Genomic DNA, 926,824 nt, shown 5'->3' with positions numbered 1-926,824 from the left:
CAGAGTTTTATTTCCTCCAGCTTTTATGCGAGTTGGTCAAAAACACACCACACATTGTGGAAAAAACACAGATAAATCTCAGTAGCTCCAGTTTTTTCTTCATCCTCAAAAACCCTCCAGTGCCACAGGACAGATCTCAAGGCACCTGAAGTATGACGTGAGAGCTGGCCAACTTTGCAGGAGACGTTCGACAGCTGGATGAAGAGAGTGCCATCGTGTGCAAACATGACGCAGAATTTCACGCCACTCAATGTCAACAAAGGCAAAAAATGAACGCAGTTCCTCTCTTCGGGAAGCAGATATTGAGAAGTGGCTATAGACCTTTAGAACAATTGCCTCGATATCCATTGACAGCTGTTCACAGACGTGCTTGCAGGCGTTATGAGCTATGTGAGCTGGGCAATTAGCTTTCAGAATGCAATTGTTGGCACTGCTCAATAATTAGTAAAATGAGTGGTGTTTTCCAAAGTTTACATTGGCATTATCTGCTGCATAGGCTGTGACATGATAAATATCCAGTTCATACTTTTCCAGTCAGCTCACCAGAGCTTGATGTATGCCATTTGCAGTTACATCACTGTCTTCATAAAACTCAAGTAACTTACACTGCACTCCATCAGACATAGAGAAATATCTCGCGCACACTGGAAACATTTTTCAATCTCCCTTGTTTGAGGCATTGGTGGCAACTGAGAAATATGTGGGCTCCACGGGCTCACCTTCTTCAATCGGGGATAGATCATCCATAATATCCCGCACAGGCTTTGGTCCTAAAACATTCATTGTAATCATCTCAGCTTTTGTTCATCCTAAGTGCATCTTCTTCACAACATTTGAGTCATTAAACAAAGCACCGTTGAACTTAGCAAGACAGTTGGTGCTGTTGTAGCTGAGTCCGTGTTTAACCATATGGTACACATACGGGGCTTCACTTGCCACGATTTTGTCATTTTCCGCAATAGATTTCACGAAGAATGCACCAATATTGCTTGCACCTTTAGCTAGTGTGGCCTTCTTGTGCACTTCTGCGGAAGCATGCTGAGTTAGGTCTTTCTCACCTCCATGGCCAATTGAGAATTCCTGATGGCATAAAGTACAGGAGGCCTTCATCAACATCGAGTCACCACTGATGGGCTTAACCCACATCTTTTTTGTTTCCCATTGCTTGTTATAGCTGCAGTCTTTTCGTTTTTGGAGGTTTATCCATATTGGCACATGCCAAACTGACCGAACAACACCAGATATTACTGAAACATTTTCTTTTGGCAGGAATTGGCAAAATGTAGCACACAACTGATGCGCATAAGGGGGCCTGTGATTGGATGACAGGTGAATCGCTCGGGTGTGGTGTCAGCAGCACATGCAACATGCACACACACCATTGTATCAGATCTAGGATCTGTCTGTAAGCGTGCCTTCTGGTGATTACAGAGTAGTAGAAGTCAAATATGGGACAAAACAATTTAGCCCAATATATGGACTGTCCCGACTAATACAGGACAGTTGACAACCCTATCCCACCCCCGCCCACACCTCCCATTCTCCCCCACCCCCACCTCCCATTCCCATCCCCACCTCCCATTCTCCCCCCCCCACCCCCATTCCCATCCATTCTCCCCCACTCCCACCTCCCATTCCCATCCCCACCTCCCATTCTCCCCCACCCCCCATTCTCCCTCACCCCCACCCCATTCCCATCCCCCACCTCCCACCTCCCATTCCCCCCCATGCCACCTCCCACCTTTCTCAGCCCAACCGTACACTTTTCCAGTGATGCTGCCTGGCCTGATGAGTTCCTCCAGCATTTTATGAGTGTTGCTTGAGAAACGGTAGATGCTGGAAATCTGGATCAACACACACAATGAAGGGAGATCTCTGCAGCAGGTCAGGCAGACTCTATGGAGGGAAATGAACTGTTGACGTTTCGAACCGAAACCCCACATCCAACAAGAAGATGACACCAGTGAACAATGCTCCCATAGTCAAAGTCCTTCAGAAACTGTTTCTTTCACTTTTTTTTACATCTTTCTCTTCAAAGGTGATTCTGGTACTGTTGGAGTCTGTTTTCTACTGTTTGATGGTGTGTTCTTGGGCTGATTGAGCTGTCTGGTGCTTTGCTGTTTCTGAGAAGTTTAAAGGAGGCAACCAGCCAAGAAGCTTAGAGACAGGGCGCAAGCCTGCGATAGACCCTATCTGTCACTGATCACAAGCCCGCCATAGACCCTACCTCTCATTGACCGCAAGCCCGCGATAGACCCTATCTGTCACTGATAGCAAGCCCGTGATAGACCCTCCCTCTCATTGACCGCAAGCCTGTGATAGACCCTATCTCTCACTGATAGCAAGCCCGCGATAGACCCTATCTCTCATTGACCGCAAGCCCGCGATAGATCCTATCTCTCACTGATCACACCAATTAAAGTGTCAAGGAAATCATTGATGTAAGTCCAGAAGGCAAGCAAATGTTCAGCACCATCTACCAGTCTCTTGCATACTGCTACCAGAGGAAGGTGCCTATGTGTGTTTGATACTGTCAAAGGATGATACTGAAGTTCTGAGTCTGCAGTTTGTGAATTAGACTGTAGATCTTGGTCGCACCTTTGTCTGGTGCTATTTTAGGCTAGATGGCCCGCATATAATGAACATTGAGCTGAACTGAATATGACTCCTTTGATTTTGTGTTTTATATTCTGTGTTTACTCTCATTCTTTCTTGTTACCATTATGCGATTCTATTTTTTGCCTGTGGTGGGGGTTGATGTTCTCGTTGCCATTTGCACAATCAACTTTTGCACTGGTGGGGGGATAGACCTTGCAGCATTAAGTTGGAGCAGGGCAAAATATTAGAGTAATAGGTAAAAGCTAGCGAGAGTTAATTGAGAATAACTAGTTTCGGGCAAGTCCACATCTGACAACCCTCACCCCGCCCCCCCCCCAATCCAATGCACAGGAACTATGGATGTCAAGAGTGATGAAATTAGTCAAGATTTAAAAGGAAATGTATAGAACATTTAGGAAACTAAAATCAAACAGACCTTGAGGATGATAAATAAACCAGAAAAGAACTCAAGAAGGTATTAGGAGAGCCGGGTGGTGGCTATGAAGAGTCCTTGGCAAATAGGACTAGAGACAACCCATGTATTAATTTCATACATTAAGAGCAAAAGAACAACCAAGGAGAGTGTAGGACCACTCAAAAATAGAGGAGGTAAAATGTTCAGAGGATGTGGGGAAGTTTTAAATATGTACTTTGGATCAATATTTAACAAGAAGGATCTGGAGGACAGGGAAATGAGCATGCTAATATTTCAAGATAAGAAGGAAGTGGTGTTGGATCTCTTAAGACCAGAAGATGAAGGAGCAAAATTAGGCTATTCAACCCATTGAGTCTGCTGTGCCATTTCATCACAGATGATCCCATGATAAACCCCATTCTCCTATCTTCTTCCCATATCCCTTCATGCCAACTAATCAAGAATCTATCAACATTCATTTTAAATACACCCAATGACTTTGCCTCCACAGCCACCTGTGGCAACAAATTCCACAAATTCACCACTCTCTGGCTAAAGAAATTTCTTCTCATCTCCATTCTAAATGGACCTATCAAATGGGGTGAATGATGTCTTTCTTTCAATTACAGGCAGTCCCCGGGTTACATACAAGTTCCATTCCTGAGTCCGTATTTAAGTCAGATTTGTATGTACGTCAGAACAAGTACATCCGGTATTATTTAAAGTCAGTCAAACATTTGTCTTAGTATATAGTATGTATTTAACCTCTCGATGCATATGAAACTCTTAAGAAACGTATGTATTCCAATAATTAAACCACTGTGTTGCTTAGTAATAATTGTAGCTTTCATCGGGGCAGGGCCTTTCAAATCCGCCAGTTCTTAAGGTCTGCTGGACCTTAAGGACCACCGCACACCGTCAATGGAACAGAAACACTGCGGGCAGCGGGTCCCAAGCTCCGCTGGGTCCCAACGACCACCACACTGAGACAGGCTGAATGGGACAAGTGGGGGCTGTGCTGTGTTTACGTATTTGATCATCCACAATATTCCATGTGGGAATTTAAACTGGAGGTGGCAGTGTTTTATTTTTACAAGGTCGAGTTGCGAGTTTGATGTCAACCCGGCATGGATGGTATGGGAGTCACTGGATTAACATTAACCCAGTACGGAAACCTCCATTCTCCAGCCCGGCGCTGATCTCACTGCGCCACCAGCTGACCAGAATGGTGGGGGGGGGGGGAGGGGAAGAGGTCAGGGTGAATCTTACTAAGAAAATTCTAAGCCAAATACAAAGTTAAACACTCAACACAGTGTCAACGGCAACGACTTAAAATGGCAGATGGCATCGGGATCCGACTTAAAATGGTGGACAGTGTTCTTCCTTGGTTCGTAAATACGAGTTGTTCATAAGTCGGACATTCGTAACTCGGGGACTACCTGCACTTCTATGGTTTTCTGTATTCTGCATACATACTTTTATAATAAAGTTAATCTTTGAGCGTCCATTTAGACTCCCCCACTATAGGAACCATTCTCTCCACATCCATTTTTTCTAGGCCTCTCAACACTTTATGGGTTTATATGGGAATCCCCCCTCAGTCTTCTAAATTCCAGTAAGTATGGGCCCTTAGCCATAAAACTTCCCTCATATAATAAACTTTGATTTCTGGAATCATTTTCAAGAACCTCCTCTGAACCTTTTCCAATGTCAGCACATCCTTTCTAAGATAGGTAGCCCAAGACTGCGCACAAGTGAAGCCTCACGAGTGCCTTATAAAGCCTTGATATCACATTTTGCTTTTATATTCCAGTCCTCTTGAAATGAATGCTAACATTGCATTTCCCTTCCTCACTATTGACTCAACCTGCATGTAAACCTGTAGGGAGTCCCACACAACGAGTCCAAAATCCCTTTACACCTTGGATTTTTAAATTTTCTCCGTTTAGAAAATAGTCTACGCTTTTACTTCCTCTACCAAAGTGTATGATTGTACACTTACAGACATTATATTCCATCAGCTAATTCTTTGCCCATTTTCCTAAACTGTCTAATTCCTTCTGCAAACTCCCAGCTTCCTCAATGACCTGCCCCTCCACCTATCTTTGTATCTTCAGCAAACCTGACCACAAAACCATCAATTCTGTTATCCAATTTACTGATAAATAATGTAAAAAGAAGTAGCCCTGATGCCAGCCCCTGTGGAACACCACTAGTCACTGGCAGCCAATCAGAAAAGGCTCCATTTATTCCCACTCTTTACATCCTGCTAATCAGCCAATGTTAAACCATAAGACAGCAGCAGAATTAGGCCATCTGGCCCATTGAGTCTGCTATGCCATTCAATCTTGGCTGATCTATTTTTTTCTCCTACTCAAATACTCAACAATGTATTTCATTTGTCACTTTCTTACCCATTCTGTTGAAGTCCTTCTGCATCCTACCTGTTTCTTCAACACTACCTGCCCCTCCACTAAGCTTCATATCATCTGCAAACTTGGCAACAAAACTATCTATTCCATCATCTGAATCATTTATATATATAGCAGAAAAAGTGGTCCCAACACTGACCCCTGTGGAACACCACTAGTCACTGGCTGCCAACCAGTAAAGGATCCTTTTATTCCCACTTGCTGCCTCCTACCAATCAGCCAATGCTCAAACCATGTTAATAACTTTACTGTAATACCATGGGCTCTTAACTTGGTAGGCAGCCTCATGTGTGGCACCTTGTCAAAGGCCTCTGAAAGTCCACTGCATCTCCTTTATCTATCCTACTTGTAATCTCCTCAAAGTATTCCAACAGGTTCACCAGGCAGGATTTTCCCTGATTGAAACTATGCTGACTTTGTACTATCTTGTCCTGTGTCACCAAGTTCTCCATCACCTCATCCTTAACAATTGACTCTAATGACTTCCCAATCACTGAGATCAGGCTAACTGGTCTATAATTTCATTTCTGCTGCCTTCCTCCTTTCTTAAAGAATGGAGTGACATGATTTTGGAAAAATTATTTCCAATGCCACCACAATCTCTAACGGTACCTTTTTCAGAACCCTAGGGAGCAGTTCAACTGGTCCTGGTGGTTAATGTCTTTCAGTTTTTTGAGCTCTTGTCATAGTAACTTCACCCACTTCTCTTCCTTCACACACTACAATACCAGGCATACTGCCAGTGTCTTCCACAGTGAAGATGATGCAAAATACTCATTTAGTTCATCAGCCATCTCCTTTGTCCCCTGTTATTATTTCTCCTCCTTCATTTCCTAGCCATGCTAGTATCTTTCCGTAATACTATGGGGTCCAAATTTGTTAAGCACCCTCATGTGTTACCTTATGAAAATCCAAGTACACAATATCTACCAATTCTTCTTTGTCTACCCTGCTCTTTATTTCCTCAAAAGAATTCCAACAAATTTTTAAGGCAAGATTTTTCTTTAAGGGAACTGTGTTGTCTTTGGCCCGTTTTGTCATGTGCCTTCAAGTTACCCGAATCCTAATTGGCTTTTCCATTCTTTTCCCTCCCTGCTTTCTTAGAGTAGAGTGAAATTTACAATTTTCCAGTCCTCTAGAACCATGCCAGAATCTATTGATTCTCGAAAGGTCCTTACTAATGATAACATAATCTCTTCAGCTACCTCTTTTGGAACCTTGGATGTTGTCTATCTGGTCCAAGTGATTTATCTACCTTCAGACATTTCAGCTTCCCAAGCAGTTTCTTCTTAGTAATAGCAACTACACTCACTTCTGTCCGCTGGCACTCTTGAATTTCTGGCATACTGCTCGTGTCTTCCACAGTGAAAACTGGTGCAAAATACCTGTTAAGTTCATCCACCATTACTTTGTTCCCCATTGTTATCTTTACCTTGTGGTCCTCATGGAGGTTTTACTCTTTCTATATCCATAAAACCTTTCTTCTTATTCAGTTCATCCACCATTTACTAGTTCTCCAGTTCTACCTCTCCAGCATCATTTCCAACAGTCTGATATCTACTCTGGCCACTCTTTCTCGTTATATGAAGAAAACTTTTGGTATCGTCCTTGTTGATATTCTTGGCTAGATACCTTCATATTTCATCTTTTCCCTCCTTATTGGTTTTTTAGTTACATTGTTATACTTTGATAAATGGATAGATATGATATGTCACGTACATGCAATCCTGTAAAAGTATCAGCAGCAATAGAACACACCTGGTGTCTGGTTTTGCTGTTAACAAAACACTATTTTATTAGTAACTACATAATATAGTAAATTAAACCAGGTAAATCAAGAGTTAACAGTGTTATGCATATATAGGTGTAAATATATAAATCCCCAAACTTCTTCAAGCTTAGGTGGTAAGTGAAACAGTCTTATGATGCTGTGGTAAGGAAATTTAGTTCAGTCTACAGGATTGAAGTGAGAGAGAGAGATTTGTAATCCAAGTAAACAGGTGTTGTCAATCCTCCTCGATGTCCTCCATATCTTCCAAGTTAGCTAAACGTGACCAACTTAAGAGTGACATCTTGAAGTGATAATCTACCAACCTAAGCAAGGGTTAGACACACCAGTAGATTCCACAGTGTCGCCCTTAGACGCACTGATAGTCACGGATCGATTCCTCTTAATCAATCCTCAGCCCTTAAAAGTTCAGTGGCAATTCTGCCACCAGCCTTCGTGTGTCTGCGTGCCCCTTGCGAAAGAGACAGTTACGCTTGTTTAAATACCGATGAGCTGAACACCAGCTGTCCATCATCTAGCTCCTCCCCTCTCTATCTCTCTCTGCAAGCAGCTGTTTGTGCTGTACATCTCTCTCTCTCTCTCTCTCTCTCTCTCTCTCTCTCTCTCTCTCTCTCTCTCTCTCTTTCTCTCTCTCTCTCTCTCTGACAGGCATGATTCTTAAGGCACAGTCCTTAATGAATACAGTAAAACTTAAGATTCCATCACAGATACAACAGTAAAGAATTTTCTCCAGCAATTTCCCTGTAATTCTCAGTAATTTCCCTTTTTCCCTTTTAAATAGAAGTACAACATTAACCACTCACCAGTCCTCTGGGACTTTGCCTGTGCCTAGAGAGGACACAAAGATACTGGTCAAAGTCCAGGCAATCTCACCTCTTGTATCCATCAATAACTTGGGGTAAATCCCATTAGGCTCTGGAGACTTATCCACTTAGTACTCATTAGGAGACCCAACAATTCCTGGTTCTTGACCTCTAAACACCCTAACATATTTACACACTTACCTCCATGTCTTCCATGTCCTTTTCTTTGGTAAACACTGAAGCAAAGTACCTGTTAAGTACCTAACTCACATTCTCCGCATCCTTGAGTGGTCCTACCTGCTCCCTAATTATCCATATGCTTGGTGTATGTATAGAATTGGGATTCATCTTATTCCTACTTGCCAAGGGCTTTTCATGGCCCCTCTTGGCTTTACTAATTTTCTTCTTCAGTTCATTTCTAACTTCTATATACTCCTCACATGTTCCATTTGATCCTAACTTTCAAAGCTTTACATACTTCTCCTTTTCCTTCTTGACTAAATTTATCATCTCTCTGGACATCCAAGGTTCTCTTATCTTTCCATCATTGCCTTCGAACAGGAACTTATCTTTCCTTCACTCTGTGCAATTGATCTTTCAACACACTCCTCATGTTTGTTGTGGACTTACCAAAATAAAAGGTGTTCCTGATTAACTCACATTGGTTCATGCCTAATGCCCTCATAATTGCTCAAGTCCAATTTAAAAATCTCTTGCAAGGACCATACCTATCTCTATCTGTCGTTATCCTGAAAGTTAAGAAGTTGTAGTCATTGTTCCCTAACTGCTCACCCATTGAAAGGTCAGTCACCTGGCCAAGCACAGTACTGAATACTAATAACTGTACAGGCCCTCCTCTCGTTGGACCGTCCACATATTGATTTAAGAAACTCTCCTGGACACACTGAACAAATTCTGCCCCATCTACAAAGGCCCCAGTTTATATGAAGGAAGTTGAAATCCCCCAAGACAACATTTCCTTACAACACACAAAATGTTGGAGGAACTCAGCAGGCCAGGCAGCATCTATAGAAAAGTACAGCCAACATTTCCGGCTGAGACCCTTCAGCAGGGCTGGAGAAAAAAAGATGGGGAGTAGATATAAAAAGCGGGGGGAGGCGAGAGGTAACACAAGGTGATAGGTGAAACCAGGAAGGGGAGGGATGAAGTAAAATGTTCATGCCATCAGGTGGGAGGCTACCTAGACAGAATATAAGGTGTTGTTCCTCCAACCTGAGAGTGGCCTCATTGCGACCGTAGAGGAGGCCATGGATTGTCATTTTGGAATGGGAATGGGAAGTTGGATTAAAATGGGCGGCCACTGGGAGATCCTGCTTGTTCTGATGGATGGAGCTCAGCAAAGCAGTCTCCCTATCTATGTCAGGTCTCATCAAAATACACAAGGCCACACCTGGAGCACTGGAAACAGTATATGACCTCAACAAACTCACAGGTGAAGTGTCTCACTTGGAAGAACTGTTTGGGGCCCTGGATGGTACTGAGGGAGAAGGCATAGGGACAGGTGCAGTATTTGTTCTACAAGGGAATTGTGTAGGGAGCGATTCCTGTGGTAAGTAGGGTGAGGGAAAGATGTGCTTGGCAAGTGGGATCCCATTGGAGGTGGCAGAAGTTTTGGACAATCATTTGCTGGATGCAAAGGCCAGTGGGGTGGTAAGTTAGAGGAACCCTATCCCTTGTCACGTGGTGGGAGGATGGGGTAAGAACAGGTGTGTGAAATGGAAGAGATGTGGTTGAGGGCAGCATTGATAGTGGAGGAAGTGAAGATCCTTTCATGGAAAAAGGAGGACCTCCTTTGTTCCAGAAAGAAAAGCCCCATCCTGAGATCAGATGCGGTGGAGATAGAGGAATTTAGAGATAGGGACACACACAACATGCTGGAGGAACTCAGCAGGCGAGGCAGCATCTATGGAAAAAAGTACAGTCGAAGAACCAGAGGGAGGTGATGAGCAAGCAAAGAGACATGGCCTCCTCTACTCATGAGGCCAAGGATTGACATATTGGAATAGGAATGGCAAGCAGAATTAAAATGGGTGGCCACTGGGAGATCCCACTTCTTCTGGCGATCTTCCTCCCCTCCCCCACCTTTTAAATATATTCCTAATCTTTCTTTCTCCAGTCCTGCCGAAGGGTCTCGGCCCAAAACCTCAACTGTACTCTTTTTATAGATGCTGCCTGGCCTGCTGAGTCCCTTCAGCATTTTGTGTGTGTTGCTTGGATTTTCAGCAACTGAAGATTTTCTCTTGTTTATGAGAGGAGGGGACAGTGTTTTTACAAGTAAAGGTGGGAAAAGGTATATTTCAGGTAGCTGCGAGAATCCGTGGGTTTATAATAGACTTCAGTAGATAAGTAGTCTCCCAAGATAGAAGGCAGTGAGATCAAGAAAGGGGAGGGAGGTGTCAGAAATGGGCCAGGTAGATTTGAGGGCAGGGTGGAAGTTGGAGGCAAAGTTAATGAAGTTGATGAGCTCCGCATGGGTTCAGGAAGCAGCACCAACACAGTCGTTGGTGTAGTGTAGGAAAAGTGTGGGACGGTCACCAGTGTAGGCTTGGAATATAGACTGTTCCATGGAGCCAACAAACAGGCAGGGACCCATGCAAGTGCCCATGGCTACACCTTTTGTTTAAAGGAAGTGGGAGGAGCCAAAGGAGAAATTATTAAGAGTGAGGACTAGTTCAGCCATGTGGAGGAGAGTGATGGTGGGAAACTGGTTGGGTCTGGTTTCCAGAAAGAAACAGAGAGCTTTGAGGCCTTCCTGGTGGGGGCTGGAAGTGTATAGGGACTAGACATCCATAGTGAAAATATGATGGGGGCCAGAAAACTTGAAATCATTGAAAAGATCCAGAGTGTGTCATGGATGTAGTTAGGAAGGGACTGAATGGAGTTGCGGTATGCTGATATGAGTTCTGTGGGGCAGGAAAAAGCTGAAAACCTGGACAACTGGGCTTGTGGATCTTTGGTAGAAGGTAGAAATGGGAGGTGTGGAGTGTGGGTGCTAAGAGGTTGGTGGCAGTGGATTGGAGGTCCCCAGAGCTAATAAGGCCAGTGATGGTGTGGAAGACAATGGGCTGGTGCTCCTTAGTGGGATCCTGTTTGAGGGGTAAGTAAGAGGAGGTGTCTCAGAGTTGTCACTGGGCTTCAACAAGATAGAGGTCAGTCTGTCAGACTGACTCAAGACTCTCCATTTCTTTCTGGAATGGCCTCAAAGCTCTCTGTTTCTTTCTGACTTATCCTTGCAAGCAGAACAATTGCTACACCTGCCCTACATCTCCTTCCTCACTATCAGTCAGGGCCACAAACAGTCCTTCCAGGTGAGGCAACACTTCACTTGTGAGTCTATTGGGGTCACCTACTGTGTCTGGTGCTCCTGATGAGTCTCCCTGTATATCAGTGAGACCCAATTTAGATTGGAAGACCGCTTTGCCAAGCGCCTATGCTCCATCTACCAGAAGAAGCAGGAACTCCCAGTGGCCATCCATTTTAATTCCACTTCCCATTCCCATTCTGATATGTCAATCCATGGGCTCCTCCACTGTCGTGATCAGGCCACACTCAGGTTGAAGGAACAAATATTCCATTTGGGTAGCTTCCAACCTGATCACATGAACATTGATTTCTTGAACTTTAACCACTGCCCCCACTTCACCATTCCTTTTCTCTCTCACACCTTATCCCCTTGCCTGCTCATTGCCTCCCTCTGGTGTTCCTCCTCTTTTTCTTCCGTGGCCTTCAATCCTCTCCTGTCAGACTCCCTCTTCTCCAACCCTGCATCTCTTTCACCAACTTCCCAGCTCTTTACTTCTTTCCTGCCCCTTCCAGTTTCACCTCTCAGCTTGTGTTTCTTTCTCTGCCTCAGCCCCTACCTTTTAAATCCACTCCTCATCTTCTTTTCTCCCGTGCTGCTGAAGGGCCTCAGCCCAAAATGTTGACTGTACTTTTTCCCACAGATGCTGCTTGACCTGCTGAATTCCTCAAGCATGTTGTGTGTGATGCTTGGATTTCTGGCATCTGCAGAATTTCTCTTGTTTGTGACAACATTTCTTTAATCTGTCTACATACCTGTTCCTCAATGCCCCATGGTTATTAGGGGGATCTGTAGTGTAATCCCATCAGAGTGATTACACCCTTCCTGTTCTTAAGTTCCACCCATATAGACTCAGTCTGAATATTCCATTATGTGTCCCATGAGTGCTGTGTGATATTGTCCCTGAAATGCCTGAGCATATAGACATTAAGAAAGAGAATGTGCTGGAGCTTTTGAAAAGGATTAAGTTACATAAGTCACCAGGACTGAATCAGATATACCTCAGGCTACTGTGGGAAGCAAGGGAGAAGATGGCTGAGCCTCTTGCAATGATCTTTGCATCATCAATAGGGACAGGAGAGGTTCCGGAAGACTGGAGGGTAGCAAATATTGTTCCTTTGTTCAAGAAAGGCAGTAGAAATAACCCAGGAAATTATAAATCAGTGAGTCTGACTTCAGTGGTGGGCAAAGTTGATGGAGAAGAAAGGCAGGATTTATGAGCATTTGGAGAAACATACTCTGATTAGGGATAATCAGCATGGCTTTGTCAAGAGCAGGTTATGCCTTACGAGCCTGATTGAATTCCTCGAGAATGTAACAAAACACATTGTTGAAGGTAGAGCAGTGAATGTAGAGTATACGGATTTCAGTAAGGCATTTGATAAAGTTCCTCGTGCAAGGCTCCTTCAGAAAGTAAAGAGGCAAGGAGACTTTGCTTTGTGGATCCAGAATTGACTTTCACACAGAAGGCAAAGGGTGATTGTAGATGGGTCATATTCTGCATGAAGGTCAATGACCAATAGCGTTCTGCAGGGATCTGTTCTGGGATCCCTCCATTTTGTGATTTTTATAAATGACCTGGATAAAGAAGTAGAAGGGTGGGTTAGTAAGTTTGCTGATGATATAGAAGTTGGGGGTGTTGTGGATAGTCTGGAAGATTGTCAGAGGTTACATCGATAGGATGCAGAACTGGGCTGAGAAGTGGCAGATGGACTTCAACTCAGATAAATGTGAAGTTGTTCATTTTGGTAGGTCCAATTTGAAGACAGAATATAATATAAATGTTAAGACTCTTGGTAGTGTGGAGGATCTGAGAGACCTTGAGGTCCGTATTGATAGGACACTCAAACCTGCTGCACAGGTTGACAGTGTTGTTAAAAAGGCATGTGGTGTGTTGGCATTCATCAACCATGGGACTGAGTTCAAGAACTGTGAGGTAACATTATGGCTATATAAGACCTTGGTCAAACCCTGCTTGGAATACTGTGCTCAGTTCTGGTCACCTCACTTCAGGAAGGATGTGGATACTATAGAGAGAGTGTAGAGGAGATTTACAAGGATGTTGCCTGGATTGGATAGCGTGCCTTATGGAAATAGATTGAGTGTACTTGGCCTTTTCTCCATGGAGCGAAGGAGGATGAGAGATGACCTGATAGAGGTGTATAAGTTGATGAGGAGCATTGATCATGTGGATAGACAGAGGTTTTTTCTCAGGGCTGAAATGGCTAACACAAGGGGGCATAGTTTTAAGGTGCTGTTCTAAATGGCCTACCCCTTATTCTTAATACCTAGATCTCATTGTACTTCCCCTTTTCCTAACTTGACTCCATTTAGATAGTAATCTGCCTGTTCTTGCCACCAAAGTGGATAACCTCACATTTATCCACATTAAACTGCATCTGCCATACATTTGCCCACTCACCCAATCTGTCCAAGTCACCCTGCATTCTCATAACATCCTCCTGACATTTCACACTGTCACCCAGCTTTGTGTCACCAGCAAATGTGCTAATGTTACTTTTAATCCCTTCATCTAAATCATTAATGTATATTGTAAACAGCTGTGGTCCCAGCACCGAACCTTGCGGTACCCCACTGGTCACGGCCTGCCATTCCGAAAGGGACCTGTTAATCACTATTCTTTGTTTCCTGTCAGCCAGCCAATTTTCAATCCATGTCAGTACTCTGCCCCCATACCATGTGCCCTAATTTTGCCCACTAATCTCCTATGTGGGACTTTATCAAAAGCTTTCTGGAAGTCCAGGTACACTACATCCACTGGCTCTCCCTTGTCCATTTTCATAGTTACATCCTCAAAAAACTCCAGAAGATTAGTCTTTTCTTTCTTTTTACAATATTTTTATTCAGAAGGAAAAAAAAAGATTTACAGAGTGCAACACATAGATACATCTCAACATAACTTGTGTTATGTTAATTCTGTAAAAAATTCCTCTATTGTCTCTCTTCTTGGATCATACTCTTCTTTTTCAGCAAATAAAACAACAGATAACATAATTGTTAAGCAAGCTTTAAGGATCTGGTCTCAATTTAGAAAATTTTTTGGTTTAGCGAATTTTTCATTATCATCTCCCATTCTCCTTAATTATTTTTTTATCCCTTCCATGACTGATAAAGTCTTTTAAGGATTGGGATGAATTAGGTATTAAGTGTTTTGGGGACCTGTTTATCTCAGGATCTCTTGCTTCATTTCACCAATTGTCAAATAAATTTGCACTCCCAAAAACACATTTTTACAGATACCTTCAAATTAGCGATTTTCTATGTTTCCAATTAGCTACTTTTCCTATAGGTCCTGATAAAAATTTATTGGACGATCTTTTAAATTTAAAACCTTTTGTTAATGCTTCTATTAACGGTATCTATAACTTGTTGATTGATTCTAGACAAGACTTTTTAGATAAAATAAAAAAAGCTTGGGAGGATGACCTAAATTGTCAGATTTCTGATGATAGATGGAATAAAATTCTTAAACGGGTTAATAAATCATCTTTCTGTGCTCGTCATTCTCTTCTACAATTTAAAGTGGTTCATAGAGCTTACATTTCTAAACAGAAGCTCTCCAGTTTTTACCCGAATGTTTCTCCACTTTGTAATAAATGCAACTCTGCTGATGCCTCTTTAATTCATATGTTTTGGTTTTGTCCTACAATTGAAAAGTTTTGGCGGGAAGTATTTCATACCTTCTCTCAACTTTTTAGGGTCCAATTTGACCCAAATCCCCTTACTGCCTTATTTGGTATTATTGCAAATGAAGATATAACTTTAAATACTCCTAACCTACAGGTTTTAGTTTTTACCTCTCTTCTAGCAAGAAGAGCAATCTTGCTTAAATGGAAGGAGTCTACCCCCCTACACATCTTCAATGGATACATGATATTATGTTGTATTTAAATTTAGAAAAGATCCGCTGCTCAGTCTTAAATTCGAAACAATCTTTTTATGATATTTGCGGATCTTTCCTAAATTACTTTTCCTATTTATAAAGTTTAACAGTGCACAGACTTTTATGTATATTTTTATCTTTTCTTCTTAAGTGAATATGTTTTTTTTCTAATTATCCATTGTCATCCATCAGCTTTTTTCTTTGGTAGTTGGTAGGGGGTTGACTTTTTTTATATATAAAAAAAATTCTTTTATGATGTGTGACCTATCTTTAAATTTTTGATTACAAAGTGGTATACCTTTATGTGTTATGCTATAACATTTTGATCAATTTTATTACAATATATGAATTAACTTCTAAGGAGACCCATGATGGGCAATCTTTACAATAAATATAATAGGGCAGACAGTAATATTCCTTATATTGGCAGCCCAATAGTAAAACCTAAAATTGAGTAGGGCTAGTCCACCCACCTCTTTATTTCTTTGTAAGTAAATTTTACTTAAACGAGCTTGTTTATTATTCCAAATATAAGAGGTGAAAATTGAATCTAAAGAATCAAAGTACGTCTTAGGAATAAAAATAGGTAAGGCCTAAAAAAGATATAAAAATTTAGGAAGAATCTTCATTTTAATCGAATTAATTCGGCCAATTAGGGATAAAGAAAGAGGGGACCATTTAGAAAGTGTCTTTTTCACATAATTCAATAAGGAGTTTAAGTTTTCTTTGAATGAATTCTTGAAGTTTTTAGTAATTGTTACAACTAAATATGTAAATTGACTTGTAACAACTTTGAACAGAAATTTGGCATTTGATGACATTAGGTCATTTAAAGGAAATAGCTCACTTTTATGTAGGTTCCGCTTATATCCTGAAAAAGAACTAAACTGGGAGATTAAAGAAAGAACCAAAGGTAAAGAAGTTTCAGTGTTAGAGATAAAAAGTAAAATATCATCAGCGTATAATGAAATTTTATGAGACATACCTTCCTTTAGTATACCAGAAATGTCCTTAGCTTCTCAAAGTGCTATTGCTAAGGGTTCTATATCTAAAGCAAAAAGTAAAGGACTAATAGGACATCCTTGTCTAGTTCCCCGCTGTAGTTTAAAGTGCTTAGAAATTTGGGAGTTAGTAATAACCTGAGCGGTAGGAGACAAGTAGATTAATTTAACCCAACGAATAAAATTAGGCCTAAAATTAAACTTTTCTAAGGTCTTAAAAAGATAATTCCACTCAATCCTATCAAAGGCTTTTTCTGCATCTAAGGATAATATACACTCTGATCTTTTTTTGGATGGTGAATATATCACATTCAATAACCAATGTATATTAAAATGTAAGTAATGATTTTTAATAAATCCTGTCTGGTCATGTGATATAATAGATGGTAGAATATTTTTTAAAGTCTTTGAGCTAAGATTTTAGCTAAAATTTTTGCATCAACATTTAATAAAGAAATCAGTCTGTATGAAGAACATTCAGCTGGATTTTTTTTAAGAATAAGAGCAATTAAAGCTTCATAAAAAGATTAAGGGAGTTTACCTAATTTACAGGACTCTGATAAAACAGAGGATAAATAAGGTGTAAGTAACATAGTGAAAGTTTTATAAAACTCCCCAGGAAAGCCATTAGGTCCTGGAGTCTTACAAGAATGTAGAGCACGTATAGCCTCAGCCACTTCATCATTGGAAATAGACTGATCTACCTGTGTTAGACTATCAGCAGATAATGTAGGGATGTTGATATTACTGAAAAAAACATTCATATAGGTATCAGCTGAAGAAGAGTCAGACTGATACAACTTAAGGTAAAAGGCTTTAAATATGTTGTTAATTTCAGAATGGTCGGATGTCTTAGTTCCATTATCTTTAAAAATTTCTGTGATTTGACAATTAACTGTAAAAGATTTTAAGCGATTGGCTACCAGTTAAACTACCAGTTCTATCCCTGTGAATGTAAAATTGAGTTTTATCTCTCAACAGCTGTTCAATTGGGTAAGTCAGCAGAAGATTATACTTGGATTGGATTTCAATACACTTATTATATATACTTGGATCTAGAGATAGGGCATACTTTCGATCAAGAGCTTTTAATATCGCTGCTAGGTCAGACCTTTCTTTGTCAGCTTTTTTCTTTATATAGGTAGAGTAAGAGATAATTTCTCCATGAATATATGCTTTAAAAGTATCCCAGACTATATTACCAGCAGTATCTCCTTTAAAATTTTCTTTAAAGAAAAAAGTAATATGGTCTTACAAAAACTTTAGAAAATTTTTATCAGATAACAGTGATAAGTTAAAATGCCAACTTCTATTTGGTACAGAGTAAACAGGTAATCTTAAAGACAGAAGCACAGTTGCATGATCAGACAAAGCAATCTCCTTATAATCACAGGATCGTACCAGTGGAAGCAAGTTTCTATCTATAAAAAAATAATCGATCCAAAAGTACATATGATGAACCTGAGAGAAATATGAATATTCCTTTTCTTGGGTGTGTAAAAAATGCCACACATCAAGAATACCACATCGAGATAAAAAAGATATAAAAAGTAAGACTGATTTATTAGTGACAGGGGTTTTACTTGAAGAGCGGTCTAATATAGGGTCAAGCCAAAAATTAAAATCTCCACCCATCACTAAGGAATATCGATTCAAATCAGGCAGAAAAGTGAAAAGACGTTCAAAGAACAAGGAGTAATCTGTATTTGGAGCGTATACATTCGCAAATACAATTAGTTTATTCCCAAGACTACCCGAAACAATAACAAAGCGCCCATTTGTATCAGAAATTACATTATGTTGAATAAAGGATAAATTCTGATCAAGCAGGATAGAGATGCCTCTCGATCTAGATTGAGAGGGTGAGTGAAAATGTATACCTTTCCATCCTTTGAAAGAACGTGAAATATCATCTTTATGAATATAGGTTTCCTGAAGAAAGATTATATGAGTTTTAAGTTTCTGGATATAAGAGAAAATCTTATTTCATTTAACAGGGTTATTTAGAACTTTTACATTAAAATTGAGTATATTAATAAAATAATCCATCAAGTATCCTTTAGTAATGTATAAAAGGTAATCACAGACATGTAGATAGTGAGTAAGTAAAACAGTGAAAACATCCAATCAGCTTTATAGAAGAACCCATTTCCCCCCTCCCTCCCCCCAAAGAGAGAAGTCAGCCAAGGGAAGCTGAAGACTAATTCTAACATTCCCAACCCAAAACTCCGGTGGCTCCAGAAAATATATATGTATAGCTGTGCTGAATAAACGATTGTATATATATACAAAAAAAATAAAAGTAAAGTTACTTAGTCAAACAAATGATTAAGACTTCGTAAAACCAAGAAACCTTGTTATCAAAAAAACGCCAAGTACTTGATTGAACACCTGAAATTAAAACATTTAACATAAAACAACTCAAAGTTGAATTTAAGGATGGAGACTTTGTAAAAGTTTTTTAGCTTCTTCAGGCTTCGTAATCCAAGAAACCTTATTATCAGAAGTAGTAACCTTGAGTTTACATGGATCTCTGAGAGAAGGGCGACAGCCAAGCTTAAAAAGATCAGACATGACCTCTTTAAAAGCCTGTCTAGCTCTTAGAACTTCCGATAGATAATCTTGAACGATCCGAAACTGTTGATCACGAAATTGTAATATATGTTTCTTCCTTGATTCACGAAGGATCTGTTCTTTAACCTGGTAGTCATAAAAGCGAATGATAATAGAGCGAGGTTTGGCAGTATCACAATTAGGCGGGGTAACTCAGTTAACGCGCTCAAATTTTGCTAGTTCCGATAATATATCAGGGAATAAATCTTTCAGCATTTGAGCACAAAGATCAATAGGTTGATTACCCTCCAGGAAGTCCAAGAATTAAGATATTGCACCTTCGGTTCCTGGTCTCCAAATCTGTAAGTTTCTTCAGTAACGCGTTGTATTTTTTAAGTTGCTCTTTAGAAATTCTCTTGAAACCTTCGATATCCTTCTGCAACACCGGCAGAGGTTCTTCGTGTAGCTTGATATGAATTTTCTGGTCATTCACAATCTGCTGTATATTTCCAAGTTTCCGATTAAACGTTTTCAGTTCAAATTTAACCAGGTCGAAGCAATTCTGTAACAAATCAAACTTGGATTCCAAGTCATCCAGTTTATCCAATTTTTCCAAGTTTCTCTGACATTTGTTGAATCATTTCAGTCAAAGTCTCGAAAGTAGTCTCTTTTTTTGACAACTTTCTACTCATGGTGCTCTCACTGAGATAGGTTTAAACAGCAAGGGAAGCAAATAATTTCGGAGCACGTAGCTAGTGCAACCTACTCTATTCCAGCCACTGGAAGTCCTAGATTAGTCAAGCATGATTTTCCCTTCATAAATCCATGCTGACTCAGACTGATCCTTCTACTGCTATCCAAATGTGTCGTAATTTCCTCTTTTATAATTGACTCCAGCATCTTTCCCACCACTGACGTCAGGCTAACCGGTCTATAATTCCCTGTTTTCTCTCTCCCTCTTTTCTTGAAAAGTGGGACAACATTAGCCACCCTCCAATCAGCAGGAACTGTTCCTGAATCTATAGAACATTGGAAAATGATTACCAACGCATCCACGATTTCTAGAGCCACCTCTTTAAGTACCCTGGGATGCAGACCATCAGGTCGCGGGGACTTATCAGCCTTCAGACTCAACAGTCTATCCAACACCATTTCTTGTCTAATATAAATTTCCTTCAGTTCATCCTTTACCCTAGTTCCTTTGGCCACTATTACATCTGGGAGATTGTTTGTGTCTTCCCTAGTGAAGACAGATCCAAAGTACTTGTTCAACTCATCTGCCATTTCCTTGTTCCCCATAATAAATTCACCCGTTTCTGTCTTCAATGACCCAATTTTGGTCTTAACCATTTTTTTGCTATTCACATACCTAAAGAAGCTTTTACTATCCTCCTTTATATTCTTGGCTAGTTTACCTTTGTACCTCATTTTTTCTTGGTGTATTGCCTTCTGTTGCTCTTTAAAAGCTTCCTAGTCCTCTGGTTTCCCGTTCATCTTTGCTATGTTATACTTCTTCTCTTTTATTTTTATACTGCCCTTTACTTCTCTTGTCAGCCACGGCCGCCCCTTACTCCCCTTAGGATATTTCTTCCTCTTTGGAATGAACCGATCCTGCACCTTCTGCATTATTCCCAGAAATATCTGCCATTTTTGTTCCACTGTCTTCCCTGCTAGGGTATTTTTCCATTGAACTTTGGCCAGCTCCTTCCTCATAGCTCCATAGTCCCCTTTGTTCAACTGTAATACTGACACATCCGATTTTCCCTTCTCCTTCTCAAATTGTAGGTTAAAACATATCATATTATGGCCACTACCTCCTAATGGTTCCTTTACCTCGAGGTCCCTGATCAAATCTGGTTCATTGCACAACACTAAATCTAGAATTGCCTTCTCCCTGGTAGGCTCCAGTACAAGCTGTTCCAAGAATCCATCTCCACAAACTCCCTTTCTTGGGGTCCAGTACCATTCTGATTCTCCCAGTCTACCTACATGTTGAAATCCCCCATGACAACTGTATCATTACCTTTGCAACATGCCAATTTTAACTCTTCATTCAACTTACACCCTATATCCAGACTGCTGTTTGGGGGCTTGTAGATAACTCCCATTAGGGTCTTTCTACCCTTAGTATGTCTTAGTTCTATCCATACTGACTCTACATCCCCAGATTCTATGTCCCCCCTCGCAAGGGACTGAATATCATTCCTCACCAACAGAGCCACCCCACCCCCTCTGCCAGTCAGCCTGTCCTTTCGATAAGATGTATATCCTTAAATATTCATTTCCCAGGCCTTGTTCGCTTGAAGCCATGTCTCAGTTATTCCCACAACATCATACTTGCCAATTTCCAACTGAGCCTAAAGCTCATCTACTTTATTCCTTATACTTCGTGCATTCATATATAATACTCGGTACTCGGTATTCAGTACTCCCCTCTCCTTTCATATCAATTCCTATTTCACTTGGCTATACTGTATGGTCTCTTCTTGAGCTCTCTACTCCATTGATTCTGTTGTCCTTTTTAACTTTTCTTATTTTCACTTTCCCTTTAACTCCATCCTTATATTTCCAGTTCATCCCCTCCCCCCCACTACTTAGCTTAAACACATCCATGTTGCAGTGGCAAACCTGTCTGCCAGAATGCTGGTCCCCCACCTATTAAGGTGCAACCTGTCCCTTTTGTTTTCTTTTTATTTTCTTTACTAACCCTTTATTCAGATTAAGATCTATAAAGTTCAATCATTTAATCATATATTGGGTACTGTTTGATATTTTGGGGTGCAGATTTGTAACCAGGCAACACATCATATAGCATCCAAATTGATTTCTCAGTTTGGCGGGGCCAGTAGTTGTTTTCCCCTAGACAAACATATGCTGGCCGAGCTTGAGGGTTACACTTCCACAATGAAGACTGATGCAAAATACTTATTTGTTCATACACCATTTCCTTGTACCCCATTACCACCTCCCCAGCATAGTTTTCCAGCAACCTGATATCCACTCTTGCTTCTCCTTTACGCTTCATGTATCTGAAAAAACTTTTAGTATTGTTACGTTCTCGTGACACATGACAGTGGTACCCTTGTCACGTGACTGGGGTTGAAGCTATACTGGACTTGAGGTAATGGTCTTGTGATGGTGGAGTGACGTCATTTTCCCGCCAGTAGAGATCATGTGACAGGTTTTTTTTACAGGTTATAAAAGGAAGACCCCACCCTGTGAGGAGGGGCAGTTCGTGGCTGGATTTGCCAAGTTGACTTCATGCCACTGCGTGATTTAATGTGATTACGCAGTTTAGTTGAAAGATGAAGTTTTATCTAATGCCTAAAGTTTAAAAGGTCATTGCCAGCAGGTTCTTTACTATACTGCTAGTTTGAGAATCAGTGGAGAGTGAAGATTGGAGTTCGGGAATTAAAGATTGAGGAAAATCTATTTACGACGGTGAAACGGGTTCGACCTTATTTAATCCTTATTTGAAGGGAATTCGTTGACTGTTCTCATGTTAATCTCTGCGGGATAGCAGAAGATTGAGGACAGTGTGATAAAGGGAAAGGTCAGTGCCTTTAAGCCGTTTCGTTTCGTTTCGTAAATTCTTCGTGGGAAAAGTTTGACGTCGGGGATCAAAGCAAAGCGACGTGAAAGAGAATTTAAATCATCTTATAAAATCTCTCCTTTTAAATGGACTGTGAGCATATCGAACTTTTGACAATACTACTTTAAAGAACTGTTTTTGCAACAGCGCTTTAAGAACTGTTTGAGCTGCCGCACAGCAGCTGATTTCCGGTTACATTAGTGTTTGTTTACTTTTGGGGGGTTTGTTTTCAGTGTTTAATAAACATGTTATTGTTATATAAACCCTTGCCGAACTCATATATTTATTGTTGCCTGAATACGTAACATAAATATGGGGGCTGCGTCCGGATTGGATCATTTGAGTTGGAATGCTTGCTAACTTTTGAATCGGTGTTTTGGAAACGGGGAATACTTGATTCATTTGTTTGATTGGCTTGTGAATGGTATTTGGCAACGATGGATATTGATGAGTTTCTGGCTTCGCCAGGCGCGGAGTTGTTGGCGAAGGCGGAAAAAAATGAGGTGTTTGAGATAGCTCGTAGATTGCAACTTAAAGATATTTTGACGACTACATCAAAGGCTGTGATACAGAGAAAAATCGCGTCAAACTATGTGGATTCGGGTGTTTTTGATGATTCAATTTTAGAGTTGTTTCCAATAAGTAATCTGGAGATGCAGTTGCAAATCGAACAACTGATGTTAGAGCGTTGTAAATTAGAGGCTGAACAAAAGCAGAGGGAATTTGAATATGCAATGGAGGAATTAAAGTCTGGGAATCAGTCTTCTGGTTCTAAAAAACCGTTTGTTGCTAGTCAAGAAATTAAATTGGTCCCTCCATTTAGTGAAACAGAAGTGGAAAGATATTTTCAACATTTTGAAACTATTGCTCGGATGTCAGAGTGGCCAAAAGATAAATGGTCAGTGTTGTTACAGAGTGTAATTAAAGGTAAAGCACAACAAGTTTACACAGCTTTAACTGCTGCGCAAGCACTTGATTATGATATTGTGAAGATGCATATTCTAAATGCATACGAATTAGTCCCAGAAGCTTATAGGGAAAGATTCAGAAGTTTGAAAAAGTCTGTGGATAAAACTTATGTGGAATTTGCCTATGATAAAGCTGTGTGTTTTGAGAGATGGGTTTCTTCAAAAAATGTAAATGGGGACATTGAGAGAGCTGATTTTAATGGAGGAATTTAAAAGAAGCATTCCTGTTGAAGTAAGGACCTACTTAAATGAGAGGGGTACTGATAAATTGCAGTAAAGTGCTAGATTAGCTGATGAGTATGTTTTAATCCATAAGAATAAATTTCTTCAGGGCAGAAGTTTTAAGAGGAAAAATAACATGGAGACTCAAGGTAAATTAGAAATTAAATCAGATGTTAATGAAAAAGGTAAGGAGAAAGGAAAGCCTGTGAAGGAAAAACAGTTTGGTCTTATTTGTAACTATTGTAAGAAGCCTGGCCATGTAATAGCTAACTGTTTCAGATTGAAAAAGAAAGAGAAGGAAGCAGCTCCAGATGCTTGTGTGCAACATACTGAAGCACCTGTAAAGTTACAGGGTTTGATAAACACAAATGAGGCTTTGTTAGAGTCTGACCAAGTTAAAAAGGGATATGATCATTTTATAACTGAAGGGTTTGTATCCTTGAAAGAAGGATCTACTCTGGTGCCAATAAAAATCCTTAGGGATACTGGAGCTTCTCAATCACTGATGTTAGACAGTGTGTTGAAGTTTAATGAAGAGTCTGATACTGGTGTGGTAAATTACATACGAGGTGTTGGAAGTGATTTTATGCCTGTGCATTTACATAAAGTAAAATTAAAGTTGCAGGATTTGTTAAAGTAGGATTACAGCATCGCTTACCTGTGAAGGGTATTTCTTTATTCTTAGGTAATGACTTGGCAGGTGGACAAGTTTTTCCTGAAGTGCATTTGTCAATGGAGTCAGAGGAACCAGAGATGAATTCTAACACAGATTCTTCCTGTGTTGTGACTAGAGCTATGGCTAAAAAGATTGATGCGCAGAATGAGGTTGTTACTCAGGACTGTTCAACTCAGGATTCGAGTTTTGAGGATGTGTCAGAGACTTTCTTATCTTCGTTGTTTGAACAAGATTCGTGGAGGAAGTCTGACTATGAAGATTTATCTCTGTCTCGGAAGGAGATGATAGCAGAGCAGAATACAGACTCTGAGATTATAAAATTAAAAGAACAAGCTTTGCTAGGTAGTGAAATTGAGAAGGTGCCAGTAGGGTATTACTTGGAAAAAGGAGTGTTGATGAGGAAGTGGAGATCGCCTACAATTCCTGCAAGTGAGGATTGGAATGTTGTTTACCAGGTAGTTGTCCCTAAAGTTTATCGAAATGAGATTTTGACTTTAGCTCATAGTGTGCCTTTAGTTGGACATCAAGGGGTAAGGAAAACTGTGGACAAGATTTTAAAACATTTTTACTGGCCTGGTCTAAGAAAAGATGTGGCGATGCTTTGTAAAATGTGCCATACTTGTCAAATTGTGGGTAAACCAAATCAGGTTTCACAAGTAGCTCCATTACAACCTATTCCAGCATTTGGTGAACTGTTTTCTAAAGTTATTGTAGATTGTGTTGGTCCATTACCAAAGACAAAAACTGGTTATAAGTATTTGTTGACTATCATGTGTACTTCGTCTAGGTTTCCAGAGGCAGTACCACTTAGGAATATAAAAGCTAAAACTGTGACAAAGGCCCTTATAAAATTCTTTACTTATTTTGGATTACCTAAGGAGCTACAAACTGATCAAGGCAGTAATTTTATGTCTGGATTGTTTCAACAGATAGTATATAAATTGGGAGCTAAGCAAATCACTTCGTCTGCATACCATCCAGAATCACAAGGTGCCTTGGAGAGGTTTCATTCTACCCTCAAGAATATGATTAGGACATATTGTGTGGAAAATGAAAGTGACTGGGATGAGAGTATAAACTTACTTTTATTTTCAGTAAGGGAATTGGTACAGGAATCTTTAGGTTTTAGTCCATTTGAACTTGTGTTTGGGCATAGAGTTAGAGGACCTTTAGCTTTATTGAAAGAACAGTGGATTAGTAAGGAAGTACACACTAATTTGTTGGACTATGTTTTGAAATTTAAGGACAGGGTACATAAAGCTTGTAGCTTAGCCAAGGAAAATTTAAAGTTGGCTCAGGAGAAAATGAAGACTTGGTATGATAAAGAAGCCAGGATGAGGATGTTTAAGCCTAGAGATAAGGTGTTGGTTCTTTTCCCGGTGCAGACAAATCCTTTACAAGCTAGATTTCATGGTCCTTATGAAATTGTGTCTAAAATCAATGATGTGGATTAGGTGATAAAAACTCCAGATCGTAGAAGGTCAACACAACTTTGTCATATAAATATGATAAAACCATATTATGAGAAACAATCTGATACTGTGACTGTTGTGGTTAGTGAGAATGAGTTTGATTTAACTAGGAACATGATAGATGATTCATCTGACTTTCATTCTAAATCCAACATTGTTTCTGTTAGGTTACCAAATTCAACCATTCTGGAAAATATTGATGCGAAATTAGCACATTTACAGCTAGAGCAGAAACAACAGATGAAGGAATTAATTTTTAAATATAGGGAGTTGTTTCCAGATGTTCTGAGAAGGACTGCTATAGCTTCACATGATGTAGATGTTGGAGATGCCAAACCTATTAAACAACATCCATATAGGATGAACATAGAAAAATGTGAACTTGCTGAGAAAGAAATTGAATATATGTTAGAGAATAATATCGTTAGACATTCTAACTCGAATTGGAGTTCACCATGTGTTATGGTGCCAAAATCAGATGGTAGTATTAGGTTTTGTACGGACTATAGGAAGGTGAATGCTGTAACGAAAACAGATGCATATCCAGTTCCTAGAGTAGATGATTGTGTAGATAAAGTTGGAAAAGCAAAGTTCCTTACAAAGATTGATTTATTGAAAGGATATTGATGTGTTCCATTAACAGACAGAGGTAGAGAGATTTCTGCATCTGTAACTCCATCTGGGTTATATGAGTATAATGTTCTTCCATTTGGGATGAAGAATGCCCCAGGTACTTTCCAGAGGATGATTAACTCTGTGATTCAGGGATTGAAAGATACTGATGCTTATATTGATGATTTAGTGACAGGAAATGATACTTGGGAAGCACACATTATTGCGGTGGAGAAATTGTTTGAAAGGCTTTCAAAAGCTAACTTAACTATTAATTTAGCTAAGAGTGAATTTGGACATGCCACTATGATTGGCTATCTCGATGTTGAATGTACAATGCAATTTTTTTTATGGAGTGTATTTTTTATTGTAACACTCCTACTGTATTGTGAGTTATAAGCTGTTATATGTGGTATTGTATATTATGTATGTTATAATATTTATATATTTGTTTTTCCTGTAAATAATTTTTAAAATTTTGTTCTTGTCAGACCAAAAATGTTTTTTTTTGGAGGGAGGTGTTATGTACTCGTGACGCATGACAGTGGTACCCTTGTCACATGACTGGGGTTGAAGCTGTACTGGACTTGAGGTAATGATCTTGTGATGGTGGAGTGACATCATTTTCCCGCCAGTAGAGATCATGTGACAGGTTTTTTTTACAGGTTATAAAAGGAAGACCCCACCCTGTGAGGAGGGGCAGTTCGTGGCTGGATTTGCCAAGTTGACTTCATGCCACTGCGTGATTTAATGTGATGACGCAGTTTAGTTGAAAGTTGAAATGCCTAAAGTTTAAAAGGTCATTGCCAGCAGGTTCTTTACAATACTGCTAGTTTGAGAATCAGTGGAGAATGAAGATCAGAGTTCAGGAATTAAAGATCGAGGAGAATCTATTTACGACGGTGAAAGGAGTTCGACCTTATTTAATCCTTATTTGAAAGGAATTCGTTGACTGTTCTCGTGTTAATCTCTGCGGGATAGCAGAAGATTGAGGACAGTGTGATAAAGGGAAAGGTCAGTGCCTTTAAGCCGTTTCGTTTCGTTTCGTAAATTATTTGTGGGAAAAGTTCGACATCGGGGATCGAAGCAAAGTGACGTGAAAGAGAATTTAAATCATCTTATAAAGTCTCTCCTTTTAAATGGACTGTGAGCATATCGAATTTTTGGCAATACTACTTTAAAGAACTGTTTTTGCAACATCGCTTTAAGAACTGTTTGAGCTGCCGCACAGCAGCTGATTTCTGGTTACGTTAGTGTTTGTTTACTTTTGGGGGGGGGGTTTGTTTTCAGTGTTTAATAAACGTGTTATTGTTATATAAACCCTTGCCGAACTCATATTTATTGTTGCCTGAATACGTAACAGTATCCTCTTGAATATTATTGCCTAGCTTACTTTCATATTCCATATTTATCTTCTCAATGACTATTTAGTTGCCTTCTGCTGGTTTTTCAAAGCTTCCCAATTCTCTAACTTCCCACTAATTTTTGCTCTATTCTATGCCCTCTCTTTGGCTTTTTTGTTGCTTTGACTTCTTTTGTTAGCCACGGTTGTGTCATCTCATCTCTAGAATACTGCTTCTTCTTTGGGAGGTACATATCCTGTGCCTTCTGAATTGCTTCCAGAAATTTCAGCCATTGCTGCTGTGCCGTGATCCCTGCCAGTGTGGTTTTCCAATCAATACTGGTCAACTCCTCTCTCATGCCTCTGTAATTCCCTTTACTCCACTGTAATACTGATGCATCTGACTTTAGCTACTCCTTCTTAAATTTTGGGGTGAATTTGATCATATTATGATCACCTTCCCTTTAGGGTTCTTTCACCTTAAGCTCACTAATCAATTCTGGTTCATTGCACACACCCAATCCAGAATAGCTGATCCCTTAGTGGGCTCAACCACTAGCTGTTCTAAAAAGCAGTCTCATAGACACTCTAGAAATCCCCCTCCTGGAATGCTGCACCAACCTGATCTTCCAAATCGATCTGTATAATGAAATCTCCCATGACTATTGTAACATTGCCCTTTTGGCATGTATTTTCTATCTCTCATTGTAATTTGCAGAACACATCCTTACTACTGTTTGAGGGTCTGTATACAACTCCTATCAGAGTCTTTTTGCCCTTGCAGTTCCTTAGCTCTATCCACAATGATCCAACACCTTCGGACACTAAGAGCTTGGAATGTAGGATTAAAGAGAATCCAAGAGGATAATTAGGGAGGTGGTAGAAACACTCAAGGGTAAAGGTGGTAATATTTGCCTGGAAGCAGAGGATGTGGATGAGGTCCTTGATGAGTATTTTACATCAGTATTTACGAAGAACAAGGACTACAGGATAAGGAGATCAGTGCCGAACATATTGATATTCTAGGGCACTTTGAGGTAAAGGAATTAGGATTGGGTCTCTTAAAGAGCTTTAAGGTGGATAAGTCCCTAGGACTGGAGTGATATACCTCAGGTTGTTGAGAAAGGCGAGTGAAAGGATTGCTAGAGTTTAGACCAATATTTTCATGTTCACTCCAGCCATAGGGTAGATAAAACCATAAGAAAATAGGAACATAAGACATAGAAGCAGAATTAGGCCATTCAGCCCATCAAGTCTGCTCCACCATTCCATCATGGCTGATCCTGGATCCCACTCAAACCCATACACCTGCTTTCTTGCCATATTATTTGATGCCCAGACTGATGAAGAAACAATCAACTTCCCCCTTAAATATATGCATGGACTTGCCCTCCATTGGCAGAGCATTCCACAGATGTACTACTCTCTGGTTAAAAAATTCCTCTTTATCTTTGAGGTTGCTCCTCAAGTTTGAGGCTGTGCCCTCTATCTGGATACCACTGCCACAGGAAACATCTTCTCCACATCCACCCTAACTACTCCTTTCAACATTTGGTAAGTTTCAATGAGATCCCCGCCCCCCCCCCCCCCCGCATTCCTCTAAATTACAGAGAGTACAGGCCCAAAGCTGCCAAACATATGTTGACAATCCTCTAAGTGTGGCCTGACTAGTGTCTTATAAAGGCTCAGCATAATCTCCTTGGTTTTATATTCTATTCCCCTTGAAATAAATGCCAACATTGCATTTGCCTTCTTTACCACAGATCCAACCTGTAAATTAACCTTCTGGGAGTCGTGCATGAGCACTTCTAATTTCCTCTGCATCTCTGATGCTTGAATTTTCTCCCCATTTAGATAATAGTCTGCAATATTGTCTCTTTTATCAAAATGCATTATCATACATTTCCCAACACTGTATTCCATCCCCCACTTTTTTGCCCAGTTTTCCGATGCTGTAATCGCATTGTTTCCTCAGCACTGTCTCTCCACCTATCTTTGATTGATCCGCAAACTTACAGCCACAAAGCCATCAATTCCAAAACCGAAATCATTGACAAACAATGTGAAAAGCACCAGTCCTACTACTGACTCCTAAGGAACACCACTAGTACCTGGCAGCCTACCAGAAAAGGTCCCCTTTATTTTTACTCTCTGCCTCCCGCCTGTCAGCCATTTCTCTATCCATGCCAGTAACTTTCTTGTAACACCATAGGATTTTATCTTGTTAAGCAGCCTCTTGTGTGGCACCTTTTCAAACGCCATCTGAAAATCCAAGTAAATGACATCTCCTTTGCTTGTTACTTCCTCAAAGAACTCTATTAGATTTATCAGGCAAGGTTTCCCTTTACAGAATTGCAATTACCTTAAAATCTCATCCTTAATAATAGACTCCAACATTTTCCCAACTTTGAGGTAAGGCTAACTGGCCTATAATTTCCTTTCTTTTGCCTTCCTCCCTTAAAGACTCGAGTGACATTTACAATCTTCCTGTCCTCTGGGACCATGCCAGAATCAAGTGATTCTTGAAAGATCATGACCAATACATCCATTATCTCTTCAGCAACCTCTCTCAGGACTGGAATGTAGTCCATCTGGCTCAGATGACTTGTCCACCTTAATACCTTTCAGTTTGCCTAGCACTTTTTCCTTTGTAATACCAATGACACTCATGGACCTCTGGCATACAGCTAGTGTCTTCCACAGTGAAGACTAATGCGAAGTACACATTAAGTTCATCTGCCATTACTTTGTCCTCCATTACTATATCACCAGCAACATTTTCCAGTGCTCTAATATCAACTCTTGTGGCGACCCACTTTCTGCGCAGGCGAACCGGCTCACAAATAGCCAACGCGCGGGGGGAGACTTTGGTAATGCACCTCTGATATCATTTCCGCCTGGAGAGGGCAGGCGCTAGGGATTAAATGCCAGCACCGCGAAGTTTGAATAAACTAGTCTCGAAACGACTTACTGACTGTGTGTCGTTGTCTCTAGCTCTGTATGTAGTACATGGCTATCTTGGCGACCCCGACGGTCCAAACAGGATTTGGACCAAAGATCCAAATCATCTGTTCACGCAGTTTCGCTAAAACGCCGACTTTCTGGATGCTGCGACCACGCGTGTGGTTTAGCCAAGCAGAAGCCCAGTTCCAGATTCGGCAGATATACTCTGATTCCACGCATTACTACCACGTGGTGTGCGCCCTTGACCTGGAGACGGCCGCCCAGGTTGCAGATTTCATACAGTCACCCCCAGAAGAAGGCAAATATGAAGCATTCAAAGCACTGCTTATTTGGACCTTTGGCCTCTCACGGTGTGATCGGGGTGCCCACCTGCTTCACCTCAGACTGCCATCAGCATTGATGAACAAGATGCTGGCCCTGGCTGATGGACACAAGCCCTGCCTCATGTTCGAGCAAGCGTTCCTAGAGCAACTGCCCGGGGACATACATCTGCTGCTGGCCGACGCAGATTTCAGCGACCCCCGGAAGGTGGCAGCCCGGGCAGACGTGCTGTGGAAAGCCAAGAGGAAGAGTTCATCGGTCAGATTACCCAACAGCGGACCAGACCAGGCCCGGCGGGGGGCGCGCCCAACACAGAGACAGGAGTGAGGAGGACAGTGAACAGTGGTGTTTTTACCACCAGTGGAGGGGCACAAAAGCCCGCCGTTGTCGCCCGCCCTATAAGGGCCAGGGCCAGGGCCAGCTGACGCTAATGACTATGGTGGCTGGCCACCAGGACAGCCTCTTGTACGTCTGGGACAAACAGTCGGGACACCGCTTCTTGGTCGACACTGGAGTGGAAATCAGCGTCTTGCCCCTGACGGGGTACGACACCCGCAACAGGAAGCCAGGACCCACCCTGAGGGCCGCAAACTGCAGGACGATACAGACCTACGGAACCCACACAGTGCAGCTGCAGTTCGGCACCAGCTGGTTCACGTGGGACTTCTCACTGGCCGCGGTGGCCCAACCACTCCTGCGGGCGGACTTCTTGCGAGCTCACAGCCTGCCGGTCGACTTTCAAGGGAAAAGACTGGTACATGCCGAGACTTTCCAGATGTTCTCCCTGGGTGAAGTTAAGTTGCCGGCCCCACACCTGGACTCCATCACGCTGTTGGACAACAAACTCACCAGAATCCTGGCGGACTTTCCATCGATTCTGGCACCGCAGTTCACGGCAGCCATGCCCAGACACGGGGTTCAGCACCACATCCCGACCAAGGGACCACCCCTCCACGCCCGCGCACAAAGGCTCCCCCCAGAAAGCTCCACCTGGTGAAGGAGGAGTTCAAGAGGATGGAGGAATTGGGGATCATACGGTGGTCCGACAGCTCATTGGCCTCCCCCCAGCACATGGTGTCCAAAGCAGCTGGGGGTTGGAGACCATGCGGCAACTACAGCAGACTGAAAGAGGCTACAACTCCAGACCGCTACCCCGTGCCGCACATACAGGACTTTGCAGCAAACCTGCACGGGGCAAGAATATTTTCATCCGGGGATACCATCCGGGGATACCATCAAATCCCGGTGCACCCTGAAGACATCCCCAAAACAGCACTTATCACCCTGTTCGGCCTGTTCGAGTTCCTCCGAATGCCGTTCAGCCTGAAGAATGCCACACAGACGTTCCAGCGGCTAATGGATGCGGTGGGACGCGACCTGGACTTTGCGTTCATCTACTTGGATGACATCCTTACAGCCAGCAGTAGTTGCCAGGAGCATCTGTCCCTCCTCCGCTAGCTCTATTCCCGCCTGAGTGATTTCACCCGCACGATCAACCCGGCCAAATGCCAGTTCGGTCTCGATACCATCGACTTCCTGGGCCACAGGATTACCAAAGACGGGGCAACAACTCTGCCCGCCAAGGTAGATGCGATCTCCCACTTTGCCCGGCCCAACACGGTCAAAGGCCTACAGGAGTTAGTTGATATGGTGAATTTCTACCACCGTTTCCTCCCCTCAGCAGCCCGTATCATGCACCCTTTGTACACCCTGATGTCGGGTAAAGGACATTACTTGGGACGAGGAGGCCGCAGCCACTTTTATTAAAGCCACGGAAGCTTTGGCGGATGCTGCGATGTTGGTGCACCCCAGAACGGACATTCTGACCGCCCTCACGGTGGACACATCCGACACAGCAGTCAGTGGGGTGCTGGAGCAGCTCTTCGAGGGGCGCTGGCAACCCTTGGCATTCTTCAGCAAGCACCTACGACCACCCGAACTCAAGTACAGTGCCTTCGAACGGGAACTGTTGGCACTGTATCTTGCAATCCGGCATTTCATGTACTTCTTAGAAGGCAGGCCGTTCACCGCGTTCACGGACCACAAACCATTGACCTTCATGTTCACAAAGGTGTCCGATCCCTGGTTGACTCGCCTGTAGCGACATCTGTCCTACATCTCTGAGTACACGACGGACATCCAGCATGTCTCGGGAAAGGACAACGTCGTGGCGGACGCACTCTCCAGACCAGCTGTTCAGGCCCTGTCCCGGGGGTGGACTATGCAGCACTGGTGGAGGCACAGCAGGCAGACAAGATGCCCAGCTACAGGACCACGGTCTCGGGTTTGCAGCTGCAGGACTTACTTGTAGGCCCAGGTGAGAGGACCCTCCTGTGCGACGTGGCTACCGGCCAACTTCGCCCCATCGTCCCGGCAGCCTGGAGACGGCGAGATTTCGACTTCATACACCTGTCTATCAGGACAACCATCCGGCTGGTCTCCAGCAAATTTGTGTGGCACGGACTTCGCAAGCAGGTCAGTGAATGGGCCAGAACGTGCGCGCAGTGCCAAACAGCCAAAGTGCAGCAGCACACTAAAGCCCCGCCACAGCAGTTCGAAACCACCCACCGGAGGTTCGACCACATTCATGTGGATATCGTGGGCCCCCTACCAGTGTCCCGAGGAGCACGGTACCTCCTAACTATGGTAGACCGGTTCATGAGGTGGCCAGAGGCGGTCCCGCTCACCGACACATCTGCCGATTCCTGTGCCCGAGCACTGATTGCAACCTGGGTAGCACGCTTTGGGGTACCGGCCCGCATTACCTCTGACAGAGGCGCCCAGTTCACCTCCAGCCTGTGGTCGGCTGTGGCCAGCCTGTTGGGAACGCAGCTACACCACACTACTGCCTTCCACCCACAGTCAAACAAACTAGTGGAACGCTTCCACCGTCACTTGAAATCAGCTCTCATGGCCTGCCTGAGAGGACCTAACTGGGTGAGCGAGCTTCCCTGGGTCCTGCTTGGAATTTGCACAGAACCCAAAGAGGATCTGCACACCTCGTCGGCTGAGTTGCTGTACGGCGCACCCCTGGCCGTCCCGGGAGTGTTCATACCAGCCCCAAGGGGGCAAGAGGAAGAACCCGCAGCAGTCCTGGACGGACTACACGAAAGGCTCGGCAACCTGGCCCCTGTACCAACTTCACAGCATGGATGGACCCCGACCCATGTACTCAAAGACCTGCAGGATTGTAAGTTTGTGTTTGTGTGAAGGGGTGGACACCGGGTACCGCTACAGCAGCCATACCAGGGGCTGTTCAAGGTGATCAACAACAACGGGTCCACGTGCGTTCTGGACGTTGGGGGGAAAGACAAGGTTTTCACGGTGGACCGACTCAAACCAGCCCATGTGGACTTGGCGCAGCCGGACAAGGTTCAGGCACCACGGCGTAGAGGCAGACAGAGGCAAACAGAGGCTGATCCAGACTGTGGACATTGGGGGGTGTATTGCCGGTTCTGGGGAGGGTTATGTGGCGACCCACTTTCTGTGCAGGTGAACTGGCTCACAAATAGCCAGCGTGCGGGGGGAGACTTTGGTAATGCACCTCTGACGTCATTTCCGCCCGGAGAGGGCGGGCGCTAGGGATTAAATGCCAGCACCACGAAGTTTGAATAAACTAGTCTCGAAACGTGTCATTGTCTCCTGCTTTGTATGTAGTACATCGCTACACTCTCACCTTTTAACTCTTCATATAACTGAATACACAAACTTTTATTGTTCTGCTTCATATTATTGGCTAGTCTGCCCCATATTTCATCTTTTTCCTTCTTTTTGGTTTTAAGTTGCCTTTTGTTGGATTTTAAAAGCTTCCCAATCATCCAACTTCCCACTCACTTTTGTGACCTTATATACCCTATCCTTTGCTTTTATGCAGTCCTTAACTTCCTTTGTAAGTCACTGTTGCCTACCTCTGCCATTTGAGAACTTCTTCCTCTGTGGGACATATCTATCCTGCACCTTGTGAATTACTCCTGGAAACTTCTGCCATTTCTGCTCTGCTATTATCCCCACCAATATTCCCCTCCAATCCATCTGGGAAGCTCCTCTTTCATGCCTCTGTAAATCCCTTTATTCCATTGCGATACTGATACATGTGACTTATGCTTCTCCCTCTGAAACTGCGGTATGAATTCAATCATATTATGATCACTGCCTCCTAAGTGTTCCTTTATGTTAAGCTCCCTAATAAGATCTGGGTAATTACACAACATCAAATCTAAGATAGCCTTTCCCTGAGTAAGATCAAGCACAAGCAGCTCTGAAAAGCCATCTACTAGGCATTCAACAAGTTCCCTTTCTTGCGATCCAACACCAGTCTGATTTTCCCAGTCCCATTTTCCCAGTCCCCTTACACATTGAAGTCCCCCAGTGCAATTGTGTCAAAACCTTTATTACATGCCTTTTCCAGTTTCCTTTGCAATCTTAACCCCACATCTTGGGTACTATTTGGAGGCCTATTTGAATCCCATAATGTTTTTTTCTAACCTTACAATTTCCTAACTCCACATTCTTTGACCCTATGTCACCTCTTTCTTAAGATGTAATTCCATCTCTTACCAACACAACTACATCACCACCTATTCCTTTCTTCCTCTCCTTTTGATACAAAGTATATCCTTTGATGATAAGCTCCCAACCATGGCCTTCTTTCAGCCATGACTCAGTGATGCCGACAACATCAGACCGACCAGTCTCTAATTTTACCATGAGTTAGACCACCTTATTCCAAATGCTACGCACATTAAATATAGCACCTTTAGTCCTGCATTCTTTGCCCTTTTGAATTTTGATTCTATGGAATAATTTAATTCTTTGCTCTGTCTGCATTTTTACCCAATCATTGGCTTGTCCATCCTTGCATTCATGTTACACCCATTATCTACTTGTAAACCTGCTGGCTCATCCTCAGCTCTATTATCCTGGTTTCCATTCTCCTGCTATATTAGTCGAAAACACTCCCAATAGCTCTAGTCAATCTGCCCGCAAGAATATTGGTCCCTCTCAGATTCAGTTCCTCTTGTACAGGTCCCACCTGAACCAGCAGAGGTCCCAATGATCCAGAAATTTGAATCCATGCCTCCTGCTCTAATTCTTCAGCAATGCATTTATCTCTTTCTATTCCTATCCTCACTGTCGTGTGGCACAGGTAGCAAACCCGAGATTACTACCCTTGAGATCCTGCTTCTCAGCTTCCTTCCTAACTCCCTATATTCTTTTTTCAAGATCTCCTCCTCTTCTTACTTTGCCGTTGGTACCAGTATGTACGAAGACTTCTGGCTGTCCACTCTCCCTTTTCAGGATATCGTGGATGAATTCACAAATATCGTGGACTCTGGCACCAGGGAGACAAAACTACCATCTATGTTTCCTTTTTGTGTCCACAGAATCGACTATCTGTTCCCTTAACTATTGAGTCTCCTATTACTGCTGCAATCCTCTTCAGTTCCCTACCCTTCTGAACCACAGGGCCAGACTCAGTGCCAGAGGCATGTATGCTGTTGCTTTCCCCAAGTATGTCATTCCCACCCCTCCCCCCAACAGTGCTCAAAATGGAGTACATATTGTTGAGGGGGACAGCCACAAGGGTGCTCTTCACTATCTGATGATCCCCATTTCTCTCTCCCGACAGTCACCCATTTACCTGTCTCATGTAGCCTTGGGGTGACTACCTCCCTGTAGCTCGTGTCTTATCACAACTTCACTTTTCCTAACAAGCTGAAAGTCATTGAGCTGCACCTCCAGTTCCCTCACAGAGTCTCTAAGGAGCTGCATCTTGATGCCCCTAGTGCAGATGTGACTATCGGGGAGGCTAGGAGTCTCCTGGAAATCCCACATCTGACATCCAGAACAGAACACTGGCTCTGCGGATATCCCCTATTCTCTCCAGATTTAAATAAGAAATAAGGAATGAACTTACCTATGTACCTTGCCTCCACCTGTTCTCACTGAAGGCTTGTTGAGCCAAAACTTTACTGCTCTGCCTCAGACTACTTTGATGACCGCACCTCTCTTTTATAGGGACTGAGTTTCCCGTTCTAAGTCTTTGTTTAACCCAGTCAAATTTGAAGCATTTCACCTTTGTGGGTCAAATGTAACGAGACAGTTAAGGGCAAGATCCTTTACAGTGTTAATGAGATATCCTTTCTTTCTTTCTAATTTATAGTCTTTTAACATCTTTGGACTATTTTTACTGTGCCCATGGTCTGTTTTTTTTTATCAATTATGGTATTGTTTGCACTGTTGTAACTATATGTTGTAACTACGTGGTTTTGTATATGTCTTGTAGCTTTAGTTTTTGGTTTGTTGGGTGGTAGAGTTGGTCTCTTGACTTGGTGTGTCTGGGTAGTCTAGTTTTGTCTGGTGAGTTTGGAGCTCCTTTCCGGGGAACACGCTACAATGGTAGCACAATATTAATACGCAGTAGTGTCTCTGGACTCTGGATTTGGGCATTTATGTGGATTTTCTGGTGTAGTCTGTTTTGTCGTGTGCTTTTGTGATATCATTCTGGAGGAATGTTGTCAGATTTTTTAACTGCATTGTAGTTGTGGTTTCTAAATGACAATAAACCAAAATTCAATTCAATTAGGGTCCAAGTTCATAGCTCCCTGAAAGTGGCAACAAAGGTAGGGTGGTTATGAAGGCATATGGCATGCTTGATTTTATTAGACGAGGCATTGAGTTCAAAGGTCAAAAATTTACGTGGCAGCTTTATAAAATTCTAATTTAGGCTGCACCTGGAGTATTGCATATAGTTCTGGTTGCTCCATTATCCGAAGAATGTTGAAGCTTTGCAAGGGTGCAGAAGAAACTGCCTGAATTAGAGAGCTTGTGCTAAAACAAGAGGTTGCACACAGTTGGGTTGTTTTTTCTGGAGCGATGGAGGTTGAGGGAAGATCTGATAGGTTTATAAGATTATGAGAGGCAGAAATAGAAAGTATCTTTTTCCCAGGATCTAATACCGGGGGCATGCATTTAAATGGTTCAGCAGAATATTGCGGGCCAAAGGGCCTGTTGCAGTGCTGTACTATTTTGTCTTTTATAGAATTCTACTGCACTGGACGGTACTTGCAATAAAGTCTGTTTGCTGAAACCATAACATTTCTTTCTCTCTGTTTTTTTTTACGTTTTACTACACTTTTCCCTCCCATCCACTAAAAATACATGAAGTATTCCCAGTGAATAATCCAGTTGGTTCTTGGTAGAAATGCATTTTTAAATTTACTAGATTTATTTCACTTTGGTGAAGGATGGTGCAGATTCGATTTCAACATTTAAAAGAAGTTCAGCTAAGTACATGGATGTGAGGGGAATGGGGTAAGAGTTCAGGGGCAGCTGGATGAAACTAAGATTGGTATGAACGGACGGAGGGCTTGGTTTTGTGCTGTAATCTCTATGACCTATCCACCGAAATTATAATAGTGAACACTGCTGTCCCATAATATTATTTCTACAGTTGTTTGTTAATTCTAAGCACAGACTGCCACTTCCACCTTTTTGCAGCTCAAAACGCTGAACAACAAACAAATCTTTTTAAAGTACCTGATCTGGATTAAGGAAAATCAACTCTTCTCTTAACGCGGGTAACATAAGTGTGAATTTATTTAAATGACGTAAAGGCATTGTTTATTTTTCAAACGTGCAGACTTCCATTCATGAATGCAGTAATTTGCATGATATATAGGTTAGTGATGATTCTATAATTCGCAGTATCTTGTCCTGTATTACTGTTATTTTACGATTTAATTGTCATTCTAATGTCAGTAACGTTATGTACTCTACGCTATGGCATTGTATTATTAATTTAGAAAACATACTAAATGTAACAATCATTACAGGAACAATATTACTAATTCAGGTAATTATTATAAATAATTATTATAAATCGTGATGTAAATCCTTGGCATCGCGCATCTTGGAACAGAAGCATGTGTGCCCCACCTAATCCTGAGTGTGGGAGCAGAGCTACGACAGATCAGAATGCTTCTCAGTCCAGCATTCTGTACTGTACGTAATCAAATCAGCGTGTGTTGTGGGGCATTGACGCCGGCTCCCAGACCGTCGCTAAAACTGAGTTGAGGCAGAGCTTGAGTCGGCAGAAAGTGCTGCAGTCACCCGGGAACACGGACACACTCGTTTCGGCAGCACAACAAAGGTCAAACTCTGCTCCTCACCCCCCCCCCCCCACGAAAGAATCCCCATCTACCTCATCTTCCATCCGCCCCCTCCCCAGCTTTCATTAGCCGAGTACAAAACAAAATCCGGCCAAAGGAGAATCAAAACCAGGAAAGTAGCGTCTGCAGTGAGAACCAGTGGAGCAGAGCTGTCTCACAATCGTGCTTCACAACAGCCAGAGTGTGAAGAAAATGGCTTCTCCCTCCGCCTCCTCCTCCTCCTCCCCGCAGGGAGGCGGGACTTCTCCAAACCCGCCAGATCACATTTGCCAGGTGGGTTGTAACAAATTCCAAAACATTTTTTTTGGTGGGAAGTATTGATTTTTTTCTCTTTCTCTCCGATATGTTATTTAACCTGCTTTGAGACTACAACCCTCTCCCGGCTCATAGAAAGGCCTTGAATCCGTTTCGGGGGTTGAAAGATAGGACTGACGTTGCCTGGGTTACCAAAATTATTTGAAGTCTTCAATCCCTGAGGTCGCCTTGAACTGGGGGTAAAATACTGGCCTAGATGCTTTGCGCTCGCCTTCCTGGTTCAGCTGACGGTCGAGAGCAGCCAGTGGGCATGACTCAGCGGTGGGGAGTTGGTTTGTACAGACGAAAGTAGGTGCTGTTGAAGGTGTATGTCTCGTCTAAATCTCACTCTCTTCCCAAGCACACAACATGAATAATGAATTTCTACATTAGTGTTGGGTATCCAATTGTCAATCCAAGATAGTTGTTGAAGATGCAGATTTAAGTGGTGAATAATATTCAGTTAATTTGATACGATTTATTGTCAGAATTATCTCTTTTTTTGTCTTGCACATTATTGTACTGTATTAATTTTTGTATGGACAGCGTGTGGAATGGCGTTATTCCGATGCTGCGCATTTTAAACATAGTTACTTTTAACTCTGTTTTATTCAACATGTTTCGGTTTATGTGTGTAAGATCGTTTGGCATAGCGAATATTTGATAACTAAACCAAAACAACAAACAAACGAAGATGCGCAATTTGCCATATATCTAAATAAGTCACTCAATTGTATGCATTTGTGTACGACCTGTTTGTAATCACGCAACATTTTTTTTCACTCTTAGCAAATTTGCACTGTATTTGTGGCTACAATGGAATGAAACTGGTAACATTATTTGCTCTGACTGTAAACTGACTCGGACGTACATATTTGCGGATGGGCGTAGTAGACATCTATGAAAAGTGATTGTCAATGATGCTCAGTTTATCCTTCGGCTGCACTGCTGATGTTTTCACAAATGCAATCTGCATGGCAATTTACTGCAACTTCAACTTCTTGTGCATAATCCCACTGAAAATGTCAATTATTTTTGAATGAGCTACAACAGAGTTTTAAAAAGAATCACTGGCTTTGGGGAAAAAAACTTAAAGATGTATGTTCTAACATTTATGACTTAATGCTTTAAGTGTTTATGTAATAATTGTAAAGTATAAGGTTTAGTTTAAAAGCCTACAATAGACAAGTTTTTGCTATTAGACTTTCAGATCGTCCTGAATTTACCAATTATTTTTGCTTTAGCTGACAGTGCCTCATTTTTTAACATAGGAAGACATCATATCAAAATACCCATCATACACCTAACATTTCCAGAAACACAGTTCCTTCATTAATTGAAGAATATCTGCATGTCCTTATTTTTATATTGTTTTCTGTAAACTTCAAAAATCATTAAAATTCAATATTCACCAAGTTCTCATCTAGATATTTCTTATTTTTTGTGAGATTTGCTGTTTCCACTACCCTGTCAGGTAGTGCATTCCAAATTCCAATTGCCTGCAGCATGAAAACTATCACCCATTATACAAATGACTTCTTCCCCTAAATCTGTGCCATTAGATTATGGCTATCTAAGCTATGGAGAAACATTTACTACTGTCTGCCCTGTTTATGCCACTGTATAAACTGTGTATAGCAGTTGTAGACCTCTGTCAGGATCTCTCCACACCCCGCAGCCTTCTGTGTCCAAAGTAAAACAATCACAGCCTATTCAATCTTTTCTCATCATTGAGGTGCTTTATCCCAGATCTAATTTTAAAACCAAATGCGGATGCTAGGAATCTAACACTAAAACAGAAAATGTTAGAACAACTCAACATATCAGTCAGCATTGTGAAAAGAAAAACTGTCAATATTTTGGGTCTTCAACCTTTTGTCAGAACTCAATTTCTTTTCCAACAAAGACTTACCGACTTTTCCCTGCTTTTTCTGTTTTTTTTAGATCTGGGTAAATCTCCTCTGCACACAGGTAATCTGAAGAATCACATCTTCCTTATGTGGTTGTGATTTCACCCTCCCCCACTGGTTTTTAACAAAGTAATATCTTTTCTTTAACTTTCCTGTTCTTGTATTCTGTGCCCACCCTATCTGCCTATGCTGCTGTATTCAGAAATGTTATTTGAGAACAGAAGTCCCTCTGTCCCTCTGATATATTTCTTAGATCCATCATGATTGCCTTTCCTGTATGGTATTCAGACTCCCAAAATGTATTAGTTAATCGGGATTACATTCCATCTGCCATTGCACTGTACTTACAAAACAAGTTCAATCTTGTTATGTAGCTTGAGACTGTCCTTCTCACTACACCATTTTTGTGTCTTCTACAAAAAAAATCCTGCCTCAATAGTATCTAAGTCATTCCTGTACACACAAATAGTAAGAATACCACTTTTGGCCACTATGGTACAAAACATTGGTCATTCTTTGGATCCAGTTTGCCAACTTGCCTGGATACCATGGATTGAGGTACCTTGTCAAATGCCTTACTAATCTCCCATCATCCACATTGCCCCCATCTGTATACTTAGTTGCAGGTTCAACAAGCTCAGTCACATTTTCAGACAGCCTTGCTGACTGTTGCAGGTTAGTCCATAATGTGTATTTCGTGGATTAATATTTATTAAGAAATGAGGCTCTCCAATGTTTTTAAAGTCAGTGACTTCACCATGGAGGCAACAAATATCCTATGCTTTAGATCTAGACTATGTTTAGTCATATAATACCATGGAAGTGTTCATTGTGAACAGACACAGTTTGTGTGATTCAAGTATCTGATCTCCATCAAATGGTAGGATTGCATTCATTTGAGATGCAGGATCAAATACCCTGACTTAAATTATGTGCATCAAGTTAGTGTGCCAGAAGAACATAGTTTGGGTTAGTGCAGAAGTTAAGAATAAAAATGCCCAAGAATATGATTGTCAGAAATAGAGCCAAGGATGCAGTTGTGTTCTGCCTTCTTGCTATAATGTTAAAGATACTCACAGTGAAAAATGTAATTGGAAAATAAGTGCAAAGATAGAATAAAATTGTAAGTAAAGTGCTGGCAAACTCAACAGGCCAGGCTACAGCTATGGAAAGAGAAACAGTTAACATTTCAGGTCAAATACCCCTTTTTTAAAAGAATAGTGTCAATGATCATGTCACCAATTCTGTCAAATTAATGTATGCAGTTGCTTTAAGTAATCATATAAATTACTTGTATGGGCAGTTTTATTCTATTTACAGTTATCATCCTTAATTTATTTTAATATACTATAACAGCAGAATAAATAACACAGCAAGCTGTTAGATTTTTAATTATTCTTTGCATGTGGCCATCATAGTTATAACTTTTTAAATATTCACCAATTGAGATAAAAAAAGAAATACATGAAAAGAGAACACGAGGTATCTGCAGATGCTGGAAATTCAACCAACGCACACAAAATGCTGGTGGAACGCAGCAGGCCAGGCAGCATCTATAGGGAGAAGCACTGTTGACGTTTTGGGCTGAGACCCTTCGTCGGGACTAACTGAAAAGAAAGATAGTAAGAGATTTGAAAGTAGGAGGGGGAGGGGAAAATGCGAAATGATAGGAGAAGACCGGAGGGGGTGGGGTGAAGCTGAGAGCCAAAAAGGTGATTGGCAAGAGGGATACAGAGCTGGAGAAGGGAAAGGATCATGGGACAGGAGGCCAAGGGAGAAGGAAAGAGGGAGGGGAGCACCAGAGAGAGATGGAGAATGGGCAGAAAGAGAGGGAAAAAAGGAGGGGGAAAAAACTAAATATATCAGGGATGGGGTAAGAAGGAGAGTAGGGGCATTAACGGAAGTTAGAGAAGTCAATGTTCATGCCATCAGGTTGGAGGCTACCCAGCTGGTATATAAGCTGGTATATAAGCCAACCTGAGTGTGGCTTCATCTTGACAGTAGAGGAGGCCATGGATAGACATATCAGAATGGAATACGACGTGGAATTAAAATGTGTGGCCACTGGTAGATCCTGTTTTCTCTGGCGGACAGAGAAACGGTCTCCCAGTCTGCTTCAGGTCTCACCAATATATAAAAGACCACACCAGGAGTACTGGATGCAGTATACCACACCAGCCGACTCACAGGTGAACTGTCACCTCACCTGGAAGGACTGTCTGGGGCCCTGAATAGTGGTGAGGGAGGAAGTGTAAGGGTAGATGTAGCACTTGTTCTGCTTACAAGGATAAGTGCCGGGAGGGAGATCGGTGGGAAGGGATGGGGGTGACGAATGGACAAGGGAGTCGCATAGGGAGTGATCCCTGCGGAAAGCAGACAGGGAAAGATGTGCTTGGTAGTGGGATCCTGTTGGAGGTGGCGGAAGTTACGGAGAATTATACTTTGGACCCGGAGTCTGGTGAGGTGTTAGCTGAGAACAAGGGGAACCCTATCCCGAGTGGGGTGGTGGGCGGATGGGGTGAGGGCAGATGTGTGGGAAATGGGAGAAATGCGTTTGAGAGCAGAGTTGATGGTGGAAGAAGGGAAGCCCCTTTATTTAAAAAAGGAAGACATCTCCTTCGTCCTGGAATGAAAAGCCTCATCCTGAGAGCAGATGCGGAGGAGACGGAGGAATTGTGAGAAGGGGATGGCATTTTTGCAAGAGACGGGGTAGAAAGAGGAATAGTCCAGATAGCTGTGACAGTCCATAGGCTTATAGTAGATATCAGTAGATAAGCCATTTCTAGAGATAGAGACAGAAAGATCAAGAAAGGGGAGGGAGGTGTCAGAAATGGACCAGGTAAATTTGAGGGTAGGGTGAAAGTTGGAGGCAAAGTTAATGAAGTCAACGAGCTCAGCATGCGTACAGGAAGCAGCGCCAATGCAGTCGTTGATGTAGCAAAGGAAAAGAAGGGAATGGATACCCATATAGGCTTGGAACATGGACTGTTCCACAAAGCCAACAAAAAGGCAGGCATAACTGGGACCCATGTGGGTGCCCATGGCTACACCTTTGGATTGGAGGAAGTGGGTGGAGCCAAAGGAGAAATTATTGAAAGTAAGAACTAATTCCACTAGACGGAGAAGAGTGGTGGTAGAGGGCAATTGGTTAGGTCTGGAATCCAAAAACAAGCGGAGAGCTTTGAGACATTCCTGAGGGGGGATGGAGGTATATAGGGACATGAAAAGAGATTCTTATAATATCCTAAAGGTTATTCTAAGCATTTAAAATAAATATCTGGAAAATTACAAAAAATTTAAAAGTTGAATACTACTTTTTTCTTTTAAAATCACAATGCTATAGTATAAACTTGTTCACTTAACACACTGTTAGTTTTAATTTTGTTATCTAAGTAAATTTTGTATACAGTATAATATTTGGATAATAATCTGAAGTGCAGTATTCTTGAACTATAATCTGGTATTAACAAATCCCTTTATGTTCTGTTTCTTTTAAAATTGCAATGACCATTGGTAAGATTTTCAAATGACAAGTCATTACAGCCAGAGATTACTGCACCATATCTGTTTCAGAAAGGTGGATTCTGATGTTTTTGTTAATTGCATTTTAGCCCAGATGGGTGTACCTGACTGAGTTCTAAAGACCTGTACTGACCAACTGGCTGGATTGTTCACCAATATCTTTAACTTCGCACTTCAGCAGTCTGAGGTACCCACGTGCTTGAAGCAGGCTACAATTCTACTAGTGCCTAAGAAGAATGTGGTGATCTGCCTCAATGACTACTGTCCAGTAGCATTTACATCCACTTTGAAGTGTTTTGAGAGGTTGGTGACAAAACATGTCAACTCCTACCTGAATCTGCTTCAAATTGCCTACTGGCACAAGAGGTCTACACCAGGTACCATTTCACTGGCACTTCACTGAACCCTGGAAAATCAGGACAGCAAAGATGCATACATCATGATGCTCTTTATCAACTGCAGCTTGGTATTCAATGCTATCATTCTCTTAGAACTAATCAATAAGCTTCAAATCTTTGGCCTCACTACTTCCTTGTGCAATATTTCCTCACTTGTAGACCCCTGTCAGTTTGGCTTGGCAACAATATCTCCTCCACAATCTCCATCAGCACGGGTGCTTAGTCTCCCTTCACTACCCATTTTACACCTCTGACTGTGTGGCCTTGTACAACTCCAGTGCATATTTAAGTTTGCTGACAACACCATTGTCATTGGATGAATCAAATGTTGTAAGAGGGAGATTGAAAATCTGGCTGAGTTGTGCTGGGCTACATGGCCTGACTCGCACATGGTCAGCAGAGATTGAGACGTGGCAGGGACAGCATGGTGCTGATTGGACCTGTCTCATGGCATCTCCTCGTCAGTTTCCTCCTCTGCCTCAGTGACACAAGCCTAGGCTTGTGGTGTGTGAGGTGATAGTCAATAGACAATAGGTGCAGAAGTAGACCATTCGGCCCCTCGAGTCTGCACCGCCATTCTGAGATCATGGCTGATCATTCACTATCAATACCCAGTCCCTGCCTTGTCCCCATATCCCTTGATTCCCCTATCCATCAGATATCTATCTAGTTCCTTCTTGAAAGCATCCAGAGAATTGGCCTCCACCATCTTCTGAGGCAGTGCATTCCACACCTCCACAACTCTCTGGGAGAAGAAGTTTTTCCTCAACTCTGTTTTAAATAACTGACCTCTTATTCTCAATCCATGCCCTCTGGTACTGGACTCTCCCAACATCTGGAACATATTTCCTGCCTCAATCCTATCAAATCCTTTAATTATCTTAAACGTTTCAATCAGATCCCCTCTCAATCTCCTCAATTCCAGTGTGTACAAGCCCAATCTCTCCAATCTCTCTGCGTAAGACAGCCCTGCCATCCCAGGAATCAATCTAGTGAATCTACGCTGCACTTCCTCAATTGCCAGAATGTCCTTCCTTAAACCTGGAGACCAAAACTGTGCACAATATTCCAGGTGTGGTCTCACCAGGGCCCTGTACAAATGCAAAAGGACATCCTTGCTCTTGTACTCAATTCCCCTTGTAACAAAGGCCAACATTCCATTTGCCCTCTTCACTGCTTGTTGCACTTGCTCATTCACCTTCATTGACTGATGAACTAGGACTCCTAGGTCTCTTTGCATTTCTCCCTTACCTAACTCGACACCGTTCAGACAATACTCTGCCCTCTTGTTCCTGCTTCCAAAGTGGATAACTTCACATTTATTCACATTGAATTACATCTGCCAAGTATCTGCCCACTCACCCAGCCTATCCAAGTCTCCCTGTATTCTCCTAACGTCCTCTTCGCATGTCACACTGCCACCCAGTTTAGTATCGTCAGCAAACTTGCTGAAATAGTTTTCAATGCCCTCATCTAAATCATTGACATAAATCGTAAAGAGCTGTGGTCCCAATACAGAGCCTTGTGGTACCCCACCAGTCACCTCCAGCCAGTCCGAGAAACACCCATTCACTGTTACCCTTTGCTTTCTATCTGCCAACCAGTTTTCTATCCATGTTGAAACCCTGCCCCCAATGCCATGAGCTCTGATTTTACTCACCAATCTCCTATGTGGCACCTTATCGAATGCCTTCTGAAAATCTAGGTACACTACATCCACTGGCTTACCCTCAAACACTTTGCTGGAACACTTTGGAGGGGCTAAAATTGCTTCTGCCCCCTCTACCTTTGTCAGTGCCTCGGCCAGTTATGATGGTCAGGTGAACTTGCTGCCGAAGACTCTCAGGAGTCAGTGTCTTTACAAAGTTGTGGAGGGCAAGCTCTTCCTGGGTCACGGGAGGGAACTGGAGGTAGCCATGTCAAACGCAGAGGCGGAGATTTGCCACGAATGCCCCCAGGCTTCCTCCCACAAAGCGCTGCCTGCTGTGCAGTTCTCCCCTCATTGCTTCCTCCAGTGGCCTCTGCTCGAAACAATGCTCTGAGTGCCGCTATGAGGGCTCTCTAGTCACACTGCTCAGCTGGCATTTGGTCGAGGCGGGACCACAGGGCTAGAAGGGATCAGGGCAAGGTGCACTGCCACCTTGGTGAGGCGCCAATCGTTGTGCCATGCAGCAAGCTTGACTGGCACCAGATAAGGCTCCAGGTACTGGTGTCATTGTATCTGGGAATCTTCAGGGAGAACCTTGTGGTGTTAATTGCTGGACCCTCATCTTTTTCTCCGGTGGCGGTGGTGTCCGCTGCATTGCAATTCTCCCATGGCTGTAGCTTCTTGGGTTTTCTGGCACGAGTCACGAGGAAGGCAGGTTATATGCTCCAGTGTGTACCTCAGGTTTGGGAGCATTGGGGTTCACTGGGAAGACACGAGGCTCAGTTCCTAGGTTCTCCCTCCAGGACACTGCTCAGAACCTCAACTTATTCCCTGGGTCTTCAGGTGCTCCATCGGAAGTCACTGCTCTTCATTTTGCCTTCAATTTCTAATTCCACTCCTGACACCAAATGTAGGGAACTTTTGGTCCACAATGACAGACAAGAAGAGGTTGTTTATCTCAACTACTGTTTTTATTGCAACATGCACAATAATAGACAGAGCACCATTGCTTAGTGAGAACCAACTCAGTCACATACAGATAAAGGAGTCAGGATTATCCACAAACACACAAGCGAGAAACTGTATAACCTAAGCTAAAATGTAATAACAAATGAACTTGAACATCTCACCATAATACTGCAAACACATTTTAAAAGAAGAACAGTAACTAACATTGGCCACAGGGAATGCAGGGGCGAGCTGTCGATCACAGCTCCAGCTGCTCCTGGAGCACCACACTATTATGGTTCTTGGATTTACTGAGTATGTCCGCAAGAAAACAAATCTCAGGGTTGTGTTTTGTGACAGATATGTACTTTAATTAAAAGTTTACTTTGAACTTCAATAATGCAGAAATGTATCCTTTAAAATTGTTGCCTGTGCAATTTTTAATTAACAATAATGGTAATAATGAAGATGTCAATCAGAAACTTTAAATCTATTTCATGCTCTGCAGAAGCTTCCTGAACTGCTGAATATTTTCAGCATTTTCTGTTTTTAACTTCAGTATCACATTAAATTTAAAGCAATTGTATCCTGAGGTTCATCACAAAAAATAGCAATTTAAATATAATTCTGTATCTGATTCTAACTACTGAGTGGAACCATTTCCCCAAATCTTGTTACATTTTTGTCTTTTTCCTTTGTACTTTGATTTCAAAATCTTTTACCTCATTTGAGAGATCTTAAACATCTTATTTTCTGCAATCTTTGGATCTAGATACTATCTTAAGGCAGTACCCACCTCTTACACCTGCTTTTATTAGTCATTAATCTGAGCCCTCTCCCAATTCCCTCGTAGCTTTAAATCAGTACTTCATGCCAAATCAAAGAATCATAGGTGCAGTTTGTTGGTGAATCAAGAAGATAAAAAAATACAGTGAAATATTAGTAAAACACTTACATCAGGATGCTATTCATCGACTGTAGCTCAGCATTTAGCACCATTTTTCCCACAATCCTGATTGAGAAGTTACCGAATCTGGGCTTCTGTACTTCCCTCTGCAATTGGATCCTCAACTTCTTAACCAAAAGACCACAATCTGTGTGGATTGGTGACAATATCTCCTCCTTGCTGATGATCAACACTGGTGCACCTCAAGGGTGTGTGCTTAGCCTATTGCTCTACTGTATATACCCATGACTGCGTGGCTCGGCACAGCTCAAATACCATCTATAAATTTGCTGATAATACAACCATTGTTGGTTGAATCTTGGATGGAGACAAGAGGGTGTACAGGAGTGAGTTATGCCAATTAGTGGAGTGGTGCTGCAGCAACAATCTTCCACTCAACATCAGTAGGATGAAAGAGCTGATTGTGAACTTCAGGAAGGGTAAGATGAAGGAACACATACCAATCTTCAGAGAGGGATCAGAAGTGGATAGAGTGATCAGCTTCAAGTTCCTGGGTGTCAAGATCTCTGAGGATCTAACCTGGTCCCAACATATTGGTGCAGTTATAAAGAAGGTAATACTTTAGAGTCTGAAGAGATTTGGTACGTCAACAAAAACACTCAAAAACATCTATAGATGTACTGCGGAGAACATTCTGACAGGCTGCATTACTGTCTGGTATGTGGTGGGGGGCAGTGTCTACTGCACAGTTCCGAAAGAAGCTGCAGAGGGTTGTAAATTTAGTTGGCTCCATCGTGGGTACTAGCCTACAAGGTACCCAGGACACCTTCAAGGAGCGGTGTCTCAGAAAGGCAGTGTCCGTTATTAAGGACCCCAGCACCCAGGGTATGCCCTTTTCTCACTGTTACCATCAGGTGGGAGATACAGAAGGCTGAAGGCACACACTCAGTGATTCAGGAACAGCTTCTTCCCCTCTGCCATCGGATTCCTAAATGGACATTGAACCCATGAACACTACCTCCCTTTTTTAATATATATGATTTCTATTTTTGCACAATTTTTATCTATTTAATTTACATATACTGTAATTGATTTACTTGTTTTTTTAAATTTTTTCTTCTATATTATGTATTGCATTGAACTGCTGCTGCTAAGTTGACAAATTTCATGACAAATGATTGTGATAATGAACCTGATTCTGATTCTGAAACATAATTTTTAGAACATTGTGTTTTTATTCTTAAAAATACAGGAACTATTATTTTCATCTTCCATACAATCTACGGCATTTAGATAGAGTGGGCCCAGTCTTACATCTGTTGTTTTTCTTTTAACCTTAAAGTCCAGTTAATTTTATAGTAATTTGAAGTGAAAGCAGATTTAAAATATTATTCACATGACTGCTTCATATGTTGAATGGATAAAATTTTGAGGAAATAAAAGTCCCTAAAAGCCACGCTGAGATGCTATAATACTTGTTGATTTTAAGACTGTTAAACTTGGAAAAATACAATTCTATGATATCTCATCATGATTAAAATGACCAGAGAATGCAATGTGCTGACAGCATAAGCTGGCAACAAGGTCTATATCTTACAAAAACACACAGGTTAGTCGGTAAATTGGTCACATTGGTGGAATTGGGTGGTGTGGGAGCATAGGGCTATGAGGGTGAATTACAGTATTTCTAAATAAATACACTGGGATATGGGAAGAGAAAAGACAGAGTTTAATCCAGCCAAGTATGAGGTGAAAAATTAAAGCACACAGTTAATGGCAGATCCCTCAGTAGTATTGATTAACTAAAGGTTTTTGGGGTCCAAGTCCATGCCTCTCTGAAAGTAGTTACACAGGTTGATAGGGTGGTAGTGTGAGGTATATAGTGTGCCTGACTTTTAGTTGATGCTTTGAGTTCAAGAGTCAGGAAATTGTATGGGATCTTTATAAACTCTGGTTAGGCTGCTCCTATTGTATTTAATTCTGGTTCCCCCCCCCCCCCCCCCCCCTTTATAGGAGATGGAGACTTTGGAGAGGGTGGAAAAAAGGTTTACTAGGACACTGCCTGGATTAGAGAGCCTGTGCTCTAATATGTAGGACAAACACCTCTACTTTCTGAGGAGGCTGAAGAGAGCTGGACTACGCCCATCAATATTCATTATCTTTTACAGTTGTGTAGTTAAGAGTATCTGAACAGGCTGCATCATTGTGCGAAATGGAGACTACAGTACATTGTGGCGGACAGGAGGACTCCATAATGTATAGTTAGAACTGTCCAAAGCATCACTGGCATCAGCCTACCTGCCATCAAGGATATACAAATCATGAGAAAATCTGCAGTTGCAGGAAATGTTGACTGTTTACTGTTTACCATAGATGCTGACTGGCCTGCTGAGTTCCTCCAGCATTTTCTGTGTACAAACATAGAAACTAACAGCACAATATAGTCCCTTCGGCCCATGGTGCTGTGCCAAACATGTCCCTATTTTAGAAAATACCTAGGGTTACCCATAGCCCTCTATTTTTCTAAGCTCCATGTACCTATTCAGGAGTCTCTTGAAAGACCCTGTTGTATCCATCTCCACCACCTTTGCTGGCAGCCCATTCCATGCACTCATCACTCTCTGTTTTTTAAAAAAAAACTTGCCCCTGACATCTTCTCTGTATCTACTTCCAAGCACCTTAAAACTGTGTCCTCTTGTGTTAGCCATTTCAGCCCTGGGAACAAGCCTTTGACTATCCACACAATCAGTGCCTCTCATCATTCTCATGAAACTTGGCTGGAGGAAGGGCAGGATTGGCTGATGCAGGTACCGGAGTTTAGGTGTTTTTAAAAGGAATAGGATGGGAGGTAGAAAAGTGGGGGGCAGAGTAGCATTACTGGTCAGGGATGGTATCACGGCTATAGAAAGGGAGGATGCTGCAGAGGGCATGTCCACTGAGCCAGTGTGGGTGGAAGTCAGAAATAGGAAATACAAGGTTGTAGTTATGGGTGATTTCAACTTCCCCCATATTGACTGGCACCTCCTGACTGCAAGGGGGATAGATGGGGCTGAGTTTGTCAGATGTGTTCAAGAAGGATTCCTGACACAGTATGTGGACCAGTCGACGAGAGGAGAGACCAGATTGGATTTAGTTCTGGGTAATGAACCTGGTCAGGTGGCAGACCTCTTGGTTGGGGAATATTTTGGTGAGAGTGACCACAACTCCCTTAGCTTCAGCATAGCTATGGAAAAGGATAAAAACAGACAAAATGGGAAAGTGCTTAACTGGGGAAGGGCTAACTATGAAGGGATGAGGCAGGAACTAGCGAGAGTAAATTGGAAACAGATGTCTGAGGGTGAAAGCACAGAAGTAATGTGGAGGAGGTTTAGGGACCATTTATGCTGGGTTCAGGATAGGAAACACTGAGACAAGGAAAAAATTGTAAGAAAAAGGAACCATGGCTGACGAAACATGTGAGGAAACTTGTCAAGAGGAAGAAGGAAGCATATAAGAATGTAAGATATAAGCTTATATAAGAAAATAAGCTTCTTAGATATAATAAACTGGGCTCATGAGGAATATAGAGTAGCCAGGAAGGAGCTTAAGAAAGGACTTGGGCGAGCCCAAAGGGAGCATGAGAAGGCATTGGCATGTAGGATTAAGGAGAACCCCAAGGCATTCTATGCGTATGTGAAGAACAGAAGGATGACAAGAATGAAGGTGGGACCGCTAAAGAATAAAGAAGGCAACATGTACCTGGAGGTGGAGGAGGTTGGGGAGGTTCTAAATGAATACTTGGCTTCAGTATTCACAAGTGAAAAGGACCTTGATCAGGGTGAGGTCAAAATATAAAAGGCCTGTGTGCTGGACAATGTGGAGATTAAGGAAGAAGAAGTGTTGGATCTTCTTAAAAACATCAAGATTGATAAGTCCCCAGGGCTGGATGTGATATACCCCAGGTTGCTGTGGGAAGTGAGAGAAGAGATCACTGTAGCAGTAGCTATGATCTTTGAATCGTCTTTGGCTGCAGGGGAGGTGCCAGAGGATTGGAGAATGGCAAATGTAGTTCCATTGTTTAAATAGGGAGAATCCTGGGAACTGTTGAGTCTTACGTCGGTGGTCTGCAAACTATTGTAAAGGATTCTTAAGGATAGGATCTATGGGCATTTGGAGAAGTACAGTCTACTCAAGGATAGTCAATATGGATTTGTGAAGGTTGTGCCTCATGAGCCTAATTAAGTTTTTTGAAGAGGTAACAAAAGAAATTGATGAGAGTAGGGCGGTAGATGTGGTCTACATGGATTTTAGCAAGGCATTTGACAAGGTCCCCCATGAGAGACTCATCCAGAAAGTCATGAGGCATGGGATCAATGGAACATTGGATGTTTGGATAAAAAATTGGCTTACAGGAAGAAAGCAGAGGGTAGTAGTGGATGGAAAGTATTCTGCCTGGAGGTTGGCAACGCAAGCATCTGTCCTGGGACCCCTGCTCTTTGTGATTTTTATAAATGACCTGAATGAAGAGGCAGAAAGATGGGTGAGTAAGTTTGCAGATGACACGAAGATTAGAGGAGTTGTGGATGGAGCTGTGGCCATGTTGACTATTCATAATCATATTATAGCTCACCAAATGTTCATAAATCCTGCCTCGCAGGATTTATGTTGTAAGGAGATAAAGTGTATATGTTTTTTAAAAAGCCAGCAATATGAAGAATTGCATCCACCCTGTTTATGTCCCTTGTCTATCAGGGAAGAAGCTATGCAGCATCCACACCAGGACCATGAGACACAAAAACAGTTATTTCTCCCAAGTCGTCAGGCTGATCAACACCTCCACCCATCCTTCAACCTTACCATGCATTGCCACTTCATGCTTGCACTTTACACCTCATACCCCCACTAACACAGTCACTGCCCTGTGTTTTCATATGTCCTGCTTCTAACTAGAAGTGTTCCTCTTGGTAAGAGTCGCGTTGTCACTTTATCATTTCCTATTAGTCACCTTATTTTAAGATATTTTATGTACGTGCAATCTGTCCATGTACATAGGACGATCTTGTGTACATAGAATAGTACAGCACAGTACAGGCCCTTCGGCCTACAATGCTGTGCCGACCCTTAAACCCTGCCTCCCATATAACCCACCCCACCTTAAATTCCTCCATATACCTGTGTAGTAGTCTCTTAAATTTCACTAATGTATCTGCCTCCACCACTGACTCAGGCAGTGCATTCCATGCACCAACCACTCTTTCTTTCTTTTTAAATCTTTTTATTAATTTTAAACAAACATAAATGAAACATGAATACAAGGTGTTTGAGAGTACATAATTAATAGTTTAAATAGACATTCAGATATATAATAATAAAAATATATAACCTCCCAAACTCAGAACATTAATGAACAAAGAAGCAAAAAGAAAAATAAAAGAAAGACCCCCCCCAAAAAAGAGGAAAAAAAAACAAAAAAAAACACTACCCAACATGGTCCATTGAATAATATTACGTACATATACAGTAGTGCCAATAACTCCGAACCTCCATCCAAATAATTAAGGATAATATAAGTAAGGTTTAGGAAAAGACAATTCAACTCATATGAAAATGTTGAATACATGGTCTCCAAGTTTCTTCAAATTTAACTGAAGGATCAAAAACCACACTTCTAATTTTTTCTAAACTCAAACAAGAGATAGTTTGAGAAAACCACTGAAATACAGTTGGAGGATTAATTTCTTTCCAATTCAATAAAATAGATCTTCTAGCCATTAATGTAACAAATGCAATCATTCGTTGAGATGAAGCGGATAAACGGTTATTATCCGTCATTGGTAAACGGAAAATTGCAGTAAAAGGATGCGGTTGGAAATTGATATTTAAAACTCTTGAAATAATGCTGAAAATATCTTTCCAATAATTTTGTAAACAAGGACAAGACCAGAACGTACGAGTCAATGAAGCAACATCAGAATGACATCTATCGCAGGTTGAATTAAGATGAGAATAAAATCGAGCCAGTTTATCCTTAGACATATGAGCTCTATGTACAACCTTAAGTTGTATTAGGGCATGTTTAGCACAAATAGAGGACGAATTTACCAATAATAAATTTTTTTCCCATTGCTCAGTAGATATAGGACAATGCAACTCTTCTTGCCATTCCTTCTTAATTTTTTCTGATACATCTGACTGTGAATTCATGATCATCTTATAAATGATGGCTACTAAACCCTTTTGATAAGGATTAAGGGCTAGAATTCTTTCTGTAATGTTCAATGGACATTCTTTCGAAAAAGACTGTAACTCATTATACAAAAAATTTCTAACTTGCAAATATCTAAAAAAAAATGGGTTTTAGGTAAATTATATTTATTAGATAGCTGTTCAAAGGACATAATGTTATCATCCAGAAACAGATCACGAAAACATGTTATACCTTTTGTTTTCCATAAAAGAAAAGCTTGATCCATAGATGAAGGCTGAAAAAAATAATTAGATATTATAGGACATGATAAAATAAATTTATTCAAACCAAAAAATTTACGAAATTGAAACCAAGTTTGTAACGTATATCTGACTATAGGATTAGTTATCTGTTTATTCAATTTGAATAAAGAGAAAGGAAGTGAAGATCCTAAGATTGAAATCAGTGAAAAATCTTGCACAGATTTACATTCCAAATTTACCCATTGTGGACAAGTAGCTATAGACAATTCTTGTGTCCAGAATATTAAATACCGTATATTAACTGCCCAATAGTAAAATCTTAAGTTTGGTAAAGCCAAGCCGTCCTCCTTCTTAGGTTTCTGTAAATATTTTTTGCCCAATCTAGGAGTTTTGTTCTGCCACAAGTAAGAAGATATTTTAGAGTCAATAGTATCAAAAAAAGCTTTAGGAATAAAAATTGGTAATGCTTGAAATAAATATAAGAATTTAGGTAGTATCATCATCTTAATAGCATTAACTCTACCAACCAATGACAAAGATAGTGGAGACCAGCTAATAGCAAGTTGCTTAATTTGATCAATTAAAGGTAAAAAGTTAACCTTAAATAAATCTTTATGTTTTTTAGTAATTTTAATACCTAGGTAAGTAAAATAATCTGTAACAATTTTATATGGTAAATGTTTATAAATTGGAACTTGCATATTTAATGGAAATAGTTCACTCTTGTTAAAGTTCACTTTATAACCAGAAAAATTACTAAATTGAGCAAGCAAAGACAAAATAGCAGGGATAGATCTTTCAGGGTCAGATATATATAATAACAAATCATCAGCATATAATGATACTTTATACATCCTCTCCCCACGGGTAATACCCAGAATGTTAGGTGATTTACGAATAGCTATAGCCAACGGTTCTAAAGCGGTGTCAAATAGTAAAGGACTTAAAGGGCAACTTTGCCTTGTACCATGAAATAGCTGAAAAAAAGGAGATCTTTGATTATTGGTAAAAACCGAAGCTAAAGGTTTATGGTATATTAATTTAATCCATGATATAAATTTTGAACTAAAATTAAATTGTTGCATTGTAGTAAATAAATATGGCCATTCAACTCTATCAAATGCTTTTTCAGCATCTAAAGAAATAACACATTCTGGTATTTTAGATGAAGAAGTATAAATAATATTAATTAATTTTCTAATGTTAAAAGATGAATAGCGATTTTTAATAAATCCAGTCTGATCTTTAGAAATAATTTGAGGTAATATATTTTCTAATCTAATAGCCAAAATTTTACTGAAAATCTTAAATCCGTATTTAACAAGTATATAGGCCGATAGAAGAAAAAGATTTAAAAAATTCTACAGGAAAACCATTTGGACCAGAAGCTTTACCAGAATTCATTGAAAAAATAGCCTTTTCTATTTCAGACTCCGTAATAGGTGTATCTAAAATTACGTTATCCTCAACAGTTACTTTTGGAATATTCAATTTCCTTAAAAATTCAGTTATTATAGAAGAATCCTTAGTGAATTCTGATTGATATAAGGAGTTATAAAAATCTTGAAAGGCTTTATTTATCTCTTTGTGGTCGATCGTCAGAGTACCATCTTGTTTACGAATCCTAGTAATCTGTCGTTTATCCGAAACAATTTTCAATTGGTTAGCCAGTAATTTACCAGACTTATCTCCATATATATAGAATTGGGTTTTTGATTTAATTAACTGACTTTCAGTCGAAGAGGATAATAATAAACTATGTTCCATTTGAAGTTCCACTCTTTCTTTATAAAGTTCTTTGCTAGGGGTCATTGAATAAATCTTATCAATTGCTTTGATTTTATCAACTAATGTTAATATTTTAGAATTAGTTTGTTTCCTAACTCCAGCAGAGTATGGAATAATCTGTCCATGAATATATGCTTTAAAAGTATCCCACAAAATTCCACTAGAGATGTCTGCTGTATAATTTGTTGAGAAAAACAAATCAATTTGTTGTTTAATAAAGTTAACAAAGTCTAAATCCTGCAATAAAATAGGATTAAACTTCCAAAATTTAGCATTGATGTATGAATCTGTTATTTTAATAGATAACTTCAGAGGAGCATGATCAGATATGGTAATACAGTCATATTTACAATCAGTAACATCTGTGAGTAAATGGTGATCAATGAAAAAGTAATCAATTCTTGAGTAACTATGATAGACATGGGAAAAGTATGAAAACTCTTTGTCATTAGGGTGTAGAAAACGCCAAATTTCACAAATAGCTGAATCAATCATAAAAGAGTTAATAAGAGAAGCCGATTTATTCGGAAGAGTTTGGGTGGGCTTGGATCTATCCATCACAGGGTTTAAACAACAGTTAAAATCCCCACCCATTATCAGTCTATACTGATTCAGATTAGGAAAGGATGTAAATAAGCATTTAAAAAATTCAGGACAATCAGTATTTGGAGCATAAGCATTAACTAAAACAACTTTTTGATTAAAAAGTAGACCAGTAATAAACAATAATCTACCTTGTGGATCTGAAATTGTTTCATGATGTATAAAAGAAGTTGATGAGTCTATAAAAATAGAAACACCTCTTACTTTGGCTTGTGAATTTGAGTGATACTGTTGGTCCTTCCAAAACCTAAAAAAACGTTGACTATCCACCTTCCTTACATGAGTCTCCTGCACAAAAATAACATTGGCATTCATTCTGTGGAATACTTTGAATATTTTTTTTCCATTTGATCGAATGATTTAAACCATTAGTATTCCAAGAAACAAAATTAATAATCCTATCCATATTGACAATGTTTATTACAATTAACACATAAGTTTAAAAAAAAAAGTGAACTCCTGAACCCGGAAGAAGGAAGTGAGTTCAAGGAGAAACCGGAAGTCACGGCACTGCAACCATTTTTGTGGTTTCATATAGGCCCATGAAATAAAACTACACAAAAAGCAAGCAAAAAGAGAAAAAAGAAAAAGAAAAATTCCCCTCCGTCCACCCTCGAAACCCCAGGAAAAAAGCCAAAAAGAGGCAAGCAGGCAATCTAATACTAAAATTACCCCCGTGTCTCAGGACAGCAACTCAGACAAAAAAAAATTGAAAAAAATACAAACAACCCATATTATAAGAAAGGGTTAATATAACAAAAATTAAAATATAAAATTTAAAATATAAAAAGCGTATACAAACTTAAAAAAAAGGAACCCTAATCAGTTATTTTCAAGGTTAATAGATTAATAATATATAAGAAAAATAATAAAGTCAGAATAAACCAAAAAAAGAACTTTTACCGTATATAAAAAATACGTGTAAGCCATACCTAAAAAAAAATTCTGTAAAAGATCGAAATTTATAGACTAATTATTACTCTACACTATCCACAACACCACCAACCTTTGTGTCGTCTGCAAACTTTCCAGCCCACCCTACTACCCCCACATCCAGGTCGTTTATAAAAATCAGGAAAAGTAGGGGTACCAGAGCCGATCCTTGTGGGACACCACTAGTCACAACCATCCAATCCGAATGTACTCGCTCCACCACAACCCTCTGCTTTCTGCAGGTAAGCCAATTCTGAATCCACCTGGCCAAACTTCCCTGGATCCCATGCCTTTTGACTTTCTGAATAAGCCTACCGTGTGAAACCTTGTCAAATGCCTTACTAAAATCTATGTACAGTGGCATGCAGAAGTTTGGGCACCCCTGGTCAAAATCTCTGTTACTGTGAATAGCTAAATGAGTAAAAGATTTTCAAAAGGCATAAAGTTAAAGATGACACATTTCTTTAACATTTTAAGCGAGATTACCTTTTTATTTCCATCTGTTATGGTTTCAAAATGACAAAAAAGAAAAAGGGCCTGAAGCAAAAGTTTGGGCATCCTGCATGGTCAGTACTTAGTAACACCCCCTTTGGCAAGTATCACAGTTTGTAAATGCTTTCTGTAGCCAGCTAAGAGTCTTTAAATTCTTGTTTAGGGGATTTTTGCCCATTCTTGCAAAAGGTTTCTAGTTCTCTGAGATTCTTAGGCCATAGTGCATGCATTGCTCTTTTGAGGTCTATCCACAGATTTTCCATGATGTTTAGGTTGGGGGACTGTGAGGGCCATGGTAAAACCTTCAGCTTCCGCCTCTTGAGGTAGTCCATTGTGGATTTTGAGGTACATTTAGGATCATTGTCCTGTTGTAGAAGCCATCCTCTTTTCAACTTCAGCTTTTTTACAGATGGTGTGATGTTTGCTTTCAGAATTTGCTGGTATTTAATTGAATTCATTCTTCCCTCTACCAGTGAAATGTTCCCCATGCCACTGGCTGCAACACAAGCCCAAAGCATGCTCGATCCTACCCCATGCTTAACAGTTGGAGAGGTGTTCTTTTCATGAAATTCTGCACCCTTTTTTCCCCAAACATACCTTTGGTCATTGCAGCCAAAAAGTTCTATTTAAACTTCATCATTCCACAGGGCTTGTTTCCAAAATGCATCAGGCTTGTTTAGATGTTCCTTTGCAAACTACTGATGCTGACTTTTGTGGGGAGGACACAGGAAAGGTTTTCTTCTGACAACAGAACAGTGCACCACCACTCCAGAGTCTTCTAACTCTTCCTGAAGGTCTTTTGCAGTCAAACGGGGGTTTTGATTTGCCTTTCTAGCAATCCTACGAGCAGTTCTCTTGGAAAGTTTTCTTGGTCTTCCAGACCTCAACTTGACTTCCACCATTCCTGTTAACTGCCATTTCTTAATTACATTATGAACTGAGGGAACGGCTACCTGAAAATTCTTTGCTATCTTCTTATAGCCTTCTGCTTTGTGGGCATCGTTTATTTTAATTTTCAGAGAGCTAGGCAGCTGCTTAGAGGAGCCCATGGCTGCTGATTGTTGGGACAAGGTTTGAGGAGTCAGGGTATGAAATTTTGAAATTTGCATCACCTGGCCTTTCCTAACAATGACTGTGAACAAGCTGTAGCCCTAACAAGCTAATTAAGGTCTGAGACCTTGGTAAAAATTATCTGAGAGCTCAAATCTCTTGGGGTGCCCAAACTTTTGCATGGTGCTCCTTCCCTTTTTTTCACTCCAAAATTGTACAAAGCAAAAATAATACACTAATCTTGCTTAAAATGTTGAAAAGAATGTTTTATCTTTAATTTTATGACTTCTGGAAATCATTTCATCTTCCACTCACTTAACTATTTACAGTAACAAAAATTTTGACCAGGGGTGCCCAAACCTTTGCATGCCACTGTAGATCACTTGCACTGCACTACCCTCATCTATATGCCTGGTCACCACCTCAAAGAAATCTAACAGGCTTGTTAGACACAATCTGCCCTTCACAAAGCCATGCTGACTGTCCCTGATCAGACCATGATTCTCTAAATGCCCATTGATCCTATCTCTAAGAATCTTTTCCAACAGCTTTCCCACCACAGATGTAAGGCTCACTGGTCTACAATTACCCGGACTATCCCTACTCCTTTTTTTGAACAAGGGGACATTCACCTTCGGTACCACTTCCGTGGACAATGAGGACATAAAGAGCTTAGCCAGAGGGTCAGCAATCTCTTCCCTCACCTCTTGGAGCAGCCTGTGTAATATTCTGTCAGGCCTCAGGGACTTATCTGTCCTAATATACTTTAACAACTCCAAACCTCCTCTCCCTTAATATCAACATGCTCCAGAACATCAACCTCACTCATATTGTCCTCACCGTCATCAATTCCCTCTCATTGGTGAATACCGAAGAGAAGTATTCATTGCTCACTTCCTCAGCCTCCAGGTGCATCTTCCCACCTTGATCTCTAATCTGTCCTACCTTCACTCCTGTCATCCTTTTGTTCTTCACATAATTGAAGAATGCCTTGGGGTTTTCCTTTACCCTACTCACCAAGGCTTTCTCATGCTCCCTTCTTGCTCACCTCAGCCCCTTCTTAAGCTCCTTTCTTGCTACCCTATATTCCTCAATAGACCCATCTGATCCTTGCTTTCTAAACCTCATGTATGTTGCCTTCTGTCTTTACACTCTTACTGGTCCAAATCAGTCAGATGAGGCTCTCTTATCAACCAGTTGCACAACACCCAATCCAGCACAGTTGATCACTGAATGGGCTCAACAACAAGCTGTTCTAAAAAGCCATTACTTAGATGTTCTACAGATACTCTCTCTTGCGGTCCAGTACTGAACTGGTTTTCCCAATCCATTTTCATGTTAAAATCCCCAATGATTATCTTGACATTGCTCTTCTGACACAGCTTTTCTATCCATTGTTGAAATTTGTAATCCACATCCCGGCTGCTGTTTGGAGGCTTGTATTCAACTGCCATTAGGGTCCTTTTACCGTTGCCATTTCTTAACTTAACCCATAGATTCTACACCTTCCTATTCAATTCTTCCCTTTCTAATGATTTAATATTATTTCTCATACACAGAGCCACATCACCCCTTCTGTCTACTAACACTGGTGTGCCATATACCCTTGGACGTTCAGCTCCCAATGGCAGCCATCCTTTAGCCAAGTTCCAGAGATGGCCAGAACATCATACTTTTGCCAATCTGTAACTGAATTTCAAGATTGTCCATTTTGTTTCGTATGCTGCGTACATTTTCAGTCTAGTATTTGTTGCTTCTGTTTTAACTGACAACACCTCTATTGCCCTGTAACTCATCCCATTGGCTGTGATTATGCCTCATCTCCTGCCTGTCCTTTTTATCATCTCTGTTGAATGTTATCTTTGACTGATTTCTGTTTTCCCCTTTCTGAGCCCTATCACTCCGGTTTCCATCCCTTGCCAATTTAGTTTAAACCCTTCCTATTAAGCCTGCCTACAAGGATATTGGACTCCTTTGCATTCAGGTGCAAGTCTTTTTGTACAGGTTGTACCTCCCCCAGAAGAGGCCCCAATGATCCAGGAATCTGAAGCCCTGCCCCCTACACCAGTCTCTCAGCCATGCATTAAAATGCCTGATCATGCTATTTTTGCACTCATTAGCACATGGCACAGGCAGCAATCCTGAGATTACTACCCTGGAGGTCCTGCTTTTCTGTTTCCTACCTAACTCCCTGAATTCTGTCTTCAGGACCTGCTCCTTTGTCATTGGTACCAACGTGTACCAAAACCTCTGGCTGTTCCCTTCAGAATACTCTGCACTCAATCCAAGAAATCCCGTACCCTGGCACCTGAGAGGCAACACCATGTGGGCATCTCTATCAGGCTGACAGAACCTCTTACCTGTTCCTCTCACTATGGAATACCCTATGACTACCGCATTCCTCATCTTCCTCTTTCCCTTCTGTACCACGGAACCAAGCTCAGTGCCAAAAAACCTGATCACCATGGTCGTCTTCTGTCAGGTCACCCCCGCCCCCCCCCCCCCCCCCAACAACAGCATCCAAACCGAGATAATGATTACTGAGGGGGATGGTCACAGGTGTGCTCTCTACTATCTGAGCTCTTCCCTTCCCTAACACTCACCCACTTCCCTAACTCCTGCAGCCTCGGGGTAACTAACTCCTTGTAGCTCCTATCTATCGCCTGCTCACTTTCAATTAAGCTTTCAATTAGGTCACCCCTTATTCTGATGAATTTCAGTGAATACAGGCCCAGAGCCGTCCAATGGTCTTCTTATGACAAGCCATTCAATCCTGGAATCATTTTTGTGAACCTCCTTTGAATCCTCTCAAGTTTCAGCACATCCTTTCTAAGATAAGTAGCCCAAACCTGCTCCAAGTGAGGCCTCAACAGTGCTTAATAAAATCTCAACATTACATCCTTGCTTTTATATTACAATCCTATTGAAATGAATACTGACATTGCATTTGCCTTCCTCACCAACTTAACCTTTAGGGAATCCTGCACAAGGACCCTTTGCACCTCAAATTTTTCTTTTTTATTCTCCATTTAGAAAATAGTCAGCGCTTTAATTTCTTCTACGAAAGTGCATGACCATACATTTTCCAACTCCTTCTGCCATTTCTTTGCCCATTCTCCTGATCTGTTTAAGTCCTTCTGTAGCTTATTTCCTCAAAAATACCTAACACTCCACTTATCTTTGTATAATATGCAAGCTTTGCACAAGCTGTCAATCCTACCACTTGAATCATTGACATGCAACATACAAAGAATCGATCCTAACACAGACCCCTGTGGAACCCCACTAGTTACTGGCAGCCAACAAGAAAAGTCTCCCTTTATTCCCACTCGTTGCCTCCTGCCAATCACCACTACTTTATCCACACTAGAATCTTTTTTGAAATACCATGAGCTCGTAGCATGCTGAGCAGCCTTGTGTGGCACCTTGTCAAAAGCCTTCTGTAAATCTAAGAACACAGCATCAACTTTGTCTCTCCTGCTTGTTATTTCTTCAGAAAATTCCGATAGATTTGTCAGGCAAGATTTTCCCTTGAGGAAACCATGCTGACTATGGCCAATCTTATCATGTGCCTCCAAGTACCCTGAGACCTCATCCTTAATAATCGACTCCAACATCTTCCCGACTATTGAGGTCAGACTAATTGGCCTATAATTTCAAAACACAAAAATACAACTGCAGATGCTGTGGATCAAAGAATACATACACAACGCTGGAAGAACTCAGCAGGTCAGGCAGCATCCGTGAGAAAAGAGTAGCCAACATTTTGGGCTGAGACCCTTCATCAGGAATGGGGGAGAAGAGAGGGCCGAAGCCCAGTAATAGAGATAGGGGAGGGGGGGTAGGGCCTAGAGGCAACAGGTGGAAAACCAATCAGAGGAAAGATAAAGGGGGGGAGGGGATAAGCATGAAAGAACTGTAGAGATAAAGAAGCAGAAAGTTGAAAGGGGAGAGAAGCAGAGAGGGACCTGGGATAGGGGAAGGGGGAGGGGGAGCGAATTACCGGAAATTGGAGAATTCAATGTTCATACCATCAGGCTGGAGGCTACCCAGACGGTAGATGAGGTGTTGCTCCTCCAACCTGAGTTTGGCCTCATCATGGCAGTAGAGGAGGCCATGTATGGACAAATCTAGATGGGAATGAGAGGCAGAGTTGAAGTGGGTGGCAACTGGGAGGTCCTGTCTATTGTGACGGACGGAGCGTAGGTGTTCGACAAAGTGGTCCCCCAATCTGTGTCGGGTCTCGCCAATGTAGAGGAGGTCGCACCGGGAGCACCGGATGCAATAGACGACTCCAGCAGACTTGCAGGTGAAGTGTTGCCTCACCTGGAAGGACTGTTTGGGGCCCGGAATGGTGGTAAGAGGGGAGGTGTGGGGACAGGTGTAGCATTTGCGCTTGCAGGGATAAGTACCAGGTGGGAGTTCTGTGGAGAGGGATGTGTGGACCACATAGTTGCAGAGGGAATAATCTGTGCGAAAAGCTGAGAGGGGTAGGGAGGGAAAGGCGTGCTTGGTGGTGTGGTCCTGTTGAAGGTGGTGGAAGTTGCGGAGGATAATATGCTGGATCCGGAGGCTAGTGGGGTGGTAGGTGAGGAGAAGAGGAACCCTGTCCCTGTTGTGGTGATGGGAGGATGGGTTAAGGGCTGAAGTGCGGGAAGTGGAGGAGATGCAGGTGAAGGCATCTTTGATAACACCAGAAGGGAAACCACGATCCTGAAAGAAAGAGGTAATTTGAGAAGTCCTGAAACAGAAAGCCTCATCCTGGGAGCAGATGTGGCGGAGACAGAGGAACTGGGAATAGGGAATGGCATTTTTGCATTGGGCAGGGTTGGAAGAGGTATAGTCAAGATAGTTATGTGAGTCAGTGGGTCAGTCAGTGAGTCAGATGTCAGAGGATAGTCTGTCTCCAGAGATGGAGACCGAGAGATCAAGAAAGGGGAGAGAGGTGTCCGAGGTGGACCAAGTGGATTTAAGGATTGGGTGAAAGTTAGAGGAAAAGTTGATGAAATTGATCTCAGCATGGGTGCAGGAAGCAGCACCAATATAGTTGTCAATGTAGTGGAGGAAAAGTTGGGGAGTGGTGCCAGTATAGATTTGGAGCATAGACTGTTCCACATAACCCACAAAGAGGCAGGCATATGTGGGGCCCATGCGAGTGCCCATGGCTCCGCCCTTGATCTGGAGAAATTGGGAAGAACCAAAGGAGAAGTTATTGAGAGTTAGAACAAGCTCTGCCAACCAGAGGAGTGTGGTGGTGCTGGGGAACTGGTGGGGTTTGTTATCCAAAAAGTAGCGGAGGGCTTTGAGGCCTTCTTGATGGGGGATGGAGGTGTATAAGGATTGAACATCCATGGTAAAAATGAAGCGGTCGGGGCCGGGGAATTGGAAGTTATTGAAAGGGTGAAGGGCATGGGATGTATCCTGGATGTAGGTGGGGAGAGACTGAACTATGGGGGATAAAATGGAGTCCAGGTAGGCAGATACAAGGCAGGAGCAGGCAGAAACTATCGGTCTGCCTGGACAGTAAGGCTTGTGGATCTTGGGGATGAGGTAAAACCGAGCTGTGCAGGGTGTGGGAATTATGAGTTTTTTAGCTGAGGAAGGAAGCTGTCCGGAGTTGATGAGGGTGGAGATTGTGCGGGAGACAGTGGATTGATGTTTTTTGGTGGGGTCCTGTGGCCTATAATTATCTTTCTTCTGCCTCTTTACCTTCTCGAAGAGTGGAGTGACATTTGCAATTTTCCAGTCTTCTGGAACTATTTTAGAATCTAATGATTCTTGAAAGATCATTACTAATGTGCCCAGAATTTCTTCAGCCACCTCTTTCAGTACCCTGGGGAGTATACCATACGATCCAGGTGACTTGTCTATCTTCAGACCTTTTCAGCTTACCAATAACCTTTTCCCAAGAAATGGTAACTTTAAAGACTTTGTGACCCTGATACCTGGAACTTTCACCATATTGCTTGTGTCTTTCACTGAAGACTGATGCAAAATACTTACTCAGTTTGTCCGCCGTTTCCTTGTCCTCCATTACTACCTCTCCAGCAACACTTTACAGTGGTCGGAATCCACTCTCACCTCTTGGTATCCTCCTTAATATTATTGGTGAGATTACATTTATTTTTCTTCTTTACCTTCTAAATGACTTTATAGTTGCCTTTTATTGGTTTTTAAAATCTTCCCAATCTTCATTCTTCAAGTTTTGCTTGATTATATTTCCTCTCTTTGGCTGTTTTATTGGCTTTGATTTCTCTTGTTAGCCGCAGTTGTGTCATCTTGCCTTCAGAATACATCTTCCTCTTTGGGATGTATATATCCTGTGCCTTCCGGATTGCTTCCAGAAATTCCAGCCATTGCTGCTCTGCCATCATCCCTGCCAGCGTTCTTGTCAAGTCAAGTCACTTTTTATTGTCATTTTGACCATAACTAATACAGTACACAGTAAAAACAAGACGTTTTTCAGGACCATGGTGCTACATGAAACAGTACAAAAACTACACTGAACGACATAAAAACAACACAGAAAAAACTACACTAGACTACAGACCTAGGACTGCATAAAGTGCACATAACAGTGCAGGCATCACAATAAATAATAAACAAGAGAATAGGCACAGTAAGTTACAGTAAGTTGGTGTCCAGTCAATTTTAACCAACTCCTCTCTCATGCCTCTGTAGTTTTCATTACTCCACTGTAATACTGATACATCTGATGTTAGCTTCTCATTCTCAAATTTCAGGGTGAAGTTGATCATATTATCTTTTACCTGAAGCTCTCTAATCAATTCTGGTTCATTGCACAACACCCAATCCAGAATAGCTGATGCCCTCATGGGCTTAACCATGAACTGCTTTGAAAGTTATCTCATTGGCACTCTAGAAGTGCTCCCCCTTGGAATCCCGCAGCAACCTGATTTTCCCAATCTACCCTTGTAATGAAATCCCCCGTGACCATTGTAACATGGTCATGACAAAGGGTCTCGGCCCGAAACGTCGACAGTGTTTCTCCCTATAGATGCTGCCTAGCCTGCTGTGTTCTACCAGCATTTTGTGTGTGTTGTTGTTTGAATTTCCAGCATCTGTAGATTTCTTCGTGTTTGACCATTGTTTGAACATCCTTTTGGCATGTATTTTCTATCACCTGTTCTAATTTGTTGACCACATCCTTACTACCATTTGTGGGTCCATATATAAGTCCTATAAGGGTTTTTTTTTTACCCTTGCAGCTCCTTAGCTCTATTCACAATGATTCAACACCTTTTGATCCTTGGAGCAATGGAGGTTGAGAGGTGACCTGACACAGGTGTACAAAATGATGAGGGGCATTGATCATGTGGATGGCCAGAGGCTTTTTCCCAAGGCTGAAAAGGCTAACACGGGGGGGGGGCATAGGTACTGAGGGGATGTCAATGGTAAGTTTTTCACACAGAGAGTGGTGGGTGCGTGGAATGCACTGCTGGTGGCGGTGGTGGAAACGGATACAACGAGGTCTTTTAAGAGCCTCTTAGATAGGTACATGGAGCTTAGAAAAATGAAGGGCTATGTGCTAGGGAAATGCTAGGCAGTCTCTAGAGTAGGCTACATGGTCGGTACAACATTGTGGGCTGAAGGACCTGTAATGTCCTGGAAATTTCTATATTCTATGACCCTATGTCACCTCTTTCTAATGATTTAATTTCTTTTTTACCAACAGAGCCACACCATCCCCCTTTGTCTTCCTGCCTATATTTTTGATACAATGTATATCTCTGGATATTAAGCTCCCAGCTATAATGTTCTTTCAGCCATGATTTAGTGTTGCCTACATCATACTCACCAACCTGTAACTATGCTACAACTATATCGACCTCATTACATATGCTGCGTGCATTCAAAAGTAACATTTTAGTCCTGTATTAACCCTTTCGATTTTGTCCGCCTTTTACATTCCAACTTATCCTGTTGACTGCAATTTTGCTCTTTTTATCAGCCTGTCCTTGCTATGTCTTACTACACATTGCCTCTGTTTGTAACCCAACAACTTCATCTTCAGCACTATCACTCCAGTTCCCATTCTCCTGCCAAATAAGTTTAAACCCACCTGAACAACTCCAGCCAACCTGCTAGTGAGAATATTGGACCCTCCCCCACACCCCTTCCCCGACCCCTGGTTCAGGTGTGACTCATCCCTATTGTATAGGTCATACCTTCCCCAGATGAGACACCAATGATCCATAAATCTAAACCCCTACCCCTGCACCAGTTCTTCAGCCACGCAGCCATCCAGAGATTACTTCTTTACTACCCTGGAGACCTGAAAGAAACTAACAAAATTATGAGAGCCATATTGAAAAGGAATAATCCTCATCTTCTTACCAAGGTTAAAATGTCAAATGCTAGATGGTACACATTTAATCTGAAAGAGTGTAAGATTAAAAGAGATGTAGGCAAGTTCTTTTGATGGAGCTAGTGATGGGTGACTGGAATGTGCTGCCAGGGAAGGAAATATAATAGTTATGTTTAAGATAATCTTAGTTAACCACATGGGTATGCAGTTAAAAGAAAAATATAGATGTTGTCTAGACAGAGGGCCTAGTTTGGCATTTTATTAATTCATGAAGACGTTATAGACCAAAGGTCCTCTTCCTTTGCAATACTGTTCTATGTTCTCACATTTTCTCATTAACCACATTCTCATCAACTCCGCCCTGGCCAGGTTCAACACTGTCATAGCAAAGACAGTCTTTGGCTGATGATGTTTAAAAACATTATATCATGTTAAAAACATTAAACATGTTTAATAACATTATATCTATAAAGAATGTCATAATATGCAGGAATCACATCCTCATTTATACGTCAGAGACATAAGACCATGGACCAATGCCATTAAGCAAGGGGGTTGGGAACCCCTGGTTTAGAGAAATACGTGCCAAAACACAGGGAAACTAGTTCATATGGACATCTTGGTTGGGATGTATCAATTGGATCAAAGGGTCTGTTTCCTTGGATCCAACTCAAACTCTGTGACTCTGAGACGTGATACAAGTTTAAGATAATGAGAAGCATAGATATGGTAGACAGTCCATATCTTTCTTCCAGTGTCAAAACCATAGAGCATAAATTTAAAGTGAGAGGGGTAAGTTCATAGAAAATGTGTGGGGGGGGGGGTGTGGAACTTAGAATTGCACAATGCAATTACTGGAAGATTTACAGAATTTTTGACAGATTTTAAGAACTGTCTAGACTTAAATTGCCAAGAGGTAACTGCTGAAAGATGGGATTGGTAAGGATGGGTACTTGGGCAAATAGCCTGTTTCCATTCTCAATGACTCACTATGATCAGGGTCCATGATAGTTTAATATAGTCTCACAGGCCCTCCTTTTCTTTTTAAGTACTCTCTTTTGTATGCCATTGTGAAGTCTTTCACCCCAATATTGAGTACAGGAGCTGGGAGGTCACATTACAAGTGTACAAGATGTTTTGAGACCATACTTGGAAAAGCTATGTGCAATTCTAGTTGCCTGGATATAGGAAGGATATCATTAAGCTAGAAAGGGTGCAAAAATATGATGTTGTAAACATGGTGGCGGGGGGGTGCTATTGGCAACTGAATATTCCTGGATTTCGTTGCTTCAGGTGTGATAGAATCGGAGGGGGCAAGAGGGGGAGGTGTTGCATTGCTTATCAGAGAAAATATTACAGTGGTGCTCTGGCAGGATAGATTAGAGGGCTTGTCTAGGGAGGTTATTTGGGTGGAATTGAGAAATGGGAAAGGTGTAGTAACACTTATAGGGGTGTATTATAGACAACCTAATGGGGAGCGAGAATTGGAGGAGCAAATTTGTAAAGAGATAGCAGATATTTGTAGTAAGCACAAGGTTGAGATTGTGGGAGATTTTAATTTTCCACACATAGACCTTGGACCTTGAGGGAGGTTAGTGTAGAAATAGCAGGGGCTCTGACAGAAATATTTCAAATGTCATTAGAAACGGGGATGGTGCCGGAAGATTGGCGTATTGCTGATGTGGTTCCGTTTGTTTAAAAAGAGTTCTAAGAGTAAATCTAGCAATTATAGGCCTGTCAGTTTGACATCAGTGGTGGGTAAATTATTGGAAAGCATTCTTAGAGATGGTATATATAATTATCTGGATAGACAGGGTCTGATTAGGAACAGTCAACATGGATTTGTGCGTGGAAGGTCATGTTTGAGAAATCTTATTGAATTTTTTGAAGAGGTTACGAGGTTACTTAGGGACAGAAATGTGGGCAGAGGGGGTGGGGTGGCCCTGTTGGTGAGGAATGAGATTCAGTCCTTTGCAAGGGGGGCATAGGATCAGGAGAAGTAGAGTCTGTGTGGATAGAACTGAGGAACAGTAAGGGCAAAAAGACCTTAATGGGTGTTGTCTACAGGCCCCCAAACAGTAGCATGGATATTGGGTGCAAGTTGAATAGGGAGTTAACATTGGCATGTGGCAAAGTTAATGCCGCAGTGGTTATGGGGGATTTCAACATGCAGGTGAACTGGGAGAATCAGGTTGGTGCTGGACCCCAGGATAGGGAGTTTGTAGAGTGCCTACGGGATGCATTCTTTGAACAGCTTGTATGGGAGCCGACCAGGGACAAGGCTATTCTGGATTTAGTCTTGTGTAATGAACAGGATTTGATAAGCGATCTTGAAGTAAAGGAGCCATTAGGAGGTAGTGACCATAATATGATAAGTTTTTATCTGCAATTTGAGAAGGATAAGGGCAGATCAGAGGTGTCAGTGTTACAGTTGAACAGAGGAGACTATGGAGCCATGAGGGAGGAGCTGGCCAAAGTTAAATGGACGGATATCCTAGCAGAAAAGACAGTGGAACAGCAATGGCAGGTATTCTTGGGAATAATACACAAGGTGCAAAATCAGTTCATCCCCCGAGAAGGAAGGATTCAAAGGGGGGAAAGGGGCCACAGTGGTTGACAAAGGAAGTCAGAGATTGCATCGCATTAAAAAAAAAAGTATGACAGAACTAAGGTGAGTGGGAGGACAGATGACTGGGAAATTTTTAAGGAACACAGAACTTAACTAAAAAGGCAATACGGGGAGAAAAAATGAGGTACGAATGCAAGCTAGCCAGGAATATAAAGGAAGATAGCAAAAGGTTTTTAGGTATGTGAAGAGAAAGAAGATAGTTAATAACAATGTTGGGCCCTTCAAGAATGAATTGGGTGAAATTGTTATGGGAAACAGAGAAATGGCAGAAGAATTTAATAAGTACTTTAGATCTGTCTTCACTAGGGAGACAAGCAATCTCCCAGATGTATGAATGGGCCAAGGACATAGGGTAACAGAGGAAATGAAACAGATTGACATTAGGAAGGAAATGGTGATGAGTAGACTGATGGGACTGAAGGCTAACAAATCCCCAGGTCCAGCTGGTCTGCATCCTAGGGTACTAAAGGAGGTGGCTCTGGAAATTGCGGATGCATTGGTAATCATTTTCCAATGTTCCTTAGATTCAGGATCAGTTCCTGAGGATTGGAGAATGGCTAATGTTATTCCACTTTTTAAGAAAGGAGGGAGGGAGAAAACAGAGAACTATCGTCCTATCACCCTAACATCAGTAGTAGGGAAGATGCTAGAGTCCATTATTAAAGATGAAATTGTGGCATATCTAGATAGCAGTGATAGGATTGGGCTGAGCCAGCATGGATTTACCAAGGGAAAATCATGCTTGACTAATCTGTTGGAGTCTTTCGAGGATGTAACCAGGAAGTTAGACAAGGGAGATCCAGTGGATGTAGTGTACCTCGATTTTCAGAAGGCATTTGATAAGGTCCCACATAGGAGATTGTTGGGTAAAATCAGAGCTCATGGCATTGGGGGGAAGATATTGACATGCATAGAAAACTGGTTGGTAGATAGAAAGCAAAGGGTAGCGGTGAATGGGTGTTTCTCGGAATGGCAGGTGGTGACAAGTGGGGTGCCACAGGGCTCGGTATTGGGACTACAGCTCTTTATGATTTACATCAACGATTTAGATGAAGGCATTGAAAATAACATCAGCAAGTTTGCTGATGATATTAAGCTGGGTGGCAGTGTGACATGTGATGAGGATGTTAGGAGAATTCAGGGTGACTTGGATAGGCTGGGTGAATGGGCAGATACCTGGCAGATGATGTTTAATGTGAATAAGTGTGAGGTTATCCACCTTGGGAGTAAGAACAGGAAGGCAGATTATTATCTGAATGGTGCAGAGTTAGATAAGGGAGAAATACAAAGAGATCTAGGAGTCCTTGTTCATCAGTCACTGAAGGTAAATGAGCAAGTGCAGCAGGCAGTGAAGAAGGCTAATAGAATGTTGGCCTTTATTACAAAGGGAATTGAGTACAAGAGCAAGGAAATCCATTTGCATTTGTACAGGGCCCTGGTGAGACCACACCTGGAGTATTGTGTACAGTTTTGGTCTCCAGGGTTAAGGAAGGACATCCTGGCTGTAGAGGAAGTGCAGCGTAGATTCACAAGTTTAATTCCTGGGATGTCTGGACTGTCTTATGCAGAGAGGTTAGAGAGACTGGGCTTGTACACACTGGAATTGAGGAGATTGAGAGGGGATCTGATTGAAACGTTTAAGATAATTAAAGGATTTGATAGGATTGAGGCAGGAAATATGTTCCAGATGTTGGGAGAGTCCAGTACCAGAGGGCATGGATTGAGAATAAGAGGTCAGTTATTTAAAACAGAGTTGAGGAAGAGCTTCTTCTCCCAGAGAGTTGTGGAGGTGTGGAATGCACTGCCTCGGAAGACGGTGGAGGCCAATTCTCTGGATGCTTTCAAGAAGGAGCTAGATAGATATCTGATGGATAGGGGAATCAAGTGATTTGGGGACAAGGCAGGGACTGGGTATTGACAGTGAATGATCAGCCATGATCTCAGAATGGAGGTGCAGACTCGAGGGGCCGAATGGTCTACTTCTGCACCTATTGTCTATTGTCTATAAGATTATTAAGGGATTGGACAAGATAGAGGCAGGAAATATGTTACAGATGCTGGGAGAGTCCAGTACCAGAGGACATGGTTTAAGAATAAGTGGTAGGTCATTTAAGACAGAGTTATGGAAAAACTTCTTCTCCCAGAGAGTTGTGGTGGTGTGGAATGCACTGCCTCAGAAGGCAATGGAGGCCAATTCTCTGGATGCTTTCAAGAAGGAGCTAGATAGGTATCTTATGTATAGGGGAATCAAGGGATATGGGGACAAGGCAGGAACCGGGTATTGATAGTAGATGATCAGCCATGATCTCAGAATGGCAGTGCAGGCTCGATGGGCTGAATGGTCTACTTCTGCACCTTTTGTCTATTGTCAAACCTCTCTCATCCATATACCTGTTCAAGTTTTTCTTAAATGTCAAAAGAGAGCCCGCATTCACTGCTTCATCTGGCAGCTCATTCCACACTCCCACCACTCTCTGCGTAAAGAAGCCCCCCCCAATATTCCCTTTAAACTTTTCCCCCTTCACCCTTAACCCATGACCTCTGGTTTTTTTCTCCCCTAGCCTCAGTGGTTAGGGGAGCCTCAGTATTCGGGAAAGTGTTGGATTCCTTTATTAAGGATGAGGTTTCAGGGTACTTGAAGACTAATGATAAAATAAATCGAAGTCAGCATGGTTTCTGTAAAGGGAAATCTAGCCTGATAAATCTGTTAGAGTTCTTCGGGGAAGTAACAATCAGGGTGGATAAAAGAGAGGCAGTGGTTGTCATTTACTTGGATTTTCAGAAGGCATTTGAAAAGGTGCCACACATGAGGCTGCTTAAGATAAAATTCTATGGTGTTACTGGAAAGATACTGGAATGGATAGAGGAATGGCTGACAGGCAGGGAGCAGTGAGTGGGAATAAAAAGGGGCCTTTTCTGGTGGGCTGCCAGTGACTACTGGTGTTCCTCAGGGATCAGTATTGGGATCGCTACTTTTCATATTGTTTGTCAGTGATTTAGATAATGGAATTGATGGCTTTGTGGCAAAGTTTGCGGATAATAAGTCAGAGGTAGGTGGTGCTGAGGCCTCACTTTGAGTATTGTCAACAGTTTTATCTCAGAAAGGATGTGTTGTTATTGGAGATAGTCCAGAGAAGGTTCACGAGGATGATTCTGGGATTGAAGGAATTCACATATAAGGAGTGTTTGGCAGCTTTGGGCCTGTGCTCACAAGAATTTAGAAGAATGTGTTGGAATCGCATTGAAACCAACCAAAGTTCAAAGGACTAGATAAGGTGAATATAGAGAAGACATTTCCTCTGGTGGGGGTATCCAGAACTAAATGGCACAACCTCAAATTTGAGAGTCAACCTTTTAGAACAGAAAAAAGGCGATTTTTTTATATATATAGCCAATGAGTGATGTATCTGTGGAATGCTCTGCCACAGACTGTGGTGGAGTCCATGTGCACGGGCATATTTAAAGTGGAAGTTGATAGTTTCCAGATTGTCAGGACATCAAAGGATATGATGAGAGGGCAGTTGTATGGGGTTAAATGGAATCCAGGAACAACCATGATGAAATGACAACAGATTCGATGGGCTGAATGGCCTAATTCTGTTCCTGTTTCATATGGTTTTATGCTCTAAATGTACATGTTAAAGCAAATATGATCAGATGAACAGAAAATTGAGTGAAGGTCTGAAAATGCAAAGCAGTGGGATGAAGCATGTTTCTTTGGAGAGAATCAAGATGTTGCTTCAGATTGGCCTACAGATGTACACTGGTCAGAAGATGCAATATTGGGGCAGGTGCATGACATATTCCTATTTTTGGCAGGAAGCTGATAAACCAGCTGATTTAACATACAAACATAGAAAACATACAGCACAATATAGGCCCCTCAGCCCACAAAGCTGTGCCGAACATTACCCTACCTTAGAAATTACTAGGCTTTACCCATAGCCTTCTGTTTTTCTAAGTTCCATGTACTCATCCAGGAGTCTCTTAAAAGTTCCTATCGATTCTGCTTCCACCGCCGGCAGCCCATTTCATGCACTCACCACTCTCTACGTAAAATAACTTACTCCTGTTATCTCCTCTGTACCTACTTCTAAACACCTTAAAACTATGCCCTCTTGTGCTAGCTATTTCAGCCCTAGGGGAAAGCCTCTGACTGTCCACAAGATCGATACCTCTCATTATCTTGTACACCTCTATCAAGGCACCTCACATCCTATATCGCTCCAAGGAGAAAAGGCCAAGTTCACTCAACCTATTCTCATAAGGCAACATCCTTGTAAATCTCCTCTGCACCCTTTGTATAGTTTCCACATCCTTCCTATTGTGAGCAAACAGAATTGAGCACAGTACTCCAAGTGGGGTCTGACCAGGATCCTATATAGCTGCAACATTACCTCTCGGCTCTTAAACTCAATCCCACGATTGATGAAAGCCAATGCACCATATGCCTTCTTAACTACAGAGTCAACCTACATAGCAGCTTTGAATGTCCTATGGAGTCGGTCTCCAAGATCCCTCTGATCCTGCACACTGCCAAGAGTCTTACCCTTAATACTATATTCTGCCATCATATTTGACCTGCCAAAATGAACCACCTCACACTGGGTTGAACTCCATCTGCCGCTTCTCAGCCCAGTTTTGCATCCTATCAGTATCCTGTTGTAACCTCTGACAGCCCTCCACACTATCCACAACACTCCCAACCTTTGTATTCTCAACAAATTTATTAACCCATCCCTCCACTTCCTCATTCTGGTCATTTATTAAAAAAAATCACAAAGAGTAGGGGTCCCTGAACAGATCCCTGAGGCACACCACTGGTCACCGGCCTCCATGCAGAATATGACCTGTCTACAATCATTCTTTGCCTTATCTGGGCAAGCCAGTTTTGGATCCCACAAAGCAATGCTCCCTTGGATCCCATGCCTCAATAACCTTGCAGAGGGTACCTTATCAAATGCCTTGCTAAAATCCATATACACTACATCTACTGCTCTTCCTTCATCAATGTGCTTAGTCACATCCTCAAAAAATTCAATCCCACCATAAGGCACGACCTGCCTTTGACAAAGCCCTGCTGACTATTCCTAATCATATTATACCTCTCCAAATGTTCATAAATCCTGCCTCTCAGGATCTTCTCCATGAACTTACCAACCACTGAAGTAAGACTCATTGGCCTATAATTTCCTGGGCTATCTCTACTCCCTTTCTTGAATAAGGGAAAAACATCCACAACTCTCCAATCCTCCAGAACCTCTCCTGTCCCTATTGTTGATGCAAAGATCATCGTCAGAGGCTCAGCAATCTTCTCCCTCACTTCGCACAGTATCCTGGGGTACATCCCATCTGGTCTTGGTGACTTATCCAACTTGATGCTTTCCAAAAGCTCTAGCACATCCACTTTCTTAATATATACATTCTCAAGCTTTTCAGTCCACTGCAAGTCATCCCTACAATCGTCAAGATCCTTTTCTATAGTGATACTGAAACAAGGTATTCATTAAGTACCACCACTATTTCCTCCGGTTCCATATGAACTTTTCCACTGTCACACTTGGTTGGTCCTATTCTCTCACGCCTTCTCCTCTTGCTCTTCACATACTTGTAGAATGCCTTGGGGTTTTCCTTAATCCTGTCCACCAAGGCCTTCCCATGGCCCCTTCTGGCTCTCCTAATTTCATCTTTAAGCTCCTTCTGCAAGCCTTATAATCTTCTATATTCATATCATTACCTAGTTATTTGAACCTTTCGTAAGCTCTTCTTCTTGACTGGATTTACAACAGCCTTTGTTCACCAAGGATCTTGTACCTACCATCCTTTTCCTGTCTCATTGCCTTATTTACTCAGAACCCCACTGAAATATCCCCTGAACATTTGTCATATTTCTTTGGTACATCTGTTTCCAATTTATGTTTCCAAGTTCCGACCTGATAGCCTCCTAGTTCCCCTTACTCCAATTAAACATTTCCCTAACATGTCTGTTCCTATCCCTCTCCAATGCTATAGTAAAGGAGATAGAATTGTGATCACTATCTCCAAAATGCTCTTCCACTGAGAGACCTGACACCTGATCAGGTTCATTTCCCAATACCAGATCAAGTACAGCCTCTCCTATTGTAGGCTTATCTACATATTGTGTTAAGAAAACTTCCTGAACACACCTAACAAACTCCACCCCATCTAAACTCCTCACTCTAGGGAGCTGCCAATCAATATTAGGGAAATTAAAATCTCCCACCACAACAACCCTGTTATTATTACACCTTTCCAGAATTTTTCTCCCTATCTGCTCCTCGATGTCCCTGTTACTATTGGGTGCTCTATATAAAACAATTGGTAGAGTTATTGATCCCTTCCTATTCCTAGCTTCCACCCACAGAGACTCTATAGACAACCCCTCTCTGACGTCCTCCTTTTCTGCAGCCGCGATCAACAGTGCCACACCCCCACCTCTTTTGCCCCCCTCCCTATCCTTCTGAAACATGTAAAACTGGCACTTAAAGCAGCCATTCCCGCCCCTGCACCATCCAAGTCTCTGTAATGGCCACAACATCATAGCTCCAAGTGCTGATCCATGCTCTAAGCTCATCTGCTTTATTCATGATACTCCTCGTATTAAAGTAGACACATCTCAAACCATCATATGGAGCATGTCCCTTCTCTATCTCCTGACTATCCTCTCTTTTGCACTGTCTCCAAACTTTCCATATTTGTGAGCCAACCTCCCTTTCCTCTGTCATTTCAGTTTGGTTCCTACCCCCCCCCCCCCCCCAGCATTTCTAGTTTAAACTCTTCCCTATAGCCTTAGCAAACCTTCCTGCCAGGATATTGGTCCCCCTGGGATTCATGTGCAACCTGTCCTTTTTGTACAGGTCACACAGAAGAGGTCCCAATGATCCAGAAATCTGAATCCCTGCCCACTGCTCCAAACCCTCAGCCACTCATTTATCCTCCACCTCATTCTATTCCTATACTCACTGTCATATGGTAGGCAGAAATCCTGAGATTACTACCTTTGAGGTCCTGCTTCTCAACAATTTTCCTAACTCCCTGTAATCTTTTTTCAGGATCTCATCCCTTTTCCTACCTATGTCATTGGTACCAATATGTACCATGACCTCTGGCTGTTCTCCTTCCTACTTCAAGATATTGTGGACGTGATCAGAAACATGCCAGACCCTGCACCTGGAAGACAAACTACCATCTGCGTTTCATGCTTGCATCCTCAGAATCGCCTGTCTGACCCTAAACTATAGAGTCCCCTATCACTGCTGCCATCCTCTTCCTTTCCCTACCCTTCTGTGATACCTAAATTAATTGTCTGTTAGTTGTAGAGGAGAATTTTGTGAAGCAGAGATAGATGGGTCTTTTGTTCTTTACAATGTTGTCTCCCTTTGATCAACATAGTTTACATTCTGCTAATTGATATACAAGAATAACAGGGATACTGAGGACAAGATAGGAGTTAAGTTTGTTGTGGGGTATGTGTCCTCATTTCATCACTGAGCACCCTAATTTAAAATATAAAAGGACAATAAACAGGTAAGAGTCACACATGAATATTTGTGTTTTGATTAAGACACAAAAGACTGCAGATGCTGGAATTTGGAGAAAGACGCAAAGCTTTAGTTGGATTCAGTGGGTAGGAATCTCAACCTGAAACATTAACTGTCTATATCCTTCCCTAGATGCTGCTTTTACTCTTGAGTTCTCCAGTACTTTGTGTGTTGCTCTATATTGTAGAAAATTATAACCTGGTGTTGAATCATTTCACTATATACTGACAATAAATATTTATAATTAAAATTAGTACTCTTATTTTTTAAGCATGAGTTATTTGATTAAATATTAATGTTTTGATGTTATGTTGTCATGAATATCCTAACTTATACTACTTGAAAATAAGCCCGATAATATCCTTGCAGTGTATAATGCTCCAGAGGTTGAAATCAAGGCCATTTGAAACATGTCCAGTTACATTACTCTAATGTGTGGAGATGCACAATTCCATTATTATATTGGAAATCTGTGTTGATCAGATAAATGTAGTGATTAAGAAGAAACTGAATTTAGGAGATTATAAATTTCCCTTGAATAGTAATTCAGCAGTAATTCTAGGTGCCAATTTTGCATTGTTGTAGATTGAATACATAGATACTCCAGTGTAAGACTTGAATGCTTCATCTAAAATGGAAATAGAAACATAGAAAACCTACAGCACAATACAGGCCCTTTGGTCCACAATGCTGTGTCAAACATGTACTTACTTAGAAATTACCTAGGGTTACCCATAGCCCTCTATTTTTCTTAGTTCCATGTACCTATCCAGGAGTCCCTTAATAGACCCTATTGTATCTGCCTCTACCAACGTTGTCAGCAGCCCATTCCACGCACTCACCACTCTCTCTGTGTTTTTTAAAAAAAACAACTCACCCCTGACATCTCCTCTGTACCTACTTCCAAGCACCTTAAAACTGTGCCCTCTCATGGAAACCATTATAACACTGGGAAAAAGCCTCTGACTGTCCACGCGATCAATGTCTCTCAATGGATACAATTAAATATTCCTGTTACAGCCTGATACAGCTAAAAAGCACAACTGCTTCCAAGGTCAGTACGGCCAACAAAGATGTCTTAATGTGTTTAAATGAACTATCACTGCTTAAAACCGATCAAAACAACTCCGATTGTGTAAGTGTGGGTGTAGATCACAGTTACAAGTGCGTTTAAGGGAACGGGACTTTAAACTTCCTGTACCGACTATCTTGCTGGTGAACGTACAGTTTCTGGTGACTAAGGTTGAGGATCTCAGAGCTAGGGTGTTGAATCAGAGAGACATTAGGACTGTGCGTGTCCTTTGTTTCTCAGAATCCTGGTTAACCCCTTCTGTACTGGATGCAGTGATTCAGATTGACGGATTTTCTATACACCGTCATGATAGTTCTATTCAGTCTTTCAGAAGCAGAGGTGGAGGAGTATGCCTCATGATCAACTCTTCTTGGTGCACAAATAGATCAGTGCTGTCCCTATTCTGCTCACCAGACCTGGAATGTGTAGTAGTAGGCCTCCGTTAGTCTTGATAGAACATCGATTTGTGCCTTGGAAAGTTTCCAGGGCGCAAGCTTGGGCAGAGTTTTCTTTAATGGAAGACAGGCAATTGCCCAAGCTGCAAGTTTCCCCTCTCCATGGCAACGATGTTGTCCAAGGGAAGGGCATTAGGACCCATACAGCTTGGCACTAGTGTCGTAGCAGAGCAATGTGTGGTTAAGTGCCTTGCTCAAGGACACACACGTAGCCTCAGCCGAGACTCTAACTAGCGACCTTCAGATCACTAGATGAACGCCTTAACCACTTGGCCATGTGCCAACACAGACCTGGACTATCTAGCAGTATAGAGCCATCCTTTTTATCTACCACGGGTGTTCTCTGGGGTCATTTTGGTAGCAGTTTATATTGTACCTCAGGCCAGTGTCAAGCAGCTTTAGGTGATTTGAGTAATGGGATTAACTTGCACAAAACAGTGCACCCTAACACCTTCACCATCATTTTGGGAGATTTTAACCAGGCCAGTCTGAAAAAATCACTAAGCAATTACCATCAACAGATTACTTGCAATACCAGAGGAAACAACACACTGGACCATTGTTACACCACCATCAAGAATGCCTACCCTGCTATTCCATGCCCTCACTTCGGGAAGTCTGATAAGCTGGCTATACTTCGAGACCCTGAGTACAGGCAGAGACTGAAGACTGCAGCACCAGCAGTGAGGACCAAGAAGGTATGGACAAGAGGAGCACAGGAGCATCTACAGGACTGCTTGGAATCAGTGTAGTGGACTGTATTAAGGAATTCATCTTCGAACCTGGATGAGTATGCTGCAGTTGTTACCAACTTCATTAAAACCTGTGTGGATGAGTGTGCTCACAAAGATTTACTGTACATTCCCAAACCAAATGCCGTGGATGAACCAGGAGGTATGTAGTCTGCTGCAGGCTAGATCTGTGGCATTCAAGTCTGACAACTCAGGCCTGTACCAGAAAACTAGGTATGATTTGCGGTGGGCTATTTCAAGGGTGAAGAGACAATTTTGAATGAGGTTGGAGGCAATATCTGATGCACAGCAATTCTGGCAGGGTCTGCAAAATATTACTTCCTACAAAGTGAAACCCAATAGCATGAATGGCAGCGATGCTTCAGTACCACATGAGCTCAATGTCTTCTATGCACACTTTGAAAGGGTGAACACAATTACAGCTGTGAGATCCCTGCTGCACCTGATGACCCTGTGATCTGCATCTCAGAGGCCGATGTTAGGCTGTCTTTAAAGAGAGTGAACCCTCGCAAGGCAGAAGGTCCTGATGGAGTACCTGGTAAGGCTCAGAAAACCTGCGCCAACCTACTGGTGGGAGAATTCAAGGACATTTTCAACCTCTCACTCTATGGGCAGAAGTTCCTACTTGTTTCAAAAAAGCAACAATAATACCAGTGCCTAAGAAGAATAATGTGGGCTGCCTTAATGACTATCGACCAGCAACGCTCATATCTACTGTGATGAAATGCTTTGAAAGGTTGGTCATGACTAGAGTGAACTCCTGCCTCAACCCATTGCAATTTGCCTATTGCCACAATAGGTCAATGGCAGATGCAATCTGAATGGCTCTTCACACTGCTTTAGACTACCTGGATGACACAAACACCTAAATCAGGACGCTGTTCAGTGACTATAGCTCAGCATTTAATACCATGATTCCCATAATCCTGATTGAGAAGTTGCAGAACCTGGGCCTTTGTACCTTCCTTTGCAATTGGATGCTTGGCTTCCTAACCGGAAGACCGCAAACTCTGCTGATTTGTGATAACGTATCCTCCTCACTGACGATTAACACTAGCACACCTCCAGGGTGTATGCTTAGTCCATTGAAGGCTAGATCTGTGACATTATATACGCATGACTGTATACTCTATATACACATGACTGTGTGGCTAGACATACCTCAAATACCATCTAAAAATTTGCTGACAATACAACCATTGTTGGTAGAATCTCAGGTGGTGACGAGAGGTTGTACAGGATTGAGATATGCCAACTAGTGGAATGGTGCCGCAGCAACAACCTGGTACTCAATGTCAGTAAGACAAAAGAGCTGATTGTGGACTTCAGGAAGGGTAAGACAAAGGAACACATACCAATCCTCATAGAAAGATAAGGTGGAGAGAGTGAGCACTTTCAAGTTCCTGGGTGTCAAGATCTCTGAGGATCAAACCTGGTCCCAACATAAAGATGTAGTTATATAGAAGGCAAGACAGCAGATATACTTTATCAGGAGTTTGAAGAGATTGGGTATGTCAACAAGTACACTTAAAAACTTCTACAGACGTAGCGTGGAGAGCATTCTGACAGGCTGCATCACTGTCTGTTACGGAGGGGCTACTGCACAGGACCGAGATAAGCTGCAGAAGGTTGTAAATCTAGTCAGCTCCATTTTGGGTATTAGCCTACAAAGTACCCAGGACATCTTTAGGGAGCAGTGTCTCAGAAAGGCAGTCTACATTATTAAGGACCTCCAGCACCCAGGACATGTCCTTTTCTCGCTGTTGCCATCAGGTAGGAGGAATAGAATCCTGAAGGCACACACTCACCGATTCAGAAGCAGCTTCTTCCCCTCCGAAATCAGATTCCTAAATGAGCATTAGATCTTTAGACACTACCTCACTATTTTTAATATGCTGTGTTTCTGTGTTTGCTCATTTAAAAACATCTATCTAATATATGTAATTGATTTATTTGTTTATTATTAATTTAATTTTGTTAATCTGCTAGATTATGCATTGCATTGAACTGCTGCTGCTAAGTTAACAAATTTCACGTCACATGCTGGTGATATAAACCTGATACTGACATTCTGACCTTCATCATCTTATACACCTCAATCAGGTCACCTCTCATCCTCCATTGCTCCAAGGAGAAAAGGTCGAGTTCACTCAACATATTCTCATAAGGCATGCTCCCCAATCCAGGCAACATCCTTGTGAGTCTTCTCTGCACCCTTTCTATGGTTTCCACATCCTTCCTGTAGTGAGGTGACCAGAACTGAACACAGTACTCCAAGTGGGGTCTTACCAGGGTCCCTCACAGCTGTAACATTACCCCTTGGCTCTTAAACACAATCTCACAGTATGTCTTCTTAACCACAGGGTCAACCTGCGCAGCAGCTTTGAATGTTTAATGTATTCGGACCCCAAGATCCCTCTGATCCTCCACACTGCCAAGAGTCTTACCCTTAATACTGTATTCTGCCATCATATTTGACCTGCCAAAATGAACCACCTCACACTTATCTGGGTTGAACTCCCATCTGCCACTTCTCAGCCCAGTTTTGCACCCTATCAATATCCCATTGTAAACTCTGACAGCCCTCCACACTATTCACAACACCCCCAACCTTTATGTCATCAGCAAATTTTCTAATCCACCCCTTCACTTCCTCATCCAGGTCATTTATAAAAATCCTGAAGAGTAGGGGTCCCCGAACTGATCCCTGAGGCGCACCACTGGTCACCAACCTCCATGCAGAATATGACCCATCTACAACCACTCTTTGCCTTCTGTGGGCAAGCCAGTTCTGGATCTACAAAGCAATGTCCCCTTGGATCTGATGCCTCCTTACTTTCTCAATAAGCCTTGCATGGGGTACCTTATCAAATCCCTTGCTGAAATCCATATACACTACAACTATTGCTCTACCTTCATCAATGTGTATAGTCACATCCTCAAAAAATTCAATCAGGCTCGTAAGGCATGACCTGCTGTTGACAAAGCCATGCTGACTATTCCTAATCAGATTATACCTCTCCAAATGTTCATAAATCCTGCCTCTCAGGATCTTCTCCATCAACTTACCAACCACTGAAGTAAGACTCACTGGTCTATAATTTCCTGGGCTATCTCTACTCCCTTTCTTGAATAAGGGAACAACATCCGCAACCATCTGATCCTCTGGAACCTCTCCCGTCCCTATTGATGATGCAAAGATTATCACCAGAGGCTCAGCAATCTCCTCCTTTGCCTCCCACAGTAGCCTAGTGTACATCTTGTCCGGTCCTGGTGTCTTATCCAACTTGATGCTTTCAAAAATCTTCAGCACATATTCTTCCTTAATATCTACATGATCAAATTTTTAAGTCCGCTGTAAGTCATCCCTACAATCTCCAAGATCCCTTTCCGTAGTGGATACTGAAGCAAAGTATTCATTAAATACCTTTGCTATCTCCCCCCCGGTTCCATACACACCTTTCCACTGTCACACTTGATTGGTCCTATTCTCTCACAACTTCTCCTCTTGCTCTTCACATACTTAGAACCATAGAGCACTACAGCGCAGCACAGGCCTTTCAGCCCTCCATGTTGTGCCGACCCATATAATCCTTAAAAAAAATGTACTAAACCCACACTACCCCATAACTTTCCATTTTTCTTTCATCCATGTGCCTGTCCAAGAGGTTCTTAATACCCCTAATATTTTAGCCTCCACCACCATCACTGGCAAGTCATTCCAGGCACTCACAACACTCTGTGTAAAAAAAGAAAAAAAAACAGCAAACAAACAAACAAACAAAAAAAACCCCAAAAAAACTTGCCCTTGATGTCTCCCCTAAACTTCCTTCCCTTAATCTTGTACATGTGCCCTCTGGTGTTTGCTATTGGTGCCCTGGGAAACAGGTACTGACTATCCACCCTATCTATGCTTCTCATAATCTTGTAGACCTCTATCAAGTCCCCTCTCATTCTTCTACGCTCCAAAGAGAAAAGTCCCATCTCTGCTAACCTTGCTTCAAATGTCTTATTCTCCAATCTAGGCAACATCCTGGTAAATCTCCTCTGCACCCTCTCTGTAGCTTCCACATCCTTACTATAATGAGGTGACCAGAATTGAACACAATACTCTAAGTGTGGTCCCACCAGAGATTTGTAGAGTTGCAAAATGACCTCTCTACTCTTGAACTCAATCCCCCTGTTAATGAAGCCTAGCATCCCATAGGCCTTCTTAACTACCCTATCAACCTGTGCAGTGACCTTGAAGGATGTATGGATTTGAACCCCAGGGTCCCTTTGTTCATCCACATTGTTAAGTAACTGACCATTAATCCTGTACTCAGTCTTCTGGTTTGTCCTTCCAAAATGCATCACCTCACATTTGTCCAGATTGAACTCCATCTGCCATTTTTCTGCCCAACTCTGCAGCCTGTCTATATCCTCTTGTAACCTTTGACCACCTACAGCTCCATCCACAACTCCTCCAATCTTGGTGTCATCCGCAAGCTTACTCACCCATCTTTGCACCTCTACATCCAGGTCATTTATAAAAAATCACAAATAGCAGGGGTCCCAGGACAGATCCCTGCGCCACTTAACTAGTCACCGACCTCCAGGCAGAATACTTTCCTTCCTTTAAGCCAATATTTTATCCAAACAGCCAAAGTTCCACTTATCCCATGCTTCATGACTTTTTGGATGAGTCTCTCATGTCAAATACTTTGCTAAAGTCCATGTAGACCACACCCACTGCCCTACCCTCACCAAATTCTTTTGTTACCTCTTCAAAAAACTCAATCAGGCTCGTGAGGCATGATCTTCCCTTCACAAAGCCATGTTTACTATCCATGAGTAGACTGTACTTCTCCAAATGCTCATAGATCCTATCCTTAAGAATCCTTTCCAGTTGTTTGCATACCACTGATGTAAGACTCACTGGTCTATAGTTCCCAGGTTTCTCCCCATTACCTTTTTTAAACAAGGGAACTACATTTGCCATTCTTCAGTCCTCCGGCACTTCCCCTGCAGCCAAAGAGAATTCAAAGATCAAGGCTGATGCTCCTGCGATCTCTTCTCTCAATTCCCACAACAACCTGGGGTGTATCATATCTGGCCCTGAGGATTTATCAATCTTAATGTTTTTAAGAAGATCTGGCAATTCTTCTTCCTTAATCTCCACATTGTCCAGCACACAGGCCCGCTCTATTTTGACATCATCCTGATCAAGATCCTTTTCACTTGTGAATACTGAAATAAAATATTCATTTAGTACCTCCCCAGCCTCCTCCGCCTCCAGGCACATGGTGCCCTCTTTATCCTTTAGCTGTCCCACCTTCGTTCTCGTCATCCTCATATTCTTTACATATGCATAGAACGCCTTGGGGTTCTCCTTAATCCTACGTGCCAAGGCCTTCTCATGCCCCCTTCGAGCTCTCCTAAGTCCTTTCTTTAGCTCCTTCTTGGCTACCATATATTTCTCATACTTCCTGCTTCTTATATCTAACATATGCTTCCTTTTTCCTCTTGATGAGTTGCCTCACATGTTTTGTCAGCCATGGTTCCCTTTTTTCCTTGCCTCAGTAGAACAAAGCTATCCTGAACCCAGCTCAAGTGGTCCCTAAACTTCTCCCACATTACTTCTGTGCTTTCCCCTTTGAACATGTGTTTCCAATTTACCCTCGCTAGTTCCTGCCTCATCCCTTCAAAGTTAGCCCTTCTCCAGTTAAGCACTTTACCATTTCATCTGATTTTATCCCTTTCCATAGCTATGCTGAAGCTAAGGGAGTTGTGGTCACTGTCACCAAAAGGCTCCCCCACCAAGAGGTCTGTCACCTGACCAGGTTCATTACCATTAACTGGATCCAGTGTAGCCTCTCCTCTTGTCAGCCAGCCCACTAACTGTGTCAGGAATCTTTCTTGAACATACCTGACAAATTCAGCCCCATCTATCCCCCTTGCACTCAGGAGGTGCCAGTCAATATGAGGGAAGTTGAAATCACCCATAACTACTACCCTGCATTTCCTGCTCCATTCTAAAATCTGCCTGCTTATCTGCTCCTCGGTGTCCTGAGGGCTATTTGGGGGCCTATAGACTACTCCCAGCACAGTGATTGATCCCTTCCTATTTCTGACTTCCACCCAGACTGACTCTGTGGACGCTCCTTCTGCAGTGTCCTCCCTTTCTATAGCCGTGATACTATCCCTGACCAACAATGCCACTCCCCCCCTTTTCTACCTCCCATCCTATTCCTCTTAAAACTCTTGAACCCTGGGACCTGCATCATCCAATCCTGCCCTTCCTCCAACCAAGATTCAGTAACTGCCACAACATCGTAGTTCCACATACTAATCCATGCTCTAAGTTCATCCTCCTTGTTCCTAATACTTGTAGCATTGAAATAGACACATTTCAACCCCTTTAACTGTCTATTATCATGTTCTGTCCCCGCCTGTCCTTACTCATCAACTCAGAACTCTTAGCATCGTGCCCTTGTCCTTCTACCTTAATCCCTGCACTCACATTCTGATTCCCACCCCCCGCCAAACTAGTTTAAACCCTCCCCAACAGCTCTATCAAACCTGCCCACCAGGATATTGGTCCCCCTGGGATTCAAGTGCAACCCGTCCTTTTTGTACAGGTCACACCCGCCCCAAAAGAGGTCCCAGTGATCCAGAAGTCTGAATCCCTGCCCCCTGCTCCAATCCCTCAGCCACTCATTTATTCTCCACCTCATTCTATTCGTATTCTCACTGTCGCGTGGCACAGGCAGTAATCTCGAGATTACTACCTTTGAGGTCCTGCGTTTCAACTTCCTTCCTGACTCCCTGTAGTCTTCTTTCAGGACCTCTTCCCTTTTCCCACCTATGTCATTGGTACCAATATGTACCACAACCTCTGGCTGTTCTCCCTCCCACCGCAGGATATCTTGGATGCAATAAGAAACATCCCAGACCCTGGCACCTGGGAGGCAAACTACCATCTGAGTTTCTTTCCTGCGTCCACAGAATCGCCTGACTGAACCCCTGACAATAGAGTGCCCTATCACTACTGCCTTCCTCTTCCTTTCCCTACCCTTATGAGCCACAGGGCCAGACTCTGTGCCAGAGGCACGGCCACTGTCGCTTCCCCTAGGTAGGCTGTCCTTCACCCCCTCCCCCAACAGTACTCAAACATGAGTACTTATTGTCAAAGGGTACAGCCACAGAGGTACTCCCTAGTGCCTGACTCTTCCCCTTCCCTCTCCTGACTGTGATCCATTTCTCTGTCCCCTGTGGCCCCGGAGTGACCACCTGTCTGTAACTCCTATTTACTTGTTGAATCCCTTGGGATTTGCTTAATCCTGTCCCCCAAGGCCTTCCCATGGCCCCTTCTGGCTCTCCTAATTTCATCCTTAAACTCATTCCTGCTAGCCTTATAATCTTCAGGATCTCTATCATTACCTAGTTTTTTGAACCTTTCATAAGCTCTTCTTTTCTTCTTGACTAGATTTACAACAGCCTTTGTACACCACAGTTCCTGTACTTTACCATCCTTTCTCTGTCTCATTGGAACGTATCTATGCAGAACTCCACGCAAATATCCCCTGAACATTTGCAACATTTCTTCTGTACATTTCCCTGAGAACATCTGTTTCCAATTTCCAATTTGTCTGTTCCTATTCCTCTCCAATGGAGATAGAATTACGATCACTATCTCCAAAATGCTCTCCCACTAAGAGACCTGACAAGGTCATTTCCCAATTCCTCTCTTCTTGTAGGCTTATCTACATATTGTGTCAAGAAACCTTCCTGAAAACACCTTACCAACTCCACCCCATCTAAACCCCTCGCTCTAGGGAGATGCCAGTTGATATTAGGGAAATTAAGATCTCCCACCTCAAAAACCATGTTATTATTACACCTTTTCAGGATCCGTCTCCCTATCTGCTCCTCAATATCCCTGTTACTATTGGGTGGTCTATAAAAAACACCCAGACAAGTTACTGAACCTTTCCTGTTTCGGACTTCCACTCACAGAGTCTCCGTAGACAATCCCTCTGTGTCTTCCTCCTTTTCTGCAGCCGTGACACTATCTCTGATCAACAGTGCCAATTCAGTTCTTTATGTACCAAAATAATCTGTTATCTGTCTAAATGTTCAGATTTTCTATAATTTAAGTGTTTATAAAAATAACGATAACTGGATTTTTATTTTCAGAATTTGTACAGTACTTGCTTAAAATGCAACGATTGTGTTGCAACAGTCCTGCAGAAGTCAGTGGAAATCAAAATCTGGCTGCTTAATTTAACAAATTAAAATTTTTAAAATTCATTTTCTTTTACTGTTTTTTAAGTGTTGGAAGTATTTGTTTCTTATTTTTACATAATATTTTTCTGGTTTTGGATTATGTTTGTTCCCTGCACTAGAGAAACAGTATGCCAGATGAAGTGGTAAACGTGGGCTTACTTTAAACATTTAAGAAAAACTTGGACAGGTTCATGGGCAAGAGGTGTATGGAGGGATATGGTCCAGGTGCAGGTCAGTGGGACTAGGCAGAAAAATGGCTCAACATAGCCAAGAAGGGCCAAAGGGCCTGTTTCTGTGCTATAATGTTTTATGGGGCTATTTACCCATAGTGGTTGACGGCACCAGGGAATATCCACACAGTGGTGGGCTTGCACACCACATTTCTGGGGCCCACTGCTGCTCTGAGATCCCCTGTAGTTTAGCCTGGGACTGTAAGATACCCAGTTTTCGCGTGTCACCCCAAGGAGGCACTGCAGGAGTCTTGGTGGTGGAGAGGCTCTGTACTGGCAGTAGGAGGCTTACACACTTGGCTCCTCTTTTCACCCTCTTTTGAGAAGGCTAGCCAGCGGCAACAGCTGTAAGCAGAGAGCACTATGCGGCATACAGCATGCAACATGCACTAACTAAAGCACGACTACACTACTGCACTAGACGCTTCACACACACCCTCTGAGCAATAGGGTGGCCTTAACAGATCAAGGACCCGGCAGCCTCCTGCAGCCAAGATGTGGACCGGTTGACCTGGGTTCACCACCGGGATTTACCTCATCATGGTGAAGATAGTGTGACTGGGGATGGCACACCCCCTGTGGCCCTTTAATATCTTCCTAGTGCAGGTCTCCACCACTGACCTACAGAAGTATTGAGGCCATGATCACCCAGCGTTAGCTGCAGCAGCTGGGGCACGTGATAAGGATGCCCCCATGTCGGCTACCCCGTAAAGTGTTATACGGCCAGCTGCATCATGGTCGACTCTCAGCTGGAGGGCCAAAGAAGCGCTATAATTATCAGATGAAGACTGCTTTAAGGAAGTGCAACATCAGACCTGAGGACCTGGAGGATATTGCTGCTAACCATAACACTTGGTGACAGCTGTGTAGGGACGGGGTTAGTTTTCTGGAGATGAGAAGAACAACCAGAAGATAGCAGAAGAGAGCCAGGAGAAATGCAGCCATGGTTGCCATCACTACCACATATACACATCCCACCTGCAATAGAACTTGTGGGTCCAGGATAGGACTGTATAGTCATCAAAGATTTCACTGTTAAAGGAGTGGATGTTGGCATTGCATTCTGATGGACAACCAAATAAGAAGAATGTTCTATGGTTTCTAACTGAAGCTCAACTTGTATTTAAAAGAGCAGATGAAATAGCTGTATCAGTGAAAGTGGCAAACATAGACACAACTGAGTTGCAGTCAGAAATGAAAGGGAATGTGAACAAAGCTGCAGCATCTAAACAGAAACTGGTCTGGTCCAAAAGATTATATTACCCTTGTGGCAGGGACTCGCATACACCAGACTAGTGCTGGTTTAAAGGTGAAACTTGAAGAAAATGCAACAAATTATATTACCATTATAGCAGGGGCTCACTTACTCCAGACCAATGCTAGTTTAAAGGTGAAACTTGAAGAAAATGCAACAACGTGGGACACACATAAAGGGCATGTTTGGTAGCCAAAAATAAATGGACTGCACAGGGAACAGATAAAGATAAAAGTCAGTTTTCTGTTTCATAATCAGTACGAATCTGCATGCTGTTCTTGAAAAATCTGATTCTGATGAGAGGGACATAGGACCGAGTAACCTTGAGATTTACATTGTGAAAACTAATAATAGCCAAGCAATATGCAGACATCCCACCCTGCAAAAACTCATTTCAGGCAGGTAGCACCACCACCCCTGCCCCTGGTTGACCTCCAGAAAAGAACACAACAATTTATTTGATCACATGTTGAAACTAATAAATACACACACACACACACACACACACACACACACACACACACACTGTATATTCCTTGTTGAATATTTTGTTGGCAGTCTCAATGCAAATAGAACATAGAATAATACAGCAGAGTAAAGGCCCCTTTGGCCCACAATGCTGTGCTGACCCTTAAACCTTGCCTCCCACCTTAAATTCCACTATATACCTGTCTAGCAGTCTCTTAAATTTCACTAGAGTATCTGCCTCCACCACAGACTCAGGCAGCGCATTCCATGCATCAACCACTCTCTGAGTAAAAAACCTTCCTCTAATATCCCCCTTGAACTTCCCACCCCTTACCTTAAAGCCATGTCCTCTTGTATTGAGCAGTGGTGCCCTAGGGAAGAGCTGCTGGCTGTCCACTCTGTCTATTCCTCATATTATCTTGTATACCTTTATCATGTCTCCTCTCATCCTCCTTCTCTCTAAAGAGCAAAACCGTAGCTCCCTTAATCTCTGATCATAATGCATACTCTCTGAACCAGGCAGCATCCTGGTAAATCTCCTCTGTACCCTTTCCAATGCTTCCACATCCTTCCTATAGTGAGGCGACCAGAACTGGACACTGTACTCCAAGTGTGGCCTAACCAGAGTTTTATAGAGCTGCATCATTACCTTGTGACTCTTAAACTCTATCCCTCGACTTATGAAAGCTAACACCCCATAGGATAGATGCTTATGCTATAGCTTTTCTATTTCTCTTTTATTTATAATTTTCTACAAAACTACAACGAAGAAAAGAAAATCAATAATATATATCAAAGGATCATTGCCATATAAACAAAAATAACAATAATACATGTCTTAACAAATGAGCAAGTCACCCATAGTAAAAAAGGAAAAAAAGAAAAAGAAAGAAAAGCACCCAATCCATCACCTATCCAACAAGCCAACCATTATACGAGATACCCTTTTATTGCCCCAGAACTACATATTGTAATAAAAAAAAAGTGGGTGGCAGCCTGCTACCTGATCAGAAAAAAAACAAAAGTAAAAAAAAAGCTGGAAAAGTAGGGTCCGATTATCAAGAGAAAAAAGAACAAACCCTGTCAATCTAGGTGAGAGTTATGAAAATATTCGAGAAAAGATCCCCACACCCTATGGAACTTTATGTCTGAATTAGAAAGTGAGTAGTGAATCTTTTTGAAATCTAAACCATTATATCCCTAAGCCATTGAGCATGGGTAGGGGGAAGGGTCAAATGCTTGTCAGGGTCTCGAACAGTACCAAAACGAGCGATCGAAGGATCAGGTTCCAAATGACAATTTAATATAGAAGATAAAGTTTAAAAAAAATCTTTCCAAAATTTTTCCAGAGTAGGACAGGCCCAATAGAAATGGGAAAGGGAGACCTCACCTCCTTTGCATTTGTCACACTAGGGACAAATATCAGGATAGAACTTGGCCAATTTGGTTTTGGACATATGAGCCCTGTGGACGACTTTAAACTGTAGGAGACAATGGCGAGCACATAAGGAGATTGAATTGACGGATTTAGAAATTGAATCCCAAACCTTGTCGGACAAAGGAAAACCTAAGTCATGCTCCCAAGCAGTTTTAATTTTATCACAAGGGGCTCGTCTGAGAATCATAAATTTAACATGAATAGTAGAGATTACGCCTTTGCCCAAGGGGTTCATTTGAAGAAACAAGTCTACAACATTTTTATCAGGTTGTTCAGGAAAATGTGGTATTAAAGAGCTAATAAAATGTCTAATTTGAAGGTATCTAAAAAAGTGAGTATTCGGTAAATTAAACTTTATAGACAACTATTCAAAAGACGCAAAGCGATTGTCTATAAAAAGATCTTCAAAACGCCTGATACCTCTCCTACACCAGTCTTGGAATGTGGAATCCTGCATAGACGGTTGAAATAAATGATTGTATAGAATAGGATTAGAGAGGGAAAAACTATAAAGACCGTGGTATTTTCTATATTGAGCCCATATTCTCAGAGTATACCTGATTACAGGATTAATAATAGATTTTGGCAATTGGCAAGGAAGAACAAATCCAAGTAAAGCTGGAATAGATAATTTCTTATAAGCGTTTAATTCCATTGCCACCCATGTTGGACCAACAGACTGGTTATAAAAGTAGGACCAAAAGATAATATTACGAATATTGGCTGCCCAATAATATGAACGAAAATTAGGCAACGCCAAGCCACCTTCTCTTTCAGGCTTTTGGAGATGATCTTTATTGAGTCTGGGCTGTTTACCCTTTCGTAGGGATGACGAGATAATAGAATCTAAAGAATCAAAAAAAACTTTAGGACTAAGTATAGGTAAAGATTGAAATAAGTATAAAAATTTAGCGAGAATATTCATTTTAATTACATTAATTTGCCCAATTAAAGACATGGACAGAGGTGACCACTGTGCTAATCTCTGTTTTGTAAAATTTAAAAGATTATTGAAATTCTCATTGAACAGTCAATTATAGTTCCTTGTTACGATAATACCAAGATAAGTAAAACAGTTGTTTAGTACTTTAAAAGGGAGATTGTGAAATTCTAATTCTTGTGCTTCCTTATTTATCGGAAAAAGTTTACTCTTATGTAGATTAAGTTTGTATCCAGATAGCTGACTAAATTTATTGAGTAGTGAAAACAACAAAGGTAAGGAGGTGGTCAGGTTTTAAAAAGTAACAAATCATCGGTATATAGAGAGACTTTGTGCTCAAAACCACCCCTCCAGATCCCAGTCAGTTCAGTACAACTGTGAAACGCAATTGCCAATGGCTCGATAGCCAGATCAAATAACAGAGGACTTAAAGGGCATCCCTGTCGGGTGCCACGTTCAAGATCAAACAGTTGGGATTGCTGGGAATTAGTCAAAACTGATGCAATTGGATGGGAATATAGTAACTTAATCCACTTAATAAAATTATATCCAAAATTAATTTTTTCTAAAACCACAAATAAGTAGTGCCACTTCACCCGATCAAACGCCTTTTCGGCATCAAGAGAGATAACACATTCAGGGGTCCCTGATGAAGATGAATATAGATTATTAAAAAGACATCTAATATTGAAAAAGGGAAGGCGATTTTTAATAAAGCCAGATTGATCCTCAGAGATAATTAAGGGTAAAATAGTCTCAACTTTAGTTAAAATTTTAGCATCTACATTTAATAGAGAAATCGGCCTGTATGAAGCACATTCTAATGGATCCTTGCCTTTTTCCGCTAAAAGAATGATACAAGCCTCATCAAATGATGCAGGCAATTTATTTTGTTTAAAAGAATCAGGAAAAACTAAACTACTAAGAGCAATGAGGAAAATGATTTATAAAATTCTGTAGAGAACCCATCAGGACCAGGAGATTTACCAGGCTGCAAAGCAGAAATAAAAATTGGTACCGCTTGAAATATAAAAACTTGGGTAAAATAACAATCTTAATAGCATTAATCCGACTTATCAGAGATAAAGATAGTGGTGACCACTTAGTAAACAAACATTTAATCTGATCGATTAAGGGCAAAAAATTCATCTTAAATAAGTCCTTATAGTTTTTTGTGATTTTAATCCCTAAGTAAATAAAAGAGTCATTAACTAATTTAAAAGGTAAATTTCCATAAATTGGAACCTGTCTATTTAAAGGAAACAATTCACTCTTATTAAGATTTAATTTATACCCAGAAAAATCACTAAATTGAGCCAACAATGATAAAACTGCAGGAATGGATTTCTCAGGATCAGAAATAAATAATAATAAATCATCTGCATATAATGTTAACTTATGTATATCTGTCCCACGATTAATGCCAAAAATGTTTTGTGATTCTCGGATAGCAATCGCCAAGGGTTCTAAACATGACAGTAGTATTACCATTAAAGGATTCAGAGGTGTAAAGTTGAGAGTAAAAATTCTTGAATGTATCATTAATTTCAGACTGGTCCACACTAATATTCCCATTACTCATTTGAATTTTAGTGATGTGTTGTTTTGCTTTAGAGCGCCTAAGTTGGTTAACTAAGGACTTACCAGATTTATCCCCATGAATATAGAACTTACTCCGACTGCCCAAAAGTTGGCATTCAATCGGATAAGTAGAAATAAGATTAAATTTAGTTTGAAGTTCCATTCTTTTCTTATATAACTCCGAATCCTTGACCTGGGCGTATAATTGGTCTATAGCTTTAATCTAATTGATCAGTTCTAAACGTTCTTTGTGAGACTTACTTTTCAAATTTGCTGTATAGGAAATTATTTGACCTCTTAGATGTGCTTTCATTGTGTCCCAAACCACCTGACTAGAGGTTTCAGATAGTGCATTAGTATTTAAAAAGAAAGTTATCTGATCCTCCATAAATTTTACAAAGTCGTTATCCGACAACAAGGTCGGATTAAAATGCCAGTGTTTATTTACTTGAGGGAGGCCAGGGAGAACTATGGACAATGTAAGTGGGGCATGATCTGAAATCAATATACTCTTATAGTCACAAGAATGGACGGATGGGATCAATTGATTATCAATTTAAAAATAGTCAATTCGAGTAAATATATGGTGAACTTGTGAGAAAAAGTAATCTCTTTCGTGTGGATGGAAGAAACGCCAAATATCAGATATTCCATAATTAGAAAGAAAAGATTGAATAAATAAAGCAGATTTACTTAATTGTCTAGGGATAGAAGAAGATCTGTCCAAAACTGGATTCAGCCAACAGTTAAAGTCACCACCCAATATAACAGAGTATGAACTTAGTTCTGGCAATGAAGGAAAAAAGTGGTCAAAAAACCCTACATCGTCCAAGTTAGGAGCGTAAAGGTTGGCTAAGACCACCCACGTATTATGAAGTTTCCCCGAAACAATAATAAAATGACCTTTAGGATCAGATATCTTATTATGAAGCTCAAAAGAAACATTTTTGTTTATAAGAATTGAAACGCCCCTCGCCTTGGCTTGAAAAGTTGAATGAAAGTGTGGTCCTGCCCATCGTGCCATAAGACGAGAATTATCTGAGTGACGAATATGTGTTTCTTGTAAAAAGACTACCTCTGCTCTAAGCTGTTTAAGATGTGCGAACACTCTCCCACTTTTAACCGAATTTATTCAAACCCGTAACATTCCAGCTGACAAGGTTCAATGGACTAACCATTGAACATAAGAAAAAAAGGCATTAAACCATATCTGAAATGCATATGTAATTCTGGGGCAAAAGTATAGAAGAAAAAAAAAACAGGATGAAATTACATCCTGTTATAGTACAAATATGTCAAAATTCCATATATAATATTAGCATTGGAGTTCCCACCCACACCCTCTAAACCTACAACAAGAAAGCTGCAAATATAAAGCAAATATAATGAGAAAAACTAACCCCCTACTGGACTTCCAATTAGGTAACATCTTAATTATCTCCACTCCAACTGTTGATACAGTAATGGAAATAAACACCAAAAAGCTTTAAGAGTTACAGACAAAGATTTACCTTAACAAGAAAAAAAAACATTCAAAGTTTGTAAATCTTAAAGTACAATAATGGTCTAAAAAAAACTTTACCCCAACCTTCCCGCTGGAGTTGATAAACCGAAAAAAAGATAATCTATAAACTCAGTTATACAGAAAAAAAACTTTAGCGTCAAAATAAGTAATCCAACCAAATCATAAAAATAAGGAAAAAAAAAACACAAATAGCATCTTGAAACACAGGGAAAAAAAACCACCTAAGTAAAATCCATTCGAGAGAAATTTGATCCAAACTCGAAACTGAGTTTAAAGGTACAGCACCAACTGCTGTTTAAGGTTAAAATAATCTAACCGGAAAGAAAAAAAATCATCACCTTTAAAGAACTAAAATTATGTAAGATAGAAACAAAAATTGAGAAAATTGAAAACAAAGCACTTCAATAGAACAATGCAACATAATTAAGCTACTAATTAAATAGATGTGACAACAGCTACGTTTTAAATTTAAAAAAGAAAATATCAAAATTTGTAGAAATTGGAGACTGAAGTCTGAAAAGAAAAACAAAAAACCATTCAAGGAAGTCGTCACTTCACGAATCAATATCAAATTTTTAATGCGACACCAGCTCCATTTTGAAATAAAGTCTCCAAAGACCTTTAAAGACCTTGTCTACGAAAAAGGCTGAAAAGAAAAAAAAATCATATCATATCATATCTGAGGAACTCAAAGTAGCAGATAGGCTATCAATAAAGGTCTGTGCCTCTGCAACCGAATCAAAACGTTTAAAATCACCGTTCCTAAGCTTGATTCGGAGCCAGGCTGGAAGGTGAGAGACGGATGAAGTCCACGATCATAGAGATCTTTCATTACTCCTCTGTATTCAGCACGTTGACTCATAACCTGAGGTGCATAGTCCCCTACTAAACGGATAGCATGACCTTTATATTGAAGCGTTTTACGTCGGCGAGCTTCTTTAATTAGTAAATCCTTGATTTGGTAACGATGGAGGTGAATTATCACTGGACGTGGTCTCTGGCCATCCACTGAGCAAGATGTAAAGATCAATCTCTGGAGGACTGGCAAGTATTTTGCTTCCAAAGATCTCACATAGAAATTTTGAGAAAAATTCGACAGGAGATCCCCCTTCAACCGTCTCAGGCAAGCTGAGAATTCGAAGATTTTGGCGTCTACTCCTGCTTTCAAGGTCCATAACTTTAAGAGTTAACTTGCTATTATGCTCCTTTAGGGTAGAGCAAACTCTTTGCAGGTCTTTACAACGACGGTCTAGTTTCTCCGTGACGTCTTCAACATGTGATAAACGTTGAGCATGATTCTCCAGTCTAGAGTTGATTTTATCCAGTTTCAGTTCCAACGAACTAAATTGAGAAAACATATCTTGTTGGGTTTGTTCTAACAGCGACACAATTTCACTCAAGGTTGCTCCCGATGGAGTGTCTTTTTTTGCCGATTTAGTAGGCTCAGATACACTCGTTGTGCAGCCAGCTACTTCAATAGTGGGAGGAAGAGTAAGATATAAATGCAGGTATATGAAGTGGAGTGGAGCAATAGTTTTAGCGACTTAAGCTACTGCCATCTTAACCGGAAGTCCTTCTATTTCTTTTGCAGGTTGATGAGCAGGCATAGCTTTTGCTATTTCTGAATCAGGAAACATTTTCCTGAATAGTTTGCCGTGCTTACACACCTGGAATGGCAGGTTATGCTCAACGATGAAAGATGTAAAGTATACCTCAGCTCTAGTGACCTTCTCTGTCAGACTTTGGTTTTCTGCTGAAAAGAACTGTGAAATACTTGAGCAGCTTTCCCTTCACTTAGCCTCCCTAATATGTTGTGGTTCCTAAAAGAAATAAAAGCATGAGGTGTATCTGTATTATATTGTCTTATGCAGAAAAGGTGACATTAAAATATGTACTTATATTATCATGGAGTCATTTTTTTATTCTATTACAACTTTAAGCAAGTCTACAGGGAGTTTGTCCTCATCACGTAGGACACCAATAGAGTAGCTCCTTAGCAGCTAGTTTAAATAACGTTAGCTATGCTAATGAATGAATGACACCCGTTAAACTCACCTCAACATGTCTTTTACAGTCATTTAACCCACCCTGGGCAATAGAAAAGTCACTGTTGCAAACAGTGCAGTGAGCAACACTGTCATTATTTTGACCCCTATTAGGCAGGGGTACACTTTAGTGTAGTCTGGGGTGAAGTACATTTTATACTTTGTTTTTTTGGAACATTCTGCCATGACACTGCAGGACACAAAGCTGAACTGATGGACAATGAAAGAAAGAGAGAGAGGTCAACTGTAAAGCCCACCCACAGAGAAAACTGATAGGTCTACTTAGCACAAAGAGAGACAAATCATATTCTCATCCCCTTCCCCTCTCCCCCTTCCCCCCTCCCCCTCTCTCTGTCTCTCCCTCTCCCCCTCTCCCTCACTCTCTCACTCTCGATATTGTATATAATTTGCGGGCGTCAGGGAGCTACTATCAATAAGGTGGGAGACTCCCAGAACTTTCGGGAGAGGTGGGATGTCTGAATATGGCGTATAGAATGGAAATGTGAAAGTTGTTTACTGAACACAGTAGAATCCTTGTAGGTGGAGTGAGGAAACTGCAAAGGTAAAAAGGCCTTGATAGGAAATATATACAGGCCTTCAAATAGCAGCCAGGAAGTGGGGTACAAATTACAATGGGAGACAGGCAAGAAAGGCATGTAAAATGTTTATGACAGTTAAGGAGGATTTCAGTATGTAGGTAGATTTGGAAAATCAGGTTGGTGCTGGATCCCAAGAGAGAGAATTTGTAGAATGCCTATAATGGCTTTCTCTCAAACTGCAAAGTTAGCATCATTTTGAATAGACAGGTGAAATGTATGGATTAAGAATGTTATTCACTTTCTTTGTCTCAACACCATTTTGGTCCCTAACAGATTTCTTGGTTATCTTGCTTTTAATTAAGTATCTTTTAATTTTCTTTGATTTTGTTAGTTTACATTTCTACTGTTTTCTTTGTTTTCCTCAATTACAATCTTAATTCCTGATGATTTTTTACACTGTTTCCTGAGGTATTAACATTTTTAATGTGGCCCTCCATTTTTGTCTGATGTTATTTTCTGTACTGCTTCGTCTCCCAATTTAGTTAAGATTTTTTTTGCGGTAACGTGATTATTCAGACTCTTTCACTGGCTCCGACTGCTCTGAGATTCATTTACCTTAAAGTTACTATTGGCAAATCACCTCATAGTCAAGGAAAATTGGTCTGATGCCAATTTAGAAAACTTATCTTCAAGAATGCTCTAAGAGGTGCAGGTATGATCTCTGGAAAGCAATTTCATGGGTGAAGTGGAGATTCTGGACTAGACTGGAATCATCAAGGGATGCTCGACAGCTGTGGCAGGGTTTGAATGCAATTATCTCCTACAAAGTTAAGTTTTGTGACATAGGGGACAACAGAGCTTCTCTTCCAGATGAAGTCAATGCCTCCTATACTCGCTTTGACCACCAGAACACGAGGAACTGTCGCACAACCCCATGTCTCCTGATGATCCTTTGCTCTCAGTATCTGAAGGTGACGTACGGGCTGCCTTCAGGGCAGTGAGTCCAAGGAAAGCTTCCAGTCCGGATGGGGTACCTGGCCATGTACTGAAAACCAGTGCTGACTACCTGGCTGGTGTATTCATGTATATCTTCAATCTCTTGCTCCATAGATCTGTAGTACCCACTTGCTTCAAGCAGGCTTAAATGGGTTTTTTGTATCTGTATTTACTAAGGAAACTGGCATGGAGTCAATGGAAATAAGGCGAACAAGTAGTGACATCATGGAACCTTTACAGATTGAAGGTGCTTGCTATCTTGAGGCAAATCAGAGTAGATAAATCCCCAGGACCTAACGGGGTATTCACTTGGACCTTGAAGGAGACTAGTTTTGAAATTGCAGGGGCCCTGGCAGATATATTTAAAATGTTGGTATCTACAGGTGAGGTGCCAGAGGATTGGAGGATTGCTTATGTTGTTCTGTTGTTTAAAAAAGGCTCTAAAAGTAATCCAGGAAATTATAGGACGGTAAGTTTGACGTCGGTAGTAGGTAAATTATTGGAAGGAGTACTAAGAGATAGGACCTACAAGTATTTAGATAGAAAGGGACTTATTAGGAAGAGTCAACATGGGTTTGTGCATAGTAGGTCATCTTCTTTAACTCTTCTTCTTTAACATATCTACTAGAGTTTTTTGAGGAGGTTATAAAGAAAGTGAATGAAGGGAAGTCAGTGGATGTTGTCTACATGGACTTCAGTAAGGCCTTTGACAAGGTCCCGCATGGGAGGTTAGTTAGGAAGATTTAGTTGCTGGGTATACATGGTGAGGTGGTAAATTGGATTAGACATTGGCTCAATGGGAGAAGTCAGAGAGTGGTAGTGGAGGATTGCTTCTCTGATTGGAGGCCTGTGTCTAGTGGTGTGCCACAGGGATCAGTGCTGGGTCCATTGTTATTTGTCATCTATATCAATGATCTGGATGATAATGTGGTAAATTGGATCAGCAAGTTTGCTGATGATACAAAGATTGGATGTGTAGTGGACAGTGAGGAAGGTTTTCAAAGCTTGCAGAGAGATCTGGACCAGCTGGAAAAATGGGCTGAAAAATGGCAGATGGAGTTTAATACAGACAAGTATGAGGTATTGCACTTTGGAAAGAAAAACCAAGCTAGAACATACAAGGTAAATGGTAGGGCACTGAGGAGTGTAGTAGAACTGAGGGATCTAGGAATACAGATACAAAATTCCCTAAAAGTGGTGTCATAGGTAGATAGGGTAGTAAAGAGAGCTTTTGATACATTGGCCTTTATAAATCAAAGTGTTGAGTATAAGAGTTGGAGTGTTAAGGTGAGGTTGTATAAGGCATTGGTGAGGCCGAATTTGGAGTATTGTGTGCGGTTTTGGTCGCCGAATTACAGGAAGGATATTAATAAGGTTGAAAGAGTGCAGAAAAGGTTTACAAGGATGTTGCCGGTACTTGAGAAACTGAGTTACTCAAGGTTGAATAGATTAGAACTTTATTCCCTGGAGCATAGAAAAATGAGGAGAGACTTGATAGAGATATATAAAATTATGACAGATATAGATAGAGTGAATGCAAGCAGGCTTTTTCCACTGAGGGTAGGGGAGAAAAAAAACCAGAGGACATGGGTTAAGGGTGAGGGGGAAAAGTTTAAATGGAACATGGGGGGGGGGGCTTCTTCACTCAGAGAGTGATGGGAGTGTGCAGAAGTGGTAAATGTGGGCTCAGTTTTAACATTTAAGAATTTCTTGGACAAGTACATGGATGAGAGGTGTATGGAGGGGTATGGGCCAGGTGCACGTCAGTGGGACAAGGCAGAAAAATGGTTTGGCACAGCCAAGAAGGGCCAAAAGGCCTGTTTCTGTGCTGTAATGTTCTATGGTTCTATGTTCTATGGAGAGAAACCAGAGGACCATGAGCCAGTACTCATCGGAGGATATAAGGTGGAAAGGGTCAGTAACTTTAAATAGGAAGAGAAATAGGGTGTCACTATCTCAGAGGACCTATGCGGGATCTAATATATAAATATAATTGTAGAGCTCTACTGCGAAAGGACAGGCAGGAAAGCATAGGCAGTGGTGTGGCTTTATTGGTAAGAGATGGAATTACGTCTTTAGAAAGAGCTGATATAGGGTCAGAGAACGTTGAATCTTTGTGGGTGGAGTTAAACTGCAAGGGTTAAAAAACCACTATGGGAATCATGTATCAGCCTCGAAATAGTAGCCAAGATGTGAGGTTGAGATTGCAAAGGAAGCTGGAAAAGGCATGTAATATGGGTAATGACAGAATTGTAATGGGTCACTTCAATATGCAAGGAGATTGGGAAAATCAGGTTAGTTTCAGATTGCAAGAGAGGGAATTTGTTGAATGCCTACAAGATGGCTTTTTGGAGCAGCTTGTGCTTGAGCCTACTCAAGGAAAGGCAGATTGAGTGTTGTGTAATAACCCAGATCTAATTAGGGAGATTAACATAAAGGAACCCTTAGGAGGCAGTGATCATAATATAATTGAATTCATACTGCAATTTCAAAAGGAGAAGCATAAGTCACATGTGTCAGTATCACAATGGAATAAATGGAATTGCAAAAGCATGAGAGAGGAACTTGCCCAGGTGGATTGGAGGGGAATACTGACAGGGATGACGGCAGAGCAGAGGTGGTTGAAGATTCTGGGAGTAGTTCACAAGAATTGTCCCACCGATAAATGGCAGGACTCAGCAATTGTGGCTGACAAGGGAAGTTAAGGACTGCATAATAGCCAAGGGAAGGGCATATAATGTAGCAAAAGTAAGTAGGAAGTTTTTAAAATCCAACAAAAGGCAATTAAAAAAACTATAAGAAGAGGAGAGGTGAAATATGAGGGCAAACTAATTGATATTATAAAGCAGGATACTAGAAGTTTATATTCAGATATGTAAATAATAAAAGGGAGGTCAGAGCAGATAATGATGTTGATGAGGGAGTAATAGGGGACAAAGAAATGGCAGATGAACTTAATGGGTACTTTTCTTCAGTCCTTACTGTGGAAGACACTACCTGCATGCCAGAGGTCTGTGAGTGTCAGGGAGCAGGAATGAGTGCCATTGCTATTTCAAAGGAAAAAGTGATGGGCAAATTCAAAGGTCTTAAGGTGGATAAGTCCCCTAGACCAGATGGACTACATCCCAGAGACCTGAGAGTGGTTGCTGAAAAGATAACGGATGCATTGGTCATGATCTTTCAAGAATCACTTGATTCTGGCATGGTCCTAGAGGACTGGAAAATAGTAAATATCACTCCACTCTTTAAGAAGTGAGGAAGACAAAAGAAAGGAAATTATAGGCCAGTTAGCCTAATCTTAGTGGTTGGGAAAGTGTTGGAGCCTATTCTGAAGGATGAGGTTTTGGAGTACTTGGAGGCTGATGATAAAAGTCAGCATGGTTTTTGTAATGGGAAATCTTGCCCGACAAATCTTCTAGAATTCTTTGAAGAAGTAACAAGCAGGGTAGACAAAGGAGAGGCAGTGGGCATCCTTTACTTTGATTTTCAGAAGGTGTTTGATAAGGTGCCTCTATTTTTCTAAGCTCCATGTACCTGTACAGGTGTCTCTTAAAAGAGCCTGTCATATCTGTCTCTACCACCGTTGCCAGCTGCCCATTCCACGCACTCACCACTCTCTGTTTAAAAAAAACTTACCCCTGACATCTCCTCTGTACCTACTTTCAAGCACCTTAAAATTGTGCCCTCTCGTGTTAGCTATTTCAGCCTAGATTAGGCAGTGCTGAGGAAGCAATGTGATTGAAGCAGGATGTAGACAGATTGAAAGAATGGGCAATAAAGAGGCAGATGGAATACAGCATTGGGAAATGTATGTCAATGCATTTTGATTAAAGGAACTATAGTGCAGACTATTATCTAAATGGGGAGAAAATTCGACACAGAGGGACTTGAGAATCCTTGTGCAAGACTCCCTGAAAGTTAATTTACAGGTTGGATCTGTGGTAAAGAAGGCAAATGCAATATTGGCATTCCTTTCAAGGGGAATAGAATATAAAAGCAAGGAGATAATACAGAGCCTTTATAAGACGCTAGAGTATTGTATTGTATTGTCATCAGTTTTGGGCTCCATATCTCAGAGGGATATGTTTTCTTTGGAGAGAGCCCAGAGTATGTTCACGAGGATGATTCTTGGAATGACATATAAGGAGCGTTTGGCAGCTTGGGCCTATACTCACTGGAATTTAGAAGAATGCATGGAGCTCTCATTGAAACCTACTGAAGTTGAAGGGACTAGATAAGGTGGATGTTGTGAGGATGTTGTCGCTGGTGGGGGCATCCAAAACTGGAGGGCAAAGCCTCAAAATTGAGGGGTGACCTTTCAGAACAGGAGGAATTTTTTTAGCAAAAGAGTGGTGAATTGGTGGAATGCTCTGCCACAGACTGTGGTGGAGGCCAACTCTGTGGATTTATTTAAGGCGGAAGTTAGAAACATAGAAAACCTATAGCACAATACAGGCCCTTTGGCTCACAATGCTGTACCATATATGTACTTACTTTAGAAATTACCTAGGATTGCCCATAGCCTTCTATTTTTCTAAGCTCCATGTACCTATCTGGGAGTCCCTTAAAAGACCCTATCATATCCCCCTGCACCACAGTTGCCGGCAGCTTATTCCACATGTTCACCACTCTCTGCTTAAAAATCTTACCACTGACATCTCCTCTGTACCTACTTCCAAGCACCTTAAAGCTCTCATTTCCTGATCAGTCAGGGCATCAAAGGATATGGCGAAAAGGCAGGTGTATGGGGTTGAGTGGGACCCGGGACCAGCCATGATGAAATGGCAGAGTTGACTCGATGGGCTGAATGGCCTAATTCTGTTCCTTAGTCTTATGATCTAAGAAAGCATGACAGCACCTCAACTTTCTCAGGAGTCTGCGGAGATTCAGCATGTCATCAAAAACCTTGAGATACTTCTAAAGATATGCCGTGGAAAGTTTCCTGACTGGCTTCTTAATAGCCTGGTATGGGAACATCAATGCCTTTGAAAGGAAATTCCGACAAAAGGGTGTGGGTTCAGTTCGGTACATCACTGGTAAAGCCCTCCCAACCACTGAGCACATCTACTTGAAGCATTGCTGTAGAAAAGCAGCATCATCAAAGATCCTCACCACCCAGGTCATGCTCTTTTGTCACTGCTGCCATTGGGTAGAAGGTACAAGTCCTTCAGGACTCGCACCACCAGATTCAAGAACAGTTACTACCCCTCAATCATCAGGCTCTTGAACAAAAGGGAATAACTACACTTATGCTACTTCTGGTGTTCCCACAACCGATGGACTCCCTTTAAGGACTCTTTATCTTGTTATTTCATGATTGTTATTTATTGCTATTTATTTATACTTGCATTTGCACAGTTTGTTGTCCATTGAACTTGTTTACAGTTACTGTTCTATAGATTTTCTGAGTATGCCCACGGAAAAAACAATCTCAGGGTTGTATGTGGTGACATGTATATACTCTAATAACAAATTTTACTTTAAACTTTGCCCCTGATGTTCTGAGGTAACCATAGTGCTAGAGATCTGACTGCTGCCTCAACTCCTGAAAGAACATCTCCCTCAACAGTATCCAAAGCTCTATTGTCAGTGGGGCAATAGGCATCAGAGAACTCTGCAACAATGAAATGAATTGGTCAGCAGGGACCAGTGGGGCAGAAGGGCCTATTCCTATGCTGTCTGATTCCATTCAGAAGAATTGTGATTAATTGTGAGGGCTGTGGGTAACCCTACGTAATTTCTAAGGTAGGGATGTGTTCAGTACAGCATTGTGGGCTGAAGGGCCTGTATTGTGCTGTAGGTTTTCTATGTTCTGTGTTTCCCTAACTAACGCTAGAAGTACCCATGAGGAGAAATAAAACTATTTATGACTTTACAGCATAGGAAAAGTGAACAGTGAAGTAGTTAAAGAGACTTGCATCTGTTTTGCTTGTATGACTTCTTTTCTGTTTAGATTAAAATTGTGATGAAGGTTGTAGCTGCTTTGACCAAAAATAAACTATGCATCAGAGTGTTTATCAATCACACGAGGGTTTCATTGGTTCACATCAGTGCAAATGTTCACATTGTCATACTTGAAGTATGGCTTGATCAGCATCAAATTTAGCTTCACGTTACTTTAAATCAAATCAGAATCAGGGTTATTCTCACTGATGTATTTCATGGATTTGTTGTTTTACAGCAGCAGTACAGTGCAAGGCATAAAAATTACTATGTTACATTTAGAAATACAAAAAATAATAAATAGTGCAAAAATAAAGCAAAATAGTTTATGGACGATTCAGAAATCTGCTAGTGGAGCGTAAGAAACTGTTCCTAAAAAGTTGAGTGTGTTTCTGTAACTCCTCTCTGATGGTATTAATGTGAAGAGGGCATATCCTGGTTGGTGAGGATCCTTAATTGTGGAAGAAATCTTCTTTTTGAATAGCTGCTTGATGATGGGGAGGCTAGTTATGGAGCATGGCTGAGTTTACAATCCATTGTAGCTTTTTCTGATCCTATGCCTCCATACCAGACAATGGTGCAACCAGTCAGATTGTTGTCCATGGTACATCTGCAGAAATTTGCTAGTCTTTGGTGACATGCCAAATCTCCTCAAAATCTTAATGAAATATATCCACTGCATGCCTTCTTTGTATGTTGGGCCCAGGATGGATCTTTATCAATCAATGTAGTACACCACAAACTGGCCATAGACTTCCATTCAAGTTAATTTTCATTACATTTTGCCTTAAATCCATGGTTCTAATCTTTTGGACCAACTTACATGTGGGGCATTCACAACTTCATTGCTGATCCCCTTGTTGAATACAGTACCATAGTATGTGCATAATGGTGCAGACTTCAAATATGGCACACATGGTGAATTTTGTTATTGATTCTTTCATTTGATGAGAAGTGGGTCTTGAAATATTGAAAGTGATCCATTTTTTCCAGCAGTGCCAGAGGTGGTATTCAGCTTGGCAGAGGACCTTGAATGTTTAGTGTGTGTCACATCCTCTCTTAAGCTTTAGTGAGAAAAAACAGTAATGACCTAATGGCTAGACTCTGAGAACACATATGCACAAATTTTGTCTGTCTGCTGCATGCCAGTGACAGAGACTGGGGTTATTTTGTTTCAAGAGGTGATGAATGTTGAAATGTTGAATATTTGCTATTTTTCTTTTGTCATTTTGGAAACTGGTTGGATGTGGTAATTCAGTGGGAAAGATTAAGAAGAGGGATGGTGACACAACATTAAGAGAGGTGCAATGACACAACCCTACATGATCCCAGTCTATGAATCATTTGTGGTTAGGATTATGGCTTTTAAGTCATCATGTAATAAATTCAAAACAGGAAATTCAATGTTGAGAACTTCCAATAAGATGTGGCGCATTCAGATGCAGTGGCCTCTTGGGGGCCAACCAAAGGTGCTTTTTCTTTGTTAAATGTCTTTTTTATGATCACAAGACAATGCTGGGCTCCAGGAACTTCAGGTACTGAAAGCTTACCCCATTAGTGAACACAAAGTACACTGCAGATGCTGTGGGAACTACTCATTGGCAGAGGTGCTGCACTGGGTGCAGGTTGTGTTACTACCTGCTACAGGAAGGCATCGGAGTTAGTGCTCAAAGGCGGCATGCAGTGTAACCGTAGGTGATTGCCTTGGATGTTTCTCTTGTGATTGCAAGACCCTGTTAGACATTGACAATATAAGATGCCCTTGTTTGGGGTGTGATAGGTGGCAGGGGAGCTGAGTGGCCTAAATTGTGGTGACAACTAGGCCTCAAGCTGTGGGCTTGCCTGCGTTGCAGACCAGAAGAGAAGATGCTGGAGATGGTGTAGTGTGGCATCTGTGCCAGGTTGGAGGCTGGTCTCTCCCATCAGTGCTGCCCTTTAGTGTTCAATCGTTGAAATAACAGGCTGGATTGCATGTGTCTGTGCACTGTGTCATCAGTTTGTGGGACATGTCACTCAGGGACTTGGGCTTGGTATGTATTTTTTGCATGTCCACGTCTTTTCGCTTGCTATTTTGAATATGCTCACCTTGGCCCCAGAGGAGTGCTGTTTTGTTCAGCTATATGCATGTACAGTTGAGTGATAATTAAACTTGACTTTGATTTGATTTGAACAAACTTAAGATTTCAGCTAATTTTGGGAAAGATGCTTCACAATCCTTTTCATTTGATGGTTTCAAAGATTTTTATGAGGTTGAGAAAGAAGGACTAGTCATGGGGATACTTCATTTTGGAAGGGCAATCCCAGATTGTGACACCATTTTCATGGACTTGGTTTACCGTTGAAATCAAGTTGCTCTACTACCTTGGTGACCTCCGTGTGGGACAAATTCACCTTCCAGCCTCATCTAGGATGGAACCAACATACTATGATCAACTATGCATATGCCGCAACCTTGAAAGTGAAGGTGAGACCAAAGAAAAAGACTACTCTGACTTTGAGTGATTCCTAACTTGCATACAAGCCAAATCTGAGATATTTCTAGCATTTGAATGGTACAGTCGTCAAGAAAGGTGTAATTTACAAGGATGTTCTTCAGCAGTATTATCTTATATTCAAATACTTTCAATACCATTTATTGTAAACAACACCTTGTTCAACAGTCACAAAAATCAAACAAGTTTACTATATTTTGTATGGGACCTATCAGCAGCATCTACGAACGAGCTCCACAAATGAAAAAAAAGCACAGAAGGGATAAGTGGAGCGGCCGTTGTTGCGAGGAGGCTGTGGCAAGAGTAGAAGTGACAGTCTTTGGCGCAAAAGAGGCTTTGGCTCTGTGTAGAGCATCTGTTAAGGTTTACTTTTTGTTTTATCCCCTCTCTTACTGTACCATTTAAATGGCTGTGGTGTGTTCTTTGTGCCGGATGTTGGAGAACTGGGAGTCCTAGAGTCTCCTGGAAAACTACATCTCTGTGAAGTGCATCTGGCTGCAGCTCCTTGAAGACCATGTTAGGGATCTGCAGCAGCAACTAGATGACCTTTGGCTTGTATGCAAGTGAGAAGATAACTGATCAAAGTTACAGGGAAATACTGTAGTTGCAAGAGGCAAGTAGCTGGGTGATTGTCAGGAAAAGTGGAAATAGGCAGTTGGAGCAGTGCACCCCTGTTGCCAGTCCCCTCAAAAACAAGTTTACTGCTTTGGATACTTTTATGGGGGATGACCTCCCAGGAGAATGACATGGTGACCAGGTTACAGTCCATGGTGCAGAAGGGAAAGAGAGAGAAGAAAGGATCATGTGAGGGGACTCAATAGAGAGGGGAATAGATAGGAGATTCTGTGGACGTGAACCTGGATGGTATGTTGTCTCCCAGGTGCCAGGATCGGGGATATCTCAAATCACATTCACAGCATTTTGGAGAGGGAGGACGAGTAGCCCGATGTCTTGATACATATTGGTACCAATGATGCAGGAAGCAGAGATGTCTTGAAAAGAGAAGTTAGAGAGCTAGGCAGAAAGCTGAGAAGCAGTACCTCCCAGGTAGAAATTTCTGAATTGCTATCTGTGACATGTGCTAGTGAGGGTACAGACAGGATGATTTGGCAGATAAATGCATGTCTGAGAAGCTGGTGCAGGGGGCAGGACTTCAGGTTCTTGGATCATTGGGTTCTCTTCTGGGGGAGGTAGGACCTGTTCAAAAGTGACGGGTTGCACCTGAGCCCAAGGGAGACCAATATTCTTGCTGGCAGGTTTGTTAGAGCTATTGGGGAGGGTTTAAACTAATTTGGCGGTGAGATAGGAACTGGAGTGAAGGGACTCAGGATAGGACGAATCGTAAAAAAGTAAAGATAGCATGCAGTCAGACTGTCAGAAAGGGCAGGCAGGTGATGGGACTTAGTTGTAGCCAATAGGCTGAATATCAGAATATTAGGGATGCAGAGTCAGAAAGGGTAGCAAATACAGTACTCAAGGTGTTGTATCTAAATGCACGTAGTATAAGAAATAATATGGATGATCTCGTTGCACTATTACAGATTGCCAGGTATGATGTTGTGGCCATCACTGAATCATGGCTGAAGGATGGTTGCATTTGGGAGATGAATGTCCAAGGTTCATTATATCAGAGGGATAGGGAGGTTGGCAGAGGGGGTGGTGTGGCTCTACTGGTAAAGAATGGCATCAAGTCAGTAGAATGATGTGACATAGGATCGGAAGATGTTGAATCTTTGGGGGTTGATTTAAGAAACTGCAAGGGTAAAAGGACGTTGATGGCAGTTATATACAGGCCTCCCAACAGTGGCTGGGAGGTGGACCACAGGTTACAACAGGAAGTAGAAAAGGCCAGTCAAAAGGGCAGTGCTATGGTAGTCATGGGAGATTTTAACATGCAGGTCGATTGGAAAAATCAGGATCTCAAGTGAGTGAGTTTGTTGAAAGATGGCTTTTTAGGCCAGTTTATCATTGAGCCTACTAGGGGATCTGCTATACTGGATTAGGTGTTTTGTAATGAACCGGAGGAAATTAGGGAGCTTAAGGTAAAAGTACCTTAAGGTAAAAGAACCAGTGATCACAATATGATTGATTTCTACTTGAAGTTTGATAGGGAGAAAGTGAAGTCTGATGTAGCAGTATTTCAGTGGAGTAAGGGAAATTACAGTGGTATGAGAGAGGAGTTGGCCAAAGTAAATTGGAAGGAGCTGCAAAGTAGCAATGGCATGCATTTCAGGGGAAAATGAAGAAGGTGCAGGACATCTGTATTCCAAAAATAAATAAATACTCAAATGGTAATATAGTACAACTGTGGCTGAGAAGGGAAGTCTAAGCTATTGTAAAAGCCAAAGAAAGGGTATAGAACAAAGCAACAATTAGTGGGAAGATAGAGGGGCGCCTTTTCAAAACAGAGGTGTGGAGAAACTTCTTTCGCCAAAGGTTGGTGAATTTGTGGAATTTGTTGCCAATGCAGCTGTGGAAGCCAGGTTGTTGGGTATATTTAAGGCAGAGATTGACATGTTCTTGATTGGACATGGCATCAAAGGTTATGGGGAGAAGACTGGGAACTGAGGTTGAAAAGGAGAATAAAAGGATCAGCTACGATTGAATGGCGGAACAGATTCAATGGGCAAGGTGGCCTAATTCTGCTCCTATGTCTTATGGTCTATATTTTTTGAGCAAGTGACTGTAAGGATAATGTCTGTGTCAGGTAGTCTGTGATATATGTTGTTAATAGCTTAATAGGTTGTTATTCTGGTCTGTTAAAACTATCATCACGGGTCCTAAAGTGCAAAGGCAACCAAAATACTGTTGCAGGAAATTTAATGTCTCAGGTCTCAAGGACAATGGAAATAAGGCTGAACTACATCATTGAGTTTTCTTAAATAATGGAGCCACAGGAAGTCCACAGTGGTGTACATTCTACCTCAGGCCAATGTCAGGCAGGCACTGGACATAATCAGTGACATAATCAGCAGGCTTGAAACTGTGCACCCTGATGCCTTCCCTATCATTGCAGGAGATTTCAAACAGGCCAGTTTGAAGGAGTACCTGAGCAGCTACCACCAACATATTACCTGTGAAACCAGAGGAGTCAACACACTTGACAACTGTTATACAAACATCATGAATGCTACCGTGAATGCGCCATCCTCTGCCCACACTTAGAAAAGTTCAATCACCTGTCTGTACTTCTACTACCAGTGTATAGGTAGAGAGTAAAAACCACAGCACCAGTGGAGAGGATCAAGGGTCAAGGGAGGCAGAGGAGTACTTACAAGACTGGTTTGAGTCTGTGACTGGACAGTATTTAAATGCCATCTATAAATATACTGACAACACAATTATTGTTAGCTGAATTTCAGATGATGACGAGGAGGCATAGATCAGCTGGGTGAGTGGTATCGCAACAAAAACTTGCATTCAACGCCAGTAAGACCAAGAAATTGATTTGTGGACTTCAGGACGGTGAGAGTCATCGAGGGTTCAGAAGTGGAAAGGGTGAACAGTTTCAAGTTCCTGGGTGTCAACATCTCTGAACATTTATCTTGGACCCAACATATTGATGCAATTACAAAGAAGGCATGATAGTGGCTATATTTCATTGAGGAGAAATGGTATGTTACTTGAGCACTGACAATTTCTACAGATGTACCATGGAGAGCATTCCAACTGGTTGTATCACTGTCTGGTATGGAGGAACCACTGCACTGAATCCAAAAAAGCTACAGAAAGTTGTAAATTCTGCCAGATCCATCCTGGGCATGGACGGATCCATCCATCCATTCCCTCAGTATCCAGAGCACCTTCAAAAGGTGATGTCTCAAAAAGCTAGCATCCATCATTAAAGACCCAGGACATGCCTTCTTCTCATTGCTACCATCAAACAGGAGGTGCAGGAACCTGAACACTCAATGTTTCAGGGACAGCTTCTTGCCCTCTGCCATCAGTTTTCTGAATGGACAATGAGTCTGTGTATTTTTTCAGTATTTTTTCATCTTTTTTGCACTACTTATTAATTTAAAATTTATAGTTTTTTATAATTTAAAACTTATTGTAATTTATAGTTTTTATTATTATGTATTACAATGTACTGATGCCATAAAACAACAATTCTGATTCTGATTCTCAAGCCCACACGATTTAACATTTTTAAACAGACTCTTGGCTTCTTTTCCAGAAAGCATAAAGAAAGATTCAGTAGAGGCAACCGGAAGTCAATTAGTTGTAAACAGAAGGTGTGATTGGATAGGTTCAGTGAACAGAAACACCATTAGACAGCTCAAGGCTGAGGTCCAACAAAAAAAAAATGAATGCCTAAAGATGATTAAGGAATGCTACACAGGAAATCTATCAACTTGTTACACTGCTAAGTGTGTTTTTAAATGTTGCTGTAACAAACGAATTTCCCACTTGGGAACATTAAAGTACTTTTTATAATTATTATTAGTCACATGGACACTTCACATGGTTCGGGATAGCTCTTTAGGAAATACAGAATAACAAAAAATATTTAGGGGTGGGTTGAACAGTGATAAGTAAATTTTAAATGCCACAGTGGCAGTCAATAATCATAACCAACCTCTCACCTTTGAATTTAATAGCAGGATTGTCACTGAGTAAATTGGTAAATTGGTTTATTATTGTTATGTGTACCAAGATACAGTGAAAAGTTTGTCTAACATCCTAAGCGTTTAGATCAACTCATTACATCAGTGAATTGAGGTTGTACAAGGTAAAATAATAACAGACTGCAGAATAAAGTATTAGCGTTACAGAGAAATTGAAGACAGGTGGACAATGAGGTACAAGGTTATAACAAGTAGATTTTGAGGTCAAGGGTACAGCTTATCTTTTTAAGGAACCATTCTGTAGTGTTATAACAGTGGGATAGTAGCTATCCTTGAGCTTGGTGTTACGTACTTTCAGACTTTTGCCTTTTCTGCCAATGGGCAGGGTAGACTTCTCCGAGGTGGATGTCATTCTGACTGCTTTGCTGAGGCAGAGAGCGGTGTAGATAGAGGAGGAGAATATTTTCTGTGATGTGCTGGGAAAATGTCAGGTCACTGCTCCATAAGGACAGACTGGAAAACTCATTTAGTTACGGGTCAAACTGAGGAATAAGAAAGGTATCACCACATTAATGGAACTTTATTACAGAACACTCATAGTCAGAGGGATTTAGAGGAACAACTTTGTAAAGAAGTTGCAGACTGTTGCAAGAGACACAAGGTTGTTATAATTAGTTGATAATTAACTTTCCACATATTAACTGAGACTCCCATATTGTAATATGACTGGCTGGGATAGATTTTGTCAAATGTGTTCAGGGAAGTTTTCTTAATCAGTACATAGAAGTCCCAGTGAGAGAGTGCATGATATTTGATCTGCTATTAAGGAATGAGACAGGGCAGGTGACAGAATTTTGTGTCGGGGAACACTTCTCATCTAGTGATCACAATTTCATTAGTTTCAAAGTAAATATACAAAAAGATAGGTCTGGTCCATGGGCTGAGATTCTAGATTGGAGAAAGGATAATTTTGATGGTATCAGAAATGAATTCGCAAGTGTGGATTGAGACAGACTATTTTCTGGCAAAAGTATTGAGAACTTTGGTTTTCAAGAGGTATTGAAGGCCTGGTTAAGATAAAAATAGGAGGTGCATATCAGGTATAGGTAGGTAGGAATAAATGAGGTACTTGAGAGTGTAAGAAATGCAAGAGAAGACTTAAAGAAATCATGAGGGATAATTGAAGGCATGAGGTTGCCCTGGCAGACAATGTGGAGGAGAATCTTAAGGGATTCTACCGAGATGGCAAGAGCAAGGGACAAAATTAGTCCTTTAGAAGATCAGAATAGTAATCCATGCATGGAACCAAGAGAGATTTCTTTGCATCTATATTTACTCTGGAGCCAGATACAGAGTCTATAGAAGTGAGGCAAAATGGCATCAATTTAACGTACCCTCCACAGATTACAGAGGAGGAAGTATTTGCTGTCCTAAGGCAAATCAGTGTGGACAAGTCCCCAGGGCCTGGTAAGGTGTCCCCTTGGTTCCTATGGGAGGCTGGAGCAGAAACTACCAGGGCCCTAGCAGAGATATTTAAACCATCATTAGCAACAGGAGAGGTACCAGAGGATTGGAGGATAGCCAATGTTGCTCCACTTTTTAAGAAACTGGGAAATGATGGGCCAATGAGTATGACCTCAGTTGGGGGAAAGTTATTGGAAGGTATTCTAAGGGACTGGATATATGAATATTTGGATAGACATGGACTGATTAAGGATAGTCAGCATGGCTTTGTGTGTAGTAGGTCATGTCTAAGCAATCTAATGGAGTTTTTCAAAGACGTTACTAAGAAAGTTGATGAAGACAAGGCAGTGGATGTTGCCTACAAGGACCTTAGCAATGCATTTTGCAAGGTTCTGCATGGGAGACTGTTCAAGAAGGTTCAGTGACTCAGCATTCACAATGAGGTAATAAATTGGATTAGACATTGGCTTTGCGGAGAAGCCAGAGAGTGGTAGTAAATGGTTGCCTCTCCGACTGGAGGTCTGTGACTAGTGGAGTGCCACAGGGATTGGTGCTGGGACCATTGCTATTTGTCATCTATATCACGATCTGGATATATCTGTGGTTAACTAAATAAATTTGTGGATGATGCCAAGATTTGGGGTGTAGTGGACAGCGAGGATGGCTATCATGATTTTCAGAGGGATCTGGTCACCTGGAAAAATAATAGATTGAATTTAATGCAGACAAGTGCGATGTGTTGTACTTTGGTAGGCCCAATTAGATTAGGTCTTATACAGGAGGAGATATATATATATATATATATGTGTGTGTGTGTGTAGGACACTGAGGAATGTGATAGAACAAAGAACTCTGTGAATACATGTTCATAATTCATTGAAAGTGGCATCATAAGTAGATAGAGCTGTAAAGAAAGCATTTGGCACATTGACCTTCATAGATCAAAGTACTGAATACAGGAGTTGAGATGTTATGTTGAGTTGGGTATGATAAGGCCTAATTTGGTGTAATGTGTGCAGTTTTGGCCACCTACCTTCAGGAAAGATGTAGATAAGTTAGCAAGAATACAGATAAAATTTAAAAGAATGTTGCCAGCTTTGGAGGACTAGAGTTATAAGGAAACATTGAATAGTTCAGGAGTTTATTCCTTAGAATGTAGAAAATTGAGAGGTATACACAATTATGATGGGTGTAGATAGGATAAATATAGGCCTTTTCCACTAAGGTTGGGTGGGATTACAAATAGAGGTCATGTGCATGTGTTAAGGGTGAATGTTGAAAAGTTTCATTGGAAAATTAGGGGAAACTGCTTTGCTCAGAGGTCACAAGAATGTGGAATGAGCTGCCAGCACAAGTGGTGCATGATAGCTTGATTTCAACATTTAAGTGAAATTTGGATAGGCACATGGATGGTAGGGTTATGGAGGGCTATGGTCAGCTAGATGTCAGCTGGAAGTAGGCAGTTTAAATGGTTTTGGCATGGACTAGATATGCCAAGGGTCCAGTTTTGTGCTGTACTTTTTGATGGCTGTTTGACTTTATGCTGAGCTGTGTCCACAACCCTATACAGTCTGTTGTGGGTACAGGTGGAGCAATTGCTGTATCAAGCAGTGATACACTGTAGAACACATCATATTCAGATGCATTGACAAAAATTGGTGAGTAGATATGCCAAATCTCTTCAGCCTCCCAAGGAAGAAGAGCTTTAGTTGTGCTGCTGAACTTTCTTCTCCATGGTACCTCTCTATTTGGACCAGGTCAGACTATTGGTGAGGTTCACTCCTAGGAACTTGAAGTTCTCAACACTCTTGACCTCAGCAACATGCATGTAATCAGAAGCATGTACACCACCCTACTTTCTGAAGTCAATACCAGCTTTTTTCTAGTTGTTGTCATGACATAATGTCACCAGGTTTCCATCTCCTTCCAACTCATCATTATTGATAAGTTGGGCAAAATGGTCGAATAGTGGTTTGCACGACATTTTACAGTACCAGCAATCCAGGTTCGTTTTCTGCCACTACCTGTAAGGAGTTTGTACTGCATTTGTTTCCACCAGGTGCTCTGGGTTCCTCCCACAGTTCCTCCCACTTTGAGTAATTTGTTCAGTTCTGGTCACCTCATTTCAAGAAGGATTTGGGTGCTATAGAGATGGCGCAGAAGAGATTTACGAGGAGAGCGTACCTTATGAGGAATGTTTGAGTGAACTTGGCCCTTTCTCCTTGCAGCAACGGAGGATGAGAGGTGACCTAATAGAGGTGTATAAGATGATGAGAGGCATTGATATCCAGAGGCTTTTTTCCCAGGGCTGAAATTGCTAACAAGAGGGGGCATAGTTTTAAGGTGCTTGGAAATAGATACCGAAGGGATGTCAGAGGTAAGGTTTTCACACAGAGAGTGATGGATGCGTGGAATGCACTGTTGGTGAAGATGGATAAAATTGGGTCTGTTAAGAGACTCTTAGATAGGTACATGAAGCTTAGAAAAATAGAGTGCAGTAGGAACATTTTAGGCAGCTTCCTGAGTAAGCTACATGGTTGGCACAACACTGTGGGCTGAAGGACCTGTCATGTGCTGTAGATTACGCTAGGATTGAAGTGCCAGAAAGGTCTATTCTGCGCTGTATCTCAATAAATAAATAGTTTGAGATATGACACACAATGGTCATTTTGTCTTCAAACTCATAGATGGAATAGTAGAAACTGGCCATACAGTCACCAATGTACAAGGAGTAGACTAGTGAACTAAGGAGGCAGTTTGTGGGTCATCAATGCCTAGCATAGTCATGACAAAGGTGTTACTGCCAGTTCTAACTGATTGCAGATTTTGGTCAAGATGTCACAGATCCCTTTGAGAATGGAGGTGTTGAGCCCCAGTTCTATGAGTTTGGAAAAGAGTTTGCACAGAAAAATAGAACTGAAGATAGAGCTGTTGTCAATAAACAATAGTTTATTATAGGTGTCTTTACTGTCCTAATGTTCCAGCTTGCGATGAGTGTTGAGCCAGGAAGATAGCAGTGGCCATAGAGTTCTCCAGGATCCATATCCTGCAAAGCATGATTAATGATAAACTTAGCTGAATACTGTTGGTACAAGAGCTGTTCAGAAGCTGGAATTGGCTTACCTCTGATTCTAGAGCTATTTTCATCTACAAGCACAAGTTAGTTGATTAATTTATTTATTTTAGCAATACAGCACAGAGTAGGCCCTTCCAGCCTTCAAGCCATGCCATTCCCAGCAACCCTACAACCTCAATTTTACTCGAGCTTAAAGACAGGCAATTTACAATGCAAATTAACCTACCCGGTACATCTTTGGACTGTAGGAAGAAACCAGAGCACTTGTGGAAAACTCCTGCATTCCACGAGGAGGATGTATAAAGACTCCTTACAAAATGGTACTGGAATTGAACTTTGAACTCTGGAATGCCTGAGCTTTAATAGCTACAGTGCCTTGGTGTAATTAAATTAGAAAATGGTGGATTTATATGGACTTTAGTAAGGCCTTTCATAATGTTCCACACAATGAAGTTCTCTCTGTGGTTAGATTGCATGCAGTTGAGGGAGAGCAAGCTAATTGGATACACAACTGGCTTGATGGTAGAACAAAAGGTGTTGTGAAATGGTGTTTCTTGGAATGGAGGCCCATGACTAGTGGTGTGCCTCAGGAGTCAATGCTTAGCCCTTTCTTGTTTATCATCTATATCAATAATTTAGATACGAGTGAACAATGATTTGCAGTTTACAAATAACAGTAAAATAGGTGATATAGTGGACAATGAAGAAGGTTATCAAAAATTACAGAAGGATTTTGATAAGCTGAGTAAGTGGGCTGTGTTATGGCAAATGGAGTAAAAACTGGATAAGTGTGAGGTCTTGTGAGATTTGGAAAGACAAATCTCAGTTGGATTTTCACAGTGAGTGGGAGGGTCTTGGGGCCAGAGGGGCCTTTGAATACATATTTCACTGAAAGTGGAATCACAGATGGTGAAGAAGGCTTTTGGTAAGCTGGCCTTCATAAATCAGGGCTCTGAATATCAAATTTGGGATGTGGTTGTACAGGATGCTGTTGAAACTGTACGTGAAGTACTGTTAAAACACACAAAATGCTGGTGGAATGCAGCAGGCCAGGCAGCATCTACAGGAAGAAGCGCAGTCAACTTTTTGGGCCGAGTCCCTTCGTCAGGACTAACTGAAAGAAAAGATAGTAAGAGATTTGAAAGTAGGAGGGGGAGGGGGAAATCCGAAATGATAGGAGAAGACAAGAGGTGAAGCTAAGAGCTGGAAAGTTGATTGGCAAAAGGGATACAGAGCTGGAGGATCATGGGACGGGAAGCCTAGGGAGAAAGAAAGGGAGAGGGGAGCACCAGAGGGAGATGGAGAGCAGGCGAGGAGTGATTGTGAGAGGGGCATAGAGAGGAAAAAAAGGAGGAGGGAATAAATAAATAAGGGATGGGGTAATAAGAGGAGGGGCATTAACGGAAGTTAGAGAAATCAATGTTCATGTCATCAGGTTGGAGGCTACAGAGACGGAATATAAGGTGTTGTTCCGCCAACCTGAGTGTGGCTTCATCTTGACAGTAGGCCATATGAGGCCATCTATGAGGCCATAGATTGACATATCAGAATGGGAATGGGACGTGGAATTAAAATGCGTATCCACTGGGAGATGCTGCTTTCTCTGGCAGACAGAGTGTAGGTGTTCAGTGAAATGGTCTCCCAGTCTGCGTCAGGTCTCACCAATATATAAAAGGCCACACTGGGAGCACTGGACACAGTATATCTCACCAGCTGACTCACAGGTGAAGTGTTGCCTCACCTGGAAGGACTCTCTGGGGCCCTGAATGTTGGTGAAGGGGGACGTGTAAGGGCAGGTGTAGCACTTGTTCCGCTTACAAGGGTAAATGCCAGGAGCGAGATCGGTGGGAAGGAATGGACAAGGGAGTCATGTAGGGAGCGATCCCCGCAGAAAGCAGAAAGAGGGGGGAGGGAAAGATGTGCTTGGTGGTGGGATCCCGTTGGAGGTGGTGGAAGTTACAGAGTTGGACCTGGAAGTTGGTGGAGTGGTAGGTGAGGACAAGGGGAACCCTATCCTGAGTGGGGTGGCGGGCGGATGGGATGAGAACAGATGTGTGTGAAATGGGAGAGATACGTTTGAGAGCAGAGTTGATGGTGGAGGAAGGGAAGCCCCTTTGTTTAAAAAAGGAAGACTTCTCCTTCGTCCTGGAATGAAAAGCCTTATCCTGAGAGCAGATGCCGTGGAAACCGAGGAATTGCGAGGAAGGGATAGCATTTTTGCAAGAGACAGGGTGGGAAGAGGAATAGTCCAAGCAGCTGTGTTCAGTTTTGGTAAATATGTTATTCAACTGAAAAGAGTGCATAAAAGATTTACAAGGATGCTGTCAATTTTTGAGGGACTGAGTTATAGGAACAGGTTGGACATGCTAGATCTTTATTCCTTAACACTAAGATGTGATCTTATAGTGGTGCATAAAATAAAGAGCATAGCTAGGGTGAATACGCTCAGTCTTTTACCCATACTGTAAATATTGAGGGCATGGGTTAGGATGAGGGGAAAAAATGTAACAGGAACTTAAAGGCAACTTACTTTCACAAAAGTTGGCACTTATGTAGCTGCTGGGCAAGTAGCTGAGGCAAGTGTTGTGTATTTAATACTTCAATAATATTTGAGTGATATTTTATATATGTTGATTAAGTGTTCTTGTTCCTTTAAATAATTTGTTATGGGTTATATGTATAAATACATGAATTACATATGAGGTATTTTAAAAGTGAACCTAAAGTGCAGTGAAGCTTTCGAACTAAAAAAAAGCACAGTGAGGATTGGTTCAACTGAAATAAAACATCCAGCACATGTAGAGATATGGTCGAATTTGTAAAAAAAAATGCAGCACAGATATGTTCTTTGGAAGTGAAGATATGACTGAACTTTAAACAAAGTCAAAAAATAGAAGAATTCACAGGTTCATAAACAGAAAGGAAGGATTCACAGATTAACAGAGAGTGAGTACCAAGTGTTAATAGCCATAAAAATGCAGAAATGGCTGGCTACATCAGATAGATCGATATGTTTGATTACGCAACAGATAGCTGGATTTTATATGCTGAACAAATTCATCAATATTTTGAAGCAAATGAAATAGCCAATGAGAAACAAATACCAATTTTGCTCAGTGCATTGGGTTTAAAGACATGCAGCTTGCTTCAAAGTTTGACTGCTCCAACCAAACCAGCAGAAATGTGCTTTACTGATTTAAAGGAACATGTAGAACCAAAGCCATTGTTGATTGTTTTAGATTTCATAAGTGGAATCAAAAAGAAGTGGAGTCCATTTCAGTGTGTGTGGCTGCATTGAAGACATTGTTATTTTGGTAATAGCCTTAATGATGCACTAAGAGACCATTTAGTTTGTGGAATCTTACAAGAATTCATTCAAAAATGGTTCCTAACTTAAGCACAACTTAAGTTACTTTTTTTGAGCAGTTGAAATCACTGTTTCAATGCGAACTGCAGATTGAGGTTGAGCTGCAGTCAGGCATGAAAGTGAGCATGAACAACATTATGTCTAAACAGAAATTGGCCTGGTCAAACAAATTGTGTTACCGTTCTGACAGGGGCTCACATATACCAAACAAATCCAGGTCCAAAGGTGAAACTTGTAGAAAATGTAGGACACATACAAAGAGCACTTTAGACAGACCAAAACAAATTGACTGCTCAGGGAAGGGAAAAAGGTAAAAAGTCAAGTTGGAGTTTCAAAAAGAGCATTTACCTACATGATGCTGATGAAAAATCTGATAATGAAGAGAGTGACACAGGATTGTATAGCCTTGAGATGTATAGTCTGAAAGCTAACAGGAGACAAGCAATATGGCTTACACCAGAAGTAAAAGGAAATATAAACTAAAGCCAACAGATATCCAGCAAATAAATGACACTGGAGAAAAAAAAAACTCCTGTGGAAATGGCATTTGTAACCAGAGTTAACATCCTTGCAGGCAGATTGGCTAGAGTTGTTAGAGGGTTTAACAACTAGAGGGCTCTAATTTGGCAGGGGCATGGGAACTGGAGTGATGGTGCTGAAGATGATGAGGTACCTGGTTTACAAAGAGGGAATGTGTAGTGAAGAGAGGCTGTTTATAGGGCAAAATTGTAGTCAACAGGATGAGTTGTAACATAAAAGGCAGGCAAAATTGAAAAGGGTGAATACAGTACATGTGAATGCACGCAGTAAGGTAAGTAAAGGTATAAGGTAAATAAACTTACAGTACAATTACAGATTGGTATGTATGATGTTGTAAGCATCACTGAATCATGGCTGAAAGAAGATGATAGCTTGGAGCATAATGTGTGGTGGCATAGTGTTAGAAGGTATTGAATTATTGTGGATAGGGTGAAGGAACTGCAAGGGTAAAATGATCCTGATGGGAGCTGTATACAGACAGCCCCCCCTTCAAACAGTAGTAAAGCTGTCATCTACAAATTACAATGGGAGACAGAAAATGCATGCTAATAGTCATGAGGATTTCAATATGCAGGTTGAATGAGAAAGTCAGGTTGGTGCTGGATTCTAAGAAGGGGAATTTCTTGAATGGCTACAAGATGCATTTGTAGAGCAGCTCATGATTGAGCTCATTAGGGGGTCAGCTATTTTGGATTGGGTGCTGTACAATGAACCAGAATTGATTAGAGAGCTTAAGGTAAAAGAATCATTAGGGAAGAGTGATCATGATATGATCAAATTCACCATGAAATTTGAGAGGAAGAAGCTAAAGTCAGATTTATCAGTATTACAGTGGAGTAAAGAGAATTACAGAGGCATGAAAGAAGAGTTGGGTACAAATAAATTGGAAAAGATGATGGCAGAGTAGAAATGGCTGAATTTCTGGAAGCAGTTCGGAAGACACAGCATATGTACGCTCAAAAGAGGAAGTAATATTCTAAAGGCAAGATGATACAACCATGGCTAACAAGCAAAGCCAAACCCAACATAATGGCCCAAAAATAGTGTGAAGTTAGAGGATTGGGAATCTTTTAAAAACTAATGGAGGGAACTAAAAAAAGTCACTAAGAAGGTAAAGATAGAATACGAAAGTAAGCAAGCAAATAATATGAAACAGGATTCCAAAAGTTTTCTCAGACCCATAAAGTGTAAAGGAGAGGTCAAAGTGGATATCAGACCACTAAAAAATGATGCTGGAAAGGTAGTAATAGTAGACAAGGAAATGGCAGATGAACGGAATAAGTATTGTGCATCAGTTTTCACCGTGGAAGATATTAGCAGTCTGGTGGAAGTTCCAATCACAAACAAGAGAAAATCTGCAGATGCTGAAAATCCAAGCAACACACACAAAATGTTGGAGGAACTCAGCAGTCCAGGCAGCGTCTATGGAAAATGAGTACAGTCAAGAGGGAAACCCTGGTGACGGAGGAATTAAGAGAAGGGAATCTGCTCTTAGGATGAGGCTTTTCATTCTAGAATGAAGGAGATGCAAGTGGAACAAGTGCTACACCTGCCTCCACACCTCCTCCCTCATTACCATTCAGGGCCTCAAACAGTCCTTCTAGGTGAGGTAACACTTCACCTGGGAGTCTGTTGGGGTCATATAGTGTGCTGTCATATAATGGCATTAGGGGATACGGTGAACGAGCAGGTAAGTGGACATGAGGCTAGGTTTAGATCAGCCATGTGATCTCCTGGGCCAGTTTTCGATAGCCTGGATGGGTCGGAGAGGAATTTTCCAGATTTTTTCTCCTCAATTGGCAAATCGTTTTTTTTTTCCCCGGGTGATCACATGAGTTTGGGCGGGATGAATAATAAAATAAAATGGGCGGCATGGTGCCCTGTTGGTTGGCACTGTTGCCTTGTGGGATTCGGTGATAACTAGAGTTAAGATTGGATCAGCCATGATCTTGTTGAATGGCGGAGCAGGCTTGAGGGGCTGATTGGCCTACTCCTGCTCCTATCTCTTATGTTATCTTATGTTATGTTATGCTCCCAGTGTGGCCTCTTGCATATCGGTGAGACCCAACGTAGATCGGGGGACTGCTTCGCTAAGCACCTATGCTCCATCAGTCACCAGAAGTGAGATCTCCCAGTGGCCACCCATTTTAATCCCACTTCCCATGCCCATTCCGATATAGCAATCCATGGTCTCCTCTACCATTGTGATGAGGCCATGCTCAGATTGGAGGAGCAATACCTTATATTCCGTCTGGGTAGCCTCCAACCTGTTAATATGAACATCGATTACTCAAACTTCTGGTCATGCCCCCCACCCCAATCCCTGCTTCATCATTCCCCATCCCCTTTTCCTTCTTTCATCTTACCTCCTTGCCTCCCTTTTCTTTCCTCCATGGCCTTCTATTCTCTCCTGTTAGAATCCCCCCTTCTAACAATATGCATCAATTCCCAAATCCCTCCTCCCTCACAAAAAAATGAACAAAACTGATCAGGCACATCGATCCCCAAATCTCTCCCCCTGCACAAAAAAACAAAATGGATCAGGCACATCGATCCTCAAATTCCCCTCCCACACAAAAAAATGAACGAAACTGACTGGGAACATTGACCTCCAAATCCCTCCACCCACACAGAAAAATAAACAAAATAGTTTTTGCACATCAATCCCCAAATCCTCCTCCCTTACAAATAAAACAAATGAAACAGATCAGGCACATCGATCCCCAAATCCTTCCACCAATACAAGAAAACAAACAAAATGGAATGGGTACATTGAACCCCAAATCCCCCTTCCACACAAAGAAACAAACTGGATTAGGCACATTGATCCCCAAGTCCCCCCTCCCGCACAAAAACACTAAACAAAATGGAGATCCCCAAATCTCCCTCCCCCCACACAAAAAAACAAACAAAATGGTTCAGACACATTGACTCCCAAAAAAACTAAGATGATGAGGTGAAAAAGAAACAAAGAATACGAAAAATGTAAGACTGAAAAAAAGATATTTTAGTTCCAAGTCCACGTCCAAAACACAGAAAAATGTGGGAAATGTTCTCTGGGTCCAGTAGCAGACCCTGCCCTCTTTGGAACTGAGCGATCAAAGGTCAGCGCTTACCCTCCGCACTTGCTTCAATCCCCCTCATCGCTTTAGTCAGCGAATAATGGGAGCTTTAATCAGCGAAATGGAGCCAAACATCAGCTTGCAGCTTGCGGTGTATGCATGCTACCTCTGCCTCTTGGAATCCCCTCAAAGACTGCAGAGCACTAGAACACCCAAAGAATCTCCAAACTTCTGCATTTGCTTGATGTTTCAATTGCCCTAGTCGTTTTAATTGATGAAATGGGGTCAAACATTGGTTTGTGCACCATTCTGCAGGCTTCTCACCATGAGGTTCGCTCATGCTGCCTCGGCCTCTTGGAATGTTGGAGACTGCAGAGCACTGATGCACCCAAACTATCTCTAAACATCAAAGCATAGACTCCAACAGTTCCAGAATCATATCCCAGACGAGAAACAAACATAAAAGACATAAAAGAAGTGAAAACGATGGTTCCTTCATCTATCCAGAAGGTGTTGACCAAAGGAAAATTGTACGTAGGCGCTATCTTGAGAGGACTTCTGAATATATTGAGTTCTATCATGAAGGAGGACAACAGCAATTATTTGGGATCATTACCATCTAGATATTCTCCTTCACATTGTATTCTCTCTGAATTTGCTAAGACATTGCCTTTCTTCATTGACTTTGCATCTACATCCTGAAACTAATTTCCTAATTAGAGTTAGAAATTGTGGAAGCATTAGCAATTATCTTTCAAAAAATATTGGAGAAATGCATGGTGCAAATGTCACTCCACCCTTCAAGGAAGGAGGAAAGCAGCAGAAAGGAAATTATAGACGTTAGCCTGACATCAATGGTTGGGAAGATGTTGGAGTCAACTGTTAAGGATGAGTTTACGGAGGTTGAGGTTATGGGACAAGTCAGAATGGTTTCCTGAAGGAAAGTTTTCCCTGACGAACCTGTTGGATTTTTTTTGAGGATATTACAAGTAGGCTGGATAAAGGGGATGCAGTGGAGGTTGTATAATTGGACTTTCAGAAGGCCTTTGACAATGTGCGTGGTTTCTCATCTTCCTGAAAAATTTGAGTTACTTTTGCCTTCCAGTCTGATGATCTCCTCTGACCTTTCTCATCAAAAGGCATTTTTGCCCACAGAACTGCTGATCACTGGGTGTTTTTTTTGTGCCATTCTCTGTAAACTCTAGAGATCATTGTGCATGAAAATCCCAGGAAATCAGCAATTTCTAAGATACTCAAACCATCCTGTCTGGCACCAACAATTATTCTATGGTAAATGTCACTTATATCACAATTCTTCCTCATCCAATGTTTGGTTTGAATAACAACAGAACCTCTTGACCATTCTTTCATGCTTTTATGTATTGAGCTGCTGCCAAATGATTGACTGATTAGATATTTACATTCACAAGCAGGTGTACAGAAGGTGTATTTAATAAGTGGCTACTGAGTGTATAGGTTTAAATAGATGTTCACCAAGGACATTCTCAAGGACAATAAATTGTGATGTCAACAATCGGTAATGAAGAAATAAAAATCAATTTTCTATTTGAGTTCAGGCTATTAATCATATCTTGTGCAGGACAAACAAAGTATTGCCACCTGTAAAGTATTAACAACTGTTTTGACATTAGATGGAGAAGTGATGCTGAACCAGAAAGGTAAAATTCATTGATAGGGAACAAAATTTGAACTATAGAAATATATACACAGTAGCCAAAGATGGTTCAAGGGAAAAGTGTGGTTCAAGGGGACATGAATAATCATAGCTGAATAAAAGATGAAGGATGTATCCAAACAAACTTATAAGAGTTTTTCAAGGATGTTACCGCTTAAGTTGATGAAGACAAGGCAGTAAATGTCTACATGGACTTTAGGAAGGCATTTGACAAGTTGCCGCATGGGAGGTTGGTCAAGAAAGTTCAGTTGCTCAGCATTCAAGATAAGGTAATAAATTGGAATAGACATTGGCTTCATGGGAGAAGCCAGAGAGTGGTGGTAGATCTCTACCTCTTTGACTGGAGGCCTGTGTCCGTTGCTGTTTGTCGTCTATGTCAATGATTTGGATGATAATGTGGTTCACTGGATCAGCAAATTTGTGGATGACACCAAGATTTGGGTTGTAGTGCAGGGGTCACCAAATGTTTTTGCACCGCGGAGCGGTTTAACATTGACAATATTTTTGCTGACGACGGGGGGGGGGGGGGGGGTGTGGGGCGGGATGTGGGTGTTAATCACAACCGGAATATACATGATAAGTCAACTATAAGTCACTTATGTGGCTAATACACTCAATTTCATTTCTAAAAGGGTTTATCTAACGAATCTAATATTAAACACACAGCGCATAGTTTCCTCGCATGAACATAGTGATAAGTCAATTATAACTCACTTATAAGTCAATAGCATCATAACATTTTAAGTAACGTTTGGATAGTAAACACAGCGCATATTTTCCTTGTATGAACATATAAAATTATTGCAACACCACCAGTGAGAGGACAAGGTAAGTGAGAGGTCCCCGTTCCGGTGCCACAGCATTCGCAGTCCAGAGAGAGTGACCGACCGAGCAAGGAGGAGTGTGAGAGGGCATGTGCCCGCCCCCCCTTGTAGGTAGGGAGGGTCTATCGGCCGACAAAAGTTTGGCTCGAGAGATGACCTTGCAGTAGATCGCAGCAAGGTAGCTGCTCTGCTACTTAGGAAACCCTGAGCCCGAATTAGGTCATCTGGGAACCCACCCCATGAACATTCGGTGTGATAAACAGGTTTAGAGGCAGCGCCCATCTGACCATGCTCCAGGCCAGTAGCAACGGCAGTTCTCACCGGCTGCGCGAAGAGGTTGGTAACCTGAGGCCAACCAATGATCCCTGGCGCGAGGGTATCATAATGACCTCACATACTTGTCCAGCTCCTGCTGCAAACCATGGTAGTTTTCTTCACTATCCACTACACCAGTGGTCCCCAATGGTTGGAGATAGTAAAGAAAACTACCATGGCTTGCAGCAGGATCTGGACCAGCTAGAAAAGTGGGCTGAAAAATGGCAGGTGGAATTTAATGCAGAGAAGTTTGAGGTGTTGCACTTCAGTAAGACTGAAAAGAGTGAGTCTTACCTAGTGAATGGTTGAGCACTTAGGAGTGTGGTAGAACAAAAAGATCTGGAAATACAGGTCCATAATTAATTGAAAATAACATCACAGTTAGTGTCATAAAGAAAGCTTTTGGCACATTGGCCTTTATGTATCAAAATATTGAGTACAGGAGATGGGATGTTATGTTGAAGTTGTATGAGATATGGGTGAGATATTGGAGTATTCCGTGCTGTTTTGGTCACCTACCTGAAGACGATGTAAATCACATTGAAAGAATACAGAGAAAAGTTACAGGATGTTGCTAGGCCTGGAGGACCTGAGTTATAATTCCTCAGAATGTGGAAAATCGAGAGGATATTTGATGGAGGTATAAAATGGTTAGTGGTATAGATAGGCAAGCAGGCATTTTTCACTAAGGTTGGGTGGGGCTACAAATAGAGGCCATGGATTAAGGGTGAAAGGTGAAAAGTTTAAGAGGTACATGAGGTGAAACTTCTTCATTTGAAGGGTCATTAGAGTGTGGAACAAAGTGTCAGCGCAAGTGGGGCATGCAAGCTCAATTTCAACATTTAGGTGAAGTTTGGACAGCTACATGGATGTTAGGGGTTTGGAGAGCCATGGTCCCTTTACAGCTCGATGGGAGTAGCAGTTTAAATGTTGCTGTGCTGTACTTACTCTGCTTACTGTGCTGTGCTATAAATCTGTGACTAAATGGGATTAGTGTAGATGGGCATTAGGACATTGTGGGTCATAAAGACCCCTTGCTGTGCTGTATGATACTATAGTTCTTGACCTCAAAGAGAAGGAATTCTTCCATGTGCATTTTACTCAGAAAGAGTGCCCCCAATTCTAATTTCTCTTTGCAGTGAAACACCTCCTCAGCATCTAGCTTGTCAAGTCTTCCTCAAAATTTTATTTGCCTCAGTAATTTCATTTTCATTCTTATAAACTCCAATGAGTAAAGACTCAACTTGTTAACATAGTGAAACTTCTCTGCAATTGCCTCCTGTGCAATATTTCCTGGGAGGATGTATTTCATAAACATAAGAGATTCTGGAGATACTGGGAATTCTGAGCAACACACACAAAATTCTTAAGGAACTCAGGTCAGGTAGCATCTCTGAAAAAGAATAAACAATATTTTGGGTAAAAATCCTTCTTCATAACTGGAAAGGAAGCGGAAAGATGGCAGAGTAAAAAGGTGGGGGCGATGGGAAGGAGGACTAGATGGAAGATGAAAGGTGAAGCCAGATGAGTGCGAAAGGTAAAGGACTGGAGAAGGAATCTGATCAGAGAGTGGACCATAGAAGAAAGGAAATGAGGGGGCACCAGTGGAGATCGTAGGTAGATGAGGGTAAGAGGCCAGAATGGGGAATAGAAGAAGAGGAAATTGGGAGGGAGGTTTTCACCAGAAGGAGAAACTAATATTCATGCTACCCAGATGGAATATAAGGTGTTGCTCCTCCACCCTGAGCGTGATGTCATTGTGGCAAAATAGGAGGCCATGGATCAACATGTTAGAATGGGAATGGGGACAGGACTACCAGGAAACTCTGCTCTTGGCATCCCCAACAAATTCTGTAGTGTTTTTTCAATTAAATAGTAATTTTCAGGTTTGTAACAAGGATAAGCTCATATATCTGCACATTATACCATTATGCTTATCAGTCTCCCACCCCCATTTACTTAACCTGTTTACATCTATATGGCAGCTTCTTAGGTCATCATTGGATTGTGTTTTCCAACCAGTCACTGGCAAATGTAACTACACAACTGCTTCAGCTATGTGATTTATACAGGTTATAAATAGCTGAGTCTCCATTGTGGCTTTGATTCTTGTGGCACCTCACCCGCTGACTGATTATCCCACCCTTTCCCATCATTTTAATATATCATACTTTGTATGGCATCTCAATGATCATGCATAGTGCTCTTCATATATACTGTATGTTCATCAGATGCAGAGTTGCTGGACATCAATTGGAGAAAAGACTGGGGAGTGGGGCTGAGGAGGGGAAAAACAGCCATGATTAAATGGTGGAGCAGACTCAATAGCCTAATTCTGTTCCTGTGTCTTATGGCCTACATTCAGGAGATTTGTGCTATGTCTGCACTAAGCCACCATAGTTACCTGAGCACCTGCCAATAGAAAACCCCTGAGGTGAACATCATACTCGACTCAAGGGATTGCACTACTACTAAGATTTGAATCACCATAAATGGATTTTGATTAAACATTATAATGTATTTTGCTCCATGATACAGTTTCTAGCCCACAAAATGACACTCAGTTGAATATTTGGCCTTCATTGTGTTGAATATTATTTTATGTCTCTTGTAGAGCTCTACTCCCAATGCTCACTCATGTAAAGATACAAAATTCATGGAGGATATGGGGGGGGGGGGCTGTTTGTATAGGCAGGCTTGATCTCAAATTAACAAATTTTCATTAAGATCACTGGATAGATAAAATTTGAACTTTAAGGCTCTTACAACTCATTTCTATCTGGTTCCAAGTAGTGGCTTATAGCAAGTGTCTCCATTTTCTAAGCAGTCTCCATTTTCAAACAAATCTACAAGTTAGATTGAATTGGAAGCTTAAAATTTTTTGATTGATTGGTACTTACTTACTTACTCACCGCCTGTTACGCTGCTATCATTTATAGCAGTGATGGAAGTCCTACATCTCTGTGTGTCCTTGGCCACTTCAGATGTAAAAGGATTCTTAATTGCTATTTCCATAACAGTTTTGTTTTACCAGTAAGGGTTGTTAGCCCTGAGCTGAGCCCTGGAACCTGGAGGACTGGATATCCTCCTAGTCTGACCTCTACCCTTTGATCTGTTTCACATAGGTGACCCCTACCAAGAGACAAAGCATAAAGTCCTGACCTCTAACTGACATGGCTCTCTGGGTTAGTGAGCTGCACAAGCCTCTATTCCACAACAAGGTTGTGGTCCTCTTGGAGGTTTGCTTGGTACTGTGGGCATAAAATTAACAGTAAACTAATCAGAGAATGAAAAAAAGGTCTTTGTAATGTCAAAAGGATATTATAGGAGAAATAAAGATTTCTTTAAATTGCCAGATAAATACAGGTTATTGAGCTTCAATGCCAAGGAAGTTATTGGAAGAAATTATAAGGGACAAGAATTATGTGCATATGAGAAGGTCTTGACTGGTTAGAGATAATTGTTATGACTTTGTGGAGAGGAATCCTTTCTCACTAATTCCATTGACCTTTTTTGACGAGATAACAAAGGAGATTGATGAAGGCAGCCACTTGCCAGTACTAGAATCTGGAATAGCAAACAAGAAGGTGGAGGAACTCAAAGGATCAGGTGGCATCTTTGGAGGGAAATGGACAGGGGGATAGGTGTATTTATATGGATGTTAGTAAGGGTTTTGACAAGGTCTTGCATGGTAAGGTGGTCTAGAAAGTTAAGGCACATGAAGAATAAGTTGACAGATTGAAACCACAATTGACTTGATGACAAGGCACGGAAGGTAATGGTTGAAGAATTTTTTTTATTGGAACCCTGTGACAAGTGGTGGGAATAGTCTGTAATCTGTGTTAACTTGCATGTTATTGTAGGAGGTATGATTGGAAAATTTGTGTGTGAAAAATTGCTGGTGTTGTAGATGGTAAGGAAGGTTCATGAAGGGTACAGTAGCATATAGTTGGATATATGCTGCTATAGTTTGAATTTCTACTTCATCCTGAAATGTGTGAAGTGTTTTACTTTGGAAAGTCAAGTGTGAATAGGTCAAATACAGTAGGTGTTTGGGTAATGTGGATGAACTGAGAGACACATCCTTAGTTCCTGACAATGACAACATACATGGATAGGGTGATGAAGACACATGGCATTCTTGCCTTCATAGGTCATGGCACAGAGTATAAAAACTATCACATTATACTGAAACTTTGCAAAACACTTGTAAGTCCACACTTGAAGTACAGTGTAAGTTTGGTCACCAAACTTTATAATTATACAATCATTATAGAATGTATAATGATTGGGTTGGAGAGACTGACCTCAGTCAGTTCGGATCGGGAGCAGCATCTCCAACACTATCACACTGAGCAAGGGGGCCCCCCAGGGCTGTGTGCTCAGTCCACTGCTGTTCACTTTGCTGACCTATGACTATGCTACAACACACAGCTCAAACCACATCATCAAGTTCACCGATGACACGACTGTGGTGGGTCTCATCAGCAAGAACGATGAGTCAGCTAACAGAGAGGAGGTGCAGCGGCTAACGGACTGGTGCAGAGTCAACAACCTGTCTCTGAATGTGAACAAAACAAAAGAGATGGTTGTTGACTTCAGGAGGGCATGGAGTGACCACTCTCCGCTGAACATTGATGGCTCCTTGGTAGAGATCATTAAGAGCACTAAATTTCTTGGTGTTCACCTGGCAGAGAATCTTACCTGGTCCCTCAACACCAGCTCCATAGCAAAGAAAGCCCAGCAGTGTCTCCTTTCTGTGAAGGCTGAGGAAAGTCCATCTCCCACCCCCCATCCTCATCACATTCTACAGGGGTTGTATTGAGAGCATCCTGAGCAGCTGTATCACTCCCTGGTTTGGAAATTGCACCATCTTGGATCACAGGATCCTGCAGCAGATAGTAAGGTCAGCTGAGAAGATCATCAGGATCTCTCTTCCCGCCGTTACGGACATTTACACTACACGCTGTATCTGCAAAGGAAACAGCATTATGAAGGACCCCATGCACCCCTCATGCAAACTCTTCTCCCTCCTGCCATCTGGGAAAAGGCATCAAAGCATTCGGGCTCTCATAACCAGACTATGTAACAATTTCTTCCCCCAAGCTAATCAGACTCCTCTATACCCAGAGCCTGGAATGACAACTTACTGCCCTATTGTCCTGTTTATTATTTATTGTAATGCCTGCACTGTTTTATGCACTTTATGCAGTCCTGGGTAGGTCTGTAATCTAGTGTAGTTTTTTTCTGTGTTGTTTTTTATGTAGTTCAGTCTAGTTTTTGTATTGTCATGTAACACCATGGTCCTGAAAAAACATTGTCTCATTTTTACTGTGTACTGTACCAGCAGTTATGGTTGAAATGACGATAAAAATGACTTGAGAGTGTAGAGGAAATTCACCGGGATTCTGCAGGATTGTATTATTTTAGTTACGGTGAGAAATTTGATGGCTTGTGCTTGTTTTCCTTGAAATAAATGAGGCCGAGGAATCAACTGATAAAAGTAAATGGGAGGAGTAGACAGATAAAATGTCTTTCCTATGATAAAGGATCAAAAACACAAGGATATAAGTTTAAGGTGAGAGGAAAGTTTGAAGGGTATCTGAGGGGTAAGTTATTCCACAGAGAGTGGTTGCCTGAGGAAATGGTGGAGGCATTTATATAGATACTTAATTAGGCAATATGTTTTAAGACCTGTACAGTTTTTAACTTATCGTTTTGCAGACCTATTTTTGACGAAGTGTTTTATGACATGAGCCAGTGACAATGAGTAACAAATGGAACAAATGTGGTAGATCATGTGAGCTTAATTTCTGCATATCAAATCACAAGCTTCTTGTGAGATTGAGCTTGAATTTCTTTTAAGAAACATATCAGTTTAAAAATGCCTTGGTTTTAATGCACTGAAATTGTTGACAGTGTGCTTCTGTTTAAATTTTTTCATGATTTGTATTTCTTCATTGTGTGATGCGGGAGGCTCACTCCTTTAGACCAGGCAATTAGATCATTTGAGTCCTGAAAGAACAGATTGAATTGAAGAGACGGGGCAGAGCCATATGTCGTTTGTGATTTAATAACAGCCATTGAAGAAAATAATTAGACATGTAATCCACCATAATATTAACGAATTTGCTCAAAAGTTTTTAGCTAAGTAAAGTTACAATAATGTTATGCTGTTGCTGTTTCCCGTTTTCCTAAAATTGGATGCTAATAAATTGTCAGCATATTCACATGCTCAAACAACGTCATTCACTAGATCATTAATCTCCTTAAATTGGAAAAGATTTTATAAACGTTATGAAGCAAAACTCTCTTTGTAGAAACAATGTAACATACATCAAGCGTGGCAGCATCCTTTAAGTAAATGCAAAAGAAACCCGTTTTGGTTTTTCTGTCACAGTATGTTTGTAACTAAATTAGTTCTCAAGCAGAAACAATACTGACAATCGAGACAATGCAGACAAATAAATCAGATTACTAAATGACGGCATTGATAAGTGATTTAAGACTTTGTTATTTCCATTAATATTGCATGACTAAATCTATTGTGAATTTTACAATAAAAACCCTATACTAACTACATAAGTGAATTCCCCCACCCGTTCAGGAATATTTTGATGAATAATAGAAGAGGCAGGAAAAAATAGGCATAGGGAGAATAGCGATTGGTGTGGCCGGCTGTGATGTAATTTGACAATCATGTGATCTTAGGTGAGCTGTGACTGGTGGAATGGAAACACATGTATTAATGTTGAAATATCAAGAACAGATTGTCAGCTAGAAATCTTTCAGCTGGCATTTGTAAGGACTAACAAGCTCAGCGCATCTTCGTGTTTGACGATTCCGATATAGTTTGGTGAATAAGCAGCAGATAAGTGAGTGTGTAATTGCTTGTATTGTTCATGAAATAGTGGTAAATTATTAGTGATTTTTATTTGAAGTTGTATTTAAAGATTTAATGTATTATTGCACACTTATTCTGTTTCAATAAGTAGTATGATTGATTTACATTTTTTCTTAAGTCGACTCTTTTAATTAGCGATATATGTGTAGAATAACCATTACAATCAGACGTTTTGTTTGTGTCACTGATTTTTAAAATATATTTTTCTGTTTGTCCTTTGACTATTGTCGATTGCTTCTCGTTGCTGTGACATCCTTTTGTTTATTGTTTTGGATGTGAACAATACAGTTAATGCAAGTGCAGACTTCAGTGCAACTGCAAGATAGAGAAAGTGATGTTTAACGTGCAGATGCTAATATACAGTTACATTTTTCTGTTATCTTAAAAATCTGTATCACTTTCTTTTCATTAATCAGGGAGCTGCTCAAGGTAAAAAAAAGATTGTCTTAACTGTCTGATCATTGGAAGATTGTGCTGACAGGAAATAGCCCCACCCTTGCCTTTGTGTTCCCACTTTGTCAGCAACATCAAATTACTTTTGCCCATTTTATTTCAACAGTGGCTCTCTAATCAATGATCTTACAGTATTTTAATACAATATTATTTAACAGTTTCAAATATTCTCAAATAAATTGTTATTATGGAGTAGCAGTCATGAAATAATCTTCATTATTGTCACATTACAATTTTGAATAAAAGAAATGATGCTGAATCTAACTGTGCAGATTTCCTAAATTCATAGGTAAATCCAATAGAATCCAAAATCCTCTTAAAACCTTTTGATTTAAAACTGTAATTCACTAGATGTCCCTTTTGGAAAAATGTGTAACCATTTTAATTTGACTAAAATAGTCAAAATTAGAAAAAATGAGTAGTGCTCTTTGGCAAGTTGGTGTGGCTTTGAAGCCATTTTGCAGACAGCCAGTCTATATTGTTAATGGTTTTGTTGGCATAGTACATTAGTTGGCATTAGTGTTCATAATAATGTATTGTGGGTAATAATGCAGTTGGTAGCCCTGTGTTTACAGGGCTTAGTAATTATAGTTTCAGTAATGTACATTAGACAAGGAAGCTAAATACATTAATTAACTCCTTTTTGTCCAGCTTTGTGGCAATGTTTTATTGAAAATGCTTTGGGAATGGTGAAGAAGTGAAATAGGAACATTGTCATTGTTGTGGTAATGATAACATGGTAGCATGAAAGTGAGAATTAATGTACAATTATGTTGTGACAATGAAGAGACATGGGCTGGGGATTGGAGATAAAAAGAGAACCCACTTTTTAAATGACCTACAGATTGAAGCTAACCTTTATTTGTATAACTTTGACATAAACATTAAAATGCTGAGACTTTGTTTTAACCCCTTGTCACTTCATTTTATTATGGCATATTAGTTCTATTACTGACGCCGTACATTAAAAAAGAATTACAACCTACCAAATTCTTCAACCAGAATATATTTCTACGTTTAGTTCTGGAACATTCCTTTCATGAATGACAGTTGTTAAGACCAGTCAAATAGAAACACAAGTTGCATAGCAAAAGGACAAATTAATTGCCAACAAGCAGTACAGCATGATTGAGTGAGGTAAATACTACAATGTTATATCTGTAAAAGACCACTACTATCTACAGTTATAATCAGAATACAGATGAATATGCACAAAATCAGGATTTCTACAGTAATTACTGACTGTTACAGTGTTGTTACAATAGTAAACAAACAAATCAAATGAAGAGTAAGAGGAAAGACATTCTTTTCTCTTCATTGGATGTCTGCATAATCATATCATTATGAGTCCAGCAGTGATTTCAATCTAGCTACTGACAGAGGTTACTGATAATGTACTTGTTTGAGTTGTTGGGTTTTCTCAATTTGTAGGGATTGCAACATTAATTTTTCATGTGATAAAGTGGAAGAAAATGATGTGTATGTTGTAATAAACATAGAAAACCTACAGCACAATACAGGCCCTTCGGCCCACAAAGTTGTGCCAAACATGTCCTTACCTTAGAAATTACTAGGCTTACCTATAGCCCTCTATTTTACTAAGCTCCATGAACCTATCTTAAAAGACCCTATCGTATCCACTTCCACCACCATTGCTGGCAGCCCATTCCACACACTCACCACTCTCTGAGTAAAAGACTTACCCTTGACATCTCCTCTGTACCTACTCACCAGCACCTTAAACCTGTGTCATCTTGTGGCAAACATTCAGCCTTGGGAAAAAGCCTCTGACTAGCCACACAATCAATGCCTCTCATCATCTTATACACCTCTATCAGGTCACCTCTCATCCTCCATTGCTCCAAGTTCACTCAACCTGTTCTCATAAGGCATGCTCCCCAATCCAGGCAAAATCCTTGTAAATCTCCTCTGCACCCTTTCTATAGCTTCCACATCCTTCTGTAGTGAGGTGATCAGAACTGAGCACAGTACTCCAAGTGGGGTCTGACCAGGATCCTATGTAGCTGTAACATCACCTCTCGGCTCCTAAATTCAATTCCACGATTGATGAAGGCCAATACACCTTAACTTTAGAAGAAACCTATAACTTTAGAAGAAATGAGTATGATAGCCCACATGTTATGCTAGCTGTGATATTTTCCTGATCATATCCAGATGTGGATCCCTTTACAGGAGGTAAACAGTGCTATACCCAATTTGATTAAGCTATGCTCTTTTTGAATAAGTGGATTTTTATGATTATAGATATTGCATCCATAAATATTTTATGTGGGGAAAATGAAAAATTTTATATAATTTATTTCAAACAATCTTTTAGTAAAATTTGAAGGCATTGGTTCAAGAAAGAAACATTGCCCTTATTTTCTCATTTTTAAATTTGGATTTTAAGGTCAAAAGAGACAAAATCAAAATCTTTGTTCAATATATGGAATTGGAGAATAGCATGTACTGGCATAATCAATCTTATAACTTTTAGTTATAATATGTTACTTTTAGCTATGATACATTACTTTTCCCAAAGTAACATATCATAGTTCTATTTCATGTTTCATTTAGTTCAAAACTGTTTTGTCTATAGATCTATGAAGATTACACTGCCTACGTAATTTTAGTCAACCTAGCTGAAAAATCCTATTTTTTTTTTAACTTTTCATTCTCTTTTCTATCCTTTTTCCAGTCTATTATTGACAATCAAAATTGTTCTCAAAAGCAAAAGATTTGATTTCTGGAGTTGGAAGTTGAGGATGGGCATTCTTGAAAACGTCAGTGTCTTGATCTCAAACAGGAATAACTGTGTGATATGCAAGATTTATGTGCATAAAATGGAGAAAATAACCTAGAATATTTTCAGATGCAGCAAGAAGGAGAGGCACATGTTCACGGTTGTGAAGGACAGGTTTAGGACAAAAATATTACTTTACACAGAGTGATCGATATCTGAAACAGGTTACCAGAAAAGGTGGCAGAGGGCAAGAGACTGGAACTATTTAAGTCGCAGCTAGATGTTTAGTGCTAAGAAACTGGGGCTCTTTATTTCATGAAAGACAAAATCAAGTGAAATGAAGGGCAGATTTATTCTGCATGTACCTTCTGACCTTGTGATGATTATGGGTCCTGTATGAATGCAACATGAGAATATTTTTTGGAAAACATTTTTTTTCAGACCAACCTTTTAAACATTCTGTTAGCAGGGAGCTTTTCAGCAGAGCAAATTGACAAATCCTGGATGTATAAGCCTCAGATTTCCCAAGATGCAACTAATTGTGCTCTCTTAGAACACCATAACTTTGAGATTTGGTCCTTCATCATTTATAACCACACAATAATTTATTTTCATGTTTTGACCTGATAAATCTGACTGATTTAGTCATGATAATGATGTGTCCTTCGTGACTCTTTTGTATTAATGTCCAGTTGAAAGGTCAGCTAGTGCATTTTTAATGGTTGGATCCCATAGGCAGCTATAAAGGTGATGACGTTTTGGTAATGCCAGATCAGGAATAGCAGAAGAATCTGGTCAGGATAGAGAACTCTGCTGCAAACAGTGATCTGAAATGGACTTACTGAGAATGCACATCTTCATGCTGCACTTGACCCTCTAAAATGACATTTAAAATGTGCCTAAAGTGTTACTTTGTACAACTCCAAATCAAAAGAAAATAATCTACATGGTGGATCTTTACTGGATGTCATGGTGACATTTTGAAATTTGATCCCTGACTTTTCAACATGCCTTGCCTGCACTGGAATTTCATACATCTTAATTGAGAAAGTGACACTTTACTGTTAGAACAACCAGTACGTTTCTTCTTAAACTGCGTTAGTTAAAGGATCGCTCAGAATGTGGCCTTGCTAAATTCATTTAAAGCCTCAGGTGGGACAGGATTGATTTGCTGTTCACAGCAAGTGATGATGAATCCCAGATCCTTAGCCTTGGGATTATCCCTGGCTACTGTAGATCTTTGCTGAATCTGAGTTGCCACTCTATCTCCAGTGCAGCAGTATGTTACTCCATACTTAAGAAGAGAAGACTTGATTTCCTTTTTTCTTGAAGATGTGCTTTCATCTTCTCATCAACTAGCACTTTAATTGAGATTTGAATGAGAGACTAATCAGGCTCCTACAGATATGAACTTTATGGGCTTCATCCTTTGGAAGGGTGCATCCCTCCCTGAGAACTCTGGTCACTGCTAATATAAAACTTGGATCAAAATTATATGAATCGTGTAGTATTCAGGTAGAAAAAGGCCACTTGGATTGTGCCTGCACTCTCAAAGAAGAGCTGAAATTAAAAAATATGATTTTTTTAAATTCCCAAATTAATTAGATTAACACATTTATCTTTTTTCTTTTGGAAGTTGTGATCAGATTTGTTTCCAGTGCTTTCATGCAATAAAAACAAAGAACAAAACAGCACAGTACAGGCCATTCAGCCCACAATGTTGTGCCGACCCTTAAAACCTGCCCCCCCATATAACCCGCCACCTTAAATTCCTCCATACATTACAAATCATTATTACACTTTTTTTGTTCACTTTTCACCACTCCACTTCTTGTTTATCCTTTCCATGGATCAAAACAGAGCAACAAGAAGAAACAATCAGGAGTGTTTAATTTTAAACTCCTTAATAAATATCCTCTCAATCACCCCAATAAAATAACCCAGTTCTTCAGGTAGCTCTTAACGTATTTCAGTCTGGTTTCCGAAATTGTGAACTTTTTTTTAGTTGAGGATTAGCCATTAGTTTTTACTGTTAGTAAAACTTGTACTTCTGTTTCTCTTAGAAAAATTTGCCCCTTAAATGATATGTGATTGTATTATTTCAACCACTCACTAGAAGCTTAAGTACATGGGAATTAAAATGACTTGGTGAAGAAGATTATGTTCTTATTACTTGTTGAGATCATAATTTTTAATGTTCAACTCTAAGCTTTTTGCTATGCTTGATTTGTACACTGATTGCATTTACTGAGAACAACAAAGCATTCATGACACTTGGTATAGCGTTCCAACCTAGAATAGAACTTTGTTTCTCATCAGAACAGTAGTTTTCTTGTTTGTCAACTCTAACCTATCACAATTTTTTGTCCCTTTCCAGTTTCTGTCTTTCTGCATTCCTCTAATGAGCCTATTTTTCCTGATCTAGCAATGTTCTGCATTTGATTGAGCTCTTAAGGAGACATGCCACATACTCTTCTTCCCACTTAGTTCCTTATTGTGTTGAAATGCATTTTCTGGATCTAAGACATTTTTCAATTCTGTTTTTACATCTGGATCTTAATTGTCTTAAAACCAATGCCAATTACTGAATGCTTGGCTGCATTTACTGTTATATTGTAATATAAGTAGTATATTGTAATATACAACTGTGTCTTGCTTTAATTCTAATGGAACTTTAAATCATAGGAGAAAATACTCTTATTCATGTGCTCGAAACTTTAAACTTAATCACCATGTTCAGACCTTTTCTCCATGTGCTCTTTTTAAAATATTGATGTACTTTCTTTTAAAAATTAATTGTGAATTCTGGCACTGATATAGAAACATAGAAACATGGAAAATAGGTGCAGGAGTAGGCCATTCGGCCCTTCGAGCCTGCACCGCCATTCAGTATGATCATGGCTGATCATCCAACTCAGAACCCTGTACCTACTTTCTCTCCATACCCCCTGATCCGTTTAACCACAAGGGCCATATCTAACTCCCTCTTAAATATAGCCAATGAACTGGCCTCAACTGTTTCCTGTGGCAGAGAATTCCACAGATTCACCACTCTGAAGAAGTTTCCCCTCATTTCTGTCCTAAAAGGCTTCCCCTTTATCCTTAAACTGTGACCCCTCATTCTGGACTTCCCCAACATCGGAAACAATCATCCTGCATCTAGCCTGTCCAATCCCTTTAGAATTTTATACATTTCAATAAGATCCCCCCTCAATCTTCTAAATTCTAGTGAGTATAAGCCTAGTCAATCCAGTCTTTCTTCATATGAAAGTCCAGCCATTCCAGGAATCAATCTGGTGAACCTTCTTTGTACTCCCTCTATGGCAAGAATGTCTTTCCTCAGATTAGGGGACCAAAACTGCACCACAATATTACTGGAAAGAAGTTCCATGTGTCAAATAACACTCAACATATTAAAAAAATAAAGTTTTCTTTAATTATTTTAGTGACAATTAGATTAGTGTACTTTTAATGATCCACAGATTTTGGGCTTAGACCCTTCATCAGAACTTATTTGCTCTTTTCTATATATACTGCCTGGTCTGCTGGGTTCCTCCAGCACTTTGTGCATGTTACTTGGATTTCCAGTGTCTACAGATTTTCTCTCATTTGGGATAAGCCCCCTCTACCCAACTTCTTGTTAGCAAATGTGAAATTCCTGGAGAATGAAGTTGAGGACCTGAGGGCAAGATTGCATATCAGAAGGAAATGAGAGACTGTTGTTTTCCATGTCTGAGCAAAACTTGGATGCCTCCCTGTTACAGTGGTCAAATGGGAAAGGTGCTTGATTGACTGAATGGACTGAACTGCTGATTCAGAAAAGGGAAAACATGAAGATGTGTGTTCAGTGCTCTGAGGAGGGGGTATAGTCATACTTATGTTTTCCTGACCTTAAATACCTAATGATCAAATGCCATCTCTTCTATTTATCAAAGGAGTTCTGCTCCATAATTTTGATCACAGTGTACTTACCACCAGCAGCTGACTATAATCAACTGCATGTTGCCATCTCCAAACAAGAAGCAGGCTATCCCGATGCATAGCCGGGGACTTCCACCAGGCTTGTTTGAAGAAACCTTGCCCAAATACCATCAGCATATAACCTGTAGCACCACAGGTCCCAACACACTAGACCACTGTTATACTAAGATAAGGAATGTCTCCTGATCCATGCTCAGTCTGCATTTTGGTAGATCTGATCACTTGGCTGTCCTTCTCCTACCTGCATACAGGCAGAGGCTAAAGAGCAAGGCTCCAGAGATTAGGTAACAGAGAAGAGGTTGCAAGAGGCAGAGGAGCAGTTGTGGAATTGCAAAGAATCAGTAGTCTGTGCTTTTGTAGGGTATTGGAAATGGGAGAAATTTTGTTATGCACTTTTGTGTTTTAGCTTTTGGAGTTCAATAAAATGTGTTATGGGTTTCATTAAATATAAAACATCTCACTTTGTTTTATTTGCGAAAACCTATATTGGTAGCCTTGATGCTGTCAGTTGATTCCAGAATTATTGAACACGTTGGTGAATGCAGTCACTTTGAAACTGTTGGAGTTTTGGGAGCAAAATGCCGACACTCATACAAGCTGAGGCCCAGTTTGCTCTGCGAGAAATCGCTGCGGATGACACCAAATTATACTACTATGCTCAGCAATTCTATGGCTGTAAGAATGGTGAGTCTGCTTGAACAGCCACCTGAACACGATGAATGCCCATCACTGCAAACTCTGGCCTATTGGTCAGAGGGCACCAAACAGTTGCTCTTCTTACCTGGTCTTGGTGATTCTAAGCCTTTGGAGCTAATGGAACACATGCCGTCTCTCCTGGGAGATCACCATCCTTGTTTAAGAACTCAATGCCTGATCTTGTTCATGTAGCGCTCGCTAATGCACCTGTGAAGGACTATAGTGTGGAGTGAGCTTGCTAAAATGGCTGATAGTCTATGCTCAGCTGGGCAGTGGTGCATCATTCCTCCTCCTTTCTCTGCCTCAATAAGCCTGGTCAGCAAGGCCCTGAACAGAAGGACACTCACGGTTGCGAAACAGTCTTGTGCTTTTGCCATTCTCGCTTTGGCTGACCACCTTAAAGCTTCAACAGTGCTAGCACATTGGGACATCAGAGGTCTGTGAACATCATGGGTTGCAGCTGCCAGAATCATCTACTGTACTTTATGGACACCCTTTCTGGGCGACACTTCCTGTGTGACATGTACTGCTGACATTGCCTATTGACGAGAAGGCAAAGAGTAATGAAACCTTGCTGGAGGCTGCCAACGGCAGTCAGATCCAAACTTGCGGGTGATTATCTGCTTCAGTGGGTAACGTTACACATGGAACTTCATCCTGGCTAGACCCCTGCTCGGCACAGATTTCCTCTGTGCTCAAGGACTGTTAGTTGATCTTAAGAATTGCTGGCTTTTGTATGTCAAGGACTTTGGCTTGTTACCCTGCTCCCCCAGTAAATTCCCCACAATGACTGCCAAGCATATGCACCACTGCATGCGTGTTTACTCGACTGCTGGGCAAATTCCCAAACTTCGTCAAGCCCATGTTCTCCACAGCAGTCACAAAACATGGAGTTGAGCACCACATTCCCACAACTGGCACACAGTCCATGCCTGTGCATGTAGACTGGACCCAAAGAAGCTGGCAATCGTGAAGGCTGAGTTTGCCAATGTGGAAAGGCTTGGCATTGTATGCTGGTCAAATTGCCTCTGGGTTTCATGCCTTCAAATGGTCCCCAAATCCAATGGTGATTGCCGCCGATGTGGTGATTACTGACACGTTCATGAGGCCACCACTCCTGATTGTTACCTGGTCCCACATTCAAGACTTTTTGGCTCGTTTAACTGGAAGGTTAATTTTTTTCCAAAGTAGATCTAGTTAGGGGCTATCATCATATGCTCGTGTGCTCAGAGGACATGCCCAAAACAGTTGTGATAACCCTACTTGGCCTCATTGAGTTTCTGTGTGTGCTGTTTGGACTGAAATATGCAGCACAGACTTTCCAATGGCTGATGTCCTTTGTATTAAAAGATTTAGATTTTCTTTCTGTTTATCTGGAGGACATACTTGTTGTCAGTACATCCAAATCTGAAATGTATCTCATCCCTGCCCACTTTTTGAATGCTTAAGGCAACACTGGTTGATTATTAAACCTGCCGAGTGCCAGTTTGTGTTGGCAGTCATTGTCTTTCTCGGCCAATCTATCTCCGTAGCAGGAGCAAAATCCCTCCCATCAAAAGTAGTTGCAATCATGTAATTCTCATTGCCGCACACTAATAAAAAAAAAGCTGCACTTTGTGTATTTCTATCACCACTACATTCTGCGAGCTGCTGAATTTTTGCTCCCCCTGTATAGTGCGCCTAAAGGTATTACCCTTAATCAAGTGCTTGACTGGTTGGCAGACATGACCAGGGCAATTGATGATACCAAAAGAGCTCTTTCTAATGTGTCTCTACTGCTGCACCCATAGTCATTACTACTGATGCCTCAGACCATGCTTTGGGTGCTGTGACGAACAGCTGGTTGCAGATGTGTGGCAGCTACTCACCACCTTTAGTCAGCAGTTTCACACCCCCAAAAAGAAGTACAGCACATTTAACTCAACCCCATATGGCAGTCCGCCATTTCCGTTTTCTTCTAGAGGGTCAATATTTCACAGCATTCGTTGACCCCTTGTGCATGCAATGGCCAAACTATCAGACCCTTGGTCTACCTGGCAGCAACACCACCTGGTCTACATATTGGATTTTAATGACTGGGGAACAATAAGGCCATTGCTGCTTGCCTGTCATGTCCAGCTGTTAAGACTGTACACTTAGGGTTTGACTATGCTGGCATGGCAGCCAACCGAGTTACTGACCCAGAGGTCTAGGCTTACCAAACAGCAGTCACAGCTTAAGTTTGGGGATGCTGGGGTTTCTGTCCTGTGCAATGTCTCAAACTGTTGCCCTAGTCCCATCCTGTCTGCAAACCAGAGAAGGAGCGTTTTCAACATACATGGCCTCTGGCATCCAAGCTGGCAGGCCTCAGACACTGGTTGCACAGAAGTTTGTTTGGCACAGCCCCAGAAAGAATGTGCGTGACTGGACTGTAGCTTGTATGGAGTGCCAGTGGGCAAAAAGTAACCATCGTGGTCAGGTCAGATCTCTGGGGCTGCATCACAGCTTGGTATCGGAACAGCAATGCCCTGGAACGGAAAATTGATGCGGCCAGTCCATCATCGGCAAAGCCCTCCCAACCATTGAGTGTATCTGCATGAAGGAGCATCCATCATCATGCACCCCCACCACCCAGGCCATACCTTCTTATCACTGCTGCCATCAGGAAGAAAGCACAGGAGCCTCAGGACTCACACCACCAGATTCTGGAACAGTTACTGTCCCTCAACTATTAGGCTCTTGAACCAAACTCAACCTCACTTGTCCCATTATTGAAGTGTTCCCACAACCAATGTATTCACTTTCAAGGTCTCTTCATCTCATGTTCTCTTTATATTGCTTATTTATTTATTATTATTATATTTTATTTTTGTATTTGCATAATTCGTTTGAACGCTTAAGTTGGGCCTGTCTTTGATTCTGTTATGATTATTATTCTATTGATTTGTTGAATATGCCCACAAGAAAATTGATCTCAGAGCTGTGTATTGTGACTTTTATGCACGTTGATACTTTTTTGAACTTTGAACTTTACTAGCTCACGTCAATAAAAATGATTTGTACATAGCTCATTGTCATTTTAGCATGCCCATTAGATCTCATTTTAAACTTTAAAGTCCTGATCTGAGATGTTCAGTCCTACTCTCATAAGATTACATTAACTTTAGCATTACCACAATTTCTCTTGTTATTTTCAAGGAAGTATAAATTCCTTACAATATAATGTATCTCAAGTTCATATGAAGCATGGGTTTAGCTTAGGTACAGAGAGGAAACAGCTTACTAATTGACAAGCTGTCTGTTTTGCTTATCCATTGGAGGCTAGTGCTCAAATGAAATACTGCTTCACCAAAATATTTGTTAACATTCCTTCTGGTGGTAATGTGCGGATTTGCTCTAACACTATCCACTCTATCTGCCCAATCGTCTTCACCACCTGTACCATGATAATTGTGGCAAAGCACTTTGCCCTCTCCACCTTCATTATTATTGCCTTACTTTGTTTTCTCTCTTACTATTTTGAGGGTAATTATTCCTTTAAAATGTTGAGAGTAATAGTATGGAGGTATCCAGAAAGAGAGGGCACAGCCTCAAAATTGAAGGGTGACCTTTCAGAACAGCGTTATGGAGGAACATTTTTAGGCAGAGAGTAGGGAATCTGTGGAATGCTGTGCCACAGACTGTGGTGGAAGCCAAGCCCATGGGTATATTTAAGGTGGAGGTTGATAGTTTCCTGATAGGTTAGGACATCAAAGGAAATGGTGTGAACTCTGGTGTATGAGGTTGAGTGGGATCCGGGATCAGCCTTGATGGAATTGTAGAGCAGTCTCAATAGGCTGAATGGCTTAAATCTAAATCTGTTGGAATTCTTTGAAGAAATAAGAAGCAGGATAGACAAAGGAGAATTGGTGGATGTTGTGTACTTGGATTTTCAGAAGGCCTTTGACAAAGTGCCACATGTAAGGCTGCTTAAAAATACTAGTATGGGAGGACTATTGGCTGATTGGTTGGAGGAAAAGATTAGGAATAAAGAGAGCCTTTTCTGGTTGGCTGCTAGTGATTATTGATGTCCACAGTGGTCTGTGTTGGGATCGCTTCTTTTTATATCTTGTCAATGACTTGGATGGCAGAATTGATAGCTTTGTGGCCAGATTTGTGGATGATATGATGTTATGTGGAGGGATAGGTAGTTTTGAGGAAGCAGGGAGGCTGTAGAAGGACTTACATAAATTAGAGGAATGGACAAAAAAGTAACAGATGGGATACTGTTACTATAACCATATAACAATTACAGCACGGAAACAGGCCATCTCGGCCCTTCTATGTCTCTGTCGAATGCTTACTCTCACCTAGTCCCACTGACCCGCACAGCCCATAACCATCCATTCCTTTTCTGTCCATATACCTATCCAATTTTGCTTTAAATGACAATACCGAACTTGCCTCTTACTCTGCTACATTGATTGCTTTGGAGCTGCTTCATGCACCCATGCAGAGCTTGACAATTTTTTTCAACTTTGCCTCGAGCTTCCACATTGCCCTTATATTCATGGTACATCTTGGGCACCTATATCCTGAGAACCTTCCATTTTCTCAGTTCCTTTGTCTCTGCCACATCTGTTCCCAGCTTTCCTTTTCAGGACATCTGCAATGTCTTCCTTCTTCAAAGAATGGGGTTTCCCTTCCCCCATATTGATGCTGCCTTCACCCATGTCTCCTCCATTTCCTGAATATCTGTGCTCACCCCATCTTCCTGTCGCCTTAACAGGTATAGGGTTCCTCTTGTCCTTCCATACCACCCAATGAGCCTCCACATTCAACATATTATCCTCCGTAATCTTCGCCATCTACAAAGGGATCCTACCATTAAATGTATATTTACCTTCCCACTCCCAATTAATCTCCCTCCCAGCACTTACCCCTGAAAACAGCCCGTGTTACACCTGCTCATTGACCTCTCCCTCACCTCCACTGAGGGCCCTAAGCACTCTTTCTAGGTGAGGCAAAACTTCACCTGTGAATTTGCTGCAGTTGTCTAATGTGTATAGTGCTCCCTATCCTGCATCTACCTCTACATAGGCAAGACCTGTCGTAAATAGTGGCATACTTGCTCCATCTGCCAAAAGTGGAACTTTCTGGTGGCCTAACATTTTAATTACAATTTCCATTCCCATTCCAACATGATGGTCTTCTTGTGCTAAGATGAGGCTACCCTCAGTGTGTAAGAGCAGCTCCTTGTATTCAGTCTGGGTAGCTTCAAACCTCCCCTTACCCTGAAGAAGTTGGCTTGAGTCCCCCAAATCTTAAGGATTTTTTACAGGGGCACAATTGAGAGCATCCTAGCTGGCTGCATTACTGCCTAGGATGAGAACTGTAATTCCCTCAATGGCAGGACTCTGCAGAGAGTGGTGCGGACAGCCCGGCGCATCTGTGGATGTGAATTTCCCACTATTCAGGACATTTTCAGGGACAGGTGTGTAAAGAGAAAGATCATGGGGACCTGAGTCACCCCAACCACAAACTGTTCTAGCTGCTACCATCTAGGAAATGGTACTGCAGCATTAAAGCAAAATAGTGAAAGAGAAGCCAGGACCAACAGGCTCCAGGACAGCTTCTTCCATCAGGCCATCAGACTGTATTTCTATGCTATATTGACTATCCAGTTGTACATACTATTTACTACTACTGTTTATTACAAGTTACTATAAATTACACATTGCACATTTAGATGTAATGTAAAGAATTTTACTCCTCATGTCTGTGAAGGTTGTAGGAAATAAAGTCAATTCAATTCTCCTATTTCCCACTCTGGCCTTTTACCTCTTCTCACTTGCTTATCACTTTCCCCAGGTCCCCTCCAACTTCACTTTCTCTTATGGTCCACCCTCATCTCTTATCAGATACTGTCTTCTCCAGTTCTTTACCTTTCTCACCCACCTTGGCTCCTGCTATCACCCTCCAGCTAGCCTCCTTCCTCTCTCCACCTTTTCATTCAGGCATCTCTTCCCCCTTCCATTTCAGTCCTGAAGAAGGGTCTTGACCTGAAACGTCAACTGTTTATTCATTTCCATAGATGCTGCCTAACCTCCTGAGTTCCTGCAGCATTTTATGTTTGTTGGTTTGGATTAACAGCATCTGAGGCTTTCTTATGTCTAGAATACAAAGCAAGGATGTAATGTGAGGCTTTATAAGACCTCACTTGGAGTATTATGAGCAGTTTTGGGTTCCTTATCTGAGAAAGGATGTGCTGACTTTGGAGAGGATTGAAAGGAAGTTCATGAAAATTATACGAGGAACATTTAATGGCTCTGGGCATGTACTCACCAGAATTCAGAAGAATGAAGGGTGACTTCTTTGAAACTCATCAAATGTTGAAAGGCCTCTGCAGAGTGGACGTGGAGAGGATGTTTCCTATGGTGGGGGAGTTTAAGACCAGAGAACAAAGCCTCAGAATAGAGGGACGTCCATTTAGAACAGAGATGAGGAGGAAATTCTTTAGTAGAGAGTGGTGAATCTGTGGAATTCACAAGTGGTTATGGAGGCCAAGTCATTGGGTATATTTAAGACAAAGGGTCAAAGGTCCAATTTAATGTCAGAGAAATGTATACAATATACATCTTTGCAGACATTCATGAAAACGGAAAAGTGCTGCAAAGAATGAATGACAGATAAATGTAACCCCAAAGTCCCCCCCACCCAGCTCCCCTCTCTCCCGCGCTGAAGCAGCAGCAAGCAAAAATCCCCCTCCTCCACTGGCAAAGAAAAGCAAACGTTGATACCATCACCAATCACTCAAACATGAGCAAAGCAATAGCAAAGACACAGACTTGCAGTCACCCCAAAGACTTTGCGTTACAGTCGGTATACAACATACCGCAGATTCTCTCTCTCCCTAATAAGGGAGAAAGAGGTGTCTCAATTCTCCCAGCAAGCGAGGAGATGTAACAAACAATTCACTGGTTTATGATGTTAGAAGTCCGTTATGTCACTATTTTTGAGCTCTGCGCCTGAAGATTGCGAAGATCCCGGGGTCTTTGGGCCCACAGCAAATATCCTGACACACGGGTCTCCTGCTGTGACACCGACCCTCGATCTGCCCATCTCCAGAACCCTGAGGTCTTAGGCTTTTGAATTCGAACCGAGCTGTCAGGCTGAACCCTTGGCATGCTGAACTATGGCCAGTCCTGAACCCCCGAGAACGGGTCCCATTCCTGCAAAGAACTGTAGTCAGCATGTAACTCCAGATCAGGGTCTTCAAAAGAACCCTGAAAGGGGAAAATAAAGATATTAAAGATGGAAATAGAGCTGTTTCTGAAGATGCAAGCAAAGGAGTCGGCGTTTAGCGCCATCTTAACTTTGCTCCGCCTCCCTGAAAATCAGAGACAGAGGTTGAAGTCACATAATTAGTTCAATGGAAATCTTTTTTTGGGGACCTGTGTGCACTGAAGGTGTTTCAGTTGATTGTAGAAAGTGCACCTGTATCTGGAAGGTCCAACTGCTGGTGAGTCAATATTCTGACAAAAACTCTACCATGAGGACAAAAGAATACTCCAAGGAATTGCACAAAATGTTATTGAAAAGCACATCTTATTGGAAATGTTAGTTTGATGAATTTCAATAAAAAAATAAATTACAAAAAAGAAAAGCACAAGCCAGGCGATGGATACAAGAAAATTTCCAATTCACTGAATATCCCTTGGTGTACAGTTAAGTCAATCATCAAGAAATTGATAGAATATGGCACAGCTATAAATTTGCCTAGAGCTGGCCGTCTTCAAAAACTGAGTGACCGTGCAAGAAGTAGATTAGTGTGGGAGGCCACCAAGAAACCCGTGACAACCCTGGAGGAGTTACAAGCTTCAGTGGCTAAGATGGGAGGGCTGCACATACAACCACTGTTGTCCGGGTGCTTCACCTGTCTCAGCTTTATGGGAAAGTGTCAAAGGGAAAGCCACTGTTGAAAAAATTTCATGTGAAATCACAGCTGGAGTTTGTCAGAAGGCATGTGCGAGATTCTGAAATCAGTTGGAAGAAGGATCTATAATCTGATGAAACCAAAATTGAGCTTTTTTGCCATCAGACTGAATGCTGTGTTTGGTGTAAGCCGAACGCTGCACATCATCAAAGGCACACCATTCCTACTGTGAAGCATGGTGGTGGTTGCATCATGCTGTGGGATGCTTCACTGCCACAAGCCCTTGGAAGACTTGTGAAGGTAGAAGGTAAAATGAATGTAGCAAGATACAGGGAAATCCTGATACAGTCTTCAAGAGATCTGCGACTTGGGAGAAGATTTGTCTTCCAGCAAGACAATGGCCCCAAGCACACAGCCAAAGCTACTCAGGCATGGTTTAAAAACAACAAAGTTAATGTCCTGGAGTAGCCAAGTCTTGGGGTGGTCCAGACTTTAATCCAATTGAGAATTTATGGCCGGCCTTGAAAAGAACTGTTCACTCATGATCTCCATGCAATCTGACACAGCTTGAGCAGTTTTTTTAAAGAAGAATGGTGAAAATTTCAGTGTCCAGATGTGCAAAGCTGATAGAGACCTTTGCACAGAGGCTCAAGGCTGTAATTGCCGCCGAAGTTGCATTTACTAAATACTGACTTGAAGAGGGTGAATACTTATGCAGTCAATTATTTTGTGTTTTATATTTGTAATTAGTTTAGATCACTTTGTAGAGATCTGTTTTCACTTTGACACGACAGAGTTTTTCTGTTGATCAGTGTCAAAAGAAAAGCCAAATTAAATCCATTGTGTTTCAGTGTTGTAAAATGATAAAATATGAAAACTTCTGGGGGTAAGGGAGTATGGATGCCTACTTTTTATAGGCACAAGTGAGGAGCTTATGGCTTATAAGAAATGCAAAAGAACACTTAAAGGAAGAAATCAGGCGGACTGAAAAAAATCTTCCAGTTAAGGTGGTGCCACTAAATGTGTGCAACAACATTCTGCTAGTCAAAAAGCTAAGAAATCCGACTAAAAACATCATTAACAATACCAATGCAGTAAATTGTGTTAAATTATTGCTGCAAACAGTGAAGGGGTGAGTGATGGTAAGGTGAGTTTGGGCATGAGCAGAGATGGTGTATTGTGGAATTGTTGTAGATGGAATTCCTATACCCGTACACCTGGCCTGGGGGCGAGGTTGGATCACATTGGGTGCCGAGCTAATTTGAAGAGCTTTAGTGTTGCTTCGAGCTGGGGGTGACAAAATCTGGGCTTGGAGTAAGTTGCTGGTTGGCGTGGTCTAGGCCCTGAGCCTTTTTAGTGTGAGGTATGATTTGTTGTTTAAACAATTTAAATACCAGCCCAGGTAGGAGGCAAGAGCTGATTTCACTCACTCTCCACAATCTTCACTTCTTCCAGGCTGCTGGAGCTTTTTGCTGTTCCAGCGTTTGGTCAATTTAAGCGCCGTCCCAGATTGACTGAAAATACGGTGTTGGTGGGGATGAGAGTTGATTTCACTCGTTCTCTGCAGTGGTCATCTCTATGTCACTGAGGCTGTGAAGACTGCCCTGGCTGCTGTCCTCCATGCCTGCTAATACGAAGAACTGATCAGCGAGGCTTTCGGCCTACGCCGTGCTGCTCCAGGGTTCCGATCTGAGAACTCAGTTTTGGTTTGGCATGTGTCTGCTTCAATTGTTTGTGTGATTTTAATTTATTTCTCTTGTGCATTGAGTGTTGGTCTTTTATTTTCTACAGTTTCTATTTCTGGTTTCTACAGTTATATTAAAAGCAAGAGGATAGTGAGGGATAAAATTGGCCCCTTAGAGAATCAGAGTGGTCAGCTATGTGTGGAACCGAAGGAGATGGGAGAGATTTTGAATGATTTCTTCTCTTCAGTATTCACTAAGGAGAAGGATATTGAATTGTCTAAGGTGTGGGAAACAAGTAAGGAAGTTATGGAACCTATGACAATTAAAGAGGTGGAGGTACTAGCTCTTTTAAGAAATTTAAAAGTGGATAAATCTCCGGGTCCTGATAGGATATTCCCCAAGACCTTGAGGGAAGTTTGTGTAAAAATAGCAGGAGCTCTGACGGAGATCTTTAATATGTCATTAGAAACGGGGATTGTGCCGGAGGATTGGCGTATTGCTCATGTGGTTCCATTGTTTAAAAAGGGTTCTAGAAGGAAGCCTAGCAATTATAGACCTGTCAGTTTGACATCAGTGGTGGGTAAATTAATGGAAAGTATTCTTAGAGATAGTATTTATAATTATCTGGATAGACGGGATCTGATTAGAAGTAGCCAGCATGGATTTGTGCGTGGAAGGTCATGTTTGACAAACCTTATTGAATTTTTTGAAGAAGTTACGAGGAATGTTGACGAGGGTAAGGCAGTGGATGTAGTCTATATGGACTTCAGCAAAGCCTTTGACAAAGTTCCACATGGAAGGTTAGTTAAGAAGGTTCAGTCGTTAGGTATTAATGCTGGAGTAATAAAATGGATTCAACAGTGGCTAGATGGGAGATGCCAGAGAGTAGTGGTGGATAATTGTTTATCGGGATGGAGGCCGGTGACTAGTGGGGTGCCTCAGGGATCTGTTTTGGGCCCAATGTTGTTTGTAATATACATAAATGATCTGGATGATGGGGTGGTAAATTGGATTAGTAAGTATGCCGATGATACTAAGGTAGGAGGTGTTGTGGATAATGAGGTGGATTTTCAAAGCTTGCAGGGAGATTTATGCCGGTTAGAAGAATGGGCTGAACGTTGGCAGATGGAGTTTAATGCTGAGAAGTGTGAGGTTCTACATTTTGGCAGGAATAATCCAAATAGAACATAGAGTAAATGGTAGGGCATTGAGGAATGCAGAGGAACAGAGAGATCTAGGAATAACTGTGCATAGTTCCCTGAAAGTGGAGTCTCGTGTAGATAGGGTGGTGAAGAGGGCTTTTGGAACGCTGGCCTTTATAAATCAAAGCATTGAGTACAGAAGTTGGGATGTAATGCACAACAAGTTGTACAAGGCATTGGTAAGGCCAAATTTGGAATATTGTGTGCAGTTCTGGTCACCGAATTATAGGAAAGATATCAATAAATCAGAGAGAGTGCAGAGACGATTTACTAGGATGTTACCTGGGTTTCAGCAATTAAGTTACAGAGAAAGGTTGAACAAGTTAGGTCTCTATTCATTGGAGCGTAGAAGGTTGAGGGGGATTTGATCGAGGTATTTAAAATTTTGAGTGGGATAGATAGAGTTGACGTGAACAGGCTGTTTCCATTGAGAGTAGGGGAGATTCAAACTAGAGGACATGATTTGAGAGTTGGGGGGCAGAAGTTTAAGGGAAACACGAGGGGGTATTTCTTTACTCAGAGAGTGATAGCTGTGTGGAATGAGCTTCCTGTAGAAGTAGTAGAGGCCAGTTCAGTTGTGTCACTTAAGGTAAAATTGGATAGGTATATGGACAGGAAAGGAGTGGAGGGTTATGGGCTGAGTGCTAGTAGGTGGGACTAGGTGAGATTAAGGGTTCGGCACGGACTAGGAGTGCCAAGATGGCCTGTTTCCGTGCTGTGATTGTTATATGGTTATATGGTTATATATTTTTATTTTTCTTCTTTAATTGGGTTCTTTTGGGTGTCTTGCTTTGTGGCTACCTGTGAGCAAGCAGATCTCAAGGTTGTATCATTTGTTCATTCTTTGATAATAAATATACTTAAATCTTGAATCTTAAAAGAAGACATGAACTTATTGTACAGATATGTTAAAAGCAAAAGGATTGCAAGGGACAAAATGAATATCACAATGGTAAATTATCCTCACTGGGTCTCAGTATTTCCCACTGTAACTGGATACTGTACTGTAGACTGGGACAGTCGAGGAACAGTGGAAGATTTTCAAAGCAATTTTTCATGGTGCTCAACAAAAGTATATTCCAGTTAAAAGCAAGGACAGTAAAGGTGGGGAGAGCCAGCCTTGGATGACTAAGGAAATAAAAGAATGCATCAAACTAAAAGCTTGTGCGTACAATGTCGCCAAAAGTAATAGGAAATTGGATGATTGGGAAAACTTTAAAAATCAACAAAGTACCACGAAGCGATCAATAAAGAAAGGGAAATAAAACTAGCAGAAGTATAAAAATAGATAGTAAAAGTTTTTATAATTATATCAAGTGGAAAAAGGTGGCTAAAGGTAGGTACTCTGGAGGACGAGAAGGGGAAATGATATTGGGTATGAGGAAATGGCTGTGGCTGTGAATGACTATTTTGTGGAGGACACATCTAACATGCCAAAGAGAGAGGTTATGGAGGCGATGGGCGGTGAGGACCTCAATATAGAGGTAGTGCTGAGCAAACTTGTGGGCCTGAAGGTAGATAAGTCCCTTAGTCTTGATGGAATGTATCCTAGGGTACTGTAAGAATTGGCAGAAGTTATAGTAGAGGGTTTGGTGATGATTTACCAAAATTCTGAGCAAGTCCCGGTGGATTGGAAAACAGCGAATGTCACACCACTGTTCAAAAACGGATGTAGACAAAAGGCATGTAACTACAGGCTAGTTAGTTTAACATCTGTAGTTGGGAAAATGCTTGAAGCTATTACTAAAGAAATAGCAAGGCATCCAGAAAGAAATGGATCGACCAGGCAGATGCAACTTGGATTCAGCAAAGGCAGGTTCTGTTTGACAAACTTACTGGAGTTCTTTGAGGATATAACGAGTGCAGTGAATAGAGGGGAATAGATGGATGTTATTTACTTGAATTTCCCAAAGGTGTTTGATAAGGTGCCACATAAAAAACTTACTCATGAGGTATGGATGCGTTTGAGTTGGGAGAGATGTATTAGCATGGTTAGAGGATTGGCTAACCAATAGAAAGCAGAGAGAGTTGGGTTACATGGGTGTTACTCTGGTTGGCAATCAGTGGTGAGCGGTGTGTCGTAGGGGCTAGTGCTGGGTTCATGATATACATTAACGATCTGGAAGTGGGACTGAGTTTAGTGTATCTAAATTTGCTGATGATACTAAATTGAGAGGAAAAGCAAATTGTGCAGAAGATATGGAGAGTCTGCAGAGAGATATAGATAGGTTAAGTGAATGGACAAGGGTCTGGCAGATGGAGTACATTGTTGGTAAATGTATCCACTTTGGAAGGAAAAATGAAAGAGCAGATTATTAAATGGTAAAAGATTGCAGCATGCTGCTGTGCAGAGGGACTTGGGAGTGTTTGTGCATGAATCACTAAATGTTGGTTTGCAGATGCAACAGGCTATCAAGAAGACAAGTGGAATGTTGACCTTCATTGCTAGAGGGATTGAATTTAAGCACAGGGAGGTTATGCTGTGACTGTACAGTGTTCTGGTGAGGCCACACCTGGAGTACTGCATGCAGTTCTGGTCTCCTTACTTGAGGAAAGATATACTGGCTTTGGAGGCAGTGCAGAGGGGGTTCACCAGGTCAATTCCAGAGATGAGGGGTTAGACTATGAGGAGAGATTGAGTCACCTGCGACTGTTCTTGGTGAAATTCTGAAGATCGAGAGGAGATCTTATAGAAACATATAAAATTATGAAAGGGATAGATAAGATAGAGGCAGGAAAGCTGTTTCCACTGGAAGGTGAGACTAGAACTGGGAGACGTAGCCTCAAGATTTGGGGGAGTAGATTTATGACGGAGATGAGGAGGAACTGCTTTTCCCAGAGAGTGGCGGATCTGTGGAATTCTCTGCTGGATTAAGCATGGAGGCTACCTCAGTAAATATATTTAAGAAAAGGTTGGATAGATTTTTGCATAGTAGGGAAATTAAGAGTTATGGGGAAAAGGCAGGTAGGTGGAAATGAGTCCATGGCAGATCAGCTATCATCTTACTGAATGGCGGGGCAGGCTCGATAGGGTAGATGGCCTACTCCTGCTTCTATTTCTTATGTTCTTGTGTTTTTTACAGAAAGACCACAGCTGGTCTTTGTGGGCAGCAACATCTCTAGTCCCATTATACTGAGCACTGGCACTCCTCAGGGCTGTGTGCTTAGCCACCTGCTGTTCACACCACTGACACACGACTATGTTGCACGATTCACCTCAAACCGTGTCACGTTTGTGGATGACACATCAGTAGTTGGCTTCATCAACGATGATGAGTTGGAGTATTGAGAGGAAGTGGAGCAGCTGGTGGACTGGTGTGAGGAACAGCCTAAGCCTGAACATGGGGAAGACGAAGGAAATCATGGTGGACTTCAGGAAGGTGCAGATGAAACATCCCCTTCTGCAAGTACATAGTTCCTCAATAGAGTGAGTGAAGTATACCAAGTTCCTGAGAGTTTACGTCATGCATTACCTCTCCTGAGGAGATTGAAGCAACTAAGGCGCTTCCCTGTCCCCCACACCCTCATTATCAACTGTATTTTACTGAAGCACCATACAGAGCATCCTGACAAGCAACATCCCCATTTGATATGGGAGCAGCTGAGCATCGGACCAGAAGTCCCAACAAATGACTGTGAGAACAGCCAATGGTCATCCATCAGGTACATTTATCAGAGTGCTGCATACACAGAGCCCTTGGGGTGTTATCAAGGATCCCACCAATCCATCCAGCGTCTTCTTTGACTTTCTACTGTCAGACTCTGACACATAAAATCAAGAACAGTCATGATGAGAAATAGTTTCTTTCTTCAGGACATTAGGCTTCTAAACTCCCTGCCACGGCGCATTCAAAGTGTCACCAGATAATCTGTTCTGTACCTGAGAATATTTAATTTATGCACTTTGCTTTATTTATGCATAATTCATCTGTGAATTTTATCTTTATTTTCCTAATTTATTGTGTGTTATAGAAACAGAAAACTCACAGCACAATACAGTCCCTTCAGCCCACAAAACTGCGCCAAACATGTCCTTACCTGAGAAATTACCTAGGGTTACCCATTGCCCTCTATTTTTCTAAGCTCCATGTACCTGTCCAGGAGTCTCTTAAAAGACTCTATTGTATCCGCCTCCACTACCGTCGCTGGCAGACCATTCCACACATTCACCACTCTCTGCGTTTTTTAAAAAAACAGCACAACAACTTACCCCTGATATCTCCTCTGTACCTGCTTCCAAGCATCTTAAAACTGTGCGCTGTCGTGCTTGCCATTTCTGCCCTGGGAAAATGCCTCTGACTATCCACACGATCAATGCCTCTCATCACCTTATACACCTCTATCAGGTCACCTCTCATCCTCCATCACTCCAAGGAGAAAAGGCCAAGTTTCATAAGGCATGCTCCCCAATCCACGCAACATCCTTGTAAATCTCCTCTGCACCCTTCCTATGGTTTCCACATCCTTCCTATAGTGAAGCAACCAGAGCTGATTATAGTACTCCAAGTGGGGTCTGACCAGGGTCCTATATAGCTGCAACATTATCTCTTGGCTCCAAAACTGAATCCCATGATTGATGAAGACCAATGCACTGTTTGCCTTCTTAACCACAGAGTCAACCTGCGCAGCAGCTGTGAGTGTCCTATGGACTCGAACCCTAAGATCCCTCTGATCCACCACAATGCTAAGAGTCGAACCTTTAATGCTATATTCTGTCATCATAGTTGACCTACAAGAATGAACCACCTCACACATCTGGGTTGAATGCTATCTGCCATTTCTCTGCCCAGATTTGCATCCTATCAATGTCCCGCTGTAACCCCTGACAGCCCTCCACACTATCCACAACACCCCCAACCTTTGTGTCATCAGCAAATTTACTAACCCATCCCTCCACTTCTTCATCCAGGTCATTTATAAAAATTATGAAGAGTAAAGGTCTCAGAACAGATCCCTGAGGCACAACACTGATCACTGGCCTCCATGCAGAATATGACCCGTCTACAACCATTCATTGCCTTGTGTGGGCAAGCTAGTTCTGGATCCCACAAAGCAATGTCCCCTTGGATCCCATGTCACCTTACTTTCTCAATAAGCCTTGCATGGGTACCTTGTCAAATGCCTTGCTGAAATCCATATACACTACATCTATTGCTCTACCTTCATCAATGTTTTTAGTCACATCCTCAACAAATTCAATCAGGCTCGTAAGGTATGACCTGCCCTTTACAAAGCCATGCTGACTACTCCTAATCATATTATGCATCTCCAAATGTTCATAAATCCTGCCCCTCAGGATCTTCTCCGTCCACTTACCAACCACTGAAGTAAGACTCACTGGTCAATAATTTTCTCGGCTATTTCTACTCCCTTTCTTGAATAATGGAACAACATCCGCAACCCTCCAATCCTTCGGGCTTCTCCCGTTCCCATTGATGATGCAAAGATCATTGCCAGAGGCTCAGCAATCCCTTTCCTTGCCTCCCACAGTAGCCTGGGGGACATATCATTAGGTCCTGGTGACTTATCCAGCTTGATGCTTTCCAAAAGCTCCAGCACATCCTCTTAATATTGACATGCTCAAGTTTTTCAGTCCGCTGTAAGTCATCCCTACAATTGCCAAGATCCTTTTCCGTAGTGAATACTGAAGCAAAGTACTCATTAAGTACCTCTGCTATCTCCTCCGGTTCCATACACACTTTTCCACTGTCACACTTGATAGGTCCTAATCTCTCATGTCTTATCCTCTTGCTGTTCACATATTGCCTTGGGGATTTCCTTAATCCTGTTTGCCAAGGCCTTCTCATAGCCCCTTTGGGCTCTCCTAATTTCATTCTTGAGCTCCTTCATGCTAGCCTTATAATCTTCTAGTTCTCTATTATTACCTAGCTTTTTGAACCTTTTATAAGCTCTTCTTCTTGACTAGATTTAGAACAGCCTTTATACACTACGGTTCATGTACCCCACCATCCTTTCCCTGTCTCATTGGAATGTTTCTATGCAGAACCCCACACAAATATCCCCTGAACATTTGTCACATTTCTTTCGTACATTTCCCTGAGAAAACCTGTTTACAATTTATGCTTCCAAGTTCCTGCCTGATAGCCTCATTTTTCCCCTTACTCCAATTAAGCACTTTCCTAACTTGTCTGTTCCTGTCTCTTTCCAGTGCTTCGGTGAAGGAGATAGAATTGTGATCACTATCTCCAAAATGCTCTCCCACTGTGAGATCTGACATCTGACCAGGTTCATTTCCCAATGCCAGATCATGTACAGCCACTCCTCTTGTAGGCTTATCTATATGTCTTGTCAAGAAACGTTTTTGAACACACCTAACAAACTCCACCCCAGCTAAATGCCTTGCTGTAGGGACATCGATATTTGTGAAATTAAAATCTCCCACCACAACAACCCTGGTTATTATTACATCTTTCCAGAATCTGTATCCCTAACTGCTCCTTGATGTCCCTGTTACTATTGGGTGGCCTATAAAAAAAACACCCAGTAGAGCTATTGACCCCCTTCCTGTTCCTAACTTCCACCCACAGAGACTCCGTAGACAATCCCTCCATGTCTTCTTCCTTTTCTACAGCTGCGACTATATCTCTGATCAACAGCACCACGCCCCCACCTTTTTGCCTCCCTCCCTGTCCTTTCTGAAACATCTAAAGCCTAGCACTCAAAGTAACCATTCCTGCCCCTGAGCCAACCAAGTCTCTGTAATGGCCACAACATCTTAGCTCCAAATGCTGATCCACACTCTAAGCTCATCCGCTTTGTTCATAATACTTCTTGCATTAAAATAGACACATCTCAAACTATCGGCCTGAGCTCATCCCTTTTCGATGACCTGCCTATCCTCTTTCTCACACTGTTTCCAAGCTTTCTCTGTTTGTGAGCCAAATGCCTCTTCCTCTGTCTCTTCAGTTTGGTTCCTGCCCCCCAGCAATCCTCATTTACATGCTCCCCCAATAGCCTTAGCAAACCTCCTCGCCAGGATATGGGTCCCCTTGGGATTCAAGTACAACTCGTCCTTTTTGTACAGGTCACACCTGCCCCAAAAGAGGTCTCAGTCATCCAGAAATTTGTAACGCTGACCCCGCTCCAATTCTTCAGCCACACATATATCCTCTACCTCACTCTATTCTCGAACTCACTGTCACGTGGCACAGGCAGAAATCCCGAGATGACTACCTTTGTGGTCCACTGCACTTAAAGTTAAATGACAATGAATTTGAATTGATTTGATTGGGTGAGGCAAGGCAGCAACAAGGACGTGGACCTTGTATAGTTTACAGAGGAGGAGATGTTTGCTATCCTGAAGTAAGTTAGGGTGGAGAAATCCAGAGGGCCTAACAAGGTGTTCCCTTGGACCCTGTGGGAGGCAAGTGCAGAAATTTCAGGGTCTCTTGCAGAGGTATTGTTAGTGGCAGGTGAGGTACTGATGGATTGGAGGATAGATAATGGGATTTTGCTCTAAGCAGAAACCAGGAAATTATAGGCTGGTGAGCCTGACATTAGTAGTCAGAAAGCTATTGGAAGGTATTCTAAGGGATCAGATGTATGAGTATTTGGGTAGACACAGACTGATTAGAGATAGACAGCATGGCTTTGTGTGTGGTAGTGCCTGTCTAAACAATCTTATAGGGTATTTTGAAGAAGCTACCAGGGAAATTGATGAACCTAAGAGAGTAGATGTTCTCTATAAGGATCTTAGCAAGACCTTTGACAAGGTTCCACATGGGAGGTTAGTCTCGGCATTCAAGATGAGATTGTGAATTGGATTAGACATCAGTCTTGTGGGAGAAGCCAGAGAGTGGTAGAAGATGGTTGCCTCTCTGACTGGAGGCCTGTGACTAGTTGAGTGCCATAGGGATTTGTGCTGTTTCCGTTGATGTTTGTTATCTATATCAATGATCTGGATGATTTTATGGTTAACTGGATCAGCAAATTTGCGTATGACTGCAAGGTTGGGGGTGTCGTGAACAGCGAGGAAGACTATCTGAGTTTTTGGTGTAATTTGGACCAGCTGTAAAAGTGGGCTGAAAAATGGCGGATGGAATTTAATATGAAGAGTGAGGTGTTGCGTTATTTTTCTATGACTATATTTAATTAAGCATTCTTTGTTTACATAATTGATTATGGATTTTATGTAAAAGTACGTGAATAGCCTATGGGATCATACCACCATGTCATAAGTGTGCACCTCGCTAAAAGTCTTCCTGTGTTTTCCTTTCATTTACAAAACATAACCAACATTTATTGTCGAGTCCACCTGCAATATACCCAATGATTTCATATAAAATCCCCACTGATTTAACTTTTGAAAGACTATGGCAGTTGAAACAGAAAATAAGAATGTTGCAGACTTTTTATTATGAATAAGGTGAGTAGCCTTTTAAAGGTAATTTGATCCCATTCTGCTTGGCTGCCGGTTACCAGTGGTGTTCCACAGGGGTCCGTGTTGGGGCCATTTCCTTTTACGTTGTATGTCAATGATTTGGATTATGGAATAAATGGCTTTGTGGCTAAGTTTGCTGATGATACAAAGATAGGTGGAGGGGCCGGTAGTCTGAGGAAACAGAGTGTCTGCAGAGAGACTTGGATAGACCGGGGGAATTGGCAAAGAAGTGACAAATGAATTACAATGTCGAAAAGTGTATGGTCATACACTTTGGTAGAAGAAATAAATGGGCAGACTATTATTTAAATGGGGAGAGAATTCAAAGTTCTGAGCTGCAACGGGACTTGGGAGTACTCGTGCAGGTTACTCTTAAGATTAACCTCCAGGCTGAGTCGGTGGTAAAGAAGGTGAATGCAATGTTGGAATTCATTTCTAGAGGAATAGAGTATAGCAGCAGGAAGATGGTGAATCTATGGAATTTGTTGCCATGGGCGGCAGTGGAGCCCAAGTCATTGGGTGTATTTAAGGCAGAGATTGATAAGTATCTGAGTAGTCAGGGCATCAAAGGTTATGGTGAGAAGGAAGGGTAATGGGACTAAAGGGGAGATTGGATCAGCTCATGCTGAAATGGTGGAGCAGATTCGATGGGCCAAATGGCCGACTTCTGCTGCTTTGTCTTATGGTAATATTTTGTCAGTCTAATAGGTCCTTGCGATTACTGTACTTTTGGTATAGGTTATGCTGTGGATTTCTATGGGTCTTGGAAATTAAAAAATGCAGTTCTATGTAAGATTTTATAACTAAGTTCTGTACTGATGTTTCAATGTAACAATTACCTGGTACAGAAGATATTTCTTGATGTGGAATGCTCTTAAATGCAGTTGTATATGTTGTATAATATTTACTAACACATATGGATATCAGTTTTATGATGTCTGACCTGAGAATCACTTTTACATAGTAGTTTTGTAAAATGAGTTTGGTTCAATTGGAAATATCTTCTGTACCAGGTAATTGTTACATTGAAACATCAGTACAGAACTTGGTTATAAAATCTGACATAGAGCTGCATTTTTTAATTTCCAAAAGATGCCAGATCAGGTTCCTCAGTGTGTAGGTCCGTGATGCACATAATATTAAAATCGAATATTGAAAGAAAAGCACAGCAACTGAGCAAATCACTCTACCACAAAAGCTGTTGCTTTGCTTGTGACATCTAACTGCATGCTTAGTCCTGTTAGTTTCCCCACAACAAAGTGGTTAAAAAAAAGAAACATAATTCTAAAAATTGAAAGGAAATGTGTCAGCAAGCTGGCATTTTAAAAGACTCAAAGCTGAAGGGATATAGCATTGGTTGATGGCATACTATGGAAAGATTGACTGACAACTGAATCAATGATTAATGAGTAAGTGCGTTCCAACTGGATTAAATGTATTTTTTGGCACACGAAAATGCATGATTATGAGAGATCGAAGCAATGAGTCCTGATTGCTTCTTAGAATTGCGCAGTTGGATCTCCTAATACATCCTGTAAATAAAAATATCTCCTGTATTGAGAGAATTGGATCCTGAAAACACTCAATCACATTAATATTGCACTTCTCAATATGATGCTTTGATTTTAATTTTTACTTAGAAGGAATGATTCAGCATTTGGCTTTTGAGTTGGTAATCAAATCAGAAAGCATTAATCTGGAAATTCAAAATTACATTAAACCAGCATTGCATATGGTGACCCAGTCCTGTCATGCACTTGTCTCTGGCTTGAGTAACTTTTGCATGTGGTTGGAATTTGTGGAATTCATTGCCACAGGTGGCTGTATAGGCAAAGTCATAGAGTACATTCAAGGCAGAGGTTGACAGCTTCTTGATTAGTCAGGACATGAAAGGATATTGGGAGAAGCAGGAGATCGTCTAGTCCAGTGTTGCGGAGGGAGCTGAAAAATAAGAAAGGTATGAGAACAGTAATATAAAGTGCAGCAAACGGCCTGACGTTGTGCAACCTGCTGGGCGAATTTGTCCAGCCAAAACCAATCAACTGCTGACAGTGGGAATATAAGAGGGATACATGATGGTATAAAGTCAGCAACAGGCTCTTCAGCCACCAAGACAACCCATTGAAGTCAAAAAATGGGTTAGTCATCACAGAGCAGAGCAAGTAACTTGAAAGTTTTGTAGAACACTACCAGGAGTGGTGTGTAAGCTGGAATCATGTGTAGAACACTACCAGGAGTGGTATGTAAGCTGGAATCATGTGTAGAACACTACCAGGAGAGGTGTGTAAGCTGGAATCATGTGAAGAACACTACAAGGAGTGTTATGTAAGCTGGAATCATGTGTAGAACACTACCAGGAGTGGTATATAAGCTGGAACGCTGTGTAGAACACTACCAGGAGTGGTCTGCAAGCTGGAATCATGTGTGGAACACTACCAGGAGTGGTGTGTAACCTGGAATCATGTGTGGAACACTACCAGGAGTGGTGTGTAAGCTGGAATCATGTGTGAACACTACCAGGAGTGGTGTGTAAGCTGGAATCATGTGTGGAACACTACCAGGAGTGGTGTGTATGCTGGAACGCTGTGTAGAACACTACCAGGAGTGGGGTGTAAGCTGGAATCATGTGTAGAACACTACCAGGAGTGGTGTGTAAGCTGGAATCATGTGTGGAACACTACCAGGAGTGGGGTGTAAGCTGGAATCATGTGTAGAACACTACCAGGAGTGGTATGTAAGCTGGAACTCTGTGTAGAACACTACCAGGAGTGGGGTGTAAGCTGGAATCATGTGTGGAACACTACCAGGAGTGGTGTGAAAGCTGGAATCACGTGTAAGACACTAACAGGAGTGGTATGTAAGTCGGAATGCTGTGTCGAACACTACCAGGAGTGGTATGTAAGCTGGAATCACGTGTAGAACACGACCAGGAGTGGTATGTAAGCTGGAACGCTGTGTAGAACACTACCTGGAGTGGTATGTAAGCTGGAACTCTGTGTAGAACACTACCAGGAGTGGTGTGTTAGCTGGAATCATGTGTAGAACACTACCAGGAGTGGTGTGTTAGCTGGAATCATGTGTAGAACACTACCAGGAGTGGTGTGTAAGCTGGAATCATGTGTGGAACACTACCAGGAGTGGTATGTAAGCTGGAACTCTGTGAAGAACACTACCAGGAGTGGTGTGTTAGCTGGAATCATGTGTGGAACGCTACCAGGAGTGGTGTGTAAGCTGGAATGCTGTGTAGAACACTACCAGGAGTGGTGTGTAAGCTGGAATCATGTGTAGAACACTACCAGGAGTGGTATGTAAGCTGGAATCATGCGTAGAACACTACCAGTAGTTGTGTGTAAGCTGGAACGCTGTGTAGAACACTACCTGGAGTGGTATGTAAGCTGGAACTCTGTGTAGAACACTACCAGGAGTGGTGTGTTAGCTGGAATCATGTGTAGAACACTACCAGGAGTGGTGTGTAACCTGGAATCATGTGTGGAACACTACCAGGAGTGGTATGTAAGCTGGAACTCTGTGAAGAACACTACCAGGAGTGGTGTGTTAGCTGGAATCATGTGTGGAACGCTACCAGGAGTGGTGTGTAAGCTGGAATGCTGTGTAGAACACTACCAGGAGTGGTGTGTTAGCTGGAATCATGTGTGGAACGCTACCAGGAGTGGTGTGTAAGCTGGAATGCTGTGTAGAACACTACCAGGAGTGGTATGTAAGCTGGAATCACGTGTAGAACACTACCAGGAGTGGTATGTAAGCTGGAATCATGTGTAGAACACTACCAGGAGTGGTGTGTAAGCTGGAATCATGTGTAGAACACTACCAGGAGTGGTGTGTAAGCTGGAATCACGTGTAGAACACTACCAGGAGTGGTGTGTAAGCTGGAACTCTGTGTAGAACACTACCAGGAGTGGGGTGTAAGCTGGAATCATGTGTGGAACACTACCAGGAGTGGTGTGAAAGCTGGAATCACGTGTAAGACACTACCAGGAGTGGTATGTAAGCTGGAATCATGTGTAGAACACTACCAGGAGAGGTGTGTAAGCTGGAATCATGTGAAGAACACTACAAGGAGTGTTATGTAAGCTGGAATCATGTGTAGAACACTACCAGGAGTGGTATATAAGCTGGAACGCTGTGTAGAACACTACCAGGAGTGGTCTGCAAGCTGGAATCATGTGTGGAACACTACCAGGAGTGGTCTGTAAGCTGGAATCATGTGTGGAACACTACCAGGAGTGGTGTGTAAGCTGGAATCATGTGTGAACACTACCAGGAGTGGTGTGTAAGCTGGCATCATGTGTGGAACACTACCAGGAGTGGTGTGTATGCTGGAACGCTGTGTAGAACACTACCAGGAGTGGGGTGTAAGCTGGAATCATGTGTAGAACACTACCAGGAGTGGTGTGTAAGCTGGAATCATGTGTGGAACACTACCAGGAGTGGGGTGTAAGCTGGAATCATGTGTAGAACACTACCAGGAGTGGTATGTAAGCTGGAACTCTGTGTAGAACACTACCAGGAGTGGGGTGTAAGCTGGAATCATGTGTGGAACACTACCAGGAGTGGTGTGAAAGCTGGAATCACGTGTAAGACACTAACAGGAGTGGTATGTAAGTCGGAATGCTGTGTCGAACACTACCAGGAGTGGTATGTAAGCTGGAATCACGTGTAAGACACTAACAGGAGTGGTATGTAAGTCGGAATGCTGTGTCGAAAACTACCAGGAGTGGTGTGTAAGCTGGAATCATGTGTAGAACACTACCAGGAGTGGTGTGTAAGCTGGAATCATGTGTAGAACACTACCAGGAGTGGGGTGTAAGCTGGAACGCTGTGTAGAACACTACCAGGATTGGTGTGTAAGCTGGAATCATGTGTGGAACACTACCAGGAGTGGTATGTAAGCTGGAATCATGTGTAGAACACTACCAGGATTGGTGTGTAAGCTGGAATCATGTGTGGAACACTACCAGGAGTGGTATGTAAGCTGGAATCATGTGTAGAACACTACCAGGAGTGGTGTGTAAGCTGGAATAATCTGTGGAACACTACCAGGAGTGGTATGTAAGCTGGAATCATGTGTAGAACACTACCAGGAGTGGTGTGTAAGCTGGAATCATGTGTGGAACACTACCAGGAGTGGTGTGTAAGCTGGAATCGTGTGGAACACTACCAGGAGTGGTGTGTAAGCTGGAATCATGTGTGGAACACTACCAGGAGTGGTGTGTATGCTGGAACGCTGTGTAGAACACTACCAGGAGTGGGGTGTAAGCTGGAATCATGTGTAGAACACTTTCAGGAGTGTTGTGTAAGCTGCAACGCTATGTAGAACACTACCAGGAGTGGTGTGTTAGCTGGAATCATGTGTGGAACGCTACCAGGAGTGGTATGTAAGCTGGAATCATGTGTAGAACACTACCAGGAGTGGTGTGTAAGCTGGAATCATGTGTAGAACACTACCATGAGTGGTGTGTAAGCTGGAATCATGTGTAGAACACTACCAGGAGTGGTGTGTAAGCTGGAATCATGTGTGGAACACTACCAGGAGTGGTATGTAAGCTGGAATCACGTGTAGAACACTACCAGGAGTGGTATGTAAGCTGGAATCATGTGTAGAACACTACCAGGAGTGGTATGTAAGCTGGAATCATGTGTAGAACACTACCAGGAGTGGTGTGTAAGCTGGAATCATGTGCAGAACACTACCAGGAGTGGTATGTAAGCTGGAATCATGTATAGAACACCACCAGGAGTGGTATGTAAGCTGGAATCACGTGTAGAACACTACCGGTAGTGGTGTGTAAGCTGGAACGCTGTGTAGAACACTACCAGGAGTGGTATGTAAGCTGGAATCATGTGTAGAACACTACTGGTAGTGGTATGTGTGCTGGAATCATTTGTAGTACACTACCAGGAGTGGTATGTAAGCTGGAATCACGTGTAGAACACGACCAGGAGTGGTATGTAAGCTGGAACGCTGTGTAGAACACTACCTGGAGTGGTATGTAAGCTGGAACTCTGTGTAGAACACTACCAGGAGTGGTGTGTTAGCTGGAATCATGTGTAGAACACTACCAGGAGTGGTGTGTTAGCTGGAATCATGTGTAGAACACTACCAGGAGTGGTGTGTAAGCTGGAATCATGTGTGGAACACTACCAGGAGTGGTATGTAAGCTGGAACTCTGTGAAGAACACTACCAGGAGTGGTGTGTTAGCTGGAATCATGTGTGGAACGCTACCAGGAGTGGTGTGTAAGCTGGAATGCTGTGTAGAACACTACCAGGAGTGGTGTGTAAGCTGGAATCATGTGTAGAACACTACCAGGAGTGGTATGTAAGCTGGAATCATGCGTAGAACACTACCAGTAGTTGTGTGTAAGCTGGAACGCTGTGTAGAACACTACCTGGAGTGGTATGTAAGCTGGAACTCTGTGTAGAACACTACCAGGAGTGGTGTGTTAGCTGGAATCATGTGTAGAACACTACCAGGAGTGGTGTGTAACCTGGAATCATGTGTGGAACACTACCAGGAGTGGTATGTAAGCTGGAACTCTGTGAAGAACACTACCAGGAGTGGTGTGTTAGCTGGAATCATGTGTGGAACGCTACCAGGAGTGGTGTGTAAGCTGGAATGCTGTGTAGAACACTACCAGGAGTGGTGTGTTAGCTGGAATCATGTGTGGAACGCTACCAGGAGTGGTGTGTAAGCTGGAATGCTGTGTAGAACACTACCAGGAGTGGTATGTAAGCTGGAATCACGTGTAGAACACTACCAGGAGTGGTATGTAAGCTGGAATCATGTGTAGAACACTACCAGGAGTGGTGTGTAAGCTGGAATCATGTGTAGAACACTACCAGGAGTGGTGTGTAAGCTGGAATCACGTGTAGAACACTACCAGGAGTGGTGTGTAAGCTGGAATCATGTGTAGAACACTACCAGGAGTGGTGTGTAAGCTGGAATCACGTGTAGAACACCACCAGGAGTGGTGTGTAAGCTGGAATCATGTGAAGAACACTACAAGGAGTGTTATGTAAGCTGGAATCATGTGTAGAACACTACCAGGAGTGGTATGTGAGCTGGAATCACGTGTAGAACACTACCAGGAGTGGTATGTAAGCTGGAAGCACGTGTAGCACACTACCAGGAGTGGTGTTTAAGCTGGAATTATCTGTAGAACACTACCAGGAGTGGTATGTAAGCTGGAATCACGTGTAGAACACTACCAGGAGTTTTATGTAAGCTGGTATCGCGTGTAGAACACTAACAGGAGTGATATGTAAGCTGGAATCACGTGTAGAACACTACCAGGAGTGGTGTGTAAGCTGGAATCATGTGTAGAACACTACCAGGAGTGGTATGTAAGCTGGAATCATGTGTGGAACACTACCAGGAGTGGTGTGTAAGCTGGAATCATGTGTAGAACACTACCAGGAGTGGTGTGTAACCTGGAATCATGTGTAGAACACTACCAGGAGTGGTGTGTAAGCTGGAATCATGTGTAGAACACGACCAGGGGTGGTGTGTAAGCTGGAATGCTGTGTAGAACTACCAGGAGTGGTATGTAAGCTGGAACGCTGTGTAGAACACTACCAGGAGTGGTGTGTAAGCTGGAATTATGTGTGGAACACTACCAGGAGTGGTATGTATGCTGGAATCATGTGTAGAACACTTCTAGGAGTGTTGTGTAAACTGGAATCATGCGTAGAACGCTACCAGGAGTGGTATGTAAGCTGGAACACTGTGTAGAACAATACCAGGAGTGGTATCTAAGCTGGAATTATGTGTGGAACACTACCAGGAGTGGTATGTAAGCTGGAATCACATGTAGGACACTACCATGAGTGGTGTGTAAGCTGGAATCATGTGTAGAACACTACCAGGGGTGGTATGTATGCTGGAATCATGTGTAGAACACTAACAGGAGTGGTGTGTAACCTGGAATCATGTGTAGAACACTACCAGGAGTGGTATGTAAGCTGGAACGCTGGGTAGAACACTACCAGGAGTGGTATGTGAGCTGGAATCATGTGTAGAACACTACCAGGTGTGGTATGTAAGCTGGAATGCTGTGTAGAACATTACCAGGAGTGGTATGTAAGCTGGAATCATGTGCAGAACACTACCAGGAGTGGTATGTAAGCTGGAATCACGTGTAGAACACTACCAGGATTGGTATGTAAGCTGGAATCATGTGTAGGACACTACCAGGAGTGGTATTTAAGCTGGAATCATGTGTAGAACACTACCAGGAGTGGTATTTAAGCTGGAACGCTGTGTAGAACACTACCAGGAGTGGTATGTAAGCTGAAATTATGTGTGGAACACTACCAGGAGTGGTATGTATGCTGGAATCATGTGTAGAACACTTCCAGGAGTGTTGTGTAAGCTGGAATCATGCGTAGAACGCTACCAGGAGTGGTATGTAAGCTGGAACACTGTGTAGAACAATACCAGGAGTGGTATCTAAGCTGGAACGCTGTGTAGAACACTACGAGGCGTGGTTAGTAAGCTTGAATCATATGTAGAACACTACCAGGAGTGGTATGTATGCTGGAATCATGTGTAGAACACTTCCAGGAGTGTTGTGTAAGCTGGAATCATGCGTAGAACGCTACCAGGAGTGGTATGTAAGCTGGAACACTGTGTAGAACAATACCAGGAGTGGTATCTAAGCTGGAACGCTGTGTAGAACACTACGAGGCGTGGTTAGTAAGCTTGAATCATATGTAGAACACTACCAGGAGTGGTATGTAAGCTGGAATCATGTGTAGAACACTACCAGGAGTGGTGTGTAAGCTGGAGTCATGTGTAGAACACTACCAGGTGTGGTATGTAAGCTGGAACTCTGTGTAGAACACTACCAGGAGTGGTGTGTAAGCTGGAACGTTGTGTAGAACACTACCAGGAGTAGGTGTTTAAGCTGGAATCATGTGTGGAACACTACCAGGAGTGGTATGTAAGCTGGAATCACGTGTAGAACACTACCAGGAGTTTTATGTAAGCTGGAATCGTATGTAGAACACTACCAGGCGTTTTATGTAAGCTGGAATCGCATGTAGAACTCTACCAGGAGTGGTGTGTAAGCTGGAACGCTGTGTAGAACACTACCAGGAGTGGTATGTAAGCTGGAATCATGTGTAGAACACTACCAGGAGTGGTATGTAAGCTGGAACTCTGTGTAGAACACTACCAGGAGTGGTGTGTAAGCTGGAACGTTATGTAGAACACTACCAGGAGTAGGTGTGTAAGCTGGAATCATGTGTGGCACACTACCAGGCGTGGTATTTAAGCTGGAATCATGTGTGGAACACTACCAGGAGTGGTATGTAAGCTGGAATCACGTGTAGAACACTACCAGGAGTTTTATGTAAGCTGGAATCGCATGTAGAACACTACCAGGAGTTTTATGTAAGCTGGAATCGCATGTTGAACACTACCAGGAGTGGTGTGTAAGTTGGAACGCCTTAGTAGAACACTACCAGGAGTGGTATGTAAGCTGGAACGCTGTGTAGAACACTACCAGTAGTGGTTTGTAAGCTGGAACGCTGTGTAGAACACTACCAGGAGTGGTATGTAAGCTGGAATCATGTGTAGAACACTTCCAGGAGTGGTACGTAAGCCAGAATGTCGGGACCGATGCAAACCTGGAGGCACTGCCTGACTTGCCAGACATAGAAAATCTTGATGCATTGCCATCTGTGGAAGAGCTCAGCAGAGCCATTGACTGTCTCGCCAGTGGGAAAACCCCAGGGAAAGATGGAATTCCCCTTGGTATTGAAGAGCGGGAAGCCTGCATTGCTGTATCATCTACACAAGTTCTGTGTCTTTGCTGGGAGAAAGGCTATGTGCCTCAAAACGTGCAAGATGCTAACATTGGTCACCCTTGTTTTTGTACAATTGAACATAGTAATTGTAACAACTATCATGGGTTCTGTCTCCTTAGTATTGTAGGGAAAGTGTTCACGTCATCTAGAGCTTTGCATTCAGAACCTACTCGACGTTCCAGTGTGGGTTCAGAGCTGGCAGGTCTGCAGTGGACATGATCTTCACACTGCGCCAGCTACAGATGAATTGTTGAGAGCAACAGAAGTCACTGTACAGTCTTACATGCTTTGCTGATCTGACCAAGGTGTTCAACCTCGTCAACAGAAGTCACTGTACACAGTCTTCATTGATCTGACCGAGGTGTTTGATCTCGTCACCAGAGGTGGACTCTCCAAACTCCTGCTATAGATTGGCTGCCACTTAAGACTGCGCAGCATCATATCATCCTTCCATAAGGACATGCACAGAACTGTCTGCTTCAATGGAGCAACTTCCAGTGAGCAGCAGAATAAAACAAGGTTGTATCCGGGCACCGACCCTCCTTGGTATTTTCTTCTCCATGCTCCTTCACTATACTTTCGTATACTGCACTGAAAGCATCTCCCTTTGCACAAGAGCCGATGGCAAACTGTAAAAACATCGCTTGCTTGCACTCCAAGACCAAAGTTAGGATAGCCCTCATCCATGGGATGCTGTTTGCAGATGATGCAGCATTGACATCACACACTGAAGGCCGACTCCAACAACTGATTAACCGCTCGCTCATGCTTGCAAGGAATTTGGGTTAACATCCCTCTGAAGAAGACAAAAGTCATGTCCCAGGGTGCAGAATTCCCCCCCCCCTCCCACCACAACATCACCATTGATGGTTGCTTTCTTGTAGTTTACTCTTTCACCTATCTTGTTGACCATCAGCAGCTCCTTGTCTCTTAAAGCAGAGGTGAACAACAGGATTGCCAAAGCTACAGCTGTCATGGCCAGACTGAACAAGAGAGTGTGGAACAACAGACAAGGATGACCAAGGGTGTGTTTGTGCTCAGCACACTCTTCTACCAGCAAGGCTTGGATACCAGACAGCAGCCAAAAGAAGAGGCTAAACTCATTTCACCTATGTTGCCTCAGGCACATCTTGCACATCTCCTGGCAGGTCAGAATCACCAACACAGTGGTTCTGCAGAGGGCTGGCACCTCCAGCATTCACACACTACTCAGCCACAGAGGGTTCAGATGGTTGGGCCATGTCAAATGGCTGGACCAGGGACACTTTCCCAAGGACGTACTGCATGGCGAGCTGAGTGACGGTTACCACCACCCACAAGGAAGACCATACCTTCGCTACAGGGATGTCTACAAGCACGACACGAAGCTGGCAGGCATCGACCTCAATACATGGGAGGAAACTGTTGAAGACCTGACAGCATGGAGGGCCGCTGTCAAAGGCAGTGTACAATGTGCTGAGATAGCAAGGACCAACATCCTCATCAACGAGAGAGCCAGAGCTGCCTTACCCAGAGTGCCTTCCTCCTTCATCTGCAGCCGCTGTGAAAGTGACTCTCACTCTAGAGTGGGATTGTGCTGCAACTCAACAACATCTACAACCCCAAGAACCATCTGGAAAAAGTGGCACACCTTCATCTCTTGAGGCATACAGATCCTGATGATGATAACAGATCACCCAGCAGTCTGAGGGATTTAAAACAAATTTGTATAGATTGCAGACTGTTACAAGAAACGTAAGGCTATTTTCATGGATGATTTTAACTTTCCACATATTGACTGGGACTCCATACTGTCAAAAGATTAGATGGATTAGATGAATTAGTCAAAGATGTTCAGGAAAGCTTCCTTAGTCAGTATGTACAAGTCCCAATGAAAGAGTATGCCATACTTGATTTGCTTTTAGGGAATGAGATAGGGCAGGTGACAAGTTTGTATAGTGGAACACTTTGCATCTAGTAACCAGATGTCAGTACCTCTAGTTGAACTCTGTCTTTTAGTGTGTTGTGTGTTTACCCCTAGCTGTCTGTCTGTGCTTTTGTATTGCCATGTGCTCCTGCTCTACTCTGGCCCCTGTATTACTGAGTACTCCATCTTTCTTCTGTTTCTCATTATTACTTGCGTTGCTGCCACCTGTATCTCATTGTGTTCCACATATCACCTGCCTCTCTGTTTATTGCTCAGTGTATTTCAGTCCTGTGTTTTCACCTGTTTGTTGCTAGATTGTGCCGGTGAATTTTCCTGAGCCTTTCCAACATTCGTAACTGTACTCTGTCCATCTGAGTATCGACTCTGCCTGTTTCCCGATTCTAGTTTTTTGATTTCTCTGGGTGGTTTGTTCTCTGCCTGAACTTTGACACTGACTTTGTTTGCATCTTGGGATTTGTTACTGAATTAATATCACTGTGTGCACAGTACTGTGTCTGCGATTGGATCTCTGCTCCATTGTCCTGACACCAGAATGTCATTAGTTTTAAAGTAAATATGCAAAAAGTTAGGTTTAGTCTGTGGTTTGAGATTCTAAATTGGAGTAAGGCCAATTTTGCTGGTATCAGGAATAATCTGGCAAGTGTGGATTGGGACAGGCTGTTGTCTGGCAAAGGTGTACTTGGTAAGTGGGAAGCCTTCAAAAACGAATTTTTTTTTTCATACAAGTATTGTATGTACCTGTTAGAATAAAAGGTAAAGGTAACAAGTATAAGGGAACCTTGGTGTTCAAGAGATCTTGAGGCCCTGGTTAAGAGAAAAAAGTGGTGCGTAGCAGGTATTGGAACAAATGTTGTGCTTATGAGGTATAAGAAATGCAAATGAACACTTAAGAAAATGTAAGTTTCAGGAGGGCTAAAAGAAGCTTGAATTTGCTCCAGCAGACAAGGTGAAGGAGAATCCTTGAGGATCCTACAGTTATGTTAAAAGGATTGCAAAGGACAAAATTGGTTCTTTGGAAGATCAGAATGGTAATCCATGTGTGGAGTCGAAAAGAAATGAAGATCTTAAATGAATATTTTGCATCTGTATTTACTCAGAAGACTGATACAGAGCCTATAGAAGTGAGGCAAAATGGCATCACTTCATGGACCTTCCACAAATTACAGAGGAGCAGATGTTTGCTGACTTGAGACAAATAAGGGTAGATAAATCCCCAGGGCCTCCTAAGGTGTTCTATTTGACCCTGCAAGAGGCAAGTGCAGAAATTGCAGTGGTCCCAGCAGAGATATTTAAATCATTCTTAGCGACAGGAAAGGTACCAAAGGACTGGAGGATAACCAGTGTTTATGAAAGGCTTGAAACATAAACTAGGAAATTATAGGCCAGTGAATTTGACATCAGTTCTGGAGAAAGTTATTGGAAGGTGTTCTAAGGGACTGGAAGCTGGTTCTGTAACACTTACAGAACAAGCAAATCATAAATAACTACTTTTTCCTTTGGTATATGAAATCTTATAAAATAATTATCAGGCTTTTCTTCAAAGCAGGCCACAGAAAGAAAGTAGAAAAACTAAAAGAAGATACGAGGTTGCTTTGGCAAGTAAGGTGAAAATAAATCCAAAGGGTTTCTACAGTTATATTAATAGCAAAAGGATAGTGAGAGATAAAATTAGTCCCTTGGAGAATCAGAATTGACAGCTAAGTGTGGAGCCAGAAGAGATGAGGGAGATTTTGAACAATTTCTTTTCTTTGGTATTCACTAAGGAGAAGGATATTGAATTGTGTAAAGTAAGGGAAACAAGTAGGGAAGTTATGGAAACTATGATGATTAAATGAAGAGGAAGTACTGGCGCCTTTAAAGAATATAAAAGTGGATAAGTCTCTGGGTCCTGACAGGATATTCCCTAGGAACTTGAGGGAAGTTGGTATAGAAATAGCAGGTGCTCCGACAGAAATATTTCAAACGTCATTAGAAACAGGGATGGTGCTGGAGGATTGACGTATTGCTCGTGTTGTTCCATTGTTTAAAAAGGGTTCTAAGAATAAACCTAGCAATTATAAGCCCGTAAGTTTGACGTCAGTGGTGGGTAAATTAATGGAAGGTATTCTTAGAAATGGTATATATAAATATCTGGATAGAAGGGGTCTGATTAGGAACAGTCAACATGGATTTGTGTGTGGAAGGTCATGTTTGACAAAACTTATTGAATTTTTTGAAGAGGTTACTAGGAAAGTTGACGAGGGTAAAGCAGTGGGTGTTGTCTATATGGACTTCAGTAAGGCCTTTGACAAGATTCCACATGGAAGGTTAGTTAGGAAGGTTCAATTGTTAGGTGTTAATATTGAAGTAGTAAAATGTGGCTGGATGGGAGATGCCAGAGAGTAGTGGTCAGGTTGGAGGCCGGTGACTAGTGGTGTGTCTCAGGGATCTGTATTGGGTCCAATGTTGTTTGTCATATACATTAATGATCTGCATGATGGGGTGGTAAATTGGATTAGTAAGTATGCAGATGATACTAAGATAGGTGGAGTTGTGGATAATGAAGTAGGTTTTCAAAGCTTGCAGAGAGATTTAGGCCAGTTAGAAGAGTGGGCTAAAGATGGCAGATGGAGTTTAATGCTGATAAGTGTGAGGTGCTACATTTTGGTAGGACTAATCAAAATAGGACATACATGGTAAATGGTAGGGCATTGAGGAACGCAGTAGAACAGAGTGATCTAGGAATAATGGTTCCCTGAAGGTGGATTGTTTAGTTTTGAAGGTGGAATCTCATGTGGATAGCATGGTGAAGAAAGCTTTTGTTATGTTGGCCTTTATAAATCAGAACATTGAGTATAGGAGTTGGGATGTTATGTTGAAATTGTACAAGACATTGGTGTGAGGCCAAATTTGGAGTTTTGTGTACAATTCTGGTCACCGAATTATAGGAAAGATGTCAACAAAATAGAGAGAGTACAGAGGAGATTTACTAGAATGTTACCTGGGTTTCAGCAGCTAAGTTACAGGGAAAGATTGAACAAGTTAGGTCTTTATTCTTTGGAGCGTAGAAGGTTGAAGGGGGACTTGATAGAGGTAGTTAAAATTATGAGGGGGATAGATAGAGTTGACATGGATAGGCTTTTTCCTTTGAGAATAGAGGAGATTCAAACAAGAGGACATGAGTTGAGAGTTAAGGGGCAAAAGTTTAGGGGTAACACAAGAGGGAACTTCTTTACTCAGAGAGTGGTAGCTTAGTGGAATGAGCTTCCAATAAAAGTGGTAGAGGCAGGTTCGATATTATCATTTAAATTAAAATTGGATTGGTATATGGACAGGAAAGGAATGGAGGGTTTGGGCTGAGTGCAGGTCGGTGGAACTAGGTGAGAGTAAGTGTTCGGCATGGACTAGAAGGGCCGAGATGGTCTGTTTTGGTGCTGTTATGGTTATATGCCAGCCATTCTTTAGTTTTGAAGGTTCTACCTTCTCCCATCCTTGAGCAAAGAACATCCTTCATGTTAAATTATTCAATAAATACTTGTACAGAATTCCCAGCATTCACCTCATCTAGCAGATGCTTCATGAAAAGTGAGTGATACTTGGTCTTGTAATTTCATCCGAATTAAAAGAGATGCCGAGCCATTAGTTTCCGGAAAATCAGTGGTCACTCTATTTTAGACATGGATGAATTAAGGATTAAGGGAAGTCAGCATGGCTTTGTGTGTGCTAATTCATGTCTAAGCAATCTTTTTCAAAAGAGTTTTTCAAAGAAGTTACCAGGAGAGTCGATGAAGGCAAGGCAGTGGATAACGTCTATATTGACTTTTGACAGGGCATTTGACAAGGTCTTGAATGGGAGGTTGGTTAAGAAAGTTCAGTTGCTTGGCATTCAAGAAGAGGTAATATTAGATTAGACGTTGGCTTTGAGGTAAAAGCCAGAGCGTGATGATAGATGCAACACACAGAAAATGCTCGAGCGCCAGAGATGAAGGTTCTCAGCCTGAAACGCTGACTATACTCTTTTTCTCCCCCAGATGCTGCCTGGCCTGCTGAATTTCTCCAGCATTTTGTGTGTGTTGTTTGGATTACCAGCATCTGTAGATTTTCTCTTTGAGTGGTGCTAGATTGTTGCTTTTTTGACTGGAGTGCTATGACTACTGGTGTGCCGCAGGGGTTAGTGCCGGGTCTGTTGTTGTTTGTCATCTATATCAACAATGTGAATAATAATGTGGTTAATTGAATTAGCAGATTTGCAGAACACACTAAGATTGGGGATGTAGTGGACAGCGAGGAAGGCTATCATGGCTTACATAGGGATCAGCATCAGCTGGAAAAATATGCTGAAGAATGGCATATGGAATTTAGTGAGGAGTGGCACTTCAGTAGGACCAACCAGGGTACGTCTTACACAGTGAATGGCAGGACGCTGAGGAGTGTGGTAAAACAAAGGGACTGGGAATATGGGCCAATAATTCGTTGAAAGTGGCATCACAGGTAGATAAAGAAAGCATTTAGCACAATGGTCTTCGTAAATTGAAGTACTGAGTATAGGAGTTGGGATGTTATGGTGAGTTGTATAAGACATTGGTGAGGCCTAATTTGGAGTATTGTGTGCAGTTTTGGCCATCTACCTTCAGGAAAGATGTAAATAAGATTGAGAGAGTACAGAGAAAATTTACAAGGTTGTTGTCAAGTCTGGAGAATCGGAGTTATAAGGAAAGATTGAATAGGTTAGGACTTTATTCCTTAGAACATAGAAGATTGAGAGGAAATTAAGGATGAAAGATAAAATGTTTAAGGGGAACATAGAAACATAGAAAACCTACAACACAGTACAGGCCCTTCGGCCCACAAAGTTGTGCCAAACTTGCCCCTACCTTAGAAATTACTAGGGTTACCCATAGTCCTCTATTTTTCAAAACTCCATGTACCTATACAAAAGTTTCTTAAAAGACCTATCATATCCACCCCCACCACTGTTGCTGGCAGCCCATTCCACACACTCACCATTCGCTGCACAAAAAAAAAACTTACCCCTGACATATCCTCTGTACCTACATCCAAGCAGCTTAAACTTGTGCCCTCTTGTGGCAGCCATTTCAGCCCTGGGAAAAAGCCTCTGACTATCCACATGATCAATGCCTCTCATCATCTTATACACCTCTATCAGGTCACCTCTCATCCTCTGTCGTTCCAAGGAGAAAAGGCTGAGTTCACTCAACATATCTTCATAAGGCATGCCCCCCATTCCAGGCAACATCCTTGTAAATCTCCACCGCACCCTTTCTATGGTTTCCATAGAACCAGACCATAGAACATTACAGCATAGATTTTGGCCCTGGCTGTGCCGACCATTTTAATGCCTAGTCCCACTGACCTGCACCTGGCCCATAACACTCCATATACCTCTCATCCATGTACCTGTCCAAGTTTTTCTTAAATGTTAAAAGTTAGCCTGCATTTACCATTTTATCTGGCAGCTCATTCCACACTCCCACCACTCTCTGTGTGAAGAAGCCCACCCCCGAATGTTCCCTTTAATCTTTTTCCCCTTCGTACTTAACCAATGTCCTCTGTTTTTTTTTCTCCCCTAGCCGCAGTGGAAAAAGCCTGCTTGCATTCACTCTATCTATACCCATCATAATTTTATATATGTCTATCAAATCTCCCCTCATTCTTCTATGCTCCAGAGAATAAAGTCCTAACCTATTCAACTTTTCTCTGTAACTCAGTTTCTCAAGTCCCGGCAACATCCTTGTAAACCTTCTCTGCACTCTTTTAACCTTATTAATATCCTTCCTGCAATTTGGTGACCAAAACTGCACACAATACTCTAAATTTGGCCTCACCAATGTCTTATACAACTTCACCATAACTCTTATACTCAATACTTTTGATTTATAAAGGCCAATGTACCAAAAGCTCTCTTTACTACCCTATCGGCCTGTGACACCACTTTTAGGGAATTTTGTATCTGTATTCTTAGATCCCTCAGTTCTACTGCACTCCTCAGTTCCCTACCTTGTATGTTCTACCTTGGTTTGTCCTTCCAAAGTGAAATACCTCACACTTGTCTGTATTAAACTCCATCTGCCATTTTTCAGTTCATTTTTCCAGCTGGTCCAGATCCCTCTGCAAGCTTTGAAAACCTTCCTCAGTGTCCACTACACCTTCAATCCTTGTATCATCAGCAAATTTGCTGATCCAATTTACCACATTATCATCCAGATCATTGATATAGATGACAAATATGATGACCCAGCACTGATCCCTGTGGCACACCACTAGTCACAGGCCTCCACTCAGAGAAGCAATCCTCCACTACCACTCCCTGACTTCTCCCTTTGAGCCAATGTATAATTCAACTTACTACCTCACCCATGGCTGACAAGGGAAACTAGGGATAGTATTAAGTCCAAAGAAGAAACATAAATTAGCAAAAAAAAAGCGGCACACCTGAGAACCAGGAGAAAATCAGAGACCCATAGAGGAGGACAAAGGGCTTAATTAGGAAAGGGAAAAAAGATTATGAGAGAAAGCTGGCAGGGAACATAAAAACTGACTGTAAGAGCTTTTATAGATATGTGAAAAGAAAAAGATTGGTCAAGACAAATGTAGGTCCCTTACAGTCAGAAACAGGTGAATTAATCATAGGGAACAAAGATATGGCAGACCAATTGAATAACTACTTTGGTTCTGTCTCCACTAAGGAGGACATAAATAATCTTCCGGAAATAGTAAGGGACCGAGGGTCTAGTGAGATGGAGAAACTGAGGGAAATACATGTTAGTAGGGAAGTGGTGTTGGGTAAATTGAAGGGATTAAAGGCAGATAAATCCCCAGGACCAGATGGTCTGCATCCCAGAGTGCTTAAGGAAGTAGCCGAAGAAATAGTGGATGCATTAGTGATAATTTTTCAAAACTCCTTAGATTCTGGATTAGTTCCTAAGGATTGGAGGGTGGCTAATGTAACCCCACTTTTTAAAAAAGGAGGGAGAGAAAAACTGGGAAATTATAGACCGGTGAGTCTGACATCGATGGTGGGGAAAATGCTAGAGTCAGTTATCAAAGATGTGATAACAGCACATTTGGAAAGGGGTGAAATGATCGGACAAAGTCAGCGTGGATTTGTGAAAGGAAAATCATGTCTGATGAATCTTATAGAATTTTTTGAAGATGTAACTAGGAGAGTGGATAGGGGAGAGCCAGTGGATGTGGTATATTTAGCTTATCAAAAGGCTTTTGATAAGGTCCCACACAGGAGATTAGTGGGCAAACTTAAAGCACACAGTATTGGGGGTATGGTATTGATGTGGATAGAGAATTGGTTGGCAGACAGGAAGCAAAGAGTGGGAGTAAACGGGACCTTTTCAGAATGGCAGGCATCGACTAGTGGGGTACCGCAAGGCTCAGTGCTGGGACCCCAGTTGTTTACAGTATATATTAATGATTTAGATGAGGGAATTAAATGCAGCATCTCCAAGTTTGCAGCTGGGTTGGCGGTATTAGCTGTGAGGAGGATGCTAAGAGGATGCAGGGTGACTTGGATAGGTTAGGTGGGTGGGCAAATTCATGGCAGATGCAATTTATTGTGGATAAATGTGAGGTTATCCACTTTGGTTGCAAGAACAGGAAAACAGATTATTATCTGAATGGTGGCCAATTAGGAAAGGGGGAGGTGCAATGAGACCTGGGTGTCATTGTACACCAGTCATTGAAGGTGGGCATGAAGGTACAGCAGACGGTGAAAAAGGCGTATGGTATGTTGGCATTCATAGCAAGAGGATTTGAGTACAGGAGCAGGGAGGTTTTACTGCTGTTGTACAAGGTCTTGGTGAGACCGCACCTAGAATATTGTGTGCAGTTTTGGTCCCCTAATCTGAGGAAAGACATTCTTGCCATAGAGGGAGTACAAAGAAGGTTCACCAGATTGATTCCTGGGATGGCAGGACTTTCATATGAAGAAAGACTGGATCGACTAGGCTTATACTCACTGGAATTTAGAAGATTGAGGGGGATCTTATTGAAACGTATAAAATTCTAAAGGGATTGGACAGGCTAGATGCAGGAAGATTGTTTCTGATGTTGGGGAAGTCCAGAACGAGGGGTCACAGTTTAAGGATAAAGGGGAAGCCTTTTAGGACCGAGATGAGGAAAAACTTCTTCACACAGAGAGTGGTGAATCTGTGGAATTCTCTGCTATAGGAAACAGTTGAGGCTGGTTCATTCTCTATATTTAAGAGGGAGTTAGATATGGCCCTTGTGGCTAAAGGGATCAGGGGGTATGGAGAGAAAGCAGGTACAGGGTTCTGAGTTGGATGATCAGCCATGATCATACTGAATGGCAGTGCAGGCTCGAAGGGCCAAAGGGCCTACTTCTGCACCTATTTTTTATGTTTCTATGTATTCCCAGCGACTGAATCTTCCTAACTAACCTCCCAAGCGGTACCTTGTCAAAGGCCTTACTGAAGTCCATGTAGACAACATCCACCACCTTCGCTTCATCCACTTTCCTTGTAACCTCCTCGAAAAACTAATAGATTTGTTAAACATGACCTACCACGCACAAAGCCATATTGACTCTCTCTAATAAGTCCCTGTCTATCTAAATACTTGTAGATCCTATCTCTTAGTGCTCCTTCCAATAATTTACCTACTACCGGCGTCAAATTTACCGGCCTGTAATTTCCCGGATTACTTTTAGAACCCTTTTTAAACAACGGAACAACATGAGCAGCTATCCTCCAATCATCCAGCACCTCACCCATAGATACCGATATTTTAAATATGTCTGCCAGGGCCCCTGCAATTTCAAAACAAGTCTCCTTCAAGGTCCGAGGGAATACCCTGTCAGGTCCTGGGGATTTATCTACTCTGATTTTCTTTAAGATAGCAAGCATCTCCTCCTCTTCAGTCTGTATAGGTTCTATGACCTCCATAATTTCCATTGACTCCATGCTAGTTTCCTTAGTAAATACAGATGCAAAAAACCCATTTAAGATCTCCCCCATTTCTTTTCGTTCTGTACATAGCCGACCACTCTGGTCTTCAGAGGACCAATCTTATCCCTTACTATCCTTTTGCTCTTAATATACCTGTAGAAGCTCTTTGGATTATACTTCACCTTGACTGCCAAAGCTACCTCATGTCTTCTTTTTGCCCTCCTGATTTCTTTCTCAAGTTTTTTTTTGCACTTTTTATACTTCTGAAGTACCTTATTTGCTCCCTGTTTCCTATACATGTCATACATCTCTCTCTTCTTTATCAGAGTTCCAGTATCCCTCGAGAACCAAGGTTCCTTATCCCTATTCACTTTGCCTTTAATCCTGACAGGAACATACAAACTCTGTACTCTCAAAATGTCCCCTTTGAAGGCCTCTCACTTACCAATGACATCCTTGCCAGAGAACACCCTGTCTCAATCCACACTTTTTAGACCCTTTTCTCATTTCTCAAATTTGGCCTTTTTCCAGTTTAGAAGCTTAACCCGAGGACCAGATCTATCTTTATCCATGATCAAGTTGAAACTAATGGTGTTATGATCACTGGAACCAAAGTGTTCCACTACACACACTTCTGTCACCTGTCCTAACTCGTTTCCTAATAAGAGATCTAATATTGCAGCCTATCTAGTCGGTACCTCTATATATTGATTTAGAAAACTTTCCTGGACACATTTTACAAACTCTAACCCGTCTAGACCTTTAACAGTATGGGAGTCTCAATGTGGAAAATCAAAATCCCCTACTATCACAACTTTATGTTTCCTGCAGTTGTCTGCTATCTCTCTGCAGATTTGCTCCTCCAATTCTCACTGACTATTGAGTGGTCTGTAATACAACTCCATTAATTGGTCATACGTTTCCTGTTTCTCAGCTCCACCCATATGGCTTCGGTACACAAGCCCTCTTATCTGTCCTGCCTGAGCACTGCTGTAACATTTTCCCTGACTAGCAATGCTTATACTGCCCCCCCACACTTTATCCTTCTGCCTCTATGATGTCTGTAACATCGACATTAAGCTACCAGTCCTACCCCTCCTGTAGCCAAGTTTCACTAATGGCTACAATGTCATAATACCACGTGTCAATCCATGCCCTCAGCTCGTCAGCCTTCCCCACAATGCTCCTCACATTGAAATTGACATACCTCAGAAGATTATTACCACCACAGACAACCCTTCTATTTGTGACTTTGCATAAAACTTAGACATCATTTATTTTCACTGCCGCTCCACTATCTACTCTGGCACTCTGGTTCCAATCCCTCTGCAAATCTAGTTTAAACCCCTCCCCAACAGCATTAACAAACCTCCCTGCAAGGGTATTGGTCCCCCTGTGGTTCAGTTGTAACCTGTCTCTCTTGTACAAGTCCCACCTGCCCCAGAAGAGGTCCCAATGATCCTGAAATCTGAAACCCTGCCCCCTACACCAGTTCCTCAGCCACGTGTTCATCCTCCAGAACATCCTATTCTTACCCTCACTGGCACGTGGCACAAGTAGCAATCCTGAGATCACCACCCTCGAGGTCCTGCTTTTTAACTTCCTACCAAGCTCTCTATACTCACTCTTCAGGACCTCCTCACTCTTTCTTCCTACGTCATTGGAACCGATGTGTAACATGACATCTGGCTGTTTCCACATCCTTCCTGTAGTGAGGCGACCAGAACTGAGCACAGTACTCCAAGTGGGGTCTGACCAGGGTCCTATATAGCTGCAATTCCACTCGGCTCTCGGCTCCTAAATTCAATTCCACGATTGAAGGCCAATACACCATACGTCTTCTTAACCACAGAGTCAACCTGCGCAGCTGCTTTGAGTGTCCTATGGACTCGGACCCCAAACAGCATTCTTTATAGTATTTTCTTATCTCAGTTACATTCTGGTTTCATCAGCATACCCAATCAATTTATAATTGCATATCATCTATATATTAACTAATCAATCGCTGTTGCCTAGCTCTCGGTGCGTCACCATTATTTTTCACCCATTCTCATTGGGACCTTATTCTTGGCTAGATTATGTTTTCCGGACAACCTCCCTCACATTACATTCCTGCTCGCAGCATCCTGTCCGCCACTATTATCTCGTACTAAACAAAGGCTGAGTGTATTACATGGGATATATCTCAGCTAATAGTGCTGCTAAACAAACAGGTGTTCTGTAAGTGCCATAATATGCAGCTAAGAGAGTAAAAAGTATCTAGTGAAAACAATACATAACAAAATGTGTCTAGTAAAATAACACATACTAATATTCAGTACCTAGAAGTGATTACATAGTATAGTAAATAGCTAATACATAGTGATTATATTTCAGGTATATATAGTGGTTATGTCAGATATATTTCTCCATACCTCTCAGGATCTTGTCCATCAATCTACCAACCACTGTAGTAAGACTTGCTGGTCTATACACACTCATTGGAACATGAGGGGTATCTTCTTCACTCAGAAAGTTGTGAGAGTGTGGAATGAGCTGCCAACACAAGTGAACTCAATTTCAACGTTTAACCAAAGATTGGATAGGTACGTGATAGTAAGGCGCTTGGAGGGCTATGGTTCCAGTGCATGTCCAGTGCAGCCATCTCTGTGCTCTTCTTCTCTGTGAATCCATTGGTGCTGGGAGGGAAAATAGATCAGCCTTGATGAAATGGTTGAGCAGACTCAATGGGCCAATGGCTGAATTCTGCTCTGCTATCTTATGGTATTATGGTACAGTGATTTTTATAAAGTGAGAACAGGTGGGGTGAAGGAACACAGCCCTGCAGAGAGCCTGTGCTTATAGACATTAGACTGGGTTGTAGGAAGCCTGCCTTGCATCCTACTGCATTCCTGTCTAAGATGTTGGTAATTCACTGACATATTGTGGGTACAGCTAGTGTCGTGGTTATTTGAAATGACCAGGAGACGCAGACAATTCTTCGAGAAGTTTAAACCTTTATTTGCAAACAAAAGCTGAGGTAATCAATTAACTTGTCACCGACGGTGTACAGCTTTCTTTATAGTAATTTCTTATCTCAGTTACATTTCGGTTTTATCAGCATACCCAATCAATTTTTAGTTGCATATCATCTATACATTAACTAGTCAATCGCTCTTGCCTAGCTCTCGGTGCGCCACCATTATTTCTCTCCAGTTTGCATTGGGGCCCCATTCCTGGCCAAGGTTATTTTTTCAGACAACCTCCCTCACATTACATTTCCTGCTCGTACCATCCTGTCCGCCACCGTTATCTCTTACTAAACAAAGGCTGAGTATGATACATGGAGTACGTTTCAGCTAATTAGTGCTGCTAGCTAAACAGGTGTTCTTTAACTGCCACAGTATGTAGCTAAGAGAATACAAGGTATCTAGTAAAACAATACATAGCAAAATGTGTCTTGTAAAATAATACATAGTAATATTCAGTACATAGGAGTGATTACATAGTGTAGTAAATAGCTAGTACATAGTGGTTATATTTCAGGTATATATAGTGATTATGTCAGGTATTTTTCTCAATACTAGCTGGCTTAGATTGCTGTGAAGCAGCTCCAGAACAATAGTTTGAAGGCAGAGTGAAAATCTACAAACAAAATCCTGTGTTGGGAGAATCCAAATGTTGAAGAATGTAATGAAGGCACAAGTTAACTGTATCTTCAACTGAGCAACTTGCTCTATAACCACACTGTAGCGGGTTAAGAATAAGATCAGTAATTGATTTTAGACCAGCATTCAGTGATCCTCTCTCTCGGGAACTAGCATGATTGTAGCAACTTTAAAGCAGTCCGAAGCCCTGCATAATTGAAGGGAGATGTTAATATCTCTAAAGAGAAGTGCTAGATGATTGGCACAGTGCCTTAAAGTGCCAGGTTGTTGAATGTTTTGCTTTCTAAATAGTTTGTGAGCTTCTTGCTTCAAAGAAAGTATAGGAATTATAGGAGGGAGGATGGGTTGGCTGAAGAAAGTGAAGGGGGAATGGTGACATTGAAGTGGTTGTGAAAGGAAGGGGGTAGGAGCTCAGCATATCTGGATCAAAGGAAGTGAGAAGAGAGAAACATAGAAAACTTATAGCGCAATACAGGCCATTCGGCCCGTAATGCTATGCCAAACATATACTTTAGAAATTACCTTGGGTTACACATAGCCCTCTATTTTTCAAAGGTCCATCCACCTCTCCAGGAGTTTCTTAAAAGACCCTATTGTATCCGCCTCCACCGCTGTCACCGTCAGCCCATTCCACGCACTCACCACTCTGCGTTTTAAAAAAAACAACTTGCCCCTGACATTTCCTCTGTACCTACTTCTAAACACCATAAACTGTGACTTCTCATGTTAGCCATCTCGGCATGGGATAAAGCCTCTAACTATCCACATGATCAATGCCTCTCATCATCTTATACACCTCTTCAGGTCACCTCTTATCCTTTGTCTCTCCAAAGAGAATAGGCCAAGTTCACTCAACCTATTCTTGTAAGGTATGCTCCCCAATCCAGGTAACATCCTTGTAAATCTCCCCTGTACCCTTTCTATAGATTCCATGTGTTGATGACATTGGAAGTGAGAAGAGAGATGTTGATTGACCTTATCAAACTGGTAATAAAACCAATTGAGCTGATTGCCCAAGGTAGGGGAGGGGGAGGCTTGAGAGCACTTCTGTTTGAAGTTTATAAGCATTTGCAGGAAACTCCAGACTGTCCAGCTATTGTTGTTGAAATGTGTCTTAAACTGATCCTTGCAAGAGGCTTTCACCACCTTGAGCTTTATTAAAATTTCTATTTTGCAGAGCTACAGTATATTCCTTTCGCATAAGACCTGTGTGCATAATCCTTTGCAGATCTTAAAGTCCTCAACTCCTTGAACCACGGCTTGTTGTTGTTATATCTCAGAATTATATTTTTAGGAAGACTTGCATCTTCACAGAAAGATATGTAGTATGTTACATTGTCAGTATATTCATAAATACTGCTTCAGCAACCTTCCACAGCTTTCCAATTGTGAAGCCCAAGTCTTCCCACAGCCATTAGAGTCCATTGCCGTCTGATGGTCCTGGCTGGTTTAGTCTGTTCCAACTTTCATTTCTTGCTGGAAACAAGCATGATCATGATACAGTTAGAATTGCGGAGTGGCGTGTGGTGAAAGTGGTGAAATGCCTCTTTAATGTTAATGAAGTAGTCCAAAGTTCCTTCCTCAGATGTGGGGTACTAATAATCTGGTAGGATTTGGGCAGATCATGTCTGGTATTATAATGGTTAAAATCTCCCTTAACAAAAATGACATTATTGGGGAACTTATTTTCTAAGTCACAGATGTTATCAGCCAGCAGCCATTGTGCAGATTGAGTGTTCGTGTTAGGAGGAATGTAAATACTGGCCAGGATAACAGAGTGAAATTCCCTTGTTAGCCTCTAAATCTGCAGAAGGTAAAAAAGGAATGTTGGACATGTCCCTGAGCCATTTATTATTTATAAACACACACAAGCCACCAGCATGTGACTTACTGTATAATGCTCTATTATGATCTTCTCTAAATAGCTGGTATCCTGGCATTTGAACAAAGTTGTCTGGTATGTCCAAGTTAAGTAATGTTTCAACAAAGCTAAAGGCAGATATGTAGGCCAATTCCTTGTTAGTCCTGAGGAGTAGCACTAACTCCATGTTATTTGTAAGAGAGTGGACACTTGAAAGATGGATTGCTTTGAGAACAGTGCAGAAGCCTCTGCATCTCCCCCATACCAGAACAGCCGCTCTTAAGAAAGAAGCTTACTTAAGGTTTAAGAAACAAGGATCAGACAGGTCTCTAGACAGTTATAAGGTAGCCAGGAAGGAGTGGAGAATAAACGGGAGAACAACATGAGGGCATGAAAAAGCCTTGGAGAGTAGAATTAAGGAAAAACCCAAATTGTCCTACATTTGTGTGAAGAATAAGGGCATATCTAGAGTAAGATAGAAAGGATCAGACTTAGAAAGTGAAATGTGCTTGGAGTCAGAGTAGGTAGGGGACATCCTTAATGATTACCTTGCTTCAATATTCATAAATGAGAGGGATCCTGACAGTTTGTGAGGACAGCGTAAAGCAGGTTGATATACTGAAATGTGTTGACATTAAGAAAAAGCATGTGCAGGAAGTTTTGTAAAACATTATGATGGTAAGTCCTTGGGACCAAGAGTGAATATTCCTTAGGTTACTGTCAGTTGCTCCGTGTATTGTGATAATCTTTGTGTCCTCACTGGCCACACTTTTGTTCTTAATATACTTGTAGAATTGCTGTCAAAGCTGTTCTTGTCCTCTTTTTACTCCCTATCCCCGTGATGTCTACTACATCTTTTGTATTCAAAGCATTTGGTTGATGGGTGTCACTTGTCCCATTTCCATGTGACTAGCTTTTGATGATAGAGTTTAGTGTATGGCCTGACCGCTACCCCCCCCCCCCCCCATATCCTTGTCTCTAAATCTCAATCTAACCCCTAATTTTCTTCTGTCCTAAAACCATCCAAACCATCCCTACAACATAAAAAAAAATTCTGAACCAAGTGTGAGGTACTGCACTTTGGAAGGACAAACCAAGGTGGAACATACAAGGTAAATGGCAGGGCACTGAGGAGTGCAGTAGAACAGAGGGATCTAGGAATACAGATAAAAAAATTCCCTAAAAGTGGTGTCACAGGTAGATAGGGTCGTAAAGAAAGCTTTTAGTACATTGGCCTTTATAAATCAAAGTATTGAGTGTAAGAGTTGGGATGTTATGGTGAGGTTGTATAAGGCATTGGTGAGGCTGAATTTGGAGTATTGTGTGCAGTTAGGGTCAGCTAATTACAGGAAGGATATTAGAGTGCAGAGAAGGCTTACGAGAATGTTGCCGGGACTTGAGAAACCGAGTTACAGAGAAAGGTTGAATAGGTTAGGACTTTATTCCGGGAGCGTAGAAGAATGAAGGGAGATTTGATAGAGATATATAAAATTATGATGGGTATAGATAGAGTGAATGCAAGTAGGCTTTTTCCGCTGAGGCTAAGAGAGAGAGAAAAACCAGAGGACATGGGTTAAAAGTGAAGGGGAAAATGTTTAAAGGAAACATTGGGGGTCTTCTTCACACAGAGAGTGGTGGGAGTGTGGAACGAGCTGCCAGATGAAGTGGTAAATATGGGCTCACTTTTAACATTTAAGAAAATCTTGGACAGGTACATGGATGAGAGGTGTATGGAGAGATATGGGCCAGGTGGGACTAGGCAGAAAAATGGTTTGGCACAGCCAAGAAGGGACAAAAGGCCTGTTTCTGTGCTGTAATGTTCTATGGTTCTAACCACAGTCTTGATGGAGATAGCAGCTCGATGCTCATATCATGTCAACCCTAGTATATTGTGCTGCCCTTCCCCCAAACCACGTTTCTGTTATGGCCAAAATTTTCCAGTCCCATTATCAATCATCAGCTTTAAAATAAATGCAGTTTAATCTATAAGATCTTTTTTGTTATATGTCTTGTTCTTGCTTGACTTGTCCAATGATTTTGTTTGCCATAACATTTATATTTCCTTTCACTTGCCCATCTAGCTCAATACTGGTTTGGGACCACCTTCTGACCAGAATACTTTAAACCCACTTCAACAGCACCAGCAAATCCCCCTGCAAGAATATTGGTTGCCCTCTGGTCCCTCTTGTAAAGATCAGCTCTGTTGCACATTGATAAATTGGCTTATTATTTTCTTGCATTCTGTAGTGTCCATAAAGAGTGCTTTTTTACAGTAAAGCATCGTGATGATACAAGGGTAAACAATAACAGTACAGAATAAAGTGTTACAAAGAAATTTTAGTGCAGGTAGACAATAAGGTGCAAGGCTATAACAAGGTAGGTTGTGAAGTTAAGAATTCAGCTTATAAAGTTCAAATTTCAATGCAAGTTAATTATCAAGGTCATGATAATTATCAAGGTTATGCATGTCACCATATACTATCCTGAGGTTCATTTTCTTGTAGGTATTTACAGTAGAACAAAGAAATACAATAGACTCAATGGAAAAACTACACACAAAGATTGTTACCGGTACAGGTTTCCCTGCTATTTGAAGGCAGAGTGTTCCTATGAAACAGTTTGTAAACTGGAATGTCGTAAAGTGAAGAAGCAATTACCATTTATTTATATGGGAAAAATTTGTGAGCGTTCGCAGACCCAAAAAATAACCTACCAAATCATGCCAAATAACACATAAAACCTAAAATAACAGTACCATATAGTAAAAGCAGGAATAATCTGATAAATACACAGCCTATATAATGTAGGAATACTTTTCTGCAATTATTGCAGCACTGTCCACCATGGTGAAAATCTCACGAAAATGCTCTGAGCAGAAGCACTCGTTCCAGTAACCTTTAAGCTATGAAGCTGCCAAATCAGACCAAATAACACAAAAATACACAGCCTATATAAAGTAAAAATAATGTACTTCCAGTTTAGTTTCACTTACCGGAATTGGGAAGACATTGAGGACACTGAAGATGGTGTGTTAGGCTGAGTCATCGGAGGTTGGGGTGGTGGGAGGTAGAGGAGACTGGGGTGTCATCTCATTGTCGTCTGTTTCCATCAGGGCAGGCAGGTCACCTTCTGCCTGTCTCGATGTTGAAGGTCGAGTTTCGTCATCTGCTGTGGCTGAAATGGAAGGCTTGAAAAACGACAGTATGCTTGACTGCGTAGCCTCGCGCATTTTTCTATCATACAGTTCTTTGTAAGCACTCAAGCCATCCTGCCCTAAACCTACGTACCCTTTCAAAATTAAAGTCATACTTTTCTGCAATCATTGCAGCGTTGTCAATCGCAGTGAAAATCTCACACAATTGCTTCCCGTTCAGTTCCTGGACGACTTCACTTTCAGGCCATTCACTACTGCGTTCAGCTTCAATTGTTATCCTTTCCTATTCATCAGCTCTTCATCTGTTAGTTCTTGGTCATGGGATGCCAAAACCTCTTCAGCATCATCTTCGTCAACTTCCACAAACCCTTAGCTAAACTCACTCTATCCTTACTTCATTCACCGCGATCAAAATACTTTATTATGTCTAGTTTTACGCTAAGTGTAACACCCTTACGCGCTCTTTTAGGCTTTTCCAATACCTTAGAACTCATCTTGCTAATAGATGCATAAAATAAATCGACATAAAGCACGGTTGCTCACAGGCACGTGTTTAAGCAATGCCAACTAGAATGCAGTTCCGGGGGAGGCGCTTGGCTGCTCGGGGCCTTTTATTGTAACAGTGACAACACCTTCTGTTAGTGAAAACAGGTAACTAATGTAGGTCTTTCGTAACGGCAAGGTGTCATAAAGCGAACTTTCAAAAATCGGGGGACACCTGTACTTAAAAACTTGAGTTGTATGAAAGGATCGAATAAGTTAGGACTTAATTCCTTCGAGCATAGGAGAATGAGGGACAATTTGATAGAAGTGTACAAAATTGTGAGGCGTATAGGTAGTGTAAATGCAAGAAGGCTTTTTCCATTGAGGTTGGGTGAGACTAGAACTAGGGATCATGGGTTAAGGATGCAAGGTGAAATGTTTCAGGGGAACGTGAGGGTGAACATCTTCACTCAGCATGGTGAGAGTGTGGAACGAGTTGCCAATGGAATTGGTGGATACAGTTCTGATTTCAATAGTCAAGAGAAATTTTGGTAGGTACTTAGATGGGAAAGTTATGGAGGGCTATAATCTGTTTGCATGTCTATAGGACAAGGCAGAAAAATAGGTTGTCATGGACCAGGTGGACTGAAGGCCTGTTTTCATTCTATAACTATATGACTGATAAACAACCAATATGTAAATACAGAAAGAACAAATAATAAATTGATCATTAATACTGAGAACATGAGTTGTCAAGTGAGTCCATAGGTTGTGGAATCAGTTCAGAGTGAAGTTATCTACTCTGGTTCAGGTATCTGATGCACTATAGGTTTTAGCAAATAAAACAAAGTGAAGCATTTTGAATTTAAGGAAAACTAACATTTTATTGAACTCCAAAATTTGAGGACTAAAACGTGCTAAAAAAACTTCACGTCATTATGTCATCATGTCAGACCAGTCTCTCAAAATGAAACCCCAACTTGATGTTAGTGGTTGTGAATTATGTACATTGCCACCAATTATGTTACCCTACACCACTCTGTGTAAACAAGCTTAGCTCTTCTATCCTTCCTCTCCTGTACTTCTTAAAATTTTCTTTAAAAACTCAAGATGAAACATTGTAGTAAACCAATTTGAAGTTCAAAGTAAATTTTATTATCAAAGTATATATTTATCACCATACACAACCCTGAGATTCATTTTCCTGCGGGTACACTCAGCAAATTTACAGAATGCTAACTATAACAGGATCAATGAAAGATCAATTAGGATGCAGAAGACAACAAATACTGATAATGTAAATAAATAACAATAAATGACAAGAACATGAAATAACATGATAATGAGTTCCTAATTTGAGATCATTGGCTGTGGGAACATCTCAATATATAAGCTAGTGTGTATAGTTAATCCCCTTGTTCAAGATCCAGATGGTTGACGGGTATTAACTGTTCTTGAACCTTGTGGTGTGAGTCCTGAGGGACTTGTACCTTCTACCTGATGGCAGCAGCGAGAAAAGAGCATGACCTGGGTTGTGAGGATCTCTGATGATGGATGTTGCTTTCCTACTACAGTGTTTCATGTAGGTGTGTTCAGAGGTTTGCCTGTGATGTGCTGGGTCAAATCCACTGCCTTTTATACTATTTTCCATACCAGGCTGTGATGCAGCCAGACAATATACTCTGCACTACAAATATAGAGAAGTTTGTCAATATTTTAGATGCCATGCCGAATCGCTGCAAACTCCTAAGGAAGCAGAGGCGCTGCCGTACTTTCTTTGCAATTGCACATACCAGAAACTGCCCTGAATAGATCCTCTGATATAGTAACACCCTGGAGGAGGGCTAAGGCACAGGTGACCCCTGTTTCCATCCAAGGGGTCAGTGTGGACATGGTGGAGGATTACAGATACCTGGGGATACAAATGGACAATAAATTGGACTGGTCAAAGAACACTGAGGCTGTCTACAAGAAGGGTCAAAGCTGTCTCTATTTCCTGAGGAGACTGAGGTCCTTTAACATCTGCGGGACGACGTTGAGGATGTTCTACGAGGCTGTGGTGGCCAGTGCTATCATATTTGCTGTTGTGTGCTGGGACAGCAGACACCAACAGAATCAACAAACTCATTCGTAAGGCCAGTGATGTTGTGGGAGTGGAACTGGACTCTCTGACGGTGTCTGAAAAGAGGATGCTGTCCAAGTTGCATACCATCTTGGACAATGACTCCTATCCACTCCATAATGTACTGGTTAGGCACAGGAGTACATTCAGCCAGAGACTCATTCCACCGAGATGTAACACTGAGTGTCATAGGAAGTCATTCCTGCCTGTGGCCATCAAACTTTACAACTCCTCCCTCGGAGTGTCAGACACCCTGAGCCACTAGGCTGGTCCTGGACTTATTTCCACCTGGCATGATTAACTTATTATTATTTAATTATTTATGGTTTTATATTGCTATATTTCTTCACTATTCTTGGTTGGTGCGGCTAATGAAACCCAACTTCCCTCGGGATCAATAAAGTATGTCTTATTTTCTTTTATTTCTGTAATTATTTGAAAACTCAATAAAAAAAGTTTAATAAAAAAAATATTTAATGTACACACATCACAGGACCCTCTGCTTCTGCACATAACTTAGAACAGTGGTACTTATTCTATTTTGTCTCTCATTCTTTCTGCCAACATTAATAAGTTCACAATTAACTGCGGAAAAAAAAATAAATAAAGTATGTCTGTCTGTCTGAATTTAAAGTTGCTAATTTTCTGATGAGAACTGGCTCATTGACCTCTGGATTTCTCCTCCTGAAGTCAAGTCACGTCACGTCACTTTTATTGTCATTTCGACCATAACTGCTGGTACAGTACATTATAAAAATGAGACAACGTTTTTCAGGACCATGGTGTTACATGACACAGTACAAAAACTAGACTGAACTATGTGAAAAAAACAACACGGAGAAAGCTACACTAGACTACAGACCTACACAGGACTGCGTAAAGTGCACAAAAACAGTGCAGGCATTACAATAAATAATAAACAGGACAATAGGGCAAAGTGTCAGTCCAGGCTTTGGGCATTGAGGAATCTGATAGCTTGGGGGAAGAAACTGTTACATTGTCTGGAAACTGTTACATAGTCTGGTCGTGAGAGCCTGAATGCTTAGGAGCATTTTTCCAGATGGCAGGAGGGAGAAGAGATTGTACGAGAGGTGCATGGGGTCCTTCATAATGCTGTTTCCTTTGCGGATGCAATATGTAGTGTAAATGTCTGTGATGGCAGGAAGAGAGACCCCGATGATCTTCTCAGCTGACGTCACTATCTGCTGCAGGGTCTTGCGATCTGAGATGGTGCAATTTCTGAACCAGTGATGCAGCTGCTCAGGATGCACTCAATACAACCTCCATAGAATATGATGAGGATGGGGGGGCGGGGGGTGGTGGGAGATGGACTTTCCTCAGCCTTCACAGAAAGTTGCTGGGCTTTCTTTGCTATGGAGCTTGTGTTGAACCAGGTGAGATTCTCTGCCAGGTGAACACCAAGAAATTTGGTGCTCTTAATGATCTCTACTGAGGAGCCGTCGATGTTCAGCGGGGAGCGGTCACTTCATGCCCTCCTGAAGTCCATAACCATCTCTTTTTTTTCCTCACAGTCAGAGATAGGTTGTTGGCTCTGCACCAGTCCGTTAGCCGCTGCACCTCCTCTCTGTAAGCTGACTCGTTGTTCTCACTGATGAGACCCACCACGGTCATGTCATTGGCAAATTAGATGATGTGGTTCGAGGTTGTGTCATCGGCAAACTTGATGATGTGGTTTGAAAGTCTACAGTTCCTTGGTCTTGCTGACTTTTTGTAAGAGGTTGTTGTTATGATACCACTCTACCAAATTTGCAGTCTCCCTCTTGTATGCTGACTCATCACCTCCTTTGATTCTGCACCCTATCTGGAGCTGTTAGTGGAACATATTATTAGCCATGTGTATCTTGCACTGTAAACCAACGTAATATTTATTTGAAAAATGTTTATCCGTAGTTTCAAGCAAACAGAAACTAACAACACACACAAAATGCTGGAGGAACTCAGCTGGTCAGGCAACATCCAGGGAAAGAATACAGTTGACATTTCAGGCCGAAACCCTTTCGGCAAGACTGGAGAAACCAGCTAGGGAGTAGATTTAAAGGTTGAAGGGAAAAGAGATAAAAACACAAGGTGATAGGCAAAACCTTAAAGAGGAGGGATGAAGTAAAGAGCTGGGAAGTTGATTGGAGAAAGAGACAGAAAGCCCTGGAAGAAAGAAGGGGTGGGGTGGGAAAGAGCACCAGAGGGAGGTGATGGATGGGCAAGGAGATGAGCTAAGAGAGGGAAAGTGGTGAAGCAGAGGGGGCTGTGTGAAAGCCCACTTCTCTCAAATTCTCCATCTCCGCTGCATCTGCTGTTGGGGATGAGGCTTTCGTAACCGAGCAAAGGAGATGTCCTCCTTTTTCAAAGAAGGGGGCTTTCCTACCTCCCCCATCAACCCTGCCCTCAAATGCACAGCCAGCACATAATTCTCCAAAACTACCACCATCTCCAATGGGATCCCACCACCAAGCACATATTTCCATCCTGCTTTTTCCACTTTCTGCTTTCTGCAGGGTGCAGATCTCCCTCCCGGCAACTATCCTTGCAAGCAGAACAAATGCTACTCTTTCTCCTACACCTCCTCCCTCACTACGATCCTGGGCCCTTAACAGTCCTTCCAGGTGAGGTGACTCTTCACTTTGAGTCTGCTGGGGTCATCTACTGTGCTTCTGGTATGGCCTGTTGTATATTGGTGAGATCTGACATAGATTGGGAGACTGCTTCACTGAACACCCTATGTTTTGTCTGCCAGAACAAGCAGTGTCTCCCAGTGGCCACCTATTTTAATTCCACTTTCCATTTCATGGACGCTGCATTTGGAGTACTGACACAATAGATGACCCCAGCAGATTCTTAGGAGAAGTGGAAGGACTGTTTGAGGCCCTGAATTGAAATGAGGGAGTTGAGCCGCTTGCAGGATTAACTGATGAAAGGGAAGTTAGTGGGGAGGGACAAACAGACAAGGTAATCACAGAAGGAGTGTTCCCTGTGAAAAGCAAAATAGATGAGGGATGGTGGAGGTAAAGGTATGTTTAATGGATGAATCCCTTTGGAGATGATAAAAGTTGTGGAGGATAATGTGTTGGACGCAGAGGCTCATGGGGTGGTACGTAAGGACAAGAGGGATTCTATCACTGTTAAAGCGGCAGGAAGGTAGGGTGAATGTGGATATTTGGGAAGCGGAAGAGATGTGAGTGAGGGCAGCATTGATAGTGGAGGAAGCAAAAACCCCATTCTTTGAAGAAGGAAGACATCTGATGTTCTGGAAAGGAAAGCTGCATTTTGGGAACAGATGCGGTGGAGGTGAAGGAACTGAGTAAAAGGAATAGCATTTTAGATAGGATGGGAAGAGTCCCTTCTTCTTCTCTGACCTTTTATCTCTTCTGAACTGCCCATCACTTAAGAAACAGGAGCGGGAGTAGGCCATCCAGCCCGTTGAACCTGCCCCGCCATTCAATAAGATCATGGCTGATCTGTCAGTAAACTCAGCTCCATCTACCTGCCTTTTCCCCATAACCCTTAATTCCCTTACTATGTAAAAACCTATCTAACTGTTTCTTAAATATATTTAGTGAAGAAACCTCAACTGCTTCCCTAGGCAGAGAATTCCACAGATTCACCACTCTCAGAGAGAAACAGTTTCTCCTCAACTCTGACCTAAATCTTCTCCCCTGAATCTTGAGGCAATGCCCCCTAGTTCTAATCTCACCTACCAATGGAAACAACTTTCCTACTTCTATCTTATCTATCATTTTCAAAATTTTGTATGTTTCTATAAGATTCCTGTTATTCTTCTGAATTCCAGAGTATAGTCCCAGGTGACTCAATCGCTCTTCATAAATTAACCCCATCTCTGGAATCAATGTGGTGAACTTCCTCTGCACTGCCTCCAAAACCAGTACATTCTTCCTCAATTATGGAGGCCAGAACTGCACACAATACTCCAGTTGCGGCCTCACCAGTACTCTGTATAGTTTCAGCATGACCTCTCTGCTCTTGAATTCAAATCCTCTAGCAATGAAGACCAACATCGCGTTTGCCTTCTTAATAATCAGTTGTACTCGCAAGCCAACTTTTTGCGATTCTTGTACAATGGCATGCTGTAATCTTTCACCATTTAAATAATAATCTGCTTTTCTACTATTCCTTACTAAGTGGATGATCTAGCATTTACCAATGTTGTATTCTATCTGCCAGACCTCAGTCCACTCACTTTAACCTATCTATATCCCTCTGCAGACTCTCCACATCCTCTGTACAATTTGCTTTTCCACTCAGTTTAGTGTCATCAGCAAATATTGCAATGCTACACTCAGACTCCTCTTCCAAATCATCCATGTAAATGGTAAACAGCTGTGGGCCCAGCACTGATCCTGGCGGCACCCCACTCACCACCGACTGCCAACCGAAGAAACACCCATTTATACCAACTCTCTGCCTTCTATTGGTTAACCAATCCACTATCCATGCCAATACACTACCTCCAACTCCACGTATCTGTACCTTATCGAATGCCTTCTGAAAATCCAAGTGTATGATATCCACCTGTTCCCCTCTATCTGCTGCACTTATTATATCCTCAAAGAACTCCAGTAAGTTTGTCAAACAGGACCTGCTCTTTCTGAATCCATGCTGTGTCTGTCTAATGGAACCACTTCTTTCTAAATGTTTTGCTATTTCTTCCTTAATGACAGCTTCAAGCATTTTCCTGACTACAGTTGTTAAGCTAACTGGCCTATAGTTGTCTGTCTTTTGCTTACATCCTTTTTTAAAAAAATGGCATGACATTTGCTAAGAACCATTGTGTACAAAGGCTGTCCTAAATCTAGTCAAGAAGAAAAGAAAAGCTTACAAAAGGCTCAGAGAGCTAGGTAATGTTAGAGATCTAAAAGATTATAAGGTTACTAGGAAGGAGTTTAAGAAGGAAATTAGGAGAGCCAGAAGGGGCCAAGAGAAGGCCTTGGCGGGTAGAATTAAGGAAAACCCCAAGGCATTCTAAAAGTATGTGAAGAGCAAGAAGATAAGACATGAAAGAATAGGTCCTATCAAGTGTGACAGTGGGAAAGTGTGTATGGAGCCGGAGGAAATAGCAGAGGTACTTAATGAATATTTTACTTCAGTATTCACTATGGAAAAGGATCTTAATGATTGTAGTGATGACTTGCAGCAGACTGAAAAGCCTGAGCATGTAGATATTAAGAAAGAGGATGTGCTGGAGCTTTTGGAAAGCACCAAGTTGGATAAGTCACCGGGACCGGATGAGATGTACCCCAGGCTACTGTGGGAGGCGAGGGAAGAGATTGCTGAGCCTCTGGCGATGATCTTTACATCATCAATGGGGCCGGGAGAGGTTCCGGAGGATTGGAGAGTTGTGGATGTTGTTCCTTTATTCAAGAGAGGGAGTAGAGATAGTCCAGGAAATTATAGATCAATGAGTCTTACCTCAATGCTTGGTAAGTTGATGGAGAAGATCCTGAGAGGCAGGATTTATGCATATTTGGAGAGATATAATATGATTAGGAGTAGTCCACATGGTTTTGTCAAGGACAGGTCGTGCCTTATGAGCCTGATTGAATTTGTTGAGGATGTGACTAAACACATTGATGAAGGAAGAGCATTAGATGTAGTGTATATAGATTTTAGCAAGGCATTTGATAAGGTACCCCTTGCAAGGCTTATTGAGAAAATAAGGAGGCATAGGATCCAAGGGGATATTGGTTTGTGAATCCAGAACTGGCTTGCCTACAGAAGGCAAAAAGTGTTGTAGATGGGCCATATTCTGCATGGGGGTTAGTCACCAGTGGTGTGCCGCAGGGACCCTTACTCTTTGTGATTTTTATAAATGACCTGGATGAGGAAATGGAGAGATGACACAAAAGTTGGAGGTGTTGTGGATAGTGTGGATGGCTGTCCGAGGTTACAGTGGGACATCAATAGGATGCAAAACTGGGCTGAGAAGTGGCAGATGGAGTTCAAACCAGGTAAGTGTGAGGTGGTTCATTTTGGTAGGTCAAATACAATTGCAGAATATAGTATTAATGGTAAGACTCTTGGCAGTGTGGAGGCTCAGAGGGATGTTGGAGGTCTGAGTCCATAAAACACTCAAAGCTGCTGTGCAGGTTGACTCTGTGGTTAAGAAGATAAACAGTGCATTGGCCTTCATCAATTGTGGAATTGAATTTAGGAGCCGAGAGGTAATGTTACAGCTATATAGGACCCTGGTCAGACCCCACTTGGAGTACTGTGCTCAATTCTGGTCGCCTCATGATAAGAAGGACGTAGAAGCCATAGAAAGGATGCAGAAGAGATTTACAAGGATGTTGCCTGGATTGGGGAGCATGCCTTATGGGAATAGGTTGAGTGAACTCGGCCTTTTTTCCTTGGAGTGAAGTAGGATGAGAGGTGACCTGATAGATGATGAGAGGCATTGATCGTGTGGATACTCAGAGGCTTTTCCCAAGGCTGAAATGGTTGCCACAAGAGGACACAGGTTTAAGGTGCTGGGGAGTAGCTACAGAGGAGATGTCAGGGGTACGTTTTCCACTTAGAGTGGTGAGTGCATGGAATGGGCTGCCAGCAACGGTGGTGGAGGCGGAGGGGTCCTTTAAGAGACTTTTCAATAGGTACATAGAGTTCAGTAAAATAGAGGGCTATAGTTAAGCCTAGTAATTTCTAAGGTAGGGACATGTTTGGCACAACTTTGTGGGCCGAAGTGCCTGTATTGTGCTGTAGGTTTTCTGTGTTTCAATATTCCCCCCACCACCGACTTCCCTTTGTCCTGTGGTCCACTCTTCTCTCCCATCTGATCCTTGCTCTTCAGCCCTTTACCTTTCATTCCCAACTGGCTTCCTTCCCCTCCCCTCACTTTGTTATTCTGGTGCTTCCCCTTTCCTTCTCAGTCCTGAAGAAGGTTGTTGGCTGGACATGTTGACTGTTTATTCATATCCATTGATACTGCCTGAGCTGCTGAGTTACTCCAGTATTTTGTGTGCAGTGATTTCTTTCAATTATTTTCATCCAGGACCAAAAACTAAATAGCATCGTTGTTCACCATAAGCTAATGTTAAAGATGTAGGAAATGATGTTGGTTCTTCTAAAAATGACTATTATTTAATGCTCCTTTAAATGGAATTGCACAGTAGCTCAGGGTTTCTGTATAAAATCAGAATACTTAAAAATTTTGATCATTTTAAGTGCCAAGGCCCTACAGCCTGTAGTTTGCGGTGGTGGTCTCTCTGACACCCGCAAGTAAATCACACTCAAACGATCCATTCTCTGTTGATACTATGCATTCCTACCAATATTCCTTGAAATGACAAATTCCATAGTTATCACCAATTATATTCATTCAGTCATTTGATGGATTCTCAAAAGCAAATTTATGTACCATGCTCATCTACAAGTGATCTACATTGCTTATGATATATAACCACATTATTATTTGTGTGTTCTAATTTATTAATCTAAAATAGAAGGTAGAATATTATGTGTTTGGAGAAAAGCTTTGTAATTTAAGATGAATTTTTTTCAGAAGATAGTTAATGGTTTTTGCAAAGCTTCAAGAAGCCTAGAGAAAAATATTATCTTCACATATTTTTATTTTCATTGGTATTCAGCTATGTTGGATATTTTCATTTATCTAATGTTCAGTACAAAATTGAAGTAAAATTAAATCCTAATTGAAGAAGACATGCAAATGAAAAGGGACATGAATATGAATGCAGAAGACTGAGAGAGAACATGACAGCAAACAGTGAATAACATTTAAATTTGAGGCTGCCTGTTAGGAGATGAATCTCAAAGTATACAAACTTTGATAATGTTCTTTGAATGGTAACAGTTCTTTGGAGTGAAGGCTGGTTCTTTAAAGCAGGTGATTAGTTATATGGATCAGAGTAAAAAGATATGGGGAAATAGTTGGCAGAGATCTGGCTTCATGAGAGACGTCAGGTTCCAAGGGAAGAAATTGCAGTTTTGAAGGCAGCCACCCCAGGCTGACTGCAGAGTGGCTCATCAGTGGTGGGACCAGCGTCCAAAGCAACAGTCAGGGAGTGCCACCGGGGCAAGGTCCTTGCAGTGATTCAAATAGAGATTCAAATAGAGATCGCTGGTAGAGCAATCCATGTAGACTTCTTGTCACATTATTCTAGTAATTTTCTTTCATGGCTTGAAGTATGATTTGAGGCCTGAAACAAAGTTAACTTTGCTGGTGCCGCTGCACACAGAGTAACTCTTGATAACCGCTGCTAAGTTTCAGCTACTGTATTTTTTTTAGAGAATAAAGGGGTGAACTTCAGGATGTGATTAAACTGCAATGGGCCAGCAGCGAAGGAGGGAACAATCACATGAATGGCAAAGCTGCATTTTAAAGTCTGCTGAAATCAAGAAGAATTAAAGTATCTTAGAAGAGGTTATGATTACATTTCTGGAATGTTTTATCACTGTCTCTACTTTGTCTTGTAGCTAGCCAGGTAGGGATTATAGTGTAGATGTAGGTCAATGTAGTGTTACGATCGAGCAACAATGAATATATAATTGAGACAAGTTTTATTTATAACAAATAAAACATTTATTAAACACTGCTTTAAAAAAACCCAAAAGTAAACAAACGACTAACTTAACCAGAAGTTGGCTGCTATATGGCAGCTCGAACAGTTCTTAAAGCGAGAAATGTGAACTCAGTTCTTTAAAGTAGTATTGCAAAAAGTCCAAAATGATTTACAGTCATTTAGGAGGGACTTTCCTTGAAGTAATAAATTCTCTTTCATGACGTTACTGCTGATCCCAGCTGAAGTATGCCTTGCCTGAAGGATTTATGGCGAAGGAAATAAAACGGCTTAAAGGCACTGACCTTTCCATGGCAAAATGCTGCATCCAGCTCTTTCTGCTTTTAGCAAAGCAGGAGCTATCTTGGATTGCAGGTTACTAATTCCTTGTGCAAAGATTAAATAAGGTCGAACCAGTTTCACCTCCGACAACATCAACTTTCCTCGATCCTTTAGCTTCCCGACTTCAATAATTCTTCACTCTCCGACTGGATTTTATCTGGCACTGATTTTCAGAACTGCCAGCACAACAATTCTTACAGTAGAAATTAAAACTCCACTTTTAAAATGAAACTGCGTCATAAAATCAAATACGCAGCAGAATGGAGTCACTGACGAATTAAACCACGAACTGACCTGCGTCACAGGGAGGGGTTCTCCTTTTATACCCTGTTGAAACAGGCCATCACATGACCTCTCACTGGCAGGAAAATTACATCACTCCACCATCATAAGATCATTACATCATGCCCAGCAGAGCCTCAATTACATCATGGTAATGTGACAGTCACAAGATACCATGGGGTATGTAATAGTAGAGACTTGATAGGTTAGTAACTGTGGGGATGGAAACCAAGGTGAAGGGCATTTTTGATGCCCTACTCAATTAGATCCTCAAAGTTTGGCCTTCCAGGGACAAATTTTTGTCTGGGGCCAAGAGGAGAGTACGTTAGGGAGTGTTCTGGCGATAAGTGAATATAATTGATATTAATTCAAGCAAGAATTGGTATTCAGTTCTTCATGTAGATTGTAATTTGTTAATAGCATATTGAAGTTAAAAGCACATCTTTGCTAAATGGTTATCATGAATCACGTTTATTTATGCATCAGCCAAATGTTAAAATGATTGGATTATATTAATTGCCCTGCATCAGCTATGCGTTTTAAGGAATTTGTACCATTATAACAATGTGAACATTGTGTAAGTTCAGGGAAGTTTGTAATTAGTTTAAGTCAGCCAATGTATTTGAACGTTCAGAGGTGTTGCTCACTGTAGATATGCAATTGAAATGAATCATTGTCAACCCAAAATTGAAGTAAATGATGTCATTGTAACTATTGAAACTGTATTGAATTGCCTGTTGATCTTAAGGGTATTTGAGTTTGGAGATTCTATGGACAGGGTCTCCATGAGCATATCTGTTTGTCATAATGATTAACAACTGAAAGGTCTCTCCAGTTAGTCTGATTTCAGCTGCAACAGCCGTTCCTACATTCCCTGTCTGTTAATAGAATTATCAAACATCTAGTCTATGCTGAACTATTAATCTGCCTAGTCCCATCAACCTGTGCCTGAATCATAGCTTTCCATACCTCTGTCATCCATGAACCTATCCAAATTTTTCTTAAGTGTTGAAGTCGACTCTGTATCCACACTTGAGCTGGCAGCTCATTCCACACTCTGACCAGCCTCTGAGTAAAGAGCTCATGTTCCCATTAAACATTTCACCTTTCTCCCTTATGACCACTGGTTGTAGTTCCACCCAAATCAGTGGTAAAAGTCTGCTTGCATTTATCTCATCTATAGCCCTCATAATTTTGTGTACCTCTGTCTTATCTCCTCTCAGTCTTCTATGTTCTACAGAATTACATCCTAACCCATTGAACCTTTCCATCTATCTCAGGTGCTCCAACTCCTCTCAAAACACTTCATTTCATTAACTTGTATGTTAATCATTAGTGAAGTTTCAAAACAAAATAGCTAATACCTAATGTGATTCCCAGCAACACTCATTTTAGACTGAGTAGGGTTGGGACTTACTTTTTGTTGAATTTAATTGACATTATTTCTTACATCCTTTACATACATGAGGAGTAGAAATCTTTATGTTATGTCTCCGTCTAAATATGCAATGTGCAATCATAGTAATTTATAATAAATAGAGCAGTCAATGTAACATGGAATACACTCAGATCAGCTTGAGTTCATTGGTCTAATGGCCTGGTGGAAGAAGCTGTCCCGAAGCCTGTTGTTCATGGCTTTTGTGCTGTGGTACCATTTCCTGGATGGCAGCAGTTGCAATAGATTAAGGTTGTGGTGACACGGATCCTCAATGATCCTTCAGGCCCTTTTTAACACACCTGTCCTTGTAAATGTCCTGAATCATAGGAAGTTCACAACCACAGCCTTGCAACTGTCCACTTGTTGGAAACATTTGCGTACCTCCACCTCAGAGATGACCAGGTTGCAGGTTGTAGCGGTAACTTTCTTCGGAGGCTCAGAATCAGCGACATCGAACTGATTGTAAAAGTGATTGAGCTCATCTGGGAGAGAGGGCATGATGTTGGCGGCACCACAACATTTGGCTTTGAAGTCTGCGATGGTATACAGCCCTCGCCACATGTCATGTGTGCTGTTCATTGTGAATCTTCACTCAATCTTGTCCCTGTATTGTTTTGCAGCCTTGATAGCTACATCTCTTGAGCTCTAGCTGATCGCTAGTGATGTAAGCTCGACGTCACGCTGCAGTGCTGCTTGCACAGAACTATTGATCCAGGGTTTCTGGTTTGGGAAGACCCTGACTGACCTCTGGGGACAACATCGTCGATGTGCTTCCAGATGAAGCACATAACTTCATCAGTAAACTCAGAGACATCCTCATCCAGTCAATGTCATCAAATAACCATGCATTATAACAATGCTGTGTAGAAAGGCAATTCTAAAGGCATTTCACTTTAAACCTTGAAGAGGATGGGCTGCAGCAGCAAGAGGTTGTGTATTATAGGTTGATAATCATTTCAAAAAATCTGAATATGATTATTATGCCAAAAATTATGAGTTTTCAATTTTCTGTTTTTGTTCTTCAGAATTCAGGAATGTTGTTTCCTAAATCAGTAATGAACACACTCGTATATATCACAGTATAATGGTATTGGGTGACATCATGATGTCAAGTCATTGCAGCACATTCGTATAATCAGTAGCCAGTTATTGTGTACGGGAGGTACTGGTCATTCAGTGTATATGTCTAACATTTTACATGTGTGTGTGTGTGTGTGTGTGTGTGTGTGTGTGTATATATATATATATTTCACTATTCATCTTACCTTTAAAATGTTTATTATTTAAGTAATATTGACATATCTTGTATGTAGCTTTTCAAGTATTAATCATTTGATATAGTGAAGTATTCAAGTCAAGCTTGGCTGGTGATTTTTATTTTGGAATAAAGCTAGTTGGTCAATGTTCTTTGATCTTTTACTCTCTGGTAACAAAGTTGAAGAAGAACTTGAAGCATTTGCAAGTGGTTTTCTTGTCTAATGATTTCTACTTTTATTTTGTAGGTAAGTAAATGAACATTATTATGAGGAACTGACATGGAAAGATGAGCACCATGTTACAGAAGGTAACTATTCTATTTGTATGATGTATTGAGATGTCAGGAGGAATTATCACTATTATTTCTGGATAAGCCCAGGAATATTAGCTTCCCTTCTTTGGACTATTTTGAACCTGTCTCGTGCAATAAGGTTTGTGCATCAGCAAACATAGCTCAACATATAAGAATACATATATTATTAATTATTGGAAGATCAAATGTAACATGTAAGCTCATCTAGTATTCTTTGCTGCCCTTATTTGCCTCTTAACCTCAACAAGAGAGTATGTATTATAGGTTTATAATTGTTTCATGCTTCAAGAAATCTGAATATAAGGTATTGTGCCAAAAATTATGAGCTCTCAAATTTCTGTTGTTTGTTCTTCAGAATTCAGGAATGTTGTTTCTTAAATTATTAATGAGCACACTCGTATATATCACAGTATAATGGTACTGAGTGACATCATGATGTCAAGTCATTGCAGCATATGTTTGCCTTCTGGCCTTGTAAAGGTGAACTGTGGTTGAACCTGAACTTAAATCCAATTCCAAGCTACATGAGTAGAAATCTGCTTTAATTTCCTGATTCTCTGAATTGTGCTGAAAGGTGATTTTGCTGAATAAAAAAATCATCTGTTTTACCAGGAGTCTCAATGAACCAAGCCAACTGAACGGAGTCAAAGTGGATAGCTTGTAGACTAGCTTTATATTTACACTTAAAAATCATGATTGAAAGAGAGATAACCTTTAGTCAGACTCGATATCCATTTCTCCGCTTTCACTTATTTCTTTTGAGTTAATATTAAATACTGTTACAATGAAGTATAAAGAATTCAACAAAATATCATTTAAAAGCATGCAAATTATGATGCAAAGTAGAAAGTTGGGCATGGCTTATTTCCAATGATCTGGACTTTATATATCTCATTTCCTCATTTGATTCCTTGAAAAAAGAATTTGCAAAAATCGGAAGGTGTCTAATTAATTATTCAATGTATGGCTTGGCAGACCATGAATTGATCTGGTGTTCTTTTAAGTGTATCAGCCGATTGGTCCTGAAACTTTCTGAGTTATGCAAGAGTCTCACTGCTTGAAACTAAGCGGAAAGGAAAAAGGGATAACTTGGCCATGTCTCCTTTGGCTGCTTATGTAAAGGGAAGATGAATGAAAGTTTTAAGAGGTGTGTTATTATTAATGCATTGGGGGCAACTTGCTTTTATTGAATCCAGCTGAATCTCTGCTGGAGGTGGGTGGTGGGGTTGGGGTGGGTAGAGGTTGCAAAAAGAAGGGAAGACTATAAGATAAAGGAACAGAGTTATGCCATTCAGCACGTTCAGTGAGGGCTGACTGCTTTTCAATATTCTCTTGCCTTCTCCCCGTAACCTTTAACCCCCTTACTAATCAAGAACATCAGTCTCTACCTTAAGTACACTAATGACTTGGCTTTCATAGCCCTCAGTAGTGGTGAATTCCTTAGATTCTCTGGATGAAGAAATTCCTCCTCACCTCAGCTTGATAGTGACAAATCCTGAAATCTCATACTAATAGAAGTATCCTCCTGTTGTCCACTCTATCCAGGCCTTTCAGTATTCAGTATTTTTAATGAGATCTCCCCTCATCCTTCTGAACATCATTGAGCATCATCCCAGAGGCATCAAGTGCTTGTCGTATGTTTAATTCCTGGCATCATTCTTGTGCACCTCCTCTTGACACCCTCCAGAGCCAATACCAAAATTTGCTGTCAATAACAATCTTGCTTTTATGTTCTAGTCCTCCTTACCACTGTTTCAACTTACAAGTTAACTAAATTTTGAAAAAGATTCTCAAGTCCCTTTGCACCCCAGTTTCAGAATCCTTTTCCCATTTAGAAAAAAGCTCACAACTTACATTTTTCCTAGCAAAGTGCATATGTATTCCCTTTCATAGTGCATATGTATCTACCATAATGCATTCCTTATACTGTATCCTGTCTGCCTCATTTTGCTCATTGTCCCAACCGGTCCAAGTGTTTCTGCTATCTCCCTGGCTTCACGACACTCCCTGTCCCTCCAACTATCTTTGGTATCATCTGCAAACTTGACCACAATCCCAACCCTTCCTTCATCCAGATAATTACTGTACAAAGTCAAAAGTTGATGTCCCAACATTAACTTTTGTGGAATTCCACTAGTTGTCAGCAGCCATTCTGAGGGAAAAAAAGCCTCTTTATCCCTGCTCTTAGCTTTTTGCTGATTAGCTGATCTTCTATCCATTCGACAACCTTGCCTCTAACATTGTGGACTCTTTTTAGCAGCCTCACATATGGCATCTTGTCAAAGGTCTTCTGTTAATGCAAGTAAATAATATCCACCCAGTCTCTTTTGTCTAATCTACTTTTTATTTCTTCAAAGAATTCTAACAGATTTGTCAGATAAATTCTTTCCTTTAATGAAATCATTCTGGCTTTGCCCTATTTTGTCATGTACTTCTGAAATTTAATCCTGCATAATAGGCTCTAAGACCTTACCAATCATTGAGGGCATGCTAATATGCCTTTTTATTTCCTGTCTTTTAACTCCCTTCCTCCTTTTTTTTGTAATTTATTTATTTTTTATTGAAAACAGTGGTGTCAAATGTGTGATTTTCCAGTACTCTGGAATACTCTGTGACTCTACTATTTTGAATGGAAAAGGTCTGCATGAGACTTCATTTCTTGATAAAAGCTCTCTTGTAAGAATGGTTCAAATCTTGGTTCTTGCTGCATTCTAACAAGTTGATTATGTCTTGCTGGGGTTGAGGAAGACTTTTGCATTTACCTCAGGATTTTGTATAGCAAAACCTTTTGTCTTTAGACTTTTATTGTTATAGGATTATAATAACGATACAAAGAATCAATGGTATTTTGTTTGATTTAAGTCATAGCACCACCATTCTCTTTTAAAACAAAGCAAGATTCTAGAAAGTGTCTCAGTTGAAGCTTTAATCAGAAGAACCTTCACTCCCAACCTTATCTCAGCTGCATAGTTGACTGGTCTCTGTGGCCATTATCAAAAATGAGGTTGTTGTTCCTGCTCTCCTGACCAATGATCTCCAAATACAAATAATCCTTGAATGTACAATTGGTATCAGAATGTGCACTGTAATTATATTATTGATTATGAACTGTATCAGGTTGACAGTGAGAATTTGTACACCCGATGATTGATCACGTAGTGAATTGGTTGGGCCTCCTACAGGTGGAAGACTCTCTCCTTTTGTGTAGGTTTTTCATCTCAGCATTTCTGGTTCATTGCTTCCTCATGGTAATTTGTCCAGCTTGTATCATGTCTAGCATGACTCAGTTAAAAATGTTTAATCATACTACTCATTGGTTTTTGTAACAAAAACTTGGATTAATCAGATTTCACAATGACAGCTGGGGAATTTTCTCATTTCACTAAGTAATCCAAATTGATCTTAAAAGTGTAATATCTGATAATGACAATTATAAAGCTTCCTGATTGTGGTTTTAAATGTCTGATATCAGACCAGTGACCAGAAATTAGCTTTTTAACTGTGAAATGGACTTGGAAGCCACCAGTTCTAGCTTAGTTGGTGATGGCTGGAATGTACTTTGTTAGCTATACTCATTATCCATGATTGAACTTTAGAAGCTAAAATACCTCCAATAATTTGCAGACAAGTTTTGAATATTGACAAAATTGAATAACTTAAGCATTTGTAAGCTTTAGTCTAGTCTAATCATTTCTGTTTTTGATTTGGATTAAAAACTGGTGCTGATAATCATTCATTTTAAGTATGAGGTGCTACATTTTGATAGGACTAATCAAAATAGGACATACATGGTAAATGGTAGGGCATTGAGGAATGCAGTAAAATAGAGTGATCTTGGAATAATGGTGCAAAGAACACATAAGAGTCAATGATCATAATATGATAGAATTTCAGCACCTAAGTTACAGGGAAATGTTGAACAAGTTAGGTCTTTATTCTTTGAAGCGAAGAAGGTTGAGGGGGGACTTGATAGAGGTATTTAAAATTGTGAGGGGGATAGATAGGGTTGACGTGGATAGGCTTTTTCCATTGAGAGTAGGAGAGATTCAAACAAGAGGACATGAGTTGAGAGTTAGGGGGCAAAAGTTTAGGGGTAACATGAGGGGGAACTTCTTTACTCAGAGAGTGGTAGCTGTGTGGAATGAGCTTCCAGTAGAAGTGGTAGAGGTAGATTTAATATTGTCATTTAAAGTAAAACTGGATAAGTATATGGACAGGAAAGGAATGGAGAGTTATGGGCTGAGTTCAGGTCGGTGGGACTAGGTGAGATAAGCGTTCGGCATGGACTAGAAGGGCCGAGATGTTTCTGTGCTGTAATTGTTATATGGTTATATTATTCAATTAAGCTAACATTCATTATCTATCTCCCTGACAAGGTTTCTCTTGGTCCCTCAGTGATAAAGCTCCCTATGACTGCCATTGTGCTGTTTCCTATTCTGTGTCTAAGTAGTCAATCTTGCGGTACTGAGTCCATCATGCCATTTTATAATTTACAGGCAGCACTGTGCTAATCAGAATCAGGTTTATTCTCAGTGATATCTTGAATCAAATTGACTTTATTTCTTACATCCTTTACATACATGAGGAGTAAAAATCTTACATCTCCATCTAAATGTGCCATGTACAATCATAGTAATTTATAATAAATAGAACAGTCAATGTAATATAGAGTACACTCATATCAGTGTGAGTTCATTAGTCTGATGGCCTGGTGGAAGAAGCTGTCCTGGAGCCTGTTGGTCCTGGTTTTTATGCTGCAGTACTGCTTCCCGGATGGAAGCAGCTGAAATATATTGTGGTTGGGATGGTTTGGGTCCCCAGTGATCCTACAGGCCCTTTTTACACACCTGTCCTTGTAAATGTCCTGTATCATGGGAAGTTCACAATTGCAGATGCGCTGGGCAGTCCGCACCACTCTCTACAGAGTCCTGCAATTCAGGGAGGTACAGTTCCCATACCAGGCAGTGATGCAGCCAGTCAGGATACTCTCAACTGTGCCCCTGAAGAAAGTTCTTAGGATTTGGGGGCCCATCCCAAACTTCCTCATCGTCTGAGATGAAAGAGGCGCTGTTGTGCCTTTTTCACCACACAGCTGATGTCTACAGACCATGCGAGGGCCTTGGTGATGTGGATGCTGAGGAACTTGAAGCTGTTTACTTTCTCAACCTCAGGTCCATTGATGTCAATAGGGGTTAGATCGTCTCCATTCCTCCTGTAATCCACAATCAGCTCCATTGTTTTTGCGACATTGAAGGAGAGGTTGTTTTCTTGATGCCCCTGTGTCAGAGAGAGGACTTCGGCCCTGTAGGCCACCTCATTATTGTTTGAGATTAGGGCAATCAATGAAGTGTCGTCGGCAAACTTCATTAACAGATTAGAGCTGTGGGCGGCGATACAGTCATGGGTTTACTTTGAGTAAAGGAGGGGACTCAGTATGCAGCCCTGAGGGGCTTCTGTATTGGGAGTCAGAGGGTTAGAGGTGAAGGAGCCCACTCTTACAACCTGCTGGCAATCTGACAAGAAGTTCAGGATCCAGCTGCACAAGGCAGGGTCAAGGTCAAGGTCTCTGTGCTTCTTGTCGAGCCTGGATGGAACTATGAACGTTGGATGATGAACTGTAGTCCAAAAACAGCATTCTCACATAAGCATCCTTCTTCCCCAATGTGTAAGAATGTTATGTAGGGCAGTGGCTGTTGTGTCATCTGTCAATTGGTTGTGTTGGTAGACGAATTTTAGGGGGTCCAGTTTGGGTGGTAGCAATCTGCAGATGTAATCCTTGACCAGCCTGTCAAGCATTTTCTTATTATTGAGGTCAGTGTGACAGGTCGCCAGTGGTCACTTGGTCTTTTTTTGTACAGGGACAATGCCGTGAAATTTGTTGTTTGTGACAACAGTATATTGCAAGATTTAAGAATTGCTGTAAGTTAGAAAATACATGAATAGTGCAAAAGATGAGGTAGCATTTAGAGAGCTGATTGCAGATGGAAAGAAGCTCTTCTGAAAACATTGAGTGTATGTCTTTAAGCTCCTAAACCACTTCCTCAATGGTAGTAATGTAAAGAGGGCATGGCCTGGATGCTGACTGTATTTAATAATGGATGCTATCTTGAGGCTCCACTTCATGAGAAGTCCTCAAGGGTTGTGTCACTAATGGAGCTGGCTGAGTCTGTCAGAATTAAAATCAGGTTTAGTATCATTGGTATGTGAAATCTATTATTTTGCAGCAACAGTACATTGCAATACATAACAAACTATAAATTACTATATAGTTCATAAAAATTAAATTAATTCAGTAGTACAAAAGGAGAGGGGAAAATGAGGTAGTGTTCATGGGTTCATTGTCTATTCAGAAACCTGATGGTGGAGGGGAAGAAGCTGATCCTTAACTGCCAAGTGTGTGTCTTCAGGTCCTGTATCTTCTTGATAGTAACAAAGAGGGCATGTCCTGAGTGATGGGGGTCCTTAATGATGGATGCTGCCTTTTTTGAGGGGTCACATTTTGAAGGTGTCCTGAATGCTGGGAAGGCTAGTGCCCATTTTGGAGCTGGCTGAGTTTACAACTTTCTGCAGCTTTTTCTGATCCTTGCCAGATGGTGATGTAACCCATTAGAATGCTCCCCATGGTGGATTTGTAGAAATTTGCGATTGCCATATCGATAGCGGCCAGTGAGTGAGTGGGCCAGTGAAGGAGTGGAGATCTGAGGCTTTGACTCGAGAGGCTTCAACAAGAAGAGGCTGAGGATGAGTTTCGCTCCAAGTGAAGCAAGACCGGGTAAGTTTCTCTCAATGGAGAAAGTTTCAAAAGTTAAGGCACGTATTGGGTAGGTCATGACAGCTGAGATCGGCCCTGTGGTTTGTTCATCCTGCAGCATGTGGGAAATCAGGGATACTTCCAGTGTCCCTGACGACTATGTGTGCAGGAAGTGTGTCCAGCTGCAGCTTCTGGCAGACCGCATTGAGCGTCTGGAGCTGCCATTGGATTCATACTGGAGCATCCACAATGCTGAGAAAGACGTGAATAGCACGTTCAGTGAGTTGGCCACACCACAGGTAAAGGCTACACAGGCAGAAAGTGAAGGGGTGGCCACTAGACAGCGTAGCAGTAGGCAGGTAGTGCAGGAGTCCCCTGAGGTCATCTCCCTCCTAAACAGATATATTGTTTTGGATACTGTGGGGGGAGATGTCTCATCAGGGGAAGGCAGCAGCAGCCGAGTTCATTGCACCATGGGTGGCTCTGCGGCACAGGAGGGAAGGTAGAGGAGTGGGAGAGCTATAGCGATAGGGGATTCGATTGTAAGGGGAATAGATGGGCGTTTCTGTGGCCGCAAACAAGACTCCAGGTGAGTATGTTGTCTCCCTGGTGCAAGGGTCAAGGTTGTCTCTGAGCGGCTGCGGGACATTCTGGAGTGGGAGGGTGAACAGCCAGTGGTTGTGGTGCACATAGGTACCAACGATATAGGTAAAAAACGGGATGAGGTCCTACAAGGTGAATTTAGGGAGTTAGGAGATAAACTAAAAAGTATGACCATAAAGGTAATAATCTCTGGATTACTACCAGCTAGTCAGAGTAGAAATAGGAGGATATTTCAGCTGAATACGTGGCTTGAAAAATGGTGCAAGGGGGAGGGATTCAAATTTCTGGGGCTTTGGAACCAGTTCTGGGGGAGGTGGGACCGGTATAAACAGGACCTGAGCTGGACTGGAACCAATGTCCTGGGGGAGCGTTTGCTACTGCTGTTCAGGAGGCTTTAAACTAATGTGGCAGGGGGATAAGAACAAGTGCAGAGAGACAGAGGGGTGTAAAATGAGGGTAGACGCAAAAAGTAGTAAGGTGAAAAGTAAAAGTGGCAGGCAGGCAAATCCAGGGCAAAAAAATAAAAAGAGCCACTTTTCAACATAATTGTATAAGGGCTAAGAGTGTTGTAAAAACAAGCCTGAAGGCTTTGTGCGTCAATGCAAAGAGCATTCGTAACAAGGTGGATGAATTGAATGTGCAGATAGTCATTAATGAATATGATATAGTTGGGATCACAGAGGCATGGTCCCAGGGTGACCAAGAATGGGAGCTCAACATCCAGGGATATTCAATATTCAGGAGGGATAGACAGGAAAGAAAAGGAGGTGGGGTAGCATTGCTGGTTAGAGAGGAGATTAACGCAATAGAAAGGAAGGACATTAGCTTGGAGGATGTGGAATCGATATGGGTAGAACTGCATAACACTAAGGGGCAGAAGACGCTGGTGGGAGTTGTGTACAGGCCAGCTAACAGTAGTAGTGAGGTTGGGGATGGCATTAAAAAGGAAATCAGAAATGCATGCAATAAAGGAACAGTAGTTATAATGGGTGACTTCAATCTACATATAGATTGGGTGAACCAAATTGGTAAGGGTGCTGAGGAAGAGGATTTCTTGGAATGTATGCGGGATGGTTTTCTGAACCAACGTGTCGAGGAACCGACGAGAGCAGGTCATTCTAGATTGGGTCTTGAGCAATGAGGAAGGGTTAGTTAGCAATCTTGTCATGCGAGGCCCTTTGGGTAAGAGTGACCATAATATGATGTAATTCTTCATTAAGATAGAGAGTGACATAGTTAATTCAGAAACAAAGGTTCTGAACTTAAAGAAGGGTAACTTTGAAGGTATGAGACATGAATTAGCTAAGATAGACTGGCAAATGATACTTAAAGGGTTGACGGTGGATATGCAATGGCAAGCATTTAAAGATCACAGGACGAACTACAACAAGTGTTCATCCCAGTTTGGCAAAAGAATAAACCAGGGAAGGTAGTGCACCCGTGGCTGACAAGGGAAATTAGGGATAGTATCAAGACCAAAGAAGAAACATATAAATTAGCAAAAAAAAGTGGCACACCTGAGGACTGGGAGAAATTCAGAGACCAGCAGAGGAGGACAAAGGGCTTAATTAGGAAAGGGAAAAAAGATTATGAGAGAAAGCTGGCAGGGAACATAAAAACTGACTGTAAAAGCTTTTAAAGATATGTGAAAAGAAAAAGATTGGTCAAGACAAATGTAGGTCCCTTACAGTCAGAAACAGGTGAATTGATCATAGGGAACAAAGACATGGCAGACCAATTGAATAACTACTTTGGTTCTGTCTTCACTAAGGAGGACATAAATAATCTTCTGGAAATAGTAAGGGATCGTGGATCTAGTGAGATGGAGGAACTGAGGGAAATACATGTTAGTAGGGAAGTGGCATTAGGCAAATTGAAGGGATTAAAAGCAGATAAATCCCCAGGGCCAGATGGGCTGCATCCCAGAGTGCTTAAGGAAGTAGCCGAAGAATAGTGGATGCATTAGTGATAATTTTTCAAAACTCCTCAGATTCTGGATTAGTTCCTAAGGATTGGAGGGTGGCTAATGTAACCCCACTTTTTAAAAAAAGGAGGGAGAGAGAAACCGGGGAATTATAGACCGGTTAGTCTGACATCGGTGGTGGGGAAAATGCTAGAGTCGGTTATCAAAGGTGTGATAACAGCACATTTGGAAAGTGGTGAAATCATCTGACAAAGTCAGCATGGATTTGTGAAAGGAAAATCATGTCTGACGAATCTTATAGAATTTTTTGAGGATGTAACTAGTAGAGTGGATAGGGGAGAGCCAGTGGATGTGGTATATTTAGATTTTCAAAAGGCTTTTGACAAGGTCCCACACAGGAGATTAGTGTGCAAACTTAAAGCACACGGTATTGGGGGTATGGTATTGATATGGATATAGAATTGGTTGGCAGACAGGAAGCAAAGAGTGGGAGTAAATGGGGCCTTTTCAGAATGACAGGCATTGACTAGTGGGGTACCGCAAGGCTCAGTGCTGGGACCCCAGTTGTTTACAATATATATTAATGATTTAGACGAGGGAATTAAATGCAGCATCTCCAAGTTTGCGGATGACACGAAGCTGGGCGGCGGTGTTAGCTGTGAGGAAGATGCTAAGAGGATGCAGGGTGACTTGGATAGGTTAAGTGAGTGGGCAAATTCATGGCAGATGCAATTTAATCTGGATAAATGTGAGGTTATCCACTTGGTTGCAAGAACAGGAAAACAGATTATTATCTGAACGGTGGCCGATTAGGAAAGGCGGAGATGCAACGAGATCTGGGTGTCATTGTACACCAGTCATTGAAGGTGGGCATGCAGGTACAGCAGGTGGTGAAAAAGGCAAATGGTATGTTGGCATTCATAGCAAAAGGATTTGAGTACAGGAGCAGGGAGGTTCTACTGCAGTTGTACAAGGCCTTGGTGAGACTGCACCTAGAATATTGTGTGCAGTTTTGGTCCCCTAATCTGAGGAAAGACATTCTTGCCATAGAGGGAGTACAGAGAAGGTTCACCAGATTGATTCCTGGGATGGCAGGACTTTCATATGAAGAAAGACTGGATCAACTAGCTTTATACTCACTGGAATTTAGAAGATTGAGGGGGAATCTTATTGAAACGTATAAAATTCTAAAGGGATTGGACAGGCTAGATGCCGGTAGATTGTTTCTGATGTTGGGGAAGTCCAGAATGAGGGGTCACAGTTTAAGGATAAAGGGGAAGCCTTTTAGGACCGAGATGAGGAAAAACTTCTTCACACAGAAGGTGGTGAATCTGTGGAATTCTCTGCCACAGGAAACAGTTGAGGCCGGTTCATTGGCTATATTTAAGAGGAAGTTAGATATGGCCCTTGTGGCTAAAGGGATCAGGGGGTATGGAGAGAAAGCAGGTACAGGGTTTTGAGTTGGATGATCATCCATGATCATACTGAATGGCAGTGCAGGCTCGAATGGCTGAATGGCCTACTCCTGCACCTATTTTCTATGTTTCTATAATATTCCTTAAACTCCAAATGAGATGTAGCATCTGTCATGCCTTCTTTGTAATTGTATCAATATGTTTGGCCCAGGATAGAACTTCAGAGATGTTGATACCCAGGAACTTGAAACTGCTTACACTTTTCACTCCTGATGCCTCGACAAGGACTTGTATGTGTAAACCTCGTCTTCCCCTTCCTGAAGCTTGTAGAAAAATTCTTTGCTCTTACTGATGTTGAGTGTAAGGTAGTTGCTGCAACACCACTCAGCCAACTGATTTACCTCACTCTCGTATGTATCCTCATCACCACCTGAAATTCTGCCAGCAATTCACTGTACAGGTTGATAGGGTAGTTAAGAAGGCCTATGGGATGCTAGGCTTCATTAACAGGGAGATTGAGTTCAAGAGTAGAGAGGTCATGTTGTAACTCTACAAATCTCTGGTGAGACTGCACTTAGAGTATTGTGTTCAATTCAGGTCACCTCATTATAGGAAGGATGTGGAAGCTATGGAGAGGGTGCAGAGGAGATTTACCAGGATGTTGCCTGGCTTGGAGAACAAGTCATATGAAGCAAGGTTGGCAGAGCTGGGACTCTTCTCTTTGGAGTGTAGAATGAGAGGGGACTTGATAGAGGTCTACTAGATTATGAGAGGCATAGATAGGGTGGATAGCCAGTACCTGTTTCCCAGGACATCAATAGCAAACACCAGAGGGCATCTGTACAAAATTAAGGGAGGGAAGTTCAGGGGTAAGTTTTTTACACAGAGGGTTGTGAGTTCCTGGAATGACTTGCCAGGGATGGTGGTGGAGGCTAAAACATTAGGGGTATTTAAGAACACATGGACAGGCACATGGATGAAAGAAAAATGGCGGGTTATGGGGTAGTGTGGGTTTAGTACTTTTTTTTAAAGATTATATGGGTCGGCACAACATGGAGGGTTGAAGGGCCTGTACTGTGCTGTAGTGTTCTATGGTTCTAATGGTTGTGTCATTGGCAAATTTATAGATGACACTTGAGCTGAGCCTAGCCATACAGTCAAGGGAGTAGAGAGAGTCAAGAGGTGAGCTAAGCACACATCATTGACTTGTGGCTCTGTTGACTTTCAGTGAGATGGAGATGTTATTTCTGCACAGACTCGTCTCACAATGAGGAAATCAAGAGGGAGTTAGAGGCCCAGGTTTTGGAGCTTCTTGGTAAGAACTGGGGATATGATTGTGTTGAATACTGAGCTGTAATCAATAAACAGCAGCTTGACATACAGTGGTGCTAGAAAGATTGTGAACCCTGTAGAATTTTCTCTTTCTGCATTAATATGATCTAAAATGTGATCAGATCTTCACGTAAGTCCTAAAACTATGTGGAAGAATTGAAGACACTTTGGACATGTAGGGGTTAACCTAATTACTTGTGAGTGCTCCTGAGATTTAGATAAAGTCCTTGCAAGAAGGAGGTTGTGGCACTGGCTGGAATGTGACCAAAATGTTGTGATTTAGTTCTAAGTTCAAAGTCACGTAATGTTCTTGTTTGTTGCAATCTAGTTCTAAGTTCAAAGTCAAGCAATGTTCTTGTTAAGTGCTTTTAGTTACGTACGCTGTGTCTATATAATGAAGCGTGTCTGCAAGCTAAGCAGAGCCCCTGAACACCTCTCTTAGGTGCAGAGGCTCTTCGTGATACCATGTATAATAAAGTCCTTTAGTCTGAAACAATTCTCTGAGCCGGCCTGATTTTGCTCTGTCTGCTGCTCCTGAGATTTATCCGCAACAAACTAGATAAAGATGACCCAATTAAATAAATAACACAAACAACATTATATTTGTTCATTTATTTATTGAGAAAAATGATCCAACATTATATGTATTTGTGGAAAGAGTATGTGAACCTCTGGGGAAATGCTTTCTACAAAAGCTATTTGGAGTCAGGTGTTCCAGTCAGTGAGATGAGATTGAAGGTGTGGGTTTTCGAGGTGCCCTGCCCTCTATATGTTTTAAAAAACACACTAACTCAGGTTACTGACAGAGCCTGCTCTTCTCAAAAAAGATCTGCATGGTAAATGGTAGGGCACGGAGGAATGCAGTAGAAAAGAGTCATTTAGGAATAATGGTGCATAGTTCCCTGAAGGTGGAATCTCATTTGGATAGGGTGGTGAAGAAAGCTTTTGGTATGCAGGCCTTTATAAATCAGAGAATTGAGAATAGGAGTTGGGATGTAATGTTAAAATTGTACAAGGCATTGGTGAGGCTAAATTTTGAGTATTGTGTACAGTTCTAGTCACCCAATTATAGGAAAGATGTCAACAAAATAGAGGGAGTACAGAGGAGATTTACTAGAATGTTACCTGGGTTTCAGCAGCTAAGTTACAGAGAAAGGTTGAACAAGTTAGGCCTTTATTCTTTGAAGCGTAGAAGGTTGAGTGGGGAGTTGATGGAGATATTTTAAATTATGAGGGGGATAGATAGATTTGACATGGATAGGCTTTTTCCATTGAGAGTAGGGGAGATTCAATCAAGAGGACATGAGTTGAGAGTTAAGGGGCAAAAGTTTAGGGGTAACACAAAGGGGAACTTTTTTACTCAGAGAGTGGTAGCTTAGTGGAATGAGCTTCCAGTAGAAGTGGTAGAGGCAGGTTCGATTTTGACATAAAAAAAAAATTGGATTGGTATATGGACAGGAAAGTAATGGAGGGTTATGGGCTGAGTTCAGGTCAGTGGGTCTAGGTGAGAGTAAGTGTTCAGCATGGACTAGAAGGGCCGAAATGGCCTGTTTCTGTGCTGTAATTGTTATATGGTTATCTGTTTATGTGCACCATGCCTCGATCAAAACAACTTTCAGAGGACCCTAGAAGAAGAATTGTAGAGATGCATGAAGCTGGAAAAGGCTACACGAGTATTTCTAAAGACCTGATTGTTCATCAGTCCACAGTAAGAGAAATTGTTTACAAATAGAGGAAACTCAGTGCAGTTGCTACTCTGCTTAGGAGTGGGCATCCTGCAAAGACCACACCAAGAACACAACGTGCAATGCTGAAGGAAGTGAAAAAGAACCCAAGAGCAACAGCAAAAGACCTGCAGAAATCTCTAGAACTTGCTAAAGTCTCTGTTCATGTGCCCTTTATAAGAAAAACACTGAAAAAGAATGGTGTTCATGGAAGGACAACATGGAAGAAATCATTGCTCTCCAAAAAAAAAATGACATTGCTGCACATCTCAAGTTTGCAAAAGACCAAATGGATGTTCTACAATGCTCTGGGACAATGTCTATGAACAGATGAGACAAAAGTTGAACTTTTTGACAGAAATGTATATTGCTAAGTTTTAAGGGTAAAGGGCACTGCACACCAACACCACCAAAACCTCATCCCAGCTATGAAGCATGGTGGAAGGTGCATCATGGTTTGGGGCTACTTTATTGCTTCAGGGCCTGTACAGGTTGCAATCATTGAGGGAACAATGAATTCAAAATTGAATCAAGACATTTTATAGGAGCAAGTCAGAATAGCAGTCTGTCACCTGAAGCTTAATAGAAATTGGTTAATACAACAAAACTGAAAGACAAGAGTAAATCAACAATAGAATGGTTTAAAAAGAAAATTCATGTTTTGGAATGGCTGAGTCAAAGTCCTGACCTTAATCCAATGGAAATGTTGTGGAAGGACCTGAAGCAAGCAGTTCATGCGAGGAATACCACCAGCATCCCAGAGTTGAAGCAGTTTTGTGAGGAGGAATGGCTTAAAAACCCTCCAAGCTGATGAGCAGGACTGAGCAACAGTTACCAGAAACGGTTGGTTGAAGTTACTGTTGTATGGGGGGGTGGGGTGTCACACCAGTTGCTGAAAGCAAACGTTCACATACTTTTCCAACAAATAAATAACCAAGAGTAATGTTTTCTGTGTTATTTATTTAATTGGGTTGTCTTTTTCTGGTTTTAGAACTTGAATGAAAATCTGATCACATTTTTGGTCATGTTTAAGTAAAAATAGAGACAATTCTACAGGGTTCACAAACTTCCTAGCTCCACTGTAGCTATTACTATTGTCCAGTGGCTGAGCGGAGAGCCAGTGAGATTGCTAGACCCATTTTGACAAAAGACAAATGCAGCAGGTTCAGGTCCTTGCTTAGGCAGGAGTTGATCATAGCCATGAATAACCTCTCAAAGCACCTCATCACAGTAGACGTGATAATCCTTGAGGCAGCTCACCCAGTTCTACTTGGGCACTGGTATGATTGTCGCCCTTTTGAAGCAGGTGGGATCCTCCAACTGCAGCAGTGAGGGATTGAAGATGTCCTTAAGCTCTCCTTCCAGTTGGTTGGGACAGGTTTTTGGAGCTCTGATACACCATCAGTGCCTGATGCCTTGTGAGATTTCACCCTCTCAAAAGATGTTGTGACATTGGCCTTCAAGATAGAGATCACAGAGTCACCAAAGGCTGCAAAGATTTACACAGGAGTAGTTCTATTCTCCTTTTCAGAGTGTGTTACTATTGAGCTCATCTGGGAGTTAAGCATTACAGCTATTAATGTTAGGTTTTGCTTTGTAGGAAGTAATGGGCTGTAGACTCTGAAGGAGTTGATGCGCATCTGATTCTGTCGCTGACCTCAGTCAGAGTTATTTTTCACTCATAAACAAGCCTTCTGTAGATCTTACCTGGATTGCTTATATAGTTATGGATTACTGGTCTTGAATGCCACAGATCTAGCCATCAGCAGACTATAAATCTCTTGGTTTATCCATGGCTTTTGGTTTGGTTCTGTCTAGTATGTTCTTATCTGTACAGGTCTTAATGAAGTCCATAAAACCATAAGATATAGGAGAAGAAGTAGGCCATTCAGCCATCATTCAGTTATGGGCTGATCCAATTCTTCCAGACATCCCCACTCCTCATACCCTTTTGAATCCCTGGCTAATCAAGAACCTATCTATCTCTGCTTTAAATGTACCCAATAACCTGGCCTCCACAGCTGCTCGTGACAACAAATACCACAGATTTACCACCCTCTGACTAAAGTAATTTCTCTGCTTCTCTGTTCTAAATGGACATCCTTCAATCCTGAAGTCGTGCCCTTTTGTCCTAGACACCCCTACCTTGGGAAATAACTTTGCTATATCTAATCTGTTAAGGCCTTTTAACATTTGGAATGTTTCAATGCGATTCCCCTCATTCTCTGTGTCTGTGGCATATTCATTCAGACTCAAAGAATATTATCCAGTACAGTGACTTAAAATAGTCCTGTAAGTGCTCCTCCTTTCTTGACCATACCTTCTTGGTCATCACCACTGGTGCTGTGATCTTTACTTTCTGCTTATATGCTGTGAGTAGAAGTATAGTGAGGTGATTGGAATTTCTAAGTGCAGGCATGGATTGCCACGGTAATCATTCTTTATGGTGTTATTCCTGTAGTCAAGTGTGTTGGCTCCTTTGATTCCACAGGTGATATGTTGGTGGTCGTTGTACTGAGACTTAAAGCTGACCTAGTTGAAATCCCCAACATCAGGGCGCACAGTTTGTGCCTGCTGATTACATTGCTCAGCTCCTCCTATGACACTCTGCAATCTCTTTTAATGCTATGCATTGGAGGCTCCATGGTAGGTTGTGATACAACCAGTCAGAATGTTCTTCATTATACATCTATGCATTTGCAAGCATCTTTGCTAACATACCAAGTTTCTTCAAACTCCTAATTATCCTCATGATTGCATCAATGTGTTCGGCCCAAGAAAGATCCTCTGCACTGTTGATGCTCAGGAACTTGAAGCTGCTCCACCACAAACTCCTCAATGAGCTCTGGTGTGTGTCCTCCTGAATTCTCTTTCCTGAAGTCCACAATCAATTCCTTGGTTGTGCTAACAATGAGTGTGAGGTTGTTGTTATGACACCACTTAACCAACACACTCCTGTGTGCATTCTTGTCACTTCCTGAGATTCTGCCAACAACAATGGTGTTGTTGGTGAATTTATAGATAGCAATTAAGCTGTGCCTAGCCACACAGTCACAAGTGTACCGAGTATAGAACAGTGGACTAAGCAGACATCTTTGAATTGCACCTATGCTGATCATCAATGAAGAAGAGATACATTTGCACAAGAGTTTCTGCAGATGCTGAGTTTCTTGAGCAACACACACAAAATGCTGAAGGAATTCAGCATGCCAAGGCAGCATCTATGCTGCCATCTATGGAGGGCAATTCCATAAATAATCATTTATTTCTTTAATTTCTGCAATTCCCCCTCCCACCCTTCTCTTTATTTCCATTCCACATTCTGGTTTCCTTCTCACATGCTCATCAGCTTCTACAGTACAGATCAGTAACAGCATTTCATCAACAACATGTACGAAATGTTGGAGGAACTCAGCAAGTCAGATAGCAACGATGGAGGGGAACAAACGTTCACTCTCCTTCCCCTTTATCCTACTAGACTCCTTTTTCAGACCTTTATCTCTTTCAAAGTTCAAAGTAAAAATTTTTATCAGAGGACATACATGTCACCACATACAGCCCTGAGATCCTTTTCCCTGTGGGCATTCTTAGCAAATCTATAGAACATTACTGGTAAACAGGATCAATGAACAACAAATTGTGCAAATGCAAATATAAATAAATAGCAACAAATAATGAGTATGAAATAACATGACAGAGTCCTGAGCTAGAGAGAAGGTTCTTGGGAAACTGAAGGGTCTGGAGGTAGATAAGTCACCTGGACCAGATGATCTACACACCAGAAAATCTACAAATTGCAAATGTCACTCTACTCTTCAAGAAGGGAGACAGGCAGAAGAAAGGAAATTACAGGCCAGTTAGTCTGACCTCAGTGGTTGGGAAGATGTTGGAGTTGATTATTAAGGATGAGGTCTCATGGTATTTAGAGGCACAAGACAAAACAGGCCATAGTCAGCATACTCAAGGGAAAACCTTAACTGACAAATCTGTTGAAATTCTTTGAAGATGTAACAAGCAGTATAGACAAAGGAGAATCAGTTGATCCTGTGTACTTGGACTTACAGAGGGCCAGGAATTAAAGTTACTGATCCTATTTACCTCTGACCCTCCAATGAGTACCTGCATATGGATCTCTGGTTTCCCTCTCCTGAAGTCTACAATCAGTTCTTTGGTCCTGTTGACATTGAGTGAGAGGTTGTTTTTATTATATCACTCAGTCAAATTTTCTGCCTTCTTCCTGTATGCTGATTCATCACCCCCTTTGATACTGCCCACAACAGTCTTGTAACTTGTATTTGATGTTGGAGTTGTACTTAGCCACACAGGCATAGGTGTAAAGCAGAGGGCTAAGCAGATATTCCTGTGGTGCTCCTGTGCTGATGGAGACTGTAGAGGAGATGCTTTTGCCAATCCGAACTGACTGGGGTCTGCAAATGAGGAAATCCAGGATCTAGTTGCACAAGGTTTAGCACTTTAAACTAGAGTTTAAACTGGAATCACTGTGGGGTGGGAACCAAACTGAAGAGGCAGAGAAAGGGGTGGTTGGCTCACAAATTGAGAAAGCTTGTAGACAGTGTGAGAGGGAGGATAGGCAGGTGATAGAGAAGTGATATGCTCAGACTGAAGGTTTGAGATGTGTTTATTTTAATGCTAGGAGCATTATGAACAAAATGGATTTGGAAAAGGAAATCTGAGAATCAGAACGGTAGTGCTGTGGGAGCCATTTTGATTTTTTTACCTCATTGGGGTTAAGAGAGGCGGGACTGCAGGTGTGTGACGTTGGGCAGAGAAGCGTGGAAGATTTAAAAGGACAGAAATCCTGATTCAGGTTTAATTTGGAGAAGGAAGTCTGGGAATCAGAACGGGAGTGCTGCGGGAGTCATTTTGATTTTTTTCTTCTCGGGGTTAAGAGAGGTGGGACTGCACAGGTGCATGACGTCAGGCAGTGAAGCATGGAAGATTTAAAAGGAACACAGCCTTATACAATGGGCAGCATCGTTTACGGGGAGTGGAGTGAAAGCTTAAGGGCTTTGGCTCAATGGGCTTAGGCAGAAATGGGCAAGGCAAGGTAGGTTTAGCTTTCAATTTTTCCTGTTATTTGATGAAAGGGGAAATTATGAATGTGAAAGCATCTTGTTGTACTCGGTGTCGGATGTGGGAGGTCCTGGAGTCTCCTAGCCTCCTGGACATCCACATCTGCGCCAGGTGCGCTGAGCTGCAGCTCCTAATGGACTGAGTTATGGAACTGGAGCTGGAGCTCAATGACCTTCGTCTGGTCAAGGAGAGTGAGGAGTTGATAGAGAGGAGTTACAGGCAGGTGGTCACACCAGGGCCATGGGAGGCAGACAAGTGGGTCATGGTTAGAGGGGGAAGGGGAAGAGTAAGGTATTAGAGAGTACCCCAGTGGCTGTACTCCTTGACAATAAGTACTCCTGTTTGAGTACTGTTGGGAGGGACAGTCTACCTGGAGGAAGCAACAGTGGCCGTGCCTCCGGCACAGAGTCTGGCCCTGTAGCTCAGAAGGGTAGGGAAAGGAAGAGGAAGGCAGTAGTAATAGGGACTCGATAGTTAGGGAGTCAGATAGGCGATTCTGTGGAAGCAGTCAGGAGACCCAGATGGTAGTTTGCCTCCCTGGTGCCAGGGTTTCTGATCGCGTCTGAGATATCCTGAAGTGGGAGGGTGAGGAACCAGAGGTCGTGGTATATATAAGTACCAATGACATAGATAGGAAAAGGGAAAAGATCCTGAAAGGAGAATATAGGGAGTTAGGAAGGGATTTGAGAAGAAGGACCACAATGGTAGTAATCTCGGGATTACTGCCTGTGCCACGCGACAGTGAGAGTAGGAATGGAATGAAGTGGAGGATAAATGCGTGGCTGAGGGATTGGAGCAAGGGGCAGGGATTCAAGTTTCTGGATCATTGGGACCTCTTTTAGGGCAGGTGTGACCTGTACAATAAGGATGGGTTGCACTTGAATCCTAGGGGAACCAATTATCCTGGCGGGGAGATTTGCTTAAGGCTACTGGGGAGACTTTAAACTAGAATGGTTGGGAGGTGGGAATCAAATTGAAGAGACTAGGAGAGAAGAGTTAGTTCACAAATAAAGAAAGCTCGTGCACAGTGTGTGAGGGAGGATAGGCAGGTGACAGAGAAGGGGAGCGCTCAGACTGAAGATGTAGAGGAGAAGGAAGAAAAAAATAGTAACGTTGTTTGTACCATTAGAGATAAACAGAGAGGAAGAGGTGGGGAATTTCTTAAATGCATTTATTTTAATGCTAGGAGCATTGTGGATTGATACCTGGAAATATGATGTTGTAGCTATTAGTGAAACATGGTTGCAGGAGGGGTGTGATTGGCAACTAATTATTCCTGGATTTCGTTGCTTCAGGTGTGATAGAATTGGAGGGACAAGAGGGGGAGTTGTTGTATTGTTTCTCAGAGAAAATATACAGCAGTGCTTTGGCAGGATGGATTAGACGGCTCATCTAGGGAGAATATTTGGTCAGAATTGAGGAATGGGAAAGATGTAGTAACACTTATAGGGGTGTATTATAGACCACCTAATGGGGAGCGAGAATTGGAGGAGCAAATTTGCAAGGAGATAGCAGATATTTGTAGTAAGCACAAGGTTGTGATTGTGGGAGATTTTAATTTTCCACACATAGACTGGAAAGCCCATTCTGTAAAAGGGCTGGATGGTTTGGAGTTTGTAAAATGTGTGCAGGATAGTTATTTGCAGCAATACATAGAGGTACTGACTAGAGAAGGGGCAGTGCTGGTTCTCCTGTTAGGGAATGAGATAGGTCAGGTGATGGAGGTATGTGTTGGGGAGCACTTTGGGTCCAGTGATCACAATGCCAATAGTTTCAATATAATTATGGAGAAGGATAGGACTGGACCCAGGGTTGAGATTTTTGATTGGAGAAAGGCTAACTTTGAGGAGATGCAAAAGGATTTAGAAGGAGTGGATTGGGACAATTTGTTTTATGGGAAGGATGTAATAGAGAAATGGAGATCATTTAAAGGTGAAATTTTGAGGTTACAGAATCTTTATGTTCCTGTTAGGTTGCAAGGAAAGGTTGAAAGTTTGAGAGAGCCATGGTTTTCAAGGGATATTGGAAACTTGGTTTGGAAAAAGACAGGTATCTACAATAAATATAGGCAGCATGGTGTAAATGAGGTGCTCGAGGAATATAAAGAATGTAAAAAGAATCTTAAGAAAGGAATTAGAAAAGCTAAAAGAAGATACATTAATAGCAAAAGGAGTGAGAGGTAAAATTGGTCCCTTAGAGAATCAGAGTGGACAGCTATGTGTGGAGCCAAAAGAGATGGGGGAGATTTTGAACAATTCCTTTTCTTCACTAAGGAGAAGGATATTGAATTGTGTAAGGTAAGGGAAACAAGTAAGGAAGTTATGAAGACTATGATAATTAAAGAAGAGGAAGTACTGGCGCCTTTAAAGAATATAAAAGTGGATAAGTCTCTGGGTCCTGACAGGATATTCCCTAGGACCTTGAGGGAAGTTAGTGTAGAAATATCAGAGGCTCTGACAGAAATATTTCAAATGTCATTTGAAATGGGGATGGTACCAGAGGATTAGCATATTGCTCTTGTGGTTCCATTGTTTAAAAAAGTGTTCTAAGAGTAAACCTAGCAATTAAGTAAGCAATTAGCAATTGTTTGCAATTAGCAATTATGTAAGTTTGACATCAGTGGTGGTTAAATTAATGGAAAGTATTTTTAGAGATGGTATATGTAATTATTTGGATAGACAGGGTCTGATTAGGAACAGTCAACATGAGTTTGTGCATGGAATGTCATGTTTGACAAATCTCATTGATTTTTTTGAAGACGTTACTAGGAAAATTGACGAGGGTAAAGCAGTGGATGTTGTCTATATGGACTTCAGTAAGGCCTTTGACAAGGTTCCACACGGAAGGTTAGTTAGGAATGTTTAGTTGTTAGGTATTAATATTGAAGTAGTAAAATGGATTCAACTGTGGCTGGATGGCAGATGCCAGAGAGTAGAGGTGGATAACTTTTGTCAGGTTGGAGGCCAGTGACTAGTGGTGTGCTTCAGGGATCTGTACTGGGCTCAATGTTATTTGTCATATACATTAATAATCTGGATGATGAGGTGGTAAATTGGATTAGTAACTATGTAGATGATACATAGATAGGTGGCATTGTGGATAATGAAGTAGGTTTTCAAAGCTTGCAGAGAGATATAGGCCAGTTAGAAGAGTGGGCTGAAAGTTGGCAGATGGAGTTTAATGCTTTGAGTTTAATGCTGATAATTAAATAATGCTTATTTAATAATAAGTGCATTGAGTTTAATGCTGATAAGTGCAAAGGTTGAACAAGTTAGGTCTTTATTCTTTGGAGTGTAGAAGGTTGACAGGGGACTTGATAGAGCTATTTAAAATTATGAGGGGGAGTAGATAGAGTTCACGTAGATGGGCTTTTTCCATTGAGAGTCGGGGAGATTCAAATAAAAGGAAATGAGTTGAGAGTTAGGGGGCAAAAGTTTAGGGGTAACACAAGGGGGAACTTCTTTACTGAGAGAGTGGTAGCTGTGTGGAATGAGCTTCCAGTAGAAGTGGTAGAGGCAGGTTTGATATTGTCATTTAAAGTTAAATTGGATAGGTATATGGACAGGAAAGGAATGGAGTGTAATGGACTGAGTGCAGACCGGGTGGGACTAGGTGAGAGTAAGCGTTCGGCACAAACTAGAAGGACTGAGATGGCCTGTGTTATATGTTTTATGGTTATAGCTTAGAGCGTGGATCTGTACTTGGAGGTATGATGTTGTAGCCATTACAGAGCCTTGGATAGATCAGGGGCAGAAATGGCTTCTTCGAGTGCCAGGCTTTAGATGTTTCAGAAAGGACAGGGAGGGAGGCAAAAGAGGTGGGGGCATAACACTGCTGATCAGAGATTGTGTCATGGCTGCAGAAAAGGAGGAACTTATGGAGGGATTGTCTACGGAGTTTCTGTGGGTGGAAGTTAGGAATAGGAAGGGGTCAATAACTCTACTGGTGTTCTTTATAGAGCAACCAGTAGTAACAGGGACATTGAGCAGATAGGGAGACAGATTCTAGAAAGATGCAGTAATAACAGGGTTGTTGCGGTAGGAGATTTTAATTTCCCCATTATTGATTGGCATCTCCCTGGAGTTTCGATGGGGAGGAGCTTGTTAGTGTGTAGAGGACGGTTTCCTGACACAATGTGTAGATAAGCCTATAAGAGGAGAGGCTGTACTTGATCTGGTATTGGGAAATGAACCTGGTCATGTGTCAGGTCTCTCAGTGGGAGAGCATTTTGGAAATAGTAATCACAATTTTATCTCCTTTATTATGGCATTGGAGAGGAATAGGGACAGACAAGTTAGGAGAGTGTTTAATTGGAGTAAGGAGAAATATAAAGCTATCAGACAGGAACTTGGAAGCATAAATTGGGAACAGATGTTATTGAAATGTACAGTAAAAATGTGGCAAATGCTATGGGGATATTTGCATGGGATTCTGCATAGGTAAATTGCAGTGAAACAGAGAAAGGATGGTAGGGTACAAGAACCATAATGATGGAGATTTAGAAAATTGTGAGGCTAGCAGGAAGCAGCTTAAGAATGAAATTAGGAGAGCCAGAAGGGGCCATGGGAAGGCCTTGGTGAGCAGGATTAGGGAAAACCCCAAGGTTTTCCTATGAGTTTGCGAAGAGCAAGAGGATAAGATGTGAGAGAATAGGACCAATCCAGTGTGTACGGAACCGGATGAAATAGTTGAGGTACTTAATGAAATCTTTGTTTAACTATTCACTACGGAAAATGATCTTGGTAGGGATTGTAAGGATGACTTACAGCAAACTGAAAAGCTTGAGCATATAGACGTTAAGAAAAAGGATATGCTGGAGCTTTTAGAAAGCATCAAGTTGGATAAGTCACCAGGACCGGACAAGATATACCCCAGGTGATTGAGGGAGGTGAGGGAGGAGATTGCTGAGTCTCTGACAATTATCTTTGCATCATCAATGGGGACAAGAGTGATTCTGGAGGACTGGAGGGTTGCAGATGTTGTTCACTTATTCAGGAAAGGGAGTAGAGATAGCCCAGGAAATTATAGACCAGTGAGTCTTACTTCAGTGGTTGGTAAGTTGATAGAGAAGATCCCGAGAGGCAGGATTTATGAACATTTGGAGAAGCATACTATGATTAGGAATCATCAGCATGGCTTTGTCAAAGGCAAGTCATGCCTTACAACCCTGATTGAATTTTAGTGGATGTGACTGAATACATTGTATAAAAGATGTAGTGTATATAGATATGGATTTCAGCAAGGCATTTGATAAGGCATGCCATACAAGGCTTATTCAGAAAGTAAAGAGGCATGGGATCCAAGGGGACCTTGCTTTGTGGATCAAGAATTGTCTTGACCACCAAAGGCAAAGAGTGATTGTAAACTGGTCATATTCTGCATGGAGTTTGGTCACCAGTGGGGTGCCTCAGGAACCTATTCTGGGACCCCTTCACTTCATGATTTTTATAAATGACCTGGATGAGGAAGTGAAGGGATGGGTTAGTAGATTTGCTGATGACAGAAAGGTTGGGGGTGTTGTGGATAGTGTGGAGGGCTGTCAGAGGTTACAAAGGGACATCGATAGGATGCAAAACTGGGCTGAGATGAGGCAGATGGAGTTCAACCCAGATAAGTGTGAATTGGATCATTTTGGTAGGTCAAATATGATGGCAGAATATAGTATTGATGGTAAGACTCTTGGCAGTGTGGAGGATCAGAGGGATCTTGGGGTCAATGTCCATAGGACACTTAATGTCCTGAGGAAGGGTCTCAGACTGAAACGTTGACTGTACTTCTTCCTATAGATGCTGCCTGTCCTGCTGCGTTCCACCAGCATTTTGTGTGTGTTGCTTGAATTTCCAGCATCTGCAGATTTCCTCGAGTTTGGGCAGGTTGACTGTGTGGTTAAGAAAGCATATGGTGCATTGGCCTTCATCAACCGTGGGATTGAGTTCAAAAGTTGAGAGGTAATGCTATAGCTGTACAGAACCCTGGTCAGACCCCAGTTGGAGTTTTGTGCTTAGTTCTGGTCATCTCACTACAGGAAGAATGTGGAAACTATAGAAAGGGTGCAGAGAAGATATACAAGGATTTTGCCTGAATTAGGGAGCATGTCTTACGAGAATAGTTTGATTGAACTCGGCCTTTTTTCCTTGGAGTGACGGAGGATGAGAGGTGACCAGATAGAGGTGTATAACATGATGAGAGGCATTGATCGTGTGGATAGTGAGAGGTTTTTTTCCCAGGGCTGAAATGACTGTCACAAGAGGGCATAGTTTTTAGGTGCTTGGAAGTAGGTACAGAGGAGATGCCCCTTACAGAGGGGTAAGTTTTTTACGAATAGAGGTGAATACATGGAATGGACTGCCTGTGACGGTGGTGGAGGTGGATACAATAGGGTTTTTAAAGAGGCTCCTGGATAGGTCCATGGAGCTTAGATAAATAGAGGGATACGGTTAACCTTTGGTAATTTCTAAAGGAAGTACGTGTTCAGCACAGCATTGTGGGCTGAAGGGCCTGTATTGTGTTGTAGTTTTTCTGTGTTCCTAAGGGGGTACTGAGGCCTAGGATTTGGAGTTTACTGAATCATTTTGCGAGGATAATGGTATTAAATGCTGAACTGCAATCAGCAAAGAGCATCCTTTCTTTCTTTTTCAAACTTTTTATTGAATTTCATACATAAAAAAAACATAACATAATATTAAATAGGTTATAAGTGCACTAGACTTGAAGTTAAATTAATAATAAGATAACAATATCTTATTAAATATCAGCCAAAAAAACTTGCAATAAACAATCAAACCTATTTTGATTGAACATGAAAAAGAATAAAAATAGTCATCAAAAGAAAAAAAATGTAAAAATGTATATTTAAAAAAAATAAACCTAAACTAACATGGGCAATAATACCAGTTTATATGAGTATGATAGTGTCAAAAACTCCGGAACTCCATACCAGAACAAGAATAAAAAGAGAAAAGGTCTGGAAGAAGCCAAATTAATTCATATGAAAGTGTCGAATGAACGGTCCCCAAGTTTCTTCAAATTTAATTGATGAATCGAAAATAGTACTTCTAATTTTTTCTAAACTCAGACAAGAGATAGTTTGAGAAAACCACTGAAATGTGGTAGGAGGGTTTACTTCTTTCCATTTTTGTAATATAGACCTTCTGGCCATTAATGTTACAAAGGCGATCATTCGTCTAATTGAAGGGAAAAGTCGACTACCATCCTCATTTGGTATACCAAAAATTGCAGTAATAAAATGAGGTTGTAAATCAATATTCCAAATTGAGGAAATGGTAGCAAATATGTCCTTCCAATAGATATGTAAAGTGGGACATGACAAAACATGTGGGTCAATGAGGCCACATCTGAATGACATCTGTCACATTGAGGGTTAATATGAGAATAGAATTGAGCAAGCTTATCTTTAGACATATGAGCTCTATGTACGACCTTAAATTGTATTAAAGCATGTTTAGCACATATAGAAGAAGAATTAACCATTTGTAAAATTTTTTCCCATTTTTCTGTTGATATATTATATTGAAGTTCTTTTTCCCACTCTTGTTTAATTCTACCTGATATTTCTGGTTGTATCTTCATAATCCTATTATAAATAAGAGCCACTAATCCTTTCTGACAAGGATTCAGGGTAAAAATCATGTCTGAAAAGTCTATCAAAGTTGAATTGGGAAAGGATGGTAAAACTTTATATAAAAAATTTCTAATTTGTAAATATCTGAAAAAATTAGATTTAGGTAAATTAAATTTGTTGGAAAGTTGGTCAAAAGACATCAAACTACCTTCTGAAAAGAGATCACGAAAACATATTATACCTTTCCTTTTCCATATGCTAAAAGCTTGATCTGTTAAAGAAGGTTTAAAAAAGAAGTTAAGTAAGATAGGGCTATCAAGAACAAAGTTTTTCAGAGTAAAAAACTTACGAAACTGAAACCAAATTCGTATTGTGTGTTTGACAATAGGATTGGATATCTGTTTATTGAGTTTAACTAAATCAACAGGAAGAGAAGAACCAAGAACGGAGAATAAAGGATATCCTTGTGCAACATTACATTCTAAATTTACCCACTGTGGGCAAAATGGTGAATCCAAATCTAGTTTCCAATATATTAAGTTTCGAATATTATTCGCCCAATAATAAAATCTAAAGTTAGGTAAAGCTAAACCACCATCTTTTTTAGATTTCTGTAACTGTCTTTTACTTAACCTGGGATTTTTATTTTGCCACACAAATGAGGAAATTTTTGAATCAATGTTATCGAAGAAAGATTTAGGAATAAAAGTTGGTAAGGCTTGAAATAAATATAAAAATTTCGGTAAAATCATCATTTTAATAGCATTAATCCAACCAACTAATGATAAGGATAAAGGAGACCATCTAGTAGTAAGTTGTTGAATTTGATGAAGCATGGGTAAAAAATTCAACCTGAATAAATCTTTATACTTCTTAGTAAGTTTTATACCTAAATAAATAAAGTTATCAGTAACAACTTTAAATGGTGTCCTGTCAATCAATAAAGTTTGTGCATTTAAAGGAAATATTTCACTCTTATCCAAATTTAGTTTATAACCAGAAAAACTACCAAATTGAACCAACAAGGATAGAATAGCGGGAATAGACCTATCAGGATCAGAAATATATAACAACAAGTCATCAGCATAAAGTGATAACTTGTATAACTTTTCATTACGAGTAATACCAAAAAAAATATTAGGAGATTCACGAATAGCAATGGCTAAAGGTTCTAATGTGATATTAAATAATAAAGGACTTAAGGGACAACCTTGTCTCGTACCATGAGATAATTGAAAAAAAGAGTATCTATAATTATTTGTAAGAACAGAAGCAACAGGTTTATAATATATTAATTTAATCCATGATATAAAATTAGAACTAAAATTAAAATTTTTCAAGGCATTAAATAAGTATGTCCATTCAACTCTATCAAAAGCTTTTTCAGCATCTAATGAGATAACACATTCTGAGGTTGTGGGTGAAGAAGTATAAATTATGTTAATCAATTTTCTAACATTAAAAAAGGAATACCAATTCCTAATAAAACCAGTTTGGTCTTCTGAAATAATCTGTGATAATACTTTTTCTAACCTAATAGCTAAAATTTTTGTAAGAATCTTAGAGTCTACATTTAATAGTGATATAGGGTGATAAGATGCACATAGAGTAGGATCCTTATCGTTTTTAAGAATTAGAGAGATAGTAGCTTCATAAAAAGACTGGGGTAATCTCTTCTTAGTAAATGCATCATTAAAGATTTCACATAACCAAGGGGAAAGCAAAGAAGAAAAAGTTTTTAAAAATTCTATAATATAACCATCAGGACCAGGAGCTTTCCCTGAATTCATTGATGAGATAGCCTCTCCTACTTCAGACATAGAAATAGGAGCATCAAACACACTTCGATCTTCATCTGTCAGTTTGGGAATATTTAAATTGTTAAAAAAATTATCCATTATGGACAGATCGCCATCAAATTCTGATTAATATAAAGATTTATAAAAATCTTGGAAAGTATTAATTTCTTTATGATCAGTAGTCAGATTACCGTCTTGTTTACGAATTTTAATAATTTGTCGCCTCATCGAAATAGCTTTTAATTGGTTAGCTAACAATTTACCAGTTCAATCACTAGGAATATAAAATTGAGCCCTGGTCTTAATTAATTGATTCTCAATTGAAGAAGATAATAATAAGCTATGTTCCATTTGAAGCTCAACTCTCTTCTTATAAAGTTCTTTGGTAGGAGTAATGGAGTAAATCTTATCAATTTCTTTAATTTTATCCACCAATAAAGCTATATCAAAATATCTTTGTTTTCTTTTACCAATGGAATATGAGATAATTTGTCCACGGATAAAAGCCTTGAAGGAGTCCCAAAGTATTCCTCTGTCAATCTCTTCGGTATAGTTTGTTGAAAAAAATAAATCAATTTGCTGTTTTATGAAGGTAATAAATTCTGGATCTTGAAGCAAAGTAGCATTGAGTCTCCAAGATCTAGTATTAATGGAAGAGTCCGAAATCTTGATAGATAACTTCAAAGGTGCATGATCCGAAATGGCAATAGAATCATATTTACAATCAGTAACATCTGTTAATAAACGATGATCAATAAGGAAATAATCAATTCTAGAATAACTATGATATACATGTGAAAAAAATGAAAATTCTTTATCTTTAGGATTCAAAAACCACCATATTTCAGTAATTCCCGAATCAACCATAAAGGAATTAATAAATAAGGCTGATCTATTCGGAAGAGTTCGGATAGGTTTAGATCTATCCATCAAAGGATTCAAACAACAGTTAAAATCTCCACCCATGATCAACATATATTCATTTAGACTAGGAAGGGAAGTAAATAAATGTTTAAAAAATTCAGGGCAGTCAAAGTTTGGAGCATAAATATTAACTAGAGCCACTTTTCGATTAAAAAGTGAACCAGTAATCAACAAAAATCTGCCCTGTGGGTCAGAAATAATTTCATGATGTGTAAATGAAATTGAGGGGTCTATAAAAATAGACACACCCCTAATTTTGGCGGTACAATTCGAGTGAAATTGTTGACCCTCCAGAACCTAAAAAAGCGTTGATTATCCTCCCTCCTAATATGGCTCTCCTGTGCAAAAATAATATTAGCATTCAGTCTATGGAATACTTCAAATATTTTTTTACATTTAATCGGATGATTTAAACCATTAGTATTCCAAGAGATAAAATTAATAGACTTATCCATCATGCTAATATTGATTGTGTATATCATAAAAGGTTAAAAAGACACATAACCCATAATTCAGGAAGAAGAAAAAATGATTCAGGAGCAACCGGAGAAAATGACACCTCAACAATATTAATAATTTAAAGTCGGCCCATAAACTAAAAGCAAAAAAAGCCAAGCAGCAGGCGCACAAACTAATACTAATATTACCCCCATTTTCAAGATGGCAACTCCATGAAAAGACAAAAAGAGGTTATAAAACACCCAGATTTAAGTACAGGGTTGCAAAAAAAAAGAATATATATCAATCAAAATGAAAAAAAAGTAATATAATAAAGTAAAAGATCATTAATTAAAAAAGGATAAACATTAAAGTTTGAAACTGTGTAATATGCCTTTAAAAAAAAGATTCCATATTCAAATACAAAAAAATGACGTTTCAAAAGCAAAGACTTATGGGAAGAAGAAACGACATTTTGAAAAAGCCATATTACAGAATATAAATGTAAATTCACCAATCTATTAAAAAAAGTTTTAAAAAAAGGTTATCAAAATAGAATTAAAAAAGGATTCAATAATCACTACAATATAAAAAAAGGTCCAAAAATCCAAAACATTCGTCCCATTCTCAAATACAAACAAATAAATGCTTACGGAAAGCAAAGTCTTATGGGAAGAAGAAACGACATCTTAAAAAAGAAATCATTATTACAAAATATAAACATGTATATCCAATTCAGAAAAAAAATATTAAGAAAAAAGACATTATAGTAAAATTAAAAGAGCATCTATAAACCATGATAATAAAAAAAACGGGTCTACAGACCAAAGTAAAAAGCTATAACGCAGCTTCATAAGTTAAAGCCCAAAACGAAATGGCATCTTCTCTCCAAAAATTCTTCAACATAACACATAGTTCAGCTTATGCTGGAAGATCGATGTTCTTCAACAAATTTCTTCGCATCTTCCGGAGTATTAAAAAAGCGCTGAGTGTCGTCACTCAACGTAACTGAGATTCGCTGGGTATCTTAAAGCTTGTTTAAATCCAATCGAATGAATCTCTGCCATCACTGGTTTAAAAGCAATTCTCGCTTTCATTACTTCAAATGAATAATCTTCAACAATACAAAACTTGTTGCTTCTGTAAGAAATCATACCTTTCTGACGAGCTAGTCGGATTAAAAGTTCTTTCTCCCGAGGATAATGGAGGCGAACAATCACAGCTCGTGGCTTGTCTCTCGAGATCGAAAATCTCAAAACTCTGTGGGCATGATCAATAGTAGGTTTAGCTTTCAAAGCATCAGTGCCAAAAACTTACCATAATAAGTTAGAGAAAAATTCAGTTAAGTCACCAGATTCAACTTTTTCGGGAAGCCCTATGATTCGCAAATTCTGGCTGTGAGATCGGTTTTCAAGATCGGTGATTTTAAACTTATAATGCTCTACTGTTTTAGCAGTCGACAGTACCTTCTTCTCCAGTGTTTCGATTGTACGTATTTTTTCACAAATTAACTTATCAAGAGCTGCGAACTTTTCTTCATGTTGTTCAATATCTGCTGCCTGCGATTGTAACTTGGTATCAAACGATCTAACGGCTTCTTCGAGCCCAGACATTTTTGCAATAAGCTTATTTTCCAGACTTGTCATTTTACTTTACAAACTTGCAAGTTTAGTATCCAGTTTAGTATCCAGAAGATTAGAAATTGCCTCAATAGATAGAGGCTCTTTAGACGATTTCTTAGGTGCAGACATTTTAAGTTTGGAAAGATTAAATCAAGTATTATTTTAGAAAAGAAATAAATCGTAAGTATCAACCCATGTAATAAAGATGAAAAGATTTGATTAAAGGGTGATTATAGTTTAAAAAAATTAAGAGCGCCTAAAAGGCAGATGTTTATGTCGCCATCTTGAAACTCTGCCTTGTTGTCCAGATGTTCCAGGGTTTTGTGAAGAGCCAATGAGATGGCATCCACTGTAGACCTAGGTGAATTGGAGTAGATCCAAGTTGCCACTTCAGTAGCCTCTCCAAACACTTCATCACTGTGGAATAATCGTTGAGGCAGGTTACCAAGCTCTTCTTGGGCAGCAATATGATTGAAGCCTGCTTGAAGCAGGAGGATACCACAGACTCCTGGAGCGAGAGGTTGAAGATATCCGTAAACACACCAGACAGTTGGTCAGTACCAGACTGGGTTCGGTACACCGTCCAGACCAGATGAGCTCCTTGGATTCACTCTTGACCCTTCACCACTCAGCTCATAGCTTCTTGTATTGTTCCTAACTACCCATCTTCCCCCTCATTTGGTCTTATCTATCACCTGTCATGTTATACTCCTCCTCCTCCCTTCTTATTCTGGTTTCTACCCCCTTACTTTCAAGTCCTGATGAGGAGTCTTGACTGAAACATGGACTGTTATTCCCTTCCATAGATGCTGTCTGGCTTGCTGAGTTCATCTGTCATTTTGTGCATGTTGTTGCAGAGATGTTATTACTGATCTCCCAATGAGAAACTCAAAAATCAAGTTGCAGAGTGAGGTACAGTAGGCCAGGCTTTGAAGCTTGTCGATTAGTAGTAGTGAAGAGGTAATGATGTTAAATGTCAAGCTGTTGTGGTGGCCCGCACACACGGGACTCAAACCGCCATCGGGAACCACAGGCAAACATGCGGTAGCACGTTTGGAACTACACCCTCAGGGCGGACCTTCCGGGGACAGTCTGACGTCCCATCCGCCCCGTGGGTCGCAGGGGCCCATGAAAGGGGAGATTTAAGCGCGTGATTTTGAATCAGTAAAGGCATTCTGAGTTCAGCTCTTGCTGCCTCCGTGTTTCATGCACGATATGCTTGTGCTCATATACGGCCATAAGCTGTGCCTTTTATTTGAACAGTTGTTCCTCGAGCAAATGCCAGAGGACATTCGCCTCCTCCTTGCTAGTGAGGATTTCAGCGACCCATGCCTGGGAACTATCTCACTGTATTTCGGGTCCAGCCGTTTCACTTGGACTTTCGCATTGGCAGCGTTGTCACAGCCACTACTAGGGGCAGATTTCCTATGAGCCAACTGCCTCCTGGTCAACCTAAAAGGCCGGCGTTTGGTCCATGCCGAGACAATCCAGACTTTCCAGCTTGGAGAAGCCAAGCTACTGGCCCACCTGGATTCTGGGACCCTCTCAGGTGGTGACATATTCTCTGACATGGCACTTTGGGAATAAAACAGCTGAGTCAGTTTCTTGTAGAGAATATGTGTTGACATTCTAAATTAAATAACCTGAAGTATTCAGACGAAACTAATGGCTGGCAACAAAATAACCCAGAGGATCACAGGAGTTGATCCTTAATGAATAAAGTGTCCATATCTGGATGAAGAGTAAGAGTTTTCTGTTACGGAGCTGTAGGAGTTTCTAAAGCATTGTTACTTCCACTCAAACATGCACATGGATGTCTGTCAAAATAACTGACAGATTTGAAGTGTTGTAAAATTTCCTTCTACTGAGAACCAGACAGTGTAAATAATCAACACACACAAAATGTTGGAGGAACTCAACAGGAGAGGCTGAATAAACACTCGATGTTTCGGGCCGAGGCCCTTCATCAGGACTGGAAAGAAGGGGAAGATGCCAGTGTGGCAGCCCGCACACACGGAACTCGAACCGGCATTGGGAGCCGCGGGCAGACACACGGTAGCGCGTTTGGAACTACACCCTTGGGGCGGACCTTCCAGGGACAGTCTGACGTCAATTCCGCCCTGCAGGGGCCCATGAGAGGGGAGATTTAAGCGTGCGATTTTGTATCAGTAAAGGCATTCTGAGTTCAGCTCGTGCTGCCTCCGTGTTTCTTTAGTAGCGCATTGCGTGCGACTACATTGGTGATCCCGATGTTCCAGACGGTATCTGGAGCCGGCGACTCAGTGACCAGACATGAGTTCGAGCAACTCGCACAGCGCTGTCTCTCTGAAGCTCCCGACTTTCTGGGCCACTCAGCCCCACGTTTGGTTCGAGCAGGCTGAGGCCCAGTTCAGTATCAGAGACATTACAACCAATGCCACGCTACTACGTGGTCAGCACGCTCGACCAGGAGACGGCAGGCCAGATCATCGACTTCCAGATCATCAACAGAGAACAGGTACACTAAGCTTAAGGCACTCCTGATCCGTACCTTCGGACTCTCCCACTGCAAATGGGCTGCACGGCTCCTACACATGGACGGGCTGGGCGACCGCATGCCATCCGAGCTCCTGAATGATATGCTGGCGCTCATGGGCAGCCATAAGCCGTGCCTTCTATTTGAACAGTTGTTCCTCAAGCAAATGCCAGAGGACTTTTGCCTCCTTCTCGCAAGTGCGGATTTCAGTGACCCACACAGAGTCGTGGCTAAAGCAGATGTCCTTTGGCAGAGCAAGCAACGTGGAGCAGCCTCCATTGGCCTAGCCATGATCACACGCCCCAAAGTCCAGGCCCTGCAACCAAAGCCGTTGAAACCCATGGGGGAAATCGACGAAAGTTCGGAACAATGGTGTTTCTATCACCTAAGATGGGGCTCAGGCGCGCGCTACTGCCATCCACCATGTGCTTTTCCAGGAAACGCCGGGGCCAGCCATCACTAATGGCTACAACGGCTGGCCACCGAGACAGCCTCCTGTACCTCTGGGACCGACACTCCAGGCAGCGCTTCCTGGTAGACACTGGGGCTGAAGTCCGTGTGCTCCCCCCGTCGAACATGGACAATCGTAACGCGGTCCCAGGCCCTGAACTCACCGCTGCAAATGGCACCAGTATTTGGACGTACGGCCTGCAAACTACCTCACTGTATTTCGGGTCCAGCTGTTTCACTTGGACTTTCACGTTGGCAGCGGTGTCACAGCCACTACTAGGGGCATATTTCCTACAAGCCAACTGCCTCCTCTTCGACCTAAAAGGCCGGTATTTGGACCAGGCTGAGACGTTGCAGACTTTCCAGCTCGGAGAAGACAAGCTACCGGCCCTCCACTTGGATTCCGTGACCCTCTCGGGTAATGAATTCGCCAGGGTGTTGGCAGAATTTCCCTCCATATTCACCCCACAGTTCTCCATGGTACAGCGTGCAGTACTGCATCCCCACGTAAGGACCACCGCTGCACGCCTGAGCTCGCAGGCTCCCACCTGACAATCTCCACCTCGTCAAGGAGGAGTTCCGTAAGATGGAAGAGATGGGAATCGTACGCCGCTCAGACAGCCCGTGGGCATCCCCGTTGCACATGGTGCCCAAGACTGCAGGAGGATGGAGGCCCTGCGGAGACTACAGAAGACTCAATGACGCCAGAACCTCCGACAGATACCCGGTACCCCACATCCAGGACTTCACGGCAAACCTGCACCATCTTCTCGAAAATAGACCTGGTCAGGGGATACCATCAGATCCCGGTGCACCCCGATGACGTGCCCAAGACAGCCCTCATCACCCTGTTCGGCTTGTTCGAATTCCTGAGCATGCCTTTTGGTCTCAAGAATGCAGCCCAAACTTTCTAAAGGCTCATGGACTCGGTGGGACATGGCCTGGATTTCGTTTTCATTTACTTGGATGATATCCTGGTGGCCAGCAGTTTGCACCAAGAGCACGTGGCACATTTGTGCCAGCTCTGCCAATGCCTGAGCGACCGCAGACTGGCAATCAATCCGGCGAAGTGCCAGTTCAGGCTGACGGAGATCGACTTCTTGGGACACAGAGTCAACCGACATGGCACAGTTCCCCTACCGGACAAGGTCCAGGCCATCTGCCAGTTCCCCAATCCCAGCACAGTCAAGAGCCTGCAGGAGTTCGTAGGGATGGTCAACTTTTATCATTGGTTCGTGCCGGCGGTAGCACTCATCGTAAGACCCTTGTTCAGCCTGATGGCCGGCAAGGCCAAAGAACTGGCATGGGATGCGGAGTCCACGAAGGCGTTCGAGCAGGCCAAGGAGGTGCTGGCAAAGGCAGCCCTCCTAGTGCACCCGAGAGTCAATGTACCCACGGCACTCACAGTCGATGCTTCCAACATGGCAGTCGGCGGAGTCCTGGAGCATCTCGTTGAGGACCAGTGGCGACCACTCGCTTTCTTCAGCTGGTACCTACGGCCACCGGAGGTGAAGTACAGCGCCTTCGACAGAGAGTCGCTAGTGCTGTACCTGGTATTTCCGGTACTTCCTCGAGGGAAGGGAGTTCACCATGTATACGAACCACAAGCCCCTCACCTTTGCACAGGCCAAGGTATCGGACCCATGGCTGTCCTTTATTTCAGAATTCACCACGGATGTCTACCGTATCGCAGGGAAGAACAATGTTGTCGCCGACACTGTCTCGCCCCTGCCTCCACACAGAAGGCATATCGTCCTCAGGAATAGACCACACAACACTGGTGGAAGCACAATGGTCGGACACTGAGATCCTGGCTTAGCACACCGCCATTTCGGGGCTCCAGCTGGAAGAAGTCTCACACATGGGACTCGAACCGCCTTAGGGAGCCGTGGGCAGACATGCGGTAGCGCGTTTGGAACTACCCACTCAAGGCGGACTTTCCGGGGACAGTCTGACATCATGTCCGCCCCATGGGTCGCAGGGGCCTATTAGAGGAGAGATTTAAGTGCATGATTTTGAATCAGTAAAGGCATTCTGAGTTCAGCTCTCTCTGCCTCCATGTGTTTATGTAGTAGCGTGTTGCGCGCGACTACACTGTAATCAATAAACACTTAACTGACATGTTTTTACTGTGTCTACCAGTGTGGCTTTTTATATATTGGTGAGCTCCCGGTGTGGACTTTTATATATTGGTGAGACCCGATGCAGACTGGGAGACCATTTGGCTGAGCACCTACGCTCTGTCCGCCAGCGAAAGCAGGATCTCCCATTGGCCACTCATTTTAATTCCACGTCCTATTCCCATTCTGATATGTCTATCCATGGCCTCCTCTACTGTCAGGATGAAGCCACACTCAGGTTGAAGGAACAACACCTTATATACCGGCTGGGTAGCCTTCAACCTGCTGGCATGAACATTGACTTCTCTAACTTCTGTTAACGCCCCTCCTCCCCTTCTTACCCCATCCCTGACATATTAAATGTTCCCCCCCCCTCCTTTTTTTTCCTCTCTCTTTCTGCCTGTTCTCCATCTCCCTCTGGTGCTCCCCTCCCTCTTCCTTTCTCCCTAGGCCCCTGTCCCATGTTCCTTTCCCTTCTCCAGCTCTGTATCCCTTTTGCCAATAACCTTTCCGGCTCTCAGCTTCACCCCACCCCCTCTGGTCTTCTCCTATCATTTTGCATTTCCCCCTCCCCCTCCTACTTTCAAATTTCTTACTATCTTTCCTTTCAGTTAGTCCTGATGAAGGGTCTCGGCCCGAAACGTTGATAGTGCTTCTCATTATAGATGCTGCCTGGCTTGCTGCGTTCCACCAGCATTTTGTGTGTGATGGATGTTTTAACTGTTGTCTAGGCGCTTTAAAGCAGAGCGGAGAGTCAGAGAGATTGCGTCCACTGTGTACCTGTAGTAGTAAGCACTATGTTGGAGGAGATGTGAGGCCTCCAGGTGCAACCAACACTATCATTCTTGATCCCAAAGAGTAAGGGTCTCAGATATAAATCTTAGAATGTTTAAATATCGGTCATTTCTCTGGAACAGAGAAAATTCATCATTTTGATTGAAATGTACCACAGATATTCATTTGGTCATGTGGTAAAATTTATGGCTTAACCAATAACCTTAGTTTCTTTGAAGTAAAATATTAGATACCGTCTTAGTTTACAACTGTTTACATATGTGGTGATTTGTTAATCAACAATTTATTTCCCAAGGTTTTTTTTTGTCCCAGTTTGGACAAACTTAGGTACAGACAGTTCCCGGGTTATGTACGAGTTCCATTCCTGAGTCCGTCTTTAAGTTGGATTTGTACATAAGTCGGAACAAGTACATCCGGTATTATTTAGTGTCAGTTACTCAAACATTTGTCTTAGTATATAGTATATATTTTACCTTTCAATATAAAACACTTAAGAAATATATGTATTCCAATAATTAAACCACTGCATTGCTTAGTAATAATTGTAGCTTTCATCAGAGCAGGGCATTTCACATGCTCCATTATTCTCACTTTATCTGTTATCCTTTAAAATTATTCTGATTGTTGACCGACTGTAGCCTAACGTTTATCCAATGACCAATGGCATTTCACCTCTTTCCAAGTGCTTTATTTTTTCCACTTTATTTTCAATCATGATCGCTTCCAGTCAATGGAACAGAAACACTGCGGGCGGCAGGTCCCGAGCTCTGCCGTTTCCGAGGTCCGTTGGGTCCTAAGGACAACCTCACTGAATTCCTCGGGTCCTAAAGTCCACCGCACTGAGACAGGTTAAATGGGACGAGTGGGGGCTGTGCTGGGTTTGGGTATTTGATCCTCCACAATATTCCGCGTGGGAATTTAAACTGGAGGTGGCAGTGTTTTTTTACGAGGTCGAGTTGCCAGCTCGACATCAACCCGGTACGGATGGTACGGGAGTCACTGGATCGATAAACAACTCGGCACAGGACAGGTCTGTCACTAAATCGGGAACCTCCGTTCTCTAGCCTGGTGCTGATTGTAAAGAGCACCAAATTTCTTGGTGTTCACCTGACGGAGAATCTCAACTGGTCCATCAACACCATCTCCATAGCAAAGGAAACAGCATTATGAAGGACCCCATGCACCCCTCTGGGAAAAGGCTCCAAAGCATTCGGGCTCTCACGATCAGACTATGTAACAGTTTCTTCCCCCAAGCTATCAGACTCCTCAATCCGGAAGCCTGGACTGACACCTTGCCCTACTGTCCTGTTTATTATTTATTTCTGTGTTTTTTTTATTACGTAGTTCAGTGTAGTTTTTTGTACTGTGTCATGTAACACCATGGTCCTGAAAAATGTTGTCTCATTTTTACTATGCACTGTACCAGCAGTTATGGTCGAAATGACAATAAAAGTGACTTGACTTGACTTGAGTTGATCTGACTGCACCACCAGCTGACCGGAACGGGCGGTGGCGGGGGTCAGGGTGAATCTTATTAAGAAAAATTTAAACCAAATACAAAGTTAAACACTCAACGGCAGTGACTTAAAATTGTGGACGGCGTCACGTCCTGACTTAAAATGGCGGACAGCGTCGCGATCCAGCTTAAAATGGTGGACAGTGTTCTCCTTCCTTGGATCGTAAGTACGAGTTGTCCATAAGTCGGAGATTTGTAACTCGGGGACTGCCTGTATTCTATCTTCAAAGGTCTCTGTTTTGTTGTCATTTTTTTAAGATCCATTTTCAACAAGCCTATGTGTGTATGCAATTTGTCAACACCTTTTTTTCCTATTATCATTTTTTTGCACAGTTATATTTCTGCAAAGTGACTTTAGAAGTTGTGTTTCAATATATGCTACTATGTTATCACAGGTTGTTGTCCTGACACCAGGTTAGACTGGGACCAAAATATAAGAAATGAAGTGCTTCATCCATCCAGTGGTAATTCAGACAGAACTATGATGTAGCAAAGACAAGATTTAATTTGATCATTATCCTGTTGTAGAAGCCATCCTTTTTTCATTTTCAGCTTTTTTACAGACAGTGTGATGTTTGCTTCCAGAATTTGCTGGTATTTAATTGAATTCTTTCTTCCCTCTACCAGCGAAGTTTTCCCCATGCGAATGGCTGCAACATAAGCCCAAAGCCTGATCAATCCACCCCCGTGCTTAACAGTTAGAGAGGTGTTCTTTTCATGAAATTCTGCACCCTTATTTCTCCTATCTTTGCTCATTGTGGCCAAAAAGTTCTATTTAAACTTCATCAGTCCACAGGACTTGTTTCCAAAATGCATCAGGCTTGTTTAGATGTTCCTTTGCAAACTTCTGTTGCTGAATTTTGTGGTGAGGACACAGGAAAGGTTTTCTTCTGATGACTCTTCCATGAAGGTCATATTTGTGTAGGTGTCGCTGCACAGTAGAACAGTGCACCACCACTTCAGAGTCTGCTAAATCTTCCTGAAGTTAAACAGTGTTTTTAAAAGGTCTTTTGCAGTCAAACGGGGGTTTTGATTTGCCTTTCTAGCAATCCTACAAGCAGTTCTCTTGGAAAATTTTCTTGGTCTTCCAGACCTCAACTTGACTCTGGCATGGTTCAGGAATACTGGAAAATTGCAAATGTCTCCACTCGTCAAGAAGGGAGAGAGGCAGAAGAAAGGAAATTATAGGCCAGTTGCCTGACCTCAGCAGTTGGGAAGATACTGGAGTTGAATGTTAAGAGTGAAGTTTTGGGATACCAAGGGCACACAATAAAATGGGCTAAAGTCAGCATGGTTTCCTTAAGAGAAAATCTTGTCTGACAAATCTTTTGGAATTTTTTGAGGAAATAACAAGCAGCATAGACAATGAAGGATCAGTCAATGTTGTATAGTTGGATTTTCAAAAAAAACTTTGAAAAGGTGCCACACATGAGGCTGCTTAGCAGGATAAAAGCCCATGGTATTACAAGAAAAATATGAGTATGGATAGGACAATGGCTGATGGGCAGGAGGTAAATGGAGTTGAGATAAAGATTATATCAGCTGTGACTGAATGGAAAAATATCTACAATAATCCTACTTTGTTTTTCCTAAATTCTCATCAAATCTCCATATCTTCTGCCAGCAATGTAGAGGCAATGTAAAGTTGTTTATTAACTTACCAACCTGCATGTCTTTGGGATGTGGAAGACCATAAGACATAAGAGCAGAACTAGGCCATTCAGCCCATCAGACCTGCTCTATTATTTCATCTTGGCTGAATTATAATCCCTATCAACACCATTCTTCCTGCCTTCTCCCCATAACATTGAATGCCATGACTAATTAAGAACCTATTAGCCTCAGCTTCAAAAGTACTTAATGACTTGGTCTCCACAGTCACCTGTGATAATGAATTCCACAGATTTCCCACCCTTGGATCAGAATTTTGCTTTTTCCACAAAAGTGCAAGGCTGGAGGAGCAAGTCATGGTATGACTGTGATACGTTCTCAAAGCTACAACAAAATTTGCTGAAGTTTGTTGCTTAATTTATAGAATAAAATCCACACAGTTCCACTATTAATGTATACTTTTGTCCAATTGTTCCTTGTTACTTCTTACCTTGGTTCTGTATTTCTGAGTAGAAATATTTTACTGGTGAGTGGAAATACTTGCTTAAGATCAATCATAGTTGAATATTTTAAACAAGGATCAAACATTTTGGTGTCTCAGTTCATCAGCCATTTGAGATGTTACACCATTCAAATATTTTGTCTCCAATCCCCACGCAAACAGGGAACTAAACAGGAAATAAGATGAGCAACATTATAATTTGCACATCATCCAGTAACACAATTAGACAATCCAGTTTTATTGATGAGATTAGTTCCACTGTCAATAATTGTTGATCAATTTGCATCAGCATTGTTATCACATATGAGCAGAGATGAATGAATGTAATTCCTTGACAACAATCAAAATAATTATTTGCTTAACAACTTGTTTTTCAAGAGTAGGTAGGTTGTAAAACAGATAGTCAAATCAATCCCATTATTTATATGTCAGTGGGAGTAGATTACAAATAACCCAGAATTTCATTTAAACATTTTCAAAAAATACTAGTGTGTCAGACCCTGACCTTGGCACATTCCAGTAACAGTGCCTATAAAAAGTATCCACCCCCACCCCCAAGAAGTTTTCATGTTTTATTGTTTTACAACATTGAATCTCAGTGGATTTAATTTAGCTTTTATGACAGTGATCAACAGAAAAAGACTTGTGTCAAAGTGAAAACAGGTCTCTACAAAGTGATCTAAATTAATTACAAATATATACACAAAATCATTGATTGCATAAATATTCACCCCCCTTCAAGTCAGTATTTAGTAGATGCACATTTGGCAGCAATTACAGACTTGACTCTGTGTGGATAGGTCTCTATCAACTTTGCACATCTGGACACTGCTATTTTTCCCCATTCTTTATTAAACTGCTCAAGCTCTGTAAGATTGCATGAGGATTGTGAGTGAACAGACTTTTTCAAATCTGGCCACAAATTCTCAATTGGATTGGGTCAGGGCTCTGACCTTGGACAATACAGGACATTAGCTCTGTTGTTTTTAAGCCATTGCTGTGTGATTGTGTCGTTCTGCTTAGGGAAAACAAATATTCTCCCAAGTCACAGTTCTTCTGCAGACTGCATCAGATTTTCCTCCAGGATTTCCCTGTATTTTGCTACATTCATTTTTACTGTCTACCTTCAAAAACCTTCCAGAGCCTGCTGCTGTGAAGCATCCCCATTGCATGATGCAGCCACCACAGTGCTTCACAGTAGGGATGGGGTGTTGATGTGCAGTGTTTGGCCTACACCGAACATAGCATATAATCTGATGGTCAAAAAGCTCAATTTTGGATTCATCTGACCATAGAACCTTCTTCCAGCTGATTTCAGAGTCTTCCGCATGCCTTCTAGCAAACTCTAGCTGAGATTTCATGTGATCTTTTTAAACAGCTTTGGTATGTGCACTCTCTCCCACCTTAGTCACTGAAGATTGTAACTCACCCAGAGATTTCATAGGTCAATGTAACTCAATCAGATGCACATCAGCTGTGATAGGGTTTGCATACCATTTCTTTCTACATCGCAAAACTCAACAGCATAATTGTAGTGATGTTTCACTTGTCAATGATCTCAATACTCATTATGCACACTTTGAAAAGGTTCTTTGTCTCAAAGGATGGCATCAGATCATCCTTCAAGAAGATGAACCTTCCAAGGCATCAGTTCCCAATTGTGTACCTGGCAGGGTCTTGAAAACCTGTGCAAACCAACTTGCTGGAATGTTCATGACTTTTTCACAGCCTCATTGCTGCAGTTGGAGGTTCCCAAGGGCATCAATTATATCATTGCCCAAGGAGAGCAGGGTGAGCTACCCTAACAATTACTGCCTGGTAGCACTCACAACTACTGTGATCAGTGCTTTGATAGGTTGTTCATGGCTAAAATTAATTCCTGCCTGATCAAGGACCAGGACAACTGCTATTCGTCTATTATGAAATACTGATACCTCTAGACTCAGTACTTGACCAGATTTTCCTTATTTGAGACTACTTTTGAGAAAATCTTCATGCTACTGCTGGTACAGATGCATCTGTTTCTGGAAAAAAGATAGTTAAATTGTAAAAGGAAGTGTTGTATTGATATAATATTTGAGTGAAAAAATATGAGGACTAAATGGGATCTGAATATAATATTTGGATTCATTAGCTCATCTTGTGCCTCGAGATGATTGTTTAATATTTTATGTTATTGTATAATATGGCATTATGTATCTTTGGCTCGGTTTGTTGATAAGTTAGAAATAAGGGTTTCTATGCCAAATAATTTGGCATGAGGAGAAACTGTTTTTCCCAGAGAATGGTGAATCTGTGGAATTCTCTGCCCAGGGAAACAGTTGAGGCTTTTTCACTAAATATATTTAAGAAACAGGTTTTTACATAGTAAGGGGATTAAAGGTTATGGGGAAAAGGCAGGTAGATTGAGCTGAGTTTGCGGACAGATCAGCCATGATCTTATTGAATGGTGGGGCAGGCTCGATGGGCCAGATGGCCTACTCCTGCTCCTAGTTCTTATGTTGTTATAAAATGTTCTGAATATTTTCAAGATGTTGGTTAAGACTAGATTATAACTTTCTTCATCAAATAACCTGTAAGACCTGACATGGAACATGTAAAGGAAAAAAATTAGAGGAGCTCAATTCTTGTAAAGCTATAGAATTCAAAGGCAACAAACCCATGATCACTTCTGTTTTATCTGGCTTAAGATTCTAATGCTATTTTGAGTATTTGCAAATGGCACAAATGTATTAGCATTTAGAATTCAAGCACATCTATGAATATGTCAGCAAGTAGATAATACTGAGCTTTTTGATCTTAATTTAATGACTCCTGTTTTGAAAGCTACAATTTGCTTTTAGAACATCATTCCTTTCTTGTCCCTTGCACTGTACCCATGCTTTTCTGCTTATTTTGCTTGTGCACTATTAGTTACTTTAAGATAAAAAGCTCTACCTCCTTTAAAGAAGCAGTCAGAATGGCTTTACATATGCTGCACTGCATGTGCTCATTGAACTGTTAAGAAATTTGTTCAACTGAAGAGCCCTTCTGTCTTTAAATATTCATTTTTTCAGTAATTTATTTCTTCTTCAATTTCTGCTATCTATATGTTTCATATAGATTCACTAATCTGTTCGTTACTTAACAGATTTGTGAAATGCATATTTAAGTAATATTTTAAGTAGACATTGCTTACAAAACTTCGTGAATATGCAGGGTACTTATGAACTGATTATTGTGGACGTGATATCTAATTGCTTAGTTTAATCTGAAAAGCAATGCTATTTCTTGAGATCCAGTTATTATTGGGAACCTCCACATAATACAATTATGTTCCTGTATTATTCACTAGGGATGAGCATTTGCATTTTGTCTTTGCAAGATAAACAATGACTATTCATAACGTCAAAGTTGCTTAACAGTATATTAGAGACAGCATCTGTCATGACATTAGGGGCATCTGAAAATCTGCTTAATAATGACTCTAATGCTATCCGAAGGAACAGAAACACATCCTTTTGTTAACTCTCTGTATCAGTATTGATTTTCTGGAGATATGACATAAACCTTCAGAATACTACCAGAATACTTATTATAGTTTACTTCAATGCTAACACTCACAACTGATATTGAAGATGGAGTAGCCCAAAATACTGGAGGAACTCAGCAGGTCAGGCAGCATGTATGTAGAGAAATAAACAGTTGATGTTTCAGGCTGAGCATTTCATCAGGACTGGAAAGGAAAGGGGAAGTGGCCAAAATAAGAATGTGGGGGGAGGGGAAAAAGTACAAACTAGCAGGTGATAGGAGAGGGCGTAGGTGGGTGGGTGGGAGAGTGGAATGAATTAAGAAGTTAGGAGGTGGTAGGTCGAAGAGGCAAAGGGCCGAAGAAGAAAGAATCTGATAGGCAAGGACAAACGGAGAAAATCTGCAGATTCTGGAAATCCAGGCCTCCCCCCTCTCTCTCTCTCCCCACTCTCTCTCCCCCTCCTGGAGGAACAGCAGACCGGCCAGCTTTTATGGAAAAGAGTACAGTCAACGTTTCGGGCCGAGACTCTTTGGTAGGGTTGTTTTGGAGGACAAAGGACCATGGGAGAAAGTTAAAGAAAAGTCGCATCAGAGATGGGTGATGTCTGGAATGACAGTGAAAATAAAGAGTAGGGTCCCATTCTCCCTATTCTCAGTCCTTCCAAGTGTGGTGACACTTCAAGTGTGAATCTTTTGGAGCCATCTATGAAATCCAGTGCTCCTGGTGTGGCCTTGTTTACATCAGTGAAACCTAAAGTAGATTGAGGGGCCATTTCATTGAGCACCTTCAATCAATGCATCACAAAAGGCAGAATTTTCCTGTGTCCATATTTTTCAATTCAGCTTCTGATTTCTATTCTGACAAGTTGACCCATGGCTGCCTACTACTATTGTGAGAAGGCCAATCTCAGGTTGGGGGAGCATCACTTCATATTCTGCCAGAAAAAGCAGTATCTCCCAGTGGCAACCCATTTTCATTCCATTCTGTTATGTCCATCCATGGCCTCCTCTGCTGTTGCTGTGAGGCCACACTCAGGTTGGAGGAACAACACCTTATTTTTCATCTGGCTACCTGATAGCATGAACTTCAATTTCCTAAACTTCCAGTAATGCCCTCCTTCACCATACCCCTTCCCCTTTTCCCTCTCTCACCTTGCCAGCCCATCATCTCCCTCTGGTGCTCCTCCTACTCCTTTTCTTTCTTGCATGGCCTTCTGTTCTCTCCTATTAGATTCCCCCTTCCCTCTTTCACTTATCCACTTACCAGCTGTTTCCTTCACCCCTCCCCCTTCCCAGTCTCACCTTGTGTTTCTCCCTCCCTTCCACTCGCCTTTTAACGCTATTCCTCATCCTTTTTTCTCCAGTCCTGATAAAAGGTCTTGGCTCGAAACGTCAACTGTACTCTTTTCCATTGATGCCGCCTGTCCTGCTGAGTTCCAGCATTTTGTATGCGTCACCTCATATTCTGCCTGTTTCACCTCCAACCTGATGGCATACATTTTTCTAATTTCTGCAAATTTCTCTTTCCTTCCCTTTTCTCTATTTTCCATTCCCAATTCTGGCTCCCCTCTTACATCTTCACATGTCCATCACCTCCCTCTGGTGCCCCTGCTTCTTCCCTTTCTCCCATGATCCACTGTCTTATCAGATTCCTTCTTCTTCAGCCCTTTGCCTCTTCCACCTAGTTTCTCATTTCACCCCACCCACCCCTTCCTCCACCAACCAGCCTTGCACCCCATCGGATTTTACCTATAACCTGCCAGTTTATACTCTGCTCTTCTTATTCTGGCTTCATCTCCCTTCTGTTCCAATCCTGATGAAGAGTCTCAGTTTAAAATTTAGAGTGTTAATTCCTCTCCAAGATGCTGCGTGATCTGCTAAGTTTCTCTAGCAGTGTGTGTTGCTCTAGATTTCCAGCATCTACAGAATCTCATCAACCACCATCTTGTCATTTAAAGGCTGATTGTGTCTTAAAATGGATTTCCCTCAAACCAGTATACTTGGGGAAATTGAAAAGTGTACTTAGCCTGAGGTAAACCTCAATTCAGTAGAAGCAGTGTAAACAAATTCTGAGAAGTACAACCCCATATTTTCTGACAGTACAAAGCTGGGTGGAAAAATGAACTGTGAGGAGGATACAAAATCAAATTCAAGGTTATTGTCATATGGACAGCTACAATGGAAAAACTTAACTGCAGCAATATCACAGGCACATGGCATTATATAAGCAGCAACACCAGAAAACATAGATTATACACAATCTTTGCAAGAAAGAACAATTGGAAAAAAGGAAGCCCATTTTGTGCAGTTTTTGGAATAGTTAATGTGTTGCTAAACTGTAGTGATAAGGGTTTTGCCAGTTGGTTCAAGAACTAAGTGTCTAAGGGGAAGTAGCTGTTCTTGAACTTCTTTCCTAATAATAGCTGTGGAAAGATGGCATGGCTCAGATGGTGGGGATGCATGATGATGGGTTTTGCCTTCCTGAGGCAATGCCTCCAGTACATTATTAATGATGGTGTGGAAGAATGTACTTCAATGTATTCAGCAGGGCAGTCTGCCCCTGAGCACTTAAATTGCTGTACCAGATCATGAATGATAACAAGCAAAATGCTGGAGGAACTCGCTACGTCAGGTAACAGCTGTGGAGACAAAGAGGTGGTTAATGCCTTGGATTGAAAGTCTGCATCAAGACTGAGAGTGTAAAGAGGGAATTGCCAGTATAAAGAGGTAAAGGGAATAGGCGAGACAGGAGCTGGCATGATAGGTTGATGGATACTTTGAAGGAGCAAAATTCACTGACTATAGGAACAATAAGAAATAGATGAAATTAAGATATGGAAATTTATAAAGATCATAATTAACTATATTTTTTATTTTTTGAGCAGTTCATCAAAATTTGGGCTTAAGTTCAATTACTAAGTGCATCTATTGCTAGATTTAGGACAGTATCAAATTTTAAAAAAAATATAGAAAAAGACTGGCAACATTTTGGCTTTATGAGTAAAGTTTTTTGAATGTTATGGTGATCAAAATATGCTCATCCCTATTATTGCAAATTGTAAAGTGTCGCTTTGCAGCTGTTTGAGTTATAGGAATTGAAGATTCCTGTTATTTCCTTACAATAGTATATTACCACAATGCGTTGCTGTTGTTTTAATTTCTTGCACCATGACTCTTCTTTTCTTAATTCTCACATGACAGCAAGGTGGGAGTGAAATACCCCCCACTTCCCGGGAGAGGTTGTTACGTCACAGGGTAACTTTCCAGGATCAGATGGTCCCAAGTCGTCAGGAGGTAAAGGCATAATAAGCAAGTACTTGTAGTGCTGGACTTGTGTCATAAGTTTTAAAGGAATCTTGAGACCCAAGTTGGAAGACTTCATGCTTTGCCTGCCCATGTAAAGTCACATAATTCATTATTAATCAGCTCTTAACCAACAATAACAAACCAGTGTTCTTTTTCCTCCCTGTTTCAAGTGCATTTTGTGTTTTGAAGTCTTGACTGAACCACCATTTGCATGTATTAACCATCTCCCTAAATACTCTGTTTGGGCAATATGGATTGTTTTGTAAAATGTCTTGTTATTATTGCAGAAGCGTCCAATGAATATAAGACTGGTAAATTTACTCTTAAAAATGATGTTCTGGGTAAGCAGCTGCTGTTCAAAACTGGTGAGACAACAAATGTGATTCTATATTATGAAGCTGAATGTCTTGCATTGCAAACTTGTTTTTGACATCCATTATTTTGTTGAAGATTAAATTAATGAACTGGAATAAGCTGAAGCAAAGATCATATACCACTGGTAATCAGGTGTAAAAACAGGAGTACAAATTGGTATTCACTAATGTGTTTTTTCTATTTTTATTTCAAAACTAACATTAATTATGAGTTGCCTGGCTTTCCATTTGCAAGTGTCATGATCACTACATATTTTTGAAACTTCTCACACAAATCTGAGATGAGAATTTTTTAAAAAACTGCAAATGTTGGAATTCTGAGATAAAAACAAATTGTTGAAACCACTTAGCAGAATCTATGGAAGAGAAATAGAGTTAATGTCTCTACTCCTGTTCTGGCAAAGGGTCTTCAATTCGAAACATAAAACCTGCAGGAGCTTTTCCCACAGGTTCCACATGACTTCTTCTGTCTGGTTATATTTAAGCTTGAGACACAGTCATTTGATATTGACAGCAGAATTCCAGTTATTTTTGTAGGTTAGACTACCAACAATGGGCTAAAATTTTGTGTGAATTTAATACCCCTTATGGTAATCTATACTTTTAGGGTATCTCCCCATCTCAGTGCATTGGCAGAAAATGTGGCATCTGGGAATTACTTGGAATCCCACTGCATGGTTTTGAGATGGCCCCAATGTAGGCTGAAGGAGATGCATGTTGCAGTTTGGGTGTGCAGTTCTTGAAGGAATATTATGTTGTCCTAAGCACAAAGTTGTTTCAAGGTTGTTTTCAATATCCTCTTCTGCTGTAGTTTTGCCACCATCTCCGTGATTGTTAAGCAGTCAGCATATAACTGAGGGGTATGAGAGTACTGCTGGATATTTGTGCTTTTATGGTTCAGGCAGACTAATATTGGGACGTGTAGTGCCTAGTCTCCTTGGAAGATTTCGTGTTTCATTGTTTTACAACATTGAATCTCAGTGGATTTAAGTTGGCTTTTTTGACACATCAACAGAAAAAGACTCTTCTGTGTCAAAGTGAAAACAGATCTCTATAAAGTGATCTAAATTAATTGCAAATATAAAATCCAAAATAATTTATTACATAAGTATTCACCCCTTCAAGTCCGTACTTAGAAGATGCACCTTGCGCAGAAATTACAGCCTTAAGTCTGTGTGGATAGGTCTCTTTCAGCTTTGCATATCTGGATACTGCAATTTTTCCTAATTCTTCTTTACAAAACTGACCAAGCTCTGTCAGATTGCAGGGGGTTCATGAGTGAACAGTCTTTTCAAGTCCAGCCACAAATTCTCAATTGGATTGAGGTCTGGACTTTTGATGGCCAGTGCAGGAGATTACATTTGTTGTTCTTAAGCCATTCCTGCATAGTTTTAGCTTTATGCTTGGGGAAAACAAATCTTTTCCCAAGTCACAGTTCTCTTACAGACTTCATCATGTTTTCCTCCAGGAATTCTCTCTATTTTGCTGCATTCATTTTACCCTCTACCTTCATAAGCCTTCCAGGGCCTGCTGCAGTGAAGCATCCCCACCATGCTTCACCAAACATAGCATATAGACTGATGGCCAAAAATCTCAATTTTGGTTTTATCTGAACCTTCTTCCAGTTGACTTCAGGATCTCCCACATGCCCTCTGGCAAACTCTAGCCAAGATTTCATGTGAGCTTTTTAAACAATGTCTTTCTCTTGCCTCTCTCACATAAAACTGTGACTAATGAAGCACTTGGGCAATAATTTTTGTGTGTGCAATCTCTCCCATTTCAGGCACTGAAGCTCTCACACAGTCACAGACACACACACACAGAGCACATAAACTTGTTCAGGTCAGGAGGACAGCAAATTTGGCCTCCCAGCTCCTGTTTCACATTGTAAGCTAGTAGTAGATAGGATATAAATGTATTTGCTAACTCAAGATATATTTGATAATACTTAAATGGAATTTAATATCTGGTCTGGGTAGAGGAGAGCACTTGGCTGGTTGTGAGGCTTTACTTCGAGGAGAATATTATAATGTTTTTCACAAAGTTCTATGTCATTGAATTTATGCTTTAATTAAAATGATTGTTAAGCCACACAAGGCAATATCCATGATAGCTATTGTAGATTCAAATCAGAGTAGAGTTTATTGTCTTATGCATAATACAAGTATGCGCAATTCCATTGAAAGTCTTACCTGCAGCAGGATCACAGGCACAGAGCATCATATATGCAACAGTCACAAGAAAAACATAAATTATACAAAAAATACAGGAAAGAATAAAATTAGAACAAATAAAAGCACATTTTATGTAAAGTGCTGCTGAAGGGTCTTGGCCCAAAATGTCAACTGTACTCTTTTCCACAGATGCTGGCCTGCTGGGTTCTTTTAGCATTTTGTGTGTGTGTTGCTTGTATTTCCAGTATCTGCAGATTTTTTCTTTTTTGTTTTAGTGTTAACATTGAGTTGTTAAACTAGTGTTTTGCTAGTTGGTTCAACAACAAAATAGTTGAAGGGAAGTTGTTGTTGAAGTAGAGGTGGAACTTCAGGCTTCTGCACGTCTGATGGAAGCTGCAAGAAAATGGCATGATGGTGGGTGTTGCTTTCTTGAGGCAGGTTCTGTGTAGATACTATCAATGGTGGGGAGGGAAATACCTATGATTTATTGGGCAGAGTTGACTACTTCTCTGCAGTTTCCTTCATTCCTGTGCATTTCAATTGCTGTACAGACCATGATGCAACCAGTCAGAGTACTTTCAAAAGTGTTCGTAACAGACCAAACCTCCTTAACATTTTAAGCATCTCCAACACCATCACACTGAGCACAGGGGCCCCCCATGACTGTGTGCTCAGTCCACTGCTGTTCACTCTGCTGACCCATGACTGTGTTGCAACACACAGATCGAACCACATCATCAGATTTACTGATGACACGACCGTGGTGGGTCTCATCAGCAAGAACGATGAGTCAGCTTACAGAGAGGAGGTACAGTGGCTAACAGACTGGTGCAGAGCCAACAACCTGTCTCTGAATGTGAACAAAATAAAAGAGATGGTTGTTGACTTCAGGAGAGCACGGAGCGACCACTCTCCGCTGAACATCGATGGCTCCTTGGTAGAGATCGTTAAGAGCACCAAATTTCTTGGTGTTAACCTGGTGGAGAATCTCACCTGGTCCCTCAACACCAGCTCCATAGCAAAGAAAGCCCAGCAGCGTCTCTACTTTCTGCGAAGGCTGAGGGAAGTCCATCTCCCACCCCCCATCCTCATCACATTCTACAGGGGTTATATTGAGAGCATCCTGAGCAGCTGCATCACTGCCTGGTTCGCAAATTGCACAAGGTCCTGCAGTGGATAGTGAGAAGTGCAGCTGAGAAGATCATTGGGGTCTCTCTTCCTGCCATTACAGACATTTACACTGCACGCTGCATCCGCAAAGCAAACAGCATTATGAAGGACCCCACACACCCTTCATACAAACTCTTCTCCCTCCTGCCATCTGGGAAAAGGCACCCAGATTCGGGCTCTCACAACCAGACTATGTAACAGTTTCTTCCCCCAAGCCATCAGACTCCTCAATACCCAGAGCCTGGACTGACACCAACTTACTGCCCTCTACTGTGCCTATTGCCTTGTTAATTATTTATTGTAATGCTTGCACGGTTTTGTGCATTTTATGCGGTCCTGGTTAGGTCCGTAGTCTAGTGTAGTATTTTTTTCTGTGTTGTTTTCATGTAGTTCAGTGTAGTTTTGTACTGTTTCATGTAGCACCATGGTCCTGAAAAATATTGTCTTGTTTTTACTGTGTACTGTACCAGCAGTTATGTTCGAAATGACAATAAAAAGTGACTTGACTTAAGGAAGTAAAGAAACCTGCACACCTTTCTTGTGATTGTATTGATATGCCGAGTCCAGGACAGGACATCCAATATGTTAATGCCCAGGAAGATAATGCTGGGCATTAACCATTCTCCACCATCCACCCCCATTGTAGACTGGCACATGCTCGCTGCCTTTCCCTTCCTGAGGTCAACAATCAGCTCCTTGTTGTTACAGATAATGAATGAGAAGTTGTTGTTGTGACACCATTTGACCAACAACAGTGGTATTTTTGGCAAATTTGAGATGGCATTGTGTTTAGCCACACAGTCACTTGTGTTTAGAAAGTTTAACTGGGACAAAGCACACAGCCGTGAGGTGCATCTGTGTTGATGGTCTGTGAGAAGGAAATGTTATTACTAATCTTTACTGATTGAAGTCTGTCGATAAGGAAGTTGCAGAGAGAGGTACAAAGACCCAAGTCATGAAGCTCAACGATAAGTTAAGCTGTAGTTGATGAACCGCAGCTTCACATTTATTTTTATTTTGAGATAAAGCATGGAATAGGCCTGAACAAGCATTGCAATACTAACACTTCTCCCTCTTAAACTGCAGTATGAATCCAATCATATTGTAATCACTGCCTCCTAAAGGTTCCTTTACATTAGGCTCCCTAATAAGCTCTGGGTTATTACACAAAATCTAATCTAAGATAGCCTTTTCCCAAGTAAGCTCAAGAACAAGCTGCTCTAAAAAGCCATCTTGTTGGCATTCAACAAATTTCCCCGTCTTGTGATTTGACATCAACCTGATTTTCCCAATTCCCTTGCATATTAAAGTCCCCCATTACAAATATATCATTACGATTATTGCATGCCTTTTCCAGCTCCCTTTGCAATCTCAACCCCACATCTTGGCTACTATTTGGAAGCCTATATATGATTACCATAATGGTTCCCCTTGCAATTTCCTAACACCCACAAAGATTCAACATTCTCTAATCCTATGTCACCTCTTTCTAAAGATGTAATTCCATGTCTTACCAACAGAGCCACATCACTACCTATGCCTTCCTGCTTCTCCTTTCGATACAAAGTACATCAATTGATGTTAAGCCCCCAACTATGATCTTCTTTCAGGGACGCTCATAATATCATATCAACCAATTTTTAATTGTGCCATGAGTTTGTCCACCTTATTCCAAATGCTACGCACATTTAAATACAGCACCTCCAATCCTGCATTCTTCACCCTTTTGAATTTTGCCTCTGTGATTCAATTTAACTCTTTGCTCTGTCTGCATTTGTACCCAATCACTGGCTTGTCCTTCCTTACATTCATGTTACACCCATCATCTGCATGTAAACCTGCTGGCTCATCCTCAGCTCTATCATACTGGTTTCCATCACCCTGCTATATTAGTTTAAACCACTCCCAACAGCTCTAGTAAACCTGCCCTCAACAATATTAGTCTCCCTCAAATTCAAGTGCAACCCGTCCCTTTGGTACAGGTCTCACCTGCCCCAGAAAAGGTCTTCATAATCCAGAAATCTGAATCCCTGCCCCCGCTCTAATTCTGTAGCCACGCATTTGTTTGTCACTTCTGTTCCAACGCTCACTGTCACATCGCACAGGCAGTAATCCCGAGATACTACCCTTGAGGTCCTGCTTCTCAACTTCCTTCCTAACTCCCTGTTTTCTGTTTTCAGGACCTCCTCCCTTTTTCTACCTATGTCGTTGGTACCAATATGTACCATGACTTCTGGCTGTTCTCCCTCCCTTTATGGGTTATGGATGACTGATCTTCACTCATGATTTTCAAATTCAAAAATGAATGTAATAGCCTATTCATTATAATCAACACAACAGGTTCAGGAGATGCTGTAAATCTTGAGCAACGCACACAACAATGTAGGAACTGAGCAAGTCAGGCAGCAGCTATGGAGGGGAATACTGGAAAGGAAGGGGTAAGAAGTCAGAATGAAAATGGGGAAGGGAAGGAGTGTAAGTGGTCCCTCACTCACATACTTCTACTTTCACCTAACACCTGCCATGTTGGATGAAACCAGGTGATGTGAAAGGTGGGTGGGTGGGGGAGTGGTGATGAAGTAAGAAGCTGTGAGATGATAGGTGGAAGAGGTAAAAGGCTGAAGAAGGAATAGGTAGGAGAAGGTAGTGAGCCTTGGAAGACAGGGGAGGAGGAGGGAAGCCAGAGTAAGAAGAGAAGGGGTGAGGGAAGAACCAGAAAGGGGAGTGGAAAAAAGAGATAAGGGGAGGGGGGATAAATGACTAGAAGTTACAGAACCGTTTTGTTGAGCACCTTCGCTTTATCTGCTACTAAAGGCAGGATGTCCGAATGGCTGCCTGTTTCATTTCATTTACCCACTCCTGTTCCGATATGTTGTTCCATGGCCTCATCTACTGTCATGATCTCAGGTTGCAGGGGCATATTCCATCTGAGTAGCCTGATGGCATGAACATTGTATGTATAACTTTGGGTAATTTCTCCCCACTCGGTCTTCATCTGTTCCCCATTCTTGATCCCTTCTCAACCCCTTCTCTTATCCTTATCTGCCATTTACTTCCCTTTGATGCTCCTCTTTCCCTTTTGTCCATGATCCATTGTCCTCTCCTGTCAGATTCCTCTTCTTTCAGCCCTTTATCTCTTCTATTGATCATTTCCCAGCTTCTTACTTCATCTCCCTTCCTCACACACCCACTTTCCACCTCACCTGGTTTCACCTATCACCTGCCAGCTAGTACTCCTCCTTGTTTATTTCCCTTCATAGATGCTGTCTGACTTGCTGAGTTCCTCTAGCATTTTTTGTGTATTACTCATTACAAATATGGTTTTAGTCTTGCATGTTCAAAGTCAGGTTCGAGTTTCATTGTCATTCAACCATACACATGAATACAGCCAAACAAAACCGCATTCCTCCAGAGCCAAGTTACAAAACAGAGTACCAACAGTCAGGGGCAGGCCCCCAGCCCAGCAGGGACACCCACACCAGCTCTGGTGCCTCTTTCCCTGGAGGGCTGAAACTGGTAACCCTGCAGCTTGAGGCCTAGTCTGTGCAACAACTGAGTCCACACAGCACCCTTGCCATCAGTGTTGCCAATGAACTAATGAACCAGATTTGCAGTATTCTACATTACCAATGGCCAACCGAGTCTTGCAACCACGAGAAAAATGTCCAAAGTAATCATTTCACCTTTTCCTGGACCATGCACCACTTCTGTGCACCACCATCAGGCGTCTCATTAGTGGGACAGACCTGCAGCCCTTGATGTTCTCAACATCCAGCAGTGTCTTGTTATTGCACAAAAGACATAGAGGGGGAACAGTTACACATTGTTTGCACCCGGAGAGGGCTCTGTGACCGAGCACACCACCATGGTACCGGAAAGTAAGAATGCAGAAAATAGTAAAGATGAAAATAAGATTCTGGCTTTTTTAAGGAAAAATTAAATTTGATTCACATCTTGCAAACATAGTACTTTCAGTGGAGTGTTGCAGATACTTAATTTTAATTTATTGTTTTCTTCCATGACAAACTGGGATTATCACAACCTTATTTTTCTTCATAATGTATCAGTTTATGTGTCAAATGTGTGTTTACAACAGTGCATCTCTAGCTGGTGAAGATAAAGTCTATCATATTAGTACCCATTCTTCCATTACCATTTCAGATGCAGGTTTGCTTTTAGATTTTCATTGGTTTTAAGCAGTATCTTTTTGAAAGGTTTTGTTTTTATATGATCATAAAACTATTAGTTTACACAAAATCACACTGCATCGGGACCTTTAACTAGCCTTGAATAGACTTGGTCTATTTCTATTTAATATACAAAGTTTCAATTTTTTGATTGTTGAGAATTATGGGAATCTGATTTATAAGACCATAAGACATAGTAGCAGAATTAGGCTATTTGGTCTATTGATTCTGCTCTGCCATTCAATCATGACTGATTTATTTTCCCACTCAACCTCATTAAAATGACACCCTTACTAATTAAGTACATATCAACTCTGCTTTAAATATACCCAATGACATGGCCTCTACAGCCATCTGTAGCAATGAATTCCACATATTCACCACCCTCTGGCTAAAGATTCTTCCTCATCTCTGATCTTTGTATTCTGAGGCTGTGTCCTCTGGTCCTAGACTCTCCCACTATTGGAAACATGCTCTGCACATTCATTCAGTCCAGGCCTATCAATATTTGTTATTTAGGTTTTCGCATATCTTCCCATTGTAATGAAACAAATGCCTGGAAAAAATATTATACAGTTAATAAACACATTACAATAGAGATTTTATGCAATTTGTGTATAAAACTTGCACACTATAGACAATAGACGATAGACAGTAGACAATAGGTGCAGAAGTAGACCATTCGGCCCCTCGAGTCTGCACCGCCATTCTGAGATCATGGCTGATCATTCACTATCAATACCCAGTCCCTGCCTTGTCCCCATATCCCTTGATTCCCCTATCCATCAGATATCTATCTAGCTCCTTTTTGAAAGCATCCAGAGAATTGGCCTCCACTGTCTTCCGAAGCAGTGCATTCCACACCTCCACAACTCTCTGGGAGAAGAAGCTCTTCCTCAACTCTGTTTTAAATAACTGACCTCTTATTCTCAATCCATGCCCTCTGGTACTGGACTCTCCCAACATCTGGAACATATTTCCTGCCTCAATCCTATCAAATCCTTTAATTATCTTAAACGTTTCAATCAGATCCCCTCTCAATCTCCTCAATTCCAGCGTGTACAAGCCCAATCTCTCCAATCTCTCTGCGTAAGACAGCCCTGCCATCCCAGGAATCAACCTAGTGAATCTACGCTGCACTTCCTCAATGGCCAGAATGTCCTTCCTTAAACCTGGAGACCAAAACTGTACACAATATTCCAGGTGTGGTCTCACCAGGGCCCTGTACAAATGCAAAAGGACATCCTTGCTCTTGTACTCAATTCCCCTTGTAACAAAGGCCAACGTTCCATTTGCCCTCTTCACTGCCCGTTGCACTTGCTCATTCACCTTCATTGACTGATGAACTAGGACTCCTAGGTCTCTTTGCATTTCTCCCTTACCTAACTCGACACCGTTCAGACAACACTCTGCCCTCTTGTTCCAGCTTCCAAAGTGGATAACTTCACATTTATTCACATTGAATGACATCTGCCAAGTATCTGCCCACTCACCCAGCCTATCCAAGTCTCCCTGTATTCTCCTAACGTCCTCTTCGCATGTCACACTGCCACCCAGTTTAGTATCGTCAGCAAACTTGCTGATATAGTTTTCAATGCCCTCATCTAAATCGTTGACATAAATCGTAAAGAGCTGTGGTCCCAATACAGAGCCCTGTGGTACCCCACTAGTCACCTCCAGCCAGTCCGAGAAACACCCATTCACTGCTACCCTTTGCTTTCTATCTGCCAACCAATTTTCTATCCATGTTGAAACCCTGCCCCCAATGCCATGAGCTCTGATTTTACTCACCAATCTCCTATGTGGCACCTTATCGAATGCCTTCTGAAAATCTAGGTACACAACATCCACTGGCTTACCCTCGTCTAACATCCTTGTTACACCCTCAAAGAACTCCAACAGATTAGTCAAGCATGATTTGCCCTTGGTAAATCCATGCTGGCTCGGCCTAATCCTATTACTGCCATCAAGATGTGCCACTATTTCGTCAATAATGGACTCAAGCATCTTCCCCACGACTGACGTTAGGCTAACAGGGCGATAGTTCTCCGTTTTCTCCTTCCCTCCCTTCTTGAAAAGTGGGAGAACATTAGCCACTCTCCAATCTTCAGGAACTGATCCTGAATCTAAGGAACATTGGAAAATGATTACCAATGCATCCGCAATTTCCTGAGCCACCTCTTTTAGAACCCTCGGATGCAGACCATCTGGACCCGGGGATTTATTAGCCTTCAGTCCTACCAGTCTGCTCATCACAGTTTCTTTCCTAATGTCAATCTGTCTCAATTCCTCTGATATCTTATGACCCTGGCCCATCCATACATCTGGGAGATTGCTTGTGTCCTCCCTGGTGAAGACAGATCTAAAGTACGCATTAAATTCTGTTGCCATTTCCCTGTTTCCCATAACAATTTCTCCCAATTCATTCTTCAAGCAACTAGCAACACTAGCAACATAGCCTGTGCTAAACAATGGCTTTCCTTTTTAAATGTCTGAAGGGTATTCATGTCCTAACTCTGATGTGGAATACATTCCAGTTCTACAAGGATTTTATGGTATGTGCACTTCAGAATGGAAATGTATACCACAGTTTCTGTTACTACTTTTCAAAGCACCAATTTTGTATCTAGTAGATAAGTCAATCTGTGATGAGATTCATAGATACAGAACAGAACAATTTGTTCTCTTTCAAGTGTTTTTCATGAAAAAGAACTGCAGCGGGTCTTCAAGAAAGCTACATTGTCTCTTTGGTGTCAGCCAATACAGTGCAAGTTATGAAGCATGGTATCTGATTCATCACTTGTACATTCTTTTTTCCAAATAAATAAATTCAGTGTTTTCCTGCTCTTGCAAAGGATAATTGTCAAGTGGGAATTTGTTGAAGACTAAATGAACAGTGCTTTAGGTTCTGTTACACTAAAATCGTTGCTTAAAATATGCAAGGAGTAACATTGCTGGTTAATATTTTGAAAAGGGATTTGCTCTTTGACACTCATAGAATGGTGCAGCACAGAATCCTTTTCGGCATCAATGTCAGCTTTTTTGTACATCTACAGCAGTTGTTCCCAAAGTGGGCGTTATTACCCTCTGAGGCAGTGGACGTTTCTAAGGGACAGGTAAAGATAAAAGGAGGGGGTTGGGGGAGTGCAGATAAGGCATTACAGGCTTAATTTAAGAAATGAATTACTTATTATAAACATTTGATCCACAGTGCCTCATAATTGATTACAATAATCAGCTCATCTCTCGCTAGCGCACTGTTTTTTTTATTTACTGAGACACAACCCTTGGGGCTATGCTGCACAGCAACCCCATGATTTAATCCTAACCTAATCAAGTGATCAATTAACCTATTATTCAGTAGGCCTTTGGATTGGGGGAGGAAACCCACGCGGTCATGGGGAGAACTTATAAACCTTTACAGGCAGTGGTGGAATTTGAACACAGCTCACCTGTACTGTAAAGCATTGTGCTAACCACGATGCTACTGTGCTCTTAGACTTTGCTCGAAGTGCCTTATAGTTGTTCAAAAGCAATGGGACATTTCTATATTTGGCATATCATGAGAAGTTTGGACTGCAGAAATGGTGGTATTTCTGGGTGCGACCTGCACGTTATTGTTCACTATTGTAGTACAGCGTTAGTTTGTATGATTCCCTAGCCTAATCACATAGTGACGCAGTTCCTGTGAGTAAGGGTATGGTGTTCAATGGGGTAGTTCAGAATTCACCCTTTTGAATGGTCTTGATTTCTCTAGATTTTGAGATATTGCTGCTTCACTTTCTGTACCTTCAGGAGGAGAGTCAGGTTTTGCCTGAGCCATGATAACATTATAGCTTTCTCCTTTATTAGTCGCCATGCTTGAGGTTGGATTTAAACACTGGGTGATTGACCCTATTTGAAATGGCAGAAGCAAAGCAAACCAAAAAGTATCGACAGTATAGTGTGGAGTACAGTTTCTGAAATATGGATTTATACCAACAGCAGCCAATATGACTGTTGTGTGAAAGAAGTTTTTTCAAATGAGGCAATGACACTGTTCAGGCTCCTTGAACATTTCAAGAGAATACACTCTGATAAAGCAAACAAGAACTTGGCTTATTTTCAGTCATTTCAAGGAAACTTTCAGAAATGTAAATCACTTCAAAACATGTTTGCCAGCACTTTACAACAAAGCAGTGATAGTTTGCATGCTTCAAACAGAATTTCGTTACTCATTTCTAAATCTGGAAAGTAACATACAATTGAAGAAACACTGATTCTACCAGCATTAAAGGGAGGTACTGAGTACCATTTTGCACATCAAGTGTGACAGTGGGAAAGAGCGCATGGAACCAGAGGAAATAGCAAAGGTACTTAATGAATACTTTACTTCAGTATTCACCATGGAAAAGGATCTTGGTCATTACAGTGATGACTTGCAGCAGACTGAAAAGCTCAAGCATGTAGATATTAAGAAAAAGGATGTGCTGGAGCTTTTGGAAAGCATCAAGTTGTATAAGTCGCCAGGACCAGGTGAGATGTACCCCAGGCAACTGTGGGATGCAAGGGAAGAAATTACTTAGCCTCTGGTGATGATCTTTGCATCATCAATGGGGGTGGGAGAGATTCCAGAGGATTAGAGGGTTGTGGATATTGTTCCTTTTTTCAAGGAAGGGAGTAGAGATAGCCCAGGAAATTATAGACGAGTGAGTCTTACTTCAGTGGTTGGTAAGTTGATGGAGAAGATCCTGAGAGGCAGGATTTATGAACATTTGGAGAAGTATAATACGATTAGGAATAGTCAGCATGGCTTTGTCAAGGGCAGGTTGAATTTTTTGAGGATGTGACTGAACACATTGATGAAGGAAGAGCAGCAGATGTAGTGCATATGGATTTCAGCAAGGCATTTGATAGGTACCCCATGCAAGGCTTATTGAGAAAGTAAGGAGGCGTGGGATCCAAGGGGCCATTGCTTTGAGGATTCAGAACTGGCTTGCCCACAGAAGGCAAAGTGTGTTTGTAGATGGGTCATATTCTGCATGCAGGTCGGTCACCAGTGCAGTGCCTCAGGGATCTGTTGTGGGACCCTTACTCTTCATGATTTTTATAAATGACCTGGATGAAGAAGTGTTTAGATAGGTACATGGATGGGTTAGTAAGTTTGCTGATGACACAAAGGTTGGAGGTGGTGTGGAGGGCTGTCAGAGGTTACAGCTGGACATTGATAGGATGCAAAACTGGGCTGAGAAGTGGCAGATGGATTTCAGCCCAGGTAAATATGAAGTGGTCTTTTTGGTAGGGCAAGTATGATGGCAGAATATAATATTCATGGTAAGACCCTTGGCAGTGTGGAGGAACAGGGATCTTGGGGTCTGAGTCCATAGGATGCTCAAAGCAGCTGTGCAGGTTGACTCTGTGGTTAAGAAGGTGTATGGTGTATTGTCTTCATCAATCATGGAATTGAATTTAACTGCAACTTAACCTCTCGGCTCCTATGTAGGACCCTGGTCAGACCCCAACTGGAGTACTATGCTCAGTTCTGGTCGCCTCAATACAGGAAGGATGTGGAAGCCTTAGAAAGGGTGCAGAGGAGATTTTCAAGGATGTTGACTGGACTGGAGGACTTGCCTTATGAGAATAGGTTGAGTGAACTTGGCCTTTTCTTCTTGGAGGGATGGAGGATGGGAGGTGACCTGATAGAGGTGTATAAGATGATGAGAGGCATTGATCGTGTGGATAGTCAGAGGCTTTTTCCCAGTGCTGAAATAGTTGCCACAAGAGGAGACAGGTTTAAGGTGCTGGGGAGTAGGTAGAGAGGTGATGTCAGGGTAAGTTTTTTACTTAGAGAGTGGTGACTGCGTGGAATGGGCTGCCAGCAACGGTGATGGAGACGGATACGGTCTTTTAAGAGACTTTTAGATAGGTACATGGAGCTTAGAAAAAGAGAGGGCTGTAGGTAAGCCTATTAATTTCTAAAGTAGGGACATGTTCGGCCCAATTTTGTTAGTGGAAGGGCCTGCATTATGATGTAGGTTTCCTATGTTTCTGTAAGTCACGAGACCAAATTATTAAAGCAATTCTGCTTAGCAGCAACTCTGTTAAAAGAGGAGTAGGTGAAATGTCTGAGAATGTGGGAGGCATGTCATATTTGGTAGACAATAGACAATAGGTGCAGAAGTAGACCATTCAGCCCTTCGAGTCTGCACTGCCATTTTGAGATCATGGCTGATCATCTACTATCAATACCCGGTTCCTGCCTTGTCCCCATATCCCTTGATTCCCCTATCCATAATATACCTATCTAGCTCCTTCTTGAAAGCATCCAGAGAATTGGCCTCCACTACCTTCTGAGGCAGTACATTCCAGCCCCCCACAACTCTCTGGGAGAAGAAGTTTGTCCTAAATGACCTGCCCCTTATTCTCAAACCATGCCCTCTGGTTCTGGGCTCTCCCAGCATTTGGAACATATTTCCTGCCTCTATCTTGTCCAATCCCTTAATAATCTTAAATGTTTCATCAGCAAACTTGCTGGTGTTATTCTCATCAGAGTGTTGTTTCAGTGCAGTTGCCCAGCTTGTTTTAAAGTAATGAAACTCTGAATTACTGAACTTGGGGTTCTGACACTCCTGAGTGATATCCATCCTGATGTTGAGAAATTGATATCACTGCACAAAGCCCATCCATCCCCTTGAAAAGTGAAAAAGCAATGAAGTAGTGATAAATTGGACTATTAATGTACCCTCTAAAATTGTTGAAATTTTTTACTGTAATTAAAAAAGTAATGTTATTATAGATTTGAATAATCCTTGCAATTATTTATTAATGCTTTGAATTTGCAGTTCCTAATTTCTTTAACTGTGCATCTTAAATCAAAGTTAGTTATTTATTTGATGTAATGGCCAGGAAGGGAGAGTGGTTTAGGTGCCAAGGGAGTGGTATCCCCAAAAATGTTTGGGAACCTCTGATTTGCACTAATCCCATTTATCCCCAGTAGGATGATATATTTGCCTAGTTAAGTTTCAATGTAGTAATCATGTCAGGTTCTACCACCTCCATTTATAATGTATTCCAAATATCAACCACTCTCTCATACTGACAAAAAATAGCACCTTTCAGATTCCCTTTAAAACTCTTCACTCACAGCTTAAAACTGTGCTGTCCTGTTTTTCACTACCCAGCAATGTGCAAAGGATTTTCACTGTCTAGGATTTTGTATACTTCTATTAGGACATTCCTCAGCCTCCTTCATTGCATGTTGAATAAGCTGGCATATTCAACCTTTCCCCAGGATTCTGTTAATAATTTTATTTTAAAGGCTCCTGTCAGTATTTAAAAATACAAAAATTAATTTATTGGCAAAGATTTTTTGTTAAAATGTCCTGTTTTTGTATCAGAATGGTACCGTAGTGAGATTGGTATTTTCCAGAAATGATTCAGAGCTTGGTCCTGTAATTCCTTGCTGATATTTGCAGAACTGAATCTCAAGAACTGTCCTGCAATGGAACCTTGTGAACAATCTCTGTTTGTCTGACCTGAACCACCTTGCCCTTCTAAATGACCATTGGTTTAATTTATGGCCACACCTTCTGCACTGTGAAATCATTCAACTTCTATTTCTTTAATAGTACCTATCACTGACCTTTGTTAATCTATATCCCAATTTGCTTTTGATTCCCTCAAAAACTTGATCTTGTTTAGATCCTAATTCCATGGTCCTGTTCATCCTTTTTATCTGTGCATTTGTTCAAGATTGTCAACTGTTGTGTCCTTTGACCCAACTGGACCATGCTGACAAAGTTTCCCAACGAAGCCAGTCTTCTTCGCCTGCATTTAGATCCTTATCGAAATGTTTCCTGTCCCATACTTGTCCAGGTATATTTTAAATGTATTAATGTACCTGCTTCATGCAGTTCATTCCATCTACAGACCACTCTGGATAAAAATTTGTCCGTTAGGTTCTTATTAAATCTTTCCTGCTTTTCATAAACCTGGGTCCTCTTATTCTGGATTCCCCATCTGTGGGGGAAAAACCTGTGCACTTTGACCTGAAGAGATTCTGCAGATAATGGATCAATTGAGAAATGCAAACAAAGTGCAGGAGGAACTCAGCAAGCCAGTCAGTATCTATGGAGGGGACACACTTCATGCCCCCGATAATTTTACACATCTCTGCAAGATTGTGCCTCATTCTCCTATGCTGCAATGAAAACAGTGCCAGTTTGCTCAGCCTGTCTCCATAACTTAGTCCCTCAAATGCCAAACATATAAATTTCTTCTGCAGCCTTTGAAGCAATCTGTACTTTATCAGCATGACCAAAACTAAATTCAATGTTCCAAATGTGATCTCACCAGCATCTTGTGCAACTGCAACAAGATGTCTCTGTCATTGCTCTCGCTGACGGCCACCCCAGAGCTCTGAAAGAGGTAGCCTAAGAGATTGTGGATGCATTAAGTAATGACCTTTCAAGAATCTCTAGGTTTTGGAATGGTTCTGGAAGACTGAATAGTTGCAAATGTCATTCCACCCTTTAAGAAAGGAGAGAGGCAGAGAAAAGGAAATTATAGGTCAGCTAGCCTGACCTCAGTGATAGGGAAGATGTTGGAGTCCATTATTAAAGATAAGCCTTTGGATTACTCGAAGGCAGATGATAAAGTAAGCCAAAGTCACCAAAGTTTCCTCAGGAGAAAATCTTGCCTGACAAATCTGGTGGAATTATTGGAGGGGATAATAGGCAAGATAGACAAAGTCAGTGGATGTTGTTTACTTTGATTTTCAAAAGGCCTTTGAGAAGGTGCTGCACATAAGACTGCTTATTACAGGAAAGATACTAGCATGACTGGCAGGAGGCAAAGAGAGGAAATAAATGGAGCCCATTTTGCTTGATTGCTGGTGACTAGTGATGTTCTGCAGGAGTCAATATTGGCAGATATTTTCACATTTTGTGTCAACAATTTAACATAGGACATATAAATCTACAGTGCATTACAGGCCCTTCGGCCCATAATATTGTACCGACCATGTAATCTACTCTAGAAACTGCCTAGAATTTCATCAGTGCAGAGCTCTCTATTTTTCTAAGCTCCATGTGCCTATCTGAGTGGCTCTTAAAAGACCGTATTGTATCCCTCCACTACTGTCACTGGCAATGCATTCCACACACCCACCTACGTCCCTCTGCACCTGCAATGTTTACACTTTCTCCCCATTTGGATAATAGTCTGCAATATTGGTCCTTTTACCAAAATTCACTCTCATACATTTCCCAACACTGTATTCCATCTGTCACTTTTTTGCCCATTCTTTCAATTTGTCTAAAACTTGCTACAATCGCTTTGCTACCTCAGCACTACCTACTCCTCTACTTATCTTTGTATCTTCCATAAAATCTGCCACAAAGCCATCAATTCCATTGACAAACAATGTAAAAAGCACTGGTCCCAATGTTGACCCCTGAAGAACATCAATACTCATTGGCAGCCTACCAGGAAAGGCCCTTTTTATTCCTACTCACTGCCTTCTGCCTGTCAGCCATTCCACTATTCATTCTAGTATCTTTCCTGTAACGCCATAGGATTTTATCTTGTTAAGCAGCCTTATGTGTGGCACCCATCAAATGCTTTCTGATAATCCAAGTAAAGGACATCCGCTGACTCTCCTTTGTCCATCCTGCTTGTTACTTCCGTGAAGAACTCTAACAGAAACTATGCTGACTTTGACTTACTTTATCATTAGTCTCCAAGTACCTCGAAATCTCCACATAGTAGACTCCAAAACTTCCCCAACCATAGAAATTAGGATAACTGGCCTATAATTTCCTTTCTTTTTCCTTCCTCCTTTCTTAAAGAGTCGAGTGACATTGGCAATCTTCCAGTCCTCTGGGACCATGCCAGAATCAGCATCATTTTCCAGTGGTCCAATATCAACTTTCACCTCACTTTTACTCTTTATAAAACTGAAAACAACTTTTGGTATCTTGCTTTATGCGGAAAAGAGGCCTGGCAATCTACTTAGAAACATAGGAAACCTACAGCTGAATACAGGTCCTTCGGCTCACAATGCTGTGCCAAACATGTACTTACTTTAGAAATTACCTAGGGTTATCCATAGCCCTCTATTTTTTAAGCTCCATGTCCCTATCCAGGAGTTTTTTAAAAGACCCTATTGCATCTGTCTCCACTACAGTCGCCGGCAGCCCATTCCACACACTCACTGCTCTCTGCGTTAAGAAACTTACCCCGGATGTCTCCTCTGTACCTGCTTCCAAGTATCTCAAAACTGTGCCCTCTCATGATTGCCATTTCACTCCTGGGAAAAAGCCTTTGACTATCCACACGATCAATGCCTCTCATCATCTTATACACCTCTATCAGGTCACCTGTCATCCTCTGTCACTCCAAGGAGAAAAGGCCAAGTTCACTCAACCTATTCTCAAAAGGCATGCTCCATATCTTGCCACAAAAACCCTATGGACACTATGGTCCATGAGGTTACGAAGAGTTGGACTCGACTTAATGACTAAAGAACAACAAAATCCTGCTTTATATTATTGGCTTGTTTGCCCTCGTAATTCATCTTCCCACGCATTTTTGCGACCTTATATGCCCTTTCCTTGGCATTTATGCATTTATTAACTTACTTTGTAGCCATGGTTGCCTAAAGCTACCCTTTGAGAACTTCTTCCTCTGTGGGGCAGTTCTGTCCTGCACCTTGTGAATTATTCTCAGAAACTTCAGCCATCTTTGCTCTGCTATCATCCCCACCAATCCTCCTCCAATCCACCTGGGCAAGCTCCTCTCTCATGCCTTTATAATTCCTTTTATTCTGTTGTGATACTGATACATGAGAGTTATGCTTCTCCCACTTCAATTACAGTGTGAATTCAATCATATTATGATTACTGACTTGTAAGATTTCCTTTACATTCATCTCCCTAATAACATATGGGTTATTACACAACACCCAATCTGAGATTGCCTTTCCCTGAGAATGTTCAAGCACAAGCTGCTCTAAAACGCCATCTAGTAGGCATTCATTGAATATCCTCTCTTGCGATCCAACACCAACCTAATTTTCCCAATCCCCTTGCATATTGAAGTCCCCTATTACAATTGTGTCCTTACTCTTATTACGTGCCTTTTCCAGCTCCCTTTGCAGTATCAACCCCACATCTTGGCTGCTATTTGGAGGCATATATTTGATTCCCATAATGTTTATTTTTACCCTTGCAATTTCTTAACTGCACCCACAAAGATTCAACATTCCCTGACTCTAAGTCACCTCTTTCTAAAGATGTAATTCCCTCTTTTACCAACAGAGCCACACCACCACCTATACCTTCCTGCCTGTCCTTTTAATACAAAGTATATCCTTTGATGTTAAGCTCCCAACCATGGCCTTCTTTCAGCCACGACTCAGTGATAACGTCGTACAGACACATCTCAAAGTGCATCATTAGTTCGTCCACCTTATTGCAAATGCTACATGCATTTAAATACAGCACCTTCAGGCCTGCATTCTTCACGCTTTTTTAATTTTGCCCCTGGTACAATTTAACGCTTTGCTCTGTCTGCACTTGTATCCAATCATTGGCTTGTCCTTCCTTTTGTTCATGTTACACCCATCTTGTGAAACTGCTGGCTCATCCTCCGCTCTGCCATATTAGTTTAAACTACTCCCAACAACTCTGGTAAATCTGCCTTCCAGAATATTGGTCCCTTTTGGATTCAAGTGCACCCATCCCTTTTGTACAGGTCCTACCTGCCCCAGAAGTGGTCCCAATTATCCAGAAATTATTCACACGGAGAACAGTGGGTGCGTGGAATGCACCACCAGCAAAGGTGGTAGAGGCGGATACAATAAAGTCTTTTAGGAGACTCTTCCATAACTACGTGGAGCTTAGGAAAATTTTCTATGAGATCTCTGCTCATTCTTCAGGATTCCAGCGGGTATAGTCCCAGGCGACTCAATCTCTCCTAACCCCCTCATCTCTGGAATCGACCTGGTGCACTGCCTCCAAAGCCTTCAAGAAAGGAGACCAGAACTGCATGCAGTACTCCAAGTGCGGCCTTACCAGTACTCTGTACAGTTGCAGCATAACCTCCCTGCTCTTAAATTCAATCCCTCTAGCAATGAAGGCCAACATTCCATTTGCCTTCTTGATAGCCTGCTGCACCTGCAAACCAACCTTTTGTGATTCGTGCACAAGCACTCCCAAGTCCTTCTGCACAGCATCAGGCTACAATTTTTTACCATTTATATAATAATCTGCTCTTTCATTTTTCCTTTCAAAGTGGATGACCTCACATTTATGAACATTGTACTCCATTTGCCAGGCCCTTGACCACTCACTTAACCTAACTCGTATCTCTCCGTATACTCTCTGCATCTTCTGCATAATTTGCTTTTCCACTCAATTTAATATCATCAGCAAACTTAGATACACTACACTTGGTCCCTCTTCCAGATTGTTGATATATACTGTGAACAGTTGTGGGCCCAGCACTGATCCCTGCGGCACTCACCACTGATTGCCAACTAAAGTAACACTCGTTATATCCTCAAAGAACTCCAGTAAGTTTATCAAACAGATTCTACTTTTGCTGAATCCATGCTGCATCTGCCTGATGGATCCATATCTTTCTAGATGCCTAACTATTTCTTCTTTGAAATTACTGTTGCCTTTCTGTCAGTTTGAACCAGTCTGGCCATTCTCCTCAGACCTCTCTCCTCAACAAGCTGTTTTTGCCCACAGAACTGCTGCTCACTGGATGTTTTTTGTCCAGTTCTCTGTAAACTCTAGAGATTTTTGTCTGCTGTGAAAGTCCCAGAAGATCGGCAGTTTCTGAGACACAGTCGAAATAACTTTTCTTCCACATTCTGATGTTTGGTTTGAACAACAACTGAATCCCTTGAGTTGATGCCACATGATTGGCTAATTAAATATTGCATTAATATACAGGTATACCTAATAGAGTGGCCACTAAGTGTGTAAAGAGGTGGGTTGGGGCAAGAGTTGCAAGTGATTGGAAGATGCAGATGAGGAGTAGAGATTTGACCAATGGTTCAGGGGTTGGTGGTGGTGGTGTTGGGGGGCGGGGGGGGAGAGTAGAATCTGATGGGGAAAAGAAAGTAGAGTATTGAACCAAAACAAGGATTTTTGGGTGAATAGATCAAAGTTGTGGAGGGTGTGGAAGGATTGCGTAGGTGAGGCCAAATAAGTAGGTTGAGGAACAAAAAGAAAATGAGTGATAAGAGGGTATGGGTGGGTGTTGGTAGGTGGGTGTGTCGCAGATAGAGAGAGAGAAAGGGGCATGGGGGCGGGGTAGAGAAACTTACCTGGAATTGGAAAAATTGATTTTCGTGCCAATACTCATGTAAATTTCCTGTGCTTTTCCTCAAGTTTGCAATTGGCCTCACACTGGTAGTGAAAGAAGCCAAGAGCAATCAGCGCAGTGCAGTAATTGAAAAGGGAATTAAAATGGATTGCCAGTGGGAGCTCCAGGTGGCAGCTTCTGTGTTGTTTTGAGCCTTCTGCAACTCTAATTTGTTTTGCTCCTACCCTGTTTTCTTCACTGTACTGTTTGTAGCTGCTGAGATCTTAGGTTCAGGAATTGACTTCCCAGTCTACTCTAAAATGTTCATTGAGACATGCTCCTTCAGAAAAATCCCTGTTATGTTAGGAAGTGGAACCAAGTTAAACAGGCTGTATAAGTATATGTTGTTTGACTGAATCAATCCACAGATCCATTTTTGTTTCTTGTTGCTGGGAAAATGCCTGTCACTGGCCCTGATATCTAGTTGAAATCTATATGTTATTTTTAGTGTAATGAAAGGGCTCCTTGGAGAAAACTGTATGCTAATCAGTCATACATGTTCTTACAGTCTGAGCTTGTTAATTTGATTAAGTTAATTATAAAAGAGGAAATACTGGAAACACTCAGCAAGTCGAGCAACATCGAGTTTCAGACTCCTCAGAACGGTGATAGAGAGGAACGTATATGTAGAGTTAGCAGGGTAGCTGGGGGATGGGTGGAACAAAATTAATGTTTTCTGATTGGGTGAGACAGGATAACCTATGCAGCAATTGAGAGGCAATTGTGATCAGATTACACACCTACTGTATTAAACTTCTTGATGTTGGTAGAGGTAGCACTGTTGGGCGTGCTCAGCACCCCAGAATATACAACATTCTATATATTCCATCCAGTTCCAGGCCACGGCCCCAGCCCCAGCCACTTCTCGCTCCAAATCTGGCTCTGACCTCAGTCGCCTCCACTTCCAGGCTGAGACCTTTCTCACCTCCAGAAGGTTTTACTGCTCCTCTTCTTGCACCACCACCCCCACCCACAGCTGGTTTGTCAGGGTTCCCTCACCCCCCCCCAGTCTCTGAATCCCATATTCCCCTCACCCCACTTACCCTGAACAGCCCAAATCCTCTCTCCACTGAACCCTCCAAACTTCTACTATCCTGACCTCAGCTCCAACCCCTGCCATCTTCCCCTTTTTGAAGCAGAATCTTCTGCCATTAGGAGGGCCTTACCTTCCTTCTCCTGAGCCCACACCTCAATTTAGTTCCATGCTAGCTATAACGGCAAGCTCTTCTTCGTCACTTCCATCTTGAAATTTACAGGCCTGATGAAGAGCATAGAATAAGCAAAAAAGAGAGATGAGATGAAATATGACGACAATAGAGTCACAGAAAAGTACAGCACAGAAGCAGGCTCTTTGACCCATCTAGTGAATGCCAAACCAGTTAAACTGCCTACTCCCATCAACCTGCACTGGAACTATAGCCCAGCTATGTACCCACACAAACTTCTCTGAACCATTGAAATTGAGCTTGCATGCACCACTTGTGCTGACAGGCACTCTCATGACCCTCTGAGTGAAGATGTTTCCCCTTAAACTTTACACCATTCACCCTTAATCCATACCCTCTACTTGTAGTCCCTCCCAATCTCAGTGGAAAAAGTCTGTTTGCATTTACCCTATTAATACCGCTCATAATTTTGTATACCTCTATCAAATCTCCCCTCGTACTTCTACATTCCAAGGAATAAAGTCCTAACTTATTCAATCTTCCCTTATAACTCAGGTCCACCAGATCAGGCAAGATTTTTGTAAGTTTCCTCTGTACAGTCAGCCCTCCTTATCCATGGGGGATTAGTTCTGGGACCCCCCCCCCCCCATGGATACCAAAAAATTGTGGATGCTCAAGTCCCTTGTTTAACCTGTCTCAGTGTGATGCTCCTTAGGACCCAGCGGAACTCGGGACCCGTCGCCCACGGCTGCTGCTGAATCCGCAGTGTTTCTGTTCCGTTGACGGAAAATAATCAAGATTGAAAATAAAGTGGAAATAATAAAGCGTTTGGAAAGAGGTGAAACGCCATCGGTCATTGGAAAAGCGTTAGGCTATAGTCAGTCAATGATCGGAACAATTTTAAAGGATAAAGTGAGAATAATGGAGCATGTGAAAGGCCCTGCCCCGATGAAAGATACAATTATTACTAAGCAACACAGTGGTTTAATTATTGAAATACATACGTTTCTTAAGTGTTTTATATGCATAGAAAGGTAAAATATATGCTATATACTAAGACAAATGCTTGACTAACTGATGCTAATACCCGATGTACCTGTTCCGATTTACTTATAATACCTAATACAAAGTATATGCTATGTAAATAGTTGTTATACTGTATTGTTTAGGGAATAATGACAAGAAAAAAAGTCTGTACATGCTCAAACAATGAGTGCTGGAGAGAGAACTGGATTCTTTCTGATCTCAATCCACAGTAACCTATGCACATCCTTCTATATACTTTAAAGCATCTCTAGATTAGTTATAATACCTAATACAATGTAAATGCTATGTAAATAGTTGTTACACTGTATTGTTTAGGGATAATGACAAGAAAAAAAAATCTGTACATGCTCAAACAACAAGTGCTGGAGAGAGAACTTCCGGGTTTTCCCGATCTGCAGTTGGTTGAATCTGCGCATGTGGAACCCGTGAATAAAGAGGACCAACTGTACTCTTTCAATCATATTTACATCTTTCTTGTAGGTAGGTGACTAAAACTGCATACAAATCTCCAAATCAGGCCTGACGAATGTCATACAACTTCATCATAACATCACATCCGCAGTCCTCAGTTCTTTGATTTATGAAGTCTAGTCATGAGAGACTGCAGAGGCTAGGTCTGGTTACTCTGGAGTGGAGGAGATAAAGAGCGAGACATGACTAAATTATGAGGGTTAAAGAAACTTAACCGTGATTCAGAATGAGATAAAACTAGAGGAGTCCTTCTGTTGCTGTCTTGCTATCTGTATACCTTTGAGGATAAAGAACCTCTTGATGTTGGTCTTTACCAAATGATGAGGGTTCAAAGAGCAGATTTTTTTTCAACTCTTGATTCCTGTTCAGCTCCTCACCGGCTTTGGGATTAGCCCTCATTTTATCTTCCATAATGCTTGCCAGTTTTCTTTTTTTTGTAATTTATTTTTTATTGAATTTCATCATCAGACAAATATTTCCATAAGATCTATTTCAGATACTGTACATATATATCATATAGTCATCACAAAGTACACTGCAGATGCTGTGGTCAAATCAATACGTACAAACAAGCTGGATGAACTCAGCAGGTCGGGCAGTCTCGGTTGAAATGAGCAGACAACATTTGCGTGGGCCGAGACCCTTCGTCAGGACTGAAGAGGGAGGGGGCAGGAACCCTATAAAGAAGGTGGGGTGAGGGTGTAAGGTGCCAGGTGAAAAAACAATCAGAGGAAAGATCAAGGGGTGGGGGAGGGGAAACAGGGAGGGGATAGGCAGGAGAGGTGAAGAAGGAATGTAAGGGGAAAGCACTATGGGTAGTAGAAGAAGACAGAATCATGAGAGAGGTGATAGGCAGTTAGAAGAGGAGGCAGAGTGAAAGTTGGATGGAGGAAGGAAGAGGGAGGGAATTACCAGATGATGGAGAATTCGATGTTCATACCAAGAGGCTGGAGACTACCCAGACGGTGTATGAGTTGTTGTTCCTCCAATCTGAGTTTGGGCTCATTATGACAGTAGAGGAGGCCATGTATGGACATAGTCTCCAGCCCCTTGGTATGAACATCGAATTCTCCAACATCTGGTAATTCCCTCCCTCTCCCTTCCCCCATCCCACTTTCCCTCTGCCTCCTCATTTCAACGGATGCTGCCTGACCTGCTGAGTTCGTCCAGCTTGTTTGTATGTGTTGATTATCATATATAGGTAGTCCCCGAGTTACAAATGTCCGACTTACGGACAACTCGTACTTATGAACCCAGGAAGGAGAACATTGTCTGCCATTTTAAGTTGGATCGTGACGCCGTCTGCCATTTTAAGTCATTGACATTGACACTGTGTTGTGTTTAACTTTGTATTTGGCTTAAATTTTTCTTAGTAAGATTCACCCTGACCCAGCACCCCCCCCCCCCCACTATTCCAGTCGGCTGGTGGCGCCGTGAGATCAGCACTGGGCTCGAGAACAGAGGTTTCTGAGTTCTATCTAGTGACAGACCACTCCCGTGCTGGGTTGATGTTGATCCAGTGACTCCTGTACCATCTGTGCCGGGTTGATGTCGAGCTCACAACTCGACCTTGTAAAAAAAAAACACTACCACCTCCAGTTTAAATTCCCACATGGAATATTGTGGAGGATCAAATACCCAAACCCGGCACAGCCCCCACTTGTCCCATTTAGCCTGTCTCAGTGCGGTGGAGTTTCGGACCCAGGAAATTCAGTGAGGTGGTCCTTAGGACCCAGCGAACCTCAGGAGCCGACACAACTCGGGACCCGCTGCCCGCAGTGTTTCTGTTCCATTGACGGGAAGCGATGGTGATTGGAAAAGCGTTAGGCTACAGTCGGTCAACGATCGGAACAATTTTAAAGGATAACAGATAAAGTGAGAATAATGGAGCACGTGAATAATGGGCCCTGTCCCGATGAAAGCTACAATTATTACTAAGCAGCGCAGTGGTTTAATTATTGGAATACATACGTTTCTTAAGTGTTTTATGTGCGTAGAAAGGTAAAATATATACTATATACTAAGACAAACGTTTTACTAACTGACGCTAAATAGTACCAGATGTACTTGTTCCGACTTGTGTACAAATCCGACTTAAAGACGGACTCAGGAATGGAACTCGTACGTAACCCGGGGACTGCCTGAGTCATAAATGCCACAAATCTCCACATAATATTTATCAAGGAGAAAACTATGTACCAATAGGGAGTGATCATTTTTACAACATATTCATTGATTTGTGAGGATAAAATCAGGCCTATGAGGAGTTATGTAGTTAAACCATTTTTCCCAGTATGAATCAAATTGTTCCAACTTATGACTAACAGATGCTGTTATCTTATTCATTTTGTAAATGTCCGTTATAATTTCCATCCGTGTATTTAAGGTTGGGCTCTCCTGTGATAACCATTTCCTAGTAAGAGTCTTTTTACCAGCCACCAACAGTTATATTCATTAAATATTTATCTCTCTTCAACCATTCTTGGGGTATCTACCCCAAATATATGGTTTTGCTTTCTAAGGGTATTTCACATTTAAAGATGTCTTGTAGGGCATTGTGTATCCCACTCCAACAGTCTTTAACAACAGGGCATTCCCAGAAAATATGGTAATGGTTTGCATTTTGATTTCCAGAATTTCTCCGGCAAACAGAGAGGTGACTATCATAATAGAATTTCTGAGAGGGTGTAATAAAATATCTTATTAAGTTTTTCCATCTGAACTCCCTCCATTTCTGTGAAATGGTATACTTCCATTTTATTGTCCATTCTTCCTCAGATATAATTATCCCTCCTTCCTTCTCCATTTTGTTTTAATGTATGAAGTCGAAAGGTGTTTTAAGATTTGACAAAGCTTTATACACGCTTGAAATGATTCTACTACCGTTATCTGAATTATATGGTTTTCTAAATAGCTCTATCAAACATGATCTTTCCTTGGTTATATTTTTAACCATCCTTTTAACATATTGTTGCATCTGTAAATACTGATAAAAGTCTTGTTTTTCTAATGTGTTTCTCTTTAAGTATTTCTTTAAGAGTGTTCCTTCTTTCATTATTTTGCAAATAATTGTTATTCCTTTCGCTGTCCAGTCCTTAAATCTAGCATCCAGTTTATTCGGCGTAAAATACGAGTCATGTGCACACCATTTTAGAATTGCAATATCTCCCTCTAGTTTACATTCTTTAATAATAGTTTTCCATATTTTACGAGTCCATTTCACCCATGGGTTATCAATAGTGTTTATGTACCTTTGTAGGTTGTTATTAGCCAAAGTTGCCTGTATGGGGACGGGAAGTATCCCATCCTCAATGTTTTTCCATTGAGCGTCATATGACGGGTTGCACCAACATATCACAGCCCTCAACTGTGCTGCAAAATAATAATCTCTAAGAGAAGGTAAGCCCCATCCCCTCTTTTCCTTTGCTAATTACAAAGTTTTGAGACAAATTCTAGGCCTTTTACCTTGCCAAATATATCTTGATAACATTTTGTTCCATTCATTAAATTGATTTTATTTAATCTCAATCGGTAGGGTCTGAAAGTGATATAATAGTCGAGGCAGTATATTCATTTTAATAGATTCAATTCTTGAACTGAGGCTAAAAAAAAGGAATTAGGTTCTATCTTGTTATATCTTAATTTTTTATATATAGGCTGATAATTGCATTCGATAATTTTGCCAAATCTTTTGGCGTAATGATGCCCAAATATTAAAAAGACTCTGTTTGCCATGCCTAGGGATATCTACTTTCAGTTTCTCTTGGTGGGCTACGAAATATGAAATATGAAAGTAATTGGGTTTTATCTATGTTGATCTTGTATCCTGATAATTGACCATATCATTCAAAGGATTGCATCAATTTAAGTAAAGAGTATGTTGGTTGCCCTAGATCAGTGGTTCCGAACCATTTTTATGCTCCACACCCCTAGAAAATGTTCGATTAATGTTCGCACCCAACAATAGTAATATCACATTTGAAGATGAAGAAGTCTTATTTCTAATTTTTGATCCACAAATTGAACCGCATACAATACTGCGGGTGAACAAATTGAACTTAAAAAAATAAGCTTTTAACTCAATGATTAATTGCAAATTTAAATTGAGCAATTAGATTCTAATTTATTCAGAAAAAATTGTAAACAGTAAAACCAATCCCAATTGTGAACATAAAATTCAATGACTTCTTTGCTCCTGCTTCTCATTCATGATTTTGTCAAAACGTGGAACTTTCTTGTTGACTGCGATCCGCAGGTCTGCCTGTGGATTCAGGCGATTCCTAGATTTTGTCTTGATTGACAAAAGAGAACTGAATCCAGATTCACACAAGTATGTTGTTGCAAATGGAATAAGGACACGGAGTGCTCTTCCACCCAGTCTTGGGAACATATCCAGTGCTGCACACCAAAACTCCTCCAAAGTCTTGCTTTCAAATTGCATTTCAAGAGCTTGATTTGTCCGCAAATCAATAAGATCTTCCTTCAGCTCTTCATCATCTGACATTTTCTCCAAATTGTAGGAATATGGATTCATGATCCATTCTTCTAAAATCTTCAGGTCTCCAGCAGCAAAATATCCATCAAACGATTCCGACAGCATTTCCAAATGAGCCACAATTTCTTCACACACAGTAGGAGTTATGGATCCAGCATCATCAACCATCTCTTCTAGTGAAGGAAAATTTGAGACTGCCTCTTTCCGTCCTTCAAAGATGTAACTTTTCTTTGAAGGCATTCAACTTTTCACAATCCTTCAATATGTTTATCCCTTTTCCTTGAAGAGAAACACTCAGGTCAATCATACGAGTGAAAATGTCAACTAAGTAAGCCAGCATTTGGGCGAATTTCTGTGATTCCATTGCCCCAACCAGATCACACTCACTCTCCTCCAGAAAAACTTTGATTTCTTCCTGCAGTTCAAAGAAGCGGGTTAAAGCTTGTCCTCGTGACAACCAACGGACTTCTGTGTGGAAAAGCAAAACTGAATGCTCACTTCCCAGATCCTCACAAAATGATTTGAAGATGCGATGGTTCAAAGCACGCCCCCTGATCCAGTTGATGATCTTCACACAAGTATCAAGGACTTTCTTCAAATTTGGAGGCAATGTTTTTGATGCCAAAGCATGCCGATGAAGAAAACAATGGGTAACTTGCGAGTCTGGAATCTCCTTTTTCATCAATGCAGAAAAGCCAGATTTACTTCCAAGCATTGCAGGTGCCCCGTCAGTGCACACAGAACCAATGACTTTGATATCTAAATCATGTTTGGCAAAGAAGTCTTTCACCAGCTGCATCACATCATTTGCAGTTATGTTTGTTTTCAGATCTTTACAAAACAGGAAATCCTTCACAGCACCATCATTGACATACCTCATTAATGTGATGAGTTGACTACAACTGGAGAAATCAGTTGACTGATCCAACTGAATAGAGATTCAAAGTCCTTGGTGCTAACACAATTCAAAATTATCAACGATTCAAGAAAAAAACCTTTTAAGAGAAAAAAAACCTTTGAAATTCAAAAACTTCTTTAGTGCATTGAGACAAATACGAATGAATGACTTCAGCTGCTTTTTATCAAAATGCGGCTTTTTAAAATTTTATAATTGAATAATTTACCTCCTGTCTGCGGGTTGTGGTTGATTCGGGATGTATAAAGATTTTGGCATTATGAGATGATTTTTAACTCAGAGATGTAACCTTCTAGTTAACATTGATGAGGCTCCTCAACTCTTGAGTTGTAACTCCCAGGTAACACTGATGAGAATCCTTAACGCTGTCTCGGGCAGCATGAGACTGGAGTGTGCTTGGGACAACCATTACTACCAATTCTTAAGGCACACTGGGAGCTGGCTGAGTGATGACTCATGACTCATCACTCAAGGACACAAGCCACTCTTTGTCGCAGCCCCTGAAATTCCATCTCGCACCCCAGGTTGGGAACCCCTGCCCTAGATAGATCAAAATATCATCTGTGTAACAGACCAATTTATGCTCTGTCCCTTTAATAGTAATTCCCCTGATATCTTCATTTTGTCAGATGTATTGAGCTAGTGGCTCCAGATATAATGCGAAGCGTAGTGGTGACCATGAACAAACCTGTCTGGTGCCCCTTATCAAACAGGTAAAACTGCTTGATAAATATCCATTGATTTTAATCCTAGCAGTAGGGTTGTCATATAGTGCCTGTATAGTTTTAATAATTGTGTCATGGAAACCAAATCTATGTAAAAAAGAAAATTCCAATTAACTGAATCAAATGCCTTTTCAGCATCCATGCTTACCACTATTGCTTCAATTTTGTTTTTTCTGTATATGATCCATAATGTGAAGTGTCCTTCGTATATTGTCTTGTGTTTGACGTTGTTGTATAAAACCTCACTGCTCGTTATGTATCAGTATGGGTAGAAGCTCTTCTAATCGTTTGGCCATGATGGATGTAAATGATCTATAATGTACATTAAGAATGGATATTGGTCTCAATGACACACATTTCATTTTATCCTTGCCTTTAGGTATAGCTGAGATTATTGCTTCCTTCCAGCTGGGTGGCATTTGTGCCTTTTTTAGAGCCGAGCTCAGTGTGGGGAGTAAGACAGGAATTAACTCATTTTTAAATTTGTTGTACCATTCTGCCATATACCCATCTGATCCTGGCGACTTGCTTAATTTAAGTCTACTAATTGCAGTTTTTAGTTCAACTTTAGTTATATCACCATTCATCATTCTATTTTGTTCTTTGCTTAAAGTGGGTAACTCTAGGGAATTTAGGAAGGTGTAAATTTGAGTTATGCTTCCCCCTGGAACTTTGGAATATAGAGTTTTGTAAAACACTTCAAAAGGTTTTTGTATTTCACTTAGCTTATTTTTTTTTATCATTTTTGTTCTTGGATCCCTAATTCTATGTATTTTCTGCTATCTTTTTTTCCAGTTTCTACGCCAGTATTTTCATTGACTTAGATCCATTTTCATAATGCCTCTATTTCAGAAACATTAAATTTTTCCTGATTTCTTGTGTAGCCAAACTATTAATTTCATTCCTAATTTTTTAAAAATTTCTCTAATGTATCCTGTGCCAAATTCAATTTGTGTTTTCTTTCTAGTTCCTTCAGCCTATTTTGTAATTCCCCTAATGTTTTATTCCTCATTTTTTTCTTATATGAAGATATTGCTATAATTTTCCCTCTTAAGACCACCTTCAGAGGATCCCATAGAATGGGAGGTGAAACCTTTTCATTTCCATTTTCATTGAATTCTAAGTAAAGACCAATTTCTTTTTTAATTCATTGCTTAAAGTAGGGATCATTGAGTAGACTTGAATTTAGTTTCCAAATAGTATTCTTTGGTTGCAGGTGAAAAATCAACAGATAAATATATAGGTGCATGGTTACTTACATCTATTGTCCCAATTCCACAGGTCTTTTGTCTTTGTCTTTTCCAAATGTTATGAAGTAGACTATTCTTGTATATACAGAATGGGGGGGGGGGCAGAATAATGAGTGTAATCCCTTCTGTTGGGGAAAATCTCCCTCCATATATCAATTAGACCAACATCCTCAGAAAGTTTATTAACTTCCTTATGTAAGGATTTTGTTTCATATGTTTTTCTACTGGAAGAGTTTAACTTTGGTTGTAATTACAAATTTAAGTCTCCCCCACATATCAAGAGACCTTCTGTTTCTGTTACCATAATATAAGTAATTTTCTGAAAGAAACTAATATCACTTACTGGGGGTGCATATATATTCAATAGAGTAACTGAATTTCCATCTATATTCCCCCTTACTAGAATATATCTGCCCTCCTTATCTCTCATTTCAAAAACATTTTCAAAATTTAACTTGCTTGTGATAAGAATAGCAACTCCTCTCCTATGTCTTGATTTATATGAGGAGAAAAACAAATTAGTGAAGCCCATTCTCTTTAGTTTTCCATGCTCATTGTCACTTAAATGAGTTTCCTGTAAATATACTACATGGGCATGTTCTTTTTTCATTTTGGATAGAATTTTACTCCATTTGATTGGATTTAACAGCCCATTGACATTAGAAGGAATGAGTTTTATTTTGTCCTTAGCCATGTGTATTTATCTGTCAATGCATCATTGAAATTAGCAGAATAAAATTTAATGGATCTACTCCCTGAACAAATAAGAACCAAGAAATGTGTATAATAAAAAAAAGGCAACAAAGGTGTGATTCCAAAGCTGAGGTCTAGAGTAGTTGACACTGGGTTGAGCTAGAGGAAACGTCTAACTGTGGGGGATAGCCCCTCCTATCTGTGAGTTGAGGGCCCCCATTGCAGTACCCATAAAAGTAAGTGAACAAATCTATGTCCATCACACAGAAAAGATTTCCCTGTGTATTCCTCCCATGTATATATTCTCATTTAGGTGGAGAAAAAGGAGTGAATGAATGAATAAAAAAGAATAATTGAGTAATATAAAATCCACATTATAATATGTATTTCTTCCGATAGGTATAGCACCATCTATTTTTGCTTCCTTTTAGCTTATCAACACTTTAAAGTTAGCCAAACCGTATGGCTCTGCTGGAGAGGGTGAGGGCTGTCTTAAGAAAACTCACAGTCTCTTCCTGATATACTTCTCTCGCTCTGCTCCCGACCCCTGCTTTCTCGATTATCTCATATTTCCCAAGCAGAGCAGGATAACTGCTCAGCCAGGTTTTCCCTTGGTTTGATCCTGCTGACGGCCAACCCTCTGGCCTTCATGTCTATAGTCACCTCTTCCACTGTCTGATACAGTTGGATCCCATCTTCATAAAACATCCGGAGTTTAGCAGGGTACGGAGTCTTCCTTGCTTTAATATTCACTTTACTTTAAATTTCTGCAGGACCACCAGGGGGTAATCTTGATTGAAGTATATCGATTTTCTGTCCAAAAACACCCTCTTCTTTCCCCAGGCCCCTCAAAGAATCACCACCTTGGTATTGGATCGAAGGAATCTGATTACTATTGAGCGTGGCTTATCTTCTCTGTCTCCAGTAGGCCTTGGGGTGAGTGCATGACGCACCCTCTCAATTTCAAGCTCCATAGTTGAAGGAATCTCTAGCGCATCCCACAGCAAGTTTCCTACAAACTCAATCATAGACAAACCCTTCGCTCCTTCGGGAACATTGTATATCTTGATATTTTTCCGCCGTGATCTTCCCTCCTGGTCAAGCAGTTTACTTTCTTGTTGATTTAATATTTTTATCATCTTACTTAGTGTCCATTCCACGTTTTGCACGCGATCTTCCACCTTCTCAATTCGTGTCTCTGGCACCACTATTTTGTGATTAACATTGGCGGCGAGCTCTGACTTGATACCATTTAGTTGCTGTTTTATATCTTTTTGGAACTCCCGTGTCTCTTCCAGAATTTTTATCATATTTGCCACTTCGCCTGAATGAGGCCCAGCATCCGCCTCGCTATCACGTGTTTGGGTAGGAGAGCTGCTCGCCGCACCCCTCTTGTCCATAGGCTCCGCAGTGTTGCTTTTGTTATTTCCATACTTTTTCTCCATTTTTTCCCACTTTATCAAATCAAATATTTTTGAAAGATCTTATATTTGATGGATTAATGGGACAAAACATTATTTTTTCCGGAGATGCTATTGATTTAAGATGCCATTTTGGGTGATGACATCACCGGAACCCAGTGCTTGCCAGTTTTATGATCCTGCTGTGATTGGAGACCACCACTGATCTGATATCGCACAACACACTGGAGGAACTCAGCAAGTTGGACAGCATCCTGTTTCGGGCCGAGACCGTTCGTCAGGACTAAAGAGGGAGGGGGCAGGGGCCCTATAAAGATGGTGGGGGGAGGGTGGGAAGGAGAAGGCTGATAGGTGCCAGGTGAAAACCCAGTAAGGGGAAAATCAAGGGGTGTGGGAGGGGATGGGCAGGAAAGGTGAAGAAGGAATGTAAAGGAGGTGGAGCCATGAGGGTGGTGATAGGCAGCTGGAGAAGGAGGCGGAGTGAAATTGGGGTGGGAGAAGGCAGAGGGAGGGAATTACTAGAAGCTGGAGAATTCATTGTTCATGCCAAGGGGCTGGAGACTACCCAGATGGTATATGAGGTGTTGCTCTTTCAACCTGAGATTGGCCTCATCATGGCAGTAGAGGAGACCATGTATGGACATATCCAAATGGGAATGTGAAGCAGAGTTGAAGTGGGTGGCAACCGGGAGATCCTGTCTGTTGTGGCGGACGGAGCGGAGGTGCTCGACGAAGTGGTTCCCCAATCTGCGTTGGGTCTCGCCGATGCAAAGGAGGCCGCACCGGGAGCACTGGATGAAATAGATGACTCCAACAGATTCACAAGTGAAGTGTTGCCTCACCTGGAAGGACTATATGGGGCTCTGATTGGTGGTAGGGACAGGTGTAGCACTTACGCTTGCAGGGGTAAGTGCCAGGTGGGAGATACTTGGGGAGGGATGTATGGACCAGGGAGTCACGGAGGGAGAGATCCCGGTGGATAGCAGAGAGGGAAAGATGTGCTTCATGGTGGGGTCCTGTTGAAGGTGGCGGAAGTTGTGGAGGATAATGTGCTGGATCCAGAGACTGGTGGGTGGTAGGTGAGGACAAGGGCAACTCTGTCCCTGTTGTGATGACGGCAGGATAGGGGTGAGGGCTGAAGTGCGGGAAATGGAGGAGATGTGGGTGAGGGCATCATTGATGATGGCAGAAGGGAAACCACGATCCTTAAAGAAATAGGACATTTGAGATGTCCTGGAATGAACAGCCTCATCCTGGGAGCAGATGTGGTGGAGACGGAGGAACTGGGAATAGGGAATAGCATTTTTGCATGTGGTAGGGTAGAAAGAGGTATAGTTGAGGTAGTTATGAGAGTCTGTGGGTTTATAGAAGATGTTAATGAACAGTCTGTCTCCAGAGATGGAGACCGAGAGATCAAGAAAGGGGAGAGAAGTGTCCAAGAGGGACCAAGTGAATTTGAGGGCTGGATGAAAGTTAGAGGCAAAGTCGATGAAATTGACGAGCTCAGCATGGGTGCAGGAAGCAGCACCAATGTAATCATCAATGTATCGAAGGAAAAGTTGGGGAGCAATATCAGTATAGGTTTGGAGCATAGACTGTTTCACATAACCCACGAAGAGGCAGGCATAGCTGGGACCCATGCAAGTACCCATAGCTACACCCTTTGTCTGGAGAAAGTGGAAAAAGCCAAAAGAGAAGTTATTAAGTGTGAGTACCAGTTCCGCCAACTGGAAGTAGCGGACGGCTTTGAGGCCTTCTTGATGGGGATTAGAAGTGTATAAGGATTGGACATCCATAGTGAAAATGAAGCAATTGGGACCTGGAAGTTATTGAAGAGCTGGAGGGTTTGGGATGTGTCCCAGATGTAGGTGGGGAGGGACTGAACTATGGGTGACATAATGGAGTCCAGGTAGGCAGACACAAGTTCGGTGGGGCAGGAGCAGGCTGAAACTATGGGTCTACTGGGACAGTCAAGCTTGTGGATTTTGGGTAGTCTCCAGTCCCTTGGCATGAACATTGAATTCTCCAACTTCTGCCTCTGTCTCCCTCTGCCTTCCCCCATCCCAGATTCACTCTGCTTCCTCCTCCAGCTGCCTATCACCTTCTTCTACTACCCATAGTGCTTTCCACTTACTACATTCCTTGTTCACCTTTCCTGCCTATCCCCTCCCTGTTTCCCCTCCCCCACCCCTTGATCTCTCCCCTTACTGGTTTTTCACTTGGCACCTACCAGCCTTCTCCTTCCCAACCTCCCCCGCCTTCTTTATGGGGCCCCTGCCCCCTCCCTCTAGTCCTGACAAAGGGTCTTGGCCCGAAATGTTGAATATTCGTTTCCACAGATGCTGCCCGACCTGCTGAGTTCCTGCAGCGTGTTGCTTTGACCCCAGCATCTGCAGAGTATTTTGTGTTTAGTGATCTGATATCATTTTGAGCTTTGGGAAGTCCATTCGTGGGCAGATGTCTTGCCTGATGCTCCTTTTGTAAATTTACGGTAGGTGTTACAGAGCTTGGCAGACCTATCTGCACGTGAACATTTAATCTCTGTGGAAATATTCATGTGTAGCAATGATACAGTGAGATCTCATGTGAAAGCACCCAGTCATGAGATTGCCAGCAGTAATGTACACAGTGAAAATAGCTCCTCCCACTCTTCTGAGAACCGAGGCAAGAAGTTGTTATAGAACATAGAATAGTACAGCACATTACAGGCCCTTTGGCCCACAATGTTGTGCCGACCCTCAAACCCTGCCTCCCATATAACGCCCCCCCCCCACCTTAACTTCCTCCATGTACCTGTCTAGTAGTCTCGTAAACTTCACCAAAGTATCTGCCTCCACCACTGACTCAGGCAGCGCATTCCATGCATCAACCACTCTCTGAGTAAAAAACCTTCCTCTAATATCCCCCTTGAACTTCCCTCCCCTTACTTTAAAGCCATGTCCTCTTGTACTGAGCAGTGGTGCCCTGGAGAAGAGGTGCTGGCTGTCCATTCTGTCTATTCCTCTTAATGTCTTGTACACCTCTATCATGTCTCCTCTCATCCTCCTTCTCTCCAAAGAGTAAAACCCTAGCTCCCTTAATCTCTGATCATAATCCATACTCTCTAAACCAGGCAGCATCCTGGTAAATCTCCTCTGTACCCTTTCTAATGCTTCCATATCCTTCCTATACTGAGGCGACCAGAATTAGACACAGTACTCCAAGTGTGCCCTAACTAGAGTTTTATAGAGCTGCATCATTACATTGCGTCTCTTAAACTCTATCTCTCGACTTATGAAAGCTAACACCCCATAAGCTTTCTTAACTACACTACCTACCTGTGAGGCAAATTTCAGGGATCTGTGGACACTACCACACTACCAAGTATCCTGCCATTTACTTTGTACTCTGCCTTGGAGTTTATCCTTCCAAGTGTACCACCTTATACTTCTCCGGGTTGAACTCCATCTGCCACTTGTCAGCCCACTTCTGCATCCTATCAATGTCTCTCTGCAATCTTCGACAATCCTTTACACTATCTATAACACCACCAACCTTTGTGTCATCTGCAAACTTGCCAACCCACCCTTCTACCCCCACATCCAGGTCGTTAATAAAAATCATAAAAAGTAGAGGTCCCAGAACTGATCCTTCTGGGACACCACTAGTCACAACCCTCCAGTCTGAATGTACTCCCTCCACTACGACTCTCTGCCTTCTGCAGGCAAGCCAATTCTGAATCCACCTGGCCAAACTTCCCTTGATCCCATGTCTTCTGACTTTCTGAATCAGCCTATCGTGTGGAACATTGTCAAATGTCTTACTAAAATCCTTGTAGATCATATACACTGCACTACCCTCATCTATATGCCTGGTCACCCCCTCAAAGAACTCTATCAGGCTTGTTAGACATGATCTGCCCTTCACAAAGCCATGCTGACTGTCCCTGATCAGACCATGATTCTCTAAATGCCCATAGATCCTATCTCTAAGAATCTTTTCCAACAGCTTTCCCACCACAGATGTAAGGCTCACTGGTCTATAATTACCTGGACTAACCCTGCTACCTTTTTTGAACAAGGGGACACCATTCACCTCCCTCCAATCCTCCAGTACCATTCCCGTGGACAACGAGGACATAAAGATCCTAGCCAGAGAAATAGAACCTAGCCAGAAGTTCAGCAATCTCTTCCCTTGCCTCATGGAGCAGCCTGGGGAATATTCCGTCAGGCCCCGGAGACTTATCCGTCCTAATGTATTTTAACAACTCCAATACCTTCTCTCCCTTAATATCAACGTGCTCCAGAACATCAACCTCACTCATATTGTCCTCACCGTCATCAAGTTCCCTCTCAATGGTGAATACCAAAGTGAAGTATTCATTGAGGACCTCGCTCACTTCCACAGCCTCCAGGCACATCTTCCCACCTTTATGTCTAGTCAGTCCTACCTTCACTCCTGTCACCCTTTTGTTCTTCTCATAATTGAAGAATGCCTTGGGGTTTTCCTTTACCCTACTCGCCAAGGCCTTCTCATGCCCCCTTCTTAAGCTCCTTTCTTGCTAACCTATATTCCTCAATAAACCCATCTGATCCTGGCTTCCTAAACCTCATGTATGCTGCCTTCTTCCACCTGACTAGATTTTCCACTTCACTTGTCACCCATGGTTCCTTCACCCTACCATCCTTTATTTTCCTCACCGGGACAAATTTATCCCTAACATCCTGCAAGAGATCCTTAAACATCGACCACATGTCCATAGTACATTTCCCTGCAAAAACATCATCCCAATTGACACCCGCAAGTTCTAGCCTTATAGCCTCATAATTTGCCCTTCCCCAATTAAAAATTTTCCTGTCCTCTCTGATTCTATCCTTTTCCATGATAATGCTAAAGTTCAGAAAGGACATCTGCTGCAAGCTGTCAGCCCCCAACATCCAACCATGACTTTAACAAACTTGTTAACCATGGAAATGACATAGGCTGCTGGAGCAGAATTCCCAGGCCAGATGAATGGTTACACTGCTGCCTGGCCATTTTAATTACCATTTCTCCATGTCCCACCATTGCTATAAATTATGGAGTCATAGCAATGAAGTGCACCCTTCCACCCCACCACAATCATGTCAACTTTTTATACAGGTAGTACCCGAGTTACAAACGTCTGACTTACGGACAACTCGTACTTACGAACCAAAAAGGAGAACACCGTCCGCCATTTTAAGTCGGATCGCAACGCCGTCTGCCATTTTAAGTTGTTGCCGTTGACACTGTGTTGAGTGTTTACCTTTGTATTTGGTTTAAATTTTTCTTAGTAAGATTCACCCTGACCCTGTCTCCACCCCCCCCCCCCCCCCACCATTTCGCACTGAGATCGGCACTGGGCTGAAGAACGGAGGTTCCCGAGTTCGATCCAGTGACAGACCGCTCCCGAGCCGGGTTGATGTCGATCCACTGACTCCTGTACCATCCGTGTCAGGTTGATGTCGGGCTCGCAACTCTACCTCGTAAAAAAAAAATTGCCACCTCCAGTTTAAATTCCCACGTGAAATATTGTGGAGGATCAAATACCCAAACCCAGCACAGCCCCCACTTGTCCCATTTAGCCTGTTTAAGTGTGGTGTCCCTTAGGACCCAGCGGACCTCGGGAGCAGGTGGAGCTCAGGACCTGTCGCCTGCAGTGTTTCTGTTCCATTGACAGTAAGTGATCGCAATTGAAAATAAAGTGGAAATAATATAGCTTTTGGAAAGAGGTGAAACGCCATCAGTCATTGGAAAAGCGTTAGGCTACTGTCAGTCAATGATCAGAACAATTTTAAAGGATAATGGATAAAGTGGGAATAATGGAGTATGTGAAAGGCCCTGCCCTGATGAAAGCTACAATTATTACTAAGCAACGCAGTGGTTTAATTATTGAAATACATACGTTTCTTAAGTGTTTTATATGCATAGATAGGTAAAGTATGTACTATATACTAAGACAAATGTTTGACTAACTGATGTTAAATAATACCGGATGTACTTGTCCCGATTTACGTACAAATCCGACTTAAAGACGGACTCAGGAATGGAACTCATACGTAACCCAGGCCTGCTTGTACTAATTGATTTCACCTGCGTCTGGGATGTCAGATCTAAAACATTTTCAACAGCAGGTTTCTCTTTACCTTGTTCAAGTTTTCAACAGATTGCATTTTTGTTACGTTCATATTGTTCATAATACACTTAGTGGCCATGTTATTAGATACATCTGTACACCTCATTAATGCAAATAACTAATCAGTCAACACACACAAAATGCTGGAGGAACTCAGCAGGCCAGGCAACATCTATGGAAAAAAATACAGTCGACATTTCGGGCCGAGACCCTTTTTGGCAGGACTAATTGGTCAATCATGTGGCAGCAACTCAACTCATAAAGAGGTTTCAGTTGTTGTTCAGTCCAAACATCAGAATGGGAAAGAAATATGATCTGAGTGACTTTGTGGAATAATTATTGGTGCCAGACAGGGTGGTTTGAATATATCTCAGAAACTGATAATCTCCTGGGATTTTCACATCCAGTGAAAACACAGAGCTTACAGAGAATGATGCAAAAAACAAAAAAAAACCAGTGAGTAGCAGTTCTGTGAGTGAAAATGCCTTGTTAATGACAGAGTTCCGAGGAGAATGGCCAGACTCATTTGAACTGAAAGGGAGACGACAGTAACTCAAATAACCACATTACAACAGTAGTGTGCAGAAGGGCATCTCTGAATGCACAGCAGATCAAACCTTGAAGTGAATGTGATCTAACCTAATGGACCAGCCTATCTTGCAGGATATTGCCCAAGTCCTTGCTCAATTCCATGTAAAACAAATGGTACTGCTCTGCTAACAACAATCCTTTTTATGACCTCTACGTAAAACCTTGTTTGCTATGATTTGAATAGAGTGTAGTCTGACATCTTAACATAAATTTTTCTGCTTTTGTTGTGTGCAGTATTGAAATGGAAATACCCCATCTGTTTCCAGATACATTTGTGAAATTTATAAGACTTGTTTCTGTTCATTTTGACCAGTCTTTCTGGATCTAATCAGCAGGGTGAATGGAAAATACAATGATCTTTTTTAAAAAAAGAATTTCTCAATTTTATGTTGCCAAGTTAATAGCTGGAGGAATTTATTTTTAAAATGTATTGTTTTTAAATGTATTAAATCTGGTTTAGTTTTGTGTGCTTGTATTTGTATGGTAGATTCTCCGTTATGCGAAGTAGTGGCTTTTTAGCATGCTGTTAATGGAATCTCAAAGGAGTTTGTCCAGTCAGATTGTCTCCAGTAAGAAATTAGGTTGCTATGGAAATAGCCATGCAGCATCTGAGGCGACACTGTAATTGGAAGGTACCTAGGGGCCATGTGTACGTGCATTATTGCCACATAGTGTTATCTCATGTCAAGTCACAGTTTGTACAGTTTCTTCATATTGTTCAGATTTGACCAAAGCTAGACAGCTGCATCAGCGTAGTGGAAACTTGGGTAACCCATGGAAACCCTTCATTATGAAGAATAAGAGAAATCTCAGCAGACCCTTACAGCAGCCTCTTTGGTGACTTTTATACTAATTAACAAGCCATCTATATAGAAGGAAGACAATTAAAGTGACAGTGTGCCATCTGTTATTCACTTGGTTGAATCTAAACAATCATCTGAAACAGAACTGAAATCAGCACTATTCACAGGCTTGCGATTAAAGGTGTTCAATGCGAATGGTTTGTGCCACAAAAAGCAGCTGTGTATTTGTCGGAATGGATATTTCCCATGTCTAGAAAAAAATAACAGACCAGATCCCCCTGACAGTTCTGATCATAATTGGCAGCATTCAGTTGTCTAACCTGCACTAAGTCTTGGATTTCTGCACATGCAATGTGAAATGCAAAAAGCTGTAACTTACTGGGAGGTCCAGGAGCCTGAATCTGTCAGTGAGCTTCAACGCTGGCTCTATATAAAAATTCAGCAGAAGGGATGATGTTATGTTGTGGTCCGGTTCCAGGTAGGATCTGACTTAAATTATTTAAGGATTGTAGGACATGGAAAGTTAGTATTAAGTTAGTTTTAAGATTGTTTACAAATGCCTGTCTTTGGCAAAATTGAAAATCAGTTTGCCGACAGGATTGTTTCCAGACAACACTGCTAAATTTGGAGGTCTGAAGAGTTATGAGAATTCAGCACAGGTACGTGTGGGCATGTAATTCTGGGCAGCAGATAAGACCATAAGATGCGGGAGCAGAATTTGGCCATTCAGTCCAATGAATCTATGCCACCATTCCATCGTGGCTGGTTGATTATCCCTCTCAAACCCATTCTCATCACCATTCCATCGTGGCTGGTTGATTATCCCTCTCAAACCCATTCTCCTCACAATTCCATCGTGGCTGGTTGATTATCCCTCTCAAACCCATTCTCCTCACAATTCCATCGTGGCTGGCTGATTATCCCTCTCAAACCCATTCTCCTGCCTTCTCTTTGTAACCTTTGACACCCTTACTAATCAAGAACTTCCGCATTAAATATACCCAATGACTTGGCCTCCACAGCTGTCTATAGTAATGAATTCCACAGATTTACCACCCTTGGGCTAACGAATTTGCTCTTCATCTCTGTTCTAAAGAGACATCCTTGCATTATGAGGCTGTGGCCTCTGGTCCTCGGCTCTACCACTATAGGAAACATCTTCTCCACACCCACTATCATTTCCTTTAAGTATCCTTCTAATATATTTCCTGTAATACCATGAGCCCTTACCTTTTTTTAGCAGCCTCATATATGGCACCTTTCCAAAAACCTTCTGAAAATGCAAGTGAACAACATCCCATTCACTGTCGTTTGTTTATCCTGCCTGTTATTTCCAGAAACAATTCCAACATTTGTAAGGGGCAAGATATCCCCTTAAGGCAGGGGTCGGCAACCCGCGGCTCTTTGATCTCTGTGCTGCAGCTTCCCGTGGTTTGTTAGTTTTTGAAATGTAATTCGAAATTTGAAGATTATGGTGATCTTGTACAATCTAAAAACGTTGTTGAGACCCCATTTCCTGGCACATCCGAACCGGCTCACAATTAGCCACCATTCCGGCTAAGGGAGATAGCCTACGGGGGTTTGTGAGTACGTGTCTTTTGGAGCATCCGCGCCCACGGGGACGGGTTGAGGGAGGCTTTAAATCAAGGCTGTTTAGTTCGAATAAAGTTACCTTTGACTGCAGTGTCTTTATTTTAGTGCTGCGTGTAGCGCTACACTGCTACAACGTGTTTTTTATCGCTATTAATATACATCACCACTGCCAATGCCTGACACCCGCCAGTGCGTACTTTCTTTTAATTCTTCGATCCAAGGTAGGCTACCTATGGAGTAACCTTCAACCCAACGTCTTTTTTTCGGAGTTCAAAATGTTTTTGTTGCATGCAGAAATGTAATTTCGTTTTCTCTGCAGGAGTTCATCAATTTCATAAATGCAACACATTATAGTTTGTTTATACATAGCATAAAGGCAAAAAAAACTGTTGTATGCAGTGTTATTTCATTTTAAATGTCAAACTGGTTTTGTGGCTCCCAGTGTTTTCTTTTCTGTGGGAAATGGGTCCATATTGGCTCTTTCAGTGGTAAACGTTGCTGACCCCTGCCTTAAGGAAACCATAATGACTTTGACCTATTTTGTCATGTGCATCCAAATACTCTAAAACGTCATCCTTAATAATGGACTCCAACATCTTCCCAACCACTGAAGTCAGGCTAATTGACTAATAAATTCAGGCTAATAAAGTTCTTTATTTTGCTTCCCTTCCTTCTTAAGAGTAGGGTGAGATTTGCAATTTTCCATTCCTCTGGAATTACTCACACGAGGACATATCCTCTGAAATGTTGTTATTGAGGAATTTAAACTTGCTGACCTTGTCCACCTGTGATTCGTGGATCTCTGGTTTCCTCCTCCTAAAGACAATAATCAGCTCCTTGGCCTTGCTGAGTGAAAGGTGGTTGTTTTTGCACCACTCAGCCAGAATTTCAATCTTTCACCTGCATGCTAACTTGTCACTACCTTTGATTTGGGCAATGGCAGTGGTGTTGCCAGCAAGCTTAAATATGGCATTGGAGCTATGGTTAGCCCCGTAGACATCTGTATAAAGTGAGTAGAGCAAGGGCTACACACCCAGTCGTGTTTCTATACTGATGTAGGTTATGGAGGAAATGTTACCAGTCTGAACTGACTGGGGTCTACAAGTGAGGAAATCAAGGATTCAATTTCACAAGAAGGTTTTGAGACCATGGACTTGAAGTTTATTGTTTAGTTTTGAGGGGATGATGGTGTTGAATGCTGAGCTGTAATTGATAAAGAGCATCCTGATATTTGCATCTGTGCTGTCCAGATGTTCTAGGGTTGAGGGAAGAACCTATGAAATGGCATCTGCTGTTGACCTGTTGTAATGGTAGGCAAATTGGAGCAGATCAGTCAAGTGCTGATCTGTTCCATCACCAACTTCTCAAAACACTTAACTGTGGATGTAAATGCTGCTGGATGACAGGCAAGTTACCACATTCTTTTTAGGCACCAGTGTAATTGAAGCCGACTTGAAGCAGATGGGTACCTCAGACTACCAAAGCGGGAGTTTAAATATCAGTAATTTTGCATCCAGTTGATCAGCACAGGTCTTTAGATTTCAGCCAGAGACATTGTCTGGGCCATATGCTTTCTGTGGGCTCACCCTCCTGCAGGATGCACTCAGCATTGGCCTCAGAGACTGAAATCACAGAGTCATTGGGGGCTGTGGGAGTTTGTGAACGTTCCTCCATATTTTGATGGTCAAAGTGAGCATAAAAGGCATTGAACTTATCTGGGATAGAAGCTTTTTTTAAATCATATATTAGTTTCCCTTTGTAGGAGGTGATAACATAGAAGCTCTGCCACAGCTGTCAAGCATCCTTCAGTGATTCAAATTTGGTCCAGAGTTGCCCCTTTGAAATGTGTGATGGCTTTCCGGAGATTGTACCTGGACTTTTTGTCCTTCAGTGACCTGAATGCCATTGATCTAGCCCTCAACAGATTGTGGATCTCTTAGTTGGAGAAAACTTTGAATGATTTTTTTGGGAGCACATGCATTTTTATAAAATCTGTTATGTATTAACTGTGGTGTATTAATTCAGATCTGCCTGTGAGTTGTTAAATGTGGCCCAGTCCACTGACTGGAAACAATCCTTCCCGTGACCACCACTTTGGAACCATGTTCTTCAGCCTCTACCTGTATGTAGGCAAGAGGCTAATGAGCAGAACTGCACTCTAGTCTTGGAACAGTAGATATTCCTTATTGAGCATATTGGGACCCCTAGTGCTGCAGGTGATAAGTTAATAATAATTGAGCAGAGGTTTTTTTTCCAAACAGGCTGTTTGAAGTTCCCAACAGTGATCTGAAAGGTGTCAGGGTGGGCTGTTCCTTGTTGTGCTGATGTCAGCACTCAGTGCCTTGACTGCCTGCTCAACTTCAGCCTTTGGCAGTATGTAAATTGTGGTCAGGATCATGGATAGCCTCTTTTACTTGTTATATATCTGAGGAAACTTTTTATATTATTATACTTACATATTTCCTCTTTTCTCTCCCTATTGCTTTTGTAGTTGTGTTTTGCTGGATTTTAAAAACTTTCAAGTCCATTAACTTCCCTCTAATTTTTGCTATATTATTTGCTCTTTGTTTTGCTTTTCTACTGTCTTTGACTATCCTTGTCAGCTGCAATTGCCACATCCTCCCTTTAGAATACTTTTTCTTTGTTCTTCTCCTGCATTTGTCCTGCATCTTCGAATTGCTCCCAGAAACAACAGCCATAGATGCTTTGCTGTCATCCCTGCTAATGTCCCCTCATGCCTCTGTAATTCCCTTTTTTTCCACTATAATACTGATATATCTGATTTTAGCCTCACCCTCTCAATCTGCAGGATAAATTCCATGTCTCAGAAAAGATGGTATTTTAAATTGATAATTTTAATTACAATTTTAATTATAATGAATCATAATTTTACATAATTTTAATTATGTAATTACATTCCTCACTCATCTTGTGAAGATTTATGGGTGCAACTGAAGAAAAAGAAAGGTATGACTCCAAATTTGGAGTATTGTGAGAGTTCTGGTCACCAAGTTATAGGAAAGATGTCAACAAAATAGAGAGTACAGAGAAGATTTACTAGAATGTTACCTGGGTTTCAGCACCTAAGTTATAGAGAAAGGTTGAACAAGTAAGATCTTTATTCTTTGGAGCGTAGAATGTTGAGGGGGGACTTGATAGAGGTATTTAAAATATGGAGGGGGATAGATCGAGTTGGCATAGATAGGCTTTTTCCATTGAGAGTAGGGGAGATTCAAACAAGAGGACATGAGTTAGGGGGCAAAAGTTTAGGGGTAACATGAGGGGGAACTTCTTTACTCAGAGAGTGGTAGCTTTGTGGACGAACTTCCAGTAAAAGTGGTAGAGGCAGGTTTGATATTGTCATTTAAAGTAAAATTGGGTAGGTATATGGACAGGAAAGGAATGGAGGGTTACGGGCTGAGTGCAGGTCAGTGGGTCTAGGTGAGAGTAAGCGTTCGGCACAGACTAGAAGGGCTGAGTTGGCCTGTTTCTGTGCTGTAATTATATTGTTATATGACCACGTTAATGGAGGTGGGATTTAGAGAAACAAAATGTAGAGAGATGGAAGACTGTTGCAAGATATATAAGATTGTAATAGTAGGTGATTTTAACTTTCCACATATTGACTGGAACTCCCATACTGTAAAAGGACAAGATGGGATAGTGTTTGTCAAAGTGTTCAGGAAATCTTCCCTAATCAGCATATAGAACTCCCAATGAGCAAAATTGTTCTTCTGGAACATCAGAATGGTGATCTGTACATTGATTCAAAAGAGATGGCGGTGATCTTAAGTGGATTTTTTGCAACTGTTTTACCTGGGAGATGGACAGAGTCTATAGAAGTGAACAAAGCAGCTAGTTCATGGACACCATACAGATTACAGAGGAGGCAGTTGTTTGCTGCTTTAAAGCCATTCAGGGTGGACAAATCCCCAGAGACTGGCAAGGTGTTCCCTCAGACTGTGTGGAAGCCAAGTGTATAAATTGCAGAGAACCTACCAGAGATATTTAAATCATCTGTAGTGACAGGTGAGGTATTGGAGGATAGCTAATGTTGTTCTGCTGTTTATGAAAAGCTCTAAGAATAAACCAGGAAGTTATAGGCTGATAAGTCTGATATCAGCAGTGAGTAAGTTATTGGAAGGTATTGTAAGGCACTAGATATACGTTTGTATAAGTATTTGATAGAGTGATTGATTAGGGTTAGTCAGCAAGGCTTTGTGCATGGTAGATCACGTGTAAGCAATCTTACTGAGTTTTTTAAGGATGTTACCAGGAAAGCTGGTGAAGGCAAGGCAATAGATGTTGTCTGCATGGACATCAGTAAGGCATTTGACCAGGACCTGTATAGGAGGTAACATTGGTCTTTTGGCTGGAGTTGCTACACAGTGCTATGTTTTCTTGATGGTCTTTCATGATATTTTCATATTGTTAATGGGTGGATGAGCTATGTGTGATGCAGAATTATTTCAAATTTTATCCAATGAGGAACCATTTTGACCCCTCAGAAGTACTGACTTATTTGTCTGGACTTAATTTATTTAGTGAAAAGTGAATTTTCCTTGGGAAGCCCATTATTGATCAGCATGGGGTGATTAGGCTGGAAAATATACAGACGAGACACCAGGTGGCTTTGATTTTAGTTCTAATTCACTATCCTATCCAGATAGCCTAATGTTTGACATTGCTCATCCTACAAGAGACTGCACAGGTTTCTCCATGGAGCTCCAATTTCCTCCCACATCCCAAATATATGTGGACAGGTAGATTCTTTCAGCTTCTGTAAATTGCCTTGAGTTGTTGGTGACTGGGGATGGGGAAGAAGGTCTGGTGCGATGAAAGGCTTGTTTCCGTGCTTCAGAGTTCATTTATGAAAAGTAACTACAAATGTATCTTGGAGGGCTGATGGAAGCTCTAAACCCTAGCGATGGTCTTTGTCTTTAGGAGAAGAACAAGCAAAAACCATTAGGAGAATGAAAAGTTGACAATGCCAATCCTTCTGAGCTTCTGATTTATGAGTTGCATTGCTTCAATCCTTTACTTGGCTTCCACCAGGAGCGGGTCAATATATGAATTATTTCAGGTGCATTGAATAGGCAGGAATAGACAGCTGCAGTGTAGAAGATTACATGTTCCATGTTTTCTTTCTGATAAATCAGTAGTCTGACTTATGATTTGTTAGCAACACATTCAGATAACCAATGTGATTACAGCTACCATGGGAACATCATCATCCTTGCCTGCTCAACTCCTCCTCCCTCCCTTCCTTACACTAGTGACACCATACTCAGTTTGGGTGTGCAGCCAAGAGATTTTGACAGAAGAACGGTGTTCTTTCTGAATAGAACACAAGTGGGAAATGATGAGTGATGAGGCCCAGAAAAGTGATGTTGGAGATAAATGCAATGGCAACATAGAGAAGCGAAAAAGACCTAAAAAGGTAAGAGTGGAAATTGTTGTTGGAAGCAAGACTATGGGGTGATATTTCCTTAGAGAACAAGCAGGCAGGCGTTGTACAGATCATTATGCATTTCAGTATGAATGATTCTCACTGAACCATGAATCTGCGAGGAGTAAGGCTTGATAAAATAATTCAGCTGATAATGACCACAAAATTGCTTTTAAATGATTCAACTTCGGGTAAAGGAGTGACAGGACTGTGTTAATGAATAAAATGAGTGACAGGAATGTGGTTGTATTTTATTTTGGTTTTAAATATGGTGAATCTAAATGTTATTTGTGAACCTACATCTCTAACTATACGAATGTTTGCGATGTAGAGTATTTAAAAATTTGCATTTTATCAGAATAATTGTAAAATAAATTAAAATGATTACTGCATAAAGAAGAAAGGAAGTTTATTTTTAATTAGTTGTTTTGGTAATCTAAGAATTGATTGGCTGCAATCTATTACCTCAAAGGAAAATTAAATTTAAAAAAGTTTTTAATTTAAATTAAAATGGGAGTGGGATAAGGGCTTCAAATAAACTTACACCTGGGCAAAGATTCTGAAGTCCAGCCTAGTCAATTATATTTTTACCAGTGCCAGAAACCTATTATGATAAATAGCTAAATTGCTGCTGTTTTGTCTTGCATATAATCTAATACGTGATGTATGTACTCAATTTATTTGCAGACTGCTCTTTTAGGTGTTGTATATCTCTTTATCTAATTTGCATTGTCTTCATGGCAGGTTGCAATAAAACATGGCAATGATTGAATTCAGGAACTTATCTTTCATTGCAGCTTGAGTAGAATTATCAATTAAATGTGTCTGGGTTTCACATCTTTTGTGAACATGCTTAAATGACAGAAGATGATATTATCTCTACAGCACATCAGTACTGTTTCTATAAGCACCAGAATTTAATCTGTGGCAATAGGCACAATGAACACTTCAGAATAGCTTTGTTTGAACTAATCCAGAAGTCCGTTCACCTTTTATTTCGATAAGTAATGCAGTCAGAGAAATGGTTGTTATTCAACTCAATATTTAGGCATCAAGCAAGATTTTTTTTCATTGTTATGGCATTCCTGCTGATCCTGCATTATTTCTCAATGCAGTCCTTGAAAAGAACAGGGCTACTTGGTGACTAAAAGGTTAACTTCTTATGACTATTATTATAAAATGTTAGAACCAACTACTTTGCCATTAAGTGTAATGGTCCTTATTAATTCCCACTCTGATGTTAATGTGTCTCACCCATAATGTGCCAATAAAATTTTCAGCTCGGCTATGTAACTATAGAGCATCTAGATGGAATTATTTGTAATGAGAGACATCCCAAAAATAATAACATCAATTTATGACTTCAGAACTAAGTACATGTATGCTGTTTGACAGTCACTTTATCAGCTTACTGTGCAGAAGTAGGGATAACAAAAGATGCTGTTTCAAATATCAGAAAATAGTTCTGACAAATATAGGCGAAGATTCGGTATATTACCCAATACTATTAGATATTTATTGGTTTACCACAATAAATCCTTGACTGTAAAAATAATCACGAAGAATTGCATCCTAATCTGGACATTAGACAAAGATATGAATAACATATTTATATAAAAGACATTAATGTAATGAAAATTATTTTTGTTTCAGGAAACAATTTATAGTGTTTGTTTGCAATAAGAATTTCAAAAATGGATTTAATTAGGCTAAAACAATGAAGTGCTACAGCTCTTCAGAATATTCTAAATAAGAGTATCTATTCCAGTGTAAAAGGTTACATCAAATGTTATACCTTGTGTTTATTACATGTTGTTTTCCCATTAATATGATAGCTTTTCTCCTTGTTATGCATGATATGGACCAAAGTGAATCTTTTTGAGCACATTTTGTTAGCACAAAATGACACTGCATTAGGGCCCTTAACCAGCCTTCAGTAGGTTTGCTCCATTCTTACTTAATGTACAAACTTTATATTTTTTGATTGCTGAGAATTGTGGGAACCTGAATAATAAAACAAGACATAGGAGCAGAATTAGGCCATTTGGACCATCAAATCTGTTCTGCCATCCAATTCTGGCTAATTTATTTTCTCTCTCAACCCCATTCTTCTGCCTTTTCCCCATTACCTATGATGCTTTTACAAATCAGGAACCAATCAACCACTGCTTTAAATAGACCCAATGACTTGGTCTCCATGGCTGTCTGAGGCAATAAATTGCACAGATTCACCACACTCTGGCTAAAAATTTCCTCTACATCTTTTTTTCTAAAGGGAAGTCCTTCTATTCTGAGTCTGTGCCTTTTGGTCCTAGTCTCTCCCCCATTGGAAACATCCTCTCCATGTCCACTCTATCTAGGCCTTTCAATATTTGGTAGGTTTCACTGAGATCCCTGCCCCCAACGTTCTAAACTCCAACAAGTACAGTCCCAGAGTCATCAAATGCTTTTCATTCCTGGTACCATTCTCATAAACCTCTTCTGGACAAATGCGAGCATATCCTTTCATAGATTTGGAACCCAAAACTTCTCACAATATTCCAAGTGTCATCTGACCAATGCTTTTAAAGCCTTGGCATTCTAGTCCTTTCAAAATGTTTGGGAATCCTGCACTTGTGCTCCCTAGTCCCTTTGTACCTCTGATTTCTGAATCAACTCCTTGTTTAGAAAATCGTGTTTGCCTTCATTCCCATGACTGAAGTACACGACCATGCCTAATCATATATTTTTGTTAAATATTCCTTATTTCAATAGATATGGAAATGTATAAATAAAATACTAAGATAAATTACTTTGAAATACTAAACTGATCACAATCACACTTGCTTCATTTTCAAATTTTGCCTCTTGTGAAGTGCAAGTCGTAGGTTTAATTTCTGACAATTGCTTTATGAAATTGTATATCACTGTAATTTCCTAGGATGATCTGGTGACATTTCTGTTACATGGTGTTGTTTTGGAAAAGGAATTGTTGCATTCAGTGAATTTTGTAGCAGTTGTGACAACAGAGGCTGATGGTGACTCTGATTGTGTTTTTCTTTCAATGGCAGTGCATGTGCAGTGGAAAAGGGAGCCAATTTGTGTGCTATAGTGTTCTCAAATTGTCAAACATATGTATACGATGGCAGAACATAGTATTCATGGTAAGACTGTTTTCAGTGTGGAGGATCAGAGGCATCTTGGGGTCTGAGTCCATAGGATGCTCAAAGCCTCTGCGCAGGTTGATTCTGTGATTAAGAAGGCATATGGTGTATTGGCCTTCATCAATCATGGGATTGTTTGAAAGCTGAGAGGTAATGTTGCAGCTCTATAGGCCCCTGGTCAGACCCTACGTGGAGTACTGTGCTCAAATCTGGTTGCCTCACTACAGGAAGGATGTGGAAGCCATAGAAAGAGTGCGGAGGAGATTTCCAAGGATGTTGCCTGGATTGGAGAGCATCCCTTATGAGAATAGGTTGAGTGAACTTGGCCTTTCCTCCTTGGAGCAATGGAGGAGGGGACGTGATTTGTTAGAGGTATATAAGATGATGAGAGGCATTGATCGTGTGGATAGTCAGAGGCTTTTTCCCAGGGCTGAAATGATTGCCACAAGAGCACACAGGGTTAAGGTGCTTGGAAGTAGGTACAGAGGAGATATCGGGGTAAGTTTTTTACTCAGAGAGTGGTGAGTGTGTGGAATGGGCTGCCGGCAATGGTGGTGGAGGCGAATACGACAGGGTCTTTTAAGAGACATTTGGATAGGTATGTGGAGCTTAGAAAAATAGAGGGCTATAGGTAAGCCTGGTAATTTCTAAGATAGGGTCATGTTCGGCACAACTTTGTGGGCCAAAGGGCCTGCATTGTGCTGTAGGTTTTCTATGTTTCTATAAGTCACAAGACCAAATTATTAAAGCAATTCTGCTCAGCGGCAACTCTGTTAAAAGAGGAATAGATGAAATGTCTGAGAATGTGGGAGGCACATTTGGTAGAGTGCTGTTTCAGTGCAGTTGCCCAGCTTCTTTTAAAGTGTGAATTACTGAACTTGGGGTTCTGATATCACTGCACCAAGCCCATCCATCCCCTTGAAAAGTGAAAAAGCAATGAAGTAGTGAATAATTGGACTATTAATGTACGCTCTAAAATTGTTGAAATTTTTTACTGTAATTAAAAAAGTAATGTTATTATAGATTTGAATAATCCTTGCAATTATTTATTAATGCTTTGAATTTGCAGTTCCTAATTTCTTTAACTGTGCATCTTAAATCAAAGTTAGTTATTTATTTGATGTAATGGCCAGGAAGGGAGAGTGGTTTAGGTGCCAAGGGAGTGGTATCCCCAAAAATGTTTGGGAACCTCTGATTTGCACTAATCCCATTTATCCCCAGTAGGATGATATATTTGCCTAGTTAAGTTTCAATGTAGTAATCATGTCAGGTTCTACCACCTCCATTTATAATGTATTCCAAATATCAACCACTCTCTCATACTGACAAAAAATAGCACCTTTCAGATTCCCTTTAAAACTCTTCACTCACAGCTTAAAACTGTGCTGTCCTGTTTTTCACTACCCAGCAATGTGCAAAGGATTTTCACTGTCTAGGATTTTGTATACTTCTATTAGGACATTCCTCAGCCTCCTTCATTGCATGTTGAATAAGCTGGCATATTCAACCTTTCCCAGGATTCTGTTAATAATTTTATTTTAAAGGCTCCTGTCAGTATTTAAAAATACAAAAATTAATTTATTGGCAAAGATTTTTTGTTAAAATGTCCTGTTTTTGTATCAGAATGGTACCGTAGTGAGATTGGTATTTTCCAGAAATGATTCAGAGCTTGGTCCTGTAATTCCTTGCTGATATTTGCAGAACTGAATCTCAAGAACTGTCCTGCAATGGAACCTTGTGAACAATCTCTGTTTGTCTGACCTGAACCACCTTGCCCTTCTAAATGACCATTGGTTTAATTTATGGCCACACCTTCTGCACTGTGAAATCATTCAACTTCTATTTCTTTAATAGTACCTATCACTGACCTTTGTTAATCTATATCCCAATTTGCTTTTGATTCCCTCAAAAACTTGATCTTGTTTAGATCCTAATTCCATGGTCCTGTTCATCCTTTTTATCTGTGCATTTGTTCAAGATTGTCAACTGTTGTGTCCTTTGACCCAACTGGACCATGCTGACAAAGTTTCCCAACGAAGCCAGTCTTCTTCGCCTGCATTTAGATCCTTATCGAAATGTTTCCTGTCCCATACTTGTCCAGGTATATTTTAAATGTATTAATGTACCTGCTTCATGCAGTTCATTCCATCTACAGACCACTCTGGATAAAAATTTGTCCGTTAGGTTCTTATTAAATCTTTCCTGCTTTTCATAAACCTGGGTCCTCTTATTCTGGATTCCCCATCTGTGGGGGAAAAACCTGTGCACTTTGACCTGAAGAGATTCTGCAGATAATGGATCAATTGAGAAATGCAAACAAAGTGCAGGAGGAACTCAGCAAGCCAGTCAGTATCTATGGAGGGGACACACTTCATGCCCCCGATAATTTTACACATCTCTGCAAGATTGTGCCTCATTCTCCTATGCTGCAATGAAAACAGTGCCAGTTTGCTCAGCCTGTCTCCATAACTTAGTCCCTCAAATGCCAAACATATAAATTTCTTCTGCAGCCTTTGAAGCAATCTGTACTTTATCAGCATGACCAAAACTAAATTCAATGTTCCAAATGTGATCTCACCAGCATCTTGTGCAACTGCAACAAGATGTCTCTGTCATTGCTCTCGCTGACGGCCACCCCAGAGCTCTGAAAGAGGTAGCCTAAGAGATTGTGGATGCATTAAGTAATGACCTTTCAAGAATCTCTAGGTTTTGGAATGGTTCTGGAAGACTGAATAGTTGCAAATGTCATTCCACCCTTTAAGAAAGGAGAGAGGCAGAGAAAAGGAAATTATAGGTCAGCTAGCCTGACCTCAGTGATAGGGAAGATGTTGGAGTCCATTATTAAAGATAAGCCTTTGGATTACTCGAAGGCAGATGATAAAGTAAGCCAAAGTCACCAAAGTTTCCTCAGGAGAAAATCTTGCCTGACAAATCTGGTGGAATTATTGGAGGGGATAATAGGCAAGATAGACAAAGTCAGTGGATGTTGTTTACTTTGATTTTCAAAAGGCCTTTGAGAAGGTGCTGCACATAAGACTGCTTATTACAGGAAAGATACTAGCATGACTGGCAGGAGGCAAAGAGAGGAAATAAATGGAGCCCATTTTGCTTGATTGCTGGTGACTAGTGATGTTCTGCAGGAGTCAATATTGGCAGATTTTTCACATTTTATGTCAACAATTTAACATAGGACATATAAATATACAGTGCATTACAGGTCCTTCGGCCCACAATATTGTACCGACCATGTAACCTACACTAGAAACTGCCCAGAATTTCCCTAGTGCATAGCTCTCTATTTTTCTAAGCTCCATGTACCTATCTGAGAGGTTATCATGTTCGGCCAATTTTGTGGGCCGAAGGGTCTGTATTGTGCTGTAGGTTTTCTATGATTCTGTGTATATTGTTTAATTACTCAAATACAATCAAATACATTCCTGAAAAAGAATGGCTAATAATTACTGCCATATGAGTATTCGAATATCTCTTAAGATTTAATAAACTTGAAGATTGCATATTGTATAATTATGAGAAATGCACTCTAAATAAAAATGTAAACATGATGGTTACTTTATTTTGCAATTAACTTTCACAGATTTGAATAGAAAATAGTTAGTTTGATTGTGAAAGAAAATTTGTACAAGTATTGTATTAATTTTTTTATATTGAGCAAGCAATAGAACTGAGTACAGCTTTCTGTAGTGCTGAACAGGCTGACTTAAGAATCTATCAACTGAAGGCATCTAAGTAACTGTAAACTCTCCAGGACAGGTAGTGTCCTTTAAAATGAATCAGTGCCAGTTTTGTAGCTGCACCTTGAATTGGGGTCTGAGTTGACAACAGAATTTTAAAGTTATTAGTACCATTCTGTATGCCATTAACATGAACACAAAAGAACTGAGTTTGTTTTACTCAACAAAAGTAAAGCAGGTAATGTCTATTAATAGAACTTGAAATTAAGAAATATAGCAACCAAAAAAAGCTATATCAATCTTCCAATTAAAAGCAATGTATTATATGTGTTTTCAATATATTAGTGTCGGGTAGATATGTTATAAATAAAGTGTATAAGAGAGAAATGTATGGGAGCTTGTCCATGCTGACAAACATGTCAATCCAAGTAAGATGCAAATGTCTGTTTCACTCTAAATCTTTTCTATCTCTGTCCCTAATTGTCTTTTAAACATTGTAATTTAACCTGCTTCAATAGCTTTCTCTGGCAGCTACCTCCATATATCCTAACCGGAATACATCAATCTGTGCGGATTGGTGATAACATCTCCTCCTCGCTGACAATCAACACTGGTGCACCTCAGGGATATGCTTAGCCCACTGCTCTACTCTCTGTATACACATGACTGTGTGGCTAGGCATAGCTCAAGTACCTTTTATAAATTTGCTGATGATACAACCATTGTTGGTAGAATCTCAGGTGGTGATGAGAGGGTGTAAGGTATGCAAGGTATGCCAACTAATGGAGTGGTGTGGCAGCAACATCCTTCCACTCAATGTCAGTAAGATGAAAGAGCTGATTGTGGGCTTCAGAAGGGTAAGACGACGGAACACATACCAATCCTCGTAGAGGGATCAGAAATAGGGAGAATGAGCAGTTTCATGTTTCTGGGTTAGATCTCTGAGGATCTGACTTGGCCCCAACAGATTGATGTAGTTATAAAGAGGGCAAGAAACCGGCTGTACTTCATTAGGAGTTTGAAGAGATTTGGCATGTCAACAAACACACTCAAAAACTTCTATAGATGTACCGTGGAGAGCATTCTTTCAGGCTGCATCACTGTCTGGTATGAAGGGTCTACTGCATAGGACTGAAAAAAGCTGCAGAAGGTTGTAAATCTAGTCAGCTCCATCTTGGGTACTAGCCTGCAAAGTACCCAGGACATCTTCAGGGAGCGGTGTCTCAGAAAGGCAGCATCCGTTATTAAGGACCTCCAGCAACCAGGGCATGCCCTTTTCTCACTGTTGCCATCAGGTAAGAGGTACAGAAAGCTGAAGGTACACTCTGTGATTCAGTAACAACTTCTTCCCCTCTGCCATCTGATTCCTAAATAGACATTGAACCCATGGACACTAACTCACTTTTTTAATATATACAGTATTTCTTTTTTTTGCACATTTTTAATCCAATATACATATACTGTAATTGATTTACTTATTTACTAGTATTATTATTTTTATTTATTTTTATTTTTTCTCTGCTAGATTGTATTGTTAAATGTATTGCATTGAACTGCTGCTGCTAAATTAACAAATCTCATGTCACATGCTGTGATGATTCTGATATCCAACAGCAGTATCTCAACTGTAGTCTCAGGTTACCTCCATATACTGTATCCACAGCTCTGTCTTCTACATTCACATCAGATCATTAGAAACAGCACAAATCCCCACGGTACGCCACTAGCAACAGATCTAGTCAGGAAAACAACATCTGCTGTCTCCGACTGCTGAGATAATTTTGGATCTAGTTTGCCATATTACCTGGCTCTCATAGGCAATAGACAATAGACAATAGGTGCAGAAGTAGACCATTCGGCCCCTCGAGTCTGCACCGCCATTCTGAAATCATGGCTGATCATTCACTATCAATACCCAGCCCCTGCCTTGTCCCCGTATCCCTTGATTCCCCTATCCATCAGATATCTATCTAGCTCCTTCATGAAAGCATCCAGAGAATTGGCCTCCACCGTCTTCCGAGGCAGTGCATTCCACACCTCCACAACTCTCTGGGAGAAGAAGCTCTTCCTCAACTCTGTTTTAAATAACTGACCTCTTATTCTCAATCCATGCCCTCTGGTACTGGACTCTCCCAACATCTGGAACATATTTCCTGCCTCAATCCTATCAAATCTTTAATTATCTTAAACGTTTCAATCAGATCCCCTCTCAATCTCCTCAATTCCAGTGTGTACAAGCCCAATCTCTCCAATCTCTCTGCGTAAGACAGCCCTGCCATCCCAGGAATCAACCTAGTGAATCTACGCTGCACTTCCTCAATTGCCAGAATGTCCTTCCTTAAACCTGGAGACCAAAACTGTACACAATATTCCAGGTGTGGTCTCACCAGGGCCCTGTACAAATGCAAAAGGACATCCTTGCTCTTGTACTCAATTCCCCTTGTAACAAAGGCCAACATTCCAATTGCCCTCTTCACTGCCTGTTGCACTTGCTCATTCACCTTCATTGACTGATGAACTAGGACTCCTAGGTCTCTTTGCATTTCTCCCTTACCTAACTCTACACCGTTCAGACAATACTCTGCCCTCTTGTTCCTGCTTCCAAAGTGGATAACTTCACATTTATTCACATTGAATGACATCTGCCAAGTATCTGCCCACTCACCCAGCCTATCCAAGTCTCCCTGTATTCTCCTAACGTCCTCTTCGCATGTCACACTGCCACCCAGTTTAGTATTGTCAGCAAACTTGCTGATATAGTTTTCAATGCCCTCATCTTTAACCTTTTGCACCAATATTCTCTGCAGGATCTTCTCAAAGGTCTTTGTTACAGTTCGTTAATCCCTCGAAGAATTCTATTAGATTAGTCAAATAGGATCTGCCTTGACAAAGCCATGTCTCTGATTAGATCAAATTGAGCCAAGTGATCATTAATTGTGTTCCTTAGCATTGTGTCCAGTGACTTCCCCACTACTGTTGAAACAAATATAGAAGTTAAAGTGAGCAGGTAGGATAGAGAGCAGGGGAGGTCTAATAGGCTAAACTGTATTTATGTTAATGCAGGAGAAAGGAGGCAGAGAAACTGAAGCCATGGCTGGGTCTAAGAGATAGCTATTACAGAAACAAAACTGAGTGATTAGCAGGACTGGCAGCTCTGTATTCTGGTGTATAGATGCTACAGGTTGATAAAGCTATGAGAGGAGGGAGAGTTGCACTATCGATTAGAAATAACTTCTGATTCTGATCCTAATTTTGATCAGTGCTTGGGTCTCTACTGTTATAATAATGATTTGGATGATGAAACAATGCAACATGTACAAATTTGTCAAGAACACTAAAGTGGGCAGGATTGTGAATTGTGAGAATGACTCAAAGAGGCTTCAAAGTGCAGTCTACCAGGTATGAATCCACTTCAGAGTGAAAAACAAAAGTGGAGTATTATGTAAACATGGTGTTAGATTGGAAAGAGTTGATATACAAAGAGATTTAGGTGTAGTAATAGGTTACAGGGAGAAGGCAGGAGGATGTGGTTGAGAGGGAAAATAATCATGTTGGAATGGTGGAGCAGACTTGATGGACTGAATAGCTTACCGTAATTCTGCGACTATGTCAATGGTATAAACATGATAACAAATATGCAGGTATAAGAAATGGTTAAGAAGACAAATGTTAGATTGGCCATCACAGCAAGAAAGTTTGAGTGGAGAATGTCTTTCTACTCTAATAAATGGAGTTGTTGAGACCACCTGGAGTATCATGTGCAACACACACAAAATGCTGGAGGAACTTAGCAGTCCAGGGAGCATCTAGGAAAAGAATACAGTTGACGTTTCAGACCAAAACCTTCCAGCAGGTCTCAGCCCGAAATGTCGACTGTTCTCTTTTTTTGTGATTTGGTCTCCTTTCCTAGGAATGGATGTATTTTCTACAATGGAAATGCCACGAGTATTAACCAGAGTGACTCCTGGGTAGCTGGGACTGCTATTTAGGAAAAGACTAAGTCAACAAACTGCTGGAGTAATTCAGTAGGTTAGGCAACATCTGTGGAGGTAAAATAGGCAGTTGATATATCTTAATTGACAGCCATGTCCATTTCCCTCCATATAAACTGCTTGACCTACTGTCCTCCAAGTTGATAGCTGTGTACAATTCTTTCCATGTACATTGTTTGACCCACTGAGTTCCTTCAGCAGTTTTGATTGTTGCTTCCCCATCTCCAGAGATTAGGTCATCTAGGACTGAATTCACTTGAGGTTAGAAGAATAAGAGGATCAAATTGAATGTAACAAAACAGTGGGGCCACATTCTTAGGATGCAAGTTAGAAATCTGAGACTGAGATCAAGAGAATGTCTTAATTCAGAAGGTGGCAAACCTCTGAAATTCTTTTCCAGAGACAACTCTGGAGGCTAAGTCTCTACACATTTTCAAGGAAGATATGGATACATTTCTAAACGTAAAAGGCATCAAGGCATTGAGAAAGAAACTTAAAATATACTATTTAGATAGGTGATCACCATGGTTGAACTGAATTGTTGAAGGGCTAAATGCCTTGCTTTTTTGAGGCATGGCATGCTGAATCTGAAAAAATACGTGAGCTGTGTGTTGCTTTGCACTTTTCTTTTTCTACATTAGATTGCATGTACTGAAAGTATGCATACAGTAATGATCTACTTATTAAAGAAAGGATGATAATGGAATGAATGGAAGTTGTTCAGGAAGGGTTTACTAAACATACATAGTTGGTGGGAGGTGGCTTGACTGACACATAATATCCAGAGGAATTGTGATAGGGTGGATGTGGGGAGGATGCATCCTTTTATGGAAGAATCTGGAGCCAAGATTCACTATTCAAATGTAAAAGGGCAGAATAGGGAGGGAATCCATCTTAGACTGCAGTGAGGTTGCAATTTTTTGAACCATTTTACTCAAAGTGTGGTAGAAGTAGATTTCATATATGTTTAAAGCAGAGATTGTTGTACAACTGGTAAGCAAAGAGTTAAAACACGCAAATAGACAGGAATGCATAGTTGAGGTTATAATCAGATCAGTTGTGAACTCTTTAAATAGCAGGGCAGTTTCAAGTTATTTAATTAGCAATTTGATCTGAGCTAAAACAAAGTGCCTAAAATGTTAGAAAAAGCCTTCAAATAAGTTACTATTTACAAGTGCATTTTTAGGAAGTGATGTCTCACAATACTTTTTGGTGTGTTATATGAATATTACTTGTTCAACTTGTTGCATGTGGCATGATCATGAATGTGGGAGGAAGACATTTGTTTAAAAATTCATGCATAGAAAATTGCTTTGCCACTATGAAGCTGTAGGTTTTGAGGTAATGATAGACAAGTGAAGGAAAATGTATAGAAAACTTCAGTATATCTGGAAAATTCTATACTGATTGTTCCTCTTGATCTAAATCCTTTAGTCAAATGGTCCACACCATTGCAAGGTGTGGGCTTGTCTATCTTGACCCATCTGTTCTGCACATATGTAGAAGTTGCAAAATGTAATGGGACTGTTTTTTGAAACAAAATGAACAATGGAATCAACACAAACAAAATGCTGATGGAACACAGCAGGCCAGTTAGCATCTATAAGGAGAGGCACTGTTGACGTTTCGGGCCGAGACCCTTCGTCAGGACTAACTGAAAGGAATGATAGTAAGAGATTTGAAAGTAGGAGAGGGAGGGGAAAATGCAAAATGATAGGAGAAGATTGGAGGGGATGGAGTGAAGCTGAGAGCCGGAAAGGTGATAGGCAAAAGGGATACAGAGCTGGAGAAGGGAAAAGATCATGGGACGGGAGGCCTAGGGAGAAAGAAAGGGGGAAGGGGAGCACCAGAGAGAGATGTAGAACAGGCAGAGTGATGGGCAAAAAGAGAGAGGAAAAAAGGAGGGGGGGAAACACTAAATATATCAGGGATGGGGTAAGAAGGGAAGGAGGGGCATTAACGGAAGTTAGAGAAGTCAATGTTCATGCCATCAGGTTGGCGGCTACCCAGCTGGTATATGAGGTGTTGTTCCTCCAACCTGAGTGTGGCTTCATCCTGACAGTAGAGGAGGCCATGGATAGACATACCAGAATGGGAATGGGACGTGGAATTAAAATGTGTGGCCACTGGGAGATCCTGTTTTCTCTGGCGGACAGAGTGTAGGTGTTCAGCAATATGGTCTTCCAGTCTTGCGTTGGGTCTCACCAATATATAAAAGGCCACACCAGGAGCACTGGATGCAGTATACCACATTAGCCAACCCACAGGTGAAGTGTTGCCTGACCTGGAAGGACTGTCTGGGGCCCTGAATTGTGGTGAGGGAGGAAGTGTAAGGGCAGGTGTAGCACTTGTTCTGCTTACAAGGATAAGTGCCAGGAGGGGGATTGGTGGGAAGGGATGGGGGGTGGAAACAAATGGACAAGGGAATTGTGTAGGGAGCGAACCCTGCAGAAAGCAGAAAGGGGGGGAGGGAAAGATGTGCTTGGTAGTGGGATCCTGTTGGAGGTGGCAGAAGTTACGGACAATTATACGTTGGACCCGGAGGTTGGTGGGGTAGTAGGTGAGGACAAGGGGAACCCTATCCCCAGTGGGGTGGTGGGTGGATGGGGTGAGGGCAGATGTGCGGGAAATGGGAGAGATGCATTTGAGAGCAGAGTTGATGGTGGAAGAAGGGAAGCCCCTTTGTTTAAAAAAGGAAGACATCTCCTTCGTCCTGGAATGAAAAGCCTCATCCTGAGCGCAGATGCGGCAGAGGCGGAGGAATTGTGAGGAGGGGATAGCATTTTTGCAAGAGATAGGGTGGGAAAAGGAATAGCCCAGGTAGCTGTGAGTGTCTGTAGGCTTATAGTAGACATCAGTAGATAAGCCGTCTCCAGAGATGGAGACAAATAGATCAAGAAAGGGGAGGGAGGTGTCAGAAATGGACCAGGTAAATTTGAGGGCAGGATGAAAGTTGGAGGCAAAGTTAATGAAGTCAACGAGCTCAGCATGTGTGTAGGAGGCAGCACCAATGCAGTTGTCAATGTAGCTAAGGAAAAGAGGGGGATGGATACCCGTTGGACTGTTCCACAAAGCCAACAAAAAGGCAGACATAACTGGGACCCATGGCTACACCTTTGGTTTGGAGGAAGTGGGAGGAGCCAAAGGAGAAATTATTAAGAGTAAGAACTAATTCCACTAGACGGAGGAGAGTGGTGGTAGAGGGGAAATGGTTAGGTCTAGAATCCAAAAAGAAGCGGAGAGCTTTGAGACCTTCCTGGTGGGGGATGGAGGTATATAGGGACTGGACGTCCACAGTGAAAATAAGGCGGTGGGGGCTGGGGAACTTAAAATCATTGAAAAAATTCAAAGTGTGAGAAGTGTCACGAACATAGGTGGGAAGGGATTGAACAAGGGGGGATAAAACAGTGTCAAGGTATGCAGAAATGAGTTCGGTGGGGCAGGAGCAAGCTGAGACAATGGTTCTACCTGGACAGGCAGGTTTGTGGATCTTGGGTAGGAGGTAGAAATGGGAAGTGCAGGATGTGGGAATTATGAGGTTGGTGGCAGTGGATGGGGAGATCCCCAGAGCTGATACGGTTGGTAATGGTATAGGAGACCTGGTGCTCCTTAGTGGGGTCATAATCAAGGGGTAAATAAGAGGAGGTATCAGAGAGTTGTTGCTGTGCCTCGGCCAGGTAGAGGTCAGTATGCCAGACTACAACAGCTCCCCCTTATCAGCGGGATTTATAGTGAAGTTGGGATTGGTGAGGAGGGAGCGGAGAGCAGAGCGTTCAGAAGGAGTGAGGTTGGAATTGGAACATGGTGTGGTGAAGTCGAGATGGTTGATGTCCCGTCAGCAATTAGCAATAAAGAGATCCAGATCAGGCAGAAGACCAGAGCGGGGTGTCCATGAAGAAGAGGAGGGTTGAAGATGGGGGAAGGGGTGATTGACGGGGGTAAGAGAGTCCTTGCCAAAGAAGTAAGCTCAGAGATGGCGGAAGAAGAGTTCAGTGTCATGGCGTACGCAGAACTCTCTGAGGTGTGGGTGAAGGGGGACAAAGCTGATGCCCTTACTGAGGACAGAGCGCTCTGCCTCAGAGAGTTGAAGGTCGAAGGGAATGGTAAAGACCCAGCACGGATGAGAAATGGAATCAGAGGGGGGAGGGAGGCTGGTAGTGTCAGTGGAGAGGGAAGGGTTGGGGTGAGAGGAAGATGGAGCCTCTGAGGGCCCAGGAGCTGACGATGGGATCTGAGGGAGAGGGGATGGCAGAGTGGTGGTGGGGAAGGGGAGACGGGAGTCACAATCACAGCATGTGAAGACCCGGCCTGGAGTTCAAGCCTGGAGTCGCAGTCGGTGGTTGCGCAATCGCTTTGAAGCTGCCCACGGTCGTTGGAACCCGCGATGATGGTGCTCGAGTCCAGGTGTTGAATATGCCCTGAGTTGCTGGGGCAGCCGAGATTGATGGCCGAGGCCAATCCATGGTCGTTGAAACCCGCATTGATGGTGCTGTAGTCCGTGTTTCGAATATGCCCCAGGTTGCTGGGGCAGCCGAGATTGACGGTCGGGGCCAATCCATGGTTGATATGGTCCATGAACAATATAACATAAGGATGGTGCATGTAGAGAGCAAGAAAAATGATGGAATAGTCAAGAACTTCTGCAGATGCTGGAAATCCAAATGTTGAAGGAAATTAGCAGATCAGGCTGATCTGGAAGTGAGAAAAACAGTTCATGTTTTGGACCGAGACCCTTCTTCAGGACTGATAAGGTGGGGGTGGGGGGGAAGGTGATGACAGGTGGATGGGAAAGTCAAGGGCTGGAGAGAAAGGAATCTGATAGGAGAGGAGAGTGGGCCAGAAGAGGAAGGGACCCACGAGGAGGTGATAGGCAGGTGAGAAGAGGCAAGAAGCCAGAGTCGGGAATAGAAGATGAGGGAAGGGGGAAGGAATTGATTTTACCTGAAGAAGAAATCAATGTTCATGCCATTCATGGCTTCCCAACCGATATGAGGTGTTGCTCCTCAACCCTGAGGGTGACCTCATTATGGCACAAGAGGAGGCCATAGAGCAACTCATGTCTGTTTTCCAACCAGCTGTAGAGTTTGTTCCACTTTTCAAAATGCATGTTTTTGGTTACATCTTTAAAATTCTGCCAGGAATTGGGAAAACGGCTGTATGTTGAGCATGTTTGACACTGGGTAAACATCAGGTGTGCTAAAGCAAAGTGTCCAGGTTAACATCCATGTGGCCACCTGTTATTCAGAAATGATTGCAAACATGAGCTAACAAGTACAGTACACATTATTCATGTATAAAGTTGCATTTGCTAGAAAGTTTGCCTTTTGCATGCACTGTGAAAGGAATATTGTACTCTACTGAGCTGCTCTATCTTACTTAACATTATCAAGATTTTTATCGTGTTTGTTCTTAAGTAGGATTAAAGAAAATACCAAGGCATTATTTGTGTTGAGCAAGAGGATAAGTAGAGAGAGGGTAGGATTACTCAAGGATAAAGGAGGAAACATGCTTGGAGGTATTGATATGCAGTGGTATCTACAAAGGCGAACAATGTGGAGATACAAAAGTGTGAGATTAGTGTGCAGGAGGCTGATTTGTTTGGGTATTTTGAGATTAAGTTGGATAGATCCTGAGAGTCTGATGGGGTATACTCAATGTTATTTAGAGAGACAAGAAATGTGAATGCTAGGGGTTTTGACTAAGGTCTTTATATTCTGTGTAGTCATAGGCGAGGTCTTAGGGGAGTGACGTAAAGCTAATGTTAATATTTTTCCATTATTCAAGAAAGGAAGTATAGATAATTCTAGGAACCATAAAGTAGTGAGTCATGCATCAGAGGTTGGAAAGCTATTCTTAGGGGTAGTACTTATCAGCATTTGAAATACCATGGCCTAATTAGGACAGGGCTTTATGTGCGCAAATCACATCTTACTAACTTGACTGAGCTAATTGAGGAGGTAATGCAGGTGATTGATGAGAGAAGAGTATAGATGCTATCTACATGTATTTTAATAAGTTTAGGAAGTTTAACAAGAATGTTAAGATGCTTAGGATCCACAGTGACTTGAATGTTTTGATTTAGAATTAGCTTGCCCATAGAAGATAGAGGTGTGTGGTGGGACTTATTCCAACTGGAGATTAGTGACTCATGGTATTCAACAGGGATCAATAATGGGACCTCTGCTATTTGTGATAAATGTTAATGACTTAGATGTAAACACAGTTGGATTGGTTTGTAAGTTTGCAGACACAACAAAGATTAGTGATATACATAGTGCTGAGTTTGCCAAAGTACACAAAAGGATACAGATCAGTAGTAGATATGGGCAGAGAACTGGCAGATGGAGTTTAATGCAGTTTAAGTGTGAGTTGCTGGAGTAGTGAGCCTCCCAGTGAACATTTATTTAGATGATGGCTGGGGTGTGAAGGGAGAGATGGGAAGTCATAGATTTTCAGATGCACAATGATAAAGAAAATAAATTTTAATTTTAGCTTCATGTGTTTAAATTTAAACAAATTAACATGAATAAAAATATTTAAGAAGAATATGATGTAATGAAAAATGAATAGATTTCTCTGAGCTAAAAGGCTAGTTTCTGAGGATTTTTAGGGTGACAAATGGAAGATAAATCAGTGGTTGAAATGTGTATATTGATGGGATGGCTAGAAGATAAAATCTAGTACTTCTAGATAGAATTTGTTTTGCACCTTGTTATTTAGTTACCAAGAAACTCTGTGACTAGAAAAGTGCTGCAAAAATATTGGCTGCATTGGTGTTCATCTTTGAGGATTACCTAATATTTAAAAACTGGTTCCTGGAAGCCGAACTAACCTGGACCCACAACACCTCCTCATTAATCAAAAAGTCACGGCAGTGTCCACACTTTCTGAGGAGATTGAAACATGCAAGTCTCCCCACCCCCATTCTATCAACTTAATACAAGAGCAACATCCTTCTGTCGGCATCATTGTGTGGTACGGAAGCTGCAAGTCCTTGGACCTCAGGACCCTAAAGAGGATAATAAAAACTGCCAAGAGGATCACTAGGGTCTCCCTCCCTGTTATTTATGACATTTACTGGGAGCATTATATACGAAGGGCCAAAAGCATTGTTGAGGATCCCTACCATCCCACAATCTCTATGGCACAGTACCATTTAGAAAGAGGTACAGAGGCATCGGGACAAGGACTACCAGACTTCCTCCCCTAGATTGTGAGACTAATGAATACACTGCCACCACTTAAGTTTACTACGAGTTTACTGTTTACCTGTGCTGTTACTTGTGCTTTGTGAATGGTATTTTATTAAGCTATTTGTGATATTTTGTTTTACGTGCTGTGTGTTATATGTGTATTGTGGGTGTGCAGTGCTCTTGAGGAATGTAATTTTATTTGGTTGTACCCTGTACAGTCAGATGACCTAAACTTCGATAGATAGGAAACACAAGCTGAAAAAGAGTGAGGAGGAATGGGAAATACAAGTCAGCTGTCCTGACATCAGTAGCGAGGAAATTAGTGATTCAAGATGACATTAAAGCCTCAAAACAGCAAAGATGCACAGTTACGTTAGAGAGATCTGTTGGTTTTTAAAGAGGTGACTAGCAGAGCAAATGAGCAGAAATGGATTTACATAAAACATTACATCAGATGCAACATCAGACAAGTTATTGTACAATTCCAATTTCCAATGAGCTCTGGTTTTGTGTTATAATCTTGAGTTTCATTATGTGTTGTTGATAGTCGTGGTGTTCAGGTGTCAGTCATAACCAGGACAAATGATTAGGCAGTTTATACCATTTACAGGTTTTGCAGCATTAAAACTTATGACCAGGAGAAATGTTAGATGATAGTACACAAGTTCATAAGTTTGAATTGTTTATAAAGTATACAGTATTCCCTGAGTGTGCTGTTAAGTCCATTGATAATTAAGTACTTTGAGAATGTATCGACTTGTATACATGAGCCAAGAGGATCATAAAATTATTGTAGATTATTGAGGAGCTCTTTATGGCCATTCTCTTGAACTTCCTACAATATATTGTATCTAAAAAATATTAGACTCATGAAAGGGTAACAACCATTGCTCATAATTGTATTTTGCAATCATCATGATATACAGCCAAGACATACAAAAAAGCTGGATGAATTCAGCAGGTCAGGCAGCATCCGTTGAAAGGAGCAGTCAGGACGAAGGGTCTTGGGCTGAAACACTGACTGCTTCTTTCAACGGATGCTGCCCAACCTGCTGTGTTCATCCAGCTTTTTTGTACGTCTTGATTTGACCACAGCATCTGCAGTGTATGATATACAGCCATCTGTTTGCATATAGTTATTGAGCTGTTAGTCTGAGATCTATGTTCCATATATCTCTGTTTGTGTATTGTTTGAAAGTAATATTTATGTGGTGCTGAGTAGATTGTGGATAAAGTAAGTTTTGTTTTCCAATCCTTAATTAAGTCATTTTCTGTAAATACATCAGGGCTGATAACTTCAATGAATAAAAATAAACATTAAATAGATAAAATTTTTCTATTGTAGTCTTAAATAAGTGGTTGAAATACTTCTAGCCACTTTTTATTTAACTATCAAGAAAATCTGTGATGAGAAAAGTGGAATCAGAACTGCTAGTCTTTATATAAAAAAATTCATTATGTAAAATTATCTGCAGCTGTTTTACTGGTATCAATTTTTTGTAAAAATGGACAATATTTGTCTGTACCAAAGAACTATTTCCACTTGAAATGGTTCAAATGTGGTTTAGAACATAGAACATAGAGACATAGAAAACCTACAGCACAATACAGGCTCTTTGGCCCACAAAGCTGTGCCAAACTGTACTTACTTTAAAAATTACCTACGGTTACCCATAGTCCTCTATTTTTTGTGCTCCATGTACCTGTCCAGGAGTCTCTTAAAAGACTCTATCATTTCCACCTCCACCACCATTCCATGCTCTCACCACTCTGTGTTTATATTTAAAACAAACACTTCGCCCAGACATCTCCACTGTACCTACTTCCAAGCACCTTAAAACTGTGCCCTCTTGTGCTAACCATCTCAGCCCTGGGGAAAAGCCTCTGACTATTCACATGATCAATGCCTCTCATCATCTTAAACACCTCTATCAGATCACCCCTCATCCTCCGTCTCAAGGAAAAAAGGTCAAGTTCACTCAACCTATTCTCATAAGGCATGCTCCCCAATCCAGGCAACATCCTTGTAAGTCTCCTCTGCACCCTTTCTACAGCTTCCACATAATGTCCAATGCAGCCTTTTACTTCTGACTTTATATATTTTTTTCTTATTGGCCAGTTTTAGCTGCTGAATGCCTGCTGATCACTCCTGAATTAGTATAATATGGCTTGCATGAAATGAATGTATATATAACTCTGTTGTTTTATGTCGCTATTTATTGTGACCGAAGGAATCTCGCAGGATAAACTATTACAAAGAAATCCTGTTTGGATCTGTGCAAAACATCTTCGTATTTTGAAATACGATGTAAATTTCACAATAGTTTCAGCAATTCTGTATATAGGTAAGTTTTTCACCACTCTTTCACTAATGGTACAGCACCCTGTGAGGGAATCTCTGAGGAAAGTCATCCATATCTATTTAGCATTTTCAGTAGGTGGGAGGTCAGCTCTAAATGGTTTTGATTTGAATTATTAACTTTCCCTGCATTCTATATGGATCACCATATTGAAATCACTTTGAAATGTTAATCTGTTATTACCACAACTTGGTACTCAGTTTTTTCAAAGGAGATCATGGATTTAAACTAAATGAATTGTTTTGTGAAATTGATGCAAAGGAAAATATTACCAGAGATGTGACATTCAGTGAAGTAAGGCTGTAATTCACATTTACCCTTGTTTCAATAAAATATATTTTAATAACCAGTATTAAGATGTTTCAATAAACCTCCCTCTGGTTCCCCATGTCCTTGCCTTTATTCCATATTTACTTTCCTCTCCTGTCAGATACCTTTTTCTTTAATCTTTACTTCTTTGACCTATCTCCTGCCAGCTTCACACATCATTATTCACTCCCCACCCATCACCTTTCCATTCACTTGGTCTGTCCTATCATCTGCCAGTTTATACTACTCCCCTCACTATCTTATTCTGGCTTCTACTCACTTCCTTTCCATTCATTCCTGATGAAGAAGCTCAGCCTTGAATGTTGACTGTTTATTTGCTTTGATAGATGCTATGTGACCTGCTGAGTTTCTCCGCATTTTGAATAAATAGTACTTTTTAAATAGAAACATAGAAAACCTACAGCACAATAAAGGCCCTTTGGCCCACAATGCTGTGCCGAACATGTCCTTACCTTAGAAATTACCTAGGGTTACCCATAGCTCTCTAAGCTCCATATACCTCTCCAGCAGTCTCTTAAAAGACCCTATCATATCCACCTCCACCACTTTTGCTGGCAGCCCATTCCACGCACTCACAACTCTGCATAAAAAAAACTTACCCCTGATATCTCTATATATGTAACATGGAACTTATAAAATCCAGGTTTGTGTATGAGGGTACATTTATAGTATTAAAGCAGACCTATTTGATGCTAGCATGACTGATGAGTAAATACAAGTCTGGTACTTTTCTGCTGGCAAATTTACATTCATTATTATCTCATAACTTACAAGTTCGGATAATGATCTAGTCTGGTTAATGTGTTCATATATTATCATAACCATTTCATTATACAAATATTTATGTATGGATACCACTGAAGGAGATAATTCATCCAGTTTTACATGCCAAAAGTTTTACCTTTTTGAAATGAATCTGTTGGTGTAGTAACTGCTACCCAGTCAATGTTCAGAAATTACTAAAAGGAGAAACTTGCACAGAAATGGGAAGCCATCATCCACAAATAATGCAAAATCTCCTCCAGAAAATAATTCAGTGTTGCTCAAATTTAACCAATAATATTGATAAGCTATGTATTTATTTGATTCGTATTTTCAGTCTTGGTGGAGGGAAATGAACAATGTTCTGGGTCTTGACCCAAAATGTTGATTATCCATTTCCCTCCGCAGATATTGCCTGACCTATTGAGTACCTCCAGCATTTTATTTTTGCCATCCAATTATAGCATTTGTAGTTTCTTGTGTCTACAAATCTGGTTTCATTGTGCTAAACAAATATTCAATTGTTTTTATTGTATATTTTCTTGTTCATTTTTCTTTATTTGAATGTGGATTAAGGAGATGAATAAAGAAGAGTGCCTATGTAGATGAACTTGCTTCCATCTTTCTCCTTTCTGCAAACTCAAGGTGTAAATGTGAGTTGCATGGCCTTCAGCTATCCCTGCCTTTTTGTTTGCTACATAAAACAGTCCAAGCATTCCCTGGTAATACTCCCCAACTCTTTCAGTGCTATATTGACAACTGCTTTGGTCCTGTTTCCTGCACCCTTGCAGAGCTTGTCAATTTCATCAACTTTGTCTCCAACTTCCACCCTGCCCTTAAATTCACTGGGTTCATTTCTGCCATCTCTCGACCCTTTCTTGATCTCTCTGTCAACATTTATGGAGACAGCTATCTACCAGTATCTTTTACAAACCTACAGACTCCTGTTGCTATCATGACTATACCTTTTCCCACCCTGTCTTCCACAGACATTGCATTCCCTTTTCTCAGCTCCTTTGTCTGTGCCGCATCTGTTCCCAGGATGTTTCCTTTCTGGGACATCAGAAATGCCATATTTCTTCAAAGAATGGGGTTTTCCTTCCTCCACCATTTATGTTGCTGTCACCTGCATCTATTGTATTTCCCAGACATCCTCACCCCATGTTCCTGCCACCTTAGCAGGGATCCTTCCAGTCCTGAGGAAGGGTGGCAGTCCGAAATTTCAACAGTTTATTCATTTCCATAGATGCTTCCTGACCCGCTGAGTTCCTCTAGCATTTTGTGTTCGTTATCTCCAAAGTTGTTTTGTAACTTGCAAACAACCTTTCACTAGAAAATCCTGAAAATCAGTCTGGAACACGTTCTATTATTGGATTTTTTATGACTTTTAACTTTTTTTTAGATATTGCCATTAAATTTGCAAGATCTCCACTAATGGATGAAATTACTTGCATTCACATTGCCTTTACTATATATTTTTGCAGTTTGCAGTATTTCATGCATCAATATTACGTATTACAATAGTTTGTCATTATTACAAGACAGTAAGGTAACAGGCATTAGTTTTTATTATCATTTCATATTGTGAAGTAGAAACTGCTTCGGTGAAATAGATGAGTTAAAATTGTAATTCTGTGGTGAATGGTCCATGAATGCTTAATAATGAGCTGAGTAATCATTCCACGGAATGATTACTCATGCATTTTCTGCTTTTCATGAATTTTCCTTCCCCTTCAGCTGTGAAGCTAGATCCTCCTTTATCACTTATTCATTGAAGTTTTGAACATTCCTCCTGATACTTTTCCTGTTCTGAGGTTCACATATATTTTTAACTATACCTCTGAGATATATACTATATCATATATTTTATAAGTGTCATTTGTGCCTCAGGATATAACAGACAGGAATCTTGCTGTTGATAATTACATACTGTAGGTACGAATGTCACCTGTGGATAGAATTTGTCTCAGCTCTGCTACCATTATCAGGTAGCATGAAGGATTTTTTTTTGAGATATAGCTCTGTGTCCTTTACCTCTACAATCCATATACTACATGAATTATATTTTATGAGAAAGATAAAGATTTCTAAGAATGATCATTTTTGTATAATGTATATGTAGCTATCGAAATGGAACTTTAAGTTATATAACATGGAAACAGGGCCTCTGGTCCATCACATCAAGTTTACCTTAACTAGTCCAATTTGCCTGCATTTGGCCCATATCCTTCTAAAACTTTCCTACCATTGTCTGTGTGGAAGAAGTTGCCCCTTAGAGCCCTTTTAAATCTTTTCCCTCATCATAAATCTATGCCTTCTAGTTTTTGATTCTACTAATACTACTGTGGGGAAAGTACTATGTCCTTTCTCCTTATTTGTGCCCCTCATGATTTTATAGACGTGCTAGATCTCTCCTCAGCTTCCTATGCTCTAGTGAAACAATCCCTGCCTCTTAAAGAGTTATAGAACTCTAAAGCAAAGAAACAGGCCCTTCAGCCCATCTAGTTTATGCTGAACTATTAATCTGCCTAATCCAATCACCCAGCCCCTGGGCCATAGCCCTCCATACCCCTCCCATGTGCCAGTCCAATTTTCTCTTAAATGTCGAAATTGAACCTTCATCCACCACTTACGCTGGCAGCTTATTCCACACTCTCCCTGAGTAAAGAAGTTTCCCCTCAGGGTTCCTCTTAAAAACTTCACCTTTCACCCTTAACCTATGATCTCTATTTTTCATCTCACCCAACCTTAGTTGAAAACACCCCTCAATTTTGTATACCTCTGTCAAATCTCTCCTCATTCTTCTACACCTAGGGAATAAAGTCCTAACCTATTCAACCTTTCCCTATAACTCAAGTCCTCTGCTCTCTTTCAATCTTGTTGACATCTTTCCTGCAGGTAGGTGACCAAAACTGCACACAATACTGCAAATCATCATCGATAACATCCCAAATCCTGCGTTCAGTATTTTGATTTATGAAGCCCAATGCACTAAAAGCTTTCTTTACAACCCAATCTGCTTTTTCCTTTGGGCTTGGAGAACACCAAGTGGCCAAGTGATCGGCAGTATTGCTACCAGTTTCTGGTTGCTCACACAGTAAAGAGGTGAGGTAATTTTTTTTAAGAAAGAGCAATTGGAAGATGAAGTCTTTTGGTGTCAAATACTTCTATGGAGAACACTAATTTAAAAAGTCCAATCTGTGTGCTTAATTTTTTGTTGAGGGGGTGTATCACATTGATTCCTTCATTACTATTTCTATGAAAATATTCATTAAAGGTTGTTTATTTTGCCTTTTAATGTTGATGTTCATAAAACTGGTAGAAAATAGCATTTAGCAGCTGTGCTATTGAACTCAGCTGTGTGCAGGTCAGTTGCTTCCATTCACCTTTTGCCTATTATTGCTGCAATGCTTCACATCAGCTTGGATCTGAAAGATTTTACATAAAAATTGCTACTTAGCTGTCTGGATTTTTCTAAACTTAAATTACAGACTGATTTTCAAAATTAATTTTCAACTTATTCCAAGAATAAGTGTAGGAGAGTGCAATTCAGACTTGCTGTAGTGACATCTGCTGTCACAGTACAGCTGCTGGAAACCACTGAGGGCAAAGGATGGTGTGGGAGGACCAAATGGTTTGGTGTGAACATGTATTCAATATGATGCTGTTTTAAAGAGATATGACAGCAAGCCAATTTAACCGGCCAACCTTTTCATATGTAATATAACACCTGCTCTGAAATCTGTTCATTAAATGTAGCAGGAAGACATTTGCTTTTAATTTTTTCTTTTCATCTCCTAAAGACACTGAATCATTGGCCTATGCTCAGTTATGGTTTATTAGAATAATGCTTTAATTGTATTCTTTCTATCAAAGGTTGATAGGTTGAAAAGCATTGCACCTGAACCCAATCTTCACTGGAACAGATTTCTACTTCCTGATTGCACTTCTCATTTATTCCAATTCATACCATAAAACGTTGAGTCATTCTTTAACATCCAGAAACTATATATAAATAAGTGAATAAAATTGTCACTTTTATATGGAAGTTATAGCTCAGCAATAGATATTTTTGTGCAACTAATGTATTCCAATGCTCTCCTGTGCTGTAGCCTTTTTCCACAGCTTTATTTCACCCACAAGCTTGAAAAAATCCATCACGTGACAGGGCAGAAACTCCATGTAATAACTGAGCAAGTATTTTGATGGAAAACTAGCAAATCAGTATAATCTTCTCAAACTTCTGACTGCAATACTTAGACATCATTAGCAAAAATGTGTGAAGAGTAAATAGAAGCAAATGGTAAAGTTATTCTGTTCAAAAAAAAGTGTGCTGATTGGAAGAGATAAGAGAAAAACTGAAGTGAATAAAGACTTTCTGTTCTGCCTGGTAGCTTGTAGCCCTCTTTAGACTTGAGACTTAGAGACTGAAAATTTGTTGCAGACATGGTGCCAACTCCTGACAAGTCCCTGGAGTGGAGATACCCAGTAGCTTCTCTTGTGGGGGAATAGATTGGACAGCAATTTTTTTTTTGTAAAAGTGTTACTTCCTCAGAATTTTCTTTCTGTTATGATAGACCATTTGAAACTGAACACAAGTATAATTTCAGGCTACTTGTATCACATAGGAATTTGGAGAAACAAGAAATTAACTTTTATTAAACATAATGCGTTGAAATGCATAACAGCATCTGAGGCAGCTCATTCAAGTATCCAACAATAATTGGCCAGCATTGATGGATTCCAATTACTCTAATGCCTTTTCTCCAAGAACACAATGTCATTATGAAACCTTACAATGACAGCGCCAAGATTTGCAGGAAGGAAGTTTAAATGGGAATGCAGAAGATTAATATTTAGTGACATCTTGTACTTCATGGTTTTGTATGATTGAAACATGTTGTCTACCAGCTACAGATAGTTTGGTGCTTTGTAGTTGCCAATAAATTTTTCAACAACATCCTTGAATGCCTGTCAGGTGATTTTCTTGGTTCCCACTAGAAGTTTGTTGAATTGCCTGTCATTGGTGACCTGTTTAATCAGTGGACTAACAAAAATGCCTTCCTTAATCTTGGCACCAGTTATTCTGGGTAACATCTGTCTCCAATATTGAAATCTTTTACGGAAATATTTGTGCCTGGTGACAGCAGATTCCATTCTTGCAGTCTTGAATGCAGGTTTTCTTGGCTACTACAAAGCACCAAACTACATGCATCTGATTGACAACATGCTTCAAGCATACAAAACTGTGAAGTGCAACATGCCAATAAAGATTCACTTTCTGCTTCAGCTTTTGATAATTCCAATTCTCTGACTGGGTTATTTAACTCAGATTGAATTATCAGATGAGGCTCACTTGACATTAAAGGTTCAAAATCTATTATGAGTATCAGTGTCATTTTCCATTTGTGGCCTGTGCATCATGGTACAGGCAGTCCCCGGGTTACGTATGAGTTCTGTTCCTGAGTCCGTCTTTAAGTCAGATTTGTACGTAAGTCGGAACAAGTACATCTGGTATTATTTAGCGTCAGTTAGTCAAACATTTATCTTAGTATATAGTATGTATTTTACCTTTCTATGCATATAAAACACTTTAGAAACGTATGTATTCCAATAATTAAACCACTGCATTGCTTAGTAATAATTGTAGCTTTCATTGAGGCAAGGCCTTTCACATGCTCCATTATTCTCACTTTATCCTTTAAAATTGTTCCGATCATTGACTGACTATAGCCTAACGCTTTTCCAGTGACCGATGGCGTTTCACTTCTTTCCAATTGCATTATTATTTCCACTTTATTTTCAATCGTGATTGGTTCCCATCAATGGAACAGAAACACTGCGGGTCTCCTGACCTCCTCTAGCTCCCAAGGTTCGCTGGGTCCTAAGGACCACCGCACTGAATTCCCCAGGTTCGAAAGTCCACTGCTCTGAGACAGGTTAAATTGGACAAGTGGGGGGCTGTGCTGGGTTTGGGTATTTGATCCTCTACAATATTCCGTGTGGGAATTTAAACTGGAGGTGGCAGTGTTTTTTTTACAAGGTCAAGTTGTGAGCTCGACATCAACCTGGCACGGATGGTACGGGAGTCACTGGATCGACATCAACCTGGCACTGAATCGAACTCGGGAACATCTGTTCTCGAGCCCTGCGCTGATCTCACTGCACCACCAGCTGACCAGAACGGTGGGTGGGGGGGGGGGGGGTCAAGGTGAATCTTACTAAGAAAAATGTAAGCCAAATACAAAGTTCACACTCAACACAGTGTCAATGGCAATGACTTAAAATGGCGGACGGTGTTGCGATCTGACTTAAAATGGCGGATGCAGTTCTCCTTCCTCGGTTCCTAAGTACAAGTTGTCTGTAAGTCAGACATTCGTAACTTGGGGACTGCCTGTATCTTCATCTACCTCCTTTAGACTCCGTGTCAATGGTGGCTTCAGTGCCAGAAGGTGGTCATCGTGCAGCACGGGACTCATGATTGAAGAGGGATTGAAGTATTCAATGGATTTCTTGTTTTTAGCAGAGAATCAAAACACACTGGTCAGATAGAAGTAGCAGTCTTGTCACATGATCCTTCTGTTCTTGTCATATCATTGGTTTAGAGGCGGCGCCCATCTGTCCACACTCCAGGCCAGTAGCAACAGCACTTCTTGCTGGCCTCGTGAGGAGGCTGATTACCTGAGGCCAACCAGTGATCCCTGGCGCTAGGGTATCACTGCATTTAGGTGACTGATGACCTCACGTGGGTAATGACCTCACACGCATTCAAGTTCAACAATGGGCGTGACAGGGAATGAGGAAAGGTGCAGCTGACTCATATTTTATATCAGCAAATCATATCCGTTTCCTCGTGGCCTGGTAGCACATGCTTTGTGGCCCGTTACTGGTCCGCGGCCTGGTGGTTAGGGACCACTGTCTTATGGTCTTATCATTTTAGTTGTGTATTTATTATTTCAATAATATACTTTTACAAATAGTCGGTAATAAATTATGTAAAAACAGAGTATGCTTAATCAAACAATATACTTACAAGTATGTTACCAGCATACGTCATTTACTCTATGATGTCCATAGGTGCATCACTGAAGGAAAACTAAACATATATGAGTTATCCCCGGCCAGTGATTTTCTTTCAACAAGTTTTATGTTTTGGAGTTACAAAAGATAAGACGCAATGAGTAAATGTTAAATTGAACCTTAAGCTACCTTTTAAACTGGAGTAGATTTTTTTCTCACAAGGTGAGAAAGGGACATTTCAGTTTTTTTTCAGTAAGGAGAGAAAAAGATGGTCAAGTTCTTAAATAAGGCAGAAGACGCTGTTTGATGAAATTCATGGGTTCATGAACAGTGAGTATAGGGTAGTAATAATAATAATAATAATAAAAGCAGAAATGGCTGGTTACGTGCATTTGATTGCACAACAGATAACTGGCTTATATGTACTAAATGAATTGAGCAGTATGTATGAGCAGCACATGGAATGGCTGATAAGAAATGAGTAACACACACAAAATGCTGTTAGAACACAGCAGGCCAGGCAGCATCTACAGGAAGAAGCACTGAGCTGAGACCCTTCGTCAGGACTAACTGAAAGGAAAGGTACTAAGAGATTTGAAAGTAGTGGGGGGAGGGGGAAATGCAAAATGATAGGAGAAGACCGGAGGGATTGGGATGAAGCTAAGAGCTGGAAAGGTGATTGGCGAAAGTGATACAGAGCTGGAGGAGGGAAAGGATCATGGGACGAGAGGCCTTGGGAGAAAGAAAGGGGGAGGGGGGAGCACCAGAGGGAGATGGAGAACAGGCAGGGTGATGGGCAGAGAGAGAGAGAAAAAAAAGCCCAACAACTAAATATTGTCAGGGATGGGGTAAGAAGGGGAGGAGGGGCATTAACGGACGTTAGAGAAGTCAATGTTCATGCCATCAGGTTGGAGGCTACCCAGCTGGTATATAAGGTGGTGTTGCTCCAACCTGAGTGTGACTTCATCTTGACAGTAGAGGAGGCCATGGATAGACATATCAGAATGGGAATGGGACATGGAATTAAAATGTGTGGCCACTGGGAGATCCTGCTTTCTCTGGCGGACTGAGTGTAGGTGTTCAGTGAAACGGTCTCCCAGTCTGCGTCAGGTCTCACCAATATATTAAAGGCCACACTGGGAGCACCGGACGCAGTATATGCTGTAAGAAATGAGTACCAGTTTTGCTGAGTGCAATTGGTGGAAGAATATACAATTTGCTTAGAAGTTTGACTGCTCCAACTAAACCAGCCAAAATAGGTTTTACTGATATCGTGAATGTATTGTAGGAATATTTTGAATTGTTGACTGCAGAATGCCTTAGGTTTCATAAGCAGAATCAAATGGAAGGAAGGTCCATTTCAACTTGTGTAGCTGAATTGAAGAAATAATCTGAACATTACCAGTTCAATAATGGGCTTAAAGGTGCATTGAGAGATCATTTAGCTTGTGGAATCTTACAAGAAAGTATTCAAAAATGGCTCCAACCTGAAGCACAACTCACACTCAAAAGAGCATTTGAAATCACTGTCTCAATAGCCAAGGACACAATTGAGTTACAGTCAGGAGTGAAGGCAAGTGTGAACAAAACTGTAACTTCTAAACAGAAACCTGCTCGGCTGAACAAATTATGTCCATTTTCACTGGACCAAGAGGTGTTTCAAAAAGAGCACTTTTCTACATCCCATAGATGAACAAGCTGATAATGATGAGTGACGTGGGACTGGGTAGCCTTGAGATTTACATTGTGAAACCTATGGCCTACACCAGAGTGAACAGCAAATTAATTAAAATGGAATTGGCTTGACTGTTTCAGTCATTCCACAAAAGGAGTTTGAGTGGCATTTTAAAGATACTGAACTGAAGCCTAGATATCTAACTAAGAACTTACACTGAAGAAAATATAACTCGTGGGAATAACATTTTAACAGTGAAATACAACAATCTACAAGCCACATTGGGCTAGTATGTGATAAAAACAGGAGGACCAGCATGGTTGGGCCATAATTGGCTGAGACAATTTGCCTACAACTTGATTGGAGATCCATCCTGACATATTCCATGCAATAGAGTCAACTGAATGTGAATTAAGAAAGGTACTGAATGATGCCACAACAGTTTTCAAAGATGGGATTGGAAAACTCAAATATGTCACGGGTAAAATAATGTTATATGAAAATGCCACAGCAAACTTTTGCAAAGCCTGTCCGCTTCCTTATACCATCGTTGTTGAAGTTGCCAGTGAGCTAGATTGCAGAGGCTGGAGGAATTCTTTCCAAGACTGAGTGGAGCACATGAGCAATGCCAGTGGTCCCAATAGCAAAGAAGAATGTGTCTATCAGCATCTGTGGTGACTTTAAGGTCACCATCAACCCAGTATTGCAAGTAGATTACTACCTTCTGTCCAGGATGGAGGATATCTTTGCAAACCTTTCTGGAGGTAGACACTTTAGCAAAATGGTCTTAGCTGAGGTCTACCTACAAATGGAGATGGAAGAAGACTCCAAACTGTTTTTCACTATAAATGCCCACAAAGGGCTTCATCACTATAATTGACTTATTTTTGGAGTAACACCCTGGCTGAAAGCTCTGGACCAGCTACTGCAAGGGAACAAGAGCACAACTCAACAAGTGTGAATTCTTTAAACCAAGCATCACTAACTGTGGTCACACCATTGATGCAAGTGTTTTGAGAAAATTCAAGCAGTGGTGTATGTCCCAAGGCCAAAGGATGGACCACAGTTGTGGTCCTCTTTGGGATTTGCTAATAACTATAACAGGTTCCTGCCAAACCTGGCTACTGTGCTCCACCATTTGAACTCATTATTACAGATCGGGAAAAAATAGTAAAGGACAAATCAGTGTGAGGTGGCTTTCCAAAAGACAAAAGAAACGATGATGATGTCAGACTTGCATATACTTGCATATTATAATCCACGTCGACCAGCGAAGCTTGCCTTGTGGTGTAGGTACCGTCATGTCACATTTTATGCGTAATGGAAGTGAATGCACCATACATTTACATCAAATTCCTATTCTGCTGCAGAGAAGATGATGCACGGTTTGACATGCATTGCCCTGGCAGAGGATTCATGTGGATTTGCTGGGCAGCAATTGGTAGTAGTGAATGCAGCTACAAAGTAGCTGGAAGTATTCCCAATAGCTTCCACTACAGCCTTGCAGACTGTTGATGTGTTGAGAAGCTACCTCTTAAAGTCTGGCGTTCCAGACAGAACACTTAGCCAGTGACAATGGACCACAGTTTGAAGTGGAACATTTCAGTCATTTCTAAAAACTGATGTAAAAGACATATTATATCTTGACTGTACCACCCTGCTACGAGTGGCTTGATGGAAAGGTTTGTCCAGAGTCGAAAGAATGCACTGTGAGTAATGTCAGCAGAATGCACTACCTTAGCACTGAGTCAGAAGCTCGCCATCCTTGCATATCACGCTGCAGCACGGACCACAACCAACACTTCACCAGCAATGCTGCACTCATGCTTGGATCTGCCCAAACCCAGTCTCAGAAAGTGTATGTAGGACAAACAGCTGAGACAAATTGAGGGCTCCTCAAACAAGGAGGTTTAATATTTCTCCTGGAAAACAGTGCTGGTGAGGGACATCAAAAGTGGGTACTTGGAAAGATTAAGAACAGAACTGGACCACTCTCCTACACAGTGGAGATTGTGTCTGATGTCATCTCGAGATGACACATTGATCAGTTGAGGAGAGCAGAGTCAATTGTTGGAGAAGAAAGGTGTTCGGAGCTGTCAGAACCACTCCCTGCCAACTCCTACATCCACCATGGAGGAGGCTTCAGAACCTAAGATTGCTTCATAGGCAGAAGTCTTACCTGCCAAGCAGGGTAATCTGCTTCGTCAGAAAGGATGTTATTTCAGGAGAGTGAAGAAATCTTTCATAGTGATTAAATTTTTAGGCCTGAATGAGACAATTTAAAATTACCATGCTGTAGTAAATAGTATTTGTATATATAGTATACTGTAAGTATTGCTGTATATATCTTTACATGCTGAGGTGTATTGCAGTTATAGACGTCATAAAAGGTACAGCACAGAAATAAACCCTTTGCCCACCTAGTCCAGCCAGGACCATAGTCCTCCATACTCCTACCATCCATGTATCTATCCAGACTTTACTTAAACATTGAAATCGAGCTCACATGCACCAATTGTGCTGGCAATTTATTCCACACTCTCACCACCCTCTGACTGAAGATGTTTCCCTTCATGCTTCCCTTAAACTTTTCGCCTTTCACCCATAACCCATCACTTCTAGTTGTAGTCCCACCCATCATCAGTGGAAAAAGCCTGCTTACATTTATCCTATCAATACCCCTCCACAATTTTGTATACCTCTATCAAATCTCCTCTCAGTCTTCTATGTTCTAAGGAATACAGTCCTAACCTATTCAATCTTTCCTTATAACACAGGTCCTCCTGACTCAGCAACATCTTTGTAAATTTTCTCCATACTTTTTCAGCCATATTTACATCTTTCCTGTAGGTAGAGATCATAACTGCAGACAATATTCCAAGTTAGGCCTCATTAATGTCTTAAGCAACTTCATCAGAGAAAGTCTTCTGGTCTAAATGGCACCTGTATACAGCGCTCCTTTGGTCAACATCTTCTGGATAGATCATGAAACCATCTTGTTCACTTTTATATCTTTTATTTTTGTTTCTTGTCTTGAATGTTATTCTGTAACTGTTGGAACAAGCGTTTTGCTGTTTGGAGATCATTTGGGTGCTTCAGCACTCTGCATTCTCTGAGAGGGTTCCGAGAGACAGGCAGGAGGACAGGGTGTTTGGCTCTATTTCACTGACTAAAGCTCCCATTGTTCACTGATTAAAGTGATGAGGGAGATTGAAGCATCGAAGCGAGTGCAGAGGATGAGTGTCAGCTGCTTGCCTTTTGGTTGCTTTGTACTGGAGAGGCTGTACCTGGAGATTGTAGCCAAGGGTTTTCTGCATCTTGGATGTGGACTTGGACTATAGACTCTCTTTTTCGCACTTAGAATTTTTATGTTCTGTGTTTTTTTTTTGCCTGATCTTCTCGTTTTCTTTGTGCAGGGAGGAGATTTGGGGGTTGATGCGCTTGATCAGTTTTGTTTGTTTTTCTTGTGTGGGAGGAGGGATTTGAGGGTTGATGTGCCTGTTCCATTTTTGTTTATTCTTTTTGTGGGGGGGGGTGGGATTTGCGAGGTTCATGATCGTGCTGCTTTTCATTTCTTTCTTGGTTTCAAAGCTACCCAGACAACTGAAGAATTTCAGAGCTGTATACTTTGTTAATAAATGAAATCTTTGAATCTTTGAACAGAGGCTTTGAATTATGAAGGCTAATTTGCCAAAGGCTTTCTTTATAACCCTTTGTTGATGCTTCTTTGTTCTACTGCACTCCTTAGAGCCCTACTGTGTAAGATCTACTCTGGTTGGTGCAAGATTTTACATTTGTCTGCATGGACTTTCACCTGCCATTTCCAGTCCACTTTCCAGCTTCCCTCTGCAAGTCATGATATCCTTCCTCACTGTCCACTACACCCCCAATCTTCATGCCATCCGCAAATTTGCTGATCCAGTTAACCACGTTATCATCCAGATTGTTGATATAGATGACAAACAGCAATGGACCCAGCGCTGACCCCTGTGGCACACCACTAGTCACAGGCTTCCAGTCAGAGAGGCAACCGTCTACTACCACTCTATGGCTATTCCCATAAACCCAAAGTCTAATCCAATTTGTTATCTCATCTTGAATGCTGAGCAACTGAATCTTCTTTACCAACTTCCCATGCAGAACCTAGACAAATGCATTACTAAAGTCCGTGTAGACAGCATCCGCTGCCTTGCCTTCATCCACTTTCCTGGTAACTTCCTCAAAAAAACTTTATAAGATTGGTTAGATATGGCCAAGCATGCATGAAGCCATGCTGACTGTCCTTAATCATGTCTGTCCAAATACCCAGTCCCTTAGAATATCTTCCATTAACTTTTCCGACTGATGTGAGACTCACCAGCCTATAATCTCCTGGTTAAACAATGGAACAATACAATCTAGCTTCCAATCCTTTGGTACCTCTGCTCTTGCAAAGGATGATTTAAATATCTCTGCTAGTTGAGACACCACTCAACTAGCTGGTAAATCTTGCTCCTTTACACCCTCTCATGTCCCCATGAGATTACCAACAGTGGTTGTGTAATCAGCATATTTATAGATGACAGTTGAGTTAGCCCCACTATCATGGGTATAGAGGAAGTAGAGCAGTAGATGAAGCACATACCCCTGAGGTGCACCAGTGTTGATCGTCGGCAAGGAGGAAATATTATTATCAATCCACACAAATTGTGGCCATCTAGATGGGAAGTCAGGGATCCAATTGTAGAGGTAGGTTAGAGGCTCAGGTTCTGTATCTTGTCGATCAGGTCTATGGGAATGGTGGTGCTATAGTTAATTAACAGCATCTTGACATAGGTGTTTGTGTTGTGCAGGTGATCTAAGGATATGTGAAGATCCATTGAGATTGCATCTGCTGAAGACTTACTGTGGCGATAGGCAAATAGCAGTAATTTCTCAAAGCATTTCCACAATTTAAACCTTCTGAAAGATAAGTGAACTTGTAGTGTAGTATTTTAAAGTGACCATTAGTTGTATTAGTAATGTAGGTGTAAAAAAATCTTATTTTAAATAAATCTAAGGAAAAATAAATTGGTTTCCTTTAGCAATGGTTGAACAAAGTTTTACTTGGCTAAAGTACTAAAATGACATCTGCTGGCTGGTGTTTTTACTGCTGCCCTCATTACCTATTAAGATCAATTTTGTTTTCTACTTCCTTTTGTTCTGTTGTTAAGATAAGAATGTTTTCAGCCTATTGGTCAGGAAGCTTTTTTGTGTTAAGAAACATTCCTGGAGTTGAAGATTTCCAGGGCAACCAGAGGAAAAATTGATAGACCATTTTTAGTTCATTCCTGTTTATTTCTGAAAACAACACAATTCAAGAGTTTTAATGCATTGTACTCTGCTTCCAAATGCATTCCATTGCCTTCATAAGAAATAGTGTCAGTCATAGAGCACACTTTTGCTTATAGAACACACAGGTCAAAAAGCCAGTGACATTGTGACACATATCTAACCAGTTGGGATATAAATCAGTTGTCACTCAGCACTGTAGATCACATCAATTGGGGATTTGGTGCATTATCCGGTAATTTGGAGTCCAATGTAAATTGTATTATGCAATTAAACATTATGAAGTTGTGGGAATATAAATATTCATTTTCAGATTGTAATTATTCCCCTTTGTTGGGTGTTCAGCTGCTGCACTCCTGCACTCACCAGTGTGGACTAGCTCTCCGCACCACTCTCTGAAGAGTCCTGTGATTAAGGGACATGCAGTTCCCATAGCAGGCAGTGATGCAGCCAGTCAGGATGCTCTCAGTTGTTCCCCTGTAGAAAGTTCTTAGAATTTGGGAGTCCATACAAAACTTCCTCAACTGTCTGAGGTGAAAGAGGTGCTGTTGTGCCGTTTTCACCACACAGCTGGTGTGTACAGATCACACGAGGTCCTCGGTGATGTGGATTTCAAGGAACTTAAAGCTGTTTACTGTCTCACCCCAGATCCATTGATGTCAATAGGCATTAGCCTGTCTCCATTCCTCCTGTAATCCACAACCAGCTGCTTTATTTTTACAACATTGAGGGAGAGGTTGTTTCTTCAAATATTGTTGATCATATTATAAACTGCAAAAGCTATAATAACCAAATCAGAATTTAAAGAGGGAAAAGAAAAGAATATGCATTTTTATTGTACACTTCATGATTCCAGGCTCCCCTCCCAATGACTTTAAAGCAATGTAAGGCAGGACACATGCAGTCAAATTATGTCTGGCACATTTCTAGATACATGAATGTGAAAATGACTGCTTGTCTTTTGGTAAGTGGATAGATATGCTGGGGAGAATTCCTCTGACTTCCATGTATATAGGCTCTTTATAAAAGTGCCTATATACAAGTGCCTTTATAAAAGTGAAATGTGTTCCGTCTACTACTCTGAAGTGTAAACTTGGGCCCATTAATCTGGAATGTAACTAGAATGTAAATTTTCTGCCCCAATGTAAAACTATCAGCTAAGATTCAATTAGCAGCTACAGTATATTTATAAATTTGACTCAATGCTGCACAAGTCCCAGCCCTGTACACTGAAACAGCATAGTTGTAGCGAGGAAAGTTAAACAGTTGAAAGTTGATTGGTTTTAACCCTTAATTAAAAATTCATTATGTGAAACATAGTAAACAAGGCCAATGGGATAACATCGAAATAAGACTTAAGGACAGAATTTTAATATAAGGTTCATTTATTAACACATTGATTCTCCTTTTGTATGTTTATCAATGTATTTCCAATTTCAAAATAATCTGAAAATTGGACAGTGTTGACTATAAAATCCATTGAATACCGACTACATTTCTATGTCATTTCTCCATGTATTAATGGCAGGATTGGCTTTCAGTGCAAATATTTTATTTTGCTTTATTTAGTATTTTGTTAAAATGATGGGAATGTAGCAATAAACCAATTATCTCCTCAAAATAGTTCCATCATTTCATGAAATCATAGTGAATTGAGACCAAACATCACTTTTATCTCATATCCTTAATAACAAAAAATAGATATTCAGTGGATTCTGATTAATTGGACCATCAGTTAATAGGGGCAGCCACTTATTTGGGACAACTGTCAGAGAATCGAGAAAATAGTTGGGATTCCCTTTGTTTACTTGGGACAACATGCATTATTGGGACAGAAGACTGTTGCTACATATAGAAAATGCCGGAGAACTCGGCAGGCCAAGCAGCATTTATGGAAAAGAGTGCAGTCAAGGTTTCGGGCTGACCCTTAGCAGGACCTCTTCCCTGGAATATTTTATGTACAGGAAATTCTTTCAGGCATTTTTTTTATTAGATTGTGGTCTGTGTTCTTCTATGAGCTGGTAACTGTAGTCAAAAGAGCACAGAGCCTGTAGATCGATGGCTGCTGTCATGGTAGGATCTCTGAAAGCATTGACCCACTTCCCATAGGTCATTGTATAAATGATGCAGCCGCTCTTCATCTAAAAAACAGCTGCTCTCTATGTAAATTGTGTTTCCAGTTTTAATGATCTAGAAGTGGAGCAGACCATGATAGTTATTTTTTAAATCAGAAATGTTTAATTAATGTTTTTAATTTGTGTTAATTCCTGTTTAATGAATTTATATTGTTTATGACTGTATGGGAAAATGCCAATTTTATGCAGAATCTTAAAAATATTATTTTAGTAAGAGGATCAAGAGGTCAGAGTTTGAAGAAATCCTAGTAAGGCAAATAAACTGAAAGGAACATTTCAATGGGTCAATCAATTGTTAACTAGAGGATTTAAATTTCTAGCAAGCAACAAAACATAATGAGGAGGTTAACCTCATTAATTTTAATGTGAAAAGATTTTAACGCACATACTATCCTTTAGGTCCTCTCCCGTGAGTGCAGAATCCATAATAGCTGTAGAAAAAAAAATCAGTGAATAAATTGTGACATTTTTGGGTTAAATGAGGGAGAACAGGATTGAAATTTACATAGGTTGGTACAATGACATTTTTGAGCTTAAAAAATTGCTTTTGTAATGACTACCTAGCCAGCTAAAGTAAAAATTGTAAAGTGCTCTCAGATTTACCAGTATGTAAAATTGAAACAATACATTAAATTTGAGGCATTGACAGGCAGCACATGAAGTGTAATAACTTGGTTAGGTCTTCTAATTTATCAATGTGACATTTTAATATTTTATAATAAGAATTTCAATTAAATCATGTAATTAAGAGTAAAATACCTGAAGGCTGTTTATCAGTCTTGGTTGCATAAATACTGTGGTAAAACTGAACTATGCTTTAACTATCTGAAGTTAAATAGAAAATAAATTTGCATTTAGAATTGGGCTATAAATCGGCCCATGGTTCAGTCAATAGGAAATGAGAAAGGTTTGTCTGCTGTAATGTTTTTGGTCAGTTTACATATCTTAAGCAATCATCTCCAATGTGGTAGCAACATGTAAAAATAGATCAAGGATACTATTGGTTGCAAATTGTGAATCAGCTTTCAATATTATTCGTAACCTGCATTTAAAAAGAAAGATTTAAGAATTCTGCAGTGTAAGTAATACAGAAGTACCACAATTTTTGAGATAAGCACAGGTGTTTCTGCAGATTCTAGAAATCCAGAGAAACACACACAAAATGCTGAAGGAATTCAGCAGGTCAGGCAGCATTTACGGAAATGAATAAACAGTTAATGTTTCTGGTTGAGACCCTTTTTCAGGACTGGAAAGGAAGGGGGTAGATATCAAAATAAAAAGATGGGGGGAGAGAAGGAGTACAAGATAGAAAATGGTAGGCGAAGCCATGTAGGTGGAGGAGGGGGAATAAAGTAAGAAGTTGGGAGGCAGGTTACCAGGTTAGAGAAATCGATGTTTATGCCATCAGGTTAGAGTCTACCCAGACAGAATATTATGAGGTGTTGCTCCTCTAACCTGAGACTGGCCTCATCATGGCAGTGGAGGAGACCCTGGCCTGACACATGGGAATTAAAATAGTTTGCTATTGGGAAATCCTGCTTTTCGTGGATAGTGCGAAGATGCTCAACAAAATGCTCCCCCAATCTATGTTGGGCTTCATCAATGCAGAGGAAGCCACATGAGGGGCTTTGGCTATAGTAGACAACCCTAACAGATTTGTTGGTGAAATGGTGCCTCACCTGGAAGGACTGTTTGGAGCCCTGATTGGAGTTCACGGAGGAGATGAATGGTCAGCTGTAGCAGGGTTAAGTGCCAGGAGGGAGATTAGTGATGAGGGGCAAATGACAAGGGAAATACAGAGGGAGCAATCTCTGTGGAAAGAAGAAAATGGGGTGGAGGTAAAGAGGTGATAGAGTCTCATTGAAGATAGCGGAAGCTGTGAAGAATGATGTGTTGGATGTGGAGGCTCGTGGTTGGTTGTTAAGGTGGTGGGAAGATGGGGTGAGGGCAGATGTTTGTGACATGCGGTTGAGGGGAGTATCAATGGTAGAGGAAAATCTTTGAAGAAGAAAGACATCTCTGATGAAAAGAAAGTCTCATCCTACAAACAGATGGGCAGAGATGATGGAACTGAGAAAAAGGGGATGGCATTTTTAAAAGAGACAGGATGTGAAGAGGTATAGTCAAGATAGCTTTGATATATTTGAGGTGATGGTAGTTCTTCACACTCTGTGTAAAAGATTGATCATTATGAAGAATATCAATATTGTACCAAAAAAGGTCCATTCTATTGAGGCCAACTGTACACATGTGAGCAAACTCCCTGAAAACTCAGTTTTAAGGTGTGTAACTGGCCTGTCTTCACTGCAGCATCTCACCTGTGGAATGTCATTTTGTATTTGTATTCCTGGTTGTAAAAAGTGATGAGTGAGGAATTGGCCAGAATTGATTAGAAAAAAACTGTGGTGAATGATAGCAGGGCAGCATTGGCTGGAGTTTCTGGAAGCAATTTGGATATATATATATATCCCAAAGAGGAAGAAGTATTCTGAAGGAAAGATGATACAAATGTGAAGTCAAGGCCAACATAAAAGCCACAGAGAGGGCATATAATAGAGCAAAAATTAGTGGGAAGTTAGAGGATTGGGAAGCTTTTAAAAACCACCAGAAGGCAACTAAAAAAAGTAATTAAGAAGGTAAAGATGGAATATGAAAGTAAGCTAACCAGTAATATTAAAGAGGATACCAAAAGTTTCTTCAGATACATAAAGTGTAAAAGAGAGGCGAGAGTAGATATCAGACCACAGGAAAGATGCATGGAAGGTCATGTTTGACAAACCTTATTGAATTTTTTGAAGAAGTTACGAGGAATATTGACGAGGGTAAGGCAGTGGATGTAGTCTATATGGACTTCAGCAAAGCCTTTGACAAAGTTCCACATGGAAGGTTAGTTAAGAAGGTTCAGTCGTTAGGTATTAATGCTGGAGTAATAAAATGGATTCAACAGTGGCTAGATGGGAGATGCCAGAGAGTAGTGGTGGATAATTGTTTATCGGGATGGAGGCCAGTGACTAGCGGGGTGCCTCAGGGATCTGTTTTAGGCCCAATGTTGTTTGTAATGTACATAAATGATCTGGATGATGGGGTGGTAAATTGGATTAGTAAGTATGCCGATGATACTAAGGTAGGAGGTGTAGTGGATAATGAGGTGGGTTTTCAAAGCTTGCAGGGAGATTTATGCCGGTTAGAAGAATGGGCTGAACGTTGGCAGATGGAGTTTAATGCTGAGAAGTGTGAGGTTCTACATTTTGGCAGGAATAATCCAAATTGAGGAATGCAGAGGAACAGGGAGATCTAGGAATAACAGTGCATAGTTCCCTGAAGGTGGAGTCTCATGTAGATAGGGTGGTGAAGAAGGCTTTTGGAACGGTGGCCTTTATAAATCAAAGCATTGAGTACAGAAGTTGGAATGTAATGTTAAAATTGTACAAGGCATTGGTAAGGCCAAATTTAGAATATTGTGTGCAGTTCTGGTCACCGAATTATAGGAAAGATATCAATAAATTAGAGAGAGTGCAGAGACGATTTACTAGGATGTTACGAGGGTTTCAGCACTTAAGTTACAGAGAAAGGTTGAACGAGTTAGGTCTCTATTCATTGGAGCGTATAAGGTTGAGGGGGGATTTGATCGAGGTATTTAAAATTTTGAGAGGGATAGATAGAGTTGACATGAATAGGCTGTTTCCATTGAGAGTAGGGGAGATTCAAACGAGAGGACATGATTTGAGAGTTAGGGGGTGTGGTGAACTATGTGCCTGTTGGGACACGCCCCTGCTGACTGCTCCTGTGGCTCCTCCCACAGGCCCCTGTATAAAGGAGACCTGCGGCCTGAAGATCGGCCTCATTCTCCAGGACCTTGTATGATAGACACTCACTCCTGGTTCCTTCTTCCAGTCAATAAAAGCCGATATCTCGCCTACGTCTCAGTGTGAGTTATTGATGGTGCATCAATTTTATTGACTGGAAGTTTTAAAACATGGAACCCGTTTTGCGTCCGGACCGGTTGGATTTGGACCCTCAAGACCCTGACGCAGCTCTCGCTTTTGAACACTGGCTTGCATGCTTCCAATCGTACTTGGCGGAGCTTCGTGCGACTGAACCCGCCGTTATGCACAGAATCCTACTCTCGAGGGTCTCCTCCAAAGTTTACTCCTTTATCCGGGACCTGCCGACCTACGAAGGGGCACTGGACGCCCTCAAACGACAGTACCTGCGGCCGGTGAACACCGTCTACGCAAGACATCGCTTAGCTACCCGGCAACAGCGGCCTGGCGAATCGTGCGCTGAGTTTCTCCGAGCTCTACAGACGCTCGTCCGAGCTTGCGACTGCAAGACGCTCACGGCAGAACAGCATGCGGAGCTGCTGGTGCGAGACGCCTTTGTGACGGGACTGAGGTCAGTGTACATGCGCCAGCGGCTGCTGGAGAACTCGGATCTTACCTTAAGCTCGGCGATAGAGAAGGCCAACGCTCTAGAAGCTGCGCGGCATAACGCCGACGCTGTCCAGTCGCGCGATTCCCCGCCGGTTTCGTGGACGCCTCAGACCCCGCCACCGCCGGCTCCCGGGAGCGAATTCGCCAACGCCGCCGCCAGTCGCCATTCCACGAGCTCCCCGACCCAGACCACGGCTGTGGCCCGTAAGCAACTCGTGCTTTGTTATTTCTGTGGCCAAAAGAAACATCCTCGACAACGCTGTCCAGCGCGAGAAGCGACCTGCTCCAGCTGCGGAAAGCGGGGCCACTTCGCCAAGGTCTGTAAGTCTCAACCTCGAGCGGAGTGCAGCGCTGCGGGTGAAACGTGGGGGCCGCCATCTTGCATGCCGGGATGTGGGCGGCCATCTTTGTCGACGTCAGCACGCCCCGCCCCCGATCCTCGGATGCTGGCCGGGTACCCCGACGGCGATCCAACTCTGGCCACTGTGACTCTCGACCAAAGCGCCCCACACCAGCTTGCAAGGTCCATGATGGACATCCAGGTGCAGGGGCATTGGACTGGATGCCTGTTTGACACGGGCAGCACTGGGAGTTTTATTCACCCGGACACAGTGCAACGCTGCGGACTTGCTACGCGGCCGGTCAGTCGGAGGTTCCATTTGGCCTCTGGGTCGCAGTCCGCAGACATCCGGGCGGGTTGTGTAGCGACTTTGGTGGTGCAAGGCACAGTATATCGGGACTTTGAACTGCTGGTCATGCCTAATCTGTGTGCACCTGTGCTATTGGGGCTGGACTTCCAGAGCCATCTCGAAAGTGTGACTATGGTATACGACGGGCCCCTCCCACCACTCACTGTCAAGAATCCTCAGTTTTGTGGGACTTCTTCACATACCCCGCTACTGACCACACACACACACGGACACACACATCCCATCCAGAACCAGGCCAACAGCTGCGCTACCGACACTTGCAGCCTCTCCACTCTCAAGATCCCTCCCCCACCGCTGTTCGCCAACCTGACCCCCGACTGTAAACCTGTGGCAACCAAAAGCAGGAGGTACAGCGCGGGGGACCGGGCCTTCATTCGGTCGGAGGTGCAGCGGCTGCTCAGGGAGGGGATCATTGAGCCGAGCACAAGCCCTTGGAGGGCCCAGGTGGTTGTTGTTCGGACTGGGCAGAAAAATAGGATGGTGGTGGACTATAGTCAAACCATCAATAGGTTTACGCAGCTTGACGCATACCCCCTACCCCGCATCGCGGATATGGTCAACCAGATTGCTCAGTATAAGGTGTACTCGACAATAGATCTGAAATCCGCTTATCACCAGCTCCCCATCTGCCCAGAGGACCGCCCCTACACCGCCTTCGAGGCGGGCGGCCGGCTCTATCACTTCCTGCGCGTCCCTTTCGGTGTCACGAATGGTGTCTCTGTCTTCCAGAGGGAAATGGACCGGATGGTGGACCAGTACCAACTGCAGGCCACATTTCCCTATCTGGATAACATCACCATCTGTGGTCATGACTGGCCAGATCACGACGCCAACCTCCAACGGTTTCTCCAAGTGGCCGCAGCTCTGAACCTTACTTATAACAGGGACAAGTGTGTTTTTGGTACCACCCGCCTTGCTATACTTGGGTATGTCGTGGAAAACGGGGTTATTGGGCCTGATCCCGAACGTATGCGCCCCCTGTTAGAGCTCCCTCTTCCCACCACTCTCAAGGCCCTCAGACGGTGCCTGGGGTTTTTTTCCTATTACGCCCAATGGGTCCCCCATTACGCAGACAAGGCTCGCCCCCTGGTCAAGTCTACCTCGTTTCCCCTCTCTGCTGAGGCCTGCGCGGCCTTCAACTGCATTAAAGCGGACATTGCCAAAGCTACGATGCATGCAGTGGACGAGACCGCTCCCTTCCAAGTGGAGTGTGATGCCTCCGATTTCGCTCTGGCTGCTACCCTTAATCAGGAAGGCAGACCAGTAGCATTCTTTTCTCGCACCCTCCAAGGCTCTGAAATTCGGCACTCCGCGGTGGAGAAAGAAGCCCAGGCCATAGTGGAGGCTGTTAGGCACTGGAGGCACTATCTTGCTGGCAAAAGATTCACTGTGCTGACCGACCAGCGCTCGGTTGCGTTCCTGTTCAGCAACCAACAGCGGGGCAAGATCAAAAATGATAAGATTTTGCGGTGGAGGATAGAACTCTCCACCTACACCTATGATATCCTGTACCGGCCTGGCAGACTCAATGAGCCCCCTGATGCCCTATCCCGGGGAACATGTGCTAGCACACAGCTCGACCAGCTGTACGCCCTTCATGCTCAACTTTGCCATCCGGGGGTCACCCGATTTTACCATTTTGTGAAAGCTCGGAACCTGCCGTACTCCCTGGAGGACATCAGGACGATGACCAGGGACTGCCAAATTTGTGCCGAGTGCAAACCGCACTTCTACTGTCCTGACACGGCACAACTTGTCAAGGCCACCCGCCCTTTTGAACGCCTGAGTGTTGACTTTAAGGGCCCCCTTCCCTCCACTGACCGCAATGTCTATTTTCTCAGTGTTATTGGCGAGTTCTCACGGTTCCCCTTTGCCATCCCCTGCCCCGACACCACTGCCACGTCCGTCATAAAAGCCCTGCGCCAGCTCTTCACTCTGTTCGGGTATCCCTGCTATATCCACAGTGATAGAGGGTCCTCCTTTATGAGTGAAGAGCTGCGCCAGTACTTGCTAGCTAGGGGCATTGCTACCAGTCGGACCACGAGTTATAATCCCCGGGGTAATGGCCAGGTAGAGCGGGAGAATGCCACAGTGTGGAAGGCCACACTTTTAGCCCTCAAGTCCAAAGGGTTGCCGGTCTCTCGATGGCAGGAGGTCCTCCCTGAGGCACTGCACTCTATCCGCTCTCTGTTATGTACGTCCACCAATGCCACCCCTCACGAACGCCTATTCTCTTTTCCCAGGAAGTCTGTCACTGGGACCACCCTACCAGTTTGGCTGACGTCCCCGGGGCCAGTGCTGCTCCGGAAACATGTGAGGAGCAATAAATACTCCCCGCTGGTAGAGAGGGTTCACCTTCTCCATGCGAACCCCCAGTATGCTTACGTGGTCTTACCTGATGGGCGGGAGGACACGGTCTCCATCCGCGACCTGGCACCCGCAGGTGCAGCAGACCACTACCCTGAAGGCTCTCCGGTAACTGTGAACCCTGCACCAGAGGTGACACCGTACTCACCAGGCCCTACACAGACTCCTCACGACACTTGTATACCGGGCGTTTCGTACGCATTTATACCAGGCGCCTCGCACATGCATGAGGGATCACCGGCGCCTAGTGGGCAAGAACACGCGCAACCCCCGTCCCCTGTGCAATCGCCAATGTTGCCGGCACCTATGCGGTCACAGCCGGTGCTACGTAGATCGCAGCGACAGATTCGACCGCCTGATCGGCTTGACTTGTAAGAACCTTCGCTACATGAGGACTTTTTCAAACGAAGGGGGGGTGAATGTGGTGAACTATGTGCCTGTTGGGACACGCCCCTGCTGACTGCTCCTGTGGCTCCTCCCACAGGCCCCTGTATAAAGGAGACCTGCGGCCTGAAGATCGGCCTCATTCTCCAGGACCTTGTATGATAGACACTCACTCCTGGTTCCTTCTTCCAGTCAATAAAAGCCGATATCTCGCCTACGTCTCAGTGTGAGTTATTGATGGTGCATCAGGGGGCAGAAGTTTAAGGGAAACACGAGGGAGTATTTCTTTACTCAGAGAGTGATAGCTGTGTGGAATGAGCTTCCTGTAGAAGTAGTAGAGGCCAGTTCAGTTGTGTCATTTAAGGTAAAATTGGATAGGTATATGGACAGGAAAGGAGTGGAGGGTTATGGGCTGAGTGTGTGGTAGGTGGGACTAGGTGAGATTAAGAGTTCAGCATGGACTAGGAGGGCCGAGATGGCCTGTTTCTGTGCTGTGATTGTTATATGGTTAAAACGATGTTGAAGAGGTTGTAAAGGGGGACAATGAAATGGCGGACAAACTGAATATGTATTTTGCATCAGTTTTTGCTGTGGAAGACACCAACGTATAGAGGAAGTTCCAGGTGTCAGGGGTTATAAAGTGTGCGAAGTTACCATGACTAGAAAGTACTCTCTAGTTCGCTAAACTGAGAGGACTAAAGGTAGATAATTCGACTGGACCAGATAGAAACATAGAACATAGAAAATCTACAGCACAATACAGGCCCTTTGGCCCACAAAGCTGTGCCAAAAGTCCCTACTTGAGAAATTACCTGGGGTTACCCACAGCCCTCTATTTTTCTGAGATCCACGTACCTGTCTAGGAGTCTCTTAAAAGACCCTATCGTATCCACCTCCACCACTGTTGCCAGCAGCACATTCCACCAGTCTCTGCGTAAACAAAAAAGCTTACCCCTGACATCTCCTCTGTACCTAGTGGTGTACAATTCAGGGTTTTGAAAAAGGTGGCTGAAGAGATCATGGAGTAATACTCTTTCAAGAATCATTAGATTCTGGAATAGTTCCAGAAGACTGGAAAAGTGTATATATCATTCCATTCTTCAGGATTATGCTGAATAAAGTGAATGAGAAAAGCCTGGAAAATGGACTAAAAATCAACCCTAAGAAAACAAAATCGATGGTGCTAAACAAAACAAGCACTAAAGTCTCATTCATGATGGTATCATTACAAGTGAATGGACAAGACGTTGAACAGGTGCGTACGTTTGAGTATCTTGACAGCAGTCTGACAGATGACGGGCAATGTGAAGTTGAGATCAGAAGGAGAATAGATATGGCTAAGACCCATTTCATGAAGCTAAAAGATCTACTATGCAATTGGAAGGTAGACACCCATAGTAGAATCCGCTTCCTTGAGTGTTACGTATGGTCAGTGTTGAGGTATGGATCAGAAACATGGACCCTGAAGAAGGATGATATGAAATGAATTAATGCTTTTGAAATGTGATGCTAATGACAGATGTTGAAGATCAGCTGAGTAGAGAATGTTTCAAATGAGAAGGTTTTGTCTGAAGTTGATAGACCACTGATACTGCTGGAGAAGATCATGAAGTTAAAAGTTGCTTATTGTGGACACGTTACATGGAGAGAGAACATCTTGTCAGACTTGTTATATGGAAAGGTGGAGGGAAAGAAAAGAAGAGGAAGGCAAAGAACAATGTGGCTGGATAACATCAAGGATTGGACTAAGCTGGACAAGACTAGGGATGTTGTGGACAAGTGGCATGGAGGGAAATCGTCCGCCAACTGGAAATTCCAGATGCAACTTAACGATGGTTCTTCAAGAAGGGAGAGGATCTGAAGAAAGAAAACCATAGGCCAGTTAGTCTGACCTCAGTGATTGGGAAGATGCTGGAGTCAATTATTAAGGAAGAGATTTGGGGTATTTGATGCAAAAGATAAATTAGGCCATATTTAGCATGGTTTCCTCAAGAGAAAATATTGCCTGACAAATATGTTGGAATTCTTTGAAGAAATAACAAATGGGTTAGACAACAGAGAATCAATTGCTGTTGTGTACTTGCATTCTCAGAAGGCAGGGTGGCACACATGAGGCTACTTAACAGACTATGAGCCCATGGTATTACAGGAAGAATTCTAATATGGATAAAGCAGTGGCTGAATGTCAGGAGGCAAAGAGTGGGAATAAAGGGAGCCTTTTCTGGTTAGCTGTCAGTGACAAATGTGTTTCACAGGGGTCTATGTTGGGACCAATTTTTCTTACGCTATATGGGTGATGGAATTGATAGCTTTGTTGCAAAATCTGCAGATGATATGAAGAAAGGTAGAGGGGCAGGAAGTAGAAAGGCTACAGAAGGACTTAGACAGATTAGGAGAATGGGCAAAGAAATGGCAGACGGAATACAGTGTTGGGAAGTGTACAGTCATGCACTTTGGTGGAAGAAATGAAAGGGTTGAATACTTTCTAAGTTTAGAGAAAATACAAATATATGAGGCGCAAAGGGATTTGTGAGTCCTTGGGCAGGATTCCCTAAAGGTTACTTTGCAGGTGGTTCTGTGGTGTGGAAGGCAAATGCAATGTTAGCATTCATTTGAAGAGGATTAGCAAAGATGTAATGTTGAGACTCTACGTAGCACTAGTGATGCCTCACTTGGAGTATGGTGAGCAGTTTTGGGCCATTATCTTATAAAGGATGTGCTGACATTGGAAAGGGTTCAAAGGAGGTTCACAAAAATGATTCCAGGGTGAAACAGCTTGTCATATGAAGAACGCTTGATGACTCTGGGTCTGTATTCACTGGAATTTAGAAGAATGAGAGGTGACCTCATTGAAACCTATCAAATAGTGAAAGGCCTTGATAGAGTGGATATAGAGAGGGTGTTTCCAATAGTGGGAGAGTCTAAGACCAAAGGACACAGCCACAGAATAGAGGGGCATCCTTTTGGAACAGAGATGAAGAGGAATTTCTTTAGCCAGAGAGTGGTGGATCTGTGGAATTGTTGGAGATCAAGTCTTTATATATTTTTAAGGCAGAGGTTGATTGATTCTTGATTGGTCAGGGCATGAAGGGATAGGGGAGAAGGCAAGAGATTGGGACTGAAAAGAAAATACAATCAGCCATGATGAAATGGTGGAGCACGTGATGGGGAAATAGCCTAATTTTACTCCTGTATCTTCTGGTCTTATAACTGCAACTTTTGAAAATTCCTAAACCTCATTTTTCTCTCTTTCCAACTTCAAGATGCTCTTTGAAATCTCTATATTGACCAAACACTTGTCCATTTGCACTAGTACCTCCTTTGGTATTTTGACATCATATTTTGTGTGCTGCTTCCTTGGTCTGGTTATCTTGTAAAATGCACCATATCCTATGCATTTTACAGTTCCATTTATTTTAAATTTACTTTGTAATCATTTTTATTTAAAATTTAGGAATGTCATGCCTTAAAGTATCAAAATTAAAAAGAAGGGAAAATATATTTATTACAGTGTGATAGTAGTAGTATTGATGCTTGTTAAATTGTTTTTTATTGTCACACATACCAAGGTAAAGTGAAAACTTTATGTTGTGTGCTATCCATACAGATAATTTCATCACATCAGTACATTAAGGCAATAGAAGCACAAAGTAATACACAATGGATAATAAAGTGTGACATTTACAGAGAAAGTGCAGGCAGACAATAGGGTGTATGGTTATAATGAGAAAGATTGAAAGGATAAGAGAACATTCTATCATACAAGATAAACTAGACAAGGTGTATCCCTGGCTACTGTGGGAGGTGAGGGAGGAGATTGCTGAGCCTCTGGTGATGATATTTGCATCATCAATGGGGACAGGAGAAGTTCCAGAGGATTGGAGGTTTGTGGATGTTGTTCCCTTATTCAACAAACAGAGTAGAGATAACCCAGGAAACTATAGGCCAATGAGTCTTACTTCAGTGGTTGGTAAGTTGATGGAGGGGATCCTGAGAGGCAGGATTTATGAACATTTGGGGAGGAATTATATGATTAGGAATAGTCAGCATGGTTTTGTGAAAGGCAGGTTCTGCCTTATAAACCTGATTGAATTTTTTGAGGATGTGACTAAACACATTGATGAAGATAGAGCAGTAGATGTCGTATATATGGATTTCAGCAAGGCATTTGACCAAGTACCCCATGTAAGGCTTATTGAGAAAGTAAAGAGGCATGGGATCCAAGGGGACATTGCTTTGTGGATCCAGAACTGGCTTGCCCACAGAAGGCAAAGAGTGGTTGTAGACGGGTCATATTCTCCATGGAGGTCAGAGTGATCAGGTGTGCCTCAGAGATCTGTTCTGGGACCCCTACTCTTTGTAATTTTTATAAATGACCTAAATGAAGAAGTGGATTGATGGGTTAGTAAATTTGCTGATGACACAAAGGTTGGGGTGTTGTGAATAGTGTGGAGGGCTGTCAGAAGTTACAGCAGGACATTGATTGATGCAAAACTGGGCTGAGAAGTATTAGATGGAGTTCAACCCAGATAAGTGTGAGGTGGTTCATTTTGGTGGGACAAATATGATGGCAGACTCTATTAATGGTAAGACTCTTGGCAGTGTGGAGAATCAGAGGGATCTTGGGGTCCGAGTCCAAATATGCTGCGCAGGTTGACTGGTTAAGAAAGTGTATGGTGCATTGGCCTTCATCAATCGTGGGATTGAGTTTAAAAGCTGAGAGGTAATGTTGCAGCTATATAGGACTCTGGTCAGACCCCACTTGGAGTACTGTGCTCAGTTCTGGTCACCTGACCACAGGAAGGATGTGGAAACCATAGAAAGGGTGCAGAGGAGATCTACAAAGAAGTTGCCTGGGTTGGGGAATAGGTTGCCTAATGAGAATAGGTTGAGTGAATTCAGCCTTTTTTCCTCAGAGCGACAGAGGATGAGAGGTGACCTGATAGAGGTGTATAAGATGGTGAGAGGCATTGATCGTGTGGCTAGGCAGAGCCTTTTCCCCAGGGCTGAAAAGGCTAGCTCAAGAGGGCATAGTTTTAAGGTGCTTGGAAGTAGGTACAGAGGAGTTGTCAGGGGCAAGTTATTTTTAACGCAGTGTGTGTGGAATGGGCTGCCAACGATGGTGGTGGAATTGGATATGATAGCGTCTTTTAAGAGACTCCTGGACAGGTACATGGAGCTTAGAAAAATAGAGGGCTATGGGTAATCCTTGGTCATTTCTCAGGTTAAGTACATGTTCTGCACAGCATTGTGGGCTGAAGGGCCTGTATTGTGCTGTAGGTTTTCTATTTTTCTAAGTCCATTTAATTGTCTTATAGCAGAGAGAAAGAAGCCTAATGGTATGTGCTTTTGCTGCTTTTGTATTGTCTACCTGTTGGAAGGGATGATAAGAGAAAATGTGTGGGAAAGCATGAGACTTTGAGTATGTTGGCTTCCTTACTGAGACAATGAGAAATATAGGTAGTTTATGGAGGGGGTGGGGAGGTGGGCTGGCCTTCGTGATGTGCTGAGCTGTGTCCAGAACTCAAAGAGAATCAAATCTAATTATCATTCAACCATATATGGAATGAAACACTCCTCTGGGGTTAAGGTGCAAAACAAACACAGCATATGAAGGTGGATATAGGACTGCTAGAAAATGAAGCAGGAGAAATAATATTGGGGGACAAGGAGATGGCAGATGAACTAAATGAGTGTTTTGCGTCAGTCTTCACTGTGGAGGATACTAGGTGTATGCCTGATTTTTTAGTGTGTGAAGGAAGAAAAGTGGGTGCAGTTACTGTTACATGAGAGAAGGTGCTCAAAACATTGAAAGGCCTAAAGGTATATAGGTCACCCAGATCAGAAGAACTGCACCCTAGGGTTCTGAAAGAGGTAGCTTTAGAGAGTTTGGTGGCGTTAGAAATAATCTTTCAAAAATTATTGGAGTCTGGCATGATGCCAGTGGACTGGAAAATTGCAAATGTTACTCCACTCTTTGAGAAAGGAGGAAGGCAGCAGAAGGGGAATTATAGAACAGTTAGTCTGACCTCAGTTGTCAGGAAGATGTTAGAGTCAATTGTTAAGGATGAGGTGATGGAATACTTGGTGACACAGGACAACATAGTACAAAGTCAGCATGGTTTCCTTCAGGGAAAATCCTGCCTTACGAACCTGTTGGAATTCTTTGAGGAGATTACAAGTGGGATAGATAAAGGGAATGCAGTGGATGTTGAGTATTTGGACTTTCAGAAGGCTTTTGACAAGGTGCCACACATGAGGCTGCTTAACAAGTTAAGAGCCCATGGTATTACCGGGAAGTCACTAACATGGTTAGAGCATTGGCTGATTGGTAGGAAGCAGTGAGTGGGAATAAGAGGATCCTTTTCTAGTTGGCTGCCAGTGACCAATGGTGTACCATAGGGGTCGGAGTTGGGACCACTTCTTTTTATGCTGTATATAAATGATTTAGATGATGGAATAGATGGCTTTGTTGCCACGTTTGCAGATGATATGAAGATTGGTGGAGGGGCAAGTACGGTAGTGTTGAGGAAACGAGTAGAATGCAGAGGGACTTGGACAGAGTAGGAGAATGAGCAAGAAAGTGGCAAATGAAATACAATGTTGGAAAATGCGTGGTCGTTCACTTTGATAGTAGAAATAAATGTGCTGACTGTTTTCTAAATGGGGAGAGAATCCATGAAACTGAGATGCAGAGGGATTTGGGAGTTCTTGTGCAGAACACACTGAAGGTTAACATGCAAGTAGAGTCAGTGGTAAGGAAAGCAAATGCCGTGTTAGCATTCATTTCAAGTGGTCTAGAATGCAAGAGCAAGGATGTGATGCTGAGGCTTTATAAGGCACTGGTGAGGCCTCACCTTGAGTACGGGGAACAGTTTTGGACCCCTCATCTTAGAAAAGATGTGCTGGCATTAGAAAGGGTCCAGGGGAGGTTCACAACTATGATCCCATGAATGAAGAATGTTTGATGGCTCTGAGTCTGTACTTGCTGGAATTCAGAAGGATTAGTGGGGATCTATTGAAACCTTTCGAATGTTAAAAGGCTTCAACAGTGTAGATATGGAAAGGATGTTTCCCATGATGGGAGAATTGAGGACAAGAGAGCACAGCCTCAGGATAGAGAGGCACCATTTCTAACCAGAGATGTGGAGAAATTTCTTTCACCAGACGGTGATGAATTTGGGGAATTTGTTGCCACATGCAGCTGTTGAGGGCAGGTTGTTGGGTGTATTTAAGAAGAGATTGATAGGTTCTTGATTGGACACAGCATCAAAGGTTATGGGGAGAAGGCCAAGAACGAAGTTGAGGAGGAGAAGAGAAAAAGGGTCAGCCATGATTGAATGGCGGAGCAGACTGGATGGACTAGATGGCCTAGTTCTGCTCCCACATCTTATGGTCATTCAAAATAGGGAGCAAAAAAAAAACCATAATCATGCAAACAAAAACAGATACATAGTCCAAAACCCTGAACGACATGTTCTGCAAACTGATGGTGCAGTTCCCGGCAATGCAGCCTGTCATTCTACCAGTCGAACACTGGAGGGCAGCAATGATGGGCGAAGCCAGCACTCAACTGAACACAGACACCATCGGACACTGCCTCCATCATCTCCTCACCTGGATTGCAGTAGCAGGCAAGCCCACAGCTTGATGCCTAGTCCTTGCTCAACCAAAGTTACACAGCTCCCATGCCACCTGTCTCACCACCAGAAAAGGACAGGAGGCCTGTAGCAATGTCCAGCAGGTTCTTGTGATCGTAAGAAAAACATCCATGACAATAATCCATGGTTTTACTGCATGCCACCTTTGTACACCAACTGCGATGCCTTCGAGTAGCAGGCAGTAACACAGCTCCTCCATCATCCCAGCCTGGTCAGACCCCATTTGGAGTACTGTGCTCAGTTCTGATCACCTCACTACAGGAAGGGTGTGGAAGCCATAGAAAGGGTGCAGAGGAGATTTACAAGGATGTTCGCCTCAATTGGGGAGCATGTGTTATGAGAATAGGTTGAGTGAACTCGGGCCTTTTCTCCTTGGAGTGACCTGATAGAGGTGTACAAGATGATGAGAGGCATTGATCGTGTGGATAGTCAAAGGCTTTTTCCCAGGGCTGAAATGGTTGCCACAAGAGGACACAGGTTTAAGGTGCTGGGGAGTTGGTACAGAGGAGATGTCAGGGGTAAGTTTTTTACTCAGAGAGTGGCGAGTGTGTGAAATGGGCTGCTGGCAATGGTGGTGGAGGCAGATACAATAGGGTCTTTTAAGAGGCTTTTAGGTAGGTACATGGAGCTTAGTAAAGTAGGGGGCTATAGTTAAGTCTAGTAATTTCTTAGGTAGGGACATGCTCGCACAACTTTGTGGGCCAAAGGGCCTGTATTGTGCTGTAGATTTTTTATGTTTCTATGTTTCTCCAGCCCGCTGGCCAGCTACTCCAATCGACTAGCAGCTCTTGGATGCTGTAGACTTGCTGTACCTGAATTTTATGGAGTCCATTTATAGTCTTGCGATCATAAAAAAATCACATTTGACAAAGCAAAAAACACCTTTCAAATCTCTTACTATCTCTTTTTTTTGTTAGTCCTGACTAAGGGTCTCTATAAGGGTCTAACTAAGGTACTTCTTCCTATAGATGCTGCCTGGCCTGCTGCATTCCACCAGCATTTTGTGTGTGTTGCTTGAATTTCCAGCATCTGCAGATTTTCTTGTGTTAGCAACAAACACATTTGGTTGGTCCCTGAGAGGCCTCTGTGTCTGAAAGTCCTGGCATCTTACTGGAAGTCTTACTGCAATTTCTTGCTGAGCCGGGAAGAGCAGTTAAGTAGCAAGCCATGATGAATCCAGATACGACCATAAGATGTAGGAGCAGTATTAGGCTATTTGGCCCATCTAATCTGCTCCGCAATTTCATCAGGGCTGATCCAATTTTCTTCTTAGCCCCAAACTTCTGCCTTCCCCACTAATCCCTTCATGCCCTGACCAATCAAGAATCTATCACCCTCTGCCTTAAATATACATGGACTTAGCCTCCACAGCTGCCTATAGCAAATTCCACAGATTAACCACCCTGGTTAAAGCAATTCCTCCTCTTCTGAGGATGTGTCCTTTAGTCTTAGACGCTCCAACCATAGGAAACATCTTCTCCACATCCACTTTATCAAGGCTTTTCACCATTTGATAGGTTTCAATTGGGTGACCCCTAATGTTCTATACTAAGATATGGTGTTTTTCCTGTGCATTAATAAAAATTGATGAGGGTCAATAGAAACATGACAAATTTCTTCTTCAGGAAATTGAGCTACTGGTGGGTTTTATGTGTTTGGAATTGGAAAGGCTATTGGTGATGTATACTTCTGGGAAGTTGAAGCTTTCAACCCACACAATCTCAGCACTACTAATATAAACAGGACAATATACTCTACTCATCTTCTCAAAGTCAAAGACCAAGTCTTTTGTTTTGCTGGCACTGGGGGAAAGAATGTTGTCATGTATGTTAGAAGGTTATGAGGAAAATTAATGAAGGAAAAGCAATGGATTTTGTCTATAAGGATTTTAGCGAGTCTTTGACAATGTCCTGAATGGGAGGATGGTCAAGAAGGTTCAGTCACTTGGCATTCAGGATGACGTAGAAAACATTTAATTGGAGTAAGAAGAAATATAAAGCTATCAGGAAGTTGGAAGTATAAATTGAGATCAGATGTTCTCAGGGAAATGTACAGCAGAAATATGGCAAATGTTCAGGGGATATGTACATAGCATTCTGCATAGATATGTTCATATGAGACAGGGAAAAGATGGTACAGGAACCATGGTGTACAAAGGCTGTTGAAAATCTAGTCAAGATGAAAAATGCTTACAAAAGATTCAACATATTATCTAATGGTAGAGATCTAGAAAATTATAAGGCTAGCAGGAAGGAGCTTAAGAATGAAATTAGGAGAGCCAGAAGGGGCCATGAGAAGGTCATGATGAGAAGGATCAAGGAAAACCCCAAGACATTCTACAAGTATGTGAAGAGCAAGAGGATAAAATGTGAGAGAACAGGACTAATCAAGTGTGACAGGGAAAAAGTGTGTATGAAACCAGAGGAGGTAGTGGAGGCACTTAAAAGCACAGAAAACCTACAGCACAATGCAGGCCCTTCGGTCCTCAATGCTGTGCCGAAATTGTACTTACAGTACCTTAGAAATTACCTAGGGTTACCCATAGACTTCTATTTTTCAAAGGTCCATGTACCTATCCAGGAGTTTCTTAAAAGACCATATCGTATCTGCCTCCACCACCATTGCTGGCAGCCCATTCCATGCACTCACCACTCTCTTCATGAAAAAAACTTACCCCTGACATCTCCTTTATCTACCTTAAAAAGGTACCTTCTCGTGTTAGCCGGAGAAAAAGCCTCTGACTATGCACACTTAATGAATACTTTGCTTCATATTCATTATGAAAAATTACCTTGGCAATTGTAGAGATGACTTACAGCAGACTGAAAAGCTTGAGCATATAGATATTAAGAAAAAGGAGGTGCTGGAGCTTTTGGAAAGCATCAAGTTGGATAAGTCACCGGGACTGGATGAGATGTACCCCAGGCTACTGTGGAAGGTGAGGGAAGAGATTGCTGAGCCTCTGGCAATGATCTTTGCATCATCAATGGGGACAGCAGAGGTTCTAGAGGATTGGAGGGTTACGGATATTGTTCCCTTATTAAAGAAAGGGAGTAGAGTTAGCCTCGGAAATTACAGACCAGTGAGTCTTACTTCAGTGGTTGGTAAGTTGATGGAGAAATTACTGAGGGGCAGGATTTATGAACATTTGGAGAGGCATAATATGATTAGGAATAGTCAACATAGCTTTGTGAAAGGCAGGCTGTGCCTTATGAGCCTGATTGAATTTTTTGAGGATGTGACTAAACACATTAATGAAGTTTGAGCAGTAGATGTAGTGTATACGGAGTTCTGCAAGGCATTTGATGAAACAACCCATGCAAGGCTTATTGAGAAAGTAAGGAGGCATGGGATCCAAGGGGACCTTGCTTTGTGGATCCAAAACTGGCTTATCCGCAGAAGGCAAAGATGGCTCATATTCTGCATGGAGGTTGGTGACCAGTGGTGTGCCTCAGGGAACTGTTCTGGGGACCCTTTGTAATTTTTGAAAAATTACCTGGATGAGGAAGTGGAAGGATGGGTTAGTAAATTTGCTGATGACAGATAGGTTGGGGAAGTTGTAGATAGTGTGAAGGGCTGTCAGAGTTTACATTGTGAAATCGAAAGGATGCAAAACTGGGCTGAGAAGTGGCAGATGGAGTTCAACCCAGATAAGTGTGAGGTGGTTTATTTTGGGAGGTCAAATATGATGGTGGAATATAGTATTAATGGTAAATTTCTTGGCAGTGTGGGGGATCAGATGGATTTTGGGGTCCAAGTCCTTAGGATGCTCAAAACTGCTGCGCAGGTTGACTGTGTAGTTAAGAAGGCATACAATGATTGGCCTTGATCAACCGTGGGATTGAGTTCAAGAGCCAAAAGGTAATGTTACATTTATATTGGACCCTGGTCAGACCCCACTTGTTTGGGTCTGGTCGCCTTACTACAGGAAGGATGTGGAAACCATAGAAAAGGTGCAGAGGAGATTTACAAGGATGTTGCCTGGATTGGGGAGCATGCCTTATGAGAATAGGTTGAGTGAATTTGGCATTTTCTCTTTGGAGGGACGGAGAATGAGAGGTAACCTGATAGAGGTGTATAAGATGATGAGAGGTATCAGGGGTAAGTTTTTTTTACACAGAGAGTGGTCAGTGTATGGAATAGGCTGCCAGCAACAGTGGTGGAGGCAGATATGATAGGGTCTTTTAAGAGTCTCCTGGATAGGTACATGGAGCTCAGCAAAATAAAGGGCTATGGGTAACCCTAGGTAATTTCTATAGTACGGACATGTCCAGCACAGCTTTGTGGGCCGAAGGGCCTGTATTGTGCTGTAGGCTTTCTATGTTTCTATGAAATGATGGTACTTTTTTCCATAGATGCTGCCTGGCTTGCTGAGTTGATCCATCATTTTGTGTGTGTTGTCCATAAAAGTTTTCCTTGGAGGATCAGAGGGACCTCAACTTTAAATTTCTCAGTGTTAGTATTTCAGAGGACCTGTCCTGAGTACAACAAGCAAGTGCAATTATGTTGTAAACATGGTAGTGCTTCTACTTCCTTCGGAGTTTGCAGAGATTCAGCATGACATCTAAAACTTTGACAGACTCCTCTTGATGTGTTGTAGGGAGTGTACTGTTGGGATGACAGCATGGTATGGAAACACCAATGCCCTTGAATATAAATCCTACAAGAAGTAGTGGATACAAACCAGTTCATCATGAGTAAAGGCCTCCCCACCACTGAATGCATTTATATGGACTGTTATCGCAGAAAAGCAGCATTCATCATCAGGGACCCCCAATTCCTCTGCTGGCATCGGACAGAAGTTAGCACTCACCCCACCAGGTTCAGGAAACTTATTACCACTCAAACATCAGCCTCTTAAACCAAAGGGGATTACTTCACTCATCTTTACTTGCCCCATTATTGAACTGTTCCCACAAATTAACGACTCACTTTCAAGGACCCTTCATCTCATATTCTCAATGTTTATGCTCATTTATTATTTTTTTTCATTTTGTATTTGCATAGTTTGTTGTCTTTTGCACACTGGTTAGAAACCCAAGTTGGTGCGGTTTTTTATTGATTTTGCATTCCACAGATTCACTACTCTCTGGCTAAAATTCCTCCTTACCTCTATTCTAAAAGGTCACCGCTTAATTCTGAGGTTGTACCTTGTAGTTCTACACACCCTCACCAGGAGAGACATCCCTTACATATCCACTTTATCTATTCCTTTCAACATTTGGTAGTTTTCAATGAGATCCCCAGGCATTTTTCTAAATTCCAGTGAGAATGGTCCCAAAGCTGCCAAATGCTTGCTTTCTTTTATATTCTATTCTTGTAATAAAAGCCAACATTTCAGTTGCCTTCTTTACCACAGACTCAGCCTGTAAATTAACCTTCTGGGAGTCTTGCATGAGGACTCCTGAGTCTCTCTGGACCTCTGATGCTTGAACCTTCTCCAGCATTCAGATAATAGTCTGCACTATTGTTCCTTTTACCAGAATGAATTTTTATACACTTCCCAACACTGTACTCCATCTGCCATTTTGTGCCCATTCTTACAATTTGCTATTGCAATGCTTCCTCAACACTACCTATCTCCGTATCATCTGCAACCTTTGTCAAAAGCCATCAATTCCATTATCCAAATTGTTGACAAACAATGTGAAATGTAGCAGTTCCAATAGTGACCCTGAGGAACACCACTAGTTACTGGCAGCCAACCAACAAAGGCCTCCTTTATTCCCACTCACTGACTCCTGCCTATTACCCATTCTTCCTCTATCCATGCCAGCATCTTTCCTGTAATGCCATCAAATATTATCTTGTAAAGCAGCCTCTCATGTGGCACCTGATCAAACGCCTTCTGAAAATCCAAATAAATGACATCCACTGCCTTTCCTTTGTCCAGCCTGCTTGTTACTTCCTCAAAGAACTCTAACAGATTTGTCATGCAAGCTTTTCCTGTAACCATATCACAATTACAGCATGGAAACAGGCCATCTTGGCCCTTCTAGTCCGTGTTGAACGCTTACTCTCACCTAGTCCCACCGACATGCAGTCAGCCCATAAGTCTCCATTCCTTCCCTGTCCATATACCTGTCCAATTTTTTTTTAAATGACAATGTCGAACCACTTCTACTGGAAGCTCATCCCACACAGCTAACACTCTCTGAGTAAAGAAGTTCCCCCTTGTGTTATCCTTAAACTTTTGCCCCTTAACTCTCAACTCATGTCCTCTTGTTTGAATCTCCCTTACTCTCAATGGAAAAAGCCAATCCATGTCAACTATCTATCCCCCTCATAATTTTAAATACTTCCATCAAGTCCCCCCTCAACCTTCTACGCTCCAAAGAATAAACACCTAACTTCACCCTTTCTCTGTAACTTAAGTGTTAAAACCCAGGTAACGTTCTAGTAAATCTCCTCTATACTCTCTCTATTTTGTTGACATCTTTCCTATAATTCGGTGACCAGAACTGTACACACACAATACTCCAAATTTGGCCTTACCAATGCCTTGTACAATTTTAACATTACATCCCAACTCCTATACTCATTGCTCTGATTTATAAAGGCCAGCATACCAAAAGCTTTCTTCACCACCTTATCCACATGAGATTCCACCTACCATTTACCAAGTACATCCTATTTTGAGTATTCCTACCAAAATGTAGCACCTTCCACTTATCAGCATTAATCTCCGTCTGCCATCCTTCAGCCCACACTTTTAACTGGCCTAAATCTCTCTGCAAGCTTTGAAAACCTACTTCATTATCCACAATGCCACCTATCTTAGTATCATCTACATACGTACTAATCCAATTTACCACCCCATCATCCAGATCATTAATGTATATGACATACAACAATGGACCCAGTACAGATGCCTGAGGCACACCACTAGTCACTGGCCTCCAAACTGACAAACAGTTATCCACCACTACTCTCTGGCATCTCTCATCCAGCCACTGTTGAATCCATTTCACTACTTCAATATTAATACCTAATGATTGAACCTTACTAACTAACCTTTCATGTGGAATCTTGTGAAAGGCCTTACTGAAGTCCATATTGACAACATCCACTGCTTTACCCTCATCAAATTTCATAGTAACCTCTTCAAAAAATTCAATAAGATTTGTCAAACATGACCTTCCATGCGCAAATCTATGTTGACTGCTCCTAATCAGACCCTGTACTTCCTCTTCTTTAATCATTATAGCTTCCATAACTACCCTACTTGCTTCCCGTAGCTTACACAATTCAATATCCTTCTCCTTAGTGAATACCCATGAAAAGAAATTGTTCAAAATCTCCCCCATCTCTTTTGGCTCCACACATAGCTGTCCACTCTGATTCTCTAAGGGACCAATTTTATCCCTCACTATCCTTTTGCTATTAGTATAACTGTAGAAACCCTTTGGATTTATTTTCACCTTACTTGCCAAAGCAACCTCATATCTTCTTTTAGCTGTTCTAATTTCTTTCTTAAGATTCTTCTTACATTCTTTATATTCCTCGAGCACCTCATTTACTCCATGCTGCCTACATTTATTGTAGATATTTCTCTTTTTCCGAACCAAGTTTCCAATATCCCTTAAAAACCATGGCTCTCTCAAACTTTCAACCTTTCCTTTCAACCTAACAGGAACATAAAGATTCTGTACCCTCAAAATTTCACCTTCAAATGACCTCTATTTCTCTATTACATCCTTCCCATAAAACAAATTGTCCCAATCCACTCCTTCTAAATCCTTCTGTATCTCCTCAAAGTTAGCCTTTCTCCAATCAAAAATCTCAACCCTGGGTCCAGTCCTATCCTTCTCCATAATTATATTGAAACTAATAGTATTGTGATCACTGGACCCGAAGTGCACCCCAACACATACCTCCGTCACCTGACCTATCTCATTGCCTAACGGGAGATCCAGAACTGCCCCTTCTCTAGTCGGTACCTCTATGTATTGCTGCAAAACTATCCTGCATACATTTTACAAACTCCAAACCATCCAGCCCTTTTACAGAATGGGCTTCCCAGACTATGTGTGGAAAATTAAAATCTTCCACAATCGCAACCTTGTACTTACTACAAATATCTGCTATCTCCTTACAAGTTTGCTCCTCCAATTCTTGCTCCCCATTAGGTGGTCTATAATACACCCCTATAAGTGTTACTACACCTTTCCCATTCCTCCATTTCACCCAAATAGTCTCCCTAGTCGAGCCCTCTAATCTATCCTGCCAAAGCACTGCTGTGATAATTTCTCGGGCAAGCATTGCAACACTCTTGCAACTCTCTTGCCCCTCAGATTCTATTACACCTGAAGCAATGAAATCCAGGAATATTTAGTTGCCAATCACACCCCTCCTGCAACCATGTTTCACTAATAGCTACATCATCATATTTCCAGGTATCAATCCATGCTCTAAGCTCATTCACCTTTCTTAACAATGCTCCTTGCATGAAAATAGATCCTTTTAAGAAACTCTCCACCTCTTCCTCTATGTTTATATCTAATGGTGCAAACAACTTTATTATCTTTTTCTTCCTTCTCCTCTACATCTTCGGTCTGAGCGCTCCCCTTCTCTATCGCCTGCCTATCCTCCCTCACACACTGTCTGCTAGCTTTCTCTATTTGTGAGCTAACCTCCTCTCCCCTAGTCTCTTAAAATTGATTTGCACCCCCCAACCATTCTAGTTTCAAGTCTCCCCCGTAGCGTTAGCAAATCTCCCTTCTGTTGTTTTGATGTTCTGATGTTTTATTCATTCTTTGGGGCACTCCTCTGTTTTTGTGGATGTTGGTGAAGAAAAAGATTTTCAGGATGTATATTGTATACATTTCTCTGACATTAGATGTATCTTTGAAGCCTATTGAACTTTCCCTATCCACGTATCTATCCAAATATCTTTCAAGGTATTTACTAGAATGTTACCTGGGTTTCAGCACCTAAGTTACAGGGAAAGGTTGAATAAGTTAGGCCTTTATTCTTTGGAGCATAGAAGGTTGAGGGGGAACTTGATAGAGGTATTTAAAATTATGAGGGGGATAGATAGAGTTGACATGGATAGGCTTTTTCCATTGAGAGTAAGGGAGATTGAAACAAGAGGACATGAGTTGAGACTTAGTGGGCAAAAGTTTAAAGGTAACATGAGGGGGAATTTCTTTACTCAGAGAGTGGTAGCTGTGTGGAAAGAGCTTCCAGCAGAAGTGGTAGAGGCAGGTTTGGTATTGTCATTTAAAACAAAATTGGATAGGTATATAGACAGGAAAGGAATGGAGGGTTATGGGCTGAGTGCGGGTCAGTGGGATTAGGTGAGAGTAAGCATTCGGCATGGACTAGAAGGGCCGAGATGGCCTGTTTCCATGCTATAATTGTTATATGGTTATAGACTGGGAAGCCCATACTGTAAAAGGGCTGGATGGTTTGGAGCTGCATGACCAAACTGCATGATCATACATTTCCTGACACTGTATTCCATCTGCCACTTCTTTGACCATTCTCCTAATCTGTCTCCTAAGTCCTTCTGCAGCCTCTCTGCTTCCTCAACGCTACCTGCCTGTCCAACTATCTTCGCAAACTTGGCCACAAAGCCATCGATTCTGTCATTCAAATCATTGACATGTAATGTAAAAAAAAGCAGTCCCAACGTAGACCTCTATGGAACACAACTAGATACCAGCAGCCAATCAGAAAAGGCTCCCTTTATTCCCACTCTTTGCCTCCAGCCAATAAGCTAGTGCTCAATCCATGTTAGAATCTATCCTGTAATACCATGGGTTCTTAACTTGTTAAGCAGCCTCATGTGCGGCACCTTGTCAAAGACTTCTGAAAGTCCAAATACACAAGTTCCACTGCTTCTCTGACCTGAAATGTTGAATCTTTTTCTTTTTTCCCCAACTATGCAGCATGAGTTGCTGACTGTTCTGTTTCGGTTGAACCTGAAGAGTAAGCTGACATGGTATTGAATTGAAAATACATGTGGACTAAAATGGTAAATGATACGGGGCATTAATAGAGTAGATAGAATTAGGAGTACCAAAAATGAGAAGTCTTAAGTTAAAGGTGAGAGGAAGGAGCTTGAGAGTTTTTTTAATGCAACTATTTTTCATATCTGGAAGTCATTGCCAGAGGAGGTAATGGATTGGATAAAATCACTGTGTTTAAGATTCATTTAAATCATACATTTACATCAACAATATATAGAAAGGTATGAACCTATTGCAAGCAAATGGAATTACTGCAGATAGGCATAATGTTTGGCATGAGTACATGTGGATGGTAGGGACCAGTTTTATGCTCCATAGTTCTATGGAGTTCACTAAATCTTTTACTCTTTTAAGATTTACAGTTGAAATTATGAATTGATACTCACAGTTTAATAGAAATACTGCACCTAGAAGGAATAGTAGCTTGTTATCAATTATAATTAATGAGGTTTAATCCCCATTTTTTTCTGAAGTGAAGGGTAATGAAGCATACAGACATGATGAGTCTGTTGCATTGTTGTATGAGCAATCTAAAACGTGAGCTATCTGTCCAAATCAAGTTTTTTTTTGTTACAGGAACACAAAAAATTTGAATACAAGTATAAATTCAGCAAGTGTTGGCAATGTATATGATGCACCATCAATAACTCACACTGAGACGTAAGGCGAGATATCGGCTTTTATTGACTGGAAGAAGGAACCAGGAGTGAGTGTCTATCATACAATGTCCTGGAGACTGAGGCCGAGCGTCAGGCCTCAGATCTCCTTTATACAGGGGCCTGTGGGAGGAGCCACAGGAGCAGTCAGCAGGGGGCGTGTCCCGACAGGCACATAGTTCACCACAGTATATAGTGGTGTGAAGGAACCAACATGAATTTTTATGGCTTTCCTCACAACCTCATGTTGGCTCAAAGCGCAGTTCAGCCCATAGACCATAAGACAATAAGACATAGGAGCAGAATTGGTCCATTGATTCTGCTCCACCATTCAATCATGGCTGACCCTTTTTCTTCTCTGCCCCACTCCTTGGCATTCTCCTCAGAACCTTTGATGCCATGTGCAATCAAGAAACTATCAAGCTCTGCCTTAAATTCACTCAACGACCTGGCCTCCACAGCTGCCTGTAGAAACAAATTCCACAAATTCACCAGCCTCAGGCTAAAGAAATTTCCCCACAGCTCTGTTTTAATTGGATGCCACTCTATCCTGAGGCTGTGTTCTCTTGTTCTAGACTTCCCCACCATGGGAAACATCCTTTGCACATCTACTCTGTCTAGGCCTTTCAACATTTCAAAAGGTTTCAATGAGATCCCCCCTCATCCTTCTAAGTTCCAGTGAGTACAGACCCAGAGCCATCAAATGTTCCTCGTATGATAACCCTTTAATTTCCAATATTGAGGTGGATGTTTGAAATGTTGCCTAACAAGCAATGGAATAAGTATCCAGACTGGATAAGGAGTTGTTTAAAGTTGTTATCCAACATTCCACAATATCTTCTTGTTTCTCAAAGAGTCTGCGGTTATTTATCCCTTATGTGCTTTACAGAAAGTGACTTTACAAAAAAAAATATGATGAAGCTTACTTTGAAATGCTGCTAGTTCTCCATCAACTGGCTAGTGTTACTGAGAATTAGTTTCACAATATTCAGGATTCCCAAAGGCACGTGGAAATCCCATATTTGTTGCATAAACTTCACTGGGAATTCCCTGTCTATATTATAATATTGGACTTCTCCTGAATCTGTCCACTGGACCTGTACTGAGTTAACCCTGAGTAGCAATAGGAAGTCTATTTATGTGAATGGAGAGGGATAGCAGTGGGAAGGTAGTGCATATTAATTCATTTATTGAGTTGCTTTGTGATTGCAGTTGTTTCTAAGTATTTGATTCAATTTTTACTTTGAATGTTAGATATTTAGATAAGTTCATACAAGTCAGAAGGACGTGTAGGCCATCTTGCCATTGAATAACATCATGGTGGAATGATTTTCGCAGTTAATTTTCTTACTTTAATCCAATATCCATAATTTCAATAACTTCCAAAAATCTATCAAACTTGTTTAAATTTATTATGAATGCAAGAAATTCAATAATGCTTGAAATCCAAAGGATTTCAGCAGGTCAGGTAGCATCTATGGAAATGAATAAACAGTTGATGCTTTGGGCTGAGATCCTTCTTCATAATTTCTGATCTGCTGAGTTCCTCCACCATTTTGTGTGTGTTATGTAGAATTTATTATGCTTTCTACAGATACCAAGTTGTGTCCTTTTATTGATGGCAATTTTCTCAGTGAGATCTTAATTTTTGGGAAAAACTGATTTTTGTCAAAACCAAGCTATTCCTTTAAGACAGCCAAGATAAGTTGATAATTCTTGAAATGGAGGCCTGTGATACAATGGGAGAAGAGGGCATGTCTGGATGGTGGAGGTCCTTAATGATGGAAGCCTCCTTTTATGAGGCACCGCTCCTTGAAAATGTCTTGGATAATACTGAGGATAGTGCCCATGATGGAGCTGACTAATTTTACAACTTTCTGTAGCTTTTTTCGGTCCTATGCAGTAGACCCCACCCCTCAAATACCAGATGGTGATACAGTCAGTTAGAATGCTTACCATTGTACATCTATAGAAATTTTTTGAATGTTTTAGGTGATGTACCAAATATCCTCAAGCTCCTAATGAAATATAGCCACCGTCTTTCCTTCTTTAGAGATGCAATGATATGTTGGGACCAGGTTTAGTCCTCAGAGCTATTGACACCCAGGAACTAAGAATAGTTCACTCTCTCCACTTCTGATCCCTCTTTGAGGATTGGTATGTATTCCCTCGTCTTACCTTTTCTGAAGTCCACAATCAGCTGTTCGGTTTCACTGACACTGAGTGCCAGGTTATTGCTGCGACACCATTCCACTGGGTGGTACATCTCACTCTTGTACATCCCTCTCATCTCCATCAGAGATTCTGCCAACAATGATTGTATAAACAGCAAATTTATTGATGGTATTTGAGCTATGCCCAGCCACACAGTCTTGGGTGTTTAAAGACTAGATCAGTGGGCTAAGCACATACCCCTGAGGTGCGCCAGTGTTGATCGTCAGCAAGTTGGAGATGTTATCACCAATCCACACAGATTGTGGTCTTCCAGTTCGGAAGTCGAGGATCCAGTTGTGGAGGGAGGGACAGAGGCCCAGGTTCTGGAGCTTTTTGATCAGAACTGTCAGAATAATGGTTTTAAACACTGAGCCATAGGCAATAAACAGCATCCTGATATAGGTACTTGTATTGCCCATGTGAGCCAAGGCCATGTGGGGAACCGTTGAGATTGTGTCCTCTGTGGACCTATTGCGGAGCTAGGCAAATCACAGTGAGTGCATGTCCTTGCTGAGGCAGGAGTAAACTCTAGCCATGACCAACCTCTCAAAGCACTTCATAACCACAGATGTGAGTGCTACTGGACGATAGTCATTAAGGCAGTTCACACTGCTCTTAGACCATAAAACATAAGAGCAGAGTTAGGCCATTCAGCCCGTCAAGTCTGCTCCACCATTCCACCACCATTCCATCAACATCCCACCAATATCCTTTCTTGTCCTGACCGATCAAGAAAGGATCAAATCCCGCCTTAAATATACCCACAGATTTGGCCTCCACTGCAGTCTGTGGCAAAGCATTCCACAGAATGACTTCTCTCTAGTTAAAAAAAATTCTTGCTCACCTCTGTTCTAAAGGGTTGCCCTCTCGTTTTTGAGTCTGTGCCCTCTAGTTCAAGATACCCCCACCATAGGAAACATCCTCTCCACATCCACACTGTCTAGTGCTTTCAAAATTCAGTCTTCTCCTATCATTTTGCCTGTTCTCCATCTCCCTCTGGTGCTCCCCTCCCCCTTTCTTTCTCCCTAGGCCCCCGTCCCATGACCCTTTCCCTTCTCCAGCTCTGTATCCCTTTTGCCAATCACCTTTCCAGCTCTTAGCTTCACCACACCCCCTCCGGTCTTCTATTATTTTGCATTTCCCCCTCCCCCTCCTACTTTCAAATCTCTTACTATCTTTTCTTTCAGTTAGTCCTGATGAAGGGACTCGGCCCGAAATGTTGACTGTACTTCCTCCTATAGATGCTGCCTGGCCTGCTGCATTCCAGCAGGATTTTGGGTGTGTTGCGTTAACCTTTAGGGTATCCTGCACAAGGACTCCCAAGTCTCTTTGCATCTCTGCATTTTGAATTCTCTCCCCATCTAAATGAAAGTCTGCCCATTTATTTATTCCACCAAAGTGCATGACCGTACACCTTCCAACATTGTATTTCATTTGCCACTTCTTTGCCCATTCCCCTAAACTATTGAAGTCTCTCTGTTTTCTCAACGCTACCCCTCCTCCACCTACCTTTGTATCATCGGTAAATTTAGCCACAAATCCATTTACCACCGAGTATAAATCACTGATATATATCATAAAAAGCATCAATCCATACACTGACCCCTGTGGAACTCCACTGGCAACCGGCAGCCAGCCAAATGGCTACTTCCTTTATTCCCACTCTCTGTTTTCTACTGATCAGCCAATGCTTCATCCATGCTTGTAACTCCCCTGTAATTCCATGGGCTCTTATTCTGCTAAGCAGCCTCATGTGTGGCACCTTCTCAAGGGCCTTCTGAAAATCCAAGTACACCACATTTACTGCATTTCCTTTGTCTACCCTGCATATAATTTCCTCAAAAAATTGCAATAGGTTAGTCATGCAGGATTTTCCTTTCAGGAAACCATGCTGGCTTTGGCCTGTCTTGTCATGTGCCTCCAGGTATTCCATAATCTCATCCCTAACAATTGATTCCAACAACTTCCCAACCACTGATGTCAGGCCAACAGGTCTATAGTTTCCTTTCTGCTGCCTCCCACCCTTCTTAAGTAGCAGAGTAACATTTGTAATTTTCCAGTCATCCGGTACAATGCCAGAATCTATCAATTCTTGAAAGATCATTGTTAAACGCTCTGCAATCTCTCCGGCTACTTCCTTCAGAACCAGATGGTGCATTCCATCAGGTCCAGGAGATTTATCCACCCTCAGACTACTAAGCTTGCTGATCACCTTCTCAGTCGTAATTTTCACTGCACATATTTCACTTCCCTGACACTCTTGAATGTCCAGTATACTGCAGCTGTGTTCAACTGTGAAGACTGCTGCAAAATACCCATTCAGCTCCTCTGCCATCTCTGCATCTCTCATTACAATATTTCTAGCATCATTTTGTATTGGTCCTATATCTACCCATGACTCTCTTTTACCCTTTATATGCTTAAAAAAAGCTTTTAGTATCTTCTATGATATTAGTTGCCAGCTTCCTTTCATAATTCATCTTCTCCTTCTTAATGACCTTTTAGTTTTCTTCTGCAAGTATTTGAAATCTTCTCAATCCTCTATCTTCCCACTAGTTGTGGCTTCCTTGTCTGCCCTCTCTATTGCTTTTACTTTGGCTCTGACTTCATTTGTCAGCCACGGTAGTGTCCTTCCATTCGCTAGTGTCCATACGCTAGTGGATCTATGCTACGAGTCCAGGGGGCAGACCTTCTCCCTGTCCTCAGTAGTTCAGCCTGAGTCCAAAAGGAGTTCAGTTTCCATGTGCTGACAGCGAGGAGGCTTGCTGTTGGAGAGGCTATGCATTGGCAGGGAGAGTCTTATTCATCTCTCCTTTTTGCAAGCCTGATAACCAGCAGTGGAAGCTGAAAGTGAGAGTGACAAGCACTCCTCACAACACTACCACACGACGCGCCACAACAGGTATTTGACACCATTAAAGCAAAAGAGAGGCCAAATAATATTGCATAAATTAGTGGGAAGGTAAAGGATTGGGAAGCTTTTAAAAACCAACAGAAGGTAACAAAAAAGTCATAAAGAGAAAAAATGGAATAAGAGGGGAAGCTAGATGTGATATAAAAGCAGATACTAAAATTTTTCCAGGTATTTAAAGAGTAAAAGCAGGGAGAGAGTTAATCTCAGCACAGGAAGATGACACTGGAGAAGTAGTAACAGGGAATAAAGAAATGGTAGAGGAACTTAAGAATTTTGCAATAGTTTTCACTGTGGAGGACACCAGCAGAATGCCAGATAGGTGAGATTGCCAGTAGGCAGAAGTGAGTGCAGCTGCTATTACTAAGTAGAATGTGCTTGGGAAGCTGAAATGTCTGGAAGTAAAACACAAAAATACAACTGCAGATGCTGTGGATCAAAGAATACGTACACAACGTTGGAAGAACTCAGCAGGTCAGGCAGCATCCATGAGAAAAGAGTAGCCAACATTTCGGGCCGAAACCCTTCATCAGGAATGTCTGGAAGTAGATAGATTGCCAGGACCAGATGAACTACATCCTAGGGTACTGAAAACAGTAGCTGAAAAGATTGTGGAAGCATTAGTAATGATCTTTCAAAATTCACTAGATTCTGGAATGGTTCTGGATGACTAGAAAATTGCAAAATACACTTCACTCTTTAAGAAGGAAGGAAGTAACAGGCCAGTTAGCCTGAATACAGTGGTTGGAAATATGCTGGAGTCTATTTTTAAGAATTAGGGTTTGGGGTACTTGAAGACAGATGACAAAATTGACCAACGTCAGCATGGCTTCCTTAAGGGGAAATCTTGCCTGATAAATCTCTTGGAATTATTTGAGAGAATAACAGGCAGGATAGACAAAGAAATGTCAGTGGATGGTTTATACTTGAATTTACAGAAGGCATATGATAAGGTGGCACATATAAGGCTGCTTAACAAGATAGAGCCTATGGTATTATGGGAAAGATATTAGCATGAATAGAAAGTTGGCTGACTTATAGGAAGCAAAAAGTGGGAATAAAGAGGGCTTTTTCTGATTGGCTGCTGAGGATATGTGTTGTGCTACAGGGACCACTTCTTTTCACGTAATATGTCAATGATTTGGATGAAAGAATTGATGGTTTTGTGGCCAAGTATGCAGACAATACGAAGAAAGGTTGAGGGGCCAGTAGAATTGAGGAAGCAGGATGTCTGGAGAAGGACCAAGACAGATTGAGAGAATGGATAAAGAAGTAGCAAATGGAATAGAGTGTATGGCCAGTGACACACACAAAATACTGGAGGAACTCAACAAATCAGGCAGCATCAATGGAAATTAATAAACAGTTGAAGTTTTGGCTGAGGCCACCTTCAGGACTGAGAAGGAAGGGGTGAATATGCAAGAATAAAAAAGTGGGGGAGGGGAATGGGACTAGCTGGAAGGAGATAGGTGAAGCCGGGGGGGGGGGGGGGGGGTGGGAAAGGTAAAGGGTTGGAGCATAGGAGTGGACCATAGGAGACAGGGAAGGAGGAGGGACCAGGCAAAAATAATTGGCAGGTGAGAAGGAGCAAAAGATCAAAGTGGGGAATAGGGGAGTGGAGAAAATTGTTTCCTGAAAGAAGACATTAATCTACATGCCATCAAGTTGGAGGCTACCCAGACTTGCTATAAGGTGTTGTTCCTCTACAATCTGGGTGGCGTCATCTTGGCACAACATCTCATTGAAATGGGAATCAAAACACTTGGCCACTGGGAAGTGCTGCTTGTGGTGGTTGGTGCGGAGGTCTCGACGAAATGATCCCCCAATTCATGATGGGTCTCACCAATGTAGCGGAGGCCCCATTGGAAGCACTAGACACAACAGTAGATTCACACTGGAAGGATTGCCTGGGCCCTGAATGGAGGTGAGGGAGGATGTGTATGGGCAGGTGAACACTTAAGTCACTTGTAGAGAGAAGTGCTCGGAGGATTGAATGGACAAGGGAATCACAGAGGGTGCAAATCCTGCAGAATGTTTAGTGGTAGGATTCTTTTGGAGATGGCAGAAGTTGTTGTGCATAATGTATTGGATGCAGAGGCTGATGGGGTAGTAGGTAAGGACAAGAGGAGCTCTATCACTAGTGGGAAGATGGGATGAGAGGAAATGTACGCAAAATAGAGGGGATGCAGGTGAGAGCAGCATCAATAATGGAGGGAGGGAAACCCACTTCTTTAAAAGAGGAGGACATTTCTGATGTCCTGGAATGGAAAGCAAAGAGGAAAAGAAAGGGAATGATGTGCACCTTGGCTGGTCATGCACTTTGATAGAAGGAATAAAAGCATGAACAATTTCCTAAATGGGGAAGAATTCAGAATTCAGAGATGCAAAGGGATGTAGGAGTCCTCTTGTATGATTCCCTGAAGTCAATGATAAGGAAGGTACATGCAGTTTTAGCAATCATTTCAAGAGAACATAGAACATATAGAACATAGAACAGTACAACAGAGTACAGGGCCTTTGGCCCACAATGTTGTGCCGACCCTTAAACCCTGCCTCCAATATAACCCTCCACCCTTCCATATATTCCTCCAGCTAGTTTGCTGCTTACAATCCTCCGTGTACTCAAATCTGGCCACCTCCAGAGCCAAGAAAATCCAACAGCCTGAGGGTGTGCTAATCTTCCAGGCCACATCCTTGGCATATCGAGAAATGGCTGGTCATGAGGCCCTGGGGGTGGGTCCCATTTCCTGAAAGAACTGAAATCAGTGTGTAACTCCAGGTCAAGATCTTCAAAAGAACCTTGAAAGGGAAAAATTGAGATATCAAAGATAGAAATAAAGCTATTTCTGAAGATACAAGCAAAGGTGTTGCCATCAACCTAAACTCTGCTCCCTTTTTTATCGAGGCCCTTATCAAAGAAAAGACAGAGTCCAGGGAAAGTTTAGAATAATGATTCTGGGAATAAAAGGATTAACGTATAAGACCATAAGACATAGGAGCAGAATTAGGCCATTTGGGCCATCGAGTCTGCTCCACCATTCAATCCTGGCTGATCATTTTTTCCCCCTCCTCAGCCCCACTCCCCAGCCTTCTCCCTGTAACCTTTGATGTCATGAAAATCAAGAAAATGTCAAGCTCTGCCTTAAATGCACCCAACAACCTGGCCTGCACAATAAATTACACAAATTCTCCACTCTCAGGCTAAAGAAATTTTCTGCATCTCTGTTTTAAATGGATGTCCCTCTATCCTGAGGTTGTGCTCCCTTGTCCTAAGACTTGCCCACCATGGGAAACATCCTCACTAAATCTACTCTGTCTCGGCCTTTCAACATTCAAAGGATTTCAATGAGATCCTCCCTCATCCTTCTAAATTCCAGCAAGTACAGAGCAGGAGCTATCAAACGTTCTTCACTTGATCACCCCTTTCATTCTTGAAATCATCCTTGTGAACCTCCTGTGAACCCTCTCTGATGCCAGCACATCTTTTCTTAGATGAGGAACCCAAAACTGTTCAATACTCCATCACTGGGCCCTTTTAAAGCCTAGCATAAGTCCCTGCTTTTGTATTCTAGACTTCTTGGAATGAATGCTAACATTGCATTGACCGCTTTCACCACCGACTCTTCCTGCAAATGAACCTTTAGGGTGTTCTGTACAAGGGCTCCCAATTTCCTTTGTATCTCAGATGTTTAGATTTTCTCTCTATTTAGAAAATAGTCTTCATATTTATTTCTACTACCAAAGTGCATGACCATGCATTTTCCAACATTGTATTTCATTGGCAACTCTCTTGCCCATTTTCCTAATTTTTTAAGTCCTTCTGCACCCTACCTGTCTCCTTAACACTACCTGTCGCTCCACCAATCTTCATATCATCTGCAAACATGGCAAGAGAGCCATTTATTTCCTCATCTAAATCACTGATATGCAGCATAAAAAGAAGCGATCCCAACATTGAACCCCTGTGGAACACCACTAGTTACTTGTTGCAACCAGAATAGGATCCTTTTATTCCCACTCACTGCCTTCTTTCGGTCAATACTCTAACCCTGCCAGTGGCTCAGAATCAGAATCAGAATCAGGTTTATTATCACTGGCATTTGTCGAGAAATTTGTTAACTTGCAGCAGCAGTTCAATGCAATAAAAGGTAAGTCTCTCTCTCTCTCTCTGGCTATCCATCCCATAGGATGATGGTTCCTTTCAGTCAGTTAGTGGGGTTTGATATGTGCTTGAAGATACCCCACTCCTCAGAAAGGAACAGCGTGTGTGTGCAACACACACAAATTACTGGTGGAACACAGCAGGTCAGGCAGCATCTATAGGAAGAAGCAATGTCAACGTTTCAGGCCAAGACCCTTTGTCAGTACGAAGGGTCCTGACGAAGGGTCTCAGCCCGAAGCATCGACATTGCTTCTTCCTATAGATGCTGCCTGGCCTGCTGCATTCCACCAGCATTTTGTGTGTGTTGTTTGAATTTCCAGCATCTGCAGATTTCCTAGCATGTGTGTGAATGGATTTTAGGTTGCACAGGTCCAGACCTACCCTCTCGACATCCCCTCCAGATCCAGCAGCATGGTGGGGTCCAAGATGGCTGGGGGAAGTTCTGTTGCAGTCAATGGCCAGATCAAACTTCGATGCAAGGGATGCCCTTTCTGCACTTCACGGTATGTGTTTGCTAGATGGCCGTTGACCCTACGAGAAGGTTCATCTGCCCTTTGATAGGTTGTTTTTTTGTCTTGCAGAGTGTCTAGCCGTCCTCCTCACCAGGCAAACCCGGTGAGGGAGCCGGTTTAGTCGCTGACCATGGGTTACATGGTACCAGCAGCATTCAGACGAGTGACCTGACCTTAATAAGTATCTAAATCAATTACCGTAGATGTATATTGAATTGATTCACAATTGTGCGAAAAACAGAAACAATATATATTAAAAAGTGAGGTAGTGAGGAATCAGATGGCAGAGGGAAAGAAGCTATTCCTGAATCACTGAGTGTGTGCCTTCAGGCTTCTGTACCTCCTGCCTGATGGTAACAGTGAGAAAAGGGCAAGCCCTGGGTGCTGGAGGTCCTTTATAATGGACGCTGCCTTTCTGAGACACTGCACCTTGAAGATGTCCTGGGTACTTTGTAGGCTAGTACTCAACTTGAAGCCACCTAAATTTACAACACTCTGCAGCTTCTTTCGGTCCTGTGCAATAGCATCCCCTTGCCCATTCCACACAGTGATGCAGCCTGTCCGAATGCTCGCCACGGTACATCTATAAAAGTTTTTGAGTGTATTTATTTATGTACCAAATCTCTTCAGACTCCAAATGAAGTATAGTCCGTAATCAACCAAAGCAATCTAAAAGCATAGGTTGGTCACTTGTACACTGAGGCATTGTTAAAAGCCACTGAATTGTTGAAGTGAGTAAATAGCTTCTTTTGCAGCAGTAAAAACTGATGAAGGGCTTTTCTCAATGAAAAAGAATGTTAAAGTAAGGAAGATCAGTGAGTTTAAATGGCCTTAATATAGTTTGTCCTAATTTTTTTGTCATTTTATACTGCAGTGCATTAATAGTCAAGTTACTTTTTAATCTGTTCATTTGTAGCAACAGAAACATTTAAGGTGACATACTTACCCTAAATATTTCTAAAGTGACCTCATTGATAAAGAATTATTCCAAACTGTCATTTTACTTACCTGTAGCCAGCATGTCAGAGCATCATGGGGTGTCCCATAATACGTTTTGAGAATAACCAGAATTTATTACATGTTGTGGTTATAGCCATTCAACAAAGAAATGGGCTCTTTACCACACCATGTCCATTTGAATGTCAAGTACCCATCTTTACTATGGTGAGAAAGAAATCGATGTTCATGGCATCAGGTTGGAGGCTATCTAGATGGAATACAAAGAGTTACTTCTCCAGCCTGAGTGTGGCCTCATCATGGCAGTAGAGGAGGCCATGGACTGACATGATGGAATGGGAATGGAAATATGTTCCATCTGGGTAGCTTCCAACCTGATGTCATGAACATCGATTTTTTGAAATTCCAGTAATTGCTCCCCCTTTTACCATTTCCCATTCATGTTTCCCTCTCAGAATCAGAATCAGAATCAGACTTTAATCGCCAAGTACCTGTGCACATACAAGGAATTTACTTCCGGCAGATGTTGTCTCTCTGCTCATAACAATAATAATGATAAATATAAATGAAAATATAGATTATACATACAAGTAGTGCAATCCAAGTAATAGTTAGCCGACAGTTAACAGTTAACAGTTCAGCAAAGTGACCGCAGTCAGGAAAAAACTTCTCCAGTGCCTATTAGTCTTAGTCTGGAGGGATCTGAAGCGCTTACCAGATGGAAGCAGTTCAAATAGTCCATGCGCAGGATGGAAGGAGTCCTTTATGATGTTTCCCACCCTCTTCTTCAACCTGTAAGAGTACAGGTCCACAATAGAGGACGTTATTTTATCTCTCACCTTATTTTGTTACCTGTCCATCACCTCCCTTTGATGTTCCTCTCCCTTCCCTTTCTTCCATTGTCTTCTGTCCTCTCCTCTCAGATTCCCTCTTCTGCAGCCCTTTATCTCTTTCACCAACTTCCCAGCTCTTTATTTTGTACTCTCCTGGTTTCATCTATTCACCCATTAGCTGCCATTTTGTATTTCTACTCTTCCCTTCCCCCACATTCTCACTCGGATTTCTCCCCTTCCTTTCCAGTCCTGATGAAGGGTCTCGACCCGAAACATTGACTGTTTACTCTTTTCCATAGAAGCTGTCTGGTCTGCTGAGTACCTCCAGCATTTTGTGTGTGTTGTTCAGGTTCTTGGTAAATGTCTTTGTACTCTCTTCATAGACTCCACGTCCTTCCTTTTACAGGACAACCAGAAATGTATGTAAGATTGAATTAATGGGAGATACTGCCAATAGTATTCCATTTCCACGCATTATAGTTCCAAATATCTGTAGCTTATTTGTTTAGTTTCAATTGAACTTGTCTCAATACTAATTATGTGAAATCAGTACGGTCCTCTGCAAGGTAATCTTGTACTGCATTTAGAAATTAGCAGATATAATGTGGGCATAACTGAGTTGTTGCTGAAAGAAGATCAAAGCTTGGAGCTTTACATCCAAGGATATACACTAAAGGGGTGGCATGGCACTGCCAGTAAGATGCAAAATCAAAACCTCAGAAAGAAGTGATGTAGGGTCAGAAGATGTAAAATCCTTATGCTTAGAGTATGAACCTTACACATTTCCTGTCCCTCCACATGTAGATTACCATGTGATTTTAAAGGGATCAATCCTGTCTCTATCAAGTTACCCTTTTACTCCTAGTATACTTTTAGAATACTTTAGGATATTCCTTTATCTTATCAGCCCTTTTTGCCCTCCTAGTACCTTATTAAGTGTTTACCAGCATTCCTTATACTCTTCAACAGATTTGCTTGATCCCAGATGCCTCTTTCTGGCTTGTCTTTTGTTCCTGACCACACATCAATATTCAAAAGGTACATTTAATGCCAAAGAAATGTATAGAATATACATACTGAAATGCTTTTTCTTCGCAACCAGCCACAAAACCAGAGAAGTGCCCTAAAGAATGAACAACAGTCACCCCCCCCCCCCCAGCTCCCCCCTCCCATGCATAAGCGGCAGCAAGCAACAATCCCGTCTCCCCCCACCGGCAAGAAAAATAGCATTGGCATCCGCCACTGAGCACTCAAGTGTGAGCAAAGCAACAGTAAAGACGCCAACTTGCAATGTAAAGACTACATTGTTCACCTGGCATTCAACATACCACAGGTTCTCTCTCTCTCCTTAATAAAGGAGAAAGAAGTTTCTCTGTTTTCTCTGTTTTCACAGTGAGCAGAGAGACATAACAAACAACTCGCTGGTTTATGATGTAAAAAACCCGTCATGTCGCTTTTTTTGAGCTCAGTGCCCAAAGATCATGAGTCTCTGAGCACACAGCCACAGATATTCTGACTCCCCCAATGACACATGGTTCTCTTATCATGACACTGACCCTTGATCTGCCCGTATCCGGAGGCCTGAGATCCTAGGCTTCTAAACTCGAGCCCAATACTTAGGCCAAGCCCTTGGCATGCCAAACATCAGCCAGTCCTGAAACCCTGAAAGCAGATCCCATTCCCACAAAGAACCGTAGTCAGCATGTAACTCACAGACAGGGTCTTCAAAAGAACCTTGAAAGGGAAAAATAAAGATATTAAAAATGGAGATAGAGCTATTTCCGAAGATGTAAGCAAAGGAGTTGCTGTTTAGTGCCGTTAACACTATGTTCCGCCTTCACATTTGTCTAATTTGCCTAATTTTGCCAGCCATGCCTTCACTCTTAACAGGAATATGCTGGCCCTGAGCCAGCTTCCTTTTGAAAACCTCACATTTGATACCTGCTGATCAACATTTGCAAGTTACTGTCTGATGCCATTGAAATTGGCCTTTCCTCAATTACGGACTTTAACTTGAGCATCAGTCCTATCTTTTACCATGAATATCTTGAATTATTATTATTACAGTCACTGGCCCCAAATGCTCCCCCACCACATATCATCCACTCGCCTAGCATCAGGCTGCGCGTAGCCCTTTCTCCAATAGCTCTCCCACATATTGCTTATATAAACATGGAGCTGTGAGATAACGTGACATTCTTTCTTACTTCAAGCAAGGTGAAGTGCAGATATCCACAAATAGAGGTAAAAAACCACAAAGAATGACAAAAAGCAATAGAACCTCAAAAGGTCCCCCCTCCCCCCTCCCATACACAAGCAGCAGCAGAACAACAACCCTCCCCACTTCTTCTTCCTCAACTTCTTCCAGCAGAAAGTGTCACCCCCCCCCCCCACCACTCACTAAACCCACAGAGACCATGACCTATAGACCAAAGCTACTGGCTTCTGTCTATCCTAACACCTCAACATCTTGTCAGTCTCTCCCTCTCCCTCTCCCTCTCCCTCTCCCTCTCCCTCTCCCTCTCCCTCACCCTCCAGTGTGTAGGACACTCCCAAGTCCAAATGGGAAACACCCGGGTAGGTAGTGGAGAATGACAGAGCTAAGATCCTGTGGGACTTCCAAATACTGGAAGCAGGTACTGGCCAACCCATCAGACATAGGAATACTGGAGAAGGAACAGAAGAAAGCAATAGTTCCAGATGTGGCAAACCCGAATGGCAGTAACATCAGGAAGAATTTGAGAAGCTGGAGAAGTACCAGGGCTTTAAAGAGCAGATAGGAAGGATGTGGAAGTTCAAAGCCAGGGTAATCCCAGTGGTGACAAGAGCACTTGGAACTGTGACACTTGGACTGGGAGAGTAGCTCCAACAAATCCTGGGAACAACGTCTGTGATCTCGGTCCAGAAGACCAAACTACTAGAAACAATAAGAATACTGCGCTGAACCCTCAAACTCCCAGGCCTCTGGTAGAGGATCCGACATTGAGGGAAAACTACATACGGAGTGAGAAAAATAAGGATAATAATACAACTACTATCTAGGCATCCACAGTACAGGAAATTTAAAATTTTCCCATTCAGATCCAAAGGTTTAATTGCTGTGGAGGATTTCTTACTCTTTCCTGACAGGGGGGATCACTGCTTGGCAGATGAGAAATGTGGTTGTGAAACAAACTCAGGTTCTGGGGACTCTATGGTGTTGTAAGAGTCTGCTCCGGGACTGACAGCTCTGGATGCCTTTCTTATCTAACAATTGGCTCTACTCTACTGAACTGACTGATCAATCACCTCCAAATGATACTGATATCCACTGGGGAGGAAAGTGGTCCACTTCAGTCTTTAATCTTTCCAAGTACCCACTTTTGATCACCTTTGATGTCCCTCACTAGAATTGCTTGTGAAGGAGTTAAAGATCAAACCTCCTTCTTTGAGGAGCCTTCAATTTGTCTCGGCTGTCTTGCATACTCTTTCTGATATTGGGTTTGAAGAGATCCAAGTATAAACACAAAGAGCAACCCAGGAACAACACAGCTGGTGAGTTGTTGGTTGTGGAGTGCACTGCACTGTGATATGCAAGGAGGAGATTGGCAATCTTCTGATTCAGTGTCAGTGTAGTGTGTTCTGCTGACGTTACCCCTTGTGCGTTCTTTAGACTCTAGACAAATAATCCATTTCTAGTTGTGTGGTACAGATGTAATCTGTCTTACACCATTTATTTACCAAACGACTGAAACTGTTCTACAACAAACTATAGTTCGTTATCACTGACTAAGTGTTCTGGAACACCAGTCCTTGAACAGATGCTTCTTAGCATCTCAGCTGTGTCTGAGGCGATCGGGCACGCCTCTGTGCACTTTGTAGGTGCATCCACTATTACCAAGAAAATTGTGCCCATGAATGGTCCAGCAAAATCTACACAAATCTTTTGCCAGCAGTTCTTTTACAAGCAGTTCCCAAGGATGGAAAGGCACTATTGGCATCTCAACAGTGCATTGCAAAACTTTGAGACAATGCTTTCATTTTGACCATGTCTAGATAGTTGGCAGTCAACAAATGGTGTAAAGGAATCTACACTGGACTTCGAGGTGAGTGATCCCCAGTTCGAATCCAGATGGCTCCTTGCACACTTTCCATTCATGCTGGGTTGAGCATCGAGCTAGCAACCTGGCCTCGTAAAGAACAGACAAATGCTAAAGAATAGCAAGGTTGCCACCAATGTGGCACAGGATGTGAAGAGGAACTCAACTAGATGACCAACGTGTAGCTCCTCCAAATTTTAGCTCTCGGCTTGGATGGTACAACAACTCTTATGCTGCATGTAAGGCAACCACTATCAAGGGCAAGTTCATCCCAGCATTGGTAAAAATGGGGGAACTGCACATTCCAGCCATTTGGGGTTGCCATGTTGACCTAAGACGGTGTGAGGATCTTACTAGTTTTCTTTTGAATCATCTCTGCTGTAATAAGGAAACTTTCAATTTGCATTAGGGAGAATATGTTAAGACGAATATCCTCTTGTAAATGTTTCAGTTATTTCCTTTTCCAACGGTAAAGGGAACAATCCATCAGCATTTCCATGATTAGTTGTCCTTTTGAGTTTGATCTTGTAATTGTGTCCGCCAAGAAACAGAGCCCATCTCTGTATTTGTGCTGCTACTGTTAGTGAAACAGCTTTCTGTGGATTGAAAATGATGATCCTAGATTCAAAGGACATATTTGATAGTGGTTCTATGGAAGAAATCTTAGAAATCTTGTTATTTCTTCATAATATTTAACTCATTGTGCTTTAACAATTCTGAGTTAAGATTTTAAAAAATACATTTAAAGTGGGATGAGGTTAAAGAATTATATTTTAGATACATGAATCAAGGAGGAAATCACAAGAAACTGTAGAATGTTATTTGACTAGCTATTTTTGGCTTTTATTGATACTCCATGTTATTTGATGCACAGTGTGCTTTATATTTGCAGAAATCCAGATTTTCTGTCTGTTATAACTGACTTTGTCAAGTAAATCGTGTGCTGTGCTGCCTTTCATGTTTACTTCCAGGTGAACACTTCCTTTAAAATTCAATTTTTAGATGTTATTGCAAGTATATCACTGGTGCTGGTTTTTACCAGCTAATGGAACAGCTGTAATTAATTATGCACTATCCAGACGATCCATGGATTGAGACGTGTACTACATTATGCATACAAGCTCTAAAGTCATACTTAATTAGGGATTTGCTTAAGATTATTGAGGAGAAGAAAACCATATGAACTGAAAAACAAATAGTCAAAAATAAAATCATTACAAGTACCAACATATTTCCTCTCATCACACACCTATCTGTTACTGTACAATTGCTGATTGCAGAAATCCATCTTCAGGAAAAGATCAGCTTTAAATGAGAAGAAAAATATCTAATGCTCCAGCAGAGAGACAACAGCACAGTCATTAAAACAGACTGCACCATTTCTCAGCACGTATGAGGTGTAGCTAAGCTGCAAGGTTCTTCCTCCCCCTCAATTTCCATTAATATGAGTCCTGCTTCCTCTAGTCGGGAGATACAGTGAGTCCCAGGGCCCAGAAGGCCTTCTGACGGTTTGTGCTCAAGGATGTGTTCTAAGTCTGTTGCCTTATTACCTATTGCAGATCTACGGAGAGCTGGGTTCAAACTTGCTTCATATTCTCTGGGAGGATTATGTCTATGGATCTAAATTGTGTTTTGAATTAAGAATACTGCAAGTGTTTTATTTAGGGGGTGACCTTTTCAACAGGATTGCAGACCTTGATTCCTGCCTCTTTTGGTCTGTCCTTGCCAATAGTCTCTGGTTGGGCTGACTTGAATTTTTAAAACCAGGACTCTTCGTGTTTTCCTTCTGTAATGGCTCATGCTGCAGCTCACCTTAAAAAAGCCCGGGATCTTGAGCATGAAGAAAAGGAGAAGGAGAAGGAGAAGGAAAAAGCAAGAGAAAGGGAGAGGAAGAGGCAATCAAGAAGAAGCAGTGAGCAGTTAGGTCGTAAACGCAAGGTATGGCACCTTACCAAAAATATAGAGTTCCTCACTGTTTAAAAACACCTGCTATATGTGACTTGACTCAGCAATGCTTATAGATGCACTACATTGTGGAGACCTTCATCCTCTTGAAATAGCACTAAATTGATAAAATTACTATTTTCAGTACCTATCAATAGATTCTCTTTGCAAGATACCATACCAGCTTTAAGTAACTGGATTAGATTGTTTTTAGCTCTCTTTTATTCATATTGCATCAGTGGTTTGCTTCTGTGCAGTTCTTATGCTGCTGCGTCTCTTAGTGCTGTCTAAATGTGGGTATGTGAACGTATGTATGTTTCAGAATGTGAATCCTCTATCACCAGCATGTACAGAGATACGGGCTGCCAAAACCCCTTGCAGCAAATTGCACCCGCAATAAACTGCCCAGTTGATTTGCTGTGCTGAGGGACTCTCATCATGCACTACAATTTTCAGATAATGCTGAAGGATATTTTAAATAAATATTTGTCTTATTTGTGACATCTAACATAAATACTTCTCTACATAATGCAGTTATTGATTCTAGTTACAGTTTTTTATTTGATGACATTATATTGAATTATCCAAAATGGAATTAAAAGTGACTGAGATAGTACAGTTTAACAGGACAGTTCAAATGCTGTTCTGCAGTAGAAATCTCTTGCTGTTCAGGAACACTGAAATTCATTATGTGGGACTGCTGCAAAATGGAAATCTCGCACTTTCCATTTCTGACAGCCAAAGACAGTAATGTTTGTGATTCTGAGTTAGCTGCAGTGACAAACATATTGAGATTTGGAAATGCTTCAGCAAAATTCTAAACACATGCCATGATAGGCACTGTGATAGAGTGTTTAGATGTTTGGCAATTGATCAAAATGGTTTTTGAGCATGTTTAATACAGAAATATTTTGCAGAAATGTTTTGATGAATGATTGATTCAATATCTCAGATATATTTCAAAAATCACACTTATTCCAAAATACTATTTAGTATGGCAAATCAATTTTCATTTGTTTCAAATTAATTAAAATTAAAGCTAGTAAAAATTACGGGAACTTCTACATTTTCAATGTTTAAAAACATGTATAATTTAATTTAGTTAATGTTGATTTTTGCAGTTAATAAGCAGTTCATATATTTGTACTATGTTGTATGTCGGATATTAGAAGAATCTATAAATCAATTTGGTGCATCCAATGATTCCTTTCAGTATGGGGATTTATTTCTGAACAGCGCCACTGCAGGTAAAGTGCTTAGTGATGATTGGTTAGGGAATTATTTCCAAAGCAAAACTTGTTCAAAACTGTAATACTGTTTAAAATGGTAAATATTGCAGAGATTTTAATGAAATAAATCTGTCTTTTGTAGAATCATGTGGAGAAAATTGGTTCATTAATTGAAAATAAATATTAACATTGCACCTGTGCATACATGTACTTGTGCATTTGACAATAAACTTCGACTTCTGACTTTGACTTTTAAATTGAAACATTTTTCAATTAACTGTAGTTTAAGTTATTTAATATTACTTTCTACTTATTTTCACAAGTAATTATGTGTACCAATATTTAAAATATTATTTTAAAATATTAATAATAAATAGTAAGTTTTGATTTGTTCTTATGGAAAATAAAAGCTAATTCGGAATAGCATTTAATGTTGTGATCCTGCAGTTTTCGTTACTGAGTTAGGGAAGTCATTGTCAAACTCAGAATTATGACCCATCCCAAATTACTTTGAGAATCAATCAATCCTTCCAATTGAAGTGTTTGTTCATTTATTTATCGATACAGCATGGAACAATAACAGGCAATGATATAACCCAACAAAAGTAAATCCTCTAACATACACAGAATACACAATGCCAATTCCAATACCACTGTCAATATCCTGAGGGTTATCACTGGCTAGAAATTGAACTGGAGTAGCCATATCTACAATATCTACAGCAGGCTAGGAATCCTCCTAACTCCCAACTCTCCTCCTAACTCATCAAAGCCTGTCTCCCATCTACAAGACACATTGGCTGAGCAGGAGAAGCACACATCCCTTGAAAGAATAAAAAACTTTGCTGTGGGCTCACTAATTCCAAGATTTAGATCTAGTGGTGAGGGGGAAAGGCATCAGTGCAAAACTGGATTTCCAAAATATGATATGCATTTGTTTGTTCTGCACAAATCATACGTAAAAATTATATGCATATGTTTAGAAATATTGCATTGATCTTCACTGAATGGGAAAGTAGACCTCATTTTCTGTTGCAATTCACTTTCACAAACAAAGACATCAATGTGCAGGTCTTTGTTTTGCACACACAAAGGAGCAAACCACATTCAGGAGCAAAATGTAAATCAAAATCAGAATTAGACCTTAAGACATAGGAGCAGAATTAGGACGTTTGGCCCATTGAGTCTGCGCCACCATTCAATCATGGCTGATCCTTTTCCCCCTCCTCAGCGCCACTCCCTGGTCATCTTGGATAAGTACATAAGTTTCAAAAATAGAGGGCTATGGGTAATGCTAGGTAATTTCTAAAGCAAGTACATGTTCAGCACAGCATTGTGGGCCTGTATTGTGCTTTAGATTTTCTATGTTTCTATCTCCTTGTTACCTTTGATGCCATGACCAATCAACAACCTATCAAAGCTCTGTCTTAAATACACCCAACCCACAGCTGCCTGTGGTAATTAAGTCAATGAAATCACCCCTCATCCTTGTGAATCTCCTCTGAACCCTCTCCAATGCCAGCACATTTTTTCATAGATGAGGAATCCAAAACTGTTCACAATACTCAAGGTGAGGCCTCGCCAGTGCTCATAAACCTCAACATCACATCCCTGCTCTTATATTCTAGACCTCTTAAAATGAATGCTAACATGACATTTGCCTTCCTCACCACTGACTCTACTTAGCCTTTAGGGTGTTCTGCACAAGGCCTCTGAAGTCTCTTTGCATCTCAGATGTTTGGATTTTAACCCTGTTTAGAAAATAGTCTGCACATTTATTTCTACTGCCAAAGTGCATGGTCATGCACTTTCCAACCTCGTATTTCATTTGTCACTTCTTTGCCCATTCTCCGAATATGTCTAAGTCTTTCTGCATCCTGCAGTTCAGAAGATATTTCAGTGGAGTTCTGCATAGGTACGTTCCAGTGAGACAGGGAAAGGATGGTAGGGTACAGGAACCATGGTGTACAAAGGCTGTTGAAAATCTAGTCAAGAAAAAAAAGAAAAGCTTTTCCAGTGGGTTGTGTGTTTAAGTCTGTGCTAAACTATTGTCCTGTAAAGTGATTATGATACATGGTTATGGATGCTGCAGGGGTCGAGCGGTGGTGTGAACCCACGGGGTTACTGTTAACGAATGACTGTGTGTTGAGCACTGGAACTTATCAAATTGGATAAGTTGCCGGTACCAAATGAGATGTACCGCAGGCTACTGTGGGAGACAAGGGAGGAGATTGCTGAGCCTCTGGCGATGATCTCTGCATCATCAATAGGGAAGGGAGAGGTTCCGGAGGATCAGACGGTTGCGGATTTTGTTCCCTTATTCAAGAAAGGGAGTAGAGATAGCCCAGGAAATTATAGACCAGTGAGTCTTACTTCAGTGGTTGGTAAGTAGATGGAGAAGATCCTGAGAGGCAGGATTTATGGACATTTGCAGATATATAATATGATTAGGAGTAGTCAGCATGGCTTTGTCAAAGGCAGGTTATGCCTTATGAGCCAGATTGAATTTTTTGAGGCTATGACTAAAGACATTGATGAAGGATGAGCATTAGATGTAGTGTATATGGATTTCAGCAAGACATTTGATAAGGTACCCCATGCAAGGCTTATTGAGAAAGTAAGGAAACATTGAATCCAAGGGGACATTGCTTTGTGGATGTAGAACTGGCTTGCCCATAGAAGCAAACAGTGGTTGTAGATGGGTCATATTCTGCATGGAGGTCAGTCACCAGTGGGGTGCCACAGGGATCTGTTCTGGGACTCTTACTCTTCATGACTTTTATAAACGACCTGGATGAGGAAGTGGAGGGAAGGGTTAGTAAGTTTGCTGATAACACAAATGTTGGAGTTGTTGTGGATAGTGTGGAGGGCTGTTAGAGGTTACAGCGGGACATTGATAGGATGCAAAACTGGGCTGAGAATTGGCAGATGGAGTTCAACCCAGATAAGTGTGGAGTGGTTCATTTTGGTTGGTCAACTGTAATGGCAGAATATAGTATTAATGGTAAGACTCTTGGCAGTGTGGAGGATCAGAGGGATCTTGGGGTCCAAGTCCATAGGATGCTCAAAGCAGCTGCGCAGGTTGACTCTGTGGTTAAGAAGGTGTCTGGTGTATTGGCCTTCATCCATCATGGAATTGAATTTAGGAGCTGAGAGGTAATGTTGCAACTATATAGGACCCTGGTCAGATCCCACTGGGAGTTCTGTACTCAGTTCTGGTTGCCTCACTACAGGAAGGATGTGAAAGCTATAGAAAGGGTGCAGAGGAGATTTACAAGGATGTTGCCTGGATTGGGGAGCATGCCTTATGAGAATAGGTTGAGTGAACTCGGCCTTTTCTCCTTGAAGCGACAGAAAATGAAAGGTGACCTGATAGAGGTGTATAAGATGATGAGAGGCATTGATCGTGTGGATAGTCAGAGGCTTTTTCCCAGGGCTGAAATGGTTGCCACAAGAGGACACAGGTTTAAGGTGCTGGGGAGTAGGTACAGAGGAGATGTCAGGGGTAAGTTTTTACTCAGAGTGGTGAGTGCATGAAATGGGCTGCCTGCAACAGTGGTGAAGGCAGATATGATAGGGTATTTTAAGAGACTTAGATAGGTACATGGAGCTTAGTAAAATAGAGGGCTATTGGTAAGCCTAGTAATTTCTAAAAGTAGGGACATATTCGGTACAACTTTGTGGGCTGAAGGGCCTGTATTGTGCTGTAGGTTTTCTATGTTTCTGTGTTACTCTAAGGACTGTATGCTGCTGTTGTCTTTGTTTCAATGTTGAAGTTCTTTGTTATATCTCTGAAATTGTCATTATTAAATTCATCACCATTATCACTGACTACTTTCCCAGGTGAGTCATGTACACTGATCCAGGAATGGATGAAGTTGTTAATATCTCTGATGGTCCCTTTTGTATTTACAATTCTACCAGCGCTGAACTGTGTGAACTCATCCATGATGTGGAGATACCACACTCCTTGCTCCAGTTCATGGAGGTCTATGGCTACTGCTTCATTGTATTCAGATGCTGGTGTCAGACCAACCATAAGCTTGTACTTTCCAAACTTCCAAACTGTCAACTATCTGCTTTAAAATGGAATAATAATCTGCAGCTTTGTTTCCTGAACTCCTGAGCAGTTTCTGAAATCTATCAATTGAAGTGTGTCAAAACTGCTTCTGAAGTTTGAGCAATACTTTGCGTTTCTCATCTGTGGTCATGTTTTGTGTGACAGTTAGTACTTCATTCTGACATTGATTCTCAGTAATGTCCTTATCTAGAATGTTCACACAGTAATCCCCTAAACTGGTGATTCCAAGAGACCCTGGCTGTTGAAACATTGTTGCTTGATCATTCTCCATATCCAATACTGACCCATTTTCTTTAGGGAAGTTTTAAAAGTAATGAAATGTTCCCTATACCACCTTTATTTTGATGTAACATTTTGTCCACCCTATATTTGCGGGAATTTTCACTCTTGTTAGAATGTTCAATCTTTCAGTCTCCAAATTTGAATGCTTTGTAACTGGGTGTACCTGACTTAATTCTGGTTTAGTTCATATAAATAGCTTTCAAGCCATTTTACTCTGCACACTGTGCGTGTGCATGCTGGATCAATAACCACTTATATTAAAAATTCTATCATCAAAATCTCTGCCACAGATGTCTCTGCATTGGTAAGTGATTTCTTTGCAAACAATGTAATATGACATTCTTCTACATCTTCAGATTTGTTATTTTCTTCAGTTGGCCTCGCTTGTTTGGTTCTTTGCGGTCATTTCCTTGCCCAGTGCTTTGACCAAATACTTTGACAAACCACACATTTCGATCTCCTGTTGTACTTATTTAGTGGATTTGCGCCAGGTAATGCTACCCTTGTCTGGTCCCTCTGGAACCTACGCTTACTGTACTCTTGTTTTAACTCAGTGAAGTATGCCATTTCCTGACTCAAACTCATTCCAACTATTGTCTTTGTGACCTTTTCTCTAAAAATTCTCCAGTGTCAATTTCATAGATGTAATTTTAAGTTTTGTTCATGCGGTCTGTCCTTTATGTCTCGACAAGCAGTGTTCAACAATTAAAAAGCTAATACTGCATCAGGAAGTTCCATTTTCTATTTCTCGCATGTAAATGTACTTATGTTCAAAATCAATAATATCACCCATATTACTAGAAATGTCTGGAAATTTTGTCAAAGTCTGAATATGCTTTAAAAATCAGATCCTTTTCTTTCCTCAGAAAAACTGTCAAGTGTAGTCATACCATCATCTTTACTCAAGTGTTCCACTGAAATTTCCATGGCCGCCTCTCTTGCTCTTTCTGAAAGCGACAGTAAACTGCAAGGGCCTGCTTATTCTTCTCAGGCTTCATAACACAAGTCCATACTCCAGTTTCATTTTTTCAGCTTTCATAAGGCTTGCTCTTGTCAAATGCCAGTAGTATATTATAGTTGAAAATAATCCCTTGCTGCCACTGTTAACACTCAAACAATAAAGACAATGTTTGTTTTTATTTAAGCAACTTTACTTTATCTATATCCATTCAATACATGAGGGCCACCATCATTATACCCCAATCCCCCTTCAGCCCTTGTGCACAAGCCCATAACAGGGAAAGTGCACATGCCACATAGCCGAAATGAACAGAACTCAGAAAGTCAAGGGAATGCACACCAGTCCTCATTGAGAGATTGGCAGTGGAAAGGGTGAGTAGTTTCAAGTTGCTGTGTGTCAGCATTTCTGAAGATCTATCCAGAGTCCAGCATGCCAATATGATTACAAAGAAGGCATGACAAAGGTTACATTTCTTTATGAGTTTGTCACCAAAATCACTGACGTCCCCAGCATCAAGGAGACCTACAAAAGGTGATGCCTGTAAGGGCAGTATCCATCATTAAGGACCCGCATCACTCAGGACGTGCCTTCTTTTCATTGCTACCACCAAGTAGGAGTTACAGGAGCCTGAAGACACACACTCAATGCTTTTTGAACAGCTTCTTCCCCTCCCCCATCAGATTTCTGAATGGATAATAGACCCATATATACAGTGATGAGAGAAGTTTGTGAACCCTTAAGAATTTTCTCTATTTCTGCATAAATATGACCTAAAATATGATCTTCTGCAGGGCTGAAATGACTAATATGAGAGGGCATAGTTTTAAGGTGCTTGGAAATAGGTACAGGTGGATGTTAAAGGCACATTTTTCACACAGAGAGTGGTGGGTGTGTGGAATGCACTGCCAGTGACAGTGGTAGAGGTGGATATAAAAGGATCTTTTAAGAGACTCTTAGGTAGGTCCATGGAGCTTAGAAAAATAGAGGGCTATGCAGTAGAGAAATTCTAGACAGTTTCTAGAAAAGGTTACATGGTCGGCACAACATTGTAGGCCGAAGGGCCTGTAATATCCTGTTAATTTCTATGTTCTAAAATGTGATTAGATATTCATGTAAGTCCAAAATCTAGATTGAGAACCCAATTAAATAAATACACAAAAACATTATATTTGTTCATTTATTTATTGAGAAAAATGATTAAACATTGCATGTATTTGTTGGAAAAGGTATGTGAACCTTTGCTTTCAGAAACTGGTGTGACCCTCTTGTACAGCAGTAACTTCAACTGAACATTTCCAGTAACTGTTGATCAATCCTGCACATCAGCTTGGAGGAGTTTTAGGCCATTCCTCCTTAGAAAACTGCTTCAGCTCTGGGAGTTGAATCTGGAAGTTGGTTTAAATTTAACCAGAACTTTTTTTATAGCAAAAATCAAATAATTTGTTGGAAACCATGACAGTACAATTCTTAAGTATAATTTACTGTACATACAGATACACACCTTATGATGCAGCACACTCAAAATGCTGGTGGAACGCAGCAGGCCAGGCAGCATCTATAGGAAGAAGTACAGTCGACGTTTCGGGTCGAGACCCTTCATCAGGACTAATGGAAAAAGAGATCATAAGAGATTTGAAAGTGGGATAGTGGGATGGAAGACCTGAAAGGAGAATACGGGGTGGGGGGGGGGTGAGGGAATGAAGTTGATTGGCAAAAGGGATACAAGGCTGGAGAAGGGGGAGTATCAGAGGATGGAAGGCCTTGAAAGACAGACAGGGGGAGGGAAGCACTTTATGATGCTTTCTTTTGAAGGGAATTCACCCTCAAATGCTGCTGTGGTTACTGAAATCTTGGAAAAAAGATCCTCTACAGCAGCTGAAAAATAAAATAGTTTATGTCAGGCTGAGAAACTGATATCATTTACGTAGTTAGTCAGTAGTGTCCATGGGCAGTAATATGGCTCTGAAGATTTCAAAGTAAGGCTCTGTGTTCCCACTAGAAACCCTTCCATTCTGGCTCTGGTTTCATATTGTTGCATGACTTGCTTTTCTGAAAAAGATGCAAGGGTCATTGGTACATCAATTTTTAATCAAAATTTGCTCTTGGTTGTAACAGGATTGATGTGCTGGCATATTTTATTAATGGCACATTAGTAGTCGTTCAGAAAGCCGTCAAATAGATACAGTGCCTATAAAAAATGTTCACCCACTGATCCCCCAGAAGTTTTCATGTCTTATTTTTTTACAGCACTGAATCACAGTGGATTTAATTTGGCTTTTTTTGACACTGATCAACAGAAAAGGTCTCTTCTGTGTCTAAGTGAAAACAGATCTCTACAAAGTGATCTAAATTAATGACAAATAAGACCGTAAGACATAGGAGAAGATTTAGGCTATTCAGCCTATCGAGTTGCTCAGCTATACCATCATGGCTGATCCCGGATCCTACTCAACCACATATATAACCATATAACAATCCAGCACAGAAACAGGCCATCTTGGCCCTCCTAGTCCGTGCCAAACCCTTAATCTCACCTAGTCCCACCTACCCGCACAGCCCATAACCCTCCACTCCTTTCCTGTCCATATACCTATCCAATTTTACCTTAAATGACACAACTGAACTGGCCTCTACTACTTCTACAGGAAGCTCATTCCACACAGCTATCACTCTTTGAGTAAAGAAATACCCCCTCGTGTTTCCCTTAAACTTCTGCCCCCTAACTCTCAAATCATGTCCTCTAGTTTGAATCTCCCCTACTCTCAATGGAAACAGCCTGTTCACGTCAACTCTATCTATCCCTCTCAAAATTTTAAATACCTTGATCAAATCCCCCCTCAACCTTCTACGCTCCAATGAATAGAGACCTAACTTGTTCAACCTTTCTCTGTAACTTAATTGCTGAAACCCAGGTAACATCCTAGTAAATCGTCTCTGCACTCTCTCTAATTTATTGATATCTTTCCTATAATTCGGTGACCAGAACTGCACACAATATTCCAAATTTGGCCTTACCAATGCCTTGTACAACTTTAGCATTACATCCCAACTTCTGTACTCAATGCTTTGATTTATAAAGGCCAGCGTTCCAAAAGCCCTCTTCACCACCCTATCTGCATGAGACTCCACTTTCAGGGAACTATGCACAGTTATTCCTAGATCTCTCTGTTCGTCTGCATTCCTCAATGCCCTACCATTTACTCTGTATGTTCTATTTGGATTATTCCTGCCAAAATGTAGAACCTCACACTTCTCAGCATTAAACTCCATCTGCCAACGTTCAGCCCATTCTTCTAACTGGCATAAATCTCCCTGCAAGCTTTGAAAATCCACCTCATTATCCACAACACCTCCTACCTTAGTATCATCGGCATACTTACTAATCCAATTTACCACCCCATCATCCAGATCATTTATGTATATTACAAACAACATTGGGCCCAAAACAGATCCCTGAGGCACCCCGCTAGTCACCGGCCTCCATCCCGATAAACAATTATCCACCACTACTCTCTGGCATCTCCCATCTAGCCACTGTTGAATCCATTTTATTACTCCAGCATTAATACCTAACGACTAAACCTTCTTAACTAACCTTCCATGCGGAACTTTGTCAAAGGCTTTGCTGAAGTCCATATAGACTACATCCACTGCCTTACCCTCGTCAATATTCCTCGTAACTTCTTCAAAAAATTCAATAAGGTTTGTCAAACATGACCTTCCACGCACAAATCCATGCTGGCTACTTCTAATCAGATCCCATCTATCCAGATAATTATAAATACTATCTCTAAGATTACTTTCCATTAATTTACCCACCACTGATGTCAAACTGACAGGTCTATAATTTCCATTAATTTACCCACCACTGATGTCAAACTGACAGGTCTATAATTGCTAGGCTTCCTTCTAGAACCCTTTTTAAACAATGGAACCACATGAGCAATACGCCAATCCTCCGGCACAATCCCCGTTTCTAATGACATATTAAAGATCTCCGTCAGAGCTCCTGCTATTTCTACACAAACTTCCCTCAAGGTCCTAGGGAATATCCTGACAGGACCCGGAGATTTATCCACTTTTAAATTTCTTAAAAGCGCCAGTACCTCCACCTCTTTAATTGTCATAGGTTCCATAACTTCCTTACTTGTTTCCCACACCTTAGACAATTCAATATCCTTCTCCTTAGTGAATACCGAAGAGAAGAAATCATTCAAAATCTCTCCCATCTCCTTCGGTTCCACACATAGCTGACCACTCTGATTCTCTAAGGGGCCAATTTTATCCCTCACTATCCTCTTGCTTTTAATATAACTGTAGAAACCTTTCGGATTTACTTTCAACTTATTTGCCAAACCAACCTCGTATCTTCTTTTAGCTTTTCTAATCTCTTTCTTAAGATTCCTTTTACATTCTTTATATTCCTCGAGCAATTCCTTTACTCCATGCTGCCTATATCTATTGTAGACATCCCTCTTTTTCTGAACCAAATTTCTAATATCCCTTGAAAACCATGGTGCTCTCAAACCTTTAACCTTTCCTTTCACCCTAACAGGAACATAAAGATTCTGTACCCTCATAATTTCACCCTTAAATGACCTCCATTTCTCTATTACATACACCTGCCTTCTCACTATATCTATTGACTTCTGCTTTAAATATTCCCACGGACTTGACCTCCAGCTCAGTCTGTGGCAGAGTTTTCCACAGATTCACTACTCTCTGGCTAAAAAAATTCATGCTTACTTCTGTTCTAAAGACTCACCCCTCAATTTTGAGATGGTGGCCTCTAGTTCTGGATACCCCCACCACATGAAGCATCCTCTCCACATCCACCTGATCTTGCCCTTTCAACATTCGGTAGGTTTCAGTGAGAGTCCACAAGCACTCACCGAAATTCCATTGAGTACAAGCCCAAAGCGGCCTTCAGCCCCTCATATGTTAACCCTTTCATTCCCAGAAACATCCTAGTGAAACTCCTCTGAGGGTTGTTTCCTCAGCCCTACATACTCCTCCACCTATCTTATGTATCATCCACAAACTTTGCCACAAAGCCATCAATTCCATTATCCAGTCATTGACAAACAATATGAAAAGTAGCTGTCCCAATATTGACCCCTGAGGAACACCACTAGTCACCAGCAACCAAACAGAAGAGGCCCCATTATTCGCACTCACTGCCTTCTGGCTGTTATCCATTCCTCTATCCATGTCAGTATCTTTCCTATAACGCTGTAGGATTTTATCTTGTTAAGCAGCCTCATGTGTGGCACCTTGTCAAATGCCATCTGAAAATCCAAGTAAGTGACATTGACTGCCTCCCCTTTGTCCATCCTGCTTGTTACTTCGTTGAAGAAGAACAACAGATTTGACAAGTAACCTGCTCTGGAAGCTATCTAGAATTTCCCTACCGCAAAAGCCCACTGTGTTTCTAAGCTCCATGTACCTTTCTGAGAGGCTTTTAAAAGACCCTATTGCATGTTTCCACCGCTACCACTGGAAGAATATTCACACACCCACAATTTTCTTTGTGAAAAAATTACCCCTGATATCCAAGCATCTTAAAACTATGCCCCCTCGTGTTAGCCATTTCAGCCCTGGGAAAAAGCCATTGGCTATCCACATGATCAATGCCCCTCATCATCTTATATACCTCTAACAGGTCACCTCTCATTCTCCATTGCTCCAAGGAGAAAAGGCCAAGTTTACTCAACCTATTCTCATAAGGTACACTCTCCAATCCAGGCAAAGTAAACCTCCTTTGCACTCTCTCTATAGTATCCACATCTTCCTGTAGTGAGATGACCAGAATTGAGCACAGTACTCCAAGTGGGGTCTGACCAGGGTCCTATATCTGTAACATTACCTCATGGCTCTTGAACTCAATCCCATGGTTGATAAATACCAACACACTATTCTTAACAATGCTGTGTCCTATGGACATGGAGCTCAAAATCTCACAGATCCTCCATACTCCCAAGTATCTTACCATTTCTGTTACATTCTGTCTTCAAATTGGACCTTCCAAAATGAACCACTTCACAGTTATTTGGGTTGAAGTCCATCTGCCACTTCTCAGCCCCGTCCTGCATGCTATCAATATCCCGCTGTAACCTCTGACAACCCTCCAGACTGTCCACAACACCCCCAACCTTTGTGTCATCAGCAAAATATAATAGCCCACCCTTCTACTTCATCCAGGCCATTTATAAAAATCACAGAGAGGAAGGGTCTCAGAACAGATCCCTGAGGAACACCACCTTCATGCTAAATATGAACCATCTACAATAACTTTTTGCCTTCTGTGGGCAAGCTAATTTTGGATCCACAAAGCAAGGTCTCCTTGGATTCCATGCCTCATTACTTTCTGAAGGAGTCTTGCATAGGGAACGTTATCAAATGCTTTACTGAAATCCATATACATTGCATCCACTGCTCTACCTTCATCAATGTGTTAGGTCACATCCTCAAACATAAGTGTGAGGTAGTTCATTTTGGTAGGTCAAATATGATGGCAGAATATAATATTAATGGTAAGACTCTTGGCAATGTGGAGGATCAGAGTGATCTTGGGGTCTGAGTCCATAGGACACTCAAAGCTGCAGCATAGGTTGACCCTGTGGTTAAGAAGGTATGTGGTGCATTGGCCTTTATCATCGTGGGATTGAGTTTAAGAGATCCAAGATGGCGGCGCGACGCAGCTTGCAGCGGCCACTCCGGAACTGATTAACTGTTATTTGTGAAGTGGGGTGCTGTGCGCAATCATAATCAATTGAAAACTGATGTGGGAGCACAGAGGAACATCAGGAACACCTCCAGGAAGACCTTCTTCGTTGCTGCTGTGAGGTCCAGGACTCTGCTGGGAAGAACAGGCCCCCAGTCCTCAGGGTCGCATTGCCGATGGCTGTTGGCGGGGCCGTCTTAATACACTTGGCAGAAGATGGTGCTCGGAGAAGCTGTGCCGGAGGGGACGGTCGTCGGCTTGGAGGTTCAACGGACTCGGAGACCACTGCGGTCAGGTCGCTTTCAGTGTGTGCTGCGTCTGTGGTTTCGACAGAGCTTTCGTTGTGTGTTGTGTCTGTGAGGCTGAGTTGGGCGGCACCTTGGAAGTCCATAGCAGGGGTACTCACTTCTGCTGCCGGCGTGGGATGGCGAGTGTGTCAGGACCCTGGGGACTTGTGGAAACTGTGTGGTGATTTCTTTTGAACTTATAGTCCTTTAACATCTTTGGACTATTTTTGCTGTGCCCATGGTCTGTTTTTTTTTATCAATTATGCTATTGCTTGCACTGTTGTATCTATGTGGTTTTGTGCAGGTCTTGTAGCTTTAGTTTTTTGTCTTGTTTTTGTCTGGTGGATTTGGAGCTCCTTTCCGGGGAACGTGCTAAGACGGTAACACAATATTACTATGCAGCAGCCTCTTCGGACTCTGGATTGGGGATTGCCAAATGTTATGTGGATTTTCTGCTGCAGTCTGTTTTGTCATATGCTTTTGTGATATTATTCTGGGGGAATGTTGTCTCATTTTTTAACTGCGTTGCAATTGTGGTTTCTAAATGACAATAAACTGAAACTGAAGAGCCGAGAGGTAATGTTGCAGCTATATAGGACCCTGGTCAGACCCCACTTGGAGTACTGTGCTCATTTCTGTTCGCCTCACTACAGGAAGGATATGGAAACCATAGAAAGGATGCAAAAGAGGTTTACGAGGATGTTGCCTGGCATCAGAGGAGATGTCGGGTAAGTTTTTTACACAGAGAGTGGTGAGTGCGTGAAATGGGCTGCCGGTGCAAGCGGATACGATAGGGTCTTTTAAGAGACTCCTGGATGGATACATGGAACTTAGAAAAATAGAGGGCTATGGGTAAGCCTCGGTAGTTCTAAGGTAAGGACGTGTTCGGCACAGCTTTGTGGGCCGAAGGGCCTTTATTATGGTGTATGTTTTCTGTGTTTCTAGGATATGAAGATTGGTAGAGGAGCAGATAGTGCTGAGGAAGCAGGTAGGCTGCAGGAGTTAGACAGATTAGGAGAATGTTGGAAAATGCATGGTCATGCTCTTTGGTACTAGAAATAAATGTGCATATTATTTTCTAAATTGGGAAAAAAATCCGAAAATCTGAGAGGTGAAGGGACTGGGAAGTCCCTATGCGAAACACTTTAAAGGTTAACTTGCAGGTTGAATTTGTGGTGATGAAGGCAAATGAAATGTTAGCATTCATTTCAAGTCTTTAATACAAGTGCAGGGATGTGATACTGAGGCTTTATAAGGCACTGGTGAGGCCTCACCTTGTGTATTGTGAAACATTATGGATTTCTCAACTGAGAAAAGATGTGCTGGCATTGGAGAGATTCCAGAGCCAGTTCACAAGGGTGATTCTGGGAATGAAAGAGTTATCATATGAGGAATGTTTGATAGCTCTGTGTCTGTACTCGCTGGAATTTAGAAGACTGAGGGGAATCTCATTGAAACTTTTTGAATGTTGAAAGGCCTTGACAGAGTAGATGTGGAATGGATGTTTCTCATGGTAGGGGAGACTAGGACAAGAGGGCACAATCTCAGGTTAGAGGGGCATCCATTTAAGACAGAGATGCAGAGAAATTTCTTCAGCCAGAGGATGGTGAATTTGTGGAATTTGTTTCCACATGCAGCTGTAGAGATCAAGTGATTGGGTGTATTTATGGCAGAGATTGATATCTTCTTGATTACACACGACATCAAAAATTATGGGAAGAAGGCTGGGGAGTGGGGTTGAGGAGGGCAGAAAAGGATCAGCCATGATTGAATGGTGGAGCAGACTCGATGGTCCAAATGGGCTAATTCTGCTCCAATGTCTTATGGTGTAAAAATTGAGGCTACGTCCACACTAGACCGGTTACGGATTATCCGGTGTAGTGTGGACGTAGCCTGAGTGCTTGTGCAGGAACTGAACCAGTGAGGGAGGCCACCAAGAGAGCTGTGACAACCGTAGAGGAGTTCCTCACTTCAGTGGCTGAGATGGGAGAGTCTGCAACATACAACAACTGTTGTCTGAGGACTTCATCAGTCACAGCTTTATGGGAGAATGGCAAGGTAAAAGCCACTGTTGGGGGGAAAAAAAATCTCACATGAAATCTCGGCTAGAGTTCATTAGAAGGCATGTGGGAGAGTCTGATGTCAGCTGGAAGAAGGTTCGATGAAACCGAAATTGAGCTCTTTGACCATTAGACTATACGCTATGTTTGATGTAAGCCAAACACTCCACATCATCAGAAGCACACTATCCCTACCGTGAAGCACGGTGGTGGCTGCATCATGCTGTGGGGATGCTTCTCTGCAGCAAGGTCTGGAAGGCTTGTGAAGGTAGAGGGTAAAATGATTGAAGTAAGATGCAGGGAAACCCTGGAGGAAACTGTTGGCCAGAAGAAACTACAGTCTAATCAAGGACAGGGGAAGCAGATAAATCAAATGTCTTTGTTTTCCCCATTTTGTGCACTCTGGGATAATCTAATTAGAACAATTGAAAGTGGGCACAAGGAACTGCAGGTAATGATCTGCTCAATCTGAGACTATTCTCAGAGAATATGTGAAATGCCAGACTTACCAAAGAAGCAATCTGTAATCGTTAGACTCTGACTGTGTTACATAGAACATAGAATACAGGCCCTTCGGCCTACATTGTTGTGCCGACCCTCAAACCCTGCCTCACATATAACCCCCCACCTTAAATTCCTCTATATACCTGTCTAGTAGTCTCTTAACACTAGTCTCAGACACTAGTGTGTCTGCCTCCACCACTGACTCGGGCAGTGCATTCCACGCACCAACCACTCTCTGAGTGAAAAACCTTCCTCTAATATCCCCCTTGAACTTCCCTCCCCTTGCCATAAAGCCATGTCCTCTTATTCTGAGCAGTGGTGCCCTGGGGAAGAGGCACTGGCTGTCTACTCTGTCTGTTCCTCTTAATATCTAGTATACCTCTATCATGTTTCCTCTCATCCTCCTTCTCTCCAAAGAGTAAAGCCCTAGCTCCCTTAATCTCTGATCATAATGCATACTCTCTAAACCAGGCAGCATCCTGGTAGATCTCCTCTGTACCCTTTCCAATGCTTCCACATCCTTCCTATAGTGAGGCAACCAGAACTGGACACAGTTGCTTCATTTAACTGGTGTAAGCCAGTCAGTGTTGAAAGGCTCAAATATGCAAGGCAAAACCATCAAACAATGTTGGTTTTAGCCCCGTACAATGACCAGTAAGAAGGTGACTCAGGTAGAACAGGTGACCTTGAGCTAATGGGATTGAGATCCAATGGTTCAGTTGACCAAGAACAGTATAACACTCAGGAGCTCCCCAAGTGTGTGCAGGGGTGATAATTCTCCAGCAGCCTGAGACCAACCATCACAGATAAAGAGGACCCCACGGACACATGGAGATTGGGACCATGAGGAACGCCTGGCCAGCGTATACTCTTTTCCCTGGTATTGCCTTTTCTCTTCATTGACTCTTCATGGAAGGTCAGGGATTCTGGTAGGGAGCACACAGTTGATATTTTGAGACCCCTTGTGCTTTTTAGTTGAAACAATATAAGTTACTTGTTGGTAAATACCAATTCTCTGTACCTCACTGATCATTATTACAAAGGATGATTCTTGTAGCAAATCACTGATGTAGTCTGCAACATAACTGCGACTTGGAGGAAGATTTGTTTTCCAGCAAGATAATGTCCCCAAGCATAAAGCCAAATCTACACAGGAATGGCTTAAAAGCAACAAAGTTAAATGTCCTGCAGTGCCAAGGCAGAGTCCAGGCATCAATCCAATTGAGAATTTGTAACTGGATATAAAGAGGGTTGTTCATTCATGATCAACATGCACTCTGACAGAGTTTGAGCAGTTTTGTAAAGAAGAATGGGGAAAAATTGCAGTGTCCAGATGTGCAAAGCTGTCCACATAGACTCAAGGTTATAATTGCTGCCAAAGGTGCATCTAATAAATACTGCCTTGAATTATGCAATCAGTTATTGTTTAATAACTCTAAATAATTTAGATCACCTTATTGAGATCTGTTTTCACTTTGACACTGTTGATCAGTGTCATAATAGCCAAATTAAATCCACTGAGAGTTAATGTTGTAAAACAATAAAACAAGACAACTTTCAAGGGGATGAATACTTTTTGTAAGCACTGTGCTTGAGTTTGGTTTTAATTGAAATCTTCTGAATTTCATAGTAATGCCATTCAATGGGGAACTGTTTGTTCTAAATGTACTGATAATGGAGATGAGATGACACTGCTAGCCAATTTATGTAGGTACAAAAAACAAGGAGCAAATGATAAATCTAAAGTATTTGGAGAGTTAAAATTAAGTATGGATGCAGTTGCTTTATGAAGAAATTTATGAAGTGGGCCATTGCATCTGCCTTCACTACTTTGCTGGATCCTATCTACCTTACAAAACATGAAAACATACATCCACGATATTCTTTTGCAAGGCTATGTGGTGGCTGTGTGGTAAGAAGTCAACTGACTTCTTACACCAGAAGACATTAGGAGCAGAAATAGGCCATTCAGCCCTTTCAGTCTGCTCTACCATTCCATCATGGCTGATCCTGGATCCCAGTCAACCCCATTCATCTGCCTTCTTGCCATATCCTTTGATGCCCTGATCGACCAATAAACGATGAACTTCCACCTTAAATATATGCATGGACTTGGCCTTCACCACAGTCTGTGGCAGAGCATTCCATAGATTTACTACTCTCTGGATAAAAACATTCCTCCTTGTCTCTGTTCTAAAGGGTTGCCCATTTATTTAGAAGGTGTGCCCACTAATTCTGGATCTCCCCACCACAGGAATCATCCTCTCCCCATCCACCCTATCTAGTTCTTTCAATGAATTCTTCTAAATTCCAGTGAGTACAGGCCCAACGCTGCCAAACGCTGCTCATGTGTTAACCCCTTTGTTCCTGGAATCATCCTAATGAACCACCTCTGGATTCTCTCCAATGACATCACATCCTTTCTGAGATATGGGGCTGGATACTCCATGAGCGGCCTGACTGGTATCTTATAAAGGCTCAGCATTACCTCCTTGCTTTTACATTCTATTCCCCTTGTAATAAATGCCAACATTGCATGTGTCTCCTCTACCATAGACTCAACCTGTAAATTAACCTTATGGGAGTTTTGCACAAGGGCTCCCTCTGCACCTCTGATGTTTGATTTTTACCAAATACATTATCATACGTGTTCTTTTTTAGATTTAGTTGTACACTGGTTTTGTGGGTTCTGAGATGACTGATGACTCACACATGGTGGCTTGGATAATGGACTACTTGACAGACAGACCTCAGTATGTGCGGTTGGGAGACTGCAGGGGACCATGCTCTCTCCGGTCCTGTTCACCCTGTACACATCAGACTTCCAATATAACTCGGAGTCCTGCCACGTGCAGAAGTTCACTGATGACACGGCCATAGTGGGGTGTGTCAGGAATGGTCAGGAGGAAGAGTATAGGAAACTGATACAGGACTTTGTGATATGGTGCAACTCAAACTACCTGCGTCTCAATATCACCAAGACCAAGGAGATGTTGGTGGACTTTAGGAGACCTAGGCCTCATATGGAGCCAGTGATCATTAATGGAGAATGTGTGGAGCAGGTTAAGACCTACAAGTATCTGGGAGTGCAGTTAGACAAGAAGCTAGACTGGACTGCCAACACAGATGCCCTGTGCAGGAAAGCACAGAGTCGACTGTACTTCCTCAGAAGGCTGGCGTCATTCAATGTTTGTAGTGAGATGCTGAAGATGTTCTATCGGTTAGTTGTGGAGAGCGCCCTCTTCTTTGTGGTGGCATGCTGGGGAGGCAGCATTAAGAAGAGGGACACCTCACGTCTTAATAAGCTGGTAAGGAAGGCGGGCTCTGTCGTGGGCACAGAACTGGAGAGTATGACATCGGTGGCAGAGCGGAGGGCGCTGAGTAGGCTACGGTCAATCATGGAAAACCCTGAACATCCTCTGCACAGCACCATCCAGAGACAGAGAAGCAGCTTCAGCGGCAGGTTGCTGTCAATGCAATGCTCCTCAGACAGGATGAAGAGATCATTACTCCACAACGCCATTCGGCTCTACAATTCAACCACCAGGGGCAAGACATGTTAAGTGCCGGGGTTAGGACTGAGCTTAAGTTACCACTCAATGCACTTTAGTAAACTATTTAAGAACTTTTTAAAAGCTATTTATTAATGCTTTTTGGGAGGGTGATTTTAGATGCATATCATATTTATACTGAGTTAAATACTGTATGTAATTAGTTTTGCTATAATAAGTGTATGGGATACTGGAAAAATGTTGAATTTCCCCTTGGGGATGAATAAAGTATCTATCTATCTATCTGTCTGGTATGGCAAGTGCAGACTCTTCCACAGATGTGGCAGAAGGTGCCTGATGGGATGAATGGATCAGTAGTTGTGAGGTGGGTGTGTTCCTTTTGCCATTTACACATGTTGGATGGCAGAGATGGTAAATCAAGCTCCTGTTTCACAATTCCAGAGACCTAACTCCAGTCTTGAGGTTGCACATTCTCTCAGTGCTACCTTGCCCACATTTCTGCCACCAAGAGGAAAGTCAAGTACTGCATTCAACTTTTACACTTCTTACCCTTTTATAAAGCAGGTTGATATTCCTTGTGGAGGATGGTCAGAAGTTTTGCGTTCAGAACTGGAAGTTAAGTAATGAATTTGCATATCATAGAAGTAAACAAATTCTGACAGGGCTAAACAAAGTGGATGCATGTTCTTTCTGCTGGATGAGGGGTAGGGCGAAGAGTGATGATCTCAGGATATGGAGTGAAACCTTTCAGCTCTTTACAAGGTTTTCCAGAAGGCTTTCAACTAGATTTTATTGGAGACAACTGCTAGGAAAACAAAAAAAAGGTGAACAATTGATATAACAGGGGACTGGTGAGACGAGAGAATGACAAGCTTTTTAGTTAGAACAGATGTGATAGTTGGGTTTTGCATTTCACCATCTGTGCTGATGAAATCCCAGATTTACCAGCTAGTTCAGTGAGACCCTGATATTTCTGGCTCTTAAACTTAGAAATATCTGTCAGACGAGGCCATTGATTCATAGAGCACTTCCACACAGTCCTTGCCGAATGCCTATTCTGTATAATCTCATCGACCTGCACCTGAAATGAAGATGGAGGCATGCATAGTCACAGCAGCTGCTTTGGGTCCAACCAAAGGTATAATTGTTTTGTGCTCAATGGCTTTCTTACAATTGCAAGACACTGCTGGATCTTTAAAAACATCAAATACTACAGGTTTACCCTATCATCATGTTGCTGAGTATTGGAGGAGCTGGATTTGTTGCTGCTACAGGAAAGCATTGGAGTCTGAGCTTGTAGGCAGTGTGGAATTTAATAAATGCTGTGAATGACTGTCTTGGATGTTTTTGTGATCGCAAAACCCTATTGGATGTTGGTATTGCAAAATATTGCAAGTCTGGTTCACTGATTCATTTGCAAGATTGACAATGGGAGGGTTGCATGTAGCACAGACCAGCCCTCATGCTGCAGGGTTGCCTATTGCAACTGCCCTAGGGAGGAGATGCCGGAGGTGGTGTGGCACCATGTCCATGCTGTGTTGGGGGTTGGCAACTTGCATCGACACAGTGCTCTATTGTTTGTTCAGTGGATTGCATTTGTTTACTGCTGCTCTGGTGCATGATGGTTGGACTGTTGTGGGCTTATTTTTGACTATAGCATGCCATGCACCATTAATCCATAGGTCATGACACTCGGCTATATTTTTTATGTGTAACTGTATATTTACTGCTATCATCATTACAGCATATGTGCTACATGTGCCTTGTGCTGTGTATGACTGTTTTGCACCTTGGTACCAGAGGAAAACTGTTTTATTTGGCTGTATTTATGGGTATTTTTGTATGGTTGAATGATAATTAAACTTGAACAGACCAATTAAACTTCAACTTAACCTAGCCCTCCATACCTCTGCCATCCTTTGATAGATGACACAATTGGGACCAATGCTTTACTGCAAAAGTTTCATGGGGAGTTTTGTGAATGGATAGTTTTGGCTTGCTTTATCTCATTATGTCAGCCACTCAGGATCTTACTGCTTATTTATTGGGCAGACTGTGCTTTTGAGATCAGTCTTGCAAATTTGAGGAGGGTACACTGAGTATGGGCAGTCTGGGAAAATCCAGTTCTTTTAGTGTATTCTGTAGTTTCAAGCTCATATGTCAGTTTTCTGAATTAATATTGAAGTATTTCAATCCGCAAAACAATATTTAAAGTCTGGAATTTTCCAGCATATTCCAAAGGCTTAAAAGTCATTGTTAAATTGGGACCACTTGTTAGGACAATAAATGTTGCTGTGAAATTTTAGCATTACATAGAAAACAGTCTTTCTTTGAGAGTCACGTCAAAGCAGGTTGAGTTTAATGCCAGAGTCACACCAGGCTGGATTCCTTGCAGTGGAATGGGACTCATTTTCTGAGTTTTGTTATTATCCTTTCTTTCTGAGGTATACTTCAGTGTAAGATTTGATTCATTCTACATGTGGTTTAAATATAAAAGAAAATTAATTAACATTTTTTGTGCTAATTAATAGTTCCATTGTCCACATTGACCATTTGCTCGGTCATCTGCGAGAAGTACAGAACTGACAGCTTTGAGATCAAGTCAGGGTGTAGCAGTGGTGTTGCAGAGAATTAGGTTTGTGGATTTGGTAAAGAAGACAGATGACATCAACTACGGGGAAGATTTTAACTTGATTAACAAAACAAAGACAAAAACACTTAAGACATTCACTAAAACATTCAGCTTACAAAGATATTCATCTACTTGTGTGCACTATCTTCAAAATCTTTCTGCAGCACTGGTTACATGATTGTCGGGTGAACCCCAAAAGAACGACAGCTCTACACGCGCTATGTTTAGACGCTAGTGCTACTTTGATACAGGAATCCTGTACCATGGTTCCAGAAGTAGCCAATGGAAGGGCTTCAAACAGTCCAATCAATAACTAACATGGTTGTTGTGGTTTTCCACTGCAGATACAGTAGTGGAAAGTGGTAGCTGCAACAGAAATACAACCTCTATAAATAACACCTAAGGATTAAGGCAGATCCTAATGCGCATAGACTAGTTTCATTCCTGCTTCATGATGCTTCTGCTGTAGTGTAGTGGATGATATTGCCTTTACTTGTCAAGAGGTGTCAGTGGTGGGTAAATTAATAGAAAGTATTCTTAGAGATGGTATATATAATTATCTGGATAAAAAATGGGTCTGATTAGGAACAGTCAGCATGGATTTGTGTGTGGAAGGTTATGTTTGACAAATCTTATTGAATTTTTTGAAGAGGTTAGGAGGAAAATTGACGAGGGTAAAGCAGTGGATGTTGTCTATATGGACAACACAGAGGGTTAGTAAGGTTCTGCACAGAAGGTTAGTTAGGAAGGTTCAATCATTAAGTATTAACATTGAAGTAGTAAAATGGATTCAACAGTGGCTGGATGGGAGATGCCAGAGAGTAGAGGTGGATAACTGTTTGCCAGGTTGGAGGCCAGTGACTAGTGGTGTGCCTCAGGGATCTGTATTGGGTCCACTGTTGTTTGTCATACATTAATGATCTGGATGATGGGGTGGTAAATTGGATTAGTAAGTATGCAGATGGTGCTAAGGTAGGTGGCGTTGTCAATAATGAAGTAGGTTTTCAAAGCTTGCAGAGAGATTTAGGCCAGTTAGAAGAGTGGGCTGAATGATGGCAGATGGAGTTTAATGCTGGTAAGTGTGAGGTGCTACATTTTGGTAGGACTAATCAAAATAGGACATACATGGTAAATGGTAGGGCATTGAAGAATGAGTAGAACAGAGTGATCTAGGAATAATGGTGCATAATTCCTTGAAAGTGGAACCTCGTGGATAGGGTTGTGAAGAAAGCTTTTGGTATGCTGGCGTTTATAAATCAGAGCAATGAGTATAGGAATTGGGATGTAATGTTAAAATTGTACAAGGCAGTGGTAAGGCCGAATTTGGAATATTGTGTGTGTACAGTTCTGGTCACCGAATTATAGGAAAGATGTCAACAAATTAGAGAGAGTACAGAGAAGATTTACTAGAATGTTACCTGGGTTTCAGGGGATGTTTGAACAAGTTAGGTCTTTATTCTTTGGAGTGTAGAATGTTGAAGGGGGACTTGATAGAAGTATTTAAAATTATGAGGGGGATAGATCGAGTTGACGTGGATAGGCTTTTTCCATTGAGAGTATGGGAGATTCAAACAAGAGGACATGAGTTGAGAGTTAAGGGGCAAAAGTTTAGGGGTAACATGAGGGGGAACTTCTTTACTCAGAGAGTGGTAGCTGTGTGGAACAGGCTTCCAGTTGGAGTGGTAGAGGCATGTTCAGTATTGTCATTTAAAGTAAAATTGAATAGGTATATGGACAGGAAAGGAAAGGAAAGGGTTATGGGCTGAGTGTGGGTCAGTGGGACTAGGTGAGAGTAAGCGTTCGGCATGGACTGCAAGGGCCGAGATGGCCTGTTTCTGTGCTGTAATTGTTATATGGTTATATAAATTCATTATCAAAATACATAAATACCATGTACAACCCTGAGATTCATTTTCATGTGGGCATACTCAAACAATCCATAATGGAATAGAATTCTAATAGAATATCAGAATAATAACCATAGTAGAATCAATGAAAAGAGATTTGTCTTTTGTTCAACTGGTGTGCGAAAGACAACAAACTGTGCAAGTACAGAAAAAGAAATAATAACTAAATAACCAATAGATATCGAGAGTATGAGATGAAGAGTCCTTGATAGGTTGTGGAAACATCTCACTGATGGGGCAAGTGAAGTTGAGTAAAGTTATCCTCTTCGGTTCAAGAGCCTGATGGTTGAGGGGTACGAACTGTTACGTTATAACTGGTTGTGCAGGTCCTGGGGCACCTTCTTCCTGATCACAGCAGTGATCAGAGATCATGTCCATAAGACCATTAGATATAGGAGCAGAATTAGGCCATTCAGCCCATCGAGTCTGCTCTGCCATTTCATCATGGCTGATCCTGGATCCCACTCAACCCCATATACCATAAAATCCTTTGATGTCCTGACCTATCAGGAAATTATCAGCTTCTGCCTTATATATACCTGCCACAGTCCTGGTAGAACGTTCCCTAGATTTACTACTCTGGCTAAAAAAAATCCTCCTTGCCTCAGTTTTAAAAGGTCACCTTCAATTTTGATATAGTGTATCTGGATACCCCCACCATAGGAAAATTCCTATCCTCTCCATGTCAACCCTATTGAGTCCTTTCAACATTCGATAGGTTTCAATGAGATTCCCCCGCATTCTTCTAAATTCCAGTGAGTACAGGCCCAAAGCTGCCAAGTGCTCCTCATTTCTGGAATCATCCTCGTGAATGTTAACCCCTTCATTCCAGGATTTAACCTCGTGAACTTCTTCTGGACTCTATCCAATGACAATACATCCTTTCTGAGATATGGGGCCCAAAACTGTTGATACTACTCCAAGTGCAGCCCGACCAGTGTCTTATAAGGGCTCAGCATTATCTCCTTACTTTTATATTCTATTCCCCTTGAAATAAGCTTTGCATTTGCCACCTTTTTTCTGCAGACTCAACCTGTGAATTAGCCTTCTGGAAGTCTTGCACCAGGGCTCCTAAGTCCCTCTGCACCTCTGGTGTTTGAACCACCTCCTGCTGCAATTGCATTACTGTACTTCCTCAGTGCTACCTACACCTAGATACACCTCTTTGTATCATCCATAAACTTTGCCACAAAGCCATCAATTCCATTATCTAAATCATTGACCCACAATGTGAAAAATAATAGCTGGAATACTGACCCCTGAGGAACTCCCATTGTGGTCTTTTGCTGTAGTAGCCCATCCCCTTCAAGGTTGGACATGTACATTGAAAGATGCTCTTCTGCACACTGCTGTTGTAATGTTTGGTTATTTGAGTTACTGTCGCCTTCCTGATGAACCAATCTGACCTCTGGCCTCTCTCATTAACAAGGCATTTTCACCCACAGAGTTACAACTGTCTGGATTTATTTTTGTTTTTCACACTGTTCTCCGTAAACTCTAGAGACTTGTGTGTGAAAATCCCAGGTGATCAAAGTTCGAAGAACATTTATTATGAAAGTATGTATAAATTATATCACCTTGAGATTTGTCCACTTACAGGCAGCCAAAAAGCAAGAAACCCGAAATAACCCAATTTTAAAAAAAGACCGACACCCAATGTGCTGAGAAAGAGAAAAGATAACACAAATCATGCAAACAATAGAAGCAAGCAACAGCATTCTGACAAACCAAATTTAGTCTATAAACCCAGATACTCAATCCACCTTGTCTGATAACAGCAATCATTCTATGCTCAAAGTCACTTGGATCATGTTTCTTCCCAATTGGCCTGACAATGTCTGCATACTATTATGCTTTAAGTTGCTGTGAAATGACTGCATGATTAGATATTTGCATTAATGTGCGGGTATACCTAATAAAGTGGCTTTTGAGTGATTGTACGCTGTACTCTGCCTCAAAAATTCATTTGTTTAGTATTTGTTATACTAGATAAATTTCCAGTCACTTACATTCCTCAAGATACAGTTCATCATATTCTAGTGATTGCTTTTGGGTTTTTTTTAGGTTAAATTGATGAAACATGCCAGCCTATGCTTAGTGCTGGGTTCCAAATGGGAAGGCTGCTGATTTACACGTGTAAGAACCTTAATGCTTCTGTGGACAGCTGCAAAAATGCCTCTGTGTCAAGTTTCTAGTGGTACTTTTTTTGGTGCAGGACACAACCGTACAAGATGTGTGTTCTAAAAAGGAAATGGGTAGAGCAGAGCATAACGTCACACAAAATCTATTCAAAGACCATTGTGATATCTTTCTCAATAAATGAATTAGGTTAAAGGATGTAGGAGAAATATGTGGTCTGTAGCATGAAACAATCAAAAAATGTTGAGCAATGAACAGTATATAGCCAAGAATATTTAACACTGCCACTAAATGTTATATATGTTTAAAATATGGCACACTAATTTTTTTCATATTCCTATCTAAAAAGATGCATTTACTTAATTAACAATAAAAGCTTGAATGCTGCTTTATAATTAGGCAGAATTCATAATAGCAGAATACATGGAATGAATTTACTGAAGAAAGAGGGTGTGTGGCCATTTGTAAACCATAAATTCTTGTCTCCTAATAACAGTCAGTTCAATGAATTGATAACGATGAACCCAATCAAGGCACACAAATAGGAGTTCAAGGCAGTATTTGCCGTGGCATTGTCTTTTATTTACTTCCCTTTTTCTGTCTGTTGCCATTGTTATACCACTTGACATCCTAGCTGAGAGAAATAATCTACAGTCAATTGAGGCAGCCATCTCACCAAATCTAGCAAGGACATTTGAGTGACTTTGAGAAGTTTCTGACCCCACAAAGTACCTGTCGACAGTTGCACAGCTGAGATCGAGAACTGGTGTATGAGAATGATAGGTCTGTGGAAATATTGCTACCAAATAGAGGAGATTCAATGCGCAGCTGAGATCAGGAACTGCTGTATGAGAATGATAGGTATGTGGAAATATTGCTACCAAACAGAGGAGATTCAATGCACAGCATCACATCACCTTCTACTGTAACTTGTAAAGTTACTGAATAGCTCCAGTACAAGTGCTCTGTTATGTAAATTTATATTTAACAACTATCCTAAAAGATTAGCCTGACTTATTTTTGTCATGATCCTTGCTAAACCAGTCATTGCTTGTGTACCAATTATCTTGAAACTGCAATGTCTCTTTATTTTTCTGTAAATTTATTTCAGTTTTGTGCTATTAACATTTGAAGTATAAATTAGGACTGAGGGACTGTAATAATAGTGGTCAAACTAGATTTTGTAGAATGTTGTTGAAGCAAAAAAGATTTTAAAACAAAAAAAATTACTACAAAAATATGAAATCTGAAATAAAATGACACTTTCACTGGTAATTGCTCTGTTGCTCTCTCACTGTTGCTGCCTGACCTGCAGTGTATTTCCAGCATTTACAGCTGAATCGCCAATTCAGTTTTCAGCATGTTTAGGAAAAACGGATTGAACAGAGTAGGCTGATCACAAAAGGCAGCTGTGAGTTACCAAAGACAGAAGTTATGCTAGTAACTATGAACTTGGGAAAGAATTCACTTCCTGAATTCTGCTAAGTTACTTTTTAATGAAAGTCATTTGCATTTTTCTAAGTACTACCTTGATAACATTGTTGCCCTTATCCACATGCAAATTATGCCAGTTTTCATTTTTCACTGAAAACTTCTCTAATTTTATGAAGAAGTCTTAATATCAATATTACATGAGCATACTTAGAAAAATAACATTTTAATCACTAATTTTTATTGCAACACCGACAAATTACATTCAATACAACCAGTTGCCCATTACATTTTGACTACTTAACCCAGCCACCCCTCAACCCTCATCGCCATCCCCCCTCCACCCCTCATCCCCACCCCCCTCCACCCCTCTCCCCTCCACCAACCAACTGAATAGAAGTGCATATACAGACAGAGTATACCTATTTTAACAGAAGATCTTTTAAGTTAGATATCAAATTTGTCCACATTAAGATAGTCGTGCATCATTTACTCTTGCTGATGGTAATTCCAGGTAAGAAATGTCCAAAAAGCTTCGAAGCCAGTGAGTACAGTGTTTGAAATATCATGAGGAGGTTTCCAATGGTGGACTACAATCTTCTTAGCTGCAGTCAGACCTGCCAGCCAGATTTTGCATGTTTTTTTTTCCATAAGGGAAGGATGGGAATCATCATTTAGAAGATGTACAGTGGGGTCCATTGGTAATTGTACCCCCATTAGTTCTGTAAGAGTACTGATAACCTTCTCCCATAAACCAAAAACCCCTGGACTTTCCCATACAACATGTTGCATGGGGGCAAAATGAGCAATATGGGTCAGGAACCAATCCCATTTGATGTTCTAATTCTTGGTGTTAGATATGCTCTATGACAAAATTTCAGGTGTATATACCGATGATTCGAGTTTTTCAAAGCACAGGCAGCATTATCCCAAATCGCATCCCTGTCTAAGTATTGTCTCAATTCAGATATGTCTCTATCCCAGGCTTTCATTCCTCATGTGAGCATATGTTTCTGGGAGTTTAATTTATCATAAATATCTGACACTATCTGTCTTGGAGCACGCTGTATCCAACTTAAAATGGGATGGTCCTTTAAATCTGACCCCCAGGGAACGCTGTAGGCTTTACAAGCTGATCTTTCTAAAGTAGAAGAAAAGAGAGAGATACCAGTTCTTGAAAGCTAAGGATAGTGCTTGCCCCATTCATATCTTGAAGGGTAGTAATACCTTTGTCCTCCCAAGTTCTGTTAGTGAATGGTTTCCCCCCAGATAGAAGATGATTATTGTTCCATCATGGAGATGATTTGCACCATATGCTTTTAAACTTTAGGAATTTTTCTGCTGCTCTAAACACTTGTAGCATATGGGTTAAAATTGGACCGTAATACAAATTACATTTTTTGGTAGACATACCCATAAGGAGAAAGTCCTTCAACCTTATTGGTGCTATTAGCTCTTAGTCTATATTTTTCCATAATGAAACTTTATCCTCCTCCATCCAATAGCTAAGACTTTTTAATACAAATGCCCAGTGATACAGTTTAAATTTTGGATATGCCAATCTCCCACCCGGCTTTTTGAATTGTAGAGCTGACCACTTTATATTGGGTCGTTTACCATTCCAAACATAGTATTGTAGCAAGGAGTCCAGATTTTGCCAATATCCTGCTGGAGGCGCAAGTGGGATCATTGAGAGGATAAAATTAATATGATGTAGGATGTTCATTTTAATGACCGATATACGGACTGGGACTGATGCTGGCAGGTGTCTCCATCTATTAATATTTTATTTTTTTCAAAATTAAAGAGTAATTTGTTTTAGCCACAGATGATAGGGAAGTATTAACTTTAATACCTAAGTAGAGGACCTCATTTGTAACATTAATCTGGGGAGGGAGAGACACTTTACTTTTATCTGTATTAATCAGCATCAGTGCTGATTTTGACAGATTAACTTTGTATCCTGAAAGAAATCCAAATTGCTCCAGTGTTTTTAAAACAGGGGAGAGTTTGTTGAACATTTGCCAGAAAAACTAATGTGTCGTCCACATAGTGATATTGAATGTGATGTTGTACCTATAGGGGAGATCTGAGGAGAGTTTCCAATTAAATGTGCAAATCGTTAAATAGATATAGTAAAAATTAAAGGAGACAAATGGTCCCCTTGTCATGTGTCCTGTCCTATGTCAAATAACTCTGAGAAACCTCATCCCACACATACCCGGGCTGAAGGATTAGCATACAGTGTTTGAATCATATTGATAAATTTATGGCTGAACTTAAATTCTTTTAGAATTCTCCAAAGCGATCAAGGCGATTGAACACTTTTTCAGCATCCAGAAATAGCAGGCCACGGGCCGGCGGGATTTTATGTGTTGCACTCAGTATGTGTAAGAGCGGCGAATATTATCAGATGCGAGACATCCCCTGATAAAGCCCGTTTGATCTGGCTAATTATTTTCCCAATTACTGCCTCAAGTCTACTGGCTAAGACTTTGGGAATTATCTTGAGGTCAGCATTTGTCAAGGAGATTGGACGGCGGTTGGTACACTCCAAGGGGTCCTTAACTGTGATCAGGGCTGTGTTTAGATCTCTATGGAAAACGCCATTTCCAATAGCATAATTTAATGTTTCTAACCATACTGGTCCAAGAATATCCCAAAGTGCTAGATAAAGTTCCACAGGTATGCCACCTATACTTGGCGTAGAGCCCTTATTTGTAGGTTTGACTGCTTTGAGTAGCTCATCCAGTGTAATAGGAGAGTCTAGAGTTTTGGTGTCCTCTAATGGCAATGTAGGGAGGTCTAATCCGCTAAAAAAAATCGGTGAAGTTATTCTCAAAAGGAACTGAGCCACTTGTATACAGTTCTTTAAAGTAATTCTTGAATGTCTCATTTATTTCCTCTGTTGAAGATACTACTCCACGTTTAGCACATCTAATCGCTGGTATAGACCTTTTAGCTTCCTGTTGTTTGAGTGTTAGTGCCAAAAGATGGCTCAGTCTGCTGCCTTCTGCATAATACTTATGTTTGGTTATATGGGTCATATATTCTGCCATTTATTTATTTATTCATTTATTCTTAATAAATCATTTAATTCTGCTTGTTTTGAGCTCGTTTTCTTTTGTTATGGTGTATCTCCTTTTGAGATTATTCTGAGATTTCCTGGCGGTGGCTGATGGAGTAACAGCAATCTCCCATTGCTCCAGTTCTAATTATCTTACTATTTCCAACCTGTCTTGAAACTTTCATTTTTAAGTGTGATATTTTTTCATTATGGCTACATCAAGGGGTGGCAGAGGCACTAAAAAGGATGATCCCCTTGCTTCTTTGGATTCTATTATGGATTTGCTGCAAAGTCATACACGAGAAGCCTCTGAGAAGTTTCAACAATTCAACTCTGAATTTAAACAAATAGATGGTAAATTGGATTCTATTCAGCAAACTCTTAATGAACATGATAAACGTATAAAAAATAATGAAGCAATTTTGTCGTCTGTGGAAACGGAAGTGGATGAGCTGCAAAAGCTTTGTGAAAAAGCAATTGAAGTCCAATGGAAAGTTAAGACAGAAGATTAACAACACAAAGTAGAAGTAGAAGGAATAACCTACAGGTTTTGGGTCTCAAAGAATTAATCGAAGGTAATCATCCTATGCAATTCTTTGCAAACTTTCTGCAAGAATTATTTCTGGAAATTTTGGCGTCTTTGCCTATGATTGATCGAGCACACAAGTCTCCTGTGTTTAGACCTCCCAACAGAGATAGACCAAGATCAGTAATAATTTGTTTTCATGAATTTAAAAAAAAGGAACTGTTAATACATGAATCTTGTCAAAGAGGCATGATTAACTATCATGGTTGCAAGATTAGAATTGTTGAAGATTACTCACCTGAGGTTATGCAGGAATGTGTTTTTTAACAAGGGTTTCAAGCCTTCCCTTCGCTACCCAGCTCATCTCAGAATCACACTTAAAAATGGTTTCATTCGACTGCTGAAGCACAAACGTTTTTAAAATCTGAAGGCTAGCGGTTTAGTTTGTCCTTACATGAAGACACAAGATTAAATGAGAAAACATTAATTTGTAAATCCCGTCAAAGGGGCATGATTCGTTATTGGGTGGAATATTAAGATTCTCGAAGACTAGTCACTTGAGGTTATGCAGGAATATGCTAAGTTTAAACACGCTTTGTTGGAAATTTTTTAACAAGGGTTTTAACCTGTCCCTTGGCTGCCCAGTTTGACTGAAAACCTCATTAAAGATGGATCCTTCGAGTAGTTTCGTTTGAATGCTGAAGCATAAAGATTTTTTTAAATTTGAAAGCTATCTGCTTAGCCTGTTTTCTCATGAAGATATAAGATTAAATGTTTAATGTCTTTCTGTATGAATAATTGTATCTTTTACTTTTGGTAAACCTTTTTAACTAATTTCCTTTTGTATTTTTAATACTGTATTTTTGATATACAAGAATTGAATTTCTAGTTTGGAGATTGGTTAGTCGAGGTTGGAATATAAACAACCCTGAAACTAATTGGAATGATCACCAGGTTTTTTTTTGGGGGGGGGGGGTTATCCATAATTGTAGATGCTGGCTCTATTGGTCAGTTTTCTTCCTTTGGGAGGTGGGCAGGGGAATTTTTTTTTGCTCAGAAGCTGTTTTTTGAAGTTTTTTTTAGCCAAATTGTTGCTTGGTTACCATTTCTCAAGGTTTATGGATTGGTTTTAACTTACATTTTAACCTTTCCTTTAAATAATATTAAAAATGGAACAAGCTATTAATCTACTCAGTTTTAATGTGAATGGGTTAAATCACCCTGTTAAACATAATAAGATTTTTGCTTATATTAGAAAATCTAAGGTCCCTAAGGTGAGGTGGTAAATTGGATTAAACATTGGCTCAATGGAAGGAGCCAGAGAGTGGTAGTGGAGGGTTGCTTCTCTGAGTGGAGGCCTGTGACTAGTGCGCTACTGGGGATCAGTGTTGGGTCCATTCTTATTTGTCATCTATATCATTGATCTGGATGATAATGTGGTAAATTGGATCAGCAAATTTGCTGATGATACAAAAATTGGAGGTGTAGTGGACAGTAAGGAAGATTTTCAAAGCTTACAGATGGATTTGGACCAGCTGGAAAAATGGACTGAAAAATGGCAGGTGGAGTTTAACACAGACGAAGTGAGGTATTGCACTTTGTAAGGAGAAACCAAGGTAGAACATACAAGGTAAATGGTAGGGCACTGAGGAGTGCAGTAGAACAATAGACAATAGGTACAGAAGTAGACCATTCGGCCCTTCGAGCCTGCACCACCATTTTGAGATCATGGCTGATCAATCACTATCAATACCCTGTTCCTGCCTTGTCCCCATATCCCTTGATTCCCCTATCCATAAGATACCTATCTAGCTCCTTCTTGAAAGCATCCAGAGAATTGGCCTCCACTACCTTCCGAGGCAGTGCATTCCAGACCCCCACAACTCTCTGGGAGGAGAAGTTTCTCATTAACTCTGTCCTAAATGACCCACCCCTTACTCTCAAACCATGCCCTCTGGTACCGGACTCTCCCAGCATCTGGAACATACTTCCTGCCTCTATCTTGTCCAATCCCTTAATAATCTTATATGTTTCAATCAGATCCCCTCTCAATCTCCTTAATTCCAGCGTGTACCAGCCCAGTCTCTCTAACCTCTCTGCGTAAGACAGTCCGGACATCCCAGGAATTAACCTTGTGAATCTACGCTGCACTTCCTCTACAGCCAGGATGTCCTTCCTTAACCCTGGAGACCAAAACTGTACACAATACTCCAGGTGTGGTCTCACCAGGGCTCTGTACAAATGCAAGAGGATTTCCTTGCTCTTGTACTCAATTCCCTTTGTAATAAAGGCCAACATTCCATTAGCCTTCTTCACTGCCTGCTGCACTTGTTCATTCACCTTCAGTGACTGATGAACAAGGACTCCTAGATCTCTTTGTATTTCTCCCTTACCCAACTCTACACCGTTCAGATAATAATCTGCCTTCCTGTTCTTACTCCCAAAGTGGATAACCTCACACTTATTCACATTAAACACCATCTGCCAAGTATCTGCCCACTCACCCAGCCTAACCAAGTCACCCTGAATTCTCCTAACGTCCTCATCACATGTCACATTGCCACCCAGCTTAGTATCATCAGCAAATTTGCTGATGTTATTTTTTATGCCTTCATCCAAATCATTAACGTAAATCGTAAACAGCTGTGGTCCCAATACCGAGCCCTGTGGCACCCCACTAGTCACCACCTGCCATTCCGAGAAACAGAGGGATCTGGGAATACAGATACAAAATTCCCTAAAAGTGGCGTCACAGGTAGATAGGGTAGTAAGGAGAGCTTTTGGTACATTGGCCTTTATAAATCAAAGTATTGAGTATAAGAGTTGGAATGTTTTGGTGAGGTTGTATAAGGCATTGGTGAGGCCAAATTTGGAGTATTGTGTGGAGTTTTGGTCACCAAATTACAGGAAGGATATTAATAAAGTTGAAAGAGTGCAGGGAAGGTTTACAAGGATGTTGCCGGGACTTGAGAAACTGAGTTACAGAGAAAGGTTGAATAGGTTAGGACTTTATTCCCTGGAGCATAGGGGAATGAGGGGAGATTTGATAGAGGTATATAAAATTATGATGGGTATAGATAGAGTGACTGCAAGTAGGCTTTTTCCACTGAGGCTAGGGGAGAAAAAAACCAGAGGACATGGGTGAAGGGGGAAAAGTTTAAAGGGAACATGGGGGGGGGAATTCTTCACACACAGAGTGGTGGGAGTGCAGAATGAGCTGCCAGATGAAGTGGTGAATGTGGGCTCACTTTTAACAGTTAAGAAAAACTTGGACAGGTACATGGATGAGAAGTGTATGGAGGGAAATGGGCCAGGTGCCGGTCAGTGGGACTAGGCAGAAAAATGGTTCAGTACAGCCAATTAAGGGCCAAAAGGCCTGTTTCTGTGCTGTAATTTTCTATGGTTCTTTAAATTTTTTTACAAGAAACTCACATACGCAGGTGTGATAATCTATGTTTTTTTTAACCATTGTAATGGACTTTGTTTTCATTCGTCTTTTCAGGCTAAATCTAGGGGATTTTTGATTCTTATGGATAATACACTTTCCTTTGTCCAAAATAAAGTAGTGTCTGATACTGATGGACGTCTTGCTATAGTTTCAGGAAAACTAGATAATAAATTATTAGTATTTGCCAATGTGTATGCCCCAAATGTAGATTCTTTTAGCGTTTTTTTTTGTTTTTTCCAGATCCAAGTCTTTATTCTTTGGTGATAGGAGGAGACTTTAACTGCTAGCTAGACCCAATTTTAGACCTTTCATCTTCTAAACCAGTGTCTCTTAATAAATCTGCTTTGTTTATCCAAGCTTTTTCATTGAAATGTGGTATTGTTGATATTTGGTGCTTCTTACATTCTTCAGATAGGGAGTACTCATTTTTTCCCATGTTCATCATACATATTCCAGGATTGATTATTTTTTTATTGATAGTCAAATGATTTCATCAGTTCATTCCTATGAATATAAAGAGATTGCTGATGTTGGAGAGGGTTCAGAGAAGATTCACAAGAATGATTCCAGGAATGAAAGGGTTACCGTATGAGGAATGTCTGGCAGCTCTTGGGCTGTATTGACTGGAGTTCAGAAGAATGAGAGGGGATCTGATAGAAACATTCCGAATGTTAAAAGGCCTGAACAGATTAGATATGGCAAAGTTATTTCCCATGGGAGGGGATTCTAGGACAAGAGGACACAACTTCAGGATTGAAGGTCGTCCATTTAGAACAGCGATGCGGAGAAATTACTTTAGGTCAGGGGGTGGTAAATCTGTGGAATTTGTTGCCATGAGCAGCTGTGGAGGCCAAGTCATTGGGTGTATTTAAGGCAGAGATAGATAGGTTCTTGATTAGCCAGGGCATCAAAGGGTATGGGGAGAAGCCAGGTGAGTGGGGATGACTGGAAGAATTGGTTCAGCCCATGATTGAATGGCAGAGTAGACTCAATGGGCTGAGTGGCCTACTTCTGCTCCTATATCTTATGGTCTAATGTTCTAGGAGTGGAACTAGGCCATTTGGCCCATTGAGTCTGTTCCACCATCTCATCATGGCTGATCCAATGTTCCTCTCAGCCCTTATCTCCTGCCTTCTCCCCAGTTCCCTTCATGCCCTGGCCAATCAAGTATCTATCAGCCTTTGCCTTAAATACACATAAAGACTTGACCTCTACAGCTGCTCGTGGCAAAGAATTCCACAGATTCACCACTCTCTGTCTAAAGAAAGTCCTCCTCATCTCTGTTCTAAAAGGACACCTCTGTATTCTGAGAATGTCCCCTCTGGTCTTAGACTCTCCCACCATAGGAAGTATCTTGTCTGCATCTTCTCTATAAAGGCCCTTCACCATTCGATAGGCATCAATGAGGTCAACCCTCATTCTTCTGAATTCGAGTGAATACAGGTCCATAGCCATCAAACGCTCTTCATATGACAAGCATTTCAATCCTGAAATCATTTTCGTGAACCTCCTTTGATCCCTCTCCAGTTTCAACACATCCTTTCTAAGATCCTTTCACATCCTTTCTAAGGGGCCCAATCCTGCTCACAAAATTTGATTGAGTTTTTGGTGAGGTGATGAGGGTGACCTGTGGATGTTACCTAAATGGATTTTAGTGAGGCATTTGACCCTCATGGAAGGTTCTTCCAGAAGATTAAGATGCATGGGATCCCCAGTGAATTGGCCATTTGGATTCAGAAATGGCTTGTGCACAGAAGTCAGAGGATTAGCTGGAGGTCTGGGATTAGTGATGTTTCACAGTGACCTCCACTCTGCTGTTTGTGATGTATATTAATGACATGGATGAAAATGTAAAAGGGTAGGTTAGTATGTTTGCAGATGATATGAAAATTGGTACTGTTGTGGATAGCATAGAAGATTGGCCAAGAATACTGTGTGATTTAAATCAGTTGTGGAGAAATGGCAAATGGAGTCTAACCTGGCCAAATGTGAAGTTCAAGTCCAAGTTCAAATTTAATTGTCATTTATGCATACGTGAATACCCATGAATACAGCCAAATGAAAGAGTATTACTCCAGAGCCAAGGTTCAAAACACAGTAGTAACAGTCACACACAGCACACACCACATACAGCACATATCAGGTATCAGTAAAATGCAGTCACATAAAAAATAGTCCAAGATCCTGAGTAATGAATGTTGCAGCAGTCTGCAGTTGAACAAAATACAGCTTGTCTTCTGCCAAGCAAACACTAGGGGCAGCACCAGCTCCAGCATGTCATGCCACACAACCTCTAGTGACTCCCAGCCTCTCTCCATGGTTTGAGGCCTAGTCCTTGCTACAACTGAGGCCATGCAGCTCCCCTGCCATCCACCCCGTTGTCCACAAATAAATCAGTCAATCCAACTTGCAGCATTCTGCATTAGCATTGTCGCTGTTAGACCTTTGTGTACCGACTCCTCTGATGCAGGCAACAGCATGATCTGCAACAAGTGCAGCTCCTTCAGTTACCCCGCCAAAGAGCAACTCACTTAAGGGTAGACCTGCAGTACTTTAAGTTCTTAATGTGGCACCTCGGTATATAAAAATACTGCAAGACCATTAACAGTGTTGATGAGCAGAGGTCCAAGTCATAGCTCCCTGAAAGTTGCCACAGTTTGATGGTTAAGAAGGCTTATTGAATGCTTGCCTTTATTAAGCCAAGACACTGAGTTCAAAACTCAGGTTGCAGTTTTATAGAACTCAAACTAGGCCTCATCTAGAGATCTGGAAGTCACAGACAGAGCAGTTGCCATACCCAACTGTGATGGGTAGGATACTTTAAATGGTGCATTGATAAAGGGAGTAAGAGCTGTGGACTGACTTTGAGGCCTGTGACTTTCCATGCTCCTCTCAATGCATAATCTATGACAGAACCCGAAAATGAGTTGAACTAACTTTTCCCCTCCAATTTTCCCATTTGATTGCACATACTAAATAGAGTGAGTAGTTGTGACAACAAAATTACATTACCTGCCCAGGATTGGAGTATGATGATAATCCCATTCCTAAATAGATGGCAATCAAAATTGTCTAAGTGCCACTCTGTTCAATGACATAGGGTGCCTAAAACTCTACAGAGTACTCCAAGTGTAGCCACACCAACATCATATAATTTTTAATCAGTGCCTGATTTGATGAATGCCAGTGTGCCAAACACCTTCTGAACCACTTTGCCAACTTGTGATGCTGCTTTCAGCTTGCACGTGCACTCCAAGGTCCTTCTGTTTAGCCACACTCTCCTGAGCCCATTTACTGTATAAACGCTACTCTGGTTTCATGTTCCTCACATCTATCGGGATTGAAAGCCCATTTGCCAGGCCTCGGCCTACATGCCTATGGATCAAGATTCCCCTGTAATTTTTCATATCTATAATAGAACCTTTTTTTGTATCATCTACAAACTGTCAAAGGGTTATGTTCATGATGCACCATCAATAACTCACACTGAGACGTAGGCGAGATATCGGCTTTTATTGACTGGAAGAAGGAACCAGGAGTGAGTGTCTATCATACAAGGTCCTGGAGACTGAGGCCGATCTTCAGGCCGCAGGTCTCCTTTATACAGGGGCCTGTGGGAGGAGCCACAGGAGCAGTCAGCAGGGGCGTGTCCCGACAGGCACATAGTTCACCACAGTTCAGCTTGTGTCTCTCTTAGTCCACAGTACTGTAGTATTTTTTGGTTATTTCAGTCAGATACATTAATACTTTTATGATGGTGCATACCCTTCCACCTTAAAAGCCATGAAAAATAATTTATTAATTTATGGTTTGGTCACAGCACTTCATTTACTCGATGACCATAAGAGACCATAAGAGACCATAAGACATAGAAACAGAATAAGGCCATTTTGGCCCATTAAGTCTGCTCCCCTATTTCATAATGGCTGAATTATTATCCCTCTCAACCCCATCCTCCTGCCTTCTCCCAATTATGTTTGATCCCCTGATAAACCAAGAATCTGTCAACCTCTCCTTTAAGTATACTCAGTGACCTGTCTGTCTGTCTGTCTGTCTGTCTGTGGCAATGAATTCCATAGATTCACCACCCTCTGGCTAAAGAAATTCCTCCTCACCTCTGTTCTAAATAGATGCCTCTCTCCACTGTGTTCTGAGGCTGTGCTCTCTGGTCCTTGACTCACCCGGTATAAGAAACATTCTCTCCACATTCATTCTGCTTAGGTTTTCAATATTCGAAAGGTTTTAATAAGATAGAAACTTAGAAAAAAAACACAAAATGCTGGCAGAACTCAGCAGGCCAGACAGCATCTGTGGGAGGAGGTAGTGACAACGTTTCGGGCTGAAATCCTTCATCAGGAGTGAAGTAACATGGGATGGTCGAGGGGGGGATAAGAAGTGGGGGGAGGGATGAAGTCTTTTATTTTATAGGAAATAAAAGAGAAAGAAAGGTAGGGCTGGGGGGAGATTATGGTGAGGGGGGAAAAGAGAGAGAAAGAGAACCAGACTGAAAGTATAGATAGGGATGGGGAAAGCAGGGGGTAGGGGTATCAACGGAGGTCTGTGAGTGGAATGTTCATGCCGGCAGGTAGGAGGCTACCTAGGCGGGAGATAAGGTATTGCTCCATGCAGCCCTACCTTTCTTTCTCTTTTATTTCCTATAATTCTCCACCTTCCTCCTAGCCCATTTCCCTCCAGCCTATCACTTCCCAGCTCTCTACTTCATCCCTCCCCCCACTTCTTATTCCCCCCCCCCCCGACCATCCCATATTACTTCACTCCTGATGAAGGGTTTCGGCCTGAAACGTTGTCAGTACCTCCTCCCATAGATGCTGTCTGGCCTGCTGAGTTCTGCCAGCATTTTGTGTTTTTTTTTATTTCCAGCATCTGCAGATTCACTCATGTTGCCTTAGAAACATAGAAAACCTGCAGCATAATGCAGGCCCTGTGGCCCACAAAGTTGTGCCAAACATGCCCCTACCTCAGAAATTACTAGGCTTACCTATTTTGCTAAGCTCCATTTACCTATCTAAAGGCCTCTTAAAAGACCCTATCGTATCCTCTTCCACCACCATCGCCTGCAGCCCATTTCACACACTCACCATTCTCTGAATAAAAAACTTACCCCTGACATCTCCTCTGTACCTACTCCCCAGCACCTTAAACCCGTGTCCATTTCAGCCCTGGGAAAAAGCCTCTGACTATCCACACAGTCAATACCTCTCATCATCTTATACACCTCTATCAGATCACAGTTCATCCTCCTTCGCTCCAAGGAGAAAAGGCCGAGTTCACTCAACCTATTCTCATAAGGCATGCTCCCCAATCCAGGCAACATCCTTGTAAATCTCCTCTGCGCCCTTTCTATGGCTTCCACATCCTTCCTGTAGTGAGGCAACCAGAACTGAGCACAGAACTCCAAGTGGAGTCTGATGAGGATCCTATTTAGCTGCAACATTACCTCTCAGCTCCTAAATTCAATTCCACAATTGATGAAGTCCAATGCAACGTATGCCCCCCTAACCACAGAGTCAACCTGCGCAGCAGCTTTGAGTGTCCGATGTACTCGGATCCCAAGTTCCCTCTGATCCTCCACATTGCCAGGAGTCTTACCATTAATACTGTATTCTGCCATCATATTTGACCTACCAAAATGAACCACTTCACACTTATCCGGGTTGAACTCCATCTGCCAATTCTCAGCCCAGTTTTGCATCCTATCAATGTCGAGCTATAACCTCTGACAGCCCTCCACACTATCCACAACACCTGCAACCTTTGTGTCATCATCAAACTTACTAACCCATCCCACCACTTCCTCATCCAGGCCATTTATAAAATTCACTAAGAACAGATCCCTGAGGCACTCCACTGATCCCCCCTCGTTCCTCTAATCTCCAGTGAATACTATCCTAAAATCATTAAATGCTCCTCGTACATTCTCCTTTTCATTTCTAGAATTATACTCATGAACTTTCTCTTGACCCTCTCCAATGTCAGCACTTCTTTTCTTAGAAAATGGGCCCAAGACTGTTCACAGTAATCCAAGTGCAGTCTGACTAATGTCCTATAGCGCCTCAGCATTACATCCTTGCTCTTATATTCTAGTTCCCTCAAAATGATTGCTAACATTGCATTTGCCTGCCTTACCACCGACTCAACCTGTAAGTTAACCTTTAGCAAATCCTGCACAAGGACTCCCAACCACCTATGCACTTTTGAATTTTATCTTTGTTTAGAGAACAGTCTATACCGTTATTCCTTCACCTCCCTACACTGTATTACATCTGCCAGTCTTTTTGCCCATTCTCCCAATCTGTCCAAGCCCTTCTGCAGACTCCCTGCTTCCTCAACACTACCTGCCCCTTCACCCATCTTTGTATCATTTCCAAACGTAGCCACAAAGCCATTAATTTTGTCATCCAAATTGCTGCCATAGAACAAGAAAAGAAGCGGTCCCAGCACCGACCCTGCGGCATATCATTAGTCACTGGCAGACAACCAGAAATGGTCTCCTTTATTCTGTTTTCCTCCTGCCGGTCAGCCTATCTTCCATCCTTGTTTGTGTTCCTGTAATACCATAGACTCTTACCTTGTTAAGCAGCCTCATATGCGGCAAAGGCCTTCTGTAAATCCAAGTAAACAACATTCATTGATTCTCCTTTGTCTATCCTGTCTGTTGTTTCCTCTAAGAATTCCAGCAGATTTGTCAGGCAGGATTTCACCTTTAAAAAAAACATGCTGACCTTGGTCTACTTTATCATGCGCCATTGTACCCCGAAGCCTCATCCCTAATAATGGACTCCAACATTCTCCCAACCACTGAAAGGCTAACTGGCCTATAATTTCATTTATTTTTCCTCCCTTAAAGAATTGAGTGACATTTACAAACTTCCAGTCTTTCAGAATCTAGTGATTCTTGAAAGATCATTATTACGCATTTTCTTCAGTTATCTCTTTCAAAACTATGGGTGTAGTCCATCTAGTCCAGGTGACTTACCTACCTTCAGACCTTTCAACTTCCCAAGCACCTTCTCCTTAGCAATAGCAACTACACTCAGTTCTGCCCCGACACACTAAACACTAGCAAGCTGCTAGTGTTTAAATTGCTTGATATTTCAGTTGCACACCATCTAGAAGTACTTTCTGGAGATGTGGTTTGCTATATAGATATTAGATTTGGTTATGATATCTCAAGGGATGGCATATAAAAATAACGTGTATTTGGTGTCCGGTGTGTGCAGAATCAAGTGACGTAATTATTTTCATGGTTATTTTTAAACAAACTTGGCACAATTGAAAACAAATATTCATTCAAGTATGCAACCTGGTGGTGCTTAACGTTTATCACGCTAAGTTTTTAAGTGCTATACCCTTTACTACTACCCAGACTGTAGCCTGCTTTAGACACCCCAGCAATGAAACCACACAATAATTTTGTATGTTTTAGTTAGTTTACTTCTGTTGTACTGCAGATCATGGTCTTTATTGGGGGTCTTGCTATTGCATGCTTGGTGGGTAGAGAGTGCTAATGCTTTTTTGTGGAAGTGGGTGGGGGTGGGTGAGGGCTGGTGCTTTGCTGCTGCTTGTGTGTGGGAAGGGGTGTGGGGGGGGCTTTGAGACTTACCTGTCTCTCATTCTTTGTGGCATTCTTCTGTTTTCGTGGATGTCTGTGAAGAAATCAATTTCCAGGATGTTTATTGTATATATTTCTCTGATATTAAATGGAACTGTTGATATTGAACTATTGATAACTCTAATTTGTCTATAAGCTCACTTTGCTTTATCTCTTATAATAACAACTTTGACCACCACCATTAACTCAGGAATCAATATAATGAATTATTGTAACACTCCCTTTATTGCAAGTATAACCTTCCTTGAGCGTGTGACCTGTTCCACAATTTATGTTCACAAACACAAGAGATTCTGCAGCTGCTGGAAATCCAGATTAACACAAGCTAAATGCTGGAGGAACTCAGCAAGACAGGTAGCATCTATGCAAATGAATAAACAGTTGATTTTTCGGGCTGAGACCCTTCTTCAAGGATTGGAAAGGAAGAGGGAAGAAGCCAGAATTTATAACGTTGATTAATTTATATTCAACCCATTTCTTTTAAATACCTTGTTAATGGTCAGTACTGGTGTACATTATCATTTGATCTGTCCTTAAAAAAAAAATTGGCAGCCTAAAGGGTTTTGTCTTCCACCTTATTTCTTCCTTAATTCAGTTTTTAAACTGTAAAACCACGATCTTTACAATTGCAGGAGAACTTCTTTACTCTTGTACTCTTCTGCCATAAAGTCCACATTGTGTTCACCTTCCTAATTGCTTGTTGTTCCTGTGAGTGATTCATGTATAAGGAAACTAGGTACCTCTGGAGAGAAAAAGTACAAGTTTTCATAGAACACCACTTTTCTATTTCTTGACATGTACCTGTCATCTTTACACATCATATTTCATCTACCATGTGTCCTTCCTTTCACCTAACTTGTCTACGTCCTCTTCATTCTGTTGTTTATTTTTCTCACAGCCCATACTGCCGCCCAGCAAAGTATCATCAGCAAACTTAGTCCCTTTATCAAAATCATTGATCTTAATTATCTTTGAATCTATGGTGTCCCAATCCTCATAGCCTCCCAATCCAAAAATGACCTATTTATTCCTACTGCATGGTTAACAGTAAGCTACTTTTATTTCACATCAGCATGTAACACCTAAACTCTTGTGTCTAATTTTGTTTAACTACCTAAGACAGAGATATAGTGACATAGGACTGAATGATAGCTAATATTATTCTGTTGATCAAGAAAGGCTTAAGTATAAGCCTGAAAATTATATGCTGGTATGTCTGATGTCAATAGTGGTTAAATTATTCCAAGGGACCAGATATATTAGTATTTGGATAAACAGGGTCTAATTAGGAATAATCAGCATGGCTTTGTGCATGGTAGGTTGTTTCTAACCAATATTATAGAGTTTTTTGAGGATGTTACAGGGAATTTGATAAAGGAAAGGCAGTGGATATTGTCTGTAAGAATTTTAGCAAGGCCTTTGACAAAGTACCGCTTGGGAGGCTGGTATTCTAGATAGAGTAGTAAATTTGATTTGATATTGGCTTTAGTGGAGAAACCAGAGAGCTGTGGGAGATGGTTGCCACTGTGATTAGTGGTATGAAGCAAACATCGGTGCTGGGTCTGTTGTTATTTGTCATCTATATGAACGATCTGCATGGTAATGTGGTTAACTGGATCAGTAAATTTGGAGATGACAATAAGATTGGGGAGTGTAGTGGACAGCAAGGAAGAGCTTGGAGTGGGATCTGGACCAGCTGGAAAAATGGGCTGGAGAATAGAAAATGGAATTAAATATAAACAAATGTGATGTGTTGCATTTCGGTAGGTACTGAGGAGTGTAGTAGAACAGAGGGATCTGGAAGTATGGATCCATAATTCCTTGAAAGTGGTGGCACGAGTAGATAGTGTAATGCCCTGGGGGTTGCTGTGGGCTGTCCATACTTTCCGGGAGTAGGAGAGTGTAGAAGATGTGGCTGAATTGCAAGTCGAGTCTCCTGTAGCTGGGGGCGGAGACTTCAAAGATAGGTTACTCTTGTTTTTGCGGAGCAAGGGGAAGGAGTGGTCAGATATAAAATGTCTAATGTGTCTCCTGGTGAGGAGTGAGAATTCTGGGTTGGTATCAGCCCTTACCTCTCTGGTGAATAAATGGCCCATTGCACAGGCTAAGGGTCTGAGCTATCGAAAGCTGAGAATGTTCTCTGGGGAGAAGCCCACCCCCTGGGGGGAAGAGAAGTATGAGACTTGGGCAGAGCAGATTGTTGGATGAATGGCAGTGCTCTGATGATGAAAAAAGACAGCAATTGGTTGGAAGTTTGAAGGGGATGGCTACTGATGTAGTGAGAGCTATAAAGACACAGAACGCTTTTGCTACCTCTACGGCCTACATGCAACAGTAGAAAATGTGTTTGGCATGACGGGAAGCCCAATGGAACTTATGAAGGAGTTTTCAGAAGGGGGAGAAACTTTCCAGAGAAACATAGAAAACCTACAGCACAATACAGGCCCTTCAGCCCACAATACTGTGCCGAACATGTACTTAATTTAGAAATTACCTAGGGTTACCCATAGCCCTCTATTTTTCTAAGCTCCATGTACCTATCTAGGAGTCTCTTAAGAGAGCTTATTGTATCCGCCTTCACCACTGTCGCCAGCAGCCCATTCCATGCACGCACCACTCCGCGTAAAAAAAAAAATCCCTGACCTCTCCTCTGTACCTACTCCCAAGCACCTTAAATTGTGCTCTCTGGCCAACATTTTCCAGCTAGAGAGGCAGCTGACGTGAATCAGTTAAGAATGGACCAAGTGGAGAAAGGCACCCAGACATCGGACCTGATCACTTGGGGTCTCCAAACGTCTCGGAAGATGTGCCCCCCCCCACCCCCGCTTGTCCAGCTGATCAGAGAAGTAAGAGAGGAGGAGAATGTGATGGAGGCGTGGGATGCCTCCATTAGCAGGGTACAGTCCTTGGTAGTGGTTCCCTTTAAATCAGCTTTTCTGCTGTTACCCTCCCTTGGGGAAGAAAGGGAGGATGAAAGGAGAGTTTGGTAAAGGTTATCTTATCCCTTCAGAGCCTTTAGGTGCAAGATGGGATGCTAGCAACAGGGCGATTGTCTTGGTCATTAGAGATCACTATACCAGATTTGTGCAAGCTTTCCCTACCAAGAGTCAGAGGAGGTCTATGGTGGCCAAAGTGTTATGGGAGAAGTATTTCATTAATTGTGATCTCCTCAGGCAGATGCATGGTGATGAGGGACAAGATTTTGAGAGCAGGCTCATCCATGAGTTACTGAGCATGCTCGGGGTCGAGAAGTCGACTGGGGATCACTCGCAGGGTGATCCCCAGCCAGGGAGGTTTAATTGGAGCTTGCTAGTCATGCTTGGAACCTTGGAAATCAGAAAGAAGAACAAGTGGAGTCAACATGTTGGACATCTGGTCCACTGCTACAACTGTACACAAAACAAAGCTACCGGGTACTCGCCATATTATCTGATGTTGGGCGCGAGGTGAGGTTGCCCATCGACCTCTGTTTTGGGACTGACAAAGACGATCAACCACCAAAGACTTATTTGAAGTAAGTGTTGGATATGAGAAGGGAGCTGAAAAAAGCTTATCAATTAGCTGAGGTCACGGCTGCTAAGCAGAATCAAGGAAATAAAAGGAGGTATGATCAAAAGGTGAGGTTCTCCCAGCTCCCGCTCATCATCATAAGGAACTTGGGGCTACTTGGGAAGTATAAGTTGGTCGACTGCTGGGCGGCTACACGCTATGTAGTGGAGAGTCAGATGCCAAATGTACCAATTTTCCGGGTGAAACCAGATGATGGGAATGGTCCTGTCAAGAATCTCCACCGGAACCACCTTCTGCGTCTGGGACGAGGTGCAGGTAGACCCAGAGCCCAACCTGGAACCTACACCTGGTAAGAGGAGTTTGCGGTGACATGGAGAAAGTGAAGGACCAGCAGCAGGAAAGATTAGACTGGCCCCCGCCCCGAATGGGATACGGACTCAGAGGATGAGGAAATATGGTGTGGTATATGCTGTCTTTTGCTAACTCCCCACTAATTGAGGAAGAGATTCCCAACCCTTCTCACCTTTCAAACAGGAGACCTATTTCTTCAAAATAGATTGCAAGCGATGTTCGGAAGGTGGTGTGTGCTTTCATGTTGACCGAGGGCCCAGCATGTGAGTAACAGGGAAGTTCAAGGTGAGATCAAGTTGTACATGTTTCACTGTTTAATTAGAATGGGCCCTTTTGTTTTTGTTATTCTTTACTGACCCTTTAGTTAAGATAAGATTCATAAATATAGTTCCTTTAACTGTATGCAGAGTACTTTCTGTTATTTCATGGCAATAACTTGTAGCAGGGTAGCAAATTACACAGCATCCACAGAAACCGGGGTTTGGGGTGGGTTCGAGCTGTCAAAATCTTATGAGTTTGGCGGGACTAGAGTGTGTCTTCCCTAGACCTATGCAGCCATGGAAACCAGGGTGTATCAGTAGGGTCATAAAGAAAGCTTTTGGCACATTGGCCTATGTAAATTAAAGTATTGAATACAGGACTTGAAATGTTATGTTGAAGTTGTATGACACTTTGATATCAAACTTGGAGTATTGTGTGTAGTTCTGGTCACCTACATGTAGGCAAGATATCAATAAGATTGATAGAGCACAGAGAAAATGATGTTGCCAGCATTTGATGACTAGAGTTATAGGGAAAGGTTGAAAAGGTTAGGGCATTTTTTCCTGGAGTGTAGGAGAATGAGGGGTGATTTGGTAGAGATATACAAAATTATGAGGAGTATAGAGAGGGTTAATGAAAACAGGCTTTTTCGTTTAAAGTTGTGTGAGACTAGCACCAGTTGTGCTGAGGGAGAACGTCTTCACTCAGAGGGTGGGGCGAGAGTGGAATGAGCTGCCGGCAGAAGTGGTGCATGCAGGTTTGAGTGTAACATTTAAGAGAAATTTGGATAGGCACATGGATGGGAGGGGTATGGAGGGCAGTCGTGTGGGTGAGCATTGACGGGACTAGACAGAATAGAGTTCAGTGTGGCTTAGATGGGCTGAAAGGCCTGTTGTTTTTTGCGGTAATACATTATTTCTCCAGGACTCTTAAATATTCAGAGCAGGCAGGTCATGCTATCATATAGCTTTATTATGTCATTTGATACCAGCAATTACAACCTCTCATAATGTGAACCACCAAAGTGAACCACCTCACACTTATCTGACTATTCCTAATCATATTATGCCTCTCCAAATCTTCATAAATCCTACTTCTTAGGATCTTTTCCATCAACTTACCAACCACTGAGGTAAGACTCACTGATCTATAATTTCTTGGGCTATCTCTACTTCCTTTCTTGAATAAGGGGACAACATTTGCAATCCTCCAATCCTCTGGAACCTTCCCTGTCTCCATTGAAGATGCAAAGATCATCGCCAGTGGCTCAGCAATCTCCTCCCTCGCCTCTCACCGTAGCCTGGGGTACGTCTCATCTGGTCCCAGAGACTTATTGGATTTGAAGCTTTCCAAAAGCTCGAGCACATCCTCTTCCTTAATGTCTATATGCTCAAGCTTTTTAATCCGCTATAAATAAGAATACTTTGTTATTCCCAGACATGCATCAATTAGTAAACATCCCTAGAATTCTATCATGACTGGGCAACTTAAGATGATGGAAGATAGAGGACTAGATGCACAGTGGAAGAACTGGAGGAGTACAGGGCTCACAAAGGTGGCTCATATTTGCTAATATTCTTTAGGAAGTAATCCTCTTATATGAACCCGATAAAGGAACAATATATGATTTAACTGTGCTTTAGGAAATTAAACTGCATTCTCTTGACATCTCATGTTCCTTGCAGCATCAGAAGAATATCGGGTACACAGTGTCTAGGCAACACTTAATTTAATAAAACAGAACAGTACTGCACAGGAACAGACCTGATCTGAGGCATTTAGACAGTGCTGGTGAAGGTTTGTTTTTCTGGCTGGAAGTGTATCACCAGTGCCATGGATTAATGCTGTGTTCTTTGTTGTTTGTCATACATATAAATGACTTGGATGAGAATGTCTGTTGTCTGATAAGTAAGTTTGCAGATGACATGAAGGTTGTTGAAATTGTAGGATGCAGAAAGACATATTCATCTGGAAACCTGGGCAGAGCACTGGCAGATGGAATTAAAATCAGGCGATAATAATGTGTTATACTCACAAGGCAAGATACAGATGGGACCTTAAAAGTGTTAACGTAAGGAGACCTTGGCATGCAAATTCATCGTGACACAAAAAGATAGGAAGTGAAGTGTTTAGCTGGATTACCTTCATTGGCTATGGCACTGAGTATAAGATTCAGAACATCATGTTGGAGAAGTACAAGCCATTAAATTGGGTAGAATTTGAAAACTGTACATTTCTGGTAATCATACTATAGATTGGATGTTCTGAATAAGGGCAAGAATAATTCAAGAAGGATGCTCACCATCATCATCTGAAGGGTACTTAGTGAAGGCTAGTAGATGTTGGTCTTGCCACCAGAGCCAATATCCCAAAAAAATTCCCATTAAGAGCAGCAACATCATGATATGTCCACGTACCCTAGGTTATATACAATATCCACGATATGGTGTTGTAACCATAGGAGCAAGAATTGGTTATTTCAGTCCTTGAGAGTTGTCATACCCTTCCACAACATGCTGCTCTTTGGCCTAACCCTTTCTTATGTCCCATAATCTTTCTATACAAAAAAATTTAAATTTTTTAAAATCAGATTTAAAATGAGCAATTGTCTTCTGATAGATCTGTAACTTTGTACCATCCCCTATGCATATTTTTTTTTGTTTTTTGGACTGAGCTATTTGTTCCTAGAGTCTACAAACAGTGGAAAGAGTTTCTGTGCAATGCTGGATGAGACTGTAACTGGAGTGCTGCATACCATTTAGCTTTCTTTATTTGAGGAGAAATAAGAAGGAATATATTTGCATTGGAGGTAGTACAGGGGCTTAATTTCTAGGATGACAGGGTTTTCAATGAATCAGGATTGAGTCTCGGGGCCCAAATTTTATGAGTTTAGAAGAATTGGAAATAACTTCATGGAAGTACACCAGATTCTGAATGTTCTTGACAAGGTAGATGGCGATGGGATGTTTTCCCCTGAGAGAGGATTCAGAACTAGAGGATAATTTCAGAATAACAGATGAGATTTTCTTTCTCTTTCAAGGTCATGAGCGTTTCATATTCTCGACCTTACAGAGTTGTAAGATGTGAGCCATTGCAAAGTAGAGACAGACAGATTTTTAAGTATAGGGGTGTTGAGAGTTAAATAACAATCAGGAAACAGGAATGGTGGAACAGGCTTGAAAGACTGTTTCAACCTCCTGCTCCTTTATCTAAAATTTGTCAAACAGTTAACAAAAATCCATATAAGTAACACCTTTGTCCACAACAGCCATCTCTTTTACACAATACATTCGTATTACTCAGATGTATCCAATATGTTGGAAATCCGCCTGGCTTTCACTGATCAAATCAATGATTTTCAATGCATTAAGTCACATTATTCTTAATACAATATTCTACTCAATAGTATAAACTGTAAACTAGTATGGATTATTAACTAACAATAGCAGTCCACATTTTTCCAGTAAAATGCAAAATGCAACCTATTGTTATTGTATCAAGAGACACCTAAGTTGCTCTTCCAAATCCTTAAAACCTCTGCTTTCAAGACCACATAACTACTTCCATGCAAAAGAATGTTGTTATCGGCCAAGAACCCAGGATCACACAAAATATCCAGTTACCAAGCAACCACAGACATACTAAGAACAGAAAATACCTATTAGCTTTATTTAAGCATGGCTTTAAAGGGAAAATACAGTGACTTGAAAAAGTATTTAGCCCCCATCACATTTTACTGTCTCATGTTCTAATTTTAAAATATATTGAAACATAGAAACACAGGAATCTGCAGCACATTACAAGTCCTTTAGCCCACAATGCTGAGCCGACCATATAACTTACTCTAGAAACTGCCTAGAATTGAAGTAGGATTTTTTGAGCTAATCTACAAAACATTGTGCATCATGTCAAATCAAGAGAAAAAATTCTAAAAGCTGACAACAATTTAATAAAAATTAAAAATCAAACTTGTGAAGCTAAAAATGTATTCATCCCCTTTGTAACTACTGCACTTTCTCACCTTGGGTGAAATACCAACTTACCCAGTCTGTTGATGTAGTAAATTAGAGGATCACCTGTTCTCAATGAATTCATAAGAATAAAAACCCCATCTCTCTGTGAGGTCCAACGGTATCAAAGTTAAAAGTAAGTGTATTATCTAAGTACATATATGATGCTACCATATTCAGTACCCCTCCTATATGCTGATTCATCACCACCTTTGATTTGGTTTATGATAGTAAGCAAACTTGAATATGGCATTCGAGCTGTGCTTAGCCACTCAGTCATAAGTGCAGTAGAGCAGGGGGCTAAGCACACAGCCTTGGGGTGCTGATGGAGATTGTGGAAGTGATGTTGGATGATTCTGGATGAGAGCTGGAAAGGTGATTGGCGTAAGTGATACCGAGCTCTGTATCACTTTCGCCAATCACCTTTCCAGCTCTCAGCTTCATTCCACCCCCTCCGGTCTTCTCCTATCATTTCGCATTTCCCCCTCCACCTCCCACTTTCAAATCTTTTACTATCTCTCCTTTCAGTTAGTCCTGACGAAGGGTCTCGGCCCGAAAAGTCGTCAGTGCTTCTCCCTATAGATGCTGCCTGGCCTGCTGTGTTCCACCAGCATTTTGTGTGTGTTATCCAATTACAGAAGGTGGTACTTACGCCAAGAGCTTGAAGCTTACTGATTATTTTTGAGAGGATGTTGGTATTGAATGCTGTGTTGTAGTCGATAAAGAGCATCCTGATGTATACACCTTTGTGTCCAGATTTTCTAGGGTTGTGTGAAGAGCCAATGAGTTGGCATCTGCTGTGAACCTATTGCTTTGGTGGGCAAATTGGAGCAGACCCAAGTCACTTCTCAGGCAAGAGTTAACTTTTATCACTAACCTCTCAGAACACTTCATCACAGTGGATGTAATTGCTACTAGACGATAGTCATTGAGGCAGGTTACAACATTCTTCTTGGATACTAGTATAAAACCTGCTTGAAGCAGGTGGGAACCTCAAACTGCTTAAGTGAGAGGTTAAAGATCTTTGTGAATACCCGGGCCAGTTATCAGCACAGGTCTTTAGTACTTAGCTAGGTAACCTGTGTGGGCTGGTTGCTTTTTGTGGGTTCACCCTCCTGAAGACTACTCACACATTGGCCTCAGAGACTGACATCACTGGATCATCAGAGGCTGTGGGAGTTCATGATAGTTCCTCCGTGTTTTGATAGTTAAAGAGAGCATAGAAGCATTGAGCTCATCTGGAAGTGGAACCCTGTTGTCACGTATGTCATTTGATTTTACTTTATAGGAGGTGATTGCATTTAAGCCCTGCCAACACTGTCAAGCATCCTTTGTTAATTCAAGTTTAGACCCGGAACTGGCAGTTTGCCCATGAGATGGCTTTCCATGGATTGTACTTTGACCGCTTGTAACTTTAATTATCAACGGACCTGAATGCCTCTGATCTGGTCCTCAGCGGATTGTGGATCACATGGTTCATCCAGGGTTTCTGGTTGAGGAAATAAATGATTTTGCCTTTTCCTTGATGAGCATTTTACTTAGTATTTACAAAGGTAAAGGATGTGGAGGACCAGGAGATCAGTACTGAGTGTATAAATACATTGGTTGGTCAAGAAACAGGAAATGTTGGGCTTCCTAATGAGTATTAAGGTGGATAAGTCCCCAGGGCCTGTTGCGATTTGCACCGGGTTATTGAAGGAGGCAAAAGATGAGATTGCTGGGCCCTAGACTAGGATCTTCATGACCTCGCTTGCCACTGGCAACTGATTCATTCTGTATCTCTATTTAAGAAGGAAACAAGGAAAAATCTTGGGAACTGTGAGTCTTACGTCAGTTGTAGGGAAATTGCTGGAGAAAATTCTTAGGGATAAGATACATGAACATTTGGAAACAGATGGCTTAACTAGGGAGAGCCAGCATGGCTTTATGCATGGCAGGTCATGCCTTATCAACTAGGTTGAGTTTTTTGACAAGGTAACGAGAAAGATTGATGAGGACAGGGCAGCGGATGTTGGCCACGTGGATTTTGAAAAAACACTCTGGTTTCCTCGGCTGTGTGAGTCTAGGGAAGACAACCTCTGGCCTTGCCAAACGTGTGAGGTTGAGGTGCAATTCCCCCCCCCCCAACAAACCCCCTGTTTCTGTGGATGGTGAGTAATTTGTTACCCTGTTACAAATGAGTACCATGAAATAACAGACAGTATATCACATACAATTAAAGGATTTAGCTTTATAATTCTTAATTTGACTAAAGGGTTGGTAAAGAAAAGAACAAGAAAAAAAAAGAGCATTTTTAGCCTCGCTTCATGTTCTTCCAAGGTGGACCCAAACACTATGAGGTCATCCAGATACATCAATACCTCAAGCAAGTTCATATCCCCCACCATCTTCTCCATGACCCGCTGGAAGGTTGCAGGAGCTCCTGATATGTCCTGGGACATCCTTTCGAACTGGAAGAATCCCAGGGGACATATATAAATGCCGTCTTCTCTTTGTCAGCCCCACACATAGGGATCTGATAGTATCCTGTCCTCAAGTCCAACACACTGAAGTGCTTTGCACCACTTAGACAGGCCAGCGCGTCTTCGATCCTCGGGACCGTATACTGGTCGGGGATGGTATGTCTGTACAAAGTCTTATAGTCCACACACATCCACACCTTCCCATTCTTCTTCCTGGCCACTACTATTGGGGACACATAGGGTCTTCTGGACTCAATAGTGATCCCAGCTTCCTTCAACTTGCACAAATGCTGCCAAATGTCTTCTAACTTTGCAGGGGCCAGTACTATGATCTTTCTCTGAACAGGGTCTCCTTGGTCACCTGGATAGTGTGGCGAGTGCTCTTGGAATAGCCCATATCAAAATCGTCAGTAGAAAAGATACCTTCCAGCTTCAAAATCTTCTCTATTAACCTCGCCTTCTAACTCGCAGGCACAGGGGAGTCCCCAAAGTTGAATGATTCAGCAGGCAACTTTCCCTTTTTCGAAAGGAGTTTCTGTCTGGCTTGTCTCACAGAGACACTAGACATAATTGTCACTAGGAAGAGGTGTGCCAAGGGCATCCCCTACTTGAAGGTAACATTCCTGTTTACCTGTACAACTGAGGGCTTCTGCAGTTCGGGCCTCACCTATGCCGCAGCGTGTTCTGGTCTTGCCCCTGCTTGCTAAATACTGGAAAGGTATTTTTGATATCATTTCAACAGCTTTGAATATTAACTTGCAACCTCATTCTATCACTGCAATTTTTGGCTTACCAACGGTGGATAACAGTTGTTTATCCCCCTCAGCTCGGCGGATGATTGCATTTGCCACGCTAATGGCTAGAAGATCTATTCTACTGAACTAGAAAGAAATTAATCCCCCATCTACATTTCAATGGTTTTCCCAAATTGTTTCTTGTTTGAGTTTAGAAAAAATTAGAAGTGTCATTTTTGACCCTTTGGTCAAATTTGAAGAAACCTGGAGACCATTTATTCAATATTTTCATATGAGTTAAACTGACCTTTCCCGAACCTTTTCTTATCACCTTTAGTTATTTGGATAGAGGTGCAGAGTTATTGACACTACTGTGAATACTTGATATGATACAACAGCCCATGTTGGTTAGGTTAGTTTCTTTTTTCTCCGTTGTTTTTTTAGGGGATCTTTTTTCCATTTTTCCAATTTTTTTGTAACACACTATGAGTTTGGGGGGTTGTTATATTTGGGTCTTTAACTGTTTGTATTTGTACTTTAGCCTTATTAATTATGTACTCTCAAGCTCTCTGTACTTGCTGTTTCTCTTATGTTTGTTTGAAAATTAATAAAAAGATTGAAAAAGAAAGAATCAGAATCAGGTTTATTATCACCGACATGTGATGTGAAATTTGTTAACATAGCAGCAACAGTTCAATGCAATATGTAATATAGAAGAAAAACAGTAAAAGCAAATCAGCAAGTAAATCAATTATGTATATTGAATAGGTACAATAAACAGAAATGATATATATCTAAAAAGTAAGGCAGTATCCATGGGTTCAATTAGGAATCGGATGGAAGAGGGGAAAAAGCTGTTCCTGAATCACTGAGCATGTGCCTTCAGGCTTCTGTCCCTCCTACCTGATGGTGACAATGAGAAAAGGGCATGCCCTGGGTGCTCGAGGTCCTTAGTAATAGATGCTGCCTTTCTGAGACACCACTCTTTGAAGGTGTCTTGGGTACTTTGTAGGCTTTGTACTTTGTAGTACCCAAGATGGAGCTGACTGAACTTACGACCCTCTGCAGCGGCCTCCCCATACTAGACAGTGATGTAGCCTGTTAGACTGCTCTCCATGGTACATCTATAGAAGTTTTTGAGTTTATTTGTTGACATACCAAATCTCTTCAAGCTCCTAATGAAGTATAGTTGTTGTCTTGTCTTCTTTATAACAGTATCAGTTTGTTGGGACCAGGTTAGGTCCTCAGAAATCTTGACACCCAGGAAGTTGAAGCTGCTCACTCTCTCCATTTCTGATCCCTCTATGAGGATTGCTATGTGTTCCTTTGTCTTACCCTTCCTGAAGTCCATAATCAGCTCTTTTATCTTACTGAGGTTGAGTGCCAGGTTGTTGCTGCGATACCACTCCACTAGTTGGCATACCTCACTCCTGTATGCCATATAACCATATAACAATTACAGCATGGAAACAGGCCCTCTCGGCCCTTCTAGTCCATGCTGAATGCTTACTCTCGCCGTCCCACTGACCTGCACTCAGCTCATAACCCTCCATTCCTTTCCTGTCCATGTACCTATCCAATTTTTTTTAAATGACAAAATCGAACCTGCCTGTACCACTTCTACTGGAAACTCGTTCCACACAGATACCACTCTCTGAGTAAAGAAGTTCCCCCTCATGTTACCCCTAAATTTTTGCCCGCTAACTCTCAACTCATGTCCTCTTGTTTGAATCTCCCCTACTCTCAATGGAAAAAGCCTATCCACGTCAACTCTGTCTATCCCCCTTATAATTTTAAATACCTCTATCAAGTCCCCCCTCAACCTTCTACGCTCCAAAGAATAAAGACCTAACTTGCCCTCTTGTCACCATCTGAGATTCTACCAACAATGGTTGTATCATCAGCAAATTTATAGATGGTATTTGAGCTATGCCTAGCCACACAGTCATGGGTATAGAGAGAGTAGAGCAGTGGGCTCAGCACACACCCCTGAGGTGCGCCAGTTTTGATCGTCAGCAAGGAGGATGTGATATCACCAATCTGCACAGATTGTGGTCTTCCTGTTAGGAAGTCAAGGGTCCAATTGTAGAGGGAGGTACAGAAGCCCAGAATCAGGATTGTGGGAATGGTGGTGTTAAATGCTGAGCTATAGTCAATGAACCCAGGTGTTTGTATTGTCCAGGTGGTTTAAGGCCATGTGAAGAACCACTGAGATTGCATCTGTTGTTGACCTATTGTGGTGATAGGCAAATTGCAATGGGTCCAGGACCTTGCTGAGGCAGGAGTTCAGTCTAGTCATGACCAACCTTTCAAAGCATTTCACCACTGTCATGTGAGTGCTACAGGGGGATAGACATTAAGGCAGCTTACGTTATTCCTCTTAGGCACTGGTATCATTGTCACCTTTTCAAGGAGTGATAACTTCTTCACTTGCTTCAAAAAGAAATTTATTTGATACTTATTAATATTAGACTTTGGTATCATGGAAACATGATTTCACAGTACATTCAGAGGCCAGCAATGAGTTTTCACCAAAAAATAAATTGATTCAATCTTTTTAAACTACAGATAGGTGCAACACTTCATAATTCTACACTACAGGGAAAGGGAAGGATTCAATATAGTAACATTCTTTGTTTCAAACAGAGAAAAAGTACACAAGCAAAAGATATTAAAAATGACTAGGTAATTTTTCAAATAGCATAAAATTTTCTCAAAGGTAACAAGTGGACTAACAAAACAGAATTGTACCATTATATTCTGACATACTAGTGCTTTGTTGCTGTTGTATATTAATTGATGCTGTAAAACTTTGAGAGAACAAGAGGGAGAGCAAAATCTATTACGTAGTTTTACTCTTTCCTCTTCAGGAACTCAAACTATATAGAGCCGTGCTAAAGTGAAGCAACAGTATGAATATTGTATTTTGCAGTCAGGTTATTATTTACATACATGGCCTGTCTGTGAGTGTAAAAATAGCTGGGCAGAATCTGAATTGGGAATGGTTGGCATTTGCTGCCGACTGTGTCGGGTTTATAGTTTTTTTTTGAAAGTTAGGTAGCCAGCAGTATGAGGTGAGTAGTTTGGGCAGACAAGCAGCTGAAACAATCTGGATTATTTGTACTTGTTTTGGGTGTAAGTGGCATAAGTTCTTTACATGAGTAATTGTTGATAGGAGACTACTATGGGAAATGCACCACTCTGCAATTCTTGTCATGCAGACAAAGGCATTTCAAGGAATACGAAGTGTCAGAACATTGATACATACCATGACTATTACACTGATACCAGCAAAGAAGCCGAGGCACTGGTGAGTTATGTGAATGCAATCTAAAGTGTCCTGTTTAAAGAATGACCCTGTTCAGAGATATAAACCTGAATTATACTGTATATGTGCCATTTGTCCTTTGGATAACCTGCTAAAGCAGTGGAATGACACTGACTTATATTCTTGTGAGGCTAAAAGCTAAGTTGACTTGCTAATGACATCTCCTTTGATTATAGTTGTTTAGTTCCTGATTTTCATATGTAATAGAAAATTAAAATCTGTAACTATTTATGTATCTGTGTTATTACTGCTGTTCTTAAGCATGTGCATCTGAGTCCAACAATATTTCTTAAGATTTGAAACTTCCTCATGCACTTTGAAGTAATGTTATCCATCTATGTGTCTTTGCTATTGGTTTGAAGGTAGGTCGTAAGGCAAAGGTGCTGACAATGAGTGAATGGTGGAGATGCTTTATTGTAAATCTTTTCAAAGAAATTGTTGATCATAATGTTGGGTGGATCATAAGACTGATTTTGCAGGATTCTCACTTGCAGATTAAATCAATTGGAAAGGAAATGGAAGCATATGAAATATGAATAGCCTGACCCATTGACTTTAGTGATTGTGACAGCTGGATCCTGTGTACTGAATGTCATTGTTAAAAATAGAACCATTGATTGGTTCAGCCAGTGGAGGGTACATTAGATGGCATTAACTATTTAACAATGGCAGTAGTATTTCTAATGTATGATTAAGCATTGAACAATATGAAACATGTTCCACAATCTAGACCATGGCCATAAGATATTGGAGCAGAATTAGGCCATTTGGCCCGTGTCTGCTCCACCATTTCATCATGACTGATCCAATTTTCCTCTGAGCCCCAATCTCCTGCCTTCTCTCTCTATCCCTTCATGCCCTGACCATTCAAGAATCGGTCATATTCTGCCTTAAATATACACAAAGAGTTAGTCTCTACAGCTGCATGTGGCAAAGAATTCCACAGATTCACCACTCTCTGGCTAAAGAAATTCCTCCTCATCTCCATTTCAAAAGGACGCCCTTCTATTCTGAGGCTGTCCTCTGGTCTTAAACTCTCCCATCATCGGAAACATCCTCTCCACATCCACTCTATTGAGGCACTTCACCTTTCTATAGTTAACCTTGATCTTTCCAAGTTGATCAGTTTAATTAATTGTAAGCCTTTGGGTCAGGAGTTATAAAATTGACCCTCTTTTGACCCAACTGTAACTCTGTCATCCTTTTCTAACTTAAAATCCTAATTGAATGCAATATTTATTTGGACTCTTTGAGGCATTTTAACAGTAGAATTATTACTCTAGCACTGTGGATTCAGAAATACAAGTCTATAAGCTACTAACTTCCAGTCTGGACAATGAAAGAGATTCTCAAATGACCAGAGGTTTCAATAAATGTTTACATTTCCTAAAATCAGAAGGCTCTGCTTAGGGCATGATCTTAGGTTAACCTTGCAATTTATTGGTAGGATGAGCCTCATTTATAATTTCTGCTGAAGAGAAAGCCTCTGTTGCACTACATGAGTTGATGGCTTTTATTCAGCTCCGAATTACAGACATATTTTATAATTTTGTTTTCACAGCTTCAAGCAGTTTCTGAATTTCTTGAATGCTCAGCAATGATGTGTGACAGTGATGAAACTCCACATTGCTGCGTGTTTTTCCAACTATTGTGGGATGGGGTAATACTACGTGCTACTGATATGGCATGCAGCAATATTATGAGTAGGCAGTGTGCGCTTGAAGATATATTCATTCTTTTCTTTTTACAAACCTAATTATTGATGAGAAAGTAAATTTGTTGACTTTGGATACAGGATATAATGAGGCGCACTGTGTCCAGTTTGTAGCAAGCTTAACTCTTCTCGGTTGATGCTTTAAAATCCTCCTCAATAACATCAGAGAATATTCCAAAATTTGGAGAGATAAACCAGAATTTATAATGTAAACCCTGACATAATGACATCCATGTACAGCCTGAAGTAAACATAATCCATCAGTTGAATCCATCAGTTCAAGGCAAATGTACCATATATATCAGGATGTGAAGGAGTGGCCTTTGGAGTAATTATCTTTGATTTCGGACTTGATAGTCTGCAGGTCAGAGCCACGTCATCTGGTGATTTGCTGGCTATTACAAAATGGCCAGCTAATTAATACTAGATGAAGTAGCACTATTTATCTGAGAATTGTAAATATTAAATACTCGATCCAGAAATATGTAGATGCTGAGTTATTAGGTATATTTAAGGCTGAAATAGGCTGATTTTTTAATTGAAATATCCAGGATTATGGGTCTTGAGCACAAATCTAAAGTTGAGACCGAGCACCAAAGTAGCTGTCAACTTTATTAATGTAAAGCAAACAAAAGGAGATGTATGACATACTTCTCTCTTTTTGAAGTTCCCACAGGTCCTGCTGAATTTCTCAGGGTAGTCCCAAATATTTTTAACTATTTCACCAAAGTTCTACATCCATGATGTCAGACATCGGAATGCTGTTGCAATTCCAATTGTAATGTCTTCTATAATGAGACAATGTTCCTGGTCCGGCCTTGAGTGCTACTTGACATCTCTGTTATGCATGTTTGAGGCCTTTATCACGTCTAAGATGATCCAGGAGAGTCTGGCCATCTCACAATATTCAACAGCGTTACCTCCACCATTAGCATTTTGTGGGCCTCCATTGATATGAAACTTAATAATAATATACTTGGCCCCAAACTGAAGGTGCTGAGGCAGCTGACTGATGTGCCAAGGTCTTCACATTATCTGCAAATTGCAACTTAGGAGAATAATGAATGAGTGTGGCTCACAGGACACTTTCAATCCACTCCCATCCATGACACAGCAGCAGACTGACTCCAATCCAGCTACCACTTGATATCTTCATTTCTTGCACCACTGGACTTCCATCAATGGTGTGTGTAGCAAGGCTTATTTGACACCTGCAGTTTTTCTAATCCATAAGGGCCTGGGCATGAAGCATGCAGAATCAGGAATTTGGAACTGTATATCTGTGCCTCTTCCATTGTTGCAGTGGAATTCCTGAATTTTCGGCACAATAGATGTGTGAGGAGGGAACCTTCGCTTGAAACAGTTCAAGGAGGCAGCTGATCACACCACCTCAAGGAATTGGTGATGCTGGTAAATGTAGCCCCAGTCAACAGTGAATGAGCCACAGCACGATTGTGGTTGGTTTACAAACCAGTTACTACGATAGGTTGTAGGATGCAAATATGACAAGTGGACAGCAAAGTAAGGGATAATGGAGAATGGGGTTGAGAGGGATGATAAATCAGCTATAATGGTGCAGGATAATGTAATAGGCGGAAATGTATGCATAATTCACAACCACCCACACTGTTAGGTTTTCTTCTAGAGGCTGGTCTGACACAATGATGTCATGACGTGAAGTTTTTTGCACTGCTCTTTATCTTTTGTACTGCAAGGACAATAAAGGAGTGGTTATAGTTTCCCTTAAACACAAAACACCTATGCCACTTTATTTGTGAAACCCTATATTGGTGACCCCAGTGCTCTAGGTTGTTTCTGGAGTTATTGAACATGTTGGCTAATGTGGGTGCTTTGAAACTGCTGGAGTGTTGGGAACAAAATTCTGTTGCTTGGTTTGTACAAACTAAGGCCCAGTTCGCCCTGCAAGAAATGTCCATAGATGACACAGTAGATTTGCAGTGAGTGTGGTGAGTCTGCTTGAACACCTGCCTGAATATGAAAAATACTGTACACCGAAAACTTCTCTTTTTGCAGACTTTAGGACTATTGGAAGCTGAGTGTGGCAAACATTTGCTCTCCTTGCTCAGCCTGCGGGATGCTAGGCCATCAGAGCTAATGGAGCACATGCTGTGACTCCTGGGAAATCACCATCCTTGTTATATTTTTAAAGAACTCTTCATGCAGTAAATGACTGATCCATTTCACATAGCCCTCAGCCAGGCAGAGATGCACAAGTCCTTTCCCAGTCTCAGTAAGCCTGGTTAGCAAGACTTCCAAAACATGCATGCCTGGAGCTGCGAAACAGACAGTTCCGGGTCTGTGCTTTCACCACACTCACTTTGGTACAGACTCCTTGCAGCTTTCAACAGTGCCAGAGCATTGGGACAGAGGACTGAGAGCACTGTGGGCTCCAGCTGCCAGGGTTATCTACTGTTCATTATGGGCACCCTGTTAGGGCGGCTTCCTGGATGATATGGGTGCTCAAGTGAGTGTACTGCCGACATCACCTATTGATGAGAAAGCAAAGAGCGATGAGACCTCACCAGAGGCCACCAACAGCAACAAGGTCCAGACTTGCGGCACATGACGGCTGATGCTCTGTTATGGAACACAACAGGTGGCAGTATTACCCATGTCTGAAGTGGCTAGACCTCTGCTCGGTACAGATTTCTTGTGTGCTCAAGGACTGTTAGTTGTTCTTAAGAACTGCTGGCTTTTGGATGTCAAGGACTTTGGATCATTACCCTGCTCCCCCAGTAAATTCCCCATAATGACTGCCAAGCATATGCACCACTGCATGTAAGCTCACTTGACTGCTGGGCAAAACCTCACCAAGCCCACATTCTCCACTACAGTCACAAAACATGGGGTTGAGCACCACATTTCTTCAACTGGCATGCCAGTCCATGCTTGTGCACGGACCCAGTAAAGATGGAAAACCACGAAGGCTGAGTTTGCCAACATGGAAAGGCTTGGTATTGTACCCCAGTTGAATAGCCCCCGGGCTTTGCCACTCCTTGTGGTCCGATGGGGGTTGCCGCCCATGTAGTGATTACTGATGCCTTAATGAGGTAACCACCCCTGATTGTTACCCGGTATCACACATCCAAGACTTTGCAACTCATTTAGCTGGAAAGTTAATGTTTTCTAAAGTTGACTTAGTTAGGGGCTACCATCAGTTGCCTGTGTGCTTGGAGGACAACTCAGTTTGGCCCCTTTGATTTTTGCACATGCCATTTGGGCTGAAAAATGCTGCACAGTATTTCTAATGGCTGATGGACTCTGTATTAAAAGACTTAGATTTTATTTCCCCAGTGCATCCAAATCTGAACACGTATCACATCTCTGCACACTTTTCAAGCACTTAAGCCAACACAGGTTGATTATTAATCCTGCTAAATGGTATTTTGGGTTGTCAGCCTTTGACTTTCTCAGCCATTGCATCTCTGCAGAAGGTGCCAAATCCCTCCCATCAAAAGTCTCCAGAGTTATGGATTTTCCACTGACTTGCACTACAAGAGCAGTTAAGCATGACATATTTCTTCACTGCTTCATTCCGCAAGCTGCTGAACTTATGCTCCTTTAAAGGCGATGCACTTAATTGCATGTTTGACTGGTCAGCAGACATGACCAGAGCACTTGATGACAACAAATGTGCTCTTTCCAACGATACCCTACTGCTGCACCCACTTACCAACACACGTATAGCCATTACTACTGATGCTTCAGAATATGCTATGGGTGCTGTGCAGAAGCAGTTATCCAGATGAGTGTGATAACTGCTCACCTTCTTCAGCTGGCAATTCTGCTCCTCCAAAAGGAAGTACAGCAGGTTTGACTATGAATTTCATGGTCTCTATCTGGTTGCCCACCATTTTCATTTTCTACTAGAAGTTCATCATTAAGCAGCATTCCTGGACCATAAATCCTCTCGTGCATGAAATGGCCAAAATATCAGACCCTTGCTCTATACAGCAGCAACAAAAACTGGCCTACATGTCAGAGTTCACAACTGACATACAATACATCAAGGGAAAAATAATGCCACGGCTGATTATGATGCTGTATATTATGAAAATATGATGTTGTATCTATTAGTGAAACATGGTTGCAGGAGGGGTGTGATAGTAAAATGTGTGCAGGATAAAGTTTTTTGCAGCAATACATAGAGGTACCGACTTGAGAAGGGGCAGTGTTGGATCTCCTGTTAGGGAATGAGATAGGTCAGGTGACGGACGTATGTGTTGGGGAGCACTTCGGGTCAGTGATCACAAAGCCATTAGTTTCAATATAATTATAGAGAAGGATAGGACTGGACCCAGGGTTGAGATTTTTGATTGGAGAAAGGCGAACTTTGAAGAGATGCAAAAGGATTTGGAAGGTGTGGATTGGGACAATTTGTTTTATGGGAAGGATGTAATAGAGAAATGGAGGTCATTTAAAGGTGAAATTTTGAGGGTACAGAATCTTTATGTTCCTGTTAGGTTGAAAGGAAAGGTTGAAAGTTTGAGAGCGCCATGGTTTTCAAGGGATATTGGAAACTTGGTTGGGAAAAAGAGGGAGATCTATAATAAATATAGGCAGCATGCAGTAAATGATGTGCTCGAGGAATATAAAGAGCATAAAAAGAATCTTAAGAAATAAATTAGAAAAGCTAAAAGAAGATACGAGGTTGCTTTGGCAAGTAAGATGAAAATAAATCCGAAGGGTTTCTACAGTTATATTAATAGCAAAAGGATAGTGAGGGATAAAATTGGTCCCTTAGAGAATCAGAATGGACAGCTATGTGTGGAGCCAAAAGAGATGGGGGAGATTTTCAACGATTTCTTTTCTTCAGTATTCTCTCAGGAGAAGGATATTGAATTGTGTAAGGTAAGGGAAGCAGGTAGGGAAGTTATGTAAGCTATGTCAATTAAAGTGGAGGAAGTACTGGCGCTTTTAAAGAGTTGGGATGTAATGTTAAAATTGTACAAGGCATTGGTAAGGCTGAATTTGGAGTATTGTGTACAGTTCTGGTCACCAAATTATAGGAAAGATGTAGAAAGAGTATAGAGAAGATTTACTAGAATATTACCTGGGTTTCAGCACCTAAGTTACAGGGAAAGGTTGAACAAGTTAGGTCTTTATTCTTTGGAGCGTAGAAGGTTGAGGGGGGACTTGATAGAGGTATTTAAAATTATGAGTGGGATAGATGGAGTTGACGTGGATAGGCTTTTTCCATTGAGAGTAGGAGAGATTCAAACAAGAGGACATGATTTGAGAGTTAGGGGGCAAAAGTTTAAGGGTAACATGAGGGGGAATTTCTTTACTCAGAGAGTGGTAGCTGTGTGGAATGAGCTTCCAGTAGAAGTGGTAGAGGCAGGTTCGGTATTGTCATTTAAAGTAAAATTGGATAGGTATTTGGACAGGAACGGAATGGAGGGCTATTGGCTGAGTGTGGGCCAGTGGGACTATGTGAGTGTAAGCGTCGGCATGGACTAGAAGGGCCGAGATGGCCTGTTTCCATGCTGTAATTGTTATATGATTATATGATTGCCTCTCATAGCTAACCATTGAAGCCATATAGAAACGGGGTGACTATGCTGGCATGGCAACCAACCAATCTAATTACCCAGAGGTCCATACTTATCAAACAGCTGTCATGGGCCTGTGGTTGGCTGATATTAAATTCAGTGAAGCTAGGGTTTCTCTCCTGTGAAATGTCTCAACCAGTCGCCCTTGCCGAATAGTGCCTGCAAACTGGAGGCATATTGTTTATAATTCCATTCATGGCCTTTTGCATCTGGGCCAGAAGGCCTCACAGTAACTGGTTGCACTAAAGTTGGTGTGGCACAGCCTTAGAAAGAACATGCATAATTGGAATACAGCCTCTGTTGAGAGCCAGCAGATGAAAATTAGCCATCTTGTTTGGGCACCATTTGCACCTTTTGAGATCCCTGAGCGACAGTTTGAGCGCTGTCAACATGGACCTGGTTGGTCCTCTTCTCCCCCCACCCCCCCATCCCATGGTTTCACTCACTTCCTTACCAGGCGGCCAGAGGTCATCAAAGATGGCCACAGAGGTGTCTTGGCATTCATCAGTACCTGGGTTGCTTGGCTTGGCATCCCCATTTCAAAATTCCTCAAACTACCGTCCCCGGTTCACATCAGGCCCAAAACCTCAGTGTTAGCTACACCACGCCATGGTGAATCCCCCACAGTCCAATTGCCTATGTGTGCAGTTTCACCATTCCTTAAAGCCTGTTCTGAGGGCTTCCCTGATGGATGAGTGTTGGCATGATTGTCCCTGTGACTCCTGCTGGGGCTCAGACTGTCTCCAAGAGAGGATCTACGGTTGTCTGTAGCTGGATTGGTATATGGGCAGCCATTTCACATGCCGGCTGATTTTATTCCTGATTCCACAACTGCTTGGTCAGCCTTTCAACAGTGTTTTGCCCTCCTCAATAACCTCAATTCCTTCAAAGGTTTATTTTCAAAGTATGTATGCAGAATTACAACTCTGAGTTTTGTCTTCTCCAGATAGTCATAAAATACAGAAAACCATAGACGTAGTTAAAAGAAAGACATTAATTGCCCACTGCATGAAAAAAAAGTAAGCAAAAGCTTGCAAACCCCAAACCTCCCCAACTCCTCCCTCGCATATAAACTAACAGATCATGCAGATTCCCCACCTGCCAATCGGCAACAAGAAAGAATGGGCTAGAACACGAAAGACATAGAACTACCTCTCATCATGGTGTACAGCACTCTTGGGCTCCTTTTGACCTACTTTCTGCCTCGTTCATTTTCTTCTGCCATGATGCACATCAACATCTTCTTAGGCCCCCGTACAATGGCCTGTTCTGCATTTTGGAATGGAGAGAAAAGACTTTTATCAGAGATAAGAGGGGTAAACCGGAATATATTTTGGTAGATTACCTTAAACCGGCCCACCAAGATTTGGAGGACTCTACTACCATGCCCCTGGCATCACGACATGATCAGGAACGTGTCAACACTCCTCTGGATGAGCTGGAGGCACCTGCTGTTACTTCATCCATTGCAGTACAAGAGCTCATCCAAGCTCTGGACAGGCTCACAATGCCAGCTTTGGTGAATTCTTGGGGGGGTAGGGGTGCTGTGTAGGGCAAAGTAATGGGCGGAAATATATGGGTAATTCACAACCACCGACATTGAATTGCGGTTCACTTTAAGAGGCTGGTCTGACATGATGACATAATGACATGAAACTCTTTACAATGCTTTATGTTCTGTGTTTGGTTGACAATAAATGAGTTGTGATGGTTTTCTTTAAACTCAACACACCTCTGCCATTTTATTTACAAAAACCTACAATGGAATGGCAGAGCAGACTCAGTGGGCTGAATGATTTAGTTCTCCTCCTATGTCTTATTGCCTTATACAGGAATAACTTTAGCTGCACCAAACTCCACCAGTGATATCCATGGCAAAGGTGATTGATACAGAGATGTTCAGATGCTTGGACTTGGCTACCTTTGTTGACAGATCTAACTTTGATTTTACGAAGTGTTAGAAGAAATATTGTCTCAACATTTAAAACATTGAAAAGAAAGCGAATGATTTAACTATGGCATTCTGTGGCTATATGTATCAAAATATTATTTTTCTTCACTTGCAAAAACATATGGTTGTAAGCCACAAAGAGGTATTTCTTTAGCTGGTAAAGTGGAGGTAGTGATACTGGGGTGGAGCATTTAGAAAATTTTGATTGTAACCCCATGGAAAAATATAGGAATGGACTTGGAATAAGAGCATTAAATTTGAGGGCTGATTTGTTTAAAGTGAAATAGGGCTCAACAAAGGGAGACTGGAAGCATCTATTTGTAGGTCAGTCTACATCTGCACTATGGGAAGAATTCAAAGGAGAAATTAGGTCACCAAGTTCCTGTGAGTGAAAACCAAGCATAGCATTTGCAAGAAGCCCTGGATGTTGAGGGATAGTAAGGATAGAAAGAGAAAAATAGAAGCATATGCAGGAATATAGAACTAAAGTTGGGAGGATCCCATCAAAGGTATAAAAAGTATAGGGGGGCACTTAAAATGAAGTTTGGAAAGCAAATATAATTGGCAGATAGGATTGAGTTAAATCAAAAGGCATGTTGTTAATATACTAAGGATAAAAAAAAGAGAATTGTAGGACCCAATTTGGACAACATGGGCAATCTGTGCATGCAGCTAGAAGGTGTAGGTGAAGTCTGAAATGAATACATGTCATTAGAAGTGAACTTGGTGGTTGGGGGATTCAGCAAAGGGGAAGGTAAAATTCCAGTGGAGCAGGGAAATTCTTGGCAATTACAGTCCTGTGAGCCTAACATCAATAATCACAAGTTCTAAAAGACAGGATTACTTGAAATTTGAAAGGCTAGAATAATGTGGTCAAGGGCAGATCTTGTCTGACCAGTTTAGTTGTTTTTTTTGAGGTATCAAAGTATATTAATGAGGGTAGTGTCTAGTTGTGTTTACATAGACTTCCATACAGTCTCTCCTGTCAGGGAGATTATTGACAAGCAGATCCAGGACAAATTGGTGGATTGGTTCCAAAAATGGCTTGGCCCATATGAGGCAGAGGGTGATGGTAGAACATTGTTTCGTGTTTAGATTATTATGACTATGGCATTCCACAATGTTATAATGTTTGTGTGTGAACGTAGGAGGAATGGTCAATAAGTTTACAGAATCATGAAGATTGGATGAGTAGTTGATTATTCTTTTATTACTTCTTTTCAGTAGACAGTCATTAAAGTTGGGTTACTTCACAGTGGGCAAAGGCATGGGGTGATGATAAGTAGTTTGGTAGATTCCTGTCTTCATCTAATTTCTGTTCTGTCTCCCATTGTAGGCATTCAGCACAGTTTGTAATGACCACTGTCATCATCATAAAACAACTGTTCAGATGCATATTTTAGAACTAGGCAGCAATATTCCCCACTGAGTTATAGAAGAAACAAAATTTTAGGGTGCTATGGGTAATCTTAGGTAATTTCTAAAGTAAGTACATGTTCAGCACAGCATTGTGGGCCAAAGGGCCTGTATTGTGCTGTAGGTTTTCTATGTTTCTATGAAACTACTTTTGGGTTGACAGTTGCTAATCACTTGAACCAATAAAACATCCATTGTACTTCTGACAAACATATTCCTCAACTCAATAAATCATGAAGCCCCAAAAATATGGACCCAAGTCCTGAAATTATTGATTATAGTTTCGGTGGGCATCACAAGCCCATATGATGTAACTTTAATCTGGGAATTGGTGAATCACTTGTGTTCTTCATGAAAGAAAACACAAGGAAATGAGGTTTTGCAAAAACAAATTTTTCAGATCTGGAAAAAAGTACTATGTCAATTTTATGTCAGTCTAAATAAATCTTCTGATCTATCAAGATAGATGAATGACCTACACTTTAAACATTTTATCCTTGATTTGACATGAAATTTTCACATCATCTAATAAGTAACTATTTCAGTTATTCTGCAACTCTATTTATTATCTTAACCCATAACTTAATATAGCTAAATTTTCATTCTGCTGTTTTGAAATGTGGGAGATGAAAGAACAGTATCATGATCACAAGGAATCTTCTCACATTTCTCAATGTAAAAGAGTTGGAGAGGATTGCTCTAATCAATGAGTATTGAGTGGTCTGTTGATTATAAAATAAAAATTCTTTTTGAATCTTTTTATTCGTTTTCAAACAAACATAAGAAGAGAAACATCAAATACAGAGAACTTGAGAGTACATAATTAATAAGGCTAAATTACAAATATAAACAGTTAATAACCCAGCTATAATAACCTCCCAAACACATAGTGTGTTACAAAAAATGGAAAAATGAAAAAAAAACAAAAAAATAAAAAAACTAACCTAACCAACATGAGCTATTATATCATATCAAATATACACAGTGGTGTCAATAACTCCGCACCTCCATCCAAATAATTAAGATGATAAGAAAAAGGTTCGGGAAAGGTCAGTTTAACTCATATGAAAATGTTGAATAAATGGTTTCTTCAAATTTGACCAAAGGGTCAAAAATGACACTAATACTTTTTTCTTTTTTTTTGTAATTTATTTTTTATTGAAGTTCATCATCAAATAAATATTTCCATAAGATGTATTTCAGACATTGTACATATATATCATATAACTATATATATCACAAATCTCCACGTAGTATTTATCTGAGGTAGACACTTATAGAAAAGAGTGGGAAGAAAAAACAAGCAAAAGGAAAAAATCTATGTACAAGTAGGGAGTGATCTTTTTTTTCACAACATATTCATTGATTTGTGAGAATAAAATCAGGCCTATGAGGCATTATGTAGTTAAACCATTTTCCCAGTATGAATCAAATTGTTCCAGCTTATGATTAACAGATGCTGTTATCTTCTCCATTTTGTAAATGTCCGTTGTAATTTCCATCCATGTATTTAAAGTTGGGCACTCCTGTGATAACCATTTCCTAGTAAGAGTCTTTTTACCAGCCACCAACAGTATATTTATTAAGTATTTATCTTTTCAACCTTTCTTGAGGTATATATCCAAAATATATGGTCTTACTCTCTAAGGGTATTTCACATTTAAAGATGTTTTGTAGGGCATTGTGTATCCCCCTCCAATAGTCTTTGATAACAGGGCAGTCCCAAAAAATATGATAATAATTTGCTTTTTGATTTCCACAATTTCCACAATTTCTCCAGCAAATTACTATCATAATGGGATTTCTGAGAGGGTATAATAAAATAGCTTACCAAGTTTTTCCATCCAAACTCCCTCCTTTTCTGTGAACTGGTACACTTCCATTGATACCTCCATATTATTGTCCATTCTTCCTCAAATATAATTATCCCTCCTTCCTTCTCCCATTTTGTTTTAATGTATGAAGTCGAATGTGTTTTAAGATTTGACAACCCCTTATACATGCTTGAAATGATTACCGTTATCTGAATTATATGTTTTTCTAAATAGCTCTATCAAGCACGTACTTGCATTGGTTACATTTTTAAGCGTCTTATTAACATATTGTCACATCTGTAAATACCGATAAAGATCTTGTTTTTCTATTAAGTGTTTCTCTTTAAGCATTTCAAAACTAAAGAGTGTTCCTTCTCTCATTATGTTGCAAAGAACTGTTATTCCTTTAGCTGTCCAGTCCTTAAATCTAGCATTCAATTTATTTGGTGTAAAATCTGAGTCATATGCACACCATTTAAGAATTCCAGTATCTCCCTCTAGATTATATTATTTTATAGTAGTTTTCCATATTTTAAGAGTCAATTTCACCCATGGGTTATCAATAGTATTTATGTACCTTTGCAGGTTGTTATCAGCCAAAATTGCTTGTATGGGGATGAAGTTGTAAGTTAATATTCAAAACTGTTGAAATAATACCAAAAATATGTTTCCAGTATTTTTGAAAGCAAGGGCAAGACCAAAACATGTGAGTCAATGAGGCTACTTCAGAGTGACATCTGTCACAGATTGGATTAACATGAGAATGAAATTGAGCAAGTTTGTCCTTGGACATATGAGCCCCATGTACCACCTTGAATTGTATTAGGGCACGTTTGGCACAAATAGAAGAGGAGTTAACTAACTGTAAGATTTTCTCCTATTGCTGTGTATGTAAAGGACATTGAAGTTCTTTTTCCCATTCATTCTTATTTTTATCTGACATCCTTGGTTGTATCTTCATGATCATATTATAAGTGACGGCTACTAAACCCTTCTGATAGGGATTTAAACCTAGAATTTTTTCCGTAACATCAATTGGGCATGAATTCGGAAAGATTCAAAAGATTTCTAAGTTTCTAAAATTGCTATTAAGATAATAGTTTTACCTTAACTTTTATATTTATTTCAAGCATTACCAATTTTTATTCCTGAATCTTTTTTTGATATTATTGATTCCAAAATATCCTCGTATGTATGGCAGAATAAAAATCCTAGATTAAGTAAAAAATACTTACAGAAGCCTAAGAAGGAAGGCGGTTTGGCTTTACCAAACCTAAGATTTTACTACTGGGCAGTTAACATCCGATATTTAATATTTTGGACACAGGAAGTGGCGGTATTACAAAGCTCACAATGGGTAAGTTTGGAGTGCAGATCTGTACATGACTTTTCATTGTTCTCTATCTTAGGATCTTCGCTTCCCTTTGCCCTCTCTAAACTGAATAAACAAATAACTAACCCTATAGTTAAATATACATTATGAATATGGTTTCAATTTTGTAAATTTTTTGGTTTGAATAAGTTCATCTTATCAAGCCCTATTATATCTAACTTTCTTTTTCAGCCCTCTCTTATGGACCAAGCCTTTGTGCTATGGAAAATGAGGGGTATAACGTGTTTTCAGATAATTGTTTTATGTCCTTTGAACAGCTGTCCAATAAATATAATTTGTCTAGAGCCCATTTTTTTACATATTTACAAGGAAAATTAAAATTCTGTAAATTTTAACAGTAATCAAGAAGGCCGTTGTGATTATCTGAATGTTTCATTGCAATAGAAATGGCAAACTGTGGAACAAGTATTTAGGATTGAAACCACAGGACCAAATTGACACAGACATTATGATTTATCACATCCCACACTTCTGTCTGATTTCATAACAGTAGAAGAATTGTATCATATATTCTCAAATAATGGCCTAAATATGATGCCTAGCTTTAGCTGGGAGTATCTGCTGGATTTTGACTTAAGGTCTGTTTTTATTTAATATTAATCTCTGCAGACATATTTGGGAATAGAACACAAGGTATACTTGTTAAGTTCTCCATACTTGACTTTGGTTGTTGCCAATCAATTTTCCCATATACACGCTGAGACTAACTACAATGATGGGCTAGTAAGTTACTAGGTGACATAAAGGTTGGTGATGTTATGGATAGTGTCAGAAATTGTTGTGTATTACAATGGGGCATTAACTGAATGCAGAGCTGGACTGAGAAGTGGCAAATGGAGTTCAACCCAGAGAAGTGTGAAGAGGGGTAATGGCAGGATTGTAAGCACTGTGGCAGAACAAAGAGACACAGGGACCCATGTCCACGGACAGTGGCAGATGGAGTTCAACCCAAATAAGTGTGAGGTGGTTCATTTTGGTAGATCAAAGATCAACACTTGACAGTGTGGAGGATCAGAGGGATTTTGGGATCTGAGTCCATAGGACACTCAAAGCTGCTACGCAGGTTGACTCTGTGGTTAAGAAAGTATATAGGCTTTCATCAATCATGGGATTGAGTTTAAGAGCCAAGAGGTAATGTTGCATCTATAAAGGACCCGAGTCAGACCCCACTTGGAGTACCGTGCTCAGTTCTGGTCGCCTCACTACAGGAAGGATGTGGAAACTATAGAAAAGGTGCAGAGGAGATTCACAAGGATGTTGCCTTGTCATCACATGTACAAGCACTTAAATTAAGTGTAAGTGGTGTAAGTCTGTATGTGCTGTTTCTCTGAGTAGAAATGAAGAGAAACGTAGTAGAGTGGTTCTACACTGCTCAATATTGATACTGGATTTCTGCAGTATAACAGCAGTTCATTAAGAAATACTCTCACACAGGTTTAAATAAAAGTAATACCAAAGTAAGTATACTCTCTGATTTCTTTCAGATTGTTATTCCTCTGTAGTGGTAACAAATTTCACAGTAAAAGATGGAAATCTCATAATGACTTCAATTTGATACAACTATGAAACAGTTTAGCAGATAAAGATAATATGCATACAACTGTAGATAATGTGATAATTTCAATAATATGTATGTGTTGTGGATTTTCAACTTAACATTGAACTGAAGGGATTGAGCTTTGACATTGCAATTGTCACAACATATTGGATTAATGAAATTTGACTTTACATTTGTAGAAAATTAATGGGCTGATCATGTCATATGAATGCTGCATTCGTACTGTATGGCATAAAGCACTTGATTGACCTGGTTGGATATTAGTAATGGAAATGTAGGACAATACTATAAAATAATTAGGAATAGTTAAAAAGGAAAATAAGGTATTCTGCATTTTGCTTCATTATTGGAATGAAGTACAATACAGAGAATGCGCAAAAATATTTTTTGTTATTTGATGCTATTGGATATGACCATGCCTGCTGTTGCAGGCTGTAGAGATATTGTCACACATTACATCATGTACAATGTTCGAGCAGTGATTGGAGAAAATGTTGAATAACAGGATCCGCAGGGTAACTCCCTAGTGCTAATGCAGATTTGGCATGTTGGTGTTCAGTACTCTGCTACATTGCCACACTTGACTTCATTTGAAGATCAATTTTGTAAAAGCAGCTGGAGGATAAAATGCACATTGTTGTCTGTGCTTCTAAGATTACTTTATTGCATATCTTATAGGTATTCTTAATGATATGCAAAGAAAAATCTAGTGAACTGTGACCACTGCAGTGCAGCAATCCTTTGAGTCTTTTCATTGGTAAACTCTGAGACACAGTATTTTATCAGCTTGTTTTTAAACATAATATACTACAAAGCCAGATGGGTTTTTTTTGCTGTTGTAACTGACGCTGAAGTAACTGTTTGCTGATCTAACAACCAAGTACATTACTTAACCAATATTACTAAATAGATTGTAACTGTAGACATTTATATTATCCCTTAGCATGGGGGATTCACTGGAACAAAAATACTTTTATTTCTACTTGTATCTCTTTGAAGGAGATGTGACTCTGGAGTTGAGTGAGATAGGTGTGTAAATTCAGTCTAGTTATTACAATGTGAAGGGAACTCCTGAAGTATAAAAGATTCATAAATGAATATTCTGGGTTAAAGAACTGAATCGCCACAGCATTTTATCTCAGTCTTTGCAACATATTCTTTATATCACCCTGACTGTGGTCATTTTAAGGCATGAAATAAAAGCATAAAATGTTGGAAGTACTCAGCAGATCAGGAAAACAAAACAGCTGAAGCTTCAGATCTAGGCGCAAGCTACGAAGGCATGCTGGAAGCTACAAAGGGCCATTTATTGGGATCATTCTTTGGGTTTGGGGAAAGGATTTCTGGTGAAGAAAAATGATAAGGAAATTAACCCCTTCTTTACCAATGTTTTTCCAGAAAGCTGGCAAAAAAGGCAAACAAATCGGTTAATGAGGAATGCATAAAATTGGGTTGGAAAAGGAAACTTGAAAATGAATACAGTAAAAAAAAAGTTCTAAGTAAATTTATTATCAAAGTACATTTACAATCCTGAGAATTATTTTCCTGCGGGTAGACTCAGCAAATCCGTGGAATAGAAACTATATCAGGGTCAATGAAAGATCAACCAGTGCAGAAGACAATAACTGTGCAAATGCAAGTATAAATAAATAGCAATAAATAACAAGAACATGTGATAACAAGATAAAGAGATCTTAAAGTGAGATAATTGGTTGTGGGAACATCTCAATGGATGGGCAAGTGGGTGCAATTTTATCCACTTTTGTTCAGGAACCTGATGGTTGGGGGTAGTAACTGTTCTTGAACCTGGTGGTAAGAGTCCAGAGGCTTTTGTACCTTCTAGCTGATGGCAGCAATGAGAAAAAGAAAACATGGCCTGGTTAGTGGGGATCTCTGATGCTATTTTCCTACACCAGTGTTTTGTGTAGATGTGCTCAATAGTTGGGAGGGCTTTACACATGATGTCATGAGGCCAGACATGAGGCCAGACCAACAACCTTTTGTAAGATTTTCCATTCAAAGGGTTGGGGTTAGAGACTGAAAGATAATTACCAAAAAGAAAACCTAAAGCTTGGTTAAAAAATTCGTAATTGGGAGTGGAATGAAGAACTATTGATGAGGCAAAGATGATATTCCAGCTATTTCCTGGAAACAACAGGTTTGCAGATTGCAGCACACAAACATAATCCATCTGGCAGTGTCTGTGGAGGTAAGTGCACAGTAAACGTTTGGGGTTGAGACCTTACATCTGCACTCGAAACGTTGACTGTTCATTTCCCTCCATAGATGCTGCCTGACTGCTGAATTCTTGCAGTGTTTTGTGTTGCTGTCGATTCTTCCATCTGCATTTTCTTGTGTCTTCAGGTTTCTACATTGGACTTTACCCATTTTTGGTAAATAGTGTAAATGGTTGCCGTTTTTTGTCTAACATCCAATCTGGAATTACTAAATCTGTTATATTTTTTATCTTATTGATTGGTTTACATCTTTTTCTTCTTGTGAAGTGCTGCCTGCACATCTCCTGTAGACAGCTTTCTGTGGAGCTTACAAATTCTGTGTTATTCCCACAATGAGCATTGTTTCTATGACAACCACAGCAACCACATAAAACTGCCAGTGATGAGAAGGATACTTGTCTTTGTTGTGTTCACCACCTAACCTTACTCTACTACTGCAGTCATATCAGGTATCCCTTCCATGAGTCAAAGTCACAGATCATATTGCAGGAAGAAATGCGAAGTTGCTATAGGGTCTGAGATGTGTTGAACTGATTTTCTATGCAAGTAGTTAAGGAATCAGTCAGGCAAGCACATTAGGAAGTAAAAAAAATTGATATCCCAGTGGAATACTTTGATTCTTTTATGAAGAAGAAGAAGAACTTTGTGTGGAATTTGATTCTTGCATGTCAGCATCTGGTGAATTGCACATATTTGCACCAATTTTAGTCATTAATGAGGAAATAAGTATTGCGAATGTTGATGGTGTAATAACATTTGCAAAAGGCTCTGGATTCAGTTTCTTGGTGCATGTACCTTCATGTGTCCTTCTGACAACGCCAATCCATAAGCACCTGTTGCAAACCGTATTGGTTTGCAACCACAATGGTCTTCTTTCACCTCCTCTGCTAGTTGTCTTCATCAATCTCCATTGTATCTTCCCTGTTTAATACATTTTCATGACTGGAGCTTCTAAAATATTGTTTTGTTTGTGGTCAAATATTACATTAGTAAGGTTGCTTGGGCTTATAACCATATCCAAGTAATTTCTGATGCCTTCACTCTCACTAACTTAGAAACACAGCCAACCTACAGCACAATCCAGGCCCTTTGGCCCACAAAGCTGTGCTGAACATTTCCTTACCTTAGAAATTACCTAGGGTTACCCATAACCCTTTATTTTTCTAAGCTCCATGTACCTATCCAGGAGTCTCTTAAAAGATCCTTTCATATCCGTCTCCACCTCCATTGCTAGCAGCCCATTGCACGCACTCACCACTCTGTGTTTAAAAAAAGCCTACCCCTGACATCTCCTCTGTACCTACTTCCAAGAACCTTAAAACTGTGTTCTCTCATGCTAGCTGTTTCAGCCCTGAGAAAACACCTCTGACTGTTCACACGATCAATGCCTCTCATCATCTTTACACCTCTATCAGGTTAGATATCAACTTCTCCCAACCAAGCATTGGTATTTACCTTCAATGCCCAGAGAATCAGTGATCCCTAGATCTTCATTTGTTATTCTTCCACCCTACAATATAATTCCATTATAAAACATATTTTTCCTTCCCAGCTTTTGTGGCTCCTGTTCCAGAGTTGCTATTTCTTCTTCAGCTCCTTTTTCATTGTTCTATTACCCCAGAATCTACCATTCACACATTTACCTAAAGCTGATGCAAAACAAGGCCCTAAACAGTATCAAGGATAAGACGGACCTTGATGCTCATGTTCAAAAATTCCTGAAGATGGCACAAGAATACAAGGCATTTGGGATGCATTAACCAGGGGGTAGAATACAAGAGAATTGACAATGTGCAAGGTTTTGATTAGGTACACAAAGGCATGCTATTCAGGTATAATCGTAGACTAATGATGTAGAGATTGAGTTCTATAGCATTGGCATATAAGGTACAGAGAGGTTAGAGTAAATCTTGTAAACATGGGAAGTATGTTTCACCGTAAATAACAGAAATTGAGTTCAGTTGTTGAGTCTCCACACATAGATTTTAATTTTAAGTGCTATTTTTCTTGTGTATTTTTAACAGACCCTTATTCTTGCAGACACCTTTTATATATGGGAACCCACTACTAATGATTTCTGTATCACTTTTATGCTGGTTTACATAAGATGCATCATAGATTTATAGAAAAAGTACTACTAGGATTTTTCTAGTTAACTACACAACAATCAATCATAGGTTAAGTATTCATATTACTTTTTCTGTTGGAATCCTGTACATTTATCTCTCAGTTAATGCCCATCTACAATAGAGAACACATATTTTGATAAGCTGTACTGAATAGCTCTGCATAGACTGGTCCAAAACATTATTTTGTGAATGGAGTATCCCATTGATCATTTTAGGAAAAGAATCAGCCCTAATCCACCCATGTTTTGGACTTGCATTGAGACTCCTGTCATTTTGTGTAAAATTACATGTATTAGTTCTGATCTGTTGTGAGTATGTGTAACTGGATCAGTATGTCACTAATCATTGCTATTCCTGTTTTTCAGTCTGACAGCAATGCAAGCTTCCTTCGTGCTGCTAGAGCAGGAAATCTTGATAAGGTGCTTGAGTACCTCAAAGGAGGTATAGATATCAACACATCAAATCAGGTATGCACTATTTATGGCATTATAGACTGATTTTTTATATTTTCTCTGCCTTTGGTGTAAGGAAGTATGTGATTGCCATGAGGAAGGAAAGCTGTAAAGCATAAAAGCAGCAGGAAAATATTGCTGTAAATCAAAACTAACTACAGATAGAAATCTGAAATAACAACAGAAAACATTAGAAGCATACTGCACATTAAGCAACATTTGTATGAAGAGAATCAACATTAATGTTTCAGTTCAAGGATCTGAAGAAGAGCCTAAAATTTAACTTCTGTCCCCCAGTCCACAGGTACTACCTGAGCCACTGTATGTTCTTGCTTTTATTACAGGAAAATGTAAATGGTCATCTGAATTGGACATACAAATTGCTTTCAGAACTTAATCCAGGGAAATATAACATGGTGCATTTAGGAAAGAATTGTTGTTCCTATATTCAAGGAAGGGAGTAGAGATAGCCCAGCAAATTATAGACCAGTGAGTCTTACTTCAGTGGTTGGTAAGTTGATGGCAAAGATCCTAAGAGGCAGGATTTATGAACATTTGGAGAGGCATAATATGATTAGGAATAGTCAGCATGGCTTTGTCAAAGGCAGGTCGTGCTTTACGAGCTTGATTGAATTTTTTGAGGATGTGACTAAACACATAGATGAAGGTGGAGTAATAGATGTAGTGTATATGGATTTCAGCAAGGCATTTGATAAGGTACCCCATGCAAGGCTTATTGAGAAAGTAAGGAGGCATGGGATGCAAGGGGACATTGCTTTGTGGATCCAGAACTGGCTTGTCCACAGAAGGCAAAGAGTGGTTGTAGATGGGTCATATTCTGCATGGAGGTCAGTCACCAGCGGTGTTCCTCAGGTATCTGTTCTGGGACCCTTACTCCTGTTTTGAGGTGGAAAATGATGTAGCGGCAAGGAAGTCCACCCCTCCTACAAATGACCAGGTGCTGTGTCTCACCGTGGCCAATGTGAGAAGAACCCTGTGCAGGGTCAACCCACGAAAGGCTGCTGGACCAGACAATATTCCTGGTAGAGTGCTCAGAGGATGTGCAGACCAGCTTGCAGATGTTCTCACTGACATCTTGAACATCTCCCTGAGCAGCGCCACTGTTTCAATGTGCTTCAAGGCTGCCACCAGCATCCCCATGGTGAAGAAGTCTTCAGTGTCCTGCCTAAATGACTACTGTCCCGTTGCACTCACATACTTCATCATGAAGTGTTTCGATAGGCTTATCATGAGGCATATCAAGACCCTGCTGCCACCCTCACTGGACCCCCTGCAGTTTGCGTACCGTCCCAACCACTCAACAGATGACGCCATTGCCACCACCCTCCACCTGACCCTAACCCACCTGGACAAAAAAAGACACAAATGTTCGGATGCTGTTCATAGACTTCAGTTCAGCATTCAACACAATCATCCCTCAGAAACTGATTGGAAAGCTGAGCCTATTGGGCCTGAACACCTCCCTCCACAACTGGATCCTAGACTTCCTGACTAGGAGACCTCATTCAGTCTGGATCGGGAGCAGCATCTCCAACACCATCACACTGAGCACAGGGCTGCGTGCTCAGTCCACTGCTGTTCACTCTGCTGACCCACGACTGTACTGCAACACACAGCTCGAACCACATCATCAAATGTGCCGTTGACACGACCATGGTGGGTCTCATCAGCAAGAACAATGAGTCAGCTTACAGATAGGAGGTACAGTGACTAACAGACTGGTGCAGAGCCAACAATCTGTTTCTGAATGTGAACAAAACAAAAGAGATGGTTGATGACTTCAGGAGGGCACGGAGCGACCACTCTCTGCAGAACATCGATGGCTCCATGGTAGAGATCGTTAAGAGCACCTAATTCCTTGGTGTTCACCTGGCAGAGAATCTCACCTGGTCCCTCAACACTAGCAAAGAAAGCCCAGTAGTGTCTCTACTTTCTGCGAGGGCTGAGGAAAGTCCATCTCCCACCCCCCATCCTCATCGCATTCTACAGGGGTTGTATTGAGAGCATCCTGAGCATCTGCATCACTGCCTGTTTCACAAATTGCACCATCTCAGATCACAAGGCACTGCAGGTCAGGTTGTGAGGTCAGCTGAGAAGATCATCGGGGTCTCTCTTCCCGCCATCACGGACACCTACAATACACGCTGCATCCGCAAAGCAAACAGCACTATGAAGGACCCCACGCACCCCTCATTCAAACTCTTCTCCCTCCTGCTATCTGGGAAAAGGCACCGAAGCATTCAGGCTCTCACGACCAGGCTATGTAATAGTTTCTTCCCCCAAGCTATCAGACTCCTCAATACCCTGAGCCTGGACTGACACCTTACTGCCCTATTGTCTTGTTTATTATTTATTGTAATGCCTGCACTGTTTTGTGCACTTCATGCAGCCCTGGGTAGGTCTGTAGTCTAGTGTAGTTTTTTTCCTGTGTTGATTTTTACATAGTTCAGTCTAGTTTTTGTATTGTGTCATGTAACACCATGGTCCTGAAAAACCGTTGTCTCATTTTTACTATGTAATGTACCAGCAGTTATGGTTGAAATGACAATAAAAGTGTCTTGACCTTGACCTTGACTCTTAGTGATTTTTATAAATGACCTGGATGAGAAAGTGGAGGGATGGGTTAGTAATTTTGCTGATGACACAAAGGTTGGTGGTGTTTTGAATAGTGTTTAGGGGTGTCAGAGGTTACAGTGGGTCATCAATAGGATGCAAAACTGGGCTGAGATGTGGCAGATGGAGTTCAACCCAGATAAGTGTGAGGTGGTTCATCTTGGTAGGTCAAATATGATGGCAGAATATAGTATTAATGGTAAGACACTTGGCAGTGTGGAGGATCAGAGGGATCATGAGGTCAGCACAGGTTGATTCTGGTTAAGAAGGCATACTTCTGGCCTCCATCAATCATGGGATTGAGTTTAAGAGCCGAGAGGTAATGCTACAGCTATATAGGACCCTGGTCAGACCCTACTTGGAATACTGTGCTCAGTTCTGGTCACCTCACTACAGGAAGGATGTGGGAACTATAGAAAGGGTGCAGAGGAGATTTACAAGGATGTTGCCTGGATTGGGGAGCATGCCTTACAAAAATAATGAGTTTGGCCTTTTCTCCTTGGAGCAACGGAAGATGAGAGGTGACCTGATAGAGGTGTGTAAGATGATGAGATGGCATTGATCGTTTGGATAGTCAGAGGCTTTTTCCCAGGGCTGAAATGGCTATCATGAGAGAGCACAGTTTTAAGTTGCTTCGAAGTAGGTACAGAGGAGATGTCAGGTAATTTATTTTTTTTACGTAGAGTGGTGAGTGTGTGGAATGAGCTGCCGACGACAGTGGTGGAGGCAGATATGAAAGGGTCTTTTAAGAGACTCCTGGATAGGTACTTGGAGCTTTGGAAAATAGAGGGGTAAGTAGATGTTTGGCAGAGCATTGTGGATCGAAGGGCTTGGATTGTGCTGTAGGTTTTCTATGTTTTTAATTCCCAAGTTTAAATAAAGGCCAGTATATTTTATGGATAACAATGGGACCTTAGATAAAATATCTGGAGATTCTGAAAACTAGCAGCTTAGGTCTGTTGCATGGGAGAGAATAGCTTTGATATGAGGAAAGATGGGAGGGGCTGTTTTCTTTTCCATGAGGCAGAGCGAGGAACCATTGGTGGCCTGTGGTTATTGTGACAGTAGGAAGGGATTGATGGAATCTATATCTTCAGAACAGTGAAACAGGAAATAATTATTTAAAAAGCAGTGCCAAGGGTCTGAGGAATGTTTGGTGAAGGCAGCAGCATTTTTGTGAACGTGGTATTTATTCTTCTCCCTCAAACACATGTTAAACTATCCACTCATAGCAGATTCAGAGGAGATGACAATCCTTTTTATGTTCTGTTACTTCAGCAGCTTTGAACACATTGTGGGTATGTGAATATTCTTTCTTAAAATTTAGCTTTGTTTGTCACATGCACAGTGAAATGCAGCATTTTATTTCAGTGGCTAACACAGTGTGGAAGATTATGCTGGGAGTAGTCTGCAAGTGTCACTGTGTTAATATTGCATTGTCAAAACTCTCTCACTTCAACAATACAGCTTTAGATCATGGAAGGACGTGGAAGCGCCCAGAGAAAAGCCACATCGCCATGGGGAGAATGTACAATTCCTTACAGACAGCGGCAAGAATTGATGCTTGTTGGCACTTTAAAGCGATGTGCTACTGTGCAGCCCTATATTCATTCAAACATTGCTCCATAGTTTAGTTTACTTTGTGGCTTTTGAGGAGAAGGTGTCAAAATTACATGTTCTCTACTTTGCCAAAATTACCCTGTTCCTACCAAGTAACATAGAAGATTAGATAATTTTGTTATGTAATTAATAACTTGTATTATAGATATTCTGTCAAGGAGGAACAGTCAAATTCTTTTCTATTACTTGTAAAATTGTTGAAAGCAATTGTTGAAGGTGTGTCCTTTCTTGAGAGGAGTTTTTTTTTAACCAAAAATGTATTCCAGCCCTCAGGGCCCAAAAGAGAAAACTCAGTGATGATGCATCCTGCAGATCTATCCTCAACCAGCTGCCATAGAGTCAGAGTCATAGAACACAACAGCTACCATTATGTAAGGCAAGAATTGTCAGCCTTCTCGTTAGCTGTGGCTGGTTCCAGCACTGCAGCACAATTAATAACGTCAGCACAGACAAACCATGAATTCAGTAGTTCACTATTTGAGAAGTGCCATTTCTTCTGCAGATTGCCATGTTTTATTTAGCAAACCATGTGAAAGGAGAGGATACACCTTTATTTCCACAAGGCTTTGAATAGAGTGACAATCAGGAGAGGGAAAGGGGTTAAAGAGCCAGTGCAGATTACCCCTTTGGTCATCCCCCTCAACAACAAGTGCACCACTTTGGACACTAAGAGATGACCTAGAAGAGGAAAGTCACGGTGGCCAGATCTCTGGCACTGAGTCTCACTTTGTGACTCAGAAGTGGTGAGGGCAAAAGAGTTGAACTGTGGTGATAGGGGATTAGTTAGGGGAAACAGAAAGGAGGTTCTGTGGATGAGAACAAGATTCCTGGATGGTATGTTGCCTTCTGGGTGCCAGGGTCTAGGATTTCTTGGATTGAATCCTCAGTATTCTTAAGTGGGAGGATGAGCAGCTAGAGGTTGTGGCCTTGCAGGTACACATGGCATAGGAACGAGGTTCTACAAAGTGAGTTCAGGATGTTAGGTGCTGTGTTAAAGGACAGGACATCCAGGGTTGTAATCTCAGGATTGTTATCTGTGTCATGTGCTAGGGAGACCAGAAGTAGAAAGATTATACAGTTTAACACATGGCTAAGGCATTGGTGTAGGGTATCAGAGTGACAGAGAGAGAATGAAAACAAATTATTTGCACTTTCCCCATTAAACTGCGCTTGGAAAGCAAATCAGCAATGACAATGCAGAGGAGGTACATTGTTTTTATTTTCAAAGAGAAATTATTGCTCTTTAGTCATTGGGCATTCTTCCCACAATTCCAAAATAGACACCTTCCAACACCTTCCAATCACCGGAGGTATTGCTGCTGACTCTGTCAATTTCAATAAAGTACCGACAGCAAATCTTTGCCACCCTGCCTCTTGACACTGTCTTATTTAAGGCTTTTGCTAATCCTTAAATGCAAGGCTTGGATTTGGTGCAACCCTAACCTGATTCTACCCAAATGGTTTTTAGGAAATTCTTGTCCCTGAAGTGCCGATTGTCTTTTTGTAGATGTTTGATATGATGAAATTGAAGGAAGATAGATGTCCCAATCTCTATCACACAGTGTGGAGAGTGGTATTAGTGTTATACAGCAGGAAAATGGGCCCTGTTGACCAAGATTCCCATCTACGCTATTCCCATTCACCCATGCTTGATCCATATCCTTCCAAAACATTCCTATTCATATACCTGTCTAAATGCCTTAAAAATGCTTTTAATGCACCTGTGTGAACCACTTCCTTGGCTGCTCATTCCACACACTGATCACTCTCTGGATGAAAAAGCTTCCCCTTAGGTTCCTATTAAATCTCTTCTCTCTCACCTGAAACCTATGCCTTCTCATTTTTGATTCCTCAGCCCTGGGAAAAAGATTATGCACATTCACTCTATCTGTGGCCCTCATGATTTTATGCACTTCTATAAGATACCACCTCATTCTCCCATGTACCAGTGAAAAATGTACCAACCTGCTCATCTTCAAGTTTGGCAACTCCCTTGCAAAGTTCCTCTGCTCTTTTCCTAGCTTGACGGCATATTTCTTATAACAGGGTGACCAAAACTAAACACATTGTTCCAAGTGTGGCCTCACCAACATCTTGTACAATTACCACGTTAGATCCCAACCTCAGTAACGTTCAGGTTACTGATCTGTAGTTCCTTGGTTTAGCTTTGCAGACCTTCGTAAATAGAGACCTGTCATTAACCACTTTACTGCATTTCTCATATCACTGATGACAATGCATGCACGGCTCTCATTATTTTTTCTCTAGCTTCCCACAGTCTGGAGACGCTCTCAGTAGACACCTCTGAACGCTTAAACACCACTGCTAGGAAAGACAAATAGACACAGATATTCTAAATTCTTCTGGTTCTCTCTGAAGACAGAGAGCCAGTTGCCCAAGATGACTGCTTGTGAAAGCTGACTCTGAGTACATTCATCTCCTAACTATTCTCCTAAGTGATAGAATCAATTTAGTCTACAAGCTTCCTTGAACTTCATCACAATGGTACAAATTACTTAAACCTATAGGTGCTTGGATTGATCCAGGCCAATTAACACAACCCCATTGCCTTAACATTTGGCTGATGCATTTGCAAATGTCGCATGGTCTCCATTTTGCCAACCTTTCAAACTTACTGATATCTTTGGGTGGGGGAGTCGAGGTCAAGAGGGTGCAACCTCAGGATACAGAGGCATCCAGTTAAAACAAAGATGCAGAGATATTTATTTAGCCAGAGGGTGGTGAATTTGTGGAATTTGTTATCACAGGCAGCTGTGGAGGCCAGGTCGTTGGGTGTATTAAAGGCAAAGCTTGATAGGTTCATGATTGGACATGGTTATGGGGAGAAAGCTAGGGAGTGGGGCTGAGGAGAGGAAAAAGGATCAGCTATGATTGAATGGTGAAGCAGACTCAATGAGCCAAATGGCCTGATTCTGCTCATATGTCTTATGGAAGGCAGAGAATGTTGGCTGCATAGACTTTAACAAGAGTTTTGATAGGCCCTGTATGGAAGAATGGTCAAGAAGTCACTTGGTGTTCAGGATGAGGTAGTAAATTGGATTGGACCAATCAGTGCTGTTTGACTCTAACTGTACAGTATACATGGGGAATGGGAAGATCTTCATCAGTACTGTTTGACTCTCTAACTGTACAGTATATGTAGGGAATGGGAAGGAAGAGTAGGCAGTGCCATTTGCATGAGAATTGCTCAAAATTTACATTGCTATACATAACACACTAATATTCTATGCATAAACCTTTAAATATATTGTTGAACTGTCATTTCCTTACTCCTTCAAAATAATGTGGTAATTCCACATTTGAAAGTCAACAGGTAAAGTTCTGAATAAATAGAAATAAGTCAGTTGAATGACTGAATCACATGGTGATACAGGGGAATAGCTTGTAATATGAAATAGAGGGTGACCAAGCATGGCTCTAGTTGAGTTATAATGCAAGAATGAGAAAAAGGCACTACAGAGTCACAGAACAGTTTGTTGAGTCCACACTGGTTCCTTGTCAGAAACTGATCACATTCCTGGTCCCTCCCTATATCTCTGGAAATTTATTCCTTTCAGGTTCTTGTCCATCTTCCTCTGGAATGCTATTAATTCTGCCTCCATTGATACCCCATGCAATGTGTACTTGAAGTTAACCAGCTGGTGCATGAACTGTTTTGCTATAACTTCATTTTGGTGCTTCGGTCATTCTAATCCCCATTATTTAATACTTACATCAATGGGAACAGTTTCCTTTTTCACCCTTCATGCTATCTGACTATTTCATAACCTCCTCTTAAATCTGAGGAAAATATCTGTAGCTTCCCTATACTAAAGTTGATTACCTCAGAATCATGTTAATAAAGGTCTTTTGCACTGTCTTTAAAACCTATTGATCTTAACAAAAGCTGAGGATGGTTTGGAGTCTTAAGATCAGGTGCTTCTGCAAGGCTAGTTTTATGATCTGAATCTGTTCTGGTTTTCATTTCCATGGAAGACCATTCTTCAAGAGCTCCATAAATGGGTAAGCTTTGGTTGCAAAACCATCTATGTGGTCTCTACAGTATGCCACCAAACCGAGAAATGACCTAGATCCCCTCACATTCTTGGGGAGAGGTAATTTGACCACTACATTCACAAGCTGTTTATCAATCTCTCATCTCCCACAGGTTCTGACCACTCCCAGGTACCTAAGCTGCTGGCTCATGATTTGAGCCTTTTTAGGTTAACCTTCAAACCCATCTCTCTAGACAGATGCTGTACTCATAATGCTCCTCTTGGGTCTTGTCTGTAACAGTAGACCATAATACCATAAGATATAGGAGCAGAATTAAGCCATTTGGCCCACTGAGTCTGCTCCACCATTTCATCATGGCTGATCAACGATTCCTTTCAGTTCTTATACCTTTTCCCAGAATTCCTTCATCCCTTGATCAGTGAAGAATCTATCAACCACTGTCTTAAATATACATAAAAATAATTCCACAAATTCACCACTCTCACTAAAGAAATTCCTCATCTCCATTCTAAAAGGATGCCCCTCATTCTGCAACTGTGTCCTCTGGTCCTAGACTCTCCCACCATAGGAAACATCCTTTCCACTTCCATTCTACCAAGGCCTTTCACCATTCGACAGATTTCTTCTGAATTCTAGTGAATACAGGCCAGATCTATCAAACACACTTCATATGACAAACTGTTCGATCCCGGAATCATTTTCGTGAACCTCCTTTGAACCCACTCCAGTTTCAGCACATCTTTTCTAAGATAATGGGCCCAAAACTGCTCACAGTACTCCAAGTGAGGCCTTACCAGTTCTTTATAAAACCTCAACATGGCATCCTTGCTTTTATATTCTAGACCTCTTGAAATGAATGCTAATCCTCCTCACCACAAACTCTGCCTGAAAATTAACCTTCAGGGAATCCTGCACAAGGACTCATAAATTACTTTGTGCCTCAGATTTTTGAATTTTTTCTCCATATAGAAAATGATCAACCCTTTCATTTCTTCTACCAAAGTGCATGACCATACACTTCCCAACACTGAATTCCATCTGACCATTCTCCTAATCTGTTTTAAGTCCTTCTGTAGCCCCTCTACTTCTTTTAAGTCATCTACATATAAATAGTCATCTACTTGGCAAATGGGTAGAAAACTTTTTTCACTCAGGAGCTGAAAAAGTTTTCTACCCATTTGCCAAATAATCTGTATTGCTTCTGGCCTTTTGGATTGGCCTTTTCCAAGTGAAAACAAATTTATATTCTTTTTCAATGGAACGGATTAAGATCCATTATTTAAACTTTGAACTAGTTTTCTGCTTCATCATAGTCTTGGGACTTGTGACTACAGTAGAGGCAATTAAAGGGATAACTTTATTCAGTTCATGGTTATCTCTGATGAGTCTCCAGCTCCCATAGGATTTTTGAACTGGCCACTTGAGCGAATAATTTGTAAATGCTATTTCTTGAAAAACTCACTGAATAATTCTGAATAATTTTTTTCTACATTTGCCTCTGCTTGTTTTGGAAATCTGTATCGCTTTTAGACTTTTGGATCAGTGCCTTATATACATGTCTCTCCTTGCATCCTGGCACAGTTGTGTTTATGTTTAGCAGACACTGCCTAGCAATCTGATATAATTTGTCTGGCCTTTTTCCTTGCCTTTTTATACCTTTTCATTAATTTTAAACAAAAATAAGAGAAACATAGATACAGAGAGTTTGAGAATACATAATTAATAGGTTAAAGTATAAATACAAATAGATGATAATCCATATATAATAATCTCCCAAATTCATAGTGATTGCAAAAAAAGGAGTAAATAAGAAAAAAAAACACTCCAAAAAAAACTTAACCAACATGGGCCATTGCATTATGTCAAATATACACGGTAGCATCAATAACTCCGCACCTCCATCCAAATAATTAAGGATAGTAAAAGTGAGGTTTAGGAAAAGTCAGTTTAGCTCATATGAAAATGTTGAATAAATAGTCTCCAAGTTTCTTCAAATTTAATTGAAGGGTCAAAAACAACATTTCTAATTTTTTTCTAAGCTCAAATAAGGAATAGTTTGAGAAAACCACTGAAATATGGTTGGAGGATTAATTTCTTTCCAATTCAGTAGGATAGATCTTCTTGCCGTTAACGTAACAAATGCAATCATCTGCCAAGCTGAGGTGGATAAACAACTATTATCCACCGTTGGTAAACCAAAAATTGCAGTAATGGGATGTGGTTGCAATTTAATATTCAGAACTTTTGAAGTAATACCGAAAATATCTTTCCAATAATTTTGCAAGCAGGGGTAAGACCAAAAAATGTGGGTCAATGAAGCAACTTCAGAATGACATCTATCACAGGTTGGATTAACATAAGAATAAAATCGAGCAAGTTTATCCTTAGACATATGAGCCCTATGTACAACCTTAAATTGTATTAAGGCATGTTTAGCACAAATAGAGGAAGAATTGACTAATTGTAAAAATTTTCTCCCTCTGCTCAGTGGGTATAAGACAATGAAGTTCTTTTTTAAGAAATTCCTTCTTAATTTTCCCTGATACTTCTGGCTGTATTTTCATGATCATATTATAAATGATGGCTACTAAACCCTTCTGGCAAAGATTCAGAGCTAAAATTTTTTCCGTAATGTCCATTGGACATAATTTCGGAAAAAACTGTAACATGTTATTCAAGAAATTTCTAACTTGCAAGTATCTAAAAAAATGAGTTTTAGGCAAATTATATTTATTAGATAGCAGTTCAAAGGACATAAAACTATTGTCTAAAAAAAGATCATGAAAACATGTTGTACCTTTTGTTTTCCATAATACAAAGGCTTGATCCATAAAAGAGGGCCAAAAAAAAGTTAGATATAATAGGGCTTGATAAGATAAACTTATTCAAACCAAAGAATTTATGAAATTGAAACCATATTCATAATATATGTTTAACTATAGGATTGGTAATTTGTTTATTCAATTTAGATAAAGCAAAAGGAAGCGAAGATCCTAAAATTGAAAACAATGAGAAGTCTTGTACAGATTTACATTCCAAATTTACCCATTGTGGGCAAGATACTATAATCAATTCTTGTGTCCAAAATATTAAATATCGAATATTAACTGCCCAATAGTAAAATCTCAGGTTTGGGAAAGCCAAACCACCCTCCTTCTTAGGCTTCTATAAGTATTTTTTACTTAATCTAGGATTTTTATTCTGCCACACATACGAGGATATTTTGGAGTCAATAATATCAAAAAAAGATTTAGGAATAAAAATTGGTAATGCTTGAAATAAATATAAAAATTTGGGTAATACTATCATCTTAATAGTATTAATTTGACCAACCAATGACAAAGATAAAGGGGACCACCTGGTAATAAGTTGCTTGATTTGGTCAATTAAAGGTAAAAAATTAACTTTAAATAAATCCTTATGTTTCCTGGTAATTTTAATACCCAAATAAGTAAAATGATCTGTAACAAGTTTAAATGGTAAGTGTTTATAAATTGGAACTTGCATATTTAATGGAAATAATTCACTCATATTAAAATTCAGTTTGTAATGAGAAAAGCTACTAAACTGAGTAAGCAAGGACGAAATAGCAGGAATAGATCTCTCAGGGTCAGATATGTATAGTAACAAATTATCAGCATATAATGATAACTTATAAGTCCCTTCCCCACAAGTAATACCAAAAATATTAGGTGATTCATGAATGGCAATGGCTAAAGGTTCCAAAACAATGTCAAATAATAAAGGACTTAAAGGACAGCCTTGCCTCGTACCACGGGATAACTGAAAAAAAGGAGATCTCTGATTATTGGTAAGAACAGAAGCCAAAGGTTTGTAATATATTAAGTTAATCCATGATATAAATTTTAAACTAAAATTAAAATTCTGCAACATATTAAATAAATATGGCCATTCAACTCTATCGAACGATTTTTCAGCATCTAAGGAAATAACACATTCTGGTATTTTAGATGAAGGAGTATAAATTATATTAATTAATTTTCTGATGTTAAAAGATGAATAATGGTTTGGCCTTTTTCCTTTGACATATCTTTTACCTTCATCCTCATCTTTGCAGCAGTACATAACCTGTCCTCATATCATCCTATTGGAATGTTAAGAGGGACCTGCTCTTATTAAACATTAAACTGCCAAATCATTCAATTAATCGGATCAAATCTTAAACCAGTTTTCCTCATAAAATCGCTTCCCACGATATGTTCTTGCCACCATCTATATGTTCACACCCACTGTTAGAGTAATTTTTGGGTTTAGGTCGTTAATACTTAGTAAATAGCTTCAGCCACCAGTCTTCTGTTCCTTGACAATGCATTTGCTAAAAGTTGTGAATATCAGAATCGCAGTTCATTTGTAACAATGCATTTCCTAAAAGCTGTGAATACCGGAATACCAGTTAAGATGCTGCTGGTGAGAAGGTGTGAGGTTTGCATGCAGTTTCAAAGACAGCATCTGCTATACTTTGTAAATATGGATTGTCCTTCATATTAAGCACGTAAAATACCAAGTAAATGTATTATGGATTCAGTTTGGAACAATGGATTCTTGAATACCAGTCCTGGTGCTGCTGGCGCTGGTGGGATGGATGTAATCGGGAGGTGTGAAGTTTGTATGTAGCATCAAAAGAAAGCATTGTCTATACTTTGTAAATATGGAATTGTCCTTTGTGGTTAGCAAATAAATATCAAGCCCCACATTGGGCAGCAGACCTTTCCACCGAAAGCGGCTCCGTATGATATGGTGCCTGCTGCTGTGTCTTTTTTATCGAATATAGAAGCTGCTTTGTATCTACTAGTAACTCTCTCCCTGGTGATTTCATTCACGCAACAACACCCACGTAACTGAGACCTGACATTGTCATTTTGCACTTGGAGTTCCCATGGGTAAATTTGTATACAGTCATGGCCTTTTCATTGGTGCCCAGGACATTACATTGCAGGTAACATGTTCCCAAGCTGGTAACTTCCAGGAAGATGGCAGTGCATTCAAACGCAGTGGCTTCTTTGGGCTTGACCAAAGGTGTTATGCTCTTTTTTTTCTGATCGCAAGACCCTGCTAAAGATTAATAACTACAGGTACTGTGTCTGTGAGTTGCTCGTTGGTGGAGAAACTGATGGAGCTGGGCTGCTGCCTGCGACAGAGAGGTATCAGTGGAGTCGGTATGGAATCTAGCAGCAAGTGATCGTCCTATAAACAGCACACACAAAATGCTGGTGGAACACAGCAGGCCAAGCAGCGTCTATAGGAGAAGCACTGTCGATGTTTCGGGCCGAGTCCCTTCGTCAGTGCTTCTCCTATAGATGCTGCTTGGCCTGCTGTGTTCCACCAGCATTTTGTATGTGTTGTTGTTTGAATTTCCAGCATCTGCAGATTTCCTCGTGTTTGATCGTCCTATAGTTCCTTTTCTTGTGCTTGTGAGATCCTGGTGGACATTCTTAATGTGGAATGCTGCAATTCGGATTTACTGGCATATAGGCGAATGGCAAGGGATCTGCGTGGCCTCAGTCATAATGAGGATGAGTGCTGAATCCATGGCGTTGCCTGTTTACAGCCACTCAGGAGAGAAGTGTTGATGTGGTATGGCATACAAGCTGGGGTTGATGCTGCCCCCCCCCCCCCACCACTGCTGTTTACCTGGCAGAAAAGACAAGCTGTATTGTGTTAAGCTGCAGATTTTTGCAACATTTATGAACTCAGGGTCTTGGACCATATTGTTTTAGTGTGACTGTATTTTATTGAGATCTTATATGTGTTTGCCATCTTAAATGTGCCTTGTGTTGTTTGAGTTTACACCTTTTGTGCTTTATACCTTGGCCCAGTAATATTCTTTCGTTGGGCTATATATTCATTGGATGACAATTGAACCCATCTGGGTTGTGGACAATCCCTAGCAAAATTACCTTTGCATCCACAATTGAAGCATTTCTATGGGGGTCCAGTATTCGTAACAGGGAGATTGTAGGCATTCCAAATGCATCCTCTATCACCCCCCTCTTACAGGTTACAGAACGTGAAGTGACAGTGTCCAGTCCTCCAAGCATAAGGCAAGAACAAAGACATCTGGTTTGTCTACTTCCACTGTCCACTGTCCAATGAGTTCAATGTTTCTTTCCATATTTTATTTCTTTTGCATCCATCGTTATAAACATAGAGAAAGGAAGGAAATGTAGAGCAGACCCTCAAATGGTTTCAGATTCAGTGACAAAGTTGTCCACAAAATCTTCACATCTGTTGGAGGTGAGCTAGCAGAAGACAGCCAAGAGTTAACCTTCCATTCCAAGATGATTATTGAAAACTGCTCAAAGAATAATCTTGATACTGATTAACATGGCATAGTCAAGTCTGACAATCTGAAGACAAACAAAATTTATTACATCCATGGCTCAAGTTTACAGAGAATAACATGTATTTGATTTATAACCATATAACAATCACAGCACGGAAACAGGCCATCTCGGCCCTCCTAGTCCATGCCGAACTCTTAATCTCACCTAGTCCCACCTACCCGCACTCAGCCCATAACCCTCCACTCCTTTCCTGTCCATATACCTATCCAATTTTACCTTAAATGACACAACTGAACTGGCCTCTACTACTTCTACAGGAAGCTAATTCCTCACAGCTATCACTCTCTGAGTAAAGAAATACCCCCTCGTGTTTCCCTTAAACTTCTGCCCCCTAACTCTTGTATTTCTTGTATTTGCCCATCTAAATAGTGTTCATGTTTGTAAATGTTCTATGACATAAATTGTGCTGCAGCTTTACAGTGGTATACATCCTTTTATGTTGCAGAATGGTCTCAATGCATTGCACCTGGCAGCCAAAGAAGGACATGTGGAACTTGTTCAAGAATTATTGGAGAGAGGTGCGGTCGTTGATTCATCGACAAAGGTAATATCTAGCATTGAAACCCACCAAAGAAATAGCTCTTTCATCCCATGTATTTACTTTAAATCTATGCTGTTTCATATAAGTAATTAGAATAAACGGAGGGTCCTGATATCATTCAGGTCCAGGAAACACAACATACATTTGCTCCTCTACTTCTGCTGTACAATTACTAGAACAACATACTATAAGTGGACACAAAATATCTGTTAAATTGTTAGCTAGATTTTCAGGATCTATGAAGTTCTAAGTGTCCCATTGAACGTTCAATGAAAGTGTAATGTTAGGTAGCTGTTTATGTTCCCTTGCTAGGATTCTGACTGACCATATGCCAATATTCTAGAGGAACGTAAGCTGGTCTTGCTTCCCATAGCAACCTGATATAGGTCTTATTCAGCCCTGGGGAATTATAAAATTCTATGGATCCCTTGACATGTAACACACCCTCCTCCTTTGTTTTGCTCCGGATTATCCATGTACACTTCCCTGAACTCGCTATCTTCTATGTCTTTTTCTTTTGTGAGTGCAATATTAATTTAGGACTCGGATGACATTTCCTGGCTCCACGCATAGATTTCCCATTTAGTCATAGAACACTACAGCACAGTACAGGCCCTTCAGCCCTCCATGTTGTGCCGACCCATATAATCCTTTAAAAAAGTACTAAACCCACAATACCCCATAACCCTCCATTTTTCTTTCATCCTTGTGCCTGTCCAAGAGGCTCTTAAATACCCCTAATGTTTTAGCCTCCACCACCATCCCTGGCAAGTCATTCCAGGCACTCACAACCCTCTGTGTAAAAAAAACTTACCCCTGATGTCTCCCCTAAACTTCCCTCCCTTAATTTTGTACATATCCCCTCTGGTGTTTGCTATTGGTGCCCTGAGAAACAGGTACTGACTATCCACTCTATCTATGCCTCTCATAATCTTGTAGACCTCTATCAATTCCTCTCTCATTCTTCTACTCTTCAAAGGTAAAAGTCCCAGCTCTGCTAACCTTGCTTCATATGACTTGTTCTCCAAACCAGGCAACATCCTGGTAGATTTCCTCTGCACCCTCTCCATAGCTTCCACATCCTTCCTATAATGAGGTGACCAGAATTGAACACAATACTCTAAGTGCAGCCTCACCAGAGATTTGTAGAGTTGCAACATGACCTCTCTACTCTTGAACCCAATCCCCCTGTTTATCCTCCCTCAGGGGACCTATTCAATCCCTGACTACCCACTTGCCCCTGATACACTTATAGAATTTCCATAACCTTACTTGGCAGGGATTTTTCATGGCCCTTTTTTACCCTCCTAAACCCCTTTGTATGATCTCTCCTCCACACTCCCTTGATTTGGCATTTGAATTTATTTCCAATTAAATCTTCAACATCCTTTGTCGCTCAAGATTCCCTAATCTTGCTATCTTTGCCTTTCACGTTTCACTAAACTCTGAGGAACTCTCATTTAGTTTTTAGCTTCATTTTACCTGCAAGCTCTGCTTCACCTGGTACCTTCTTTGACAATTGAAATCTGCCTCTGATAAGGTATCCCGTCCCAGTATATATAGTATTATCTGAAAGAACGTTCTTAGATGTACTTAATAAGTTATGCTCCCTCTAAACCCCTGCACCTGACAAGCCTAGCCAATATGTAGAATTTTAAAATCTCCCAGAACTGTAACTCTATTATTCTTAAATCTTTCTGTGAAAGATACATACATGTTCCTCTAAGTTTTGGTTACTCCAGCAAACTTCCTACTCTGATAATTATATATTCTCCAAGATATCCTCTCTAATTGTGGACAACATAAACACCTACGTCAGGATGCTGTTCGTCAACTATAGCTTAGCATTTAATATCATCATTCTCACAATCCTGATTGAGAAGTTGCAGATCCTGTGGCTCTGTACCTTCCTCTGCAATTGGATCCTCAACTTCCTAACTGGAAGACCACAATCTGCTGATTAGTGATAACATATCCTCCTTGCTGACGATCAACACTGGCGCACCTCAGGGATGTGTGCTTAGCCCACTGCTCTACTCTCTGTATACCCATGATGGTGTGGCTAGGCATAGGTCAAATACCATCTATAAATTTGCTGATGATACAATCATTGTTGTTAGGATCTCAGGTGATGAGAGGACGGACAGGAGTGAGATATGCCTACTAGTGGAGTGGTGCCGCAGCAACAATCTGGCACTCAATGTCAGTAAGACAAAAGAGCTGATTGTGGACTTCAGGAAGGGTAAGACGAAGGGACATATACCAACCCCCATAGAGGGATCAGAAGTGAAGAGAGTGAGTGAGCAGTTTCAACTTCCTGGGTGTCAAGATCTCTAAGGATCAAACCTGGTCCCAATATATCGATGCAGTTACAAAAGAAGGCAAGACAGCGACTATACTTCATTAGGCATTTGCAGAGGTTTGGTAGCTCAAAAACCTCTAGAGATGTACCGTGAAGAGCATTCTGACAGGCTGCATCACCGTCTGGTATGGAGGTGGTGGGGGGTGGGGCTACTGCACAGGACCAAAAGAAGCTGCAGAAGGTTGTAAATCTAGTCAGCTCCATCTTGGGTACTAGCTTACAAAGTACCCAGCACATCTTCAGGGAGTGGTGTCTCACAAAGGCAACATCCATTATTAAGGACCTCCAGCACCTAGGGCTGGAGGTACAGAAGCCTGAAGGCACACACTCAGTGATTCAGGAACAGCCTTTTCCCCTCTACCATCCAATTCCTTAATGGATATTGAAACTATGAACACTACCTCACTTTTTTAATATATATTTCTGTTTTTGCATGATTTTTAATCTATTCAATATGCATATACTGTAATTGATTTACTTATTTACTTTTTTATATATTAAGTATTGCATTGAACTGCTGCTGCTAAGTTAACAAATTTCACAACATAAACTGGTGATAATAAACCTGATTCTGATTCTGATTACTGCTGTTATCTTCTCCCTAATCAATAGCCTGTTCCATTGTAGGCACTAGCCAATGAGGACATCTTCAAAGTATGCCTCAAAAGAGTAGCATCTGTCATTAAGGAACCCCTGCCCTGACCCAGGACATATCCTCTTCTCATTTCTACTGTCAAAGAGGGTGTACTGAACCTTAAAGGCATACTTTCAATGTTTCAGGAATAGCTTCTTCCCCTCTATCATCAGATTTCTGAATGGACAATGAATTTTTGAATATCACCTCACTTTTTTTTCTCTCTCTCTTTACAGTACTTACAATATTTAATTTTTTAGAATAGAATGGAATAGCTCAAGACAATGAGATTGCAGTGCCACTCCAGTTTGAGCAAAAGAGATATTTACAATGTATGTGGTATGGTTTAGTTCAAAATAATTCCCATATCTGCATGCAACAAGTGACTTCAATAGTCCATAACACTCAAAAGCCATTGGCAAAGTAAGATGTAGCATTATTCAGCTGCAAAACAGCCCTTGAGAAGAAGTTGTTTTTCAGTCTAACTGTCTTATTTAAGATGTTTCTATATCTCCTACCAGATGGCAGAATGGGATCAGTTTTTAATCATGTTATGAGCAAGTCGTAGGGATTTGAAAGATGTTGGTTGTCTCTAATTCTGGTAGTTGAATCCCAATGATGTGCTGAGCCATCCTAATCATTCATTGGAGTGCTTTGTGATCTGTCTTGCTGCAGCAAGAGTAACACACTGTCATTTTGTATGATAGTATGCTCTCTCGCACATTGATAAAAGTTAGACAGCAATTTTTGGGGCAGATTAGCTCTCCTTTATCACCTCAGGTAATATCGTCACTATTGCGCCTTCCTTAACTATTGAGGTTGTGTTGATGGACCAAGAGAACTCCTCGGTAATGTTCATCCCCAAAAACATGATACTGACGACACCTTCCACTACTTCACCATTTATGAATAGTGGGGCTTGTTCGGGTCCGCTTGTCTTCCCTGAAATCAATTATCATTGTTTTGTTTTCTTGATGTTGAGTGAGAACTTTTGGCTCCTGCACCAATCAGACAGTTTCAGCACTTCCTCTCTATGTGCGGATTTGTTATTATTTGTGATTAGGCCAATCGTAGTCTGCAGATGTGATGACTGAGTTTGTAGCATGAGCAGGAGTGCAGGGTGAAGACAGAGTAAAGAAGTGGGCTCAGTGCATAGCAGGCCACTGGGGTTCAGTGTTTGGAGGAGTGGTTGGCTCATGTTGATGTGCACTTGCCTAGTTTCACTGTCTGGGCATAATTAGTGAGGAAATCCATGGCTGTTGTGCAAAGATCTAGACAATGGAGCTTGACAGTCTGACAGTCTGGTGTTAAGCAGCCTGACATTGGTGTCTTAGTGCTCCAGGTGTTCCAAGACAGTATAGAGGGTGATAGAAAGGTATATATGTATATAGTTCTTATTCTAATTTATGATTTATGGCAGCACTGTACTGCTGCCATAAAACAAATTTCACAATCAGTATATTTTATACACTGGAACATTAAGCTGCTGGTCCTGTCTTTCTCCCAACTGATTGGAATAACATTATAATTCTTAATGCTAAGATCGTTTAACTCAACTGTAAGGCTCCTAACATTAAGCCAGTTCTCCCATGCGTCAGAGCCTGCCTCTCTCTACCTGATCACAAATATCGGGAAGGGTTAGGGAGACCCCGGTGATCCTCTGGCAGTTTTTCCTATCCCCTGTAGGGGCTTTCGGCCTCCCATACCACACAATGATGCAGCCATGTTCAATGGTGCTCCTGGAGAAAGTTGATAGAATGGCGGCAGGGAGCCTTGCAAGTCTCAATCTCTTCAGAAAGTTTAGATGCCTTCTTGAATAATGAGGAGGTGTTGTGGGTCCAGGTAAGTAACTTTGTGCTTTTCACTCTCTCCACGGCATAGTTATTGTTGTGCAGTAGAAAGTCATCAACCTTCATGAAGTCCACAATCATCTCTTTTGTATTGTCCATGTTGAGACCCAAGTTAGTTGTTCTCACATCATTTGACAAGTGTCTCTATCTCCTCTCTGTATGCTGATATCATTATTGCTAACCACTGTTGTATCATCAATAAATATGATGATGTGATTTGAGCTGGAACTGGCAGTGCAGTTATGATTCAACAACGTGAACAGCAGTGGGCTGTGTACAGCCCTGGGATGCACCAGTGCTCAACATGATGGACCTTGTGTAACCCAGGTTAATTAAACCCAAAGATGTAATGTTAGAAAGCTGCATCCTGTAAAAGGTGCATCCAGCTGCAGCACCTGACAAACCATGTTATGGAACTGGAGCTGGAGCTGGATGAACTTTGGATCATTCGTGAGGCAGAGGCAGAAATAGACAGGAGTTTCAGGGAGCTAGTCACCCCTAAAAGTCAGGAGACAGGTAACTGGGTGACTGTCAGGAGAGGGAAGGGGAATAGACAGGAAGAGCAGAGCACCCCTGTTGCTGTTCCCATCAATAGTTAGTATACCGTTTTTGGATAATTTTGTTGGGGACGACCTACCAGGGACAAATTGCAGTGGTCGCGTCTCTGGCACCGAGACTGGACCCTCACTCAGAAGGGAAGGAGGGGAAAGAGGAGAGCAGTAGTGATAGGGGATTCAATAGTTAGGGAGACAGATAAGAGGTTCTGTGTGGAGAGATCGAGAATCCCGAATGATCTGTTGCCTCCCTGGTGCCAGGGTCCGCGATATCTCTGTATTCTCAAGAGGGAGGGTGAGCAGCCAGATGTCATGGTCCATGTACGGACCAATGACGTGGATAGGAAGAAGGAGAGGTCCTGCAAAGAGAGTTCAGGGAGTTAGGTGCAAAGTTGAAGGACAGGACCTCCAGAGCTGCAACCTCAGGATTGCTACCAGTGTCACGTGCTAGTGAGGCTAGAAATAGGAAGATAATGTAGCTAAATATGTGGCTAAGGAGTTGGTGCAGCAGGGAGGGCTTCATCTTTCTGGACAATTGGGCCTTGTTCCAGCGAAGGTGGGACCTGTTCCGACGCGGTGGGTTGCACCTGAACTGAAGGGGGGCTAATATCCTTGTGGGACGTTTGCTAGTGCTGCTCCGGGGAGGTTTAAACTGATTTGCAGGGGGAGGGGAAACAGAGCAGATAGTGAGGTGGAGGAGGATAAAGGTCATGTGAGAACTGCAAGTATAGCGCATGGAGAAAAGCCAGACCTAACATATAAAGAGGCTTTGAGGAAAGAGAAGCAGAATAAAGGGTGTAAAGGTAGTAAGATGGAAGTGCTAAAGTTCGTGTAAGAAGCATCAGGAACAAAGGTGATGAATGTACGTGGAATTATCATGTAGTGGCCATTACAGAGACCTGGCTGGCACCAGGGCATGAATGGATTCTCAATATTCCTGGATTTCAGTGTTTTAAAAGGGATAGAGAGGGCGGAAACAGAGGAGGAGGGGTGGCATTACTGGTCAGGGATACTATTACAGCTACAGAAAGGGTGGGTAATGTAGCAGGATCCTCTTTTGAGTCAGTATGGGTGGAAGTCAGGAACAGGAAGGGAGCAGTTACTCTATTGGGAGTATTCTATAGGCCCCCTGGTAACAGCAGAGATACTGAGGAACAGTTTGGGAGGCAGATTTTGGAAAGGTGCAAAAATAACAGGGTTGTTATCATGGGTGAGTTTAACTTCCCTGATATTGATTGGCACCTGATTAGTTCCAATGGTTTAGATGGGGCAGAGTTTGTTAAGTGTGTCCAGGAAGGATTCCTGTCACAGTATGTTGACAGACCGACTCGAGGGAATGCCATACTAGATCTAGAATTAGGTAACAAACTGGGTCAGGTCACAGATCTGTCAGTGGGTGAGCATCTGGGGGGACAGTGATCACCGCTCCCTGGCCTTTAGCATTATCATAGAAAAGGGCTGAATCAGGGAGGACAGGAAAAATTTTAATTGGGTGAGGGCAAATTATGAGGCTATAAGGCTAGAACTTGTGGGTCTGAATTGGGATGATGTTTTTGCAGGGAAATGTACTATATTAAAATGTGAGTACCTATTTTTAATAAATCCAGTTTGATCATCTGAGATAACAGCAGGCAAAATATTCTCAAGTCTATTGGCTAAAATCTTAGAGAGGATTTTAAAATCTACATTCAGTAAGGAGATAGGTCTATAGGATGCATATTCCGATAAATCTTTTCCTTTTTTAGGAATCAATGAAATTAATTCCTCATAAAAAGTTTTCGGAAGATTCCCAGAAGGTACAGAATCAGTAAAAGTTTGACGAAGATGTGGTATAAGCATTTCATTGAAAGTCTTATAAAAATTCCACCGTGTAACCATCTGGTCCTGGAGCTTTCCCTAATTGCATAGAGGATACAGCTTTAGCTATTTCCTCTTGTTTAATAGGTGCATCTAATATATTAATATCTTGAGTCAAAATTTTAGGTGTATTTAAGTTTTTGCAAAAATCTATTCATAATAAAAGTATTATCAGAGAATTCAAATTTATAAAGATTGGAGTAAAATTCCATAAATATCTTATTAATTTCATAAGGATCTAACGTTTCAGTTCTATCTGGTCTGCGTATTTTCAAAATCTTTCTTCTGGCCATGCCTGCCTTTAACCGACCCGCCAAAAGTTTACCAGACTTTTCTCCATGTATATAAAATAAACTTTTAGATTTTAAAATTTGCTGTTCGATGGGAAACGTCAGAAGTAAATCATATTGTGTTTGAAGTTCAACCCTTTCCTTATATAGATCTTCAGTAGGTTTTACTGAATACACTTTATTTCAGTATTCACCAATGAGAGGGAACTTGATAACGGTGAGGACAATATGAGTGAGGTTGATGTTCTGGAGTATGTTGATATTAAGGGAGAGGAGCTGTTGGAGTTGTTTAAAATACATTAGGATGGATAAGTCCCCGGGGCCTGATGGAATATTCCCCAGGCTGCTCCACAAGGCGAGGGAAGAGATTGCTGAGCCTCTGGCTAGGATCTTTATGTCCTCTTTGTTCATGGGAATGGTAACGGAGGATTGGAGGGAGGCGAAAGTTGTCCCCTTGTTCAAGAAAGGTAGTAGGGATAGTCCAGGTAATTATAGACCAGTGAGCCTTATATCTGTGGTGGGAAAGCTGTTGGAAAAGGTTCTTAGAGATAGGATCTGTGGGCATTTAGAGAATCATGGTCTGATCACGGACAGTCAGCATGGCTTTGTGAAGGGCAGATCGTGTCCAACAAGCCTGTTAGAATTTTTTGAGAAGGTGACCAGGCATATAGATAAGGGTAGTGCAGTGGATGTAATCTACATGAATCTTAGTAAGGTATTTGATAAGGTACCACACAGAAGGCTTATTCAGAAAGTCAGAAGGCATGGGATCCAGGGAAGTTTGGCCTGGTGGATTCAGAATTGGCTTGCCTACAGAAAGCAGAGGTTTGTGGTGGAAGGAGTACATTCGGATTGAAGGGTTGTAATTGGTGGTGTCCCACAAGGATTGGTTCTGGGACCCCTACTTTTCGTGATTTTTAATAACGACCTGGATGTGGGAGTAGAAGGGTGGGTTGGCAAGTTCGCAGACGGCACAAAGGTTGGTGGTGTTATGGATAGTGTAGAGGATTGTCGAAGGTTGCAGAGAGACATTGATAGGATGCAGAAGTGGGCTGAAAAGTGGCAGATGGAGTTCAACCCAGAGAAGTGTGAGGTGGTACACTTTGAAAGGACAAACTCCAAGGCAGAGTACAAAGTAAATGGCAGAATACTTGGTGGTGTGGAGGAGCAGAGGGATCTGAGGGTACATGTCCACAGATCGCTGAAAGTTGACTCACAGGTAGATAGGGTAGTTAAGAAAGCTTATGGGGTGTTAGCTTTCTTAAGTCGAGGGATAGAGTTTAAGAGTCGTGGGGTAATGATGCAGCTCTATAAAACTCTGGTTAGGCCACACTTGGAGTACTGTGTCCAGTTCTGGTTGCCCAACTATAGGAAGGATGTGGAAGCATTGGAAAGGGTACAGAGGAGATTTACCAGGATGCTGCCTAGTTTAGAGAGTATGCATTATGATCAGAGATTAAGGGAGCTAGGGCTTTACTCTTTGGAGAGAAGGAGGATGAGAGGAGACATGATAGAGGTGTACAAGATAATAAGAGGAATAGATAGAGTGGACAGCCAGGGCCTCTTCCCCAGGACACCACTGCTCAATACAAGAGGACATGACTTTAAGGTAAGGAGTGGGAAGTTTGGCTTTAAGGTAAGGGGTGGGAAGTTCAAGAGGGATTTTAGAGGAAGGTTTTTTACTCAGTGTGTGGTTGGTGCATGGAATGCACTGCCTGAGTCAGTGGTGGAGGCAGGATACACTAGTAAAATTTAAGAGACTACTAGACAGGTATATGGGGGAATTTAAGGTGAGGGGATATAAGGGAGGCAGGGTTTAAGGGTTGGCACAACATTGTGGCCTGAAGGGCCTGTACTGTGCTGTACTATTCTATGTTCTAAAGCTCCACCTGTGGAGGGATGAAAACGCATTTTACTGAATTTAAAAAAAAACTTTGGGGGGGGGGGAACAATGTGAGAATGAGGCATGGCTGGCGCAGTGCGGGAACTATTAGAAACTAAAGATATGCCTGTTAAAATTGGAATTAGTGGTGAGTATCTCTACTTTCCTTACTTACTTGAAAACCTTTACACGAATATTTACACAAGTAAGAAAAATTCAAAATTCCAACCTTCTGCTTAGGTTCCAAATCTCTGATATCAAACAAAAAACAAATTCCTGTTTAATTAAAGTCAATGATATGCATTAGAATAACCTTTGTTACTCCAATTTCTCTAACTAGTTAGATCTAGTGTTATTCCCTATTTAAAGGTTTACAGACTAACCTTTCTTTTCTTTTATCCCTAGCTGGAAAACTAATTGATTTCCTATTCTTAGGTATTATGGCTAACTTCAGTTTCAGTTCCAGTCAGAATTCAAATTCAGAAATTATTTATCTATGCAGATTAGCTCCTTTCACAGCAATTCTCCAACATTACAACTTTTAAAGAAAGTAAATTTCCTTCAGTAACTTATCAATGTCTTTGCAAAAATAATGAGTTCTTGCAGAAAGTCAAATTCAGACCCTTCGAATGAAAATAAACTTATACATCCAACAATATTAAATCCTCTATGTCATTAAACATTTCGTTCCCAAGCTGGTTCTTCATTTTTGGTGGCTCGCCATTTATTTCTTGTTTCGCTGGATGAAGTATTTCATCCACGGAAAGTCGACTCACAATACTTACACGAAAAAGCCTGACCTATATATAGCAGGATTGCAATCTGTAAGTTTTTATACACATGCTATTTTCTATTTCAAATTAACTCAATATCACATTGTCATTTCCAAACATTTCTCAGTTACAACACCGCTAAACGTAGTTCACACACAAATTGATACACTCGGAGCAGTAAAGGTTTTAACTCGTCCAATCCCCTGGTGTGATTTAACAGAAATAATTGCCGGTTACATGGTAAAGATCCTGGACTTTGGTCTCTGCCGACATTGTCTCATTATAGCTGCTGCTTGTTATATCTGTAGCTTCAATAGATCATTTTATTGCTATCATCTGTCTTCCAGAGGCTTCACCCTGAGGTTTTCAAGTAAGGAAGGTAGAGATACTCAGCACTAATTCCACTTTTAGCAGGCATATCTTTATTTTCTGAAAGTTTGCTATTTTTCTCTCACTTTCCCACGCTGCATCAGGCACACCTCATTCTTGTATAGTTTTTTTCTTTTTATAAAATTCGGTAAACCTCATTTTCAGCCCTACCCAGGTGGAGCTTTCTAACATTACATCTTTGGGTTTAATTAATCTGGGTTACACCTGACATATTGCTGGCAACCTGGACTGATTGACTGTCTGGGGTCATTCTGTTAAGAGGTCCAATATCCAGTGATAGAGAGGAGTGCTGAGTTCCATTGAGGATGGTTCATCCACCAGCCTATGAGGAATGATTCCATTTAATGCCAAGTGGAAGTCGATGAACTGCATTGAAATGAGACATCATTTTCTGTGAGGGACAGAGTGGAGGGCGGAGGTCATGGCATCATCAATGGACCAGTTTGAGCAGTAGGTGAACGAGGAAGGCTCCAGTGTATCTGGAAGATGAGATTTTATACCATTTATTACCAGCTGCTCAAAGCACTTCATAATTGTTCAGGTCAGTGCCACTGTACATCAATAGTTTAAGCCAGTTACTATTGCTCTTTTGAGCACTTGAATGATAGTGGCTCCCTGCAGAGACAGTGGACTGTTGCAAAAAGATGTTTTAAGATGTCTGTTAAGACCTTTGTTAGCTGGGCTGCACAATTCCCCAGCACCTGACCGGGTAAGTTGTCTGGACCTGCAGCTTTTTGTGGCTAAGATCATCTTGGGTGCAACCAGACGAAATGCCTGTTCCTCAGGGGGGAGAGGGGGCTTTCCTTGACGTCACATCATTCATTGCGTCATATTGTGCACAGAAGGCATTAAGCTATCTGGAAGAGAGTTGTTGTTGTCGTCATTGCCTGTCTCTGCACAGTTGCCTTCTTTGAGAACTGCTACAGATTAAATCACTCTTGTATATTTGGTGTGGATTCTATGTCAGAAATATTAAACTGGTTTAAGCGAGCAGGAAATAAAGTGAGCATTTTTCAATTGATGTACATTGTCCACCAAGCTCCTGCTTTTATAAAATTTGACATTTCATTTTCAGAGAACAGTTTTCTGTTTTAAAAGGAAACTGAACATTGGTAACAATTATATTCAATTCTCTGCACCCTCTAATAGAAGAAAATTTGTGCTCCAGTATTCTCTGAATTTTTCTTTTATTTTGTCTTGAAAATTTATGTTCTATTTTCACTCTTTTTTTTCTAGAAAGGAAATTCAGCCCTGCACATTGCATCTCTGGCTGGACAAACGGATGTGGTAAGAACACTAGTAAAGCAGGGTGCCAACATCAATTCTCAGTCCCAGGTAAGTTGCTGAAATGCTCCATAACATTTCTATATTGGAGAGATATATGAGAGAACAATAACACAAGATCTAATTTCTCTTTAATCACCAAATGTTCTCATTACGGTTATATCCTTGCTAAAGTGAAGTATCATTTTGCCAAAAGCCACACGTCACACTTGCCTGGATTAAACTCCATCTGCCATTTTCTCCAGCTATAATTATAACTAACTTGTATATATTACTTGTATCCTTTGATTACCTTTCTTTTTAAATGTCTACAACTTCACGAATTTTTATGTCATCTACAAGTTTACCAACCAATTTTCATCTAAGTCATTTGTATGTATAATAATTGGCAGAGGTCCCAGCACAGTATTGATCACTGGCCACAGACATACAGCCCAAATAACACCCATCCTACAGCACCCTCTATACTATAGCCAAATCAATTCTGAATACAAACTGCCAAATCACTGTGAATCCCATGTACAAACAAACTGGAGGAACTCAGCAGGTCGGACAGCATCCGTGGAAACGAGCAGTCAACGCTTTGGGCTGAGACTCTTGGTCAAGACTAAAGAAGGAGGGACAGGGGCCCCATAAAGAAGGTGGGGGGAGGGTGGAATATGCCAGGTGAAAAGCCAATCAGAGGAAAGATCAAGGGGTGGGGGAGGGGAAGCAGGGAGGGGATAGGCGGAAGAGGTGAAGAAGGAATGTAAAGTGAAAGCACTATGGGTAGTAGAAGGTAGCGGAGCCATGAGGGAGGTGATAGGCAGCTGGAAGAGGAGGCAGAGTGAAAGTGGGATGGGGGAAGGGAGGGGGAAGGAATTACCAGAAGTTGGAGAATTCAATGTTCATACTAAGGGGCTGGGGACTACCCAGATAGTATATGAGGTGTTGCTCCTCCAACCTGTGTTTGGCCTCATCATGGCAGTAAAGGAGGCCATGTATGGACATATCCGAATGGGAATGTGAAGCAGAGTTGAAGTGGGTGGCAACCGGGAAATCCTGTCTGTTGTGGCGGATGGAGTGGAGGTGCTTGGTGAAGTTCTCCCCCAGCCCCTTGGTATGGAGGAACCTGCTGAGTTCCTCCAGTTTGTTTGTACATGGGATTCACAGTGATTTGGCAGTTTGTATTCAGAATTGATTTGGCTATAGTATCTTTCCTCTAATTGGTTTTTCACCTGGCACCCTACACCCTCCCCCCATCTTCTTTATAGGGCCCCTGACCCCTCCTTCTTCAGTCCTGAGGAAGGGTCTCGGCCCAAAATGTTGACTGCTCATTTCCATGGATGCTGCCCGACCTGCTGAGTTCCTCCAGCTTGTTTGTACATGTTGATTTGACCACAGCAAATGCAGTGTACTTTGTGTTTACTGTGAATCCCATGTATCCTAAGCTTCTGGATCAGTTTGTCATGACTGGTTGATTGGCCTCCTGTGCAGATGCAAACAGAACTTTAAAAAGCAGCAAGTTTTTCAATGGGAGTCGTTGATTGGAGTACTGTGCAGATGCAACAGAAGCGTTCCCGTGCAGGTCTGGCAAAGAACTTTAAAAAAGAACCCAGTCTCTATAAAAAAGAGGTACTGTCCAGTGGAGTGGTCATCATCAGAGTAGTCTGAGGCAGAGTAATAAGTCTTTGGCTCAACAAGACTTTGGTGAGAACAGGTAAATTTATTTCTTATCTCTTATTCTAAATTAACTCTAGAGAGAATAGGGGGGATGTTTACAGCACCAGTATTCTCATTCTGGGTGTTAGATGTGGGAATTCCAGGAGACTACCAGACTCCCCGATGACCACATCTGCGGCAGGTGGATCGAGATGCAGCTCCTTAGAAACCATGGTAAGGAACTGAAGTTGCAGCTCGATAACCTTCGGCTTGTCAGGGTACATGAAGCAGTGATAGTCAGAAGGTACAGGGAAGTAGTCACTCCAAGGCTACAGGAGGCAGATAAATGTGTGACTGTCAGAAGAAGGAAGGGAGAATGTCAGATAGTGGAGAGCATCTCTCTGGTGTGGAGAGAATCCCTCTCAACAATAAGCACTCCATTTTGAGTACTTTGGGGGAAGGGGAGCGACCAACCTGGGAGAAGCAATGGAGGCCGTGTCTCTGGCACTGTCTGGCCCTGTACCTCAAAAGGGTAGGGAACTGAAGAGGATGGCAGCAGTGATAGGGTACTCAGGGGGATAAATAGATGATTCTGTAGACATAAAAAGGAAACACAGATAGTTTGCCTCCCAGATGTCAGGTCCGAGATGTTTCTAACTGCATCCACAAAATCTTGAAAATAGAGGCTGAGCAGCCAGAAGCCATGGTCCATATTGGCACCAATGTCATAGGTAAAAAAGGGAGGAGGTCCTGAAAACAGACTACAGGGAGTAAGGAAGGAAGTGAGGAAGCAGGACCTCAAGGGTAGTAATCTCAGGATTGCTACCTGTGCAACGTAACAGTGAGGATTGGAACAGAATCAGGTGTCAGGCATTTAGATTTCTGGATAATTGAAACCACTTTTGGGGCAGATGGGACCTTTACAAAAAGAGTGGGCTGGACTTGAATTGGAGGGGACCAGTATTCTTGCAGGCAGGGTGGATAACTGACCTGGACCAGATAGACAATATCCCAGAGTCCTGAGAGGGGTTGCTGAAGAGATAATTGATACATTGGTCATGATCTTTCAAGAATCACTTAATTCTGGCATGGTCCCAGAGGCCTGGAAGATGGCAAATGTCACTCCACTCTTTAAGAAGGGAGGAAGGCAAAAGAAAGGAAATGATAGGCCAGTTAGCCTTACCTCAGTGGTTCGGAGCGTGTTGAATTCCACTATTAAGGATGAGGTTTAGGGGTACTTGGAGACCAATGACAAAATAAGTGAAAGTCATCATGGTTTCTGTAATGGGAAATCTTGCCTGACAAATCTATTGGAATTCTTTGAGGAATTAAAAAGCAGGGTGGACAGAGGAGAGGCAGTGGATGCCATTCACTTGAATTTTCAGAAGGCATTTGATAACGTACCACACATGAGGCTGCTTCACAGGATAAAATCCTGTGGCATTACAGGAAAGATACTGGCATGGATAGAGGAATGGCTGACAGGCAGGAGGCAGTGAGTGGGTATAAAAGGACCCTCTTTTGGTAGGCTGCCAGTGACTGGTGGTGTTCCTCAGTGGTCAGTATTGGGACAGCGACTTTTCTTCACATTGTTTGTCATTGATTTGGATAATGGAATTGATGGCTTTGTGGCAGAGTCTGCAGATGATATGAAGATAGGTGGAGGGGTAGGTAGTGCTGAGGAAGCAATGTGATTACAGCAGAATTAAGACAAATTGGAAGAACGGGCAAATAAGTGGCAGATGGAGTACAGTGTTGGGAAATGAATGATAATACATTTTGGTAAAAGGAACAATAGTGCAGTAGCAGTCACATCGACAGTGATGAAATGCTTTGAGAGGTTGGTCTTGACTAAATTGAACTCCTGCCTCAGCAAGGACCTGGACCTATTTCAATTTTCCTATTGCCACAATAGGTCAACAGCAGATGCAATCTCAATGGCTCTTCACACGGCCTTAGACCACCTGGACAATACAAACACCTGGGTCAGGATGCTGTTCATCGACTATAGCTCAGCATTTAACACCACCTTTCCCACAACCCTGATTGAGAAGTTGCAGAACTTGGGCCTCTGAGCTTCCTCTGCAAATAAATCCTCGATTTCCTAACTGGAAGGCATCAATCTTTGCGGATTGGTGATAACATCTCATCCTCACTGGCAATCAACACTGGCGTACCTCAGGGGTGTGTGCTAAGCCCACTGCTCTACTCTCTATATACCCATGACTGTGTGGCTATGCATAGGTCAAATACCATCTATAAATTTGCTGACAATGCAACCATTGTTGGTGGTGATGAGAGGGCGTACAGGAGTGAGATATTCCAACTAGTGGAATAGTGCCGCAGCAACAACCTGGCACTCAATGTCAGTAAGATGAAAGAGCTGATTATGGACTTAAGGAAGGGTAAGATGAAAGAACACACACCAATCCTCGTAGAGGAATCAGAAGTGGAGAGAGTGAGCAGTTTCAAGTTCCTGGATGTCAAGATCTCTGAGGATCTAACCTGGTTAGACATATTGATGTAGTTATAAAGAAGGCAAGACAGTGGCTATACTTCATTAGGAGTTTGAAGAGATTTGGCATGTCAACCAATACACTCAAAAACTTCTATAGTTGTAGCATGGAGAGAATTCTGACAGGCTGCATCTCTGTCTGGTATGGAGGGTCTACCGCACAGGACCAAAAGAAGCTGCAGAAGGTTGTAAATCTGGTCATCTCCATTATGGATATTAGCCTACAAAGTACCCAGGAGATCTTTAGGGAGCGGTGTCTCAGAAAGGCAGCATCCATTACTAAGGATGTCCAGCACCCAGGGCTTGCCCTTTTCTCACTGTTACCATCAGGCAGGAGGTACAGAAGCCTGAAGGCACACACTCAGTGATTCAGGAACAGTTTCTTCCCCTCTGCCATCCGTTTCCTAAATGGATATTGAATCTTTGGAGACTACCTCACTTTTTATTTTAATATACAGTATTTCTGTTTTTGCATGTTTTATAATCTATTCAATATGCATAATTGATTTACTTGTTTATTATTATTATTTTTATTATTTTTCTCTGCTAGATTACGTATTGCATTGAACTGCTGCTGCTATGTTAACAATTTTCATGTCACATGTCGGTGATAATAAACCTGATTCTGATTCTGATTTTCTAAATGGGGAGAAGTTTCAAACATCAGAGGTACTTGGAGTCCTTGTACAAGGCTTCAAGAAAGTTAACTTACAAGTTATATGTGGTAAAGAAGGCAAATGCAATGTTGGAATTTATTTCAAGGGGAATAGAATATAAAAGGAAGGACATAAAGCTGAGCCTTTATAAGTCACTAGTCAGGCTGCACTTGTGTTGTCAACAGTTTTGGGCCCCTTATTTCAGAAAGGATGTATTGTCATTGAAGAGAGTAGAGGAGGTTCATGAGGATGATTCTGGTGTTAACATACGAGAAGCGTTTGGCTGCTTTGGGTCTGTACTCAAAGGAATTTAGAAGAATGAATGCGGATCTCATTGAAACCTACCGAATGTTGAAAGGACTAGATAGGGTGGATATGGAGAGGATATTTTCTATGGTAGGGGTATCTAGAGCTAGAGATCACAGCCTTAAGACTGAGGGATGACCTTTTAGAACAGAGGTAAGAACAAATTTTTTATCCAGTGTGTAGTGAATCTGTGCCACAGACTGTAGTGGAGGTCAGGTCTGTGGGTGTATTTAAGGCAAAAGTTGATAGGTTCTTGATTGGTCAGGGCATGAAGGTATGCAAAGGGGCTCTGCTAATAAAGAATGGCATCAAATCAGTAGAAAAATGTGACATTATATCAGAAGATGCTGAATCCTTGTGGTTTGAGTTCAGAGCTGCAAGGGTAAAAGGACCCTGATGGCAGTTATATACAGGCCTCCAAACAGTAGCTAGGAAGTGGATCACAGATTACAACAGGAAATAGAAAAGGTGTGTCAAAATGGAAATACTGTGATAGTCATGGGAGATTTCAACATGCAGATCGATTGGGAAAATCAGGTTGGAAGTGAATCTCAAAATTGTGAGCTTGTTGAATGTCTACGAGATGGCTTTTTAGAATAGTTTGTTGTTGAACCTATGAGAGGATTAGCTATACTGTATTGGGTGTTATGTAATGGACCAGAGTTGATGAAGGAGCTCAGGGTAAAAGAGCCTTTAGGAGCCAGTGATCACAGTATGAATGAGTTCAACTTGAAATTTGATATGGAGCTTACACGTAGGATAGATAAAAGGGGAGCTTCCTTGAGGGAAACTCTTGCCAGTCAAATCTTGTTGGATATTTTTGAGGAGCTTATATATAGGATAGATAAAGGGGTTGCAGTGGATGTTGTATATTTGGACTTTGAGAAAACCTTTGACAAGGTCCCCCACCTGAGGCTACTTACCAAGTTAAGAGCCCATGGTATTACAGGAGATTTACTGGCATGCTTCAAGCATTGGCTGATTTGTAGGAGGCAAAGACTGGGAATAAAAGAATCTTTTTCTGATTGGCTGCCAGTGACTAGTGGTGTTTCTCAGGGGTCGGTGTTGGGACCGCTCCTTTTTATGCTGTATATCAATGATTTAGATGATGGAATAGGTGGCCTTTTTGCCAAGTTTACAGATGATACAAAGATTGGTGGAGGAACAGGTAGTTTTGAGAAAACAGGTAGACTGCAGAAGGACTTAGAGAGTTTAGGAGAATGGGCAAGAGAGTAGCAAGTAAAATACGATGTTGGAAGATGCACAGTTATGCACTTTGGTAGTAGAAAGAAATGCGCAGACTATTTTCTAAGGAGAGAAAACCCAAAAATCTGAGATGCAAAGCAACTTGGAATCTTTGTGCAAGACACCCTAAATGTTAACTAGCAGGTTGAGCTGGTGGTGAGGAAGGTGATTGCCATGTTAGCATTCATTTTAAGCGGTCTAGAATGCAAGAGTAGTGTTATGATGCTGAGGCTGTATAAGGCTTTAATACTCACCTTGAGTATTGTGAACAGTTTTGGGCTCCTCATCTAAGAAAAGATGGGAAATGAAAGGGTTATCATACAAGGAATATTTGATGGCTCTGGATCTGTACTTGCTGGAATTTAGAAGGATAAGGGGGGATCTCATTGAAACCTTTTGAATGTTGAAAGACCTGGACAGAGTAGATGAGGAAAGGATGTTTCCCATGGTGGGTTTGTCTGGGAGAAGAGGGCATAGAGTCAGCATGGAGGGGTGTCCATTTAAAATAATTTCTTTAGCTAGAGGGTGGTGAATTTGTGAAATTTATTACCACATGCAGCTGTGGAGGTCAGGTGGTTGGGCATATTTAAGGTGGAGCTTGATGGGTTCTTGATTGGACACTGCATCAAAGGTTATAGGATGAAGACCAGGGAGTGGGGCTGAGGAGGGGAAAACAAGATCAGCCATAATAGAATGAAGGAGCAGACTTGGGCCAAATGGCTTAATTCTGCTGTTATGTCTTACGGTCATTACAAATAATTTTTCTCTCACTGGTGAAAGGCTCATCAGGTTGGTTGCATTGATTGCCCATTCTAAACAGAGGAACGACATTTGCTATCTTCCTGTTCCCCCAGGATCTCGTCTGTGATTTGAGACAAAGATTATTGTGAACTTCTGAGCAATCCATTCTCTTGTCTCAGTCAATAACCTAGAGTAGGCTAAATAAGAATTGGCTCAAATTTTCAACTGATCTATATCTGGCTGTATCTTTTGACAATCCTGCTCTTCATCCGTGATTTCATCAATGATCATGCCAACTCAGGCGCACTAATGAAATCACCTATATAATTATCTAGATCATTTATATATATATATATTACAATTAACAGAAGTTTGAGAACCAATCCTTAGACTCAATTGCCCATGGGGAGATTCAAACAAGAGGACATGAGTTGAGAGTTATGGGGCAAAAATTTGGGGTAACACGAGGGGGAACTTCTTTACTTAGAGAGTGGTAGCTGTGTAGAATGAGCTTCCAGTAGAAGTGGTAGAGGCAGGTTTGATGTTGTCATTTAAAAAATATTGGATAGGTATATGGACAGCCCCGCCTGCATTAACTGCTTGCAAACTGCAGTCTGGTGAAATTGGCATATTCACTGTTTTCTCACGACTGTTAGAGTGAGTTTTGGGTAGATGATTCGTATACACTTAAATAAATGACTTCAGATATCAGTCTTCTGTTCTTTGACAAAGTACTGTGGATTGAGATCATAACAATGCATTTCCTAAAAACTGAGAACCTAGTTTCAATGCATTTCTGCTGCCTCTGAGGAAAGAATGCTAAGTTTACAGGTAGTTGTGAAGACAGCATATCTGTGCTCTTTGAATATGAATTGTCCTCTATGTTAGCAAGTAACAGACCAAATAATGTATCATGGATTTTAACTGCAAAGCCTCATTTGTTCCATCAATGACCTTCCGGGAAGGAGAATAATTGGCCTTGCTGGACTTTACTGTATATCGAATTGTATATCCAAGGATCTTGAGAACTGCTACCTTCTTTTTGTGCCAATCACTGTCTAATTCAATTTAAAATTGTCCATCCTTATTATTTAACAAAGGAGAGACTATCTAAAATATTTTCTAATATTGATAATTATTGTGATAGATGTAAAACTGAAGTAGCTACTTTGTCACATATGTTCTGGTCATGTTCTTCATTAAAACTGTTCTGGAAATCTTTATTTTCTACGATCTCTAAAGCTTTGAAAATTAATTTACAACCTAATAGATTAACTATTCTATTTGGAATAGTTCCGCACCATATTCAGGGTATTTCATCTACAAATCAACATGTAATTGCATTTGTTATGTTGTTGGCAAGAAGGGTTATTTTATTAAAATGGAAAGATATCTCTTCCTCTACATTGATTGAATGGCTTTCTCAAGTAATGTTATGTCTCAGCTTAGAAAAAATTAGAAGTAGAACTTTTAAACCTCGATTTGATTTTGAGAGAAGATGGGGTTCTTTTGCCAAATATTACCGTTTAATTTGAATTATACTATATGGTTTCCTTCCAATTTTATTATCTTTTTTTAAAAAAAAATGTGATCTGGCGGTTGATGATTTTTTTTCTATATATCTAGATAATGGTTAAACGTATTGCTTCCGGGGGTTGATTCCTAATGGGGATTTTTTGTAATTAATAGGGTTTTTTTCTCAGTTAGATGGGGTTCTTTTTTTTCCTTTTTTCTGTATATATTTTTTTCATTTTTATATATTATGATTAGTTTTTTTCTTCAGCTCTATTAATTGTATACATAATAATTTGTTGAAATTTTGTATTATTCTATAGTTGTAGATTATGTATTAATAAAAAGATTTTTTAAATGAATTGCTACCTTAATCCTGTAATCGCAGGGGTTAGAGGAGGATAATAATATCCGAATTGCCAGCGATATTCACATCCCGTGAACCCCAAAATTAAAGCAGAAAGCATTTTCACAATTTGAAATCGAAGTTTTTAGCGGAGATAGAATATCTTAATTGATTACTCATGTGAAAAAAAAGTTCGAATGAATGATGTCCGCTAATGACAGGGCATTTTGATAGACATGGATTGTGTGTGTTGTTTCTGTGCAGTTTGATGTCTCACATCACAAATGAAAAAAACTACAAACAGTTCCAGTGACAAGTTTGCACAACCCAGGTTAAATTGTCAGTTGGTATTCATACACGACATGAGACTGAGAGGAACAAGACGGCACTCTAGGGACTGTCAGGAACACGAGTTGAAAATCTGAAAGAGAGTGCTGATAGATCAGGTTATCAGTAAACACCTCTGGTTCCGCTAATTGTTTCAAGGCAGCAGATGATTTGCCAACAATCCCGTTTGAAAGAGGCCCGTGTACGCAACGATTCTAATGTGGAATGTGAGTTGGAACCGGAACAGCATTTCGTATAGAAAACTGTGGTGTGAATGCATTTTCATTACATGGACTAAAATCGCATCAGTGGTTGCTGAGAGCGAGGAGATATCGTGGCCTCCATACAAGTAACCGAAAGGTACTTACCCAGGACATCGATAAATCCAATTACTGTGCAACAAATAATCCGTGCTTGTACCAGTGTTAATCCTGGGCTGTTAAAATTTAAAAGTCTGCTCACAATTTTCTAATGTTCTACTTTTCATAAAAGACAGTTAGGGTAAATAAATTCAAACAAAGTGCAATTATCAAATTTCTTCTGCATCTACTGGGTAAAATACTTCAGGGATCAGACGTTTAGAGTCCACCGCGTTCAGAAAAACATGAACTTCTGCATGAAATAGATATTTCCAGTGTCTTCAACAAATTTGCTCATGCTAAATCTAGAAAATCTAACTTGTAAATTGGAGTTTTGTTATTTCTGACATTTGAAATTGATACCTACATGTAAGTCATACTATCACTGAAGTGTCAGACACTTGTCGTATTATTTGGCTGTATAGCAAATGAAAAAATTGGATTACTTTACTCTGCAAATAAATAACTTATGTTTTGACACTTAAGTGTTTTTAAAAAAATTCTGGGCCCCTTTATAACATATGCTACAGGCCCCGCGCTAACTTAATCCGGTCCTGTGCTTAGGGCAAACTTATCTTGCCGGAAAACAAATCTTCTCCCAAGTCGTAATTCTCTTGCAGAGTGCTTCTGGTTTCACTCTGGGATTTCCCTGTATTTTGCTGCATTTTACCCTCTCCCCTCACAAGTATTTTAGTCACCATCATGCCTCACAGTAGTGATGTTGTGTTTTTGACTCGTACCAAACATAGCTTTTGGTCTGATGGCCAAAATGCTCAATTTTAGTTTCAACAGACCATGGAAGCTTCTTCCAGCTGACTTCAGAGTTTCCAATATGCCTTCAGGCAAACTCTAGATGAGATTTCATGTGATTTTTTTTCAACAGTGGCTTTCCCTTTGCTACTCTCCCTTAAAGCTGTGATTGGTGAAGCACAGAGGCAACAGATGTCATATGCGTAGTCTCTTCCATCTTAAGCACTGAAGCTTGTAACTCCTCCAGAGTTGTCACAGGTCTCTCAGTGGCCCTCACTAGTCCACTTCTTGCACAGGCACTCAGTTTTTGAGGACAACCTGCTCTAGACAGATTTACAGCTGTGTCCTATTCTTTCCATTTCAAGTCGTCAAGTCGTCACTTTTATTGTCATTTCGACCATAACTGCTGGTACAGTACATAGTAAAAATGAGACAACGTTTTTCAGGACCGCGGTGTTACATGACACAGTACAAAAACCAGACTGAGCTACGTAAAAAAAAACAACACAGAGAAAGCTACACTGGACTACAGACCTACATTGGACTGCATAAAGTGCACAAAAACAGTGCAGGCATTACAATAAATAATAAACATGACAATAGGGCAAGGTGTCAGTCCAGGCTCTGGGTATTGAGGAATCTGATAGCCTGGGGGTCATAGTCTGGTCGTGAGAGTCCGAATGCTTCGGAGCCTTTTCCCAGACGGCAGGAGGGAGAAAAGATTGTATGAGGGGTGCATGGGGTCCTTCATAATGGTGTTTCCTTTGGATGTAGTGTAGTGTAGATGTCCGTGATGGCGGGAAGAGAGACCCCGATGATCTTCTCAGCTGACCTCACTATCCGCTGCAGGGACTTGCGATTCGAGATGGTGCAATTTCCGAACCAGGCAGTGATGCAGCTGCTCAGGATGCTCTCAATACAACCCCTGTAGAATGTGATGATGATGAGGGGTGGGAGATGGACTTTCCTCAGCCTTCACAGAAAGTAGAACACCGCTGGGCTTTCTTTGCTATGGAGCTGGTGTTGAGGGACCAAGTGAAATTCTCTGCCAGGAGAACACCAAGAAACTTGGTGCTCTTTACGATCACTACCGAGGAGTCATCGATGTTCAGCGGGGAGTGGTCGCTTCGTGCCCTCCTGAAGTCAACAACCATCAGTTTTGTTTTGTTCACATTCAGAGACAGGTTGTTGGCTCTGCACCAGTCCGTTAGCCGCTGCACCTTCTCTCTGTAAGCTGACTCATCGTTCTTGCTGATGAGGCCCACCACGGTCGTGTCATCAGCAAATTTGATGATATGGTTTGAGCTGTGTGTTGCAGCACCGTCGTGGGTCAGCAGAATGAACAGCAGTGGACTGAGCACACAGCCCTGGGGAGCCCCCGTGCTCAGTGTGATAGTGTTGGAGATGCTGCTCCCGATCCGGACTGACTGAAGTCTCCCAGTCAGGAAGTCTAGGATCCAGTTGCTGAGGGAGGTGTTCATAGAAACATAGAAAATAGGTGCAGGAGTAGGCCATTCAGCCCTTCGAGTCTGCACCTTCATTCAGTATGATCATGGCTGATCATCCAACTCAGAACCCTGTACCTGCTTTCTCTCCAAACCCCCTGATCCCTTTAGCCACAAGGGCCATATCTAACTTCCTTTTAAATATAGCCAATGAACCAGCCTCAACTGTTTCCTGTGGCAACGAATTCCACAGATTCACCACTCTCTGTGTGAAGAAGTTTTTCCTCATCTCGGTCCTAAAAGGCTTACCCTTTATCCTTAAACTATGACCCCTCGTTCTGGATTTCCCCAACATCGGAAACAATCTTCCTGCATCTAGCCTGTGCAATCCCTTTAGAGTTTTATACGTTTCAATAAGATCCCCCCTCAATCTTCTAAATTCCAGCGAGTATAAGTCTAGTCAATCCAGTCTTTCTTCATATGAAAGTCCTGCCATCCCAGGAATCAAACTGGTGAACCTTCTTTGTACTCTGTCAATGGCAAGAATGTCTTTCCTCAGATTAGGGGACCAAAAACACACACAATATCCAGGTGTGGTCTCACCAAGGCCTTGTACAACTGCAGTAGAACCTCCCTGCCCCTGTACTCAAATCCTTTTCCTATGAATGCCAACATACCATTTGCCTTTTTCACCGCCTGTTGTACTTGCATGCCCACCTTCAATGACTGGTGTACAATGACACCCAGGTCTCGTTGCACCTCCCCTTTTCCTAATCGGCCACCATTCAGATAATAATCTGTTTCCCTGTTCTTGCAACCAAAGTGGATAACCTTCACATTTATCCACATTAAATTGCATCTGCCATGAATTTGCCCACTCAGCTAACCTATCCAAGTCACCCTGCATCCTCTTAGCTTCCTCACAGCTAACACTGCTGCCCAGCTTTGTGTCATCCACAAACTTGGAGATGCTGCATTTAATTCCCTCGTCTAAATCATTAATGTATATTGGAAACAACTGGGGTCCCAGCACTGAGCCTTGCGGTACCCCACTAGTCACTGCCTGCCATTCTGAAAAGGTCCTGTTTACTCCCACTCTTTGCTTCCTGTCTGCCAACCAATTCTCTATCCACATCAATACCATACCCCCAATACCGTGTGCTTTAAGTCTGCACACTAATCTCCTGTGTGGGACCTTGTAAAAAACTTTTGAAAATCTAAATATACCACATCCACTGGCTCTCCCCTATCCACTCTACTAGTTATATCTTCAAAAAATTCTATAAGATTAGTCAGACATAACTTTCCTTTCACAAATCCATGCTGACTTTGTCCGATGATTTCACCTCTTTCCAAATGTGCTGTTATCACATCTTTGATAACCGACTCTAGCATTTTCCCCACCACCAATGTCAGACTAACTGGTCTATAATTCCCCAGTTTCTCTCTCCCTCCTTTTTTAAAAAGTGGGGTTACATTAGCCACCCTCCAATCCTCAGGAACTAATCCAGAATCTGAGGAGTTTTGAAAAATTATCACTAATGCATCTACTGTTTCTTGGGCTACTTCCTTAAGCACTCTGGGATGCAGACCATCTGGCCCTGGGGATTTATCTGCCTTTAATCTCTTCAATTTACCTAATACCACTTCCCTACTAACATGACCCTCGGTTCCTTACTATTTCCGGAAGATTATTTATGAACTTAGTGAAGACAGAACCAAAGTAGTTATTCAATTGGTCTGCCATGTCTTTGTTCTCTATGATCAATTCACCTGTTTCTGACTGTAAAGGACCTACAATCTTGACCAATCTTTTTCTTTTCATGTATCTATAAAAGCTTTTACAGTCAGTTTTTATGTTCCCTGCCAGCTTTCTCTCATAATCTTTTTTCCCTTTCCTAATTAAGCCCTTTGTCCTCCTCTGCTGGTCTCTGAATTTCTCCCAGTCCTTCAGATGTTGAACAACATTTTCACATAGTATCATATTTAATAGCAAATGAATTGCAAAAACCAACTTCAAAATATATTGCCTATAAAACGTGTTCACCCTCCCTTCTTGGAAGTTTTCATGTTTTCTTGTTTAACAACACTGAATCATAGCAGATTTAATTTGGGTTTTTTGGACACTGATCAACAGAAAAAGACTCTTTCTTTTCAGAATGAAGCAGATCTCTACAAAATGATCTCTACAAAGTGTGCTGCTTTTTTTTGTTAATTTATATTGCTCTTTTGCTCTTTTGGAAGAGGACAGCGAGGCTTTGAGAGGAAGTGTGGTGGCGGCCATTTTCAAATTGTCCAATTGCATCTCAGATCGGAGTTCTGAGAGGCAGCACTGCGCAGGCACATGAGGAGGCCTGGGAAGGAGGGAAGATATAAAAAAGGAGAGACTGAGTGAAGTAGTTCTCTTTTGGAAGAGGACAGCGAGGCTTTGAGAGGAAGTGCGGCGGCGGCCATTTTCAAATTGTCCAATTGCGTCTCAGATCGGAGTTCTGAGAGGCGGGACTGCACAGGCGCGTGAGGAGGCCTGGGAAGGAGGGAAGATATAAAAAGAACGCAGCCTGAAGAAGCGGGCAGCTTCGTTTGCGGGCAGCAGAGTGCGCCGGGAGCAGATTGTAGGGCTTGGGCTCAGGGGGCTTAGGCGGAAGAGGGCACAGTAGGCTTATCTTTTAGTTCTTGTTATTTTTCAGTTTTTCAGGAGGTATGAGTGTGAGGGCAGCTTGTGTTCTCGGTGTTGGATGTGGGAGGTCCTGGAGTCTCCGAGCCTCCCGGACGTCCACATCTGCGCCAGGTGCACCGAACTGCAGCTCCTGAGGGACCGAGTTAGGGAACTGGAGCTGCAGCTCGATGACCTTTGCCTGGTCAGGGAGAGTGAGGAGGTGATAGAGAGGAGTTACAGGCAGGTGGTCACTCCGGGGCCACGGGAGGCAGATAGGTGGGCCACGGTCAGGAAGGGGAAGAGGCAGGTACTAGAGAGTACCCCGGTGGCTGTACCCCTTGACAATAAGTACTCATGTTTGAGTATTGTTGGGGGGGACAGCCTTCCTGGTGGAAGTGACAGTGGCCGGGCCTCCGGCACAGAGGACGGCCCTGTAGCTCAGAAGGGTAGGGATAGAAGAAAGAGGACCATAGTAATAGGGGACTCGATAGTCAGGGGTTCAGACAGGCGGTTCTGTGGAGGTGATCGGGAGTCCCGGATGGTAATTTGCCTCCCTGGTGCCAGGGTTCGGGACGTTTCTGATCGCGTCCAAGATATCCTGAAGTGGGAGGGTGAGGAGCCAGAGGTCGTGGTACATGTAGGTACCAATGACATAGGTAGGAAAGGGGAAGAGGTCCTGAAACGAAGTATAGGGAGTTAGGAAGGCAGTTAAGAAGAAGGACCGCAAAGGTAGTAATCTTGGGATTACTGCCTGTGCCACGCGACAGTGAGATTAGGAATAGAATTAGGTGGAGGATGAATGCGTGGCTGTGGGATTGGAGCAGGGGGCAGGGATTCAAGTTTCTGGATAATTGGGACCTCTTCTGGGGCAGGCGTGACCTGTTCAAGAAGGACGGGTTACACTTGAATCCTGGGGGGACCAATATCCTAGTGGGGAGGTTTGCTAGGGCTACAGGGCAGACTTTAAACTAGTAAGATGGGGGGGTGGGAATCAATTTGAGGAAATCATGGGAGAGGAGGTTAGTTCACCAGTAGAGCAAGTAAATAGACAGTGTGTGCTGTCCTAAATCTGCTCCTAAAACTTATGAGCATTTTATCCTCCTCTCTTCCCTGTTCAGTTCATTTATTTTTGTCTGTCTGACATTGTTTTGTATGTATCATAATTTGTTGCATTTAGAGCAAGTTTAGCCTTTAAACCTAGAATTGTCTGATGTATGTGAGCCCCTGCCATTTGAGGTGTATGCCAATAGGAGCATTTAATTGGTAGTGAGAGTTTATCCCCATTTCCAACACCCACCCACCCCCCCCCCCAGCTATAACAACCTTAAGCAACCCTACACGATTGACTGGTTGGATATTTACATTAATGAGCAAGATTCCAAGTGTACCTTATATAGTGGCAACTGAGTGTAATTCCTGTTCCATAGGATTCTGAATAGGTTATCTGCACTCAAGCATGCGTTGAAAGGGTGCGTTGCAAGTTCAAAATGAATCATGGGAACAATATTTCTCAGACTATGTGATCAATTTAAGGGACGTAATCCCCATGTTCACATTTAGTATTTCTACACTCAAATAGAAATTAGCAAAGTTTCTGTCAGAAGACAGTATTTTGGGAAAGACGTGTGAAAATTAAAGGCATGACAAGGCAAGCTTGCATCAGAAATTGTTCTGGCTCTATAGTTGAACAAACTTTTTTTTTACCTTCATCATTCTTTTAAATTAAGTCCTTGAGTGTTAGTGGTGCTGGCATTTAAATCCAAGGTTCTTTAGAAGTCAGAAATGAGACATAAATCTTGATCATTTTATTAAAGCTTGGAAGAACAGAAACAGAGCAGTGACAGGGGTCTACTACTTGAAGAAGAGGGAAACTAATGATGGAACCTAGCATAAAACAGCTACTTTAATACCCAAAGAAAAGAAAATTTCCATTCAGATCTATAGATAATAATAAACTAATGAGAAAATGCATTCACTTAATGCAGAACAAAGCTCCTGGAGTTTTTCAAAATTATATTTTGTATAACCATGAGAAGCATCTTAAACTGTTATGCATATAAAGACTATTTAAAATACAAGCAGATAATTATTTGTTAAATTGCAAAGGAAATGACCAATTATATGTTCGGATCCAACAGTAAATTTTAATGTCATTTCTAACTGCAAATGTAGAGTTGAGAGTGGGCCAATTCTTGTTATGCTTCCTTTTACATTTTATTAATTGGCTCATTTTCTGATTTAGACATGACAGTCCCACAAACAAAAAAAATAATAACTTTGGGTTAAGTGAGTATAAATATTTCTCCCTAAAATGCAAAATGTCAGATTGAATATTTCTGAAGGAACGTCACTATCTGCCAATATCATTGAAAAACATCAGGGAAGTTAATTGACTGGAATGTTTCTCTGGGCATGCAGCATGACTTTTCTGCCAGTTGATGGGCATCTTAAAATAATGCAAATTTTAGATAGGTGCCAGAAAGCTAGTTAATGGGTTGATGAGATGTTAAACATTTTTCTAGTACTCTGTATCAATCACTGAACAACTAGTAATATTTAAGCCTGAGTTTTGCTATGAATCATTCATTTCATGTATTGTACTGTAAACATTTATTCTTTCTTTGTTTTAGAATGGTTTCACTCCACTCTATATGGCTGCCCAGGAAAATCACATTGAAGTTGTCAAGTTTCTTCTGGAAATTGGAGCTAACCAGAGCACAGCCACTGAGGTAAATGGTTGTATGATAGCATATCAAGTGTCTTCGGAGTCATACAGCACTGAAATGAATTATTCAGCCCCAAGGTTACCTCTGAGGGATCGCCCAATCACTATTGTGAAAACAACTCTCCCCTATTTCTCTTTAAAGCTCTTTTTTCTCTCTTCAGATTGACACCCCTTTGTTTTGATACCCCGTCATGAGGAAGAAGATTCTGATTATCCATCATGTTTTTCATAATTTTATATGCTTTTATCAGCCTTTTTTGTTTCAGGGGAAACAAACCCAGCCTATCCAATCTTGTTCCATAATTTATGTCCCCCAATCTAATCAATTTATAAAGGGTCTCAACCTGAATCATTACCTGTCTATTCTTCTCCATAGATGCTGACTAACCTGCTGAGTTCTTCCAACATTTTAAAGGACAAAGAACAATACAGTACAGGTCATTCAGCCCACAATTTTGTGCCAACCCTTAAACCCTGCCTCCCATATAACCCGCCACCTTAAATTCCTCCATATACCTGTCTAGTAGTCTCTTAAATTTCACTAGTGTATCTGCCTCCACCACTGACTCAGGCAGTGCATTCCTCGTAACGACCACTCTCTGAGTTAAAAACCTTCCTCTAATATCCCCCTTGAACTTCCCACCCCTTACCTTAAAGCCATGTCCTCTTGTATTGAGCAGTGGTGCCCTGGGGAAGAGGCGCTGGCTGTCCACTCTGTCTATTCCCCTTAATACCTTGTATAACTCTAAGATGTCTCCCCTCATCCTCCTCCTCTCCAGAGAGTAAAGCCCTAGCTCCCTTAATCTCTGATCATAATCCATACACTCAAAACCAGGCAGCATCCTGGTAAATCTCCTCTGTACCCTTTCCAATGCTTTCACATCCTTCCTATAGTGAGATGACTAGAACTGGACACTGTACTCCCAAGTGTGGCCTAGGCAGAGTTTTATAGAGCTGCATCATTACCTCGCGACTCTTAAACTCTATCCCTTGACTTATTGAAAGCTAACACTCCATAAGCTTTCTTAACTACCTTATCTATCTGTGAAGCAACTTTAAGGGATCTGTGGACATGTACCCCCAGATCCCTCTGCTCCTCCACACTCCCAAGGATCCTGCCACAGTCCCAAGTTTTCTGTGTGTTGCTCTTGAAATATATTGTTTCTTTCAGGGAACTATGAATTTTAATGCCAAGGTCATCAACACTGCACCATTTGTTTTATATGACCTATCCGACATGCACTTGTTGGGATTAAATGCTATCTGACAATGCCCCACCCAACCACATCTATTTTGCAGTTTTAGATAATATTCCTTGCTATGCCAACACTAACATTCTAGTCATCTGAGTGTTTATTCATTGTGCAAATTGTATTCACATCCAGGTGAACAAAACATGTAATAGGCATGAAAGACCCCAACACCAATCCTTGCATTCAGAGAAACATCCATCCTCCACTGTTCATTTGAGTCCTATAACCAAAATACAATCCAATTTTCAGCCCATAGTGTTCTACCAACCTTTAAACTTACTCCGTAAGACCATAAGATATGTGAGCAAAATTAAGCCATCGAGTCTGCTCCGCCATTCAGTCATAGCTGATCATTTGTTTCCTCCTCTTCAATCCCAGTTCCCAGTGCTCTTCCTATAACCTTTGAACTATGTTCAATCAAGAACCTACCAATCTCTGCCTTAAATACACCCAACAACATGGCTTCCACAGCTGCATGTAGCAAGAAATTCCACAAATTACCACCTGTTGGCTAAAGAAATTTCTCCACATCTCTCTTTTGAAAAGGCGCCCCTCTATCCTGAGGCTGTGCCCTCTTGTCCTAGACTTTCCCACCATGGAAAATATCCTTTCCACATCCACTCTGTCCTGGCCTTTCAACATTCAAAAGGTTTCAGTGAGATCCCTCCTCATCCTTCTGAATTTCAGCGAGTACAGACCCAGAGCCAAAATCTATCTAAGCCTTCCCTCCCACATAAAGCTCCATTGTCTTTCATGTGCCTTTCTAAGTGTATCTTAAACTTCCCTCATGTATCTGCATCTGCCTCCAATACCCGCAGTGCATTACATATACTTACCACTCTGTGTAAAAATCCTGCCTCTGACACCCTACTGATACTTTAAATTATCTTAAAGGTATGCCTCTCGTATTAGCCATATCTGTCCTGGGATTCCCCCTCTTGGAATCCAGCACCAACCTGACTTTTCCATATTATAATATAGTCCTAACAATAGTTACAACTATTGTAATATTGCCCATTTGGCATGCATTTACTATCTCCCATTGTACTTTGTAGAGCACATTCTTACTACTGTTTGGGGGTCTGAATCTAATTCCTATCAAGGTCTTTTTACCGTTGCCTTTCTTTAACTCTATCCACAATGATTCATCACTTTCTGATCCTATGTCACCTCTTTCTAATGATTTGATTTCGCTGTTTATCAACAGAGCCACACCACCCCCTCTGCCTTCCTGCCTGTCCTTGCACATTCAAGCTCCCAGCTATAATCTTCATTCAGCCACGATTGTATGATGGCTATAACATCATACCTGCCAATCTTGTGCTACAAGTTCATCTACCTTATTCCGTATACTGGGTGCATTCAAATATAAAGCCTTCAGTCCGGTATTCACCTTTTTCGATTTTGTCTGATTTTTATGCTGTAGTTCATCCTGCTGACTGCAATTTTGCCCTGTCATTAGCCTCTGCTTACTGGATGTCTCACTACACATTGCCTCTGTTTGTAGACCAACAACCTCATCTTCAGCATGATCACTGCAGTTCCCAACCCCTGCCAAATTAGTTTAAATCCATCCAAACAACTCTAGCCAACCTGTCTGCACAGATATGATATTCCATTGTCTTCTCAGGAAGCTAGGCCCTGTACTTTGGAGTTAATTTCCCATCTCCTCGATTGCATGTGATTCAAAGTATTAAGGACTTTGGAAGCCTCCTCTCCAGAGGATCCCCACAATAGCACATTATATAATGAGGTACTTGAATGTTGGTAAATAGGACACATTGGTACAAATCCCATGCCATCACACTCTGGCAGATAATAAGACCATGGACATATCCATGTGGAAACTGTGTAAAAGTGTACTGAAGGAAGCTAACTGATCTACATTACTCACTATTAGGAATGGAGAGGAAAGCATTAGCCAAAACAAAACAGCATAATATCTGTCGGTGCCTCTAGAAAAATTCTTAATCGAGGTCACAAAATCTGAAACAGCTCTGGCCAGCTGAGGGGCAAATCTGTGTAGCTGGCTATAACTAATGGTCATAAACCATGAAACATCAGGTTTCTGAACTGGCCAAACGAGGCAATTATAAGAGGATGAAGCAGGATGAAGGACCCCCCAGTTTTAGGAGGGAATTGATTAAGTACTATTTGCAAGGGCAAGAGTATAAAGACAGGTTCCCATTTTGCCTTTCCAACCAAAATAGGCACCTTCCGAATACCAAAAGCAAATTTGCCAATGGGTGTTCTGACATTAACAAATCAATTCCCAAGATGTTTTCAGGTACCTGGAAGGTTAGTACATATACAGCCCAAGGAGCTCCCTTGCCAATCGTGAGATGGACAACATCAATAACCAATCCTCCATATACCTGAATACACACTCACTTCCCTGTATATAGAAGGAGACGAAGGGTCTCACCCCGAAACATCGACTGTACTTCTTCCTATAGATGCTGCCTGGCCTGCTGCGTTCCACCAGCATTTTGTGTGTGTCCCCTGTTTAGAGATTTGGATTCACCTGTTATAAGGTAACCTCAGCCCCAGTGTCCACCAGGGCGATTCACCAATGCTTATTGCAAAAGGTAATAGGTGTGTCTGACCTCGAGTCTCGCTCTGGGACACCAGAAATATGAGTTGCCCTTATAGCAACAGTGATGGTCCCACAGCCCTGTCCATACTGTCACCATGGTTTGGACATGGCCCAAGTGTAGACTGAGGGACACTGAAGCGGGTCGATATTTCCACAGATTTTAATGCAAACAGTTTTAAAGGGAAAAGAAAACAATAAACTCTAGGCCAAACAGGACTGTTAGCTAAAACTCTCAAATGGTGAACAAAGCCTGCACTGCAACTGAAAAGAATAACTAAATACAAAACGAATACCGCTCGTCTTCAGAGTCCGTTGACCTGACGGTCCAATTTCTCAGGCAAGGTGCAATGCAGGCAGCAAAGTGTTGCCGTGCCCATGTCCTAGTCTCGACAAAAACTGCGACAAAATGAATGGAGTTAAATACTATCGCAATGCAATAATAGTTAGACAACACATCCATATTCATGAGTGCAATTGCCGAATCTGATGTGCTACTGAATCAGTGGTTGTGACACATACCTGTAGATGACTGTTAAATAACCTACTATCCAGAGTCCAAATCCCCTAACTCTGGATATAATCAGAGAGCTATTGTATCTATAAATTAAGGTATACACATGGGAGGTGAGATTAACTCATGTATTCACATTGAAGAGAGAGAGATCAATGCACATGCATAGTGAACAATTCAATGTGTGTGCCTAGTGAACAGATTAATGTGTATGCATAATGAGCAGATCAATGCGCATGCGTTGTGAACAGATCAATGCGCCTGTATAGTGAACAGATAAATGTGCAAGCCTACTGAACAGTTCAATATACAAGCCTAGTAAACAGATCGATGTGTATGCATAGTGAACAGATCAATGCGCATGCATATTGAACAGATCAATGAGCATGTGTAGTGAACAGATCAATGTGCAAGCCTACTGAACAGTTCAATATGCAAGCCTATGTATCAATATCAATTCACTATGCACCTGTATAGTGAACAGATCAATGTGCAAGCCTAGTGAACAGATAAAGGTGCAAGCCTACTGAACAGTTCAATATGCAAGCCTAGTGAACAGATCAATGCACATGCATAGTGAATATATCAATGAGTATGTGTAGTGAACAGATCATTGCGCAAGTGTAGTGCACAGGTGTCGTTATCGGTCCATAATCAGTGCTAAGGGGAGTCAGCACTAAAAGAAATAATCCTTACATTCCACTTCCTCCCCCTTTTGATAAATTAACATTAAGATGTACATGTAACAAAATATTCAATTTCCCTTTAACAAACATTCAAATAATCATGCTTTCACAATAACAGTCCAGAACTAACCTTACTATAATAAAGATCCATTCTTTTGGATGGCGCTTTGTTTCTTTCAGGATAGGGCCTCTAGACCTGTGGCGTGGCACCTGGCTTGGCCAACTTTCTCTGTTGCAGATGCCACATTGCTGTTAGTGACATGACCATCACTGAGAAGTAGGTCTGGTGGTGTTAATGTATCTGTCTCATTGGATGCAGTCAATTCAGGTGTGTTCTTCAGCTGAGCATCCAGTACCTAGTACACATGACATCTCCATTTAAGATCTCCAACATCCACTGTGAAGGTCAGTGGTACAGTTCTTGTAGCTATCCTACCGGATGTCTGTTTGTCTTCTTGGTTATCCCACGCTAGGACTTCCTGTCCAATCTTGAAATTCCTTGCTGGTTTACTTGGGACTGTCTGAACTGTTTAATCTGCACTTCCCTACGTAGATCTGGTTTCAGGAGGACTATGTGAGATCTCAGATTCCTGCTCATGAATAGCATTGCAGGTGTTTGATTCGTCATTGCATGAACAGAGTTCCAATAGACAAAAAGGAAATTGTGCTGTAGAGAAATGTCCTTTAAAGCTTTAATGGACTTCTTGAAGGTTTGGATAAACCTTTCAGCTAATCTATTCACTGCTGGGTGGTGAGCAGCTGACTTGAAATGTCTGATGCCATTTTTCTTCATGAACAGTCTGAACTCTTCTGACATGTATAGCGGTCCGTTGTCACTCACAATTTGTTCAAATAAGCCATTTCTGGAGACTATAGTACTCAGAGCAGAAACAGTCATTTCTGACATGGTTGACTTCATTGGTACAACCTCTGGCCATTTCAAATGAGCGTTCACAGCAATCAGAAACATAGAGTCCATGAATGGCCCAGCAAAGTCAATATGCACTTTTTTAGCATGGTGAAGACGTCCACTCCCACGATTGTAACTGTGCTTGTGGGGGTGCATTTTGAACTTTCTGGCAACCTGAACAGCTTTTGGTCAAGTCTTCAATCTGCCTATCCCCGGCTACCACACGAAGATCCAGGTGAGACACTTTGTTTTTACTGTACCTCGGTGTCCTTTTCTGACACACTGATGTGCAGTTTAGAGGGAACAACAACACAAGATCTACACATCAGGGTTATTTGACATATAGAGAATTGGCCTTGTCTGCTTGAGAACTCTGGAAACATAGGATTACTATGAGCTGGCCATCATTTCATGGTGATGTCATAGACTTTTGACAATGTCAGGTTATTCCTTGTTTCCCTTTGTCTTTCAAAATTCATTACTGCCAACTGGTCCATTAATGCTGTGTGGAACACCTCGGTTGGGTCACAGTATGAAGACTTTTCTTCTTCAGTTGTCAGCAGCGGAAGACATGACAGGCTGTCTGCATTGCTATTTTGTTTGGTACACTTGAACACTACGTCACAAGAGTGGGCTCCCAGGAAAAGTGTCCAACATCGTAACCGGTTAGCAGACACCACTGAGATTCCCTTCCTGGGACTGAAAATGAACATGAGGCACTGGTGGTTTATCACGAGAGTAAATCTTTTTCTGTAAGGTAGTGGTAGAAGTTCTTTACTCCCTATACTAGACTAAGGGAAACTTGGTTGACCTGTGTGTAGTTGCATACTGCGTAAGTCAGTGATCTTGAAGCAAATATAATCGGGCATTCAGATCCATCTTTCATTGAGTGTGAAAAAATGGCTCCAACACTATAAGTGGATGCATTGCACGCCAGTCTGATGTGTAGAGACGGATCATATTAGGTGAGCAGATCATCTTATGATACTGATCTCTTTGTTTCCTTGAGTACTCTTTTACATCTCTCTGTCCATTCCCACATTGCTCTTGTTGGTGTCAGTATGTTCAATCGGTGCTGCACTGTAGCAATGTTTGGGAGGAACCGGTGGTAGTAGTTTACAAGACCCAAGTATGACCTGAATTGTGACACAGTTACCAGTTTAGATGCCTGCAGAACTGCTTTAATATTCTCTTCTGACATTTGTAAGCCATGCTTGTCAATGGCATGTCCACAGTATGAGATTTCATTCTTGAAAATCTCACATTTCTGTCTCTTTGCACACAGACATAGTCACTCAGCCTGGTAAGCACTTCATCAAGTTTCCAGAGGTGCTCTTCATCATTCTTACCAGTCACAATGATGCCATCAAGGTAACATTGTGCTCCTGGGATACCTGGATCACTTAGTCCATTGCTCTTTGTCTAATTGCAGGAGCTGATGCAATACCAAAGATTATCCTGGAGCAGTCCCTTGTGAGTTTTGATTGTGAGGGACTTCCTGCTTCACTTCTCAATTTACAATTGCAGATAGGCTTGTGACAAGTCAATTTTTGGAAACCTCCCCTCATCTGCCAAAGATGCAAAAATGTCTTCTATTGATGGCAGGGACAGCACAGTACACAGGACAGGGTTAATGCTCATTTTGAAGTCCCCTCAAATGCGAACTGCTCTAGCCTTCCCTTTCTTGATGACTGGGACAACGGGCATGGCCCAAATGCTCCACTCGAGCTTGGAGAGAATTCAGATGCCTCCAAGCTCTGAAGTTCAGCATCCACTTTAGGACATAGTGTGTAAGGCATTGGAAGCACATTATGGAATCATGGTGTTGTCTGCTTCATCCAGTTCAAATCTGGCCTTCATGCCTTTGAATTTACCAATACCCTTCTCAAACACTTTCCCATCAGCATTGAGCAGCTGTGACAGCCTCTGGTTATTGCTTCCATTTGGGCTGCAGTTGCCTGTTGATGACACTTTGAGAGCTTTGATTTAGTTGGTGGTGGGTGTGTGGAATGCACTGCCAGTGGTAGTGGTAGAAGCAGATACAATGGGGTCTTTTAATAGGGTCTTTGATAGGTACATGGAGCTTAGAGAAATAGAGGGCTATACACTGGGGAAATTCTAGGCATTTTCTAGAGTAGGTTGCGTGGTCGGCACAAAGTTGTGGGCCGAAGGGCCTGTAATGTGCCGCAAATTTCTATGTTCTATGACCCTAATGGAGCCAACAAGATGTCTCCTCTCTGTAAAGATCCCTATTCTGTCAATCAGGTGCGCATACCAAGGAGGAAGGAGACAGCCTCAGAGCTGTTAAAGGCATTATTGTTTTAAATGGCAGATTGTGTTGCCATATCACGGAGGTTTGAAATAAGATCATAAGACATAGGAGCAGAATTAGGCTATCCGGCCCATTGAGTCTGCTTCACCATTCAAACATGGCTGATCCTTTCATCCCCCTCCTCAGTCCCATTCCCTGGCCTTCTGTCTGTAACCTTTGATGCCATATCCAATTAAGAACCTATCAAGCACTGCCTTAAATATATCCAATGACCTGGCTTCCACAGCTGCATGTGGTAATAAATTCCACAAATTCACCCTCCTCTGGCTAAAGAAATTTCTCGGCATCTCTGTTTTAAATGGACACTCCTCTATCCTGAGGCTGTGCCCTCTTGTTCTAAACTCCTCCACCATGGGAAACATTCTTTTCAGATCAACTCTTCCAAGGGCTTTCAACATTCAAAGCGTTTCAATGAGATCCCCCCCATATCATCCTAATTTGCAGCGAGTACAGACCCTGAGCCATCAAACGTTCCTCACATGATAACCCTTTCATCCTCAGAATTATCCTTCTGAACCTCCACTGGACCCTCTCCAATGCCAGCACACCTTTTCTTAGATGAGGAGCCCAAAACTGTTCAGAATACTCAAGGTAGGGCCTCACCAATGCCTTATGGCTGCATGGTGTGCCGACAACAACCTGGCCCTTAATACCCAGAAGACCAAGGAGATCATTGTGGATTTCAGGCGTGTTAGGAGTCACACTCACGTTCCCATCTACATCAACGGAGCTGTAGTGAAGCATGTATCAAGCTTCAGATTCCTTGGTGTCCACATTTCCGAGGATATCACCTGGTTTCTGAACTCCTCCATCCTGATCAAAAAGGCACAACAGCACCTTTATTTCCAGCGGAGCATCAAGAAAGCTCACCTCCATCCCAGGATACTGACGGACTTTTACTGCTGTACCATTGAGAGCGTACTCACCAACTGCATCTCAGTGTGGTATGGCAATTGTCCCGTATCAGACTGCAAAGCACTCCAGTGTGTGGTGAAAACTGCCCAGCAGATTATCAGCACCCAATTGCCCACCATTGAGAACATCTACCATAAACATTGCCTGGGCAGGGCGAAAGGCATTATCAAGGATGCATCTAAACCTACCCATGGGCTTTTTACTCTCCGGTAGGCACTACAGGAGCCTCTGCTCCCATACGAGCAGGCACAGGAAGAGCTTCTTCCCTGAGGCTGTGACCCTGCTGAACCTCACATCACAGTGCAAAGCAGTATTGCACCAATACTGTCTCAGTACTTTTTTATTTGTGTGGTGTAGCACTTATTTTTTATTCGCAGTTATTTTGTAAATAACACTTTTCTTTACATTTCTGGTTAGATGCCAACTGCAATTCATTGGCTTTGTATCTGTACTCGGCACAATGACAATAAAGTTGAATCTATCAATAAAGTCTTGGTATCACATCCCTGCTCTTGTATTCAAGACCGCTTGAAATGAATACTAGCATTGCATCTGCCTTCCTCAACACTGACTCTACCTGCAGGCTGACCTTTAGGGGGTTCTGCACAAGGACTCCAAAGTCCCTTTGCATCCCAGATGTTTGGATTTTCTCCCCCTTTAGAAAATACTCTGCACATTTATTTCTACTACCAAAGTTGATAACAATGCATTTTGCAACATTGTATTTCATTTGCCATTCTCTTGCCCATTCTCCTAATCTACCTAAGACCTTCTGCAGACTACCTATTTCCTCAACACTATCTGCCCCTCCACCAATCTTCGGATCATCTGCAAATTTGGTGACAAAGCCATCTATCTATTCCATCATCTAAATCATTGATATACAACATAAAAAGAAGTGATTGCAACACCGATCCCTGCAGAACACCACTTGTCATTGGCAGCCAATCAGAAAAGGATCCTTTTATTTCCACTTGTTGTCCCCTACCAATCAGTCAATGCTCTAACCATTTCAGTAACTTTCTTGTATACCATGGGCCCTTAACGTGGTAAGCAGCCTCATGTGTGGCTCCATGTCAAAGATCTTCTGCAAGTCCAAATATACAACATCCACTGCATCCTCTTTATCTAACCTGCATGTAACCTCCACATAAATTTACCCAACAGATTTGACTAGCAAGATTTTCCCTTAATTAAACTATGTTGATTTTGTCCTATCTTGTCCTGTGTCACCAAGTATTCCTTAACCTTATCCTTAACAACTGACTCTAACATCTTCCCAACCACGGAGGTCAGGCTAACTGGTCTATAATTTCCTTCCTGCTGCCTTCCAACTTTCTTAAAGAGTGGAGTGACATTTACAATTTTCCAGTCATCTGTCACCATGCCAGAGACCAATGATTTTTGAAAGATTGTTACAATGCCTCCACAATCTCTACCACTACTTCTTTCAGAACCCTGGAGTGCAGTTTATCTGGTCTGGGTGACTTATGTACCATTAGGTCTTTCAGCTTTTTGAGCACCTTCTCCATTGTTGTAGTAACTGCACTCACTCCTCTTCCCTCACACTCTTCACCATCTCCAGCAGGGTTTTCTAGGTATAAGGAGACACATCCCAATCCTGAGGGGCGGGCTGGTGAGCTCGGACAGCTCATACGCCTGACCAGCCAGCAATTCAGGCAGGAGCAATGGATCTGTCATTAGTGAACCTAACTGAATCAGGTCATGCATATTAAAATATAGTTGAATGGCCCTTAAACCCCATAGGTTGGTGAGTCAGCTGGGCAAGAATTGCCCTGGCCACTGGTGCAGCTTTTGGGCTAAATTGTGTAACTTGGTGGTAGTGTAGTTACAGATAATGATCTTGGTTGTGGTAGGGATAGCTCCTGCAGCTTGATTCCTCTTTAATTGTTACATGCCAAAGAGGGTGCACCTTGATTACATTGCTTTCATCCTCATTGAAATCATTATCGTACCGAATAGCCCCATCCCAATTATCTGGGTCCCAATCCTACAGCAGGCTCATAGATCGAACCTTTACAGGATGCACTGCCAAGCAGCTGTGGCGCATGAGACACTTTTGCATTACGGTAGCCAATGTAAATGCCATGGCAGTCTCTTTAACTTTCAGTGTTCAGTGTTCTCCTGCACTGTCCGTGCTGCTTCACTTAAAATTGTGTTCTGAGAACTCAAAGAGGTCAGCTTGCGCTGCTGTCACTTGCTTTCCTTACAAAGCTCTGATTTTTTAGTACTCCTCTGCCACAATACAGCCATAAAAACAATGCTCCGATTTGAGGCAGAGAATTTCTCTTAGAGGGAAAAGCAGTATGCTTAAAACATTGTGATACTACACATGGAAGCTTAACATCAGACAATTTAACAAATATCTTCTCTGAACATTCGGAAGGACTCCATTTACTTTGAGCATTAGGTAGTGATCCAAAAACCTCGGAGTTAACTGTCCATCCAGAGACCTGATAAGTATTGGGTATGGTATTGCTCAACTTGGTCATCCAACTCCCCAACATAAGCCTAATTTATTATTATAAAATACACAATGCAAATAAACCACACAAAATACTACTGTACATAGCAATTCTCAAAGATATTTGGGCTCATGATTCTTCGTCACCACTTGATTGTTGCTGCCAGAGAAACTCTGAATTCTGAATCGTGAAACTACCCCTGGGTTTCAGGCACCAGCCGCAATCACACTCGTGGTTGAAGACCAAAGAAAATTCAAAAAATAGCCCAATATATCCACAAGCATCATGAACTCAGAGACAGACAAACTCTTTGATCGTTTGTTCTCAGGTCATTAACACAACCTGATTTTTACAAAATGTGTGTTCATTAACACAGCATTCAGCATACCCTCATAAATCAATCAGGCATTTTAATAGTCACTCTTTGTCAAGTCAAGTCAAGTCACTTTTTAATTGTCATTTTGACCATAACTGCTGGTACAGTACACAGTAAAAATGAGACAACGTTTTTCAGGACCATGGTGTTACATGAAACAGTGCAAATACTAGATGGAACTATGTAAAAAAAAACACAGAAAAATAAACTACACTAGACTACAGACCTACCCAGGGCTGCATAAAGTGCACAAAACAGTGCAGGCATTATGATAAATAATAAACCAGACAACACAGCAGTAACTTGCGTCAGTCCAGACTCTGGGTATTGAGGAGTCTGATAGCTTGTGGGAGGAAACTGTTACATAGTCTGGTCGTTAAAGCCCGAATGCTTCGGTGCCTTTTTCCAGATGGCAGGAGGGAGAAGACTTTGTATGAGGGGTGCATGGGTCCTTCATAATGCTGTTTGCTTTTCGGATGCAGTGTGTAGTGTAAATGTCCGTAATGGTGGGAAGGAAGACCCCCGACGATTTTCTCAGCTGTCCTCAGCTGGGAACCCCAGCTGCAGGGTCTTGCTCATTAGTCTTCCAATGTCCAGACACAGTACATTCCTTGGGCTTAGAAAGTACATTAATGTTTACACATAAGCAATAATTCGAATAAAAAAAAATACATCAAATCACATGACAGACATTCTCTGTGTTTACTAACAAACAGACATTTAGACACTAACAGACCTACAGACTTCACATGTTACATAATCAGAAAACAGTAAGTTTGTCATTGGCTGTGACAGACATTCATTCATTATTTGCAAATCACATATAAGCCATTATAACCATATAGCAATTACAGCATGGAAATAGGCCATCTTGGCCCTTCTAGTCCATGCCAAATGCTTACTGTCACCTAGTGCCACTGACCTGCAGTCAGCCCATAACCCTTCATTCTTTTCCTTTCCATATACCCATACAATTTTACTTTAAATGACAACATCAAACCTGCCTCTACCACTTCTACTGGAAGCTCATTCCACACAGCTACCACTCTCAGAGTAAAGAAATTCCCCTTCGTGTTACCTCTAAACTTTTGCCCCTAACTCTCAACTCATGTGCTCTTGTTTGAATCTCCCCTACTCTCAATGGAAAAAACTCACCACGTTAACTCTATTTATCCCTCTCATAAATTTAAATACCTCAATCAAGTCACCCCTCAACCTTCTATGCTCCAAAGAATAAAGAACCAATTTGTTCAACCTTTCTCTTTAACTTAGGTGCTGAAACCCAGGTAACATTCTAGTAAATCTTCTCTGTACTCTCTTGATGTCTTTCCTACAATTCGGTGACCAGAACTGTACACAATACTCCAAATTTGGCCTCACCAATGCCTTGTACAATTTTAACATTACATCCCAACTCCTATACTCAGTGCTCTGATTTATAAAGGCCAGCATACCAAAACCTTTCTTCATCACCCTATCCACATGAGATTCCACCTTCAGGGAACTATGCACCATTATTCCTAGATCACTCGGTTCTATTGCATTCTTCAATGCCCTACCATTTAACATGTATGTCCTATTTTGATTATTCCTACCAAAATGTAGCGCCTCACACTTATCAGCATTAAACTCCATCTGCCATCTTTCAGCCCACTCTTCTAATTGGCCTGAATCTCTCTGCAAGCTTTGAAAACCTACTTCATTATCCACAACTCCACATATTTAGTATCATCTACATACTTACTAATCCAATTTACCATCCCATCATCCAGATCTTTAATGTATATGACAAACAACATTGGACCCAGTACAGTTCCCTGAGGCACACCACTAGTCACCGGTCTCCAACCTGACAAACAGTTATCCACCACTACTCTCTGGCATCTCCCATCCAACCAATGTTGAATCCATTTTACTTCTTCAATATTAACACCTAAATATTGAAGCTTTCTAACTAACTTTACATGTGGAACCTTGTCAAAGGCCTTACTGAAGTCTATATAGACAACATCCACCGCTTTACCCTCGTCAACCTTCCTAGTAAACTCTTCAAAAAATTCAATAAGATTTGTCAAGCATGACCTTTCAGGCACAAACCCATGTGGACTGTTCCTAATCAGACCCTGTCTATCCAGATAATTACATATACCATCTCTCAGAATACGTTCCATTAATTTACCCACCACTGACATCAAACTTACAGGCCTATAATTGCTAGGTTTATGCTTAGAACCCTTTTTAAACAATGGAACAACATGAGCAATACGCCAATCCTCTGGCACCATCCCCATTTCTAATGACATTTGAAATATTTCTGTCAGAGCCCCTGCTATTTTTACACTAACCTCCCTCAAGGTCCAAGGGCATATCCTGTCAGGACCCGGAGATTTATCCACTTTTGTATTCCTTTAAAGCACCAGTACTTCCTCCTCTTTAATCATCATAGTTTCCATAACTTCCCTACTTGTTTCCCTTACCTTACACAATTCAATATCCTTCTCCTTAGTGAATACCGAAGACAATAAATTGTTCAAAATCTCCCCCATCTCTTTTGGCTCCACACATAGCTGTCCACTCTGATTCTCTCAGGAGCCAATTTTATCCCTCACTATCCTTTTGCTATTAATATAACTGTAGAAACCCTTTGGATTTATTTTCACCTTACTTGCCAAAGCAACCTCATATCTTCTTTTAGCTTTTCTAATTTCTTTCTTAAGAATCTTTTTACGTTCTTTATATTCCTCGAGCATCTCATTTACTCCATGCTGCCTATACTTATTGTAGATCTCTCTCTTTTTCTGAACCAAATTCCAATATCCCTTGAAAACCATGGCTCTCTCAAACTTTTAACCTTTCCTTTCAACCTAACAGGAACATAAAGATTCTGTACCCTCAAAATTTCACCTTTAAATGACCTCCATTTCTCTATTACCTCCTTCCTATAAAACAAATTGTCCCAATCCACTCCTTCAAAATCCTTTCACATCTCCTCAAAGTTAGCCTTTCTCCAATCAAAAATCTCAACCCTGGGTCCAGTCCTATCCTTCTCCATAATTATATTGAAACTAATGGCTTTGTGATCACTGGACCCGAAGTGCTCTCCAACATATACCTCCGTCACCTGACCTATCTCATTCCCTAACAGGAGATCCAACACTGCCCCTTCCCTAGTTGGTACCTCTATGTATTGCTGCAAAAAACTATCCTGCACACATTTTACAAACTCCAAACCAACCAGCCCTTTTACAGTATGGGTTTCCCAGTCTATGTTTGGAAAATTAAAATCTCCCACAATCACAAACCTGTGCTTACGTCAAATATCTGCTATCTCCTTACAAATTTTACAGCTCCTCCAATTCTCTCTTCCCATTAGGTGGTCTATAATACACCCCTATAAGTGTTACTGCACCTTTCCCATTTCTCAATTCCACCCACGTAGTCTCCCTAGACGAGCCCTCTAATCTATCCTGCTAGAGCACCGCTGTAATATTTTCTCTGACAAACAATGCAACACCTCCCCCTCTTGTCCCTCTGATTCTATCACACCTGAAGCAACGAAATCCAGGAATATTTAGTTGCCAATCGCACCCCTCCTGCAACCATGTTTCACTAATAACTACAACATCATATTTCCGGGTATCAATCATGCTCTAAGCTCATCCATCTTTCTTACAATGCTCCTAGCATTAAAATAAATGCATTTAAGAAATTCCCCACCTCTTCCTCTCTGTTTATCTCTCACGGTGCAAACAACTTTACTATCTTGTTTTTCTTCCTTCTCCCATACATCTGTTCCTACATTCTGGTTCCCCTCCCCCCTTGTATCTAGTTTAAATCCACTGGAGCCACTCTAGCAAACCTACCTGCAAGAATATTTGTCCCCCTCCAGTTCAGATGTGAACAATCCCACCGGAACAGGTCCCACCTTCCCTGGAAACTGCCGAATTATCTATAAATCTGAAGCCCTCCCTCCTGCACCATTTCTTCAGCCACGTGTTGATCTGCACTATCTTACTATTTCTAAACCCACCTGCACGTGGCACTGGTAGCAATTGTGAGATTGCTATCCTGGAGGTCCTGTCCTTTAACTTGGTGCCTAACTCCCTAAGCTCACCTTTCAGGACCTCCTCTCTCTTCCTACCCACCTCATTGGTCCCTACATGGACCATGACATCCGGCTGCTCACCCTCCCTCTTGAGAATACTGAGAACTTGATCCAAGATATCATGGACCCTGGGACCAGGGAGGCAACAGACCATCCGGGATTCTCGACCTCTTCCACAGAACCTCCTGTCTGTCCCCCTAACTATCGAATCCCCTATCACTACTGCTCTCCTCTTTTCCCTCCTTCCCTTCTGAGCTGAGGGTCCAGTCTTGGTGCCAGAGACGCAGCTACTGTGACTTGTCCCTGGTAGGTCATCCCCACCAACAGTATCCAAAATGGCATACTTATTATTGATGGGAACGGCCACAAGGGTGCCCTGTTCATTCTGTCTAATCCCCTTCCCTCTCCTGACAGTCACCCAACTACCTGTCTCCTGACTCTTAGGGGTGACTAGCTCCCTGTAACTCCTGTTTTCTTCTGTCTCTGCCTCCCGAATGATCCGAAGTTCATCCAGCTCCAGTTCCCTAACACGGTTTGTCAGGAGCTGCAGCTGGATGCACCTTTTGTAGGTGTACGCGCTATTTCATTGTTTTCTTGAACCCAACCTAACAATTTCAGAACAAACAGCAACGAAACTGATGCCAGAAGAGTTAGAAATCTACTCACCAAATACTTTGACCCATAACTTACTGAATAAATAAGTATACTCACTTTGCCCTGTTTTCTGTCCTTGCTCGTATGAAGGTGGTTTACCTATTTATGCAAGTACTTCTCTGACAATAGATGTGTAACAGCCTAATGTAACATTTTTTGTAATTACAAGATAATACTGATGCAGACATGTTTTATACATTTAACAAGGTGCTTTATTAATGCAACAGAGTTAGTCAGTTTTTCAATGTTCGTCGTCAGCTGGGTCACTCTGTCCATGAACTCCCTGTCGGTTGCCTCCGTATGCTCAAGTGTTTGTTTTTTTTTACTTTTAAGTTCTCCTGTGCGAAAGCCAACAGCTGTCCATTGTTTTAAATTTTCCTAGTCTGTAACTACACAAATGCGCACTTTTATGGCGAGATTCAATACCAAACATGTCGTTTGTTTTCGGTAGATGTGTCCTGCGCATGCGCAGGAGAAGGAGATTCGCCACAATCTCCATTTCAATGTGGATAGAGATATTTTTAAAAACGCATAATGTAGACGCCTAATGTTTTTACGCGAAACCGGCGTTTTCAAAATTATCCTGTCTAATGTGGACGTAGCCTCAGATTTAATAGTGAGCACTAACTATCTCATTGTTCTAAATCAATATAGATTCAGGACCATTACAATTTAATGTGTTTCTCTAATTAGAAACAGGAGAGCCATTTAGTCATTTCAGCCTATCCATTAATTAATCTGTTTTAAATATTAATTTGATTTTGAGGGAGGGAAGGGACCTATTTAATCTGATGCCAGATCGTAAACTGATGTCAGATTTTGCTGCTGAATTTTAAGATTATGTCCCCTTGTTTTCCATCAAAAAAGACAAAATGTTTTAATTTACTCTATATTTTTGGCCCATCAAGCTGATTACTCCTCTAGTATTGGAGCCCCTTGGCCCTATCTTTATTTCTTCCTATCTTTTGATTTGACGTTGTCATGCTCATTATGGGTTTTACAGCTGTGAATCCCAGCCAACTAATCAACAATCATTTTAATAAAGTGGAGTGTTCAAGGCAAGGCATAATTGGATTGTAATCTCATGGTATTGCTATCGGCTTTTCCTTTCTTCCATAATTTGCATCTGAATTTTTCAAAGGCAGTAAGAAAGAGAAAATCATGATCCAGAAATGATGAAGTATTTATGCAGCTGAGATCACAGACAGCGGTCAGAAATAAGCCTGAAGCATTTGGGGTGTATGTTCAATAATTCATATAACTGCAGGCAAAAAAATGTGATTGCTTTTAAAAATTTAAAGCAATTCGTTCCTTGGAGGTAACCCCTGTGGTTCTTAAGTTTCATTTTGTTTTAAAATTTTTATCAGCTATTACCAAATGGAATTTCTGAGTAAAAATCAAAAATTACAATGCACGTATTATTTCATCTCAGAATCATAGAATGTGATAGGGCAGAAAGAGGCCACACATTGTATTATGACTGCAGTTCCTCTCCAATAGAGCTATCTAGTTAACTTAATCCCCTAGCATTCTATTAGTGCTGTTTCCTCATGTTCCAATGTCCAATCAGTCCAGAGTAACAGGAGAACTGTTAATTTTAGGAGTGGATTATCTTCTTACTCCAGGTCAATTAGACACAAATGTTACCATCCTGATAATGCCAAAAAGCATTTAATGCAAAATTGATTCTTCACTGAAGACAGGGTTAATCTTGTTTTGTGCGAAGTTCCTGTGATGGAGATGAAATCACTGAGCTTTGCATTTGATGATTCTTCTTTCTCCTCCACCAAAGACCATAAGACAGAGGAGCAGAATTAGACCATACAGCTCATCAAGTGTGCTCCACCATTCCATAATGGCTTCTTTATCATTCTCCACCCCATTCTCCTGCCTTCTCCCCATAACTGTTGACACCCTGACTAATCAAGAACCGATCAACCTCCACTTTAAATATTATAAAATAACATAGCTTCCACAGACATCTGTGGCAATGATTTACCACACTTTAGCAAAAGAAATTCCTCTTCGTCTCTGTTCTAAAAAAAATGCCATCAGGATAGACAAAGGAGGATCAGTTGTTGTTGTGTACTTGCATTTTTGGAAATCCCACACATGGGGCTGCTAGGAACCCATGGAATTACAGGGAAGTTACAAGCATGGGTGGAGCATTGGCTGACTGGTAGAAAACGAGAGTGGGAATAAATGGATTTTACTCTGGCTGGCTGCTGGATACAAGAGGAGTTCCACAGGGGTCGGTGTTGGGACCGCTGCTTTTTAATGATGTATGTCAATGATTTTGGACTATGGGATTAATGGATTTGTGGCTAAATTTGTCAATGCTGCTTCAAGTTCATTTGATAATTTCATCCTGAGCAGAGCACTTGTCAAAACTGTAAGTGTTTGAGGAATATCAAAGGATTGCAATCTTTGAGCAAGTAAAATTCAGAAAAGAGCAAAGCTTTATAAATGTATCTGTTTGGAAGCAAATTGAGTTCTGAGCCTCATTTATAAAAAGATTGGGTGCATATCAAATAAATAATTAGGCAAAATGATCATTTTTGAAAGCTGTACAGATAAATATTATGTTGCATACCATTATAGTTTAAATACATTTTAAAGCAATTGTTTTATCCCTCATTGTTCTTTTTCTTTGATCCTTCAAAACACCCGAGAGCAACCAACTCCTTGATTTATGCTATAGCACCAAATGTCAATACAATGCACAGAGGGAACGAAGTTTAACTCTCCCTCTTCTTATTGAAGGTTCAAACACAGCAAGCCATTTTAATTCTGGATTAAGCAATATGTAAAATTTTGGAATTATTCATTAAAATACTAAGTGCCAATAGCCTCATCTTTAGCTCACTGCAAATGTGAGCCACCGATTTTGTAACTTTGTAATTTTATCTTTGAATCTGTTGGTTAATTTTGTTATCCATTGGAACAGTTTGCTCACTTTCCAATAGTCTACAATAAGTTGTCCTAATTTTGGAGTTACTTTATGCATTCAGGTTTGACCTTATATGGCTTTAAAATTATTCTTTTTTATCGCTCTTCTTCCTGATAATCAGTGAAATAACTGCATGGAAAACACTGCTAGTATTTGAGTTTATAGTCACTTTCATTAGGTCAGAAAGAAAGGTGATTGTGAAAATCTCAAACAGTATACTTTTCATAATGACTGTGACATCAAAGAATGCAGTGACAGGTACTGAACAGGTGCAGAGGTTCAATAAGCAAAAATAGCTATTTGGGTTTGACAATAGAGAATAGCCAGCAGCTATGAAGTTATCCCCCAGTTTGTGAACAATGCTTTCAAGAGAAAAAGAAATTGAAAAAACTCTCCCATTTCACGCACATCTGCGCTCATCCCATCCTCCCACTACCCCACTCAGGTTAGGGTTCCCCTTGTCCTCACCTAACACCCTACCAGTCTCCGGGTCCAACATATAATTTGCTGTAACTTCTGCCACATCCAATGGGATCCCACTACCAAGCACATCTTTCCCACCCCCCTTTCTGCTTTGCACAGGGTTTGCTCCCTACGTGACTCCCTTGTCCATTCATGCCCCCATCCTTTCCCACCTATCTCCCTCCCAGCACTTATCCTTGTAAGCGGAACAAGTGCTACACCTACCCTTACACTTTCTCCCTCACTACCATTCAGGGCCCCAGACAGTTCTTCTAGGTGAGGCGCCACTGCACCTGTGAGTCTGCTGGTGTGGTATACTGCGTCTGGTGCTCCCAGTGCGGCCGTGTGGTGAGACCCGATGCAGACTGGGAGACTGTTTCGCTGAACACCTGCACTCTGTCTGCCAGAGATAGCAGGATCTCCCAGTGGCCACGCATTTTAATTCCATGTCCCATTCCCATTCTGATATGTCTATCCATGGCCTCCTCTACTATCAGGATGAAGCCACACTCAGGTTGGAGGAACAACACCTGATATTCGGTCTGGGTAGCCTTCAACCTGATGGCATGAACATTGACTTCTCTAACTTCCATTAATGCCCCTCCTTCCCTTCTCACCCCATCCCTTATTTATTTATTATTCCTCCCCGTTTTTTTCTCTCTCTGTCCCTCTCACATTCACTCCTTGCCTGTTCTCCATCTCCCTCTGGTGCTCCCCTCCCACTTTCTTTCTCCCTAGACCTCCCTTCCCATGATCCTCTTCCTTCTCCAGCCTTGTATCCCTTTTGCCAATCAACTTTCCAGCTCTTAGCTTCATCCCTCCCCCTCCTGTCTTCTCCTATCATTTCAGATTTCCCCCTCCCCTCCCACTTTCCAATCTCTTACTGTCTTTTCTTTCAGTTAGTCCTTTCAAAGGGTCTCGACCCAAAACGTTGACTGCTTCTTCCTATAGATGCTGCCTGGCCTGCTGCGTTTCACTAGCATTTTGTGTGTGTTGCTTGAAAAACATTAAAGGGCTTTTTCTGACTGAGTGCTGTTTAGGTTTCAACAGCCTATTTGTCAACAATTAATGATCATCTCAATCAACCATTTTGGCATGACAAATGTTAGCTCAGTTTGTGACAAAAGTTTCATTCAGAAAACCTAGCACATTATGTTCATCACTGGGATCATTTGTAATGGCAGTACCGGATTGGCTATAAGTGCCAAGAAAGTCAAAAATAAATGAAAATTCAACACACTCCCAAGATATCAGAGGGTCTCAAGTAGGCTGGTAAACTTGCCCAGAGAAGGCATGTTCTTTCTGTAAAGAAGGCACTGCAGTAGCAGCTGAAATAGTAGAGAGGTTAGGAAGCTGAGAATAACTGTGACCTGGATCTCCATGGATAAAGTAGTCTTGCTGTCCATATGAGATTGTATTTGTGGTCACAGGAAATGTCAAATGCCACTGAGGGACAAGGTATATAGGTTACTCATTTCAGGAGAAGCTGGGTTGAAGAGTCATAGAGTAATAGAACAGTACAGCACAGAAACAGGCCATTTGGCCCATCTAGTCAGCTTGCATTAATTTAATTAGCTCCATCAACAAACATCCAAACCTGAGCCTTCTATACCCCTCTCATCCATTTATCTATCCAAACTTTTCTTAAATGTTAAAATTAACCCTGTATCCCCCACTTTTGCTGGCAGCGCATTCCACACTCCTAGCATGTTCTGTGAAGTTCCTCCTCATATTCTTCTTAAACATTTCATATTTCACCCTTAACCCATGACCTCTAGTTGTAGCCTCACCAATCCTCTGTAGAGAAACTTTGCTTGCATTTATCCTATCTATTCTCCTCACAATTTTGTATACCTCTATGGAACTCCCCTCAATCTTCTCTGTTCTAGGGAGTAAAGTCCTAATCTATTCACTCTTTCCCAATACCCTGGGTCCTCAAGTCCATGCAACATCCTTGTAAATTTTGTCTGCACTCAGTCAATCTTATTTACATCTCTCCTGCAGGTGGGTGACCAAAACAGTAAACAATATTCCAAATTAGGCCTCATCAACATCTTAAACAATTTCCCATTTCCTGTACTCACTACTTAGATTTATAAAAGCCAATGTGCCTTCATTAATCAATGTATTGTGTAAAGATTCTTTGACCATAAGCTCACCTGGATCTACTACCACAGTCACATATACCTTTCCACTCACCTGGCTTCACCTATCACCTTCCAAGTATTCTCATTCCTCTCCCCTCACTGTTTATTTCAGGTATCTACCCCCTTTTCTCTACCTGAAACATCAACTGATAACTCTTTTCCATAGATGCTCCCTGACCTGCTGAGTTCCTCCAGCATTTTGTGTGTGTTGCCTTGCAATATGCCAAAAGCTTTCTTTACCGCTCCACCTTATGGACCTGTATGAATGCCAAGCAACTCAACTTTCTTGGTCTTCTTGACCATGCGAGTCCTTATCAAAGGTCTCATTAAAGTCCATGCAGACAACATCCGTTACCTTTTGTAATCAACTTTCCTGGCAACTTCCTTGGAAAAACTCTTTAGGTTGGTTATACATGACTTACCATGCAAAAAGGCTTGCTGACTACCCTTAATCAGTTCAAATCTATCCAAATACTCATATATCCCATTGCTTAAAATACTTTCCAATAACTTTCCCACTACTGATATCGGACTCACCGGCCTATAATTCCTTGGCTTATTCTTAAAACGTGTCATAAGCAATGGACTGCATTATCCATCCTCCAATCCTCTGAAACCTCACCCATGACTAAAGATGTTTTAAATATCCTGCAATTTCTATGCTTGTCTCCCACAGGGTCCAAGAGAACACCTTGTCAGGCCCTGGGGATATAGCCACTCTAATTTTCATCAATACAGCAAAAATATCCTCCTCTGTAATCTGTGTAGGATCCATGATCTCACTGCTGCTTTGCCTCACATCTATAGACAAGTAAACACAGATGCATGCAAAAAAGTATCTAATTAAGATCTCCCTAGTCTTCTTAGACTCCATGAATAGATTATCACTCCAGAGAACCAATTTTGTCCCTTCCTATCCTTTTGCTCTTAATATATCTGTAGAGTCCTTAAGAAATTTTCTTCACCTTATCTGCCAGAGCAACCTTATGTGTTCTTCTTGCCTTCCTGATTTTCTTCTTAAGTGTTCCCTTGCATTTCTTTACTCTTCAAGCACGTCATATGTTCCTGCCTGCCTGTACCTGCTATGTACTTCATTTTTCTTAGCCAGGGTCTCAATGTCTATTGAAAGCCAATGTCCCCTAAATCTATTATCCCTGGCCTTTATTCTGACAGGACCATACAAAACCCTGTACTCTCAAAGTTTCACTTTTGATAGCCTTCCACTTGCCATGTATACCTTGCTAAAAAAATGCCTATCCAAATCCTACTTGCCAGACCCTTTCTGATACCATCAAAATTAGCCTTTCACCAATTTAGAACCTCAACCCAAGGACCAGACCTTTCCTTTTCCATAATTACCTTGATACTAATGGTGTTATGATCTCTAGATGCAAAGTGTTGCCCTACACAAACGTCTGTCACCTACCCTGTCTCATTCCCTAATAGGAGATCTAGTATTGCAGTATTGCACTCACTCTAGTTGGGATTTCTATGCACTGATTAAGGAAACTTTCCTTACAAACTCTTTCCCATCCAACCCTTACATTATGGGAGTCCCAGTCAATATATGGGAAGTTAAAATCACCTACTTCCACAATTGTTTCTTGCAAGTCTGTGATCTCTCTACAAGTTTGTTCCTTTAAACCCTGCGGACTGTTGGGTGGTCTATAATATAGCCACATTATTGTGGTCATACCCTTCTTATTGCTCAGTTCCACCCATAAATGCTGGAGCAAGCTCTTGTAGTTCTGTGGCGGGATTACTGACCTTGCCTTGCATTTACCTTTAAATTTACAGCTCAGCATAATATTAATTTTTGTTTTGTTTCTATAAAATTCTTGTTTTTGTGTTGCCAGGATGGGTTCACTCCCCTGGCAGTCGCACTGCAACAGGGTCACAACCAGGTTGTTGCTATCTTACTTGAAAATGACACCAAAGGAAAGGTGCGCTTACCAGCCCTACATATTGCTGCAAGGAAAGATGATACCAAATCTGCTGCTTTGCTGTTACAGAATGACCACAATGCCGATGTGCAGTCAAAGGTGAGACTCCTTGCCCTAATTAGAAAGAGAATGCTGAATAGGCATCACCATATTAATAAGATTGTGTGTGTTTTAACTCAATGAACAGTTTCTTCATTTCACAGTAGTGTATTTATTCTGATATATTTTACTTTAAATCTATTCAGGATATATTCTATGCTCCATATATAGAGTATTAAATGCTATTCAGGATGTAATCTGTGCTCCATTTATACATACTCAACTGAATATGCATAACAACTTATTTTACTGATCTCCCCTTTGCTCACAATTAAACAATGTATTTTCAGTTTCTAAACGGTTGTTGCAATTGACATTAGAGATTCTGCAGACACAAACACGATGCTGGAAATCCAGAGCAACATGCACAAAACGATGGACACCGTTCATCAGTCATGAAGAAAGGTTTTTTTTCCTGAAACATTGACTGACCTGCTGAATTCCTCCAGCATTTTGTGACTGTTATTCTGGATTTCCAGCATATAGAGAATCTCATGTGTTTATGATTTGTCAAAATAAATTGGGTTTAATTTGTACATACTTGGGATCTTCTGAAGACTCATCCTAGGTGAGATAAAGATTGGTTCAAGCAAACTATTATGGATGATGGAAATTTGAAATAAAACTGAAAAGAACATGTAAATAGTCATGTAAACAGGCAGCATTCTTAGAGGGAGAAACAACGTTAATATTATAGTTGTATATATCCACTCAATTCAGCCTTCAAACCTGCACCATCATTCAGTACAATTATGTCTGATCAGTTATCTTAATGTTGTGTTCCTGCTCTATTCCCATACTTCTTGATGCAAATTTATTTTAAAAATGTTAGCAACTTGGCTTCCATAATGTCCTGTATTACTGAATTTCAAAGGTTCACCACTTTCTGAATGCAAACATTTCTCCTCATCTTATTACCAAATTTCTTGCCCAATAACTGTGGCTCCAGCCAGAGGAGCACTCAATTCAACTAACCTTGTCAGAATTTTTAAAGTTTTAATTAGTTCACTAAATTCTGGTTCATACTAGCTTAATCTCTCTTCATATGGCAGTCCCAGCCTTTGAGTTCTTCTATTGCAACTCAGTACAGCACCACTGGGAGATGGTATTGTATATAAGGTTTATTTATGTTGATTCATTAAAGATTCTGTGAATCTGTTATAAGATTGGGAGATCTAGATACAGTACATCTCAGAAAAATTCAGATTTATTACGTACAGCTCCTAAAGAAACCCATTCCATTGTAGGGACCCAAGTGAATAATTGTTAAGGGAAATAATATTGTATAACCTAGAACATCCTCTCCATGACCTACTGAATAAGCAGTGGAGTACTCTTTTGAGCAGACTCATTCAGCTCCGCTGTCACAAGGGCTGTAACAGAAAATCTTTCCTAACAAATGCAATAAATATATACAACAGTTCATCTCCATGTGACAGGAGAACACACATCATAGTGCAATAGTTTCTATTTTATTATTTTGTAAATTATTATTGTAGATTGGTAAATTATGTTATTCTGTACTTTATTATTAATTAAGTCTGCACACTGCGAATTTTGGGATCAATAAAGTACTTATTAATATTATTATATAAAAATTAAAAGAAGATTCAGTTAAGAATTGAGGAGTTTTTGTATAATTTATTTGGCAGAATATTTTCTGCCTAATTCTCCTGCCCCAATTATTCATCACTCTCTAATTTTAAACTCATAATTACTAATATCTAGTAATTACTGCTCTGCAACATGCCTTCTTGTTCCTATTGAAAAGAAAGACAGGAATAAGAATAAAACTGATGTTTCTGTGAATGGAGATCAGGCCTCGGGTCTCTGATACTGGCTTCTGTATTTTACCATCAAATACTTCATACAGTTTTGATACAGAGTTTTATCAGCACCTCTCTTAAAAGGTTTTACATGTTTGGACCATTAATTTTAAAAGATAATTCTAAATGTTTGGTGGAGTATGTAATTGTATTTTGTTCTTGTGAAGTAATTTAAAATCAAAGAGAACTTGCTGTGCTATACATTTGCCATCACATCTTCTGTGACCTTAGGACATATTTCAAACTATTGGTGTATGCTGCTTTTAATAGCCTTCACATATGGATTATGTATAATTACACAATGCTTTATGTTCAGTTACAATGTATTAACTCTGCTGCTTTCTATTCAGAAGGATCCTTTATGTCTTCACCGATAGATAGTTCTTTTTTTTGAAGTTCCTTTCCAGCTTAAAATTTTAATTTTTCTTCCTTTTTCATGACAATGTTTCTGTTTCTTTTTAATGCTGTTCCAGATGATGGTGAATAGAACCACAGAGGTATTTGTCTAGACTTCTTCAAATGTTCTCATTTATATTCTAAAGGTCTCCCATAAGATTTATATTACTGTATAACTGCTTGGTTTATTATGCTGGCAATCATGATGTTCGCATTAATTTCCATGAAATCTGGTTTCATCTCACTCCTTGTAAATTAAATAAAAGTTAAGATGATGTTATATCAATTTCATTAATAATATAATAGGGGAATGGGTTAAATTGCAGTTTAACTAAAGTTACCAATTAAAAATCACCTTAAAAATATATATACAAAAATTACATTCAAAGTGGTTCTCTTTAGTGGGTATATACCAATGCATGATGTGTACATTTTCCTGAGTTAAATGTTGATGCACTACAGAGTGCATTATTTTTATAAATCCAGGTTAAAATGAGTGGATTATTTTTAGATACACCTCTAGAGCAGCTAAGTATATACATTAGCTGGCCATGGGGATATCAGTGAGTTCCACAATGGCTAAGACTATATTATTGTATATCTATTACATTTATTGGCATTTTCTCATATTATTTTGTATTTCTGATTTTGACAAGAATCCATAATTCAGCTTTTGTGTTGTTTTGCAGTCCTGTGCAGCTCTCCTGCATTTAATTCTCCTCCATGCACTTTCTCATTAAAATTAAATTTGATTTTCTTAAAACATAGAAACATAGAAACCCTACAGCACAATACTAGCCCTTTGGCCCACAAAGCTGTGCCGAACAAGACCCTACTTTAGAAATTACTTAGTGTTACACATAGCCCACTATTTTTATAAGGTCCATGTGCCTATCCAGGAGTCTCTTAAAAGACCCACCTACACCACCGTTGCCAGCAGCCCATTCCATGCACTTATCACTCTCTGTGTAAAAAACTCACCCCTGACATCTCCTTTGTACCTACTCCCAAGCACCTTAAAACTATGCCATTTTGTGTTAGCCATTTCAGCCCTGGGAAGAAGCCTCTGACTATCCACATGATCAATGCCTCTTATCATCTTGTACACCTCCATCAGATCATCTCTCATCCTCCATTGCTCCAAGGAGAGGATGCCAAGTTCACTCAACCTATTCGCATAAGGCATGCTCCCCAATCCAGGCAATATCCTTGTAAATCACCTCTGCACCCTTTCTATGGTTTCCACATCCTTCCTGTATTGAGGCGACCAGAACTGAGCACAGTACTCCAAGTGGGATCTGACCAGGGCACAGACTGGGCAAGAATAAAACTGTGAAGTCTGACAATTATAGCATCACATGATAGAATAGTTTAGAACAGCAGTGGAAAAGGGCAGTAAATGTGTCTGTGTAGTCCATGTCATGAAAATATGGACCTGATAGAAGACACTACTTTCTTCACCTTGGAAGACACTAGCAGTGTGTCCAGGTGTCAGGGGTCCTGAAGTGTTTGAAGTTACCATTACAAGAGAGAAGGTTCTTGGGAAACTGGAACGTCTGAAGGTAGATAAGTCACCTGGACCAGATGGTGTTCACCCCCAGGGTTCTGAAAGAGGTGGCTGAAGAGATTGTGGAGGCATTAGTAATGATCTTTCAAGAATCTCTAGATTCTGGAATGGTTCTAGAAGGCTGGAAAATTGCAAATGTCACTCCATTCTTCAAGAAGGGAGAAAGGCAGAAGAAAGGAAACTGTAGGCCAGTTAGTCCACATTATAATCCCATAATGCCCTCTTACTGTTTAAAGGAAAAGAGTGAGGCAGAATTATTTGTAAGAAGACCCCACTTGGCGGACTGTACTCAGTTCTGGTCGCCTCACTACAGGAAGGCTGTGGAATCTACAGAAAGGGTGCAGAGGAGATTTACAAGGATGTTGCCTGGATTGGGGAGCATGCCTTATGAGAATAGGTTGCATGAAATGGGCCTTTTCTCCTTGGAGCGACGGAGGATGAGAGGTGACCTGATAAAGGTATATAAGATGATGAGAGGCATTGATGCTGTGGATAGGCAGAGTCTTTTTCCCAGGGCTGAAATAGCTAACAGGACGTGGTTTTAAGGTGCTTGGAAGAAGGTACAGAGGAGATATCAGGGGCAAGTTTTTTACACAGAGAGTGGTGAGTGCATGGAATGGGCTGCCGGCGACGGTGGTGGAGGTAGAGGCTGATACGATAGGGTTTTTTAAGAGAATCCTGGATGGGTTTATGGAGCAGAGAAAAATAGAGGACTATGGGTAATGTAGGTAATTTCTCAGGTAAGGACATGTTTGGCACAGCTTTGTGGACCAAAGGGCCTATATTGTAGGTTTTCTATGTTTCTATATTTTCTAACTGGTGAGAAAATACAAAAAACTGAGATGCAAAGGGACTTGGGAGTCCTTGTGCAGGATTCCCTAAAGGATAATTTGCAGGTTGAGACTGTGGTGAGGAAGGAAAATGTAATGCTAGCATTCATTTCAAGTGAACAAGAATATAAAAGCAAGGATGTAATGTTGAGACTTTATAAAGCACTGGTGCGGACATTTGGAGTGTTCTGAGCAGTTTGATCCCCTTATCATTGAAAGTATATGCTAAAATTGGAGAGGCTCAAAAGGAGTCCTATGAAAATGATTCCAGGATTGAATGGCTTGTCATATGAAGAGCATTTAATGACTCTGGGCCTGTATTCACTAGAATTCAGAAGAATGCGGGGAGACCTCATTGAAACCTATCAAATAGTGAATGGACTTGACAGAGTGGATGTGGAGAGGATGTTTCCTATGATGGAGGAGTCTAAGACCAAAGGACAAAGCCTTAGAATAGAGGGGCATAGCTTTTGGAACGGAGATGAGGAGGAATTTTTGTTATCCAAAGAGTGGTGAATCTGTGGAATTGTTTGCCACAGGCAGCTGTAAAGGCCAAGCCTTCAGGTATATTTAAGACAGAAGTTGATAGATTCTTGATTGGACAGGGTATGAAGGGATACAGGGAGAAGGCAGGAGATTGGGGCTGAGAAGAAAATTGGATCAGTCATTATGAAATGGCGGAGTAGGCTCAATGGGCCAAATGGCCTAATTCTGCTCCTATATCTTAAAGTGTTATGGACTTAAGATCTTATAATATTCTGCAGGAGTTCTCATAATTAGCAGATAACTCCAGACAAACATCCCAGAGCTTTGGAGCTAAAAAGTCATACAATTTGACAACATGGAAACAGGGCCTTCAGCACAATTCATTCCTGCTGATAAGTGTTCCAATCTGAATAATTCTATTTCCCTGTGATAGGGTTCCATTATGAGTAATCCCATTTCCTTGTGATAAACGTTCCAATCTGAGTAATCCCATTTCTGTAATAAGCGTTCCAACCTGAGTAATCCCATTTCTCTGTGATAGTGTTCCAATCTGAGTATTACCATTTCCCTGCGATAGTGTTCCAATCTGATTAATCTCATTTCCCTATGATAAACGTTCCAATCTGAGTAATCCCATTACCCTATGTAGCGTTCCTACCTCAGTAATCCCAATTCACCATGATAGCGTTCCAATCTGAGTTATCGCATTTCCCTGTGATGGCGTTCCAATTTGAGTAATCCCATTTCCCTGTGATAAACGTTCCAATCTGAGTAATCCCATTTCCCTGTGATAAACGTTCCAATCTGAGTAATCCCATTACCCTGTGATGGCATTCCAATTTGAGTAATCCCATTTCTCTGTAATTCCATTCCAATCTGAGTAATCCGTTTACCCTGTGATAAACAGTCCAACCTGTGTAATCCTGTGTCTGTGATTGCATTCCAATTTGAGTAATCCCATTTCCCTGTGATAGTGTTCGAACCTGAGTAATCTTATTTCCCTATGATAAACAGTCCATCTGAGTAATCCCATTTCTCTGTGATAGCATTCCAATTTGAATAATCCCATTTTCCTGTGATAGCATTCCAATCTGATTTATCTCATTTCCCTGTGTTAAGCGTTACAACCTGAGTAATCTCAATTCCCTATGTTAAGCGTTCCAATTTGAGTAATCCCATTTCCCTGTGATAAACAGTCCATCTGAGTAATCCCATTTCCCGGTGATAGCATTCCAACCTGAGTAATCTCATTTCCTTGTGTTTGGCCCAATATCTAACTTTTAAATGTAATCCTTTAGATCTAAGCCTACCATTTGTTCAAATACCCATAGCCCTTTGGAGGAAAAAAATGCCTTTAACGTAAGATTGTAAATCTTTCTGTCTAAATTTAAACTTAGGCAGCATGGCATTGGGAAAAAGAATGTGATTATCTAGTATATCTGTGCCTCTCATAATTTTCTGAATCTCTAAACAGTCATTCTAGGGAAAAGAATCTCTCCTTACAATCCCAGCAAAATCCTTGTCTACCTTTCTCGCTCAATCACATTCTTCCTATGGAATGGTGACCAGACCTGCCCACAAGATTCCAGAAGCAGTCTCATCAACAGCAATAAGATTGTGTCCCAACCTTTGTACTCACTGCCCTGACTGATGAAGGCAAGTGCGCCATACTGCATCTTCACCACCTTGTCAACCTGTGTCATCCCTTTCAGGGAACTATCTCAAAGTTACATATGTATATTGCCACAAGCACAAGTGCATGTGAGTAGCATTCCCTAGAATTCTCTGTCCTGTTGTGTATGTTCTCCCTGATTTAACCTGCCAAAATGCATTGCCTTGCACTTTTCCAAGTTTAGTTCCATTTGGCATTCCTTGGCCCACTTCCTCTGTTCATTAAGATCCTTCTGTATCTTTAGACCACCAAACTCTTACTCAGCACTGCCATTTTGATACCAATTTTATTGTTATCCACAATCTTCCAGTTTTAGATGGCACTGGTGAAGAACAGCAGCAACTATTAACTACTTTATTAATCACACCTTTTCTTGAAAGAAGCAATCATTACAAAGAATAGCCTGTAACTTCCCTTTTGGAGTACAACCTGGCATTATTGCATCTTGAACTGAAGTCTTGTAGGTGCAGGAGCGGAGTGGAACGTGAGGGCTGAATCGAGGCAGTGGGACCTGGGCCTAAGAGCAGGGAATGAGCCAATATTTGGCTGCTGGAGTGGACTTGGAGAAGATTTGAAGCATCAGAACCGAGGCGAGACAGTCATGTGAGAGTGAGAATCAAGCCTATTTAAGTATTGGGCTGAATTGGAAAGGTTAGGTATGGGCCGAGTTTCGGCCACATGTCCCAGGTCTGAAAACATATCGAAACGGCAGGGCCTTGGTCGTGGGAGTGAGGAATGACCTGCTGTTAGGCCAATTTAGGTGCTGGGCCAGATTGAAGAGGTCAGGGTGTCTTGCTGTTCTGTGAGGTTTACTCATTTCTGCACTGAACTGAGGCTGTGGCCTGCAACTAGCAGGCTTCTGGATCGTCTATGACTGGTTTTGTGGCTGTGGACTCACTTTTGTCGTCTGCAGTTCTGAACATTGTTTGCTTATTTGTATTGTTTGCATGATTTGGTTTTCTTTCTGCATATTGGGTGTCTGAGGTTATTTTTTTAATGGGTTCTATCAAGTTTCTTTGTTTAGTGGCTGCCTGTAAGGAGATGAATCTCAAGGTTGTATACAGTATACATACTTTGTTAATAAATGTATTATCATGGGTCTTATATCCTCATTCAAACCATTCAAATGAATAATAGGGAATCCCACACTTTCCTCTGTAGCACACTACTGGTCATAGGCCTCCAATCTGAAAAGCAACCCTAACTGTCCACTAAGCTAATTCTGTATTTATTTGGCTAACTCACTTAATGCCATTTGATCTAACCTGCCTGACCTGCCTGCCATATCAGATCCTTCCCACTGAAATTGTGTGAGAAAATCAGGACCATTCCATGCAATTCAAGCTATTGATAATCAGAGTGTCAAAACTTATTTTTTTGGAATAGATTTTAATTTTTTTATATTCCTAAAGCTAAGTTTGCTGGATTTGATGCCCCTTTAAGACCAACATTTGAATTGTTGTCATTGTCATAGTGTTTGTTCTATCCTCCCTGCATTTAGTGAACCTTTCATTTTCAAATCATACCTAATAACCTCTGCATGGAGACTGTGGATGATTTTGCAAGTAGCACAATTGAAGAGGGCCTAAAGGTGTGTTGAAAATTAATTTTATACAAGCAGGTGCTTTATCAACACCACAGGATAACTGTTGTCACAGCTTTGCCACCACAATGTTTACATTGTTTCTGTTCAGTCATTCTATGAGGCCCATAGTATTGTTCCAGAAAGCTGTGTGGTGACATTCATTGGGCTTGTGGTTCTATTGAAACAACCTGTCATTCTTCAACCTTGCCAATACTATAACAATGTGGTGAGTGTACAGTACTTCATCTTGATGGTAACATTTCTCCCTTCATTCATTTCTAGAGCAGGATCCTCTGGGATATACATTTTCTAAAATTACTTTTCGTAGCATCTCTTTAGAATCTGCATGCATAACTCTGCTAATTGTATGCCAATTAACACTTGGCAGACCTGTCTTTTTTTGCCACTGTTCATACAAAAATATGAACATCACCAGACTACCACTGACATGGGGGGAATGTGAATAAACCACCCGTGTTACTGGATGCTAACCTGTGGTGTACCACATACCTCGGGTTCTTCTTTTCACCTAATGTGACTGACTAGCATGTAATGCTTAAAGAGTTTAAGTGCCTCAAGGCTGTATATTTTCTTTAAATTACTGTCCCTTCAAATAATTGCAGTACCTCAGGCTATGCTATAGTTATTCAATGAAATGGTAAGTTTTAATTGTTGAGTACTATAATATTAGGTAGGATGTACAGAGTATTGATTTTGGGGTAATAGACATTTGCCTTCTTCCTGCCCAGGCCTCAGAAACGTGTGTTATAAAGTATCAGCAGCTGGTGATAGGCTGCAGCTGCTCAGAAACTTGTCCATGACCTCAATGTTTTGCTATGCGTCTTGACTGCAATATTTTAACATAATAATAGTGATCTGTAATAAGCCTGCAGTGAATATGTAATATCAGCTATACATCAGGCAGCAAGTTCAAAATCAAAGTTCTTTGAAGTACACCAGAGGATTTTTCAATTATCTTACCTTTAAATAATACCATGAACATTATGAGTTCTTGACTTCTTAATTTCTTAAATTTCTCTACAAGTCCTCAGGTCAGAGCTGTGGCCTGGAATCACTCCATCGCCATATTGCAAATCTGTTGGCTAATAGAACTAGAACCACAGGATATTTCTAATTTAGCTGAACTGAAAGACAAGTACAAATATAGTTCTGCAAAATATGAACAGACTCTGACATTTCCCAATGTCCCCACGCTGCTCTCAGTAAATCAAAGGCATGCACTGGTGACCCAAGTTACATGTTTGCCGGGCAGCTCAGAATACTTCTGAAGCAGTCAGAATTTAAGACCACTTTTGCGTGAACAACAATGTTATTGTACCTTTAAGTGGTGGACACCTGGAAAATGATTATGGACATTAATCTTGTTCTCTTTTCCTCCTATTGACAGAGTGGGTTTACTCCCCTTCATATCGCTGCCCACTACGGAAATGTAAATGTAGCCACTCTGCTATTGAACCGAGGAGCTGCTGTTGATTTCACAGCTCGGGTAAGTTACATTTCTTTATGATTTTAATCTTAATTATTATTCTTATTTTAACTCTGCAGATTTTTTTGCCCTCTTGATCTTTTTGATATTTTTGCTTCTCATCCCTGTAAAGCAGTTTTCCAGGACAGCAAATCGGCCAGTTATGTTTGAAGGGTTATTGTCAAGAGAGCAAGCTCATCCATGTGTAGGTAAAATGGAAAACATCACAGGCACATAGACACAAATTCACAAGAAAAATATAGAATTGTCTATAAATTATTAAAGAAACAAAACAATTAAAACAAATTTTAAATTTTAATTAAAACAAATTAAAACAAGTTATCATAGCGTTGTATACACACAAAATGCTAGAGGACCTCAGCAGGCCAGGCCTGATGAAGGGTCTTGGCCCAACTGTTTACTCTTTTTCATAGATGCCACTAGTCCTGCTGAGTTCCTCCAGCATTTTGTGTGTGTTACTTTGATTTCCAGCATCTAAGATGTACTCTTGATAGTGTTGTTATACTGAGGGACCCAATAGAGCTTTATTTTACTGAGGAAATTGGCATGGAGTAAGCTCTTCTGTCCCTTGGGGCCAGATTGCCCAGCAATTCCCGATTGAACTCTGACCTACTTGAGGCAATTTACAATGACAAGTTAGATTACTAATGTCTGTGGACTGTGGAGGAAACGGAGTGTCCAGAGGAAACCCACGCATTCCACAGGGAAGATGTACAGAGGTCACAGGGATTAAACTCAGGATTCCAGTGCCCTGAGCTGTAATGGCGTCATACTAACTGCTACATTAATGTGACACACTGTGGTACTATACAATACTGGAGTTGTTCCAGATGATTCAAGAACCTAATGACATTGGACATACTGTAGAAGCAAAATTAGATCATTTGGTCCATTGAGTCTGCTCCACCATTCAGTCATGGTTTATTTATTATTCTTCTTAAACCAATTCTCCTGTTTTCTCTGCATAACATTTCACACCTTAACTAATTAGAACTTGGCCTCCATACAAGTCTGGGACAATGAATTCCTTAGATTCACCCCCGTCTGGCTAACTCCTCCTCATCCTCATTCCCCGAAGCAGACTGGGAGACCATTTTGCTGAACACCTACGCACAGAAAAAGCAGGATCTCCCAGTGGCCACACATTTTAATTCTACGTCCCATTCCCATTCTGATATGTCTATCCATTGCCTCCTCTACTGTCAAGATGAATCCACACTCAGGTTGGAGGAACAACACCTTATATACCAGCTGGGTAGCCTCCAACCTGATGGCATGAACATTGACTTCTCTAACTTCTGTTAATGTCCCTCCTCCCCTTCTTACACCATCCCTGACATATTTAGTTGTTTTTTTTTCTCTCTCTGCCCATCACCCTGCCTGTTCTCCATCTCCCTCTGGTGCTCCCCTCCCCCTTTCTTTCTCCTGAGGCCTCCCATCCCATGATCCTTTCCCTTCTCCAGCTCTGTATCACTTTTGCCAATCACCTTTCCAGCTCTTAGCTTCATCCCAACCCCTCCGGTCTTCTCCTATCATTTTGCATTTCCCCCTCCCCCCACTACTTTCAAATCTCTTACTATCTCTCTTTTCAGTTAGTCCTGACGAAGGGTCTCGGCCTGAAACATCGACAGCACTTCTCCTTACAGATGCTGCCTGACCTGCTGCGTTCCACCAGCATTTCGTGTGTGTTGTTCTCCTTACCTCTGTTCTAAAGAGAATTCATTTTATTCTGAGACTGTGCCATCCAGTCCTCTCCACATCCACCTTTATCTGGGCTTTTCAATATTCAGTAGGTTTTAATGAGATCCGCACCTCATTCTTCTAAACCTCAGTGAGTATAGATCCAGAGCCATCAAATGCTCCTCATATATTAACCCTTTGATTCCCAGGATCATTCTCGTGAATCTCCTCTGGATCCTCTCCAATGCCAGCACATTCTTTCTTAGATAAAGGACTCAAAATTGTTTAAAATATTCCAAGTATCATCTGACCAATGCCTTATAATGCCTCAGCATTAAATCCTTGCTTTTATATCCTAATCCTCTCGAAATGAATGCTAACATTGCCTTCTTTACTACCGACTCAACCTGCAAGTTAACTTTCAGGGAATCCTGTACAAGGACTCTCGAGTGCTTTTGTACTTCAAGTTTCTTAATTTTCTCTCCATTTAGAAAATAGCCTACACTATTAGACACCTTCTGAGGCTAATAAAGTGGCCTCTGAGTGTGTGTTTGTGGTTGTTTGCTGCTTTGAGTAGCCCATCCACTTTAAGGTTTGAATGTTGTGCATTCAGAGATGCTCTTTTGCATATCACTGTTACAATGTGTGGTTATTTGAGTTAGTAATACCTTCCTGTCAGCTTGAACGAATCTGGCCATTCTCCTCTGACCTCTGTCAGTAACAGGGCGTGCTCACCCCTCAGAACTGCTGATCACTTCATCTTTTTTTTGTACATCATTCTCTGTAAACACGATTGACTTTTGAACATAGAATAGTACAGCACATTACAGGCCCTTCAGCCCACAATGTTGTGCTGACCCTCAAACGCTGCCTCACATATAACCCCCCCCCCACCTTAAATTCCTCTATATACCTGTCTAGTAGTCTCTTAAACTTCACTAGTGTGTCTGCCTCCACCACTGACTCAGGCAGTGCATTCCATGCACCAACCACTCTCTGAGTGAAAAACCTTCCTCTAATATCTCCCTTGAACTTCCCTCCCCTTACCTTAAAGCCATGTCCTCTTGTACTGAGCGGTAGCACCCTGGGGAAGAGGCACTGGCTGTCTACTCTGTCTGTTCCTCTTAATATCTTGTATACCTCTATCATGTCTCCTCTCATCCTCCTTCTCTCCAAAGAGTAAAACCCTAGCTCCCTTAATCTCTGATCATAATCCATACTCTCTAAACCAGGCAGCATCCTGGTAAACCTCCTCTGTACCCTTTCCAATGCTTCCACATCCTTCCTATTGTGAGGCAACCAGAACTGGACACAGTACTCCAAGTGTGGCCTAACCAGAGTTTTATAGAGCTGCATCATTACATCACATCTCTTAAACTCTATCCCTCGACTTATGAAAACTAACACCCCATAAGCTTTCTTAACCACCCTATCTACCTGTGAGGCAACTTTGAGGGATCTGTGGATATGTACCCCCAGATCCCTCTGCTCCTCCACACCACCAAGTATCCTGCCATGTACTTTGTACTCTGCTTTGGAGTTTGTCCTTCCAAAGTGTACCACCTCACACTTCTCCGGGTTGAACTCCATCTGCCACTTCTCAGCCCACTTCTGATGCAGAAGTCTCTCTGCAATCTTCGACAATCCTCTATACTATCTACAACACCACCAACCTTTGCGTCGGCTGCAAACTTGCCAACCCACCCTTCTACCCCCACATCCAGGTCGTTAATAAAAATCACAAAAAGTAGAGGTCCCAGAACAGATCCTTGTGGGACACCACTAATCACAACCCTCCTGACAGAGTTTGAGCAGTTTTGAAAAGAAGAATGGGAATTAATTGAATAACTTTTTTTTCCAAGTCCGGCCACAAATTCCCAACTGGATTGAGGTCTGGAATCTGACTTAGCCATTCCAGAACATTAACTTTGTCATATCTAAGCCATTGCTGTGTGCTTTATGCTTAAGGTTATTGTCTTGCTGGAAAATAAATCTCCGAAGTTGCAATTTTCTTGCAAACTGCATCATGTTTTCCTTCAGGATTTCCCTGCATTCATTTTACCCTCTATTTTCACAAGTCTTCCAGGGCCTACTGCTGTGAAGTATCCCCACAGCATGATGCAGCCACCACCATGCAATAGAAAATAGACAATAGGTGCAGAAGTAGACCATTCGGCCCCTCGAGTCTGCACCGCCATTCTGAGATCATGGCTGACCATTCACTATCAATACCCAGTCCCTGCCTTGTCCCCATATCCCTTGATTCCCCTATCCATCAGATATCTATCTAGCTCCTTCTTGAAAGCATCCAGAGAATTGGCCTCCACCGTCTTCCGAGGTAGTGCATTCCACACCTGCACAACTCTCTGGGAGAAGAAGCTCTTCCTCAACTCTGTTTTAAATAACTGACCTCTTATTCTCAATCCATGCCCTCTGGTACTGGACTCTCCCAACATCTGGAACATATTTCCTGCCTCAATCCTATCAAATCCTTTAATTATCTTAAACGTTTCAATCAGATCCCCTCTCAATCTCCTCAATTCCAGCGTGTACAAGCCCAATCTCTCCAATCTCTCTGCGTAAGACAGCCCTGCCATCCCAGGAATCAACCTAGTGAATCTACGCTGCACTTCCTCAACTGCCAGAATGTCCTTCCTTAAACCTGGAGACCAAAACTGTACACAATATTCCAGGTGTGGTCTCACCAGGGCCCTGTACAAATGCAAAAGGACATCCTTGCTCTTGTATTCAATTCCCCTTGTAACAAAGGCCAACATTCCATTTGCCCTCTTCACTGCCTGTTGCACTTGCTCATTCACCTTCATTGACTGGTGAACTAGGACTCCTAGGTCTCTTTGCATTTCTCCCTTACCTAACTCGACACCGTTCAGACAATACTCTGCCCTCTTGTTCCTGCTTCCAAAGTGGATAACTTCACATTTATTCACATTGAATGACATCAGCCAAGTATCTGCCCACTCACCCAGCCTATCCAAGTCTCCCTGTATTCTCCTAACGTCCTCTTCGCATGTCACACTGCCACCCAGTTTAGTATCGTCAGCAAACTTGCTGATATAGTTTTCAATGCCCTCATCTAAATCATTGACATAAATCTTAAAGAGCTGTGGTCCCAATACAGAGCCCTGTGGTACCCCACTAGTCACCTCCAGCCAGTCCGAGAAACACCCATTCACTGCTACCCTTTGCTTTCTATCTGCCAACCAGTTTTCTATCCATGTTGAAACCCTGCCCCCAATGCCATGAGCTCTGATTTTACTCACCAATCTCCTATGTGGCACCTTATCGAATGCCTTCTGAAAATCTAGGTATACAACATCCACTGGCTTACCCTCATCTAACATCCTTGTTACACCCTCAAAAAACTCCAATAGATTAGTCAAGCATGATTTGCCCTTGGTAAATCCATGCTGGCTTTGCCTAATCCTATTTCTGCCATCTAGATGTGCCACTATTTCGTCCTTAATAATGGACTCAAGCATCTTCCCCACGACTGACGTTAGGTTAACAGGGCGATAGCTCTCCGTTTTCTCCTTCCCTCCCTTCTTGAAAAGTGGGATAACATTAGCCACTCTCCAACCTTCAGGAACTGATCCTGAATCTAAGGAACATTGGAAAATGATTACCAATGCATCCGCAATTGCCTGAGCCACCTCTTTTAGAACCCTTGGATGCAGACCATCTGGACCCGGGGATTTATTAACCTTCAGTCCTACCAGTCTACTCATCACAGTTTCTTTCCTAATGTCAATCTGTCTCAATTCCTCTGATATCTTATGACCCTGGCCCATCCATACATCTGGGAGATTGCTTGTGTCCTCCCTGGTGAAGACAGATCTAAAGTACGCATTAAATTCTGTTGCCATTTCCCTGTTTCCCATAACAATTTCTGCCAATTCATTCTTCAAGGGGCCAACATTGTTCTTAACTATCTTCTTTCTCTTCACATAGCTAAAAAAGCTTTTGCTATCCCCTTTTATATTCCTGGCTAGACTGAGCTCATACCTGATTTTTTCTCTCCGTATTCCTTTTTTAGTTAAGATCTGCTGCTCCTTAAAACTTTCCCAATCATCTGTATTCCCACTCATCTTAGCCCTGTCATACTTCATTTTCTTTAATGCTATAAAATCTCTGACTTCCTTTGTCAATCACTGTGGCCCCTTCCCCCTCTTTGAATCCTTCCTTCTCATTGGAATGAACTGTTTTTGCATCTTTTGTATTATGCCCAAGAATATCTGCCACTGCTGATCCGCTGTCTTTCCTGCCAGGGCATCCGCCCATTTAACTTTGGCCAGCTCTTCCCTCATGGCTCCGTAGTCTTCTTTATTTAATTGCAACACTGACACCTCTGATCTGGCCTTATCCCTCTCAAATTGTAGATAAAAACTTATCATGTTATGATCACTACTTCCTAATGGCTCCTTTACTTCAAGATCACTTATCAATTCCTGTTCATTACACATCACCAAGTCCAAAATAGCCTCGTTCCTGGTTGGCTCAAGCACAAGCTGTTCCAAAAATACATCCCTTAGACACTCCACAAACTCCCTATCCTGGGGTCCAGCACCTACCTGATTCTCCCAGTTCACCTGCATGTTGAAATCTCCCATAACGACTACATTACCTTTAGCACATGCCAATGTTAACTCCCTAATCAACTTGTACCCAATATCCACGCTACTGTTTGAGGTAGGGATGCTTCACGGTAGGGATGGTATGTTTTTGATGATGTGCAGTGTTTGGCTTACATCAAACATAGTGTTTAGTCTGATGGACAAAAAGTTCAATTTTGTTTTCATCAGATCATAGAATCTTCTTCCAGGTGACTTTAGAGTCTCCCACATGCCTTCTGGCAAACTCTAGCCAAGATTTCATTTGAGTTTTTTTTCAAGAGTGGCTTTTTCTTTCACACTCTCCCATAAAGCTCGGCAACAGTTGCGTGCACAGTCTCTTCTATCTCAGCCACTGAAGCTTGTAGCTCCTCAAGAATTGTTACAGATCTCCTGGTGGCCTCTCTCACTAGTCTCCTTCTTGCACAGGCACTCAGTTTTTGAGGATGTTCTGCTCTAGGCAGATTTACAGCTGTGCCATTTTCTTTCCATTTCTTGATGATTGACTTAACTGCACTCCAAGGGATATTCAGTGACTTGGAAATTTTCTTGTATCCATCTCCTGACTTGTGCTTTTCAAAAACTTTTTCACAGACTAGCTTGGAGTGTTCTTTTGTCTTCATAGTATAGTTTTCATCAGATACTGACTCAGAAGCCAGATATGTATTTTACAGATGTAGATGTATTTTTATTACAATCAATGGAAGCACCTTGACAGATCTCCAAAAACAGATCTCCATTTAACCAATTATGTGACTTCTAAAACCAATTGGCTGAACCAGCGATGATTCGGTGTGTCATGTTAAAGGGGGTGAATACTTATTCTATTAATTATTTTGTGTTTTATATTGGTAATTAATTCAGATCACTTTGTAGAGATCTGTTTTCACTGTGATCTTTTTCTGTCTTTTTCTGTTGATCAGTGTTGAAAGAGACAAATTAAATCCACAGCGATTCAATGTTGCGAATCAATTCAACATGAAAACTTTCAAGAGGGATGAATAATTTTTATAGGCACTGTAACTTATCTGAAGATGGGACGAACATGAAAGAGGTCCTCCATTGGTTGGGGTCAACCACTGATGTTGCATTATAGCTGTCTACATTACCAATATGCAGGCCAGTACACAGGATAGTCCGATACAGCTACGATATGGAGAACAAGCTGTTGCTCATGCAGCAGGCTCCCCCTCTCCAAACAGGTGATGAATCCAAAGGAATGGCTGAAACCGATACAGTATGGCACTAGTGGTATCACAGGAGTTGCCTGTGAACGTTGAACCTAATGTAGGACTCCTTTAGGCATTCCAGCACTGGATTTTATCTCAGGGTTTACTCCAAAAGTCTTCCCCATGAGTGGGTATAGTCGCAAGGCAGTGAAAGTTTGAGAACAGAGATTTCCTTCCCCTAGATGAGCTGCCAACCACAGCTGACGAGCCCCATCTGCCCAAAGTGGCTGGGTGACTGTCAGGAGAAATGGAAATAGGCAGTTAGAACAGAGCACCCCTGTGGCCATTCCCCTCAAAAACAAGTATACTGCTTTGGATACTTTTGTGGAAGTTGACTTCCTGGGGAATGCCACGGGACCGGGTTACAGGCACTGAGCGTGGGTCTATGGTGCAGGAGGGAAAGAGAAAGAAGGGAGTGATAGTGATAGGGGACTCAATAGTGAGGGGAACAAACAAGAGGTTCTGTGGATGTGAACGGGACACCCGAATGGTATGTTGCCTCCCAGGCGCCAGGGTCATGGACATCTCAGATCGCATCCACAACATTTTGGAGAGGGAGGAGGAGCAGCCAGATGTCTCAGTGCATATTGGTACCAATGACATGGGAAGGAAAAGCAAAGAGATCCTGAAAAGGGAATTTAGAGAGCCTGGTAGGAAGCTGAGAGGGAAGACCTCCCGGGTAGTAATTTCTGGATTGCTGCCTGTGCCATGTGCCAGTGAGGATAGAAACAGCGTGACTTGGCAGATAAATGCATGGCTGAGAAGCTGGTGCAGGGGGCAGGGCTTCAGGTTCTTGGATAATTAGGATCTCTTCTGGGGGAGGTATGACCTGTTCAAAAGTGGCAGGTTGCACCTGAACACGAGGGGGACCAATATTCTTGTGGGCAGGCTTTTTAGAGCTGTTGGGGAAGGTTTAAACTAACTTGGCAGGGAGGTGGGAATGGGAGTGAAGGGATTCAGGATAGGACAGATGGTAAAAAAGTAAAGATAGCTTACGATCAGACTGTCAGGAAGGGCAGGCAGGTGATGGGACTTAGTTGTAACCAACAGGCTGAGTATCAAATCGTTAGGGATGCAGAGTCAGAAAGGACAGCAAATATGGTACTCAAGGTGTTGTATCTAAATGTGTGGAGTAGAGGAAATAAGGTGGATGATCTCGTTGCACTTTTACAGATTGTCAGGTATGATGTTGTGGCCATCACTGAATCGTGGCTGAAAGATGGTTGTAGTTGGGAGTCCAAGGTAACACATTATATTGGAGAGATAGGAAAGTGGGCAGAGGGGGTGGTGTGATTTTACTGGTAAAGAATGGTATCAAATCAGTAGAAAGATGTGACATAGAAGACGTTGAATCCTTGTGCTTTGAGTGAAGAAACTGCAGGGGTAAAAGGACGTTGATGGCAGTGAAATACAGGCCTCCCAACAGTGGCTGGGAGGTGGAACACAGGTTACAACTGAAAATAGAAAAGATGAGTCAAAAGAGCAAAGTTATCAAGTCAACTTTTATTGTCATTTCGACCATAACTGCTGGTACAGTGCATGGTAAAAATGAGACAACGTTTTTCAGGACCATGGTGTTACATGACACAGTACAAAGAACTAGACTGAACTACGTAATAAAAAAAAAACAGAGAAAGCTACACTAACTACAGACCTACATTGGACTGCATAAAGTGCACAAAAACAGTGCAGGCATTACAATAAATAATAAACAGGACAGTAAGACAAGTCCAGGCTTCGGGTATTGAGGAGTCTGATAGCTTGGGGGAAGAAACTGTTTAATAGTCTGGTCATGAGAGCCCGAATGCTTCGGAGCTTTTTCCCAGACAGCAGGAGGGAGAAGAGATTGTATGAGGGGTGATAGTCATGGAACATTTTAACATGCAGGTCAATTAGGAAAATGAGGTTGGTAATGGATCTCAAGAGAGTGAGTTTGTTGAATGCTTAAGAGATAGCTTTTTCACAGCAATTTGTCACTGAGCCTCCAAGGGGATCAGCTATACTGGATTGGGTGTTATGTAATGAACCGGAGGCGATTAGGGAGCCTAAGGTAAAAGAACCCTTAGGAACCAGCGATCATAATATAATTGTGTTCAACTTTGATAGGGGGAAAGTAAAGTCTGATGTAGCAGTATTTCAGTGGAGTAAAGGAAATTATGGTGGTATGAGAGGAGTTGGCCAAAGTAAACTGGAAGGAGCTGCTGGCAGCAATGTCAGCAGAGCAGCAATGGCGTGTGTTTCCGGGAAAAAGAAAGAAGGTGCAGAACACGTGTATTCCAAATAAATATTAGAAATGCTGTTTTTGACCCTTCAATTAAATTTGAAGAAACTTGCAGACCATTTATTCAACATTTTCATATGAGTTAAACTGACTTTTACTAAACCTTACTTTTATTATCCTTAATTATTTGGATGAAGGTACGGAGTTATTGACGCTGCTGTGTATATTTGACATAATGCAATGGCCCATGTTGGTTAGGTTTGTTTTTGGAGGGTTTTTTTTTCTTATTTACTCCTTTTTTCATATTCACAATGAGTTGGGAGGTTATATATGGATTATCATCTATTTGTATTTATACTTTAACCTATTAATTATGTATTCTCAAACTCTCTGTATCTATGTTTCTCTTATGTCTGTTTAAAATTAATAAAAAGATATAAAAAGAAAGAAAAAAAAGAACATAGAATAGTACAACACATTACCTCCAGGCCCTTCGGTCCACAATGTTGTGCCGACCCTTAAACCTTGCCTCCCATATAACCCCCTAACTTAAATTCTTCCATATACCTGTATAATAGTCTCGTAAATTTCACTAGTGTATCTGCCTCCACCACTGACCCAGGCAGTGCATTCCATGCTCCAAACACTCTGAGTAAAAACCTTCCTCTAATATCCCCCTTGAACTTTCCACCCCTTACCTTAAAGCCATGTCCTCTTGTATTGAGTAGTGGTGCCCTAGGGAGGAGGCACTGGCTGTCCACTCTATCTATTCCTCTTAATATCTTGTATACCTCTATCATGCCTCCTCTCATCCTCCTCCTCTCCAAAGATTAAAGCCCTAGCTCCCTTAATTTCTGATCATAATGCATACTCTCTAAACCAGGCAACATCCTGGTAAATCTCCTCTGTACCCTTTCCAATCCTTCCACATCCTTCCTATACTGAGGCGACCAGAACTGGACACAGTACTCCAAGTGTGGCCTAACCAGAGTTTTATAGAGCTGCATCATTACCCAGCGACTCTTAAACTCTATCCCTCGACTTAAGAAAGCTAACACCCCATAAGCTTTCTTAACTACCCTATCTTCCTGTGAGGCAACTTTCAGGGGTCTGTGGACATGTACCCCAGATCCCTCTGCTCCTCCACACTTCCAAGTGTCCTGCCGTTTACTTTGTACTCTGCCTTGGAGTTTGTCTTTCCAAAGTGTACCACCTCACACTTTTCCGGGTTGAACTCCATCTGCCACTTCTCAGCCCACTTCTGCATCCTATCAATGTCTCTCTGCAATCTTCGACAATCCTGTACACTATCCACAACACCAACCTTTGTGTCGTCTGCAAACTTGCCAACCCACCCTTCTACCCCCACATTCAGGTCGTTAATAAAAATCACGAAAAGTAAAGGTCCCAGAACCGATCCTTGTGGGATACCACAAGTCACAACCCTCCAGTCTGAATGTACTCCCTCCACCATGAACCTCTGCTTTCTGCAGGCAAGCCAATTCTGAATCCACCTGGCCAAACTTCCCTGGATCCCATGCCTTCTGACTTTCTGAATAAGCCTACTGTGTGGAACCTCATCAAATGTCTTACTAAAATCCATGTAGATCACATCCACTGCACTACCCTCATCTATATTTTTGATCACGTCCTCAAAGAAGTCTATCAGGCTTGTTAGATACGATCTGCCCTTCACAAAGCCATGCTGACTGTCCCTGATCAGACCATGATTCTCTAAATGCCCATAGCTCCTGTCTCTAAGAATCTTTTCCAATAGCTTTCCCACCACAGAAATAAGGCTCTCTGGTCTATAATTACCTGGACTATCCCTACTACCTTTCTTGCACAAGGGGACAACATTCGCCTCCCTCCTGTCCTCTGCTACAGTTCCCGTGGACAACGAGGACATAAAGATCCTAGCCAAGAGGCTCAGCAATCTCTTCCCTCACCTCGTGGAGCAGCCTGGGGAATATTCCGTCAGGCCCTGGGGACTTATCAGTCCTAATGTATTTTAACAGCTCCAACATCTCCTCTCCCTTAATGTCAACGTGCTCCAGAACATCAACCTCACTTTTTTGTCCTCACGATCATCAAGTTTCCTCTCAGTGGTGAATACCAAAGAGAAGTATTCACTGAGGAAACAGGAGTGAATCTGCAGGTGCTGGAAATAAATAAAAACACAAAATGCTGGCAGAACTCAGCAGGCCAGACAGCATCTATGGGAGGAGGTAGTGTCGACGTTTCGGGTCTACCTCCTCCCATAGATGCTGTCTGGCTTGCTGAGCTCTGCCAGCATTTTGTGTTTTTATTCACTGAGGACCTCGCTCACTTCCACAGCCTCCAGGCAAATCTTCCCACCTTTATCTCTAATCGATCCTATCTTCACCGCTGTCAACCTTTTGTTCTTCATATAATTGAAGAATGCCTTGGGGTTTTTCTTTACCCTACTCGCCAATGCCTTCTCATGCTCCCTTCTTGCTCTTCTCAGCCCCTTCTTAAGCTCCTTTCTTGCTACCCTATATTCCTCAATAGACCCTTGCTTCCTAAACCTCATGTATGCTGCCTTCTTCCACCTGACTAACTTTTCCACCTCAGTTGTCACCCATGGTTCCTTCACCCTACCATTCTTTATCTTCCTCACCGGGACAAATTTATCCCTAACATCCTGCAAGAGATCCCTAAACATCAACTACATGACCACAGTATATTTCCCTGCAAAAACATCATCCCAGTCCACACCCGCAAGTTCTAGCCTTATAGCCTCATAATTTGCCCTTCCCCAATTAAGAATTATCCTGTCCTCTCCTTTTCCATGGTAATGCTAAAGGCCAGGGAGCGGTGATCACTGTCCCCCAGATGCTCACCCACTGACAGATCTGTGATCTGACCTGGTTCGTTACCTAATACTAGATCTAGTATGGCATTCCCCCTAATTGGCCTATCAACATACTGCAACAGGATTCCATCCTGGACACACTTAACAAACTCTCCTGCATCTAAACCCTTGGAACTAATCAGGTGCCAATCTATATTAGGGAAGTTAAAGTCACCCATGATAACAACCCTGTTATTTTTGCATCTTTCCAAAATCTGCCTCCCAATTTGCTCCTCGATACCTTTGCTGCTACCAAGGGGCCTATAGAATACTCCAAATAGAGTAACTGCTCCCTTCCTGTTCTTGACTTCCACCCATACTGACTCAAAAGAGGATCCTGCTACATTACCCACCCTTTCTGTAGCTGTAATAGTATCCCTGACCAGTAATGCCACTCCTCCTCCCCTTCCCACACCCATCCCTTTTAAAACACTGGAATCCAGGAATATTGAGATCCATTCCTGCAATGGCAGCAATCCTGAGAACACCACCCTTGAGGTCCTGTTCTTCAGCCTTCTGCCTAGTTTCAGAAATTCACACTTCAGAACCTCATCCCTCTTCCCACCTATGTTGTTGGTACCAACATGTGTCACAACTTCTGGTTGCTTTCCCTCTCATACCAGGATGTCGTGCACCTGGTCAGAGACATCCCGGACCCTGGCACCCGGGAGGCAACAAAACATACGGGTGTCCTTCTCACATCCACAAAATCTTCTGTCTGCTCCCCTGACTATAGAGTCTCCAATGATGACAGCTCTTCTCTTCTCCATCCCACCCTTCTGCACCACAGTGTCAGACTCAGTGCTGGAGGCCCTGCCACCGTGGCTCACCCCGGTCGATCGTCCCTGCCAACAGAATCCAGGACGGTATACTTATTGTTCAGGGGAATGGCTACAGGGGTGCTCTGCACTACCTAGGTGACTATCGCTGAGTAGCACTCACATCAACAGTGATGAAATGTTTTGAGAGGTTGGTCATGACTAGACTGAACTCCTGCCTCAGCAAGGACCTGGACCCATTGCAATTTGCCTATTGTGGCAATAGGTCAATGGCAGACGCAATCTCAATGGCTCTTCACATGGCTTTAGACCACTTGGGCAACACAAACACCCATGTCAGGATGCTGTTCGTCAACTATAGCTCAGCATTTAATATCATCATTCCCACAATCCTGATTGAGAAACTGCAGAACCTGGGACTCTGTACCTCCCTCTGCAATTGGATCCTTGACTTCTTAACCAAAAGACATCAATCTTTGCGGACTGGTGATAACATATCCTCCTCGCTAACGATTAACACTGGTGCACCTCAGGTGTGTGCTCCCACTGCTCTACTCTCTGTATACACATGACTGTGTGGCTAGGCATAGCACAAATACCATCTACGAATTTTCTGACGATACAACCATTGTTGGTAGAATCTCAGGTGGTGACGAGGGGGCGTACAGAAGTGAGGTATGCCAACTAGTGGAGTGGTGCTTCAGCAACAACCTGGCACTCAACGTCAGTAAGATGAAAGAGTTGACTGTGGACTTCTGGAAGAGTAAGGCAAAGGAACACATACCAATCCTCACAGAGGGATCAGAAGTGGAGAGAGTGAGCAGTTTCAAGATCCTGGGTGTCAAAATCTCTGAGGATCTAACCTGGTCTCAACATATCGATGTAGTTATAAAGAATGCAAGACAGCGAGTATACTTCATTAGGAGTTTGAAGAGATTTGGTATGTCAACAAATACACTCAAAAACTTCTATAGATGTACCATGGAGAGCATTCGGACAGGCTGCATCACTGTCTGGTCTGTGGTGGTGCAGAGGGGCTACTACACAGGGCAGAAAGAAGCTGCTGAGGGTTGTAAATTTAGTCAGCTCCATCTTGGGTACTAGCCTACAAAGTACCCAGGACATCTTCAAGGAGTGTTGTCTCAGAAATGCAGTGTCCATTATTAAGGACCTCCAGTGCCTAGGGCATGCCCTTTTCTCACTGTTACCATCTGGTAAGGGGTACAGAAGCCTAAAGGCACACATTCAGTGACTCAAGAACATCTTCTTCTCCTCTGCAATCCGATTCCTAAATGGACATTGAATCTGTCCATTTTCCTGTCCTGTCCTGGACATTGTACCTCACTTTTTTTAATTCTAGTATTTCTAAGTCTATAGTATTTGCACAATTTTTAATCTATTCAATATTGTATACTGTAATTGATTTACTTATTTATTATTATTATTATTATTTTTATTTTTCTATTTTTTGATTTTTAATTTTTTTCCCTTCTATATTATGTATTACATTGAACTGCTGCTGCTAAGTTAACAAATTTCACGTCACATGCTGGTGATAATAAACCTGGTTCTGTTTCTGATTATAGAAAACATCCTCTCTGCTTCCACTCTATCTAGGCCTTTGTATATTTGATAAATTGCAGTGAAATTCCTCCCCCCCCCCCCCCATACTTATAAATTCCAAAGAATACAGGTCCAGAGCCATCAAATACTTTTCATACATTAACCGTTTCATTTGTGGGTTCATTCACCTCTGGATCCTCTTCAATGTTAGCACATCCTTTCTTAAGTAAGAGGGCTAAAGCTGCTCACCATACTCCAAATGTGATCTGACAAATGCCCTATAAAGCATTTACATCCTTGTTTTCATTTTCACTTCCTCTCAAACTCAGTGCTAACACTGAATTTGCTTTCCTTGCTACTGACTCAACCTGCAAGTTAACCTTTAGGGAATCTTGAACTAGGACTCCCAATGCCCTTTGCACTTCAGAATCCTGATATTTTCCCCCTGTTAAAAACAGTCTACATCTTTATTTCTTCTACCAAGTGTATGATCATACACTTTTCTGCATTATTTCATCTGCCACTTCTTTACCCATTCTCCTGTATGAAGATCATAGAAGGATTAAAAGCTGTTCAGTGCAAAGATTAAATAAAATTCTTGAACTTAGAGCTATCAATCACGTAAAAGCATGAGTTCTTAGCTCTTCAAACACTTAGATTTGCTTAAAGAACAGGTTAGGTTAGTTAAGGAATTTTTTTTTACCTTCTCCAAATTTCTCATAGATTTACCCTTTCCAACCAAAGTGACAGCCCTTCCTAAATGTAATGTAGCTGGATTTGAATTGTGTTTAATACAATGGTTGCTTAGAATTATTTGTTTATATATGATTGTGCTTTCTAATCTCAATTTAGAACGGAATTACTCCACTACATGTAGCTTCCAAACGAGGGAATACCAATATGGTGAAACTGTTATTAGATCGAGGAGCTCAGATTGATGCTAAAACAAGGGTGAGTCTTCCTTAATTCATGTTGTACTGCTAATCCTTTCATACGTCACCCTGTTTCAGGTAATATATCGTTCTTGTATAGAAGTGTCCACTCTGTGGGTTTACTAAGAACCATACCCTTTGCACTTAAGCACAGGTTCACGAAGCTACATTAGGGATAAGCAGTTCGCAGACCGTGCAAATTTATGATAGTTGAAAGTCAGTTAAACTTGGCAAGTGAAATGATATTGGGAAAAGGGTTGAAAATGAGAATAATCAATTTCATTCCTGACATTAAGTGTAGAACAAAAATAAGCTGAAAATAATTTTAAAATATTTACAATATATGAAGTATTCGTCAACTCTGAATTCCTCTATGCCACCTGTAATTTATATACACAAAATAAGGGATGTTGTGACCAGTCATGTCCCATACACAAGTTCTACTCTATTTTTCTCTTAGTTACTTACTTGAGTGTACTCTCGATTAGCAGAATTGTAGCCAGTGTGAATTGTTGACCTCCAAACTGATCAGCTTTCAATAATTATTTATTTCAACTGTTGAAATTAACTGCATATTGCTGAACCCATTGATTTTCATTTCATTGGCTTCCATTATTTTATTAAAGGACCTGTGTAAATAGTGTAGTTAATGCTGTATCCCAGCACAGTAAAAGAACTGTATTACAATGAAAACTTTGCATAAAGAAAGGAATTGTACAGCTGTAGTTACATAACTAACACTTTAACAGAATCCCAAAATATGATACAAAGCTGTTTATTTTGACCTTGTTTTTTTTTCTGGTGCAAATCTATTCATTTTTAATTTGCTGTGCATGTGTTATTTGAACAGATTGCTTACGTACTTCAGTGTGTTGAAGTGATTTTATTACTTTATTGGTGTCTCTCTCTTGCTTTAACTGCATTCCATCTATTTGGTATGGCTTTGGGTTTGTAGGGTAGTGATGAGGTAGGTTCACTGTTGCATGCCTGTCCTGTGCATTTAATGGAGAAGGCATGTCTTTTCCTCTTCCTGCCCAAGTTACCACCTTTTATCATTGTTGAAGGTGCTAGCTCTCCTGTGAGACAGGCTAACTTTGGAAAAACTGCTCTAAGTGACAATAACAACATAGGCAAAGAGGTTTAATTGCATATATCTTGATTTAACAACCATACATTCTCCTACAGGTCGTCATCCAATTTGGCCAGCCAATACATTATTTCCATCACTTTTCTGTACCAATAACCATTTAAAAAATGTTCTGTCACTGATGATAACTATTCTATGCTTATTATATCTAGAGTTTTATTTATTATATTTAGTGTTTTAATCACTTTCAAAAATATGTAGTCAAACCAATGGAAAGGTACTTTTACAAAATCAGATATTAGTGCAACCAGTGTCAGTAGAATGTTATTTTACTGATATAGAATATAAAACAGTGGAACATAGGAACAATCCTGTCAGCTCACAATGATGTGCCACTGTAAATAAGCCAATTCACATTCACATTCACATGATTGTTTAAAAGCCTTTTTAAGACCTTCTAATGTATGACCCCACCACCAGCATTCCAAGCACCCACCACTCTCTATGTAAAAAAAACTTGTGCTGCACATTAACTTTGACCTCTCCCCCTCTCAGGTTAAGTAAAAGACTTTTTGCCTCTGGGAGAAAGATAGCACCTATCTGCACAATCTATACCTCTCATAATTCTATAAACTTCTATCTGGTCTCCTCCCAGCCTCTGATGCTTCAGAGTAAATAACCCAGGTTTGTCCAGCATTTTCTGTCCAATATAGCACATGTCCTTTCATCCTGATAAATTTCTGCACCCTCCCCAAAGCCTCCACATCCTTCCTAAAAAGGAGTAACTAAAATTGAATGTAACACTTCAGGTGTGGCCTAACCAGAGTTTGATAAAGCTGAAAGATAAGTTAAGCTTGATGCCTCAACTGCTCATTATTCCTTTATTTGCCCATTAACATGGTCCCCTGGAATCTGCACCTCTCTCCACCCCAACAGACACACTAACGTGGCAGATGACTGCACTTCTATCTTGACACACTAACCATATGAGTTAATATATAAATAAAAACATTTTAAAGTAAGCCCCAGTCTCCTACACTCCCCTTGTTGAATTCAACAATCTTGTGCAATGAATTGTGATACCATATAAAAATCTGGATGGCAGGGTCTCTACCAAAGGAGGTGTAACGTGCTCCTTCTCTCTGTCAGCCTGCAGTTAGCCTTTGAACAAGGTGTAGCACCTGTTTAGCCTCCCGATCAGGGTCACTTGAGACCATGGGAGCAAGTGGTGGATGGTCGTATGAGCAGCTGGTGCATATCACAAGTCCTGGTTATGTGACCACTGATGTCGGGTAGACAATCTCTGAAGAGTATTGATAATGGGCTGGGTCACTGTCTTATGAGGATGAAAGGAGGAAAGAGAAAATCACTTCTGCAGCAAAATTTGTCAAGAAGTAGGTAGTGGGTAATAGGTAGTAGGTAGTAGAAGTGGGAACTGGAGTGATAGGGCTGAGAAAGGGGAAAACAGAAATAAATCAAAGATAGCATACAACAGAGATGATAGAAAGTACAGGCAGGAGATAAGGCATAATCAAAGCCAGTGGGATGAGTTACAGAGCAATAGAGGCATGGTGCAGTTAAAACAGAAAGCAACAAATACTGGACTGCAAGTGTTATATTTGAATGCACACAGCATAAGAAATAAAATGGACGATCTTGAAATTCAACTACAGATTGGCAAATATGACGTTGTGGCCATCTGTGAAATTTGGCTAAAGGATGGCTGCCATTGAGAGCTGAACGCCCAAGGATATACAGTGTATCGGAAAGATAGGTTAGTAGGCAGAGTGTGTGGCTCTGTGTGTAAGAAATATTATTAAATCATTAGAAAGGGATGACATAGGATCAGAAGGTGTAGAGTCTCTATGGGTTGAGTTAAGAAATGGCAAGGGTAAAAGGACCCGAGTGGCAGTTGTATACAGGTCTCCAAACAGCAGCCGGGATGTGAATTACAAATTCCAGCAGGAGATAGCAAAGGCGTGTCAGAATGGCAGTGACATGATAATCATTGGGGATTTTAACATGAAAGTTGATTGGGAAAACCAAGTCAGTACTGGACCTCAAGGGAGAGAATTTATAGAACATCTTGTTGTTGAGCCCATTCAGGGATTGCCTGTGCTGGATTGGGTTTTACGCAATGATCTGGAGGTGATAAGAGAGCTTGAGGTTAAGGAACCATTGGGAAACAGTGATCACAACATGATCATTTTGACATTTGAGAAGGAGAAACTAAAATCCGATGTGTTGGTATTTCAGTGTGAAATAAAGGAAATTACAATGGCATGAGAGGGGAACTGTCCAAAGTTGATTGGAAAGGGACACTAGCAGGAAGGACAGCAGAGCAGCAATGGTTATAGTTTCTGCAAGAAATGAGGGAAGTGCAAGACAGATAAATCCAAAATAAGAAATTTTTAAAAGGAAGAAGGACACTACTGTGGCTGAGAAGTGAAGTCAGAGCCTAAGTAAAAGCAAAAGAAGCCACAGCTAGGGGAAAGATAGAGGATTGGGTAGCTTTTAAAAACTTGCAGAAGGAACCTAAGAAGGTCCTTAGAAAGGAAAAGCTGAATTATGAAAGGAAGCTGGCAATTAATATCATAGAAGATACTAAAAACTTTATTATATAAAGAGTAAAAGAGAGTCAAGGGTAGATATAGGATGGATATAGGTAGATATAGGTATAGGTCTAGGTAGGGATATATTTATATATGAATATAGGTAGATATATATGTAGATATAGGCTCAGTGCTGGGACCCCAGTTGTTTAAAATATAAATGATCTAGACGAGGGAATTAAATGCAGCATCTCCAAGTTTGCGGATGACACGAAGCTGGGTGGCGGTGTTAGCTGTGAGGAGGATGCTAAGAGGATGCAGAGTGACTTGGATAGGTTAGGTGAGTGGGCAATTTCATGGCAGATGCAATATAATGTGGATAAATGTGAGGTTATCCACTTTGGTTGCAAGAACAGGAAAACAGATTATTATCTGAATGGTGACCAATTAGGAAAAGGGGAGGTGCAATGAGACCTGGGTGTCATTGTACACCAGTCATTGAAGGTGGGCATGCAGGTACAGCAGGCGGTGAAAAAGGCAAATGGTATGTTGGCATTCATAGCAAAAGGGTTTGAGTACAGGAGCAGGGAGGTTCTACTGCAGTTGTACAAGGCCTTGGTGAGACCGCACCTAGAGTATTGTGTGCAGTTTTGGTCCCCTAATCTGAGGAACGACATTCTTGCCATAGAGGGAGAACAAAGAAGGTTCATCAGATTGATTCCTGAGATGGCAGGACTTTCATATGAAGACCGACTAGGCTTATACTCACTGGAATTTAGAAGATTGAGGGGGGATCTTATTGAAACGTATAAAATTCTAAAGGGATTGGACAGGCTAGATGCAGGAAGGTTGTTTCCAATGTTGGGGAAGTCCAGAACGAAGGGTCACAGTTTAAGGATAAAGGGGAAGCCTTTTAGGACCGAGATGAGGAAAAACTTCTTCACACAGAGAGTGGTGAATCTGTGGAATTCTCTGCCACAGGAAACAGTTGAGGCCAGTTCATTGGCTATATTTAAGAGGAAGTTAGTTATGGCCCTTGTGGCTAAAGGGATCAGGAGGTATGGAGAGAAAGCAGGTACAGGGTTTTGAGTTGGATGATCAGCCATGATCATACTGAGTGGCGGTGCAGGCTCAAAGGGCTGAATGGCCTACTCCTGCATCTATTTTCTATGTTTCTATGTTTAGGACCAATAGAAAATGATGCTGGAGATATTGTAATGAGAGATGCAGAGACGGCAGAGGATCGGAATGCGCATTTTGCACCAGTCTTCACAGTGGAAGACATCTACAGTATACCGGACATTCAAGAGTGTCAGGGAAGTGAAGTTTGTGCAGTGAAAATTACTACTGAGAAGGTGCTCAGGAAGCTTAATGGTCTGACGGTGGATAAATCTCCTGGACCTGATGGAATGCACCCTCTGGTTCTGAAGGAAGTAACTGGAGTGATTGCAGAGGCATTAACAATGATCTTTCAAAAATTGTTTGATTCTAGCATTCATTCTAGATGACTGGAAAATTGCAAATGTTACTCCGCTATTGAAGAAGGGTGGGAGGCAACAGATAGGAAACTATATACCTGTTGGCCTGACACCAGTGGTTGGGAAGTTGTTGGAATCGATTGTTAGGGATGAGATTACGGAGTATCTGGAGGCACATGACAAGGAAAATCCTGCCTGACTAACCTACTGCAATTTTTTGAGGAAATTACAAGAAGGATGGACAAAGGAGATGTGGTAGATGTGGTGTACTTGGAATTTCAGAAAGCCTTTGACAAGGTGCTGCACATGAGGCTGCTTAGCAAGATAAGAGCCCATGGAATTACAGGGGAGTTACTAGCATGGGTGGAGCATTGGCAGATAGGCAGGAAACAGAGAGTGGGAATAAAGAGATCCAATTCTGGCTGGCTACTGGTTACCAATGGAGTTCCACAGGGGTTGGTATTGGGACCGCTGCTTTTTATGATGTATGTCACTGATTTGGACTATGGGATTAGTGGATTTGTGGCTAAATTTGCTGATGATAGAAAGATAGGTGGAAGAGTGGGTAGTATTGAGAAAACAGAGAGTCTGCAGAGAGACTTCAATAGTTTAGGGGAATGGGCAAAGAAGTGGCAAATGAAATACAATGTTGGGAAGTGTATGGTCATGTACTTTGGTGAAAGAAATAAACAGGCAGACTATTATTTAGATGCAGAGAGAATTCAAAATGCAGAGATACAAAGGGACTTGGGAGTCCTTGTGCAGGAAACCCTCAAGGTTAACCTTCAGGTTGAGTCGGTGGTGAAGAAGGCATATGCAATACTTGCATTCATTTCTAGAAGTAATGAATGTGATATTGAGGCTCTATAAGGCACTTGTGAGACCACACTTGGAGTATTGTGTGCAGTTTTGGGCTCCTTATTTGAGAAAAGATATACTGACATTGGAGAGGGTTCAGAGAAGATTCATGATAATGGTTCGAGGAATGAAAGGGTTACTGTATGATGAATGTCTGGCAGCTCTTGGGCTGTATTCCCTGGAGTTCAGGAGAACGAGGGGGGATCTCATAGAAACATTCCAAATGTTAAAAGGCCTAAGCAGATTAGATATGGCAAAGTCATTTCCCATGGCAAGGGAGTCTAAAGACAAGAGAGCACGACTTCAGGATTGAAGGTTGTCCATTTAGAACATAGATGCGGAGAAATTTAGTCAGAGGGTGGTACATCTGTGGAATTTGTTGCCACCAGCAGCTGTGGAGGCCAAGTCATTGGGTGTATTTAAGGCAGAGATAGATAGGCTCTTGATTAGCCAGGCATCAAAGGGTGGAGGCAGGGGAGTGGGGATAACTGAAAGAATTGGATCAGCCCATGATTGAATGGTGGGGCAAACTCGATGGGTCGAATGGACTACTTCTGCTCCTGTATCTGATGGTCTTATGATCATGGTCATGGATAAAGAAAAGAATAAGAACATGGGCAAAAATTCAGATTAAAGATAAATGGAAGACCATGTAATACGACACGGCGCATAATGAAGATGATAAGTACTCCTCAAAATGATAAAACATCAGAATACTTCAGAAATATCAGAACTATTATAATTATTTGTTATTTCCCTTGTTATGCCTGGACACACAAGACGCTCATCTTAAATAAATATCCCTTGAGAATGTCACCACTGTTCCCATTTCAAAATTGTGCGTTAATAATTATTTTGGTATATCTAATCATCAGCTCCATTGTGTTACAATTCATCCTGCCATGAAATTCTGATTTTTACCCAATACTAACAACATTCTAGTGTAGTCACCATCTTCCTTTTGAAATGCTAACATTCAAAGTTCTCCAGGTTTGCTGCTCAAACAATCCAGGTGAAGGATGAGAATATTGGATAACTTCAAGCTCATCAGTTTTGAAAACGTTCTGCAGCCCAGTGTTTGTAGCTAAAGATGTTTCATTTTAGCTTGAATGGATTGTTGGCATTTATTTGCAGAAGAACTAAAAGTAACCTATTATACTATTGAAATATAGAATTCCATTCATAACAGTAAGGCTGTGGGGAACAAATAGAAGTAATAATGTAAAAAGCAAATTTAATTCCATATAAAGTCATTGTATTTTCCTTATAAAAAGTTATTTCCTCTGTTGATTGACATCAGCCCCTTGCTAGTGCTGCCATATTGGAATTATGTATTGATGTGTGAAGCAGCATAAATTTGGGATTTTGAAGATGATTTTTAAAAGTGATCTCCAAAATGGTATATGCCCTAATTATTTGAGAGGTTTAATTATGAAGGTAATGGGGACAGTGAGGTCTGATGTTAAGGGCATGAGGTGCAGTGAATATAGTCATAGAGCACAACAACCAATGACAGCCCCTTCAGCCCATCTAGTCCATTCTGAACTGCAATACAGCCTAGTCCCATAGAACCACATGCAGACTATAACCCTCCAAACCCCTCACCCACCTAATCTATGTATTTATCTTATCACCTTTATCAACTTCTCTTCAAAGTTGCAATTGAACCCTCATCCACCACTCACAGTGGCAGCTCTTTCCACTTTCACACAATTCTCTGAGTGACAAAGTTCCCCCTCCAGTTCATCTTAAATATTTCACTTTTCACCCTTAACCTATGACCACTAGTTCTCGCCTCACCTAATCTCTGTAGAGAAAGGCCGTTTGCATTTAGCCTCATAATTTTGTATACTTCTATCAAATTTTCTTTCATTCTTCTACACACCAAGGAAAAAATCCCTAACTGATTCAACCTTTCCCTATAACATGGGTCCTCAAGTCCTAGCACCATCCTCATGATTTTTTTGGTTCTCTTTCACTCTTACTAATATCAATCCTGTAGGTAGCTGACCAGAACTGTATACAATACTCCAAATTTGGCTTTACCAACACTTGTACAACTCCAACATAACATCCCAACTCCTATACTCATTACTTTGTTTTATGAAAGTCAATGTGCCAAAAGCTCTCTTTATGACCCAATCTTCTTGTGACAATTCTTACAAGCATTTATGGATCTTATTCCCAGTCCTCAGTTCACTGTGTAAATCCTACCCGGTTTGTTCTCCCCAAGTGCAACACCTCACACTTGTCTGCATTAAATTCCATTTGCTATTTTTCAGCCTCGTGTTCAATTTACTGTTTTGAGCTTTATTAGCACGTGGCATGGGTAGCAATCCTGAGATCACCACCTGGAAGTCCCACTCTTTAACTTGGCATCTAACTCTCTGAGCTCACTTTGCAAGGCCTCAGAACCTATGTCACTGGTGCTGACATGGACCACTACCCGTGGCTGCTTACCCTCCCTTTAAGGATGCTATGGATTCGATCCAAGATGTCCCTGACCAGCACCTGGGATTCACACGGGAAACTCATTTTCATCCATGGAACCCCTTGTCTGTTCCCCTAATGATTGAATCCCTAATCACCTAATCCCTAATTAACTCATTCCACCCCTCCCGCACTTCTCGTCTGAGCCAAAGAGCCAGACTCATTGCCAGAACCCAGACTGCTGTGGCTTTCTTCTGCAAAGTCATACTGTGTCCCTGCACCCCCAACAGTATCCAAAACAATTTATGTGTTAGACAATAGACAATAGGTGCAGAAGTAGACCATTCGGCCCCTCGAGTCTGCACCGCCATTCTGAGATCATTGCTGATCATTCACTATCAATACCCAGTCCCCGCCTTGTCCCCATATCCCTTGATTCCCCTATCCATCAGATATCTATCCAGCTCCTTCTTGAAAGCATCCAGAGAATTGGCCTCCACCGTCTTCCAAGGCAGTGCATTCCACACCTCCACAACTCTCTGGGAGAAGAAGCTCTTCCTCAACTCTGTTTTAAATAACTGACCTCTTATTCTCAATCCATGCCCTCTGGTACTGGACTCTCCCAACACCTGGAACATATTTCCTGCCTCAATCCTATCAAATCCTTTAATTATCTTAAACGTTTCAATCAGATCCCCTCTCAATCTCCTCAATTCCAGCGTGTACAAGCCCAATCTCTCCAATCTCTCTGCGTAAGACAGCCCTGCCATCCCAGGACTCAATCTAGTGAATCTACGCTGCACTTCCTCAATTGCCAGAATGTCCTTCCTTAAACCTGGAGACCAAAACTGTACACAATATTCCAGGTGTGGTCTCACCAGGGCCCTGTACAAATGCAAAAGAACATCCTTGCTCTTGTACTCAATTCCCCTTGTAACAAAGGCCAACATTCCATTTGCCCTCTTTACTGCCTGTTGCACTTGCTCATTCACCTTCATTGACTGGTGAACTAGGACTCCTAGGTCTCTTTGCATTTCTCCCTTACCTAACTCGACACCGTTCAGACAATACTCTGCCCTCTTGTTCCTGCTTCCAAAGTGGATAACTTCACATTTATTCACATTGAATGACATCTGCCAAGTATCTGCCCACTCATTCAGCCTATCCAAGTCTCCCTGTATTCTCCTAACGTCCTCTTCGCATGTCACAATGCCACCCAGTTTAGTATCGTCAGCAAACTTGCTGATATAGTTTTCAATGCCCTCATCTAAATCATTGACATAAATCGTAAAGAGCTGTGGTCCCAATACAGAGCCCTGTGGTACCCCACTAGTCACCTCCAGCCAGTCCGAGAAACACCCATTCACTGCTACCCTTTGCTTTCTATCTGCCAACCAGTTTTCTATCCATGTTGAAACCCTGCCCCCAATGCCATGAGCTCTGATTTTACTCACCAATCTCCTATGTGGCACCTTATCGAGGATGCAGGGAAGAGAAGAGTTTGTGTAAATGAACTAGTGTTAGTTATTAATTTGCCTTGATAATTCTTCTGGATTTCAAATGTTTGCACAACTTGTGCTACTCACCCAGATGTGCCTGTTTAAGCTATTTTGTTTTTTCATCAGGATGGACTGACCCCACTACACTGTGCAGCAAGGAGTGGACATGACGGAGCTGTAGAAATTCTGCTTGAGAGAGGAGCCCCAATGCTTGCCAGGACAAAGGTGGTTTTGTGTACACTGTTAAGTAGTTTGAGTTCATTAGTTGGTGTGCTAATTAAGACCATTTGTCTCAGATTAATAGTGAATAGACTGGTTAACTAATTCATAGTTGAGATTTGCCCAAGATGAGTTTGACTTAAAAACACACAATAACAGCAGCCCATTTCCCCAGTTAAACTGCTGCCTTTTGCAAATCAATTTGGGTGGAGGTTTTGGACACCAGGCCTGAACTTCTACTTAGCAATCCCTGGACAAGTGTACTCTGATATTTGGGTACTCATAAAATGCTGATGGTGAATGCAAACAACATAGTTCCATGACTATGAAGCTGAAAGAGCGCTGTGTTGCAAACTCCATTCCAACTTTACAGTGTACTGCTAATTTCTGCAATTCCTTCACACTTCTTGTTCAAGATGCTGATAGTCACATCAAATATGATAGGCTGACTCTTCTGAACATTGGAAAGTCAGCATTTACTCACAATGTGCCGCCTTTTCTACATTGGGAACCCTTGCTTACACAATCCATGGGAGGCTCATTTATTACACCACCATTACCTTGGAAGTGGTGCTGGAGGCAAGGGAGAAGGGCTGGTGTTCTGGTGAGGTTGAGATGTCATGCTAATTGGCCGCCGCTCCCTAGCATACTCCTGGGTAACGTTCAGTCCCTGGACAACAAGCTGTGTGAGCTGAGAGGCAGAATCTCCTAACAGCAGGAAATAAAGCAGGAAAATGCTTTGTGCTCTGTAGAGACCTGGCTGACAGAGGAGATACTGGATCATGCCATCGAGCCTTCTGGGTTCTCCTTTTTCTTGGCGGACAGGTCTAAAAACCTCTCTGGGAAGAGTAAAGGAGGTGGGGTATGCTTCATGGTCAATAATGCTTGGTGCAACCCCTGGAATGTGCATTCCCTCAAATCCTTTTTTCCCCGGATCTGGAGTACCTTGTGTTGCTGTGTAGATCTTACTGGCTGCATAGGGAGATCATGGCTTTGTATATCACAGCCATGTATATTACGCTGCAAGTTGATACTGACCTGGCTCTTGGGGAGCTGTAGGAGACCATCAGTACCCTGGAGATGCTTTCAATGTTGCAATGTTTCAATGTTCAATGTTGTTTTCAATGAGACTTTAATGGAGTGTCGCTGACTAAAGTCTCTCCAAAGTTTGGCCAACTTGACTACAGCTATTTTCCCTTTCTCAGTGCTTACAAAGCGCTTCTCCATCCACTGCTTGGGAAATCAGATCACTCCTCCATCATGCTTCTGCCCATGTATAGGGAGAAACTAAAACAAGAGGCGACCATAGTTAAAACCGTCCACTGTTGGTGACACTAATCTGTCTTCATGCTACAGGACTGCTTTGATAACATCAACTGGAATATCTTTCATGATGAGGAAGTCTCTGAGTTCTTAGAATGGTTCAGAAGCTTCACCTGGAAGTGCATTGAGGATGTTTTCCCCCCCAAAAATCGGTCATGGTCTATCCAAACCAGAAGCCCTGGATCAGCAGTTCTGTGCATGTTGCTCTTATTGCTTGAGACAGAGCTTACATTGCCATTAACCAATGGGATCTTAAGAAATACAGCTGTGATCTACACAAAGTCATTAGAGGCAGTGAAATGACAATACAGGGACAACATCCAGACACAGCTTTCCACCAACAGCGCATGCAGCTTATGGCAAACTCTGCACACCATCACAGACTTCAAAGCTAAGTGCAGTGGTGCTGCCAACATCGCTGCCTCTCTCCCAGATGAGATATATCTTTTTTTCGCTCGGTTGGATGCCGCCAACACTGAGCCCCCGAGGAGAGCCACCAAAGTGACCTGCACCATGGTCATCTCTGAGGCTGATGTACACAGGTGTTTCCAATAAGTGGACAGCCACAAGGCTGCAGGACCCAATGGCATCCCAGGATCAAGGTGTGTGCGGCACAACTGGCAGGTGTGTTTACAGACATTTTTAATCCCTCCCTCTCCCAGTGTAGAGTGTCCTCCTGCTTCAAAACATCCACCATTGTCCCTGCACCTAAAAAGGCCAATGTAACATGTCTAAATGACTGGGCGTTCTGTTGCACTCACCTCAATAATAAGCAAATTCTTTGAGAGGCTGGTTAAGGACTATATCTGCAGCATGCTACCACCCAAACTGAACCCCTACGATTTGCCTACTGACACAACTGATCAACAGATGACACAACAGCCACCCCTCTGCACACTGCCCTTACATATCTGGAGAAGAAGGCTGCTTATGTGAGAATGCTGTCAGCATTCAACACCAGAGTTCCCTCCTGGCTTGACAAGAAGCTCAGAGACCTTGGCCTTTACCCTGCCTTGTGTAGCTGGATCCTGGACTTCCTGTCAGATCACTGGTAGGTAGTAACAGTGGGCTCCCTCAACTCTGCTCCTCTGACCCTCAACACAGGTGCCCCTCAGGGCTGTGTCCTAAGCCCCCTCCTTTACTCTCTGTATACCCACAACTGTGTCACCACCCACAGCTCCAATCTGTGAATGAAATTTGCAGATGATACTACATTGATTGGCTTCATTTCAAATAATAATGAGGCAGCCTACAGAGAAGAAGTCATCACCCTGACATAGTGGTGTCAAGAAAACAGCCTCTCCCTCAAAGTCAGAAAAACCAAGGAGCTGGCTGTGAACCACAGGAGGAATGGAGACAAGGTAACCCCTATTGACATTAATGGATCTGGGGTTGAGGGGGTGAACAGCTTTAAGTTCCTCGGCAACCACATCACCAAGGATCTCACGTGGTCTGTACATACCGGCTGTGTGGTGAAAAAAGCACAGCAGCGTATCTTTTACCTCAGACAGTTGAAGTTTGACATGAGTCCCCAAATTCTAAGGACTATCTACAGAGGCACAATTGAGAGCATCCTGACTGGCTGCATCACTGCCTGGTATAGGAACTGTACCTCCCTTAATTGCAGGACTCTGCAGAGAGTCCAGCGCATCTGTAGATGTGAACTTCCGACTAATCAGGACATTTACAGAGACAGGTGCGTAAAAGGAACCGGAAGGAGCATTGGAGGCCCAAATCACCCCAACCACAAACTGGTCAGTTGTTACCATCTGGGAAACAATACCAAGCATAAAAGCCAGGACCAACAGGCTCTGGGACAGCTTCTTCCATCAGGCCATCAGACTGCTTAACTCATGTTGATCAAATTGTACTTCTATTGACTGTCCTGTTGTACACACTGTTTATTACCAATTACTATAAATTTCACATTGTACATTTAGACGGAGATGTAACATAAAGATTTTTACTCCTCGTGTATGTGAAGATGTAAGAAATAAAGTCAATTCTTTTTAATTCTATCCAGTCATTCAGTGTCTTTGATAACTGAGGGTTTCACGTAGAAAGTTCCTATCAATAGCAGATTAATGTTGATATGAATGCTCCATGCACCATTGTTGAATTTAAATGGTTCATGCTGGTTGTCCCACTGGGAACAACTGGCTGCTAGTTAGTCCCAGGGGGAAGTAAGTCTTTGAGTTGCATAAACCAACAATAAATCCAGGACATGCTGAACAACAGATGCTAGCATATCCGTTCCAGCTCTGCACTCAGTGAAAGAACCCAATGATGGGATTCTGTGGTCTACAAATTACTAGGCACTTTTCTGAAAAATAAGGTATTCTTGTCTTTGGTTGTAGACTAGTTTTTGAGAGACTTCTGTTGACTAACCACAAGTGTCTGAAGTTTCTAAAGTTCAAAGTAAATTTATTATTAAAGTACATATAAGGTATGTACTACCCTGAGATTAGTTTTCTCGCAGGTATTCACAGTAGGTACAAAGAAATACAATAGAATCAATGGAAAACTGCACTCAAACAAAGATGGACAAACAACCAACGTGTAAAATAAGTAAAACTATGCAAATGCAATAAAAATAAATAATAAATATGTAATAAATAATATTGAGAACATGAGTTATAGAGACCTTGAAAGTGAATCCATAGGTTGTGGAATCAGTTCTGTGCTGGGGTGAGTGAAGTTATTCATGGTGGTTCAGGAGCCTTATGGTTGAGGGGCAATAACCGTTCCTGAACCTGGACCTAAGGCTTCTGTACTTTGTTCCAATGGCAGCAAGAAGAGAGCATGGCCTGGATGGTGGGGGAACCTTGATGATGGTTTATTGTGACCACACTTCATGTCGATTATGGGGAAGGTATTTTCCTGTGATTGACTGGACTGTATCCATTCTTTGCCGTTCATGGCCATGAGCATTGGTGTCTCATATGTTGTTTCTGCTCTTTATCCAGAATAATCACAGAAATCCCTCATTCACCATTTCCTTCTCAGGTAACCTGCTGTGGTTTTGAATTAAGAAGTTAATGATTTTCCTTTTATTTCTCTTTTGCTTTCATGTGAACAGAATGGTTTGTCACCCCTCCATATGGCTGCCCAGGGAGATCATGTGGAATGTGTCAAGCATCTGCTGCAGCATAAGGCACCAGTTGATGACGTCACACTTGACTATCTCACTGCATTGCATGTGGCTGCTCACTGTGGTCACTACAGGGTCACCAAGCTCCTCCTGGACAAGAGAGCCAATCCTAATGCCCGGGCACTGGTAAATAGTGATTATAAAATTAGTTAAATTCACAATTACAGTTAGTCTCAATGGGTTTACACAGATGGTTCACAGTTTGTATTTAGATGTGTACTGATGATTTTCTGTGCTTTCAGATATTATAGAAACATAGAAAACCTACAGCATAATACAGGCCCTTCGGCCCACAAAGTTGTGCTGAATATGTCCCTACCTTAGAAATTACTAGGCTTACCTATAGCCCTCTATTTTACTAAGTTCCATATACCTATCTAAAAGCCTATTAAAAGACCCTATTGTATCCACCTCCACCACCGTTGCTGGCAGCCCATTCCATGCACTCACCACTCTGAGTAAAAAACTTACCCCTGACATCTCCTTTTACCTACTCCCCAGCACCTTAAACCTGTGTCCTCTTGTGGCAACCATTTCAGCCCTGGGAAAAAGCCTCCAACTATCCACACGGTCAATGCCTATCATTAACTTGTACACCTCTCCCTTAAGTACACCCAATCACAGCTGCCTCTGGCAATGAATTCAACAGATTCACAATCTCTTGCTAAAGGAAGTCCTCCTCATCTTCCTTCTAAGCGGATGACCCTCTATTCTGAGGCTGTGTTCTGTTGTCCTAAATTCTTCTACCATAGGAAACATCCACCTGTATCTACTCTATCGAGGCCTTTCAACATTCAATAGGATTCAATCAAATCCCCCCCCTCATTCTTCTAAATTCCAGTGAGTATACAGTAGTTCCAGAGCCATCAATCGCTCCTCATATGATAGCCCTTTTGATCCCAGAATGATTCTCATAAACCTCCTCTAAAACCCTCCAAATTTAGACATCCTTTCTTAAATAAGGAGCACAAAACTGCTCACAATACTCTGTGAAGCCTCAACAGTGCCTTATACATTTCATCCTTGCTTTGATTTCCTAGTCCTCTTGAAAGGAATGTTAGCATTGCACTTGTCTTCCTCACCACTGTCTCAACCTGCAAATTAACCTTTAGGGAATCCCACATGAGGACTCCCAAGTCCCTTTGCATCCCAAATTTTTGAATGTTTTCCTTGTTTAGAAATTAGTCTGTGTTTTTATTCCTACTACCAAAGTTCATGACTTCCTGACACTGCATACTGTTCTGCCTCTTCTTTGTTCATTTTTCTTAAACTGTCTAAGACCTTCCCTGCTTCCTCAACACTACCTGCCCCCTGCCTAGCTTTGTATCATCTGCAAACTTGGCAACAAAGCCATGAATTCTGTCATCCACATAATTGACATACAACTTAAAAGGAAGCAGTCCCAACATAGGCCCCTGTGAACATTACTAGTCACTGGCAGCCAATCAGAAAAGGCTCCCTTTATTCCCAGTCTTTGCCTCCTGCCAATCAACCAATGCTCTGTTCATGCTAGTATCTTTCCTGTACTACAATGGGCTGTTGTTAAGCAGCCTCAGGTGTGGCTCCTTGTCAAAGACCTTCTCAAAATCCAAGTACACAACATCAACCAATTCTCCTTTGTCTATCCTGCTTGTTATTTCTTCAAAGAATTCCAACAGATTTGCCAGGCAAGAATCTCCCTTAAGGAAACTATGTGCCTCCAAGTACCCAGAAACCACATCCTTATCAATTGACTCCAATATCATCAGAACCAGTGTGGTCAGGCTAACTAGCTTATAATTTCCTTTCTTCTGTGTCCCTGCCTTGAAAATTTGAATGACATTTGCGATTTTCAGTCCTCCAGAACCATACAAGAATTTATTGATTCTTAAAAGATCATTACAAATGCTTCACAATCTCTTCAGCTACCTCCTTCTGACTGCTGGGATGTAGTCCATCTAGTCCAGATGATCTTTCAGTTTCCCAGGCACCTTCTCCTTAGTAATAGCAGTCCTTCTGGCAAACTGTTAGTGTCTTCTGCAGTGAAGATGGATGCAAACTACTTATTCAGTTCATCTGTCATTTCCTTGTCCCGCATTGCTACCTCTCCATTGTCATTTTCCAGCAGTCCTATATGTACTCTTGCCTCTCTTTTGCTCCTTATATACATGAAAAACTTTTGGTATTGTCTTTGATATTATCAGCTAGCTTACCTTCATATTTCATATTCCCTGCCCCCCCCCCCCCGGCTTCTTTTGTTGCCTTCTGTTCAATTTTAAAAGTTTCCTAATCCTGTAGCTTTCCACTAATTTTGCTCTATTATATGTCCTCTGTTTTGCTTTAATGTTAGCTTTGTCAGTACAGTTGCATCATCCTGCCTTTCTACAAGTGCCCTGCCCAGGGATCCAGCATCAACCTGATTTTCTCAATCTACTTGCATATCTACTTGATGTGCAGTGTTTGGCTTATGCTAAATATAATGTTTAGTTAGATGATCAAAAGGCTCAATTTTGGTTTCACAGGACGAAAGAACCTTCTTCCAGCTGACTTCAGAATCTCCTACATACCTTCTGGTAAACTCTAGCCAAGATTTCATGTGTTTTTTTTAAACAGTGGCTTTCTCTTTGCCATTCTCCCATGAAGCTGCAACAAGTGAAGCACCTGGGCAACAGTTGTATGCGCAGTCTCTTCCATCTCAGCCACTGAAGCTTGTAACTCCTCCAGAGTTGTCATAGGTCTCTTTGTGGCCTCCCTTACTAGTCCCCTTCTTGCACAGTCACCCAGTTTTTGATGACGGCCTGCTCTAGGCAGATTTACAGCTATGCTATGTTCTTTCCATTTTTTTGATGATTGACTTAACAGTACTCCAAGTGATATTCAGTGTCTTGGAAATTTTGTTGTATCCATCTCCTGACTTGTGCTTTTCAATAACTTCTTCTCTGAGTTGCTTGGAACATTCTTTTGTCTTCATGCTGCAGTATTTGCCAGCATACTGACTCACTAGCCAGAGAAAGGATTTTCAAATACAGTGTATTTTCACCACAATCAATTGAATTATCTTGACTGCACACAGGTTTCCAAAATCAGATCACCATTTAACAATCATGTGTCTTCTAAACCCAATTGGCTGCATTAGTAATGATTTGTTGTGCCATGTTAAATGGGGGCGAATATTTAAGCAATCAACTATTTTGCATTTGTTATTTGTAATTCATTTAGATCACTTAGTAGAGATCTGTTTTCACTTTGACACGAGTCTTTTTCTGTAAATGTGTCAAAAAAAGACAAATTAAATCCACTGTGATTCAATGTTGTAAAACAATAAAAGATAAAAAAACTTCCAAGAGAGGTGAATACTTTTTATAGGCACTGTATATAACTCCCATCAGGGTCTTTTAACCCTTGCAGTTTCTTGAGTCTACCCACAAGGAATCTATATGTTCCAATCCTAGGTCACCAATTTCTCAACAGGACCATGCCACTCACTCTGCCTACCTGTCTGTCCTTTCGATACAATTATCCTTGGATATCAAGTTCCCTACTGTAATCTTCTTTCAGCCACGACTCAGTGATGCCCATAACATCATACATGCCAAACTGTAACTGTGTTACAAGATCATCTACCCTATTCCGTATACCGTGTGCTTTCAAATGTAACACCTTCCATCACCCTTTTCAATTTGTCTTTCTTTAACACTGTAAACCAACATCCCTGTCCTCATCCCCAACCCCCTGCCAAATTAACTTAAAGCCTCTGCAACAGTACTAACCAACTTGCTGGCAAGGGTGTTGGTCCCTCCCGGGTTCAGTTGTAAACCATCTCTTTTGTACAGGTCATACCTTCTGTAGAAGAGATTCCAATGATACAGAAATCTGAAGCCCTGCCCCCTGCACCAGTTGCTCAACTACAATTCATCTGCCAAATCATTGTATTCTCCTCCTCATTGGTGTGTGGCAGACAGTAATCCAGAGATACTACCATGGAGGTCCTGCTTTTCAGTTTTCCTCCTAGCTCCTTAAAATCTTCTCTTCGGGACCTCCTTGCATTTCTTACTATGTCACTGATGGCAATATGTACCAAGACCTTTGGCTGCTCAACCACCCCCATAGAATGCCATGAATCCAATGCAAACCATCCCAGATTCCTGGCACCATATCATCCCGGTCTTTATCACATCCACAGAGTCTTGTGTCTACTCTTCTAACTATGGAACCCCCTATCTCTACTGCAGTCCTCTTCCCTTCTGAGCCACAGTGCCTCTCTCAATGCCATACACCAGGGCACAATGGTGATCCCCAGCAGGTTGATCCTTCAAAACTGTATGATTATTATTGAGGGGAATAGCCTCAGTGATAGTCTGTTCTGGTAGCTTATTGCCCTTCTTTCACAGTCCCACATTTACTTGAACCCTACCACCTAGGCATGGCTACCTCCCTGTAGCTCCAATCTATCACTTCCTCAGTCTCTTGTATGAGATGCAGCTCAGTGCACCTGGCTCCGGGAGGCTGGAGGTCTTCCAGAATTCTCAGATAGTTATTGCATGAACTTTTTATTTGATTGTATGTATTAAATTGATCGATTGCTTATCACACAAGTATCGAATTGGAGCGTAATTGTCCACATACCAATGTATTGTGCCATTACATTGACTTATTGAGCAGATTTTGAACTTGTCTTATTTGGTTTAAATGCTTCACACTTTGTTGTGTGTTGCTTGAGACATTCTTCTGTTAGTTATCTGTCAGTTACCTCCACAGCCATGCAAAGTTTTCCTCATCATATGTTTTTCCAGTTTCCTGTTAAAGGTCATAATGGAAACTGCCTCAACTATATCTGCAGCCAATAGATTCCTGATTCTAATCTCATGCTACATAAAAACGTATTTCTTCAAGTTAATCCATCTAAAGTCCCACTGACTTTGGCCATTGACCATGGAGAGCATTGGTCTTTGTGCACGGTGCTTGCTGATCCGACATTTGTCCACGGGTTGTTGACCTTCAGCTACAGAATGTTTCAACCTGGACTCTGGCATGACCTCTAAGTTCCCTTCATCCATATCCCCAAACCCTAATTTGACCCCTAACTCCCTGTGTGTCCCCCAAACCATTCCTGTGAACCTCAAGAACAACTAAGTCTGACCACCACCTCAACACACATTACAGATTAGCATTGTTTCTTTGTTGGTTTTCAATTTATCCTCCATATCATCAATTGATTAACCAATTTTAAATAATCACTTTCTTTAAGGAGTGATTAGTTAAAATATATATTCCCAAGGTTTGTGGAAATGTGCAATCTATTCTGGTGTGTTGTTTATATTAACTCTTTAATTTAACATATGTCCCAATGTGAATATCCAATGAGATAGATTCAATATCCACTGTCCCAATGAGATAGATTTTGTTCCTTAGGAGTGAACTGCTGAATCAAAACTCAATAAGTCATGATCACACAGCAACAATTTTTATTATGAAGACTGATGTTAAATTATGTAATTTCTTTCAGTAAGAAGCAGTCGTTAAAGTAGTGAGCAATGATAAAGCTGAAATAGAATACTGTACAGCATAAAATGTTCACCAATACCTGGGAGAATCATTGAAAGACCTTACCATGGAATATTTTGTAGGGGACTGAGCTTGTGCACTCAGTGGCATTCAGTCACTGCATGCCTTCAAATGACCAAATAAAGGAATAAAGTTAGCAACAGGTCCCCTTTGCAGTGTCACAGAAGTGATTATGATTCTACTTAGATTGATTCTAATGGGAAGAAAGCTTCAGTTTGTTTTGAAGGTACTCACATTGGTTTAAGCAGTATAAGAAAGGTATTAGTGTGTTTTGGGAGTTGGAATTGTTTCATATCATCAATAATTCAATGATATAATTCACTCTCAAGGACTATATATTTTCAAATAGGTGCATGCAGAACTTATTTTATTGTGGGGCAAGGTGGGATAAACCTGCAGTGATTCTTGGTTGGAATAATTTCTGTATCAAGCTGACTTACAGCTTAATTACTGCCCTGTGTGACATTTGTGTAAGGTCTTAAGATTTAAGTGCATGATCTTGGAGTGACTACATTCTTTTTCTGCATGTTTGATGTGACTGCTAACCTGATTGCTCTTTTTATACAGAATGGCTTTACCCCATTGCATATTGCATGTAAGAAAAATCGTGTTAAAGTCATGGAACTTCTTGTGAAGTATGGGGCTTCAATCCAAGCCATAACAGAGGTAGAAGGAAGTTTTAGAATTTAATCACTGCCTCTGTTGCATCAATTAAAACAAATTGTAGCCTTTTCAGTGAAGTAAACTGCTATTACTTTGTTTCACAGTCTGGCCTTACGCCAATACATGTGGCTGCCTTCATGGGCCACTTGAACATCGTCCTCCTTTTGCTGCAGAATGGAGCATCCCCGGATGTTTCTAATATTGTGAGTATGGCTAGCTTTCATCAAAAGCAAGTATGATACAGAATTGTACGTGTTCTTCTAAAATACATGATTTAAAGTTTAAAAAATCATGTCACATGTTGATATATGTGATTGAAGTTTTCCTTTGATTTGTCTATTGACAAATGACTAGAGTTCACTAGCAGAAATAATGTTGGCTTTCTAATTAGAAAGAACTAGCCAAGAATCCAAAGTAATCTTACTTTCTTATTCAGTTTAGATATAATTATTACTACAAAAAACTGCACTTTATGTAACCATATCAAATAATTCATCTTGGAACTTCACAAATATTGCAGAAATATCTTATCACACTATTACACCTTGAACTCTCTAAAGACTAAGGCCTGGAAATTTGTCTGCACGATACCTAAAAAAGGGAGTTGTACGGTGAGAGGACACGTTGACACCATGTCCACACCGATGTTTAATTATCTTTGTGGTACCTAGCAATGGCGGCAACAGTTGTCTAATCCCTGCAATTAATTTCTAGCCAGATTATTAACCACATTTGTCTGAATACTGGGACTGTTCACTCACGGAAGGAATAGCATTTGAAATACTGAGAATTATTTAAAAATCAGATTCATCTTTTTTGAGGTCATAGATTGCATCAAACCTCAAGCAGACTGGCACAGGCTGAGATCCCACTATCTCAGCTGGATCATGTTCAAAATCAAATGGCCACTACTATTGCCTTTCAAAAGATAAATAGTTCATGAAATCAGAAATGGGTAATCAAGTTGGAAAAACAACATTTAAGAAAATGAGGTGGTACTCTTGGTAGAAATAGACAAGGTATGTCTGCAAGGTGATGTGTCTCCCCTATGAAGTGAGATACAAGCAAATACACCTTTATCAAAATAAATGGTTCCCAATTTTACTGACAGCACTTTACGTGATTGTTACAAACAGCAGAGTGTGCTTATAACATATTTCAATTCAAAATTCCTGAGGCAAGGTTTCTGGAATCCAGAGTAATCCTGACTTTGAACGTAGTGTAAGAACTTGTGTTTGCTAGATATCCAATATGTCCAACAGTCAAACATAAATCTGCACTGCTCTCAAAGTTAAAGTCGCTGCCACCCTCAGTCTTGGAAACATTGCCTCAGGATTCTTGCATGGGTCTTTCTGCGAAGAAATGTCACAGATTGCACCCTGATGCATTGAAAAAATAAGTTTATTTCCAAGCCAAGGAACCTGGGTTAATGATAAATGTAACTTTTCTACTCGCATCTGGAAGGAGCATTTAGTTGAATTGCAGACTCTAAAGTGGTTTCCTTCATAGAGGGCGTTTAGGTCCCTACAGAATCATCCCTGCTAACTTCGTTCCATGCCTTGTCTCTATACATTGAGGTTGTGTCCTGCACACATAGGTCTTAAGAAGTTTGTACGTATTCCTCTGTCTCCCAGGAAGACTATCCCTTTGTTGCATTGTGCTTTCCATCTGTGCCGGGTTGAGCGCCGAGCTGGTCACTCGGCCACATAAGAGACAGGGGTCGAGTCAGGAAAGTTCATACCGTGACCCGGTTAATCCTGACACTACACATGCAGGCTATGAATGAATGAACTGTGCAATCATTTTTCAATAGCTAAGAGTGCTGGTTGTATCATGGTCTTTTAAAGGTTCTTTTTGGATTCAGAGCTGTAAGGGAAGATGCTACCAATGCATAAAATTCTCTCCCTGACCCCCACTGTTAATAGAACAGCAGCTTTACCACTCGTGCAATTAAACAGTAACAAGTATTGCAAGTGCTTTGGAGCTTTGAAACAGCATTGGGGAGATTGCTATCCATTTTAACTCTGGAGGAATGGTGCAGATGAATTTTTTTACTTTATTCTGCTTTGATATCCTAAAGCACAACCCTACTATTTCACTGTGGGTAGTGTGAATGATGATCTTACCACTTTGTATTTGAAATAGATTGTGAAAAGATAACTACTCTCCGTTTATATTGAATGTGGTATGCTCTGAACATGTGAGGAGGAAAAAACATCTAATATAACCATAACAATTACAATTGCAGCATGAAAGCAGGCCAACTCAGCCCTTCTAGTCCGTGCCGAACGCTTACTCTTGCCTAGTTCCACCGACCTGCACTCAGCCCATAACCCTCCATTCCTTTCCTGTCCATATACCTATCCAATTTTACTTTAAATGACAATATCGAACCTGCCTCTACAACTTCTACTGGAAGCTCATTCCACACAGTTTCCACTCTCTGTGTAAAGTACCCCCTCGTGTTACCCCTAAACTTTTGCCCCTTAACTCTCAACTCATGTCCTCTTGTTTGAATCTCCCCAACTCTCAATGGAAAAAGCCTAACCATGTCAACTCTATCTATCCCCTTCATAATTTTAAATACCTCTATCAAGTCCCCCCTCAACCTTCTACGCTCCAAAGAAAAAAGACCTAACTTGTTCAACCTTTCTCTGTAACTTAGGTGCTGAAACCAAATGTGTGATTTAACTAACAACGAATGACTCATCAGAACATTTTCATCAACAATGGTCCAATGAAATTGCAAATCAAAAAGATCAACAGATTCTGAATGTGTATATCTACATCTGCAAAGCAGAAGCAGCTTGTACACACTGTGATCTGTTTTGAAGGGATTAAGTTGGACGTGAACCAGAATCAGATTTATTATCATGGACATATGATGTGAATTTGTTATTTTTCAGTGAAAGCCAAGATGTAAAAATTATACAATATTAACAGTGAAAAAAAAGAATAATGTGGTAGTGTTCATGGACTAAATAGCCGCCAGGATAGCTATGGGTACTTTTTACCTTCTTTCATTCTAGTTTTCTGCTCACTGGCTCTGAATATGCATGCAGGAGAACAATAAAATTGAGTGGAGGAAAATGGAATTGAATGGAAAAGTTGGGAGGTGCCAGTATTGTGCTGGTCAATGAAGCTTGCTTTAAATGATTGGAGCTCCCTTGAGATGCAATTTACTCGTTGCCATGGAATAGCTGAGCACTCAAACTCATTGAGAAGCAGAGAGGGATGTTGTTGGGTAAAGCATTGGTCTACTATGGCTAGTTATAATTATTCATGTCAATGATTCATCATCTTCTTAGATCATTTACTTTTATTGGATGTTAACTTTTTGTGCAAAACTGAAATCAAAATCTTGAGATCGTCACAAACACCTGATTCAAAAGATAGAGGAGAAGCTCTAGATGAAGTGTGTTTGGACTTCAAAAAGGGATTTAACAAGATGCCACAGAAGAAGCTGATGCATAAATTCTCAAGTATTGGAGAGAGTATGTTAATGTGGATGAGAAATGCCTTCCCTATGAAAATGGAATGAAAAGGATGTAGCTGGTTAAGTACTCCAGAGATTGGTTCTTGGGCCTCAATTGTTTACTGATTACAACAAAAACCTGGAGGATGGAATGAGATTAAAGATTTCCAAGTCTGCCAGTGATGTGAGGATAGGTGGAAGAGCATGGGACATAGGTTGAGTGATTGGGTGAAAACTGGCAAATGGTGTTTAATGTACAGATATGTGAGGTCATGAAGTTTGGTCTGAGGAATCACAAGGTGAATTATTATCTAAATGGAGATAGACTGCAAGTAAGTGTGAAGTTTTGATGGGGTTTAGACATTCCTGTACATGAATCACAAGAAGTTAGAAAGTAGGTCCAACAAATCTTTAAGAAAGCAAGTGGTGTGCTGTTCTTTATTACAAAGAGATGGGAGTTCAAGAATAGGGTGGCTTAGTTACAGTTATATAGTGCATTGGTGAGCCTACATCTGAGGTACCCTGCATGGTTTTGGTCTCCTTACCTTAAAAAGGGTATCATGGCTTTCATTCCAAAAGATTCCACGAGGCTAATCCTAAGTTGTAAGGCTAGATATTTTGTGGCTGTTTTCCTTGGAGTTTAGAACATTAAGGGATGATCTTATTTGAGATATTAGATCCTGAAAAGACTTTCAGTGGGGGAGTCATAAACAAGGAGACAAAGCTACAAAATAAGGGAACCATCATTTCAAATTCATGTAGAAAGTTATTCTTTCTGAGAGTGGTCAGTCATTTGAATTCTTTGTCCCCAGGTTTGGAGGATGTCAGATCATTCAATATAGATAAGACCATAAGACATAGGAGCAAAATTAGGCCTTTTGGCCCATCATGACTGCTCTGCCATTCAGTCATGGCTGATCATTTTCCCTGCACCTCAACCCTGTATCCCGGCTTCTCTCCATAGCCTTTGATGCTGTGTCCAATCAAGAACCTATCATCTCTGCCTTAAATACACCCAACAACCTGGACTCCAAGGCTGCATGTGGTAATAAATTACATAAATTCACCACCCTCTGGCTAAAGAAATTTCTCTGCATCTCTGCTTTGAATGGACACCCCTCTATCCTGAAGCTGTGCCATTGTGTCCTAGGGAAACCATGGGAAACATCTTTTCCGCATCTGTTCTGTCTAGGCTTTTCAACATTCAAAAACTTTCAAATGAGATCTCCCCTCATCCTTTTAAATTCCAGTGGGTACAGACCCAGAACCATCAAACCATCAAAAAATGCTTTCATTCCTGGAGTTATCCTTGTGAACCTCCTCTGGACCTCCTCAAAAGCCAGCACAACTTTTCTTAGATGAGGAGCCTAAAACTGTTCACAATACTCAAGGTGAGGCCTCACCAGTGCCTTGCAAAGCCTCAATATTACATCCCTGTTCTAAAATTCTAGACCTCTTGAAATGAATGCTAACATTGCATTTGCCTTACTCCCCACTGATTAGGGTGTTCTGCACAAGGACTCTTAAGTCCCTTTGCAGCTCAGATTTTTGAATTTTCTCCACATTTAGAAAATAGTCTGCACATTTATTTCTTCTACCAAAGTGCAAGACCATGGATTATCCACATTGTATTTCATTTGCCATTCTCTTGCCTATTCTCCTAACTTATCTAAGTCCTTCTGCAGCCTACATGTTTCCTGCCCCTTCACCAATCTTTGTATCATCTGCAAACTTGGCAACAAAGCCATCTATTCCATCATCTGAATTATTGATAAACAGCATAAAAAAAAATGGTCCCAACATCGACCCTTGCAGAACATTACTAGTCGCCGGCAGCCAATCAGACAAGGATCCTTTTATTCTCAATCACTGCCTCCTACCAATCAGCCAATGATCTAACCATGCCAGTAACTTTCCTGCAATGCCATGGGCTGTTAACTCAGTAAGCAGTCTCATGTGTGGTACCTTGTCAAAGGCCTTCTGAAAATCCAAATACTCAACATCCACTGCATCCCCTTTTTTCTATCCTACTTGTAATCTCCTCAAAGAATTCCAACAGGTTTGTCAGGCAGGATTTTCCCTTGAGGAAACCACACTGACTTCGTCCTATCTTGTCCTGTGTCACCAAGTACTCCATAACATCATCCTTAATAAGTAACTCCAGTATCTTTCCAACCATTGAGGTCAGGCTAACAGGTGTATAATTTCCTTTATGCTGCCTTCCTTCTTTCTTAAGGAGTGGAGTGACATTTGCAACTATAACCATATAACAATTACAGCATGGAAACAGGCCATCTCGGCCCTTCTAGTCCATGCCGAATGCTTACTCTCATCTAGTCCCACCTGCCTGCATTCAGACCATAATCCTCCATTCCTTTCCTGTCCATATACCTATCCAGTTTTTTTTTAAAATTGACCCAGCCTCTACCTCTACCTCTACCTCTACCACTTCTACTGGAAGCTCGTTCCACACAGCTGCCACTCTCTGAGTAAAGAAGTTCCCCCTCGTGTTACCCCTAAACTTTTGCCCCTTAACTCTCAACTCATGTCCTCTTGTGTGAATAACCCCTACTCTCAATGGAAAAAGCCTATCCACGTCAACACTATTTATCCCCCTCATAATTTTAAATACCTCTATCAAGTCCCCCCTCAACCTTCTACACTCCAAAGAATAAAGACCTAACTTGTTCAACCTTTCTCTGTAACTTAGGGGCTGAAACCCAGGTAACATTCTAGTAAATCTCCTCTGTACTCTCTCTAATTTGTTGACATCTTTCCTGTAATTTGGTGACCAGAACGGTACACAATACTCCAAATTTGGCCTTACCAATGCCTTGTACAATTTTAACATTACATCCTAACTCCTATACTCAATGCTCTGATTTTTAAAGGCTTGCATATCAAAAGCTTTCTTCACCACCCTATCCAAATGAGATTCCGCCTTCAGGGAACTATGCACCATTATTCCTAGATCACTCTGTTCTACTGCATTCCTCAATGCCGTACCATTTACCATGTATGTCCTGTTTTGTTTATTCCTACCAAAATGTATAACCTCACACTTATCAGCATTAAACTCCATCAACCATCTTTCAGCCCACTCATCCAACTGACCTAAATCTCTCTGCAAGCTTTGAAAACCTACTTCATTATCCAAATCGCTACCTATTTAGTCTCATCTGCATACTTACTAATCCAATTTACCACCCCATCAAACAAATCATTAATGTATATGACAAACGACATTGGACCCAGTACAGATCCCTGAGGCACACCACTAGTCACCAGCCTCCACCACTACTCTCTGGCATCTCCCATCCAGCCACTGTTGAATCCATTTTACTACTTCAATATTAATACCTAACGATTGAATCTTCCTAACTAATCTTCCATGCGGAACCTTGTCAAAGGCCTTACTGAAGTCCATATAGACAATATCCACTGCTTTACTCTCGTCAACTTTCCTAGTAACCTCTTCAAAAAATTCAATAAGATTTGTCAGACATGACTTTCCACACACAAATCCATGTTGACTGTTCCTAATCAGACCCCCTCTATCCAGATAATTACATATCACATAAGAATACTTTCCATTAATTTACCCACCACTGACATCAAACTTACAGGTCAATAATTGCTAGGTTTACTCTTAAAACCCTTTTTAAACAATGGAATCACATGAGCAATATGTCAATCCTCCGGCACCATCCCTGTTTCTAATGACATTTGAAATATTTCTGTCAGAGTCCCTGCTATTTCTACCTAACTTCCCTCAAGGTCCTAGGGAATATCCTGTCAGGACCCAGAGACTTATCCATTTTTATATTCTTTAAAAGTTCTAGTACTTCCTCTTCTTTAATCATCATAGTTTCCATAACTACCCTACTTGTTTCCCTTACCTTACACAATTCAATATCCTTCTCCTTAGTGAATACCAATGAAAAGAAATTGTTCAAAATCTCCCCCATCTCTTTTGGCTCCACACATAGCTGTCCACTCTGATTCTCTAAGGGACCAATTTTATCCCTCACCATCCTTTTGCTAATAATATAACTGTAGAAACTATTTGGATATATTTTCACCTTTCTTGCCAAAGCAACCTCATATCTTCTTTTAGCTTTTCTAATTTCTTTCTTAAGATTCTTTTTACATTCTTTATATTCCTCGAGCAGCTCATTTACTCCATTTATTGTAGATCTCTCTCTTTTTCCGAACCAAGTTTCCAAAATCCCTTGAAAACCATGGCTCTCTCAAACTTTTAACCTTTCCTTTCAACATAACAGGAACATAAAGATTCTGTACCCTCAAAATTTCACCTTTAAATGACCTCCATTTCTCTATTACATTCTTCCCATAAAACAAATTGTCCCAATCCATTCCTGATAAATCCTTTCACATCTCCTCAAAGTTAGCCTTTCTCCAATCAAAAATCTCAACCCTGGGTCCAGTCCTATCCTTCTCCATAATTATATTGAAACTAATGGTATTGTGACCACTGGACCCAAAGTGCTCCCCAACACATACCTCTGTCAACTGTCCTATCTCATTCCTGAACAGGAAATCGAACACTGCCCCTTCTCTAGTTGGTACCTCTATGTATTGCTGCAAAAAACTACCCTGCCCACATTTTACAAACTCCAAACCATCCAGCCCTTTTACAGAATGGGCTTTCCAGTCTATGTGTGGAAAACTAAAATCTCCCACAATCACAACCTTGTGCTTACTACAAATATTTGCTATATCCTTACAAATTTGCTCCTCCAATTCTCGCTCCCCATTATGTGGTCTATAAGTATAAGTGTTCCTACACCTTTCCCATTCCTCAATTCCACCCAAATAGTCCCCCTAGACGAGCCCTCTAATCTATCCTGCCAAAGCACCGCTGTAATATTTTCTCAGACAAGCAATGCAACACCTCCTCCTCTTGCCCATCTGATTCTATCACACCTGAAGCTACGAAATCCAGGAATATTTAGTTGCCAATCACACGCCTCCTGCAACCATGTTTCACTAATAGCTACAACATCATATTTCCAGGTATCAATCCATGCTCTCTCATCCACCTTTCTTACAATGCTCCTAGCATTAAAATAGATGCATTTAAGAAACTCTCCACCTCTTCCTCTCTGTTTATCCCTAATGGTGCAAACAACTTTATTATCTTTTTCTTCCTTCTCCACTACATCTTCGGTCTGAGTGCTCCCCTTCTCTATCACCTGCCTATCGTCTCTCACACACTATCTACTAGCTTTCTTTATTTGTGAACTAACATCCTCTTCCCTAGTCTCTTCAAATTGATTCCCAGCCCCCAATTCTCAGTCCTTTGGCACCATGCCAAAGTCCAATGATTTTTGAATGATCATTACTAATGCTTCCATAATCTCTGATGCTACCTCTTTCAAAAGCCTAGGGTGCAGTTCATCTGGTCCAGGTGACTTATGTACTTTTCGGTCTTACAGCTTTTTGAGCACCGTCTCTCTTGTAATAGTAACTCCATCCACTTCTCTTCCTCCACACACTACAACATCTGGCACACTGCTAGTGTCTTCCACAGTGAAGACTGATGCAAAATACTAATCTAGTTCACCTGCCATCTTCTTGTCCACTGTTATTATTTCTCTGCCCTCATTTTCTAGCATTCCTATGTCCACTCTCATCTCTCTTTTATCTTTCACATACTTGAAAATAGCTTGACAAATCATCCTGTTTCTACCCTCACTAGCATATGGCACAGATAGCAATCCAGAAGTTACTATCCTGGAAGCCCTGCTTCTCAGCTTTCTGCCTAGATCTCTAAGTTCTCTCTTCCAGCTCTGTGCCAATATGTACCAAGACATCTGGCTGCTCTGCTTCCCTCTCAAAAATGCTGTGAATAAGATTCAAGATGTCCCTAACCCTGGCATCTGGGAGGCAACATACCATCAGGGTGTCCCATTCACGTCCACAGAATCTCCTGTCTGTTCCTCGCCTATTTAGGTAGAAATAGACTGAGGTAGATTGTAAAATTGAGAAACTGAGGGTTACAAGTAACTGGTAGAAAAGTGGAATTGAGGTAGATAAGCAATAATGAGAATGAATGGTGAAGTGGGTTTGCAGGGCCTGGTGGCCTATTCCTGCTCCTTTTTGTTTGTGTTCTTATGAATTATAACATGACTATGCGTGGCTTCTGATGTAGAATGTTGGTTTAAAGGAAAAAATTTACGCATTTTGCGAAGTTCACTCTAACATACCTACCTTCTGATATTTTTGGATATGTAATGAGTAGTATCCACAAGAGGAGTGAGATGGTTCAATAGTTCTGATTTAACCTGCATATCAGACTTTTACTCTGATGGTGGGTTGGGTTTCCAGGGGTTGGTAAAGCAGGCAGTTGCAGTGAGGCAATCTCAGCCTTGGGGAGATGGATAAGGAACAGGGAGTGGTCTGAAGGGGAGTTAGTGGAAGGTGCATGTCTTTACAACAAGTAGCATGTGTGACACTCCCCAGCTTTTTCCAGCCTCACCCAAAATTCCACCACTGGAAGCCATCCTTCTCCAGGATTTGCCTAAAAGACTCGAAAACTTCTAAGATGTACCGTGGAGGGCATTCGGACAGGCTGCATCACCGTCTGGTATGGGGAGAGTTGTTACTGAACAGGACTGAAAGAAGCTTACAGAAAGTTATAAGATTAGTCAGCTCCATCTTGGGTACTAGCCTCCATAGTATCCGAGACATCTTCAAGGAGTGGTGCCTCAGAAAGGGATTGTCTATTATTAAGGACCTCCACCACTCAGGACGTGCCCTCTTCTCATTGTTACCATCAGGAAGGAGGTACAGAAGCCTGAAGGCACACACTCAATGATCTAGGAACAGTTTCTTCCCCTCTACCATCCAGTTACTAAATGAATATCGAACCTATGCTTTCTTTATATTATTTCTGTTTTTGCAGTAATTTTAATTTAGCTATTTATATAGATATATGTATTTATTATTTTTCTATATTATCATATATTGCATTGTACTGATACCACTAAGTTAATAAATTTCACAACATATGCCAGTGATATTAAACCTGATTCTGATCTGATATCAGATCTATACTGCAGTTGGTCCACCAAGCTCTCCACTCCAGGTCAGAGCTTAACTGCAACCATCCCACCTCATTCTGTGACCTAAGGACTACTGCTCCATCTACCCACCTCACGACCTCTCAGGTATGGGGATGGACCTATCTGGTCTTGCAGCTTTCTCACGCCATTCCATTACCCTGACAATCTTGCCTAGTGTAGTAACTGTCCAGCCCTTAATCTGTCCTGAGAAAACACATTTCAGCTCAACTGAAATTTCTTGAATTCACCAACTTCTGTGTTTTCTGAATTAACTCAATTAAGTATACTTTTTATATCGGCAGTGATATTTAAAAAATCTCAGGAATTAAACATTTTTATACATTAGTCCGTGAGCCAGTGGGGTTGGTCGGTACCATCTGAGGGGAGTAAAGCTCATAGTGATTTTTGACAAGGCATACATCTCTAGAGTTAGAAAATTTGTGATAGCATTGCACCAGTGGTAGCTTTATGTGTGCTAGCATGCATTTTATAGCACTACCCTAAAATAAGCATTTCTGAAAAGTGACCAATATAAAGTACAACATATGTATTCAACCTAGTGGTAGTTTGTCATCAGTGATCCCTCAACATTGAAATTTGTCACAATGATAGCTGAGTTCAAGCACTTTTCGTCAAATGTTGTTATAAAATTCTACATTGAAGACTATCTTATTGGTGGCATTCGCAGTACAGTGCTCAATTTCAGTAGAGTGAATCATTTCATTTTTAGAAAAATATGTGTGTTGTTTATTTTGGAAAAGTCAATAAAAACCCTAGGACACCTATAATCACGTGGATTTGTAGCAAATTGATTCAGGAATTCAAATAAATAATCACTTTTTGTATATATTCCATATTAACATCGGTACAGCAGAAAATGTTACCCCACCCACCAAAAGATAAAAACCTCATTTGGAGAGATTTCTGGAGTTTTATCAATGTCATGTAATTTTCCACATATTGTTGTATCAAATCAAAACAATCTTAAGCTTTTGTCATAGCATATAGAATTACAGCACAATAATTCAAATGTGTGGTTCCACACGGCCATAGCCAAGCCCCATTTGGTTGTAAAATGAACATATTTAATCAAAGACTGCTTTCCATACTTAGTTTTCCATACTTTCATAACCTATTAATAATCATAATAATTTTCCAAGTCTTCCACGTCTTCTACATCTTCATCTGAACTTTCCACACTCTCTGAGGTGAATGCCTGGTTCTCATAGTCTGCCAGCCTACAAATGTCAGTACACCTGAGGCCATTTGCAACACACATACATCTTGGGAGTGAACATTTTTTTGGATAGTTACAGGCCAGTAGGCAATAGACAATAGGTGCAGAAGTAGACCATTTGGCCCTTCGAGCCTGCACCGCCATTCTGAGATCATGGCTGATTATCTAACTATCAATACCCGGTTCCTGCCTTGTCCCCATATCCCTTGATTCCCCTATCCATAACATACCTATCTAGCTCCATCTTGAAAGCATCCAGAGAATTGGCCTCCACTGCCTTCCGAGGCAGTGCGTTCCAGACCCCCACAACTCACTGGGAGAAGTTTTTCCTTAACTCTGTCCTAAATGACCTACCCCTTATTCTCAACCCATGCCCTCTGGTACTGGACTCTCCCAGCATCTGGAACATATTTCCTGCCTTTATCTTGTCCAATCCCTTAATAATCTTATATGTTGCAATCAGATCCCCTCTCAATCTCCTTAATTCCAGCGTATACAAGCCCAGTCCCTCTAACCCCTCTGCGTAAGACAGTTCGGACATCCCAGGTATTAACCTCGTGAATCTACGCTGCACTTCCTCTACAGCCAGGATGTCCTTCCTTAACCCCGGAGACCAAAACTGTACACAATACTCCAGGTGTGGTCTCAACAGGGCTCTGTACAAATGCAAGAGGATTTCCTTGCTCTAGTACTCAATTCCCTTTGTAATAAAGGCCAACATTCCATTAATCTTCTTCACTGCCTGCTGCACTTGCTCATTCACGTTCAGTGACTGATGAACAAGGACTCCTAGATCTCTTTGTATTTCTCCCTTACCTAACTCTACACCGTTCAGATAATAATCTGCCTTCCTGTTCCTACTCCCAAAGTGGATAACCTCACACTTATTCACATCAAACGTCATCTGCCAAGTATCTGCCCACTCACTCAGCCTATCCAAGTCACCCTGAATTCTCCTAATATCCTCATCACATGTCATACTGCCACCCAGCTTAGTATCATCAGCAAACTTGCTGATGTTATTCTCAATGCCTTCATTGATGTAAATTGTAAACAGCTGTGGTCCCAATACCGAGCCCTGTGGCACCTCACTAGTCACCACCTGCCATTCTGAGAAACACCCATTCACTGCTACCCTTTGCTTTCTATCTGCCAACCAGTTTTCTATCCATGTCAATATCTTCCCCCAAATGCCATGAGCTCTGATTTTACCCACCAATCTCCTATGTGGGTCCTTATCAAATGCCTTCTGAAAATCGAGGAACACTACATCCACTGGATCTCCCTTGTCTAACTTCCTGGTTACATCCTCGAAAAACTCTAATAGATTAGTCAAGCATGATTTGCCCGTGGTAAATCCATGCTGGCTCGGCCCAATCCTATCACTGCTATCTAGATATGCCACTATTTCATTGTTAATAATGGACTCTAGCATCTTCCCCACTACTGATGTTAGGCTGACAGGATGATAGTTCTCTGTTTTCTCCCTCCCTCCTTTCTTAAAAAGTGGGATAACATTAGCCATTCTCCAATCCTCAGGAACTGATCCTGAATCTAAGGAACATTGGAAAATGATTACCAATGCATCCGCAATTTCCAGGGCCACCTCCTTTAGTACCCTAGGATGCAGACCATCTGGACCTGGATGGTACCATGTGGGGGGAATAATTCTTACAGTGATTTTTGGCAAGGTATACACCCCTAGTGCTAGAAAATATGTGATAGCATCACAGCGGTGGTAGCTTTCTGTGTGTATATACAGGATTTGCGCATATACAGGATGTGACACTGTAAGCACTTTTGGAGGTAAAGTGAAGACAAGTGCCCTAAAACTTCTGACCAGCAACAGGGAAACTCAGGGTGTATTCTACAGAATATGGGCAGTAGATCCAGGATGGCATCGGGTGCTGGCTGGCCTTCCATCCAGTGCACACCAACTGTTCAGCTTCCTCTTCTCTCTCCGTATTCCATCCTCTGCCAACAGGGCTTGACACTTGTGGATCCTCTCCGCCGCTGCATATACCAGCCTGGTAGTTGGCTCACTGTGCATGTTTTGTTAAACAGTCCTTGCATGGGGAGAGTTGATGACTTTCGATTTCACCTTTTTTTGGCACAGAAAAGGTGATTACTGAGCTCATTGACCTTGGTGGTCGATGCTTCTGGGGCATACAGGAGACATGTAAGTGCCTCCAGTTTGTCCATCAATTCTGAGGAGAGGTCCCATTCCTCACCCAACTCTAAGAATGTGCCCTGTTTCCCTGTTGCTGGTCAGAAGTTTTAGGGCACTTGTCTTCACTTTGCCTCCAAAAGTGCTTACAGTGTCACATCCTGTATATGCGCAAATCCTGTATATACACACAGAAAGCTACCACCGCTGCAATGCTATCACATATTTTCTAGCACTAGGGGTGTATACCTTGCCAAAAATCACTGTAAGAATTATTCCCCCCACATGGTACCGGTGGCCCAAATTTGGGGTCCTGGTTCACGGACTACATTTAATTGTTTGCTTCAAAGCTTTATAATGCCCGAGTTCCCTGCCATATCGACATGTGTTTATAGTTCCACCCATTCATTAATTCTTTTCCTTTCTTCAGCGTGGAGAAACTGCATTGCACATGGCTGCACGAGCTGGACAGGTGGAAGTTGTTCGTTGTCTCCTGCGCAATGGAGCCCAGGTGGATGCAAAAGCCAGGGTAAGCATCTGGATAGGAGAGCATAACACTATTTATTAATGATACCTTTATTGATGCTGATGTAACTTTAAAAACATTTCATGGTGCCAGGTTGTCAGGTGAACAAGCCTTTGAAGCTTTAGAGAAAAAGTAATTTCCATAAAAGGACATATTCCCATTCTCATTCAGCCATTTCACTGCCAGAGTTTGGAGGAAAAACTGGAACATGGCACAAAATTAGAATGAAAAGGTTGTAAAGTCATTTTATTTTCTTAATCCAATGTAAGGGGACTGTTCATATCACAGGTAAGGCTATAGTACAAATAGAGAAAGCTTGGAGACAGTGCAAGAGGGAGGATAGGCAGGTGTTAAAAACATAGAGACTCTCTCTCAGTGGGAGAGCATTTTGGAGATAGTGATAACAATGCTATCTCCTTTACCATAGCATTAGAGAGGGATAGGAACAGGCAAGTTGTCCACCTGAACTGGAGGGGGACTAACATCCTTGCGAGAAGGTTTGCTAGTGCTGCTCCAGAGGGTATAAACTAGATTTGTAGGGGGAGGGGAACCGGAGTGTTAGAGCAGATAGTGAGGTGGAGGAGGATAAAGGTCATGCAAGAGCTGCAAGTATAGTACATGTAGTAAAGACAGATCTAACATACAAAGAGGCTTTGAGTAAAGAGGGACAGAATAGAGGGTGAAAAGGTAGTAAGGTAGAAGGGTGTACTTCAATGCAAGAAGCATCAGGAACTGAGGTGATGAACTGAGAGCTTGGATACAAACATGGAATTATGATGTAGTGGCCAATACAGAGACTTGGTTGGCACCAGGGCAGGAATGGTTTCTCAATATTCCTGGATTTCAGTGCTTTAAAAAGGATAGAGAGGGGGGAAAGGGGAGGAGGCGTGGCATTACTAGTCAGGGATATGATTACAGCTACGGAAAGAGTGGGTATTGTAGCAGGATCTTCTTTTGAGTCAGTAAGGGAGCAGTTACTCTGTTGGTGGTATTCTATAGGCCCCCTAGTAGCAGCAGAGATACCGAGGAGCAGATTGGGAGGCAGACTTCAGAAAGGTGCAAAAATAACAGGGTTGTTATCATGGGTGACTTTAACTTCCCTAATATTGATTAGCACCTGATTAGTTCCAAGGGTTTAGATAGGGCAGAGATTGTCAAGTGTGTCCAGGACGGATTCCTGTCACAGTATGTTGACAGACCGACTCGGGGGAATGCCATACTAGATCTAGTATTAGGTAATGAACCGGGTCAGGTCACAGATCTCTCAGTGGGTGAGCATCTGTGAGACAGTGACCACCGCTCCCTGGCCTTTAACATTATCATGGAAAAGGATAGAATCAGAGAGGACAGGAAAATTTTTAATTGGGGAAGGGCAAATTATGAGGCTATAGGGCTAGAACTTGAGGGTGTGAATTGGGATGATGCTTTTGCAGGGAAATGTACTATGGACATGTGGTCGATGTTTATTGATCTCTTGCAGGATGTTAGGGATACACTTGTCCCGGTGAGGAAGATAAAGAATGGTAGGGTGAAGGAACCATGGGTGACAAGTGAAGTGGAAAATCTAGTCAGGTGGAAGAAGGCAGCATACATGAGGTTTAGGAAGCAAGGATCAGGTGGGTCTATTGAGGAATATAGGGTAGCAAGAAAGGAGCTTAAGAAGGGGGCATGAGAAGGCCTTGGTGAGTAGAGTAAAGGAAAACCCCAAGGCATTCTTCAATTATGTTAAGAACAAAAGGTTGACAGAAGTGAAGATAGGACTGATTAGACATAAAAGTGGGAAGATGTGCCTGGAGGCTATGGAAGTGAGAGAGGTCCTCAATGAATATTTCTCTTCAGTTTTCACCAATGAGAGGGAACTTGATGACGCTGAGGACAATATGAATAAGGTTGATGTTCTGGAGCACGTTGATATTAAGGGAGAGGAGGTGTTGGAGTTGTTAAAATACATTAGGATGGATAAGTCCTCAGGGCCTGACGGAATATTCCCCAGGCTGCTCCACGAGACAAAGGAAGAGATTGCTGAGCCTCTGGCTAGGATCTTTATGTCCTCGTTGGCCTCAGGAACGGTACTGGAGGATTGGAGGGAGGAGAATGTTGTCCCCTTGTTCAAAAAAAGTAGTAGGGATAGTCCGGGTAATTATACACAAGTGAGCCTTATGTCTGTGGTGGGAAAGCTGTTGGAAAAGATTCTTAAAGATAGGATCTATGGGCATTTAGAGAATCATGGTCTGATCAGGGAGAGTCAGCATGGATTTGTGAAGGGCAGATCGTGTCTAACAAGTCTAATAGAGTTCTTTGAGGAGGTGACCAGGCGTATAGATGAGGGTAGTGCAGTGGATGTGATCTACATGGATTTTAGTAAGGCATTTGACAAGGTACCACATGGTAGGCTTATTCAGAAAGTCAGAAGACATGGGATCCAGGGAAGTTCGGCCAGATGGATTCAGAATTGGCTTGCCTGCAGAAGGTAGAGGGTTGTGGTGGAGGGAGTACATTCGGATTGGAAGATTGTGACTAGTGGTGTTCCACAAGGATCTGTTCTGGGACCTCTACTTTTCGTGATTTTTACTAAAAACCTGGATGTGGGGGTAGAAGTGGGGGTTGGCAAGTTTGCAGATGATACAAAGGCTAGTGGTGTTGTAGATAGTGTAGAGGATTGTCAAAGATTGCAGAGAGACATTGATAGGATGCAGAAGTGGGCTGAGAAGTGGCAGATGGAGTTCAACCTGGAGAAGTGTGAGGTGGTACACTTTGGAAGGACAAACTCCAAGGCAGAGTACAAAGTAAATGGCAGGATACTTGGGAGTGTGGAGGAGCAGAGGGATCTAGGGGTACATGTCCACAGATCCCTGAAAGTTGCCTCACAGGTAGATAGGGTAGTTAAGAAAGCTTATGGGGTGTTAGCTTTCTTAAGTCGAGGGATAGAGTTTAAGAGTCGCGGGGTAATGATGCAGCTCTATAAAACTTTGGTTAGGCCACACTTGGAGTACTGTGTTCAGTTCTGGTTGCCTCATTATAGGAAGGATGTGGAAGCATTGGAAAGGGTACAGAGGAGATTTACCAGGATACTGCCTGGTTTAGAGAGTATGCATTATGATCAGAGATTAAGGGAGCTAGGGCTTTTCTCTCTGGAGAGAAGGTGGATGAGAGGAGACATGATAGGGGTGTACAAGATATTAAGAGGAATGGATAGAGTGGACAGCCAGGGCCTCTTCCCCAGGACACCACTGCTCAATACAGGAGGACATGGCTTTAAGGTAAGGGGATAAAAGTTCAAGTGGGATATTAGAGGAAGGTTTTTTACTCAGAGAGTGGTTGGTGCGTGGAATGCACTGCCTGAGTCAGTGGTAGAGGCAGATACACTAGTGAAATTTAAGAGACTACTAGACAGGTATACGGAGGGATATAAGATGGAGGGTTATATGGGAGGCAGGGTTTAAGGGTCAGTACAACATTGTGGGTTGAATGGCCTGTACTGTGCTGTATTGTTCTATATTCTAAGTTAGGAAAGTGTTTAATTGGAGTAAGGGGAAATATGATGCTATCAGGCAGGAATTTGGGAGCATGAATATGGCAAATGTTGTCAGGGAAACGTACAGAAGAAATATGGCAAAGGTTTAGGGGATATTTGTGTGGGGTTTTGCTTTGGTATCTTCCAATGAAACAGAGAAAGGATGGTGAGTACAGGAACCGTGGTGTACAAAGGCTTTTGTAAATCTAGTCAAGAAGAAAAGAAAAGCTTACAAAAGGTTCAAAAAACAAGGTAATGATAGCGATCTAGAAGATAATAAGGCTAGCAGGAAGAAGCTTAAAAAAGAAATTAGGAGAGCCAGAAGGGGCCATGAGAAGGCCTTGGTGGACAGGATTAAGGAAAACTCCAAGGCATTCTACAAGTATGTGAAGAGCAAGAAGATAAGATGTGAGAGAATAGGACCAATTAAGTGTGACAGTGGAAAAGTGTGCTTGGAACTGGAGAAGAGAGCTGAGGTACTTTGCTTCAGTATATACTATGGAAAAGGATCTTGGCAATTGTAGGGATGACTTACAGCGGACTGAAAAGCTTGAGCATGTAGATATTAAGAAAGGGGATGCGCTGGAACTTTTGGAAAGCATCAAGTTGGATAAGTCACCGGGACTGGACGAGATGTACCTCAGGCTACTATGGGATGCGAGAGAGGAGATTGCTGCACCTCTGACAATGATCTTTGCATCATCAGTGAGGAAAGGAGAGGTTCTGGAAGATTGAAGTGTTGTGGATGTTGTTCCCTTATTCAAGAAAGGGAGTAGAGATAGGCCAGAAAATTATAGACTAGTGAGTCTTACCTCAGTGGTTGGTAAGTTGATGGAGAAGATCCTGAGAGGCAAGATTTATAAACATTTAAAGAGGCATAATATGATTAGAAATAGTCACAAAATGCTGGCAGAATTCAGCAGGCCAGACAGCATCTATGGGAGGAGGTAGTGTCAACATAGGAGTGAGTATAGGAGTAAAGAGGTCCTTCTGCAGCTGTGTACGGCCCTGGTGAGACCCCACCTGGAGTATTGTGTGCAGTTTTGGTCTCCAAATTTGAGGAAGGACATTCTTGCTATTGAGGGAGTGCAGCGTAGGTTCACAAGGTTAATTCCCAGAATGGAGAGACTGTCATATGTTGAAAGATTGGAGCGACTGGGCTTGTATACACTGGAATTTAGAAGGATGAGAGGGGATCTGATTGAAACAAATAAGATTATTAAGGGATTGGACACACTGGAGGCAGGAAGCATGTTCCCGCTGTTGGGTGAGTCCAGAACTAGAGGGCACAGTTTAAGAATAAGGGGTAGGCCATTTAGAAAGAGATGTGGAAAAACTTCTTCACCCAGAGAGTGGTGGATATGTAGAATGCTCTGCCCCAGAAGGCAGTGGAGGCCAAGTCTCTGGATGCACTCAAGAGAGAGTTAGATAGAGCTCTTATAGATACTGGGGTCAAGGGATATGGGGAGAGGGCAGGAACGGGGTACTGATTGTGTATGATCAGCCATGATCACAGTGAATGGAGGTGCTGGCTAGAAGGGCCGAATGGCCTACTCCTGCACCTGCTGTCTATTGTCTATTGACATTTTGGGCTGAAACCTTTCATCAAGAGGTCTCCTGATGAAGTGTTTTGGCCCGCAACGTCGTCACTACCTCCTCCCATAGTCTGGCCTGCTGAGTTCTGCCAGCATTTTGTGTTTTTTATTTATTTCCAGCATCTGCAGATTCACTTGTGTTGCCTTAGAAATAGTCACCATGGCTTTTTGAAAGGCAGGTTACAAGCCTGATTGAATTTTTTGAGGATGTGACTAAATACATTGATGAAGATACAGCAGTAAATGTAATGTATATGGATTTCAGCAAAGCATTTGATAAGGTACCCCATTCAAGGCTTATTGAGAAAGTAAGGAGGCATGAGATCCAAGGGGACATTGCTTTGTGGATCCAGAACTGGCCTGCCCACAGAAGCCAAAGAGTGGTTGTAGACAGGTCATATTCTGCATGGAGGTCGATCACCAGTGGTGTGCCTCAGGGATCTGTTCTGGGACCCCCTACTCTTCGTGAAATTTATGTATGACCTGGATGAGGAAGTGGAGGGATGGATTAGTAAATTTGCTGATGTCACAAAGATTGGCAGTGTTGTGGAAAGTGTGTAGGGCTGTCAAATGTTACAGCAGGACATTGATAGGATGCAAAACTGGGCTGAGAAGTGGCAGTTCAACCCATTTAATTTTTAGAATCTTTTTATTGGTACGTAATCTTCTACAGCTATAAAATGATGCAGAACTTCAACAGATTAATATGTGTACAATTAATAAAGCTGAAGGAAAAAAAGCTGATTGTAATATATTAAAAATGAAAAAAAAATTATATATATAGGAAAAAGAAGGGAAAAAAGAACCCTGTCTAAGTAGGAAAAAAATACCCACTGACTACAAAAAAAGGGGAAAAAAACATTAGGAATCAACTTCCTGGAGCAATACGTTTGACCATCATCTAAATATATTAAAAAAAGAGTAATCAACCGCCAATTCATATTTATAAAAAAATAAAATTGGAAGGAAACCATATAGAATATTTCAAATTAAATGATAATATTTGGCAAAAGAACCCCATTTTCTCTCAAAATCGAATCAAGGATCAAAAGTTCTACTTCTAATTTTTTCCAAACTGAGACATAACATTACTTGAGAGAACCATTCAATTAATGTAGGGGAAGAGATGTCTTTCCATTTTAATAAAATAGCCCTTCTTGCCAATAGAGTAACAAATGCAATTACATGTTGATCTGAGGATGAAATACCCTGAATATGTTGCGGAACTATTCTAAATAGAACAGTCAAACTATTAGGTTGTAAATTAATTTTCAGAGCTTTAGAAATTGTAGAAAATGAAGATTTCCAAAACGATTTTAATGAAGAACATGACCAGAACATATGTGCCAAAGTAGCTACTTCAATTTTACATCTGTCGCAGTAGTTGTCTATACTAGGAAATATTTTAGATAGTTTTTCCTTTGTTAAATAATACCAGTGAACAATTTTAAATTGAATTAAACAGTGGTTGGCACATATAGAAGAAGAATTTATGTTTTTCAAAACTCAAAGCCAATCTTCATTAACAAAGGTCCTATTAAGTTCTCTCTCCCAATCTTGTTTAATTTTTAGTGGTAGGGTCTCCTTTTGTGACAAAAATAAATTATAAATTCTGCCAATGGAACCTCTCACTAAAGGATTCAACTTCAAAATGGTATCCAACAAATCAGATTCTTGTAAATATGGAAACTTGGGTAAATATTGTTGTAAAAAAAGTCTAACCTGAAAATATTACAAAAAATATGTATGAGTGAGAGAATATTTGTTAACTAACTCTTCAAAAGTCATCAATTGACCATCACAAAATAAATCTGTAAAAGAACAGATCCCTTTATCTCTCCATAGAAGAAAAATGGGGTCAGTTATTGAAGGTTTAAATGAAAAGTTTCAATATAAAAAACTAGATAACTTAAATTGTTTAAGATTTTAAAAATTACGAAACTGAACCCAAATCCGTAAGGATTGTTTAATAACTGGGTAAAGATTTAAATTTGGAATTTTAGAGAGCTGTAAAGGTAATGGAGCTGCTAATATTGAAGTTAAATTAAATTGTTTAACAGCTTTTAATTCCAAATCAACCCATAATGGTTTTTGGTTCTTATCGAGCCAGTATAACCAAAAACATAATTGTCTGATATTCAGAGCCCAATAATACAGTCTTAAATTAGGAAGTGCAAGTCCACCATTTTTGTTAGATGTTTGTAAATGAAACTTGTTAATTCTTGGTCTCTTATTATTCCATATAAAGGAAGAAATAAGAGAGTCAACTTGATCAAACAATTTTTTAGTTAAAAAGATAGTTATATTTTGGAAAATATATAAAAATCTAGGTAAAATCATCATTTTCACAGCATGGATATGACCTATTAAAGAAAGAGTAAGTGGATTCCATCTAGAAGATAGTTGTTTCATGGTCCATTAAAGGAACTATATTAGCTTTGTAAAAATCTTTATATTTTTTAGTAATTATAATACCTAAATATCTAAATATATTAACAGGGGCATTTAATGGAAATAATTCACTTTTATTCAAGTTAAGTTTATATCCTGAAAATTTACCAAGATGTTTAAGTGTTTCCAAAAGATTAGGAATTGATTCCTCAAGATGCGAAATAAAAACCAAAATATCATCTGCATAAAGAGAAATCTTATATATGGTTCCATTCATAGAGATACCATGAATATTTTTAGTTTCACATAATGTTATAGCTAAAGGCTCCAATACAAGATTAAATAATAAAGGGCTTAATGGTCATCCCTGTCTAGTACCATGGGAAAGTGAGAGAAAAGGAGACCTGCAGTTATTAGTAATGACAGTGGCAATAGGATTCTTATAAATCATTTGAATCCACCTAATGAAATTATTACCAAAACCAAATTGTTTTAATAATTTAAATAAGTATGGCCACTCGATTCTATCAAAAGCCTTTTCTGCATCAAGAGAGATAACACATTGAGGTTGCTTAGATAATGATGTATGTATAATGTTCATCAATCTCTGAACATTAGAGAAAGAGTAACGGCCTTTAATAAAGCCCATTTGATCCATAGAGATGATTTTAGTTAAAATATTTTCCACACGATTAGCCATTATTTTAGAGAGAATTTTTGCATATGCATTTAATAGTGAAGTAGGTCTATATGATGAACATTCAACAGATCTTTATCTTTTTTTAAGAATTAAGGAAATGGATGCTTCATAAAAAGAAGGTAAATTACCCTTCTCAAAGGATTCATGAAATATTTCCAAAAGATACGGAGAAAGTAATCTTTCAATTTTTTTATAAAATCCCACCAAATAACCATCAGGTCCAGGAGCTTTACCTGATTGCATTAGTAAAATGGCTTTCTGAATTTCATGCTCAGTAATTGGAGCATCAAGCATCTGTTGATCTTCAACTGAAATTTGTGGGAATTTAATCTTATGTAAAAAAAAGCCTTCATTTTGGAGGAATCTGCAGGAAATTGAGATCTATAAAGATCAGAGTAAAAATCTTGAAAAATATTATTAATGTCCTCATGGTTACTTGCTATATCTCCATTATTTTTAAGAATCTTTAAAATTTGTCTTTTAGCTCTAGCTGCTCTTAATTGGGAAGCTAAGAGCTTATTGTTTTTATCCCCAAAAATATAAAATTGACTTTTTAATTTAAGCAAATATCCTTCAATAGGATATGTTAGTAATAAATTATATTGTGATAGTAATTCTATTCTTTTAAATGAAACAACATTTGGAGAGATTGCATTGATGTTACCTAATTCTTTAATTTGTTTAGAGATTTTATCTAATTCCATTCTTGTTTGTTTCTTCAGTTTAGCTATATACAAAATAATTTGACCATGTAAATAAGCTTTTAATGTATCCCAAATTACTAACCTTGTTAATAAATGTTCTGGAAAACACCAATATAGTCTGGTAGAAACAACATCTTTCAGTTCAAAAATTAAGTTTAAAGGAGCATGATCAGAGATAGCAATCACATCATACCCACATTTCTGAACATTAAATACATGTTGAGGGTCTACTATAAAATAGTCGATTCTTGAATATTTATTATGAACATGTGAGAAAAAAGAGTATTCTCTATCACTAGGGTGCATATGCCTCCAGATCTCAATTATACTATAATCAATTAAAAAAGAATTAATAAGTGATGCAGAGCGATTAGGGAATTGATGTTTGGATGATAACTTATCCATTAAAGGATTTAAACAAGTATTAAAATCACCACCCATTAATAACATATATTAATTTAAATCAGGTAATAGAGCAAAGACAGCTTTAAAAATGAGGGATCATCAACATTTGGTCCATAAATATTAACCAAAACCATTTTTCTATTACAAATTATTCCTTTAATAATCAAAAATCTACCATTAGTATTGGCTACAATATCCTCCTGATTAAAAGGAATATTGGAATCAATAAAAATAGAGACACCTCTAGTTTTACTCTGGGAGTCTGCATGAAACTGAGGATCCTTCCAAAATTTAAAAAACTGATTTTTATCACATAACCTGATATGCATCTCTTGAGCAAAGGTTGTATCAGGCTGGAATCGGTTAATAACTTTAAATGTTTTCTTCCACTTAATAGGATGATTCCAACCACAAACATTCCAAGTTAAAACATTTAACTGTTTAGATATCATCATGGAACTTTGTATCTAAAAAGAGTAGTTAGATGCATGTCAGGATAAGTTAGTAGAAAGTGGCGGAGATGAACAACAATAAAAATAATTGGCGTATGCTCCGGGATTCCATAATGGGGATAAAAAAAGAAAAAGAAACCCACCCGAACTACAAAGCCCAGAAACACGTTGATATCAATCGACGCAAGCCCCAAGAAAAGCATGGATGCAAATACAAACTCCGCCTACCTAAGTAATAAAAAAAAGTGTAAAAAGTAATCTCCGTCTCCCTCTACTGAACATAAAACTCATTACAGTCGACATATATCTCAATATAATTAACTTAGAAGGAAAGTGTTTTTCTTGTAAAACAAAATGACCTTCAATTTGAAAGTAACCTTCATAATATTAGATAAGGGAAGAAAAACACATCCAGAACAATTCTTGAAATATTTGCTCAAAAGAAAAACAATCGCCATCTTTAAATTGTCCAATCTATCTTTAAAACATAAGGAAATCCAAATAATTACTTAAAAGATCTTTACAAAAGCATAGGAAACAAAAAAAGCAATTAATTCATTTAAATGCTGCAGAGAAAAAATTCTAAATGGTTCAAACTTATCTACAGTCTATCAACAGTTCTCCCGCTGTGTCTTCTGAGGTTAAAGCCATCCAAACCAGTCTTTTTCAGAGATAAAAATGCATTTTAAGGTAAAGACTTTCTGTAACCATCAAATCTTCCAATCTCATCACTCTTTACACTGCAAGACAATTAAGCCATCATAAATCATTCAAGCTTCAGACTTCAGACGTGTCATCAGATCCATCAGGTAAAGAGTTAATACTCTTTGACTGGATCATCAAAAACATGAGCGCCAGACTTTTTGGCAAAAAGCCTTAATTTAGCTGGGTACTGAAGCAGTGGAAAAAGCTTTTTTGATATGCTAGTTTCATAACCGATGCAAATCCAGCACGCTTCTTAACAATTTTGTGTGGAAAATCTTCAAAAAAGCAAACCTCTGAATCTTGATACTGAAATAGCCTTTTTTTTCTTGCAAGTTTAATAATATAGTCTTTGTCTCTGAAACAGAGAAAATACACAACAAATGTGTCTGTTTTTACCTTGATCCAAGAATTTTAAAGTGCTGATTCTATGAGCCATTTCGATATCTGAAGGCGATAAACAAACCTCCGGAAATAAAGACTGAAACATTTTTGCGAAATAATCCAGTACGTCGGCCGATTCTGATTTCTCTTTTAATCCAACAATTCAAATACTATTCTGACGTGATCAAGCTTCGAGATCGATGATCCCTTGTTGGGCTTTTTCCAAACAAGAAGAAAGGTCAGCAGCATTTCGACTAACTTCTTTAAGATTAAGGCTCAGAGAGTCAACTTTTCCTTCAAATTTCTCTCTTAATTGAGTTATTTCAATGCCGATACTGCTGATTTGAGACTCCAGCCTCTTCACCGGGGGGGGGTTCCCCTGAGAATTCGTCAGCTTTTTTGGGCTTCCCATTGCCCGGGTCCGGATTTCTTCTGGTGCTTCTGAGAGAAGACATAATTATAACTGTTACTCTACAGATCCGACTGAGTAAAGTTGAAATTTCAAAGTTTAAGTTGGAAAAAGGGAGAGATTAAAGGCAGACATAAAGAGACTATGTCTTACATGTCTGTATGCAGATGGTGGAGTCCAGTTCAACCTAGGTAAGTGTGAGGTGGTTCATTTTGTTTGGTCAAATATGATGGCAGAATATAGTATTAATGGTAAGACTCTTGGCAAGTGGAGGATCAGAGAGATCTTAGGGTCTGAGTCCATAGGACACTCAAAGCTGCTAAACAAATTGACTCTGTGGTTAAGAAGGCATATGTGCATTGGTTTTCATCAATCATGGAATGGAGTTTAAGAGCCAAGAGGTAATATTGCAGCTATATAGGACCCTGGTCAGACCCCACTTGGTGTACTGTGCTCAGTTCTGGTCACCTCACTACAGGATGGATGTGGAAATTATAGAAAGGGTGCAGCGGGGAGCATGCCTTATGAGAATTGGTTGAGTGAACTCAACGTTTTCTCCTTGGAGTGACAGAGGATGAGAGATGACCTGATAGAGATATATAAGATGATGAGAGGTATTGATTGTATGGATAGTCAGAGGCTTTTTCCCAGAGCTGAAATGGCTAGCACAAGAGAGCACATTTTTAAGGTGCTTGGAAGTACAGACGAGATGTCAGGGGTTAAGTTTTTTACACAGTGAGTGGTGAGTGCATAAAATGGGCATGTTCGGCACAGCTTTGTGGGCCGAAGGGCCTGTATTGTGCTGTAGATTTTCTATTTTTCTAACCATCAACGGGAAAATAAAAGTACATGCCTGTATAAACTTTCCATTGGAGGTTGGTGTATTATTGTTGTGTGTAGCAAGGTTCAATGGAAAAACTTTCCTTTGCATGCTATCATGCTGATCATTTCAAAACATACATACATTGAGGTACAAATGGAAAAGTAATAGTAGAATGTTCATTTGACTCTCTTTCATTATGGTTAATAAATTAGATTTTGAATAATACAGTTAAGTCACAATAAATACAATATATATTGTGTACTGTTTTAGAACATGAAGCGTTTGACCAACCTTTTAAAAGGTGAGGTTGCTTCAATAATCTTCAGTTGTGGCCAGACACTTTAACCAGTGTGGCATTGTGAAGGAGAAAGAAAATCATTTGAAAGCTTTCTCTTCTGATATTGTTTTATGTATTGGTATTTTTTTTAAAATGTGTTGTAATGACACACACTAAATTCTGGAGGAACTGAGCAGGTCAGTCAGTACATATGGAAATGAATAATCAAATCAACCTTTTGGGTTGAGACCTTCATTAGGTCTGGGAAGGAAGAAAGAAAAATCCAGAATAAAGGTGGGAGAGGGGAAAGAGGGTATCATTTATAAACCTACTGATTCCCACGGATGTCTTACCATGCTTCTTCCCACTCTCTCTCCTGTAATACTGCCATTCCCTTTGTCTCTACTGCATCTGTTCCCAGGGTAAGATGATCTTTCTAGGACCTCAGAGATGCCCTCCTTCTTCAAAGAATGGGGTTTCCTCCCTACTTCCATCATTGAAACTGCCCTCACTTGCATTTCGTCCATCTCCCCACCAACTTAACGGGGACAGACTTCCTCTTCTCCTCACCTAGCCTCCGCATCCAGCAAAACATGATTCTCTGCAAATTCCACCAACTCCAAAGGGATCTTACCACCAGACACATATTTACCTCTCCCCCACCCACACGCTCTGTTGTCTGCAGGGATCGCTACTCTGTGACTCCCTTGCCCATTCATCCCACCCCACTGTTCTCCTCCTGGAACCTAGCCCTGCAAGCAGAAGAAGTGCTACACCTAGCTATTCCCATCCACTTTCACTTCCATTCAGGGCCTCAGCTAGTCCTTCCACTTCACCTGCAAATCTCATGGGGTAATCTACTGTATCTGGTGCTACTGATGGGACCTCCTCTACATTGGTGTGATCTGACATAGATTGAGGGCCCACTTTGTTGAGCACCTCCACTCCATCTGCAAAAAGCAGGAAGTCCCAGAGGCTGTTTTAATTCCAATCCCAATTCCTATTCTGACATGTTGTGCAAGGCCTCTTCTACTGCCATAATGAGGCCACTCTCAGCTTGGAAGAGCAACACCTCATATTCTGCCTGGGTAGCCTCTAACCTGATGGTGTGAACATCAGTCTTTCTGGTAATTTTCCACCTTTCTCTCTTCTTCCATTCCCTACTCTTACTTCACTCAACCTCTCCCACTAACTTGGCTTCACCCATCAATTGTCCTCCTTCTCTTCCCTCTGCCTTTTTTTCTGGCTTCTTCCTGCTTCCTTTCCAGTCCTGAAGAAGGGTCTCTGCCCAATATGTCCACTGTCTATTCATTTCCATAGATGCTGCCTGATCTGCTGAGTTCCTCCAACATTTCGTGTTTGTTGCTTTGGATGTACTACATCTACAGTATCTCTTATGTTTAGTAATGACAAATGTTTCCAAGTTTCATTGCAAACCATTGCTCTAATTTATTTGCAAGTCGATATGTTGAGTAGATGCTAATGCCAAAGTAAAAATCCAGATAGTACTATTTCAAGAGATACCAAAGTATGAAGTTGATTTATTTACTGAGTAACTGGACAAAGCATCCTTTGCTCTTTGAATAAAAATCCAGTTTCTTTATAAGGAGGGTAATTAGTCACATGTAACTTAAAATTACCTATATTTTGTGACTAAATTCAGAGTTCTGAGCAAAAGAGAGATTTTTGTCAATGCCAACAGTTTTCAGAAATCTATAATTCTCCGATTGTGGCTGTCCTGGCTCAGTAGGATGGTGGTCAGCTGGGAAAATATCTATGCCCTGCTGGTGTTGCTCAGTAACTTCAAAGCAAGTGTGTTAAGAAAGGAAACTGAATTTGCAGTCCCCCATTTCTGTAAAATGATCTATCGAGAAAATGGCACAAATCTCAACATGTTAATATTCGAATGGTAATGATAACTGAAAGTCAGATTTTAAAGTTTTGTTGCCTGCACAAGGCAAATAGACAACAGTCAGGGTCAAGACTTCCCCACAGATATTGTAATGTACTTTCACTGTCAGGAATATTAATTAAATATTCTGCTTTTCAGATCTGAATAAAATAAATAACTTGGTATACAAATTTTGACTTGAGATTCAACCGCTTGAAGCATGGATAGTTACTGTCTATTTGTAAACTTTCATTTTAAATGTATCTATTTCGCATTTTAAATTCTGCTTTTCTGTTTGCTTAAACCTTGTACACAAAGCTGTAATGAATAAAGACCATTTTATGTTTATACTGTTTAATCTAGGAGGATCAAACTCCTTTACACATTGCCTCCAGGCTGGGTAAAACTGAGATTGTGCAGCTGCTGCTACAACACATGGCCTTTCCAGATGCGTGCACCACTAATGGCTACACCCCACTGCACATTTCTGCCAGGGAGGGCCAGGAAGATGTGGCTTCCATTTTGCTTGAGGCAGGTGCTTCACACTCATTGGCCACAAAGGTAAATTGTCATTTGTTGGATTGAGAGAGAGAAATGATGACCTAATAATGAACTGCAACACAATAAAATGACCACAGTGATTACTGACTGGCTTTGTGATAACAGACTCAAACACTGATATGTTTATCAGCTTTTAGCATCTAAGATTATGTGGACTGAATATCCGAGCATGGCAGATAAAAATAATTAATGGCAATTTTTGGATTTTGGAATTTAGCATGATTCATCAAATAATGAAGCAGTTCTTTTGTCACTTTGGTTATCTCACTTTCTCTTTCATTTGCCCATAAAATAAGTTCCTTCCACATATGAGCTAGGAAAATTCTCCATGCCAGCTTGACAATTACTTGTTGTAAAACAAAGCAACTTGTCAGATTGTAAATGAGAGTAATCCAGTTACCTCTCCATCCCTGATGCTTTAAGACCATAAGACATAGGAGCAGAATTAGGCTATTCAGTCCATTGAGTCTACTCTACCATTCCATCATGGCTGCTCCCAGATCCCGCTCAACCCCATACACCTGCCTTCCCACCATATCATATCCCTGACTGATCAAGAAACTATCAACTTCTGCCTTAAATATACCCACAAACTTAACCTCCACCACAGTCTGTGGCAGAGCATTCCACAGAACCATTACTGCTTCAAAGAACATTGAACATAGAACATAGAAATCTACAGCACATTACAGGCCCTTTGGCTCACAAGGTTGTACCTACTCTAGAAACTGCCTAGAATTTCCCCAGCACATAGCTTTCTATTTTTCTAAGCTCCATGTAACTATCTAAGAAGCTCCTAAAAGACCCTATTGTATCCACTTCCACCACCGCTGCCGGCAGTGCATTCCACATACCCACTGGTCTGCATTCTGCTTCCTTTACTTACTACTGCTCCCTGAATTGGTGAATGCCTGCGCACCTATCTTCCTACTTACAATTTAAGAATGTATTTTCTTTCATTAATTTTAGGCATAATGACTCCAATTTAGGCATGTAATTCATTGGCAGTTGATGCATGGGCTTTAACAGCAGAAAGATCAATGTTTTCCTCAATCAGATCATTATGTATATTATGTATTATGTATCATTATGTATATTAATGTATATTAACAGGAAGGATGTGGAAACATAGAAAGGATGCAGAGGAGATTTAGAAGGATGTTGTCTGGATTGGGGAGCATGCCTTATGAAAATAGGTTGAGTGAACTCGACTTTTTCTCCTTGGAGTGACGGAGGATGAGTGGTGACCTGATAGAGGTGTATGACATGATGAGAGGCATTGATCGTGTGGATAGTGAGAGACTTTTTCCCAGGGCTGAAATGGTTGCCACAAGAGGACACAGGTTTAAGGTGCTGGGGAGTAGGTACAGAGGAGATGTCAAGGGTAAGTTTTTTACTCAGAGAGTGGTGAGTGCGTGGAATGGGCTGCCGGCAACAATGGTGGAGTCTTTTAAGTGATAGGGTCTTTTAAGTGACTTTTGGATAGGTACATGAAGCTTAGAAAAATAGAGGGCTATGGGTAAGCCTAGTACTTTCTAAGGCAGGGACATGTTCGGCACAACATCTTTATCCGAAGGGCCTGTATTGTGCTGTAGGTTTTCTATGTTTCTATATTTCTAATGTAATTTTTATTTCCTTTGAGCCAAATATGCATGCACTACCACCAATTTGATGATAACTTTAGAATGCAAAGGTAAGTCTTTGTGTATGTTTTCTACACTGTAGGTAAGATTAGGATTTTCATCATTCATTCTGATTCAGTCAGTCTGGAATTTCCAGAGATAAAACATAAAGCTGGAATGATCTGGATGATAATGTGTTAACTGGATAAGAAAATTTGTGGATGAAACCAAGATTGGAGGTGTAGTAGACAGTGAGAAAGGCTGTTTTGGATTGCATAGAGATGTGCATCAGCTGAAAAATAGCAGATGGAATTTAATGTAGACAAGTGTGAGGTGTTACACTTTGGTAGGACCAACCAGGAGAGGTCTTACACAGTGAACGGTAGGGCACTCAGGAGTGCGGTAGAACAAACAGATCTGGAATACAGGTCTATAATTTGTTGCAAGTCGCATCATAGTTAGGTAGGGTCGTAAAGACAGGTTTTGGCATGTTGGCCTTCATAAATCAATGTATTGAGTACAGAAGATGGGATGTTATGTTGAAGTTGTATAAGACATTGGTAAAACCTATTTTGAGGTATTGTGTGCGGTTTTGGTCACCTACCTTCAGGAAAGATGTAAACAAGGTTGAAAAAGTACAGAGAAAATTTACAAGGATGTTGCCAGGTCTGGAGGAATGGAGTTGTAAGAATTATGTTAGGACTGTATTCTTTAGAATGTGGAAAATTGAGAGATTTGATAGGTGTGTAGAAAATTACGACAGTTATAGATAGGGTAAATGTATGCAGGCTATTTCCACTGAGGTTGGGTAGGGCTACAACCAGAAGTCATAGGTTAAGGGTGAAAGGACAGCAGTTTAAGGGGAACATGAGGGGAAACTTCTTCATGCAGAGGGCCAAGAGAGTGTGAAATGAGCTTCCAGCACAAATGGTGAATGTGAGCTTGATTTCAATGTTTAAGAGAAGTTTGGATAGGTACATGGATAATAGAGATATGGAGGGCTAAAGTCCTGGCACAGGTCGATGGGAGTCAGCAGTTTAAATGGTCTCTGCTTGGACTAAATGGGCTGAAGGCCCTGTTTCTATGCTGTGCTTCTCTATAACTCTGTATTGGTAGGGTAGGCATTAATAAATGGGAGATAACTCTACACATTTTCTCTGGACTAAAGCTGAGGGGAAGCATTGAGCTAGGAAATTACTCATCAAACAGACTGTAATTAAGGCATCAGTAGAAGGAAGTTGGCCTATAGGAGCATACTTCTATTTGTTATCAGCTTATCTGGATTTGGATGATTTTGTGGAGATATTCCTTTTAGGTCCTAATTTCATATAGTCCATATCTCAGAAGTGTACAAGAAAGCTGTCCAGTAGATGTAGAGCTTTGTGCCAGATTCAGGCCCTGATATTTAAATACACTTTTCCACAACAGGCAGGTGCTATGCTTCCACACAAGAAGTGATAGTGAATTTTATCATCAATGCCTGCCATCATTCAGGGGTAAATCCTGAGATTAAGTGTGAGGTTATCCACTTTGGGAGTAAGAACAGGAAGGCAGATTATTATCTGAATGGTGTAGTGTTGGGTAAGGGAGATATACAAAGAGATCTAGGAGTCCTTGTTCATCAGTCACTGAAGGTGAATGAGCAAGTGCAGCAGGCAGTGAAGAAGGCTAATGGAATGTTAGCCTTTATTACAAAGGGAATTGAGTACAAGAGCAAGGAAATCCATTTGCATTTGTACAGGGCCCTGGTGAGACCACACCTGGAGTATTGTGTACAGTTCTGGTCTCCAGGGTTAAGGAAGGACATCCTGGCTATAGAGGAAGTGCAGCGTAGATTCACGAGGTTAATACCTGGGATGTCCGAACTGTCTTACGCAAAGAGGTTAGAGAGACTGGGCTTGTATATGCTGGAATTAAGGAGATTGAGAGGGGATCTGATTGCAACGTATAAGATTATTAAGGGATTGGACAAGATAAAGGCAGGAAATATGTTCCAGATGCTGGGAGAGTCCAGTACCAGAGGGCATGGATTGAGAATAAGGGGAAGGTCATTTAGGACAGAGTTAAGGAAAAACTTCTTCTCCCAGAGAGTTGTGGGGGTCTGGAATGCACTGCCGCAGAAGGCAGTGGAGGCCAGTTCTCTGGATGCTTTCAAGAAGGAGCTAGATAGGTATGTAATGAATAGGGGAATCAAGGGATATGGGGACAAGGCAGGAACCGGGTATTGATAGTAGATGATCAGCCATGATCTCAGAATGGCGGTGCAGGCTCAAAGGGCTGAATGGTCTACTTCTGCACCTATTGTCTATTTTCCAGTGACCTTTTATTGCTTACAGTAGCTTGGTACTTGGACTCCAACCATGTGCAATTAAATATTATTTGAAGACTAGATCTCAATAATTGAGATTGAATTGTCCTTGATTCTGGAGTGGAAATTCTTTTAGAAAATGAAACATGGAACATAATTTTGATTGAATTCCTGGCCATTCATCCTGTAGATTTGTTCAACTGCAACAGGAATTGTGGTTCAGCATTGAACGTAAGAACAAGAGAAATAGGAGCAGGAGTAGGCCATCTCTGAGCCTTCATTGAGCCTTCTCTGCCATTTAATAAGATCATGGCTGATCTGGCCATGGACTCATTTCCACCTACCTGCCTTTTCCCTCTAACCCTTAATTCCCCTACTATGCAAAAATCTGTCCAACCTTGTCTTAAATATATTTACTGAGGTAGCCTTCACTGCTTCATTGGGTAGAGAATTCCACAGATTCACCACTCTCTGGTAAAAGCAGTTTCTCCTCATTTCCGTCCTAAACCTACTCCCCCGAATCTTGAAGCTATGTTCCCTAGTTCTAGTCTCACCTACCAATGGAAACAATTTTCCTCTCTCTGTCTCTATCCCATTCATAATTTTATATATTTCTGTAAGATCTCCTCTCATTCTTATGAATTCCAGTAAGTACAGTTCCAGGCGACTCGATCTCTCCTCATTGTCTAACCCCCTAATCTCTGGAATCAACCTGGTGAACCTCCTCTGCACTGCCTGCAAAGCCAATATATCCTTTTTCAAGTAAGGAGACCAGAACTGCACACAGTACTCCAGGTGCGGCCTCACCAGTACCTTGTACAGTTGCAGCATAACCTCTCTGCTCTTAAATTCAATCCCTCTTGCTATGAAGGCCACCATTCCATTTGCCTCTTCGATAGCCCATTGCACCTGCAAACCAATATTTTGTGAGCACTTCCAAGTCCCTCTGCACAGTGGCATGCTGCAATTTTTTACCATTTAAATTATAATCTGTTCTTTCACTTTTCCTTCCAGAGTAGATGACCTTGCATTTACCAACATTGTACTCCATCTGCTAGACTTTTGTCCACTCAATTAACCTATCTATATCTCTCTGCAGACTCTTCGTATCTTCTGCACAATTTGCTTTTCCACTCAATTAGTTTCTTCAGCAAACTTTGATACATTATACCCAGACCCCTCTTCCAGATCGTTAATGTATATCGTGAACAGTTGTGGGTCCAGCACCGCTCACCACTGATTGCCAACCAGAGTAACACCCATGTATCCCAACTCCCTGCTCTCTATTCGTTAACCAATCTTCTATCCATGCTAATACACCACCCTCAACTCTATGCTCCTAATCTTATAGGTAAGTCTTTTATGTGGCACCTTTTTGAACGCCTTCTAGAAATCCAAGTAAATGACATCCATTTGTTCCCCTCTATCCACTGACTCATTATATCCTCAAAGAATCCCAGTAAGTTTGTCAAACAGGACCTGCCTTTGCTGAATCCATGTGGTGTCTGCCTGATGGATCTCTTTCTTTCCAGGTGTCTTCTTTAATAATAGCTTCAAGCATTTTCCCAACTACAGATGTTAAACTAACTGGGCTATAGTTAGCTGCTTTTTGCCCACATCCTTCTTTAAACAGTGACATGACAGTCTGCTGGGACCTTCCCAGAGTCCAAAGAATTCTGATGAATCCATCACTGAAGCCTCTATTTGAACTTCTGCCATGTCTTTCAGTACCCTGGGATGCACTTTAGCCAGCCTTTTCCGTCTTATATAAATATAAAAACTTTTACTGTCCATTTTTATAAATTGTGCTAGTTTATTTTCATAATCTAGCTTCCCTTTCTTTATTGCTCGCTTAGTGATACGATGTTGCTTTTTAAAGTTTTCCCAATCATCCAGTTTCCTATTACTTTTGGCAACATTGTATGCACGAGCTTTTAGTTTAGTGCCTCCTTGCACTTCCTTAGTTAACCAAGGCTTGCTCTTCCCACCCTTACTGTCCTTGCTTTTAACAGAAATATACTTTTGTTGAGCACTGTGAAAACTCTCTTTGAAAATCTTCCTCTGTTCTTCAACTATCCACCATATAGTCTGTGTCTACACTAGCCAAATCCACCCTCATCCCATTGTAGTCTCCATTGTTTAGGCAAAATACAGTGATTTTTGATTGAATTATTGCACCTTCTGTTTGTATGAGAAATACAATCATACTGTGTGTTCTTTCCAAGAGGATCCCTAACAACAAGATCACTAATTTTACCTGTCTCATTGCACAGGATCAGATCTAAGATAGCACATTCCCTTGTAGGTTCAGTAACATGCTGTACAAAAAATCATCATGGATGCATTCTATGAAGTCCTCCTCAAGACTGCCTTGATTAGATTAGATTAGATTAGATTCAACTTTATTGCCATTGTACCTAGTACAGATACAAAGCCAAAAGAAATGCAGTTATCATCTAACCAGAAATGCAAAGAATAGTGTTATTTACAAAATAACTGTGAATAAAAAGTAAGTGCTACAGCACACAAATATAAAAGTACTGAGACAGTACAATATGGGTGCAATACTGCTTAGCACTGTGATGTGAGGTTCAGCAGGGTCACAGCCTCAGGGAAGAAGCTCTTCCTGTGCCTGCTGGTGTGGGAGCGGAGGCTCCTGTAGCACCTACCGAATTGGAGGAGAGTAAAAAGTCCATAGTTAGGGTGAGATGCATCCTTGATAATGCTTCTCACCCTGCCTAGGCAGTGTTTATGGTAGATATTCTCAATGGTGAGCAATTGGGTGCTAATAATCCACTGGGCAGTTTTCACCACACGCTGGAGTGCTTTGCGGTCTAATACAGGACAATTGCCGTACCACACTGAGATGTTGAGTATGCTCTCAATGGTACAGCGGTAAAAGTCCGTCAGTATCCTGGGACAGAGGTGAGCTTTCTTGATGCTCCACAGGAAATAAAGGCGCATCAAGACCAACTTGATTCACCCAATCTATGTGCAAGTTAAAGTCCCCCGTGATAACTGCTGCTCCATTCTTACATACTTCAGATATTTCTCTGTTTATTGCCTGTGCCACTGTGATGTTATTATTCGGTGGTTGATAGACAACTCCTACCTGTGATTTTTTTCCCTTTACTATTCCTAATCTCTACCAAGATGGATTCAACATACTGCTCCTTAGATCTCAGTAACGTCCTGACCTCATCTTTAATTAAGAGCACAACCCCACCTCCCTTATCTTCCTGCCTATCCTTCCATATTACCTGATATTCTTGGATATTTAACTCCCAATCCTCTCCACCCTGCAACCACATTTCTGTAATGGCCTCTAAATTATACTTCATTGTACTGACATGTCCCATAGATTCACTGACCTTGTTTTGAATCCCACAGGCATTCAAATAAAGTGCCCTTACACTCATTGTGCTCTTAAAATCTTGTATTCTTTTACTCTTTTGCACTTGACTTTTCTTCACACCACCCTTACTTTTCTCTTTTTATCTTTTGTGTTTTCTTTATCTTTATCCACACTTTTCTTTTTCACTTTATCCATACTTCTCCAATCTGTTAAACCCATCCCCTACATTTAGTTTAAAGTCCTATCCACAGCCCTAATTATGTGATTCGCTAGGATCCAGGTCCCATCATAGTTCAGTAGGAGCCCGTCCCAATGTGATAGCTCCCTCCTTCCCCAATACTGTTGCTAATTTCCCATGAATTCAAACCCACTTCTCCCACACCTATCCCTGAGCTACACATTTAATTCTCTAATCTTCTTCACCCTCTGTCAATTTGCACGTGGCTCAGGTAGTAATCCAGAGGTCACTACCTCACCTTATTGGTTCTGCTCTTTAATTTTGTCCTTGGCTGCTCAAATTCCCTCAGCAGAACCTCTTTCCTTGTTCTACTTATGTCGTTGGTACCCACATGGACCACGACAATTAGATCTTTCTCCTCCCACTGCAAATTCCTCTGCAGGTCAGATAAACCCAGACACCAGACATGCAACACAGCTTTTGGGATGCTCTATATTCGTGACAGCTATACTACCCCAATTAGTACTACTTTTCTCCTCTTCCCCCCCCCCTTGAATGGCTCCCTGAACTACAGTGCCACAGTTAGGTTGCTCATCCTTTCTACAGCCCCCACTGTCATCCACAGAGGGAGCAAGAATCTCAGATCTATTGGACAAGCTCCCTCTACCCACCTCACTCACAGTCACACCTTCTTGAACCTGACCACAGACCAAATTTGAGGCAGCTAATCTAATGGGTGAGACTATCTCCTGAAACAGAGAATCCAGGTAACTCTCCCCCTCCCTGATGAGCCACAGTGTTTATAACTCAGATTCCGGGTCATCAACTTTGAGCCTGAATTCCTTGAGCAGCCAACACTTGCTGCAGATGTGGTCACCAGGAACCACAATGGGGTCCACCAGCTCCCACATCATGCAACTACAGCACGTCACCTGATCCAGCTTTATCCCTTTATTTAATTAGCTGTAGTTAGTGACATTTTATTCAACCACTACCAAAGCCTTACTTGCTACGTACCTGTGCCTCCTCACCAAATCCTCAAGTTCCCACTCCTACACTGGTTCCCTCACACAATGGCCCCCTCTGTTTTGCTTTACTTTTATTTGCTCCTGCTAATGAATTGCGAACTACCAGTAATATTGTAGAAAGAAAGGTTGAGGGAAGTATCGACGCTGAGGTTGGATCTGCTGTTGACCTGTTGGTTAAGAACATGGCTTATAACACATCATGTAGCAGACACTTTTCTGTGGCAGCCAATTTTAATCATCTTTAAATCACATTTGGTGAAGTCAGAGCTGGTTGCTTGAAATAGGGATGCAGCTGAGCAAATTTTTCTTGGGGTTGTACCAGGGTGAAGAAAATTTACTGCAACTCTAGAGAAATGGAGTCTACACCAAGATTCATAGCATCTTGTTCAAGCCTGATAAAGCTTCTCCAGTGGCAGATAGTAGAAAGGCTTCTTCATGCTCTCTGCAGTCAGGTTTATCATTCCTGAACACTGGGTGGGACTGTATTGGAAGAGGCTCTTTGGCCCACAGTGCTTCTGTTGACCATGATGTCTAATTAAACTAATTCCACCTGCCTACATATGATCTATATCCCTCTATTCCAGGGGTTCCCAAACTTTAATGACAATGGCCAATACCATTATGCAAGGGACCAGGTCAGGAACCTCTGGTCTATTCGCTGTCTGTTTATGTGCCTCTTACAAATCACTGTCCTATTTGCTTTTACCACACCCCTGTCAGCACATTCTAGCCATTCACCACACTCAGTAAAAGAACTGTTTTGCAAATTTCCTTTAAGCTTCCCTCTTACCTTAGTGATACTCCCTCTCATATGTGTAATTTCCACCCTGGGCAAAAGACTCTGATTATCTACCATTCTATGCCTCTCATACTTCTAACAAACTTCCACCAGTCTTTCATGCTGTATGGAAAACAATTCAATCTCTGTATTTTGCTAATAGTCTGTAATCCAAGTGACATCTATGCAAACTTCTGCATCCTCTTCAAAAACTTCACACCATTCCTGTAATACAATGACAAGAACTGCACTTCGTACTGCAAATCAGGCTAACCAAAGTTTTATCCAGCTTCAATGTGACTTCCTGCCTTTTAATAATCATAATAACTTATTTAAAGAGCACTATTTATACAAATGATGTCATTCAAAGTTCTTGGCATTGGGATAAAAGCAAACATGAAAATAAAGACAAAAAGATGTTACTTAAAGCAAGGTTAAATAAATAGGTTTTTGAGCTGGTGTCAATGAAATCTACATCCCTTATCCTTTTAGGTATTGAGTTGTACAGTTTAGGAGCGTAGTTCAAAAAATTGGACATACCAATTATCTTTTTAGATTGTCTAAGAGACTGTTGGAAGATGACTTGAGACCTCGAGCAGGATTATAAAGCAAAAGTGATTCTGTGATGTGCTCTGGTCCCAGGCCATTGAGAGCTTTAAGAATATATATATGAGAACTTTAAAATCAATTCTAAAAGCTTCAGGAAGCCAATACAAAGTAGTTAAAATGGGAGTAATATGTTCCTTCATCCTGGTTTAGGTAAAAAGTATAGCAGCGATGTTCTGAATGAATTGAGGTTACTGGAAGGATGTTTTCTTTCTTCTCTTCTAATTTTACCCTCAAATGCTCTGCCCAATCTTTTTTTTTGTTTTATGTTAGTTTAGCAGGTTTTTTTTCTTCTTATACAATAAAATTTCCAATTTTTTTATGATTTGTCAAGAGAAGTTGTGCTTTCTTGTTTATATTATATATACAACAGCGTAATGCTATACCTAATTGACTTTGACAATATATACTTTTTTTGCTGTTTATACGTCTTCTGTTTTATGTGTTTGTTAAAACTTCTCCTCTGATTTGTAATTTTTTCTTTACTGGAAAATCAAAAATCAAAACTGGAAAATTCAATTAAAAAAATTGAAAATGAAAAAATGACATTTGTCAAAAGATTGCTTTGGAAGGCCAGTAAAAAGTGCATTGCAGTAATCTAATCAATATAAGGGCATGAATTAGTTTTTCAACATAATTACATGATTATAATGGAAGTCCCTTTGCAATATTTCTTAAGTGTAGAAATGCTGCTCTTTATGTGAGAATTAAAATTCAAACCTTAATCAAGGATAACACCCAGGCTTGTTATTTCTGATTTTATAAGGGGAGTCAGATTCCCAAGTTTATCAAGAAGTTTATCTCTTTTAGCTTTGAGGCCTCCTAAAAGTATTTCGGTTTTATCTTCATTTAGTTTTTTGGAAATTATTACTCATTGAAGCCAAAATAGAAGTGAGGGGATAGGGTGTTATCATCAGAGGAGAACAATTGTGTATCATCTGTATAACTGTGGAAATCAAGTTTATGATCTTGAATTATACAGTATCTCCTAAAGACAGCATGTATAAGGAGAAGAGTAGTTCTCAATTCCCTGAACATTGAAGGCAAGCAACTGATGGCTTCTTTGCCATTCTATCTAGTTGTTCTGCCACTCTCAGGGACCTTTGGACTTGCATCCCAAGATTCTTTGGTACATCAGTGCTCTGAAGGGTCCTGTTATTTACTGCATTCTTTCCTCTTATGATTGATCTCCCTCAATGCAACACTTTAAGTTTTTCCAGATTAAACATCATCTGCCCTTTTTTTGGCAATACAAACAAAATGCTGGAGGAACTCAGCAGGCCAGAAGCATCTATGGAAAAGAATAAACTGTTGAAGTTGCAGGCTGAGACCTTTCTTCAGGACTGGAAAGGAAAGGAAAGGGAGAAGTCAAAGTAAGAAGGGAGGAAGAAGTACAAGGTGGCAGGTGATAAATGAAACTGGAGAGAAGGAGGAGGGGTGAAGTAAAGGGCTGGGAAGTTGTTTCATGAAAGAGATAAAGGGCTGGAGAAGGGTGAATCTGATAGGAAAGTTAGAAGACCATGAAAGAAAGGGAAAGGAGAGGAGAACCAGAGGGAGGTGATGGGCAAGTAAGGAGATAAGGAGAGAAGGGGAAACAGGAATGGAGAATGACAAAGGAGAGGGGGGAATGGGGTTACCAGAAGTTTGACAAATCTATGTTCATGCCATCGGGTTGGAGGCTACCCAGACAGAATATAAGGTGTTGCTCCTCCAACCTGAGCGTGGCCTCATCTTGGCAGTAGAGAAGGCCATCGATTACATGTCAGAATGGGAATGGGTAGTAGAATTGAAATGAATGGTTATTGAGAGACCTCGCTTCTTCTGGCACTTTTCCTGCTTGGCGGTGGTATTACAATCCATGTCGGGTCCCACCAATGTACAGGAGGCCACACCGGGAGCAGCAGACACAGTAAATCATCCCAACACACTCACCTCACCTGGGAAGACTGTTTGGGGCCTTGAATAGTAGTGAGAGAGGAGGTGTAGGGGCAGGTGTGGCAAGGATAAGTACCAGGAGGGATATCAATGGGGAGGGACAAATGGACAAGGGGATCCAGTGCGATCCCTAAGGAAAGCAGAAAATGGGCAGAGGGAAAGATAGTAGACAATAGACAATAGGTGCAGAAGTAGACCATTCGGCCCCTCGAGTCTGCACTGCCATTCTGAGATCATGGCTGATCATTCACTATCAATACCCAGTCCCTGCCTTGTCCCCATATCCCTTGATTTCCCTATCCATCAGATATCTATCTAGCTCCTTCTTGAAAGCATCCAGAGAATTGGCCTCCACCGTCTTCCGAGGCAGTGCATTCCACACCTCCACAACTCTCTGGGAGAAGAAACTCTTCCTCAACTCTGTTTTAAATAACTGACCTCTTATTCTCAATCCATGCCCTCTGGTACTGGACTCTCCCAACACCTGGAACATATTTCCTGCCTCAATCCTATCAAATCCTTTAATTATCTTAAATGTTTCAATCAGATCCCCTCTCAATCTCCTCAATTCCAGCGTGTACAAGCCCAATCTCTCCAATCTCTCTGCGTAAGACAGCCCTGCCATCCCAGGAATCAACCTAGTGAATCTACGCTGCACTTCCTCAATTGCCAGAATGTCCTTCCTTAAACCTGGAGACCAAAACTGTACACAATATTCCAGGTGTGGTCTCACCAGGGCCCTGTACAAATGCAAAAGGACATCCTTGCTCTTGTACTCAATTCCCCTTGTAATAAAGGCCCTCTTTTGTACTCAATTCCCCTTGTAATAAAGGCCCTCATTTGCCCTCTTCACTGCCTGTTGCACTTGCTCATTCACCTTCATTGACTGGTGAACTAGGACTCCTAGGTCTCTTTGCATTTCTCCCTTACCTAACTCGACACCGTTCAGACAATACTCTGCCCTCTTGTTCCTGCTTCCAAAGTGGATAACTTCACATTTATTCACATTGAATGACATCTGCCAAGTATATGCCCACTCACCCAGCCTATCCAAGTCTCCCTGTATTCTCCTAACGTCCTCTTCGCATGTCACACTGCCACCCAGTTTAGTATCGTCAGCAAACTTGCTGATATAGTTTTCAATGCCCTCATCTAAATCGTTGACATAAATCGTAAAGAGCTGTGGTCCCAATACAGAGCCTTGTGGTACCCCACTAGTCACCTCCAGCCAGTCGGAGAAACACCCATTCACTGCTACCCTTTGCTTTCTATCTGCCAACCAGTTTTCTATCCATGTTGAAACCCTGCCCCCAATGCCATGAGCTCTGATTTTACTCGCCAATCTCCTATGTGGCACCTTATCGAATGCCTTCTGAAAATCTAGGTACACAACACCCACTGGCTTACCCTGGTCTAACATCCTTGTTACACCCTCAAAAAACTCCAACAGATGTGTTTGTTGGTGGGATTCCGTTTGAGGTGGCGGAAGTTGTGGAGCCAAGTACATCTTTACTTCTCCTGAGAGAGGACGTAATCCAACTAGTGCTAATGCCTGGTTCGCAGGTACTTCATTATCTGGCAAAACAAGATGGCAGTGGGGAACCAGGATAGAGCTGAGGATAAGCCAGCAGATTTACAAGTAGATGATGTGTGTAATATGAATGTAAGTAAGAACGAGCTAATGATTGGATACAACTGCAGACAGGCCAAAGAGTTAAATTGTACCACAGAGGCAAAATTCGAAAGAGTGAAGAATGCAGGACTGAAGGTGCATTTAAGTGCATGTAATATTTGGAAGTAACAATCAGGGTGGCCAAAGGAAAGGCAGTGGATGTCATTTACTTGGATTTTCAAAAGGCATTTGATAAAGTACCACAGATGAGGCTGCTTAACAAGATATATCCTATGGTGTTACAGGAAAGACACCAGCATGAATAGAGGAATGACTGTTAGGCAGGAGGCAATGAGGCAGTCTTTTTTGGTTAGCTGCCAGTGACTAGTGGTGTTCCTCAGGAGTCAATATTGGGGCTACTACTTTTCATATTGTTTGTCAGTGATTTAAATAATGGAATTGATAGATTTTTGGCAAAGTTTGCAGATTATATGATAGGTGAAGGGGTAGGTTGTGCTGAGATCAATGCGATTGCAGGGGAACTTAGACAAATTGGAAGAATGGGCAAAAAAGTGGCAGATGGAATGCAATGTTGAGAAATTTATGATAATACATTTACTATCCTTGGCGAGAAGTAATTTCTATGCACCTCAGATTTTAATGACCAACTCCTTATCTTGAAACTAAGTTTCATCATTTTAGACCTCCCCACCAGTGAATGTATCTGAACATTCACTTGCCATTCCCCTTAGGGTCTTAAATAATTTGATAAGATTAACCCTCATTCTTCTAAACCCCAGAAAATATAAATCCAATCCATTTAGCTTGTTTTGATAGAACAAGCTTGACAGAGCAAGGTCTTTACAAGGGGTTGCTGTTTGCTCATAGGTCTTTGCACTCACAAATGAGTTGGTTCAGCCCTAGATACCCTTGCAAACTGCAAGAGGATTTCTTCATGTAGCCATGTGTTTAGTGCAAAGTGAAAAAGAGAAAGGCAAACAAGTTCAGGATCCCAGACTTGTTAATACTTATGCAGACAGTTGCCCACAGCTCAGACCACAAACTGAAGCACTTCCTAATGAAGTTCAGTCCTCGACTTTTGCTGGGACATTTAGTGGGCAATTAATGTGTGAATAAAAAAAAGATAAGAATGAGAGGTCATTTGAACAGTTATAATAGCAGAGCAGTGCAACTTGGTCAAAAACTTTTAAGTGTTTATTACTGTCATTTGGTTACCCACAGCTAGCATGAGTACTTTTAGTTTTGTTGTTATTTTGGCACAAAATTCTGGTCTCATGATTTAACTGTTAACTAGCATCAGAATCAGAATCAGTTTTTGTACCAAAACCGCTCAGAGGCTAAGCATAGGGATTAACACTGTATGACACTATCCAAGATAAAGTTCCAAAGTTCAAAAGAGTACATTCGATCCTCTAAGAAACCAACAAAGACTAGCAATTTTGTCGCAAAAAGGAACTAATGCAACCGAAACTAATGAAATGATGAAATAGTGAAGTTTGGGGTGCTAAGCAGTAGCAGTTGAGAGATTAACGATCTTAGCATACTTAAGTGTTCCAATTAGTGATCTAGAGAAATTAACAATCAACAACAAAATAATTCTCTGGTTTCCTAAAATTAATAGGACTAAACTGAACTTAAAGGCCAAACCTAAATACTTAACTGTACACTTCACTTCTGTTACCCCAACCCTAGTGACAAATTACCCATTATTAACGCACAATACAAAATTCAGCGCAGACAACCAGAAAGCAGCTTCTTTAATGTTCTTGGCCACATCATCAAGAAACTCAATCAGCTTCATAAGACATGATCTCCCATGAGAAAGGCATGTTGACTATCCATAATTAAACCCTGTCCCTCTAGATGTACTTATCACTCAGAAAAAGTAGTGAGGTAGTGTTCATGGGTTCAATGTCCATTTAGAAATTGGATGGCAGTTCAGCACCTTTTCTGTTTCAGATAATTGACGTCGCAAATTATTCAAGGAATTATATTACAATTTTCCTCATTGCATATTATCCTGAAATATTGCTGCCAAATGTCTCATCTATGGATAATCTACCAGTATTATATCATTGTTTAACCTCACCTTCTTTTCCCTTTGTCCTAATACAGAAGGGATTTACCCCACTACATGTAGCTGCTAAGTACGGGAGCCTAGATGTGGCAAAACTCCTTCTGCAGCGCTCAGCTTCTCCAGACTCTGCGGGCAAGGCAAGTTAAGAGAGGAATTTAAAAGTTTAGCTTGGAATTTGCATGTGGGTTTGTTTTATTTGTAATGAAGAAGATGAAACTTCCACAATTCTGACCTGCAACATTTTGGATCATGAAAATAATCTGCATTGATGTTTGAAAGATTTAGAATCTTATTGGCTTATGCATAAAACATTACAAAATCCATTATCTTTAAGGCCACTAAAAAACTTTAGTGCCAATATGCTTGTATATATGAAGTATTTAATGTCTTTAAAATTGGGTCTAATTTTCCTGAGGCTTGTCCATCTCATCTGTTTTTGCATGTTAAAATATTACCTGCATGGTCATTTCTCCCTCCTCCTCTCAACACATTTTTAGAATGTAGTTTTCCAAACTTAAAATAATGCTCTCTTCTTAGCACCTTTCTGTATTTGTGCATGAATCACAAGGACCTGTTCTATAGTCCTTTCTTGGTAATCCACTCTTAAAATTTTGTCTGCCTGAGTTTGTTCCTATGGTTGTTTTGGGACTCTTCTCCACCATAAGATGGTTAGCTGTTTTATAAAAGAATCCCACATTGTTAAAATCTTCTGCTTATACTTCAGTGCGGACCTTCATGTTCCTCCCAACAAGTGAAAAATTTTCACAAATATGAATAAAAATTAATTTCTGGGTTTTCTGTTGATCATTTGACTCTCTTACATTTGAGAAGCACCAGCTCTGTGCCTCCTAGATACCATAGGAGGTGAGGATACCAAAACAGTTTACAATTTACTTGCAACATGACTAGGCACTTCCAGATTGAAAATGTACTTTCATGTTATATAATTTATCTCCTCAGAACCAACATAAACAATGACTAACTTATCGTTATCAACTTATCATTGAATAAACAGGATGGCTATGGTGTAAAAATGGAATACCTGAGTATATATTCTGTCAGTGACACTTCAACCTCAGCACATGAAGTGCAAAGCCACAACAACAAGCCTTCATATTTGACCCATGAGGTTCCTCAGTTGACGTGCAGAACAGGAAAATCCCTTTAAAGGGCAAGTGCTTGCTTTTATTTTATTGTTGACACTAACTCAGCAGAAGAAAGCTAGTAGGTTTGAACAGTCATGATTTTCTTTGTCTATTTCTTGCCTGTAGGAAATAGATAACATTGAAACAAATACCGAGGAGCGTGTAGAGATCATTCAGCACTTGAACTCTGCTGCCTTTTTGTATAATCCTGGCTGATTCTTCAACTCATTACTGCCTTGATATCTCTGTGTGTCTGAAGATCTTAGCACCTTTTAAAATATATTCATCAGAATTCCACAGGCTTCTGTGTTAGATATTCCACAAGTTCATTAATGAATAAAACGCTTTCTCTGTCCTAAATATCTTACTTTGTACCTTAAGACTGAGACGTGCAGTTTTAGTTTTCTCTCCCCCAAATCCAAGGGAAACATATTCCCTGTCCCCAGCCTGTCAAGTTCCATTAGATTTTTGAAACACAAGAAAACCTGCAGATGTTAGAAATCCAAAGCAATGCACACAAAATGCTGGAGGAACTTAGCAGGCTAGGCAGTATTTGTGGAAAAGAGCAAACAGTCAATGGACCGAGACCCTTCTTCAGGAGTCCTGAAGAGGCCTAATGCAATATTGCGATTTTATACTGGTGCGGCCTCACTTTAAATATTGTTAGCAGTTTTGGGACCCTTATCTAAGAAAAGATGTGCTGAAACTGGAGAAGGTTCAAAGGGGGTTCACGAAAATGATTCTAGGGTTGAATAGCTTGTCATGGCTCTGGGCCAGTATTCACTAGAATTCAGAAGAATGAGGAATGACATCATTGAAACCTATCGAATGCTGAAAGGCCTTGATGGAGTGGATGTGGAGATGATGCTTCCTATGGTGGGGGAGTCTAAGACCAGAGGACACAGTCTCAGAATGGAGGGGTGTCCTTTTAGAACAGAGATGAGGAATTTCTTTTGCCAGAAAGTGGTGAATCTGTGGAATTCTTTGCCTCAGGCAGCTGTGGAGGCCAAGTCTTTCTGTGTATTTAAGGCAGAGATTGATAGATTCTTGATTGGTCAGGGCATGAAGGGTTACGGGGAGAAGGCAGGAGATTTGACTGCGAGGAAAATTGGATCAGCCATGATGAAATGGCAGGGGAGACCCAATTGGCCAAAGGGCCTAATTATTCAGCAGAGACAGTGACCTTGTTTTGCTCTTTCATACTATTTTATCAACATTTGAATTAGATCTTCTTATGCCTTGCTAATTTAAATGTCTATCTAAATGTGATTTACAAACAGTGATTATATCTGATTCCACCATCTATTTTAGCAGTGCATTCAAGGTATTGCTACTTCATGTATTTTCAAAAATATCTTAGCCAAATCCCCATTAAAACTCCTTTCTGTCACTTTAAGCCTGTGTCCTCCTATTTTAATACCCCTACCATAGGGAAAAGATTTTGATCATCTACCCTATTCATGAATCTCATAATCTTATATGTTCTTAGCAGGCTATATTTGAAGTAGAGATTGATAGGTTCTTGATTAGAAAGGGCATCAAAGGTTACAGGGAGAAGGCAGGAAAATGGGGTTGAGAGGAATAATAAATCAGCTGTAATCAAATGGTGGAGCAGTCTCAATAGGCTGAGTGGCGTAATTCTGCTCCTATATCTTATGGTTTTATGGGTCATCCCATAACTTCGCTTACTTCAGGGAAAACAAATCCAGCCTCTCCAATTTCTCCCCATAACTAAAAGCAACTAGACAGTACCTGGTGAATCTCCTCTGCACAAACATGGTCTTCCTATAGTATGGTGACCTGAACTGTATACACTGTTCCTTGTGCAGTCTAACCAGTGTTTTGTTAAGTTTCAATGTAACATCCCATCTCTCATATTCAGTCCTGACTTATGAACTCAGCATCCTTCTTCACCACTTAGGTCTCCTGTTCTTAGTGGCCATTAACTGTACATGTCCTCTTCTATTTGACTTGTCAAAATGCATCATCTTGCACTTGTTGAGAGTAAGTTTCACTTCTGATCCATATCTGTTTTAACCATAACAAACCTTCACTATTCACAGTGTTTGTGTCGTCCATAAACTGATCAACCAGACCTTCTATCTTCATGTCCAAGTTGTCAATAATAATCACAAATAAAATGTGTCTCACACCAGTCCCTGCAGTGCACCACAACTCATCAACTTCCAATCAGAAAAATATTTTGCCAGAACTACCCTCTTCCTCCAATCACAAAGCCAATCTTGGATCCAATTAGCCAGCTCACTGGGATCTCCTGTACCTTGGCCATTTGGACCAGCCTACCCTGTGGAACCTTGTCAAATTTCTTACTAAAACTATATTGACAAAATCTACCATCCTGACTTGACAATCTCCTTGATTATTTCCTCAAAACAGTCAGATTAATGAGACAGGATTTCCTCTTCACAGAGACACACTGACTATCCCTAATCAGTACATGCCTTTCTATAAGTACATGAACCCTGTCTCTCAGAATTTTCTCCAGTAATTTCCCTGTCACTGTTAAGGTTTATTAGTAACTGATGCCTGCTGCCCTTCTTAAACAAGGCTATTGTCTTGACCTAGCTTCTAGCTAACAAAAATGCAAAAATGTCTTGTTTCCCATGGCATTCTGGGATAAATCTCATTGCACATTGTATATTTTGAACAGCTGAGACCCACGGACTGATCCTGTCATTACCTAACCAGTCACCAAATGGCATCTGGGAAACATCTTGCTGGCAAACCAATCAGGGTGTGATTTTTTTTAAATTCCATCTGCTTTAATTTTGCACACTAATCTCTCTATGGGACTTAATTAAAGGTCTTCTAAAATTTACATATATATGTTCCCTTTTAACTATTCTGCCAATAATACCCTATTAGATTTGTCAAACCTTTCCTTTTCCGAAAACTCCTTGACTTTATCTAACCCCATTGATATATTTTCTACATGATATGCTATTACATTCTTTATAATACCAGGAGTATTTTCTTTATGTTGATTTAAGATCTGTATTTCTTAGTTTTCTTTCACCTTCCTTTGTTTAAATAGTATGGATAAATCTGCCACTCTGCAATCTACAGGAACCTTTGCATAATTTATTGAATTTTGGAAGATATAAATCAGTAGATCCATTATTTCCATTTCTGTCCATTTTAATTCTTTTGGAATACAGATGCCCTGCATATTTAATTGCATTTTAACCCTATAAACATCTCCAGAGCTTCTATTTTTACAAATACTAATTTTCTTTAATTCCTCCTTTTCATTGGGTTCTTGGTTCCCTAGCATTCATGAGTAGTTATTAGCAAACATTTTTTGAAGACTTGCACTTTCATTTATTTCTCCATTTTGTGAATCACTGAGACCAAAACTTGTCTTCACTCATCCTTTTTTGAACTTCTATGGTCTTACATTCTTTGCAAGTTTACTCTATTTTCATTTCCTCAATCAGTATCTTGGACCATTTTTGCTGAATTCTAAAGCTTCATCTCCTCAGGCTTACTATTTTACTGGGGAAGATATACATGCTTCTCGTTTTGTCTAATGAAGTCTTTAACAACTTCTATTGGTCTTGTTGTCGAACTTGAGTAAGTTGAGTTTTCGCTCCAGGAAAATCAAAATGCCTTTCAAAATCAATAAATCAGAATTTATTGCATTATCTGTAAATTATGAACCTTTTTCATTTCACATGGAATGCAGTGGAAGCTCAGCAGTTCAACCGTACAATTCTTTTATAGACAAAGCCATGGGTTGATCAACATGCTGAAAAATATGCTTCATTTCCTTTCTTTTGGCACCTGTCTTTCCATTTCGGTCTTTTTTTTTTCTTTTTCTTGCACCCCCTGTTTGTATTTGTAGTTTACTAACAGACTACAGTAGCTGTTAACATCACGTATTAACAAAGCTGAATTCTTACAGAATGGCCTAACCCCACTTCACGTTGCCGCTCACTATGACAACCAGAAGGTGGCATTGTTGCTGCTGGCGAAAGGTGCCTCTCCCCATTCGACTGCAAAGGTATTAACAGCTGAGGTTATTAATTCTGACAGTAACCTGAAAGCAAGATCCTGTAGATGTTTTAATGTCTCTGTGTTTAGCTATAATTTAACTGACAATTGTATTTTGATGGAAAGTCCTTTGCTAACAGTATAGTGAGGAAAACTGTTGGTGTATAAATTTAAAGGGCATTGCCTTCTTAAAAAAAATCCTTGGAACCTGAGGACATGTAACAGAAACAGCAGTAGTTCATTTCAACCATCATGGCTACCTATCAACTCAGTGAAGCCATGCTAATTTAGTTTACCTCCTTATCACTTTCTGCACTAACCAGGTATCAAAATTGATGTATTTGACAAAACATTGAACAACACAGAACTGGACAGGCCATGATTTTCTAATGTGGATGCCAATTTATATGAAACATCTTCCTCCTCTACATCATCCATATCCCTCCATTCCCTTCATATTCATATTCATATACAATACCCCGGTAACCCATTCCAAGCACCTACCACTCTCTGTAAAAAAACGCTTGCACCCTCACATTGCATTTAAACTTTCTCTCTAATATTAAAAGCATTATTTGATATTTCTACCCTGGGACAAAGATTCTGGCTGTCCTACCCTATCAGTATCTCTCATAATTTAACAAACTTCAATCAAGTCTCTCACCTCCCTGCCCCCCAGAACTCTACCAATCATGGTGTCATCTGCAAACTTGCCAATCCACCCAGTAACTTTTTTAATTCAAATCATTGTCTGCTTCAAGCAACAGAGATCCCAGCACTAATCTTTGTGGAACAGATCTCCTGCCAAAATAATAGCCTTCCAATCCTTCTTTCTATCTTATATGGCAAGCCAGTTCTGAATCTAAACTAGCAGTTCATCCTGCATCCCATGCGTCTTTTATCTTCCAGATCAACTACCACCGGGGACTTAATCACACTAAGGTAGCGTCGTGGTTGGCTTGGCAGTGTTCTAGTTTGGAGCCTCAGAGTTCAAAATTCCTCTGTAAGGAGCTTGTATGTTCTCACTGTGGAATGCATGGATTTTCTTCGAGTGCTCCAGTTTCCTCCCAAAGTCCAAAGGTGGTTACTAGATTAATTGCTCATTGTAAGTTGTCCCATGATTAGGTTAGAGTGAAATTGGAGGTTGCTGGGTGGTGTGACAAAGGGCCTGATCTGTGCTGTATCTCTAAATAACTAAATTCTTTACTAAAGTTAAAGTCACTCATGAGAGTAAGGTCACCTACTATGACATCTCTGTTGTTTCTGCACCTTTCCATAATCTGTCTGTTTATCTGTTCCACCACCTCTCAGTGGCTATTGAGGGGGGTGGGGTTCATAGTATAATCCCATCAGGGTACTTGCACCTTTATTATTTCGGAGCTCGACCCATATTGTGGATGAGCTCTCCAAGATCTGGTGCAACATTCTTCCTCATCAATAGTGATCAAAATATGTGCCAATAAATATTGAATATATATTCAGTCACAGTTCCAAATGTTCTCTACCCCTAGTGCGAAATCCAATGGCATCTTCATTTTAAGGAAGTACTTCCTTAGTCACTAACAGTTTTCCTTCTCTGTTACGACACCATTATTTCTCTTTTGGAAATATATTTTTTAAATAATGATTAGTTTTGATTTATTATTAAGTTTTCATGTGTTCTGAATGAATATGTTACAAGTTCTGAAAGGTAAGTCTTATAAAGAAGGCATCTAAGACTATACAAAATTAGACCAATGACATTAAACTTTTATTAATCAATCAGTATCTTAAAAACTACCATAGGACTTTGCAGCTGGTACCCACGGTAGACAATGGCTTTGATTTGTGAAAGTTCCATTTGTATTGTTTTTTGATTCTTGAGATGCAATACCATACTGGAATAAATAGAATTATAACTGCTATTACTTCAACATGGACCCAGTAATAAGTAACATTTCCATAGAAGTTAAGCAAGATAATGATTAAGTAGAGAAAACCAAAATTTATGGCTTTGCAAATAAAAAGGGAACGGGAACAGATTGTTCCACCTCTTCAGTTTGTTCTCCTGTTTTATTGAATCATGGCTAGTCTGCCTCTTAACTCTCATCTTATCCGTGCTGGCCTGTCAGAATGCTTTAATTGAATCAGCATCCATCGCCTTTTGGACAGAGAGAATTCCAAATCTCCACTAACATTTGTAATGGAAAACATGGTTGTCAATTTTTGTTTAATGATGCTTCATGTTTATAGTTTCCCCAGGCCCGAGGGAAGTAAGACCAAAAGATCATAAAACATAGGAGCAGAATTAGGCCATTCAACCCATTGAGTGTGCTCCACCATTTTATCCTGGCTGATCCATTTCCCTCTTAACCCCATTCATCTGCCTTCTACCTGTAACCTTTCATACCCCGACTTATCAAGATCCTATCAATTTCTGCCTTAAATACCCTCAATGACTTGGCCTCCATAACCACATGGCAACAAATTCCACAGTTTTAGCACCCTCTGGCTAAAGAAATTTCTCTCCGTCTCCATTCTAAATGGACATTCCTCTATTCTGAGGCTGTGCCCTCTGGTCCTAGATTTTCCCACTTCAGGAAACATTCTCTCCACATCCACTCTGTCAAGGCTATTCAACATTTGATAGGTTTCAATGAGATCCCAGCACATCCTTTCTTACAAGGGACCCAAAACTACTCACAATACTCCAAGTGATGCCTCATTAGTGCATTATAAACTCTCAGCATACATCCTTGTTTTTATATTCTTGCCCTCTTGAAAGGAATGCTAACATTGCAATTGCCTTCCTCACCCCTGACACAACATGCAAGTTAACCTTTGGGGAATCCTGTATGAGGACTACCAAGTCCTTTTGCACCTCAGATTTCTGAATCTTCTCCCTGTTTAGAAAATCGTCTATACTTTTATTCTTTCTATCAAAGCGTATGACCACACACTACCTGTATCCATCTGCCATTTCTTTGTCCATTCTCCTAATGTTTATTTAAGTCATTCTACAGCCTACCTGCTTCCTCAACACTACCTGTCCTCTACCTTTCTTCATATTATCTGCAAACTTGATCACAAAGCCATCAATTCCATCACCCAAACCATTGACCTACAACGTAAAATGAAGCTGTGCCAATACTGACCCCTGTGAAACACCACTAGTCATCAGCAGCCAATCATAAAAGGCTCCCTTTATTCCAACTCTTTGCCTTCTGCCAATCAGTCAGTGCTCTATCCATGCCTGTATCTTTCCTGTAATACTACAGGCTCTTATCTTATTCAGGAGCCTCATGTGTGGGACCCTGATAAAGGCCTTCTGAAAATCCAAGTACATGACATTAAGTGATTCTCCTTTGTCTATCCTGCTTGTTATTTCCTAAAAGAATTCCAATAGATTTGTCAGGCAAGCTTTTCCATTAGGGAAGCCACGCTGTCTACGGACTATTTTATCATGTGCCTCCAAGTACCCCAAAATCTCATACTTAATAATCGACTACAACATCTTCCCAACTGAGGTCAGACTATCTAGCATATAATTTCCTTACTTCAGCATCCCTCTCTCCTTGAAGCAAGCAGTGGGCTGAATAGCCTATTTCTAGTCCAATGTCTTATGGTCATAGGATTCAGCAGCTACCTGATATTCCCAATCTACCTACATATTGAAATCCCCCCATAACTATCGTAACATTGCGCTTTTTACATGCCTTGACTATATCACTTTGTCATTTGTAACCCACATTCTAGCTACTGTTCACAGTAGCTCTCATCGTAGCTCTCATCAAGGTCTCTTTACCCTTGCAGTTTCTTAACTCTACCCACAAGCATTCTACATCTTCCGATCCTATGTCACCTCTTTCTAAGGATTTGATTTCACTTTTTTACTAACAGAGCTACCCCAACACTGTTATCAACCTGTCTGTCCTTTGATGTTAATGTGTATCCTTAGATGTTAAAATCCCAACGATAATCTTATCATGCCTTAACTCTTTACAATCTTACCCTCTCTCTGTATAATCATGCCTCAACTTTGTAAAATCATTCCCTAATTCTGTACAATCGTGCCTTAACTCTGGACAAGCATACCCTAACTCTGTTCAATCGTGCCCTATCATCGTACAATTGTATCTTATCTCTGTACAGTCATACTCTAAATCTGTACAATCATTTTGTAATACACTTTAATCATGCCCTTACTTTACACAATTATGCCCTAATTCTGTACAATCATACCAATCATCTCTGTACAATCATACCCTAACTCTGTACAATCGTACTGTAATTCTCTACAATCATACCCTAACTCTGTGCAATCATGCCCAAATTCTGTACAATCATACCCTACCTCTGTACATTCATTAACATAGTAAGTTTGTTAATAATTTATGTGAATTAAAATGTAATAGCTGTATTGTCTGGTGCAATGGCTGGTCACTCTATCACAGAAAGATAGTCCTGAAAGATATCTCATTGGGTCCAAGTTCAAGAGTATCTTTGGTTACATTCTAAAAATTTCAGCATGATTAATCCCATTTGAAAAAAAATGGTTTAGTACGTTAATCAGGAAGAAATTTGAATTAATGTGGAAACAGTTGTACTCCATGTTTTCTTGTAGTGGAACTGAACTTTGGTGGTGGAGACTCATGTTCATGTGTTGTACATACAGTCTGATCTTCCTGGACAGCAATATTTGGTGTTGACAGTGAGATTAAAGTCAGTGTTAATATGCCAACAATCAGACCATCCAGTTAATGAGTGCTTATTAAGCTACCTGTCAAACCTTTCCTCTGAAATTAATATCTAATAGGAGTATTTAAATTAATAACATTTCTTGATCATCCTACTTTCTTCACAGCAGGATGAGGCATTGAAGTAATTCCAGTTGAACAATTCCATTCAACAAAGCAATTAAACAATTCAGATTGAAGTTAGAGGTGGAATCAAATGCACATCAGCTTCGGCATGGTTTGCAGCCTTTATGTCCTACGCCTTGTAGTTTTTGCCTTAAAACTTAACATCATGAATGATTGTGAGGCTTCATGTGCTGATGAGCTCATGCCTTTTATTCATACTTTGAAAGAGAGAATAAATCTACACCTCTATGGTTCCCTGTAGCATTCGGCGACCCTGTGATCTCTGTCTTGTAGACTGACATTAGAAAATCTTTCAAGAGGTGACCATCAGAAGCTCAAGCTCTGATGATGTACCTGATAGGGTACTGACAACCTGTGCCAACCAACTGTGGGAGTGTTCTAAGACATCTTCAATGTCTCACTGCTGCAGTCAGAGGTTTTAGCTGCTTCAGAAGGGCAACAATCATACCAGTGCCAAAGAAGAGCAGGATGAGCTGCCTCAATGACTATCACCCAGTAGCACTCACATCTATGTGATGAAGTGCTTTAAGAAGTTGGTCATGCCAGAATCAATTCCTGCCTAAGCAAGGACCTGGACCTGCTGCTATGTGACTATTGATACAATAGGTCTATAGCGGATGCAATCTTACTGGCTTTCCACTACATCAGACTGCTGTTTATTGATTACAGCTCAGCATTCAATGCAATCATATCCTCAGTTCTATTCAATGAGCTCCAAATCCTGGGCCTCTATATCTCCCTCTGCAGCTGGATCCTTGACTTCCTCATTGGCAGGTCACAGTCAGTGCAGTAATATCTCGTCCTCACTGTGTCAACATTGGCACACCTTAAGAATGCATGTTTAGTCCACTTCTCAGCTCTCCACACCCATGACGTGTGGCTAGGCACAGCTCAAATGCCGTCTGTAAATTTGCTGATGACACAACTATTGTTGGCAGAATTTCGGACAGTGACGTGGAGGTGTACAGGAGTAAGATTGATCAGCTGATTGAAAAGTGTTGCAACAGCAACCTTGCACTCAGTAAGACCGGGGGATTGATTGTGGACTGCAGGAAGGGGAGGTCGAAAGAATACACACATGTCCTTGTCAAGGAATCGGCAGTGCAAAGAGTGAGTAGCTTCAAGTTTCTGAGTGTCAACATCTCTGAAGATCTATCCTGGGCCCAGCTTATTAATACAATCACAAAGAGGGCACGACAGTGGCTATATTTAATTGGGAATTTAAGGAAACTTGGTACTTCACTAATGACACTGGCAAATTTCTACAGCTATAACATGGAGAGCATTCTAACTGGCTGCATCAGCGTTCTTTATAGAGGGGCCACTGCACCAGATCATGATGGAGTCAGCTCCATCATGGGCACTAAACAGCATCGAAGACAATTCCAAAAGGTGATGTCTCAAAAAGGTGGCATTTAGCATCAAGGACTCCCATAACCTAGGACATGGTCTTCTCATTGCAACCATCAGAGGAGGTACAGGAACTTGAAGACACACACTCAACATTTCAGTAACAGCTTCTTCCCCTGCGCCATCAAATTTCTGAATGGACAATGAGTCCGTGAACACGACCTCATTTTTCTCTCTTTTTGGACTACTTACAATATTTAATTAATGATATATATTATTGTAATTTGTAGTTCACAATTTACTGAAAGTGTTAGTGCTTTGGTAGATGTGCTTCAAACCCTTTCACTGAAGTGTATACATGATATAAATAAATAAAATTTTATGAATTAGATATCTACTAATTGTTCAGCATGAAAAATACTAAAAACTTTGCAGTTGAAATTTGTCCATAATATATCATAAAGTTAAGCAATTGGTGAGATTAACCTCAACAGAGTTTAACATTTTGCAAAGTTGTTTTGAAAATTTGGCATAATCCAGTAGATGCTAATTGCCTCTGTCTAACTTTTACTAATTTTTCAGAATGGCTACACACCTCTGCATATTGCTGCCAAAAAGAACCAAATGGAAATTGCCACTGCCTTACTGGAATATGGAGCAGAAACTAATGCAGTAACAAAACAGGGGGTTACACCCCTTCATCTGGCATCACAAGAAGGACACGCTGAAATGGTTTCATGTCTGTTGGATAAAAGTGCCCATGTCAGTGTGGCGACAAAGGTAATAACAAGTAACTGTGTCAAAGACATCTATTTTTATGGTTATTTGTTGCTGAAGACAAATCAATGCTTGAATTTTTGGTTAACTGAACTTTCTAGAAGTCAAGAGGATTTAATTTTAGAACATAGAACATGGACATCTACAGCACATTACCGGCCCTCTGGCCCATAATGTTGTGCTGACCATGTAACCTACTCCAGAAACTGCCTAGAATTTCCCTACCACCTGCCTTCTATTCTTCTAAGCTCCATGTACCTATCTAAGAGTCTCCTAAAAGACCCTATTTTATCCATCTCCACCACCATTGCTGGCAGTGCATTCCATGCACCCACCTTCCTCTGTGTGAAAAACTTACTCCTGATATCCCCTCGGTACCTACTTCCAAGCATGCCCCTTGTGTTAGCCATTTCAGCCCTAGGAAAAAGTCTCTGGGTATCCACACGATCAGTGCTTCTCACCATCTTACACATATCTTTCAATTCACCTCTCATCCTCCATCACCCCAAGGGGAAGAGGCCAAGATCACCCAATCTATTTTCGTAAGGCATGCTCTCCAATCCAGGCAACATCCCTGTAAGTCCCCTCTGCACCCTCTCTATAATATCACCATCCTTCCTGTAGTGAGGTGACCAGAACTAAACACAATACTCCAAGTGGGAACTAACTAAGCTCTTATATAGCTTTAACATTACCCCATGGCTCTTGAACCCAGTCCCATGGTTGATGAATGCCAACACACCATATGCCTTCTTAACAACACTGCCAACCTGCACAGCAGCTTTGACCCCAAGTCCTCTCAGATCCTCCACACTGATAAATGTCTTGCCATTAAAATTATATCTCAAATTGGACCTTTCAAAATGAACCACTTCACACTTATCTGGGTTGAACTCCTATCAATGTCCCACTGTAAGTTCTGACAACCCTCCAGACTATCCACAACACCCCTAACCTTAGTGTCATCAACAAGCTTACTAACCCTCCCTTCTACTTTTTCATCCAGGTCATTTATAAAAATCACAAAGAGGAGAGGTCCCAGAACAAATCCCTGCAGAACATCACTGGTCACTAACCTCCTTGCAGAATATGAACCATCTACAATCACCCTTTGCCTTGTGTGAGCAAGCCAATTCTGGATCCACACAGCAAGGTCTCCTTGGATCCCATGTTTCATTACTTTCTGAAGGAGCCTGGCATGGGGAACCTTATCAAATGCCTTACTGAAATCAATATACACTATATCCACCGCTCTACCTTTATCAATGTGTCTTGTTATATCCTCAACAAATTCAATCAGGCTGGTAAGGCATGACATGTCCTTGACAAAGCCATGCAGACCATAATATTGAATTGTCTCTAACCCTGACTTGGACTTGCATGATTTGATTTAATTTATGAAAATTTGAATTAAACATTTTAAATTAGAGATTTCAATTTTAGTTAACATGCAAGTGAATTCAGATTACAACTTCAATACTGATCATGGCAAGAAAAGTGGAAAGTAAAAGTAGAAAGGATTTGTTAAATATTTAGAGCTACTAAATCCTTAATTGACCTTGTGGATAGAGTAATTGAACATTATACCCTTCCCATTTTCCCCAAGGTTATATTTCCCAGCCTAATCTAGCAGACTATTAAGTGATACCCAAGAGCTAATTCCAGCCTAGATATTCAGGGTTGTGCTTCCTTTTTGGCACTATAAGACTCCAACTTCCAACATGGGTTAATGGCATTTAATTGACTGCCTTTTAACAACTGTTATTCATATCATTTTCCTTGCAAGCAAGAAACCTAAACAAATAAAACAGAGCCAAAAGAACTGCCCAGAACTTCCCATATGAAAAATGCAATGCGATTTGATATTCTTCAACACAGGTATTTGAAAAGCAAATTAAAACTGGTTTTTCAACATGGCACTGGATTAAATGATTCCAAAAGGTTTTGAATTTTTCCAGTTGACTTAACATCTTATCAAAATGCAATTTCAACCAAAGTGTGCACCTTCAGAGAATGTGGTTCATAAATGAGAATGGAGATTGTGTGACCTAATGAATCTACTTGTGACCTTCATAGGTCACAGTCTCATATAACTATCCACTGAGTTTCACCTGAAATAAACCAGGGAGTCAGGCTGAGAGAACAGAACAACCCAAATGTTAATTAAAATTGAACAAATGGTGTAAATAAAATGTTACATGTGAGTGCACATTTAGCAGATAATATTACGTATGAAGGTTCATACCATGAAATAATTGAAAATATGTGTAAAATGCTGTAAACTCTTGTACACTAATAAGACCTCTGTCTATTTACCATACATATCCCCAGCAATTGTAATTTATGCAATCAATTCATTTATCCCTCACTCTCACTGTGTAATTAACCATCATCTCCATTGCCTTGTAAACTATTACTCACTCTAAATTCTAGATGGTTTTGGTCATAATCACTCAGAATGCAGTACTGTTCTGCCCAAATGACAAATTAGCTGCTATATACTTTCTGAGCTCTCATTTCTTGATTGTATATAAAACTCATCTATGACAAACTTCCTCTTTAATTATTCCACCTTCACAAAACCATAAGATATAGGAACAGAATTAGGCCATTTGGTACATCATATCTGCTATGCCATTTCATCATAACTAATACATTTCCCTCAGCCCCAAAAGAATGACCCAAAAGTCACCCAGCTGCCTGCTATTGGTGATAACAGTGACGACTTGCAGCAGATTGAAAAGCTTGAGCATATAGATATTAAGAAAGAGGATGTGCTGGAGCTTTTGGAAAACATCAAGTTAGGTAAGTCGCTGGGCCCGGATGAGATGTACCCCAGGCTACTGTGGGAGGTGAGGGAGGAGATTGCTGAGCCTCTGGCAATGATCTTTGCATCATCAATAGGGACAGGAGAGGTTCCGGAGGATTGGAGGGTTGCAAATGTTGTTGCTTTATTCAAGAAAGGGAGTAGAGATAGAACAGGAAATTATAGACCAGTGAGTCTTACCTCAGTGGTTGGTAAGTTGATGGAGAAGATCCTGAGAGGCATGATTTATGAACATTTGAGAGGTATAAAATGATTATGAATAGTCAGCATGACTTTGTCAGGGGCAGGTAGTGCATTATGAGCCTGATTGAATTTTTTGAGGAAATGACTAAACATATTGATGAAGGAAGAGCAGTCATGTGGTGTATATGGATTTCAGCAAGGCATTTGATAAGGTACCCCCATGCAAGGCTTATTGAGAAAGTAAGGAAGCATGGGATCCAAGGGGACATTGGTTTGTGGATCAAGAACTGGCTTGCCCACAGAAGGCAAAGAGTGGTTGTAGATGGGTCATATTCTACATGGAGGATGGTCATCAGTGGTGTGCCTCAGCCCTGTTCTGGGATTCTTACTCTTTGTGATTTTTATAAATGACCTGTTTGAGGAAGTGGAGGGATGGATTAGTAAGTTTGCTGATGACACTAAGGTTGGAGATGTTGTGGATAGTGTGGACGGCTGTCAGAGGTTACAGCAGGACATTGATTGATACAAAATTGGGCTGAGAAGTGACAGATGGAGTTCAACCTAGGTAAGTGTGAGGTGGTTCATTTTGGTAGGTCAAATATGATGGCAGAATATAATATTAATCGTAAGACTTTTGGCAGTGTGGAGGATCAGAGGGATCTTGGGGTCTGAGTCCTTAGGACACTCAAAGCAGCTGCCCAGTTTGAAGAAGGCGTACAGTGTATTGGCCTTCATCAACCGTGGAACTGAATTTAGGAGCCAAGAGGTAATGTTGCAGTTATATAGGACCCTGGTCAGACCCAACTTGGAGTACTGTGCTCAGTTCAGGTCACCTCACTACAGGAAGACTGCGGAAGCTATAGAAAGGGTGCAGAGATTTACAAGAATGTTGCCTGGATTGGGGAGCATGCCTTATGAGAATAGGTTGAGTGAACTTGGCCTTTTCTCCTTGGACCAACGGAGAATGAGAGGTGACCTGACAGAAGTGTAAAAGATGATGAGAGGCATTGATCATGTGGATAGTCAGAGGCTTTTTCCCAGGGCCGAAATGGTTGTCACAAGAGGACACAGGTTTAAGGTGCTGGGGAGCAGGTACAGAGGAGATGTCAGGGGTAAGTTTGTTACTCAGAGTGGTGAGTGCGTGGAATGGGTGCCGGCAACGGTGGTGGAGGTGGTTACAATAGGGTCTTTTAAGAGGCTTTTAGATAGGTACATGGAGCTTAGTAAAATAGAGGGCTATAGGTAAGCCTAGTAATTTCTGTATGGACATGTTCGGCACAACCTTGTGGGCTGAAGGGCCTGTATTGTGCTGTAGGTTTTCTATGTTTCTATATTAGATCATTAATTTTCTGATTCTCGTATGTTTGATGATCAGCCATTAACCCTACAACAAAGATGCTCAGAGGTACAGGGCTGAATGCAGGAAATTAGCAGTAGCTTGGTGGGCACCATAGTTGGGCCAAAGAAATTATATTGTGCTGATTCTATGCATATCAGAGCTTTACTTTCTCAACTTTTGATAACATGCTTCATGCCGGTCATTTGGATAGAATGTTTTGGTCAATTTTCAATTTTCAACTGACGGAATCTTTATGCTACAAAAGCAATAACTTAAGAATCATCTGCCTCATTAGAATGTTAGTGTCTAATTTTCTCACATATTGTGGTCTCTAAAGAATTAACTGCTATTTTTGGAACAGATTACATACAATATTATAACATAGTACAGGTCCTTCAGCCACAACGTTGTGCTGACCTTTTAAGATCAATCTAATCCTTCCCACCTGCCAAGTCCTTCATTTTTCTATCAGTTAGGTGCCTATTTAAGAGTTTCTTAATTGCCACAAATGTATACGTTTTTACCACCCCTGGCAGGGCATTCCATACACTCACCACTACCTGTGTAAAAAACATTACCTCTGACATGCTCCTATACTTTTTCTCCAATCATCTTAAAATTATGCCCCCTCATAGTAGCCATTTCTGCCCTGGGAAATAGTCTCTGGCTAACCACTCATTCTATGTCTCTTATCATTTTGTACACCTCTATCATGTCTCCTCTCATCCTCCTCCGTTCCAAAGAGAAAAACCTAGCTGCTCAACATGTCTCATAAGATATGGTCTCTAGTCCAGCAGCATTCTGGTAAATCTCCTTTGCACCTTCTCTGAAGCTTCCACATCGTACGTATAATGAGGTCACCAGAACTGAACGCAATATTCCAAGTGTGGTTTAACAAGGATTATATAGATTAAATTAAATCCCCAGACTTTCTTTCTTTTCTTTTTCAATTTTTTTATTGATTTTCATATATACATATAAAAAAACATAACATAATAATGAGTAAATTATGAATACAATAGACTTGAAATCACGTTGATAATAAGATAACAGTATCCTATTAAACATCAGCAGAAAAAAAATACCTTAATCAATCAAGTCCATGTGATTATATATGAGAAAAAACAAAAATAACCATTAAAAGAGAAAAAAAAAATTTGAAAATATGTGAAAAAAATATATATTAAGAAAAATAAAACACTAAACTAAACTAACATGGGCAATAATAATAGTTTACAAGTATATGATAGTGTCAAAAAACTCCGGAACTCCATACCTGAACATGAATAAGCAGAAAGAAGGTCTGGAAAAGGCCAAATTAATTCATATGAAAATGTCAAATAAACGGTCTCCAAGTTTCTTCAAATTTAATTGATGAGTCAAAAATAGTGTTTTTAATTTTTTCCAGGCTCAGATAAATAGTTTGAGAAAGCCACTGAAACGTGGTAGGAGGATTTACTTCTTTCCAATTTTGTAATATAGACCTTCTGGCCATTAATGTTACAAAAGCAATCATTCGTCTGATTGAAGGGGAAAACTGATTACCATCTTCATTTGGTATGCCAAAAATTGCAGTAATAAAATGAGGTTGTAAATCTATATTCCAAATTGAGGAAATAGTAGTAAATATGTCCTTCCAGTAATTATGTAAAGTGGGACATGACCAAAACATATGGGTCAATGAGGCCACTTCTGAATGACATCTGACACATTGAGGGTTAATATGAGAATAGAATCGAGCAAGTTTATCTTTAGACATATGAGCTCTATGTACAATTTTAAATTGTATTAAAGCATGTTTAGCACATATAGAAGAAGAATTAACCATTTGCAAAATTTTTCCCATTTATCTGTTGATATATTATATCGAAGTTCTTTTTCCCATTCTTGTTTAATTCTAACTGATATTTCTGGTTGTATCTTCATAATCATATTATAAATAAAAGCTACTAATCCCTTCTGACAAGGGTTTAAGGTAAAAATCAAATCTGTAAAGTCCACTAAAGTTGAATTAGGAAAAGATGGTAAAACTTTATGTAAGAAATTTCTAATTTGTAAATATCTGAAAAAATTAGATTTAGGTAATTCAAATTTGTTGGAAAGTTGGTCAAATGACATCAAAGTATCTTCAAAAAAGAGATCACGAAAACATTTTATACCTTTCCTTTTCCATATGTTAAAAGCTTGATCTCTCCAAGAGGGTTTGAAAAAGAAATTAAGTAAGATAGGGCTATCAAGAACAAAATTTTTCAAAGTAAAAAACTTACGAAATTGAAACCAAATTCGTAATGTATGTTTAATAACAGGATTAGATATTTGTTTATTAAATTTAACTAAATCAGCAGGAAGACAAGAACCAAGAACAGAGAATAGAGAATATCCCTTTACCTCATTACATTCCAAATTTACCCACTGTGGGCACAATGGTGAATCCAAATCTAGTTTCCAATACATTAAATTACGAATATTATTTGCCCAATAATAAAATCTAAAGTTAGGTAAAGCTAAACCACCATCTTTTTTAGATTTTTGTAATTGCTTTTTACTTAACCTAGGGTTTTTATTTTGCCACACAAATGAGGAAATTTTTGAATCAATGTTATCAAAAAAAGATTTAGAAATAAAAACTGGTAAGGCTTGAAATAAGTATAAAAATTTCGGTAAAATCATCATTTTAATAGCATTAATCCGACCAATTAATGATAAAAACAAAGGAGACCATCTTGTAGTAAGTTGATGAATTTGATGAAGCATAGGTAGAAAATTCAGTCTAAATAAATCTTTATATTTCTTGGTAATTTTTATACCTAAATAGGTAAAGTTATCAGTAACAACTTTAATTGGTATCCTATCACTCAATAAAGTTTGTGCATTTAAAGGAAATAATTCACTCTTATCTAAATTTAGTTTATAACCAGAAAAAGTACCAAATTGAACCAACAAGGATAAAATAGCGGGAATAGAACTATCAGGGTCAGAAATATATAACAGCAAATCATCAGCATAGAGTGATAATTTGTATAACTTCTCATTACGCGTAATACCAAAAATATTAGGAGATTCACGAATAGCAATAGCTAAAGGTTCTAATGCAATATTAAATAATAAAGGACTTAAGGGACAGCCTTGTCTCGTGCCACGAGATAATTGAAAAAAAGAGGATCTATAGTTATTTGTAAGAACAGAAGCAACAGGTTTATGATATATTAATTTAATCCATGATATAAAGTTAGGACTGAAATTAAAATTTCTCAATGTATTAAATAAATATATCCATTCAACTCTATCAAAAGCTTTTTCAGCATCTAATGAAATAACACATTCTGGGATTGAAATCCCCAGACTAATGAAGAGCAACACACGAAATGCCTTCTTAACAACACTAAAATCTAGTATGGCAACTTTGAGTTATCTGTGAATGTGGACCCTTTGATCCCGCTGCTCCTCCACGCTGCCAAGAAGCCTGCAATTAACCCTGTATTCTGCCTTCAAATTTGATCTTCCAATATGAATCACTTCATACTTTTCCAGTTTGAATTCCATCTTCCACTTCTTAGCCCAGCTCCGCCAACCCTCATGTCACCTGCACCCTTCCACTTTCTCATCAAAGTCATTTATAAAGATTACAGAGTACGGATATTTGGTCACTGGTCACCGACCTCCAGGCATTGTTCTATACGTGGCTTTAATTAATTTCTTTCTGATTCCTTAACAGATACAATATCGTCATCATGATGCTCCAAAGCTTTTGTCATTGGAGCAATCATCCAAGTCAAAGCTACTTCCTTTTCCAGAACTGCTCAATATATTTTCTTCTGTTTTATTTGACAACAGGAAAGATCTTTACTAATAACCATTTCAAATATCACTTTTTTCCAATGGCTGTAGAGCGGGCTGTCAGCACTGCACCTTGCAGCTCAGGAGGACAGAATTAATGTTGCGGAAATTCTGGTAAAACGGGGCGCAAGTCTTGATGCACAAACCAAGGTAATGCATCATTGTGTTTTTGTAGATATAATTTTCTTTATAATATCATTATAATGCTTTAAATGTTAAATTGCTCTTAAGCTAATATCTTCATTTTGATAATGAATGGTAAACTTGTGAAAATATATAACAAGTATTATAATGGACCTTTATTGGAAGTTAATGTGCTAAGAATTTTTACTCAAGCTTTTTTTACACTGTCAACTAGATCATTCCAACATTGTTGGCAAAACCAAGATAACATTTGTGAGAAAATATTTTATTTTAAAATTTGATATCATGCAGAATCAAGTGGCAGAAGGATGCTTTTTTATTTATTATCATTAAGCATTTTTTGTCATTCAGGACTCTGCTTGCATCCATTAAATACCAGCATATCACTTGAATTGAATTGACTTTATTTCTTACATCCTTCACATACATGCTACTACATTTTCTTTCAAGTTTTCTACAACCCTATCATTGATTCTACTCTCTAATAATATCTTTCAGGTGGGTTATACTCCACTGATAGTGGCTTGCCACTATGGAAACATTAAGATGGTTAATTTCCTCCTGCGGAATGGTTCCAATGTCAATGCCAAAACCAAGGTAATGAAAAAGTACAGAATATTTAACCCAAGTGATTCTGCAGAAACTAGAAATCTTAAGCAACACACACTAGAGGAACACATCAGGCAGCATCTCTGGAGGAGAATAAACAGTCAACATTTCAGGCCGAGACTTCATCAGTACTGGAAACCTAGGGAGAATAAGCCAGAATAAGAAGGTAGGAGAAGAGAAAGAGTACGAGCTAGCAGGTAATAGGTGAAACCAAGGAATAGATAAGGTAGGTGGGTGGAAGTGAGATGTTGGGAAGCAGTAGGTGGAAGAGGTGAAGAAGGAAGAGAGGATTGTGGACTATGGAAGAAAGGAAAGGAGGAGAGGCACTGGAATATTTTGACTTTTTTTTTCCAGTATATGGATACTGGGCAAAACATACTTAAATATCTTTTTAAGTCATATTGTTCATCACTGATTGTTCCCAAATGGTCTATTCATCGATTGCAATTGTAATAATGCTCCTTAGATATTAATGTTAGAGACTTCAGGGATTTGAACCAGAATGGACATCAAACTGTCTGTAGGTCAGGATGATACATGATTTGGAGGGAAGCGTGAATGTAACACTAACTTTTTAGTCAATTTCTAAGACTGGGAGCTTCTGCTCAGGTTCTGCACTGCTTCCATTACCAAATCTACCAACACCACAATAGCTGGATGTAAAACAAAGTGGCAGCTTACCAGATCATTTTAAAAGCTGGTACAGATGGCTTCATTCAGACAGTTAATAACTATAACTATGCTGGACTCTTATAGTTGTCTATGCTGTGAGGAAGAGGTTGATCACGCGCTGTGATATGTGCATGCATTTTATTCCCAGCATGTCTAATTGTCAGAGAGTGGTGAATCTGTGGAATTCCTTGCCACAGGTAGCTGTGGTGGCCAAATCATTGGATGTATTTAATACGGAGGTTGATATATTCTTGATTTGTCAGGGTATGAAAAGTAATAGGAATTTGACTAGTTCAGCCATGATGAAATGATGGAGCAGACTCAACAGGGTAAATGCCTAATTCTGCCCTATACCTTGTGATCTTATTAATGTCATTTGTTTTTTTTTCATGAATTAATCTGTTTGCATTTTCAGAATGGATATACACCTTTGCACCAGGCAGCACAGCAGGGTCACACACATATCATCAATGTCCTTCTTCAACATGGAGCCAGAGCAAATGCAACCACTGCAGTAAGTCTATCTCTTCATTTGGGAGTGATACTGGGAATTAACTGTTTATGTAAAAGGCATGAGCCTCAGTGAGTATCATTGATTCTCACTGTAGTTATTGTTATCAGAGTAAACTGTGTTTAAAAAATATATCTTGCATCATCTATTTTTCATTAAACTACTGGTACAAGAAGGACTGCATAGAACAATTTCTTCATTATTCAGCTATTACTAAGAATCATCCTTAAGTTAACCAAACAATCCTGAAAGTGGTGGATTAAATTTGATCAAGTAAGATGAAATTAAAATTAATGTAATAAAATTGAAGTACAGGATTTGAAACTGGCTCATCAGCACCCAGAAGTTTTGGGAAACTTGTAAAGAACTGTCTTTCTTGCAGAATGGCAACACTGCCTTAGCAATTGCCAAGCGTCTTGGATATATCTCTGTGGTTGACACCCTGAAGGTTGTCACAGAAGAAGTCACTACCACCACAACTGTAAGTACATCGACAATGGTAATCTCACAAGTGTTTCAGAATCTTTAATTTCACTGCATTTTCTGAATAAGTTTGATGGACCATTTTGTAGCATTTTCAATATAATTAATTGCTAGCTATTTATGAAGTTTTGTACCATTAAAAGTAGTTTAGGTATTAAACTCTTTAACTAGAGATAACACTTCTTTAAAGAGATAATGCTGAGCTCTTTTTTTGAGATTTTGTATTGCTAATGAGATAGCTAGTGGGATTCAACTCGCATCAGAAGTAGAAGATCAGAGTTCTGATTCAGAAGGTTTATATACTGTATAGGTCAGGGTGTTAGTAAACCAAAGTGTCATCCTGACAGCAGTCTTCACTGTGTCTATTTAGACAATAGGTGCAGGAGTAAGCCATTTGGCCCTTCGAGCCAGCACCGCCATTCACTGAGATCATGGCTGATCATCCACAATCAATACCCCGTTCCTGCCTTCTCCCCATATCCCTTGACTCCGCTATCTTTAAGAGGCACCAGCAGCACACCGGAAATCAGGGAGTGGCAAGCGAGAGAAATGAGTGTTGTCAGTATTACTAAAGAGAAGGTGCTTGAGAAGCTGAAATGTCTGAAAGTAGATAACGAGATGGACAACAACCCAGGGTTCTGAAAGAGGTGGCTGAAGAGATTGCAGAGTAATCTTTCAAGGATCACTAGGATCTGGAATGATTCCAGAGATCTAGAAGTTCACAGATGTTACTCCACTCTTTAAGAAGGAAGGGTGGCAACATATAGGAAATTATTGACCAGTTATTAGACCATAAGTCCATAAGGTATAGGAGCAGAATTAGGCCATTTGGCCCATCGAGTCTGCTCTACCATTTCATCATGGCTGATCCAATTTTCCTCCTGCCTCCCCCTCCGCACCTCATATCCCTTTATTCCCCAATCAACCAAGAATTTATCGACCTCTGCCTCAATCATACATAATGAATTGGTCCCCACAGCTGTTTGTGGCAAGGAATTCCACAGAATCACCACTCACTAGCTAAAGAAATTCCTCCTCATCTCTGTTCTAAAAGAACGCCCCTCTATTCTGATGCTCTGTCTTTTGGTCTTAGACTCTACCACCATAGGAAACATCCTCTCCAGATCCACTCTATCAAGGCCTTTCACCATTTGATTGGTGTCAATTAGGTCACGCCTCATTCTTCTGAATTCCAGTGAATACAGGTCTAGAGCCATCAAACGTACGTCATTTGACAAGCCATTTGATCCTGGAATCATTTTCAACAACCTGTTTTGAACCATCTCCAGCTTCAGAACGTCCTTTCTAAGATAAGGGGCCCAAAACTGCTCACAATACTCCAAATGAGCCTTCATCAGTGCTTTATACAATCTCAACATACATCCTTGCTTTTGTATTCTAGTTCTTTAGAAATGAATGCTAACATTGCATTTGCCCTCCTCACCACAGACAAACCTGCAAATTAACCTTCAGGGAGTCCTTCACAAGGACTCCAAAATCCCTTTGTACATCAGATCTTAAGTGTTTTTTCTACATTTAGAAAATAGTCAACCCTTTTATTTCTTCTACCATACACTTCTTGACACTGTATTCCATCTACCACTTCTTTGCCCATTCTCCTAATCTGTCTAAGTCACCTGTAGCCTCTCTATTTTCTCAAAACTACCTGGCCCTCCATCTAGCTTTTTATCTTCTGCAAACTTTGCAATGAAGAATTTCAGGATGTATATTGTATACATATCTCTGACTTTAAATGTACCTATTGAAACCCATTGAAGTCATCGATTCCATCATCCAAATCATTGACATATAACGTAAAACTAATCTGTTCCCATACAGACCCCCAGGGGACACCGCTAGTCACCAGCAGACAACCAAATAAGTCTCGCTTTATTCCCACTCTTTGTTTCCTGCCAATCAACTACTGCTTTATCCATGTTGGAATCATTTCTGTAATACCATGAGCTCGTAACTTGTAAAGCAGCCTCACGTGTGTCATCTTGTAAAAGGCCTTCTGAAAATCCAAGTACAAAACGTCAACTGATTCTCCTTTGTCTATCTTGCTTGTTATTTCTTCAAAGAATTCCGACAGATTTGTCAGGCAAGAAGTTTCCCTTGAGGAAACCATGCTGACTACGGCCTATTTTGTCATCTGCTTCCAACTACCCCTAACATTCTTAGCAATTCACTCCACCATCTTCCCAACCACTGAAGTCGGTCTAACTGGCCAACATCGTCGTTGAATATGAAAGATGCCTTTTCATCAGTTTCCATGGAACATCAAGTACAAAATGCTGAAAATTATTCAAATCTACCTGAATAAAACATATGTACAGTCAGACTAGTCTAACAAGCTCTGCAGAGTTCAGAAATACAAACTCTTCCCTTGTACATTGAACTTTGTACTATTTCAGTGTGTTGAATGGCAGCTGGTACTGCTTTTCCTTCATTCTATGGACTCTAGTGCTGTGTCTAGCTTCAACTGCTCACTGAGCTATAACCTTTCTCACAAATACGTCAATGAAAGAACAAAAGTAGATTACAGTTAATAGGGCCAGTGATTAATCAGGGTAGATGCTTATTTGGGATATCTCTTAAAGAACAAATCAAATTGAGAAAATAGTTGGGATTCTATTTTTTATTTTGGACAACCTGCCTCTTAATTGGGGCAGGAAACTGTTATCGAATATTGTCTAACTAGTATCAGTCGCGTGAATGACCTGTGGCCATTAGACATTACACTGTGTTTAGAGTGAACTGTTATTAAATAGCATCAGTTGTGTATGTTTGTGTTTAAAAAGCAGAGATTTTATCACCGATAGTTGGCGAGAAATAAACAGTAAGACAATTGGGAACTATTTTGCCCACTGCAGTTTCAAGCATTCAGACTTGGAAATGCCAGTTGGTCTGACTTCAGTGGTTGGTATCATGTTAGAGTCCATTATTAAGGATGTGGTTTCACAATAATGGAATTAGACAATAAAATAGGCCACACAAAATGTTGAAGGCATTATCTATGGAGAGGAATAAACAGGAGAGATTTTGGGCCAACACCTTTCATCAGGGCTGATCACTGATCTTTGGTAACTTCCAATCAGAAAAGCATCCTTTCACCACTACCCCTGCCTCCTATCAGCAAGCCAATTTGAATCTAATTCTCCACTTCACCTTAGATCCCTTCTGGACTTGTCTGTCATGTAGGACATAAACAAATGTCTTTCTAAAGTCCGTATTGAGAACATTTAACCCTCTGTCTTTATCAATCTCCTTGGTTAAATTTCTCAAGAAACAGAATCCGGATTTCTCCGTACCTTTCCAAATGTACAAAAATCCTGCCCCTTAGAAACGTCTCCAATAAGTTCCCTGTCACTAACACAAAGCTCAGAAGTCTGAGTGGCAAGACAATATATTTATTTGTAATATAAATCTTTGGAACGTAGAAGGTTGAGGGGGGACTTGATAGAGGTATTTAAAATTATGAGGGGATAGATAGAGTTGACGTGGTTAGGCTTTTTCCATTGAGAGTAGGGGAGATTCAAACTAGAGCACATGAGTTGAGAGTTAGGGGGCAAAAGTTTAAGGGTAACACGAGGGGGAAATTCTTTACTCAGAGAGTGGTAGCTGTGTGGAATGAGCTTCCAGTAGAAGTGGTAGAGGCAGGTTGGGTACTGTCATTTAAAGTAAAATTGGATAGGTATATGGACAGGAAAGGAATGGAGGGTTATGGGCTGAGTGCGGGCCAGTGGGACTAGGTGAGAGTAAGCGTTCGGCACGGACTAGAAGGGCCGAGATGGCCTTTTTCTGTGTCGTAATTGTTATATGGTTATAATATTGAAATAAAAGTTTCAATATTCAATAGGAGATTTTTGTGGCATCTTAATGACTCTGTGTTGTGATAGTGTGGGATTATCCCTGATCCCCTGATAGGTAATTTATATTTTTGTGCAGTTCCAAATAAGTACCAATCCTGAAAGGTCAGTTAATATAAAATGGATGAGATTATGGCTTGGTAGAACATAGACCAGCTGAGTATGCTATTTGGTGCCAACTTCCATCTGTTCCAAACTGGTTTTGTGTATCCAGAGGAGCAGAGCCAAGGAGAGGTAACCTCCCATGGCCCTTATTTGCAGAAAAGGTGATTCAATTTGTGAAGCAAATTTAAAACAATGACAATTTTTCGCAAACAAATGGACAAAAGTGTTTGTTCTCTGATTCATGTCATAGTATTTCAATGTATTCAGCTACACTTAGCAATGAATAAAGTGTAAAAGGAAATTGAAAGAACAGCAATGATGCAGAGGCTACTGGCTTAATGTTCTGCCGTCTTGTGGCTCTTCCTGCAAGTTGTATTCATATTCCTGTATTTCTGTTTTTGCTTGTCACAGACTGTAACTGAAAAACATAAACTGAATGTACCTGAGACAATGAATGAGATCCTGGATGTTTCAGATGAGGAAGGTGAGAAATGTATTCCTGTTTGCAATTGTAAATTGTTACCATACTAAAATATTTTCCCCATTCTTTATTGTGATTATTGTATTTTTAAAGTGAATTTCACTTCCAATTTAAGGTAATAACTTTAATATTTTATATATTCTATAATTCATCCACTGGTCTGACTTTTGTGCCCTATGCTGATCTTTGTGTGATCTTTGTTATAAAATGTTTATTTTGCCAGCAAAGTTGAGTTGAGTCGATGCTTCTGAGATACAGCCAAACTTAAAAGATGCCTTATTTGCTAGATACCTATACAGGCAGTCCCCAGGTTACGTACAAGTTCCGTTCCTGAGTCCATATTTAAGTTGGATTTGTACGTAGGTCGGAAAAGGTACATCGGTATTATTTAGCATCAGTTAGTCAAACGTTTGTCTTAGTATATAGTATATATTTTAACTTCCTATGCATATAAAACACATAAGCAATGTACAGTATGTATTTCGATAATTAAACCACTACAATGCTTAGTAATAATTTCATCGGGGCAGGGCCTTTCACATACTCCGTTATTCTCACTTTATCCTTTTAAATTGTTCCGATCGGTTACCGACTGCAGCCTAACGCTTTTCCAATGACCGAATGCATCTGACCTCTTTCCAATTGCTTCATTATTTCCACCTTACAGTATTTTCAACCGTGATCGTTTTCCGTCAATGGAACAGATACAGTACATACTGTACTGTACACTGCAGGCAACGTGACCTGAGCTGCCCCGGGTCCTAAAATCCACCGTACTGTGACAGGTTAAATGGGTGCTGACCCAAATACGTACACTAAAACATCTTAAACATAATAATACAATACTATACATAATAATAATACCGTAATAATAGAAGTAACTACATATGGTTGCATCAATGTCTTGGATACCAGAAGGGGCATTCATGAGGTAACATTATGATGGACCAGGTGCTGGAGAGTCAGGTTTTAATTCTGCTGCTGGAGAGGGCAGGTTTACTACTGGAGTCAATTTCTTGAAGTAGGCATCAAGAGAGGCTTGTACAGAGCTTTTCTTTCTTTCGTCATAAATGGCTTTGTGGCAGCTGAGGTTTTCGGTAACTGCACGGTGAACTTTGGCGAACCTCTCTGTATTAGGAACTTGCTCCTCTAACTTTGCCATCCCTGCTTCAATGAGATGAAAGGCTTCAGCTAACTTTTTCGTCCCAAATTTTTTCGGTTCCAGTGTCCCTAGGTCACAGTCTTCTTTTTTTCTCAAACGCTCTCATCTGCTGCTCTAGTTCCATAAGGTTCTTCAGCATGGTAGTCGAGCAACTCTACAACATCATTTTCACTGATGTCTAACTGCAGTTCATTACCAATATCACCCACAGCTTGCCTGGCTTCGGCGATGTTGTCAGCTGTAAATCTCTGAGAAGCATGCGCAAACTGGGGACACAATTTAAACCACACTCCTTTCATATTTGACTGCTTCACTTCATCCCAAGAATCAGCAATATTGTTGATGGCATCATATATGTTATAATCCCTCCAGAACTCCCTTAAGCTCATCACATCATCTTGGGTAGCCCTGACTGCTTGTGAGAAGGTCCGCCATAAATAATAGGCCTTCAAGTAGGCTATGACTCCCTGATCCATGGGCTGTAGTAGTGGTGTGGTGTTGGGGGATGTGGTAAACTACATATACCTGTCTGGACATGCCCCTCTGCTGACTGTTCCTGTGGCTTCTCCCACAGACCCCTGTATAAAGGCGATTGGAGGCACTGCTCCCTCAGTCTCCAGGACGTTGTGTGGTGGTCTCTTGCAGCTAATAAAAGCCTATCGTTCACCTCCCGTCTCCGAGAGTTATTGATGGTGCATCAGGGGGTAAAAATATGACTTTTACATTGGGGTGAAGGTCATCTAAAGTGCTTGGATGTCCAGGTGCATTGTCAAGCACAAGGAGAATCATGAAAGGAATTTTCTTGGCCAAGCAATAACGTTCAACAGCAGGAACAAAATGGTTCAAGAACCAATCTTCAAAGACGGCAATTGTAACCCATGTCTTTGAATTTGCCTTCCAAATAATGGGAAGAGATGCCTTAATGATATGGTGCAGTGCCCTCAGATTTAGGGAGCGATACACAAGCAAAGGCTTGAGCTTGAAATCTCCAGATGCGTTACCCCCAAGCAATAACATTAGCCTATCCTTCGATGCTTTATGCCTTTCAAAATGTAGGTCCTTTCAGGCATTTTTTTCCAAAATAAGCCAGTCTCATCTACTTTAAATATTTGGTCTGGCAAATAACCTCCCTCCTCAATAATTTTAAACATTTCAGGAAAATCACTCGCAGCACTTAAATCGGCACTCGCTGCTTCACCTTGCACTTTAATATTATGTAAATTTGCCCTAATTTTGAAACGATTGAACCAACCCCCTACTCACAACAAATTCTTCATCACAAGCACCTTCACTTGCTGTACGTGCAGCTTTTAAATCATGGAAAAGGCTTCAAGCCTTTTCTTGCAGTAAAGTAAGGCTAATAGGAATATTACACTGATTTTGATCGTCTAACCAAATTAACAATAGCCTTTCCATTTCAATAGTCAAACCACCGGAATAATTGTAGCTTTCATCGGGTTAGGGCCTTTCACATGCTCCATTATCCTCACTTTATCCTTTAAAATTGTTCCGATAGTTGACCGACTGTAGCCTAATGCTTTTCCAATTGCCAATGACACCTCACCTCTTTCCGATCAGTTTATTATTTCTACTTTTTTTTCATTCATGATCGTTTTCCTTTTCTTTGATGAATCACCAACACTTGCATCGGATTTACGCTTTGAAGACATGGTTACAAGGGTAATTACGAGAAAAAATTAAGCCAAATATGTACAAAGTCACGCACTCAGCACTGTGTGAACGGCAACGTGATCCGACTTAAAATGGCGGGACAGCTTTCCACAAGGTGACGAACTGCTGAAGCCGTGCAATATTTTCATGAGCGTCACAACGTAGTGTGTACGTTTGTTACTACGAACCATTGTACTGTACTGTATTTACAGTAACTCAGATTTTCAATATAATAGGCTTCATGGAAGGCCATTCATAAGTACGAATTGTCCATAAGTCGGACGTTCATAACTCGGGGACTGCCTGTACAGTAAGTAGTGAGTGGGTTTCAGAAATGTTAGAAAGTTCCCAGAATCACATCTTCATTGTGATCCAACATAAGAACAAGCTCCATGTGGGTATAAATTTCTCTCATACATTGTCAGTTAAAAAAAAACACATGTAAAAAGATGCCATAAGTAACATCACATTTTAATGACTCTACAAGGGCCATGGTAACTTGCCCAGAACAGTACTATGCTACTGAAGGTGTGAAACTGTCCAGAGCACCGAGTATTAAAGAATGAATATAAAGTATCAAAATAACAAGTTCAATATAAATTGATCTTAAATATTCTTTTAGATACATAAAGGTACAATGAAGTGCTTGTGCCAAGTAGGTCCAATAAAGTTCAAGGTTCAATGTGAGCTAGTTGATCTCAGTTGGGCACTAGTTAAAATGCACTAGTCAAGCTGGGGAAAGGATTCTGTGCTACGGAAGGGAAACCTTATTTGAGTTCTTTTTGAGTTCTTCCTACTACAAAGCAAGTACTATACATTTTTAAATGAAGACTTGTCTGTGATATTGTACCAGAGAGATGTACCCTTCCGAAACTTAATTGAAAAATCGGTGCATAACCAAGCATGTGAGAGTTATTGGTAGGCTTGCAATGATGCTCCAAAGTTAGTCAGAACCTTCAGAAAATGGAAAAAGAAGTAAAAAGTCATAAAGAAAAAGTAATTGGAAACTTAATGTTTTTGGTAGAATTATTTAGTGCAACACTTCTGAAACTTGATGACCAGATTGGGAAAGACAATAGACAATAGCACAAACATTCAGTAATATTAAAGCTTGTCCCAGCCAGAATTAGTTAATAGCTCACTTTTTAAAAGACACACCAGTCAAAAAATTAATCTGTCACTGTATTCTCCTGTCATTTGAAAATAGCTTACAGCATAACATCTTAACAAGAGAGATCATTTCTATTTGATTTGGATTTACTCTCAGTTTTATGATTAGATTTAGCTGCAGATAAACTCAAACTCACTATTGAATGAGGATTCACAGAATCAAAAGAAGACACTGGTGCAGATGGGATATAAAAATTGGCATCTTTGGAGGTTTTATTCTTGCTCATGTTTATATTCATTTTGTTTCAAAATATGTCAGTGATAATGAAAGAAAAAGAACACAATGTTGTATTTCTACAGTATTCTTTACTTTTATTTCAGATTTATTTATTTTCATCTCACTGTACATATATACAACCAAATGAAACAATGTTCCTCCAGACCATGGTGCACCCACAAAACGTATATCACACACAGCACATAAAACAAAGTATTACCACAAATAAATTAATAAAATATAATTCCAAGTCTGTGTAGTGAACTGCATGGGTAAACAGTAAACAGTATAATAAACAGCTTGTTAGTGGTCGCAGAGTAGTCATTATAACCATATAACAATTACAGCACGGAAACAGGCCATCTCGGCCCTTCTAGTCTGTGCCGGACGCTTACTCTCACCTAGTCCCACCTACCTGCACTCAGCCCATAACCCTCCATTCCTTTCCTGTCCATATACCTATCCAATTTTATTTAAATGACAAAATCGAACCTGCCTCCACCACTTCTACTGGAAGATCATTCCACACAGATACCACTCTCTGAGTAAAGAAATTCCCCCTCATGTTACCCCTAAACTTTTGCCCCTTAACTCTCAACTCATGTCCTCTTGTGTGAATATCCCCTACTCTTAATGGAAAAAGTCTATCCACATCCACTGTATCCCCCTCATAATTTTAAATACCTCTATCAAGTCCCCCCTCAACCTTCTACACTCCAAAGAATAAAGACCTAACTTGTTCAACCTTTCTCTGTAACTTAGGTGCTGAAACCCAGGTAACATTCTAGTAAATCTAGTCTTACATCTTGGGGGAAGAAGCTGTTAACTGGTCTGGCACTCCTAGTCTTGTTCATGTACCTCTTTCTTGACGGTAATCAGTAAAAGAGATTGTGGGATAGGTGGTAGGGATCCTCACCAATGCTTCAGGCCCTTCATATACAATGCTCCCTGTAAAAGTCACAAATAGTACAGAGGGTTTTTTGGTGATTTGGTAGTTTTACAATCCTCTGTAGGATCTTGCGGTCCAGATTATAAAGTGGAAATGTTTGTTGTCAGTATCTTGATTTAAGTTGTACTTAGTTTGTGTTGTGAAAAATAATCTTCATTTAGCAGCTGTTGCCTTCCCTGTGGTAGATTATCAGTGTCTTTTGCAAGAAGACAACATTTTCATCTAGTTAGCTTCATTTATGGCATGTGGGAATCAGGATTTAAGATCAGGGCAAGGATATTAGTGTTAATAATAATTTTCAGCATCAGGATGGCAGCTTAGTAGAATTGCAAACCTATTAGATAGAATGCATAACATAGCTGTGTCTCCTGCTGTGCTTCTGGTGGATTGGAAAATACACAGGCTCGAATGAAGGGTCTCGCCCAAAATGTAAACTGTTTACTTGTTTCCATAGATGCTGCCTGGCCTACTGACTCCCTTCAGTATTTTCTGTGTGTTGCTTTGGTTTCCGGCATCTACAGATTTTCTTGTGTTTGTAAGGCCATACGCCTTGTGAGATACCTGCTTTTCTGATACAATATTACCAACTGATGAAGATAGGGTTCCTCATAATTCGTAACCTTAAATTGTTCAGTAAATTTGACTTTCAGGAGTGATGGAGCAAAGTTTTTGGCAGTGGCCAGATGGTGGGGGTGCATTGAAATGATTTTTAAAAATTTCAACTGGGCAAGAAGGAGACATAAGTAGGAATGAAAATATTTAACAGTTAGTGTTGGGACTGGACTGAAGCAAATTGCAGGTGGAGACTTATTGCATGCTTATCAATATAAAGCCAAACCACCTGAGAAAATAGACGTTGGACTGTATGCAAGAAGGAAAAATGGAAGCAGGTACGGAGCTGATAATTGTTGATTATACTGTACCAGGTAATGAGCTTTTTGTTAAGAATTAAGTTCTTTGTTAATCATCATTGATTTGGAATGAACCAAAAGATTCACTAAGTAGTTTCAAGCAACTCTATAGATTCACAACTCATTTAGTTACTTGCACAACTCTAGATTATTTTCACAGTTTCCAAAATTCACAACTTAATTCAGATATTACCCATTCTTGATTAATCTGATCTTGGTGATTTCATCTCTGAGTCTGTCAGTCATCTTCTTCAGTGTCTCTAGAGACACAGCTGCAGGTCATCACTTTTTTATACATTTATTCATATACCTCCTAACTATTTTCTGTTGTTCTTTTTTCAGATGGCTGCCACTGGCATCCTTCTATGATTTAATCATTTTGTTCCTAAATTACCACCGTGCTTATTTGAGATTTGTAGTATAATCCAACAAATACTGCTTTCCCATTATATGCTATATTATATGCTTCCGTAGAGTTCACGGTGGGATGGTTACAATGGAGTAGTCCACAGGGCTGCAGTTCTTGTTAACAACAGTTAACAGTTCCTGATGTTTACAGTTCACAGTTACTGTTCTATAGATTTGCTATGTATGCTTGCAGAAGAAGAATCTCAGGGTTGTATGTGGTGACATGTATGTATTCTGATAATAAATTTCACTTTGAACTTTGAACTCTGTGATACTGACTAGATGTTGATTACATGAACTTCCTTCACGGTGCCTCTTTGTTCTGTGGTCTCCAACATCCCTTCCTAGAGAGCAGAGTATCCTCTCAAAACCTGATGAGATACTTGGCATTGTGCTAGCTGCTACAATATAATTAAAATCTGGAGTTGCTGTGGATATAATTGATGTTGCCTGTAAGAACATACATGAAAAATGGGATAGAGCCTTAGGAGCCACTGAAATTCAGATACTGGTAGCTGTAGATCTCCCAAAATATCTTTCCACAAAAAAGCTCTGGACAGTATGCTTTACCTCTGCTACTTCTGAATTCAGTTACTTATCCATGACATTGATGCAAAAGTTGTTCACCCACTTGAAACAGCAAGCTGGTAACCCTGAACAATTCACTGCAGTATGGAAGAACAATAATAACATGTCTTTTGCCAGCAAGAACTACAATCTTTGAATGATCTTGATTCCAATTACAACGCAAATTCTCATGGAAGTTAAATGATGAAAATAGGACAGAGTAACAAATGAGGAAGTCTTGCAAAAAGCTAGAATAAGAAGAGAGCCGATTATCATCAGTCAGGAAACAGCAGCTGGAATTTCTGGAAATTTGGAGGAAAGAGATGCTCAAACATCTTGCAGTGATGGGAAAATCTGATGGAAGAAAGAGACATGGTCAGTGGTGTATGATATTCATGAGTTACATCAAAGGATGGACAGGCTTTGTTAGAAATCCTCAGATTAAAGACAGATGGAAGACCAGGATGATGATGATGATGATTGGGTTCAAAAGTCTGGAAGTTATGTTACAGCTTTATAAAATTCTAGTTAGGCTGCATCTGGAGTATTGCATATAATTCTGGTTGTCCCATTATGGGAAGGATATTGAGGATTTGGAGAGCCTTTGAAGAGGCTCACCAGGATGCTGCCTGGATTGGACATCATGTGCTGGAATAAGAGGTGGACAAATGCGAGTTGTTTTCTTTGGAGAGCAGTAGCTGAGAGGAGATCTGACTAAGATTAAGATTATGAGTGGCATAGATGGAGCAGATAAACAGTACCTTTTTCTCAGGTTGAATTGTCTAATACCAGTGGGTATGCGCTTAAGGTGGGTTGGGGAAATTTCAAAGGAGATGTGGGAGGCAAGTTTTTTACATCAAGTGTTGTGGGTGCTTGGAGTGGTGCTACAAGAAGATACATTAAGGACTTTTAAGTGAGTTAAGTAGAAGAATATGGACATTGTATAGGTAGAAGAGATTAGTTTAGTGGGCAACTTGATTACTAAATTAATTGGTTTGGCACAACATTGTGCACCGAAAGGCCTGTTCCTGTGCTATACTGTTTTATGTTCTATATAAAACTGAGACATGTGGTTTGAATTATGTGAGTGTTGCACATAGACACTGGAGCAGAGAAGATCTTGTTTGGTATATATGATCAAAATGATGGTAAAGCTCTATTCATATTTAATCTAAATGTCATTTAACTCCTAACTTCTACTTTTTAAGCCAATGGTAAGTGAGCTTTTCAAAGTATATGATAAGAAAATAACATAGGCATGAAGCCTATGCTACCTGTCCACCAAGATTTAAGCACAGGAGTAAGATTTAACACTGAGATTTAAACAGTTGCAGGAGGGGGCATTGAGGTCCTTTGAAGCACCATCATACTTCAAAAACGCATGGATGATCTGCCCTCACTTATATTTTCCTACCCCATTCCCATATTGTTTAATTCCATTGTAGCCAAAAAATACAGTTATTTCAATCTTGATTATGCTCAATGGTTTAGTATCCATAAATCTCTGAGATAGTGAGAGGCAGGATTTATGAACATTTGGAGAGGTATGATAGGAATAGGAATAGTCAGCATGGCTTTGTCAAAGGCAGGTAGTGTCTGACGAGCCTGATTGAATTTTTTGATGATGTGACTAAACACATTAATGAAGGAAGAAATCCATACACTGTAGTGTGTATGGATTTCAGCAAGGCATTTGACAAAGTACCCCATGCAAGGCTTATTGAGAAAGTAAGGAGGCGTGGGATCCAAGGGGACATTGCTTTGTGGATCCAGAACAGGCTTGCCCACAGAAGGCAATGAGTGGTTGTAGACGGGTCATATTCTGCATGGAGGTTGGTCACCAGTGGAGTGCCTCAAGGGTCTGTTCTGGGACCCTTACTGTATGTGATTTTTATAAGTGACACGTATGAGGAAGTGGAGGGATGTGTTAGTAAGTTTGCTGATGACACAAAGATGGGAGGTGTTGTGGATAGTGTGGAGGGCTGTCAGAGGTTACAGTAGGACATTGATAGGATGCAAAACTGGGCTGAGAAGTGGCAGATGAAGTTCAACCCACGTAAGTGTGAGGTGGTTATTTTGGTAGGTCAAATACGATGGCAGAATATAGTACTAATAGACAAAAGACAATAGGTACAGAAGTAGACCATTCGGCCCTTCGAGCCTGCACCGCCATTCTGAGATCATGGCTGATCATCTACTATCAATACTCGGTTCCTGCCTTGTCCCCATATCCCTTGATTCCCCTATCCATAAGATACCTATCTAGCTCCTTCTTGAAAGCATCCAGAGAACTGGCCTCCACTGCCTTCAGAGGCAGTGCATTCCAGACCCCCACAACTCTCTGGAAGAAGAAGTTTTTCCTTAACTCTGTCCGAAATAACCTACCCCTTATTCTCAAACCATGCCCTCTGGTACTGGACTCTCCCAGCATCTGGAACATATTTCCTGCCTCTATCTTGTCCAATCCCTTAATAATCTTATATGTTGCAATCAGATCCCCTCTCAATCTCCTTAATTCCAGCGTGTACAAGCCCAATCTCTCTAACCTCTCTGTGTAAGACAGTCTGGACATCCCAGGAATTAACCTCGTGAATCTACGCTGCACTTCCTCTACAGCCAGGATGTCCTTCCTTAACCCTGGAGACCAAAACTGTACACAATACTCCAGGTGTGGTCTCAACAGGGCTCTGTACAAATGCAAGAGGATTTCCTTGCTCTAGTACTCAATTCCCTTTGTAATAAAGGCCAACATTCCATTAGCCTTCTTTATTTCCTGCTGCACTTGCTCATTCACCTTCAGTGACTGATGAACAAGGGCTCCTAGATCTCTTTGTATTTCTCCCTTACCTAACTCTACACCTTTCAGATAATAATCTGCCTTCCTGTTCTTACACCCAAAGTGGAAAACCTCACACTTATTCACATTAAATGTCATCTGCCAAGTATCTGCCCACTCACTCAGCCTATCCAAGTCACCCTGAATTCTCCTAACATTCTTATCACATGTCACACTGCCACCCAGCTTAGTATCATCAGCAAACTTGCTGATGTTATTCTCAATGCCTTCATCTAAATCGTTGATGTAAATCGTAAACAGCTGTGATCCCAATACCTAGCCCTGTGGCACCCCACTGGTCACCACCTGCCATTCAAGATTAATGGTAAGACTCTTGGTAGCGTGGAGGATCAGAGGGATCTTGGGGTCTGAGTGCATAGGACACTCAAAGCTGCTGCGCGGGTTGACTCTGTGGTTAAGAAAGCATATGGTGCATTGGCCTTTATCAACCATGGGATTGAGTTTAAGAGGCAAGAGTTAATGTTGCAGCTAAATAGGACCCTGATCAAACCCCACTTGGCGTACTGTGCTCAGTTCTGGTCACCTCAATACAGGAAGGGTGTGGAAACTATAGAAAGGATGCAGAGGAGATATACATGGATGTTTCTTGGATTGGGGAGCATGCTATATGAGAATAGTTTGAGTGAACACCTTTTCTCCTTGGAGCGATGCAGGATGAGAGGTGACCTGATAGAGGTGTACAAGATAATGAGAGGCATTGATTATATGGATAGTCAGAGGCTTTTTCACAGGGCTGAAATGGCTAGCACAAGTGGGCACAGTTTTAAGTTGCTTGTAAGTAGGTACAGAGGAGATGTCAGGTGGAATGGGCTGCTGGCGACGGTGGTGGAGTCAACATGATGAGTTGCAACACAAAAGGGTTTGACAAAATCAAAAAGGGTGAATACAGGACTGAAGGTGTTATATTTGATTGTGCGTGGTATATGGAATGTGGTAGATGAACAGTTACAGATTGACAAGTATGATGTTGTAGGCATCACTGAATCATAGCTGAAAGAAGATTATAATGGGAGCTTACTGTTCAAGGATACACATTGTATCAAAAGGACAAACAGGAAGGCAGAGGGGGTAGCATTGCTTTGTCGGTAAAAAATTAAGTCAAGTGGTTAGAAATAGACAACATAGGGTCGGAAGATATGGAATCATTGTGAATAGAGCTAATGAATTGCAAGGGTAAAAAAGATCTTGATGGTAGTTGTATATAGACCACCGAAGAGAAGTAAGGATGTGGTCTACAAATTACAATATGAAAGAGAAAATGCATGTCAAAAGGGCAATGTTACAACAGTCATGGAGAATTTCAATATGCAGGTAGATTGGGAAAATTGGGTTGGTGCTGGATTCCAAGAGGGGAAATTTCTAGAGCGTCTTGTGGTTGAGTCCATTAGGGGATCAGCTATTCTGGATTAGGTGTTGTGCAGTGAACCAGAATTGATTAGTGAACTTAAAGTAAAAGAAACTTTAGGGGCAGTGACATAATATAATCAAATTCAACTCTGAAATTTGAGAAGGAGAAGCTGGAGTCAGATGTATCAGTATTACAGTGGAGTAAAAGGAATTACAGAGGCAGGAGAGAAGACTGGAAAATAACACTGGCAGGGATGATGACAGAGTAGCAATGGCTGGAATTTCTGGAAACAATTCGGAGAGCACAGGATATATACATCTCAAAGAGGAAGTATTCTAAAGGCAAGAGGACATAATGATGGTTAACATGAGAAGTCAAAGCCAAAATTAAAGCTATAATAGGGCAAAAATTTGTGGGAAGTTTGTGGATTGGGAAGCTTTTAAAAACCAATAGATGACAACTAAAAAAGTAACTAAGAAGATAAAGATGGAGCACAAAAGTAAGCTAGTCTATAATATTAAAGAGGATACCAGAGGTTCCTTCAGAATCATAGAGTGTGGATCTGGTCTGCTTGAAAGTAATGCTGGAGAGGTAATAAAGGGGAACAAGGAAATGGCAGAAGAACTGAGTAAGTATTTTGCATCAGTCTTTACTGTGGAAGATACCATCAGTATGGTATCAGGGGTCATGAAGAGTATGAAGTACCATTACTAGAGAGAAAGCTGGTGATAAAGTGAAAGGTCTGAAGGTAGATAAGTCAACTGGACCAGATTATGTACACCCCAGGGTTCTGAAAGAGGTTGTGGAAGCATTAGTAATGATCTTTCAGGAATTACTAGATTCTGGAATGATTCTGTAAGACTGGAAAATTGCAAATGTCACTGCATTCTTCAAGAAGGGAGCAAAGCGGAAGGAAGGAAACTGTAAACCAGTTAGTCTGACCTCATTGGTTGGTGTGGTAACTTCTACTTTACAAAAAGGCCACTTGACAACTTGATGGCCAAAAGAGCATCTTTATCGGGGATGGCAAATGATATTTACAATACAGAGGCTTCCAGGTACCTCGTGCGGCATGGGTGGAGGAACTATATACAATGCATACTGGGAGTGAGAAGAGCAGAAGTAAAGACCCCGCCAACCCCAGATCCTGCCTCTTGCTACCAACAGTCTTCCAATTAGTATTAACTTACTTTTAATAATACTCACATTACAACAGTTAGAAATATGTCGGAGTCAGTAATTAAGGATGAGTTCTCAGGATACTTGGATGATAAAATAGGCCGTAGTAAGTGGTTTCCTCAAGGGAAAATCTTGCCTGACAAACCTTTTGGAATTCTTTGAAGAAACAACAAGTAGGATAGACAAAGGAGAATCAGTTGAATTTGTGTACTTAGATTTTCAGAAGGCCCTTCACAAGGTGCCACACGTGAGGCTGCTTAACAACTATGAGCCCATGGTATTACAGGAAAGATTCTAGCATGGATAAAGCAGTGGCTGACTGTCAGGAGGCAAAAAGTGGAAATTAAGGGAATCTTTTCTGGTTGGCTGCCAGTGACAAGTGGTGTTCCACAGAGGTTTGTGTTGGGACCAATTCTTTTTACATTATATTCAGATTCAGATTCAGTTTATTGTCATTTAGAAGCCACAAATGCAATGCAGTTAAAAAATGAGACAATGTTCCTCTGGAATGATATCACAAAAGCATATGACAAAACATGCTGCACTAGAAAGTCCACATAACATTTGGCAATCCCCAATCCAGAGTCCGGAAAAGCTGCTGCGTATTAATATCGCGCTACCGTCTTAGCGCGTTCCCCAGAAAGGAGCTCCAAAACCACCAGACAAACAAGACCAAAAACTAAAGCTACAAGACCTGCACAAAACCACATAGTTACAACATATAGTTACAACAGTGCAAACAATAGCATAATTGATTAAAAAAAACAGACTATGGGCACAGTAAAAATAGTCCAAAGATGTTAAAAGACTATAAGTTCAAAAGAAATCACCACACAGTTTCCACAAGTCCCCAGGGTCCTGACAGACTCGCCATCCCAAGCCGGCAGCAGAAGGGAATACCCCCGCTAGAGACAGGATTTATGAATATTTGGAGAAATACAGTCTGATTAGGGAAGGTCAGCATGGCTTTGTAACAGGGAGGTCATGCCTCACAAGCTTGATTGAATTGTTTGAGGATGTAACAAAACATATTGATGAAAGTAGAACAGTGGATGTGGTGTACATGGATTTTAGTAAGATGCTTGTTAAGGTTCCATGGTTGCCTTATTCACAAAGTCAAGAGGCTTGGGATCCAAGGAAAATTGACTGTATGGCTACAGAATTTGTTTGCCCAAAGAAAGGAGATGGTGTTGGTAGAAGGAGAGTATTCTGCATGGAGATCAGCGACAAGTGGTGTTCTGCAGGGATCTGTTCTGGGAACCCTGCTTTTTGTGAGTTTTACAAATGACTTGAATGAGGAAGTGGAAGGATGGGTTAGTAAATTTGCAGACAATATGGAAGTTGGTTGGCGATAGAGTGGAGGGTTGTCATATATCACACACAGCACATAAAACAAAGTATTACCACAAATCTTTTTTTTTGTTTTATGTTCTGTGTGTGATATATGTTTTGTGTGTGCATTGTGGTCCAGAGGAATGTTGTACCATCATATGACAATAAACTATTATTATTAAAGTACATATATGTTACCACGTACTTACTACCTTGAGATTCATTTTCTTGTAGGCATTTACAGGGAAAAAAGAAATGCAATAGAACTTGTGTAAACAAAGACTAACAAACAACCAATGTGTGAAAGAAGACTAATTGCACAAATAAACAAAATAATACTGAGAATACATACTTGGAAGTGAGTCTGTATGTGAAAAGCAAAAGCATAGCAAAGAAAAAAAAATTGATCGATTTGAAGATCAGCGTGGTCATCTATGCTTGGAACTTAAAAAGATGGGGGAGACATTAACTACTGAGGAAAAACAGTAGTGAAGTCGTGGACTGCATCCAGATTACGAAAGAGGAAGTGCTCAAGGCAAATTAGGGTGGATAAGTCTCCAGGGTCTGATTAGGTGTTCCATCAGACCTTGTGGGAGGCAAGTGCTCTGTCAGTAATATTTAAGATGTCTTTACTCACAAGTGAGATGTCGGAGGACTGGAGGATAGCATATGTTTTTCTGTTACTCAAGAAAGGTTATCAGACTAAACTGAGAAATTATAAATCGGTGAGCCTGATGTTAGTAGTGGGTAAATTATTAGAAGGTATTCTAAGGAACAGGTACTGTATTTGGATAGACAAGGCCTGATTAGTGAATATCAACATGGTTTTGTACTTGCTACATCATACTTAAATGATTTTATCGAGTTACCAGGAAAGTTGATGAAGGAAAGACAGTGGGCATTGCCTGTGTGGACTTCAGTAAGGCCTTTGACAAAGTTCCATGTGGGTGGCTGGTCCAGAGGGTTTTGTCACTTGGCATTCAGGATAAAGTAGTAAATTGGATTCAACATTGGCTTTGCGAGACAAGCCAGAGAGTGGTAGTGGATGGTTAACTCTCTGACTTGGGGGATTGTGACTGGTGTGCCACAGGGATCATTGCTGGGTCCATTGTTGTTTGTCATCTATATCAACGATATGGTTCATAATTTGGTAAACTGGATCAGTAAATTTGCAGATAACATCAAGATTGGAAATGTGGTGAAGAAGGCTATCAAATCTTGCATTGCAATCTAGACCAGCTGGAAAAATTGGCTGAAGATGGCAGATGGAATTTAATGCAGACAACTGTGAGCTGTTGCACTTTGGGAGGACAAACAGGGTCAGACTTTCACAGTGAACCATATGCCAATAAATATGCAGTAGAACAGAGGGTGTAGAAATACAAATTTATAATTCTTTGAATGTGCATCACAGGTAGAGAACCTTCATGAAACGTTATGTTGAAGTTGTATAAGATGTTGGTGAGTTCTAAATTTAGAGTTTCGCATGCAGTTCTGGTAACCTATCTACAGGAAAGCTGTAAATAAGATTGAAACTATACAGAGAGAGTATACAAGGTTGTTGAAGACCTGCATTATAGGGTTAGGATTTTATTCCCTGGAGCTTATGAAAATAAGGGGAATCCTGATAGAGGTATACAAAAGTATGAGGGGCACAGATAGGGTAAGTGCAAGTCAGCTTTTTCCACTGAGGTTAAGTGAGACTAGAACTGGAGGCCGAAGTTAAGGGTAAAAGGTTAAATATTTAAGGGGAATCTGAGGGGAAGCTTCTTCACGAGCGTAGAACAAATTGCCAGTAGAAGTGGTAAACGTGGGTTGATTGCAACATTTAAGAGAAGTTGGAAATAGTACATGGTAAGAAAGGTTATGGATTTCTAAGGTCTAGGCGTGAGTCAATGGAACTCGGCAGAATAACTGTTTGGCATGGACATGGCCTGCTTTCTGTGCTTTATGACTGTATAATGAAGGAAGTATATTAAACTGTTCATTTTATCTAACCCTTTCTATAATTAAAAAGGTGTCCCGATGTCTAGCTTTTGTAATGTACTATTCTATTGTAATGTATTGCAACTTGTATTCTTTACTAAATTTTCCTCTAGTTCTTAGTAACAAGCATCGACTGTTCCTATGCTGCTTGACTGTGAGTGATTAGTTTCCAACTCTGTGTGTTTGTGTTTGTTCTTTATTTTGGCATCCAATAGCAAATTCAACACAACTGCTGATTGATAAACTGTCTTTTGATCCCAAGGAGATGATACAATGACGGGTGATGGAGGAGAGTACCTTAGACCAGAGGACCTAAAAGAGCTTGGAGATGACTCTCTACCCAGCAGTCGGTACCTAGACAACATGATGTACAGAGGAATAGGACGCCTTGGAGAGCGTTCAGATAGGTATCTTTGGTCTTGGTTTCTTCTGGCAAGCCTGATTAAAATGTTGCATTAACTGATTGATGGTTAAACTATGTTAAATTTGCCAAGAAAAATTCCAGTGTCAAACACAATTGCCTAGAAATGCACTGTGTTTGCTCCCAGGAAGTTAATGGAACATATTCTTATATCTGGCCAGAGTCTTTGTACTCTCAAAAGATCAGTAAGATTTTATGTGCTAAATTTTGGAAGAAGGCAAGCTGTCAGAAAAGAGCAAAACTACGCCTGAGGAAAGTTCACAAACCTGGTGGTAGTATTTTCTGTGTTCTGCCACATTTTGATTCCTGATGATTTCAGGAAGTTTTATCACTAGTTTGTCTGTATTGTTTGCTTAGGTGTTTAGATAAGGCCTAAGATAAATTCATCACTAATTCATTAAATGTTTCTCCACCTAATCATAAATATATGATGCCTTCCACATGCAAACTTCCTTCATAGATATTTAAATGTCTTGAATTGTCAATTCACAGAGAAGTCAATTTTGTTTCCTTCCCTAATACCTGATCAAAGTTTAAAAGTTAAAAATTCAAAAGTTCAAAATAAATTTATTATCAAAGTACATATAGTATACACAACCCTGAGATTCATTTTCTTACAGGCATTCACAGTAAATGAAAAAAATACAATAGAATCAATGGAAGACCAAACCCAAAAGGACAAACCAAAAACCAACATGCAGAAGACAACAAATTATGCAAATACAAAATTAAAACAACAAAATAATAAATAAGCAATAAATATCAATAAAAATGCAGGAGTCCTTGAAAGTGAGAACAGTTCATTGATGGGGAAATGCATTTGAGTGAAGTTATCCCCTTTAATTCAAGAGATGAATGGTTGGGTAATAATAGTTCCTGAAACTCAAGGTGTGGGTCCTGAGTACTCCTGTACCTTCTTCCTGATGGCAGCAGCAAGAAGGTTGAGGGCTATCCTGATGCTGTGCCCTGTTGTCCTAGAATCCCTCACCATGGAAACATCCTTTCTACATCTACTCTGTCCAGGGTTTTCAGTATTTGAAAGCTTTCAATGAGATCCCTCCTTATGCTTTTAAATTCCAGCAAGTAAAGACCCAGAGATGTTAAATGTTCTTTGTATGATTACCCTTTAATACCCAGAATCATCCTTGTGGACCTCCTCTGAACACTCTCTAATGCCAGCACATCTTTTCTTAGATGAGGGGCCCAGAAGTGTCCATAATACTCTAAGTAAGGCCACACCAGTGCCTTATAAAGCTTCATACTTCCCCAGGAACTCACACCATTGTGGCTCTGCTGTCATCCCTGCCAGCACACCTTCAAATTTGCTTTGTCCAAATCCTCTCTCATACCACTGTAATTTCCTTTACTCCACTGAAATACTGCTACATCAGACTTTACTTTCTCTCTATCTATCAAATTTCAGGTTGAACTCCAATCATATTGTGATCACTGGCTCCTAAGGGTTCTTTTACCTGAAGCTCCCTAATCACCTCCGGTTCATTACATAATACCCAATCCAGTATAGCTGATCCCCTAGTAGGCTCAAAGAGAAATTGCTCTAAAATGCCATCTTGTAGGCATTCAACAAATCCACTCTCTTGAGATCCATTTCAAATTTGATTTTCCCAATCAGTCTACATGTTGAAATCTCCCATGACTATCATAACATTGCCCTTTTGACTCTCCTTTTCTATTTCCTGTTGTAATCTGTGGTCCACATCCCGGCTACTATTGGGAGGCCTGTATATAACTGCCATCAGGGTCCTTTTATTCTTGCATTTTCTAAACTCTACCCACAAGGATTCAACATCTTCTGATCCTATGTCACATCTTTCTGCTAATCTGATGCCATTCTTTATCAGTAGAGCCACATCACCCCTCTGCCTACCTTCCTATTCCTCTGGTATAAGGTGTGACCTTGGACATTCAGCTCCCAACTATAACCATCCTTCAGCCATGATTCAGTGATGGCCACAACCTGACAATCTGTGAAAGTACAGAAGATCATCCACCTTATTTCTTATACTCTGTGCACTGAGATATAACATTTTGTGTACTGTATTTGCTACCCTTTTTGATTCTGCATCCCTGATGTACTAATACTCATCCTGTTGGCTGCAATTTTGTTCTATCATCTGGCCGCCCTTCCTGATGGTGAGACTGCATGCTATCTTTGCTTTTTTACCATCCTGAGTCTCTTCACGCCAGTTCCCATCTGCCTGCCAAATTAGCTTAAACCCTCCCCACAGCTCTAACAAACTTGCCTGTGAGGATATTTGTCCTCCTCAGGTTCAGGTGCAACCCGTCACTTTTGAAGAAGTCATACCTCCCCCAGAAGAGATCCCAATTGTTCAAGTACCTGAAGCCCTGCTCCCTGCACCAGCTTCTAAGCCATGCCATAATTTGCCAAATCATCTGGCAGGTGGCACAGGTAACAATCCACAAATTACTGCTCAGGAGGTCCTGCTTCTCAGCTTATTAAGCTGTCTAGGTTCTCTTTTCAGGACCATTTTGCTTTTCATTGGCACTAATATGTAATATATCTTCAAACTGTTGTGGACACAGTCTGAGATGTCCCTAACCTTGGCACCTGGGAAGCAACATAGCATTTGTGTGTCCCGATCATGTCCACAGAATCTCCTGTCTGTTCCCCTGATTATTGTGTCTCCTATCACTGTTGTCCGTCTTTCCCTTCTGCACCATGGACCCATGCTCAGTGCCAGTAACCTAGTCTCCATGACATTCCCCTGAGAGGTCATCCCCCACAACAGTATCCAAAATATAGGTGGTCAGACATGGTGAGGGTTTTACCCAAGGTGAAGTTAACAATATTCTCTACTTTTTGTTAGCATTTCCATTCAAGGACATTGCTGCTTCCCTCCCATGCCTTGATGCAACCAGTCAATGTACTTTACTTTCCATTGCACATCTATAGAAGTTTTTCAAAGTTTTGATGACATGCTAAATCTTTGCAAGCTTCTGAGAAGGTAGAGGGCTGTCTTGCTTTCTTCATAATGGCACTGATGTGCTGGACCCAGGACAGATCCTCGGTGAAATGGTAAAGTTGCTGAGTCTCCTCACCTCCAGTTCTCCGATGAGGACTGGTTTATGGACTCTGGTTTCCTCCCCCTGAAGTCAATTTTCAGCTCCTAGGTCTTACTGGCATTGAATGAGAAGTTGTTGTTATAGTGGCACCTCTTACCATTTTTTCAATCTCCCTCTTATATGCTGTCCATTTTTTTTAAAATGGGTTCTTTTGGGTTTCTTGTTTTGTGGCTCCCTGTGAGGAGACAAATCTCAAGGTTGTATAATATATACATACTTTGATAATAATTGAACTTTGATTTGTCACCACAGTTGATTCGGCCAAGGACAGCAGGGAACTCAAATAGTAGTTAAAGAAAGGTGTGGTATTTGCTTCCTACTGTATACTTTGAGGGCCAATATGACATAGTAGATGTGGTGTTGTAATTGATTTTATCAGACAAGGTAATGAGAGTAGGCACTGGGAAGGGAACACATCAACATTCATACTTTTGATCAGTAGATGAAACTACTTTGCTTAATATAATACTCAGAAGTTTTTTTTTAAAAGTATCCCAGTATGGTTCAAGGGAGGGTTATCAAACAAGTTAAAGACAGTTAAGATTTGAGATTTTGAGATCTTTTGAGATCTTCAGACAGATAGCCTGAATCTTGATCAAAAAGAAGTTTTAAAAATCATCTTATGTTTCAAGGAATGAATTCCACTCCTCCCAAAGTTGATTGCTTTAAAGAGTTCTGAAGGTGACACCAATTTCAAATAACGATGCTGGATTAAATTACAAAGATAGGAAGGGATGAGGCCTGGAAGTGAATCAAAAATATTTTTTAAAATTTATTATATTACTGGTCCACACACAAACACAGACACCCATGAGTGGATGAACAGGACTCACCAGAATTATTTAGGGCAGGAGGATGGAAGGCCAGAAAAGAGAGCATTTCAATAACTAATTGTAAAGGTAATAGACCATAAGACACAGGAGCAGAATTAGGCCATCTGGCCCATCGAGTCTGCTCTGCCATTCAATCATGGCTGATCCTTTGTTTCTATCTCCTCCTCAGCCCCAGTTCCTAGCCTTCTCCAAATAACTTTTGATGCCAGTCAAGAACCTATCAATCTCTGTCTTAAATACACCCAAAGACCTTGCCTCCACAGCTGCATGTGGCAACAAATTCCACAAATTCACCATCCTTTGACTAAGGAAATTTCTCCACATCTCTGTTTTGAAAGGGTACCCCTCTATCCTGAGGCTGTACCCTCTTGTCCTAGACTCTCCCATCATGGGAAACATCCTTTCCACATCTGCTCTGTCTAGGCCTTTTAACATTCAAAAGGTTTCAATGAGACCCTCCCTCTTCCTTCTAAATTTCAATGACTACAGACTCAGAGCCATCAAACGTTCCTTATATGATAACCCTTTCATTCCTGGAATCATCCTTGTGAACCTTCTCTGGACCCTCTCCAATTCCAACACATCTTTTTTAAGATGAGGAGCCCAAAACTGTTCACAATACTCAAGGTGAGGCCTCACCAGTACCTTGTAAAGCCACAGCATCACATCCTTTCTCTTGAATTCTAGATCTCTTGAAATGAATGCTAACATGGCATTTGCATTCATCACCACCAAGTCAACCTGCAAGTTAACAATTCAGTGTGTTCTACCGAAAGACTCCCAAGTCCCTTCGCATCTCAGATTTTTGAATTTTCTTCCCATTTAGAAAATAGTTTGCACTTTATTTGTAAGTGCATGACCATGCATTTTCCAACACTGCATTTCATTTTCTACTCTCTTGCCCATTCTCTTAATCTGTCTAAGACTTTCTGCACCCTACCTGCTTCCCCAACACAAGTTGCCCCTCCACCAATCTTTGTATCATGTGCAAACTTGGCAACAAAGCCATCTATTCCATCATCTAAATCATTTATATACAGCATAAAAAGTTGTTCCCAACACCAACCCCTGTGGAACACCACTAAACACTGGCAGCCAAACAGAAAAGAGTCCTTTCATTCCCACTCGCTGTCTCCTACCAATCAGCCAATGCTCTAACCATGTTAGTAATTTTCCTGTAATACCATGGGCTCTTGTTAAGCAGCCTCATGTGTGGCACCTTGTCAAAAGCCTTCTGAAAGTCCAAATACTCAACATCCACTGCATCCCCTTTTTCTATCCTTCGTGTAATCTCCTCAAAGAATTCCAACAGGTTCACCAGGCAGGATTTTCCCTGAAGGAAACTATGCTGACTTTGTACTATCTTGTCCTGTGTCACCAAGTTCTCCATCAGCTCATCCTTAACAATTGACTCTAACTTCTTTCCAACCACTGAAGTCAGGCTAACTGGTCTATAATTTCTTTTCTTCTGCCTTCCTCCTTTCTCAAAGTGTGGAGTAACATTTGCAATTTTCCAATCCTCTGGCAGCATGCCAGAGTCCAGTGATTTTTGAAAGATCATTTCTAATACCACCAAAATCTCTAACGTTACCTCTTTCAGAACCCTAGGGTGCAGTTTCTCTGATCTGGGTGACCTATATACCTTTAGGTCTTTGGTAATGATGCCATAGATAAATGTTTCAGCAGAAGGTAATCTGAACAGGAGGCAGGGTTTGGCAGTGGTGTAGATATAGAAGTAGTGAGTAATCCTTATGAAAATTATATGGCTTACAGTGCTACCTTTCATCAGTCACAACATGGATGCTGTGAACTGTTTAGTTTCTTTGTTCTACGCTTTTCATCTCTGTCTTTGGATAGGACACAGCATAAAGTATGTGCATGAGAATGATGTTTGTGACAAGGACAAAAGACGACAGGTTTAGCAAAATTTAATACAAATCCAGCCCTGAGTGTTGGACAAGCAGTCATTATAAATACTCTGGAGAGATCAGGAGAGGTGTTAGTGGAGTAAAGGCAGGTGTCATCTGATTACAACCACAGAACTGGTGCTTCCTTATGTAGTTGTACTCTAACATACGTGACATGAATTTCTAAATATGAACTGTTTCACTATCCATAATTTATCCATGAAAATGGTAATCTGTATTAGATAAATTGACCTTCATTGTGCAAGCAAAATAGGGAATAAAGTCTCCACTTTGTAAAGCCGGCTGCTTAGGAAACACTGCAATTTGACAAATATGCTTTTAGGTTGGAAAGCCATCTTATTTTGTGTTCTTTGTGACTTCAGCCACAGGAGATTGTCTCCTAACCTCCTTTGAATGAAGCTTTAACAGAACTGTTTAGTGCCACTTTGGTTCATCACTGGCTCAATGCCAGGGATAGTGGATTCTTTCTCATTTCTGGTATTGAACTGCTGGAATTCAAACTGTGTATTGACTGCTGAATAAATTCTGGTTGATTGAACTGTTGATGACCAGTTTGGTTTTATAATGACTGTGAGCAGTCTGTTGGGATGGATATGCTTTTTTGTCTTTTTTTTCATTGGCCCACATCAGGACATTTTCCTCTTACAATGGCTGTCCATGTTGAAGCTGTGCTTGAATAATTTGGCTAGTTCCAAAACATAACACTGTCATAATTCAATATGTATGATTCTAGACGAAAGTTCACATTCAAAACAGAAACAGTGTCTTTGGCCCAGCAAGTCCGTGCGAATGAATATGCCCATTTGTTCACATTAGGCCTTCTAAATCTTTTCTATCTGTATACCTGTTCAAGTGCTTTTAAATGTTGTTAATGAACCAGTTTCATCCACTTTCTCTGGTAGTTCATTCCAACTACAGACCACCCTCTGGGTGAAAAAGATGCTCCTCAGCTTTCTAATATGTCTTCCCCTTCTCATCTTAAACTTATGCTCCCCATTTCTTGATTGTCCAACTCTGGAAGAAAGACCTGTCACCCTGTCTATGGCCCTCATAATTTTCATACACCCTGATGAGATCACTCATCAGTCTCCCATGCTCATGTAAGTATAGTCTTCACAATCTCCCTGTATAATTCAGACCTTCGAGTTCTGACAACATCCTTGTAAGTCATTTCTGCATTCTTTCCGGCTGAATGGTACCTTTCCTATAGCATGGTAACCACAACTGAACAGAATACATCCAAATGTTCCATTGTTTAAAAAGGGTTCTAAGAGTAAACCTAGCAATTAAAGGCTTGTTAGTTTGACGTCAGTGGTGGGTAAATTAATGGAAAGTATTCTTACAGATGGAATGTATAAACAGGATAGACAGGGTCTGATTAGGAACAGTCAACATGGATTTGTGCGTGGAAGGTCATGTTTGACAAATCTTATTCAATTTTTTGAAGAGATTACGAGGAAAGTTGACGATGGTAAAGCAGTGGATGTAGTCTATATGGACTTCAGTAAGGCCTTCGACAAGGTTCCGCACGGAAGGCTAGTTAGGAAGGTTCAATATTTAGGTCTTAATATTGAAGTAGTAAAATAGATTCAACAGTGGCTGGATGGGAGATGCCAGAGAGTAGTGGTGGATAACTGTTTGTCAGGTTGGAGGCCAGTGACTAGTGGTGTGCCTCAGGGATCTGTACTGGGTCCAATGTTGTTTGTCACATACATTAATGATCTGAATGATGGGGTGGTAAATTGGATTAGTAAGTTTGCAGATGATACTAAGGTAGGTGATGTTGTAGATAATTAAGTAGGTTTTCAAAGCTTGCAGAGAGATTTAGGCCAGTTAGAAGAATGGGCTAAGCGATGGCAGATGGAGTTTAATGCTGATAAGTGTGAGGTGCTACATTTTGGTAGGAATAATCCAAACAGGACATACATGGTAAATGGTAGGGCATTGAAGAACGCAGTAGAACAGAGTGATCTAGGAATAATGGTGCATAGTTCCCTGAATATGGAATCTCATGTGGATAGGGTGGTGAAGAAAGCTTTTGGTATGTTGGCCTTTATAAGTCAGAGTATAGGAGTTGGGATGTAATGTTAAAATTGTACAAGGCATTGGTAAGGCCGAATTTGGAGTATTGTGTACAGTCTGGTCACCGAATTATAGGGAAGATGTCAACAAAATAGAGAGAGTACAGAGAAGATTTACTAGAATGTTACCTGGGTTTCAGCATCTAAATTACAGGGAAAGATTGAACAAGTTAGGTGTTTATTCTTTGGAGCATAGAAGGTTGAAGGAGGACTTGATAGAGGTATTTAAAATTATGAGGGGGATAGATAGAGTTGACGTGGATAAGCTTTTTCCATTGAGAGTAGGGGAGATTCAAACAAGAGGCCATGAGTTGAGACTAAGGGGGCAAAAGTTTAAGGGTAACATGAGGGAGAATTTCTATACTCAGAGAGTGGTAGAGCTTCCAGTGTGGAATGAGCTTCCAGTGGAAGTGGTAGAGGCATGTTCGGTATTGTCATTTAAAGCAAAATTCGATAGGTATATGGACAGGAAAGGAATGGAGGGTTATTGGCTGAGTGTGGGTCAGTGGGATTAGGTGAGAGTAAGCGTTTGGCATGGACTAGAAGGGCCAAGCTGGCCTGTTTCCGTGCTGTAATTGTTATATGGTTATAAATATGGCCTTATCATCTTGTACAACTTCAACATGAAATATCCCAACTGCTGTAGTCAGTGCCCTGACTAACAAAGGCCAACATGCCAGAAGTCTTCTTTCTCTATCTGTGACACCATATTTGGTCAGCACACCCCAGCGTCCTACCATTCCCCTTGAAACGCCTAACCCATATGCCTTTCCAAAATGCAACACCTCACACCTTTCTGTATTAAACTCAACTTCCTATTCCTCATAACACACACAAAATGCTGGTGGAATGCAGCAGGCCAGGCAGCATCTATAGGAAGAAGTACAGTCGACGTTTAGGGCCGAGACCCTTCGTCAGGACTAACTGATGGAAGAACTAGTAAGAGATTTGAAAGGGGGAGGGGTAGATCCTAAATGATAGGAGGAAGGAGGGGGAGGGATGAAGCTAAGAGCTGGAGAGTTGATTGGCAAAAGGGAGACAAGGCTAGAGAAGGGAGAGGATCATGGGACAGGAGGCCTAGGAAGAAATAAAGGGGGAGGGGAGCACCAGAGGGAGATGGAGAGCAGGCAAGGAGTGATTGTGAGAGGAACAGACAGAAAAAAGAGAGAGGAAAAAAGTAAGTAAATGAACAAACAAACAGATAGATAGATACATAAGTAAATAATTAAGGGCTAAGGTAAGAAGGGGAGGAGGGGCATTAACAGAAGTTAGAGGAATCAGCCCATTTACCTACCTGATGAAGATGACATGTAATTTTTGGTAACCATCTTCACTGCAATACCACCTATTTTATGCCTTGTACATTCTTGTCTGTATCACTGATATAAATATCAATAAACAGTGACAATAGCACCAACTCCTGAGGTCATATTCATAGTCATATTCTTTCTGGGTAGCCTCCCATCTGAAGACAGGAATATCAATTTCTCTCATTTCTGGTCATTTCTTCCCTATTCCCCTTCTCTCGTTTTTCCGTTCTCCTTTTTGGTTCCCCTTTCACTCCTCCTCTTCTCATCTACTCATCACCTCCCTCTGGTCCCCCAATCCTGCCCTTTCTCCCACAATCCACTGTCCTCTCCTGCCAAATTCTTACTTCAGCATCCCTCCCCATCCACTCACCTGGTCTCACCTGTTACCTACGAACTTCATCTTTCCCCTTCTCCACCTGCCTTCCCCCCCCCCCCCCACCTTGTTCTGGCTGCATCCCTTTTCCCCTTCATTTTCAGTCCTGGTGAAAGGTTTTGGCCTCAATCATTGATTGTTTAATCCCCTCCATAGATGCTGCCTGACTCGCTGAGTTACTCCATCACTGTATATGTGATGTATTGGTCACCCATTCAAAGATCTCAGCAAATTGTTCAATGGTCTATTAAGTTTCATCCCTGTAAAGTGCAGATTATTAGATGATTGATTGTAGAAAATAGAGAGGACTTCAGCTCAACCTTTTGAACTGAACAGAGATGATGAGTACTTTCTTTAGCCAAAGAGTGGTGAGTCTGTGGAATTTGGTGCCACAGGCGACTGTGTAGACCAAGTCTTAGGGTATATTTAAAGTAGATTCTTGATTAGTCAGGGCATGTAAAGATACAGAGAGAAAGCAAGTGTTTGAGGCTGAGAGGGAACATGGATCAGTCAAGATGAAATTGTGAGGCAAACTCGATGGGCCATATGGCCTAATTTGGCTCTTATATCTTGTTGGGTCTTATAGTCTTCTGCAAAAGTTAGGTAGTTTAAATACATGTATTCATAAATGGACAGCATTCTAGCACACAATTTATTTGTGTTCTGTGAACTGTGCCTTGGAGTTGCTTGTTTCCTGAAATTCATACGTTTCAGCCTCATACCATCACATGTGCTTAAATCAAAACAGTTCAGATGCTGGAAATCTAATGTAAAAATAGAAAATGTAGGGAATACTCAGCAGAACAGGCTGCATCTGTGAGATGAGAAACGGTTAAGATGTTGAAGACCCTTTGTTAGAATAGGTAAAGATAAAAAAGAAATTTTATTATCTGGTCAATAAGTGAACGGGAAAAGTTAGTAAATGAAAACATAGATAAAAGAATGCAGCAGTTATGAAACACAAAGTTGGAAGATGTGCCCAGCAGCCCAGCTTGCCCTTGGCTTCCACTTACAGGGGAAAGAAGAGGTAAAAAAAGAACAAACAAGCTGAGTCAATATCACAGATAGATAATAGGTGCAGAAGTATTCAGCATTTCGAGCCTGCACCGCCATTTTGAGATCATGGCTGATCATCGACTATCAATACTCGGTTCCTGCCTTATCCCCATATCCCTTGATTCCCCTATCCATAAGATACCTATCTAGCTCCTTCTTGAAAGCACCAGAGAATTGGCCTCCACTACCTTCCGAGGCAGTGCATTCCAGACCCCCACAACTCTCTGGGAGAAGAAGTTTTTCCTTAACTCTGTCCTAAATGACCTACCACTTATTCTCAAACTATGCCCTCTGGTTCTGGACTCTCCCAGTATCTGGAACATATTTCCTGCCTCTATCTTGTCCAATCCCTTAATAATCTTATATGTTTCAATCAGATCCCCTCTCAATCTCCTTAATTCCAGCGTGTACAAGCCCAGTCTCTCTAACCTCTCTGCGTAAGACAGTCTAGACATCCCAGGAATTAACCTTGTGAAACTACGCTGCACTTCCTCTACAGCCAGGATGTCCTTCCTTAACCCCGGAGACCAAAACTGTACACAATACTCCAGGTGTGGTCTCAACAGGGCTCTGTACAAATGCAAGAGGATTTCCTTGCTCTTGTACTCAATTCCCTTTGTAATAAAGGCCAACATTCCATTAGCCTTCTTTATCGCCTGCTGCACTTGCTCATTCACCTTCAGTGACTAATGAACAAGGACTCCTAGATCACTTTGTATTTCTCTCTTACCTAACTCTACACCACTCAGATAATAATCTGCCTTCCTGTTCTTACTCCCAAAGTGGATAACCTCACACTTATTCACATTAAACATCATCTGCCAAGTATCTGCCCACTCACCCAGCCTATCCAAGTCACCCTGAATTCTCCTAACATCCTAAACACATGTCACACTGCCACCCAGCTTAGTATCATCAGCAAATTTGCTGATATTATTCTCAATGCCTTCATCTAAATCGTTGACGTAAATTGTAAACAGCTGTGGTCCCAATACCGAGCCCTGTGGCACCCCACTAATCACCACCTGCCATTCCGAGAAACACCCATTCACCGCTACCCTTTGCTTTCTATCTGCCAACCAGTTTTCTATCCATGTCAATGTCTTCCCCTCGATGCCCTGAGCTTTGATTTTACCTACCAATCTCCTATGTGGGACCTTATCAAATGCCTTCTGAAAATCGAGGTACACTACATCCACTGGATCTCCCCCGTCTAACTTCCTGGTTACATCCTCGAAAAACTCCAACAGATTAGTTAAGCATGATTTACCCTTGGTAAATCCATGCTGGCTCGGCCCATTCCTATCACTGCTATCTAGATATGCCACTATTTCATCCTTAATAATTACTGATACAGATGGAGAAATCAAGTTACTTGACACTGTGGATTTCAGAAGCCTGCAGTATTCGTGGACAAAAGATTGCATTATTTCAACAGTATGGAAGGCCATGGACTGATAGGTCAAAGTGGAAGTGGGAATTAAAGTGTCAGGCAACAGAACACTGCAGACTGAATGCAGATGGTTTACAGAGCAGTTCTTATATGTCTTCAGCATATATTGCAGATATTAGTCTAGGAATTGTTTCATGCAAAATGCCTCTCTTGACATCATCCAGGATTAATGCATATGGCATATTTCCCTGCTCTTTAGCAGGGATTCACACAAAAACCCTGCTTAATTTCAAAAATTCTGCAAGAAACACAATCCTGTCAGTTGTGGCAGTTGTCACCGTGCAGATAGATGGTCTAACCATTGGAGATGTTAAAAAGCAAGGAAGCAAGCATCCTGCTTTCCAATTGCACAGTCAGACATCACAATATCAAGGTAGAAAAGTTATTTCACAAAAGTGAAAGTAGTTCCTAGTAGGTTTGTTAGGAATGTACCACTGGAAATTTGACAAATTATCAGGCTACATATAGGATTGTGAGGCCATGGCAGACATTAACTATCATTTTTAGTTCATTTTCTGTTCAGAATTGTTCTTTTTCTAAATTATTTCTGTATCTCAGTGTCAGCAAAATGTGTTTGTTTGGTTTGATATTGTGAATTTACCAAAAATACCTGTCAGTTCATTCTTTCTCACTGTTGAACATGGAAACTATGTGCATGACCTATATAGGACATTTTTGTCCATCTGTTAACATAGATGTTCTGTATGCATCTGTATGAATGTGACTGTGTAACTGTGTGAACGAGAATGTTCTGTAACCATTGTTCTGCCATCCACCCCTCATCAGTGCTGTTTTCCCTCCTTTTCATATGCTTCCATTCAGTGCTGTAAACAGGTAGGTGGTCTTGACACAAGAAAGATTTCACAGTGCAGTGGCTGGGTCTGCAATTCACTTTTTCCTAATGTGACAATGCTGCTTGGGGTCATGGGTGGGGACTTTCAGTTTGTGCACTAGAGCTATTTCCATGGCTGCAATAAACTCTTTTGATTTTTGAATGTTTGCTGCTAATCTGCTCACATCTAGCTGGGTTTACCTGACTGAAATAATGCTGAATTAGCTGCTGTTACTGCCTTCCTTTCTTTGTAACGATGGTCTGAGATTCAGCAATTTAGATTATTCAGCAGGAGCCTACCAATGATTGACTTGATAGGGGTGGGAGTGGGGAGTGGAGTTGAAGCTTGATTATTATTTTATTTTTTCACAGCAGTGGGTTGCTGGGTGTATATTTTTAGGAATACTTTCTTGCTACAGGGACTCAATTTGTTTTCCTCCAGATACTTGTTGTAAAAAAACATTTAAATGCATATTTTTATTTTGCTGGCAGTCACATATATTTACTGTTTACTGTGGTCCCTATTTTACTGTTAATGCTGAATATTATTATTGCTGTTTCTGACATGTCATGTTTTCCTGTTAAGGATTATATAAAACATATGTAGTGACTATTAGAAATTATGAATATCATTTTAGAAATGTTGGGTTGTTTAGTTTTAATAGTATCCTATGAAAATGATTACATTATTTTTCAGTTTATGAATAACCTTTAGTCATGTCACATGGACTATGTACTGAAACCATCCATATAGTTTCTTTAGCTTATTTAGCTGCTATATGAAGGTAATACCGAATGCTGGGGAATCAGATTCAGTTCTCCTTTGCATCTTCATCACTGACCTTGCTATCTTTTGACTTGAATGAGCGAAACATTCTCTTAACCCTTTCAGAGAACATTACTCAAAATAAAAATGACAGAAATATATCAGAAAAACTCGGTCCAAATGTTCAAGCAACAAACAATGCATCTATATGATTCACTCGATGCCTACCAAATTATTGAATGCTTTTAATTATGTATAATTTTGATTTACGAGAATTATCCAAGCTGATATCTAGTATACTAGATTCAAAATCTATCAGAAAAGTACAAATGGTCATTGTAAACTCAACTAAAAGATGACAATATTATTGTTAACATGGTGTGGATGGAAGCCCCACATGGCGTCAAATCTAACAGAGAAATACAACAGGATTCTGAAAGAGTAGTGGTAAGACTCTTGGCAGTGTGGAGGATCAGACGGATCTTGGGGTCCAAGTCCATAGGACACTTAAAACTGTCAGGTTGACTCTGTGGTTAAGAAGGCATACGGCCTTTATCAACTGGGAAATTGAGCTCAGGAGCCGAGAGGTAATGTTGCAGCTATATAAGGCCCTGGTCAGATACCACTTAGAGTACTGTGCTCAGTTCTGGTCACCTCACTACAGGAAGGATGTGGAAGCCATAGAAAGGGTGCAGAGGAGATATACGAGGATGTTGCCTGGATTGGAGAGTGTGCATTATGAGAATAGGTTGAGTGAACCCGGCCTTTTCTCCTTGGATCGATGGAGGATGAGAGGTGAACTGATAGAGGTGTATAAGATGATGAGAGGCATTGATCATGTGGATAGTCAGAGGCTTTTTCCCAGGGCTGAAATGGCTAGCATGATAGGGGACAATTTTAAGGTGCTTAGAAGTAGGTACAGAGGAGATATCAGGGATAAAAGAGTGGTGAGTGCTTTGAATTGGCTGCCAGCAATGGTGGTGAAGGCGGATACAATAGGGTCTTTTAAGAGACTCCTGGACAGGTACATGGAGCTTAGAGAAATAGAGGGCTTTGGGTAACCCTAGGTAATTTCTAAGGTAAGGACATGTTCGGCACAGCTTTGCGGGCTGAAGGTCCTGTATTGTGCTGTAGGTTTTCTATGTTTCTATGTTAAAACATCATGCCTGTTTAAAAATTAAATATTATTCTTTAGAAGGATTCCTTTTGAGCAAGCAGGAACAAGAAAATACTTGGCTTTTTCAAGGAAGAGAGTGGTAGCTCCAATGGAATAGCAATGATGTTTCTTTCATCAAATTTCTTTAAAGATAATATGTTAACATGATATCACTTGAGCAAAAACAATGGAGTAAAATTTACTTTGATAAAGGGTTTAATTGGCTATTTCTTGAAAGAAGAGAGACTCTTGTTTAGAGAAATTTATAAGTCTCATTATCAAATTGACTGAATTAAAATTATACTAAACCTACTATCTCCCAAAGGGTCCTATGGAATACTGTACTATATGAAAGATATTTCATAAATGCAACTGGAACTCAGCAGGCCAGGCAGGATCTATGGAAAAAGGCACAGTCAATGTTTTGGACTGAAACCCTTTGGCAGGACTGGAGAAAAAAGCTGAGGAGTAGATTTGAAAGGTGGGGCGAGGGGAGAGAGAAACGACAGGCAATAGGTGAAACGAAGGGGGAGGGATGAAGCAAAGAGCTCGCAAGCTCTCCAATCCAGGTAACATCCTCGTATATCTCCTCTGCACCCTTTCTATGGCTTCCACATCCTTCCTGTAGTGAGGTGACCAGAATTGAGCACAGTACTCTAAGTGGTATCTGACCAGGGCCTTATATAGCTGCAACATTACCTCTCGGCTCCTGAGCTCAATTTCCCAGTTGATAAAGGCCGTATGCCTTCTTAACCACAGAGTCAACCTGACAGTTGATTTGTAAAAGTAACAGAAGGCCATGGAAGAAAGAAAAAGGAGGGGATGGAGGAGCACAGGGGGAGGCAATGGGCATGCAAGGAGATAATATGAAAGAGGGAAAAGGGGATGGGAAATGGTGAAGGGAGTTGGGGGTGGAGGCATTACTGGAAGTTTGAGATGTGGCATCATGTATATCAGTGAGACCCGACGTAGATTGGGAGACCACTCTGCCAAGCATCTACACTTTGTCCGCCAGAACAAGCAGGATCTCCCAGTGGCCACCCATCTTAATTCCACTTCCCATTCCCATTCCGATATGTCCATCCAAGACCTCCAACCTGATGGCATGAACATTAATTTCTCAAACTTCCAGTAATGCCTTCTGTCTCTTTCACCAAATCAACTTCCCAGCTCTTTGCTTCATCCCTTCCCCTCCAAGTTCAACTATTGCCTGGTGCTTCTCTCTCCCCTCGCCTCCCCCCCTTTCAAATCTACTCCTCAGCTCTTTTTTCTCCAGTCCTGCTGAAGGGTTTTGGTCCAAAATGTCAATTGTGCTCTTTTCCTGGATGCTGCCTGGCCTGCTGAGTTCCTCCAGTAATTTATGTGTGTTGCTCAGATTTCTAGCATCTGCAGGTTTTCTCTTGTTTGTCATAAACTCAAGAGTTTGTTTATATAGCAAATATAAATACCAGTGGGGCTAAATGTAGGTACTAAAATGAAGCTGAATGGGAAATAATGCCTCAAAAAAGCACAGGACTGAAGCCAGTGATACAGCATGTATCTCTAGGGGAATTTAAATACTTTTTAAGTAATAAAGCAGAGGTGGAACCAGGGAACAGCCGATAGAGCTCTACCTCCCAGCCTCAGTGGTTCTAGGATGAGAAGTGATCCTGACCTCTGATGCGACCGGGGTACAGTTTGCATGATCTCTTTCTGACTGCTTTTTCAAATACTCTAATTTCACTCCATGTGGCAAAATCGTGTGTGTTAGTAAGTTGCCTCTATTGTGTAGATAAGAGGTACATTCTAGGGGAAAATTATAGAAACATAGAAAGCCTACAGCACAATACAGGCCCTTCGGCCCACAAAGCTGTGCCAAACATGTCCTTACTTTAGAAATTACCTAGGGTTGCCCATAGCTTCATGTAACTGTCCAGGAGTCTCTTAAAAGACCGTATCGTATCTACCTCCACCACAGCTGCCAGCAGCCCATTCCATGCATTCGCCACTCTTTGTGAGAAAACTTACCCCTGCCATCTCATCTGTACCTATTTCCAAGCACCTTAAAACTATGCTGTCTCATGCAAGCCATTTCAGCCCTGGTAAAAAGCCTCTGACTATCCACACAATCAATGCCTCTCATTATCTTGTATACTTCTGTTAGGTCACCTCTCATCCTCCATCGCTCCAAGGACTAAAGGCTGATTTCACTCAACCTATTCTCATAAGGCATGCTCTCCAATCCAGGCAACTTCTTGGTAGATCTCCTCTGCATTCTTTCTATGGTTTCCACATCCTTCCTGTAGTGAGGTGACTAGAACTGAGCACAGTACTCCAAGTGGTGTCTGACCAGTGTCCGATATAGCTGCAACATTACTTCTTGGCTCTTAAACTCAGTCCCATGATTGATGAAGGCCAATGCACCATATGCATTCTTAACCACACGGTCAACTTGCGCAGCAGCTTTGAATGTATTGTGGACACGGACCCCAAGATCCCTACGATCTACCACGCTGCCAAGTGTCTTACCATTAATACCATATTCTGCCATCATATCTGACCTACCAAAATGAACCACCTCACACTTATCTGGGTTGAACTCATCTGCCACTTCTCAGCCCAGTTTTGCATCCTATCAATGTCCTGCTGTAACCTCTGACAGCCCTCCACACTATCCACAAAACCCCTAACCTTTGTGTCATCAGCAAATTTACTTACCCATCCCTTCACTTCTTCATCCAGGTCATTTGTAAAAATCACAATGAGTAGGGGTCACAGAGCAGATCCTTGAGGCTCACCACTGGTGACTGACCTCCATGCAAAATATGACCCGTCTACAACCACTCTTTGCCTTCTGTGGGCAAGCCAGTTCTGGATCCACAAAGCAATGTCCCCTTGGATCCCATGCCTCCTTCTTTTCTCAATAAGCCTTGCATGGGCTACCTTGTCAAATGCCTTGCTGAAATCCATACATCTACTGTTCTTCATCTACTCAATGTGTTCAGTCACATCCTCAAAAAATTTAATCAGGCTCATAAGGCATGGCCTGCCTTTCACAAAGCCATGCTGACTATTCCTAATTATGTTATGCTTCTCCAAATGTTCATAAATCCTGTCTTTCAGGATTTTTTCCATGAACTTACCAACCACTGAAGTAAGACTCACTGGTCTATCATTTCCTGGGCTCTACTCCCTTTCTTGAATAAGAAAACAACATCTACAACCCTCCAATTTTCAGGAACCTCTCCCATCCCCAATGATGATGCAAAGATCATTGCCAGAGGCTCAGCAATCTCCTCCCTCACCTCCCACAGTAGCCTGGGGTACATCTCTTCTGGTCCCGGAGACTTATCCAACTTGGTGCTTTCTAGAAGCTCCAGCTCATCCTCTTTCTCAACATCTACATGCTCAAGCTTTTCAGTCCGCTGTAAGTCATGGAATGGAAGGATAATAAAACGGATTTTTTTTAGGATCCATATACCTGTAATGTATTTGGTCAATGTGGATTTGATGAACTGAAAGACCTGTTTCTATTCTGCATTACACTGTCTCTGCCTAAAGATATCAGATCCATAATGAGGCAAGTCATTCTAGGAAAAAGGGGCACAGATATTCAAGGAGAAAGAGGGGCACAACATTCTTTGTGAGATTCAGAAAATATTAGGGTCAGCTTGTATGTCCATTTTTAATAATTTATCAATCTAGCTACCATAGTTCTTGTATTGGTGCTCAGTTTTTATAATCACAAAACTGTAACTAGCTATTGTTCGAATACGCCATCAGTAGTCTTTATTGGGACCTTATTATACAACTTTCACAGCTTTAGATGAGTGTGTTCTATTTAACTTCCCCTTCAAGTCTCAGTTTCATTTGCAAGACCCGATTTTAATACTCATTGTCAGAGCAAACCATTTGGCTTAAATAATTGCAGGTATTGGATGATGCTTCCATGTCTGAAGTGACATTTCTGGCATGAGTCAAGTAGATCTGTGTATACTTACAAGACTAATGGTGGTTATAACACCATCTATAGAATTCAGCTCAAAGTTAACAATGGATTCTGCAGACTTTTAATGCGTTACAATTTCATGGTTACTGTAAGGTACTTGTGACTGACTACTACTTTTCTCGATGTAGCTTCCAGAGGATTTAGATTTCTGTAAGGCTTGTAAAAAAAACAAAGAAGTGCCTGCTCACTGTACACTGGGATGTCTCAACCTGTTTTTTAAATTCTTTATAAGCATGATGCTTTCTGAAAATATATCCCTATAGAAGCTTTTCGATTCTATTAGAGCAATTTGAATGAAGTGTGAATTTTTCTCTTGAGGAGAATGTACCATCTCTTTCTGATGCACAACTTTTCTATATCTGATAAAGCAAATTTGGAATTGTTTTGCTCTTTGGTCCCCTGATTAAAATAAATGAGTTTTCCTTAATTGGAAGACAATTAAAATAGACCATGATTATTAAAACATTTTTTCTATAGCCCTTTATATTTACAAGCTCAGAGTGTATGATTCACTGTTGAAGTGATCCATCATTATAAAAGGGTTTTTTAGGTAATTTTGTTTGGCTACTGCCAGTGTTGTGGAACAAATACTTTGACCATTGAATATACACAATAATGCCACCTATGCTTATTTTGTTTTCCCTTTTGTTAGTTACCAATCCCCTAAAAGTTGCATAATATTAATTGCATGCTTTCTTCACTCTCCGGCCCATGTCACCATATCACTGTGCTGCTGCATTTTCATGACAACTGGCCAACCCATCAGCCTGCGGTCCTTCAGTTCAGACAGGTCTAACACGCCCAGCCATGGTCCACACCACAGGGACAGTGCCATGATTGAAGAATTAATCACAGCCACAAGTAGCCAGGTATGCAACATTGCCTCTCTGGTATGGTCTGTGTAATATATGTCATTTTAATGTCTACTTATGCATTGATTATCCATTGCCAAATTTTAAACTAAGTACAGCGACTTAATTAAATAAAGCGCACCATTGTTGATTTTCTTAGTTCAAAGCAAATTCTCAGATTATGTATATTTTCAACTTTTACTGTATTTAAAAAATAATGAAATGATGCCTTTTTACATGTACACAGTACAAACAATGCAGGTTTTTATTGATAAAGATTTTATTATACTCCTAAAATGATAAATGTCAATCGATTTTAAATGTGAATATCTTGTGAAATTGACCTGAATTTTTAAATATGTTCAGTAGTTCTGAGTTTATTTATTGGATCAATTCAATAGTTTCACTACCATTTAAAAGGAAGTGTTACTTTGAAATTACAGGTAGCTCTGGCAAAAGGCCCAGAGAAGGACTCCACACATCGCTTAAATTGGGAAACAGAGAACTTGGACAATGTGGCACTCTCTTCCAGCCCAATACATTCAGGGTGAGACATATAAATGTATCTGATAGATATAAAGAAGGTGTAGTCACATGTCTGTTTGTGGAGGCAGCTGAAGGATAAATCTGATGCACCATGAAAGTATCCATATGTTGATCTTAAGTATATTTTAATTCTGCATTTTTACATTCCAAATGAGAAAGTGACATTGCTTATTAAAAAAAAACATTCATCTGTCAAGTACTAAATTACACATATTTCAAAATCAAAGTTTTTAAAAAAATAGATTTTGTAAATTGTAAGCAACCTATTGGAGTGATGTTCAGATGATAAACAAGGGAGAAACACACTGCAATAGCATACAGGTGAAACCCCAATTGAGGACTTGCACTTTTCATACAGGAGGTTGGTACTGCTGACCTTCATTTGCACATTTAAACACTTTTTTCATGCTTCCATCTTGTTTAATATACTCCCATAAACTCATGTAAAAGACATGAAACTTAAGAATTTAAGTTACAGATTTGATTACAGTTTATTAAAGTTAAAGAGTCATAGAAAACTACAGCACAGAAACAGGTCCTTTGGCTCATCTGGTTCATGCCGAACCATTTAAACTGCCTAGTCGCATCAACCAGCACCCAGACCATAGCCCTCCATACAGCTCCCAACCACGTACCTATCCAAACCTCGTAAACATTGAAATTGAAATCACATCCAACATTTGCACTGGCAGTTTGTTCCACACTCTCACCACACTCTGAGTTAAGAAGTTTCCCCTCATGTTCCCCTTAAGCATTTCACTTTTCACCCTTAACCCATGACCTCTAGCTGTAGTTTCACCCAACTTCAGTGGAAAAAGCCTGCTTCTATTTACCCTATATATATCCCAAATAATTTTGTATACTTCAATCAAATCTCCCCTCAATCTTGTGTGTTCAAAGGAATAAAGCTTTAATCTATCAAATATTTCCCTATAACTCAGGTCTTCCAGTCCCAGCAACATCCTTGTAAATTTTTTCTGTACTATTTCAAACACATTTACAACTTTCCTGTAGGTGGGTGACCAAAACTGCACACAGTACTCCAAATTAGGCCTCACTAACATTTTAGATAACTGCAACATAACATCCCAACTCCTGCACACAAAACTTTGATTGATGAAGGTCAATATGATGAAAGCTTTCTTTACAACCCTATCTATCTGTGATGCCAATTTCAATGAATTATGAACTCTACTCCCAGATCGCTGTTCTTTGGTACTCCTCAGTGCTCTACCACTTACTGTGGAAGACCTACCCTGGTTGGTCCTCACAAAGTGCAACACCTCACACTTGTCTGTATTAAATTCCATCTGGTCCAGATTCTGCTATAAGCTTTGATAGCTAGCTATCCATTACACATCCAATCTTGGTGTCATCGGTAAATTTGCTGATCAAGTTAACACATTATTATCTGGATCATTGATATAGACGACAAACAACAATAGACCGAGCACTGATCCCTGCGGTACTCCACTAGACATGGGCCTCCAGTCGGAGAGGCAACCATCTGTACCACTCTGGCTTCTCCCACAAAGCCAATGTCCAATCCAATTTACCACCACATTTTGAATGCCAAGTGATTGATCCTTCTTGGTCAATGTCTCATACATCAAATGCCTTGCTAAAGTCCATGTAGACAACAACCACTGCCTTTCCTGGTAACATCTTTGAACAACTCTATAAGACTGGTTAGACTCAAATCACCATGCACAAAGCCATGCTGACTAATTTCCTGGAGTGTAGGATAATGAGGGGAGATTTGATAGAGGTATATAAAATTATGATGGTTTTAAGGCAATAAGATATAGGAGCAGAATGAGGCCATTTGGCCCATCGAGTCTACTGCACCATTTCATCATGGCTGATCTATTTCCCTCTCAGCCCCAATCTCCATTTTTAAACCAATCTGATTTTCTTCTGCATTTACAAAATATGCTTTTATTTCTTCTACCAAAATGCATAACCATACACTTCCTGACTCTGTATTCCATCTGCCATTTCTTCTCCACCTATCTTCATATTGTCCGCAAACTTGGCCACAAAGCTATTAATTCTGTCATTAAATCACAGAACCACAGAAGTGGTCCCAACACAGACATAGAAACATAGAAAATAGGTGCATAGACATAGAAATTTGGCCCTTCATGCCTGCACTGCCATTCAGTATGATCATGGCTGATCATCCAACTCAGAACCCTGTATCTGCCTTCTCTCCATACCCCCTGATCCCTTTAGCCACAAGGGCCATATCTAACTCCCTCTTAAGTATAGCCAATGAACCAGCCTCAACTGTTTCCTGTGGCAGAGAATTCCACAGGTTCACCACTCTCTGTGAAGAAGTTTCTCCTCATCTCAGTCCTAAAAGGCTTCCCCTTTATCCTTAAACTGTGACCCCTCGTTCTGGACTCCCCCAATATCGGGAACAATCTTTCTGCATCTAGCCTGTCCAATCCCTTTAGAATTGTATACGTTTCAATAAGATCCCCCCTCAATCTTCTAAATTCCAGTGAGTATAAGCCCAGTCGATCCAGTCTTTCTTCATATGGAAGTCCTGTCATCCCAGGAATCAATCTGGTGAACCTTCTTTGTACTCCCTCTATGGCAAGAATGTCTTTCCTCAGATTAGGGGACCAAAACTGCACACAATACTCCAGGTATGGTCTCACCAAGGCCTTGTACAACTGCAGTAGAACATCCCTGCTCCAGTACTCGAATCCTCTTGCTATGAATGCCAACATACCATTCACCTTTTTCACCTCCTGCTGTACCTGCATGCCCACTTTCAATGACTAGTGTACAATGACACCCAGGTCTCGTTGCACCTCCCCTTTTCCTAATTGGCCACCATTCAGATAATAATCTGTTTTCCTGTTCTTGCCACCAAAGTGGATAAACTCACATTTATCCACACTAAATTGCATCTGCCATGAATTTGCCCATTCACCTAACCTATCCAAGTCACCCTGCATCTTCTTAGCATCCTCCTCACAGCTACCACTGCCGCCCAGCTTCGTGTCATCCGCAAACTTGGAGATGCTGCATTTAATTCCCTCGTCTAAATCATTAATATATATTGTAAACAACTGGGGTTCCAGCACTGAGCCTTGCGGTACCCCACTAGTCACTGCCCACAGACCCCTGTGGAATACTACTAATACTACTAGCCACTAGCCACCAGCAGTGAACCAGAGAAGGCTCCTTTTATTCCCACTCTTTGCCTCCTGCCATTCAGCCAATGCTCTTTCCATGCTACTATCATTCCTGAAATACTGTGGGCTCTTTATTTATTAAGCAGTCTCATGTGTGGCACCTTGTCAAAGGCCTTCTGAAAATCCAAGTACACAACATTCTTTTTCCTTTGTCTATTCTGTTATTACTTCAAAGACTTACAACAGCTTTGTCAGACAAGATTTTCCCTTAAGGAAACCATGCTAACTTCAGCCTACTTTGTCATGTGCTTCCGAAACCAAGTCCTTAGCAATTGACTCCAACATCTGACCAGCCACTGAGGTCAGACTAACTGGCCTATAATTTCCTTTCTTCTGCCTGTCTCACTTCTTGAAGAGTGAAGTAATATTTGCAATTTTTCAGTCAACCAGAGCCATGCCAGAAACTATTGATTGTTGAAAGATCATACCAATGCCTACACAATGTCTTCAGCCACCTCTTTCAGAACCCTGGGATGTAGACCATTTGGTCCAGGTGATTTATCTACCTTCAGACCTTTCAGTTTCCCCAGCACCTTCTCCCTACTAATGGCAACTCCACTCACTTCTGCCCTTTGACACTCTGGAGCTTCCGGCATACTGCTAGTATATTCCACAGTGAAGTTTAATGCAAAATACTTAATCATTCTGCTGGTGATTTCTTTGGCCCCATTAATACCCTTCTGGTATAATTTCCCAGCAGTCCAATATATATACTCTTGCCTCTCTTTTATACTTTATATATCTGAAGAAACTTCTAGTATCTTCTTTAATATTATTAGCTATTGTATTCCATCTTTTCCCTCTTTATGAATTTTCAAATTGCCTTCTGTTGGTTTTTACAAGTCTCCCAATCGTCTAACTTTCTGCTAATGAGAGGGTTAATGCAAATAGGCTTTTTCCACCAAGGTTGGATGGGTCTTCAATTTTCCTTCAACTGTTGCTCTTTGAGAAATTGAGTGACTGTGGGATTGATAATTATGAGGAAGTGGCACAGAAAAGGTGTTGAGCATGGATCAGCTGGAGTCATATTGAATGGTGAGACAGGATTTTTGACATTTTCCTGCTCCTATTGTTCTTGTGTTTAGATCCCCTTTAAAACTCTTCTTTCTCAACACCTATGCCCCCTGCTTTTATTACCTCTACCACGGGAAATAAATTTTGATTATTTATCCAATCTGTGCTTATCATAAACTTGTACATTTCTATCAGGTTAGTCTGCAGCTTCCTTTGCTCCAGGGAAAACAAGCACAATCTATCCACCACTTCTCCCTAACCAATCCAGGCAACTTGTTACTGAATCTCCTCTGCACTGTCTCCAGCACGATCACATCCTTGCAATATAATGTGTTGACAAGAGCTATATGTAATATTCCAAATTGCAACATAGCATCTCAGCTCTTATATTTTATGCCTTCTTCAGCACCCCCGGTTTCCCTGTGCACCAACATTCCTTGGTGCCATATCATTTACTGTACTCCATCTTCTAAATCCGGCAATTAATGTTGACTTTTTGTTAATGTTTTAAACATAGTAGAATATCCAAATCCCACCTCAGATTGATAGTACATCGGATAAAGTAGCAATTGGCTGGTGGTTACGTGATGGGGGAAGAGCATAAATTAAGCAACTATGGCCCCAAGACTCAGTTGTGTAGATGAAGTTACAATCCTCAGTCTCAATTTCAATGAGACATCTGTTTCACTGCTGTATAAAAAGATGTTTTTTGAAGCTGTTTATCAAGAGTTTTGGGATCAGTCCGATGATAATTGAGTAAATAGAGGAAACCACCATCATTATGAACATGTAGCAGAACAGTCCTTTGCATTTGTTCAGTACAAAATATAAATCATTTAATAATTTATTTCCAATGAGGTACCTCAATTAAATGACTTAATGTGTTTTATTTTTATTGAATGCTGTAATATTTTCAATGTCTGTACAAGTGACAAGGTTGCTGTGGTTAGATTTATTTCACAGAATATTTATTGTTCCCCTCCTCTATTTATTCATCTCTTTTAAATCTCACATTGCTGCCTCCCACCTTTGTATCTTATCCTTCAGCTACTGGAGCAAGATGGTGCAAGACATAGGAACCTTACAGCCAGCAGGGTGAGAAGACTTTTAACCTCTCTATCTGGACTGAACCTGAACTTGGGGTAGAGTGGGGAGGGACATTTGTCCCAAACGTTCAATGTTTTCAAAGTATTCAGCAGATAAAATTGTCCAGATTACTTACCCACCAGCAAACAATCTAGATCTACCCATTTCATGTATTGAAGATAATTCTAGATAGGAGGTTAGAATGCTTATCCACAGCTGATTAAGCCTTAATTTCCATTTCCCTTTGCCATGTGTATTCTGGTAGTGTTAATGGGAAGTTTCTAACCCCAACCTGCTAAACCATGTGGTTTCCTCATTTTCATGGAGTTTATTGTTTTCCTGTATGGTACAGAGAGAACGCAGGTTCTACTCCAGTAAACTTTAAGGGAAAAGTTTTGTTGCCACTTTACACCTTTTCTATGTATGTGTTTGATCACATGGTTCACCTGGAGGGTGTTTGTTGTTTTCCACGTTGCTGGCAGAAAGCAGTGAGCATTAGGCAAAATTACTAGGGTGTCATATTTTAAACTCAGCTAAAAAATAAAATTCCTTCTACATACAGCAGGTAAAATATGAACCCATTGCAACAAACATTCCCTCTTTATTTATCTTTTTGCATCAAGTATGCTGAAAATGATTAATCATACATTACTTTTGCTGTTTTCTGTTAGGAATAGTAATTTTGAATTGATTCACCATATGAAATAAAACCCTGTTGGCAAAAATAAAAATACTTTTCTTTTAATAGCAACACACACAAAATGCTAGAGTTTCTCAGCAAGTCAGGCAGCATCTATGGAAATGAATTGATATTCGATATTTTGGGCTACGATCCTTCATCAGGGCTGAAGATGGGTCTGGGCTTGAAATGTCGACTGTTTATTCATTTCCATAGATGCTGCCTGACCTGCTGAGTTATTGCAGCATTTTGTGTGTGTTGCTCTGGATTTCCATCATCTCAGGCTTTCTCGTGTTTATTTTTTCTTTTAATATTTTGCGATCATTATTTTGCAATGTGTGCTTCTATGTTCTGCCATATTTTTTAGTCTTACAGCAGCAAAGCAGTATCCTCAACTTTTACCCCCAACATTAAAATTAACTGAGTCGTCAGTATTATTACATTGAATTTTAGGATGATTTCAAAGCTTGAGGCATGCATGAACTATTGTAGAGTAATTTCTATCACTTCAATATGTTTGTGACTTTAAAATTATTTAGCTCCAGATTCTGCATCCTCCATTAAGTGAAATCTTATTGTTATCCCATTGCAATTGTCTGTTGTATGTTTTTTTTACAAGGAGTTTAATAAAAAGTAGGTTTAATTAGATTACGAATTTGTCACATGTACATCAAAAATACAGTGAACTAGGTCATTTGTGTTAATGAGCAGCTCAGTCCAAGGATGTGCTGGAGGGAGCACAAAAGTGTTTCATGTTTCCAGTGCCAACATAGCCTGCTTATAAATTACTAACCTTAACCTAACCTGTACATCTTTGGAATGCAGAACGAACCCCATGTAGTCACGGACAGAACTCCTTACAAACAGTGGTGGGAACTAAACCCCGATGGCTGAATACTGGCCATGTAAAACAACTGTGTTGTTTGAGACCTGTTAACCTGCTTACATCACCGATTGTCCATTGATGACAAATCAAGTAGTCTTCTAATCAGTATTGTTATAGGAATGTGAGATTTCATTTCACACCCCGGCAATTGAAAATCAATTAGCAGGTTACCTATGACTATTACCATCACCAAAGAACCATCTAATTAATTTAATTTGACAAGTTCTTCTGGTTGATTAATCCAGGTGGGATTCTCAAGCATTTTTGGTGACTGGAATCTAATTGAATGAATATGACCCTGGGAAGTATTTTGATTCCCTCCCACCCATTGAAGTCCTCTTTTTTTTCCAAGGCACCCATTGCCCCCTTCAACATTTTTTGCTGTTCTGAAACTCCCCCTTTGCCTTGAAAGCTACCAGCATTAAAGATCAACATTATTCTCTGGTGACAGCTGCTTTTCACACTCTGCTTATCACACAGTCATGTGACTTCTCAAGTAATTAACTTTCTGCTGCTTTTCTATGCCTGGCTTTCCCTGTATTTAAATGCATATTCTGTTTCAGCTATTCTTCTCCAGTCCCTGACAGTGAATCAAGGTGAAAAATTGCATTTTGGATTTGAGTGTGGTTACATTTATATCGTTTGCTGTTTCAACTATCTCTAACCTTGGCACAAAATCCCTTCACTGCTTTGCAGTTATGGATGCATTAACTGAAACAAATGCAAGTTTCATTTACAAATACTTAAAACAATAATGTGTTTTAGCCTGGCAGTCAAGGGGCACATCGAGATAATGCTGCTATGGTAACTGGAGGAATGTTGATCTCGACTTCAGGTACTATCTGCGCCCACATCCAAAAGCAGTGCTAGAAGATTAATTTTCTATTGTAGCTTTATGTGTACTGTAAGGAATAGCAAATGGAAGTTGATGGTGATGTGAAAGAGTTACCGAGAATAGGGACAGAAGGAGGTGAGGACAGGCCTGAATGGATTCCTCCTGAGAGATAGTGTGAACCTAGTGGGTCAAATTGTTCCTGTGTCATTGTCAGACTTACATTGGCTCCAAATTATTGTTCTTTTAAATTCATAGTAAAAGAAATGGATTTGATTGTACTTGGGTAGGTGGGAAATAGGGGAGAGGGAGAGGACAGAAGAGTGACAGTTGCAGACAGATGATATCAGGAGACTAAACATCCTGTCAATTAAGCAAACACTCCAAGTTCACAACTCTATAATAAATGTAGTTTTATAGAGTAACTGTAGTTACTTTGCAAGAATCTTATTTGAAGAGCAGAGATCATCGATATTTTTCACTTAGAGTATGAAGATCATCAACAATGCAGAGCAATGGCATGACTTCTCTTTTTATAAACTTGGTGCTGAGAGGTATAGAAATAGAATTGTTGACACTGTTGGTAATGTTTTATTACAGTTTTTGTTGAATATGCGGACAGTTTATCAATGTGAAATCTTGCTTGGCATGAAAGGTCTGGATAGACTGGATAGAAACACAGAAAAACTACAGCACATTACAGGCCCTTCTGCCCACAAAGCTGTGTCAAACATGTACTTATCTTAGAAATTACCTATGGTTACCCATAGCCCTCTATTTTTCTGAGCTCCATGTACCTATCCAGGAGTCTCTTAAAAGACCGTATTGCATCCGCCTCCACCAATCTTGCTGGCAGCCCATTCCATGCACACACAACTGTCTGCATTAAAAAAACTTACCCCTGACATCTCCTCTTTACCTACTTCCAAGCACCTTAAAACTGTGCCCTCTCATGCTAGCCATTTCAGCCCTGAGGAAAAGCCTCTGACTACTCACATGAATCAATGCTTCTCATCATCTTATACACTTCTTTCAGGTCATCTATCATCCTCCGTTGCTCCAAGGAGAAAAGGCAGAGTTCACTCAACCTATTCTCATAAGGCATGCTCCCCAATCCAGGCAACATCCTCATAAATCTCTTCTGCACCCTTTCTACGGTTTCCACATTCTTCCTTCAGTGAGGCAACTAGAAAGGAACACAGTCCTCCAAGTGGTGTCTCACCAGGGTCCTATATAGCTGCAACATTATCTCTCGGCTCTTAAACTCAATCCCACGATTGATGAAGGCCAATGCACGATATGCATTTTTAACCACAGAGTCAACCTGCGCAGCTGCTTTTAGCGTCCTATGGATTCGGACCCCAAGATCCCTCTGATCCTCCACACTGCCAACAGTCTTACCATTAATACTATATTCTGCCATCATATTTGACCTACCAAAATGAACCACCTCACACTTACCTGAGTTGAACTCCATCTGCCGCTTCTTAGCCCAGTTTTGCATCCTATTGACATCCCACTGTAACCTCTGATAGCCCTCCACACTATCCACAACACCGCCAACCTTTGTGTCATCAGCAAACTTACTAACCCATCCCTCCACTTCCTCATCCAGGTCATTTATAAAAATCATGAAGAGTAAGGTCCCCAGAACAGATCTCTGAGGCACACCTCTGATGATCAAACTCCACGCAGAATATGACCCATCTATAACCGGTCTTTACCTTCTGTGGGCAAGCCAATTCTGGAGCCGCACAGCAATGTCCCCTTGGATTCTAGGCCTCCTTACTTTCTTAACAAGCCTTGCATGGGGTATCTTATCAAATGCCTTGCTGAAATCCATATACACTACATCTACTGCTCTTCCTTCATCAATGTGTTTAGTCACATCCTCAAAAAATTCAGTCGGGCTCATAAGGGACAGAATGCCTTTGACAAAGCCATGCTGACTACTCTTAATCATATTATGCTTCTCCAAATGTTCATAAATGCTGCCTCTCAGGATCTTTTCCATCAACTTACCAACCACTGAATTAAGACTCACTGGTCTATAATTTCCAGGGCTATTTCTACTCCCTTTCTTGAATAAGGGAACACTCCAATCCTCTGGAACCTCCCATCCCCATTGATGATGCAAAGATCATCGCCAGAGGCTCAGCAATCTCCTCCATCGCCTCCCACAGTAGCTTGGGGTACATCTCATCCAGTCCCAGTGACTTATCCAACTTGATGCATTCCGAAAGCTCCAGCACATCCTCTTTCTTAATATCTATGTGCTCAAGCTTTTCAGTCCACTGCAAGTCATCCCTGCAATTGCCAAGGTCCTTTTCCATAGTGAATACTTAAGCAAAGCATTCATTAAATACCTCTGCCGTCTCCTCTGGTTCCATGCACAATTTTCTACTGTCACACTTGATAGGCCATTTTCTCTCACATCTTATCTGCTTTCTCTTCACATACTTGTAGAATACCTTGGGGTTTCCTTCATCCTGTTCACCAAGGCCTTCTCATGGCCTCTTCTGGCTCTCCTAGTTTCATTCTTAAGCTCCTTCCTGTTAGTCTTATAATCTTCCAGATCTCTGTCATTACCTAGTTTTTTGAACCTTTCGCAAGCTTTGCTTTTCTTCTTGACTAGATTTTCAACAGCTTTTGTACACCATGGTTCCTGTACCCTAGCGTCCTTTCCTTGTCTCATTGGAACGTACCTATGCAGAACCTTTGCAAATATCCCCTGAACATTTGCCACATTTCTGCCGTACATTTTCCTGAGAACATCTGTTCCCAATTTATGAATCCAAGTTCCTGCCTGATAGCTTCAGTTAAACACTTTTCCATCTTGTCTGTTCCTATCTCTCTCTAATGCTATGGTAAAGGTGATGGAATTATGATCACTATCTCCATAATGCTCTCCCACTGAGAGATCTGACACCTGACCAGGTTCATTTCCCAATACCAGATAAAGTACAGCCTCTCCTCTTGTAGGCTTAACTACATACTGTGTCAAGAAACCTTCCTAAACACACCTAACAAACTCCACCCCGTCTAAACCCCTTGTTCTAAGCAGATACTAATCAATATTGGGGAAATAAAAATTTCTCACCAGAACAACCCTGTTGTTATTACCCCTTTGCAGAATCTGTCTCCCTATCTGCTCCTCGATGTCCCAGTAACCATTGGGTGGTCAATGAAAAACATCCAGTAGAGTTATTGACCCCTTCCTGTTCCTACCTTCCACCCACAGAGATCCCGTAGACAATCCCTCTATGACTTCCTCCTTTCCTGCAGCCGTGGCACTATCTCTGATCAACAGTGCCATGCCCCCACTTCTTGTACCTCCCTCCCTGTCCTTTCTCAAATTTCTAAAGCTAATTATGCTAATTATGCTAATTATTTGACAGTGCTTGTTTGCAATTCCTTCAAGCATTGCTTTGATATCCAGTTTATTTTATATTATTTTTCTTAAAGGTGTGCAACAACTTCCAGTAATATAACTAATTTCCTACAAGTTTACTTTATTATAAGAAAAGCCTTTAATTATAACCATATAACAATTACAGCACAGAAACAGGCCATCTCAGCCCTTCTAGTCCATGCCGAATGCTTACTCTCACCTAGTTCCACTGGCCCGCAATCAGCCCATAACCCTCCAGTCCTTTCCTGTCCATATACTGATCCAATTTTTTAAAAAGTGACAATATCGAACCTGCCTCTACCACTTCTGCTGGATTACTGACATTGTGAGATTATATAATGGGAAAGAGGATTTACTTTGGCTGAAATTGGTGATCCACCTACAAATTGCAACCTAAACTGTAAAATCTATGCTCTGATTTCTTCAGGTGTCTGCTCAAAGCCTTACTGCACAGTATCATTATTTTGGCATTAATTTTTGTGAATGTTATTTTGACTTTGAGAACTATTGAGAACATTTATAACCATGTGTTTGAACATGTAATTTTTTAAAAAAGTCTTATTAGCAATTTGAAACAGAGTATAATTTGTGGACATTTGCCATGGTGATTTATTCATGTTAAATTTTCCAGCAAGGGTTGATATAATGTATTTAAAATAACCCTAAGTAGAAGATTGCAGAAACTCCAAAAGCAAAATAAATCCAGTACAGATTTCTAATGTTTTATTCAAGTTGCATAAACTTTGAGCAGATAACATTAGGGAAAAATAAGTACAACCATGCATGAACTCTGCCCCCGTCTTAAAATATAGGAAGATGTAGAGAAATGCAAGTAGTATAAAGGCCTGCTGACATTTTGTGTGTGTTGCTTTGATTTCCAGCATCTGAAGATTTTCTCTTGTTTGGAAGCTGATGACTATTGTTACTTTTACTTTGTTCTTTGTGACAGTTTTGAAGAGTACACAGGTTTAAAATGTTTACTTTTTGCAGATGAAATTTTTTCAGCAAACAAGCTGCTGTTCTAATGAGTGAATGACCATGACAACCTACCGAATGTTGAAAGGACTAGATAAGGTGGATGTGGAGAGGATGTTTCCTATGGTGGGGGTATCCAGAACTAGAGGGCACAGCCTCAAAATTGAGGGGTGACCCTTTGGAATAGAGGTGAGGAGGAATTTATTTAGCCAGAGAGTAGCGAATCTGTGGAATGCTTTGCCACAGACTGCTGTGGAGGCCAAGTCTGTGGGTATATTTAAGGCCGAAGTTGATTGTTTCCTGATCGGTCAGTATATGTTGTGAAGGCAGGTGCATGAGATTGAGTGGATTAGGATTAGCCATGATGGAATGGCAGAGCAGGCTTGATGGGCTGAATGATAAAAGTGAATAACCTAAAGCTCAGTTCGGTTGTAAAAAGCATGACAATACATATTTATTCTATTGCTGACTTTATTTTAGCATGTCATGAAAGCAGTAAAACGATTCTTATATTTTGGTTTACTAACCCAAGTATATTAGAGAATTCTCTAATAATTTGACACTGTTGCCTTTAGAAATTGTTGATGTACTTGTGACCACAATGAACATTTGCAGGCCTAATGTGGTGTAAATGCTAACACTGGAATTGATTTCTAAACTGGTGCAGTCTTCACTGATTTTCTTGCCATTTGACCAGATAACATTTCAACAACATCTTTTATTAAAGAAATGGAAGCTTAAGTGATAAAGTAAACAAGTGTCCAAAAGTATTATTGATATTACTTTTATTGTCACTGAATTTATCTGAAGATGTTAAAGAATAAGGTGTTCTTCCTCCCATTTTGCCAGAAAACTGAGAAGAGGAATAAAGGAGAGCAGCAAGCAGCTTTCAATACTTGTGAAGCAAACAAGTGTTGTACTTGTTGCTGACGTCTTCTCCACCTTGTTTCTGTATCATGTACTAATTTTAGGGAAATATTTGCAATATGCATATTTACTTAATTAATATTAACCTGTTTAACATAGAAACATAGAAAACCTATAGCACAATACAGGCTCTTTGGCCCACAATGCTGTGCCAAACATGTACTTACTTTAGAAATTACCTGGGGTTACCCATAGCCCTCTATTTTTCTGAGCTCCATGTACCTATCCAGGAGTCTCTTAAAAGACCCTATTGTATCCATCTCCACCACCGTCGCCAGCAGCCCATTCCACGCACTCTTTGCGTAATAAACTTGCCTCTGACGTCTCCTCTGTACCTATTTCCAAGCACCTTAAAACTGTGCCCTCTTGTGCTAGCTATTCCAGCCTCTGACTATCCACACAATCAATGCCTCTCATCATCTCTATCAGGTCACCTCTCATCCTCCATCGCTCCAAGGAAAAATGGCCAAGTTCACTCAATGGAGCTGCATTTTGCTCTGTTTACTATATTCTGCTATCACAGACACCACTTCTTATCTGGATGGAGTATAATATACTACTGTATAACATTCTTGCACTACCATCTTATCATGTGAACTTGGAAATCTTTCAAATCTTGTAATCTTTCATTTATCATCTTGTACATCTTAATTTTTTGTAATATAATTTTTATTGAAGTTCATCATCAAACAAACATTTCCATAAGATGTATTTCAGATACTATACATATATATCATATAGTCATATTTGCCTTAAATTGCCACTTAATATTTATCTGAGGTATACACTTAGAGAAAGGAGAGGAAAGGAAGAACAAGCAAATGTCCATTGTAATTTCTATCCATGTGTTTAAAGTTGGGCTCTCCTGTGATAACCATTTCCTAGTAGGAGTCTTTTTGCCAGCCACCAACAGTAAATTCATTAAATATTTACCTCTTTTCAACCATTCTTGAGGTATATATCCAAAATATATGGTCTTCCTTTCTAAAGGTATTTCACATTTAAAGATGTCTTGTAGGGCGTAATGTATCCCACTCCAATAGTCTTTGATAACGGAGCATTCCCAGAAAATATGATAATGGTTTGTATTTTGACTTCCACAATTTCTCCAGCAAACAGGAAGGTTACTATCATAATGGGATTTCCGAGAGGGTGTAATAAAATATCTTATCAAGTTTTTAAGGTAACTTTTGTTATTCTTTCTTCTATTCTAATATTTCTATATCTGTGCAATTATAATGCTACTGTGACACTGTAATTTCCTATGGAATCAATAAAGTATCTATCTATCTATTGATTGCAAAATTTATAAATCTTCCTTGTTCAAAGTTTTGTGTCCTGCCACGAATTTCATACTATTCAGCTCTGAGGTTTTGTCCAGTTGCAGACGATATTTCAGCTTGAATCAGAATCAGGTTTAATATCAGGCAACACACACAAAATGCTGGAGGAACTTAGCAAGCCAGGCAGAATCTATGGAAAGTGTAAACAGTCGACATTTCGGATCTTGCCCCAGATCATCGACTGTTTATTCTTTTCCATAGATGCTACTTGGCCTGCTGAGTTCCTCCAACATTTTGACTGTGTTGCTTGGATTTCCAGCATCCACAGATTTTCTTTAGTTTGTGATCAAGTTTAATTTCACTGGCATATATCATGAGATTTGTTGGACTGTGGCAGGAGTACTTCGCAATACATAATAATAAAGGAAAAACTATGAATTACAACAAAAATATATTTAAAAATGTAACTGAATAAGTAGTGCAAAAAGAGAGATAAAATAGTGAGTTAGTGTACAAGGTTCAGCTATCTGATGGCAGAGGAGAAACTGCTCCTGAAACATTGAGTATGCATCTTCAGGCTCTTGTACTGCCTCCTTGCTGGTAACAATAAGAACAGGGTATGTCCTGGGTGATGTGTGTCCTAATGAAAAATTCCACCTTTTTGAGGCATCATCTTCTGAAGATGTCCTTGATGTTGGGAGGCTAGTGTCCACAATGGAGCTGACGGAATTTGCTGCAGCTTTTTCCAGTCCTGTGCAGAACCCCCTCCAAATGAGATAGTGACGCAACCAGATGGAATGCTCTCCACAGTACTTCTGAAGAAATTTGTGAGACTTCAGTAGCATACCAATTCTCCTCAAACTCCTCGTGAAACGTAGTGCTGTTGCACCTTCTTTGTAATTGCACTAGTATGTTGGGCCCAGGATAGGTCTTCAGAGATGCTGACATCCAGGAACTTGAAACCGCTCACTCTTTCCGTTGCTGGTGAGAACTGGTGTGTGTTCTCTTGACTTCCCCTTCCTGAAAGCCATTGTCAACTCCTTGGTCTTACTGACTTTAAGTACAAAGTTGTTGTCATGACACCATTTAACCAGCTGATTTACTCACTCCTATATGTCTCCTCCACCATCTAAAATTATGCCAAGAATAGTTGTTTCATCGACATTTATAGATGCTTTTTAAGCTGTGCCCAGCCACACAGTTGTGTATGTAGAGAGAGTAGAACAGTTAAGCATGCATCCTTGAGATATGCCAGTGATAAGTGTCAGCGAAGAGGAGATGTTATTTCTAATCTGCACTGATTGTGTTCTCCTGATGAGGAAATCAACGATATTGTTGCAGAAGGAGATACAGAGGCCCAGGTTTTGGAGCTTGTTGATCAGTACTGAGGGTAAGATGGTGTGGAACACTGAGCTGTAATCAATAAACAGCAGTCTGATGTAGGTATTGCAATTGTCCAGGTGAACCAAGGCTGAGTGGAGAGCATCCACTGTGGACTATTGAGGTGATAGGCAAATTGCAGCGGGTCCAAATTCTTGCTTGGGTAGGAGTTGTTTTTCGCCATGATGAACCTCTCAAAGTGCTTCATCACAGTCAATATGAGTGCAACTGGGCAATAGTCATGAAGGCAACTCACCTTGCTTTTCTTGGGCACTCATATGATCTTAGCCTTTTTGAAGCAGGAAGGAACCTCTAACTGCAGCAATAAGAGATTGAAGATGTCCTTGAACATTTGTGTGGGTCGCTCTGCACTTCCAGTGACTCCAGGATAACTTGTGTTCTTGTTACCATTCTACTTCTACTTAGAGCTTTCTATGAAATTGGAAAAAAAAAGCTATAATTCCTGTTTCTAACGGTGTGTCCAGATAGATCGGTTAGCATTAATAATATCAACAAATTCTTTCATTTTTATCACTTATGAACTCTGCTTTTCACAAAAGCGATCAACTGGAAATGTTATCTGGTGAGATAGCAAGGACCATCCAGATGGAACCTTGGAATCTACTGCAGTTTCAGGTTTACATGTTTTTGTGGTCATACGTTGAGGGAATGCTTCCTTTAATTATTCGTATTCTGCCACACATGAGTGCTGCAAACCTCACACTATGTTATGATCTCTTACCACAAGAATGAAGTGGATGATAAAAGCTTTGTGTTTATTCCAGCTTTCTGGTTAGCTTTATGGTGGATGCTCGGGGTGGATCTATGCGTGGCTGTCGCCATAATGGGCTTCGCATTATCATTCCTCCTCGGAAGTGCACAGCCCCAACTCGTGTCACTTGCCGCCTGGTTAAACGTCACAGACTGGCTACAATGCCTCCCATGGTGGAAGGAGAGGGACATGCCAGCAGGTTAATTGAAGTTGGGCCATCGGGTGCACAGTTCCTTGGGTGAGTTGCTGAAAATGCAAGTAATCTATACCACCACCAATTTTATCTTTTGCTTTGTATAATATTAATCATTTTTCTCTTGAAGAAAAATTGTATGTTGCTAATTTTGATAAATTGAAAGGTACATTCTGAAAAAAATTAGAAGACTAGTTTATTTTGCTAAGGGGTAGCCTGCTGATGTGAAAGAACATGCATATCTACAAACCTGATCAGTTTGTATTGTAATCACTTATAGTGTCCGTAACACAGACGTCAGAAAAATCCAAGATTTGAAATCATAGAGTATAAGAACTCTACAGCACAAGAACTGGCCCTTTGAACCACCTGGTCAATGCCAAACTATTAATCTGCTTACTCCCTGTACCATTCCATAGCCCCTCCATGCACGTAACCTACTTTCTCTTCAATGCTGAAATTCAACCCAAATCCACCCCTTCCACTGGCATCTCATTCCACGCTCTCACCACCCTCTGAGTGAAGAAGTTCTCTCATCTTCCTCTTCAACACCTTTTACCCTAAACCATGATCCCTAGTTGTAGTCCCACGCAACCTCAGTGGAAAAAAACCTGTTTGCATTTACCCTATTTGTACCCCCCATAATTTTGAATACCTCTATCAAAATTCCCTTCATTTCCCTGCGCTCTGGGGAAATAAAATTCTAACCTATTCAATCTTTCCCTAAAACTCAGGTCCTCAAGTCCTAGCAACATCCTTGTAAATTTTCTGTATACTCTTTCAATCTTATTGATAACTTTACTGTTATATCTTTTCTTGCTTAAAAGCAAGATTTAATTTCATGTTAATTACAAGTTGTATATTGTACATTTCGAACCCTTTGCTATTTAATGTGGCAAAATGTGTAATGTATACTGACAAAACAAAGTAATCAAGATGCAGTATTTGGTATAAGGACTGACCTATAAAGTTATTAGTGACCTATTCTGAAGGGAGAAAGAATTCTAAATTATCTTAAATAAATTGTTATTGAAGTTGTTGATACAAAGTTGCAATTTTATATTAGAATATTGACATCAAGAAGAGGTAATTCTTATTTTGATTAACAACTCCATCTTCCTGTCATCACATCATGTCCTTTTAATCATTTCTCTCTCCACTACAGTGAATGAGATTGCCTATAAAATGCTTTTAATCTTATTCTGCAGGTTTTAGATCTATTACCAATAAAAGTGTTCATGTTAGTTCTAAAACTCTTAAGAATCATTTAACTATTTGCAAGCAACTTAATCAAACACAAAGTGGCAAAATTATAAACTTAGAGGGAAGACTCTGATCTAATTACGACTTTAATGTTTTACCAAATGCTAACATGATAGCTGTTTTGCAAATGGATATTTTCACTAACATTGAAATAGAAACAATTAGTACGTAATGCCTACTAAAGTGCTTCTTGCCATTTCCCATCTGACTTTACTTTGATAGAGCTTCTAATAGAAATTCGTGTGAAGGCTAGCTTAGAGCAATGTTGAACAGAGGAAAGAGAAAGCTACAGTATATACCTTTCACAAATAATTATCATCTTCACTATTTACCCAATTGCCAGTTGGTTGTTCTAAGTCTTAGAATCCCATTAAAATAATTGAATATTTGTAAGCATGAATTATTCAGCTCTTAATAAGCAATTAAACATTTGACCACATGCCTATAAAATCCCTAATATTATTAGTCTGCTGAGAAAAAAACATTAAAAAATTCTTATTATTTCAGTTTTGAAAAGCAATAAAAACTTGAGTATCAAAGGTAAATTAGGAGCAGAAGTGAATATATGTTGGTTTTATACTTTTCATCTTCTCTCTTCCACTGCTGCTTTGGAATACGCAGTAAGCTTCATCTTCCTAACTCTCCTCCCCCTCTAAATGAGGGAGAAAGCTTGGTTAGCCGAATCCTGCAGCTTGGGCCATCAGGAACCAAATTCCTTGGGTAGGAGAGACAATGTTCAGTGAAGAATTTATTGGATTCCTTGCTTGCAACCCTTTCCAATAGTCCTTATTCTTATTTTTTTAAACCTCACCACCTTTATTCATTGTTTATATATATATATTTATCAATATTTGCTCAAAGTAAACTTGTGATGTTCTGTGGCTTGGTGTTGTGAATGTTGTCATTGCTGGGAATGTACATGTTGAGCACAGTGAGGAAGTGTCTCTGTTGCTTTCCCCCTCCCTTCTTCCTTTTGTTAATTCCTCATGTGTCAGTGGACATTATAAATGTTCACTCATATTTCCAGGTCCTTGTTAAACTCTGTATTATGTTGTAGTCTGTAACAAAGTGATTTGGAAAATTAAAGAGGTCTTATTCTAAGAATGTAAAAGAAAAGTGTTCAAGTTCTTTGTGTTTTGTTATCTATTTATAGGCAAGGATCCTGTAAGGATTTAAAATAGTGAAGTTCTGTGTCTTCATAGTGCTTAACTTTATAAATCCCATAAATGAATTTCAAAACAGTACCTTGCCTATTTATATGTAATGTGGTCTAATTGTCTTTTGCTCTTTATTTCTGTCCTGTAACCTCTGCTTTTCTTCTTTACTTAGTTGCAACATTAAATATTAATCATTTTGAATTATTGATTAAGAAAGGCAACTGGAGTAAAGATAAGCAATGACAATATTTAATATATTAATCTATGCCATGATAGTAATTCAGTCCAATTGATTGTATTAGCCATTCATCTCTATTTTAATTTTACTTTTAATTTCCCAATATTTTTCACACTGATTTTTTGCTGCTGGTTGATGTGTTTTTTTGGAAAATATTTTTTATATTTTAGATTTTCCTTCACTATTATTCTCAGAATCACTGTTAATGATCATTATACTGTCAATTCAAGCTCGTATATTTTTTCTGTCCATTCCTATCTTTTTTTAAAGTTTTACTAGCAAGTTTTATTTTTTCTTTCCTTGGCACTGTCATTCTGCACAGTTCACCAGATAACCCAAGATATATGTCATTGGACTTTGGTCTCCACACCACAGAGTGTAAGACTTTGAGGCCCATAGTGGTGGAAAAAGCTTTGCCTGCACCATCATTTAATGATCAGATTGTTATGTTGCCTTTGCTTTACTGGGTAATGCATTTTTGTTGAGTAATTATGTATTCAGAAAGAAGTAGAGACAAAATAAATTGAGGGTTTTATCTAGAAAAAGAAAGAAGTACATATCCAGAATAGAACATTGTTACTGAGTTTTAGAGAGTTTGGAAAGGCAGAAAATAATTTGGGAAGTTGGCATGGTTATGTACATGGGAAAACCTACCTCACAAATCTGACACACAAGAGATTCTGCAAATGCTAGAAATCTTGAGCAGCACACCCGCAATGAATCCTCAGAAAGGATTTCACAATGTGCTACACATAAGGCTGCTAAACAAAATAGATGCCCATGGTATTCCAGGGAAGATACTAGCATGGATAGAAGATTGGCTGACTGGCAGAAGGCAAAGAGTGGAGAAGAATGGGACCTTTTCTGGTTGGCTGCCAGTGACTAGTGGTGTTCTGCAGGGTCTGGTGTTGCAACCACTTCTTTTCACATTATATTTCAAGTTAAATGACAGAATTGATAGCTTTGTGGCCAAGATGGTAGACGGCACAAAGGTAGGTGGAGAGACAGGTAGTGCTGAAAAGGCATGGAATTTGCAGAAGGATTTATACAGATTAGCAGAATGGCAGATGGAATATAGTGTCGGGAAGTGTATGGTCATGCTCTTTGGTAAAAGGAATAAAGATACATAAGTGGGGAGCGATTCAGAAATCAGAGGTACAAAGCAACTTGGGTGACCTTGTGCAGGAGTCCCTAAAGGTTAACTTACAGGTTGAGTCGGTGAGAAAGGCAATTGCAATGTTAGCATTTACTTTGAGAGGACTAGAATATAAAAGCAAGGATGTAATGCTGAGGTTTTATAAGGCATTGGTCAATCTGCAGTTTGAGTACTGTGAGAAGTTTTGGGTCCCTTACCTAAGAAAGGATGTACTGGCTTTAGAGAAGGTCCAGAGGAGGTTATGAAAATGATCTTGTGAATGAAAGGGTTAATGTATGCAGAGTGTTTGATGGCTCCTGAGCCTGTACTCACTGGAATTAAGAAGAATGAGGAAGGATCTCATTGAAACCTATCAAATATTGAAAGTCCTAGACAAAGTGCACATGGAGAAGATGTTTCCTATAGTTGTGGAGTCTAGGACCAGCGGGCACAGCCTCAGAATAGGAGTAAGACTCTTTAGAACAGATGAAGAATTTCTTTATCCAGAGGATGATGAACCTCTGGAGTTCATAGCCACAGATGGCTTTGGATGTCAAGTACTTGGGTATATTTAAACCAGAGTTTGATATGTTCTTGATTAATCAGGGTGTAAAAGATTATGGGGAGAAGGTAGGAGAATGGGTTGAGAGAGATAATATAGAATGGCAGAGTAGACGATCAGCAGAATGGCCTAATGCTGCTCCCATATCTCACCAATTTAAGTTTACCAAGAAAATTAATTAAGGCAAAATGGTAGATATAGTATATATGGATTTTTTTTTCCAGAAAGTTGAGGCACATCGGGTCCTAGGAGTTTTGGCAAACTGGATCCAAAATTGTCTTAGCAATGGGAGGCAGAGAGCAGTGGTAGAGGATTGTTTTACTGAGTTGAGGCCTGTAACCAATGGTATATCATTCAAACCTTTGTTGTTTGTCATGTATATATAAATAACTTGGATGAGAATGTACATATTCTGATAAATTTGCTGACGTTACATAGATTGGTGGAATTGTTGGTAGCCTGAATGGTTGCCTGAAAATTCAGAGTACATAATTCAACCAGAAAGCTGGGCAGAGCAGATGGAATTTAATCCAGACAAGTGAGCTACTGCATCTAGACCATAGGACAATAAGATATAGGAGCAAAATTAGGCCATTTGGCCCATCGAGGCTACTCCACCATTTTATCATGACTGATCCAATTTTCCTCTCAACCCCAATCTCCTGCCTTCTCCCATAAACCTTCATGGCCTGACTAATCAAGACTCTATCAACCTCTACTTTAAATATACATAAAAACTTGGTGTCTACAGTTGCCTGTGACAAAGAATTCGACAGATTCACCACTCCCTGGCTAAAGAAATTCCTCCTCATCTCCATCCTAAAAGGATGCCCCTCTATGCTGATGCTGTGCCCTCTGGTCATAGACCTTCCCACCATAGGAAATATCCTCTCCAAATCCACTCTATCAAAGTCTTTCAAAATTCAATAGGTTTCAATGCAGTCACCCCTCATTCTTCTGATCTCTAGTGAATACAGGCCAGCAAACACTCTGCGTATGACAAGCCATTCAATCCTGGAATCATTTTCATGAACCTCCTTTGAACCCCCTTCAGTTTCAGCACATCCTTTGTAAGATCAGGAACTCAAAACTGCTCACGATACTCTCTCACCAGTGCTTCGTAAAGTCTCAACATTACATCCTTGCTTTTATAATCTAGTTCTTTTGAAATGAATTCTAATGTTGCATTTACCTTCCTCACCACAGACTCAACCTGCAAATTATACTTTAGGGAATCCTGCACAAGGACTCCCAAGTCCGTTTGCACCTCAGCTTTTTGTATTTGCTTTCCATTTAGAAAATAGTCAATCTTTTCATTTCTTCTATTAAAGTGCATGACCATAAACTTACTGACACTGTATTCTGTCTGCCATTTCTTTGCTCATTCTCCTAATCTGTCTAAGTCCTTCTGTAGCTTCTCTATTTCCTGAAGACTACCGCCCTTCCACCTATCCATATTGTCTGCAAACTTTGCAATGAAGTCATCAATTCCATCATCCAAATCCTGATACATAACATAAAATGAATCGGTCCCAAAACAGATCTCTGTGGAACATCGCTAGTCACCAGCAGCCAACCAGAAAAGACTCCCTTTACCTCTTTGTCTCTCTTGCCAATCAGCCATTGCTTTATCCATGCTAGAATCTTTCCTGTAATACCATGGGGTGGTAGAAGATTTTCTCTTGAGGTAACCATGCTCTATATGGCCTATTTTATGATTTGTTTCCAAGTACCCAGAGACCTCATCTTTTTTTTTAATTTTTTTTAATTAGTTTTTCAAAACATTTTACAAATTAAAAACCCCAAATCCCAATGAGGAACATTAAAACAGTGCAAAATTAAGCATACAATAACAATATGCTACAAAGGAAGAGAATTTAGCAAAAAAAAAGCACCTGAATTAAAGACAAGTAAGCTTAGTGTCCTCCCCAAGCCCCACAACACAAGAAAAAACAGCAACTCCAGACCAACCACAACACAATATAGAGAGTATAAGTCAGGACAGCCAAACTCCCAGACTGTGAATACACTCAGCAACAGAGGGTAATAATGCCTTCTACCAGAAAAAAAAAGGAGCTGAAAGCAAGAAAAAAACCCTAGTCAAGAGGAAGGTTATGAAAGTACTCGATAAAAGGTCCCCAGACCTTATGGAACTTTAGATCCGAATTCAGAACTGAATAATGAATTTTTTCGAGGTCCAAACAGGCCATGATGTCGTTAAGCCATTGAGCATGAGTGGGCGGGGCAACATCTCTCCATCTGAGGAGGATCAAGCGTCTAGCCAGGTGAGAGGCAAAGGATAATATTCGGCATTTGGTCGGATCCAGACATAAATCTGTCTCGCCCCAAAAACCAAACAGAGCAATTAAGGGGTTTGGTTCTAGGTGCTGATTCAGAATACACGATAACGTAGTGAAGACATCTTTCCAGAATTTCTCCAAGCTAGGACAGAACCAGTACATATGGATAAGAGAGGCCACGCCCCTCTTGCATTTATCACAGAGCGGACTAACGCTAGGGTAGAATCGAGATAGTTTAGATTTAGACAAATGGGCTCTATGAACAATCTTAAACTGTAAAAGGCAGTGGCGAGCACAAAGAGAGGTTGAGTTAACTGATTTGAGAACTGAACCCCAGCTCTCCTCAGATAAGGAGATATTTAAATCCTGCTCCCAGGCCATTTTGATCTTATCCATGGGGGCCCGTCGTAAGGCTGCTAATTTATCTTGGATGATTGATATTAAGCCTTTACCTAGTGGATTCATGGAAAGAAATAGGTCCATAGCATTTTTCGCAGGCATTTCAGGAAAGTTAGGAATTAAAGGAGCAATAAAGTGTCGAATTTGGAGATATCTGAAAAAATGAGCATTAGACAGATTGAACTTAACAGAGAGCTGCTGAAAAGAAGCGAAGCGATTATCAATGAAAAGATCTTCAAAATGTCTAATGCCCTTCCTATACCAAACCTGGAATGCTGAATCGTATGTAGTAGGTAAAAAAAGGTGATTATGAGCAATAGGGCTGGAAACGGAAAACCCCTGGAAACCATAGCATTTCCTGAACTGAGCCCATATACGCAAAGTGTGTCTAACAAGAGGATTAGCTATTGATCTGGGCAGACTACTCGGGAGCGCAGAGCCAAGAAGTGCAGAGATAGATAATTCTTTAGTGGAGCTCAGCTCCATCGCCACCCAGTTAGGGCACTCGGGTTGGCCATGGAAGAAAGACCAGAAGGTAGCACAACATATATTAGCTGCCCAATAATATGACCTCATCTTTAATAATCAACTCCAACATCTTTCCCAGCCACTGAAATCAGACTAACTGACCTATATTTTCCTTTCTTCTGCCTCTCTCCCTTTTTGAAGAGTGAAGTAATATTTGCAATTAGGGTCTTTTAGATCCTTTGGAACTGGGGAGACAAAAGAAGTTTGTTGGACTACAGGGAGGGGGAAGGGCATTTTCTGAAAGGATAAAACTGTGATATCCATAGGGATAAGCAGTAAACAAAATGAACTGGTTAATAAATGAATGGAAGCCAACGGAGTGTGAGAATATAGACAAAAATCTGTAGGAGTTATGAGATACAGAGTAGGAAGATGTACTTGAGACTGGACACATTCTCCACTTCCAGAGAGAAAATAAGAAAGAAATGTTGGGTGAAAACAACAAACCCTGCCCTCATCTTTACTTGGTAAATCTCTGACTCTTCCCCTTACTTTTCGGATCTTTATCTTAGGTGATAGGCTTGCTAAAAACAAGCCTATTCCCACAAATATCTTGACTATCCTTAATTCCACTCAACCTCCCATGAGGCTCTATTCCAGGGATTGTGAACCCATGACTCACACAAAAGTTTTGATGGCACTGTTGCCCCTCAATTCTTTAAATCCACCCCAATAATAAAAAAATACAGAATGATTATTTTAACTGCCTAATATGTGATTTTATCAAAAGTCAAGAGCAGTGAGATGTTTTCGCAGGAGATGTCTCAGGGCTGTCTTGATGCTGGCTGGAAAACTGGAAGAACACGTGATGTTGGATGATGACCTGGTGTACATATCAGTATTTGGATATCAGTATTTAGAAATGTTGTTACTTTTCAGCTGTATTTTTAGAAGCCTAATATTAATAACGTTGAACAGGTTTTCTAAAAAGCTACTCTTATTTAAATCTATCTGTATTTTACTTTTATTAATATTGCAACAGATATTCACTTCCCAGGGGCTGAAAGGCTTGCTGCTCAGCCCAGATTTCTACCAGAGCTGCATAAACTTTGCATAGTGTCAGAGTTGTTGATGATAAAGTTAAATTTGTAACAAATATTATTTAATCTTTTTGTTGTAAACAAGAACCAGTCTCTAGTCTTTAATATAAATTGCAAGTAACAATCAGTTTGAAGTTGAAAGCACAGATTTGCAGAAGTTTCACATGCAAATAATGTCATTTTGTAAAAAATGGTATGAATACCAATTACAGTTTGGGGAAGGTTAGGAATGACAATGAGAGTGACAGAAAGAAGAACTAGAATTCATTCCTCAACCTTCATTGTCTGCAACAGACGACTTATTCCTCTGCAACCTGTTGGAATGTTCTTCGAGTTTGTAAGAACTGTACCTGTTTGAAAATTCTTTGTAGTTTGTAAATCTTTTGAAATTCGGAGATATTTTATAAATTTGAAATTCTGAGTGTTAAATGAGTTTGTCTGAATTTAAATGAGTATCGTTAAAACTAGCATAACTGTGTTTAAACTATTTCATTAGCTTTGGTAGAGAGGAGAGACCACCACCCCCCCCCCCCCACTCAAATAGTGTGTATTGGCAGTTAAACCTCACTGAAAGTCTAGAGAAGGAAGGATAGCTAGTCCTGTAAGGGAAAGTGGATGCAGTATAACCTCCCTATAGTGAGAGTATCCATCGATATAAAAGCAAAGGAGGGGGCATACAACAAGGCAAAAATTAGTAGCAAGACAAGAAGATTAGGAAGATTTTGAAAACCTACAGAGAGCAACTAAAATTCATTAGGAGGGAAAAGATGAAATATGAAAGCAGGCTAGCAAACAATATCAAAGTGGATAGTAAAAGCTTTTTCAAGTTGGTAAAAAAGGTAAAAGAGCGATGAGAGTGGATATAGGGCCACTAGAAAATGAGACTGGAGCAATAATAATGGGGAACAGGGAGATGGCAGACAAACTAAATGAGTACTTTGCATCAGTCTTCTCTGCGGAAGACACCAGCAGTGTGCCAGATGGTGAAGGGTGTGAGGGAAGAGTGTAGTTACTTTTACAAGGGGGAAGGTGATCAAAAAGCTGAAAGGCTTAAGGGTACAAAGTCACTTGGCCCAGATGAACTGCATCCTAGGGTTCTGAAAGAGGTAGTGGTAAAGATTGTGGAGGCATTAGTAGTACAAATATTCTTAGATGAGGAACCCAAAACTGTTCACAATACTCATGAAGAGGCCTTGTCAGTTCCCGTAGGGTGATGTGCACCTTCCCAAAAAAGTAACTCAGACGTTGTGGTGACACAGACCGCAACAACTGTGATTGGTCCGCTTAGTAGCATCGTATTTCCTCCTACGCATTTCCGGTTGCTTCTTCGCCGCCATGACTGTACACCGATGCAAAATAGATGAACCAAATCATCAAATCTACCTGCCGATATGCGAAAATGTTTGAAACGCATTTCCTCGTCCATGTCTCTCACAAAGAAACTCAACACAGTGGCATAGAAACCCCACCGCCAACTAGCATTTTGGCGCACACCAACGCATGCTTGCTACGGCATAGAGCCTACGCAGAAGTGAAAATCAGGCCTACAGCATAGGCTATGGCATAGCCCGTATGCACAAGTATAAATCAGCCTTTATCCTGACCTCAGTGGTTGGGAAGATGTTAGAGTCAATTGTTAAGGATGAGGTGATGGAGTACTGGGTGACACAGGACAAGATGGTACAAAGTCAGCATGATTTCCTCAAGAGAAAATTTTGCCTGACAAACCTGTTGGAATTCTTTGAGGAAATTACAAGTAGAATAGATAAGGGGGATGCAGTGGATGTTACATATTTGGACAATTAGAAGGCCTTTGACAAGGTGCCACACGTGAGGCTGCTTACCAAGTTAAGAGCTCATGGTATTACAGGAAATTAACTGGCATGGTTAGAGCATTGGCTGATAGGAAGCAGAGACTGGGAATAAGAGGATCTTTTTCTGGTTGGCTGCCAGTGACTAGTGGTGTTCTGCAGGGATCAGTGTTGGGACTGCTTCTTTTTATGCTGTATATAAATGTTTTAGATTATGGAACAGATGGCTTTGTTGCCAAGTTTGCAGATGATATGAAGATTGATGGAGGGGCAAGTAGTGTTGAGGGAACAGGTAGGCTGTAGAAGGACTTAGACAGTTTAAGAGAATGGGCGCAACAGTGAAAACTGAAATACATTGTTGGAAAATGTGTGTTCATGCACTTTGGTAAAAGTAATAAATGTGCAGACTATTTTTTAAATGGGCAGAAAATCCAAAGATCTGAGATGCAGACAGTCCTGGGGGACTTTCTGCAGGACACCCTAAAGGTTAACTTGCAGGTAGAGTTGGTGGTGAGGAAGGCAAATGCCATGTTAGCATTTATTTCAAGAGGTCTAGAATACCAGAGCAGGGATGTGATGCTGAGGCTTTATAAGGCACTGACAAGGCCTCATCATGAGTTTTGTAAATAGTTTTGGGCTCCTCATCTAAGAAAATTTGTACTGGCATTGGAGAAGATTCAGAGAGGTTCACAAGGATGCTTCCAGGAATGAAAGGGTTATCATATGAGGAACGTTAGTTAGCTCTAGGTCTGTAGTCATTGAAATTTAGAAGGCTGAGGGGGTAATCTCATTGAAACTTTTCAGATGTTGGAAGTCCTAGACAGAGTATATGTGGAAAGGATATTTCCCATGGTGGGGGAGTCTAGGACAAGAGGGCACAGCCTCAGGACAGAGGAGCATCTAATTAAAACAGAGATGCTGAGAAATTTCTTTAGCCAGAGGGTGGTGACTTTGTGGAATTTATCACCACAGGCAGCTGTGGAGGCCAGGTCGTTGGGCAGAGTTAGGTTCTTGATTGGACACGGCATCAAAGGTTATGGAGAGGTGGCCAAGGAGTGGGTCTGAGGAGGTGGGTATAAGGATTCAGCCATGATTTAATGGTGGAGCAGGCTTGATGGGCCAAATGGCCTAATTCTGCTCCTATATCTTATGGTCTATGGTCTTATGGTATCTATATTGCATAGGACTTAAAAGTCTTTTGACTTCAGGCATTTGCAGACAGTGAACCCAGAACCATTACAGTAAAACACATATCAGGGTTTGTCCTATTCCTCGGTCTAAGTAAACTACTGGCATCAGACAGTCAGGATGCACAACCGCTCCTCTCCCCAACATTATCCTCAACATGGGTTACCCTTGCTGAGCCCAAGACTGGACATTTTGCTCTCGTGCTACTATACAACCAAACACCCAAACAATCACATGACAAGACATGACAGTTCACCAATGACAAGACAGTGGTGGGGCCCATCACTAACCAGGATTAGACAGCCTACAGACAAGGTCAAGGCTTAGAGCTAGGTAATAGCCTCTCCCTCAATGTCAACAAGATTAAAGAGATGGTTGTTGACTCAGGAAAACCCTCACACCCTTCTTTATATCAGTGGCACAGCAGGGGAAATTGTAGGCAGTTACACACTCCTAGGAGTACTCATCTTACACTAATTAGGGAGAGTGAGTGTAACTTTGTGCATGGTGGATAGTGTCTGACAGAATTTATAGAGTTTTTTGAGTAAGTTACTCATAAGACAGTGAACATTGTCTACATGGACTTCAGCAAGGTATTTGACAAGGTTCCACATGGGAGGTTGGTCAGGAAGGTTCAGTCACTTGCCATTCAGGATGAGGCAGTTAATTGGCTTTGTGGAAGAAGCCAGAGAGTTGTAGTAGTGGTTGTCTCTCAGACTGGAGTCCTGTGACTAGTGGAGTGCTGCAAGGATCGATGCTGGGTCCATTTTGTTTGTCTTTATCAATAATCAGGATGAAGATGTGGTTAACTGGATCAGCAAACTTGTGGATGACACCAAGATTGGGGATGTAGTGGGTGGCAAAGCAGTCTATAAGAGCTTGCAGCAGGATCTGGACCTGCTGGAAAAATGGGCTGAAAAATGGCAGATGGAATTTAATGCAGATAAGTGTGAGGTGTTACACTGGAAGGACCTACCAGGGTAGGTCTTACACTGAGGAATGTGGTAGAACAATGGGATCTGGGAATACAGATCAATAATTCATTGAAAGTATCGGTATAAGGGATTCTTCACTCAAGAGGGTCAGGTGAGTGTGGAATGAGTTGCTGGCAGAAGCAGTGCATGCAAGCTCAATGTTAACATTTACAAGAAGTTTGGATAAGTACTTGGATGGTAAGGTAATTGAGTGCTATGGTTCCAGTGCAGGTCGATGGGAGTAGGCAATTTAAATCATTTGGCATGGACTAGATGGGCTGAAGGGCCTGTTTCTATGCTGTACTTTTCTATGACTCTCTGAAAGTTCACCAGTGCCTCTATTCTCTGAGAAAGCTGGACTATGCAGGTTGACAGTATACTCATGTCCTTCTACACATGAGCATTCCTAACATGTACTGCAGCAGACAGAAACTTCCCAGTGAATCACCAACACCAGCAAGACAAGGACATATATACTGAAAGGTGCTGGGAAAAGGACAGTAACATCTTGAAGGATCCCACCCACCATTATTAAATTCTGTTTGTTCCACTCCCATCAGGGAAGAGGTTATGCAACATCCACACCAGGACCACTAGAATCAAAAACAGTTACTTCCCTCAAGCAGTCAAGCTAATCAACACCTCCACTCATTAACCCACCCCACCACCTCCTTCCGTCAGTACATGCACATCAGCCACTCCTCTCCATAGTCTCTGCTCACCCTTCACACTCCCACATCACATCCATTCTTACACAGTCACTGTCATATTATGCACTGCTGCTACCTAGACGAATTGCTCTTGCCAAGATCCACTTTGTCACTTTATCATTTCCTCTCATTTCATTATCATTTCCTCCCATTGTAACTAATTTATTAATCAATGGTAATCTCAGCTTAAAATTATCATGCCACATGAGAGAATTTTTCAGAAGATTATTACCACTTTTGGCACATGCTCTCAAAAAAGTTTGCCCCTCCTTCTCTGTTCCCAATGTGCATTGTTAGTTATAGTGTAAGTGTTGCAGAAGTCCAAAACTGGTCTGGAGGATATACCTAAATGTCAGCTAGCAATCATTTGGGGTTGAGGTGGTAATGTTAGGTGTTAAGTACAGGGTGTGGTAGGTATTCTATATATAATCAGAGAAAGGGTGTATGATTGAATTGAACAGATGTGGTCGAATGTTTATTGATGAGTTGGAGAAGACAGTAGAAGGTAGGAGTAGACAGCAGAAAGAGACAGATTCTGCCCTCCATCAACTTTCTACTGCTACTTACTTAGGTCTGTGAAATTCAGTTACCAATTAAAATTAATCCTCTCAGGAATCTTATTATAGTATTTAATTACAGGAGTTGGTAATCTGTTTCAATTTCTGTTTACACTTCAGAGGAAATTTCAACCCATCCAATTTTGGTATCAAGCTTCAGCCACTATGTTTGACATAGTGATAATTTATTAATCCAAAGGACACACCAATAGCAAAAAGTTTCAATGTTCAAATAAAGCTTCCTAAATGGATAAATTCCACATGAGTAAAAATGATTGAAATCAGAAACTAAAATAAGGAATTACATTTTCAGGTGCCTCAGTTTGAATAATGTAATGCATATCTATTGAAGCTAAAGCTAGGTGGATATTTCTTGGCCCTGGAAAATCCTGTGATTGTTCTTATTAGTTTCTGTCCAGTTATCTTGTATCCATGTTGGAAAATGAATGATAGCTCACTTTGTTACAGACTATATTAAACTGTGGTGTGGCATGAGACATATTAGTATTGGGTCTGTTTCCCTCTTTAACTCACTTCTAACACTAATGTTTCAGGCCAGTGATTGTGGAGATTCCACACTTTGCAGCTGTGCGTGGGAAGGAACGAGAGTTGGTAGTACTGCGCAGTGAAACTGGAGAGATTTGGAAGGAGCATCAGTGTGAATACACTGAGGAAGAGCTGAATGAAATATTGAATGGGATGGATGAAGGTAACTAACCTGTTGGTTGATGGGGAGCGGTAGAGGGTAAGACATGAGTAAAACAAAAGAAAGCGGCTAAATGGCGTTTTATCATCAGGTGCTCATGTAATCATGTAGCATACCTTGAAGATCCATTCAATTGGCTAAAAGTTGTCCTCACTTTGCAGTCTTATGTGAATCTCCTTTTGACTTTTATTGCTAATTGGTTAAAATAATTTCTAAATTATTAGCAAGTCCAGGCATTGAAACATTGAGTCATAATGAAACCAATATCACTGCTTTGTTGAGTCAAAGACATATTTTTATCCTTTTGAAAAGTATCAGCACAGATGCTGTCTGACATGTTGAATAATACCAGAATCCAGTTTTTACAATGTTTTGCATCTTACTGTACTGGGATTTTATGTTGCTCATCTTTTCTTTTTCCTTTGTTTCATTCTCATGCATCTCCTATTTAGAGACAGATAATCTGTTGTTAACAAATCCTCAGCAGCTTGTCACAGGTCTCCCGACTATCCATTCTCCATCCTAATAGAGACAATCTCCTTCTCTCCAACTCTCTTCCATCCGCGCAGTTTAACACTCTTCTAATTTCTAGCTTTTTATATTTGCGATTAAAGGTCATCAACCTGATATTGTAACTTTTTCTCTTCTCACAGATATTGTCTGTGTCAGTACAGCACAAGAAAAGGCCCCTTCTGTCCACAATGTGATGCCAAACTACTTAAGTAATGACACCAAAACCCTTCAGCATCACATGTTCCATATGCCATTTTTCCTGCATATTCATGTGCCTGACTTAATCACTTTAACATTTATACTGTATCTACGTCCACCATCACCCCTGGCAGTGCATTTCAGGAACCCCACTCTTTGTGTAAAAGAACTTGCCCCATACATATCGCTGCAATAGTGCTATAGCAGATACAATCTCACTGGCTCTCCATTCAGCTTTGGATCATCAGGACAGTAGTAATACTTAGATCAGGCTGCTGTTTATTAACTGTAGCACAGTGCTCAACACAATCATACCCTAAGTTCTAATCAATATCTCGAAAACCTGGGCCTCCCTACCTGCCTCTACAATTGGATCCTTGACTTCCTCATTGGGAGACCATAGTCTGTGCCCATCGGAAATAACATCTCCTCCTTGTTGACAGTCAAACTGGCACACCTCAAGTGCTTAGCCACTGCTCTATTCTGTTTGGCTAGGCACAGCTCAACCAGCATCAGTAAATCTGCCAACGACACAATTATTGTTAGCATGATTTCAGAATGTGACGAGGAGATGTGCAGGAGTGAGATACATCAGCTGATTGAGTGGTGTCACAGCAACAACCTTGTATTCAACATCAGCAAGATCAAAGAATTGCTTGTGGACTTTAGTAAGGGAAGTCAAGGGGACACATACCATTTCTCATTGAGGGACTGGCAGTGGGAAGAATGAGCAGTTTCAAGTTCCTGGGTGTCAACATCTGTGAAGATCTATCCTGGGTTTGATGCAATTACAAAGAAACATGGCAGTGGCTATATTTTATTAGGAGAATTGATATGTCACCAAAGACACTCGCAAATTTCTACAGGTGTACTGTGGAGAGCAATCTAACTGGCTGCATCACTTTTTTTATGGCGAGACCACTGCATAGGATTGGAAAAAGCTGCAAAAACTTGTTATTAGCCAGTTCCATCATGAACACTAGCCTCCCCAGCATCCAGAACACTTTCAAAAGCTTCAAAAATTCAGCATCCATCATTAAGGACCCCCATCACTCAGGACATTGTCCTCTTCTCATTGTTTCAGGAACAGATTCGTCCCCTCAATCATCAGGTTTCTGAATGGACAGTGAACCCATGAACACTATCCCACAATTTCATTTCCCTCTCTTTTTATTTGTTTAATTTATTTTGATATACATACACTTATGTAATTTATAGTTTTTATTATTATGTATTGCAAGAGATTACCACCATAAAACAACGAACTTTATGATATATGCTGGTGATGTTAACCCTAATCCTGATTCACATCTCCTTTGGATGTTCCCCCTCTCAACTAAAATGTCCTCTAGCATTAGGTATTTCAATCCTGGGAAAAAGATGCTGGTTGTCTATCAATGGTTATTGTCTGTTATGGTTGTCTCTCGTAATTTTATGAACATCCGGGTCTCCTCTCAGCCTGTATTGATCCAGAGTAAACAACCCTAGATTGTGCAACCTCTTCTTGTAGCATGTGCCCTCTAATCCAGGCAACACCCCAGTAAGCCTTGAATACATAGTTTCCATGGCCTCCATGTCCTGCCCATATTGAGGTGATAAGAATTGTGTGTGTGTGTGTGTGTGTATCAGAATCAAAAATGCCAAAGGTCCCAGAGTATGGATTAAAAGTACAGAGCAAAGCACCACTAGTCATGGACAAACACAAGAAAGTCTACAGGTGCTGGAAATTCAAACTACACACACAAAATGCTGGTGGAACACAGCAGGCCAGGTAGCATCTATAAGGGTCTCGGCCTGAAACGTCGACAGTGCTTCTCCTTATAGACGCTGCCCGGCCTGCTGTGTTCCACTAGTCATGGACCTTCAGCAAGAACAAGAATAAGTTCCATTGATCACTATCTTCTGTCTTCTATCACAAGACAATTCTGAATCCAAATGGTCAACATAAACCTTTTCATTATCATCGAAGGAACTTAAAAAAATACTTAGAAGATGAGGTGCATACTTGCCAAGAAAGCAAAATATTTTTGATTTAATGGATTCTAAAGAAGCTTTTTGAATACATTCTGAAAGTATATTTGTTGAGTTTGATAGTTGACATATAATTTTTTGGTCATTTTTTTGTTTAAAGAAATCTCAAAATAGTGAGATGCACATTTATGATGAGAGTAAATAATTTAAATACAAAATCACCGATGGCTGTGTTTTTTACTATTACAGTGCTTGATAGTCCAGAGGAACTTGACAAAAAACGAATTTGCCGTATCATCACCAGGGACTTCCCACAATACTTTGCAGTAGTATCCAGAGTCAGACAGGACAGTAACTTGATTGGGCCAGAAGGAGGTGTGCTGAGCAGTACTGTGGTACCACAGGTTCAAGCTGTCTTCCCTGAAGGAGCTTTAACCAAGAGAATTCGAGTCGGACTCCAGGTGACCGATTTTCAGTGTTTTAACTGATGTACTGTACCAAGTAAAATATCCTGCTGGGCGTTGTTAATGTGCGATGCTGCAAATCATAATCACTGGTTTATTGGTGAATGACGATGGGAACTGCATGGCCTCAATCACAGCAAGTTCTGGGTCTAAAGCCAGGCGTCACCTATTTACAGCCACCCAGGAGAAAGTGCTGGATGTGGTATGGCATGGCATCCATGCTGGAGTCGGAGCTGCCTGTTAGTGCTTGCTCCTCAGAAGACAAGCTGTACTGTGTTCAATGGTAGTCTGCTGCAACTCAGGAACTTAGACTATATTTTTGTTGTGTGTGTCTGTATTTTACTGTATGTTCTTGCTATCTTATGTGTGCTCTATGTGATTTGTGCTGTGTATGATGGTTGGTACTGTGTTTTGCACCTTGATCCTGGAGTAGCACTATTTTGCTTGGCTGTATTCATGGGTATTCACGTATGATTGAATGACTATTCAACTGGAAATTGAACTTGATATTTAATAGAGTTCATCTATACTAAGCTGTTCCATTTTTTTCTTATTAATATCCAGGCCCAACCCATGCATTTTGAATTAGTCAAGAAGATACTGGGCAATAAGGCAACCTTCAGCCCAATAGTCACCCTGGAACCAAGGAGAAGAAAATTCCATAAACCTATTACGATGACAATTCCAATTCCAAAATCCTCAACAGAAGGGCTAATGAATGGATATGGTGGAGACACTCCAACTCTCAGGTTACTTTGCAGCATTACAGGTAAGAAATCTATATTTGATTTTAAATGGTGGCCCAAAATCATTGACTTCTGCTTTGCTTCGTGAATAGCAGTCTGATTGAATGTGCTGTGGGGCCCGTATGAGAACTCGTCAGTTTCTGGTAGCTGGTCAAATCCATCAGTTGAAGTAAATATTTTTTTCTGAGCATTGAGTGACAGAGTGGAACAGCTAGTAGAATTGCTGTCTCACATTTCCAGCGACCAAGGTTTATCCCTGACTTCTGTTGCTGAATTTTACACATTGTCTTATGGTTGCATGGGTTTCTTCCGGGTTCTCCACTTTCCTCAAGCATGTGGGTTGGTAGGATAATGGCCATTGCAAATTGCCCCTTCTGTGTCACATGATGTGCTGCCATTGGACAGGGTCCAGAGGAGGTTCACAAGGATGTTTCCAGGAATGAAATGGTTATCATATGAGGAATGTTTGATGGCTCTGGATCTGTACTCGCTGGAATTTAGAAGGATGAGGGGGGAATCTTATTGAAATCTTTTGAATGTTAGAAGGCCTAGACAGAGTAGATGTGGTAAAGATGTTTTCCATGGTGGGAGAGTCTTGGACAAGAGGGCACAGCCTCAGGATAGAGGGACATCCATTTAAAACAAAGATGTAGAGGAATTTCTTTTGCCAAAGGGTAGTGAATTAGTGGAATTTGTTATCACAGGCAGCTGTGGAGCCCATGTTGTCGGATGTATTTAAGGTGGAGATTGATAGCTTCTTGATTGAACATGGCATTAAAGGTAACAAGGAGAAGGCTGGGGAGTGGGGCTGAGGAGGGGGGTAAAAAGATTCATCCATGATTGAATGGCCAAATGGAACAGACTTGATGAGCCAAATGGCCTAATTCTGCTCCTATAAATGATAAATAAATAAATGGGTTGGGGTAGGATTAGTGTAAAAATGTATTCTTGATGGTCAGCAAGCAGAAGGGTGTTAAAGAAGGAAACCAGAATGATTTAGTGTCAAATGAAATGTAGAAATGGAATCACAAACAAGAGAAAATTCTGCAGATGCTGGAAACCTGAGCAACACATACAAAATGCTGGAGGAACTCAGCAGGCTAGGCGGCATCTATGGAAAAACAGAATATAGTCAATGTTTCGGGTCAAAACCCTTCGGCAGGACTGGAGAAAAAACAGCTGGGGAGTAGATTTAAAAGTTGGGGGAGGGGAGAGAGAAATGCCAGGTGATAGGTGAAACTTGGAGGGGGAGGGATGAAGCAAAAAGCTAGGAAGTTGATTGGTGAAAGTCAGAAGGCCACGGAAGGAAAAAAAAAGGGGGAGGAGCACCAGAGGGAGACAATGAGTGGGCAATGAAATGAAATGAAGGACTGAACATCGATTTCTCAAACTTCCAGTAATGCCTAACCCCACCCCCTTCACCATTTCCCATCCCCTTTTCTCTCTCTCATGTTATTTCCCCTCCCTCCACCTTTCAAACCTACTCCTCAGCCTTTTTCCTCCATTCCTGCCGAAGGATCTTGGCCTGAAATGTCGACTTTATTTTTTTCCATAGATGCTGCCTGGCCTGCTGAGTTCCTCCAGCATTTTGTGTGTGTTGCTAGAAACAGAATAACAGTAAAGAAAGGAGAGATGGAATATTTAAAAAAAAGAATAAATATTCTTTTTCCTTTTAAAGGGGTTTCGTGCCTTCAGCTTAATTTTTACTTCTAACTTCAGCAGCCAGTTTACCCGGTAGTGTTTAGGGTGCTTGTACAGTGCCATTTCTCTTGGGGAGGGGTAATATTGCTTTATCCAGCTTGTCAAACTTGTTTTGTTTGATTGTATCCCTGTAATTTCAAGAAGGGCCTAGGTAGTTTAAATGGTTCAGCATGAACCTGTTTCTGTACAGTACTTTTCTAAGACTCTGGCTCTAATTTGACTGACAACCCTAATTCCCTCTATAGCATACTCAAAGCAAAAATCAAATCAAATCAAGTGCATGGATGTGTAGGTGGAGCTTAGAAGATAATGGCGCCTAACAGCGACTCCTTTGCTTGCATCTTCCGAAACAGTTCTATTTTTATCTTTAATATTAATTCCTCTATTTTACCGTTTCAGGGTTCTTTTGAAGACCCTGACCTGGAACTGGCTGTGTGCCCAGAGACCCGAGTTCTTTGGGCACAGAGCTCGGAAAAAGTGACACAATGGACTTTTAACATTGTAAATCAGCGAGTTGTTTGTTATGTCTCCCTCTCGCTGTGAAATGGGGACATCTCATTTTCCCTTATTAGGGAGAGAGAGAGAGCCTGTGGTATGTTGAATTACCGGGTGAATGAGTAGTCTTTGGGGTACTACAAGACTGTGTCTTTATTGATGCTTTGCTGCACGCTTGAGTGCTCGGTGAAGGACACCAATTTTTTTTGCTGGTGGGGATGGGAGGGAATTTGTCACTTTGCTGCTGTTTGTGCATGGGAGGGAGAAGCTGGGGGGGGGTGCTTTGGGGTTCCAACATTAAACTGTTATTCATTGTTTGGGATAATCCTCTTTTCATGGATGGTTGCGAAGAAAAAGATTTTCAGAATGTATATTGTATACATTTCTCTGACATTAAATGTACTTTGAACTTTTGGAATAAAACACATTCCTCTGGGACTAAGGTACAACACATAGTCACGCAAAAAAGCACATAACGTCCAAGACCCTGAGCAACATGTCCCGCACACCCACACGTGCCCAACCTATCAGCAGGTTTCAATAGGTATATTTAATGTCAGAGAAATGTATAGAATGTATATCCTGAAATTCATTTTCTTTGCAGTCATCCACAAAATCAGTGGAGTGCCCTAAAGAATGAATGACAGTTAAAATGTTAGAACCTCAAAGACCTCCTACAACTCCCCTCCAACAAGCAGCAGCAAAGCAATGACATCCCCCACCCCCAGCAGCAAAAAAGCATCAGCACCCTCACCGAGCAATCAAGTGTGCAGCAAAGCATCAATCCAGAGCCACGGAAATCCAGCATCCTGAAGGCACACTGGTCTTCCAGGCCACGTCTTTGGGATAACAAAAAGCTGCTGTTCATGAGGCCCTGAGAGCGGGTCCCATTCCCACAAAGAATCAAAGGCAGAGTGTATCTCCAGGTCAGGGTCTTAAAAAGAACCCCCCCACACCCTGAAAGGGGAAAGGAGATATCAAAGATGTTTCCAAAGGTGCAAGCAAAGGAGTCATTGTTTTGCGCCATCTTAACTTCGCCCTGCCTTTCTTTTAATAAAACTTGCAAAGCATCATGCATCTACACTCATTAGAATTTTAGCTTAATATATGTGTGGAGTGTTTAATTCCACTTATTAATTTACAGAACTGGTACTAACTTAAGAATGGTTTTAGTTATATCGTGGCCAAGTTTGCTGACAGTGCAAAGATAGGTGGAGGGGCAGGTAGTTTTGAGGAAGCAGGGAGGCTGCAGAAGGACTTACAGTAGGCATATTAGGAGAATGGGCAAAAATAGCGGTAGATGGAATACATTGTAGGGAAGTGTATGGTTGCAATTTCCTCCATCTTTAAAGGGCTCCTACCATTAAACATACCTTTCCCTCCACCCCATTCCACTTTCCCGCAGGCATCGCTTCCTCTGGCATTTCTCTTGTCCATTCATTCCTCCCCACTAATCTCCCTCCAGGCATATTCCTGCAAGTGGCCTAAGTGCTGCATCTGTCCATTCACCTCCATCCAGGGCCCCAAACAGTCCTACCAGGTGAGGCAACACTTCATCTGCATATCTGCTGGGGTTGTCTAATGTGTCCACTGCTCCCAATGCTGCCTCCTCTACATTGGTGAGAACTGTCGGAAAACAGGGGACAGCTTTGTCGCACACCTCTGCACCAACCGCCTTAAGTGGAACTTCCCTGTGGCCAAGCATTTTAAGTCCAATGGCCTTTCCTGTTCTGACATGTTGATCCATGGTCTAATCTTGTACCAAGATGAAGAACACCTTATCTGGATATCCTCCAACCTGATGGCATAAACATTGATTTCTTCTTCCTCCGGTGAACAAATTTCTGCCACTTCCCCACCTCTATTCCCCACTCTGACCTTTCGTTTCTTCTCACCTGCCTGTTACTTCTCCCTGGGTCCCCTCCTCCTTCCCTTTCTTCTATTGTCTGCTCTCCTCTCCAGACAGATTATTTTTTCTCCAGCCCTTTGACCCTTCCCATCCACCTGGCTTCACCTATCACCTCTCAGCTAGCCTTTTTCCCCTCTCCCCACCTCTTTATTATGGCATCTTCCCCCTTCCTTCTCAATCCTCAGGAAAACTCCTGGTCTGAAACATTGACTGTTTCCTCTTTTCCATAGATTTGCCTGACCATAAGACAGAAGAGCAGAATTAGGCTGTTCAGCCCATCAGGTCTGCTCTACCATTCCATCATGGATGACTCCAGATCCCACTCAACCCCATATACCTTCCTTCTCACCATATCCTTTGATGCCCTGACCGATCACGAATCTATCAACTTCCTCCTTAAAAATACCCACAGACTTGGCTGTCACCACAGTCTGTGGCAGAGCATTTCAAAGACTTATCATTCTCTGACTAAGAAATTCCTCCCTACCTCTGTTCTAAAGGTCATCCCTTGATTTTGAGGTGGTGCGCTCTAGTTCTGGATAGCTCCACCAGAGGAAGTGTCCTCTCCACATCCACCCTATCAAGTTCTTTCAACATTCAGTATGTTTCAATGAGATCCCCCCCCCCCCCCACATTCTTTTAAATTCCTGTGAGTACAGGCCCAAAGCTGTCAAACGCTTCTCATATGTTAATCCCTTCATTCACCTCCTCTGGACTGTCTCCAATGCCAGCATATCCTTTCTGAGATATGGGGCACAAAACTGTTGACAATACTCCCAAGTGTGGCCTGACCAGTGTCTTATAAAAGCTCAGTATTATTTCCTTGCTTTTACATTCTATTCCGCTTGAAATTAATGCCAACATTGCATTTGCCTTCTTTACCACAGACTCAACATGTAAATTAACCTTCTGGGAGTTTTGCATGAGGACTGCCAAGTCCCTCTGCACCTCTGATGTTTGAACCTTCTCCCTATTTAGATAATAATCTGCACTACTGTTCCTTTTACCAAAATGCATTAAACATAGAAACATAATAAACCTACAGCACAATACAGCCCCTTTGGCCCACAATGTTGTGCCGAATATGTACTTACTTTAGAAATTACCATAGCCTTCTATTTTTCTAAGCTCCATGTACCTATCCAGGAGTCTCTTAAAAGGCCCCATTGTATCCGCCTCCACCACAGTTGTCGGCAGTCCATTCCATGCACTCACCACTCTCTGCGTAAATACTCTTACCCCTGACATCCCCTCTGTACCTACTTCCAACCACCTTTAAACTGTGCCCTCTCGTGTTAGCAATTTCAGGCCTGCGAAAAAGCCTCTGACTACCCACATGATCAATGCTTCTCATCAATGCATTCTCATACATTTCCCAACACTGTATTCCGTCTGGCAAAATTTTGCTCATTCTTTCAATTTGTTAAGTCCTGCTCCAATGGCATTGCTTCCTCAGCATTACCCACCCCTCCACCTATCTTTGCATTATCCACAAACTTTGCCAGAAAGCCATCAATTCCATTTTCTAAATCCCTGACAAACGATGTGAAAAGTAGAGGTTCCAATACTGACGCCTGAGGAACATCACTAGTCACTGTTAGTCTACCAGAAAAGGCCTCCTGCCTATCAGCTATTCCAGTATCTTTCCTGTAACGCCATAGGATTTTATCCTGTTAAGCAGCCTCATATGTAGCACCTTATGAAAAGCCTTCTGTAAATCCAAGTAAATGGCATCTCTTTTGTCCACCCTGCTTGTTACTTCCTTGAAGAACTCCCAACAGATTTGTCAGGGAAGATTTCCCTTTACAGAAACCATGCTGACTTTGACTTATTTTATCCCAAAATCTCATCCTCAATAATAGACTCCAATACTTTCCAAACCACTGAGCTTAGGCTAACTGGCCTATAATTTTCTTCCTTTCTGCCTTCTTCTCTTCAATACTTCCTACTTGGAGTATTGTGAGCCATTTTGGGCCCCTTATCTAAGAAGGGATATGCTAGCATTGGAGAGGGTCCAGAGGAGGTTCAGAGAATGAATCCAGTAACGAAAGGGTTAACATGTGAGGAATATTTGATGGCTCTGGGCCTGCATTCACTGGAGTTTAGAAATTTGATGGGGAATTTCCTTGAAACCAATCAAATATTGAATGTCCCAGAGAGAATGAACTTGGAGAGGATGTTTCCTATGGTGGGGGTATCTATGACCAGAGGACACAGCCTCAGAATGCAAGGACATCCCGTTAGAATAGAGATGAGGAAGAATTTCTTTAGCCACAGGGTAGTGAATGTTTGGAACTGATTGCCAGAGACATCTCTGAAGGCCAAGTCACTGGGTGTATTTAAATTGAAGGTTGTTAAGGTTCTTGATTAGTAAGTGTGTCAAGGTAAGCAGAGCAGTCAGGTGAATAGGGTTGGGAAAGATAATTAATCAGCGATGATAGCATTGCACAGCAGACTTGATAGGCCAAATTTGCTTAAATTGTATTCAAATCTTTGTTAACACTTAACAATTTGCATATAAGTATGTAATTATATTTATTACAGTTCTTAAAGCTCCAGTACTATCATTTAATATTTCATCAAAACTTAATGTGAACGCAGTCTTAACTTGCATGTTCGTGTTTTCTGATGATTTTCTTGTTTTGTACTAACATTTTGTAGATGTATATAAAACATTATTTATTTATTTCCTTTTAGACTGAAAAACACTTCTCAACATTGGAATGACTTTTTTTTTGTTTTTGCTTGCTGTCTTTTCAGGAGGAACAACACCAGCACAATGGGAAGATATAACGGGAACAACTCCCTTGTCATTTGTCAATGAGTGTGTTTCCTTCACAACAAATGTATCAGCTAGGTATGGGTCATAGGCAAGATATGAACTGTGCACATCAATGATTTTTCAGGTTGTATTTGATTGTAGAAAGCTTCCAAACTAAATTTCAGTTACTCTTAGTGATAGGTTGCAATAAGTAGCATGGACGCAAGTAAAAGTTTGCAGAAATTTGAATAACTGCAAAAGCTGTGGCAGGTGGAGTTCAGAATGGAGAAATGTGAGTCCATATTGGACTTAAGGGGGATAGCTCTTCTTATGTTTCATATGGTGAGAATTGAGGAATCAGTGGTGAAATTGGTGAGAGCCAGAAAAAATAAATAAATAAAAGCTAATTTGGTAGTTTACAAAAGCTTAGTTAAACACCTGGATAGATGTCATATTGAGCTCTGAAATTAGAACTCAACTCAGGAAAGGTATACAGCAAAAATTTGAACTTTGATAAAGGGATTAAACAATGTTTAAGTCAAGCACAGGTTACTATCCCTGAGTACAAGGATTGAGTCTGTATAGTATAGGAGTATACAATCATTAAGTAATTTGTTGGCATGGATTAAGAGAAACACTTACTTCCTGTAAGATGGTCCAGAACAAGAGAGCATGAAATCGTAAGAAATCCTTCTTGGTATGGTATATGGAAACAGTGGTAATCAAATTCTTTCCCTCAAAAGCTGCTGAGGCTAAGTTCAAAAAGGACTGTCATATTTAATAAGGTAAGGATAAAAAGGAATGTTGACAGTGACCAAATATGAAAGCTGAAGTACAGTTCTCTAACTGAAAGGTGCTCAGGACTGTCAATATCCTAATCATAATCATTTACTCCGATGTAATAGAATGCTCTATTTTACACTGTTGCTTGAACAGATAGCAGACAGTTGGTAAACCCTGATTGAAATGTCTGTTTTGTTCTGTTTGTATTCAGGTTCTGGCTCATAGACTGTCGGCAGATCCAAGAATCTGTGAACTTCGCCACACAAGTGTACAGAGAGATTATTTGTGTACCATACATGGCCAAATTTGTAGTTTTTGCCAAATCACTTGATCCAATTGAGGCACGATTGAGATGTTTCTGCATGACAGATGACAAGGTGGACAAAACATTGGAACAGCAGGAAAATTTCACAGAGGTTGCAAGGAGCAGGGATGTCGAGGTATCAGAACAAAGACCGAAGAGTTTTAATGAGTAGCCAGTTCATTCGAATAATAATGGTGAAATCAAAAATTGGCAAAGTGCGTGATCTTGCCAAGTTTGCCAGAGAAGGAGGTTGCATTAATGCGTGTAAGACTCTGTGTGCAGATTGTCACTGTTTCCTGAACTGCAGCGAAGTAAAAGGAAGCTGTGCTCAAAAGAATAATTTTGCAAGATCAAACACATGGTGTGGTTTAATTTAAGAAGTATAAAGTTAAATTGTCTTCAAATTTCTATTGTATTTATTTTTGTTGGAGAATGTTAGATTAAGGCAACCAGATTATTTTGCACTTCCCTTGCTTTTCTGTTCTTCCTTTTCATTTTTGTATTCCACTTCCTCTTTGTGGGAAATAACACTAATTTGTTGGAAATACTTTACTAATGGAGCCATGAATAACTTTTTATTTATTTTAATTTCACCTTACTTGTCACTGTTTCACTAGGTTTTGGAAGGCAAGCCAATTTACGCTGATTGTTTTGGCAACCTTGTACCCCTTACAAAGAGTGGACAGCATCACCTATTCAGTTTCTATGCATTTAAAGAAAATAGACTTGCACTGTTCGTCAAGGTATAGTAACTTGTTATTTGTATTAAGAGAATATAGTACATTAAGATATATTTTCAACTACTTTATTAAAATCTTTCTGAAGTTTCTGTAGATAATATCGCTGGACATTACGTATGCGTATTTCAAAGGTTCTGTAGTTTCAATAGGTCTTAATCTCCACCATCCCACATAAACTGAAGAATTACAAGTTGTTAAGTCACCCTGTTATGTGGTAATAAATGACCATAAATAGACGTCAAGAAAAAGTGTCCATGATTCACTAGTTTCATTCTCTCATCTTTCAAGCAGAATATAGTATTAATGGTAAGACTCTTGGCAGTGTGGAGGATCAGAGGGATCTTGGGGTCTGAATCCTTAGGATGCTCAAAACTGCTGCGCAGGTTGACTCTGTGGTTAAGAAGGCATACAGTATATCGGCCTTCATCAATCATGGAACTGAATTTAGGAGTCGGGAGGTAATGTTGCAGCTATATAGAACCGTGGTCAGACCCCAATTGGAGTACTGTGCTCAGTTCTGGTCGCCTCACTACGTAAAGGATGTGGAAGCCTTAGAAAGGGTGCAGAAGAGATTTACAAGGATGTTGCCTGGATTGGAGAGTATGCCTTATGAGATAGGTTGAGTGAACTCGGCCTTTTCTCCTTGAAGCGACGGAAAATGAAAGGTGACCTGATAGAGGTGTATAAGATGATGAGAGGCATTGATCGTGTGGATAGTCAGAGGCTTTTTCCCAGGGCTGAAATGGTTGCCACAAGAGGACACAGGTTTAAGGTGCTGGAGAGTAGGTACAGAGGAGATGTCAGGGGTAAGTTTTTTACTCAGAGAGTGGTGAATACGTGGAATGGGCTGTCGGCAACGGTGGTGGAGGCAAATACAATAGGGTCTTTTAAGAGACTTCAAGACAGGTACATGGAGCTTAGAAGTATAGAGGGCTATAGGTAAGCCTAGTAATTTCTAAGGTAGGGACATGTTCGGCACAGCTTTGTGGGCCGAAGGGCCTGAATTGTGCTGTAGGTTTTCTGTGTTTCATAATGGCTTCTAATTGTTTTCTTCATGTATAAACCAAGCTCATATTCTGGACTATGTATTAACAGGTACGAGACACAACTCAAGAACCATGTGGACGTTTATCCTTCATAAGAGAACCAAAATCTACAAGAGGTCTTGTGCAACATGCTATTTGCAACCTAAATATTACACTACCCCTGTACAGCAAGGTAAAGAAACCTTTTCCTCACCCTCCACAAAAATCTATGTATGATTGAATGGTCTAATGTTCATAACACAGAAAGGAGATGGGGGAGATCTTAAGTCAATTTTTTGCATTTGTATTTACTGAAGAGATGGACACTGAGCCTATAGAAGTGAGGCAAAGCAACATCAATTTCATGGACCCTGTACAGATTTCAGAGGAAGAGGTGTTTGCTGTCTTGAGACAAATTAGGGTGGATAAATTCCAAGGGCCTGACGAGGTATTTCCTCGGACTGTTTGGGAGGAATTGCAGAAATTGCAAGGGCACTAGCAAAGCTATTTAAATCATCCTTAGTGACAGGTGAGGTACTGGAGAAAACCTAATGTTGTTCTGCAGTTTAAGAAAGATTTGAAAAACGAGCCAGGTAATTATAGGCTATTTTAATAGTGGGAAAGTTATCAGAAAGTGTTTTAAGGGACTGGATATATGAGTATTTGGATAGACATAAACTGATTAGGGATAGTCAGCATGGGTTTGTGCATGATAGGTCATGGGTAAGAAAAATGATAAAGGCAAGGCAGTCTACATGGACTTTAGCAAGGCATTTGACAAGGTTCCACGTGTGAAGTTGGTCAAGGAGGTAGGAAATTGGATTAGACATTAGTTTTGTAGGAGAAGCCAGAGATTGGTAGTAGATGACTGGAGACCTGTGAGTGGAGTAGACAATAGACAATAGGTGCAGAAATAGACCATTCGGCCCCTCGAGGATCAGTCCTGGGTCCATTGTTGTTTGTCATCTATATTAATATGGTTAAATTTGCAATTGACACCAAGATTGGGGGTGTAGTGAACAGTGAGAAAGACTATCAAAGCTTTCAGCATGGGATCTAGACCAGCTGGAAAAATGTGCTGAAACATGGCAGATGGAATTGAATGCAAACTAATGTGAGGTGTGGCCCTTCAGTAGGATCAGCCAGGAAAGGTCTTACACAGTGCACTGAGGAGTGCTGAAGGACAAAGGGATCTGGGGATACAGGTTCATAATTCATTGAAAATTGCATGACAGATACTAGGGTCATAAAGAAAGCTTTTGGCACATTAGTCTTTGTAACCCTGAGGTTCGGCAAGCGTACGTTTGTCTAGGGTAAGACTGCCTCTGGCCCAGCCAAACTGAGAAATCTCGTTTGTGTGGATGCTGTGTGATGTGTTTCCCGGTTACAAATCCGAACGTCTAAATATCAGACAGTACACCGTATGCAATTAAACAAATGAACTTTATAAATCTTAATCTGACTACATGGTTAGTAAGGAAAATAAAAAGACAAGGGGCCCATTTTAATGAAACAGTCATAAGTGTATGTTGGAGCTCATGCAATTGTCCATTCGTTCCCCATCGACTTCCTTCGAGTGCTGCTGATCGTCAGACCCTCGCTCCAAGTCCGCTCCATCCGGCAGTCCACCAACTCTTTCCATTCGCGTCTTCTCCCCTCATCTCTCGCCGACAAGAGACTGCAAAATCCTTGCTCCCACACCCACAAGAAAGAAACAACACGCCTCTCATTGGATGGCACACATTCCAAAGCCCCGTTATGTCCAGTCATAACCGAAACATGGCTGTACAGAGTAACCATTATCTTACCAGTGAAACCTTATAGAGAGGCCATTACATTAGCAGTGAATCCTTACAGTGCATTACATTCTCCCCCCACCAAATTTAGTCAGGTCTTCATGACATTGAGCTAATCCGCCAGCCCATCCTGCAAAACACAAAGCCCAATCCAGGTGAAAAAGGCAGTGACATAGTTCCCCAACACAGTAGAGGTTACACTGTGTTCCCCTGGTGCTATGTAGGCCAGCCTATCTGATGGTCTCCTAATTCTCTGAGACCTCCGTACCCCCTCATCTCACTACTGGGGAGACTTCCAGTCTACGTGGCAAGGTCTCTCCCGGTCTATCACTCGTGCCCACCTACAACTCGGACCCCTCTGTCCCGTGGCCAAGCCCCACTTCATCCCTTGCAGAGTCCCGCTGCAACCCAAGCTGTCCCCCCACTTCACCTGACTCAGTGGGAGAAGGGCCAAGAGTCTCTTCCTCGATTAATGGGGAGTTAGCAAAAGGCAACATATACCACACATCCAGGTCCTCATCCTCCAAATCAGTATCCCTCTCAGGGGTGGGGGCTGGCCTAACCTCCTGCTGTTGGTCCTGCAGCCACCCCACTTTTCTGCAAAGTCCTTTTACTAGGTGTAGGCTCCCAGTCGGGCTCTGGGTCTACTTGCACCTCTTTTCCCAGGGGCATCAGGTGGTTCCAATAGAGAATCTTGACAGGCCCATTCCCATCCTCTGGTTTCACCCATAAAATTGATACATTTGGCACCTGACTCTCCACCATGTAGGGCTTAGCTGCCCAGCGGTCAGCCAACTTATGCATCCCAGGTTGCCTCAAATTCCTTATGAGGACCCGGTCTCCTGGCAGGAGTTGGGAGAAACTCACCTTTTGATCATACCTCTTCTTATTTCCTTGATTCTGCTTGGTAGCTGCGAGCCCAGCTAATTCATAAGCCCTTTTCAACTCTCTTCTCGTGTCGGACTCATACTTCAGATAAGTCTCCCTCGTCAGTCAGAAAACAAAGGTCAATGGGCAACCTCGCCTCATACCCAAACATCAGATAATAATGTGAGTACCCAGTAACTTCATTTTAAGTACAGTTGTAACAGTGAACCAAATGCCGAATGTGTTGACTCCACCTGCTCTTCTTGATGATCCCAAGGATCCCAAGCATGTCTAGCAAGGTTCGATTAAACCTCTCTGGCTGGGATCGCTCTGCGGGTGATAGGGTGTGGTCCTCAACTGCTCGACCCCAAGCATGCCCAGTAACTCATGGATGAGTCTGCTCTCGAAATCACATCCCTGATCACTATGTATCTGCTAAGGAAGGCCATAATAAATGAAATAATTCTCCCCAAAACACTTTGGCCACTATGGGTGCCCTCTGGTCCTTGGCAAGAAAAGCCTGACCATATCTGGTGTAGTGGTCCATGATGACTAAGACATTCACCGTGTTGCTGGCATCGGGTTCTACGGACAGGAAATCCATACACACCAGGTTCAGAGGCCCCATACTCTGCAGGGGGGACAAGGGAGCTGCCAGCGTAGGCAGTGTCTTCTGCGTCAAATGCATGACTTGCAGTATTCTTCAACTTCTGACTTCATCTGGGGCCAGTAAAACCGGTCTCTGAGCAATCCATTGGTCTTTTCCACCCCCAATGTCCAGAATCATCATGAAGTGACTTCAATGCCCTCCGATACTCCTCAGGCAGAACTAGCTGGCAATGCTGAGGTCAGTCCGGGGGTGATGTGACCCTGTATAAGATCTGGTTCCGCAATTCCAACTGAGGCCATTTGTCTCAGTAATGGAGGTACCGATGTGTGTTTGAGTCTCTCTGCTTGAGCCATGTCTCCCTTTTCAACCACTGACCAAGTGGTACGAATGCCCGGATCATCTCGCTGAGCAGCTGCCACTTCCCTGAACCTCAATTCCGGCAGCTGATTTGTCTTCAGAGCCGTCAAGTTACAGTAAACTTGGGGGATGGCATCATCAAAAGCTCTCAATTGATCCACCACTTGATTTTGCCCCTCCTTTCCCTCTGCCCTTATGGTGATGGTAAACTGACACATGGCCTTCACCCCCAGGGCAGGAACGCTCTCCCACTGCTCGTCCCTGACCAATCCCTCGTGCAGTTGTCAGGGCAAAGCATCTGCATCAACGTTCCGCTTCCTGGCCAGTACTTCAGGCTGAAATCATAGGCAGACAATGCCACCAACCACCGATGGCCTGTGACATCCAGTTTTGCCATGTCAGTATATAATTTAGGGAGTTGTCCATCCTCCCGTCAAACTTGGCCCCGAAGAGGTAGTCACTCAGCTTATCCGCCACCACACATTTTAATGCCAGAAGTTCCAACGTGGGATAGTTTTTCTCGGAGGGCGACAGACTCCGGCTAGCAAACACAATGGATATGAACACAGTGCCCTGATGCTGATACAGGATGCTCCCTAAACCCTCTCGGCTGGCATCCGTGAGCAGTACATATGGTAATCGGGGGTCCGCAAAAACCAACACTGGTGCCTCAGCAACTCCTTCAGCGACTGAAAGGCCTCCTCACATTTTGCATCCCACCTCAGTCCAAAGGGCTCCAAAGGCTAAGATACTCTCCACCCTCCTGTCCTTTTCTCCCCCTCCCTTTCTTCCCCAAGGGAAGGTAACCACACAGAAGCTGATTCAATGGGTGACTTACTTTTGCATAGCCTTTCATAAACCTCTGATAGTAACCACAGAAGCCAAGGAATGAGCGCAGTGTGCTCACCATCTGGGGTCTTGGCCAAGTGGTCACCGCCTCTATCTTAGCTGGATCTGTAGCTACTCCATACCTTGAGACTATGTGCCCAACATGGCTAACAGACATTTTCCAGAACTGGCACTTGTCCAGGGAAAATTTTAACTTTTCAGTTTTCAGGTGGCCCAACACCTTCATTAGCCTCGCTTCATGTTCCTCCAAGGTGGATCCAAACTCTATGAGGTCATCCAGATACACCAACACCTCAAGCAAGTTCATGCCCCCCACCATCTTCTCCTTGACCTGCTGAGAGGTTGCAAGAATTCCAGGGGTCATATAAATGCCGTCTTTTCTTTTGTCAGCCTCACTCATGGGGATCTGGTAATATCCACTCCTCAAGTCCAGCACTCTGAACCACTTCACACCACTCAGACAGGCCAGCGTGTCTTCAATTCTGAGTGCACCTGTTCAAAGTTCTGTAGTCCACACACATCTGTACCTTCTCATTCTTCTTTCAGGCCACTGTTATTGGGGATGCATAGGGGCTTTGGGACTCGGTGATGGTCCCAGCTTCCTTCAACTTACTCAACTGCCTCCGCAAGTCTTCCACCTCTGCAGGGGCCAGTCTCTGTGAACTCTCTCTAAACAGGATGTCCTTGCTCACCGGGTAGTGTGGCAAGTGCTCTTGGAACAACCCACATCAAACTCGTCAGTGGAAAAGACACCTTTCAGTTTCAACATCATCTCTACCAGCCTGCTCTTCCAAACCGCATGAATTGGGGAGTTTCCAAAGACGAATGACCCAGCAGTTAACTTTCCCCCTTTCTACAATAGTTTTTCCCTGGTTTGTCTCACAGGGACACTGGACATTACTGTCACTGGGAACAGGTGCACCAGGGGCATCCCCCACTTGAAATTGACCTCCCTCTTCATAGTATTCCTGACAGTCACTGCCATCCTGCTCACCTGTACAACCTCACCAATACCTCAGCAGGAAATCCCGACTCCCCCCATGGTCTTCTGGAGGTCTACTAAGAGGGCCTCACCCTCAGGCACTCCGGGAAATTTGGGAGTCTCCATCACTCTCGCTACTTCCCCGGGTCATACCACCATTGGCTTCGCTTGTGTGAACCACGCAGTCCCTTGTCTAAAGTTGGTATCCAGCCCAATGCAGCCACGCACTTTCTGAAAAGCAGCTCGAAATGTGGGGTGCATGGACAGTGTCCCCAGAAAGCTCTCACCAGCCTTCTCCTTGCAGGCCCCCGAGATCCCCACCATAGAAACATAGAAAGCTGACAGCACAATACAGGCCCTTCAGCCCACAAAGCTGAGCCGAACATGTCCTTACCTTCGAGATTACCTAGGGTTACCTATAACACCCTCTATTTTTCTGAGCTGTCCAGGTGTCTCTTAAAAGACCCTATCGTATCTGCAATTGAAATGAAATGCCACCCTTGTGAACGGGGTCCAGACAAACCAGGACTCGTGTATCAATGTCCTCAGACACTCCCACATCGGCCTCCAAAAACTCCAACTTCACTGACAAATAACCGTTGTTTGTGAGTGCGTAGAATGACTGCCAGCAACGGTGGTGGAGGCAGATATGATAGGGTCTTTTAAGAGACTTTTGGATAGGTACATGGAGCTTAGTAAAATAGAGGGCTATGGGTAAGCCTAGTAATTTCTAAGGTAATTTCTTTGTGGGCAGAAAGGCCTGTATTATACTGTAGGTTTTCTATGTTTCTATATATGGATAATCATCAGCACTGAGCCCCCAGATCTCCAGTGCACTGAGTGGCGTCAATGGTAAATATATCAGATAGCGGTTGTAGAACAAATGGTACAACAACATGACCTGCGACCTGGTGTCGAGTATGGCTTTAGCATAAATACCCTCTCTCTGTAGTGACACACTGTCCCACTAAGCCTTCAGGAACTTTCACTTTCTGGAGTTCCTTGATATATTGCTACCCCCAGAAACATCAGGCTGTTCCCTCACTGGGTCTCCTCTAAGTTTTCCCTACGAATCTCTCTGCTCAGGTACCTGGGATTACAGTTTGTTTAGTTATCTCATTTCCACCACCAACTCAAGAGTCTGGTTGTAGCCAAGGACAGATCTATCCTTTTTGATGAGTTTATTTGTCTTTTTGCATCACCAGCAGTGATGTTTCTCCCCCAACATAAAGCCACAAAGAAGGCTTCACTTGTTACAATGGACTGGTAAAAGATCTCCAACATCCTCCTGCACACGTTGTAGAATCTCAGCTTCCTTAGAAAACAGAGTCTGCTCATCCCCTCCTTGTAACCAGCCTTGGTGTTGGTTTTCCAGTCAAGTCTGTTGTTGAGGTGAACACCCAAGTATTTGTACTCCTTCACCACTGCAATAACTTCTCCCAGAATGTATACAGGACCCGTCTTCTTCCTAAAATCGATCACCAACTCCCTGGTTTTGGCCACATTCAGGTGCAGTATCCTGAGCCTGTATTCACTGCAATTCAGAAGAATGCAGAGTGACCTTATCATAACCTATTGAATCGTGAAGAGTTTTGATAGAGTGGGTGTGGAGAAGATGTTTCCTGTGGTGGGAGAATCTAAGACCAGAGGACACAGTCTCAGAATAGACAGGTGTCCTTTTAGACCGGAGATGAGGAAGAGTTTCTTTAGCCAGAGAGTGACGAATCTGTGAAATTTGTTGCCACAGGCAGCTGTGGAGGCCAAGTCTTTGTGTATATGTATATTTGATAGATTTTTGGTTGGTCACGGCAGGAAGGGATATGGGGAGAAGGCAACGGATTGGGGCTGTAAGGGAAAATGGATCAGCCATGATGAAATAGCAGAACAGACACAATGGGTGAAATAGCATAATTCTACTCCTATGCCTTATAATGTCTTATAAAACCATTGGACACACTAAGTCTACATCCCCCACTAGCAAGCTAGAGTCTAAATTCATTATTGATGTTTCCACATTATCTACTGTTAAAGACTTCAGTCCCATGGTTGTGAGGCATTGATCATGTGGATAGTCAGAGGCTTTTTCGCAGGGCTGAAATGGTTGCCACAAGAGGACAGAGGTTTAAGGTGCTGGGGAGCAGGTACAGAGGAGACATCAGGGGTAAGTTTTTTACTCAGACAGTGGTGAGTGCATGGAATGGGCTGCTGGCAACGGTGGTGGAGGCAGATAAGATAGAGTCCTGTATGAGGCTTTAAGATAGGTACATGGAGCTTAGTAAAATAGAGGGCTATAGGTAAGTCTAGTCATTTCTAAGGTAGGGACATGTTCGGCACAACTTTGTGGGCCGAAGGGCCTGTATTGTACTATAAGTTTTCTATGTTTCTATGTCTGATATTCCACATGACAAAAAAAACTAGTTTTTGTTATCTAAATTCTGCAGTTATAACTAGCTTGAGCTAATAGAAATGTAATATTTTTGGAACAAAGTATCAAAGACTGAATTTTGATCTGCTAGTGTCATTATGGGCAACTGACATATGAAATGCTTGGATGTCTTATTCCTGTAAGGAATATGATTTCAAAAATGAATGTTCTTTATTGACATGATAAAGTCAATAAACTTGTTTCAACGCAGCACTGGAATCCTAAGGGCTTTGTAGGTGTCTTTGATTGTCATGACTTTTCCCTTTCACATGGTACAGCACTGTTTGTAACTTCCATTGCTTTCTCTAATTTAGATCAACAGAATTTGCATGCCAGCCTTCAGTAGCTAAATTTCATCTTATTCCTTGTGGTATATATTTCGCTCTAAGTTGGAAGATAGAGATTTTTTTTCTCTACAAGGATAGTAGCCATATCGACATAAATTTCTTCCTTATCTAATCCTCCTAAATTTCATCTTCTACCCCTTGTTTCCTTTGCATTTTCTGCTGAATTAATCCCCGTTGTAAAATGGCAGGACTCTGAAATCTGATTCTGGGAGAGTCAAGGACTACATGTGATCCTGGCATGTATCACAATACTGCAGACATTTTCTGTTGTGTTCTCTTTGTTCCCTTTTAAACAACACAACTTCCTTAATGTGTTTGCTCTTCCTGTACCAACAATGGGTGCAAAGAAGGCAGACTTTTAACCTGACTCTTTGTGCTTAAAGTAGATCTACTCACCTTAAATGAACGTATTGATGTAGAATTAGTTTAAATGGGACAAATTCTTTTGCTGACGCAAATTATCAAGGTAAAGGTGAAAATTATAACCACCTGACTAATTGAAATATAGAGGTATAGAGCCTTGATGAACATAATTTCCAAAATCTTCGAGCATTGTCTCATGAAATAGTCTCTTTGAAAATCCAACAAAAAATACACACTACATCATGTGTAAAGCAAATCCACCGCCACCCCCCCCCCCCCCAACACACACACCATTGAGCACATCTAAATGAAATGTTGTGGCAGGAAAGTAGCATCCATCATCAAGGACCTCCTACAGCCAGGATGTGCTGTGCACTTGCTGTTACCATCAAGAAACCTCATGACTCGCACTACCTAGTTCAGCAATAATTACTACCCCTCAACCATCAGGCTCTTCAACAAAAGGGGATAATTTCACTCATAGAAATGTTCCCATAACCTATGGACTCTTCATCACATGTTCTCAATATATTTTTATCATTATTATTTCTTTCTTTCTGTATTTACATAGTTTGTTGACTCTTGTTGAATTTGTTGAACTCCAAAGTTGGTACAGTCTTTTATTCTATTTTGGATTTATTGAGTATGCCCACAAGAAAATTAATTTCAGGGCGTATATGATGACATATATGTACTTTGACAATAAATTTACTTTGAACTTTGAATTCTGATAAGTTGCCCATGATAGTAAATTGGGTGAGCAAATATTGAAGTATCATTTGACAGGTATTTTATGTTTCTCCATTGTATTCACCTGAGAGAACAAACATATAGTGACTATGCCAAATCATCACTGGTGCAGCCAGTTGGTTTCAGAAGTCACATAATTAGTTAAATGGAGATCTGATTTTGGAGACTAGTGTGCAGTCAAGGTGTTTCAATGGATTGTAGTAAAAATACACCTTTAACTGGAAGATCCAACTGCTGGTGAGTTAGTATCCTGGCAAAAAAAAAACACCATGAAGACAAAAGAACATTCCAAGCAACTCCACAAAAAGCTTATTGAAAAGTGCAAGTCAGGAGATGGATACAATTAAATATCCAAGTCATTGAATATCCCTTTGCGTACATTTCAGTCAATCATCAAGAAATGGATAAAAAATAGTAGGGAACCCACTAAGAAACTGAACTCTGGAGGAGTTACAAGCTTCAGTTGCTGAGATGGAAGAGACTACGCATACAACTATTGCCTGGGTGTCTCACCAGTCACAGCTTTATGGGAGACTGGCAACAAGAAAGCCTGTATTGGTAAACAACTCACGTGAAATCTTAGGAGATGTGTGAGAGACTCTGAAGTCAGCTGGAAAAGATTCTATAGTTGGCTGAAACCAAAATTAAGCTTTTAGGCCATCAGACTAAATGCTGTGTTCAAACACTGCACATCATCAAAAACACCCCATCCCTATCATGAAGCATGTTGGTGGCTGCATCATGCTGTGGGAATGCTTTACTGCAGCAGGCCCTGGAAGGCTTGTGAAAGTAGAGAGTCAAATTAATGCACCAATTTACATGGAAATCCAGAGAAAACCCTAATGCAGTCTTTCAAAGAACCTGTGATTTGGGAGAAGATTTGTTTTCCAGCAAGACAATCACCCCAAGCATAAAGCATAATGTCCTGGAGTGGCCAAGTCAAAGTCCAGACCACAGTCCAATTGAGAATTTGTGGCTGGACTTGAAAAGGGCTGTTCACTCACGATCCCCTTACAAACTGACAGAGCTTGAGCAGTTCTCTGAAGAAGAATGGGGAAAAATTGCAGTATCCAGATGTGCAAAGTTGATAGAGACCTATTCACACAGACTCAAGGCTGTAGTTGCTGCCAAAGGTGCATCTACTAAATACTAACTTGAAGGGGATGAATACTTATTCAATTAAATAATTTTTGTTTAATAACTGCAATTAATTTAGTTCACTTTGTAGAGACCTGTTTTCACTTTGACACAAAAGAGTCTTTTTCTGCTAATCAGTGTCAAAATAAGCCAAATTAAGTCCATTGTGATTCAATGTTATAAGCCAATAAACATGAAAACTTCCAAAGGGAGTGAATACCTTTTATAGGCACTGTATCTTGGTTTTGTGCAAAGAATTAAAATACACCATCTCCAAAAATGCATATGAACTGTAAATAACTCTATGGTAATCAGAAAGCAAAACCTTGACATAATCAGGTTTGATCATTGACACTAACTATTGATGAGGTGTTTTAATTCCTTCTGGGTTGCCTGATCTATTTCTCCACTTTCATTCTTGAGAACAGTCTAGGCTTTTATACTAAACAATTCATTTTCTCTAACATTACTTTCATCCATATAGAACAGATTTAATCTTTCTGTATTCCTTTCTGAGATTAATACAGATGCTTGCTTTTGTGCTGTGCAATGGTCCTCTGGAATAACTTCTCATGCTGTGGAGCTGTCTCTCCTTAATGCTGTGCAGTGCTTCTCTGGAATATGCTGATGAGCTGTAACACTTTATTTCTGTTCTGCTGCAAAGCTCTGATTATTCCATGCTTTCCTCTTCTCTTTTTTTTTGCTTCTTGTCAACTTTGGATGGAAAGGAGTCAGATTCAGATCCGGAGCAAGAGGAAGAGGTAACTTTAGCAGTAGAATTCCTTTGCTATTTATCTATATGCTAACAAACCCTCAAATTGATTCTAATGTGCAGTTTTAATCATTTTACAAATGATGTCATTTTATCTCTCTTGAACTGAATTTTCTTGCTTGTGGTGTCTTTTCATTTGGAGATGAATTAGAATTCAGTTATCATGAAATAAATCCTGGGCCAGTTTCCTGGGCAATCCTGACAGCAACTGCATTAAAAAGGCAATAATCATTTCAGAAACCATGAGACCATTACATCAATACTTTCACTGTTTTCCTGTTCTCTCCTACAGGCATTGATTTACTGCAATGTAATTTGACTGACAGAGTCTCACCTGAGCATCCTATTCAAGCTGTTATTCAGTTGTAATCTTTCATTTGAATATCATAAACTATTCACAATCTTGTCCTTGTCAAATGCTCATACAGAATCACACTCAGAATCAAAAGCCTTCTTGAATTTATACTCTGCACCCTTAGATCAGTGAGGTCACTTGTAGTCCAGTCATGCTGAATCAGCTCAAAAATAGAAACTAATCATATGCTGTCCTTAATCTGAATAATTCAGTTAATCATTAGAAAGACAGGTTAAAAATATTTGATGAGCCAAGAAGGTCATTCTCAAATCCTACTGATGCATGCTATTTCTGTTTAAAAGCTTTTCTCAACAGCTTGATCTTCTGTAACATCCTTCAGCTGTGGAGTCTAAGTGACTAAAAGTTCTGTTCCAATATATTTTCTCTTCAGCACTTTGCAATTAAAAATCAAAAATGTCCGTCATTTAAAAAAAGTAGCTACCATTCCCTTCAATCTGGAACCTCAGTGTGATGTGAATAACTCTGATTTTTGTGCACATTACTGATGTGATTTTCTAATTCTCTCCTCATAGTTGACTGTTTAAAATTATCCCTAGTGTAAAATCAGCAGCAAAAGAATGAAGGAGGGGGTTTCTAGGCATACCCGAGAGAGCATGTTGCAGGCGTGCAGAGAAAAGCAAAAAGACTGATGGAACTGTCCTGCTAGAAACCTTCATGGATCCGATGAGCTGAATGGCCTCCCTATCTGCATTATAGGCAATAGACAGTAGGTGCAGGAGTAGGCTATTAGGCCCTTCGAGCCAGCTCTGTCATTCACTGTGATCATGGCTGATCATACACAATCAGTACCCCGTTCCTTCCCTCTCCCCATATCCCTTGATCCCTTGCATTGCTGTAAATAAGTAAGGCTTTTCTTTTGTGAGGAAGGTTTAGAATGGTGCCATTCATTGCCTCATTTTTGAGCATTGCAGAAGAATTTGGGCAGTATTGTTCTTGGACTACTATAGTTAGAAATTCTCAGACTCCTCTGCTTCCTTCTACAGTACCACTTAGGGAAGAAAATAAAGCATGTAAAATATTTACCTTTATTCTTTGTAGAGTCGGCCTCTCATACTGAACATATTTCACCTTCCCATTGATGTGCTGATGTTTCCAACCTCAGCTTGTTCAAATACTTTATGCAAAAGTGCTAAAGGCTTCTTGCAAACCTCTGAGTGAACCACAATTGTACTGTCTCCATTTTCTCCCTGTCCTTAAATATTAGTTATCCCTTCCCACCACCTCACATCACAACCCCATATCAAATCCCAAGTTGGTCTTGAAAACCTGTCAAAAGAGCATCCAACACTTGCCACACAGGTGACAAGACAAGAAAGCACATACTGTTTCTATGCCATTCTTTATACTCACTGCCACTCAGAATATCCATCTCTATTTTTTGCTCTACCCATCGCTCTAATTTAAAAGCATAGAAACATAGAAAACCAACAACACAATACAGTCCCTTCGGCCCACAAAACTGTGCCGAACATGACCTTACCTTAGAAATTACCTAGAGTTACCCAAAGCCCTCTAAGCTCCATGTACCTATCCAGGAGTCTCTTGTTACGAATTCCCGTAACTGGATCACTTACCAGCAAAGATAGAGAGGTCCGTTGAAGTCTGATGGTACTATTTTTAAAAATATTTATTGATAAAGGGGCACAAAAATAAGATTAATGCAAACATACAGATAATATACGTCATCAATACTAAATCTAAAGCGCAGGTATGATCATAACCAATAAAACGTAACTCTATCGTTGTCTAGGGGATAATGTATTGTCCGATGGAAATATAAAAGTCATTAGCTCGTTCAGGCTGCAGTGTTTTGGGTTTAAGAGAGGGAGGCGTTTAAACTTGCCCAAGTCTTTTATGATGCCAATCCGTTGAGTCAGGGGAGCGGGTTTCCCCGTTGTTAGCTAAAAAGCCGTTTTCCGTGGTTTCAGCCACCAATTCCAGCCACAGAATTGAACGCACGTGGCTTGGTTTCCGATGACCGTCTGCTGTTACGTGGTCGCTTAACGTTTCTTCTGGTGCGTCTGAGGGGTTGTTCCTACAGCCCCTCTTTTATTCTGACTCGCAGGGTCGTAGATGTCAATCAGGTTGGGGGTGATGCAATCTCTCCCTCAACCAGCCCACTTTGCCCGAGGGCATTCACGTAGCAGAGCATCTCAATCCACAAATCTGTCTCCAAGAGACAATGGCCATGTCCCGTAGCTTTACATCGCTATGGGGGGGGAGAAACGTGACATCCTGCACGTCTCCCCCTCATGTCTTGGGCCCCCTTTTGACTCAACCCAACAGTGATCTGGCGATTCTCACAAAGGAGGGGGCTACGGACGTAACACTCTTAAAAGAACCCATCATATCCACCTCCAGCACCATCGCCAGCAGCCCATTCCATGCACTTACCACTCTCTGTGTAAAAAAACTTACCCCTGATATCTCCCCTGTGCCTACTTCCAAGCAGCTTAAACTGTGCCCTCTCGTGCTGGCCATTTCAGCCCTGGGAAAAAGCCTCTGACACAATCAATGCATCTCATCATCTTATACACCTCTATCAGGTTACCTCTCATCCTCTGTCACTCCAAGGAAAAAAGGCTGAGTTTATTCAACCTGTTCTCATAAGGCATGCTTCCCAGTCCAGACAACATCCTTGTAAACCTCCTCAGCACCCTTTCTATAGTTTCCACATCCTTCCTGTAGTAAGGTGACCAGAATTGAGCCAAGTACTCCAAGTGGGGTCTGACCAGGGTCCTATATAGCTACAACATTACCTCTCGGCTCCTAAACTCAATTCCACAATTGATGAAGGCTAAAGCACCATACGCCTTCTTAACCACAGAGTCAACCTGTGCAGCTGCTTTGAGTGTCCTATGGACTTGGACCCCAAGATCCCTCTGATCCTCCACACTGCCATGAGTCTTACTATGAATACTATATTCTCTCATCATATTTGACCTACCAAAATGAACCACCTCACACTTATCTGGGTTGAACTCATCTGCCACTTCTCAGCCCAGTTTTGAATCTTATCAATGTCCCGCTGTAACCTCTGACAGCCCTCCACACTATCCACAACACCCCCAACCTTTGTGTCATCAGCGAACTTACTCCACTTCCTCATCCAGGTCATTTATAAAAATCACTAAGAGAAGGGGTCCCAGAACAGATCCCTGAGGCACACCACTGTTCACTGACCTCCATGCAGAATATAACCCATCTACAACCACTCTTTGTTTAACTCCAGACTTTGTTTTCACATGTACCTGTTCAATTTGCTAGTGAACTCTGATCTTGGATTGTATCAAGCTAGGAGTCACAGAGTAATGCAGCTTGGAATCAGCCACTTTGGTCCCAGTGTCTGTGCCAACCAGCCCACCAAGCTAATATTTTGCCCAAGTGCTGTCCCAACCAGGGTGCCCACCAAGCTAATCCAATTTGCCAGCGTTTGGTCCTATCCCTCTAGCTGTCTTTTTACTGTTATTGTTATCATCTCCACCACTTTCTCTGACAGCTTGTTCCATTTATTCATCACCCTCTGTGTAAAGTAATTGCCGTTGTACCATAAATCTACCCCCACTAGTTTTTAGTTCCCCTTCTCTATGTGTGTTCGCCCTATCTATATATCCCTCAGGATTTTTTTACCTTTCTATAAGGTCTCCCTCAGTCTTGAACCTCTTCCTACAACTTGAGCCCTCAAGTCCTAGAAGCAAGATCATAAATGTCTAGTGTACTCTTTCCAGTTTAAAAATATAAGAACATAAGAAGTAGGACAAGAGTAGGCCATCTGGCCCATCGAGCCTGCCCCACCATTCAATAAGGTCACCCTAAATTCCCCTACTATGCAAAAATCTATCCAACCTTATCTTAATTATATTTACTGAGGTAGCCTCCACTGTTTCATTGGGCAGAGAATTCCACGGATTCACCATTCTTTGGGAAAAGCAGTTCCTCCTCATCATCTCTGTCCTAAATTTATTCCTCCGTATCTTGAGGCTATGTCCCCTAGTTCTAGTCTCACCTATCAGTGGAAACAACAGTGCCTCTATCTTATCTTTCCCTTTCATAATTTTATATGTTTCTATAAGATCTCCTCTCAGTCTTCAGAATTCTAGCAAGTACAGTCCCAGGTGACTCAATCCCTCCTCATAGTCTAACCCCTCATCTCTGGAATTGACCCTGGGAACCCCCTCTGCACTGCCTCCTTCCTCAAGTAAGGAGACCAGAACTGCACACAGTACTCCAGGTGTGGCTTCACCAGTACCTTGTATAATTGCAGCACAACCTCCCTGCTCATAAATTCAATCCCCCTAACAATGAAGGCAAACATTCCTACTGCACCTGCAAACCAACCTTTTGTGATTCGTGCACAAGCACTTCTAATTCTCTCTGCACAGCAGCATGCTGCAATCTTTTTTTACCATTTAAATAATAACCTGCTCTTTCATTTTTCCTTCCAAAGTGGATGACTTCGCACTTACTAGCATTGTACTCCATCTGCCAGGCTTGCCCACTCACTTAACCTATCTATATCTCTCTGCAGACTCTCCATATCTTCTGTACAATTTATTTATCCACTCAATTTAGTATCATCAGCAAACTTAGATACACTACACTCGGTTCCTCTTCCAGATCATTAATGTACATTGTGAACAGTTGCGGACCCCCTACACCACTGATTGCCAACCAGAGTAACACCCAAGTATCCCAACTCTCTGCTTTCTACTGGTTAACCAAAGCTCTATCCATGCTAATACATCACCCCTAACACTATGCATCCTTATCTTATGGATAAGTCTTTTATGTGGCACCTTATCAAATGCCTTCTGGAAATCCCAAGTCAATAATGTCCATCTGTTCCCCTCCATCCACTGCTCTCATTATATCCTCAAAGAACTCCAGTAAGTTTCTCAAACAGGACCTGCCTTTGCTGAATCCACACTGCGTCTGCCTGACGGATCCATTTCTTTCCAGATGCATTACTATTTCTTCTTTAATAATAGCTTCAAGCATTTTCCTAACTACAGATGTTAAACTAACTGGCCTGTAGCTACCTGCCTTTTGCCTACATCCCTTTTTGGACAGTAGTGTGACATTCGCCATCTTCCAATCTGCTGAGACCTGCCCAGAGTCCAGACAATTTTAGAAAATCATCACCAAAGCCTCGACTATAACTTATGCCATTTCTTTCAGTACCCTGGGGTGCATTCCATCAGAACCAGGGAACTTTTCTTTCTTCAGGCCCACAAGTTTGCTCAGCACTACCTCTTTAGTGATAGCTATTGTATCAAAGGTTTCAAAGGAACATTTAATGTCGGAGAAATGTATACAATATACATCTTAAAATTAATTTCTTCGCAACTATCCAAGAAAACAGAAGAATGCCCCAAAGAATGAATGAGAGTTAAGTGTTAGAACTCCAAAGCCCTCCTCCAATTCCCCATCCTAAGCGTAAGCCGCAACAAAGCAACAATTCACCACCCCTCCCACCACCAGCAATAAAAAATTAAGGCCTTCACCTCTCACCAGATCCGTATCATCTCTCTTCAGCATGTTAGATGTGTCCTGCACTGTGAAGACCAATACAAAATCAAAGCTTCAGACATTTCCTCATTATCCAATATCAATTCTCCCTTCTTGTCCTCCAAAGGACCTGTGTTCACTTTAGCCACCCTTTTCTGCTTTATATCATTACATAAACTTTTACTATCTGTTGTAATATAGAACATAGAACACTACGCCACAGTACAGGCCCTTCAGCCCTCCATGTTGTGCCGACCCATATAATCCTTAAAAAAAAGTACTAAACCCACACTACTCCATAACCCTCCATTTTTCTTTCATTCACGTGCTTGTCCAAGAGGCTCTTAAATGCCCCTAATGTTTTAGCCTCCACCACCATCCCTGGCAAGTCATTCCAGGCACTCACAACCCTCTGTGTAAAAAACTTACCCCAATGTCTCCCATAAACTTCCCTCACTTAATTTTGTACATATGCCCTCTGGTGTTTGCTATTGGTGCCCTGGGAAACACGTACTGACTATCCACCCTATCTATGCCTCTCATAATCTTGTAGACCTCTATCAAGTCCCCTCTCATTCTTCTACGCTCCAAAGAGAAAAGTCCCAGCTCTGCTAACCTTGCTTCATATGATTTGTTCTCCAATCCAGGCAACATCCTGGTAAAAATATCTTGTGTAATTTTATTTTCATAATCTAGCTTCCCTTTCTTTATTGCCCGCTTAGTGGTTCTTTGTTGCTTTTTAAAGTTTTCCCAATCTTCTAGGTTCCCACTACTGTTGGTGACATTATATGCATGAGCTTTTAGTTTGATGCCTTCCTTTGTTTCCTTAGATATCTGAGGCTGGCTCTTACTGTCCTTGCTTTTAACTAGAATATATTTTTGTTGAGCATCATAAAAATCTCTTTGAAATAATTCTTCCACTGTTCCTCAACTGTCCCACCATATAGCCTGTGTTCCTAGTCCACCCTATCCAACTCATCACTCATCCTGTTGCAATCTCCATTGTTTAGATCAAATTATTGCACCTTACATTTATATGAGAAACTCAGTCATATTGTGATCACTCTTTCCAAGATGATCCCTAACTCCAAGATCACTAATTTTACCTGTCTCGTTGCACAGAACCAATCTATGATAGCATGTTCCCTTGTAGTTTCAGTAACATGCTGTTCAAGAAAGCTAACACATATGCATTCTATGAAGTCCTCGTCAAGACTGTGGTGACCATCTTGATTCATTCAATCTATGTGATTAAAGTCCCCCATGATAATTTCTGTTCCATTCTTACAGGCCTCAGATATTTCTCAGATTGTTGCCTGGGCCTCTGTAATGTCATTATTTGGTGGCATATAGACAACTGCCACCAGTGATTTTTTTCCCCCTTTGCTATTCCTAATCTTGATCCAGATGGTTAAACATTCTGTTCCTTAGATCTTATATCATCTCTCACTATCTCATCCTTAATTAAGAGCACTACCTCACTTCCCTTACCTTCCTGCCTATCCTTCCGAATTACTGGATATCCTTGGATATTTAATTCTCAATCCTTTCCACCCTGCAACCACGTTCCAGTAATGGCCAGTAAATCATACCCCTTTATACTGATTTTTGTCACAAGTTCACTGACCTTGTTATGTCTTTCCTTCCCACTTTTTGCTTTCTGCAGGGATCACTCCCTATACAACTCTCTCATCTATTTGTCCCTCTCCACTGATTTCCCTTCCTGGAATTTATCATTGCAAGCAGAGCAAGTGCTACACCTGCACCTATACCTACTCCCTCACTACCATTCAGGGCCCTAAACAGTCCTTCCAGGTGGGACAACACTTCACCTGTGAGTCTGTTCGGGGCATTTACTGTGTTTGGTGCTCCAGGTGTGGCCTCTTGTATATAAGACCATAAGACACAGGAGCAGAATTAGGCCTTCTGGCCCATTAAGTCTGCTCTGCCATTCAATCATGTCTGATCTTTTTTTCTATCTCCTCTTCAACCCCAGTTCCCGGCCTTCTTCCCATAACCTTTGCTGCCATATCCAATCAAGAACTTATCAATCTCTACCTTAAATACACCCATGACCTGGCTGCCACAGCTGCATAGAACATAGAGTAGTACAGCACGGTACAGGCCCTTCGGCCCACAATGTTCTGTGGCAATAAATTCCACAAATTCACCACCCTTCGGCTAAAAAAAATTCTCCACATCTCTGTTTTGAAAGGGCACCTCTCTATCCTGAGTCTGTGCCCTCTTGTCCTAAACAAGATGTCTTTCTACATCTACTCTGTCTTAGCCTTTGAACATTCGAAAGGTTTCAATGTTATTCCCTTTCATCCTGAATTCCAGTGAGCCATCAAACATTCCTCGTATGATAACCCTTTCATCTCTGGAATCATCTTTGTGAACCTCCTCTGGACCCTCCAATGCCAGCACACCTTTTCTAAGATGAGAGGTCCAAAACTGTTCACCATACTCAAGGTGAGGCCTCACCAGTGCCGTATACAGCCTCTGCATCACATCCTTGCTCTTGTATTCTAGATCGCTTGAAATGAATGCTAACATGGGATTTGCCTTCATCACCACCAACTCAGCATGCAAGTTAACCTTCAGGGTGTTCTGCACAAGGACTCGCAAGCCCCTCTGCATCTCAGATTCCTGTATTTTCTCCCTGTTTAGAAAATAGTCTGCAAATTTATTTCTACCACCAAAGTGCATGATAATGTATTTTCCAACGTTGTATTTCATTTGCCACTTTCTTACCCATTCTCCGAATCTGTTTAAGTTCTTCTGCATCCTACCTGTTTCCTCAATACTACCTGCACCTCCACCAATCTTTGTATCATCTGCAAACTTGGCAACAAAGCCATCTATTCCATCTTCTAAATCACTTACATACAGTATAAAAAGACCATTAGTCACTGGCAGCCAACCAGATAAAGGTCTTTTTATTCCCACTCTCTGCCTTCTACCAATCAGCCAATGCTCTAACCATGTTAGTAACTTTCATATAACTTTCATGGGCTCTTAACTTGGTAAGTAGCCTCATGTGTGACACCTTGTCAAAGGGCTTCTGGAAGTACAAATATGCAACATCACTGCATCCCCTTTATCTTACTTGTAATCTCCTCAAAGAATTCCAACAGGTTCATCAGGCAGGATTTTCCCTGAAGGAAACCATGCTGACTTTGTACAAACTTGTCCTGTGTTACCAAGTACTCCATCACCTCATCCTTAACAATTGACTCCAACATCTTCCTAACCGCTGAGGTCAGGTGAACTGTTCTATAACTTCCTTACTGCTGCCTTCCTCCTTTCTTAAAGAGTGGAGTCACATTTGCAATTTTCCAGTCCTGTGGCACTACGCCAGAGTCCAATGATGTTTGAAAGATAATTTCTAATGCCACCATAATCTCTAAGGTTACCTCTTTCGAAACCCTAGGGTGCAGTTCTTCTGGTCCGGGTGAGCACCTTTTTGAGCACCTTTTTTTTTGTAACAGTAACTGCACCCACTTCTGTTCCTTCACGCACTACATCAGGCATACTGCCAGTGTCTTCCACAGTGAAGACTGACACAAAATACTCATTTTTAGTCCATCAGCCATTTTCTGGTCCCCTGTTATTATTTCTCCTGCCACATTTTCCAGCAGTCCTATATCCACTCTCATTTCTCTTTTATTTTTAACATACTTTGAAAAAACTTTTACTATCCACTTTGATATTATTTACCAGCATGCTTTCATATTTCATCTTTTTACTTCTAATAATTCTTTTAGTTGTTCTCTGTAGGTTTTTATAAAACTTTCCTATCTTCCCACTAATTTTTGCTTTGTTGTGTGCACTTTCTTTTGCTTTTACAATCGCCTTGACTTCGCTTGTCAGCCACAGTTGACTATTTAACCATTTGAGTATTTCTTCATTCTTGGAATACACATATCCTGCACCTTCCTCATTTTTCCCTGAAACACACGTCATTGCTGCTCTGCTGACATCCCTGCCAGCAGCTCCTTGCAAATTACTTTGGCCAACTCCTCTCTCATCCCATTGTAATTTCCTTACTCCACTGAAATACTGCTACATCAGACTTTACTTTCTCCCTATCAGATTTCAAGTTTTACACAATCATCATTGTGTCCTAAGGGTTCTTTTACCTTAAGTTCCCTAATCGCCTCTGCTACATTACATAACACCCAATCCAGTATAGCTAATCCCCTGGTAGGCTCAACGACAAACTGCTCTAAAAAGCTATCTTTTAGGCATTCAACAAACCCACTCTCTTGAGATCCATTATGAACCTGATTTTCCCAATCGACCTGCATGTTAAAATCTCCCATGACTACCATAACTTTGCCTTTTTGACTCGCCTTTTCTATTTCCTGTTGTAACTTGTGCTCCACCTCCCTGTTGGGAGGCCTGTAATAACTGCCATCAACGTCCTTTTACCCTTTCAGTTTCTCAACTCAACCCACAAGGATTCAATATCTTCCGATTCTGTGTCACATCTTTCTACAGATTTGATGCCATTCTTTACTAGTAAAGCCACACCACCCCCTCTGCCTACCTTCCTGTCCCTCTGGTATAATGTGTAACCTTGGACATTCTGCTCCCAACTACAAACATCCTTCAGCCACGATTCAGTGATGGCCACAGTGTCATTCCTGGCAATCTGTAATAGTGCAGCAAGATCATCCACCTAATTTCATAAACTACACACATTTAGATACAACACCTTGAGTAATGTATTTGCTGTCCTTTCTGGCTCTGCATCCCTAATGATTTGATACTGAGCCTGTTGGCTACAACCTCGTCCCATCAGCTGGCTGCCCTTCCTGACAGTCTGACCGCATGCTATCTTTACTTTTTTGCCATCTATCTTTTCCTGAGTCCCTTCACTCTGGTTCCCAACCCTGCCCACGAAAATATTTTTGTACAGGCCATACATATTTTTGTCACTTCTGTACAGGCCATACCTCCCCCAGAAGAGATCCCAATGATCCAAGAACCTGAAGCCCTGTCCCTGCACCAGCTTCTCAGCCATGCAGTTATCTGCCAGATCATCTTGTTTCTACTCTCACTGGTGCGTGGCACAGGCAGCGATCCAGAAATTACTACCCTGGAGGTCCTGCTTCTCAGCTTTCTACCTAGCTCTCTAAATTCTCTTTTCAGAACCTCTTTGCTTTTCCTTCCTACGTCGTTGGTACCAATATGTTCCAAGACATCTGGCTGTCCCCTTCCCTCTCCAAAATGTTGTGGATGTGATCTGAGACATCCTTGATCCGGGCATTCGGGTGTCCCGTTCACATCCACAGAATCTCCTGTCTGTTCCCCTCACTATTGAGTCCCCTATCACTAATGATCCCTTCTCTCTCTTTCCCTTCTGCACCACGGACCCACGCTCAGTGCCTGTAACCCGGTCCCATGGCGTTCTCCCAGGAGGTCAGCCCCACAAAAGTATCCAAAGCAGTATATTTGCTTTTGAGGGGAATGGCCGCAGCAGAGCTCTGCTCTAACTGCCTTTCTCCTGGTGGTTGTGACATTGGTGAGACTAGACGTAGCTTGGAGACCACTTCCACGAACATCTGCACTCCATCTGTCAGAAAAACCGAGATCTCCCAGTGGCCACCCATTTGAATTCCACTTCCCATTCCCATTCTCCATGGCCTCCTTCACTGTTGTGATGAGGCCACTCTTAGGATGGAGGAACAACAGGGTAGCCTCCAACTGATGGCATGAACATCGATTTCTCAAACTTCCAGTAATGACCCCTCCCACCTCCTTCACCATTTCCCATCCCCTCTCTCATCTTATCGCCTTGCCTGCCCATTGCCTCCCTCTGGTGCTCCTCCCACCCTTTATTCCTCTTCCATGGCCTTCTGTCTTTCACCAATCAACCCAGCTCTTTGCTTCATCCTGCCCCCTCCAGGTTTCACCGATCACCTGGTGGTTCTCCCCTCCCCCACCTTTCAACTCTACTCCTCAGCTTTTTTTCTCCAGTTCAGCTGAAGGGTTTTGGCCTAAAACGTCAGTTGAATTTTTTTTTCCATAGATGCTACCTGTCTTGCTGAGTTCCTCCAGCATTTTGTGTGTGTTGCTCGGATTTCCTGCATCTGTAGATTTGTTTTTGTTTGTTACAAATACTACAGGCATTCAGATAAAGTGTCCTTACACTCACTGTAGCTCTAAAATCTGGTAATCTTTGTCTCTTATGCACTTGACTTTTCTGCACTCCACCCTTACTTTTCTCTTTTTAACTTTGTCCACACTTCTCCACTCTGTTGAACCCACCCCCATGCTATTTAGTTTAAAGCCTTATCCACAACCCTAGTTATGTCATTCACCAGGATCCAGGCCCCATCACAGTTCAGGTGGACCCCATCCCAATGGAGCAGCTCCCTCCTTCCCCAATACTGCTGCCAATTTCTTATGAATCCAAAGCCATTTCTCCCACACCAATCCTTGAGCCACATATTTAGCTACCTAATCTTCTTCACCCTGTGCCAATGTGCATGTGGCTCTGATCATAATCCAGAGATTACCACCTTTTTGGTTCTGCTTTTTAATTTAGTCCTTTGCTGCTCAAATTCCCTCAGCAGAGCCTCTTTCCTCATTCTACCTATGCCGTTGGTACCCACATGGACCACGATAATTGGATCTTCCCCTCCCACTGCAAATTCCTTTGCGGGTCAGATAAGGTGTTCCACTCCCAGGCACCAGGCAGACAACAAAGCCTTTGGTATAATGTATCCTCACGACAGAGAACTCTGTCTATTCCCCAGACTATACTATCCCCAATTACCACTACATTTCTCTCCCCCCTCATGAATCGCTCCCTGAAATACAGTGCCACAGTTAGGTTGCTCATCCTTTCTACAGCCCCACTCTCATCTACACGGGGAGCAAGAAGTATTATGTCTTTCCAATAACAAGGTGATTAAAACTGTACACAGTAGTCCAGCTGCAGTCTAATCAACATATTGTACAACTGCAACTTAACAGTCCAGCTCCTGTACTCAGTGCCCTTTCTGAAGAAAGCCAACATGCCAAACACCTTCCTCGCCACTCTTGAAAAACTGTGACTTCACTGAAAGTGAAGTATGCACTTTTATTCCTTGTTCCTTCTGTTTTAAGTTACTCTCCAGGTCCCAACCATTCACTAACAGACTCAATCTCCTGCCTTTAGAGATGTTCTGCCTCGGGGTATATTCCTTCATGCCCTGGCTTAACAAGAACCTGTGCCTTAAATATATCCAATAACTTGGCATCCACATCTGCCTACAACAATGAATTTCACAGATTCATCACTCTCCGGCTAAAGAAATTTCTCTCCATCTCCATTCTAAAAGGCCACCCCTCTATTCTGAGTCTGTATCCTCAGGTTTTGGCAAACAGCTTCTCCAGATCCACTCTATTGAGGCATTTCAGCATTTTATAGATTTCATTCTTCTGAATTCCAGTCAGTGCAGGTTCAAAGCCATCAAACACTCTTCATATGATAAAGCTTTCATTCCCAGAATCATCTTTGTGAACCTCCTTTAAACCTTCTCCAATGTAAGAACACCCTTTCTTAGATAAGGGGCCAAAACTGCTCACAGTTCTCCATGAGGCTTCACTGGTGCTTTATTGGTGCCAGGCAGAATCTATGGAAAAGTGTGAACAGTCAACATTTTGGATCTCAGCTCACTTTTTTCCATAGATGCTGCCCAGCCTGCTGAGTTCCTCCAGCACTTTATGTGTTGCTCGGATTTCCAGCAACAGCAGATTTTCTCTTGTTTGTGACTCAGCATTACATTCTTGCTTTTATATTCTAGTCCTCTTGAAATGAATGTTAATAATGTTTGTCTTCCTCACCACTGACTCAACCTGGAAATGAACCTTTAGGGAATCCTGCACAAGGTTTCCCTAATCCCTTTGCATCTCAAATTTTTGAATTTTCTCTCCATTTAGAATATAGTCAACCCTTTTATTTCTTCTACTGAAGTGCATGACCATACAATTTTCGATGCTATATTCCATCTGCCACTTCTTTAACTATTCTCATAATCTGTTTTAGTTCATCTGTACCTTCTCTACTTCCTCAAAACTACCTGCTCCTCCACTTACCTTCATATTGTCTACAAACTTGACCAGAAAGCCATTAATTCTGACATCGGAGTTATTGGCAAATAACGTAAAAAAGAAGCATTCCAACACAGATCTCTGTGGAACACCAACGGTCACCAACAGCCAGAAAAGGCTCCCTTCACTCCCACTCTTTCCCTCCTGACAATCAGCCACTGTTTTATCCATGCTTGTATCTTTCCTGTAAAACCATGGGCTTTTAACTTGTTAAGCAGTCTCATGTGTGGCACCTTGTCAAAGGCCTTCTGAAAATCCCAGTAAACAACATCAGACGATCTCCTTTGTCTATCCTGCTTGTTATTTCTTCAAAGAATTGCAACAGATTTGTCAGGCAAGATTTTCCCTTGAGGAAAACATATTGACTACAGCCTATGTGCCTCCAAGTACCCTGAAACCACATCCTTAAAAATCAACACCACATCTTCCCAACCAGTGAAGTCAGAACTGGCCTACAATTTCTTTCCTTCTGCCTCTCTTCCTTCTTGAAGAGTGGAGTAACATTTGCAATTTTCTATGCCCTGGGAACCATGCCAGAATCAATTGATTCTTGAAAGATTATTACTAATGCTTCCACAAACTCTTCAGCCACTTCTTTCAGAAGTCTGGGCTATAGATCATCTGGTCTTGGTGACTTACCTTTCTGTTTCCCAATAACTTTCTTCCTAGTTGTGGTAACTTCATACACTTCATGTCCCTTGTCATCTGGAACTGACACCTGCTGGTGTCTACCACAGTGAAGACTGAGATGCTAAATACTTATTCAGTTCATTTGTCATTTCATTATCTACCTCTCCAGCATCTTTTTCCGGTGATCTGATATCCACTCTCACTTCTCTTTTATACTTCATGTAGCTGAAGAAACTTTTGGTATGCTCTTTATTGGCTAGCTTACTTTCATATTTCATCCTTATCTTCTTTTTAACCTTTTTAGTTGCCTTCTGTCGATTTTTAAAAGCTTTCCAGTCCTCTAATTTCTCATTAATTTTTGCTTTATTATATGCCCTCTCTGGCTTTTAAGTTGGCTTTGATTTCTCTTGTTAACCACAGTTATGTCATCTTTCCTTTAGGATACTTCTTCATCTTTGTATATATGTATATAACCTGTGCTTTCCAACTGCTTCCATAAATTCCTAATGCCTTAATCCCTGCTAGTGTTGTTCTCCTATCAATTTAGGCCAGCTCCTCTCTCATGCCTCTGTAATTCCCTTTACTCCACTGTAGTACTTATACACTAGATTTTAGAATCTCCTCAAATTGCAGGGTGAATTCTATCATATTATGATCACTTGCCCCAAGGGTAAATTGATTCTGTGGTGACTTGAATGAATGCTAACTTCGCACTTGCCTTCCTTAGCACAGATTCAACCTGCAATTTAACCTTTAGGGAACTCTACACAAGGACTCCCAAGTTCTTTTGTACCTCAGATTTGTGCATTTTCTCTCCATTTAGAAAAAAGTCAATCCTTTCTTCTACCAAAGTGTATGACCATACGCTTCCCAACCTGTATTCCATCTGCCACTTTGCCCATTCTCCTAGTCTGTCCTGGTCCTCCTGTAGCCACTCTACTTCCTCAAAACCACCTGCCTCTCTATCTGTCTTCATGTCGCCTGCAAACTTTGCAAAAATCCATCAATTCCATCATCTAAATCATTGACATATAACATAAAAAGAATCGGTCCCAGCACAAACCCCTGTGGAACACCACTAGTCACTGGCAGCCACTCAGGAAAGGCTCTCTTTATTCCCACTCTTCCCCCTGCCAACCAACCACTGTTTTGTCCATGTTAGGGTCTTTCCATAATACCTTAGGCTTGTACTTTGTTAAACAGTCTCATGTGTGGCACCTTGTGAAGGGCCTTCTGAAAATCCAAGTACACAACATCAACTGATTCTCCTTTGTCTATCCTGCTTGTTGCTTCTTCAAAGAATACCAGCAGATTTGTCAGGCAAGATTTTCCCTTGAGGAAACCATTTACTACAGCCTATTTTATCCAATTACCCTGAGAACTCATCCTTAGCAATCAACTCCAACATCTTCCCAACCACTGAGGTCAGACTAACTGGTCTATAGTATCCTTTCTTCTACCTCTCTCCCGTTTTGAAAAATGGAGTGACATTTGCAATTTTCCAGTCTTCTGGAACCATCTAGTGATTCTTGAAAAACTAATGCCTCCACAATCTCTTTGGCAACCTCTTTCAGAACCCTGGGCTGTACACCATTGGTCTAGGTGACTTGCCTACTTTTAGACCTTTCAGTTTCACAAGACCCTTCTCTCTAGTAATGGTAACTTCACACACCTCATGACCCATGACACCTGGAACATCCACCATACTGCTAGTGTATCTTTATGTATTATATATTAATATTACTGGATTTCTTTCTTTTGTGTTCCATCTTTATCTTTGAAATCTTCCTAATCTTCTAATTTCCCAGTAACTTCTGCTCTAGTATATGTCCTCTCTTTGGCTTTCATGCTGGCTTTGACTTTTCTTGTAAGCCACAGTTGTGTCATCTTTCTTTTAGAATATTACTTCTTCTTTAGGATGTCTATATCCTGTGCCATTCATATTGGTTCCAGAAATTCCAGCCTTAGCTGCTGTGCTGTCACCTTCACCCATGTACTTTTTCAGTCAACTCCTCTCTCAAGCCTTTATTCCCTTTATTCCACTGTAATACTGATACATCTGATTTTAGCTTCTCCTTCTCAATTTTCAGGATGAATTTGAGAATATTATGATCACATTCCCCCCCCCCCCCGGGTTATTTTACCTTAAGTCCACTAACCAATTCCAGTTCAGTGCACAACACCCCATCCAGAATAACTGATCCCCTGGTGGGCTCAACTACGAACTGCTCTAAAAATCTATTTTTAGGCGCTCTAGCAATTCCCCCTCATAGATTCCAGAACCAATCTGGTTTTCCCAGTCTACCTGCATATTGAAATCCCCCATGACTTTTGCAATATTGCCCTTGTGGCATGCATTTTCTATCTATCTCCCATTGTACTTTGTAGACCACATCATATTATTGTTTGGCACTCTATACACAACTCCCATAATGGCCTTTTTACCCTGGCAGTTCTTTAGCTCTATCCACTATGATTCAACACCTTCCGACCCTGTGTCACCTCTTTCTAATAATTGGATTTCATTGTTTGCCAACAGAGCAACTTGTACCTTCCTGCCTGTCCCTTTGATACAATCTGTATCCTTGGACATAAAGCTGTCAGCTATAATCTTCTTTCAGCTATGATTAAGTGATGTCCACAACACCATACCTGTCAATCCGCGATTCTGCTACAAGTTCATCTACCTTATTCCATATAATGCATTCAGCCCTGTATTCGCCTTTTTGGATTTTGTCTACCTTTTGCATTGCATCACATTCTATTGACTGCAATTTTGCCCAATCAACAGCCTCTCCTCACTACACATTGCCTCTGTTTGTAAACCAGCTACTACATCTTCAGCACTATCATCTGGCAACATCATCCATCAAAACAGACTATATTGTGGCTTTGTATTAATAGTTACATAACTGCTTAATTTTTAAATGATAAAATGTTGCTGCTGAGAAAATGTACTGGAAATATTATTTGTGTTATGCTATGCTATGTTGTGCGATTCTTGTTATCTGGTTTTAAATATATTATTTTACATGTGCCAAAAAGGTATACATCTATGTACAATAAAATTGACTGAAGTAATTCTCTGACATTGTCGATAATATTAGCCCTGAGCCACTGGAGGATGTGTTTTGCAGCATAAAGGTCACTGTACCTCAGTGCATCTGATTTGGCTTCCTCTACATTGGTGAGACTTATCATAAATTGGGGGACCACTTCATTGAACACCTCCGCTCCATCCACCAGAAGAGGAACTTCCTGGTGGTTAAACATTTTACTTCCAATTCCCATTCCCATTCTGATGTGCTGATCTATGGGCCTCCTCTTGGCACAAGAGGAGGCCACCTTGATGAAGTGGAGGAGCAACACCTAATCTTCCATCAGGGAGCCTCCAATCTGATGGCATGAATATTGATTCCTTCTGAAAAGATTTCCCCCAACCCCTTCTTCTATTCTGCACGCTGACCTTTTACCTCTTCTTACCTGCCTATGAATTCCCCCTGTTTCTTCTCTAGCCCTGCTTCACCTATCACCTTCCAGCTAGTCTCCTTTCCTTCTCCCCATCTTTTTATTCTGATATCTTCCTCCTTCCCTCTCAGTCCCTAAGAAGGGTCTTGACCTGAAACATAGCCTATTTATTCATTTTCAAAGATGCTGCCTGATCTGCTGACTTCCTCCAGCATTTTATGTGTGTTACTTTGAACTTTCAATTGTTTGGATCTTCCTTAATGGAGAAACATTGCCTCCATTCGATCAGGGACATCAGGGAATTTGTAATTTGAGGGATTGTGATTAAGGTGGCTTTGTTTTACCACTCCTTTTCCATTAAGTCATGCTAGCTATCCAAAACAAAACTGTTAAAAAGAAAAGACTGTTATTGATGAAGATCATTATGTATTTATTTTTCCTTTTATTATTTGCAGGTGACTGGAACTCAAGATAAATGTAAGAATAATTTCTGTGTGTACAACAAAGTTAATAATATCAGGAGAGTACATAATATTTAAAATAATTTAACAACCTGCTATTAATGCGTGTATATATATCAGTAATTATATTCATATTAATAATATTTAATAATTGTTTAACTGATTAAAGCACCAGTGTTTAACATATGCTTATATGGATTAATAACTGAATAATCATCTGAACATCCACTTTCCTTTAACATCCCTTATGGTCCTGCTGTGCCTGTGGCATTATCATGAAATTCTTTCTGTTTTTCACATTAAATCTGAAATTACATGCTCTTTGATGAGCAGAGGGCATGCCTATTCCATGTCTCACATGACATTTTGTTCAATTATCTTTTTGAAATGTTCCAACATCAGAATGGCATCTACTGTGGTGAAGTACAGTTGATATTTTCATACAAAAGACTAAAGCCAAAATTGAAATAGAAATATCTAACAACAACTTATAAATCACTTTGTTGGCATTCCTGGAGGTAAATTTATAGTACCTCAGACTATTAGACTATTATTACGAAAAAATATTTTCATTGTATTGCAGGGTTGCAGTTCTATTTTTTTTAAATTTCAGACACTAGTTCTGAAAATGTTTTGGTTTTGGGAAAAGCAAAACCACGCTGGTTATATGGAGCAAGAATGTGTCCAGGAAGCTTTCCTAAGTAATGCATCAATGACCTACTAGAGAGGGAGCAACACTCAACCTCCTCTTGAGAAACAAAGCAGGGCAGGTGTTTGATTGTCATTTAGGAAGCAACTTTGAGTCCATTGACAAGATTCTATTAGTTTGGTATGGAAAAATATTAGTAGGTATGGAAAAAAAGTAGAGTTGGCCCAAATAGTAAAGCCCTAAATTGAGGCAACACTAATTTTGATGGCTTTCAACATGATCTGGGAAAGATTAAGATAAAGGAACTTATAGCAAGTGGAGACTTTTTAAAAGAAAGCATGAATTCAGGACCAACATATTTCAGTGGGAGTGAAGGACAAGACTAATAGAATTAGGAAACCCTTGTTAACAAAGGATTTTGATGGTATGGTCAGGAAAAAGAACAAAATAAGGGAGGAGTGGGAAAGGGAATACTTGGCAAAAAAGTTAAAGGAAAATCCTAAAAGATTCTGTATTAATATCAAAAGAGTAACAAAGAAAAGAATAGGATAAGATGTGAGAGTATAGGACCAATCAAGTGTGACAGTGGGAAAGTGTGTATGGAACCAGAGGAGATAGCAGAGGTACTTAATGAACATTTTGCTTCAGTGTTCACTACGGAAAAGGATCTTGGCGATTGTAGGGTTGACTTACAGTGGACTGAAAAGCTTGAGCATGTAAATATTAAGAAGATGTGCTGGAGCTTTTGGAAAGCATCAAGTTAGATAAGTCACCGGGACTGGACGAGATGTACCCCAGGCTATTGTAGGAGGCAAGGGAGGAGATTGGTGAGCCACTGGCAATGATCTTTGCATCATCAGAGGGGACAGGAGAGGTTCTGGAGGATTGGAAGTTTGCAGATGTTGTTCCATTATTCAAGAAAGGGTGTAGTGATAGTCCAGGGAATTATAGACCAACGAGTCTTACTTCAGTGGTTGGTAAGTTGATGAAGAAATCCTGAGAAGCAGGATTTATGAACATTTTGGAGAGGCATAATATGACTAGGAATAGTCAGCATGGGTTTGTCAAAGGCAGATCATGCCTTATGAGTCTGATTGAATTTTCTGAGAATGTGACTAAACACACTGATGAAGGTAGAGCAGTAGATGTAGTGTGTATGGATTTCAGTAAGGCATTTGATAAGGTACCCCATGCGAGGCTTATTGAGAAAGTAAGGAGGCATGGGATCAAAGGGAGCCTTGCTTTGTGGATCCAGAAATGGCTTGCCCACAGAAGGCAAAGAGTGTTTGTAGATGGGTCATATTCAGCATGGAGGTCAGTGACCAGTGGTGCGCCTCAGAGATCTGTTCTAGGACCCCTTCTCTTCATGATTTTTATAAATGACATGGATGAGGAAGTGGAGGGATGGGTTAGTAAGTTTGCTGATGATACAAAGGTTGGAGGTGTTGTGGATAGTGTGGAGGGCTGTCAGAGGTTATAACATGACATTGATAGGATGCAAAGCTGGGCTGAGAAGTGGTAGATGGAGTTCAACCCAGATAAGTGTGAGGTGATTCATTTTAGTAGGTCAGATATGATGGCAGAATACAGTATTAATGGTAAGACACTTTGTAGTGTGGAGGATCAGAGGGATCTTGGGGCTGAGTCCATAGGACACTGCTGTACAAGTTGACCATGTAGTTAAGAAGGCATACGTGCATTGGCCTTCATCAACCGTGGAATTGAGTTTAAGAGCCAAGAGGTTATATAGAACCCCGGTCAGACCCCACTTGGAGTACTATGCTCAGTTCTGGACACCTCACTACAGGAAGGATGTGGAAAATATAGAAAGGGCGCAGAGGAGATTTACAAGGATGTTGCCTGGATTGGGGAGCATGCCTTATGAGAATAGGTTGAGTGAACTCGGCATTTTCTTTTTGGAGGATGAGAGGTGACCTGATTGTGATGTATAAGATAATAAGAGGCATTGATTGTGTGTATAGTCAGAGGTTTTTTCCCCAGGGTTGAAATGGCTAACATGAAAGGGCACAGTTTTAACACGCTTGGAAGTAGGTACAGAATAGATGTCTGGTGTAAATTTTTTACGCAGAGAATGGTGAGTGCGTGGAATGGGCTGCCGGCAATGGTGGTGGAAGCGGATATGATAGGGTCTTTTAAGAGACTCTTGGATAGGTACATGGAGCTTAGAAAAACAGAGGGCTATTGGTAACCCTAGGTAATTTCTAAAGTAATTACATGTTCAGCACAATATTGTGGGCCAAAGGGCCTGTATTGTGCTGTAGGTTTTCTATGTTTCTATGTGTTTATATCCCTGTAGAATCAATGTGGTTGTTTATATGATGAGCAACAGGAGATGGACAAGTTCTTAAATGAACACTCCTCATCTGTACTTACCATGTAAAAGATCGTAGAAGATAAGGGATGCAGGAAGAGAACAGTGATGTCTGAAACATATTAATATCACAAAAGAGGAGTTGTTGGTGGCTTTGAGGTGCATGAAGGTGGATAATTCATCAGGGTCTAAACAGGTATATGTTCGGACATTGTGTGAAGCAGGAGAAGAAGTTGCTGGGCCACTGACAGAGATTTTTCTACCTTTCTTAGTCATAGGTGAAGTACTGGAAGACTGAAGGGTGGATAATGTGCACTTATTTAAGAAGGATAAACCAGGAAATCACAGGCTGAGCCTAACATCAGTGGTGGGAAAATTACTGGAAGAGATTTTGAGGGACAGAATTTATTTGCATTTGGAAAGGCGAGGACTGATTACTATGGTGAGAATGGCTTTGTGTATGGAAAATAGTGTCTCTAGAATTTGAGCTAGTTTTCTTTGTAGAAGCAAGTAAGAGCAGGGAATTAGATGTTATCTATGTGTTCTTTAGCAAAGTCTTTGTCAAGGTTATTTGACAAAGGTTGGGGTTAGACTACAGGGATCAGTGTGCAGGCTTCTGTTGTTTATCATATATATTAATTATTTGGACAAGAATATAAGTAGAATTTTTAGTAAGCTTGCAGATGATACCAAAACTTAGGTTACGAACTATGAAGACGGTTGTCTAAACCTACAACAGGATGTTTGAATAACTGAAAATCTTGGCAAAGGAGTGGCAAAAGTAGCTCAAACATTTGAAGATTACATTTTGTTCAGTTAAGTGATAGGACATGCACTGTGAATGGCAGGGTTTTGGGGAGTGTTGCAAAGCAGGGAAACCCTGAAAGTTGTGACACAGGCAGACAAGGTGCTGAAGAAAGCATATGGCATGCATGCCTTCATCAGATGGGAATTGAGTACAAATTTGGGAGATCGAGTTACAACTTAACAATATGTTAGTGAGACCGTATCTGGAGAATTGTGGGCAGTTCTGGTCACCATAATTTAGAAAATAGTGATTACACTCAACAGAGTGCAGAACAGATTCAAAGAAGGTTTCTGGGACTGAAAGGTTTGCATTTTAAAGGATGAGTGGATAGGCTGGAATTGTTTTCCCTGGAGCAAAAGATGCTGAGCAGTGACTTCATAGAGGTTCATAAAATCATGAGGTAGAAATGGTCACTGTTTTTTTTTACAGAGGATGGGATAGTCTGAAACTAGAGAGCATGGATTTCATGAGAGAGAGTAAGATTTAAAGTGGACCTGGGGGTAGAATTTTCTCACAGTGAGTGGTGACTATATGGAACAAACTTCCAGACAAAATAGTAAAGATAGGTACAATTACAATATTTAAAAGACATTTGGACAAGTACATGGATAGGAAAGGTGGGAGGCGAGGGCGGAGATTGCTGAGTCTCTAGTGATGATCTTTGAATCATCAATGGGGATGGGAGAGATTCCGGAGGATTGGAGAGTTGAGGATGTTGTTCCTTTTTTCAAGAAAGGGAGTAGAGATAGCCCAGGAAATTATAGACCAGTGAATCTTACCTCAGTGGTTGGTAAGTTGATGGAGAAGATCCTGAGAGGCAGGATTTATGAACATTTGGCGAGTCATAATATGATTAGGAATAGTCAGCGTGGCTTTGTAAAAGGCAGGTCATGCCTTATGAGCCTGTCTGAAATTTTTGAGGATGTGACTAAACACAGTGATGAAGGTAGAGCAGTAGATGTATATAGATTTCAGCAAGGCATTTGACAAGATACCCCATACAAGGCTTATTGAGAAAGTAAGGAGGCATGAGATCCAAGGGGACATTTCTTTGTGAATCCAGAACTGGCTTGCCCACAGGAGGCAAAGAGTGGTTGTAGACAGGAGGTCAGTCACCAGTCACCAGTGGAGTGCCTCAGCGATCTGTTCTGGGACCCTTACTCTTTGTAATTTTTATAGATGACCTGGATGAGGAAGTGGAAGGATGGGTTAGTAAATTTGCAGATGACATAAAGATTGGGGGTGTTGTAGATAGTATGGAGGTTACAGATAGTCAGAGGTTACAGAGGGACATTGATAGAATGCAAAAATGGGCTGAAAGGTGGCAGATGGAGTTCATCCGAAATAAGCGTGAAGTGGTTCATTTTGATATGTCTAATTTGATGGCAGAACATAGTATTAATGGTAAGACTCTTGGCAGTGTGGAGGGTCAGAGGGATCTTGGGGTCCTAGTCCATAGAACACTCAAAGCTGCTACACAGGTTGACTCTGTGGTTAAGAAGGCATATTGTACATTGGCCTTCATCAATCATGGGATTGAGTTTAGGAGCCAAGAGATAATGTTACAGCTATCTAGGACCCTGGTCAAGCCCCATTTGGAGTACTATGTTCAGTTGTGGTCGCCTCACTGCAGGAAGGATGTAGAAACTATAGAAAGGGTGCAGAGGAGATTTACAAGGATTTTGCCTGGATTGGGGAGCATGCCTTATGAGAATAGGTTGAGTGAAATCCGCCTTTTCTCCTTGGAGCGACAGAGGATGAGAGGTGACCTGATTTGGGGGGGGGGGGGACGACCTGATAGAGGTGTATAAGATGATGAGAGGCATTGATTGTGTGGATAGTCAGAGGCTTTTTCCCCAGGGCTGATTTGGCTAACACAAGGGCACAGTTTTAAGGTCCTTGGAAGAAGGTACAGAGGAGATGTCAGGGGTAAGTTTTTTATGCAGAGAGTGGTGAGTACATGGAATGGTGATGGTGGTGGAGGCGGATGCAATACGGTCTTTTAAGAGACTCCTGGATAGTTACATGGAGCTCAGAAAAATAGAGGGCTATGGGTAACCATAGGTAATTTCTAAGGTTAGGACATGTTCAGCACAGCTTTGTGGGCCAAAGGGCCTTATTGTGCTGTAGGTTTTCCATGTTTCTATGAGCTGTACTTTTACTTTGAGAGAGCAGGAGTAAGTCAAAAGATAAAACTCATAGAGCAAGAGTTATGAAATTAAATTTAAAACAGAAAAATTGAATGGAAATGAAATTTAACATCTGACTTGCAGTACAGAAATTGCTGGAAGAATCCATAGTAAAATAAGCAACCAACAGAGGGAAACTTGATGGACACCTTTCAAATGAGGATGTATTTGATCCTATTTTTTGGGTCGAAGTTAAATGAACAATACACATACCATTAATATTGCTCAACAAAAAGGTTTTTATCTCACACAACAACAATTCATTTCTGTCAAGGTAAACCACAGTTTTCCAAAAGATTTTATTTCTGTTCTATGGCATCATCTTTGGAATATATTGCAGATAGGTGAATAAAAATTAGATTGGCTTCATTCGACAATTGAGTGGAGTCTACTACATTACAATGCTCCTTTTCCTTAAGTTCTTATGGTGGGTAGTATTTGTTGTACTGAAACGTAAAGCTGAAGAAAAAAAATGCTCCCCCAAATGCAGTGTAATGTAAGCTTAGCTCATTTCAGCTTGTCAATATAAATTCAGCTCAGATATCTTGAACAAAACATTATTTGCTAACATTAAATAATTAATTTAATGATGGCAGATGGAGTTCAACCCGGAGAAGTGTGAGGTGGTACACTTCGGAAGGACGAACTCTAAGGCAGAGTACAAAGTAAATGGCAGGATGCTTGGAAGTGTGGAGGAGCAGAGAGATCTGGGGGTACATGTCCACAGATCCCTGAAAGTTGCCTCACAGGTAGATAGGGTAGTTAAGAAAGCTTATGGAGTGTTAGCTTTCATAAGTCAAGCAATAGAGTTTAAGAGTCGTGAGGTAATGATACATCTCTATAAAACTCTGGTTAGGCCACAATTGGAGTACTGTGCCCAGTTCTGGTCGCCTCACTATAGGAAGGATGTGGAAGCATTGGAAAGGGTACAGAGGAGATTTACCAGGATGCTGCCGGGTTTAGAGAGTATGCATTATGATCAGAGATTAAGGGGGCTAGGGTTTTACTCTTTGGAGAGAAGGAGGATGAGAGGAGACATGATAGAGGTATACAAGATATTAAGAGGAATAGATAGAGTATACAGCCAGGGCCTCTTCCCCAGGACACCACTGCTCAATACAAGAGGACATGGCTTTAAGGTAAGGGGTGGGAAGTTCAAGGGGGATATTAGAGGAAGGTTTTTAATTCAGAGAGTGGTTGGTGCATGGAATGCTCTGCCTGAGTCAGTGGTGGAGGTAGATACACTAGTGAAATTTAAAAGACTACTAGACAGGTATATGGGGGAATTTAAGGTGGGGGGTTATATGGGAAGCAGGGTTTAAGGGTTGGCACAATATTGTAGGCCGAAGGGCCTGTACTGTGCTGTAGTATTACATGTTCTATGTAAATTAGCCACTTGACATTCCAGAACATACAATAAGCCATAAAATAAATTTCTTCATGAGTCTTTCTTAAATTTGAAAGCAGATTTGACCAGCCCATTCGTTTTGACCTTATATGTGGGAACTATTATGTTGGATTTTATTGTTATGTTTAATTGAAATTGCCATTTCTAGGAAACATATTTCAAATAACCCACATCAACCACTGTTCTTCACCACAATGCCACATAACTTTAAAAAATGTCCTTGTCATTTACTGCATGCATATGGCTGTATGCCTCATGCTGTCCTGTTTAGTTTTGCATGGAAATAACTTGGCTTAAACGTTCTGTGTGTTTGTGTGAGTGTTGCAAAATTTTAATTTTGCTCTATCCACCATATTTTGCTTTGTGACTTTCATCAACTGGTTACATTTTTTGATTTCTTTCAATAAATTATCTTTTGGTTTATCCTGTTTTATTAATTTTATTTATTTGCAAAAGTATTTATTTTTTGTTTAGTTGTCAGAACAACTAGGATGTTCCAAGGAAAGGATCTTAACTTAATTTAAGTAGCTTTTTCTTTACACTATGTGCATTAGGTTTGAGATTCTTCTTGTTGAAATGCCGGTTTGCAGCTGGTTCAATTAATGTGCTGTTTAATATGGTTTTTTTAAGTTCTAGTTCCTAAAAAAAATCAAGCTCTTGTTTAAAATTAATTTTTTTAAATGGAGGGCAACAAATGTTGTTCTGACAGTTTGCTAGTACTGGCTTTCTTTAAGAGGAAATCAGCTTTCTGTGGTTTCTGACCTTTTTTTCTTTAGACATGAATCTGTTACATTTAAACAATCTTGAGATGCCTATCTCTGTGCGAATCCACTGCTCCTATTTATTTCAGTTTGTTAATTTGTTGGTATCTTGGTTAATTCAATTTGTTGTTGCTTTGGTACGTGGTGTGGATGTGTTGTGGTGAAAATAAAGCAAGTTATTTCCTGCCTGTTTTTTCCCAATTTTGAGTTGGCTTTGCTTCATAATTGTACCCACCTGCAGACCTTCTGAAGACCCATCCATCATTCAAAAATTCATTTCTTATTTTGACCCATCCCTTCAGCATCTGTAATGTGTCACCACAATTACATTTTCCAATTTCTGTTTCTTGAATCCCATTTGTAAAAATTGAAACATTTAAAGATGAAGAGGAGGAGACTGAAACTACTGAGATTTCTTCAGCCATAAAATCACACCTTGTCCACGATGTCCCTGTGCTGGCAAGCCCAGACTTGCTTTCAGATGTATCTGAAATGAAACAAGATTTAATCAAGGTGACCAAAATTTTAAAAACAGACTCAACAGCAGGAAGTAAAGGAAGCCCCATTGAGGTAAAAGAATTAGCAAAAGTTGCAGAAGATGAACCAGGTGAGCCATTTGAGATTGTAGAGAAAGTGAAAGAAGACTTGGAAAAAGTGAGTGAGATTTTAAGAAGTGGAACATATATAGGTGAAGAATCTATACAAGAAACCTTGGGTACTATAAGAAGTGAAAAACTAGAAGAAAACTGGGTTATTATCAGCGATGAAGAGATAGAAGAAGTTAAACGAGAAGTACCAGCAAAGGTCTATGAAGCTCCGTTTGTGGAACACCGAATTGATAGAGGGCCTGTTGAAAAAGTTGCAAAAGATATGAGTGGAATGCTGGGCTATTTAGAAACTGACTTGGATACATATTTAAACCAGGTAGCAACAAAACCTTCAGCCACCTGCCAAATGGATATTGTCCAAGAAAGATTTGATGCAACATATATAACCAAAGATTCTAAAAAAGAAACAGAGCAGATGATTTCCAAACTTTCAAACTCGGTGGATCTTAAAGAACATGAAGTGTCACACAAAGCAAAAGACCAAAGTAAGTTTGATATGGGAAAGGTAAAACCAGTATTTCAGAGATTCAAGGCAGAAAACACTACAGTCTGTTTTAAGGACCCTGCATTTCAGGTCCCAACTACAGAAACTGAGACTGAGGACAGAAACATGCAGCAGGATATTTGTGCTGAATCCACCAAAGAAGAAATGACATTGGTTCCTCCAAGTGCTGCAGAATCTACCTCACCTCTAGTAGAAGAGACTCCCATTGGTTCTATAAAAGAGAAGGTCAAAGCTCTTCAGAAGCGTGTGGAAGCTGAGAAAGGACAAAGGGAACAAGCCAAGTCTGTAGTGAGGGAAGAAATTTTCATTAAACGAGTTACTTCCAAAGAGACTCCTGCTTCTGCTTCTGTTTCTGCTGTTACAGAAAGGCTCGAAGAAACAATGTCAGTGCGTGAACTGATGAAAGCATTTCAGTCAGGACAAGATCCATCTAAGAAGATGACTCGACTTTTTCAACACTCATCTGATGTTTCAGAAGCAGAAAAACAACCTTTGGAAGAATTTAAAAAAACAGATGCATGTATAGAAAAAGAACATCAACAAAATTTACCTCCCCTTAAAGCCAGCAAAGAAAAAGCAGATAACGTAGAGCTTTCATCAAGGAAAGTTCAGTCACAAGTGCTTTCACAGGATGCATTACACGGAGATTACAATGGAATAGCAGCAATAAGTGCAATTTCACAAGGCACAAAGGAAATTGGTAGAGAAAGGAAAAGGATAGCATCATGCAAAGTTAAGAAGGTACTCACAATTGACAAGTATGGTGCTACTTCTGAAGCATTAGAAAGCTCTGAATCAGTTTTTACTGAAGACCATGAAAAACAAAGTGAAACTCATAGCAGTAGAATAACTGTGACTAGTGATTTACAGATCAGTCCAGACAGGAAGACATCCACTGATTTCACCGATGTTATTAAAGAGGAGTTAGAAGATAATGACAAATATCAGCAATTTAGGAAAAAATCAGATACACCAGATGCTGAACTTTACCTTGAACAGGTAGTTACAAGCCCACTTCACCAAGACCTGAATATTAGTTTTCCACCAGATTATGTGAAAGATGAACTTACACCAGATATAACTTTACAAAATGGTGCCCTTGATGACAGCTCTGAAAGCCTAAAACATGAAGGCATTGCTGACTCCCCAAGTTTTAGCTTAGGTGATGGTACTCCTCAAATTAGTTCAGAGGAGAGTTATAAACATGAAGGACTTGCGGAGACACCTGAAACAAGCCCTGAAAGTTTCTCCCTTTCACCAAAGAAAAGTGATCAGGAAACATCAGAAACACAAGATGCTGAAAATGCTGTCAGAGTAGACAGTGGGGACCAGAGCTTTGAGAAAAAAACAGCTTCTGCACAACATGAAAATATAGTCTCAACTGATGCAATTACTGAAGTAAAGGTAACAAAGGAATCTTTAGATGCCACCGATACAGAGATAACTGTAGATTCTGGTTGTGTAGATTATGATGAATTGCAATTGACAGAAGTAACTCAAGCCACATCTCTCTTAGATGAGGTGGATGAGCAAACCACAAGTGAATCTGCCTCTGCCCTTAAAGCTGCAGATGATACAAGTGAAAAGGATGCTTTTATCCAGGAAGAACCAGAATCTTTGTCTCTTTATGATGTTCATGATGTTTCTCTGGAGAGTAGATCCAAAGGCAAGGATGATGACGTTTCTGTTTCAGTGTCAGATAGAGAAGTAGTAGAATCATTAGCCCCAGATATTTCAGTTAAAGAAAAGGATCAAAACAGTGCTTCGCCAGTTGTAACTTCAGTTTCACCAGAGGGCATAGCAAGAAGTCAACTGTTAGATTTGTGTCTAACTGGAGTTTCACTTGATGCTGATACTCTTAGTCCTATGGCAGATGAATCTATGATCAGCCAAAAAGATTCTCTAGAAGGTAGTCCCACACAGGATGATATTGATACAACTTCACACAAATCCCCAGATTCACTTGAGCCAAGCCCTATCAAAGAATCACCATGTCCAGATTCTCTTGAGAGTAGCCCTGTGGAGCAGAAGTTAAGTATAGCAATTTCTGTGGCACAGAAGAGTGAAAAAGTAGCTTCCATTGTGGTCACTGAGAAAAAAAATGAAAGAATGGATATTCCTTTGGATGCCACATCTGCCAGGAGTAGAATTTTCAGAGACGTACAGGGAGAAGGACCCATAAATAGAGAAGCAAGGAAACTTTTGTCACCTGATGGAAGTGCAGAGGAAGATAGTTTGGACCAAATCTCTCAAATGGAAAGTTCAGGAAAGAGCCCTCTTTCACCTGAAACTCCAAGTTCTGAGGAGATCAGTTATGAAGTCACACCTAAAACCCCTGACACACATATATTATCAGTTGCTGAGAAGCCAATTGTTATTCCTGAAATCCAAGAGGAAATTGATGATGATTCCTCAGACAGTGAATCAAAGAAAAGATTTACACCAGAAGAGGAGATGTTTAAAATGGCAGCCAAAATTAAAACATTTGATGAACTAGAAGAGGATGCTAGATTAAAACGTGAAGGTAAAAAGGAACAGAGGCTTTCTGATATGTCTCCACCCCCTGTAATAACCAATGTAGAAGAAACCGAAGTTATATTCATATCTCATGCTGAACATAGAAAGAGCTCCTCCTCTTCAGAAAGTGAGCCAGATCTGACTCAGCTAAGCAAAGAGGTCGGAAGTGGACTGCTTCTGGAGCCAGTTATTCGAGTTGAACCTGCATCTCCACTCTGCCCAGGTTCTAGCCCTGAAGATGCAGAATTTCCTCCTATAATGGGCAAAAAATATACCTTTAAGATAATAGATCATGAAAAAGAATCAAGCGAACAAACAGCTGAAGGTGATAATGGAATGGACTTAACAATGAACAACAGAAGCACGAACAAAGATTGTGTAGTGCCGGATGTTAATGCAACTGTTAAAATTCATCATTCTTCCACAGCCACTGGAAAGTCCATTGAAGAGCCTGTTTCTTCAGAGGCATCACATTTCGTGCCTGAAATACAAGAGTATGATATTCTAACTGAGGAGGATGTTCAACGCCTTGACCAGGCGGCAGAAAAACGAGATGAGCTGTGGATGGACAGCAAATCTGAAGAATATAAAGCAAAACCATATGACGAAAAGCAACAGGGCCAGGAGGAAAATGCAGAAGTAAAAACATCAGCTGTAGTTGATTATTCAGAGTATAAAGCAGCTCCAACTGATGAATCCACATTGCATGACATATTCTCAGGGCAAGGAGCTGAAGGACAACTAAGCAAAATAATAATAACTAAAACAGAAGCTGATCTTGACACTTGGAATACAATAAGAGAAGATGATGAGATATTTGCAGCTCGCCTTAAAGAGGAAGAGCAGAAAATATTTGGCCTAATGGTCGACAGACTATCTCGTGGTACAACTCCCGACACCACACCAGCAAGAACACCAACTGAGGATGGTACACCAACCAATGAACAAAACCCATTTCTTTTTCAAGAGGGAAAATTATTTGAAATGACCAGAAGTGGTGCTATTGATATGAGCAAAAGGAACTACGGAGATGACGGCTTCCATTTTTTCCAAATTGGAGAAAATCAGAATACTGAGACTTTAATAGAAGCATCAAAAATGGAGGGAACTGAGGATGAGGTGACCTCTCTTGAAACTGAGTCCTCACCTGATAGATTACCTATCCAATCTCAGACTGAGATACAATATGGTTCATTATCAGATTCACCAATCAACTCAAGTTTTCAATCCACAGCAGAGTTAAGTTGCACTGATGAACAATTAGCCACAAAAAATGAACAAAAGTCAAGAATTCCAATCAAAATGGGCATCTCTGCATCCACCAAAACGTCAAAGAAAGACCCTGCTATGCCTGAAGTGGCCGAAGTAAAACCTTTCCAATTTGATGATGAGGTGGATTTAGCTACTCCTGAGACATCAACAAATAATGTCCAGTCAGACTTTTCTACAGTGACCCAGACCATTTCTTCACAGCAGGCTATAAAGAGTGGTGATGATTCATCAGACTCATCGCCTGAAGAGCAGCGTTCAGTTATTGAAATTCCTACTGCAGCTATTCAACAAACTCAAACAGAGGCAAAATCAAAGCTTCCTGTCAGGCATACTGCAATTGTAACTGCAATACCACGTGCACCAGCTACAACCGAGGATAAGACATCTTCATCTTCTCGTTCATCCCCTGTAAGTACACTGGAAGGATCTGCAGATGATTTAGTAAAATCAAAATCTAGAATTCCGATTAAGGCTGTTGCACACAGAATAGATCACTATTCTTCATCAGTGCTACCAGATGCAAAAAAGACTTCAGAGGCTATTCGAACCCATGAGGTTAAATCTAGGTTGCCAGTGAGACAGGAACCACGGAGCAAGTCTGAGTCAGATGCTATTAATTCTGTTGAGATAAAAAGTAAACTTCTGAATAAGGGACGGAGCTATGATACTGAACCTGATGCAAAAGAACTGCTATCTCATTTTTCCACAGGATCAGAAACATCAGAACATTCTAGATCAAAATCATTCCAGTCAAGGCTTCCAGTGAAAACCAAAGCTAGCCATAGTCCACAAGCTGCTACTAGTTTTACTAAAGGCAGTAAGGATACATTCTTTGAACTTTATAAACACTCAATTGAATTTTTTGAAGAGATAAGTGATGAGGCTTCAAAATTGGTGGATCGCCTGACAGAGGAAGAGCGAGAACAGGAAGTGCTATCAGATGATGATAGCAGTGCTGTAGATAGTTCTGTTATAGAATCTGAGCAGCCCAGTGAAATACAGCAATCTCTTCCTGAAGACCAGTTTGATGTGAGGCCAATCTGGGATGAATCTGTTGAAACCCAAATTGAAAGAATTCCTGAAGAAAATGGGCATGATCATTTTGAAGGTACCATCCATTTAGTGGGTTCATTTTGCTATAGCATTTCAGAGTTTGTAGTTAGCTTTGCAGTTCATTCAGTTAAAGTTTCTGTGATTGTTCATGTGGTCCTGTGAGTGTCTGTGTTGTGGCTTTATGATTTCCATAATTGTGATGTGCTATTAGACTGATCTCAAGATTGGCGACCTGGAAAGGCAAAGACAGGCAATCTGAATTAGAATCGGAGAAGAATAATGGCAATACACTAAAAGGAACTAGCATTGGCAACTAGAAACCTTTGACTATTTGGAATTTGATTTTCCCACTTTATATTACAAACATTACGAAACTCAGTAAAAAAACTCTAAAGATCTTGCTGCTAGTAATTTGTTTTACAAATTATAAATTTGGACTTCAAGAGATTTGTGAAAGGATAACAAAACTGACTTACATTTTCTTTCTATATGTATTGATTAGAATTTTTAACTTGTGTTAAGTATAACACAACTGTAATGTTAGCATTATGTATGCAAAATACATTTTAAATCTCTAATTACAAGATCAATACAATGATGTAACATTCATAATGTTACACAACATTATGTAACATTCATCGGGTTCATAAAGTTTGTTTGTTTAGCCTGGGAAAATTGAATTTCAAAAAGAGATACCACTGCAAATCCAGCTTCTTTTGAAATAGCATCAACTGCACTTGCATTACCAGTTTGGAGTGAGAAAGATAAGTAAGCTTCATTTAGTATTGAACCATTTGTATTGTGTAAAATATACTTTAGGCCACTACCTCAGGTAATTTGCTGTATAACAAGCATAAAAATGTTGCAATTTATTAAAATTAAACAATATAAAATGCCAAGTGAAGATTAGAGGAAAAATTGCCCCCGTAAGTGGACAAAGCTGTATCAGTGTGCTTTGATCTACAGGTTTAAAGTTTTTCGGTTACTTATCATTCAAATTCAATTACTTTCAGAAACAACAATTTTGCTAAACAAACCTGGTAATACTGACAACTGTGACATCCAAGTATAAAGAGAGCTGTATCATTTAAGATAATATTTGGAGTATACTGACTAGTACTCGGCAATGTGCATGTCTATGAGCAGACTTTATTATTCCAATCCTTAAAACTGGTACAGTAATCCACATCTGGGATTACTGTTTTGTTTTGAGAATCTTGCCTTCCATCTGCTATAACACCATTGGAAGAACACCTGAAATACAGAACCATGTCACAATTAATCAGTTGCTAAGTTGTTTCAGGATTTGCTTGGATCATATATTCCCTTGCAGATGTTCATCCCATGTTGATTTGAGTCCTTTTGAATTTATATTTGAATATACATAAATATGAAGTACAATATAATTTTAATAGCTTAATTGCAGCTAATGGATTAGGTAGAATTAAACAGGCACAATTTTTTTTCATTCACACATACAGTAATACCTGACACTTGAATTAGTGCAAAATATTCACAGCACATGTCTCGGCTCTGACGTAGTTGATTTGAGACACAGAAGAAAGCTGATTAACGCTGAACAAACTGAGTTTGGGATTTGGTCAGTTCGAGCACCACGGCAACATAGTGATTAGCATGGTAGTATTAAAGCTGGGGTGTCAGATTCAAAGATCAATTCCAAGGTCAGCTGTAAGGAGCCTGTACGTCCTCCCCCTGAAATTTGTGTGATTTCTCCGGGTGCTCTGGTTTCCTCCAACTGGTTAGTAAGTTCATTGATCGTTGTAAATTGCCCCATGATTAGGTTAGGGTTAAATTGGGGGTTATAGGGTGTTACTGGGCAGCTTGGCTCAAGGAGCCAGTAGAGCCTATTTTATTCTGTATCTCTTAAAAAAATATCATCTGCTTGTAAAGGGTAAAGGGGATGCAAAGTATCACACACAAAGTGCTGGAGGGACTCAGTAGGCCAGGCAGCATCTGTGGAAACAGTCAATGTTTCGGCCAAGACCCTTCATCAGAACTGGAGAAAAACTGATGAGGAGTCAGAATTAGAAGAATTAGAAAGGAAGAAACACAGGTGAAGCTGGGGAGGAATGAAGTAAAGAGTTGGAAGTCAATTGGTGAAAGAGATACAGGGCTGGAGAAGGGGAAATCTGACAGGAGAAGTCAGAAGGCTATAGAAGAAAGTAAAGGGGACAGAGCACCAGAGGGAGTTGATGGTAAGGTAAGGAGAGAGGGAAATGGGAATGGTGAAGGTGGGGGGACATTACCAGAAGGTCAAGAAATTGATGTTCATGCCATCAGATTGGAGACTAGGAATATATGGTGTTACTTCTCCAACCTGAATGTGGCCTCATCGCAACAGTAGGGGAAGCTATGGATTAACATTTCAGAATGGGAATGGGAAGTGGAATTAAAATGGGTGGCCACTGGGAGATCCCGTTTGTTCTGGCAGATGGAGCATAGGTGCTTGGCGAAGCAGTCTCCCAATCTACACACAGTCTGCACGGGTTGCACTGAAATACAGGAGGCTACACTGGGAGAACCAAACACAGTAAGTGACCCAAACAGACTCACAGGTGGTGTCACCTCAGCTGGAAGGACTGTTTGGGGCCTATAATGGTAGTGAGGGAGGAGGTGTAGGGGCAGTTGTAGCACTTGCTCCACTTGAAAGGCTGTGCCAGGAGAGAGATCAGTGGGCAGGGATGAATGGAAAAGGGAGCGATCCCTGCTGAAAGCAGAAAATGTGTGGGAGGGAAAGATGTGCTTGCTAGTGGGATCCCATTGGAGATGGTCTTTTTCTCCATCTTCAACTGGATCCCACCACCGAACTTATATTTCCCTCCACTTTCTGCTGTATTTTGCTTTTTCTCAATCGATCTTTCCTGGAGATTATTTCTCTTGATTTAACTTTTTCTATGTCTTTAAGTAGACATAACACCGTATGACACAGGAGCAGAATGAAGCTATTCAACCTATTCAAATCTGCTCCACTATTCCATCATGGATGATTTATTATCACGCTCAACCTCCTGCTGGCTCCCAGTAATATTTAATGCTCTTACTAATCAAGAAAACATCAACCTCCACTTTAAATATACTCAATGATGCAAAAAATTGCAGTTTTTCATTCCCTTTTCAATACTATGTTGAATCTGTCTAGTATTCCCAGTTGATGTTTCTATTGGTTCTATATCTATCCTCAACTCTCTTTTACCCTTTATCTCCTTAAAAAAGCTTTTAGTATATTCTTTGATATCAGTTGCTAGCTTCCTTTCATAATCCATTTTTTCCTTCCTAATGACCTTCTTAGTTTCCTTCTGCAAGTTTTTAAAAGTTTCCCAACCTCTGGCTTGCCACTACCTTTGGCTTCATTCTATGTATAACCCCTCTTTTGCTTTTATTTTAGCTCTGACCTCAGTCAACTTCACTTGCCCCATCTTTGAAATATTCCCACAACCAATGGACTCACTTTAAAGGGTTTTTCATCTCATGTTCTTGATATTTATTACTTATTTAGTTTTTACTATTAATTCTTTTTTTTGTATTTCCACAGTTTCTTGTCTTTTGCACAATTGGTTGAAAGCCTAAATTGCTGCAGTCTTTCATTGATTCTGTTATGGTTATCATTCTATAGATTTATTGAGAATGCCCACTAGAAAATTAATCTCAGGGTGTATACAATGACAAATGTAAATTGTAATAATACATTTACTTTCACCTTCAAGAGGACTAATTTTATCCCTCTTAATTTATAAATTAAAGGCCATGGGATTCTCCTTCAACTTGTCAACTTGAGAAACCTCCTGCCTTCTTTTATCCCTCCTGATTTCTTGCCTGAATGTTTATTTCGAATATCTTTTGTCCTGTGGAAGGTTGCTGGAATTTGATGTGCATTCTACTGACAACAGCATTACAACAGCAATAGACTCAGAGAGTCGTCACTAATGTTAAAGTACGGATTTTTCTAGAAAGTGGAAAGATGTTTCCAAAAAGACAAAACTGGGAGATGATACTTTATTCAGAGAATTCTCCAATACAGATTAAAAGAAATATAAACTTCTATCTAAAAGATTATTTTCCAAGTTAGGCTTTTGCTCAGCCTTTTGCCAAAGATTGAGTTTAGTTATCTTTCACTCTGAACTGGCTTGTTATTGTCTTTCAGTGTTCCAACTTTTTTCAAGACTTTGCTCCTTGCTAACAATTTGATGGAATTATCATTCTTGGTGTGGATAATTTGCTTTGCCAATTATAATCAGTACTTGTGCAATCTAAGCCTGTCTATAATGAATATTTTTGTTTATTCTAAGCTTTGGATACTCAGGAGGATTCTGAAAGAGCAGAGCAACGACTCTATCTTATTGCTGACCATCTTGGATTTAGCTGGACAGGTAAAATTCCTAATGCAGTTACTCTGTGCCTTCATTTGTGAGCATTGTTTTTCTTTAAAAGATTGGATGGATAGTTGAGAATAAATATGAACTTTTGTTCTTTTTTTTCTTCAGATTTTGATTTACATCTCATTATATAGCTAACATGGCAGGTGGTTGATCTGATATTGTCCTCAGCCTTAACTGTGCCAGGAGGGATGCAACAGCTTATGATATGATGGTAAAACCATCTCCTGTTTGTGGGATGATTTAATTCCTTGCAAACATACATTGCTCATTAAAATGGTAACATCATGCTGCTGTTTTATTGCTAAGCGGCAGCACATGCCCACGACTATTGAGGGTGCACAAAACTGCATTTGGTATTTTTAAACGTGAATTTATGGTGTTCTTCGATTAGATACAATAATATAGTGGCACTGATCGTCTATATTGCTAAATGTTACCAGTGGCTTGAGTAATCTGAAACACCAGTGATGGGATTGGGTGGGAGGAACAGAGTTCAGAGTTACTTACCAGATCAAATTTGTCTGTGTTGTTTGTAGCCATCAACAGAATCCTGTAATTTTATTCAAGCCAATTCATTCCAGCTGGTCTTTCAAGAATTGTAACACTTCTCAGAAATTATCAGTCCAATTCAATCTCATAAACACCTATTTGTTCCTGGCGCACTTTCTTTAGGTTCATCCATCTTGCTATTTGAATAGTTATTGAGGATAATTTCATAGGAATGGGGGCATGCTTTAGTAGAAATAGTGGCAATCACCATGGTTGAATTAGTGGAAATATTAAATTGACATTTTCTTGAACAATCATTTCTGTTGTATAACATTTGATCTACCATGTTCTTCCCAATGATTCCCCTTTAGAATACAGATCATTAACAAACTTGAAGGGGCAAGATCAAAGTGGATAATTTCTAGACAATACTTCACAGTGATAGACTTACCAGGGTTTGTTGCATACTTTTTCCTTGTCGTCAGCCCTGGCAGAGGGACTGGGAGAGGTTGAGCAAGTTGGGATTTTTTTAATTGGAACATAGGAGAATAGCAGAGATCTTGTAGATTTGTATAAAATTATGAAGGACGTAGACTAAATGCACAGTCTTTTTCCAGTGTTGTGAATCAAGAACTAGCGCTATGGAAGACATGAGGTGAATTGATCTTCATTAATCAAGGATTGAGTTCAAGAAGTAATGTTGCAGTTCAATAAAAGACTGGTTAGAGCACATTTCTGGTCACACTCGCAAGTCTATAGTTCCCAGAATTTTCCCTTGTTTCCTGCTTAAATAGAGGTAAAACATTACCCACTCACCAGTCTTCCAGAACCTCACCCGTGGCTAGAGAAGACACAAGATACTGATAAACGGCCTAGTAGTCTCACCTCTTGCTTCCTTCAATAACCTGGGTTAAATCCCATCATGCCTGGCAACTTACCCATGGACAGGGTTGACAGCAGAGCAGCAATGGCTGGAATTTCTGGAAGCAATTCGGAAGGCACAGGATATACATATTCCAAAGAGGAGGAAGTATTCTAAAGGCAAGATGACACAATCATGGCTAACAAAAGTAGTAAAAGCCAACATAAAAGCCAAAGTAAGGGCATATAATAGAGCAAAAATTAGTGGGAAATTAGAGGATTGGGAAGGTTTTAAAAACCAACAGAAGGCAATTTTAAAAAAGTCATTAAGAAGGTAGATGAAATATGAAAGTAAGCTAGCCAATAATATTAAAAAAATACCAAAAGTTTCTTCAGATACATAAAGTGTAAAAGAGAGGCAAGAGTGGATATCAGACCACTAGAAAACGATGCTGGAGAGATAGTAATGGGATACAAGGGTGGTCGAACTGAATATGAATTTTGCATCAGTCTTCACTATGGAAGATTGTAGCAGAATAGTGGAAGTTCCAGGTGTCAAGAATCATTAAGTGTGTGAAGTTATCATATACAGAGAGACCCTTTGGAAACAAAAAGATTCGAAGCTAGACAAGTCATTGGACCAGATGGTGTACACCCCAGAGTTCTGAAAGAGGTAGCTGAGGAGATTGTGGAGGCATCAGCAATGATCTTTAAAGAATCACTAGATTCTGCAATGGTTCCAGAAAATTTGCAGATGTCACTCCATTCTTCAAGAAGGGAGAAAGGCAGAAGAAAAAAAAATTATAGGCCAATTAGTCTGACCTCAGTTGTTGGGAAGATGTTGGACTCGATTGTTAAGGATGTGGTTTCAAGGCACATGATAAAATAGACCATAGTCAGCATGATTTACTCAAGAAAAGTCTTGCCTGACAAATCTGTTCGAATTCTTTGAAGAAATGACAAGTAGGAATGAAAGAGCAGAATCGGTTGATGTTGTATATTTGGATTTTCAGAGGCCTTTGACAAGGTGCCACACATGAGGCTGCTTAACAAGCTACAAGCTCATGGAATTACAAGAAAGATTCTAGCATGGATAAAGCAGTAACTGATTGGCAGGAAGCAAAGAGAGAACCTTCTCTGGTTGGCTGTTGGAATTTAGCAGTGTTTTATAGGGATCTGTGTTGCAACAGGTTTTTTTTACATTATATGTCAATGATTTGGTTGATGGAATTGATAGCTTTGTTGTAAAATTTATGGACGTTACAAAGATGGGTGAAAGGGCAAGTAGTTTTGAGGAAGTAGAAAGGATGCAGAATGACAGGCAGATTAGGAGAATGGGCAAAGAATTGGTAGATGGTATACAGTGTCAAGAAGTGTCTGGTGCTGTTTGGTAGAAGAAGTGAAAGGGTTGACTATTTTCTAAATGGAAAGAAAATACAAATATCTGAGGCCCAAGAGGACTTAGGAAACCTTGTGCATGATTCTATCCCTACGTGCTATCGTAGGGACAGAAATGTGGGCAGAGGGTGTGGGGTGGCCCTGTTGGTGAGGAATGAGATTCAGTCCTTTGCAAGGGGGGACACAGGATCAGGAGAAGTAGAGTCTGTGTGGATAGAACTGAGGAACAGTAAGGGCAAAAAGACCCTAATGGGTGTTGTCTACAGGCCACCAAACAGTAGCATGGATATTAGGTGCATGTTGAATAGGGAGTTAACACTGGCATGTGGCAAAGGTAATGTCGCAGTAGTTATGGGGGATTTCAACATGCAGGTGAACTGGGAGAATCAGGTTGGTGCTGGACCCCGGGGTAGGGAGTTTGTAGAGTGCCTACGGGATGCATTCTTGGAACAGCTTGTACGAGAGCCGACCAGGGACAAGGCTATTCTGGATTTAGTCTTGTGTAATGAACAGGATTTGATAAGCGATTTTGAAGTAAAGGAGCCAATAGGAGGTACTGACCATAATATGATAAGTTTTTATCTGCAATTTGAGAAGGATAAAAGCAGATCAAGGTGTCAGTGTTGCAGTTGAACAGGGGAAACTATGGAGCCATGAGGGAGGAGCTGGCCAAAGTTCACTGGACGGATATCCTAGCAGAAAAGACAGTGGAACAGCAATGGCAGGTATTCTTGGGAATAATGCACAAGGTGCAAAATCAGTTCATCCCCCGGAGAAGGAAGGATTCAAAGGGGGGAAAGGGGCCACAGCAGTTGACAAAGGAAGTCAGAGATTGCATAGCATTAAAAAAAAGGAAATATGACTGAGCTAAGGTGAGTGGGAGGACAGATGATTGGGAAATTTTTAAGGAACAACAGAACTTAACTAAAAAGGCAATACGGGGAGAAAAAATGAGATACGAACGCAAGCTAGCCAGGAATATAAAGGAGGATAGCAAAATCTTTTTTAGATATGTGAAGAGAAAGAAGATAGTCAAGAACAATGTTGGGCCCTTGAAGAATGAATTGAGTGAAATTGTTATGGGAAACAGAGAAATGGCAGAAGAATTTAATAAGTGCTTTAGATCTGTCTTCACTAGGGAAGACACAAGCAATCTCCCAGATGTATGGATGGGCCAAGGACATAGGGTAACAGAGGAAATGAAACAGATTGACAATAGGGAGGAAACAGTGATGAGTAGACTGCTGGGACTGAAGGCTGACAAATCCCCAGGTCCAGATGGTCTGCATCCTAGGGTACTAAAGGAGGTGGCCCCGGAAATTGCGGATGCATTGGCAATCATTTTCCAATGTTCCTCAGATTCAGGATCAGTTCCTGAGGATTGGAGAATGGCTAATGTTATCCCACTTTTTAAGAAAGGAGGGAGGGAGAAAACAGAACTATCATCCTGTCAGCCTAACATCAGTAGTGGGGAAGATGCTAGAGTCCATTATTAAAGATGAAATAGTGGCATATCTAGATAGCAATGATAGGATTGGGCCGAGCCAGCATGGATTTAACAAGGGCAAATCATGCTTGACTAATCTATTGGAGTTTTTCGAGGATGTCACCAGGAAGTGGACAAGGGAGATCCAGTGGATGTAGTGTTCCTCGATTTTCAGAAGGCATTTGATAAGGTCCCACATAGGAGATTGGTGGGCAAAATCAGAGCTCATGGCATTTGGGGGAAGATATTGACATGGATAGAAAACTGGTTGGCAGATAGAAAGCAAAGGGTAGCAGTGAATGGGTGTTTCTCAGATTGGCAGGTGGTGACTAGTGGGGTGTCACAGGGCTCGGTATTGGGACCACAGCTGTTTACAATTTATGTCAACGATTTAGATGAAGGCATTGAGAATAACATCAGCAAGTTTGCTGATGATACTAAGCTGCGTGGCAGTGTGACATGTGTTGAGGATGTTAGGAGAATTCAGGGTGACTTGGATAGGCTGGGTGAGTGGGCAGATACTTGGCAGATGACATTTAATGTGAATAAGTGTGAGGTTATCCACTTTGGGAGTAAGAACAGGAAGGCAGATTATTATCTGAATGGTGTAGTGTTAGGTAAGGGAGATATACAAAGAGATCTAGGAGTCCTTGTTCATCAGTCACTGAAGGTGAATGAGCAAGTGCAGCAGGCAGTGAAGAAGGCTAATGAAATGTTAGCCTTTATTACAAAGGGAACTGAGTACAAGAGCAAGGAAATCCTTTTGCATTTGTGCAGGGCCCTGGTGAGATCACACCTGGAGTATTGTGTACAGTTTTGGTCTCCAGGGTTAAGAAAGGACATCCTGGCTGTAGAGGAAGTGCACAAGGTTAATTCCTGGGATGTCCGGACTGTCTTACGCAGAGAGGTTAGAGAGACTGGGCTGGTACACGCTGGAATTAAGGAGATTGAGAGGGGATCTGATTGAAACATATAAGATTATTAAGGGATTGGACAGGAAATATGTTCCAGATGCTGGGAAAGTCCAGTACCAGAGGGCATGGATTGAGAATAAGGGGTAGGTCATTTAGAACAGAGTTAAGGAAAAACTTCTTCTCCCAGAGAGTTGTGGGGGTCTGGAATGCACTGCCTCAGAAGGCAGTGGAGGCCAATTCTCTGGATGCTTTCAAGAAGGAGCTAGATAGGTATGTTATGGATAGGGGAATCAAGTGATATGGGGACAAGGCAGGAACCGGGTATTGATAGATGATCAGCCATGATCTCAGAATGGCGGTGCAGACTCAAAGGGCCGAATGGTCTACTTCTGTACCTATTGTCTACTTTGTAAAAGTTAATTGGTTGAGTCTTTGGTAAGGAAGGCAAATGCTAAGTTAGCATTAATTTCAAGAGGAATAGAATATAAAAGCTATGATTTAATGTTGAGACTCTATAAAGCACTGGTGAGGCCTCAATTGGAATAATGTGAGCAGTTTTGGCCTCCTATCTCAGAAAGGATGTGCTGAAACTGGGGAGGGTTCAATGGAGTTTTATGAAAATGATTCCTGGGTTTGATGGCTCTGGGCCTGTATTCATTGGAATTCAGAAGAATGAGGGGTGACCTCATTGAAACCTATTGAATGGTGAAAGAGCATGATAGAGGGGCTGTAGAAAGGATGTTTCCTATCATGGGAGAGTCTAAGACCAAAGGACACAGCCTCAAAGTAGAGGGGTCATTCTATTAGAACAGAGATGAGGAGGTATTTCTTTAGCCAGAGAATGGTGAATCTCTGAAATTCTTTGCCACAGGTGGCTATGGAGCCCAACTCATGTATATTTTAGGCAGAGGTTGATAGATTATTGATTGGTCAAGGTATGAAGGGATACAGGGGAAAAGGGGAGGCAGGAGATTGGAACTGAGAGGAAAAGTGGATCAGAATGATGAAATGGTGGAACTACCTGATGGGCCAAATGGCCTAATTCCACTCCTATATCTTAAGGTCTTATGATATAAAGAAAGAACAATCAGTGACTCAACCTCAAAGTCACTTATAGTCACATGCATGAAAAAGAATGGTGTCAATGTGGAGTTTGCATGTTCTCTGACTGCGTGATTTTAGCCCTAAAGGTCCAGTGTTCTCCCACATCCTGAAGGTGTGTGGGCTGGTGATAGGAAATTGATTAACATGTCATTGATGCAAATGGATACCTATAGGTATCACGTATTTGTTGGGGGAGTATTCCAAAGGACTGCGTTCTGTGTTGTTTCTGTGACTTCATATATATAGTAAGTGTGGGATAATTAGCGATTAATAAATATAATGACCTGTTAGAGCTGGAGGTCCTGTCAAGGTATTAAATGAACTGCAGTGCAGTCCTCATCCTGATGATCACCTTTAATGGCTTGTCATATGAAGAGTATTTGATGGCTCTGGGCCTGTATTCACTGGACTTCAGAAGATTGAGGATTAACCTGATGAAGCCTATTGAATGGTTAAAGGCCTTGATAGAGTGGATTTGGAGAGGATGCTTCCTGTGGTGGGACAGTCTGACCTGAGGACACAGCCTCAAAATAGAAGCGTGTCTTTTTAGGATGGAAATGAGGCAGAATTTCTGTAGTTAGATCATAGTAAATCTATAGAATTCTTTGCCACAGGCAGCTGTAGAGGCCTAGTCTTCATGCATATTTAAGGCAGAGTTTGATAGATTCTAGGTCGATCAGAGCATGAAGGGACTCTGGGGGAAGGCTGGAGTTTGGAGCTGAGAGGAAAATGGATCAGCCATGATGAAATGGTGGAGCTGTCTTAATGGGCCAGTGGCCTAAATCTGCTCCTATATCTTATGGTCTTCTGGCATTATGGTCTTAATACTGGGAACTTTTTCACCCAGAAAGTGGGAAGTAGTTGAGACAGGTACAGGCTGAACATTTAAAAGCAAGTAAGACTATTCTAGATGGGGACCTTAGTGGTCATGGGCAATTGGGCTGAAGGCCTGTTCCCTCACTGTGTGACTCTGGTAGAACTTCTAGAGCAAAGGCTCACGCTGTGAAGGGAACAAATAACTATACCTCAAAGCAATGCACACAAAATGCTGGCAGAACTCAGCAGGTCAGGCAGCATCTATGGAAATCAGTAGATTGTCGACATTTCAGGCTGAGATCCTTCTTCAGGACTGTGAAGGAAGGAGAGAGATGCCTAAATAAAAAGGAGGAGGCTTGCTGGAAGTTGATAGGTAAAGCCAGGTGGGTGGAAAGTTCAAGGGTTGGAGAAGAAAGAATCTGATAGGAGCGGAGAGTGGACAATAGGAGAAAGGGAAGGAGGTGGGGACTCAGGCGGAAGTAACGGGTAGGTGAGAAGAAGTAGAAAGTCAAAGTGGGGAATAGGAGGAGGTTGGAAATTAGTTTACTGGAAGGAGAAATTGATATTCATGGGGTCAGGTTGGAGGCTAACCAGACAGTACAGAACTATAAGATGTTGCTCCTCCACCCTGAAGATGGTCTCATCTTGGCTTGCCAAAATGCATCATCTTGCACTTTCAGGATGAAATTCCATCCCAGATGTTGACAATATTTGCTGTCTGATTAAAAAAAAAACTTCACACTACAAATGTGGTATTCTAAAAATGATTCCCATGATATTGATCATGTTATCTTTTGTAGAAATAAAACTGACATAAAATGTAAATGAAAATCAGGAACCATGTACAAAATATTTGCTAGGAAGTCAGGGATCACAGTTGCAAATGTCTGAATGCATAAATCATGTCTGATCACAAAACCCCGAAACCATTTATCTGCTAACACATCAAACTGCCCAGATCATTCCTGATATTCACCCCAGCCACAGTAAAAGTGCCCCAGATTGCTAACTCCCAAACCTCTGACCCAGCACTCCTCATGTACCAAGCAATTTTTGATAACTGTATTTCCTATAACTGCTGACACACACCCTGCATACCAATCACATTCTTCCTGACTCAGTCTCATCACTGCAACTCCTGCTAACTCCCTTTCTTCCCAGCAATCTCCAGCAGCTGATCACTCCAATTCCTCTACTAACTGACAGATACTGATAAATCATTCTTGCTTATTTGGAATTATGCTTTGCCTTGTATAAAGACATGTTCATGCCCACAACCAAATATCCCAGCAATAGTCCTAGTCATAGAGTCAGAGTCCACCACATTGGCGGTCACCAGTGAAATCTATTACAGTGTATTAATTCCATCTTCCAGCACTTGTATGTGCCTGTTAGAATAAAAGGCAAGGATAATGTGTTTTAGGACCCTTGGTTTTTGAAAGATTTGAACGCCTGGTTAAGGAGAGAAGGTGTATAGCAGGTAGGAATAAATAAAGTACTTGAAGAGTATAAGAAATGCAAGACAACATTGAAGAAAGAAATCAGGAGAGCAAAAAGAAGGTATGAGATTGCTCATGCAGACGATGTGAAGGAGAATCCTAAGGCCTACAGAAGGTAGAAAATGCATGCGCAAAGGGCAAGTTATAGTAGTCATGGTGGATTTCAATGTGCAGGTAGATTGGTGCTGGACCTGAAGAGGGAGAACGTCTAGAATGCCAATGAGATGGCTTTTTAGATCAGTTCATAGTTGAGCCCATAAGGGGATCAGCTATTCTAAGCTGGATGCTGTGTAATAAGCTGGAATTGATTATAGAGCTTGAGGTTTAAAAAAAACCTTTAGGGGAGGGTGATCATAATATGATAGAATTCACCCTGACATTGAGAAGGAGAAGATAAACCAGATGTATCAGTATTACTGTGGAGTAAAGAGAATTACATAGTCATGAAAGAGGGAGATGGCCAAAATTGATTGGGTAAAATCTCTGGTAGGGGTGACAGAAGAGTAGCAATAGCGAGAAAATGAATTATCATTCATTTCCCAAATCTAGATTCCATCTGCCACTTTGTTGCTGATTCTTCCTATGTGTCTAAGTCCTGCTGTAACTACATTGCCCCCTCAGCACCCCTCCACCTATCTTCGTATCATCCGCAAATTTTGCTACAAAGCCATTAATTCCATTATCCAAATCATTGACAAACAATGTGAAAAGTAGCGATCCCAATACTGACTCCTGAGGAACACCACTAGTCACTGGCAGCCAACTAGAAAAAGCCCCTTTATTCCCACTTGCTGCTTCCTGCCCATCAGCCATTCCTCTATTGATGCCAGTACCTTACCTGTAATGCCACAGGATTTTATATTGTTAAGTAGCCTTATCAAATGCCTTCTGAAAATCCAAGTATATGACATCCACTACCTCTTCTTTGTCTACTCTGCTTGCTACTTCCTCGAAAAACTCTTAACAGATTTGTCAGACAGATGTTCTTTTACAGAAACCATTCTGACTTCGACTTATTTTATCATTAGTCTCCAGACCTCAAAACCTCATCCTTAATAATAGACTCCAACACTTTCCCAATCACTGAGGTTAGGCTAACTGGCTTATAATTTCTTTTCTTTTGCCTTCCTCTCTTCTTAAAGAGTGGAGTGACATTTACAATCTGCCAGTCCTCCAGGACCATGCCAGAGTGAAGTGATTCTTGAAAGATCATGACCAATGCATCCGTTATCCCTTTAGCAACTTCTCAGAACACTGGGATGTTGTCCATCTGGCAAGGTGACTTATCCACCATAAGATCATTTAGTTCTTCTAGCACTCTTTCCTTTGTAATAATAATAAGACCATAAGCCATAGCAATGGCACACACTCCTGCTCTCTGACACTCATAGACCTCTGGCACACTGATAGAGTCTTCCTTAGTGAAGACAATTGCAAAGTACCCATTAAGGTCATCTGTCATTTCTTTGTCACTCGTTACTACCTCACTAGCATTATTTTCCAGTGATCCAATATCAATTCTCACCTCCCTTTCATTCTTTATTGAATGGGAAAAAAACTTTTAAGCATCCTGCTTTATATTATTAGCTAGATTGCTGTCATATTTCATTTTCTCCCTTATAGCTTAGTCAGTCACCTTTTGTTAGATTTTAAAAGCTTCTCTATCATATGACTTCCCACTCATGTTTGCTTCCTGATATGCTCTTTCCTTGGTTTTTATGTCGTCCTTAACTTCCCTTGTTAGCCACGGTTGCCTAACCCTGCCATTTGTGAACAATTTCTTCTGTGGGACATATCTATGCTGCGCCTTGTGAACTATTCCCAGAAACTTCAGCCACCTGTGTTCTACCATCTTCCCTGCAGTATTCTCCTCCAATCCACCTGGGCAAGCTCCTCTCTCATACTTCTGTAATTCCCTTTATTCCATTGCGATACTGATACATGTGACTTGTGCTTTACCCTCTCAAATTGCAGAATGAATTCGATCATATAATGATAACTGTCTCCTAAAGGTTCCTTTACTTTAAGCTCCCTAATAAAATCTGGGTTATTACACAACACCCAGTCTAAGATAGCCTTTCCCTGAGTAGGCTCAAGCACAAGCTGCTCTAAAATGCCGCCTTGTAGGCATTCAACAAATTCCCTCTCTTGCGACCCAACACCAACCTGATTTTCCGAATCCCCTTGCATATTGAAGTGCCCCTTTACAATTGTGTCATTACCTTTATTACATGCCTTTTCCAGCTCCCTTTGCAATCTCAACCCCACATCTTGGCTACTATTTAGAGACCTATATATGCTTCCCATAATGGTTATTTTCACCCCTGCAGTTTCTTAATTCCACCCACAAAGATTCAACATTCTCTAACCCTATGTCACCTCTTTCTAAAGATGTAATTCCATCTCCTTTTACACTACATTGATAACTACATTGGTGCTGTTTCCTTCTCCCATGCTAAGCTTGTTGACTTTATCATCTTGCTTCCATCTTCCACCCTGCCCTCAAATTTACTTGGTCCATTTCCAACACCCCCTTCTCTTTTTCAATCTCTCTGTCTCTGGAGACAGTGTATCTACTGATATCTTTTATAAACCCATTAATTCTCACAGCTCCCTGAACTATATCTCTTCCCACCTTGTCACTTGTAAAAATGCCATCTTCTTCCCTCAGTTTCTCCGTCCCCACCACATCTGCTCTTAGGATGTGGCTTTTCATTCCATAATGAAAGAGATGTCCTCCACATTCAAAGAAAGAGTCTTTCCTTCCTCCACCATTAAAGCGGCCCTTAACCCTATCTCTTCCATTCCGTGCATGTCTGGCTTCTCTCCAATCTCCTGTCACCACACCAGGGATAGGATTTCTTTTGTTCTCACCTTCCACCACGCTAGCTTCCATGTCCAGCATACATTTCTCCATAACTTCCACCATCTCCTACAGGATCACATCACTTAAGACATCTTTCCCTTCCCCCGCCCCCCCCCCCCTCCACTTACTGCTTTCTGGAGGGATTGCTCCCTACGTGAATCATTTGTCCATACATCCCTCCCCACTGATCTTTCTCCTGGCATTTTTCCTTGTAAACTGAACAAGTGCCCCTACATCTTCTTCCTCACTGCCATTCAGGGCCCTAAACAATCCTTCCAGGTGAGGCAACACCTTAACTGTGAGTCTTTTGTGGTCATCTACCAATGCTCATGATGGGACCGCCTGTATATTGGTGAAACCCAATGCAGATTGGGAGACCACTTCCCCAAGCACCTATGCTCCAGCTGCCAAAAATGTAGGATCTCTTGGTAGCCGCACATTTCAATTCTATTTCCCATTCCCATTCTGACATGTGGCCTCTGCTACTGCCACGATGAGACCACACTCTGGTTGGAGGAACAACACCTTATATTCCATCTGGGTAGCCTCCAATCTGATGGCATGAACATTGATTTCTTGAACCATTCCCCATTCCTGTTTCCCTCTCTCACCTTCTCCTTACCTGCCCATCACCTCTCGATGGTGCTTCTCCTTCCTTTTCTTCCATGGTTTTCTACCCTCTCTTCCTCCTCCAGCCCTTTATGTCTTTCACCAGTCAATTTTCCAGCTCTTTCTTTCACCCTCATCCCTCTCTCCTTGTTTCACTTATTACCTACCACATTGTATTTCTTCCTCACTTCCACCTACCTTCTTGCCCTGATCTCATCTTTTTATCCAGTCCTAATGAGAGGTCTCAACCTGAAACGCAGCCTGTTTATTCCTTTCTGTAGATGCTGCCTGGCCTACTGAGTTCCTCCATTATTTTGTGTATGTTACTAAAAAATGGCAGATGGAATCTGGGAGGACTAACAAGAGTAGGTCTTGCACATTGAGTGGTTGGGCACTCAGAAATGAGGAAAGACAAAGGGATCTGGGATTACAGGTCTATAGTTCATTGAAAGTGCTTCGTAAAGAAAGCTTTTGGCAAGTTGGCCTTCATAGATCAAAGTATTGAGTACAGGAGTTGGGATGTTATGTTGAAGTTGTATGAGACATTGTTGAGGCCTAATATGGAGTACTGTGTGCAGTTTTGGCCTCCCACTTATAGGAAAGACATTAATAAGGTTGAAAGAGCATAAAGAAAGTTTACAAGGATGTTGCTGGGACTAGAGAACCTGAGTTGTAAGGAAAGATTGAATAGGTTTGAATTTTGTTCCCTAGAACATAGAAGATTGAGGAGAGATTTGATAGACGTATACAAAATTATGAGGGGTATAGATAGGGTAAATGCAAGAAGGATTTTTCCACTGAGGTTAATGTACAAGTAGAGGTCATGGTTTAAGGATGAAATGTTTAAGGGAAACACGAGGGGAATTTTCTGTTAGAGGGTGGTGAGAGTGTGGAACAAGCTGTCAGTGCAAGTGGTGGAAGTGATTTCAATTTGAACATTGAAGAGAAGTTCTCATAAACTGTTTAACTCACTCACAAACTAACTATAAACCCAAATACAAAGTACATGCTACAGTCCATGTTCCAAGCCTACACTGGAAGCACACCCTAAATTTTTCTACACTACATTAATAACTGCATTAGTGTTGCTTTCAGCACCCAAGATGAACTTATTAATTACATCATCTTTGTCCCATCTTCCACTTGCCCTCAAATTTACTTGATCCATCTCTGAAATCTCTTTCCACTTTCTCCACCTCTCTGTGTCTGTCTCTGGAGGCAAACTGTGTATTGATATCTTTTATATACATACTGATTCTTACAACGTGTTTGAACATATCTGTTTGCACCACGTCGCTTATAAAAATGCTGCTCCCTTTTCTCTTATTCTCCATCTCTACTGGATGAAGTTTTCCATTCCAGAACATCTGAGGCGTCCTCCGTTTTCAAAGAAAGTGGTTTCTTTTTTACCACCATCCATGCTGCCCTCATTCACATCTCCTCCATTTTCCGCACATGGCCACATCCCATCCTCCTGCCACCTTAACAGGAATAGGGTTCCCTTTGTCCTTACCTACCACCCCACGATCTTCCATATCTAGCATATTATTCTCCTTAACTGCACCTTAGGGTTCTGAAAGAGATAGCATTAGAGATTATGGTGGCATTAGAAATAATCTTTCAAAAATCATTGGACTCTGGCAAGGTGCTAGAGGACTGGAAAATTGCAATTGTTACTCCACTCTTTAAGAAAGGAGGAAGGCAAAAGAAAAGAAGTAATAGACCAGTTCACCTGACCTCAGTGGGTGAGAAGATGTCAGAAGAAGGAAGGGGAATAGACAGAATGAGCAGAGCACCCCTGTGGCCATTCCCATCAATAATAAGTATACCGTTTTGGATACTACTGGTGGGGACAACCTACCAGGGACAAGTTGCAGTGATTGTATCTCTGGCACCAAGACTGGACCCTCAGCTCAGAAGGGAAGGAAGGAAAAGAAGAGAGCAGTAGTGATAGGGGATTCAATAGTTAGAGGGACAGATAAGAGGTTCTCTGGAAGAGATCGAGAATCCCGGGTGGTCTGTTGCCTCCCTGGTACCAGGGTCCGTAATCGATTCCTCAGTATTCTTGAGGGTGAGCAGCCAGATGTTGTAGTCCATGTAGGGACCAATGATGTGGTTAAGAAGAAGGAGGAGGTCCTGCAAAGAAAATTTAGGGAGTTAGGTGCAAAGTTAAAGGACAGGACCTCCAGGGTTGCAATCTCAGGATTTCTTTTTCTTTTTCAATCTTTTTATTGAATTTCATATATAAAGAGAAACATAACATAATATAAATAGGTTATAAGTGCACTAGATTTGAAGTTAAATTTATAATAGGATAACAATATCTTATTAAATATCAGCCAAAAAAACTTATAATAAACAATCAAACCTATTTTGATTGAACATGAAAAAGAATAAAAATAGTCATCAAAAGAAAAAAAATGTAAAAATGCACGAAAAAATGTATATTAAAAAAAATAAACCTAAACTAACATGGGCAATAATACCAGTTTATATGAGTATGATAGTGTCAAAAACTCCGGAACTCCATACCAGAACAAGAATAAAAAGAGAAAAGGTCTGAAAGAGGCCAAATTAATTCATATGAAAGTGTCGAATGAACGGTCCCCAAGTTTCTTCAAATTTAATTGATGAATCGAAAATAGTACTTCTAATTTTTTCTAAACTCAGACAAGAGATAGTTTGAGAAAACCACTGAAATGTGGTAGGAGGGTTTACTTCTTTCCATTTTTGTAATATAGACCTTCTGGCCATTAATGTTACAAAGGCAATCATTCGTCTAATTGAAGGGGAAAACTGATTACCATCCTCATTTGGTATACCAAAAATTGCAGTAATAAAATGAGGTTGTAAATCAATATTCCAAATTGAGGAAATGGTAGCAAATATGTCCTTCCAATAGTTATATAAAGTGGGACATGACCAAAACATATGGGTCAATGAGGCCACATCTGAATGACATCTGTCACATTGAGGGTTAAAATGAGAATAGAATTGAGCAAGCTTATCTTTAGACATATGAGCTCTATGTACGACCTTAAATTGTATTAAAGCATGTTTAGCACATATAGAAGAAGAATTAACCATTTGTAAAATTTTTTCCCATTTTTCTGTTGATATATTATATTGAAGTTCTTTTTCCCACTCTTGTTTAATTCTACCTGATATTTCTGGTTGTATCTTCATAATCCTATTATAAATAAGAGCCACTAATCCTTTCTGACAAGGATTCAGGGTAAAAATCATGTCTGAAAAGACTATCAAAGTTGAATTGGGAAAGGATGGTAAAACTTTATATAAAAAATTTCTAATTTGTAAATATCTGAAAAAATTAGATTTAGGTAAATTAAATTTGTTGGAAAGTTGGTCAAAAGACATCAAACTACCTTCAAAAAAGAGATCACGAAAACATTATACCTTTCCTTTTCCATATGCTAAAAGCTTGATCTGTTAAAGAAGGTTTAAAAAAGAAGTTAAGTAAGATAGGGCTATCAAGAACAAAGTTTTTCAGAGTAAAAAACTTACGAAACTGAAACCAAATTCGTATTGTGTGTTTGACAATAGGATTGGATATCTGTTTATTGAGTTTAACTAAATCAACCGGAAGAGAAGAACCAAGAATGGAGAATAAAGAATATCCTTGTGCAACATTACATTCTAAATTTACCCACTCTGGGCACAATGGTGAATCCAAATCTAGTTTCCAATATATTAAGTTTCGAATATTATTCGCCCAATGATAAAATCTAAAGTTAGGTAAAGCTAAACCACCATCTTTTTTAGATTTCTGTAACTGTCTTTTACTTAACCTGGGATTTTTATTTTGCCACACAAATGAGGAAATTTTTGAATCAATGTTATCAAAAAAAGATTTAGGAATAAAAATTGGTAAGGCTTGAAATAAATATAAAAATTTTGGTAAAATCATCATTTTACTAGCATTAATCTGACCAACTGATGATAAGGATAAAGGAGACCATCTAGTAGTAAGTTGTTGAATTTGATGAAGCATGGGTAAAAAATTCAATCTGAATAAATCTTTATACTTCTTAGTAATTTTTATACCTAAATAAATAAAGTTATCAGTAACAACCTTAAATGGTGTCCTGTCATTCAATAAAGTTTGCTCATTTAAAGGAAATATTTTACTCTTATCCAAATTTAATTTATAACCAGAAAAACTACCAAATTGAACCAACAAAGATAGGATAGCGGGAATAGACCTATCAGGATCAGAAATATATAACAACAAGTCATCAGCATAAGGTGATAACTTGTATAACTTTTCATTACGAGTAATACCAAAAATATTAGGAGATTCACGAATAGCAATGGCTAAAGGTTCTAATGCGATATTAAATAATAAAGGACTTAAGGGACAACCTTGTCTCGTACCACAAGATAATTGAGAAAAAGAGGATCTATAATTATTTGTAAGAACAGAAGCAACAGGTTTATAATATATTAATTTAATCCATGATATAAAATTAGAACTAAAATTAAAATTTTTCAAGGCATTAAATAAGTATGTCCATTCAACTCCATCAAAAGCTTTTTCAGCATCTAATGAGATAACACATTCTGAGGTTGTGGGTGAAGAAGTATAAACTATATTAATCAATTTTCTAACATTAAAAAAGGAATACCGATTCCTAATAAAACCAGTTTGGTCTTCTGAAATAATCTGTGATAATACTTTTTCTAACCTAATAGCTAACATTTTTGTAAGAATCTTAGAGTCTACATTTAATAGCGATATAGGGCGATAAGATGCACATAAAGTAGGATCTTTATCTTTTTTAAGAATTAGAGAGATAGTAGCTTCATAAAAAGACTGAGGTAATCTCTTCATATTAAATGCATCATTAAAGATTTCACATAACCAAGGGGAAAGCAAAGAAGAAAAAGTTTTTAAAAATTCTATAATATAACCATCAGGACCAGGAGCTTTCCCTGAATTCATTGATGAGATAGCCTCTCCTACTTCAGCCATAGAAATAGAAGCATCAAACACACATCGATCTTCATCTGTCAGTTTGGGAATATTTAAGTTGTTAAAAAAATTATCCATCATGGATAGATCGCCATCAAATCCTGATTGATATAAAGATTTATAAAAATCTTGAAAAGTATTATTAATTTCTTTATGATCAGTAGTCAAATTACCGTCTTGTTTACGAATTTTAATAATTTGTCGCCTAGTCGAAATAGCTTTTAATTGGTTAGCTAACAATTTACCAGTTCGATCACTATGAATATAAAATTGAGCCCTGGTCTTAATTAATTGATTCTCAATTGAAGAAGATAATAATAAGCTATGTTCCATTTGAAGCTCAACTCTCTTCTTATAAAGTTCTTTGGTAGGAGTAACGGAATAAATCTTATCAATTTCTTTAATTTTATCCACCAATAAAGCTATATCTAAATATCTTTGTTTTCTTTTACCAACGGAATATGAGATAATTTGTCCACGGATAAAAGCCTTGAAAGAGTCCCAAAGTATTCCTCTGTCAATCTCTTCGGTATAGTTTGTTGAAAAAAATAAGTAAATTTGTTGTTTTATGAAGGTAATAAATTCTGGATCTTGAAGCAAAGTAGCGTTGAGTCTCCAAGATCTAGTATTAATGGAAGAGTCCAAAATCTTGATAGATAACTTCAAAGGTGCATGATCCAAAATGGCAATAGAATCATATTTACAATCAGTAACATCTGTTAATAAATGATGATCAATAAGGAAATAATCAATTCTAGAATAACTATGATATACATGTGAAAAAAATGAAAATTCTTTATCTTTAGGGTTCAAAAACTGCCATATTTCAGTAATTCCAGAATCAACCATAAAAGAATTAATAAGTAAGGCTGATCTATACGGAAGAGTTCGAATAGGTTTAGATCTATCCATCAAAGGATTCAAACAACAATTAAAATCTCCACCCATTATCAACGTATATTCATTTAGATTAGGAAGGGAAGTAAATAAACGTTTAAAAAATTCAGGGCAGTCAAAGTTTGGAGCATAAATATTAACTAGAACCACTTTTCGATTAAAAAGTGAACCAATAATCAACAAAAATCTGCCCTGTGGGTCAGAAATAATTTCATAATGTGTAAATGAAATTGAGGGGTCTATAAAAATAGACACACCCCTAATTTTGGCGGTACAATTCGAGTGAAATTGTTGACCATTCCAGAACCTAAAAAAGCGTTGATTATCCTCCCTCCTAATATGGGTCTCCTGTGCAAAGATATTAGCATTCAGTCTATGGAATACTTAAAATATTTTTTTACATTTAATCGGATGATTTAAACCATTAGTATTCCAAGAGATAAAATTAATAGACATCCATCATGCCAATATTGATTGTGTATATCATAAAAGGTTAAAAAGACACATAACCCATAATTCAGGAAGAAGAAAAAATGATTCAGGAGCAACCGGAGAAAATGACACCTCAACAATATTAATAATTTAAAGTCGGCCCATAAACTAAAAGCAAAAAAATAAAAAGCAAAAGCGTGAAAAAAGATCCCTACCCCCTCCCCCAACCCCACGAAAAAAAGCCAAGCGGCAGGTGCACAAACTAATACTAATATTACCCCCATTTTCAAGATGGCAACTCCATGAAAAGATAAAAAGAGATTATAAAACACCCAGATTTAAGTACCGGGTTGCAAAAAAAAAATATATATCAATCAAAATGAAAAAAAGAAGTAATATAATAAAGTAAAAGATCATTAATTAAAAAAGGATAAACGTTAAAGTTTGAAACAGTATAATATGCCTTTAAAAAAAAGATTCCATATTCAAATACAAAAAAATGACGTTTCAAAAGCAAAGACTTATGGGAAGAAGAAACGACATTTTGAAAAAGCCATATTACAAAATATAAATGTAAATTCACCAATCTATTAAAAAAAGTTTAAAAAAAAAGGTTATCAAAATAGAATTAAAAAAGGATTCAATAATAACTACAATATAAAAAAGGGTCCAAAAATCCAAAACATTCGTCCCATTCTCAAATACAAGCAAATAAACGCTTACGGAAAGCAAAGTCTTATGGGAAGAAGAAACAACATCTTAAAAAAAGAAATCATTATTACAAAATATAAACATGTATATCCAATTCAGAAAAAAAAATAAGAAAAAAGACATTATAGTAAAATTAAAAGAGCATCTATAAACCATGATAGTAAAAAAAAAACCGGGTCTACATACCAAAGTAAAAAGCTATAACGCAGCTTCATAAGTTAAAGCCCAAAACGAAATGGCATCTTCTCTCCAAAAATTCTTCAACATAACACATAGTTCAGCTTATGCTGGAAGATCGATGTTCTTCACTGAATTTCTTCGCATCTTCCAGAGTATTAAAAAAGCGCTGAGTGTCGTCACTCAACGTAACTCTGAGATTCGCTGGGTATCTTAAAGCTTGTTTAAATCCAATTGAATGAATCTCTGCCATCACTGGTTTAAAAGCGATTCTTGCTTTCATTACTTCAAATGAATAATCTTCAACAATACGAAACGTGTTGCTTCTGTAAGAAATCATTCCTTTCTGACGAGCTAGTTGGATTAAAAGTTCTTTCTCCCGAGGATAATGGAGGCGAACAATCACAGCTCGTGGCTTGTCTCTCGAGATCGAAAATCTTGAAACTCTGTGGGCACGATCAATAGTAGGTTTAGCTTTCAAAACATCAGCGCCAAAAACTTCCCATAATAAGTTAGAGAAAAATTCAGTTAAGTCACCAGATTCAACATTTTCGGGAAGCCTGATGATTCGCAAATTCTGTCTGTGAGATCGGTTTTCAAGATCGGTGATTTTAAACTTATAATGCTCTACTGTTTTAGCAGTCGACAGTACCTTCTTCTCCAGTGTTTCAATTGTACGTATTTTTTCACAAATTAACTTATCAAGAGCTGCAAACTTTTCTTCATGTCGTTCAATATGTGCTGCCTGCGATTGTAACTTGGTATCAAATGATCTAACGGCTTCTTCGAGCCCAGACATTTTCACAGTAAGCTTATTTTCCAGACTTGTCATTTTACTTTCCAAACTTGCAAGTTTAGTATCCAGTTTAGTATCCAGAAGATTAGAAATTGCCTCAATAGATAGAGGCTCTTTAGACGATTTCTTAGGTGCAGACATTTTAAGTTTGGAAAGATTAAATCAAGTATTATTTTAGAAAAGAAATAAATCGTAAGTATCAACCCATGTAATAAAGATGAAAAGATTTGATTAAAGGGTGATTATAGTTTAAAAAAATGAAGAGCGCCTAAAAGGCAGATGTTTACGTCGCCATCTTGAAACTCCGCCCCTCAATCTCAGGATTGCTACCCGTGCCACATGCTAGTGAGGCTAGAAATAGGAAGATAATCCAATCCAAGATGGCGGCATGATACAGCTTGCAGCAGCCACTCCAGAGCTGATTATCTGTTATTTATGAAGTGGGGTGCCGTGTACAATCATAATCGATTGAAAACGGATGTGGGAGCACGGAGGAACATCTGGAAATCTCCAGGAAGACCTTCTTCATTGCTGCTGCTGCTGTGAGGTCTGGGACTTTACTGGGAAGAACAGGCCCTCAGTCCTTGGGGTCGCGTTGCCTATGGCCATTGGCAGGGCCATCTTAATACGCTCGGCAGAGGATGGTGCTCAGAGAAGCTGTGCCGGAGAGGATGGTCATCGGCTTGGAGGTTCGACAGACTCGGAGTCCACTGCGGTCAGGTCGCTTTCGGTGTGTGCTGCGTCTGCGAGGCTGGGTTCAATGGACCTTTCGTTGTGCGCTGTGTCTGCGAGGCTGAGTCGGGCAGCGCCATGGAAGTCCATAGCGGGGGTATTCCCTTCTGCCGCTGGTGTGGGATGGCAAATCTGTCAGGACCCTGGGGACTTGTGGAAACTGTGTGGTGATTTCTTTTGAACTTATAGTCCTTTAACATCTTTGGACTATTTTTACTGTGCCCATAGTCTGTTTTTTATAATCAATTATGCTATTGTTTGTACTGTTGTAACTATGTGGTTTTGTGCAGGTCTTGTAGCTTTAGTTTTTGGTCTTGTTTGTCTGGTGGAATTGGAGCTCCTTTCCAAGGAACGCGCTAAGACGGTAGTGCGATATTAATACACAACAGCCTCTCCGGACTCTGGATTGGGGATTGCCAAATGTTACATAGATTTTCTCATGTAGTCTGTTTTGTCATATGCTTTTGTGATATCATTCTGCGGGAACGTTGTCTCATTTTTTAACTGCATTGCATTTGTGGCTTCTAAATGACAATAAGCTGAATCTGAATCTGAATAATGCAGCTAAATACGTGGCTAAGGAGTTGGTGCAGGAGGGAGGGCTTCATGTTTCTGGACAATGTTTCATGTTCCAGGGAAGTTGGGACCTGTTGCACCTGAACTGGAGTGGGACTAACATCCTTGTGGGAAGGTTTGCTAGTGCTGCTCCGGGGGGTTTAAACTAGATTTTCAGGTGAAGGGAACCAAAGTGTTAGAGCAGATAGTAAAGTGGAGGAGGATAAAGGTCATGCGAGAGCTCAAGTATAGTGCATGGAGTAGAACCAGATCTAGTATATAAGTTACCAAGTTATAAGCAACACTTCATTTTCCATCCTGGTAGCTTCCAATCTGAATGCATGAACATCAATTTCTCCAACTTCTGATAATTCTTCCCCTTTCCCCATCTCTCTTTTCCATTCCCCATCATGATTCCCCTTTTACCCCTTCTCATCACCTCCCTCTAGTGTCCCTCCTTTCCTTTCTTCCCTTATCCACTGACTGCTCATATCAGAGTCCACCTCCTTCAGCCCTTTACCTTCCTCCTATCACCTCCCAGCCTGTTAATTCATCACCCCTTTCCCCCTCACCCGCTTTCCCCCTCACCTGGTTTCACCTAACAGTTTGTACTATTTCTGTACACCCCTTTCTTATTTTCGGTTCTGTTCCCTTCTTTTCCAGTCCTGATGTAAGGCTTCAGCCCAAAATGCTGACTGCTTATTCCCCTCCATAGATGCTCTCTGACTTGCTGAGTCCTCTAACATTTCATGTGTTTGTTGCTCAAGATTTACAGCATCTTCAGAATCTCTTGTGATTATGATACTTTTGTTATGAGGTTCCCATTTGTAAATCTGCCTTTTTTTTTTATTAGAACTGGCCAGAGAACTGGATTTTAGTGAAGAGCAGATTCATCAGATCAGAATTGAAAACCCTAATTCCTTAGTGGACCAGAGCCAGGCACTTTTAAAATATTGGATGGAAAGAGATGGCAACTGTGCTTCAGGTAAGATGTACACTGTTTGAGTATTGTCGTAATGCAAGTCCGAATTTTGTAATCAGTGATAAAATGAATGTTCCATGAAAGGTATCCATGGGGTTTTCCACAGTGTTTAATGTGGCAGCACAGACATTAGGTTTCATACCCAACATGATACCTTCATAAGGCACTGGTAACAGTTGAATAGAGGCCAACAATTGTGCTGTGCTTGAAAACATCAGACTGGAGAATTTTCAATGATACACATAGATGTACCTCACAGTGCATTGTTTATGTGGGTTGTGTTACAATGTCACTATGGAAAAGGACCTTGGCGATTGTGGGGATGACTTACAGCAGATTGAAAAGCTTGAGCATATAGATATTAAGAAAGAGGATGTGCCGGAGCTTTTGGAAAGCATCAAATTGGATAAGTCGCTGTGACCGGACGAAATGTACCCCAGGCTACTGTGGGAGGTGAGGGAGGAGATTGCTGAGCCTCAGTGAGGATGGAAGAGATACTGAGGATCGGAGGGTTGCAGATGTTGTTCCCTTATTCAAGAAAGGGAGTAGAGATAGCCCAGGAAATTATAGACCAGTGAGTCTTACTTCAGTGGTTGGTAACTTGCTGGAAAAGATCCTGAGAGACAGGTTTTATGAATATTTGGAGCGGCATAATATGATTAGGAATAGTCAGCATGGCTTTGTCAAAGGCAGCTCATGTCTTACGAGCCTGATTAATTTTTTTCAGGATGTGACTAAGCACATTGATGAAGGTAGAGCAGTAGATGTAGTGTATATGGATTTCAGCAAGGGATTTGATAAGATAACCCCATACAAGGCTTATTGAGAAAGTAAGATGGCATGGGATCCAAGGGATCACATTGCTTTGTGGATCCAGAACTGGCTTGCCCACAGAAGGCAAAGGGTGGTTGTAGATGGGTCATATTTTGCATGGAGGTTGGTGACCAGTGGTGTGCCTCAGGGATCTGTTCTGGGAGCCCTACTCTTTGTCATTTTTATAAATGACCTGGATGAGGAAGTGGAGGGATGAGTTAGTAGGTCAAATATGATGACAGAATATAGTATTAATGGTAAGATTCTTGGCAGTGTGGCGGTTCAGAGGGATCTTGGGGTCCAAGTCCATAGGACACTCAAAGCTGCTGCACAGGTTGACTTTGTGGTTAAGAAGGCATACATCAGTCATGGGATTGAATTTAGGAGCCAAGAGGTAATGTTGCAGCTATACAGAACCCTGGTCAGACCCCATTTGGAGTACTGTGCTCAGTTCTGGCCACCTCACTACAGGAAGGATGCAGAAACCATAGAAAGGGTTCAGAGGAGATTTACAAGGATGTTGCCTGGATTGGGAAGCATGCCTTATGAGAATAGGTTGAGGGAATGCGGCCTTTTCTCCTTGGAGTGACGGAGGATGAGAGGTAACCTGATAGAGGTGTATAAGATGATGAGAGGCATTGATCGTGTGGATAGTCAGAGGCTTTTTCCCAGGGCTGAGGTGACTAGCACGAGAGAGCACAGTTTTAAGATGCTTGGAAGTAGGTACAGAGGATATGTCAGAGGTAAGTTTTTTATGCAGAGAGAGGTGAATGCGTGGAATGGGCTGCTGGCAATGGTGGTGGAGGCAGATACAATAGGATCTTTTTTACAATATTTTTATTCAGAAGAAAAAAAAACAAGATTTACAGTGTGCAACACATAGATACATCTCAACATAACTTGTGTACATTCATATATTGTAATAAAATTGATCAAAATGTTATAGCATAACACATAAAGGTATACCACTCTCTAATCAAAGATTTAAAGATAAGTCATACATCATAAAAGAAATTTTTTATATTAAAAAAGTCAACCCCCTTCCAACTACCAAAGAAAAAAGCTGATGGATGACAATGGATAATTAGGAAAAAAAACATATTCACTTAAGAAGAGAAGATAAAAATATACATAAAAGTCTGAGCACTGTTAAACTTTATAAATTGGTAAAGTAATTTAGGAAAGGTCCGCAAATATCATAAAAAGATTGTTTCAAATTTAAGACTGAGCAGCGGATCTTTTCTAAATTTAAATAAGACATAATATCATGTATCCATTGAAGATGTGTAGGGGGGTAGACTCCTTCCATTTAAGCAAGATTGCTCTTCTTGCTAAAAGAGAGGTAAAAACTAAAACCTATAGGTTAGGAGTATTTAAAGTTATATCTTCATTTGCAATAATACCAAATAAGGCAGTAAGGGGATTTGGGTCAAATTGGACCCTAAAAAGTTGAGAGAAGGTATGAAATACTTCCCGCCAAAACTTTTCAATTGTAGGACAAAACCAAAACATATGAATTAAAGAGGCATCAGCAGAGTTGCATTTATTACAAAGTGGAGAAACATTCGGGTAAAAACTGGAGAGCTTCTGTTTAGAAATGTAAGCTCTATGAACCACTTTAAATTGTAGAAGAGAATGACGAGCACAGAAAGATGATTTATTAACCCATTTAAGAATTTTATTCCATCTATCATCAGAAATCTGACAATTTAGGTCATCCTCCCAAGCTTTTTTTATTTTATCTAAAAAGTCTTGTCTAGAATCAATCAACAAGTTATAGATACCGTTAATAGAAGCATAAACAAAAGGTTTTAAATTTAAAAGATCGTCCAGTAAATTTTTATCAGGACCTATAGGAAAAGTAGCTAATTGGAAACATAGAAAATCTCTAATTTGAAGGTATCTGTAAAAATGTGTTTTTGGGAGTGCAAATTTATTTGACAATTGGTGAAATGAAGCAAGAGATCCTGAGATAAACAGGTCCCAAAAACACTTAATACCTAGTTCATCCCAATCTTTAAAGACTTTGTCAGTCATGGAAGGGATAAAAAAAATAATTAAGGAGAATGGGAGATGATAATGAAAAATTCGCTAAACCAAAAAATTTTCTAAATTGAGACCAGAATTAGGATCTTTTAAGACACGCCTGGACAGGTACATGGAGCTTAGAAAAATAGAGAGCTATTGGCAACTTTAGGTAATGGTAACTTTAGGTATTGGTAACTTTAGGTAGCAAGTACATGTTGGGCACAGCATTGTGGGCTAATGGGCCTGTATTGTGCTGTAGGTTTCTGTGTTTCTATGTAAGCATCAATGAATAATTGATTACTAACCTGTTCGGATACTTATCCACTGCCCAAGGTTAAAAGGCAGGAGTGGTTCGCAACAGCGTAATAGAGCTTTGGCCAATTGGCATTTGGAATTGATTAGTAATAGCCAGTTAAAAGAAGGCAGATGCAAGCAAAGCGGCAATCGTCACGGTGGCCATCTTCTTAGTGGACATGGTCAGAGTGGTGATCTAAGGCTTTAGCTCTTTGAGGCTTCAGCAAAGAGATGCTTCATTCAGCGAAAGCAAAGGAGAACAAAGCTCAAACATTTTCATTCTCTTCTTCGTATCTGCTCAGCTCGGACAGTAGAGATGTCAGGTAAGATAATCTTGTGGAATGTGGGAAGGCAGGGAGACCTCCAGTGTCTCTGACAACTACGTCTGTGAGGAGTAAATCCAGCTGCAGCTTCTACCAAACAATGTTGAGTTGGAGCTGGAACTGGATGAACTCCAGGTCATTCAGGAGGCTGAGGGGTGATAGATAGGACATACAGAGAGGTAGTTACACCCGAGGTACAGGACACAGGAAACTGGGTGACAGCCAAAAAGGAGAATGGGTTTAAGGAGCTAGATAAGAATACCCCTGTGGTCATCCTCCTCAACAAAAGGCATACCACCTTGGGTGCTGTCGAGAAACGGGGAAAGATGGCCTAACTGAGGAATGTCACATTAGTTTCTAGCACTGAGTCTCATCTGTGACTAGGAAGAGGCATACTATGGTGATAGGGGATTCATTAGTTAGTCTGTGGGCAAGAATGAGATTCCTGGATGGAAGGTTGCCTCCTATGTGCCAGGGTCTGGGGTATCTTGGATCAAGTCCTCAGCATTCTTTAGTGGGAGGGGGAATAGACAGAAGTCGTGGTCCATGAGATACCGATGATATGGGTAGGACAAGTGACAAGGTTCTGCATAAAGAGGTCAGGGGTTAGCTGCTAAGTTAAAGGGCAGGACCTCCAGGGTTGTGATCTCAGAATTGCTACCCGTGACATGTGCTAGTGAGGCCAGAATGAGGAAGATTATACAGTTTAATACATGGCTAATGAGTTGCTGTAGGAGGGAGGACATAAGATTTTTGGATCATTGGGCTCTTTTCCAGCAAAGGTGGGACCAGTACAGATTTGACAGTTTGGACCTGAACTGGAGGCAGACTAAAATCCTTGTGGAAAGGTTTGTTGATGTTACATGGTGGGGTTTAAACTAGAATTGAAGGCATGATGTGAAGCAGAGTGCCAGAACAGTTAGTGGAGAGGATGTTGGTAAGACCTCAGACAAAGTTCAGATTCAAAAGCTTGAGCATGGTGTGACAAATTGAAAAGGGTGAATACAGGACTGAAGGTGTTGTATCTGAATGCGTGCAGTGTATGGAATTAGGTTGTGCAAGGTTGTAGGTTGGCAGCTATGATGTTCATACAAGAGTGGTGCAGTACTGTGTATGATACTCCTGTAGGAGTGGGGTGATGCTGTGTTGTATAATACGCCTGTAGGAGTGGGGTGATGCTGTGTTGTACAATACGCCTGTAGGAGTGGGGTGACTGTTGCGTGATGCCCATGTACGAATGGTGTGATACTGTGTTGTACAACACTCCTGTAGAAATGGTGTGATTATTGTATGATATTCATGTAGGAATGGTGATTGTTGTATGACACTCCTGAAAGAGGTTTGTGATAATGTGTTGTATGCTACTCGTGTAGGAGTGGTGTGATAATGTGTTGTATGCTACTCGTGTAGGAGTGGTGTGATAATGTGTTGTATGCTACTCGTGTAGGAGTGGTGTGATACTGTGTTGTATGCTACTCGTGTAGGAGTGGTGTGATACTGTGTGTGATACTCCTGTAGGGGTGGTGTGATTTACAAGACTGATGTAGAAATAGTGTGATTGTTGTGTATAGTCATGTAGTAGTGTGATTGTTGTATGATACTCCTGTAGGGGTGGTGTGAATGTTGTGTGATACATACAAAACAAATACAAATTCAATTTTCTACTCCAAAAGAAAGTTATACGAATTGTAAATAAGACAAGTTATTATGAGCCAAACAATCTTCTACTTATTCAACTAAACTAAAATACAGAGATATCATAAATTTTAAAATAATGCAAATTATGTATAAAGTAAAAAATGGACAGCTACCATAAAGTATCCAAAGGTTGTTTAGAATGAGAGAAAGTCAACATGATTTAAGAGGAACATGTATATTTCAAAAATAAAGGATAAGAACAAATATATGTAACCCCCTGGGTCGCCTCAGGCTCGCTCAACTCATTCTCGTCTGGGGGAGCAGCCTTCGGCCCCGCCAAACTGGGTAACCAGCTGGTGTGGATGCTGTGTGATGTCTCCGCCTCGCCCAAAAAACAGACAGTACACCATACGCGATTAAATGGGTACAATTTATAAAGGTTACTATAACTAAGTGATTAATAACTGTAGCGTTCTCGCTCGGGTGTAATGAAACACCGAATTAAACGCAGAGATAAACCGTAGTCAATGAAAACAAGGTCACAGTAAGATTAACCATTTACTGTTCACTCTTCACATTAATGTATGGTGAAAACTGTTGATAAAACAATACAAGATTGATACAGTATTTGTTCCCTTCTTGATATCACATTTACATTGTAAATACTTGTAAAAGTAAACTACAACTACATTGCATTAAAGTGCAGCATACAGTCAGAATCTACCTACGCCATGGACCGCTTTAAATACACTTCAACACAAACTATCCGCAACTCTTTAACTAACGAAAACGTAAACCTTATTGGCCGTTGTTACTTTTAACGGGATCGGCGTTAACATTTTAATTCAACATATCAATTATCTATTAACTTAAAGCGTTGCTCTCACTGTGATTTCTAATGCATACAAACAACTTCTTGCGTGAGTCTGTTTCTTGCTCTGGTCTCCCTCGTGCGAGCCCCCACCCTCGTGTTGATCCCAAACCAGTATTTTCCCACAAGACGCAGCGAAACTGGATGTGACGTCATCGCATGCCAATATATTTTACAGGCAATGAATATACTTTAAACCATTCTAATTTTAACTAGAAAATACTAACAAATGAATTACTAAGCAAAAATATTATAAACTAAATAACTGCCATAAAGGCAACACAATAACGATACAGTATATATGAAAGAAAAAAAATAAAGAAAAGGCGCCAAACTTATCGAAGTCCAAACCACTTCATGCACAACCGTTGGAGCTCAATTATTGAAGTCTTCTGGCCACCATTCGATCCCCTCTGAACTCCTCGACTCGCAGCTTAGGACCATCCGAAGTGGTCAACCAAGCACATCTAGCTTCATCTCCTCTCCTTGGGGTACCTCCTGGCCTTGGACCCCTGCTTGGGGTCCATTCCTCGCCCAGTTTACAGCATCATGTCCTCTCTCTCTCAACCCCTCGTGCTGATCTCCCCAAAAGCCCGCCAACAATAGCTTACAGACTCAGAAGAAAGAACAACATTAATGCCAATTGGTTTACAAAGGAATACAATTCTCGTTATCAATAAATTTTAATCCAAACAAGCTTCCAGCACTCTCTCCCAACAAAGAAGCATTCCTGCTTTTAACAAAACAAAGAAGCCATTTTGATTACATACACAGTAACAAAGAAAAAGAAGAAACCCCCTTTACATGTAAAAAAATCATTGTACTTCAGTCAGAGGGGTGAATCCATGGAACAATTGTAGTAAGAATTTAAAAACATGCACTACACTTAACGAGTTTAAAAAAATTATTTAGTGAACAAATATAATACATGATTTAAAATGAATGGGAGTAATATAAATAAATGATATTTGGAATTGGATTTTATGTTAAAAGATTATGAAATTTTTTGTTTTTGATGTGATGATTGACACCAAATATGTTGTTATATAAGTAACAGGGGTAGGCATAATAAGCTGTAGCTTCAGCCTACACCCTTTCAGTTTGTTTTAAAGAATATCTATGTTTTTGTTGTACTTTTGTCCAATGAAATAATCGTTGTAAATCATGCTTTTTTGTTATGTTTGTACTGAACAAAATAAATTAATTTCATTCATTCATTCATTCATTGATACTCATGTAGGAGTGGTGTTATGTATTGTACAGCTCCATGAAGATCAGTGATTTCCTGTTTACTTACTTTTTCCTCTTTTCTTTCCAAGATGAAAAGCTATTGCAGTCCTTGAACAAAATTAATCGACTGGATATTATCAGTCTGCTGGAAACCACACAAACATCACCCAGCAAAGAACATGTTTCCCGTACTTATGCAGAGATTGAGCAGACAATAGTCCAAGATCACAGTGAAGGTGAATGCATATTTCACAGTAAATCAACTTGGGTGTTGAAGTTTCTTTCAAGTTGCAGCATGTACTGTGAGGATTGGATCAGTCAGTCCATTTGCACTCTGCTGAAAATTCCTTTTTTTTAATTTCAAACATTGATGGTTGTACAATTGAATCAGTTGTTCTCTGCCATTGGAGGAAATAGAAAATTTTCCCCAGTGCACTACCAAGGAAATTAGTGAAATTTTTTTTGACATGACCACGTGTTTGGATGTGATATCTTGGTATCTTGGTTGGTGGGGTCAAAGGAAAGTTGCTTAACTTAAATATTAGTTGTAGGGAAACACAGAGACTAGGTACATCTAATACACTACCCTTTGGTATCAAGCCATAACTAGTAATGAGGTGAACAATCTTGGAGATGAAGGTTTTCATTAATTCATAGAATTATACAGTTCAGAAATGCGTACTTCAACTCAACTCATCCATGGACCAAGATACTTTTCCAACCTAATTTTATTTGCCTGCATTTAGCCGATATCCCTCTAAATTGCTCCTATCCGAGTACCTGTCCAAAAGGCTTTTGAACATTGTCATTGAAACTGCCTCTGCTACCTCCTCTAGTAGCTTGTTCTATATACCCTACACCCTATGTGAAGAGCTTGGACTTCAAACTCTCTTTCCCTCTTTGACGCCCCTCATCTTAGACTCCACTATCCTGAGGAAAGGACTGATTACGCTGTCCATATCCGGCATAATTCTATAAGCCTCTATAGACCCCTCAGTCCCTTTTGCTGCAGAGAAACAGGCAATCCAATACCTCATATAACTCAAATCCTCTAGTCCCAGCAACACCATTCTGCACCGTCTTTATCCTAATCTTATCCTTCCCATAGTGTAGTGAGCAGAACCATGCACAACATTCCATGGTATCCTAACCAACATTTCATATGACTGTAACATGGTGTCCCAACTCTTTTGTTCAGTGCCACAGCAAGCCATATGGCTTCTTCATACCCTGTCTACCTTGCCAGTTTAAGGGAACTATGTACTTAACCCCCACTGTCTCACTGTTCAACAACACTCCCCATATTCCTGCCCTGATCCCCATTCCTTTACCCAGTTTCTAGGTTGATCCACATCCTGTTGCAATCTTATATGACTTTCTAAGATTCACAGCACCACCAGTTTTTCCTGAGATCTACAAAATTGCTAATCATGCCACATACATTCCCATGCATATCATTGTATGAGAATGTAGATGGCATGAATAGCAAGTATGGCAAGACAAATAGCAAGAGCCAAAGCACCAATCCCTGCAGCATACCGCTGATTACAGGCTTCTAGTCTGGAAAAACAACCTTCCACATCATCCTCTGCCTTCTACCATCAAGCCAGTTATGTATCCAGTTGGGTAGATCAACGTGAATCCCATATGTTTGTGGTGCTGTCTGTGTGCAGGAGAGATATGTCAGAGTTGGGTACTCCACAGAAGAGCTTGAGGCGATGTGACACAATGTGCATGCTGGAGTTGGTGCTGCTCTTCAGTGTTTGCTTAGCAGAAGACAATATGTATTGTGCTTGACTGCAGGTTGCTGCAGCTGTCATGGACTCAGGGACTTGGGCAATTTTTTTTTGCGTGACTGCATTTTACTGCTTTCCGATACACACTATGTGTGCCTTGCTGTGTATAATTGTTGATACTGTGTTTTACATCTTGGCCGTGTAGTAACACTGTTTCTTTTGGCTGTTATCATGAGTATTTATGTATGGTTGTATAACAGTCAAACATTCCAATTTCTGGACCTGCAAAAGCCTTGCAGAAGGCAGTGTGGAAAAATCCACTACCCTGTCTTCATCTTTGTCACCTCTTCTAAAAAATTTACTCAAATTCATAAAACATCATTTCCCACACACTGAGCCATGTTAACCATGCCTCATCAGTCCTTACCTTTCCAGTCATAGAAACATAGAAAACCTACAGCACAATATTGGTCCTTCGACCCACAAAGCTGTGCCGAACATGTACTTACTTTAGAAATTACCGAGGGTTACCCATAGCCCTCTTTTTTTTAAGCTCCAAGTATCTATCCAGGAGTCTCTTTAAAAACCCTATCGTATCCGCCTCAATTTCCATTGCCAGCAGCCCATTCCATGCACTCACCACGCTCTGTTTAAAAAAATTATCCCTGACATTTCTTCTGTACCTACTTCCAAGCACCTTAAAACTGTGCCCTCTTGTGTTAGCCATTTCAGCCCTGGGAAAAAGCCTCTGACTATCCACATGATCAATGCTTCTCATCATCTTATACTCAGGTCACCTCTCATCCTCTGTCGCTCCAAGGAGAAAAGCCCAAGATCACTCAACCTATTCTCACAAGGCATGCTCCCCAATCCAGGCAACATCCTTGTAAATCTCCTCTGCACCCTTTCTATGTTTTCCACATCCTTCCTGTAGTGAGATGACCAGAACTGAGCACAGTAATCCAGGTGGGGTCTGACCAGGGTCCTATATAGCTGCAACATTATCTCTTGGCTCCTAAATTAAATTCCACTATTGATGAAGGCCAATGCACTGTACATCTTCTTAACCACACAGTCAACTTGTACAGCTGCTTTAAGCGTCCTACGGACTCGGACCCCAAGACCTCATCCAGGTCATTTATAAAAATCACGAAGCGGAGGGCCCCAGAACAGATCCCTGAGGCACTCCACTGGTCACCGACCTCCATGAAGAATATGACCCGTCTACAACCATGCAGATAGATTCCATGTCTCAGAATCCATTCAAGTCATTTTCCTGTCACTGATGTTAGGATCAGCAGCCTGTACATCCCTGATTTGTCCTGGCAGTACTTTATAAACAAGGTACAATAGTAGCTATCCATTACCACAACTGAGGCTGAAGAAGATATAAACTCTCTGCTAGGGCCTAATCAATTACTTCACTTCCTTTCCCAAATTTCCTAGAAAACAGTTGATCAGGCTCCTGGGAATTAACCACCTTTAAATCTTCAAACCATCTAACATCGTTTTTTGTGATGCTGCAAGAATTCATTGTTCTCTTTCCTGAACTTAGTAGCTTCCATGTCCTTCTGCATGGTAAATGCAGATGAGAAAACTTAATTTAAGACCTCATCAATCTCCTTTCTCTCTACACATAGATTACCACAGTGATTCCTTAAGAGGATCAGTTCTCTTCTCCCTAGCTACCCTTTTGCATTTAATACACTTCTAGATTAATTTAGGATTTTTCTTTAGGGATACTCACCCTTTTGTCCTCCAATTTCCTTCTTATATGTACTTGTACATGCGTTATACAACTCAAGGGACTCCCTCAATCACAACTACCAAAGGCAGACGTGTGTCTTTCACTTTCCTTATCCCTTCACTTCAATATCCCTTGGACACCAGGATTCTCTTAATCTGCTATCCTTACCCTTCACTTGAACGGGGAACATACTGGCCCTGAGCTCTTCCTATCACACTTCTAAAAGACTTCCGTTTTGACTTTTGGACCAACTGATCTTTTTTATAACTATTATATAACTTAAAAGAATTATGGCCAAAGTGTTCTCCCACTGAAACATCATAGTCACCATCAATAACTCACTCTGAGACGTAAAGGCGAGACATCGGCTTTTATTGACTGGAAGAAGGAACAAGTAGTGAGTGACCACCATACTACATCCTGGAGACTGAGAGGCCGGGCTCAGGCCTTGATCGCCTTTATACAGGGGTCTGTGGGAGGAGCAACAGGAGCAGTCAGCAGGGGGTGTGTCCAGACAGGTATATGTAGTTCACCACAATCTCTTCTCTAATACTGTCACCCACATGTTGCTTCAAAAACCTTCGTTGTACACACGTAGCAAATTCTGCACCATCTCATCCCGAAGCATTTTGTCCATCTCAGTCCATATTAGGCAAATTAACAGTACCTACTCTTAGCATTCTATTATTCCTGCTTGTTTCTGTGATATTCTTGCATATTTACTTCTCTAATTCCCATTGGCTCTTAGTGGCTCCTTTAATATAATTGTATTAAGATGATCCTACCTTCCTTATCTCTAAGTTCTTCCTAAATAACCTTTATTGTTTTGTACAGTACAGCATAAGAACATCATGGAACATGGAACTCAGTACACCTTTACCTATAATACTGCTAGCATTAAAATGCACACATTTCTAACTATCTGTCTAATCATATGTATTATCTTGCTCCTGCCTGTTTTTACCTTCCACTCCACCTCTCCACTTTCTGATGTGATGCTCTAGTTCCCATTGCCCTGTCTAGCTGGTTTACTCATTGGTTGCCTTCCAGTTTAGGTACAACCTATCCCTCTTGTACAGGCAGAAGCAGTCTAATAATCCAAGAGCCTAAAACACTGCCCCGGTACCAATTCCTCAGTTGCTCATTCATCTGTACTATCATCCTATTCCTGCCCTAACTAGGATTTGACACTGGGAGTAATCCAGATATTACTAACTTGTAAGTCATGCTCTTCAGCCTCTTTTCTGACTCCTTATAAATTCTGAACAGTACTTCTTTCCCCTTTCTACCTATGTCATTGGTGTCAATGTGCACCATGGTTTCTGGCTGTGCACCACCCCTTTGAAAATATTCTGCAGCCACTTTGAGACATCCTGGACCTGAGCACCTGGGAGGCAACACATTAGAGGTTCAAAAGTCCAATTTAATGTCAGAGAAATGTATACAATATATATCCTGAAATGCTTTTTCTTTGTAAACATGCACAAAAACAGGGAAGTGCCCCAAAAAATGAATGACAGTTAAACATTTAAACCCCAGTTAAACAGTTAAACCCCAAGTTCCAACCCCCAGCTCCCCTCCCTCCCACGTGTAAGCGGCACCGAGCAACAATCCCCCCCCCCCACTGGCAAAAAATAGGAAGCATTGGTACCGCCACCGAGCACCCAAGCGTGAGCAAAGCAATAGCAAAGGCACAGACTTGCAGTTTCACCAAAATTTTAGCATTTCACCCAGCATTCAACATACCACTGGCTCTCTCTCTCCCTAATAAGGGAGAAAGAGGTGTCTCCATTTTCCCAGCAAGCGGGGAGACATAACAAACAACTCCCTGGTTTATGATGTTAAAAGTCTGTTACATCACTTTTTCCGAGTTCTGTTCCCAAAGATCTCAAAGATCCGAGGTCTTTCAACACACAGCAGTAGATTTTCTGACTCCCCCGATGACACACAGGTCTCCTGCCATGACACTGAACCTTGATCCGCCCGTCTCCAGAGTTCCAAGATACTAGGCTTTCAAATCCGAACCAGACTCTCAGGCCGAACCCTTGGCATGCCGAGCAACAGGCACTCAGGCATTTCCCCCGTGGCCACAGAATCTCCTATCCATCCCCCTAACTATGCACTCTCCTATCACTATCACTGCCTGACTCTGTCTTTCCTTGCTGAGTGTCACAGTGCCACTGGCTTGGCTGCTGCTGCTGTGCCCTGGTAGCTTATTGCACCAGCAGTATCCAAAGGGGTATACTTGTTGCTGAGAAGAATGGACACAGGGTAACCCTGCACAGACTGCTGACCCCCCCTTACGTCACCCATAAGACTGTTACAAGAATCATCCCTTATAATAATGACCAGGGAGGCACAGCAAGAATCTGTAATTACGGACAAGTATCTTTATTGTCTCAATGGAAGAGCACATGAACTTACACAACGAATACCTGTGTGCACACCAACTAAGTTTTCCTGACCTTCCATTGACAATCAAAGAACAGAAACTGTAATAGGAGTTAAAAAGGAGTTTCTGCTGCTGGCCACATGTTCCTTGTAGACCCATTTTAAATATTCATGTGTCAGACACATGGATATTTTAAATGGGTCTACAAAGAACCTCACACACACAATAGTTGTTCTACAGCGGGGGTCGGCAACCCGTGGCTCCGGAGCCGCATGCGACTCTTTCATCTCTGTGCTGCAGCTCCCTGTGGCTTTGGAAAATAAATGGTGAGTATTTAATTAAAATGTATTTTATGTTAGTTTGTTAGTTTTGAAATGTAATTCTAAATTTGAAGATTATGGTGATCTTGTACAATCTAAATAAAACGTTGTGGCGACCCATTTCCTGGCACATCCGAACCAGCTCACAATTAGCCAGCGTTTAGGCTAAGGGAGATAGCCTACGGGGGTTTGTGAGTATGTGTCTTTTGGAGCATCCGCGCCAATGGGGGGCGGGTTGAGGGAGGCTTAAAAGCAAGGCTGTTTAGTTCGAATAAAAGTTATCTTTGACTGCAGTTTACTGACTGCGTGTAACACACCGCTACAACGTGTTTTTATCGCTGGCTGTCCAGAGGGGAGGTGCTGAAACGCTTTGTTGCATGTCTGGAAGAAGTGAAAACTTTCCTGGGCAGCAAAGGGCTCACCTTTCCTGAGCTGGAACAGCCAGAGTAGCTGGAAAAGCTACACTTCATGGTAGACATGACAGCGCACCTGAACACGCTGAACACAGCTCTTCAGGGGAAAGGACGTACAGCCCTACACATGTTGGAGGATGTTTTGGCATTCGAGCGCAAGTTGACAGTGCTTGCCAGAGCTTTACAGAAAGGCACATTGTCTCACTTCCCCAATTTGAGAGAGTTCAAACAAGGTCACGACATGATAAATTCGGAGTATTTACATTCTGCAATCATCGCAATGCAAACATCGTTTGGGAAACACTTCTGTGAGTTCAGAGAGGAAAAAAACACATTATCCTTCCCGGTCACTCCCCTAAGCATTGATCCATCCCTACTGAATACGACTGCATTGGCAGGTGTGAGTCAACCTGATCTTGAGATGGAACTGGCCGACATAGCCGACAAAGACTATGGGTGTCCAAGTTTAGACACTTGACAGCAGACCTTGAAGATGTTGCCCGTCAGAAGGCCGTTCTTGCTCAGAATCACAAATGGAGTGATACTGAAAACCTCCGCAAACCAGACAAGCGTGTTCGAAACATGGAATGCTATCCCCGACATTTATGTAAACATTATGCGCTTGGAGTCCTGTCGATCTTTGGATCCACATATGTATGTGAGCAGGTGTTCTCCAACATGAACTTTATTAAAAACAAGCATCGCGCACGCCTCACAGATGACAGCTTGCGATCCTGTGTAAAGATGAAGGTGACGTCATACAGCCCTAATGTGCAGACGCTGTGCACTGAGGTCCAGGAGCAGAAATCCCATTAACCAAGTATGATAAATATTTTAATTGCCTATTATTTTACATATATTCATATTTTTTCATTGTTCAGTGAAATAGTCCTTTTATTTTTCAGGTTGACACCTGGCTGACGTTATTTTTGGTTTGCTGCTGGCGGAAAATTTAAGTTCGGCGTTTTTCATAAATACAAGAAGGACTCAAATAGACATTGAGTATTTTACTTAAAAGTAACCTTCAACCCAACGTCTTTTTTTCGGAGTTCAAGATGTTTTTGTTGCATGCAGAAATGTAATTTCGTTTTCTCTGCAGGAGTTCATCGATTTCATAAATGCAACACATTATAGTTTGTTTATACATAGCATAAAGGCAAAAAAAATGTTGTATGCAGTGTTATTTCATTTTAAATGTCAAACGGGTTTTGTGGCTCCCAGTGTTTTCTTTTCTGTGGGAAACGGGTCCAAATGGCTCTTTCAGTGGTAAAGGTTGCTGACCCCTGTCCTACAGTTACCGCTGCCAGCAGACTTGTAGCATCTGCTTTTATATTCATTTCTTACCAATTCAAATTTTGCATTCCATTGTCAATTGCTGTAGGTCATGTGTCTGACCTTTAACACCTTTTAATTGGCCCTGCTCTAAGCCAACATCCAATTATTATTGCCCTCTTCCCAGCAAGTGACAATCGGTAATTCATGGCTCTTTGTTCTCAATCAGCAACCAGCTTGAAACACAAAGACCAGACACAGGCCAACATTCACACACCTGGATGTTATATCAAACACAAAAAACACCTCACAACTAACTTATTTGGAATCCCTAATTACCTGAGGCATTATTGAGTTGACTTTAAAACACTGATCATCCCAAGCAACCAACATACAAAATGGAGAGCACAATCTCTTCATTAATTGGTAGCCTTTATCTCCTCCCTTATGGCAAGAACAAGATCTTGTCTGCCTTCACTGTCCTTGATTCATTCAAATTCACTGATAGGCAGACTGTAGTTCTTTCTGGCCAACATCCCCACCCCCTCTTGATCCAAAGATATTTACCTTAAGATCACTATCCTCCTTTATTCTATTGACATGTCATATTGGATCATTTTTTCTCAATAAATAAATGAACAAGTATAATGTTTTAGTGTTATTTACTGTATATAATTGGGTTCTTTTTATCTGGTTTTAGGACTTGCATGAAGATCTGATCACATTTTAGGTCATATTTATGCAGAAATAGAAAAACTTCTCTAGGGTTCACTAACTTTCTAGCACCACTGTAATGTGTATCCTCAGACGTTAAGCTCCTAGCTATAATCTTCTTTCAACCATGATTCAGTGATGCCTACAACATCATACATGCCAATCTGTAATTGTGCTACAAATTCATTTACCTTATTCTGTAGACTGTGTGCATTTGAATATAATTCCTTCAATCCTGTATTCACCCATTTTGATTCTGACCACCTTTTACATTGCAACTCTCCTGTTGACTGCAATTTTGCCCTATAATCAGCCTCACCTCGCTAGGAGTCAAACTACACATTAGAGAAATTCAGCAGAGAAACAGCTGGAAAATTATGCTGGAGAGGTAGTCATGGGGGACTTAACCAGGTTGAGAATAGGTTGAGTGAACTTGGCCTTTTCTCCTTGGAGCAACAGAGGATGAGAAGTAACTTGATAGAGGTGTACAAGATTATGAGAGGCATTGATTGTGTGGACAGTCAGAGGCTTTTCCCCAGGGCTGAAATGACTAACATGAGAGCACTTAATATTAAGGTGCTTGGAAGTAGGTACAGAGGAGGTGTCAGCGGTAAGTTTTTTACACAGAATCGTGAGTGTGTGGAATGGGCTGCCCGCAGCAGAAATAATAGGTTCTTTTAAGAGACTCCTGGACAGAGAGCTATAGGTAAAGCCTAGGTAGTTCTAAGGTAGGGACATGTTTGGCACAGCTTTGTGGGCTGAAGGGCCCGTATTGTGCCGTAGGTTTTCTATGTTTCTATGTTATATTTTCCTGAAATTGCAATTTTAATTTTTGTACCTTTTAAAAGCCATGAACATTATTTTCTTCCTTTGTCAGCCAGCCTAATCTAATAATAGTTTCATTAAGCACTCATTCCATTGATGCATTCTCTCTCCTCGTGAATAGCAGATTCAGTCTTATTTCACTGTTCCATTGTGTCACATGTTTTTAAGCACAAAGGTACTGTCTTGAGACAGTGTCTAGGTTAGATTTGCAGTTGGGAATGGGTCCAATAACTAATGGCTGTTAGGCTCTAGAACTTGCATATTTCCAGTACTGGCTTATCTGAAGAGCATGGAGAAATAAAGTATTTGTTAGAATTTTAAATGTGATTTCATTTAAAGATGAACAATAAGTGGGTTATTCACAATTTGAACCTATTAATATTTCTGCATACTAAAGTAGATCTTTGTTATAACCACTTTGTTTTCTCCATTTCTAGGTTTCTCTGCACTTTCTGAAGACCTTTACAGTCCGAAGATCACACGACTGGGACAGCAGACTTCTAAAGAGTATTCCTGCTCAAGGGATCTAGTAGAAGTTTCCAGTGAACGACGTACTGAGGGCTTTGGAGCACAACCACCTCTTGTCTTGGAGGAAGATAGTTCCATCAGTTGTGGCAAGCCTCAGGAAACCAATGCACAGACCAAGGAACAGCTGAACAAGTCAGGAGAGGAGCTATTCATCTCTGAGTACTCTGGGCAAGCTCAGAAGGAAAATGAAGCTGAAGCAAAAAAGTCAGTACTTACCGATAAACAAAAGGAAAAATCTGTGTAAGACTTGTTTTGTCTAATATTTTGGTGCAGTGGGATGAAATTTGGTACACGTGCAGGGTAGAATTGTTAAAGGAAGTCGATTCGGATTATTCAACATTCATACAAGAGCATAATGTTCTTGTATGCACAATCCAATGTCTCCTTACGAGACATTGTTCTGCAATAGTTCTGACTTCCAATTTCTATTAATATGTGAGTAAAGCATGAAAGCAGGTAATTCTAGAAACACTCAGCTGCTCAGCCAGGATATATATATAATATGCGCGCGTGTGTGTGTGTGTGTGTGTGTGTGGCCTCCATCGGTCGTGGTCGACCGTGGGTACTGCACCTCTAGTAGTCACTGAGACTGGTCTCTCCAGGGTGCAAGCCAGGGCAGAGTTGATATGGAGATTCGTCTGTTGCCCATGCAGTGGGACCCCCCCCCCCCACACTGATGACGGGTCCAGAGGAACGACGGAAGTCGGTACTGTTCGGTGCCAGCAGCATCGCAGGAGTTGCCGTGCCGGTGCTGGGTACAGCGGTCAGCCACCTTCGGGACTCCGACTCCGGATTTTTCCTCTGGGTTCACTCCCAAAGCCTTTCCCGTGTGTGGGTATAGCCTCAAGGCAGCGGAGGTTTGAAATCAGAGTTTTCCCTCTCCTAGATGAGCTACCATCCGTGGTTAACGAGCCCCAACTGGCCAAAGCAACTGGTTTTAAGGTGCCAGTGGCCAGCCTTTGCCCTTTCTCCTGTCAGTGAGAACAGCTCCGCCGGGCATAAGCAGTTGGACCTGGCTCCAAAGGTAGTCATAGCCAAATGGTGGTAGTGGGGACAAGCTCCCACTGCTAAACAAATGATCTTCATGGCGTGGGTCTCATAGCCGGGATATAGAACATAGAAAATCTACAGTACTCTACAGGTCCTTCAGTCCACAATGTTGTGCCAACCATGTAATCTACTCTAGAAACTGTCTCAATTTTCCCTTGCACATAGCCCTCTATTTTTCTAAGCTTCATGTACCTATCTAAGAGTCTCCTAAAAGACCCTATTGTATCTGTTCCACCACCATCTAAGGTAGCGCATTCCATGCACCCACCACTTTATATGTGAAAAACTTACCTTCAACATCCCCTGTGTACCTACTTCCAAGCACCTTAAAACTATGCCGCTTGTGTTAACCATTTCAGTTAAGGAACACAATCGATGCCTCTCATCATCTTATACACAGGATATGTTGAAAAAGAAAGAGAAAAGGCAATGTGTCTCCAACCCGGAACATAAACTGCTTCTCTTTCCAAACATGATGACTGACCTTTTGAGTATGTCCAGCATTTTCTGTTCACATATCAGATTTCCAGCATTTGCAGGTATAAGTTTTTGAGTACTGTATCATATATTGATTGTGCTAATATCATCCACACTGAGTTTGATATCTTTACATAAACTGAACCAAGGAAATAATCCTTCCATGTGTTGCTCACTATTTTCAAGGGGAAGCACAAAATTTATTGATTAACTCTAAAACCCTTAATATCTGGGTCCATTCTAATTATTTCAGCTAATGGTTCTATTGACAACACGAATAAAGCAGGTGATAATGGACAACCTTGTCTAGTTGACCTTGTTAGCTGAAATGGTGTTGAAATTTGACCATTTGTCACTACTTTAGCTTTGGGATTAATATTTAAGGTTTTAATCCATTTTATAAAAGATACTCCTAATCCATATTTTTCCAATACTTTAAATAAAAAATCCCATTCCAATCTATCAAATGCTTTTTCTGCATCCAAAGCAACTGCCACACTCATTTCCTCCCTCTTTTGTGCCAAATGAATTATACTAAATAACCGAGTTACATTATCTGCCGATTGTCTGTTTTTAATAAATCCTGTTTGATCCATATGTACTAATTTTGGTAAGTATTTAGATAATCTGTTAGATAAGATTTTTGCTATTATTTTATAATCAGTGTTTAATAAAGAAATAGGTCTATAAGCTGGCTTTAAAAGATCTCTATCTTTTTTTGGCAATACTATTAAAATAACTGTCGAAACAGATTCTGGAAGTTTATGCGTTCTTTCCGCTTGATGTATTAACTCCATAAAAGGAGGAATTAATAAATCTTTAAACTTTTTATAAAATTCAGGCGGAAAACCATCTTCTCCTGGAGATTTATTACTTTGAAGTGATCCTAGGGCATCTTCGACCTCTTTCAATGTAAAAGGCATATCAAATCCCTTCTGTTCTTCCGTGTTTAATTTTGGAAGTGTTACTTGTGATAAAAACCTTTCTATCTTGACATTATCATTTTGTAATTCTGATTTATACAACTCAGAATAAAAATTCTTAAAAGTTCCATTAATTTCTAAAGGTTTATAAGTAATTTTATTTACTCTTGTTCGAATTGCATTTATTGTTTTAGAAGTCTGGTCTGTTTTTAACAATTGTCCCATGATTAAGCTAGAAATAAATCAGGGAGTTGCTGGATGGTGTGGCTCGAAGAGCTTATTCTGTGCTGTATCAAAAATAAATAAATACCTCCTCCTTGAGAACCAGCTTGGATCCACTCCAAGTTGCCTACTGGAACAACAGGTCCACATCTTATTGGCTCTTCACTCAACTCCAGAATATCTGGACAGCAAAGATGCATATATAAGGATGCTCTTTATTGACACAGCTCACCATTCAATCCTACAATCCCCTCAAAATGAGTCAATAAGCTTCAAAACCTTGACCTCAATACCTCTTTGTACAGTTGGATCCTGGATTTCCTCACTTGTAGACCCCAGTAGTTCAAATTGGCAACAACATCTCCACAATCTCCATCTGTACAAGAGCACCACATGGCTGTGTGCTTAGCCCCCTGCTCTACTCACTTTACACTTACGACGGAGTTGCTAAGTACAGCTCTGACAAGGTGTAGATCTGAAACAAACTCAAAAGTACCATTTGTAACCAGAGATTTAGATGTGGCACATGCAGCTACACAATAACTCCACAGTGGGAGATGGGAATTCTTTTCCCTGTCTCATTTGAAATCAAATGGTACTGATTTTTTATTTGTTTAAAAGTGAATTGTAGTGATTTTGTTGAAAAATATTTGGAGTGCTTCGCAGTGATTGATTTTGAATTGATAACAGAATTATGATATTATTACAGTTTCTTTATGATGGGTGGATGTGTTGATCAGTCTTACTGCTTGGGGAAAGTAACAGTTTTTGACTCTGGTGGTCTTGGCGTAAATGACAGGCCCTGGGAGTTAGACAAACAGTCTATGAGCAGGTGGGTGGGATCTTTCATTATGTTACTGGTCCTTTTCTGGTACCTTTCTGTATATCTGTCCTTGATGGTGGGTATGCTTGTGCCAATGATGTGTTGGGCGGTTTCCACTGCAGAGCAGTTTCTGCACCGTGCAGTGATGCATGTTGACAGGTTGCTCTCTGTTGTGTATCTGTAGCATGATGTGCACAGTCCAGCTCTTTTCTGAAAGTGGAGATGTTGCTAAGCTGTCCTGACAGTGTAGGATGTTTGCTAGGACTGTGGGAGGTTGTGTGAGATGTGCAAGCATAGGAGTTTGAAACCGCTTGTAGTTTCCACGCTGTGCCGCCAGCATAAAGAGGGGTGAGAATGGTGCAAGTTCTCTTGAAGTCAATAATCATCTCATTTGTCAAAAGAGTTTCAGTATCAGCCTATTGTTACTAAAATCCTGATACCTGTAACAATTTAATTCTTTGTGGACAGAGTGAAGGATGAAGACTTTACATCCTCTGGTGAAGATTCTGACTTCTATCAAGGCAAGTCCAGGGAAGTAGAGAAATCTGATATTCAGGATGAAGAAGAGGCAGATGTGGAATCTACAGAGTTGGTAAACTTGAGAATTGATGAACAAAATCCAATTATACAGGAGCCTGATGAGGGCTTACAGCCTGCCCAAACAGCTGGTCCCACTATAGGGGAAACCACAGAGAATGAGCCAGAGAACATTAAGAAATCTTTTGAGGAAGAATCACTAGAAAAGGTAAAAAGCTGCAGTAAAACTGCAAAGTACTGAACATTCTGTTTATACAATTTTGTGTGAGAAAAACTACCTACATTTATATTCAAGACTGCAGGATTACATTCTTGGGAACTGGTGTCTTTGACTTTTGTATGTCTACACTACCGATTGCTTCTCTCTTATTACAGAGTCAATAGTGCAAACGCGGGAAGCAGGTTATTGACTTCTGGAATATGACTGGGCAAGTAGCAGTGTAAAAGAATAGGTTTTTTTTCTCTACATCAACAATTCAGCCATTTCAAAGATCAATTTTATTTGAGTTAAGCAATCAGAGATATTGCATGGAAAGAGGTCAAGAAGTCCACACTGGCCACCAAGTATCTATTCTCACAGTATTCTTACCCTAATCTATTATATTCTTCCTCCATTCCCATCAACTCCACCCCATCTCCCTCCCATTCATCCACAATTTACAACGGTCAGTTAACCGACCAAGTGTATGTTTTTGTGGGTGTGAGAGGATGTGATGGGAACCTTACTCACTCATATACAAACTCAAGGCTAACATTAACCCAGTTGCCGACTATGGGATAACAGATCTACTAGCTGCACAATGATGCTGTACAAAATTGTTATCACTAACTTAATTATGGCTGGTAGAATAATAAAAACTGGTCATCTGATTTTCGCTTAAAATAAAGATGTCGTGTTCCAATATTTTTTGTAGAATTTCTCCATATGCCAACTTTCACATAATTGAAATAATCAAACCCTTTTTCTGGTTGATTTATGTTGTCACCTGGTTCCTGGATCCCTTTCATTTCACTTTCTTATTTCGACCTGTCTGTGGCATTCTCCATCCATATCTTTGTAGCTTTCACCAGAGATGAAATTCACCGAAAACTTGTATTTCTGGCCTCTTGCCAATTCCTTTCCTCAACCAAGTCACAAGCTGGTAGTTCCTTAGCAGGCTAGGCTAGTCATGAATTCAATCTTCCAAAATCATTCTCTTTAGCTCTCTATTTGCTTTTCTTTTTCAGACTCTACATAAAGTTTAAAAGCTACTTCTATTCCAAGGTGCATTCCTTAACCCTTTTATTAACATTTTTCAATTAACATATAAATAATTTGAACCCAGATCCACCTTTCTGCAACAGAAAAATAGGTGTCCATTTTTGTGCAAAACATCCTTTCTGCTACAAGGCAATTTTTGTTTGAAGTAGGCTGTCTCCAGTTGAACTGAATAAATCTAACTCATAATTTAATCTTCATAAAACCAGTTTTACATTGGTAGTTTGTCGATGTGTTTAATAGATCTGAGTAGTAAATACAGAGTTCAGGAGTAATATATTGTTGATTTTTATCTCAGCTACATGAATGCAGAGGAAAATTAAAAGATGTTCCATTTTCTAATGTGGATAAAAGGAAGTAGAGTGGAATGTCACCCCTGCCTCTGCTTGAATACCACAGACTGGGCCAATATGGCTGAGTATTTTTGATTCTCATTTGTGTTAGATAAATAAACACAAATAAATCTGGAAAGATTTTTCTCAGAAAAGAACTTTATTTATTGTCTGCATTTCCTGAGCACAACATCGTGCGTAAAACAAAATATAATTAGTGTCATTGAGTCAAGCATCACATAAACAGAGCCCACACATCAAAAAGTATCTGCACTCATTCTAATTTATTTTCCAAGTGTTCTTATCAATTTCTCCCAAATTCTGCTATTCAAAAACATACCAGCAGCAATTTATAATGGGCAGTTAAATATATAGAAAGAAATGGAAGCTTCCAGAGGAAACCTACAAAATTACGGGTGTGTAAACTGTAAGTGTACACACACACACACACACACACACACACACACACACACACACACACACACACACACACACACACACTCACACACACACAAAGTAAATGATGACTGATTGACTGTTTTCACCAGGAGATAGTTGAAGAATTGGGGGAACAGGAAAGCAGTTCTGATGAGGAGACTGTAACTACCCGGGTCATTCGCCGCCGGGTGATTATCCAGGTATCCAACACAAACAAGCTGCCCTTTGGTCTATTGTAGAATTTTCTAGTTCTCAATTTAGATTGAACTACGTGCACTGAATCACCATTGTCTGGTTTCTGTAGTGATGCATGCTGAGACTCCAAGCATGACATGGACTGTAGCTCTTAGCTTTTGATGGAAATTGTACATAATCTGATATGTTTATTTTAAAACAAGTAAGCATTTTTTTTGCTTGCAATTTATTTTCCTTTTATTAGTGCTTGAACATAATGTTCAGTGTATCTCATCACAATTTTTATTCGTAATTTGTTGCTTATGATTACGTTTGCATCAAAAATAGCTAATTGTGCATTTATGGAGTCGTTAAGTCGTAAGGTAACAGCCAACTAAGTCTATGCTAACCATCATTCACCCATGTTTACACTAACTCAGTTTATTCTCCCTGCAGTACCATCAATTCTACCACTTATCTACATATTAGGGGTAATTTTCTGTGAACAATTAACCTACACAAGTGCATGTTCTTGGAATGTAAGAGAAAACCAGAGACCTGAAGGAACTCCACCTGATAAAAGGGAGAATGTGTAAATTTCACACGGATAGCATCAGAAGTCAGGATTTGTGCCATCGTGCCACACTTACGTTTAACTGGCTCAGTTTGGTCTTGTAAAGAAACCTTATCAACAATGACATTGCATTTTCAAGAATGTCGCAAGTGTATGTTTTGTAACTTCAAATCATTGAATGAATCCGGTGGAGGATACTGGAGTCTGAAATATGGGTCTGATTTATCTTTACTTTTAGCAAGGCATGCATATATAACATAGAAGTGTGATGATGGATGCAAGTAACATATTTTTACATATAATGTAATTTGAAATAACAAGAATGCTTAATTAAATTTGTGTGTGTATATATATTATATATAATATTACTCAAATATTATTGAAATACCAAATACATAAGACATGCCAATCTACTCAAAAAATAACATCTTCAAAGATTTCAATATATTACATCAAAAGTCATCATGCATTTTGTTGAGTAATTTTTTTTATATTTTTTACCATGCTAGGTGAACTATAGTGGGAATGAGTGATCCAGGATTGTCCCAAGCCAGACTCGGTTGTAGTCCATGAACATTTAAAGTTTTTTTAACTTTAAATAGATTTTAATGGTGGCAATACCCAGCAAGTCATGAAGTATGTTTAAGGAAAAAAATGTAATTAATTTTTCAGATCGATGTCCTTTCCTCAAAATCAGGATCACTTATTATCAAGTTAGAAATAAGCTGCAGAGTAGGAGGAGGGTATAGAGAAAGTAAAGGGATTGTCTCTGAAAGGGTTGAGTGATAGTGGCTAGGAGAGAAAGTGGTCAAGGCTTGTTGATCACAACTGATCTGTTTGGGGATTTAATTCGATAAAGAACAGTAAAGACAAGAGAAGGGAGAAATAACAATTCTCAACCTATGACACCATACACTAAAAATGTAGAAAATTGGAAATATGAGAGAATGTTAGAAATATACGAAAGATCAGTTAGCATCTTGTTGAAAGATAAAGAGTGTTACTGTTATATTAGAGTGTTTTTTGAAACTTTTTGAAGTACTTTTTGAAACTGAAATATCTGTCTAGCTAAGATCGATGAATTCAATTTAATATACCCTTCATCAGGACTGGAAAGAAAGAGGGTAAGGGCCAGATTAAAGGTGGGGGAGGGGAAGAGTACTCACTGACAGGTGATTGGTGAATACAGATGAGGGGAAGGAGATAGGGAGTGGGGAGTTGAAATTAGTGAAAGCCTCTGAGGTGATAGGTTAAAGAGACAAATGGCTGAAGAAAATGGAATATGAAAGGAGAGCACAACAGATTAAAGGAAAGGAGGAGGGAACCAGTCAGAGGAAGGTATGGGTGAAGGGAAGATCAGGCAGGCGAAGAAGAAAGACAGGGAATAATGAGGTCAGAGGAATCAAGGAAAACAAAGGCAGAAAGAAGAGGGAATTGTTCCTGGAAATTAGAGAAATCAATGTTGACACTGTCAGGTTGGAGACTTCCAAGAAGGATTATGAGGTGTTGTCCTCTAATCTGCATCTACCCTCAACTTGTCAATACATACGTTAGCAAGGGAATGAGAAGTGGAAATAAAATGGGCGATCCTGGCTTCTACTGCAGATGGAGCAAAAATGCTCAATGCTCAGTCTGCATTGGGTCTCACTAGATCTCCAACACCTTGTGCATTGTCGAGGGCACAAAATTCAAATCAGTGGTGATTTGTCCCATTCTACATATGCACACCTTTCCAGGAATACATCCAAACTCATACCCAACGTAGCACTCTGTGGAACCTGACATTTTACTGTATCTGTCACCAAAGCTGATATTCTTTGCTTCTGGAAATCCCTCATTTATCCCCTATGTTTTGTACTGCGACACTATATCCTTAAGAACTCCTTTCAAAACTTAGAACAGTGCTTTTGACCACCTCTACAAACTCAGCCCAAACTTTGAAATCTTTCCGACAATGCAATTTGGATCTATTCTGTATTAACATCTGTTCCTCCATGACATTTGAGCTATTTGCCCCATTCAACAAAATAGAAAAGAAAGTGATTTAAGTGCAAAACATATTCTATATTATTATATTGTAAAAGGATGAAATTTTGCAATGTTCTCATAGTGAGGAAAACATTTAGAAAATAACTATTTCTATGTATGATTCTTTATATGAAAGCTTTTAAGTTCCCTGGTTCCAATTGGAAGCACTATTTCTCCTACACAATGTTACTTGATCCGGTGGAAAGATGGAAAAATTATAAGTACACATTACATGCTGTACTATTTTTTGTGTTGGTTTCCACTTGCGTGTCCTTTTGCAGGCTTTTGAGATGCTTAAAATTAATCTGTTTGTATTAAAAATAATATAAACATCATACAAAGCCATAAATATCCAAAGGATATTTAATAGAATGAATAAACTATCCACAACATCAAAAATCTACAGATTTTTAACTAATATTGTGTGGATTGGACAGGTTTGCTCCAAGAGCCATTTTTTTTGTGAAAAGCTTGTATTATTAAAGCTGCAGTAATTACGAACTCAAGAATATTGACCATTATCTTTTAATGGAAGAAAAACTGGATGTTCAAAAGTGCTATCCAATTATATTAATTAAAAGATTTTACTTTCAGTGCATTGTTCTCACAACTAACAAATTCACTTGTGAAAACTAGGGTAATTTGCATTTGAGTATCAATTGCTCAGCAGAAACTTCACTACTTGAAATTCAGTGAGCATTATCATTTTGCAGGCAGATGATATGCCCGATGTCCTACCGGAGTCAGTCACTGAAGAACAATACACAGATGAACATGGAAATACTATTGTGAAAAAGGTAATGCCATGAGTAAACTTTTTGTAGCATTCCAAGATTTTTCATTTGACCACAGACATATGTCTTTATTCATTGTAACTTGCTATATTGCTAAAGATGGTGAAGGTAAAATGAGGAGAAATTGTAGAAAAGTAGAAAAATGATAGGAAATACATACCAGGACAAACAACATATTGGCAAGAGAAGCACTGTTTGTTTGTTGATGATTTTATCACACCAGGAATGTAAAAAAACAAGTGAAAATTTTTTCCAAACACCTTCCGAATGCTTTGCTCTCCACTCTCTCTGCACCAATCCCAACCTTAATATAAAACCCGCTGATAAGGGGGGCGCTGTTATAGTCTGGCATACTGACCTCTACCTTGCCGAGGCACAGTGACAACTCGCTAATACCTCCTCTTATTTACCCCTCGATCATGACCCTACCAAGGACCACCAGGCCACTGTCTCCCACACCATCACCAACCTTATCAGCTGTGAGGATCTCCCATCCACTGCCACCAACCTCATAGTTCCCACATCCTGCACTTCCCATTTCTACCTCCTACCCAAGATCCACAAACCTGCCTATCTAAGTAGATCCATGTCTCAGCTTGCTCCTGCCCCACCAAATTAATTTCTGCATACCTCGACACTGTTTTATCCCCCCTTGTTTCATCCCTTCCCACCTATGTTCATGACACTTCTCACACTTTGAATTTTTTCAATGATTTTAAGTTCCCTGGTTCCCACCGCCTTATTTTCACCATGGATGTCCAGTCCCTATATACCTCCAACCCCCCCCCTCCCCCCCAGGAAGCTCTCAAAGCTCTGTGCTTCTTTTTGGATTCCAGATCTAACCAGTTCCCCTCTACCAACACTCTCCACTCTCCTCCATCTAGCAGAATTAGTCCTTACTCTTAATTTCTCCTTTGGCTCCTCCCACTTCCTCCAAACGAAAGGTGTAGCCATGGGCACCCGTTTGGGTCCCAGTTATGCCTGCCTTTTTGTTGGCTTTGTGGAACAGTCCATGTTTCAGGCCTATACGGGTATCCGTCCCCCACTTTTCCTTTGCTACATCGACGACTGCATTGGTGCTGCTTTCTGCATACATGCTGAGCTCATCGACTTCATTAACTTTGCCTCCAACTTTCACCCTGCCCTCAAATTAACCTGGTCCATTTCCGACACCTCCCTCCCCTTTCTTGATCTTTCTGTCTCTATCTCCACAGATGGCTTATCTACTGATATCTACAATAAGCCTACGGACTCTCGCAGCTACCCAGACTATTCCTCTTCCCACCCTGTCTCCGGCAAAAATGCCATCCCCTTCTCGCAATTCCTCCATCTCCACTGCATCTGCTCTCAGGATAAGGCTTTTCATTCCAGAACAAAGGAGATGTCTTCCTTTTTTAAAGAAAGGGTCTTCCCTTCCTCCACCATCAACTCTGCTCTCAAACGCTTCTCTCCCATTTCACGCACATCTGCTCTCACCCCATCCTCCCGCCACTAGAGATAGGGTTCCCCTTGTCCTCACCTACCACCCCACCAGCCTCCGGGTCCAACATAATTCTCTACAACTTCTGCCACCTCCAACGGGATCCCACTATCAAGCACATCTTTCCCTTCGCCCCCTTTCTGCCTTCCACAGGGATCACTCCCTATGCGACTTCCTTGTCCATTCCCATTCATTCCCACTGATCTCCCTCACCACCATTCATCCATCCCCCTCCGGTCTTCTCCAATCATTTCGGATTTCCCCCTCCCTCTCCCACTTTCAAATCTCTTACTATCTTTTCTTTCAGTTAGTCCCGATGAAGGGTCTCAGCCTGAAACGTTGACAACGCTTCTCCCTATAGATGCAGCCTGGCCTGCTGCGTTCCACCAACATTTTGTGTGTATTGCTTGAATTTCCAGCATCTGCAGATTTCCTCGTGTTTGCAAAGTGAAAATGAAAGTTTTTTTAAAACATTAATTTTCTCATTTTTCCTTAAGGTTACCAGAAAGATTATTAGACGCTTAATTTCACCTGATGGCACTGAAAAGGAGGAAGTAGTAATACAAGGAGCAGAGCAAGAACCCATTAGAATTGAACATGATGACGGATATTCAAAAGTTTTAAAGCGGACTGTATTAAAAAGTGACAGTGAGCAGTCAGAGGTCAGCATAAAATGCTTTTCTTACTATTTCTACTTAATTATGATTTGTTCTTAAGTACACCTACAACGCATTAAGACTAGTAGCACGTGTATCTGATTAATCCCAATCATGTGGGTAACATATTACTATTTGTCTACACATGAGACAAAATATTTCTCTCAGAAATATATGGTCTGTCCAGGTGCTGGCAAATGTGCAAAATCAAAGTCCTTCTTGACACACAGAAGCATCTAATCCAGTATCCTAAGAGACTTAAAGCTAAAATGATGCAAATACAAAGTATGATTCTCAGCACTTATAAAGGCAAAAAAAGATGCATTGAAATTTCAGGTCCTGAACCTTTATCAGAGCTGAATAAAAGAATGCTGGTGAATTATTTTAATGTAGGATTCAAAGAAATAAAGCACAGAGCCTGATCGAAAGATACTAGAGACCCCCAAAAGTCAAGAGGAATTACAGGAGTAAATATGTAGCAAGATCGAGAAGCACTAAATGGTAAGGGATTGCAAGAGTAGGTGACTTTAACCTTCCTCATTTCGACTGGGATAAGCATAGTGTTAAAGATACGGAATTTACTAAGTGTGCCTAGGAAAGTTTTTACAATTAATATGTAAGTATGTTGTCTCGTCTTAGAGAGGGGACAATATTTGACCTTCTATTGGGAAGAGGTGGGACTGGTCCTTAAGTTTGTCCTCCAATTTGTTGAAGGCTAATCTTTATGCCATTCATCAGGAACTTGCAACGGTTGGTTAGAAAAGGCGCTGAGCAGATCAAGGGTTGTCTGATAAATGGGAGGCTGTTTAAGGTGAGTTAGGGAGAATTTAGAACCATCATGTTACTGTAAGAGTGAAGAAGGCAGACTGGATAGGGGAACCTTCGCTTAAGTTAGGAAAAAGGAGGCATATAATTAGGTGGGATCGAGAATGCATTCCAGAATATAAGAGATACAGTAGTACACAAAAATGAAATCAGGAAGGCAAAAAGAAGATATGATGTGCCCTTGTCAGATAAGGTAAAGGAGATCCTAAGAGATTCTATAAGTGTATTAAGAGCAGAAGAGTAACTAGAGACAGGTCCCCTTAGGATAATTGTGGTCAACTGTATGTAGAGGCACAGGAAATGGTGAATGCCTTTGTTCTGTATTTACAGTGGATAATGTCATAGAAGCTAGGGAATACAAGGAAGAGAACAGTGATGTCCTGAAACATATTGATATTATGAAAGAGAAAACGTTGGCAGTGAAGCACATGATAGTGAATAAATCCCAAGGGGCTAACCAAGTGTATCTTAGGACACTGTGAGAAGCTAGTGAAGAAATTGATGTTCCTTTGGCTTAGACTTGGGTCTGCCATAAGTGTAGTTGCAGATAGCTTGTGTTGTGACTTTTTAAAAGAGGTTTTGCAAGGACAAGCTAGGGAAACACAGGCAAGGGTCTGGAAGGGATCTATCTGTATTTTGAAGGGGAATGACTGATTTAATCAGCATGGTTTGTGCATGGGAAATTGCAACTGAGTTTTTTTTAAAAGCTCCTGCATTTTTAAATCATGAGGGGCATAGATAAGATGGATTGTCACAGTTTTTTTTCAAAGGCTAGAAAGTCTAAAACTGGAAAGTATATGTTAGAGGAGAGAAGGGGGAAATTTCAAAGGGGACCAGAAAGGTAAAGGTTGCATGCAGTGTGATGGGTATATGGAGTGTTAGAGGAGAGAAGGGGGAAACTTCAAAGGGGACCAGAGAGTTAAAGTTTTCATGTCGTGTGATGGGTATATGGAGCGTGCTGTCAGAGGTAGGAACGATATTTGGAACATTTGGATATTCATAGCTAGATGAATAGGAAATGTTTAGAGATTTATGGGCTAATTGCGGCCAAATAGGAATAGCTCAGGAAGACACATTGGTTATTATGGACAGATTAGGCCAAAGGCAGTTTTCAGGCTGCATAACTCAATGATTTTTATCTGTGCCTCTGCCTGTGTTCCTTAAAATCATGACCAGATGTTCTGCTTTACTAATTGTTGCGTCATACATTCCTTTCTTTTTTTGAGTGAAGGTCTTATCTATTAATGTTATTTTGTTAATGGATGCACAGAATAATTAACACAATAAAATCACTTCTATTTACGTGCAGATGACATTTTCAGAATCACAAGTGCCCTCCAACTCTGAATTTCAATCAGAGCCTGTTGAGGGCCGAAAAGTCAGCAGGGTTATTAAAACGACAGTAGTCCATGGAGACAGAGTGGAAAAACACATTGGGGACCCCAGGCTGGCCTCTGACCTTCCATCAGCCAAAGATGATTTCAATATGGTATGATATTTGCAAGTCCTCAGTGGAGGATTTTATTCCAAGTAGAATCTTGGCAGGAGTCATTTATCTTCTATTATAGGTATTAGAGATACAGTATAGAAATGAATACACAAAATAATGGTTAGAAAATTATTGCCACACATACAGATTGCTGGAGGAACTCAGCATTTTGTGTGTGATAGAAACATTTTGTGTGTGTTGTGGGATTTCCAGCATTTGCAGATTTTCTCTTGTTTGTGGTTAGAAAATTATTTAATGGGCAAAAGCATAAAATAAAAATAAATGATTATTATATTTTTGTGGAATATTTGATAAACCATGGGCTGCAAGTTTACAGTGGGTAGTGGAAATATGATTTTGGTTATCATCAGATTAGTTATCTTTTTAAATGGTGGAGCAAGTACAGTGTATGTGTGCAGGAAGGTCACTCTTTCTAACTGGTCTGTTTGAATAAATAACTTTCAGCTTGATAATCTGTTACTATCGGGATACATCTAGATTTTTCATTGAGGTCTCAGCTTTTATATCAAACTAAAGGACAAACTTTACTGGCAATGCATAGCAAATGTGAAAATAAGTTTTGAGGAGAACCCATTTCTCAGTGCATTAACCCACATGCAACTAATGTAATTTCCATTCTCACTTTTTGTCATCTATAACCAGTCTGTAACTTTCTCATCCTCCTAACTCACCCCATTCGCTCCCAACTTTATCCTTCAAGAGTCCTCTGTTCTTCCTGACTTCCCTAGACCCTCCAGTTCTTGAAGGATCCCCAAGCCTCCTTTGGTAAACTTGACTCCCTACACCTAAAGATCCAGCACCCTGCATGTCAATTTCCTTCCCCTTCTTATGGGCTTTTGCCTAATTGAAAGCTCTAATCCTTGGTCTCAGTAGCCCCACTGCCATCAACCACCCCCTGAATAAAAGAGCTGTAACCCAAGGCTCGTACACCAGCTTGTTTCGTTAGCTAACTTTGCCGACAGCTACGTGACTCAGCGGTGCAAAGGCTACTTTTCATAAGCAATATACATAGAAACCTTGATTTGAGGGTATGCTGTGTAAATACTGCCCATACACAATTATTGGTACACCAGCAAAAAATTATAGAGAAAGTATATTTACCACATTTACAGTTACAGAAAAAAGAAAAGATAAACAGAAGGGCCCATTACAGTTAAACCAGTCCATGGTGGAGCTCATTTCTGGAGTAGTCGGAGATGTATCACTTTACTCATGGGCTGGGCCCATGGTCTGCGTGAAAGCACCCGCCACAGCCTGAGCTTCCCTCAAGGGCCATCTTGAACGAACTGGCTCTCTTAGGAGTATTGGCCCTTCTTCCTTTGAGCCATTCATCTGCATAAAATACTTCTTGCAATGGGGACTCTTGCAACGAGGACTCTCCTTCCAATGGCATTCACCAGCATCTTCTCTTCTGCAGCACTCCACAGCTCCCACCTCCCACCAAAAGGACCCCAAAACAGACTACTGTCCTTCAGAATTCTCTTCCCACCCAGCTCTCAAGAACCTTCTCTACATCCCACAATCCCGATTGGGTGATATAACATTACTAAGTTGGACAACATGGCTCCTTAGCTTTAGCCAAAGCCAAAACACTCCTACCGACAGGACACACTGCTTTTCTGGACAACTGGTAAAATAAAACATCTCACAGCATAGCAGCAGAAATCTTAAACAGGGCATTACAGAGTATTTTCAGAGATCCATCTTATATCCTTTGCTCAAGTTCCTAAATGTCTTTCACCTCTTCATTAACATGGTTTCTATTAACCAATCTAAACCAATGATAGTTTTATACATTTCTATCAAATTGCCTGTCATTTCTTTTGTTTCAAGGATACTCACCTCCTAGCCTCTCCATTCTAACATTTTAGTTGAAATCTGTCATCCCTGAAACCATTCACATAAGTCTTTTTTTACACCATGTAATGGGTAAGTTGATCAGACCCAAACTATTCGAGTGTCCAGGTGATATAGTAGTAAGCATGCAAGCATAACAAAGTAACTTAAGCCTAATTTATTATCATAAAATTGAAAGCACAAATAATCCACACAAAATACACATGGTAAATCACAAAGATTTCAGTGCTCATGATTCTTAGTCACCACTTGATCATCACTGTTGTCGAGGGAACACTGAATTCTGACTCACTCATGGAACCACCCCAGCTCCCAGGCAGTCCAACGAACCCAGAGAAAGATATCCCAATAAATACGGGTTCCACAAACGTATAACAATGTACAGAGACAGACAAACTCCTTGATCTTTTGTTGTCATGCCTGGTAATTGAGCCTGGTTTCTTTCACTGAAACAATTCATGTTCATTAACACAGTGCTCAACATACCCTTATAGATAAATTAGACACTTTAATGGTCACTCCTTATCCATCAGTCCACCAATGTTGTAATTAATATTCCTTAAGCTATAAAAGAACATTAATATTACATAAAGCAATAAGACTGAAACCAAATAGTCAAATAAACCAATTTGACAGGCACTGAGAAAGAATCCAACCGAGCTCTCAGTAACCAACAGACATGGAAACATTGACAGGCATCCTCATGTTAATGGTGCCTGAGATGAAGGAAGAATCCACCTGCTATCAACAAAATTAACAAACCTACAGTCTTCACCTTGTACAGACACTGTACATGCTGTGACCTCACAAAGAGTTAAATTGTCATTTTGAATGTTCAGACGTTCTTCCAATATTTTACAAAATTTCATATAATGCACATCATCTCCAAGATCTTCACATGCTCACTAAAGCCTTTAATCAAAATTGGTTATTATAGTAAACAAGAGAAAATCTGCAGATGCTGGAAATCCAAACAATGCACACAAAATGCTGGAGGAACTCAGCAGGCCTCAGCATGGAAAAGTATTGAACTGAATTGACTTGACTTTATCTCTTACATCCTTCACATACATGAGGAGTAAAAATCTTGACGTTACATCTCCATCTAAATGTGCAATGTGCAATCATAGTAATTTATAATAAATAGAACAGTCAATGTAACATAGAAATACACTCCAATCAACATGTTAATCAGTCTGATGGCCTGGTGGAAGATGATGTCCCGGAGCCTGTTGGTCCTGGCTTTTATGCTACAGTACGTTTTCCCAAATGGTAGCAGCTGGAACAGTTTGAGGTTGGGGTGACTCGGGTCACCAATGATCCTTCTCACACCTGTCTTTGTAAATGTCCTGAATCATGGGAAGTTCACAACTGTAGATGTAAACACAAAGTACACTGCAGATGCTGGAGTCAAACCAACATGCACATCATGCTGGAGGAACTCAGCAGGTCGGGCAGCATCTGTGGAAATGAGCAGTCAATGTTTCAGGCCAAGACATTTCATCAGGACTGAAGAAGGAGGGGGCAGGGGCCCAATAAAGAAGGTGGGGGTGGGAGGTGGGAAAGAGAAGGCTGGTAGGTGCCAGGTGAAAAACCAGTAAGGGGAAAGGTCAAGGGGTGGGGAAGGAGAAGCAGGGAGGGGATAGGCAGGAAAAGTGAAGAAGGAATGTAAGGGGAAAGCACTATGGGTAATAGAAGAAGGCAGAATCATGAGAGAGGTGAAAGGCAGCTGGAGGAGGAGGCAGAGTGAAACTGGGATGGGGGAGGGAATTACCAGAAGTTGGAGAATTCAACGCTCAGTCCTCCTCCTCCAGATGCCTTTCACCTCTCTCATGATTCCCCTTCCCCTTACTGGTTTTTCCACCTGGCACCTACCAACCTCTCCTTCCCACCCTCCTCCCTCCCCCTACCTCCTTTGTGATTTTTATAGATGACCTGGATGAAGAAGTTAGTAAATTTGCTGATGACACAAAGGTTGGGGGTGTTGTGAATAGTGTGGATGGCTGTCAGAGGTTACAGCAGGACATCGATAGGATGCAAAAATGGACTGAGAAGTGGCAAATGTAGTTTGATCGATAAGTGTGAGGTGGCTCATTTTGGTAGTTCAAATATGATGACAGAATATAGTATTGATGGTAAGACTCTTGGCAGTGTGGAGAATCAGCGGGATCTTGGGGTCCAAGTCCATTGGGCACTCAAGATTGCTGTGCAGGTTAACACTTAACCCATCTAGTGCTAGTCTTACCCAACCTCAGTAGGAAAAAACTTGCTTGCATTTACCCTACCAATTCCCCTGATAATTTTATACACCTCTATCAAATTTCCTCTCATTCTCGTATGCACTGAGGAGTAAAGTCCTAACTTATTCAACCTTTTTCTATAAGTCAAGTCCTCAAGTCCTGGCAACAACCTTGTAAATTTTTTCTGCACTCTTTCAATCTTGTTGGTAAATTTCCTGCAGGTAGGTGAGCAGAGCTGTGCACAATATGCATGTTGAAGTTGTATTCTATTTCCCATCTCTGTGTTTGACTTCTCAAAGGGCAACAACGCAATAATGCTTCTTTAATTAATATTGCCATCCAACTCAATATTTCTTCCATTTCTTTATTTTCTGAACCTTGAATTATTACTGTGCTCATTTGTTTTAAGATGTATTTTAGTTTCTGAAACATTGACATAATCCCATGTACTTGCACCTCATCTCTCTTATTGACCACATATATAAGCATTGCAGACCTTTTTTATTCCTTGTCTCTCTTACTCTCTTTACCTCTGAAGTTAATTATACCCATTTTGAGAACAGCACTATTTTCAAAACATGGCTAGATTTCAGGAGCAGGTAGCAAGCAAATCCTGCATTATATTCTCAATTGCCTCATTTATAAATTTAAGATATTTTTCTGTAATATCTATAGTTATGAGAAATGGTTTAGATCATTGATTTATCACAACTTCCAGGATCTTTTGTTGTACATGAGGCTTGATGAAGCCCTGCCCCCTGTTCTTTTTGAAATACAGTGTGGTCAACCCAATTCTCCTGAGAGCCAGAAGTTTTATTCAATGCAATTGACTGTTGAACAAGTTATCTCAGTGATGGAATGCTGGAAGTCCAGTGGAGAAAACAGGAGTTTGAAAACTGGAGAAAGAATTCAGTGGTGGCAGAGAAGCAAAAATTAAACTGCTGCAATAGCAGTTAAGTGTCACCTGTAGAGGAAAATAGATACCTGTAGTTAACATTTCGGACTGAGACTGAACCAGAACTCCACAGATGCTGCTTGATCTACTTAGTTTATTTCTTTAGGATTGTGGATTTTTGTTTATTTTTCAGTTTATTCACATAAGAGCATCATTGTTACTAGCTGTTTTATATGTCTGTGCTATTTTCATTTCGCCTAGGCTCTTAGTTTCGCAGGGAACCAAGGAAGGGTACACATTCCAAATGTAGTTCAGAGAGAGTTTGTAAAAGAGGATGGATCTGTTATTAAAAGGTTTGATTACCCTCCACTGTCCTTGCGTTTTCTGCATTCGCCTTACTAACCAGCTAATACATAGTTGGACTGTCTATTCATCTTACCGTGTGTGGCCAGGTGGTATTGGTGGGAGGATGGTATACTGTGCTTTCATTTAACATTATGCACACAGTGCATAGCATCAGTTAATTTGAGTGACTTTACAGAAGCTGCATGGAGCTATTTGAATCTTGCTTACTTGTTTCAAATTTGTATTGTTTGGGTGTGAAATTTCACCATGACCCAGCTGAAAACTCATTGTCAAATAATAATTGCAATACTGAGTACCCTGTCCTTGAAACCTTTCAGGCTGAGTACATCTGCAATGCATGAATTCTTAAATTTTTATTGTTCTGGAGAAACTATGACTGTTTTTGCTGTTTATAACGATAATCCATGCAATCCAGAATTTTCTGTTTATTTTCGAGTAGCAAGGACATCATTATTTTCCTTCCCCTTTAGGCTCTAAGGAACCCACGCTTCTTGTTCTTAATTTACTAAAGGTTACCTGTGAAGATTACTTCAGGCCTTTCTTTGCTCTCTGAATTTCCTTCCGTGCAATTTCCCATATGATCAAATGATAGCAACATTCTGAGTAGAGAAGTGCCGCATTTCATCAAGAGATTTTAAGACCTTCACTTGAGGGCTAAACTTAGTCCTTTCCATGAAAGACTCACCTTCTGGGAGTCTTGCATGAGGACTCCTAAATCCTTCTGCACCTCTGATGTTTGAACTTTTCCCCATTTATATAATAGTCTATTATTGTTCCTTTTGCCGAAATGCATTATCATGCATTTCCCAACACTGTATTCTATCTACCACATTTTTGCCCTCTCTTCTAGATATCTGATGGATAGGGGAATCAAGGGATATGGGGACAAGGCAGGGACTGGGTATTGATAGTGAATGATCAGCCATGATCTCAGAATGGCGGTGCAGACTCGAGGGGCCGAATGGTCTACTTCTGCACCTATTGTCTATTGTCTTCCAATTTGTCTAAGTCCTGCAGCAATTGCATTGCTTCCTCAGCACTACCTACCCCTTCACCTATCTTTATATCATCCACAAACTTTGCCACAAATCCATCAATTCCACTTTCTAAAATTATTGACAAACAATGTGAAAAGTAGTTGTCCCAATACTGACTCCTGAGGAACACCACTGGACTCTGGCAGCCAACCAGAAAAGACCCCCTTTATTCTCATTCACTGCTTCCTGCTTGCCAGCCATTCCTCAATCCATGCCAGTATCTTTCCTCTAACACCATATAATGTTATCTTGTTAAGCAGCCTTATGTGTGGCACCTTATCAAATGCCTTCTGAAAATCCAAGTAATTGACATCTACTGCCTCTACTTTGTCCACCCTCAGTTACTTCCTTCGTTACTTCCTCAAAAACTCCAAAAAATTTGTCAGGCAAGATTTCCCATTAGTCTCCAAGTACCTTGAAACCTTATCCTTAATAACAGACTCCAACACTTTCTCATACTCTGAGGTTAGGCTAACTGGCCTATAATTTCCTTTCTTTTCCCTTCCCCAATTCTTAAAGAGTGGAGTGACATTTGCAATCTTCCAGTCCTCTAGGACCATGCCAGAATCAAGTGATTCTTGAAAGATCATGACCAATGTATCCATTATCTCTTTAGCAACATCTCTGGGATGTAGTCCATCTGGTCCAGCTGACTTATCTAGCTTAAGACCTTTCAGTTTGCCCATCACTTTTTCCTTTGTAATAGCAATGACATTGACTCCTGCTCCCTGAGACTCATGAACCTCTGGCACACTGCTGTTGTCTTCCACAATAAGACAGACATAAAGTACCCATAATGCTCATCTGCCATTTCTTTGTCCTCCATTACTACCTCACCAGCATCATTTTTCAGTAGTTCAATATCGACTCTTACCTCAGTTTTACTCTTTATATAACTGCAAAAACTTATATTAGCCTGCTTTATATTATTGGCTAGTTTGCCTATCATTTCCTCGTAGCTTTTTTAGTTGCCTTTTGTTGGATTTTAAAAGTTTCCCAATCATCCAACTTCACATTCACTTTTGCTACCTTGGCTTTTGTGCAGTCCTTAACTTCCCTCATTAGCCACAGTTGCCTAGCCCTGCCGTTTGAGAACTACTTCTTCTGTGGGACATATCTATCCTACATCTTGGGAACTATTCCCAGAAACTTCAGTCACCACTGTTCTACTGTCATCCCCACTAGTATCTTCCTTTAATCCAGCTGGAGAAGCTCCTCGCTAATGCTTCTGTAATTCCCTGCAAGGATATTGGACCCTCCCAATTTAGATGTAACCACAGTAATAACTGTGAAGCTACAGAACAAGACATATGCTGCAAGAATATGCCTTGCTTAGTTACTTCTATTGAACTATTTAAAAAATTGCTTTAAAAAGGTTTACCATTTCTGGAGACACGAGGGACTACAGATGTTGGAATCTTGAGCAACAGACCATTTGCTGAAGGAACTCGCCTTTCCTTTCCCCCACAGAGGTTGCTCAATACACCAAGCTCTTTCAACAGATTGTTTTGTTGCTATTTCAGTAGCAGGGCATGGTTTGTTGTCTGTTCATCATGAGGGAAATAGTAAAGCATTACTTGCAATTCACATTTTTGTCATTTCAATCAGATGTCCTTTTCAATTTCTATCCTGTATTTTTCTTCTTTAAAGTTCTAAAATATAGGACTAAATATTTATCATTATTTATTCCACTAAACTTCTGTGCAATTGGAGTAGTGGTGTCAGTTTCTAGCTTAAGTGTTAATGGTCTTTAAAATTCAGCAAAGTGTCCGTTTAGAAATCTTCAATCTTTTCTTTTACTGTGGTTCTCAGCTTTTTTTATTGCTCCTTCAGATTTTTTTCTCTTTGACTGGGATTCTTCACTTTCTCCTTTCCTTTGTTGCTCTGCCATGGTCTATTTTCTTAGGGCGACCATGAGTAAAGCCAACACACAGAAGAAGACTGTGGTGAAAGATCAGGAAGGGAAGCATGTGCATGAAGAACAGCTGGAGGACGTACCTGAAGCACTTCAGAAAGATGACCTGAAATATGACCTACAGCAACTTCTTGATCGCTTTTGTTGTGAGGACTGGAAGCAGGAAGAAAACTAAATAATTCAAGTTGTGCATATCTGTTGTATTATAACTACGCAGTTTGCTCACATGAAAAAAATCATATTATTATCATTTCCATCTGAAAATGCTGGTGTAACTGTATGGAAAGCTTAGATCTGAATTAACCCTTTCACCATACATAAGTAAGTTTGTGACCAAAGATGGCATCCAAGTCTTGGATGACTAATACTGTTTGAACATTAGATCTTCCTGAATTGGCTGTTTTAGGAACATGCTTAAGTTGCTTCCAATAAACTACTGGCAACAATGTCAATATCCAGAAAATACTTAAGCCACAGGCCTCTTCCCATTTTCTGTCACAGAAGGACTTACCAAAATAAATGTGTAAATAGCAGAGGTGTTTTGGCTTGTGAAACCAAAACACTGCCTACCTTGACTACAACATTGCCACCAAACACAAGGTCCTTTCTTCATTGTTGAATTAAGTCTGACTAAATGTCGCCATAGTAACAGAACGTGGGTGTGCAGGCCTAGTATGGCACACATACTAATCTTACAGTCCCTCAAAGATTTACAAAGCTTAGTAAATATGCTAGCACCTGTATTGGACATTTCACTATTAATTGCATTAGTATGAATTAATGAGTGGGTGTGGCAAGCTCCATTTGATGTGCATTCATGCTGCCATACTTGTTTCCAGAAATTCACAACTTTCTTCACTGCTTTCACCAACCCATTAGTCTTGTATCTGTGATCTCGTACTTTCTACTGGCACCTGCACTGTAGATAACTGGAATTGAGATGAACCTAGCAAAACACAAAGACAACAGAATCTTTTGGTTATTTCAGCATTATATAACAAGACTGGCTTCTTTTTGTACATGCATGTAGTATTTATAGCTGTTGTAATCATCTATATGCTTGTTTAAACATCTTTGCAATGGGGAAATGTTTCAGCTCGCTGTCTCAACATAAAAAGTCAAACAAAAAAAAGGAACCGAATATGATAATTATGTGGTATTTTAATTGTTCCAGTCTACCCTTCAATGTATTCATAAGATTTTATTTTAGTTTTTTTTAAGTTATTCTAGTTCAGAAACTTGTCAAAATGAGGACAATATTCACTGAGTGCTCAACAAGTTAAATAACTCAGTCTATTATTTACTTCTTGAATCAGTGCAGGCAGAATATCAGTTCTGTTATGTCAGTGTCAAGACCTGTACTGACTGGCGATTTAAAAGAAAACAACAGAGAGAGTGTGTAACTGTTCTGGCTATGCCATGTGGTGTTAATTGCAGCGCAGATGATGTCTCTGTAATTACATTTTGGTTTACACCTTTTTATTTTTTTGCTGTGTAATCAAAGAACTTCAGAACTGTGAGAAGAAGTGTATTTTAATTTAATGAATCAGCATCTTGTTCCCATGGTGATAACAAATATTGTATATGATATCTATGAGGGCATGTATTAGGATAAAGATAAATGGAAGCAAAATTAAAACACTAACAAATACATACCAATTGCAATGTGTAAAATGGCTGATTTAATTAAAATAAAATGTACAAGTGTTACATGCAAGTGTCCACCCATTGCAATTTTTGTGTTTGTAAATGATGCTGTAGCAGTGATTTCAAAACAAACCAAAATCACTGAGAGACTAAGCATGGGGGTAGGGTTGAAATGAATGATGCGCACTCCACAAAAAATTGTTGATGAAAGTACATTCGATCCTTTATTGACAAATCAACAGAGACAAATAATTTTGTAATGATGAAACTAAACTAACAATATAATGAAATAAGCAATTCAAACATACTTAAAGCAAGCATTCTTAAGCATAGTTAAACAATAAATGAAGCGGTCAACAAAAAATATCTTTCTGACTGCCTCTGGTTCCAACATAGCCTAAAAACTGCACTAAAGACAAGGCATGAGTATGCAGCTATACTCTTCATTTCTACCATGCCCCAACACAAATGGCAAATTACTCATAATAAACATGTAACACAGATTCAATGCAGTCAGAAAATAGGTACATGGCTCCTACATCCCAGCCCCTTAAATTTTACACGATAGTTTTTACCCTTCTGCAATGCCTACAAAGCTCTCTTTCGTACAGCTTCTGGAAAATCAGATCCCTCTTCAATTCTGGTTTTGCCGATGTACAGGCAGAAGCTGAAATAAGAAGCAGCCATAGTTAAAACCAACCACTGTTGGTCCGACCAATCGGCATCCATGCTACAGAACTGCTTTAATAACATTGACTGGAATGTTTTTTGTGATGAGATGTCTCCGAATTCACTGATGGAGTCACATGCTTCATCCGGAAGTGCTTTGACGATGTTGTCCTGAAGAAGTCGGTCAGGCTCTTCCTGAGCCAGAAACCCTGGATCGATAGTTCTGTGCAAGCAGCACTGGCTGCGTGATGCAGAGCTTACATTGCCAGAAATCAGCAGGAGCTCAAGAGAAGCAGCTACAATCTGCTCAAAGCTGTCAAGACTACAAAAAAACAATACAGGAACAAGATTGAGTCAAGATTCACAATGAGTAACACACATGACTTACGGTGAGGGTTGGATGCCACTGCAGACTTCAAAGCCAAACGTAGTGGTGATGCCAACATTGCAGCCTCTTTCCCACAAATCACTTTTAAGCTCAGTTTGATGTTGCTAACTTTGAGCCTCCGTGGAAAGCCACTGCTATAACCTGCATCTCTGAGGCTGAGGTACACAGATGTTTCCAAATGAGTGGACAGTCACAAGGCTTGCAGGACCAGATGGCATCACAGAGTGAGTACTTAAGATGTGCACAACACAGCTAGCGGGTGTATTTTCAGACATTTTTAATCTCTCCCTCTCTTGTGTAGAGTGCCCTCCTGCTTCAAGTTATCCACCATTGTCCCTGTATCACAAAAGACCAAGGTAACATGCCTGAATGACTGGCGTCCTGTCGCACTCACCTCAATAATAAGCAAATGCTTTGAGATGCTGGTCAAGGATTACATCTGCAGCAAACTCGACCCCCTACAATTCACCTACCTACACAACCAATCGACAGATGACACAATAGCCACTGCTCTACATACCATCCTTATACATCTGGAGAAGGAAGCTGATGTGAGAATGCTGTTCTTGGACTACAGTTCAGCATTCAACACCATAATTCTATGCAGGCTCAACAAGAAGCTCAGAGAGCTCAGCCTTCTCCCTGCTTTGTGCAGCTGGATCCTGGACTTCCTGAACTACTTATTATAAATTCCTATAATGCACATTGCTTATTTAGGTGGAGACATAATGTAAAGATTTTTACTCCTCAGGTATGTGAATGATGTAAGAAATAAAGTCAATTCAATTCAATAATAGTTACAACAATATATTACTAAAAATGGGAGACATGAAATCTTAACATTCATACAAATGTCCTCTTTCTTTTTTCTTCCAAATAAGTCATACAACAGTTATGTGTGACAAAGGTTACCAGCACTTAACCTAGTACAGAGATACCTTTACCACCACTTTATGTCAAGTCAAAGTGATGAGGCTTCTAGAGTTGTAGCTCCTGAAAACTCTGCCTCTCGTGGAAGACAGATCTTTGTTGTAGACCGATACAGACAGCTGGTCTTGATCTTGATGCACGCCTGCCACACAAATCCTCTTCTGTGTGGAAAGGCAAATGACTCTTCCCACAATCTATGTGCTTTGAGGTGTTGTGTCATTAACTCTAAGCGCAGTATCTCCTGTGAAGAAATTACACCTTATACCTGACCATTTTTGTAGCTGTGGTAAATACTCATTGACTCACCATTTCTATAACAAGTTTGACATTCCTGTAGCTGTGATAAATACTCCTTGACGCATTATTTCCATGTTTGACAAGTACTGGACCTGCTTCCATCCTAAACATCTTCCTTTTGGAACTTTCCTGATGGTCAAGATGGTGAGTTAACACTTCCAAATCATTGGGATTGGATGATGCTTTAGTAATTGGGTGACCAGTAGCCTCTACTTCACAAAGAACTGTGTGAAAATCCTGTTCATCAAGATTCTGTACCATTATGGTAGAATTGAGAACCTTCCTTACAGAGCTGATCAATTTCTTCCATGTAGCTCCTTGATGTGAGCTAGGTGGGAATTAAAAATCCATTTAATTTCTTTTTGAAAAAAGACATAACTGATCTGTGAGTGATTCTACTTCTCAAGTAGAATCTCAAGTTGTGGAGAGCGCCCTCTTCTTTGTGGTGGCGTGCTGGGGAGGCAGCATTAAGAAGAGGGACGCCTCACGTCTTAATAAGCTGGTAAGGAAGGTGGGCTCTGTTGTGGGCACAGAACTGGAGAGTATGACATTGGTGGCAGAGCAGAGGGTGCTGAGTAGGCTACGGTCAATCATGGAAAACCCTGAACATCCTCTGCACAGCACCATCCAGAGACAGAGAAGCAGCTTCAGCGGCAGGTTGCTGTCAATGCAATGCTCCTCAGACAGGATGAAGAGATCATTACTCCCCAACGCCATTCGGCTCTACAATTCAACCACCAGGGGCAAGACATGTTAAGTTCCGGGGTTAGGACTGAGCTTAAGTTACCACTCAATGCACTTTAGTAAACTATTTAAGAACTTTTTAAAAGCTATTTATTAATGCTTTTTGGGAGGGTGATTTTAGATGCATATCATATTTTAAATACTGTATGTAATTAGTTTTGCTACAATAAGTGTATGGGACACTGGAAAAATGTTGAATTTCCCCTTGGGGATGAATAAAGTATCTACCTATCTATCTCAAGGACTTTTCTCAACTCACACTCGGTTCCAATGAGGTTCGTTGCATTTTCAGAGCACAGTTCATGAACCTGTCTCTGTCTTGCAATAAAGCATCAAAGTGCATTAACAAAGGAATCTGTGTCTAAAGAAAATGTGACCTTGATGTGAACAGCTCACACAAGCAGACAGGTAAACATGACCCCATACCTCTTCATTGTAAAGTACAGCACAGAAATAGGCTTTTTGACCCTTTTAGTCCATTGCATCTGCTTACTTCCATCAGTCATGGGTGGATGTGGAGAGGATGTTTCCTATGACACATTTAGTTTCCAGAACCAAAGGGCACAGCCTCAAAATTGAGGGGTGAGCCTTTAGAGCAGGGCTAAGGAGGAATTTTTTTTGCCAAAGAGTAGTAAATCTGTGGAACGCTCCGCGACAGACTGCAGTGGAGGCCAAGTCTGTGCATTTATTTAAAGTGGAATTTGATTGGTCAGGGTTTCAAAGGATATGGCAAGAAGGTATGGGGTTGAGTGTGATCCGGGATCAACCATGATAAAATGGCAGAGCAGACTTGATAGGCTGAATGTCCTCTATCTTATGGACCTGCACTGGGATCATAGCCATACCCTAACCATTGATATACCTGTCCAAACTTAAGCCAAAAATTGAAATCGAGCTCGCATACACCACTTGTGGCAGCTCATTCCACACTCCCACAACACTCTGAGTGAAGGAGTTTTCACTCATGTTCGCTTTTAATTTTTCCCTCATCTCCCTTAGCCCATGACCTATGGTTGTAGTCATACCCAACGTCAGTGGAAGAAGCCTGTTTGCATTTACCCTCTCTATACTCCTCATAATTTTGTATTCCTCTATCAAATCAAATCTCCTCTCAGTCTTCTGCACTCTATTGAATAAAGACTAAGGAATAAAACATATTCAACCTTTCCCTATGACTCAGGTTCTCTAGACCTGACAACAAACTTGTAAGTTTTCTCTGTACTCTTTCAAACTTATTTAGATACGTATTTCCTGTAGGTAGGTTACCAAAAATGGAACACAATACTCCAAATTAGGCCTCACCAACGTCTTATATAACTTCAATTTAACATCTCAACTCCTGTGCTCTATACTTTAATTTATGAAGGCCGAAGTGCCAAAAAGCTTTCTTTACACCCCTATCTACCTGTGATACCACTTTCAATGAACTATTGACCTGTATGCTCAGATCCCTTATTCTGAATGTGCATTTAAATACAACACATTCAGTCCTGCCTTCTTCGCCCTTTCGTATTTTGCCTCTATGGCACAATTTAACCCTTTGCTATGATACAATTTAATTCTTTGCTCTGACTGCATTTGTACCCAGTCATTGTCTTGTCCATCCTTGCATTCATGTTACACCCATCATCTACTTGTAAACCTGCTGGCTCATCCTCAGCTCTATCACGCTAGTTCCAACCCCCCCCCCCCCCCATATTAGTTTAAATCACTCCTATCACCCCGCAAGGATATTGGTCCCTCTCAGATTCAAGTGCAACCCATCCCTTTTGTACAGGTCACACCTGCCCCAGAGGAGGTCCCAATGATCCAGAAATCTGAATCCTTGCCCCCTACTCCAATTCTTCAGCTATGCATTTATCTGTCACCTCATTCTATTCCTGGCCTCACTGTCACATGGCACAGGCAGCAATCTTACTACTCGAGAACCTGCTTCTCAGCTTCCTTCCTAACTCCCTGTATTCTGTTTTCAGGACTTCCTCTCTTTTTCTACCTATGTCATTGGTACCAATATGTACTTCTGGCTGCTCAGCCTCCCTTTTCAGGATATTGTGGAAGCATTCAGAAATATCACAGACCCTGACACAATGATCTTTGCATCCTCAATGGCAACATGAGCTGTGCCAGAGGTGGACAAATGTTTTCATTTGTTCAGGAAAGGTAAATGGGGATAACCTTGGGAATTATAGACCAGTGAATCTTATGTCAGTGGTGGGCAAGCTATTGGAGAGGACTCTTAAAGCCATGATTCTTAAACCTATCCAATTGAAAGTCAGCTTTTAAAAGATAGAAGTCAATTTTATATTCACAGAGATAAAACTGGTAAGCTACTGGCTAATCAATTGAAGCCATTTATAGCTAAGCGGCAGATTAAATAAATACGTAAAATTAATGGGGAATGACAACTAACCACTTTGAAATTAATGACACTTTTAGGGAATTTTATTCCAAATTGTATAGCTCTGACTCTGTTAATGGTAATATTCCAATGAATGACCTTTTAGATCAATTAAATATTCCTAATTTTTCGATAGATGACCGTAGACATTTCCCAGGAGGAAATTGCTCAGGCTATTCAAGAATTGCATTCTGGGAAATCCCCAGGACCCAATGGATTCTCTGGAGAGTTTTATAAGGCTTTTTCCTCCTTGCTTATACCACACTTATGTTCTACCCTTACAGATGCCTTCAAAGTAGGAAGATTACTGCCTTCTTTTTATGAAGCCTCCATTTCGCTTATTCTCAAAAAGAATAAAAATCCCACTGAATGTTCTTCGTATAGACCTATCTCTTTACTCAATTTTGATGCTAAAATTTTATCTGAAGTGTTGGCTCGCAGACTTGAAAGTACTATATCTTATATAGTTTCAGATAATCAGGCAGAATTTATTAAAAATCAATTTAATTGATTTTAATTTTAATATACGGCATTTGTTAAATGTTATGCATTCTCCATCTAAGGAAATATCAGAATGTGTGATGTCTTTGGATGCGGAGAAGGCCTTTGACAGAGTTGAATGGAATTATCTTTTTACATCCTTAGAAAAATTTAATTTTGGACCTGATTTTATTCATTGGATTAAATTACTTTATTTATCTCTCTCCACTCGGGTTCTTACTAATGTACAGAATTCAAAAGTTTTTAAACTCCAATGTGGAACTAGACAAGGCTGTCCTTTGAGCCCTCTGCTTTTTGATTTGGCATTAGAACCCTTAGCAATTGCTTTTTGAGAGTCTAAAGAAATTACTGGTATTTTAAGGAGAGGTTAGTTTTAAGCCCAATCCCTTGACTGCTATTTTTGGTATTGTTGAGGATAGTATTACAAAACTGAAGCCATCTAATTTGCGGGTATTGGCCTTTATGTCTCTGATGGTCAGGAGGGTGATCTTGCTCAAGTGGAAGGAGGCTGCCCCACCTACACATGTTCAATGGCTATCTGAAGTTATGTTGTGCCTTGATCTAGAGAAGATTCATGGTTCGATTTCTGATTCTAAACATGATTTTCTAATGTTATGGGGACCCTTTCTGAGTTGTTTTCATAACTGTTATTGAAGTATGGTTCTGAGCCATCATTATTGTAATATAATATGGTAAAGTTTAGTTTTTTCTTTTTCACCAACCAGCTCATTTCGGTAGTAGGGGTAGATTTTTTTTTAATAGAATACAATCATTCTGCTTTATTTTATTTCATAATTCAATCTTTTTCTCTACATGATTGATTTGGAATATGGGATACTATGACCATATTACTGTGATTTAAATGTAATGTAATTTGTATTACTTGTATCCTTATGAACTTTGTATTTATATCCATGCAATTTATATGATATTAATAAAAATATTGAAAGAGAAAGCTAAAATTTATGAGCATTTGGAGAAGCATGCTCTGAAAATGGATAGTCAGCATGACTTTGTAAAGGGGAGGTCTTGCCTATCAAGCCTGACTAAATTCTTTGAGAAAGTAGCAAAACATATGAATGAAGATACAGCAGAGGATGTGGTATATATGGGCTTTAGTAAGGCATTTGACAAGCTCCCTGTAATGGGCTCATTCACAAAGTCAGGAGGCATTAGATTCAGGGAAACATGGCTGTGTGGATTCAGAAGGCAGAGGATGGTAGTACATGGAATATATTCTGTCTGGAGGTCGGTGATCATTTGTTTGCTACAGTGATCTGTTCTGGGTCCCTGCTTAGTGATTTTTATCAATGACTGAGGAAAAGAAGGATGAGTTAGTAAGTTTGCAGATGACATGGAGTTTGATGATGTTGTGGACGGTATAAAAGCTTGTTATAGGTTACATTGATATGATGCAGAGCTTTGAACAAATGTTTGAAATCTGAGGTGCAAACCCTCTTGTTTGTGTGGATACTGTGTGATCTGTTCCCCCATTACAAATCAGCAACATGAAATAACAGTAAGTACACCAGATGCAATTAAATGATTTAGCTCTATAATTCTTAATTTGACTAAATAAAAACTGTAAGAAAAGGGCCCACTTTAATGAAACAGTCTAATGCGCACATTGGAACTCACGGTATTGACCATTGGTTCTCCATCGATTTCCCTGGGCTTCGTCAACTCCCAGTCCCACACCAAGTCCGCTCTGTCCTGCTGTCTACAACCTCTCTGTTCTGGCATCTTCCCTCTTCACCTCTCACTGAACAAACCTCGCTCTCAGGCACACAACAAGAAAAAACACTCCCTTCATTGGATGGCGCACATTGGTTATCTCTAGCCATAAGCCAAACACTGCTGCTACAGAAAAACCATTACATTAGCAGTTAAACCTTTCCAAGGGTGTCACACTCTTCCTCCACCAAATTTAGTCATGTCCTCATGACACTGAGATAATTTGCTAACCCTTCATCCAAAGCACATAGTCCAACTCAGGTGTAAAAGGCAGTGACATAGCTCCCCAAAGTGGTAGAGGCCACACTCTGTTCCCCCGGTTCTACGTAGGCCAGTCTATCCAGTCTCCTGATTCTTGGAGACCTCCGTACCACCTCAACTACTTCTTCATGTTCAGACAGTCCTTGGGATACTTTGGATCTACATGGCGAGGCCTCCCCTGGTCTATCACTCGTGCCCCTCCTGCAACTCGGACCAATCTGTCCCTTGACTGAGCCCCGCTTTATCCCTTGCAGGGTCCCGCTGGAACCCAGGCTGTCCACAGGTAGCTCCCCCCAACCCTAATTTCACCTGACTCAGTGTCAGAAGGGTTGTGAATCTCTTTCTCAATCAGTGGGAATTTAGCAAATAGCAGCATATACCACAACCCCGTTTCCTCATCCTCTGAATCAGTATCCCACACAGGAATGGGGGCTGGTCTAATCACTCCTGCTGTTGGTTCTTTAGTTGCCGCACATCACCACTGAATCCTATTACGAGGTGTAGGCTCCAGGCCAGGCTCTGGGTCAACCCGCACCTCTTGTCCCAGAGGCAGAAGGTGGTTCTGATGGAGAATCCTGACAGACCCATTCCCATCCTCTGGTTTCACCTGGAAAACTGGTAGGTTTAGCATCTGACTCTCCACCACATAGGGCGTAGCCGCCCAGTGGTCAACCAACTTATGCTTCCCAGGTAGCCTCAAATTCCTTATGAGGACTCGGTCTCCCAGCAGGAGTTGGGAGAACCTCATCTTTTGATTGTACCTGCTTTTGTTTCCTTGATACTGCTTGGCAGCTGTGACCTCAGCTAACTCATAAGCCCTTTTCAGCACCATTCTCATATCCAACACATACTTCAAGTAAGTCTTCGATGGTCAGTCCGAAAACAAAGGTCAATGGCAACCTCGCCTTGTGCCCAAACATCAGGTAGTATGACATACCCGGTAGCTTAATTTTGTGTACAGTTGTAACTGTGAACCAGATGTCCAATATGTTGACTCCACCTGCTCTTCTTGCTGATCTCCAAGGTTCTAAGCATGTCTAGCAAGGTCCAATTAAACTTCTCAGGCTGGGGATCGCCCTGCGGGTGATTAGGCGTGGTCCTCGACTTCTCAACTCCAAGCATGCCCAGTAACTCATGGATGAGCCTGCTCTCGAAATCACAGGTCCAGGGTCCCACACTCTGCAAGTGTGACCAGGGAGCTGCCTGCGTTGGCAGTGTCTTCTGCTGTATGCGTTGAATGCATGGCTTCCAGTATTCTTCAACCTCCAGCTTTATTTGGGGCCAGTAGATCCAGTCAACTCCCAAGTGTCCAGAATTATCATGAGGTGGCTTCAACACAATCCTCTGATACTTCTCAGGCAGAACCAACCAAAAGGAGGTGATGTGACCAGATATAAGGTCCAGTTCCTCAACTCCAATCTGGGCCATTCTCTCAGTAATGGAGGCAATGCAGCGTGATTCATCTTCTCTTCTTGGACCATGTCTCCCTTTTTGACCGCTGAGATGCCCAGGTCATCTCACTGAGCAGCTGCCACTTCCCCAGGACTCACTTCCGGTAACTGGTTTGTCTTCAGAGCAGCCAAGTTACAGTAAACTTGTGGAATGGCGTCATCAGAAGTCCCCAATTGATCCACCACTCTACCCTGCCCTTGCCTTCCATCTGCCTTCACCATTATGGCAAACTGGCACATGGCTTTTACCCCCAGGGCAGGAAAGCTCTCCCAGTCTTCGTCCCTTTCCAGCTCTTCATATACACGTCAGGACAAAGCATCCCGGCTGGTACTTCAGGCTGAAATCATAGGCAGACAATGCCACCAACCACCAATGACCTGTGATATCCAGTTCTGTCGAGGTCAGGGTATACATTACGGGGTTGTTGTCTGTCCTCACCTCAAACTTGGCACCACAGAGGTGGTCACTCAGCTCATCCACCACCGCCCATTCCAATGCCAGAAATTCCAACGTGCATGGGGTAGTTTTTCTCAGAGGGCAACAAACTCTGGCTAAAAAAATGCAACAGGTCTCAACTCGGTGCTTTGATCCTGATACAGGTCACCCTCCCGCCCCCAAGACCTCTCTGCTGACATCCATATGCAGTACATATAGCAATCAGGGGGTCTGCAAAAGCCAGCACAGGTCACTGGTCACTGGGTCAGCAGCTCCTTCAACAACTGAAAGGCCTCTTCACATTTTGCATCCCACCTTAGTCTGAAGAGCTAAGATACTCTTTACCCTCCTCTCTTTTTGTCCTCCTCCCTTTCTTCCCCAAGAGAGGGTAACCACGCAGAAGCTGATTGAAAGGGTGACTCACTTTTGCATAGCCCTTCATGAATCACCAATAGTAACCGCAGAACCTGAGGAATGAGCACAAAGCGCTCACAGTCTGGTGTCTTGGCCAAGTGGTCACCACCTCTATCTTAGACAGATCTGTAGCTACTCCATCCCATGAGACTACGTGCCCAACATAGCTGACAGACATCTTGCAGAACTGGCACTTGTCCAGGGAATGTTTTAACCCTTCAGCTTTCAGGCGGACTAACACCTTCAGTAGCCTCGCTTCATGTTCTTCCAAGGTGGACCTAAACACTGTGAGGTCATCCAGTTACACCAATACCTCAAGCAAATTCTTTTCCCCCACCATTTTCTCCGTGTCCCGCTGGAAGGCCACAGGGGCTCCCAAGATGCCCTGGGGCATCCTTTCAAACTGGAAAAATCGCAGGGGACATATAAATGCCATCTTCTCTTTGTCAGTCTCACTCATGGGGATCTGGTAATATCCACTCCTCAGTCCAGCACACTGAACCACTTTGCACCACTCAGACAGGCCAGCGTCTTCAGTCCTTGGGACTGTATTCTGGTCAGGGACGGTTCACCTGTTCAGAGTCCACACATATCCATACTTTCCCATTCTTCTTCCTGGCCACTACTATTGGGGACGCAGAGGGGCTTCAGGACTCAGTGATGATCCCAGCTTCCTTCAATTTACACAAATGCTGCTGAATGTCTTCCACCTCTGCAGGGGCCAGTTACCATGACCTCTCTCTGAACGGGGTGTCACCCAGATAGTGTGACACGTGCTCTTGGAACAACCCACATCAAACTTGCCAATGGAAAAGACAACTTCCAGTTTCACCATCTTCTCTACCAGCCTCCTTTTCCAACCTGCAGGAACTGGGGAATGACTCAGCGGTCAACTTGCTCCCCTTTACAGAGGGTTTCTCCCCGGCTTGTCTCACCCGGGATGCTAGACATTACCATCACTGGGAAAAGATGCACTGGGGCATCCCCTACTTGTAGGTGACCTCCCTCTTTGCAGTGTTCCCGACAATCTCTGGCATCCTGCTCACCTGTACATCTGAGGGCTTCTGCAGTTCGGGCCTCACCAGTACCCCAGCAGGAAATCCTGACTGCTCCTTGTGGTCTTCCGGAGCGCCCACTAAGAGGGCCTTGCCCTCAAGCACTCCAGGAAATTTGGGGGTCCCCATCACTCTCACTAATTCTCACTACTTCCCTGGGCCATAACACAATTAGCTTTGACTGGTGAACCATACAGTCCCTCATCTAAATTCGGTAACCAACCCAATGCAGCCATTCACTTCCTCAAAAGCAGCTTGAAACAGGAGGTGAACAGACAATGTTCCCAGAAATCTCTTTCCAGCTTTCTCCTTGCAGACCCCCATGAGCCTCCTCACAAGAGGGATGTTTGTCCCCACCAGAATTGAAATGCCACCCTTCTCATCAGGGTCCAGACAAACCAGCACTAATGTATCAAGAACCTCAGACACTCACACATCAGCCTCCAAAAGCTCCAGCTTCACTGACAAATAGCTATCGTATGGATAATCACCAGCACTAAGCTATGGAAGGGTTAGATAGCTTAAAGGATCAGCACAACACAATGGGCTGAAGGACCTGTGCCATGCTGTACTGTTCTATGTAAGTCAGCCAGTGATCAGAATTTAGAGTCAATGTTCCAGGCCAAGACTCTTAATCAGGACACGCGAGAAGGGGAGAAAGTTCCAGTCCTGATGAATGGTTTCAATCCAAAATGTTAACTGTTTATTCCACTCCACAGATGCTGGATCTTGTGTTTAGGTTCCTGCATCTACCATGATTTCATAAACTAACCACCAGAGTAACTGCTTCATTACAGCATTTATAATTTGTAAATTAATTTCATTTGTTGACTTGTGTAACTCTCGCTTCGGCTAGTGGCTTAATATAAGGGGTGATAGCCCCCGGTCCAGTCAAACTTAAGAAATCTCGTTTGTGTGGATGCTTCACGATGTGTTCCCCATTACAAATCAGTACCCCGAAATAACAAACAGTACGCAAAATGCGATTAAGCAATTAAGCTTTATCATTCTTACTTTGACTATATAGAAACATAGAAAACCTACAGCACAATACAGGCCCTTCAGCCCACAAAGTTATGCTGAACATATCTCTATGGTTAGTAAAGAAATGAGAAAAGTAAAAAAAAAGGCCCAATCTTATTAAACAGTCTGTTGTGCAATGTTGGAGCTCACAAATACGGCCTTTCATCCACCATCGACCTCTTCCAATCGTCACTGCTCTTCAGACCCTTGCTCTGAGTCCACCCCATCTGGCGGTCTACCAACTCTCTCAGGCCTCTCTCAACTTCTCTCCTCATCTCTCCCTGACCAAAAGAGCACAAAAATCTTTCTTCCAGCTCACAAGAAAGAACAACAGCATACCTAACCCTGTAATCTCTAGTCATAACCCAAACATTGCTGCTACAGAGAAACCATTACCTCAGTAGTGAAACCTTACAGCATGTTACACTCTCCCCCCACCAAATTTAGTCACGTCTTCATGACGTTGAGATAATTTGCCAACCCTTCCTGCAAAACACAAAGCCTAATCCAGGTGTAAAAGGCAGTGACATAGCTCCCCAGCACAGCAGGGGTCACACCCTGTTGCCCTGGTGTTATGTAAGCCAACCTATCTGGTGCTCTCCTAACTCTGTGAGACCTCCGCACCCCATCATCTACCTCTTCAGGTTCCGACACTACTGGGGATACCTACGGTCTACCTGGTGAGGCCTCCCCTGATCTATCACTATTACTACCTGTAACTCGGAGCCCTCTGTCCCGTGGCCAAACCCCACTTCCTCCCCTGCAGAGTCCTGCTATAAACCAGGCTGCCCACAAATAGCCCCCCCCCCCCCACATCACCTGTCTCAATGGGAGAAGGGCTGGGAGTCTGATAATCACTGGAGAGTTAGCAAAAGGCAGCGTATACCACACATCCAGGTCCTCATCCTCTGAATCAGTATCCCTCTCAGGGGTGGGGGCCGGCCTAACCTCGCATGTTGGGGGCCCGGTAGTCGCCCCATGTTTTCAAAGAGTCCTCTTTGGAGGTGCAGGCTCCAAGTTGGGCTCTGGGTCTCCCTGCACCTCCTGACCGAGGGGCAGCAGGTGGTTCCAATGGAGAATCTTGACAGGCCCATTCCCATCCTCTGGTTTCACCTGAAAAACTGGTAGGTCTAGCATCTGACTCTCCACCACAAAGGGTGTGGCCACCCAGTGGTCAACCAACTTGTGCTTTCCAGGTAGCCCCAAATTCCGGTCTCCCAGCAGGAGTTGGAAGAACCTCACCTTTTGATCATACCTCCTCTTATTCCCTTGATTCTGCTTGACAGCCATGACCCCAGCTAATTCACAAGCTCTTTTTAACTCTCTTCTCATGTCAGACACATACTTCAGATAAGTCTTCGGTGGTAGGTCACCATTGTCAGTCCCAAAACAAAGGTCAATGGGCAACATCAGATAGTATGGCGAGTACCCAGTAGCTTCATTTCGTGTACAATTATTACTGTGAATCAGTTGCCCAAAATGTTGACTCCACCTGCTCTTCTTGCTGATCTCCAGGGTCCCGAGCATGTCTAGCAAGATTAAACCTCTATGGATAGGGCATGATTCTTGACTCCAAGCATGCCCAGTAACCCATGGATGATTCTGCTCTCAAAATCCTGTCCCTGATCACTATGTATCCACCCAGGAAGGCCATAATAAATGAAATACTTCTCCCATTACACCTTTGCCACTGTAGACATTGTCTGGTCCTTAGTAGGAGAAACCTGAGCATATCTGGTGCAGTTGTCCATGATGACTAAGACATTCGCCGTATTGCTAGCATCGGGTTCTATTGACAGGAAATCCATACACACCAGGTCCAGGGACCCCGCACTCTGCAAGTGGGACAAGGGAGCTGCCCGCATAGGCAGTGTCTTATGCCGTATGCTTCGAATGCACGACTTGCAGTATTCTTCGACCTCCGACTTCATTTGGGGCTAGTAAAACTGGTCTCTGAACAATCCATCGGTCTTTTCCACCCCCAAATGTCCAGAATCATCATGAAGTGACTTCAATGCCGTCCTCCGATACTTTTCGGGCAGAACCAGCTGGAGCCACCAGGGTCGGTCTGAGGGTGATGTGATCCAGTATAAGATCTGGTTTTCAACTCCAATGAGACCATTCTCATACTAATGGAGGCACCAACGTGTGTTTTGTCCTCTCCACCAGAGCCATGTCTCCTTTGTTGACCGCTGCCCAGACGGTACCAACACTCGGATCATCTTGAAGCAGCCACTTCCCCAGACCTCAATTCCTGCAGCTGATTTGTCTTCAGAGTAGTCAGGTTACAGTAAGCTTGGGGATGGCATCATCAGAAGCCCCCAATTGATCTACCGCTCGATCCTGCCCCTCCTTTCTCTCTGCCATCACGGTGATGGCAAACTGACACATGGTCTTCACCCAAGGGGCAGGAACGCTCTCCCACTCCTCGTCTCTGACCAGTTCCTCATGCGCCCATCGGGACAATGCATCAGCATCAATGTTCCTGCTTCCCGGCTGGCACTTCAAGCTGAAATGACAGGTGGACAATGCCACCAACCACCGATGACCTGTAGCATCCAGTTTCGCCGAGGTCAGGATACAAGTTAGTGGGTTGTTGTCCGTCTTCACCTCAAGCTTGGCCCCGTAGAGGTAGTCACTCAGCTTATCCACCACCACCCATTTCAACACCAAAAATTCCAACTGGTGTGTGGGATAGTTTTTCTCAGAGGGCAACAGACTCCGGCTGACAAAAGCAACGGGTCTCAGCCCGGAGCGCTGATCCTGAAACAGAATGCCCTCTCTGCTGATAAACCCTCTTGGCTGGCATCAGTGTGCAGTACATGCGGCAATCGGGGGTCCACAAAAGCCAGCACTGGCACCTGGGTCAGCAGCTCCTTCAGCAACTGAAAGGCTTTTTCACATTTTGCATTCCACCCTCCTGTCCATTTTTTCCCCTCTCCCTTAATTCCCCAAGGGAGGGTAACCGCACAGAAGCTAATTTAAGAGGTGACTTACTTTCACATAGTCTTTCACTAACTTCTGATAGTTACCACAGAACCCGAGGAATGAGCGCAGAGCACTCACAGTCTGGGGTCTTGGCCAAGTGGTAACTGCCTCGATTTCAGCTGGGTTTTTAGCTACCCTATCCCATGAGACTATAGCTAACACATTTGGCAGAACTGGCACTTGTCCAGGAAAGTTTGAACCCTTCAGCTTTCAGGCAGCCCAGCACCTTCAGCAGCCTCATTTCATGTTCCTCCAAGGTGGACCCAAACACTGAGGTTATCCAGATACACCAATACCTCAAGCAAATTCAGATCCCCCACTGTCTTCTCCTTGACTTGCATTTTGTTTTAATGTTTGAAATTGAATGTGTTTTAAGATTTGACAACCCCTTATACATGCTTGAAATGGTTCTACTACCATTATAATGGGAGAATGATATGTTTTTCTAAAGAGCTCTATCAAGCTGCCTGAATGACCCCTCTGCACTGCAAACAATTTAGCTGCCTCTCCAGCCAAAAAATAAAAGCAGAACGTTTTCTGACGCATGTTCTGAAACCCCACCATGAGCTCCATTGGGCTTCCTGTGGGCCAAAAGCATTGTCCAGTGCTTGCATGTAATCGACAGCTGACGCTACGAGAGATTTCAACCTGACAGCTCTCAGAATGTCATTGGCCTGCCCCTTCAAACTTTCAACCAAACTCTGTTGCTTTTCATTATCAGAGCACTGGCACTCATCTAACAACTGAGAGGTCCATTCCTTCCAAGTCTCATATTCCTTCTCCCCTTTAGGGGTGGGCATTATTCCAGAGGATAGGCGGAGCCTGCCATAGCTGGTACTTTGAATCTGTTTTTTCCATTTATTCGCCAGAGGAGTAAGGGCAGATACTAACTCAGAATTCTTACTCTTAACTGGGGGACATGGACTAATAAGACATTTCAACTCCGACTACTTTTTCCCCTCACTCCTCAGAAATGAAAGAACCCTGTCTTTGAAATCACCGCCCCCAGCTACAGCTACCTCAGAACTGGTCTGCATTAAAGCAAGAGCTGTGCCAGCCATTTTATCAAACCTCTGCCCACAATCACAACTGTAACAGTACTTAACAGGCAAATTAACAATTCATCCAGAGTACAAATATCTACCCCACTGGTTCATTGGTCAGGGTAATCACACAGCATCCATAGGAATCAATCCCAGACAAGACCCCACAGTTGTAACTTTCACTTTGGCTGGCAGCTTAATATAGGGGGTGATAGGCCCTGGCCCAGCCAAACTTAAGAAATCTTGTTTGTGTGGATGCTGCGTGATGTGTCCCAGTTACAAATCAATACCTGGAAATAACAAACAGTACACAATATGTGATTAAACGATTGAGCTTTATAATTCTTACTTTGACTATATGGTAAGCAGAGAAATGAAAAAAGAAAAATAATGGGCCCAATCTTATTAAATAGTCTGTTGCACAATGTTGGAGCTCACACATACAGCCATTTGTCCACCATCGATCTTCTCCCATTGTCGCTGTCCTTCAAACTGTCCTCCAAGTCCACTCCATCCAGCGGTCTACCAACTCTGTCTATTCATGTCTTCTCTCTTCATCTCTCCCCAGTCAAAAGACTGTGAAAATCTCTCTTTCAGTTCACAAGAATGAACAACAGCATTCCTAACCCCATTATCTCTAGCCATAACCCAAACACTGCTGCTACAGAGAAACCATTACATTTTTTCTTTCCATCCAAACATACTCTGCATTTTTGTTTTATGAATTACCTCAGTGGTTTTGCATTTATTCCATTTTGTTGTCATTAATTTACATTAAGCAACTTGCTGCTAGTGTATTCTTATAAACCACTGAATTGAATTGTCTTTATTTCTTACATCCTTCACATACATGAGGAGTAAAAATCTTTACGTTACATCTCCATCCAAATGTGCAATGTGCAATTAATATTAATTTGTAATAAATACTATGTACAACAATATAATACAGTAAATATAACATAATTACAATGGTATCAGCATGAATTAATCAGTCTGATGGCCTGGTGCAAGAAGCTGTCCCGGACCCTGTTGGTCTGGGCCTTTATGCTGTGGTACCGTTTCCGGGATGATTGTAGCTGGAACAGTTTGTGGTTGGAGTCACCCAGGATCCTTTGGGCCCCTGTCTCTGTAAATGAACTATGTGTGTGGATTTGATTGACTTCTTCTCCATTTCCAGTGTGTCACTTCCAGCCTTCTCTTAAAATCAGTGATGGTGCAGCTAAAATTAGGTAACTTGCTGTGCAGTCACTCCTGGTGAAGAGCTGTTACCTCACCCCTCTTTTGTCAGCGTCTTTCCCAAAAGGTGGAAATGTGATATACAGTACTAACTGAAGGGTTTCAGGTTGGATGTTGCCTGTTTGCATTGTCCTTGGGCCTCGAGGTTGGAGGTAGGTGAGACAATGAGGTGGGCAGTAGTTAGAAGTTTAGAGATTGGATGAGAAAGTAGGGTACCACAATCTAACAGGTATTGCAAATTTTTGGGTGTTAATGGATTAAGGTCATCAAAGTATCAAAGGTGGTTTGAGTCAGAGTGGAAAGGCTGGGTTTCGGTGAAAACAGGCAGAGGCAATGTAAGTAGGTTTCTTATTCTTTATTTATTTCTTTATTTAACTCTTGAGAGAATAGGGGATATATTTACAGAGCCTGTGCTCTGCTCTGGGTGTCAGATGTGGGATTTGTGGGAGACTACCAGCTCGAAGACCTTTGGCACCTGAATCCAAGGGGGACCAATATCCTTATGGGCAGCTTTACTAGAGTTGTTGGGAGTGGTTTAAACTAATATGGCAGAGGAATGGGAACCAGTATGATAGAGCTGAGGATGAGAAGGCAAGTTTACAAATAGATGAATGTAAGGAAGAATAAACCAATAACTGGGTACAAATGCAGACAGAGCAAAGAGTTAAATTGTATCACAGAGGCAAAGTTCAAAAGGTTGAAGAATGCAAGACTGAAGTTGTTGTAGTTAAATGCATGTAGCATTCAGAATAAGGTGGACAAACTCATGGTGCAAATAGAGATTGGTCAGTATGACTGAGTGGCTGAAAGAAGGCCATAGTTGGGAGCTTAACATCAGAGAATATACTTTGACAGGCAGGAAGGCATAGGCGGTGGTGTGGCTGCGTTGGTAAGAGATGGAATTACATCTTTAGAAAGAAGTGACATAGGGTCAGAGAATGTTGAATCTTTGTGAGTGGAGTTAATAAACTGCAAGGGTAAACTACCATTATGGGAATTATATATAGGCCTCCAAATAATAGCCAAGATGTGGGGTTGATATTGCCAAGGGAGCTGGAAGAGACATGTAATACAGGTAAAGACACAATTGTAATGCAAGGCGATTGGGAAAATTAGGTTGGTGTTGGATTGCAAGAGGGAATTTGTTGAATTCCTATTTGGCTTTTGGGAGCAGCTTGTGCTTGAGCCTATTAGGGGAAAGGCTATTTTATATTGGGTGTTGTGTAATAACCCAGATTTTATTAGACAGCTAAACATAAGCGAACCTTTAGGAGGCAATGATCTTAATATGATTGAATTGATACTGCAATTTGAGAGGGAGAAGCACAACTTACATGCATCAGTATTACATTGGAATAAAGGGAATTACAGAGGCATGAAAGAGGAGCTTGCCCAGGACGAGGGTCTGGCAGGAATGATGGCAGAGCAGGGGAGGCTGATGTTTCGGGGAATAGTTCACAAGGTGCAGGATAGATATGTCACACAGAAGATGAAGGCAGGACTAGGCACCCATGGCTGACAAGGGAAGTTAAGAATTGCATAATAGCAACTGAGGGGCATAAAAGGTAGCAAAAATGAGTGGGAAATTGGATGATTGGGAAGCTTTTAAGATCCATCAAAAGGCTACAAAAAAGCAAAAGAAGGGAAAAGATGAAATATGAGGGCAAACTAGCCCATAATATAAAGCAGGATACTATAAGTTCTTTTAGTTATATGAAGAGTAAAAGGGAGGCAAGAGTTGATATTGGACCACTGGAAAATAATGCTGGTGAGGTAGTAATGGAGGACAAAGAAATGACAGATGATCTTAATGTGTTCTTCAAGGAATTAACCAGCAGGGTGAACAAAGGAAAAGCAGTGGATGCCTCTTGGATTTTCAGAAGGCATTTGATAAGGTGTCACAAATGAGGCTGCTTAACAAGATAAAATCCTATGGTGTTACAAGAAAGATGCTGGCATGGATAGCAGAATGGCTGACAGGCAGGAGGCAGCAAGTGAGAATAAAGGGTGCCTTTTCTGGTAGGCTGCCAGTGACTGGTGGTGTTCCTCAGGGATCAGTATTACTTTTCACATTGTTTGTCAGTGATTTAGATAGTGGGATTGATGGCTTTGTGGCAAAGTTTATGGATGATATAAAGATAGGTGGAGGGGAAGGCAGTGCTGAGAAGGCAAAGCAGTTGCAGCAGGACTTAGACAAATTGGAAGAATGGGCAAAAATGTGGTAGATGAACTATGGTGTAGGAAAATGATAATAATGCATCTTGGTAAAAGGAACAAATGCGGACTATGTTCTAAACGGGGAGAAGGTTCAAACCTTGGAGGTGCAGAAGGACTTAAGAGTCCTTTTGGAAGGCTCCCAAAAGGTTCACAATGAATAGCACACGTGACTTGTGACGAGGCTTGCATACCATCGCAGACTTCAAAGCCAAATGTTGTGGTGCCGCCAATATTGCGGCCTCTCTCCCAGATGAGCTCAATCACTTTTACACTCAGTTCCATGTCGCTGACTCTGAGCCTCTGAGGAAAGTCACCACTACAACCTGCAACCTGGTCACCTCTGAGGCTGAAGTACGCAGATGTTTCCAAACGAGCAGACAGTCGCAAGGCTGCGGGACCAGACAGCATCCCAGGGCAGCGCAACTGGCAGCTGTGTTTATTGACATTTTTAATCTCTCCCTCTCTTGTGTAGAGTGCCCTCCTGCTTCAAATTATCCACCATTGTCCCTGTACCAAAAAAGACCAAGGTAACATGCCTGAACGACTGGCCTCCTGCCGCACTCACCTCAATAATAAGCAAATACTTTGAGAGGCTGTTCAAGGATTACAGTATGCTATCACCCAAGCTGGACCCCCTACTGTTCAACTACCAACACAACCAATCGACAGATGACACAATAGTCACTGCTCTACGTACCGTCCTTAAACATCTGGAGAAGAAGGATGCTTATGTGAAAATGCTGTTCTTGGACTACAGTTCAGTATTCAACACTATAATTCCATCCAGGCTTGACAAGAAGCTCAGAGGCCTCGGCCTTGACCCTGCCTTGTGCAGCTAGATCCTGGACTTCCTGTCAGATCACCGGCAGGTGGTAAAAGTAGGCTCCCTCACCTCCACCCCTCTGACTCTCAATACAGGAGTCCTCGGGGCTGTGTACTGAGTCCCCTCCTTTACTCCCTGTATACCCATGAATGTATTACCACCCACAGCTCCAATCTGCTAATAAAATTTGCTGATGACACTACATTGATTGGCCTTATCTCAAACAATAACGAGGTAGCCTACAGGGAGGAAGTCATCTCTCTGACACAGGGGTGTCAAGAAAACAATGTCGCAAAAACAAAGGTGCTGGTTGTGGTTTACAGGAGGAATGGAGACGATCTAATCTTATTGACATCAATGTAACTGGGGTTGAGAGGGTAAACAGCTTCAAATTCCCTGGCAGCCACATCACTGAGGACTGTACACACCAGCTGTGTGGTGAAAAAGGCACAACAGCCCCTCTTTCACCTCAGACGATGAAGAAGTTTGGTGTGGGCCCCCAAATCCTAGGAACTTTCTACAGGGACACAATTGAGAGCATCCTGACTGGCTGCATCACTGTGAACAGTACCTCCCTTAATCACAGGACTCTGCAGTGAGTGGTGTATCTGTATATCTGTGTATCTGCCCAGCGTATCTGTAGTTGTGAACTTCACTTGATTTGGGCATTTACAAGGACAGGTGTGTAAAAAGGGTCTGTAGGATCATTGGGGACCCGAGTCATCCCAACCACAATCTATTCCAGCAGCTACCATCTGGGAAGTGGTACCACAGCATAAAAGCCGAGACCATCAGGCTTCTTCCACCAGGCCATCAGACTGATGAACTCACGCTGATATGAGTGTACTCTATATTACATTGACTGTTCTATTTATTATAATTTACTATGATTGCACATTGCACATTTAGACAGAGACGTAACGTAAAGAGTTTTACTCCTCATGTATGTGAAGGATGTAAGAAATAAAGTCAATTCAATTCAATTTACTATTTGATCTGTGATAAAGAAGGCAAATGAAACACTGGCATTTATTTCAAAGGGAATTGAATATGAAAGCAAGGAAATAATGTTGAGGCTTTATAAGACACTAGTCAGGCTGCATGGAGTATTGTCAAAAGTTTTAGGCCTCATATCTCAGAAAGGATATGTTGTCATTGGAAAAAGTCCTGAGGAGGTTCAGGAGGATGACTCCATGAATGAAGAGGTTAACATAAGAGAGTTTGGGCCTTTACTCACTGGAATTTAGAAGAATGTGGGGGATCTCACTGAAAGGTACTGAATATTGAAAGGACTAGATTGGGTGGATGTGGAGAGGATGTTTCCTATGGTGGGGATTTCCAGAACTAGAGGGGTCAGCCTTAAAATTGAGGGGAGGCCAAGTCCGTGGAAATTGATGGTTTCCTGATTAGTCAGGGCATCAAATGATAGACGAGAAGAGTGTAGTTGAGTGTGATCTGGGATCAGCTATAATGGAATGGCAGAGCAGACTTGATGGGCTGAATGGCTTAATTCTTATGGTCTTATGGATATCAGATATGGAAGAGTGTTATTCAGTGTTATCATGCTGGGGGATATGTCTAATGGACTGCAGGTAGGTATGGTACTTAACATAGTTCTCAGTCCAGCACTGTGCAATAAAACCTTTGTTCTCCCAAATGTACAGGAACTTATTTTCCTGAGAGTGCTCCATCAGGGAAATAATATCCCTGATGCCCATCTGATAGTGAAGTGACACCCTGTGCATGTGCAATTCACACCTGGAAGTGCACAATGAATGAAATTTGTCTAGACTACTTATTTCTCTCTAAAAAGAAGATGGACAGATGGCACTCATTGGGAAGTTCACCACTTCTAGCCTGTACCATCAATTGACAGGTAAGGCTTTTATTTTCCTGTTGACCTGTCACATTTGACGAAGTGTGGACAAACTCACACACAGGGCATTGGCTAAGGATGTTTTGCATTGTGCACCAGAAAGGGTGAGCAGCCAGAGGCTGTGATCCATATAGGTACCAGTAAGAGCAAGGATAAGGACCTGCAAAGTGAATTTAGGCAGCTATGTAGAAATTTAACAGTGATTCCAGTTTTGTAATACCAGCATTATTACCTGTACCACATGCTAATGTAGTTCAATATGTGGCTACAGAGCTGATGCAAGAGAAGGCTTCAGATTTATGGATCATTGCGCTCTCTTCCAGGACAGGTCAGATCTGCACAATCAAGATGGTTTGCATCTGAGCTGGAAGGGAACCTAATATCTCATTTTGGACGTTTGCTAGCGCACTCATGAGGATTTAAACTAGAGCGGCAGAGGAACTGTAACCACAGCAACAGGGCAGCAGGTAGTAGGACTCAGGACAAGTAGGACCGAAAGAAGAAACAGCATGGGACAGAACTAAAAAACGTGGTGGGACCAATGGGCTGAAACACTAGGAGAATTATGGGTAAGGAGGATAAACTTATAGTTTGGATCATTACATGGAATTATGATCTTGTGCTACTACAGAGGCCTGGTAGTGTGTTTGTTATCTTAGATGTGATAGGAGGGACTGAGGTAAAATAGAAGAAGGGCTTCTCCTAATAGAAAATGTTACCAACAGTACCCAGAGGGCACATTGGGTTTTCCATAGAGGCAATTTGGATGGAGCTCTGAAATAAGAAAGGTGTAAGCAACGACACTGACTCCTCCAGTAGCCACTGAGAGTTGTTGGAACAATAATATCGATAGATTTTGGAAAGGTGTAGAAACCACAGGGTTGTCCATATGTGGGCTTTTCACTACCTCAGTACTGACTGGAACTTCATTCATAGAGGAGGATCTGATACATCCTGAAATTCTTTTTCTTCACAACCATCCACAAAAACAGAGGAGGGCCCCAAAAAATGAACGACAGTTAAATGTTAGAACCTCAAATCAACCCAGCTCCCCCCCCCCACACATAAGCAGCAGCAAGACGACAACTCCCTCCACCCCCACCAGCAAGAGAGCATAGGTGCCCCCTCACCGAGCACTCAAGCGTGCAGCAAAGCATCAATAAAGACAGCACTCTAAAGACTACTCATTCTTCTGGTAATTCAACAAACCACAGGCTCTCTCTCTCCCAATAAGGGAAAAAAAGGTGTCCCCGTTTCACAGCGAGACGGGAGACATGACAAACAACTCACTAATTTATGATGTTAAAAGTCTGTTGCATCACTTTTTCTGAGCTCTGTGCCCGGAGAGTCGACACCAGAAACGCTCAAGTCTGTGGACACACAGCCGACGGCAGCTAAACCACTGCTCCCGATGTTCCGTGTCCTCCTGCGTCACATCAGTCAGGGGCACTAGCCTAGAATCAGTCCATCTCCAAATCCATGAAAACACGGTGCCCTGAAGGTGCGCTAGTCTTCCAAGCTGCGTTCTTGGGATAACAAAAAGCTGCTGTTCATGAGCCCCTCCATTCCCGCAATGAACCAAAGTCAGTGTAAATCCAGGTCAGGGTCTTCAAAAGAACCTTGACAAGGGGACAAAGAGATATCAAAGATAGAAGTAGAGCAGGTTCTGAAGATGCAAGCAAAGGAGTCGCTGTTTAGCACATCACTTCGCTCTGCCCCTCAGATAAGATCCTCCAAGTGTGTCCCCTTGTGTTCTTCTTTGCACCCCCTTCTCTTCTAACACCTCCCAAAGGGACCCAGACCTCTGTCCCTCAGAAATCTGATCCCACCCAGCATCTTGAATGTTCCATGGCATCCCACTGGGCAGAATGTTACAGAGCATTACCAAGTCAAACTGACACAACATTCTTAAGTTGAGCAAATGGCTCCTTATCTCAGCTGAAGCCAAAACACAAGTCTATGAAACTAAACTAACAGAACACGCTCCATCTGAGGCCCCCGTCAGTCAGAATTGACTATGGGTATACGCAAGCCTGGGCAGTACGACATAGGTAGCAAGCTCCCCCTCTCTATGCATCTGATGAAGCCAAAGGAACAGAAAAGCCTGATACAATTTGAGATCAGCAGCATCACTAGGGTTGTCAGTCAACATTGAACAATGTAGGACTGCCTTTGGGACTCCAGCTCTGGATTTTTCCTAGGGGTTTACTCCTGAAGCCTTCCCCAACAATGGGTATGTCTGTAAGGCTGCATTTTGCAGAAAAGCTGCTAAAGTGAAGTACCCAACAGCATAGCAGTAGAATAGCAGCATAGATATAACATATGAAGTAGGAGCAATAGCAGCAGGAGCAGCAGTGGTAGTAACAGCAGCAGTAGTTGAAGGAGCATCAGTAGCAGTAGTAGCAGCAGTAACAGCAGTACTGGAAGTAGCAGTAGTAGTAGTAGAATTACAGTAGTAATAGTAGTAGCAGCATTAGCAGCAGTAGTAGTAGCAGTAGCAGAAGTATCAGTTGTAGCAGCAGTACCAGTTGTAGCAGTATTAGCAGCAGTTGCAGTACTAACAGTAGCAGCAGTAGCAATAATAGCAGTAGCAGCAGCATTAGCAGTCATTGCAGCATCAGCAGCAGTAGCAGTACTAGTAGTAGTAGTAGCAGTAGCACTAGTAGTAGTAGCAGTAGGACAAGTACTAGCAGCAGAGGTGTAATATCAATAGTAGCAGAAGTAGTAGCAGAGTTGCACTGATAGTAGTAGTAGTAGCAGCAATAGCAGTACTAGCAGCATTAGCAGGAGTATTACTAATAGCAGTAGCACAAATAGTAGCAGTAGGCAGTAGTAGTAGTAGGAGCAGTAACAATGTCAGCAGTACAGGTTGTAGTAGCAATATCAGTAACAGCAACAATAGTAGTTTTTTTGGTAGCAGCAGTTGTAGTACTTGCAGTAATAGCAGCAGTAGTAGAAGCAGTAGTAGCACTAGCAGTACTAGCAGCAGTAGCAGTTGTCAGTAGTAGCAGTAGTAGCAGAAGTAATAGCAGCAGAAGTATGAGCATCAGTGGCAGTAGTAACAGCAGCAGCAGCAGCTGAAGTAGCAGAAATAACAGTAGTAGCAGCAATAGTAGAAGCATAGAAAACCGACAGCACAATACAGGCTCTTTGGCCCACAGAGTTGTGCCGAACATGTCTCTGCCTTAGAAATTACTAGGCTTACCTATGACCCTCTGTTTTACTAAGCTCCATGTACCTATCTAAAAGTCTCTTAAAAGACCCTATCATATCCGCCTCCACCACCGTTGCTGGCAGCCCATTCCATGCACTCAACACTCTGAGTAAAAAACTTACCCCTGACATCTCCTCTGTACCTACTCCCCAGCACCTTAAACCTGTGTCATCTTGTGGTAACCATTTCAGCCCTAGGAAAAAGCCTCTGACTATCCACACGATCAATGCCTCTCTTATACACCTCTATCAAGTCATCTCTCATCCTCCGTTGGTCCAAGGAGAAAAGGCCGTGTTCACTCAATCTATTCTTATTTTTGTAATGTATTTTTTTTACTGAAGTTCATCATCAAACACTTCCATAAGATGTATTTCAGACATTGTACATATATATCATATAATCATATATGTCACAAATCTCCACATAGTATTAATCTGAGGTGTACACTTATAGAAAAGAATGGAGAGAAAAAACAAGCAACAGGAAAAAACTATGTACAAGTAGGGAGTAATCTTTTTTCACAACATATTCATTGATTTGTGAGGATAAAATCAGGCCTATGAGGCATTATGTAATTAAACCATTTTTCCCAGTATGAATCAAATTGTTCCAGCTTATGATTAACAGATGCTGTTATCTTCTCCATTTTGTAAATGTTCATTGTAATTTCCATCCACGCATTTAAAGTTGGGCTCTCCTGTGATAACCATTTCCTAGTAAGAGTCTTTTTACCAGCCACCAACAGTATATTCATTAAATATTTATCTCTTTTCAACCATTCTTGAGGTATATATCCAAAATATATGGTCTTACTATCTAAGGGTATTTTACATTTAAAGATGTATTGTAGGGCATTGTGTATCCCCCTCCAATAGTCTTTGATAACAGGGGAAAAAATATGATAATTATTTGCATTTTGATTTCCACAATTTCTCCAGCAAACTACTATCATAGTGGGATTTCTGAGAGGGTGTAATAAAATATGTTATCAAGTTTTTCCATCCAAACTCCCTCAATTTCTGTGAATTGGTACACTTCCATTGATAACTCCATATTATTGGCCTTTCTTCCTCAGATATAATTATCCCTTCTTCCTTCTCCCATTTTGTTTTAATGTATGAAGTCAAATGTGTTTTAAGATTTGACAACCCCTTATACATGCTTGAAATTATTCTACTACAGTTATCTGAATTATATGCTTTTCTAAATAGCTCTATCAATAATGTACTTGCATTGGTTACATTTTTAAGCGTCTTATTAACATATTGTTGCATCTGTAAATACTGATAAAAATCTTGTTTTTCTAATAAGTGTTTCTCTTTAAGCATTTCAAAACTGAACAGTGTTCCTTCTTTCATTATGTTGCAAAGAACTATTTTTCCTTTAGCTGTCCAGTCCTTAAAGCTAGCATCCAATTTATTCAGGATAAAATCCGAGTCATATGCACACCATTTAAGAATTGCAATATCTCCCTCTAGGTTATATTCTTTTATAGCAGTTTTCCATATTTTAAGAGTCAATTTCACCCATGGGTTATCAATAGTATTTATGTACTTTTGCAGGTTGTTATCAGCCAAAATTGCTTATATAGGGATGGGAAGTACCCGCTCCTCAATGTTTTTCCATTGAGCGTCATATGATGGGTTGCACCAACATATCACAGCTCTTAACTGTGCTGCAAAATAATCTCTAAGAGAAGGAAGGCCCCATCCCCCTTTTTCCTTTGCTAATTGCAAAGTCTTGAGATGAACTCTAGGCCTTTTACCCTGCCAAATATACTTTGATAACATCTTGTTCCATTCATTGAATTGATTTTGATTAACACTATTGGTAGGGTCTGAAAGAGATCTAACAGTCTGGGCAGTATATTCATTTTAATAGACTCAATCCTTGAACTGAGACTGAAAAAAGGAATCAGGTTCCATCTTGCCATATCTTCCTTAATTTTTTTATATAAAGGCTGATAATTACATTCTGATAATTTTTGCCAAATCTTTTGGCATAATGATGCCCAAATATTTGAAAAACTCTGTTTGCCATGCCCAGGGATATTTACTTTCAATTTCTCTTGGTGGGCTATAGTAATATGAAAGTAATTGGGTTTTATCTATGTTGATCTTGTATCCTGATAATTGACCATATTGTTCAAAGGATTGCATCAATTTAGGTAAAGAGTATGTTGGTTGCCCTAGATCAGGGGTCAGCAACCTTTACCACTGAAAGAGCCACTTGGACCTGTTTCCCACAGAAAAGAAAACACTGGGAGCCGCAAAACCTGTTTGACATTTAAAATGAAATAACACTGCATACAACGTTTTGTTTTGCCTTTATGCTATGTATAAACAAACTATAATGTGTTGCATTTATGAAATTGATGAACTCCTGCAGAGAAAACGAAATTACATTTCTGCATGCAACAAAAACATTTTGAACTCCGAAAAAAAGACGTTGGGTTGAAGGTTACTTTTAAGTAAAATACTCAACGTCTATTTGAGTCCTTCTTGTATTTATGAAAAACGCCAAACTTAAATTTGCCGCCAGCAGCAAAACTGAAAAATAAAAGGACTATTTCACTGAACAATGAAAACATATGAATATACAAAATAATAGGCAATTAAAATATTTATCATACTTGTTCAGGTTGACTCACACCTGACAATGCAGTCGTATTCAGTAGGGATGGATCGATGCTTAGGGGAGTGACCGGGAAGGATAATGTGTTTTTTTCCTCTCTGAACTCAGAGAAGCGTTTCCCAAACGATGTTTGCATTGCGATGATTGCAGAATGTAAATACTCCGAATTTATCATGTCGTGACCTTGTTTGAACTCTCTCAAATTGGGGAAGTGAGACAATGTGCCTTTCTGTAAATCTCTGGCAAGCAACGTCAACTTGCGCTCGAATGCCAAAACATCCTCCAACATGTGCAGGGCTGTACGTCCTTTCCCCTGAAGAGCTGTGTTCAGCGTGTTCAGGTGCGCTGTCATGTCTACCATGAAGTGTAGCTTTTCCAGCCACTCTGGCTGTTCCAGCTCAGGAAAGGTGAGCCCTTTGCTGCCCAGGAAAGTTTTCACTTCTTCCAGACACGCGACAAAGCGTTTCAGCACCTCCCCTCTGGACAGCCAGCGATAAAAACACGTTGTAGCGGTTGCTACACGCAGTCAGTAAACTGCAGTCAAAGATAGCTTTATTCGAACTAAACAGCCTTGCTTTTAAGCCTCCCTCAACCCGCCCCCCATGGGCGCGGATGCTGCAAAAGACACGTACTCACAAACCCCCCGTAGGCTATCTCCCTTAGCCTGAACGCTGGCTAATTGTGAGCCGGTTTGGATGTGTCAGGAAATGGGTCGCCACAACGTCTTATTTAGATTGTACAAGATCACCATAATCTTCAAATTTAGATTTACATTTCAAAAACTAACAAACTAACATAAAATACATTTTAATTAAATACTGACCATGTAGCGGTGTGCTACACGCAGCGCTAAAATTACGACACGGAGTCGGTAACTGCAGTCGAAGGAAAAAACTTTATTCGAAATCTTCAGCCTCACTTTTAAGCCTCCCTCACCCTGCCCCCCATGGCGCAGAGGCTCCAAAGCTCTGTGCTCGCAAACCCCCGTAGGCTATCTAATTGTGAGTCGGTTCGGATGTGCCAGGAAAAGGGTCGCCACAACCAATTATTTCCCAAAGCAACAGGGAGCCGCAGCACAGACGTAAAAGAGCCACATGTGGCTCCGGAGCCGCGGGTTGCCGACCCCCGCCCTAGATAGATCAAAATGTCATCCGCGTAACAAGCCAATTTATGCTCTGTCCCTTTAATAGTAATTCCCCTGATACCTTCATTATGTCTGATGTATTGAGCTAATGGTTCCAAGTATAATACGAAGAGTAGCAGTGACCATGCACAACCCTGTCTCGTGCCCCATTCTAGGGTAAGGCTATTTGATAAATATCCATTGATTTTAATCCTAGCAGTAGGGTTGTCATAGAGTGTCTGTATAGTTTTAATAATTCTGTCTTGGAAACCAAATCTATGTAAAACTCTGTAAAGAAAATTCCAATTTTCCAATTCCAAAGCGGTAAAAGAAGCTTGGAGAGAAGCTGCTTTTTTTAACTGATCGCGGTGAAGAGGCTAGACTGTGCAAGCACATGTGAGGCAGCGGGAGAATTTAAATAGCAAGCAGAGGCTGAGTATGAGTTTCACTCCAGGAGAGGTAAGGCTGGGTAAGCGCCTTTAATTACTGTAGATTCCGGACTACAGAGCGCACCTGATTAAAAGCCGCACGCTCGAATTTTAGAAAGAAAATCAATTTTGTACTTGTACAAGACGCACCGGATTTTAAGCCGCAGGTGTCCCACGTTGTAATATGAGATATTTACACAGAAAGATATTACACGTGAGGATTTTTTAACTTTTAATTAAATCCGTATGGTAACATAAACATATACATATTGCAAATGCTTTTTTTCGAACAGTGCCTGTAACACAGCTACTTTTAAATATACATACGTATCGGTAACACACAAATTACGTTGCGTATACTTTTTTACTGAACAGTGCACGAACAACATTCCAGTATCTCCTAACGACTGGTAAAAAATATATATATATACTGCAGCCTACCAGGAAAAGTTATTGATCGCCTTTAACTTAAAAGCTGCATCATATGCTTTTCTTCGAGTGTTTTCCATGTTGATGAGGGTGAGTACAAATGACTGATTTACAATAATTTAATTGTGAAAGTGCGCTTGATTTATCGTACAATTTCATTGGACCTCTGTGAACTACTCATCAATTTTATTGGTCTTGCTATGATCCCAGCCCCCTCCTTTGTGAGAATCGCAAGAGCAACCGTCGAAGGGGGTGGGGGGGGTGTTAGTAGACCCAGTCGGAGAGAGAGAGAGAGAGAGAGAGAGAGAGAAACGTGCTGGTACGAATCCCGTAACTGGAGAACTTACCAGCAAAGATAGAGAGGTCCGTTGAAGTCTGATGTCACTATTTTCAAACGTTTTTATTGATAAAGGGACACAAAAGTAGGGTTAATACAAACATTCAGAGACAATAGTCGCTGTTGTTATTCTGTATCCCTGGTGGGACCTGCAATTTGGCACGTCTCTCTCTCTCTCTCTCTCCTCTCTCCGACTGGGTCTCCTGACCCCAACCCCCACCTTTCGCCGGGTGCTCTTGCGATTCTCACAAAGGAGGGGGCTGGGATCATAACAATACAAATTGCAGGTTCCACCAGGGATACAGAATAAGGCAACAGCGACTATTGTCTCATGGAGACCACGTGAAAAGCCCTTGGGCAAGGTGGGCTGGTTGAGAGAGAGATTGCATCATCCCAACCTGACTGACTCCTGCGACCCCATGAGGAAGTATAAAGGAGGGTCTCAGGGGGACAGCCCCTCAGACGCACCAAGAAGACACGAGAGTGATCCCGCAGCAGCGGGAAGCCATTCTGAAGGAAGCAATGTGTGTTAGATTCCGGGATTGGAACCTGTGGCTGGAATCACAGGAAACCGCTTTTAACTAACATCGGGGAGAGGAAACCAATGCACCCCCGATTTCACGGAAGATTCATCGAGACTCGGCAAGTTCTTTCTCTTCTCCCCCAATCTCTCTCTCTCGGTCGCCCCACGCAAAACCCAACGATTTTCAAAGGGCTGAGGCCTGCAGACTTTCAGAGTGACTTTTATATTTCCAACGGACAATCTATTAACCCCTAGACAACAGCAGAGCTCACTTAATGATATTACTATACCCTCGCTTTAGATTGAGTGTTGAAGATGTGCACTATCTGAATGTATGTATTAACCCTACTTTTGTGTCCCTTTATAAATAAAACGTTTGAAAATAGTGACATCAGACTTCAACGGACCTCTCTATCTTTGCTGGTATGTTCTCCAGTTACAGGATTCATAACAGTCTACTATTACGAGGCAAAATGTTTTTGGCGGCATGAAAAAAAACATGCATTAGCCGCACCGTAGTATAGGCCGCAGTGTTGCTGCAGTGTTCAAAGTGTGGGAAAAAAGTAGCAGCTTATAGTCCAGAATTTACGGTAATTTGATTATTTTAGGAGTAGGTAATGGAGGCAGCAGTTAGGGCAGTTGAGTGCTCTGTTTGCAGTATGTGGGAAGTCAGGGCGAGCACAGCTGTCCCTGATGACTACACCTGCAAAAGGTGCATCCAGCTGCAGCTCCTGACAAACCGTGTTAGGGAATTGGAGCTGGAGCTGGATGAACTTCAGATCATTCGGGAGGCGAAGGTAGAAATAGGAGTTTCAGGGAGATAGTCACCCCTAAGAGTCAGGAGACAGGCAGCTGGGTGACTGTCAGGAGAGGGAAGGGGAATAGACAGAATGAGCAGAGCACACCTGTGACTGTTCCCATCAACAATAAGTATACCGTTTTGGATACTGTTGGTGGGGATGACCTACCAGGGACAAGTTGCAGTGATTGCGTCTGTGGCACTGAGACTGGACCCTCAGCCGAGAAGGGAAGGAGGGAAAAGAGGAGAGCAGTAGTGATAGGGGAATTGACAGTTAGGGGGACAGATAGGAGGTTCTGTGGAAGAGATCAAGAATCCCGAATGGTCTCTCTGGTGCCAGGGTCCGCGATATCTCAGATCGATTCTCAGTATTCTCAAGAGGGAGGGTGACCAGCCGAATGTCGTAGTCCATGTAGGGACCAATGACGTGGGAAGGAAGAGTGAGGAGGTCCTGAAAGGTGAGCTTAGGGAGTTAGGTGCCAAGTTAAAGGACAGGACCTCCAGGATAGCAATCTCAGGATTGCTATCAGTGCCACATGCAGGTGCGTTCAGAAATAGTAAGATAGTGCAGATCAACACGTAGCTGAAGACCTGGTGCAGGAGGGAGGGCTTCAGATTTATAGATAATTGGGCAGTTTTCCAAAGAAGGTGGGACCTGTTCTGATGGGACAATTTACATCTGAACTGGAGGGGAACAAATATTCTTGCAGGTAAGTTTGCTAGAGAGGCCCCAGTGGATTTAAACTAGATATTGGGGGGAGGGGAACCAGAGTGTAGGAACAGATGTATGGGAGGAAGAAAAAAAAGACAGTAAAGTTCTTTGTACTATTAGAGATAAACAGAGGAAGAGGTGGAGAATTTCTTAAATGCATTTATTTTAATGCTAAGAGCATTGTAAGAAAGGTGGATGAGCTTAGAGCATGGATTGATACCTGGAAATATGATGTTGTAGCTATTAGTGAAACATGGTTGCAGGAGGGGTGTGATTGACAACTAAATATTACTGGATTTCGTTGCTTCAGGTGGTGATAGAATCAGAGGGAGAAGACAGGGAGGTGTTGTGTTGCTTGTCGGAGAAAATATTACAGCGGTGCTCTGGCAGGATAGATTAGAGGAGCCTATTTGGGTGGAATTGAGGAATGGGAAAGGTGCAGTAACACATAGGGGTGTATTATAGACCACCTAATAGGGAGCAAGAATTGGAAAAGCAAATTTGCAAGGAGATAGCAGATATTTGTAGTTGTGATTGTGGGAGATTTTAATTTTCCACACATAGACTGGGAAGCCCATACTGTAAAAGGGATGGATGGTTTGGAGTTTGTAAAATGTGTGCAGGATAGTCTTTTGTAGCAATACATAGAGGTACCAACTAAAGAAGGGGGAGTGTTGGATCTTCTGTTAGGGAATGAAATAGCTCAGGTGACGGAGGTATGTGTTGGGGAGCACTTCGGGTCCAGTGATCACAAAGCCATTAGTTTCAATATAATTATGGAGAAGGTTAGGACTGGACCCAGGGTTGAGATTTTTGATTGGAGAAAAGCTAACTTTGAGGCGATGCAAAATGAGTTAGAAGGAGTGGATTGGGACAATTTGTTTTATGGGAAGGATGTAATATTGAAATGGTGGTCATTTAAAGGTGAAATTTTGAGGGTACAGAATCTTTATGTTCCTGTTTGGTTGAAAGGAAAGGTTAAAAGTTTGAGAGAGCCATGGTTTTCAAGGGTTATTGGAAACTTGGTTCAGAAAAAGAGAGAAAGCTACAATAAATATAGGCAGCATGGAGTAAATGAGGTGCTCGAGGAATATAAAGAATGTAAAAAGAATCTTAAGAAAGAAATTAGAAATAAAAGAAGACATGAGGTTGCTTTGGCAAGTAAGTTGAAAATAAATCCAAATGGTTTCTACAGTTATATTAATAGCAGTGAGGGATAAAATTGGTCCCTTAGAGACTCAGTAGACAGCTATGTGTGGAGCTGAAAGAGATGAGGGAGATTTTGAACAATTTCTTTTTTTTTGGTATTCACTAAGGAGAAGGATATTGAATTGTGTAAGGTAAGGGAAACAAGTAGGGAAGTTATGGAAACTATGACAATTAAAGAGGAGGAACTACTGGCGCTTTTAAGGAATATAAAAGTGGATAAGTCTCCAGATCCTGACAGGATTTCCCCTAGGACCTTGAGGGAGGTTAGTGTAGAAATAGCAGGGGCTCTGACAGAAATATTTCAAATGTCATTAGAAACGGGGACAGTGCCGAAGAAATTGGCGTATTGTCCATGTGGTTCCATTGTTTAAAAAAGGCTCTAAGAGTAGACCTAGCAATTTTAGGCCTGTCAGCTTGACATCAGTGGTGGGTAAATTAATGGAAAGTATTCTTAGAGATGCTATATATAATTATCTGTATAGACAGGGTCTCATTAGGAACAGTCGACATGGATGTGTGCGTGGAAGGTCATGTTTTACAAATCTTATTGAATTTTTTGAAGAGGTTACGAGGAAAGTTTACGAGGGTAAAGCAGTGGATGTTGTCTATCTGGACTTCAGTATGGCCTTAAGCATGCACGGAAGGTTAGTTAAGAAAGTTCAGTCTTTAGGTATTAATATTGAAGTAGTAAAATGGATTCAACAGTGGCTGGATGGGAGATGCCATAGAGTAGTGGTGGATAACTGTTTGTCAGGTTGGAGGCCGGAGACTAGTGGTGTGCCTCAGGGATCTGTAGTGGGTCCAATGTTGTTTGTCATATATATTAATGATCTGGATGATGGAGTGGTAAATTGGATTAGTAAGTATGCAGATGATACTAAGCTAGGTGGTGTTGTGGATAATGAAGTCGTTTTTCAAAATTTGCAGAGAGATTTAGGCCAGTTAGAAGAGTGGGCTGAATGATGGCAGATGGAGTTTAATGCTGATAAGTGTGAGGTGCTACATTTTGGTAGGAATAATCCAAATAGGACGTACATGGTAAATGGTAGGGCATTGAAGAATGCAGTAGAACAGAGTGAACTAGGAATAATAGTCCATAGTTCCCTGAAGGTGGAATCTTATGTGGATAGGGTGGAGAAGAAAGTTTTTGGTATGTTGGCCTTTATAAATCAGAACATTGAGTATAGGAGTTGGGATGCAATGTTAAAATTGTACAAGGCATTAGTAAGGCGGAATTTGGAGTATTGTGTACAGTTCTGGTCACCAAATTATGGGAAAGATGTCAACAAAATAGAGAGAGTACAGAGAAGATTTACTAGAATGTTACCTGTGTTTCAGCACCTAAGTTACAGGGAAAAGTTGAACAAGTTAGGTCTTTATTCTTTCGAGTGTAGAAGGTTGGGGGGGGGGACTTGATAGAGGTATTTAAAATTATGAGGGGGATAAATAGAGTTGAAATGGATAGGTTTTTTCCATTGAGAGTAGGGGAGATTCAAACAAGAAGACATGAGTTGAGAGTTAGGGGGCAAAAGTTTAGTGGTAACACAAGGGGCAAGTTCTTTACTCAGAGAGTGGTAGCTGTGTGGAATGAGCTTCTAATAGAAGTGGTAGAGGGAGGTTCGGTATTGTCATTTAAAGTAAAATTGGATAGGTATATGGACAGAAAAGGAATGGAGGGTTATGGGCTGTGTGTGGGTTGGTGGGACTAGGTGAGAGCACGGACAAGAAGGGCCAAGATGGCCTGTTTCCGTGCTGTAGTTGTTATATGGTTATATGGTTAATTAACTGAATCAAATGTCTTTTCAGCATCCACGCTTATCACCATTGCTTCAATTTTAGTTTTTTGTATATGATCCATAATGTGAAGTGTCCTTCGTATATTGTCTTGTGTTTGGCGTTGTCGTATAAAACCTGTCTGATCGTTACCTATCAGTATGGGTAGAAACTGCTCTAATTGTTTGGCCATGTTGAAGGTAAATAATCTATAATCTACATTACGAACGGATATTGGTCTAAATGACCCGCATTCCATTTTATCCTTGCCTTCTTTTGGTATAGCTGAGATTAACGCTTCCTTCCAACTGGGTGGCATTTGTGCCTATTTTAGAGCCCAGTTCAGTGTGGGGAGTAAAACAGGAATTAGCTGGTTTTTAAATTATGTGTACCACTCTGCCATATACCCATCTGATCCTGGTGACTTGCTTAATTTCAGCCTACTAATTGCAGCTTTTAATTCAATTTCAGTTACATCAGCAGTCATCGTTCTATTTTGTTCTTCGCTTATAGTGGGTAACTCTAGAGAATTCAAGAAGGTGTCAATTTGGATAATGGAACTTTGGAATATAGAGTTTTGTAAAACACTTCAAAAGCTTCTTGAATTTCACTTAGCATTTTTTTTTAATCATTTTCGTTCTTGGGTCCCTAATTGTATGAATTGTATTTTCTGCTATCTTTTTTTTCAGTTTCCACACCAGTATTTTCATAGACTTTGATTCACTTTGATAATGTCTCTTTATCAGAAACATTAAATTTTACCTGATTACTTGCGTAGCCAAACTACTAATTTCATTCCTAATTCTTTTTAATTTCCCCTAATGTATCCTGTGCCAAGTTCAATTTGTGTTTTTCTCTCGTTCCTTCAGCCTATTTTGTAATTCCTTTAATGGTTTATTCCTTATTTTTTCTTATATGAAGATATCGCTATAATTTTCCCTCTTAAGACTGCCTTTAGAGTATCCCATAAAATGGGAGGTGAAACCTCTCCATTATCATTAAATTCTAAATAGAGACCAATTTCTTTTTTAATTTGTTCCTTAAAGTATGAATCATTGAGTAGACTTGAATTTAGTTTCCAAATAGTATTCTTTGGTTGTTGGTCAAAATCAACAGATAAATATATAGGTGCATAGTCACTTACATCTATTGTCCCAATTCCACAGGTGTTTATTTTGTCTTTTCCAAATGTTATGAAATAGTTTATTCTTATGTATACAGAATGGGGAGCAGAATAATGAGTCTAATCCCTTCTGTCAAGGAAAAGGTCAATATATAAGGTTAATATATCAATTAAAGGTCAATATAAAAGGTTAATATATCAATTAAACCAACATCCTCAAAAAGTGTATTAACTTACTTATGTAAGGATTTTGTTTCATAGCTTTTTCTATTGGAAGAGTCTAAATTTGGTTATAATTGTAAATTTAAATCTCCCCCACATATCAGGAGACCTTCTGTTTCCGTTACCATAATATCAGTAATTTTCTGAAAGAAAACAATATCACTTCCCGGGGGATATATTCAATAGAGTAACTGAATTCCTGCTTATATTCCCCCTTACCAGAATATATCTGCCTTCTTTATCTCCCATTTCGAATACATTTTCAAAATTTAGCTTACTTGAGATAAGAATAGCAACTCCTCTCCTATGTCCTAATTTACATGAGGAGAAAAACAAATTAGTGAAGCCTATTCTCTTTAATTTTCTATGCTCATTATCATTTAAATGAGTTTCCTGTAAATATACTACATAGGCTTGTTCTTTTTTTCATTTTGGACAAAATTCTATTATGTTTGATTGGATTTAATAGCCCATTAACATTAAAAGAAATGAATTTCACTTTGTCCATAGCCATCTGTATTTAATTGTCAATGTATCATTGAAATTAGCAGAATAAAATTTAATCAATCTATTTCCTGAATGAATAAGAACCAAGAAACACAAATAATAACAAAAATGGCAACGAACATGTGATTCCAAGGCTGAGGTCTCGAGTAGATGACCCTGCGTTGGGCTAGAGGAAATGTCTAGCTGTAGGGGATAACCCCTCCTACTTGTGAGTTGAGGGCTCCCATTGCAGTATTCATAAGTCAGTGAACAAATCCATTACAGAGAAAAGATTTCCTTGTGTACGTGTGTGTGGATATATATCCACACACACACACACACACACACACACCATATATATTGTTATGAACCCCGTAACTGGGTCACTTACCAGCAAAGATAGAGAGGGCCGTTGAAGTCTGATGATACGATTTTTAACAGTATTTATTAGTAAAAGTACACAAAAGTAATGTCAATGCGAATATACAGATAATATACATCATCAATACTAAATCTAAAAGTGTGGGTATAATAATAATCAATAAGAAATCATCGTTGTCCGGTGATAATGTATTGTCCGATGGAAATATAAAAAGTCACTCAGTTCATGCAGGCTGCAGCCTTTGGGGACCGCTGGGTTTGCAATGGTTAGAGAGAGAGAGAGTTTTTTTGAGAAACTTGCCGATTCCTTTTATGATTTCCATCCGTCGGAGTCTCGTTGGTGTGGCCGTTCACTTGTGGCCTCTCCTTTAGCTAACCATTCTTCTGTGGCGAGCCCGCCAATCCCAGGCAAGGGAAGGACGCACACGAGCCCCCCACCGGCTGTCGCTATTAAATGCTGTCACGGGATTTCTAGCATTTCTCCTGGTGCGTCTAAAGGGGTTGCTCCCCAGACCCTCTTTTATCCTTACTCACGGGGTCTCAGATGTCAATCAGGTTGGGATGATGCAATCCCTCAACCAACCCACTCTGGTCGTCCCCTGAGGACTTCAATGAATAGTACAGTACTTAATACACAATTCCGTCTCCAAGAGACAATGGCTGTTATCAATGGCTGTTTCGCTGAGGCCAGGACACATTCCAAACCTTGTGGAATTTCCTGGGTCCCAGACCAGAATTAATAGCGATCTTGCGATCCTCAAAAAGGAGGGGGCGACTTTGTACCCTTCGGCCCCTCAGAGTTGTAGCACATTCGTAACAATATGTACATATATATTACATACACATATATCCACACATATATACTCATTTTTGTGGGGAAAAAGGAGTAAGTGAGTGAATAAAGAATAACAACTAAGTAATATAAAATCCAGATTATAATAAGTATTTCTCGAGATAGATATATCACCGTCTACTTTTGCTTCTGTTTAGGTTCTCAAAAATTTTAAAGTTAGCCAAACCTTATGGCTCTTCTGGAGGGGGTGAGGACTGTCTTTGGAAAACTCCTGGTCTCTTCCTGATATACTTCTCTCGGCCTCCTCCCGTCTCCTGCCTTCTCGATTATCGCACTATTTCCCAAGCGGAATGGGATAATTCCTCAGCCAGGCTTTCCCTCGGTTTGATCACACTGACGGGCAACCCTCTGGCCTTCATGTTTGTAGTCGCCTCTTCCACTGTCTGGTACAACCGCGTCCCGTCTTCATAAAACACTTGAAGTTTAGCAGGGTACGGAGTTTGAAATCTAATCCTTTCTTGCTTTAGAACTCACTTTACTTCAGAGTATTCTTTACATTTCTGCAGGACCGCAGGGGGGTAATCTTGGTCGAAATATATTAATTTATCATCTAAAAACACCCTCTTCTTACCCCAAGCCCTTCGTAGAATCTCCGCCGTGGTACTGTACCGAAGGAATTTTATTATTATTGAGCGTGGCTTATCTCAGGTAGACTTTGGGACTAGCGCGCGATGCGTTCTCTCGATTTCCAGCTCCATAGTCGAGGGAAGCTCCAGTGTGTCCCACAGCAACTTTTCGACAAACTCCGTCATAGACAAGCCCTCTGCTCCTTCGGGAATGTTGTATATTCCAATATTTTTCTGCTGTGATTTTCCCTGCAGGTCAATTAGTTTACCTTCTTGGTGATTTAATATCTTTATCATCTTACTCAATATCCATTCCACGTTTTGAACGCGATCTTCCACCTTCTCAATTCGAGTCTCTACCACCGCTATTTTTTTGATTGGTGTTGCCGAGCTCTGACTTAATATCATGTAGCTGCTGCTTTATATCTTTCTGGAACTCACTTATCTCTTTCAGAATTTCGATCATATTCGCCACTTCGACTGAACGAGGCTCAGCGTCCACCTCGCTAGCGCACGGTCGGGTAGGAGAGCCGCTCGCTGCACTCCTCTTGGCCGCAGGCTCCACAGTGTCGCTTTTTTAATTTCCATTCTTTTTCCCCATTCTTGCCCCTCTTTTCAGTTCAAATATTTTTTTGAAAAATACTATATTTGATGGGTTAACGGGGCTTAGTATGCATTTTTCTGGAGGAGCTAGTGACTTATACTCCCATTCTCGACGATGACATCACCGGACACCCATCTGCCACTTCTCAGCCCAGTTTTGCATCCTATCAATGTCCCGCTATAACTTTTTACAGCCCTCCACACTATTCACAATACCCCCAATATTTGTGTCATCAGCATATTTACTAATCCATCCCTCCACTTCCTCTTCCAGGTCATTTATAAAAATCACGAAGAGAGGGGTCCCAGAACAGATCGCTGAGGCACAGCACTGGTCAATGACCTCCATGCAGAACATGACCTGTCTGCAACCAGGTCATGCCTTCTGTGGGCAAGCCAATTCAGAATCCACAAAGTAATGTCCCCTTGGACTCCTATGCCTCCTTACCATCTCACTATCTTACTATGCTTGGTGTGGGGTACCTTATCAAATGCCTTGCTGAAATCCATATACACTACATCTACTGCTCTACCTTATCAATGTGTTCAGTCACATCCTCAAAAAATTCAATCAGGCTCGTTAGGCATGAACTGCTTTTGACAAAACCATGCTGATATTCCTAATCATATTATGCCTCTCCTACTGTTCATAAGTCCTGCCTCTCAGGATCTTTCCCATCACTTACCAAGCACTGAAGTAAGACTCACTGGTCTATATTTTCCTGGGCTATCTCTACTCCCTTTCTTGAATAAAGGAACCACATTCACAACCCTCCAATCCTCCGGAACCTCTCCTGTCCCCATTGACGATGCAAAGATCATCACCAGAGGCTCAGCAATCTCCTCCCTCACCTCCCACAGTAGCCTGGGATACATCTCATCCAGTCCCAGTAACCTATCCCCCTTGATGCTTTCCAGAAGCTCCAGCACATCCTCTTTCTTAATGTATATGTGCTCAAGCTTTTCAGTCCGCTGTAAGTCATCCCTACAATCGCCAAGAACCTTTTCTGTAGTGAATACTGAAGAAAAGTATTCATTAAATACCTCTGCTATCTCCTCCGGTTCCATACACACTTTTCAAATGTCACATTTGATTGGTCATAGAACCATAGAACATTACAGCAGAGAAACAGACCTTTTGGCCCTTTTTGGCTGTGCTGAACCATTTTTCTGCCTAGTCCCACTGACCTGCACCTGGGCCGTATCCCTTCAAACACCCTCATCCATGTACCTGTCCAAGTTTTTCTTAAATGTCAAAAGTGAGCCCGTATTCACCACTTCATTTGGCAGCTCATTCCACACTCCCACCACTCTCTGCATGAAGAAGCCCCCCTAATGTTCCCTTTAAACTTTTCCCCCTTCACCCTTAACCCATAACCTCTGGTTTGTTTTCTCCCCAGGCCTCAGTGGAAAAAGCCTGCTTGCATTCACTCTATCTATACCCATCATAATTTTATACACCTCTATCAAATTACCCCTCATTCTCCTATGCTCCAGGGAATAAAGTCCTAACCTATTCAACCTTTCTCTGTAACTCAGTTTCTCAAGTCCCGGCAACATCCTTGTAAACCTTCTCTGCACTCTTTCAATCTTATTAATATCCTTCCTGTAATTTGGTGACCAAAACTGCACACAATACACCAAATTCGGCCTCACCAATGTCTTATACAAACTCACCATAACATTCCAACTCTTATACTTAATACTTCGATTTATAAAGGCCAATATACCAAAAGCTTTCTTTACAACCCTATCTACTTGTGAAGCCACTTTTAGGGAATTATGTACCTGTACTCCCAGATCCCTCTGTTCTACTGCACTCCTCAGTGTCCTACCATTTACCTTGTATGTTCTACCTTGGTTTGACCTTCCGAAGTGCAATACCCCACACTTATCTGCATTAAATTCCATCTACCATTTTTCAGCCCATTCCTCCAACTGGTCCAAATCCTTCTGCAAGCTTTGAAAACCTTCTTCGCTGTCCACTACACCTCCAATCTTTGCATCATCAGCAAATTTGCTGATCCAATTTGCCACATTATCATCCAGATCATTGATATAGATGACAAGTAACAATGGACCCAGCACTGATCCCTGTGGCACACCACAAGTCACAGGCCTCCACTCAGAGTAGCAATCCTCCACTACCACTCTCTGGCTTCTTCCATTGAGCCAATGTCTAATCCAATTTACTATCTCTCCATGTATACCTAGCAACTGAATCTTCCTAACTAACCTCCGATGCAGGACCTTGTCAAAGGCCTTACTGAAGTCCATGTATACAACATCCACTGCCTTCCCTTCATCCAATTTCCTGGTAACTTCCATGAAAAACTCTAACAGATTGGTTAAACATGACCTACCACGCACAAAGCCATGCTGACTTTTTCTAATAAGTCCTAATCTTTCACATATTATCGTAGTGCTCTTCACATACATGTATAATGCCTTGGAGTTTTCCTTAATCCTGTCTGCCAAGGCCTTCTCATGGCCCCTTCTGGCTCTACTAATTTCATTCTTAAACTCCTTCCTGCTAGCTTTATAATCTTCTACATCTCTATAACTACCTGGTTTTTTTGAACCTTTCAGAAGCTATTCTTTTCTTCTTGACTAGATTTAACCAAATAACCATATAACAATTACAGCATGGTAATAGGCCATCTCAGTCCTTCAAGTCCGTGCCGAACCCTTAATCTCACCTAGTCCCACCGACCTGCACTCAGCCCATAACCCTCCATTCCTTTCCTATCCATATACCTTTCCAATTTTTTTTAAATGACAGTATCCAACCTGCCTCTACCACTTTTACTGGAAGCTCATTCCACACAGCTACCACTCTGAGTAAAGAAGTTCCTCCTTGGGTTATCCCTAAACTTTTGCCCCTTAACTCTCAACTCATGTCCTCTTGTTTGAATCTCCCTTACTCTCAATGGAAAAAGCCTATCCATGTCAACTCTATCTATCCCCCTCATAATTTTAAATACCTCTATCAAGTCCCCCCCCCCCTCAACCTTCTACGCTCCAAAGAATAAAGACCTAACCTGTTCAACCTTTCTCTGTAACTTAGGTGCTGAAACCCAGGTAACATTCTAGTAAATCTCCTCTGTGCTCTCTCTATTTTTTTGACATCTTTTCCATAATTTGGTGACCAGAACTGTACACAATACTCCAAATTCGGCCTTACCAATGCCTTGTACAATTTTAACATTACATCCCAGCTCCTATACTAAATGCTCTGATTTATAAAGGCCAGCATACCAAAAGCTTTCTTCACCACCCTATCCACATGAGATTCCACCTTCAGGGAACTATGCACCATTATTCCTAGATCACTCTGTTCTACTGCATTCCTCAATGCCCTACCATTTACCATGTATGTCCTATTTTGATTATTCCTACCAAAACGTAGCACCTCATACTTATCAGCATTAAACTCCATCTGCCATTGTTCAGCCCACTCTTCTAACTGGTCTAAATCTCTCTGCAAGCTTTGGAACCCTACTTCAATATCCACAATGCCACCTATCTTAGTATCACCTGCATACTTACTAATCCAATTTACTACCCCATCATCCAGATCATTAATGAATATTACAAACAACATTGGACCCAGTACAGATCCCTGAGGCACACCATTAGTCATCGGCCTCCAACCTGACAAACAGTTATCCACCACTACTCTCTGGTATCTCCCATCCAGCCACTGTTGAATCCATTTTATTACTTCAATTTTACTACTTAATGCATTTTACTACTTAATACCTAACGATTGAACTTTCCTAACTAACCTTCCATGTGGAACCTTGTCAAAGGCCTTACTGAAGTCCAGATAGACAACATCTACTGCTTTACCCTTGTCAACTTTCCTAGTAACCCCTTCAAAAAAATTCAATAAGATTTGTCAAACATGATCTTCCAGGCACAAATCCATGTTGACTGTTCCTAATCAGACCCTGTCTATCCAGATAATTAAATAAACCCCGCTTCCAGGAAAGTTGGGATATTTTCCAAAATGCAATAAAAACAAAAATCTGTGATATGCCAATTCATGTGAACCTTTATTTAACTGACAAAAGTACAAAGAAAAGATTTTCAATAGTTTTACTGACCAACTTAAATGTATTTTGTAAATATACACAAATTTAGAATTTGGTGGCTGCAACACACTCAAAAGTTGGGACAGAGATAAAATAAGATTGAAAAGTGCACAAAATATTCAAGTAACACTGGTTTGGAAGACTCCACGTTAAGCAAACTAATTGGTAGCAGGTGAGGTATCATGACTGGGTATAAAAGTAGCGTCCATCAAAGGCTCAGTCTTTGCAAGCAAGGATGGGTCGTGGCTCACCCCTTTGTGCCAAAATTCATGAGAGAATTGTTAGTCAGTTCAAAAGGAACATTTCCCAATGCAAGATTGCAGAGAATTTAGGTCTTTCAACATCTACAGTACATTGCGAAAAGATTCAGAGACATCTCAGTGCGTAAAGGGCAAGTTCGGAAACCACTGTTGAATGCACGTGATCTTTGAGCCCTCGGACGGCACTGCCTAACAAATTGTCATGCAACTGTGACAATTATAGCCACCTGGGCTCGGGAGTATTTCAGAAAACCATTGTCACTTAACACAGTACGTCGCTGCATCCAGAAATGCAACTTGAAACTGTATTACGCAAGGAGGAAGCCATACATCAACTCTATGCAGAAACACCAGTGAGTTCTCTGGGCCCGAGCTAATCTCAGATGGTCTGAAAGACTGTGGGACCGTGTGCTGTGATCAGATGAGTCCACATTTCAGCTAGTTTTCGAAAAAACGGGCGTCGAGTTCTCCGTACCAAAGAGGAAAACGACCATCCTGATTGTTATCAGCGAAAGGTGCAAAAGGCAGCATCTGTGATGGTATGGGGGTGCATCAGTGCCCATGGCATGGGTGAGTTGCATGTATGTCAAGGTACCATTGACTCTGAGGCATATATTAGGATTTTAGAGAGACATATGTTGCCATCAAGGCGACGTCTCTTCCCGGGACGTCCATGCTTATTTCAGCAGGACAATGTCAGACCACATTCTGCATGGGCTACAACAGCGTGGTTTTGTAGACACAGAGTGCGTGTGCTTGACTGGCCTGCTGCCAGTCCAGATCTATCTCCTATTGTAAATTATGGCGCATCATGAAGAGGAGAATCAGACAACGGAGACCACAGACAGTTGAGCAGCTGAAAATCTTATATCAAGCAAGAATGGACAAAATTTCCAATTGCAAATCTACTACTATTAGTATCCTCAGTTCCAGAACGATTAAAAAGTGCTATTAAGAGGAAAGGTGTAACACAATGGTAAACATGCCTCTGTCCCAACTTTTGTTGAGTTTGTTGCAGCCATCAAGTTCTAAATTTGTGTATATTTACAAAATACAATTAAGTTTGTCAGTAAAACTATTGAAAATCTTTTCTTTGTACTTTTGTCAGTTAAATAAACGTTCACGTGAATTAACATATCACAGATTTTTGTTTTTATTCCATTTTGGAAAATATCCCAACTTTTCTGGAAATGGGGATTGTAGATACCATCTCTAAGAATACTTTCCATTAATTTACCCACCACTGACGTCAAACTTACAGGCCGATCATTGCTAGGTTTACTCTTAGAAACCTTTTTAAACAATGGAACCACATGAGCAATACGCCAATCCTCCGGCAGCATCCCCATTTCTAATGACATTTGAAATATTTCTGTCAGAGCCCCTGGTATTTCTATAATAACTTCCCTCAAGGTACTAGGGAATATCCTGTCAGGATCTGGAGACTTATCCACTTTTATATTCTTTAAAAGTGCCAGTACTTCCTCTTCTTTAATCATCATAGTTTCCATAACTACCCTACTTGTTTCCTTTACATTACACAATTCAATATCCTTCTCCTTAGTGAGTACCAAAGAAAAGAAATTGTTCAAAATCTCCCCCATCTCTTTTGGTTCCACTCTGATTCTCTAAGGGACCAATTTTATCCCTCACTGCTGTTAATATAACTGTAGAAACCCTTTGGATTTATTTTCAACTTACTTGCCAAAGCAACCTCATATCTTCTTTTATTTTTTCTAATTTCTTTCTTAAGATTCTTTTTACATTTTTTATATTCCTCAAGCACCTCATTTACTCCATGCTGCCTATACTTATTGTAGCTCTCTCTCTTTTTCCGAACCAAGTTTCCAATAACCCTTGAAGACCATGGCTCTCTCAAACTTTTAACCTTTCCTTTCAACGTAACAGGAACATAAAGATTCTGTACCCTCAAAATTTCACCTTTAAATGACCTCCATTTCTCTATTACATCCTTCCCATAAAACAAATTGTCCCAATCCACTCCTTCTAAACCCTTTCACATCTCCTCAGAGTTAGCCTTTCTCCAATCAAAAATCTCAACCCTGGGTCCAGACCGATCCTTCTCCATAATTATATTGAAACTAATGGCATTGTGTTCACTGGACCCGACGTGCTCCCCAACACGTACCTCCGTCACTTGACCTATTTCATTCCCTAACAGAAGATCCAACACTACCCTTTCTCTAGTTTGTAGCTCTATGTATTGCTGCAAAAAACTATCCTGCACACATTTTACAAACTCCAAACTATCCAGTCCTTTTACAGAATGGGCTTCCCAGTCTATGTGTGGAAATTTAAAATCTCCCACAATCACAACCTTGTGCTTACTGCAAATATCTACTAGCTCCATACAAATTTGCTCCTCCAATTCTCATTGGTCTAAAATACACCCCTATAAGTGTTACTACACCTTTCCCGTTCCTCAATTCCACCCAAATAGTCTTCCTTGACGAGGCCTCTAATCTATTCTGACAGAGCACCGCTGTAATATTTTCTCTGACAAGCAATGCAACACCTCCCCCTCTTGCCCCTCTGATTCTATCACACCTGAAGCAACGAAATCCAGGAATATTTAGTGCCAATCACACCCCTCCTGCAACCATGTTTCACTAATAGTTACAACATCATACTTCCAAGCTTTCTCTATTTGTGAGCAAACCTCCTCTTCCCCAGTCTCTGCAGTTCAGTTCTCACCTCCCAGCAATTCTCCCCAAAAGCCTTAGCAAACCTCCCCACCAGAACATTGGTTTCGCTGGGATTCAAGTGCAATTCGTCCTTTTTGTACAGGTCACACCTGCCCCGAAAGAGATCCGAATGACCTTGAAATCTGAATCCCTGCCTCTTGCTCCGAATCCTCAGCCACGCATTTATCCTCCACCTCATTCTATTCCTATACCACGTGGCCACCACTGCTACCACTGACACTACTGCTACCACTGCTAACACTGCTACTACAGATACCAATTCCACAACTGTTACTTCTACTTCTATTGCGGATACTGCTACTACTGCTAATACTGCTACCACAGCCACTACTGCTACGATTGCTTCAACTGGTACTACTGCTACTTCCACTATTACTGCTACCACTGCAATCCATTGCCACTGCAGCTACTACTGCTACCATTGCTAACACTGCAACCTCTGCTTCTAATTCTACCATTGCCACTACTGCTAATACTGCTACCACTGAAACTACTGCTAGCAGTGCTAATATTTCTGCTACTACTATCACTGCTAATACTTCTACCACTGCTACTTCTGCTACTAGTGCTACCACTGCTGCCACTGCTAACACTGTTACTACTGCTATATCTGCTACTACAGCTACCACCGCCACTACTGTGACTAGTGCAACAACTGCGACCACTGGTACTACTGCTTCTTCTGCTATTACTGCTACCACTGCAACCATTGCTTCTGCAGTTAATACTACTGCTACCATTGCCATTACTGCTACCACTGCTATTACCCCTACAACTGCTAGCACCTCTACTACTGCCACGAGTGCTACCACTTCAACTACTGCTACCACTGATACTACTGCTACTACCGCTACAACTTCTACCATTTCTACCACTGCTATCGCTGTACCTCTGCTACTACTGATGCTACTGCTCCCACTATTACAACTGCTACTTCCATTACTTCAGCTACTACTGCTCCCACTGCTACTACAGATTCCAATTCCACAACTGCTTCTTCCGCTGCTTGTTTCCATTGTGAATACTGCTACTACAGCTACCACTGCTACTACTGCTACTACTACTAATACAACTACTGCTGCTAGCACTGCTACCACTGTAACTACCGCTAACAGTGTTACTATTTCTACCTCTGCTACTACTGCTACCACAGCTAGCATTGCTACTTCTGCTAATGCTTCTACCACTGCCACCACTGCTACAACTGCTACTACCGCTACTTCTGCTACTAATGCTACAACTGCTACTAATGCTACCACTGTTTCTACTGCAACCACAGCTACTACTGCTACTACTAGACCACTGCAAACACTGCCATTACTGCTAGCACTGCTGCGAATATTTCTACCATGACTACCACTGCTACTACTACTGCCACTGCTACTACGTCAGCACTGCTACTACTACTAATACAGCTACTGCTTCTAACAGTGTTACTATTTCTACTGCTTTCACCACTGCTACCACAGCTAGCATTGCTACTTCTACTAATGCTTCTACCACTGCTACTAGCCTACCACTGATACTACTGTTACCATTGCCACTACCACTACCACTGCTACCACTGCTTCTACCTCTATTTCTGCTACTTATGCTACCACTGATTCTACTGTGGCCACAGCTACTACTGCTACTACTAGACCACTGCTACCACTGCTACCACTGCTACCACTGCTACTACTGCTAGTGCTGCTGCTACTACCAATACAGCTACTTCTACTACTACTACCACTGTTACCACTGCAACTACTGCTAATAGTGTTACTATTTCTACTACTGCTACCACAGCTAGCATTGCTACTTCTGCTAATGCTTCTGCCACTTCTATTCCTGCTACTACTGCTGTTATGATCCCAGCCCCCTCCTTTGTGAGAATCGCAAGAGCACCCGTTGAGGGGGGGGGGGGTCAGTAGACCCAGGAAGTGAGAGAGAGAGAAACGAGAAAAATTGCACGTCCCACCAGGGATACAGAATAAGATGCCAGCAACTATTGTCTCATGGAGACCACGTGAAAAGCCCTCGGGCAAGGTGGGCTGGTTGAGAGAGAGATTGCATCATCCCAACCTGATTGACACCTGCGACCCCGTGAGGAAGTATAAAGGAGAGTCTCAGGGGGACAGCCCCCTCAGACGCACCCAGAAGACACGAGAGAGCGATCCCGCAGCAGCGGGATGCCATTCTGAAGGAAGCCACGTGCGTTAGATTCCGGGATTGGGATTTGTGGCTGGAATCACAGAAAACCGCTTTTAACTAACATCGGGGAGAGGGAACCAACGCTCCCCCGATTTCACGGAAGATTCATCAAGACTCGGCAAGTTCTTTCTCTTCTCCCCCAATCTCTCTCTCTCGGTCGCCCCACTCAAAACCCAGTGATTTTCAAAGGGCTGAGGCCCGCAGACTTTCAGAGTGACTTTTATATTTCCAACGGACAATCTATTAACCCCTAGACACCAGCAGAGCTCACTTCTTAATAATGATTATTACTATACCCACGCTTTAGATTGAATGTTGACGATGTGCACTATCTGAATGTATGTATTAACCCTACTTTTGTGTCCCTTTACGAATAAAACGTTTGAAAATAGTGACAACAGACTTCAACAGACCTCTCTATCTTTGCTGGTAAGTTATCCAGTTACGGGATACGTAACATTGCCACTAATGCTACTAATGCTACAACTGCTACTTATGCTACCACTGTTTCTACCGCGACCACAGCTACTACTGCTACTGCTGTTACTACTGGACCACTGATGCTTCTGCTACCACTGCTGCCACTGCTACTATTGCTATCGCTGCAAACACTGCTACTACTGCTAGTGCTGCTAACACTGCTACTACTGCTACTTCTGCTAATACTCCTACCGCTGCTACTTCTGCTACCAGTGCTACCACTTGCTTACACTGCTACTACTCCTCCCTCTGCTAACACTGCTACTACAGATACCACTCTGCTACTGTTTCCATTGCGACTACTGCTACCACGGCTACTTCTGTTACTACTGCTACCACTCCTAATACTGCTATTATCCTACTACTCCTACCACTGCTACTACTGCTGCTACTGCTAACAATGATACTAGTGCTCCCATTACTACCACTGCTACTACAGATACCACTTCTGGAACTGCTACTTCTGCTGCTACTGTTTCCATTGTGACTACTGCTACCACGGCTACTTCTGTTACTACTGCTACCTCTGCCACCACTGACACTACTGCTACCATTGCCACTATTGCTACCACTGGTACAACTGCTGCTACTGCTGCCAGCATGGCTACTACCGCAATCACTGCTACCACTGCTACCTCTGCTAATGCTGCTGCTACAGATACCACTTCCACAACTGCTACTTCTGCTCCTACTCTCTCCATTGCGACTACTGCTACTTCTGTTACTATTTCTACCAATGTTACCAGTGCTATTGCTTCTAATACTGGACCCCTGCAGCTACTGCTATAATTGCTACCCCTGTTACTGCTGTTACCACTGCAGTAGCAAAGGTAGCAATGGTGGTAGTAGTAGCAGAAGTAGCAGTAGTAGAAATGATCACCGTAGTAGCAGTAGTAGCACTGGAAGCAGTAGCAGCAGATGTAGCAGTTATGGAAGTGGTAGCAGTAGCAGCAGTGTTAGCAGTAGTAGCAATGTTAGCAGTAGTGGCATTATTAGGAGTGGTTACAGAGGTAGCAGTGGTAGGCTAGTAGCAGTGGTAGAAGTATTAGCGGAATTAGCAATGCTAGCTGTGGTAGCTGTTGTAGCAGTGATGGCAGTGGTAGAAATATTAGTACTGTTAGCAGTAGTTGCAGTGGTAGCAGTAATAGCTGTAGTAGCTGCATTAGCAGTGGTAGCACTGGTAGCAGAAGTAGCAGTGGTAGAAGTATTAGCAGAAGTAGCAATGCTAGCTGTGGTAGCAGTAGTAGCAGTGGTAGTGTTAGCAGTAGCAGCAGCAGTAGCAGTGGTAGCAGTAATGGCAATGGTAGCAGTAGTATCAGTGGTAGCTTTGGTAGAGTAGTTGAAGTGATAGTAGTGGTAGAGGTGCTTGATGCACCATCAATAACTCACACTGAGATGAAAGGCGAGATATCGGCTTTTATTGACTGGAAGAAGGAACCAGGAGTGAGTGTCCATCATACTATGTCTTGGAGACTGAGGCCGAGCATCAGGCCGCAGATCTCCTTTATACAGGGGCCTGTGGGAGGAGCCACAGGAGCAGTCAGCAGGGGGCGTGTCCAGACAGGCACATAGTTCACCACAGTGCTAGCTGTGGCAGCATTAGTAGCAGTGGTGGCATCGGTAGGCTAGTAGCAATGGTAGCAATAGAAGCAGTGGTAGAAGTATTAGCAGCGGGAGCAGTGTCATCTGTGGTAGCAGTATTAACTGCAGAAGCAATGGTTGCAGTGGTAGCAGTAATAGCAGAAGAAGCAGTAGTACCAGTGGTCGCAGTTGTTGCACTAGTCACAGTAGTGGCAGTGGTAGCTGTAGTAGCAGAGATAGCAGTAGTAACAGTGTTAGCAGTGGCAGCAGTGGTAGCACTAGTAGCAGAAGTAGCAGTGGTAGAAGTATTAGCAGAAGCAGCAATGCTAGCTGTGGTAGCAGTGATAGTAGTAGCAGAAATATTAGCACTGTTAACAATAGTTTCAGTGGTAGCAGTATTAGCAGAAGTAGCAATCCAGTAGTGTTTTGGAGGGTGAGGTCTACTGCCGCCAGCTTGGCAAGTTGACTGGAACCCCCCTCCCCCTCGGTGGTTAAAATTTTACCCGTGGCGGGATGAAGTGCTGCCACTTTCCAAAATTGTTTACCCCCTTTCCAGCGGCTGGAGCCGTCTGTAAACCAGGCGTGCAGTTTGCTGTCGGGGTCGAGGGAATTGAAGGGTTGACCCCAACATGCTGGGGAGGGTTGTACCTCGGGGATGTTCGGGGCAGGGTCCTGGGACAGGGTGAAAGCCATGACACTTGTTCATGGAGGCGGCTGACCCCTTCAGGACCGGGCTCAGCCCGGTCCGCAATGTACCACTTCCACTTGACCATGGAGGACCTCTGGGCACGGCCCTCCTTGTGGGTAGAATCGGGGGACTTGACCCATCGCATTATGGGGAGATGGGGGCGAAGGACGACAGGGTCGGTGCCTGTTTGGTGTTCTGTGGCGAGGAGCGCCAGGTAGCAGGCTAGTAGCTGGCGCTCGAAGGGGCTGTAGCGCACTGCCACTTCAGGTAGGGACTTAGTCCAGAAACCGAGGGGGACTCTACGCCCTGGGGTCTTCTGCCAGAGGCTCCACTCGGCGACTGTCTCGCTCGCTGAGACCTGTAACTCAAAAGGCAGACCCACCTGGCGGGAAGAAAGTGGCATGGTTTGTTCCACCGCTAGTTTCACTGTATCAAAGGCAGCCTGTTCCGCTGGCCCCCAAGGAAATGTGGATTTTTTTCTGGAGATCCTATAGAGCAACCGGAGAAGCAGGGTCAAGTGGGGTATATGCTGCCACCAATAGCCCAGGAGCCCCACGAATCTCTGTGTGTCAGTTTTATTCGAGGGGACGGCAAAATTTAAAGTTTTATTTTTAGCGGCATCGGGTATGCTTCTGTGCCCGGAGTTCCATTGTACTCCAAGGAAAATGACACCCTGGCTGGGGCCCTGTATTTTTTCCATATTAATGACCCAGCCCCATCCCCTGAGGGATTCGATTAGCATGTGAAGGGCCTTTGTCACAATGGTCTCAGGAGGACCTTGGAGAAGGATATCGTCTATATAATGGGCAATCGAAATCTCCGGCGGGAATTGGATGTTGTGTAAATTGCGGAAGACAAGGCCATGACAGATAGTGGGGCTGTGAATGTAGCCTTGGGGCAGGCGATTAAATGTGTATTGTCTGCTATCCCAAGTAAAGGCAAATTGGACTCGGCTATCTGAGTGCAGGGGAATCGAGAAAAATGCATTCGCTAAATCGACAACAGCATACCAGGACGGCCTGCGATGTCTTCAATAAGGGTGACAATGTCAGGTACAGTGGCGGCGAGGGGGGTGCAGCCTTGTTCAATTGCCTATAATCAACGGTTATCCGCCAGGAGCCATTCCTCTTACGGATGGGCCAAATGGGGCTATTGAAAGGCGAGGCAGCTGTTCTAATAATTCCCTCCTGTAACAGGGCTTGAATGGAGTCTGCAATTTCTTTGCGCCCCTCCGGCACTCCGTACTGACTGCTACAGATGATCTTGGAGGGAGAGGGAATAACAATTGGCTCCCACTTAGCCGCCCCGACGACAATAGTGGCTCGCGCAATGCCAAAGGTGAACCTGCCCCTGTTTGCTTCAAGTGATTGTCCCTTTAAAACATTGATCCTGAGGATACATTCCGGGGAGGAGGCAATAAGGACTTGTACACGTCTGGGGGAATGGTTGCCTATGGCTGGGCGAAGGATGACCTCCCTAGCGGGAGCCCCCCAATCCCTCTATCTGCATGTCCGTACCCCTCCACAAGGCAGGATTGCCTGGGATAATCAATCGTGTGTGCTGGGCACCTGTGTCGACAAGCGCCATCCACCTCTGAGTGTTTCCCTTTCCCCACTGTACTGTGATGGGTATATGTGGCCTCAGGTCCACCTCTGTGTGTTTCCCTTTCCCCAATGTACTGTGACGGGTATATGGGGCCTCAGGTCCACCTCTGTGTGTTTCCCTTTCCCCAGTGTACTGTGACGGGTATATGGGGCCTCAGGTCCACCTCTGTGTGTTTCCCTTTCCCCAATGTACTGTGACGAGTATATGTGGCCTCAGGTCCACCTCTGTGTGTTTCCCTTTCCCCAGTGTACTGTGACGGGTATATGTGGCCTCAGGTCCACCTCTGTGTGTTTCCCTTTCCCCAGTGTACTGTGACAGGTATATGTGGCCTCAGGTCCACCTCTGTGTGTTTCCCTTTCCCCAATGTACTGTGATGGGTATATGTGGCCTCAGGTCCACCTCTGTGTGTTTCCCTTTCCCCAGTGTACTGTGACGGGTATATGTGGCCTCAGGTCCACCTCTGTGTGTTTCCCTTTCCCCAATGTACTGTGATGGGTATATGTGGCCTCAGGTCCACCTCTGTGTGTTTCCCTTTCCCCAGTGTACTGTGACGGGTATATGTGGCCTCAGGTCCACCTCTGTGTTTCCCTTTCCCCAGTGTACTGTGACGGGTATATGGGGTCTCAGGTCCACCTCTGTGTGTTTCCCTTTCCCCAGTGTACTGTGACGGGTATATGTGGCCTCAGGTCCACCTCTGTGTGCTTCCCTTTCCCCAGTGTACTGTGACGGGTATATGTGGCCTCAGGTCCACCTCTGTGTGTTTCCCTTTCCCCAATGTACTGTGATGGGTATATGTGGCCTCAGGTCCACCTCTGTGTGTTTCCCTTTCCCCAGTGTACTGTGACGGGTATATGTGGCCTCAGGTCCACCTCTGTGTGTTTCCCTTTCCCCAATGTACTGTGACGGGTATATGTGGCCTCAGGTCCACCTCTGTGTTTTCCTTTCCCCAGTGTACTGTGACGGGTATATGGGGTCTCAGGTCCACCTCTGTGTGTTTCCTTTTCCCCAATGTACTGTGATGGGTATATGTGGCCTCAGGTCCACCTCTGTGTGTTTCCCTTTCCCCAGTGTACTGTGACGGGTATATGTGGCCTCAGGTCCACCTCTGTGTGTTTCCCTTTCCCCAATGTACTGTGACGGGTATATGTGGCCTCAGGTCCACCTCTGTGTTTCCCTTTCCCCAGTGTACTGTGACGGGTATATGGGGTCTCAGGTCCACCTCTGTGTGTTTCCCTTTCCCCAGTGTACTGTGACGGGTATATGGGGCCTCAGGTCCACCTCTGTGTGCTTCCCTTTCCCCAGTGTACTGTGACGGGTATATGTGGCCTCAGGTCCACCTCTGTGTGCTTCCCTTTCCCCAGTGTACTGTGACGGGTATATGTGGCCTCAGGTCCCCCTCTGTGTGTTTCCCTTTCCCCAATGTACTGTGACGGGTATATGTGGCCTCAGGTCCACCTCTGTGTGTTTCCCTTTCCCCAGTGTACTGTGACGGGTATATGTGGCCTCAGGTCCCCCTCTGTGTGTTTCCCTTTCCCCAATGTACTGTGACGGGTATATGTGGCCTCAGGTCCACCTCTGTGTGTTTCCCTTTCCCCAGTGTACTGTGTCGGGTATATGTGGCCTCCGGTCCCCCGGGGGGGGAAAGGGTGAGAGAGCAAATGTGCCGGGGGCCCTGGCCTTCATCCTATGGGAGGGGGGAAGAGGGCTGCCACGCCGGGGGTGAGGAACTTTGCTGGTGGAGGTGGGACATTTCCTGCCTGACGAGCTGTCTGAGTTCTGCTTCGAGGGCCTTCGAGACAGTTTCAGGTAAGGGAGGCGCGGAGGGTGGCTCAGTGTGGGCATGGTCTGGCCTGGCGGTCTTTTTGTAACTGGTCTACCCTCTGTAATGCTCCATCCACAGGGCATATAGGTTGGGGGTGGGGATGCCATCTATATTGTTACGATCCACCCCTGCACGCAGCAGGTCCATGTACAGCTGCCTGCGTGTATATCTGAGAGGGATAGTGTCCAGGGCCCTTGTCTCCGTCTTGCGGACCTGTGTAGGTGCCCCCCTCTGCATATATTCTGATCCTTCCAGGAGGGTGATGGCATCCCGTATGGTCCTACGGCTGGCTGGTGCCATGAGAGACAGGATTACAGACCAGATCAGGGTGCGCAGTAGTGACCAAGTATCCCGCTAGGGCACCGATCACTCGTGTGTTTTCAAGGAAGTTACGGTCGCAGGCACCTTGATAGATGCCGTTGACCAGTGCCCATTCCCTGATAACCCGGGTGCCCTCACTGACCGTACCCCATTGTGGGCACCCGTGTAGCTCCCACTCCAGAAGTGTGGGATAGCGAGCTCGTACCGCGGTCACTACCCGATCCCACAGGGTTGTGCCGTCGCGGATTTCTGCTTGTGGTGCCCGCAGCGCATTGTTTACGCTCTGCTGGTCAGAGAGGCTTCCCAGGGCGCTTGCCTCCTGATGGGAGAGGCTGAGGTTGGGCCCCCCTCGTCCCACAGCCGGAGCAGCCAGGCGGCCAGGTGCTCACCTGGTCGGTGGCAGTACAGATCGGCCAGTTGGGTCAGCTCCTTGGGGGAGTAGTCCCGAATCTCCATAGTCTCGGAGTGACTAGGGGAAGGTCTGGGCATCTCCCTCTCGTCCCCTTCCTCCCTGCGGTGAACCTGGGACCGCGTGGTGACGGGTCGGGCATGTTGGAGCTTGGGTGAGAAGGGGGAAGGGTGGTTGTGGGACCTTGGTTCCTCGGGCACCCCCTCGTTGTGACTATCCAGCCAGATGTCCCCATCCCCCAGCCATGCGTCCAGCTTGTCGCCGCACTGGACTGAGGCTCGAATCTTTAACGGGTCCGGCTGCCAGCTAGACCGACGGGCTGCCCTGGCCTGCTGAAGTTTTATGAGGCGACAGGCAAGTTCAGTTCCCCGAACTTCAAGGTCATTGGCTCGGGCCTGGGCAGCCTGTGCTGCTTCCTTCAGCGTGCAACAATGCTGACTGGGGTCTTCAATTTCCCTGTCCTTCTGACCACACAAGTACTGCAGGTGATCAGTGACTCAGCAGGGACGCAAACAACCAGAAGGCACCCCTTGGACTCCCCTTGGCTTTGGGGAACCCTGATTCCTTCAGGAGGGAGACCACATGATGGCCCAGCTTCTCTCCACGGGGCTCTAACCGCTCAGACCAGTCCACTAGTTTACCGTGGTCTGCCGGCATGCTGGCCAGACTCTCAAATCCCTCCCTTTCATCAGCCCACCCAGGGATCTTATCCTGGGAGCCTGTACTGGCTTTCTTCCCTTTATTCTGGAACATTATCTCCTGAGCTTGTGTCCAGCCAAAACCTATGAGACCCTGCTCCGCAGCGCCAAATGTTGTGATGGAAAATAACTGGTTCTTTGAGTCTCAACAGTAGAGGACTGGACACACAGTTTTAATAAGAAGGAATTTATTTACAAGGGGAAGTCGGGTCAACACAAGCAACTACAATATTCTAACAAAAAACACTTAGTGTTAACATGTGTGGGGAGAGTTCGGTCGGTTGTACAATACACAGAAAGCGGTGTGGGGACAGGGTACAGTTACACATACAAAGAACAAGGGAAAAGCACTACGACAACTATCCCCCTTGACCTTGGATAGCTGCGGCTCCCTTACCAGGACAAACGATAAACCTTCCCAAACATAAATCAATGAACTTACCTTCAATGAGGTGGTCTGTAGGAGAGAGCGAGGCAGGCACATGTCTCACCTTTTATAGCATGGGGCTGGGTGAGATAATCCAATTCAGGTGACCAATAATTTAGGTGTGCATTGATTAGTTGGGAGGGACCAAGTGTTGATTGGCGTGTGGTGTGTCCTCCGACCAGCCAGGCAGCAGTGCGTCTGTCACGTGTCTCTGGATACAAGGTGGTAGCACTAGTAGCAGGTTTAACAGTGGTAGAAGAATTAGCAGAAGCACCAATGCTAGCTGTGGTTGCAGTAGTAGCAGAGCTAGCAGTGGTAGCAGTGGCTGCAGTCATCATGGTAGTAGCAGAATTAGCAGTGATAGAACAGGTAGCAGTAGAGCAGTGGTAGCAGTTGTAGCAGGAATAGAAGTGACAGAAGCATTAGCAGAAGTAGCAATGCTAGTTGTGCTAGCAGTAGTAGCAGTGATGGCAGTGGTAGTCATGGTAGAAATATTAGCAGCAGTGCTACAGTAGCAGTGATAGTAGTAGTAGTAGTGGCAGCATTGGTAGCAGTAGGACCAGTGGTCCAGTAGTAGTAGTAGTAGCTGTAGTAGCTGTGGCCACAGTAGAAACAGTGGTAGCATAAGTAGCAGAAGTAGTGGTAGTAGCAGTGATGGCAGTGGTAGAAATAGCAGCACTGTTTGCGGTAGATGCAGTGGTATCAGTAATAACTGTATTAGCAATGGTAGCAGTACTAGCAGTAATGGCAATAGTAGCAGTAGAATCAGTGGTAGCAGTCATGGCAGTGGTAGCAGTAGCAGCAGACAGCAGTGGTTGCAATGTTCGCACTGATAGCAGTGGTAGAGGTGGTACAGTGGTAGCAGTAGCAGCAGTGGTCCAGTAGTAGCTGCAGTAGCAGTAGTAGCTGTGGTTAGAGTAGAAACAGTGGTAGCATAAGCAGCAGTTGTAGTGGTAGTAGCAGTGGTAGCTGTAGTGGCAATAGTAACAGTAGTATCAGTGGTACCAGTAGTTGAAGTGGTAGCAATAGTAGCAGTGATAGCAGAGATAGCAGCGGTAGAGGTGGTAGTAGTAGCAGCAGTGGTCAAGTGGTAACAGCAGTAGCAGTAGTAGGTCTGCTAATAGTAGTAGCAGAGTTAGCATTACTAGCAGTTGTAGCATTACTAGCTGTGGTAGCAGTAGTAGCAGTGGTGACAGTGGCAGAAATAGTAGCACTGTTAGCAGCAGTTGCTGTATTAGCAGTGGTAGCAGTGGTAGTAGTAGCAGCAGTAGTGGCAGTATTAGGAAAGGTAGCAGTGGTAGCATTCATGTTTGTGGTCACAGTAGTAGCAGAGGTAGCAGTAGTAGCACTGGTAGCAGGTTTAGCAGTGGTAGAATTAGCAGAAGCAGCTATGCTAGCTGTGGTTACAGTACTAGCAATAGTAGCAGTGGTAGCAGTAGTGGCAATGGTAGCATTAGTAGCAGAGGTGGCAGTGGTAGCAGAGGTAGCAGTTGTAGCATTAGTAACAGAAGTAGCTGTAGTAGCATTGGTAGCCATTGTAGGAGTAGTAGCAGTGGTAGCAGTAGCATTAGTAGCAGCAGTAGTAGCAGTAGCAGAGGTCGCTGTAGTGGTACTAGTAACAGAAGTAACAGTTTTAGCATTTGTAGCAGTAGTAGCAGCAGTCGCTCAGGTAGCAGTAGCAGAGAAGTAGCAGTGGTAGTAGTAATAGCAGTAGCAGAGATAGCAGTAGTAGCAGTGGCAGCAGTAGTGGCAATGGTAGCAGTTGTTCCAGTGGTAGCAGTAGTAGCAGAAGTAGCAGTAGTAGCATGGGTAGCAGTAGTAACGGAAGTAATAGTTATAGCATTTGTAGCAGTAGTAGCAGCAGTCGCACCGCACAGGTAGCAGTAGCAGCAGAAGTAGCAGTTGTAGCAGTAGTAGCAGAATTTGGATTGGTAGCAGTAGTAGCAGTGGTAACAGTGGTAGAAATAGTTGCACTGTTAACAGTAGTTTCAGTGGTAGCAGTAGTGGCAATAGTAGCATTAGTAGCAGAAGAAGCAATGCTAGCTGTGGTAGCAATAGTAGTAGTGGTAGCAGTGGTAGGAGTAGTAGAAGTATTAGCCATACTAGCAGAGATAGCAGTAGTTGCAGTAGTAGCGGTAGTAGCAGTGGTGAAAGTAGTAGCAGTAGTTGCAGTATTAACAGTAATAGTAGTGGTAGCAGTAGTAGCAGTGACAGTAGTGGTAGCAGTAGTAGCAGTGACAGTAGTGATAGCAGTAGTAGCAGTGACAGTAGTGGTAGCAGTAGTAGCAGTGACAGTAGTGATAGCAGTAGTAGCAGTGACAGTAGTGGTAGCAGTAGTAGCAGTGACAGTAGTGATAGCAGTAGTAGCAGTGGTAGCAATGGTAGCAGGTGTAGCAGTGTTAGAAGTATTTGCAGAAGCAACAATGCTAGCAGTGGTTGAAGTAGTAGCAGTGGTAGCAGTAGTGGCAGTAGTCGCAATCGAAGCAGAAGCACAGAAGTAGCAGTTCTGTAGTAGCAGTAGTGACTGTGGTAGTTGAAGTAGGAGGGGTAGCAGTAGTAGCAGTCGTAGCAGTGGTAGTGGTAGAAGCAGTAGTAGCACTGGTAGGCAGTTGTAGCAGTGTTAACGCTTGTAGCAATTGTAACAGAAGTAGCAGTGGTAGTAGTAGTAACAGTATTAGGAGTGGGAGCAGAGGTAGCCGTGCTATCAGTAGTAGCAGTTGCAGTGGTATTAGCAGAGGTAGCAGTACTAGCAGTAGTAGCAGTTGTAGCAGTGGTAGTAGTAGTAACAGAAGTAGCAGTGGAAGCAGTAGTCATGGAAGTAGCAGTAGTTGTAGTCCTAGCAGTAGTAGAAACAGTAGTTGTGGTAGAAATAGTAGCAGTGATAGGAATGGTGGAAGTGATAGCACTGGTAGCAGTAGTAATAGAGTTAGCAGCATTAGCAGTAGTAGCAGTGCTAGCAGAAATAGCTGTGGTAGCAGTAGTAGCAACGGTAGCATTGTTATCATTGGTATTAGTGGTGGTGGTAGAAGTAGTAGCACTTGTGCAGTAGTTGCAGAGGTCGCAGTAGTAGCAATGTTAGCAGAAATAGCAGTGTTAGCAGAGTAGCAGAAGTAGCAGTTGTAGCAGTAGTCGCAGTACTAGCAGTAGTAGCAGATAGTAGCAGTGGTAGCAGTATTAGCATTAGTTGCTATAATAGCAGTGGTAGCAGTAGCAGTAGTAGTAGCTGTAGTATCACTGGTAGCAGTAACAGTAGTAGTAGCTGTAGTATCAGTGGTAGCAGTCATAGAAGTAGTAACAGTGGTTGGAGTGGTAGCACTGGTAGCAGTAGTAGCAGTGGTAGTAGAAATAGGAGCAGTACCAGTAGTAGCAATGGTAGCAGTAGCAGCAGAAATAGCTGAGGTAGCAGTAGTAGCAGAGGTAGCATTGGTGTCAGTGGTATTAGTGGTATCTGTGGTAGGGGTGGCACCAGTAATAGTGGTAAAAGTAATAGTAAAAGTAGCAGTGGTACTAGCAGCCATAACAGTAGTGTTAGTCGTAGCAGTTGTGGTAGTTGCAGCAGTAGCAGTATAAGTAATGGTAACAGTAGCAGTAGCGAAAGTAGCAGTATTAGAAGTAGTAGCAGTTGTGTTAGCTGCAGTGGCAGGATTAGTAGTAGCAGTATCAGTAGAAGCAGCAGCAGTAGTAGTGGAAGCAATAGCATTAACAGACTCAACAGTTGTAGCAGTAGCAGTATGAGCAGCAGAAACATTAGCAGCAGTAGTAGCAGTCGTTGTAGCTGCTGCAGCCGTAGCAGCAGTAACAGTAGTAGCTGTAGTAGGAGTAGCAGCATTAGCAGCAGGTGAACCAGTAGTAGTAGTAGCAGGATCAGTAGAAGTAGTAGCAGCAGTCGTAACAGTAGTCGCAGTAGTAGCAGTGGTAACAGTAGTAGCAGTGGTAACAGTAGTCGCAGTAGTAGCAGTGATAACAGTAGTCGCAGTAGTAGCAGTGGTAGCAGTTGAAGTAGTAGCATTAGTAGCTGAATCAGTAGTAGCACTAGCAGCAGCAGTAGCAGTAATAGTAGCATTAGCAGTTGTTGTAGAGGCAGTAGTTGCAGCAGTAGGAACAGAAGCAGCAGTAGTAGCAGTCGCAGTAGAGACAGTAGTAGTAAGAGCAGTAGCAATGTTACTGGCAGCCGTAATAATAGTATCAGTCATAGCAGTAGTTGTAGTTGTAGCAATAGCATCATAAGCAGTGGTGGCAGTAGCAGTGACATCAGTAGCAGCAGTAGTAGCAGTTGTATTAGCTTCAGTAGTAGTTATAGCGGTAGTAACAGTAGCAATAGTAGTAGCAGTACTAACAGCAGTAGCAGAAGTAGTAGTAGCAGTAGCAGTAGTGGTAGCAGTAGCAGTAGGAGTAGTATCATTACTGGCAGTAGCTGTAGTCTTAGTAGTAGCAGTACCAGTAATAGCAGTAGTATTAGCTGCAGTAGCAGTAACAGCAGTAGTAGTAGTAGCAAGCATAGTAGCAGTAGCAATGCAGCAGTAGTAGCAGATAGCAGAAATAGCAGTACTAGCAGCAGTAGCAGTAGTTCCAGTAGTAGTAGCAGAAGAACTAGTAGCAGTAGCTGCACTAGTAGCACTGGTAGCAGTAGCAGTAGCTGACGCAACAATTGTTGCAGTAGTAAAAGTCTTTACACTGTGTCTGCATCTAAATGTGCAATTTATAAATAGAATGTACAACAGGATAGTCAATGTAACATAGAAATACAGTTGCGTCAGCATGAGTTAATCAGTCTGATGTCCTGGTGGGAAAAGCTGTCCTGCGATTGAGGGAAGTACAGTTCCCATACCAGGCCGTGATGCAGCCAGTCAGGATGCTCTCAATTGTGCCCCTGTAGAAAGTTCTTATGATTTGGGGGCCCACGCTAAACTTCTTCAAATGTCTGAGGTGAAAGAGATGCTGTTGTACCTTTCTCACCACACAGCCGGTATGTACAGACCACGTGAGATCCTTGGTGATGTGGTTGCCGAGGAACTTAAAGCTGTTCACCCCCTCAACCCCAGATCCATTAATGTCAATAGGGGTTACCTTGTCTCCATTCCTCCTGTGGTTCACAGCCAGCTCCTTGGTTTTTCTGACTTTGAGGGAGAGGCTGTTTTCTTGACACCACTATGTCAGGGTGATGACTTCTTCTCTGTAGGCTGCCTCATTATTATTTGAAATGAGGCCGATCAATGTAGTATCATTTGCAAATTTCATTCACAGATTGGAGCTGTGGGTGGTGACTCAGTTATGGGTATACAGAGAGTAAAGGAGGGGGCTTAGGACACAGCCCTGAGGGGCTCCTGTGTTGAGGGTCAGATGGGCAGAGGTGAGGGAGCCCACTCTTACCACCTACCAGCAATCTGACAGGAAGTCCAGGATCCAGCTACACAAGGCTGAGGTCTCTGAGCTTCTTGTCAAGCCTGGAGGAAATTCTGGTGTTGAATGCTGAACTGTAGTCCAAGAACTGCATTCTCACATAAGCGGCCCTCTTCTCCAGATGTGTAAGGACGATATGTCCTTACGATATGTTCTGTGGCTATTGTGTATTCTGTCTATCAGTTGCATTGGTAGGCAAGTTGTAGGGGATCAAGTGTAGGTGGTAGTAAACTGCTGATGTAGTCCTTGACCACCCTCTCAAAGCATTTGCTTATTATTGAGGTGAGTGTGACAGGATGACAGTCATTCAGACATGTTACCTTTTTTGGTACAGGGGCAATAGTGGATATTTTGAAGCAGGAGGGCACTCTACACTGGGAGGGGGAGAGATTAAAATGTCTGTAAATACACCTGCCAGTTGTGCCATGCACACCCACAGTACCCATGCTGGGATGCCATCCAGTTCCACAGTCTTGGGACTGTCCACTTGTTGGAAACACCTGCATACTTCAGCCTCATTGATGCTAGTAGCTGTAGTATTAGCTGCAATATTAATAATAGCAGTAGTAGTGGTAGTAGTAGTAGCAGCAGTAGTAGTGGAAGCAGAGCCATTATCAGACGCAGCAGTAATAACAGTAGTAACAGAAGTAGCGGTAGCAGAAGAAGTGACTGCAGTAGTATTAACAGCTGCAGCAGTAGAAGCAGTAGCAGCAGTTGTAGCAGTAGCAGTGTATAGGATTGATTGTGTGGATAGTCAGAGGCTTTTTCCCAGGGCTGAAATGGCTAGCACGAGAGGGCACAGTCTTAAGGTGCTTGGAAGTAGGTACAGAGGAGATAGAAAAAAACCTGCAGCACAATACAGGCCCTTTGGCCCACAAAGCTGTGCTGAACATGTCCTTAGCTGAGAAATTACCTAGATGTCAGGGGTAAATATTTTACACAGAGAGTATAGAGTGGGCTGCCACAACAGTGTGGAGACAGAAACGAGAGGGTCTTTTAAGAGGCTCCTGGATAGGTACATGGATCTTAGAAAATATATGCTCTTACTTTCTAAGGGTATTTCACATTTGAAGATGTCTTGTAGGGTATTGTGAATCCCCCTCCAATACTCTTTGATAATGGGGCATTCCCAGAAAATATAATAATGGTTTGCATTTTGATTTCCACAATTTCTCTAGCAAACAGGGAGGTTACTATCATAAAGGGATTTCTGAGAGGGTGTAATAAAATATTTTATCAAGTTTTTCCATCCAAATGCCCTCCATTTCTGTGAACTGGTACACTTCCATTGATATCTCCATATTGTTGTCCATTCTTCCTCAGATATAATTATCCCTCCTTTCTTTTGTTTTAGTGTTTTAAGATTTTGTTTTAAGATTTGACAGACCCTTATACACACTTGAAGTGATTCTACTACCGTTATCTGAATTATAGAAAACATAGAACAGTACAACACAGTACAGGCCCTTTGGCTTTTCTAAATAGCTCTATCAAGCATGTTCTTGCCTTGGTTACATTTTTAACTGTCCTATTAACATATTGTCATATCCTTAAATACCGATAAAAATCTTGTTTTTCTAATAGGTGTTTCTCTTTAAGCATTTCAAAACTGAACAGTGTTCCTTTTTTCATTATATTGCAAAGAACTGTTATTTCTTTAGCTGTCTAGTCTGTTAGCTGTCCAGTGCTTAAATCTAGCATCCAGTTCATTCGGGATAAAATCCGAGTCATATGCACACCATTTAAGGATTGCAATAACTCCCTCTCGTTTATATTCTTTTATAATAGTTATCCATATTTCAAGAGTCCATATCACCCATGGGTTATCAATAGTATTTATTTACCTATGTAGGCTGTTAGCAGCCAATATTGCCTGAATGGGGATGGGAAGTACCCGCTCCTCAATGTTTTTCCATTGAGCGTCTTATGACGGGTTGCACCAACATATTACAGCTCTCAACTGTGCTGCAAAATAATAATCTCTAAGAGAAGGTAGGCCGCATCCCCCCCCCCCCCCCACTTTTCCTTTGCTAATTGCAAAGTTCTGAGAATAACTCTGGGCTTTTTACCTTGCCAAATATATCTTGATAACATCTTGTTCCATTCATTGAATTGATTTTGATTTATCTCTACTGGTAGGGTTTGAAAGAGATATAACAGTCTGGGCAGTATGTTCATTTTAATTGATTCAATCCTTGAACCGAAACTAAAAAAAGGAATTAGGTTCCATCTTGTTATATCTTGCTTAATTTTTTATATATAGGCATTCTGCCTATAATTCCATTCTGTGAATTTTGCCAATTCTTTTGGCATAATGATGCCCAAATATTTGAAAGATTCTGTTTGCCATGCCCAGAGATATCTACTTTCAATTTCTCTTGGTGGGCTATAGTAATATGAAAGTAATTGGGTTTTATCTATGTTGATCTTGTATCCTGATAATTGACCATATTGTTCAAAGGATTGTATCAATTTAGGTAAAGAGTATGTTGGTTGCCCTGGGCCTAGATAGATCAAAATGTCATCCGTGTAACAAGCCAATTTATGCTCTGTCCCTTTAATAGTAATTTCCCTGATACCTTCATTTTGTCTGATGTATTGAGCTAATGGTTCCAGATATAATGCGAAGAGTAGCGGTGATGATGCACAACCCTGTCTCGTGCCCTTTTCTGGAGTAAGACTATTTGATAAATATCCATTGATTTTAATCCTAGCAGTAGGATTGTCATATAGTGTCTGTATAGTTTTAATAATTGTGAAATGCCTTTTCAGCATCCACGCTTATCACTATTGCTTCAATTTAATTTTTTTGTATATGATCCATAATGTGAAGTGTTCTTCATATATTGTCTTGTGTCTGGCGTTGTCATATAAAACCTGTCTGATCGTTACGTATCAGTATGGGTAGAAACTCCTCTAATCATTTGGCCATGATGGAGATAAATATTTAATGAATATACTGCTGGTGGCTGGTAAAAAGACTCTTACTAGGAAATCGTTATCACAGGAGAGCCCAACCTTAAAAGCATGGTTGGAAATTACAACGGACTGTTACAAAATGGAGAAGATAACAGCATCTGTTAATCATAAGCTGGAACAATTTGATTCATACTGGGAAAATGGTTTAACTACATAATGCCTCATAGGCCTGATTTTATTCTCACAAATCAATGAATATGTTGTAAAAAAAATCACTCCCTACTTGTACATAGTTTTTTCCTTTTGTTTGTTCTTTCTTTCCTCTCCTTTTTATACGTGTATACCTCAGATAAATATTATGTGGAGATTTGTGGCATATATGACTATATGATATATATGTACAATATCTGAAATATATCTTATGGAAATGTTTGCTTGATGATAGTAGTAATAGCAGTAGTAGTAGTAGTAGTAGTAGAAAAAGGACAGTAGCAGAAATAACAGTAGCAGCAGTAGTAACATTACCTGTCGTGGCAAGTATTAGCTGCAGTACTAGTAGCAGTAGCAGCAGTTGCAGTCTAAACAGCTGTAGCAGTAGTTGTAAAAGCAGCAGTATTAGTAGAACAGCAACAGTAACTGTATTTGCAGTAGTAGCAGCAGTTACAGTCAAAGCAGCTGTAAAAGCAGCAGTAATTATAGTAGCAGTAGTAGCAGTAATAGTGGTAGTCACAGTACTAACCACAGTAGTAGCAGTTGTAGGAGTAGTAGTAGTAGCAGCAGTTGCAGTAGAAGTGGTCACAGTAGTAGTAGGAGGAGAAGTAGTAGTAGTACTTGTTGTAGCAGAGGTAGTAATAGCAGTATAGTAGTAGCTGCCATAGTAGCAGCATCAGCAATCGTAACAGTAGCAGACGTAGTAGTAAAGGCAATAGCATTTGCGGCAAAAGTAGTAGCAACTGTAGCAGTAGAGGCAGTTATAGAATCCGCAGTAGTAGCTGGTGCAGTAGTATCAGCAGTAGCAGCAGCAATAGTCTTCGTAGTAGCAGAAGTAGTAACAGTAGCATTGTTAGAATGAGCAGTCATAATAGCAAAAGTAGTACGAGTAGACAGGTAGCAGTAGTAGCAGTAGTTGCAGCATTATCAGTAGTAGCAGGAGTAGTCGTAGCAGCAGAAGAGTAGAAGTAGTAGCAGAAGTATCAATAGTAGTAGCAGGATCAGTAGTAGCAGTAACAGTTGAAGTATAGTATTAGTAGCCAAATCAGTAGTAACCATAGCAGTTGTAGTAGCAGCAGTAGGTGCAGTATCAGTAGTAACTGGATCAAGAGTAGCTGTAGTAGCAGATGTAGTAGCAGCAGCAGCAACAGTAAGAGTAGCAGAAGTATCATTAGCCACCGTAGTAAAGTCAATAGCACTTGTAGCAGTAGCAGCAGTAGTAGCCGCTGTAGCAGTAGATTTCTACTTGTAGTAGCAATAGTGACAGCAGCAACTGTACTAGCAGTTATAGAAGCAGTAGCAGTAGTAGCGGATGCAGTAATAGTAGTAGCAGTAGTAGCATTAGCAGTAGTCTTAGTAGTAGCTAACAATAGAATTAGTATTAGCAGTAGTAGCAGAAGCAGTCACAGTAGTGGCAGCAGTAGCATTATCAGCCACAGTAGTAGTAGTAGTAATACTACTAGTAGTAGAAGTAGCAGTACTAGTACTGGCAGCAGTAACAGTAGCTTCAGAAGTAGCAGTTGTAGTAAGAGCAGAAATAGTGGCTTTAGTAGCAGCAGTAGTAGTAGAAACATAGAAAACCTATAGCACAGTACAGGCCCTTCAACCCACGATGTACTTATTTTATTCCAAACATGTACTTATTGTATAAATGACCTAGGGTTACTCATAGTCCTCTATTTTACTAAGCACCATGTACCTATCCAGGAGTCTCTTAAAAAACCTTATCATATCTCTCTCCACCACTGTCGCTGGCAGCCCATTCCATGCATTCACCATCCTCTGTATAAAAAAATTACCCCTGAAATTTCCTCTGTCCCTACTCCAAGCACCTTAAAACTGTGCCCACTCGTGTTTGCCATTTCAGCCCTGAGAAGAGCTTTGGCTAGAGACCATAGACCACAGACTGCAGAACTTAGGCCAGAGACCAAAGACAACATATTTTAGAGCACAGATCATAGAACTTAGGTCAGGGTCAATGGACCATAGTCCATAGAGCACAGACCACAGAGTATTGACCATAGAACATAGAGCACAAACAGCAGAGCTTAGGACAGAGACCATAGACCATAGATGATAGAGCTGATACTGTAGATCTTACGGCAGAGACCATAAACCATAAACGTGACTGTAGAGCTCATGCCAGAGATGTGAGACCATACACTGTAGAGCACAGACTGTCAAGCTTAGGACAGAGACCACAGATGATAGAAGCTAGAGCACAGACAGTAGAGTTAGACCAGAGGCCATTGACCACAGTTCGTATAGTACCAATCGTAGAGCTTAGTCCAGAGACCATAGACCACCAACTGTAAAGAACAGACAGTAGACGTTGAGGCAGAGACCATAGACAACAGACCATAGAGCACAGGTGGTAGGGCTTCGGCTAGAGACCATAGACCACAGACTGCAGAACACAGTTCGATGAGTCTAGGCCAGAGACCATAGACCACAAACCGTAGAGCACAGACTGAAGATGGTGTGTTCTATGGTCTCTGGCCTAAACTCTATGATCTCTGCTATACAGTCTATGGTCCATGGTCTCTGGGTTAAGATCTATGGTCTGTGGTCTCTGGCCCAAGTTCGACAGTCTGTACTCTATGACATGTAGTCTCTGGTCTCTGACACTAGCTCTACTCTCTATGGTCTATAGTCTCTGCTGTAAGATCTACAGTATGACCTCGATAGTGTCTAGTCTATGGTCTCTGGTCTGACCTCTGTGGTCTGTGCTCTTCAGGCTGTGGTCTATGTTCTCTGGTCAAAGGTCTGCAGTCTGTGTTCTGTGGTCTGTTGTCTGTTGTCTCTGGCCCATGTTCTCTAAAGAATGTGGTCTTTGGTCTCTGGCCAAAGCTCTAAGGTCCAGGGTCTGTGGGCTCTGACCTATCTGCTACAGTCTGTGGTGGACAATCTCTGGCCTGAGCTCTACAGTCTGTTCTCTGTGGCTTCTGGGCTGTAACTCTGTCCTAAGCTGTACGGTCTGTGCTCTATAATCTGTGGTCTCTGGTCTCTGGTCTAAGCTTGCCGGTTGGTGCTCTACGGTTTGTGGTCTCTGGTCTCTGCCATAAGCTCTACTGTCTGAGCTCTAATGTTTGTGGTCAATGTTCTCTGGCCTACGTTCTACAGTCTGTGCTCTAAAGAATGTGGTCTGTGGTCTCTGGCCCAAGTTCTGTGTCTGTGGTCTATGATCTGTGGCTTCAGCTACTAGATCTGTGGTCTACAGTCACTTGCCAATGCTCTATGGTCTGTACTCTACAGTCTGTGGTCTATGGGCTCCAACCTATTCTCTACCATCTATGGCTATGATATCTGGCCTCAGCTCTAGAGTGTGTGCTCTGAGGAATGGGGTCTATTGTCTCTGGACTCAGCTCTTCAGTGTGTGGTCTACTGTCTGTGGTCTGTGTTCTGTGGTCTATGGTATCCAGCCTAAGCACTTCACTCTGCTCTCTACGATTTGTGGTCTATGTTCTCTGGCTTAAACTGAACTGTGTTCTGTGGTCTCTATCGTAAGCTCTACAGCCTATAAACTATGATTTCTTGACTGAGCAGAAGTCTATGGTCTGTGGTCACTGACCTAAGCTGTATGGCCTGTGCTCTTTGGACTATGGTCTATGGTCTCTGGCCTCAGATCTACGATCTTTACTCAATGACCTCTGTCTTCAGTTCTACACACTGCGATCTACGGTCTCTGACCTAAGCTCTCTGGACTATGTTCTATGGTCTGTGGTCTGTGGTCTCTGGCCTAAGCTCTACGGATTATGTACAAAGGTCTGTGGTCTGTGCTCTATGGCCCAAGTTCTGTGGTCTATAGTCCCTACTCAAAGCTCTATGGTTTGTGCTCCATGTTCTGTGGTCTATGACCTCTGGCTAAAGCCTTACCATCTGTGTTCTTCAGCTTTTGGTCTATGGTCTCTGGGCTAAGCTCTACAGTCTGTAGTCTACGGTCTCTGGACTAAGCTCTTCAGTCTGTGGTCTGTGTTCTGTGGTCTATGGTATCCAGCCTAAGTGCTTCACTCTGTGCTCTATGATTTGTGGTCTGTGGTCTCTGGCCTAAGCTCTTTGGTCTGTTGTCTACAATTACTTGCCAAGCTTTATGGTCTGTACTGTACTGTGTGTGGTCTATGATCTCTGGCATAAGCTCTATGGATTGTGGTCTGTAGTCTCTGGCTTAAACATTACAGTCGGTGGTCTGTCTCTGGCGTGAGATGTGCTGCCTGTACTCTGTGATCGACGGTCAGTGCTCTTCAGTCTGTGCTCTACGATTTATGGTCTATGGTTTCCAGCCTGTGGTGTCCAGCCTATGGTTTCCAGCCTGTCTATGGCCTGTGCTCTATGGTCTGTAATCTATGCTTTCTCGGCTAAGCTCTTTGGTCTGTGGTCTATAGTCTCTGGCCTCAGTTCTACGGTCTCTATCTATGGCCTGTGGCTTAAGCTCTAGGGATTGTGGCCTAGAGTCTCCGACGTAAACTGTATGGAATATGCTCTACAGTTTGTCTGTGGTCTCTGGCCTAAGCTCTATGATCTGTGCTATACGGACTGTGGTCTATCGTCTCTGGCCTAAGCTCAACCGTCTGTGTACAATGGTTTCAGGCCTAACCTCTACGGATTGTAGTCTATGCTCTCTGGACTAAGCTCTACCATCTATTGTCGATGGTCACTGTCCTAAGCTCTGTGGCTTGTGTTCCACGGTCTGTTGTCTATGGCCTCTGGCCTCAGTTCTATCCCCTGTGATATACGTTTTGTGGGCTATGGTCTCTGTTCAATGCTCTACGGTATGTGCTCCAAGATCTGTGGTCTATAGCTTCTGGCCAAAGCAGTGCCGTCTGTGCTCTACATTCTGTAGACTCTGGTCTCTGGCACTAGCTCTACCATCTGTGGTCTCTGGTCTCTGCCATAAAATCGACAGTATGAGCTCTATAGTCTAAGGTCCATAGTCTCTGCCCTAAGCTCTACGGTCTGTGGTAGAAACATAAAAACATAGAAAACCTACAGCACAATACAGGCCCTTCGGCCCACAAAATTGTGCCAAACATGCCCCTACCTCAGAAATCACTAGGCTTACTATAGCCCTCTATTTTACTAAGCTCCACGTACCTATCTAAACAGCTCTTAAAAGACGCTATTGTATCCACCTCCACCACCAATGCCGGCAGCCCATTCCACACACGCACCACTCTCTGAGTAAAAAACTTACCCCTGACATCTCCTCCCTACCTACTCCCTAGCACCTTAAACATGTATCCTCTTGCAGCAACCATTTCAACCCTGGGAAAAAGCCTCTGTCTATCCACATGATAAATACCTCTCATCATCTTATACACTTCTATCAGGTCACCTCTCATCCTCCATCACTCCAAGGAGAAAAGGCCGAGTTCACTTAACCTAATCTCATAAGGCATGGTCCTTAATCCAGCCAACATCCTTGTAAATCTCCTCTGCACTTTTTCTATGGCTTCCACATCCTTCCTGTAGTGAGGCATCCAGAATTGAGAACAGTACTCCAAGGGGGGTCTGACCAGGGTCCTATATAGCTTCAACATTACCTCTCGGCTCCTAAATTCCATGATTGATGAAGGCCAATACACCTTATGCCTTCTTAACCGCAGAGTCAACCTGCGCAGCTCCTTTGAGCGAACTATGGACTCATACCCCTAGATCACTCTATCCTCCACACTGCCAAGAGTCTTACCATTAATACTACATTCTGCCATCATATTCGACCTACCAAAATGAACCACTTCACACTTACCTGGGTTGAACTCCATCTGCCACTTCTCAGCCCAGCTTTGCATCCTATCAATGTCCCGCTGTAACGTCTGACAGCCCTCCACACTATCCATAATACCTCCAACCTTGACTTCAAGATGAAGCCACACTCAGATTGGAGGAACAGCACCTTATATACCGGCTGGGTAGCTTCCAACCTGATGGCATGAACATTGACTTCTCTAACTTCCGTTAATGCACCTCCTCCCATTCTTACCCCATCCCTGCTATATTTAGTTTTTTTCCCCCTCCTTTTTTTTTCTTTCTCTCTCTGCCCATCACTCTGCCTGTTCTCCATCTCCCTCTGGTGCTCCCCTCCCCCTTTCTTTCTCCCTAGGCCTCCCGTCCCATGATCCTTTCCCTTCTCTAGTTCTGTATCCCTTTTGCCAATCACCTTTCTGGCTCTCAGCTTCACCCCACCCCCTCCGGTCTTCTTCTATCATTTCGCATTTTCCCTCCCCCTCCTACTTTCAAATCTCTTACTATCTATCCTTTCAGTTAGTCCCGACGAAGGGTCTCGGCCTGAAACGTTGACAGCGCTTCTCCCTATAGATGCTGCCTGGGTTGCTGCGTTCCACCAGCATTTTGTGTGTGTTGCTCGAATTTCCAGCATCTGCAGATTTCCTCATGATTCCTACTCTAGAATTGACTTATTTCTAATATCAGCTAAATTAGAAAGTAGGATCATTCAAACAGAATATGTCACTAGACTACTCTCGGACCATTCAGCTTTAATTTTATCAATTGAAATGCCTGATAAACAAAAAACATTATATGGATGGCGTTTTAATCCTTTGCTGTTGAAAAGACCAGAGTTTTGCAGTTTTATTAGAGCTCAAATAGAATTGTTCTGTAAGACGAACTCACCCTCTACTGCCAATAATTTATTTTTTTTACTTAAACTTTACTTAATTACTTAAATGCCCAGATTGTTTAATCTATTTATTTTAATTTTTTTATAATTAATATATCCCTTATTATAAGCTAGATCCTTTAATTTGTATTTTAAACTGAATTTGAGAGCTGGATGCCTACTCTTCTTTTTTTTCTCTTTCTTCTTTTCTCCCCTTTCTTTCCTCTGTCTCATGTTTTCTCCCCCTCCTTTTTTCTAAATGTGGGGAGATGGTGTTGGGATAGGTGTTCTTTTTTTTCTCAGACTTATTAATGTATTTGAATTATTTTTTTCAATATGTATTAATTGTTGTATTAATTGAGTCCTTGTATACCTTCTTTAAAAAATTAAATAAAATAAAAAGGAAGAATAAGGGTCCCAGAACAGATCCCTGAGGCACCCCACTGGTCACCGATCTCCATGCAGAATATGACCCGTCCACAACCACTCTTTGCCTTCTGTGGGCAAGCCAGTTCTGGATCCACAAAGCAATGTCCCCTTGGATCCCATGCTGCTTTACTTTCTCAATAATCCTTGCATGGGGTACCTTATCAAGTGCCTTGCTGAAATTCATATACACTACATCTACTGCTCTTCCTTCATCAATGTGTCACATCCTCAAAAAATTCAATCAGACTCATAAGGCACGACCTACCCTTGACAAAGCCCTGCTGACTATTCCTAATCATATTATACCATCCAAATGTTCATAAATCCTGCCTCTCAGGATCTTCTCCATCAACTTACCAACCACTGAAGTAAGACTCACTGGTCTATAATTTCCTGGGCTATCTCTACTCCCTTTCTTGAATAGAGGAACAACATTCACAACCCTCCAATCTTCCAGAACCTCTCCTGTCCCTGTTGATGATGCAAAGATCATTGCCAGAGACTCAGCAATCTCCTCCTTCGCGTCCCACAGTAGCCTGGGGTACTTCTTATCTGGTCCCGGTGACTTATCCAACTTGATGCTTTCCAAAAGCTGTAGCACATCCTCTTTCTTAATATCTACCTGATCAAGCTTTTGTCTGCTGTAAGTCATCACTACAATCACCAAGATCTTTTTCAGTAGTGAATATTGAAGTAAAATATTCACTAAGTACCTCTGCTATTTCCTCCAGTTCCATACGCACTTTCCCACTGTCACACTTGACAGGTCCTATTCTTTCATGTCTTATCCTCTTGCTCTTCACATACTTGTAGAATGTCTTGGGGTTTTCTTTAATCCTGCCTGCCAAGGCCTTCTCATGGCCCCTACTGGCTCTCCTAATTTCCTTTTTAAACTCCTTCCTATTAGCCTTATAATCCTCTAGATCTCTAACATTACCTAGCTCTCTGAACCTTTTGTAAGCTTTTATTTTCTTCTTGACTGGAGAAATAGTGTATGTTCTCTGGCCTGAGCTCTACAGTGTGTGCTCTGAGAACTGTGGTCTATGGTCTCTGGCCTAAGCTCTATGATCTGTACTTTACGGTGTGTTGTCTCTGATCTCTGGCCTGAGCCCTACAGTCTGTGGTCTATGGTCTCTGGCGAAAACTCTACAGTCTTTGCTCTATGGCCTCTGGTCTATAGTCTCTGGGCTAAGCTCTTCGGTCTGTTGTCTACTGTCTGTGGTCTATGGTCCCTAGCCTAGGCGCTTCGCTCTGTGCTCTATGGTTTGTGGTCTCTGGTCTCTGGCCTAAACCCTTTGAAATGTGTTCTGGACTCTGTGGTCTCTAGCCTAAGCTCTATGGTCTGTAAACTATGATTTCTCAACTAAGCTCATCAGTCTGCGGTCTATGGTCACTGGTCTAAGCTCGATAGCCTGTGGTCTATGATCTTATGATCTGGCCTCAGATCTATGGTCTTTGTTCTATGGCCTCTGTCTTAAGCTCAAATGACTGCGGTCTATGGTCTCTGATATAAATTCTACATACTGTGCTCTGTGATCTGCAGTCTATGATCTCTGCCCTAAGCTCTATGGACTATGCTCTACAGTCTGTGGTCTCTGAACTAAGCTGTGTATGATGGTTTCTGACCTAAGCTCTACCATCTGTTGTCGATGGTCTCTAGCCTAAGATCTACGGTCTGTGGTCTATGTTTTGTGGTCAAAGCTCTGTGGTCTACACTCTATAGTCTCTGGCCAAAGTTCTACAGACTGTGCTCTAAAGTATGTTGTCTTTGGTTCCTGACCCAAGTTCTGCGGTCTGTGGTCTGTGGTCCCTAGCCTAAGCTCTATGGTCTGAGGCCAAAGGTCTACGGGCTGTAGTCTACAGTTTGTGTTCTACAGGCTCTAACCTCCGATCTACGGTCTAAGCTCTATGGTCTGTGCTCTGAGGTCTGTGTTCCATGTCTTTGGCATAGGCTCTGTGGCCTGTAGTCTATGCCCTCTGGCCTAAGTTCTGCAGTCTGTGGTCTACGGGGTCTGGCTTAAGCTTTACAGTAGATGGTCTATGTTCTCTGGTCTAAGCTCTATGGTCTGTGGTCGATGATCTCTGGCCTAAACTCTGCGGTCTGTGGTCTATTGTTTATGAACTAATTCCATGGACTTTGCTATACAGTCTGTGGTCTCTGGTATATTAGAACCATAGAACCATAGAACACTACAGCACAGTACAGGCCCTTCAGCCCTCCATGTCATGCTGACCCATATAATCCTTTAAAAAAAACTAAAAGCACACTACCCCATAACCCTCCATTTTCCTTTCATCCATGTGCCTGTCCAAGAGGCTCTTAAATACCCCTAATGTTTTAGCCTCCACCACCATCCCTGGCAAGTCATTCCAGGCACTCACAACCCTCTGTGTAAAAAACTTACCCCTGAGGTCTCCCCTAAACTTCCCTCCCTTAATTTTGTACATTTGCCCTCTGGTGTTTGCTATTGGTGCCCTGGGAAACAGGTACTGACTATCCACCCTATCTATGCCTCTCATAATCTTGTAGGCCTCTATCAAGTCCTCTCTCATTCTTCTACTCTCCAAAGAGAAAAGTCCCAGCTCTGCTAACCTTGCTTCATATGACTTGTTCTCCAAATCAGGCAACATCCTGGTAAATCTCCTCTGCACCCTCTCCATAGCTTCCACATCCTTCCTATAATGAGGTGACCAGAATTGAACACAATACTCTAAGTGCGGTCTCACCAGAGATTTGTAGAGTTGCAACATGACCTCTCTACTCTTGAACGCAATCCCCCTGTTAATGAAGCCTAGCATCCCATAGGCCTTCTTAACTACCCTATCAACCTGTGCAGCGACCTTGAGGGATGTATGGATTTGAACCCCAAGGTCCCTTTGTTCATCCACACTCTTAAGTAACTGACCATTAATTCTGTACTCAGTCTTCTGGTTTGTCCTTCCAAAATGCATCACTTGTCTGGATTGAACTCCATCTGCCATTTTTCTGCCCAACTCTGCAGCCTGTCCTCTTGTAACCTTCGACAACCTACAGCTCCATCCACAACTCCTCCAATCTTTGTGTCATCCGCAAACTTACTCACCCATCCTTCCGACTCTACATCCAGGTCATTTATAAAAATCACAAATAGCAGGGGTCCCAGGACACATCCCTGCAGCATTTCACTAATCACTGACCTCCAGGCAGAATGCTTTCCTTCCACAACGACACTCTGCTTTCTTCCTTTAAGCCAATTTTTATCCCAAAAAATTGTATTCTCTGCTGTCTGTGCATAAATGTCTGTGGTCTCTGGTCTCAGCTCTACAGTCTGTAGGCTATGTTCTCTGGCCTAAATTCTATGGTTTGTGATCTACAGTCTCTAGCCGAATTGCCACGGACTGTGCTCTACGGTCTGTGGAATATTGTCTGTGGTCTATGGTCTCTAATTCTATATCTGAATGCACAAAGTGTCAGAAATAAAGCGGATGAGCTTGAAGCCCAGGTGCAAATGGGTAACTATGATGTTGTTGGGATAACAGAGACATGGCTGCAGGGAGATCAGACCTGGGAAATGAATGTATAAGGGTATACGTGCTATCGTAGGGACAGAAATGTGGGCAGAGGGGGTGGGGTGGCCCTGTTGGTGAGGAATGAGATTCAGTCCTTTGCAAGGGGGGACATAGGGTCAGGAGAAGTAGAGTCTGTGTGTATAGAACTGAGGAACAGTAAGGGCAAAAGGACCCAAATGGGTGTTGTCTACAGGCCACCAAACAGTAGCATGGATATTGGGTGCAAGTTGAATAGGGAGTTAACATTGGCATGTGGCAAAGGTAATGTCGCAGTAGTTATGGGGGATTTCAACATGCAGGTGAATTGGTGCTGGACCACAGGATAGGGAGTTTGTAGAGTGCCTACGGGATGCATTCTTGGAACAGCTTGTACGAGAGCCGACCAGGGACAAGACTATTCTGGATTTAGTGTTATGTAATGACAGGATTTGATAAGCGATCCTGAAGTAAAGGAGCCATTAGGAGGTAGTGATCATAATATGTTGTTTTAATCTGCAATTTGAGAAGGATAAGGGCAGCTCGGAGGTGTCAGTGTTGCAGTTGAACAGGGGAAACTATGGAGCCATGAGGGAGGAGCTGGCCAAAGTTGACTGGACGGATAGCCTAGCAGAAAAGACAGTGGAACAGCAATGGCAGGTATTCTTGGGAATAATGCACAAGGTGCAAAATCAGTTCATCCCCCAGAGAAGGAAGGATTCAAAATGGGGAAAGGGGCCACAGTGGTTGACAAAGGAAGTCAGAGATTGCATAGCATTAAAAAAAAGGAAATATGACTGAGCTAAGGTGAGTGGGAGGACAGATGATTGGGAAATTTTTAAGGAACAACAGAACTAAAAAGGCAATACGGGGAGAAAAAATGAGATACGAACGCAAGCTAGCCAGGAATATAAAGGAGGATAGCAAAATCTTTTTTAGATATGTGAAGAGAAAGAAGATAGTCAAGAACAATGTTGGGCCCTTGAAGAATGAATTGAGTGAAATTGTTATGGGAAACAGAGAAATGGCAGAAGAATTTAATAAGTACTTTAGATCTGTCTTCACTAGGGAAGACACAAGCAATCTCCCAGATGTATGGATGGGCCAAGGACATAGGGTAACAGAGGAAATGAAACAGATTGACATTAGGGAGGAAATGGTGATGAGTAGACTGATGGGACTGAAGGCTGACAAATCCCCAGGTCCAGATGGTCTGCATCCTAGGGTACTAAAGGAGGTGGCCCCGGAAATTGCGGATTCATTGGCAATCATTTTCCAATGTTCCTTAGATTCAGGATCAGTTCCTGAGGATCGGAGAATGGCTAATGTTATCCCACTTTTTAAGAAAGGAGGGAGGGAGAAAACAGAGAACTATCATCTTGTCAGCCTAACATCAGTAGTGGGGAAGATGCTAGAGTCCATTATTAAAGATGAAATAGTGGCATATCTAGATAGCAATGATAGGATTGGGCCAAGCCAGCATGGATTTAACAAGGGCAAATCATGCTTGACTAATCTATTGGAGTTTTTCGAGGATGTCACCAGGAAGTGGACAAGGGAGATCCAGTGGATGTAGTGGTCCTCGATTTTCAGAAGGCATTTGATAAGGTCCCACATAGGAGATTGGTGGGTAAAATCAGAGCTCATGGCATTTGGGGGAAGATATTGACATGAATAGAAAACTGGTTGGCAGATAGAAAGCAAAGGGTAGCAGTGAATGGGTGTTTCTCAGAATGGCAGGTGGTGACTAGTGGGGTGTCACAGGGCTCGGTATTGGGACCACAGCTGTTTACAATTTACGTCAACGATTTAGATGAAGGCATTGAGAATAATATCAGCAATGATACTAAGCTGTGTGGCAGTGTGACATGTGATGAGGATGTTAGGAGAATTCAGGGTGACTTGGATAGGCTGGGTGAGTGGGCAGATACTTGGCAGATGACATTTAATGTGAATAAGTGTGAGGTTATCCACTTTGGGAGTAAGAACAGGAAGGCAGATTATTATCTGAACAGTGTAGAGTTAAGTAAGGGAGAAATACAAAGAGATCCAGGAGTCCTTGTTCATCAGTCACTGAAGGTGAATGAGCAAGTGCAGCAGGCAGTGAAGAAGGCTAATGGAATGTTGGCCTTTATTACAAAGGGAATTGAGTACAAGAGCAAGGAAATCCTCTTGCATTTGTACAGAGCCCTGGTGAGACCACACCTGGAGTATTGTGTACAGTTTTATTCTCCAGGGTTAAGGAAGGACATCCTGGCTGTAGAAGAAGTGCAGCGTAGATTCACGAGGTTAATTCCTGGGACGTCTGGTCTGTCTTACGCAGAGAGGTTAGAGAGACTTGGCTTGTACACGCTGGAATTAAGGAGATTGAGAGGGGATTTGATTGAAACATATAAGATTATTAAGGGATTGGACAAGATAGAGGCAGGATATATGTTCCAGATGCTGGGAGAGTCCAGAACCAGAGGGCATGGTTTGAGAATAAGGGGTAGATCATTTAGGACAGAGTTAAGGAAAAACTTTTTTCTCCCAGAGCATTGTGGGGGTCTGGAATGCACTGCCTCGGAAGGTAGTGGAGGCCAATTCTCTGGATGCTTTCAAGAAGGAGCTAGATAGTTATCTTATGGATAGGGGAATCAAGGGATATGGGGACAAGGCAGGAACCGGGTATTGATAGTAAATGATCAGCCATGATCTCAAAATGGCAGTGCAGGCTCAAAGGGCCAAATGGTCTACTTCTGCACCTATTGTCTATTGTCTATCTGCACTTTGTGGTCTATGATCTCTGGCCTAAACTCTATGGTGCGGGCACTATGGTCTCTACAATTTTTGCTCTACGGGCTGTGGACTATGGTCTCTGGACAAACTTCTACAGTCTGTATCTATGGTGTCTGGACTTAAATCCACAGGCTTTGCTCTACAGTCTATGGTATATAGTCTCTGGCCCAAGCTCTACAGTCGGTGGTTTATAGAACATTTAATAGAATAGTACAGCACAGTACAGGCCCTTCGGCACACAATGTTGTGCCAACGCTTAAACCCTGCCTCCCATATAACCCTCCAACTTAAACTCCTCCATATATCTGTCTAGTAGTCTCTTAAATTTCACTAGTGTATCTGCCTCCACCACTGACCCAGGCAGTGCATTCCACACACCAACCACTCTCTAAGTGAAAAACCTTCCTCTAGTATCCCCCTTGAACTTCCTACCCCTTACCTTAAAGCCATGTCCCCTTGTATTGAGCAGTGGTGTCCTGGGAAAGAGGCGCTGGCTGTCCACTCTGTCTATTCCCCTTAATATCTGGTCTATCATGTCTCCTCTCATCCTCCTTCTCTCCAAAGAGTAAAGCCCTAGCTCCCTTAATCTGTCACTGTTTGTGCTTGGGTTACGGTGTGTTGGCAGGAAAGGTGGCGAGTTATTTAGTAGTCATGAGGACATGACTTTTATTTGGTGGAGGAACTGTGTAAAGGGGGTTTCTTTTTTCTTTGTTACTGTTGGGAAAGGGTTTCCTTTTGTTAACTTGCGGGAATGCTAATTTACTGATAACGAGAATGGTATTCCTTTGTAAACCAAATGGGGATTAATGTTCTTACTTCTGAGTCTGTAAGCTTTTGTTGACGGGCTTTTGGGCAGATCGGCGCGAGGGGGTCGAGAGAGAGGACGCAATGCTCTAAGCTGGGCGAGGATCGGACCCCAAAGGGGGGTCCGAGGCCGGGAGATTCTCCGAGGATGGGGGCGGGGGATGAAGCTAGATGTGCTTGGTTGACCACTCGGAGGGTCCTGAGCTGTTTGGAGAGTCCGAGGAGTTCGGAGGGTCCTGAGCTGCGAGTCGAGGAGTTCGGAGGGGATCGAATGGTGGCCAGAAGACTTCAGTAATTGAGCTCCAACGGCTGTGCACGAAGTGGTTTGGACTTTGATAAGTTTGGCGCTTTTTCTTTAATTTTCTCTTCATATATACTGTATTGTTATTAATCACTTAGTTATAGTAACCTTTATAAATTGTACTCATTTAATCGCATATGGTGTACTGTCTGTTTTTGGGTGAGGCGGGAACATCACACAGCATCCACACCAGCTGATTACCCAGTTTGGCGGGGCCGAAGGCTGCTCCCCCTAGACGAGAACGAGCTGAGCGAACCTGAGGCGACCCAGGGTGTTACAAATGTGTTTTCTTACATCCTCAAAAAATTTAATCAGGCTCATAAGGCACGACCTGCCCTTGACAAAGCCATGCTGACTATCCCTAATCAGATCCCAAGTGCTCATAAATCCTGCTGCCTCTCAGGATCTTCTCCAACAATTGGCTCACTGCTTAAGTAAGATCACTGTCTATACTTTCCTGGGTTATCTCTACTCCTTTTCTTGAACAAGTGAACATTTCCAACACTCCAATCTTTTGGTTCTTCTCCTAATCCCTTTGATGATGCAAAGATCATCTCCAGAGGCTCAGCAATCTCCTCCCTCACTTCCCACAGTAGTCTGGGGTATATCTTGTTCAGTACTGGAAACTTATATCTTTCAAAAGCTCCAGCACATCCTCCTTCATAATCTCTATACACTCAAGCAATTCAGTCCACTGTAAGTCAACCCCACAATTGCCAAGATCCTTTTCCGCAGTGAATACTGAAGCGAAGATTCAGAAACAAAGTATTTGGAAATCCCACAGGATCTTAGCTCTGTCATTGTTCTCCAATGGTCCGTTGAGTTTTTGGTATCTAAGTGTCTTGTAGACATTGTATAAAGACAGACATTTCAGGATCCATGTGTGGATATACACATGCAAGAAACAGATTGTGAACCCTCTCGTCAATCAATTTTTCTGCATTAAATACTCACAGAATGTGTTTTGATCTTCATCTCAGTCACAATAATACACTAATACAATCTACCTAAACTAGTAACACACAAACAATTGTACTTTACATTTCTTTATTGAACACATTGTTTAGTCATTCACAGTCCAGGCTGGAAAATGTATGTGAACCTTTGTATTTAATAACTGGTAGAAAATCCTTTAGCAGCAATAACCTCCTTGTTGTTCAGTCATTTTCTTATAGTGGACACATGAACAGAGACTTTAGCAAGTTTTAGATATTTCTGAAGGTCTTTTGCTGTTGCTCTTGGGTTCTTTTTCACTTTCAGCATTGTACGTTGTGCACTTAACGTGATCTTTGCAGGATGCTCACTCCTGGGGAGAGTAGCAACAGTAATGAATTTCCTCTATTTGTAGATAATTTCTTTTACTGTGGACTGATGAACATTCAGGTCTTTAGATTTTCTTTGTAGTAGCCTTTTCAAATTTTTTGCATCTCTACAATTCTTCTTCTAAGTCCTCTGTAAGTTGTTTTGATAGAGGCATGGTTTATGTAAATAGATCTTTCTTGAGAAAATCAGGCTCTGCCAATAACCTTTGTGTGTCTTTTTTATATGGCAAGGCACCTCTACAACCCACTCCTCCAATCTCATCTCATAGCTTTTGTAGAAGGCATTACCTCAGAGGTCCACATACTTTTTTGAACCAAGACTGTGATTGTTTATACGGTGCGAAGAGATATTGATAAGAAGAGATACAATTGTTTGTGTGTTTTTAGTTTAGGCGGATTGTGTTTGTTTATTATTGTGACTTTGATGAATATCAGGCCGTATTTTATGAGTAATTAATGCAGAAAACCAGGTCATCGCAAAGGGTTTACAACTTTTTCTTGGAACAGTATATATGTGTGTACTGTACCATTGAATAATCATACAAAAGTATTTTCTAAATATATAGGATCTGATGGAAACAAAATATGGCAGTAAATTTTTCATTGGAAGCTTTAAAATCCCACTACTACTGAAGAATGTCAAGGTCTTTTTCTTACTCAAATTGTTTTGCAAAGGAATGCTTAACTTGTAAGGAGCTGAACATGTTATATTCAATATTGAGATGCTGACTGGATCAGGCCACTGTACTGAATTTCTAGAACAGTTTAGGGTTTTGTTACATACCCCATGGGTATATTGTGACTGTCTTATGACCATGATGTAATTGAGTATCTGGTGAGTGTGATGTGATGTGATGGTCTAGTGATGGTGGAGGGATGTATTTTCCCGCCAGTGTGAGGTCACATGATGTAATTTTCCCGCCAGTGTGAGGTCATGTGATGGCCTGTTCCAACAGGTATAAAACAGGGAAAGCCTGCTGTGATGCAGGAGTTTTTGTTGGGACTCTATTATGCTATGTATTTGGTTTCATGATGCAGTTTTGTTTTAAAGTGGAGTTTTAATTCTTACTGTAAGGTACGTTATTGTGCTGGCAGTTTTGAAAATCACTGCCAGTTTTGTTTGATGTATCTTCGATTTAATTTTAAAGTCTAAGTATTGGAGAGTAAAGATTTACCGAAGTACAGAAGGATTGAGCAAAGCTGGTGTTGTCGGTAGTTTAATACAGGACAACCTTATTGGATCTTTGTTCTGGAAATAGTAACCTGCATCTGAGATAGCCCCTGTATTGTAAGGGCAGAAAGGGTTGGGCGCAGTGTTATTTGCCAAGGAAAAGATCAGTTCCTTCAAGCCATTTTTATTTCCTTCATTGTGAATCCTTTGGGCAAGGCATATTTCGGCTGGGATCAGCAGTAACATCACGTCACATCGTCGAGGAATTTGTTACTTCAGGGAAGTCTCTCCTAATTGACTGTATAAATAATTTGACTTCCGCATTTATCACTTTAAGAACTGTTTGAGTTGCCATATAGCAGTTAACTTAGTTGTTTGTTTACTTTTTATTTTTATTGAGCAGAGTTGAAATAAATGTTTATTTGTTTATTAAAAAAACCTGTCTCAATTCTATATTCATTGTTGTTGCTGTATCGTAAGAGTTTTAAAAATGTCATCAGGTAGAGTACATTGTCAAATATATAAAATATCAGTCACAATTCCCTGTATTTATAATAACCATATAACAATTACAGCACGGAAAAAGGCCATCTTGGCTCTTCTAGTCCGTGCCGGACGCTTACTCTCACCTAGACCCACTGACCCGCACTCAGCCCATAACCCTCCATTCCTTTCCTTAACTATGTAATTTACTTTAAATGACGATATATTTAAAATATAGGAACCATTATTGGCACATTTTTACTTGGTAGCAATCTTAAAAATAAGCAAGATTATTAATAAACTTTGGCACTTGTGTCTTACCTCCAGGAGGACCACAACCTTGTCATGGTTTGGAGGTTTACATGCTTCAATGACCCAGAGAGCTGTGCTGGCTGGAGTAAGGGCTTAATGCGTTGGCTCTTGGTAGGGTCACCCATGCCAAACAGATCAAATAGTCAGGGGTTCAGCTCAGGGCCAACAACCCTGACTGATAAAACAAAATTGTTACATTAATAGCAATGAAGAATCTTTCTACATCTGAGTGCAACGGTATTCCTGAGTCTCCACCTAGGACTTACATGACTGAGGGTAATGAAAACAGAGAAGACCTACTGACACAATGAAGTTAGCTCTGAATATTGGCATGGAGGACCTTCGTTGCTGCCCTAAATGCTGAGACATGGCCAAACTAAGACACATTTTGAATGAAGGTCCTCTGAGTGGAACATTGGTCTTTATTTCAAGAAGAAAAATGGGAAAAAATTATCATGTTAAAATGCTGAAGTGTAATTGGAAAGCATTTCACAAATACGATGATAAAAACCTGAAATTTCTCTCAAACTCTGTAGAAACCCAGATTGATAAGTTACGTCAGAATAGGGTTTCCAGAGAAAATAGGTAAACATCATTGTGTAGCTGATCATTGCAATCTCATGTGTGTTCTATTACTTTAATTATAAATTGTCTGTGTGAACCTCCAGTCATATACCCTCATTTACCCTAAAAGATAAATGTGGTGATTCGCTACAGAAGAAAATTCTCATTACTGAAGTAGAATCTTTAAGACCTGTACAGAGCTAATGTGTTGGAATTACCTAAATATTAATGTTTGAATTAGCCAGCATCTTATGGCAAACTCCTCGAATTATAACTGCACACCTGTAATCTATTCAGAAAAGCAACACCTTGGTTAATATTTCCTGAGCTTCATCCATAAAATAATCATCCATTCTGGGAGTTGTGCTCATAGATTAATCATCCATTCAACCTACTACAAAGGCACAAGAACTACTTATTCTCCTCCAAAGATGCAGCCTGACCTGCTGAATTTCTCCAGCATTTTATGTGTGTAATGTGCTACAGAGTTATGTTTAGTGAATGACAGTTCAAATACAAATAAGCTTGATATTTCTTAATGAGTGCAGAACACACTGGATCTGAAAAGGAACAATTAAAATGGTGGGGCCGTCAGGATGAATTTTTTTTAGATGATGAATTTATAACATATGTTTACTTTCCACTCAATCCCATCCTGCATTCCATCCCTTCAAAAGTCTTTTATTGACCTGCAGATGACCTGAGAACTATTAGACCATAAGACATCGGAGCAGAAATAGGCCATTCAGCCCATCAAGTCTGTTCTACCATTCCATCGTGGCTGATCCCAGATCACGCTCAACCCCATACACCTGCCTTCTCGCCATATCCTTTGATGCCCTGACCGATCAGGAAACCATCACCTTCCACCTTAGTTTCCACCGCAGTCTGTGGCAGAGCATTCCACAGGTTTATTACTGTCTGGCTAAAAAAAGAATCGTCCTTTCCTGTTCTGAAGGGTCGCCCCTCAATTTTGAGGCTGTGCCCTCTAGTTCTGGATATCTGTACCATAGGAAACATGCTCTCCACATCCACCCTATCTAGTCCTTTCAGCACCCAGTAAGTTTCAATGATTCCAGCATTCCAAGCATTCCAGTGACTATAGGCCCAAATCTGTATTCCCTTTCATTCCCAGAATCATCTTCATGAACTTCCTCTGGACTCTCTCCAATAATAACACATCCTTTCCGAGACATGGACCCAAAACTGTTGACAATACTCTGTGTGATCTGAATAGTATCTTATAAAGGATCAGCATTATCTCCTTGCTTTTATATTCTATTCCACTTGAAATAAATGCCAATATTGCCTTCTTTACCACAAACACAACCTGTAAATTAACCTTCTGCTTCATTGTGTCAATAGGCCTTGCACGAGGCCTCCCAAGTCCCTCTGCACCTGTTTGAACCTTCTCCCCATTTAGATAATAGTCTACACTATTGTTCCTTTTACCAAAATGCATTATCATTTATTTCCCAACACTATATTCCATCTGCCACTTTTTTGCCCATTCTTCCAGTTTGTCTAAGTCCTGCTGCAATCGCATTGCTTCCTCAGCACTAACCCCTCCAACTATCTTCATATCATCCGGAAACTTTGCCACAAAGCCATCAATTCTTTTATCCAAATCATTGACAAACAATGTGAAAAATAGTGATCTCAATACTGACCATTGAGGAACATCACTTGTCACGGGCTGCCGACCAGAAAAGGCCCCTTTTATTCCCACTTGCTGCCTCTTGCCTGTCATTTGTTCTGCTATCCATGTCAGTATCTTTCCTGTAGCACCATAGGGCATGAAACAGTATGATACAACTAGTAGTTAACCAATCACTATCCAATGAATTCTGGGCCAAAATATACTAACAACTTTAATTCTTTAAAAAAAATGCTTCATGAACTTTTACTTCCAAATGCTTCAGTATACCAACATCTACTGGAGTTAAAGAAAATTAAATTTAAAAAACTTGAGGATAAGGTCTTGGGCCTGAAAGGTTAAGTGCTTGGATATTAAGAAATAATTTCTCCTCACTTCCACCATAAATCTATTGAAGCTAAGTCCCTAGTTCACTTACCAGTGGAAACAACTTCTCTGCCTCTATTTTATCTATTTCTTTCATTATTTTATTCTGTATATTACTATGAGATCTCCTCTCATTCTTTGTAATTCCAGTAGGTATGGTCTCCATCTCTCCTCATTTCCAGAAATGACCCTGTGAACCTCCTCAGCACTGGCAGTATGTCTTTCCTCAAGTAAGGAGGACTCTCCGCAGTATTACAAGTGCGGCCTCAGCACCTGTACAGTTGCGGCATTATCTTCCTACTTTTAAATTAAGTCATTCTAGCAATACTACATCATTCCGGTGCCTTCTTGATAACCTGTTGCACCTGTAAATTAATGTTTTGCGATTCATGCACAAGTACTCCACAGATGCTGCCTGGCCTGCTGGGCTTTCCCAGCAGTTTCTGCTTTAATTTCTGCAAATATATGGCACTGTTCTAAAT

The 926,824-nt window shown here is 41.2% G+C and overlaps 1 protein-coding gene across 2 annotated transcripts; it reads left to right on the top strand.

Annotated features, from left to right (window-relative positions):
- The first annotated feature begins 38,634 nt into the window (after positions 1 to 38,634).
- ank2b (ankyrin 2b, neuronal) lies at positions 38,635 to 840,344 on the top strand. 2 transcript variants are annotated; one of them, XM_059988792.1, is made up of 48 exons: positions 381,940 to 382,542; positions 459,778 to 459,879; positions 474,946 to 475,044; positions 486,870 to 486,968; positions 504,047 to 504,145; positions 528,381 to 528,566; positions 538,337 to 538,435; positions 554,263 to 554,361; positions 564,373 to 564,471; positions 568,868 to 569,065; positions 575,051 to 575,149; positions 575,251 to 575,349; positions 589,544 to 589,642; positions 604,250 to 604,447; positions 620,006 to 620,104; positions 625,038 to 625,136; positions 631,921 to 632,118; positions 640,353 to 640,451; positions 640,944 to 641,042; positions 642,142 to 642,240; positions 642,620 to 642,718; positions 647,106 to 647,178; positions 663,195 to 663,339; positions 683,001 to 683,103; positions 683,529 to 683,632; positions 688,902 to 688,949; positions 700,100 to 700,324; positions 714,696 to 714,850; positions 717,779 to 717,990; positions 718,558 to 718,762; positions 725,605 to 725,701; positions 726,600 to 726,828; positions 727,310 to 727,435; positions 728,528 to 728,650; positions 739,669 to 739,701; positions 758,256 to 758,277; positions 766,791 to 772,418; positions 776,671 to 776,751; positions 798,949 to 799,080; positions 806,364 to 806,510; positions 816,131 to 816,461; positions 820,185 to 820,461; positions 822,392 to 822,481; positions 825,771 to 825,854; positions 827,829 to 827,993; positions 830,122 to 830,301; positions 835,576 to 835,667; positions 838,624 to 840,344. In XM_059988792.1, exons 1-48 carry the CDS (start codon positions 382,396 to 382,398, stop codon positions 838,805 to 838,807), a joined length of 11,805 nt encoding a protein of 3,934 aa, XP_059844775.1. In that variant the 5' UTR covers positions 381,940 to 382,395; the 3' UTR covers positions 838,808 to 840,344. The 2 variants fall into 2 exon arrangements, with proteins under 2 accessions (XP_059844774.1, XP_059844775.1); XM_059988791.1 differs by lacking the exons at positions 381,940 to 382,542; positions 688,902 to 688,949; positions 766,791 to 772,418 and adding exons at positions 38,635 to 39,430; positions 253,018 to 253,110.
- The last annotated feature ends 86,480 nt before the right edge of the window (positions 840,345 to 926,824 follow it).

This window comes from Hypanus sabinus, chromosome 14, assembly GCF_030144855.1.
Source record: "Hypanus sabinus isolate sHypSab1 chromosome 14, sHypSab1.hap1, whole genome shotgun sequence".
In the NCBI taxonomy this organism is placed as follows: domain Eukaryota; kingdom Metazoa; phylum Chordata; class Chondrichthyes; order Myliobatiformes; family Dasyatidae; genus Hypanus; species Hypanus sabinus.
The sequence above is the reverse complement of the archived record's forward strand: the minus strand, read 5'-3'. Positions and strand labels throughout refer to the sequence as shown.

What these genes read in the sequence shown, in the direction of transcription:
- ank2b (XM_059988792.1), top strand. Translation starts at nt 382,396, where the DNA reads ATGGCTCATGCTGCAGCTCACCTTAAAAAAGCCCGGGATCTTGAGCAT. An exon ending in AGTTAGGTCGTAAACGCAAG is followed by an intron (nt 382,543 to 459,777) that starts GTATGGCACCTT and finishes CCTGTTTTTCAG; the next exon opens with TCTGACAGCAATGCAAGCTT. An exon ending in CCAAAGATGATTTCAATATG is followed by an intron (nt 830,302 to 835,575) that starts GTATGATATTTG and finishes CATTTCGCCTAG; the next exon opens with GCTCTTAGTTTCGCAGGGAA.